General features: G+C 52.9%; 223 protein-coding genes and 1 non-coding gene across 224 annotated transcripts in view; 113 read left to right on the forward strand and 111 right to left on the reverse strand.

Annotated features, from left to right (window-relative positions):
* Window positions 1-288: 288 nt before the first annotated feature.
* Window positions 289-2521, reverse strand: COCSUDRAFT_58266 (Nicastrin-domain-containing protein; the record flags this gene model as incomplete). The annotated part of the gene is made up of 6 exons (XM_005644005.1): window positions 289-471; window positions 603-851; window positions 1051-1188; window positions 1402-1626; window positions 1771-1989; window positions 2228-2521. 6 exons carry the CDS (start codon window positions 2519-2521, stop codon window positions 289-291), a joined length of 1308 nt encoding a protein of 435 aa, XP_005644062.1.
* A 1310-nt stretch (window positions 2522-3831) lies between these two features.
* Window positions 3832-5773, forward strand: COCSUDRAFT_67675 (MED7-domain-containing protein; the record flags this gene model as incomplete). The annotated part of the gene is made up of 6 exons (XM_005644006.1): window positions 3832-3891; window positions 3974-4102; window positions 4289-4355; window positions 4530-4696; window positions 5073-5143; window positions 5347-5773. 6 exons carry the CDS (start codon window positions 3832-3834, stop codon window positions 5456-5458), a joined length of 606 nt encoding a protein of 201 aa, XP_005644063.1. The 3' UTR covers window positions 5459-5773.
* A 17-nt stretch (window positions 5774-5790) lies between these two features.
* COCSUDRAFT_54529 (dicarboxylate/amino acid cation sodium transporter) lies at window positions 5791-10559 on the reverse strand (the record flags this gene model as incomplete). The annotated part of the gene is made up of 8 exons (XM_005644007.1): window positions 5791-6108; window positions 6360-6482; window positions 6738-6869; window positions 7175-7468; window positions 7735-7935; window positions 8263-8420; window positions 8718-8867; window positions 10478-10559. 8 exons carry the CDS (start codon window positions 10557-10559, stop codon window positions 5914-5916), a joined length of 1335 nt encoding a protein of 444 aa, XP_005644064.1. The 3' UTR covers window positions 5791-5913.
* Window positions 10560-12096: 1537 nt separating this feature from the next.
* Window positions 12097-13214, forward strand: COCSUDRAFT_58269 (hypothetical protein; the record flags this gene model as incomplete). The annotated part of the gene is made up of 4 exons (XM_005644008.1): window positions 12097-12154; window positions 12339-12482; window positions 12612-12757; window positions 13002-13214. The coding sequence occupies 4 exons, from the start codon at window positions 12097-12099 to the stop codon at window positions 13212-13214; spliced, it is 561 nt and encodes a 186-aa protein (XP_005644065.1).
* A 4695-nt stretch (window positions 13215-17909) lies between these two features.
* Window positions 17910-20211, reverse strand: COCSUDRAFT_19288 (Mg2+ transporter protein; the record flags this gene model as incomplete). The annotated part of the gene is made up of 5 exons (XM_005644009.1): window positions 17910-18073; window positions 18369-18450; window positions 18830-19093; window positions 19421-19549; window positions 19957-20211. Coding segments are annotated over 5 exons (894 nt in total), but the record flags the coding sequence as incomplete, so codon positions are not given.
* Window positions 20212-21115: 904 nt separating this feature from the next.
* Window positions 21116-22736, forward strand: COCSUDRAFT_30996 (hypothetical protein; the record flags this gene model as incomplete). The annotated part of the gene is made up of 3 exons (XM_005644010.1): window positions 21116-21333; window positions 21485-21579; window positions 21831-22736. A coding segment is annotated over exon 3 (900 nt), but the record flags the coding sequence as incomplete, so codon positions are not given.
* A 1500-nt stretch (window positions 22737-24236) lies between these two features.
* On the forward strand, window positions 24237-26317 carry COCSUDRAFT_54531 (hypothetical protein). Its single transcript, XM_005644011.1, has 4 exons — window positions 24237-24387; window positions 24514-24603; window positions 24749-24814; window positions 25026-26317. The coding sequence occupies exons 1-4, from the start codon at window positions 24241-24243 to the stop codon at window positions 25983-25985; spliced, it is 1263 nt and encodes a 420-aa protein (XP_005644068.1). The 5' UTR covers window positions 24237-24240; the 3' UTR covers window positions 25986-26317.
* Window positions 26318-27072: 755 nt separating this feature from the next.
* Window positions 27073-32002, reverse strand: COCSUDRAFT_48765 (hypothetical protein; the record flags this gene model as incomplete). Its single annotated transcript, XM_005644012.1, has 8 exons — window positions 27073-27588; window positions 27858-27951; window positions 28395-29457; window positions 29829-29975; window positions 30126-31115; window positions 31246-31300; window positions 31427-31521; window positions 31648-32002. The coding sequence occupies 6 exons, from the start codon at window positions 32000-32002 to the stop codon at window positions 29021-29023; spliced, it is 2079 nt and encodes a 692-aa protein (XP_005644069.1). The 3' UTR covers window positions 27073-27588; window positions 27858-27951; window positions 28395-29020.
* Window positions 32003-34971: 2969 nt separating this feature from the next.
* COCSUDRAFT_67679 (hypothetical protein) lies at window positions 34972-40976 on the reverse strand (the record flags this gene model as incomplete). Its single annotated transcript, XM_005644013.1, has 14 exons — window positions 40652-40976; window positions 40255-40311; window positions 39973-40119; window positions 39348-39549; window positions 38823-38981; window positions 38340-38471; window positions 37858-38039; window positions 37551-37616; window positions 37160-37271; window positions 36639-36772; window positions 36136-36306; window positions 35732-35903; window positions 35297-35476; window positions 34972-35069 (listed from the first exon to the last, which is right to left on the reverse strand). The coding sequence occupies exons 1-14, from the start codon at window positions 40826-40828 to the stop codon at window positions 34972-34974; spliced, it is 1989 nt and encodes a 662-aa protein (XP_005644070.1). The 5' UTR covers window positions 40829-40976.
* A 655-nt stretch (window positions 40977-41631) lies between these two features.
* On the forward strand, window positions 41632-45764 carry COCSUDRAFT_38051 (glyceraldehyde-3-phosphate dehydrogenase; the record flags this gene model as incomplete). Its single annotated transcript, XM_005644014.1, has 10 exons — window positions 41632-41766; window positions 41957-42029; window positions 42158-42229; window positions 42383-42452; window positions 42694-42784; window positions 43174-43257; window positions 43606-43743; window positions 44211-44409; window positions 44908-45128; window positions 45666-45764. 10 exons carry the CDS (start codon window positions 41632-41634, stop codon window positions 45762-45764), a joined length of 1182 nt encoding a protein of 393 aa, XP_005644071.1.
* A 1099-nt stretch (window positions 45765-46863) lies between these two features.
* COCSUDRAFT_38052 (homocysteine S-methyltransferase AtHMT-1) lies at window positions 46864-48852 on the reverse strand (the record flags this gene model as incomplete). Its single annotated transcript, XM_005644015.1, has 6 exons — window positions 46864-47082; window positions 47294-47385; window positions 47620-47791; window positions 48092-48261; window positions 48485-48622; window positions 48753-48852. The coding sequence occupies 6 exons, from the start codon at window positions 48850-48852 to the stop codon at window positions 46864-46866; spliced, it is 891 nt and encodes a 296-aa protein (XP_005644072.1).
* A 777-nt stretch (window positions 48853-49629) lies between these two features.
* On the forward strand, window positions 49630-53676 carry COCSUDRAFT_54533 (tryptophan synthase; the record flags this gene model as incomplete). The annotated part of the gene is made up of 10 exons (XM_005644016.1): window positions 49630-49725; window positions 49884-49961; window positions 50051-50136; window positions 50269-50431; window positions 50804-50911; window positions 51207-51341; window positions 51695-51823; window positions 52296-52474; window positions 52926-53096; window positions 53408-53676. 10 exons carry the CDS (start codon window positions 49630-49632, stop codon window positions 53514-53516), a joined length of 1254 nt encoding a protein of 417 aa, XP_005644073.1. The 3' UTR covers window positions 53517-53676.
* Window positions 53677-53700: 24 nt separating this feature from the next.
* COCSUDRAFT_48769 (NaCl-inducible protein) lies at window positions 53701-54708 on the reverse strand (the record flags this gene model as incomplete). The annotated part of the gene is made up of 4 exons (XM_005644017.1): window positions 53701-54080; window positions 54183-54225; window positions 54341-54394; window positions 54508-54708. 4 exons carry the CDS (start codon window positions 54706-54708, stop codon window positions 54052-54054), a joined length of 327 nt encoding a protein of 108 aa, XP_005644074.1. The 3' UTR covers window positions 53701-54051.
* A 352-nt stretch (window positions 54709-55060) lies between these two features.
* Window positions 55061-59462, forward strand: COCSUDRAFT_54535 (putative 26S proteasome regulatory subunit). The gene is made up of 10 exons (XM_005644018.1): window positions 55061-55381; window positions 55530-55715; window positions 55824-55931; window positions 56069-56176; window positions 56475-56563; window positions 56799-56916; window positions 57135-57248; window positions 57748-57930; window positions 58360-58563; window positions 58887-59462. The coding sequence occupies exons 1-10, from the start codon at window positions 55244-55246 to the stop codon at window positions 59103-59105; spliced, it is 1467 nt and encodes a 488-aa protein (XP_005644075.1). The 5' UTR covers window positions 55061-55243; the 3' UTR covers window positions 59106-59462.
* A 522-nt stretch (window positions 59463-59984) lies between these two features.
* COCSUDRAFT_44410 (hypothetical protein) lies at window positions 59985-62139 on the reverse strand (the record flags this gene model as incomplete). The annotated part of the gene is made up of 6 exons (XM_005644019.1): window positions 59985-60187; window positions 60406-60519; window positions 60729-60864; window positions 61266-61458; window positions 61630-61790; window positions 62026-62139. The coding sequence occupies 6 exons, from the start codon at window positions 62137-62139 to the stop codon at window positions 59985-59987; spliced, it is 921 nt and encodes a 306-aa protein (XP_005644076.1).
* A 328-nt stretch (window positions 62140-62467) lies between these two features.
* On the forward strand, window positions 62468-64314 carry COCSUDRAFT_67684 (zf-AN1-domain-containing protein). The gene is made up of 3 exons (XM_005644020.1): window positions 62468-62661; window positions 62925-63320; window positions 63575-64314. The coding sequence occupies exons 1-3, from the start codon at window positions 62579-62581 to the stop codon at window positions 63678-63680; spliced, it is 585 nt and encodes a 194-aa protein (XP_005644077.1). The 5' UTR covers window positions 62468-62578; the 3' UTR covers window positions 63681-64314.
* A 756-nt stretch (window positions 64315-65070) lies between these two features.
* Window positions 65071-69607, reverse strand: COCSUDRAFT_48772 (hypothetical protein; the record flags this gene model as incomplete). The annotated part of the gene is made up of 9 exons (XM_005644021.1): window positions 69263-69607; window positions 68653-68907; window positions 68136-68306; window positions 67698-67849; window positions 67218-67363; window positions 66720-66847; window positions 66259-66442; window positions 65664-65879; window positions 65071-65249 (listed from the first exon to the last, which is right to left on the reverse strand). Exons 1-9 carry the CDS (start codon window positions 69437-69439, stop codon window positions 65071-65073), a joined length of 1608 nt encoding a protein of 535 aa, XP_005644078.1. The 5' UTR covers window positions 69440-69607.
* A 167-nt stretch (window positions 69608-69774) lies between these two features.
* On the forward strand, window positions 69775-71615 carry COCSUDRAFT_48773 (cytochrome c oxidase subunit H). Its single transcript, XM_005644022.1, has 5 exons — window positions 69775-69869; window positions 70252-70365; window positions 70525-70607; window positions 70811-70892; window positions 71247-71615. The coding sequence occupies exons 1-5, from the start codon at window positions 69831-69833 to the stop codon at window positions 71298-71300; spliced, it is 372 nt and encodes a 123-aa protein (XP_005644079.1). The 5' UTR covers window positions 69775-69830; the 3' UTR covers window positions 71301-71615.
* Window positions 71616-72255: 640 nt separating this feature from the next.
* COCSUDRAFT_54538 (TPT-domain-containing protein) lies at window positions 72256-76946 on the forward strand (the record flags this gene model as incomplete). Its single annotated transcript, XM_005644023.1, has 9 exons — window positions 72256-72539; window positions 72780-72935; window positions 73171-73269; window positions 73399-73484; window positions 73831-73949; window positions 74491-74650; window positions 75048-75227; window positions 75787-75948; window positions 76911-76946. The coding sequence occupies exons 2-9, from the start codon at window positions 72809-72811 to the stop codon at window positions 76944-76946; spliced, it is 969 nt and encodes a 322-aa protein (XP_005644080.1). The 5' UTR covers window positions 72256-72539; window positions 72780-72808.
* A 936-nt stretch (window positions 76947-77882) lies between these two features.
* On the reverse strand, window positions 77883-82030 carry COCSUDRAFT_54539 (hypothetical protein). The gene is made up of 8 exons (XM_005644024.1): window positions 81956-82030; window positions 81697-81844; window positions 81045-81168; window positions 80550-80736; window positions 80008-80103; window positions 79466-79621; window positions 78895-79062; window positions 77883-78600 (listed from the first exon to the last, which is right to left on the reverse strand). The coding sequence occupies exons 2-8, from the start codon at window positions 81711-81713 to the stop codon at window positions 78464-78466; spliced, it is 885 nt and encodes a 294-aa protein (XP_005644081.1). The 5' UTR covers window positions 81714-81844; window positions 81956-82030; the 3' UTR covers window positions 77883-78463.
* Window positions 82031-82765: 735 nt separating this feature from the next.
* Window positions 82766-85907, forward strand: COCSUDRAFT_48776 (hypothetical protein). The gene is made up of 6 exons (XM_005644025.1): window positions 82766-83115; window positions 83281-83563; window positions 83737-83982; window positions 84276-84423; window positions 84662-84848; window positions 85167-85907. Exons 1-6 carry the CDS (start codon window positions 83075-83077, stop codon window positions 85372-85374), a joined length of 1113 nt encoding a protein of 370 aa, XP_005644082.1. The 5' UTR covers window positions 82766-83074; the 3' UTR covers window positions 85375-85907.
* Window positions 85908-86437: 530 nt separating this feature from the next.
* On the forward strand, window positions 86438-89293 carry COCSUDRAFT_58287 (hypothetical protein; the record flags this gene model as incomplete). Its single annotated transcript, XM_005644026.1, has 6 exons — window positions 86438-86471; window positions 86728-86859; window positions 87240-87285; window positions 87557-87755; window positions 88261-88379; window positions 89152-89293. The coding sequence occupies 6 exons, from the start codon at window positions 86438-86440 to the stop codon at window positions 89291-89293; spliced, it is 672 nt and encodes a 223-aa protein (XP_005644083.1).
* Window positions 89294-89392: 99 nt separating this feature from the next.
* COCSUDRAFT_67692 (hypothetical protein) lies at window positions 89393-91297 on the forward strand (the record flags this gene model as incomplete). Its single annotated transcript, XM_005644027.1, has 3 exons — window positions 89393-89457; window positions 89762-89852; window positions 90143-91297. 3 exons carry the CDS (start codon window positions 89393-89395, stop codon window positions 90419-90421), a joined length of 435 nt encoding a protein of 144 aa, XP_005644084.1. The 3' UTR covers window positions 90422-91297.
* A 274-nt stretch (window positions 91298-91571) lies between these two features.
* COCSUDRAFT_58289 (hypothetical protein) lies at window positions 91572-98337 on the reverse strand (the record flags this gene model as incomplete). Its single annotated transcript, XM_005644028.1, has 13 exons — window positions 91572-91825; window positions 92430-92561; window positions 93496-93673; window positions 94147-94326; window positions 94731-94866; window positions 95136-95267; window positions 95835-96106; window positions 96417-96533; window positions 96781-96873; window positions 97212-97430; window positions 97632-97745; window positions 97884-98036; window positions 98284-98337. The coding sequence occupies 13 exons, from the start codon at window positions 98335-98337 to the stop codon at window positions 91572-91574; spliced, it is 2034 nt and encodes a 677-aa protein (XP_005644085.1).
* Window positions 98338-99088: 751 nt separating this feature from the next.
* On the reverse strand, window positions 99089-110120 carry COCSUDRAFT_58290 (DNA repair helicase; the record flags this gene model as incomplete). The annotated part of the gene is made up of 22 exons (XM_005644029.1): window positions 99089-99802; window positions 100034-100229; window positions 100569-100645; window positions 100946-102026; window positions 102224-102516; window positions 102813-103012; window positions 103293-103477; window positions 103926-104039; window positions 104398-104579; window positions 104956-105108; window positions 105470-105661; window positions 105971-106030; window positions 106426-106585; window positions 106957-107105; window positions 107249-107422; window positions 107810-107906; window positions 108152-108274; window positions 108509-108638; window positions 108807-108885; window positions 109051-109200; window positions 109604-109832; window positions 109993-110120. 22 exons carry the CDS (start codon window positions 110118-110120, stop codon window positions 99089-99091), a joined length of 4866 nt encoding a protein of 1621 aa, XP_005644086.1.
* A 691-nt stretch (window positions 110121-110811) lies between these two features.
* COCSUDRAFT_67693 (hypothetical protein) lies at window positions 110812-119569 on the forward strand (the record flags this gene model as incomplete). The annotated part of the gene is made up of 14 exons (XM_005644030.1): window positions 110812-110851; window positions 111042-111244; window positions 111548-111700; window positions 111957-112152; window positions 112693-112892; window positions 113553-113675; window positions 113952-114059; window positions 114563-114678; window positions 115125-115269; window positions 116345-116393; window positions 116501-116559; window positions 116855-117293; window positions 117569-117868; window positions 118251-119569. The coding sequence occupies 14 exons, from the start codon at window positions 110812-110814 to the stop codon at window positions 119219-119221; spliced, it is 3102 nt and encodes a 1033-aa protein (XP_005644087.1). The 3' UTR covers window positions 119222-119569.
* Window positions 119570-120004: 435 nt separating this feature from the next.
* On the reverse strand, window positions 120005-122342 carry COCSUDRAFT_58292 (hypothetical protein; the record flags this gene model as incomplete). The annotated part of the gene is made up of 7 exons (XM_005644031.1): window positions 120005-120222; window positions 120504-120565; window positions 120947-121062; window positions 121284-121305; window positions 121535-121659; window positions 122056-122166; window positions 122295-122342. The coding sequence occupies 7 exons, from the start codon at window positions 122340-122342 to the stop codon at window positions 120005-120007; spliced, it is 702 nt and encodes a 233-aa protein (XP_005644088.1).
* A 1917-nt stretch (window positions 122343-124259) lies between these two features.
* COCSUDRAFT_58293 (hypothetical protein) lies at window positions 124260-125616 on the forward strand (the record flags this gene model as incomplete). The annotated part of the gene is made up of 4 exons (XM_005644032.1): window positions 124260-124419; window positions 124690-124735; window positions 124890-125034; window positions 125347-125616. The coding sequence occupies 4 exons, from the start codon at window positions 124260-124262 to the stop codon at window positions 125614-125616; spliced, it is 621 nt and encodes a 206-aa protein (XP_005644089.1).
* A 1554-nt stretch (window positions 125617-127170) lies between these two features.
* COCSUDRAFT_58294 (hypothetical protein) lies at window positions 127171-129881 on the reverse strand (the record flags this gene model as incomplete). The annotated part of the gene is made up of 7 exons (XM_005644033.1): window positions 127171-127465; window positions 127761-127832; window positions 128100-128252; window positions 128571-128693; window positions 129036-129217; window positions 129537-129729; window positions 129847-129881. The coding sequence occupies 7 exons, from the start codon at window positions 129879-129881 to the stop codon at window positions 127171-127173; spliced, it is 1053 nt and encodes a 350-aa protein (XP_005644090.1).
* A 420-nt stretch (window positions 129882-130301) lies between these two features.
* Window positions 130302-133314, reverse strand: COCSUDRAFT_25638 (ribosomal protein L13). The gene is made up of 6 exons (XM_005644034.1): window positions 133228-133314; window positions 132951-133038; window positions 132626-132800; window positions 131997-132168; window positions 131332-131418; window positions 130302-130799 (listed from the first exon to the last, which is right to left on the reverse strand). Exons 1-6 carry the CDS (start codon window positions 133294-133296, stop codon window positions 130695-130697), a joined length of 696 nt encoding a protein of 231 aa, XP_005644091.1. The 5' UTR covers window positions 133297-133314; the 3' UTR covers window positions 130302-130694.
* A 232-nt stretch (window positions 133315-133546) lies between these two features.
* On the forward strand, window positions 133547-135811 carry COCSUDRAFT_38062 (DUF1649-domain-containing protein; the record flags this gene model as incomplete). The annotated part of the gene is made up of 7 exons (XM_005644035.1): window positions 133547-133582; window positions 133678-133714; window positions 133955-134040; window positions 134195-134290; window positions 134624-134712; window positions 135329-135463; window positions 135685-135811. 7 exons carry the CDS (start codon window positions 133547-133549, stop codon window positions 135809-135811), a joined length of 606 nt encoding a protein of 201 aa, XP_005644092.1.
* A 564-nt stretch (window positions 135812-136375) lies between these two features.
* On the forward strand, window positions 136376-140548 carry COCSUDRAFT_67695 (hypothetical protein; the record flags this gene model as incomplete). Its single annotated transcript, XM_005644036.1, has 8 exons — window positions 136376-136424; window positions 136591-136721; window positions 137314-137601; window positions 138045-138152; window positions 138719-138860; window positions 139122-139271; window positions 139661-139833; window positions 140134-140548. The coding sequence occupies 8 exons, from the start codon at window positions 136376-136378 to the stop codon at window positions 140173-140175; spliced, it is 1083 nt and encodes a 360-aa protein (XP_005644093.1). The 3' UTR covers window positions 140176-140548.
* Window positions 140549-140898: 350 nt separating this feature from the next.
* Window positions 140899-141932, forward strand: COCSUDRAFT_58298 (hypothetical protein; the record flags this gene model as incomplete). The annotated part of the gene is made up of 3 exons (XM_005644037.1): window positions 140899-140955; window positions 141281-141478; window positions 141735-141932. 3 exons carry the CDS (start codon window positions 140899-140901, stop codon window positions 141930-141932), a joined length of 453 nt encoding a protein of 150 aa, XP_005644094.1.
* Window positions 141933-142264: 332 nt separating this feature from the next.
* COCSUDRAFT_58299 (hypothetical protein) lies at window positions 142265-148519 on the forward strand (the record flags this gene model as incomplete). Its single annotated transcript, XM_005644038.1, has 13 exons — window positions 142265-142291; window positions 142669-142806; window positions 143414-143584; window positions 143977-144174; window positions 144534-144590; window positions 144923-145094; window positions 145221-145828; window positions 146187-146535; window positions 146795-146865; window positions 147125-147287; window positions 147584-147743; window positions 147974-148045; window positions 148396-148519. The coding sequence occupies 13 exons, from the start codon at window positions 142265-142267 to the stop codon at window positions 148517-148519; spliced, it is 2310 nt and encodes a 769-aa protein (XP_005644095.1).
* Window positions 148520-155835: 7316 nt separating this feature from the next.
* COCSUDRAFT_19251 (hypothetical protein) lies at window positions 155836-159959 on the forward strand (the record flags this gene model as incomplete). The annotated part of the gene is made up of 8 exons (XM_005644039.1): window positions 155836-155976; window positions 156142-156261; window positions 156705-156963; window positions 157270-157378; window positions 158054-158141; window positions 158469-158663; window positions 159214-159345; window positions 159861-159959. Coding segments are annotated over 8 exons (1143 nt in total), but the record flags the coding sequence as incomplete, so codon positions are not given.
* An 856-nt stretch (window positions 159960-160815) lies between these two features.
* On the forward strand, window positions 160816-171722 carry COCSUDRAFT_58301 (hypothetical protein; the record flags this gene model as incomplete). The annotated part of the gene is made up of 19 exons (XM_005644040.1): window positions 160816-160950; window positions 161271-161448; window positions 162132-162332; window positions 162612-162889; window positions 163214-163430; window positions 163697-163944; window positions 164263-164397; window positions 164685-164900; window positions 165328-165486; window positions 165826-165952; window positions 166267-166397; window positions 167082-167228; window positions 167573-167731; window positions 168107-168244; window positions 168681-168775; window positions 169350-169649; window positions 170600-170699; window positions 170939-171223; window positions 171537-171722. The coding sequence occupies 19 exons, from the start codon at window positions 160816-160818 to the stop codon at window positions 171720-171722; spliced, it is 3435 nt and encodes a 1144-aa protein (XP_005644097.1).
* A 2781-nt stretch (window positions 171723-174503) lies between these two features.
* COCSUDRAFT_67698 (hypothetical protein) lies at window positions 174504-188660 on the reverse strand (the record flags this gene model as incomplete). Its single annotated transcript, XM_005644041.1, has 26 exons — window positions 174504-175168; window positions 175598-175757; window positions 176127-176266; window positions 176566-176631; window positions 177199-177366; window positions 177768-177922; window positions 178535-178724; window positions 179106-179194; window positions 179737-179888; window positions 180659-180765; window positions 180861-180919; window positions 181335-181504; window positions 182025-182130; window positions 182932-183083; window positions 183382-183620; window positions 183892-184017; window positions 184497-184559; window positions 184933-185106; window positions 185364-185666; window positions 185930-186126; window positions 186449-186617; window positions 186966-187087; window positions 187355-187648; window positions 187919-188030; window positions 188260-188340; window positions 188577-188660. 26 exons carry the CDS (start codon window positions 188658-188660, stop codon window positions 175013-175015), a joined length of 3834 nt encoding a protein of 1277 aa, XP_005644098.1. The 3' UTR covers window positions 174504-175012.
* A 428-nt stretch (window positions 188661-189088) lies between these two features.
* On the forward strand, window positions 189089-192611 carry COCSUDRAFT_19447 (cyclin dependent kinase; the record flags this gene model as incomplete). Its single annotated transcript, XM_005644042.1, has 9 exons — window positions 189089-189199; window positions 189290-189372; window positions 189497-189548; window positions 189625-189726; window positions 190073-190255; window positions 190797-190907; window positions 191324-191401; window positions 191956-192105; window positions 192489-192611. 9 exons carry the CDS (start codon window positions 189089-189091, stop codon window positions 192609-192611), a joined length of 993 nt encoding a protein of 330 aa, XP_005644099.1.
* Window positions 192612-193199: 588 nt separating this feature from the next.
* COCSUDRAFT_34168 (hypothetical protein) lies at window positions 193200-194427 on the reverse strand. Its single transcript, XM_005644043.1, has 5 exons — window positions 194323-194427; window positions 194103-194229; window positions 193939-194007; window positions 193782-193847; window positions 193200-193664 (listed from the first exon to the last, which is right to left on the reverse strand). Exons 1-5 carry the CDS (start codon window positions 194385-194387, stop codon window positions 193473-193475), a joined length of 519 nt encoding a protein of 172 aa, XP_005644100.1. The 5' UTR covers window positions 194388-194427; the 3' UTR covers window positions 193200-193472.
* Window positions 194428-196169: 1742 nt separating this feature from the next.
* COCSUDRAFT_38065 (RecF/RecN/SMC protein) lies at window positions 196170-210885 on the reverse strand (the record flags this gene model as incomplete). The annotated part of the gene is made up of 27 exons (XM_005644044.1): window positions 196170-196378; window positions 196772-196931; window positions 197303-197461; window positions 198201-198333; window positions 198674-198760; window positions 199303-199448; window positions 199828-199947; window positions 200573-200689; window positions 201206-201397; window positions 202070-202246; window positions 202501-202659; window positions 202918-203078; window positions 203582-203693; window positions 203997-204094; window positions 204417-204534; window positions 204860-204957; window positions 205189-205234; window positions 205965-206168; window positions 206689-206784; window positions 207430-207604; window positions 207975-208084; window positions 208373-208547; window positions 208960-209090; window positions 209803-209979; window positions 210293-210394; window positions 210517-210606; window positions 210769-210885. The coding sequence occupies 27 exons, from the start codon at window positions 210883-210885 to the stop codon at window positions 196170-196172; spliced, it is 3669 nt and encodes a 1222-aa protein (XP_005644101.1).
* Window positions 210886-211888: 1003 nt separating this feature from the next.
* Window positions 211889-217172, forward strand: COCSUDRAFT_58306 (hypothetical protein; the record flags this gene model as incomplete). The annotated part of the gene is made up of 9 exons (XM_005644045.1): window positions 211889-212179; window positions 212419-212519; window positions 212786-213018; window positions 213271-214405; window positions 214682-214820; window positions 215093-215229; window positions 215623-215743; window positions 216381-216536; window positions 216996-217172. 9 exons carry the CDS (start codon window positions 211889-211891, stop codon window positions 217170-217172), a joined length of 2490 nt encoding a protein of 829 aa, XP_005644102.1.
* A 2780-nt stretch (window positions 217173-219952) lies between these two features.
* COCSUDRAFT_58307 (hypothetical protein) lies at window positions 219953-223550 on the reverse strand (the record flags this gene model as incomplete). The annotated part of the gene is made up of 8 exons (XM_005644046.1): window positions 219953-220073; window positions 220506-220663; window positions 221148-221189; window positions 221621-221737; window positions 222252-222377; window positions 222732-222848; window positions 223093-223257; window positions 223350-223550. The coding sequence occupies 8 exons, from the start codon at window positions 223548-223550 to the stop codon at window positions 219953-219955; spliced, it is 1047 nt and encodes a 348-aa protein (XP_005644103.1).
* A 1589-nt stretch (window positions 223551-225139) lies between these two features.
* Window positions 225140-228045, forward strand: COCSUDRAFT_44430 (hypothetical protein; the record flags this gene model as incomplete). The annotated part of the gene is made up of 7 exons (XM_005644047.1): window positions 225140-225218; window positions 225584-225950; window positions 226183-226304; window positions 226554-226593; window positions 226911-227072; window positions 227473-227533; window positions 227995-228045. The coding sequence occupies 7 exons, from the start codon at window positions 225140-225142 to the stop codon at window positions 228043-228045; spliced, it is 882 nt and encodes a 293-aa protein (XP_005644104.1).
* Window positions 228046-229261: 1216 nt separating this feature from the next.
* COCSUDRAFT_67701 (CDP-diacylglycerol--glycerol-3-phosphate 3-phosphatidyltransferase) lies at window positions 229262-232640 on the reverse strand. The gene is made up of 5 exons (XM_005644048.1): window positions 232370-232640; window positions 231826-232095; window positions 231185-231394; window positions 230403-230582; window positions 229262-229941 (listed from the first exon to the last, which is right to left on the reverse strand). The coding sequence occupies exons 1-5, from the start codon at window positions 232427-232429 to the stop codon at window positions 229801-229803; spliced, it is 861 nt and encodes a 286-aa protein (XP_005644105.1). The 5' UTR covers window positions 232430-232640; the 3' UTR covers window positions 229262-229800.
* Window positions 232641-232790: 150 nt separating this feature from the next.
* On the forward strand, window positions 232791-234332 carry COCSUDRAFT_34169 (ribosomal protein L30). Its single transcript, XM_005644049.1, has 5 exons — window positions 232791-232887; window positions 233064-233169; window positions 233417-233518; window positions 233751-233819; window positions 234031-234332. Exons 1-5 carry the CDS (start codon window positions 232861-232863, stop codon window positions 234066-234068), a joined length of 342 nt encoding a protein of 113 aa, XP_005644106.1. The 5' UTR covers window positions 232791-232860; the 3' UTR covers window positions 234069-234332.
* Window positions 234333-235318: 986 nt separating this feature from the next.
* On the forward strand, window positions 235319-236348 carry COCSUDRAFT_19280 (RAN binding protein, RANBP1; the record flags this gene model as incomplete). The annotated part of the gene is made up of 3 exons (XM_005644050.1): window positions 235319-235428; window positions 235627-235778; window positions 236200-236348. Coding segments are annotated over 3 exons (411 nt in total), but the record flags the coding sequence as incomplete, so codon positions are not given.
* Window positions 236349-237881: 1533 nt separating this feature from the next.
* On the reverse strand, window positions 237882-238212 carry COCSUDRAFT_58312 (hypothetical protein; the record flags this gene model as incomplete). The annotated part of the gene is made up of 2 exons (XM_005644051.1): window positions 237882-237961; window positions 238107-238212. 2 exons carry the CDS (start codon window positions 238210-238212, stop codon window positions 237882-237884), a joined length of 186 nt encoding a protein of 61 aa, XP_005644108.1.
* Window positions 238213-238969: 757 nt separating this feature from the next.
* Window positions 238970-250199, forward strand: COCSUDRAFT_58313 (hypothetical protein; the record flags this gene model as incomplete). Its single annotated transcript, XM_005644052.1, has 18 exons — window positions 238970-238976; window positions 239350-239528; window positions 239635-239711; window positions 240112-240224; window positions 240351-240461; window positions 240643-240875; window positions 241407-241587; window positions 242259-242555; window positions 243008-243194; window positions 243831-243941; window positions 244343-244538; window positions 245285-245440; window positions 246140-246325; window positions 247380-247520; window positions 248501-248612; window positions 248908-249074; window positions 249538-249708; window positions 250113-250199. 18 exons carry the CDS (start codon window positions 238970-238972, stop codon window positions 250197-250199), a joined length of 2712 nt encoding a protein of 903 aa, XP_005644109.1.
* A 474-nt stretch (window positions 250200-250673) lies between these two features.
* COCSUDRAFT_44434 (hypothetical protein) lies at window positions 250674-255201 on the reverse strand (the record flags this gene model as incomplete). The annotated part of the gene is made up of 14 exons (XM_005644053.1): window positions 250674-250851; window positions 251137-251276; window positions 251508-251591; window positions 251696-251758; window positions 252091-252260; window positions 252377-252510; window positions 252620-252684; window positions 252812-253021; window positions 253140-253422; window positions 253623-253841; window positions 253978-254078; window positions 254160-254287; window positions 254414-254590; window positions 255141-255201. 14 exons carry the CDS (start codon window positions 255199-255201, stop codon window positions 250674-250676), a joined length of 2013 nt encoding a protein of 670 aa, XP_005644110.1.
* On the forward strand, window positions 255161-258006 carry COCSUDRAFT_58315 (hypothetical protein; the record flags this gene model as incomplete). Its single annotated transcript, XM_005644054.1, has 5 exons — window positions 255161-255244; window positions 255780-255846; window positions 256390-256631; window positions 257438-257540; window positions 257789-258006. The coding sequence occupies 5 exons, from the start codon at window positions 255161-255163 to the stop codon at window positions 258004-258006; spliced, it is 714 nt and encodes a 237-aa protein (XP_005644111.1).
* A 161-nt stretch (window positions 258007-258167) lies between these two features.
* COCSUDRAFT_34171 (hypothetical protein) lies at window positions 258168-259866 on the reverse strand. The gene is made up of 2 exons (XM_005644055.1): window positions 259804-259866; window positions 258168-259184 (listed from the first exon to the last, which is right to left on the reverse strand). Exon 2 carries the CDS (start codon window positions 258589-258591, stop codon window positions 258328-258330), a length of 264 nt encoding a protein of 87 aa, XP_005644112.1. The 5' UTR covers window positions 258592-259184; window positions 259804-259866; the 3' UTR covers window positions 258168-258327.
* A 517-nt stretch (window positions 259867-260383) lies between these two features.
* Window positions 260384-260933, reverse strand: COCSUDRAFT_58317 (hypothetical protein; the record flags this gene model as incomplete). Its single annotated transcript, XM_005644056.1, has 2 exons — window positions 260384-260444; window positions 260746-260933. 2 exons carry the CDS (start codon window positions 260931-260933, stop codon window positions 260384-260386), a joined length of 249 nt encoding a protein of 82 aa, XP_005644113.1.
* Window positions 260934-262685: 1752 nt separating this feature from the next.
* On the forward strand, window positions 262686-264725 carry COCSUDRAFT_44435 (hypothetical protein; the record flags this gene model as incomplete). Its single annotated transcript, XM_005644057.1, has 5 exons — window positions 262686-262791; window positions 263164-263228; window positions 263726-263842; window positions 264298-264370; window positions 264667-264725. 5 exons carry the CDS (start codon window positions 262686-262688, stop codon window positions 264723-264725), a joined length of 420 nt encoding a protein of 139 aa, XP_005644114.1.
* A 1419-nt stretch (window positions 264726-266144) lies between these two features.
* On the reverse strand, window positions 266145-278256 carry COCSUDRAFT_44436 (hypothetical protein; the record flags this gene model as incomplete). Its single annotated transcript, XM_005644058.1, has 17 exons — window positions 266145-266302; window positions 266881-266986; window positions 267304-267427; window positions 267841-268077; window positions 268432-268664; window positions 269064-269333; window positions 271097-271190; window positions 271875-272010; window positions 272497-272627; window positions 272914-273493; window positions 273995-274175; window positions 274499-274701; window positions 275044-275170; window positions 275894-275933; window positions 276482-276507; window positions 277795-277923; window positions 278041-278256. The coding sequence occupies 17 exons, from the start codon at window positions 278254-278256 to the stop codon at window positions 266145-266147; spliced, it is 2991 nt and encodes a 996-aa protein (XP_005644115.1).
* Window positions 278257-280557: 2301 nt separating this feature from the next.
* COCSUDRAFT_58321 (hypothetical protein) lies at window positions 280558-289520 on the forward strand (the record flags this gene model as incomplete). Its single annotated transcript, XM_005644059.1, has 16 exons — window positions 280558-280749; window positions 281367-281535; window positions 281986-282085; window positions 282488-282722; window positions 283188-283418; window positions 283644-283713; window positions 284019-284237; window positions 284612-284736; window positions 285077-285220; window positions 285679-285909; window positions 286247-286439; window positions 286814-287010; window positions 287392-287527; window positions 287822-288249; window positions 288627-289094; window positions 289305-289520. 16 exons carry the CDS (start codon window positions 280558-280560, stop codon window positions 289518-289520), a joined length of 3354 nt encoding a protein of 1117 aa, XP_005644116.1.
* Window positions 289521-290869: 1349 nt separating this feature from the next.
* COCSUDRAFT_48785 (PTR2-domain-containing protein) lies at window positions 290870-301024 on the reverse strand (the record flags this gene model as incomplete). Its single annotated transcript, XM_005644060.1, has 18 exons — window positions 300946-301024; window positions 300598-300792; window positions 300348-300447; window positions 300057-300200; window positions 299332-299551; window positions 297885-297976; window positions 297332-297445; window positions 296909-297017; window positions 296414-296522; window positions 295740-295926; window positions 295235-295362; window positions 294501-294646; window positions 293934-293968; window positions 293335-293514; window positions 292544-292735; window positions 292191-292300; window positions 291535-291670; window positions 290870-291052 (listed from the first exon to the last, which is right to left on the reverse strand). Exons 5-18 carry the CDS (start codon window positions 299477-299479, stop codon window positions 290870-290872), a joined length of 1869 nt encoding a protein of 622 aa, XP_005644117.1. The 5' UTR covers window positions 299480-299551; window positions 300057-300200; window positions 300348-300447; window positions 300598-300792; window positions 300946-301024.
* Window positions 301025-305265: 4241 nt separating this feature from the next.
* COCSUDRAFT_58323 (hypothetical protein) lies at window positions 305266-314687 on the reverse strand (the record flags this gene model as incomplete). The annotated part of the gene is made up of 20 exons (XM_005644061.1): window positions 305266-305439; window positions 305891-305970; window positions 306306-306409; window positions 306958-307119; window positions 307533-307682; window positions 307935-307989; window positions 308097-308121; window positions 308223-308305; window positions 308904-309078; window positions 309547-309732; window positions 310232-310446; window positions 310851-311042; window positions 311547-311757; window positions 312102-312203; window positions 312659-312817; window positions 313227-313361; window positions 313909-314058; window positions 314208-314297; window positions 314397-314483; window positions 314625-314687. 20 exons carry the CDS (start codon window positions 314685-314687, stop codon window positions 305266-305268), a joined length of 2598 nt encoding a protein of 865 aa, XP_005644118.1.
* A 433-nt stretch (window positions 314688-315120) lies between these two features.
* Window positions 315121-316850, forward strand: COCSUDRAFT_31020 (hypothetical protein; the record flags this gene model as incomplete). The annotated part of the gene is made up of 7 exons (XM_005644062.1): window positions 315121-315213; window positions 315333-315467; window positions 315581-315627; window positions 315741-315884; window positions 315975-316002; window positions 316193-316361; window positions 316790-316850. The coding sequence occupies exons 1-7, from the start codon at window positions 315186-315188 to the stop codon at window positions 316848-316850; spliced, it is 612 nt and encodes a 203-aa protein (XP_005644119.1). The 5' UTR covers window positions 315121-315185.
* A 455-nt stretch (window positions 316851-317305) lies between these two features.
* COCSUDRAFT_19300 (hypothetical protein) lies at window positions 317306-318986 on the reverse strand (the record flags this gene model as incomplete). The annotated part of the gene is made up of 4 exons (XM_005644063.1): window positions 317306-317431; window positions 317622-317738; window positions 318048-318311; window positions 318864-318986. Coding segments are annotated over 4 exons (630 nt in total), but the record flags the coding sequence as incomplete, so codon positions are not given.
* A 718-nt stretch (window positions 318987-319704) lies between these two features.
* Window positions 319705-321274, forward strand: COCSUDRAFT_67706 (acyl-CoA-binding protein). The gene is made up of 6 exons (XM_005644064.1): window positions 319705-319805; window positions 320028-320152; window positions 320295-320317; window positions 320437-320472; window positions 320581-320617; window positions 320838-321274. Exons 1-6 carry the CDS (start codon window positions 319794-319796, stop codon window positions 320890-320892), a joined length of 288 nt encoding a protein of 95 aa, XP_005644121.1. The 5' UTR covers window positions 319705-319793; the 3' UTR covers window positions 320893-321274.
* A 661-nt stretch (window positions 321275-321935) lies between these two features.
* COCSUDRAFT_19232 (Mll1 protein) lies at window positions 321936-323310 on the reverse strand (the record flags this gene model as incomplete). The annotated part of the gene is made up of 3 exons (XM_005644065.1): window positions 321936-322010; window positions 322628-322768; window positions 323128-323310. Coding segments are annotated over 3 exons (399 nt in total), but the record flags the coding sequence as incomplete, so codon positions are not given.
* A 9989-nt stretch (window positions 323311-333299) lies between these two features.
* On the forward strand, window positions 333300-335775 carry COCSUDRAFT_58328 (hypothetical protein; the record flags this gene model as incomplete). Its single annotated transcript, XM_005644066.1, has 5 exons — window positions 333300-333416; window positions 333566-333673; window positions 334201-334465; window positions 335098-335204; window positions 335650-335775. 5 exons carry the CDS (start codon window positions 333300-333302, stop codon window positions 335773-335775), a joined length of 723 nt encoding a protein of 240 aa, XP_005644123.1.
* Window positions 335776-336673: 898 nt separating this feature from the next.
* On the reverse strand, window positions 336674-340113 carry COCSUDRAFT_44443 (NAD(P)-binding protein; the record flags this gene model as incomplete). The annotated part of the gene is made up of 7 exons (XM_005644067.1): window positions 336674-336872; window positions 337242-337356; window positions 338222-338402; window positions 338931-339053; window positions 339475-339585; window positions 339720-339871; window positions 340062-340113. 7 exons carry the CDS (start codon window positions 340111-340113, stop codon window positions 336674-336676), a joined length of 933 nt encoding a protein of 310 aa, XP_005644124.1.
* An 818-nt stretch (window positions 340114-340931) lies between these two features.
* On the reverse strand, window positions 340932-348066 carry COCSUDRAFT_48787 (N-terminal nucleophile aminohydrolase; the record flags this gene model as incomplete). The annotated part of the gene is made up of 15 exons (XM_005644068.1): window positions 340932-341606; window positions 342392-342506; window positions 342977-343157; window positions 343556-343678; window positions 343797-343904; window positions 344038-344189; window positions 345229-345686; window positions 346004-346118; window positions 346534-346573; window positions 346690-346815; window positions 347073-347154; window positions 347329-347410; window positions 347542-347659; window positions 347757-347848; window positions 347940-348066. The coding sequence occupies 15 exons, from the start codon at window positions 348064-348066 to the stop codon at window positions 341384-341386; spliced, it is 2142 nt and encodes a 713-aa protein (XP_005644125.1). The 3' UTR covers window positions 340932-341383.
* A 681-nt stretch (window positions 348067-348747) lies between these two features.
* On the forward strand, window positions 348748-352376 carry COCSUDRAFT_31027 (LEDI-3 protein). Its single transcript, XM_005644069.1, has 8 exons — window positions 348748-348879; window positions 349025-349109; window positions 349274-349355; window positions 349507-349631; window positions 349913-350058; window positions 350726-350808; window positions 351253-351348; window positions 351827-352376. Exons 1-8 carry the CDS (start codon window positions 348810-348812, stop codon window positions 351866-351868), a joined length of 729 nt encoding a protein of 242 aa, XP_005644126.1. The 5' UTR covers window positions 348748-348809; the 3' UTR covers window positions 351869-352376.
* A 438-nt stretch (window positions 352377-352814) lies between these two features.
* Window positions 352815-355018, forward strand: COCSUDRAFT_58332 (flavo protein WrbA; the record flags this gene model as incomplete). The annotated part of the gene is made up of 5 exons (XM_005644070.1): window positions 352815-352849; window positions 352990-353071; window positions 353424-353548; window positions 354164-354309; window positions 354921-355018. The coding sequence occupies 5 exons, from the start codon at window positions 352815-352817 to the stop codon at window positions 355016-355018; spliced, it is 486 nt and encodes a 161-aa protein (XP_005644127.1).
* A 202-nt stretch (window positions 355019-355220) lies between these two features.
* Window positions 355221-355900, forward strand: COCSUDRAFT_58333 (hypothetical protein; the record flags this gene model as incomplete). The annotated part of the gene is made up of 4 exons (XM_005644071.1): window positions 355221-355229; window positions 355376-355471; window positions 355521-355589; window positions 355859-355900. The coding sequence occupies 4 exons, from the start codon at window positions 355221-355223 to the stop codon at window positions 355898-355900; spliced, it is 216 nt and encodes a 71-aa protein (XP_005644128.1).
* A 303-nt stretch (window positions 355901-356203) lies between these two features.
* On the forward strand, window positions 356204-356792 carry COCSUDRAFT_34174 (hypothetical protein). The gene has a single exon (XM_005644072.1). It carries the CDS (start codon window positions 356364-356366, stop codon window positions 356550-356552), a length of 189 nt encoding a protein of 62 aa, XP_005644129.1. The 5' UTR covers window positions 356204-356363; the 3' UTR covers window positions 356553-356792.
* A 4560-nt stretch (window positions 356793-361352) lies between these two features.
* On the forward strand, window positions 361353-363118 carry COCSUDRAFT_67709 (hypothetical protein). The gene is made up of 4 exons (XM_005644073.1): window positions 361353-361588; window positions 361725-361830; window positions 362190-362370; window positions 362733-363118. Exons 1-3 carry the CDS (start codon window positions 361501-361503, stop codon window positions 362203-362205), a joined length of 210 nt encoding a protein of 69 aa, XP_005644130.1. The 5' UTR covers window positions 361353-361500; the 3' UTR covers window positions 362206-362370; window positions 362733-363118.
* A 237-nt stretch (window positions 363119-363355) lies between these two features.
* COCSUDRAFT_38074 (DUF1000-domain-containing protein) lies at window positions 363356-364446 on the reverse strand (the record flags this gene model as incomplete). The annotated part of the gene is made up of 4 exons (XM_005644074.1): window positions 363356-363515; window positions 363803-363980; window positions 364161-364239; window positions 364357-364446. 4 exons carry the CDS (start codon window positions 364444-364446, stop codon window positions 363356-363358), a joined length of 507 nt encoding a protein of 168 aa, XP_005644131.1.
* An 815-nt stretch (window positions 364447-365261) lies between these two features.
* COCSUDRAFT_7993 (ribosomal protein L15) lies at window positions 365262-366952 on the forward strand (the record flags this gene model as incomplete). Its single annotated transcript, XM_005644075.1, has 5 exons — window positions 365262-365306; window positions 365437-365518; window positions 365668-365746; window positions 366048-366204; window positions 366764-366952. Coding segments are annotated over 5 exons (552 nt in total), but the record flags the coding sequence as incomplete, so codon positions are not given.
* Window positions 366953-368048: 1096 nt separating this feature from the next.
* Window positions 368049-369757, reverse strand: COCSUDRAFT_19440 (ferritin; the record flags this gene model as incomplete). The annotated part of the gene is made up of 4 exons (XM_005644076.1): window positions 368049-368165; window positions 368502-368714; window positions 369299-369443; window positions 369675-369757. 4 exons carry the CDS (start codon window positions 369755-369757, stop codon window positions 368049-368051), a joined length of 558 nt encoding a protein of 185 aa, XP_005644133.1.
* A 2339-nt stretch (window positions 369758-372096) lies between these two features.
* COCSUDRAFT_31029 (4A/4B type thioredoxin-like protein) lies at window positions 372097-374347 on the forward strand. The gene is made up of 7 exons (XM_005644077.1): window positions 372097-372224; window positions 372356-372424; window positions 372541-372580; window positions 372719-372813; window positions 372964-373002; window positions 373147-373246; window positions 373462-374347. Exons 1-7 carry the CDS (start codon window positions 372165-372167, stop codon window positions 373485-373487), a joined length of 429 nt encoding a protein of 142 aa, XP_005644134.1. The 5' UTR covers window positions 372097-372164; the 3' UTR covers window positions 373488-374347.
* Window positions 374348-375189: 842 nt separating this feature from the next.
* On the reverse strand, window positions 375190-377802 carry COCSUDRAFT_44449 (hypothetical protein; the record flags this gene model as incomplete). Its single annotated transcript, XM_005644078.1, has 5 exons — window positions 375190-375393; window positions 375676-376005; window positions 376294-376740; window positions 377004-377165; window positions 377668-377802. 5 exons carry the CDS (start codon window positions 377800-377802, stop codon window positions 375190-375192), a joined length of 1278 nt encoding a protein of 425 aa, XP_005644135.1.
* A 505-nt stretch (window positions 377803-378307) lies between these two features.
* On the forward strand, window positions 378308-382561 carry COCSUDRAFT_2098 (Zn-dependent exopeptidase; the record flags this gene model as incomplete). Its single annotated transcript, XM_005644079.1, has 9 exons — window positions 378308-378451; window positions 378611-378756; window positions 378998-379081; window positions 379446-379653; window positions 379906-379980; window positions 380342-380475; window positions 380987-381192; window positions 381734-381915; window positions 382355-382561. Coding segments are annotated over 9 exons (1386 nt in total), but the record flags the coding sequence as incomplete, so codon positions are not given.
* Window positions 382562-384031: 1470 nt separating this feature from the next.
* Window positions 384032-386684, forward strand: COCSUDRAFT_58340 (hypothetical protein; the record flags this gene model as incomplete). Its single annotated transcript, XM_005644080.1, has 6 exons — window positions 384032-384044; window positions 384313-384479; window positions 384917-385123; window positions 385427-385552; window positions 385992-386158; window positions 386522-386684. The coding sequence occupies 6 exons, from the start codon at window positions 384032-384034 to the stop codon at window positions 386682-386684; spliced, it is 843 nt and encodes a 280-aa protein (XP_005644137.1).
* Window positions 386685-387559: 875 nt separating this feature from the next.
* COCSUDRAFT_44452 (hypothetical protein) lies at window positions 387560-388481 on the reverse strand (the record flags this gene model as incomplete). Its single annotated transcript, XM_005644081.1, has 4 exons — window positions 387560-387879; window positions 388006-388075; window positions 388179-388238; window positions 388410-388481. 4 exons carry the CDS (start codon window positions 388479-388481, stop codon window positions 387560-387562), a joined length of 522 nt encoding a protein of 173 aa, XP_005644138.1.
* A 3090-nt stretch (window positions 388482-391571) lies between these two features.
* Window positions 391572-395504, forward strand: COCSUDRAFT_19308 (P-loop containing nucleoside triphosphate hydrolase protein; the record flags this gene model as incomplete). The annotated part of the gene is made up of 8 exons (XM_005644082.1): window positions 391572-391874; window positions 392086-392182; window positions 392418-392563; window positions 392789-392911; window positions 393768-393958; window positions 394250-394406; window positions 394748-394870; window positions 395142-395504. 8 exons carry the CDS (start codon window positions 391572-391574, stop codon window positions 395502-395504), a joined length of 1503 nt encoding a protein of 500 aa, XP_005644139.1.
* Window positions 395505-398523: 3019 nt separating this feature from the next.
* COCSUDRAFT_48790 (hypothetical protein) lies at window positions 398524-406516 on the reverse strand. Its single transcript, XM_005644083.1, has 15 exons — window positions 406041-406516; window positions 405700-405870; window positions 405394-405531; window positions 404995-405150; window positions 404391-404561; window positions 403877-403984; window positions 403413-403563; window positions 402771-402955; window positions 401826-401983; window positions 401454-401625; window positions 400981-401118; window positions 400331-400467; window positions 399797-399926; window positions 399207-399392; window positions 398524-398883 (listed from the first exon to the last, which is right to left on the reverse strand). Exons 1-15 carry the CDS (start codon window positions 406185-406187, stop codon window positions 398773-398775), a joined length of 2259 nt encoding a protein of 752 aa, XP_005644140.1. The 5' UTR covers window positions 406188-406516; the 3' UTR covers window positions 398524-398772.
* Window positions 406517-406858: 342 nt separating this feature from the next.
* COCSUDRAFT_48791 (glycoside hydrolase) lies at window positions 406859-415103 on the reverse strand (the record flags this gene model as incomplete). The annotated part of the gene is made up of 15 exons (XM_005644084.1): window positions 406859-407141; window positions 407284-407488; window positions 407843-407909; window positions 408490-408638; window positions 408866-408913; window positions 409106-409177; window positions 409404-409552; window positions 410081-410183; window positions 410658-410832; window positions 411726-411873; window positions 412617-412711; window positions 413593-413707; window positions 414075-414187; window positions 414611-414744; window positions 415001-415103. The coding sequence occupies 14 exons, from the start codon at window positions 415101-415103 to the stop codon at window positions 407409-407411; spliced, it is 1551 nt and encodes a 516-aa protein (XP_005644141.1). The 3' UTR covers window positions 406859-407141; window positions 407284-407408.
* A 719-nt stretch (window positions 415104-415822) lies between these two features.
* Window positions 415823-422293, forward strand: COCSUDRAFT_67712 (kinase-like protein; the record flags this gene model as incomplete). The annotated part of the gene is made up of 9 exons (XM_005644085.1): window positions 415823-415829; window positions 416122-416294; window positions 416493-416582; window positions 417041-417247; window positions 417634-417840; window positions 418311-418439; window positions 418746-419027; window positions 419329-419457; window positions 419699-422293. The coding sequence occupies 9 exons, from the start codon at window positions 415823-415825 to the stop codon at window positions 421823-421825; spliced, it is 3351 nt and encodes a 1116-aa protein (XP_005644142.1). The 3' UTR covers window positions 421826-422293.
* A 214-nt stretch (window positions 422294-422507) lies between these two features.
* Window positions 422508-423416, reverse strand: COCSUDRAFT_48793 (hypothetical protein). Its single transcript, XM_005644086.1, has 2 exons — window positions 423205-423416; window positions 422508-423004 (listed from the first exon to the last, which is right to left on the reverse strand). The coding sequence occupies exon 2, from the start codon at window positions 422977-422979 to the stop codon at window positions 422692-422694; it is 288 nt and encodes a 95-aa protein (XP_005644143.1). The 5' UTR covers window positions 422980-423004; window positions 423205-423416; the 3' UTR covers window positions 422508-422691.
* A 5585-nt stretch (window positions 423417-429001) lies between these two features.
* COCSUDRAFT_58346 (hypothetical protein) lies at window positions 429002-432449 on the forward strand (the record flags this gene model as incomplete). Its single annotated transcript, XM_005644087.1, has 8 exons — window positions 429002-429139; window positions 429282-429333; window positions 429484-429563; window positions 429820-429942; window positions 430575-430686; window positions 430970-431055; window positions 431609-431779; window positions 432252-432449. 8 exons carry the CDS (start codon window positions 429002-429004, stop codon window positions 432447-432449), a joined length of 960 nt encoding a protein of 319 aa, XP_005644144.1.
* COCSUDRAFT_54553 (ferredoxin-NADP+ reductase) lies at window positions 432289-436437 on the reverse strand. The gene is made up of 7 exons (XM_005644088.1): window positions 436283-436437; window positions 435827-436129; window positions 435403-435628; window positions 434754-434986; window positions 434189-434260; window positions 433982-434066; window positions 432289-433558 (listed from the first exon to the last, which is right to left on the reverse strand). Exons 1-7 carry the CDS (start codon window positions 436304-436306, stop codon window positions 433452-433454), a joined length of 1050 nt encoding a protein of 349 aa, XP_005644145.1. The 5' UTR covers window positions 436307-436437; the 3' UTR covers window positions 432289-433451.
* Window positions 436438-437206: 769 nt separating this feature from the next.
* COCSUDRAFT_44460 (hypothetical protein) lies at window positions 437207-440550 on the forward strand (the record flags this gene model as incomplete). Its single annotated transcript, XM_005644089.1, has 7 exons — window positions 437207-437319; window positions 437609-437667; window positions 437763-437950; window positions 438341-438497; window positions 439036-439194; window positions 439568-439792; window positions 440264-440550. The coding sequence occupies 7 exons, from the start codon at window positions 437207-437209 to the stop codon at window positions 440548-440550; spliced, it is 1188 nt and encodes a 395-aa protein (XP_005644146.1).
* Window positions 440551-442234: 1684 nt separating this feature from the next.
* Window positions 442235-443375, reverse strand: COCSUDRAFT_67716 (hypothetical protein). The gene is made up of 3 exons (XM_005644090.1): window positions 443162-443375; window positions 442772-442943; window positions 442235-442629 (listed from the first exon to the last, which is right to left on the reverse strand). The coding sequence occupies exons 1-3, from the start codon at window positions 443243-443245 to the stop codon at window positions 442565-442567; spliced, it is 321 nt and encodes a 106-aa protein (XP_005644147.1). The 5' UTR covers window positions 443246-443375; the 3' UTR covers window positions 442235-442564.
* Window positions 443376-445043: 1668 nt separating this feature from the next.
* Window positions 445044-455092, reverse strand: COCSUDRAFT_44461 (hypothetical protein; the record flags this gene model as incomplete). The annotated part of the gene is made up of 17 exons (XM_005644091.1): window positions 445044-445238; window positions 445939-446104; window positions 446530-446690; window positions 446976-447184; window positions 447504-447816; window positions 448283-448428; window positions 448876-449140; window positions 449511-449713; window positions 449978-450224; window positions 450480-450674; window positions 450996-451261; window positions 451608-451833; window positions 452255-452374; window positions 452975-453094; window positions 453456-453597; window positions 453948-454144; window positions 454868-455092. The coding sequence occupies 17 exons, from the start codon at window positions 455090-455092 to the stop codon at window positions 445044-445046; spliced, it is 3396 nt and encodes a 1131-aa protein (XP_005644148.1).
* Window positions 455093-455928: 836 nt separating this feature from the next.
* Window positions 455929-458085, forward strand: COCSUDRAFT_44462 (NAD(P)-binding protein; the record flags this gene model as incomplete). Its single annotated transcript, XM_005644092.1, has 4 exons — window positions 455929-455971; window positions 456699-456886; window positions 457471-457626; window positions 457891-458085. 4 exons carry the CDS (start codon window positions 455929-455931, stop codon window positions 458083-458085), a joined length of 582 nt encoding a protein of 193 aa, XP_005644149.1.
* A 695-nt stretch (window positions 458086-458780) lies between these two features.
* Window positions 458781-459739, reverse strand: COCSUDRAFT_54555 (hypothetical protein). The gene is made up of 2 exons (XM_005644093.1): window positions 459373-459739; window positions 458781-459195 (listed from the first exon to the last, which is right to left on the reverse strand). The coding sequence occupies exons 1-2, from the start codon at window positions 459577-459579 to the stop codon at window positions 459061-459063; spliced, it is 342 nt and encodes a 113-aa protein (XP_005644150.1). The 5' UTR covers window positions 459580-459739; the 3' UTR covers window positions 458781-459060.
* A 563-nt stretch (window positions 459740-460302) lies between these two features.
* COCSUDRAFT_58352 (hypothetical protein) lies at window positions 460303-469097 on the reverse strand (the record flags this gene model as incomplete). The annotated part of the gene is made up of 19 exons (XM_005644094.1): window positions 460303-460410; window positions 460855-461049; window positions 461579-461806; window positions 462497-462637; window positions 462899-463046; window positions 463655-463816; window positions 464519-464652; window positions 465018-465194; window positions 465496-465636; window positions 465818-466012; window positions 466336-466494; window positions 466752-466897; window positions 467215-467347; window positions 467518-467594; window positions 467768-467848; window positions 468217-468409; window positions 468589-468651; window positions 468772-468855; window positions 468969-469097. The coding sequence occupies 19 exons, from the start codon at window positions 469095-469097 to the stop codon at window positions 460303-460305; spliced, it is 2694 nt and encodes an 897-aa protein (XP_005644151.1).
* A 575-nt stretch (window positions 469098-469672) lies between these two features.
* On the forward strand, window positions 469673-472422 carry COCSUDRAFT_5302 (DRMBL-domain-containing protein; the record flags this gene model as incomplete). Its single annotated transcript, XM_005644095.1, has 6 exons — window positions 469673-469769; window positions 470031-470260; window positions 470531-470662; window positions 471270-471434; window positions 471800-471968; window positions 472259-472422. Coding segments are annotated over 6 exons (957 nt in total), but the record flags the coding sequence as incomplete, so codon positions are not given.
* Window positions 472423-474572: 2150 nt separating this feature from the next.
* COCSUDRAFT_31039 (chloroplast ATP synthase subunit delta precursor) lies at window positions 474573-476829 on the reverse strand. Its single transcript, XM_005644096.1, has 4 exons — window positions 476643-476829; window positions 476249-476353; window positions 475650-475871; window positions 474573-475232 (listed from the first exon to the last, which is right to left on the reverse strand). The coding sequence occupies exons 1-4, from the start codon at window positions 476793-476795 to the stop codon at window positions 474996-474998; spliced, it is 717 nt and encodes a 238-aa protein (XP_005644153.1). The 5' UTR covers window positions 476796-476829; the 3' UTR covers window positions 474573-474995.
* A 5114-nt stretch (window positions 476830-481943) lies between these two features.
* COCSUDRAFT_9740 (hypothetical protein) lies at window positions 481944-482309 on the reverse strand (the record flags this gene model as incomplete). Its single annotated transcript, XM_005644097.1, has 2 exons — window positions 481944-482041; window positions 482138-482309. Coding segments are annotated over 2 exons (270 nt in total), but the record flags the coding sequence as incomplete, so codon positions are not given.
* A 2485-nt stretch (window positions 482310-484794) lies between these two features.
* Window positions 484795-487679, forward strand: COCSUDRAFT_67718 (hypothetical protein). The gene is made up of 6 exons (XM_005644098.1): window positions 484795-484991; window positions 485160-485346; window positions 485513-485584; window positions 485915-486127; window positions 486492-486621; window positions 486860-487679. Exons 1-6 carry the CDS (start codon window positions 484903-484905, stop codon window positions 486964-486966), a joined length of 798 nt encoding a protein of 265 aa, XP_005644155.1. The 5' UTR covers window positions 484795-484902; the 3' UTR covers window positions 486967-487679.
* Window positions 487680-487732: 53 nt separating this feature from the next.
* On the reverse strand, window positions 487733-489730 carry COCSUDRAFT_48798 (TAFII28-domain-containing protein). The gene is made up of 5 exons (XM_005644099.1): window positions 489498-489730; window positions 489130-489328; window positions 488827-488914; window positions 488445-488541; window positions 487733-488136 (listed from the first exon to the last, which is right to left on the reverse strand). The coding sequence occupies exons 1-5, from the start codon at window positions 489571-489573 to the stop codon at window positions 488000-488002; spliced, it is 597 nt and encodes a 198-aa protein (XP_005644156.1). The 5' UTR covers window positions 489574-489730; the 3' UTR covers window positions 487733-487999.
* Window positions 489731-490281: 551 nt separating this feature from the next.
* On the forward strand, window positions 490282-499535 carry COCSUDRAFT_58358 (hypothetical protein; the record flags this gene model as incomplete). The annotated part of the gene is made up of 18 exons (XM_005644100.1): window positions 490282-490347; window positions 490486-490610; window positions 490844-490931; window positions 491151-491390; window positions 491690-491773; window positions 492057-492230; window positions 492601-492758; window positions 493218-493522; window positions 493800-494099; window positions 494324-494527; window positions 494790-494989; window positions 495225-495320; window positions 495597-495791; window positions 496033-496232; window positions 496640-496910; window positions 497320-497426; window positions 497669-499226; window positions 499416-499535. 18 exons carry the CDS (start codon window positions 490282-490284, stop codon window positions 499533-499535), a joined length of 4491 nt encoding a protein of 1496 aa, XP_005644157.1.
* Window positions 499536-500171: 636 nt separating this feature from the next.
* Window positions 500172-501450, reverse strand: COCSUDRAFT_67720 (hypothetical protein). The gene is made up of 3 exons (XM_005644101.1): window positions 501191-501450; window positions 500740-501073; window positions 500172-500547 (listed from the first exon to the last, which is right to left on the reverse strand). Exons 1-3 carry the CDS (start codon window positions 501402-501404, stop codon window positions 500421-500423), a joined length of 675 nt encoding a protein of 224 aa, XP_005644158.1. The 5' UTR covers window positions 501405-501450; the 3' UTR covers window positions 500172-500420.
* Window positions 501451-501656: 206 nt separating this feature from the next.
* COCSUDRAFT_48800 (tubulin nucleotide-binding domain-like protein) lies at window positions 501657-506825 on the forward strand (the record flags this gene model as incomplete). The annotated part of the gene is made up of 11 exons (XM_005644102.1): window positions 501657-501731; window positions 502016-502073; window positions 502175-502382; window positions 502740-502962; window positions 503287-503430; window positions 503802-503914; window positions 504193-504346; window positions 504827-505004; window positions 505432-505545; window positions 506067-506216; window positions 506510-506825. 11 exons carry the CDS (start codon window positions 501657-501659, stop codon window positions 506635-506637), a joined length of 1545 nt encoding a protein of 514 aa, XP_005644159.1. The 3' UTR covers window positions 506638-506825.
* Window positions 506826-507541: 716 nt separating this feature from the next.
* COCSUDRAFT_58361 (hypothetical protein) lies at window positions 507542-509149 on the forward strand (the record flags this gene model as incomplete). Its single annotated transcript, XM_005644103.1, has 4 exons — window positions 507542-507613; window positions 507831-508027; window positions 508389-508611; window positions 509030-509149. The coding sequence occupies 4 exons, from the start codon at window positions 507542-507544 to the stop codon at window positions 509147-509149; spliced, it is 612 nt and encodes a 203-aa protein (XP_005644160.1).
* Window positions 509150-510409: 1260 nt separating this feature from the next.
* COCSUDRAFT_44473 (Dor1-domain-containing protein) lies at window positions 510410-520175 on the reverse strand (the record flags this gene model as incomplete). The annotated part of the gene is made up of 18 exons (XM_005644104.1): window positions 510410-510554; window positions 510919-510989; window positions 511240-511320; window positions 511577-511690; window positions 511792-511976; window positions 513262-513416; window positions 513684-513754; window positions 513973-514026; window positions 514261-514374; window positions 515838-516011; window positions 516343-516467; window positions 516756-516870; window positions 517279-517465; window positions 517930-518175; window positions 518630-518724; window positions 519203-519339; window positions 519688-519886; window positions 520128-520175. The coding sequence occupies 18 exons, from the start codon at window positions 520173-520175 to the stop codon at window positions 510410-510412; spliced, it is 2316 nt and encodes a 771-aa protein (XP_005644161.1).
* A 1271-nt stretch (window positions 520176-521446) lies between these two features.
* On the forward strand, window positions 521447-524308 carry COCSUDRAFT_44474 (DUF618-domain-containing protein; the record flags this gene model as incomplete). Its single annotated transcript, XM_005644105.1, has 7 exons — window positions 521447-521587; window positions 521712-521832; window positions 522039-522187; window positions 522389-522526; window positions 522710-522818; window positions 523657-523757; window positions 524180-524308. 7 exons carry the CDS (start codon window positions 521447-521449, stop codon window positions 524306-524308), a joined length of 888 nt encoding a protein of 295 aa, XP_005644162.1.
* Window positions 524309-525598: 1290 nt separating this feature from the next.
* Window positions 525599-532829, reverse strand: COCSUDRAFT_58365 (hypothetical protein; the record flags this gene model as incomplete). Its single annotated transcript, XM_005644106.1, has 17 exons — window positions 525599-525669; window positions 525972-526117; window positions 526467-526663; window positions 526912-527241; window positions 527484-527863; window positions 528118-528304; window positions 528657-528830; window positions 529108-529230; window positions 529350-529424; window positions 529682-529786; window positions 530133-530354; window positions 530681-530933; window positions 531252-531345; window positions 531568-531679; window positions 531909-532015; window positions 532219-532454; window positions 532813-532829. 17 exons carry the CDS (start codon window positions 532827-532829, stop codon window positions 525599-525601), a joined length of 2829 nt encoding a protein of 942 aa, XP_005644163.1.
* A 470-nt stretch (window positions 532830-533299) lies between these two features.
* COCSUDRAFT_67723 (integral membrane Yip1-family protein) lies at window positions 533300-535166 on the forward strand (the record flags this gene model as incomplete). Its single annotated transcript, XM_005644107.1, has 5 exons — window positions 533300-533343; window positions 533521-533678; window positions 533844-533983; window positions 534274-534482; window positions 534802-535166. 5 exons carry the CDS (start codon window positions 533300-533302, stop codon window positions 534965-534967), a joined length of 717 nt encoding a protein of 238 aa, XP_005644164.1. The 3' UTR covers window positions 534968-535166.
* Window positions 535167-535195: 29 nt separating this feature from the next.
* Window positions 535196-538487, reverse strand: COCSUDRAFT_31041 (26S proteasome subunit P45; the record flags this gene model as incomplete). The annotated part of the gene is made up of 7 exons (XM_005644108.1): window positions 535196-535783; window positions 536078-536197; window positions 536410-536479; window positions 536727-536848; window positions 537118-537348; window positions 537641-537964; window positions 538401-538487. The coding sequence occupies 7 exons, from the start codon at window positions 538485-538487 to the stop codon at window positions 535565-535567; spliced, it is 1173 nt and encodes a 390-aa protein (XP_005644165.1). The 3' UTR covers window positions 535196-535564.
* A 324-nt stretch (window positions 538488-538811) lies between these two features.
* On the forward strand, window positions 538812-541090 carry COCSUDRAFT_54563 (thioredoxin-like protein). The gene is made up of 5 exons (XM_005644109.1): window positions 538812-538939; window positions 539183-539264; window positions 539439-539592; window positions 539939-540091; window positions 540461-541090. The coding sequence occupies exons 1-5, from the start codon at window positions 538906-538908 to the stop codon at window positions 540647-540649; spliced, it is 612 nt and encodes a 203-aa protein (XP_005644166.1). The 5' UTR covers window positions 538812-538905; the 3' UTR covers window positions 540650-541090.
* Window positions 541091-542130: 1040 nt separating this feature from the next.
* COCSUDRAFT_83558 (hypothetical protein) lies at window positions 542131-548763 on the forward strand (the record flags this gene model as incomplete). The annotated part of the gene is made up of 16 exons (XM_005644304.1): window positions 542131-542139; window positions 542354-542398; window positions 542552-542734; window positions 542954-543047; window positions 543312-543486; window positions 543753-543918; window positions 544325-544393; window positions 544608-544685; window positions 544930-545073; window positions 545476-545555; window positions 545863-546041; window positions 546591-546661; window positions 546913-547080; window positions 547478-547672; window positions 548097-548211; window positions 548585-548763. 16 exons carry the CDS (start codon window positions 542131-542133, stop codon window positions 548761-548763), a joined length of 1950 nt encoding a protein of 649 aa, XP_005644361.1.
* A 1573-nt stretch (window positions 548764-550336) lies between these two features.
* COCSUDRAFT_44479 (bifunctional aspartokinase/homoserine dehydrogenase I) lies at window positions 550337-558229 on the reverse strand (the record flags this gene model as incomplete). The annotated part of the gene is made up of 15 exons (XM_005644110.1): window positions 550337-550424; window positions 550760-550901; window positions 551341-551516; window positions 552097-552341; window positions 553087-553324; window positions 553605-553720; window positions 554109-554292; window positions 554584-554736; window positions 555083-555350; window positions 555669-555825; window positions 556091-556258; window positions 556728-556957; window positions 557332-557452; window positions 557558-557776; window positions 558197-558229. The coding sequence occupies 15 exons, from the start codon at window positions 558227-558229 to the stop codon at window positions 550337-550339; spliced, it is 2538 nt and encodes an 845-aa protein (XP_005644167.1).
* Window positions 558230-558679: 450 nt separating this feature from the next.
* Window positions 558680-568882, forward strand: COCSUDRAFT_54564 (leucyl-tRNA synthetase; the record flags this gene model as incomplete). Its single annotated transcript, XM_005644111.1, has 21 exons — window positions 558680-558700; window positions 558884-558989; window positions 559081-559175; window positions 559325-559492; window positions 559728-559876; window positions 560113-560272; window positions 560510-560671; window positions 560955-561197; window positions 561850-562041; window positions 562402-562578; window positions 563032-563204; window positions 563886-564112; window positions 564579-564727; window positions 565082-565232; window positions 565604-565749; window positions 566138-566260; window positions 566546-566677; window positions 567011-567141; window positions 567431-567542; window positions 567848-568099; window positions 568463-568882. 21 exons carry the CDS (start codon window positions 558680-558682, stop codon window positions 568649-568651), a joined length of 3258 nt encoding a protein of 1085 aa, XP_005644168.1. The 3' UTR covers window positions 568652-568882.
* A 787-nt stretch (window positions 568883-569669) lies between these two features.
* Window positions 569670-570967, reverse strand: COCSUDRAFT_58372 (alpha/beta-hydrolase; the record flags this gene model as incomplete). The annotated part of the gene is made up of 4 exons (XM_005644112.1): window positions 569670-569805; window positions 570093-570354; window positions 570629-570826; window positions 570946-570967. The coding sequence occupies 4 exons, from the start codon at window positions 570965-570967 to the stop codon at window positions 569670-569672; spliced, it is 618 nt and encodes a 205-aa protein (XP_005644169.1).
* A 751-nt stretch (window positions 570968-571718) lies between these two features.
* On the forward strand, window positions 571719-574890 carry COCSUDRAFT_44483 (kinase-like protein; the record flags this gene model as incomplete). The annotated part of the gene is made up of 10 exons (XM_005644113.1): window positions 571719-571757; window positions 571944-572067; window positions 572221-572362; window positions 572567-572711; window positions 572882-572989; window positions 573323-573414; window positions 573558-573668; window positions 573854-573932; window positions 574129-574245; window positions 574642-574890. The coding sequence occupies 10 exons, from the start codon at window positions 571719-571721 to the stop codon at window positions 574888-574890; spliced, it is 1206 nt and encodes a 401-aa protein (XP_005644170.1).
* An 843-nt stretch (window positions 574891-575733) lies between these two features.
* Window positions 575734-576111, reverse strand: COCSUDRAFT_58374 (hypothetical protein; the record flags this gene model as incomplete). Its single annotated transcript, XM_005644114.1, has 2 exons — window positions 575734-575832; window positions 575983-576111. 2 exons carry the CDS (start codon window positions 576109-576111, stop codon window positions 575734-575736), a joined length of 228 nt encoding a protein of 75 aa, XP_005644171.1.
* Window positions 576112-577227: 1116 nt separating this feature from the next.
* Window positions 577228-583258, forward strand: COCSUDRAFT_67727 (hypothetical protein; the record flags this gene model as incomplete). The annotated part of the gene is made up of 11 exons (XM_005644115.1): window positions 577228-577413; window positions 577635-577769; window positions 578083-578277; window positions 578683-578878; window positions 579286-579527; window positions 580132-580383; window positions 580664-580759; window positions 581070-581183; window positions 581507-581617; window positions 582081-582284; window positions 582743-583258. 11 exons carry the CDS (start codon window positions 577228-577230, stop codon window positions 582932-582934), a joined length of 1923 nt encoding a protein of 640 aa, XP_005644172.1. The 3' UTR covers window positions 582935-583258.
* Window positions 583259-583875: 617 nt separating this feature from the next.
* COCSUDRAFT_19247 (hypothetical protein) lies at window positions 583876-585406 on the reverse strand (the record flags this gene model as incomplete). The annotated part of the gene is made up of 4 exons (XM_005644116.1): window positions 583876-583986; window positions 584226-584453; window positions 584883-585008; window positions 585323-585406. Coding segments are annotated over 4 exons (549 nt in total), but the record flags the coding sequence as incomplete, so codon positions are not given.
* A 1393-nt stretch (window positions 585407-586799) lies between these two features.
* COCSUDRAFT_54565 (acetyl-CoA synthetase-like protein) lies at window positions 586800-592749 on the reverse strand. The gene is made up of 13 exons (XM_005644117.1): window positions 592521-592749; window positions 592193-592365; window positions 591893-592027; window positions 591439-591638; window positions 591059-591176; window positions 590506-590702; window positions 590025-590222; window positions 589621-589767; window positions 589309-589392; window positions 588939-589083; window positions 588516-588657; window positions 588024-588177; window positions 586800-587472 (listed from the first exon to the last, which is right to left on the reverse strand). Exons 1-13 carry the CDS (start codon window positions 592616-592618, stop codon window positions 587251-587253), a joined length of 2013 nt encoding a protein of 670 aa, XP_005644174.1. The 5' UTR covers window positions 592619-592749; the 3' UTR covers window positions 586800-587250.
* A 392-nt stretch (window positions 592750-593141) lies between these two features.
* COCSUDRAFT_58378 (hypothetical protein) lies at window positions 593142-595149 on the reverse strand (the record flags this gene model as incomplete). Its single annotated transcript, XM_005644118.1, has 7 exons — window positions 593142-593625; window positions 593740-593843; window positions 593959-594045; window positions 594167-594235; window positions 594464-594627; window positions 594746-594944; window positions 595138-595149. The coding sequence occupies 7 exons, from the start codon at window positions 595147-595149 to the stop codon at window positions 593142-593144; spliced, it is 1119 nt and encodes a 372-aa protein (XP_005644175.1).
* Window positions 595150-595761: 612 nt separating this feature from the next.
* COCSUDRAFT_19458 (SPRY-domain-containing protein) lies at window positions 595762-599780 on the forward strand (the record flags this gene model as incomplete). Its single annotated transcript, XM_005644119.1, has 10 exons — window positions 595762-595878; window positions 596194-596393; window positions 596572-596718; window positions 596815-596892; window positions 597041-597137; window positions 597354-597514; window positions 597968-598189; window positions 598501-598639; window positions 599092-599217; window positions 599598-599780. 10 exons carry the CDS (start codon window positions 595762-595764, stop codon window positions 599778-599780), a joined length of 1470 nt encoding a protein of 489 aa, XP_005644176.1.
* Window positions 599781-602596: 2816 nt separating this feature from the next.
* On the reverse strand, window positions 602597-608247 carry COCSUDRAFT_67729 (hypothetical protein; the record flags this gene model as incomplete). The annotated part of the gene is made up of 12 exons (XM_005644120.1): window positions 602597-603068; window positions 603711-603798; window positions 603934-604018; window positions 604290-604406; window positions 604712-604835; window positions 605133-605289; window positions 605504-605618; window positions 605976-606011; window positions 606282-606417; window positions 606826-606925; window positions 607427-607620; window positions 608021-608247. The coding sequence occupies 12 exons, from the start codon at window positions 608245-608247 to the stop codon at window positions 602864-602866; spliced, it is 1584 nt and encodes a 527-aa protein (XP_005644177.1). The 3' UTR covers window positions 602597-602863.
* A 1027-nt stretch (window positions 608248-609274) lies between these two features.
* Window positions 609275-610594, forward strand: COCSUDRAFT_48807 (catalytic subunit of N-acetyltransferase). The gene is made up of 4 exons (XM_005644121.1): window positions 609275-609498; window positions 609596-609762; window positions 609896-610022; window positions 610154-610594. Exons 1-4 carry the CDS (start codon window positions 609421-609423, stop codon window positions 610304-610306), a joined length of 525 nt encoding a protein of 174 aa, XP_005644178.1. The 5' UTR covers window positions 609275-609420; the 3' UTR covers window positions 610307-610594.
* A 113-nt stretch (window positions 610595-610707) lies between these two features.
* Window positions 610708-611903, reverse strand: COCSUDRAFT_54568 (hypothetical protein). Its single transcript, XM_005644122.1, has 4 exons — window positions 611665-611903; window positions 611490-611533; window positions 611226-611386; window positions 610708-611072 (listed from the first exon to the last, which is right to left on the reverse strand). Exons 1-4 carry the CDS (start codon window positions 611796-611798, stop codon window positions 610938-610940), a joined length of 474 nt encoding a protein of 157 aa, XP_005644179.1. The 5' UTR covers window positions 611799-611903; the 3' UTR covers window positions 610708-610937.
* A 511-nt stretch (window positions 611904-612414) lies between these two features.
* On the forward strand, window positions 612415-617198 carry COCSUDRAFT_58383 (WD40 repeat-like protein; the record flags this gene model as incomplete). Its single annotated transcript, XM_005644123.1, has 9 exons — window positions 612415-612419; window positions 612896-613010; window positions 613162-613239; window positions 613733-613972; window positions 614414-614566; window positions 614903-615067; window positions 615775-615919; window positions 616524-616731; window positions 617063-617198. 9 exons carry the CDS (start codon window positions 612415-612417, stop codon window positions 617196-617198), a joined length of 1245 nt encoding a protein of 414 aa, XP_005644180.1.
* A 2786-nt stretch (window positions 617199-619984) lies between these two features.
* Window positions 619985-623555, forward strand: COCSUDRAFT_38097 (T-complex protein, zeta subunit; the record flags this gene model as incomplete). Its single annotated transcript, XM_005644124.1, has 9 exons — window positions 619985-620141; window positions 620322-620430; window positions 620533-620629; window positions 620741-620950; window positions 621309-621578; window positions 621852-621999; window positions 622340-622596; window positions 622936-623073; window positions 623343-623555. 9 exons carry the CDS (start codon window positions 619985-619987, stop codon window positions 623553-623555), a joined length of 1599 nt encoding a protein of 532 aa, XP_005644181.1.
* A 1048-nt stretch (window positions 623556-624603) lies between these two features.
* On the forward strand, window positions 624604-635943 carry COCSUDRAFT_67732 (hypothetical protein; the record flags this gene model as incomplete). Its single annotated transcript, XM_005644125.1, has 25 exons — window positions 624604-624840; window positions 625251-625312; window positions 625595-625989; window positions 626209-626344; window positions 626524-626595; window positions 626795-626954; window positions 627196-627307; window positions 627725-627924; window positions 628218-628393; window positions 628616-628802; window positions 628997-629506; window positions 629680-629865; window positions 630116-630347; window positions 630623-630853; window positions 631208-631387; window positions 631584-631727; window positions 631895-632191; window positions 632374-632629; window positions 632863-632998; window positions 633289-633456; window positions 633741-633991; window positions 634253-634391; window positions 634706-634889; window positions 635336-635507; window positions 635868-635943. Exons 3-25 carry the CDS (start codon window positions 625599-625601, stop codon window positions 635941-635943), a joined length of 4596 nt encoding a protein of 1531 aa, XP_005644182.1. The 5' UTR covers window positions 624604-624840; window positions 625251-625312; window positions 625595-625598.
* Window positions 635944-635990: 47 nt separating this feature from the next.
* Window positions 635991-637209, reverse strand: COCSUDRAFT_34193 (hypothetical protein). Its single transcript, XM_005644126.1, has one exon. It carries the CDS (start codon window positions 636497-636499, stop codon window positions 636308-636310), a length of 192 nt encoding a protein of 63 aa, XP_005644183.1. The 5' UTR covers window positions 636500-637209; the 3' UTR covers window positions 635991-636307.
* Window positions 637210-638532, reverse strand: COCSUDRAFT_25684 (hypothetical protein). Its single transcript, XM_005644127.1, has 2 exons — window positions 638307-638532; window positions 637210-637982 (listed from the first exon to the last, which is right to left on the reverse strand). Exons 1-2 carry the CDS (start codon window positions 638428-638430, stop codon window positions 637723-637725), a joined length of 384 nt encoding a protein of 127 aa, XP_005644184.1. The 5' UTR covers window positions 638431-638532; the 3' UTR covers window positions 637210-637722.
* Window positions 638533-639934: 1402 nt separating this feature from the next.
* Window positions 639935-645051, forward strand: COCSUDRAFT_54570 (hypothetical protein). The gene is made up of 11 exons (XM_005644128.1): window positions 639935-640222; window positions 640398-640524; window positions 640635-640723; window positions 640811-641068; window positions 641217-641324; window positions 641564-641737; window positions 642030-642113; window positions 642502-642645; window positions 642985-643125; window positions 643502-643657; window positions 644038-645051. The coding sequence occupies exons 1-11, from the start codon at window positions 639998-640000 to the stop codon at window positions 644239-644241; spliced, it is 1710 nt and encodes a 569-aa protein (XP_005644185.1). The 5' UTR covers window positions 639935-639997; the 3' UTR covers window positions 644242-645051.
* Window positions 645052-646937: 1886 nt separating this feature from the next.
* Window positions 646938-652311, forward strand: COCSUDRAFT_44496 (hypothetical protein; the record flags this gene model as incomplete). Its single annotated transcript, XM_005644129.1, has 13 exons — window positions 646938-647064; window positions 647268-647538; window positions 647859-648027; window positions 648359-648544; window positions 648894-649108; window positions 649458-649608; window positions 649935-650063; window positions 650240-650398; window positions 650632-650904; window positions 650960-651013; window positions 651245-651396; window positions 651696-651879; window positions 652255-652311. 13 exons carry the CDS (start codon window positions 646938-646940, stop codon window positions 652309-652311), a joined length of 2127 nt encoding a protein of 708 aa, XP_005644186.1.
* Window positions 652312-654092: 1781 nt separating this feature from the next.
* COCSUDRAFT_58389 (WD40 repeat-like protein) lies at window positions 654093-657793 on the reverse strand (the record flags this gene model as incomplete). The annotated part of the gene is made up of 8 exons (XM_005644130.1): window positions 654093-654284; window positions 654676-654828; window positions 655497-655630; window positions 655974-656162; window positions 656483-656579; window positions 656912-656998; window positions 657239-657357; window positions 657730-657793. The coding sequence occupies 8 exons, from the start codon at window positions 657791-657793 to the stop codon at window positions 654093-654095; spliced, it is 1035 nt and encodes a 344-aa protein (XP_005644187.1).
* Window positions 657794-658510: 717 nt separating this feature from the next.
* Window positions 658511-659219, forward strand: COCSUDRAFT_25689 (hypothetical protein; the record flags this gene model as incomplete). Its single annotated transcript, XM_005644131.1, has 3 exons — window positions 658511-658692; window positions 658777-658916; window positions 659032-659219. Coding segments are annotated over exons 1-3 (498 nt in total), but the record flags the coding sequence as incomplete, so codon positions are not given.
* Window positions 659220-662023: 2804 nt separating this feature from the next.
* COCSUDRAFT_54571 (protein transporter) lies at window positions 662024-662999 on the reverse strand. The gene is made up of 3 exons (XM_005644132.1): window positions 662972-662999; window positions 662703-662830; window positions 662024-662559 (listed from the first exon to the last, which is right to left on the reverse strand). The coding sequence occupies exons 2-3, from the start codon at window positions 662769-662771 to the stop codon at window positions 662362-662364; spliced, it is 267 nt and encodes an 88-aa protein (XP_005644189.1). The 5' UTR covers window positions 662772-662830; window positions 662972-662999; the 3' UTR covers window positions 662024-662361.
* A 2764-nt stretch (window positions 663000-665763) lies between these two features.
* Window positions 665764-675510, forward strand: COCSUDRAFT_19229 (antiviral helicase; the record flags this gene model as incomplete). The annotated part of the gene is made up of 19 exons (XM_005644133.1): window positions 665764-666060; window positions 666342-666503; window positions 666772-666951; window positions 667266-667475; window positions 667874-668046; window positions 668095-668157; window positions 668465-668685; window positions 668976-669132; window positions 669571-669784; window positions 670336-670533; window positions 670960-671151; window positions 671253-671327; window positions 671952-672095; window positions 672439-672543; window positions 673314-673421; window positions 673650-673751; window positions 674050-674175; window positions 674714-674875; window positions 675283-675510. The coding sequence occupies 19 exons, from the start codon at window positions 665764-665766 to the stop codon at window positions 675508-675510; spliced, it is 3117 nt and encodes a 1038-aa protein (XP_005644190.1).
* Window positions 675511-676814: 1304 nt separating this feature from the next.
* COCSUDRAFT_44499 (hypothetical protein) lies at window positions 676815-683500 on the reverse strand (the record flags this gene model as incomplete). The annotated part of the gene is made up of 14 exons (XM_005644134.1): window positions 676815-676952; window positions 677314-677398; window positions 677886-677977; window positions 678727-678933; window positions 679645-679787; window positions 680160-680279; window positions 680565-680686; window positions 681094-681213; window positions 681449-681525; window positions 681678-681751; window positions 682145-682317; window positions 682763-682917; window positions 683175-683292; window positions 683490-683500. The coding sequence occupies 14 exons, from the start codon at window positions 683498-683500 to the stop codon at window positions 676815-676817; spliced, it is 1635 nt and encodes a 544-aa protein (XP_005644191.1).
* Window positions 683501-684365: 865 nt separating this feature from the next.
* Window positions 684366-687310, forward strand: COCSUDRAFT_31063 (chalcone isomerase). The gene is made up of 6 exons (XM_005644135.1): window positions 684366-684534; window positions 684697-684834; window positions 684943-685050; window positions 685558-685743; window positions 686247-686429; window positions 686860-687310. The coding sequence occupies exons 1-6, from the start codon at window positions 684451-684453 to the stop codon at window positions 687028-687030; spliced, it is 870 nt and encodes a 289-aa protein (XP_005644192.1). The 5' UTR covers window positions 684366-684450; the 3' UTR covers window positions 687031-687310.
* Window positions 687311-689564: 2254 nt separating this feature from the next.
* On the reverse strand, window positions 689565-692308 carry COCSUDRAFT_44501 (hypothetical protein; the record flags this gene model as incomplete). Its single annotated transcript, XM_005644136.1, has 8 exons — window positions 689565-689656; window positions 689782-689970; window positions 690216-690355; window positions 690664-690847; window positions 691155-691334; window positions 691486-691765; window positions 691809-691964; window positions 692216-692308. 8 exons carry the CDS (start codon window positions 692306-692308, stop codon window positions 689565-689567), a joined length of 1314 nt encoding a protein of 437 aa, XP_005644193.1.
* Window positions 692309-693486: 1178 nt separating this feature from the next.
* On the reverse strand, window positions 693487-694592 carry COCSUDRAFT_34196 (hypothetical protein). The gene is made up of 4 exons (XM_005644137.1): window positions 694498-694592; window positions 694306-694381; window positions 693965-694216; window positions 693487-693848 (listed from the first exon to the last, which is right to left on the reverse strand). Exon 3 carries the CDS (start codon window positions 694200-694202, stop codon window positions 694002-694004), a length of 201 nt encoding a protein of 66 aa, XP_005644194.1. The 5' UTR covers window positions 694203-694216; window positions 694306-694381; window positions 694498-694592; the 3' UTR covers window positions 693487-693848; window positions 693965-694001.
* Window positions 694593-695863: 1271 nt separating this feature from the next.
* On the reverse strand, window positions 695864-698904 carry COCSUDRAFT_54573 (enoyl-CoA hydratase; the record flags this gene model as incomplete). Its single annotated transcript, XM_005644138.1, has 7 exons — window positions 695864-696085; window positions 696344-696532; window positions 696691-696794; window positions 696941-697096; window positions 697308-697448; window positions 697554-697619; window positions 698833-698904. The coding sequence occupies 7 exons, from the start codon at window positions 698902-698904 to the stop codon at window positions 695992-695994; spliced, it is 822 nt and encodes a 273-aa protein (XP_005644195.1). The 3' UTR covers window positions 695864-695991.
* Window positions 698905-699636: 732 nt separating this feature from the next.
* COCSUDRAFT_44503 (hypothetical protein) lies at window positions 699637-701697 on the forward strand (the record flags this gene model as incomplete). Its single annotated transcript, XM_005644139.1, has 6 exons — window positions 699637-699798; window positions 699896-700025; window positions 700337-700466; window positions 700757-700994; window positions 701292-701414; window positions 701566-701697. 6 exons carry the CDS (start codon window positions 699637-699639, stop codon window positions 701695-701697), a joined length of 915 nt encoding a protein of 304 aa, XP_005644196.1.
* Window positions 701698-702404: 707 nt separating this feature from the next.
* Window positions 702405-729181, reverse strand: COCSUDRAFT_58398 (hypothetical protein; the record flags this gene model as incomplete). The annotated part of the gene is made up of 50 exons (XM_005644140.1): window positions 702405-702531; window positions 702830-702986; window positions 703238-703608; window positions 703774-704639; window positions 704811-704978; window positions 705128-705233; window positions 705547-705753; window positions 706216-706368; window positions 707040-707284; window positions 707778-707897; window positions 708233-708391; window positions 708854-709063; window positions 709327-709412; window positions 709726-709981; window positions 710384-710637; window positions 710854-710986; window positions 711286-711418; window positions 711715-711794; window positions 712300-712422; window positions 712750-712875; window positions 713098-713190; window positions 713485-713670; window positions 714005-714187; window positions 714525-714673; window positions 715129-715276; window positions 715566-715857; window positions 716275-716525; window positions 716776-716887; window positions 717143-717322; window positions 717619-717758; window positions 718043-718336; window positions 718652-718798; window positions 719040-719193; window positions 719579-719703; window positions 720001-720111; window positions 720520-720711; window positions 721068-721238; window positions 721495-721671; window positions 722174-722326; window positions 722625-722801; window positions 723055-724337; window positions 724500-724916; window positions 725116-725287; window positions 725433-726581; window positions 726793-727005; window positions 727281-727491; window positions 727748-728004; window positions 728210-728572; window positions 728756-728864; window positions 729159-729181. The coding sequence occupies 50 exons, from the start codon at window positions 729179-729181 to the stop codon at window positions 702405-702407; spliced, it is 11712 nt and encodes a 3903-aa protein (XP_005644197.1).
* A 176-nt stretch (window positions 729182-729357) lies between these two features.
* On the forward strand, window positions 729358-733639 carry COCSUDRAFT_25695 (S1-domain-containing protein). Its single transcript, XM_005644141.1, has 8 exons — window positions 729358-729714; window positions 729908-729998; window positions 730245-730334; window positions 730881-731039; window positions 731552-731689; window positions 732153-732317; window positions 732747-732883; window positions 733196-733639. Exons 1-8 carry the CDS (start codon window positions 729368-729370, stop codon window positions 733269-733271), a joined length of 1203 nt encoding a protein of 400 aa, XP_005644198.1. The 5' UTR covers window positions 729358-729367; the 3' UTR covers window positions 733272-733639.
* A 98-nt stretch (window positions 733640-733737) lies between these two features.
* Window positions 733738-735726, reverse strand: COCSUDRAFT_31070 (hypothetical protein). The gene is made up of 6 exons (XM_005644142.1): window positions 735620-735726; window positions 735316-735389; window positions 735092-735181; window positions 734827-734980; window positions 734451-734509; window positions 733738-734307 (listed from the first exon to the last, which is right to left on the reverse strand). Exons 1-6 carry the CDS (start codon window positions 735620-735622, stop codon window positions 734259-734261), a joined length of 429 nt encoding a protein of 142 aa, XP_005644199.1. The 5' UTR covers window positions 735623-735726; the 3' UTR covers window positions 733738-734258.
* Window positions 735727-736429: 703 nt separating this feature from the next.
* COCSUDRAFT_44507 (hypothetical protein) lies at window positions 736430-738078 on the forward strand (the record flags this gene model as incomplete). The annotated part of the gene is made up of 4 exons (XM_005644143.1): window positions 736430-736512; window positions 736746-736907; window positions 737043-737238; window positions 738052-738078. The coding sequence occupies 4 exons, from the start codon at window positions 736430-736432 to the stop codon at window positions 738076-738078; spliced, it is 468 nt and encodes a 155-aa protein (XP_005644200.1).
* A 1705-nt stretch (window positions 738079-739783) lies between these two features.
* Window positions 739784-742483, reverse strand: COCSUDRAFT_44508 (hypothetical protein; the record flags this gene model as incomplete). Its single annotated transcript, XM_005644144.1, has 7 exons — window positions 739784-740037; window positions 740377-740517; window positions 740920-741067; window positions 741443-741547; window positions 741800-741997; window positions 742104-742323; window positions 742455-742483. The coding sequence occupies 7 exons, from the start codon at window positions 742481-742483 to the stop codon at window positions 739784-739786; spliced, it is 1095 nt and encodes a 364-aa protein (XP_005644201.1).
* Window positions 742484-743064: 581 nt separating this feature from the next.
* COCSUDRAFT_48817 (SET domain-containing protein) lies at window positions 743065-748261 on the forward strand. Its single transcript, XM_005644145.1, has 11 exons — window positions 743065-743493; window positions 743610-743747; window positions 743912-744048; window positions 744392-744510; window positions 744803-744918; window positions 745232-745349; window positions 745504-745568; window positions 745839-745952; window positions 746238-746396; window positions 746788-747024; window positions 747348-748261. Exons 1-11 carry the CDS (start codon window positions 743266-743268, stop codon window positions 747486-747488), a joined length of 1572 nt encoding a protein of 523 aa, XP_005644202.1. The 5' UTR covers window positions 743065-743265; the 3' UTR covers window positions 747489-748261.
* A 2315-nt stretch (window positions 748262-750576) lies between these two features.
* COCSUDRAFT_19236 (kinesin-domain-containing protein) lies at window positions 750577-754000 on the reverse strand (the record flags this gene model as incomplete). Its single annotated transcript, XM_005644146.1, has 7 exons — window positions 750577-750753; window positions 751026-751279; window positions 751578-751767; window positions 752253-752393; window positions 752771-752922; window positions 753235-753417; window positions 753886-754000. Coding segments are annotated over 7 exons (1212 nt in total), but the record flags the coding sequence as incomplete, so codon positions are not given.
* Window positions 754001-757673: 3673 nt separating this feature from the next.
* On the reverse strand, window positions 757674-767046 carry COCSUDRAFT_67744 (hypothetical protein). Its single transcript, XM_005644147.1, has 20 exons — window positions 766766-767046; window positions 766548-766646; window positions 766297-766408; window positions 766029-766188; window positions 765708-765843; window positions 765048-765587; window positions 764732-764884; window positions 764449-764577; window positions 763448-764177; window positions 763175-763280; window positions 762672-762846; window positions 762223-762326; window positions 761787-761907; window positions 761360-761515; window positions 760587-760814; window positions 759994-760081; window positions 759414-759625; window positions 759000-759038; window positions 758704-758902; window positions 757674-758321 (listed from the first exon to the last, which is right to left on the reverse strand). Exons 1-20 carry the CDS (start codon window positions 766793-766795, stop codon window positions 758158-758160), a joined length of 3681 nt encoding a protein of 1226 aa, XP_005644204.1. The 5' UTR covers window positions 766796-767046; the 3' UTR covers window positions 757674-758157.
* A 202-nt stretch (window positions 767047-767248) lies between these two features.
* On the forward strand, window positions 767249-768876 carry COCSUDRAFT_25703 (hypothetical protein). Its single transcript, XM_005644148.1, has 6 exons — window positions 767249-767531; window positions 767706-767768; window positions 767875-767955; window positions 768062-768099; window positions 768207-768283; window positions 768393-768876. The coding sequence occupies exons 1-6, from the start codon at window positions 767424-767426 to the stop codon at window positions 768449-768451; spliced, it is 426 nt and encodes a 141-aa protein (XP_005644205.1). The 5' UTR covers window positions 767249-767423; the 3' UTR covers window positions 768452-768876.
* Window positions 768877-769302: 426 nt separating this feature from the next.
* On the forward strand, window positions 769303-770034 carry COCSUDRAFT_19473 (hypothetical protein; the record flags this gene model as incomplete). Its single annotated transcript, XM_005644149.1, has 3 exons — window positions 769303-769447; window positions 769529-769701; window positions 769846-770034. 3 exons carry the CDS (start codon window positions 769303-769305, stop codon window positions 770032-770034), a joined length of 507 nt encoding a protein of 168 aa, XP_005644206.1.
* Window positions 770035-772308: 2274 nt separating this feature from the next.
* Window positions 772309-775061, reverse strand: COCSUDRAFT_58407 (hypothetical protein; the record flags this gene model as incomplete). Its single annotated transcript, XM_005644150.1, has 7 exons — window positions 772309-772461; window positions 772807-772985; window positions 773241-773946; window positions 774078-774152; window positions 774449-774608; window positions 774725-774876; window positions 775035-775061. 7 exons carry the CDS (start codon window positions 775059-775061, stop codon window positions 772309-772311), a joined length of 1452 nt encoding a protein of 483 aa, XP_005644207.1.
* Window positions 775062-775862: 801 nt separating this feature from the next.
* COCSUDRAFT_34199 (hypothetical protein) lies at window positions 775863-776587 on the forward strand. The gene has a single exon (XM_005644151.1). The coding sequence runs from the start codon at window positions 776132-776134 to the stop codon at window positions 776513-776515; it is 384 nt and encodes a 127-aa protein (XP_005644208.1). The 5' UTR covers window positions 775863-776131; the 3' UTR covers window positions 776516-776587.
* A 39-nt stretch (window positions 776588-776626) lies between these two features.
* Window positions 776627-777923, reverse strand: COCSUDRAFT_67746 (hypothetical protein). Its single transcript, XM_005644152.1, has 4 exons — window positions 777562-777923; window positions 777307-777351; window positions 777069-777194; window positions 776627-776857 (listed from the first exon to the last, which is right to left on the reverse strand). Exons 1-4 carry the CDS (start codon window positions 777796-777798, stop codon window positions 776672-776674), a joined length of 594 nt encoding a protein of 197 aa, XP_005644209.1. The 5' UTR covers window positions 777799-777923; the 3' UTR covers window positions 776627-776671.
* Window positions 777924-778969: 1046 nt separating this feature from the next.
* On the reverse strand, window positions 778970-785160 carry COCSUDRAFT_67747 (MIF4G-domain-containing protein; the record flags this gene model as incomplete). The annotated part of the gene is made up of 13 exons (XM_005644153.1): window positions 778970-779733; window positions 780159-780251; window positions 780577-780747; window positions 781124-781348; window positions 781642-781818; window positions 782041-782112; window positions 782401-782601; window positions 783051-783197; window positions 783449-783600; window positions 783721-783855; window positions 783963-784268; window positions 784400-784541; window positions 785023-785160. The coding sequence occupies 13 exons, from the start codon at window positions 785158-785160 to the stop codon at window positions 779458-779460; spliced, it is 2235 nt and encodes a 744-aa protein (XP_005644210.1). The 3' UTR covers window positions 778970-779457.
* Window positions 785161-785869: 709 nt separating this feature from the next.
* COCSUDRAFT_58410 (hypothetical protein) lies at window positions 785870-792980 on the forward strand (the record flags this gene model as incomplete). The annotated part of the gene is made up of 12 exons (XM_005644154.1): window positions 785870-785917; window positions 785947-786083; window positions 786346-786529; window positions 789665-789909; window positions 790216-790273; window positions 790390-790537; window positions 790870-791025; window positions 791148-791612; window positions 791749-791971; window positions 792073-792209; window positions 792313-792441; window positions 792748-792980. The coding sequence occupies 12 exons, from the start codon at window positions 785870-785872 to the stop codon at window positions 792978-792980; spliced, it is 2163 nt and encodes a 720-aa protein (XP_005644211.1).
* Window positions 792981-794719: 1739 nt separating this feature from the next.
* Window positions 794720-795400, reverse strand: COCSUDRAFT_58411 (hypothetical protein; the record flags this gene model as incomplete). The annotated part of the gene is made up of 3 exons (XM_005644155.1): window positions 794720-794835; window positions 794973-795159; window positions 795377-795400. The coding sequence occupies 3 exons, from the start codon at window positions 795398-795400 to the stop codon at window positions 794720-794722; spliced, it is 327 nt and encodes a 108-aa protein (XP_005644212.1).
* A 1289-nt stretch (window positions 795401-796689) lies between these two features.
* Window positions 796690-799427, forward strand: COCSUDRAFT_54576 (hypothetical protein). The gene is made up of 5 exons (XM_005644156.1): window positions 796690-796859; window positions 796962-797616; window positions 797884-798034; window positions 798391-798714; window positions 798820-799427. Exons 2-4 carry the CDS (start codon window positions 797464-797466, stop codon window positions 798510-798512), a joined length of 426 nt encoding a protein of 141 aa, XP_005644213.1. The 5' UTR covers window positions 796690-796859; window positions 796962-797463; the 3' UTR covers window positions 798513-798714; window positions 798820-799427.
* Window positions 799428-800237: 810 nt separating this feature from the next.
* Window positions 800238-801111, reverse strand: COCSUDRAFT_34203 (hypothetical protein). Its single transcript, XM_005644157.1, has one exon. The coding sequence runs from the start codon at window positions 800594-800596 to the stop codon at window positions 800384-800386; it is 213 nt and encodes a 70-aa protein (XP_005644214.1). The 5' UTR covers window positions 800597-801111; the 3' UTR covers window positions 800238-800383.
* A 164-nt stretch (window positions 801112-801275) lies between these two features.
* On the reverse strand, window positions 801276-802357 carry COCSUDRAFT_54579 (hypothetical protein). Its single transcript, XM_005644158.1, has 3 exons — window positions 802180-802357; window positions 801795-802057; window positions 801276-801628 (listed from the first exon to the last, which is right to left on the reverse strand). Exons 1-3 carry the CDS (start codon window positions 802199-802201, stop codon window positions 801470-801472), a joined length of 444 nt encoding a protein of 147 aa, XP_005644215.1. The 5' UTR covers window positions 802202-802357; the 3' UTR covers window positions 801276-801469.
* Window positions 802358-802525: 168 nt separating this feature from the next.
* Window positions 802526-803587, forward strand: COCSUDRAFT_34205 (hypothetical protein). Its single transcript, XM_005644159.1, has 4 exons — window positions 802526-802690; window positions 802788-802872; window positions 802961-803113; window positions 803255-803587. Exons 1-4 carry the CDS (start codon window positions 802625-802627, stop codon window positions 803257-803259), a joined length of 309 nt encoding a protein of 102 aa, XP_005644216.1. The 5' UTR covers window positions 802526-802624; the 3' UTR covers window positions 803260-803587.
* Window positions 803588-804792: 1205 nt separating this feature from the next.
* COCSUDRAFT_58413 (hypothetical protein) lies at window positions 804793-806423 on the reverse strand (the record flags this gene model as incomplete). Its single annotated transcript, XM_005644160.1, has 5 exons — window positions 804793-804988; window positions 805092-805333; window positions 805529-805696; window positions 806063-806194; window positions 806298-806423. 5 exons carry the CDS (start codon window positions 806421-806423, stop codon window positions 804793-804795), a joined length of 864 nt encoding a protein of 287 aa, XP_005644217.1.
* Window positions 806424-807105: 682 nt separating this feature from the next.
* COCSUDRAFT_19326 (hypothetical protein) lies at window positions 807106-813608 on the reverse strand (the record flags this gene model as incomplete). The annotated part of the gene is made up of 9 exons (XM_005644161.1): window positions 807106-807271; window positions 807600-807647; window positions 808321-808445; window positions 808699-808848; window positions 811479-811628; window positions 811962-812198; window positions 812631-812746; window positions 812929-812977; window positions 813414-813608. Coding segments are annotated over 9 exons (1236 nt in total), but the record flags the coding sequence as incomplete, so codon positions are not given.
* A 734-nt stretch (window positions 813609-814342) lies between these two features.
* On the forward strand, window positions 814343-814998 carry COCSUDRAFT_38113 (Molybdopterin biosynthesis MoaE; the record flags this gene model as incomplete). The annotated part of the gene is made up of 3 exons (XM_005644162.1): window positions 814343-814522; window positions 814626-814760; window positions 814870-814998. The coding sequence occupies 3 exons, from the start codon at window positions 814343-814345 to the stop codon at window positions 814996-814998; spliced, it is 444 nt and encodes a 147-aa protein (XP_005644219.1).
* Window positions 814999-815521: 523 nt separating this feature from the next.
* Window positions 815522-816963, reverse strand: COCSUDRAFT_38114 (polyubiquitin; the record flags this gene model as incomplete). The annotated part of the gene is made up of 5 exons (XM_005644163.1): window positions 815522-815738; window positions 815863-816090; window positions 816215-816442; window positions 816567-816794; window positions 816947-816963. 5 exons carry the CDS (start codon window positions 816961-816963, stop codon window positions 815522-815524), a joined length of 918 nt encoding a protein of 305 aa, XP_005644220.1.
* Window positions 816964-817950: 987 nt separating this feature from the next.
* On the forward strand, window positions 817951-821262 carry COCSUDRAFT_54581 (hypothetical protein). The gene is made up of 7 exons (XM_005644164.1): window positions 817951-818188; window positions 818377-818607; window positions 818851-819048; window positions 819446-819676; window positions 820246-820421; window positions 820560-820724; window positions 820895-821262. Exons 2-7 carry the CDS (start codon window positions 818424-818426, stop codon window positions 821078-821080), a joined length of 1140 nt encoding a protein of 379 aa, XP_005644221.1. The 5' UTR covers window positions 817951-818188; window positions 818377-818423; the 3' UTR covers window positions 821081-821262.
* A 1199-nt stretch (window positions 821263-822461) lies between these two features.
* Window positions 822462-822747, reverse strand: COCSUDRAFT_58417 (hypothetical protein; the record flags this gene model as incomplete). The annotated part of the gene is made up of 2 exons (XM_005644165.1): window positions 822462-822602; window positions 822730-822747. The coding sequence occupies 2 exons, from the start codon at window positions 822745-822747 to the stop codon at window positions 822462-822464; spliced, it is 159 nt and encodes a 52-aa protein (XP_005644222.1).
* Window positions 822748-823423: 676 nt separating this feature from the next.
* COCSUDRAFT_44519 (cytochrome b561) lies at window positions 823424-824994 on the forward strand (the record flags this gene model as incomplete). Its single annotated transcript, XM_005644166.1, has 6 exons — window positions 823424-823491; window positions 823693-823774; window positions 823893-824023; window positions 824177-824351; window positions 824459-824581; window positions 824788-824994. 6 exons carry the CDS (start codon window positions 823424-823426, stop codon window positions 824992-824994), a joined length of 786 nt encoding a protein of 261 aa, XP_005644223.1.
* Window positions 824995-826341: 1347 nt separating this feature from the next.
* COCSUDRAFT_58419 (hypothetical protein) lies at window positions 826342-828585 on the reverse strand (the record flags this gene model as incomplete). Its single annotated transcript, XM_005644167.1, has 7 exons — window positions 826342-826554; window positions 826757-826987; window positions 827399-827527; window positions 827879-827962; window positions 828064-828109; window positions 828236-828300; window positions 828577-828585. The coding sequence occupies 7 exons, from the start codon at window positions 828583-828585 to the stop codon at window positions 826342-826344; spliced, it is 777 nt and encodes a 258-aa protein (XP_005644224.1).
* An 804-nt stretch (window positions 828586-829389) lies between these two features.
* COCSUDRAFT_19451 (alpha-amylase) lies at window positions 829390-832082 on the reverse strand (the record flags this gene model as incomplete). Its single annotated transcript, XM_005644168.1, has 8 exons — window positions 829390-829566; window positions 829882-829960; window positions 830060-830115; window positions 830380-830631; window positions 830929-831114; window positions 831257-831418; window positions 831546-831689; window positions 831825-832082. The coding sequence occupies 8 exons, from the start codon at window positions 832080-832082 to the stop codon at window positions 829390-829392; spliced, it is 1314 nt and encodes a 437-aa protein (XP_005644225.1).
* A 1231-nt stretch (window positions 832083-833313) lies between these two features.
* On the reverse strand, window positions 833314-835758 carry COCSUDRAFT_38117 (coproporphyrinogen oxidase; the record flags this gene model as incomplete). Its single annotated transcript, XM_005644169.1, has 8 exons — window positions 833314-833398; window positions 833603-833829; window positions 834105-834248; window positions 834543-834647; window positions 834777-834884; window positions 835012-835137; window positions 835417-835561; window positions 835733-835758. 8 exons carry the CDS (start codon window positions 835756-835758, stop codon window positions 833314-833316), a joined length of 966 nt encoding a protein of 321 aa, XP_005644226.1.
* A 1265-nt stretch (window positions 835759-837023) lies between these two features.
* On the forward strand, window positions 837024-840088 carry COCSUDRAFT_44521 (hypothetical protein; the record flags this gene model as incomplete). The annotated part of the gene is made up of 6 exons (XM_005644170.1): window positions 837024-837090; window positions 837290-837567; window positions 837975-838136; window positions 838585-838707; window positions 839257-839478; window positions 839951-840088. 6 exons carry the CDS (start codon window positions 837024-837026, stop codon window positions 840086-840088), a joined length of 990 nt encoding a protein of 329 aa, XP_005644227.1.
* A 238-nt stretch (window positions 840089-840326) lies between these two features.
* On the reverse strand, window positions 840327-843095 carry COCSUDRAFT_54582 (dihydropryrimidine dehydrogenase; the record flags this gene model as incomplete). The annotated part of the gene is made up of 8 exons (XM_005644171.1): window positions 840327-840726; window positions 840922-841066; window positions 841358-841608; window positions 841931-842181; window positions 842308-842374; window positions 842475-842552; window positions 842659-842788; window positions 843075-843095. 8 exons carry the CDS (start codon window positions 843093-843095, stop codon window positions 840572-840574), a joined length of 1098 nt encoding a protein of 365 aa, XP_005644228.1. The 3' UTR covers window positions 840327-840571.
* Window positions 843096-843625: 530 nt separating this feature from the next.
* Window positions 843626-844250, forward strand: COCSUDRAFT_7444 (A designed full consensus ankyrin; the record flags this gene model as incomplete). The annotated part of the gene is made up of 3 exons (XM_005644172.1): window positions 843626-843751; window positions 843854-843983; window positions 844072-844250. Coding segments are annotated over 3 exons (435 nt in total), but the record flags the coding sequence as incomplete, so codon positions are not given.
* A 1013-nt stretch (window positions 844251-845263) lies between these two features.
* Window positions 845264-846647, reverse strand: COCSUDRAFT_44523 (MAGE protein; the record flags this gene model as incomplete). Its single annotated transcript, XM_005644173.1, has 6 exons — window positions 845264-845296; window positions 845406-845520; window positions 845607-845709; window positions 845880-846035; window positions 846228-846480; window positions 846579-846647. The coding sequence occupies 6 exons, from the start codon at window positions 846645-846647 to the stop codon at window positions 845264-845266; spliced, it is 729 nt and encodes a 242-aa protein (XP_005644230.1).
* A 712-nt stretch (window positions 846648-847359) lies between these two features.
* Window positions 847360-848362, forward strand: COCSUDRAFT_54583 (hypothetical protein). The gene is made up of 3 exons (XM_005644174.1): window positions 847360-847452; window positions 847537-847969; window positions 848125-848362. Exons 1-2 carry the CDS (start codon window positions 847445-847447, stop codon window positions 847730-847732), a joined length of 204 nt encoding a protein of 67 aa, XP_005644231.1. The 5' UTR covers window positions 847360-847444; the 3' UTR covers window positions 847733-847969; window positions 848125-848362.
* A 583-nt stretch (window positions 848363-848945) lies between these two features.
* On the forward strand, window positions 848946-849530 carry COCSUDRAFT_58424 (hypothetical protein; the record flags this gene model as incomplete). The annotated part of the gene is made up of 2 exons (XM_005644175.1): window positions 848946-849129; window positions 849403-849530. 2 exons carry the CDS (start codon window positions 848946-848948, stop codon window positions 849528-849530), a joined length of 312 nt encoding a protein of 103 aa, XP_005644232.1.
* Window positions 849531-850871: 1341 nt separating this feature from the next.
* On the forward strand, window positions 850872-853497 carry COCSUDRAFT_19222 (mitochondrial carrier; the record flags this gene model as incomplete). Its single annotated transcript, XM_005644176.1, has 7 exons — window positions 850872-850999; window positions 851129-851271; window positions 851404-851474; window positions 851597-851754; window positions 851969-852095; window positions 852404-852529; window positions 853303-853497. Coding segments are annotated over 7 exons (948 nt in total), but the record flags the coding sequence as incomplete, so codon positions are not given.
* Window positions 853498-854081: 584 nt separating this feature from the next.
* COCSUDRAFT_25707 (homoserine dehydrogenase) lies at window positions 854082-856749 on the reverse strand. Its single transcript, XM_005644177.1, has 10 exons — window positions 856440-856749; window positions 856210-856335; window positions 855988-856100; window positions 855721-855841; window positions 855340-855547; window positions 855048-855193; window positions 854800-854910; window positions 854609-854706; window positions 854411-854468; window positions 854082-854265 (listed from the first exon to the last, which is right to left on the reverse strand). The coding sequence occupies exons 1-10, from the start codon at window positions 856539-856541 to the stop codon at window positions 854242-854244; spliced, it is 1107 nt and encodes a 368-aa protein (XP_005644234.1). The 5' UTR covers window positions 856542-856749; the 3' UTR covers window positions 854082-854241.
* Window positions 856750-860072: 3323 nt separating this feature from the next.
* COCSUDRAFT_67753 (DNA photolyase) lies at window positions 860073-863131 on the reverse strand. Its single transcript, XM_005644178.1, has 9 exons — window positions 862962-863131; window positions 862782-862847; window positions 862617-862683; window positions 862369-862525; window positions 862163-862250; window positions 861761-861962; window positions 861410-861586; window positions 861064-861215; window positions 860073-860881 (listed from the first exon to the last, which is right to left on the reverse strand). Exons 1-9 carry the CDS (start codon window positions 863085-863087, stop codon window positions 860693-860695), a joined length of 1224 nt encoding a protein of 407 aa, XP_005644235.1. The 5' UTR covers window positions 863088-863131; the 3' UTR covers window positions 860073-860692.
* A 125-nt stretch (window positions 863132-863256) lies between these two features.
* COCSUDRAFT_67754 (hypothetical protein) lies at window positions 863257-864410 on the forward strand (the record flags this gene model as incomplete). Its single annotated transcript, XM_005644179.1, has 4 exons — window positions 863257-863541; window positions 863665-863789; window positions 863910-864067; window positions 864224-864410. Coding segments are annotated over exons 3-4 (336 nt in total), but the record flags the coding sequence as incomplete, so codon positions are not given.
* Window positions 864411-867137: 2727 nt separating this feature from the next.
* COCSUDRAFT_31081 (hypothetical protein) lies at window positions 867138-870817 on the forward strand. The gene is made up of 6 exons (XM_005644180.1): window positions 867138-867621; window positions 867879-868125; window positions 868407-868591; window positions 868957-869104; window positions 869456-869722; window positions 870050-870817. Exons 1-6 carry the CDS (start codon window positions 867172-867174, stop codon window positions 870241-870243), a joined length of 1491 nt encoding a protein of 496 aa, XP_005644237.1. The 5' UTR covers window positions 867138-867171; the 3' UTR covers window positions 870244-870817.
* A 155-nt stretch (window positions 870818-870972) lies between these two features.
* COCSUDRAFT_67756 (nucleoporin-domain-containing protein) lies at window positions 870973-881886 on the reverse strand (the record flags this gene model as incomplete). Its single annotated transcript, XM_005644181.1, has 24 exons — window positions 870973-871113; window positions 871374-871589; window positions 871889-872131; window positions 872588-872776; window positions 873061-873174; window positions 873457-873639; window positions 873883-874074; window positions 874361-874504; window positions 874702-874857; window positions 875182-875384; window positions 875865-876091; window positions 876622-876836; window positions 877238-877396; window positions 877623-877754; window positions 878054-878225; window positions 878497-878617; window positions 878808-879004; window positions 879318-879591; window positions 879732-879816; window positions 879935-880084; window positions 880348-880572; window positions 881020-881146; window positions 881249-881418; window positions 881704-881886. The coding sequence occupies 24 exons, from the start codon at window positions 881884-881886 to the stop codon at window positions 870973-870975; spliced, it is 4218 nt and encodes a 1405-aa protein (XP_005644238.1).
* A 380-nt stretch (window positions 881887-882266) lies between these two features.
* On the forward strand, window positions 882267-884790 carry COCSUDRAFT_44528 (hypothetical protein; the record flags this gene model as incomplete). The annotated part of the gene is made up of 7 exons (XM_005644182.1): window positions 882267-882305; window positions 882699-882851; window positions 882954-883095; window positions 883304-883546; window positions 883842-884030; window positions 884310-884473; window positions 884668-884790. 7 exons carry the CDS (start codon window positions 882267-882269, stop codon window positions 884788-884790), a joined length of 1053 nt encoding a protein of 350 aa, XP_005644239.1.
* A 2905-nt stretch (window positions 884791-887695) lies between these two features.
* Window positions 887696-892332, reverse strand: COCSUDRAFT_19259 (PTR2-domain-containing protein; the record flags this gene model as incomplete). The annotated part of the gene is made up of 10 exons (XM_005644183.1): window positions 887696-887904; window positions 888370-888592; window positions 888937-889139; window positions 889489-889681; window positions 890024-890126; window positions 890465-890707; window positions 891086-891291; window positions 891578-891766; window positions 891989-892172; window positions 892298-892332. Coding segments are annotated over 10 exons (1788 nt in total), but the record flags the coding sequence as incomplete, so codon positions are not given.
* Window positions 892333-893358: 1026 nt separating this feature from the next.
* Window positions 893359-894504, forward strand: COCSUDRAFT_54585 (hypothetical protein). Its single transcript, XM_005644184.1, has 6 exons — window positions 893359-893443; window positions 893548-893645; window positions 893754-893801; window positions 893930-894016; window positions 894121-894195; window positions 894341-894504. The coding sequence occupies exons 2-6, from the start codon at window positions 893574-893576 to the stop codon at window positions 894383-894385; spliced, it is 327 nt and encodes a 108-aa protein (XP_005644241.1). The 5' UTR covers window positions 893359-893443; window positions 893548-893573; the 3' UTR covers window positions 894386-894504.
* Window position 894505: 1 nt separating this feature from the next.
* COCSUDRAFT_54586 (hypothetical protein) lies at window positions 894506-896772 on the reverse strand. The gene is made up of 6 exons (XM_005644185.1): window positions 896108-896772; window positions 895816-895971; window positions 895596-895654; window positions 895413-895471; window positions 895150-895286; window positions 894506-894932 (listed from the first exon to the last, which is right to left on the reverse strand). Exons 1-6 carry the CDS (start codon window positions 896333-896335, stop codon window positions 894798-894800), a joined length of 774 nt encoding a protein of 257 aa, XP_005644242.1. The 5' UTR covers window positions 896336-896772; the 3' UTR covers window positions 894506-894797.
* Window positions 896773-898980: 2208 nt separating this feature from the next.
* COCSUDRAFT_44530 (hypothetical protein) lies at window positions 898981-900547 on the reverse strand (the record flags this gene model as incomplete). Its single annotated transcript, XM_005644186.1, has 3 exons — window positions 898981-899218; window positions 899626-899687; window positions 900380-900547. The coding sequence occupies 3 exons, from the start codon at window positions 900545-900547 to the stop codon at window positions 898981-898983; spliced, it is 468 nt and encodes a 155-aa protein (XP_005644243.1).
* A 1506-nt stretch (window positions 900548-902053) lies between these two features.
* On the forward strand, window positions 902054-903594 carry COCSUDRAFT_19275 (glutamine cyclotransferase; the record flags this gene model as incomplete). The annotated part of the gene is made up of 6 exons (XM_005644187.1): window positions 902054-902246; window positions 902374-902488; window positions 902615-902795; window positions 902965-903089; window positions 903190-903272; window positions 903437-903594. The coding sequence occupies 6 exons, from the start codon at window positions 902054-902056 to the stop codon at window positions 903592-903594; spliced, it is 855 nt and encodes a 284-aa protein (XP_005644244.1).
* Window positions 903595-905308: 1714 nt separating this feature from the next.
* Window positions 905309-907280, forward strand: COCSUDRAFT_38125 (thioredoxin-like protein; the record flags this gene model as incomplete). Its single annotated transcript, XM_005644188.1, has 4 exons — window positions 905309-905338; window positions 906360-906611; window positions 906735-906794; window positions 906987-907280. 4 exons carry the CDS (start codon window positions 905309-905311, stop codon window positions 907278-907280), a joined length of 636 nt encoding a protein of 211 aa, XP_005644245.1.
* A 375-nt stretch (window positions 907281-907655) lies between these two features.
* COCSUDRAFT_19420 (SET domain-containing protein) lies at window positions 907656-910584 on the reverse strand (the record flags this gene model as incomplete). The annotated part of the gene is made up of 7 exons (XM_005644189.1): window positions 907656-907739; window positions 907864-907953; window positions 908226-908437; window positions 908859-909048; window positions 909231-909449; window positions 909748-909928; window positions 910049-910584. 7 exons carry the CDS (start codon window positions 910582-910584, stop codon window positions 907656-907658), a joined length of 1512 nt encoding a protein of 503 aa, XP_005644246.1.
* A 530-nt stretch (window positions 910585-911114) lies between these two features.
* COCSUDRAFT_58436 (hypothetical protein) lies at window positions 911115-915348 on the forward strand (the record flags this gene model as incomplete). The annotated part of the gene is made up of 11 exons (XM_005644190.1): window positions 911115-911128; window positions 911470-911643; window positions 911745-911892; window positions 912199-912345; window positions 912698-912859; window positions 913114-913230; window positions 913577-913779; window positions 914067-914199; window positions 914344-914473; window positions 914713-914875; window positions 915084-915348. 11 exons carry the CDS (start codon window positions 911115-911117, stop codon window positions 915346-915348), a joined length of 1656 nt encoding a protein of 551 aa, XP_005644247.1.
* A 700-nt stretch (window positions 915349-916048) lies between these two features.
* Window positions 916049-918324, reverse strand: COCSUDRAFT_48831 (MFS general substrate transporter; the record flags this gene model as incomplete). The annotated part of the gene is made up of 7 exons (XM_005644191.1): window positions 916049-916694; window positions 916871-917134; window positions 917292-917427; window positions 917522-917664; window positions 917754-917869; window positions 917989-918088; window positions 918242-918324. 7 exons carry the CDS (start codon window positions 918322-918324, stop codon window positions 916415-916417), a joined length of 1122 nt encoding a protein of 373 aa, XP_005644248.1. The 3' UTR covers window positions 916049-916414.
* Window positions 918325-919896: 1572 nt separating this feature from the next.
* COCSUDRAFT_58438 (hypothetical protein) lies at window positions 919897-921299 on the forward strand (the record flags this gene model as incomplete). The annotated part of the gene is made up of 5 exons (XM_005644192.1): window positions 919897-920002; window positions 920098-920240; window positions 920693-920825; window positions 920938-921091; window positions 921215-921299. 5 exons carry the CDS (start codon window positions 919897-919899, stop codon window positions 921297-921299), a joined length of 621 nt encoding a protein of 206 aa, XP_005644249.1.
* A 1896-nt stretch (window positions 921300-923195) lies between these two features.
* Window positions 923196-927085, forward strand: COCSUDRAFT_67759 (hypothetical protein; the record flags this gene model as incomplete). Its single annotated transcript, XM_005644193.1, has 8 exons — window positions 923196-923272; window positions 923369-923538; window positions 923665-923862; window positions 924018-924307; window positions 924549-924769; window positions 925078-925279; window positions 925411-925578; window positions 925813-927085. 8 exons carry the CDS (start codon window positions 923196-923198, stop codon window positions 926554-926556), a joined length of 2070 nt encoding a protein of 689 aa, XP_005644250.1. The 3' UTR covers window positions 926557-927085.
* Window positions 927086-928387: 1302 nt separating this feature from the next.
* On the forward strand, window positions 928388-931163 carry COCSUDRAFT_48833 (hypothetical protein; the record flags this gene model as incomplete). The annotated part of the gene is made up of 9 exons (XM_005644194.1): window positions 928388-928633; window positions 928770-928874; window positions 929197-929328; window positions 929506-929605; window positions 929695-929779; window positions 929981-930108; window positions 930269-930426; window positions 930643-930759; window positions 930879-931163. The coding sequence occupies 9 exons, from the start codon at window positions 928388-928390 to the stop codon at window positions 930945-930947; spliced, it is 1140 nt and encodes a 379-aa protein (XP_005644251.1). The 3' UTR covers window positions 930948-931163.
* A 243-nt stretch (window positions 931164-931406) lies between these two features.
* Window positions 931407-936843, reverse strand: COCSUDRAFT_67761 (hypothetical protein). The gene is made up of 11 exons (XM_005644195.1): window positions 936638-936843; window positions 936060-936160; window positions 935520-935770; window positions 935077-935227; window positions 934621-934774; window positions 934170-934304; window positions 933793-933893; window positions 933430-933591; window positions 933041-933170; window positions 932361-932559; window positions 931407-932249 (listed from the first exon to the last, which is right to left on the reverse strand). Exons 1-11 carry the CDS (start codon window positions 936681-936683, stop codon window positions 932165-932167), a joined length of 1515 nt encoding a protein of 504 aa, XP_005644252.1. The 5' UTR covers window positions 936684-936843; the 3' UTR covers window positions 931407-932164.
* A 142-nt stretch (window positions 936844-936985) lies between these two features.
* On the forward strand, window positions 936986-938638 carry COCSUDRAFT_31089 (cyclophilin-type peptidyl-prolyl cis-trans isomerase). Its single transcript, XM_005644196.1, has 6 exons — window positions 936986-937078; window positions 937295-937463; window positions 937559-937697; window positions 937789-937829; window positions 937935-938006; window positions 938193-938638. Exons 1-6 carry the CDS (start codon window positions 937076-937078, stop codon window positions 938264-938266), a joined length of 498 nt encoding a protein of 165 aa, XP_005644253.1. The 5' UTR covers window positions 936986-937075; the 3' UTR covers window positions 938267-938638.
* A 61-nt stretch (window positions 938639-938699) lies between these two features.
* Window positions 938700-939290, reverse strand: COCSUDRAFT_58442 (hypothetical protein; the record flags this gene model as incomplete). Its single annotated transcript, XM_005644197.1, has 2 exons — window positions 938700-938782; window positions 939200-939290. 2 exons carry the CDS (start codon window positions 939288-939290, stop codon window positions 938700-938702), a joined length of 174 nt encoding a protein of 57 aa, XP_005644254.1.
* Window positions 939291-941502: 2212 nt separating this feature from the next.
* COCSUDRAFT_67762 (hypothetical protein) lies at window positions 941503-948994 on the reverse strand (the record flags this gene model as incomplete). Its single annotated transcript, XM_005644198.1, has 19 exons — window positions 941503-941712; window positions 942012-942170; window positions 942415-942512; window positions 942781-942954; window positions 943192-943347; window positions 943590-943725; window positions 944032-944175; window positions 944434-944603; window positions 944813-944882; window positions 945015-945172; window positions 945406-945604; window positions 945987-946064; window positions 946396-946585; window positions 946887-947044; window positions 947196-947417; window positions 947650-947841; window positions 947969-948244; window positions 948516-948543; window positions 948708-948994. 19 exons carry the CDS (start codon window positions 948992-948994, stop codon window positions 941503-941505), a joined length of 3105 nt encoding a protein of 1034 aa, XP_005644255.1.
* Window positions 948995-949447: 453 nt separating this feature from the next.
* On the forward strand, window positions 949448-954290 carry COCSUDRAFT_54590 (ornithine transaminase; the record flags this gene model as incomplete). Its single annotated transcript, XM_005644199.1, has 10 exons — window positions 949448-949564; window positions 949822-949983; window positions 950105-950277; window positions 950428-950534; window positions 950647-950780; window positions 951101-951328; window positions 951631-951813; window positions 952138-953333; window positions 953492-953559; window positions 954126-954290. 8 exons carry the CDS (start codon window positions 949448-949450, stop codon window positions 952351-952353), a joined length of 1320 nt encoding a protein of 439 aa, XP_005644256.1. The 3' UTR covers window positions 952354-953333; window positions 953492-953559; window positions 954126-954290.
* Window positions 954291-955388: 1098 nt separating this feature from the next.
* On the forward strand, window positions 955389-958336 carry COCSUDRAFT_44541 (Metallo-dependent phosphatase; the record flags this gene model as incomplete). Its single annotated transcript, XM_005644200.1, has 11 exons — window positions 955389-955523; window positions 955706-955797; window positions 955932-956052; window positions 956230-956334; window positions 956578-956704; window positions 956899-957035; window positions 957199-957268; window positions 957402-957575; window positions 957838-957964; window positions 958110-958146; window positions 958253-958336. The coding sequence occupies 11 exons, from the start codon at window positions 955389-955391 to the stop codon at window positions 958334-958336; spliced, it is 1209 nt and encodes a 402-aa protein (XP_005644257.1).
* A 179-nt stretch (window positions 958337-958515) lies between these two features.
* On the reverse strand, window positions 958516-960388 carry COCSUDRAFT_67765 (hypothetical protein). Its single transcript, XM_005644201.1, has 3 exons — window positions 959952-960388; window positions 959552-959656; window positions 958516-959415 (listed from the first exon to the last, which is right to left on the reverse strand). The coding sequence occupies exons 1-3, from the start codon at window positions 960162-960164 to the stop codon at window positions 959272-959274; spliced, it is 462 nt and encodes a 153-aa protein (XP_005644258.1). The 5' UTR covers window positions 960165-960388; the 3' UTR covers window positions 958516-959271.
* A 129-nt stretch (window positions 960389-960517) lies between these two features.
* Window positions 960518-962676, forward strand: COCSUDRAFT_54592 (Pex19-domain-containing protein). The gene is made up of 4 exons (XM_005644202.1): window positions 960518-961193; window positions 961375-961530; window positions 961716-961839; window positions 962171-962676. The coding sequence occupies exons 1-4, from the start codon at window positions 960601-960603 to the stop codon at window positions 962285-962287; spliced, it is 990 nt and encodes a 329-aa protein (XP_005644259.1). The 5' UTR covers window positions 960518-960600; the 3' UTR covers window positions 962288-962676.
* A 537-nt stretch (window positions 962677-963213) lies between these two features.
* On the forward strand, window positions 963214-964553 carry COCSUDRAFT_25723 (NDPK I). The gene is made up of 4 exons (XM_005644203.1): window positions 963214-963399; window positions 963625-963740; window positions 963844-963932; window positions 964130-964553. The coding sequence occupies exons 1-4, from the start codon at window positions 963307-963309 to the stop codon at window positions 964282-964284; spliced, it is 453 nt and encodes a 150-aa protein (XP_005644260.1). The 5' UTR covers window positions 963214-963306; the 3' UTR covers window positions 964285-964553.
* A 68-nt stretch (window positions 964554-964621) lies between these two features.
* COCSUDRAFT_19462 (nucleotide-binding domain-containing protein) lies at window positions 964622-967550 on the reverse strand (the record flags this gene model as incomplete). Its single annotated transcript, XM_005644204.1, has 12 exons — window positions 964622-964771; window positions 964891-965021; window positions 965131-965219; window positions 965357-965441; window positions 965596-965771; window positions 965931-966106; window positions 966309-966482; window positions 966579-966668; window positions 966769-966822; window positions 966947-967060; window positions 967152-967259; window positions 967359-967550. 12 exons carry the CDS (start codon window positions 967548-967550, stop codon window positions 964622-964624), a joined length of 1539 nt encoding a protein of 512 aa, XP_005644261.1.
* Window positions 967551-968231: 681 nt separating this feature from the next.
* Window positions 968232-972845, forward strand: COCSUDRAFT_19297 (acetyl-CoA synthetase-like protein; the record flags this gene model as incomplete). Its single annotated transcript, XM_005644205.1, has 13 exons — window positions 968232-968336; window positions 968424-968501; window positions 968587-968729; window positions 968921-969141; window positions 969369-969624; window positions 969869-970041; window positions 970435-970609; window positions 970748-970874; window positions 971096-971294; window positions 971652-971800; window positions 971953-972117; window positions 972189-972401; window positions 972753-972845. Coding segments are annotated over 13 exons (2097 nt in total), but the record flags the coding sequence as incomplete, so codon positions are not given.
* Window positions 971454-971525, reverse strand: COCSUDRAFT_t60. The gene has a single exon. It is a non-coding gene; the product is annotated as a tRNA-Trp (tRNA).
* A 158-nt stretch (window positions 972846-973003) lies between the features above and the next one.
* Window positions 973004-977024, reverse strand: COCSUDRAFT_48839 (hypothetical protein; the record flags this gene model as incomplete). Its single annotated transcript, XM_005644206.1, has 8 exons — window positions 973004-973671; window positions 973985-974156; window positions 974534-974736; window positions 975080-975192; window positions 975431-975567; window positions 975954-975998; window positions 976269-976460; window positions 976914-977024. The coding sequence occupies 8 exons, from the start codon at window positions 977022-977024 to the stop codon at window positions 973526-973528; spliced, it is 1119 nt and encodes a 372-aa protein (XP_005644263.1). The 3' UTR covers window positions 973004-973525.
* Window positions 977025-978604: 1580 nt separating this feature from the next.
* COCSUDRAFT_19317 (ribosomal protein L17) lies at window positions 978605-979278 on the forward strand (the record flags this gene model as incomplete). Its single annotated transcript, XM_005644207.1, has 3 exons — window positions 978605-978718; window positions 978866-978946; window positions 979120-979278. 3 exons carry the CDS (start codon window positions 978605-978607, stop codon window positions 979276-979278), a joined length of 354 nt encoding a protein of 117 aa, XP_005644264.1.
* A 757-nt stretch (window positions 979279-980035) lies between these two features.
* COCSUDRAFT_58454 (hypothetical protein) lies at window positions 980036-980944 on the reverse strand (the record flags this gene model as incomplete). The annotated part of the gene is made up of 4 exons (XM_005644208.1): window positions 980036-980053; window positions 980288-980381; window positions 980501-980694; window positions 980873-980944. The coding sequence occupies 4 exons, from the start codon at window positions 980942-980944 to the stop codon at window positions 980036-980038; spliced, it is 378 nt and encodes a 125-aa protein (XP_005644265.1).
* Window positions 980945-984317: 3373 nt separating this feature from the next.
* Window positions 984318-985643, forward strand: COCSUDRAFT_54594 (hypothetical protein). Its single transcript, XM_005644209.1, has 4 exons — window positions 984318-984435; window positions 984558-984681; window positions 984797-984945; window positions 985118-985643. Exons 2-4 carry the CDS (start codon window positions 984582-984584, stop codon window positions 985166-985168), a joined length of 300 nt encoding a protein of 99 aa, XP_005644266.1. The 5' UTR covers window positions 984318-984435; window positions 984558-984581; the 3' UTR covers window positions 985169-985643.
* Window positions 985644-986356: 713 nt separating this feature from the next.
* On the forward strand, window positions 986357-990912 carry COCSUDRAFT_38139 (ser/thr kinase, ABC1 family; the record flags this gene model as incomplete). The annotated part of the gene is made up of 12 exons (XM_005644210.1): window positions 986357-986446; window positions 986535-986659; window positions 986793-986931; window positions 987072-987167; window positions 987305-987439; window positions 987564-987659; window positions 987977-988177; window positions 988588-988773; window positions 989076-989254; window positions 989586-989718; window positions 990106-990294; window positions 990778-990912. The coding sequence occupies 12 exons, from the start codon at window positions 986357-986359 to the stop codon at window positions 990910-990912; spliced, it is 1704 nt and encodes a 567-aa protein (XP_005644267.1).
* A 704-nt stretch (window positions 990913-991616) lies between these two features.
* Window positions 991617-994736, reverse strand: COCSUDRAFT_44549 (UBX-domain-containing protein; the record flags this gene model as incomplete). The annotated part of the gene is made up of 7 exons (XM_005644211.1): window positions 991617-991787; window positions 992142-992331; window positions 992871-993019; window positions 993407-993584; window positions 993877-993998; window positions 994235-994404; window positions 994607-994736. 7 exons carry the CDS (start codon window positions 994734-994736, stop codon window positions 991617-991619), a joined length of 1110 nt encoding a protein of 369 aa, XP_005644268.1.
* Window positions 994737-994792: 56 nt separating this feature from the next.
* COCSUDRAFT_58457 (hypothetical protein) lies at window positions 994793-999592 on the forward strand (the record flags this gene model as incomplete). Its single annotated transcript, XM_005644212.1, has 7 exons — window positions 994793-994830; window positions 996370-996447; window positions 996554-997248; window positions 997824-998006; window positions 998194-998333; window positions 998445-998601; window positions 998787-999592. The coding sequence occupies 7 exons, from the start codon at window positions 994793-994795 to the stop codon at window positions 999590-999592; spliced, it is 2097 nt and encodes a 698-aa protein (XP_005644269.1).
* Window positions 999593-999771: 179 nt separating this feature from the next.
* On the reverse strand, window positions 999772-1004776 carry COCSUDRAFT_34223 (choline monooxygenase). The gene is made up of 12 exons (XM_005644213.1): window positions 1004637-1004776; window positions 1004272-1004373; window positions 1004068-1004151; window positions 1003763-1003879; window positions 1003470-1003554; window positions 1003058-1003190; window positions 1002464-1002608; window positions 1001809-1001986; window positions 1001316-1001398; window positions 1001096-1001158; window positions 1000535-1000656; window positions 999772-1000280 (listed from the first exon to the last, which is right to left on the reverse strand). Exons 2-12 carry the CDS (start codon window positions 1004293-1004295, stop codon window positions 1000208-1000210), a joined length of 1107 nt encoding a protein of 368 aa, XP_005644270.1. The 5' UTR covers window positions 1004296-1004373; window positions 1004637-1004776; the 3' UTR covers window positions 999772-1000207.
* A 2774-nt stretch (window positions 1004777-1007550) lies between these two features.
* COCSUDRAFT_44552 (hypothetical protein) lies at window positions 1007551-1008103 on the reverse strand (the record flags this gene model as incomplete). Its single annotated transcript, XM_005644214.1, has 2 exons — window positions 1007551-1007847; window positions 1008014-1008103. 2 exons carry the CDS (start codon window positions 1008101-1008103, stop codon window positions 1007551-1007553), a joined length of 387 nt encoding a protein of 128 aa, XP_005644271.1.
* A 3921-nt stretch (window positions 1008104-1012024) lies between these two features.
* On the reverse strand, window positions 1012025-1014686 carry COCSUDRAFT_67773 (hypothetical protein). The gene is made up of 7 exons (XM_005644215.1): window positions 1014228-1014686; window positions 1013844-1013959; window positions 1013597-1013728; window positions 1013352-1013474; window positions 1013165-1013260; window positions 1012758-1012974; window positions 1012025-1012567 (listed from the first exon to the last, which is right to left on the reverse strand). Exons 1-7 carry the CDS (start codon window positions 1014373-1014375, stop codon window positions 1012419-1012421), a joined length of 981 nt encoding a protein of 326 aa, XP_005644272.1. The 5' UTR covers window positions 1014376-1014686; the 3' UTR covers window positions 1012025-1012418.
* A 562-nt stretch (window positions 1014687-1015248) lies between these two features.
* On the forward strand, window positions 1015249-1016837 carry COCSUDRAFT_44554 (hypothetical protein; the record flags this gene model as incomplete). Its single annotated transcript, XM_005644216.1, has 4 exons — window positions 1015249-1015393; window positions 1015552-1015637; window positions 1015903-1016025; window positions 1016622-1016837. 4 exons carry the CDS (start codon window positions 1015249-1015251, stop codon window positions 1016835-1016837), a joined length of 570 nt encoding a protein of 189 aa, XP_005644273.1.
* Window positions 1016838-1017491: 654 nt separating this feature from the next.
* COCSUDRAFT_58463 (hypothetical protein) lies at window positions 1017492-1026395 on the reverse strand (the record flags this gene model as incomplete). The annotated part of the gene is made up of 26 exons (XM_005644217.1): window positions 1017492-1017640; window positions 1017921-1018079; window positions 1018432-1018553; window positions 1018676-1018758; window positions 1018879-1019052; window positions 1019270-1019449; window positions 1019727-1019870; window positions 1020110-1020201; window positions 1020316-1020463; window positions 1020663-1020779; window positions 1021148-1021350; window positions 1021725-1021937; window positions 1022048-1022126; window positions 1022232-1022336; window positions 1022477-1022682; window positions 1022806-1022935; window positions 1023064-1023261; window positions 1023406-1023560; window positions 1023689-1023791; window positions 1024124-1024313; window positions 1024495-1024702; window positions 1024856-1025041; window positions 1025169-1025332; window positions 1025471-1025600; window positions 1025802-1026078; window positions 1026207-1026395. 26 exons carry the CDS (start codon window positions 1026393-1026395, stop codon window positions 1017492-1017494), a joined length of 4104 nt encoding a protein of 1367 aa, XP_005644274.1.
* Window positions 1026396-1029038: 2643 nt separating this feature from the next.
* Window positions 1029039-1030509, forward strand: COCSUDRAFT_48843 (hypothetical protein). Its single transcript, XM_005644218.1, has 6 exons — window positions 1029039-1029119; window positions 1029258-1029330; window positions 1029444-1029622; window positions 1029758-1029893; window positions 1030046-1030140; window positions 1030243-1030509. The coding sequence occupies exons 1-6, from the start codon at window positions 1029051-1029053 to the stop codon at window positions 1030306-1030308; spliced, it is 618 nt and encodes a 205-aa protein (XP_005644275.1). The 5' UTR covers window positions 1029039-1029050; the 3' UTR covers window positions 1030309-1030509.
* A 311-nt stretch (window positions 1030510-1030820) lies between these two features.
* COCSUDRAFT_44557 (hypothetical protein) lies at window positions 1030821-1036906 on the reverse strand (the record flags this gene model as incomplete). The annotated part of the gene is made up of 17 exons (XM_005644219.1): window positions 1030821-1030958; window positions 1031225-1031469; window positions 1031717-1031915; window positions 1032042-1032125; window positions 1032364-1032476; window positions 1032734-1032997; window positions 1033354-1033474; window positions 1033750-1033916; window positions 1034048-1034192; window positions 1034445-1034636; window positions 1034747-1034971; window positions 1035074-1035187; window positions 1035496-1035729; window positions 1035946-1036134; window positions 1036314-1036440; window positions 1036555-1036664; window positions 1036823-1036906. 17 exons carry the CDS (start codon window positions 1036904-1036906, stop codon window positions 1030821-1030823), a joined length of 2751 nt encoding a protein of 916 aa, XP_005644276.1.
* A 1942-nt stretch (window positions 1036907-1038848) lies between these two features.
* Window positions 1038849-1041574, forward strand: COCSUDRAFT_58466 (WD40 repeat-like protein; the record flags this gene model as incomplete). The annotated part of the gene is made up of 9 exons (XM_005644220.1): window positions 1038849-1038871; window positions 1039076-1039327; window positions 1039444-1039615; window positions 1039746-1039868; window positions 1040041-1040180; window positions 1040367-1040553; window positions 1040691-1040940; window positions 1041080-1041271; window positions 1041471-1041574. The coding sequence occupies 9 exons, from the start codon at window positions 1038849-1038851 to the stop codon at window positions 1041572-1041574; spliced, it is 1443 nt and encodes a 480-aa protein (XP_005644277.1).
* A 536-nt stretch (window positions 1041575-1042110) lies between these two features.
* Window positions 1042111-1042833, reverse strand: COCSUDRAFT_19266 (hypothetical protein; the record flags this gene model as incomplete). The annotated part of the gene is made up of 3 exons (XM_005644221.1): window positions 1042111-1042251; window positions 1042391-1042543; window positions 1042678-1042833. The coding sequence occupies 3 exons, from the start codon at window positions 1042831-1042833 to the stop codon at window positions 1042111-1042113; spliced, it is 450 nt and encodes a 149-aa protein (XP_005644278.1).
* Window positions 1042834-1045033: 2200 nt separating this feature from the next.
* COCSUDRAFT_38144 (L-galactono-1,4-lactone dehydrogenase-like protein) lies at window positions 1045034-1047886 on the forward strand (the record flags this gene model as incomplete). The annotated part of the gene is made up of 9 exons (XM_005644222.1): window positions 1045034-1045172; window positions 1045284-1045438; window positions 1045603-1045686; window positions 1045793-1046013; window positions 1046175-1046274; window positions 1046410-1046610; window positions 1046719-1046843; window positions 1046969-1047196; window positions 1047601-1047886. 9 exons carry the CDS (start codon window positions 1045034-1045036, stop codon window positions 1047884-1047886), a joined length of 1539 nt encoding a protein of 512 aa, XP_005644279.1.
* A 336-nt stretch (window positions 1047887-1048222) lies between these two features.
* On the reverse strand, window positions 1048223-1049694 carry COCSUDRAFT_58469 (heme peroxidase; the record flags this gene model as incomplete). The annotated part of the gene is made up of 5 exons (XM_005644223.1): window positions 1048223-1048474; window positions 1048634-1048770; window positions 1048879-1049015; window positions 1049150-1049280; window positions 1049677-1049694. The coding sequence occupies 5 exons, from the start codon at window positions 1049692-1049694 to the stop codon at window positions 1048223-1048225; spliced, it is 675 nt and encodes a 224-aa protein (XP_005644280.1).
* A 1260-nt stretch (window positions 1049695-1050954) lies between these two features.
* On the forward strand, window positions 1050955-1053606 carry COCSUDRAFT_38146 (glutamate decarboxylase; the record flags this gene model as incomplete). Its single annotated transcript, XM_005644224.1, has 10 exons — window positions 1050955-1051079; window positions 1051188-1051374; window positions 1051592-1051784; window positions 1051946-1052090; window positions 1052186-1052255; window positions 1052356-1052448; window positions 1052589-1052679; window positions 1052847-1053006; window positions 1053157-1053238; window positions 1053499-1053606. 10 exons carry the CDS (start codon window positions 1050955-1050957, stop codon window positions 1053604-1053606), a joined length of 1254 nt encoding a protein of 417 aa, XP_005644281.1.
* Window positions 1053607-1053724: 118 nt separating this feature from the next.
* Window positions 1053725-1054810, reverse strand: COCSUDRAFT_54599 (hypothetical protein; the record flags this gene model as incomplete). Its single annotated transcript, XM_005644225.1, has 4 exons — window positions 1053725-1054009; window positions 1054170-1054279; window positions 1054385-1054482; window positions 1054596-1054810. Coding segments are annotated over 4 exons (584 nt in total), but the record flags the coding sequence as incomplete, so codon positions are not given.
* Window positions 1054811-1055008: 198 nt separating this feature from the next.
* COCSUDRAFT_31106 (hypothetical protein) overlaps window positions 1055009-1056363 on the forward strand; it is a 1688-nt gene continuing 333 nt past the window's right edge. The window contains exons 1-4 of the mRNA XM_005644226.1: window positions 1055009-1055330; window positions 1055510-1055707; window positions 1055959-1056120; window positions 1056294-1056363. The exon at window positions 1056294-1056363 is cut by the window's right edge and continues 333 nt beyond it. Coding sequence (XP_005644283.1) covers window positions 1055220-1055330; window positions 1055510-1055707; window positions 1055959-1056120; window positions 1056294-1056363 — 541 coding nt within the window. The 5' untranslated portion in view covers window positions 1055009-1055219. The remainder of the gene's footprint in view (window positions 1055331-1055509; window positions 1055708-1055958; window positions 1056121-1056293) is intronic.

Below are 1056363 nucleotides of genomic sequence, written 5' to 3' on the forward strand. Positions count from 1 at the left end.
TAATTGCATGATGAAGACATATGCAGGGCTTGTCAAACACACACAAGATTCCCATTGTCATCAAGAAGGGATGCTGCATGCCTCACCAGCGCTGCCTGACACAGGCCCACTAGCCGTCCGTGACGCCAGAAAATTCCAGATAAAGCGCTCAATATCCTTCTTATGGGCAAGACTTGGATCCTGCAACAAGACATTTGAGGTGTGGTCTCAAGCTCCTGTTGCAGCAGCGCTGATGGCAAGCAACACGTTTCATAAAGTGCAGGCGGCTTTATCTTCCAGCATGTGCTCTTAAAAGTAGCACACCTGTGAATCTTGCCCCAACAAGGGCAGCGTGCTGATGTAATGCAGAGGCTCTCCCCTGAAAATGGGGCTGATCAGTGCATCTGCCAGCTGGCACCTCATTCCAGGCTCTTCCGTCAACAGGCACTTCATGAGGGCAGCCACCGTCGCACGAACGGCGCTTCTTGTCACCTGCACCAGAGCCTCTCTGAATACTTGTTTCTTACAGGCCCTTGAAGCAAAAGGACCTTCGTTCCATCAGTATCAGCAGAGGACACTGCCACACAAGCATTGAAGATTTACAATGGCATGCTGGTGTGTACCTTGAGAGATGGGACCTCAGAGCCACCAAACGCCGTCTCATGCAGCGCTCGCGCCGCAACAACAGCGGCCGAAGTGACCGCATCGATGCTGACGTTGGCATCCAGGTGGCTCTGATAGAATGGGTTGATGAAATGGGTGTTGAAATCCCCCAGCACCACGCCTGAAATGCCCGGCTTCACTCGAAGGAAGGACATGAGCGAGGACGGCGGTAAGCCCGGGTTGTGGCTGCTTGCCTCGCTGACTTCAGCCTGCACAGCAATTGAGAAAATCGCCATAAGCGACAAACAGTGCATTCTCACTGAGATGACCGTGCTGTGAGTCAAGCTGAGTGATCTCCTTAGATAATCAAGCTGTCATCATGGGCGCAAGCGCAAGAAGGCTCAGGCCATAGAATTCCAAAAAAAAATCTTGATGCTTGCATCCAGAAGCAAGCAGTTACTTGCGCACATTGTCATCTCCAGCTCGGAGGAAGGCCTTCACAAGGTTGTCAGCTGCCCCAAAGCTTGCTTCACGCTGGAAATGCAGATAGAATGCGCTCTGCCCAGAGGCATCTGCTGCCCTGCCTACCTGCCCCATTTCCACTACCTGCACCAACACCACGCGCAAGACATCTATCAAAATATCTCTGCTCTGGTGGCTTCTATCGAGGAGATTGGAGACTGCCCTTCAGAGGGAATATTTTCATTTTGTCTGCTTGGCATGCTCTCATTCCTCTTGTATGTGCAGTGCAACCTGTGCATCTGTACGTACAACTGCTAACACATACTTGTGCAAGATAATAGATCAAATCGGTGAAACGGGAGGTTGTGCCTGCTCTATCTGCTCCAAGCTCAACCCACTGGTGGAGTTTTCACGGCTGTGCAGCTCCCACAGGAAACGCTTGGAGCCCATGTAGCCCCAGGGCTCGCCAGCAAAGGCAGCAAAGACAATGCGCTTCCGGTACACTTCAGCATAGCTGCTGTTGCCCAGCGCCTCTGCTGCCGCCAGCATAGCTATTAAGCCCGACAGCGGAGCATCCGCTCCCTGCACAAAATCAGAGATATCCCCTTACATTTATTAGACAGAGTTGCAACACACCAGAGAGTGCATCCCAGCATTCATTATTGCATGCAAGTCATCAGTACTTTTATACTGCAGCTTGGCACAGGGGCTCTGACTGCTGCGCACCTTGGCCCTGGCATGAAAGAATGCTGTGCTGTCCATTCCAGCAGCAACAAGCACAACTGGCTTGTTGTCACTGCCAGTGACAGGCAACGGCGGCAGTGTTGCCCACACCGAGTGGCCGCCCAGCGGGAGGCAGCTGCCCTGTGTGATGCATTCTGAGGCATTCCCTGACGCAAACATGGTGGCGTCCAGCTCCGCCTCATGTAATGGCCCGTTGAAGTTCTGCAGCAGCACATGACCAGGCAATCATTCTTTTGCATCTGCACAAGAGCTGTGACAAATAACATCCCCTTCCAGCCGGTGCTGTATCAACAGCTGCCTAAAAAAGGTTTGTAATGGTGTCCACTACCATCTTCCTGCTTCCTGCAGGACAGACTCTTTGCATTGTGTACAGTGCAGACCAGCTTGTTCCCCCCAAAACAACATTGCAAAGGCGAGCTCAGATTGATCTGGCACAGACCTTGAGTGCATTAGCCCCCGCGCGCAGCTGTCCCTGTACTGCCATATCGCCCTCCAACAGGAACACGGGCAGTGTGCCATTGTCCAGATTGCTTATACCAGTGCCATTGCGATTCCAGGCATAGCCACGATTGCTGTACGGTGCATACGATGCCAAGGGGAAGCTGTCAGCTGGCGTTAGGGATGTCGGGCTCCCCGGAACAACTAGGACACCCTTAACGCGCTGCTGCAGGGCTGCATCTGATTTGAGCCGCTGCAAAAACAAGGCCAGCTGGTCCTCTGACAGGATCACCATGCGAGCATCTGCACAGCATGAGAAGAGGCTTCTATTCCTGAGATGTACACATGCAGTCGTAGAACCTCCCTTCTTGTAAGGTGGCTTGTGCCCTGATCAGATGCCTGCTTTCGTGCTGTCCTGTACTAATTCGACAGTAACACCAGGGTGAAGGTACACTGTCCACACGTGTTCCGATGCCACAACTTTGAATGGTGTAAAAGCTTGTCTGCCAAGCTGGCTTGCAAATTCCTACCTGGCACTGGTTCTACTGCGGCATTGCTCATGAGTAGCAAAGGAGCAGCTACAGGCTCTGCAGCGCATCCAACGGCGCCCGTTGCGTTCAGCAGGCGCACGCAAGCTGGTGCATTTCTGGCCTCGGCGTAAATCTTCCGTTGAAGATCTGCATTTTGGTTTACTCCTGAGTGGCAAGCTGCGCCTGTACAGATGGACATTACAAAAGGTATGACCATCGTCGTCCTTACCATGAGCCTTTTAATCCACTCAGAACCGATCAGCGACTTCCGATAGCAACATCTAGACAGAAAGATGAGAAGTGTCTCAGTGCCTCACCCTGCAAAATCGCAACGAGAAGGGCGACATTCGGCAACGATATAATTTTTGCCATACAACTCGATGCCAGTTGGGCGTCAGAATCCTGCCATGGATTTTGCAAAGGAGTCGGTCAACGTGATCCTCGCTTTACTGCTGATGGATCTGTCCGTAACATGGGCTGACTGTGTCAAAAATTACGTTTAGGACAGCATAGTTTATGCCGAATCACTTGATAGCCCAAGGAACACGCTGTGAAGGTGATGTGAAGCCAGGATGCACAATTTCGCAACTAATGACAGCTCACTTTAGGATCGCACTCTCCTTGGACGAGCGCTCATGCGCCTCTCTGTCCAGTGACCTTCTGCTATGGCATCAGAAATTGTTTTCCGTGCTAAGGAAATCAGAACTGAACTTCGATCAAGTAACCGGTGACTATCATATGACGTGGGCGCTGTCCTCTTCGCTCACTCCTCCTGTCCCCGACAATAGATCAGATCAGTGGCATTTGAAGGAGTAGAGGGGGGGACATACGCTGCTGTGAAGCATTCTAGAATCAGAGCCGTTGTGTGCACCTTCGATGGGCATCGGTGTCTGTTACATTTCGGTATATGCAGCAGCAACCAAGCAAAAGCGAAGGTCTGATAATTAGGAAAATTTTGCTTCCAAGATTGAACATCCGCCAAGACTCTTTTGGCAGATATACTGGACTGATTGTCTTTGATGGGCAGATCTTAAGCTGCAGATCGCTCCTTATTCCCTGAGCTACTTCCCCTAGGATGAGCAAAGATCAGGCTGAGAAGGCGGATGAAAAGGTCTCGCAGCCGCTCCTGCAGCAGGTCAGTGCCCCACTTAGTCACTTGTGCATGTGTCGAGGACATCCCAACCTAATATTGTTGACACTCGTGTGCTTATCACCAGGCTTTTCCACCACCGCCTGCCTTCTACAAACTGTATGGAACAAGTGCTGATGGCAGCGAAGTACCCGCGCCTCCGCCACCTCCACCTCCTGTAGAAGGGGAGTACCAGCTTTTTGGGGAGCTCTACACGGTACGCATGTCTTGCTTGTGAAGTTCTGCCGGTGATCCCATGGCACATACAACGATCTACACTGTGAATCGATCAGACAGAGGATGCAGTGCAGTTTTCAGTGATGCACATCTGCTGTCTGATGACCATGTCTTGGCCTAGGTGTTTTTTGTGAAGCTTGTATATTTGACAGTTTCCTGTTTGCAGACAGAAGATGGCATCCCTCCCTTAACTGTGCGGCAGCTTTTCACAGTCAACGCACAAGGATTGCTAGGTAAGCCTCTCTCATTTTCTCAGCTCAACCTTATTTTCATTAATATACATGGCACAAAAGGGATAGGACTATATAGGGATTTGGAGCCGAGATTTGGGCGACGGTGCAATGCAAAGTTACCCCTTCAGTTGTCACATGGCAATTCTTTACTCTGTGCCAATTTGTTGTCAGCAGACTTCAAGGGGGAGCTGCGGCGGCTCAACAAGGAACTACTCTTTACTTTCCTGGACCTGCTGGATTGCCTGGTACAGCGTCCCAGTGCATATGCCCGCGCAGTCGAGAACGTGGGCCTCATTGCACGGAACATGAGCTACATCCTCAACGCGCTGCGCTCTGAGCAGGCAAGGAATCTGGCCCAAGCACTGGGGCTGAGCAAACCATTCACGGCATAAGTAGGTATTCAGCAGTACCTGGATGATTTGTGAGAGAGCTTACCAAAATTTTCCTCTGCACATGCGATCAATGTGAACCTCATCTACAGACCCTAAAATTATATGATATGCTTGCGTCTTCTCATGATGGGATCACTTCTACTTAGCTGGTGTGCTGCTTGCTTTTGGGGATGAGGCAGTATATCAGGTGGTCCCTGATGACTGTGCGAGTGATTGAGCACACAGCACAATGCAGCATGTAGCTGCACGCCAGTTGCCACACGTCAATGGAGACATGTCCTGGGGCATGTTGCCGACTCAGAAGATGGTGTGTTTGCTTGCGCAGGCAAGAGCAACGCTGGAGCACACGGTGAAGGTGGAGATTGCTGACCGGAAAGAAGCCATAAGGGAGTTGAGGTAGGTCCCTCTCATCTCTGAAGGACCACCTTATATTCCAAATTACATGCTGGACGAATTTTTAAAGGGACACAAATGGTGCTGGCTGCTATGCAGCAGTTCAGAATGATGGCACAGTAGTCATGGATTCAGGCTCCTTTTTGAAGATATTCCTTTTGCATGCAAATGTCTGCCTTCCTCAGAGAATGCATGCTGAGGTGCAGGGAGAGCGCTGAAAGTGCAAGGGCTCTGCTGAGGAGGATGGCCGAAGGCATTCATGACGCCTGCAAAGAAGCGGAAACGGAGGGTAGGCAGCAAGCCATGGACGAGGGATGACGCCAGGGCGATACTCTTTGTCAAACCACTGTGATTCACAGGAGATAAAGTCCACGATCTTCTGACTAACATGTTTAGCGATTGCGTTTTGTTTGATATGTGATGATGATTCACAGCATCTTCAGGTTGTTGATCTGACTCAGATTGGGAGATGTGCGAGTATGATGCATGATGCATGCGGGAAAATGCGTTGTTGCGCAAAATATTAGGACCCTGCACTTCATGATGGTTCCCTCTGCTTTACAAATTAATGTAACGTTGTGAAAGCTGAGCGACATGGCAAGCTTGGAAGTGTCTGTGTAAGCAAGTTCTGGCAAAGGGCTCTCATTCATGAAAGTACAAACATCGTTTGGTCTTCCACTGTTAGTATGCAGCCATGCCTGCATACCTCTTTCATCAATAGAAAAATCGCATTTTATCCCAACCGTGCAAAACTTAGTACTTTAATGTTCCAATTATGTCAGCTCCAGTTGGGAGTAGGGCTGCGAGTGTCCATCCCCAGGGGCGTTCTGATGCCTGGTCAGGTGGTCAATCAGCACGACACCAAATGCGTCACCCAGAAGATTGACTGCAGTCCGACACCGGTCCAACAGCCAATCGAGCGCCAGAATTACTGCCAGATCCGCAGCAAAACGATCCAGAGACACAGCCTGCGCAGGGAAAGCAGCAGGAAGCTGTCAAGCAGGTAGGTCACACCCCAAAGTTAATGTCTTTACAGGTGTTAGCCTGCCAATGAATCAGCGTCCTGCCAACAACGAAAGCAACAAGAACACAATTCTGTCAATGTATGTCATGCCTGACACTGCTCTGTATGGAGATCCTATCGGGCAGCAACAAGGATGTGTCTCGAGAATTGGCTTTTGTCAGAGATTCAACTGCAGATAATCAGCAGACAGCTTGCCTGCAAGACCATCAGCATGGTGACAAGGCCCGCCGAGGGAATTGCGGCCGCCCCAATAGCAGCCAGCGTAGCCGTGACTGCCACAACAATTGTGCCACCCAAGCCCAGTGCAACTCCATGCGCCTGCAAAGGAAAGAAGTGCAATTTTGAAAAATGCGTCTCAGATCACCCATGAATGGATATAAATTTTTCTGGAGGCTTAGCAGCTGGCCAGTTTCAGTGTGTGTTTACCCTCTCTCAGGCCGCACAACCTGTTTACCGGTTTACGAAAAGTTCCCAGGAGCGTGTAAGAGAAGCAATGTCTCACTGAACATCTCTGCACATTTGTTATATCAATGCAGGCCTCAGCAGCCTAGAAAAGCAGATGGGCAGCCACACCTGAGCCAGGAAGATGACAGTGGTTGCCTCATAGAGGGCGGTGCCATTCATGTTAACCGTGGTGCCCAGCGGCATCACAAAGCGAACTATGCTCTCCTCACAACCCATCTCCTTTGCGCAGTCCATCGCCACCTGCATACACATGGCAGCCAAGCACCTCAGGTGAACCCTGACATTTACCAACAAGAGACAGTGTACTGCTCTAGATGATTAAGAGGCCACAACAGCCATGCAACATTGGATGTACTCAGAAGCACGCATCAAATGCTGAATGGGCAGCGGCTGCAAAAAGGGAGGGAATACCCTATACCCTAAACTTGTATGTTTATACACGACCAAAAGAAGGGAGGAGCAACCTGTCACGAGATTACACAAGTGGGCTGGTCAAGGTGCGTGCAAGGAGAAAGGAGGCAGGCAACAGTTGCCAGAACACTCACAGGAAGAGCAGCGCTGCTGGAGGAAGTGCCGAAGGCAAGCACGAGAGCGCGCGAGAAGCCGGCAACGACAGAGGTGGGTCGCTTGCGCGAGAGCGCCCAGAACGCGCCCGGCAGGATGAGGGCTCCAAACAGCGCGAGGCCCGACAGCACCGTCGCCAGCCAGGCGGCCAGCGCGCCAAGCGTGCCCATCAGCGAGCATGCCCGGCAGATGGCGGCCGCTATCAGGCTGGCGATCCCCAGCGGACTCGTCCACAGCACCGCGCTCACCATGCGGCTGATCACTGCATTGAACGCCTGCATGGCAAGCATGCAATCTTAGATCAGTGCTTCTGCCTTGTTGGTCTAGCATTTGGTCTGATCGGGAGGCACAAACATATCAGGACGTGAAGCATAGAAATGAAGTTGTGAAAGCCTCCGTTGAACCCCTCGAGTCAAAGGATACTCAGTTCGCCTTCATTTTGACAGCTACTACTTATAAATTGTTTCTCACATGTCAGCAGCTCAGCGTTCCAGGATTCATGCAAGTTCCTGGGAGAGGAGCAATTTTGACATAGGCGCACGTTGACGAGGCTGATGAGGCCATCCGCCTGCTCGCCCAGCTGGGACAGGCAGAGGCCGAAGAAGAGCGAGAATGTGATGATGCCCAGAATGTTCATGTTCACAGCCGCCGCCACCACGTTGTCGGGCACCGCGCTCCTGGCCACCACCAGCAAGGCCTGCAGCGGTGAGCTCTCGTTTGGCGCCACGCTCTGCGCTGCCGCCTGCGCAGTTCCCTAGAGCCGTCACTATCATGTCTTCCTTGCCTCCATAAAAGCATCAGCTGAGTAGCTTTGCTCCTTGCATCAAGGGACTCACAAGAGCCATGCGCTGAAATACCAGACATTCCGCGAAATGATGTGCAGCAGATTGCATCACCTATTTGTTTCATGCAAACAGCATGCTTTTACTGAGCAATCTAACGGACAAGGTTTGTAAAGAGAGCCAGCAAGGGTCCTGAGGATTGTGCCACATGCCCCGCACGATTGATCACCAAGCAGAACATGAGGGATTCAGGGCACCTTCAAGTCAGGACCCCTGCAGGAGGTGACTGCGTCGGAGGAGAGAGAGCCGCTCCTCCCCGGATCAATAACATTGACAAGGACAATGCCCAGCGCGACTGCCACAGCCGTGGAGGCCGCGTAGTAGAGCAGTGTGTATCGCGCCACCCTGGCCATGCTCGATGTGGACCCCCTCAGTGCACACACGCCTGCACGCAAACATGGACATGAGGCAGCGCTCCTCTGACAGCACAGCGATTGTACAGCACTGACTTCTGATGTTCGCCCACTGCAGGCTAAATTATGCTGCGTGGCACCCGGTGTCTCTTTGGCTCTGACCAACTTGATAGGTGTTGTCCGGGCACTTATACAAGCTGCAATCTTTCAAGAGAACTTCACCCCGGCACCGTACTCATCAATTCAATGAGGAGTGACTTGCTGAAGTCAGTTTGTGTTGGACAGCAGAGCTGGCAGACTTACAACAGATATACAGACATGGGGCGCACCAGCCACCATGGAGCCAGCCACCAGCGGGAGCACTAGCATCTTGAGCAGCCGCAGCATGAGCTCCCCAGCGAAGCCCAGCAGATCTATCTGCTCGGCAGTCGGCTCCGCTAACCGCAGCAGCAGCCCGCCAGCTATCCCCACCACAACCCCTGCACCAGCATTGGACTTGTAAGACGCTGGGTTTCACTGCCTGCAGTGGCTTCTTTATTCAACACTACAAAACCCCTTCCTGTGTGGACACTGACTAAACTACTTTGAGATAATAAGCAGCACTCTGTGAGTGTGCTGCAGTTAGCTTACACACTTAAACGTTCACGTGCTCTGCATCTGTTCCCAGGGGGCTCAGAAATAAATGACAAAAGCATCAAAAAATTTCATAGTGGCTTGCAACTTGCCTACGAGGGTGGCGGCCAGGAGTGGGTCACTCATGCCACAGCAGCGCCGCCCTGAGTCTCCAATATGCACCACCGTGTCAGACCCCTTTGCTCCTCCTGTTTCTCTGCCGCTCCTACCAGACGGCCCCATCGCAGCCTCCGGTGCGCTGCTCAACTGTCCCGACTCGCCAGACTCCTGCATTTACCAGGTTTAGCCTTCCTTCTGTGACTCATTGCTATTCTGATGATGACGGTGCTATGTGCCAGAAAGCTGTGCGAGCATTACTTGTTGGGCCATGCACTTTGGCATTCCTTGAGTAGATGATATATGCTGAAAGAGTATGCAGCCTAGCATGCATCTGATGCAGGACTGTGAGCTGCCTACAGAAGGTACAAAATAAACAAGGTTTCCAGCGTCACTTCATTCAGGAACAACATCATACAGAGCGTTTGTGAGCGGCAGCTGCGCACCTGGCTGCGCAGGAGGCCTGTCTTCTCGGAGGCATCCATGGCTGAAGAGCTTGCTGCCGCATGGTTAAAGCCGTTGTGCAGCACCTCGTGTGCACTGCCGCCGCTGCTGCTTCGCACATGATGCTGCGCAGGATCAGGGAGTGAGCACAGAACTCTGAGCCATTCTCCCTAGTTGGACCACAATGCTTCTGGAATGGCAGCTTCAGCATTGTACCATCAGAGGTGAGCTGAGGCCGCAATTTGAGGAGCATGCATGCGGCACACCTGGGACATCAGAGTTGGCGGGGGCGCCTCCCTCCTCTGGCCCACATGAAAGGTGCTGATGCCATCTGATGTGGAGGTGTCGCTTTGCAGGCTGACATCCACAGCCAGTGCAGCAGCATCATGGCTCGCCTGATCACACAAGCACCCCGTCAACAAGCGTGCAAGCATGCAGGCCCAGCATGATTTGAGCAAAGCTGTCATGCACCACCTCAAGCAAATCTGAGAGAGTCCTAATGCAGCAGCATCTCCGCATGGCCAAATGTGTCAAGACTCTCACATTGTCAGGGAACATGAGGCAGCTCCCACGATGGAGCCTCCGATACAACTGCATGTCTGTGGGAGGGAGGCACCTGCGGAGTGGGCACAGGCGGCGGCTTTCTGGGCCGCTGGATGGGCGGAGGGCGTGCCAGCGAAGTGGACCGGCTCGGCGACGGTGCTGCAACAGGCAGGGGGATGTTGTGTGCGCTGTTGCGCGAAATCGCAGTGTATGATACCGCCCTGCACACACGTCAACATTCTCAATTTCTAGCTGGCAGCAGCGCATTCCAGGGAGATACTTCAGGCACTGGAAGATTGATATTTCCTTGGCATACATGCCAAATGCTGTGACAATTGGAAAATTGTGTGCATTATCAGATTCCCAGTCTCACCGTGGCGAATCGCTGAGAGGGACCTCCTGGAAAGCACCACGCAAGTGGTTGTCTGTCCTGCCTGACCCGCTGGGATCCCCATTGGTCTGATCCATATCGGCCGGTGAAGGGGCAGATGCAGAGGCTTGTGCTCTGAACAGCGCCCTCACAGCCCCCCTTATGCTCCCAGTGCTGGCCGCTGGACACAGGGCATGCACACAATGATCTGATTATCATGGCCATGCAAGAATAGCCAGACAGCATGAAAGGGGAGGTCTCAGTTGGGTGCAAAAGACAAGTGAGGAATTCCGATGCTGACTCGCTTCGCCAGTTCAAGCGTTGCATGGGTGCATGCATTCCCACAGCTAGCCTAGCCAGGTGGGCAAGTCACCAGAATGGTTCAGCAAGGCGCCGGACGGTGCTGGTAAACTGTTGAAATTGGCGAGACTGTTATTTGGCGTGGCTTCCAGCGGCAGGCTGCTACTAAGCTGAGAATCGATCCCCATGCGTCGCTGTGTCTACTTCTCAAACACGCAAGGGTGCGGCACTCCATTCATCTCTTCCTGAGCAAATCAGCTCCCTGCACACCGCGGACGTGCTAAGTCCTCCTCGATCAACAGAAGGCATCTGGGGTCTGAAACCCACCTCTCAGTGTCTAGGGCTTAAAACGATGTCAGAGAAATTCTACACCACCCAAAGCTAAATGCACGCATTGGCCTTCGAAGTCAACATGAACAGAAAGTTTGTTCCACTCGCCTAGGATTAAAACCAGATCCACTGTTACTTGTCCCATTAGCAGCTGGCTATTGCATTACCTAAAGTCTTGGAGATGAGGTCGGTATCTCTAGTCTCTCGTAACTTCATGGACCTCCTAGCAGTGCAGTTGGGAGACCTGTCATCCTGACGTCTTGCGTTGCCCACTGGACTTTTCCCAACCTTGTGCAAGAAAAACGAGCGAGTCTGTCTCAGAATCTCTGTCTTTTGTTTTTATGCATTGACAGAATTAAACCCACTTTTTAAAGCCTAATTATCTCGCTTTTCAAGTGTTTAGATCGTGGTGGTTGGCTCTTTAAGTCTAGCTAAAGAAACCTGTCTAGCGTGCGACACTGCATGCATTATCTGAATATGCATTTCCGACCATATCAAACCGTTGTTTGTGCCAGAGCGTGGTATTGAGGTGTGCACGGGCTTGTATTGTGAGCATCCAAAAACAGCACTATTCAAGGCGCAGCCGAGATATCGTATCTTCTGCGTCCAAGGAAGGAATCCCACAGTGCGATCGTCTCCATTTTCTGATGCAAGGTCACCAATTTGCAAGCCCTTGACCACGATATTGTCCTATAAGGAGACAACCAAGGCACAGGTACGTGTTTTCTACTCCTTTCCGGTGTCGTCGACCGAACCTCCACGGATCGCAATGTGGCACACGTAATAGGACAGAAAGTAATGTATCAGAACCCTTGTTTCCGTTAAACTGTCGAAATGGTAAGCTTTTAAATGAAGGTTTTGTCGTGCGATTCCTTGTCATCGACGCTTTGCGCAGCTTACCTTTTCACTGACCAGTGACGGATTTCGGGTGTTGCAGTGACAGCAGCCATCCACGCTCCTGAACGATAAGCCGATCTAAGTGAAATCCCAAGATGGCGATGACTGCTACGGCGTTGGCTGCCTCAACAGGCAAGCAGCAGCGTGCAGGAGGTGGGGTTTTCAACCATGCCCAGAGCGGCTGATCCGTTCAGACCCCACCCGTACTTGTTCCGATCCCCTCAAACATTGCATGCCCCGTTCAATATATATGTTTATGTTTGCGCCATGCATCTTTGCACCTATATCTTCAGTTCATGGAGATGAGCAAAGGAAAGCTGACTGCTGGGCCTTGCAGGGCGCGTTTCATCGCAGGTGGGCGGTCCCATCAACTACGCCATCTTCTCCTTTTGGATCTTCATGTCCTTCGTCGGCTTTGCCATTGCCCTAGGATCTCTGTCCGCGCTGCAGCACTATGAGAACAAGACCGGCATCTCTGACGGTGAGTCAGCACGCAGTTGACCTGGTCAAACACAGCTCTTGCATGTGCACACCTGACTGCCGGTAAACTGCCCAAGGAGCAGCGTATTTCAGGCTGCATTGCTCCAAGCTTCAATCTGCTTGCGGGCAGGTGGCAGCGGCGGCTGGGCCATCAAGAGCAATTTCCCCAACCTGAACTCTGGCCGCGTTTTCCGCCTGGACTGGTGGATTGTCTTCTACCAGTTCATCGTCTCCATGCTCTTAGTCATCGCCACCCTCTCCAAAGTCCTCCCCCAGGTGCTTTCTCGTCCATGTGATAAATTCTGATGAACTTGTTAGACCTTTCATTCCTGCAATAACTGAGCGCGCATTTTTATAGAGGAGCAGGGGGAAAATCTTGCTGTGACTGTTCATGCCGTGTCAGGATGCAGCAAGCCTCATCTTTGCAATTGCAGCAGGTAGTGTGCTTTGCTGAAGAATAAGGCAGTTTGCTGTGTCCTGAGGGAAGCCAGTCTCATCTGCGTTGTGCTGTGTGTGGCAGGCGCGCGTGGCAGTGTGCGGCTACTTGGCCATTGCAACCGTGCTCGACATCATATCAGCGGACCGCCTCTACAACCTGTCCCACTTCCACATCACCAAGGCCTACTTCTCCTCCTCGCGGGGTGCCTTTGCCGGCTTTGTGATTGCCGCCACGTCCGACTATGCCATGCTGTACATGGCTGGCCTGACGCCCCCGCCACCGAGCGAGACCTGAGCCTCGGACCTGTACAGTGAGGTGTGCTTCCCGCTCTGAAACTCGATTGTTGTTGTCATGCTGCATCCATGCATTCTCAGATTGTTGTGTACCAACAGACCCCTGGGACGGCTGATCCGCTCCTGTGTCAGAAAGGCACACAACATCTCACTTGTCTGAGGCACATTAGCATTTTGAGCATTAAAGGGCCAGCACATGAGGCCGGAATATGATGATATGCACCCCATCTGTTGATTTGCAATCCTGGTGACATGGTGTCTCCCCAGGCGGCTTAAGAGCGTGGCCTAGACAGCCTGAAGCTGTCCCAGAAGGAGTGGACGAGGACTAGCGAGCTCCATGGATAGGCCAGAGCTTTATTCTAGGGCCTTCGCACCGGAATGACACCAGAGAGCTCATGGCAGCCATTTTAAAGCGTCCGCTGTAAATAGCTTGTTCAACAGCCAGCCCGCAAAGTATTCAGTGAGCTCTGCTCCGCAGCGAAGCTCACGGTGCGGATTTTGACGGAGGGGCCGAGGGCAACGCACCCAGCATGTGGCTGAGAATTGAGTCTGCAGTCACTGGATTGAGCTGTGCAGCACCTGCAGATGCTGCATAGATGTTGATAGCTGTACATAAAACAGCAGCAGGGTTGCTTCGCCTCTGTTCTGAGTGCAAATTGCTGAGGGAAGCACCAACTGAAACAGACAGTGATCTGCAGGACAGGTCTGCCTGGCACCTTGATCAGCACTTCATAACAAATCACCTGACATGGGTGATGCATGCATGGAACCCCAATTCCCTTGTCATGATGTTAGGCTGCAATAATGAATCTTTTCATTGGCTGAGACAGAGGGTACCAGGGCACTTCGCTTCAAGGGCTCAGACCGCAGTGCAGGACTGGCTTGAGGCGAATTGTACCTTGTTTGCATTGGTGCCTCATGGATTGATGTGTGTCATGCGCCGGTTTCGTTTCAATCCAGCAAAATTGAGTTGAGACATACCAGCTGTATGTGGTCATCCTCTAAGGCAGGTTTTTGGTTGTCAGGAGAGAACCCACCAGGCTCCATCAAGTTGAGATCCCATCATGCACGATACACTGGCAGTCGATCAAGTTGTTGACTTGAGATAAGGATCAAGCAGGATCCCTGCTGGTATAATGCTGAGACGCAATCATCGACACATTTACAGTAGTGAGACCAGTGGAGCTACTGCTGGTGATGCATGCATGCGCATGTGAGCACGCACGCACATTAGTCAAGAATTCAATTTGTCCCAAGTTGTCCCATCATGCCTCCCATGGGTTCGGCTGCTGCGCAACCGCAGAGCCAGAGCTGCCAAGTTGCAAACTGGGCAAAATATATCTGAGGCAGATCTTCTGCATTCCTCTCACTTGAATGCATGGATAAATTTTCAAAGAGCAGAATTGCATCATGGCATGGCTTGAAGGAGGCCCAACACCATGTGATGTCAGCATGGCGCCATCAGGCGTCGCATTATATGATGAAAATCAACATTTTTTCCAAATCCGTATCTTATATATTTATGTGTCAAAAGATGCATTGACAAAGAAGAAGACTAAAGACCCAGGTAGCGTAGAACTATCTTAGCTTCTGTGGAGACATGTGGTCAATCACGAACGCCATCACTACTTCTGCGCCTGCTTTACTAACATTGTACTGGGTGCTTGCAACCGGTGCAGCCCTTTTCACTTTGCTGATAGGTGATTTGGCACCGGCATTCAGGTGAGGGGAATATTTGTTGCTCGCTGGCAACATCGATCTGGAGCCTGTCACAGCTCAATTGCAGAGCAGCTCAGTGGGATTTCTAAGGCATATCGAGTCGAACATGCTGAAGAATCTATAATTGCGGGATTGCACGGTTTTTGCAGTGCGTCGGTGCGCTTGTCAGCTAGCAGAGGGAAGACATGGGATGACAAGCCCAAGGCTAAGTTGGGCCCTTTGACGGTGATAACCTCTATGCAACCCCAACCCATAAAGTTTTAAGTATTGTTCAAGTCAATACATGCACGAAATAAGTACTGGATCTGATCTGCAGCTGACGTATGCAACCTTGCTTGACAGGACGTGCATGTGCCTCAGAGCTGGTTTGCGCATTTCTACATGGTGGGTGCAGCATGCAACGCAGTGACGCTAGCACTGCTGCTGGCCCTGCAAAGGGGATCAGCTTTTAGCCGAGGCGAGGGGTTGGGCTTGGTAGGCCTGTGCATGCTGCAGCTGCACTTGGTCAGGCGCCTTTTGGAGTCCCTGCTGCTCTTTGATTATCCGCAGGGCGCGCGCATGCACCTCATTGCCTACCTCTTTGGTCTCAGGTGCAGACTGGTTGCTGCCTAGTGCAAATGATATCGTGCCATTATGCGTGTCTGCCAGAAGGTCTCAAATAAACCAGTAGGCAGGCTTTGCATAAGGTGTTGACTATGACAAACCTGTGCATGAATGCAGCTATTATATTGCGCTGCCTCTGTCGCTGTTGCCTGGGAGCGCATGGGAGCAGCTGGCAGCTGTGCTGGCCACAGAGAACTGGGATGGGCTAAGCAAACCATGGCTGGCGAGAGGAAATATATGGGCCAGCCTACAGCATGCAGCAGGGCCGATGTTTTTCCTGGTGAGCCCAAGTCTGTGCATGTGATCCCGCATGTTGGACAGTGGAGCTCTGAGACAATTCAGTGCTGCTCATGCTGTTGCCCTTCTCTACAGGTTCTGTTCCTTATTCCCTCATTATATGGAAATTTTCATTTCTAATGCAGGGGGTGGGCGTCTTTCTGGCTGGAAATGTGCTCCAATGTCATTCCCATTGGATCTTGGCAAGGCTGAGGCGCAAGCTGAGCAGGCACGGAAAGAAGGAGGGTGACTACAGCATTCCCAGAGGGGGTGCCTTTGAGCTTGTCTCCTGCCCTCACTACCTGGGGGAGATTGTCATATATGGAGGCCTAATGATTCTGCTTGGCTGCGACAACCACTTGTCCTATGTTATCTTTACCTGGGTGGTAAGCTGCAACAGATACTTCCTTGCTGGCCTCATGTTCACAGAATCTCAAGAATTCCACAAAATTGCCCCCTTGCGGTGATCAAAACTGACCTGCCTGTCTTTGCATCAGGTGGCAAATCTTTTGTTGGCAGCTGGGCCAACACACAGATGGTATACTGTGCACTTCAATCAGTACCCTGCCACCAGAAGGGCGCTGCTCCCATTTCTATATTGATCCTTGCACCACGCGGATTGTAGCACTAGAGTACAATGGGCCGATACTGCTAGCGGTCTACAAAGCCCCAACCTGAACATCCTAAAGCAAGGTTAGTGCCTCTGGTTGTGCCTTCTATACAGTCCTTTGCGTGAAGGGACCAGATTGTGGAACTCTAGATACAGAAGGCTTTAGTGGAAGCTCAAGTGAAGTGTGCATCCGTCAGATTGGAGCATGCAAACACCATGCATCCTCGTTTCTCAAGTGCATAATGACATGAGAGAACCACGCTGCAAACACCGCCATGGCGCTTATTTACTAAACCATGAGCATGTCTGTGTAGGAGCATGGCTTACTGTGGCAAGGACGGCACGCCTTGTTGGCAAAACAGCATACTTCATGTTGCCATTTTATTTAGTTCCTTTTTTGGAGAGATTGAGCTCTTCTAATGCCTGGCAAATATGAGAGGAATTCTGCCACAATATACATTGCCAGGTTGTAAGAATATTGATCTATATAGACCTAGATGTACTCTTCACAGTCTGACTCAACCTGTGAATATCAGACACGCTCAAGAGCAGAGGTAGGGACATGTTCAGAAAAAACATAATTCCTCGTGTAGACATTCACAAGTCATCTACAAGGTCGAGGGAGTGAAGTTCAATAGGCAAACATCCTGCCTCTCAACCAGATCTTCATGTGTCACTTAAATGCACATCCTATGCTGCCAATTGTGAGGCCTTGAGAACTTCTGCTGTACAGTGATGGTAGTATCAAGTGCCCAATATATGCACGGGGGCACTTGCGACTCTGGGATTTCCAGCCCTTGCTACAGTACATTGTGCCACGTTGTGCTGATGATAGGTGATTCAAGGATACTTCACTCCCATGTCTTCACAGGCAATCTTCCAGCTGGAATGCCTCTCTGCAGGCTGCCTCTGCCAGAGATTACCAGGAGGCAACAGCATCTCATCATACACTTGTGGCTAACCAGATGCCATGCCACTGAAGGAGATGATGCCTGCATGGTGCATGGACCAGGGTTACTTCAATTATCTTGTGCGCATGAGCAATGGCTTTAGTAAGGTACAAATTCATTGGAGTAATCAGCTCCCCACAATCGGCTGCTGCTACAGAAGCTCAGAAGAGGCGGCGCCATCGGATGTAGGCCATGATGGAGAGGAAGAAGAGCAGGCAGCAGCTGAAGGTGATGAGGTTGACCTCCACAAAGTTCCAAACTGTCTTGGTGATTGTCGGCGGCAGGATCAAATTCTCCCCCAGGATGCCTGCAGCACAGCAGCAGCATGCTTATAAACTTTGCGACCCACATCGTAAAAGCACATATTGAGAATGGACGGGGGTAATTAAGCTCTCCAACAGCGTGACATTTTCTACTCTGCAGCAAACACCGCCTAATCTTAATCCTGCCGTACTGCAATTTTCAGGCAGCCCTGGGGGTGTTGAAAAAGCCCATAATCAGCACTGTTATTTCCCATAAAGACCTCCTCGGATGCTGATCAGGACCTAAGCAAGAATAGAGAAGGGAGCGCACCTGCAACCAGGCTGAAGATTGCAACGCCGAATGTTCCAGCGGTGAGGACGATCTCCAGCCTGATCAGGCGGTTGCGGCTGCTGTCCAGCTCTATGTTGATGTACTCCTCTGTATCCTTTATGAACTCACCTGCGCACGTTTATATAAATTGGTTTCACCACAAGGATGCTATCTTGGACAAAATGGCCAAAATTGGCACTAATCAACACCCAGCATATCTACTGGCAAGGCTTCAGCATTTCTGGGCAGCAGCTCCAGTCCAAGCAACACGGCAAATCACACCAAGCCCATGCACAGAAGCATACCAGAAGCATGAATATGGAATGATGCAGAAAACGGTGAATGGTAAATTTATGACCTCACTATTAAGCCTTAAGCAACCATCACACCCTCAAACATTTTGATCGAGGCAGGCGTGCCGCACCCACAGACACCAGGCGGTCGTAGGAGGAGTCAATCTGCATGAAGTAGGACTCCAGTAGATTTTCCACCACCTCTATGCTCTCCTCCATGTCATTCTCCTCGTTGTGGCCTGCCCCATCATCCGCGCGCGGGCTGCCCACGCCGAAAGGCTGCGGCGTGGTGTAGCGCCGCTCGTCCCTGATGTTGATGCTGAGGGATCGCCGCGGGAGACTGCCCACATGCTGTGACTGCCTCTCCGGCACACCTGCGGCCACAGCGGCTGAGCATTAGCGTGGCTTAAAATCAGGCAATTGCACCCTGTCAATTCATTATCAACAGCCATACACGCACATGCATGGCCTCCCCACACATATCCTAAATCGGATAAAATCACAAATAGGGTGCAGGATCTAGCAGCGCTGCTGGCCAATCTGTCGATATCTTCCCCTCACATACCATGGAAGGACTACGGACGGAGGATACTCCTCTTTGGGCAGTGCATTGTTCTGCCCTGATGCAGAACTTGCTCGAGCTTGCAGAGGCCCAGGAGCTGACACGCAGGCACCCACCGTGGCCGGAGGAGACAAGGCGCTCGAGCTCCTTCTTGCGCGTGAGGCACATCTTCATCATGTCATCGTCGTCCTCCAGGAAGCGCTGCAGCTCCTCTCGCACTGTCACCACGCGCGTGTACAGCCGCTGGTGCCGCGTCTTCACCTTCCTCACTCGCTCCAGGTTGGCCGTGCTCACCTGCAGCCATGAACGCACGCAACCTGAGCTCACTTTTCTGGATGAGCGGTGAGCGGACAACGCCGTGCCTCTCAGACTTTAGGTGTGTTTGAGGCCTGCCACTGCAGCTTGATCTGGTTTTGGGCCACAACTTGATAGCCCAGAGCTGTCTGCATTCTGCCGTGGCCGCCTTGCTGCCTAAGTCCTCCATCGATCAGACCTTGGCTACTGATGGACACGGCTGTGGCCAAGAAGATTGCAGCTCATAGAATGCATCTGGGCAGGAGTTCCATACACAGGCTTGAAAGGCTGCGCTCATGCATTGGAGCAGGAGCCGAGGAGGCTTACATGCTTTGTGAGGGCGTCCAGGGCAGGGTGGGAGGAGGACTCCAGCTCCTTCACAAGCTCGGTGCAGAGCGCGCACACATCGCCGATGGCCACCTCAAGCACATGCAGCTCAAACGGCAGCACGGCTGCCTCATGGCGCAGGCCTGCATGTGCACATGTGCCGACACATGTGAGCAGATTTGGGCGTCACAAGGCCCGGAGATGCCACTAGTAGGTGCATGCTGGATGTTTGTCAATGAAGGAAGCATTAACACGACGTTCCCTGCTTCCCCAAATTGTGTAAATGCACAATGCATGCTGTTTGAGGGACTAGGACACCTGATGAGTCATCTGACAGGTGGTCATCAAAGTCCTTGAAGAGCACATCATCCTCCCTGTCGCGCCCTGACAGCGGAACCTCATACGACATCTTTGCCTGTTGAGACACAGCAGACCCCAATCATCAGCCCGGGAATGCGTATCAAGAGAAATTGATAATTCCCAATGGTGCTCAAAAAGTGAGCAATGCCCCCAGAAGAGCAAGCAATACTGAGAACGATGTGCAGAGCGCATGCCTGCTTCTCCTGTGAGGCTTCGATGATGGCATCTTCCAGCATGGCTGCGAATCGCATTGACAGCGAGGAGCGCTCAAACCCGGTCTGGGGGATGATGACAAAGTCTGCCGTGATGATCAGCCGCACGTGCTCCACGCTGAACACGATCGCGTTGTCTCTCACCAGAATCTTGCCAGTCTCTGATGTCAGCAGGTTGGGGTCCAGCAGCCTCATGTCTCGGATGGGCACTCCCAGTCTAAATTTCTGCGGGGTCCCCAGGGTGGCTTAGCATCAGGAGCATGGCAATTGAGGCAACAGTGTTTGATGCACTACAAAGAGTTGTCTGACTTCGATCCAGCCAGCGATCCAACCTACAAAGTCAGACGATCTGCAAGTGTACTGCGCATGGATGACTTCACAAATATCACATCAACCTTGTGTAATATGGGCAACGGCACACCTGTATGAGACCCCTTTTGTCAGAGACGAAAGATGTCTTGATGCCATGACTGTTGATAACCAGCCACTGGGTCCGCCTGCAACACTCAACAAGTGTGACATCCGAGGCAGGAGGAGGGCAATGACGGAGCAATCAATCCAGGACATATCGCTGCAATTTTCCCCAGGTAAGTCTGCGGACCTGGCTCTGCTTTCCCTAGCTGTACTTCCTTTCCCACCAGCTTTCCTGGTGGTGGCAGAGTTGGACTGCGACCGGGGCGATTGTCGTCCGCTGCCACTGGGAGATGCGGGTATGCTATGCTGCGCTAAGGCAAATGCTGATGCGGACGGTTGGGCTGCAGTATTGGTACGTTCAGAAGCCATCCCGTCCCACCATGACGGGCATCGCCCTTCTTCCGCCGCCTCCTCGTCATGGGTTGTCAGCAGAGGCTGCGCGACATCGTATGCATCTCTTAGACGGGGATCCATGGTGGCAGCGACGAAGGCCTTTAAGCCAACCAATGCCTTCAGTCTGAGCATTGCAGTCCGGCTCGATTTACTAAGTAATTACCATGTGCACGTGCATCCTACTCTGTCGGGCAAAATCCACTACTTTGGTGGACATGCACTCCACTACATTAGTGGATTTGGCTCTCTTTCTGAGCACGCCCCTTCGGGGCGTGCAATAACAAAAGCAATGCTGCACATCCTTCAGATTTACCTACAACAATCTCAGCATTGCATAGTACCTCCGTCAAGCTAATTATTTCGGTCAAGCCTGTATCTATAGGATCGTGCGCTACTCGTTTCTGCGAAGACAGCAATGCCATTTGCCAGGTTACCGTTGCAAAGTAGGATTTGAAAGGGGGGTGGGACGGCCGCAAATGTTTATGGGAGTAATTTAAACGAATTCTTGAAGTCTTCTGTCGCTGGCCATGTGAGGTTCGCACTTTTGCCGGTTTTTTGGCATCCCCATCCTTGACTTGTTTGGACTCAGCTAATCGAATGTCACGACCATCGACGTGCATGTCTACTTCTTTCGTAGTGACTGCATGCCCTGCCAAGCCAATTCCTTGAAATGAAATGCGTGCAGGCAACACAGAGCGTTCACCTGAATTGAGCACTGATGCACCGGACAGACACTGAAGTCGTCTACAATCTAAACCAACATCAAGTTCAATTGTTCTGGTGAGCGTTACGATCCCTCTGCTGCTGTGAGTAGCCGTGGGTGTCTGCCCTGACCTGGCTTTGCTTGGAATGCCAATCTGATGAGGAGCATCTGGAGAGGACTGTGCACCCCAAAGAGTAGCAAGTAGCCCAGGTGCTTGTAAGGATAGTTGTATCACTTGTACTAGAAGGCATGCTGCTGATGTACTTCTCATTCCTTTAATGTCCTGGTGGATCACTTGCAGAAACCGTTGTGTGATGACTTCATGCAGGACGAATGGTCAGGAACAAGAGGTGGAGGGTCAGTGTCAAGGTGATACCATCAGCCGACACTCCTGCTCTGCTGCAGCCAGGCCGCAGATTTGGGAGGAACCTAGGCAGCACTGTGGCAACATCTGCACCGAGGGGACCCCGGAGGCCGGCCAGCGCCCTTCCATCCTGGCGGATCCCTGCAAGAAACACAGCTCAGCAGGAAGAACAGCAGGATGGCTTTGCAGATGGAGATGGAGAAGCCGCTGCTGCCTATTATCAGCCTCCGCCCTCACGCCGGCGTCTGCGGAAACAGGCAGCTCAAGAGGATAATAGACGGCTGCACCAAGCATGGGATGCGTGCTTTGATGACAATGTATTCAGGAACACATGTTTCCAAGCTGGTCAGCCTGCACGCCAAGCAGCACTGAAGCAGCAGCTGCAGGCAGAGTTTTTGACAGCTGCCAGAGCAGCCCTGCCCGCTTGCAGTCCATGCAGTCAGGCTGGGAGGGTGGGATCAGTGTGGGAGCAGGTGGAGACGATCAGCAGGCTTGTGTATGTCTCGATCAGCGGCAGGACAGAGGTCAGCCCCCCAGCATTCAGGTGTGGCGGGTGCAGTGCCGCCTTCACAGTCGATCCTGTGAGCATGGGATGCTTTCCTGCAACGCCACAGAGGCCGCTGGTTTACTACTCTGGAGCGCTCATGTTGCAGACGCATGAGCTCAGCCTCGCCAGCCCAACCTCAATGGTCGCCTGGACTAGCGCCCTGGAGGAGGTGCACGTCAGGAACGGCTGTGTGCCGTACGGGCAACTGAGTGGCCTGCCCAAAAATATCTGGAGGAACCTCCCAGTGGCGGTCAGACAGTGGCGCAGAATGGACATCGCCACACATGACCTCAACAGGCTTGGCGTGCAGCCCATCTGTTCGGAGGCAGGGCTCAGCGGTGACTCAGACTTGCAGCTCGGCCAGCCGCCGCCGCCCCAGGAGAACACTCAGAGGGAAGCAGCAGCGTCGTCATCGCCACCAGAAATGGAAGCAGGCAGCCTCGCGGCTCAAACTGGCAGAGATGCAGCTGAGGTGGGCCCGGCGACCCAGGAATCTCTGGACAGTCGTGCCTCCGGGGGCCCCACTGTGCAGTGTCCTTGCTGCTTTCGCACTTGCGTGGCAGCCATTGCTGACGCCTGCCTGGGACTCACGCAGCTCAGGGCGGCGGGCAAAGCCTCTGATTTCCTGCAGCCGAAGCTGCCCTATAGCCCCTTCATTGCTGATGAAGAGGTGAAGGCCTTGCTCGCTCAACGGAAGGCCTTGGACCCGGCGGCGCTGGAGCGGCCGGTCTGCTCTCAGTTCGTTGCTGCCACGCCAACCGCCTCAGACACGCAGCTGCGCCTATATGTGCAAGTGAGTCTCCTCGCATTTTTCTGGGATCTTGTTGCGCTTACTGATGTTGGCATGCATCTCATATATCCATGATTTTTTTCTCTTTTTTTCCTGGCCCCGGCTGGCAAGGGTAATACTTGGCAGCACCCTAGCGTGCCTTGCTTCAGGTGGTAAAAATACTGAATACCATGCCCACGGTTGATTGGGTCTTGCTTGGATCTGGCGAGTTCAACAAGGGGTAGGGTTATGGCAGCCTTAAATTGCAGCTCTGCAGGATGTACCTTGCTTGGCAGGAAAGCGTGTAACAAGAAGATGTGCTGGTGCTTTGGAGCCGGTCTGACACTCCCGCATGTGCTTGTGCGTAGGGCGTGGCAGCAGCAGTTTGCCGCCACGGGTATGTTCTCGTGGCGGCAAACCTGTTCACACCGGAGTGCTTTGTTTACTACGAGTTGCTCCTGCAGCGTCTGCTGAAGGAGTTCAAGCCTGAGGAGGGCAAGGATCTGAAGTACTTCTTCATTGACATTGCTTGCCAGTTTGACCCATATTGGCGAAGGTATAATCTTTCGTCCATCATGCCTGGCGTTTACGTCAAGATGTGCCCTGTACAATTATTGCATGGAACAATTTCACTCCTAGTGTCTAGTACTAGTCATGCTATGAGTGTGTGGATTCGTCGGAGTGCACAGCAGCGTCCCCTTTGAATGGTGATGTGTTGTGCTGGCAGGATGGTTCAAGGAAACGTGGAGGGTATGCCTGGCCTGGCAGTGGGGCCGTGGCATGTGAAGGCTCACATTCCGGCATGCCAAGAAAAGTATGGCGCCCGCCGCATGCTAGCGGCAGGAAACTCCTTTGGTGACAACATTGAACAGGCTTGGGCACATTACAGGAAATTTGCACACATCTTGAAGCGCATGGCGACTGCCACGCGGGAGGACTACATGACGGACCTGGTGAGTTCTCCTTTCATATGATGCAAGCTCTTGTAGCCTTGCTCGATGTTGCAGTTTGTAACCCTGTAGGTGCGAGAAGTGACAATGTTGGTCCATGTGCAGGCGATGGCTTGGCAGCGAAAAAAGGAGCGCAGGTTGCCCAAGCAGCTGCTTGAGTGGCATAGGAGGGCTGCTCGACTGCTGGCACAACTGCGGCAGTCCACGGGGGCCCTCAAGCAGGAGATTGCCCAAATCAAAGCCCCCGAGTTGCAGGTAAAATGCACCCCTCCTAGTTGCTGCACCTGTCTCTACTGATTCTCTGGGGAGATGCCATCTTGATATATCCTGCAGTCTGCAATGCTTTGCATGCTCGCTTATTGGCTGATGAATCAGGTGCAGGGTGGCGGTGGCTCAGGAGGCGTCCCATCACCGGCAGGCCAGGATCCTCTCCAAGGCGGCGCTGGTGCAGGCGCAAGTGACGAAGCAGAGGTGTGTTGGTCCTTTTTGAAGGCTCTTCTCTAGCATGGAATAAGTATCAATGGGTATGCTAGTGAGAAGGAGGTGCTCAGAGGACTCAGAGTAAAGAGCTGCCTCAGAAGAAAGTATGCAAGCAGATTGTTTGTTTTGCACGCAGGGGTCTGCCCGGGAGCAGCGGCAGACATCGTCTGAGGGGGCATCAACAAGCGCGCCCACCATCCCGGTGCTGCTCCACTCTGCACCTTCAGTTGGCTGTACTGGTGCTTGTTCATATGACATGATAGGACATTTGACATGTGACTTATGACATGACAGGACAAGACATGACAGGATGTGCATACTGGTGGAGTTTTTGTAAAGAGCAAATGGGATGCACACCTTTGGAAGATACATAAAGATGCATGAATCACTGATGTCAGGATTCTTACTCGCAGGCCCGTCTTACATGGGAGCACCACTACCAAGGCTGCTTGGAGGAGTTGTACGCGCTGGGTGGCAGTGTGACTCTCGCAGCTGAGGGGCAGCAATCGGTCTCCGAGCAAATGCGGCATGAGCACCGCCGAGTCCTTGAGGGCAAGCTGGCAGCGTGGGAGCGCAGGCACCGGGTACAGCTGCGGTGGGTGGAGGCAGACCGGTTGTACCAGGAGATAGGGGGTCAGCGGAAGAGGTTCATGATTCAGCAGCTACATGCTTCCATTGCAGCCAGGTTCGTGGATTACTACGCCCTACAGAGACAGCTGGAGACAGCGGCATATCGTGAGCGCACTAGCCTGAAGCGGTTGCGGCGCCAGATGGAAGCCATCGTGTCCAAAGTCAGCGATGACATCCTTCAGCTGCGGCGCTGGCATGCCGCCCCTGGGGACTATCAGGGAGCGCAGTATGACTGCCAGCGCTTGACCGCCCCTGGCTTGCTCGCGGCAGACACATTGCCGTGGCAGCGACAATCTGCTCAGGCAGGGTTGCTGGCTAGGAAACTGGCCGCGCTGGCGGAGCAGCAGGAGCGCTTGAAGCGGTGCTCCGAAGAGATGACCATCGTGCGGCGTGAGGCCAGGGATATGGTAGTGTTTTATGAGCACTACGCCCAGCAAGTGCAGCAAGCCGCTGGGAGGGGAGAGCGCCGCCTGCCCAGCGCCCGACAAGTTCCCCATGCGGCGGAGCTGGGGGAGGCGGGTGTGCATGCAGCCCTTGAAGCTTTCCAGCTCGGGCAGCAGGTGGTGCTCCTCTCCAAGCTTGAACAGTATCAGCACTTGGGCGGCATGGCAGGCAATGCTGTGGAAGCGCTGCACGCCGACCTCACAAACCTGGACAGCGGCACCAGCTCCGACTCGGACTGGCAGGATGCGCGGTCCGATGCCTCCTCAGACAGCAGCGGCGGCGATGATGAGGACACATAAATATTGGCACATTTGAAAATTTGGCAATGAGCATCTCGCCTTGTCTGCCAATTTTGATGTTCTCGATGCTGTTTCAAACTTTGAAAGTCAGTAGCTTCTATATAGAGTACAGTAATCTTCTATAGAGTACAGTAATCTGATTGTTCTACAATTCATCAGATCCTTTTTGGGAAGGGAGTGCGCTGTGGAATCATCTGCCAATTGGCTCAAAAATCTCAAGATCTCTTAGCAGCTTGTTCTCTCCACACACTTAAAGCAAATAATTAACACAGAGTGCCAGCTTCTTATGTTGTTAATGTAAATATGCATTGCTGTTAAAAATTATCAGTTGTTCAAGCGAAAGGCAGCCTATTGAAACTTCCTGCAACTCTTGCAATTCATGTAGCTCTGAGCAGTGCCTCTCTCTATCTCATATAAGTGTCAAAATGTGATCAATGCCTGTCGTGAATGGAGGTGTCCCTGTCATGTTTTTAAAACTTTGATGAAGGTCCACCAAATTAAATTCGTTGAATTTTATTTTTGGCAGCATATCATAATATTATGATAAAATTATACGGCTAATACTACAAATTAATATTAGTATTAATACTTAAAATTTGTATATATGTACAGGTGTCCACGTTGTTAATAGTTAATAGCATGTTGACTGCCAGCAGCCAAAAAATGAACAGTATGAACCTTGACAAGAATTGCTACTTAGAAAGATTGCCTGCCAGGTTGTGAAGCTTCCTTAGTTAGAGGAAGGCCATGACCCACTGCCCACCATTAATGACAATAAAGACCTTCAGTCTTCAAAAGATTTGTATTGGTTCTAAGAAGATATGTCTGTCATAATGTGATTTTTTGATGACTCTTGGAGAGGTCATGTCAACAGTCGGCAACATGCGCCCATATGGCATGCATGTGACTCTGGACCAGATCCTCAAGGTGTAATTATAGTAAATATCTGGTTAGCTACCTATAGGCTGAGCATGTTGCAGTACCGTCATTGGCTTCACTTTCTACCAAAACCTGGGGGGACTTTAGTGTCCATGCAAGCCTGTGAGTGATCATTCTCATGTCGACAGCTTGTTTGGACCATCCAAATAAATGACCATGATATTAAAATATTTATCAGAAGCCAATTAGCCCTTCAGCTTCAATTAATGTTTAACGAGTCACCCATTGCATGGACTTTATCTCCACATTGTGAATTCGAGTTTCAAGCCTTAATATTTGCAGTGGCTTTAATTCTGCTTTGCAAGAATTATCAGATAAAAAAGAATAATGCATATATTTGACCAATTGGAGCAACAAGGCTTGAAGCCTTGCGAGCCGAGCTTGTTCAATATAATTAAATATAAAATAAATGAATGCAACAATAATATCAATCTGATCTATTGACAACAATATTACACTGTAGAGGCGCCTTCTAGTTATAATTGAGTGATTGCTTTTTAAGAGTACACTGAGGGCAATGGTGTGGCAAATAACTAGTGGGTACCCACTATTCACTTGCTACCAACACCGGTGTTGGGTAGCCATTGTGGCAACTTGCAATTGCCTGAAACGTTGATGCACATGTGTACGTGCCCACTGGCCACGGGCATGGCATGGGTTGCACCTGCAGCACAAGACATGCGTTGCTCATGAGCACATCTCGAGATGCTTGATGCTTTAAAGAAATTTCTCTCAGGTTATAATGTTCGACGGTGGTCCCACTGGAATCTCTTAATGGGTAGCCTTACGCCATTTATACTAGTACTGACCCGATGGCATCATTATGATCATCAGCATGATGCTTAAGGCTCCAAGGCTTTGGCCCGCGGCTTCAACCCGATTTCTACAGCACTTCTACACTTGGATCATACTCTTGCTTTCCTGAGATCTCACCTGTACATGACCAGTGCCCAGTGAATGAGGGCGGTGTGTGCATGCATGGCTCCCGCCTTCAAGGAAGTTCAGTGGTTGAAGATTACTAGGTTTCCTGCACACACAGCCGTGGTGCTTGAAGGAATTTCGAAAACCACACTCTTCGAGAAGGCATTTCAGGGTTTCGTTTGAGCAAGATTACAAAGGTGGCAGGTCCTATGTTCAGAGGTGTGCTGCCCCAACCCTGGACTGCAAAAGCCTCTTCATAGCGTGCGATACCTACAGGGCCGGTCAAGAGACTCTTTCACAAGAATACCATCAATAATCAATATTGAAAGAGTCTAAATATTGACGCTGAGTGCGTGCTGCACGGACAGCACGTCCTCAACCCTGGCGATCTCAGATGGCTGCTCGATGTAAAGAGATGTGCCCATCAAGGAGGGGCACCCACGCTGTGCAGCAAATTGACACCCCAATTCTGTCGCTTGTGGCACATTTGATTGATACACATCGCGTGCGTGTACCATAGCGTGGGTGCCGGCAAGATAAGGGCATCACCTTTGCGCCATCTGATGTGACATGCCGTGTGTCTTTATGCAGCGACCAAGAAGTGCGATGATGCTGAGAAGAATCTTGTAGCAATTCTTCCACGTTCAACATTCTATGTGAGTGGATTTCGACACCGACATCGTAGAGAAACAGCAAGAACGAGCCAGGCTGCTCAATGACAGATGGGGTTAATAATATTATAAGATAGGCTCAGGGGATTTATTTTCTTGCCCTCCACCGCCACTACCTTGTGGCGGTCAGCAGCAGTGCTCTGTCTTCAAGCAGAAGTGCTCCATCCCACTGGCCACTTCAGATTCGAAGGTTGAGCATGTGAGGCAACCGGGAGCAGAATTACCTTACAGATTGTTACATGCATGATATCTGGTTACCGTCATGATTGTTGCGCACATGTGCAGAGAGGGACAAGTGAGTGACTAATATTAGTTGCGTAGAGCGCATGGATGTGCAACGCCTTGTAGTGAGGCAGACTTGGTCACAACCTACTACAGTCCTCATTGCAATATCAAATTTAGGACATAAAAAAAATTGATGCTACATTTGCGTCATGCTCACACGCCAATTCTGACTAAGCTTGAAACTGACTTAGCTTGAAAGTGCAAAGATCACATTGCAAGTCACTCTCCAGCCGCCGGTGGGCGCCTCAGAAAGCGAAGGCACCTCTCGGGAACTGCCACCATCTGATTGCCCCCAATTGCTTCCAAGGGTGTTCTGCCTGCTCTGACTTCATCTGTGTCGCTCAACCATGCCTTCTGGTGTCCAGCCCCAGTTGCGTCTGTGATGGTGAGCCCGCAAATAACACCAAACCCCTCAAGCTCAGCACCGTGGAACCGTGTGCCAGGCCCAATATGCACCACCTCTGCCGTCCCCACTATCCTCCTGTCATCTGTTAGGACATAGACTGTGTCATCTGGCAGAATCTGCACGTCACTGTGCGCGCTCGAATGGCCTCTGGCTTGCGGCGAGGGGTTCAGCTGACATGCCAGCCCTGCGATGACACCCATTGCAGCTTCCATGTTGATCCCAGGGGAGGAAACTTCCAGGGACGGTCGACCTGCGCGCACCAACACACAGCTGCTTACAATCCGCGATTATTACCGCATTCAAGCAATATCTTCCCTAGTGTCTTGCTAGGATGTCAAGCTCAAATTTATTCCTGTTGTTAGTATTACCCAGATGACCCTTAGGTGCGGCACTCTACCACATCATATGTAGCAGGGTGCGTGAGTGACAGGCATGACTCAGGCAAAGGGGCAAGCACAGCATGTGGAGCAGGGTGCGTGAAAGACAGGCATGGCTCAGGCAAAGGGGCAAGCAGACACTTCAGCATTGAGAGACAAGACATGAACAAATCAACTACACCAGCGTATGAGAGCAGTCAGTTGACAAGTTCACAGGAATGACAGAGCAGGATTTTGTACATGCCTGCTGGGCCATCTGCAGAGCGGTAGGAGGAAGCTGGCTCCTCATCGGCAGCGAGCTCCAGAGCAGGATCAAAGAAGACCATGGCGCCAGACAGCGGTGACTGCTCCAAGGCTGACTGCGACTGCTCCGCTGCCGTAGCACTCCCACCTAGACAACACATGCCTGTCGTCAGCTTATTGCTGACAATTACCTGTCGATAAACCTTCGGGGTATGATTCGCATGGCATTATAACTTAGAAACTCACTGTGAGTGGAATCATATAAGCCAGGACAAAGAGAGCCATGATGGCTCCTCACCTTCTCCGGCGCGCGCCGCATTCTGCTCCTCAGCCAGCAACATTGCCAGCGCCACACCAGTTGCAGCCTCTTCGACGTTCATGGGCGAGCTCCCGGCAGCGCCTCCGAGAGCCACCTTCAGCCGTTTTGGATGACAGAGGGCCGCTGCAATGTGCCGGTAGTCGATCACCAGCACAGCCATTTTGGCCGGCGATGCGGCATGCCCCTGCATGCTCAGCCGCACGTTGGGGACTGGCACAGGCTGCGGCGACTCATCTGCCAGCAAGCAGCCGTGCAACGGCGACTGGCTCGCACAAGCTGTGGGCTGCGGCGGCACTTCGCTGGCCTCAGGCAGGACACCCTCTGCCTGCCCTTCTGGCTCTGCTGGGTCACTGTGCTGCTGCGCTGGCTGGTCATCCGCATCTGACTCAGAGAAGAGGTTCCCAACCTCGTCTTCGTCGCCCTCAGTGGGGGGACCCCAAAACTCTGCGGCTCTGGCGGTTGGGCGCCTGAGCCTGCCTCGGCTGCCCCTTCTGGGCCGATTGCTGCCACGCGCCCCGCCTGTGCCGCGGCGGCCACGCTTCCTGCCCCGACCCCGCCCATGCCCTTCCTGCACGCCCCCACCGGTGGCTGCCTCTCCTGCACCCCGTCCCTCCACATCTGCGCGTGCCCCACCGCCTTCCCCTGCCACCGCTGCCTCGGGCTCCCCCTGGCTATCTGTCTGCACGCGCGCCTCGAGGAACCATATCTCCATATGCAGCTGGGTGCCATCGCTGCCTGGCTGCACAGCGCGCACCAAACCAACAGGAGCCTTGGCAGCACGACCCAACTGGGACAAGTTGCGTGCTGGGAACTCCCCGTCGCGGTGCAGCGTGCTTGTGACGGCCCAGAGAGCGACACCAATCGAGGGAGTGCTCTCCCCCAACTGCGGCAGGTAGTGGCACTTGTCGAAGGTCCAGAGCAACTCGTCAATCTGCTTGAGTTTGACCACGGGCAGGCCGCTGCTCACTCCTGCAAACATGTGAGCGCCTCAATTGACTGGCTATCATTCCCTTCCATCAAATCTGCAGAAGTTAAAGCCTTCTCGGGTGTGCAACAGTCACCAGGTGATCAGAGCTTCCAGCTGAGAGCGCCCACTCACCCTTGTTAACAATGGACTTGGCCGCTTCCATCTGAAGCTGTGACTTCTTCGGCGCCTGTAACAACAATAACTTACAATCAGTGTGTTCAGCCAAACTCGCTTTCACTGCACCAGCAGCTTGACAGATGAGAGGCGTTCACAAAGCACATGCAAACATAAGGATCCTCAACAAGATGCCCACCTTCTGCCTTGCTGGTCTTTGCCGTGCCGGTTGGGCTGCGGCCTCAACAGCGGCTGTGATCTCTTCAACCGCCGCCGCACTCGGCTCCAGTCCACCTGCATGACAGCATCCATTAGCTGCCAGCGCATAAGATGTCCAGAGGAAATGGTGAGGACATGTTATTAATTTGCCAGGCATAAGATGTGTAGGCGCTGATCGTTACAGCCATCATGGATAGCTACCTTCTGGATGCTCAAATCTAAGCAGCCCTTCCACCCTGGCGAGCAGCGCGCTTCTGGTGAAGATCACTGGCCGCTGGCCTCTGTCAAGCAGGAACCGCTTCAGCTCTGCAACGGTGGATGAGGCCTTGAGGCTGAACGCAAGCCACCGTTGGACGATGTCCTGCTCGGCTCCCTGAGCGCTGAGCTGCCTGCGGCTGATCCCTGGCTGTGGCGCTTGCGAAGGTCCTGCAGCTTCTGCCTCTGGGGCTGCGGGACCCTGCATGCCGCCTGCTGCAGCTGTGGCGCCCCTCTGCGCCTGTCCTTGGGCTGTCTGGCCTGCCTGAAGTCCACTGGCCTGGAGATACGAGGCTGCCATCACTGTCCTGTTCAGGTTGGGCACTGCTGCCAGCAATCTGCTGGCGCTCTTGCTGAAGCTGACTTTCTGATTGAGGTGTCTCGTTGCAAAGATGGCGGTCGAAGTCGTCCCATTGTCTTCGAGGCGAGCCTGCTGACCACCAATGATGCCTCGAATCTTGCTTGATCGCCTATCGGCTCTCTTCCTCTCCAAGTCGCCGGTCTCTGCCTCTGAACGCAACGCAAAAGTCAGAGTTAGTTACTCTGTGTCAAGGTCATGGGGAGATTCAAAACATAGGTGTTCCCAACCTTCAAAGATGGAGTGCTTATTGAGACCTACCAATCACTCCTTGATGCATGATAAAATTCAACTTATCCTCATTGAGATCCTTGCCCCTGGTTTGGGCTGCAATGACGCAGTCCTCACAGCATTTGTGGGTAATATTTCTGAGCTCTGGATACTTTTCGCTCTCAATCTTCCCGCGAATAGAATAGTAGCCATTAGCTCTGGACAATGCTGAAGGTTCATCTCGGCCAAGGCAGCTCTGATGGAAATATCTGACCCCTGAGTCCACGGCATTGCAACGTTGCAATGGCACCCTTGCCTCTTGTTTGAAGACCCAGTCGGCAACAGCGTCGTGGCCGTATTCGTCCTTTGTCAGACCTTCTGAATAGAATCTGATAATATAATCACAACCTACACAGCGAGTCAAGCGTTCTGAACTTGCGCAGTTCGGATGAAGCTTCTCCTTGTCACTGCCACACTTGTAACACGGGATCCTAGCAATAATAAGTGACATGCTCGGTACAGAAACACATCACTGATCATTCTCCATGCTTACTGACGAAAGGCCTAATTTTTATTACCAAAATGGCATGCTATGGAATGTGTTACCAGGTGGCATGGCCCCTGATTGCCAATAATCCACCACATTAGTAGCGTTTACATCCACTAAAGTAGTGGATTTTGATTACTCGATACTATCAGATATCATCGATGTGAACACATGCATGGTTAACCAACGTTGCCTTTACTGCCCAGAGGCGAGGCCTTGGTCTGCCGCATCGGGTCAGATGATGGTCTTTGGAGTACTTGTACCACCCTTACACCATGTTAAAGTAGTCTCCCATGTCGTTCTACCCTCAGAAGGCTATCCTCCGGCAAGGAGAGGTGCTGCATCGGGCTGAGCAAGCTCTGGTCGGGTCATACTTGACCGACCCCGAGATGGAGGGGGCATGCAAGCGGGTGAACTGGATCAGGTCCGAGATTGTAGCTCTGGGAGTGGGGCTGCCCCTGGCTTACCACTGCTGGGTCCCCATGAGACAAAAGTTTAGCAGCAGCAGCAGCAGTGTGAACAAGCAGAAGTAGATGAGCGCAGCTCTATCTGCTCAGCAAAGCGCTTGCCTGAGACAGCAAGGATCTCTTACCACCAGCAAACTCTGTGCATTGTTTGCACACCTGTCATGCTTTCACATTCTGCCCTTCTAGCATCAGGAGATGGTTCTCTTCCTGCGTATCAGCCAGGGTGCTTTTCCTGCCATCATTTGGGTCCTTTGGAGGTGTTTTATGGCTGTTCAGATGCCCAACATATTTTGAGAGCCAGTCATTTGGTACTTTATCCCTGCCGGTTGTGATTGCAGGTGTATCTACATTGCCAGCTGACCCTGCACCAGCCCAAAGGAATCCGATCATTTATGTACCACAAAGTATTAGTATTACAGCCCTGCCTTAGCCGCCCCTTCTATTGAAAATCAGTGCATTGGCCCACTCCATTGGAGGCGCGTCCTACCTCACACAGCGCAGTAATTAGCAAGCTGCAAAACTCTTCAACTCACCCAACTTTTGGGTGTGAAGTTAGATTTTCTGACCCGGGAGCCTATCCTTCAGGACTCTTACTGAGGGCCTTGGGAGCTCCGTGGTTGACTCAAGGCAATAGGATTACTTCACCAGGGCCCTTCCGAGAACAAGTGACAGCAGTTAAGCCTTGTGCAGGTGCTGTATTATATTATATGTGAGGCATTGATCTGTAGGACTATTAGGCGCTTGATTTCTGACTTCAGCTTTAGGCCTTTGTGGCTTGCATGCGCTCCTATCGCCTTCTCTGCGTGTCATTTTTCCTCTGTACTGTTCCCATTAAGTATTGCTGCTGTGGCTGTGTACCATGGCAGGGCCTCTGTACATTTTTCATTGCACATATGTGTAGCTTGTTTTTTTCACACTGAGGCTGATTCCTGCATAATGCAATTTGACTCAATCGGATTGACACATTGTCAATGAGAACGTCTCTGGTTAGCAGAAGTCATGCATGTGCAAAGTGCGACCATTGGAAACTTGGATGTACACATGTTTAAAGGGCCCTGTTGCACCAGCTATTTGTCAAAAGTGCTGGCATGTAAATATTGAGGTTTAGGTCTAGAGCTACTCCTCCAAGTGAACATTGGGCATCTTGACGCGAACGGGTTGTTCAAACTACCCAATTCACTAGCAGAATTGGAAGCATTGCAAGCTACTTGCCCATCGGTGCACACCCTTTGCACTACAATGCAGGTGTGCCAGCAATCAGACGTGAGGACTGCAACGCCGCTCATAGCCTGACCAGATCTATTGGATTGCAAGTCTTCCAACAAATGAAGCAGCCTCAACACGGCTTCTTGCTATCCTTATTTTTCCAGCACCATTCATGAACTGGCCCCGGCTGGCGGGGGGCGGTATAAATACTGAGCACCGTGCCCACGGTTGATTGGGTCTTGCTTGGATCTGGCGAGTCCATCAAGGGGTAGGATTTTGGCAGCCTTTACTGCAGCTTGTCTGCAGGCGCACCTTGCTTCTGGCAGGAAAAGCGTGTAATAATAATAATAATAATAATTCATGAACATGGCTGTGGGTGAGACACACATGGGCCTGTTGCGTCCTGTACAGGTGCAGCCACCGGAAACCAGAATTATTGCCCTCTCTGTGACAGTGTCACATGCGCCACCAGCTGCGCAGAATCAGGGCTCAAAGAGCATGTTGTCCACGGTTGACATGACATTGTCGGGGAAGTGCGCCATGTCGTTGTCGGTCGTCCTTGTGTCCATCACATTTGAATCTGCACCCACAACCAGCGAGCATGACAACTAAGGAGTCACAGATTGCCCCCCTCAATCAACCCAGCCACATTGTCCAAGGATGAAATGGGAGCTGCGTCTTGCATTGATCTGGCCCCACAAGCAATTCCCACCTATGCATGTTTAACAGGGGCATAGATTTTGTTGGGGCACATTTGATCAATTCATGAGAGCAACTTGCAGAAACGCAGAGGAGAGGCGGACTCACAGAGGGGCCCGTTGCCGGCGTGGCTGCGGCGGCGGCCGTCCTTGGGGGAAGAGCGCATGCGAAGCCCGGCAAACTTGGCCGCCGCGTTGGCGTGCCGGGCCGCCGCGGCCGCGTGCCGCGCAGCCGCCGCCGCGTGGCGCGCGGCCAGCTCCGGGTTGCGCCGCGGCCGGCCAGCCGCGCCTGCAGACATCACTCTTTACCGATTAGTCACCCATATTTGTGCATGTCCTGAACATTACTGGAACCTTCACTGTTGGAGCCTTTCCTCTGAGGTATCAACGCTATTTCTTCCAAACGGAGCCGGAAGTTATCATGGCGCGCATGCTGCCAATATAGGATTTCACCAAATTCTCAGTGGCACCTCCCAAGTGCACCCTTTGGCTATTCTGTACAGTGCACTTTCAGAAGAGAGCATTCTCAGGTTCTGCCGCGCACCGCCGCCGAACGCACAGTAGTCGGAGGAGAAGGACGAGTTGAAAGGGGACCACAGTGTGCGCTCGTTCACGTCGTCGTAGATCGGGTTTGTGTCGAAGAGCTGCGCAGACGGCGTGCTGAATGTGGCCGTTTCCGTCACGCCGCGCTTGGGCGGCGTTGCCGGGGGCATCGCCTGCGCGCAGGATACGCTAATTTGGATGCCGCAACGTGTGCAAGTGTGAAGTCCTGCTGATGTCCCGGTAGCCCAGGATCAGTTGCCAAGAGAAGATCCTCCACAGGTCAAATTGCTTTTAGCAATTTTATGCTTTAGAAAAAAGATAAAAGTCTCAGTGCACGGTGTCATCCAAGGTCGGCACTTTGCAGAGCCGTACCCAGTGGATTTTCATCAAAATGCAGGCGCCCACCTGGCTGTGGCCGCTCTTGAAGGGGTGCTCATCGCGCAGCTGCTCAGCAGCTGCCGCAATGGGCGAGGACACCTCATCGGTACCCCCGCCCTGAAGCCAGGTGGAGACTGTGTTGGTGGCGGCCTGCACCGCCGACAAGTATCGCGATGTGTATCCGCGCGGCGTCAGTGGCTGCGCAAACCACAACAGGAAGTCAGCAGCCCGATTAAGCATGCCTCACTTACATATCGATATAAAAAAGGGGTGGTGCCTACTCAGCCACTAGTCTGTCCCCATGAAAAAAATGTCTAGTGTTTGCTCAGGGACTTGTCACAGCGGCTTCGTGTGGGCTCCAAGGTACAATTTCAGAGCCTTTCTGATCCTGCTGGTCTGCAGGCATATCAAGAACTCCGCATGTGCTTCAAGGCAGCTCCCCACTGCTGAACTGCGGCTTGTCGGACACGCCGTTCCCTGTGAATTTCGCCATTTTCTTGGATGAGTAATTTACAGGAGGGGGCGCACACCTCTCGGGAGGGGGAGTCTGGTGTGGCGATGGGGTGCTTGGGGATGAGCGGCTCCGAAAACTTCTCAGACGGCAGCGGGCTCTTGCGCGCGCCGATGCGCGGCGACGTGTGGCGCGAGTTGCTCTCCTCGAGGCCTGCCGGGGGATGCATGCATTTTGTCAGCCCTGGCAAGCGCATGCATGCGCCCTTCGCCGACCCCATGTAAAGGAGGTCCCAAACAGTGCCCCCTGTACTTTCCTTTGCAAAGACACATGCCATGCACAGCAGACAAATCTGGCCGTTCAGCCGTGTGCTTCTGGACTGGAGCAGATCATCACAGTCATATGAATCGCCATCCCACTTTATTTGGGCACATGTTGCCCTCCTAGCAGGCACTCTCCGGGTGATATTGTCAAAATTTACACCAAATAAACCTCCACTCTCCTCTAGTATTGACAAGACGCACATATTTCTTCTTGGCACTGAAATTAATCAGTTTCTTGTACAGACGGAAGTGTGCTGCATGAGGGGCGCTAACGCACCCTGGTACATTTTGACCATGTTGGCGACCTTGCTGCGGTTGAGCCTGGCCAGCTCAGCCTCTGTGTCCTCCACCACCGTCTCCAGCGCCTTTATATTCGCACCCTGCACCGCCTGTTCAGGCACCGCACCCAGGTTTTATACATTACTCACCCTTAGGATTTTATGCAATTAAAAACTACACAGAGGTCATCTCAATGCGCATTTCCAGAGGCACCAGCATAAAAAGGGCGCACAGCAGATGATATCGCATCTCAACCTTGCCCTTTCTTAGACTTCTCCCTTCCGGCTTGTCTGCAGTGTCAGCGCGGCTAGAAGACATGTGTGAAGGAACATGTGCAATGATTATATGGCTGCTGCAAGAAAGCTATTGGTTGAGGCTGAGGGGGCCACCTGTGCAGCGGCGTTGACGTTGCGCTCCCCAGTCTCTGTCGACATGGTGTCCATCAGCGCTCCCAGCTGCACACAATAACATCCATTGGATCAGGCCAACTGCAGAATGCACTGTCGACTATCTGTTTAGGCATCTTTGAAGCACGGCTATCCAATTTCTCTTCAGGCTTCTGCCCATTGTTATGAGAACTACACATATCCACTGCACTCTGAAACCGGTCTGCCATCATAATTTGGACGCATGCCCATCAATAATCTTTCCATTCTTCTGCCGATTGCTAGGTTGAGGTACATGACAGATGCTCACCTCCACGCGGCCTGGGGCGTTCCTGTCGGCTTGATCGGCATCGGCTGCGGCCTGCGCGGCTGAGACCCGGGCCGCAGCCGATGCGCGCCCGGCCGCCTCCGCCAACGCTTTCTTCTCGGAGTCAACAGCAGCCGCCGCTTCCTTGCGCTGGGCATTTCCCCTGAGACGCGCGCGCGCCTCGTCTGCAGCAGATCCCACCTCAGCCCCTGCCTGTTCTAAATATATTTGAGGTGGATGCTGCATTTTTGCGTTGAGATGGCTGACTTGCTACGCAATCCCAACTTGTACAGCTTGCCCCTCTCAGGTTGAGTCACCCAGCAAGAGCAGTACGCATTGCTTGTACGCAAGCCCTAAAGCGGCCCATCGCATCTCTGAAAATGAACAAAAATTGCTGGACTATGCTGCAGTATTGTGGCAAAGGCATCAGTTTTCTCATGGTGACCAAGCTCGCGGAGGGGCGAAGCAAGGGGAGAGTGACTCACCGCGAGTCTCAGTAATGGAGTACATGACGGGGACGGGGCCGTTGAGGGATGAGACGGTGGAAGATGTGGCTGTGATCTTGATGACCGGCTGGCTCATGCCGTGCCGCTTGGGTGACGCACTGCGCTTCATGTCTGCATGCACACCAGCGCAGCACACCTCACTTGGCAGCACCAGACTCACTCTTCACACTCATAGAGCTCTGTGAGCTTGAAGACGCACTAAACTTCTTTCTGACTTCCCTGTGGCCTGTCGGAGTCCCTCAAGTACCTCGTACCTCGGCACATTTAGCTCATTTTGCTGACAGTTCAGCACAATGGTATTGCAGCTTTGGATGATGTTGCATATCAGAAGTGGCAAACGGGGGATGCAGGCAAGAGAAGATACTTTGGCAGACGCACTGGCAATGCAGAGTAACATGACGCATGCAAGGTTTTCACTACGGAAGGTATATTTAGGGGCCACGCAGCTGACGGGTGCCGCACCGTCTTGGGCCGCGCGCAGGGGGGACCCGAGCAGCGCGCGGTAGTCACTCTCGCTGCATGAGCTGGCGTCGTCGCGAGCAGTCTCACGCGGCGATCCATACTCTTCCTCACACAATTCCGCCTCCTCAGGCAATACTGCCTCCTCCACCGCTGCCTCTTCTGCGCCAGGCACAAGAATAATTTAGTCTTGCAGTGTCTGGAGCAAAGGAAATTTGTGGCATCTGAACACAGGCAATTGATTTAAGTGCTTGCAACCTTGAAGCACATGCACATCCGTTGAGGCCAAGGATGTGTGTATGGCAGTGCCTATGGCTCATCAAAGCCGTGCCTGTCAAGCTTGTCTTGAGCATGGCATGCTTCAATGTACAAGAGCTTGTTGTGCTCCTGTCCCCATCATGCAAAACCCCAGCCTTCTGCCTGCCTGTCAGCGATAGGGAGGGCTGAGATATTGCCCCAGCAATGCACAGCGCTGCACTCAAGAGACAGGGGTGCTGGGATACATCTTCACAGAGGGAGCTGTCCCACCCTCTTCGGTGTGGTCCATCCAGTCTTTGAGTTCGGGCTCCTGCTCCATAGCAGCAGCCAGAGCTTCGCCGCCGAATGCTTCATCTAGGCGGCAGGCTGCGGTGCCTGTGCTGGCCAGCCTCGTCAGCACCTGAGTCACCTCTTCGTCATCTTCAGCCGGGTATGACTCGTCCTCCGCCATGGAGAACCCCTCCTGTGCCTCCTGCAGGCACCGCCCCAGTCTCAGCCCAGAATACACTGATGTCTGTCGTTGATGTTGCTCATGATATAGGAATCTGTCCCAGTCTCAGCACATGGAACAAGCTGATGTCTGTCAGCCAACGAGGCCTCAAGAGAAGCAAGGTGTATATGCTCTTGCTGGATGCTGAGTCAGGCAATCCCAGACCACATGCAGCTGGGACGCCACTCCCACGGCATTGCTGCTGCACAGGATCAGTCCTGCTCCAATGAGGCAGTGTGCATTATGGGAGGAGTTTGAAACACTGTCGATTGACCCCTTTCACTGATGGGCCATCCCTTCAAGTAAAGCCCTCCCTTGCAATATAATGTGGGCTCGTCCCCCACCTAGCCAGAACAGCACTGTACTAGGCGCACTATATGTGTACAAGAACACAGCTCTGCGCACCTCCTGCTCTGAGTCATCATCGTAGAACTCTTCGTCTTCCTCGTTATCGTAGAAGATAAGAGTTCTGTGGTACTCCAGAAGATCCAGCAGCCTTGGAGGGACGCGGGGAGCGATCCAGGGATCCCCCATCAGGCTGTCATACAGCACCTGCGCCCATCACCACCCCCATCACTTCCAGATAATATACTTAATGTTACAGTAGCACAGAGCAGGTCACAGGCGCATGAAACTACCTTCGAAATCACAGAGAGTGCTATTTGAGAGGTAGATTGAATGACAAACCTGCAGCATGACTGCACGAGGATGTAGCCAGTGGACTGGGTACAGCACCTGGATCTGCTGTGACAACCACACAAGGTGTCAGTGCAGGTTCAACTCGCGATCCTCTTTGACCCCACATGGACAAGAGTGAAGAACGTTGCTTGCTGTATTTCTCAGTACTTCAACAGTCGAGCAAGGCCCTCTGGGGCCCTCCCTAAACCCGCACAATGTCACAAATGACGATTCTAGTCAACACTGGGCATCCTGCAGTCCCGGACACAGGATTCCGCGGTGAGCACCGGGAGAATCTGGACACCCTGAAATCCGGTAACAAGATTATACCGAGTTCTCGGAAGTGCCGGAGCGTGCCGTGCTGCCTAGTGCAGCTCAACAGAAGCTAACGGACTATAGTTCTCACCTGGTGGGTTCGCTTTCTGCGCCAATGCATTTTCCTGAACTCTTCCACTGTCATGAGAGGCTCCTCGTCCACCACGGCAGGAGGCCCAAAGCACCATGTCATCCCCTTGCTACGCTGCTGCGCTGCTTTCTGCTTCCTGCGAGACTGCATAGACCTTTTCTGTCTTGAGCCCGGCATCCTAGCTACTCTATGCCGTTCTCCGAAAGCTAGTACTGAGCCCTTGGGCTAGTCCGCAAAGGCCCCATTAATCCCTGTACAGCTGACAACGAAAGGCTCGAGTTCCTCTTCTCGGTACTCTTTTGTGTACAAGACAGTCTAACAGCTGCCGGGCGCAATTCAGCTGCGATTCTCGAGTTCAGAGGCCGTTGTGACTCCCCCGTCGGGGTCCCCTCCGCTTTGGTGAGTCTGCCCGATTTGGGCAGCCAATCAAGCTGCCCAGCAATACCAAGCTATGTCTGGCTGGAACGCCGCCCCGTGCGCGGTGCAAGATGGGGTGGAAGCGCTATCCACGCGAAATGAGAGGCCCAGCCAAGTTCAGTTGTCGGTCAGTTCGGTGCTAAACATCACGCTCCGATCGAATTTCACATTTGGCCAGCCATGGCTCAGGTTATGACATTCTCTGCGTCGCCGCGCCTTGTGGCTGGCCAGCGTGTTTCCGCGCCTCGTCGCAGTGGAGCTCAGGTGAGAGGAGGGAGGCTCTTATGGAGGCTGGAAGACGCCATCTTTTCATGGAGATGTCCAAAACAATGAGCAGGCCTGATCTGGGTGGAGTGCATGTGAGAGCAGCGGGGAGAATCATTCCCCAGTGTCAGATTGCATTGGAGATAGTAGCCAGATGGGGAGTATCTTTGGGGCATACAAGGAGCCTCTCAATGCTGCACGTGTGTAGTATTGGCTAACAGAGGGACTAGCCTCACTCAAGACTGTTGAATGCATTAGTACTTTTCTTATCAGCAGTCCTATCTTTTGTCTGGTTGCTGATGCACAAGTGCCTGTGTGCCTGCCAACAGGCTGCCCTGAACGAGTTCACGGGATTCAAGGCTGCCGGCGCTCTCCGCCTCGGAAACAACCAGAACCAGAGCCTCGCCGCCCGCGTCGCTGCTCAGGCCACCACAGTGCGTCCCGGACAAGTCCATTCCGATCCAAACCTTCAGAGCGTCAGCCACCTTGATGAGCTCTGAAGGAACTATCTTTCTCTTCAGTGGTTTGCATATATTGGTGTGTAGGCTGCTCGTAGTATAGAGCCCACGTGAAAGCAGCGGTATGTGTGCACGAGACCGACAGTCTTCGCTGGATATCTTGCAGGGCACCGTGGGCTCGAAGCAGGTGACCCAGGCAAAGAAGATCAACGTTGCCATCAACGGATTCGGCCGCATTGGTGAGTCCCTTCCCTTGCAAGGCTCCTGCTGCAGCTATATCCTCAAAGCAGGTTGTGAATAGGGATTCTCTTTGGCAGTGAATGTCCCAAGTATGACTCTAGCTCTGAAGCAACGTTGGCATGCGCAGGCCGCAACTTCCTTAGGTGTGTGGAGGGTCGCGAGAACTCCAACCTCAACATCACCGTCATCAACGACTCCGGTGCGCGGCTGCACCGTTCCACTATCTCGCCGATCTTTGCCTGGTTCCTCTATTATGTGCCAGTACAATGCCTGGCCTCGACTAATAACAGCGATGCCAACAATGTGGACAAAGTTTGGAGAGTGCTCTTAATTGCATGTCTCTTGCGTGCAGGCGGCGTGAAGCAGGCATCTCACCTGCTCAAGTACGACTCTACCCTCGGGACCTTCAACGCTGACATCAAGTGCGCTCCCCCACACTTGTGCCCCATCTTGCTTTCTCTGGCTGTGCAGTGATGTTTACATACCCCAGAAGAAAGCAGCCTGACAGGTTCTGCTGGTGCAGCACCTCTTGGCTCTGCATTGATCGCCTGCATGCGTTCCACGCAGTCCCAGAGGAGAAGCGACGTTGACAGTCTTTGGGCAGCACTCTGTGCGCTCGGTATGGTAAACATTGGTGTTGAAGTTCTGCATGCTACTGCGCAGGGTCATTGATGACAGCACTGTTTCGGTCAACGGCAAGCAGATCAAGATCGTGTCCAACAGGGATCCTCTGCAGCTGCCGTGGGGAGAGATGGTGCGCCCCCTGCCGCCAACTTAGTCACGCTGCTGACTTGTGTCTTCTTGACCTGCAGCACTGAACCTTTATTTGTTCGAAGCCCAAACATCATGATGAGTGCTGCAGACGAAAGTATCGCACAATCTTGTCAGTGAGAAGTTCAGTTGCTTGTGAAGTTATTTGCAAGCAATTGCACACCTGCCAACACATTATCTTGTTGCACTTTGTCCTCTGTTGGCATTGTCAGGTCGTTTTCTCAAGTTTTGTGTGCGCAGCAGTGAGATCTGATGAGTGCTGCAGACATATAAACAACCGCACAATCCCCGTAAGTAATATCCCCTAAATCCTGAACCTGCAGGGCGATCTGCTGCAATCAGGGAATTAATAGGGTCTGTGTGTGGCTGCAGGGCATTGACCTGGTCATTGAGGGGACCGGTGTCTTCGTGAGCAGTGACGGCGCAGGCAAGCACATCAAGGCCGGCGCCAAGAAGGTAGGCTGTTGTCATAATGAATCACAAAGCACACACATTCCAGGCCGCACCTGATCTGCAGTGGCGAACAGCTGCATGCGAATGCAAGCCGTTTCAGGTGTTCTGTGGATGCTGTTCTTTGCCTCGCTTGCACAGCCATATCATCGCTGAACTCCACAAGCTTGCAAGGTTCAGCAGATGCGAAGCCAGCGAGACTTGACCTACAAACTCGATCATTTACTGCATGCATTGCTGCTCTGCACGAATTCCTCCGTCAGGCAGGCCTGCATGCCGCAGTCCTTGATAAGTTCTGTGCTTATCTGTATTCTGTGGCAGGTGTTGATCAGTGTTTGTGTTCTGTGTCGGCAGGTGCTGATTACAGCCCCGGCCAAGGGCAATGACATCCCCACATACGTCATTGGTGTGAACGATGACACATTCGACCCCTCAGCGCCCATCATCTCCAACGCTTCGTGCACCACCAATTGCCTGGCCCCCTTCGCCAAGGTGCGCTCAACTGCTTGCATCTACCTCTGCAGTGCGACTATTCTCTGCTCCAAATTGTCGGCCCTGAGCAAGCAGATGGAGCTTTGACGGTCTCAGTCCATTGTCGGTGTGCACACCCATGAGAAAGAGGCCAAACCCATGGTCAGGTGCACCAGCTGCTGATGATTAGAGGCCGAAGGACAGTCTCTGATGCACAAGTGCAGGGGGCTGCACATTGAGTGTGGCTCTCTTGTGGAAAACACTGTCTCAGGGCTTTCAGCAGGTCAGAGATGCAGCAAGATAATTGGCTCATGGACCTTGGGAGATATGTGGCACTGGTTACTTGTGCTCTTGGGGCGCAATTGCCTGTACGTTTGCACCCAGTTTGAACCACGAGGCAGCCTTCCGCCCTGCACTGGCGCCCGCACAACTCACCTGTGATGCACTTCTTTCAAGTATGGCTCTGAGTGGTGCGCGTGCTGTGGCAGGTGCTGCACGAGAAGTTCGGCATCGTCAAGGGGACGATGACGACCACCCACTCCTACACCGGAGACCAGAGGCTGCTGGACGCTTCCCATCGCGACCTGCGCCGTGCGCGCGCAGCCGCGCTCAACATCGTGCCCACCACCACCGGTGCCGCCAAGGCCGTCGCCCTCGTGCTCCCCGAGCTCAAGGGCAAGCTCAACGGTGCGCAGCCCCCTTTGTGTGTGGCATATACCCCTGAAGCGTTGTCTGGGCACTGTGTACGAAGACGTGATAGCCTGCCATAGTACAAGCAGCAAGTGTGAATCGGCAGTGTACCTACCACTGCTTGTGACCAAGCAGACATGCAAGCAGCAAGTAGATTGCGTAGAAGCAAGGCCTGCTGCTGCATCCTGGCGTGCTGTCCTTGCTTGGTGCCCATGCTCGTGTACTGCAAGGGAGTCATCAGAAGTGGCAAGACATAATTCACGGGAGTGTATCTAGAGCCGCCCCGTGCATCTGCAGCTACCACTCAAGTCTCTGTCCACCCATGCATGTCTTTTTGCCTCTGCTCTGGTCTGTAGCTTGGCCAGTGCGTGAAGCCCGGCACAGAGCTGTTCTTGCTGTCTGCTTCGTGCGCCAATTGAGATTCTTCTGGCGGTCAAGCGTGGTCATGTGAAATTGTGTACCTTTCAGCTGACAGGTTTGTGTGCGGCTGTGCAGGCATTGCGCTGCGCGTGCCCACCCCCAACGTGTCCGTGGTGGACCTGGTGATCCAGGTGGAGAAGAAGACTTTGGCAGAGGAGGTGAACGAGGCCTTCCGCAACGCCGCGGCCAACGAGCTCAAGGGCATCTTGGCCGTCTCCGACGTGCCCCTGGTGTCCAGGGACTTCGCGCTCACAGACGTGTCCACCACCATCGACTCCTCCCTCACCATGGTCATGGTGCGGCCCCTTTCTTAAATACCTTAAGTTGTTTCTAATTGGGTGAATGAAGGTGGTGGTGGTGGTGGTGGTTGGGCACACTCTCTAAACAGGCCCACCGAGCCTGTATTGGCTTGCTGACTTCAGGCTTGAGCTCCTCATTGAGGTTTGGCATGGTCATGGTTCGGCCCCTTTGTTAAAAGCTTACAATATTGGGGCTGAGAAAGGCTAAGGAGCCCTTTCTCCACACTCAGGCGGTCGCTCTGCCTTTATGTTTGCATTCCTATTTTCCTAACTGGGTCAGCTGGGGGAGCTGTCAGGGACTTATCAGGGCTGTTTGAACTCCGCCCTTTGCTCGATTATTTTGTTTGGAATCTGGCAAAATAAGGCTGTCATTACTGTACTGCATCATTCATTCTGGATGAAGTCTCGATGCATGGATCTGCTGTTGGAGTCGGGCATCCATGTTCTCAGCCGCCCCTTGGTTGTGTCACCTGATACTAGGAATCTCTTCACTACTGTGACCAGAAGTTTGATCGCTGGTGTGCTGTGTGGCAGGGAGACGACATGGTCAAGGTGGTGGCATGGTACGACAACGAGTGGGGCTACAGCCAGCGTGTTGTGGACCTCGCCGAGCTTGTTGCCAAGAACATGTGAACAGCTTGCCTTGATTCCTTGAGCCCATTTCAAACTTGAGCGGCCCCTGCGAATGCATGCCCACAGGCTGCCGGCCTGTGCAGCGCTGCTGCAAGGGCGGTCACTGCCTCAGCACTGACTAGGAACTGGGATCTGGTTGGGAACGTGCGAGAGCTTCCGGCAGCAGCTGCTGCGAATGTTCGTCTGCGCGCAGCTTGCTGTCCGGTTGCATGACATGAGTAGAGTGAAGGCCATTTCTGGAGAGAGGGTCCGGACACGGTTGAGAAGATTTCAAGCAATGTAGGCACGCCTTCAGGATTTTGTGCGGCGGTCCTGGAACGTATTTTTGTGTGACCTGAAAAGTTTTGACGGGGAGCGTTTAGCTTCACTGGTGTTTTGACTCAGGCCCAGATGCGGGCACTGCCCATGCCGTCTCCTTGTTGCCACTACATGAGAAAGTGTAAGATCTTACAGTGGTGTCGCACAACTGACAAGCAGTCCTACTAGTGCCCACGGCTCGTTAACTGGCAGCGGGCTCTGACTTGTAGCCCTGGAGCTCGAGGCCTTTAATTGCAGAGGTGTCCACTGCATATAGGCTTGCCATGGGCTGCCAATTACTACAGACATGTCTGTAAAATTGCATCAACATTGCAATTATATCGACTTGATTTCATGCGCAATCTTGTACCGCATGCCCGGCACTCAGTATTACTTTTGAGCCAGTGACATTGCATCGCTTCCAGCCAACTTAGGGCTGACCCGATGCTAGAGTTATTTATAACATTCAGCGCCCATCCCACTGATCAGTGAAATTCAGGAGGTGGTGATCACTGATCACTAAAACACTGTAAATTCCAGCAGGAACGCCGTGTGAAGACCTGCAATTACGGGACATTCCTCCTCCTGGTGGAGTCTCCCATGCTTGTGCTCCAGCCTGGTGTGCAGGGGCCTACTAGTAACCTAGACGTCCCGGGCTGCGCCTGTCCTACTCTGGAAGAAATGAAATGCTCAGGAGCTCATGTTTCTTGCGTAGCAACATCGCCCTGCAGGCGACGCCAAAAAACAGCAGGTTTGGAGCCACATTCGGCACCGTGCAGTAATAGATCGCTCACAAGATGGATCATGGATCTGCCAGACACTCAGCGACACTCCTGATGTGCTCAGGCGTAGTTCTGCAGCAGCCGCCGATGATGCTGGCCCCACTGTCAGCCCATTGGCGCGCACTGCAACCAAAGTTCTGCACCTCCAGCCCAGAGCTGCCCTTCCAATCCCTGGCAGCCGCATCCCACTCCTCACCCGAATTTGGATATGCCAACAACAGCTTTGTTGGGAGGCCCTGCTGCCGGCCCGCCGCAGCCATCCCCTGTGAGCACAAAGAAGATACACTGAACTTGGGAAACTGCACGCAAATGCCAAGGAGGAATGGATTGGCATTGATGTAGTGATTGAAGCATACATGCACAGCCTTGCCAAGGAGACGAAAGCAGCAAGCTTGGAGGGAATCCTGCGAATTTGAGACAGGGAGCGCGTTTACAGAAGGGTAACATCACCTTGATCAGTGGGTCCACAAGCTGAGGCGGCAAGCAGTTGACACCGACTGCCACCACTGAAGCCGGCTCGCACATCACAGGCAAGCATTCCTCTGCGCACACCCTTCAGTAGATGAGCATCTTCTGCTTGAATGCAAATGTGCACCCCCGACCATGTAGAGCTGCATCAATCTCAGTGCACAGCTCTCCTTGTAATCAAGGTGATGCATGCAACCCTGGCATAGGCCTCATCAATGCCAAATCGGTAGAGTTGGCGGGAAGATTAGAGCATGTGTGTCTCCAAGACACAGCAGGCAACTTTGATACCCCCTCCCACGAGCGCTCACCTAAAAGGTCCTCTCCATGACAGATGGCAGTGCCAGATCTGGCGCTGCAGGATATCCAGGCTGGTATCCCCAACTGCTCAGTACACAGCAGCCGCGAAATTGCGCGCAGCTCCTTCAGACAGGGCACCGTCTCGAACGCAATGAGGTCAACGCCGGGCGCTCCAACAATTGCCTGCCAAAAGCCACAGTCCCTTTCAACGCAAAATCACTGCAACCAGAGCATCTGCAAACCGCCAGCATGGTGCGAATGTTCGGTGCCCAATTGCACATGGAATGCTTGCAACATAATGCCACAGGAGCCTTACATCATCAAACCTCTCCCGTGTGTCATGTGTTGTTCTGACAAGCTGCCATAATAAATGTGCATTGGGGCCCCAGACTCTCATGCTTGTCCAGTTTTGTTCAGACAAGCTCTAATACAGCCCCGCATCGGTGTACCAGTTAGCAGTGTCTCCATGAGTAAATCCATTACCTGCAGCCGCTGTCGATGGAAGTCCATCAACTGCTCCTCGCTGACCCGCTCTGCATAACTGCCATCATATTCCGATCCATCGGCCAGCGCTGCGCCATAGGGGCCAGCTGAGAATGCCACCAGCGGCCGCAGTCTTTTAGCCCGCCACCCATGTAACTCCGACCCTTCACCTTTTAAACAAGAAAATTTCTCATCTCAGGGGTCTGAAGGCCTGCACACTGAGATGGGGAGGCCTCATCGATGCAGAATGCCATGTTTCTGGTAAAGGGCACCAGAGCATCATCAAGGCCTGCGCAGCTGGCCTGTGGGAAGACCAGGGGATGGGTGAGGAAGAGGGGTTGCAAGCCTTACCAGGGCCAGCTGACAGTGATTGAAGCCAGTCCTGGTGTGCACTCCAGAAAAGGCGCCGGGCATTGTCTGCCAGCTGTACACTTTTGCGCAACAGCTCCTCTGCATCGGCCCTGCCAAAGCCGGCCTGCTCGAATCCCTTGAAGGACGCCTGATATGAGGCTGTAGTGGCCACATCAGCCCCTGCGCGCAAGGACATGAATGTGTCTGCAGCTTGTCGGATCAGTTGTTATTCCTGTTTAGGTTGGCTAGCAAAGTTAGCAGGTGCAGTGGCAACAGATACACAAGTGTTGCACGAGATGTGGGGCCATGCCTGCCTCATAGAAAGCAGCGTGCACTTGCGTGACTGCCGCAGGATCTTCTGCCAACATTCGAGCGCTCCAAAGGCGATCCTGTGTGACAGCTGTCGTCATGCAGTTGCCAAAATTCTCACTTCTGAGGCCCCTTCTTTGTGACGCAGGACAGGCCATTCAGGGCACTATGGCATGGGATCAGATCTGCTATGTCGAGGAGCTGATGCAATCGAATGCTACTCTGGAACTGAAATGCAGATATGTGCATATTGTCCTCCTTTCTGCACAAGATCGCAAAGCCAAGCGTACCTGAGAGAGGTCTTTGCCCATCCTCTCGAGCTGCGTCGCAAATCCCCCGTCGAGGACAGCGGCTCTTTTGCCGCCCCCAGAAATGATTATTGAGATAGGATCTTTGGACATTGTTTCAATCCTTATCGATCACCCAGATCCTGTCTTTACGGTAACATCCTTATACCGTGCAACGTGTACATGTTATGCGGACCTGAACAGCACTAGCGTACAGCGACAGGCGACCATTACAGATGTTGAGAGGCAGCTCATTGTACAGTGTCCACCCATACCTGTCCAGGGGCCCTTCCTTTCTATCGCCACTCCGTTCCGGAAGGGTGTCGGAAATATCCTGAGCACGTGCTCGTGCACGTGGCCTGCTGCATTTCGTCCAGCTTCTCTTGCGACAACGAACTCGTTGTCGTCGCAAAATCTTCCGTGAATCTTATCGACTTGGTAAAGTAGTTGAGAATCATGAATGCCAGATCGCAAAAATTGCAAGGTGCAGGGAAAGATTTTTGCTGCACTCCACTTCACAAGAGCTGCAGTGTATCCACCGCATCAAGGCAATCACCTAAGGCAAGACTAAATCGCCGAAGATCGCCAACCATGGCAATAGCTGCAGAGCCGGCTGTTGCAGAGAGGCCACCTGTTGCACAGCGGCCAGACAGTGACGGCCGGTTTGGACGCTTTGGAGGCAAATACGTGAGGATATACTTGGCTCACGTGAAAGCGTTGATCGAAAATAATCCTGAACGTGACTCCTTCGAAAGGAATGAGCGTATCCTATGGATCGGGGCCCATTCAGCCTGCAGCTCTCACTGCTCTATCCAACGCCTGAGAGGTGCTTTGTCAATCAACAGGTACCAGAGACATTGATTGGCGCTTTGAAAGAGCTGGAGGAGGAGTATGCGAAGGCTATGGCTGATCCTGGTTTCCAGGCGCGCACCTTCCCATCATGCTTGTCGCAGCTTGCCTTACATCTCCAGTACCCCTTGTATGATCATAATTCTCCCCTTCTTTGCAACAGGCAGAGTTCGCGGCCATCCTGAAGGACTATGTGGGCCGCGAGTCCCCCCTGTACCATGCAGAGCGACTGTCCGAGCGATACAGGAGGTAGCTCTAGAGACTATTCTCTTTGCTCCACTCTACATTCCAGCTACTGCTAAGCACGCGCAGAACCCAGTGGCACACTGTGTGAATTGTTATATGCTGCATCCGAGAATTTGCATTTGCGGGCATCTGCAGGCCTGACGGGTCAAGGCCAGAGATCTACCTGAAGCGGGAGGACCTCAACCACACAGGCGCTCACAAGATTAACAACTCTCTGGGGCAGGCGCTGCTCTGCCTGCGCATGAAGAAGCGCCGCATCATTGCCGAGACCGGCGCAGGCCAGCACGGTGTTGCTACAGTGCGGGCACTTCCCTTCTACTAATGGCTGCTTGACAATTTCTGTCATCTTGTCTTTTTCTTTCCAGTCTAGCATTGCATTGTCATGGCGCAGCACCTTGCTTCTCACCTGTGGTGGTTTCATTGGGGGTTGTGATGCTGTGCATTTCATAATAAATGATAGCCTGCCTGGGTCACCTTCAAAGTACAAGTTGCAGGACTCAGACCCACTGGAACCTGTGAGGCAGACATGGCAGCGAGGGTGCACAAATGGTGGCATACAATTGACCTGCTACTACTGTGATTGGGTTGTTGTGTGGCTGACAGATGCAAGCCAGGGAAGCCAGGGAACAGTTGCTGGATGCTGAGGTTGGTGGGTTTTCATGACATGCAGGCAACAGTGTGCGCCAAGTTCGGGCTGCCCTGCATCATCTACATGGGAGCCAAGGACATGGAGAGGCAGGCGCTGAATGTGTTCAGGATGCGCCTCCTAGGAGCAGAGGTCAGCTCTCCAGTCACCGTGAAATCTGATTCACAGTGCATGATCACTTAAAGACAGCAACAGTGGCTTGTGCACACCACTACTATTCCTTTTCAATGCTTGGCTGTGTTGCCAGAGGAGGATCGTACACCTTCAGTGGTCTGTAGCAAACAGATACAGTCAGCCGAGCTTAGTCAGCAGTGCCACATCAGGCGCAATGCTGTCTGACGAAGTTAGCTCAGTGTTAAGGCTGTGCTCATTACAGGTCTGCTCATGCAGAGTTTCTTTGTGTGTGATCTGGAAGCTGTGGGCGCAGGTGCGGCCCGTGCATTCAGGCACGGCGACGCTGAAGGATGCCACCAGCGAGGCCATCAGGGACTGGGTGACTAATGTGGAGACCACCCACTACATCCTGGGCAGCGCTGCTGGCCCCCATCCCTACCCCATGATGGTACGCGCAATTCATCCATCAATTATCCACCCAGCCCAAACGCTGCCGCAGTTTCTACCCTTTGGGGAGCCAGGGAAGCCCCTTAAGGCTTCCCTGAGGGCACCTTGACGTCAGGCACAGAGCATGCACCATTTGTGTTTGTGCTGCAAGGTGCTGCCATACTTGCGATGCAGGATGGATGTTCAGAACAGCATGCACTTCAGAAAACATGGTCTCTTGCGCTGTGATTTATCAACGCTTTCACCCTCACAGAAGCTTGTTAAGATTACTTGTCCACTGGCAGAACTTATGCTCTACTACCGGCACTGCTGTATGCCCATGTATCCAGAAAGTTGGCCTGTTTTTCTCCTCAGGTGCGGGACTTCCAGGCAGTGATCGGAAGGGAGACGAGACGGCAGTGCCAGGCAGCGTTTGGAGGCAAGCCGGACGTGCTACTTGCCTGTGTCGGTGGCGGTTCCAACGCCATTGGCCTCTTCCATGAGGTGAGCGCTGCTTTGATCCCTTTCACAAACAGCCTAGGACACGTGCAGCAGAAAGGGGATCGGCAACAAAACCTACCGTCCGTGCCTGCACAAGCTTGCAAGCAAACAGACAGACAATGCTGCACCTGATAAAACCAATGATCCATAGTCCCAAGCTTTCCTTCTCACCCCTGTCCCTGCATGACGAGGTGAAGGTGGATGGCAGTACGGCTACTCTTGTGATGCTAGATGTGCATTGAAAGTTGAAAATTTCTGTGTGAATTTGCTTGTTCTCCCTTTCGCATTTTTTGGTGGTGGATGTTTGCGCTGCTGTGAAGCTGCCTGTGGCCATGGTGTCCTGGAAGGACACCCACTACAAGCCACTTCTTTGCACTCTTTACCACTCGTTGCTGGGCGAGCCTAGAGCGCCATTTACTGGCTCTACCATGTTCCAATCAAATGATATTTTGTCACTCCTGATCCTATGCTGCAGTTTGTGGACGATGAGGACATTCGGATGATTGGGATTGAGGCGGGTGGCGAGGGTGTTGACACAGAGAAGCATGCAGCCACGCTGACGAAGGGCTCCCCTGGAGTGCTGCACGGCTCATTCTCCTACCTGCTGCAAGACGATGAGGGCCAGATCATCGACCCCCACTCCATCAGCGCCGGGTGAGGCCTCTTTACTGTCTCAGCGTTGGAGATTTTCCTGTGGGGCTCTGAAGGGTGCTAGAAGCTTATTGGCCTTTGGTGATTTGGCCATAGCAAATTCTCAGCAAGAACACCCTTCTTGTGAGGCTGTAAAGAGCGCAAGAAGCTTTTGGGCCGTTGGAGAGTTGAATGAATCATCAGAATCATCAGAAGTGCCTGGAAGCCCATACGGTGGAGACTATCTGGGTCATACCTCAAGTCAAGTTTCCGGTGAATGTGCCATGCGAAGAGTAATGCTTTGCTGTGAACAGTCTAAAAGGTTTTAGGGAGCACCTGTCAAACGGATGTTGCATCTGGTAATCTTCATTGGGGTTCCCTACTTTGGTGTAAGTGCCAGTGCTTGAGACGCTGCAATGCGGAATGCTGGAGTCTTTGTTTCCTGTGCATGGTGAGCTGACTGGCTTTGCTGCAGGCTGGACTACCCAGGCATTGGCCCAGAGCACAGCTACCTGAAGGACCTGGGCCGTGCAGAGTACTATGCCGTGACTGATGCTGAGGCGCTGGAGGCATTCGTGCTTGTCAGCCGCCTCGAGGGCATCATTCCTGCGCTCGAGACCTCCCACGCATTCGCCTACTTGGAAAAGTGAGTCGCCCAATTCTTATTTTTTAGTGTGCTTTGATGTCCAAAATTCAGTCCCCAAGATCTTACTTCTGTACTGTGCTTTTCATGGGAGGCTCTTGTACTTGGAAAAATGGAGGTGTCTTCATTTTTGCGCACATTGCATTTCACACGGCAAGGCAATTCTTTCTCCTTATTTTTGGCGCTCACTCTGCTGTGATTTCTGCAGTGCTCTTTCTCTGAAATTTCTTCTGAAGCTTGCTTGCAATGCTGGGAAGCAAGGCAAGGCACCTTTTGGACAAAGGAGTGTATCGAGAAAGGGTGCTTGGTGTCAGGTTGTGCCCTGATCTGCCCAATGGCACTCGCGTGGTCATCAACCTGAGTGGGAGAGGCGACAAGGATGTCAACACTGCTGCCAAGTTCCTGGACATCTCTGGAGAGTAGGCTCGCTCCCGGCCGCATGAGACCACTGGGATGCTGAGGGGAAATGACAGCAGCGCCCTATAATCTTCCCTTTTTGGTGCTCATGAAGCTGAAGCGTGTGGTCGTCATTTCATCAAGGCTCCATGCTGCTTTCCAGCCCATGTAATCTGTGGCTCTCGTCAGAAATGCACCATGGCCAAGGCTTGGCAGATGCACCCATTAAGTGGCTACTTGAGACTCCCCAAAAATCGCGCTGCGTCAAAGCACCCTAAAAATCAGCTCAATTCGAAATACATATACACGCATTTGCACTTCTGTCGATGCTTCTCAGATGCATGTGGTCCACCCACTGGAACACTCCTACTAGGTAGTACACAGCGTTTGTGCTAGGCAGCTTCATCATAACCCTCACAGAGAGAAGTACAGACTACTTAGGACACACTGGCATCACATAGGGCTGGCAGATAATATCAGCATAGCACCATTTTGCCATGATTGTTCAGATCCAACTGCAGGTCATGTCTATTGATTGGCAGCTCCTCAACCCCTGCCGTGATCATGCCTCATGCTTCCAATCCATGAGCGCTGCAGTAGCGTCGGCAGAAGAAGTTAGCATGTGACAATGTAACAGTTCCTCAGGGACTCACAAATCAGTGGCTATACTGAGTCAGACTGCGCATGTCATACCTTTGAGGTCCTTCTCTGCCACGTTGTAATTCCCCAGGATGCTCTGCACACAAATGCAAATCCTTAAGATGCATCAATCAGGTGACAGGAATCATGCACATGCACAAAGAGATAATAGCTCCAAAAAGAATGAAGGATCACAAGCTGCGGTATTCCACCTTCAGCTTGGAGAGTTCTGACTGGGCATGGTCTTCAGCTTCTTTGGTATCCACCTGCCACAGGCAAATGCACATGTTGACTCACTGTGCCTCCAAGAAAATATTCACGGGGCATTCGTGCACTGCATGATCCAGAATAGCTTGGATTGATGCACTGCCATCGTCACCTTGTCAGCCTGAGCCTTCACTTTCTCCAGGAGCTTGCGCAGCAACTTCTCGTCCTCTTTCCTGAAGTGGACAAGCTCCTCGCCCTTCTCCCTGTCGGAGAAGGTTACGGAACGCTCGCTGATGTAGTACATTGCTGGACGCTGCGCGGAAAGGGAGCGCAGGGTTGGGGCAATCCTCGAGACTCGCTGAAGGAAGGCCATCTTCACGTATGATCAGACCTGAAACAACACACAATCCCGAATAAGCACCTTTTAGTACATCAATTTTTCATCGGTGGTCCATTGTTGTCGAAGAAGAGGTTGGCAATCCAGATAGGAAAGTTTTGTGCTGCACCTCAGGTCTGACACAGCAGGGTGATGGATAATGGAAGCCTTGGTTACAACCTGAAGACACAAATTTTTCTGATGTGGAGAAAGGATCCGAGCAAATTCTTCGATACCTGCAGGATCCTGTCTTCTAGTTGAGTCATCTGCTGAGCCAAACTTGGCATTCTGGGGCGTCTTGCTCCAGACTGGTCCCAGGATTTCAGTGTGTTTCCCTGGCTTTGCACAATATATTTTGAAGAATTAAAGGTTGTAGAGTGCTGAGACTGAAGAGTGCAGCGTCTATATCCAGTTTACCCAACAAACAGTGACAACCCAAACCAACCACTTTTGATTGCTTAGGCAGAGTGGTACTCTTGGTTGCTTTTGTAGGTGAAGCCTCTCAGATAATTCTTTGAAATCACTTCTAACGATGGAAGAATTCACAGCTGCTAATATTGCCGTTTCTGATGAGAAACGAGAGGAGGAGCTAGAAAAGACAAAGAAGGGCACTGTTGACTACTCTAAGCTAGAGGAAGAGGTGGCAGCAGCGAAGAAACATGCCGAGGAGGTGGGGCACGCAAAATAGTGACAACGTGCTGTGACGTTTAAGCAGGAATAATCCTTGGCGAGATTATTGCTGCCCTCTGCCAGTAAAGGAAGATAGCCGCTCTATCTCAATGAACCATCTACATAACAAAAATCCTGCCAATCTGCAGGGTGACTTGACAGCAGCACTGGAGTGCTTGCTTTCTCTTGAAAAGCAGCACAGGCTGGGAGAAGACATCACAGCAACAAAGCTTTGCTGCACAGCAATCCTGGATGCTCTTTATGAAGCAAAGGAGTGGAAGCTTCTCAATGAGCACATACTATTGCTGGCAAAGCGACGATCACAACTAAAGCAGGTCTGTTTGCATTCTTGAGCCTCACGAAGCTTCATAGTGGCTGTCAACTGTGGCTCGCTGGTTGACCACCAAAACATCTCTCTCTGCCTGATCACCTGACTGTGGCAGGCTGTGCAAGCTTTCGTGCGGCAAGCGATGGGATACATTGACCAAACCCCTGACAAGGAGTCAAGGGTGGAGCTAATAAAGACGCTTCAGACTGTTACAGAGGGAAAGGTGCTCTTCCTCATGCCTTGCGATGCGCTGGCTGCTGGTTGTGAATTTCTCACGATTGCGTCTCAATATCCTGCAGCTGGTCAATCTGCAGTGTAGAGTTGGATAGAGGTTTCTTAGAGCTCTGAGCGTTATTGCAGATCTTTGTGGAGATAGAGCGCGCACGGCTGACTCGGCAGCTGGCCAAGTTGAAGGAAGAGGAGGGCAAGATTGACGAGGCGGCAGAGATCCTGCAAGAGGTGGCAGTGGTACGTCCCTGGCTCGTCGAAAGGCATTTATGCATGCCTGCCATGCATGCTGTCCTAGGATGCCACATCTAGAGGTCATTTGGGTACTAATGACCCAGAGGAATACAAGCGCCTTCTTCTCACCCTGACAAACATTCCTGGAGTGGCCTCCTTGAGTTGACTGCAAATACTTGCCAAGGATGGTATGGACAGCCAACAACTGCGGTATGGGCGTGCATGTGTAAAGGATGGTCGTCATAAGTATTTCCTTCGAGTTGGTGGTACAGCCCATGCAATTGCCACTTGACTGTGAGTGCAGGAGACGTTTGGGGCGATGGCGAAGACAGAGAAGATCTTCTACATCCTGGAGCAAGTGCGGCTGTGCCTGGACCGCAAAGATTTCATCAGGTGCTGCGCCACAGCTCTTCTGGGGCGTGCACCTCTATCTTGAGCGTCACATAAGCCTTGTAACATTTCATCCCTATGTCTGGCATGTTTTGGCCGTCTGGTAGCATGCATTGTGCACCCTACTCACCTTTGCAGTCCCACTGCACCCATCTTCCAAACGCCGCTGGAGCAGGTTCAGGAGCCGCAGGTTTCTCTCCTAGCTGTGTAATAATGCTGATGTATCGCTGGAATGCAGGGCCCAGATCCTGGCCAAGAAGGTGAGCCCGCGCGCATTTGTGGACCAATCACACAAGAAGGGGCAGAACGCTGGCGAGGTGGGCATTGAGGGGACCACCATCCAGGCAGCCGACGCGGTGAGTCATTTCTTTGGCCTTGCCTTCTCTTTAACATCATGGGAATGTGCATAGGTACTCTACTTCACTTCAACCTTACGACATGGTGTGAGACAATGACTTGGACAGTCACTTGCTTCACATGCACTGATGTCGAAAAGGCTTCTGCCAGCCAAAGTGGTTCAGACCAGATGCTGCGTATTGTATTTTGATGCATTGCCTTGCCTGCCCATTATCAGGGCACCCCAAGCCTGCCGGAGCTGAAGCTGATGTACTACCAGCTGCTCATCCGCTACCACGAGCACAACAACTCCTACATCGATATCTGCCGCTGCTACAGAAGCATCTATGAGGTGAGCCCTCTTTTAAGCTCCCACCACTGTCCATTCACCACCAGATTCTCCTGTATAGTGCTCAGAAAATTCTCTGCTCCTAACCCAACCAGCACGCTGATGCCGGATCCTCATGTTACCGCCATCATGTGATACCAATCTGCTGCTGAGAGACTCTCGGCGCCCAATAACTGTTTCTCATCCTGTGTTGCGACTGCTTCTGTGTTGTTGACTGGATGAGAGAGCCTTTGCGTCACAGTGCTGTATCGCAATGTACCTGTCCTTGTCTCTGTGGTGCTTATAAGAGCTACGGCCCTCTTCTTTCCCTTCCTCTTCTGCTTGATCTTCTTGGCCTTGGCTGGCTGACCGCTGCCGGCTGCAGGCGCTGAGACTGGCGCTGTGCTGCTGTCCATGGCATCAGCGTCTGGCTCCCTGGCTGCCAATGACAGAGCCAGCTTTGCGGCAGCTACGGTGCTGCTTCTGTGACGTTGAAGGGGGGGTCATTGCCTTGCTTGTACAGGTGCCCAGCATCGCAGAAGACCCGGCCAAGTGGGGCCCTGTGCTGAAGCGCATCTGCTGGTATGTGATCCTGGCGCCAGCTTCCAGCGACCAGGTCACTCTGCTCGCCACCACAGCCGCCGACAAGAAGCTCGTGGAGCTGCCCGCTTACAAGGAGCTGCTGCAGAGCTTCATCACCAAAGAGGCGCGTTTTTAAAATGTAAAAGTGTCAGCAAATGAAGTGCGTCTTACCGAGCTGGTAAGGGCAGCTGGTCATCTGTGCGATACTAGTGCAGAAAAAATGATTGATTTAGGGAGAATCCAGTGAATACCCTTAGGATAATCACATCTGGTGGCAGAGCCCCCGTGCTGTGCCATAGCATCTGAAATAGGGCCACGAGCCGCTGTGATGCCAGCAGGCATTGCAATCGAAGCATTGACATGCACATTTATCGCAAAGGGTAGCAAATTAGAGAAAGAGGTGTGCAGACATCAAGGCAAAGCGAGCGCCAGAAGATAGGAGAAAGGGCTACCTCGCAAGTGTAACTACAGGGGGTCTTGAACCTGCTTCTAAGAGTATTTAGTATTCCCCAGTACCCAGCAAAGTTGAGGGTATATCTCTTACGGGGGGCAGGTGCGCTGGTGGTCTGCTTTTGAGAAGGAGTACTCAGGGGAGGTGGATGCGGAGGCCATCATCTTTGGCGGCGAGGCCGGGGCCAAGCGCCGCGCGGACCTGCGGCTGCGAGTCATCGAGCACAACGTGTTAGTCATCGCCAAGTACTACGCGCGCATCACCCTCGCTCGCCTCGCCCAGCTCCTCGACCTGTCCGCCGCCGACGTACGCCGCTCCTTTCGCTGTCCCTAGAGATAGCCTGAGATTGCTGCTGCACCTAGACTTGCCTCCCATTGCCTTTGTAATGCATATCTAGCCATGGGACATTGGAATCAAGCTTCCGACACATGATGCAATTGATTGCATGCATTGCATTGCAGTACGCTTTTCCCTCGAGCCAGGCCATAGTTGGGCTGCATGAGAGAGGTAGAGAGGTTACATCGTTCCAGCCACACAGGGCTGATCAGATGTTTCACAGCTTCCCAACCGTCCAACATAATGTCAAGTGGTGTATGTGATTGATGCGTGTGTGGCTTGCGTGCGCGCAGACGGAGAAGCACCTGTCAGACATGGTGGTGGCCGGGGCGCTGACGGCGCGCATCGACCGGCCAGCCAGCATCGTGCGATTCGCCGCGCGGCGCGAGCCGGCCGTGCTGCTGAACGGCTGGGCGTGCAACATTCGGCGGCTGCTGGACGTTGTGGAGAACGCGACGCAGAACATCCAGAAGGAGTCCATGGTGCACAAGGTCGCCATTGGCGCTGCATGAGGAAACTGATCTTTCCTGTGAGAGCTTCCCTCGTGTGGAGGTAGTTCTTAGCCTCAGGGTCCAAAAGGCAGCAGATGGCTGGTGTACCTGGTTTGAGGCACTCAAGAGAACTGTCTGAAGTCTTGTGCGGTCCTCGTGGACCCAAGGTGCGTGGGAAACACAAGCAGGCTCAAGTCCCAAGGAAGCGGCAATCTCCATGAGATTGGAATGAGAATGTGTTTGGCTGCGGTGGGTGTTGCTTTGCCGCATAGACCCGTGATGCCACGAAACAGACTTTCGGTTGTGTCTTGCAAAGACATGCTTGAGCTTAAATTGTATGATGCTACATAACTTATGTCTGTAATGATAACAGACTCCAGTGACAATGCAGTCAGGTACCACCGGTGCCCTGCTAGTGCTTTGCATGCAATGTTGCTGTTGACGACCGCACAAAGGAGCCATACTAGAAAGTCTGCAATCTTCCCTTGTGGCTCTTGCATGGGCAGAAATGCCATCGCAAATGCATGCATGGCAAAAGCAACGTCAGAAGTCTAGGTCGTCGTCTGGATCTTCGTCTGAATCGGGGTCAGTCTCTGAGTCACGCTCATACATGATCTGCCCCAGGCCAGGATTGGGAGCTGCCTCCTTGAACTCATCCTGCACAAGCCATTACATTAATTTTAATAAGGTTCTCATCTCGTGCAAAAGCACACAGCGGTGCACCACAACTGCCCAGCTCTTCACAGAGAACATAAGAGTGCACTGGCTTTGCACTGTGCTCACATCTCAGAGAAATAGGAGTGCAGACATCAAAGCAGAGCGAACAGGAGAAAGGGCTGCCGCCTCCGGCATGCATCAACGATGCAATGATTCCCCCGCCCAGGAGTAGTAACTTGCACATCAAAAGGAGATGCACAGCTCAAGTAACATGGAGCACGCCTGTGACTGGGCCCCGTTCTGGCGCTGCTCCCAGGGAAGGACGACGTTCTGCCGTGCAGCCGCCTCCTGCTGAGTCAGCGTTAGTCGCATTCCCCCACCCATCTTCTCCGCCAGCGCCGCCAGTGCAGCCGCTTCTTTGGACGCATCTTCACTTCTGGTGCCCCCTGTTGAACGAAGAAGGGCTCAATATCTTTTTGTCTTCAACTTGTAGCAGACATCATACCGTGTGCGCCTGACTTGTAACGAAACCTGTTGCAGGTCTTCTGTAGGACAGTCATGATTTCTTGATTCTCGTTAATGACACAAGAACCTAACATACCATATTTTCTTTACCGCCACCACAGTTTAATGACGAGTCTAATCACATCTGAACGGCACCCACCTGGAGCATTGCCAAGTTTTCCAGCCGCTGGGGTAGCTCCCACTTCAGGCTTCACCTCTAGGAGAGTCCCATCCGTCAGGAGTTGGTAGCAATCCTTAACCACCTTCACTCTGCCTGTCTCACAGACACACTCAAAAGCCTGATCAGCAGCCATACATTGTCTCCATTGACCCCATTTGGAGCAGCTAAAACAATCCTGCACTGGCAAAAATGACGCGCTGAAACATCTGCTTGCCCTAGCTGTCAAGCTCATGTGCAGGAAAAAATCGAGAACCGCTCGTGACCAGCATGTCTTTTCACATTGCAGAGAGTCAGGGAAGGACCTGTGCGCTGCTTGATTCGTGTTTCCAAGAAGACATCGGCAGCAGATGGGCTGACTGCTTCGGGCGGTGGCATGAGCTCAGCCACACACGCAGACATCCGCTCCAGGGCCTGGACAGTCAATGCCTTATGCAAATCCTGTCCACCCAGCAGACAAATGTATCAGCACTTAGCACAGCCCTGAACAACACTTCGGCACTTCCTGTAATTGTGCTGAAGGGCATGATAACATCTTCATTGTCTACGTGGAGCACAGACACCACGTGCTAGATCTATTGGCAACAGATGACAACAATCGACACTGATGGGCTTGTCTGAATCCTACGTCCTGCAACATGCCGGGGGTAGGCCATTCACCGAGTGGAGAGTCGCCAAGACGCAAGACACCGATGGCGCATGCAGGATCCTGTCTAGCAATTCCAAGACCTGCGGGATCAGGAATCAGCTCCGTTTGAAGGCAGTCCTGGCTTTGTCTATTCAACTGAAACGAAGGACCTGACTCCTGCACAGCAGAAGTGGCATCTGGAGGATCAGATTACCTTATGCTCTGGGTGCAGGAACAGCAGCGAGCTCAGAGAGTCAATAATGACCGCCACGGTCGGAGCTGCAGCTGCACTGCTGTCCGAAGGTCTCCCACTTGTGCTTGCGCGGATTGTTGTGGGCTCTTCTGACCCTTCTCCAGACTGTCTGGGTTCTCGAAGAGGGACTGCCTCTGAAAGTTCCTCCAACGCCCTGCAACATGCTATTGTTGTCACTCTCACATCAATGTGCATGCCCCCATGCTTTGATTGCGCACGCACAGGCATTGCCCGAGCCTTCTGCGATGCTGTGCCTTGAAGCTTGTCTCACAGTAACCGCGAGATACAATTGCAGCGCAAGTTGGCAGCAGGGAGGGTATGTCACCTGTCGCTGTGCGCATCAAGCCGTGTGACGTGCAGCTGTGCGCCCAGTATTCCCTTGCAAGTGCTCGAATAGCCAGCGCTGGTACCGCTCAAAGAGATGCAAAGCACCTCCTTGGCCTGGGCGCGAAGCTGTTTCACAGCGTTGCAAAGGTCCACTACAGCCTGCATGACAGCAATGCACATACGTTATCTATCAGCTGCAGCACAAGATCTATCTATCTATCTATCTATCTATCTATCTATCTATCTATCTATCTATCTATCTATCTATCCATCAGCATAGATTGTGTCGGCACCAAGCGCATCAAAGAACACCTGATGGACACGGGTGCACAGATCCTATAATCGTGTGCAAGGATATGGCGGATCTTGCAGCTACTGTGTATATCGATATCACCTTCGAGGCAACAGCTGGGCCACCAATTGATGGCACACTGTCCTGGAAAAGCGCCAGCGGAGGAGGTCTGGTACCAATGGATCCATCTCTCAAACATCTCAGCAGCTCGTCCATTGCTGATGAGAAGGAAGATGAGATTGCGGCAATCTTATTGCCTACTTTAATGCTGCTCTACCGCTGATGCAAGTCGCACATAACGTTTATGTTTGCACACGCCCTCTCGTGAATTGATTTTTCGTTGAAGCACAGCCTGGCACATGCTAGAGAAACAGGATCAAACATTCGGTGCATTTGCTGTGAGATGGTACTGTCACACGCAGATCAGCGATCTCCGAAACCGCGTTTCGAAAGTGCACAACCTGACGTCACAGCTGCAGGGAAATAAATTACAAGCGGGCCTTACAGCATCCTTCTGGCAAAGCACCAGAAATGCAGCAATTCTCAAAATTCCCAGTGCTTGCAGCAACGTAACGGAGATTTGAGGAGGTTGTCTGGGTCTGGTCTGTGTCCGTGGTTGTGCCTATCCGTAGAGGACGCCATACCTTTTGTCAGGATGAGCCACGAGTGCCCAGGAGACCAATTTGAGCAGGAAGCCAACCAAGCCCGGCTGTGCAGCGCTGGCTGTGGGTTCTTCGCGTGAGTTCCTCTGCAACCTGTGCATTGAAGTCCTGGGTCCTGGCTGATATCTTGCGCAGCACCTGTCCTTAAATCTGGTTTGCTGGACAGTCCCTATTCCTGTTTGTCCGTCAGCTCAGGCGTTTTGGTCGACTTTTACAATAATCAAATATATTGTTTCCCTCTGCATTGCTGGTCAGGGGATCGTCAGATGGGTTACATTGGTGGGCCACGCGGTCCAGACTCTCCAGAGACTGAGCCTGGTTTTGGTCATCTCTGTATAGGAACCCCGCCTGTTTGGATATGTGCTCCAAGTGCTACCGGGAGCGCACGGCAGAGGATGAGCGAACAGCGGCAAATGGTAAAGCAGCGGCAGCGGCCTTGAACTCTTCGCGGATGGATATTGGGAAGCCAGCCAGCCCGGTCCTTCCACCGCCTCGCCCAGCCCCTGAACCTGTGCCCTCGGCCGATGAGCCCAAGATGGAGGCCATGCGTGCGATAGAGGAGCCAGTTCAGGAGGAGGCGCATGCCCCGACTACCTCGGCGTCCGCTGAGGAGACCAGCGAGGAAGAGAAGCGGCCAGCGCAAAAGAACCCCGGGCGCTGCTTCTCCTGCAACAAGCGCGTGGGCCTGACCGGGTTCAAGTGCCGTTGCGACTACGTGTTCTGTGCTGCACACAGGTGAGTTGAGCGTTATGATCCAATGCACGTTCCAGACAACCTCGTTGCAAGACCTTTTAGGGAGATTTGGGGTTTGGCTAGAAGCAGTTGCTCAGGTGCGAGGTAGGTGGGGCCTGCCCTTGGATCAAGTCAGCCTTTTATTTGTCTTTTTTGTAGTCACGAGCCTGGATCATCAGGGGCATGAGCTTTGAGCTAGATAGTTGTGGGTACTTTCTCATCGGGAATCTGAGCTGGCACTCTTGTTTGTTTTGTAGATACGCAGAGGCCCACGAGTGCAAGTTTGACTACAAGTCAGCAGGGCGGCAGCAGCTTGCAAAGAATAACCCACTGGTGCAGGCTGCCAAAATCGACAAGTTATAAGGGAGGCACAACGCCGCAATCTAGGATGTTCTAAACGTGCGCGCGGCCCCAATTGGGCCTCTGCCTTGCAAAAAGAGATGTGAAAGGTTCTTGTGTACAGTGTTGGTCTTGCTGCTGTGTCACCGCTTGCAGGCAGTCCTGCACGGCCCAAAGTGGGCTCCTAGGTGGGGTCAAGACTGGAAAATTGTTCTCAGGACCCACGGTTCACAGATCTCTTGTGTGGCGTGCTAGCACGTGCACAGAGGATGCAGGCTGCAGTGACATGGGGTGGAAAACCAGTGGTGGGCGAGATTTGCTGACATTCTTTGCTGCTACCCAATTGGGCTGGGGAGGGGGCCTGGCAAACGAGCTGCCCTTCTCAGTTCCCAACCGAGCATCACCCTGCTTGGCTGTGCGCGGCATAGGACAATGAGTGAATTCTGGGCTGAAAAAGGACGGAAATGAGTGGGAAGGGTCTAGGAGGGCTGCTGGTGTTTGTTGGCTGCCCTGTTGCTTGACAGGTTGTGCGACAATGCTCCCATTGTGTTGATCTGTACCATAGAGCAGTTGCATGCTTAGGTGTGGTTGTTCGTCAGTCTGTGCGACGTTGTACCTTGATCATGATGCAAGCATCTGTATTCTTCTATCAGGCTTCTTTGAATCAATCAAGATCTGAGCCTCCCCCGGACGTACAGACCATGCTGACATCGCCATTGCAAGCTGGCATTTATGACCAAGTGACCTGAGAGAGCAGCTGGAGTTTTTGCAGCGCTGCTTGAAAAATCAATCCCCGCCATGCTTCAGCTCTGATGCTGCTTGACAGAGCTCGTGTCCTGTGAGACCTGGTGCTGCAGGACATCAGGCACGTTGCAAACATGTACATGGACCTCCTCCACACACTGATGTGAAGCCACAGCGCCTGCAGCTGCCTCGCGTCCCTACACTGGTGACTCTACAATGTGCAGGAGCTTAAGAGACTTACTGATTACAGGCAGCACTCTTAAATATCAATTTGCAGCCAAGGCGAGCTTGACAGAGCACCACTAAAATTTGCAAGAACAGCACATGCTGTACAATCATACAAATTAACACCACAGTGGCCAAACTTTCAGAGCACTTCTTTGAATTCCTACACATGTACAGGTCCAAGCAGTGACTGCATAGCAGTCCAACACACCATATACTATAGTATGCATTCCTGTGCACCTTGCTGACCGAACTGTTTATAATGCGCTACAGCATGAATCACCACAAAAAGAACCCTTTGCAACATGTACAAATCTGCCCAGATGGGCCGTGCCTCTAGCCTTGCCGCACTTTTCCACCCCTGAATTGTCACCGCGAAGCTATCGAATTGGCACTGTAGAGGCTAACCCGTGTAAAAGGCCTACATTTCGTCCACTGCGCATATTTATGGGCTTGGCTGCTCTGCTTCCTGCGCCGGGCTCTCAGGCTCAGGCGAAGCCGCACCCGCAGCGGTGCTGATGCCGGCATCGGCCGAAGCGACGGATGCCGGAGGGGAGACCGGGTGCGCGGCCGGGACCGGCCGGGGGATTGACGGCTGAGGCACGGCGGGCGGCTTCCATGCATCTGCGACATGCAACATAGGCTCAGAAGGCGGCATTAACTCCGCAGACTCAACATGTTCCCCATGTTATTTGATTGTAAAAAGACAAGTTTGCAGCGCACAGTAGCTTTGCGCTTGCTACTTTGTCTTGTCAGATGTCTTGACGACGGCGGTGGAAAAGCCATGGACCCTCGGCACCGACTTGCAGCAGTGCATCTTGCATGCAGCACAAGCAGGTGCCCAGTGCATGAAGATATCTGCAGCCCTTCAATAATAAAGAGATCAAGGGCAAAACCTGACCATTCGACATGAACATCAAACCGTCATCCTGTTCAGCTTCCCGCACGCGCACTCGCGCACAGAAGACCAGAGCACCGCACAACATGATTCAAACAAGTGGTAGCCTGCCTAGGTCACATGCAAATCCTAAGGCGCACCAGCAGGGGGACTGCTGCTGCTGCCGCTGGCGCCGGCGGTTTTGGCAGATGTGGCCTGGTCAGCGGCCTTTACTGCGGGTTTTGCAGCCTGCGCAGCGAAGGAGGGGCCTCCGTCCGCCCAGGGGGCACGCGGGGGGGACCGCTCCACGTCAGCCGGGGGGACCGCGGCGCGAGTCGCGGGAGGGAACGCCCCGGCAGAGGACGTGCGTGGGACGGCTGCACAGACAAGGCATCCTGCTTCAGCGCTCAGCTGATTGAGTATCAGACAGACCTGGAGCCAGACATACTGTACCCTGCAAAGAAAATGCCAGCAGAATGGCAAGGAACGACCCTTGCGCTTGTAACCAGGATGGGCATTCTGTATACCCTGCAATTGCACAGCATGTTTGACAAGCTTCTGTCAGCACGGCCATAGATAGATGCCTGTCTGTGCAAGCGCATGTCTGAGGCCGGACGCAGGCTCTTAGTTGGTAGCAACCCTTATATCGTCACCAATGGGTTGAAGTCGCCCGCGCTGGTGGTCTCGACACGCATTCTCTTCACAAAGACAAGGCTGTGAGTCGCGTTCAGTCATGTGACGGCATGCCGCGCGCACCTGCGGTGGCAGGGAAGGCGCCGTTGGCGACAGGGGAGTCGGGCGCGGAGGCGGCACGCTCCCATGGCTTGGGCCGCGGCTTCATGCGCGCACCGGGCGGCGGCGCGGACGGATTGGGTGGCACATCAACAATGTCATCGCGGATCCCCGGCGGCGTCTGACCCTTCTCCAGCATCTCCAGCACCTGCGCGCGCAATTTCTCTATGTTTGTGTCTAGTTATTCTCTCTCTTGGATGATTGCCAGCGCGGACCATGCATCTCATGATACATGAGTGGAAAGCAGTTCCTGCCCGATGCTGCCGCTTTAGCGTCTGACGCGCGTGTGTTAAAGGGCGCAGCAACAGATGCCATAGAGAATATATGGCGACTGATAGGATTCAGACCCCTGCAGGCAAGAATCACTGCTTTGCAGGACCCAGTGAAAAAAAAGTGCAATTGGGCAAAGTACAGAAGCTTCCCACCTCCATATAGGAGGCTGGGTGGGGCGGCTGCGGCAGAGGCTCCGGCTCTGCTGTGGCGTTCTCAGCGACCCCATTGGCCATGAAAGGAGAGGCCCCGCAAATCTCCTGGATCCCATTTGTCTGCACACCTGTGTTGAGCACCACAGCCCCTGTTAGCCCACCATCTGGATGGTGTGCAATGAGCACTTGTAAGCGATTGCTTGAGAAAGGGAATACCGTATCTGTGCCCGGCGCTGCCATAGAGACTGTAGATACAGCCCCTCTTGAAAGGCAATGCTATGGGTCAATTTTCACCCCGGTACATGGCTCGTGACCTCTCTGCAAAAGATTGCCATGCAAGAATGTGCCAGGCGTTCCTCGTGACCCACAAGCAAGAAGCCCTACGTACACATTAACGCACGCAGAGTGCATGAGTGTGTATTATCAGGGTCCATGGGTTGATTGAATTGTGGCTTTGTCCTTGGTTGATAGGTTTTGAGTGCATATGGTGCATCTCACCAGGGGATGTGAAGGGGTCTTGCACAGTAGAGATGGGCACAGGCCGCGCGGACAGCTGTCCGGCCACCATTGCAACCATTGTCTTGATCTCATCCAGTTTTCGGCCCTCCGCGGGATCCGCCACCGCCTTGGCCGGGCTGCCAAACCTGCAGCAGCACACCAGTGTTACTTATGGCCGTGAGTAGGCGCACAATGACCTCAAAGCAACGGAATGCTCATCATGAATTCGCTCTCCACTTGCACCAGCTCGTTAATTCCAGCAACTGGCAAAAAATGGTATAAAGTCAGCAATCATAATTTTTCGAACACGCTCATCAGCTGCGCTGTCAGCAGGGTCGCTACAACAAGGAGGCAGCACCTCGAAACCATTGCCCAGTGAGCACCTTTGCAGAAGACAGATGCCCACGAAACATCACTAGACTTTGGAACATCACTAGACCCCCCCCATAAATATGAAAGGCCATGAAAGAGCAGGCGCACTCGTTGAGAGAGGTTGCGAGCACTCGCAGCTCTGAGCGCAGCTGCGCGAGGGTGACGGTGTCTGGCGTTCCCTCCACTGCGGCCGCCTTGCCCTTCTCCAGCGTCCCGATGGCCTCCTTCAGGTCCCCCAGAGTCTTCTGCATCTCCGCCGTCTGCACAAGCCAAAAAAGATGATTCGGGATTATTTTTTATGCGAATCACGTCCTGCGCATGCCATTGCCTGGCGGTTTGCCTTGATGGATGTCAGGATGCAGCGCTGCAGACTGCCTGTTTGCAACTTTTCAAAGAACACTCCACATCCGATGTGGTAGAAGAGCGGTCTGCAGGTCCGGGCACAAAGCCACCTTTATACCCAACATGCACACATTCTTCCAAGTCCTTTCTGGAATTTCAGTGGCTATGGCTGAATGATGCAGCACAGGCAGTTGGAGCACCAACCTGAGCCTGGATGGCAGTGGCGACCAGCCGGGCAGTCTCCTCCGCCTTCTGCTCGGCAGCGGCCTTGTCGGAGTCACTGCGCCACTCCTTGTACCACTGCGAGACCTTGGGCAGCGCATACTCTTTCACTGCGTAGCCCAGCGCTGCCACCAGGCCCAGGCCAACCACAACCTGCAGCATGCAAGCAAATGTCAAAGGGAACGCATGCAGCAGGACACGAAGTCGAGAAATGTCATGATTTCAAACTGACATGGAAAGACAGGCATGCACTCATGTGATGGTACCATATCATGCAGAAAGTGCATGCACAGACAAATCGCTTGACTAACAATAGCAGATCAGAAATGGAAGGGGTTGGCAACACACAAAAGCGTTCATGTCACCCACCCTTCACTAGGGCAACAATACATGGCGGCCATTCCTTCTCAGCTTGGCTCGCACCAAGAGCACAGCCTGTTCCCAGTAGATGAACGATCGCATGGACATGACGAGGGAGTTCAAGACGGCAGTAGCGCACCTGCGTCCATCTGATGGGCTGCGGAGGCTGGGCAATCGGCTGCGGCTGCAGCTGCTGCAGCGTGGCAGCGGTGCCAGTAGGGAAGGGCTTGGGTGGGGGCTGAGCAGCAGGCTGCGCAGGCAGGCCAGAAGAGCCGGCTGGCACTGAGGCTGTGGGGGTGTCTGGCACGCGGCGGAAGGCCTCCTCGATCTCGGCTGCTGTCAGGCCCTTCTTCTCCAGGAAGCTCACCTTGGAGGCTGCTGAGGAGCCGCGCACCTGCGCAGGTGATCAGGCCTGAGGTCCGAGGTGGAATATTGTGGAAGGCCCTCGAGGCTCTGGACACGTAACCTGTTAGCAAGACCAGTTTTAGAGCAACTGCTTAAACGTTTGATCTGCTTCATATCCTTGGGGGTTGACGTGCAATCAGAGGGGACAAGGAGAGTGAAACGTAGACACATGAGGTGGCGCCATGGCATTGGTGTGTGGGAGCGTCTCTTGCAGGCTACCGAATGCAAACACAAAGAATAACCCAGGAAGACAAGGATCACGACAGAGGCAGTACACCTTATGGTCGGTTGAACCCACCAAGGTGACTTCACGATCGGGATACCAAAAAGATTTCATTACGCACCTTGGGATGAGACAGGAAAGAGACGGCGTTCTGAATCTGGTCTTCTCGCAGAGATGCTGCCGGGCTGCTGGCCTGGAGAAGACCGTGAGCAGCGTCAACAGGAACATCCTGTAGGTTCTTTGCAGTGCCATCTTGCCCTTGTTCAGCTCCCGGCTCCTGATTATCGACATCTGCCATTTCTTGTGCTTCTTTAGGATCTCTAGATCCCAGCCAATTTTGTTGTAGTCAGAAAGCACAGATCAGCTTCACAGGTATTCTGGAAGCAGACCTCCGATCTGCCCTACAGAAAGGAAGGGCACAGCCAAACTATGGTACTACCTGCAGAGTATATGGCGTAGGGCCGTGCTTGGGACATTCCCATTGAAACGTTCTGCAAACTGAAACAGGTCCATCGTCCAGCTCAGCCTGATCGGGGGGTCCAGGTACTAGCGACGGGGGAACCGCTTGTAGCGGCGCTAGGGCATAGCGTGGGTGGCAAGCGGATTCTCTCGTTGGATGTGGGAGTTCTGGGAGAAGTGAATCAAGAAACAGCGCCGAGTCATCCGTTGGCATCAGATAACGAGCAGCAATGGGCAACACTGTGTCATACTGTGAGCCTAGCAGCAAGGTGTGCACCATTTGCTCCTGCTATCAGTTTCGTGTGTTCGTCGTCATCGATATTAGGATTAAATATCTTGTCATCCAAGGTTTGGTATATTAGACTATCTTGTTCCAATGGGCCGTCCCATCCCTGCCGCAGACCAACCCAGATTCCCTGTTCTTTCTCACCAAGACTCTGTAGTGACTGCACTGTAGCACATTCGCTCTCAGTGTAGCAGGGATGTGAAGTGTAGGAGGGATGGCAAATAATAGGTTTGGATCTGGCACCCATAGGTCTTGCTTTGCTTCTCAAGTGAAAGGTTTCTACTATCTCTAGTGGGCAGACTCATTTCTTCAAAAACATACCCGTCTGACAACTGATTCTGAATGACGGCTTTGTCCCACTCCAGGAGGAGCTCACAGCCGATGAGCCTGCAGCGGAGGAGCCAGCAGAGGAGCAGGAATCAGAGGAGCCTGCAGCAGTTGAAGAGGAGGAAGAGGCGGAGCCAGCCCCTGAAATAGTGGTGCGTAGGGATATCTTTTCCAAACTTCAGTGAAACGTCATGGACTCGATGCTGTGCTGCACAGACCTTGCTGCGTGCAAGAACAGCTCCGAATGGCTCTGGAGGACCCGGGTACTTGCAAGGAAGGTTCTGGTGCTGAGCTGATGCTGCTCTGCACAGGTTCGGACAGCGCCATACGACCCGCGATTCCCATCCACAAACCAGGCCAGGAACTGCTACACTCGCTACAATGAGTTCTACAAGTGAGCCTTCGGTCCTCCAGTAACTCATTCTATTGGTGGGAACATTGCAGTCAACATGGCCGTCTCCACGCTAGTCTGATTTTGACATCTTGTGCCCTGAGTAAATAACCCAATTTATTGACAGAGGGTCTCAGGAAGCTCTTGCTCCAATGTATCTGAGTTCCTGTGCTATCTGACATGGCCCCTGGATGCATCTGTGTCAGGTGTGCGGCTGAGGCAGGCGAGGATGATGACAAGTGCAAGTTCTACCAGAGGGCCTACCGGTCAATCTGCCCAGGCGAATGGGTGCGTCCAAGCCACGGGAACGGAGTGTGCTTAGACGGATACCTGCACAGGAGTGCTCTGTGGCGCTTAATAGGCCAGTAGTATTGGTGTGCATGTTCGTGCCCATCTTGATGTCAAATCAGAATAAGTAGACTTAATACCAATTGGTATGGAACTGGCAATATTGAAAGTGAGATAACCACCATGCGCCATGTCACACTTGTGTCTTCAGTTTAAGAGCGCACAATATTTCACAGTTCCTGCTGCGGTGAATCGTTTATGTATCTCAACTACTCACTTCTGGGGGCTTGATCTGAGACAGGTAGCATTTTTAATGTCCTGTCTTGACAGAATGCTGCCTACTTGAATGTGCAGGTTGAGAGGTGGAATGAGGCGAGGGATGCAGGCAACTGGCCTGGCAAGTACTGAGAGAGTTTGATTCTGCTGTGGTTATGCAAGCGAGTCTCTGCAATACGTCATGGCAGTTCCTCCGGAGTTTGCAGGCACCGAGGCTGCGTGCAGGGATTGTTTCATCGCTGATTTGCTCACCACCTATTACTGCCGAGCCTGCACTGCTTGTGTTTTGAATATGGGGAATAAGATTTGCCTTCAAAGCATGGTTGTTGAGGGGTCCTGTTGGTTTCATTACGAATGGTGACATCACCCTGCTGGACATAGTGTGAAACTTTGCCAGTGTGGCAAGGATGTGACTGTATCCTGCCTTGTAAGCCTCAGTATGGGTACTCTGTTGGCGCCGTGGCGCATGCAGAGCAGTGCAGCATTTGCATTGGCGGCAGGTGCAGGCATGCGCAGGCACAGCTGAGACTACTGGTATGTGGCAGGGGCACTGGTAAGGGCTGCGGGCACATGTACATTGTGATACATGCATCTGGAATTTTGGTGGTCCTGCATGCAGTGTGGATCTTACGCGAGCATGCGCGCAGTGTGCTCATTGTGAACAGATGGCACGCACATGAGCTGGGAGGGCTGCTGACCGGCATCATCATTGCACGCCTGTACAATCTCCAGTTCGGACTAGTCATATACATTACTATGGTCATGACCAGCCAGCGCTGGCTGGTCCAGCATAGCTCCAGCTCCAGCGCTGGAGCTATAGCGCCGATCATGATCATGACTATTTCAGTATATGTCAAGCAAGGTCCCAGGTCTTGTTCCATCGTGCATCTTCAAATCACCTCTGCTCATGCAAGCTAGAATTTCAAAAGGCCCAGCGTTGCACGCTGCGACCAGAAATTAATCTGGTGCAGTTGCAAGCACGAGACGCTTGATTAGGCACTCAGTCCAGCTTGAAAATTTACGAGAAGCGGGAAGGCTTCCCGATCTTGGGCCCAGGCGAATTCCGCCACTTGCATAAGATCGCAGGTAGACATCGGGCATCATTGCAAAGTCGCGCGCCTGCCGCAGCGTCCAGCAATTGTCGTACAGCTTAGTCTGCGGTTGACCAGGAAAGGAATAACCCACATCCTGCAGTCTGGAAGCTTTCTTGAGGCTTCCAGTCAGCATTCGGATTCCTGAGAGTGGAAATACTCTTGGAATGCAAGTCGGGCTGCTGACAGACGCCTAGTAGATGAAAGCGGCTTTTCTGGGCGCAAGGGCAAAAGGCATCAGTTCTACTTGAGGACTGCCTTTGGGTATAAACACGATCAGGCAAGTCGAGAGTCTGCGTGATCCCATGCAAGACAAACTCATGCGCTCTGATTCCCGATCAGCGCAGACTATGCATGCTGATGGTCAAGAGTGACTCCTGCTAGAGCTGAAGAACTTGGGGATCTCTACAAAGCAAAGTAGTCATGGTCTACTTTCCATGCATCACTTATTCGGAGTTGAAATGCACATATGCATTACAGTTCTGATATTACGACCTCGCTGGCGGCCGTTTCACTGCAGGGTTGTCCGGGTCCTGAGGTTTACACAGCATGGGCCTCTCGGAACAGAAACTGGTGATGGACATGGCGGCATGGGCCGGCAATGTTTCTTCATCAGTGATGATCATTTTTGTCAACAAGGTCCTGATGAACGCCACCGGCTATGGCTTCAAATACGGTGGGTGCCCTTTGAACGTATATATTACGATGGATAGCGTCCTGAGACTTTCAAGTCGTAGCTTGTGCACTCGGATGCATTGAAGGCCCCCATTCTGATGCAGTATCATTCCATTTCTCTGCGCAAGCTGTGCCACTGGAAGAATTCCGCACAGTGCATGAAACTCGTTTGGATGCTGCTGTTGTCCACTTTGATTACCACTTGGAAGATGAATATGTCTCTATCTGCTGTGCAGCCACGACACTTTGTGCTCTGCATTACATGGCTTGCACCATCAGTATCTGGATAACTCAGGCCATGGGAGGCGTGAAAAAGGTCACCTTACCCTTTACAGGTATTCCAAACTCCTGAGAAGTGTGCTTGTTTGCAAGATTGCCTGGACACGGAAGTTTGCAGTCCATTTGCTCAATGTTTCCAAACAAGGATACAACTCTGAGGCTAACTTCTTTCATCATGCTTGTAGATCTTCTGCTCTTCACTGCCACAGCCAACCTGTCCATTGTCTCACTCAACCTGTCCCTCATGATCAATAGAGTTGGTTTCTACCAGGTAATCCACCTCTTCCATACCTGCCTCAGGCCTTTCACGCATTTCTCAGGACCTCTGCAATTTTGCTCTGTTGTCATGCAATTTGCAATCCTTTGCTGCATGTCATCCACGTATTGCTTTTGTGTTTGGCTATGCCCGGCTTGAATAACCAGCCCGCCATTTCATGTCCTTCGTTCGCTTGTTGCATTACACTGTATGAATGGGTGATGGCGTGCCTGAGCACATGCAGCAACAGTGGATCAGCAATGGAATTTGTCAGACAGACATGCAAGCAACAAAGGGGATGACATGCAATTTGCCTGGCTCTGTCTCTAAGAGTGTAGTATCTGTGTGCAAATGCGTGCAGATTGCAAAGCTGCTCATTGTCCCCTTCGTGTGTCTGGTGGAGAGATTCTGGTTGCAGCGCCACTTCAGCCGTCCAGTCATTGCTTCCATTCTGGTCGTTGTCGCAGGCGTCGGCATTGTGTAAGTTCCGTGCTGCCGCCTTGTCTTCTGTTCATTTGACAGGATCAGTGCTCACCTGATAAAACGCAAGACAGAACCGTGGTTCTTTGAGGTGACAGCAAGACTTGACCAGTCTGGCAAAGCTACATTCTGCATTCAATCTGTGATCATATGACTCTAAAGCACCTGCTGATCCTGCACTGTTTGTCTCTGCATTGTCTTGAATTATGCCCTCATAGCCTGGTAGATGGGAGTGCTGCGGTGACCACAAGAGAAGAAGTGATTCACGGCAGCTCTCTTACGCCCTTGTCTGCTCTAAACTGTCAAGGCAGCAATCTTAAAGCCAACAGCGTTGGTCACTGCAGCGCGCGCATGCAGAAGTCAGCCCTGCAGGCTGCTTCCGTGCATCTTTTCGGAGGCTCAACTACTGCAGCAAATATGCGAGATGCACACCAGGAGGCTGCGCGCATGCAGCCATAAGAATTGCAGCTTGCTCGCAAGAGTACCAAGCCTTACTTGGGAATGGCTCGTTGACGGGCTGTGCTGGTTTGGTGGGGTGCAGGACGGTGACGGATCTGCAGGTGGAGAACAATATGTTGGGGCTGGTGGTGGCGGGCCTGTCGGTGGTGTCCAGCGGCATGCAGCAGATCTTCTGCCGCACCATGCAGCAGAAGCACGGCCTGTCCAGCCACGAGCTGCTCTCCAACACAGCCCCTGCGCAGGTGCCGCCCCATCATGATTATGGCAATGTACACCTGGTGCATCTACATCGCCCCTGACACATCTTCTGTGCCGTCTGCTGCTGGTGTCCCCCAGTCTTCTGTTGTGCACCAGTAGGATCAGAATAATGTATGATTGAATAAATATCCGTAGGAAAACTTCAGCAAATTTCCTGCAATTGAACTCATTTTGCGCAACGCTTGAAACAGCTGCGAGTGAGGCCCCCGCTTTCAGCAAAGAAACACCTGCGCATGGGGATTGAATAGAAACAGACCATCAAGCATGCGCAAGCCTGCACAGGTACTGGCATGACAGGTCATCTTCTGATCGGATGTCCAGTCAGCATTGGCACGCATGCATGCAGCGCGCGACTCAGCCGGTTGTGTGGGCACTTCACAGGGGTGGACACTGATGCTGCTGGGGCCTTTCTTGGACCGCTACATCAGCGCCGCCTGGGTGTTCAACTACGACTGGAACGTTCCGGCGCTCACGTTCCTGGCGCTGTCCTGCGCGTGCGCTGTCGGCGTCAACGTATCCCAATTCATGTGCCTCGGCCGCTTCTCCGCCGTATCCTACCAGGTTGGCACCCGCGCTCCTAGCAGTCACCTCATCTTGACTACTTTGACGTGGGCATGTCCCAGAGCTTCTACACCACAGAAAGCACGTTGCGCTTGATAAAGTGTTCCAAGTGGGGCTCAAACTTTGCCCAATAGATAGTCAAGAGGAAGGGGACCAGTCGAAAACCAATGTACAATTTTACGTGTCACTTCCATGCACCGCAAGTCATTGCGGCTCAAACTTTGCAGACAGCAACCCCTGCGGAATGCTTCCTTAAAACAGCTGGCCGCTGAGCTTACATCCTAGACAGCACAGTTGATTCATTTCCTCTGCATCCATCTCATGCTCTTTTGGAGACCCAGAATTTCGGGGACTCTCTGCTTTCCCGTCATGTGTCCTCACAGGGCTCTCAAAGTCAGGGCAAGGCACCTGCGCGGCATGCAATGCTGTAATGCTTCTCAGCCCTTGACAGGGAAGCATCCACCGCGCAGCAGTACTTGAACTAGATCCCGGCTCCTCGTGCAAGATCTTGACGGTTGACTCAGTCCTTCAACACTGACAGTATGTGGTGTGCGTGCAGGTGTTGGGCCACAGCAAGACGATGCTGGTGCTGCTGGGCGGCTGGGCATTCCTGGGGGACCAGATCAATCTGAAGCAGCTGGCAGGCATGGCCCTCGCAGTCGTGGGCATGGTGGCTTATGGCGTTGCCTCCAACCAGTACGCCACACTTCCCCACATGCTCGTGCCCTTGAACCTCCCTGACTGCGCCACTGGTCCCCTAATGCTGATCCCCTGGCAGCTCCCTGACTGCCTCAGAAGTCCCCACTTGAACAAATATTGACGAATGCATGACTGTACACCAGATGAAAGGCAGTTTGGCCTGATCATGCACAGCAAGGCTCGGGTATGCTGACATGGCGCATGTGCATGCACTGCTCGTACCTTCCTCCAATCTTGGATGATGGTGTGCCAGCAGCTGCTGTTGATCTAAGCACAGGGTGTCCATGAATCGTGAGCCTCAGTTTTGAGTTCAGTGGACCCCAAGGTGCCACCTTGACATGCTAAAACATGCAGCACCTTCCAGTAAAGACAGAGTTGCAGAGATAGCCCGGGTCGCTCACAGGGGCAGTAAATCTTTCTGGTACTGTGAGACAGGACATGGTCAGAAGTTCCCACACCAATTGCACCCAAACAGGGACTCCTTTTGCCGACACCATGTCATGCGCGCCCACAGGAAGTCGGCCGCGCCGAAGGAGAAGCCAGAGGAAGCTGCGTCCCTGCTGGGTAACAAGGCACATGACAAGGGCAGCGAGACGCGCGTCGACATCCAGGTCCACGCTGGTAGCCAGGTCAGCCTTTCAGCCTGTCTCCCATGGAAGTCAAACATGCATTACATCCCCAGTCACCGGATCCCAACAGCAGCAATAAATGGGCCCTGACCTGTTACATCCTTCCCCTGGAGCTCCAGGGATACTGCTTCATACCCCGTCCTCATCCCCTGAGTCTCAGCAGAGAGAATGGCAGCGTACATGTTGTTGATCGCAGGCTGCAGCCGATGCTAGGTTGAGCCTCATTGTTTGATGACAGAGAAAGTGTGTCTGGAGCTTGCATGGACTCTGTTCTGACAGCACAGAGGGACATGACATGCTGTCCTCAGAGGGAAAGAAGGTGACACTTGTACTGAGATAACATTGCTGTGCGCAGGGTTCGTTCGGCACAGCCAAGAAGGAGGAGGTGTGAAGGCTGCGCGCCAGCAGGAGCCATGAGACTGACAATACACAGCGGGCGCCCTTGAGGCGATTGGCAGAAACGTAAACGGCTGTATCAGGGGCTCAACCGGAAGAGTATCGAGTTCATGCTCTACTGTACTGTGATTGCACAGCTGCTAGCTTGCAGCACTGTCGTGAGGATGAGCGCTGGGACTGCCAGTATTGAATGATAAATTATAGTAATTGCATAGGTGTATTCAGGGGTACGGGTACCCTAGTTTGATCTGAACCATAATTTAAAACATACTCCTGGTGGCAACCTATTTGAGCAGGCTGTCTTGCCACAGATGCATTTCTGTTACCAGCGCAGGATTGATGCGTAGCATTGATTGTGGATGATCATGGTTCACATTCCATGCATGGGATTTAGCATGCACTGCATTGCAAACTGATAGTATGACAGGGGGAACGCCCAATAGCACTTTCGTTGCCCACATTGTTTGGGGCTACAATACTGGCAGGTTTGAGAGTACAGTTCATTGTGCCCATGTGCACATGTTTTTAGGCTTTCCTGAACAAGAATCTTGTTACAGTCTTGGTGGTCTTAAGATCATTGGTGGAAAGGCCGGCGGGGGGCGCAGCCGAAGCCCTCGCCGCCGCCTCCGCAATATAGAGCCGGCTGCGCAGGTAGCCCTGCAGACACAGGGATGATAGGAGCTTGTTGGCCAACGGAAGGGAGATAGAAGCTGATTAGCGGCGGTCTAAGCGGCTCGGGTAGAGGAAGACCACGCATTGGAAGCGCGGCGCACACCACTAAAGGCGGCTGGCAAGGAGAAGGCTGGCCACGCCAGAAGGGCGCAGCTGCATTCCTCAATGATGATATTGTAAGAGAAGTGCTGTGCACTCGCTCATGTATTATCGTCCTTGTTATTATTATTTTCTGCATTTTTGGCCTACAGCACATTTTCAGACGTAAGTTTACAGATTACCATTGCAAGCTGGACAGCTGGACCCTCCTGTAGACGGTACAAACACTGAGCACATGACAAGACAAGGGCTAGCCAAAAGAACTCACACGGTCGGCACTGACCATCATCATCCATGGAGATGCGTGAACGTTGCGCTCACACAATAAGTGCCCAAACACTCAACATGCTACACGTCTTGCCACGTGGTCACCCATTTAGAATGCAATCTGCACAATGGCAGCATTACATGGCCCATGGACGCCAATTCGCGGTCTGGCAAGCTGTTCAGGGTGTCCACATCCACCAGGACCACTTTGGGCTGGTAGAAGGCGCCGATCATGTTCTTGCTAAGCGGGTGGTTCACGCCAGTCTTGCCTCCCACTGACGAGTCCACCATGGCCATATGCATAATTGTAGTTGGCTACACTGTAGGAAGACAGGTCAATAACGAAGTTATTGCTCACATTTCGGTCCCACCCCCGCCGCAACCCGGCTCAAGGCTCCTTATTGCTCACCGAGCTGGTGCTGTCCAGCAAACAATCAAACTGCTCGTACTGATCCCTCCAGCGCACACCAGCATTCACACTATGGTGAGCTGCTTGCTCTCCCAGCCCGGCGTGAGGTGCTTGTGGGTGTCGAAGAGCTCTGTGATGGCAGCGACAAAGCGCGCATGCACTGCATCCACCTCCTGCTGGCTGGGATCATCCTGCTGCACCACTGCATGCAGAGACACAAGTGGCAGTCAGGCTGAAACTGCTGAAAATGCAAAATGTACACAATATAGAAACTACATTTATTCTTAGAGATTATCAGGCATTCTCTCTTCAGCATGGCTGAAGAAAAGAAGGCCACTATATGCATACTGTGACTCACTGAAGAATTTACAGAAAGAGCCTCTTTGCACAGAAGCTTGCGTCAGCCGCCTCACTCCACCTCTGTAGTACTTAGCCCCCAGTATATGTGTGGCGCCTGCAGAACCTAACCAGCAAAAGTGTGATCGTGGGAGGTCACCGCGCACAGGAGTGCCCACGAGGGAGATGATGTCGTGCTTGTAGGGCAAAGGGAGCCCCCATCGGCCCCAGAAGAGACACACGGACATTCGCATGCGGCGTGACCAGTCGCTGCTGCCCGTGCATCGCAGCATCTGGCTGCTGCCCAAGTGATACACCGGCACAATATCTGCACGCAGCAATCTGAAAATCAATATCAAAGTCAGCATCAATAGCTGGCTGCCAGGCATGCATCCGGCGCCTCGGATTTGCCCTGGTGGACCAAATGGGCAGGCCATGCTGCGATAGCTATAAAGCAGATGTTCCGCATCTCAGCTAAAAGATGTTTGACGCAGATTCTCGTGCTCTCAGGGGGTGGGTTGCCATTAATTTAGAAAATAGACTGCCTGGCATCTTTTCACAAATTTTCACCCTCCAGCCAGAGCATAGACAAAAAAGCAGCGGTGGAAATCGGTTGTTGCATAATTTCCACTTGTGAGAGAGCACATTCTCTCATCCCCGGCGCTCTCTCTGCCTATAGTGTTTGTGTTTGCATCTTTTTTTCGTTAAAAGAGTGGACGCGAGGGTCTCACCGACACCAGACTGGATGGCACATTTGATAAAGCCCTTGCGCTGCTGCAGGAATATGCGCTCATGCTGCAGCGTTGCCCCATGGAAGATACCAGCCACGCCCTCCACTATGATCCCCACGGACGCCCTCTTCAGCAGCCGCATCGTCACCGGCTTGTCTGCACACGCATTTTATATAATGGTTATAAGTATACAATCATTATGGATGGTTTTTTTTGAAGGCAAGGCTCTCAGAGGGGGAAGCATTGATATGGACACTGGCTCTCAGCGACTGTCAGAGTGCCATTCCTTTGATTCTGGGAACCACGTGATGCTGAGCGAATCGCAGTGATCCAACATGGCCATTCATGCCTTCCTTCTGCCGCGGGGTTTGTCCAACCAAGAAGAGATTTGCACATCTTCCCAAATGATGCTATTTGGAAATGATAACAGCACTGAATCAGCCAAATGCATGCTTACTGAGAGGTTTCTCGGCACTCAAACGTTCCTGCAGCATTTTTGCCTTGATCTACAAGGGAATGTGGCTGGTAGCGGTGAGACTGACCTGCCGGCTTGCAGCCCATCCAAGCAAACATGTGCTTGAAGAATGGGATCTGCAGCAGCACGGTGGCCACCAGTCCAATCATGGGAGCCGGGACACCTGCATGCAGCACGAGAAAAGTATGAGATCTGCCCTCACCTGTGCCAAATGAAGAGCAGCAATGGAATCAAGTTTACTAGATTGGTCCCACACACTCGCAATGAGCGAGCTGTAGGCTAGTTTTATATCTTTTTGGGACTCATATGCAGGAACTTGGTGCACAAGTGCCAAATGTGCACACGATTCACCCAAGAAACATCAACAGCATGTTCAGCAAACTTCAGAGGGCATTCCATAAGGAGGATGGTGCGCCAGTAGCATAGGAAGCGCATGCATGCAAAGCCACGCCTCTCCTAGGTCACCACTGTCACCGTGCAGACCTTTATAAAAGCTTTGCACATTGAGTGAGGGTGTTTGAGATACGTGCAATGCATTGCATGTTGTTCCTATTGATGCCCTCCTTATTTTCAGATGTCTTGTGAACAAGTGGCCATGGGCAGTATTACCTGAGAGAGGGTCGCCGCAGAGTGGAAACGAGAGCCAGGAGCCCATGGGGAAGACTGCATGGGGGAAATGCGCGAAAATGTAGTGGCGCCCGGGGTCGCAGAAGGGCGGTTTCGGGACAATGCCCCGGAACCTAAAATAGCGTCGCCAGGTGTCCCACACCCAGTGGTGCAGGAACGCCTCCCACCTCTGACCCAAGCCAGGCACAGTCATCAATAAACTAACAAAATGAGTAAAGCTAAATCTACTGAGATTCCACAATGATATAGCTACTGCAGTGGGTCTGTTTGGGTGGAGCAAAAAGGAGCCCAGAGATACTGGAATTCATGGAAAAACACCAACACATGTGCGGCATCAGTTTCTGCATGCACAGAGAACAGAACTTGAAAAGGTGACATGGCAAAGTTCTCAAGATGGACCGGCACACACTAGTTCTGAATCCCACTGAGGGGACCATCCCTCCACTTTTGGACAACGGAGGTTGGGGGGCAGCTCACCTTGCCTGGAGGCAGGTAGGCTGCTGCAACTGTGACTGCCAAGAAGGCTGCGGCCAATTTGCTGCCATACAAGAGCGTCCCAATCATGCATGCCAGCCACAGAGGCGGAAGTACCCATGCCGACCTGCGCATGACAGGCACAAATGTCATGCCAGCTGTGGCTGCGGTCATCCCTTTCATACGCGAGGTGACGGTCCCCTCATCCCTAATCAAATGTGATAGCCATGCCTTGCTGTCAGCATGATTGGCCATTTCCGAAGGGTCCCATGCATGCATAATTATGGATTGATGTGCCTGCTAGGTTGGACACATGCCGTGTCCATGGCCATGCACCCATGTCATTTCTTGCCTTGAGACAACCCAAGGCAGATTGCCTCTAGCGAGGATCTGTTTGCCAGCGTACACCTAGAGTGGTCCGCACGTAGGCACTTGCCCTGAGCAATTCCTAGTATCTCATCCATCTGTGAATTTGCCATTGTTTCGAGCTCCCCAGCCCCTCTCTTTGCAGCTCGATTTACATTTGGGCAGGCCATAACAGGACTGTCCCACCTTTCTCAGGTGCTCTTCTGCATTGCGCGGACTAACCAATTGTTTGTAATGATACGTACGAGACTGAATCAGGAATGCATGCTGGATCAAATGAGAGGCTCACCCAAACACCAGCTGCATTGTGACGAGCGCTGCAGCCTCTTCCCACCACGTGTTAGGCCGAGGGAAGGGTATGTCCTCACTGCACAGTGACTGCCCTTTGCTGTAGTATGCGACGCTCGCACTGCAGTTGTGAATGTACCCGGCAAAGCCTGCGCAGCATGCACACTGCCATGATGCCAAAAGAGTGACCGGACGCAGTAGTAGAGGGATGACAACTACACATGTGTGGAACCTTTCAAAGGCATGCAACACGCTCACACCTGCAGCAAGGGCTTTGCCATAGGCTTGCAGCTTTTGCTGATCGTCCAGGGTTCCGTCGGCACCGTTGGCTGCTCTGGGGCTTGAGAACCCACTGCCCCCCATCCCCTGCAACAGCAAATGCGTAGCTCGATGAAGCAGGCAGCAATATGTAGTGGATTCATTCTATATGATCCTCCTTTACGTCAAAAGCCTCGAGCATCAAGGTGTGTTGTCTGGATGCTACAAGACCACAAACCCTTTGCAATCATGCTATGGCACACAGCCTTGGACTAGATTAAAAGGATGCATTTCGCAACTTATAACGGCTCACGTCCCGTAAGTAAGCAAACTATAAATAATATATCATCCGATATCATATAAGCACTTCAGTAGCAATCAATAAGGCACTCTCACTGATTGGGTCGTCGTACACGCACCATCTTGCAGCTAGATTCCTCCACGCGCTACTAAACAACGCTCCAGTTTCCTTTCGACAAGCTTCGTGCTCGCGTATCAAAGCAGCCTTCTTGATATATTTCAGCCTTCAGCCTGAGGGCTGACCGTGTGCATCTCACATTGTTTGAATCGATATGTATGATTTGGACTCGAACAGGAGATCGGACAAGAAATAATTCCCACTGCTCGAGTTTCCAATCCAATAAATGCTCTCATTGCATGCTGAATCCGATGAATTCACGAAGAGGAACAAACAGATCTGACTTGCATTGCCTGTTCAGGTCTGAAGTCCAGCATGCAAGTGACGTCACCTTGAAGTCCACTCAGCCTGGAAGCTGTTTGTGAAGGACAGCTTTCCTTGTTTCCAAACGCCAGCACGATATATATTGCAGCTGTTGAATTACTGCTGGTCTCTCTGGATTATAATAAACTTATTGTACGTTGTTTTGGTATTGCACGGCGAGCTTTTTACCTGTGATCGACTGGACCAAATCTGCACCTTGCTGCTGTAGTCGCTACTGGTATCATATATCGTGATGAATTTGGCTCTGTAGTAGCATATGTAGAGCAGCAGGATTGCTGCAATAGAGGAAACGTTGGTTAATCGACGCCTCCACCGTGCATTGGAAGTGCCGGTCAGGCGGACTGACGTTCAGCAGGGCACCTGTATTGAGAAAATAAGCATGGACGACGCCGTTGACGCAAGGCGAGCCAGATTGTCAAAGTGAGTGGTCCCACATGGCCACTATGGCGATCACAGTCTTGTCCACAGCACCCCTAGTTGACAGCATAGCTTCTTGATCTATCAGTTCTCAAGTCATTTGCCGGATAAGAGGTGTCAATGTTCGATACCAGTGTATTTTGAGGCGGTTCACATGTCTGTTCGCAGCATGAAGTCGTTCTTTGGAGGCAAGGCATGCACAAGGGAGGCCTGCGCGATCCGCAGCCTAAGGCCTGAAGCGCCGTCTGCTGCCCCCAGCAAAGCTCCTGGTGTGCAGAGGAAGGCAGCTGGCAGCAGCACAGCCGGCAGCAAGACAGCCACCAAAGGCACTCAGCCTAGAAAGGCTGCCCCGGCTGCGCAGAAGCGGCGCCGCAGCCATTATGCAGACTTCAGCGAACTCGACGACGATACCCCTGGGCCCAGCGCGCCTTCCACCCGCATTCCCACAGCGGTGTGCACTTCTTCAGAAATACTCTCGTACGCAGTCGTCTCCTGCACGGAGCCTTCAGAAGGACCTACTTTGCGCGCTCGGCAGCAACAATATGCCTGAGGCAGCTTGGCCAATATGCACATGCTGACTTGGGATACGTGCTTGAGCTGTACTGACGCCATTACTTGTGACAGGGCGAGCGTGCTCTGGCGGCAGTGGAAGCCGTGGAGCGAATGCGGCAGCAGAAGTCCGGCGCGCGGCCGCAGCCGGCTCCCTCGCCGCAGACGGCGCGTTACGGCGGCGGGCCGCCCGCGGCTGCCGCGGCAGCCGGCAACGGCCGGCCATCTTCTCGGCCGGCGGCGGCGGCGCAGAAAACGAAGGTGGTGCATTCGCGGTCAAAGTTCGGTGCTGGAGCCCGCGGAGATGCTCTCCCTCCACAGGTGCCTCGCTGCGCATTCCCCTTGCGTGCCCTTCGGTAGTACTGTAAGTTAGAGCGCTGAGGCAGCCCTTCCTTCGTTCTTAGGGCTCGCACTGCCTTGCATGTCTTGCTTTGTACTTTAGCTTAATGTGTGCTGTCCCCAATCAGATGTTCATGTCTCGGCAGTATGACCTGCTGGTAGAGTTTCTGTCCCTGTAAAGGATAGGAATGGATGCCTGTATGAAGTAAGTCGTGACAACTGTGAATTACAAATATGAAAAGACACAGATTGCATTTGGGTGTGTCAATGCGCAGGAGAGGATGAAGGGGCTGACAGAACGGCAGAAGGCCGACATGGTAATGCAGAGGATGCAGGCCAGCAGCATCAGCAGGCAAAAGGCATCTCAGACCTCCTCATCCACAGTCAGCAAGCAGCACCGACCATCACCTCTACCTAGCAGTGGTGCGGCCTCTTTTCCTCTTGTGTGCCTGGCAGTCCAAGAGGGTGCCATGGATTGAATTAAGAAAGTGTATCTTTTGAGTGGAGGCCAAAGTTGTATGAATCAGAGATCTGACTGCCTACTGGGTCGCACCGAGGTAGGCAGGTTTCTGGGTCGTCTTGAAGCCTTCTGGCATGGAAATTTCCCACTGCAGCCCGGCATTGGCATGCTATTGTGATGTGTGACCTGCTCGTTGCGCAGGTGTGCAACGTCCACTGCCCAGCAATGGGCGGCCGGGCAGCGCCGACGGACAGCCGCCGCGGCTGAAGAGGGGCAGGGAGCCAGATTTGGACAATGACTACGACAGCGATTTTGTGGCGAGCGACGACGATGTCGGTGAGGACTGGCACTCAGCGCTGCGCAGCCTCACCGGCTACGACCCGCGCAAGTGGGTTCTGCTCTTCTCTGCATTGCTGATTTCTTCTCAGGTTATTGCAAGATGTCAATCGAGGCATAAAGTTGGGATACCGCAGTAGCAGTCTCGAGCAGTCTCCCCAGCATCCAGGATTATTAGTCCTGATTCCGCAATGAGTCCGGCCCGACCTTGAAAGCCAGCCTTCATAAGGCTCCAATTCAAAAGTTCTGAATCATGGGCAGTCCATTGTCTGACCACCTGCTCCTTCTGTTTTGCTGGTCCAATGTTGCTTCAATCGCACTCTGTGCAACACATGCATAGTGTAATATTGCATTTGACCGGGTGGCGTAGGTTCAACCCTGCAGACGACAGAGATGACAGGCGGATGGTGGCGAGCAAAAGGGAGATAGAGGCAGAGGAGCGGCGGTCTAAGCGGCTGGGGGTAGAGGAAGATCGCGCAGAGGAAGCACGCGAAGCGCAGCGCGCATCACTGAAAGCAGCTCGCAAGGAGAAGGCTGGCCGCGCCAGAAAAGGCGCAGCTGCATTCCTGGACGACTGATTGGCTGCAGTATATGCATGCTTTGAGATTTCTCAGGAGGAAGGTGTACTGTGGCTCCGTTTAAAAAATGGCTGCATGCATGTTTGGCAGGAGACTGGCATTGCTGACATGCATCGTTTGCCGGTCTCTCATTCCAAATTGTGAACTGTGGACAATGTCCTCGCAGTTGCTTCTAAGAGACACTGATGTTGACAGCAATGCTTGGCATTAGAACATAGCTGGTCAAGAGCACACTGTTGATCAAGGGTTTTTGCATCAAGAGCATGCCTCCCACCAACACCAGATTCTAGCTCCACTGTGTTGTCAGACGATGCGATTGGCCTGATAGATTACGTGACGAAGTAATATCAATTCGGAACTTTCAAGATTTACAAATCTCGGCTGAGCCGGCTCGCTATGTTCGGAGATTTATTTCCTGCGTGTATCTATCGAAAATGACGAGGCAGAGCATTTTCAAGTCTTTCCGAAAACAGCTGTTTGGGAGAAGGCAAAAATCTGAGAGTACTGAGAGGTGTAGCGGTTGGGAAACATTGAAGCATGAGGACGGAATTCGGAAGCCTTTTCTACTCCTGTTCTGTAGGACCACCATGGCTGACACAGGAAACACCAGAGAGATTTGACAATTGAGGGATACTTGAGGTGGACTTTTCAGGTCCGGGCACGTCACTGCACCATGCTCACAGAGCTAAGCCTGGTTACTGCGGCTTCTCTGCACACCGGGTGCAACTGACGCATACACAGCACCCCCGCGTTCGTCCTGCCTCCATATTTCCCGTCCAAGTGGGTGAGTACGAACCACTGGAGATTATCTCTACGACCGCAATAGCTTGTCATGGCTCGCTTATACAGTGAAAATGCTTATACTTGACGCCTTTTTCTGCTCTCGAAAGACACTTCTGGTTCTTCTTCATATTTTGCCTTCACTGGCGAACGTGACAGGTGCATACCGCAAACGCACGAACACTTTCCCGGTCCCGCGCAAGGAAAGGGCTGTCATATAACACAATGTTTCCCTGCTCTGTTGCAGCCGCCATTTTACTCGAGGTCGACGGCACCTGCCAGGATGCCAAAAGGCAAAACTAAGCAACAATCTACAGGTACACATGCGTCTTATTCACATTCTCCATGTGAACTCACACCATGAATGCTTAGCAAATCTGGACAGCTGAATTCAGGCGACAGCAAGGGCAGGAGGCCCATACATAGCAAGGAAGCACTTGTTAAACTTTCTCAGCATACTCATATCAGGGGAACAGCCTCCTTCAGGCTGGCCGCGTCCTTAAGTCTTTCACAATTTCATAGAAGTTGAGATGGCCTCCGCACAGCAATGAAAGCTTGGGTGCTGGCGTGCAGAGCCAGCCAACCCCGCACTGCCACCCATCAGCGTGGAAGAGGCAGTGGAGAATGTTGTGGCCAGCCTGCGCATGAGGGCTGCTGGCACGCAGCGCAGAGTCCTCCAATGGCAGGAACTGGCCCGCGCCTTGGGTGAGCACCCCCTGAGAGCCTCTGCTGTCCCCCTGCATCCAGCTGAGATGCATCCTTATGCCTCATATGACCTTAATGCGGGACACACTGTTTGCATCACGTCGAAACCATGGGGGCGTTAGGGCAACCCTGGCTCGGTCTATCAGGCACTCGGTCATTTTGAAGTCTGAAAGAGGTGAGATGGGCAGGATTTCAACCTGCACCAGAGGGAGAGGTTGCATGGCTGGGTGAAGGCTGCTGTGCAGCTCCTTGAGAATGGCCCTGTGCCAAGGTTTTACTGGAGAGCGCTGTGGTCAGCGCACCAGATAGAGCAGAGTGAACCTGGCACAATTTGTGTCACTATTCTGTTGCCGCTTTAAAGTTGGGGTTGGCTTGTGCAGGCAAGGGCAAGGGAGCTGCGCGAATTGCCTTCCTCAGGAATCTCAAGTGAGCGCCCAATACACCTACCTTGACAACGTCCTTAACGGCCTGTCAAAGAAAAACCAACAAATGAGCTCCGCCACTTGTGTTGCAAGGGGGCGGCTCAGCATTATCGTGTCCAGCTGTACCAGCATTGGCATGCAAAACTCAGTAGCTCGCCATGCGCATTGGGGCCAGCTTCACTACTTGGCTGCAGTCCTTCCTAACATTCTATTTGGGCACGCTTATCTGAAAGGGTGTCTGGAGCTAGATTGTTGACAAGAGCATGTGCATGCAGCCCTAACCTGCGGCGAGGGGCGTTCAGTGCGGACGAGGTGATGCTTGTGGCCTGCCTGCACCTGAAGCTGTGCCGCACCTGCGAGTCACCCATCTCCGAGATCGGTATCGCGCTGGGCACCACGGACGCTTATGGCCTGCCGCTCGATTTCCGCAGCCCCTTTGACATCAGCGACCTGCTGCGCAAGACAGCCGAGAAGGTGCGAGGCGTTCCCTTTGCCATTCCACATCAGCCTCACCCTTCTCAGAGCAATCTGTATACTTCTAGACCTTAAGGCCACAGATGACCTCAGAGTGGGGCAATCTATCGTCCCTTGAGCACTGTCACCCAGATTGCCTACCCAACTAAGGCAGATCAGAAACCCAGCATGTGTTGCATAACATACAAGGCAGGGATGCATTGAAGACAGTCCAGGCTTGGTCTATGGGGCGCTCAGTCTCAATGGCATGCAATTACACTGTTGGCAGCTTGGCAGCAGCTGCAGAGGATTCTTTTTGCTTCGCAAAGATAGTTTGAGGAGTGGACACTGCCATTGACTTGGAGAATGCCCTCGAGTACTGTGTCTACTATGCAGTACAGCAGGAGCTCTGCACAAGGGACAACTGCATTTCTCCTATCCTACTGCTGCATGTTGTCAGTGAATGATGACGACATGAGCCTTCATATAATGTAATACTGTGATGATGATGACTTGTCTTGTGCAGGACTGCCCGCCGCGCAGCGCAGCGAAGAGTGTTTTCTTCTTCCATTACGCGCGGCGGCTGGCGGCCGTCATGGCGTCCGATGACTTTGCTGGCGACCGCGCATGGGACCATCTCGCCGGGTGCGCGGTGTTCCAGTCATTAGTTCATATTACTACTGCCTTGTTAGTCATGCCTGTGGCAGATTTCTCCCTGCAGAGTTTGTCAAACAGCCGCAGAGCCATGACACAGCAAATATTGATCAACGACTGCATTGTTCACAGTGCTTTCTCACAAGAAACTCCCTTCGGACGGTCAACAGTGTTTCTTGAAGTGTCCTGATAGACATTGGGGGTGGCGCACAAGCCCTCCTGCCGGCCTTCTGTATTGTTATGGGTCCCGGCCCCTGAGTGGAGGATGCCTGACTTTGGTCAGCAGAGCAGCCCAGCCGCTCTAGTGAAGGGAGCCTGGATCAAGTGATTATTTTGCTCCTGTGATGCAGTATATCATCGCATGAGATACTGTAGTAGTCATATTTAAACCCGCACCCTCGGCGGCGCGGGAAAATTTCAAAGCTTTTTGGGGGTCTTCCTGACATCACCAGGGTCATGCTCCACTGAGTTGGGCTTCTCGAGAGCTTTCCGAATTTGGTCTCAAAACTATCATAGGATTTATATTATGGGAGATTTGGGAGGTAATTATCCACCCTCTTTGGCCATAATTTATTATTTATTACGGTTTTCAGAATGACTACTATTACAGTATTTTTCCATGACATTGCCACGCATGCTGTGTCAGGGTGCCCTACCTGTAGGTCATCATACTCCCAAAGGACAGAGGATGACAAAAACATCCACCAAAAATGAAAAATTGGATGATTTTTGGAATTGAACGGTGGAGTGTGTCCTTGCGCAGGCATTTCCGGAGGGCCATTCTCGCGGTTGCCCCACACAGCAGCAAGGAGCTGGAGCTGCTGATCAAAGCGCTGCACAAGACTGGGCAGCTCGCCAAGTTTGGCTTTCACTCCAACGCGCTGCCGGCCGAAATGCGCAGGTGAGAAAGCAGATAATTCTGGGGTTTGCAAGTGAATGCATGCGCATCCCTCTGCACCATAAAGCCTCAAATGACCTCAGAACGGGGCACCCGATTGCAAGACATGCAGAGCAGGGAGTGCTTCAAGACAGGCCTGGCTCAGCCAAAGGCGCTCCAAGCCGCTCTAAGGTCTGGAAGACACGACATGTGTAGGAAAATGAGCCTGCGCCAGAGAGGGACAATCCAGATCCGGCATTTGCAATATAGAAGCAGCATTCATGCTGGTCTGGAATCATATAGTACATGAACACTGCAGCAGCCATGCAGGCCGGCTCAAATTTCCAGCAAGAGCAGCCGATCGGGCCCCTGGCTGAATAAACATCGCTTGCAGTGCCCGGAGGCAGACCTCCTTGAGATCCCAGGGAGCGCTGTGAATACAATGCACTGCAGCCATGCTACACCTATTGCAACTCTGAGGGGTTATGGTGTTCAGGGCGGTGCGGCAGCTGAGGAGTTATTGTGTGAGGCGCAACGACCCTTTGAGCTTCCTGTGGGGCCGCACCCGCCAAAGGACCCCCACACAGGTGCCCCCCCGGTTCCCCCCACATTTGAAAAGTCTTACTCTTTCTTGAAGTGCCAGACTCTCTATGCCGGAGCAGTAGCTGGGCTACTTTTCGGGGCAGTGCAGAAGCTCAAGCCCATGTGCCTTGCCAGCTTGGTTCTGCGCAACGGACATAAGTGTTTGGACTTTGAACATCACTCTTCAGCCCTTTGTCCTGGGTCCTTACTGGTCCGTATTTGTCCTTTACTATGATTATCCCTGTGCTGAGTTCGCTTTCCCAAAGCTCATTGCCGCTCTGTGCATGGCCCGCAGACGGTGGACATTGCACCAAGCGCCGACGCATCCGTGCAGATAACCGCCGGGCCGATGGGGCCGGCAGCCGCCTGCGAAGGAAATGGCAACGCCTCGCCAGACAAGCTCCTTGCACTGCTGACGGCAGCCGGCCTGGCCAATGGCGGCGGCAGCCCGGGGTCCCCCCTCACGACCGGGGGGCGCCCACAGCTGTGGCAGCCGCCCTCCGCCGCCAAGGGGTCCCACCAGCCGCCAAGAAAGAGCGCGCGCCACGTCCAGCGGCGGCTGATCAATGCGTAGGAGTGATAATTCGCGCATCTGATCCTCCGAGGATGACTCCAAACACTGGTTTGGCACTGCTTCACAGCGTTCTTGCGCCGAAAGAGGGAAAGAGATCCTGCCTTCATCATCATGGCAGGATCGTTGTAGGGAGATGGAAGGGGGCAAGCATGCACATGTGCAAAGTATACAGAACATGTTTTTGTCTGGGTTTGCTTTGAGTTTCGCTTTTCAGATCGATTCAGTCCGTCCTGCTCATGAGCTTTACATTTCTAAGTCCTTGTTCTGTGGCAAGATTGGTTCGCGAGCCGTATCAGAGGGCACATGCGCCCAGATCTGCTTGGCATGGATATCCCTCCGCAGCCGTCTTGCTGCCCTGGAAATTCCAACTGTGGTTGCTCTTCCAGCCTGGGTCAATGACTTAGCTGTGGGAAACTACATCTGGTGTTGTTTTGTTCAGCAAATGCTGCGTCAAGTCGATAGCACCTCACTTGATCTCCATAGATGAACCCCAACGAATTCTTACCGATCTGCTTGCCAAAATGTGGCAACATGGGCTTTTGGGGGCACCATTTAACTGGGTCTTGACATCATGTGAGAACAGACGTCTATATATTTTTGGGTCTATTGCACATGGAACAAAACGATTTTGTGGGCTGAATTTCCTTGTGAAGGGTGACTTGGCCCACATATACTAGTACTGTCAAATGGGATTGCACATACAGCAGGGCAATGCTTCCACCAGCTGGGAACTCTATGTATAATATTCAATACGGTCATGTCGATATTGTCACAAAAAGGGAATCTCCCGTAGACAGGGGATATATTGTACATGAGGGGTTTTTGCTAATCAAGGTTCCTGAAACCTGCAGCTGTAAGGTGTAACAGCATTGGGAGAAGAAATTGTCCTGGTGTGCCACGTGCACCATGTGGCGTTACAATATTTCCAAATCGACCTCATACTTTCACAACATGACGTAGACCATCAATAATCATTATTATTTGTACATGCTGTTCCTGCCAGAGCTCTCGAGGCGAGGTGCGTCTGCAGACAAGCTGAAGGGTGGCAGCAGCTGCCATAGGCCATGGGTGCCAAATGCAAACAAGTACAATGACTGCATCTTGCCCCCCGTAGTGAGGTACAGCACACTTGGAAACATCTGCAGGCCGCTCAAATTCCATCTTGCAGCGGTTTGAGATCCACTGAGGTTTCATTAGCCTCCAGGCTGATTTTCTTTGGGTCCTCAGAGGTGCTTGTCGCCGCGGCGGCGGCTGTAGTGGCGGTGGCGTTGAGTGTTGAGGTGCGAAGCTGGGTCTGATAAAAGACCAGAGCAATTCGGTGGGAGTCTTTCTGCGGCAGCCAGAGGCCGCTGTTGCCATGTGTGCCCACTCCCTTGTCGCCGCTGCGATGAAACAACACGAGTCCTGCGTTTTCACACCGCCATCATCGCCCCAGCTGCAAATGTTAACAATGTTAACAATTTTGGGGAGGCCACTGCTACAGAAATCTAGACCGCTGCGCAAGATGGTCAGGTTAGTAGTGCGCGGTTGCAGGCATGCTGCTGCTGTCAGCGGCAGGTTTGCACAGCTCAGTCCATATCTCAGCATACCGAGAGCTTCATCCCAATTGCACCTGTCACCACTCTCGGGAGGCCAAGTTGCCTCAGAAAAGCGCACCATTGTCACCATCTGGTGCAAGACAGCACATTTATCCAAGAGGTCGCTGGTGTTCTTAGAGCTACTGTTCGGCTTCGCATTTTATCTAACACATACTGAAGACTGCATGGGAATGGGCCGGCTAACTTTTCTCGATGCAATTATGCTCCGTTCTGGGCAGCCAGCAAAACTGACACAAATCTCAAGTTTCCGCATATCTTCAACACCCAATTGCCAATGGCTTTCACCGGCTTGGAATCTGTACACGTGTTGCATGTCTGGGCTTCTCACCATGACTAACATACATGCCAAAAGAGGCATCAATCCATTCAACGGCAATGTTCCAGGGTGCAGTCAAGCGGGCATCCCTCACCCTGTCGCATGTCCAGCGCTTTGTGGTATTGCGGAAGCAGGTAGAAGCAGCCGGCAAAGGGCGCCGCGCCAGTCTCGCACACCACAAGTGCACTGTACGAGCCCGCTGTGTTCTTCCCGTCCAGGTGCTTGCCTGCATGAGAGGAACAGGTGGTTGCAAATCTCACGTCTGTGACAGAGTGCGCAGTGCAGCTCACGAGAAGGGGATTCAGGGCCACAGAGCAAGTGCTTTCTGTCCATGGTACAGAGTCAGGCTGCTTGCCGAAAGCATGGGACGGCACCATTCGACCACAGCCTCACAGCTTGCCGTGCAAGACATGGATGCATGACATGGATACATCCACAGCTAGCGGTGTGCTAGTGCAGCCGGGTTTTTTGCTCACCTGTCCATTGCCTAATCCAATCAACATGCAGCTGAATGCTCTGCTCAGCGCTATACCGGCCATGCAGCTTCTCAAACAGTTTCCAGGGCGTGTGCATGGCATGAGGCATGGCTAGTTGTCTTGCATCCTGGGGTTCTCGTGCTTTTAGGTCTCTTCCAGGCTCTGCAGAATATCCTGACTTTACAAGTGCTCGGACGCACGTGCAGGTGATGGTGTTTCTAGCCATTCACTAGCTAACATGCTCAGAATTCTGAGTGTCCTCATGCTGAGGCAGGCCCGTCTCTGCCTCCATCCGTTTCTATCAGGTGTTAACATGTACAGCAGCTGCAGCTGGCTTTCTAGGGTGGAGCCAATGCAACAGCCAGCTTCTGAGGGAGGAAAAAACGAGCCCTGGCAGGACGTCACCTACAGTGTTGCTCGACATTCATATCTCCTCTCAAACAGGGGGTGTGCGCGCATGAGCAATCATAGTAATCCAATACAGTGCAGATCTGAACCTCCATAAATCTCCACAGCTTCAGTATTTATGCAGTCGCTCTCACTCTAAAATCCCCTGCAAGAAACCCTACTCTCCAATCATCAAACTGGGCAGGCGATGACCTGTGGTCCCAAATGGCAAACACTGTTGGGAAAACATAGGCGATTTTGATCTAAGCAGATGACTACACGCGTGAAAACACTCACCGGTGCGGTAGTCCAGGTTGAAGGAATAGGCGTTCCAGGCGGTGCGGCCGAGCGCGGTGGCGGCCTGTAGCGGGCACTGCGCCGTGCGCTCAAGCATGCGCGCGGCCGCGCCGGCCGTCGCCGGGTGCGCCGCGAAGACATCCCACAGCGCCTCCGCAGCCGAGACCAGACCCGGCTCCTGCGCAGTGCAGTCAATTTCACGTCTCCCCTGCTGGATTTGTGCAGCCTTTGCAGCCGCCACCAGTCCCGGCTCCCGCAAATACATCCGGCAGAGCATACTATGTTGCCAACTACCTGCAGTTCAAAAGTGCTGCCAGAGAATTGCTGCAAGTGCTGTGCCATGCAGACAGAGATGTTGCGCAAAGTGCACGGTATACCCAGATGCATCGGCACCACATGCAGTGTGTACTTCATAGGCACGTCCTGGCATGCAAAAGACCAGGAGCTCCTCAGGCAATTCCACGCGAAGTTGTAGACGGTCCAAAGGTCTGTAACGCAGTGTCTCACCTCAGGTGCGAGCAGCGCAGAGAGCAAGGACTGCATGGCATTGCTGCATTGGCTTGTTGCAATCTGGATCAACAGCTTTGAAAGTCCAATCAAATACTGGCCATAGATGTGAAAGGCCAGACTGCAGACTCCTTCATCACTCACCTCGGGCGCGAGCAGGGCGGAGAGCGTGGACTGCACGGGCCGCGGCGGCTGCGCTCCAGGCATGTCGGCCATTTTGACGCCGCCGCTCCAGGAGCGGATGGGGAGGGAACGCCACGACTTGCAGAAGCCCATTATCGAGCCGCCGTTGCGCGTCACGTCGCACTCCTCGCCGATGTATATCTGCGCACGTGTGACGCAGCCGCGACCCACTTTCATTTTTGCTATCAGCACCCGTTCAACAGAACTGTAATGAAAGTTTTCTTACATTCATGACCCCTGCGTATGAAGGCGCAAGGTGACCTCTATTTGATTATTTGTTAGATATAAATTTGCCCTGAAAGGCGCTTGATAAGCAGATGGGTAGAACTGTACTTGTGCTGAGAACCACAATTGAGACCAGATGGACAGTACTCATTGCACTTATCGAAAGAAGAGCTATGCAACTGCCAGGAGTTGTGCAAAAGGACTGTGCATGCATGCAGGCCCACATCCATTTCTGATGAAACCCAAGCCATACTCCCTCAATGTCACTGTCATGACTTTGAGTTGCTGCAAGGCTAAGTAGGACGGGGTCAGCTGCAAACCTTGCGTGAGTCGGGTGAGACATGCACGACGTGAGACAGCATCAGAGCGTGGCACTTGGACGCCTCAGCATTCTTGGGTGCAGACTCCTCAGATGCCGCCTCTGTGCGCTCCCCAACCCCCAGCCGTGTCTTCCTCCTGACGCCAATCGTGCACAAAATAATCATTCCAAGCACACCACATTCTTGGAGTGCAAATTAATTGCAAAGAGATTATGCTGCAGAATGTGCATCTGCGGGTAGCAGCTCCTTCACCCATGCTGGGTTGTGAAGTGGTGGGCACTGCCTGCATGTATGCGCAGCTTTTACGGAGACCCTCTTCTACGGAGACCGTCTTTGGGTCTTCTTGCCTCACATATGTGAAATAAGACCCAATCAAAATCCAAGGTTTTGGACCCAACAAGGCACCTGTGCACTGCTTGCTTGACGGCCTCCTTGACATGCGGCTGTGCCAGGAACGCCGCGATATCGACTGGGCCAGCGCTCAGGCGCCCGTCTGTGCACTCCGGCAGCCGCCCCTGCTGGTACAGCTGCAGAGCCCTGCAACACTCAACCATGAACTCTACATGTCAGCAAGCTTCTGCCTTCCTAAGGCAACTGAATGATGTTTAAAAGCCCCAATTGTGGCATGCTCTAGAGCTGCGCCGCTGATACACATCAACGCAAGCAGGTGGATGAATTGAAGTGAGTACAGTGGGCTTCCCTCTCCATTTGCCCAAGCAATGCAGTGTTAACAACTGCAAGGGCTGCAAGCTGTTGCGTCAGTGTCAGCTCATGCCCGAGTTTGGCCCAGCATGCAGATCAATGTAAATACTAGCATGTGTGTTCTGCTGATGTGCATGATGAGGCTGGAGTGATCCCGCTTAAGATACAAAATTACTGTCAGCATGGTTGCTGTCAAGCTCCTGCCAGAGGCAACGTGCATCTGCAGACAGCTCTGATATACAGTACATAGTTTGAAAGTGCTTCTCCAGAGTCTGGTTTCCCATTGTGCAAACATGCCAAGCAAGCACCCTCCATGGCACTTTCATTAGCAAAATGTCACCACCCACAAGAAGAGGAATGGTGAATGCTCCCCTGGTCCATGACAAGGTGAGCAACACCCACCGCAGGACAAAGGGGCTCGCCAGATCGAGAGCAGCAGTGGGCAGTGCAGCGGCCCACAGCACATGCTCCCCGCTGCTCGCATCAAATGCGTCCAGACCGGCAGCCATCTCAGGCGCAGAAATCATCGCGTCCCGGCCGGGCACGTAGTCCAGAAGCTGCGAGGAAACCGGGAGGGGATGACTGGACCAGTGCTGCGCCTGATCTGGTGCGGACTTATCTGGCGCCTGCGCGAAACGCGCGCTGAGCTCCAGCGCCGCGCTCTGCGCCCTCTCCTGCGTCAGCGCATGACGAGTAGATTAGTCACTCTGTGCCAAATTTGTCTCTGTGCTGCTGTATGTGTAGCATTTTCCGAGCCACACGATCTCGAAGTTGCAAACTTTCAGGTTGCAAATGTTCTGGACATTCTTTGCCATCTTTGCATTTGCTGCCTACGTACTTCAAATTCGAAGGGGTCTCCTTGGATCTATGAAGGTTTTGCCAAAATGCAGGCAGCTTATGGCTGCTCAGAGGAGCTTGCAGGGCCATGCATGCCCACTGAAAATCTACTTGTTTTTATGATGATTCAGCCAGATCGATGATCACAGTAAGGCGCTGCGCGGCTGCATCGCGTCGGACGGCGCTGGCCCAATCGCCGGCGCTTGATTTGCAGGAGGCGCCCGAGCGTAGCTGGGAGCAAGTCCATGACGGCGATCCCTCCACCTGCGCACATGCAGATTCGCTTACCTGGCGTTCTTGACCCAAGCGGTGCATACCTACGTGTGAGCTGATGTCAGCAAAGAAAGAAATCCATTGCAGCTCCCAGGCAGGAAGAAAAACAATGCATTGCTCTTTGCATGCAGGAAATGAAAACAGAGCATTCAACGTCACATGGAGGAAATGATGACGCTGCATCGTAGGTCGCATGCGACATGCAGGAACTTAACGGAGTGCTGACAGATGCAGATACCTCTTTGAGCAGGCAGCGAGCGATAGAGCGCCATTTGCCGCAGGTGTCGCATTGCACCCATGACTCCAGCTCATTGTACTGCTTCCTGTGCACCTGCATGCATGACAGACGACTGCTGAGCATCCTCAAGGTGCTGACGCTTACATCTGCTCGGAAGGCCTTCCCCTTAAATAGGGGGGAGGTAGTTATTTGACACCTATTATAAAAAGTGATAAAATTAACAGAGATGATTTGTGTCATGCCATTAACGCCTTCCCCCTAAAACTGTGAGAGCTGCCTAGATACTCAGTAGGCAGCAATACATCACGCAGTATTGCTGTGCCTTGCGTCTTTGCTGGTCAATCTCACTCGCATGATTGCCAGGTAACTTGATCTTGCCCACATGTCAGAATCAGGTTAAAGCAGGAGAGGTTGAAAGTATGCAGACTCACCTCTTCCCCGCAGCATGAGCAAGCCTTGCTGGCCTCTGTTCCAAGCTCAATCCAGGTGCTGCACCGCATGCACTCCTCCCAGTGACTAAGCTTTGGATCATATGATACATCCACTTCAGCGCTCCCAACTCCATCTGCCTCTGGTGTTCTCTCAGGGCCAAGTGACAGTGGAGCAGTTCCTTTCCTGCCCTTCTTCTTGGCACCTCCCTCGACCAACTCCTGCAGCACAGCTGCCAGGCAATCACAGGCCTGTATCTTGCATAATGTAAGCGTCTATAACATCTCGAGGTCCAATATACCTCGTGCATGCTTCATTCAACAACCTTGTGCATGGCCAATAGTCCCAAAAGCTAGCAGCAAAGTGGCAGAACAGTCTGCTACAAGGATAGGGGACAAGAAACAGGAGAGGGAGCTTTGCACCTGGCAGATCTCTGGCTGCACAGTCTCTCCAGGGACATGGCGCTCGGCTGCAGAGACGCCTTGTGCGCGCTCAGCTGCGCGCTTTGCACGCTTTGCATCATGCTTTGACTTCGCCTGCATACATCAGCAACACCCGCAACATGACTGCGAAATACATGTCCTTTAACATTTACGCCTTGCATGCCCAGCAGCTTGACGATAATTTCGCTGGCCTGCATGCATGTGTTGAGACAGGGGTGGGAAGATCTGGACCTGTTGGGCAGAGTCCCGCTCCTCAATGAGCGCTCTGCGCTTCCTTTCAGTCAAGGTGAGTTCTTTAGGTCGCGTATGGAGCTTCCAGTCATCGCGCATCCTGCATGAGGCCCCCTTGAAGAGCTGGCTGCACTGCCATGCACCACCTTCTGCCTGTCCAGCAGAAGGAGCACTCGGACTACTAGATGCTAGCAATTGCATTGTGGAGGTCGTAACTTTCAGCATATGCGATTGACACAAAGAGGTAGTCACATGTCAAGATGATGAACGCAAGCCCAACGTCTTGGAGCAGCAATAAGGTTAGGCATCCAGCTCAATGCACAGGGTTGACAAGCACCTCTATCTGGGAAAGATGCTTCTCATCTATGGCCCTCCATTTGTTGCAAGCATCGCATTGCACCCAGGAGAGGCCCTTTTCGTCGTCGACAGCGGTTTCGGATTCGCTTTTCCCCATCCGATTGCCCATCAATTGAGTACACCTTTAAATGGGTTCTACTTCCAAGAGTAACTCTGGACCTCACCAAAATGATCTATCAAGGTAAAACAAAATCAGAAAGTCCAGATTTTTCTGGGACTGCAGGAGCAATGACTGCAGATCAACATGGCGATCTACACGGACAAGAGACAAGGCGAAATGGATATATATTGGCAAATTCCTTTTCTACATATCGAGGCAACACACTTTATGTTGCCAGCAAGCTGAAAGAACGGAATTCTTCAGATGATATATCATCTCACAAATGACGAATTAGAAAGCCGAATGAGCACGTTGCACAACGGTTCTTTTCGGACACTTTTGCGCTTTTGGCATCCATAGGAGAGCGCTTTTGCAAACGTCTTGCATGAAGTGGATCAGAGAACTCTGGGATTGTCCTGTGAACCACCACAGGCTACGTGGTTACAGATTTTCACTTCAAGTACACGCTATTCCTGCCATAGGCAAGGTGCGTCTGCAGACAAACTGGCAGGGAACAAATACACTGGCCAGAAAGCTGCTAAATTGGTGGAAGCTGACGGCATCGACGGACATCTCAGACAATTACAGCCATCATAGGACACAAAATGACATCCCTGGGCATGCTCACAAAACACTGGAGTTCTTCCTGACATTGCCCCAGGGGGCACTAAAGACTGAAGTAATTATTACTTCCTCCATGTGATCACCCATGTGACCACCCCTGTTCTCAGGGTGATCACATGGGTGATCACATCATGAAATCATCCGTGTCATCCGAATTCTGCGTCCACGCCGCAAGCCTCGGCCCGGCCGCCTGACCGCCACGGCGCGCCAGCGCCTCCGCCTGATTCCTCGACAGCGCGCAGCGCTTGCGCTCGTGGCCTGCTGCGTCCTGATCTGGCGCCGGGTTCCCTCCGCTCCCCCCCTTATTACCCCCGTCACTCCCCCGCTTCTGCCCCGACCTCCCGCCGCTGCCGCTGTCATCTCTGCCGAGCGGTGCAGCATGGGACTTTGGACCTGTCCTTCCCTCTGCACCCGCCTGGAGGAGCTTTGCTTCTCCAGCAAAGCTCGGCTCACGCCCACGGTTGGCTGCAGTCGGGGACAGGGGAGCACGCAGGGGAGCATCTGACTGGGGCAAGGGGCTTCTCCATGGCACTGGCTCCGCAGCAGCCTCTGAGTCTCGCACAGGGACAGCAGGACTGCCATAGCCGCCGCCTTCACTGTGAGGCTCTGCGCCGCTGGGGGGCTGGAGCATGCCAGATCTTACATGAGGCGGGGTGAAGATTCCGGAGCCATCGACTGCAGAATCACTGCTCGCGCTCCCTACAGATGCTCTGTTGGGAAGGGACTGCGGCCAGGCGGCTGCATCTGGCTGTGGTGCTGAAGCGTACTGCTGGGTTCGCACTGGCGTGCTGCTAACGAATGACAGCTCTCCCGCCTCAGCATACACTGCTTGCATCTCCTGGAGAGCAACAAACCAATAAACTCTGTATTTTTTAAATAAGCGCAAACACTGTATATATTTGCTATAAATTGCCAGACGCATGTTCAATTGATGGCGACACTCACGCATGCACGAGGGAATGTTGACTGAGGAATCCCAAAACTTGGAAGTGTTCTCGATTTATCGTCATCTCATTCAAGAACCAGAAATGAGAGCTTCAAAAACCACAGAGAGGATCATAGCAGCCACCTGGACGGCCTGGAGGGAAGGCAGGGACTGCAGATGCGCCAGCAGGGCGGCTGACGCGGCAGCAACCATTCCCGGCAGAGGCGGCGGCTCTGCGCCGCAGCCGCAGGCGGCAGCAATGGCCTGCATGCCCATCGGCGGGGGACAAGCCCAGCTGTTGAGCAGCTGTTCCAGCTCTCCTCCCTCCTCCAGAAGTTCCCTGCGAGCACATTTTCTAGGCTGTCACTTCACCGCTCACCATTTCATTTTTTGTCAAAAGAAGAACCTATAGACTTGCCTTCCCCCTGCTGCAGCAAGCTATTTATAACCTTGGCGTTTTGCGCCTGAAAGGCCTTATTCGCCATTTGTGCCGTGAAAGGGTGTCGTGCATTGCCCCTTGCCTAGATGTAAACACGAGTGGGGAGAGCCTAATCCAACCAGAATCATGCAAGCATTCTCAAGACATTGTCCTAGCAGGCAATACACCACACAGCTCCTACAGATATCGTAAACGTTACGCAAAGATGCATCTGTGCTATTTAAACACACGCGGCATCACCTGGCGTAGTCAAAGCAGAACTGGATCGCCTCGTGTGCCTTCTCTTCTACTTCAGCCATGTCATTGTGCATGACACCCTGCACATGCACCCAAAATACTTCATGCCTTCATGTCTCAAATATCGCCATAAGCGCCGTGGGCAAAGCACTCCATTTTTTATGGTGCTAAAGCATGAAGCCCAGTATAATGACTGTAGCGCCCAGCATATCCAACAAGTCACTGCAACAAGCACTGCTGGATATGCCACTGCTGGCCATCGATGGGACTGCGCTGAATGCAGCCTCACTGAAGTCTCAACACGTCAGATTCACCAGGTTTGCCACATGCAACTGCTGAATATGCAACAATGATAGGAGCAAAAACGCCAATGAACACACCGGCTCGTTGAGGAGGTAAGCAACGTTCTCTGCCACATCAGCCCGCAGCCACTCCTGCACGACGCTCACAGGCAGCAACTCGACAAGCGCCGATGCCTCTTCTTGCCCATTAACCCACTGGCACTCCCCATCCGTCCAGGCTGCCTGCATCTCCCTCACAGCTGCCTCCTGCTGCAGTGGTGGAGGAGAGGTAGGAGCTGCACTGGCATGAGTTGCCGCTGCTGCCAGAGAATGGGGAGGGTGAGTGATGCGAGCAGAGAAGGCTGCAGGCTGCCAGGAAGCATGGTCTCGGCCGCTGACACTTGGGGGCGTCTCTGGGCAATGCAGCTGCCCCGGCAGCCGCTGCGCCTGCCAGCTGGCACTGACAAGTCCCCCCGGAGTCCTCCCAGAATTCCCCCCCGGGCCCCCATGCGCACCACCCCCCTGCAGCACCTGCTGCTGCTGCTGCTGCCATGCTGGTGTCCCCGCCTGTTGGCCACTCCTGACTGCAGTCTGTGACCCTCCTGGGCTGTCATGTGAAACGTGGCCCGGCTGCTGCCATGCTGGCGTGCCCACCTGTTGGTCCCCCCCGGCAAGTGTGCAGGACCCTCCTGGGCTGTCATGTGACACGTGGCCCGGCTGCTGCCATGCTGGCGGCGCCCCACATCGGTTCACCCAGTCCTGGGTGTTGGTGTCCCTGGCGGACTCCCTGGGACTCTCCTGCGCTCCGGAGCCGCTCTGCTGCGGCCAGCTCGGCTGATTGCCGTGCTGCAACCCACCACTCTGGTTGGACGAGGCTGCATGCAAATGCCCTGGGCTGTCTTCTGCACCCCATCTCTGCTGCTGCTGCTCCGTGAAGGAGGCAGGATTTGGGGCCCCCCACTGTGAGGGTGAGGGACCACCCGGGCTCTGCAGGAGCCCTGGAGCGCCGCCGCGGCCGCGGCCCCGGTGGAGGCCGGAGCGGCTCATGAGGTGCTGGGCTGCGTTGGCAGGCGCCTGCTGCCAGGGCCGCTGAGGGGACAGGGTGTCCTGCGCCAAAGTTGGCGCCTGCCCTGGGGTGGGCTGCAGGGTGGACCTCGCGGGGGAGGCAGCCTCAACCGTGCTGCAGGAGGATCACACAATTCGTGAGTCGTCCCTGTGCAGATGAGGCAAGGCAGACGCGGCAACGTGAGCAGTCATAAGCATGCAGCTGTCTAGAGACAGAGTGCAAAGTGCAGAAAGCAGGGTGTGAAACAAAGGCAATACAGGTGGTCCCAAAGCAATTAGAAATGCACAACCAGTGAGTACAGAGCAATATACCTTCTATGTATGGGAGCCTCACGCTGCGCAAAGTCCCTGTAACTCCCCTGCTGGCCGCTCTGCCACGCGTCACGCGGTCCTGCGCTGCTCTGGCCGTCTCCCCTTCGCGTTCCACCGCTGAACATGGCAGAGGTCGAGGCTTCTGCATGGCTGTTGAGGCGAGGCTCGGGGTGTGTCTCTCCAGAGCCTGGAGGGAGCGTTGATGCTTCGGAGGCTGGTGATGTGGGGTCCAGAGCGCTCCCAAAGACGGCCTCCACCCCCCTGCCCCTTGTCTGTGTTGGCGGCAGCTGCGCCTGCAGAAGCCAGGAGCCGCCATGAGTTTGTGTTTGCATACAAGTTGTGTTTGTACAAGCTGGCGACACATAATTTTCCCATCTAGTGAGACCGCATGACACTAATGTCGGCAGATAGAGACCATGTAATGGCTGCACTGTTCTGTATGGCTCGTGTGGCTTCATCACAAGCATGTGCCGTGCAATGGGTTTATCACAGCCACTAGGATGTACCAGCCATTTCAGATATTCCGGGGTTAAGGTGACAGTATTGAGATTGACATTAGTTGAGGGCCATGGGGGAATGGGATCCTCACCTCTGCAGGCTCAAGAGCGGCAGGGGCAGGCTCCGCATCACAGTGATTGGGCGGTAGCGGCTCCATCTTCAGCGCAGGTACCCGCTGGGCAGGCGGGCAGGGCCGGCCGGGCAGCTGGCGCAGGCGGCTGGGCACATGCTTCCAGACCGCGTTAAGGGTCGGCTGCGAGTGGCTCGCAAATTGGCTGCTCTTTGCATCTGCTGGCACAAGCCACACACATCTGATCAACACCAGTCATACAATGCTGGAGTTCGCTGATCCAGCATCTAGAAAGATTTTGGTAGTCCTCTGCGGCAATCTGTTTGGAACATGTACTCAGAAAGTGGTTTTGTGAAAAGGGGTTTCTAATTTATAATGTCCTGATGCCGTGAATCCACACAAGCAAGCCCAACAGAGACTGCCTGGCAAAGGTGTTGAGCATCTCAACAGTGTTGACAGAGCAATAATGAGTGGTTGATGCCTCACAGAAGAGTGCCGCACCCTCTTTCAGCTGGGTCTTCTCATTTTGGCCGGCAGCTCCTGTGCGAGCGTCCTTGGCTGCTGGGTACTCAGGCTCCTTGGGGAGCACATTGCCAGGAGGGTTCGCCTCCAGTCGCGCAAAGAACTCCTTCATCGACTCCAGCGCCGGGGCAAACGACTCGTGCACATTGATAGATGTCCGCACCCTGCACGCGCACATGAGCTCAGCACATTTTAGCCTTGCAAGCTTGCATCATCATGATACAAAGGTTTGCATTAGTAACTGCAAGGCTTGCATTCTGGCAGGATCAACCTGCATGCATACTTGCAGCCCCCGCGCATGATGCTAGTGGCACCCTAATGTGGCCTTTCAACGCCCTTCCATAAGACTGCAGTTGGCACTCCTGACAGGCAGCATTCACGCACGCATGATACGCGTGTATGTCAAGGGAGAAGAGCGCAGAATGCAAACACCCTGTGCACCAGGTCTCACACAGCACAGCAACATCCACTTTTGCCCTGCTGCCCTGGCTCAATGGAGTTGTGCTTTCAACATGCCAAATGGTTCTCTGGTCAAGCTGTGACTAGGAGATGTATCTGATATCTAAAACAAAACGACCAGATAAGAAAAACATCAAGGGCAGAAGGGCGCACCAGCGTGACAGGTGGCGCTGGTTGGCTGTGTTGCTGAAGCGGCGGTCGAGCAGGACAATGGCCCCGTAGTCCAGCTTGTGGCGGATGCAGCGCCCCACCGCCTGATTCAGCGCCCTGCGCCAAATAAAATGCCTGTACCTGTCATGACCCGCAGGGTCCCTACATGCATTAACTGATAAATTCCATTTTTGCTGCAGCATATAAAATAGAGCACTTTCAGACACTAAGGTTCTGGACAGATAGCACGTCCGCAAGAAAGTCAGCATTCTCAAGCTGAGCACGGCCAATGCTCAAAGCATTTGGAGGCTCATAACCGCTGATGAAATGGGAGTGTTGCGGATCTAAGCTGCCCGGTCAGTCAGGGCAAACCTGACCATGAAGATTCCAGACGACAAAGTAGGCATGCAAAGCCCGCTGCGTGACACGGGGGGACGGGGATAATAAGATATATACGTAAGTTCAGGGCGCGCACCTGAAGGCCTGCTGGCTGTACCACTGGTCGCCGGTGAGCAGGCTGCGCGAGCGGTCGCGCTGCCCGGCGTCGTTGTACTTCTTCTTGAGGTTGACCTTGGTGTCCTTGACGTTGGGGAAGGGGATGCCCACCACTATCACCGCGCGCGCGTTCTTGTCCGTGAAGTCCAGCCCCTCAGACACCTGCAGGCTCAAGTAATATCTAATTAGCTGACTATAGTGGAAACCTCTTTCTCCGTAACTTTTCATACATTCATATCCCCGGAGCTTTTACCGCTTACTGGGCACATGTCACTGTGTCACAGCGCCTGGGCATCTGTTCTTTGGAGTGCATTGAAAATTTCATCTGTCAGCAATGCATGGGCATGGGCACTGGCAAAATCTCACTGTCAAGATTGGCATTTGTGTAGGATGCATGAACATTACGACCTCCTCATGCAAAACCACCAATTAAATTTGTGCGCAGCAGGTTTAATAGCCAGCATGCAAGCATTTATACGAACGGGCAGGCCTGCCGTGCGCGCAGCAATTCACTTGAAATGGGTCTGGTTGGTCGCACCTTGCCGCGGCAAATGGCGAAGAAAATGGCGCCGCGGCCCTCGCGGATGGCGGTGTAGAAATCAGACATGACGGCATCAAACGCGTCGCCGGTGCCGCGCGGCTCGCACACGATGGCCTTGGTCTGCTGCAGCTGCGCCCAGACCCCCGTCACCTGCACGCATGTGACATCATCTGTCAGTAGGTGTCAGGAGTGTGTCATCAGATGACATCGTCGCATGCGCAAGAATATTCAACCTCTGCTTGATCAGCGAGATGCAAGGACGGCGCTGCGATATTGATCAGGCACTAGTGCTATGCATGTAATGGTCATGTTATCTAAAAATGACCATCCGATCTTCATCAAGCATATCCATAAGTGGCCGCAACAGCGAATGCCAGCACAAGCGCCTCGACTGGCCAATGACGGACTTGTGTTTGCATGCTAGATTCCAGGAAATTTCACAGAAAAGAGCATTTGTGACCCAAAACTTCCAGGGGTGTAATACTTATGAGTCTAATCCAGGGGTCCGGACCTTCCAGCGCTCCATCAGGCGATCCAGCATGACATAGGAGGGAAGAAAGACCAGAAGCCCATCTGGCACGATGCCAGCAATGGCCGCAATGCTGGCGCCAACGCTGTCCTGGAAATCTGGCTTGAGGCTGTGCTCATATGTCGCGGCTATCTTCACGTCGTCTGGGCCTGCACAGATGGAGCCTGCCCACACCTGAGCCATCCCGAAAATAAGGCTGATCAGTATCTTTGGCAAAATTTAAAATGCTTCTTGGAATTCTCACCGTTGCAGGCAAGGCACATATGTGGTGTGCATGTGATGCAAAGTTGTGCCTCATTTTCTATTGAGGTTGCTGGGTTCCTGCAGCCAGACCATAAGGAACATGTAGTTATCTGGACCATGAGGCCTCAGATGACCTCTGAGTGAGGCATTCTTTGCCGCGAAGTTTATTTACAGGTCTTTGAAGGTCTTTAATTGTATAGGAAGAGTGGGCAACAAGAGCTGCTGAGGTCAGAAAGCTACCTGCAGGCGAGCGTTGATGACGTGTGGCGCTTCAAAGCGTACAGGGAAGGAGGTATCCAGCTGCACAACGCGCATAGGCCATGTCAGCGTCGACAATGTGCCCACATCAAGATGTGCAAGAGATCAGGCAGCTGACCACCTTTTCTGAGGACTGATCAGACCATGCATGGAATTCTGAGCATTGATTAGCGTCGACAACGTGCCCACATCATGATGTGCAAGAGATCGGGCAGCTGAGCACCTTTCTTGAGGACTGATCAGACCACGCATGGAATTTTGAGCATTGAACACTCTTCTCTGAAGCCCCAGCAGGCACAGCATCATGTGAGTTGCAGCAATCCTGATGCAAAGGAGTCCCGTAATACCCGTGGAAAAAAGCATTGAGTTGCCTCAAAATCTCGCCTCTCACGCCAAAAGTTCCCATGCAAGGCAGCATGCGTTGTCTATGTGCGCACCTCTGAGGCAAAAGAGTCCAGCGGAGAGAGAGTGCCGGAGGTGAGTATGATGGAGCGGGCTGCTGCGGCGATGCTGTGAAAGGCAACGGCCGGGTTGAGGCACCAAAGGCAGAACTGTAACGCCCACCCCGCCACCTCATCTTCCTCATCATCCTCACGCCTGCACCACAGCCCCACAACTACTGACTAAAGGCATTATATTTCCGCACCTAAATGCTCCTGTGCGAAAGCAGCACCTGCCTTATTGGCTTGAGGACAGCCTGTCCTTCTAGACTTTGCAACTCTGACAAATAAAGTGCCTCAGAGCACTTTAAAAACAGTTTGAATAGTTACTTGGTGGACAACCTGCCAAAGTACAGAATCTGAGAATAGATGCGCAGTGTACTGTAGTACTGCAGCTTGAATGCACATAGCCTTAGATGGCTGCAAACGCGTGTAACACCAACACCAGTACGCAATTAGATGATCCACTTCTTTGAAAAAGTACTGTATATATGTATTTATAGATCAGCTGGGGGGTGCTGAGCGCACCTGCGGCCCCTGCGGCGTGGTTGACTGGACCGGTACCAGCGCTGGAGAGCCAGGCGGTAGTCGCTGACATTACTCGAGTACATCAGGTTCAGGATCGTCAGCAGCCGTGAAGTTTGCCCCAGCGCAAACCCAGCCCCCTTCTTCTTTGCCTGCATATACACCACAATACACTAGGCAGCACATATCTCTACAGCATTAATTGCCGATCAAAATTCACCTGCTCCACAGCAGAAGAAAACCTCATGCAAGCGGCCTTCGGGCAGTGCAGAGTTGTCATGAGTTAGTAAAGCACCTGGCTGGATGCAACGTTCTGCAGCTGGTGCTCGGAAGCCCCATCTTCCTCAGCCAGGGCTGGTGCAGGAGGTTCCTCCTTCTTCTGCTCCTCTGCCCTTGCCTTCACGTACAATTCATGCAGGAGATCCACCTGCTCTTTCCCCAGGCCAGCTTCCTCCAATTCCTCACGCATCTGCCCCCACATGCCGTGTCTATAATTCCTCGATAAAGTGAGCGCCATTTAAAGCGTAGAATGAATGTAGCTGCTTTGCATGGAGCGTGAAAAAATTGTGTGAAGATGTGCTAGAGGAGCATTATTCTTCACGCTCTTCACGTGTCTTTTCCAAGAGAAATATTCCTTTCTCGTGCATAGAACAATACTGGCATGGTCTCCTAAAAGGGGTCAAGTATAGACACATGCATGACTCTCAACACATGCAAGCTTCGCAGGGTGGGAAACTTGAGCTCGGCTGCCGAGCAGCGCATGCAATGCACCTTGCGGGCGAGCATGCTGTGCCGGATCTGAGAATCACTTGCAACTATCAGGAACAGCAGATTTCCTTATCATAAGGGTGTGCACCTGCAGCCCTGAGGTGATGCCTTCATAGCGCTGGCCTGCTCCCTGCTGCTTGCGCACATCCGGCCGCTCACACCTCTCCTTCAGCCAGTTTGCAAACCTGCATGCATGCCACATTGCAGTGTTCAGCTTCTGATAATGTCCATGGTTTCTGGGGCCATGTTGAGACACACAGAGCGGCAGAGAAAGCTTCTCTTCATATCCTGATCCATATTAGGTTCCGAACGCTTGATCATGGCCAGTCAGCCTCACGCGTCCCACACAAGGAGGTCCAAACCCTGCACATGATTTACACGCAGCAATTTGCACCTTGCTACAGGAAATATGAAGTGTTTGCAATTGCACCTGCCAAAGGCATCTGCCAGGGGTCCATAGATCTCCCTGCTGTCGGCCTCAAGGCACTTGTACTCGAAGGCCTTCTGCACATCCACCATTGAGGCACGCTCCATCTCCACGGAGGCAGCGTCCCTGCATTGCACACATGCAATGCCCATTTTCCCCCACCCTTCTTACACCCTGTGATGAGCAGATCAACCCCTTAACGCCAGGCGCTCCATGACTGTGCATCTCGAGTAAAATTACTTCACCCGCTTAGAGGCGGCCATTATCAGGATATGCACAGCAGACAATGCAATCCTGTCTAGCAGGCACTGCTGGCTGTATGATAGATAGGCAAGGCTGAAGACGTAGTGGGCGCCTGACCTGCTGATGTCTTCAATGTTGTGGGCTTCATCGAAGATGATGACAGCGTGCTGGATGTTGATGCCCATGGAACTGCGGATGACGGGGTCTATGAGGTAGTTGTAGGGGCAGAACAGCAGCTCAGCATGCTCTGCAGGAAACATGCATATGCTTCAGTGTTTCCTGTGAAGATGTCAAATGAACACTAAAGAGGCATCATGCTGATACTATGGAGCAGGCACCCAGAAAGAAACGAAAATACAAGGAATGTATCGAAAATGGGTTGGCGGATTCACAACAAATTATCAGGCTTTGTCACCTGCGATTTTGCGAGCTACAAAGTATGGGCAGGCCTTGATCTCCTTCCCCACTTGCACCAAGTCCTCAATGTCATGCACCTGCAGCATGCAACCCTTGAGTTGCCACAGCAGTGGCACAAACAAATGACCAAGCATGCAGAACTCTGCTGAAATTGAAGAGGTATGTTCTCATATCTGAACCCAAAGCAAGAGATTCTAGCATGCGATTGCAATGAGGCTAAGTAGCAGGCATTGGAGGACAACCTGTGGAACATAGGTGGCCAGCCCGTTGAGCACTTTGGGCAAGTTGTTGAAGTATCGGCAGGAGCGGTCCTCCAGGAGCTTTTCGCACTCCTCATCCACATTGGGCTTCTTTGAGACCCCGCTGTGCACGCAGTAATGGCTCCGAGAAGCCTGGAATAAAACACCTCAAAATGAATGACATTTGCTCTGCTTTAGTGCCTTCTGCCTTGATGAGCATGAGCTGTAGGAACAGTGGGTTGTAGGAACAATGGCACAGACCATCAAAGTTTGAATGCATGCATCCAAACCAAATTCATAATGCAAGAGGCACCACATGCCATGACATTCATGAAGTGCCAGACAGACTTGAGAGTGTGCAAGGAGTCCTTACCAGGACACCCATGCTTGGAGTATACCCCGTTCGTTTCAACTCCCGAACCACCTGGAAATCACACAACAATCAATCAAGATCACACCACATGAAAATTCTGTACGCTGCTGCTTGGATTCTTCTTATGACATGAAAACAGCATGGCGGGAAGTCCAGACTCCGTCGTCACGAGTGTGACTGTACCTGCGCGATCTGACTGTGGGTGCGGGTGGCATAGAAAATTCTGGGGAGCGGCTCCCGAGGGGGGGCTCCATTGGGGGTGACCTCGCCCTCAGTGCTCCCTGCTGAACCTGATCCTGGCGGCGTGCAGCTGATGGGCTCTGGAGGTGTCTTGACAGACTTGCCTTCTGGAGTTTCCTGGCCTTGGCCATCGTCCGGTATGTTCGGCCTGCCTTCCCATGCTTCTGAATACCTGCAAGGACACAGTGATGACATTATATATATTCTGCGAACCATGCTGCCATTTGGGGCATCTTGATAACTAGAAAGCGGCTGATATCTGGCACGCACGATCTCGGGAATCCTGCAACCATGCGCTTCGGTTTGAATTTTTTTTTTAAGCATGTACGCACCCTTCCTGTTTCAACTTGCGCTGCCAAGACAGGGCTGAGCATAGTAAGCTCAGGGTCTTTCCACTGCCTGTTGGAGCTTCCAGCAAGGCATTCTCCCTGTTGGCGACCGTCTGGATGACCTTCGCCATGAAGCTGTACTGGACTCCATAGGGCTGATGCGGGAATTGTACATCATGTCCAGCGATTTTGGGCATTGGACAGGAATGTCCATATGAGTTCTGACAAGAACTTACGGCATACTCTCCCTTCTGAGCTCAAACCGCTTAATAAGTTCACTTTTGTAATATTGAGGTGATGTGCGCAGCCAACAGACCACCCACATCAGCAGCTCTCTAACAGCATCTACTGCTAGACAGGCGATTTCATAGCTGCTATTTGAGGGAAGTACAATACTATTAGATGCTTCAGCACGAGATTACTTCAATGGGCTACACAGAACGGTGTACTCTTCTGCAATGGGTGGTTTCCAAGGTCCTCGCCAAATTGCTCCAGCTCACTCCAGCTCACTCCAGCAGCGCAGCATGACACGGTGAGTCACCGCCTTCGCCTGACTCCTGTTGCAGTGCGGCCAAGGCAATTCTGCTAGTCCCACTGTTACTCCTCACATAGCTGGCACGTATAAGGTAGGTGCCATGTATTTATCCTGCAGAGAATATCCATATTTGACGATCCTGTGACCTCGAGGTGGGCGATCTCACTCAGCAAGGATCAGGAGTACAATACGCAACCTACATTTTATTCTGTCTTAAGCGCAAATATTTTGCAATGGCTGATAGCAAATCATTCTTGCTGGGTGTCGGGGCTGGTGCGGCTGCAGCAATGGCCATGGCGCTTGCAGCCCACCGAGCTTGGGGGACGGGTATGCCTCGTTTAATAGGATTCTCATGTTTTTAATAATATATTCTTTGATGTCTGATTGATCTCAGAGCTTAGCCACGCTTGCAGGGAAAAGCAGGGGCCATAGTAATTTTTTGCGAGCCTCTCATTGTCTGGGCCTCTTGTCCATTTATCGTTGCATTCGTTATGGACCTTCTTCCATATGCTTGTAGGACGCAGTGGAGAACCGCACCGTGAGCAGCTCGGATCTTTGAAGCAAGTTTTCCACCACCAGCATCCTCCAGCCACCAGCACATCCAGCCACTCCCTGGAGGATGACATTGTGGCAGAGCACTTCACGCGCAACGTGCAGTTCTTTGGGAGAGAAGCGCAGCAGAAGATCATGGGCTCCTTCGTTGTGGTTGTTGGACTGGGGGTGAGCAGCCAGCTCCCTCAAGATTTGCTTCCTTTCTCGATCTTCCTAGCTAGCACAGGTCATCTCCGGGAACATGTGCTCTCTCCATGTAGCACCTCTGCATCCGGCAAGTGCGACGTCCTAAGTAGCCCAAGAGCGCAGGCTGCAAGGTCCCAACATGCACACACGGAAAATTGCTTCTCAGAAGAGCATCAACAGTGGACAGCAGGCCTTCAACCTGTGAAAAGGGCCCTGCCGATGCAATGGTGCAATATAAATTCTTGCAGCTGTCTTAAAAGGGCTGTGTGTGTGTTCTCAGCACAGGGTGTGGGCAGCCATGCAGCACACTTATTACTGCGCTCGGGAGTGGGGCGGCTGCGGCTGATAGATTTTGACCAGGTGTCGCTGTCATCGCTGAATCGCCACGCTGTCGCCACGCGTGCGGACGTCGGCATGCCCAAGGCCACCTGCCTGCAGGTGCAGCACCTCAGGATGCATCTGCCATGCATATGGATGTCATCATGCTCCTCGACTTCCATTTCTGCTATCCAAGGGATATCCTGTTGAGGAGGATGGTTGTAGCTATTTGCATGCCCAAATAGCTCGCATGCGCAATGATCCTGAAAACATGCTTTTGGAAAGGGCTTCCCTCTGATGCATCTTCGGAGCACCACTTCAACAATATTCAAAGCTGAATTTCTAGTTTGATTTCTAACGTTTGCGCGCATGGCAGGAGCACTTTCGGCGAATGGTGCCGGAGGCGCGTGTGGAGGCGCTGGTGCAGATGTACACGGCGGAGGACGAGGACGCCCTTTTAGACGGGGCACCGGATTATGTAATCGATGCTATAGACAACATCGACACGAAGATCTCGCTGTTGGCCGCATGCAATCGCCGCGGCATCCCCGTCATCTGCGTGGCGGGCGCAGGTGGGAGATTTTTTTGCATCTTTCTTTAATCTCAGCCCCGCCAGACAATATCATACATGATGCTGTGGGCTTGAATGCGCATGCAGCTGGAGGATTGGGCTGCACATCACCAGTGTAATTGCATCTTACAAAATGAAGTTCTGAAGCTTGTGATGCCCAGAAGTTTGACGCCAGCACAGGCTATGCTCATGCACAGAATCCCTTTGCTGCAAAGTGCTGCTCTTGTGGCGCATCCTGCAGTGCCGATGATGTACCGGCACCATCTTCATGGGGCTGATCTCTTGGGGTCACAAGCGCAAGTGCTGAAGTTTTGAATATGGCTGATATCAGCGAGAACAAGAGCACGCAGCAAGCAAATAGTCATGAAATCATCTTTTGAGAATATCTCAGAGGGAGTCGCCAGTGATCAGGCTTCCCAATTTGAGACTGAAATGTGCATGTCTTGTGCACAAGCGCCAATGTCAACCAGGCGCGCATCCGCATCGCTGACATCAGCAAAACCAAGACATGCAGCCGGGACTAACATGTGCCTGTGCTCAGGCGCCAAGGCGGACCCGACGCGGATCAGAATAGCTGACGTCAGCGACAGCATCGTGGACCCTCTGGCGCGCGCGGTGCGGCAGCGGCTGCGGCGGGATCACAGCATCGAGGCCGGGATTCCCATAGTGCTGTCAACCGAGAAGCCGCGGTGCACGCTGGTGCCCATCCAGGAAGTGGGCGACAACCCACTCGACTACCAGGTGCTGCAAATTTGCGGTCTTCCCATTGGTTCCTTTGGGTTTCCTTGAGTGGCGACGATCTAGATAAATACTAGGTGTACCAGTCTTCACCTTCTCTGACAGGATGCAATGAATGTGTTATATGTTCATGAAATGGGCGACAACCCATTGGACTGCCAATTGCTGCTTGCATGCTTCCTTCTCCTTGAATGATGCAACGGATATTAGAAATCCATGAAGTCCGCGATGAGCTGGACTATTCGGTGCTGCATGCTTGCATGTACACTCCTCCACAAAGAGCATGTAAAATTATGCAACAAATGTGTACGATGACGTGGGCAAGAAGCCGTTCGACTACCAGTTACTGCAACCCTGCACTCTCTTGAAATTTGTGAAGTGGGCGACAAGTGGGTCTTGCACGCCCGCTATCATCTTCAGAGAAGGTTCAGGATGCTGAGCTAAGCTTGTCAGGCAGAGGCAGGCAGAGGTGCATTACAAGCGAGTCACAATGAGAACTGCGGGAGTGTAGTGCAAACCAGAGACAGAGCAAGGTTGTACTCGAGGTCTTGTCAGGCGCAGCCAACGTGCTGCATGAACAATAGATGCTGCCCACATAGCAGACTCACCAGTCAATAAGCTTATGCGCACCACTCAGTTCAAGAATGTGTGTCTGTTTTGCAGATTGTGCCCAACTTCCGAGTGCGCACAATCCCAGTGCTGGGCACGCTGCCGGCCATGTTTGGCCTGGCAGCCGCCTCGCACGTTCTCTGCGAGCTCGCGTCAGCGCCCTTCGCGCCAGAACCGGTGCGGTCAAATTTTCACGACATCCACGTGTAGTGTGATGCGATGTTAATTGCAAGTATCTCTCATGTGATCATGTGCCCCTCATCTGTGGCTTCGGCAATAAAGGTGCACGCCCCACACAGCCTTTGTTGCTGCCGCAGATTGTGCCAAGTCATTTGCAGCGGCAGCAATCTTTGACGAGGCCACCTGAATATTGATCAAAGATCATCTTGCATGGAGGTGTGCATGACTGCATGCTGAGATTAGTCACATGCTGAGGTCAGTCATGATTACCAGGTGTTCCGGCTGCTGGAGGCGCAATACCAGACGCAGCTGGATCGGCTGACGGAGCGTGAGGACCTAGTTTTTAACAATGCCGAGGGGCCCAGCGTCGACCTGGATGACGTGCGAATTCATACCCCCAAACCCTACTTATTTGAGGACCCCAAACCATAATTTATCAGAGACACCAAAATAAAAACGTATTCAGAGCCCCCTGTGTTAACGTGATATTGTGGCTGAAGATTGTGGGTGGTTGCGCCTGAGTGCTGAGTCATCTCAGCGCCCCTGAAAGTCCTTGACAGGGTGCTTGATTCCTTTAAGGAAGGAGGGTCCTGGAGATAATTATTCCAGATCTTTTGTGCCCAATTCTTGGCATGATTCAGGCTGACAGTTAAAGGCTCAGTTGAGGCTAATACCATCTGCAATTAACACCAGGAGATCACAAGCAAATTTCCCTTGCCAGCTGGGTTGCAGCCATCTCACAGCTGCAGAGCCTCTGGCAAAGCTGCCAGTGCCCTGGAGAGGAACATCTCAGCTATGTGTGCAGAATGCAGGATAGGAGCACATCAGCGATTAGAAGAGTACTGCTGCAATCTTAGCATTGTGGTTCGTGTGTGCTGGTGCAGGTAATTTACCTGGTGAGGGAAGTCTGGCGGGGCCTCAGTGCAAAGGGGCCGCCTTATGTGCTGAGCGGAGGCGACAAGGGGTTCAAGCGATCGCTAGCAAATCTGACACTCACAAGGTGAGGCCACGATCATGCTGCCTTCAAGTGGTTGTACCTGATAGGACGGAATGCTTCAGCTTGCAGATGTAATGATCAGGAGGAGGTCAGGCCAGTGTTTGATAATGTCATAGCTGAGACATAATATAGAAAGTAGAGGGCTGTTGCTTACTGCAGCAGTCAAGTCTGCGACGGAGATCGATTGAGGGGAGTGCATGCATCTGAGGAGTGCATGCACAGCATACTCATTCTTTTATTCAACTTTGCAATTTTCCTCTACCCCTTGCTTAGATATTCAATGCTCTACCTTGATGTCTGCATCTTGCATCTCTATTTCTCTACATTTTCGACTCACGTTGGTTGCACGTTGCGTGTTTCCCTAAAACAAAATCCAGGATAATTCTATGTTGCGGGTTTGTGTACATCCTGAAGAAGAAGAAAAAAAATTGGCTGCATGCTGCGCGCAGGTGGGACAAGGAATGCCCCGCCACGGTGGACAATCTAGTACTGCTGACTTTTGGAGAGGCAGAGCAGCACGAGGAAATGAGACCGGAAGATGTCAAAACCGAAGACCCCAACTTCTTTAGAAGGGTGCAGCAGGGAATCGCGCGAGTGCGATATGAGCTCGCTCTGTGATTGCACGTCCAGATGCAGATCTGGATCTCTCCAGACATTCCGTGTGAGGGATTATCGATCTGCAGCTATAAGTAAATAGTGTACAGAGTATTCACCGAGTGTCCCATGATGGTGCCATCATGCCATCAGTGATGACATGTCGTTAATGATGATTTTGAATGCGAAATATGCATGCATGTGTTCTGAGCTCTGAGAGTCTCGTAATCGTAATTTGCCGCAAACAGGACACATCTAGAAATGCACTACCAGATTTTAATAGAACGAGCAGAGAAACAAAAGCGCAGAGAGGTTTTTACAGACACATGTGCCGCCATGTGAGGCCAGCATGCCGACCCAGCCCCCGCAGCACGCCGAACAGGACGCATTAATAATTCCAAATTCCTCCCGGACAGCAGGATACACATTGCTGGGAGAATGCTCCCAGTTGTTTCCGTAACAAATTTTGATGCACAGGCTGTGAACAGAGCTTTTCAGCGTTCAGAAGGTATATCAATACTGCGGGGCTTTCGTCGAGACGTCGGCTAGAAGTGTTGGTCTTCTCATTGATTGTGCTGGCTCAATTTCTGAAAAGAAGCATCTTCTGCCGGTGACTTCGCCAGTTTTAGGCGCTGAGAGTGTTGAACGCCATACAATTGAACGTCTGACGGGCTGTTGAAGGTCACGATGAACCTTTCGTCAGCCTGAGCATATCGTCTCCCTAAACTCGTGGCAAGCACTTCTTCAATTATATCTTGTTGACACAACCAATATGGCATCCCATAGGTGAGACCGATATCTCTCTCGGACAGAACCACGTTTGGTGTCAGCATCTCTGCAGAATGCAACAGACCCAGGATTATGGCAAGCCTCAGCGCAACGCAATACATATAGAATCACGTCAAAAGCATCTTAAATTAACTTCAAACTCACCACCAGCCTTTCCCAAAAATAAGCCACAGCAGTGTCCTGATATCTCGTCATCTTGTTACATACACTGACCAATGCACTGTGGTGGTTCACTCCCAGGTCGGCCAGCTGCAAAAAGTGCCCTGGAGCGCTACTGTTCGTGCAGGTTTTATACATAATCAGCTGCACAGCACCTGCGGCAGGGAAGACTGCAGGTAGGACCTCATGCCAGGAAATCACTCTAGCAAAAACATTGCGCTGGTGTTCAGCCAAGTTGTCGTGGCAGGGACTTTATGACGGTCAATTTATGGTGCTGCTGCAGGTGCTAAATTCAACAGCAGTGACTTGAGCCACCTGTACACCCCCGTCAAGGCAGCAGTGGTGAGTCTTGCCCAGTGGCTGGAATTGTCACAAATCTTCTCATGTCTTGTGCCACACCATTTATAGGATACAGCCCTGGCTTTGGTACAACAATAAAGTCCCCCGACTGTGAGAGGGGGCATCCTTCAGCACATCATCGGACTGTCTACGGACTTGAGGCAAGTGAAAGTGGCTCAGAGGTGACGCGGTGGCAATCACATGCATGCAAGGTGCCAGGTCACCCCACTGACGGGTCATCTTAAGGCCAGAGAAGTGCAAGGTGAGCCAGGCAGTTTACAAGGGGTGTTGCATGTAGGATGGGCTCATTGCGCTGGGCGGAGAGCATGTGGCCGATGCGCAGACTGACATCAAGGCAGCTGCCAACCACTTGGTCCAGAAGCTGCACAAAGGCAAGGGGGAGACTCCAACGCCGCGGCCGTCCAATGCACGGGCTACGCCCACGCTTCAGCCTTCGACCACCCCCTCAGTCCGCTACCCGTCAACACTTACCCTGACTGCCACCCCAGCAGCGGGCGTTGCCACCGAGGCTGTCACTTTCCTTGTTACTCTGAGATCCACCCCACCGGGCGCGCCTGTTCTGGCAGGCAAACCCGTCTCCATTGATTTTGGAGACGGGTCGCACAAGCGCCGGAGGCTCTTGGCTGCGATCGCCACCACTGGCGCGAACGGGCAGGCCACCTTCACACACTCCTATCTGACGGCTCAGACCTACAACGTGACTGCAGCTTTCGCTGGTGAGACAGTGTCTATCCTGCTTGCTTGATATGTAGGGTGTACCTGTGACTAAGTTGCCTTGTACGCCTAGATGTGCTGGAAGGTGCAGCCATGCATGCATCCAAAATAGTAGAGGTTTTATTGCCTACTGATTCTCAAGACATCCCAAAACATTGCCACTGCCCCTGGTCAATGAGGTGTTGCTTCAGATCCTGCCACGGCTGATAGTACCATCCATGCCCCAAGTGCGCAGTAAGAATTGTCTTCTATCTCAACATGCTGATGCCCTCTGCAGGTGATGCAAGCTCTGGGGATGTGGCGGCCAGCCTTTCCCTTGTCATCAGCCTGGAGAGCACCTCACTCAGTCTGACAGTGGCCCCAAAATTTTTGAAGCCGCTGCAAAATGCCAGCCATAGCATTACACTCCAGTTTGGTGGACCGGGCCCTGCCAGCAAGGCTGGGTACCAAATCTTCATCGACTACCAGGACGGCACAACAGAGACGGTCGTGACTGACAGCAATGGCCAGGCCTTCCCTGTGCACGCCTACATCAGATTTTCTAACCCGGCCTTCAACGTCACTGCAAGCTTTGCAGGTAAGATGATTTCACCAGCTGTGTTGCTGAAGCGTTACTCCTGTAGCACTTAATGTGCATTGGTTGCGCACCGCAAGCTTTGCAGCGCTTTGTCGTGTCTCCAGCCGGGTGTTGGACACCCGGTTCTGCGTTTTGGTTTTAATAGCCCTTTCAAATAATTTCTCCCTAATTTATATTTCTTTGGTTTTTTTGGGGTTATATTCATTTGGGGTGTAGGAGTTACCTCCCAAACCCTAAACTATAGCGCCCCTCTCTGCGGGTTGGTGTGCTTTGCTGCGTACACTCACTGGTAGTTTGGACACCAAATGACCATGATGGTTTTAGATGTTTTGAAAGGCTGCAGAGGCTACCAAATGGTTCACGGCTATCTATGGTTCTTCAGGTGATGGAACGTATGCTGGGTCCACGGCAGCCGCTGCATCTGTGGTCGTGCGAGATTGCAGTGCAGCCTGCTCAGGAAATTATCACGCATGCGCTATCCGGCTGAACACCACGCTCGAGTGCTTTGGGGATAACAATGTCGGTCAACTCGACATCCCAGCACCAAATGCTGGTTTCATTGGCGTGTCTTGCGGGGGCGGCGTCACTTGCGCGATAAGATCAGACACAACGCTCGTCTGCGTCGGACAGTTTTACCGTCCGCCGCCAGCCGCCAACCAGCCGCCAACAGTGCCGCAACCAGCGACCGGGTTCGCCTTTGTTTCCGTGGGTTTCAACTTTGTGTGCGCGATTAGATTCAACAGCTCGCTCGAGTGCTGGGGCGACAACCGCTACGGTCAGCTCAACATCCCGGCGCCAGCAACAGACTTTGTTGCTGTGTCTGCGGGATTATATCAAACCTGCGCCATCAAATCCGATACCACGCTGTTGTGCTGGGGCGCCATGGGAACGTTTTTTGGGCAGCCTGTGAATTTTGGGCAGACGACTGTGCCTCTGCCGGCTACTGGCTTCGTCGCCGTTGATTCAGGGACCGCTCACACATGCGCGATTAGATCAGACGCCACCCTTGTCTGCTTTGGGAGCAGCGAATTTTATCCCCCGACTCCGCAGGCCGGCATCGTCGCTGTTTCGTGCGGTGATGTACAGACGGTAGCACTCAGGTCGAACACTTCCCTCATGTATGCCCAGTTTGAAAGTGAAGGTGGAAGCCAGGAGCAGCAATACCTCGTCCCGTCGCCAAACAGCGGCTTTGTGGGTGTGTATGCTGGTGATGCACAGACATGCGCCATCAGGATAGACACGTCCTTCCAATGCTGGGTGCCGGAGTTTTACGGCAGCTCGCCCGTTTACGATGAGCTTGCAAGCATGCCGCAACCGGTGAATGGCTTTGGCGCGCCCTGTCTCTACCAGTGATTTTTAGGATAGTGCACGGGGGCACTCGATGCAAAGTGACAGTGCTGCCTGCGAAGCTGGCGTGGGAAGAAGTGATGGAGCAAGTCTGAGAGCTCCATGAGAATTGTGTGCAAGCTGAGCTACTTGCACATGCCATGATTGAAGTATGGACCATCTGATGACAAGATTTTGCGGATTATCTTTTGAACATCATTGGAAATTTGGTGCAAACGGCATTTGCATGTCATGAAGGGCGACAAGTTGTCGCCGACAACTGAATTCAATTTTTATTATAAATTCAAAAACAAAAATTTCGAAATGTTGAGTCTTAATTTTGACACTGCCCTGTAATCTTGTCATATTACGTGGAATAAGCCAAGGACCGATGTAAAGCCAGTATGGATATCCCAGCAATACAAGTGACCAGGCAATCTGCCAATCTGTATAATCGTTCATGAGAACCACCGATACAGCTGAAGCACAAAGCTGTGGTACAGAGCTTTCTGCTCTTCTACTCCACCTTTGTACCTGGACTTAGGCACAACCGGCATCTCCTGTTGCTTATTCTTTAGGTTAAGAGAGCCACATCATGTCGCCGACATGGCTTTGCCAAAACAACCCCGGACACATGCCTCAGCAACCCCTGGTGAACGGGATTTGCTTATACATACAGGGGCCTTTTCCAAGGGGGGAAACAGCGGCCGGCAATAGCGCAGACGCTGACACAGCGTGAGGCAAGCTTGGTTGGGCATTAGGTTGCAAATAAGGCCGAGTTGCCAACCTGCAAGCTGGCTTATAAAAGTGTCAGGAATCATCCGCATAGGTGCCAAACTTGGCGGGCCGGTAAGTCGACGGCGTTCTTACACGCGCTGACATCAGCGCAGGGGTGCGCAGGGACGAACGGCTGACATCACCGCTGCCGCCAGATGGCAGCCACCTGGTGCTGCTGACATCAGCATCCCCATTACTGTCTGACCCGCTGCTCCCAGAACCGCTGCTGCGCCTTTCAATTCTCCCCTGCCCTGCCAGCATGCGTGCCTCTGCATTTTGCACCTCTGCTCGCAGCCTCTCCATTTTCCTGAAAGGACAAATCGTCATCTTTGATGGGGGCGCAAAATTGGAATGCGCTAGAAGCAGGCGACCACTTCAGGGCAGGAGATTAAAGGATCCTCTGCCAGCTGGTGGCCAGAAAAGTCATCTAGGGTGTGTGCCACTGTGTTCAAAATATTCAAGGTGTCCTGTTGGACACGATTAAACATGCTGGATGGAGTCTAGGGAGCGTGCCTCTGGGATTCTCCGGCACGAGCAAAGGCCCCCGCTCGCTGCTGCCTGATCTGCGCGTGCATCCACTCCATGTTGCGCGTCCTGCATGTATGCAGACACACAGCCCCTCACGAAACTGCATGACGAGACCTCAGAATTCCAAGCCCTTTTTCTGCAAGCGACACTTTTGAATCCTGGAGGTGCTCCAACCTTAAAATTAATGGGTCACGTTTTGCTCTTAAGTCACCACATCCCTGCTGCAACACATGCAACAGAAATAACAGTGTCAACAAGAATAGTCTGTGATTCAGTCTCATTTCAGTGCTTTCAGCCAATTCAGGGGGAAAAAATGCCTGTCTCTGGCTCTCATGTGCTGCCTGTGTTGCAGGAGTGCGTGTGAGAATGCCAGCCAGTTGTCTTTAAATCTTCTGGTAGGCGCTGACTGACAAAGCTGCCTTGATCAGGACGGTGTGGGATACTCACGCCTGATTGTACTCGTCAAAGAGCGCTTGCAGCTGCACCCGGAGTGTATCTTCATCGGCCGCGTGTGCCGGCCGCGCCGCCGCCAACGCCTCAAGCCGGGTCGCCGCGCAGCGGACCTCGGCCCGTCACCGCTCCAGCGCGCCCGCAAGGCCCCTACGGATCGTGGTGTGACAAAAGCATTAGTCTACTATTGCACGCTTTCTCTGCAAGAGGCAGGGTGCATACAGACAAGCTGCAGATATTGGCTTTTTACGTCCTGTCCCTTGTTGGGACTGCCCGCGCTCTCAAAGGCTCACTAATCGCCACCAAATGACCTCGACATCTACGGGGGAGTCACGGAGTCCAGTGCGCCCTTGATGCTGCAGCATCACAACTCAGAAGCCTCATCATCTGATTACATCCTCCGTGAGAGAAAACCTCCACTGTCAGAGGCAGTGCATGGTTCTATTGGCGGGGTTCTAATACCACTCTCCAGGGAGCATGTTCTTTGTGTGTACAAGATTTGCCATCTGTGCTGCTCTGCTGAGTTTGAATTTCGTCCTGAAAATTATCACTGCTGCTCAGGAAGTGAGGGTAAGTTGGGCGCACCTCTCCCGCTCCTGGAGCTCACATATAGCCTGCCGGGTGTCGGCCAGCTGCTGCTGGGCCTCTGCTGTGGCCGCGGTCATATGCTGCTGGACTGCCTGCATTTCCACCTTGCGCGCAACAGTGCCCTGCATGCACACCAAATTTGGCATTCCATCTGATGATGGTACGTTGCAGGCACGGAGAATATTCCTGCACTTATTAGATTATGATTATAGTGTCGGCAAACCCAAAGCGCGAAGGCCATAGGGCTTTTCATATTTCTTTGAATCAGTATTAATGCGGATTCTCACCGTGATCATGTGAGTCTCGTATTCTTTCCGATACACAAAAGTCTGTGCAACTAAATACCATGCCTAGCATTCTGAGTCGTGCCTCGTCCACTCTTTGGATTCGTGTTTGGGGAACACTCGAGGCGTCCTGCTCTCATATCATCTTCAAGTTTCGTGATACAGTCAAGGGATCTTGTGGTGGGCTTGCCTCTGACGCTCCTCTCGCAGGCCCATCTCCTGCTGCAGCAGCACCGGCAGTGCTTCAGCCAGCCTCTGCAGCTTTGAGGCCGCGTGCTGTGCTTCTGAAATGCCCACTGGATCCGTGCATGGGATGAGCTCCTCTGCACTCCTGCCTGGTGCAGCCTGTGCTGGCACTCCTCTATTTGGCATATATCCTCTAATTAGGACAGCAGGCCATCTTGGCAAGAAGTTGCAAGCAGTGTCAGGAATACTGGCGATTGGTTGCTTATGTTGTGGTGGGTTGAGCACACCTTGTTGGCTGATTGCAGCAGGGATGCTAGCTTGAGCAGTTCCGGCATAGCGGCACTATCTGCCGAATAAAGGGCGACAAGGTCCAGTGTCACGACATACTCGCTTCTCAAACTCTCATTGATGGCCTTTTTGAAAGCTGACACGCTTCCCTCTTGTGCCGATGTCATTAAAGACGGCCACCCCGGTCCCAAACCTGCACAGAAAAAATCTCGAGCCGCCTGCCTCCGAGGATTTTTGGCAGTTGTGTGGATTGTCTGACTCAGTTTTGCCTCTACTTTGAGCAAGCAAAGGCTCGTTGGTTAAAATTCTCACCGCAAAAACAACCAGTGTAGGGATCTTGGATCACCAAGGGAAAATTTGGGTCCTTGAAACCTCGTATATGAGACACTCCAGGATACTTCAAATCTGGGATAATCGGTACAAAGTTTTCAACGCCTGCTCGCAACAACAGGTCAATAAATTTTCAGCTGGGAAACCAACGGGAGTGGTAGCGTGGGTGACCATCTCGAAGCGATACGTACGCCGTAAATTGATGCAATCGCTCATTAATGCAGTTTGTAATCTGTAACTTGTGCTGTCTAGCGATAATATTATGCTGCTAAGACCGATGGAGCATGTAACGCGAGCATCGTGCGGCACCCAATATGGAGAATGCACTGGTAAGAACTGCTCTTTACTTCAATTAAAAAAGGCAAGAAATATCTTAGCAGCAGGTTTCTGTTATATCTGATCCTGCAGATTAGAAAAATCGTGCAGGATCGACCAAGATTGTGACGTCACTCTCTCTCTCTCTTTCTCTCTCTCTCTACATATCGACATAATTGCACCATGCTCCTGTCCTCAATTAAACAAAAGATAGCCGCGCAGAGATCACTTGCAACCGACAGAAGTGTCTAATCTTGAAAACTCAGAGATTCATCAATAATTCTTTCTCTGCGCACGTGCCGTCGTGGGGTACCAGAGATGACGCCGAAATAACGAAAAGGAGAAAAGTAGTGTGGCGGGTATTTTTCGGAAGTAGCATCTTCTCTAGTATCATAAGATGTGCTAATGCATCAGCTCTTCCATACGTGTGCGTGGTGAGCAGTCTGGTGCTCAAAGATCTCTTGTTCGTCTTCTAGAGAATTCCTAGAACTCCAGAAGACGCCTTTGAATCTCTTCTGTAAAACTTTAGATCTTCCAGATCCGCACTTTCTTACTGTCTTTTTAGCAGGACTTGTGTTCGCAGATCGTTGGCTCTTCCACGAGTCTGCACAAAACAGCCCTGGTGTGTGCCTGCCCGTTTTTCCGATATTTTGCAAACGCCAATTTTTTGCCCGTGGGTTTCTTTTCAATTTACTCATGCTGTTTGTTCTGGTTGTGAAGGGCATGACAGATCCAAAAGAGGTCGCAGAGCTTAAGGGCCTGTTAACTTCCAGATTGCGGCCAGACGATCTAAAAAAATTCAAGGACCACGACCTGGAAAGCATGGTGAGAAAGGGGTTCTGGTGCGAGCATGCGCTTCAGCAAGCAACACCAGATATGTTGCGAGGGCCGCCCGGTCCGCCACTGTCCTTATCCCGGGTCGTCATTATCTTGGAAGCTTTCAACCCTGCAGCACTTTCCTACATAGGTGCTGGCCTTCTACTCTTGCAGCGCCTTCATTCCCTTTGCTTTCATGATGCTCCCTTTCTTCGTTCTGCTTCTAGATCTACAGTCAGACGTGGAGTCATCTTTGATGTGTAAGTGCAGGAAGTCTTCAGGCATCCGATGATCGGTATTTGGCCACAGGTCTGAGGAGTTATAGGCTTTGCTCGAATTGTACTGTTGCTACATGCACATTCTTGCCAAGTGCAAAAGCGACCACACGGGGTTGCTTTGCTGTATATTTGCATTATGGTTGCGCAGCTGAGGGACGGCTTGAAGGTATGTCATGGTGTGACGCAGATTTGACAAATTTCTGGGAGGTCCTGAGCTGCGCGAAGATGAAGGACGATTCGCGGATTCTGAGCCTGGCCGACGGCACGCAGTTCTTTGCCTTCAAAGGTATGGGCAGCGCCATCTTCGTGCGCGACTGCTGTGAGGCCCTGGCAGAGGAAGCTCTGTCCATGAAGCCGCCGTCCGACGACCATCAAGCCCCCATGAGTGCGCGCTCGTGCATCTCTCAACAACAATTTCTGTTGCACACCGTGTACAAGCAAGCAGGGATATTGACAAAGACTGCTGTTTGGCATCTTGTGTGATCGTGATGCCCTGCAATCTGCAGTACAACCCATACAAACCTGTCTCTGAAACGCAATGTGCGCTGTGTAGGTGGGTTTTCTAACAAGATATTAGTGGTGGGCAGTTCTGGCACAGGCAAGACAATCTGGCAACTGTACCTGTTGTGGTGATTGTCGCAGCTTGGTGTTACAGTGGTGGTGGATTGCAAAAGGTTTGACGAGCGCATGCTCTTCACCAGGTGGGCCTCCTCCTTGGCATTGCTCCATTGGATCCAAACACTCCCCATGCTTATGGTTATTGCATACTTGCAGAGGGAAGCTATCTGTAGAAGGCCCTCAAACACTGCTCCGCATGCCTGGACTGCCGAGTACACTGTGCATGTGTGCCTCCAGCAATGGAGCCTATAGAGGCAGCAGGACGGCGTTCCGGGAGGAGCTCCGTGATCCGAACACCTGGTATCTTGTGGACGCGCAGCTGCCGACACTGGTTCCGGCCATCACAGTGCAGACCTCCTCCCCCCACCATAAAAAGACCTATGTAAGTATCTACTGCCCAAGTAATTGGCAAGCCTGGCTTGCACTGACCGCGCGACATCCCCTGCCACCTGCTCGTGCACTTGAAAGAATGATGTTAAGAAGTACCTGCCCAGAAGTCTGTAACTATGTACACGGCAAAACTTATTGCTATTAAATCGTGGGCTGGGTATCGCCCTTGTCGCAAGGACCTTGTGCGTGGAGCCCTGCTTGTGATCGCAGCTGTGTCAGTAGGCGACAGCTCTGCTGCACTGTGCTCATTCTGGAGGGTCATCCCACTGCTTTTTTTGGCTCACCCCTGCTTGTGCTCGTGCAGGAGTTCCGGAAGGATGGGGCGAGAATGAGGGTCATGAAGACCTGGAGCTTGGAGGAATTGGAGGCGGCCAGGCATCTCTTTCCAGGGGTGTCACATGACAGGCTTTGCCAGCTGTTCTCCATATTTGGCGGCGTCATCCGGCACTGCCTTGCTCTGGCGCTCGAGGAGGAGGCTGAGGCGATGCTGATGGAGTCCATCGGCTACACCAACATCCATACCCTCCTCTCTGCCATCGGCCGACCTGAGCTGGTGAGGAACAATCCATGGTAACAATTACACCGGATGTGGTTTTAATGTAGAAGCCGGTTGGGTGCAAAATGAGAAGGTGCTTCAATCTATTAGCTTCTCTAATCATGCTGACATATGCACCAAATCGCAGGTGCCTGATGGTACAATCCATATGATCGCTTCCGATGACTTGCGCATGAGCCATTACGCATACGCATCTGCCTTTGTAGCCGAGAATATTAATGCGCGATTTTGTTTGGGGGACCAAATGTACGTGGAGCGCTTTCTGCTGCGCTCTTCTGGCCTTCCGCAGTTCGCCCAGATACACAATCAGCTCTTCAGTGATTATGTCCTCAGAACTCTGCCATATGGTGGCAAGTTTGACTTCAGAGATCTTACGACAGGTCAGGCTATGACTTCATTTGGGTACCCTGCTGGCTATCCTGCCCTTTTAATTGCATGCTCGCGCACAACCCTCACACATTCTTGCTCCCGCCCTGCCCTCTGAGAGTGGGAGCTGTATGATATCTCAAATCAGAGAAATCAAGATTGCATATATGTGCCTATATAGGTTACACGAGCAATTGTCATTTTCTGTGGCATGTTGATTGCAGGTGTCATTTTTTTTTGTATTCGCAGGAGAAACGGGGAAAGTCTGCTTGCCACGGGCCATCCCTTACATTTTCAATGACCTCAGTGAAGTGGAAAATTTAGATGACGGAGTGTACTGTCATGCCAGGGAGCCCAATTTGATCAAGCCAGACTTCATAATGCAGCCGAACAATATTGGGTACTTTAACATCCACATGGACCGCGAGGTCCGAGCCGATGGGCTGCGCAAGGCCTATGCAGTGTTGAGGGGGCCTAAGGATGGCAGCCATGCATGGCTGACCTGGGTTGTCCCACCCAACAAGTATGACGATTTCAGCAAGCAACAAATACTGAACAACATACACCTCAAGAAGTTTAAAATCCGACAACGGGTTTTGAAGTTCCCGCTGCGCATGCACATCCAAGCCTTCCTAGGCAAGGTGCTTTGATGTGCTTTGAGGTGCTCTAAAATTTGAGCTGATGCTTCACCAAATGTCAAATTGTCCAGCTTATCTGTGGGAATGCCTGTTAGATGCAGCAACATGTAAAATATTTGTTTTACATCAATCCAAATCTTCTCTGTCAAATGAGAGCTTGCACATATCGTCGACATCAATAAGTGCAGTCGCTGTGGGGCTGTTGCGGTGGCAAGCTGCAGCTGCCTGGAGAAAATTTAAACTATTCCCATTGTCGCTGCCACATGTGTGGCTTGAACGTTAATAGTAGTCCTGCCAGACTATCAGTCAGACCCTTTGATTTCAACTAGGGATGCACATGCATGCTCTGCATAGGCTGCCAATCCACCCAATCTTTCAATTTTGCAGTGACTGCTGCCACATCAAAAAGCTTTGAGAGCAGTGCTGGAATATTGACATTTGGGTTGCCGCGTCAAATTCAGTGTCCTGTCCTGCGTGCAGTGCTGCTGGCATGCATGGTCAAAAACTGCGCGCATGCCTTGAGGTGGGGGAAGAGGTGGGGCCTGATAAGACCGCTGAACCAGACCTCTCAAAAGTCATCTGCGTAGGTGCCAAACTTCGCGAGCCCAGGTCTGTAAGAAGACGGCATTCCCACTCGCGCTGACATCAGCGCAGGGGTGCGTAACAACGATCGGCTGACATCACCGCTGACGCCAGCTGGCAGCCACCTGGCGCTGCTGACATCAGCGTCCTTGTCACTGTCTGACCCGCTACTACCAGAACCGCTGTCACTGCTGCAGCTACTGCGTCGTTTGATTCTCCCCTGCCCTGCCAGCATGCGCGCCTCTGCATCTTGGATCTCTGCCCGCAGCCTCTCCGTTTTCCTACGGTTCAAGGGAGGAGCAGTGTCAACATGAAGTCAGCATATCTGACACTGTGGGGATACTTTCTTGAAATGAAGACAGGCCATAATCGTGCTACACTTGCCTGCATGGCGGTGATTGGGGCTACATTTGAATCTACATGCAATTTGTCACGCTGAGCCTTGCGCTCAGGTATCAGCGATGCAACAGATAGGGCCTTCAGAGCAACCGTCGAGGAAAAATTAAATACCTCTTGGTATGCAATGCGGAGAACTATTTGAAGTGAAGCGTCAGAGATGAAGCGTGCCTGTGAGACTCTTCGGCAAGGATGGTGTCTCCAGCTCGCTGCTGCCTGATCTGAGCATGCAGCCACTCCCTGTTGCGCGTCCTGCATCACCCATCAAAACTTACCTTCACGCCTACAGAAATGTCTCCTGCATGCCACAGCTTTCAGGACCCCTTCTGTGCTTCCGCTCCTCACAGTCTGCTTGCACGTCTGCACACATGATTTGCAGTGGGAGCTCTGCCCATGCTTGAGTAGACTTGACAGACACAACGAAGGCAGCAAGATCCAGCCAAGGAGGGACCGCTCTATCTGACGCAAGTACATGCAACGTCAATTTTGCCATTTGCAATGAAGGAATATGCTACTCACGCTTGGTTGTACTCGTCGAACAGCGCGTGCAGCTGCGCCCGGAGTGTATCTTCCTCGGCCGCGTGCGCCGGCCGCGCCGCCGCCAGCGCCTCGACCCGCGCCGCCGCGCCGCGGACCTCGGCTCGTCGCCGCTCCAGCGCGCCCGCAAGACCCCTACGGATCGCAGTGTGACAAATCCATCATTACACAGCACCCCAAAAGGTTGCCACGCCTGATTGATTGACTTCACTACACGGCAGACACATGCAATGGATAGCTGCAGCCCACACCACAAAGTGGTGGTATTGTGAGATAATTCTTATATTTTTTACACGCTGTGCGTGGTAACAAACTGATGGCTTTAAAGTCCACTAGGTCACTAGCATGCTCACAGCGCTTACGTGATCCACGTGCCCTTGAACTGCTCCACTGAAAGTTATCTGAAACCTTTTTGCTGCTGTTGAGGGAGTGAGGGGCAAGATTGGGGCGCACATCTCCCGCTCCTGCAGCTCGGTTATGGCCTGCCGGGTGTCGGCCAGCTGCTGCCGGACCTCTGCTGTGGCGGCGATTATGTGCTGCTGGACTGCCTGCATGTCCACCTCACGAGACAGCGCCCTGAATGCAAATGAAACAAAAACAAATTTTACTCCTGCACAGATCGCTTAAGGAGCTGTACCAGAGCTGATACTCTGTAGAGTGCAGGGATAACTTTGTGTCTCAATTGGATGTGTGGCGTTGGGGGTATCTCCATATAATGGTCCCTGGGATCATGTCAAGAAGATTTGGGATCTGCATTGCGCGCGTAATTTCCCACAGCATGCTCATGCCTGGCATTGTAAGCTGTGGCTCTGCATTTTCAGCCGTGTCTCTTTTACCCTTGGAAGGTAATTCCTGTCAGTCTTTGGGACACTCTCAAGGGATCCTGCAATAACTACATCTGTCTTGTTCAGGAGGCACTCTGGAGGCACTGTGTGCTGGGCTTGCCTCTGGCGCTCCTCTCGCAGGCCCATCTCCTGCTGCAGAAGAGCTGGCAGCGACTCAGCCAGCCTGCTCAGCTCTGAGGCCGAGCGTTGTGCTTCTAGAATATCCCCTGGTTCCGCGTAGGGGATGAGCTCCTCTGCATCCTTGCCTGGCGCCGCCTGTGCCGGCCCGTTAACTGCTCAAAATGAGAGAGACACATTATGTCTAGGCCTGGGAATATGGGCTGATTGACTGCCGGGTGATTGGCTTCTGCAGTTTGAGATTGCAGGCAAGCGTTTCAAGGAAAGCACTAGAAGAGATTCTGGGTGTTGGTTGATGCAAGAAAGTTTTGGGGCTTGCTTGGATCTGGCAAGTCCAGCAAGGGATAGGATTGTGGCAGCCTTCAACTGCAGCTTGTCTGCAGGACGCACCTTGCCTCTTGGCAGGAAAAGCTTGGGATATTTCTACTTTGAAAAAAAAAATGTTGTTGAGGCGCACCTTGTGGGCTGATTGCAGCAGGGCTGCCAGCTTGAGGAGCTCCGGTACAGCGGCACTATCTGCCGAATAGAGGGCGACAAGGTCCAGTATTACGCCATAATGGCTAGTCAAACTCTGACCAATGGCCTTCAGAAAGCGTACTCGCTTTCCTTTCGTGCCAATGTCGTCAGACACCTCGGCCCCTGTCCCAAACCTGCACAAAAGATGTCTCCAGCCAACTAACCACTGGGATATCTGACACCTAGGTGGTGCGCCGATTAGTAGCTTATTTTCATTCATATGAACAATTAAGAAAGTAATTCGATGGTACAAGGGGCTCACCGCGAAAACAACCAGTGCAGGCATCTTGCCACCACAGGGAAGTTTGGGTCCTCAAAACTTTGTATCTCAGAGACTCCAGGATAATTTAGGTCTGAGAGAATTTTTACAAGTGTATCAACGCCTGCTCACAAAGAAAAGGTCAGTCGAACCAAATGGGAAGCCAACGGAAAGGGATGCTTGGCTGGACGGGTTCAAGCGAAACGTACGTTTGGTTCTATTGATTTCGTCCATCGATGCAACGTCAGAATTCTCTGTTCTCCTGTCTAATGGTGATGATAGTGCTGCCAAGGCCGATGGATCTCAGGCGAGCTTCAAAATGCATGTAACGCCCTTGACAGCGGACAATATGCTCCCTATCTCCTGTCTTGATATAAAGGAAAGTGATCCGCTATAAAATGACAGGCGATTGCATATGCAATGCCAGTCAATGTTCGTGGGTAACGTGAACGTCTCAGAAAATTTACAAAGCCATACTTTATGGTCGACACATTGCCTTTCAATGAAACTTGTGACGTGCACAACTTATCAACCACGGTGTCAAGAATGTCTGCTGCACTGCTGCCATGCCTTAGGACCAGCCATTGTCACACGCCCTTTTCAGTTCTGCTCTCTTGATGGTGCGCAACTTTTCATTATTTTTCATCTTTTCAAGCCCATCAGACGATGAAAGTCAGTACAGCTCCAATTCACCCCTCAAAATGGCGCCTGCAGCTGCCTGGTGTTTTGAGCTACAGTCTGGGGTCCCCTTGAAGTTGATATGCCAGAACAGTCTGCCAGCAAAGCCCATCTGACAGCTTGGTGCACACGCTGATGCAGCAGCTGACTAAGCGGAGCTGCTTATGCCGAGGGATCCTTGATAGCTTCCGATGGCTTCTTGTTGATCTTGTGGGTGACATCCACCGGCTGCTGTGCGCTGTGCGGGTGTGCCTCTCCCTTGTACACCTATAAGGATGCAGCAGTTGTCATTAGATAGACACTCAAGTAAAAGTCGACATTTGCTATAGCATGATTAGAGAAAAAGGTATGCAGGCATCAAGGCGGAGCGAGCGCCAGAAGATAGGAGGAAGGGCTGCCTCGCCAGTGCACGTCATGTAACAACAATACAATGATCCCCCGGCCCAGGAGCACAAAATCACATGATTCAAGTGCAGTGTGAAGCTACAAAAACGTCATTGAGACAGCCAAGCTGAAACACCAAGCTGATAAGGACACTATTGCTCTTGCACAGAATGGCTGCTGCTGCCAGATGATCTGAACTCAGGTCTGAACATACCAGGCAGCAGCTGCTGCTAGCCCATTATCTGTTGCCACCATCTAGCACCGTCCTGAGCCTGACCAAATATCTTGCGGCAGGCCCAAAGCACCCAATTCGGGGCCCTGGCCTCAAGGGGTCCAAAGCTTTTGACTTTAAGGCCAAGTATGGTGTGTGACTAAGGGGTCGAGGTCTTTATTACAGGGGGTTGTGCGCGCACACCTTGAGATGGGTGAAGAGGTGACGCCCGATGCGTCCGCTGGGCAGCATGCCCTTCACAGCCTGCTCCACTATGCGCTGCGGGATGCGCTGCGCAGACACAAATAGCACGCTTGCCAGAGCCCCCCACAGAGTTTCATCACCATAAGTATACCTAAGACCTCTCCAGGCGACTGCTCTGGGGTGCTCTGAGCGGCTTGTGCTTCTCAGTTGAGCGGGCTGTGAGCTTCAGTACACCTGAAAAGGACAAGCCCCCATGCCTGGACGGCATGCTTTCTGCTGCATCTCAGGCAGCCATGTGACAGAGTTCGCATACCTGTCTGAGGGACGACGAGGTACCTAATACCCCACTGACAAGCAGGGCTGATAGGGCGGATACTCCCCTGATAGGGACATTCTCCAAGGGGGCATCACTTCTCAGCAGCAAAGTAATTGCAAAGCAGTGGCGGACAAATGCCACAGCTTCTTCTAGGCTTGACACCGGGAAATGGGGGCGGTTATGGCCCCCGTAGGTTGGATTGCAGCAAAGAGCTCTTGTACAGGGAAGCATGCCGCACACAGAAGAGGCTTTGCCTATTGCAACTCTATGGCGAGATACATCGAAATGAAGTCTGCTGCTGATATAAGGAACAGCATGCTCGAGGTAGACAGGAGAAGCAGGGCCTCACCGCCTGCAGCTTCTTGAAGGTCTCCTCCTTGAGGCTACCAGGTCGCCCTGTGTGGCGCCGGTACATCTTGTCATTGAACTTATTGCCTGACACCGTCACCTTCTCAGCGTTCACCACCACGACGTAGGCCCCCATGTCCATGCTCGGCGCATATGTCGGCACCGTCTTTCCCCTGCACAGCGGAAAAGATGCCAGGCTCTAAGAAGTTGGTGTCAGTAAGGATACAAATCTCTGCAGTGCTAGGCTCTAATAAAATGGTCTCAGTAAGCGTACAAATATCTGCAGTGCAATGTGAGCACTGGCAACACCTCGCTGACTGCGGCTTTCCACTGTGCCTGCCGACTTGAGAGTCACGTCATACATTCAGTCGCTGTGTGCAAGCACAGGGGCCAGCTTGCCCCTCACAGGAAGCAGCGCGCCGACGGAATTCCAACATTGGCGAGTGCAACTTTTAGACCCCTCGACTGATATTAGCGTGTGGAATGCCCGCAGTCGCGATCCTCTGTGTGAGAAAAAATTCAAAAAGGCAGCCTGTGTAAGCTGGACAGCTGATTGGCAGGGCACTCTCCACCACTGGCATTTCAAGAGTTGCCTTTGCTCTGAGTATCCAGCATGGAAAGTCACCCCACCTGATGTGGTCTGCCACGAGGACTGAAAGCCTGCCCAGTGTTTGGCCCTCCGCATCCACCACATACCAGGGCTTCTTCACAGTGTTGGCATCCTCCTTTGTGGGGTAGTACGTCCGGTTCCAAAGGTCCGGCCCCAAGCTGGCAATCTGCCTGCTCTCCTCTGTCGCTGCTGCTGCTGCAAGGCAACGGATTGATTCAGAAATATGCTTTCACCTCTGCCAAGCCAGGTCACGATCGTTGCCAGAGATGCATGTCAAGATCAGGTCTCAGCTAGGTGGCATGGTTGTTGTCTGTTTGAGAGACCAACAAAGGGCCAGGATTGCACCTGAGCATGAAACACTCAGGCCTGATCGCCTGGCATCTAGTCTCAAAGAAGGTGCAGCTGCTAGTCTGTTGTGTCCTGTTGCAGGTGCCTGAACGACAAAGAAAGTAGAGGAGTCAGTGGCTGGCAGATGCACGATGCTTCCCGCGCAACATCATTCACAAGGCTGGCACTTTACTATTAATTGATCCCATGGTTTCCTTTCGTCAAAAGGACATCAGGTAGTCCACGTTGCAGCACCCCCACTTCACAGATTCTGGACTCAGCACGTGCAACTCACCGCACAGAGTCGCCTGTTGTGGAGATTGCAAGCGACAGAAAACGTCGAGGTGACCGCCGGGCTCTGCATCGTGGTGAGAGGTCTGCGAATACAAGACGACAGTGCTGTTTGCAACTTGTGGCAGCGCTAGATAACCCGAGTCTGTCGCCGCCGGCGTTGTTCAAAATGTCCACTCGAAGCACCTGATTTGGCTCCACAACCCTGGCACCCTCAAGTCTAGCCGAGCAAATCAAGAGCGCCATTTCGTACGGTGAAATCTGCGTTCATAAAAAGCATAGAATAAAGCAGTGCAGCTCGAGATGTGCGAGGCGTGTATGCTATGTCAAACTGCGAATTAATTAACCTTCCTGTGTTGGTGAGTGTTCTGTCTCAACGTACCTTCAATGCATCAATTTTGTCTGTGCAGCTGAAGTGCAATGAGCTGATGGTACTATCTCACTCTTACTGTAGGAGTTGGAGCAACACCAAGTGCGCGAAGTCCTCCGATGTAGGTCTCATCAAAGTCTTTCTTCCTTCTTGTGTACTGCCTTGGGTCGTACACATGACTGCAGATCGGTCGTTTGCATTCGACATGCAAGCTTATACACAATCGTGATGCGTCTAGAGCAGCACTTTTTTTCCATGTTCACCCATGCCCTTTAGGTCCAACTGCCTGCTCAAAGCAACGACAAGGACACATTTGATGAGACTCTTGTAGAGTTGATCAGAGACACCGATGATTCTGCAGGTGTTTTGCATACCATAATCTTCAACAGGGCTCTTGGACCTGTGAGACCTAGAGAAGTGGACTCTGAGCTCTTTGAGATCACATACGTGCGGTCTGAATCCCTCAATATGATGCTCATGGACCTGTCTGCATCATACCGGCATCTTCAAACCACTGCTCTTGTACCTGTCTGCAACAGGTCCTCATCTCAGGGCTTTTGTCCTTGCTATGGCGTCCGAGCCTCTTGCTTGTGTCCAACAGGTGCAGTGCGGAGACACACTCGTGGAGAGGGTGATAGAGGAGAAGATAGACCAGTTCTACGGCTGGGTGGAGAAGCACCCAGGCAAGAGGGGCCAGGTGAGCGGCACACATCAGCCCCCAAGTTTAGACAAGATCCCACTTCTTTCTATGGCAGGCCTGCTCCTGAACTCGAGCATGTGGGATCGTTGTTTGAGCAGTAACACAAGCCCCAACCTTGCTGTTGCAAATGGGAATCCCCTCTACCCTTGCAGATTTATGATCCATGGAAAGACACGAACTTGTGGGAAATAATATCAACGCTTGAACCTTCTATATGGCATCATACTTGCGGGCATGGCACTGCTTACCAGTATCAGCCAGTACAATCCAGTATGAAGCAAGCATGAATTTTCTTTGCAGTGATCTTAACCAGTAAGATGCGTTGTGCAGGTGAGCTTGGCCTTCTTTGAGAAGCGTAAGACACAGCGCTGGTCCCTCATTGGCGGCAAGCAGGAGGAGCGCCTCTACTGGGAGCAGTGGTGAGCCTCTCTGTGACCCATGAGATTTGCGTGTCACACTGACTCCAAGTGCTCGTCTGCACCAGCAGCTGGGGAATTCTGCGGGATGCTGCTTAGGACTATTACGGGGTGATGTGCTTGAGTCTCTCCTACAAACAAGGGGAGGCTGAGGCGATCCGGGTGTTGTGCAGGTACATCAACATCAGCATTGTCGAGCCAAGCATAAGCGAAGAGGAGCAGAGCTCTTTCTCGCTGACCAATCGTGAGCCCCCTTTTTGGTTGCTGACCCCACTTATGCTGCAATTCTTGGGAATGACACCCCCCCCTCTTGATTTGCCTTACATGACTCTGCCTCGTCAGCATGGATCTGTTGCACATGTCATGATTTGGATTATGTATGTGGTGCACGGAAAGCATGAGAGCCGTGCAGTTGCCAACTTGACAAATTGTTGGCAATGCCGAGGTGACCAATGCCTTTTGTTGCAAAGACACACCGATGCATCTCTGCTGCATGGGGATCGTTGCCCCTAGACTGTCTCTGTTTGCGTCTTTGTAGCTATCACCCGGCGAAAGCTAAATAAGTATAAACTGAAATCTTGAATGCGTACGTCTGCTGCTGCGCAGTTCGGGAGAAGAGGCATGCGAAGCTGCAGGAAGCTGTGGAGCAGGTGATGACGCTCATAATCCGCGCTGTCAACGAGAAGAAAGACCATATCCCGCCAGTCACCTCTGCTGCAGTCCTCACCTTCCCCTTTGAGATCACCGTTGCCGGGTGAGCCATCCCTTGTCACCTCTTTCGGACTCCTCAGATGGCCGCCAGTAGGACGGATCAGTGAAGTGCTGACGGCTTGTCAGTCCCTATGGGAATTTCTCCTCTATTGCAATCTGGTTGTGGATTGTACATGTGTGGAGGGGGTGAAGGAAAATGACAAGTTGTCACCAAATGGACATGAATTATGATTCATGCATCTAGCCTCAATTGAAATAATTCAGCAGACACGATGCGCAAAGACATCTGATGGGGGTTGCATGTTGTCGCAGAGATGGCAACATTGGCTATGGCCTGGAGACTATGAAGCGGCTGCTGATGCACACCAGCCCCCCACCAGTGCTCAGCTGAACAGATAGATCGCGCGTAGATATTCCAGGGGCATATCACCTTAAAAAACAAAAACAGCCCCAGTCAACAATGCAGCACTGGGGCTCAAGCCTCATATAGATTGTAATAACGAATCTCAATTAGCAAAATTCTTCTCAAGAGCAGGCAATTGCGCCGCTTATAGCTCCCAACAGGCGTCAGCGTCAGTGAGTGGAGGTTGGACAGTGTGCAACAGCCAAGCAAGGACAATCTAGTATACCAGCTGCAGTGCATGATCAGCCGCATTTCCGGCGGGAAAAACCTTATCAAAGTACCAACAAGGTGGTCAGTGCGTTTGGAACCCGGAGGCTCACAGCAGCAGCAGACAGCACCTGGAAAGGGGGCGGACAAGGCAGCCAGACAGCTAAATTACGGAGCGTCCAAAGAGGTCGCTGTACCCTTGAAGCCAGATATTCCAACAGGCGGGTGCCTTCCGTTTTTGGTCCGTTGCTACCTGCAGCCTTCCTTGAGGGCAAAACACCCATTCACTTGAGTTCTGTTCGTGAGTTGCAACACGGTAAATGGCAGATGGAGAGGGAAATGTGAATGAGTGGTTTGGTGCTGGTGTTCGAGGGCGATGTCGCACCACTAGCAGGTGGTTAGAGGCTTTGCGCTTCATGACCACCTGTCTGGAGCTGCTGAGATACCTCCTGCCCAGTCCAACTAGATTTGTTTCTCGACGCTAATGCATTACAGTAACTACCTTTGTACACTTGTTGCATGACCACATAGTGCTGAGCAAGTGTTTGTGTGCTCTGCAGTCGCACCGGCTTCTGGGGCGATGACTCGGCAGCAGAATGGCGGCGGCCATAGCGCGCCGGCAGAGCAGAGCCGCTCAGGGCTGCTCGTGGCGCAGCAGATCCTCAGCGACAAGCTTGCCAGCAGCGGCGAGGTGGGCGCCTTGTTTCCCGTTTCTTAGGGAACATGATGAGCACGCCTCTAATGTTCCTTGGTATCTTGTACCTGTCCTGTTGATTCGCAGCCATGGTACAAGGCATCACGGGACTTTTGAAGCGAGAAGCCAGTCAGATTCTACAAGCGCCGCAAGTTGCACTGCCTTCACACCTGTTCCTTGCCTTTACCCCTTTGCCTGGCCCATGTGCATTTCTGAGGAAGCCTCATTCATGGCAGTGTGACTATTTGAAGAGGACAGCAGATGACTCAGCGCCGCGCCTCAACAGTGCATATTTGATAGGATCCGTGATGGTGCATAGGCGGTGTACTGGAGGTTGCTTTGGCCTGCAGTGCTCTTTGCCTCCCTTGCACAATCCGGACACATCCTAACGGACAAGGGCACAGAAAATGACACCTCTCTTTACAGTGCAGCGCCTTCTGCGCATGACCATTGGCTGCACAGGAGCCGGCATGACTTTGCTCCCCGCCCCCAAAGGATGGAAGAGGCTGTTGGATCTTGGGATTAGTAATCGAGATCATAAATGCAGTGCTTCTGCACATACCTGATAGGATCCACGATTGTTGCACAGGCGGTGTACCGGGAGTTTGAGCGGCTGCGGCGGGGGCGGCTGCCGGGAAGCTGCCAAGCGGCGCAGCTGCCGGCCAACGAGCGGCGCAACCGCTACACCAACGTGCTGCCCTTTGACGAGAACCGCGTTCGGCTCAACTCTCCGACCCACGACTACATCAACGCCAGCTCCCTTGCCAGCCCAGCCAGCGAGGCGCCAGCCTGGCACTACATCGCCACGCAGGCGCGTACCTCCCTTGACTTGCATGCACAGCAGCATACGCCATTTTCCTTTGCCTTTTTCACTCTTGTGTGCCGTGCTGGCAAAAGCTGGTGCAAATGATGGTAATTCTGCCCATGTCCTATCTGTCAATGCTCAAGAGTCTAAGTGCCTCTTTGACCGAGCCCTGCCTTTTACGCATCCCTGCTATGCCTTCTGTAATAGGGTGCCCCAGCTAGATATCATCTGGTTACTAATGACCAGAGGAATGGCTGTGTTGGAGGATGTTCTCTCTAGAGCAGTAGTTCCAGGTGTTGTCACGGCATCGTGGCCTTTTCAAGCAATGCGCTCGAGGTGCGAAAATAATGTACACAAGCTGCACCTGACGTCCATAAAGTCAGGTCTCTCAGCTCATCACCCCTCAAAACACATTTCCAGTCTGCATTTGCACAAGCTCCATATACGCCAGGTCTGCTGCGTGTCCTAGTTCACCCTCACAGCAATGGATCTTAGGGTTGTGTGCATGTGTGCAGGGCCCCAAGGACTCCACGGTGGGAGACTTTTGGCAGATGGTGTACGAGAGCAACAGCGCCGTCGTAGTCATGCTGACTCGCCTCACAGAGAGCGGCGCCATGAAGAAGGTGCGCATAAAAATACTGATCTGTGAGTAATGCTTGTTCTGTCTGAGGCTGCCAGGTATTGCGCAGGAAGCGGCTGTTGTCTCTGCACGGCTTACTTCCCGCAATTCAGGGGGAGTTTCAGCATTTAGACAGCAAGGAAATGACCAGGAGGATTAATTGCATGGTTGTTAAAACCAGGGGGGGTTGAGGTGTGACCTGTCAGGCCTTGCTGCCGGGCATAAATATGCGTGTTTCCTTTTCTGTCAGATGCATGGTCTCTCTCAGGGAGACAAATCGTGTTTCTGCGGGAATGCTCCGGCAATATCCAGCAGCCATGAAGGCTCCAATTGCGGTGGTTATATCAACAATGACCCTTGTATACCTGCAGTCAGGGTATCCCCTGTAGTCTTTAGTGCCCCATGCTGCAATGCGCGAAGGATCAAGACTGATGTACTTGCGGCCAAACACCCCCTTGTGGCAACACCACAATCAACAGTGCACAGCCTTCTTGCTGCCTTTCTGTGTGGTTCCATTCAATTCGGCAGTGCCCAGGGGGAACGAATTACATATTTCATGTTACCCTGCAGTGCGCGGAGTATTTCCCCGATGAGCTGGACCAGCCGGTGACGTACAAGGGCGGCTGGACGGTCACATGCGTCTCCATGCGCGAAGTGGACTGCGATGTGCGCCACCGGGACCTCTTAGTCACTCCCCCCTCGCCCACCACAGGTGCGCCGTTTTGATACCGCTCTGTCATACATCTCTTACCAAGCGCACCAGTGCGATTCCTGGTGTTGCTGCAGCTTCACGCATACAGATCTTTCGGCTTATGCCTTGATTGGACAGCTTAGAACAGGGCTCTGGCTGCAACACCATGGTCCACCACCGTGGCAGAGAAGCGCCAAGGACCTGGGCACGTGGCAATGCAAATCTAAAATCAAAACGACGACCACAAAAATACTGAAATTAGTCATGACTGTGCATGTGCAGGGCCGTCGCGCAGGGTGTGCCACTTCCACTACCACGCGTGGCCGGACCACGGGGTTCCCTCCACCACGCAGCCCCTCAGGGATCTGCTGGCTGCCGTGCGCGGTCTGCAAGCACCTGCCGCCGGGCCGCCCGTCGTCCACTGCAGCGCAGGTGAGGCGTTACATGTCAAAGTCGTGTGTTCTGAAGAGCTGATGTTGTGTCTTGGGGCAGCCTAGTACTGCCTTGAGCAGTCAGTCGGGACGGCACTGAATCATGGCGTCCACATACCGTCTCGAGAATATGTCGTTCAACCGTTCTGTGCTGGCTGGAAATAACACTGTGCTGCAAATTGCCAGTGGGAAGCCACTCAAGAAATCTTGCATTTGAAAGCCCAGCCCCTGATACGTCGGAAGAAACATGGCTTCACTCGTGCAATCCCTGCGGCATTGCAGTCTTGCCCTCGGCTTCTTTGGATCCATTGCACGAATCACTCACAGGGCCTTCCCAGTGTATCTGCTGTCATTTTTCTTTTTGATGTTTGAGTATTGGCACTCGCGCAGGCATCGGGCGCACGGGAACGTTCTGCGCGGTGGACGTGGCGTTGCAGCGGCTGCGCAGTGGCGATTACGGAATTGCGGTGAGCGCGGCGGAGCTGAAGCCCGTAGTGGCCGAGCTACGGCGGCAGCGGTCCGGAATGGTGCAGACAGCCGAGCAGTACCTCTTCTGCTACCGGGTGCGCACCAAATTTGAGAAGAAATTTCTAGATAGCCGCCGGCTCTAGGAAATTGGCCACTTTTCTCTAGGCCAGATTTTTCTCTAGGCTTGAGCCGCAGCGCGCACAGGTGGGCATGCTCCAAGTGTCTCATCACAGGCATTCTGCACAGAATTTTGGAGGTCTAGTCTTCGGCCAGGGGTAGCATGCATACCTGCACGCACACCTCCTCTGTTGCCAAGTGCTTGCACTACTAGTGTGCAACCTATCTGTTCACAGAAGAGCTTTGGCGGAGAGTGACGGAAATGTCTGCTTTGACAGGCAGTCAAAGACGAGGTGGACAAGGAAGTTGGGTTGGCCTAAGAAGGTGCTCTGAAGGAGGAGCGGAGCAGTGTGGTGATCTGAGCTCACTCTCCAGGTCTCGATTGCGTTGATGTGCTAAGGCGTAGTTGCCAGTTGGGTGGCAAAATAAAGGTTGTGCTGACTGTACCAAGAATACTTACTTGCAAGTACTACCTGCAAGTTTTGAACATGCCTGGATTTCCTCCTGATGCAACCAGGGTCCGTAATAAAAATGTTGATCGTTTCGTTAGCTGAAATGCTCGAGAGTCTTCTTGGTGTTTTGCTTCTTCAGGTACACAGATCACCTCGTTGATCCTTCCAGTTTTCTGCGTATGCTACTCAAGTGGTCGTACCTGTTTTGTGCAATCTCTGTGAAGTCTAAATGATGGGCATCAAAGGCAATTACGGTCTAGCAAACGTTGGGCAAGCACTTGGCAACTTTGCATTTTGCGAAACCCTCTCGCATGTGGTTGAGGAACCCTACGGTCGTATGAAAACGTTCAAAGCAGCTTGACATTTTGCAGGCTGTAAAAAAGGCGCATGGCCTCCAAGGCATCTCAAAGGCCCTGCGTAGCCAATATTCGGCATTTCAACGCCCTTCTTTACCCAGTGCATTCAAAAAGCGGTCATCTGAAAACAACGGTCATTTTGTCCCACTGTGTCCCTAAAGAAAGAGCATTCTCGGGATAAGGGAGGAACAATTGTTTCAATAAAGATCCCAGTATGTCAGGTGTTGAAATTTCCATGGAGTTCAGCCCAGAGATGCCAGCTGAAGTGGACACCTGCAACCTGGACATGGAGGTATGAGGAATCCCTGAAGGGAAAGTTATCGGGCGCAAGTTTCCCTATCGTCTACAGTAATCCCTGTTCTTATAAGTAAATCTGTATTTGAAGAGCGCCATGGTGCACTCAATATGCGACCCGCTTTCTCGTACAACCAAGCATAACATCATTTTTTCCTTTACTGCCAAAGCTTTTCTTTAAGGCTCTTGAAAACCATCCAAGGCCTTTGTCATCTATTCGAAACGCATCAAATTCATACGGTGAACGGATTCTCGGAGAATTTGTGGGGAATATCTTGGTTTGTAGCTCACAGGCCAACATGTCAGCACCTGTGGGTCTGCAGGAGATGCTTGGAGAGAGTCTGCTGGACAAGAAGCTCCTTCAAGAGAAGGAGCACCTAGGCCACAGGGCCATAAAGCTGCTGCAAAGGAGGGCACGCATGCTGTCCTCCACTGCCAACACAGGCTTCAGGAAGCTCCAGGATGAGAGGACTGAACTGGAACGCCAGCTGCAGGGCGAGCTGGCCACTCGTCACTGTCAGGTACTTGAAACAAGTACCTTCCTCTTCAGGGGTTCCTGCACATCACAATTAGATTAACAAATGCATTGCGCAAACTGACACCTCACTGGGTTTTCCTTCAGCATCTTCCTCTACTGTCTCAAATTAACCTTACTCTGAAAGTAAGGGTAACTTCCCCTTCATGTGTCTTTTAAGGAATCTTTTGCATAAACCAGAGGCATGATATATGTCCAGATGTACTGCACATGAAGGGTGAAAACTAGTTGTGCTTGCACAGCTGATGGCCGCGCAAGTTGATGTGGAGATGTGGAAGAGGCGGACGGGGCTGCTGCAGCTGCAGCTGTCCAGCGTGCAGGAGGATGTGGACATGTATGCCATGCGCGTGCGGCTGCTGGAGAGCGAGATCGCGCAGGAATCTGCTGCCAAGGCACATGCGCAGGCAATGCACTTGACCACTACCCTTCCACCTCCCTAATCTTCATTTCATAGCTTGATCCTTTTGGCCTCCACGCGTAGAGGCATGTATGTGAGCTGCAATGGCACGTGTTGAGAAATTTTTAAGATGAGCCGACTGCTTGTTCTATATTGGCCAATCTTTGCATCATGCTGTGTGATGCATGTGCAAAATGCCACAGGCGCATGCGTCTGTTCTTGTAGGACGCGATCACTACAGTAGAATACTATAGCATCACTAGAAGAGTCAGTGGGGATCACTTTTGTAGACAGTTGGGCTATTAGTACTCAGCACAACGGACTGCGGGATGTGACTCTCAAAGTCGTTTACCAGAGACTCCACTTCTGACTACCATGTGGATGCATGCATGCAAGCTGCAGGTTTGCTGCTGACATGCGAGATTTGCTGACTGCCTGCAGGCGGGCCTGGCAGCAGCCAATAGCGATCTGGGCAGCCTCAAGGAACAGCTGCTGGAACTGCAGGCTCAAGAGAATGCTTTGCAGGCATGTCCACCTCAAAATTTGCATCACATCACTCTGCACGTGCCTGTTATATTTGCCTCACTCACTACAGCCACACTAGTCACAAGGAAGAGCATACAGAAATTTATATGCAAGTACTTCATGCTCTGGCGCAGCATGTCTGCATGCCATGAAAGAGAGTCACACGCATGTTTTTCTGCCCACCTTTGACGTGTTTTGAAGTAATGTCGCAGATTGGCTTGTTTTAAAATGAAATGCTATGCTACTATGTGCAGGCAACAGTGGCAGAGTACAGGTCCTTACAGCAGCAGCTGGAGGGGAAGCTGAGCGCTGCTGCTGACAATTTCAAAGCTGCCCAGAAGGAGGCAGCTACAGCTGCGCAGGCAGCCGAGCAGCGCCTGACTCAAACCCAGGTCAGCATATTGAAATCTGATGCAGGATGTGTCATGTACTGTCACTCCGCCACACGGCCGTTAGAGGTTTTTTAAGATGTACTGAAAAAGGTGTCATTACCTGCATGCAGTCTTGTCAGAGGCTTGACAGAAGTGCAGTCAAGCATGACTATTGCGTGTGCTTGTTTCTGAAAACACTTCACCAAGGGCACTTACCAGCCACTTGAGCAGGCCAGTGTGCACTTGGGGCCAGAGCATTTTTGAAATTGCCAGGGACTCCGGACAGAATCCACTGCAGTCCCTGCAGACACAGTAGAAGTCTGTGAGATGGACTCAGACAGTGACGGACTATCTGTATGACCAACGAGCCTCAGGCAGCTCCCACAGGTCTCAACATTGCGATGATCATCATTCAAATTTCACTGTAAGTTGTGATAGTTATGTGCGGTTCCTGCCAAAAGAGGCTAGGTGCATCTGCAGGCAGGCTGCAGGTAAAGGCTGCCACATCCCATACCACCTGATGGACGCTCCAGACCCAAGCAAGACCCACACAATGAGAACGGTGCTCAGTATCTACATTCCCACCAATCGGGGCCAAATTCATGTCATGATCATGTGAATTGTGCAGGAGGAGCTTGTGGCAGCCAGGACGCAGCTGAAGGAGTCAGCGCATGCGGCGGCTGCAGCCACCGAGCGCGCGGACGAGTTGGAGTGGCGGCTGAAGCGGCAGGAGGCAACGCTGGCTGAACGGCTGCGCATGGCCGACCAGGCCAAGCAGGCCACGGAGGGGCTGTCAGAGGTGCCCACATGATGATCTATCTGCCTCTGTCTTGCAGCATGTGCCAGTCTCTCAATGCTTGCCCATGAACGGGTTGCAGATTTTACTGTGACCTTTCCTTGGAAAAGCTGTTGTGCGCAGCTGTGCAATGGGATGCGCACAGGCATGATCTGTTAATTCGGATCTCAGGCACATGACTTACCTGACATGTTGACAACAAGGCAGTCCCATGTACTTGATCCTGTGAAACCGCTCTGCCTAGACACACTTTCAAAGGCTCACCCGACAGCATGCCAGGCGATGCAGCAGCCCAGGACCGCTTTTGCAGGGACAGCGTTTCACATGACAGGGTAAGGACCGTCTTTGATGATAGGGAAGATTGCTGAAAGGGTCGACTTATTCCCCTTGCCCAGGAGGGGCTGCGAGCGGTGCGCGAGAAGGCGGCGTTTCTGGGAGAGGAACTGCGCGCGCAGCTGGCATACTCGCGAGAGATGCTCGCGGAGGAGCGGCGGCTGCGGCGCGCAGCCGAGGCGGCCGCCGCGGAGACGGAAGCCGGCCTGAAGCTGCGCCTGGAGGCGGCCTCCGCTGACATCAGCGCCCTGCGCGACCAGGTGCGCTGTAAATTCCTGGCCTCATGGGTGAATGCATAGTAGTGGGTTTTGTAAGAAGGAGGCTGCAGAAATTAAGCACACTGACATTTGCTGTGTGATATCAAAGCGTGCTTGCTGATGGCTTGTCAGCTGCACATGGGATACCGTATCTCACTTTATTGTACTCTGATCCACTGACTTGCCGACGGCACATAGAATTTTCTTGATTTGCAGTGGCTCCACTGTGTTTTTTGTGCAACCCATTGTGCCCTAGAGCCTCTGTGAGATCCAAAGTTGCCCATGTCTTGACTGAATGTATATGAAGATACATGGAGATATAAGAGGTGTCCAAATTTTTTGTTTGATGATGTTTGGCGCAGGTGAACTCGAAGCGCACAAGAATCCATGGCCTGGAGGAGGCATGCCGCCAGCAGCAGGTCAGATTCCTGCTCTATAATATCACACTCTTGTGACTGGAGCTTTGTCTCGCAGATTTCACCTGTAAGACCCTCCCGAGAGTCATGTGCTCCAGAAATGCTGTGAATGCTGCTGCGGATATCCTGCCAAAGTCCTGAAGGCTTTCATGAAGGCATCTTGAATGCTCTTCTTGGCCATCACTGGCCATCCGCGCGGCGGGCTCGGCGGCCGCAGGGGCTGGGCCATGCCTCCAGGAGCTCTGGTGCACAGCAATCGGAGACTCTGAGGCCTGTTCTTTTCTGTTCGAGTTTAGTGACCAGAAAGGCCTAAGATACACCTGAACTTGGTGCAGACAAAGGCGGCCATGGATGTGGTGACCTCACTCGTGGGCGATCTCGATCCGCCGGACACAGAGCCGCGCAGGCGGCCGTCCCTGGGCGACGCGGCTGCTGCGCAGCTGCCGCCCTTGCCTGAAGCTGACTCGCTGGCTGCGCCGCCCCCGCAGCAGCACGCCCCCCATGCAGGTGCGGCTTTTATAGCTCAGAATCATTCTTTATCCTGGTCGAGCAACCTCGGTATGTTGGCCAGTTCTGAATAATTGAGTGCAAGATTGGCTGGATGGAGGTTCAAAAGACTGATGCATGACGCAGGCGCAGATGCAGCAGAACCTGGCAGGGAGCAGCAGCCCCCCAAGAAGCAGAAGCGGGGCAGCAAGAGCAAGGCAGCACAAGCCGAGCAGCTGGTGGCAGCTGGAAGCTTTGCAGAAACCGCGCAGCCTGCAGCCAAGCCATCTCAAGCAGCAACAAGCGCCGCACAAGATCCAAGCGACAAGAAGAGCCAGGCGAGGGCTGCAAAGAAACAAGCCAAGGCCGCAGCTGGGGCAGAAGAGGCAGAAATTGTGGGTGCTGCCAAAGTAGACAAGCGGGGTGACAAGGCATCAAAGAAGCGCAAGACGGAGGAGGCGGCTGCATCAGCCGCCAATACCAGCGAGCAGCAGGCAGATGAGTCAACGCACGACGCAACGATGACTCATGATGAGTCCGCAATGACTCAAGGCGGCGGGCGCGCCAGAGCCGCCCGCACGCGCGCCAGCAAGGCGCCCTACTGGATGGGCGGCGCGGCCGATGATGACTCAGCGCCAGCTGGCGATGACTCACCCACTGATAAGTCACCGGGCGGCGCAGACCCGGAGGCCGACAGCGACTGGGAGGCGCCGAAGCCAGCGGCCAAGAAGCACAAGGGTCAGGAGCCTCATCAGGTAGGCTTGACTTTCCTGTTTCCTTTGGCACTCTTATTATTGCATGGTGTTCTTTTCAGAGGCAAATTGCGTCTGCAGACAAGCTGCGGGTGAAGGCTGCCACATCCTACCCCTTGGTGGACTGGCCAGATCCAAGCAAGACCCAACCATACCACTGGCATTGTGCTCAGTGTTTATACCCACACCCGCCAGCCGGGGCTCTTCAGTGGAAAGTGAATGTTTTTACTGTCGAAGAGCCAGAAGCCAAGCAATATCGTAGTATTACTTACAGATTAAAGGACCTGTAGAGCCGGAGGCTGTGAATATTGCAATAGCAGTGGACTCCTCTCTGCTCACTTCTTAGCGATGATCGACGCAGGCTATGGCAGAGGAATCCAAGCCTGACAAGCCGAAGCGCGCGCGCAAGAAAGCGCAGGAAACTGCGCAGCAGCCGCCGGACGATGCTGAGGTGGCGGAGGGGTCCGCTGACGTGGCAGAGAAGCCGGCAGCTGCCGGGAAGGGGCGCCGAAAGCTGGTCAAGGCCGGCCAGGCAGCTGCCGGCGAGGAGGAAGCTGCTGAGCTGGCGGCAGATGCGGTGGAAGAAGCACAGCCACATGCCAAGAAGGGAGCTCAGAGGAGGAAGGGCAAGGGCGCTGTGTCAGCTGCTTTGGGAGAGGCAGCGCAGCCGGAGCAGCCACAAGAGGATGTCACCACTGCAGATCATGCCGGTAAGGTTCTTCTCCTCACCGCCTGTCACAGGTGCTGTCAGCCCAAGGCCCCCAATAAGCCGCTGGCGGTTTCCATGAAATCTGTCCCACAGGTATCTGTGCAGTGCTTGTCTTGTCTTTTCAGTGCATATCTCGGACATTCATTCCCAGTGCAAGCGAGAATCATGCATCAATATGTAAACTGTTGATGCATGATTCTCGCTTGCATTGGACCCTATAACGACCTGTTGGATATAAAACTTCCTCCTTCTGCTCGCAGTCACAGACAGTGGCGTCAACACGGAGGTGGAGCAGGAAGAGCAGCAAGATGTGAAGATCGCTGCAACACAGGTGCAGGCTTTTGTATATTCCTTGAAACCCATGAGAGACTGTCACCTTTTCTGGCATGAGGAAGTCGTTAATAAACAGCTGCCCAGCACCTGGCTTCAATATTTCTGCTCTGTCATGCACAACAGACGCGGCGTAAGAATTTTTCTCCGAGTCCACACCGCTCCAATGCAGATGGCAGGGCTGTACTTCAAATTCCTGCATTAGTAGTATTTACTAACCCCTGTGTGGTAATTGCTGACCGTTGATTTCCATGCGGCAGGAGTTGAGCCAGGGACCTGCACAGAGTGCAGCTGAGTTCACAGTCAATCCCAGAAAGGTGTCTCAGTGGCAGCAAAGCCGCCCCGAAGGCGTCTCAAAGGTCGACCTGACCACTGTCTGGGGCCACACTCGGACGCCGCTGGCCGACACTGCAACTGCCGCAGGTGCGAAGCTTGCTTTTACACCCTTTGCTCCTGAAGCACAGGGGGGCACTGAAGACTACCTTGATCTTTAACACCCAAGCACTGAAGTTCAGAGGAGCTCTTAGGAATTGACGCACATGTCGATCCTGGAAAGCTTACTTCAGACCTTGAGGTAGCACAACTTGCACTTCCTGCTGCTGGTTGCAAGCTCTTCCTGTGTAGCCCACTGCATGCCGCTGTATCTTATCAACCCGCATTAGTACAGGCACCCGTCATTATAGCAGTGCTGTATGTAGAGGAGGTTTCCGATGCTGCAGGAGTTGCAGCAGACAAGGAGGCCGCCGGACCAGGAAAGGAGAAAGAAAATGGCGACGCAGCGAAGGCGGCGGCAGGGCATGAGCTGATAAAGCCGGTGCCGGGGCGCTCACGCTTCGGCAGCCAGTCGGAGGCGAACCCTCTCGCGGCCCTCAACCCCGGGTGCGCGCCCCTTCTTATGCACATTATCTCCCTATCCCTGTCACATCGCCAAGAGACTGTAAAATGTTGGACCTAGCCCAACATCCCCTGGACATCAGTCTTGTGCACTGTCATGCAGCAGCAATGCGGTGCTAATAGCTGGCAAAGAATTATCATCTGGCATTATCGTCTGGTTCTTAAAGTGGGTATTCTGGTAGTGATGGAAAAATGTTTGGCTGTGCTTTTTGCAGGGTGCTGGCAGCTGCAGTGAAGGCGCAGCCGCGGGGATCATATGTGTCTGGACTCAGTGCTCCCAACAGAGGGTAAGGACAGCCTTGTTCGCCACGAGCCTTGTTTGATACCCTGAGTACAATGCATAGCCCCTCCCTGCACTTGTCTTCCTGCTACATCGCTCCCCATCAGGCCTTTCAATGTCATGTATATAGGACGAGGTCTTGCAGTGTGCCCTGGTTGCTCTGACTGTGCTGCCTGTGATAAATATGGGGGGAGCTATCGCATGTTGATCTAGGGGCCTGCTGGGACAGAGCTGCAGATGAGTTCATTAGCGCTGCGGGACACTGAATCATCTCGATCCAAAGCCGCGGTTCTCTTGGGCTGTTTGATGATGCTTGCTCATGACATGGCACTCTTGACATGTGCGCTGATGTCACAGGGGTGAGGTGGCGGCAGGCAAGCGGCGGCTGCTGCCCGCGCCCAAGCCCATGGGCAGCGTGGCTGCCCTGCCACGCAGCATGCTCTTTGGGCAGAACTTCCAGATTCCCAAGCTCAGCCAGTGAGGACAAAGTCCCACTTCTTGTTTTTCTGTGAGACTGGCCAAGAATGGCATTGCTTCCTATCCAGGGTGCACTGCGCCTGCCGCTCGGGAATTGATGTAGTTGTGAATGAGGTCCGTGCAGCATAACAATGCCCAAGCAGATCTTCGGCCAGAATTTCCAGATACCGGGTTCAGCCAGTGAGGATAACGTTGTCACACCTTGCACTTCTTTGTGACTGGCCGGGAACGGATGCCGTTTATATATAGGGTGCACCTGGAGCTTGAGATGAAGAATTACCAGCTTTCCAAGCTCAGCCAGTGACGCACTCTTGTTAGTCCTTTCACCCTGAACATTTTCGTGCTTGGCCAAGACTGGCATGCTTCCTTCCCCAGAAGGCATTACAGCCCTGAAAATTGCACTTGTGGTGAGAGTGGAGCCCGAAAGTGCGCCCTTCAAGCCTCCAGCTTGGCCATGAACGACACAATATCAATTGCAAGCGATTGCAAGCGACTAAATTAGCCAAAGATTAGGAATTGAAACGAAAATTCTAGAAACTGACTAGTCTGGGGATTGTGCACGATAGTGCAGAGCAGTGAAAGCTGGTTGCACCCTGTACTTCAGAAATCACTGAAAGGCTGCAGTTGCTGAGACCGTTATCAGTGTCAGACAGCTGCATGCGTACGCTGCGCCTCTGTCGGCTCTGATGAGCAATATTAGTAGTACTAATCAGTACGCACTGCGCATGTGGGATACGTACTTGCAATTGCACATGCATGCAGCATGTGACCCTGCAAGGAGGGTGCTTCTTGAATCAATTGAATCTTGATGCATGATCAGGCCCGCGTAATCTCCCCTTTGCCAAGACAGTGACGGACGACATCTTTCTTGATCTGATCTTCATGGCAGAATACATGCTGACCTACAAACCCCCCTAAACACCCCTCTGCCCTCAGATTCACTCGGGCAATAACTTACAACTTATTGACACACGTAACGTGTGTTTACTTCAAATTGGTCAATGACGCCTCGCAACAGATACGAGACGCAGCGTGACTGAAGATGCAGGCATTACAATTTTTTCAAGAGATGTGTTGTATGAGACAGCTTTGCTGACCCAGTACAGAATCAGCTCATAGGGCGAGACAGAGTTGCGCTTAGGTAAGAACAACTTTTCACCTGTTTGTCGCTGTCATTGGCATCTTGGCGCACTTGGAAGAATCAAACGGTTCTCGCAGAGGTGTGGGAGTTGTGCTGTGTGTCACAAGCAGGACGATAACATATCGCGGAACCCTGACTGTCAGGCTGAGGTGTCATTGTATTCGGACTGTTTTTGTTCCTATGTCCCGGCATATCTGGGCAGATTTCACTCCTTCAGCAACTGTCCAGTATCATAAATGGACCTATGCAGTAGCTTCTCGAGAGCATAAGATCGAAGAAATTGCGTGCCTCCGCAAAAGAGTCACTCGTCGGACCTTTGGCCTGCCCGTTAAGTGCGTCATACCTTGGGGGCAGCCGGGCGCCATCTTTGGCAAAAATGGCTGTCATGAGGCTTCAAAGGTGTTAAGAGCCCTAATCATGCAGGGACCTAGCTCCCTGACCCTTGATATTGTGCGTGTTGTGAACAGGTGCGCAGGCTGTATTTGAGTTCGGGCGAACATCCAGCGCAGCGTCCCAGGCGCAGGACTTCGATGTCTGTTTTCGCCAGGGCAATTTTGCATCCTATTTTTGGTGGGGATCATCTTTGCCACCACCCAAGCATCCCAAGCTGGTGACCATTCCCTCACTGTCGACACCCTTTGAACAGACACAACCCAAGTTTACACTTTTCACAGGGAACAGCCGCCTTAAAGCTTGGTGTTTTTCTCCTTGAACATATGCCTTTCATGTCCCTGGCAGTTTATTAAACTAGGCTTGAAACGTGTGGCTCGTCATGAAAAAATCACTACCTCTGAACTCTGGGATCCAAATGAACCTCATATCAATTACCTAACATGAAAGACAGGGACGCTTGGACAAGCCTGTGCTTCAGAGCATGGCGCCTGCAGTGCTTCATGACGCAGTGTGTTGCTTTCCTTGTGGCCCCAGGTGAAAAGCAGTTCGACGCGCTTCAGCCTCTGAATATATCAAAGGTGGCAGACGATGCACTGAAGAAGCTACAAGCCTCGTTTGGCTTTCTGCCAGACAGCAAGGCAGAGAGAGCCGCGGGCGATATGGCATTGCGAGCAGAGATCGATGACTTGCGGCAGCAGATTGCCAGGCTCAAAGCCGCAAATGGCACGGTGACTCCCTAATTTCTGATGATCTTTCCCGGCTGTGAGCGCACTCCACATTGTGGTGTCCACATGCTTTGAGGCCACTGCATAGTGACCTCGATCAAGGGCCTTAAGTCCGCTCGAAGAAGACTTCGAAGGCAGATATTTTAGATATATCAGATATTGGTCCCTTGATTGGGTCTCCCTTGGATCTGGCATATCCATCAAGGGGTAGATTTTGTGGCAGCATTCAGCCTTCACCTGCAGCTGCTGCAGGCAGACCTTGCCATTGGCAGGAACAGCATGTGATGATAAAAGCAAATTATTGTTTTTGTTGATGAACGGTCTCTGTGTGACAGGGAACGCCTGGTACCCCCGGCACAACAGGTTCCCCCGGCATTGGCGGCACAGGAGACCGTGGCGACACAGGTGCTTTTCAACCGCTACTGACCTTAATTTTGGTATAAAAATCCCACTCACAAGTGCTTTAAAGCACCAAACAAAACACAGTGTGAAAATCTGTTGTGGGCATGCAAATCTGATGATGGGTGCTGGGCTGGTGTGAGCCCTGTTAGCGGTAATGCTTTCAAACTTATTGGGAGCAGGAAACTGGGGCTGAGCTGGACGACATTTTTGTGGCATTCCACGATTGAAAGGACCAAGGATTTTGTGTCTGAGGATGACATTGCTTTTGTGCAGGTGCCACCGGCCGAGACGGTTATACAGGAGACACAGGCCGCGATGGTAGTACAGGAGCCACCGGCCGCGACGGTTATGCAGGAGCCACCGGTCGCGATGGTAATACAGGAGCCACAGGCCGCGATGGTAAGTGCGATTCGCAACATGCTCTATTGCAACTGCACGCTATTTGTGCTTTTGGCTCAAAGTGCATGTTTCCATTGCCATATTGGGATATAATATCCCAGCTGCTTGCTAGTCCACCTTCTGCATTAGTCCAATTTGGTTGTTCCTAGATGATGTGCAGTTTCTGACCAACCAAAGCAATAGCAGGACCGCACCAATGTCTTTTTTTCCAATAACTTCAGGGGTTAATGATTGGTTGTGCATGCTGGTGGTTGCAGGCGATACTGGCACTACTGGCCCGACAGGTGATTTCGCCAATCAATTGTTGTTTTAAGGAATATGCATGTACTTCACTGTTGGCATTTGCAGTCTCTTCTAGTGAAGCAGATGACCCTTGGAGTCTCTGCGGCATGCCTGGCCCCTAGGGGACTCTTGACTAGTTAGCCATTGTCTGGGCCAGGATGTGCTGAAAATGAACGAGACCCCAACAAACAAGCTCGCCTCCTGATCATCATGCAGAAGGTCATCATATAGTGTTTGAGGCACATTTGCAAGCCATGTCGGGATGCGTCTGAGGGATGTCTGTTTGCATATGCAGGTCCCACGGGAGTGGGTGAGAATCTGATGCCCCCGGTGCTGACTTCAGCAATTTCAGCAATCATATATTTGCTTGCATGTGATTTGGCACCAGACAAGCACTGCAACTTGTTTAGTATACTCACACAAAGGAAGCTTGCATGGAACGCCCCCTCAGAGCATGTTAGGCTGTGCCGAGGGGCGCACGGCAGCCTGAATGCCAAAGCACAAAGCGCACAGCATGGTCAATGCAAAGGTTCAGTAGCGTGCCATTTATTGGTGTCATCGAGCAGTCGCAGCTGTAGCCCTGTCATGACATGTGCTCTCAAGGTCAGGAGGTCTGTCTAAAAGGCAGTGTTGCCTGAGCTTGGGATGTCACGTGTGAGCAGGCAATTGCTCAGCGCTGGTGCTGCAACCGTCTCTGGCCGACACCTGCTGCACCGCAGCTGCAAACCAGTGCCTGAAAATCACACCAGGTGTGCCGCACATGTGGGGCAAATTACTGTATGCAAAGCGCACCCTGCTGTCTGCTGCCATTCATGCCTGTGGATAATGAGCCAATCAGGATCTATTATGAGGCCTTGCATGGCATGTCAAGGGAGGTTGCCGCAACAATGACTTTGAAAGGATCCTATGTATGACCCGTATATGCCATGCAGTGGAACACATTTTGTGGATTGATATTTCAGGGTAGGCCAGCTGTCACACACAAGCAAAAACCGTCTGTTTGATGGGATTGAACTTACTCAGCTTTTGGGCTATCCTGTATGGTGCCGAACCCTCCTTTCCTCACAAATTCAGATCGTTTTAAAGGCATCTCCTTGTTGTGGCAGAATCCAAACCCCTCCTATGGAGTCTGCATTGCCACATCCCCAGTCCTCTGCCGCGCAAGCAGCGGGCCCCCAACACCCGGTGTCTGCTACGATGTCCAAAACTCAGAATGCGCCAGCGACTCGCCAGACTACGATTGCGTCACACTGGCCTCCTCAACAGAATGCACCCAGAACCGCGACAATTCCCCCGTCTTCGGCATTTGTGATGGGTCCGGCTATTGCGGTGCGCGCTCTTTTGCGTCGGTTAGATGTGTAACATTCCAAACAAATTTCTCCTTTGAAGAGCCTGGTGCGTGCATGCACCCTGTAGTATGGCTCCTATGCATGCGTCCTGTGTTAGTTTTCGATGTGGCAATGCTTTGCACCCTATTCCTCTCAGAGTAGTGGCTCTGGGTTGGAGTTTTGGTCCAATTTCTGTAACATGGGTCTGATTTCCTGACAGAGGTGCAGCACAATTTTTAGATCTCTGAAGTTCTTCATAGGCACGAGCAAGTGCTCCCTTGCATTCTTGGGGATTTCCAAAGGCTCTGAGCATGTGGCGGGATGTTCATGGCTCACAGGTGCTGGATATGCGGCTGTCAAGGGCACGGTTACCTTTGCAGGCAATGTTTTCGGCGGCGTCGGGGTTGGCCTGCAAAATTGCCTGCGCTACTGCGATGCCATTGACTGCACTGCGGCCATCACTAATGGCATCACTGGCATCGGCAGCAGCTGCCAAGCCTACCTAGATGCTACCCCCCTCACAGGCGACGTTAATGCAGCCACCACCACCTACATCTACGTGCCAACAACCGGGGGCGGCTATGCCATGCTCGGCGGATTCGCTTACTCGGCCGCGCCTCCGCTGAGCACCCTTTCCCTGAGTGCTCCCACGGCGTGCACCGCTGCTTGCACCGCTGCGTCGTGCACATTTGCAACTTTTGACACCAACTTTGTCCCATCTCCGGGTCTGGGCACGTGCATTCTCTATGCGGTGGCGCCACAGGCTCTGCTGGACACAAATAGCGGCTCAGTGACCAGCTACTTTCCTGTCACAGTCTACTCTTGAAGCTCCTGAAGCCGGGGGAGTCTTTACCAACTATTTAAGAGTCCCCTGAGAAGCCCCTTAAGGGGAGAAAGGGGCAGTTGAAGGGGAGGGGCACAGATGCGGGCATGCATGTGATAGAGCCGGGGACACGTGTCAAACTCAGATTCGAGGTTTATGGTTACCCTTCAAACTAAAAAAAAATCTAAGCGGGAAGCACCTTGTGCAGTGGCGGGCCATGCGCATGCGCGATGATATGACATGGGGAATCTGAGGGCATATCATGGTTGCTGATATGCAATCCACTGCGGAAAGTCATCCAATGGACTCATGAGTTGTATCATGAGTTTGATCAAACACACAAGCGCCAGAAAGGCCTGACGCTGTCAGCTTTAGGCAGGTGCAGTGGATGTCTTGGGCAGTACCAGGGCGTGAGTTTCTATTGAGCTCAGGTGCTGGCTAGCTGCAACCACAAGCGCAGTAAAGAGTAACATCCTGGAACTATTTTTACAGCTGAACTGTGCCGGGCATGGCGTGCCCGGTGTGCCCACATTCTGGACAGGCAAATAATCACCCGCAACGGCTATCAAGGAAGCAATCCCAGGCTGCAAACAAGTTGATCAACTAATTGCAGAATGGATCAGTGCCTGCAAATTGTGAGCTCGAGGTGCCAGGCATGGCGTACTCTCAAGCAGCTTGAGTCAAGCTTGGCAAGCTTAGCTGGCACCGACTGTCAACTTTTGATATTTTGGAGGTGTTCTTGCGCTGCGACATGCTGCTTTTCTCTCTGCATGCAAATTCCAACGATGGATACTAAAGAGTAGTCATCCCTGTGACAGGTACCTTGTCTTTAAATTTGACTTGACAGAGACAGCCCAAAACGTTGCTCGTGTATCCAAGATTTGAGTATTCTACCATGAAGATGTACCCCTTGACTGAACACTGATTGGACCCGCCTAAATAGGCTGCATGCTATGACCTGCACCCATGTCAGGGTGTGAAGGAGATTATTGTGTAATTTTGCCAGAAGAACAGCTGACAACGAGTCTGACGGTCCCGGAAGTACCCTGCTGTGTCAGCAAATGATTAATATCGATAGTAGGAAAAAGGAATATTCTGGTGTGCAATAAATGGTAATTTGAATCTGAAATAGGAGCTGTTGTTCTAGAAAAGTGATTTGCGTGGTCTTGGTGCTGAGATCTGCAGCATTTAATTTGTTTAAAGAGCATCCGTGTTATCTAGGGAAAGTCCCAGGGTGGGGGAGAGCATGTTTTGAATTACACATGGCGTTGGTCTAGCCGCAATTCACTGCAAAATTCAAATTTGGGCTCGTGCATCTGAATCTTTGCAGGGAGAATGTAAAGAAGCATTTTCTCTACACCATTCCTAATCATTAGTCCGCCCAATCTAGAAAAGCCTGAGAATTTGGGGCCATCCTTGTTATGGCCTGCCCACATGCAAATGCAGCTGCAGACAGATGCAGAGTAGCGATCTGGAATTTTATCAAGCAAGCGCCTATGTGCAGACCACTCTACTTGCGGCTGTTGAGAAGGATCAGATCAGAATGCCAGAACAGGCACCGCCAGTCTAAATATAGACCCATAACCTGGGCACCGCATATTTTGTGATTATCAGAGGCATCCATTCATGTGAACAGCATAGGTTTTCGAACAATCTGTCGTTCTTCAAGAGAATTGTTCAAAAGTCTGTCGCAACCATGCCGCCCAAAATGTCTAAAGCATCAGCAGCGAAGGTGGGGTCCACGGATTGATCGTGGGAATATCTGCCGAATTTATTTACATACAGAGGAACGCTCTCAGAAAAAGACATTATCTGTCGCAGGAAGCGAAGGAGAAGGAGAAAAAGCAGAAGGCAGCCAATGCAGAGGAGGGAGGCGTCAGCATCGACGAGCTCACGCTGAAATTTCAGAATCTCCAAGCGGAAAAGAGAATGGAAGAGGAGGCGAGGAATCGCATGCAGCTGGAAAGGGTGAGTTTTCCAGATTTCAAGACGGCATCTGCCCACCCAACGAAACATGTTTTGCTGAGCCTGACGCCACGGTTCGACGAGATTGTAGCTTGCACCTTGCTGCAAATATGCTGGAACAACGCAATAATCTCTGCCGATCCCTTTTTGTCGTTGCCATCTGCGCAGGACAAGATTCAGTCCTTCTGGGACATCACCAGGAAGGAGCTGGACAGTTGCAGAGCGGAGCTGCGCATCAAGGACAGGGAGATAGAAGACCTGCAAGACAGGCATCAAGTGGAGATCAAGGTGGGGCAGGTTCTGACAAGGCTTCAACAGAGGTGTGGGGTTGCCTGTGACCCCATCGGGGTGATTCACTGGGCAAGCCCAGGGATCTTGCCAAGTAAACATGGCAGTCTATGTGGCACAGAGTTCTGAGCGGACCAGAACTCTTCCCAGGAGCGTATCCAGGAGCATAGACCCATCCGAGGGGATGATCCCCCCTCCTGCTGTGAGAGATTCATCTGCAATCCAGCTCATCGCCCTTCTGTCCAAGATCTTTTCCTTGGTGCATCATGCTTTTGTGCCCGGTTACTCTGGTGTCCTATCTTGCTTTTTGCAATATAAACTCCTTCTTCTGTGCTTGATACCTTATGTCAGGCTGTCAAACACAGCTTCTCTAGGAGGAGGGAGATACAAGATATAAAAGGCAGTGCAAGCGCCAAGTAGGGACACAGCTTCTTTTGCTGCAGGTGTACAAGCAGCGGGTGAAGCATCTGATGTACGAGCACCAGAACAGCTTGGCAGTGCTCAAATCGGATGCAGAACTGGGGCTGAAGCAGGCTGAGGAGCAGGCAGCGGGGAGGGAACAACAGCTGCTCGCAGACCAGCGCGCCCTCCAGCAGCAATTCAGAGAGCAGGCAAGACGCTTGCACCCCTTTGGCATACATCGAACACTGCTTGAGCGCAATTTTCAAAGCGCAAGAATCAGCCCACTGCTGCACGGGCTGCGTGCGAGTTGCAAGACCATCTGTCTGGTGAAGGCAGCGGGCTGTGCTAAATTTCTGCACATGCAAACTGATGAGAGTTGGATTTTGACAAGTTTACAACTCTGTTGCTGTTGGCTGTAGCAACATCGATGGCAGCACTGTCAGCCCATCGCCCTACCTGCAAAGTCCAATGGAAGTGATCTGGAGCTGTGATCATTTTTGTTTCCTGGTGCGAAAATGGAAGGAATAAAGAAGCCTCGTGAGGCATGAGCGCGTCGCGCTTTGCATGCTGTGCTATGCTCTGTGCGTCATGCTGTACAGGAAGCAGCGCACGAGGAGGCGCTGAGGCAGGAGCAGCTGGAGCACGCTAAGCAGGCCAGCAAGATGCGGCAGGAAGTCGAAAACGGCGCCCGACAGCTGGCGGAAAAGTATGACAGGTCGGTTCCATTTACCATCAGCGTCATTGGCTGGCAAAGACTTGATGCGTCCTTCCTCTCCTCGTTCCTCGGTTGCGCGGTCACAGGAGTCCATTGCTGGACTTTGGCCGCTGCAAACGCTGCCAACACATCACTTTCAAATATGTCTCCACAGGCCATCAAATTGGGATGCAGATCGTTGGCTTAAACAGAGAAACATGTGTGACGCCAGGCTATGGCAGAGCCTGGACACGTTGCCTAGCCAGCACTGCAGATCTCAGATGCAATCCCAGGGATAGATGATATGCATGTTTTGGCAGTCGATGCGGCAGAAGTTTCTGGGCGGACCAGAACCCGTCTCCAATATCAAAAGCTTGTTGCATTGCTGTGACATAGGTTGTAGCGTGATGCGGTTGTAGTGTGATGGTGCTGTGCTTTTGTCCTGTGAGTGTAATAGGATTGCACAAATTTCTCCCCCTGGGAGGTCCCGTAACCATTTGTATTTAAAAGCATGAGCTGCATCAGGGTGTGACAGCCCTATTGCTCCTCCAAGGGATGGTCCAAAAGAATCAGGGCTGTTCAAGGAAGAGGCAAAGCACCCGCCCGCTGTTGCCCTACTTAGAGCCTGGCCTGACATTCTCTGGGACCCCTGTTACTCCCTGAGCCCGATCCAATGTGGGATGTTTTGTGTCACAGGCGCGTGAGGGCACTGACAGAGGAGGCGGATGCGCGGCGCAAGGCCGAGGCGGCTGAGATGGAGGAGCGCAGGAACGCGCACGTCCAGGTCAGCGCATTTCTAAGCTTAGTCATGCCCGCTATGCCATGCGGGTCCAGATGTCAGGCCTCTGCTGGTGACGGCGGCGCAATGTCATGCTCTGGTCGATCACATCCGTGTTGGCCATCTTTGTCCTGCTATTGATACAGGGTTTCTGTAATGGCAAAGGAACCAAAGCACCTTCCACCATGTGTGCATGGATCCGAGGAAACAGAGGAGATAATTTGCGGCTTGGCAGCATCGAATATGCAGCTATAAAGTCAGAAAACCAGCCTTGCAACACCCACTTCAGGTGCCTGACTAAAACTTGACAGATCCGTTTGATGTGCACTGCAGGACCTGATGCAGCAGTATGTGACGGCGTTCGCTGACATGCGCGAGTACTACAACGGCGTCACCACGACTAACCTCGACACAATCAAATCCCTGCGCGAGGAAGCTGCGGAGCTCAAGCGGCGAGACACTGCCTCTGCCAAGCTTGCAGCAGAGATCGCAGCTGAGAACAAGCGGCTTGTTGAGCCCCTAGCGCAGGTCCGTGCTATACTGTAACCACACACAAGTATTGACTCAGTACTGCAGAAGACTGAGGTCTCAGCTGTGCACCCAAGTTTGGCTTCTACTGCACTTCTGAGCTCTGTGGTATAGTCCTAGCTGTGGCCTGAGCTGAGCGTCTGGCGAGGATTATCAGAAGCCTGCGCATGGACTGAATTGGGTCCATGCACATACTGTAGTAGTCATTCTGAAACCCGCAACCTCGGCGGTGCGGAATTTTTTTCTAAAGCAACTTCTAGGGCTCTCCCTATAATTACATATACCAGGATCATGCTCCATTGGACTGAGCTTGTTGAGAACTTTCCAAAAGTGGTCTCAAAATTGTCATATGTGTCATATATTGGCAGATAGGGTATTATTTATCCACCCTTTTTGGCCGAAAACAATTATTTTTTGCGGGTTTTAGAATGACTACTACAGGATTTCAACTGGCTTACTCTGTGCTCCCCACCGGAGAAGCTGTGCGGCAGCCATCCTTACGAAAGAAATGATGTTTTTGCTAGATATCATGTGTCAAGTGCGTGTGCAGGCACAAAAGACAGTGGAGGCTCAGAGGGCTGCTCTGGCCGGCCTTGAGAAAGTGCAGGCCAATGCAGCACAGACAAAAGCTCGCATGAAACTTGCGCAGCAGCGGCTGAAGGCTCTGGAGTGGGAACACGAGGTGCTGCACTGGCCCTCAACTAAAGTGCTTGCCCCAAATGTCGGCCATAGTATCTCTGAGATTCTGGTGTGAGCCAACTGGCTTCCAACCATGACGCAAGCCTTCTTTAATGCTGATGAGGGCTTCTGTTCAATCTAGAGGCAATCATCATGGCATCATCGGTAGACGCTTTTCCTGCCAGGAAGTAGTGTGCATACCAGACAAGCCTGCCACAATCCTACCCCTTCTTGGACTCGCCAGATCCAAGACCCAACCAAGCATGGGCACGGTGCACGGCCCCCGCCAGCCGGGGCCAAAGGTCATGGGGTACCTTTTATCACTGTCATGGGATAGGCAATTGGTAGATTTGGAAAAATGCACATAGCATGCACCACGTAGAGCTGCTTTCAGCTGGGCTGGGTGCATGAACAGCGCTGTGCTCCTGCCAAGTTGGAAGGCCAACGAGGTTGACAATGATCCTGACCCATCAATCATCACTCCTCTGATTTGTTGCTAAATTGGTGTCATGTTGACAGGTGTTGGAGCAGCGGTACGCACGGATGGAGGTGGAGAGAGATACACTCAGGGCAGCTCTAGAGGCAATGGAGGATGGCGCCAGGCGATTGGCTAGCTAGCAGTACTATATACAAATATATGACTAGATCCTAACAATGGCCCCGGCTGGCGGGGGGCGGTATACATACTGAGCACCGTGCCCACGGTTGATTGGGTCTTGCTTGGAACTCGCGAGTCCAACAAGGGTTAGGATTGTGGCAGCCTTCAATTGCAGCTTGTCTGCAGGACATACCTTCCCTTTTGGCAGGAAAAGCCTGGGATAATAACAATAGTTATGTGTTTGGCTAACATGGAGGAGAGGTGCTGACCACTAGCTAAATATTCCGAGTTGAGTGCACCACGGGTGAATTTGACAATTATAGTATAGGAATGAGATTTAGATCAGGTGAGAGAGTTGAAGAAACATGGCAGAAGCTAGAGCTCCTTCCAGCAGTAGCTTCGTCCAGGTGGGAAGCTGACCTTTAGTCATCGGTATCTCCACGTGCAAAATTTCTCTTCAAGCGAAGAGATGCAGCTTTGCTCATGCATCTTGGAGAAAATTCTTTCACAGTCTCATTGAAATCCATTCTAGCATGTTCAGCCAGTGCTACAATCATTGATCCTTCTCTTCTCTATATCACGAGACAGATGTGCACGCAAGTGCACTTGAGAAGCAGTTTCTACAAAGGCTTGCAGAGTTTTGCTATCAGAAATGCGATATAAAGGTGGCGGGATTTCATACAGACAAAGACCATGAAACCAGACTGCGAAACTTTTATTGATGTGTCTTGATCAAGTGGAAAGGGAACCATCACTTCCTGGCATTGGCGACACGCATGCGTGGAGCGATGCAAATAGCATGAATTTGCAAAAGTGTGTCATTGTGGCGCTTATCAACGATCTGGACCTTTCAAAAGCGAGATCCAATTACCACTGATGGTTGGCATGCGCTATGCCCCGACGTCATTCAAGCATAATGCCAGGATCGGGGCAATATTACTGCCAACCCTCGTCGTCCTGGTCGGTTTCGGGGGCAAGCTGCCAGTCGGAGTTTTCTTAGCGGGCGCGATGGTGGGCACTCACCCTCTCCATGAATAATCCTGCAGGGAGCTATTTCCTTTCTTTACAGGAAGCATAGCGTGACAGCTATCTCGGTTCAAGAAGATCAAGCAAATCCTAAGAAGCAGTGGTCATGCTCTTGGAACAGTCCTTCTTGCATGTTCTGCATCTTGTGCCCAGGTCGTAATGCAACCAAAGCTGATCTAAATCTTGCAATCGTTACAGTGGACATGTGCTCACCTGTTGCGCATGACTGTGTAAATCAGAGTCAGGCATCGTATCAGCCCTAAGCTACCTGGAAGCGATGTGACATGACTGATTGGCTGTGCCAGGTGGCGTATATCATGGACGCGCTTCGCTACAGAGAGGGGGCGCTGGGCGCGATTTGGATAACTCTGGGGTTAGTCAACCTCAGCATGCTGGTCTCGGAGGCCTCTTTTGGCGGCCCCAGCCCGCTCATCCTGTCAGCAGCTGTCAGCCTGTGCAGCGGATCCACCCTCTTCCTAGTGGGTGCGCCCCTGCCTGGCGCCATGACTCCACACCTTTACAGGATACTGCATAGACCGGACCAGTCAGCAAATGCTACTGTAGTGCTCATTCTACAACCCGCACCCCCGGCGGTACAAGATATTTTTAAAGCACCATTCAGGGGTATTCCTGAATGCAATAATACTAGGGTCTCATTTATCCACCCTTTTTGGCCAAAAATAATCATTCATTGCGGGTTTGAGAATGAGCACTACAGTATATACAAATAAAGGCAGCATTGCTCAGCAAGCTGACACTAGTATTCCCTGTCTGAACCTTCCGTAAGGCATGCGCAAACACAATTTCGGGTTCAACAAAGAATTGTGCACCCAATAGATCCTAGCGTTTTGCGACATGCACAGCGCCTTAAGCTGGTGGCAACGTTGCACATGCTTATGAGTGTAAAGGCACGAGGGGGCTTGACTGCAATTCCTACAAGTCGAGCATTACATTGTTCGCCCTTGTTACAAGTGCTTTATACTAGAGAAACAGGAAAGTCAAGCCTGCCAATATCTTCCCTCTTGAGCCCTTTGAGGCTACAGATCACAGCAAAACAAGCTGTATGATATGTGTCTGGCCTTACACTTGAGCCTCAAAGGGCTCAAGTATAAGGCCAGCTTATTCCAATCTTTGAAGGCTTCCAACTTATTGTTGTGCCCTGGCAGGCGTGTGGGCGACCATCCAGTTCAAGTGGGTGCAGCTGCAATACCCAGTGGTCTGCTTGGCACTTGAGAAGCTGCTGGTCTCTGCATCGTTCCCTTCTGCCGCCATGATCCTCTCCTGGGGAGCCTTTGCTGCTGTCGGCGCCTCCGCTGCTCCCTACTACCAGGCCGTCATCCTCGCAGGCACGCTTCAGCTTTTTGCATGTCCGAGGTTGGAGATGAAGAATTGAAAGAAAAGAAGCATTGGTGACGGGCACACTCAAAAGTTTGCCCTGGATATCTCTCATAAAGCTTGGAATTAGAGGCAGGGTATGTCGAGAAGTTGAAATTGTGATACATGCTTTGTTGAGCACAAATGTTCATGCAGTGAAGGCATGCCGCATGCTGCGTGCAGTCAGGCACAACAACAACTTCAATACACACTATTTTCCTGGTCAGTTTTAACAACCCAACACATCACCATTGTTTAATTTACTGATGCAGGGCTGTACTGCCTGCTGGCGCTGCCGTTGGAGCCGTCATTCGGGCCGCGGGCAAACGGCGCGCGGCGGCGGCCGGGGGACCGTAAGGGGTCCGTAACGGGCGACGACGCGCGTATCCAGTCAGCGGTGGAGGGATTTGCGGCGGCTGCTCTCTGCATAGCGCTGCCGCCAATAGTGTATGCTGTGGCGCACCGGCATGTGCTGCTGGCAAGTGCGCAGCATGCCTGGAGCCTGCTTCTGCTGGCTTCCGCTCCGCTGCTGTTCCTCACCTGCCTGCAGGTGCGCCTCCTAGGAGCCAGTCCGCATTTAGTCAGGGACGCACTGATGCAATTTCTCTGATTTATGGAGGCTTTTGCTGGACAAGATTCTTGAATATGCAGCGCAGCATGTTTGTCTGCCACTCTGTGGTGCCTCGCCACCATCTTAAGCCTTGTTTTGTCGCTGTCTCCTCCTTCAATAGCCTTTTCTTATTTGGGGGTCCTGCGGGCGTCCTGCATCCTTTACTGCAAGCAATGAAGAGCACAGTGTATAAAGGTGGCTGTGATCTGAAAGTCGGACAATCTTCCTGACCAGAGGCTGAAGCAGGGGAATTTCGATGCACAGGAGGGGCTGTGGTGGCTGCCGCTGGACGTGCCTCACAGGAATGCAGTGAGGAAGCTGCTTCTATTAGTCGCGCTGGCGGCGGCACTGGGGGGATTGGAGGGGCGCGTGATATTCAGAGCATTTGGGCAGTACATCTGGCTTCAGCCCCCCTGGAGCTACGTATTAGTCACCCTCGCTCTGTACGGCTCGGCGGCCCTTGGAATCCTGCACTTTGCCGGTGCGTCACATCCACCTCAAAACTGATGTCAAATTTGTATTCCGCCATCTGAAAGGCCTGTCACATTCCATTTTTGGAGCAAGCAATCAGGCATTTTGTATAAGATTGGCCCAGCAGAGGATAGCTTCTCTTCTACTGGCTGGATGAACTAGCAAGAAATTCAATCCCTCAGCAGCCTCACCTCGAGCATGCATTGCCAATTTGTTAGAAGGAACTGGAATGTCCCAGCTGACACTCAGATTTCTTTGTGTCCCCATCTGGTACAGGCCTGCTGGGCACTCACGCGCAAAACTCCTTCATGAGCACGGTCGGCGCGTCCTTAGTCATAATATCGGCATGCGCGGGCGCCTTCGCGGCCGGTGTTCCTGTTGCAATGATGCCGGCGCCTCTTGTGGCCGCGTCGGGATTAGTGCTGTGGTACGAGAGCGGGCAGCTGCGAGACTATGTGATTTTCGTCGGCGGCGCGCTCGTGACGGCTGCGTGGTTTGTGGGGCACCATTTCTGGTTCCTGGAGGTGCGCTGTCTCCTGTGGCGTGCCCTTGCCCTTTGAATATCAGCCTGTGAGGGACTGGAACTGTTCATGAAGGGTTGCCTTAAGACTGTTGCTTGCAATGGCAATTCTGTCCTGCGGAGGAGGTTTCACAAGTTGGCGCCCTTGCATCTCATTTACTTTCGGGTATGTCGCGTTTGCCTGGGAACTTGAATCTGGCGACTGAGGAACATCCTGTCTTGTCTCTGCTTCTTGCTGGGGGTTCAAAAGTTCATAACGTCAGGCATGAACGAGCATATTTGATGAAGTGTCATCTTTGAGCTCGAGGTCCCTCACCCACAGGTGAATCTGGCGCATCACAGCCTGCAGTTTGTGTGCAAGCTGCTGATGGCGGCCATAGCGGCGGCTGCGCTGCTGCCGGGCATGGTGCACAGCAAAGCGCCACCTGGCGCTACCTCCACGCTGCTCCTTATACAGGTACTGTCTCTCTCATCCATAGTCAGTGGGCGGGGAAGTTTGGATGCCTTGTGCATCCGGATTGTTGCCATGACAGAAGGAGCAATCGCAGCGGTGTTCTCTTCATGCCGCAAGCACTGTGCTCAGTCAAGGCAGAATATTTGTATTGTTCGTTTCTCCGGGGCCTGTCCTGTCGATACCTAGGAGGAACTTTTCCCTTTCTGGCATGTCAATTTATATAATATGAAATTGGAAATTTCAAGTTTGAATTTAAATTTGAATTTGAATTTGAATACCAATTTGAACAGGCGGTGGTGGTGGCGGCGATGGAGGAGAACCTGTTTGCCGGGGTGCATGAGGACGGCGGCGATGACATGTACCCGGCGGTGTTTGTCGTGCTGACATCAGCGCTGGGTCTGGCGCTCACGCGGAAGCTGCAGGCCGGCTTCCGCGTCGGCGTGGCCGCCTCGTGGCTCGTCCAGTGCATCTACGTTGCCAAACTCTCCATGCTTGCCATCCCCGAGGTGGGCCACGTTTCATGCTTCTCAAGGCCTTTGTTTTTTGCCCTCTCAATTGCATAGTCCTTTTCTTCTTTGCCGGGACCTGACCTCTGTAATGGTGAGGGATGTCCTTTCCGTGATGCTACTGGCAGAGCTCAAATCACTGCCGCACAGCGCCATCAAGCTGCTGCATTGATCAGCAGGAAGCTCTGTGCCTCATGTGACGTGCCTGGATAAGCAGAATCTTACTTGCTGGATGAGCCGTGCAACAGGCGGAGTCCCTGCTGTTCCAAAATCGAGGGGTTACTACGTGATTGTGTATTAGTCATTTCGTTGAGTCTGACTACTCTGCGGACGCGGCCAGGTGCAGTCCCTGCTCAAGGTTTAAGGTTCTGTGATCCTTCCTTCATGTTGTTGAGCCTGACTAATCTTACCAATCTGCGGCGGCCAGGCGCGGCTGACGCTGCCGGTGCTGCTGGTGACGCTGGCGGTGACGCCGCCCTTCCTGCTGCGTTCCCTCCCGCCTGATGACTCATCCCTCACCCCGCAGCAGGCACGCCGCGGCTACAGCACACCCGTCTGGCAGGCGCGTTCCCTCCGTGCATACCATGTATGCTCATATTGCACTGCATTTCTTGCACAACACAGCTGCTTGCCCATATTGAGAACGGCCTTGACTGCATGCACTGACCGGCAACACAAGTCAGAGCTTGAGGAGGCACCATCTTTCTGAAAATCACAAAAAATCAAAGCACTAAGCAAAGTGGTCTTAATGTGCACGGCTGTATTGACAGCCAGCCTCGCTATGGCAAGCACAACGCTCAGATAACCGTCAGCACTTCAGGATATTTGCATCTCGGCTCAGCTGCTTGCGTGCAGCTCTGCAGACGCTACCTGACTTCTTAAAATTCAGGCTTTGAATTCATTTGAATGTTTGCTGCGCCTACAGGGGCTGGTTCAGGCGGCTGGAGTGGCGGTGTCGGTGCTGCATGCGCGCTATGCGCTGTTCGAGGTCCTCCAGAGAGTGATGGGTGGTCGCCCCACAGAGGCGGTGCTGCTCGGCTGCCTCCTGCTAGGTGCGACGAGACCGCCTGGGAATCTTATTGTGTGGGGTTGCACTGGCATGCCGAGACGGTCTGTTTCTTTCAACGGGCGTGTGGATCTTGTCTGCATGACTGTGAGGGCTTATGCCCATCTTTGTGGTACTTCTTCCCGTGCTTTTCTCACTAAGCCAGTCTTAAAAAGAGCACATGCAGGCTGGCAATCCACCTGCTGGGCATATATTTCCAGCAGATTTGAAGAGGCCCGGTGGCCTGGAATATCAATTTTAAAAGTGACAAAAATTCAGGCAATGATTCGATTTCATTGAGCGTCTGACTGGAATGAGCAGGGGTGGCGGCCGGCTGCGCACCGATTGTGGCCTGCCAGTACGGGGCGAGTCAGCGCGCGCGCCGTTCGCTGGCGTTCCTGGCCGCGGCCGGCGCGCTGTTAGTCATGCTACGGCCGCCGCTGCCGACCAAGGTGCGCGCCCGATCAGGCGACTGCTTAGTCGTACTTATGTCAATATCAGCACTCTGCGGGGTGCAGACCCAAGTGTGGGTACTATGGGTACAGCAAGATTGTTCTGCTGTCTGTGTCCTCCCCCGCTTACTGCAGACAGACATTGCTGGGTAGCAATGCCCGAGTGCTCAATGGGTAGTATTTACAGTGGTGCTGTAAGAGGGCTCGCTCGTGCTATTACACAGGTGCTGTCACAGCGCTGCTGCAACAGTGCTGAGGCATGCTATTACAGTGGTGCTGTCACAACACTTTTATAGCAGTGCTCAGGCGCTCTGTTACAGTGGTGCTGTAACAAGCTGGGAGGTTGTGTTACTGGGTTACTTGTGCTAGGGATATTTTGCAACAAGGAAGCAGGTGAATTCAGCAGATGATCACTGGGGGCTAAGACTCAATAAGGAAGCTTTTATAGTGGCTCACTGGTGCTGCTTATCGCCATGACGCCCTTGCAAAGGGCCCTGCTGCAGAGAGAATGACCGGCAGACATGACGAGAGTTGCTGGCCAAGTATTGAAGAGTGATGCTGAAAGGGTATTTAAGGGGAACTGACGCACCAAGCTGATCTAGCCACATAGGTCTGGGAGCTGTGGGACTCTTCTCCCAAAACTTGCAATCACTTGTGCTGGCTAAGTGTTTGGGCTGCCCGCAGGGCGGAGTGGGCTGCCCGGCGCTGCCGTTCGGGTTCTGCCCTCGGCTGTGGGACGAGCGCCATGTACCGGGGGCCGAAGAGGACGACGCTGCCATCTACAGCGAAGCACTCGCGCGCCGCCGTCACTGGCCTCTCTGGCTCATCATCGTGCGTTCCTCCTGTGCCTTGAATGACTTGTTGTTCTGCCTCTTGTTATTACACGCTTGTTCCAGCCCGCAGGGCTAATGCATCGCAGCAACGTCTCAAGGATTCCCTGCCAGCCTTCACTGCCCTTCAGTCGGCCCAAACTGTAGTGCATTGGCATTTCACCTTAATTTGCGGTACTGAGATGGAATCTTGTAGAGCTGCTAATAATCAAATGGCAGCAGTAGGCCTGACAGATTTGTGCACACAGCTCTTTGCATGCACTCGCGCCAGAGTTTTGAGACGAGCACATCAGACCGTATCCTTGTATGGGTGGAATGACCTTAACAAGCTAAATTCATGCGCAGGGTGCGGTGCTGGCGGGCCTGTCGGCGGCGGGCAGCGGGCAGCAGAGCGTGCGCAGCGTGCGCAGCGTGGCCGGCCAGGCCGCGTTTGCCGGCGTCAGCGGAGCCTGCGTCGGCGCGTACCTCATGTGGGAGTTCTTCCCGGGGGAGCCCCCGCTGCAGGTTTAATTTTCTTCCTCTTTTTCTTTCTTTTTTTGGGTTTTATTATTTGTATTGCCACGGCAGGACAGATGTCTTAGGGTGCAAGACTGTGAGATATCCCTGCGGCTGCCCAGGCAGGGCGCGGAATTGCTGCTGGAATTGATAGCTAGCGTGTTGTTCGCATGCCTTTTGCTTGGAATCGGGGAGTGCAAGTCACATCTTGGTAGCTTGGATGTTATTTGGTTTTCCCAGCTATGTTTTGTCCAGTAAATCGTTGCTACAATAAGACGTGAAAAGCCATTTGGGGAGGCTCTTCCTGACCAGAATCAAGGATCACAAGTCAAGAACAAGGATCAAGGATGTCAAGATCAACACTATAGCTGGAGTGTATTTCAGGTGCTGGTATTTGCGGCCACGATGCTAGCGGCGGCATTTCTGGCGCTTCTGCAGCGGCCGGTGGCGGCACCGCCGGCGCTGCTGCCATGGATCGCCTCAGCATGGGCGCTCCTGCTGCCCCTCGCCAGCTTCCTGCAGGTTCCACTCTGCCCACCTCTTGTCCTCCAAAAGTCAAAGGGGCTGATTGCCCCTCAGACAGAGCCAGGCCTGTCTTCGCATACCTGATTTGCACCATATGATAAAGTGCCCCACCCAGAGGTCAGGCTGGCCTCAGGGTCCAGCTTCCTGCAGGTTCCCCTCTACGCACGCCCTCTTGCCATAATTGATGCAATGGCGCTGGAGCTGCATTGTCACATGAACCGAATTTTGTGCAAGTGACTCGTTGGTTGGGGTTTGATTGTCATCATGGTTGACTGTGTTTGTGCCCAGGGATTTACCTTGTACTTTGCTTCAGCGCGTGGACTCCGGAGTCTGCATAGTGTGAATTTGGGTTTCATGGGGGATGGAATAGCCCTACAGGAGGGAAATTCTAGAATTTTCATCAACATCAACACAAACTTGGGGTGGATTGCAGGGTTCGCTGCCGCTGCCGCCGCTGCCGAGCGATGCGCTGCGTCTGCACAGCGATCCCTCCGCGCAGCTCGACCTCGAACGCTCCGCCAACCAGCGGTGCGCTGCCGTAACACTGCTCACATGCATCTGTCAAAAAATTACAGTGTATAGAATTCCAAGACTTCTGCAGCATTGAGTGCTGGGGGATACAAACTACAACAATAATTCTTGGTGAGAAATTGCCGAATTCAGCGCAGAGAGGAGGCTTTCTTTACTGTTGCAGCCATGACTAATTAGAGTGCTGGAAGCGCAGCAGGCAGTCCACTACCCATTCTTCATTTTAATCTAGGGGTGACAAGAAATATAGATCTAGGAGGACGTGGCGTCCATTTGCGAGGCAGCCCTTTCTCTTGTCTTCTGGCGCTCGCGCTGCCTTGATGCCTGCATTCCACTGTTTTCATCTACATCTTGTCCTGTCTACTCGTGTCCAAATCTGATCATGCGGCTGTTCTGCAGCATATAATCCGATCCTTTGCCCAATTGTAACACAGCGTGGAGCCTAATTTTGCGTGTCATAGCTGTAGCAAGTGAGGTGCTGGGGGCTAGGCAGACAGCCCGCTTCCTGTGCCTTCCTTGATCCCAGTGCAACTCTGATCGCGCGGATAATTGATAGCCTGTATTCTGCATGCAGAGCGGCTCTGCTGGCAGTGTGGGCGGCGCAAGCTCTGCTGCTGGCGTTTGCACTGAAACTGAAAGTGTCGGCGGCGGCCGCTGACGTGGCGGCTGACGGGCCGGGAGCAACAAGGCTGGGATCCTTCCAGGTGCAGCCACCTCTGCTTATTATTATTATTATTATTATTATTATTATTATTATTATTATTATTATTATTATTATTATTATTATTATTATTATTATTATTATTATTATTATTATTATTATTATTATTATTATTATTATTATTATTATTATTATTATTATTATTATTACAGGGTCGGCGATCCCAAAGCCAGAGGCCTTAGGGCATACACGCAGGGCGTCTGCAGCCTATCATGATCATAGAGTTATTATGTGGGGATTTTAATTGGGGTTTCCCTAACCCCTATAAACACTAGTGTTATCGGCGATCATTGTTTGAAGAATTGCACCTGGTTTGTAGATGCTGTCAGCTGCGTGTATCTCGGTGCTTGCATGACAGACTTGTCTGGCATGGTCACAGAGTGAACAACAACTTGCATGACAGACTTGTCTGGCATGGTCACAGAGTGAACAACTACTTGTAGCCGGCAGGGTGGAAAAAAATCAGCAGAAGTAGAGCAGCTGAGGAATCCGGTTTCCTCTAGGATTTTCACAGTGAGGGTCTGCATTTTTGCCAAAACGGCTTTTCAAAGCATTGATTTGGTTGCGAGAATTTGAGGATGGAAGAGCTGTGGCCGCAGATGGGCAGCGCTGCGGCGGAGAGGGCGGCGGGCTTCCTTGGGGCGTGTCTGCCTGCTGGGGCGTTCCCTGCAGCGCCACAGATGAGGGGACCCGGGGGCGCGCTCCTCAACAGGCATGCCCATCTCTGATTTTCACTGTCTTGCATGTTTAGCCCCTTCTGGCAGAAGTGATGTCTGGAGAGTGGGGCACCTCTATCCTAAGCTCTGCATACACGGCACACAGTGCTGGTAGAGATGCAGGAGCTTGCATCCTCCGTGAACAGAACTCGTGGGCACACAGAAAGGGGGTAGAATATCCGTGGAGGTGGATCTTGGCTCAACGTGGAGCAAAGGACTTGCTGCAGAACAGCCTTAAAAAGGGCTGCAGCAATTTGGGCGCCCCAACTTGAGCCTGGATCAGCGACCACGAGGATGTTCCAACCTCTGTGTACACGATTCTTGCAGCAAGTAACTGTGCCAACAGTATTAACGTTGCCTGGAAATAGCTGTCTGCCTCTTTTCCAGGCTGGCCACAGAGGGATTGGCATGGGCACCAACCGCAGGCAATCTGGCGACCCTGCTCTGCCTCGCGCTCTGCTTGGCGCTCAACGCAGCCCTGACACAGGTGCGGCTCTATGCTGCATCTTAACTCACACCCGTACTGTACTGTCCATGCAAATCATTGCACATTGTGGAGTTTGAAGTTCTTCAGAGTACAAATGGTCGCTGAGGAAGCATTACATGATGGTGCTTAACACTCTACTTGTAGAGTTTCCTGCATGGCTTTCCTGTGGTCTGGTGCCAGCCTGTCTCAATTGCGACCTTTCCAAGAATCCGCAACTGACTAAGTTTGCATGCATGCAGGGAGCGGACGAGGCAATCTTTGTGCTGGCGCCGATTCTCCTGCCGCTGAACCAGGACCCTCTGCTTTTCCGGGGGCTGACAAACCGGCGGCGGTACTTTCCCCCGGTCCTCTGCGCGAGCGCGTACCTGTCGATAGGAGCCGTCACAACAGCGCTAGCAAAGCACAGCGCGTTTACAGAGCGGTCGCCGTTTGTGGTGGACGACGCGCAGTTTGGGACTTGGTTCCTGGTCAAGAACCTCGGGCTGCTGGCTGCGACGCTGCCAAATCATGTGTTCTTCCTGCAGGTGAGAAATGGCTTGCTTTTTATTTAATTGTCAAGCATTGGGAGTTCTGAAGGCCCTACTTTGCAGCATCAGCCGGTGTTTGCATGCTCAGCTCAAGTGAAGAAGCCTCGTCAGATTGCTGCCATTCTTGCAGGCCAGACTGTATCCACTGTGTTCCTCAAGGAGCTAAGCAGCTCTTGCACCACCAAATTGCAGCTTTCCCATTCATGCATTTCGTAGAATTCAGAAGGGAGCGGCACTGTAGCAGTAGTCAGCATCCGTCTCACTCACGTGCACATAAAGTTTCACTGAGGTTGTCTCCTTTTCTGCGCAGTACATGTGGAGCCGCACAGGGGCGTCCCCTTTTGCACTGGTGGCGCTCTCCCCTCTTGCGGCGCTGGCGGCTCTCGCTACCGACATCGGCGCGGTGCGGCTGCTTGCCGGTGGCGCCATTGCGGCTGCGGCCGTCCAGTTCGGCCTCATGCGCACCGTGCGGAGGCAGGGCATGAAGCTAATCTGAGGGTCCTTGACTCATCTGCGCGGCAGTTTGAGGGCGTTTCTTGGCTGGGAACAAAGGCATGAAGCTCATCTGAGCGGTAATTAAGCGGCTATTTGAGGGCGTCTTTCCCAAGAGGACAAGGGAAGAGGCGCTGTCACGGCAATCCTGGGTGGTGCAAAGGGTGCACAGCGGCGGCGGGGCACGAAGCTCATCTCATGTTGGGATCCCTCATCTGGGATGCTGATTGAGAGCAAGGCTTGGCAGCAATAACACGGCGTGTCAGGTTCCTTGCTGCTGCCATTTGAGCGCATGTATTGGTGGAGCAACTGGTGCACAGCAGCGGCAGGGCATGTAGCTCATGTGAGTAGGTTTGGTTTTTCAAGTCTAGGCCGTTGATTCCCTGTTGTTGGTCCGGTGTCTGCGGATTGAGGGCATACACCCATCTGTTCTCAAACTTTAGTGGCGCCTTCTAGCCTGAGATGAACAATGGCACTCTTCCTCTTAGGATTTAGGGGAAGAGATCTGCAGAACGTGGAGCAGAAGCAAGCGACATAGAGGAGAGGAGTGTGCTTTGCAAGTGAACAATGTGTAGCAGTGCTACAATAAATCCCCAGCTTTTAGTGCTCGTCTGTCCTGCGGTGATATTATACTGAGCTGATGCAGTGATAGTGATAAAGCATGATGTCTTCCCATACTTGATGTCTTCCCATGTTTCCAGCGTGGCTGTCAGGCACCCCACTTACAATTGTGCAGCTATTATATATATATTCCTGTGCTTGCGGCAGATCAAAGGATAATTCCATGGTGCACGTGCTTCTCAAAGCTTATGACATAAACCATCTCGATCAAGTTGGCAGAGACAAACTCCCCCCCTTCAGACTCAGCCCCTTCAGAGCTAACAACTCTGCTCAAATCCCCTAAAAACTCACCATAACTATAATAGAACAACAAGCACAGCCCCAATATTTGCTGACCAAGTCGTCCAGGTTGAAGCTTGTCGAACTCATGCGCACTGGGCGCTTAACAAAACAAAGTGCCCAATGTGCATGTTAGCAAGCTGCTACCAAATATTAAGCACGGTATGCCACGAAATATGCAGCGCAAGAGACCAAGTGTAGTCAAAGCACCTTGACCACATGCGAAATTTGCAAATCCATTAAAGTTACCATCCCAAATGCAAACTCAATACAACTCACAAGGGAAAAAAAGTGAGGCTGCCTGGCACGTATTGCTAGGCAGAACCACAGCAAAAGGAGCCCAAGACCACATTTCTTTCACTCCGACCTTCTGCACCGGGAAGCTCTCCACCAGAATTTAATGTCAAAAGCAGGACATTCAAAAAGACAGTACAGTGTGGCACAGTTGTATCAATTGCATCAACTTTGCCCATAACAGGGCAAACGTAAAAAGCTAATATTAATGTACTGCAATATGCTGCTCTGGGAGCTTGAAAACCTCTTGGCATCTGCCAAAGGGTCGGATGCTGGGCACCACCAGCTAGAACCAGACTCAGACAGTTTCGGTGCCGAGTCTTGGCCAGACAGATGGATCAAAGCGACAGCAGAACAATTCTGTGAACATGAAGCCCTCACTGTGTGAGTAGGATCTGATCAGGGGCTGGATGTCCTTTACTGCAAGCCTCCTGATAGCCCATCGAAGTGGAGGCATCACGTCACTAAAGTTGATCAGGTCGACCTGGATGAAGTGTTCCATGTAGTTGAGGTGCCACAGCAGGGCCTCGAAGCAATCCTTCACAAAGACCACTTCGTCGGTTGTTAACTTGCCGTGACGTGGGCTCAAGGCATCAATCACCTGTAGCAGCACGCAACGGTGTCGAAACACAGTTGTGCCTGTTAAAACCACTGCCGAGGGTGTTGGGTTTGATTCATAAAGCAGAAGCATGAAGCAGCGCATGGCATCTGAAAAGTGTGAACTTCTGTCTGTTCAGCCAAGCTGCCCACTGCAAATGTGCGTCAAGAACGTCTTAAGTTCTCAGTCTCACCGTCTGCCGGTCGATGAGTTCCTTTTTTCCAGGAGATATCTCAAATTGTTCCCCTTCATGCCAGGTCAATATCTTTAGGGCAGCGCAGCACGTAGGATTATCGAACATCTCGTCAATGAGAGTCTTGGCCTTTTCCGCCTGTGTCCATCTGTGCTCTTTCCTGCGTTGTGCCCTGGTCTGGGCGTATTGTCGCAACCCAAAGATCACGCCGTACAGAGCAGCAATGACGGTGACCAACTTGGACGTTACATCCAGGAGGTCCTGAATGTGTTCATCCATGGACCTGTAGATACAACCAACTTTGTCAGGAGATTAGGGATAGCTTTGATAGATGACTTGCGCATCTCCTGCACAGTGTACGACGGCAAGGCGATCATACCTCTGCTAGTCTTCTCGGCCCGGACGTGGACCCCTTTTTAGGGATCCAGGCGACCTCTTGCGATCAGAACTTTTGTTGGAGGGAATCCTAATGCGCAGCCTCCATCGAGCCGCTCGTGGGTTGTTCTTCTGATGTGGCACCTGCGAGCACGGGTGCGCATCACGTGGGCGAGGGAAGCAGGGGTAATTACCATACTAACTAGTTCCCCTAGAGGGAAGGGCATGCTGAAATTTCTCCTCTTTGAAGCCTTCAAGTCGAAGGTTAGATCTGGCTTTGTTATCGTTGTCTCCGATTGCGTGCCTTGCCTAAAGAGGCCACCTTGGCAGATTTGAATTGGATCCTTCATGCCTCTAGAGATCTCTCTCTTGCTCGATGGAAGCTCAATCTCATTCACGTGCCAATCGACTCTCTTTGGCACTGCCTTGCAAATTGTCACCTGTCAACCAGTGAGCCCCTTGGTTGCGCATCATCAAGAAAGGCCAATATGCATGCATGATCAGGCACCAAACTTTTGGGCCTGGGAACGTTTATACTCATGTCCCTGCAAGCCCGCCAGTCCTTCAAGAAAAATATGGCCCAAATTCTGTTCTTGCAAGCTACATACTCTGATGGGAATCAGACGAAGCACGACTATCTGCAGCAGTGTGCAATTTGCATCCCGGTAAGAACATTAATAAATGTCATGCACATGTTGAGCATTTGCCGCCCACAAACCCAGGAAATTTCACACCCAGATCTGGGTCTAGAAAATCGTATATCGGTGGCCATGCTTTATCTGTCTTGAGAGCAACATGCAGCAGTCATCCTGCCAGACTGCCTGGAACATAACAATCTCCGCAGTAAGCCCATCTCTTGCCCCCTTGCCAACCTTCCTTCAGACATCCTATAAGGCAGCGTATTCTCATGACCTGGACTCAGTACTGTTGCCTTTCAGTTGCCGGCGGCCAGGCCCCTGAGCATGTCAAAGGCAGGGAATGCAGATTTGAGCTGCTCCTGGAAAGTCTTCAGCTGCACCAAATCTCCCCACTCCCCGCCAGCCATCGCCTTGCGCAGCTCGCTGGTGTCCTTGTTTTTGCCATACACGGCCTGCAAAATACAGCAGAGAAGTCATTGATTTGCATTGCTCTGTGTGAAATCAGAGACAGGATCTATTGGGTGTGCAGCTTGGCACTGCAGGCATTCGCGCAACATTAGAGCATCAGACAGTCGATCTCTGTGGTGGGCATGTCTTCCCCCTGCTATTACTACAGTGCGGCTGCGAGATTCTAGATCTCCTAGATCTCAGATGTTCAGAATGGGCTTCTGTGAGGAATGACTTGTATCCAATCAGCAGCGCAAGGGACAAAGATTGTCGGGTTGCATGCTATTGCCAATAAGAGCTTGTTCAGCAGTGGTGAGCTGACACAGGCTGTAGAGCAGTAAATGTTTTTGCTGGCGTTGCACGCTTGCACTGGAGGCTTTTGTTGAGGTGGGTTCGTGCTCTGCGCGTGAATTTCTCTCTATATCGTCCATTACCTTGAGGCCGGCAATGTAGAGGGCGACGGATGACTCATAGATGCCGCCGCGGTTGCCGGTGCGCCAGCGCAGCAGAGCGTGCACAGCGTCCGCGCGCTCGAATGAGTCACCGTCAGTCACCGCCGCGAGCAGAGCTAGCACCAGGCCCACGTCCGTCTCCCTGCATACCATAATTGAATTTGAAGTCGTGAATTTGAACTCGAGTATTTTATGTTTGATCCCAACCAGATCATCTGGGAGGTGCTTCAACCAGTGATTGCCCAGTCATGGTAACTTGGTGCTTCCCGTACGATTTCCTTGGAGGTATTTTGCAATCCTGCCTGGAAATATCGGGGTCACGCATCTTACCAAAGCTAACCCCTGGTCTGGAGTCAAGGGATTGCTGTCTTCCAGCAGGGGACGCAAACATGTGGTACCTGGCATTCAGCTGAGCTTATATGCAAGACACCAAATTGACAGGATGCAAAAGGCTAGGGCAAAATTCCTTACTGCGTGTCCATGTGCACCTATTCATAGCACTGCTGCCCACCTGCATGAGGCGGTGGGGTCGAGGGGTTTGATGAAGTCGTGCAGCACGATTCGCATCAGGTGCTGGAAACGAGGCATCGCCGTCTCAGACAGCACCCGCCGCAGCACAGCTTCGGCCACCGCCGCCGTCTGGATTGTCGCCTGCCCCCGTCCATATTCGAATTTCAATTTGGGTTTCTCTGGCCTGTAGTACCCAGATGACCTCTAGGTTTGGTCACCTATAATAGCATACATAGCAGGTGCGTGCAAGTGGCAATCATGGCTTTGGCAAAGGGGCACCTCAGTATTTTGGATATGTATTTTTGCTGGTCAAAGTGGGCTGACACTTGCCACCTGACCATTGGCAGGCATGCTAGAAAAAGCATTGCGCGTTGTTTTGAGTTGCGTTGACTGGGGATGTTTTGACGAAGGACTTTGCAGCAATGGAGGGATGAGCGCACCTGAGTGGATGAACCAGCGGCGGCTGGGCTAGGGCAGGCAGATGCCAGGAAGCCTTCCTCGGTGACCTGCATGAACAAAAAAAAGAAAGTAAGAAATGTGAAATTATGATCCAGTATGCATATGACAAACATGGTGCCCGTCACATGCAAGCACCTGCACCGTGCAACCAGCTTCGCACTGCCACATGCCAAGTATGAAAAGGACAGGCAAGATAGCAGAATTGGCATCTACTCAAAGCAGGCACGCTGGATGATCTAATTGACTCAACGCTACAATTGTCAATCCCCTGACTGGTCAGCACCCTGCAGTCAGGGCATAGCTTACTCCAATGTCCTCAAATGACTGTGATGCCCCTTTAATTAAGCCAGGCTTGCCTTGTGCACATACCTGCTGCAATGAGTCACCCCACCTAGAGGCCATGTGATTCCTAAAGACCAGAGAATTACAAAGTCAATGCAGCAAGACCATTCCATGCTACTTTTGAGCATGCTGCTCAAGGGGCAGACACCAAAGAGCAGAGACTGGCAAAACAGGTGGAAGAGTAGAAGCTTCCCTCAATGGGTAAGCCCACCTAGAGGTCATCTGAAGGGTCGGAGAATTACAGGATTTTAAGGTATTTATTAATTCCCCACCTGGGCCTCTAGGCGGTAGGGGTGGATGGCAGCGATGGGCCCCAGCTGCTTGAGAAGTCCCTCGTCGATTGACGCCTGCAGTGACTCAGCGCTGTTGGCCGCAGCGGCTGGCGATGGCCGCCGCAGCAGCCCCGACAGCCCCCGCTTGGGCATCTCCGGCCAGCCCTTCTGCGCACGCAGCACTGATTGCTTTAGAAGATATTGAGCACACAGGGTGACTTTTTGCGCCCCCTTCTTATGTAGACTGGGGTTACTGGCAAGCGTTTGTTGTGCAGCCCTGTGGCGAATGCAATCCTGTGTCGTGTATGAAAAGACTGCAGGGGCCGTCCTCTGCCATAAGAAAGCTGAGGAGCATGTCATACACCAGAGCATGCACAACAAGAAATCAAGCCGTCAGTCTCATCTCTTCAGAGTCTCCAGTCTTGTCGCAGCTCCCTCCGCGCCTTCCACTTAGCAATGTAACAACAAACCCCATTCACACTGTTGTCTTGTCACCAATGCCGTTGGCCGCCAAGCGCCAAGCAATGCAGTGCAGGACGCTTACTATAGATCAATAAAATCTTACATACCTTAGTTAGGCTGGGCTTGTCGGGCTTGGTGGCGACGGCGACTGTGGCGGTGTCAGTGATGATTTCCATAAGGGCAGTGAGCTCCGTGCGGTGAAGTCCCCTCCGCGCCATCGCCTTGAGCTTGTTGATCTCCGCCGTCACGCGTGCGTTGGAGCCTGCCCGCGCATGCCACCATGTTCATCACTCTTAGTCACCTGGCCAGGAGTCAATAATCCCTTTGGTGATTCTATGGCGTTGTTTTACATCCTTTCATGGTGGCCTGAAACAGCGCTGTGGGAGTCCGCAATTACTGCTAAAGTCTCACGGCAGATGCGCAGGGGGGTATATATCGTCAAGGACGGTCCCGCGCCGGAGGTTTTGATAGGGGGTTTAAGCATGCATGTACTCAGGCTCTTGCACGGCACTCCCGCCAACGAGGGGCGCACACAGGAGTCACTAGGAAGGAAGTGCATGCAACACCACATGGAGCATGCACAGGATGTAGCATGCAGACCCTGCAAAAATGGAGCGGCGCACAAGAGGTTTTGAAGGCGAACGATTAGCAAGCGTATAGTCAGCATGCAATTCCATGCAAGAACAGGGTCACTCATTCTAAGACTTAAAAGAGAAACAATAGGAGGGTACGCCGTCACACTGGGCATGCATACATTCCTCATCAACCCTTGCAAGGGAAGGGGCGCGCACGGGAGGCGGTGAAGAATTGCACCGTGCATGCGCACAGTCAGAGGTCATTACACAAAACCCCGCGAGAGAAAAGGGGCGCGCACCGGAGGCCTTGAACGACGCGCGCAGCGCCTTGTGCGCCTCGGAGTTGCGGCCAAGGCCGGCCAGCGCCACAGACAGGTTGAGAAGAGCGCGCCAGTGGCCGGGGGCCGCCGTGAGCACATTCTGGTAGCAGCGCTCGGCCGCCTCAAACTCGCCGCACTGCCGGAACACGTTGCCCAGGTTGAAGTGTGCCTGCGCAGGGGACCATCCAAGTTTGAATCTGAATTGTGGCGTCCTGGTGAGACCTGGGGTGACATTGAAGGGACCAAGGCAATGCAGAGTTGGGTTAAAGTGTGCCTGCATGCATTGGAGTACTTCTCGTCGGCAATGCAGAATTTAGCCCAATAAATTAAGACCTGTATCCTCCCTAGATTTGGAACCTTGGGAGGCTGCAGGCTTCATGCGTTCCAGGCAGAGACAGGATGATGGCAGCTATCGACTTGCATGCATTCCTACCGCACAATTGATCTACTGCACAACTGACTAATTCGTCTGCTGTTTCAACGGCGCCAGAGTGATGTCAACCTAGGTTCCCAGTACATCATGCCTCTAAGATGTTAGTGGGTCTCCCACCTCGATGCTGTGCTCTGGCTGCGATGCGATGGCCCTCTTGAATGCCACCTTGGCCTCCTCCGGACGCTGCAGCGCGCACAGAACGCACCCTGCCAGCAGACACACCAAACATGAAACATATCCTGCAGGAAGCAGGGAAGTACGGTGCAGTATAAAATCTCTCTGTACGCTGTCCTCTGCATGCAGATACTGTTGGCGCTGTCAATCGGAATTGGGTATCGCATGCGAAGCTTTCTTCATGCAATTACAATTCTACAAATGAACAGCTGACCCGGGTGTGCTAAGTGCTGCATGCCTGCCTGCCATCATGAAGGGCCTGTGCAGTCATCGATAATTTATGATAAATAACATATAATGAACTCACGCCCTTGCTTCATGTTAATTGCATGCAGCAAGCCTGCGTCTGTCCAGGTGGAAGACAGCCCTGGACATTTTAGTCGCCTTTGCCCCTAGTGGCAGGGCCAGCATAAGTACTGAGCACCATGCCCACGGTTGATTGGGTCCTGCTTGATCTGGCGAGTCCATCATATGTAGGAGTCTTCACGTGCAGCTTGTCTGCAGATGCACCCTGCCTGTAGCAGGAAGAGCGTGTCATATAATATCAATAACCCTAGGGAAAAGGGGCGCGCACCGAGGTCCGAGTTGGTGTCGGAGTAGTCGGGGTTGATGGCAAGGGAAGCGCGCAGAGCGCTCTCCGCTTCCTCTAAATCCCCCAGCGCATACAGGGCACTTCCCAGCAGCTTCAGCGCGCGGAAATGCTCCGGATTCAGCCGCACCGCCTCCCTGCAGATTCAAATTCAAATTTAAAAATTCAAAATCACTTCTCGAGATTAAATTTATATCGTCATGCCTCAGCAGTCTAAGGAACCCGACTACTGTTTTCACATTTGTTCTCGGCTCTTACTGGCAGGTGGTAAGGTACATGCACCGGGCGGTCAAATACACCGCTTTGGCGCCTCTCTGATCCCACAAGATTGCGGTGCCAGCAGCAAGACATTACGGTATATTCAATGTTAGAAGCTTCACTCATTGACCTCAAGGACAGAAATGTTAGCCATGCCACATGTAGCAGGGACATTGCTACTGTGCTGCAGCATGCATCATGCTTGGAAGTGCATGCCATGCATGCCAAGGACGGAGAATAGAAATTGGCACCAGCATGCCGGCATGTACACATAACAAGAATGCATCATGTTGGAGGGCAATGCCATGCATGCCAAGGACGGAGATAGAAATTGGCACCAGCATGCCGACCTGTACGAGTAATAAGAATGCATCATGTTGGCGGGCAATGCCATGCATGCCAAGGACGGAGGATAGAAATTGGCACCAGCATGCCGACCTGGACGAGTAGTAAGAATGCATCATGTTGGAGGGCAATGCCATGCATGCCAAGGACGGAGAATAGAGATTGGCACCAGCATGCTGACCTGTACGATTAATAAGAATGCATCATGTTGGAGGGCAATGCCATGCATGCCAAGGACGGAGATCAGAGACCAGTGACTGCAGAGTCAGGTTCATGCAGTGCGTGAGCAAGAAGAGACAATCACCTGTAAGCATCGCAGGCGGCAAGCAGGCGGCCGTCACCCTCGAGTGTGATGCCCAGGTTGACGTGGATCTTGGGCATCAGCCGCGCATCCTTTGGCATTGTCACCTCCTGCATGCAGAGAAATACATCATCATTCAGACCGCCCGGCAAAGCCTGCAACAAACCACACATTCATCTGAGTTTCAACGCGCACATCTACTTACAACTCCACGCAGAAGCCGCCTGATCATGGCCATTGCAACCTCCTGCATGCATTCAGCCACTGCCCATCACCGCACGCTGAATTCCAGTTACTAGGGTCCAGAAGGGGTTCAATATGAAAGCATCTCCGCCACGTGTACACCTAAACAGCCTTCCCTCCTTCAAAACAGAGGAAGCAGTTCATCACATTTGTCTGACGCTCTCTTGGATGCAAATTATCTGTCAACAGGGTGTCTGTGTCTGCCTGTGGCGGATAGCGTGGCCGGCTCTGCAAATTTTTGAAACAGTGCTGCTGCGTGGCGGTCCTCTAATGAACTGCTAGATCACACATGCCCGATCTCTCTCTTTCACCCTCTCTTTATACATTGCTGTCCCTTGGATGGATGTCTGCATGACTTAGGTATTTACTGGCCTCTTGGACAGGCAGATGCCAGTCACAAGAGCTTAATTGTATCACTCTTGTTGGTCTTCAATACTGATCAGCAAGAGGGAACGCGCCTGCATGGCGCGCAAGTAGGCCTGTTCTGCGTCCAGGAAGCGGCTGACGGCGAAGAGCGAGATGCCCAGGCGGAACCAGGCCTTGGCGTTGCTCGGCTGCTGACTCAGCGCCGCCTCATAGCAGGGGATCGCCTCGTCATGACGGCGCCTGCAGACATGGTTTCCGAGGTCAAGAAGGTGCAGCGATAGCTGATTCGCTTGCATGGCACAAGATGCTCTGACTACCAATGCTCGGATTCGCACCGGCTTCTGAACAGGTCAAGACAACACAAGGCACTTTGAGAGACACAAGGCACTTTTCACCAACTCTCCCCCCCCCCCCCCCCCCCTCCCCCGGAGAAGCGTGCATGCAGCTCTTAACCGCACACTGCAAGATTGGCTAGGAGAGTGGCTCTTGAAGAGAGCAGGAAGAGTCTTTTCAATAAACATTGAATGGCGTTGTATTGGTGGCAGACAAGGGTCACAGCTGCTGTCCGAACAGACAGGGATGCAACACCACATCAGCAGAAAGTTTCTCTGACCAGACGCACATGCCGAGGGTGAGAGAAGGATTGATTTCTGCTGGATGCAGATCAGAACAGCGCGAATATCTGGGGGATACTAAATACAACTGTTGTATTTAGGATCCCCCTGCAAAAAGTGAGACAGAGGTGGGTAATTAAACGCACATGGAAGCCAGAAGGCCGGCAGTGGCGATGTGGGCGGAGTAGGCCTCGTCAGCATCCAATGCATCTGCCCGCGCGCGCAGCTTTGCCAGCTGCTGATTGGTCCACTCTGCGTGCAAATAACATACTCATATAGTGCTTTGGCCCCGGCTGGCGGGGGGCCGGTACAGATACTGAGCACCGTGCCCACGGTTGATTGGGTCTTGCTTGGAATTGGCGAGTCTAACAAGGGGTAGGAATTTGGCAGCCTTTACATGCAGCTTGTCTGCAGACGCACCTTGCCATCGGCAGGGAAGCGTGTATAAATAATAATAATAATAAAGTACTCAAATCATGCTGATATGCCGAGATGCGACTGCTAATCCAGAAAGGGCTCTCTGGACTCTTCCTGGCTGCATAACATCTCTGCGGATTGGTTCTTTTTATGGTTATTTTTTAGGTTCACACCCCGCAGCAAAGCTCAGCAGCAGATCTCTCAAAGGCTGCCTACATCCTGCTAGAGCTACAATGGAATCAATCTATATCAAAGTGCAACTGCAGGATCAATTTTGCAGGACCTCAATCGCTTTGTGAGGCGGCAATGAGGTGAACCATTCTTTTTCTGGAGCAGACTGGGTAAGGAAGGCAATATTCAAAGCTTCCAGAAGTCCTGCACTGGCCCGTGCAGAGCAAAGCATCTCAACTTGAACTTTTCAGGCTATGACATGCATTTCATTCAGTGACCGAATGGCTGAGTGGTCCCTGAGACCGAGCCAGGACAGTCTTCAAGCATCCCTGCCTTGATTGTTATATTCCCAGACTGCCCCACATGGAGGTCATCTGAGGCCTTGGGGCCTCAGATGAATGAGGCCCCAAAACCTCATTCATCGAATTCAGCGAATTAAAAAAATACAACACGGAAAAAAGTTACCTGCGTCGCCGTTGAAGTTGATGATGCGCTGCACAGATTCAAGCACGAGCTGCAGGGTGTCGCTCTCGCCCTCGCGAAGCTGCAGCGCAGCTTCCGCCTCGACCCGCTCGGCAGCCGCCGCTGCGGCCGCCTCCGCCGCGCGCGCTGCCTGCCTGACACATATTAATCGTACCTTTTAGACCTTGAGTCCCGCAAGTGTCACTGGCTTCTGTTTGTTTATGTTATTGCCGGATCCCTTCAAGCTGTGTGCAGCTAAGAACAGTGCTGCGCTGTCAACCCCAAATATATACCAGAGCATGCTGCTTCAGATCAGGATTATTTGTTGTTTGCACTGCCATCTTGACCTCCTTTACACATATCACACATGCCCCCTGTTGATGCTGAAGTCATTCAGGCACAATGCAGCAGCCGAATGACAGATTTTGATTAGACGGTAGCGGCCTATGGTACCTTGGAGTGGCGGTGGGAAGAGCAGCGGCTGCGGAGCCCCCCGCCGTGGCAGGGAGGTCCGCAGCGGTGGCGGCCCGGGGGGTGCGCGGGGGGGTCCCGAGGCAGGAGAGCATGCCGTTGGGACCGGACAGCCGCGCCGACAGCGCATGCACCAGCGGCGGCTCCTGCTGCTGCTTTGTTGGGGACGCGGCGGAGTGCGCGGACGTGAAACTGTCGGCCGTGTGCATCTCCTCCTTTGCCTGCATGCAGCATGCCAACAGGTGTGAACTCTAGCAAGCGCTCTTGCAATGTCCTGGAGTACATGCAGGCAATGTGCTTGCATCTTTCATCCAAGAGGGCATGCCACATACAGCCAGGCGGCCTGATGCCCGAACTTGCCAGTCCTGCAGGCTTTGTTGCAGCCTACCGGTCGCTGCTTTGCCATATCAGAAGGTACCCAACTTTTATCAAAAGGCGCTGTGGTCGCTAGGAATGCAGTATGCCAAGGGTGAGCAGGAGGGAACGCCGCACGTCAACAAAGTTTTCCGCGTCGGAGGTGGTACGTTCCGGCTGAGGCCGGCGCGATTGATTTGGGTCCCATGCGTGGTTGAACCACTTTGAGAGCTCCTCCTGTCCCCTTGTGGGCGTGACCGCCTCCTGCGCCACGTGTGATTAACATCGTGCGGTTCCCAGTAAGGCAAACGCATCAGATTTTCTGATATGACAGTGACAAAACGGATCTCTGACCGTGACAGGACGTATTGAGACAAATCTATGAAGTGCCCAGAAGACCAATGAGCCTCAGGTGGCTCCCGACAGGCCTCAAGGAATCTATACCTACATGATTTCCAACTATCTTGTGATGAACCCAGTAAGGAAGCATGCTGCATCCGACTCTTTAGCAAAGGCTGGCCTCAATATGAATAGTCTGCAGTGCTGGCAGGAAAATTCCAGCAGCAACGAAACTGTCCTGAGAGGTTTTAACTCTGGTGGGTAATTCTGCAGGACACCAGCTAGCCAAGCTGCGGGCTGGCAAGACGGGCGACTTTGCAACACAACAGCAACTTGTGCTATGGGGATAAAGCCTCGAAGGAGGACCTGTTGGTTCTCCATGAAACGACACTGTGAGGTCTCACCAATGGGCTGCCTTCCTCCGGCTCCTGCTGGTCCACATACTTCACAGCAGGCACGTCCTCCTCCTGGAAACACATTGCATTTCTACGTAAGTACAGCATGCAACGGCTCACCAATCAAACATCTGACCGGCCAACAGGCCAATGCAAGTCTCATTAACATTCTCATCCCAAAAAAGTCTCGGCAAAGGCATCTCTGCATCAGCCTGCATGCTGACAGAAGGTTGAGCATCAGAAAAAAAACGCGAGCTTGGCTACTTGAAGCGGTGGAGAACACCGCAGCGGGGTAAATGCCTCTGGGGATGCTCTCAAAATTTCGAGGACAGTTCAACTGTCTGCTCCCTGTAATGTGGTTTGCCAGCAATCACTTGTCTTGTGTTCGTGGCTCTCCTGTCCCACACAAAGGCACGCAGAGAAGAAGTGGCAAGAAAAGGCGCACCTTGGCATCCTTGGCAGGAGCATCGGGAAGGAAGGTGTGCTCGGACAGAGACGGCCGCGGCGCGGCCGCGCCCTTACTGGCGGCTCCCGGTACGAAGCGGTGCGCCAGCTTAGTCAGCGACTTCCGCAGCGTCTTGGCGCCATTCGGCTTGCCGTCCGGCACGTACGAGTGCCCCTGCAAGTTTGCAAATAGCTTAGCTAATGATTTCAAGTATAAAATTGATGGTCAAGTAGACCCAGTGTATCGCCAAGCAAGGAATATATGGGGAATACGTTTGGCACCCTTCAGGCTATTCAGCAGCTATCCAAGACCCACATCTCCAATACATGTTCTCCATTCCCTCCAAACTCAAAGCCGCTAATCGTATTTCTCACGTTCAACCCTTTAAGCGAGACCTCCGCGTTCGCTGGTGCCATGAATGATGCACGCACCGCGGCGGCAGAAGCGCCGTTGGCGGTCGGGCCCCCCTCTGGCGCGGGGGGGACATACGCGTGCCCCCTCGGCTGCCCGGCGGTGGCCACCGCGGGGGGACCCCCGGAGGAGGGAACGTAGCCGTGCGCGGCGCCGCCGCGGGCCGCTCCGTCTCCGTCGAGGCTCTTGCGCGCGGCTTCCGGCGCGTAGGAGTGGTGCGATGGAGATGCGGTGATATGGATTCGGTGCGACTTGGGGCCCGGTGAAAGGCTGGCCGGCAGCGGGGAGCCCGGCTCTGCTGCCAGAGGGTACCTCTCCAGCGCCTGTGCGGAAGCGAGAGTTTCTAAGCAAGCGCCGGATGGAAGTGCAGTGGGCAGAGTAGCATGGACAGAGCTTTGAGCAGATCGAGGCACTGTGGACTGGGTCTGTTTGCCAGGATTGATTGATGTTCACTGGGCGCCATGCTCTTCGCTCGCAAGGAAGGCGTCTTGGGAGACTTGAAACAAGGCAACGGCTTGAAGGGATACTCTAGGATTGAGACATGACAGCCCATCAGGCTACAGGAAAGGAGAGGGGTCTTAGTCACCTCTCTGGCAGCCTCGATGGCGGCCAGGGTCTCGGGCAGCGGCGGTACGGGGCCGTCGTCGTCGTACTCCGTAGGGATCACGGCCAGTGCCCGTTGCGCGTCCGTAACGGACTCCGCGGCCCCGGCCGGCTGCGCCGCATCCGGCAGCGGGTGGGAGTTCAGCGCGCGCTTCGCGTCGGCCACCGCATCCAGCGCTGCTGCACATGTGAGATCCAAAAAGGAAAATAAAAAGGGGTCTCAAAAAGGGAGCATGGTGGTAAAAGTTTATGTAGGAACGCATGCAAAGATCAAAAGGGGCAGCAAATAACAGGGAAACAGTGAGTGGTGGAGGGAGTGCAATCCTGCTGCTTGGGAACCCACAAAAACTAACAAAACATGTGTTGAGGATAATTAAGCTAACGGCTATCAGACCGGATGTGCAGCACGTTTCCAAAATGTACTTCCACAGGGACCCCACATCCGAGAGCCAAATTGGATGGCCCATGCCGGCGAAATTGCAAGAGCAGGATTTGGGTGTACCGGCCATGGCGGCTGTGCCGTCGATGTCGGCCGATGCACCGGCGCCGCGGCCGAGCGCGCGTTTGGCGGCCGTGACGGCGCGGATGGCCGCCTCGTGCTTGACCTGCTTGTAGCTCGCCAGCTCGCGCTTCGCAGTGGCTATCGACTCCTCCGCCGTCTTTGTTTGCGCCTATTCCCACAGCAATTGTTACTTGTGAAGTTCCTGAAGCATCTGTCATATACAGCTCAGTCACTGCAGTACCTGGCTCGTTTGAGCAAGTAAGTTGCTCGTCTACGTGGCAGGGACTGATGAGCCATGTGACATTGCCAAGTCCATAAGCGCAGCTATGCACTCGCTGTGCCGATGCATCAAGATCCTGCTGTCCTTCAGCATGCTGCCAGACTCTCTCGCAAGGCCTATTCTCCAAGAACAGATGGCTCCACGTAAGGGTGCGGCGGCTGACTCTGTTCTTGAAACGTGTGAATGTATGTTGAGGAAACTGCATGCCTGTCCGATGTGCGCATTGCTGATGTCCACGGTTGCGCGGCGGACTTCAATCTGGGAAGACGTCTCGGCATGCGCCTTGATGGTCCATGCATCCTCGGCCGCGCCTGCAGCTGCCCCCAGCGCCAGCTTTGGCACTGTCACTTTCTCCCGCCCTGCACCATCCAGTTGCTTGATGATGTCATCTGTACCCTTCAGAATGGTGATGGCCTCTTTCCCAAGATCCTTGCTCAACACATACAGGATGGTATCTGAACTGCAAGTGCAGCACAGCACAGGAAGAGAACTTGCTTGCCATGGTCAGTACTTCATACAGCCGCCACAGGCTTCACTCGTTCCCCTTCAATCAGAAGTCAGCCAGGCAGAACTTCATCTTCTGTGCACCCACAAGGAAAGACAAAAAAAACCCAAAGTGCACCCACCTGCGCCCTTGGCAGCTTGTGCCTGCTTCATGTCAGCCGATAGGATGTCAACAGCGCCTTCTGCAGTGTGGTGCTCTGGGGAAGCCTGCTTCGGCTCTGCTGCCGGCGCAGCAGCTATGGTGGGCTTGAGGGCAGCTGCCCACTTGCCCAGCTTGCCTGCCCATGACTCCCGGACGCTCGGCTCTGCCTCGGCAGTATCCGACTCATTCACATCGATATTCTCCTTCTGAGGGACAACCTCATGCGGCTGGGTTGCTGCATCTGCTGTTGCTGCCCCTGATGACTCATCCAGCTCTGCTAATGTATGCAGCACCTGCAGGATTCACAGCAATTCTTCAGACAGTCTTTGAGCTCACAAGTCACTCAATGGATATGGACTTGAAGCGTTTCTGCCTTGAAGCAGCGACACTTGAAGAACCTTCATACCCCCAAAAAGTATATACTTCTTAGCTGGCGTGTTGAGGGCCAGAGAAGAAGAGACATCAGGCTTCCATTAGATTTGCTGAGAAAGGGAAGGCAGCAGCGTTGCCTGTTCGGGCTTCAGAGGGCTGGTGGCCGAGAAACCCAGTGCCTCATAGTCATCGTTCACATTGCCGTTGCCCGACTCGTACATTGCACGCAGCCCATCCTCTGTGAGACCTGCCTTCACCACATGCTGTGCATATTCCAAACACACCTGCAGCAGCACCACAGAGATACCAAGAACAATTTGAATTTGTTGCACCTCAACCCACTTGCAGGAGGGATCCAGTTTGCACAAGAGGCACATTGGCACAGAGTGGATGGGACCAGAATGATGGTGCGGATTACTAGTTGGACTTGATTGTGTGTGAGGAGGTTTGGTATTCGACGTGTTTGCGATGTCAATGGATCTGCTTGAAGGTCATTCAGAAGCAGGGTCACACCTCATCAGCGATGGCCGTGAGCTGCACAGGTGTGAATTTGACTGTGGGATTCACCCTCGCTACAAATGTCAGCAGCTCAGCCTGCATTTATTTTGGCACACTCAGCAAACCTTGATTGATGGCATTGACGAGCGAACACTTCAAGTCTTACGGGCCTTCGCAGCATACCCTGGCTTTGCATCTTGCAGTACACAGCACTTTCATACTGACGCAAGATAGAGGCTGTCAACGATCTATGTTTACCCAGGCGCACAAAACCCCTATGATGCTTGTCCAATGTTTGCATGCCCAAATTTAAAATCCCAATAATACTCTACCTTGCTGAGGCCTCCATCGCAGTTGGCGTCGAAAGCCTTGAAGATCCGCGCAACCTTTGCAGATTGCACTTCTGCCTCATTCATGTCCGTTTGCTGGCCTCTTTCCTGATTTGTACTCTAAAGCTGCCTCAGCTTCTGTCTGAAGACAAGCCCCCACCCTATGACCAATCTGCAAGCTGAGGCCTCAAGTGTGGGATGTCCATCAAAACAATCAATCCTCAATCAACTCCAGGAACTGCCTCAGGGAATAAATCTGAAAATGCTGCCGCTCCGGTGGCAACACCCATCATCTGTTGCTGGAAGTTTGAACTGATCCAGCTTGGCAAACGGGCGTAGCCATCGGTTCGCCTGAAGAGGCTGCTTTATCGGCTCCGCCTCTTCATGAACGCTGGACGTCCAAACCTGCACTCGGCTGTCGTCCTGAAATCAACTTGTATTAAGCATATGCTGCAGGTTTTACAGACTGGAATTCTTCTATCTCTTTACGGCGCCAAACACTCATCCGCGCAGCCATGCGGGACTACAAGATGCTGGAGAAGATCGGGGAGGGCACGTACGGGCAGGTGTACAAGGCGATAAACAGGGAAGGGAGGGTTGTGGCAATAAAGAAGACTCGACTTGATGTATGTTCTATCCGTCCCATTAAGTGATGATCCCTGGCAAGATACATGAGCTAGCTCAAGGGACATCTTGAGTACTGGTTTAATGTGCAGCTGGAGCAAGGAGGCGTTCCTTCCACAACTCTGCGTGAAGTCTCCGTGCTACAGTCACTCAATGAAAGCATCCACATCGTGAGGTGCGAGAAAGTCTGTATTATCTCACTTTCCAAACCCAGCAACTTCGCCATGCACAGAAAAACTTCCATATGCTGCTTCAAGGAAAACGTGCCACCATTCTGCATTGGTTTGACTGCCGTGCAGGCTTTTGGACGTGGAGCACACCAGAGAACAGGAGAGATCCGTGCTGTTCATGGTGATCCCTTGGCTACTGGTTTACTGTTTAGCAGCGATGCCAGGCCAGCCCCAAGCACTCAGCAGACCAACGGCAGGTTCCCTCGGTGGTGCAAGCGTTCGAATATCTCCCCATGGACCTCAAGAAATTCCTGGAAGACCAATGGAAACACGAGTTGTTGCCACTGGAACTCGTGAAGGTGAACCCCTCCTATTCTTCCATCCTGGACCTACAGGAGATCCCCTGCACTTTTAACAATCCATCAATTGATCTGAGTTCGTTCAGGCACACCCTTGCAGACCATCAATTGTCATGTGATTCAGCATGCCTGTAAGTTACAAGGCATGCATGACGCAACGCTCTTCTGTGCAGATTGAGTAAAATATGTGTCCTGAAAGAATATAGACATGTGTAATCTCTGGATTGAGATGTGCTGATCTTACCGTGGGCAGATGAGATGTTGTCACATTTGTCGCAATGCATGACTTTGAGAATATGATGAGGATGCAGGCGAATGAATGCATGCATGCATGGGATGCATGCAGGTGCTGATGTACCAGCTGCTTAAGGGCGTTGCCTACCTCCACGGCCGAGGCATGATGCACAGAGACCTGAAGCCCAGCAACCTGCTCATCAATGACTCAAACCCGGACGTCCCCTGCCTCAAGATTGCCGACCTGGGCCTCGCGCGAGTCTTCCACATCCCCATCAGACCATACACACACGAGGTAGCCATGCCTGTGATGGTTCTCCTTTCCTGCATGCTGTCATCATCCTAACGCATGAGCAGGGTTGCACTCTTTACATGCAGCTGACTGCCGTAGAAAAGCAGACCAGTGGTCAGTCTGAGACCACTTGACCAAAGGCATGCATCCCTGTTGCGCTTTTTGTTGAATTGGATGGTGAACACTCCAAAGCAATTGGCACAAGAATGCTGTATTGGGGAGCACATCTGCTCTTGCTCCTATTTGCTGTGAGTCACAGCCTGTGATGGGCTGGCTGCTCAGCACATCAATAGAAAGAGCCTTAAAGGAGTAAGGCTGCGCATGCATGGCCCCTGCCAGCAGGAGGCGGTAAAGTTGCTGACCTCGGTGCCCAGGGTTGACTGGGTCTTGCTTAAATCTGGCGAGCAAGGGGCGGGATACGCGGCAGCCTTATGCCGCAGCTTGTCTGCAGGACACACCTTACCTCTTTCCAGGAAAGCATGTGATAATAATTGCTGAAATTAGCACTGCATAGCCTCTGATCACATGTGTATTTGTTCGGCAGATCATGACACTGTGGTATTGGGCGCCAGAAGTGCTGCTGGGCACAACGCATTATGCGCTGCCCATAGACATGTGGAGCGTGGGCTGCATCTTCTCAGAGCTTCTCACTGGGGTGCGACCCCCTTTGCAGCTCTCACCTCATTAACTGGATTTGCCTTGTTTATTACTATTAATACACGCCTTTTTAATCCATGAGGATCAGGTGCCTCGCAGCAGCGTTTCTTTGACCGCCAGAGTGCCTTATTTACAAGTTACAGTCAAAATGGAACCCATGTTTGTCATGGTCATGATGATCATTGTCAGCATGCCTGCATGAGAATGTGCAGCATAAACAAACGTATGCCCACTACATGACTGCTCAGACTAGCGGCTTGTGCATTGCTGAGCCTGTCGCCTTGGGGTCCTTGTGAAACACCGGGGCACAAAAAAAACTCAGATCAAAGGGAGCGCAAAGAGTCAGGATGGGGATTCAATCTGTTGTTTTGGGCTGACTGAAAGCTGACCAAAGCTGGTGCTGGTGCGGTGCAGCAACCGCTGTTCGAATCAGATTGTGAGATCCAGCAGCTGATGTGCATCTTCCAGGTGCTCGGGACCCCCACAGAAGAGGTGCCCCCCTCTCCCCACTTCACCATGCCTGCCCGAAAATTCCAAGGACCACACCACAGACATGGCCCCGGATGTTACCTGACCTTGACTGCCTTGACATCTCAAGCTGTCGAGGATGGTTCAGAGTGGGCCAGGGAGACTTCTGTGCAGATGCTTCTCCATGCCGAACTGTTGCACTTTGGCAATGCGGAAGCAACTTCCAGAAAAGACTACTGTAATGGAGACTCACTGTAACTGGGATAACCTGGGATTCATGATGGGACCGACATGCTAATGATGGAGGAAGCATGCAGCAGTAGCAGTGACAGACATGACAGTATGGAGGGCTCCGGTATCCTTGGATCAGCCTTGTTGGGGGCAAGCTGCAAGTCGGCTGGAAGCAATGTGAGCACCTGACTGACAGACTGGCTCTTTGTGCAGACATGAGGTCAAGAGTTTGGAAGGGTTGATCTTTGACTTAGGGAGAGTTGAATTGACCATACTTGACAAAGCATGCAGCAGTACTGGTGATTTTATGATCAAGAAGTCATGTGGGGGTATGCATGCATGCGCAGGTGTGGAAGGGGGTGACTAAGCTGCAGGACTGGCACACCTTTCCCCAGTGGAAACCCAGGGATCTGGCCCGAGCGTATCCAGATCTGGGCTCCGACAGCGTTGACCTTCTTAGAGGAATGCTCCAGTACCAGCCCGCCCGGCGCATCTCGGTGCGCATCGATTTTGAAAACATCTTGCAAGCGTGCCAGCGTCCAGATTGTTGAGCCCTTGAGAATCCTAGAGCACCTAGGCAAAGTATATTGTATTGGGTTTGCAGGCTCTGTTCACAAATGATATCAAATTTTTGAATTAGGATTGCTTATCTCTGCACTTGGTATCACTGTCGCCGGAAGGCTTGACACATTTTGGTTCAATTGGTTCACAAAATGGTCATGTCAAGCAGTCAGTATCAGGCCTGCATCCTTGAGGCCGCAGCAGATTCTTGGAACAGACTTATTGATAGACCTACACAGACTGATTTGCTTGAATATCATAATGGCCAGCAAGGCAAAAGGATTGCTGAGTCATTCACATTGTGCATTGCTGTGGTCAGGCAAAGGAGGCCTTGAAGCACCCCTTCTTTGCAGAGCTGGACAAGGAGGGAATTGATGAGTACTTGGCTGTCCAATGCGCTTCAAATAATCCTTCATCAGCAGGACAAGGACAGGGAGAATGAATAGACCTGGTGTAATGGGTCGACGAGCATTGGCTTCTGCTTGGTATTTGAGTGACAGCGATCCTGCCCGCCTTTGCAATGTTTTCCAATTTCCCTGAGCACATCAGGAGTGTCGCTGACCGTTTGGCCAATTAGTGATCACTTGTTGTCACTGTGCGCCTGCTGGACGATGCTGAAATGGGATTTCCCGATCTGACAAACGCAATATCAATTCTCCGCAATATCAAATCTCCGCAATATTGTCTTTGCTCGCTAAGGCCTTCCGTTGACACGGAGTTTTAAGGCTGATGTTTGATGGCCAAGGCACAACAAGGGGCAGCCAGCTGGGGACATTGGATGCCCGAGCCTGTACTCATAAGCTGCTGTTCAGCTAGTCATTGCAATGGGCTGTGCAGATCATGCAGTGGTGAATGGTGACCATTGAGGTTTGGTTATGGGGAAGGACTGCCATCTGGGATGTATGCATGCTGGTTAGATGCATCATGCAATGATTGCGCTGCTCAGCGCCCATGACTTGCACACGCGCAAACGGCATGGGCATGTAACCAATGCAGCTTTATGGGAGTCATTGTGGTCTGATTATAGGTTGCATGTAAAACACATTACATGAAACAGGAAGGCGTATCTTGCATTTGCAGTACAGCCCGCCAAATTCAAGGTGATCACTAGCACCAACGGACCACCCGAGCAGACAGAGAAGTTTGTAAAACTTAAGTCTAGGACCGCATGCTCAAAGACTGACGACACCTCAAGGAAGTCTCTATTACATGTGCCTCGCCTAAAACTACAAAATAGCACCCTAATTCTCTGTCTACACTTTTTTACATATTTACAGCAAACTTACAAGGACAAGTACAAATCTTAGAACTGGAGAAGCTTCCACAGGAGAGTTTTGGTGATATCAAATGCTCCAGACATCACCATTATGACCACCAGCAGGAGCACTAGACCCCACCGTGTGTTTAGCTTCACACTGAGGAGGTCCTTGCTCAGTGCCTGGAGGTCCTTGCTCAGTGCCTGGAGGTCACCGTCGACCTTATCCAATTTTGTAACCTGAGACACATGCAAACACGCATAATTGTGAACACACACTCGAAGGAAGGCTTGCCTCACACCCATAAGCACTTTGCTAAAATTAGATCTCAATCAAACAAGACATTATGCACTCACCAGGAGGTTCTCCTGCTTTGATAATTTCGATCCTAGGGAGTCCTCCAGGGCCTCCATTTTTGCTCCCTGCGCACATTCCCACGCTCGCTTAAGACTGCCAAGGGTAAGCCAGGCTACAATACAAAGTTAAGGCGTGTCAATTGCGCTGGTCACACACCAGTACATCGGTCTTCTGTGTCAGGAGGCTCAGGCTTGGAGCCATTTCGCTGGTTGTCTCCTGCTTTGCCTGTGCAGTTCCAAGAGCTGTTAGTGCATCCAAATTCCTTGAGGGCTTCTTCATGACTTGTGAACAGGAAGATGCAAATCACAGTGACAGCGCACTTGTTTGCTTGCAGCTGTAGTCATCTCAGCGTGGACGCTGGCCTGCTCAGCGTCCACACCGACTTTCTGCAGCTGCCTCCTATGATCTGCAGCTGTATAGCTGCACGCTCGTGGTATTATAGAATCCCTGTCAACACAACAGTGGCAAGTAGAATTAATACGGACAGCAGAAAGTCTGCGTCACAGTTAGACCACAAAGCAGGAAAAACAAGCTGCTGACCTGCATCGGGGTGGCCGAGAAATTGGTGGGGCGCTATACGGAGGGACAGCCCTTCCACGCAGCATTGCTCCTTTGTGAGCGGTACAGCATGAAAAAATATAGGCATGCCTCAATAAACATTGCGAGCTGAGCTGAGCTCGCCGAGCTCCCAGGCCCCCTCCCCGATGTACCCCATTCCAATTGGGGTCAACGGGCAGGCCATGAGGATGCACTTACGGGCAGCTGCAGGAATAATTGATGTAGACCCATTTAAACCCCGCGCTCCCCCAGATTGAGTTTCGGTGTGTTGAGAAACTTATCAGCAAGCCGAGTGTGGGTAGCTTTGACTTTAGCACGTTTCCATCGTGAAGCGATTGCCCCCAGTTCGCCCAACCGGCAGTCATCACCTGCTCTTCTCTCTGGTTTCATATTCTTGTTCATATGTTTTACACTGTTTATGGTCGGCCTGGCTGCAAAATTGTGCCGCAGACCTGAGACTTGCCGCTCATTGGCTCAGGCTCAGCGCACAACCATATGTTCAGATTTTCTTTACTGTCATTCCAAACATCTTCTCGACGCTGATCCTTCGAGAGGAGTTCAGGTATTGTTCACCACCTCTGATATGCAGCAGGATGCTTTCATCGTCCTTCTCCCCGGTGATCTGTGCGGGTGAAGTCTTCTCTCCATAGTTGTGCGTCAAGGATGATCATACGTTCAGGGAGAAATAGCATAGTCAAGCATTGTTGTAGCAATGCAATCATTGTTTTTGCAGTGGTACATCAGCTTGTCTTCTCTTGGTTGCTCTCAAGTTGCTACACTGACCTGACTAACCTGCCCATTTCACAGGCGTTGGAAGAAAGGGTCGCATGATTCGTCGAGGAACACCACCCTGCCCATCCCCGCTCCGCAGCAGATGTCGAAAGACAGGCCTGTGCCTGCCTTCTGTTCGTCTGTGCCATAAGTTGCATGCAAATTGTGGTGGGCACAAATCCCACGGCTGGTGTTTGATTGCTGAGTTAGACACTAAACTTATTATTTATGTCCATACAGGTCATTGGGCACGGGATTGCATGGTCCCTTCCAGTACATGGCCAGTACTCGGAGCCTAGCAGCCCCCTCCAGCAAATCAAGCATCGCTGCAGCAGAGAAGCCGAGCAAAGGGATGAAGGCCCTCACAGGCGCCTTGCAAGCGACAGCGGGGTCAAGCCGAAAGGAACAGCAATGCAGGAGGCAGCCATTCCAGCAGCAAGCAGTCAGAGTCGGATGACGAGGGCAGCACCTCAGGCGATGCTTCAGGTATAAAAGACGCAGATGGTGGCTCACAAGGCACGAGTAACTCAGCTGGCTGCACGTTGCAGAGGAGGAGGGGCGGAAGTATACCACCAACATCGGCAAACGCTATAAGAAGTGGATGAACGTCTGCTTCAAAAGGGGCATGCATGATTTGGAAAGTTACCCCAAAGAGGAGTGGACTCGACAGACTGCCGGCAAGTTAACTGAACATCTCATCTGTTGCCATGCATGCACGAGGATGTGACCAGTAAGGACCACACTGATTGCGAGAGGTTAGGCAAGCATAATCAGCTCAGCTTCCAAGTCTGACACATCACTTTCACGTGCGCAAAATAATTTTGATCAGTCAGAAATGTATCTGGTAGGCAGACTTCAAGTATTCCTACGAGAAGGCTCGTTGCCTAGATTGAGCACATCCGCACACTTCTCCACGCTGCAGTTGAAAAGAGAAACTGACATCCGCCAACCTGGGCGCCGCCTAAAAGTCTCGTCTGCAACCACAGGCGCCAGCACCGGCTTCAAACTCCGAGCATAGGCGCCAGGATATAATGCCACAAGCTTGACGGCAATCTTATTTACGATGCAGCCACGGGCGCCAGCGCTGGCCGCACGGCGAACGCGCCCGGGTTGATGGTGACGGATTTGGTGGCGTTGTCGGTCTTATAGATGCCCACGAGGCGATCGGCCAGCTCGAACATGTTGTTGCGCAGGCTGATGATGACAAACTGCGCGTTCTTCGTGCGCTCCTTTATGTAGTGCGCCACGATGCTCACGTTCTTGAAATCTGCGCGCATGCACAGGGACGGTGTCAGATAGACGGTGTCAGATAGGTGCTGAGGATTGGTGTATTTCCTTGATTTCTGCCTTCAAAAGTCAGTCTTCAGCACTCAGCTATCAGACTAACCCAAGCCTGGAGGTACACACACAAGTGTGCAAAGCAAGGCTATTGCCGCAACTATCTTAGGCCAGCTAGCCCGGCTTCACAGGCTGGCCCCTTTGGTGTCAGGCAGGAACCTGCGAGCCTACCAGCATGCTTGTTGTCCAGGTGCCCACTGCCATGCAGCACAGAGGCTGCCACAGTCAAGAACAGAACACGGGGTCCAGAGCTAGTGGTACGTAAAGGTACGGTTGTGTCAAGAGTCCCCGGAGGGGTGCATGAAAGGGGCAGATTGCGCACCGAGCGCGGCGTCGATTTCGTCCATGACATAGAGCGGCGTGGGCTTGTAGTGGTGCAGCGCGAAGACAAGCGAGAGGCTGGAGAGTGTCTTCTCGCCGCCGCTCAGATTCGCGATGTTCTTCCAACTCTTCTTGGGTGGCCGCACGCTGAAGACAATGCCCTGCGCTCACAGTCATGGGTTACGCATTATTAAACTGTCATACGAATGCTTTCCACGGCTTGTATTCCGCTAGTGGCCCCTGGTCTGTTGGGATAGCAGTGCAGACCATGCAGTGCTTCGCTGGTGGCGTCTGCCTTTGCATATGTCCTAATCACGGCAGCCAATCTTGCACAAATGACTGCCTATCAAAACTCAGTGGACATTAAGGCGGCGCTCACACAGATTTCCTTGACATCTCAGAATGCTACCAATGCCAGGCCAGCGCTCTGCATGGAGACTTGTGGTGTCATGGAAATGGACACGTGGGGCATCCACACTGCACACACTTCATCAAGGCATACAAGCGGGCAAGAGAAGGGCAGGCCACCCACCTCAGAGAAGGGGTCAAGGGAGTCGACGAGCTCCAGCTCAGCGTCGCCGCCCAGTGTGATCATCTGGTACATCTCCTTGAGCTTGAGGCTGATCGCGTTGAAGCCCGCCATGAACTCGTCCAGCCGCCGCTTGCGCAGCGTCTCGTGCGCCTCCCGCACCTGCATGCATGCGATTTTCAGATTCAAAACCGTCATTTCCAGATCCAAATTTACAGGGGCATTTTACAGCATGCAAACCGGAGACATCTCAGCCAACATGCCCCACGGCAGCAAGCAGCAACTCACATCGGCAGCAAGCCCAAAATTTGTGCAGCATGGCGGTTCAGGCAAAGGGTTTTTCATGCGCCCCTGTGTCAGGTTAGGCAGACGGAATATAAAGAACTTTGTGTATGGGGGGTTTCCCCTGTTTCGGCAGCGGACAGAAATTGGGTGTTGGAGCCAGAATTGGCATCAGCGCCAAGGGAGCACTGAAACAGATTTGGTGAGGCAGCCGCATCAGGCAATGCGCCCCACAGAGGTCCCCTCAACCAAGCCTTTCCAGCCCATGAGCCTTGGGCCGCAAATTCCTACTGTCTGACAATATTCTGTCCACAGCAGCTGACCCGCACAATGCGCCGCTTGTGACGCGTGCGTGGCAGGACAGGCCACATGCATATTTTAAGTGCCTTGTTAGAGTTCCGGCTGGCGGGGGGCGATATAAATACTGAGCACCGTGCCCGCGGTTGACTGGGTCTTGCTTGAATCTGGCGAGTCCAACAAGGGGTAGGATTGTGGCAGCCTTCAACGCAACTTGTCTGCAGGACGCACCTTGCCTCTCGGCAGGAAAAGCGTGTAAGAATAAGAATAAGAGTTAGAGTTCTGATATGGTCCCCTGCATGTCAGTACTGAAGGGGCGCGCCTCGTTGCGCGCGGCGGTGGCGGCCTCGAGGTCCGCCAGGCGGGTGGTGTAGTCAGCGTCCTTGCGCTTCCACTCCTCGATCACCCCCAGGTCCGGCGCCATGCGGCCCAGCTCCTCCTCCAGCATCGTCACCCTGGGGCGCGCAGGGGTGAACGGTTCTACTCAAAGGGAGATGATTCAAATTTAAAAGGGCAGAAGAGGACTGTCAGAGCAGGAGTGTGCTGAAGGGATACTTCTGGTCGCAGGCATGCAGGCACGCCGGCTACTAAAAAATTAGTTGGCCACAGCACAGTAAGCAGAGGAAGTCAACAGCTAAATGTGCTTTGAAAATTGAAATTGCAAGTCATTCTCGGTTTTTCTCTGTCCAGATCGGCAGGGCGCATGTCTCAAGCCCAGGACAGTTCCCCGGCCAAGAGGGTCATTCAATAAACAGGCCTCCATGTTTGCTTGATTTTGCAGCGACTGATTGTCACCTGTACTCGAGCTCCTTGGGGTCCAGAGCATCCAGCTCCTCAGGCGTCAGCGGCGCAGGCGCCTCACCTGCTGAGCCGACAGTGAAACTGTCAGACACCATGTTACAACTATCATCCCTCTGAACCCTGGGGCTTAATTAGAACTGTGTGGGGCATTATAATACATGGGAAGGTGGGGCTGCCTGGGTCACCCTGGTTAGCTGCATTCTTCACATTGCTTGGGCACTCTTTTCATTGAGACACACCCTGCAGAAGCAACCCAAGCGCAAACAGAGATCCCATGCGCCGCAGCATGTGAAGTGCAGCTATCAACAGCCTTGCGCACCAGCTGGCTGTTCTGGACATCATCTGTGTTTGGAGGCTTCGTCTGAGGCCCTGATGCTTGGGGAAGAGGCATGCGGAATAAGTGAGGCATGCAGAGTAAGTGTGCCGGGAGATTGCCGGCTGGGTGTGGGCTTGTCAGAGCTCATAGTAAATCTACAGGCGCACACACTGAGCGCATCACGGCAGCAACTGGGAATGCACTCCTTAGAGCTGTGGCTATCAGCTGTGGCCGTTCTGAGCCTTTGCCAGCACTGTCTAAAGTCAGGGTTACAATGCGCGTTACTCAATAAGGAAGGGGCTGGGACGTGCCTTCGCCCTGTGCGAGCTTCTTGGTAGCTTCGGCGAGCTTGCGCGTCCACTGCTTCTGCATGCTCTTCTCGGCCGCCGCGCTGTCGCTCTGGTCCTTGATCGCGTTGGATATATTTACCTCCGCCACCTGTATGATGTTCACCTGCCCCCAGCGCATGCTTCAGTAGGTTATTGTTCCCTTAGTAATCAACATTCCCTTAGTAATCATCATCCTCTTTGATCTACCCCTACATTCTGCACCTGGATGACATCCCTATGTCATCCATGCGATGTCATGGGGAGTAACACTTGGTTGCATAGCATGGAAAATACCGCCCATGAGAGGAGGAGAGAATGCAAATGTGATTGAATAGCCAAGATTTGTGTGTCAGAAGGAGCTTCTGTCATGTTTTTTTGTTTTGCTGTGGGGACATGACACCAGGCAGCGCATGAGGACATACAGTGCGCAGATCAGTTGGTACTTCTCCTGTCAGAGGAAATTAAGAGAAGTGGGGGAGAGGGAGAGGGAGGGGTGGCCGCACCTCCTTCTGCTTGCGCTCAAACTCGCTGCGGATGGCCGCCAGAGACTCGGCCTTCTGTGCGAGGATGGCCTCTGTCGCCTTGGCCGCCTGGAGCACCTCCAATGCCTGATCATCCAGCTCCTGCACCGCATCACCACCCCATCAGAATTTGAATTTAAATTGGCCAAGTACTCAGCATCACAGCTCCTGATGTCTCAGTTCTCCTTCTGACCTCACTCACAGGTCAGAGAGATGTATGAACCTGGCAAATCTGCGCATGCCTGTGACCTTGGCAGGACGGTGGACAGACACTCTTCTGAGAGCAAAACAGCGGGGGGTGGGCATTTATTGTCCTTGTCGAAAGGAATGCCATCCTGCTCACACTGCAGGACGCTCGAGTGGCTCCCCTATGCTGCCAAGCAATGGGTACCTGACAAGACCTATACTTCATGACACACACCAACCAGGCAATTATGTTGGTATAATGTGTATAAGAGGTAGACCTGGCAAGTCCTGGAATGATTATGTCAGACAGGACCTGGCTTCGCTTGGATTATCTCTGACCTGGTGGAGGAAAGCCCAAGATAGAGAAGGTTGGAAGGCTGTCTTAGAAACGCTGCTGCGACGCACCTGATCCTCATGGATTGGAAAGGCGAATAATAATAGAAATAAAAATATCAAAAAATTCTAATAATAATAATAACAATCATAATAATAATAAGCACACCTTGTGCTCGTGCTTCCTGGCGGCCAGGTCGGCTTCGGCGGCGGCCGCGTCGGATTCGGTCTTGGTGGCCTCCTTGCGCAGCTTCTCCAGCTGCTTCGCGGCAGCTGCCGCGCCCACCTTCTTCTTGGCAGATTCCTCCTCGGCCGCAGCGATGTCCTGCACGCAACACACTTCTGAAGTTGCCAACGCTTCTGCTGCAAAAAAAAAGTCCGCAGCAAATTGGCTGCTGCAGTGGCGCCACGAGCTTCAGTGCATGTAGCAGGTCATGCCCCACATCCAGCTGGGCAGCGTCATTGCCAGCGACTGTGGGAGGCAAGCAATTTTGGTGGGGCAGTCTTTGTTTCGTCTGCTCGTCTCAGTCGCTCTCAGCCGTCTTTTTGGCCTAACACAGATCCCCACCCATTCAAGCTCTTGTTTGGTCAGGATGTCGGGCAGAGGGCTTCATCTTCGAAAGCCGGGTTTGTCGCACAAGGAGGCAGAACCCACACACAATGTCATGCATGCTCGACATTCCGTGCTCGCATTGTATCTTGTCGGGATGGCATGTGACTTGCGTTCAACATCACAACTGCAAGGCAGCCCTCCTCCCAGGTTGACGCACGCACTTCTTTTCCCTTCATAGTTGTTTGTCATGGGTTGGTCATTGCATGCAGGGGAAAAGGGAACACTGACATGCAGCAGCTGGGCGACCTTCTGGCGCTGCTTCGTGAGGGGCGGCCCCCCGGCGTCCTCCATGCGCGCCTCCAAGGCGGCCAGCTTCGCCTGCAGCGGCGCCAGCTTCTTGCTGATGGGCTCCAGGTCCTTCTGCGCCGCCTTGACCTCCGCCTCCAGCCGCTTGATCGCCGCGGCGTCCTCAGTTGCGACCTGCAGTTGCCACATCGCCGCAGGATGAGGTTTGCTCGTCTGTCCTGTTGGCTCATTTGAGGCATCAGCCCATCTGTCATGATCTTGAAATGGGTGGCACAAACTCACTGCTTCTGGCAACTTGAGGGGCCTGAAAGTATAGGGTACATGCAGTGTTGAAATCAGTTTCTTGTTTCAGGACTGCATGTGATGCGGTGCTGCACTTAACAGGTGCGGCAGAAGCCAAGGAAATACAATTTGAACCTGCATATCCGTGCGTGCCTTCCAGCTGACCTTGCAGTCAGGAAGGCACGGAGGCCAAGGCACAGCAGCACCAAAAAGGAGAAACAAATCATCATTTTCCCGCTCTCCAGGCCGAAGACCAAACAAAAGACACTCAAATTGAGCAAGGCTGGTGAAAACTGAGCTCTTGGCCCTTCAATATGTGCAACAGATTCTGCTAGAGACGGCCAATGCAGTACTGTAAAAGTGAAGCTAAGCTGACCTTGGTGGCGGCGCGCAGGCTGTCCACCTTCAATTGTGCAACAGATTCTGCTGGAACGGCCAATAGAGTACTGTAAAAGTGAAGCTGAGCTGACCTTGATGGCGGCGCGCAGCCTGTCGACCTTCAATTGTGCAACAGATTCTGCTAGAACGGCCGATGCAGTACTGTAAAAGTGAACCTAAGCGGACCTTGGTGGCGGCGCGCAGGCTGTCGAGGCGGGCGGCAAGGTCGTCGGCCTTGGCACGCTGCGCTGCGGCCTCCATGCGCGCCTTGGAGATGCTTGTCTCCAGGGAAGACAGCGCCTTCTCGGCAGATGACAACGCCGCTCCAGACCGCTCCGCCATCTGCCGCGCCTCGGCCAACGCCTGAAGAAGACAACTCGTTGAAACGATTCCTCGGGGTCTCTTCCCACCGATTTTTTGTCAACATGGGCCATTTTGCAGAACAGCCAGAATAAGAGAAACTTCTGTGACACGATGTCTGATGCCCTGCAAGATGCTGTGTGCAAGGACGTAGCCGGGGTAGTGCCCCATCTGGCGTACATGTGTCAGCAGCCTGTCCCAGCAAGGTGACTCATGCATTTTTTGACAGAGATGTGGTCTGATGGCCAAGGGATCACCTTCAGGCTGGCTTCCTCCTGCTTCTCGGCGGCAGCCAGCTCGGCGGCTGCCGCTGCAGTTTCAACCGGCCGTGGTGCCCCGCTGCCAAGGCGCATGCGGCCGCCTCGCGCCCTGCCGCCGCCGCCCGTCATCGTGCCGCTGTCATTGATTATCTCGCCCTGTGAAACATATTGCATTATGAACATTGTCTTCAGGACTGCAAAGCAGAGCGGCGGCGCAGCATAAGTGTTGCACTGGCACACAAACATGCGCATCGCAATGCTGGACCGCCACTGCCTGAGAAAAGACCCACATCCAGCAGATTTAGCCCGCAGTGCACGACATCAGCTCTTCTGTTCGCCCGCTGCTTCACGCCAAAATGGAGACATCGAGGCATAGCGCCGTTTGTGAAGTGCAAGCTTGGAAACAAGGCAGACCTGGACAGTAACGACGCGCGCCCAGCGCTTATCGCGGCCGTAGGCGATGCGCGACGCCTGCTCCAGATCAGCAGCGACCACAGTGTCCCCGAGCGCGTAGAAGAACGCCGGCCGCAGCGCCGCCTCGCTGCACTTGACCAAGTCGAACAGTCGCTGCACGCCTGCGCAGACAGGGCCCAGGATATCAGTAACATGAGGGTGAGGTGATTGCCAGCGTGGCGGAGTGGCGCGCCTAGTCAGGCGCCCTGCTCTGGAGATCTGGTCAAGCCCATGTCATCATCGCCCCCATCTTGTCCTTTCATGGGCATGGCCGGGCTCAGCTCGGGTGTGTTGCTTGCATGCTGCGCAGTGCTTTCGTTGCAGAGCCCTGCATCGCTGCTCGGGCATGGCAAGTGCATTGCAAGCGTATATGCTCTGCATGGAAAGGCAGAATGCGGCTCTTGCATGTGGCCCGAAACAAGAAAGCCTGGTCATGTTGATGACAAAACACAAGTCCAAGGCATTTGACACACGGACGAGGATGAGCAGAGCGTTAGCCCAGGCAGCGGCAGATCTGGCCTCTGCTCGTTCAGCAGATGCATGCTTGACTTCATATCAGGTGGCACACGTCATTGCCGCCAATACCTGGTCTTAAAACACCAAATATATGCAGAAGGGAGCGCACCTTCTGGGGGCGAGACGCTCTGCGCGCATTTGGCGGCCAGGTGGGCCTGCTTGTCCAGGATGAGGAAGGTTGCCACGCCCAGCTTCCGGCTACGAAGAAGTTCCACGCACGCCTGCGCGCAGCATTTTTTATTTTTTATTCTTGACTTGAAGCTAAGTTACAAAAAGTGACTGTATTTTTTGCGTTCTACTGGTATCCTGGGCTTGCCTCGACTTTCCTGGTCCCCACGAGCAAGGGGGAAAGCAGCTGGCAACTCAGCTGCGGTCAACCCCAAACAGCGGACACTAATCTGAAATCAGGGGAGAATAAGAAGATCCCTGCCAGTGCCACATGCTGCCCAGATTGAAGGGCTTCCCATGCACAAAAGTAGTGCACATGTAAGAACCCATTACTGAGCAGGTGTAAAATTTCCTGCCTGCGCGCTGGCAGTGTCGTCCACAACCACATAATCCAGCGCAGGCGCGGCCGTCGACACCGCGACGTCAAATTTGGCGTCGATTGCGCCCAGCTCACCTGCGCACACTTGGCGGCATTACGCAAGCAGGGGCCTTGTAATGAGCAATGCTGAATCTCTGTCTTTTGAGTGGTCAGCGCCGAAAGAGGAATCAGCGTGCAGCTGTCAGCTGCCCAAGAGACAGCCAGCGACAAAGGGCACATGCTTTAAATGGTGACAGATAATCCTACAGTGAGCTTTTTAAAGCCCAGAAAATCAACATGCCAACATCGTTACATAAACGCATATTAATGACCCAATTAAGCATCCTGAGGGCCATATCTTTAGGGCAGCAAATTTCAGGGCAAGCATGCAACGCTTGAGAGCAGATCAGGCGCGCACCGAGGCGGCCGCGGATGCCAGGGATGTCCTTGCGCGCGGCCATGAGCGCCTGAATGACGGCGCTCTGGCTGCTTTGCGCGCTGCGCTCCGCTCTGCGCTGCGCCACCGTGCCGCGCACCTGGCAGCAAAAACGGAAGATTGAATGCTGCTCTTCATTGAAATTGCAGAAACGCAAGACAGACATCCTTGTGTGGACCCAGCATGGGTACGGAAAGGGCCAAACCGGCTGAGCAGGTGAGATCACTTCAAGAGCTAGCTCCCAACATGACAGGGGCGACCTGGTGCAGTCACTGATGCCAGGTTGGGCAGGTGAACAATTCAGGCACATGGTAAAATTAGGCGACAAGCCAAAACAGGCACCGAGCAGTGGACCACGCAACAAGCCAAAACAGGCACCGGGCGCCACATCAGCAGTGGACAACGCAACAAGCTAAAGCAGGCACCTTGCGCAGGGTTCCCTGCAGCCGCTCCGCCTCAGCCGTGGCGGCTGCCGCCTCTTTCCGCGCCGCCTCGGCCTCCCGCCTGCGACAGGTGCGTGCATCTGTGCTTAGAGCAGTGGTCGCCGTGGCTTGCAGGAACCATTATTGAGGCTGATATGCCACAAGCAAGCACTGCCCACATGCCGCTCAAAGGGACGTTCTCGCAGAATTGCAGATCGCCTTGAATTATGCATTTAATATACCCAAGCTGGCGGGGGCCGGAATACCACTGAGCACCATCCCCCCGGTTGATGAGTCTAGCTTGGATCTGGCAACTCCAAGAAGGCATACACTTTTGGCAGCCTTTATCTGCAGCTTGCCTGCAGACCGACCTTGCCTCTGGCAAGAAAACCGTGTAATGTTAATAATGGAAATGTTTTCGTCTGTAATGCGTGTGCATGCGTACCTGTGCTTGCCCACGGCCTCGTCCATGCGCTTGATGTCTTCCTCCTTTGCATCAGCTGCAGCAGTGGCCGCCTTCAGCCCGTCCTCAGCATCCTGCACATGCGTCAGAGCCTCAGAAGTTTGACAGCAATCCTCCATCCAAATTGAGTGCTTCCAGCATCATCCACCATCTCACATGATAGTGAGATGTGTAAGGTCTACCATTGAGATATGGTACGCTTTATCGTCCTTGCAGCTGCTTGTCAGAGGACATCAAGCAGCGGCCGTGAGAGCGGCATGCATGGCACAAATTTCAGTGTGGTTCAATGCTACCCGCTTCAGTTCTATCCATGACTATGTGTCACGACTGCAGAACTCTACAGGAATGAGCAGGATCCACGCTTGCAATAATAAGGCGACTGCCAATATGATCAGGAGGCCAGCATGCATTTTGCAAGCTGATATGAACAACATTCTGGCTATTGTTGGGCACGCAACGTTTGCGCCCGGGTTTCTGGGATCTCAGAAAATGGATGATTGCACTTGCCTTGAGGCGCTTCTTTGCATCGCCCTGTTTCTTGAGCAGCTCAGCAGTTGCTCTCTTGAGACGGACGTCACAAAAGCATTAATGGCAGCCATTCCCTCTATCTCAACACTATCCACCTATTATCTTAGGCTGCAATACAGAGAGGATGCTTGCCTTGAGGCGTTTCTGCGCGTCGCCTTGTTTTTTTAGCAGCAGGTCGCGCTCTGCAGTTGCGACACTTATGCGACCGTTGACCTCGGCAGCTTGTGCTTCCCAGGGGGCCTGCTGCGTCCTGATCTGGCTCGCCTCGGTTCGCAACCCCTCCACTTCTCCTTTGATCCCCTCGCACATCCTCGCCAGCTCCTGGTTAGGCAGGTCACAACAGTGATGCACGGAATTGAAATTGGTGGCAAATGGGAGCAGCCGAATATGAGCACCAAATGTGCGCGTCCGCATGAATGCACCCTCTTCCTTGCTGCGTCTGAATGGCATTAGCATCTCGTTTCCAACTCTATTACTCATGCATGCATGGTGAGCTGATATCGTTGCGCCCCCAGCACACAGGCAGCCATTTCCAACAAACACAGACTGGCAAATAGGCGTTTGCCTGTGATGAGAGTCCTGCCCGAACATTCCCAAGCAATTCCTATCGGATGTAGGGAATTTGCTTGGCGCTCTGATCTTGCAGATCATGATTAGCTTGCAAGACATAGTTGCCTGCAAATACCACAATTGCAGTACGATTGTGGGAAGACCATTAAGTGGTGATGTCATGTTAGCAGCTTTGGAATGTGGCATTTGCTTGCCATGGCTCTTTTTGGTTCTTTTCGAGCTTGTGGTGTGATGAGTTGATGTGTATAAATTCCTTGCAGCTGTACCCTACCTCTTCCTCCTTTTGCAGCTGCTTGGCCAGCTCCACGGCCTTGGCTGCCAGCTTTGGCGCCTGCTGCTCCAGAGACGCTGCCTCCTCCGTCAGCACCTGCCGGGAGTAGCAGAAAATCTATTACATGTGAGTGTAAGGCACCATGCATTGCAAGCAGAAGCAGATTTGCAAGTTTGACTCTGGTCTGGGCCTCTGTAAATGCACCGAGGCTGCCCTGACACACTATGACGGGCTGACTCCCATATTCCTATTATTGTGGCATATGTTTTGCAGCCCCAAGGACTAGGCATGTCAAGCAAGGCCTTTCGTGTTCCCTTGCTTTGTGAAGGTTTTCATTTCCATCCCAACCTGTTGAAGGCATGAGCAATGGCACAGAAACCTCTGGCTTCCCAAGGGAAGCCATCCCTCTCTGCAAAACTGCATGTAACTTACACAGATTACCTTCACCCTTAAATCACAGGAGGTGAACAGCTCGCGCCTGGGCTTTGGCAGCACCTACACTTAACTCACATTGACCACGATCTAAGCATAATCGTCACCTCCGAACAACATGTCCCATGCCATGGACGCCTGTGGATCAAACAAGGGAAGTCCCCACACCGCAGGGATGCATGCACCACATACAGCAAACGCTGGGCGCCATTGCCCAAATACAAGAAGCTCTCACACAATATGTGGGACCGCCAATCCTTTGGGTCAAAAGTGTTTTGTACACATTTTTAATAGGTGAACAGCTCGCGCCTGGGCCTTGGCAGAGTCCTTGGAGCGTTTGTCGGCCAGCTTCTTCTGCTTGGCCAGCAGGTGCTTGATGTCCTCCCGCAGCTTCACGTCCTTGCGCTCATACTCTTTAAAACGCTCATTCGCAGCATCCAGCTCCTTCTGCATCTTCCCGTGCTCCTTCTTCTCCGCCTCAAACCTGCACATCAATCTGAGGCTGACTGTTCTTCTCCAAAGCAAGCGGAGGGAAGTATGCTGAGGAGGTTCTGCCCTTTGCCACCCTGCCAGCTGTAGAGCGTCCTCTTTGCGTACAGACACCACTCCCACCCATGCATGCATGCTAAATGTACCAAATTGCTCCTTGGAACATCTGCATGGTTGCACATTAATGGCCTTGTTGCACCAGGTTGCTTGCAGGAATGAAACGCGCAAGGGGAGCCAGCTCTGTCTTGAGGGTGCTGCGTCAGGTGCAATTCGAATCAACACAAGCCACTCATGCGTGCACAGCACCCATTGAGACAGGCTCATCTGCTCCCAGAATGCATTGCGATCCTGGGAGGCGCACTCACTTGCTCTCGGCGTCCTTGAGGTCCTGGCCATAGGTTTGGAACTTGTCCTGCTCGTGCTTCAGCTTGGCCTCCAGCTCCACCAGATTGCTGGCAATCTTGTCAATATTCCTCTGCGGCAGCACACCACTTCGCAATTTTCAACCCAGCACCATCGTCTGCCCGGTCCACCTCGGAATGCAAGTGGCTGAATTTCCTCCTTGTGCTCTATGTCCTGAACCCAGGAGCACCCTCAACAAGGCGCAGTGCGCGAGAGCTCCATCCTTGGTAAATTCACAAGGATGCACTGATCCCCAGGGCATGTGAAAGCATGCCAGTGACTGGCGAAGACCGATCAAGACTCATGTCAGTGCATCCACCACATATCTGCAGACAGCGTGTAGGTGCAGGTTTGTGCGCGCCTGGCCGTCGCGGACGAAGATCTGGAAGATGGTGGACTGCGTAGCGGTGCACTCCCGCTCCTTGGCAAGGTATGCCTCTGCGACGGCTTTGGCGCCGTCCAAGCCGTCCCGCTCTTTCTCGGCCGCCTTCACCCGGTTCACCACGCTCTGGCGCGCCTCGCTCAGCTCCTCCAGCCTGATCAGGCGCGATACCATTACTCATACCTTAGTAACATTAGTAACCATTCATATTAACAGATCACCCGGGTCACCACGCTCTGCCGAGCCTCGCTCAGTTCCTCCAGCCTGATCAGGCGCGCAACCTTTCACTGTCAAAGCAACCGGCCTTGCCCGCAATATGCTGTGGATACCTCCAGTGGCAAACGGTGAGACATTCAATGACAGAGGCGCATGTGAAATATTTCGATTGCACACATCAAGAGACCGTAGGAGAAACGAAACAAGGCGAGCTTGCCACTCCTCCTGTACTGCTGTCAGGTGGGGAATGTCATGTAACGCGATTGCCAGTCGCCAGGCAACATCTTGCCGCCTGGATAGACATCTTTGGTGAACTTGGGCAGATGGGAATGGGGATGGTCGGGCGGCACCTCTTGGCGCCCTCCTCCAGCTGGGACTTGTACTTGTCGGTCCCGATGATGTCCTCCAGGTACTCCAGCAGGCCTGTGTCGTGGGGGCCCTGAGCCACCGGCTTCATCATACTGATCTGCTCCACCTCCCCCTGTAAACACAACAAGACACCCCAGATTCAGCGCCAAATGATTTCCCCACTAATCCCAGAATACCTCGTGCAAGATTCCTGTGCTGTAGTTCGCCTGCTGACTCATGACGACGACTGCAGGAGTAGGAGCTAGGCTGCCACACAATGCCTTGTACTCCAGATTCAGTGCCAGAAGATTCTCCAGTGTCAGGCTGCCACAGAACGCCTTGTACTCCCAGAGTAGACTGAAAGGCTCCTGTATCAGGCTGCTGCGCATTGGTTTGCCCTTGACACATCGGTGTGCGCCCACATGAAGGAGCGCTGCATCATGCATGATGCTGATTTGGACTGCCTGGCTGTGCGCATGGTGCAGCACCAGTCAAGTTCTGTAATTAACTTGTCAGCGTCAGGTGTCTGGCCGATGATGTGCAGCTGTCTGCTGGGAGACCGCAGCTGGCAACAACGGCTCCTTGGATTGAGCAGCAGATGCTCACCCTGATCCAGAAATGAGGAGGTTTCCATACACCAGCATGCATGTGACAAAGGACAATGGTGCCCCTTTGCCCGAGCCCTTTGTCTGTCTGTCCCCTGCATGCCATACTATAGAATGCCCCACTTAGAGGTCATCTGCGGCCTTAGGTCCAGAGAAATATACATCACACAGAGTATTATATCACACATCTGCCAGAACTTGGCATAAGGGAATGGCATGAGAGTGACAGGGGTGGATGACCTGCAGGATGAGGAAGCGGTTGTTGTCCAGGTCGATGCCCTTCCCCTTCAGCATGTCGGTGACCTCCCCAAAGCTGCTCTTGCGGCCGTCCACGTAATAATTGCTGCTGTTGTTGCGCATCGCTGTGCGCGAGACCACAAAGCCTGTGCCTGGCACCACCTCGAACGCCTCGTCATCCTGCAGAAGAGCAGATTTAATTTTGAGTTTATACTGATGAGCATCCAGGGGTGATTGTCACACTGATTCTCATCTGCACGCCAAGAGAACAGTCTTGTGCATGTCAGAGTCTGCCTTCGGCTCACTCTTACAATCATGCATTGCACATCTCTGTCGTCTTGTGCTGCATCTCTAAATCTGCATGACACTGCCTGAGAAAGAGGGCATGAAACACCGCTGAAGCATCAAGCAGAAAGAACTTTCAGGAATGCAAGATGTATGTAGGCTTGACAAAATTGAGGATTCCAGGGTAATTGAGAGTGCTCAAACGCACCAGATCGATGATCTCCTGGAAGTAGACTGAGACCTTGGCCGAGTCCAGGTGCTTGTGGTTTGTGGAGTTGTGTATGAGCTCCGAGACTTTGCTGAGTCGCAACTGTTGTGCACGACACATAAAAGATGTTTGATTGCTTCTACATCCATCGCTGCTCGCTCCCTGCTGGGAGGTTGGTATAGTGACGGGAAGGAAGCATAGGAGGAAGGAAGCAGGATGCACACCTGCTTCGCCTTTTTCCCAAATACGAAAAGCATTGCGTCGATGACGTTTGATTTGCCGCTGCCATTGGGGCCCACCACCGAGGAAAAGCACTGCAACATCCAAATTTTACAGTCACACACAAAAGCTGCCGCTGTGGGATATTTTGGAAAATGATCGTCAACTCACAATCTGTGCAAAGGCAAAGCATAGAAATATGACAGCGTTTGTTTAATGGATGGATGCACGATGCCACGACGTTGTTAAGGAAGTACCTTATGGAAGGGTCCTACACGTTGTTCCCCGGCGTAGGACTTGAAATTTTCCAGCACCATCTCTGTAATGATAAGTCGCCTGGGCCCAGCCCCAGTGGCTTCGCCTTCTACCTCCATCTTGTTGTATTCTTTGCTGGTTATGCTCTACTCGGCTTTCAATCAAGGTTGTGATAGATAGTTCCTGGCACTCCGACTTGGCTAGCCAATTAATGCCTCCATTGACGGACGCGGCATGATGTGCTTTGTCAGCAAGAGTTCCAACAATCTCAAGTACATTCAAACCTTCTTGTGGCCATTGAGGGCGTGATGGTGCTCACATCGCCACCTACAGCGACAAGTGTTTGTCAAGGAAACTAAGGGCTGCTTTGTTTTGGTTTGTTGAGCACGACATGCTGAAAAACTTCAATATCATTGTCGCGAATCGCACGTGCCTTAAGCATCGACACGTGCCCGCTAGCCGCGTTTACCGAGCCTGGTTTGACTCCTTTACTAATCCTTTTGCTGTCCCTGTGCTGAGAGAAGAGCATCCGAAGCTGACTGTTTGCGAGTTCAAACTCAATGAAAGTGAACACTTGTTGTACCCTGGGAACGATCGGTGCTTGTCAAATCGGCAACGGAGCGTTCGGCTGCCAGCTCGGCTGCCGGGTGCAGGCCGGTGTTGTCTAGGGTCTATTTGAGTGAGTTCTTGACATCCATACGGTGCGATCGCAATCCCTGCTGCATAATGTCAGGTATGGTTGTTTTTTGTCCCTTCCAAAGCAGCAGAGAGAGTCGCGCTGTGTCCCTACTGCCCGTCAAATTCGATTCTTGGCCTGAGAGGCGCAGTAATGCTTTTTGCAGGAGATTGATCTTTCTTCATCAAAGCAGAGGGGCTGCAAAAAAATTCACAACATCTAGTGTCTTTGTTGAGCACGGGCGCGAGGCAGGAAGGAAAAGCTCGGCACACGCCAAAAACCTCCCAGTATCTACATCGGGGCGATTGCGTCAGGCCTGTATTTCAGGAGATTCCTGCAGCCCGATGCCCCTCTTCAGATGTGACAAGAAGTAATACCAGCAAAGAAAGGGGGGACTGGAGTTAGCTTGGAAGCTGATGGAACGACCCCAAGAGTTCCACACTCAGATGTGGCCCCAGCTGCAGGACCTTCCCAGCACAAGCGAGAGCCAGCCACCTCTATGCCGATCATACACCTCGACAGCCGCCATATACTGCGAATTTGGGCACGAGGACCGCCTGGCATTTTCCAGTGGCAGGAGGCAGCTGCGCTGGTGGCACAACTTCAACCAGATGTTGGAGATTGTTCTGGGTCGTTATGGCGCTGTTTCGGCCGAGAGGAGCGAAGTGGGCGTCTGTGGGGTGCTGGGTGTGAGCAGCGCTGATCAGGAGACAGACCCCTGGCGAGAGCTTAAGGCAGTGCAGTGTGCCCTGGACCTCCTGGATGCAATCCAAGAGGCGAGGCTTCTGCCCCATGCATTCTATGTAAACCCACACTACACAGTGATGCGTGCATCTATACTGTGGCCTGCCTGGTGGCAGAATCCTGACACACACATATGGAAGATGTCCGCAACCCTGGTTGCTTCGTAGTGGGAATTTGCAGACCTGGTATGTCATGATCTTTAGCCTGCCGTGATGAAGGGTTGTACACGCAGATGCAATTACCAGGCGGGGGCACAATGCCGGCGCGCATAGGCGTGCATATGGGGGCAGCAGCTGATGGGCTGGTGGGCTCTGCAAACACACTACAGTACAGGTGAGATTACAATCGCCAATGAAAGTGGCATGCTACCCAAAACAGGAAAGCCCCTTGCTCGCACCATATGCACGGGCAGATCTGTACAACAAGCGACACAAGACATGCATGCCATGTCTTGGCATGGCTGGCCTGATTTGCATGACAAATATGGATCCTGCATCAGTGTGTCCGGTGTCCCAGCTCTGCTCGATTACGATAAGTGAACGCCCTCAGACTTCTCTCTGTTCTGATTGATCAATATACGGCTTGCTTTTGTGAAACAGATTGGCGGGCCCGGCGCTGTCAGTGGCGCGCTCACTGGCGAGGGCAGCACCCTGGGACGGAGTTCTGGCCTCAGCTGAAGTGGTCACGAGGCAATTGGAGCTGAAGTCACTGTGGCGACCTGCACAGCCGCTGACCCTGAGCAGGGGCGCCGTCCTAGACACGTATCTGCTGCCAATTCAGGCTGCGCCGGCCTACGCCCAGCACCCTTCCGCCCCCCAGGCCAGGACCTTTGGTGAGCCGCTATTCCTAAGTCCATTGCGGGGCATGCTGCATATGCACAATGTGTTGCGTCTAACAAGGGACCTCAAGGAGGCATGCGACACTGCCTTACGTCCAGACTGAAAGGCTGCGTTGAGTCTCTTACAGCTCGTTCTTATTTAAGCAATGAGTGTTCTAGTTCCTCAGTCTTAACACAAAAGCAATTGTTGGTGGCACTCTTTGCTCAGAGTTATGAGCTGGCATGCAATCATGGGGCTGCCTGCAGGCCCCAGCGACTGGACGGCGTGCAAACAACCATGTGCCGCGGCGGCCTGGCGCGTGCACGACGGCGGCGGCACCGCGCTGCACGGCGGTCTGCCACCCGGCTACCAGACGTGGGTCCTCTCCGCACGCGCGACCGCCGCCAGCTTCGCCGGCCGCGGTAGCTCGGCTGCACCCGAGCCGGCCGACGACCCGGGCGGCAACTCGCGCGCGACAGGCAGCCGCGCCGCGCAGCCGGCGGGCGCCGAAGATGCGGGCCCGCAGCACTGGCCTGCCCAGAAGCCACCCAAAGCCGTGCCCGCGCCGGGCAGCGCCGCCGGCCGGCCAAAGCCGGCGGCGCCGGAGGCGGCAGCCGCCGCGGCGGATGCTGCGTACCGGCTCCTGCAGGACGATGCAGGCAGCGCAGAGGGGGAGCCGGACGCAGCCGATGCAGCCTCTTTTGAGGAGGAGACAGCCAGCAGCGATGGGTCTGACTCTGGTGCAGCGTCGGTGTCGGAGGACGGCTCTGGCTCTGGCGCGCTGTGGGATTACTCAGACGCGGGGCCAACTGCAGTGATCACAGGGGCGGAGGCACCCATGGGCCTGGCGGCATTCCCTTCGCCGAGGCCGCGGCGGTGGGTTTCTGTGGCGCCAAGTGCTTGGCAACCGACGGGACCGGGCGCAGGGCTCAGCTTGCACAGCCTCCCAATTTTGGATGACAGCCTTTTGCTGGGAGGCGTTGAGCAGCTGCCAGCGCTCAGCCACCGCGCCAGTTCGGCGCAGCCGCCACGCAGCTTCCCCGCGACTCCCGCGGCGTCCACGTCAGCTCCGGCGCAATTGAGCAGCCGGCCCGCGGCGGCCGCTCCCGCGCAGGGCAAAAAAGTGGCTGCGGCGTCCTCGCAGCCCGAGCTGCGGCTACGTGGGGGGAGGGCGCAGAGCAATGAGCTCCCAAAGGAAATTTTCCTGCCACAGGCGTCATGTTCGAGGCCGGCCGGCAGTTCGGCGTGGCGGTGGCGGCAGTGCGAAGAGGAGCCGGCCTCGTGTTGGCGCGGCGTTGCGGCAGCCGTCGCGGCGCGGTGCAGTGGCCGGGGCGGCCGTCTCGTCTCCCTGGACCTCCCGGACGGCACCGAGGTGCTGCAGGACGCAAGGCTGCAGTTTGCGTGAGTCCCGCACAAGCACAATATCGACAAAGAAGCTGTGTTAGAGCTTCACGATAGCATCTTTCTCGCATTCTTGGTTGGCAGGAAGAGCGTGTAATAATATTAGTAATAATAATAAGTACAGACGCTGTCATGCACCTATACTTTGCTGCTGTGACATAGGCTGTATTGCATGTCAAATTGATCCACTGCTCACACTGACCTACACGGGGTGATGTGGGTGCAAGATTCGCTTAAAATGCATGCCCCACCGAAATATTTGGGCGTGTTGTGCAGGGATGCTGCTTTGGAACGGCGTTTCCAGGCCATGTGGGCGCGGCACAAGCGCTCACACGATCGCGCAGTCATCTTCTTCTTCCTCGCCATGTTTGCCCTTCGCGAGCTTCGCCTGCTTTACTTCCCAGGCTTTGCCCAGGTGCTCCCTTCTTGGATTTGGGTCTTCATCACTACTGCCTTTGTGGCGCTTCAATAAATGGCTTGAGGCCCTGCCCCCTGCGCGTCACCTGGCATTCAAGTCAGAAGATAATGGTGCTGTGCAGCATATAAGGTTGTGTTCGATATGATCTCTATCCGGGGCCCGCTGAGCAGCTCGCTCTTGTCACGTTCCAATGCCTGCAAGAACATGATGCAAAGAGTTTACATGTAGATAGCGTGTGCGGAAGCTGATGTGATGTGCTGGGCATGCAGGTGACGGGCTACACACCAGGGGCGACGAATGTGCTGGTCACCTGCTTCCTGTTCGGCCTGATGGCGCTTATGCATATTGACCAGCAGCTCTTCGAGCGTCAGCGCACCAGACTGACCCTTCTCATGCGCATCATCAGGTCAGCCCCAGCTGATGGCAAGACATCTTCTAGCGTCGTGCAATTCCTAGCCCACCTAGGAATCAAACATCTAGCTTCAATCTTTTGGACGGCCCTCTCGATTGCTTGTTGAAGAGGGCTGATTGGGGCCACTCGCGTACCATGGTTCTCTCCTTAGCAACAGCTAATGTTGTTGCAATATTCCAAGAGTCTGTCTTGTTGATCTGCTCCATGTGCATCTGATGCATGTCTTCTTGCTGTCTGGATACCTAACTAGAGGTGGCATGGATGGGGAGAAGAACACGCAAAAAGTCCCAAATACCCAGCCTTCATCAGCATGTTGTCTCAAAATGTTTGGGCATTTGGTGAAGTGTGTTCCCTGATCTGATAGAGCATCGTGCTGCTGTGGTGCAGGACTTTGGCGGTGAGCTGGCACCACGTGAGGTACTACGGCGTTGCCTCCTCGGTTGCGCAAGGCACCTGCCGCCCAGGCTTTCCCTTCTTCTCAGTGCTCGCCAAGAATGCTCTGCCCTGGGTGCGCACCAAGCCATGCTTTTCATATATTCATCTACTGTATCTTCCTTATAGCTTTTGGGCACTGCAAGCTTTTTCCTCTGCACTTAGTTCCACAGTTCGACAGTAGCATCGCTCTAGCATGCACCAAGATGGGCGATCATACATGCATGCACGACTGCCTTCATGCATGAAGTCTGATTGCATTGGAAAACACCCAAATGGTGAACGTTCAGTATGGCAGAATTCTTGACTATTACGGGCACTAGCACTGCAGGATAGATACAATTCTACCGTTACAGAAGTCCAAAATGAATACCTGTCCTCCACCGGCATGTGTAGCATGCATCACATGCATCAGCGTGTGTGGCATGCATGTCATGTAAAGCTGACAGATGCTTGCCAAACAAAGGCTAGAAGCCACCAATCTACTCAGCTCGAAGGCTTGTTTTGTCATACTCCTTGTAAATCCGCAAATGCTTCAGAAAGGGCTTACAAGAGGCATGGGATGCTTGTGTAATTTTGGGACTCTGGCGCAGGCCGCCAATGAGTGCGCATTTCATGCATGCGTGACTGCGAGCAGTTACTGAAAGTTGGATTGCCATGGTATTTTAGGGAGGCAGTGATGCATGCATCAGCATTTGTGCATGCACACGCAGGCTGCCATGAGCATGTGCGAGGGTAATTTACTGAGCGCGCATCTGATCGGCGATGCTATAGCGCTGGCGGCAGCTGCCGCGCAGGCGCCGTGGTTGTGCGGCGACATGTGCTCCGGGCTGGGCCAATTTTGCTGCTCCTCATGGGTCATCCTGCAGGTGGGCTTTATTTCCTTTTCCTCCTGGAACACGCCTTAAGTCTAGTCACCACCAGAAGGTTTTGTAAAATGTTGGTATTATCACCTCTGCTGAAGACATCATGTGGGTACTCCACCTACAACAGACAGCATGCAAAGAAGCTCTTGAAAAAGCCGCTCGGGTCACAGAGTAGGAGGTCATCTTGGTCGTATAAGAGATATGAGGATTTGCAGCTCTATTGCCATGCAATGCATGACGTGCTGCACTGCTCGCTACGCAGACAAGACAACCATGAAATCTTGACAGATCATTGGCAGTGCAATACATATTGCATGCAGCCCTGGTGCAGAGGTGTCGAGCAGGAGAGGACCGTTGCTGGGATGCTGTGTCATTTTGCTGCTAGCTGACCTGATGGATTTAAATAGCTTGTTTCCCTGATGAAAAACCATCGCTAATGAGATCACCGATGCTCGGCTGCAGGCGGTGGGGGGACTGCTGCTGCCGACAGCCACAATGTATGTGCTGGAGCGACGCGTACGCGTGGCGTTCCTGCATTCTCTTTATGCCCCTGGCGGCAAGGCCGCTCCCGCCAAAAAAGAGGGCTTCGAGCACCTGCCTTTGGGCTCCAACAGCCTCGATGTGGGGCCTAGCAGATGATGTTGTCTAGGGGTTGTGGTCCCTGGCCACACCAGGCACAGGGGCCTCTATATCTGACTAGTCTGATTCAGTACCCCCTGCCAGGCAAGAGATAGCTCAGAGTTTGTTCTCAGCCCGACGAAGAGGCGGGCGTGCCGGTGCGCGCACGCCGTTCTACGACCTTGACCTGGTGCCGTCGGAAGGTGATCACAGGTCAGGGGTGTTGCGGCAATGTGTGTCATGGCTGGGAGTGAAGTAACCAGGGACCCATGCAGGATCATGTATGGGCCCCATATAAGCCCATCCAGCCATGCCGAGGGTTTTGGATCTCAATTTCCCCATCTCCAGGCCTCATGGCCAATGGTCAAGTCGCCCCATGTCTTAGGTGCCGTCTGCCTCCTGGACAAGGATGGGTGGCAGCAGTCAAAGCGCCGAATGGCATCGCCGACTTTCTCGGCAACAGGATCATTTCTCTTATCTTTTGCACGGCTGTCAGACCTACCTTTTATACACTCCGGGCTATCCGTAGCAGGGGATTTTTTAGTCCCAGTGGGCACAGTCAAAGGTGGAGTTCTCCACGTTTTGCTGCTCCTCCGGCCGAGTCTTCGTCGTGCTTCGCTTCCATCGTGTTCTTTTTTTAGGTTGACTGCGGTGCAAAAGGAGCACCCAGACAAGGCTTCCGAACAGTATTAATTATATCCCCTCCTCCCCAGATCAGGTACCCGAGAAGACTTTCCAGGTTCTATTCCTACGGTGCCTCTGCTTTTTGTGCATGCAAGCGCATGCGCAGCCCTGGTGTCAGCAGTCCAAGACAGCAGTTCGATGCCTTTCCTTGTCTCAGGCTTGTCTCCCTGCTGCTAATCTATGGGCATCGTTGGGTGCCGAAGAGCCACTGCTAGCGAGGCGGTCATACTTTCAGCTGATTCGACCATGCATGCAGATCTCTGATCGCTGCCCATATGCAGCGCTGTCATGACTGTAGGAAACTTCATGGCTTGGCAGTGTTGAAAATCCAGCTTCTGGACTTTGCAGAGTCGCCCCAGCGTAGAAAACCAAGAGAGGATTTGAAAGCAGCAGCGTAGTAGCCATGAAAACATCGCCTAGTAGGGTGATGCTTGATGTTTTGATGTGTGCTCCATTGGGCTGACCAATGTGAGGACCCCTGATCGATGCAGTGCTCGCTGCGAGCTGCAAGGTGATTGGTGAGAGTGCGGCTGGGGACTTCAGAAGACTCTGCAAGAGGACAGAGCAAGTGCTTGGAAGTGTGCTAGTGTGCGATAAGGAGTGGAAGGGCGGTGGTAGCTTTTCAGCCATTATTATTATTATTACACGCTTTGCCTGCCAAGAGGCAAGGTGCGTCCTGCAGACAAGCTGCAAATGAAGGCTTCCACAATTCTGCCCCTTGTTGGACTCGCCAGATCCAAGCAAGACCCAATCAACCGTGGGCACGGTGCTCAGTATTTGTACCGCCCCCCGCCAGCCGGGGCCAAAATGAGATGAAGTAGAGAGGGGCAACAGTTGGGAAATACGCAGTTGAGAAGGCCACGTTGCTGATATTTTAAAGGTGACATGGTTTTGTGTCAGGCACACATGCTGTGCCACATGCAAGCAAGTTGGGTGCATCAACTCAAGAGGGAATGTCCAAGTAATCTGCCATTGCAGGAGTTGATGATAAGTGTCAAGAGACGGTACGTGTACAAGTCGTTTGTAGAGAGACCATTGTTATGTATTACTTAAATCACTCAAATTTTCATATTGCTGAGCTGCCAGACCTGCCACGGGTGTCCACTTCTTAGCTTTGCATGCTGTCTGCCTGCTAGGGACCGCCCAAACAGTAAAGCACCATCTTGTCAAGCAACTGCCAGGGTGCTCTTCCCTTATACTAATCTATCTTAATTCTGAGGAAGACTGTCAGCGGAGTTGTGTTATTGTGGGATAACATAAAGGTGCATCCTGACCAGCGCGGTGTGGGTCACAACAAGTTAATTCTTATGACCGTTGATTCGACGGTTATGACCGTTTATTCATATGACCGTTATAAGTGTTACTTCTAGTTGCTGCTTGCACCTTACCAAACCTGGTAAACTCAGCTGAAAATCATTTACATGAATCTAAAGCATTGCAGAGAACCCGGCAAATCCTGACACACGCTTGAGTGGAGCTCTCAGCATCTTTTGAGACAGGCTCCCCACAAGGGCATTTGCAAGGGGCGCACACAAGTTCGATGCACCTAGTTGACACAACAAAAACCGTCATACGAAAAATTCTTCAAAGTCATTCTTGCATGCCTGGCTGTGAAGAGCATCATTCACACAAATTGTACAGTGCGCCTTGAGGGTCGTGGCCATGACTCATGGCACTCTATGGCATGTGCCATGTTGTAGATTGTACAAAGTACCCATGTGCTTGTACACCTTTCCTTTATTTATGCCATCCATCCTTCCACAAATTGGATCATCATCTTAGAAAGGCATTCATAAAAAATCATTCCATCTTGCCGCTAGCATGCCTAAGACCCATGGACAACAGCCATGCAAGTCATATCCTCACCACATTTGTGCTTGAGCTAGGGACATCCTTCCCTCCTTACTCATCCACATCAACCCTCAATCACACGTAGCCACCCCGGCCGGCGGGGTATGGTATAAATTCTGAGCACTGCCCACGGTTGATCGGGTCTTGCTTGGACCGGGCGAGTCCATCAAGGGGTGGGACTTGTGGCAGCCTTCACATGCAGCTTGTCTGCAGCCGCACCTTGCCTTTGGCAGGAAATGCGTGTACAGAAATCAAAACAACATTACTTATCCATAGGGATACTGGTGGGTGGGGCTCCGCAGCACCTGCCTCGCATAGTGCGCCTTGCAGGCCACAACTGCAGAGACTGCAGCATGCACTCCGTACATCACAACAGTCGCCACCATCCTGCACAGCGCACATCAGCCCTTTAACTGGAATGTCTTTCTGGAGTATTGAAAGATGATCCCAAGTACCTTGTACTGAGGAGAATCTATCGATCCATTGACTCAATGGCTTGGAGCCATTGACGCCCCCATCTGACCATATTAGCTTCCCGTTGAAGGGAAGAAGATTACTAGGCCGCCAGAGCAGTCGGTGAATGCCTGAAGGATGTGTACAGGCAGGTCCTGCTGTGTCACTTGTAAGAGCAAACAAGGGGCTTTATTAAGCATCCCCTGTCATGAAGGACCTCCAAGTTTGGCAAGCAAGTCGGGTGATTTCACGGGATGAGCAGCAAGCTACAGGCCTCGGCGCGCATATACAGCTCAGATAGAAGATATCTCAATCAAGCAAAGACCCCCAGGGTTTATAGACAGAGGGGAAGTATGGGGCGCTCACAGGACTAGGAGCAGGTTGTAGGTCTCTGCGCAGACGCGTTGGTCGGGCGCACATGGCGGCAGGTGCGCGTCATGCGTGAACAGCTGCAGCACAAAGAGGTGCACCAGCGAGGCCAGCGATGACAGCGCCGTAGTCATGAACGCCAGCATGGCAACCGCCTGCATGCATGCATGAATAATCCCACAATCCAGCTTTATCGCTCTCTGTTGCGAAGTACAGTCCTGGTCATCCACCCTACATGAGAGTGCAAGGAAATCCATATAGGTCCATGAACTTCCTTGAGGTCCGTACAGGAAGTCCATGAAGATGCGGACCCTTTAAGTATAGCGCATTGGGGTTACACCAGTCCATCTGTGAAGTGCCAATCAATGTATCAATGATCACGAGCGCCACAGATATCCCCTGTCACAGCCAGTTGCTAGAGGCTGCAAAGGGGCCCCAGAGCTTAATATTCTGGCTAGCTCTTTGAGCTTATAATTATCACCCAGCGATCTCAGATCCCGGGTCCCTGCACTGGCCGAACAAGAAAAAGTGACCAGCTGAAGGGAGGCTTGCCTTGAGCCCAAGCGAGCCGGCGGCTGCTTCGATGTTTGACCGCTGCCGCGCAACGCAGTCAGCTGCCAGAGCTTGAGTTCCGCCCACAGTGCCCAACAGACCCGTCCAGCAGAACAGCACCGCGCACACCTGGCACCCACATGGCAAATCAGTAATGCTTGCCAGGATGACTGATTCAAAGGAAGTGCAGCATTGTGACAAATAACAACGTTGAGCATAATGATGCTGCGCCACTGATAGTTCTGCCTTGGGAAGGGTTAAGTTAGGACTGCTGCAGCATGCAGCAAAGAATGTTTTCAGCTAAGGCCTGAAGGTTCAAATACGGGGAATGGAGACACTTCAGTGCAGAGAGAACGCTGAGGAACCAAGCACTAGGAGAGTCACAGGCATGTGGGCACAGCTGCAAGCCAGGTGACACATGTCCTAGTGTCCTTACATCGGGAAGAGAGCACAGACAAACAAGGCAGTGCGAGCGCCAAGACAGGAGGTAGAGCTGCCTTTTAAATCAAATGCAATGCGATGCAAACATACAAGACACTCCAAGAGCAAGAGGGGCCAACCTTTGCAATTGGCACATCATAGAGGGCGGCTATGAGCGCCCCGGCATGCAGCAGGGTGAGCACGGACAGCAGCAGCCACAGAGCCACCCACGTGGTCGCACCCTTCCACAGCCGCATCTGCAGCAGATCAGGACATTCTCACAACTAACATTTTTCATGTTACTGATTTTTTTCTTCTTATTTCCCGCATTCCCTGCCAGAGGCAATTCGCCTCTGCAAACAACTGTGATACACAAAGGTAACAAATGGTTCTCCAGAGTCTGGTTTCCCATTGTACAAACATGCCATGCAAGCACCCACCACGGCAGGATGTTAACAGCAAAATGTCACCCACAAAACCCAAATTGGTGACTCCAACATATGACCCTTCCCCATAGGCATACACAGCATCGTATAGCTGTAGATGACAAAAGCTTTGTCATCATAATAGCAATGACCTGAGTATCCGGTTTAAATTGTGCAAACATGCCATGCAAGCACTCCCGTGCCAGGATACCAATCTCAAATGTCACCACCCAAAAGAAAATCGACTGGCAACTCCAATGACCCCTTCCCCTCACAGCAGCGTACAGAGCAGCACACAGCTGTAGATGGTTACTAATCTGCTTAATAACGTGATGACTCAGCGCACCGCGTCCCGGGCACGCTCGGTGCGCGGGTCGGCGGCGGCCGCCGCTGACGTGGCAGATGACATGGCGCCAGCTGGCACTGCTATGACCTGCCCACTGGGGTGCACATAGGGCAGCCACTGCACTGCCTGGGCAGGGGCAGCGGATAATGTAGCTGCGGAGTGAGAACCTACAGATGAAGCATCGGTGTCCAGCAGAGCGTGCCATGATTTTGGGGCCTGCGGTCACCACAGCAATACAGTTTCCTGATAAGCCTGCAGAAAGAGGTTCAGATGAAGAATATTTGGCGTCCGCATGCTCCTTTCCTCTCTGATTGTGCATTGGGCAGACGCAATTTAAGGTTTCATTTCAAAAAATATCAGCAATTGACGCTGAAAATTGACCTGAAGGACCGTTAAGGTTGGGACTGTTAAGGTTGCAGAGCAACGCTGCTTTATGGGTACAGTTTTCAACTTTTAGATTTGGAAGTTGAAGTGGGGCACCAGGCTGCTGGAGTGGGAGAGCGTGGAACGCCTGCTGCCGGAGGGCACGCTGTGCAGGGTGGATCGTCGGGGCGGCTGGGGGGGGGGTGCCCGGCTCCTGCTGAGATGAACACATCTCTGTCAGCAAATCCACAGATTCACCTTGAGTCAGACTCACTCAAGAACTCTCAGGTAATCCTTTCCAAGCAGTGTTTTATACAGGAGTTAATCTATCAATTGGGGAACCGAGGGCATCCAGTGTAGTCCTGTTTGATCCTACCCAAGCCCCAGCAAGACTCCCTCTCCATTCCAAACTTGTACGTCATCCCAAATCCGTCAAAAAGGGAGGTCAAGGGGAAATTCCAGCAGCGCGCATGCGCACCAGGTCATCAGACAGGAACTCCCCCCCAGACGCGCGGCCGCAGCACTTCACGCCGCACCCGGCCGCGACCGGCCGCTTGAACGCCGACAGCCGCCGCGAGCCGCTGCTGCGCCGAGAAGAACCCCCGGTGCAATTCGCGCTGTCAGCGTACCACAGCCGCCGCTGCTGCGGACAGCAGCACTCCTGAACCCCGCCCATTTGCCCCTCGCTTGGCCCATGCATCAAGCATTTCTGCTGCATTTCTGAATTTTGGTAACCGCTAAAGCCGCGGCTGCATCCATGGCAGCTGCAGGGTGAATTGTTGAATGTGTCCTGATCAGGCGGGTCTGAGGGGGTTCCCTCCCTCCAATGCGCCGGGGGGTCCGCCGGGGGTTCCCCCGCTGCGCAGGACCCCCCGATATGGCGGCCGGCGCGCGCCAGCTGGACTGCCGCCGCCGGCCAGCCCGGCAATAACTCATGCGATGTGCAATCTGCATCTGCATGTGTCTGCACCCTGTCCGGCCAACAATTGACTTTTCTCGCATCTGCTGTGCTGCTCTCTGCCGGCAGCAGAGGCTCCGTCAGGGGCTGGTATGCACCAAAGGGATCTGGGGCGATCCCTGACTGCTGCTGCATTGGCGAGCTGACAGAGGCCCAACTGCTGCTGTAGGGGATGGCTTGGCTGGCTGCTGACTCAGCCCTGCTTAGTGAGATCAGGTTGGGCGTTTCAGGCCGGCTGCGAGGGGTTGATCCACTCGTTGAGAGTGGCAGCCTGTCACCAGTTGGACGCTGCGATTTATGGTGCAGTATGTTGACTGGATGGTTGTGTGACTGCCTGCGCCCCTGACTTGGGCCCTGGTTAGAGGCCTGCCCCCAAGATGGCTCCGGCAACCCTGGCCAGCAACAAACAGTCTTCTTGTTTTTGTTTGTTTAGGGGCAAGCTTGGATCTGGCGAGTCCAACAAGGGGCAGGATGTTGCTAGCCTGTACCTGCAGCTTGTCTGCAGACGCACCTTGCCAGGCAGGAAACGCGTGTGACAAAGTAGTAAACGGGCAAGGGAGCTCTGATTGTGTGAGAGGAGATGGAAGAAAGCTTATGTGGGTGATTGTCCCCAAGGTCTGTCACCCAAAGATGCATGAGATGGGCTTGCCTGAGGATTGGAGGAGGGGATCTTGGAGGGGATCTGCAGGTCGACTGCCTCGCACCCATGATGCAAGGGACCACATATTCGAGGCCTCTGCATACCAAACAACGTCTTTCCGTTCAGGTCAAGGCCTGTGAATCTGCCTGCAGTTTAGCCTGCTAATCGAGATTACAATCGCGGCTTACTTAAACGAATGAAATGTGGAGAATGACCATCTCATCCCCAGTAAAGATCGATCAAGTTTAAAAAAAATACCCGGTCGATGCAGAAGTAAGAGCTCAACGTAAATGCTCCCCCGTAGCGCCTTATTGCTCTTGAATGTTCTTCATGTAATATTTATTTGATTTCCGGTCACTTTGACCGAAGATGTCATGGTGACGGCCTCATTGACCGTAAGCAATATCACGGCATGTGGTGAAATGTGACACGACCTGTCGTCCAGGACCTTCATTTTCAACCACTTTGCCTCTCTTGACCGTTTAAACCAACATGTTGAACCGCATGATCGAACAATCTGGCAATCAAGTCGCGCATGATCCTATGTTCTGGTCAATCCAGAAATTTTGAATCGCGCAGCCAACTTAGGCTTTCGATGTGAAGAGCACGGGAACTTCTCCCTCTGCGCCTTTCTTGAGCAGGCAAAGCAACAGTGCGACTCGCAAATAATAAAATCCAGATTGTCACTCGACTACGAAGGGGTGCAAAAGCTGTCATCGTCGCTCTCAGACTTTTGATCTCATGCTCCTCGCACGTGCCAGTAAGTCTCGTTCGAAGTTCCTGTTTTCGTGCCGTTCAAGTAAGGTTGCCCAAACTTGCACTTTTGAGCACTTTTGAGAGCAAAATCCTCTGAATACGTGGATTTCGGGTCTCGCCAGCATCTCCGGACGACGGGCATGCCTTGTAGCTCGCACGGCGCGGCTCTCGATGGGGATTCCCGCACGGCTGTGGCTCTGCATAGCACTGTGCTCGCTGGTTCTTTTCTTGACAAGTACACCATGCCAAGGTACTGAGAAGCTTTCTCTTCGCTAAAACCTCAAATATACTAGTAACCAGGAAAATTGCACGTCTATGTCCTGCTCATGGGTCCTTTGTCCACCACGTGTTGACCCCTCTGTCTGATACTAATAATTTATTTGACATGTATGCATCTTAAGAAAAAACGATTTCGAGCTCAACCCCAAGGGATAATAAGGGTCGCTACGTCAACCGATGCTCGCCTCTATTACCATCCTACAGCACGATCACCCTACCTCGAGGGACAAACCCACGCAAAGCATCTCTGGACGTGCAGCAGCTCATCACTGCTCAGTCAGATGTGTCTCAAGTAGCAGCTCGAGATAACGCTGTGCACTTGTGTCACGTTCTCAGGCCAGAGGCTCCGCGCAGCCAGCGAGCTAGCACCTGCGCCAGCTCCGCTGCGCTCGGTAACTCGGCCGCCTAAGCAGGCAGCGCGCAGCGGCGTTCCTCGCTCGGCAGCTGCCGCCGGCGAGCCCAGCCCCGGCCCCGGCCGAGCGGCCATCGCCCGGCTGGCCGCCGTGCGGCCGCCAGCGCCTCACCGGCCGGCTTTGCCGGATGCGCCGATTGCGCCGGCTTCAGCAGCCGCAGCGGACGCAGCGAATGCGCCGGCCGGGGCGGCCGAGCCGGCCGCTGCCGCGGCCGCTCCCGCCGCCGCCGCCTCGACGCTGTTTGTCGTCTGCGCTAAGAGCGCTACCGTGACTCAGCTCGGCAGGGGCAGGTGCGCGCCGTGCCCAATTCCGCTATACAACTCGGCCGGTGTGCAAGTGACGTATTCTCGCCACGGCTGTTGATTTGTCGTGTGAACGACTTTTTAGTCGGGTGGGTCACTCGTCAGCCCGATCCATGTGGTCACCCGGTGATGCTGGGGTTATGCCACGGCTGAAAACCAGCTAGGGCGCTGCAGATTTCTGCTTCAAAACGCAGTTTCTCATAACATGAATGCCTTGCAGGAATGCTTCCGTGGTGCTGGAGGGCGTGGATCCCTGGGCGACCTGGTTCACCGACAAGCCGGTGCACCGAGGCGGCAGAATAATGTCATCGCGATTCTTTGGGCCGGAGTTTCAGAACAATGGTAGGCGCTGGGCTCCCAACCTGCAACCTGCACCAATATTTGCAAAACCTTGAAATGCTTTCAACAGTCTGGTCTGTGGTAGCAACAAAACCAAACTGGACCGTGGGGCAAATCTCTTCCCTGAATTCTAGAAGAGAGGTTTGTGCTCGTCAAGTTGAGGCGTTTTGTCATGGACCTTGATGTCTTCTGTCTGGCTGGTTCCAGATGAATCCATGTGTGAGTGTGTTGATCCGCACTGTGTCACTGCAGGCTCTTGGATGCTCTTCCCAAACCTAGCACTGTACTCTGGGTGAGGCTCCTGGCTTTCTCTGATTCCAATCATGCCTGCATCCCCTATAATGTGCTGTAGCTGTGGCGCTGCATGCATCACTTGGAGCACAAATCCCTCCCTCTATTGTATTGTGCGCACCAGCAATCGTGCGTCACTTTCAATTGTGTGAAGCGCTTGAAACAGAAGCCTGCAGGCCTGCATGGCTATGGCTTTGTGCTTTACTTATGCTGACGATCGCTGCAGCTTACTCATCAGTGCTGCAGCAGCAGGATCACACAGTTTGTTAGTCATCCCTGTGGAGCAGAAGCTTGCTCATTTCGTGTATACACTTGCAGGGGATTAACAGGGACAAGGGAGCCAATTGACAGGGTGTTGATAATCACAGTGGGGTCCAACCCTGCTTACAGCAACTTCAGTGACTCATCCAGCATGCTGTCATCGATGTCCATTCTGTCCGATGGATCTGTCACATTCCCAGCCGTCACCCTGGGTAAAAGGTGAGCCGCCTGCGGGATCCACCCAACTCCTCATAGGACATGCTTACATCACACAGGTGTGCCAGTGTTGGATTTGATCATTTGCGTAGCACGAAGGAAGTTCTAGTGATCCCAGTGAGACGCATGTGATTCGGCTCTGGCCAGGCAATTGCTCATGTCTGCATTGCTAGCTAAGCATGCAAGAAGGCGGGAGTTTCATACAACGTGTTAAAAAACTTTGCCATCAGTAAGAAACACTGTCTCAGCTCACGCTCCGTACTCATCTGTGTCAGAATCATCTTGCCATCACCGGCACTTGTGAAAGATGGCCTTTGTGATCAAAGTCATCTCTGTCTGCCTTGGTGATTGCAGGCACCTGTATGCTCTGGAGATGGACTGAATTTGAGATGTGCATGCGCAGGGATATTGGCAAAGACACTGTGGCGGGCTACTACAGCAGCGTAAGAGGCACTTTCGCAGATGTGCCCACAGTTGTAAACGGCACAGCGATGGGACGCAGCAGAAACGCTGTCTTCTCAAACGTGGCACTCTTTGTGTGAGCCCCCTCATCCACCTCTGCTTCATAGGCACAGCTCGCATGTTTGATCCTGCATTAGTATCGGCTGGACCAGTCACAGCCATGATCTTACATCGGGATTACCTACAACAGTCAGAGCTAGAAATTCACCTTGGGATTGGCTACAACTGTCGCTGCTATATTCCTCAAGCCATCATGAGCAAGCTTGGCAGAAGCTTGACCATGGGCACCATAGTCAGTGCCCATACACACACTGTCTTACAGAGGAATTTATGATCAACAATGCTTTGCTGAGCCAGGAGAGCATCAAACAGGAAACAAAGGAGAATTATAGGCACAATGATACAGCTTACTGATCCTGTTGTAGGTAACACTGAAGTGCTGGATGTGTTGTGTTTTGCACAGGGAGACATCACTGTGTGGATGCAGCGTGCTGGGCACTTGTGGATGTCATAGTGCCAATGATGCACAAACCAGCGTCTAATTTCACAGCACACAGCGCTGCAGCAACTGCCGTTGAGCTCCTGAGCTGTGGTACAATGAAGTTTGAGCCACAGAGGGCAGATTTCTGGAGAGGAATAGTCGAAACGGCAACCACAAAAAGGCAGCAACAGGCGCAGCAAATGCTGCCAGGTCAGATAAGGGGTCTCACATGATGGAGTGGCACAGAATTGCCACCAAATGAGACCCGGGAGAAGCAAGCGTTTAAATGCACCCCTGGGAATTCAAATTCAAATTCAGTTTCTTGGAGTGGGGGTGCCAAACTGCTGCTGTCTGCCATTTTTCTTGGCCTTTCAAGTATTTGTCAGGCCAAGGCCCTGTGGGAAAATTTTGCCGCAAGGGAGAGAGGGATATTTCTGAGCACATCCTTTCAAATCTCTTATCCCCGATATGACAAAAAAGGGCGACCTCTTTTCTTCCTTGGCTCTTCTTGGTGTTTCTTTTCATCTCCTGTGACGAGGGTCGGTGCGTTTGATGCCAGCAATGCAGTTCTTGTATTTTATTAGATACCAGGGGCGCTTATGGCTAACTGTTCATTTTGGGGTTTCATTCGAGTTGAATCCGCTGTTCTGTGACGGACAAAGAGTTTTGATTTCATTCTGGACTGTGAAGACAGCCTTTTTGGGCAGTGAATAGGGAGAGCTCGTATGTGTTGTGTGACTGGGCTTGGCAATGACTCATGATTATGGGAACAATGGCATTTGGATGGTGCAACATCCATCCAAACTCCATGATGTTTGGGGTGTGTTTCAAATGTTGCTGCTGCTGTTTGTTTGCATCGGTGTTGTTTAGGTTGCTGGAAATGATGAGAGTTTGAGGTTGAAATCCTGAAATGCTGCAGGATAGTAGCATGCAATCCTCCCTGCATGCTACATCCCCATGGGGTGTGTACATGTGCCATGATGATTTTGGTGGTCACGAAAAAGTCTTTGTTGTTGAGAGTTGTGTGACAATTTGTGCCTGAGTGATGCCATGCGTGCGAGACTTGGCATATGGATGTCATATTGGAGACAGTCTGAGGTGTCAGTTTGTGTGCAAACTCAATTTTGTGTGCTGTGAGGGGCTGACCCTGAACAGCTGTCATCCGAGGTGCAGAGGAAGTCATTTGCAAATTGCCCGCTGCAGTCAAAAGTTATCAAAGTGGTGAGTAGTTATAATTCATGAAAGCAGCAAGTAAATGACGTTGATTGCAGAATTTGTGATAAAAGTATTATATGGACTGCTGTAGCCACGATACGTCATCTCAAGTTCTGAAGCCTCAAATATGCACGAGATGATTATTGTGCATGTCTGCAGCCTGCCCAACTTGCTAGGTCAGTTGTTGGCATGCTTCACTGAAGTGCTCAATCATTTGCTGAAAGTCACAACCGGTCTAGAGCTAGGGAAAATCCCCGCCCCATTGAACACATCTTGCAGTCCAGTTTATTGTCCTTGAAAAGTCCTTCGGTATCCCTATATTGCCTTCCTCTCTCCCTCTCACAACTCCTCTACTTCATACACTCCCTAAAAAACGACTAGCAGCCCAGAAGCAATACTTAGATCAGTGAGAGAGCTGCCAAGGCTATACTCCTTGCATGTGCTTGCCAGGCCTGACGGCCCGATCAAGCTGACACCGCCCGAACTGGTAACATAGATATGCAGTATAGTGTAACAGCGTGCTCCGCCTACAGGTCATCGGCTTACTAATGACCAGGGGATCACACAATCTGGTCACATGGACTTTTTGCGTGCCGGCAGCGAGCCAAGTCGCGGCGACAGCATCGGCCGCGGCGAATTCTGCGGCGAGGCGAGGCCGTTTGGGTACCGGAAATAGGTCCAAACGTTCGCCATGTAGTTTGACAGCGACCACACCTGCAGCAGCACGGGCAAGCTGAAATGCCCAACCAACTGATCATTTTGTATCCACAGGAATACATGACACAGGAAAGATTTTACAAATGTATCCCAGCGGCTGTTGAACAACAACGCTATGCTGGGCACCAGAAAGCCTAAATTTGCAAGATTCGTCACCGCTGCACACTATGCGACAGCTCATGCATTGCTACAAGTGGCAATTGTTGCAGTCTCAATACATGCGGCGATTTCCCTCCTAGTCGCATGGACACGCGTTTGATACAGTCAACTCTGGATCTGACCAGCTGATGATGCACCACAACAAGAGTAACTGCCCCGCTCTTCAGTCTGCACCCAACGCGCACCTCTGAGTGGCTTGAATGCCCTCAACCTGCCCTGTTCCGAAGACACAGCAAAGAACTCTAATGTGTGCTGCAACCTAATTCAGCACCCCTGAAGGGTGAGAAACACGCGCGCACCGCCAGGAACGCCCCCGCCCAGAGCACGATGAGCGCCGCGCGGGCGGCCCAGTGCAGGGCCTCTAGCACTTCCTCGCTGCGCCCCAGAACATTGTGCGCCTTGTGCAGCAGCAGCAGCGCGCTCAGCGCCGCCATCTGCAGCGCTGTCTTCCACTTGCCCAGCGAGTTCACCTTCACCGCCTGCGCAGCCGTGCATGCGGATCAGAAATGAGTTCAAAGTGCCCTGCGCGGAGCTCACGATCTTGGCGGAGCGCATCTCCTGGCACATATAGAAGCAGGCCTCTCAGGATCTGCGAGAGGTTTCTGCACAGTTACAGGAGCCATAAGACGCCCCTGCCTTTGGCTGACACACCCATCCCCAGCACAAAAAGAGAATGCACACCAGCTGCATGGCTGCCTCCGTAAGAACAATCACCGCAGGTCAAAGGTTGCAAGCGCATGCACGGAAAACGATGGAGGGACTCCATGGACCACTTGGAGCATGCAGCGCACAAGCCTGTCACCAACGGCAGCTGCAGAAGCTCGTTGTGCATTCATCAACGAGCTTGGTGCTCCCGATTGTGCCTGAGCCACTACCGCAGGGGGGCAATGTACCACACGCAGGGAGACACAGACGCAGGCTTCTGCCTCGTCACCAGGCATTGTGAATGCAACATCTCCCCGCAATCCCCTCAAAGGACCGCCCCATACTTAATACGGGCCCATTCACACACATCTCCCTCTTTCAGAAGATGACGATTGGGAACCTCAATGGAGAATTGCAGATTGCAAGGAAGAAGTACCTTGTGCGCGCCGCCTCCGGATGAGGCGGCCCACTCGCGCAGGGCGCTCATGGTGATCTCCCGCCCGATCATGATGACTACAGGGATCGCTAAGTCCTTGTGACTAAGCGGCTCTGGTGGCGACACAGCCAGGAGCACCAGCACTGTGGACACCATGATCTTGTCCGCCACCGGGTCCAGAAACGCCCCAAACGCCGTGGTCACTTTCATCTGCGCGCGCACCCCAGGACAGCATTTCGGTTCATTTCTCCAGGATGTACCCAATTTATTTCGGAAGCCACCCCGCGCATATGAAGCGGGTTTCCAGGGGCATTGCTGCTTGTGCGCGGTTGCAAAAAACCACTGACTCATCCCATGCATGACAGAAGAATGCACATGCCCACATGCTACTGAGGGCAACCATGCACAAGGCATATGCCCTTTCCTGACGAAATGGTGATCACATGATCATCTCTTCACAACCCACTGGTTATTGTGACGAGGAGTTCTTGATTCTGGGTCCTGTGCCGTGCATGCAGAGAATTTGTGGACTAAATCGCAGCCCCATGGCATGTGTAAGCAGGCTGCACGCTGCCTGCTTGTGCCATGCGCGCTGTAATTGGGTGCCTCATCTGGTTGCTATTGACGAGAGGAATACACACCCTGCGCGCAAGGTAGCCGTCGGCCCAGTCGGTGATGGCAGCGACTATGAAGGTGATGGCCGCCATCAGAGGCGCCAGCCGGTGGGGATGGAACCAGAGCACGACTAGTACAGGCACCAGCAGGACCCGCAGGAAGGTGAGCAGGTTTGGCGCTGTCAGCAGCGGCTGTGCCTGCCTGCTCTGCTGCTGCAGCACGCCTGAGGGCCGCTCCTCCCTGGCCCGCTGCCTGTAGTAGTCGCTGCGGCGGTCTATGGGCGAATCCAAGGATTCCTGCAGGTGCAGATTGTGGCTGTCACGTGTGGTTCATGCAAAGTGCAAAGCAATCACGGATGAAAGATCATCGTATCACTGCCGATGCATTAAATGAAGTAGACATTCGCTGCATCACAGTGAATGTCCTGCTGGTTTTGGACGTGCTGAGCAATCGCGAAGGCTGCAACAGGCTAAGATGCGTCGAACACGACAGAAGAGTACAGTGATCGCTCAAAAGAAATCAAAGATAATTCGTGAGATTCACTGCATTAGATTCGAAAGGTGCGCTCACTTCAGGGCTGACTCCAAGCAAGGGAATCCTCTGGATGGGAGGGCCTGGTTTGCTGCCCATGCTGGTGGCAGGGCGCCACCAACGCTTCTCTTACGTAATTACAGCGATGTCAATACTTGTCTGAACTACCTAACTGGTTTCTAAGGGCCCCTTCTCTTTACTAGTCGCAAGTAGCCACCGACCTAGGTTTCGCTAGAAGGCAGCAGATCGTAAGGCGGGCACCTAACCCGAGCAAGGTCACCCTGCAAGTATTTATATGGGTCAGTAAACGATTGGACTCTGTAAACATCTCCAGGATCACCATTTGGCCATTTCGCGGCTTTTGGAGATTTTCATATGACGACCCCTGTCATGCACATCTAGGGTTGTGAACGTAACCCTATCTCTGATGTGCATTGCGGCTGCGCTGCAGAATTTGCAAAAGAGAGGCTGCCAAGAGGTGCAAGCAGCAGCCCGGACGCGTGGGATAGTGTTGGCAGACAGCAGACACCATGCCGCCCGCCGCTGCAAAGAAGTCTGTGAGTTTCAGAAGTGGATTTCTCCTGGTTGCCTGTCACAAAGAAGCTTCACTGGGCTTGTTTGGATCAGATCGCAACATCGCAGCCTTGAAAGTGTATTCACAGTCAGAAAATTCAGAAGCTGATTAGCAAGGGATGTGCCCCAATCTTACCTGCTGCTGTATGTGTCTGTGCAGAAAAAGTCCCAGGAGGGCATCAACACAAGGCTCGCCCTTGTGATGAAGAGTGGGAAATTCACACTGGGCACAAAGACTTGCCTAAAGTGCTTGAGATCAGGCAAAGGTGAGATGCCTTCTGTCTTGGAGCCGAAGGGACAACTACCGAGTTCAGCCACACTAGGAGGAGCAGCGATCACTGTTTACAGCTCGCAGCAGCCATTCTGCTACGATAACGTTGGATGTACATGGATAAATGGCAGCCTGGAGTGCACATATAAGCGAATTAGTCAGGCTGAGAGTTTTCCTGTGGAGGATGCTCACCGATTTAGTATATATATGTACTGATTTTGGTGCTGTTTGTGTTGCTGCAGCCAAGCTGATCATCATCAGCAACAACACACCCCCGATCAAGAAGTCTGAGATCGAGTACTACGCCATGCTCTCAAAGACTGGCGTGCACCACTACACTGGAAGTGAGTTGCTTTCCTACCTTTCCACCCAGCCTATAAAGGATTTGGCGATCACTTCAGAGATGCATTGGACTCCATGACTGCAGTCATTTGCACTTTTTACTGTGCATGTGTATTATATTGCTCAAGTATCCACCCATTTGTTGATGATCAAAGAAGTGGTGTCTGTGGTGACTTGTTCTGTGCACGTTGATTGTATTAATATGCATATTCACAGTTGCTGGTGCTCCTGCAGACAATGTGGAGCTTGGTACAGCCTGCGGAAAGTTGCATCGTGTCTCAGTGCTTGCCATCACAGATGCAGGTGCGCTGCCTTTCCCTCCTGAGCCAAGGCTGCACTGCTGCCTTGATGTTGCTGTGTGCTTCAAAGGGCGCTTTGGTGCTGTGGAAGAGGCGGCTTGTGCACAGTATCGTATTTATGGCGCGTCAGCAGAGAGCATCTTGCCTAATGCGGGTGGACAATGGCTCTGTATCCGCATGGGTCACTAATGCTAATGCATGTTTGTATCTTGCAGGTGACTCTGACATCATCAAGGCGACCCCCAACGAGTAAATGCAGCCTCAATATGCGTTACCAGATGCACAGCGGGTCTTTTTTGGCGTGTTGTTGTCAGATCAGACAGCAAGCCTTGGCTCGGCTGGAGAGCAGATGGTAAGGCTCAGCCAAGTAGAGGTCATGCGACTGAGCCATTGGGAGCCATGCTGTTGCGGATGGGATCATTGTTTCTTTAGTTCTATTGGGACACCTCTGCTGAGCATGGCATCTGAAGCCCTTACCTACAAGTGACTGCTGTAACAATAGGAGATTTGGCCCATTAGTGAGAGAGGCGGCAGCATCAGGCGACAAAATTTGCGACTACTGCATAGCTCTTGCCTGTCACAAACATGGGCATGCACATCATGAAGACATGGAGGCATTCAGAGGTGCAGATTGCACTAGGTCACACTTGCGCCGCGCAAGTCCACGTGTGGGCTGTTCCACCTCAGGTGGCTGGTGCATGCACCGATGTGTTACCCAAATCATTGGCTTTGCCTGCATATGGACCATTTAATATGCATTGCAGCTCCAGCTTCTTCACCAAATGCAGTCCACACATACACAGAAAGTAGCGCATAGAAGGAGGGCTTCAGTCACGGGTCACACCAATGGAGGGTTCGCCGCCCACTGGCCGAAAGGGGTTCCAGGCTGGCGGTGGCAACTGCTCTCGAGCTCCTGCACGCGACTCAACATCGAGAACCCAGCAATTTCGGTCTCAATTGAACTGCTTGGAGTCTTCTCAAATATAACGACAAATCCGTCCAGAGCAGACGGAAGAAATGGCGGAGAACGGCAAGGGAGAAGAGATCAAGGTGTGTGTCTATCGCCTGGTACTCGAAAAGTAGCCATTGCTGTATTTCAAAAAACATGCCCTAATGTATGGTGGAGCTTTCAATGTCAAATTTGACTCTGACGCACGTAGTTGTTAAGCAACAAACCGATCTTTCTGCACTGTAATGTGTTGATGGTAACTTTTTTGCTCCATTTCACATGTTGAGATTATGGAGGATGTGAGACCATGGGAATTACAACATCTGACTTCCATCAACCATCAAGTCGAGAGCATCGCCGGTCGTTAGCAAAGCGTGGGCTTCAGTGACGAGCTGGACCCTGTTTTGCGTGCGTAGGCATCATCCCCTTCACCAGTCTTTGGATCGGCGTCTACTTTCGGTGCTGGTACTGGGTTTGGTGGATTTAAGGGCGTGGGCGCCGCGGCATCTAGCAGCCAGGCTGAGAAGCCTGAGGATGACACGCCTCCTGAGGAGGGAAGTGGTGAGACGGAGGAGGAGTGCCAGGCCGAGTTCAGACCAATTGTGCAATTGGAAGAAGTCGAGCGCGTCTCTGGCGAGGAGGGCGAGAAGACTCTTGCTGACTTGTACGCTCCTTCATCCTAACCAGTCTGATTGCTGCATTTGCTGCTCATTTTCGCATATGCATGTGCCATTATCTGGCTGAGATGTAAAGGTTCCCATCTTTCACATCTTCGTAATTTTTCCTGAAAGTCTTTTCTCGAGTGACCCTTGAAATAGCTCTCTGTAGGATCCCGTCCTTACCAGCATGCGTGTGCCTGCAGCAAGAGCAAGCTGTACCGCTTCGACAACGACTCTGGGGAGTGGAAGGAGCGTGGCATTGGGCAGGTGAGGCTGCTGGAGAGCAACGACACCGGCAAGATCCGCCTGCTCATGCGCCAGGAGAAAACCCTCAAGATCCGCGCCAACCATTTCGGTGCGTTACTGCCCCCTGGCAGATAATATAGGGGCTGCTGTGCCCGCTGACTTTGCACTTCACCAATGATTTTCAAGTTCACACAAGCTGCCCTATGCTTGTGGAGCCTGACATTGTTGGCATGATTTGCCCTCAGTCAACTGTCACCTGCAAATCGTGCAGGAGAAATGCGATGCAGTTGACTTTGTTGCAGATCGGCCCTGCTCTGAAGCTTCTTGATAGCTCCTTCACCCTGCTCTTGCTGTGGCGCCGGTATTAGTGCCATGCCAGACTCCCCTATGCACTTGTGCGTCAGGCAAACTTCGCTGCACGCCCTTCCGTGCACCATATCCTGTGTGATTCATGCATCTTAATACCTTCCCTATTTCTTTCTCTTGTGGATTAGATAATCGCTCACATGGCGCGTGCTGGTGCCCTGCAGTGATGCCCGGCACGAAGCTGCAGGAGCACAGCGGCAGCGAGAAGGCCTGGGTCTACTCCACTGTCGACTTTGCCGACGAGGAGCAGAGGCCTGAGCTCTTCTGCTTCCGCTTCTCCAGCATAGAGAGTGCGCCCCTCCTGACTTTTTAATTAAGTTTTATGCTTCACCAAGTCAGGGCGTATTTTGAGTGTCTGATGACGACTTTTTGTGCTCTGTGGACCTGCTTGCTATCGTCAGGGCATGCATGGTTGTTCCAGGCATTGTGGTTGCCTAACACAATGCGCTTTGTCTCTCTGCTTCCTGAACGTGGCACGATGTCTCGCGTGCTGAGGTTATGGCAGCTGAAAAGAAACAAGTGCAACGGCAGCTTCAGCCCAGTGCAGAGGTCACGTCTTTCTGAGTTGATTATTTGGCCTACGGCTTTATGCGTCAACGTTGCAGAGTGCCAGATAGGTTGCTGGTTGCCTGATGGTGGACTCCGTCAATGTTGCATGAGTGTCAGGTCTTGCTGAGCTGGCTGTTTGGCTGACGGCAGGGGCCCAGGAGTTCAAGAAGAACTTTGAGGACGCGATGGCGCACAATGAGAAGTCCCTGGCTGCAGACGAGGAGCAGGGCGAGAGCCCTGGAGAGGAAAAGGAAGAGGCAGGGGCCGCCAAGGCAGAGCACGCAGCCAAGGAGGCTGCGGCAGACGAGCTTGCCGGCAAGGTCGGACAGGTCAAGGTGTCCGAGGAAGATGACAAGTCGAGCCAGGCCTGATACATGGCTGAGTCATATCAGTGCCAAGGGCAGGACGTGACGGGCTTGATGAGACAGTAGATTGCTCAGATGGCTGCCTTGCCCCCTGGCAGGGTCAGAGACAGAATGTGGAATTAGTCGTGGCTCAGGTGCAGACGTCAGCAAGAGCCGTAAAGCAACTATTGCAGTGTCATGCGGCGCTTGGCTGCTGCCAACAATCTGCCGCGCCGGGTGTGCTTGGGAAACCTACCCTGTCGCAGAACAGGTTTGTCCCGTAAGACCGCAGGATCAGTGGCGGCTGGCAATCAATATTTGCTGATTTGGTGAGGCAGATTACACTCTGGTGTCGGCTGTGAGGATGGATCTGTTTCTTGGTGTGTGTGCCTGGGTGCTGGGTTTTTTTCTGATCCCCTGCATGCACATGGGCGCACCTTGCTTGATGTGTGGGGTAATATGCTGGGTGTGCCACAACTGTGGCAAACATCTTGGTGTGTGATTTGTCAGTCCTTGTCTTGTGGTGCAGAAACTGAGAATAGCCTTGAATTAGACATGTTGTGTCTTCCTTGGGTTAGGAGGGATGAAGGGTGGGTTTTGGGACGTCTGTAGGGGTATTGTGTGCCAATCGAGGCGGCTGCATGTTTGATGACTCAAATCACTCAAGGAAATCTTATATCACCCGTAGGAATAAAGAAGAGCAATGCTCTGACCCAACAGCATTACAACCAAATGAGAAGGTATTGCATGCATCTCAGTAAGTCTAATATTGCATTTGAAGCTTCTACATTTTGTCCTCCTCTGTCCAATTATTGGCCTCCATAACTGTCCCAAACTGTTTTTAAGACTGGAAAAAGATACGTGGTGCTGCATTTGCAGCATTCGCAATTCTTGCCCACACACAAATTACATGCAAGGCCCTGCAACATCCCACACATGGGATGCCATATGCATCACCGCTTAAGCTTGGGCGATTCTTGCACGGGCACTTCATTTGCAGGGCGCGCTGAGCCGACAGCAGCTGCAGCTCCACCTGTAGAGCATTTGCATAGAAACATCATAGACTCGGCATCTTTGCACGAAACTTATTGCTACCCCATAGGCAGGAACAGCTGCTGTGTCATAAATATGAGTTGGTGTCATGATGGTGCTTTGAAGAGAAGGTAGGAGAGACCCACCTCCCACTGCCAAGAGGCCAGCCCCCTTAGCGAGGCCACCCAAGCCACCTCCACTCTTCACCACCATGGCAGCTTTCGATCCCAGCGCCAGCATGCCGGCACCCATAGCCCTGAAGCAATAGCAACCGAGCGATATATTCTGCAATTCTGAGTACCGTATTGTCTAGATAGATTTACAGAAGGTCCTGTGCGTGAAGACACTGTTGTGAGAATTTAATTTGTGGTCTCTTGAATTGTGAGACAAATAGCAGAATACCTAAGCACGACGCCCAGCTTGTAATCCCCCATGACCTCTTCAATTTCTTACCTTACGCTGGTTTGACACCAGTGCTTCACATGAAAACTTCTACAACATGTAATGTACTGTTGAAATTTCTCGTATGGAGACAGGTGCTGTTCGATCTACAGGTACGATGAAAAGTCTGATCCGATCGGTGCAAGCCACTTCTGAAACTTCCTTTTGCAGCACGGCACAGTCTAATATGGTTTCAGATTCCAATCTCTCTTCAATATTCCTTCCAAGAAAGAGTGATAACAGTGCATGCTCCAGGAAATGTGTTGGGCAATCGGGAGCAGCAGCTTCCTCGCTCTGGGAAGCTAGAAACTTTACGCGACCTCGCCGTCAAATGTGCATCTTTCTGTCTCCTCTCCGATCGGAGTATTCCTTGATATACCAGTACATATATCGCAGATCTACAATACACCTGAACAATCCGTACAATCTAACAAGGCCAATACGTGTTTCTGAAATGGTCCCCTTTAGCTTTTCTCAGCTGCTTTTGCGATCGAGGAGATAACAGCAGAGATTTCTTGAATATAAATCTAATGAATATTGTGCAGTGGTTTTGAGCGCGCAACTCGATATGAATAGTGTATGTGAGCTTGTTGGCTGGCGACTGCTGCTGTCTACCTTTTCAGAGGTTGACAGCAGACTCCTTGAAGATGAGGCATTTACATGTCAGGGTGAGCAACTGTAACCTCCAGAATTCTAATATCGATCTGACTCCGCCATTCTGACACTCATTCTAATGTGAAGTGTAATCGCTCGTCCTGCCCACCTAGCCATCGGTTGAGCTGGTTGGTTCATCGAGACTTTGTTCAGGAGTCTTGCAGAGTAAAACATTTCGTCAGCTCTGCATGTGTGCAAGCCTAGTGCGACTAAGCTCTTCCCTGCTGAGATGCATGCGTATTCACCGCTGAGAATTCGAGCCTCGGTCTTGACATGTTGCCTGGATTGCTGCAGACACAGCTCTGGAAGAGGCGCTGAACGATGTCCTTAAGGGTCAGTACTTGGCAGCACTGCAATCAGAGCCAGCTAAAAGGCTGCTTAGGTCAGCAGTGCAAAGCAGGCCACAAGGCGACACGGAGCTCGATGCAGATTCATTCTTCCAAGCGCTTGCCGCCTCGGTCAATGACACACAGGTGAGAGGTCTTGCATAGGCCCATCTACAAGCAAACACACAGTGCAGCTGCTTGAGCACGGATCGGTGAGAGGGGCGTTTTCTGAAATTATTTGATTGTGGCGCAGGATGAGAGGGCATCTGGTACTCAGCTCCTTGTCGCAGTGGCGGCATTGCTGGTTTTCCTGCAAGCCAATCTTACAGGGTGAGGGTTGTTCCTCCAACTGAATCACCTCAGTTGAAGTAGCAAATATTTGTCCTTGGGGACATGGTGGCTGGACCCAGCCGTTGAGGAGCTGTTGAATGACAAGGTGACATTCACAGTAGATATCGCGGATGCGCCAGCGGGGGCGGAGGGGTTTGTGTCAGAAGTTATTGTGCCTCCCTTGGTTTGGTACCAAAAAGATGATTACCTCGTGTTTGTGTACGAGCTGCTGGTCCATCATTTCGATCCTGAGACCTTACGGCTATGTGGCAAGGAAATCGCCTACGCGTCTCACTCGTGTAGCTCTGCAAGTAGCTGTCTCTTAGCTCAGTGCGCCGCAGGTGGCCTGGTTTCATGACCCTCCTTGGCTAGCAAGCATGAGTGTGTGTTCCTGCCGCAGGCCGATAAATGAGAAAGTTCCCGAGACTGTGGCGGACCTTGCAAGCGGGGCTGACTTGGGGCATGAGACGCCAGCTCAGCAGCGCCCTTTGGGCACAGAGACCGTCTCACCAGGTGTGATTTACATGCAAAACACCCTTCGCCTGATCAAACCATCTCAGCAACATTGCTGTAAGTCACGTCTGGCTCCAGCACAAAAGAGGTGTCGAGCAACAAGCGGAGTGTATTGGGACCGTGCAGGTGACAGGTGGGCAGTGGCTCAGCTGAGTGCGAGCGGAGAGGATGTGGTTGGCCACTTGAAAAAGCCGCAGTATCTTCTGCTTGCCAGGACCCTGCTTCTGCCCCCGCTTGGTGCGTGCCATCTCGCAAACACATCTTCAGGCTACTGTTATAGCGCGGTGATTGTGATGGTTGTGAATCCTGACCCTAGATGCTCCAGAGCTGTCTGCAAAGAGGGATACAGTGCTGCAGATCCAAAGAAAGCCACGCATATATTGAAGCCAGATCTGACACCTCGTCTGCATGCATGCAGGGCTGGAGTCCACGGAGGGAGGCACCGACGAAACAGAAGCTTCCGGCGCAGCTCCCGGGCAGCTTCAGGGAGCGGGCAGCATCGGCGCGCCCAACGGGCACAGCGGGCAGCTGCAGCGGCCGCTGCCGTGGCTGTGGTGGGCCGCGCGCGTTCTGGCGGTGCAGCAGAGGGTGTTATCGGGGCCTGCCGCCAGCCTGCAGTCCGGCCTCTCCCAGCTCATGCCTCAGGCGAGTGTGTGATTCTGGCTCACTGATGAATATCACGCGCCATTCCTGCCAAGTGGCATGATGCGCCTGCCGACAAGCTACACATCAGACCGCCAGAATCAGACCCGTTGTTGGACGCGCCGGATCCAAGCAAGACCCGATTAGCCGTGGGCACGATGCTCAGCATTGGTGCTGGCCCCCTCAGTCATTGGCCCTGTTGAGATCTATATATACAAGCAGCTTGCCCATGTCTGCTGCCCTGCAGCAGTGTGGAGCTTGGGCTGATTTGTACTCTGATGACAGCTTGTGACTTTGCGATCAATGTCAACAAGGAGTCAAGGCGGTCTTTTAATTTCCCTGCTTGCATAAATGTGCGCAGCCCTGAGGTGTATCTGCTTCATCAGAGGTCTGCGTACTTGGGGATTTTCCATGAAGCAAGTGTGCCTCACCGTGTAAGTAAGCAGGGGACCTCAATGTCCGCCAGAAAATTTTTCCAAGGGCTTCCATGTAGACATCATGCAGTGCTGGCATCTTGAAAGCAATCATTCTTGACTGCAGGTGATTGATGGGCTACAAGCAGAGAAGCTGCCGGGCGAGATGCATGCAGCAGCTTCCCGGCTGGAGGCAGCTGCGCACCTGGAGGCAGGTGCCCGAGATCACGATGTGGGCCGCGTCGCTGACGCCGAAGGGCACCTGGAAGCTGCCGGGAAGCTTCTTGGCACCGAAGTGGAGGTCACTGGTGAGTATGCATCGGTTTTTAGGGGCGTTCATAGGTTGGGGAATTAATCCCCTGTTGTCCAGCACTTTAAGCAACTAAGTTATATTCGCCGTCTTTATGGACGCTCCACAACATTCTCGATGCAGTGGGAGGCCTGGTTGGCCATCTCTCTGTGTCCATGCAGCACGAGATAAACCCTCGAGGGGGCAACCGGCTAAATACTGTCATAGATGAAGGGGTCTGAACGGCTTGAGCCGTGTGCGGTTTGAGCCTAAATATAGTAGAAACAGCCATAGGTTAGGCTTGAGTGGTCTGTGTATGCACCAGGCTTTCTGCCTGACCTCAGTGTTGAATTGTACATGCTGATTCAGTACCAAGAAAGCAGGCCGGTCCTCGGCTAGATTACATCATTGCGAGTTGTGCTTTACTTGTCAATGAGCTGTCCACCTTCGACTTCCGCCATCTGGACCTTGGATCAGAGATTCTCTGAAGAGACCATGAAGTTTTGCTTTCACTGCGAAAGGTTTGGTGGTAATGTGCATCGCATTATGAAAGCATGACCATTCTTCCATTGACAATGTCAATCTCCCTTCTTTTGTTGAGATGGTGGAAGTCGACCTGGAATTCTCGGTAAAGGCAGGCAGATAATAGTGGGAGCTTCTATGCGCAATTAGTAAGGCATGTGCCGGCAGGTGCGATGGGGGTGAGAACGGTGCACCAGAAGGACGCGTGGGCGCAGCTGGTGGTGAAGGCCATTTGCTCATCGGTGACTACCGACGACTCTGCACCCGATGACTCAGCGGCTGACAGCGGCGACGAGGCGGAGTGGCTCGACGCGGCGGCGGCCGGCAGCTTAGTCAGCGGCGAGGGCGGCGCCAGTTCAGGCGAGGCGCAGCGCAGCGCGCAGCAGAATGTGCGCAGCGTGGAGATGCAGGGCCTCAGCAGCGATTCGGACGTGCTGCCTGTGCCCCGCTTCGTCAATGCAGAAGGTGCGTTGGGGTTCTCGGTCTTGCAAGTTGACCATGAGGACAGATTCAATGACTCTGTCTTCATGGGGAGCAGCAGAGTCTTTATCCTATGCATGAGTGGCGAAATCGCCCAGGTTGCATGGACTGGGAGGTCTTCGTTCCTTAAGATCCTGTTGAGCTTGAAGCGTCAGAGTTCCAAGCACTCAGGAAAGCAAGGAAGGTGACCCCCGCAACCTTGCTCGGTAACGTTATCAGTCTGCGGGCAGAATGATATGCAGAGCAGCTCTCCATGCACCAGGCAGGCAGCACATGCTCCTAGGAACCCCCCTCTCCCTTTATTGTGGCATGCTTGCATTTCTTTCAAGCCGGCCTGTGGGCTGTCACGGCTCGTCTTGGTAGCATCTGTCTTTTTCTCTTTCCAGCTTCCTCGCATTGTGTGCACCTGCGAAGCGTTGGCTGCCCTTTTTGGGCAGGCGGGGAGGAGGCGGGCAGCCGGCTGGGCAGCGGGCAGCAGGCGCTCCTGCTGGGCCGAGCGCAGGCCGTGCACCGGGGCACGGCGGCCGACGAGCTGCGCGCATGGCGCATGGCACCTTATATCGACGCCGTGCTGCAGCAAGAAAGGTCCCGGTATCTCCTGCGCTCCTCTGCGCGCCTGCTGCGGTGCGCTGCTCTCCCACAAGAGAATATACACAAAACTGAATGGCTATAATTAAGAGAAATCCAAAGTGATGGGAAACACCCTAGATGCTTCTATCTATTGCAGGCACTCCAAATGAGGGTGTCAAGACTCTATCAGACACCTGGTGGCGCCCACTTGCACAGATAATTTCAGGCCTTCTAGCATCTAGGGTGATTTAACCGCTGTTGCCCACGGTGGATGCATTGTGGCATGGCTTGGGAACGGAGCACCATTTCCACACAGTGATTTTCCCGCCCATCCTTGCTCTTTCGGAAGCCCCAGACAGAAGCGGAAATGCTACTCTGCTGAGAATCGCAATAGAGCTGGTATGATACTGTTGTAGCTGCAGCACCTCTTGGACGCCTAGCTGATGGCACTTTTCTTCAAGGCAATTTCTTAAACAGCATTGCTCTAGATATTTTTTCTTTCAGGAAAGTGATTTGCCCCACGATCTAGTGTGGAGTTGCTACCACACACCAGACTGTTGAAAGCATTTTAAGGTCTTGCAAATCTAGCATCTACATGCCCACCATTCAGCAGCTCGGCTGTCAGTGGTGAGCATCCCCCTCTCAAGAAAATAAGGATACTGTTATGATTCTCTGATGTTGTAACTGCAGGGCGCGGCACGAGAGGGAACGCAACAGGACGCGCGAGCGCGCACTGTTGTCGCTGCAGCAGGTTGTGGAAGCCACCGAGCAGCAGCTCCCAGCGCCCAGCCACCGCATGAGGTATGCATGCCTTTCCAGTCCCATCTAGATAGTTGACAAGCTCCCGCCAAAAAACCACCTCGCACAAAACGTTTCCCTTTGCCGAATCAAAAGGCTGCAATCAGCAGCAAGCGCAGCAAGAGGGGGGAGAGTTTCCTTGAAGGGAGCTTAGTTCTGTCTGTGTTCTGTCTAAGACAGGCTTCTAGTGATGTGCGTCTCTTGAGGGCATGGCCAACATGTGCTGACGTGCGAAACACTGGCGGATGCTCCCCCATATCATCAATCGGGATTCCTCCCTATACACTACGGATCCCTCTTACGGAGCCAGCACACATCGGATGGCTTATTTGGCAGCATCCCTGAAGTAGGACTTGTGATCAAGCCTGAAACGGATTCTCATAAATATAGGATGCCGGATGCAGGCACGCCTTCAGCGTGAGATTTCCGATGGGCCCATCACTGCGCAAGGAGTTGGGCGAGCAGCTGATAGCGGCGGGACTGGTGGGCAGTGCGATGGATCTGTTTGAGGAGCTGGAGCTCTGGGACGCACTCATCCTGTGCTACCGGCTGCTGGAGAAGAACGTTCAGGCTGAGGAGCTTGTGCACCGGCGGCTCGAGGTGCGCCATGGACTGGCCTGACAATTCCACTGTGCCTTCCAGAATATCGGTCGGATTTTTCTTCAGGCACGATTGAGCGGATGGTTGCGCATGCATACACGGTGAGAAAATGAAAATCTGCTGCAAGGTGAGCGTGCTGCAGCTCAGAGGGAATGGCAAGCAAGGCCGGGGGTTCTGCCAGATTGTCATAGTTCATTGCATTGCCCTGGAATGACCTCAGCTAGCTCAGCATGGAGGGTTGCCGTCCATGGTGTACGCTTTCATGTTCGTGGCAAGTGTCACATCTCCTGCGTCTCAGTCGGGCCGATTTGAGGTCCCAAGCACTGAGAAGCAGCCCTATCCAGGCACAAGAGTGGGGACAGCTGCCGGGTGCAGACGGGTGCTCATTTGTTTTGCGATAGCATACCTCTCGTAACACGTGCTATCGCATGCATGAATACGAAAATATGCATGGTGCTTTTGCCGAGAGAGGCACGGCATGAGAACAAAGGGGAGTGTGTGCGAGTCAAGCTAATGAAGAATTCACCGGACTTGGAAGTGTGATTTGTAATTCGCCAGGCAGGGCGGTATACATACTGAGCACAGTGCCCACGGTTGATTGGGTCTTGTTTGGGGTCTGGCGAGTCCACCAGGGGTAGGATTTGGCAGCCTTCACATGCAGCTTGTCTGCATGTGCACCTTGCCTCTGGCAGGAAAGGCATGTAATAATAAGAAGAATAATATGAAGTTTTATTTGTTTCGCGCAGGTGACGGCGGACGATGCGCGGCTGTGGTGTGCTCTGGGGGACCTTACCCTAAAAGAGGAGCACTATGAGACGGCCTGGCAGCGGTCCAGTCACCGCAGCGTCCGTGCACAACGTTCCCTCGCACGCAGCGCGCAGCGTGAGAAAAACTACGAGAAGGTGCCGTCCTTCTGCTTTTATTATTATCATTTATTCCACGCTTTTCCTGCCAGAGGCAAGGTGCGTCTGCAGACATGCTGCAGGTGAAGGCTGCCACATATTCAGTTTTGTACCGCCCCCCGCCAGCCGGGGCCCTTCTTCTGCTTTGTCTGATCATATCCCCTGGTAGACAGTGGTATGGAAATGCAGTGATGTTTGCCGCTCAGGTTGCACTGTCCTTGCATGGATGTGGACCTGTCGTTTGGCTGATCAGAGGACTGTCCTTCCCTGTTGTGGCGGGCTCAAAGGCTTCCATGGTCTCTCAGGCCTTCCTGCAATGCTCATCAGCATCTCAGGACGCCAGGAAGATCTTGGAACACTGTTGGGCGGGTTGCCACAGGAAAGACCAATCCATGGGTGTATCTGTGAAATATACATTACCATCCGCAGGCTCTTGTGGCTCGTGTCGTACTGGAAGTACAGCATGCGAGCAGACATGCAGCAACTGCTCGGTGAAGGTCTCATAACAGGATGGCAAAGGGCCCTCACATGCAGCTTCAGCCCTGCTGATCCGGTTCCACTACACAAGGTTGACTGGGAGCTTTGCCTGGTCACAGGCATGGTGCAAGGGTCCCTTCGGGGGGGCCTGAATCCCATTCAAATCAAATTCAAATATGGTGTACTTACACTGGCTAATTACTTTGCAATCACAATGCGCAGGCGGCAAGTCACTGGGAGCTGGCACTGGCGGTGAATCCGCTGCACTCGGAGGGCTGGTTTGCGCTCGGCTACTGCTGCATAAAGGCGAGCAACTTCGGCCGCGCGCTGCAGGCGTTCAGCCGCGCCGCGCAGCAGGAGCCGGAGAATGGCGATGCCTGGAACAACCTGGCAGCCATCCACCTGCAGGTGCCTCCTGGGCCCTCTTTCGATTTCATTATGAGCATGGCCCAGCAAATCTCGTCTTCCAAGACCCCTGGAAAAGGGACCTTCCATGTTGACATCGCAAGCTTTCAAGGTTGCAGACAAGCAAGATCGATGGTTGCAGAGATCTAGAACTGGGTGTGTTGCCCTGTCCCGGCTCTGGGATGCTGTAATGGCTTTATGGCACCAAGGTCCTGCATGATGTGAATGCTTTAAGTAAACCTGGGAACTTCCCCAGTGGGAACACTGGAGGTTTTTTTTGGTTTGGTCAAAGTAGAGGAAAATGGCGATGCCTGAAACAACCCGGCCGCCATTCACCTGCAAGGTTGCCCTGCCCCTGCTCTGCTGGGCTGCTCCCAGGGACTTTTGACACCAAATAGACAGTTGGGGGTTATCCATATGCAGGTGCTGGGCAGCTGGGCCCTCTTCCTGACGTCAAGCTCACCTTTCAAGTTTGCACACATAAAAAATGGATGGTTCCAGAGAGCCAGATACTGTGAGTGTGTCGCGGTCCGCCCTCTGCTGGGGCTGCTGTCAGGGGTCTATAACACCAATGTCCTGGATTGATCTGAAACTCTCAGATACATCTCGGGACACTGGCGATTTCCCGGTGCTGGACTTGGGAGGATTCGTGGGTTTTGCTGAGTGACAGTTGTAGCTCTGCGTGCATGTAGCAAGAGCAGTAGGAAGGAGCAGATCAAGTGATTGCACGCATGCCATGCAAACAAAGGCTTTCTCCTCCCGGAGCTTGTTCTGCCTTGTTAGGGTGCTGGGTTTGAGCGATCGTCATGGCCTCCAGATCAATGCAGTTTTTTCATCTGCAATACCAATTTGCAACTGTCTGCTGTGATCTGTGGCAGTTATGAAGGTTGCCCAGACCCAGCATGGCGGTGCCTCTTCGTCAGTAGGTTGCATGGCAGACCGCAGCAAAAACGTGCTGGTACTACTTTGTACATGGGGTGACCCTCCTTTCCCTGACCTTTTTCGTTCCACACTGTGTGTTTGAAGATTTGACTTTGATTTGGATTTTGAATCGCAGGAGCGGCGCTACAAGGAGGCATTCTCTGCGCTGAGCGAGGCGGTGAAGTACAAGCGCGAGAGCTGGCAGACCTGGGCCAACTACGCGCATGCCGCCGTTCAAACCAGCAACTTCCTGCAAGCAGCCCGCGGCGTCAACCAGGTGGGCACTGCTGAGTTGGCTACTTTAAAGCGAGCTACTCTTGCTGATGCATGCATTGAGACATGGGAGTACTTCAGGACCTTGAGCGCCGATAAGAGGCGTCTGGCTAGCAGCCCCCGCGGCGTTAGCAGGTGGGCATGCTGAGTTGGCTGTAGTGAACAGCATAAAATGAGGCACTTTTGCTCATGCATACAATGAGATGTAGGACCAGATGAGCACCTTGAGCTGCCGAAAAGAGGTGTCTGAGAAGCGGCCCCCGCGCTGTCAGCCCAGTGAGCTGTTGTTCTATACATCCAAACATGCCCCTTTGGTGGCACATTGCGGCCTCGAGTCAGGGCATTGAACATCTTGATCATGAGTCTGAATACACAATCGTCCTGCCAGAGGCAAGGTGCGTCTGCAGACCAGTAGAGGTAGAGGCTGTCACACATCCTACCTCTTGATGGACCGCCAAATCCACGGAACACCCAATCAATTGTAGGAAATGCTCAGTCTTCACACCGGCCCCCGCCAGCCGGGCCAAGAGCACAAGTGGCCCGAAATTATTATTTATTATTACTTTTTAGAGACCTTGTGGGAGCCACCTGAGGCTCATTGGTCTTGTAGGCAGTCTGTCACTGCCCATCTACATATCATTCTCTTCTTAAGTGTCTGCATTCCGTCAGAAATTTGGCAATCCTGATACTGCTCTGGCCCTAATATGCATGCAAACAAAATATAATGGATGCCCTGGATGCAGTTGCTGACAGAAGTTTTACCATGGCCAGTGACACCAATGCTCAAGGAGGCACAGGGACTTTTTAGGGTCTCACTGGCAGCTGTTGTTTTGGTGGCCACGGTCAGACTTCCCTTCTGCAGCAAGGGTAAATCCAACCATTGCAGCAAGGGTAAATCCACCATCATATTTCTACAGTTTGAAGTAGGGAGAATTTGCGCGATTTTGCAACAATTCAGGAAGAGGGTGGGTGCGGGTGCTGCAGGTGATAGCGTTCTCTCAGGGGCAGCGGAGGGAGGAGGATCTTTTACGGGCGCTGGTGGATGCCGTCACGGGCGCGCGCGAAGCAGCCGGCACTCTGGGCCAGGAGCTGCCAGGTGTGTGTCCTTCAGAGTAAATTCTACTGGTCGCGCAGTGATGTACCTCATCAAAGTCTTGTGGTCTTGCAATGGTTGCCTCAGTGCTCATCACTTGGCGGGCTTTTGCTGCAGCTATGCAGCCCTTTCGCACCATAACCCTCCACCTGCAGCCTGCTACTACAAGTGTCTCATGGCCATATTGCATTGGCGTACGACCCTGTCAGCCTTTGCAGAGTTTCATCCAGCAGTGGTCAAGACCGGCAAGAGTCGGCCACAGCTGACACCATTCTGAATTTGAATTTGAATTCGACAGGCGGCAGGCGGGACCCAGACACGCAGCTGGAGAGGGCGGTCGGAGAGGCGCTGAAACAGGCGAGCGCTGCAGCCTCAGGGGCTGGCGGCCTAGTTTGGGATTTGTGCGCGGATTACTACGCGGCCACCGGCTTTCCCGCTAGCGCGCGCGAAGCCGCCCTGAAGCAGGTCAGAAGCTGCTGGGGATGCATTATCTCAAATAGTTGTGCCAGGAAGCGTAAGAGAAACTGCTATGTCTATTAGCCTCTGTGCCTGTGTTTTTGTGCCACTAGGTAGAAGGGCTCCTGCTTTTCGGAACATGATGTTTGGGTGGCATTATCTAATTTTCCATCCTTGTATTCGCTCTTGGTAGCTGCCCTTTCTCTGTAAGGGGAAAGTCAGGGGACAGAGACCCCAGCTAGAGCTGCAACGCTTCCTTCAGTGTGCATTTTCTGAGCTTGGAGGTACACTTGCAGAAGGGCAGCTAATGATGGTCAGAGCTCCAGAAGTGGCTCTTTGCAATGCACATGGAGGAAATTCCCGGTGATCTGTCATCATGCGGCAGCCCTATATCTGTGAGAAAAGCGCCATTCAAGAACTCTTGAGAAACAGGCAACAAAAAGATCTCTGATGAAAAAATTTGGTTGTCCAGGTGAGGGCGCTGCAGGGCTCTGGATGGCAGAAGAGCGAGGGCCATTTTAGCGCCTATTCAGGCGCTGTGGCTAAGTATGCCAGGTGGCAGCTGGAGGGGGTTCGCCAGGGGGACCTGCAGCCTAGAGAAATCTCTTCAGTGCGCATGCTGCTGCGCGGCGCCATCAAACAGGTGATCTGCTCACCTTTGTGGGGATTCGAGTTATCAACCCAAATGAGTCTGGCAAATTGGGTGCAGCTCTTGGGGATGTGACTCTTTGCAGATGTAGCTCGCTGCTGAGATGGCACCTGAGAGCCTGCCTTCATGCACTGTGTGTGTTCCTGTTCTGCAAGAGCAGGAGAGCCCTTGTCTGGTATTACATGAGCTGTTGGTGTCTATATAATGGCACTCCACTGGGGCCATAATGTGGGGGTCACCAAATGTTGAGTCAAGAAGATCCTTTTTAGAGAATGAACACTGCTTCTGGGATCTTACGCAGAAATGTGGCTGTCCTAGACAATGATATTGAGCTCTTGGGATCAATCAGGAGCGAGTATAGTCTGCTTTTCTTCATGAGCGCTTCTGCTGGGTTGCAGGCTATGGAGCGCTTTGAGGAGACCCCAAAGTATGCGCAGCTCACTGCAATTCTCAAGGAGGTTGAGGACATTGAGAAGGGAACTTGAAATACATTATTACCATTGCAAGGTTGCAAGCCAAGGGTATCGTTGCAACAGCATTTGTGAAAAGCGTCAAGTGCGGTATTTAGATGGTGGTGTATCCTTGAAATTGTACAGAATGCATTTCTAGGATCGTGCTAGCATAGTTTCGGGAGACCTCCTGTTGCAACTTTTGCCACTCTGTCAGCCGCTGGATGTGTGGAATCCACTTGATCTGCATTTAAGGAAACATGCGCGTTCATCGGTAATTTTTCCCCACATCACTGTTTACACAGGCATCAATTGACGCCAGGGACAATTGACTACATGGCAAGTGCCGCCATCAGACTTGTAAAATGCCGCCATCATGCAAACTTTGACAGCTAGTCTTCATGCACATGCCGAAGCAATACGTTCTTCGACCTTTAAAAATACACATTGTACAAGAGAAGCACATGTTTTACACATATACACACCATTACAATTACATCTGCAAGCATGTCATCCCTCATATCGCCTCTTCTCAGCATCTGATAGCGCCTTCCATGCCCTCCCAAGGATCTTGGCTCGCTCTGGAAATGGTGCCGGGCCATGCTCATCCAGGATGGCAGGGCCCCTTTGCTGGCGGAAGATATCATATGCAGATCTGCGTCTCGGCTTTCTGAGCTTCTTGCCAGATCTGTATGTACAACAGCTCCCATCAGCAACAGCACAGCCACATATAAAGCATGTGCAATGACCTCAGACAGAGAATAGTGGAGACCTCACTCTGCGGAGCTTGGAGCTTTCTTGGTCAAGGCCCGTCCTCACAAGCAACTCGGCACACATTCACATCTAGAAGAAGCATGCACCCCTCCTCCCCACTTATCGGCACTTGCCTTATCTTTTCAAGTTTTGGAGTCTGTTTCAGTTGGGTGAGGCTCCTCAGGATCTTTCCAAGGAATGACTTGTTCCCAACACACACCTGTGGGAGGGACTGCCAGATGGCAGAGCGGATGGAGTGGCAGAGGGCACTGGCGAAGGTGCTGAGGGCGCTGTTGCAGGAGCAGGCGCGGGTGGAGATGATTGCGCTCCGGTGGTTGTGCCCCGCATATCCTGGAAATCCTGCATAATAACAGTCGGATACCATGTTGAGACATGTGAACACGGACAAGCATGTGCAACATCTCGACAGGTGCATGTCTTCAAAGCTGTGGATTGCAGTTTGACATGGACGAGGTCAAGTACTTCCTAGCCCCCCCTGGCATCCCTCTCAAAGCATCACCGGATAGGCAAGCAGCAACTCCGCCATAGACCACAGCACATGTATCTTCATGGCTTCAAAGCGCACATTACCTGCGCAAGACCCTGTACAATGCTGACCAATGCATCCACTTTATCTTCCAGCCTCGCCATATCCCCGGCAACTGTGTTGAAGGCCTGCGACAAACATCAGGCTCAACTCAATATTTAACATATAATGGCCAACCCAACTGAACGCACCAGTGCAGCAGACGATGGACTGGCATGTTGCATGGACTTACCAATGATGTCTCCTTTCTTGCAAACAGGAGCTTAGCTCGCTCGGACTCAGAGCGGACGAATGCCTGCACAATGCAGTCACAAGCTTGCAAAACAGTCCCTATGCATGTTCCATGGAGAACAAAGATGTGAACGGTTCAGGAATGACATGCACATGGAATCATACCAGGTTGCCCACGATTGCCATCACGAAGCAGCGAGGGAATCGCGCCCAGCGATCTGCTGACAGCCGTTTAGTCAAGGTGACCGGCGCGGGGTACAAGACAAGCGCCATGGCTCGAAGGTGAAGTACCTGGCGTGACGCTCAACACGCCTCAACTCGACAAATCTACCAACAAGCAATGGACATGTAAGGTCATTGGGAAGACATTGTTTAACAGGGACACTTTGCACTTACATCCAGGGGATGCCGCTGGGCGGGGTCCGCTTTCGCCCCCGCAGCATAGAGCGCCACTTCCAGCTGCCCAATCTTATTCAAGACGCTTAGTGGATTCTTTGTCACGACCACTTCCCCAATCAGCTGGGTCAGCTCAATCTCCCCTGGGTGCTCGCTTGCTTTCAGAGCGCCTGGCCCCACGTATGATCATACTTCATGAGTGAAGATTTTTGGTAAGCAGCTCGCAGCAGACTCACACGCAATCATTGACATGTCTGGGGAGAAGGAGGGCATGTTCAATACGCACCGGTATCCACTTGCACCCGGGCACCAAGACTCACTGGTTCAAAGTTCAAGTCCCCGCCCATGAGCATGTCCTCGATAGACACCCTCGATATCCCTTTCACAGGAAAGAAGATGTCTGGTGCGACAGTGATGTCCCTGCCAACAAATGCACACACTGACCCTCATGGCAATCTTAAGGTATTGAAAGGCATTCGAAACCATGAACATCAGGCAGGACATCAGCAGACTGTCCAATCTCACGCACCCTTTGTCATCAGAGCGCCTCAAAGCCCCCAAGGCCATTTCTTCTTGCAATTTGAATTTGTGATCCTGTCGAGCCAAGGCAAACATGATCTTAGAGGCACACCTGAATTTGAACTCCTGTGAAGAAATGAGTGCACAAGGCTGAGCCTCTTGTACAACTGTGAACAGCTGCAGCAACAAGAAAGCCACATACCTGAGCCTTCTCGGGGATGTCAATGTCGAGCGCCAAGCTCAACTCCTTCTTCAACAGCAGATCTGCCTCCTCCCCTACAGCTTCATCAATGCCAAGATCAGATGATCCAGACGCTGTCTCCTCCGCGGTCCCCTTGATCTGTTGTCCATGGAGGCCATAATAGCTGCGCTTCACTTTGGCAACATGAGCAGCTCCGACCTGCGAGGTCCCCTGCACATGCAACATGTCTCTATTCTTTGAGCCCCTTGCCACCCTGCCCTGTGTCAAGTTGCGCTTGAAATAATTCCCATGGCAAAAAATGAAAGCTTTACAGAATCATGGGGCGCACCATTCCACAGATGTACTGTGCAAAGGCAACGGCTGCTTGCTCCTCCGTCACGCCGCTTTGGGCATGCACTGCCAGAGCCCTTTGATGCGCCCAGAAATCGGCCCACACAATGCCGCCGTCGCAGCCGGAGGGGCTGACATGGACCTTCGCCTGGATCACTGCTGGCAGTCCCAAAGTCAGCAGCACTGACAGGACAGCATGGTCGATCTGTTGATTCAGCCGGCGTTTGACCAAAGGCTCACTCCAAGGAGCCTTGCCAGAGATGGCTGCTGCGCATATCAGCCTGCAAGAATACGGGAAATATCAGCTCATTTTGCCATGCGTGGATGTACTCTCTGCTCATAAACTTGCTTGGTCCCCTACCAAGGGGGTTCTACATGGCTGTTGCAATGCTCACTCTGTACAACACCGCCTGTGAGTTTGCATCGAGGTACCAGAGGTGCAGGCAACAACAAAATGTACATGCATTTGACCTGCGCGCACCCAAAGCTGCCAAAATCTCCAGCGACGGAAGGTCCATATCCCAGGTGCGTGGAGGGTGCGGCCCAAGTGGGTGTGCCCTCAAATACGCCCCAAAAGTGCTCATGCGGCAGCTGCTTGAGGTAGATGTCCTTTTGAAAGCCCTTCTTTACCCATTCGTGCACCTTTGTCCCCCCTGTCTTCGTGCGGAACGCTCCCAAATCCCAGTCAGCAATTGAGACCCTGTGCAAGCGTACAGGAATACAGCCATGGGTGATGTCAGCATTGGCAGATAGAAGAATGGAAACCACATGCAAAGCATTGGAAATTCACAGCAGACCGCACAGAATTCCCAATCCAAGAAAGATGAGGAATTCACCTGCCCTTGTCATCAACCCTGATGTGTGATGGTTTCAGGTCTCCGTTCACGACGCCGCAACAGTGTACCTCAGTCAAAACATCCGCAAGCTGTTTGCGAACCTGCGTGACAAATGATACACTCATGTAGTGCCATGTGTTCACCAGGCCATGGCAGCAAAACCTGAGTCATCAATGCATTACCTCGGGTTTCTTTAGCTCATCCAACGGCAGTTGTTTGCCCAAATAGGTGAGTACGATGACATGCATCTCATTTTCTTTCGCGCGCTGGAATGTGCTGGTACCTAGGCAGCGAGGCACGCCCATGGCACCTGCATGCAACAATCCCCTTAACAGGTGCCTTGGCTGCCTGCAGGCTGAATAAAGAAACGATGAGAGTGATTGCTTGAACATATTGGATAGCACCGACATGACAGGATGGACACCACGAGAAGTACCTTGCTCAGCCAGGTGCTCTAGGATGATTGCCTCGTTCTCACATGTCTCGCTGCTTTTTGCGCGTTTCACAACAAAGTGCTCATCCTGGCGGGTTACAATCACTGCTGTGACTGCTGCATCCTCGGCCAGGTATGCACCTCCCTCATCGATGAGGCTTTGCAAGTTGTCAACACAAGCTGCTGGAGAACTCTTTTCCTGTTTCAAGAGCCCAAATATCGTTTTGAGCCGGGCCTTAAGGAGACTCTAGCATCATCTTACAGGAGTCAAGTGTGATATATTAGGACACCACAGCCCATACCGGCGACTGTTGCGGGTCCAAGGGTATGGCGCTGCATGTGATTACTGCGTCTGGGCTGGCAGACCAGCATCTGCTCCTTGAGTAATTTCCCTTAGTCGTGGCGTACTGTATTCACAACAATACAAACTTAGCCAGCTGGCCTTGCCCTGCGGAGAAAACTTTGCATATACTGAACGCTACAACCCATCCTCCTTGGTCAGAGATCGAAACACAGACCTTGCGCAGTCCTTGGATGTTACGTGACCTTTGAAGGCTTGGAAAGTGGACCACTCTCGGCCACAGCGTCCTGTGGGGAGTGCAAAGCCCCCACATCTTCTCACAAAACTACAACGCCTCAGGCATACATGCACAACGGTGATTGCACCCGATTTCAGAGAAACGGATTCAGATGAACGAACGCTACTCAGACGCTGAGTGTTGAAGCCTACAAGCTTGGAGCAGGAGCAGGATGAGTGCCCACAGCTGCCCAGCGCAGGCGCAGCTGCCCATGTGGGCAGCTGCCCTCAAGGGAAGGCTGCCCAGCTGGAAGCTGGTGGCACCTGCGCAGCTACCAATCAATTCTAGAGAAAAATTGAAATCGCCTTAAAATTCGCAGAACCTCACAACTCCTTGTCTTGAAATCACCTTGCTTTCTTTTCACGAGCTACGTCATACGAATACCCGAAACAGTCTTGCTGAGGGAATCTGAAAGACTGCTTCTCACTCACTATTCTCAGGCTGGATGTTCCAGCAGTTTGCACATTTTCATATTGCGCATGTTCTTCGTGAAAGTTCGAGTCCATATGCCAGCAAGTGGCCTCGATTTCGTTCAATTGATATTTCACAGGTGAAGAGCTCAACGGGTGCTTCTTGACGCTCTCTTGATCCCTACGCATTCACCAGTGTCGCGATGATACACCCGAATCGCCTGCTTGCTGCCAATGTGGTCGTGTGCTTCCTTTAAACACCAGATGCAGCAAGCTCCCTCTTTGCGCTGGGGGAGCGGCTGTTTGCGACTGCCAACCATGCCACGAACTCCTTAAGGACGGCCTGGAGGTGATATGCGTTGCGTTGGCTTCCTACCGCAGCAGGCCTTCAATCTGGGCATAGCGGTGTTTATGCCCTGGGGCTGGGGCGCATGTGGCCTGTCATTAGGTGCTCCAGCTCCCACTGTCGTATGGATGCCTAACCTGAACTTCATTTGACAGTCACGCCTCATCCCAGTGAAGTTGTTGGTCATCAAGCGGTCAGTTCTACAAACGCTCTACACCTGCAGACTGCTGGGCAATGATGTGTAACCTGAAGTCTCTTTGACATTTGCGCTTCTTCTTGGCGAACGCTGTGATAAAGCTGCAGACTGCTGGGCAAAAAATGTGCCCTGCATAATGTTAGTTAAGAACTCCATTACTGAGGCACGTCTATGGAGAAGGCCCAGGAGCAGGGGTACACCTGCTGGACGCTGACCCGCTCATAAAGCATAGACAGAATCTTGGCACCAATGGCAAGCCAGGCCATTGCCAACAGAAGAACAGTGCGGCAGCGGCAGCAGCAGCAGCAGCAGTGACACGAGCAGGAAGAAGAACAGCAACAAACGCAGCAGTCCCCCCGCTGCCGCCAGAGCTTCTGGAGGGCCTCATGAGCATTAAACATTGGCCTCCAAGTGGCATAATTCTCAAGGCTGCAACCTTTGCGGTGCAGCCAGCCGACTGACGTCAGCTTGGGAAGCAGCAGCGTCCCAGCGCCGCATTCCCGGCGCAGCCAGCGCGCCAGGTGGCACCAGCTCAGCGACTAGGCGGTCGCGGGAGCGGCTGGGAGCGGCCGGGTGGCTAGCAATGGCGGCGTGGCATAGCATGGGGCTTGGTGGGAGCCGGTGGGACACCGGGCAGCAGCAGTGGCCATGGGTTCTCGGAGGTCCCAGTCGGCAAGTGGCGGCGACCACTGTCAGCCGGAACGGACCCGGCGCAACGGCGTGCAAACATAGTGTTCATGGGGTTTCTCTTCTCAACGCAGGCAGAAGTATTGCAGTGCCAGTGCTTTTTGGCGTGCAATACCCGCACAGCATGGACCCCAGGCACGCATCCTCACTTTTCTCCCTACCAAAGAGATGCAACCAATTGGCTGTGACACTGCGAAACCTTTCTATACTTCTCCTTCGGCTCTTGTATAAGTGGCATGGGCAATTTGAGGCCGACCACAAGCATCCGCTGAAAGGCGCCAGAGTGTTGGGTTCTTTGCTTCGACACCCCAAGCATGTGCCAATCTTATTAGGCTAGGGGTGATTTATTACACTAATTGTACTAGTACAGCAATTACCCCTATGTTAGGCCACTTAAGTCATTCACCAGCTGGGACGAGCGCATGCAGAAGCAGATTTGTCGGCACCAAATTGTTTCAGAAAGTAAGGCTACGAGTCTGTGGGGTGCAAATTTTTTTTTGTTGAAACGTCCTCTGTAGGAATTTTCCTGTTGGCACCCTCTGAGATGCCAGGATAATCGTGTGTTTGTGCTGCAAGCCGATAATGAAGAGTATCAGAGACCTTGCGAGCGGGGCCACCTGAGGCATGAGGCGCCAGCTGAGCAGCAACCTCTAGGAACATAGACTGTCTCACCAGGTGCAAACTGCACACCACACACCCCTCTCAGAAGGCCAATTCCTGACACCGGACTGAATCACATCTGGCTCTGGCATGCAGGATGTGTTGAATAGCACGCTGAGTGCTTGGGCTGCTCTGGTGCGGAGGTGACAGGTGGGTGGTGACTCAGCTGAGTGCAAGGGAGAGGATGTGGTTGGCCGCTTGAGGGTGCCGCAGTATCTTCTGCTTGCCAGGACCCTGCTCCTGCCTCCGTTCGGTGAGTGCTGCAGCCCCTTTCAGTGTGATAAGTCAAGTATGCACGCAGGAGGTCTGCACATTAAGGTGATTGTCACATCCCTGCGCCTACGATTACGCATTCTGAGACACTTGAGACTCTTGAGAACTTTTTGTAAAGATTGGTCTGCAGATCTGCAGCTGTTGCAACTGGTTTGGGCGAGATTCAATTTGATGCAAGATCTGACTCTTTGCATGCATGGCTGGAGTCCAAAGAGGGAGGCGGTGCAGCCTCCGCCGTCGCAAGCGATGGAGAAGCTTCCGGCGCAGCTGCCGGGCAGCTTCTGGCGCCGGGCAGCGGCGGCGGGCCCATCAGGCACAATGGGCAGCTGCAGCGGCCGCTGCCGTGGCTGTGGTGGGCCGCGCGCGCTCTGGCGGTGCAGCAGAGAGTGTTATCGGGGCCTGCCGCCAGCGCCAGCAGCCAGATAGGACTCTTCCCTGGGGCATGATATGAGACAGGCCAGACTGCAGCAGCAGGTTGTCTCTGCTGATGTGGCAGGGCATTTGCTGGGAGAGGCAGGACTGCAGGCAGGCAAATGGCCTGGGGTGCAACCGTGCCGATGCAACTTTTTGCACCCTGCCAACCACTGTATGTGACGAGCCCTGATCATATGCAATGGCACGTTACATCTGTGTAGTTGTCTGACAGAAGGAAGGGATCATGCCCCTCCACTGATGATCAATGTGTTCACAAAGTCAGGGACTACATTTCTAATCTCAAAGCAATGCAACCGCCACATCAGCCACAATTGAAATCCAGATGAACACCATCACCAGGCCTGTCTTAATATCAAGATAGAGGCAACTCCACATGCCATGTCAGTGACCCTTGCAGGAAGACCAGAAAACTTCAACCTTTTGATACAACATTTCTTCAATTCACTGAACTTCAACATCCAGAAGGCAGCAAATGTGGAGGCAGCTCTGCAGCATTGAGTTGCAAGTTGCAAAATAAAAGCAGTACTCACAAACTTGACCAGCAGTATCATCTGCAGACCATGGGCACCAATGGGCGCCTGGCAAAATGCGGGCATGTAAGGCTGTACACTGTATTTTTACAGAGCAAGAGAAAGCCTGCTGGCCCTCAGGGACTCGGCAACTCACCGGCGCGTGCAAAGCTGCCCGGTAAGCCAGACACTCCTGCTCTCTCCTACCTATTTTGAAGCGTTCCTATACAATCACATGCCCTCCTACAGGGGTCCTTTGCCCCTTGTACTTATATAAAACCTCCTTCATAGAGTAATCTGAAAGATGTCTCTTCCAGAGGCAAAAGCATCTCTAGACAAGCTGCCTGTCAATACTACTACATGCGGGTGCTGTAGCCCTTGTAAAACATGCCAGATCCAAGCAAGTTCAAGTCAAGCGTGGGCGTGCTGCTCACTAGTGTACCGGTTCCCAGCCGGCAAGGGGCTGAGATTGAAGCATCCAAAGTGCTAATAAGCAGCAACGCAGGTCTGGTTTGTGGCATCGCTGTAGCAGATGAAGTTGGAGATGCCTTGGGGGCAGGTTGCCAAGAGACGGGGATTTCGTTTGCAGGGATGTAGTCTGCCGGGTTGGCATTCTCGGCTGCTGTTGGGTATTTGCATCCCTCCCCGCCATAACTGCATGAGATGATCCTGATTGGGCACTGCATACCACAGACAAGGATTGTGGCTCACATTCTTGTATTGTTGTGACTATTGAGCACCATGCCCACGGTGGATTGCGTCTTACTTCAATCTGTTGAGTCCAACAAGGGTAACCGGTTAGGATTGTGGCAGCATTTAACTGCAGCTTGTCTGCAGGACATACCTTTCGCAACCTTTGGTTCCAAGGCTTCATGCCAACTTACTATTTCTAAGAAGGGTCGGAAATAGATTAGCATTTTTCAAAGAAATCGATCGCAAGAATCTCTAAGAAGATTCTAATTGAAATTTCTGAGTTCCTAGTGCCCAAGCATGTTCTGAGAATATTTCGAGTGCAAAACCTTTCTCAGAAACATCTCGAAATGTCTAAGATAATAATGATAATATTAATAATAATAATAATAATAATAATGGTTCTTGACCGTCTAATTAGAAACAGAAGAGCAACGGCAGTGATATAGACACGAGCATCTGGGCAATTCGGCCAGCTATCTTTCTTCACGAAGGCACTGGCCGTGACTAAGACCAGATCCCTCTAGAGGTCTCATTTGAATCGCCCCCAAGTGAGCAGCAAGCTGTCTGAGAAGAGACTGGGAAAGGCCAGCTTCAGGCAGGTCTCACCTGTACTGCACAGGGGAGTTCAGGGTAGTATGTGTCTCGCAGGGATGCTTGAGGCACGTCTCCAATCCGGCCATAGTCCACTGCACAAGGGCACATACAGCGCTGAGACAACAGCCCAAGACAACCCCATGCAAAAACATTGTATAAACGAGTGAACCCTGGACCAGCAAACCCACCACAGTAATAAACCTATGATATATTGTCCTGAAAACTCCGTGCCATCGTGGCCACCTCTTCAGTGAGGGTCGAAGGATTCTGAATAGAACCACATGCATAGCAGGACATTGTTTGAGTGCCAGCAATGCGCTCAGGTGATCTTTCTCTAGGGATGTGAGAGGTGCAGAATATGGGCAGAGGGATCTTAAGAGAAGACAGATGCAAGGCATATACATATATACAAAGAAGCGGTGACTTTAGACATCATGTTGGACATGGATCTGCGCACCTGCTATTGTGACATTCGCATAGCTGATAGTGAGGTTCTCATAATGTGAGCTGACAGAAGGCTGCAGGCTGAAGCTCTGGTTGCCAGGCTCTGCTGTAGTAGAATTGATCACCGCTGTCACTGGCCCTTCTAAGCTCATGCCCTCAGTGCTGTATTTGATGCGTCGCCGTTCGTCCACACAATGCGGCCGCCTCGCCTGATCCGCACCGGAGAAAATCTGTTTGAATTCATGACTCGGATGTCTTCAATGCATGGCTGAACTTTATTTCGCCATACAGAGGTCTGAAGGATGCTGCTTGGGTCTGCCAGAGAGCAGGCACGAAACCCAAGGAGAGAAGGAAGTTGCACATCAACTCAACCCAATTGCTCCTCTGTACAGATCAGGTAAGCGAAGGTGTTTTTGCATGCAACAGGAGTCGCCCTGGCATGCAGGGGTTTCGAGCATCGGCCGGCAGGCAGCAGTGAAGAGAAAGGGACGACATGGGCTGCAGACTTACTTGAAAGGAAACTCGATGCTGGAACCGTCTGCCTCGAATGTGAGGGGTCCGCGCACTGTGACGTTGGGTGCAAGGAGGAGCGCGCCTGACGGCACAAAGAAGACGCCGGGAGCGTCTGCGATCTGGAAACCGGTTGCAAGAGACACCTGGGTCCCCTGTGTGACGTCGAGGGTCTCCAGCTTCTGCATCAGTAAAGACAATGCTGCTCAGACAATACTCGATGCGCCAGCAATGGGAAACTCCAACGAGATAGGAAAGAGGCAATCAATTAGCACAGTGCGTTACCTTCGGTGGAATTCTGATGGTGAGTTGCACTGGCCCATCCGACTTGAAGAACGATGAATTTGCGGGTATACCTAGGGCCCCGGGTTGGGGCATTTGACTGAATCCCTCCAGGCCCGGCGACCAGGTCGTGTTCACAGCCGATATCACAGAGGGGTCCGCGTCAATTATCACCTTATAATCTTGGCCATTGGCTGGATGCTCAATCCTGACGTTGAAGGGGACACAAAGGCCAATCGCAGCGAATGGCTTGATTACCCGTTCATCAGCACAGTGCGCCGGACTGGCAATTAGAGCGCACGCAAGGAGCACACAGAGAAAGACCCTTGCATCCATCTCTTATACGGTGCCACCAGAAATGTTACGGTACGATGAGCAATTGGTGTGTTGAGATGTGCAGACGCCCCACACCCGTACACGTCATTGCATGGCAAGTCCAAGAAAACCAAGATTACGTCCAAGGATAGAAAGGGTGCAATGGATTTCTGTCAATTCTGCCCTCACACCCTTTCAATCGATCAGCGCATCATTCCTGCAAACGATTCCATTCATATAATTTGAGTTTTTCTGTTCAGCTGTCTTCAATTCGTCAAGCGCCAGCACCTACGCTTGATATCGTACGAAGGCCACGTCCTCCACATCGCTCGGCCGGTTTCTGAGAGGTGCTCAGCCCTTGCGAAAGCTAGTTGTAGCGAATGAGCATCAGATCGATCGGCACCTTTGTGCTTGGTCTGGTGCTTTTGCTGGCATGTGGCATGATTAATAAGAAGAAAGGTGTCGCACAGATGTCGGTGTGTCAAATACTTGTACTTCGACGGGTATTGTCTAGGAGACGCCAGATCAAGACAATACTATGCCCAGGCGTAAAAGGAACAGGGAGGATCAACCAGTTCTGCAGTAGACGCTAGTCGTGCGAAGCAGATCCTTTCTTTAGTCAGAGCGCAGTTGCTCGTACAGCTGTCTCGGCATTCTTGTACACAGCTTCGAATATCTGTTGGAATTTGAACTCCCTTTTCAAGGATTTCAACTGCTCGAGAGCACCTCAAGAGCTATTTGCCAAAAAAAGAGGCGACTTCTTTACACTAAATCTGCCACACCCTTGCCAGCTGGTCTGATGCTGCATGTGAAGGCCTGCCAATTCTTTTCCGAGTGTTTGGCTGTCATGCTAGGAGCTGACTCTGAGATTCCCAGTCAGGCATCGCATCAGCCCTGAGTTCAATGTATTTTGTCTGACTGACTGTCGTGCAGCAATGAAGCTCTTGTCTTCTTCACACCTATGACTTGTTTATAAAGCTTTATAAAGCTCACACTGGCCCCGGCTGGCGGGGGCGGTACAAATACTGAGCACTGTGCCCACGGTTGATTGCTCCTTGCTTGGATCTGGTGAGTCCAACAAGGGGTAGGAATTTGGCAGCCTTTACATGCAGCTTGTCTGCAGACGCACCTTGCCTTAAGCAGGAAAAGCGTGTAATAATAATAATAAAGCTCACAGCCAAAGCTAAGAGTGATTGCAGGAATGCAGGGCAGTGCAAGCACAAAGCGGGGAGAAGGGGCTGCCTCCCGGTTTCTATGCTATGCAACATACAAGAAATCTCCGAGGCAATTTGCCGCCATTTTATCATGCACCCTGCATTGCTGCAGGACTCTACGCTGCAGCAATGAAGTTCTTCCACACCGGCATGCTGTCCCTCGTGCTCTGCACAGCCATGCTGCTTGGCGCATTGGCCGCCGACAGCCGCCGCCACTTGGTGCAGGCACCGGCAGGTTCGCATGCACAACCTCCTGACAAGCTTTTGCGTGCCCTTCTCTATTAGCTTTTCTTGTTGTTCGGGCCCCGGCTGGCGGGGGGCGGTAAAAATAGTGGGCACTGTGCCCACGGTTGATTGGGTCTTGCTTGGATCTGGCGAGTCCAACGAGGGGTAGGATTGTGGCAGCCTTCAACTGCAGCTTGTCTGCAGAAATTTGGAGCCAGCATGAGGGCGCGCTTGCACTTGCAGCGTGCTTGGTCATTTGTGGCGTGTAACCTTAGTCTCTGTGACTCACCCAACTGTTGCCGTTTGAGTGCTGCCTGCTCAGGCAAATGATGCATGAAGTCTGGCTCACTGTGTCTGACCCGTCACTGTTGTGTGTGTCCAGCGGACTGCGTGACTCGCCTAACAAGCCTGGCTGCTGACTGCAGTGCACAGATCGCGTCCATCACTGTGAGCCTCCCCTCTACAAGAGAGAACACCCTTCGATGCCCAACACACTTGCCCATGTGACCGTCTCATGCTCTCGCCCAAAACAAGCTGCACCAGAGCAGCTGCGCTTCGGCAAGCATGCGGTGGCGCGCAATAAATTGCTGCCTGACGCTCATCAGTCGGAGTCCTTTTTGCAAGCCATGCATTGCTGTCAATCATGCTTTGTTTGGGGAAGTTGTGGGCCAAGTCGTAAGTAATTTGCAGGTCTGCAGCTTCCCTGCAGACGCCCCAGGCAGGAAATGTATTTGATATTAGGTTACATTTTATTATATATTAGATGCTGTTCCTGCATGAGGCAAGGTGTGTCTGCAGATGAGCTGCAGGTAGAGGTTACCAAAATATCACCCCTTGCTGGACTCAATGAGCCGTGGGCACGGTGCTCAGTGATTATAACGCCCCCCGCCAGCTGGGGCTTAATATGATAGATGATGATTGACAGGCATGCTGTGCTGGTGCAGTCTCTGGGCCAGAACATTCCAGCGGACGCCACGGACGACCAGATCAAGGCTCAATTGGCCGGCCAGCCTCTGCCAGACGCCAAGTGCTGCGCCACCGCCGGCAACTTTATCACCGGGGTGAGTCACCCGGCAGTCAGTCACCCTGAGTCACCCTTTATTGTGGTCATTTGCAACCGATTGCAGCATGCATGGCAGGGATGCTTGCGTGGGCTTTGATAAATTTCTGACACTTCCTTACCTGTCTTGAAGAATGGGTTCGTCAAGCAACACCTGTATCATTGCTCAAAGTCGTGGGATTCTGGCTGCTTAGATGAGTGATTGACCTAGAAAGCATTCCTCCACGGAGGCTTGGAATGCCTGCTCTATGCAGCTCGCAGTGTTCTATTGGAACAAGCGCAGTGACCTTGCAAATCCTGGCAAGGAGTGCGCTCTTTATTGGCATAAGTTGCGCTCTTGCAATCACCGAGTTAAAACAAATACACCCTCAAGATAATGGCATCTGGCAAGGGTAGTATGATGTTCCACATTATACTCCCCTTGGATCTGGTTGAGAAACGGTCAACTGGTGGCAGGGGTGCCGCTGTGATCCCCAGGTGCTGACCATCGTGCAGGGCCAGAACATCAACCCCGCCAGCCTCAAGACCCGTAAGTTTTTGACCCATTCTCTGTGATGACTGATTCCTGACGAAATGCCATCCTAAAATGACTTCATCATATTTGTGCTGCAAGCCCTAGGGCTGCACAGAACTTCCCACATCCAGTAACGAGTCATAGATCAGCCCGTGCAATTGTCTAATGCTGTGCTTGCCCAAGTAATTCACCGGCGCAAGTGTGTTCGACAAATCTGCACCACGGCCTTCCGGGACAAACAGCAGGCGACTCAAAGACCGGGATGTTCAGCCGTGAGCAGGCGCTGCTGAGCACTTGTTGTGATTGCGCAGTCGTGAAAGCCACGCAGCTCTCCTGCAACAATGCTGGCATTGTTGACACCTGCAAGTGAGCGCCTGCTTGCATGCATGCAAGACACCTCCCCCGCAGCTGCCTCACCATGCCCGCCAGAACACAGAATGGAAGTAAAAAAAAGTTTCCTGCTGGGAAGGAGCCTTTTGGCAGAAGGAGACAGACCTGACTTTGGCCCAGTCGGAATATTGAGCATTCTTCCTGCTCAGAGTGCAGTTCTGGCCCAAGTGTCAGTTTAAGAGGCCGTGACATGCGTTTTCAGATTCTTTGAACGACAGCACACGGCGCGTGCAGAAAGTGCGTGTGCAGAGATGTAAAATATATCCCTGACAAAAAGACAAGAACAAGACAATTGAATGGCACTGCGCGTTGGAGAGATTGGAATGCGGGGGAATTCTTATGGTGCCCACAGTGGCAGGCTCAAAGCACCCGTATGTATGGACAAGAACAATCTGTGACTTGCTGCTTTCAGCGTGGACTTTTGCGTTACATACAAAGCTGAAGCTCCTAGCATGCCTAGCAAGAACACAGACTATCGTGTAATGACTGAGAAGTGCCTCTTTTAAGATCCGATCAGTTAATGTACACCCAGAATGATACCTCTATAGCTGTCAGACCCGCAAGCACAAAGCAGACTGCTTCATGCATACACTTGAGCAAAGCTTCGAAAGCAATGACTTGACTAACCCCTTGATGACTACCCCTTGATGAGTGTTATGAACTCCCTAACTTTTCCCCTGAAACCATCAGCATGTACTTCTAGTCAATGTGCATGGCTCTCATTGGCAGAGAGATCAGCTGCCAGGCAAAATTAGCAAGCGGTATGTGATGCTGACTCAGCACTGGCGACTGTCCAGAAGCTGAGTGACCTTGAGCCACTCAAGGCTCTGCTCTCAAGATATTGACTGATATTGACTCGAGCCACTCAAGGCTCTGCTCTTTCGGACCATTTGCCTCAGTCACTGCAGCGCAGTGAAGGGGTTTTTGCGTCAGCTGATGAAATCAGCTGCCAGACAAATCTGGTGAGCTGCATGTAATAGTGATGACTCAGCATGCAAGTGCCCAAAAGTTCACTATACACGAGTGTCTTTATGCTCTGCTTTTCAAGATTACTGGGCCAAAAATCTGATTGGCTGACTAAGCTTGGGCCACTCAAGGCTCTGCACTCTGGGACAATCAGCTTCAGTCACTGCAGCGCAGTGTGCATCACTGAATCCCCCAGGTTTGTGTCACCGTGACTCAGCATGCACCTGCCCGAAAGCTGACTACGCTCGAGCCACTCAAGGCTCTGCTCAGCAAGATGATCGGCTTCAGTCACTGCAGCGCAGTGAAGGGGTTTGTGTAATTTCTTGACTCATCTGCCGGAAGAATCTGGTGAGCGGTATGTAACGATGAGTCAGCACTGGCAAGCGCCCAGAAACCGACACGAAGATCTGCTATTTGAGGCGATCAGCTTCAGTCACTGCAGCGCAGTGAAGGGGTTTGCATCGCTGAATTCCTCGCCGGCAGGCACTTGCACATGCATGCCATGTGGCGCCGGGCGCAGCTTTGGGTATGCTGCGGTCTGCGCCGGCACCGGCTTGTGCGCCGGCCTCTTCTGCTTCAGCTTGGCAGAGCCTGCCAGCACCACACGAGGCTCAGCTCGGTTCAGCACCATTTCTGCTGCAGCGTGCAGCTCCCTCCCCATGTGCTGCAGTGCTCCAGTCAAGTTCATCAATCACTGCTCGCTTGTCCTGAGAGTGTTGATTGCGCAAGCTGGCGGAGCAGCAGCAGCTTTGTGTTAACTTGCATCAGTAAAGCGGCATGCCGCGTCATGTTGCGTCATGCTTGAACAAGGGTGGCCGTTGTCTTTCTTCCTGCATGTTCTAGAACCGCCTAACAAGGGTGGCCAAATGACAGAAAAACCTCGTAGGTGGCTAAGCAACCGGACATGTATCTCTCCTGTCATTTGTGCATGTGCAGACCAGCTCGGCAGCAGTCGCGCGCATACCCATGGGCATCTATGCTGTGACTGGCTCGGCTAGAAAGCTAAAATCGATAATATTTGCCATCTTCACTCATGGAAGCCAGGGGAAGTGATGCATGTTTGCACCCATGGGCTTCTGCGCTGAGATCGGTTCGGCTAAAAAGCTGAAATCACGCAAGTTTGTCATCTTTACTTATTTTGATCCAGGGGGGATTGATTGTATGCGCACCGATGGGCATCTGAGTGGGGGCCAGCAGGCCGAGGCGGTCAAAGTCGTCCAGTTCGCGGCTGACGGCCATCGTGTTGTCTGCGCGCCGCTCGCCGCCGTACACTTCCTGCCGCAGCATTCTCATGTTACAGCATAGTTCCCACAGGATTTGCAATATTTTGAAAAGTGTGCCCATTATTGGAGAAGTGTGCCCACAGGTGACTGTTCTTGCTTGCAAGCGGAGTCCATGCATGCGAGTCCACCAAGCCGCAGGCAAATGCACCTCGTCTCCCGGCAGAAGCAGCGGGTGAGTACATGATATGTCAAAGCTTGCAGATGGCCTCAATTTGTGCCAGATGTGCACACTTCAGCAAGTAAAATATGCACAGCCCCCACTTTGGCTCAAACTCGTGCTGGCAGGGGGAAGGGATAAAAGCACCGCACCTGCATCTGGACCACAGTCGCTGCGCCGGTGTCGGTCTCCCACCAGCGAACCTTCTTGCTCGGCTTCGCCTCGGCTGCCGGGGCCTCCCTGCGCGCCACAGGCATCTCTGGCTGTACCGGGATCCTGCACGCGCAACATGGGATTTCTTTTTGATCAATGACGACTTGCAAGTGCTTCTGCTTTTGTGAGGCCACTGCCGCATTGCAAGGCAATCTGAAAGATTTTTATGATGTCCAAGCTATCGTCATCGTAGCAATTCTGAACGCCTTCAGATATCAAGAAAATGCATGCAAGCCATGGATGCTCCTGTCTCTTGCTCATTTTCATGTGATGAATGAATCGTCCCTTGTCGCTGGACCAAATTGCTCTGATGCAGGTTTGTCTGCGCCAGATGCAAGCCAGCAAGCTGGACAGTATATCAGTTGGCACAGGTGCCAAATGGCGCAAGATTGTTCAACAAAACTGTTGGCAAATTGGAACCATCCCGAAGAGTTGTCTTCTCGAGTGCATGTGTGTAGTTTCTGTGTAGGGCGCACTTCTTGGGCTCGGAAGCCGAGGGCCGGCGGTAGCTGCTGGCGGCCACAGCGCTGGCAAAGAGCCGGCTTGGGGCAGGCATGGGAGGAGGGCGTTCCATATTAGCTGCCGGCTGCACCACCACCGGCGGCGCGAGCGGCGGCTGCTGCGGATTGGCGGCCCTGGGATGCTGGGAAATTGACAGGTCGTACAGCGTCGGCAGCTTGTGGGCCCAGGCTCCTGCTGGCGGTGCATTGGCGCTGCACCCAGAAACGCTGCATTTTGTGGGATCCTTAGTAATGTCAAGGAAGATGCAACCGCCCTCCGGTCACAGTACGCTAACAAGAGTTGAAAGCATGCTTCGTTACCCTTCGCTTGCCTGTGCCTCGCTCAGTGAAGGCTGGTGTGTGTATAAACAGCAGCATTTAGTGCAACGTCACCAAAAACCCAATAACTGTGAAAAAAAAGAATGCTCCCCGTGTGCACAAGCACGCCAGCCAGTCAGCGTCACCACTGCTGCAGCTCAGTGACTCTGACTTGCACACCTGACAACAATTAGGCAACAACTCATTGTCAGACATGCAGAGGTGACAGGCGGCAGGGGACTTTTTTACCTCTGGTTGACTGTCGGCTGCAGGGTGCTGGCTGGAGGCGGCTGCACAGCTGGCAGCAGGCCATTGGGGACAGCAGCGGCTTCTGATGACTTCTGCTGGCAGTACAGATGGCCTTGAGTACTGTCATCAGGCGTTCCCTCTGGGGCCTTGGGCTTGCTGACTGCCAGGAAGAGCGGGCCGAGGTCCGCGGGCCGGCCCGGCTTGAAGCGGCTCACCTTGGCTGCCGCTGCCGCCTGTGACAAAGCGTCCGCTTTTGATGACTCATGCTTATGACTAAGCTGTCTAAGTTCTGCTTCAATTAGAGCATCTTGAGCCTCACTGATGTGTCTGTGCTCCACACAGAATATATCAGCCACCAAGATTTGGGCATGCATTTGCAAAGCAGGTATACCTGTACTGCCCCTAATCATTAGTCAGAAAACTAGAGCCTCCTGACAATTTCGTTTCTATCTGATGAATTATGAGGGCTCAAACTTGTTTTGGAACGCGCGTTCGGGAAGCTCTCAACAGGGCGTTCCATTGCACTTGCAAAGAACCCCTCTTGCATTGTGTTGCCTGAGCAATACCTTTCTAAAGATCATCTGACTAAGGCGCAATAACCATTTCATCAGGGACAGCATGTTATATCACACCTGCTTCTTGACCACGTCTGCAAAGCTGGTGTGCGCAGCGCTGTCGGATTCTGAGCGCGGGGACTCTTTCTCCTTTGGCTGCCACGCAGTCCAGACCGAGGTTTTTATGGCGGCATCCGCTGTGCGAATGGGCTGCAGTGTGGGAAGGGCGGGGATTGGAGCTGCTGAGCTGGCCTGCTCCTGGATGGGAGTCTGTGCTGCAGTCTGATACATGATGTCTTGATATTTGGCGGCAATCAGGGGCCCCTCTGCTGCAGCTGCCGCTGCCCCCTGCAAGCCATGAGTCGCAAAACTCACTGCCTCAATGAGGATCATGCGCACACATCCTTTGCCCAAGCAGGCAAGAGCAAGTGTGCATGAAATTGCCCTAATCCTTCAATCTTGGAGCCAAGAAGGCGTCTTTTCTGCATCGCCCAACAATGCCCATTTCGGCTGAAGAAGCTAGAAGTTGGAGCATGATCAGCACGAACATTATTGCATGGAAGGGATGCCGTCTGCATTGAACACATTGCTTGGAGTTCCTTGCGACGGTGCAATCTGAGTGAATCCCGCACCTGCTGTCAGTCTTTTTTGCCCCTGTGCCAGACTCCAGTGATTGGGCGTGCCCACAGAGGAGCTGCAGGTGCAGTGGCAGATGTGCAAATTTGCTCCTTGCTGCCTTGGCCGGTCCTGCGCAGAAATATTATTATTACTATTATACACGCTTTTCCTGCCAAAAGGCAATGTACCTCCTGCAGACAAGCTGCTGTTAAAGGCTGCCAAAATCCTACCCCTTGATGGATTCGCCAGATCCAAATATAGCAGCTGATTAATAACTATTATTGTTGTATTGAGATTCTAGATACCTTTCGGGAGCCATGTGATGCTCATTGGTCTTGTAAGAAGTCTGTCACTGCCCTCAGATCATTTTTCTCATGTGTTTGCATCCCGTAATTTTTTGGCATTACTGAAATCCTGTGATCATATAAAGAAGTTTGGGGTGGCTGTCGTAGAAGCGCTGTGCGACAAACCTGTTTCCCATAGACTGGAAAGCGTACAATAAGTAATAAAATCAGCAAAAGCAGTGGTATACAGTACCCACAGCACTTTTCAGCAAGCCTATATGAAGATTGGCTCCAGACGGTCGCCATTCTCGACCAAGAGACCGGGCCCTATTTCCCGAAAAGCCACTATTACACCCGTATGACAGGTCCAGAGCAAGATACAGGAGTCAACAGTTCAAGTACAGCAGATCCATGGAAAAACAGGAAAGCCCAAACAGTTTCTGGTCTCATGTAAAGAGGAAATGGCTCTCATCCTATGTTTAAGAGCCCCCAAGAATGGACTGCTGCCTACCGGGGGGTGGATTCGGAGAGGCAATGGTGATGTTGACTCGGCTGCTGGTGACCTCCTGCGCTGCAATTATGAAAGGGGGCGCCTCCAAGCGCAGCGTGCTTACCAGAGCAGCAGGCTTCCTTGGCAAATTCACACCCTGGCACCCAAACATAATTCAAACTTCTACATTTTTACTACAAGTTTCGCAGTCCTCAAGGAGTAGGTACGTCAAGCAACACCTGATTATTGCTCTGGAGTCTTCTCGATTCTTGCACCTCCCGCCACATGCATGCCCGATAGCATCAAGGTCATCTCTCACCTGAGAGTAACAAAAATACAATATGCTGTTCCTGCCAGAGGCAAGGCGCGTCAGCAGACATGCCGTAGGTGAAGGTTGCCAAATCTTTATCCCTTGTTGGGCACGCCAGATCCAAGCAAGACCCAATCGTGGTCACAGTGCTCAGTATCCTTAGCCAGCCGGGGCCCAATCAATCCATGCCTTCAGAGACAGGGATCTGCTATTTTGACAGTCCTGGCTCGCTCCAAGCAAGAGTCAACCGTGGGCACAGTGCTCAGTATCTTAAGCCAGCCGGGGCCTAATCAGTCCATGCCATTAGAGACAGGGATCTGCTATTTTGGCAATCCTGGCTCGGTCCATGGGTCCGCTCTTGGCACTTGAGCATTGTTGATAAAAATAGGTAAAGGAGGTGGTTTCTCACCTGATGCACGACAGCTGAGGGCAGCTTGTTGTGTGCGGGCAGCTCCTGCAGAGTAGTGCTCACAAACTCCGGTGCCTCGTGGCGAAGGGTCGCCCTGGAATGCATGCAGCCTCTCATCAGTGTTTCTCGTAAGGACTTAGGCTGGAAGCCAATGTGGCTACAAACATGTTCGATGTCAAAAGTTTTGAAGCTACAAAGGTGGGCCACAAATGCCCTATTTATTTATTGAGAGCCACATTGGCTTCAGGACGCCAGGGTTCCCCTCAAAAGAAACCCTGCCTCTCATACAACCTCTAATGCAGCCTCTAATTGAATACTGCCACACATGCATTGCACTCAGTGGGAAACACAACAAGAGCCAAGCACGGCATGATGAAGGGTCTGCACCTGAGCCTTGCTCTAGCACATCTCACACACAGGAAGCGTGTTCATGTCTACATCAAACTAGTATTACAGATCGGCAACCTCAATGCACACACCCCCTATTTCTGCAAATCCTTGAGAGCCACATTAAGGGAACAAGAGTCCTCTGGATGCCTCGTGAGCAACTGCCAGTTGTTGAATGCACAGAGGCATGCAGCGCCAGCTGAGTGGTCCGAACAGACTGGACCCAAAAGGCTCGACAAGACAGTAAGACAAGACAAGGAAGTCAAATAATTAAGTAAGGAGAAGGCCATAGGGCATAAACGCAGGGCGTCTGCAGCCAGATCTGGTGGGTCTACAAAATCCTGCAGCCTAGTACACTTTTGCATTGCACCAAGATTTCAAAGGGCGCCACCTGGCAGGAGCCTTCTGTGCTGCAGCGCTGACGAAGACAGGCGCGTCCACGCGCAGAGTGGTGCCGACAGAATCCTTGGATGAGCCGCTGCTGTCCGTCTCGGGGGAGTTCCCTCCTGACTCTTCGCGCCTGGAATCTGCATGATACGAGAGCGGGACAGTCTCAGTCGACCTGAACATTCCTTAGCTTCCCTTGAGGCTTCTTGCTGGAGGCCAAGCTCAATGATCCCAGGACAATATGTTATCATTTGGCCTTCAGTAAAGTTGCACCGTCATTTATTCTTAACCTGTCAAAAGCTGTGCATGCATGCACAAATGAGGAGGGCAGGCACGAAGCAAACGAGCTATCAAGACAAGCATTTCTGCCCATATGCCAAGCACAAGTTCTGCACAACGGGCATGGCTCTCATTGCATACGCACACCGTTGCATCATTGCATGTGTCACACTGCGCAAGTGGCAACATGGCATATATATGGTGTCTGTAATGTTGAGACCTTGCAGGTGGGTGGGTGGGAGGGAACGCACGCTTGCTGGCCTGAGGTACAGGGAAGCCTGGAGGCACGTCTGGTTTCTTGGTAGCAGGTTTCTGTGGTGGTGATAGTGCCTTCTGCAGCTGCTCACATGTCTGGGTCGCCTTGTGTAGCAGAACTGGCTTGGCTGCCTTGGGAAGCAGATCCTCCATGATGTTGTGCGGCCCCTCTGCCTCTGGCCTGCTGATGGCTGGGATGGTCCAGTCAGCGCCCTCCTCATCCCTGCGTGCATGCACATGAATTAAATCAGCCCTCCTAATGCAATTCTTACACCACACTACACTACACTCCGTTACACTCTTGCAGTAATGGCCTAGAGACAAAGCAGAAATGTAGCTGCCTGCGCACCCCATCCTTGTTCTTAGCTACCAGACACAAATCTGATCCTTGGGCCCACATCAGCAGTCATCAATGCAGTCAAGGGCCTATGGGTAGTTGCGCCAAATGAAGATAGAGATATGCAACATCATCGAACAGAGGCAAGCTAGCATGCATTGAGGTGGCGGACCCGGGAGGATGCTTGGAGCGCGCATCGGGCTTTTCTTGGCGGAAATCCGGCTCCAGGAATCTGGGCGGCGCGTGGCGCGGCTGCACCGAACCTTCCGCCCATGTCTTCTGCAGCTTCCCGGCAGCTTTGCTGTCAGCTTCCTCCTCGCCGCTCCTGAAGAGGGTCGGCTGCGGGCGCTTGGGCATGACATAGTCGGCGCTGGCGCTGCTCTCTGTGCTGTCAGCGCCTGACCAGCTGGACTGGCCAGACACTATCCTCCTGTTGCCGGGCTGTGAAGCGCTGGGAGCCGCTGTGCTGGCAGTGGTTGAGCTGCTAGACTGGCCGGACACCGTGCTCTTCTTGCCGGGCAGCGCGACGTTCGGAGCAGCCTTCCACTCTGGCTCCAGTTGAGGCTGGCCTGGGGGTCTCACAATTGGCTGCCTCATGAGCCGGTGTGGGGGTCCAGGGTAGCCGTTAGTCATAGCATTCTGCCGTGCAGGCGCTAGGTAGGGTGACGATATTTGCTGCAAGGGCTGCGGCAGCGGCGGCTGCTGCGGGCGCCAGGTGGAGCCGCGCTCATTCTGCATCATTGCTGAGTTACCTGCTGACAAAGGCAAAGCTCAGGAAAAGAGAAGGGCATGATGAATATGACCTCGGCATTTTGCTGCTGTACTGATCCTTTCGGGTTGTCTTTGGACATCCGTGGGGTAATAAGATCTGGTATTTCTTCTTCAGTGAACATACATGCAACAATGACCAATACCAGAGTCACTAACAAGATTGCGGGCATCTGTCATAGGGTGTATTTGACGATGTCACCTGACAATGACGTCATGTGCATATGCATGTGTCACATATGATCATGCCAATATGCTGCATCATGAGCAAGTGGAAGTAATATCTTTGAATACGGTATATCATGCAAGGGGCTTCACATTCCGGGGGCCGTTGTGGGCATCTGTAAAATGGACTAATATGACGATGTCACTTGACCACGACATCATGTGCAAGCACATGCGTGTCACATGATCATGTCAATGTGCTACAAGCAACTGCAAAAACTTGGTGAGTATCCATGCAAGAAAGATCGCTGGCGGGGCACCACCGATCCGGGGGCCGTTGCTCAGCCTCTCTGGGCTCTCTTTGGCAGGCGGCAGCAGCTCGCTGGCCCTCAGCAAGAAGTCCTCGTCCTCCTGTGTTGCGGTCCAGTTTGGCAGGCAGCCGCTGCGGACATGCCTTCGCATGTCCAGCAGTGTCTTGCGCATGTAGCACAGCTTGCCCACCTGCATGAATTGCCCAAATGCAAGGGATATTCAAGATGTCAGCAATAACCGAGACACGCAGTGCTTCAGGACAGTTGATTTATGGCTCGGTCCTATTTGCACCAAAAGGCCTTGCAATATGTTGCTGCATGTACCATATTGGTTCCATGGACAGGTGCTGCATTGCATGCAAGAGTGAACACAGCAAGTGAGACACCGCATGCATGACTATAGAGCAAATGACAAGTGGCATGCATGATGTGACAATTGTCATGCATGAGGATGCTGCGTCTGTCTATCAGACAATCTGATCCATGAAAGCCAGGTGGGATGAGGTTGCGCACATGCATTGTCAGCAGCACACTCTCCTCCGCCCAGTTGGTCTGCATGTCCACTCTCATATGCCGCTCCTCACCCGCAACTGCTTGCTGCCTCTGCGCGCTTGTGACTGAATCCTTGGCTTCTCCAGTGCTGACAGGGATGGCCACTTTGCCTGGTGCGCTGCTTTCTGGTGCCTTGATGTCTGCTGCCTGCCGATCAGTTTGTGCTGCGCCCACAGTGATTGCAGGCTTCCCTTGCTCATACTTTGCAGCCGCACCCACCATGGCTGGCTGCTTCCCCTCAGCCAGTGTGTCTTCCCCCTCACACACTGCATCCTCCATTGCAGTGATGCTCAACTGCACCGGCCCTAAGATGTCACCTTTGCTGCCTGGACTCTGACCGGCCTCTGCCGTCTTGTCATCTCTGTCACTCATGCTGACTGCACTGGCTGCCTTCTTGGATGGTGAGGTGGCAGGGGAGGTCAGGACCAGGGCTGCAGCAGGCATCAGAGCCTGCAAGACCCCGCTCAGAGAGCTCACAGCAGCTGACAGGGACTTGTCAGCTGAACCTGTGTCCTTGTCAGAGCATGTGGCTGCTTCCTTGGTGCCCGTGGCTGCAGGTGTGTCTTGCTGCTGTGGGGGCTCCTCCACATGCAGCTCCATGATCGCTGGCTGGAGGGGAGCCGGCTGGAAGTCCTGCATGCATGTCACAATTGACAGTTTGGATGCAACCAGACAACAGTGTTGCATGCACCTGCAGCTTGCATACAAGAGGCAGGCACGGTGGAGGACAGCTCACCGTCATTCCAATGTCTTGAATGCACTGTAATAAACACAAGTGCTGCCACGTAGAGAGGCATGGCAGGCAAACACCATGATTCAACTTCAACGAGATGCCCCAACAATAGCATGAGAACTTGCCTCGGCAATGGAGGGCGGCAGCAGATTATCCTTGTTTGCATTCTCTGCAGCAGTATGCTCTGTTCCAGCATTTGCATCTCCCACCACTGCAAGAACTGTATCCTCCGTCGCAGCTGCAGGGTCATCTGTATTGGAAACATCAGCCATGGCCCCTGCTGGCTCCAGCGGTGCTTCAGTCAGGTGCTGCCCTGCAAGAAGCAGTGGCATGCATCTCGCAAGCTCGTCCACTTCAGCAGGCAAGTAAGCATGCTGTGATATGTCTGCTGAAGGCTCACGCTTTCTGCAGCAAAGTTGCACACGTTCCGATGGAGAATGGAAATGTGGAGGACATTTGCTGGCAGTATTGTGTTGAAGGTAAAATCTCACCTGATGTGTCTTGGGTGGTGTTTAGATGAGGATCTTCACTTGCTGCAGGCTGACAATCTGCATGTTGGTCTGCGCATGCTAATGTGTCCAGCTCAGTTGTTGATGAGAACTTGTTGGCAGCGGCTGTTAGACCTGACTCCTCTGCGGTTGCTGTGGCAGGATCTTGCATGGTCTGCATCCACCATCACAGAACATCATGTGAATTTTCTACTACTCAGGAAACCAAATGGAAGCACTCAGAAGTCACACAGGCACGGAGAAGTGCTGGAATACTCACTGCAAGAGCATCAGATGGCTTGTTGGAGGGGGTTGTGCTGAGAGAGAGCAGCAGAGCGACTCTGGAATCCTCTGCTCCCTTGGTAGAAGGAAGGGCACAAGTCACCGCTGGAGTGTCACTGCCCATTCTGGTGCATCACATCAGCAGTCAGCACCTACCACAGGGCAGCCAATTCAGCTTCTGAAAGCTTATTGTCATCAGTTGTGAAGCGCACAAGGCGAGTCCGTGTAGTATGAACATCCCCTCCTCTTCTGTGTGCTCGTCCTAAGATATCCTCTACAAATTTCAGGAGTGTACGAGCGGAGTCCAAAAAAATGCTGGGACCTGTGAAAAGATATCAATAAAATTTTATGTGGAGATCCAGCATCCTTCAACTTCTCATCAGAGCCGGAGGTTCCAAAAGGAAACTGGTGATCACCGCAACACGATGAAGGTTTTCACACCTTTGCCAAATGCCTCGAAAGTGTACCTGCAGGCATACAACCAATGTAATTTTAACCATTATATCAATTAACGGTGCCCATTCAACAAGCGCTAAATGATCGAAAGGGTCCAGCCTCTGCCATGGCTTGGCGTCTGTGCAAACCTCGACGGCCGCTGATGTAGCGTTGAGGGGTGCAGCAATGCTATGGAGTAGGGATATATTTCTGCAAACACTACTGCATTGTCATATCTCTAGCCGCATTGCACATCAGTCCCAAGTCAACACGGAACTTCAGATCCCCTGCGCTTCTTTCTGAGAGTCCACAGCTATTTGATCTCGGACGAATTCTGCAGACCTGCTGCTTCTGCTCTCACTGCATCCTTGGAGGTGGCATTCACTTCCTGTCTGTTTTCGCTTATGGAAACAGTCCTATGGAGGAATACTGACGTGCCTAGCTGCCTAATCTGGCCGCCTACTTCAAGGAATTCATGCAATTCATTGATGCATGGGAAGACAATCTCCCTTCGTTTGGAAGTTGATTGTTCAGGACAACAGACGTGATAGGTGGACAGCAGAACCTCTGGAGAATGGCGAGATAGACAGCTGCAGGTTGTCTGTGTCTAAACCATCATAGACTGGTTGCCTTCTCATGCCACAGTGACTGATGCTAAATTGGTTAGGCAGGAAGGCAGAGCACTATGAGCAGGACTCTAGAGATCTGCATATCACAGAGCCTAGCAGCCACCTTATGCATCAGTTGTACAGCTTTAATGTCCACCTTCTGAAAGGTGTCCTTTCGAATACAATGCGTCTTGTCATAAGCACTTGCAAGGCGCTTCGTCTGAGAAGTTATGCTATCTTTCATCAGTACGCATGCTTGACCAGTGGTCAGGGAGCTCCCAAGCCACTCCATGCTGTAGTGCCGAGTCCCTCCCACATCTCAGCTCCCATGTTCTCCGCGCCATCTAGACCCAACATACCACTGTCCTGCAGCATGCATGCACAGCCAGCCCTTCAGAGGAGTGATGATAGCAGCGGTTGTGGGCTTCACAATCATGCCCTTGATTTGGTGTGCACAGCCGGTGTAATTCTTCCGCTCTGAACAGCCGGTTTCCTGCAGCCAGTTCGCAGAGCAGCATCGGAGGCGCTCACGTCCTGCTCTGGAAGAGCACACATTCATCACTCAAGCGCAAACATAGCAGCAGAAGCTTTCCGCAGAGGAGTATCCGCATGTGGTTCTGGCTGTCTAGGAATCTGTTTCAGCAACGCGGGCATACATATGTGATCTATAACACCATGGCAGGAGCACCTGTGGGAATCAGAGCTGCTCACCCAGAAGCCATGTCCTGTGCTGTAGTGGTTGAACCTGATCGCTGCTGCTGTCTGCCTGCTAACGACTGCCTTAGCCCTCTTTGGCGGGTTGTCCTTTTCGCTGTGCCTGTCTCCTCCCAGCACCAGAACCTGCAGCAGCTCACATGCTCCCTGTCAAGATATGCTGACAGCCGCCATCTGTGAATGCAGTTCTGCGAGCGTCCGTGAGCAGTCAGAAAAGTGTGAGGCAAATTCAGGAACATGCACCTTGGACGATGGTGCGCCTGCCCTGCGTGTGCCTTCTGCCCGCTGTGGGTGCTGCCTGCCCCTTCCACGCGCCTTGGTCACCCCGCGGCAGCCAGCGCCTGACTTGGCCCCCTGCTCCTCTGCACAGCTCCTGCTGCCTCCGTGCAAGTGCTGATGAAAGTCATACCCTCCCTTGTTTGCGGCCCCTGCTGCACGATGTGCCAGCTGGCGGTCCATGTCTTGTGCTGCTGCACCAAATTGCTGCCTGAGGCCTCTGCCATCTGCACAGCGGGGTTCCTCCAACTGACAGAGCCCTCCTGATCTGCTTCTGCCATGGCCGGTTAGCTGTGACCCCTGCTGCTCACAGGCGGTGCCACCTCTTCTTCTAAAGGTTTCTGGATGTGCGCCAGTCTCATCTAGAACTGCGCTCTGCTTACTGCTGCGTGGCAGTCTAGCCGCTGTGAATTTGTCCCTCTGCATGGGCCTGCTTGATGCATGCGCAGTGATGGCAGCGGCGCCCGGTATTTGAGAGCTGTCCTCTGTTGTCAAAATTCCATCCAGCTCCCTGTTTATGTGCTCCTGGAGGGCGTGAGTGGGCAGCAGCTGTTGGCACAAGGGGCATTGCTGCAGGGATCCCTCTGCTGCTGTGTCTTGGGCCCTGGTGGTAGCTGTGCCCCTGCTGCTGCTCTGACACTCTCTGCTGGCAGTAGGGCGAGAGTGCTCAGCTGGTAGTGCACTCTTTGGCTGATCAGTGGCACCGCTTGCCGCATCAGTGCTGCATGCTTGTGGTGTGGGAATTTTCGATGTGCTACCAGAGCTGCACAGCAGACCAATAAGAGCAGAGGAGCTCTGTGCACCTGATGTCGTTTTGCCCTGAACTCCGCAGCCTGTCTTTGCCCTACAGATGTGACTTTCTCAAGGTTAAAGACAGAGAAAGACAGCATGAAACTCACTTTTGCGAGGAAAGTCAAAATGGTCCTTTGAATCTCAATCCTGCAAGCATCCCTATATTGAACGCAATTCTGAATTGCTACGTACAATTAAAATGTTGTAAGTACCTACCGTGCTCTACTGGATTCTGTCCTGGAGATTACTTCCTTAAGGTTTTGCTGCACTGCTTTCCGGTTCACGTCCAAGACCATCTCTCCGTATCTGCCCTTACATGGGATGAAAGTGAACTCTTTTCAATCCCTGTGGTGTGTCACGGCCCCCCGTGACAATGATGAACAAGTATATTTTCTGAATCTTGTCAGGAAAGGGCCTCCTTTCATTGAGCAGATAATTGACGGGGTTACATGCTATACTGTGTCTAGCAGAAAGCAAGCAATCGGCCAAATGTCTACTCGCACAAGGCTGGAGCTGTCCCTGCCCCGTTTCGAAAGCAACGCGTGACACGTGCCGCTTTCGGAGCGCGATGTCGGGTTTCAAGCGGGGGCAAACTTCTTCGCGATCCACGACGATCCAAATCGATGGCAGATATGTACAAGTCATTCACGGTTTGCAAGGGGACTTAGGACTGCATTCATTGCAGTTGCACTCCTTTTGGGCTTAATAGTTTCACAATGGAATTGATCTGTTTCGTGACTAGTTGGGTTTTTAGATGCCAAGCCTTTTTGGGTCTGGGATTGTCGAACTTAGTGGTTAAAAGTGCAAAGAAACACATCTGACACAATGATCTAGATCGTTCCATATGCAAGGCAGATACTGGCTGGCTAGCTAGTACTGCCTGCAACAGGAATGTCCGGCTAATCCATAGCTCCTGTGGTCATCTGACAGCTATGTATCAGAGCACACGATACATTTCATGGATATCAGGCATTACCTGCTACCGGTGATGCCATGGCTGTATTTTCCATGAAAGACGTTGCACGATGGTTTCCTCCGTCAGTGCGAGTTGCTCTCTTTCTAGGCGCTCTGGTGCGCTCCAGTCGTTGATCATGATACATTCAATCCATATGCCAGTAAACTTGTGAGATCGCACACCCGTAATATGCAAGCGGTACACACCAAGTGCTAGAGAAGCTGTGCTATTGGCGCAGATTGTCTTTGGCATAGTGGACATCGATATCCTCTTGCCAAAGCTTACCGTCTCCAGGGAGAATGACTCTGTGTAAGGCCCCCTTGCTGACTTGATCCGCCAGCCCCTCTACTATGATCTGCACATCCTCCTGCGCAATGCTATGTCTCTTCAACAAGAGACCGGCATGTCAGGGGTACCGATGTCCAAAATATGCATATGCCCTTATCCATGACTCCCGCGCTCTTGCAGACGCCGGTGACTGATTTCCTTTGCCATGATGAACGGTTTCGTTGCCTTCCTTATTGATCTTGTCAGCTGACACGTTTTTGCTGCACTCTCTCATGCTGACAAGATTGGAAACGCAGAGAGGCCTGGGACAAATCAACCCCCGACATTTCCTCAGCAAGTTGTGCAGCTGGGAGCACATGAACCTGCTGTGATGACTGAAAGTGTTGAGATGCCATTGAAATCCTCTCAATTCCCCCCGCAGGGTGTTCAAGCACGGGGGATGGGAGCGAATGGGCCTTCGAAATCGCAACCGCACCCTGGCACCGGGGAACCGGCTGCAGCCGCTGGACGAGCTGGCAGGCGCCAAGAAGGCCAGCCCCTACGGCGGCGTGCTTCCTCCCAGCCCCTACGCGAGACTGCGCAAGTGCAAGCGCTTCCTGGGCAACATCCAGTCAACAAGCACCCTCAAGGCTGCGCTGCAGGTGCAGCCCAGTCGCACCCCATGTTGCTGTCATGGATAATATGTCCAATAAGTCTGGGTACTACATATGGGTGCCTGTTTGCTACATCAAGAAGGCAAGCAGGAAGACTGTTGGCATCACGCGTGATGCCACTTAAGTATGGATGGAGGGCTCTATGGGCAGCCTTCAGGTCACCTGCATCACATAATGAGTTGTAATCACAGCAAGTCAGACAATACTTCCTCAGAGGGTATTCAGTGTCGCAGTGAAGGCGCACAGCGCAACATACATTCTGGATGCATTCTGATCTGATTCTAAGAATCGCGGTGCTAGGAATGGTGTTTGGAGCCACACACTTGTGAGCCTTGGGCACGTCCAAGTGCTTCCATTGAAGCACAATAGTATCACTATTTTTATTACACGCTTTCCTGCCAAAAGGCAAGGTACGTCCTGCAGACAAGCTGCAGTTGAAGGCTGCCACAATCCTACCACTTGTTGGACTCGCCAGATTAAGCAAGACCCAATCAACCGTGGGCACGGTGCTCAGTATTTATACCGGCCCCCGCCAGCCGGGGCCAAGCCACTGAAGCACAGTATGCGCGTTACTAAAACATGACTGAGGTTGGGTATGCATGCAGGCGCGCAGCCACAAGGGAGAGGTGATCCTGGTGGCCTTCAGCGAGCCAGAGCTGCCACTGGCGCTCAACATGGTCCTCAACCTGCGCAAGCTCTCCTTCGAGCACTTCCTGCTGCTGGGTCTGGACGAAGCCTGCTGCCTGCATGCCGCAACCGTCATCTCTGACATCGGTCCGTGCTCGACCACCTCATCAGCCATTCGAGAGTCCTTTGTCCTGTGTTTTCCGCCTCTATTTGGTCATTCTAGTCCAGGGGCTGGGTGGATGGAGCCAGTTGCTTGACTATAATACCTCACAATGGGGAGGACAGCGTGCCTTGGATATTGGGTCTTGAGGTATTCTAGCAGCGGGTCTCATCTGCCCAGCTCAAAGGGAGAGCCGTGCCTGGGGAATTGCTCTAAACGGAAGGGAGAGCACATACTGTTGGCGGCTTCTTTTTGCTGCAGCTACTGAGTGGTAAAATCGTCCTGCATGTTGCTGTATACTATGGCAGGAAGTATGCATTGGATGCATGTGGTGTGCAGTTTGCGGCTTGTTTGCTGCTGCTGTCGAGAGATGACAATGTCCTGCATATTGCAGCATGTTTTGGCGGGAAATTTTATCATGCGCATGTGGCGTGCAGGCTGTGTGTGGACGAGCTATCTGGCCAATGGGGAGCTGAATATGTTCCCCAGGGATGGGCTTGGGGGTGAGCGTGACATCGAGAAGCTGCAGCTGCTCAGGTGACTGCCTGAGACCGACTCCAAGGGACGAGCCTGATGCATGCCCTTGAATACCTTGCATTCAACCCTTTGCAGCCGAGGTGGCTAGGTGGAGATGAAGTGGTGTCCCTGATCCCCTCCCCAAAGGAGACTAGGCCTCTTAAGTACTGGTGGAGGGCATTGCATGCAGCCAATGCCTCAACAAGAGGACGGGCTCACAGCCATTCTTGCCACGAGCCTATGCTCGGAGTCATCTTCTGGTGCTGCCATGCAAGCAATGATGTTGCAATGCTTATTCTTGACAGCTTCGATAGTCCCCTGGGCATGTTAATGAAGTCGAGTGCTGCCTCTTCAAAGGCACGCACTAAGGTGGCGCTGTGTAGATGATATCACTGAAATTTCTGTATGTCTGGTCATGCCTAGGTGGCACATGGCGGCGCGTATCGTGCGGCAGGGGTTGAATGTGCTGACGATGGACGCTGAGGGCCATTTGAGCGACGACCCCTACGCATACCTGAAGGCATCGCCGCTGCAGACCGCGCACTTAGTCACCATGACTCACGGCGGCTGGGGCGGCATGACGGCCGGGTTTGTGTACGTCCAGAATGCAGCGGTGAACGGGCCGGTCGCCTGGGCTCTGAGTGAGACTGTGTACAGGGTACGCGCCCTCCACTACTGCACCCTGGCAGGTCAATGATATTGGCATGCAGGATTGTTACAGTGTAGCATTGCAAGTTAGCAGCAAGTTGTATGCATGCACTTTTTTGGCGCTACATCATTTTTCATTACTTTGTGTCATCATGCTCGGGCTAGGCAATGGTTGTTCCTTTGTGCTTGAAAGCACATGAGGAGCACAGGAATCAATGGCAGACCGTATACTAACGGTTAATTTTGCTTTTGTCACTGCAGAGCACTGGATGTGCACCCTGCATGTGAGGCCACAACCTGCCGAGGAAAGCTTGAGTCTGGTGGATTTCCTGTCCGGCTGTCATGGTTATACAGTTGTGATCGTTGGGTCATTCGTGGTGGCAGCTGAGTGGGAGCCAGGTTATCTTGCCTTCCAGCCGCGTCGGCGTGTCTCCAAAAATCTGTCCTTTCTTCAAGCATGTGCATTGTAGTGCAGGCGCTTCAGTATGCAGAGCACCCGGGGTTCATGGAAGTGAAGGGCCTGTCATCGCCAGGCAGCCTCCTGGAGATGCTAAGGGACTCAAGCCTTCTGAACGATGCAGCCGTCAGCGCCTGTGTCGGCCGGCCTGTGGGCTGGCACAGCATCTGGCACAATCACTGGGGCCGCGCAAAGAGCGACGAGCACTTCAAGAAGATATATGAGGCTCACTCGCAGCTGGCAGAGGAGGTGCGCAGGCCATTCGCTTGCCTCCAAGATGTGAATGTCCTGAAGTAACTATGGAAGAGCAGAGCAATACCTGTGCTGATGCTGGAAGGGATTTCTGCACTGCTTTTCCTAGCACGCCCAGAATGGTGGTCAATGCACATCTTCCTCTCTTGAAGCCCCGCCCGGAAGAGTGCTCATATAGGCGCGAATATCTGTGTTTCCTTACAAATTGTTGCTGTTGTGCAGGAATGCCACAGGAAGGACAGAGATGTTGACCTGGACTCCGGGCTGCAGGCTCGCCTGGGCATGAAGGGAGGTAGGCTATTTACTCCTGCTTGTCAAATGTCTTTTAGTGCTTCTTACCCAATCATTCCTTGCTCAGCACAATTAGTTACCTGTGTACCATGCTTCCTGTGCTCTCGCCCTGGCGTGTGGTCAATGTATGTCGTGGAAGAGAAGACTTCAGGGTGGGTCCGGTAATCAGACTGGATCCATTTCTGCCAATTAACCCAGGCACGCACACCTTTTATCAGCATGTTGAGGGCTTCAGCGATATTTCCATGTGGAGGCTGTCCCAGATGAGAGTCTCATGCTGACTGTGCCACGTCATTGTTTCGACAGGCCGCTTTTATGATATGCCGCTGCGGGTGCCTCACGAGTCATCCGGGGAGCTGCCGGAGCGCCTCGGCGGCCGAGTGTATCCGGCGGAGCCGGGGAGGCTGGGCCGAGAGTGGCGGCAGCTGCTGGAAGCCGAGCAGGGAACGCCCTGGAACACTACGGCTTCCGAGCAGCTGCTGCAGCCCGTCATGTACGGGCGCTACATGGAATACGGGCACAACGGTGTGCCGCTTTTACGGTCCTCCACTCTAAATTTCAAAATGAAGCTCCTGTGCAGCAGCAGGCCTGGAGACTGTCTGTTCAGCCTTCAGCTCAGCCTGCGTAGGTGCCTACAATGTATTGCTGCTTACTTCGATTTTAGCTTTTAACAAGTCCATGCATGCAGCCTCTGTTGTGCCTGCTCAAATCACTCGAGCGGAGAGAGACACACCCGCCTTTGTTTCTACGTTTTTGTGCACATTGGAGAAAACCTTGTGGCCTTGAACAACGCTTGATGTTGGAATTTGCATTTCGTGCGTGGCTCTGAGTGAAGTACCTGTAAAACAATAGGAAGACAGAACAGGCGCGCAGAGCAAAACTTGCGTTGGGGTGTGCAGGGTTGAGAAATGGGGCGTTTTATGTAGAGCCGCGGCCGGTGTTCTTCGCTCACATGATGGGCATCAGAGCCGCGCTGCCCAGTCGCGCCATTGTCATGAAGGCGCTTGGCATGTGGCACTGGGAGGTGCGTTACTTCTTCTTACCAATGCGAACACGGCAGATGACTCTCTTGGAAAAAGTGCCAGGAAGAAGGCTCTGTGAAGCGGCCAAGTGGAACAAAATATCTGTGACATGCAGCAGCGCTGTGCTGCCCATGCAATTGATTTGCTTCCCTGGCATAAGATGCTAATTAGTAGCCTTGTGCCAAAGCGCATGCTGAGGCCGCTCGAATCGACATACACTCACACCGAAGCAGTCACACAGCATTGAAGCCAGGCACACACACACAGCTGAGTTGAGCTTCAGCTTCCTGCATTGTGTCAAGCGAGGGTGGGGATGACACATACATTACACATATGTGGCAGGTGGTGAGCATGCTGGAGGAGGTTGGATTCCAGCAGGGAGCGCCCCTGGCAGCGCGCAAGGTCCTGGCATTTGCACCAGACGTGCTGCCTCTCAAGCTTGACTCCGAGCGGCAGGTTCGCGCCGCGCTGATAGGCCTGGTGCAGGTATGCACGAACGCCTCTCACTGGCCTCTTTGACAGCAATGAAGCTAGAGAAATGCCAATGCTTCTGAAACCCAACCATGGTAGCGCCTATGAACAGTGGCTTGGAGAGGCCAGATGTTACCACAAAATTGCTGGTTGCTGTCTCTGCATGTTTACAATCCTAGCAAACAAGTGCTTCAGGGAACTTATAGACCTGATATCAACAGCTAAAATTTGGAGAGGGTCCAAATATTCGGGGCAAAGTCCATGCATGCGGGCATGCTTGCCGGTACCAACAAGCTGTGCAGCGTGAGGAGTGCAAGACACGAGCACTGTGCAGCGATACTGAAGCTAGGTTTGTGTATACTCTGTGGTACACTGTCTGCATTGCCTCCAGGCACAGAGTGTGAATAGGCTCGCATCGTGAAAGCTGCTGAACCTGCCTCCCACACTGAAACTTGTGTGCTTTGCCTGCACAGCTGGCGGTGCTGTCTGGCAGAGTGCCAGTGTGGCCAGACTTTTCCTGCAATTCCCCCTGGCTGTACGAGGAAGGGGCGTCACAGAAGAGCAACGAGAAAGACCCCAAGCGCTGGTTCGGGGCCGACTGGCGCTCGGACTTGGAGATTGTCCCGCGGCAGCCGGTCGACGGCGCTCCTCCCTCGCGGCGATGCCTGGTCTGGCACTATTATGACATCCCCTGCAACGTGCATGTGAGTTCTCCTGGCCCTCTCCTCATTTGCCACAACAGCTTGCTTTGCTGTTGACTCGACATGACCTGACTTGGATGATGTTATGGTCCTGCACTGCTTTTTGCCAGCAATGTGAACGCAGCTGAGGACGCATGCATGGCTTCCAAAGAACACGGCGCCAGCCGTGAATATGTGGCGCTGAACACAGCTCTGGAGAAAACCAGAAGGCCTCTTCATCAGGAGGACGGCACTTCATATCCAGAGGATTGACATCCTTGCTAAGCAAGCAGGAAAAGCAAGCAGGAAAAGGAAGATTTTAAAGGTGATATTGGATTGAGGATGAGGGTGTTTGGTGCAGGGGATGAACCTGATGGACTTCTTCTTTCTACGGGACGATCTGCTGCCGCCAGAGAGGGCGCAGCCCAGCGCAAGGAACACCCTCCTGCATAACTCCAAGGAGTCGGGAATCGCCAAATTTAGCAGCGCTTCTGACATTGACTGGCTCGACTCCCACATGAAGGAGATTGGGGACGAGCCCATCGCGTATCTAGGTGTGCAGTGATTCATTTCTTTGCCTATAGTCAAGCATCTGATGACACATTGTATTGCCTCACAGCACAGATGCCTGACATGTTAATGTCACACATGCATGTTCTTGTGCCTGCACTCCTGCTGCAGTCCTCACATCAGGAGACCTGTCGTTGGCAACAGAGAAGAGAAGAAATTTGAGCCTCTGCGTATGCTCATGCTGTTCAATTAATTGACATGATCCCTTGCGCAAAGCCTTCATCCACTCTCTTGGACTTTGTGTGAAGCCGCGAGCTTGAGCATTCATCATATTTACACTTGGGCATTAGATATGCGGCATGGAGGATAATGTATGTCATATTATAGGCATGAAAAAGGGAGTTACCTGATGTGGCAGGAAGGGTGGTGAACATAGAGAGCCTGGGGAGCCGAGAGGGGCTGGAGGAAGCCGTGGAGAAGGTGCAGGGCAGCTGCCTGGCAGGCATGTTCCAGGTCAGCATGGACCGGCGGAGGTACGCCGCTGTAGGGGCGCAGGCCGACAAGGGTGAGGTAATCGCTATGGAGGAGATCCGCGCACTGGAGGAAGCCTCCCCGGTGAGCTCTTATTTTGAAATTTGTATCTGAATTTGAGCAAATGTTTCCTTTTGATGCCCTTCCTTATGTGCTGGCCACACACCTGGCCATGTGTGGTGTACATCTGTGTCCCGAGTCTGCTTCTATGTTGGGTCCTCTTTCTGGCACAGCACGTGTAAAGTGCCAATCGTCTTTTGTGCCAAACTTCCTGCCTGAATGCTGTCAGAGCATTGTCTTGCTGTGTACAGATGAAGCTGTTAGCGTGCGCTCAGTCAACACAATTTGCAAGGGAGCGCGCAAGAAGTGCCAGCCGGGCAACAAGGGTTCCTTCCTGCGGCGCGATATGCTCTGGTCAAAGCCAGAGAAATAGCTGCAGAGTGATGTATTTCTGATTTCTTGCAGGCTGAAGCTGACAGGCTGGCTGGTCCAGTTGAAGAGGCAGCGGCGGCTTCTGTGGGGCAGCATGCGGACAGGCAGGCAGGCGAGAATGCCAGGAAGGCAGAAGTTGACCTGGCAGCTTCCGGTGCTGACAGCACTGGTGCGCCCATCATTGTAGTATTTCCCTCAGCAATAATATGATATATCCTAAGTCACATCTCTATGCTAGCTGCATACCAGGGCCCATTAACACCAAAGTCCTGCAGACTTACAGTGGCGGGCTTGTTGCACGTGTTGAGACCGCACTGTGCATAAATGGCTGAGATCGCCTGTAGGTCCACCACATTTAATTGATTTTGTTTGACGCATACATCAGCGGCAAGCCGCAGAGCGCACGAGCAGAGGGTTGCAGCCTATACACAGCAGATCCTGAAAATATTGAATGTAAATGCAGAAGCCATCAGGGAGCTGGACACGTTCGCCAACCTGGAGGAGCAAATCAATCGGCGAGCAGAAGGCGCGCAGAAAAGTGAGGGCCTCAAATTCAAACAGGATGCAGATTCACGACGAAGTTCTGAGGAGGGGGCTGAGAAGGAGAGGGGCTCAGGGGAGATGCAAGGGGGAATGAAGCGGGAGAGAGAGGGCGAGGGTGGCCGAGAGACACTGCAGGAAGCGGGCCGGAGCGCGGAAGCTGCCGGGGAAGCTGGCCGGGAACCTTCCCCGGAAGCTGCGGAGGAGGCGGTGGACGAGGAAGCCGAGCAGAAGCAGGCAGAAATTGACGCGATCGCGGCGGAGGAGGCGGCGAGGAGGGAAGCTGAGAGGGAAGCTGCCGGGAAGGCGGCGGCTGCCGAGGCGGCCAGAAAAGAGGCGCAAGAGAGGGAGGTTGCTCGGTTGGCCGAGCTGGAACGGCGGCAGCAGGAGATCCGGCAGGCAAGGCGCCATAATATCTCCTTTTGCACATTGAGAACCGTATTAATATTTGGGATGATCGATGGATGGGAGGGGCCACGTTCTCAGCTGGCATCGTGTAGTGCAGGCTGTGCTGTGATAATTGGAGCCAGTGACATGCCTTTCAAGCACTGATACCATTCTACTGCCGGCCAGAATTCCTGCAGGACGTGTAGTAGGCATAAGCACGGGCCATAATCGCTGCAGCGTCTGCATGGAAGCACGGCACACAGCTCAGCTAGACTCTACTGCAACCTCACTCACTAAAGCATGCATGTGTTTGTTGTTTAATGCATGCGCTGCACATGCAGGCGCAGGAGCGCGCGGCGGCAGAGGACAAGAGGATAAACGAGGCCGAGAGGGCGGAGCTGGACTTGGAGGGCAGCGGAGGAGAGCTATTGGATCCGCAGCAGCTGGGCTTCCACGAGCCTGAACGGGACGCTGCAGGGGTGAGCGATGAATCGGCGGGGATGAGCGACGGCGCTGGAGATCGGGGAGATGACGCGCACGGACAGAGAATCAAGGCACCGACACAAGAAGGAGCTGAGAACCGCCCTGCGTCAGAGGATGCAACAGATGCACTAGGGGGAGCGTTGCAGAGAGCTTCACTGTTGAAGCCGGGATCATCAGATACTGGCGAAGAGCCTTTCACAGAAGGAGAGGGTCTTGACTCAGGTGGTGGGGAGCGCGAAAGAGCAGGGGAGCAATTGAGGCAGAGGGGTGATAAAGAAATAGGTTCAAGGCCAGAGGATGCTTTCGCGTCAGAGGAGAGGGATATTGTACAGATGGGTCGGAGGAATGAGGGGGACCTATTCAGGACTGAGGGTGACCGATCATGGGGTTTTGATCTAAACAACAGCAAACAAAGAAACCATGCTGTTTCACATAGGGCAGGAGACAGTGTAGGAGAAGGAGGCATTCCAGATACTGTTGTGTTAGGAGGCAGGAGCAGAGACAAGCCTGCTGGTGCGGAGGTGAACCCTGTACAGTTGGCTGACGAAGCACCGCGGCTGGTAGGCTACAGGCGAGCAAAGGATGAGGCAACGCGTGAGAGCAACGATGAAAATATTGGAGACCTAGAGGAGGGTGACAAAGATGTTCAAGAGGGGGGTAGGAAAGATATAGAGGAGGGAGATGATAAGGATGTAGGAGAGGGTGATGAAATGATGGCACTGCTAGACGAAGATGACGCTCGGCCTACTTAAGAGTTCAAGGTAAGATCTTGATTATGCCAGAAATCTGCATGCGCGGTGTGTCTTAAGACAACTCGGTAGCTAGAAACCCAATTGGCGCAAATGAGATCCGACGAGTGTCATTGCAGAGGCTTGCAATGCCTGTCTGAAACAAAATTCAGTTTGGGAAGGTACAGCAAGAGAAGACCACAGATTGCTGCAAGCACAACCGCGCTGCCGTCTGGCAAAACTGTCGATAAAAGAAATGATTATACGAGTCCTGGATGGCTGTTTCAAACAGTGCTTTCACTGACAGAGCCACAGCAGCGAACCAGAAGTGTCATGTCAGACTCTTTAGACCTTGCAAAGCTGGAAGTCAAAATTACCATAGACCTTAGGTCATGAAGCCGGTGCCGGCAACAGTCATGCACAACAAAGCCCACTTGTCGGGTAATTGACTGTTTTTTATATCAGTCATGAACATGCATTATGCGCAACGCTTGCGCCATTTTGTACAGTCACATGGCTGTCCTGTGATCATTCTGTCCAACTGCTCCAATTCAGTCTTGACCCGATCTCAGCTGATGCCTTCAGATCCAGCCCTTCTGGGCTCACAGTCAAGCAATGCACCACGTGACATAACAGCACTGAGTACATACACAGTATGCTTGCAGTGCATTCAACGGTAAGAGTGCCTGCCAATATTGCCGTGCCCAAGCCTTGTCACAACACCCTGACATTCATGCACTCATAAGTCGAAGCAACAGTGCCAGCAGCTGTCTGTCAGGGAGAGCATTAACGGGTCACAGCTCCATCACAAACAGAGTTGTGACAACAATTCCGTTTGCAGTTGGCCCAAAATGTCACCTGAGCACTTGTACCTACCATAAAACAGCCCTTGGGCAACTCAACACTTTGTTCAGAAACACAACTTGTACAATGCCTTCTTACCATGCAACTCATCATCTCAACTAATGCACACAGCACGACATAGCTGCAAGGGCTGCCTCATCAAATTGACTGCAACCTGGTTTAGGATAGCTCCATTGACTGCACAATGATGACCTGGCAGGCTTGCAAGCCGGAGGCCAACAAATTTTGATTTCAATTTTACACTAGGTCAAAGCTGACGCTCCAAGCGCAAAGTTGCATTCAACCGACGCGCGATGAATGATCAAATGCTGGTGATCCAACATGACTGCGAGCCAGCGATATGGTTGCCACTGACTCCCTGATTGGCTGCGATGACTCATCCCTGATAACACCCATTCCCGGTGACTCACTCAAGTGCATTGCCACCGGAGATGCGCCCGTAGCAGGTTGGGGCGGGATAATTGTGGGGCTAAATGACTTATTCCAGGTGACTCATCCGCGGTGATGACTCAGTCGCGTGCATCGCCCCCGGAGATGCGCCCATAGCAGGGCGGGGTCAGGGGTTGATAGTTGTGGGGCCTCGAGGCGGTGCCAGATTTGGCTTCGTGATGTGTCTCCACTTCCAGGCCGCCATGTGGCGTGTCCACGACGCCAGCTGGCGTTCCCTCGGGGTCAAAGTTTCGAGTTTCAACCTGCACAAGCACATGATGATGAAGGCTTAGATCCTTCCAAAACCTCCTATATCTTTTTTCCTTTTGCCCATGCGCTATGTTCACACCGCTAGGGAGTTCCTTCTCCCGGCATTAGCGCCCAAACTAGTAAAAATCCTGCATTCTGAATGCAGGAGGCTTCTAAAGCCTAGGATGTAGCAGTGTGCCTGGTGGTTCCCTGCTAGAGTTTTGCATTGGCAGATGTCCATTACAACTATTACAATACAGGATGAAGACCTGCCTAAAGAGAGATGTCAGCATCAAGATGTCTGGCAAAGCACGGCAAATTCCGAAGTCTGGTTGCAGCAACAAAGCAACTAAAAAGGCAGCAGGTGAAAATGCAATGCAGCGGTGATTCCACACTCCCCAAGCAGATCCCAGCAGATCCCTACAGTGTTGAAATTGCCCAAGAGTGTGACACGGTGCTACAGAAAGGGATTAATAAATGTTTCCAAAGAGCGCACCTTTTTGTACTTGTACATCCTGGCGACAGAGATGAAGAAGAAGACATTGAGGACGGACATGATGACTAGGACGACGTAGTAATAGTCCAAGCGCCCCTGATTCAGATTGTTGGGTAGCCATCCAACTGCGCCGTTCCTGGCACAATCAGAGAGACAATATAATAAATATCTGCTTTTCAAATCGACTCCTGGGCCAGGGATTTGCAGTATTCCTGCTGCATGACGTGCACTCGCGAGGCACCTCTTTCTCCTATCTTTTGGCGCTCGCTCTGCCCTAAACTCTTTGAATATTTTCTTTATTTATTTTTGAGATACTCTAGCGCTAATTCTGCCTTGATGTCTGCGTTCCTCTTCCTCTACTCTGCATGCTGGAACCAGACTGGTGAAAATCTTAGAAAGACTGTTACAAGAGATCTGACAGGTGGCATTGGCCTATGAGACAAAGAAGAACCCGGCAACACGCAAGATAGCAGAGAGCACTGCAAACCCGCCATGGATTTCTGAGCTGTGATCGCAATTGTGACCTGCTGTGGCATGACATCAGGGAAGAGCTTGTTGGAATGCGATGCAATGGGAAGAACGAGAGCTTTATCTGGCACTGCATGGCAAACAGTGGTGATGTCTGCTCTAGGCTTCAACAAAATTATTCAACTTACTTGGTAGTGGCAGAGGCGACGATGCTGGTGACGGCAGATGCCAGGTAGCTGCCGAGGGAGGTGGTCAGCAGCTGCAGCGCACTGCCCAGTGACCGCATGGCGTCAGGTGCCTGCACATGCACACTCAGCAAGCTCACGGCACTGGTATCTGAGCCATGTGAACAGACATGTTTCTTCCGCTTGCCAAAACAAGTGGCTCATCTCAACAAGGCCCTCATAGATCCTGCCAGGATGCTCGTTTCAGCCCCTTCGCTGCTGTCCATGTGACCTCCGGGATGCACAGATCACCAATAGGCTGAACAAGATCAACCCCCATAGCAAGATGCAGCCATGCCTCATGGGGAGTGACTAACCTCGGAGTAAAACATCTCGAGGGTGCCGATGTTGACCATAATTTCTGCAGCGCCAATGATGAAGTATTGGGGTACCAGCCAGAAGACGCTCATCGGCACTGGGTCTGTGCTGTTCTCAAGGCCGAGCCGGTGCACCTCGCCCAGCCTCACTGCCTCCACTATTGCTGCCACCACCATGGAGAATGTGGATATCTGCGCCGTGAAACGACAGACGTCAAGTCATGCCCACACCGTTGAGAATGTGGATATCTGCGCCGTAAAATGACAGACGTCAAGTCATGCCCACACCGTTGAGAATGTGGATCTCTGCACCGTAAAATAACAGACGTCAAGTCATGCCCACACCGTCGAGAATGCGGATATTTGCACTATAGAGATTACACGCATCAAGGCATGCTCATTGACTGTCATTGGCATGCTTGATGCTGATGGTCTGGATTAAGAGGAACTGACGTGGGACCTAGCGATTGGACAGCATAAGCGCAAAATGTGACAGCAAGCATGGTGTCTGTATCCGTCAAGGCATGCAGTCATCGCTGCACACTCTGCTGTCTGTCAAGATAATAATCCTGTCACAAGCAGCTTCTCTGCGCAATTATATTCCTTGGCATGCATGCTGCATTTTTCTTAGAACAAGGGCTGTTGCCGATGTTTGCAGCGCAGCTCAGCAAGCAGATGTCTGTACTTGTCAGAAGTTGCGCACCACAGCCGCGGAGGGACAGCTTCACTGCCAGCTCCTGTGTTCAGTCAGGTAGGTAATTATTTTTCTTTCCCAGAGTAGCAAAGCGCACCACAAGGCCGATTCCCACACGCTGCAGGTAGGAGGGCTGCAGGTTGTAGCGGGTGAGGAAGGGGATCAATATCCGGTCGTAGAAGGGAATTAGCAGAATGATGGCAATCGTATCAAAGGCCGACAGCGACGCCGACGTGATGCTGAAGTTGGGGCCCATGCTCAGGTCCATCGTCAGCCCCTGATGTTGCACACATAAGCAGTTGTCATCATCTGCCTTTGAGTAACTCTAGAAGTCTGGGTAGGGGACTTCATCGCGGCATGTAGAGCATACACAGTCGTATAGAATCCTCTTTCAGTAAGAAAGGATATCTGGGTGGAGCTATTTCAGCATGCAGAGCAGGAACAGATATCTGCAATGCACGCAACTCAGTGACTAGAATGATCTCTATGTAGGGGCACCCCTTTGCAGCATGCAGAGCAGGGACAGGCATTTGCTTGGCAGGGCAAAGGTCAGGCATACATGAGGGAAAGCTGTGTTCCCATATGCCGCCCTCAAGGTTCATGGGGTGTGAAAGGGTCTACATGCTCTTGTCCAAACCAGCATCAAGCCAGTCATGCTGCATGGGACCAACCAGAGCAAAGTGGGCTTCAGCTCACCTGCTCCACAAAGACGGTGGACATCTGAGCGTACACTGCACAGCACCACATGAAGGTTTCTCAGCCTGCTGCTGTCTACATACAGGCCCAGGGAAGTTCACATACAGCTAAGGCAGCTACTATCAAAGACGAGCATCTCTATTCACCAACAATCTGCAAGGTACCCCTTGGACACAGCTCAAACTTGTCTTTTATAATGGCGTTCATGATTGCTTCAACTCTATGTGGGATCAGTCTCGATGATCTGAACCCTTGCTTATCACCCCACGTTGCTTTCAATGACATGCAGCAAGGCAGGCGACACCAAACACAACAACAGTGTACATTGTCAAAATAAATTATTTGTTTATAACACGTTTTTCCCGCCAAGAGGTAAGGTGTGTCCTGCAGACAAGCTGCAATTGAAGGCTGCCACAGTCCTACCCCTTGTTGGTCTCGCCACATCCAAGCAAGACCCAATCAGACATGGGCACGGTGCTCAGCATTTTATACCGCCCCCTGCCAGCCGGGCCAAATTAAGTTAATATATGTCTAGCATTTCTACTGAGGGTGGGTGCAGGAGGTCACCTGTGTTGAAGACGATGGTGGCGATCATGATGGGAACAAATCCCAGCATGCGTTTGACTTCCTCCACCTGCGTTACTGTGTACAGCCACTTCTCCTGCCGGCCCGGGGCCCGTTGTGGCATGGGCGTGGCCGCACGGTCCAACCACCTGTAATCACAGAAGTTATACCATAGTTAGCACCGTAATTCCCGCACCCCTCAAAATGCGCGAAATGTTCTGGACCTGGACCTACAACTGGACCTGGACCTGGACCTGGACCTGGACCTGTCAAGAGACTGCCTTTCCTTGAAATGATGCTTCATCATCACCAATGGGTCGGGCTCGGCGAGAGTCTGGCTTTCCAAAATTGGCGAAAAAGAAATGTCATAGGTTTTATATTTCGCATTTTAGGGTTTAGTTTTTCGACCCCTCTTCTTAAATTATGTTTTAAGCGGTTAAGCGGAAAACATGGTGCTGACTTCGGTATCATACAATCAAAGCATCGGAAGTGTGCAATGCAAGTCCTGACCTGCTTGCAATCCCCATCATCACTGTGATTGCAACATGATGAGTCTCTGTGTGCCAAAATGCCAACACTGTGCTGCCAAACGCGCTGCCCATGATCCTGTTCCCTCCCATGCGTCACTTCACAGCAAACACACATGCGCAAGTGACGGGGGCAGATGATTGGTGCAGTGAGGCTCTTTGGCGGTGATACACTGCCCGAAAGGGAGGGTGTCTTGTGGAGGCACCCACCTCATCTGCTCAGTGTGGGTCAGTTTCCTGCTCCCTTTCACGGCCGACTGCTTGTCATCCACTTCATAAAGCAGCTTGTTATCCTTGGGCGGCTTCACTCGGATCTTCCTCACGCATGCAAACAGCACCTGTGCAAACGCAGCCCTTGCCCTCAACGTCTGAGCTGTCCTCTAAGACCTGTAACATTTCAATCACCTTGTACTAATTGTCTTATCTAAGTGTCATCTAAGTGTCTACTAGCCTGCGAGACACCCCTTGCTGGCTAGTAGTTCTCCCTAAGTCTAGCAATAGCCCAACAGGACAGGCAAAAAACATCTTGAATTCACCCTTAGACCTTGAGTGTGGCAACTCCCCATTTACATCCCCCCATGCCAGAGTGAAGCAGTCATGCTCAGCTCGACATAAACACATGAGGCATCTGCTGGCGCTCACTAATTGAGCACACGCATAATTACAGTGTCCAGGGGAATCATTTATTAAGAGCGAAACCCCAAAAATCCCTCACCTGCCCGATGCGCGTGAGGGCTGATCCGCCAGGGGGCACGTGTTGATACAGCCGGGTGCCTAACAAAAACAGAGCCAGAGCCACTCCAAACGCCATTGTGGGCACTGCGTAACCCCACGCCCAGCTGACCTTTGTCTGGAGGTTGACCACGAGCAGACTGGCGATGAGCGCTCCTATGTTGATCATCCTGCCAGCGGCACAGGTATCTTTCATCCTCTGCAAGTTTGTCAAGGGGAGGAGCTTTGCTGTGACTCAGAACCTCCAAGTTTCCCAGTATTTGCCAGCTTGCGCTCTCTTGCTTGTCTAATGCCGGCTGCATGAGCAGCGCCTAGGACTGATGAATTGCCATTTCATAAACCTGGTGCGCATGCTACTGGTGCGCATGCTACTGGAGTGCGAGTAGTGTGTCTGGGGCCACCTTGGGGGGTGCCTGGCACACATGCACAGTAGCCCCCATCGTGGGCGTGCAATAACTGTGCACTTAGCGTGGCTACATGAACCAACCAGAAAAATCTGGCACATGCAGATTTCCCCCATTTGGTCCGCGCTCATTTAGAGGCGGGTGTGGAGAATCTGTATTTCTGCACGCCCTGCTTGGAAAGCGCATGCACAAAAGGACTGAAGCAACAAAAAGGCAGGCAGCAAGCAGTGTAAGCCAGGTGGCTGAAGCGCACCAGTAGAACCAGTTGAAGAAGGAGCTCTTCTCGCGAGCCTGCTTTGGATCGCTCTCATCGAATTGGTCCGCGCCAAAAGAGGACACGCAGGGCTTGATGCCCCCCGTCCCTGCGCCACAGCCGACAGGCGCATTAATTGAATATTTCCACTCCCTACCCATCCCCATATTACACGCAAATGAGCTGGTCTCTTCTGCTTCCTGTTGCATCTTGCTGCTGCATGCAACTCCCTATGAGAAGTGTACTGTCTGCTACTCCTCTCTCACCCTGCGGTTCTGCAAAATAATGCTTGTCCCCCTTGGCTCCTATACCTGCCCCAAGCCATAAGGAGACAAAACCCCATAGACGTGCCAGAGAGACAGACAGATAAAGAATAGGCATGGTGCGCATCAGTGCACGTTCAGGTGCCCAAGACCTTCATGAGGTGCAGTAAGGGCAGGTACTTCTGTAAATAGTCAGTACTTAGTCACCCCTAACAGGGTGAGTAGTACGCACCCAGAGCCACGATGTAGAGCATGCCAATGAAAAATGAGCTGGAATTGATGCCATTGTAGCCCTCATTCAGCGCCGGAACTCCAGCGCTTAGCGTGACACCCACCAAGCCCTGCAGTGCACATGCATGCAATTAGTAAGTAGTACTTAGTAAGCATTGATACTTCTTACTTCTAGTGCACAGCATTTATGCCAGAGGCAATGTGCGTCTGCAGACAACTGCAAGGAGAGGCTGCTATGTATTCTCCCCCTTGATGGACTCGCCAGATCCACGCAAGACCCAATAGATTATGGGCACGGTGCTCAGTAATATTTTGGTGCCTCCCCGCCAGCGCATGCATTGCTCCCAGCCAATGGCTTATTGCAGGCGCGCCCTGAATGCTGAACCCTGACCTCTCTGCGAACACAGCAATGCAGGATTCATACCAGGATGTAGATGATGGAGAAGATGATGATGGTGTTGTAGCGGCCCCAGTAGGAGTCTGCCAGGAAGGCTCCCAGCAGGGGGAAGATGTAGACTGTCCCTGACCAGTTGGTCACCTGTGATGTCATCCCCAGCATATACAGTCAGGCCAACTCCAGGCATGCTTTGTCATCTGTGCGATGTCACTGAGGGGGCTTGCTGCAGAGAGTCAGCAAGGGGTACTGGCTCATGCAGCATGAAGGTGCATGAGCCAGTGTAGCACTGTGCGAAGATTGAGGCCACGTAGGGTACCGTATTATTGGCATCCACAGTCCCAAAGTGCAGAACCTGCATGGGCAGATGCTCACTTAGTCCATCGGCTCTGACGGTGCACCATGGTGACACATATCTGTGAGGCATGTTGTGTGATGAACCTGATACTGTGCAAGTCTTGACAGAGCACAAAGGCGATAGGGACTTACATCTATGAGGTACTGGACCAAATTCGTGGAGATACTGCATAAGGGCAGCGCAAAGTTAATCCCTTTTCCTTGAACATGCAAACAACGAACTGACGCTTTCGTGGAACTCAAAATGTGTGAGATACACTATTCGGATCCTGTCAGCTGCGTACCTGTAGTACGCCAGTCGTTCACAGAGTTCGTTTCCTGCAAGCAAGGCAAGTGTGAAGTCAGAGCGCCATCTACTCTGACGTTACGGGTAAAGCCTCCGTTATCACATATGATTCACTGATAGCAGCATGCGGTCTGGGAGTAGAGGGAGACACAAACATCAAACAAAAACAGAACAAGAGCAAACAACCCTCTTACACAGCACTGGGGACTGACATCAATCTCGTAACAATTCTCTGGCCCCCTTACAGAATACATACGAGTCTGAAACGCTAAGTGCCGAAAGCTCTTGATACGGCTTAATATTTATTGGACCGGATCTCGTGAATTTTTTTTTACCGAGGATGTAAGGGCAAACAGTGAGCAATTTGGAGCGGCTTTTCGGCGCTTCATCCTTTGCATCTTTCGACCGACTGAGGTCAATCTCGTCGAAGCCGCCTTTCGACGCGGAAGAGGCCGCAGCTTTTTCATCGGATGCCATTTAAACAAGATGATTCTGTTTCGTGGGGGACCTGCCAATTCAATCCTCTCAAGCTGTCTCACTGCTTCTTGTCATATGAACATAGTGACTTGGCCTTATGAGGTACCTGTACGGAAGGCTCCTTCGGGAGCTGGTTGTTCTGGGGTTTCGCATGCGTAATTGGCTCCATTCTGACGAATCCGCGTCAGCTGCAGAGAAGGTGTGCATGCATGACTCTCCAAAGAGGAACGTGCTATTTTGGGGTCGCCACATGTACATCACCAGGACTTTGTGCTCTTTTGCAGCATGCAGGAGACAAGAGGAGACGTAATTCTCAGTGCCCTTATTTGGATTATAGTAGATCTCAAAAAGAGGCCTCGCCAGTCAGCTACGAAGCTATGTGTACAGTGCCAGCTGAACATGATATCTCTCTCTCTCTCTATCTGAGCACATAGATGTCACAAGGAGCAAATTGTTTAGTAGTCATATTTGGCAGCGCTGCATCAGTACAGAGCCGGCAGATGCTTGCACGGTAACGTTTCTCAAAAATTGAATTCACGCGAGTTCGAATTCTCATGAATTCACATAGATGTCACAAGGAGCAAATTGTTTAGTAGTCATATTGGCAGCGCTGCATCAGTACAGAGCCGGCAGATGCTTGCACGGTAACGTTTTCCAAAAATTGAATTCACGCGAGTTCGAATTCTCATGAATTCACGACTCGAACACTGTGGAAGCTACAATTCTAGTTTTTCTACTAGGTAAGCCGCAAACTTGTGTCTCCAAGACACCGCAACACTTGCAGCGCTCAATTATTGTAAGTGAAGCCCATCCAAGAACTCACAACAGCGCGGCCGCCCCCATGCGCGCGCCTCATCTATTGCAGTGTTCCCTTTGGCGCTCTTGATCCCCAAGAGCCGCTTGAGCTCACCAGTAGCCTCTACTGGAGGAATTCTTTCCTCAGGGGCTCTTTGCACAGGCGCAGCTGGCTCCAAAACAGGCGTCGGCTGTCCCGTCTGCAGATGACTATCCAGCAGCTCGAGCACCGGCACATGGCCCCATCGTGCCGCCAGGTGCATCGCTGTGAGGCCCTCTGGCTGCGACTGCACTGTGATGTCCGCGCCACCTTCTCTCAGAAGCGCTTCTGCCACCTGCATTGGTGTCCTTTTTCATCCAACAGCGGTTTCACGGTGCCACAAGACAAGATGCACAGACCACGAGTAAGAGACCCTTTGAGCCTGTCGCGATCAGAACCCAACTCGGGGATGTTTACAGTTTATGATTGCATGTAGCAGACTGCGACTGGATCTTCCCACAAACAAGAGATGCACAAAGCAGGCAAAGAAATCTTGAGCTTGTGGGGATCAACCCCCAACTTGGGGATGATCGCAATGTCATGATTGCGCGTAGCAGACTGGCATATGGATCTTCCAAGAAACAAGAGATGCACAAAGCAGGCAAAGGAAATCTTGAGCTTGTGGCGATCAACAACCAACTTGGGCATGGTTGCAATGTCATAATAGCGCGTTGCAGACTGGCAGATGGATCATCACAAAGCAGGCAAAAGAAAATATTGAGCTTGTCGTGGTCAACACCCAATTTTTGGATGGCTGCAATGTCATGAATGCGCATAGCAGACTAATAGTTGGATGTCACCTCTCTGTGTCCCCACTGGGCAGCGCTGTGCAGGCATGCATGCCCCGCCCCGTCCAACGCATCAACAACCCTATCTCGATACCACTGCTCCCCTGCAGCGTGGATGAGCGCTCGGGCTGCAGCTGCGTGGCCAAACCTGCATGCCTGCATGCAAGAACTTTCCTGACTCATTCATGCTCACAACTATGCGGAAACGGTGCCCATGAGATCATACACAGCAAATCGAGGGCTTGCGTTGCAGCAAAAGTTCCAAGAGCATGGTAACATGTTATGGAAGTCTATGGCACTCACCAAGTGTAGCGATGTGCAGCCATCGGAGTCTACACTAGCCACATCGGCGCCATTGCGCAAAAAGCACCCTATGATATTCGCGTGTCCCCTGGCAGCTGCCCTGCGGCAGCACTCAGGCATTTAAAGTGTGCAGTATCTTTAAGGCTGCTGTGAGCAACTTCTTATAATGCAATGAGAGGATAGCATGCGTGCCAATCCTGACATGTTGGGCTAGAGTAGGGGCATGTGTGGCATGAAGCAAGAGGCTTACCTGTGCAGGGCGCTGACACCGCAAGCAGAAGCTGCAACGCTCGCTCCGGCATCCAGAAGAAGCTGCACGGCAGCTTCCCGGCCGTAGCCAGCTGCAAACACCAACGGCGTGCGGCCCTGCTCATCGAGGATGTCTGGAGAGCCGCCTGCATTGAGATAACTGCGTATGGATTTTGTGTCCCCTACCCAGGCCGCCCTGGTTGGACAGTGCACAGGTCATCAGCACTGTGAGAATGACATTCCATTGCAAAATGCAGACGTTCTCAATTTTGATGGCAACAATTTTCATGGTCTCTCAGAGTCTCATTGATAGTAAGCAGCAAGAGGGAGGCAGGAGGTGAAAGCATGCCTGTGTGCAGCCAAGAAGATGAGTGAGGAGGAAGGAGGAAGGAAGAGTGTTGCGCACCTCCATATGTCTGCTTTGAGCCCCTTCTGGGAGTCACGGCTGAGACCATATCCCCTGTCCCTCAATCTTGGGCAATCTCTGTCAACTGGGCTGTTGCCTGCTGTGCTCTGCGCCCTGTTTCAACACGCCTGGGTCAGTACCCATTTGTCAATTGCCCACTGCCGCTGCTGTCATCTCCTCAGCCATCATCAACGTGAACAAGAAAAGGACAATCTGCCAGAACGAAAGCTGCATCATATACTCAGCGCTCTACAGAGACAGATCGCATTCTATTACCTGTGTGACGGGTTCTGTTGCAAGCCAATTCTTGCTGCTGGAAGAGGATTGCTTGTGAAGCTCCTATCGATCAGTCTGTCAGCGACTCCGTTATGAAACACAGCAATCGCCCGACAGGCAGCGCCTGGTCGCTCCTCTGCTATGAGCCTGTGCAGCTGCAACCCATGGTATGCACCCCTTGCCTGCAGCCAGTGATGTAGCGCCTGCCTGGTGCTGCAACCTGGACATAAGCATGCAAGTCTTGACACACCACATGGCATGACAGGTAAAGATCCAATAAAAGAGCATATGAAGACTCCTGCCTGCTTTGAACACTTGAGAGCGCCACATTGACATTTGTGACATGAGGGCATTTGTGGGGATCTGACTCCCCTGAAAAAGCATGCATTTCAAGCGGAAATATGCTGTCAGGCTCACCATCGGCAGTGCTGCCAAGCCACTCCTGTGTGAAGGGCAGCCAGGTCACTAGGGAGCCACCTCCCTTCAGCACAGCTGCTGCAAGACAGAAGAGTGCCTCTAGCACGTTCTGAAAGCTTTCAATCTGGCTGTCTCGTTTCTGCATGCAGATGACCAGGGAATCAATTGACCATGGCAGATCAGATGATCAGCATGCAAAATGACATCATGTGGGCTGTTGCTCGAGCATCAGGCAATTCAAGGAACGGCTTGAAAAAAGCGAAGATTGTCAGGAGCTCACATTGAATCGGCCAGCGCCAAATGAGGCTCTCTGCCCATATGGGGGATCTGTGATTATGGCATCAATTATGCCACACCTCAGAGGGCTCCGCCTGACATCTGCTATGGCACAATCCATCTGCGCCCTGATCGGCGATGCTGAACCTGGGAAGAAGTCCGATGTGATGTCACATGCCAGGGTGCAGGAGGCACCTGCCTCGCTTGCTGCGCGCAAGAGGCTGCAGCTGCCAGCAAACGGGTCCAACACAATGCTGCCCTGCGAGCAAAACCAGGCCCTCATACTTGGTGAAGACCACAAAATTGCGACCCCTTTTGTGATATATATGTGGAAATGCTTTCTACTTTGGGCTGCAGTGGCACAAAGTATCACCTGTTGCACATTGGCCAGATGGCTAGTGACAAGAGCGGCCTCAGCTCGCATGCATGTGGGTCCCTTGGCTGAGTCAGCATCCCTCTGCACTCTTGAATTTGATTTTGATTTCGATTTCACTGCTACTAGCCTGCCCACCAGGACATTCCCATCCGGCAGAACCACGCAGCAACCTGCAACGACTGGCCCTTCCGCTATGCCATTGCTGGGACCGTGCGCGGATGCTCTGCTCCTCAGCGCAGGCAGCAAGTCTACTACACCTGTGGGCATGGTGAGGCAGTTGACACATCATAGTCATGCCATGTGCGCAAAGCTGCAATGGTCGCTGTACAGGCTGCACTGCACCAGCTGCGACAAGATAAGGAATACCACACAACTGCTTTGACAAGCCTCGAAGAGGGGCAGCTTGGTGCAAATAGAGTTATACCTGGCGTGCCCGTTTTTGATGTCCCTGTGGACAAATCAAACACACAGAGGTCTTCCAAAGAGTGCTCCTCATCCCTCTCCTTTCTGGCAGGCACATGTAAATTGTCCTGCTCTAAATCCCACACCTGCCAAGAGTACAGAGGTGTGTCTGATCAATACACTGATGAGAGCTGATGGAGGAGCAAGGCTGGCCTTTCTGAGGTGCACTGGGACTCTGGCAGACTGTTGTACCTCAATGATGGCTGTGAGGAGGCTGCACCGCTGCAACGCCTTCCTAGCAACACTGTCGTCCACAAATTGCACCCATCGTAGCAAACAGGCAGATTTGCCATCGGAATGGCTGGCATGAGTCTGTGGCTGGTCAGCTGAAGAATGGGCCTCGAAAGAGTCTGCATGATCTCCCGAATTGGCTGGCAGAGAGTCAAGTGGGACTTCAGGACTCGGCTGGCTGTGTTGCCTGTCTGTGGGCACAGTGTTCGCCTCTGGGTTTTGTATGCTGATCCAAGGCTTTATCTCGGATGGCGTGGTCTGAAGGACTGTCAAGGCTACCTCAAGCTCTGGGACACAGATATCGATGAGCTCTCTCTGAAATTGCCGAGACAGGTTCCACAAGCAGAGGAGCTGAGGCATAGGCATGTAAATAGAAGATGCCTGTACCAACAGAAGTAGAGATCCAAAAAGGCTGTCAGTGGCAGGCCTGTCACAATCTTTGTGTCAGCAGTAATGGCCATGGGCAATGGAAGGTAAAGAACTGGGAGAACTGGCGAGCAGAGAGAAATAACGCGTCCTAGAAACCCCAAATACATACCTATATAGTTTAGGCGTAGAGCCTTTGCTATCATGCTCGAGCTCCCAATCAAAAGAACTAAATTGATTCGCAGGAAATCCAACTCTGTTTAGCGAGCTTTCAAGATTGTGCAGGAGTGAAAGGGGTGGTTGGGGGCCAGTGGGAGCTCGCGCGATGACGACGCTGTCGAGATCTGAAGTCTCGAGAGAACTGCAATCTCTCGAGAGCGTCGTCATCGTGCGAGCTCCCATCGGCCCCCAACCACTCTTTCACTCCTGCAAGATCCTGAAAAGTTTGCTATCGGACATGATATAATTGCATCGCACACCTGTTGGAAATTGTAACAGTGAACAAGTGATGCACAGTCACCACCGAGCGTCGATTACTTTGACATGAACATGGGAGTGACGAGAAGGCGGGTGATGACGGCTGCGAAAGGTTCTCTGAAGCAGCGCCGCAACGGGCGTGGGCGGATGACAATTGCCGGGAGCAAAGGTGAACTTTTGAAGGGGGATTTCCAAACAAGACACGAACCATTGTGAGGAGGGAACGCCTCACCAAATATTCTGAAAACACTTTCCAGTGCTGCGCCCAGGAAAGCATGATTTCCAAACAATTCAATTGATCCTGGCGCCCACAGAGACTTTTGACCATTGAACAACGATGCTTGCGGCTTCGAGCATTGCGACAGTTTCTAGCGTTGTCCTCCGGCGTGGCGATCTCGAGAACTTGCAAAGGTACCCTTTATTCTGCATACGTTGCTTTTCTTCTCTGCTCACAACCACTGTCAGATTTCAATGTATCCTATCGCTTGTGTAGTGCTTTACCTTGCACACTGCCACGCTACCCTACGAGCAGCATGCCAGTGTGCAAGGTAAAGCAGCCAAGGAAGGCGGCTCTTGCGAAGCACGGGGGACGCAAAAAGAAGGTCTCTTCTTCTTTGAAGCAGCAGGTGAGTCAATTCTAATGCTGATTTGTATGTTGCTGCTGAACGTTTCCGTGACTGTTGGTGGGGATCTGATCCTGCTTTGTGCAACAGTCAGACCATGAAGGCCTCATGGATGCCATAGCGGAGACTTTCTGGGAGCAGAAATACTCGATGATATTTATTGCCGCAGTTCTGGTGGCAATTGGAGCCACGTACCCCAAGCAGGTGTGGGGTAGCAATTCTCCGCGATGCTCTTCACAAGCTAGTCGCTCGTTTCAAATGTCAATCTTTGCATTTGTTGCCTGGGCTTGCAGGGTGGATATAATTGAAAGTTGTGACATGTGAATGGCTCAGAGGGCAGCCCGAGGGCAAGATATCTCGAATTCTTGTCCGAAAGCCTTGCCAACGGATGCTAAATTTGGATCTTAATCTGGAAAGTTACTGCGCAGGTTCCTTGTGCTGAAGACCTGCGTGCAGGGGCAGTAGTTTGCATGTGGTGCATGCGTTTGGTGCATTGATGCATGCAGCGCTCTACCTACTTCTGAAGTCACCTCCTGCTCAACAAGTTAAAATGGTGATGAATGACCTTTGGCAGGAAAATGATTAGTCTATTCAGCAAACTCGGAAAGTCGCAATTTGAGATCACCCTTCCCATGCTCCCTTCCTGGATAGCAGTGTCACTGCCAATCAAAACCACACAATATTGGCGCTTTCCAGGTTGAGGCAGCGCTCTGGGTTGGAGCGCGTTTGAGGCCCCTTTAACTCAGACAGTCATGTGAACTATGCAGCAACAGGTTGCGCTGCGTCGTCAAGCAGCTGCTGCACTTGACTATTGGTCCTCAAGTCTGTGGCCATCAGACGCTCCAACAAGTGCTTGTAGCGCGCTTCCATAGCAGCCTGTCTCTCGCTCTTCTTGCCCTCCAGGGCACTGCCTTTGCTGCGATGCTCCAATACCTGCAAGCCCATCTCCCTGTCTATCACTAACAGGGGATTTTTAGTGGCGCCCTGAAGTCAATGTGGCTCTAAAAAAATAAACATGGAAATCTTGAGGCGTATAAACAAAAAATGTAAAGATGTAAAAACTCTTTGTTCCTCCAACCAAACCCCTTATGAGAAAGATTGGTCATTAGTGTCTTTCCCATGTGGCACCTGACACGCCTTAGAATTGTAGTCTGAAGCCTTGCTGGGGAAAAAAACCCATGCCATATCGGAGGCATCAAAATCAGAGCCTAAAACATCGCTGAGAGAATAGATAGGAGGATTGACACCCTCTGCTTCGATTTCTTGCAGAAATGCGGGCAGTCAAAGCATGGCTTGACCAGACGCAGATGGTAACACACTGTGAGCGTTGAAAAGGTATGGTTTTAACACAGCATACAATGAATATCAGCAGTTCCCTTTTCACCTGCTTGGCCCGCTGCAGTATGTTCTGGCTGACCCCTGCCAGCTGTGCGCAATGGATGCCAAAGCTGGGCGCTGCATAGCCTGGGCACATGCACATTCATCACGTAAGCCACACAAATGAACACCTTCACGCAGGGCACGAGATCGGCCCAACAGCAGGTACAAGGGCAAGCGTACCAACTTTTTTAGTAAACTCTCACCGCAGTGAAGACTGCAGGACCCAAGCACTGCCCAAGCATGGTGCCATTTATTTTAAGCTGCACTAACAAGAGCTGTAATCTAATTTGATACAATGCCCAATCAGACTATGGCAGAGGACACAGAAACCACTGAGAATTACTGCTCAGTGGAGGATTTGCAGGCAGGGGTTGTAAGAAAAAGTGCAGGGGGTGAGGGATTTGGGGGCGTTGGCTGACCTGGCACGAGGGTGTAGAGAAAGACGACGCGGTCCGCCTGGCCTGGGGTGGATGAGTCAGCTTCTGTCAGCACGTTCATAGTGAAGAACGCCAGCTGAGGAGACCTGCAGTGCATCCAAATTAATATGATTATTACACGCTTTTCCTGCCAAGAGGAAAGGTGCGTCGTGCAGACAAGCTGCAGCTGAAGGCTGCCACAATACTACCCTGTGTTGGACTCGCCAGATCCAAACAAGACCAATCAACCATGGGCACCCAAAATCGCGGCATGTTAAATTCCTGCAATCATTCTGACACATTTGTAGATGCTTCTCAGGGTCTGACTCGGCACACAAGGTCTACTGCGTTCAGATGGGAGAACACCATGTCACATGTGAATTTCAACACAGGTCCAACCGCAATGAATGTGCTGAGAGCATAGCTGGACTGCAAGCCTTGCGGCAGAGTCTTTCCTGAAAGGATCTATAACTTGCCATCCCATGCTTTTCCTGATGACAGAAGCGCAGTCCACAGGGCGCGTTGCCAATACCAAACCCCAATCCTTTTGGGACTCGCCAGTTCAATTCATGGGCCAAACAAGCCCTGGGGTTCCTTCATGTGCAGTTTTTGTTTTGTCCCCGGAATCTAAGGGACTGATAGGCCGGCCCCTCACCTGCGGAGGTACGCCTCATGCAGCACCTCGATGAAGTGAGTCACAGCGATGACTCGCGGCGACGGCCGCTGCGCTGTAAAGTGACGCAGCACAGCGCACAGCAGGCCAAAGCCGTCTGCAGCCAGCGTTCCCTTCCCAAACTCATCTATGATGCACAGCGACCTGCGCACAAAAATCAGAATCATCTGCACGTGCTCTTCAGGCACAGCCAGTCAATTAATGCACAACACGCGCCCAGCAGCGATTCTTTCAGTTCTATGCGCCCGGCAGCATTTCAGCTCTGTGCACAGACATGTGCGCAGCATTTCTCAGATAGCCTGCTTGTGCCCAAAATAACCCAGACAGCTCAGCTGGTCAATACATCACGACACTCTATCAATGTAACCTATATAAATGTGGAGCTACTTCTCAGCAAGTAATATGGTATTATGTCCTCAGTGCCTACAGCCCTGAGCGGCGCGCTGCAGCATCCTTCCAACCAGTACTGATATTCAGCCGTGATACATGAGAGTATTATGTCCTGTGACCTTGCACAAGGATATCAGTAGGGTGTGGATTCTGCCCTTGCAACACACCTGGGGCCGGCATGGCGCAGCATGTTTGAGACCTGGCTCATGTCGATCATGAAGGCACTCTGAGGTACGCTCTGGGCTTCTGTGGTCACAATTCGAGTGAATATCCTGTCTGTCAGGCCCACCGTTGCTTCCGCTGCCGGCACAAAAGACCTGCGCAGGGCAGGGGTGGGGCTGAGGTTCCACACCAAGAGACCCGTCTATTTTTGGCCATTGGGCACTGTCCATAACACACGCCCTCCCTTTCTAATAAACATTCGTGTCTTTTCCGAACGGCCAGGAACGGATTCCACAGATGCTTGCTCGTCAACAGGGGCCTTGGATCAGGGGCACGTTGAAGCAAACAGAAGAACAGTAAAGATGATGTCACTGGTCAGGTGGAAGGGAAGGGCTGGAGACTTTCACCCGATGTGCGCCAGGAAGACAATGAGCGCAACCTGTTTTGCGTAGCAGCTCTTGCCTGCATGGCATGAGCAGGAGCGCTTCGGAGTGCAGTCAAACAAACAAACGAATTATGATGGAAAGTTACCAAAGCAGACGCCAATGCAGATGTCAAACGGAGCTTACCCGAGTAATTTGGACCTGTGATGACCTGCAGGCAAGCACAGGACGCTCTGAGACATACGGATCAAGCCACCCACGGACAAGAAGGGAAGGTTCAAAGTGACACATACAAGAGAAAGAGACGGTCACCTGCACTCTGGCTGAGTCAGCATGCATGGCGGTGTCATTTGGGATGAAGCGGTCCACCACAAGCTCTGCTAGAGGGTGCCTCCCTGCACATGCAATGATTAGTAACTTTCTCAGCACATGGATGACCACCTAAGCAGTGCCACTCTGACTTGACCAGAAAAACGCGAAAAATTGCATTGCACCACCGGTCTGACATCAGACAGACATGCTGAAGTCACTCACTGCAACACATTCATCTGAAAGCTTGATTGCAGGCTGTTTGGCACTTAGCCTAGAAGCTTCATTGGACACAGGCACTTAACATTGGCACATGCCAAGCCACTGTGCTACGAGAAGAGCCTAGTGCAGATCAGAAGCATGCACCTTGCTTGATATGCAACACATTGTCCTGGGTGACACAACATCTGCACAGATAAAGCCAGTGGAAAACAAGCAGCAAGCAGCACATTAAGCACGATGTCCTGGGTGACACAAGCATGCACACACGAAAATTAGAGCAACAGAAGCAGCATGCACCTTGCTTGATGTTCAGCACGTCGTCCTGGGGTTCACAAGAGGAACACTACTGGGAGAGAAGCAGCATGCACCTTGCTTGATGTGCAGCACGATGTCTTGAGTGACACAAGTATGCAACAATGTATATCACTGGGGACACTTTAACGGGAGACAAGCAGCACACACCTTGCTTGATGTGCAGCACGTTGTCCTGGGTAAGCCGGGGGCGGCTGTAGCCGAAGTCGCGCGCGCACTGTGCCAGGGAGAGAAGGCAGTCCACCTCGGCAGCCAGGGCCACAGCGCGGCTCAGGCTGGGGCCGAACGCTGCCAGCCTCTGGATCAGCTCCGAGCATATGCTGTTCTGCGTAAAAAGGAAGAGCAGGATATCAGCAAGCCTTGCCTGCTTAATCCTCTGCAGAACGACTTGTGAAGCGGCCCCTCTGGTGAAGCAGTGTGCATGCGAAAGCACTAGAAGCAGAGCATTGAATGCTGCACATATTCACCACTGCCTTGGAGCACAAGCACCATCTGGTGGCCAAGTCACCACCCCTTCAAAGCTCTGGGTGGTCAGCTTGGAGAGTCCTTGCCTGATGTCAAAGCGATCTGAGCAAATCTGCCTGGCATGTCCTTCTCATTTCTTGCACAGGATGCAACACGCTGGAGTAGCAGGGCCTCTCACACAAAATTCGCTCCACTGGGACCAGGCCACTGTACATAACAAAATGTGCTTCTTTTCCACAGGGATCAAGGGGTTCCAATTCTCCTCTAAGACCAGGATAATGTTAAATGCACGAAAATTCTTTTGGGCTGAGGAGGGAACGCAGCGCACCTCCAGGTCGTGGATGCGGTGCAGCATGTCGCCAAACTCAGCCTGCAGGTCGCGCGTGCGCTCGCAGCGGTAGTACATTCCGGAGCCTTCAGCCGAGGCGTCCTCAAAGGCAAACTCGTAGTCTGGCAGATACTCTTCCACATCCGCTGTCATTCGCCTGCCCTCAACGCGCACCAAGAAGCCCACCTGCAGCAGAGTGTATTCCATCGTGCACTTATTTATTATGTAATGCTGTTCCTGCCATAGGCAAGGTGCGTCTGCAGACAAGCTGCAGGTAAAGGCTGCCCAAGCTGTGCCCCTTGATGGACTCCCAGATCCTGGCAAGACAATAAAACGTGAGCATGGTGCTGAGAGTTTGGCAACGCCCCCTACCAGCCGGCGCCAAGCAAATCTACTTCAACAAGTCCCAGCAGAAGTATGGACAAGGTATGGATCCTGAGATGAGTGCTGAGACCTCAGCTGAGTGGGCCACAGTGACACGCGTGGCTGCAAGTCAGTGGCGGCACAACCTGGCATTCTGGTAATCTTCTGCAAGATGACCAATTTTGTACTACAGAGTGACTTGAGCACAGCAGAGCAGAACGGAGCAAAGCAGAGCATAGCAGAGCCGAACCTTCTGGCTGCGGGGCGTGCACGGCAAGCATGTGCGCATGCAGTGCCGGCATGTGCCGGCATGTGGACGCACCTGTGGCATATAGATGATGGACCAGAGCTGCTGCTTGAAGGCGTCGCTGAGGTGGCGTGGGATGCGACCCATCTCAGCCTCCACCACGCGAGTCAGGAAGTCCGGCAGGCCATGATACGCGTGCTTCAGGGCGTCCAATTTGTCGGAGACCCCTACTGCTATTAGCATTGCCTCCTCCTGGTCGGGGTTTATAACGTTAGCTATCATGGAGTGGCCTGCAGGTTGCACGCATGACTAATTGGATCACGGAAAACTTTTTCATTTCACGCGCTTTTTTCCCGCGAGATGCAAGGTGCGTCTGCAGACAAGCACAGATAGGCGTTGGGAACAGCCATGACCACACCCTTCCAAGTTTTCATGGATCATAGCACGCTGGCTTTTTAATTATCTCTACGCCTAGAGAAGACATGCATGCACGCATGCATGCATGCACAGAAATCTTGATTACCTTGATTGGAATGGTACCCATTTCATCTGAGAAGGAGTCAGACGCTGCCAGGAAGCATGCAGCATGCAAGAGCTTGACAGTCTGAAGACTCTGTGCGGCGGTGTGTTCGAGGACATGGACATGCAAGATAAAATCAGGTAAGAGCACACAGGATGAGTCAGGAGGCCTCACATGTCAGCAGAGCGCTGTCAATACAGTCTGCGGCCTTGCGCACAATGCCCAAAGCTGCTGCTATGTGGGCGGTGCCTGTAGAGGCGCCGCCTGCGGTGAAGTCTGTGCTGCCTGGTACTCCAGGCGCTGACTGCACCTGCTGTGGGCTGCGCAGCTCGTATGATGTTGGTCCCAGGGGGTAGCCAGATTGGCCTGTACTTGCAGAACAACACATCATTTCCTCCACTGATGTTTTAAGGGCCCTAGATGCTCCAGGGTTCTGGTAGATTTGATTCACAGTTCACGACATGTAGATGACTGGATTCAAAAAGGGAGGGGGTTGATTGGGAAAAAAGATGCAGAGCATCCATAGCAGCCAAGTCCTTTGCGCCTGGTAAGCAGTTGAAGCACCAGGGAAGGGGCACTTCGGTATCATCAAGATAGCACCCACAGCAAGCAAGCCCGAAGAGCCTGCAAGCCCGTTGAAGAACGCTGTTGGGATCCTAAATGCAGGGCATTTACAGCCAGCAAGTCCTTTGCACCTGGAAGGCTGTTGAAGCGCCCCACTGCCCTAGAAGATTAATATTTATCACACGTTTTCCAAAAAAAACACTGGGTACGTCAAGCAGCACCTGGATTGCTCTCCAGTCTTCTCGGTTCTTCGTCACGAGAAAACTGTTTACCTGGATAGAAGCACTCTTCCAGAAGAGGATTTACCTGGATGGTCGGCCACAGAGCAGGAGCTGTGTGAGAAGCCAGGGCCAGCAGCCACATCAGCGCTGTTGACACCCCCGGGAGTGGCTGCATGGCGGGTGCTGCTACTGCACGCGAGATCGGCAGACAGCAGTGTGTCGCGCAGCAGCAGCAGGCTGGAAATGCTGTCCAGCATGCACGTGAAGTCCCTCACATCCAGCAAGCTCTGCATCGCCTGTGAGAAACACCCCACGCCCAGTTGCAGTCCTAATATTACTGTCTTGTGGTGTTTTACGGAGTACCTCCTGATCACTACTGATTATCACCATTGTACCCGCTGCCCGCCAGAAGCAGTGTGCGTCTGCAGCCAAGCTGCAGGTGAATGCTGCCCGAAATTCAATATTCTTGCGCCACATTTTGTCGATGACCTCGTTGAATGCTTCTGTTTGGCTGTAAGAAACAAAGAATGATGCCTTGTGTCTGGAACCGGCAATTCCCATGCTGCTGCAAAGCTATCTCAAAGGTGATGCCTGCTTGAGGGATACAGGCAAGGGGCAGCCTTCTCAAAAGAATCTTTACCTGCAGCCTCTGCAGAAGCTTTGGCACATCCTTGATCTTGCGCAGGACATCTCGCAGTGACTTCATCACGTCTGGAGCTCGCATGAGCGCCTCAATTGTGTCCTGCATGACATATTCCAGCATAACTTTTACCATCATAAATCGTATTCTATGCTGCTCCAGCCAGAGGCAAAGTACCCCAGCAGACGAGCTGCAGGAAAATTGATGACAAATCCCCTTCTTGGACTTGCCAGATCCAAGCACGACCCAATCAACGTTGTTCCGCCCTATGCCAGACGGGGCCAGCACATTCCTGACACCCATTCAGTACAGTGGCAACAACTGTGATTTGATGAAGGATGAGAACACAGTGTGCCTGTGGCTATTAGCGTTGAAGTCTTCAATAATTGTTTGATAGGTGACAAGCATGCGCACATGCTAGCCAATGTCAGTGGCACTATCAAGCTGCGAGGCATTGGCGAATTTTTTTTTGACAAGGTCAACAATACGAAGGCAGTGTGATTCACGCTTCAAGGAATGGAAGATCAATTAAGTGCAGAGGAGAAAAGAGTGTTCACCTGCCTGTCTTGCAGCACAGCCAGATTGACAATGGGCCGAGAGAACCACAGCTTGAGCAGGCGCTTGCCCATGGGGGACACACACTTGTTGAGCATGCCAAAAATGCTGAAGCCCTCCTTGGACTGTCCAACTCCCATCGCAGATGGGTGCTGTTCCTCCTGCATACCACAAAAGAGGTCCATGTGTCACTGTAAGACCCATTCCCAGTATTTGAAGGGTCTGGTATTGTGCTGGGATGCTGGCGGGGGGGCGTGTAAATACTGAGCACCGGCCAACAGTTGATTGGGTCTACCATGGATTTGGCAAGAGAATCATCGCGGGACGGGAATTCTAGCAGGCTTTACCTGCAGGCTGTCTGCAGTTGCACCCCGGCTCTGGCTGGAACAGCATGTATTACCAACAACAACTGTATATAAAGAAGCACCACTTTTGCAGTACTGTAATAGGGCACAGACAAGCCTAGCACAGAGTGATCCTACTAGTCACTGAAGTCCAGTAGGAAGCTTGGTTATATGAGTGGCAAATCAAGGAAGGACAGAAATAATTCCAGAGGAAAATCTGTTCAACCTGGAAAATCTGCAGAGCGCGCATGGATGCAGGATCCACGATCAATTGGCCGTGCAGTAAAAACTCAGCCAGGCGATCGACTGAAAACTGAAACTCCATTTCGCTGTCCATGTCTGTTGGCGCAGTCAGGAGACCCTGCTTGTGCAATATTGCCAGAAGAGCCCCTGCTGTGCAGACCTGCAATAAGAGAGTGCGTGCATTTAGCATTCTTTGCAGTGCATGCGCGGCTTCATATCGGTGGCTAAATTCTTGCCACATAGACAAGAAGCCCTCCTACACAAGTGCATGAAGAAGCCCACCACAGAGCACATGTCCTGAAACTTCGCAGAGCGGGATGCTGCTGCTTACTAAGCTCCCTTTTAGGCACAGAACCCCTACTACACAATTGCATGCATGTTGCAGGGTGACCGGCATTCCACCACAGAGCAATGTCCTGAGGCTTTCAAGGCATGGTAATTGCATGGCTGCATTGTTGGCTATGCTCCGGCTGGCGGTGGGCGGTATAAATACTGAGCACCGTGCCTACGGTTGATGGGGTCTTGCTTGGATCTGGCGAGTCCAAAGAGGGGTAGGATTGTGGCAGCCTTTCGCTGCAGCTTGTCCGACAGACAGAGGCTGCAGGAGGTACCTTGCCTTTCGGCAGAAAAGCTTGTATTAATATTAATACTAATTATTGGCTTACCTGCTGTGTGGCAGACAGGCTCATCATGGTGTTGAGCACATGCATTCTCTCCTGCACTGAGAGCCCTTCCCTCATCCCGCGCACATGCAGCATCTGCAGGTAACCCATGGCTTCATTTGGATGGAACAGACGGCTCTTCTCCAGCCGGACCTGCAGCACAGCATTTAAGCAGCTAATGTCAACACATGCCATCAGTGTGGACCCAGTTCTCCATCTTTGCAGAGTGCTTGGAAGGGTCAGCTTGTCGTTGGATGCCTGTTCACAAGTCTGTGCAGATGTGGAGATGTGCAGAGAGGAACCTCGAACTCTCCATCTGATGCATCCACACCACTTCCCTGTTTCAGGGCATCCAGAAACTCCTGGTCTGCTTTGGCGCTTGTGTAAATGACCTGCAGTGCACAGGCAATGACACTGAAGCATTCTCTACTGCTACCAAGCAATGGTCTGGATCAAGGCCTGCCAGTGGATGGAACTCTGCTATATGTTACCTCGGGATTGAACTGGAGCTTTGCAAGCTGCAAAGACTGGTATGCAAAGGGGCCTCTGCTCTCCTCGTTTGTCTGCATCACAAGCACCTGCGAAAGCAAGGCTGCCATTAACACGATCGAAGAAACGATCTAAATTGCATTCAATGTTTGCATTGAATACAAGGTTGCTAGTTACAGGTGCCAGGGCGTTGCAGCTGCTCAGTGAACGAAAGGCTTCAGCAAGGCGACCTCAGCGGTGCTTGAGTCAAAGCAGGCCAGCCCCAGGCTGCCTGACTGATGAAAGGCAGCCATGAAGACCCCTGTCTTGGCGTCATTTGCGTCGTCAGCCGTGGCCGTGTCCTCGGTTACAGGCGGGTCACCGGACACTGGCATTAAGGAACTCTTTGGCTTCTACTTGTGGCCAGGAATTGATAAATAGGGAAACAGATGTCTGCTTGCTGTCGATCTTTTTGGCCCGTGTGCCTTCCCTCCCAAATAATTCGGGGAGCGTCGAGATGCATGCATTTGCTGAAGTGATGTCATCATGCTATGGCCACGTCACGATATTCTTTCAGAGCGCTATCTTGCATTCATTTACTTTATGCGCAGATGCTTTCGCTGCTTTGAGATCATAACTATCATCATTTGCATTAAGACCTATTATCAGCTGCATACCAAATCCTGATCTCGCGAAGAAAGGTTTGGAGCAGAGGACAGCGCGCCATGGCGTCTTGCCTCTTTCAGACAGTACATTGCCCAACACCATTTCTGAGCAATCGGCATTGCAGTCGTGGATACTTGCCCACAAGGATGTCCGTTCGGTCGCCAGTAGTGTGTGGTAGGGGTCATTTGACTTCAGATGCCAAGTCACTCATCCTGTACGTTTTGAGTATTAAGTGTTAATTATTACTTGACTAATAGTTTTCATTCTAAATCAGAATAATGTGGTCATTGCAGTCAAGCAAAGTCACAGCCTTGGATGCTCAGAGTCACTGCCCAAGGGGGCCGGTTTTCTCCTGAGCCTCGCTGCTGCCCTTACCGTGACAGCAGCTCCTGCTCTGGCTGAAGTCCGCCTGCCACCTATTGACAGGGGTACGATATTCTGCATCTGTTGATGGTCTTTTACTGGATCGCACCATACATTTCAGCGGAAGAGTGAGCCGTCCATCGCTGAGAAGATTGCAAATGATTTCTGTGCTTTGCAGATCCTACCCGCTGCGAAAGAGCCTACACAGGAAACACCATTGGTCAGGTCCGTTTTGAGCCATCAAGAAGCCTGTAGCTTAGATGGGTAGGGCGTGGCTGCCTGAGACGACAGAGATCCACAACAAAGAGGACACTTGCTTATGCGTTGCTTGCGTGCAGGCAAATGCGGTCTCAGACAAGGTGCTGGACCTGCGTATGTGCGACTTCACTGGCAAGGATCTGTCCGGCAAGACCCTCTCGGGGGCCTTGCTGAAAGATGCCATCCTGCCCAACAGTACTATGAGGGAGACAGTCCTCACAAAGGTGTGGCCTGTTGTGTTCCCCTCCCACACACAAAGCAGCTTTCCAAGTCGTCAAACCTGACAAAAGAAGCAATTCCTCTGCGGTCTGCAGGCATATGCTGTCGGAGCTAATTTCTCAGGTGGGCACCTGCAAGGCCTTTGCTTTCACCTGCAGAGGCATATTGCTTGGACAGCTGCACAGCAATCGCATGGCTCTTTCGCTTTGATATCTCAGCAAGCTGCTCACCTTTGAGCCACCATAGAGCAGATCAGGACATTTTTTGTTTCACTTCAATGCAATGGACTCAAGATGACTTCGGCTACTTGCAGGCGCAGACATGACCAATGCGGTCATAGACAGAGTGGACTTCCGCAAGGCAAACCTGAGCAATGTCAAGTTTATCAATGCAGTCATCACTGGGACCGCCTTCGACGGCGCCAACCTGGACGGCGCAATTTTTGAGGATGCACTCATTGGCAACGAGGATGTCAAGCGCTTGTAAGCCTCTATATATTCCTTAATTCCTGCGTAGCTTGGCAGTTGCAGCAATGATCCAGCATTGCCTTGCAGTATGCTGCTGTGCAATGGAGAGGCACCGTCTTTCAACATTTGCCGTTTACTTTGGGCCATAGTTGCACATACGGATTCGGCCATTCGGCATACGGTGAATATTCGGTCGTATATTCGGTGTTTTGGGCCAAAATAGGCCGTATTTGACCGTACTCCGTATATTTAAAACCGTATGACCGTATATTCGGCCGTGTATACGGTCCCCAAAAAGTGTTCTGACCGAATGGTGCAACTATGCTTTGGGCCATGCTTTAGCCCTCAGGGACTTGGGGCTCTTGCAGCTTATCCCTGGTCGGTCAAAGTTTCAAAGTGTCAGCGTCTTCTTGCTGATACTCGGCTGTGTCTGCATCGAGCAGGTGTTTGAACCCAACTTTGACCGGAGAGAGCCGCATGGGCGTGGGCTGCAGGATGAAATGAGGAGCTTGAGCCAGCATTAGGATGCATTCTGTTCTGCCGTTACTTTCTATAGCCAGAACCTCACGGCTTTCACGAAGCTGCATTTTTGGACTGCCTTTCGCTGATTGCAGTGCTTAGCTAAATTAAATTGATGCCTTAATAAGAATAAAAGCGAGTAATGGCCGCGGAGAGGCATGTGTGGACTGTATCCCTGACGATCTGAGCTTGATGACACAAAGTAATGAAAAATGACGTAGCGCCAAAAAATTGCATGTATACGTATGTATACAACTTGCGGCTAACTTGCAATGCTACATTGTGACTTACAACAGCACACGCTACCATGCATCACGCAATAACTGGCAGTTGCGCATCCATGTGGATGACCAATATAGCTTCACTGTCATAACATCAATACCCAACAATGGCCTCCTTGCAGACAAAGAATTTGGCATTTCAAAAGCAAAGTAAGCTCCTCAAGCCCGGGCGGGCACGGCTCCCAGAGACTCTGGAGGCACAGAGGGGTTCTGTGAGATGACTCGCATGATATACAGCGAACACAGCAGCGACGCAAAGTGCGACAGCAGTGTGTTTGTCGATGCCTGCATGCACACCCCTCAGCTGTCAGATATGCTACATTATTACCAATCCTTTCCTTTCTGTCTTAGGAACAAACCACAGCATTGCATAAGGATAAATTCCTTTACCTTTTTGATATCCGACATGCCAGCAGAGTCACCCTACAACATGCAGCATGTTCCTATTTATGGAATTATTACGTGCTGAGCTCACCTGTACAAGGAAAACATCGAGTGCGAGTACAGGGTTGTAGGCTCCTGCTCCACCTGCCAGGAAGGGGTTGGCTGTGGCGTTTGTGAGTGTTTTGGCCACTAGCAGGCCTACTGTAGCCTGCAGTAAATCCAAGTGTCATTTTCTGTCGGGCACTTTTCACACCAGATTGCAGCCATGTGTTCCATCAATTGGAGAGAAAAAGGCAAGTCTGCCAGAAACAATACCAATGGCGCTATTCCTTGATTGATGCGCTTTTGAAAGCTCTCTTCTGGCGTAATATGTCCTGCCTGGCTGGACAGCAAAAGTAATACAGCAAGCGCTCAGGTGAATGTACTGGTCGGCATGACACATGCACTGATGACTTCAGGAGCAAGGCTCCCCGAACTTCCAGGGACAGAGCTCATATTCAAATTCACTGCTTCCAACAGAAGAATGGAGCCCAGTAGCCAGCAGTCCGATAGAGGGGCGCGCCTGCAGCCCCAGCAGCGTGGCAGCCATGCCGAGGATGTTGATCCAGCAGCCGGTTTGAAGCGTGTAGACAACATCGCTCTTTCGCACCCGACGCAGCTCCCCCTGCAGATAGCCGCGCAGCCGCCGCGCCAGCCGGGTGTAGCCAAAGGACCAAAAGGTGCTCACAAAGCCCGCCACTATGCCGAACAGCGTCAGGTAGACCGACACCGCCGGGCCGTTCTGCGCGCGCAAACAGAGGGAATTTTTCTCAGCGCTGAATAATGATATGCCATCCAAGGTGCGCGTGCACACAAAGAGGTTGTTCCTCAGCGCTGATCAGTGATCCATCCATGGCTTGCCAGCTGCATGGCCAAGGAAGTGATGCAGTCTCCCTGGCCGTGCCTGTCCCCCCTTCTTGACAACAGTATCCCTGGTCAGCATCCGGAGAGGCTGAGGGCTCTATTGGGAAGTCTGTAGCCTCTGAGGCCTGTTGCCAGTAGGATGGAATGAGTTGTCTGGCTTATAGAAAACAGGCTGCACTGAAGGATCTGTCTGGACAAATATCGTTGCATTTGTTCTGCTTAGACTTTTCCTGCTCTGGTACGGGTGCTTTTCTGCCCATGTCCTGATTCTCAATCACGATTTAAGTCCTTAGAATTCTGAGTGCCCCCATGACCGAGCTAGCCTGTCTTTGCATCCTGCCCTTCCTACCAGGTTCTTTCATGTATAGCAGGTCAAGCTGGCGCCTTAGGGTCCAGTGGATTCCATTTGTTCTACTTAGAAGGGACACACCTGGGATGTGAATGCGACAGAGAAGAGGAGGATGCCGGCAGAGACGATGGACAGGCTGAGCTGCGTCCAGAAGCTGAACCAGCCAATCTGCCTGCAAGACTTTGCCGCCCGTGATAGAGACTTCTTAGCTGCCTCTGACACGGCTGGGCTGATCTCCAAGGGATCTACTGTCTCCTTCGCTGCTTCGACCCTCCTTCCCTGCACAGCATGTTTTCTTTTTCATAGAGAGTGTGGGTGCACAATCATCAGCTTGCTGCATAATATACAGTGTCAAAAGTGTTCGGACAAGAGCTTCCAATGTAATCCTGGCACGAACTGCTCTTCTTCTTGCCACATGCACTTTTAATTTGCACATCATCATACGAAAGTATGATAATTGTGCACCGATGCGATGCCATTTTAATCTCAAGAACGACTAGGTTGGCGAGGTTGGACGTCTTGCAGCATACCAGTCGCTGGCGCCTATTATAAAACGCCCCTTTCACAGCAAGTGGGGTCCATTGTAGGGGTTGAAGTCGCTTCAATGCATTTTGCTGGGTGCTGCTGGTGCTAGCTGACGCTCTGCTCCTGTGGAAGTTACCAGATGGTGGAAGGCATCTGGTGCTCAGCTTCCCGAGGCATACTGGCTGCCGAAGTGCGTCCGCAGCATGTCTTTGCATCATACTGACGACACAACACAATGTGCACCGTGCAGAGAACTCTTCCCATGTCCAAATTCTTCCATGGAGACAGCATGCAGAGATTACATCAATTATCCCCTGTCGGTGGAAGGTGGAAGGCCGATGGAAGCTGTCGGTCCCTGCATAAAGCAAGCTAGCCATTCTCACAATAGCAACAGACCGTTTTCCATTCGTACTGCAGGTTTACCCTTTTGCAGATTCCCACACCCCGCTCCAGAGGATATCCTGCAACCTAGGTTGCGGTCTCCCCATGGCTCTCAAGGTGGGCCCTCTCCTTCCTGGCTGACACTGAGGGAGGCCTGAGGGAGCTCACACGATTCACTACAGACAGAATTGAAATTGTTTTGCAATCGAGTTGTTAGCCCAAGGCCGTCACGTCTGCTGGGGTTCCTGGATCAGATTAATCAACCATGTGAGTAGACAAACTCAGTTGGCACAAACATCGACGGTATAAATAATAAAAATTGTTCTGATAACAACGCAGGAAGATTTTGACAAGGCCGCTGACGACGCAAAGACACAGGTTCCTGACAAAGCTGCCAATGCTGACAAGCTCGCTCTGTACGGTCTTTTCAAGCAGGCAACCGTCGGAGATGTGAACACTGGTAAGAGCACCAGTCAGCTATTAGATTCGAACCTGCTGGATGCGTAACAGCCACCGTCAATGAGGGAGATCTTGTCTGGTTAACTGCGTTCACCACCCATCGCAGAATTGGCTGAAACTGACGAGTTGGTTCTGACCTGCAGGCAAGCCGGGAATTTTCGACCAGAAAGGTGACCTACATGCCTTCATTAGACCCTTTCAAAAAAATTCTCTTGCAGTGCTAAGGCCACATTACAAGCAAACACAGTCCCAGCCAAAAATCCTCATAGAACTGCTTGGTGCTCTGCAGGCCGTGCAAAGTGGGAAGCGTGGGAGAAGCAGAAAGGTGTGCTCCTCTTCTCTGTTGAAAGGTTCATTCCTTTTGTTGATTGCCAAAAGCATGCCATGTCCGAGAAGCATGGTGGCGCTGATCTGTCCCTAATCCTGTTTGCAGGCAAGGAGAAAGAGACTGCCATGAAGGAGTACATAGCGTGAGTGATCTATTGCCCATGCCCATCCTGCATTGCTACAGCAATACACGGCATGACTTGCGTGTTTCACAAGAACCAGTGTTACACCGAGAGGCAGCCTTTCCTCCCTTCTTGATGCTCGCACTGCCTTGCATGTCTTGCATGTTCGTGGTGTACGAACCATTGCATGCAGCAGTTTGACAGGAAGCATGACAAATTGTGTGTCATGCATGTGATGCAGGTTGGTCGAGGAGCTGACTGCAAAGTATGCCACAGAAGTGGCGGCTGCCATCTGATGCAGCTCCTTCTTTGGCGCCTCAACGGACCTAAAATGTAGATCAATGGCTATTATTTGACAGGGCCAAATGCGTTCTGGGTACTTGGGATTCTGGGTGTTCAGCTTGTGGCAATCTGACAGGCCTAGATAAGCACTGTCTGCTATACTCTTGGACCACCTTCAGACATCTGGTCATTTCAAAGATGGCACCTTACAGAAGCTTATGTGGCAGTTCTTTGACTGTGCGGATGGAGAATGAGCACAGGATCTGCAAGCAAATCAGCAGAGCCAGACCGCTTTGGCCGACGGGCAGAGAAATTTAAATTATATAACAGTGGTGTTGTGCTAGCTGAATCATGACTCATAACGTACAAGACGTCCTTTCCAAGATGTCTTTACAATCTAGTCAAGCTCATTATTGCAGAGCACATGTGCAATAATTATAAAATCCCAGGAAAAGCACTTTGTACATGCCCTCATTTACTATCTGGATCGGGAGGTCTCCACTTCTACCAATTTCCTGATCGGCACACTGCACTCAGGGACAAACAACCACCAGATCTCTACAGCGTTTGCAAGTACTATTTTGAAGTTATTTGAAACCTCGAATTATCTGTTCAACACAGCAGATCCTCTCTAAATCTGCAAGCAGCGCCAATCACTCAGGGTTGAACGCACACAAGAAACACGCTGACCGGGCAAGTATACACAACACTGAACCTCACAGGCAACGCCCACCTGGCAAGCACAATTTTTATTGATCTGGTCTAGAGCTGCTCACACCATTATTTCAATTTAGCTGCACAATCTGGCCAGGGATGCAGACGCAACTGCAAGCGATCCATTACAACCTGTTGACATCACAAACTTGCCACAGGCAAAGAGGACACAAAATGTACGCATCACAAAAGGGCACCAGTGTGTTCCACCAACACAATATACAGGTAGTTGGGAGAGCATGCGCCTGCTGACAGATATGACTGCCACTGAGCTGCACTCCACACTGCATGCAGGTCTCTGGGATGTTCAAAACATTGGAGGTTGTTCTCCAAGCAACACTGCTCAGTTGAGGCGCTTGCGGCAGTTTCTGGCTCCACAGGTGCATGGGATGGGCGCTTCTCCTGGAGTGGGCTGGAACTGCAAAACATGACAATGCACAGCGTCGGACACAATTCTTGAGTCTGAACGCCTGCTGCAGGCGACAGCTTGCTTCACTATGGACGCCTCTGAGGCCTGTTGCCAGTACAATGGAATGTGCTGTAAAGCTTCTAGGGAACAGGCTGCACTGAAGGATCTGTCTGGAAACACAGCGTTGCATTTGTTCTGCTTAGACTCTTCCTGCTCTGGTACAGGTGGTTTTCAGCCCATGTCCTAACTCTCAATCCTCAAAAAGCCTGCTGCAGATCAGCGGATGACAGCTCGCTTCATTTGGATAGTGGCTACGGATAAGCAAATAGCTCTGCGAGTCATCAAATGCAGGGCTCTATCGACGCACTCTGTCATGGCCTTTTTGTCATGGAGAGTCACCCCGGTCCCTTGTGTCCTTTGCAGGAGGCAGGTATCCTCAGATGCATGCTAACGGTCTCAAACCAGCAGGATTGTTCTACCCTTGATTATTTGGTGGGGAGTCGGGGACATGACTAGAGTGACTCTACTTCTGACCCGCCACCGATTATTGACTCAGATTAGTCAACTCCCCGACTCCCCACATTTGGTCAGGCACAGTCAGCATGAGGCGACAAAGGGTTAGTCACCTTGTAGTCATAGCTGAGCTCCTCCCCCTCGGCGATGGCGCGCTTGGAGCAGATCATGATGTGCAGCTGGCCGCCCACACTGACAGTCTTGGTGACGCAGTTCGGGTCGCAGCAGTGGTTTATGAATCGCGCCTTGCCGCCCTGAGACACAAGCACCGAGCATCAGCCTCGTAACCAGTAGAACGTGCAGTCGGGCCCCGAGCAAATCAAATTCTACGGCGGCACGCTCTCTTTGGTGAACTCAACGCAACTGCATTTGAACCTGCCTTTTTTCTCAACACACACACCTTGCGCGAGGGGAGGCCTCTCACTATGGCCCCTGCTGTCATGATGACAGCAGGTTCCAATGTACACATTTGTCTGATAAAGACAGGGGATTGAAATGGTTTCAGGTGAAAGACGTGAATTGCATTGGCCTTGCAGCATGATATCAAAGGGCACCTAGACTATGTAGGCTCCTTAGAGATGACAAGGCGGCAAAAATAATCAAGGGGAAATACCCTGCGAGTGGCGTCGACGACCCAGTCAGCGTCCACGCGGAAGCGGTAGTCGCTGTCGGCGTCGACGCGTTCGCGGACGTCGTTGACTGTTCGGCGGATAAGCTCACCCACGTACTCGATCACAAACTCGTTGGCCGGTATGGGCTTGTGCGCAAACAGGCCCCACGCATGCACCCCGCTGCGTCCTAGCCGCAACTCGTCCGCCCTCCCCTGCGGAACAATAGCCACCGTCAATGGTAGGCCGGCGGATGCCTGCACGAAGTCTGCTGGTGATTGCAACACGGGACTTGGCGATCCCAGCCGCCCGGATTGCTCCTGCACAGAGCCTGGGCGCACGCAAGTCCCCTAGTATGCACAAGGGACAGTTGCATGCATTCTCTCTTACTGTGGCAATCAGAAATGCAGCTGTGGCATCACCACACAAGTACGCCTTGAGGCGAAGATGCCGAAAGAGGGAGACTGCCGAAAGAGGGAGAAGGCAGCTATCCGAACAGGCGCACTTCATACCTGCAGCTTCTGCCAGGTGGCAAGGTCCTGCGTGACCACCGAGCGCGCCAGCTGCCGCGCATGCACGCGGCCGGCCCGGCCCTCCACGGCCGCCGCCGGCTGCGCCGCCACGCGCATTGCCGCCTGCCTCGCCTGAGCCGCCAGCGCCGACTTCCTGCAATGCACCGGCACAGGCACCGCCTCAAGAATGGATCATCCGGCGGTATAAAGCACCAGGACCCAAATCATCAGTCGTGATTGGCTACTCCGGAGCCCAGCACTTACTGAGTGTGAGGGGGCAGGCCCCCCCACGAACCACTCAATAAATGATAGTAATTTGTTACACTAACGCCCCTTTCGAGAACCCAGCTTCAGCTTGGATTCGCCTCCAGTAGTGCAACTCCTTGAACGCTGTCTGAATGTTCATTTGAATGATTACACCTCCTATGTTATTCCTCGTTGCTTTGCACCCAAGTGGGCAAGACCTCAGAATTGCCTGCTGTCAGCATTTGCCTCTTCTGTGTAAGTCATGGCGCAGATTGCCAGACCTGGAGTGCGAGGGCATGCTACACTCGCACAGGCACCCGCGAACCTGCAGCTTTTCTGTGTTTCCGTGCCATGCACGAGCAGTTCAGCCAGCTCAAAATTCTGATCCTGGTAACGGTGCTTCCGGACTGAATAAGTGCAATCTCCAGTGAAGAAGGGGCGCTGATTGTGGAGTTTTTTTCTGAAGTTCTCACGATGAAATATGCAGTTCACAATCTGTTCTAATCAAAGCCTTGTGGCTATCCCTCCTGCAATTCATGGGCTGACTGTGAAGCGCACCGGGAAACAGCCTCAACAGGCAGGGCTCGGGAGCAGACGTCCTCAAATTGAAGCGAGGCGCTGTCTCCAGTCTCTGCAGGTATGCTGCTGCTGTTGCTGCGCACTGTCTTACCCGACCGCTTGCCTGCGCACACAAAAATCAATGAGAATTGCTCGCCTGACAGGTACTCAATTGACAGACAAGTTTGGGGAATAGGTATCAAGGCAGCGTGAAACCAGAACGAAAGAAAGGGCTGTCTTGCTGTGTAGGTACAATGCGTGCACCGTTTTGCACCGGACTCGTCTAAGGCCATGCATGCCATGGCAGAATTGAAAGTATCCCCACCAGCACTGGCAAGACACGCAAAGACCCCTGCTCTGTCTGGCAGAGAGATACAAGCTGCTGTACTACACATGCCTAACTACCACCTGCTGCAGGGTGAACTTCATGGCCGTGATGCTTACTGCCTACTTCCGCCACACTTTGGCTCTCAAAGCCCAAAGCATGCATTTACATCGGTGCAATTTTCTAGCATACCTGCTTTGCTGGCGCCCTTGACTTTCTGTACCGCTGCTGCCTTGGTCTGCGGCTTGAGGAACTTTGCCTTCAGGCTCACATGCTTCTGCTTCTCCTTCCTGCGCACAGGAAAGGGAACGTATTAAAAACGCACGCTGCTCCTATTTCGAGCCCCTTGCCAAGGCAAATGCATGACACAGCGGTAAAAATAGCAAACCATAACAAGATTTGAACCTTGGACACGGCTGGCGGGGTGCCGGTATATATACTGAGGACATGCCCACGATTGATTAGGTCTTGCTTGTATCCCGCGAGAGTCCAACAGTGGCAGCCTTGAAGAGCAGCTTGTCTGCAGGATGCACCTTACCTCTTGGCAGACAGAGCGTTTAATGATAATAATATTTCAACATGTGGTAGTAGTATAAATCCTACCTGGCATGCTTCGGCGGCGCGGGCACAGGCGGCGGCTGCGTGCTCTTGCGAACCTTGTGCATGGGTTGTCGCTCCACATCGCAGGCCAGACCCAGAAGCTCGCGCAATCCGCCGCTCACCCTTGCAGTCGCCCTATCCGCCCCGTCGTCGGCATCGTCCACGTCAGCGTACTCGTCAGCGTCATAATCATCGTCGCCTGAGGATGACAAGTCACGGTCAGCAAGAAAGCGGTGTTCCCTGCTCTCCCCAATGCAACTTTTAAATCGATCAGCTTGCACAATATTGATGCTGAATTAAGGGAGACAAGTGCGGAATCCCTTCTTCCCCCATGATGCAATTCTTTGAGTGATCACCTTCCACATGTAGTACGGAGTAATACAGGTACAGGAGAGAAGGCTACCTGAGGATGATTCGCTGTCTGAAATGTCACAGGGGGCGGTGGACGGGACTGGCTCGCCCTCAGGGATGATGCAATGGGTCAAGCCAGCCGCTATCGCCAACTCCTTCAGCTCCAGGAAGGTCAGCTTCCACTCCTCCAGTGTGTACTGCACGAATAATAGCAATAATACTCGAGACTCCCTGTCGTGTACCTCTACTTAGGGATGCACAAGTGCAGTGCCACCCGTGACACATCAAGGCAGCTGGAGGCGCATAGGGATGATGCCTCCAAGGTTATTTCAGCCTGACTTTGCCACACGCAACGCAGGATTCCGTATAAAAGAGAAAATATAGGCAGCAGCAGTTAGCGCAAGGATTCGACACACACATCGCAGAATTGTGCATGAGAGAGAATAAACAAAAATAGAAAGCATGTAGGCCAGGGGCGCACGTCTTTGACCACCCAGGGCTTCCCATCGATCTCCCCGATGCACACGCAGTTTTCGGCGTCGCCACCCTCGGCCGCATCCATCATCAACGCCTGCGCGCCCCCGGCCCTCGCCTCCTGTGATTGGGCGCTAAGCGCCGTCTCATCTGGGGATGCATCCCTCCCCTCACTCCCGCCGCCCTCTGCATGCACGATGGGTGCTGCAGGCAAATAGACACACAATCACTTGGTAAGACTTGCAGCTGCGTGTGGAGAGCAGACTTGGGAGACCCAATCACCCACCCGCCAATGCTTCTTGCGATGCAGATTAAACGTGAAGCGTTGCAGTTCGGCTGAGACGTGACTGACAACAAATACAGGAACTAGAAAGAGCGACAGCGGCATTTGGGAACAGATTTACAGGGGTGGGAAATACAGAGTGTGGGCTAGGACGAAGCACATGCCTGGCTCTACATCCATGTCAGCTGCTCCGGAGCTCTCCAACTGCTCCTGACCCGTCTCTTCCAGGCCGCCGCTGCTGTCTTTTGGACCTGGTGCATACGAGGACGGCACCTCTGCAGCTGCTTGCACACTGCTTTGCGGCTGCAGCGCCCACGAATGCGGCTGAGCCTCTGCACTGCTCTGTGTGGGCTCCGGTGCCGCGTCGGACGGCTCTGGACACCACACAGCCTCCAACACCAGAGGAGCACCGCCGCTCACAGCGGTGTCGGCGGCGGCCGCGGCGGGGGCTGAGGTCAGCACACCGGCTTGACCATTGGATGGCTCGTTTGGAGCGATCTGCTGCGCTGGTGAGGCTGCGCCCGGCTGTGCAGGTGAACGGTCCTCCACGCAGGCGCCAGCGCTTGCAGCTGCGACTGCTTTGGCGGCTGATGGAGCCTCTGGGAGCGCGGCACAGTTCGCCCCAGGACCGGTTGGGGCCAGGTCAATGCCGCCTGCACCCTGCGCGCTTGCTGCTGCTGCAGACCTGTCCGGGCCGTTTGGGGGGTCGCTGTCATGCTGAGGAGGATCTGCTATGGCAGCTCCCTGCACCTTAGAAGCTTTCTCCCCCTTTTCAGTGCTGTGCAGCTGCTTGCCGTTGAGCGACGTGCCTGAGCCGTCCGGGGCGACTGCACGCGCAGTAGCAGGCTGCCCTTTGCTTGGCAGCCGCTCCTCAGTAGCCGCCTTATCAGCTGACGTCGCCTGCTTGCCGTTCGCTGGGGGGATGCTGTCTGGGCTGCCGACTGGCTCTGCTGCCGGTGCGAACGCTCGCCACTCCTGTGCATCCTCAGACACTGCCAAGCGGGCGGGTTTGGACACCTGCGTCGGCGCTGCCTGGTCTGTGGTGGCCCTCTCTGGGGCGGGAGCACCTGGCACGGCTCTGAGGGCGTTGTCATCTGCGCCAGCGCTGGGGTGCACCGCTCTTGTACCGCCATTCTGCTCTGCCGGGTTATGCACAGTCGTGTCTGGCACACTGAAGACCGCTGAAAGCCTGACTGCGTTGCTGCCGCTGCGCGCATTTGATCCGTTGCGCTGCTGCGGGGGGCTGAAGGCTGGCTGCTTTGAACCCGGCCGGGACAGCCGCTCGAAGGCGCTCTTGCGGGCCGGCGGCGGCGATGGCTTGAAACTTATAAGTTCGCGCTTGCCGGACTTGCTGCGCTGCAGTGTGGGAGCCCCGTTTGCCGCCTGCATGGGAGCTGCTGACTTGGCGGCAGCTGCGCCTGGAAGCTGCCCGTTGACCAAGCCCGCCTGCTTCTTGTGCAGCCCTTCTGCGCTGCCCGGTGCCTTCGCAGCTGACTCAGCTGCACCAGGAGCAGCAATCAATGCAGCTGCTGTAGAGACTGCGGCAGCAGGGCTTGCAGCAGGCGCGGCCATGGGCGCGGGAGCAGGTGTCTCTGGAGGGATATCCCTGCGCATGTCATGCTCTGGCGGCTGCTGCGCAGTGGGGCTGACAGGCTCTTCTGCAGGGCTCCTGGCCCTGTCTCCAGGCGCAGCCTTACCATTCTGTAGCTCCGTTCGTGGCTCGTCTGCAGCGCTCGAGCATCCGGTGTGCCTCTGGGGAGACGGCGCTTGGTTGGGCATGTGCATCTCGCCGTTGCGAGCGCGCTTTGGGCTCTTCTGCTCCTGCTCGGGGGCCTCAGCGGAGCCGAGGACCTCGCCCAAGAACACCTCTGCATTGTTGACCCAGCCGTTGCAGCCGCCGTTCTGCAAATGAGATGTTGGCTGCTCGGCTCCGGCATCCCAGTGGTCCTGCGAGCGAGGCCGCTTCCTGCTCTCTTGGCCGTCCTCCCCCGCTGCTGGCGTGAAGCCATTTGTCCTGCCCTGAAGCTTTGCGCTGCCCTGAAGCTCCATGTCGCGCGCAGCGTCGTCCCAGGATGCGCCGTCCTTCTGCTGTGCAGAGCCAAGGCGTTGGGCGCCTGACGAGGCCATGTCCGGCAGGGTGTCATCCCTTGGTGCGCCAGGCTCGTGCAGCCCGTTGCCGAGGCTCGATGAAACCGATGTGACCTTATCCCGCGCAGCTTTGCCCCTCGGTGCGTCAGACCTCTGCTGTGCAGCGCCGATGCTGTGGCCCTCCGGCATGACCGTGTCAGGTGTGGCCCTTGCCCCGCTCGCCTGCCCTTGCTCATCAGGGCTTGCCATGCTGCCACGATGGTCCATGTCATGCACAGCGTCGTCCCACGACGCGCCGGGCGCCTGCTGCGCTGCGCTCTGCAAGCTGCCGTTGGCTTTGGGGGAGCCGGCAAGGACTGGGCCATTTGCGCTCCGCTCTGCGGCGGCCAGCGGAGGTGCGCCGCCGGCCGAACGGCTGCTCGGCCCAGCAGCTGCGGCGGAAGCTGCCCGATGCGCGGCAGCCGCCTGCAGAGCAGGGAACGCCGCCGGCTCCTGCTGCCGCCCGCTGGCACCAGCATTTGTCATCGGCGGCTGAGGTGGCAGCTGAAGTGGCGGAAGGCACCCGGCTTCCCTGTCGGCGAGCCACTTGCCCAGAACTCCTTCAATCTTTGCAGCGACTACGTTTTTGAAGAGGTTCTTGCGCTCGCAATCTGCCACGATTCGCTCGCCCAATGGGCCCCTCAAGGTCCTCTGCGCGTGCACGAAACACATTGGTGTCCTCTGTCATGCTTTCTGCACTTGAGCGCAAGGACGTTCATGTGAAAGTACTACAGGTGGACTCTTGCACATTCATTTGATTGGGTGTGCAGCGATCAGAGACCATCTGTGTCATATTCGGTATTCCTAGCACCTTGAGTTAGCACCTTGAGGGGCAAAGTGTATGACACAGGCATTCAGGCAACCACCTAACAATCCTTGTCGGAAAATAAGAACGGCTGGTTGCAATCTGCACTGCAAACTGCAGCTCACATGCTGGAAATTTACTGGGTGAAAGTTGCTTAGCCGACCAGGAGGGCGCTGTACCTTGATGCCCAGCTGCTGTGCAATGCCGAGCTCTGTCTCCACGCTGGCGACGACTGATCGCAGGGAGTCAATGCTGATGGAGACATTGTGATTACTCACATGGTGCACACGCTCTACGCCCCTCCGCTTCCCACTCTGCACCGAAGCCAGCCACTGCTCCGCAGTGAAGGCAGGCTGCATCAGCACATTTTATAGTCATTTTTCACTTATTTTAGAAAAAATTAATCATTGCAACATTCCAGAGACCTGTCGAGAGCCACCTCAGGGTCATTGGTCTTGTGGGCAGTTGTTCACTGCCCATCTTCATATCACAGACTTTTATGTGTCTGCATTCCCTGACAAAATAGTACTTCAAGGTGACTCACAATTCAAAGGGACACAGCATGCAGGGAAACATGTGCAGATTTTGAAACGTAAGCCAAGCTCTCTTCGTCACTGTAGACAAGCATTGAGGACAAGACTTTGAAGGTCGTCTTCACGCTGCACATCCGCATAAGAAGAATAGAGGACTGTGGGTGTTGAACTAAGTGTCTGAGCAGATTCTGATGCAGGTTGAACGAGAGTGTGGAGGGGCCCACCTGAACGCCTGGTCCAGAGTAGGACCAGCAAATCTCCTTGCCTGCTTCAAAGGTGGCTGCCTCTGTTGTCCCTGATTGCAGGTTTCCTGCAGAATACATATTGGTATTGGGTTTCCTGAATGGGTTTGCTGCGCATCACCTTGCTGCCACATGTGATCTGGTGAGCGGGTGAAGGTTCCATGTCACCACAAATACCAAGGCCAAGTTAATGCTGTGAGGCATGACAGCATTCAAGAAACAATAGTAATGTAAGGCCTGAGCAATACCTACAGGCCCCAGCAGCAGCAGTGTGACGTAAGCCTCTCTCCATTTGTCGACAATATTGCGAGCGGTCATAACAACTCCGCCGTCAGCGCGGCAGAATTCCTCATATCCCTGCAAGATTCAAGCAACAACACCCTTGCTGACAATTATTTTTGGGATGAAAAGATCACTCACAAAAAAAAGGCCAGAACTGAAATAGGAGTGACTTCCACCACAGCTGTGGTTGACCTATTCTGTCCTTGCGCATTTGAAGATGATCAGGACCAGGAGCAGTTGCAGGGACATGAAGACCTGTGGCCCACCTGCAGTTTGAGGAAATGCATGGCTTCGTCCAGGTCTCTCTGAGACATCGTTTCGCTCTGCAGGGAACCATTCTCAAGCTTCCTCATCCACCGCTCCCCACTCCTCTCAGCCATTCTGATCATCATGCGCCGTACCACATACACAAGCTCTGCATGCCTCAACTTCGCCTGTGGCACAAGACCTAGACAAGTCATTCGTTGCTTCTCTTCAGGACAGCTCACATAGCCTCGCCTTTTGCGCCTCTTCTGCTAAGAAGGGATCACCAACAGCTTGTGTGATTGTTTTGTGTTTCACAGCATTGCTATCTGCTGTTCTGCTTTCTCAGTGCATGTCTTATAAAAGAGAGGCGTCCAGTACTTTACTTGCTACCAGAAGCTGGAACATCTATAAGATCACTTGTGTGCACACCTATTCAGGGCTCAGATAGTCTCTCATTGCATGAGCAGGGCTCCACGGTTTGCATGGTGGGCATGACATGCATGAGTGCATTGAGCAGGCACGGTGTATGCATGTGCTCTCATCAGCAGAAGTATGATGTGATGCATGTGCAGTCATCAACAGAAGAATGAAGTGGCCTACCGCGCTTTCCTCCCCTTGCCTCTTGGCCTCCTCTGCAGCTTCTCTCAAGGGTTGAAGCTGCTGTACAATTTCCTGCAGGTCTGGTCGATCTCTGATCAGGCGCTGGAAAGTGGTGCAGTAGTTGTCCATGGATCGAGTGTTGATCACCGTTGCATTTTCGTATTGGCCCTCTGCAACAGCCAGAACTTCTTAAGCGCTGTCTGGCCCTCTTGTCACTGACAAGGGTTGATACAGAAATGGACTTTATGTGACAAAGCTTGGCAGTGGCAGCTGGTATTGCGGCGTGGCACGGCATTGGCATCAGGTCATAAATGCAGCCAATGAGGGCCCTGAATCAGAGCCCTTCCGTGCCATAAGATATGTGCAGTTACCTGCATAGCACGCGTACAGCAGGAGATCCAGGCTCTCCGGATCATCATGTTCACCGTTGGAATACTGGATGCTCCACTCCTTCTCATGCAGATCTGCAAGGGGAGATAACAAGCACAGCTGCAGACCTCCCATCTTGGCCACCTGAATACATGCCCCGCACCAGTAGGCGCTTGAATGACACGAAAATTTATTATTGTACTATACTCTGTTGACCTGTGTTGCGCATGACCATACTTTTAGCGTGATCACCGTGGTACAAGCAAGTGCAGCAGCTGTATGTAGCAGGGGATGACAGGATCACCTCGGCGGCCTTTATGCTCTCTTGAGCTTGCGCATGTCTCACTCCCGCCTCGATAACATCCTCCACCGCAGCATTGAGCTGCTTCCGTAGATTTTGGAAGTCATCCATGGGTGTGTGTCCCTCTCACAGTCTGTGAGTGGCAGCTGCCCTGCGCTCGTCAAAGCACACAACCTGGATTCGGCGGTACTCTTCTTTCGCATACAAGGCCATTCAATTTTCGGTCTTGGTGCATGCATGCTGGCAAGTCATGTCGCCCAAGCGCTAGCCGATGCCTTGTGAAGCGCCATAGACGGGACCCACAAGGCACCATGCATCAGAAAAGGGATAGTACACATTGTATATATTCAGAAAGCGCACGAGATAAAGCAGAACACACCCGAAGCCGCTCAAGAAGGTAACCATATGGGGCTTTTGCCAACTGACCGCCACATTATGAAATGAAGCGTTCAAGAGACTGTACCATTTGAAGCAAACCAAGATGATTTTAATGGACTTTCACGAGACCCTTGACGGCCTGACTGAGTTGCTGACTGCAGTATTCACCACGAGCTGGATTGAGCAGATCTTTCACACCGCCATGACTGCTAGCCGCCTTTCGTGGTTGACGATCTGGCAGTCATACACGTTCTTTGTGCAGATCTTTCTTATTGAAATGCCTTGATCTTTGGTATCTGCGTTTTTGAGCTGCAATTCTTGGAAACTGCCACTTTCGCACTTGGGGTGGACCACGTGGTGCACTCGAGGTGGGCAACCCTTAAGGGGCAATGACATATCTTCCCTATCCACTTTGTGGCTGAGCAGTTCAGGGCGGCCTTGCTGGAAGGTTAGAACACCAGGAGTGGTGTCATCTGTCTTTTCACGTACACCAAGGCTGCTTGGGAAGCACATCTACCCAGTGGTCAGAGGCAACCCCTGTGCGAGTGGCAGAGCAATCTCGGGAGCTGCTCCTCTGAAAGTTTGTCTCTTTTTACTGTTGAGATAGTGCTTTCCAGTCACGATCATCAGTAGGGTGACCTGAACGGGCGTCATCCTGTGGTAAGGAGAGATGAACACAACTGCTTTGCTGCAGACCCCCAAGCCTTGCTGCCATTCCAGGTGGACCTCGGCAACTTTCACCACCACACCAAGTGACGATTGGGAACAATGACAGAGAACCTTGAAAGACTTGCAGCTCTATTGATTGATTGATGAAGAGAGCAGCAAAGTGTCATCCTTGCCCTTACAAGGCTGAGGTCACCTCCATATGCCTGGCTATTATTTGGAAGTAAGGAATGTGCTTGGTCTAAGCTAATATGAATGAGCTAGTTGTGTTGACGCAGCATGCGCGCGTCAACATCCTGCCCTACACAGTCTCTGTCCTTCCGCTCCTCTGTCAGCAATGTGGTGGCATTCAGACCGCAGCAGCAGGCGTCGCAGCGAGGATGCAGGCAATCACTGGTGCGCCTGCCTCTTTTGTTTCCTGGCCAAATTCACAGCCCTCATCGCAGAGGATCCGCGTATCTTCTGGACAAGCCACTGATATCACACTGTGCAGTGAACAGTGTGGAGACGTGGACCGACAGGGTGTGTGTGCGTGTTTTTGACAGGTGGAGTGCGCCATCAGCCGGGCGACAAAGGAGAAGAGGGTTGCAGAGCTTGAGGAGGCGCTGAGGAACAGTACCGTGGCTTTTGGCGTGCGCTACAACAAAGTCAATGTGAGCGCCCCTGCAAACTTTTCTTCTGGACTTCAATTTTCCCAACGTTGCACCCTTGAAGCTTTGAGGCCGGCAAGTGCGCTACCTGCCAGCAAGCTTACTTTGCCTGGCTCCCATCATCAGATGTAGCACTCTGGAGACTGTGGAAGGGCAGCCACTCAGCTATTTTATATGAAGTGCTGTGAAGCAGCATTCATACTGAGGAGTGGGTGCTCTGCACAAGGCATGGTTGTGATGTGCCTGCATGGAGGCTATCTGCTGTGGAGCAATGCACAGGATGTACCCAGGCAGAAATGACGTCGTTTCTTCACATCTGAAAAGAGCTTTTAGTCAAATGCTACAAAATTACAAATTTTCTGCTGCTCAGCAGCGTTTATGGTGTCACTGCCCGGCCCAGACCTCAAGAGCCACCTGCAATGGGGGGCATCAAAAGCGCTGCCAATGAGTGCATCTTGCGCGTGCATGACACTCCATGCAAGTAGTAGTCGCTGAGCTGGAGGGATGACTGGACTGCTTTCCACATGCAGGTGAAGAATCTGGAGGCATTCAGGCGGTCGCTGCCAGCAGAGGCCAAGATGTACGTGGCCAAAAACACGCTGCTGAGCCTGGCAGCGGACAGGGTGGAGGGCTGGAGTGAGCTGAAGAAGGGGATCAAGCTGGAGAACGCCTGGGTGTTTGCCCCCGAGGAGGCCATTTCCTCCTCGGTCAAGGCCTTCTTGGACTTTGAGAAGAAGCTGCTGGAACCCATCCCCAAGGCCGAGCGCTCCAAGTTTCAGCTCACCGACGTGACTGGTGCGAGTTCCCTCCATCAAGTACAGTCATCAGAGCGCTGTTCTGTGAAGTCACAATGCGAGCTCTCAGAGCCCTGTTCTATGCACTCACAGAAGTTCTATGGCTCAAGAGGCGAGCTTCACCCCGTCACAGGGCACTCTCCTGTTTCATGTGGACGCTAGATGACATTGTGCCTGATTGAGCAAGTCCCAAAACAAGTGCACCAGAGGCACATCATGGCACGAGGGCAGTGTCTTGCAGCCCAAAGCATGTGACCGCGCTCAATGGAGAGGAAAACCAATCAAAAGGTTGCTGTGGAAGCGCGTGAGTCTAGCAGGGCCATAAAGCTCTCGGTGCACAAGATCTCTGCTTCGAATGGAATATCTCCAGAAAGACAGCCATCCTTAAGGGAATCCTGGGGATCTGAGCCATTTAAGGGCGTTCAGGGCATTGTTTGGGCGAAGGCTTGAGCTGCTATCAGACACCCTCGGGTGTGCCCCTGGCAACATGTGATGACGGGGTCATCCTGATCCCTTTTGTGCTGCAACCCCATGCGCATATGGGAAGATAAGGGCGCAATTGAACCATGTGCAGACTCCCATGGTCAGAGGAGCACGAAATCAGATTAACAATTTTCTCGTTGCGCGCTGCAGGTGGTGCGATGTCGGGTAGCTTCCTGGACGGGGAGCAGGTGCGCAAGCTGGAGAAGATGCCCACCAAGAAGGAGCTCATCACTGCCATCGCAGTCATGGTCAAGAAGGTGTGCGCACGCATCCTCCCTCTTTACAATACCTGAACATGCCATAGCCGGAGGATTCTTGGAGTTTGACCGGAAGGTGCATAAACACTGCGAAATAGCAGGAATGGCTGTGCTGGGTAATTTTTGAGATGCCGGTGGCAGGCATTTGGTCAAGTAATTGCTGCTTACCAATGTTATGGATTGGGAATCCCAATTAGGAATTGGCGGCATGCCCCGCTCCTGCATATCGACTGCTATGCAAGTTGTCTGCCAGGTTTAGAATAATTGCCTGAGGGAACCTGAGAAAAGAGAACCTGAGGGGGTGCAGATTTGTATCTGTGTGCCCCTTGTTGGCTTATTCAGCGTGTGATACCAAGCAACGGATGGCAAAGGACGGAATGTTCCTGCTGGGGCTAACCAGATACCTGATCTTGAAATACGAGCTTCCTGGGATGCTGCTGCGCAGGTGCCCACGAAGGTGGCGGTAGCTATCAAGCAGGTGCCGACCAAGCTGGCCTATGGCATCAAGGCACTGGCGGATGGGGATGACAACAAGGATCTCATTGTGGGCGATGTGTTTCCCAAGGCCTAGGCCACACCTCCATGTGAGCAGCCAGCAGGGATTCGCCGTAAAACGCAAGAGAATTTAAGTTGAAGGCACTGTCTAAGATGGTCAGGACATGATTCATGAGCATGTGAGCTGAAATATTAGGTGTTTCATCCCATGATCCATCAAATGAGCTTAAGCTGGTTTTTTTATACGCACATGTGAAAATAGATTGGCATGTGACACAGCCAATTTTGAGGTGGTCATGTCACTGTGACGTCAATAATTGACGTCAGTGAATGGAATTTCAGAAATAATAACCCTCACACTTGTCATCAGTCGCTACTGCAGCTGCATTCCCTGGGCAGGTCATAACACCACCGGCAGGCCGCAATTTACACCCCCTATACTCAAACTCCCAAATACTAAACACGGCTGGCAAGAGGCATAAAAACGGTGCAGTCGCAATGCCGACACCACCATAACAATAATTCGCTGGTGCAAATGTACATTTGCAAATGTACATCAGAAGCAAAACATAGTGCCATCGCACTCTGTACCGTGCGTTAGATGCAAGCAGTTCATCTCAAGTTCCTATACCTTCAGACGGGGTTCCTAGGCATTCCTAGAGTTGGGCAACTTCCAGACCAATGCAAGCATCACAAAGAAAGGAGTCGCATGCACCAGGGAACTACTAATAACCCTCCATGGAGGCCCTGATGCGCAGATTTCAATAGATATCTGCTGCTCTGAAGCAGCAAATCGTGCATTTAGTCCAGGCCTGCTTGTATCGTATTCTCACCCCAGATTGCTTTCCCTGCCCTGACGCATGAACGACGCAGCTCCTCATGTTCTGTACAAACGAGTTCGTAATAGGAGTGCCTTCAAGGATTGACATGTGCAGCCAGTTCTGCAGTGTATCGAGATATTTAAACTGCCATGTTCACTCCAGCTTTGCCTTGAGGGCAGCAGCGTTGGCCTCAGCCCACTCCTTGAAGGTGGGTCCGGCGACTAAGCGCTGACTCAGCGGCCTCAGGTTATCGTAGTAGCTCCACTGCTTGTAGTACGAATTCATGTTGGCCAGGTTCTGCGCGCCGGGGATCGGCAGCGATGCAAAGATTTCATCAGACACCGGCTGGTACCTGCACAGGCCAGGAGGACAGCGTATGAGCAGGGTTGCATGCTATTCCCATGCTAATTTTGCAAGCTCACAGCATTCTAGCGGTGAAAGGGAGAATAAACTAGCCCCAGGTAAGACGTCACATGCAAAAGCTACGCTGTTTTAGCCAGAGCAGTGAGAGGATATTCCTATAAAGTTGCCAAAGGCAATCTGCGGCAGCTGCACTGTTCTGGCCAACAAAGACACCTTCCACTGTTGCGCATCGACCAGGAATGTGCAGCAACAGCTGATATGGGAAGCTATCCAAGGAGACCCTGCTGGAATGCATCCTGCTCTGAGAGACTGAAAATGTGTGTAAATGGCATACTAACAGTCAGGAAGGCATTCGCACTTGACGGTCTTGCCGGTGACATCGCTCACAATCTTTGCCATGTCTGTCAGGGATATGTGCTCTCCCAGGGCCGGCACACTCTTGCCCTTGTACTTCTTCGGGTCCTCCAGTATTGCTGCAGGTTGCACACAACACAGCTGCAGGTTCAAATTGTCCACAATTTTGGCAAGCCCACCCAGCCCCGTACGAAGGTCTGTGCAAATTTTTTAGGCGCGGTGAGTACCAATACCAGCATGTAAATGCATGGATGCCGTGTCTATCTTGACGAGCTCAGCTGTGTTTTAAGCAAGTATGAATACTGTAGGATGCTCGGACGCATGCAGATTTTGACAATCCCTGAGGGGTGGGCAAAAACCCGGCGGATCCCCTGATTTTGTTCGAAAGGACCAGGGCCATGCCCCAATATATGTGCAGCGGCAAAGCTGTAATTCTGGAGCGTGCCTTGTGGGGATACTGCTCTGCTGTTTGCTCAGCAAGACAGCTGCACCTCTTCCTCTTCACTTCGGCACTAACACTGACCTTTAGGCATGTTTCTAATGCAGAAATCCGCATGACATCATATTTCCACGAAGAAAACAGTCAGCAGGAAGTGCACACAGCTCACCTGCGGGTGTGAGCCCCGCACTTCTCTCTTCATCACAGAAGGTGTACATTTTCGGCACGCACATACACCACAAGACTGAAGTTTGCGGGCAGATGGATATATCGAGTCTGAACAAGTGCAGGGCGCAGAACGAGAAGAGCTGCAAGGCTGCTGAGCAAATTGGTCACCTGCGGCTGTGAGGCCAATGGTACTGACAGAGTTCCAGGCATGGGGAGTGGTGCCATGTTATCACTGGCATTTTATAAGTTTTGGCATGCAAGTGTACCTTGACAGACATAGTCGCCGGGCCTTCGAGGTTGCAAATTACTTTCATGTGTTGATACTGAACATTTGCATGGCGATAAATCAGAAGTGTTGTAGAGGTGATATAGCTCACCTGCGGCTGTCAGGCCGATTGTGCTGACAGAGTGCCAGGCATGGGGAGCGGTGCCCATGTTGTCGCTGAAGGCGTAGGAGCCATCTGCCTGCGGCTGGTAGAAGGTGAAGTTGATCATGTTCTCGTAGAAGTTGCACGGCCGCAGCAGCGCATAGGACAGTCCTGACTGGGCTAGGTACTCCTGCACCAGAAATGCAAATTTGTATCTCGATCACTCTTTTTATCACACGCCTGTTCCAGCCCTCAGGGCTAGGCGCGTTGCAGCAGCCTCTCAATGATCTTGATGACATGTCGCCAATTGCATGGCCAGAAGCCGTAGAGGATATATGCAGACGTCTACAGCCGAGTTTGCAGTGCCTACAAGAGTCTTCAGCTCAGCACTGATACGCACGAACAGTATCTCAATTGTGGCGGCCAATCGTGCAGTAATGTCTGGCCATCTTGTTGCAGCCATGCCCTTCATGCCACTCTCAAAATTATGTATTGGATAAATGGATGGCCCAGAAGCAATACCAGGCACCAAAATTGGCTGCATGAAATTAAGCAATCACCCGCCCTGATTCCAGTTCATTGAATTTGCTGTCACTTTTGCTTAATGTATAAGGAACCCGTGATGTGGCACCGGTAATCATCACGTGCAGGGAAATCAATGTGGGGGCGCAAGAAACTGATTATTAAGTTTGAAGCCGAGTTTGGATGGGCTGCTCACCGCGACAGCATTCTTGGACTCAAAATGGGCGACTGTGCGGCCGTCAGGCAGAGCCGGCAGCTTCTCCTTGACATCCGCTGGGATGCCCTCCAGGGCACTGAAGATCACAAAGCCAACACCGGCCTGCAAAAAGGGGATTACATTGGGAAAATTTTGGTGTAAATCTTACTAATCTTCTTTTTCAAAATGCTGCTCCTATCCACTGGCAAGGTGCATCTGTAGTAAGAATACAGGTAAAAACTGCCACATGTCCTGGCCCCTTGTTGGACTCGCCAGCTTCAAGCAGTGCCCAGTATACCAGCCGGGGCCATTGAGACACGCAAATGGGGTTGGTCCTTTGGGCATTGATTGGTGTAAGGATAGATGGATGCATCAGATATGGTCAAGTGTGGACATAATTTGCATGACAGGTATTGCAGAGATATGATCTGAGCTTTGGCTAGCGCCCCAAAATGCACAGGGACAGGGCGCCAGTAATGGCCAATGCCAGTCAGGAATGGAGTCTTGCAGATTTGCTAAGTGAAGAAGTGAATTGCAGCCTTACCTCTTTGGCTGCATCCACAGCAGTTTTTCCCTGCTGTAACTCGCCCTCGAAGCTGGCTCCCGCCCCGAAGAAGTCCGTGACAAGGAAGAGAGCATCGGCCCCAGCGAATGCCTGCGCCAAAATGCACCTTGTCATGACCGACACCAGGGTCTTCGGTACAATAGCCACATGCCTTTAGGTATGTGTACGCTGTATCCGCCGGAAAGGTTTCATGATCAAGTGCTTCTTAGATCTAACGCGGACACCTTGGACAGCGATGCCTGATTCCCGAGGTCAGCCTCGACCACCTCGACGCCCTTTGCGGCCAGATCCTTGGCCTTCTTAGACGATGAACTCCTCGTGATACCTCTGATGCTCTTGCTGCCAGCCGAGAGCAGGGCGTCCACCACACCACCACCTGCGCCATCGACTGTCACCTTTTACGGACAAAATATCTCCGAACCTATCTCGCCTCTCAGCGCTGTTCGAGTGCACCGCATGCCCGAATTGTATTTTTCTTGCGCCATTCGACAACCTCATAACCACAACGGAGCCATCTGAACGCGTTTTAAATTTGAAGATAATTCCCAGAGCACCATCAAGCTCACCTTGAGCCCCTGTGGCTCCAGTCACGACGACGGTCTTCACGAGGGCAGCCATTTCTTAGTCGGATTCCTTTGAACTACGTAGCAAGTATTTGCCCTTTACGTTTGTTTTGCTTGACGACGCAGTTCCTGATAAAATCTTCAGTCCTTTTTCTATATCCCGGGATGTTCGGGATACTCTGAGAACCTCATCCCTTCATTTGCCCTTCCCAGGAACATGGAGAGTATGGCTTACGTCAGAGGCATGCCATTCTCGTGAAGCACGAGGGACCCAGTGGATCTGCCCTGTTCCCTCTGGTAAGCAAGACTCCAGAAGCTGCAGTGGATGCAAATACTCCTCAGTGACCGTCACCGAGTCAAAAATCTTCAGTGGGGAAGTTTAGCAGCTACTAGCAATAAGTAATTGTTGCCCAGGAAAGGATGCCCAGGAAAATCTGGGTGAGAAAAAGTGGCCACCAGTAATAATTAGCCCTGCTGGCGGTACTGAGATTAAACAAAGAACTTCATGTTTTGCATCATCCCGCATCTGCTTTTGCACCTCCTGCTCAGATCCTGCATATGCTCATATGCATAGGATCACATGTGCATGCCAGGTGGTCGAATAAGTGCTCCTTGGTAAGGCGCTGGGTGCAAATCCCCGCCATGCAGAGTGGCAGGCACCATGCATGCATATGCGCAAGTTGAAACCATGTTCTTCGCCTGCATTTGGGCATGCACTTGTGGGCTTGGCACAATCCTGCGGCAAAGCCATGCAAATGTGTTGGAGGCTGTCACGTGATTATTATATTATGACAATCTCTTAATAAGGCAAGTGCATGTCATGTCTAACAAAAAAGCCAAGTATGTGCAAGATCCATTAAAGGCAGCTCCTATCTTGTACGAGTACATCTCGATACGCTGGCCAGCTATACCGAACTCTTTTCTTGCACACATGAGGTCTACTCAAATAGGCCCCAAGCCAGACGAAACAAAGCCGGTGACACATGCAAAATGCAAGAGCTCTATACGCAGTCACAGCTATTGATAATTCACGTGTCAATCTCCTGCATCTCTCCATGGAACCGACGTCTCTGTTAATAAAATGCCCAGGCAACTAGAGCCCCAGTATATAATGCGCTCAGCTCATATTCTGTAATTCGCTGCTGGACTCACACAGACTCCAGAATATTCTTTTCCACGGCCGTTAGTTTCACAAACCTTTGCCAAGTTCAAAATGTCTCTCAGGCAGCCATAGCATTGAGTACAAGATACATCACCCCCTGCATGTTTCTATGCAGCTGACCTTTACAATTTTTTTTTGAAAATTCAGAAATTCAGAAATTACTTCAGGCACTTTGGGCATCGCTGGCAGCCTCCAGCCTCTTCTTGAGGGCATCTTTATGCGCCTCAGCCCACTCTTTGAACTTCTGTCCCCTGACCACGGGGTCAGAGTAGGGCCGCAGGTCATCGTATTGGCTCCAGCCTCTGTAGTAGTGGAACATGTTGGCGATGTCGGCAGCTCCGGGGAAGGGCAGCGATGCATATTGCTCATCGGAGATCGGCTGATACCTGCATTGCATGGAGCGCACGTCAGTCTAAACCAGGGCTTCAAAAAGCCTCAAATTTGCAGGATTTGGCAGGGGGCCTATAAAATCTCAGGCCAGCCCCTAAGTAGGGCATGAGCTGCAGCGGTAGTAGCTGCAATTTAGGGGCGTCCCTGAGATTTCCATGGATTGTCAAGAGGGAGATGCAAATCTCCCTTTGAATCTGGCCTCTGATTGGTTTAAATTGTAAAAAATTGGATGGTGCCCCTTAGTCACTGCCACGTGGCTTTGAGGCGCTGCCCTGAGGCGCTGCCCTTTTTGTGTGTGTGCCAGATCCACTTTTTCCAAGGGCTGCCCTGACATCTAGCCCCTTACCCTGAACCACTCTGCCCAATCCCTTGGGGGGCCTTTGGGGGCTGTCAAACCCTGCCCAACAGACTTCCGAGTTGTTCAGACAGCTTCAATGCCTCTGGGCACAGACAGCTTCTTGAATGTCCCTGGGGAGCCCCAAGCATATCTGCCTAAAACAAATGACATAGAATTCGGTAGGAAAGTCCTCGACAAACCAGAATCCCGCTCTAGAACCCAGAGTTCTCAGCGCAACCCCAGGAGGATCACTCATTCCTGGGATGTCAAATTTTATTTCCCACCACAAGAATATTTACAGGTGAACCCACTTTTAGCGTCATGCTGGGCTGGAATCAGTCGGGCACAAAGAGACGGATCCCGGCGGGACGCCTGTTTTTTTGGCGAATGAAAGAAAGTCTTCACTGTCATTCAAAGCATGAGAGGATGCCGTCTCATTCGCACCTTATTGTTTTGCCGGTCACATCGCTCAGGATCTGGGTGATTTGTGGGAATGAAATGCGCTCTCCCACAATTGGAATAGTCTTGCCCTGGTGCTTCTGTGGATCGTCCATCACAGCTGCGTGCAAGACAGAACAGTAGACTCAAACTCTTTTTCTTCTCCATTTTTCAGGCAAATTGGCAGCAAGATGCCCCCTGTCAGCATGTGCTCTGGTGCACAGGACTCACAAGCAGGACAATCCCTTCCAAGAGAAGAATATTGGAGGAACTCTTGGGACTCAAAACCTCCATTTCTAAACGAAGAAGTTGGCACACAGGTCACCCCATCAGACCTGCTCGCATGGACTTTGCGGCTAGAGGTTGATTTGTCATATTATGCACAAGTCATCAGTCAGGGCAGGTACAAACACTGAGCACCATGCCCACAGTTGATTGGGTATTGCTGGCAATTCCAGCAAGGGGTATTAATGATCCTGGATTATGGCAGCCTTAAACAGTAGCTTGACTGCAGTTGAAGCTTGCCTCTTGGCAGGAAAAGTGTGAAAGAAGAAGATCAGCATCAGCGTTCTCTGGCTGCCTGTAGCTCACCTGCAGCTGTCAGCCCGATGGTGCCCACAGAGTGCCAAGAGTGGGGATCGGTGCCCAGATTATCGCTGAAGACATAGGAGCCGTCGGGCTGCTTCTGGTAGAAGAAGAAGTTGATTGAGTTCTCATAGAAGGCGCTGGTGAGCAGCAGCCCGTAGGGCAGCCCTGACTGTGCCAGGTACTCCTGCAAGATGTTCACTGTGCTCAGGGCACATATAGCGTCTCCACTGCCAAATGGGGAGGGGGTACTGAAGACTACTATGGTCTTACTCTGGCCTTTCCTCTGTTCTTTGGTAGTCTTTGATACCCCCTGACATGGACATTTTCAGGGCTGAGTCTGGAACACTGGGTCATGACTGTCGGCCAAGGCTGGCGCTGCTAGCCCAAGCATCACAGGCAGTGTGCAAAATGCCCACGGTTGATTGGGTCTTGCTTGGATCTGGCAGGTTCAAGCATGGGGAGGATCCCAGACCAGGATTCCCAGTGGCATTCACATGCAGCATGTTTGGAGACGCCTCTTGCCTCTCAGCCGGAGAATCGTCTAAAAGCTCTGAAATACAGTTGTGCCAGAGATCAACTCACCGCCACGGCAGCTTTGGACTCAAAGTGAGCGATCTTCCGGCCGTCATGCAGGGTCGGCAGCCCTTTCTTGGCATCCTCTGGGATGTCCTCAAGGGTGCTGAATACCACAAAGCCAATGCCGGCCTACGCATGCGCACACCAAGCAGAGATCAGTGACATTCTTGTGTGCAGACCACAGGGCAAAGGTCAGCCACTGCAGAAGCTTGCTGCGCATGCAAGTCCAGATGTGCGCAGGCCATACCTCCTTGGCTGCATCAACGGCGTTCTTGCCTTGCTGCAGCTCCGTATCATAGCTCATTGATGCATAGTAGTCTGTGACCAGAAACAGCATGTCTGCTCCTGTGAATGCCTGAGCCAGAATATAAGATGTGATCAGGATCCACTCCTTCCAGGAAACATGTTGCTCCGTAAGTGAACAGAACTCAAGCTGAGCAGCGGCAACAATAGGGTGATCAAGGGTGGCAACAGGCCCCAAGCCAAACCTTGATCAGCGATGACTTGTTGGACAAGTCAGCTTCCACGACACCCACGCCTCTTGCCACGAGATCCTTGGCCTTCTGAGAAGTAGCATTTCTGGTGATTGCCCTGACGTTCTTATCGTCCGCAGAAAGAAGCGCGTCCACCACGCCACCACCTGCCCGAGGACATCGCTCAGATCCCGGAAGCGATATTCGTCATTCGTTCAGTAAACCTAATTGTGGGCAATTGAATAATCAAAGATGTTCTAAATGACATTTACAGGAGGTACATAAACGTGAATAACACTTCGTGGCCATTCCAAGGCCAAGCGCGTTGTGGTGATCAAGTGCCCGCACCTTGGGCCCCAGTAGCTCCAGTCACAACAACGGTCTTTTTGGCCGAATTCATATTGTTTATAGGTCTTCTCTATCTCAACAGCGTGTGATGGGCTAGGATGTTGGATCTAAATTGAGGATTTCTTACGTCACCATGCTGCACCTGCTGCGCTGCTGACAAGACATCCACAGGAGCCCAGCCACCCAGTGAGATCTAAGCTCAATATACATTAGGACATGTGGGTGATGATCTGCATACAGGCTGCACCATGCTCTGAAAGTTATCGCCCTGCTCTTGTTGCTCTGACCCTGTGCACTTGGAGCTGCAACAGCTTATTGAGAGCTTGCAAAGTGCTAGGTAAGATGAAATATTCATTCCTACTGCCTTGTAAACTTTGGATGTACAGCAATAGGCCGGTACTGCTTCATGGGTGTGCCTTGTGATTGCAGATATTCTTTTCGCAGCTAGACATTTGTATCATGATTCCACAGCATCAAGCGCCCATGAGCTTTGAGCACCCATGAAGCACATGCCAGCACCTGCCGGCTTTGCTGCAACGCCCTCCCTGCGCAGGATGCTGCACACAGGCGCCTCCATGCCATGTGCCCAGTAGCCGATCCCCATTGAGGTACTGTTGTGCACTGCCCCAAACTCAACATGCACAGTTCCCTGATCCCGTTTCTCCCTCTCAGAGCCAACACTTGGGCCTTGAAGTGATTCTGCTAGCATCCTAGCTGCATTGTCTTCACTGCAGCCAGCGCTAATACATTGCACAGACGCCCATTTCGGCAACAGAGGTCCATTGCTGTAGCTGTCAGATCCTGCATCCCCTGACCAATCAGCTCCATAATCTGAACGTCCGCCGTCATCCATAGCACCTGCTGTGACAGCGCTGCAGCAATTCCTCTCCTGGATCCCCCAGGGTTCCCCCGGTCCGCCCGCACCCCCCGCGCCACCACTTGCGCCCCCCGGCAAGTGGCTCCTCTCATGGACCTCCCGGGGGACTTCCCGGGGTTCCCCCGCTCGACCACCGTCTGCGCCCCCCGCGCCACCGCCCGCGCCCCCCCGACCCCCCGCGATGGCGGCGGCTGAGCGGCTGACGCGCACTGCCAGCACGCCGCAGTCTTGATGCGGGCAGGCGAGGCCGGCCGGCTGCCCGAGCTCGATGCGGTCTCTGATCTCCTGAGCGCAGACTGCGTCCACAGTTGATGCTGCAGACAAGTCGGGGCTGGCGGCGGCGGCTGCATCGGCCCGCAGAGAATCCGCGCAGGCCCGGGCCAGGCCGGCGCGCATTATCGCCTCACCGACTCCTGTCACGCTGCACGCCACTGCCGGCCTGCGCACACAGCCACGGGTCAATGCAACCAGAGAGCGCTGGAAGGGGCTCAAGCACAGGTACCATAGACAGAAGGACTGTCTGCAAGCGTATAAGGCAGAATCAGGAGAGGGAGAATGCAAGACATGAAGGCATTCCGAGCGCGACAGTAGGAGAACGGGTGCCGTGCGGTGTACACAGAGTGCATCGGACAGAACAAGCATGTCCCGGCGTGGGCCTCCAGGGCCCAGCAGCACTGATGATCAGCATGAAATTGATCAGCCTGCATAAGAAGAGCTCTCAAGCCAAGCCAGGAGATGAAAGGACAAGTAACATACCTTCCAGAGTGTGAATCGGCAGCCCAGCAACCGCAGCCAAACATGGCTGCCTCGCCCACTCGGCCGTCCGTCTTCATCGCTATGCCGCCGGACGAGACACTGGCCGCAACTCGCCCTGCTCGAGACCCAGCATTGCCATGAATGGCATGGACGCTGATGCACTCTCCTAAACGCTGAGGCATGTGCCTTTGAAACACCATGAAAGACCAGGTGCACCGCCGAGTACAAGAGGTAAGTCTGAAGCGCAAAAGACCCCTTCCAGTGGTAAGTCTGAATCGCAAAAGACCCCTTCCAGTGCCCATTTGTGGCCGAGATCTTGTCACCGAACAAGAAGGTGCAAAGGGAAGGGGGGCTACACTGACCTAGAGCATCTACGCAAACGGCGCCCACTGTGTCAAATGCCAGGCATTCGGCATCCTCTTTGCTAGAGCTGCAGGCCGGCAGCTGCGCTGCTGCGCCGCTGCTGATGTCTGTGCGCAGTCTCTTAGCTGCGGGATTTGCGACGTCCATCATGCTGATGCGGGGCTCACCTGCCTGACTTGTACAAACTATATCAGGCACTAGGTACATCTGTCGAGGTTGATTCCATGGACGCTCAGTATGTGTCCTGGTTCTTAGGGTCACTGGTGAATATAAGGGCTGTCCAAGTCCTGTTAGCTGATCTTATGAAAAAGGCCTGATTGTACCTGCAGGCTAGGCAATTTTTTGTGGATGCCAGCGGGATTTGAAGGAGCCTCTCGGCTTTGCACAGCCTCATCAATCATGCGCTTGTAGCGCTGCCACCGCCGCTGAGCTGCACCGTTGATGTGCCACTGCAGCACAAAATGTCAAGGATCATGCCCCTGAATACAATTACATTCCATCAAGCTATCACAGTGAATCTGCCTTGTGAGAGTGACACTGCACTGATACTGAACAACGTCCTCTACTCCTGCCAAGCGCTCGCGTTTACCTGTCTGAACCTCCACTGATTTCCAAGCAGGATAAATATATCTTAATAAATACAGTAGAGTACACTCTTAATTCACAAAAAAGTGCAATGAAGAGATGCGTTGCATGAGGAGCTGACCTGGCTGGCAGCTTCTGCAGATGGAGCAGCCGGCAGGCCTTGCTCCTTTGCCCACTCCCTTGCCCCATCTCCAGCCAGGAACCTGCACCCAATACAACGTTTGACCCGTTCAGCCTCATGCATACAATAGTATTTGCTGGACGCTGCCAAGAGACCTGGGATGTATAGTACTTTGTCTCAGCACTTCAGGGGTGTAAGGGCATGACACAGACGGGCTGTTGCATGGGAGTTCTAATCCAACAAGCAGGATGCTCACATGGGACGTACTCTCCCCAGTGCCATTGGCTCGCGGCTCTGCCTCGCCAGCTCGCCAGCTACACGCACAGGATTCTCAACACCTGCAGGCAGCATTGAAGATTACACTACACATGTCTGCAACTCCCTTCACAGCTGGTTTGCGCTGATGCCGCGAAATTACAGGCCATATACGCGCGGTCGCAATCTAGGAATGAGTGGTCTTTTACCGCACCCGAGACTGCGCCAACTGCGCCAAAGGCTCCATCTCCGGCCATGGTGCTTGCATCGCACTGGACCACTCCCTTGACTGTGAGATTGGATCCCACGCCTGCGTTGCCCAGTGGAGCATCCTGCATGCTTGCATTGGGACCTTGTGACTCATGCTTACTGGTGTACAGTCTTGATGCAGTCGTAAATCTAGTACGAGCAGGAGATCATGAGGCTTACCTCGAGGGATGACACTGCAGCCACGACTGCCTTGAGCGGATCTCCAGACAGATGCAATTCTTGTGCGGCCTGGCGGCAGGCTTGACGCATCACTGCAGGACAGAGTTGTCATACTTGTCAGACACGAATGCCTCACTTGCAAGCATTCTTCCTTAAGGCTCTTGCAGACGTCAGTCGGCACACCTGACTTGTAAGCCTTCTCTCGCTGTGCAGAGTGGTGCCCCACACCAACGTGTACTGCAATAAAGAACGGGCGATCTCCAAGGGATGGTGTCTGGTCGACAACATGCTGGCTCCCGTTACCTTCCATGATATCCTTTTCGAGTTGTGCAATCTTCTCGAAATTGTTTTCTATGTATAGAAAAGATATCAAAACTCCCTCTGCGTTTTTAGATCCGCCCTCCTATGGACATCCGCATAGGCGGCTTCAAAGTCATCCTGGCTGAGGTCAGTGTCTATCTGTAGCAGACATTTAAGCACTTGAAGTCAATATGTCGTAAATTAAGTTTCGATCTGAAGAAACAAAACTGTCTTTCTTGAAGTGTCTCACGATTGGCAGCCACTTGTACGCCTCTTCAGAAAGAGGCATTCTCATCTCCTTGAGGCGACACCCCAACATGCCTGAATTTAATTGCCTGCTTAGAAAGTTCGAGCGAAACAAGGAATCAGTGTGGCTGAAGTCATTGCTTAATGTGCATCACAACGATGCTCACACATGAAAGGGTATAACGCGACTACTGCGTCCTCTCACACCCTCTCTATCTCACTAATGTTGTCTCCTTAACCACTTCCAACCAATTAAAGCTGTCCTTCTGAAGATCGCATGTGGGGAAGAAGCCAAGAAGCTAGCCAAATGGGCCCGAATTTTGGGCAGCGGGCAGGTGGCATGACGTAAGACTCGCTTGCATGAGCAGATGCATCCAAGTCCAGATCAGGCAACCGAACCATCGGCCAAAACAATATTCAGCGCTCAGATCCTCGACACTGCTCAGCACATCGCGCAACTGTGAGCATCCCAGCGTTTAATATCTTCACGGTGCTTGCCACCGGCGTATGGGCAACTGCTGGTCTTCGCCAAAGCAAGCGGAGAGCGCAGCACCTCCATTGGTAGACCCGAAACCAGGTGCAGCTCACGCTGTCTTCACAATCACAGTCGTTTCCTGTGGGTTTTCTCGTGGTGCATAGTTACTGAGAAGCATGTGTAACAGCGTTAGATCTTAGCAACATCGAAGGGGGACATGACCTAATAACGTCCGTCAATGGTGCAGTCCCATCGGCAGTCAAGGAGCCCGTCGTCGAGATCCAGAAGCCAGCAAGAATGACCGTCAAGATCTACATCGTCTTTTACTCCACGTAAGTGCTGCAGAACAGCTCATGTCTGTGAGCACATCCTGGCGCATGTCACAACTAAAACGCCTTGCCTCCCTTGAAGTTGCCTCTTCATGAATTAACTGACAGCATTAAGAAGACAAACGCGTGTAAGGTCGAATCACTGACGTGGTATTGCAAATCTGCAGGTATGGTCACATCTACAAGCTTGCACAGCAGCAGAAGAAGGGTGTGGATTCTGTGGAGGGTGTCGAAGGTATTCTGTACCAGGTGGGTCGCAAATGCTTCGGATCAGGCATTACTGCTCCTATTAATGATTGTGATGGCCAAACATCTTCCTAAGATGGCCTGTAAGGATTGGAAGGCTTCTCGCTTTTTCCAACTGAATGTTGATCTGTGGCCTCACGAAATTTTTTCGCAGGTTCCAGAGCTTCTGTCGGAAGAGGTGCTAACCAAAATGCATGCACCCCCAAAGCCAGATGTACCCATCCTGGATGTACATGACCTGCCCAATGCAGACGGCTTCATCTTTGGCTTCCCCACAAGGTGTGCCACTCATTTCTCGTCACTGCTCAGGGACTATGGTATCCTGCATGATACATGATAGAACAGGATCCCCTACCAGGAGTTAGACATGTGATCAGCATTCTACTTACTTGCGCGCTTCATCATTACAGAGCAGTGCCAGGTCAGTGCAATAGCATGCGTGCGCAACAGCTTTTCAGAGGACAGTGCCACGAGGATCTCAGTGTACAGAAACCCAGTAAATACATAGAGCGCAAGGCCATTACAGGATTACATGCAGATCTGCATCTTTTGCTGCGCAGGTACGGGACCATGGCAGCTCAGTTTAAGGCCTTCTGGGATGCCACCGGCAGCCTGTGGCAGAAGGGGGCCCTGGTGGGCAAGCCTGCCACGATGTTCACCTCCACTGCCAGCCAGGGCGGCGGCCAAGAGACCACAATCCTCACATGTGAGCCTGTCATACACTCCTTTGAACAGTGACATGTCAGCCTTGAGCACGCCATGGTTAAGGTGTTGCTGGACCTGCTAGACAGAGATTAAGCCATACCTCTGCCTAGCCGTGCTCGCATGGAGTTCGCTGCTCCTTGTTTTGATGCAGCGGCCTCGCTAACGTGAAGCGTAAGACTTCACGCGGATAGGGAAGGATGGCAGTTGCTGCTGTCATTGCGAGCGTAAGTGCATGCATCCTGAGTTTTTGGGCATGCAATGCTGTGGCTCTAAACTTTCGTCACAGCTGCTGAACATCGTTGCAACTCCCTGTGCATAATGCACTCTGCCCATTCATGCCGGTCTCAATGGCATTTTGGGAAGGCCTCTGTCATTTGATTTTGATTGGAGGACTGGACAGCTCCATTCAGAAGCCCAACGAGGGCCCTGCGCTATCGACTCCTGATGTGGAAAGCATGTTGACTAAAAATATCTGCCCTGGCTGGCGGTGGGCGGTGTAAATACCGAGCACCGTGCCCATGGTTGTTTGGGCCTTGCTTGGATCTGGCGAGTCCATCGAGGGGTAGGATATGTGGCAGTCTTTACCTGCAGCTTGTCTGCAGGCGCACCTTGCCTCTGGCAGGACCAGCGTGTCATTTTTATAAAAAGTTCTCTTTGTGACTGTGCAGCGCTGCCGAACCTTGTGCACCACGGCATGGTTTACGTGCCGCCCGGCTACGCATTTGGCGCTGCCCTCTACGACCTGAACGCGGTGCGCGCCCCTTTGTCTGGCTTAGGGTTCAGGGTCCTGGCAGTGTAGGGTTTTGGTGAGGAGGGAGTGCAGATTGGTTCCCATACTTTGGATTTGCTGACTGGCCCTTTCTGCATGACTATATGTGTCTCCTCTTCTGCTCCGCTCTTACTCATCCTGCTGGATGCCATATTTACGTTTGCAGCGCTGACGAATAGTGGCAGCATCCCTGCCTCAACCCCTTTTTTGTCTTGCTGCAAGACTCGTGCCTGCAATGGTGGGCGTGAGATGTAAGGTTGATGAAGGATGAAAAGACACTAGTTATAATGAAATGATTTCCAGGGTAAAATTAAACACCAGTTGGGCTCCGCAGTTGGGGTACTCCCGTTGCTCAGGCACTGGTAAGACTGCAGTCCAGTCAGCAGTCCACTGTGACCATTACAGTAACGTGTTATTTGGCTGCAGGTGCGCGGGGGCAGCGGCTACGGCGCCGGGACATTTGCTGGCGGCGACGGCTCGCGCCAGCCGTCTGAAACCGAGCTCGAGTTTGCCGAGTTTCAGGTACGGTCACCCGCTTACTGCTCAATTGTCAAGCTGTGTCAAGCTTGATATCTGAGGTATCTCAGCATTGAGCTTCAATGACTACAGTCTGCAAAGGACTATTGTACAAGGAAGGCCTCTCAGGTGTGCACACTGTGGGCTGTTATGGAGCCTTGGCAGTAGCTGCTCGTCTGAACACAGTGATCATGGTGTACGCCTGGAGGATCCTTGGCGGTACCTGTTTCTGCAAGAAAAAAATTGGCATGCTGCAGATGATCATGTTGCATGGCTGCTTTGCAATTGCTCCTGGTAGCTCTTGCAAGCAGTCTTGCAAGTATCTTCCATTTCACTCTACTGCTTTGCATGATAAACACATTTGGGTGCATCTTAATGTAGTGGTCAGGGCATGGATAAATGAAGCAAATGTGGCTATTGAAAGCTGCGTGCACTTTGTAGGTTCGCAATTATGCTGATTGATGGGCGCTGTGTATTGCTGCAGGGCGCGTACTTTGCAAAGGTGGCCAAGAAGCTGGCAGCATAATAGGATGAGCTGACACCTCGGTAATACTGAACTTCGGGGAGCGTTCAGCTTCAATGTGTATTCGTGACTGGGACTCAGAACTGCAAATGCGTACAAACACTGCACAACAGTAGCTTTGACTCTGAAAGCTTGAAAGAAACACTGCACGGCGCTGGACTGTACAGAGCAAGTGGCATCTAGGGCTGGAAGCCCCAGGGCTGCTTTGCAATTGTTTTTCATGTCCAAGCAGACTATACAGACATTGGCCCGCCGCTGCTGTGCGTATCTTGATCTGCAACCATATCCAGAGCTTGAGCAGGAGGCCGAGTAATGTTTAAGGTTCAAGATTAATGCCGGCCTGTTTGTCCTGCTGCAGCTTTGCAGCGAGCAGCTGCAAGAGCATTCTGCCTGTTGTAAAAGAGGCGAATACACAAGCAACAGACACTGTCATTTTAACATGCATGCATGCATATGCAGCCTGATTAACCAATATCCTGGTGCACACTGCATGTAAAGACAAAGACATGGCCAGGCATCTGTGGGATGCAGTGACTCGTGCTAGCAGTTGACATGTGCATGCATGTGCACAGTTGCCTGTTCTGGACGACGACTTCTCAGACAAGGGCTCGACAAGGGACTTGACGATGACAGTAGTTCGCGCAACGTCCTCCATCAGATAATTGATCTTCTTGCGTCTGTTCCAATCATCGATGCTCCCACGTTCACTGGGCAGAGGGTGCGGGCAATTGCTGGCCCTCGCCACAGGAAGCGGAGCACGCAGCACTCCCTTCTGTAGACCCGCAAGCAGGTTCTAGACACTCGAATTCTTGTTTTCCGCTATTATTGTATTCTTTGAAGGTGGATCTTTCTAGCTTGTATCCATTTGTGCGTTTGAAGGGTTCGCGTGCCTCACACCTTCCACACTGCAACCCAAGCTCAAGCCAGCGTTGAACGCCAAAAGCCAGCGATGACGGTCAAGATCTACATCCTCTTCTACTCAACGTGAGCCTTGCCACCACCAAGACGTCCGTGTGAGCAAATGCTGGTACAATTTGACGTATGTGTCGTGATAAGTCACCTCTGAAGATCGCCTGCAAATCATGTGCTACCGAATTTGCTGGCAAGGAACTCCCATGTTGCAGGTATGGCCACACCTACAAGCTGGCCCTGCAGCAGCAAAAGGGAGTGAATTCTGTGGAGGGTGTTGAGAGCATCTTGTACCAGGTGACTTTGCCTTAGTTTCTTTTCAATGAGGCGCACAGACTGCGCTACGCAGATAGTTTTGAATGCAGGTCCTTTAAACAGAGCACTTAATCTGAACATCTGAAGCACGAGCATGGCAGAGCTGTGCATGCATGCTCTTAGCAAAAGTAAAGCTTCAGCCCCGGCTGACGGGGGCGGTCCAAAATATGTCCACCGTGCCCACGGTTGATTGGGTCTTGCTTGGATCTGGCGACGACACCATCAGGGGGTAGGACATGTGGCAGCCTTCACCTGCAGTGTGCCTGCGCGACGCACCTTGCCTCTGGCAGCAACAGCATGTCAAAAACACGAAAGCTTTGGTGTGATTGGACAGGTTCCCGAGACATTGCCGCCTGAAATTTTGGAGAAGATCCATGCACCCCCAAAGCCAGATGTGCCAACCCTGGAGGTGCAGCAACTGCCAGATGCAGACGGCTTCATCTTTGGCTTCCCCACAAGGTGTGCGCCTCAATGCATGCCTTCATTGGCTGTGACATGGAAAGCTGCTTTTTGTCAAGGACACCCTACGTCAGCAAGTGCCACATGACATGGCAATAAAGTCTGAACGCTAGAGGTTGTCATGATGACTCTTGCATGGGACCGAAAACTTCACCAATCCTCAAAAAGATGCGGCTGCCGGCAAACAGCCAGCACATGGCATACTGCAGGGAGCCAGTCTCATGTCCTGAGATACTTGATCTCCCAGTGATTCCTCTTGCAACATATGGCGCTCTCCAGTTGCATCATCCCAGTGTCCTGTCTTAAGAGTGTGAGCCCTGGCCAGAAATCGCAGCAAGGAAACCATCTCAAGCAGATTTCATGACCCAACTGCTGCATGGATCTGGCGAGTCCATCATGGAATGGGATAGGAGGCAGCCTTTGCCTGCAGCTTGCCTGCGTGCACACCTTGCCTCTGGCAGGAACAGCGTGTGATAGTAGCAACAACTATAATTTTAAGGGATACATGTTGGCAGCCTTTACCTGCAGCTTGCCTGCAGCTGCACCCTTGCTAGTTATGTCAAATTTAATAAGTGTGATATTGATAATGTTTATGCCAGTGATTGCTGCATGCAGGTATGGGACGATGCCGGCTCAATTCAAGGCCTTCTGGGACGGCACAGGCGGCCTGTGGGCAAAGGGGTCGCTGGTGGGCAAGCCTGCCACAATGTTCACCTCCACTGCCAGCCAGGGCGGCGGCCAAGAGACCACCATCCTCACATGTGAGCCTGTCATACACTCCCGTATTGGGTACCTTAACATCCACATGGACCGCGAGGTTTGAGCCGATGGGCTGCGCAAGGCCTATGCAGCACCAGCCCTCATGCACTCCTCTAGGCCCTGAGGTCACCTCAATAAGGTGCCAGCTTGACCTGCTAGACATGACGGAACCTGGTACAAAAGGCGGGATACAAATGACAGGCCTGGAACGGTCATGGATGAACCTGTTGCTGTATTGCTGCTTGCTGTCAAGTCTGCTGCACCAGCTGCTTGCCCACAAGCCATGGAGGGCTGCCTTACTGATTTAGAGTGCGGTGGTACGCGGGCATTTTTGCTGCAGGCATCGACTCTGGCAATTTGCCTTCAACCTGCCCCTTTTGTGCATCACTGCAATGTGCATGAAGCAATCCTGCCTGTACCACAGTGGCACTGCCACGACATCTGATGCCTCTCAGGCTCAGCTTCCCAGGGCCCACGGCCTTTTGTCATCTTACACCGTGCTGTCCTCGCCCTCTGGTGGCACCTTTTCTCCCTGACAGGACAGTCCTCACTGAGGTCTTCTCAGCACAAGAATTGACTCGATCTAGCTCGAACAATTGGTGGATGTGCGCAGCGCTGTCCAACTTTGTGCACCACGGAATGATCTACGTGCCGCCCGGCTACGCATTTGGCGCGCCCATGTACCGCCTGGACGAGGCGATCACCCTTTAAATCCCTTTTAATTCTATTCGCCCTCTTTTGTAGCTTGGGGTGTTCAAATGACTTGTTTCTCATCAGACCGAGCCAGGCACACCTGTCCGCTCATGCCAGTAATGCAATTTGTAATGTCCTGACCTGTGACAGGATTGCCTGATCGTGGTCTAAAGAGGCACTCCCCACTGGTTCAGGGGTTTGGGGTTTTGGGTCAGGGTTTATGGCACGGGTACCTACAAGTGATGCTCGTCATCGTGCATGCAATGAATAGGTGAAAGCCGCAATTGGTCGCAGAAGGGGGGAAGATTCTATTAGGAAGTGGTATTCGAATTGTCCTGGAATGAAAAACACTTCGAATATGAGTTTCAACTGCAGGTGCGCGGCGGCAGCGGGTGGGGTGCAGGGACATTTGCCGGCGGCGACGGCTCTCGCCAGCCGTCTGAGACCGAGCTGGAATACGCTGAATTCCAGGTGTGTTCACCTGATTGCGATCCCTGCTGCATTTTTTGAATGGCTGCAGACTGCATGCGGCGCCGGCAGCTGCACGGTAGCTGCTGCCTGGCAGCCGCCGGTAGCCACGCAGCAGCAGGTTCTGCAGGAGATGTGTGTAGTTTTCTGGCATTCAGTGATCAGGTGGCTTTAGGTGAGATTACCTAATACAGAATGCATAGCAGGTATGTGCAATAGGGAAGCCTGGCTCGGGCAAGGACATGCTATGTAACGTCGTGCAGCATTGAGACCTGCTTGCGATAGCCGCCATAATTGATCGTGAGTTTGGAAGATGCAGTTGCAAGGGGCCTGTGAGGTTCATTAAGCATGCCAGCACTGACTTGGAGCGCCTGCTTGTGTGCGTTGCAGGGCGCCTACTTTGCAAAGGTGGCCAAGAAGCTGGCAGGGTAGGAGAGGTAAAATCAAGACTCTTGAGTCAAGAGCCACGTGAATTGGCGTGAGCTAGTAGATGGTGCATGTGTGCAACGTGCAGCTTGTAATATCAAGAGAAATTGACAATTCCAGGCACAGCCAGCATGCGAAGAATTGGTATGATATCACTTTATTGTTGCAACGTTTGTCAGAAATGTCAGAATGTTGAATTTGTCGTTGCGAATATCAGTGTGATTTGGTGCACCGCATTCAAACATATCCAGCTGTAGATTGAGGAAGGAGAAGAAGGGAAATGTTCTTGACGATGAATTGGCTGGATTTGCAAATTCTTGTTACACTGCAGTTGCCTGCACAGGTTTCTGCACTCAGCATTTGCACAAGACGCTTGGTCACGACGTTTTAGTAAAGAATAATCACCCAGGTTTTGTACATGCCAGCACTTTGCATGCATGGCTCTCACATTATGCACCAAACTACACAAATGGACAACCCACGTGCCTTTCTTAGACACAGAAATTCAAAGTGGTGCTGTCACCAGGACAGTTCTCAAGGGGAGCAGTCACTGGCAATTCCTCAAAGACAATTCCTCAGAGTGTTGAAGGGCAGCACACAAACACCCTGCTGCGACCACAGGTACAAGTCGGCTTACTCGGCAGGTAGCCCAAAATAAGTGATCTTGATTGCAGGAAATTGGTTCTTGCAAGCTGGGGGAACTCCAGCCAGAAAGGACAAGTCTTTCTCCCAGAGTTGGCACACCACAAAGGACCCAACACGGATACACCCCCTTGATTGCTGCTAACAGCTGTTTTTGTTCTTGATGCAATGGCGGCTGGCGTTCATGCAATGGTGTCTGCAAGGGGGGAGACTGATTCCCCACTACAAGAAAACTTCCTCAGTGCGAGCGCATCTGCATGCAGGCTCACCAGCTCTCTCGGGTCACCCAATGTCACGCCAGCAAATGACACAAGGTACTCCTTCGCTTTAACAATTTCCTTGGGCAGGCCACAATGACTGTCCAGCGTTGCTTTGCAACACACCTGCCTCTAACTGCCCCTACTCTATGCGTTGGGCCACGGGCATGTTTACAGAGCACACTGCATCCAATCCAGACCTCCTCTTCAGGGAGCCCTGGTGCTTATTTGAGCTGCTCAAAGCGAGTAGAGCTGGCTTGCCCATCAAATAGCCTACAGCTCTCTGAGGGGAGAGAAACCTCCTCTTGAGACCACTAGTTCTCCGCCAGCAGGGGGCTTCTTCTTCTGAGTGTACTGCTTGGGGAGGCCTGTGCTTATTCCTGCCTCGCTAGTACTCTGTGACCGCCCTGGCACAGCCCTTCCCATCAAATTTACCTTGGCTGCCCATAAATGCCCACAGCAGGGCTACTCCCCTTCACAAGAGTCACAAGCCTCAGCTCGCATAAAGCCGGCGATTCGTTTTACAAACAGCCTTCTACCTGGCTGCAGGACTCTGTCTTGAAGTAAATACCATGCATCCTTCTGATGACATGTCCCTGCTCCTAAAGCCTCTCCGACATTGCATGCGTCTCCAAGAATGGCTGCTAGTAAAAAGGGGTGTGCCTTGCTGAAGCATTGATTGAGTGCACATCCGGCCGTCGAACGGCGGTTGAGCAGTGGTGTCTCAGTGCATGAGGGAGACGCCTTGGGACTCGGACCGCTGCTGCGCGGCAGCTGCCAGCAGCTGCTCGTGGAAGCTGGCCATGTTCATGGGCGGGGGGACTGCGCCGTTGGGCATGGTGCGGCCGTTGAGCATGGCCGGGGGGACCCCGAGCGCGTGAAGCCGCGCGGCAGCTTCCGACGGCAGCCCCAGCTTCAGCATGTCTTCCGGCTTCATCCCGGCCGCCACAGCCGCGCGCTTGATGGCCGCCATGTCGCCCGACAGCCCGTCCTGCGATGCGCCAAAATCGGCAAAGCTCAGCACAGCGCTGACAGAGATGCAAGTATAGTTGTGGAGCTGTACTTTCCAGACACAAACACTGTACATGAAACAGCGATCACCCTGCCAAATCAAGCCCGGCTCAGCAAGAGACTGATGGATGTAAGTGTGGACAGTAGCTGCATGTTCATCAACATGTCCGTGGCTTCCCTTGCTGAGCCAGGAATGATGGTCTATAGAATGGACTCATCTGGGGCTTGTTGCTATTTTACACTCCTACCTACATACCCAGTCCATCATGCCGGCCAATGTATCTGACCAAGGTTGAACAGAGAGAGGGCGAAAAAATTGTCAGGCACCTTGAGGTCAATCTTGCGCGGGCCAAAGCCATTGGTGAGGCCGTTGGCGCCGTTAAGCTGCTGGCTGAGGTTGCCAAAGCCGGCCAGGCCCAGCATATGCGCGCTGGCCGGGAAGGGGAACGAGGCCGCCACCGCCGCTGCCTGCTGGGGGGTCAGCCCCCCGTTGGCACCCCCCAGAAACTGCCCTCCCAGATGCTGCATGCCTGCACATGCCGCAGCAGTGGAAACCTCAGCCCACAACTCTCAATGGCATTTCCTTTTGCCAAAACCAGCACTCACACACTGTTCACCACAAGCAGCTTCTACAGTATGACATGTGCTCTAATGCTTTTATTTTGTACAGTACAACAGCAGCAACCCCAGAACCCCCACATGTAGCAGTTCTGCGCAGCAAACAGCCTGTGGAAGCAGCGATGAATATCTTGGAGCCGCCCCAACAGAATCAGGCAAGCACACGATGAGATATCAGGGGTCCAAAGGGGCGCGCACCCGGAGGCAAGAAGGGGAATGCGCCGCTCTGCTGCAGCAGCAGATGGTTCTGCAGCTGCTGCGCGTACTGCGGTGTGAAGCCGTTCTGCTGCGCCTGCATGGCCTGCCCCTGCCGGCCCAGATTGCCGGCCGCCTGCGGCGCCGACGCCGGCTGAGAGAACCCGTACGAGCCATTCATGGCCTGCATATGCACACAGCATCATGTCAATTTTTAGTCCAACATGCTGACACTTAGCAATGCACCATTGATGGCCTGAGCATGCACACGCCATACAGGTCACCGATGACCCAAATCTCCCAAGGAGCCCTGCATTCTGTTGCATGATGGATTCCTGCAGGCTGCAGTGATGACTCCAGCCAACCTCATAATAGGTGTTGGGTTTCCGCTCACAAGACAGGGGAATAGATGCAAGAAGAGGACAAGCAACATGCCTGTGATCCATTGAGGAGCGGGAGAGGGAGGGGCTGCACGGCAGCCGAGCTGGCAGCAGCGGCCACGGCGGCGGCCCGATGTGCGTCGGCCGCCTGCGAGCGGCTGGCCGGGTCCGGCGGCGTGGCCGCGGCGCCGTTCGCCTGCAGCAGGTCCGGCGAGGCAACCGCTTCGGTGCCCAGGGCGCGCAACGCCTGCCGCTTCTGCTTCTCCAGCCTGCTGTGCGCACCTCAAGACTCAAGACGCATGCTGAAGTATGCCGGGTGCCAAGAACATGCATGCCGGAACTCCCGCCAACATGACATGCATGGCTCTCCAAGTTTGCATGCTTGCTCAGCCCATCTGGTATCTGCTCACTGCAGGCATGCTCTGCCACCGTCCAACATCACAATTGATGTCCTGACGTTGTGAGCCGCTGCAGGCCTAGGAGTTGGTCAAAGATGATCGATCCGGCACGGCAGTGAGAGGCTGGCAGGGGTGCGCACCTATTGGTCTGAATCTGGTAATCGATGAAGTGCGCGATGTACACGTGGGACGCGCATCGCTTCCAGTTGCGCCGCTGGGGAGGCATCAGCACCTCCTGTCCGCTGGTGGAGGGCTCACCCAACTCCTCCCTGCCGTGGCCTGTCGAAACAAGGCCAGCCATGTATTAATGATCCTATCCAAGGCACAGGATGAATCAGATGATCGCCTGAAACGAGTCCAGACGCACGTGGAGTACAAGAGCGGTGAGCTCGCAGCAGCGTAGACACCGAGGTGGACCAACCTGCTCGACGACTGGGCACACCCCTAATCCGAGGTGTCCAATCAGATACTCAATCATAATGCTCGGAGAATATAATGTCTCGCTGCCTGGACTTCAGCACACTGTGCAGGCTCGGCCGGGGACGGACCTGGGAAGGAAGGGGGCCACAGGGTGCCCTGGGCCTGGGCTGCTGCAGCGGCGTGGGCGGCAGCAGCCGCGTTCGTGGATGATGGGGTGTAGTAGGAGCCGTTCATGCCGTTGGGGAAGGTGCCTGCGAAGGCGCCCAGCCCCATCCCCAGCCCGATGTTGGCACCTCCAGAGGCCGGGAGGGCGGGCAGGGGTAGGGAAGGCCCCGCTGCCGCGGTGCTGGTGCTCGCCTTGACCGCTTTGGGCGTTGCGATGAGGCTGCGAGCGGCGCTGGGCTCGCTGGCTGCCCACTGCCTCGCATCTTCCACCTCCCGAGGCTGCTTGCGCCGATCGCCGCTGCCCCTCCCCTGACCCCGGCCGCTGTGGGATCCGGACCTGTTTCGTGGCGTCGGCTCCTCGGCCTTGACCCGCTCGGCGGGCTGCTCTGCCTGATACGTGCCGGCCCCACCTCCGCTCGCAAGGTTGAACAACGCCTCTGCCACCTCCTGCTCGGTTTCCTGCTCCGCTGCGACCGCCTGCGTCGTCCACAGGGGCACATGAGAGGCTCACAGCTGTTCAAGGGCGTGCAGGAGCCCGCTGCAGTGCCCTGGGGCGTAGCATGACAGACGCCAGCTGGGGCACTTTTCACCGCGACCAGATACTGGAGCCCCAGTGAGCGCAGGCAGGTTGCGTCAGGGGCTGCTGGGACGGCACCGGGCTGGTTATGACTTCAGATCAGGGCAGGAGAGGCGCAAGAGCGGCACGCACCTGCCGATGCCGTTGCCTGCGCTGTGTGGGGCCAGGATTCCCGTTTACTGCCTGCACCAGCAGCAGGCAGGCCTGAGTACGGCACCCACGCTGACCCAGGTGTTTTAGGCTGACAGAAGCATGAGTACAGCCAGGGACGTACCAGCTTGGCCCTTTTGGCGACCTCACTCCAGCAATCCCCTCCTCGCTTGCGGACTCCTGCGCACAGGATAAAGGCGACACGTTGGCCAAAGCGCAAAAGTGGTGGTGCTGGGTGGTGAGGATGGCGTAAAGGCCAGGCCTTGCAGCACTGCGGGAGGTGTCTGATGTGCTGGACCAGGGTGAGGGTTGCCCCAGCGCACCGGTTCGAGGCCTGCGAGGTACGCCAGCGATCCCGTCCGCTGGAAACATTGCGCGCAGTTCAGAGATGGACGCCAAACCTGCTGCCACCGCTTGGACGTTGTGAACAGGAGTCTTGAACACTCTCCTGCAGGGATATCGAGGCAGAGAAGAGAACCAAACGCCGATTTGTGCGTGGTGGAAAATATCACCGTCAAGCTCTTTGTAAGCAACGTTACCGTAGTCACTCGTACTAACTCGGGGATCTGGTGACTTTTACTTATGTCATTTACCCCGCGTGTTCAGTCGAGCGTTCCATCTATCTCAAAATCGGAATCGTTTTCCTTGCATTGCTCCTTTTATTGGTCCTTCGAGCGGCAAGTCACCTGCTCGATGCTGCGCCCGTCATCCGGGGCACACTCAGCTACTCACCTAGGTGTACAAATATCGTGAGTACCGTATACAACGGCTGCATCATGCGACGCTGAGGGGCATGGAGGGATTGGGTGATTATGGTGATACTGATTCTGAGGAAGAGCATCCGAGCACTATTGAATCGCCTCCCTCAAAGTCATCTGCAGGTTTGCCAGGATCTCCCTGACACCGAACTTTTTACTCACACTGTCTTCGATGTACTTTATCACAGGATGCAGTTTGTGCAAGGGCCCCAGTGGGATGTCTGCTTGCTTGCCTCACAGTGCTAGTGCCCTGATCCAGTGTCCCCTACTGCACCACCCTACCGGGCTGCACCCACCGTGCCTCAACCCGGCACTCTGAAGCTCCCCAGCGCTGCAGATCTGCTCTCTGGCAAGGGCTTGGACAGGTATCACAGCGCCCCACGTGGGGAAATCTTTGATTGATGATTACCGCTTCTGTAAAATAATTTAGTGTCCAGCATATATGCACACAAGCCCCATGTTGCACACGCTCGGTCTAAGCACTCGGACGTCAATCCGTCAAAACAATTCTGCACTTTAGGAAAGGTAAACATGCAGCCAACAGGCGGCTCCGCAGTGCCGGCACAGGTCACGGAGGCGGCATTGCACCACCTATGAGGGTCTGAGGCAACTGTGTGCCTTTGAAGTGGTGGCTAAGAGCTGAATGCAGCCTTGTGGTCTGGAGGGGCATCTGTCTGCCGCCTCAACGTTGTGCAAATGAGGATGTCTTGCAGTTTGCGCGCAGGGCCGGGCCCCCGTAGGCCGGCGCCGCCGAAGCGCGGCCAGCCGGCCGCGGCACATGGGCGGCACATGCCGCCGCCTGGCGGGGCAAAGCAGGCGCGCACGGGGGCGGCCAGTGCAGCGACTGACGCCAGAAGAGCTGGCAGCCATGGCGGTCTCTTCCTGCCACCCCAGCTAAAGGGCAGGTGAGGGCTTTAAGAATAAGGAGCAGTGGGGCAGATGTGCACTGCGCGTACCTTCTGGGCAGCTTAAGCTAAAAGCTGCCATTTTGGGCAAATGCAACGTTACAGTGGAAGTAGGTACATCAATATCTTCATTACCTGTTCTGCTACGGGAGTTTGCTCTCCAGGAACCAGCTGATCACGTTCGCAAGGTCATGGTAGCAATTTGGGACTGGGCTAGCGGCCAAATTTGCCTCATGAGATCTCTAGAGGCTTGTTACACCTGGCAACGGACAGAGAGTTGAATTGATTCTGCTGTGCAGGATCTTATCTAGTTTCTTATACTCTGGGGTTGCTGGCTGACTGATCTGCTCGGCCTGCTGCAGGCCGAACGTTGTCACAGAAGACCTGGACAAGATGGGCGTCAAGGTGAAGTCTAAAGCGCGTGAAGGATAGGAACTTCCTATGAGGAAGGGAGACAAAGGCGAGCTTGAAAGTGACAGCGTTGTATGATACACAAGAGCGCATGCCATGCAGTGGCTGCATGCTGGATAGCAGCAACTATGTCTCATAGGTACAGAATAATTCAATGACAACTGGATGAACAAGTTCGAACCTCCGTCTCACGTGAGTGCACTCATGGGCGCTGCCAGATGTTATGACTGGCTGACAAGTGCAGTAATGCTACAATACATGCTCGCTGGGACAAAGGCTTTGCAGTCATACAGAGCACATGACACACGAGGTGTAAAGGGGAGTGTACCAGCTGAACAATCAAGAGCCCCAATCCAGCAAATTATTTTCACTCTTGCCACCACTTCTCCCTAGTTCTGCAGTGCGCTTCGCACGCACTCCTGTTTGTTCTCTGAGCAAGACCATTGCGAGCTGCTGATCGCCACAAAAGAATTCCATTGCTCGTGAAGAGCAGCCGAGATACTACACCCCATGCCAGTGAAGCTCATACCGCCCGAGAGAGGCAGGGTGTCTGTATTCATCTAGCAGCTAGACTCTAGGTGTTCTCCTCCCCGACCTTCTTGATCTCATTCACATTCATGGTCTCTCCCGTGCTGCCATACAGGACAATCTTCTGCACCTGCGTTGTCTCTTCCTCTTCCTGGTTGTCCTCGATGAAGATGCTCAAAATGTTGACGCTCTGGAACTTCACCAGCCTGCACCATTCATGCAGAGATCAGGACACCACAATCAGAGCACAGATCTGTCGACAGCGAACGCGCTCGTCAGCTGTTTGGCCTCTGTTGATGGCTAGACACAGATCGTATATACTGCCAGAAAAGTCAAAAGCTCTAAAAAAATTTCCTGTAGAGAGCCAGACATATCTAGGAAAGTCTCTGGGACATAATCGGAGGTGACATACATAGGAACATGGGAGTGCCATCGAGATTTGCACCGCCTCAATTCTGCCAATGGCACAACCAAAAGGCGTGAAGACTCTCACTTGAGTGGCAAAAGCTTGCCCTCCAAGTCTTCTTCAGAGAGCTGAAATTCCTGCACCGCTGGGAAGTCTGCAGCCTCTGAGAATCCCAAGGAAGGACGGTTGATGAAGAGCCGTACTTTCCGCGGCGCGTGCCCCTTGCTCCCCACGCTCTTGATGGCCCAAGAGTGCAGCTTCACCGCTGTGAGTTGCAAGCTCATCACCATCAGGAGATTCAGGGGGTGCAGCATATGTTCGGCTGCTCCTCAGCCAATGGTGCCCAAGCATCTTGACGTACACATAAACGTGGAAGCACTGATGTATGGAGATACTGGCAATTGCCAGATGCTCTTTGTGTTTATGGTTGTCTACTGAGCCTCACCTTGATTGAACGGTATATGCAAGAGCAGCTGCTCATCTGTGTCTGACTCCAGGTATAGTCCGTCGTCTTCCCTGTATCCCTACATCATGCATCGAAAGATTCAAAGCAGTGCTCCGAAAAGAGAGGCCTGACTTCCAAGCCATCACAGCAGATCTATTCAGGAAATCAAATAAATGGCACGTTTTAACGTACTCACCTGCTTCAAGGCATTACCAATGTTCCGTGACGGATTCTGGTTGAGGCATTCCACACAGGACCACTCTATGATATCCAGCAGGTCGGTCATGGTGTGCACGAGGCGTTCAAGCTGTTCAGTGATATGCTGAAGAATGAGCACACAATTCAATAGCTGTAGGAACACCAAATGTGCGCTGTTTGTCTTGAACAAAGTCCCCTCCTTTGACTCCTGCGTTGTTCCCCATGACAACCGGATCCGCTGGCGTCATCAAAGTGTGCTTATAAGTAATTACTCACTGTTAGTAACTGATCTGCCGGTCTGCAGCACGCAGAAGGATCAGGTGGACAAATAGACAATTGGAAGTGTCACAGGTAGATATAAAAGATTTCATTTGGAGTGCTGCATTTCCTCCCTTTCATGCAATAGCAGGGGTCTCTTTGTGGAGGCTTTTCACTCCCCAGACTTTTGAGCAAACATTGCGATCTCGAGGCATGTTACCTTGCTTGCAGAGGTGGCAAAATTTGCTGAGCGATTGAGTGCTTATTGCCGTCCAATCGGTAGTTGCAACATCACGACCTCCTATCTCAATGTCGCGTGCTTGTGGTCGTCTTCTGTCTCTTGCACGTTTGATTGGTGTCAAATGCGAATCAAAATTGAGCACATCAAGTGCCGCACCAGCTGCTGTTTTTGAGGTACAGGTCCCCTACTCACTCAGCTGCTTGTTGCAGCTACTATCTGGTGCTAAAATACCCACGGTTGGACATAAATTGATTTGCAAAGTCATGTTCGATTGTTGGACTAACCTCTTTTCATTGATGGTGCAGTCACGGGGTCAACCTCTGAGGTGCAGCACCTTCTTGCACCACACGCGGCTGTTCAGTGGCTCGGATGCATCGACATCGTCGTCTTCAGAGCAGGAGTTTATTTCCTTGAACAACCTGTCAGACAACCGTGGAGCCACTCACTACGTTAGCATCTGACAGGCCTCCCAGCCTGCCTTCCTCTATCTTCGCGCTGTACTGGTTTGCATGCACGTGGTCAGGCTCATTTGGGAACATGTCAGGAGCTTCATTGAGCGAGGGACATTGCTCTGCGCAGAAAAAACGACTGGGGAGGGGCATCGGCTCTGGCCTGGGCAAAACTTCAGGGCGGGGGCACAAGGGGCAGGGGGCACGGACAGGTGGCACCTCTTGTCTCATGTGATTCGTTGAAGTGCTCCCAGAGCTAGAGGAGATCTGGAGGCCCACAGTCACTTAGTCATTGCTAAACAATTATGAAGGGGCTTGGATGAGTCAAATGCTTGAAGATACTTCCTGACATGACATGCAGGGCGAAGTCCAAAGCTGGGCTTTGAGGGCGGTCAAACTCCCCTGCGGCAGAGAGCGCCCAAGAGAGGTTTCCACAACCCGTAAGCTCCGCGCAGGCCTCAATTTGCCATGTACGATATACAGGGCACAGTGGCACAAAGTAGTTGCTGATAAGTGCTGCGAAGATATTTGCCCAGCTGTGGCTGACATGAGAGAAGCAGCATGGTCCGCACTTGAGAATTGTCAAAGTGCAGCAGTGCCATGCTGAGTGCGTTGGCATCTGGAACAAAGAGGTCTCCTGAACTGGACTTGAATGCTCTCGATATAAGACACCTCTCTTGACTCGTTGTTGACTACTTTGGGTTCATGACTACTCATTACTATTTATGTGGGGCGCTGCAGGCACGCCGTGGTATGGGAGCCGCTGAATCTGGGCACCCTCCAGGAAGCTGTGGAGAAGGGGCGGCTGCAGCCGGGCGCAGTCATCACCATGAAGACCCTCCACGACGCCGGGCTGCTATCCAAAAAGATCCACCACGGTGTCAAGCTGCTGGGCTCGGTGAGCTCCTCTTGTCTGCCACCTGCTCGTGCTTTATTCCTTCTCGCGTGTAGAGCTTTTCTTGCACTGCCGGCATGAGCCGCTGGAGCAGTGAACAAGGGTCGACCCAAAGATTGTGCTGGCACACAGTGCGTACCACTGCTGCGCAATGCACGCTCCAGTCAGAGTCTTGTGCCTATCCTGTGACACTCTTTTTTTTCTCCCATGAGTACACAAATGCCAAAACACATGCCTCTGGGGTCCCTGTGTGGCAGAGGCACAATAATTCCCTCCACTTGCAGCTCTCTTCAGCTTGACGCTCATCCGCTGCGCTCGCTGCTGATATTCACTTGTAATGAAAGGCAAGTTGACAATTGCAGCGCAGCCCTGCTTTAATGCCGACTTGTTCCTGGTGAAATTCTTCCCCAATGTCTGGCTCTGTAGCAGCACTGTCTATCCTAGGGCCTGCTGCAAGGTCCCAGATACTTTTGTACTCGAGAGTTCACTCAGATATCATAGTCCTGGCTTTAATCTTTGCGTTGTAAGAACAATCTCAGTAAAGTCAGCCTAATGCGTGCAGGGGGCGGAGACCTTCAACAAGCCGCTGCATCTGCAGGTGAGCCAGGCATCGGCCAGCGCGGTTGCGGCAGTAGAGCGCGCCGGAGGCAGCGTGACAACCGTCTACTACAACAAGCTAGGCATGCGCGCGCTGCTCAAGCCGGAGTGGTTTGCTCGCAAGGAGCGGCTGCTGCCGCGGCCGGCCCGGCCGCCCGCCGCCGTCGCCCCGAAGTGCGCCGCCCTCCCTCCTCTTGCACTGTTTTTTTTTTCTTTTCAAATCTGGAGCCAGTTTTGGCATGGCGGCCGGCCGCAGTGGCCCCCAAGCGCGCCGCGTTCTCTCTCGTCTGTTTGCTCTGTCTTCATTTATGCTCTTCTCGTGGTGGTTGGAATTGCGTTGATTATCAACCCAGGTGCTAGTCTTGCGTCGAGGTGTGGGGCCCAGCTCCTGGTTTCCTATAGAGTAATTGAACAGTGTCCAAATATGAAAGATAATTTAACAGTGCGTGCATTTCCCAGAATTCGCACTTTTGGTCAAGTCTTGTGGCAGGTGGACACTGCCAAATTGATGCTTCAAGTTTTGATAGTGTCGAAGTTGTGCTAGGCTCGTTGTTCAGACGATGCTGCTGAGCGGTAGCTGAAATCCTACTGCTTTCCAGGTTTGACATGCAAGGGAGCTTGCCGCCTGTCACTATTCTGGATCCTGCCACATCGACGTCAGCAATTTGAACTTATCAGTTAGTGGCTGCTCGTCTGGATGTTCATTTGAAAGAAAGGCGCAGTACGAACTGGCAGCAAGAATTTGCAGTCAGCAGGCTGCAATGGTGCATAACTATAGTGATTGCTGAACCAAAGCACTAGCATGTTATTGACTGGCATGCAAGCAAGATTCTGCCTGAAAGGTCTCCATATAACACTGCTTAGAACAGTGCTGATATCGAATTTGAGGCAATGACATCTGATTCATCATGAGTTTACTTGCAGCTTTATCTCTTTCCCCATGCGGGAGTGGTTTTATAACATGTAGAGGGGTGATGCATACTTTATCAACTTATTCTTGCATATCTGCACACGCCGTCAATGGCAAATTATAGATAGAATTGTCAAAAATTGTGTCTGGCTCCATCCAACAAAGACGATTAAAAAACCCACACTCTAAGAATGGCATTACCATTTCCCAGCGTTTGAACCGAATCACCAATTTGAAGCCTGAAGCAGTTGCAACTACAGTTGATCATTTAATCATGATCACGAGTCGCCCTGAAGAAGCAAAATGGGAAAGTGCCAAACTCCATACATTTGAAGAACATTCAAGCCAAGGTGGTGGCACGCTGAGCCATTTTGGCATCAAACTCGTACACTCCGAGGCCCTTGCCCACACGTCGCAGCTGTGCCACATATTCTGACACCTCCTTCACTCCCTGGGCCTGCAGAATTCAAACATAACATGTCAGCCTGACTCTGCATGATGACCTCATGCCAACCGTGAAAAAAGATTATGCCAAAAGATTATGCCTAAACCAAGCACACGGATGCATGCTTTGAGATTTAAGTGAATCATCCGGATAGGATTCAGACAAGGCTGGCAGTGCAAAATCAAGCAGTGGCCTTCACAAGACAGCGCCCTTTGCTGGAAATGTTCAAAGCCTTCCCAACAACAACAGCAGACACTCAAATTCTGCACTTCTCTGCGTCTGAGGATGTCAGCAGTCCGCAAGATGATCTGCCCTGCATGTGAGACCACAGCATAGCAGAAAGCCCACCTGCTCTGAGAGCATCTCCTCCACAAAATCAGTCATATTGGCGTCCTTGCGCTTCTCAGCAGTCTCGTGCAGCTCGAAGAGCATCTTGAAGTTGAGCTTCTCAAGCGCCAAAGCCAGCTCCATTGCGTATAAAGCATCCCCCTTCTGCTCATGGTTGTAGTCTGAGGGGGGCGCTGCCAGTGCTGCCAGCTTCACCCGGCCTCCGCGCGTGGCCTGCCCACATGCGAACGTCTCATCAGTACTAATGTTTTGTGGCACTGTAATTTTTATTACTATTCCTTTCACAACATGCATTTTTCTGCCAAGAGGCAAAGTACGTTATTTTTAGTACTGTTGATACACGCATTTCCTGCCAAGAGGCAAGGGGTGTCTGCAGACAAGCTGCCTAGTAATGGCTGCCAAATTCCTACTCCTTGTTGGACTCGTCAGATCCAAGCAAGACCCAATCAACCGTGGGCACGGTGCTCAGTACTTGCACCGCCCCCCGCCACTCTGGGCCGGACTATAATGGGACTAAGAATTTCTGCTATTCTGGACTTGCAGAAGCAACTACAGAGACAGATGGCTGGTGCCACCCACTGGCAATGTACATCCCACTCTTCAAGCAGCCAAGGAGGGGCAAAGTGCCCCCAGTAGGTCATCAGCAGGCAATGAAGAGCATTTGCCTACTCAGTGCCAAGCAGTAGAATTTCCTAAATTCTTGCAAGCTTAGAGTGAGCTTCTGGCCCACCGGAACAAGATTACTGACTATTACTTATTAAAGCCCGCAACATGTGAACATGAGAAAATTTATGCACCTGGAAGTCCATAAGCTGCTGGGCATGGTTTCGCTCCTCCAGGCTGGAAGCACGAAAGAAAGCTGCAAAGCCGGGCAGGCCGACGTTGTCCCTGTTGAAGTAGTTGGACATGGCGTGGTACTGGTATGACATCGAGTACTCGTGGCTGCACATGGAAAGAGACACACTGTCAGGCGATGATCACAACATTTGAGCAAACTCTGCACTAGGCACTAAATCGTGGGAGGAACATGCATCTGACATTTCAATGAAATTTGGGCACTGTATCTATGCATCGCTCTTGAAATAACACACCAATGTTTCAGGCTTCCTCTGTGATCCTGCAAAGCCTCAAGCTTGTTTGACGAGACTGCGACCTGAAGGTTAGAAGACTCACTTAATCTGCTCGTTGACGCCGATCTCGCTGTCCTGATGGTAATTCAAGCGTGCAAATGAGTCATCCACGTCGGGGCTGTTCATCTCTGCTGCCTGCACCTGCTCCAGCTGCTGCTCACCCTGTACACAGTACACTGCTCTCTGTGAGACAGCCGAGTTCTCAGGCCTGCACTGGGGACGATGGCAGAACTTTCGAGCACTCAAACTCACCGCTGGCATGGGCTTGAAGATGATATCGTCATCCTTGTATTCCGTGCGGTCCACTGGGTGAGTGTTCTGTCCCTGTGCGCGACTGATAGAGAAGTTCCGGCTGCTGGTGTGTAGAGGAAAAATTGACGGCCTGCACCACGAATTTTCACATGTAAGACTCATTGCAAATTATGAATGTAAGCAGGACAATGTAAGGAAAAGGAAGACGTGGTCGCTTTAAGAAGTGCCCACGATGAATATGCGCGTGTTCTAGCCAACAGTGTATCCCGCAGATTACAAAATGTGGTCTCAAGGTATCCAGATCTACATCAGTATGTTATCGACCTGGAAGTGGAGGCCACGAGAGGCCTTCCGCTCCTACACGACGTCGAGAGCTGAGCAAATGCGGCTCTGCAAACTGAGCGTCCAACGAGCTGCATGCTGTGCACTGATGTATATGGCAAGCAAGTGTGCTTTTCAATTAAACACAGTTGGTTCTCAAATTAGCAGAAAGGGAATGATAAAGAATCGGCTCTGGGCTGAGGACAACATTCCAAGAGAAGGAGCTGCCGCTCAACAGGAAGCTGGTGAGAAGGCCGTTGCCCGATTTGGCAACCACCATCGTGGGGCATGTGGAATGGACTCCTTTCATCATTGGACATTGAAACTGTTGCACATTCTGTCATAGATTGGTTCACCATTTGGATGCTGTTAGTACATCTAATCAGCCCCGGCTGGATGATGTGTAATCTTCCTTCCTTCCTTCCTTCCTCAATCACAAAGGCTGCGTTTTGAGCAAAAGGAAGTTGCCAAGCTGGCTTCGCCATCCTTCCAAATCCGCGCCATTGTGCCATCTCAATTGAATCTCTCCTTGATCAATCTACTCTCTGCCTCAAGCATGCCTTTCTTTTGGTGGGGTCAGCTGCCTTGTACAAGGCAATGGTCAGATGTTGCCGTTCAAGGTTGTGTCACCGCTGGCACAAGGGTATTCGTGTGAAAAACACTTACAGAGTGGCACTTTCCTTGGCGGATCACAAGGACTATCCCTAATCTAGATGGGGGTCTCCCATATATATATGTACAGTACTATACATGCGGAGGGTCTTAATGTGCTCACTGCCATTGGACACAAGCACAATATTGCCTCAAAGCAAATTCAACATGACATGGAGGCCATCAGAGCAGCCCTCTAGCAACTCTACAAGCTGCTGTCTTCTTACCGAAATATTTTTTTGACTGAAACTCTGGGACGCTGCCAGGGCAGCTATCCGTGCGGCAAGCCCGCCCTCAGAGCAATGTAATCCCCCTTAGCAAGGAGCGCACGGCAATACGTACCGCGAGCTTGTTTTACCGCTGATGCTAACATGAGACAGAGCATGATCTGCGAAGTTTCTCAACTAGTAAAGCAGATCTCTAGAGATGCGACTACAATCAACAAGGGACTTTCACAGCATGCTGTGTAGAGCGACGCACATTTGGGGCATGACATTACCTGGCACTCCAACTAGGGACAGTGGGCGAGGAAGCGTATGGTGCTGGGGCGCATAGGCTCTGGCAGGCTTGGTGCAGAGTAAGGGTCTGTATTGCTTTGCTGAAGCGCCAGCAGGGCAAGGCTGGCAGGTCCAACTCAGGAACATCAGCACCCAGCTGGCATTTCGTGCCCTTGGCAGGGCATGGCACTCCCTGCAGCATGGCGATGACACGATCATCTAAATAGTACTTCCCATTGCACACTGGCCATGGCATAGTGTGAAGTCACGAGGGAGTGATAGCGTGCAGCTGGCCAGCTGGCCAGGGGATGCAGAAAGCGGGGGATGTTGTGCACCTCTTCTGCCAAGTGTTGCTGCTTTGCAAAGGTGTGTGTGCCAGGCACTCGTACAGGGCCTTCCTCAGATCTCCCACAAGCTGCACACACAAGGAGGTATCTCAGCACAAAAGACATGCCAATCTTCTGACATCACATGCATGGGCGGATATAATAACACCAGTACAGCATAACACCTATTGAAGTCCCTGAGATGGCTCGAGCTAGATTTGGGCAAGCAGCATGCATGCGCATGGAATGATGAACAAAGTAGAGCCTATCTTTACTGACGTCTTCTGAGGTATTCGAAAGGCCTGGAGCTGTTCAAGCAGTGAGAATTGGGGCAGAGGCCCACATGGTCCACATGACAATGACTCACCACTCAGCTCACCACCACCAGTGACATCCTCCTCCGCTGTTGCGTGTTTCTAGAGTCGTTTGGGGACAGGCTACTCGAAGAAAAGCAGCGAGTAGGATTATGCAAGCTCCACTTTTCTAATGAGTTACTTGCTTCCCCATCTCCACACAGGCTTTGCAGTTGATCAAGCTATCCTCTCGGTAAGTTAAACCATCCTTTGCGTGGAAGAAATCTCAGATGTCTCGTGATTTTCATAGCATCTTAACTTGCACCTGAACTGGAATCGATTGGACTGCGGTGTTGCCTGACCTATTGTCATGCTCCTGCACAGGAAGAGTCTCGGGTTGTCATAATCAGATTTGGACACGATTGGGACCAAGTATGCATGCAAATGGATGAGGTACGTTATCCTGAAGATGCGGCACGGTTTCCATGCACCCAAAGATTGGTGTTTTGGTTCGATCGCCAACAGGGTTGGTCACATGATGAAGACTAAGGACAAATTTGTGCACGCAGATCCTGGCGTCATGCGCCGATCAGTTGAAAAATTTTGCTGGTAAGCCTCGTGGGGGATATTTCTCACTAAAACCTGAGGTTGGGTTATGACGTTCTGCTCCTCCTTGTATCAGATGTGTCTATGGATGTGAGAGCATATGTCCTCCCACACTAACGGAGAGTTTTGAATGATGTGCAGTCATTTACTTGGTGGACATCTCTGAGTGCCCAGACTTCAACACGATGTATGAGCTGTACGACCCATGCACATGCATGTTCTTCTTCAGAAACAAGGTATGTAAGTCACAATGTTTTGCTGTCACTCCGCTGGCGGTCTTACTGTGCCTGCACATTCCCTCCAGAAGTCTGTTGCAGTGCTCATATGCACCCTTTTCTTTGCAATCCACTTGACCAATTTGCTGAACATTACCTGGATGCCTGCAGCACATCATGATCGATCTCGGGACAGGAAATAACAACAAGGTACGGCCTCATCTAAATGCAGCAATCTTCCTGAGCACCCTTTGCGACTGCAGCAGCAATTGCACTGGAGCAGCGTTTCAGGCATGACCTGATGGCAAGGAATGCCTCAAGACATGTGCTGTAAGGCATTTGCTGTGGGTGCAGATCAACTGGGCCATGACTGACAAGCAGGAGTTCATAGACATTGTGGAGGTCATTTACAGGGGAGCGCGGAAAGGGAGGGGTCTTGTTGTGTCCCCAAAAGGTATAATTCACACACAAGTACCCCAAAATTGTCTTGAGGTCATGGCGCCTCCTTCAAGTTTTCAGATCCCAGCATACAGCAGATTTCTGAAGCCAAGTCCTGCAGCGCTCAGGAACTATGTGCAGCATGCAAGAGAGTGGCGTCTGCCCAATAATTTCTCAGGGTACCTGACTATGACAGCTGGTGCTGAACTTTGTTCTTCATGCCCTGTGCAGATTACTCGACCAAGTACCGGTATTGAGGAGCGTTTCGGCCCATCAGCTTTGGTTTTTGCAGGCACTGCAGGATTCTTTCTCAGCTTGGCACTAAAATTGAGCGCCTCAGGCCTTTGCATGTTGGGCTTCTAGGAGAGCATGTATGTATGCAATGTCCAGCATTGCTATGCCTGCCCTTAGCAGATGGGTGGGCCACGCCTATGGTTTGCAAGTCTTTAGTAAACATTTCAGATAACACTGCAACACCTGAACAAACCAGCAAACTGCCTGTGTCACAGAGAGCATGCCAGATCAATCAGGCACTGCTCAGTCCTACTAACAGAACTTCCTGAACCCAGTACACACATTATGACTCTAGTCTTTTTGCCTTTTCAGTGACCCAATCCAGTGCTTCATACAACACAACATTGCGCAGCTTCTACTCAACTGCAGCAGCGGAAAGCCACCTTCCAACTGTCTTGAAATGGAGCGTCTGATCTTTACTGTAAGGTCCCTACTGCCGTGATGGTCCTGAGCGCACACACTCTGCTCGGCAAATCCGGTACCTGCAAATATATGATCTGCGTCTGCAAAGGGATTCTCTGCATCTGCTGACACTCTTGCCACATCCAGTGCGCTGCAAATATCTGTCACATGCCAGAATATCTTGATGAACTATGTGTGTTCGAGTATCTTGAACAAGCCGCTGAACCCCACACAGTGTCTTGGTCTTGCAGTTTCTGCAAACAGGGGCCCTGTGAGAGCACACTCAGTCTTCTGCATGCAGGCTATTCGAATATCAAAATGGCAGTCCTCTCACAGCTCACAGCAGTGCTGGATGGAGAGTTGGGGCTAAGAGTTCTTCTGAACGACACAGAACTAAAAGAAATGAAAACTACAAAACGAGACACCCTCTTCTGGGGATCCCTCATTATTTGCTGGTCCACAATGCCGCTTCTTGATCATTGTTGTACAAAATTTCTCGCACGCTCTCTCTGCTGCCAGCGTTTCATGCATCTTGTCTCTTGCTTCTCCCACGCCTACTGATCTGAACATGCCTCCCAAGCCACACAAGTTTCGGGAGGCAGCCTCTGCATGCAGCTGTAAAGCTGCAGCTCATACCACCACCTGCTAGCTGCCTTGCTTGAAGAAGCCCAGATCTGACAGCAGACCCTCGCAACTGCCTCAGCGCTGGTCCATGCCAACATCCACCCTCATTTCTGAACTTGATTTGGAAGATTCAAACCCGCTCTGACTACTGGCGGCAAGGATTGAACACCATGCACGGCCGGGACAGCGGGCCGCATTCGAATTTATTACTCAGACCCGCTCGAGTGACTGGCGGCAAGGGATGGGTACCATGGGCAGCTGGTGCTGGGTTCTTTCCATCCTGATGTCCAGCAGCCCGGCATCTGACATCTGACGGCTGCCCAGTCTCGTCACCTTGGCCTCCCTAAGAGGACTTTCCCTGCCCGCCTGCCTGCACGCAATTGAATATTTCCCTGTCAGTTCCCTGCAGGTTCACGCAAAGGCAGGACTCCCTAGACACCTGATTGCATTTCAACCAGGCTGCTGTCCACGCTCTCTTGCTTGAGGCGCTCTGTTGCTGCTTAGACAGGCCCCAGCATAGGATAGATTGCAACGACCAATGAGCTTGGCAGAATGTTGTGGGGTGCATTCAGCCCGGCACTGGTCACGCCCGCCCCAAGGCAGTGCGCCGCAGGTCACCCGGGAGTGTAAACACCCACTTCACAAGTGCACAATGAAAAGGACGGAGGCGTGCCTGCTGTCCATGCGCTCGGCGAGCTTGAAGGGGAAGCTGCCGGAGAGCTGCCGGCTGGGCTGGCGCATGGGAACCACGCTGGCCGCGCGCGGCCCGTCGAATCGCAGCGACACGCCCGACTGCGCGCGGCTCTCCGGCCGCAACCCCTGCCGCATCGGCATCGCCGTCACCTGCGCGCAGACACATGACACTTTCAAAGTGTGCTCTCACATTTCTATTGCACCGAGCGCCACATGCCCGTTTTGTTCTCAAGGAAAGCTGTGACAACAGAGCAGGGATGCTAATCACTTCACACAATCAAATTTGCTGGTCGCAATGGCCGGCAGTTACGCACCAACACATTAATCGATTGCTCGTTTCTATTGTCAGGCTGTATGATGAGACACTGAAAAGCTGCCTCAAAACAATATTTGCAGTTTTCTGGGACAAAACGTTCTCTGAAACTAACATACCTGCAGCGTGACGCCCTCCATGGGACCGTCCTTGTACAGCGCGTTCGGCGCCGGTTGCTGGTCCACGGCCGACGAGATGTACAGCCGCGGACTGCGCTCCTTGCTGTGGGGGTGTTGCACTCCGAACAGCATCAGCAGCGCCAAGTCGGCCAGCGTCAACAAGAGGAACCCCAAAAATACCACGTTAGCGCGCCGCTGCACCGTGTCCGTCCCGGCCGACAGCAGCCGCCGCCGGCCGCTGCCGGCGCCGGCCGGCTGGGACCCCCCGGGGCCTCCCGGCTGCTGCTGCTGCTGCCGCGGATCCGCCCCCGACGGCTCCCACCGGCTCCCCTGGGTGCAAAAGTGGGGACAACTCAGCTCCACAGATTTGCCATTTTTTATTCGGGCCAGACCGGGCCTAAGGGAAGGGGTCCGCCTGCAGTGCCTGAAGCACCACTGCCTTTTGCAAGGCGAGTGGTCCCATCGAACCGTATGGCCGACTTTTGTCCAGGCGCGACATGTTGGTTCCGCAGTCAGGCAGACTGTACCCTCTGCCCTCTTGCACTGGTTTCCAACCAGCTTGAGTCTGCCTTAGCATGCTATCGTTACTGTGTAGACAATCGTGATCATGCAACGCACCATGCCGCCGTCCCCGGGCCCCCCACCACCCCCCCCGCCGATCCGTGCGCCCCCCGCGGTGGCCGCCGGCGGGTTACCCCCGCCGGGGGCCGCTGAGCTGGCGTCAGCTGGCGCCGAGCCGGCCGCGCCAAGCCCGCTGCTCGGGACCGCTACATTGCTGCTCGGTACCGGAACGCTGCTGCTACTCATGCTGGCGTTCTGCAGGGCGCTCGCAGCCTTGAGAGCCATGCTGCTGTCCAGGCCGCTAATGATGCCTGTGAGGCCCTGCAGCAGCTCTGGCGGCAGTTGGGGGATCTGCTGTGGTTGCTGCTGCTGCTGCTGTTGCTGCTGCTGCTGGCCATTGCCCCTGCTGTTTGCAATGGCCTGGCTCGCTATTGCTGCAGCGAGGTTCTGCGTCTGCTGTATCAGCGGGTTTGCATCTAACAGCGGCGCCCCTGCCCCCACCACCTGCACAGAAAGTGCCTCCCAGTCAAAGCTTACATCACAGAGTCTTCTGCCCGCCGGATACTTGTTTATGCCTCTTCCTTTGCTTTTGTTGTTGACTTCCGCTGCAAGATACTTTCTCGCTGTATACTACGCACAATGCCTTGCACGTCTTCATTCTCTTTGGCTCAGTTCTCTTTGGCAGGCATGCATACTTAAGTCCCAAAAGTGTGTGTGATAACGGCAGTGAGAATGCCAGAGAAAAAGGTTGTCAGAAGGCGGCTCACCTGTCGCTGGTAATTGGCCACGTTGGTTTGAGCCATCAGCATGGCTGTGAGCACGCACATGAGTCCCATGATGGCGTTGCGCGCTCCAAACCACTCCTTGTACTGAACAAGACCGGCCGCAAAGAGCGCCCCCAGCTGAAACCAGATGATCCACCATTGCAGCTGCAACCAAACACCGACGGTGAGACGTTGTCCCGGTTCCAAGGAAATCACAGGGCCAATTTGGTGTCTAAGCCACTTGTATTGGAAGGCGCTTATGTGTCCCAAAGTTTCACTAGCATTTCCAAGGTGCGAGAGCCCGAGCTGCGCTGGGAGGCCTGCAATCGCGTGGAGTGTCCCTCTCTTGGAGTATAAGATAGCGAGTGAACACCCGTGTGAGCAACGTTGCATCGAACAATATTGGGAAAGCAAAGCCTTCGAGCTCTGACAGGACCTGACAAACTTCGGGAAGAGCCCATGGTGCCTCATCTCAGCGTCGCAAGCTAGCGATCCTCGATATAAATAGATACCATCACATCTATATCATACGCGGCACCATCGGTCCGGCGCGAAAACGAAACACGAATAGTCCGACGCATGCCGGCAAACGTCTCCGTGCAGGGAGACAGCGTATTTTGATCCCATATCATTATAATCTTTTAGCTTAGCAGTGCGCAGTCGTTACCTGCTGAGCATTGTTGGGATCCTGGTAGATCCTTGATAATGCAGCGAGGCCCGAGAGCCCAATCACCCAGAAGACGAGCGCACAGGCGAGTGCGATCCAGGTCAAGAAATTTACACGGCGACCCCAATTGGCCATCGTCCCCCGTCTTCGGGTTCTCAATCAGATCCTATGCTCACTGTGTCACTATCGACAAATTTTTTTGTTCCTCAAGCTGGGGGGAAGAGCACCAAACCAAAGCCCACCTCATGCCACTGGTTAATCTGGCGGAACAGGCGAAAGCTTTAGGGGTGGATTTATCCTGGCAAAAACCGCTGCTATTCTAAAATGATCCGTGGTCTGATTTCAGAGAGTTTTGCGAGCCCTTAATCCATCAAGTTGGGTTCCCTGTTATCTCATGAGATATCAGGAGAAGCCTGCGATGAGTTCTCTCGTGTGGTCGTTTCTCATGGACGTGTAGATCGAGTGGGGCAGATCACGTGCTGCACTTATGAATTCTGTGGCCATTGGGCTGTCGATATTAGCAGCGTATGCGGCATTTAGAGTGTCATTTGTCCACTTCCTGGGGCCAGATCCTGCATCGGTGTTCTCCAGCTTGCCTGACTTCCAGCATGTTGACATCGGATTGAAGGATACACAGGAAGCTCTGCAGCGGTTCTCGAAAGCATTGAGCTTCCAAACAGTCAGCAATTTAACTCAAGATAATCACGTCGAGAGTTCAGACTCCTTTGCAGGCCTTCATTCTCATATTGAGCATTCATTCCCTCTGGTACATGCGAAGCTTCAAGTGGAGAAGGCAAGTGCCCATTCTGCACGCAATGGATCTGCAGATGCTACTTAAAAATATGGAGCTACAACTGGTGAAGATTGGATCGTGAAGTTCAGTATGTGAAGTAGCTGAGTCCAAGGCAGAACACGTCCTGGCAGTGACAGCTGACCTTTGCAGGTCAACGATTGGAGCTTGCTGTACCAATGGACAGGGAGCAACTCCACCTTGAAGCCACTTCTCTGCATCAGCCACTTAGATGTGGTGCCTGTGACATCACCAGCTGCATGGACAGAGCGACCCTTTAGTGGTGCCATCAAGGATGGGTAAAATCCCCCAGCGCCAATCAATGCACCTGTATGTGACAGTATCGGTCAGGACGAGGGGATGTTCATGTTACCTGAGATGTTGCATACTATAAGACGCATTTTAGACATAGGACCCCTTGGTCAAGAGCATGCTGGGGTGGACATCTCACGCTGGTTGCCAGTGATTTTGGCTGAGCCAATTGACAAAGCCGGTTAACCTGCGGGCATGGGAGTGCTCATCTACCTTGCATGTTTTCAGGTATGTGTGGGGCCGGGGCGCGCAAGATGTGAAGATCACAGCATTCGCACTTCTGGAGGCCGTGACAGCATTGATTGAACAGGGGTGCGCATGCAACTCCACCCCAGCACCTCTTCACATGCAACTCTGTTCAGTGGCTTTTCATGAAGATGTGTATAGTCCTGCCACATATAAACCAACCTAGTGGCAGCTTGGTGCACTCTGCAGCATGCATTATTCAGTTTTTCTGAACCTGCACGTTGAGATTCTCTGGAAAGCAGTACGAGAGGAAGTCTGAGAGGAAGTCTGCGAAAGACTGGAAAGAGAGTAGTAGAAGAGCTATCTTAGCTATGTTCCACTGCAAATGCGAGTAATGCTGCGACTGTTGCTTCATTGCAACATGAAATATTTTGAACCTTTTTAATCAGTTCATGCAGATTCAATATCAAACTCAATTTCAAACTCACAGGTATGTGCCAAGGAGGACGCTGTACCTGGCTTTCGGTCACGATGAAGAGGTGGGCGGTGGTAAGGGAGCGAAGGCGATTGCTGCCCTGCTGCAGGACCGGGGGGTGGAACTAGACTTTGTCTTGGATGAGGGGGGACCTCTGCTGGTCGATGGGCTGCGGCCCTTTGTGAGTCACACAGCTGTGGCACTTGTGGGGACTGCAGAGAAGGTGCGCTGATATTTTCTGCAGAGTATGAAAAGGGTTTGCAATGTGCACATGCTGAAGTGCAGAAGACTGTAAATGCACCACAAGATGTGCCTCAAGATTGTTCTGCTGGCCGGCATGAACCGAGCACACTGGGGGAAAGAGGCTAACGCCTGGGCTGCAAATTGCAGTGAAACAGGCAGGATGGAGCGAATTGACTGCACTTTAGATTTCTTGTAATTTTATAAACAATCCCCAGGATCAATGGCGTGACAGGGCTACGTGAGCGTGGATGTGAATATGGAAGGCAAGGGGGGGCACTCCAGTCTGCCTCCCGTTGACGGCTCCACGGTGCGCAGCCCGTCCATTTTGGAATTTCTTCTAGTGTCATTTTCTCCAATGCAGTCATCGTGCCAGCGTCTGTCCTGCCACATGTGGCTGCGTGGGTGACCAGCTCATCAAGCATCCAGGCGAGACAAATCAGAGAAGTGCTATGTCAACGCTCTCTGATACCGGCACACCTGACCCTCCGAGGTCTTATATTTAGGGCTTGTTCAGTGCATATATATTTATATATAGGCCTAGTGGGAAAGATGGTGCAACCCTATTACCCTAGTGAATGTTCAGTGCGACCCATGGTTGAAGTCATCTGCATTTTACTGTGCGATTTGGGCAGATTATTACTGAAATCTGTTTTGTGATGCATGCACAGGCAGTCTCACGACTGGCCAAGCTGATAACAGCAATAGATGGGAGCCTGCCTCCGGCCAAGATCGTCTCACCCACTCTGGAGTTTCTCCAAGGGGTGGGGCACGCCAGCAACAACCCAGTCATCCAGTGGGTGCTGTCACGCTGCCACAGATGGTGAGTAAGCCGCACTTGGACAATATTTATAGACCTGTTATATGTATAGACCTGAGCCACCTGAGGCTCATTGGTCTTGTGGGCAGTAAGAGACTGCCCATCATGCTGAGCTGGCGCATCTTACTGAGCTGAGCTTAAGCTGCACAGCATCCCTGCACCTGTGATGTGGTGCGGTAGAATAAACATGGGTCACCATGTTGCAAAGTCGTATGAATGTGTGTGTGCTCTGCACAAGATTTCTGAAGCTTCTGCTCTGTGTCTGGCAGAGCTGGGTTGACGTAAATCTGTCCCCGAATGGGGCGTTGTCACTGCACTGCAGCCAACAGAAAATCCAGCTGATACACTAGTCAGGTCTCTCATGCATGTGTCAGATATGTGCGCAGAAGCCCCTCGACCCCTTAGAACATGACACCAGGAACCTGATGCATTCAGACCTTGCGCACCGGACACGTGATATAATTACAATGACGAGTGATTGCTAGCATGAACTAAGGATTACTAATGGCATGACTAATGGCGCCGGTTGCCTGTTCAGGCCGCTGAGGCAGCTGCTGGCGCGTTTCCTGGCATCTCAGCCGGGCGAGGTCGCCTCCGGCGTGCGCACGACTGTCGCCGCCACCGGGATCACCACGCATCCGGCGGCCGGCAATGTTCTGCCGTCCCTTGCTACCGCACACTTCAATTTCCGATACCTTCCTGGTAAGCCTGACTCCCTGCATACGGGAATGTCCTGGTAAGCCATGTCCCCTGCATCCGGCGGCCGGCAACGTGCTGCCGTCACTCGCGACCGCGCAATTTAACTTTAGATACCTTCCCGGTACGCACATGTATTGCCTGACTTTCGGACATGTGTGTTGCTGTGTGATGTGTGTACATGTGCTTCGATGAGGACTCGCCAGCGGTTTAGTGGTGTGTGACGCTAATATGGAGCTATAGTGACGCGGACAGCACTCGCTCTTGCTGTACATGGCACTCACTTTGCATGCAAGCTGCGCAGAACGTGCGCATGTTGTCCAAGATACGTTGATCCAAGCTGGGGCTCGAGCTTCATATGGCGCAAGCTTGCACGGGCTAAATTGCACAAAATCTCATTTTGGGCTTCAGCACCGTGCGGGTGCCTGCAAAATTAGCACTGCAGAGGTCAAATTCAGTCATGTCGCTATCTAGATCGGTGAATGCTGCGTGTGTGGCTCAAAACGTAAGGGCTGCGGCCCTGAGGGATTTTCTGCTGGGAATGCAGGTGAGGAGGAAGGCTTTGCGGAGAAATACCTGCAGGGGTTTCTACAGGGAGATGACAAGCTCGGCGCGTCAGGTCTAAAGGTGCACGAGCGGTTTGAGATGGCGAGCACCGTCACTCCGGTTGACAGCCGCGCATTTGCGCTCGTCCGGCAGGCCATACTGGAAACTCTGGCCAAGGACAGGGTACGTTCACATGATCTTCTCTCACCAATTGCCTTCATGCATATGGTAGTGGTTGGGCACACCTGCAGCAATGATAGTGCAGCTGATGGTCCTGGAGACTTTGGCCAAGGACAGGGTGCAAGAAAACCATTAAATCCCAGTTCTGCAGGGTCTTCAAGCTGCATTCACACAGGCTACAGGTACACATGCACATTGTGCGCCTGTGACAGGCTTACAGGCGGGCCCCTTGGCATGTTGTGATGCAGCTCACATTGCTTCAATTCCAATGCACGTTGCACACTGCAAAAGCAGGCAGAGAAGTGTACTCACGTCACTTTTCAAGGAGCGCACAGAGCTGCATAGACTGGGCTGTGGCATGTCGTTGCACCAGGCTTCTAGAGCACTGATAATTCTACTCACCCCTTCCGCAGCAATGTTGAGACCTTGCGTGCCTGTTCAGGCTGTGGCGGTGGTGCCATTTCTGCTGACGGGGGGCACCGACTCAAAGCACTACCAGGCGCTGTGCGGCGGCCGCACGCTGCGCTTTGCTCCGGTGGCAATGAATCGAACGGCGGGGGATTTGAAGCGCGTGCACGGCATTGATGAGCGCGTGTCTACAGAGGCATTCCTGGACGCCATCCGATCCTACAACAGATTTCTCACCCTCGCCCTCAGCTGAGGAGGAATTTTTATGTCCCTCCTGATGTAGGTCAGATAGATTTCCCTGAGCTGACAGAGAGTTTACTGTAGACTGGAGGGGGGAGTCATTTGTACGTACCAACTGAGTTGAAGACCTGCCAGAGAAAATTTGTTCATTTGGCAATTGTACCTCACATTGATCAACATATGCAAGGAGCATGATTATGATTGAAACCGTTGCCACAGTTGTAGATCTAAAAATGAGATCTAGATCACGAGCGATGCCTTACCGAACAAGAAGAGATTGTCAAGAACGCCGCGTGCGGCACTGTCCTGTGTGTTACTGACCATGGTACTCCAACCTTTTTAGCATGGTTCCATTGGGATCCTCCGGAGGGACAACAATTGTTGTTTGGAATAGAAACAGCTGGTAAATGGTTGATGGGGACCCATTGCGGCGTACAATGTTTGTCACACACCGTAGCATGCTCTGAGACTGCCTCTCAGATTCTACTTATCACTCATGCATGCCATGCGCATGCATGCATCAGTGATCATGATTATAATTATACATGACCTCACATGAGGTGCATGACTGGGGAGCGAGTTGCAGGAGAGCTTGCGCGCTTTCCTTCATTGCTCACTTGAATTACCTAATCAAAAATATATAACAAATTTGCAAGGAACGAAACAAGGGACAATGGCCCAAGCTTCAATGCATGCATGCAGGCATATGCCCATCACGTGACACACGTGAGGCTGACGATGCTCCGGAACCCACAAGCTGTCCTTCGGTTCTTCCGACACCCCAATGGCTGCATATGTGGCTGCACCACTGCCAAGATTGCCGCGCACAATATAAAAGACAAGCTACAACCCAACAAATTTCTATGACGGGTCTCGAACGATTCAGATGATCGCCTTTGAGCTGTAGCCGAAAACGCATCCTGACAGCATCTTTTGCAAGCAGAACCCCTTAAGTTTTCACTCGTTGCTACATCGCCAGCTGTGGCGTTAGGTTTTTCACATCTTTATCTCGAAGCAGGCCTCAGATCCTTGAAAGTAGATGTCTCTCTGGTAATCAGCAGTTGTGATCTATCATTCAGGTGAAAGACGTTTCCTTGATTGAGCATATCTTATCTAAATTTCAGATGCCAGGTATTGAAAGTGGAAATTGATAGCCGATTGCTTAATAACCATTGATGTATGCAGAGGCTGTTGACACATGCTTTTGTTCTTTTCTTGCAGACTGACGTCCTACACCTTCAACAGTCCTTCTGGCACAGATGTGCCTGTCAAAGTGCGCGTTGGTCCTCGTGGAATCCATTTTGATACTGAACCCCTGCTTGAATTTAGTGTCAATTTAGGCGTGCTGTCTGAGTTTGCTGGTGTGTGTCATTGCAGCGGTCAAGGCGGTGAGACACACGAACGGCAACTTCAATTGCGCTCACGCCTTGTCAAGATAGACTCGACGAAAGAATCCCACCAGAGCGAGATCATGACAAAGCCGGGTACAGCACCAATTGAAGTTCTGTCCTTGGCAATACCCTACCCATCTCCCCGGAACGGCATGTCTCTCTGCAAGATAGTAGCTGGTGCTTCATCACATGCACAGAAGGTCTGGACATGAGGAAAGCCAGCCACAGGCCAGAATGGCCCAGTGAGTTGTGAGACTTCTCTTGGAAGGACTTGCATACCAGTCACTCGGGCCTAATTTGATCAATGGGGAGTCAGTCCCTCATGAGTGATTGACTGAATCTCATGCATTTGCGACGCCAGGTAAGTTGGGGGTGGATTCGAATGGGCAAAGAGGGCAGCAGGGCTCTCAACAGCAGGCAAGCCAGAAGGCCTCAGAGGACTCGGAGAAGCCTCACATACCCAGCGTGCCAGCTGGGCCGTTAGTCATCAGTGCTGGCTGGGGCAGAACGGGCACATCCTCTTTGAAGGTCAGATCCCTTCCTGATCTTCACACGCCCTCTTACATCATGCCACAGCATGTGTTCAGAATTTAGACGGTCACTTGTGACTATGTGCCTCACCTCGTACATGCAAGCCTGCACTCTAAAAGATCTGCCCAGAGTTTGTCACTGAAGTGAGCCCACCTGACTTAGGCGCCCGATGTCAAAGCTTGCTCAATGAGCAAAATTTCTTGTACCTCTTCAAAAAGCGCGCATTATATGATAGATATATTTTTATTTTCACACCTGCATTACCTGCCAATGCAAGGTTGCAACTGCAGGCAAGCTACAGGTAAAGGCTGCCGCACATCCTACCCCTTGATGGGCTCGCCAGATCCAAGCAAGACCCACTCCCCAATTCAAATGTGCGCCTGCAGGTGACACATCTAGCGCGTTTGATTATGAATTTGAATCTGCGCCTGCAGGTGGCTCTGGATCAGCTGGGATATTCCCCCTGCTTCCATGCGCGCTTCATGCCATACATTACAGACCTCTTCGATGCCATGTATGACTACGCAGAAGGACGCAGGCCGGATTTCCCAGCAAGAGACCTGTTTCGGCAGTTCAATGCGGCTGTCGATATCCCAGCCCCCCTCATACCCCTTGTGCTAGAGGCGTACCCTGATGCCAAGGTGCCAACCTGCCCTAAGGGCAGATGCTGTCACGACCCAACCTGCAGGATAATGATCTGCTGATGCTTGTCTTGTTCATGTCTGATTATGAAAGCATGTATGCTGGCAGTCAGATTGCTGTTGCTTCGTTTGCCAAGCATGCTCTGTGAATCGAGCACGCCCCTTTCTGCAGAGAAATGGCCTTTGCTTGCTTTCATGGTGTTGGCCTGTTGGCTCCTGTGAAAAGTTGTTGGCTTGCTTCACATGTTGCATAGGCGTTGAGTGCATGACAGGAATCTTGAGGTGCAAGGTTCTGTGCTGCAGGTGATACTCACAGTGCGCGAGCCAGAGAAGTGGTATGAGAGCTATGTGAACTCGCTGCTGTGGCTCTACCAGACATGGCTGTTCAAGCCCTTCGCCTACATTCTCCCCATGGGCCAAAAGCTGCAGGTCTGATCCTCCCAGCAAGCCTCCCAAGCCCACCACTTCCCAAAGCACAAGATGGCATTGCACTGGTCGAGGTGCATAGTGCAGCAGGATCAATGTGACATCAGCAGAGCCCTGCTCTCTGCTGCAATGATGCATGGATTTTGCCCTGTAGTTGTCTTCATTCCTATTCCTATTTGCAGCCCTGCACTTATGTCATGTGTGGGTGATTCCCCAATCATGGGTACTGTTCTTGCATTCAAGTTAATGCATGGGCAAGGAACGGCTGCAAGTAAGTAGGAATCTGCTTGTGCTTGTCACCAAATTTCTCTTCTTCACTGCAGAAGTGGGCGCCTATTTCGTTCCCCTGATGTTTACCGTATGTTTTTCAAGATGAAGTGCATGCATGAAATGCGCATGGGTCTGAATTCATGTAGCTGACAGTGATTACTTGCTTGCACAGGCGATTGGTAGATGGTGGCTGATTTGGGAGTTTGGCGACGACACCATGTCGGACAAGGAAGCGTGCATCCAGGCGTACCTCAAGCACAACGCCCACATCAGAGCCACAATTCCTCCAGAGCGCCTGCTGGAGTGGGAGGCCAAGGATGGCTGGGAGCCCCTTTGCAGGTATTCTTGGGTCGTTCAGAGCCTTTTATCGGAGTTTTGGCTTGGATCTACTGCTCTCGATTGGTTTTTTGTGAAGGCTACACTGCTTGAAGTATCCCCCGTCAGCTGGAAGCCTGTTCGTATCAGGCAGGGGCTGTTGACAAACTGGCAAATTTTCACTTTGCTGTAGGCTTGTTGCATATGTTCGGTTGCAATTGTTGCAGCATGCACGTGCTGTTACAACAGTCTTGATGCAGCCTGATAGGGCCCTCCTGCTCAATCATGCAGGCAATTCACTGCCAGGCTGCCAGTGGCAGCCTGGTTTGCCTAGAGCCCTTCAGCTTGCTACAAAAGCATCACTCACATGCCAGTCTGGTGATGCAGGTTTTTGGGTCATCCTGCGCCGAAGGAGCCTTTCCCCAGGAAGAATGAGGGCGCTTCCGAGATGGCCTGGCAGATCGTGCGCTTCATTGCATGCAACCCGCTCGCCGCCGCAGGGCTCATAAAGTACCAGCACAAGGGTCCGCTGGACTTTGACCTGGTCTGAACGTGACTCTACAAATGTTTGAAGAAAAATGTCGCAGGAGGAGTTTACGTTGGCCTTGACGTTGTGGGAGGTGAAAGTGATTGAAACTCACCCGTTTGAACAAATTTGCTTGTTAGGAGATGTGTCATGAGTTGCTTTTGTTCCATGCTGGTGAAGGACTAAGCTTCCTACAGCATATGCATACTTGATGTATCCATTACAGCGCCATGAGCAAACTCTGAAATTTTACATTCCTGGATGACAGCTGGATCCCAGCATGACAGCTTTCCGTTCCAAACCACCCAATGAACCATTTGCATGACGAGAATGTTCTCTCTGGTTCCGGTGTACAAAAATTCGCTACTGCGTGCTCAAGGGGGTTCCTTGCACTTCAAGCACGTGCACAGACTACTGCTGTTCAGACTGTGTTCTTTGCTTCAAACCATACCTGACCTTTTCAGAACGCTCTGCAAGCTTCAAGGCTGCCTACATTCGTCCAATGTACTCTGAATTCCCACAACTTTCCTGCAATTCTTGGTGCGGGCGGCTCCATCCACCTCCACCCACTTCTCCTTGCCACCAGGGCGCCTGACTCGACAAGACAAATGTGCCCATGAAGCCGTTGAGGTCAGCAAAGAGGAAACAAATGTAAGCTTATTTTGTGAAAATCAAGCTTCTCCTCCTTATCCCTTTGTGTCCTGCACAAGCCTTCATACAGGTTGGAAAAGGGGGAATGGTGCTCACAATCTTGGGGCCACCGTAGCGCTGCACAGGGGTTTGGCGCGCCTCCTTGAGACTGGTCACACTTCGCTCCGCCGCCGCGTTCTCCATACCATCAATCATCGCGTTTTGCCACCCGTTCAAAACTGTGAGCATCATGAGTGGTCAGCGTTGAGTCACCAGATAGCGAAGGCATTTGAGCTGAATACAGAGGAGGAGGAGGTGAAGACACACACTTGGGCGTTTAGGGAAGGCTCTGCCTGATAGATAACATATGTTGCACCGTCCTCAAAGTCGTACTCTCTCAATGCGCCTAGACTGTACTCGTCCATCTCACTGGGCTGCTCCACGCCCGGGGGCCCAACCCACTCAGCGTTGTGCAAGCTCAGGAATGCCAGGACGTCCGACTTCAATATATCGGTGAGATTGACCTTGCGGAAAGGACGTTTGAGCTCTTCAGTGGGCACAAGAAAGCTCAGCTTCTTATACCGAGCACCTGCATGACAAAGGTCATTACAATCAACTCTGACATCACCAATGTGAATCACGCCGTCAGGCCCTGACATTATGTGATGTCATAGCAGCGCTGACAACATGTCCAGCACAATGCATTACTACACACCTGTGTCGTATGTAAGCAGCTCCGTTTGCTCCCACGCAAAATCAGTCCTCAGCTCCTCTGTGTCCTCAACCTGCAACCTTGAGGCAGTGAGCTCACTATGTAGAAGGGCAGCAGAAAATTAATAAGGCGCATCAAGAAAACAACTCTGCTACTTCAACAGTGCTAATACTCACCTTCACCCTCCTCATTATCCCTTCCTCGAAAATAACAGAGTTCTGGCAAAGTTCAATGCACTGCAATGCCGCACGCACCAGTCATTCAGTGAAGCTCACAGAAAGCGTTGCAAGAGACGTTGCTTACACACCCCTACAGACTTCCTCTCTCAAGCAATGTGCACAACGTGCCCAGGGAATGGACGTGCCCAGTCATTCTGGCACCTACTCACTCGCAGTATCATGACTCACCTTGAAATCTATTGTGGTACCTGCAGGGATCTCAACGGTGGTTGTCCACACATGCCCCTGACTCCTCTCCATGCTGGGAGCAGAGTCTGGATTCCAGGCTCCCAAGCTAGCATGGTCGCCTACCACCTTGTGAATATTGCCTGGGGGGACCTGGACCAAGAATGACAATGAAGTGGGGGAACCCCTGCCAGACTCATATCGCCTACCAAGAAGTCTTATTCTTTAAATGCTCCAGGAGAAACCATCATGCACCATCGGCATAATGTTAAATTATATCCTGGATTATTTCATCACATTCGTGTTGCGCTAACCATCCATGAGCAAGGATGTGGACAACTCACCCGTCTGGTAGTCTGGAAGCGCACTTTGGACATGCAACATACTGCACGCAGACCCCTCATCCCAAGTCGCTGAGATCCATTAGCTGTATAAAGACCTGATCACACGGCAAGGATCGCAGATCAGAACTACATTTTCGCCCTTCTGGATAGTTCAATGATAATGATTCGAGAGGCAGTACTTCGACCACTCACCAAATTTCGTAGTGTTCATCTTCTTCAGTTTTTCAGGCTAATAATGTTGTAAAGCAACGACTGGTCCGCCTGATATGATTGGGTGTCCTTTTCCAGCAAGGGAGACCTCTTACACTACAGCTTTGCCTGCTATGACAGCTTTAGAGAACGCATCAATGCTTCTAGCCCATACTGAATGCAATTTTCCCAACAACACTTTGCTTAGAGGATTGTATACATCACTTGTGTGGGAATACTGGCTAGTACTGGCAAGCAGGTGGAGGAAGAGTGCCTAAATAGAAACTGCACCCATGGGCCAGCATCGAGCGAGAGCATGCCATGATGGCATGCTGAAATTGCTCACCAGCTACTGAAGCTCATTGCTCCCGTCATTACAGATCGCACTAGATTTGCAAATTCCCCATATTTGTCCGATGCAGAGGTTTTTTCTGTTACTGACAGTCACTGTTTGGTTTGACCATGGAGAAAGACATCCTTGCCAGTAAAGCAAGGCTTGTTGTGAGATACAAAGCGGGCGAATAATTAAATGACGGATTTTGAAGGTTAGACACATAAAATTAAAATATACTTCCTGAATGGTGAAAGGTGCGCATATTCTTGACTAAGCTTTACAGTTCTGCACAGCACAGCTGTAAATATATACCATAGTTTCTGAACATGGATGTTCGCGCTGCATCAAACTGAAGAATCAAGTTTCTATTCCTAGGTTCACAGATGCACGGGTGGCTTCAGCACCTGTCGCCCTGCAACAGCCGGCACAAGTCGCTATCGTTCATGCTTCTAAAGCCTTATGCAGCATTGACTATGAGCCGATGCAAAGTACTCTCACCAGGAACGTCTCTCCCCTGGAGGCAAGCTGGATGGTCAGCATCAGTTCCCAAGGGGAGGAGACTATCTCATACTGCCGCTGCTGCTGCTGCTGCTGCATACAAGCCTCCCACAGGACAGCAGACAGGGCTGAACAGGCCCAGGGGCAGCACACAGGTTCTTGCGCCCACATCCCGAGAAAGTGACACACCTTCAGTCTCAGACGACCCACTCAACAGAAGTACAGAAACAGATGTTGGCAGTGATAATGATTTTGGGGAAAGGCAGGCAAGCCATGCTGAAGCAAGCTCGTCAGGTATTACCATTCCTCCCAAAAACCTCTACACACACCTCTGCTCTTGGTGTGCGTACTGACGAGCCTCTCGTTGCAACTGAGTCATCATTAAGTTAGACGAACCCATGCACAGAGTGGAGTTTCTCAATCAAAATCTCATGGTGTCTGCCTCCACTGAAAGCACTTTTGCTCGCAGGTCACAGCGAGGTACAGCAGGAGTCTCTGCAGCTGCTGGACTGGCCAGCGCTGTGCAGACAGGTGGCGGCCTTCGCGGCCACTCCCATGGCAGCTGAGGAGCTGCTCCAAGAGGGACTGCCCATCGGAAAGTGCCAGGTGCAGTCTGTCATTCCTCCTTGATTTCACTTGGCACTTCACCGTCAATTTCACTTTCACTTTTACTTGGCATTTCACTTTCACTTGGCGGCGGAACACTGCTGCACCAAATGGCGTTGGCTTGGACTTGGGCCCTTAAATCACTGGCACATAATATGGCTGCGGTGTTTAACTCGCATGCCAAGCCATCTTATTCACTGGGCAGTGCAAAACTGCTGCACTTCAACAGCTTCAGCTAGGGTTCAGATTGCCACCATTAGCGCCCAATTCTGTCTGCTGCGTCTAGCTCCATCGCATCTTCATCAGTGCCTAGAAGCCAGCGCTCAGCAGATTCCTCAATCAATTGATGTCATGATGAAGTCCCGGCACTGTGAAGTTGCAAGTGGAGGCTGCCGCGGCAGAGCCAGTCGATTCCGTGCTAATGGTGGATGTTGAATTCAGAATCCCAGCACCATTGCAAAATTAGTCCACCCAATGCGAAGGAGCGCCAAAGAAAATGGGTGGGCCGCACAGAGTTGTAATCTACCTAAGTCCAGATCGAGCTGCAAAAGCTGGGGATGGGGGCTAAAAAATTAGCAGCTTCGCAAAATGAAGGGTAGAGATCAATCGGTCTTGAAGCAAGTGTTCTTACTGACCTTGCCAGGTTGTGAGGGTGCAGGAGGAGAGCGAGAGGCTGCTAGAGGAGACAGCAGAGGCGCAGGCGGCACAGCTGGACTTCAGGGGGGTGCAAGACGTAAGGCTGATGCTAGAGGCTGTGCAGCAGGGGCGTTCCCTGCACCCGCTGCACCTCACAGCCATAGCCGGCACTCTTGCGGCAGCCGCACGGGTGGAACAGCAGGTGTTAGCGGGTGACAGGGGCAGCGGCAATGGCAGCAGGTAAGTCAGCAGAATCCCTGCACATCTTTTCCTCTCAGTTGCCATGTGGGGAACTTGCATCAATCCTGGCATGCTGGTTTGCGTTGGGCTCTTGACCCCACATCAGGGGCATCCAGCAGCTTAGTGGGTGATAGAGGCAGCACCAAGGGAGAACAGCAGAGTTTCGGCACGCCAGCCCATATTCAGCGATTTATCAATGCTGGCATGCAATGTGGCATTGCATGCCCAAACTACCATACCAGGGGCCTGTTGCGGACATGGGAGCCATGTTAAAATTAGGGGCTAAGGATGTAAAATCAGTGAAGTCATGCAAAGAAGATGTGCCCGGTGCCTTGCAACCAGGCCTCCAGTGCATTTTGCATCACAGCCTTATGGCGTTTGGTGGTTTGCAGCTTTCCCGCACTGGAACGGTTGGCCGGGGGGATTAAGGGGTCTCTGCCGGGGTTGGCGAGCCAGATCTGGCGCTGCATCAGCGCCGGCGACGGCCGCGTGCTGGACGGCGCCAGCTCAGCGCTTGCTGACACGCGCGCGCGACGTCAGCAAAATCTAGGAGAGCTGCGGTCAACCATCGAAGAGTGGGCGCGCAGCATGCACCGGCTCGGGGCCGCAGAGCGGGCGCAGGTGATTTGTTTTTGTCACCATGGTGATTTGAATCTGTAATAACCCCGATGGTGTTTGTCTTCCTGTGCATTTTACACATGCAGCACACGTTGCTGGCCTGGTTTCCGCGCAGATACTGAGGAGTGCACGTCACAGCAGCGGTGTCTGGACCTGATCAGTTGATGATCAGGACTGTATGTCACGATGAGGTCAAAGATTGACGCGCATGCAGGTTGTGGTGCGGAGGGATCGTCTCTGCGTGGCTTTGAAGGCGGGAAGGCAATCCGATCTGCCCAAGGGCAGCGTCACGCTAGCCACATCCTCGACAGGTACAATCTAATCTCATCCCCGTCCTTCCGGGAGCCAGAATCAAGGACTACGGCGCAGACATGCAGAGGTTGTGTGCCCCGTAGTGCTTTGGTCCCCATTTGTAGACAACCTACTCCTTTGTCGCAAACACAATTATCTAGCCGATTTTATCACTGGCTGTGATCTGTCTCTTCATGGGTATTCATGGGAGCTATAAGAAGCCCAAAATCCAGAAAATGATTTAATGTGCCGCAGGAGCAACGTTCTACATGGATCCGGCCCCAACGGTGCCACTGAACAATGCGGAGGCCGTGCTTGCGGCGCAGGAGAGAGAGGAGGTCGCGCGAATTCTGGCGCACCTCTCTGCCGCCGTGGCCGACAACGCCGCACGCATCTGGCAGGTGAGGGAAGGCATGCAGCATGCAGGCAGGTACACGCACAAGACGCCTGACGGTGTTTGTTGCTTTGCGCACAGACCCCTTTTAGAATAAGAGATACGCTGACATCAAAGCAGTGGGGAGCGCCAAGGAGGCACCTAGCACGAGCCCTGTCTTCATGCCTGACTAGGAGCAGCAAAGCTCATCTGCGCAAGTTGGTCGGATCTCTGAAAGTCGTGCTTGCGGCAGGTGCTGGATGCAGTGACAGCGTTAGACATATGCTCCGCCCGTGGCCGCCATGCGGTGTGGTGCGGCGGCGTGCGGCTGCGCTTCCTTCTGCCCGAAGTGGCTGCCCAGAATGGCAGCGTTCAGGTGTGAGGGGATATATATTTTATATCACAAAAGTCCCCAAAAGTCCCCATTAGACGGAAGGATTTGGTGCCTAAATAAAACGAGCAGCATAAACCAGGTTTCAAATAGGACCTTGTCAATTTCAAAGGCTTGTGAGGCATTGTCTGTTGCAGGCTACCTGCTGCTCAGCGGCTTTTTGCGACCGAGCAAGTGCATCAAGTAATTTTGTTACATCAACGAACAGGACGTGCCTGTAGCAAGTCACTTGATCTTGGCAGGATTGGTCTTGTTGTGACAATTGCATCTGCAAAGAGTGGCCTGGGGTGGAATGCAGGTGAAGGGCATGCGGCATCCGCTGCTGCTACAGCGTTCCCTCCCGCGGCTTCCGCCCCTGCCGCTAGCAGCTGCCCAGGACCTGGACACCAGCTTCCTGGACATGGCTGGACCCCCCGGCAGCAGCATAACCGCCCAAGGCCCACCTGAGGCGCCCAAAGCACAGGTGCTACTTTGAAAATACGTCGAAACAGTATTTTTTGACTACCTTTGTTGACAGAGCACCGGTGCAAGTCATTAGAGCGTCTGTGCAGCAGCTCACATGCACCGAGCTTATCTGAGCAATGTGCTGCTCAGTGGCTATTGTATCTCTTATCTCTGGCTGTCACGACATACACATGCCGGCCACCCTGCAACACCAGCTCAATCGAAATATATTTTGGAAGATAGCAAAGCTTGAGTCCTCCCGTGTGTGCGATGCTTTTCATTAGGAAAGCTACAGCTGAACAGCAACACATTGTGAAAGCACGCATACTTTTTAAGGGTTCAAAGGGGGTCCGAAGGATTATGGCGGACTGACGGTAGTGGTTGATGGGTTGAACAGGTGCTGCAGCCGCCGCCGCGGGCCGTGGACTTTACGGTGCCTGCGGGTGTGAGGGTGGTGACCGTAACGGGCCCAAACACAGGCGGCAAGACGGCCTCCCTCAAGGCGCTCGGCCTCGCCGCGCTCATGCCCAAGGCCGGGCTCTTCCTCCCCCTAGAGCCCACCCCAGGCAAGGGACCTCCCACGCCTTTGTTTTGGTCTCCGGGGTCCTCGGGGGCCTTGCGCATGCTTCCAGGCACTGTCATGTGCCAGCAGCCTATGTGCCAACAGCTTCCTCTTTACCCTGTTGGCAATATCTCCGTATCTGGAGGATTTCCTTTCAACCAGCTGACTAGGTTCTCAACTGGCTGATTCTATTAGTACTGTTGCAGCTTTTCTAACGCCTTCATCATGCCAAGAATGCACCGTGAGTGGACTGCTGAGGTGCTCGTCCGTCCCGATGGCACTGAAGAGGAACGCTGCAATGCAGGCGAGGAGTTGAGCGATGCTCCAGCGGTGGCATGGTTCGACATGGTTCTGGCGGACGTGGGGGACGGGCAGAGCTTGCAGCAGAGCCTATCCACATTCTCGGGGCACATCCGCCGAGTGCGCGCCATCCTGGCAGCCCTCACGCGGCGTTCCCTCGTCCTTTTAGACGAGGTGACCAATCACCGTCGAACACCTCCATTACCCCTCTTCTGTCTCGCAGCCACACTCTTGTGTAGTACCACCGGCGTCAGTGCGGGTCTCTGATCTTCTCTCATCTGGACCCCACTAATGTCTACCCCACACAGCACCCTCATCTTCTTGAAAGCTCCTTTATTTTGCTATTGCTTCCAAACTGCTGTGAGCGATGACCTGAATCCCTTCAGGTGTGGGTGTGGGTCCCAACTGTTGACCCCTCAGCTGCAATTTCAGAAGTGATGGCACACATCAGGTGTAGCACCCTAGCATCATCTAAATATAAGCAGGATTAAGGATTGGAGTTCAAATTCTATCAGGCGGGCAGCGGGACGGATCCTGCGGAGGGAGCGGCTCTGGCGAGCGCACTGCTGGCGGCTCTGGCCGACCGCGCAGCACTCACACTGGCCACAACTCACCACGCCAGCCTCAAGGATCTCGCGGTGAGGCCCTCCTCTTGACTGCATCTGCGCATTGCGCGCGCCGCTTTCTCATCGCATGCATGTGCATTGCAGAGTCCATTGTGTGCGGCTGCTCTGTGTGTGCAAACTTGCAGATACGATACAGATACGATGCGGATACTTTTTCCGATGGTCAGAGATGCCTGCAACCTTCCACTGCATCATGGCTGGCATTGCTGGACAGTAACGTGCATGTCACCTGAACACTTCTGCACGTGAAAACCGAAATCTGAAGGTGTGCGCAGATGTGCAGGCAAATGATTCCCGCTTCTGCAACGCCGGGGTCGAATTTGATCTGGCCTCTCTCCGGCCGACCTATCGGCTCATCTGGGGCTCTGTGGGCGCCTCGAACGCTCTGGCCGTCGCTGAGGGGCTCGGCTTTGACCCCCTGGTCGTAGCTGAAGCGCGCAAGGTCTGCCTCCATTTTCTTGCATGCATTGTGCTATCGGCTTGCCCTGCACACTGTTCGCATCTGTGTCTGGGCCGCGCCTCTTCATACACTGTATATGTGCTTTCTGCAGGGGTGCCACATATTCTTTTGGAAGGCCAGCCATGCGAACATCAGTCTAGGATCACTCAGCTGGACATCAGAGCGTTAGTGTATTTCCCTGGATAGTCCCCTTGGATTATATATGGAGAAGTTCTTGTTGAAAGAGTTTCCTGTGGCTCCAGGTGGCGGCGGACGCTTCATTTGCGGTGGCGAGCGGGGGGTCCAACGTACGGGCGGAGGCCCTACGGGAGTCGCTGCAGGAGGAGCTAGATCTGGCGCGGCGCACAGCTGCCACAGCAGCTGCCGCGCGGCTGCGCGCCCAGGAGGAAGCTTCCCGCCTGGAGCAGGAGCTGACCTGTTCACAGCGCGATGCGGCCGCCCCCGACAAGGCAGGTCCCTCGCCTAAAATACTGCATGCGTGTCCGGGGTCTGTGCCTTGTTCTCTTGATTTCTTCCTGCATACAGCTTACCTGTGCTTTCTGGCTGGTGTGCTGTCCCTTGTGCCAGTGCAGCGCCCTGCTGGAAGCGTGGCCTGCAAAAGGCTCCACAGCAGAGCTGCTCGAGTTTTTCCAACCGCTGCATGGCTGCAATGAATTTGAAAGATCTGTCTGGCACACAGGCGGGTGCGTCAGAAGCCAAGGAGCTTGCAGCGAAGAAGGCGGCACTAGCGGAGATGGTGGCATCCTACTGCAAAGGCAACATGCCTCTGGAGGAGGCACGCCGTCTCCTCAGCCAGGTGGGGCAAAGCTCATGGAAGCTCATAAGTGCTCCCTTGACATGCAGCTTTTTGCGGTTGGGGAAGTCTGCTTGATGCAGTGCCAGCCGGCCATTCTCCCTGAGTAGGCGCTGGCTCAGCTTTTGACAGATCTCATGGCATCTTCCCTGCTTGCTATGAGCAATCTGACTAGTCCACAAGCAGGCGGCAGGCACATGAGGAGTTTGTTGAAGGCAAGACGGCTGCTTGTGTTGAACTTTTCAACCCCCGTGGATGAAGACACACAAAACAAAGCGCATCAGTTGAATAATGTACAGTAGTACAGAACTGCAAATCCGTTCTTGCTCAAAATGAATGGTGGCCCTGTTTCTCGTCTGCAGGTCAGGGCAGAGGCGCCGGACGCGCAGGAGGCGGCGGCCAAAGTGCAGGGCATAGACCGGCCGCCTGTGCCTGAGGGGTGGATTCCAGCGGTGGGCGATGATGTCATCGTGATGTCGATGGGGGGAGCCGGCGGGAAGGTGGCGGCCACCGCCGGGCCCAAGGGCAGGATCACTGTCAAGGCGCGCACCCCGGCTCATTAATCGCACAATTAGGGGATTTTAAGGTTGATTGTCTAGGCTTTATAGGGAGAAGAGAATCTCTTCAGTCCTCCAGATTGTGGTCTGGCTTTCGCTTTCCATTTGCTTGTCGTGTCCTGCAAAGACTGATAACTCTCTTGTAGAATCTCAGCAGATAATGTATTGTGGTCAGAAGCAAGGAACGGAGATGGGACCTGCTGTAAACTGTATTGCGGTGGAGATTGGTGGAAAATGAAATTGTGCTTATGAGACTGTTGCAGGTGGGCAAGCTCACGATCCAGAGCCATGCTGAGGATCTGGCGCCCGCTGAAAAGGGCCCCGCCAAGGCAAAGAAGGGCGGCAGCCAGCCGCAGCAAAGAGCCAAAGCACAGGTACCTACCGCCTCCTGTATGCCCTCTTGAGCATTTCCAATTGCGATCCTGTTGCCATTGCACATGCAAAGAGGAAGATTGCCTTGCCATCGAGAGTCCCTGATAAGTGGCGACCCACAGCAGGCTTTTTTTTGAGACGCCAATGGCAAAGCTTGGCCTCCTGAGTTTATCTCCTATCCGTGTCCAGGGGCTGTGTTTATAAACGTAATTATTCATCTGTCATTCCCACTGGTGTTGCTGTGTGTTGTGTGCTGTGTACTGTGTGATCGGCACCTGCCCTGACATGTAACAGTATTGCTTGATTGTGATCCCTGGAAGCAGCCCCCAGTATTATTTACTATACTGTATGCATTAGAAATGATAGCCCCTCTTGTGTCATTGGAAGGTTGCTTTGTGCATGTTTACAAAATCTTTGTTTTTTGGCGCAGGCCGGTGCACGGAGGGGCGGCGCGGCGGAGCCGGCAAACGGCGCGGCCGATCTGCAGCAGCTGACGATCCAATTTGACCACAACTCGGTGGACGTTCGTGGCATGCGCGTGGATGAGGTGTCCTCCTTGAACTTTGTTTCTCAAACCTGTTTTGATTTAATTTCATGTCTTCAAGGGCTCCAAGGTTTAGGAAATTACCGAACATTACATTTCATTGCATTTTGTAACGTCTGTAGGGCTCCGGGAAGGGGTCCTTGCAAGTGCTCGCATGCCACGTTGAGGTTGAAAGCTAAATATCGGACAATTTGTCAATCCTGTTGGGACGCAGGTGTCTGGGGTGATTGATGAGGCCATTGCAGCCACACCCAGTGGGACAGCGGTGTTCATAGTGCACGGAATGGGGACCGGAAGATTGAAGGCTGAGGTTCAGAGCCTGCTCAAACGCAGCCGCCAGGTGTGCTACCAATAAGAGGCCATTGATTCCTGGGGTGTTGCTATCTCCTTTTTAAAAAGAGTGAAATGAGTGTTATTTGATTTATTCAAGGGGTCCTGCTGGCTTGTTTGAGAGTGGAAGCTTCTGCTTGTATGTGTGCGAGCGCTGCGGTCTTTTCTACAGCACGAGCCATGTTCGTTGCAAATACGTCAGCAAGGCATGATGTACGGATGTTCTTTAGGTGCCCATTTGTATGCAGCTGATATTGGGTTGCATGCCAGACAGGCAAAAAAGAGGGTGCAAAGACTTAATAATCTTTTTTTGTGCATGCATGCACCAGGTGGCTCAATTTGAAGACCATGAAGCCTCGGCTGGTGGCTGCACGATGGCAATCATAAAATGACCATTCAGCTGATCGCTATTACTGCCCACACGTACGAAAACGTTACTTATTAGTATTTGTAGACTGTGCTAGCAGCGCGATTTGTGCGCGGACAGACAAGTTTAATCCTCTTCCGAATTCGAAGATCTTCGAAGAAAATTGATACTTGATATTCTTTTGTTGTCTTGTGCTGTGGGAAGAAGGGCAATGTTGGGTCCTTCGTAAAATTGAGAGGGATGTGGAATAAATATTTTGCAACAGAGCCCTCAATGAAGTGAGGTACATGCGCCCTTGTGTGCTCAAATTAGAATGCAAGGCCCGCTTGTAATGGCGCCCTTTGTGGATCCAGCAGTTCCCCACTGTCATTACTATTTGGTCACCCACATTGAACCTCCCATTGCACATTGTAGATATCAGCATCCTCCAGCGCTGCTAGCATGCAAGCACAATTGTCAACAACCTGAAACATTTACGGATCAGGCAATCCTTATTGTACGGCATCTCTGCGCTCTGGTGGCGCCACAGCATTCCAGAGCTCCAAGTAGGCAGGCAAGCCGGTGGGATCCACCCCAAACTTCTTGACGTGGGTTCCATACTCCTGCGCGCAAAACCATCACTTTTCTATGAGAGGGAACGCACAGGGCAATGTGCTCGCGCAAAATCAGTCAGAGCTCTTCGCGGTTTCACTGCAAATTCTCTACAAAAGCCAGAGCCCTGAGCTGCAGTGAAAAATCCTGATGGGTGTGTGTGAGATTTTCCATGGCCTCATTTGCGCTCCCCGCATACAACGTACAATGCTACAGTCGCGAGCTGACAACTGTTGTTTTATGCTTGTAGGACCTGAAAGGTCTTATGAGACCTGCACTACCAGGAAAAACCTCCGGCCTTTGATTTCCCTCCCAAAAACAACTGCAGCCGCACCTGAGCGTCCAGGAAGAGCTGCACGTTGACCTTGTCAGCGTCCGAAAGGGCTCCCGGCCCGTCTGCAGCAGCGTCCCCTGCTCGGCTCTTTTTGAGGCGCTTGAGGCTGGACTCGGTCTTGCGCAGGTTTTCCAATAACTCCCCTGCCTGGTTCGCGAATCGCTGCGTCACCCCTGCAATCACCCCCTGCAGACACAAGCATAGATGATATATAATACGACAACCGCGGGGTCATTGGTATGACAAGCGAGGCAATTATCAAACACCAGATATGGCTAAATTCCCAGCAAGTCATCTTCTGCTTGCAGCTTCACCCACTCTCACGGCCTTACCCAAGGCACTCATGCGATTAGCTAGTGCCTGTCACAATACAAGTCCAATGCCGTAAAGTGTGGTGGTAGCAACTTAGCAAGATGCATCAGCAGCTTTAATCCTTGTTCCATGCATCCCCAGCACCATTTCCAGCACCATTTCCAGCACAATGGGGCAACATCACAGAAAGCAGCATTTCTACTTGACTCCACACCAAGTCAAAATGATGGTTTGACACAAGGGATGAATTCTGGTTCCCAGCAGAAAACGAACAGCACCTGTGCGATTTCCGCGCGCGCGTCCGGGCTCAGCCGGCCGGCGGCTTGGCCGTCCAGGAAGCTTCTGAGGCCACTCAGGATCCCGGCCACATAATGGCTCGCCTTGGTCGGCGCCGGCCGCGTCGTCATCCTGCAGAACATAAAAAATTTGGTCTTTAATAACCTGCAATGCCCATTAATCACATCAAAAACCAATGCTGCGTGTGCAATTTCAGACTACCATGCAAGGCATCTTCCACGCACGCTTTTGACAGGCTGCAGCTGTAAAGGGGCAATAGCTGAAAATAACAGCAGCCTATGGAGCACGAGTTTCTTTCCAGCACCAGTGTTGAATGTCAAGTCTTCTTCAACCACCCATTTTCACCCATCCCTTTCCTACCAGGTGCTCGCATGTTGATTTCATGCTGGCACATGGAGGTTCAGTGCGCTACAAATTCTCTAATTTGGCGCTCGCACTGCCTTATATGTCTTGCATCTCTTCTTCTAGGTATTCAGGTATTCAGAAAGCAACGCAGCGGCCTATAAAATCAGCACCTGTAGGTGGCAGTAATGCCTCGCAGCTGCTTGAGGACGCCCGCGCATGCATCTGCCAGCTCATCAATTACCGCCCGCACCACCGCCGCCGCATGCGCCGCCACCGCCGATGTCCCCTCCCTCAGCGCCCCCCTCACCTCCTCCAATGCCTGCACTTTTTTTTTAATATTAGACATCAGGTTCGGTTAGGGTCTGGGATTGGGATGATTTGGGGTGATTTTAGGGGTGATTGTGGAGGCAACAAAAAATGATCTTGTTCTCTGGACTGCTCCACTCGACAAAGGGACACATGGAGAAATATCGTGGCAGTGCTCATGTCCTCGATGTGGTGAGTGGTTTTACGAACTCCCCCCCCCCCCCCCTGAGAACCGTGCATGCAGCTCTAACCGCACACGGCTAGTGGAACGAGCATGCCGAGCCACGGTTGGGGGTAGCAGAGCACATGGTAGCATGGTTTCAAGCGTGCAGTTGAAGATGGCACCAGAACACACGGGTAGGGCAAGGTGCACATGCGTGAGGGATGTTGAATTCGATGCAATCGAAGTCCTCAATGACTTAGCCCCACCTTCTGGTGGATCGACAATGAAGTACACAGTTGACGATCAGAATCACGGCAATATTGGCATGTCTAGCCCCAGCGCAGGGCGCACCTCGGCAGGCAGGAAGGGCATGAGCTGTGTGAGCTGGTCCACATAGTCGGAGTCGACCCAGTGCAGCAGCACATCGGTGTCCGCCCGAACTGAGCACAGCACGTCCGCCTTGGCACCCACCGCCCATGTGCCCCCAGCCTGCACGCAGATGGTGCGCGATGGAGCTGCTCCTTGACCGCACAACTTCAAGGGGCCTCGAGCTCGCAGCAGTGCTATGCTTGCCTGTCTTCCATGACTTCCAGCACACATGCATGCATGCATGCAGCTTAGCACTCGGTATGACCCGTGTTTGGCACTTTGGGGACCGCACTCTGGATTGCCGTGACATATTGATGAAACCTTTCCTTCACCCCGCATGGTAGATATCCTTGGTAGACTCAAGCAGGACATTGCAATAACTCTGGCTTCTGTAGTGCTGGCCCCCCAAGTCCTGAGGACCCGCAAGACCAGTCATCAGAAGATGTTGTGCGCACCGAGGGAGAGGGCTGTGCCGGGTCTGAGTCATCGGCGGCCGGGGCGGCCGGCGTGCCGGAGCGGGCGACCATGCCGGCGGCAAGCCAGGCGGCGAAACGCGCGAGCAGCTGCAGCGCCAGCCGCGCGAACTTGTCCGCCAGCGGCTGCAGCCACACGTCATCCGCAATGCACCTGCATTCCATGATAAGATTTTCTCAGGCATGCATTTAATTTAGCCCTGAGCTTCGATTATAAACTCAAGCCCAACAAGTTGTGTATTCTGCATGTCTATGCACAAAGGCAGAGAGTCCTGCAATCGTGAATTGCCAGAAATGAGCAACAGTTGGTGCCTGCTCGCAGCGGTGTAAGAGGGACGGGGATGAATGAGACACTGGGTATCGAGTGAGGAAGGGGCTTGCCTGTTGAGGCTGTGGTGCAGGGCCAGCGTGGGGCGCAGGTGCAGACTCAGGGGGTTGGGCAGATCCGCCGCTGCCGAGGCGGCCTCGAGCGCCGGCGCCGAGACTGCCGCGTCCAAACCTCCGGCAATGTTCTGCGCAAGCAGTCACATATTACTTGTCAACTCTAAGTATGCTCAACCACAGTAAACGTATTATGTCTGGGCATCACCGCTCTATTATGAGCAAATGCACCAAGACAGGCTGCAATCTACTTGATCAACCAGGCTTCATGCAGACCCCAAGCCTATCCCAATCAGAGGATCAGCCCCGAGAGAGCGAGAGCATTAGGGAATAGAATCAACCAATGTCAACACGCCCCCCAAGAGACAAGCATTCTCCTGGGGATGCTGTGTGGAGGAAGTTCTGCCACGAATGTTTCACAAGCTTCTTGCTTTTTAAATTTGGCATTTCATTCCTCCTATTCCTTTTTTATTCTGTCTTTCTATATAAACATTTCACCAGATGTAGAGCAAAGTGAGGTCTGACCTGGAAGCACAGCCCGTACATACAGCTTCCAGCGGCATAAACTTACTTTCTTTATAATTCTTTCATATTCCTCTCACGGTTTTTCTTAATATAAACATTTCATCAGATGTAGAGCAAACTGAGGTCTGACCTGGAAGCGCAGCCAGTACAGTACAGCTTCCAGCGGCATAAAGTACCCTCGCTTTGATTTTTTCATATTCCTCTCACCGTTTTTCTATCATAAACAACTCATCAGATGTAGAGCAAACTGAGGTCTGACCTGGAAGCGCAGCCCGTAGTAGACAGACAGCTTCCAGCGGCCTAAACTCACTCTCTTGTTTATTTTTTCATATTCCTCTCACCGTTCTTCTAATATATACGACTCATCAGATGTAGAGCAAAGTGAGGTCTGACCTGGAAGCGCAGCCCGTAGTAGACAGACAGCTTCCAGCGGCCCTGGAAGGAGGCATAGGCATCGCTGTCACGCAGGGTTGTTAGACCGCGGCGGTCCCGGCACAGGGCCTCCAGAGCACCCAGGAACGCCTGCGCAGCCCGATAGTTGCCCACAAACTTCTGTGGGACGCCCACTGAAAACGCGCCTGCACGTGACACCAATGCATATCATTTTTTCCAACATCGTCATTTGACATCTTCCCACTATGAGAGCGGGCACCGCAGCCCTCATCAGAAAGACAGGCTCCCCCGCAAACTTGACGAAATTTCAAAGTATTAAAAGAATTTGCTGCCAAAAGGGAAGGTGTGTCTGAAGGCGCCCTCAAAATTAAGGTGCTCTGATAGGGGGCACTGCATCTCATCGTTGGCATTAGCTGCCCACAGTAAGAAAAGTCAGCTCAGAATACTACGTGTGCCTTCTAGAAACTCCTGAGGTGTGTTTTGGCAGAGCCAAGGATCAAAGAATATGGCCTGAACATCAAAGGCAGCAACCACAGTTGTGCACAGGTCCGTGCCCCTTTTGGAGGTCCCCACGAAAGGACTCCTGGGCATCGTCACAATAATATCTACATCCCGCCATCTGTAATTCGTTTACAAATGTACCTGGGAAGGCAGCGGCCATCTGCGCGTCGGCTTCCTGCAGCACGGAGTTGGCCAGGAAGTTGAAGGTGTGCAGGCCGGCCTGGTCACTCAGGGTATCCGCCAAAACAGGCCCCACCTGCTCCCTCACAGCCTCTGCCAACCGCTCCAACACCTGCGCAGATTAGCACTGTTATTCCCTGTCCTCTGCTGTAGCACACATTCTTGTAGGACTGTGGGAAAGAATAAATAAAAAAGGGTTTCACTACTAGTTCTAGCGCAGCAGGGTCCGGGTAGCAGCGGCAAGATTGTGTAACTTCGGCTCGCAGAAGTCAGCGCTGCATGTGCTCCAGATGCTTGCTCTTCTAATAAAACTTGCATTGGTCACATGTGCCACTAGATTTGCGTTCTTCTGTATGGCAGGGGTGTAGCATTTCTAGCCTCACAACACGTAGAAGAGGTTGACCTTTCACTCGGGGCTGGCGCACCTGGATGTAGTTGTCACTGGTGCCGGCTGCAGGTGCGCCGCTCTTGGATGCTTGCACTGCTGAGATGCAGCCCTCCACCAGTGGACCCCCCAGCACCTTGCGCACAATCTGCACGGCAGTATTCAGACTCATCAGCCGACATGCCTCATACCCAGACAATATTGTAATCTACAAATTCCCTGGGAAAGCTTCCCAGCAAACACAAACTGCCTTCCGAGGCTGCGGGGCATGCGCATGAAGCAGAGCAAGAGAGCAGTGACAGATGCCGGGGAGAGAGACTGCTGCGTAGAAAAATCACCAATCCCACCCAGAAATGCTCTTGCAGGCTGCAGGAAAATGCACACCACAGACAGCTGAGCTATTGGCCCAATGCCATCTTAAAGATCTTAGGGATAGCTGAGTCACTGCTGTTGGCAGTAGCATTCTTAAATTTGCCGGAGCGGAAGTTTCACGTACACATTTCCAAACTAAGTTTTCCCTTTACTTGCAAGGAACACGCGGCATGTGCAGGCACCTGCTCGGCGCTGGCGGCGTCGCCGACGGCGGAGAAGGCCTGGAGGCAGTGGGCGCGCGCAGGGGAGTTCCCTTCTCTGAGCGCCTGCGCCAGCGCGTCTGAGAGAAGCTGCTGCAGCCGCTGTGCAGCTGCCCCCATGCGCGGCTCCAGCTGCTCCACAAATGCCAGCTCCTGAACAAGCCAGCTTGCTCAGTCATGTCTGCACAAAGTGCCTTGACAGGTAGCTTTGTAGCGATTTAGCCCAATCATGTTTGTCCACAGTGACTGTGCAGGTTATCCTGTGCTGTATTTCTGTATGTGTCAATTGCATTGTTTGCTGTTGTTGTGTAGCTTAGCTCGCAGCTGCAGATGTCTTCTGGATCCGTCAGCACATGCCTGGGGATTAATTTTAGTCATAGTCATAGGAACATCGGCCGGCACAGCATGCACGGAGTCTCAACATGCTTGACAAAGGCACAGGGAACAATTTCATGCACCACCATTCCAACGTGACTATAACTTAGCTACTGCGATCAGGTGCGCGTTAAGGACGTGAACACAATATTGGGTGAACACGTTGGCATCAGAGCAAGACAAAGCAGGAAGTCGGTAGAGGTACGCGCACCTTTCCGCGCACGGCATAGAAGTTGAGGCGGGCGACCTCGGAGGCCAGCCGCTCAAACATGCGCACCCGGCCGTCCAGCCCGCCCCGGCCCACGGGGCCTGGCTTCTCGGGGGACTGCCCCTCCATCGCTTGGATCTCTGCCAGCAGCTTCTCCACCTGCACACATGACAAGGCGCTCCCTCACTCCCATGCTGTATTTGGCACTGTCTGCGGCAGTCAGATGGGACAGAGACTGAACCTTGCAGTGCTTGATTGCTCCGGAGTAGCAAGGCTGCGCGGATTTTGATCTCTGGCCCGGCAAATCCCTGTGCTCTCTACTACTCGGAGACCTTGCTGAACACCAAGGATCTGTATCCTTGGGCTTCCACTTCTATTTTGGGCAATTGCAGGGATGATTACCTTGGACATGACATGGGCAGTGTCCTGCATCAGCTCCAGCAGGGCCTTGGCAGAGGCCACACTCTGCCGCCGCTCCAGCCCCTCTCTCAGTGCATCCAACGCTGCTGTCACCTCCCCACGCACACCCAACAGCTTTTCCTGCACATGCATGTTCCTATATCAAGATTTGTCACCTTTTCAGTGCTCAGTACGGCATGCAAGAGATCCTTGCCTTCCTACCTGCCTGAAGCACGCAACAGTGTCCCAGTTGACCACAGGTGATGACAGGCACTTGATGGGTGATGCTGTGGTGGGTGCTAAAGGCACCTTTATTTCCGTCAGGGGCTTCTGCATGCGGATGACGGCGCTGTCGACGTTGACGAGCTTGGAACTGAGGCTGACGAAGTCCCCATAGTGCTCGTTGATGACCTCCACCAGCCTGTTGCGCAGCACCTGCAGATGTGCCTCCAGCTCCGAGCTGAGAGCTTCCAAGGGGACCTGCAACAAACAAATGAGATTGATGCACGCGCCCTGACGTAGACAGCTTTGCAAAGGCATGAATTGAGGGGCAGAGCACTACAACCTGTGCTCCAGAGTGATGTTCCCATCGACAGTGCCTTGCGTCCCTGATTTCAGAATGGAAAACAATGGAAAGTACAGGAACTCACGTATCTTCGCAGATCAGCGACGTAGGTCTCTGCATCGAACTGTGGCTCCACGAAGCGTTCTGGATTGAACCAGTGTGGAGCACTGTCCTCATGCTGGTTTGCAGCCTTCAAGCTATCAATTGATGTCATGCGAGTTGCTACAGCCATTGTTAGTTTTCAATCGCTCTCAGCAATAAGACATGAGGCCTTAAGTTTCCCAAAGTTTAAGGACGACCCCCTGATGGCTTGTGGACTTGGAAAATCAAAACACCAAGCTCTTCGATGTACATAAGCCACTGAAGAATGCAGGGCATCTGGTTTGTATTGATGCTATTCTTTGGCATTCCTTAATCATTGAAAGATCCCTCTGAGCCTTCTTATCTTGCCATCACATTATGTTCTGGTGTAAGTATGTCACAGACCCAACCACTGACTAAATATCTGAAAGGACACTTCCAGAGCAAATTGAATGTACATGAATATAATACCCTGCTGTTATAAAATCGGAAGTGGCAGACCAGATCTCCCATTCGCTTGGTGCATGCGTATGGAGGACCACGCCTACTTTGGCGCTCAAAGGGTGGCACTTCATTGCATGCATACTTCCCAAGTAGAGGTTACATAATTTTCATGAGCATGCAAGGAACTAAAGCCATGTCAGGTCTTACACCCTTCCAAGCCATAATGCATGTCGAATTACAGACTGTGAGTCAAAGAGGATAACCATGATCAAAGGTTCTGACATATATGACGTATATACAGATCAGACTCTACAGTCCCACAGCCTGTGTAAGAGTGGAATATCATGAAATCAAGGCCCTTGCCTTCATTGTAACCAAGCTTTGTCAACACCAGCACAGCTGCAAATCTTGCAAATAAAGCTACAGAGATCAAGCATGTCCTGCCTTGTCGATTATGCCCCCAGTCTATGACTACAAATGAATGGAGGGACACCAAAGAATGGGTGCCAAACATGCTGTGCTATTCTCTCATGAAGCTGGTGCACGACGCGGGTCTGGGGCATGCCTTGCTTGATGCAAGAATGCAACCTATTCTACTCCAACTTTTGCCGTGATGACTGCTTTCTTCTCTGCACGTCTCTGCACAAGCTTTCAGCCATCCCTGCAATGTAGGCCTAGTCAGTGCGCTGTGTGACTGTTATTATTATTATAATTATTACACGCTTTCCTGCCAAGAGGCAAGGTGCGTCCTGCAGACAAACTGCACTTAAACTTTAAGTCTTAAAGGCTGCCAGAATCTTTACCCCCAGATCCGAGCATGACCCAATCAACTGTGGGCACGGTGCTCAGTAATTGACGCCAGCCGGGTGTGACTGTAAAGGCCATAAATATGCGTTTTGACTTTCCCTCGCCGCCACTGAGGGTGTCTTTACATGTCCGAAAGCGCAGCAGACTGCTCAGAGATCAGCTGCAATGTCTTCTCCCAGCCGTCGTTGAAGATGTCCACACCTGCAGCAAGAAAAACGGGCATTATCATTGCTGTTACACACTTTTCCTGCCAGAGGCAAGGTGCGTCTCGAGAGGCTCCACGTAAAGGGCTGCCAAAAATCCTGCCCTTTGATGGACTTGCCAAAACCAAGCAAAGACCCAAAAATACGTGGGCACGGTGCACAACAGGCATGATGCAACCCAATATGCTCTGTCGCCTAACAGATGCACAAGCCATGTCCAAAACTTTCTTTGTCAATCTCCAGGAAGGCTGATACAATGAGCATTGCGCCAAAACATTCTCAGATATCCACACGGGATAAAGAAGAGTTCTTGCGTCATAGGTGAATATGGTGAGGTACAGACGAGGCTTACTGGCGTTCAGTACGAGAGGGACATGGTTGGCTGCGCATTGTAGGTATGGTCTCGACTGGAAGAAGTCCTGCATTGGCACATGCTCTTCCTTTAGTACATCAGATAAGAAGCCAATATTTCTTTCACTGACCAAATCCAAAGGAGCACCTCTTCCAGCCTCCAAAGAAATATTTCCAAGGTGCAAGCTCCTAATAAGGTTCTTCACCGGTGTATGGTTGCATGCTCACTATTCGCGGCTAACGACAGCCATCATACATGACACTCTGCCCTCTGTAATATTTCCTTCCCATATTATATGTGGGGAAGGCCTCTGTCGTTTGTTTTTATTGGAGGACTGGACAGCTCCATTCAGAAGCCCAACGAGGGCCCTGCGCTATCGACTCCTGATGTGGAAAGCATGTTGACTAAATATATCTGCCCCGGCTGGCGGGGGCCGGTACAAATACTGAGCACCGTGCCCACCGTTGATTGGGTCTTGCTTGAATCTGGCGAGTCAACAAGGGTTAGGAATTTAGCAAGCCTTCACATGCAGCTTGTCTGCAGACGCACCTTGCCTTTGGCAGGAAAAGCGTGTAATAGTAATAATATTATCATATGTGGCATTCTGCTCTCTATTCCCAACTTCAAATTTGAATCACGATCGTCACCGTCGCATCTGGTGGAGGGTTGCAGGGGGCGTCCCCAGGCAGTGGCGCATTCAGAATGGGGTTGGGTGGGTACTTTGAAGCATCCGTGTAGATTGTGTAGTCATCAAAGTCTGCATGCACAGTCGATGACAGGATCCAGAACAGGCTGCCTGCATGCACTTGAGCCCAGTCAATTTTGAGCAGTGCAACTGTCATGTGAGACTGAAAACACTCGGAAAACAGCGCTTTTCGCATAGAGTCCTTTACGTACACATGTCCTCTCCTAATCGAGCCTCACGAAGATTCGAGAAGTTTCCACGGGCTTGCCATAACTTCTTGTTATTTTCTGCCCAAGGCAGTTGTTGCAGCAGACTTTTAAGGCGTGAGGGAAGATTGCCTGCCGCGGGTAGACCCTCCATAGCTGACTGAAGGATCTCATCGTACACTGCACAAACAAAGGGTGTATCATCACCATCCTTTGTCCTGTGCCAGTCCATGGAAGAAAGCATCTCTTGAAATGCGTGCATAAGATGAAACTGCCAAATGCACAGATTGCAAATTATGTCCAGGTATTGACTCAAGAAGCTGATGCTGACAGGAAGATGGACATTGGTTGGAGCTGTTTTAAGTGACTCGCCTGCTGCATAGATGGCGTTGCGCGTCTGCATGGGGCGTTGACTCCCAAACTCGCCAACGATCACAGGCTTGCCTGCAACAGAGCAATCCTGAGTCAGCACGAGCAATTTGTTTGTGTTTAAGAAATGCAGTATCACTGGCTCAAGATTTAGGAAGCCTGCAGCGTATTGCTCAAATTGGCGTCCAAGTTTCAGAGCATTCATCACAATCATATACATATTGTGGCCCCGTAAGCAACCCATCTTGTGCTGTTTGTATACTTTTCAGAAGAGTGAATGAATAGGAGGAGAAGACGCCACCGATTGCTGCGCCTTCCTCAAAATGCACGCGCAGCCAGCGCTTGAGAAATCTCACTCGGCAGTCTACGCTGCAAAGTGTCCAGTAGCCCAGATTAGTCAGCGTCGCCTGAACTGGCACCGGAACTGTACCCAGGCTCACCTTGCAGTCACTGCAACCCAGCACATCACATCAGCCAGCGCAGCACAGAGTAGCAACTGTAAAGTATGTTTACTCCTGTGAGATTTGCAGAGCACTGTTTAGAAGAGCGTGTTGGCCTTCTGGCGATGCTTTTTATTTCTAGTGCAAATGCACCATGTACGATTGATGATGACACCAGAAGGGTCTTGCGATTATTTGCAGGACTTTGCAACACTGGGTTTCTAATACATGCCTTTCCTGCCCGTGGCAAGGTGCGTGCGTACGCAAACAAGCTGCAAGGACAGGCTGCCAAATCCTACCCCTTGATGGACTCGCCAGGTCCAAGCAATACCAGCCAACCATGGGCATGGCGCTCAGTTATAAATTCACATTACGCACCCTGCCAGCCTATGTTTTATGGATTAGGGTTCAGGACAAAAATTGCACTCTGAGATACAGCGGGGGTCAATAGTGCTGATATGCAAGCTCCAAAACGTAGACATTCAGATGCCATTATATTGGATGCTTGTGTGGTGGTAGCGAGAGGTGGAGGGCTTACTCTGTGCAGACTTGCCAGAACTCTGGGTACAGGTGCACAGAGCCTATATCCACGCTGGTGTTGGACATTAAGGCCCTGAAGTCCTCCCCCTTGCACACAGGATCTGCAGGACCAGAAGATCAATTTAGTCATAGATTTGAAATTCATTAATTGAGCATTGACGGTGTTGCTTGACGTACCTAGTCCTTCAGAACTGGAAACGTAATAATGATAATGACTGAGTCAATGATGCTTACTCAAAGGCTGGGAGCTTCTGGTCATAAACCATGGCTGGCTTGTGCGTACACCCCAGAACAGAGGACCACAAAGTGCATACTTTTGCCTTTAACCGAGCAAGACATGCCTCTTGAAAGGGGTCAGTTGATAGGCTTCACACAGCAATGCTCAGCCGATCCGAGCTTAGGAACAGAGGCCCTGATTTCAGGGAAGGGTATCCAAAAAAGGAGCTGTGCCATGAGCCTGGCTTTAAGTTTCCCTGGACTCCTAGCATCACCATATCTTGAGCAGGTCAGCTTTGGGGAGACCAGGGTCAAAGCTGTCGATTTCAAATTTGAATGCAAGCGGGTCAGCTGCTCACCTGCGGACCAGATGCCTGCATTATTGCTGGAGTCACTGGCTCGCCAGGAGAGGTCTTGTGGGTTTTCAGCTAGCAGTCCTGGGCTGGAAGCACCAAAGTAGCCCCATGTGCCCACCATGACTAAGTGGTTTGGATCGACCGCCTTCACAAAATCCGCCATGTCTTTCACCCATGCCTGCAGCCAGCCAAATCATCCTTCCTCACATGACATATTATTACAAGCTTGTTGTTTCCTTGAACCAGTCTTGCAAGTCAGAATGCCCTGCTAGCACATATTATGCTTGCTAAGACCTTTCCCTGAGAAGCCTGCCCTCCTGCGTGCTGACTGTGTTTCCCCTATAGAGCCTCGCAATATTTAAGTACCGCAATGCACGTTCCTTTCCATGACCTCATCATCACAGTCTTGTGCCTGAAAGTTTTCCACAGGACACCAGACTCGAACAAGGCAAGCATGTCAGTAGCGAGGGGTTACTAATCCACGTACTGGTAAAGAATGCATAGTAGCAGGGTTTGACAGCCCCTAGGGCCCCCCAAGGGACTGACCAACCTGCTTCAGGGCTAGGGGCAAGATTTCAGGGCAAATCTGGGATTAAATTTAGATATGCCAGAAGGGCATGAGGGCATGAGTCCCGAAGCCACTTGCTGTCATTCAAGGACACCCTAGACATTTGAGGCAATTTGAACCTTTTGGAGGCTTGGATTCAAGGTAAAAAACTGCATTTATTTTTTATTATTATTATTACATGCTGTTCCTGCCAAGTGGCAAGGTGCATCCTGCAGACAAGCTGCAGCTAAAGGCTTCCATAATCCTACCCCTTGGACTGCCAGATCCAAGCAAGACCCATCAACCGTGGGCGCGGTGCTCAGTACTTATATCGCCCCCCGCCAGCTGGGGCCAAACTGCATTTACCAGCTGAAAAATCTTGGGTACCTCAAAGATGCCCCGGAGGGTCAGCGACTATCATGGCAGCGGGCGGGGACAAAGCCCCCGCCCGCTCTTGCCTATTTAGGGGTTGGCCTGAGATTTTCTAGGACCCCTGTCAAACGCTGCATGGTAGGGTGACTCACCGTGAGGGTCTGGCCTGAGTCATCTCCCAGAACCCACGGCTCATTGGCAAGATCCCAGGCCATAATTGTGGGGTCGTCCTTGTAGAGAACTCCTGTGATGCTGTTGCGCCGCGTCAGAATTGCCTTCACATAGTCCTTAAATGCGTTCCTGCAATGCAGCACACGCGATATGAAAGACCTTGTCAGAGTATACTTATATGCTTCATTCTCACATGGTTTCCGGTCCTCAAGCACTAGGAATGCCAAACAAGAGCTGGATTTCGTCAGATGTGAATGGCCTAAGTCTTCTACCGTAGTACTTTCATTAAGGAAGGAAGATTACACATCGTCCAGCCGCCTAGGGCTGATGAGATGTACTAACAGCATCCAAATGGTGAAAACAATCCATGACAAAATATCGTTAACATCATACGCTGTTTGCTTTGCCAGGAGGCAAGGTGCGCCTGCAGACAAGAAGCTACAAGCAAAAGCTGCCACACACCCGTCCCCTCACTGGAATCAGATTCAAGCATGTGTGGAATATGTGAAATCATGTCGAATATGTGAATTAAAAATATAGAAAAAAGAATTGGCATGCCGATCCGACAGCAGCTTCCTCCATGGCTCAAGGCATCACAGAGGCTCCTGAGATTCAGACAATCTTGGGTTCTATCTTGCCGTCACCTCTCTATTATTCTGGTCCAGAGGAGCACCCCAGGAACTTTGTTCTTTTGCTCCAGATCGGACTCTACTGAGGCAGGTCAGGAAATGACGGGAGAAATGTGAATTACAGCGTCTGCGAGTGTCCAGCCTGGCAGCATGGGAAGTGGCGTGCTAGGAAATGCTGCTTGCCTGATGTCCTGCCGCTTGTAGAATTCGGAGATGTTTTCCCCCTGGAACCACTGCACCCACGTCTGCATTCCCCCAAAGGCCGTCAGGTAGTTGGTCAATGTCAGCACCAGCCGCATGTTGTGACTGCATGCCATTGCGACCACATAGTCCAGCCCCTGCGTCCACAGCACACCTAATGTTCAAGTAAGGTAATATTAGTAATATTAGTAACATCATCACAGCCATGTTGGCAGTCAGATTTTGACCTGCATCACCTGCATGCATGCATGCGCGCACATTCTGGCCTTTTGTGAGCCAGAAAACAGACACCTGTAATTTTCACCAAGAAAAAACATTTCATTGTGACTGCTCCTCTTCCTGCCAGAGGCAGGGTGCGTCTGGAGACAAGCTACAGGTAAAGGCTGTCAAAATGGTACCCCTTGTTGGACTCGCAAGATCCAAGCAGTATCCAATCAACCATGGGCACGGTGCTCAGTATTTATACTGCTCCCAGCCAGCCGGGACCGCATAGGTGTGATTGTTATTTCAAAAGAAGGGCAGCAAGGATGGGAAGGGAAGATGGGCAGGTAAAGACTGCCTGCAAGATCAGTGAGTCTCAGGTGGCTCCCAACAGGACTCTCAAAAGCAAAGACACACATTATTTGCCAGAGGCAAGGAGCACATGCAGACATGCTGCATGCACATGACAGTGCATGATCAGAGGGGTCACTAATGCGAGAATTTCCTAGTATGAGCATCCGATGCTGGAATGACTCGGGTGGCTGATGATAGCGGGCCCTCACATCACATGCTCTCAGAAGAAGAAAGAGAAAGTTGCCTACAGTAAACAACTGTACTGTGTATTATTTCTGGTTAAGCACGGTCTTCACAACATGCAGGCAATTGGCCCCTCGATCATGTCAATTCTATTAGACGCATGTCCTGATATAGTTCTGCCGGACTGACTGACATCCGGGTCCTTCAAGGTGTGACATTCGGAGAGTTTTAGCACATGATACTTCTTTTTGCCTGAGTTGGAGGTTGGATCAAAGCGCACCCCGCTGAGGACTCGCTCGTCCAGAATGCCCAGAGACGGCTGGATGGCATTCCACTGGGAGCCGTCTGCAAAAGCCCATGTGCGCAGCACTGTCAGGCCCAGTTTCTTCGCGTCCCTGTCCATTCCAAGACAACCATTGTCACTGCTTTGCACTGCCTGAGCTTGGCTGGGAAACTCTGCTGTCTGACAGATCAGTGGCTTTCTGCTGCTTGCCCTGCACTGCTGGTGATAGGACCATTCGCAACAGAGTGGCAATCAAGCCGTGTCTCTAGGGCTCATATTCATATGTTGGGTGGCAGAAGAGTATTAATCTGTTTGGTGTGCATTGGCATGTTTCTCGTGCATTCTTAAGTGTCCTGCTTGGGCGATGATTTGCTGCAGCAGTGCGATGATTCGCTGCAGCAGAAGCCATCTTGCAAGAGTAAGCGGGTTACTAACAGTTCGGTACCCTCGGACATTAGGGCTGAAGTAAGACTGGGCACCTGAAAACGACGTCCACATCGCCGGTGCGCTCGATGAGGAAGTGCGGGTCGGCTGCATAGGTGGGCAGGTAGTAGTTGTTGAAGCCTGCAAAGTGGAAGCGCTCCCCATTGACCTGCAAGACTCCACGTTTCCATCAAGAAGTCCAAGTGCACATGATGGTTTTTCTGGCATGTCCTGTCTTTCATTACTCGAATGACTGGTGTGCCCTGTTGCCTGAGCCAGGCTTGCCTTTTCTGCACATGCCTGCTATGCATGCTGTGATGGGCGACCCCCTCTAGGGACCATCTGCTGAAGTAAGACCAGAGAAGTATGAGTAGTCGCTGTAACAAGTCATATGCAGAAGTCCCTGAGATTTGTCTTTCTAGGGTGATAGCATGCAAAGCATCAGACTTTACACAGTGCTGCAGCTGTGTTTGTGCAAGCCGGAAGTGATCAGCATTGAGGACTGAGGGAAACATGGCTGCTCGTGAGTTGGGGCTTGGAGGCTAACAAGGGCAGCGGATGAAGCTTGGACAGGCTAATTCTAAGGTGTTACCTGTAGCTGGGACCCATTTCTGACGACGAAGTCCTCTGGATAGGAGGCAGAGTATGGGTTTTCTGGCAGAGCCTTCTCAGAAATCGAGAATGCACTGGTCTGGAATTCGCACTGGAGCTCACGAATCTTGGCCCCTGAGCACACAATAACGGCAGAGCTCTCATTTACGAATACTGGCCATCTCTGGCTTTCACAGGCTCATCTTATGCTGGGTTCCATCATAAGCAGCAGTTCCTTATTTGAGTTGGAGGTTACAGTCATCCAAGAGGCCAGACCAAAGAATCGCAGACTAAAGAAGAGTAAGGTCGCGTCGATTCGGTACAACAGGATTGATGAAGCGTAACACTGAAAAGGCCACGAGTGGTCAAGCACGAGGTGGAAGGACGACACCTGTTTCAGGTGTGCTCAGGAGGAAGCCCACGCACAGGAAGACGAAGCGCGCAATCCAGGGAAGACACCCAAGCCACTGTTGGCGAGGTCTGGCGTATTCCATCGCCGTGGTGCACGCTTGCTAGCAGAACTACTAGCAGGCCTCAAGAGAGCTCAGGTTCATTTCGGTTTTACGGAGAGATGGAGAAAATCTTAGCTTGCTTGGGCCTTCATGTGTGCCGTCAAAATTTGTCAAACGACGAATATGTCTGTCGTTGGGCCATGTCGAAGACTCTGGATTGGCCAGGTGGCCACCATTGCTTTGGACGAATCCTTGGACTCGAGTTGCATGCATGATCACCTCATACAAGATGACTCACTACATCCATACAACCTCGCTTACAATCCATCGAGACGTACAGTAGGTTTGGAAGGCGAAAGCTGCACAGGTCAACATAGAAGCTCAAATTTGCATCCATGCTTCGAGTCCGTTCTGTTACAATATAGCAGAGCCTTTATAGAGCATTGAGATGATGTCAACTTTTGTTCCTGTGGGCGGTGAAATATGTCCTCTTTAACGAGATGAACACTACAAATAATCCTTAGGAGGCTGCGTGGATTACCTCAAGGTCGCTTTGGCACCCTGATGAGTTTGTACACAACTTTAGGCTCTCAAGAAATGTATCTGCTCTGCCACTTCAATCTAGTGGCAATTTTGTATCGCAAACATACTGAGAAATTCGATAAAAATTTCCGTGAAGAAGATCAGGGCCTTTCTGCCCTGCTCTGGCTTGGCGATGGGTGTTCTAATCCTGCGATGCTTGATGCCTTGCAGGTAGGAGCATGGAGGGTGCAGCGGCCTTCCAGCCATTCCAGTCTTTGCAGAACTTGCAGCAGACAGCATGCGCATGTCCATCTCCATTCAACGTGCCTGTGCAGCTTACCCTTGGCTTGACATCCTTGCACCAAACAGGTGCTGACACCCCATCATATGGAGAACCAGGAGTACATTGTGTAGCAAGCATGTCCTTGATAATCTCCTGTCTTTTTATTTCACTTTTTAAAAATCTACGACATGCTCAGCGCTCCTTCTTTTATCAACAACTCTACAGCGCTTGTGACGTTGAGCTGTGGTGCATCAGGGAAGGAGGGGGCAAAGACACCAGCGCAGGCGCCAAGCCTGGTCAATCAGACGCTGGGGGATGGGAGGCTGAACGTGGGGACGCACATGCCGCTGCTGGCTAAGCGATACAGCTACCTCAGCGTCATTGGGGAGGGAGTGTCTGCTCAGGCGCGATCAGCACTCCAAGCTCAAGTATTGAAGCTCAAATGAGTTCAATTCGTCATGCCACTGCCCTGCAGACGTCTGATGAGCACCCAGCACACAGACATCACCAGCTTCAATAAGTGCTTCCAAGAACACTTACATGTGGCATCTGTGAGGAATGGCTGCCTGTGTCACTGTGTCACCGGTGGTTCTGGGGATGAGCATAAAATAGTAATATTGGCGCAGGTGATACTGGCAGAGGATACACTGCGCCAGGGTGGACACCTGGTGGCTATCAAGATCATGAAGCGGCAGTATGCGTATGCCGGACAGAAGGTGGGCTGACTCATATTTTCGCGAATGCATGCCAGTGTCTTGAACTCTCATAAAACGAAGATCATATGAGAGTTTGACACATGCCTTGCAAGCTCCACGGCTGCATGTATGTTCAAGGGCCGCACGCCACACTCAAGCCGTGATTCCATGGCCCCGTGATTTAAATTTTCCGGGCCGATAACACTCTTTACACCAGACATTTCTGAACCTCGGCTGAGCAGTTGTTGGGGACTGCGCTGTTCCTGGTGTGTGCCTGGCACTGCTGCGGGCTCTGTCAGCCTGGAAAGCAGCATTTGGGCCGCACACTGTCAATCTCTGCTCAGGAGGGGCGATAGCTGGGCTGCTTTCTTGATGCGCCGCTGCGGGCTCTCCCACCCAATGCAATCTCAGGCAGACTAGAGGCGCACAGAACCTAATTCCCAAAGCTCTGTTGAGCGGTTGTGGGGCTCGCACCGCAGGAGGTGCGGGCGCTGCGCTACATTCAGGCAAGGGCTCCGGATTGCGCGCGGGTGGTACGGCTGCTGGGGACGTTCATGCATGCCGGCCACATGTGCCTGGTGCTTGAGCGGCTGCACCCCTCGCTGCTGGACTACCTGTCCGGCTCCGCCACGCTCGCCCCCTGCACCCGCATCGCCAACCTGCGCAGCATCGCCTACCAGCTCCTGGTGTGCTTTCTTTATTTTTCCAGCTGGAATTCTGCCCCAGTACAAATTCTGAGCGCTGTGCTCAGGGTTGATTGGGTCCCTTGCTTGTGATCTGGCGAGTCCATCAAGGGGTAGAAGCGCGCTATTGTTTTTTTGCAAATCTTTTAAACTGCGTCCCACATTGCGGCACAGCATGCTTGTGTTGGTGGGCACTGAACATTGTGCCGTCAGTGATGTAGTTGTGGCTTGAGGCCTCCTGGCCTTATGTGACGTCTTCTTGAACTAACTTGGTGACTCGTTAATATAAACTTTGAAAGTAAGCAGAGGCAGGAATGGGTCCTTGGAGTTGTCAAGCTGGGTTGATGTGGGCGAAACTTTAGGATTCTACAATTCAAATTTGTGTGCAGGGTACAGTGGCGGTGTTGCATGCAAGCGGGGTGGTGAACGCGGATCTGAAACCAGACAACGTCCTGCTCAGGCAACCCCATGGCGTCAATCCGGGGGCGTGCCCGGAGGTAGTCATCAGTGATTTTGGCAGCGCCTTCAGTGAGACTGAGACAGACACCATGCGCCTGGTCTACGAGATGCAGACTCTGCCCTACAGAGCGCCTGAGGTGATTCACCCTCTGCTGGGTTGGGGGCCTCTATTTCGACTCTAATTTGAGTCCCCTGGGATACAAGATTGCCCCACCCAGAGGCCATTTGTGGCCTTAGGGGAATCCACATAGCGCCGAAAGCACTCACAAGCATATCAGGGGGTTGTATATAGATACCCTGAGAACATGACTCAGGCCATGCATCTGCGAGCTGTGCCGTGTATTGCACTGTGCACCTGTCTCCAGAATTATATCTGAGAGTGTTTGCATCTTAAGATTGACGGCCCCTAACAGGCCATGCATAAGGTCGCAGGCGGGCATGTCAGCGTGTCAATAGTGTGCACAATATGTTCCTTCAGATTTCGAATGGCAGATCTTAGGAAGGGCATGTCTCTGCGTGGCATGTGAGTCCTCGGGAGACTCTGCACAGGACAGCTGTACAGCTGTCATATTTTTGAGTTGACTGTATTTGACATGTGGCTGTACAGGTGGCGCTTGCGCTGGGCTCTCCAGTGGGGACTGCAATTGACGTCTGGTCTCTGGGCTGCATGCTGGCTGAGCTGGCCCTGCAGCAGCCCCTCTTCCCATGCCACTCCCCTGCACAACTGCTAAAACAGGTATTGTGTTTTCCTGCCCACTGTTTCCTTTTTCCGGAGTTCAATCTTGCAATCAGGGCTGGCAGAAGCTTATTGCTGCCGTCCCACCTGATAATGTTCTGGTCACAAGAATCCATGAGCTGCCACATCTTGCTTCTTTCAGGCAATTGCAAAAATATCAGGCATGGGAACTACTCAGGTCATATCTGCCATATCGCCTTCAGCAGTCCTGATCATTCTTGTCTGAGCTACCTGATTAGCATACTTGGAAAATCCCGTAACAAACCTGAACCCACATGTGACATTATGCATGCACTGCAAACGCAGATAGAGCAGCTTCTGGGGCCGCTACCGCCGCAGCTTCAGCGCAGCATGTGCCGGCCCGGCAGCTGCGCGCCGGCCGGCTCCTCCGCTCCGGCAAAGCCGGCCGCGGCCGAGGCGAGCCCGGCCGGGCAGCCCGAGCTGCCCTGGCTGGGCTCGACCGGGGAGAGCGCCAAATCTGGCGCTGCAGTGGTTGTCACAGGCAATGGCCGCTCCTTCAGACCGGCAGAGATGCCTAAGCAGATCTGGCATGAGAGTCTGAGTCCCCTCGGACAGGAGCTGGCAAAGGTAGGCGCCTTTCTGTTGACGCACCAGAATGTGTGCATGCAACAGCATCTTTGTGTCTTCCTCTTGCTCACAATGCCCTTCACAAAAGTTGACTGTTTACCTATTCCTTGGCAATACTGTTGAGGAATCATCTCTGCCACTGAGGATTCCAGCATAAGCCTATACGAATGTCCAAGGATGGGCAAGGTGTTGAGAATATGCACAGCTGGCACTATTTCCAAGAGGCCTTTTTGCCTCTTCCCAAGGCAAGGACTGCTTTTGTGCAAAATAAGGCATGATGGTGTCGCTCAATGTCTTGCAGGTGGATCGAGGACTGGCGGATCTGGTGTTGGGCATGCTGCAACTGGACCCCACACAGCGGCTGACAGCCGCTGCTGCGCTGCTGCACCCCTTCTTCGATGCAGTCTCGCCCATGCGCGCTCTCATGCAGGTGACTCACGGCTTTTTTTCTGTATGTGCAAAGAATACCTTGCATTTGAGGTATTATGCATAAAAGTCTTGCAATTGATTGGAGCTAGCATAGAGGATGGAGCTCAGCACCACCATAGGAGCTGTTTGTCCTAATAGGAGCTAAATTTGCCTCCTCCTGGCTGTCTATGAGAGCAGAGTGACGCCGTTCAATTCAATCTTCTGCACGGTCTGACGGCATGAGCTCTGTCTTTGCAATACAGGCCACTCTGCAGCCGGCGTTGGCCTGGGACGTCAATGCAAACAGCGCGCAGCCGCAGCCGCAGTCCGCCTCGGCCCTCACTCACGCGCTGCGGCAGGTGTGTGAGGGCCGGCCAGCGCGCCATGCAGCCACTGGGAATGGGGCAGTGACAGCTCAAACAGGAGCCAGCGAAGAGGCGGAACCTTTAAGGAAAACGCAGCTGGAAGCCGGATCAGTCAGCGCAGGGCGGCAGGACGGCGCAGCGCCGAAGAGTGATGCCAAGGGAATGCAGTTGGGCACCGACAGGGCGCCTGTTCAGGCCGCTGGATTAGTCAGCACACGACTGGGCTCTCCGGGCGCGTCTGGGCAGCCCAATGGGCCATCCTCGTCGGCTGCGGCGGCGGAAAAGGCTGCAGCAGATACGGTGCAGGAGGCTCTGGCACTTGGGAATGTCGAGCAGAAGGATGCAGCAGACTCAAGAAAAGCAGAGGGGCAGTGCTCGTCCTGGAGCCACAGAGGCGCTCCGTCAGCCAAGAGGGGCGCACAGAAAAGGGTGTTTGCCACGCTGGAGCCGGAGCTGCCACGCTCGCTGTCCAAGTCTGCCGGCTACACAGACAAATTTGCTTTTCCAGAGGCTGACGGCGACACTATGGCTGCGGCAAGCAGCGCAGCAAACGAAGCAGCTCCAGAGCAGCCCTGTGTCAGGGGCGGAGCTGACGCCGTTGTGCCTGGTGCGGCTGGCAAGGCTAACGGTCTTGCAGAGAAAAGGGGAGCTGGAGGGTTGCAGGGGAGGAAACCAGGATATGGGGTGCCGGAGACGGAGGCGGAGGGAGGGAACGCGTCGCAAATCTCGCCGGCCTCGCCGGGCACGCCGGGCAGCCCGGCCGGGGCCACCCGGGCAGCCGGGCAGCCGCCGGCTGCCGTGGCCGACGGCGCCGGGTCGGCCTCCGAGGACTCCGGCACCGCCGACCGCCCGGCCGCGCCGTCTTGCACCAGCGGAGTTGCGCCGCCCAATGAAACCGCTAGTGCAGCTGCCTCTAGCCCGCGTAAGGCAGACCGCGCGGCTGCTGCCGCCCTAGAGCGCGACCCGAGTGCTGGTGAAACTGTCGCCAGGCCTTCAGCAACGGCTAAGGCGCTTGTCGGCCAGAGCGCTGCCACAGAATCTGGGGATGCCAGAGTGTTGCAAAGGGAATCCTCACGTCAGGAGCAGAGGCCAACCCCGGGTGCCCCCCAGCAGTCCGGCCTGGTCAAACAGCAGGGGAGCATGCGCAGCGAAGCGCGTCCGCTCGTGAATCCGGCCATGGAGCGCGCTCGGGCGGCCAGTGGGAGCGCAGGCTCCCTCCCAAAGCCGGCAAGAAAAGATGCGGCACAGTCTGGTGTATCTCCTGCGGCGGAGGCAACGCCACGGCAGACCAGCACTGCAGCAGATGCGGCAGAGCAGCCCGCAGCCGTGGATCAAGCCAAGTCAGGCGCCACCGGCACGACACTCACGGCCAAGGAGGCAGGCGAGGCGGGCGGCACAGGCGCCAAACGGCGACGGAAGCTCGAGGGCGACTCCGGCGAGAGCAGGGCAAAGCGAGGCCGGCTGGCCGACGCCGATGCGGTGCAGCCAAAATCCGAGCAACCCAGCCAAGGCGGCGTGCACGGCGCTCCCCAGGAGGCTCTCCCCACGCAGGAGCCGGCGGCGGCTGAGAGCGCTGGCGATCTGAGCCTGGACGTGCTGGCAGCGGCTGCCTCGAGCGTTGCAGCCGCCCCGTTGCACTGCTGGCCGCGCCGCAGGACCTCCATCGGAGAATTGCCCCCTTCAAAGGGCGGCGGCGGCCAGAGGAGGGCAGGGGAAAAATCTCCCGGCAAGGCGAAGCGGCCGTCACCGCTATTTACGTGGCCGGCCGCCGCAGAGGCGGTGCGAGACAAGAGCGCCCCGACGTCCCCGGTCCGCGCCAATACTGCGGCCGGCCAGCTGTTGCCGCAGGCCGGGCGGTCTTCGGCGCACGCACGGAAGAAGCAGCCGGGCGAAGCGGCGCAGGCTAGGGCGAAGGAGAGCAGGGTTGAAAAGACTCCAAAACCGGGAACGCCATCTTCCGGACACGCCCTGCGCGACCGATCTGCCAGCGCTAGGAAATCCAGCAAGCCCTGGTGGGTTGTGTGAGTTGTCTAATTGCCGCTTCGACAAGTTGGAGGATTTACAGATGAATGCGAGCTTGTTTGAGAGCAGACAGCACAGCAGGAAAGTTCCTGGTGGTGCTGGGATTCTGGAACTGATCTGCAAATGTCATGTACTTGTGTTGCGAATCTGGGACACATTTGAGTCTATCTTAGAGTGTCTTCACTTTTTACGTGTATCAGTGTTTGTCAATATCTTGCAGATGAATGGCAGTTGAGTATCTTTGTCACGTTGGCATGTGATTGAATTTATGATCTGCTGCTGGCTGCGTCGCTGCAGCGTGTCATGAATGGACTAATTGCTACCCATGGTCAGTCTGTGTTCCTCAGCAGCAAGGCAATGAAAGGTGTGTGCCGCCAGAGCCTCTTTGTCGTTGCATTGCAATTTTATTTTCCGCGAATGCTTCCAATTCTCCATGATGGGCTGATCAGATGTAATTGTACATGTACGACTACAAGTTCACTGATGGCCCTGGAGCCGCACATACAAGGTGATATGTGGTAGCATACTGCACTGCAACTGTGCTGGGTGCAGATAGCTCCACAGCACCCAGCCTAACGCCACAACAGCATAATTTGGTTTAGATACAGTGGACATCTACTCAGCCTTGTTGGCTGGCACGATGTAATCTCTCTCTCTCTCCCTCTCCTAAAGTTTTCCCCTGACAACTTTCCACAGCCTGCACACAAGTTTGGAGACGTATGGTCAAGGTGTTGCACAATCGTTTTCCAGCTGCTCAATGCATCTAGATCTGTTCCAGAAGTTCAAAGACTTTCTGTTATCGTTCCTTGAATTTGAAGAATTGCCAGCTGCGTCCCCAAATTTGCGCCAGCCACATGAGCCCCGATAATTCAAGCGGCAACTTGTTGGACATCAGCTTTCCTAGGACGGCCGCGCTTTGCCTTCATTGGCTCAACTGCGGTAATAGCCCCATCAGCGTGGGACACAGCAGCCTTCACTGCTTTCTTCCAAACCCTTGCCCCCTTGACTTCAGGCAGACTCCCACCACTGCAAACACTAGCCACTGGTGATCCCTCATCGGTGTCCACTGCCTTGCCCCTGGACCTTCTCATGGGTCTTTCGGGGGAGTCCACTTCTCCTGCAATTCTGCTCATGTTCACCCTTGCCGCTGTCACCATAAGTCCATCTCTGCATCTGCCTCGCCTGCAACATTTACAGCCGTCCTGTTGCATGTGTCCTCAACACACGACATCGTCATGACGAATACTGTGGCCCCAGATAGTGTTAAATGTTGATGAATGGCACTTGGACACAGTCACAGAAGCACCAAAGAAAAAGTATTCAAAGAGTCCTTAGGTGGGTACACCACAAGGTACCCAGGAAATCATGACTTAGCAACGCACCGCTACTGCTTCACAACATTGTTGAGCTGCTGCTGAAGCCATCTAGGGATCCAGGGCACCTGCGCCAGCTCCTTCAGCGCTCCACGCTTATCGCTGGGCTCAAGGTTGTAGAGGCCTGTCAGGCTAGCGATGCTCAGCCCAAGCGACGCCCAGTCATCCAGCGCTTGAAAGCTCCTAGGCCCAGCCCCATCCAAACGGGGAGAGCGGAATGCAGGAGTTCCCGCATCAGTGTTTTTTTTCACGGTGGGGTCCCTCTCCAGACAAGCGGCATCGAAGTCGTTGAGCAACAGGTTGCCATCCCCGCTGAGCAGCATGTTGTCTGGCTTGATATCCCTATGCAGGGTGCCACTAGCATGTATGGCCCGCAGCGCTTGACAAGCCTGCAAGAGCACCACGGAGGTTGATTTTGCAAGTTACGTTTTGCGTGGTAATGCTCAAGGTAACACTCAGTCCGTACAACCATCTTCCATCCTCAACCACTATGCAAAGCCCGGTGTACAGTGCAACGCTGGGGCTGCTATGCGGGGCTGACAGATCCTTATAAACGGCTAAAAAGGCACTTACATAAGGCTAGAAAGGCACCTGGCTGCTATATTTCTGCTTCCCGTCAACCGTGGCAAGGTCCGCAGCTGTGATGTTTCGTGGGCAGAAGTGCTGCAGCCCGATGAAGCTCAGCCCGCTACCCGCACCTTCCACCGACCCATGCATGCCTGGCACTGCTTTCCGCAGGTAAAGACAGCCTTCCTTGTCGATGTACGCATGCGCCCTCAGCTCCGTGCTGACATGATCGTCGCTGCCGACCTTGACAACAAAGTCTGCATCTGGCTGTGTTCGCAGCATCAGCGAGCGGTGGCCGCGTGCGATGACGGTGGCGTCAGTGAGGGGACATGTCGTGCCATCTGTGGACCTGAGCTGCACGGGGCTCAGCTGCAGGTTGTGAAGCGCAGCAAGCCGATCTGAGTACCGCGACAAGTAGCGGAAGCCTGGGGGCGGGTCTGAGCTGCCAAGATTCGCCCACTGCATGAGTTCGCTGAATCCAATCCGGCCTGCTTCTTTCCCAAGCTCATCCTCTACCTCCTCCCACTTCAGCCTTACCATCAGCTCCCCCTCTGCCAAGACCTTATATTTGGGTATGGCCGGAGCAACGCGGCAGCGCTGCACCTCCCAATCTGGCCATACACTCCTCTGCCACTGCAGCTCCAAGAACCAGACATACTGGGAGCGGCTGACCAAGACGCCAAGGGTTGTGACGGGAGGGTCGCGTTCGCCTAAGCTGCGCAGCTTCGCGCACTTGAGAATCTGCTCGTCAACAGCCACACAAAAACGCTCAAAGCCACTCGTGATAGCATACCCAGCATCCATACAGGAAAGTGGGGGCAACCCTGTCGGTTGTTCCAATCATTGCAAGAAATCCGCTATTATCAAGCTGGTCCAGTAACCATGAAGACCTTCATTTTTCATTTTGTCTTCAAAACATCCAAGGTATGGGCTCGCAAGATCTCATAGAAGGCTTCAGTTCTAGTTGTAGCACTTGGGTCGGCAATGCTAGCTCGCATAGTGCCTATGCGAGAGCCATCAGCCTTTTCAGACTGTCTCAGAAACGACAAAGTTCAGTGCCAGATCCGGTCCGCTTCAAAGCTCCAAAGCAGGAGGCAGTGTGCTTTAAAACACCAGGACCTAATTGTTGCAGCAAGGGATCGTTGGGATAGCTTCGTGCCCTAAACAAGCTTCCACAAACTTACACCACTTACCTGTAAACTAATTGGTTAGGCACTCTACCATAACTTGAAGTCAGGCCAACGATGGATCCAGCTAGAGCACACCTTTCCAAAGCCATCGGCGTTCGCGTGGATCCCGCTCACAGGATCTCCTGGCTGGCTTGGGAAGTCAAATGCCTTGATCTCACTGGGCTCCAACTGCATCCATGAACCATCCACAAGGATCATCCCTCGCACATCTTCCCGCGAAGCATCGTCCGCAGTTTGATTCTCGCGCTCAAACCTCAGGCCAACCTGGCCTGCACTGGCGGCCTGCACAGACACATGCACACCCTGGGCGATCTCAAGCATAATAAATTTTGCGCCGTGGAAGTACGTCTGTAGCTAAATTCAACAGCTGGAGAGGGGTTACGCGTGCTCCTGCTGCACTGCCTCTATGACTTCGTGGAAGTGCAAGTTGGCTCAAGCTCTTGATGCGTGCCTGGAACAAGTGGACCACAAGCGGATGGTATGGGAGCTCCAGGTCCTTCTGGCCAATTATGCGCGCTTTGCGGGCAGATATCAGAGTAGAGATCTCTGACGCAAGCGTGTTGGGGTCTTCCAGCAGCATCCGCAGGTACCTCAAGTCCGCCAGCAAGCCTGTGGTTTCATGTCCTAGTAAGCTGTCAACAGTAGCCACCTCGCAAGGCACCTGCAAAGGGGCAGAGCTAAACGTCAGCAGCTGCAACAGCCATGGCTGCACACAGAGACCGCAACTGCAGAAGAGGTGCTACTCCATGCAAGACTGCCAGAGGTTTGAGAAGATCCATCGCTGCACCTTAAATAACAAATCGCACCTCTCGTCCCTCAATGTCATTTCTCCAGAGCGCCGCAGCCGCGCAGTCCTCAGTATTTATCCAGGACTTACTGGGCGTGCCCTCGCCGACTCCTGTCTTCGTACGCTTGTAAGGGCGCAGCAACGCGTGGCGCAGCTTTTCCATGGCGTTGTTATTGGAGACCAGGAGGTCCACTGGCGAAACTGTTTTGCACCCAAACAATGTCTTACGCCATTTACCATACACAGTGGTCAGTAAGCAAGTAAGCAGCATTAATTGCCGCAACAAGCCAGTGGCATCAAGCCAAAAATCGCTGAATACAAAGGCGCGCAACCTAAGGTTGCAGCGTCAAGGTCTGCTGAGGCCAAGGCAGACTGTGCGGGTCTGGCCAGGATAACAACTGGCAGCAGACGCCGAGCTCTACTACCTCCAGAGTAGAGAGGGAACATCACAGAGCTGCAGCCAAGGCGCGCAGTGCAGACTGGCAACTACGCGGACGTAGATGGACCATCACTGGTGCTTTTCTGGCTCTAGCCAGATGCTGATAGAGTCTGAAGTGTTGTGTGCAGCCAAATCACAGCGGCACAGGGAGGGAAGCTACCCAAAGCTGCAGAGTTCCAGTGGCATCAAGCCCAACACCACTAGTAATCAAGGCGCGCAGTACGGGGTGACTGCTGTGCGGACGCACCTAGACCTCAACAGTGTTTGGAGCTCTAGCCAGGTTCTGATAGAGCCTTGATACAAGCCCACAACCACTGACAACAAAGGCACTGCGATCTCTGTGCAAGCTCAGCCAATAAAAGCTACCTGCTGTGACCTCCTTGACGAAGGTGTACTCCTTGCCAGCCTCCAGGATGCGTGAGTGCAGCACAAGGTCACCGCCCTCCCGCAGTGTGCCCACGCCCAAAGTGTCGAGTACGTCCTTGCAAGATGGAGGCGGGTTTGCAGGCAGTGGCAGCGTCTCACTTGAAGAGGCCAAATTGATATATATCTTGTCAGCCATCCTGCAGCAAACAGACACCTTAGACTTCTCAGGTAGCTACCAAGGAAAGCTCCTCATATATATGGCATATATGCCAGAAGGCTTGGGAAGGAGGGCAACCAAACAGAGTCTGCACACCTTCACAATCTGACCTGCGCTGCTATTGATATGTTCAAAACCAGCAGGCAGCAAAGTGGCAGTCTGATGCAGCAACTTTGAGAGTGCAGCTACCGATGCAGTCAAACAGATGCCAGCAAGCCAGGCCGATTTAAAAAAATTGTGTGTCCTGGTTGGGAAGGACGTGGCAAGAGTTTTAAACAGCAAGATTGTGGTTTCCAATTTGCCGAATTGGTTCGTCTCCAGAGATTTGTAGCTTGATCACTTTTGACCTCCAGTGACCTCCAACCCTATAGACCCTTATATATATATATATATGTTAAAAGAAGATATCTCCCCACATATCCCTTAGTCTATTACATGGACCCTTCACACTTCCTGCATGCGAGTGTGAGAACAAGGAGCATCCCACGACAGCCCTTGGAAAAAACAATTGTTTCACAGTTGGGCATCGACCCTTTTGCTGTCTCAGCTCCCACTGTCTTTGTGCGGTGCACTGACTAAGGCATCGCTTCAATATCATATACTGATACCTCATCAAGCTCACTCCAGAGGCCTGGCTTGTCCCCAGCAAGCGCCAGAAGTTGATTTTTCTCCTGTGGACTTTCACCGCCTGCTTGATAAGGCGCACCACATCCGCTTTGGTGACTGGCATCCTGTATGAAGAGTGCACAAGATCAGCCCTGCTATGATGAAGCCGTTGCACTGGAACCCTTCAAGACGGGGAAAATCATCAGACCACGGTTTTCTAAGGCATAAGTACAGATGTCAAAACAATCAGGACCATGGCACTTGTGTAAAGTTCTTGTGCATAGTGGCTCCAAATAGCAACAGCCTGTGAAAGGAGGAATTTTCTGTGAAATTAACAAATGGAGAGATAACACATTTCCTCCAAGCTCTTGATGTACAAATACAGGCTGAGGTGCTTAGCAAAGCTTGGACATTGGACATTCTGCTGCAAAATGAGGCTTCGAGACAATACTCACAGAAACGATGCAGACCGGATGAAGTAAAAGATAAGAACAGGGGCACGTTCCTGGGAATGGCCAAGCAAATATTGAACGTCAAAATAGCATCAGTGCTGACTGAGAAAGATACATAGGCATTATAAAGACACGAAGACGGTCTCTGAGCTGTGCTCAAAAAAAATTCATAGGAGAGCAGACGGCGATAGCAACTATCGGACACCTTTCGGATCTTCACGGAGACATGGGGCATCTTATCCTGAGAATTAAGAAGAAGAACAAGAGTTCACCTGAAGTTGGAGAGCTACCCACGGTTCTCTTTGCCTTGCCTGACGCCTGTGCGAAAGTCACGCCGAGAACAAGCCATAAGTTTTGCGTAAAACTGCAATGTGATCTAAGACAGGAAATCCACTGTGTTTGATAGCCATCCACAGCACAAGACTTATTTGTTTTCCAAGGTTAACTCCTCTGGGCCTCGAGTGTTGCCAATCAAGGAAACCATACTGTGTCCCAATATTGGCATTTCCTTGGCACTCTCTTGCCGCACTCTTGCCAAAGCCCAGATATCCTGGCGCATGTCGACGAAGTATGGATGTGATCACGGAGGAAGTGTCCGTCTTGACGAAAGAGGGTGCTCCGCAGCGTAAGACTGCTGTGATTGCTCAACACGTTTCAGTCTCGACGTACAACTCAGGAAGCATCACTACATTAACATACTGACATTGTTGTGACCTTTGTCAATTATTGTCTGGGTTGCTCTAGGCTGGTGTAGTCCAGGGGGACGCGACTCGTCTCTGCGTGAGGACTAGTGCTGACAAAGCAAGGTGATCCCTTGTTGGGCTCATTGTGACAGCCTTGATCAAGCACTCTGTTACAACGATCACATTGACTACGCAAAATGTCCCTGCAGTGTTCTCACAAGGGTTTCACCACTCTTGCGTCCTGGGTATAGCTGCACATCGTACCAGCTTCCTGCCTCGTTGAGGCATTGTTTCTCGCGGTGCACGACCTTGGCTTATCAGCAGAATGAATGTTCTGCCACTTCTGAATGAATGACTGATCCCTGCGTGATACATCCCTCATTTTGGCAGCACGCCCCCCTGGCATCACAGGTGACCTAGTACATGCTTAATGCCGAAGTGCAATCTTAGGTGACGTCTGTAAGACTTCAGCGCATATTGTTGATGGCCAGGTACTGTCATGGCGTCAGAGCAGCTGCAAGCCCTGCCTGATGCGCACCCGGGGCTGGCAGGCGAGAGCATTGAGAAGGGCAAAGGAGATCGCTACAACATCCATGTCTCCAATGCAAAGGGATACCTGTGCCACATCCACATGGAGGTACGAGTCCTGTCAAGCCTCTGCCTTATGCTGATGTCACAGAGCAGCGTGCACCAGTACCTTGGACTATATTACCACCCCTGGGCATCTGCATTCCATGATGAAGTCTGTTATCTACTGAGGTTGTGTGCCTGCCTGACAGTCCAAGTATGAGTGTCCACCGGAGATGCTGTTTGCAATATTCACAAACCCAGGTCAGGCATTCCAATCCTCCTTTTCAAATTGTGGTACCAGACGCTCTCATGTATGCCTTCTTCGTATTGCTGGGCCCTGCCTGGAGACAATTTGATAGTCTCACAGACCACGCGGAAGACTGACTAAATCGCAATGCGCTTCCCCTACAGACAACACGGGCGTCTTCAGGGATATAAAGAAGCGCGGCAAGCGCAAAGTGCTCGAGTTGGACCCAGCCGGCCGGAAGATTGTAGAGGCAAGTATTGACTGAAACACTCCAGGGCGGTAACCAAAACATTTGGATAGCATCTCGTCTCCGTTCCAGCCGGACCAGCGCTCAAAGCACATCATATGATTGCACTGCGCCAATGCAGAGCAAAGGCTTCACTTGATATGGCACTGTGTGCTAAGAGAACGCTGCACTGTTCCCTGACATGGCAGTACTGCGATGGATACATAACCTGATCAGCCCCTCGTGAGAACTTCTGCTGTTGTGTGTGCTGCAGGTGGAGCAGATTGGGGAGGCGAAAGTGCTGTTCAAGAGCCGCGAGTTCACGACGCTGCTGAAGGTGGACGAGGACGCGCGAAACCCTGAGAAGCTGCTCACTGCATTCACCCTCATCCGTTCTGTGCGCCCCCGCACACTCCTGTGTCTCTCTGTACCTACAGTTGTAGTTAGTCCTCCCCATTTAGAGTCGCACCTGAGGAGATGGGCCCATTCGTGATATGGCCTGCCCCAAATTTCATTGAGCTGCAACAACAGGGGGTGGGGAGCTCAGACAACAGCAGAATAAATATTGGAGACTAGTGCTTGTTCTAGCAATGGCCTACGTGCGGACCACTTGAGTTCCGGCTTCTAGTGCCTGCCATTCCTGATTAAATAACTCCATTGTGCCTGCTAGTGGGCTTCCTGTCCCATATGGCTTGCTACTCTTTATCCAAGGGAAGGGGGCATGTCTTTGATTGGCCCGGGCTGGCGGGGGGCGGTGCAAATACTGAGCACCGTACTGACGGCTGATGGGGTCTTGCTTTTATCTGGCGAGTCCAGCGAAGGGTTAGGATCTTGGCAGCCTCTGCAGGCAGCTTGTACTCTGCACACGCACCTTGCCTATGGCAGGAAAGGCGTTGAATAAAAATATATATCAGTTTACTATTACATATATTATAAAAACGACTGTTGGGTTTCGGCGCGTCCGTGTGCAGAGCTACCAAGGGAGCCCAGCTCTTGTTCGAGGAGTTGAAGAATGAAGTGTCGCTGCAGGACATTCTGAGCCGCTTCAACGGCTGCTGGTCGATGAGTCCCATAAGGAATGCTGAGGGGACTGAAGTGGTGGGCACAGCCGCCACCCTGGAACAGGACATCCTCCCAGCAGGTCTGCTGGGCCTGCCTTCTCCTTTTCTTTTCTATTTTTGCCCTCGGCCTTCTTCCCTGGAACCTGGCACTGCCCCGTGCTCTGCAACCCGCATTTAGATCCTTCGTCTAAGTGTAGAATTGAACCTGCAAGGCGCTGGCAGCAGAACATTGTAGGGATTGCAGCAGACTCCTGCGCAGTGCCTTCTTCCTGAACAATGAAGGGCCCTGCATGTAGGATACAAGCGGAGTCCTGAATACATTCCTCAACTTTGCAGCGCTTAGCTTTGTGGATTTCGATGCAGGCGCCCCTGAATTCCTGAAGCATGTGCCGTTGCTGGGCAATGCGCTGCGCGGCATCTGTGTGCGCGCAGTCAAGCGCATGGTCGAGGTGAGCCATACACCTGTCCCCGCATCCTTTGCGGGACACCTCAGTACACGGCGCCGAAATTCTGACCACAGGGTCTTGCTTGGTGGCATCGACACAAGCTATGAAGATTGCTGTCAACTCATGGCAAGCCCATGAGTTGACAGCGTAAGGGCTCAATCTCCGGCTGCCGCTCAACTCGTTCGCATGTCTGCATTGCGGTCCCAGGCTGTCTCTCAGAAGCATGTACCAGCAATCCAATACACATCACAGATTCATCTGGCTCGTACATCAAGTACATCTGAAGCTACGTCCGTGCACCCCCATCAGCTCTTCAGGGGTACTGGCACTCCCAGGCTCGTAGAACATCTGCGGGATGGGTGGCCCAAGGGCTTCGCTTGTGAGCAGACTTCTTATGACCCCTGGTCGGATTCCTGATGGACTTCCTAGGTGCTGGACTGTGCACAGGACTCCGTAATGTAGGGTACATTTGGGGGTCACAGAAAGCATGAGGATGGCCTGTTGTATTGGTCACGCATCAATCACTTTCAATTCGAGCCTGGAATTTTTTTTGCAGGATCTGGATAATGTTCTGGACAAGGTGAGGGCAGGAACGCCGCTGGACGACATCCTCAAGCCGCCGCAGCCGGTGTCATCGCATGTGCTCGATTTTGATGACTTCAGCGACGGCGAGGACGCTGATGTCAGCGACGGCCCCCCATCCGTCCAAAAGGCGGACGGCTCTGAGGTGCGCCACTCATGCTCTGCAGAAAAATGTTACGCACTTGCTGTAGAAAATTGACTGATCTTGCCATCGAAAAAGGATATGCAGCAGATTGCTCAACGCACAGAAAAAGCCCGTGCAACTGCTCTTCCAAGGATGGTCGTCAGTCCTGCCACGATGTGCAGAATTGTGAGCTACAGACAATTGCTCTCTGCACAGAAGATCCTATGCAATTCCTTATGAAACCTGGTCGGTGTTTGAGCAAGGCGAATAGCTCTGCGCTTTGGCATCAAGTGCTCTCTGCGCAAAAGATTTCTTAGAGGTCGGTGAGGGGTGGTTCTCTTTAAACCAATTTCTGTGGACTCTCTGCAGTACGATCGAGCCTGGCATGTCCAATATCATAACAAGGGCATTGCTGCATTGAGTGCGCTAAGATGGCTTGACCCTTGTTTTACCCCTGTAGGCCCGCAACTGACCTCCTTGATGCGCCCCACAGAACCACAGCCTCGACAGCGCTGCAGCGAGCGAGGCAAAGGCTGCAGCAGTGAGGAGCGCGTCTGCCCCTCAGACCACAGCAGGACACACAAATCCACTCGATGATGGGCACAGCATGGATAAGGCTCCTGGGGATTTCTGGGACAGGCAAAGCTGGCCCAGTCCCTCTAAGCAGCGGGCCGGCGAATGCCCCAACTGATATTCTTTCCAAGGAAACCATTGCAATTGCTCTGTGGTTTCTTGGGCTTGCAAGGTGGGCTGGTGAGCCTGTGCAAGGAGGGTTTGATTTGGTGGTGGTGGTGTGTGTAGATCTCTTGAGCAAGGGGCTCTCTGAGCAGGTTTGCTTGTTAGGCGTTTTGCAGAAGACGGGTTTGTTGCTGCAGGGATTGCGCGCGGGTATTGTGTCGGATTGTGCACCTGTATCCACCTCGGCGTCTTAGTTGTTGTTGTCTCCTAGCAGCAGGACATTTGCATGTATTTGTATAGGCACATTGGCTCATGACTTCCAAGCACAATACTTTGTCAGAAGACTAGTAATGATCACTGCACACCCGTTTCAGAAATCTTAGGACTCTGCAGCGCCAGAGGTCTAGGCAGTGAGAACCGCACAGAGTATGACCTTTGACTTTTTACAGAGCTGTCACTATAAGAGCATGTCACTATTAGATTTGTCGCAAACGGAACCAACCTTCAAACAGTTGACTTCAAGACTTGTAATTACCGCGGTATATAATTCTTTAGAGACTTGGGGACCAGTCTAGACCCTTCTGACAGCCTCAAACGCTCACAAGGCTCCTTTGGAGTGTTCTCACACACCCAAATAATGCCGTTCCATTCTTACCAAAAACCTTGCTCCTACACCTGCTGTCAGACTTGCTAGATGACCACAGTCTGCATGCAGACCTCTCTGCAGACTTCCCTGCGTCGATCTTCTGCTCCGCCATATTGACGCCCTGTGCAAGCTTCTTCGGCATTCGTCCCCCGCTTGAAGAGGCACTGATCAAGCGTCTGCTCCGTCTGTAGAACAAGTGTCATCTCAAGGTTGGCAGCTCTTGGCTGGAGATGATGCTGCTGCTAGGCTGCTCCCCCGCAGTGAAGAGCAGACTCTGTTGCTCGCTACACAGCAATGGTCTGCCTCGCGCGAGCGGCCGGCTGGGAAGCTGGCGGAAGCCGCAGGCGGCTGCCGGCGTTAGCCGGGCGCTCAGTACACCTCGACGTGCCACTGGTTGTTCTTCTTGAGCTTCTGGAAGAACTCCTCCCACACCATGCCCTTCTCCGACGCCACGCGCTCCAACATCTCCTGGATGCCTGCGCACAGCAAAACACACCCAATCGTTTTCTGTGCAGAAACACACGTCCTGTCTATCAATGCGCACGTGTATGGAGTGCCCCTCTGCCCAAGCCAGGCCTGTCTATCACGCCATCATTGCTCTTATAGGGTGTCTCGTCTAAACCTCATCTGAGTACTGGTATCCAGAGGTCACCTGGTCACTAATGACCAGAAGATAACATTTTGCTCACTTGCTCATTGGGACCAATCTTTGTGCATGCGACTCATCTGTTCAACTAGGCTCTCAATGCGTGCTCGTGTTGGGGCATTTTCAGACATGAGGCGCAATGAACATATTGTTGAGGCCCTCTCAGACATTAAGGATGACTGGCAAGGTAGATATAGCGTGTGTAATTATGTGAGTGCGTAATCACTGAAAGGAAAGGGAACAGTGGTCGCACCAGGCATCATGCCCTTGAGGCCGCAGAAGTAGATGTGTGCGCCATTGTCCAGCAGGTCAAACACCTCGTCAGAGTACTCCTCCACCTGTGCCACAACCAAACAACCACCCTTGATGACTGAGCATGACAGCACTGATCAAATTTGCTCGCACAGCCTGGTTTCTGCACACTGTCCCCATGTGCGGAGGCAACAGGGCGGGGGCGTGCCTTGTCCTGGATGTACATCTTGCCTCCGTTCTTGTTGGTCTGCTCCCTGGAAAGGGCATAGTCCACCCGGAACTGCGCAGCCACACGAATATTTAGTGCCAACGCTGCTCGCAAGCACCATTGCATGCTAGCAGCTCAGCCGGCTCCTATCTGCATCACTTCCATGCCCAACAACAGATACTTCCAGAAGTCTCCCCGCCTGAAGATAGTAAGGAGTGATGTAGCTGATCGGCAATCTTGCTCAGCTGCTCCGCACTGCTCTCATTGCTGCTGCTGCTGCTACAAACTCACTCCTTATGAAGGATCCAATGACCCCAGCAGGACTCTGATCGCCAAGGCTGCTGTCTCGGCATCATCGGCTGACCCCACAGCCATATTGAGCTGTCCCTAGTCAACCCAACATCAAGACTGATATACCTGGTCCGGGGAGGCCTTGAGGATGGCCTATCACTCATCATTACAAGGCGCCCCACACATTCCTGTTTCCCTAGTCATGCTGAGTAATTCACCTGGAATTTACATGGCTTCGCTAAGCCCTGCAACCACAACGTGATGAACTACTCACCTGGTCTGGGTGGGCCTTGAGGATGGCCTGCAGCTCGTCGTCGTAGAGCTTGGCGTCTGAGTTTGCGACGCCCATGAAGAGCCAGGCGAGGCCGGTGTACTTGTAGCCTTCGATCTCCTCCAGGAAGAAACGCCGCCAGAATGCGCGGTAGGGGGCGATCCCTGTCCCGGTCGCCACCATGATGATGGCCGCGTTTTTGTCTTCGGGCAGCAGCAGAATCTTGCCGGTGGGTCCTGCACGGGGCAGCAGAACAGGGGACAGATCAGGGTGTCAGCTGTGCAGAAAAGGCTGTTCTGGGTAGCTTCGGAGTATGACAGAGTGGCGTGCGGAGTCTTGAGATCTCAGGAGACTCTCCATTGCAATTGGGATGGGTAAGGCATGCCGTCTGCTCCAAAAGGAGCCAGGAAAAGACAACAGTGTTCTGCTCAAGTCTATTGCTTCACAGATAGATATCAAAGGAGGGCGCATGTGGCATCCCAGCTCGCCCAGGGACTGGACATGAAACCTTGCACCACAACTCAAGCTGCCATTCAATCTATATAAAAACCTCCTTTATGTTAAGAAGTATCTGTTGACCAGACTGGCCTGTGCAGGATATCCAGCATCAGATAGGGACGATGGAACGTGAAAGCCTGTGGGAGACACGCACCAGTCATGGTGATCTCATCGCCTGGCTTGGCATCGCAGAGGAAGTTGGAGCAGATGCCCTTCTTGGCAGGGTCATTGGCCTTCATCTCTGGGCACCAGTACTCGGCACGACGAACGCACAAGGATGTTGTCTTGCCGTCGAAAGTGTCTCCGTAACGAGTGGCCGCAATGGAGTATAACCTAGTACCGTGGGGGACCTCCTTGCCCTTCGAGTTGATTTTTGTGCCCTGCGAAGGAAGGTCTCAACATCAAGAGTGTCGGAGGATCTCATCACCGCCGGCAGATCAGGGCAGACCGGAACCAATTCAAGAGTCACCACATATATCCTCCAATGTCTTCAAAAGCGTAAGTTCGGATGTTAAATTAAATACTGTAGCATTGATCAGGCCCATACCAGCTCCCAGAGTTACAGTCTAGAGGCGTACCGGAGGAATGACACCATATGACTGGCCCTCCCAGTATGGGATCTCTCCCCTGGTCTCAATCACGATGTGGCATGTCTCTCCAGTAGCCTTGGGACCCACGATGCGCTCCACTGACTTGACGGTTGCCTTGAAAGGCTTCTTGTTGTTGAAGGTGTTCATTGGCAGGTCACCCTTCTCCAGCTCTGCAGGGACCTTGTTCTTTTTCAGGGTCTGCGTGGCTGCCTCAGCGACAACACGGTGACTTCTCCTCGCTGCAGGCTGCTGACGGTTGGCCTTGCATTGCACTGAGGCGCCCAAGAAGGACTGCAAGCCACAAAACCTATTCTCAATCCTGCAGTCCTCAGGCAGTATTCCATAAATGCAATTGGCTGTCAGGGGTTCGTACTATATTGATCCAAGTACTAGGCAGAGCGCATGCAGTACACTCTGACAACGAACACAGACCACAGGGCGCACCTTGCTGGAAAGATGGACCTGCATCGCTCAAAGTCTCTGCAACAATTCTATATAGACGTCTTTTGCAATCAAATACGGTACCACGCTGATGTACAGAGTCTCACTTGAGGAGCCAGATCTGATGACAAGCAGGGAGTGAGCAGATGCACAGAAGCAAGCAACCCATTGCCGCAGAGCCACAGAACAGGGTGAGGTTGGGCAGGCTACATATCTATCTATATTACCCTACATTCAAGGGGATGAATTGCAGGGTTCCGACAGCAGGTTTCGGAGAATCTGGGCACGAGCTGACTCGTCTCGCCAGTTCACGTGGTTCTATCAGTTCTGTTCGACCACAAACGGGTGCTGCGCCTGATTGACTGTGTCTGAGAAAAATACGACGAGATAGGGGTGCCGAGCAGCGGTGGGGTTACAGACAAGGCATCGAGCAGCAGCAGCTAGGCGCCGTCCATAGCTGATTCCGGTTTATGTGAATAGGACGAGGCCGTGAGAGGGTGGTTTTCGCGCGCCTTGCGACTTGTAAATGACGTTCGGTCAAAGCACGGTATTGAGACAGATTCAGAAACTCGCGAACGAGGGTCCACAGTCGCCCGCATGGCGTGCTGTGAAAGAGGGCGGTCGCAGTCAGCAGACTTTTAGGCACGCACCTTGCACCTGTTCCAGAGTGCAATGTCTTCTAAATTGATTTCATAAATAAGATGCTTCACGTTGCTGCTTAGCCCCGCCTTCCAAGCACAGTGAGAACATATGCCGCTGATGCGCGTGTCCCATGAGCGTTGGGCCCAGTCTGGAATTGCAATTTAGATGGTGCACAGCCGGTTCATGACTGACTGTTAATGGAATAGCACGCAAAAGATTCTGTCTTTCTGCCTGCTGAGAGTGCTTGATTGGGCTGCGCAGAGCACCAGCAAAAGGGCTGCTGCCATGGCGCCAGAGGAGGCTCGAATCAGTGCAGCAGCTGAGGGTGGCACGAACCGGCATCGATCTGCTGGGCAGTTTCGATGTGTTGGAGGAGCAGAGCTTGGAGTCCATTACAGGTGAGGCATCCAGAGCATTTCGCCCCCCTTTATCTGCTTCCGTGCGTCCTCATCACTGGAAATACAGAAACCTGTCCTGCCAAGAGTATTTGAGTGAAGAGACCAGTGAAAAGTACACAGAGTCAACCCTCGGACGGCTGGCAGTCCCGAGTTGCAGTTACCTTACACTGCAACTGGCCACAGCTGGCCAGGTACATCGAGCACCGGTACCATGCCCCACGCTTGATTGGATCCGGCGAGTCCAACAATGGATAAGTTGAATTAATGATTTGGTAGCTTGTAACTGCAGCTTGTCTGCAGACACATTTTACTATTGGCAGGAACTGCACAAACACCCCATCGGCGATGGTGAACGGGCTTGAGTGAGAACATCTACAAGTTTGTGAGACACGTGTGATCTAATATTGAGAGCAGGTCTCAAAGGGTGTCTATAACTGGCGCAGATGCAGAGGAGGTTGTACCCGAAGTGCTGGCATCAGTGGACGCTGTTGAGGCTTTGGAGGCAGCTCTGGCTGCCAGGTCAGCAGCAGAGCCTGAGCTGGCGCCACCTGGCCCCAACGGCCTTATGTCACCGGCAGTGCAGGGCATGATTCTGCTCAACATCAGCGCCGCCCTATTCGGGTCCAATCAGGTCTTGCTTCCTGTCAAGTTGAAGTTGGGAACATCAACCAGCACTTTTACAGGGCATCTGTCATTTAGCATATCACGATATTCATGTCTTGTTGGAGCATTATCAAGCAATTTGGATCCGAGGCTGCCCAGCATTCAACCGAACAACTGCCCAATGGAAAGGGCAAGGTTTTCGAGTCTGAATTGCTGATTTCCTGCTCCTGTTAGGTGCATGCATAGCTTTTACAATCGTAAGAAGCCTGCAGAGACTTAGTTATTTGGTCCTCGGCTCTCGCTTAAGAACTCACCCCACTGAACAACACTCCAAAGTGGTTCCAACTCCAAAAATGTCTCCCTTTGATTGTTGCTTTTGACCGGTGCTAAGAATAATTGCAATATTATTGCCGAGCAGGTAGTCATTAAGCTGGCGGAGGCTGATGTGAGCGTGAGCGCGCTGTCAGCGCTGCGCTTCGGCATCGCTGCGATATGTTTCCTGCCCGCCGCCAGCCGCGGCCTTCGCATGCCCCAGCTGCGCGCCACCGCCCTCGAGCTCGGAGTCTGGCTCTTTGGTGAGAACTTCCTTTCTCTCTTTCATTTTCCTATTTCACTATTCCTCAGTTGTTCACACCTTCTGAATGCTGTGCTTCAGTTGCTGCATGAGGTGCACGATTCCGAGCTAGCTTCGCTGCCGTTCTCACTCTCCGGTTTATTGTGCTTCCTTAATTTAATGGGCATATTGACACAGTGGCTACCCCTTGTCCTGCTCCTTCCCTGCATAAGCAGCACCTTCTCAGTGACAATGTGCTCATGCTAGGACTTGCTTAGCACAGGTGTAGCAGGTCTCTCTCCCATTTCTCTCTAGCCGTGCATGCCTCTACAAAGGGTGCATGGTGTCCCATATGAAAGGTAAGTTCGCGTAGTCTTGGGAACTCCTCTCATTCACTGTGCGGTTGGAGGAAGCCTTTGCCGATGGGCAGCATCGATGACGTATCCGACTGGAGCGCTGACTGGAGTATTCACTGCTAAAGCAGTCCTGCAGTATTCACTGCCAAAACAGTATTCCCCAGTATTGACCGCTAAAGAATTCCCATTCATCTTCTCGTGCAGGCGGCTACACGCTGCAGGCGATGGGGTTGGAGTACACGACTGCCTCGCGTGGGGCATTCACGGGCACCTTCACAGTGCTGGCCGTGCCAATCCTGGTCGGTCTGTCAGGACGCAAGATCCCCTGGTCCACATGGGCCGCCGCGGCCGGCGCGCTCACCGGTTCGCACCCTGCTTTCCACTCGTTTTTTTGCTTGTTGGCTTCTGTGCCGAACGCATCGTGTCGCCCTTATCGGCCGTGCTTGTGCACTGCACCATCCATGTCATGTGTGCGCTTGCAGCCCTTATTGAAGGGACCATGTTCCCTTCGATGCAAGCAAGAGTGACGCAAGTTCCTGATTGCCCTATACAGAATGTCTTTGCGGAGATTACCATGCAAGGAGCCGTAGGTGACAAGCGCAGATCGAGCAAAGTCTCTCCTGCAACGTGGCACCCCAATTAGAGGTCATCTGAGGCCTCAGGGTCCAGGGGAATACACGACCTGCCCGTCACCCCAAAGAACAAGGGAGTTGAACGAGGGTTGTATCAACTGCAGGCGTGGGTCTCCTGACGACGAGCGGCGCCGACCCGAACGTGGGCGACGCGCTATGCATCGCGTCTGCGGCGCTGTTCGGAGTGCATAAATGGCGCAGCGAGGCGGCGACCACGCGCCACAGCGAGAGCACCAGCGAGCTCATCGCGGTGCAGCTGCTCGTGCTGGCGTCGGCTTCCGCGCTGTTCTGCACTCCGGAGCTCCTTGGGCAGATTTCCCAGGGCCCAGGTGTGCGCCCACTGGCATCAGATGAACAAGGATGACGGTGGTACAAGTGATGTGGAGGTGATCCAGAGTACTGAGCAAGTCTGACAAGATCTGTTCCCCCTAGGCCTTCCTCTTTACTTCCATGTGAAATTGGCTGTGCATGGATGCGTCTGCATCGTGCTAGCAGTGTGATGGCGGGGGGGTTTAGGACAGCTGCTGACAGGTCAAGAAGAGCATGTGAATTTTTCGAGGGGTGGCTGGGATACATGCCATGAGCTGGTCTGCTCCTAAGGTTCTCGCACTTAGAGAGCCTTGCACTCCGCACATGTAGCTGCATCGTTGGAAGTTTCCCCCACTGAGGTGATTGTTTGCGCATTTGCTTCCCTGCGAGCACAGTTCCACCTCAGCTGCAACACAGCACCCTGCAATCATGCATCCATATGTTTTTTTGCATTTCAAATTCAAATTCAATTTTCTCATGTGCGTGTGCAGAGCACCTGCTGGCAGCTGCAGAGGGCCTCCCCTGGCCGGCACTGGCCTTCATGGGCCTGGCAACGACGGCGTTCACTCTCTCAGTGGAGATGCACGCCCTCAAGTCAGTCTCTTCCCCGCTCGCTGCTCTCATCTACACGGCTGAGCCACTTTGGGGAGCGCTGTTCGCCTGGGTGCTGCTTGGAGAGCGTTGGGGGCCCACTGGCTGGGCAGGCGCCGCTCTCATAATCGCTTCCACTCTTGCCGCGCAGTTTCTTGGCGGCAGCGAGAAGACCAAGGAGGCTTGAGGGATCCCCTCTGCTAGTGAGAAAGTCACACTGTGCAATCTCAAGCACCAGGCGCTGAATCCCCAATGGCATGCATTGAGTGACTTGCGGAGGTTCACCTGCAAAGCACACTCAACCAGCAGCCGCTGTGGTAAGAATAATTTGCAATGCGTGGCTGGCAGAACTTCAGCTGCATTGCAGATGCGAGCAGCAGGCGCTGCCGCTGCAATGAAGTCATATCGATGAATGTCGTATCCGCGTTGCGGATTCCAGCTGCAGGCAATGCGCTTGTAATGCCTTGCATTAATAGTTTGCAGAGGTTCATGCGCAGTGCAGACTCAAGCAGCAGGCGTTGCGCTCATACAGTGGCGTCAGTCTGCAATTTTTTACCTGCAATGCCGACAATAAGCAGATGGTGCTGCGCTTAAATTGGCATTAAGGCAGTCTTTTGCAAAGCTTATACGGTAGTGTGAGGGCCAGTGAAGGCGCAGAGTATCATAATCTATTCGATGTGCAGAAGCAGTATTCCTCGTAGGCAAGCATGTGAGCAGCAAACGTCTAGATCAAAAGTGAGAGTCACAGCCGTGACTCTCCCTTGAGATGAATATTTGGGGCACTGAGCCTGAAGCATTGAAGGGCATTACTGCAGATGCATACGTGCCAGAAGAACAGTGTGAGGTATGGGCTGCTAAAGTGCCAGAGGGAATGGTGGTGTGTGGTATTTGCCGAATCATAGGTTGCAGGAGAGAGGTTGATTTTGCTGTGAGATATTTGCTGAGCGTGGAAAAGCTGCAAGGCCATTTTGGGTTAGCCTATGCTTTCTGGCATGCAGACATTTTGAAAAGGAATTTTTGATTGATCCTTTTGGCAGGAGTGACGAGTGCTTGATTTTTTATGATGCGGCAGCATATGAGTATTCAATTGCGCCAGTCAAGGCGCCTCAAAATGTGGCATTGAGGATAGATCTGCAAGGCAAGAGATATGCAGGAAAAAGGAAGGGGCGTAGAGCAGAGGATAGCCCCATTGATGTAGAAATTTTGGTCCAAGAAGGTGCACTGGTATAGAAACTTGATGACGGAACACAGCATAGTGCTCTGAGCCTCAAGGCAGCTTGAGGACATCTTTCTTATGTGTTGCTGGGAGATGCTCTCTGGCTGAGATAGGATAAATTCTAGGAGATCTTCTAGAAGGGCAAATCTCTTAGATGGTCAGCAATGTGCTTGTGGGTACATGCAGGATGGCGGTTGGGATGCAGCTTGAAAGCGTGCACTGCTTTTGCATTGGCGGTCATTAGCTGCGGGCTCTTCTAGCTGTTCTGCATGCTGCTCGCTGTGTGAGTGGATTGCTGATATGGGAACAATTGATGGAGCACTGTAGGCAGGAGCAGTGTGGCACATAATAAGCAGAAGTAGAATGCACCATTGCTTGGCACCATATTGGGCATCGTATCGGACTGTGTCACAGTGTGTTCACGCCAAACCCCATGGATAGCCCAGGATATGGGGTGCAGTCAGCATTCTTAGCTACCCCTTGATGTGTTGCTGGCAAAGCGATTCTTGATTGATGAAAGATAGAGTGCGTGCTCTTTTAGACCCATATGGTAAGTTCCCCTTTCTGTTGGTTGGAGCAAGCGCTGCGCGAACAACAAATGCTTGAAATTTGCTGCAAGTGACTCTGATTTAGAACCTCTCAACATGCTGCTCTTCTTGGTTTGTTCCTATTACATAGCGTCTTTATCAAGCTGCCCCCCAGCATGCAGTCAATAGTCCATGACAATGAGCGCCATGATTCATATGCATGATGCACGTTGACAATTTCCGGATAGGTCCCGGGCAGTTATCATGAAACATTCACCCCTTCTACACCAATTTAGAGAGTCTTGTCACCAGTGAATGAGCATTTGATACTTGCTTTGACATTATTGTGCACTTAAAAACACCCTTAGGACCTCCAAGACTGTCAGATGAAAGCAGCTTCACAGATGACTTGAATGCAAGACAGTGCTATACTTTCATGTAGCTGGCGATGTCTAGCTTCAGGCAAAGAGGCTGGCATAGTCGGTGTTGGACAACCTGCAGAGGTCGTTGTAGGCACTGAGATCTGCACACGCACAGCGCTTGTGAGTTTCAGCTTAAGTGCCCTAGACCTGAGAGGTACAAATGAAGTGGTAGCTCCCAGATTCAATGACGATGAAAACAGAAATGGGCAAGCTGATATAGGATAGTGATTGCACGCCACTTACCAAAGTTCCCTCCAAAGTATGCTCTGTCTGTCTCCCTCAGCTGGTCTGGAGCCTCTACAGTGCCCTCAAATTCCACAAATTGTGTGTCCACGGCTGTCTGCTTCAACGATACGATGACACGTCCCCCATCCGATGTGACGACGTTCGCTCGATTGCCTTCCACAGATTCCACCTGCAGAAGCGTGCCAGTGATGTAGTGATGCAGTGACGGAGTCAGCTTCTGACAGATAATTCGCTGCAGAGACAGAACAGATGTGCTGCACAGACCCACAGCTGCTCATATGACGAGCACCATATACACAAAAGAATCACATCATCAATGTCTTCTTTGAACCTTCACGCTCCCTTTCACACTGTTGATTCCAACATTCCAGGGGGTGAGGTAAGCACCTTGCAGACGAGGAGCACATTTCTGCCCATGTATCTTTCCATCGACTGAAAGTTCACACGAGGGCTGGGGACAGCGTGTTCCATTGAGAGTGGCTGAAGCTATAGCTTAAGAGGTGATGATGCCTTCTGCCTCTAAAAATTAGCACGGCAGCTGAGATTTGACAGCGACAAATAAGAGTGTACCAGAATCGTTGAACTGTAAGATGAATGTTTGTTTTTTTCTATGCGGAAATCGAGTCTTGTCAAAACATCAAGTGTCTGTGAAAAGCGCGCAGCATGCGCAGCACAGCAGGAGCCAAAATAGAGAGCAGGCCCAACCTTTCTCCTAGCTCCATTGAGTGCGGTTTAAATGCTTCACTTCGGAGCTCATGATGCATTCTTGTGAGAAAGTCCCAGAGGTTTAGAAAACAGAGAGATGTTTAATATTGAAGCTTGCATCATGGCATGCATCCATATGGCATGGCGCAACTAAATTCAACTGTGCTGCTAATTATAATATCATATAATGATTACGACATAGTATACCATCAAAAGTATAGAAGTTTACTATCATGCAAATATTTGGTCAGTATTATACATGATGATCATGATCTATGTGGCCCATGGGCACGCACGGCCTGTCAGATATATCAGGTTAGTAACTGAGGTTACCTGATTCAGGTATATATATACATGTACATCGTGAATTACATTCCACAGCACCGATCACTCCGGACGCTGGTTAACATTGTCTCACAGCATCTAAGTCCATGGCCATTATACCTCACATGCAGGGACAGAGAATTGCTGCAAAACACCCTTGCTCCTTACTGAGCAAGAGGTGTGCACTGCCGACTAGCAACACTTCCAGAATAGCCCGCATGACTATAAACAAGCTCTCAAGAACCTAGCACCCTTCACATTCCACTGCTTTGCAGGCCTGTCTGACAGTTCAGTGCATTCTGCCATTCCAGTGTGGGTTTGTCCTAGCGCTAGCAGTGAAAACCATTCAATAGACAACAAGGGCAAGTTCCAAGCCTGAGGGTGCATCACTATTGACATGGGCTGTACAGGCACAATGCCACTGAAGCTTTCAGGCCCCTGAGACTGGGAATTCTTGGCCAGGCAGAAATACAGCAACAATTGCTCGCAGCAGACATCCTTTGACTGCACTGAATACCAGCAGTCAAAGGATGGCTGAAATACAGGTACAACTCTGTGCCTACATCTCGTTTCTTTCCGCAGTTGCAATAAGCTAATTGCTGGTACACCTGACAGCCAACTGATGTGGCATTTTCCACAGCACTGATGCTCCTTCTTTAAGGCACAAAAGACATGAGCACAGACATGTCAGCTTCTTGTGCCGCAGGGCCTCTGATCACAATTGAGCAAGTCTCGTCACGTCCCGGCCCCTAAAGAATATCGGCGCATACGCGCCGTTCTTAGATCTTGCCTCATCAATTTCGTGCTACGCTCGGAGTTCTACAAGGCTTGGCAGCGACTATTGAATACACCGGGCGCGCTTGTCACTGCCAAGATCTAGCTGACAGAGATTAACAACCGCAGGACCCATATATCCTCGCTGCATATGTGCAAGGCCTGCTAAGAATTTCTTAGCTGCCAGATTGGGTATCAGGGGAAAATAAGATCCGCCAGCCGCCGGCCTGATCAGGAGGCCGTCAGCCGACCGATGCAGCGCCTGATCAGGTGTCACCAGCACCCTGGCCTGATCAGGAGTCCCCTGAATGCGGCAGTGCCTGATCACAACCTCTTATGGAGGCAATACATCCTCAGCAATCGTTTTTTCAGCCGGCGCCGCATCTGGTGTGAGAGGCCCAATAGAGCAGGCCCTATCAGGAGTGGTTCTGTTGATGGCCCTGTCTCTTTTGGCAATATCGACCGATCATGAGTCGTCGTCGGAGGACGGCGATTCGGCAGTGGCGGCGGCTGCGACCTGGTCAGCCTCAACAAGCTCGTCGACTAGGGAGCGCCAGTCGCCGCGCGTGGCTGCACCGGCGTAAGGCGGCCGGAGCGCGCTCGCCGCGTGGCGGAGAATGCGCAGCCGGCCCTCCTTCGTCCCATACGCGATGCCGCCGCCCTGGGACACATGACACCTTTGTTACGAGCCGGCATTTTTGGCTTTACAATAGTTGCTTCAGTGGCATTATCAGGCGGCTGGCAAAGAGAATTGTGCTATGCCCTATTGCATTCCTTCCGGGAAAATTCCAGGGCGATGACTTTCAGGTGGTCCCACATGGGATTCCATGCCGCATAGCCATGATGGGTACGTGTATTCCAGGGACCCGACTCCCCAGTAAGCAACTTCTTGCATGTGGCAGCGTTTCTGCTATTTCAACGCAGCAGTGGGCTCGGCAAGCAATGCCCATGGCTCCCCTGGCTAATGACTGAGACCTCCACTTGCAGGGATGCACAGCCCCCTCAACGTTATTATATTGGCTCGGCTCTGTTATGTTGCCACAAACATACATTTCGGTCGACAGGGCGACGAGTATCGAGTCGTCTTCTGAGGGGCAGGCCACCTTGCCAAGGAACCGTGGCCACCCATGTACCCTAGCCACACAGGAGGCCAAGCACCTTTATCCACCCAAACGTTCCTTCAACAATGGGGCTGCGTCGCTGCCGCATACCTTGCAGCCCTGGGGTCCACAGAAACACAATCCGCTTGGAAAAAATGACAAACATTGCTGTTTTTTGGTGCGCGGACAAGTTTGAGGGGGGCGCGAATGCGGGTACCAATGAGCCCTAGCCACAGCGGACTGTGATGCAGCGGAGTGTACCTTGAACGGGTGGAAGGCGGCCGCATTGACTTCGTCGGCGGCTGAAGGCAGCACGCGAACGAGCGGCATGCCAGCGGCCACCCGGTAAACTTCCATGATAGTGTGCACCGGGACCACGCTCGCGCCCGCGTCCGCCACCAGGCTCCGCAGCAGCGATATGTGCCGCCTGCAAGATACAGCGCATGCATATGTAGCCCTGAATTTACATGTTGACAGATGGTCAGATTGTGTGGACTGCCTTTTTATGAGTGGCTTTGGTGGGTGCCTGGTGGGTGCTTGGCTCCGGCATTGTTTCACCACGTTCAACTCCACAACATTCTCTGCCCATACCAAAAGAGCACTGAACACAAAATACGGGGGGCACTCCATAAAGGACAATGGTGGCACTCCCCTTGGGTCTGGGAAGGATGCTCTGAATTGCTCGCAACCATCCTTATGTTGTGTTGCAGATACTAGGATGGGGAGCAGACCGTCTTGCTCCCTACCAGAGTCCAGACAGAGGCAGATAAAGCTGAAACCAAATCAGGTACTACTCTTTATCCTAGGAAACCTTGTGATGCACATAAGAAGGGGCGTGAGGGGGCCGCGCACCGTCCGTAGGCCAGCAGGATGTGCTCTGAGGAGGGCGAGAACTGGATGGAGGTGAGGCAGTGTGCGGCGCGGATCGCCTTGGCCGCCAGAACCGCGCCCAGGCTGTCGCTCAGAAGGCTGTACACTCGAACCTCGTACACAACGGGGTTCTCCGGGGGTCCCTGCGCGCAGAAAACACCGCTCAGGGCCTGCTCAGCAGGGGGCGTTCAACCCTAAAGCAGGAGGTAGCATACGTACCCCATGTGCTCAGGTACACGTGAGAGAGGGGCAGCAAGAGGGTGAAATTGCCGGATGCAAATACTGTAAATAGCCTGTCTGTGAGGCCCTGTATTCCGAGCTGTTGGGATGCATGGCGGCTCCGGCAAGCCATTGGGCGATATTGATCATCCTGTGGCTCGATGTGGACCGCCTTTAGGCAACACGCCAAGAGAGCAAGAGAGGTGCACCTTGCAGGCGATACAGGCGGCGAGGTAGCGGCCGCAGGGCGAGAAGTGAACACCCATTTCGCTGCACAGAACCGCGTCCGTGATGGTCAGCTCCGTTTTGTCCAGCGGCCGGGGCGCCGGAAATGAGCTGGCCGGCGGCGCCCCCAGCGGCAAGCCCGGCGGCCGCAGCACGGCTGCGCCGCCCTGGCCGGCACCACCCTGCTGCGCCCCTGCGCCACCAGCCAAAATGGTGTTCAGCAATTCTTGCAGTGTGCCGAGAACGACTGGAAGGCTGCACAAGGGGGTGATCAAACTGCAACCTTGAAGGGAAATACATTGTCGAGGCACAGATGTGCAGGCAAGGAAGGCCGTTTCAGGACGTGGGAAAATAGCCAGGCAACAATCGCCAGGCAACTCCCAGAAAGTCATCTATGCAAAAGTCGCCGTGCTCCAGGAGTCAATGCAGCCTGGTCAGAACGAGCCATGAAAGCCAGCTACAATTGCGTCGAGCTGCCGGCACGGGCGGTTCGTTCGGAGTGGCCAGCACACCTGCAGCGATGGCGCGATCTTGCTCCATAGCCTTGGCCATCTGCGCCTCCGGAGTCATCGGCGGGACCAGTAGCACCGGCCGCTCCGGGTGCTCGACACGCGCGCGCTCCGCAGCAGCGCAGAGCTCGTGCTGGGCCTTGAAGGCCGTCAACAAGAGATCGGGCGCGGCCCCGGCCGCGGCCGGCGGCGCGATCTCGCGGGCCGGGTGGCAGTCGTAGGGGCTGTAGCGCCACAAGCGCAGCTTCACGCGGCACGGCTGCTCCTGCCCGATGACGTTCGCGGCCGCCGCCGACGCGCGAACGGCTGCCGCGTCCTGTGGTGTGCATTGTCCTCACAGGTCAGCACGGACAGGAGTTTGTTTGAATGGAAACGGCCCAGATTGGCCAATTCCCATGTACAGGACACGTGCAAAATACCAGAGCGCACGGCCGCCGCGTCCTGAGGTGTGCATCTCCTTTCTTAAATTCGCACGTAGATTATGTTTTTGACAGACTGGCCAATAACAATACAAAGAACTGTGATGCCAGAGCACATGGCTGCCGCGTCCAGCAGGCAGTGTCTCAGCTCTCAATCAAGTTAACAATGCCAAGAATGATACTTGTATGATTGGAGAATGAAGGATGACTTGACAAACCAACGTACAAAATACCGCTCAGGCTATCCTCATCTCAAGATGAGCAGTGTGTCACACTGCAGGGCTCGCTCGCTCTTGACCCGTGGTCCTGCAAGTGCCTATGGGAATAACAAGATGGGAGGGGGTGAGTTAAGCTGGGGCGCACTGCTTGGGTTGGTGCACCACCGCGGTTGGACGGCCCAGGGGCCTCGGAGGGTTGCCCGGGGGGCGCCTGCGCAAGATGCGTTGCTGACTGGTGCAGCAGCTGCGCTGGAAACTCCCAGCCCATGTTCACCATGCTCGGCGGCAGCGCTGCAGCACACATTCAATATGGCTGAGACAAGGGCAGCTCAGACATAAGCTCACAACATTCTGTACACATAAGTGCCCGCTCTCTGCATGTTGTGGTGTCGAGCCTCTCACCGGCACCGCAGCCGACAATCTGAGGCAGAGAGATGCAACGCACACATTTGAAGTGATTGAGACAGCACGAGCAGCATCCTTTGCAATATGCAGGCTCACATGAGCACAGCTGTTCTTGTGCAGACAGCTGGGAGCAGTGCCTCCACTGTTAAAATCAGAGGCAGACCAGAAAAAAGCACTGCTATAATAGCATTCTGAATGGCCAGAGCAGGTCTCAGAATGAATTTCAGGGGCGTGAAAATTTTCTTCACCGCATCTGTGCGAGCGGAGCTCAGAGCGGATGACCCAAAGCAGCAAAATCAGGAATCAAACATGGATGAGTTGATAAGTGCGCACTTGCGACTGCGGCAGCATTGGGCGGCGGCTGCGGCTGCCCCGGGGCCGGCCCCATCCACCCCTGCTCTATAACATCCACAAGGGAGTTGATTGGCTCGCTGAAGCTGCGCCCCACGCCCGGGCCAAAGGCGGGGGGAACCAAGGGGCCTCCGGTGGCGCCGCGGTGGCGCTGGTAGACGCGCATCATGAACTGCGGGTCCACCCAGCCTCGCGGCGGTGGCCAGTGGCGGGAGTCCGGGTGGGGGACGTGGGAATCCAGCAGGTGCTGCAGATGTGGCGGGACCCCAGGCCTCATTTGACCGGCCTGCGGTGCAATGCAGAAAGAACATAAAACATCTTCTTTCATCTCTCTGATGAATTGGTGTTCTGAAGAACACATGTGCCTGCGATCTACATGCCCTACATTCCTCCAGAAGAGTGTGTAAACGCTGCTGATGTGATTGTTGTTCCTCGTGCACGCCATGAATACACATGTCAGCGTGCCAGAACTTGCATTCTGCTGGACTGAAAAACTTGTTTTCTTCACAGCAAGTGCCTTGGCCTTGCCATGGCAACAAACAATACATGGGAATGAAACCACTGGCAAATAGATGCTAAGGGAACCCAACGCACAAGTGACAAGTAACCCCGATCACCTGAGGTCCTGGGTTGGTTTGGAAGCCAGCAGGATTGGGGGGCACGCGTGGGCCGGCCACGGCCCTGGGAAGTTGCCAGGTGCCCATCTGAGGGTGCTGCGGTTGGAAGTGGGGCCTCTGAAGGCCTGGACCCAGCATCATTGGCATTGGCATTGGCTGGCCCGGGGGTCCCGCAAGCGGCTGCCCCTGCTGCTGCTGCGGACCTGCGCGGGATAAATGAGTGTGAATTGCCGTATCCACAAGGTAGGTCATTGATACACAGTCCTTCAGGGGTGTCCACAACCTGGACAGCAAAGAGGCCGCACTGTGAAGTTCTGCTCAGCCTGGCAAGGACAGCGTGCTCCTGCAGAAGGGCAGGCAGACAACATCCTCAACAGAGGCGCGCAACACACCCTCATCAAAGAGGTCTTCAGATTTTGCCACTGGCAAGAACTGCAGGCATGCATAGCCTAGGGTCAATGCCGCACCTTCCCACCAGCGCCAGCCCGGGGGCGGCCCGGGCGCGGCTGGCCGCGCCACCGGCGCGGCGACCGGGAACGGCTCGGCCGGCTCCGCGGCGTCGGCCGGCGGCTGCCGCCGCCAGGCGTGCCGCCGGCGCAGCGCCTCGCGCTCCAACGCCAACGCGGCCGGCAGCGACCATGCGCGCTGCTGCTCCCCGCCAAGCTCCTGCCCCCCAATGCGCTGCGGCACATCCGGCGTGTTGGGGCGCCCGGCCTGCAGTCATACATAACATCAGCTCCCTTTCCTGCTGATTTTTCAAGTTTGCCTCATCAACGCCAGAGCTGCCCAGGAGCCACCCCGAACATGGCTTGCACTGTACGCAGGACATATGCCTGCATGCCTAACGTTGAGCACACGCAGCTGCTTGACTTGAGCTGCAAGCGGTGACACCCCAAATTAGCAAGGTACTTTGTCCAACCCAAATAAGAGCCTGCACTACTGGCAACAAGAGGGGCGGAGCGCTCGCACCTGGCCGCGCGGCGGCGAGGGGGTTTGCTGGGGCGGCGGCTGCTGCTGCTGCGCGGGCGGCCGGCCGTCGCGCGATCGGCGGTAGCCGGCCGCGGAGCCGCTGCGGGAGCGGCCGCCGCGCGTGAGCGACTGCTCCGTCGGCTGCCGCGGCCGGCTGCGCAGATCCAGCGTGCTCACTCCCGGCGCGGGGGAGGCCTGCGGCCCGGGTGCAAACAGGATTTAACAAATAAGTGCTTGTTTGAAACATGATCCGGGCCATGGGCCTTGCATAGGCAGTGTGCTGTGAATGGACATCCCTTGACTGTACAGTAGACTTACCGTTTGGCCAGAGAGACTTGCACAATAGAGAGGTACTTGGCAAAGAGTACATATGACAAGATTTTGTTGGGTCCGGCCACCAGCTACAAGACCAACCAAGACATCCAGACGTTATGAGGAAGGGCTCAAGCAGGATGAAGAAGCTCTGAACACTCCAGAGAAACATCAAATGTGGATTAAGCAGATGTTGCCGCGCACCTGCTCCAGAGCAGCTCGCTCAAACACTCCCCGCAGGGCCATGGGCCAGAATCCGAAGGTCTGCTGCTGCCCGGCAGCTGGCTGCCCGGGCTGCCCGGGTCCCCCCACCCTCAGCGAATTCAGATTTGGGGGGGACGGCGGTGGCATGGCCGGGGGACCCGGGGGGTGGAGGAACTGTGAATAGGTGGACCTTTCTGGCGGCGATGATCCTGGCGGCGGGGGCGGGGGCATTTCCTCGTCCTCTTGGGGATCTGCCTGAGCAGCACCTGCCTGCTGCGCTGCCCGCTGAGTTCCAGAAAATAGGCCCAGAATCTGCAGGACACATGCAATCATCAAGAGCAGTACACTTGACCACAGGAGCTCTCTATAATCTCTCGACCTTTGGCAGGCACCTCGTCTGATTTACTGCATTTCATGCAGGATTGGTCAATCACAGTTCTGTCTTGGTGAGATGCACACTCCTGCTTCCGGACTATGCATAGCCAATACCAACAAGTTGAGCTCGGGGCTTTGTCACAAGCATGCTCCGGAGGACATGGACCTATCCTGTCAACCACAGCCCACAACCTTCTTGGACAGTAAAAGAGAAGGAAAGTAAATGCGGCAGGGCACGCGCCTGCTGCGCGGCTGAGTAGGGCTGCGCCTGCGCGAGTGAGGGAGTGAGGTTCGATGGCGGGGCCGGGCCGGCAGCGGCGGCGGCCGCGGCGTCGCCGAGAAGCTGCGAGATGGTCTCGCTGGGGCGCTCGGCCGGGGCGGCTGGCCGCGGCACGGCCGGAGGGCCCTCCGCGCTGCGGTCAAACGGCTGCGGCAGCAACGTATTCGCGCTCGGGTCGTTCACCTGCGCAGGCAACATGATTTCCTGGAGGTGATTAGACAGCAGTACCTAGAACCGTCGATGAGACCGCGCCGGTCACCTTGGGGATCAACAACTCGGCGAGGATGTTTGGAGAAGCTGTGTTCAAACGGATCCCAATGCAGTCTTGCTGCCATGCATTGCAATTTTCTGGGCGTGCAGGTCTCCAAGACCTCCTGAGATATCACACTCCAACCCCCAGAACAGGTGCGATGAAAACCCCGGCACGCAGGTGAATGCCATGGCAGCGCAGAAGCCAGCTTTCTGCTGAAAAGGAGAGGCCCTGCAGATGTGGCTGCAGACGCCCTGCATCTATGCCCCAAAGCTTCTGGCGTTCTGTACTTGCCGAACAAGTACACAACGCCAACAGTATTAAAAATAAATGTAAGAATGGAAAAGAGCGCACCTCTGCTGTGAGCAGGTAGGGGACGCCGTGCGGCTGAAAATGGACCGCACGGAGGGAACGCCGCGTTTTCAGGACCACGACAGGCACTGAGTCAGCCTTGTTGTACTCCCAAATGTACAGCTGCAAAAATAGCACCCCACAAAATCAAAATTCTGCACCCCCCAAATTATTTAATTTGTCTTTGTACTGTCAGAGAGAAGAGGGTGTCGAGAGGATCCCATCCGCTCAAGACCACTGCTGGGATGGATGAGACACAGAAACGCAGACGGTTTTGGATGAGATTATTAGACACTGTGCACTGTCATCTTCCTTGAGTACAACTTGTACTGTACAAGCATACAATAAGAAATGTCCGCCTGCCATTGAGGACAGAACCACCAGAGGCAAAAGCCACCAGAGCTGCCTTGTGAAGGTTTAGTGTCTGACGGGGCACAAGGGATTCAGCTAGATTCTGTAATTCTCATTCCAAAACCCGCACCCCTGGCAGTGCAAAATGAAGATTTCCAGGCAACTTTCAGGGGTCTTCCTGACTTCAAAAATACCAAGGTCATGCTCCATAGGATTGGGCTTGTCGAGAGCTTCCCGAATTCTGGAAAATTATCATTCGGTATTATTTTGGGAGATAGGGTCTTATTTATCCACTATTGTTGGCAATAAGTGTTCATTGCGGGTTTTAGAATGAACTCGAGGCGGTGAAGTATGATTGAAGAGGAACTTCACCTTGTGCCCAGAGGCAACTGCGAGGAAGTCGCCGCCAGCATGGAATGCCAGGCTGGCAATGGGGCGGCCGAAGTTGTGGAATATCTTGCACCGCCCAGAATCGGCGTCCCACACGCGTACCTGCGCACAGCACCGCCATCAGCTTTCTTCCCTTATATTTTTAAAAAGTTGTCACTCGCACACTTTCACATGATGTCTGCCAGCACAATGTCATAGCTGCCAATTCACTTAGTGTGGCCTCCTGAATGGTCACTGATCTAACATATAGGTCAAGAGCAAGGACTGTGACATCATGGTGGGCAATACCAGGACAACATGCATGCAATATGCGACACTCATCCATCAGCCTTAGCCTCCGCATGATGGTGCTCCTCATGGAGCATGATACATGCAATAGAGGAGCACCCTCTCAAGCAGTCCTGATACTATGCCTGGCAATTTGGCTGAGCACTGCTTTGGCCTTAGCATTTCAGTGGCGCACCTCGTAGTCTAGGGAGCCTGAAGCGAGGAGGCGGGGCGAGGTGGGGTGGAATCTGACCACCCAGGGGGTGCGTCGGTGGCCATTCAACACCTTGAGGCACTTCCCCGTGCGGCAGGAGATCAGCTTCACCGTGTGATCGCCGCTGCAGCCACCAGAACAATCCAAATTTAGGGAGCATCCTAATAAAAAACTGCATCCAACCCCTGCCTGAGCTTCTAGAAAGACACGGGCTTCCATGATAGGCCACTACGTTGACTCACCACTCTGCTGCACACACCAAGAGGACTGCGCCTGACAGGTGCAGGGCCTGGGATCCCAGTCCGTGTCTCTAAAACATGTACTAGAACCCTCCAGTGGCCATACACAGCCTGAAATGCACCCTCCATACCCTCCCTCACCTCCCTTTTCTTTCCCTCCCTCGCCACATGCAAGCTCTCTTCATGCGAGTCTCCAACTGACACCACATAGAGTACTACCATGCATGGGACGCACTGTGTTGAGGCGAGCAATTCTCCATCAGGGCTGAAGGCGGCTGCTATAGTGGAGCGAGGCGGCGGGTTGAGCTCGCAGTAGGTGGCGGCGCAGCGACGCAAAAAGTCACCTTCCGCGAAGCTGCCCAGCCGCTGCCCAGGGTCCGCGTCTACTGGCAGTACGGGCGCGTCCCGGGCCGGCCCAGTCGCGAGCGTTCCCTGCGCAATGAGTTAGTAATCTGTCAGGCTGATAAACATCCCCCCAGCCCGTCTATCCCATGCCTTGCAACGCTTACAAGCTGCTGGTATCCCCAGACCCAAGACCCTGCATGGATGTCTCTAACATCCCTGTCTCGATGGCATGCCACAAATAGGGCCCATCTGGAAGCCAGGGTCCTGATGCATTAAAGGAATTGAGAAGATCTGAAGAAGCTGATAATGGCCGTGTCTGGTTTTCGCAAAGAGCCGTCCGGGCAGAGTGCGCCCCGCTTTTGAATGGCTGTTGACCAACGAGCAGTGCTGGCAAGGAGTGGCATGGCTGTGCGCTGGCTCATGCACATGCAGAGGCTGCTATCCGCGAAGTGCTGTGGCAGCGCCTGGCTGATTGAATGGCTGCTCTGCTGGACAACGCTCCCCTCCCAACAGGAGCTGGAAGGACTGAATGATGGATGCCATGGGCGTCCAACATCATGCTGAGCATCCAGCGCAGTGCTCAAATGCAGAGACGCGATTCAAATACACGGCTCGCCTACATTACGGTTTCGCCCCAGCTGGCGGGGGACAGTACTGCCACTGAGCACCATGCCTACAATTGTCTGGGTCTTGCTCGGACCTGGCGAGTCCAACAAGGGGTGGGACACTGCCATCCTTTAGAGCGCAGCTTGTCTGCAGACGCATCTTGCCTCTGAAAGGAAAATATGACAATTATGGGAGAAAGCCTACATGTGCACGGCCGCCCACGGGCCGCTTGGGAGCCAGCTCGCGCTGGCGCACCCAGTGCAGAACATTGCGGCTGGGCTGCTGCGCCTCCTCCCTGCGCGCAGATACACTCAGCTTCAATCGCTGCCAGTGGCTCATTGTAGCACACTCTCTGGACAGAGGCTGGCTCTTCAGCAGAAGCCCAGTCCTCTCCTGGATGGAGTGGAATCCGTGCCTGCTTTGAAACATGGCATGCGCAAGAATAGGACCTTTTTGACATCAGCAGTGATTGATTCACATGCGCAGTAGCAAGAATGAAAATTATATCAGAGGTCCCCAATCTGCCCATGGTTCGAATATCTGCCAGGCTCAGATTTGAGTCATCAAACGAATCTGTGCGGCGAAACCCAGCACGATGGCAATCAACATGAGAATGCCAGAGCCTAGAAGCCAAAGACCATATGATGCTGAAAAGCACGCTGACCAGTATAATGGGTATTAACAATGGCATTGTCTGGATCTCTGCCACATCTGATAAACTCATTACTTAAGTAGTGATACATTTGTACACGACATTCGCATTGAAACTTGTTATGTCCAGCGATGCCGCCCTAGATATTGAGGCTCAGGACAACAGCAGAGCTTTAAGCGATTTTGGGCGCACCCTGACATATGGATCCAGCCTAAGTTCTCAAGTCGCTGGTGTGCACAAATATTGTTACTTGACGGATTACAGTCCAGGGGAAGCTTCAAGACCCGTCGGAATCACGAGGGCCCCACCCCGACAACTCATTCGTAGTTCAGACACTCACAACACCCTACCAACCAATCCACCATAAGTTCTGGCTATCCCTGTCCAGTAGAGCTTCGCTGACCTCACGAAACGCGCATTTCCCAGGCAGAATTCCGGTCCGAAACATTTCGTTGATTGAAATCGATCAGTCACCGCCAAACCCTTCAAGGGCCTTGGAAATCTTCAAAACCCTGCCTGACAATTCTTGGACGACATCTTCAGAACGTTGAAATTTCTTCAATAGTAGAAGGTATCTCTTGGAGGTGTTCTTCGAAATCTCGCGATCTCTGGCATGGCGTTGTCAAAAACGGCCGTTGTGGTCGGAGTTGGGCCAGGTGCGCTTCGATGTGATCTGTGATCTTGCCTCACGTAATATGTAAATTACGATTGCATCCTACTTCAAGTCACAAACGCAGCAAAAACAATTCGAGTTTGGTCGATTGCACGATTGCGCTGGTGCATCTGTGAGCATCATTTTTCCCAGAGATCACCTCGTGGCATGTACCTAAAATTAAGTTTTATGCTAGTGCTTGTTTCGTGTGCATATTGGTGGATATATCGGAAATTTCATTATGTGGATAAGGTAGTAATTCACAGACAGTGTCGATTTTTCTGTGGCAGCAGCCACATCACAGCACATGCGTGTTCAGGCGCTGGAGCTGGCATTGCCAGGCGCTTTGCTCGCGAAGGATATAAGGTCGCGCTGGTGTCCAGGCGTCAGGAGACCATCGAACCCATTGAGAGGGAGCTTAAGGCAGCTGGCGCCACGACTCTGTCAGTGCCATCAGATGCAGGCACGCATGCCCTGTATGCAAAATATGCATTTCCTTGTCATGTGAGCTTGCATGGAAGGCCCACACCTGCCAAGAGGAGGCACGATCTTGCCTTGTGTTCACTCACATGCATCATGGCGAGCCCCGGTGGGTAGTATTTGTGTAATTAGCCCTGTCAAGTCATCAAGCAAATGCCCAGATCGCAGCACATGGGAATGCATGCCATGCCACCCGAGAAGATTCCGTCAACTAATACAGCACAGTCCGTAATAGCAGGGATTGCGTGCAGGCAAGACACAGGACGTGATCGCAGCGCATGCAAGAGTTTCTGAAGCATTCGGCAATCCAGAGGTGCTCGTCTACAACGCTGGCCCTGGAATGACCTGGCCACCCCCTGCCGCTCTCGACATTGACCCAGACACCTTCAGCCGCAGCTTTGATGCTGGCGTCACTGGCGCTCTTGTGTGGGCGCAGCAGGTGCATTTGCATCTAATCAATCTAGAATGTGATAGATAAGTAGATTTGAGTCGCACAAGATTACGTCTGGTGCCGACGTACCCTGGAGCTTCAGCAAATCTGGTTCATTGTGTTGTTGCTGCATGATGAGAACTTGCGAGGCAGCCCTTCGTCACATCTCTGGCGCTCGCTCTGTCGTGATGTCTGCACTCCTCTTCCTCTGACAGGTAGGTGGCAGGCTTGCACTGTATTTGCATGATTATGCTGGCTTCTTGGAAGACACCAATCGTCCACCTTGACGTGCCAAAGGCTGCTGCCATAAAGACAGATGCCTGTGATAGGGAAATCAATGTGTGGCTACCAAGCGGATCTGCCTGAATCTGCATGCATCTCATTTAGAATCAGAGTTTAACTGTTCCACATTTGCAGCTGTCGGCCTCTGAGCCCATTCTGTCTGGCACCTCTGCCAGGAAATCGTTTAGGCAGCCCAACCATCGACTCTGTCTTATCTTAGACAACTCACCAGAGCTCCTGTTCAATACAATCTTGGATACTGTGGTGCCTTATCTGTAAGCAGGAGCCCATGTGCCGGCATGTGCGCGCAGGTGCTGCCGGCCATGCTGCAGGCCGGGAAGGGCACAATCATCTTCACAGGCGCAACTGCGTCGATCCGGGGCGGCGCAAAATTCGCATTGCTGGCATGCCCCAAATTTGCCCTGCGCTCTCTCGCTCAGTCCCTGGCCAGAGAGTTCCAGCCGCAGGTACGCCTTGTATTCAGCAGTTGCAGCATTGTCTCATCATCAAGCAGCACACTCAAAATGATTAATTCAAGGATCAGACAATTGTCTGGCTCGCTGGGTGTGACTGGTGCGGTATGTTACTAGGCAACAAACTGGAACATCTTGCTTGGATCTGGTGAGTTCAGCAAGGGAGTAGGATATGCGGCGGCTCTTGCACCTTCCCTCCTTTGGCAGTAACGCCGTGCAATGAACAAATGCATTAAAATAATCCTTTTGTGCATGCAGGGGGTGCATGTGTCGCACGCCGTCATAGACGGGGTGATTGACTCACCCCGGCTGCGCAGCATGCTACCAGATCGGGACCCAAAAAATTTCTTGAGTCCGGACGCAATTGCAGACGCGTATTGGCACCTGCATGCTCAGGACAGCACGGCATGGACGCATGAGATCGACCTCAGGCCGGCGTCCGAGAAGTTTTGATCAGCAGCGTTTTGTGGGCACCTGAGCCGAGAGATAATCGTAGACATGGAGACAGGAAGCGCCAAAGTAGGGAGGAAGGCTGCTCGCAGGTCTTGCAGAGTGCATCAACAATCATAGAAAACCTCCTGGCCTAGGAGCACTGATGAATCACAATGCATATATTCCGTCAAGTGTTGGTGAGGGTTAGATATGGTGAGGTGAGTAATAGTAATGCATCTGGTGGCGCCATGGTTCAAGCTGCGAGTGTGAGAGAGTTGAGGTGCACATGGACGAGATACTTCAAATCAGGAGAGAATGCATGCATGAAAGCCAGTGCGAGAGCCAAAGTAGGGGGGAAGGGCTTTCTCGCTGTACAATAGAGAAAGAGGAGTGCAAAAATCAAAGTAGAGTAATTCGAGAAAATGCTGACATGAAAGCAGAGCTAGCGCCAAAAATGTGGAAGGGCTGCCTCGCAGTGGAAGTGGAACATGTGAATCATAAAAAAGACTCCAGTGATAGTAAAGCTCACATACCATATTGCTCCTGTTGCCAGCCAAGGATTCCAATATTATTCAGTCAGGCAATTGCATGCACTCGAATTTTCACTGGTTGTATACAGGCGTATTTTGCGTATTCAGGCGTTATAAGGCCTTTTGAGTGTGCTGGAACATTGAGATTGCGCCCCGAGAGGTGGCAACTCCATTCAGTCTTTGCTTGTGAGCCGTGTAATGCTACATAGAAGACTGGCAGGATCGTACGAGTAATTGAGCAAACAGCAGGTGCAGCTTTTGGCACATACCCTCGAGCTTGTATGATGCATGCACACCAGCCCTTCATTGTTGAGAACTGCAAACCATTATTTTTGGTCCTCTGTGCAGATCAAATAGACCCTAAGGCCTCTGCTCTCACGGATCCTAAAAATGAAAGCAAGCATCCTAAGGTTCTAGGAAGATGCCTGATCATGAAAAGATGGTCACTTTGGCATCAGCACTAGTGTCAGGTCAGCCCCCTGCTCTCGGCATCTGTAGGGACAATAGGCAGCTGCAGGCCCACAAGATTTGCAGTGCGCTCTATCATTGAACGCTGCCTCTCCTCTGGATCAATGCCAATGTTGTAAGACAGCAGAAGCTCCTGTGTAGGCAGTCGCAATCGTGAGCAGCTTCACCAAAACAACCAGTTGGGGGGCTGTGAACTGGATCACACGAATGACACCTGTCTGGAGTTCACGATGTTCACCTGCGGGCGTGACATTTTCATAGCTATTGCCTGCCAATATGAGAGGAGATCAGGTGTGGTAAGAGCACTTACCTTCTCGTAGTTCACACCCTGCACGAGTTGTGCATAATCTTTCGCTAGTCGAAGTAGTTCCTGAACTTTTGCTGGATTTTTTTCTGTGGCATTGCGATGGAACTCTTCGACAATGTAGTCATGCCAGATGGAATTCTGGTTTCTGGAACTTATGCGATCCCGTACCGTACGCAATAGAATTCTATACACCTGTCTGACTTCTGCCATTGATGCATATTCAAGTCATCCGCGTTTCGGACTGAGAAGACTTTGATCAAAGCGTGCAGATCGTGATCTAAAACGTTTCAGAGGCTTGTTTCCACTTCCTGAAAGCTTCCACCAGGAACGTCACTTTAAATCTGATTAGTTCAGCTTCGTGTCCTTGGTCTATTTGTGCTCTCAAGGATGAGTTGAGGGGAGACCACATCAGGTGATCAGGATAGCATGTGCGCACAGCATGCACAGCATGTAGGATTGCTACAGGTCGGTCCATCTGTGCATGAACTCACCTGTACTTGTGACTGACTCTGGCAAGCAGTTTGAATGACTGTGACACTGCCGGTTCCGATGTGTAGACTTCTGCACCTTTTGGACATATGCATGCAATTGCATAGTCGCACAAATTACGCCAGCAGCATGCAACAATACATTTATATAAATATATGTGGCAAAGCTGCAAGCCACCGGTGATATTACAATTGATCAAGTCGTATGGCAATACAAGTCATATTACATCAAAGTCAACGGTGTGAGCACCAGCAGATTTCACACGAAATTGAAATGTCTTAGACAACACATACCCGGCAAAAACCGATTTGAGTCAACCTTTCTGTCTGTCATTCGCAACAACAAGTGTTTAGAGACACATATATGGGCAGAAGATAATCGTCACCCTTAGGTGCAGCACAGCAACAAGCTTACAGCAGAGCAGCTACTAAACTCTTGGAGGGATTATCCTGGCGCAGAGCTGTTGGTGTTGTTGAGGATCCCCCGCCCAAAGAACTCTGCAATAACGTTGAAGCCGTCTGTGCTGTTCTTGAGCTGCGTGAAGAACTTGTCCTGCGAAGCACACACAACTGCCGCATTCAGTGCGTGTCCAGCATTGGCCAGGAAGTCTGCAAATAGCTGAGGTAGTGCACTGTCTGTCCACCATGTCTCACAGCCCTCAGGCCTCTTGGAGGAGGTGTTTAAATCTCAGCGGGCCCATGCTGCAGACAGGCAAAAAGGGGGCTATCAAAGAGGGTCCTGGTAGTACCACGGTCACAACTTTCACACACAAATTCTGTCCGCAGGTCCCGATGCCCTGAGAGTGCACAAGCAAGGCCCCCAGCCCCCAGAAGCCCTGCTGTGAATAGAGGTGCGCTACAAGAACCTGCTCAGCGGCGCTGGCGTGCAGGTAGCAGCGAATGTACGAGGATATGTGGCTCGTCTAGATTTAAGGTTCGCAGGTATTGTTTATCGGTTCCAAATACTTGGTTGTAAAACCGGGGGTGAGACGTGAACCTGTTCGGCGGCGCCGGCGCGGAGGGAACGGCGGATGTCGAGGATGGTGCGGAACTGGGGGGCGCAGAGGGGGCACTCGCGCTCGTTCTCGCCCAGGCTTCGCGCATTGAAGGAGTGGCCGCACATGAAGTGCACCGCCGGCAGCTCCAGCGCGCTCCCGCTCAGCGCGCACCGGCTGTTCTGAAACACCCGCGCCTGCGCAGCCAGCTCAGCATTTTCAATTTCGAAATTCAAGCTGCTGTGAATGTGTCAGCCTCACAGCTGGTGCCAGAGAAGGCGGCAACTGAAACACCCACGTCCGCGATAGCCAGCTTGAACATTTTCAGAGTCAAATCCGCAGTGGCTATTCTGAAACATCCGCGCCTGCCCAGCCAAGCCTGAATGTATCAGTTATCGGATTTAACATATTGAGTACGGCTGGGCCTGGAACCCAGATGGGCCTGATATCTACACATGGAAGGGTGGAATGTGAAGACAAGAGAATTTGCGATGCTGCAAAGTGTGCATGCCCGTGTGGACCTCTGGAAAGTCAGGGTCCTCTTCCAAGGCTTTAGCTAAAAGCTTAGCACCACCGCCATCTCGATTAGCACGCACCAGCAACACGTCTTCCCAAGTCAGTTCAACAAGTCCTCAATTCTTCGTATGGGTGACAACAGGACGATATCTGCATGAGACCTGCTCTCCTTCAGACATAACAACAAGCTGCTTGAACCAGGACACGCACCTTGGTCTTGAGCTCGGTGATCTCTGCACGCATGGCGCCGGTCTCCTCCTGGAACCGAGCGATCACTTTACGGTCCTCGTCCACGGCAGCCGCCTCGGCCGCCAGAGTGCGCGCCGCAAACCCCTTGACCACGCTCAGTTTCAGCGCCGGATTTGCTGCCAGCGCTTGCAGCACCACCAGTGGGGGGAGCAGGCCCCCCGCCTCTATGTGCGCCAACACCTCCTTCACCTGCGCGCAGGCGCCACAGCAATATAACCTTAATCACATTTATTATTATTATTATTACACGCTTTTCCTGCCAAGAGGCAAGGTGCGTCCTGCAGAGAAGCTGCAGTTGAAGGCTGCCATAATCCTACCCCTTGTTGGACTCGCCAGATCCAAGCAAGACCCAATCAACCGTGGGCGCGGTGCTCAGTATTTATACCGCCCCCCGTCAGCCAGGGCCACACATCTTAACCACATTCATGTCGAGAAAAGACCGTGGAAGCTACAAAGGAAGGTGTAGAAGAGAGGGGGAGGGCTTGCAATGGTCGCGGCTTTGTTTCAACATGTTACCAGGCAGCCTCTGTCTGCGCCAGAATCTCCTTTACATGCATGCGGACGCCACTGGAACTTTAATCTTGGCCCTTGCAGGCACTGTCATGCTTGTGTCCAGTAAATATCATGAGCTGAGAGGGAGACGTGCACGAGCAACGGGCTTGCACATATGGCGGCATTGCAGCAGCAACAACAGATAGATGTCGCATAGGCGGTTTGGGTTCTATCACGGTTGCATTTGCTGCCTCGAGAGCGTCGCTTGTGAGCAATGGAACATTTTTAAAGAAGTTCTCTATAAATGTGAGGTCTGCCAGAGCTCTTGGAAAGGTTGCATGAGGGTTAAAACAAGCTTCTCAGCATGGGTCAAATCAGAGGGGTCACCTGCGCTGAGCAGTCATAGTTCTGGGAGCCAAAGTACTGGAGCACCTCCGTCCACAGGTGAGGGTCGCCTCCTCGGGACACATCCCCCAGCCTCGCACATGCCTCTATCAGCCCTGCATGGTCCCCCGCTGCCATGTGCACCTGCGCAATGAAACCAATTTGTTGGAAGGTCAATCTCAGGCAACTCTTAAATGCTGCTGCAGTGCAGCTGTCCCTCTGAGTACCCTGCAAAAGACAATCGTTCACAGGCTGAGAACTGCCTTAAAAGGCGTTCTCAGACTTTTAGTAAGTGACATGCACCACAGTCCCAGAGTTAGGTCACTTTGTCCTGAAAAGTGGTAACCTCAACAAAATGCTTCAGTTCAGCGCATAAGAATGAAGATTTCAGCTCGCCTGCAGAACTTCGCGGAAGAGGCGCAGGTTCTCATAGAGGAAGGTGAGGCCCGGGCGGAAGCTCATCATGCGGCAGAGCATAAGCGCATGATCCGGGTCGTAGCGCGGATCGTCGCCTGCCGGCCAGCCCCGCCTCAGGAGCTCCAACGCCTGCTCCCTGCAGAGGCACATGCCCCAGGATTACACACTTTGCGCAGGGCATAAAGTAGATTGGCGTATTGAGAAGCGCACTTTACCGGTGGTAAAAGCTAAGCATGCAATCCATCGCCCATGCTGCCTTGCACGCTGCAGGCCATGGAACAGATATCCCTCCTCTCTGCTGTGATACAGGGCCGCGTTTGACTCCTTGCTTATGTCCTGTCCTGGCCTGCTCTGAATGTTTAAAGAATCCTAGAGACCGAGCGAGCCAGGTTTGTTCTCCATCTCCATTGCAGCTTGCTTCTCTGCCTGACAGGTGTCTTTGACACTGATGGCAGGTCTTGTGCTAAGTGCAGTTTGCTGTGCGTTCCCGGCAGGATGTCACTCGTTGAACATAGATATGATCCCCTGAGACAAGGGAGATATAACCATTCCACCTATGAAAACATGCATGAGCACTTCCAGGCTGTAATTGCCATTTCTGAAGAATATTACACTGCACAAACAGTTGTCCGCCATGCAAAACCCCGAGCTGCATGGGACGTGCCAACAGCCCTGCACGCATGCACCACACTTCCTTCCGTGCCCTGCTTCAATTCACATTAATGGGCTCCGCCAAATTCACACCTGCGCTTGGTCTGGGAGGTGGAGGCCTCCCCGTCGGCCTCTTCGTCCGGCAGGCGGTCTGCCAGATAGAGCTGCAGCAGGGTGTGGTACAGGAATGCCTCTGACGGCGGGGCGCGCGTCGAGTTGAGCACAAACTCGCACAGCAGCATCAGCGCCTGCGGCCTGCATGCATCAACACCTATGTTCAGGGCCGTGACCCAATGTGACAGATGTATGCATGTGCAGAATGTGGACTGGCAATGTTAGCTGACATGCCAGACAGCCGTGCAGCAGGACAGCAGCATAAGGGCCTGCCGCCTGCATTCAGCACTGCCACATTAGGAGTGCTTCAGACTCTGATAATGATCATGGCCCCGGATGGTGGGAGATTTTGAGCACCGTGCTCACAATTGAAGGGGTTTTGCTTGGATCTGGTGAGTCCACCAAAGGGGTAGGATCTTGGTAGCCTTGAACTGCAGCTTGTCTGCAGACGCACCTTGCCTCTTGGCAGGATCTGGTGAGTCCACCAGAGGGGTAATATTTTGATGGCTTTGAACAGCAGCTTGTCTGCAGACGCACCTTGCCTCTTGGCAGGAAAAGAGTGTAAGGACAAGAATAGCAATGATCATGACGCTCGCCGCCAATTTGGGCAACCAGCAAATGTGCTGATAGATTTGCTGAGACTCGATAATGAAGCACAGATGGACACCAACTGGTTTTAATTCTCAAAAAAATGAGAAGCAAAGGAAGCAATCTGAGCCTCAACAAGCGCCTCAGACCGAGCCCAATTGTGACACATTGAGACCACCACGGGGTCATGCACTGAAGACTACCAAAAGCCTGGTTCAAGGTGGAAAGAGAAGGAGAGATGACTTTTCTGCTCACCGCTCTGTGTAGAGGTGTGCAAAGTCGGCAACCTTGGCAATCCAGTCCCCGTCGACCTTGCTCTCGTCGCCCATGTCAGTGCACAGCTGCATCAGCTGCGCCGTAGTGGCCTCCGCCCTGTTGTTTATCAGCGACTGCGCGCACATTTCTACCCCGTCAGACACCACGGGTATTCGCCTTTCCAGTCCTTCTCCAATTGCCGATTTGGTGATGGTGCATTTGCAGGTCCACTCCAGCAGACAGCACAGGTTTTCCCCATTCCAGTACTTCTTCAATTGCCGATTTAGTGATGCTGCAATTGCAGCATTGGTGACTCATCTGCTTCAATGCAGAGCATGTCAATATGCTACGATAGACCTCGTGAATTTAGATGCATTGTGATCCATCAGCCATCACACCGTGTGCAATGATCGTCAAAAAGTGCCCTCAGCAACCTGAGCAATACTGCAGATAGCAGTCAAGTGCAACACTCTAGCGGAGGGCTTCATTGCAGGGTCACCTTGCCGTGCCGGCCGAGCGCAGCGGCAGCCTGCTGGCGCGGTAGGGACTGCAGATACACGAGCGCCTCGTCATAGGAGTGGCAGTCTTCCAGTAAAATGTCCAGGTACCACTCCGGCTCGCCGGCAGACTGCGCTACTGCTAGCGCATGCTCGTAGTAGCCTGCCGCCCGGCACACCTGCGCGCACATGCCGGCACCTGCCGTAAGCATGCAATTCTCGAGTTCTTTTGTCTGGCCAGGTGCTCTGCTATGTGCCCCTCTGCAAAGATGCTCCTTGCAAAGCACCCATGCCCATCAAAGTCTCAAGCACTTGCAGCAATATCATGCCACACGATTTCCCTGTCGAGCTTTGCCGCGTGTAGCGTAGACGTAGCTGCGTCCAGGTGAAGGCTCTCTAGATAAAAGGCCAGATGATGGTGGAAGAGTAAATAGTATTTGGGATAAGAAGTGGGCATGAAGTGGAAGCAATTGCCTTGACAGCGGTCTCGACGTCAAAGGGGAGTGAGGAGGCGCCCTCAGTCGCGCCAGAGCCGCGCAGGAAAGCGTCCAGTTTGGCCACGTCCTTCAGCTTTGTGTAGCAGTTCAGCAGCAGCGTCGTGTGATCCGCGCCTGCCCGCCCCTGCACATTGGCAGAAGACACATCTTGCACAACGTTATCACCAGGCACAAGACGTGACCATTACAGTAGAATCACACACTCACAAAGCAGCTGCGTTCCAATAGGTGTCAGAGTATTTCACTTCCACTCAATGCTGTGCAGCGAGTAAGATAATGATTCAAGCATTTAAATCGAAACCTACCAGGGAGTGGAGCTGCTCCAGGTAGGAGGTCAAGTTGTGGATGCGTTGGGCGTCCAGGAATTTGCGGATGACATAAGAGGGTTCCAGGTAGCCTATAGTGGCAACGTACTGCCCCATGGCCGCGTCGTAGTCATGCTTTGCATAAAGATGGTCCCCGTAACGCCGCTGTATCTCTGCCACCATGCTCGGCTCCGCCTGGAGCGCCAGATGCACTCAGCATGTTGAGCAATTTAACTTTTGACATTTCTCACGCCCGCATTAATTCCCAGATTACTGTTGTCCCTCACGCAGGGACAATCCAATCATGGCAAGCGCAGGTTTTGGAGAAGCAACCAAGGACATGGAACCCACAGCCGTCAGATCTCCCAGTACCAGCTAGCGAATTCAGTAAATCTGCAAGCCAACATCGGGAGATTCAAAGGGTTTGCTGAAGATACCTTTCATTGATAGACGCTATGTGAACAGAAAACACAGGGGGTGTTCAGGTGAGGCAGGGATACTTTTGCGGCAGCTCTGACCTCTTCGCTGGTGGCCAGATTGAGGGAGACGAGGTACAGGCTCTTGCTGTACAGCAGCTCCAGCTTGGCGCTGAGCTCCTTTTCATGGAGGTAGGCAACGCCGCCGTCCGCCTGCACCACGACCACCTGGCCCCATGCCGTCTCCACATGCCGCGGCTCCTGCCAAAACAGGCACGAGCGCTCAGAGCTGAGCAGGGAAGGCATGAAGCTCAGAGTATGTCAACGGTAAAAGCAATTCTTATAGTCCATACTCTACTCGCAACCCAGACATTTCCTGCTGACGCGGGCCTGAACAGCTGCAGAGCACAATAATGCTTGAGAGGACTTCTAAGAGCAAAGCACACATGCACACGGAGAGCGTTTTCTAAAAAGTCCAAGGGTACGGCATTGTGCAGATGTGGGGTGCACAAACAAACCTGCTGCAGGGGCAGCGTGGCTGCTATGAGCTTGTTGCGCAGGTCGTACAGGTGCAGCGCGGTGGATGAGGGGCCGCCTCCAGGGATGCTGCTGCGAGTGACTGACACCAGATAGTGCCTGAGCCACCTTAGGCTGCGTTTCTGACCTGCAAAATCAATGATATCGCCTTGAAAACCGAGCAAGCTTGACATCCCATCCACATGCCAAGGATAAAAAGAACGCAGTGGCGTGTCTCTCATTTTTTTGACGGTTTGTAAAGCACACTGTTATTATTGTTGGCGGCCGACGCACGCTGATACCCTTGCTGGACCTCCAGCAACCGCAGCAAAGGAGAATGTTATGCTGCTTCCTCAAGTGGCCAGACACTCGGCACTGGGCTTTAGGCAAGAGGTATTCCATCGTGCAGCAGGCACTGAAGTCTCAGCGAAGGGTGCCAGAGACGCTGCATCCCAAAGCGTTTACCTTCGAAAACAAAGCAGGGGCCACGGCCGTCCATAGAGTAGAAGTAGACGGCTTCAGGCCGGGCCACAACGAGGTCTCCTGAGCTGGTCTGAGTAGTGCTGTCACGCTCAGCGCCCATCTCATCCAGCAAGGACTGCATGCACACGCAAGCCCTCAAGGCATGCAGCAACACCGCAAGTGAGTGTTACAAGACAGCACCTTTAAGGCAACATGCATGTAAGTTTGGTGTCAGAACGCTGCAGAATGCAACATGCAGCACATGCAGAACATGCTTCAATTGCTGGACGCATTGAGAAAGATTACCTTGCCAGATGTGGCGATATCGAAGGCCACTGTCTGTGACTGGGTGACGGCAAAGAGGCAGAGGTTGCTGCCTTCGCCTGACAAACACATGACCTAGTGAACAGAAACCCAGCTGGCAGAGCAAGCCTTATAAGGTCTCCATTTTCTTCTTGCTTTCAGGAAAAGGCTGGGTCATGGTGAGGCAATTTGTTCGGTGCTCTTGCACACAAGATGCTCAAAGCATGGTACTTTCTTCCATGGTCGGCTGCACCTGTGAATGCCATGCCAGTGATGGGCTCTGAGGCGTTCCCTTCTCGCACATGCAGCACGCTCCGCTGCAGCTTCTCCCGACCTGCATGGAGGCCAAAGTCTCCTATTAGTATCCATGATAATAGGTCATGCATTCGCACCGCGTAAGTGAACTCACATTTGCGCTCAATCCAATTGGCAATTAGCCAGTGGGCTCTCTTCTCTCAGCTGCGCTCAAGACTGGCAGCAAGACGAGGCCCTTCAGACACAGCTCAGCCGGCCGGTAGGAGGAACCTCAATCTTGAGCAGAGCTCGAGCTTGCTATTCCATGACCTGCCTGAGGTCGTCAAAATGCCATGCACGCACGTATGAATCAGATTATTTAAATGTAGCCCATCAGTCTCATGGCATTGATATCAGCAGCTAGACATGCATGCGTGCTGGATGCTGCATGCATGCAGCGGCTCGCACCGAGCTCCCCACGCAGCAGATGGATGTGGCTGGCAGAGGTCCCAATAGCGATGCTGAAACGAGGCCATGCAGCTTCATGCACCTGCAGCCCAGTCACCTCCACCTCCGGCGCCTTGGAGGCTGCAGGGAACACCTTGATCGTGCGCACCAGCGCTGGGGAACCACCCGCAGGAATAACTTCCAGGTTCCACACCTGTCAGTCACATCCCTTTTTGATATTACATTTCATCTTGAGCACATCAGAATGTCTCTATGAGGTGCAGCGCCAAGGCAGACTTTGCTATGGTGTGCTCGGCATGGTGACAGCCACATGCACCGGAGTTTGATGCCATGATCACAGCAATGATGGCTGCACGCAGATGCATTAAGTACCTTGAGCTTTGTGGAACCCATGGACGCGTCATCCCTGCCCAGTGTGATGAGGAGCTTGTGCTCCTGCATGCAACAGAAATTGTTTGATGAACAAAAGCCAAGACCGCCCCGACATGGACAGGTCTTGCCTTTGTGGAGATGCAACATCTGTTCAAACAGGCGGTTATGTGAAGTCAGTCCTACCTTTAAGCACACCATCTGCACGACCCTCTGCTGGTGGGCCTCAAACGCCACCTGGTTTGTGAATGCCCTCTCATACAGAATCACCTGCAGCAGCGGTGTAATTGTACATCCCTGTCCATGCCTCGTGAACCTCAGAAGACTTAATAGTCGAAAAAGCGTTCCCGATCAAGAGAGGTCTGCGATTCTTCACTTCCTACCTGACCATCGTCACAACCGAATGCGATGTGATCTGCGCTTCCGCTGCAGCACGTTGTGTTCTCTGGAAGCTGCACTCCTCTCCGATCATCTTTTTCAAAGAAGGAAAACTTCTTCCATCCAAGGCTCATGTTCCCACACTAAGTGTTGAAGCGAACCACCTTCAATGCCAATGGCCTTCCATAGTGCCACTGAACACGGAAGTGCTTGAAGGAACAGACCATATATCACAAATCTGGAGCTTTTGCCAAGGGGCCATTTACAAGGGTTTCATATTCAAATCAATGGTCTTCTAATATATCAGACTCGTGATGATGTATGAATACTGAGCTTATGCTCCATGACCTGCATTTCTTGTAGGGCTTCCCTCTAGCTCTTGCAAAGAAATACTTCAGCAACAATCAAATCAATGCCCAGTTTATTGAGCAAGGAGTAAAGATCGAAAATAGAATGCATGGAGGGAACGTTACTCTCCACGTTACCCTACTCATGTACAGCGTGCTGCGACGCAAACAATCCAGATGAGCAATGCTCAAGGACTCAATCTAGTAATGGCCCTTCCAAAATATGCTTGAATGCATAGAGCATCCTATCTTGCCAGCCCTGTGTTCGCCCTGAGAAAAACTGTTAATGGTGGGCTCGCACAGGATTGCTGCTTGCAGTGGACTTGAAATTCATGGCAGAGCAAGTAGAGCACATCAAGTGGGTGCCAAACACACGCTTCATGGTGGACGGATTCCGATTCCAGTCTTCTCGCTGCAAGCATTATTGGCTGTCACACTACCACTCGGACCACACCACAGGTGACTGCTCCTGAAGCCTGTCAAATATCCTTATCGTCAACCTTTTTAGCTTTCAAGCGTAAGCTTGTTTCGAACTCAGAAGAGATTGCAATTCTTTCCACCTGCAGCTTTTGAAGACTGTCAAGGTCAAAGAGGCCACCAGAGCACAGAATACGTGTTGTGGCATGGCGCTCTGTTTATCATTTCTCAACATGCTGTCCAGACGATATTGTGTGTAGAGTGAAACAACAACAAGGCTGAGCATGGTACTGCCACCCGCAGGCCTGACCACATCCTTCAGCTCCGGCACCATCTACTGCAGCGCTGTCACCGCCAATCTGCTGGTCAAAGACATGCACATCAACCCCAGCTGCATCCAGCCGCTGCCGCTGAACATTCCCCTCCTGGTCGATGGCATCAATGTGACCCTCATTGATGCCAACCACTGCCCTGGAGCCGTCCTGTTCCTCTTCAAGACACCCCCTCCCCCTGGCAGCGAGTTCAGTGAGCAGGTAGTCTTTGCAGGACCTCAAGATGGCCCACCTTCCTTCCCTGCGCATGCACAAACACCTTTATGTGTCCACCATTTTATTCGGATGACATCTGTACATAAGTGCAAGAAGCTAAGTGCCTGCACTCGAAAGGAATCTAACGCTGCTCAATTCCTGCTAGGACTGTTGGACTGTGTGCTAAGGCTTCTGACCGCCATTACTCAATGTCATCATGGTTGCTGCTGCATGAAATTTGGCGCAGTTCAGCATGGACAGCGGTGCTGTGTTCAGGTGATCCTGCACACTGGGGACATGCGCTGGCACCCGCGCATGGGGCGACACCCTGCACTCAAGAACCAGCGCATTGACATGCTCTTCCTGGACACCACTTATGCCTCGCCAAAGCATGTCTTCCCCTGCCAGGTGAGCTGCCCTCTTCCTTCTGTCATCCTCATGCTGATTCTCCAATCAGCGCCACCAAGATAGAGACCTCCCTGATTCTGGGAGCATTGGCGATTCATGTACCTTGAGAGAGCCTTGACCCCAAGTTTAGCACCATATGGGACCACGGTCAGCGCATTGTGTTCTTGTATTGCTTTGGAATAATTTGATGGCCTGAAAACAAGCCTTCATCGTTTGTGTCCTGGTGGTTATACCCACACCGGGGCATTTCCATAAGGGGGCGAGATCTACCTGCCTGGATAATTGCGCCATGCCGGGATACCCACCGGCATGGGGTTATGCTTCTAGGCTACATCTCATTCCTTCTCTGCATTCCTATTCTTGTCGTCGCTTCTCCACATCTTGACAAATTCACTGGTGCAAGCCACATTCAAAATCTGTGTGGGGCAGGCTGGGAGTGACCTTGGCTGTCTGAGTTTCTTGCAGCTCTTGGCGCGACTTTTGCAAGGCAGGGATGCAGGCCTTGGAGCTCTTTCAAGTGCGAGTGCGAGGCATGCGAGCGGGGTTTCTACCCTTGAGTGAGTCATAATTGTTCTAATATTGATCTTTATTTCTTCGTTGGCCGTAGGAGGACGCCATTGCAGATATTGTCAGGGTGATGAAGCAGGAAGCCAAGGCTCGTCCGGGCACGCTGTTCATCATGGGTTCGTACCGCATCGGCAAAGAGCGCGCCTATCTTGGCGCGGCCAAGGCCCTCGGATGGAAGGTGCATGTGAATGCGGACAAGCTGCGGGTGAGGCTTCCTCTTCCCACACCTATCTACTTTGTATCCATCACAGGATTTTCCTGCATTCCAGGAGGAGCTGCTGCAGATATGAGCATGCAGTGCTCCTCTAACGAATTGCATTGTCTCGTTCCAGGTAGTGGCGTTTCACATCCTCTTATCAGTCTGTCATCTGCATGATGCAGGTAGCAAATGGGCCAAGAAGCCCTGAGCGGTCTCCTCTGCCTGATTTCTCAGCCAATTGTACTGTTGGTGAAGCACCACTAGGCTGCAGACTTTTGTAGGCTCCGCAGACATGGCTGCAGACGCCCTGCGTGTATGCCCTACGGCCTCTGGCTTTGGCCCTGTGATATGAATAAAAATTGTTGGTGCAGGTGCTGCGGCTGCTGGGCCTGCCCGAGAATGACATGGCACTGCTGACGCGCGACGCGGCTGCTGCGCGCATCCACGTCAGCTTCATGGGCAAATTACTCACCCCCGATGCCCTCACCGACCGCATACGCGCCGGCCCCTGGACCCATGTTGTTGCCTTCCGCCCAACAGGTCAGCGCGCCCCATTGTCTGCACAGTGATGTAGAGTAGAGCCAAGCTGTGGGTGCCTGCGCTTGAATTTGCCTTGCCTCCATGCATGGCAAGACAATACATGTCTTAGACAACCGGGAAACACAAACCCTTGCAGCAAGTAAACTTATCATGCAAGGTTGCTTCAATCAGGCAGCTGATCTCAGTGGCTGCCTGGTCCTTTGCTACTTGCAATTCCACGTTTCTCAAGACCCTGACAAGCATCCTTGGTTGGATTGGAAATGCTGATGCGTTTCAGCTCTGCCTCGCAGGTTGGTCCTTCCAGAAGAGCGGGCTGAGCTGTCGGCGCGAGGGTGACGTGGCAATTTACGGCGTTCCCTACTCAGAGCACTCCTCCTTTGCAGAGCTGCGCGACTGCGTCAAGACTCTGCGGCCGCGCCGCATCGTCCCCACCGTCAATGCCTCGACGCCGGCTGCCGCGCGCGCTCTGGTCGACAGGTGGGCCCACCCAGGATCCACCCCTCGATTGATTTCTTTTCCTCTAGCTACTAAGATGGTTCAATACACTAGGTAAATTTATGTTGAAACTTACCAACAAGGAAGCCTTGGAGTAGTTTTGAGTGGGCTGCTGCAGCTCTCAAAGGGGCAGGCATGTTGGCTGTTATGGCACGCAAACACCTTTATGACAACAGACACACGTTTGTGGCGTGCCTGTGCCCCTGCCGGCAAGCGCGACAGGAGGTGCTCTGCTGCCTTGTTGGTGATGTGTGACGTCCGCATGTGCAGATTTGCGGATGTGATGGATCTGTCGAAGGACCGCTCGCGGCTGGACTTCTTCCTGCGCAAGGCCAAGACGGCACCCTCCAATTTGCCCACAGCAGCTCCCTGCAGCCTGTCGAAAAGTTGCCCCATCATCCCCTTTGCGCCAGCAGCAGCAACAAGGGACACACATACAGATGCACAGGCGGCAGCTTCCGGGCAGCCGGCATCCGCCGCGATGCAGAGCGTGCACAGCGCGCCGGCCGAGCTGGCGGCTCACTCAGCGCCAGGTGGCGCATGCTTGTGCTCAGAAGCCGGGCGCGGCTGTGATGGGGAAGAGGAAAACGGCTGCTGGTCGGAGGCATGCAGCGAGCGGGGTGAGGATGCAGATGGAGAGGGGGACGCCGCGATAGACCTGGTCTCACCAGAGAAAATTGCAGCCCCACACAAGGAGTGGCGGGAGCAGCGGTCAGGGGTTGGCGAGCGGCGAGTGGGGGAGATGAGAGAATTTGAGCAGGGAGATAACGTATCGAACGCGCAGCGTGCAGAGCGCGCGGCAGAGCTGGTGCATCTGGGATTGGACAGCCCGCCGCAGATATGTCCAGCCGCTGAGGCGCCATCTGCGGCTGCAGCTGCGCCGCTGCACAGCTGTGCAAGCGATGAAGGGCCAGTTACTGATCCGTGGCCGCCGGAGAGTGTTGCTGAGGCTGATGTAGATGATCAGAGAGGGGAGGAAGCAGAGGGGCGGAAATACCAGTGCGCCTGGCCGCAGCCGACGGGGAGGGCTGACCCGGAAGGTGACTCAGCCAATGACTCCTGGAGCAGCGATTCGTGGGACGACACAGTCAGGCCGGCCAGTCAACTGGATGCGCAGGACCTTCCAGCGAAGGAGAGCAATGAGGGTTGTGACAGGACTCAACTGGCACAGTTGTCAGGCTGTGACCAGCAGCAGTTGGTGCCTGGCCTCAGACCTGAGCAGCTGGAGGCTGCGCACAAAGCTGCTGCCATTGGGCTGCACTGGAAGAGCAAGCCAGCGGTCATGCCTGCCATGCATGTGGGAGTAGAAGGGCTGGCAGAAGGGGAGAGCACTCGGAGCAGAACAGATGCCGAGGCGGCAAGTAATAGCAGCAGCCAAGGTGATAGGACTGAGGCTGTGCCAAAGGAGGCAGCAGTCGACCTATCAGCGGTTGACGTGGCGGAGCAGGAGCGTATCCTGCGCATGATCGAGCTGCAGAGGAGGGCGCAGCCGAGGAAGAGCGGCAGCGAGCAAGGGCCTACGAGAAAAAGAGGGCCGGCTCTGGTCGCAGGAGGCAACGCCGTCGCTATGGTGCATGGTGGTGTGCTGGGCACCCAGACAAAGCGGCGGCAGCTATCCATAGGGGCCTTCATCTTCAAGGCACCCTCAGCCAAAGATTGATCTGGAATTCTCCTCTTTCCGCCTCTCATACCGGCACGCTCCTAATTCTGATCAGATGCTGACATGAAAGCACAATTTTGGACAGCTCATACTTGCAGTAGAGCACAATGGGTATTCATTGTACGGCTTGAAAGCAGCCAGTGTATGTGACAGCTCCACATGTGATTGCACCATCAAGTGAAGTGAAATGTGTACCTTATATGATGTACCTTGTTGGTGTACTTTTAATTTTATTTTGACAATTTTGTTGTTCGAAATATTTAATTGGCGTGCGTGAGGCGCTTGAAAGGCAACTAAAGGAACGCACGAGCTGTAGAGGGTTATTCAAGGCCTTGAGCTAGCTAGGAGGGAACTTGAGCAAGATTGCATCCGCTGGGATCTTGACAATGTAAAAAGGGCCAAGAAAGATTGGCAGTATCGAATCACAAACAAATGTGCTGTCAACATTAACATCAGAATGCTCTTTACAACGGTGACAAATGTTCCATGTTCTCTGCATCAACCTCCTCAGTCCATATAGACTCCCTCAGAGACGATCAAGTAAACATCTCTAACGAGACAAAACTAATGAATACTCTTCTCAGTCATTCTCAACAATGCACATCCACTCCTCTCTGAAGCAAACCCGCCGTTCACCCACGGCGACGCTCGATCAAGTTCATTAAGTCTCTAACAAAGTCATCAGATTTACCAAGCCGGCAAGTGCTGCATGACAAGACTTGCCCAATCCCTCATGCCAAGCCTCTGCTGCTCTGATTAATTCGCAGACAGTCGCCTCATACTGAAAACCGCGTCTCAGGTTTCGCAATCTAGAGCAGCGCGTCAGCATGCGCGTGCTGCATGCCGGCATGTGCGAGCATGTGTGCGCACACTCAGGCAGTGGCCAGCGCTGGGCCGTTGGTGAGCTCCAGGGTGATCTTGTCGAGCTGGCCCTTCACTGACAGGTCGATCTGGCTGCTGCCGTACTCCACAATGAAGCCGGCGATGAGTGACTCATCGATGACGGGCTTGAGCTTGATGTTCTTGGATCCAGTCAGCTCCTGCAGCTTCTTGGCGATCAGGAATTGCTGCTCCTGCTCCAGCCTCACCGCTGACCTCAGCGTCGCCACCTGCGCAATACGCACAGAAACTTGTTCAGGAGAACTCTGCGGCGGGGATAAAGCAAATGCCCTGCTTTGAACTGGACAGCTAACCTACCATCCTAGCCCTCGGCAGAGACGCCTTCCGTGGCCCATTGGCAACTATCAGCTAGATTCTGGATATAGATGAGTAAGGAGTTCTCAGAATTCCTTTGCCTCGCAAGAAAACCAGACATGTCTTTGTATCCCTGCCAGGCACCTGCATGTCTAAGAGGTAAAATTGGCACCTGGGGGTCAGCCTTCATTACAAGTCTTTGAACTGCTGCTGCATGATGTTCACTTCCAAGGCAGCCATTCCTATTTTGTCTGGCGCCCGCTCTGCCTTGATATCTGCATCTTTCTTGTACCTCTTCTACAGCAGCAAACGGGAGCGCAAACGGCTCGCACCTGGGTGTCTGTGAGCTTGCAGTACTGGATCTCGAACTGGTCGAAGATCTCCTGGATGGCGACCAGGCGGTCCTGGTCCAGGAGCAGGTTGAGGAAGTTGAGCGTGTGCTTGCTCAGGCCGGCGTCGTTTGCCAGGCTGGACAGCAGCTCGCGCTTGCGCTTGTCCGCAACCACCGGGTTGAACAGAAAGTCCTTCACGTCCGGGGTCTCCTTGAACGCGCTCTGCACGACAAGATGACACAACAGCATTCAGCACACTCGAGCACGGGAAAGCTATTGATTGAATTGAGAGTGCAACGGTGTGTTTGTGCAGCAGCAGACTAGCAGCACCAGATTGTGGACACTTGAGAATCTCAGCATCTGCTCGATCCAGAGGCCAGAGAAGGAAGGAGAGATAATTGGGGCTTGCACGCTGCTCAACTACCCCCCACTTTTGAGCGGCGCTGTGCATGGCAAACACTCCCATACAACGTGGCTTATTTGCGATTGGTATTTCTGCCCCATTCCGCATTTGCAGAACAACGACACGCTGAACCATGAGGACCCGAGAGGTGGCTGGACAGTTGCATTGATTTATGAGCTACGTGATCTTCACTGACCTGAAGGGAGTCCACATCTGCATGTACTGTGTCCAGGGCGTTCTTGCCCTGTGCTAGGTCCACCAAGGCGTTAGCGTAGACGGCAGCAACCTTGTCCACGTCTCCCTGCAGCAAAGATCACATCTTGATCGCGTTACATTCTGGGTGTGCACACTGCACATGATTCACAACCCTCTCTCTGGAACAGCAGCCTGCGCTCTTGGGGTCAGCACAATCTTTGGCAGCATTATTATACATTCAATCGATATTGCTTGACCCCAAAAATCGCACACTGCTTTTGCTGAAAGTTGTATCCACTTATTGAGGTCCAAAACTTTGTTGGAGCAAGCTGTTGAAAGGGGCACGATTCTACAGCGGGGCCTCTGCTCAACAGCTTGTTTCATGCTGCACTCACCGCCATGCGGGTGACTTGGCGAGCATTCTGCCTTCTGAGCTGGGGCCTGCTAGCCAGGAGGACCTTCGGCCTGCCTGCAAACTGCTGGAGGGCTGATGTGGGTCTGCAGGTGCGCGCGGCCATTGTCTCGGAGCAGGCAAACGCGGTGGCCATTGCAGCGATTGCAGATCCAAAAGTTCAGGCTCACGCGCGCAATGCACTCCTTTCACTCGCTTGTGGCTCGCAGAGTTGGCCGGCCTCATCTTATCGACCCCCAATGTAATCCGGACAGGCCTGATTAGGCCGTTTAGGGGCAGGGTTTTCGGGGAGTTGTACTGATGTTGCCAACACTACAAACCAAAGATGAAAGTGCAGCCTGTATCTGGGGACAGAATGATGGCTGCTGACTGTCACATGACATGAACGACGGGCCCTTTGTAAATCTTGCATGTTCACTCTTAAGTGTAATTACATTATTGAGCGCTCAGCTAGCTTGTGTGAGCATGCATGCGCATTTGCATTTGCATTTGCATTTGCATTTACAAGAGCTACTCCTAGTTGCCAGGACGGGACAAGAGTGCGTGAAAACTCAGCCGCCCAGGGCCTCTTCTACAACATATGAGTGTCAAACCCCAGAATCTTCAACATTACGCAGATCTGAAACACTCCAATGCTCTTCAATCTAGTAAGTCACTGGTAGTGACTGCATGCATCTGCCGCTGTCTCCAGCCTAGAATTTGGCTAACTTTCAATCTGACATGCCGCAAAAGCAGGTGCACAAAAACCGAAGTAACAATGCCTCAGAGACACTGGCTCAATCCACCAAGGCCACGTCATATTGATCTGTCTAGACCCATTCCCATGTAATGGACTAGTAAGAATTGTCATGGTCGTTACGACACCCTCAGGGAAATGGTCCATCGACAGCTTGATGTAAGGAACAGCTATTCATTGAAGTCCTATATAAGACATATGTATTCAGGAGTGACTAAGACATGCTTATGCACGAAGGCAGGCCTTGCGAGAGTGCTTGCAGAGTACAGGAATCCTTTGTTGCTTCAAGGACAGGCACACCACCACAAACCAGACATCATTGTAACCATAAATATTACAATCCAATCTTCTCTGGTGGTGCGATAGCCTTGCAGAATTCGCATGCTTTCATCATTGCTCATCTTTGACGGCGCCGTTCGGCACACCTGCAGCCTGCTGCTGCTGCTGTTGCTGCTGCAGCAGCTGCGCTGTCGTTGGCGTAGCCGACAGCGCCTTGTCATGTGCACCTGTCCGCAGCTGATCGCTGCTGCCAGGCAGGCTTGGCTGCTGAGGAAAGGACCCAGCATGCTGCGCTTGCTGCTGCGAGGGGCGCAGCTCAGGCTGGATCCCGGGCGGCCCGGCCGGCGCAAGGCCGGCGCCGGCGAACGGCCGCGCGCCGCCGGCCGGCCGCGGCGGCTGCACCGGCCCACCGGGGGCCGTCCAGGGACCGCCGCGCTGCAGCAGCACCGGCAGGCCCAGCGGCATTGTCCCCACCGGCGGCTGCTGCGGCCGGGGGTGCCCCTGGTACGCGGCCGAGGAGGTGATTGTCGGCGCAGAGATCATCCCCGGCATCGGCTGCGACTGCGGCGCGGCCATCTTCGCAGGCGCTGGCGGCCGCGGCGAGAGCACGATGGACACCGACGGCTGCGGCGGGCCGCCACGCCGCAGCGGGGGCGGCCGCACGGCGCCGGCTGGCCGCGGCGCGCCCTGCTGGTGCTGCATGGCGGGCCTGTAGGAGCCTGCAGGCCCGGGGAACGGCCCCTGGCGACCTGCGTAGTCTGCAGCGTCCGGCGTCGCTCTTGGCGGCGTCAAAGTTGGGCCCTCGCCATGCCCCTGCTGCCTCATGGGCGCTGTCTGCTGCTGCTGGCCCAGACCTGGAGACACCCACGCACAAAAATCAAGCTCAGACACACGCACCGCTTCTGCCTTTAACTATAGCACACATGTGCCGATCAATGGCACAAACCATCTTGTGACAACAAGTGCACTTGCTATTCCACAGGGGATTTTAGTAGTGCTGCACACCTGCGGGGCGGCCCAGCGTGGAGAGGTTGACCATGCGCTGGGCTGAAGGCTGGCTGGCTTGCAGGCCGCCGGGGCTGCCAAGGGTGAGAACCCTCACATTGCCGCCCAGCCCCTGCCCTGGCATCACCGGACTGGCTCCTGCAGCACAACACATAGCGTGATTACCCCTGCCGTCCACCTAGTACAAAGACTTTCACATGTGATACAGATAGACATCCTCACATGAAGTTCTGTTGAGAAGGGGCAAGCATGGCACAGAATAGGCAATTTTTGCTTGATCAGTGAAAGATGAGGGGGGCCCTCGCACCAGATCTTGACATTCCTGGGCTGTTGTTGATGAAGTAAGCCGGCCGTGGAGAGCTCATCGGCGATGTCAGCTGTGGGGAGCCCGTAATGGAGCCCAGCAGATTCCCTGCAGAAATCATCGTTCGCCATGAGTCTCGAACAGTGTTCATGTCATATCAGAATTTCGAGATGGTCGCCCATGTGAGAACCTAAATCCCTAAATCAAGATACGCTGCACAGACCTCCTGAGCACACAAACCCTGGGCAAGACGGCAAGTGCTTTTGTTTGTTAGGCTCACCCCCTCTCAATCATTGCCAAGGACAGCTCGGGTCCCAGATTGACAGCTGCAGACCAGCATTCAGCCGAGCACCTCACATTATACAGGAGCTCTTAGGGAGGCAAAAAGTATGGGTAACACACCGGGCACGGCGGCCAGCGCGGCGCTAGCTGTGGCGCGGGCGGCAGCAGTGGCGTCGAAATCCGCGGCCGTCTTCTTCTGGACGCGGTCGAGGATTTTCTTGAGGATGAAGTGGTACTCCTGCAGCACCGCGCGCTCCTGCGCCTCGTACACCCCGCTCGGCACATTCGCGGCAGCTGCCGTCGGCGGAGCCCCTGCACCATGCACACCATCTTATTGATATCATCAATACACACTATCCCTGCCAAGACATGCAAGTGGTGCCCGAGCAGACAAGCTGCAGGTACCGTCTGCGAGCATAATCTTGGCCCCAGGTGATCTCCAAATCCACAATCTCCAATCTCTGGTGCAAAGGCATACTGCCCAGAGCGGCATGCTGTGACCGGTGAAGCATGTCCCTTCCAAAACAATTGAGCAGCCAGACATGTGGCTGACAATAGACAACGTCGTGAGGTACAGGCTTAAAAGGCCAGAGATACAACGCACCTGACTGCTCTGGTGTCCGCACGGCTGCGCCCTCCTGTGTTACGCCCACTGTGGTGCCAGGGCCGTCCATGTTGGTGTCTCCATCTGCGTCAAGGCTCTTGCTGCCTGCAGCGCCCGTCCCAGCCTGCAAAATACAAAGCCACTAATGTTCACAGATTTCCTCTGCTAACTACGACAACAAAACCTTCATCACACAGCGTCATGTACTTGCGAAGGTGGCCATCTGACAGTGGACTTCATTCGGGCTTCATGGACACAGTAGAATTATTGGTGATTTCGTGGTGGAACAGTAGAATAAGTGAAGTACGGCTGAAACGGCTTAGATGGCAGGGGGGCATTGCGCACCTCTGAGGGCTGCTCAGAGGGTGGTGTAGTCTTGGCGCTCGCTTGCTGCAGCTTCTGCTGCTCCTCCTGCGCCACCAGCAGCAGCAGCGAGCACATCTCCTCCACGCCGCCTCGCTTCACCATCTGCACAAAACATGATGATCACAACTCTTGATTGAACATCAAGGGCTCAACGTGCGGCATCTGACTGGTGTGATAAATTAAGAGGGCAGGCTGCTGCACCCATTAATCCTCTTGGATTCAATACAGGCGGCTTTGAGATCCGCGGCACCTGGCTACTGGGGGGCCACATGCAGCAGACGCACCACTGTCTCCCCAGTAGCTTGGCAGCGGGGCCCCGAGCCATTTGTGTTTGCAGATGGACACACCCCACTCACTCTTCACAGGCCCTCTAGAGCGTCAAAGGCAGACACGCAGAAGTGGCACCATCAGTCAATGAGGATGAAATTCCATACCTCGCGCATGGTCTCCTGCAGCACCGATTTGGGCTTGACGAGCGGCTGCCCGGGTGAGCGCGCCGGCTGCCCGGCCGGGCGGTCCCCTGCGCTGGGGGCCCTCGTGGGAGGCAACGCCGGGCTACGGTGCATGGTCGGGGTGGATGCGCCGTCCGGTCGGTGCATTTCCCTCGACTGCACCGCTGCCCCACCCGGCGGCCCACCGCTGCTGTACACTCTCTGATATGACTGCGCGCATCAGGCAACCTCTCATATTATGATGCCACCCACAAACCATGGACACATGGTGGCAGCTCATCAGCTCTCTGCATGCACGGCTTGGCATGGATTGGTGCTGGATGCGGCAGGCATGCGTTTGGCTGCAAGAACGGTGCTGCGTGAAGGTCCAGAAATGGAATTATGGGAGAGGATTTACCTTGGAAGGGTGAGCGCCCTGGTGGGGAGAGGGGGCTGGCATGAGTTGGGAGCTGACGCCGGGCTGCCCAGAGCTGGTCCCGGGCTGCCCGGGCAGGCGGCTGTCCACTGGCTGCATCCCAGTGGATGCGCCCAGGTTGGGTGAGCCCAGTGTGGCAGTCATGCTCATGCCTGCACAATAGTCACAGTTTCATTCCATCGTCCTCATGCCAGGCACATCACTGCCTTAGTAGGCGGGATGCACTGGCAGAGGTGCAGCTTTGGCAGGCAACTGAGCATCAGTTTTGCTGATCCTACAAGCCTTCCATGCACATCCCAAGTTATAGAACACTTAGAGTGCTCAGAAATTCTCTTGAGACACCAGTAAGGAACAAAGTGAGCTTACACCGCCAGCGGTGGCTTTTGCAGGGGCTAACACGTTCGTTTCATGAAAGGGGACTACCTCCAGTGAAGACTGGCTGCAGAGGGGTGCTGGTCGGCTGGGAGTGCATGCGCGCGCGCTTGACCATGCCGGCCTGGCCAACGCGGTTGTGCTCGTGCACCAGGCTCATCATCACCATCTCCCTGGCATCCGACCCCTGAAGAAGGTATCAAGAAACTCCACTCAATGCACAGGCTTCACTGCCCTGCCAAGGACAGTGCAGTGCACAGGGCACTCTTAGCTCCACGTACCGAGCCGTCAGACAACCTATGACAGGTTTGCTCAGGCTGCAACTTGGAGGAGCCCATAGCTCATGCATGAAAAAGGCATTTGCAGCTTGAGCTTCGATTGCCCAGACAAGCCTATGGCGGGGAGGTGAGCGCACCTCGAAGTTTTTGCAGTCGATGCACTTGCAGTTGTCGGAGCAGAAGATGGAAGCCTGGAAGCACTCGCAGTATTTTTTGAGGCACCCGCTCTTCTTGCAGTTGCACCCCTTGTTATGGCGCGCCGCCGCCCCCTGGATCGCCACATGCGTCCCTTCCTCCGTCCCGCCCTGCGATTGCATGCTTCAATCATCGGCTCCATTCGCAAAGAATGATTCCTCTCCATTCTTGAGTTTTAAGAGCTGTGAACCTGTCGTGCAGAAGGGCTCAAGCACCTGGATCTTGGGCCGGAAGGCATTGGGGTTGCGCTCGAGAATGGCCTCCACGGCGGCCTGGCGGACTTGCTCGCTCTCTTTGTTGTTGCAGCAGTTGACGCAGTTGCAGCCGTCGCAGTAGCGCCCGGACGCAAAGCACTCGCAGTACAGCTTGAGGCAGCGCGAGTTCTTGCAGTTGCAGTGCTTCTTCGCCGGCAGCGCCGCCACCGCCGCGCGCCCCACCTTCGGGCTCGGCCGCGGCGCATGCTGCCTGCAATCAAGCGCACCACGGTTCAAACCCACCAAGCTCCTTGAACCTTTTTATGCTTTCGTTTTTCTCTTGGTCCTGCAGCTCCCCAAGGCATGCATTTGTCAACGCAGCTTGGCCTCGCAACTCCATAACTCCCTGGTTCCTGCTGCAATTAAAACCACAGAACAGCACGCTCCACCCCAGGTGAAAATGCACGTTGTTGGGTGAGACCAGAAAAAATTCACGGCGGCAAATTTACTCGCAGACTAGGGGATTCACACCTAACAGGGGACTGGAGGGACTGCAGCTGCCCAGAGGAGGTGGGAGGCGCAGAGGAGGCAGGAACGCCGTTGGATCCAGGGCCGCCAATGGGGGGCATCCCCTGCAGGTGCTGCTGCTGCAACTGCTGCGGCTGTGGCTGCGGCTGAGGCTGCGATGGCGCCTGCTGCTGCTGCTGCGGATGGGCTTGCGTCTGGTGTGGGTGCTGCTGCATGTGCAGCGGCCGCGCGCCCTGCTGCTGCTGCTGCAAGTGCGGCCCCTGATGACACAGACATGATCAGCACAAGCAGTGTACTCCTTGTCACACCATGCATGCCATGCTGATATGCAACCAGAGTAGGCGGTAAATACATCTCGATACGCAGAAAGGGGCTTCTTGCACACCTGCACTTGACTGGGGCGCATAAAGTAGGTGTGCCCGGCCTGCAATTGCTGCTGGGCTGGCCGAGGCCCCTGGCCAGGCATATGGTGAGCGCCGGGATGCTGCATCTGAGGGCGCGGCTGCTGCTGGTACTGTGAGGGGCCCTGCTGGCCCTGCAGGAATGGCGCCCCCTGCTGCTGCTGTGGCATGCCCATCCGCTGCGGCAGCATGCCTGCGGCTGGACAAGGCAGATTGCCTCAATCTCTCGATGCAATAATCACAGCCTTAACGCTTTTGAAGCCCTCTGGAAGGATGTCATGACATGGTGCACAGGAACACAATGGATCATGCAAGATCAAAGCTGTATCAATCTCATGACATGACATGTTTTGAACTGCGCAAGACTCCCATGCAGATCCCTCCTGGTTTTGGGAAAAGTCCAGTGAATTCAAGGCTTAGGCAAGTAACGCACCGTTGTGTTTCTGCTCAGCCATCTGCATGAAGCGTGGCCTCTGCAGGTGCTGCTCATGTAGCTGCTGTTGCATTGGCTGCTGCGGCAATTGTTGCTGTAACTGTTGTGGATGTTGTTGTTGCTGCTGCTGCTGGTGAGGCTTCGCCGCATTCATACCTGATCCCTCCTGTGGCTGCTGGACAAAAGGAACCCTGCGCAAAGCAGAGAGATTTCAGGGAAAGCTACGCTGCTTGAGAACATGTCTTGTGTCTGCAGGATCAGCAGACAGCGGACTGACCGCCCTTGAGTGTTGCATGGCACTCCCCATGTCCTTTCCATGCTTGTATCTAAACAATGCTCTCGGTTTTGCTCTGTGCTACACGCAAGGCCCCGCTTTCTTGCAAAGACCTCAGGCTAGTTGCAACTAACCTTTCCAGCAGGGGAAGGCGACCCAGAATTAACACATTACAAGATATACAGGAATTTTTTTACACATCAATCACAACATTGAATATCTAAATCGCCAGCAAAGAAAGATGAAAAGCTTCATTTTTTCTGCAAGAAAGACTGCCGCTGATCATACCCTTGTGGCAAGGGAGTTGGCTGCACGCCGGGTCCCGATTGCTCCTCAGCAACTTGTGATGCCGAGTATTTAGGGCCATCCATCGGTAGCTGCCTGAGGTTCAACGCTCCTCCGGCGCCTACTCTCCCTTATGACAGCGATGCAGATCTCGCAGCGTTGACTCCCGGATACGACAGCAGGCTTGCTCTTCTCACTACTGCAGCTCCGCACCACAAATATAAAGACTACGCGGGGTGCAAGACGCCCTCGGAACGCAGGGCAGCGTCGGGCAGAAATTTCCTGAAGTGACTACAACAATTCCTCAGCTTTTATCCCACAAGCTCTGCCACAAGCTTCAACTCAACGGCCCGGGAAGATGAAGGATACCGAAGGAACATTGCATATGTGTTCCTATGCAAGGATTCGACGGCTGCTGGAGAAGGCCAAAGGCTAGGTGGTGGCCCTAGTACATCCAAGGGAAGGGCTACTAAAGCTCTTCCAGCCCCCCAGGAACCCAAGACCGCCCTCCTCACAGATAGATCTAGTAAGCTTCAACAGCAATGTGCGTGTGTCTAGGCCCTTAACCTGCCCCTTCGTTGCATGGGCCGGAAAAACTTAGCGCAGCTCTCTTTCATGTTTCAAAACTACAGAAACCTTTCGAACCTGAGGCAGGGCAGGGCATAATAGGAGGGGTCCAATCACCTCTGATCTGACCTGGCTAGCTGATGTTGGAAATTTCGAGTGTGGATTTGCGACATAAGAAACACTCGTGATCATCCCTTCCTTTCAGATCTCATCTTTAGAGTACTCCTTGCTGAGGACCATCTTTCCCTACAGGCTTCACCATATAACCGTCTGATGGGTGTGTTGCCTTTAGAGCGGCATCTGCTGGAATTGACATCCAGACCGACACTTACCTTTACCACATACAGGATTAAAGTCACCAGGTGGGCTGTTCCATTGCGAAACCTTTGCAGCAAGCAGCAGAGTACACCAGATCGGTCTGAGCACCATCTGCTGAGTCTGTTAGAAAGCAAGACCGTGATCCAACGGTATTCTTGTACCTGCATGAGCATCCTGACTAGAAGCCGTGAAGATCGCATGGCATGTCACAGGTACCGAAAGTGCAGAGGCAGCTCGAGGTGTAGAGCTGTCCTTGGGGAAGCAGGCCCCCCAGACAGCCAGGGCGATCCGAACGTTCAGGAGGGTCTCGTACAGATGGTGCGGCTGCAGATAGGCAAGGAGCGAGTGAAAGAAAGCGTGGAAGAGGAGAGGCAGAAGCTGCAAAAGCTTGCTGAGGAGGTGTGGCCTACAGAGCAACTATGCGTTTTGGACTGCACCTTTTGCCGCGCACATTTCCTTGGCCATTTGTGTGCTGGATATGCCTTTGCCTTGCCATGACTTCAGCATAACTAATTCTCTGTGTGGGTCACCAATCGACACTGGCTGGTGCTCTCATCTTTCACAGGCCAAAGAAGATGTCGACAGGCTGCAGCAGCTGACAACGGACAGATCAAACCTGGCGTTTGGGAGCGCTATTGTGAGGGCCCTTCTGACAATCATGTGCTGCTTGTTAATCCTGCCAACAGCGCAGGGCATACATCTTATCTTGACATTGCCTGCCTTTTTAAAAGGACAGAACCATGGCTCAGTGCTAGCATTTATCGTCTCTGTATGCCCTGCTGGGAATGCGGCCAATTCCTCCGCAGTTGAAAGGTTCAGCGTAGTAGCACAGTCCCCCTCGCTGGCCTTGCTTGGCACGCGGCAGGCCACCCAAAGTAGCGAGGGTTGTGTACGCACAGAAGTTGGACTTTAGGAGCATCCTATGGAGGATTCTAAATCAAGACCAGTTGTGGCTGCCGGCCGACAGGCGGACATCAACAAGTCGGCGGATGATTACGAGGAGATCTTACGGGCCAGCCGCGCGCGGGCCGAGGCGTACACGCGCGAGCTGGCCGACTGGGAAGCACAAACCGCGAAAGCCCGTAATGAGGGAACATTCTTCAAAGGGCTCTTCAAGGCCGATATCCTGCAGCGGCCGGGGGACCAGGCCAGAAGCTCTGCTGAGCCCAGCACCTCCCAGGTATGTTTGTGTTCCTGGGAAAATCAAGACCCAGGTGACCTCTAGATGGGGCACCATGTTGCATCAGGCAACCGCTGACCTCTGGGCGGCTCACTATATCAGCGCATGCACCGGGTGACCCCTAGGTGTGGCACCATATCACATGCATAGCAGGGAGCCAGACCTGGCTGTGGCTATTGAGTCGCTGCAGACTTTTCAATATGAAGAGAGACGAAACCTGCAAAATTGCCATTCCCTCCTCTTGAACGAGACAGATCACTTTGTTACAAGCAAACGTAGCAACTCCATATATCATGCTGATGTCACGATGTCCCCATAGGTGAGGTGGCATTTCTGGTGTGAAGGGTGATGGTATGGGGAACAGGTAGAAGGTACAGATTCCTCTCTGGGAGATCAGTACACCGACAAAAATGCTGCACTGAGGGCCAGCAGCGATGTACTGAAATACTCTTTCAGCTTCCTAGCATTCATGCTCTTCAGCACCGTGATTGGAGGTGCGACCGTGGGAATCAGCACAACTTGATGCAAAACCAAACGTTTCCCGCCACAACCCATGCAATTTCTGTGCTCTTATATGCACATCAAATGACGCCACTGCAAAGCAATTTATGTGCCGCACATGTGTCAGAGGCATGTGATGGATATCGTGCACTGGGTGATAATTTGAGGTCATCCCTGTGTGCGTTTCTCAGTCTGGTCAGATATAAATAAATGTGTGCTACTTGCTACCAGATTTGGCGGGAGGATCACCATCTGTGGGCATGGACGGGCGCAATTTGCTGCTCGGGCTGCTGCTCAGCTATGGAGCTTGGAAAGCCAGCCAGTACAGTGTAAAGTAATCTGCATTCATGTAGCCTGTGACTCAGGAGAGCACTGGCAACCAATACGGCTTCTGAAGGCATTATCTAGGCACTTGCGGTATCATTGACACCCTGAGCCTGAACAAAATCTTCTCAGGTCATTTTAGACAAAGTCCCCTGTTGGGAGGCCTTGCATGGACGTGGCATGCAGTGTCTGCTGCAACAAATACTTGTCACAGTCCAAGCAGAGGACCGGGGATAAGACCGTCAGCGCGCCAGATGTCACGAAGGAGACGGCCAAGTGCTGGAAATTTGGCGGGCCCCTGGTTGTTTTTTGCTATGTCACGGACCAGAAGGTGCTAGGGCAGGATGAGCTGGCAGCATACTTGTGTTTGACAAGGCGAAGCAGCTGTCATTCTATGCTGCTCTGTCACCCCTGAAGGCGGCTCTGGCACTGTGCTCACAGCAGGGCCTGACAAAAGAAAACTCGGCTGACAATGCTTAGTGTTGCAAAGCCCGGTATATTGAAGTGAAGATGCAGGCCATCCACCTGTGTGGGATTTGGGATCATTCGCAGACATCTACAGTGGGCACCCTCTGCAGCTGATGAAGTACAGATTTACTCATGACGGCAAACGAATTACAATTTGTCCATGTCATGGATCACAATCAGAGAAAATGGTATGCTGACATCAAAGCAGTGCGAGTGCCAGGAGATAGGAGGATCACAATTGCAAAGGACATATAATATCTGTCAAAATGATCGCCCCTGATCTCCCAGAGCTACAAGTCTCCGGAGTCTGCGGATCCGCATTGTCTGGTTACATGAACTAGATTTCATGGTATCTGGATGTCCCCTCATGGAGCAGAGACACATCATGCGATGTACCGTTCAGATCAGTTCAAGAATTGTCAACAATCATTGTCACCTCTGATAACACTTAGGCTAAAGATCAGATCTACAGCCTGTGTCTATTGCCACTACGTGCACAGGTCTCTGTAGTCTATAGCCTCTTTCTATAGGCACCTGTGCTCCCATTGATCAATGGGAGTACGAGGACAAGACTGGCTGTCACAGCATGCGCATGCGGCGGGGCTTCCTGGTGCTGTGGGGGATCTTCCCCTGCCTGTCCAACTTCTGATAGGCCTCCTGCAGGTGCGCTGGCCTCAGCGGTCCATTGTCCCCCATCTCTGCTGCCACCATCCTCGCTGCAAGACAGCACCACACAAATACTTCAGACGGGCCTGAAATTCTCAAGAACACCATTGGTCAGGTCTGGATAAGGGAATCGGTACCATAAAGCAGAGAGCTCCTTCGTGATGGAGAGCTCATCAAAAGCCTGAAGGCCACGCTGTGCATGCAGATTGCCAGCAATCCGCCATGGGAATGAGCCAAAAAGTCTTGGCACAGCAGCGTTCTGTGACCTACTTTGCCAAGAGCAGAAAGCCAAGATGCCGGCCTATTGCAGCCAGGTCCATGACACAGCAAGGGACAGGAAAGAGCCCAGATGGAATACCTGTCTCCACTAGATCGCCCACAAAGAGCTTTGCTATGCCGCACATGACGATGGTCGAGTTCATATGAGGCGCCTGCCCGGTCACGCTGTGCAGCAACTGCATGCACATGCAGGATGACATCATATTTCAATATGGCTCTGAAATGTAGTGAACTTTGTAAGCTGAATTGCGCTGTGCTGGAAGCTGTGCCCAATTCAATGTCAGGTCTGAGCTCACAAGCAAGGTGGAATGCTGGCAAGCTGATATAAAAGGCAAAGGCACTCTGACTGATACCTTCGCATTCTCAGCGTGCAGGTCATGACAGCGACATTCCGGCAGAATTGTGAGATCGTTGATTGACACTTTCATGGAGGAAGTATGGGGCATGGGGTCATGCTGCACCTTTCTCATACTCGGCTTGGCCAGCTTGGATCGCCTGAAGGCCTCATACCGATCCATCTGCTCTGGTGTCAGCAGCTTGAGCACCTCCCTGCTCAGCCAAGCCCAAAGCGATCTTCAACAGCTGTGTCACCAAGGTGCAGCAAATAAATGCACAAAATGACACAAGTGAAGACAAATACGGATCAGATGAACGCAAAGGGGAGCCACCATGCCAGTTGCTGCCAAACGGCAATGCTACTGCAGATGCCAATAGACCTGCTGACGTTGTGAGCAAGCACAAATTGTGGCATGGGGTGCACTTACTGGTTCTTTCTTTGCCTCTCCTGTTTCAGTGCCTCCAGCTGCTGAACTGCATCAAACGCTTGAGTCTTGCCAAGCTCAACAGCTGCAACTGCACTGGTAAGGTCATCTGCAGCTCCCTCGCCTGAGGGCTGAGGTCCTGATGACACAGCTGCAGATGTGGCTGCTACCGCATGCGTTGCTGCTGAAGCCTCCTCGTCTTCTGTGTGCACACGGAAAACTTTGGGTTGAAGGATTAGGTCTTTAGGCCGTCGAGGGTGAACCCAAAAGAGGTGCAGCTCTGCCTGAGCCAATATTAATCTAGCCAAATCAACAGCTCAAAGCTCCAGAGCACAACAGATCGATAGCACACCACATTTCTTGAAGTTTACCTTCGTCCACATCCATTCCCGCCTCTAACTCGCGCTCCAGCTCATCCTCGAGATTGAAGTCATCATCTTCTTCCATGTTCCGATGCTGATCACTCAATGGTGATTGCTGTGATCCCAGAGTCGAGCAGAATTATAACACAGGTATCAATCCTTAGATGTGCACTGGTGAATGTAGCAAAGCTTGCACAGCGATCTAGCAATGCACTTCAAAGTAGTTCTTGCAGTGTATGTTTGGATGGGCGAAACAAATGTCCTGCTGCTGTTGATCGGTGATACTGCTGGTGCATGTCTAGTCAGCCAAGCATGTGCAGTCACATGTACGGGACCTAGAATCTCATTGTCAATTCCGTGATCATATCTAGAAATGTTTCAGTGAGAACACATGATCACTGTGAGTTCGATTAGGTCGGTGAGAGGATTATTGGAAAAGACAGTAGTACTCCTTGGAAGTTGTGCTGGTTTGCGTCTGTATTTTACAGACAGCCACTCGCTTTCAAGTCATATGCAATTAGATTTGCAGAGTGCAATCTGAAGGAATTCAAAATACAATTGACCAATCGAACGTGATTCTTGCCAGATTTTATCTGCCATCTACCATGGCACGAGCATGCCACTGGCCGATCTCCTCCTTTTTGACTGATACTCTGTTATCTTATGCATTGTTATTGGACTGATATATGATGACTAGACATACAGTACTCATGCAGTACACCCTGTGATGAATTAATTCCCAGGACTGGTGCTTCAGCAAGATGCGTCACGACAACAGCTCCAAAGTGAGTCCATGAAGGCCCAAGACCATAACAACGAAGCATGGTCGGAGGGCCGGGCCATGCGCCCTCGCCCGAAGGTGAGAGCAATTCTGTCCTCCGAGTCATTCTCTGTAATACATCCGTACATGCCCTCTGCTTTGGAAGCCAACCAGCTCACCAATCTTCCTAGTCATAATCGCCTCTGAGTTGACGTTGTACTCTCTGTGTTGCTGCAGGATGTGGCCTACCAGGAGTGCGAAGTGGACGATGCTGAGGCAGCACCTCGAGTGCCCTATGAGCAGCTGTCCCGCCTGCTCACTGAAGGAAGCTTTGCACGCCTCTCAGCGGCAACGCCTGCCGGGTCCGCCCCTGCACAGCTTGTTCATTTCACCTTTCTTACATGCTGCAGCTGGCATGCAGCACAAGCCAGCTGCTGTCATGCATTCACTTGAAGCAGTGCTGCATGCATGAGGCATGCAGGACATTGCTGGCATATGATACAGGATTAAGGGTTCTACATGGCAGTCCAAAAGTCCGCAGATTACATGGGAAGATTCCAAACGGGCTCAGCATTCCTGTGGTGCTCTGGCACAGGGATCTGACGGCGGATCTGCTGAGGAGCACAGGTTTCCAGGACCCCATCCTTGTGAGGCCATGCGAATCCATTGCCGCCACTCATGAGGTATGCAGCCCTCTCTTGCAGCACCCTGCAGCCTTCGATCTACTTCTGCATGCACCAGTTTAACCATGTCTTGCCTGCACCACAAGTCCATGCGCGGCATCTACAGTTGCCTGCCAGATCCGCATATCCCCACGCACCGAATAACTGATGTCGCATATGCATGCTGCATGGTCATCAAATTCCCAGTGGCAATTCTCAGTCTCATATTTCTACCTGCAGAAGCTCGGCATGCGCGCACCGGCTGGCCTGGATGCAGCAGTGATTGCAGCAGAGGCTGGGCCAGATCTGCTGGTGCCGACCATTGATGTGGAGACACAGCAGTCGGGGCCGCGCATGACGCTGCAGCAGTGGGCTGACTACTTTGCGCATCCACCCGACAGCATGCCGTCTGGCCGGCCCCGGCGCCGCCGGCCGCTGCTGAACGTCGTGTCGCTGTCACTGGCTGGCACTCCTCTCGAGGTACCCTTTGGGAATCTGCCCTAAGGAGCAGGGACCTGTTACTTATATGCAGGCAATGCCAACCTTGAAAGCTCGGCAGTTGAACAAGGGGTTATTGCTCATGCTGCATTTGCCGGGCCAACGGGAGCCAGCTTATCTCCAATCGAGTGCAACTTTGCGTCACGCATGTGAATCCTGTGCTGTGAAGCTTCTTTTGTGTTGCTAGCTGAGAGGGAGATGATGCTTTCAGTGATGATCATACTGATTTTGTGCCAAACCTTTTTCATGCTTGATGTCACTTTGATGGCGTGCGTGTGCAGGATGAGGTGCAGGCTCCCCTGGCCGTGCGAGCTGTGGATCTTGTGGATGCAGTCTGGCCTCCCACAGAGGAGCCCCGGCCCGAGGTGGGCTTTCTGTGCAGGGACCGTGGCTAATGCTGACGGTTGTGACATGTGCTTTTGGCTCCAGAAATGGCTTTACCCTGATTCTGTAAGGCACATTTGTCTTTCATTTCTACCCTTGGGAGTGTGCAGCTGCGGAGTGTGATGGCATGCATCTGCATCTTCTCCTTGCTAAGAGACCCTGGCATTGCAATGTCGTTACGTTGGTGGCCGTATGTCATATTTTGTGTAGCAGTGTCAGTGCAAGAATAGCAGACACAAGGTAACAGCAAATGCATGCATGCAGGTGCTTCTATACGCCCTCATGAGCCCAGCGGGGGCCTATACCGACTTCCACATGGATTTTGGCGGCAGCTCTGTCTGGTACCAAGTCATCAGCGGCCGCAAGACATTCCTGCTGGTGCCGCCAACTCCACCAAACCTGGCCGCCTTTGAATCCTGGGCATCTTCTCAAAAGCAGGTATTATTTTAATTTTAATTTTAATTTGTATTTTTTTTTTGATTTTAATTCAGATTAAAGTTTTAATTATTACATTGCCGAAGCACTTCGATTCGTCTGCTTTGTGTCACCCTGGACCCTGCCGATCATTGAGGTGCTTGCCTGTAATTGATTTATCTCCTGATCTTTCTATTTTGTCAATGCTGTTTTACAAAAATATCTAAAATAATATTATTTCTGTTAGCCTAATGACCTTGGACTGTCTTAGCATCGCTGCTTTCCCTTCAGGTGCCTTCATGCGCATAAGGTCAAGCTGGCACCGTTGTCAAAGGATGTATGCTTTAGACTTATAAATTTAAGTTGAATTTGAGGGGATCTTCTTTCGGGGCAGGCGGGCAGATTCTTTGGGCACGAGGTGGAGGGGGCGCTGCTGGCAGAGCTGGGCCCTGGAGACACCATGCTTATCCCAGGCTCGTGGCCACACGCAGTGGCCACGCTCGAGGACTCTGTCGTGGTGGGAGGAAACTTCCTGCACGCCCTGGACCTCAGGTGAGGCCTGTCACAGTGAACGAGGGCCAATGTGATCAATATAAGGGGCGTGTAAACAAATTACAAGGGCTGAAGGGGAGGCAGCAGATCACTTTGCAGCTCGACCTGCCTCTGAGCACTTGTCCATTGCCCATTTCAGTCAACATGCAGCTAAATGCTCTGCTCAGCGCTATACCGGCCATGCAGCTTCTCAAACAGTTCGCAGGGCCTGTGCATGGCATGAGGCATGGCTACTTGTCGTGCATCCTGGGAGTCCCGTGCTTTTGGCTCTCGTCCAGGCTCTGCAAAATATCTTGACACATCCTGCATGATTTGTTGCAAAAAATTGGTCCTGTCATTTGACTGCTTGGCTTCCTAAACACAACATTCTGCCCTTCATGAATATATGCCGTGAAATGAGGGAAGAGATTGTGGTGCGCCAATAATCAGAGCAAGCTCCATTGTCTTCACCATGCGCAGGCGCGCTGTGGAGACATGGGACATGGAGACCAGGTTGGGTGTGGGGCAGGCAGCGCGCTTCCCCCTCTTCAGGCAACTGATGTGGCACACCGCTGTGCACTACCATGTTCTGCTGTGCGGTGGCGCGGCGGCGCCGGTGGATGACTCAGCGGCGAGTCATGCGGCAGGCCACGATAGGCGGCCGGCCGTCAGCGCCTGGGAGATGAGCGGCCTGGCGGCTGTGCTGTCCCTCCTGCGGCGTTCTCTCCGCATGGTCGCCAGATTTGGCCCCTCTGTCTGCCCCGCTAGCATTGCCGACCCAGCAGGTGACCTTTTGCCTCCACTTCCAGCATCCAAAGTCGTCGAACTATCCGTTTATGTGGGACTCTTCTACTCATGCCTGTAGTGGTGGAGTGTAAAATGCTGAATGGGAAGGGCAAATGGCAGCAAGCATGCAGGCCAGGGATGGGCCCTCATCCTTTGTCCTCGTCCCTGGTTGGCTGGGTCACAGAGGCTCTGATAATGATAAGGGAAGAAGGTCCCCAGGAAGACTTGATGCTTAAATTGTGCAATTTGTTTTGAGTGTGCGTTGTGTGATTGCAGGCATGTTGCAGGAGCTTGACACTGCCATCAGCAAACGACTGCCTGGCGGGCTCAGCCTGCAAGTGTCCGATTACTTTCTGGATCTTGACCCCCTTGACGACAACTTCCTTCTTGCTGAGGACATCATGCCAGAGGGCTTCCTGCTGAAAGGGGATGAGGGCGTTCTGGGCATGGGGGGTGACATGGCACAGGAGGCTGCAGCAGCATACCGGCACGAATACCATTTGCTGGATTTTGGGACGGCCTCTCCGCAGCAGCCGCGCCTTGTGAACGGTCCTCACGAGACCCACACTTTGTCAGGTGCGATCCCAGATTGTCTTGTTACAAGTCATAGCCTCACGGACTCATGCTGATAACATAAGTGCAAGCTGTTGGCATGTCTGTGTAATGATTCCAGTGGCAATGATGTTCCTTGAGACCTTTCATGCATATCAATCCTTCTTGACATACAGCAACTGTCGCATGCATTTTTTTGCTTGCTTCTCTGCATGCATGCCAGGCAACTTATTCATGCATGCATGCAGAGGAGGATGCTGAGATTGGAGAGGAGCGGCCTGGAAAGCTTGAGGACAGCGGCTCTGACTGGTCAGGGGCCAAGGGTGATGATGGGGACGCCCACAGGGTGCGCAAGAGACAGCGTGCCAGCAAATCCAAAGCCCAAGGCCGGCCTGGGGAGCCAGGCAAAGGAGCACGTTTGAGGAGGCTTGTTAAGCGCAGGCCAGCTGCAGGTGCTCTTTCTGCTTTAATGGATAGCACGCTTCAGCCTCCCGTCCGGATTCCTGCGAAGGATGACACACACTTCAGGCTCATGTAAAGGAGGACATACCTTCCAAGCTTATTGCGTTATGCTTGCCCTCATTCTGAATGTACCTGGATACGGTATGCACTGGACCCCTTGTTTTCCTGGGTGTACCGAGGGGTGAGACTCATAGCAGTTGCAGGCAGAGGGTACACGTGTATTGATGCCAACATCGATGGGTCTGTGTGCAGTGGGTAATGGTGTAGCCACGAGGACAGCACCGGACGAGGCCCTGCTAGTGAAGCTTGGCAGCCCACGGCCGCGGCTGGTGCATTCAGGGGACAGGATGGCTCAGCAGATAGCAGCCTATGCATCCTTGGACGATGATGATGTGCGCCCCAGCAGCGCCCAAAATGGGCAGAGACAGAGATCTAGAGGGCCCCACGACAAGGTGAGGCGTGTGTCCAGACTGCGCTCCTGTTTTTAATGTGGGTGGAGATGCAATCGTCTGATATCGCCGTCAGCTGCTGCTGTTGCTTGGCCAGCTCTCAATGCAAGCGGAGGAAGGTCAGGATGATCGGGCTGTCCTGATATGTTCCATGACCACAGGGTGTATTGTTGTTCTGCAGTGTGCGTATCCGCGCAACACCCATCTTGAGATATGTGCGGGTTCACATTGCTGGCAGGAACCGCCGCGCAGTGCAGAGGAGGAAGCGCAGAGCAAGGCCCATGCGGCTGTGTGGCACTTGCGCGCGCGCTTGCAGCAGCAGCTTGCTCTGCAGGTGCCCCACTCTCACTGTCGTTGTGTGTTCCTTCTCAGGAGACCTGTACTAGGACGTCTCATCCCAACCTTGTTTAATTGTGTCGGGCTCCTTGCTTTTTGCTTTGGTGATATGCCAGGCATACCACGCCCCTGCTGCAAAGGTGTAGGATTGCATTTTTTTTCACTTCATTGTGGCAATTCTGTGCAGCCCGGCACACCCTGAGCATGCTTAGCAGAGACTCTTGGACAATTGCAGCCAAGGATGACGCAATATGAGTCATCATGTTACATACAGGGACGCGTAGCTGGCGGGCAGGTGCGGCTGAAGGACGGCGGGAAACGCCTCAGGGCGGCCGTGGCGGCAGCAGCCGCTGAGCTGGCGGCCGCGCTGCGCGCGCTGGAAGCCACGGGGAAGGCAGAAGCCCCCTGGGCACCCTCTGCCTTCCAGGGACCCACCCTCTCGTTCATCGATGCTGAGGGCCGCACCCAGGTAAGAGTTCCTCCTTTCCTGTGGATCTCAACATAGTTGGGTGTTAATAATTTGGGGTGGATGCCTCTTGCGCAAGTACCTGTTCTTTTGCCGTGAGGCGGTTGGGGTTGTAACTTTATTTTGAATGACAGGGTGGTGTACTGATCAATAAAAGTGGAGGACAAACTTACAGCATGCATGATATGGCATGCTGCCGGTTTGCCGGATTTCATTGTAAGGAGTCTGCATGTGTTGGCGACAGGGTCCGTTCATGCTGGAGCATCTGAGGCTTCTGGCTGAGGAGGACGTAGTCACCTCCGACACAATTGTGCTCCATGCGGCGCACGGCCCCTCGCTGCTGCGCGCTGTGCTTGCCGTGCCGGCCGCTCAGGGATGCGCGAACTCGGTGCAGCATGCCTCGCAAGAGGGCGGCGATCCGGCAAACCATGCTGCATCCAGTGGGTACGGTCCTCTTTATCTTGCGAGCGGTATTCTGCACAGCACATTTTTTGAAGTGAATTTGCACACGTTGGATCAAGAAATGAAAATTACGAGATATTTGTGTTGGCTTTGCTGCTCCATCGTCTGGATGGGATCGAGCGTGAAGCTGTATGAGTGTTCTCTGCAGGAGTCCTGAATCCCTTGAACAAGGGAATGGGTGGGGCAATCGAAGCTCTGCGAGGAGTCACAGAGACAACCCAAATGCAGGGGCTGAGCGCGCACAGTCCGGAGCCTCTGCAGGCTTCTCTGGCAGGTGTCAATTCCCTTTCTCATCACACTCCTCCTCTGCCCAGTGACCATTCTTCTTGCACCTGAGGATAGTCCAACAAGCTCAGCACCACCTCGCTCATTCCTTTACATGCGCGCAGGTCATCAGCAAATGGGTGGCATGGGGGATCCCAGCATCGGCGAGAGAGGCCACCGGGAAGCCCTCGGCGCCGCGGCCGCCGCTCCCCGTCGCCGGCCCGAGACCGGGCGGCGGCGGCCGAGATGGCCCGCGCGCGGCGCACGGCGGAGGTGGCGGCCCGGGCCGCGCATGCGCGCTCCCGCGAAGCCGAGCAGCAGGACGAGGCGGCCGAGACGTGGGCGCGGCTGCGGCACTCGCGCGCGTCGGCTGCGGTGCAGTCCCTGCAGCAGGAGGTGCTGCCCGGCCCTCGCACTGTGGTCTCACTGTAGTGCAGGCTTGCCCTGCTGCGGCTGCTGGGGAACGTCTACATATGTGAGATGTAGACACTGTAACAGCGTTATAGCTTTATAGAGGAGTTCATAGAACAATTCAGTCTAGATTTTGCAGTGTTCAGACTTCTGAAGAAGAAATCACCACTTGCTGTGAAGAGGATACGCACGCTAGAGTGAGGTAGCAATCGTACGCAGCAGCTGATGTTGAGCACGCATGGAACTGCATGTAGCCCGGTGCCTGCCAGTCCATGCAAGACTGGCGTGCAATTGCTGCTGGTCACAGTTATGTTTCTCCTCTGAAGGCAGCGCTTGCAGAAATATCTTGCATTTCCATTGCCATGCTTACTGGCCCACTCTGTTTTCCATCAAGGTTCTGGAGGCTGAGGCTGCAGCGGAGGGCTGCTGGACATTTATGGGCAAGGACGGCAGGGAGCACGGGCCCTTCACGCGTACAGAGCTGCTGTCGCTGCACAGAAGGTGATGCTCCTCAGCTTTTCTTCCAGGACTGCAGTTGCTCACCTGTGGCAGCACACGATGTCAGGCACGACTGTGGACTTTAGAACTTCTTGATTGATGGTGAGCTCGAGAGTCCACCACCAATCGCTGGAACTATGTGCTGTCATGGCGGTCAGACAGCTTTGAGACCCGGCTGGGTGTAACAAAGGCTTGACAGAACCCTTCTTGTTGTGCACACTGAGGCGTACTTGGTTATGGTGCAGCGGCCAGCTGGCAGCATGCACCATGGTTCACGACGAAGATGAGGGCACGTCAGTTCAGCTGTCAGCGCTGCTACCAGCAAAGGCGGCCGCAGCTCAGTCCTCACGCGGCTATCCCTCCCATTTCAGAACCACAGAAGACATGCGAAAGGTGCCTCCTGGCAGCTTCCTGGCAGCCACCCCTGTCCCAGAGCAGGTGAACATGGAGCTCGAGTCTTTTCACGAGCCAATCAGCCCTGACATGGAGCCCCTCACGGACGACGAGGAGAATGATGGAGGAGCTAAGACGCGCAGCAGCCGCTATGTCACCTCTGAGTCTTGGTCCGGCAGCCTGCGGGATCCTGGCTCAAGGCCCGGCAGTGGAGGGGGGAACAGCGGTGGCTGGGGACCCCCCGGCGGTGGCAGCCCAGGTCCCCCGCCGGCCCCGCCCGACAGCCCACCGCCCCCGCCGCCACACCGGGGGAGCTCATCGCACATTGAACATGTGCAAGGCGGAGAACAGAGCATGCGGACCAGGCACTGCACATCAGTATCTCCCAAGAAGCAGGGGATGCTGCTCGCAAGTCGCCAGAGAGAGCCGCCCCACCATCCGAGCTCAGCCGAGGCAGCCTCCAGCCCTGCAGCAGCATACAGTGTCAGCCTGTCAGGACAGCAGCGCAGGGCCGATCCTGCAGGACAGCAGAGGGGCGCGTGTGGACGAGAGCACAGACATACAGTCACCGCTGACCCGGTGGCTGCGAAGTCAGAGCAAGCATGCTTCAGGCAACCCGGGCAGATACAGGCGGGCAATGGGCACATGCATCCGGGCAGCGGGCACCAAGGTCCTGCCGACTGGGGACAGGGCGTTCCTGCCGGCCAGATCAGCACTCACATGCAGCAGCCCATGCCCGAACGGCAGCCGCACCCGCAGATGCTTCCGCAGAACCACAGCACGCATTCCTATCAGCACATGCCCACCCAGCGGGAGCGCAGCAAGCATCCGCAGCATTGGCAGCCGCCGCAGCCGCAGCTGCTGCACCCAGGAGGGAATCAGGCAGACACAGGCGCGCTGGGCAGCATGCTGCAGGGCATTTTGGAGAATGTGCGCACGGCTGGAAGTGCTGTACGGCAGATGGGCCACCCCCCGGTGCGGCTGGGACCTCCTTCCGATCAGCCAACTGGGCCCGACTCATTTTCTGGCGCGCATCTTCACCCGCAGCAGATCTTCACAGGTCCCGCCCCTTCCTACCCGTTGCAAGCGGCCCCGCCAGAGCCGTCAGGGCTGCTCTCAGGCACTGTCGGGGGGCCGGACCAGCCGTCACATGGGCAGGAGTGGCAGGGTCACATGTACCCCGGGCAGCCAACGCAGCAGATGCTGCCGCCCTTTGGACAGAGCGGGCAGCTACAGCTGGGCAGCGGGCCGCCCAACGGGCCGGCCGGGCAGCCGTGTTTTGGGCAACTGCCGGCAGAGCCAACCCCTGTGTGGACTCACCCGGGGAACCCACAAATCCAGCACCCTGGCACATCCCAGCATGCACGTGCACAGCAGAGCCAGCAGCCGCAGCTGCAGCACCAGTCAGAGGTCAGGCGTGTTCCCCTGGGGCAGACAGGACCCTTCCAAGGAGCAGTTTGGCACCCACAGGCACAGCAAGGTCCTGTAGTGCAGCCCATGCAGGGAGGCAGCTTTAAAGGGGATCAAGGAGTTTCTGGCAGTGTGCATGCAAACGCTCCAGTGCATCAGCCTGTGGGTGTGCATTATGTGTCTGAGCAGCTGCCGCCAGTGAGGCACCCATGGGATGTGCAGCTACAGCAGCCTGGGGCACCACATGCTCAGCAGGTTGTGCATCACCCAGCGACTGTCACACAGCAGAGCGCGTACCCTTGGGGCTGACCATGTTGCAAGGAAATTAAGAAGGGGCGGAATGACTGTGTTAGCAGGTCTGTTTACTTCCATGCGAGCGGGTGACTCGCAAAGTCCTTGTCCAAACGCACCGATTTCGGATTTTAATTGGGGTGCATTTTCATGTATTACGCTCTAAGCTCTCTCTAGACGTTGCGCTGTCAAGAGAGAGCTTGCAGGTGACCATTGCATTTGACGTATGCAAATGGTAATGAGAACTCGAATTCTTTCGAAATGAGGTGTCATGTTAACTGTCGATCATGGAGCTCAAATGCAACTGTCACCGGATGTGACAGACTATGGCAGCAGTCAAATGCCAGTGATGTAATCTCAGCTGCAGCTCAACTGATCCTACGTGACTCCGCAGGGAGGATTTCTGACGTTTGTCATCTCTCCTTGCATATCTAGTATTGTGGGGTCATAAAGAAAACCTGATGCAATGTTCCTGACTTGTTTATATGTCTGCAGTACTCATCATTCCTGACGGGGCAACTCCACCTTCTACAGCAGCTGCCCATGCAGTACAAACATAAGCAGGACAATCGCTCATGATAAGTGCCTAGCTCTTGAACAAACGGTCCTCTAAGTAGAAAGTACGTACAGGCAACCATCCTTCCAATTCAGACTGATGGATAGAATCAAGGTGTGCGTTTTGTATTTCCAGAAAGCTCAGAGTGATGTCTAGGCAGGGAATTGTACACTTGTTGCATTCAATATATTCTTCAAAAGAAGAGCGTATTGCCATCTTGCAAAGCCATCTTTCACACTATCCTCCTCCTGGAAGAACAGCCCTCTTGCAACAACTCGCTTACCCAACACACATTCCTGCTCTTTTCAAGCAGCGCCACAGATTGGAAGCTTCTTTGTGGAAGCTCCTCATGTAGCCTCATCCACAAAGACCGACCCGAATGCATAGTACTTGTTGATGGCAGACACAAGCTGCTGGCAGATGTTGCGAATGGTTTCACGCAGCAGGTCATCCACTGGTTTCTCATCCAGTTTCCTGTGCAGTTGCAGCGCAGCCATCTCAGAGGCCAGCATACAATCTTGGAAGAAGCAAGTTCTGCAACATCACAGTGAAAGGAACGAAGAGAATTCACAGCAAAGCAGGTGGCAACGTATTCACAGTGAGATACAAAATTGTATGATGCAGTAATATCTGGGGAAGCAATCCTGGCGCAAGCTCGTGGCTTACCTGATTTCCAGGTGCTTTCCCACCACCTCCCTCTGCTTGCCCTCCAGGGTAGGGAAGCCATCTGATCCTCGGCCCACCCACTCGTGCTTCATGACCTCCTCGTCGTCATACCATACGCCCAGCTGCGTTGCCACCTCACCATCCCTCATAATAGTGAAGGTGATGCCCCACAGGACGTCCTCCTCCTTGTAGTACGGGTCCACTTTGACGGGAAGCCCCCACATCCCCAAGCCTCTGGGTGCATCTGCTTCGGACATGGCCCAGCGGATGAGCTGGTCCATAAGATCCTGCCTGGGGATGAACGCAGGGATCTCCGTTTTTGTCACAAGTTTTCCTGCGAGAATGCACAGACCTGCGTTTTATACGTGTCGACTAACACCAACAACCGTACGAGACGGTTCCCATTTGAGGGAAGGGTGTGCATGGTAATGCGTCAGGATAACAAAGCTACCTTTGCCTGTCTTCTGCTCTGCTGCTGCACTAATGCACATGAGCTGCACGGATCTGCGCATCCTCAATGCATAAGATCCACGAGAAATCATTTGAAGCGCTTGTGGAAGGCGCAGCGGTCTCATCAGAAGATTGCTCGCTGCAGGAAGGGTGCTTCGAAGACTGCATCTGCACTGCTGTTGCTGGAGGGCACTGTGCAGGTTTACTGTCGTCATAGTGAATCTACAGATATCAACTGTTTCTACTTTTCTGCTGGATTTGTTCTTCCTATGCTCGAGTGATCAATGGTCGCCAGATAAGGGCGAGCAAGCGGCGTCTTGCCTAAATAGGTTTCGGAACTCATGAGTCAAACTCCGGAACGGGTTCATTCGTTTCATGCGTTGCAATGTAGACATTGTGATCCTTCTCCGTTCTCCAGATACAGTCATAATAGTTGAAGCTTGCTTTGTTATATCTCATTTGTTGTGATGGCCGGCGAAGTCATCACGATCCAAGCTGGGAGTTTTGCAAACTTCACAGGAGCTCATTATTGGAATTTTCAGGTATGTGCTCTTGCAATCCGATTCTAAGATTCCAACATAATAGCAATGCAAGTCACTTACCATTTTTTATTTGCAGGACGAGGTATTAGGGCTCTCAGAGAGCGGGGATGCAGCTTACACAGCAGGTCACATCGATCCCGATGTGCTCTTCAGGCAGACTGAAACGAGACAGGCGAGCTTGACGTTATGCAATCCAAGGTTGAATATTACGTGTATTGAAATAAGAGCCTCAAAATTCCGTGATAGCCTTGAAATATATTTTCCATATTGCTGATCGGGTGCAGGGCCAGCCCATCTTCACCCCACGCCTCGTCCTCTTCGATCTCTGCGGAAGTCTTGGAGGTCAGAGCTCCTCTCTCCAACCCACATGCACTTGTAGCGCCTTCTATATCACCTGGAATCGTCTCACCGCGTATTTGCCCCATGTGTCTGCCTTAGTTCAGGAGCCAGCCAGAGCAGTCTTGAGGGCGCCGAGCAGGCAACGCCAGCTGTCACCACGTGGTCCGGGCCTGTGACCGTGCATCGAGCCGAGCCGTTGCCGCGCAGCCGCTTTGCTCAGCAGCTGGAAGTCGAGCCAGATGAGGCGCCAGCAGGACCCAGTGGCAACCAGGAAATTGATGCAGCCTATGACGCCATATCCGAAGCCGCCAGGTGCTTGCTCTCCACTCAAATGCTACGTTAGCTTGGGCCTGAGCATTTCCTGCTTGTATACGGCGTGAGATTCTCCCAAACTTGAGTGGCTTTTGTCATTACATATCTGAGTGCGGTTTTGCAACAAGACAAAGGGTGAACCGTCAGACGCCAGGAGCAAGGCTTTGCATGCCCATCTCAAAATGATACAAGAAAATGGTACAATATGCAAGGAGCTGACAGAAGACCGTGATTCAGAACGGCGTGCAGTCTGATGTTTTGGTCCGTTGAGGTGCCAGTATGACATTTTTCTGCCCCCACGGAAGTCGGCTTTGAAAAGCAGCCTGCTGACATGTGCGCGCATGCAACTGCCATCAGGGAGCTGGACAGGGAGGGAGCAGTGCGCTCCTGGACGGACTTCCTGAAGGTGCGCCTGCACCCGCGCAGCCTGGCGCTGCTGCCGGGGCGCTGGCAGGGCGCGGCCGAATTCTCTGGCTTCGGTCACGGCCGCGGCGCACTCGCGTCCGATGAGGCGCGCGAGGACGCGGCCGACCGCATTCGCGGATTTGCCGAGGAGTGCGACTCGCTGCAGGCACGCCACGTTCCCTGCCTGACACATGCTGTTAAACACATGTGCAAGGGGACCATGGGGGTCAATCTCTGAACATTATAATGCCTAAGGAGCTACTTGTTCTCCAGACCTTCTTTAGCTGTGAAGGTTTGAAATCCTCTCGATTGTCCCTGCAAATAAGGGCCATTATGTCTTTCTGCAGCAAGGGTCTCCTTCAAAGCTGCCTGCTTAAAGGTGGGAATGCTGATTGTGCTGAAGCCTGTCTCTGATGGATGGGAGGATACAGTAACATCGGCACGCTGAAGCATGGCTACTGACAGGCTGGTTGATTCAAAGTGGCCTGGCGCGCGGCAGGGGTTCCAGTACTTTGTGGACGACCTGAGCGGCTTTGGGCACTTCTCCTACGAGCTGCTGCAGATGATGCAGGACGACTACGCGCGCTCCCCTGTCCTGCTCTTTGCGCTGCGGCCCTCCCTGGAGGAAACCTCTGCTCAGCCGGTGCGCGCACAAATCATCTCCTCATTATCTTGAGACGGCGCTCAATCGTGTGTAAGCCTCAGGGAGTTCATGGAAGTACTGCCACCCTAGCTTCTTGTAAAGTTTAGTCACAGCCTGCCTAGAGCAAATACACCAGAAGGGGGATCGGCAGGAAAACTGCTGTCATTTCAAGATGAAGCTGTCAGGCAGACATGCGAATAAGGATGCGGGACTGAAAACAAATGACCGGCTTTTCTTGTCTTGATGTTGCAGCTCACGTAGCTTTGCACCCGCAACCCCCAGGTCATGAGACCACAATGAAGATCTACGCTATAGATCATCTACCACTCGCTGAGGCATTGGATGAGCTAGCGAGTGTGTGCTGTGAGCAGGCGAGCGTCCTGAGGCAGAGGCGTCTGAGTGAGGCCGCCAGCATGGCACGGCTGTCAGAGGTTTCGTCGCTGCATATCCCCATTGCTCCTTCGGCAAATCTCCCCTGTGTCAGGTGGGGTCTCTATGTGCACACAGAACCCCATTCCTTCCCTTCTTATAGCCTCCGCGCTGCCTAGCAGCTATTTTCCCCTACCGTCCGATGCAACTGTATTGAATACAGCAAACAACACTGTTGGGCATTTGTTGACCCCCGCTGATTAGATAAATATAAAGCCAGGTATGTCTTCAAGCATCTCTGCTTGCATGCCATGAATCTGGATCCCCCACTGTGATGGTCATCTGTGGCCTTACAAGATTACAAGAACTAATGAGGGCTGTTGGGCGGCACAGGTGGCGGCCAGGCAACGTGTTCCATGCGAGCGCGCTGTGTGCTTCGGTCATTGACACCGCTACGCTGCCGTATCGGCTGACGCGGACCCCCCGGCCTGGGCCTCTGGGGGTCCCTGTCGGCGGCTGCCACCTGCGCAGCCTCACTGAGCTGCTGGTGAGGAGCCTGCAACCCACCACACTCCCTTGCTGGCTGCAATTTGGGCACTTCTGGCAGACACTGAAAAAGGGCATGCAACAGATTGTGCGATCTCTTGCCGGCGCCCATTGTACAGACACCCTTAGAAATACCTGCTGATGTGAGCCCACCCAGATCATTGACTGGGGCGGCATTTTGGACATGGTGTATCGAGCCCTGCTGGCACACTCTGAAGGGTTATACGACCAGAATTTGAAAATGTAGTGATGGGAGCTAAGTAGGAGAAAGGCCTTTTTGCATCTATTTTTGCAGTATTGTGCCTCTTGCATGGCATCTCCGTGAAGTGCGCACACTTCCTTGCTCAAGTCTTGGGGTTTCTGCTTCAAGCTTGATTCTTCAGACAGCCCTGGATCTATTGATGCCTGTGGGAAGGGGACTTCCTTGGCAGGCATTCTATACAAGGGAACACAAGTTATATCTCTTTTGCTGCTGCTGCAGGGTACTTCGCAGGCGAACAACTACACGGCGGCTTTCGCGGCAGTGCCGTGCCCCGATGTTCCAGAGGCGCACGCGGCCGCGGCGGCCGCCGATGCGCGCACCGGAGGCAACGCCTCTTCCTCGCAGCCGCCGTTCACCATGCAGCGTACCTCCTCATGGACGCCTGGCATCCCTGCAGGTATCCTTTCCTTCAAGTGGCATTGCTGGAGGGGCTAATTGACGGTATAAAGAGAGCTCAGCAAAGAGTAGAAGACAATGCAGGTCTACATTGACGGGGCCGGGCCGACATAATGTATAGCAGCACCAAGCACGGAGCAGTCCAAACGAATTGCACCCTTTGGTCAGGCCATTCCTGAAAACCTATTTAGGAAGCTCAGGGATAGCCAATGCGAGACCCACTTAAGTCAACTAGTTCAACCCAATGTAAGCCGCGGTTAATTGCTTGAAGGGATACATGGTGGCAACGATTGTGCTGCTGATGGGCTGTGATGCGCGGGCAGACATCGTGCAAGCAAAATGATGTGTGCGGGTTGTAGTCCTGCCTCGAGAAAGCGCATGCAAAAACAGCCCTTCCACAATATGACTTCCTATGTTGCTGGGCGCAGATGTAGAAGAGAGGCTGGCAGAGTCAGTCACACTGCGAGGCGCAAAGAGGGGCGGACACCCGCTCAGGGCAGATGAGGCCGCACAGGCTCTCGATGCAGCACTGCTGCAGGAAGGTGAGTCATTAAGTGTCATGCATGACTGGTGCTTTAGATCAAGGCGAGATCGGGCTTGACAGCACTACTCTCTGCATGGTCTTAATGTGACAGTTTCAGTGCTCGAGGAGAAATGCAGACGGTGGGAAAGCTTGAAGAATGTTTCGAATGCTCTACTGTCCATCGTTTGTTAGTCATGTGCACAATTCTTGCTGCCTGCTGATGTCAGCATAGGTACCCAATGATGCCTGGGTGCATGCAAGCAGGTGTTCGGTGCGTGAGGCATCGCTGCGTAGTGCCACAACCCCTGCCAATTCCCCTGCCCTTCCCACACATATTCCAGGGCAGCTCCATTGCGCAGAGCGGCGCACCAATTGGCATGCAAGCGAACGGTAACGCCCTTTTCCTGTGCCCATTCCACTGGTGTTTGCTTTGCAAACCGTTTACCGCCGTGGTTTCAGCTGACGCAAGAATGATAGTGAGTGCTGCCTTTGTCATGCTATATGGAACCTTGTGCGAATGTGGAAAAGGTGTATTTGCAGGTGCAAACGGCAGGCAGAATGGCGGCAGCAGTGGTCAGCACAGTAGACTGCACCAAAATGATGGGCCGGCCAGCATACCCGTTCTTGCCAGGCTGTGTGCTTCTCCTGCTGCTGCCGATGTGGCCAAGACACAGCTGGAGAGGTTTAGAGGTGCGCCTCCGCTGACAATTTAACTCTTTTGGGTCTGTTGCTGCTTCCTGCATGGATACGCAGGCGCCTGTCAACAGATCCTGCAGAGTACTCGCATGTTCAATTAGGAAGCCTGATGCAGTCAGGCTTGTGCAAGTGAAGAGTGTCCCCCTCTGCAGGACAAGGAGATGCACACTGTGTCCAGCACTATATTCACAGCACTGCGCAGGGATCTTTTACGGTCCCTACTTGTGCATCATAAAGGTAGTAATAGAAGTAGTGACTACTTCCTGATATCATTGTGGTGTGGCCAGGTCTGGTGGGCTCTGGAGGGGGCATGGCAGTGCTGCAGGGCTGGGGATACACAGCGGATGATGTCACGGAGATTGAAGAGCGGCTGTTGACCATGGCGTCAGCGTATGACCATGACGATGACTGTTGAGTGCACTGGAAGTGGGCTTGCATGCATGCAACCATTGCCAATTGACAAGAAAGAGTCAGTGTGCACATATGGTGCCACACATCGTGCCGGTGCCGTTGAGATTGCAGCTGGAGTGTACACACTGGGCTGCAGCATGCCTGTACTTTAGAGAGTGTGCGCGAGGTCTTTCAATTAATACTAGATGCTTCAATCCTGGAAATATTCATGAATCAAGAAAGAAAGGGAGAGGAGGATTTGCATGTCACCTCGATGACATTCTGTGAGGATACACGCTGCGTGCTCAAATTACAAAGGGAAAGCACAGCTGGCGAGATAAAAAACACAGCCCGAAATTCATGCACCAACGGCTACAAAATATAGGGAAACCAGAGAGACGCGCTGCGTGAGAGCGGTAAGGCCCTTCTCTGACGTCCGACGTTGTCAGATGCGGTGACTAAGCTAGAGTGTCTTCGAGGTTTTCTTTTTGCTCAAGATCTTTACTTTTGACCATTATTGTATTTAATTTCGCTCGACTTTATTGGTCGGGCATTGGCTTCATTTAAGGGGCTGAGCAGTGCGTGACACACTTCAATGTGTGGTCTTGAGCACACTAAACTGCTGAAGTGCACATACCGAAAGTTCTGGGCGACCCTTTCTGCAAATTTGATTTGAGTACTTTCTACCGCTTATAGTGAGAGCCAGTATGGGATGCTCTCCTTTTTCCCGGACAGCCTAAGGGGCTAGGATTATAGTGCAGCGTGCAAGTATAACCCGTCTAAGTTGCCCATTTTCATGTGTTGTGAATCTCAGGTGAAAGACGTACGTGGTTATACTCTTCCGCTGGCATACTATACTTCTGACACCGGGAGAACAGGAAGTTTCGACTCTATATTGAGAACTGCAGCCCAGCTTTATTAGCAGGGGCATGGTCGCCAAAATGCAGAAGATGAGCTTTGCAGCCGTTCATGGACTCTTCTGCTTGTTGGCTTTGACACAGGTGAGGCACCGGTCTCAGCTCCCTTAGTCCATAAGTTAGAATGCTAGAGGCAATCTGCTGCACACCAAGTATCCAACAATCTTACGATACTCAGCCTTCGAAAAGCGTATTGCCTTATACATTTGGAGAAGTTTAGAAGGGCCCAAGGAAAAAACGAGCAAGACAGCAGATCCACCGTGGTCAAGCATCCAGGCATCCTCGGTGTGGTGTGTCGCAGGTGCAGAGGATACATTCCCTAGGAATTGACCCCATTGTGGATTATGTGTTCCCCATCTGGCCGACCATCAATTGCTTCAATCCGGCGCGGTCTGACAACAGCCAAGTGACCCCAAGTGCCTCCTTCACAAGCTACCTGACAGCAGTGCAGAACAAGGCCAAGCAGTTCACCCAGAGCGGCCTCTTCTTCACTGCACAGTGAGCCTCTCTTTCATCCCTGCTGCTGCCGAACAGTTGACTATATTCGCGCGTACAGAGCCATTCCAATGCAGCAAGCCCTTTTCAAGTGTTGTTGGAATCACCTAAAAGCACTATCTCACGGCGGTACAGATTACTCAATATTAGTTGGTCTCCCCCTGAGTAGCTAGCTGCATGCAATGGTGGGAAGCGCATATCACAAGCGATAGAGGGCATCATGTGAAGAAGGCAAAAATTGGGGCGCAGTAATGAGAGACTGTACATTCCAGAGGGCTCATAGACAATAAGATCCATGTTGCTGCCAGGTCATCCTGCTATACGCGTATGTGCTATTTGTAATCCTGTACGGTGTTGCGCGCAGGTGCAAGGCGAGCCTCATCCTGAAGGGCACGATCGAGTGCTACTATGTCTTCGACAAGACCAGCTACCGCACAGGGCTCAACACCCTCAAGAACACTGCCCCCTACTCGGGCATTTCCCTCAACTTCTGCGCCATCCAGCTGGACGGCGGCCCAGTCAAGACATCCACCATCTGCTTTGACAACTCTGGCATCGACCCCAACCACCCCTATGTCATCGCCAAGGTGCGCACACAAATCATTTGAGCCATTAGTAAGGGGATGACATCTGGATTATGGCACCCTGCAGCATGCAAAGCAGGGGTGCAAAAGGCCGGCTCAGCAGCACCACAGCCTTCGAGTCTGTCAACCTGCATCCTTCAACCTACATGATGGAAATCTGATCATCAGGGACTTCAGGTGTGCAGCGCCTACTTTTGTGAGCTCACAAGCAGAGTCCCACGCGCGATACAGTCCTGGCTGCCGGATGGTAGTCAGCATGCCAATGAATTAGTGTGCACAAGTACATTTGAAGAGAGACACGCCCTTTAGGCTGGTGTGTTTAAGAACAGCGGGTGGCACAGAAGGAGCAGAGATGAATTGATGCAGAAGCAGCTCCTCTGAGCATCGAGCGCTGATTTACATTGTTTTTGCATGCATGCAGGTTGAGACGGCCGGGCCGCAATACAACATCTTCCAGACGCTGTTTGGCGCCAGTGTGCATGACGACAACGTGAGCCCGCCGCAGGACTACACCATTTCCTACACCTGCTACTTTGTGTGAGGGCCGCTGCATGCGCTTCCAGCAAGAGACCGCCAGTCCCAATTGAGGCCGCATTTATCAACAAAAGGCAGAAACAACAGCCTTGCAGGGCACCGGAATTGCCTTGGAGACGCGTCAGGAAAGAGAATAGTGGACAAAATCTCAAAATTGGAAGACAGCAGCAGAAGAGTGGAGTCTTAGAACAGCAGCAGAAAGGAAAGCAGTGGTGTTGCACATGTGAAGAATGGCAGAGTCCAAGGGTGATTGGTAGCCAGGTATGCAGCCTGCGCATGCTTGCATCTCGCATTATGGATTGTGACTCCATAATGGGATTATCTGATGCAGTGATGGGCTTGGGAAGTGTGACAACAGTATCTGCAGATGTGGATGCAAGATGTAAGAGTCGCACTGCGACTTAAAGACATATATTTCAAGCATCAGGATTGCAATGACTCGTTGAGACTGACGACAAGCAACTGAAGGCCATTTTGCTTTCAAAATGTATTGAAGGATTGAGCCAGGAATGCATGGGGACTCTTGGCCCCGGTATCTTGTTGACAGTAGCCGCCACATGTGACGGATACGTAGTGTTTACTTACTGACTTATGTCCGCATGCTCACACCGGCATCTTTCACATGTGATTAGATCAGCTTCAAGCTCAAAGTTGGTCTAGTACTAACGTCGCAAGATTTTGCACAAGAGCTAAGCTTTGCACGAAACTTTGTTGCACCAAAGGCAGCTGCAGAACATTCAAATGGAGAAGTGCATGCACATGACACCCCTTAAAGACAAGGGATTCAATGGGAAAAGCAGTCTCTGAACACAAAGAAGAGCAATTCTAAACCACACAGACTAATACCAATTCAAATCGTGTTCCCTAAAACGGTGTCCTGCCTGACACAGTCAAGCCAAACACTAGTGACATGCAGGATCTCCTGCAATACACCTAGAAGGAACCCATGATCATTGAGACTTGCGGTCAAATAAGCCAGCTAAGCTGGCTTTGTTGATCAGCAATTTCTCTTGCTGTCCTCATTTGTACTCAAAAGAATGAATCGTTGCAAGGACAGTGCTTTCAGACTCTTTCCTGAAATTGAATAAGCAGCCAATTGCACGGAGCATTTGCAGAAGAGTATAGAACATGACACCTTCGAAGGCATGCAACACTCTGAAGAGCCAGGATACAGTATCCTGTTAGTACCAAGTACATGTCCAGGTATCCGAACATCCTGTAATTAATCAGTTCTCAGATCAATGGCAAAAGGGTCTCAGAACCATCCTCACACCTTCTCATCGTTTGGGATTGGCTTGTTAGCCGCTGCCTGCCTCTCCGCTGGCACCGGGGGAGTCTCTCCTACCTTCACTGCTACCTCGTCCTGATTAGGCACTGGCAGAGTTGCAGCAGGATGGATTTGCGTAGTGCACCTGTTGCGCACACAATTTTTGAAATGTTTTGTGACAGTGAGTTACACACGGTGAGGTATACACAACTTGAATTTCTCTGAGACAATCAGGTACACTCAGGACACTCTCCGAGAAACTTTCAACAGTCGTGCAAGCGGCGCTCAGGCGACGGGTGCTTCTCACTCCTCATTGCAGACAAAACGGAGCGTGCAGCAGCCCTTGCAGAGATCACAGCTTGCACATGCCAGCCAAAGGACTTCAAACTAGTGCGGCAAGACTGCTAACTCCAAGCATGCTCGAGCTACACCGTGTGTACAAGCGCTTGCTTGCTTGCGATTATGAGATATCCTTCATGTTCATGATTTGATTTTAAATGTAGGCTCACCACTTGCATCGGGTGGCCCCCTTGATGATCTCCTCCAGGCACTCGGGGCACTTCACCTTTGGCGCCTTGGGCTGCAACCCAACAAAAAAATGTCACCGTCAATATCTGACTGTGGATATATTAGCTGAGCGCTGGTTGCCAGGAAAATGGCTAGCAGGGACCTCCCACAAAATTTGCACACTGCAGATCAGGGCAAAGTATCTTGGAGAAGGTGAGCTGATCAGATTGCAGTCAGATCAATCAGCTGTATGATAGCAGGCAAGCACAAATGGCACAGGCAGACAAAAGCATAGAGAATTGCAGGCTGATCGGGGTACTCACATACAGCCGGTTCAGCGCTGCATTCATGGGGAGCACGATGATGAAGTAGACCACAAGGCATATGATGATGAAAGTAAGGACCTGCATTGGAAGGAACATACATCTCAGCAATTTCTGGTCACGTTGTCTAGTAGCAGTCTCCATGAGTTTTGCTACCGTCACATGTGGCTTGCATGCTGCCCATGCAAGCAAGCTTCCCATAGCAAATGATAACATCGGTCCTGCATTACTGCTGACAAAGATGAAGGCAGCTTCTTCGTGCTTTGTCAGTCAAATGAAGTTGCTGAGAAATTAAAAAAGCAAGTAATGGACTGCTCAGAGGACTAGAGGTGGTCACCTGGTTGAGGAAGTCACCATACAGGAACTTGGAGTAATTGATTGTGAAATAGAGGTCTCCAAAGTAGGAACCGCCCCAGATCGCTGCTATCAGCGGGGTGATTAGGTCCGAGACCTGCATAGCAGACAACCAGTGTCACAAAATACAGGCTTCCAGGCATTACCATAAGCATCCTTGGTGTTTGCACATGAGTTGTCGAGCGAGCTGAGACCCACCAGCGCCTTGACGACAGCTGTGAAGGCCGTGCCGACAACGATTGCAACGGCCAGGTCCACGACATTGCCGCGTAAGATGAAGTCTCGGAAACCTGTGAGGACCTTGGTGCCAGATGTCCTGGTTTTCTTCAGGAATCCCGGCTTGGGGGGTGCCTCGACGGTGCTCACTTTCTCCTCCGCCATCACTGCAGCAGCGCTCAGCACGCTGCACCAGATTTACATCTTTGAGTACTGTAGCGTCCCTTCACCGAAAGTAGATCAGGACTCGATGATCTAAGTAAGGGATTTAACGATGCTTCTGCTCTCCCCACAGTCACTTTTGTCTGACACCTAAGATAATATACTCGTATGAAATGAAATGGTGTAGATTCTAATTTCTCTTGGCTCACATCGGGAAGGGCAAGCTGTCATTGAAATAGTTCGATCTACGGCAGACCGCCGATATCACAGAGGTAGTTGCATCCAGGTCTGAATTCATGGAAGCAAGAGGGCTTTTGCCGACTGCTACAGCAAAGCAGCGGAGTTCAGTAGGTTTGCAATGAGTGTCTAGCTAGCCGTACTACAGGGAAACCCTCTCACCTGATGTTTGCCGCGAGTCGCAGCTGACGCTCGGGCAGAGGAGGAGCAAAGGTGCTTCAATAGGTGTTCCGACTGAAGGAAGAACGAGGAGAAGACTGTGTCCGCAGCTCTGTCGACCATAGCTCATGCGATAGCTCATGCACCAAATTTGGCACTGCATGGCTGGCCCATGGGCAATCAATCACCACACATGGGGTACTGACTTATCCCTCAGCAATTTGTCTCTGGGTGACTTTTCAAAATCGGGGATCCAGAGTGGTCCGCACGTAGGCACTTGCTTAGATAGTTTCCACTGGAAACTTTCCAGTCTCTATAGAGTAGCTACTCTTCATCTACCTGTGCACGTGCCATGCAGTACATTTGCTGTACATGTTGTTTCGAGTCCCCAGCCCCTATTTTGCAGCTCGCTTTGCATTTGGGCAGGCCATAACAAGCATGAGACACATTTCCTCTGGTGCTCCTCTAGATTGGGCGGACTGAACCCAAATTTGTTAGGCATTAAGTGGATACTATTGGTAGTACCAACCGCAGACATGGAACGTTGCCGGTTTTAGACTGGTGATCGTGGCGATATATCTGGTATACCGGTCTCAGACCAGGCTGGTATATCTGGTACATATCACTGGTGGCACCGGTGGAAGTTCCAGCCTGCTAAGCAAGGATTTAATTGCAGTTTTGCCCGTCATAATGAACATTGCATGGAACTTCGTTGACTCAGCCTGAGGCTGAGTCTATGCTGAGCACAGACACATGACATGTCATCATGCTAGTCAAAGTCTCATACATTGTTGTCGCCTGTCCTCTTCTTCTCATTTGTCAGACCAGAGGTCCCAGTTGCTGTATTGTTTGTCAGCAACCCCTGTGGCTGCTCAGCAGCTGCCGGCAGCGCACCAGCAGCTGCCGCAGTCGGCGTGGCAGCTGGCGTCGGCTTCTCGGCAGCTGCTTGGCGCTCGGCCGGCACCGGCGCCGGATCACCAGGTTTCACTGGTACCTCCTTCTGATTCGGCACCGGCAGTGCATCTGCAGGGTCGATGTGGGAAGTGCACCTGCAGCACCGAACCACATGCTCCCTCTGCTGTACTTGCACATGTGAACATACATTGAGTACAGTACTCACGAGCGCAGGCACATGCATGTACTCCAATACCGATATGGACTGCCACACAAGCGAGATGTTCTTTGCAGGGAGGCCCACGTCCAGATGTGTTTTTGGCATTGACATTTCGTTGCAGTAGCAGCAATAACAGGAATGCAGTTTGGCTCTTGTTGAGCTCATGTCTGAGTGAGAAGGAGTGGCAGGTGCAGGTGCTCACCATTTGCATCTGATTGCCCCCTTGATGATCTCCTCCAAGCACTCTGGGCACTTCACCTTTGGAGCCTTGGGCTGCAGTACGCATGAAAGGTGTCCCTCTCAGCATTCAACGAAGACCTTGCTAATCGGTTGATCTGCCAAATGGATGTGCTGTAGAACGCCTCAAGGAGCAAGTGGACATCCAGAAACAGAAACACCAGCGATTCTGGGCTATTTATGCACAGTCAACAATGCAAAGGATGGACTGGAAAGAGCAGATTCACCATGAGTGTGTCGATTATGGCGCTCACAGGAACCACTATGATGAAGTAGACCACCGCACAGATGATGAGGAATGTAAGACACTGCGAGGCACACCATGTTTTCATCAAGTTTTTCCAGAAAGCATGCAGGCAGGAACAGATCGGGCGGTATAATCCCTCTCTTGCACACAGCAAAACCTAGGAGGCGCTCCAGGACTGCAACAACTTATTGAACAGGTTCGTGCTTGGTGTGGCAGGAATGCAAGAAGCAGAGTGACGAGCAAGAATCGAGAAGGAGATTTACATGTCTGAATTACACACAGTCTTCTGACTTACCTGGTTGATGAAGTCTCCATACAGGAATCTGGAGTTGTTGACTGTGAAGTACAACTGTGAGAAATTCGAACCTCCCCATATTGCCGCAATGAGGGGAGTTATGATGTCGCGGACCTACAAGGCACAATGTCGCAGAAGGTGAGCAACCCAATTTCTCGATCAGTTCAGAGTATGGGTCAAGATGCTCAGCAACAGGTGCGCACCAATGCTTGCACGACTGCAGTGAAAGCTGTGCCAATAACAATGGCAACTGCAAGGTCAACCACATTCCCTCGGAGCACGAAATCTCTGAAGCCACTCAAGACTTTTGTGGCTGTAACGTAGGCACTTTCCCCACCCTTCACAAGAGTTTTCTTTAAATTTGCTGCTTCAAGGGTGGCTTTATCCTTCTCTTCTGACATTTTAGAATATATCTGACCAACAGAAGAGAACTGACACCAGCCGCAACTCTGTCTTGAGTTTCCAATGCTCCATCAAAACACTAAAATGCACTGGGAAGAGCCACTTGTGCCTCCCATTTAACCACAGTATGACACAGTCGTCTATTTCACAGTCTCTTAGATGTTATGCATGTATTTTTTTTGCAGAAAGGTGATGCTGAATCCATGCTTTATCATCGCTTCGTTGCAGTGGTTCCGTAGTTCAGACCGTAATTGCGCACAAGCGCAAGTAGGTCTGGGATACAACATCAAGCAGTAGATAACGACTATTACCAGACTACTCTATGGCATTTGAGATCCACACTGTGTCCAGGTCGTTGTGAGGAGGTGGGTGAGAGTTTCAGATCTGTGTGGATCAGTTCTGTAGAAAAGTCTTTCTGCTGGGGATCACGCAGTGAATCACGCAGGATCAACCGCAGAAGGAGTTCGGCAACTATTTGGATTGGCGTTATTTTGGCCGGTGGGCCACATCATGTGACACCCGTTTGTGAGCCTGCCAGTTTCCAGCTGTCAATCATCAGTTTGAACCTCAACACCTAGATCCTGCATAGTCTCTACAAGATGCCATCTGATTCTCGGTAGACCAACAGTGAAAAGCAGCTGCGTCTCATACTTTTGAGACATGAATGTATAGAAGTGCCTTATTTGGGTCTTTGACATGCATGGCGAACAAGCGCTTGTGAAGAAAATCTGATGATCAGAGTGCAAGTATATACTAGGAAAGTACCCCAATCAGTGCGCTTTTCACATGGGTATATCCATATTTCTGTTCTTCCGTGTATTATAATTGTACCATCAGCAATGATTAGCTACTCACTGTACCTACATGCGCTCAGGAGCACGATTTCTCCGAGAGTCTCGCCTCAAGAGGCCTCTGCATCTCTGCCAGTTGTGTCGCCTTTATCTGTGACAGTGTGTGTTCAGCCTCTTCAGAATATTTACATTCATGCAATGCTCTAGAGAAAGGAGCATCCAAGTCAAGTATAGACGCTCATCAGTCCCCTCTCCAATACCCTCCGAACAACTCAGCGCTCACGCTGATGTCAGCGCTGATATCTCAGGTGACGCTGGTTGGGGCATTGTCTCTTCCACGGGAGCCGGCGGCGGCGCATTCAGCGCAGCCGAGGCCTTGCGCACATCGATTGACTTCCCCTGGCCGGGATAGATGCGCGAAAAGCAGGCGGCTATGTAGGGCACGACACTGCCGGTCATGGCCGCGCAGGCCGCCTCAAAATGCTCCGAATAACTGTCCTCCAGCGCTCGAGTCGCCCTGTAGTGCGCCATCACGCGCACTGCTCCCTCCAACGCCTCCTGATGACCCACACGACTGCTCAATGAGCCCTGCGCTTGCTGTGAAAATTTGTCTTACATACGCCTAGAGTGAAAAGCAGAAGAAGCACCTTGCGCCGTGCAAAACATGGCAGTAGAACCTCCTCATCTTCTAGGTCTGGGCTACAAGATGTATGGATCAGATGCCTTGCTTCAATTTAGAACACATGTTTAGGGGCTTGGATGCCAAGGAAAACATCGTACATTTAAATTCCACAGCTTGTCCCCAGGCTCAAAGACAGGCAGGATTAGGTACGCGCTCTTTTCAGGGTATCAAGGCATCAAGATATCTTGCCTGGAGAATGGCCGCAACTGAGTTGCACAGCGACAGCGGCGCGCAGTGTCGCAGCTCATTGAATGCGGCCAAGAGGCCGTTTGTCAGGACCGCCAGTGGTGCATGCTCCAGCAGTGCATAGGGGGGCCCTGCATTCTCCTCTCCTGCAGTGCACCCCTCAACCAATCATTTCGCACAACCTTGTCACAGCGGTGTTGCTTCCTGTGGCAGCTTGACAGCCGGCCATAACACTTGTAATCCAGGGAGAGTCCAGAAACATAAAAGGCAGTACGAGCGCCAAGAAAGAAGGAAGGGCTACCTTGCGGTTTATATGTGCTTTTTTAAGTCATAAAAAGACAGCACTACGCATGCAGGATGTTGGACATGCACGATCATTACGTATCAGATGCGCTGTGGGCTAGATGGGGGCAAGGATGCTTAGTGAGGAACACCTTTGGGGGTGGAGGCGTCTGCTGTGCTGCCAGCCTGGCGCGCCCTGGCGGCGACAGCTGGCATGGCCACCCACTTGTGCACATCCAGCAGCATTACAAACATGTCCGTCGCCGCCTGACGCAAAATATCATCACCTTCACTACTGTGCGTAATCTCATTCTTGATCTATATCACATATGCTCTGTTGGCAAGAAGGATCGGAACATTTGAATACAGCAATTCCGGGAGAACAATTTCAATCCTCAACACCAAGAAATATCCTTGCCGGGTGGACGGCCTTTCCCAGTGCAAATCATGCAAATTTCGTTGACTGGGTCATGCATGACTGGATCATGCAGATTTTGTTGACTAGGTCTTGCTTGGATCTGGCGAGTCTATCGAGGGGTAGGGTATTTGGCAGCCTTTACCACGAGTCGCCTGCAGAGGCACCTTGCCTTTGGCAGGAAGGGGGTGTGAAAAGGAAAGAACGCGAATTACTGGTATTAGCACCCAGGGTGGAACAGTGAGAAGGGCACGGCGCACCTTGACAGAGTTGGCGTAAAGGCGCAGGACCTGGGCCTCAAAGAGGGGCACGAGGAGGCCGCGGAAGTCGAGCCCCACTCGGCCCAGGCTCATGCCGCAGTACATGCAGTGCTCCAGCACGCTCGCCAGGCTGCCCCCCTCACCGATGCGCGGCAACACCCCCGTCAACGTCTCCAGGTAGAACACCCTGCAAATGCACCACACCAGTGTTGTTTAGGACAGATGTTCTGCTGGCGTGCAGGGATCAAACGTTGAAATTATAGGTTTGTGGATGACTGTGGCATGCATTGTACTATGCCGTCCAAGGATGGCACCGAAGATGTTATTAGAGAATTAGAACAGATGCTGTTGGATCCGAGATGCTGAGTACTGTACTACTGGATATAAAGAAGCTGAGCATGGCGTCAGTTGTGCCCACTGGTCACCCCTTCCTGTGGTCGTTCTCAGGGCAGACCCCACTGCATGAAACATGACCCTCAACAAAGTGGCCAAGCAGCGCCACGTCATATGTGGCGAACTCTGGCCTGTGAACAGTTCACTTGGGCTCTGTCGAGAGGCCAGCAGCACTGGACATCCCACGCTCTAGACTGTCAGAAGGGCAGGGGTCACCAAAAAAATTAGAAAGGCTAGGGTAAGGGAGGAATCGCGTACAGGCGGTGCTGGGCCCAGCTGTAGACGGCGCCGCCATCGCTGGGGTCGGCTGCCCCCTGAGCGCCGGCAGAGGCCACGGTCTCCTGGGGCGATGAGTCATCGCTGAAGATGGCGCGGAACTGCATGACCACGTCGAAGAGCTGCAGCCGGTGCACATCCGTCAGCCGCTTGACATACTCGTACACGTTGGAGTCGTCCAACTCGCGCACAAGCTCCGCCAGCCACTCCTCGCGGCACTGCAGGAACCTGCGCTTGGGCAGATCATGACGCTGAGTCAGCGAGGCCAGAAATTAAGCGGTGGTTGAAAATGCTCGTCTCATAGAAAGTCAGAGCGTGTCCAAAGTGAGGCAATGTAGGGCTGCCTGAGCTGGTGGTCTGCAGGCGTGTCACGATATAACATCTCAATTTCCATGCCAAATCCACAGCATCGCATGCCAATCACAAGGCATCCCTTGCCAATTCCATTGTGCAAGGTCACTATGAACACTCTCACTCAACAGATAGTTCAAGCAGGAGCCCGTCAGGGAGGCTTGCGCTAGCACCAGCCCCGACTAAATAGGGGACACAAGTACGTCAATCGCAATTCGCGAGGAATTGGGATAGCTGACGAAGGGGAAGGGAGCAAGATGCGCGCCTGCGCCTGAGTTCGGCCTCGGGGAAGGGTGCTAGGCGGCGCAGGCAGCCGACGATGCGGAGGCACTCGGGCAGCTGGATGGGCCCGCGCAGCTTCGCCATTAGCCCCGCCAGCATCGCCTCGCTGGCAGCCTCCACCTCTGCCACCAGCTGCTGCACTATCTGCGCAACAAAACGGGCCATTTTCACTCCCCCCGACATATGACTGAACGTTATCATCACACGCTTTTCTTGTCAGAGGCAAGGTGCGTCTGCAGACAAGCTGCAGTGAAGCACTGCCATGTTCCCTACCCCTTCTACACACAATTCAATCAACAAATACAATGATCTGCGCCACAGACAGGCCATGCTCACGCCCATCAACATACAGTTACACAACATGAAACAAGCTTTCAAAGCCGACACCTTTTGTTGGGATTTGTTGATCTTTTATCACAAGGCTCAAAGGGATTCTGACAGAGGCAAACAATGAGGATCTACTGCTCGTGGGGGCACAGCACCATTCCAAGAGAGGGAGCAATGTAGGTGACACAGAAGGCTTTGTGGGGTGCATGCAAGGTAATGCATGGGAGGATGCTCTGCCAGCATGCTGCCCCTGTGAAGTGTTCCATGCTTCCTAGCAGGCACCCAGCAAGGTCACCTTGAGGTCGGCGTGCAGGAGGGCCATCTTTGCGACGAAGGCTCGCAGGTCGAGAGCATCATCGTAGCTGCCATTGCGCACGCATGCATCCATCAGCTGCGGCACCTCCAAAAGCTCTAGGAGCACCGGGTGCTGCTCTGCAGCAAGCACAGCCGAGAAAACTTACCACATTTTGCACCTATTGGTCCTTCTGCTGGCCTTGGATAGAGGGTGCAAACATTTGCCCTTGCTGCCTCAATCCTGCCAGTGTTGCTGCACCTGATCATCGATGGAATGGCGCAATAGATGTGCTTGCTAAAAGTGCGTGTATACTGCATGCTGTAGTGGAATAACAAACATAATGTTTCTTGTGTTGATGTGCTTGACAGCATGGACAACATATGGAAAGCAGACATGAAAGACGCATGCAAGAGGTCTCAAAGTAAGAAGCGCATGGCTGACACATTGGTTGTCATCAGTGGAGATGTGGGCAGCAGGGTACTCACTGAGGAGCTGCTTGTTTTCGGCGCGCTTGCTCGCAAACTGCGCAGCGCTCTGCGTGAAGGTGTCGCAGGCCGATGTGAGGGCGGGCAGATCCGAGGCCAGTGCGTCCAGGTGGCAGCTGACTCCCTCCAGCTCAGCGCGAGTGGTCTCCAACCCCTCTGCTGCTGCTATGAATGCTCTGTAGTGCGTCTTTGTTGCTTCCTGTGCGCAGAGATGAGCTTAGGCTGCATGAGCATTGCCTTTGCTTGAGGAACTGGAGTGCACACGTTCACCACTTCACACACGTGAATGTGAGTCCCCTGAGAGACAGAAATCCTGGTCAGGGTCGGGCCTGTGACTGTGAAGCCAGGCATCACTGACCTGGGCTTGCCGCCGAAGTTGTTCCTGATCAGCTCTCAACAGCTCCGGCTCCTTGCTCAGGCGCTCAAGACTGCATCAGCACATGCCAGACAAGCCATTGGACCAGAGTATGGGCGGAGCATCCAAGCATGCTTGGCTTATAATCCAAGATGTTGGGCTCAATCCGATAAAACCTCTCTGATCAGCCACACAATGGTGTGATTTGGCATGATATGATTAACAATGTATCAATAGTCTGCGGGCTTGCCTGTAAGAGAGTAAATCCGAGAAGTAAGCTTCCGCTTGTTCTCTCTCAGCGCCTGCAGCAAGGGACTGGGCAGCACTCATGGACGAGCCTCTGCGACGAGGTGACATGGCCAGAGATGCTGTGCGACTGTACGCTGCTGACATTGATTGCGATCCTGACGTTGAGCGTGGTGGTAAAGCTGCTTTGCCAGGATGGCTGAAAGCAGCAGACGATGTTGAAGGCTGACTATCAGATGCATGCTGCGATCTCGGTGTGTAGGAATCAAGTGATGTCATCCTGCTCCGCTGCCAAGACCCCTTGGGTGGGGAACTTTCTAACAAGACATCATAATCAATTGGCTAATTGGATTGGAAATAGAGAAGAACATGGAAGAGGCGCACTCGCGACGCAGATACCTGACAAGCTGAACAACAAATGCAGTCCATATGCATGTTATTGGCGCTGTGAGAGACTTCACATTGGATGCATGTGTTCTTGCCCAGATGGAGCTTCTGCAGGTTTTTGGAAGGGGTTTTTGAGTTTCGCATGCATGCATCCGGAGAGGGTCCATCATTTGCGAACATATAGCGGATATATTATAGCCTTCTGTAAGTAATCAGGACGCGTGAGCAAGGAAATTAGCGCGGCAGGCTACCGTATGCATGGAGTAGTCCATCTGACACCTTGCGCCAACTAATACCTCAGGGGACGCAGTGCACATATAGATGGCAGGGTTCAATCAATCGAGTCTTGTAGATAAGCTGGGGAAGCTTAATAACACACAGCAAAGCATCGAGACGGTTTCGTCTTGGTGCACCTTCTATCGCAAGGTGAGAGGATCGTCAAGTTTCGCAGGTGTCTGATAGATTGCTGTGATAGATTTTCCTGAGGATACATATAATAGTGCATCATACATACTTAGAAGGAAGTCAGCTGCATCTGGCACATGCATACATCGGCTTGAAGGCTCCGATGAGAGCATCTAGTCGTTCACCTAAAGGAAGGAACTTACTACGTGGGGTTTCCCTGATTGTAATTTAACTTTTCTTTGTCTCTGCATGATAATTTCTTTTTGCAGTGTGCTTTGACAGCAAGTAAGATCTGCTTTTCTGCTGTGCCAGGATGCCAGGAAGGTGGTGCAGACCTGGGAGAGCGAGTTTGTGAGGGCACCAAACATGCAGAAGAAGCTATGTCTCATGTATCTGGCCAATGACATTCTGCAGAACTCGCGCAAGAAGGGCCCAGAGTTCGTCAATGAGTTCTACCACACACTGCCGCGCCCCGTGCATCACTTGCTGAAACATGGAGATGCCAAGGTGTGCAGTGCCAACTGAACGTGAAAGATGCAAGCTGTCTTTGCTCACTTGCCCACTTCTGTGCAAAGGCAACGCGCAGAAGCACGCACGTGGCGCCCCACATCAATGCTTCACCATGGCGTAGGTGCAAAAGTCTGTGGAGCGATTGATAGCGATCTGGGATGACAGGAAGGTCTTCGGTCTGTCCGGTGTCAAGCCCTTGAAGGAGATGGTAGCCGCAGCTGAGACCCCACGCAAGGCAGCAGGTGCATGCCTCATGACAAGCTGACCCCCTTGGTAGTGTCAGGGCACCCCTTTAGCTCCGCTGCATTCTTTTAAGACCTGTACGTGTTTACAACACAACCTAGAACACACAGCTCAGGTGGTTATCCGCTTTGCAATATTCATTTGCTTCTCTCTCTCGTCCTCTGCACCATATCGGCAATCAATGAGTACCTGGCACATTTCGCAGGCGCTTCTCCGGTCGCCATGAATGGCAGGAGCGGGGGAGAGGGAAGGTACGCGCAGCTGGAGCCGCTGGCAGCGTCACTGGTAGAGGCAAACAGTGCGGCTGCGCACAATGGGACCCTTGCAGAGACCTGCTCCAAATCGCTTCGAGGGGTGAGCACCCGCTCGAGCCCTGGTGTGGGCCCTGGAGGATGCTTACCAAGGCACTTGTTTGCAGGGAAAGATTTTATACAGAGCTCATGCGTGGCTTGTGGATGGGCTAAAACTTTTGATGGCAAATTCAGTGCTTAGCTACAATGTTGTCCTTGTCAATTCAACTGCTTCCCTTGCAGACAATGTTTCTTGCTTTGGCAGGATCTGCTGCAGCAGGGAAACCAGAGCGAGCTGGAAGCTGGCCAGCAGCTGCTAAGCGAGTACGCAGCATCTCTGGAGGCGGAAGCTGCTGCGCGCCAGCAAGTCATCGACCTTCTCAACACCATGTTGCAGCAGCAGGTACTGCTGAGCATGCTAACTCTCACTTTTCCAGTAGCATACACGTGAGTGACCCAGAGCAAGGATCCTCGATAGAAAAATTGATCTTCTTTGGGCTGAAGGTGCCACAATTCTAGGGTGTCAGTGGGCCGGAATTTACCTGATGAAGTGGGCAAGTCTGATGCTGAGTTGGGGGTATAACAGGAGGAGGGGAAGCAGAGGGTGCAGGCACAGATGCACGCATGTGGGAAGCAGCTACAACAGTTCACTGCCCACATGTCAGCCGGCCATGACAGTCCACAGGCACCCCTTGGTGAGCCAGCCTCTCTGGTACCACTCCAAGGAGTCATCAATTTCTAGGACATGTCACCTATGTTTCGCACTGCGCGCAAGTATTGCAACAGTCAGCATAGAATGCCAAGTGCACTTCAGCCTCTGGATTGCTGGCTTCTGGATTCCCCTTAGCGACAAGATGTCTAAGCATGGGATAAAGTTTTGAACATCCATGATGTGTCACTCATAATGCTGCGCTGTGAAGGGACGTCTCAAGAGCACACAACATCCGGCTACAGATCTCAAAGAATGAGCAATGTGTGTTGCGCGCGTGCAGCTGAGATGGACGAGGAGTACAGCCCAACTGCTGAGGCGCACATGAATGATGCATGGGACCCCGAAGAGCCCAGCACCAGCGCAGCAGGCGCGCCTCTCAATCTGCATTGGCTAAGAGTCTGGACTACTGAACAGGCTTGATACAAGTGATGAGGACAAGATATTTCGTGACCGAATGCCATGAAAACTTGTCAGAGCAACTAAATCTTGAGTCGAGGCATAAAAACATATCGTACAACAATTGTGGGCAACCATGTGGACAAGCCTTTCTATGTATACAAGTGCTACTTAGGTACCTTAGTATCCTAATTACACGTTGTTCCTGCCAGAGGTAGTGTGCATCTGCAGACAACCTGCTGGCAAAGGCTGCCACAAATCCTACCCCTTGATGGACACACCAGATCCCAGCAAGATGCTCTCAACCATGGGAGCGGTGTGCTGTATTTATTTTTGCTCCCCGCCAGCCGGGTTCAAAGCTAATCAGATAAAACCCATTGGGGGAAAAAGTGAAACATGTGAGTAATTTGTCGCTGGGTCTGCAGGGGCGTCCCCGGGCGCGATTGGAGCGTCGGCAATGGCCGAGAAATTGGCGGCCAGTGGCGGCGCTGCGCGGCTGCTGGAATTGCTCGCGACGCTGCCCAGGGTGCGTGGTTTCCTAGGGACAGCGATCACGCAGGCGCGAGCCATGCGGCATTTAAATCAGCATGACCTTGTGCAGGTCACAGGACACACGCATGTCCTTATCTGATCACAGCTGGGTCCTGCAGTTAAGAGGACGTAGAATGGTGCCTCAAGGCATGATTACATAGCATGCAGCGGCCACTCGCTGTACTGCTTAGTTGCCCATGATCAGCATGTGAGCTTCTCTTGGCCCCATGCGCAGCAAAAGGATCAGAGACCCTCATGCAATGACTGTAAGACGAGAGTGATTGCCTTATGCCTTCTACCTTTGGCCTTTGTGGCTGTAGAGCCTAATTTTGCCCGGGTTGTCTATGGACAGAGCAGACTGCTTGGGATGAGCATGTGTTGTCTGATGGCTGAATGTGTGTCGTCTACTGTCCACAGGATCAGCAACGCGAGATTGGTCGCCATGTAGAGGCTTTGGCGAAGCCGGGGGAAGGGCACGCCCCCGAGCCCAGTGCTCCAGCAGATGACGACGAGTATGACCCAGAGCAAGGGTCCCTTGAATTCTAGGGTTTCCTTGATGATCTGCCTAGTGTCTGCCTTTGGGGATTTTGCTTGCAATGGCTGATGCATGTGTAAGCGCTTCAGCAAATATCATCAGGGGAGTGAAAGTGCTAGTCGAGCTATTGTGAAAATCGCATGCATGCTAAAGCACATGTGATGTATGCTCTCAAGGTTGATACATGTTTTATGAGAGAGCGTGCCTGCCAAGCAATACTCGTTGGGGGGTAGGAGGCTGACCAGGTCATGGATCTCAAGGCTGGTAGGCACATGGAATGTCCTGCATGATGTGCCTTGCATCTGTGAGAACCTAGGTCTTGAATAGTTCTGTGGAACAGTCCTTGGTGGCGGTGATGCTGGTATGCTAATTAGACGGCGCTGTAAAAAAAATGAGGCCACGAGATCCGCAACACTTGTTTAATGTGCTTGCAAGCTTGCAAGCTCTTAAGATCTGCATGTTCAGGATTTCACATTATAAGCAAATGCACTCAGCACAGGCACCACCTATCACTATCACATTTCAGGGTTGCATTGAGAGTGCTGAGACAAGTTTGCAGCTGCCGCATGACTCATGCTGGTGCACATCGCAAATTTCGTACTCGAATTAATTAGATCCACATTCACGCATACAAAGGTGCCATGTGAGTCATACTCGTCTTGTCCAGAATTGCCCAGAACCCAAATAGCAAGAGCGCAGCACAACCCGCACTGCACTGGACGTCACTTTGGTACTCTGTTGAAAGGTGTTCTAAAAAATTGAACAGTTACTCGAATCTCAAATAGCGTCGAATGGCCTGGCTGATGACGGTAGTTGAGACCTGTCGGCAATCATTTATTTGTATATTTGCATGCATTGGAGCAAACGTTTGTCATATATGCAACAATGAGATGGTCAGGCTTCGGCTTGTCAAGCGTGGATGTCTCTCACTACACCATTCTACTGCCACACCCAGAGTACATGCCACGAGTCTGCCTGCAATCTGAACCAGAGACATCCTCGTTCCTTGCTGAACCATGCAGGAACTTCTCTCTCGCTCTCTCTCCTGATGACACATACTCCCCGGCAATGGTTGAAACTGTCCGTGATTTGGGACCAGTGCTTTCGTGGCACAGTGCCGGCACTCGTAAAAGGTACAGGACTTCGGTCAGTGTCTTTCTGTGCTCCAGGCCACTCGCGGTGACTACCAGGCCTGGAAGGAGCCGGTACTGCATAAATTTCTCCACCCATCTGTGCATTGCACAGTGTGCAGTGGTCCCCACAGTCTGCAGAGGGTCCCCCTAGTCAAAGGGAGATGTCAGTTAGGGTCCCCACGCTGGAGGGACGGGTGTCTCCCTCAGTTGGCTGCACGGCGTGTACGTGCGCGAGTCCTCTGAGCAGGCGTGTCGGCAGTGGACGCCAGCCTCTCTGGTGCCAGCCCTGAAATGCGCAGACGGTGCACATTCAACAGGGGCGTCATTACCTCACGTGGCTACTGGAACACCAAAACTCTGCACTTCTGGGCTTGCCAACCCCTGATACAGCGCGTGCAGCGCACTTTCAACGCAATGTTGGCCCCGGCAATGCTCAATGAATCCACTGACGCGGGTGTGGTTGGATAGTAAAGCAAGGACAAGAAGCATGCAACATTGATTGGAGGCATGGCAATGGGCATGCTAGGGCGGGAGGGATCACCTGCGGAGACCGGGGCGGTGCGCGCGGCGCGGCCGGCTGTTGGCCGTGGCGTGGCCGGCGGCGGCATGCTTGCGGCTGGCACCGGCTGCCGCAACCCCCGCCGCGGCGATACCGGCCCCTCCTCGGCCGCCGCCCTGCGCACGCGCCTGCACAATATGCGTACCGTCAAGCACAGGAACACCAGGTAGCACGAATGGTGCACCGTACACACATCACAGTGCCGATTCTCAACTGGTAAATTTGCAAGTAAACAAGCAATCATGTATTATGAATATGTTGAACATAATAATACATGTTACATGATTCTGTTGACAACAGCTGCACACAGCATGGAAGCCAGGCTCTGAGTCTGCACCATGCTCCAAGAGCTAACACGAACAGGTTTTTCTATAATACCTGGGCATTGCAAGCCCTAGCAACCCGTGGCACCAGCGTAGGTGGAGTGCAGGCTGACTCAACATGTACTGTTTCAGAGAATTGGTGAAGTGCTCTTACCTGGAGGTGGTTCTAGGAGCCTCGCGGCCGGGCGCGACGGCTGAGGGGACGCTGCCGGCGGGAGTGGCGGGAGCGGGAACGCCGTCGAGCGGCTCCTGCTGAGCTGGCGCGCCGCGCACCACTGACGTGATGAGCGCTGCCAGGATCCCGATGAGTGTTGCGATCGCCGCCGCCGCCGTTATGCCCTGCCCGTGCGCCTGTGCATATACCAACAGGCACTTCCCATGACTATCTGCAGTAATTGTGGCCGTAGCAGGAGAAAATCTAGGTTAGGCAATGGTGGGCGGCTTAGCAGGACAAGCAATACTACATCAATCTACTTGAAGCAAGGAAATACAGTCACTGACATTGAAAGAATGATGAAATTATCAAGTGGTGCACAACAGGAGGGTGCAGTGCATGCAGCAATTAACTGACAGAAGTAGGGGCAGAGTCGGTGCAACACCTGGAGGGCGCGCGGCAGGGACGGCAGATTTCGCGGCAGCAGAGCCCGGCCTCTCAGCAGCATCCCCTCTGCAGCGTCGGCAGCATCGCGCTTCAGCGCCTTCACCGCTTTCTCTGCAGACGCAGTGAGGCGCCTGGTGGAGGTCCTCACACGTGCCCCGAGCCCCTGCAGCGTGCTCTTGCCTGATCCAGCTCTCGAAGACTTTGGCTCCACGATGGGCTTTGACTTAACAACATGCGGCTGGACCTGCGGTGGTGCCGAAGGCTGCGCTGGCTTGCTGGCAGGGGGAGCCTGCTTTGGCGCAGCGGCTGGAGGCGCCTGCGGCTTTGCCTGGCAAAGCAGAGCACAGTTCAGCAAATCCAGGATGCCTCTTCTCAAGCGCCCGCTCAACTGCTCTTTAATGCCAGTAATTGTGATGTTTCATGTTTAGGTCTTGATGTCTATTTTCAATTTGCGATTTTCACTTAAATTACAATTATTCCAATTTTCCGATTTTGCCCAACTTTGATTTTTTATCTTCATGTCAACATGTTATCATGTATGTATCTGAAGTGGGGTCGACGATAACGTACAGGCACAGCTATGCGGTGGAATAAAACATGAGGCCTTGCCTGCTTGGGAACGGCCGGCGGTGGCGGCGGCGGCTGCGCCGGTGCATGTGCGGCTGGCGCGGATACGGACACTTTGGGCTTGAGGTCCTGAGCGCGCTGCAGAGAGCGCTGCGCCGGGGTCTTGCGCTCGGCGGCGGCGGCCGGCTTGAGGCCGGCGTCGACGGCCGCGCCGCGCGGTGGAGGAAGCTTCCTGGGCGGCTTCCCGGCGGCTGTCGCCGGGCGGAGCCTGCCGGAGATGCCGGACCACCAGTCGGCCGCACGCGAGAGCAGCTTGTCCAGATGCGGTGTCGGCGTTGTGGCAGACGCCCTTGGCAGCAGCCCAAAGAACGCATGCGTGCCCTCTGCACGCAGCGTACACCATAACATCAATAGGTACTCATGAATCAATCATCGACTGAGTTTTTAGCCGTACTCTGGACAGGACGCAGTGTTCAGGCGAGGGGATACTGCTTAGAATTTCTTGCTTGTATATAATGTCCCCGGGTAAGGATACATTGGTAAGAGTGCATGACCAAACTGCTGTCAGGGAGTCTGTGCAGCTGGCATGGCAACATTGATGAATATCTGATGATTGCAGGTGAGAGGAGATTCTCACGAGGGGTCTCCTGGCGGAAGAGGCGGTGCAGGAAGTCTGCAGCGGTGTCCACGGGGCCGCTGGGCGCCTTGCTGGAGCGGGAGAAGAGGCTGGCGGTGGATGTCCATGGCTTCGTCCACCAGGCCGCCCCTGCCGATCTGCCGGCCGTCACGCCCGGAAACGTGGCTGCAGAGCTCAGAGAAGCAGCCTGCGCTCGCACGCGCTCATTGTATCAGCCAATGTGCGTATCAGAGTTGTCGTATGTTGCGCAATCTTTGTGTTCTTTCCTAGATTTGTTCACTTGGTGAGTGCATCTTGCATGAATGGTCACGTTCATGGACACCCAGCTCTAGGAGAGTCTGTGCGTGTGGCTGCAACGCTCTGCTACATCACCCCTTAGTAAAGAGAAAATTTTGGCATTACTTGCAGTGCCTACTTCATGCCCAGGGGGTGCATTCTCAAACCACCTCATGAGGAAGGTAAAAATTGTGGAATATCAACTCGTGCGAAAAACCCCCTATCTTCTTCTACTCTCGTGAGTTTCAACCAATTGCGCGCACCTTGGATGAGGTGGTAGGGTGGCTGCCCAGGTTGGGCAGGGTGGGCAGCAGGGCGGGCATGGTCAGGATGAGCACAAAGGGCGCCAGAATCAGCAGCAGCTGCAGCACCAGAAGCGCCGTGCTCCATGCCAGCGCAGGGCCTCTCCCTGAGCCGCGCTGCTCCCTGGTGGACGCCTGGTTATTCGAATTCAAACATTCCAGGTGAGCAGATAGCGCGCATCAGTCGAAGTTTTCAAATTGGAATATTTGGGTCTGACAACAGCAAGGCCTCCAACTCAGGCATGCTGTGCATAATTGAGACTCTGCATCGCACACTGGAAGTATGCAACCTTGACTGCTGAAGACACTCGATGCTGTTGTTGCAGCTCTGGCAAGGGCCAGCAAAATGGCCGCATGGGAGATACAGGAAGTTGGGGATGGCAGTGGAAATCAAGAGCAGTGGCCGAGGCACCTCTGCGTGGGCGGCACGGGCTCTGCGGATGACAGGTGTAAGCGAGGACGGCTGACTCAGCTGCGCATATGGCGTCGCGGCTCCCTGACGCTGCAGCCACGCCGACGCGGCGCTTGCATCCGCCTGAATCCCCATCAACACACACTTCAGGTGCACAGTCACATGCTGGAAGCATGCAGATGCAGGGCGATCAAGCAGCATCATTTGAGTGTTTTTATGACCCACAAGGACCCCAATCTGACCTTGTTGGCTTCCTTTGGACCCCCCAAAACAGCTGGCCTGGGGAAGATCAGGGAAACCCCACTGTAGAGCAATTCCTGGGCAGCAGCAAGTACCACCAAGCTCGAAGTGTATGGCAGCAAACACAGATGCATGCAGATGTGGCTGTCTGGAACGAGATGATCACCAAAATTGACCACTTTAAGACTCACAAGACCTCTCATCGACCGGACTGGTACTCTTGTTGACCATCAGATTCACCGGCCTGTGCAAATTCTCTCCACGTTCCTGGACCTTGCCGACCTTCAAACGCGATAATTGATGTGCCTGAGAAGGCATTTGATGAGCAGCTAACCTGAGAAGCAGTAGCTGCGTCTAGATATAGAGGTGGCTCTACCCTGGGCCCTTGTGCAGCCTGCACCTCAATGGGGCTCGCGAATGCACCCTCCACCCTCAGGACCTGCCCATGACACACCCCATTTGTCAACATCCTGCCACCATGTATGTAGCAGAAAAGACCACTCCGAGCAGCGCCACAGCCGCCTCCTGTCATTGTTCTGCCTCGCAGCCTCTTCTAGCCTTCCTAAAGGCAGGAATGCTGACTCTCATGTGGTGGTCAAACTCCCTGAAACGGGCAACTCATGGGGCCAACGCAATATGCACCTGACAGGATGTTCTGGCACTGATGGTAGCAATTTTGCAGATCCCGCTTTGCTGCCCGTCCTCTAGGCAGGTAACAGGGATGGTGCATTCAGTAGCAATCTCACAGTATGTGTGATTACCCCTACAGGGTGTAAATCTAGTACCTGGGTCCGGGGGGTCTCGGGCCCCCCGGGCTGCGCAGCGGGGGGTACATCCCCCAGCACGAGCTGCGCAGGGTTGCCTAAGACATTGGTGCGGCCAAAGTAGGTGCGGTCCTCCCGGCGCTCGGGGGTCTCCCCCGGCTCCAGGATGGTCTCCAGCGCCGTTCCCTCCCGCGTTCCCTCAAAGGATGACTCGCGCACCGTTATGTCACTCGTCATGCTCAGCTGCACATGCACATTTCCCCACCTCAGCACTTGGAATGTATCCAGCATGTCTGGTTACCAAAGGTTACCAAAGACCAGAGAACCCGGTTGACTCAATTGTCCTGTTGAGTTGTGGTTTGAAACATCACGCACCTTGAAAAAAGGACGACGGCAACACTTTTGTGGCCATGCTATCCAAACAATGCGACTGAGGTGTGTGGGTAGCTCGATAGCCCAACAATTGGCCCCGTCCAGGTCGCACACGTGGCACATCTAGCAACGTGGTAATATCCGACGGTGTTTCAATGGGATGCAGTGGAGAAGGTGCAGCATTGTGAGGGCCGCACCAGGGAGGCGAGGCTGTCGGAGGAGCCGGAGCGCTGGATGCGGAAGCTGCGGGGAAACAGCTCGGCGCTCGAACGCAGCGCGTCCTCCGTCGGCGGCGTCACCGGCGGCTGCCCGGCAGCCGCCCGGGGGGTCCGGAAGGGGGACGACACCCCCGAGTCCACCGCAGCCGGGCTGCCTCCGCCACCGCGGGGGGCCCTTACCGAGCCGCTGTAGCCCGCCGCGTTCAGCAGTGGCTCTGAGGCGCTGGATGCCCTGTGCGCAGGCGAGCTAGATCTCAGGAGAAGTTAGAAGTCAGTTTGTGCATATGCTAACAAATTGACTGCTGTTAATACTCAAAGTTTCAGATTCCAGATGTGCTCTTAATCCTGCAGCATGTTGCCTGCGGGTGCACAACACCCACCAGCCAGCACTGGCTGAAAATGCGACCTTGACACACATAGCTGCAGGGAGGCGCGGGCGCTTCAGAATCATTGTCATATCAGAATCACAATAGGGCTGTTGTAAGTCAAGAGCCAGGCAGTGCATATCGGCGGCAGGAAGGTTTAGAGCGACAAGATATGAAACGCGCACCTGCTGGATGTGGGGGAAGGTGACCCGTGGAAGGTTGGGTTGGAAATGCGCTTGCGCCAGGACGCAGAACCCTCCTCAGTCTTCACGCGACTCCCTTTAGCGCAACACCCACCCAATTGAAATTACATCTTTGCATTTTTTGGCAACGCACAGAAGGCACTGATTGCAAATGGCCCTGTGGTGATCACCCCTTGCCAGTCAAGAACCCTGCCATCATCACACTCAGCTGCGCTATCTGTGCTAATAGCCCGGTGTCCACGAGATAGCATCTGTGCTTTCTTTGAAGCCGGGGACTGGGAAAGTTCTGGGGCCGCACCTGTCCATGTGAGCGCCAGCTCAGACTCGGCCAGCTCTGCCAGATGGGAGGCCTCCTGAACTGTGGCCAGGTTGGGCAGCTTGGGCAGAGGTGACTGTCCACTGTTGCCCACCTGTGCGCCAAACACCCATGATAAACAAGATCTACCTCAGCACAGAAAGTAGTGGTGCCAGCTCGGCATTTCCCTTCCTGCCAAGGGCCTCATATAATAGCAGATCACTTCCATGCCAAGCACAGTACACTCTCTACTTGTGTGGACAATAGTTGCCTGTGGTTGGTGGGCACGTCGCATGGCATAAATGCCGTGCGGTCACCCAGTAATCACCCAGTAAGAAATAGACCTGCTCGCCAACAAGCTCATCGATGCGGCCCACGGCGTCCCAGCTGGACTGCAGTGCTTCAGCGCTCACTTCTGGCGAGGGCTGCCAAGGCTCCTTGCCTTCATGCCCTGCTAACGCACACAAACAGCCGTTCAGGTACAGCCAGACAGCCATGCACACGGTGCCCTCGACAGTGGCACGGGAAGATTAACATGATGTGGCCTACCTTGCCACAAGGATGCAGTAGCTCCTAAAAGGGCAGCCCGTTGGCCACTTCAGATTGTAACGTTGGGGCTCTTGGTGCCTCCCCCACCATCGTTGTACAACGCACCTTGCCTCATCGTGTCCAATTTGGCTTCCCCCTCCGGAGTACTGAGCTCGCTAAGCCTCCGCACAAAGGCGAGAGCGCCTGGAGTCCTCTGGGATGGCCTCTTCCCAAACGGGTTGGAGCGTGGCGAGTACGGGCTCTCTGATGAGGACGTGAGCACCCCGATGTCAAAGATGTCTGGTGTGGTCTCCCGAGAGCGACTTTCGTTTGGAGAGCAGTTCTCGTCGCTCACACCGAGCCTGCAAAAAGGGTCAAAACGGCCCATTAGCTTCGCACGCGCAAATCCGCTGTTTTCGATGCATATTGAGAGAGGTTATGCGCGATGTAGCAGTTCTGCAGGCATCAAGCCTCGGTGGTAACGGAACGATCTTTTCATAAAACATCTAATCATTCTGGAGGGCAATGGGAAGATGGGGACCAAAACAAAGTGAATACCGCTCCAAAGAGTTTTACTCGCCTCGGCAGATCTGAATTATTGCCCAATGGCTCGGTGATGACTGATCGTGACCCAGGCAACCCTTTCGCTGGGGAGATGTCGCCTTTCAAGGCTGGCAGATTCTCTTGCAGTACAGATGCCTCCTGCGTGTCCATGCTCACCATCCTCGCGCCGCCATTCAATACGCTAGATCATCGTGTGCAGCATGTTTCACACAAGAGACGTTGCTGCTTGCGATTTGCGCTTTGGAGGATTTCAAATGAAACCCTCCAGCTGTTGCCAGGTCACCATAGGGTTCCTCCCGAGAGACCTTCTATGCACTCTCTCCTCCCCTTCAGCAACAGATACAATGCGTTCAAGTAGTGAAAGAGATTGTAGGAATTCCTGAAAGGTGAGGTGAACTTTGAAGACTTGCCGTGATAAGCACAAGGCAACAGGTCTTGCTGGTTACTTCCAAGTCAGGAAAAAGTGAAGTGAACACAGGAAGAATCAGGCGTTTAGTACCGTAGACCAGCTTAAAAATTACCGAAGTTTGTCGCAACGCCTCTCGCTGCAACTGCGGAGAGGTGTCAAACTACTCTGACCGATTTAGTCTGGGCACCATCAAGGACACAGGGAGGACCCCAGGACGTCCCATAATTGCTAAGCATGTCTGAATGGCAGCTGTCCTACGACCCTGCCACCTCTTACAGGTCTGCCCCGTAACAAGTACTGTAGGCCTCCCTGATGAAACGGTGCCACACTTTGATCACCAAGCAAATTAAGCTCTCCAGCAACTTGCTGAGAGTATTTCATCCTCTGAATGGTCCTGCAATCCTATTTTACATGCGACATCTTGTGCGCTGAGAATGTGATCTGACCTTACACAGGTCAGGACCCCCTTCAGGAAGCAGTCAGGTGGAATGGTACCAGACGGGAGGCGCAGACTTCTCAGCCAACAGTGCTGACTACACCTATGACGCCATGGGAGGCACCAGCACCTCCGCAACCTATGGCTCCTTCGAGGACGAGGCCCCTCTCCTAGAGGGTGTGCGCTGCAAACAGTCCTTTTAAAGACAGCTTTTTTTTTCATGCATCTGTGTCCGGGCTGTATCCCCTCCAAGCACAGTGAGAAGCTTTTTACTCAAGTGGCGCAGCACGTCTCAGTGATATGGGACTAAGTCTAATGTGGCTACCGCTTGTTCTGGTGCAGAGCTGGGGATCGATCTGCAGGGCATCTTGAGGCGCTCCATTGCCGTGCTGACTCACCGGCTCGGCTCCAATGTGCTGCTAGATCTGGACTTGGGGGGCCCGCTCTTCTTTGCTGCCATCCTGGGCAGCGTGCATCTCCTGGTGGGCGCTCTTAGCTGCTCTGACACAACACTGCCTCCGGACACACCTGTGCTACCTGCTATCAATAATAGCTGCCGGGCTCCTTCTGTTGAAGCGTTGGCAGCGCTATGTCTTCATGCAGTGTGTTGTCTCTGTCATAAATAAGTGCAATGCAGCGTGCAGCGATCTCACATCTTCTACTTTTCCACAATTGAAGAGCACTGCTTTGAATTAATTGGTCTGATCCAGAAGCAACAGGCGCGCCTATAAAAGAGCCGTATAATAAGGTTTTTTGGGCCAGTTGCGCGCAGACGGGGAAGCTGCACTTTGGGGTGATACTTGGCTGGTCGGTGGTGGGCAGCGCAGCGGTCTGGTTTGTAGTGAGTAACCTGGCCGGACCCGGCGGGCACGCGAGCGGGCACGAGTTGGGCACGCCAGGCATCTACGACTGCTGCTGCCTGCTCGGCTACGGCCTGCTGCCCATGCTGTTGCATGCCCTGATTTCACTCCTCGTCCCCAAGTGAGCCCCTCTTGCCTGTAACATCATAGTCCCTGCCTACTGCCCTTATAAAGCAGCCAGTCCTATCTTTGTCATCGGAAGTGTCCAGGTTCCACTGCCTCCTGCAAGGTTTCTCCTTGTGCACTTTTCAGGAAGCCTGCCATGCGCATGCCGGATGGTGTAGAGGTGTACTCTTGCACAATGACTTGAAAAATCGCCCGCATGCAGTGTATATAAGCACGCTGTCAGTCACCAAATAGAAAGTAAGCGATCTCTGGAGGTATGCAGGTTAAGTCCCAGCGCATGGGATGCATGTAAGGGAGATGTATGCTTTGTGCAGGGGGACAGCGACAATTGCTCTGGCAGTCTTGGCGGTGCTTTGGAGCGGCATTACAGCGGCCAAGCTTTTCACAAAAAGATCACCCGTGCTGGAGGACCATGTGTATTTGATAGCCTACCCCTGCCTCCTCATGTACTCCGCTTTTGCCCTGCTGTCGATCTATTAGTGATGGCAGCGAGGCTCTTGCCTGACTGTGTAGGATACACGCTGTAGATAGGCTTTTCAGATTGATGCTGTGCGGTGCACCAGATGATTGCTGCACGGCCCCAAGGACTGTTGTAAGGATGTACATGCATGAGGCTCATATGAGGCTCTACAGGGCACATATTCCAGGGCAATTATGTAAATATGTACCTCTTGCATGCAGTATTAGCATCAGGCAAAGGACATCTTCTTACCCATTCTCTTTTGCAAAATCGGCCATGTTGTGACCCTTTCATTACGTTGCAGCGCTGCTAGCAGATAGAGTATGTATACGTAGTTTGTGCTATTGCAAATTGCTCCTAAAACACGCCGGACAACAGAACATCCTTCTTGCCAAGTTGACGATGCCAAGTCAATCCAAGAATGGTCACACTGTCTTCTACGCTCGACAAACCGCACAAAACCCCATATGAACTCTCTTGAGAAATGGACCCGCTATACGGGCTTGCCAGAGTATAGTGGTTCTTTTCTTTCTTGCGCAAAGAGCAGCGCCCGCTCACTGGCACTTACCAGTGCTAAGCAGAGAGATCCTTTTATTTGCGCACATATCAGCGCCCGCTCACTGGTAGAAGTCAAAGTCGGTGTCGGACTTTTTCACGTTGGCCTTGTAGCCCTTCTCAAAGTCCTTGGGCAGAATGACGTAGCGGTTCTTGCGCACTGCGTGCATGCCAGCCTCCTGGCAGATGGCTGAAATTTCTGCGTTGCTGATCTTGTCCGGCCGCGACACATAGTCCTCAAGGTCCACCTCCTCGCTCAGGTTCATGCTCGCCGTGCATGCCTGCATGCGCGCACCAGCACATCAGCGCACATTTTTTGAATTTCAAAGTTATCGCATGTGATGCTATCATCTGGGAAGTCCACCGCTAGGGAATGCAATCTGGCGCATGCCTGACCGTGACAAAGTGGATCTTTTGCAAAATGGATCTGGACAGTTGCTCGCAGATAGCACAAAGTAGGCAGCTTGTGCGCCATGCTGCTACACTGCTGGGCCACTTTTTGCAAAGAGATATTGCGCCCCACTGTCAGGGCTGTGCAACAGAAGGAAGTCATGGGGAAGGGGGCATGCGCGCGCCTGGAAGACGAGACGCTTCTGGCGGCGGTCTGGCAGCGGAAACTCGATCTTGCGGTCGAGGCGGCCCGGCCGCAGCAGCGCGGGATCCAGCGTGTCAGCGCGGTTAGTCGCCATGATCACCTATCCGCGCCACATCATCTCGTCAGTCAGAGGTCTGGTCGACTGCTTTCCTTCACTTGTATGTTAAGAACCACTGATGAGGGTAGCAGTTGGTGGCGGCAGGAGGAGGAACAACGAGGCGAGTGGGGTTGCAGACTGGAGGATGTTGGTTCCCCAAGCAAAGTCCATTACAAGTGAGGCAATGGGGATATCTGTCTGAGAGGCGCACATACCTTGACGTTGACGTTCTGGTGAAAGCCGTCCATCTGATTGAGCAGCTCCATGAGAATGCGCTGCACCTCCCTGCATGCATGCACCAGCTGTCACATGCCTGAAACACTTTTCAGCAGTATGGCCTCTTGCAATCTATAAATAAACCTCCGCAACTCCTCTTTGTAAGAAGCGCCTGGCTGCAGGCGGAGTGCTGTATGGTCACCAAATTTAGCTCACAGCAGAGGAGCCGACTTCAGTGTGATCAGCGAGGTGCACAAGGCAGTGCAATAGGCACTTTCAAGTAAATTCTGCGGGACACAAGTAAAAAAGAGCGCACCTGTCTGCGCCGGTCTGCGCATCGAAACGGGCGGTGGCGATTGCGTCCACCTCATCAATGAAGATGATGGCGGGCGCATTCTCCTTGGCCAGCCTGAACACGTCGCGCACCATGCGCGGCCCCTGCAGCACATACGCGAACAGCGCTTCACCAAATGACACAAACAACAAAGTTGAGAACACGTTAAATGAGGCAAATTTTATGTGAGATTTCTCCTGTGCAGTTCACATGTTCGTATGCGACACACATGGTGCAGCGCGTTTGAAGATTGCTGAGATCATGCGCCAGCATGTGTTGTCAAGACCACTCAATACAGCCAAAGTAACACCCAAAGTGGCAGCCTGTTATTACACAAAGGTGGGGAAGGAAAATCACGGAAGAGGAAATTCACCTCGCCAAGGTACTTCTGCACGAACTCGGAGCCGACGACGCGGATGAAGGCGGCGGTGGTGTGGTGCGCGACAGCCTTGGCCAGCATGGTCTTGCCCGTACCGGGGGGACCCCACAGCAGGACCCCCCGCGGGGGGTCGATGCCGATCTGCTTGTAGAGCGCGTGCTGAGTCAGCGGCAGCTCCACCGCCTCCCGGATCTCCTGCTTCTGGATGTCGTTCCCGCCAATGTCCTGTGCAGATGCACGTTGCAGCTCAGCACGACAGCCGTGTCGATACTACTGCAGCTCAGGACAGGACTTCTGACGTTGCGTGTGACAACATTGACAAGCTACCCGACAGCCAGCGCTGAAGGGATGCAGATTGAGCACCAGGCACTATGGAATTAGAGCATAAAGCAGCTTTCACAGACCAAGGCCCATGAAAGGAAGGAGTTCCTCTTCGCCAGGGGTAGCCCAGCCAGGGGAGAACATAAAAAGGCTGGTAGCAGGGAAAGATCTCAAGGAGCGGCTTGCGGGCGCCAACCTGGTAAGTGACATCTGGCCGCTCGGACTGCGTGAGCAGAGAGATGGAGGAGTCGGCCTCTGGAGGGAGAATGTCCACAAGGGCGTTGGAGTGGCGGTGCAGCGCAATGGAGGCGCTGGGCTTGAGCAGCTCGCGGTTGAGGGTGGACAGGATACGCACATAGTAATTGGATCCCGTGGTGGAGCCAACGATGCCAGAGTTGGTGTCCACCATCTCCAGGAACTGGCCTATGACTAGGGGCACCGACTGGATTCGCTTGACCTCCTCTTGCGCGCGCAGCAGCTCGCGCTTGAGGCTGCGCTGCTCCTCCTTGATGTACTCCTCCTGCAGTGGCAATCCAATCACGCAAGCTTCCGTCACGCGTATGTGCTTGACGCACCATTTGACACACTTGGAGATGCACAAATTGTACAAGTTGGAAAGGCTGCAGTGGGTTGTCCCTGCACCAGGAGTTGCATATTCCAACGCACACAGCAGTGGTAAATATCCCAGAGCAACAAACGCAGGAAATTCGTGATAAGGCACGCAGCGCTCCAGTGAGATCCCGCAGAAATTCTGAATCTGTCTGAAGTGTACAACCAAGCTCGAAACGAACACGGCAATCAATCACGTCTCTCCTTCAGTTGATGAAAAGACTTGAGGTTGCAGGAGAAGCTGCATGGTCTTCACTCCTTCTGTGCAAGGCACCCTCAACCATAGAGCAAGTTCAATGTGCCTCGTTAACAGCAGGGTGACTGCTGCAACTCGACAATAAGCTCACCTGGATCTCATAAAACTCCAGTTGCCGCTGCAGAGTTTTAAGGCGCGTGTACAGGTCCTCCTCACCATTTTCTGCACCTAGCTCCATCTCCATATCGATGGGCTCATCCAGAGCCACTCGGGCCTTGCCCGGACTGAGCATTTCTGCTGCCACAGGCTTCTCTACCTCTGTCATTTTGGCTAGTCCGGCTGCACTTCAATGCTGGTGTCCCATGCCCTTCTACTTGTCTGTCGAAATGTTCTCGAGCACTACACACCAGAAATCAGAGTTCTCTGAAGTGTGAGGCATGTGAAGAGAAACGGAGCGTCTCATTGCTTTGCCAGCATGGCACATGTGGGCAGGCCGCAATACACAATTGCTCTCATGGGTTGCATGGCAAGCCGTTGTACTTTCTTCCCCTCTGGCTTCCGTGTCAACGAAAATACTTTATAATGCGCTTATATTGGGATCCAGATGCTTGCTGGACCTGACGAGACAGCTCAACGTCCGGTGAACGATCTACACCATGCTCGGCCAGACCTTGCCGAGCTTCAGCGCAGGTGAGAACGCGGTGCCATCTAGGCTTTGCTCTATTACAAAAAACGGCTTTCGATACATCGGGCACTTGTACATTTCGATGGGCCGCTCTTGTTGCCTACCAGACACCCTTGACACCCACCACGGCACCTGACAAGGATTGATCGGGATCTGCCACCCTAAGAGCATTGGCCGAAACGAGTTGTCATAGCCTTCATCGTTTCACGTCTGGTGTAGCTTGAATTACGACCGGTCCCTGTCTGCAGGGAAATTGAAATTCTTGAAGGGAGAGCCAACTGATATACCACCCAAAGGGCACCCAGCTGTGATCGAGCTCTGGGCAACATGGTGAGATTATTTCTTACGAAATGTTGTAATGAAATGTGCACCTGGCCCACCTGAGGCAGTGTGCTTCAGTCTGAATCTCGCTTGAACACAATATGATGCATGCATGGCTTCGAGGCAGTCTTGGGTCGGAGCTATTACCAGTACAGCTCACCATCTTGCCAATTGATTTCGCAGGTGCGGCCCATGCCGCATGGTGTTCCCGCATCTCTCGGAACTTGCCCGCGCATACAAGGACAAGGGCCTGAAAGTGGTGAGCATCTGTGTGGAGCAAGACTCGCCAGCGCTGCAGCAGTTTGTGGACCAGCAGGGCTCCAAGATGGACTACACGGTGCGCCCTGTGATCTGTGTGCATGCACAATGTATGCAAAGCCTGGCATCACTCATTCTGTCCTTTACTTCTGCTCAGGTCTGCCACTGCTGTTCTCAGCTTCACGGTGTTGCAAGACCCATGCCATGTGGTATGGGAGGTGTGGTAACGGCAATTTGCAAGTAGCCAGTGACAGCCTGCTTAGTCAAGTGCAGAGCACAGTCTGCACATCAGAAACCCACGGCAACCTGTGCAAGCAGAGGTGCAAATGACATGGCCCTGTCTCAATTGCACTGTCAAGTGTGACCAGGACATCCTCGTTGGAGAATATCATACTTTGCTCTCTGATCCCAGGCCTGTCACACAGGTAGCAGTGGATCCCAGCGGTGAGGCGGGGCAGCAGCTGATGGCGGCAGCGAAGGTGTCAGGCATTCCACACGCCTTTGTGGTTGATCGAGATGGCGTTGTGCGCTTCGGTGGCCACCCTATGGATCCCGGCTTCGAGGCAGCCATCAAGAAGGTGCGCTCGCACACTCTTGATCGTGCCAGTGAGCATGCGTCAGAGAAAATGCCGGCGTCATGGTGCTGTTTCTTCTGAACAGCGGCGTGCTTGAGCTTTTGTGAGTGCTGGGTGCAATTTGCTATGGTGCCAGTAAGCATGAAGGGCACAAATGCCACTGTCATGGTGCGTTGTCCTCTCTGCACAGCTGGGCGCAAGTCCTGAGCTCTCTGGACGCAAGATGTGCCTCTGAGAGGCTAAATATTATTGCTCTTCCTCAGAACACTGAGGGCAGCTTGCGCTGGACGTTGCTTTCTGAGTATTGCGCCCTGCGCAGCTAATTGAATATTGCTAACGTGCTGAAAGGAGAACCGAATGCCATGTCATCAGGTGGTGGACGGGGCACCTGCCCCCAAGCAGGAGAAGCCAAAACCGGCGCCGGTGAGTCAGAGCAGGGAGGAGCTGTCCGGGCTGCCGGTGCGCGAGCTGAAGGGCATGCTGCAGGAGAGGGGCGTAGGTATGACCGGCATCGCTGAGAAGGGGGAGCTAGTGCAGCTCATCCTGGACCGCTGCACGTGATAAAAAAAGGCCATGGCCATCATGATGTATACTATATGTAGTACATGTTGGGACTCAGAAACGCATGCTATGGATTGTTGCATTGGCTTGGAGTGGCATTGTGGGTGCTTGAGACAGAAGATTGTGAAAGCCAGAACCAGCAGGGATAAAGCGAAGGGAACTGCAAAAACACCTGTGTCAGCTGTGCATGTGCGTGTACCAAAGTGAACTGCCGCTTGCAGTTCGATCACTATTAGCCTAACAGAGCTTTTCTGGAGCGTGTAGGATACCAGGAACACTCTGATCGTGCTGCGACTTTGTTTGTGCTGTAGCATAAGAAAAACTTTAGTGAGAAGGACCTAGCTAGGCCTGGAAATGCCGTGTGAGATAAACACCTGCCAGATGTCTCTTGGGCTTGTGGCCCAGTGTCAGAGTACCCGCATCTGTAAACAATTTGAATGCAACTATTGAACTGATCTGATCGCTGAAAGGTTTGATCGATTCCGTTATCTCCTCTCGTTGTCCGTCTGGCTGATCAAAGGTGTACGGCACCAATAAAACCCAAACAGCTCTGTTTGCTACCTGCAGATCCTACCTCTCAAATCACTTTCAATACAGTCACTTCACCTTATACCGAAATTTTGAAAGCCAGGCTTAGTCTGCTCATCTTCCGAAGTCCCAACATTAGGACAAACGTCAGCCAGTCAGACTGAGCTAACCTCACCCGATACTGCAGAGGTGGACCCGTGAGAACGCGAGATCAAGGAACTCTCCAGGAAGTGCGCCCGATTGGCAGGACGAAGGTGTTATGAAGGCAGGTTATCTGTCCAATGAAAGAAGAGAAAAACGGGCGTCCGGTACACATATATGCATGATCTTCAGCCCGTTTACGGAGTCTTACGGGTCAAGGCTGCCTCCCCATTTAAGCGCTCCTCATTTCCCCAGTCTGACAAGAAGAAACTCCTGCAGAGCTTCAAAGTGCACCATGGACGATCCACTCATTCAGGCGGAGCAAGCTCTGAGCGATGGGGACTTTGCAGCTGCAGACAGACTTGCTAGAGGAGTCCTGCAAGCGGGAACTTCCTATGAAGCTCTTGTGTAAGTGCTGCATCTCACCTCGTAGATGAAAATGCCTCTACTTTCTGCTTTGTTATAGCCTCACAAAACAGCAGCAAAGGATTTTGTCGTCGAGTATAGACTCCTAGGCAATACTGTATGTTTGTCAAAGTGCTAGGGCCAAAGTTAAAAAGGGATATGTGTTGTGCTGTAAAATGCTGATTAATGTGCAGTAATCAAAGTCATCTTTTTAGATGTGTGTCGACCGGCTCCAAACTGACAACCGTAGGAGTTGCCCAAAACTCGCTTGTTCCTAGTCATCATCGTACAACCATATTAGAGGTCTTGATGTACCTTAGGAACTGTGTCGTACAAAGGCAACATCGTTATCATGAGTGGATAGTATCAGCGCAATATGGAGGGGCCAGTGTCCTCTCAGTCGCCCCATGTCTGACGTAGGTGCCCTGCAGCTCCCAGAGAAACTTTCGTGCCCAAAGGTGATGTGGGGTGCATTGATGTGGGCTGTGTCGAATTTCTTGCTACAGGATCTGTGGTCGGGCAGCGCTATACAATGGAGATTATGCGGGGGCAGAGGAGGAGTACAGACAGGCGACAACCCTCACTCCCAGCGCCCTACCAGCCTGGGAAGGCGTGGCCTTGTTACAGCAGGCCACAGGGGACGTGGTGGATGCTGCGGAGACTTTGGAAAAGCTGGTGCGGCCTTCTTTGAACAGCAGCATACTCCTATTGTCGGGCTGCTCCCGTGGGATCTTGCGATATATTTACTCCTCTTCTCTGCAGTCTGACTGAATGCCTGGCTGTCTTATGTCTTTTCATGGCATTATAGCCTTCAGTGGTGTTCTGCAGCTGGACCTGGCAGCCAGCCAAGGGAATATGGAGAAGCAGCGCGAGTACTTGTGGAGGGTGGCGGACTCCTATGACAAAGCGGGCTACCTGGACATTGCAGAGACCCATCTGAAGGAGCTCCTGTCCCTTGATCTGTCCAAGGAGCAGAAGCTGGAGGCCCTCTGCTTCCTGGCAGACATCCAGGTATGAGTTTGTCCTGCCGTGGGCCACAGAAAACAGCACTGGCTCACCACAGACCAGGCTCCTTGTGAATTCTCTGCACAGGGGCCTTCACATGCATCCCTGTGTGCAATAAAAATTCTGCGCAAGGTCTGTGCATTGTGGGATTGTGAGGCGCTGGCAGGCACAACCGGCGCAAGGAAATGGGCTGGGTGCTGAAGCTCGGTGTGTTGCATTGTGCAGATGAAGATTGAGAAGATGGCTCAGGAGAGCAGGGTGCAGAAGGCAATGGAGGAGCAGGAGCAGAGATTCGGGCGGTTGACCCGCACCATCTCAGGTTCTGCCCGCAGCTCTCACCAGCCACAAACAGTTGCTCACAGCTCACCATAAGACCACTGCTCATGTCCATGGGCACTACAAATGAACCTTGGCTCTATACTCAATAAGCAGTCGTTGGTTCAGAGAAACACAGATGTCCAGCCGTTACGGGCTCAGGCCGGCATGTAGATTCTGTTGCGTTGCATTGGAACACTCGAAAGGGCGCAGACTTTGGCGGGCACGCTTTGACCTTCTGACAGATTTCTGTGATGGCGCTGCGCAGGGGTCAGACTAGATGTGGATGCAGAGAGGGCTGAGGAGCAGGAGGCCGAAGAGGGGGGCCTGGCAGACACGCTCAAGTCCATCGTGCAGCGCACCATCCCCAACCCCCGCTATGTGCGCTTCCATGAAGCCCATGTGCAGCGCTACCTCTCGCGCCTGAAGGCCTTTCCTCCCAGGTGACCTGCCTCAACCACATGCTGTGCGTTGCAGCTTGCTTGCCATGCAAGCGGCCCTAGGCTGCGTGGCAGGGGTGGCCCGCATTTGCATATTGCAGTGTGTCTTTGAGGGTACAATCAGCAGCCAGGTCCAGCACTGATGAAACGGGCAAGAGCAGACTTGAAGGCACATTGGCGGCGGGCTTTCTCTTGCAAGTTGCAGGACCAAACAACAGCTTCCTTTTTCCATTCAGATGTGAATTGAATCAATTCCAAATTGGGCGCAGGTCGGCGGCGCGGAATGAGAAGCGGATGGAGGCGCTGCGCGAGTGCGTGCGCATGATCATGGCCAACGCTGGCGGCTGCACGACGCCCTTCCCTTTCGAGGCCGCCATCTGGCTCCTCGAAGAGCAGGAGGAGCTCTACGGCGGCGCCATCCCCATCTACAAATCGGTGCGCGTGGGGGTCATTAATAGATCAGGCGCACCATGTACTAAGATGCAGATATGTAGATCCTGGTCCTTCAGCCGGTTGACCATAGCGGTCCTGAGAAAGGATGGGGATATGTTAAGTGCTGAGCATTCAATGTCTGCCTGATCCTCCTCAAGACCATTGTGACCACGCTGCTGAGTTTGCCAACTTGCTTGCTGGGTATTTTCAGCATCACATGCATCCACTCGCAGAGACTGGAAGTAAGCTGCGCGGTACCCTTCACAGTGCATGGTGTGCGATGCCTGACGTGCAACGGACTGTGCAGGACTTGCTGGACCTGAGCAAGGGCTCGCCGAGTAGATCGCCGTTGATGTCTCCCACTTTATCACGTGGGCAGGGGGGCACAACACCCCGCGTTGCCACTCAGCTCAACTGGTTCCGGGGCAACTCCATATCCTGCCTTGCTGGCTCCCAGTCGGCCATCCAGCTTCGCAGGGTGAGCCACCTTCCTCACTGACTGTGATCCCTGGTTGTACTCCTGCTGTACACGGCAAACAAATCCTTTGTGAAACATGTATGACAAAAGTATGACTTTTTGCATCAGAAATTCACCTGGGAACTGTCCCGAGCATGTCCTGCACAAAACTTTTGTTGAGCTGCTTCACCGTTCTTGAAAGTGCCGATGCGTAAATGGGCGTTTGCATGCGCAGCTGGCAGAGAATGTGAAGCAGGAACAGGAAGCAGCAGAAAACGGTATCGGGAGCGACGGCCGCCCTGTCTTGACAAAGGTGGGTCTGCTTGACACACTTCACAGCCGAATCGGGCCACTTAAACTCCATCCAAATATCGTTGAGCAGCCTCGCTGGCAAGCCCACGAGCGGACTTGCCTGCACATACACATGGCGAAAAACAGGGACGTGCAACCACCTATCGGAGTAATGGATGGATCCTTGCTTGCAGCGACTGTAACTTTACCGTGTGGATCGGCTCCCCCTTCCGTTACTACTCATTACTGATCATCACTGTTCGCAGGTGGAGGACTTCGGCATGAAGCTGGCGCACCAGTTCCCCTGGGCGCCGGCGGCGGCCGTCGCGGTCGGCCTCGCGCTGCGGCGGCGGTTCCTGTCGGACCCGGACACGCCCTCCACCGTCACACGCCGCCTGCAGGTCACCAAGGTGCGCTGCCATTTCATGTAGCTTGTTTATACTCGACTTCTTTTGTGGAAACTCCACCCGAGTGGCTATGAGTCCAAGATGGGTTCAGCTAAGCAAGATGTACCACTCAACCCAATTCGGTCCCAAATCGACAGCATTCACTTTGAGCATTGTATTCCATTGTGGCAGAGGCCCTTCATCTGACCCATCTTGCTGCCTTGCTCATGTATAGATGCTGTCAAGCTTCCCAAAGCGCCCATTCAGAGCAGCTACTCCTGCCTCGTGTCGCTTGCATCACGCTGCGAGGGGCATTGGCCCCTAATGGAAGGCCTGTGTGCTCAGCAAGGCACGCTGTGCATTGGTGTGATTCTGCAAAAGGGTAGTACCTGCGGCATTTGCTGAGGTTTGCATTCGGGTGTGCAGACGCTCAAAGGTGGCGTGATGAGCGGCGCAGACAGTGCGGCGGGCTGGAAGGCCCTTGCAGAGCTGCAGTACCAGAACAGGTGCCTGCCCCTACTGACCAAAGACTGCATTGCTCAATTTCAGTCTTTTTCTCACTCCTCCTGCTCTTACTGACGCCAGCAAGGAACCCATGCTCATCCTCCGCACACCTCAAGTCCTGTGTGCCTGCAATGTGCTCATCGATTTCTTCGATTCTGGATCAGGCAGGAGCAGGCAGCCGCCCATGCAGCTGATGCATGCACCTAGAGAAAGCTATTTGTCAACGCGCAATAACAAATGATCGATCAAATTAGTTGGAGAATCAAGTGAGAATTTGGATAGAATTCAAGTTGAAGCGCGCATTCTCAGGCAATGGGCGGACGCTTATGAGACGAGCGTGCGCGGTTTGGAGTGGAGCGTGCGGCGGCGCGCGAGCGGCTGCGAGACGCTGACGCACTTTGCGCTGTCGCTGCGGCTCTGCGTTGCGCGCTGCCTGCGCCGCCTCAATCGCCTCGACGAGGCCGAGTACGCCTTCAAGGTCCTAGCGGGTGCGCAGCTTGACTCTGCTCTTTCTTTGCCTACCATGGTTTATGGTCATGTCCACGGCTAGTGTGCCTATCAGCGCAAACGTCTGAGCAGAGGGCTCCACACTTCATCGAGAACCCTATCTGACATCTATGGACTTGAATGTCCTCGTCCTGTTTGTGCCGTTGGCGGCCCTTGAGGTTCTTTCATGGCCATGAAAGGCACCTCAAGGGCCGCCTAGTCTGTCTCGCACGACGATGGATTCATCCTGATGCCGTGTCACGATATACTTCTGAGTATTTTTGTTGCATTGCCAATAAGGCTTCAACAGCACAGACTTGATCTAGGCCCCCTGAGTTCCTGCGCTTCCATGTGCCTGGCCACTATCCTAAGCAGAAGCCATCCTATCCTCGAGACCATTGACTTGCGACGGCCACACATGCCTTTTGCATGCTTGAGGCTAGGCGCCCGACATAGAAAGACAGAGCCAATAAAGCGCCACGCAACACAGAGACTGGGTGATGCCACAATGGTGACTTGCAATGACTAAATGTACCGCGCGCGACCCGCAGGGTGGGTGACGGAGGGCGTGAGCGCGTTCGACGAGCTGTCGGGGTCGCCGCCGGTGTCGATTCGGCAGCAGGTGTAGTTTCTCTGCTTCATGAACACCTGTATGTGAGTAACAACTGCAACAAACATTGGCATCACTACTCCAAATAAGCCAGAAACAGCCATTAGGCTGAAAGTAATCCTTGTTAGACTCATGAAGACACAATCAACAGTGGGCAGGGTGCTCAGCATTTGCACCGTCCCCCGCCAGCCGGGGCCGAAAATAGTTCCATGACAGTGAAGCTTCCGCATGGAATGCTCATCCCCTTGTTGCACGTGTGGCAGGCGCTGCGGGGGCTGGCCAAGATCGCGCTGGAAAGAAATGACCGAGTGGCGGCCAAGGCGCAGTACGAGCGAATTCTGGGCAAGGCGCTAATGGGCCGCGGGCCGCCCGCCGAGCACTGGGCGTACTCCGAGTACGCCTGGCTGGTCTTTGAGGACGGCGATCTTGAGGTGCGCAGAACTGTTTGCGCATGCTTTGGTGTCACATGAGTGTACCTGCGTGTGCATGCTGGGTTTCTGCTCACCAGTAGCCAGTCTGTTTTGTGTAGCAGATGATGCGTACGATGAGCTCACATGTGGGCCAGCTATCGGCTATTCTCGTGAGGCTATTCTGCCTTGCCCCATATTGCTTCCCGCTTGATGTTAGCAATTGCAAATGTTAGCGCAGCCAGTTATGAGGAGCTAAGACCCGGGTGTCCAACCTGCAGCATGTTTCTCGTTTCCTCCCACCGCTTTAAATGAGAGCTCAAGCTCAGGAACAATGATTGTGCACCGGCCCTGAGCTTGAGCATGAAAGCGTCAGTCTGAAAAAACGTAAAAAGCCAAACACTGTGTCACGTGCGCGCAGAATGCGAGGGGCCACCTGGAGAAGGCACTGAAGGAGGCGCAGCGCGAGGGCTGCAGCGTGACGGAGGGCGAGCTGGCCGAGCACCACTACAAGCTCGGCCGCATCCTGTGGACCATGGGCGGCGCTCTGCGCGAAGACCCACACCAGGCGCGCGCGCACTTCGAGGCCGCCTCCAAGGAGGAGTGCGACTCCCAGGTGCGTCCGCGCAGCTTTCGCTGGCACATATCGTAGTAAAGACCGCATTTTATTTTTACAGAGTTGCTCTGCCATCTTTCCTGTTCCTTGCCCTGCCCATCTCCGCGGCAGCTGTAGTCTGTGTTGGTAGTGCATTTGGGTCCTTCTGGAGGCCGTTTCGAGGGGGCAGTTCAGCGAGGGCCAAAAGAGGAATATAACGCTGTTGCCTGTGTGTAGCCTTAGGCGTGTGCACCACTGGCATGACGAAAGTGCACAATGGTGGCCTCATGGGGCAGCTTGATGTGATAACGCTGAAGACCCCATATAAGATCAAATGAGCTTTGGCCAATCGTTCTCATCTGGAGTCTTCATTGTGGTCGCGTGAAGGGTGTCGTTTGTGGGGTTTGCAACTTGACATAATGATTACAAATCGCGCATGTGGCAGGCGCTGGCGTGCGCGTGGCTGGGGCACTGGTACAAGGAGGTGGCGCAGAACAACTTCAAGGCGCGCAATTGCTACCGCCGCGCCCTCATGCTCGACCCCAACGACACCGTCGTCGGTGCGCGCCCCTTTCTTCCTCATTTGCAGGGGACTCTAAAATCTAGAGTCCCCTGTCATTTGCGGCCTTCCTCCTCTTGGCAAACCTGACTTGACCATGCGACCATGTCAGGGCTCTGTTGCCATTTCTTGCTCCAAGGATTCACTGCCTGAATCCTAAGCGTAATTCTAGGCCACCTCTGGCATACTTCACTACAGGGCAGAAGTGCCTTTATGAGAATATGCATCCAAAGATTCTTTACATGCTGCCGCATACTGCAGGGCCAGCTTACTTTACATGGGCTAGTGGCACCGGACATGCGAAGGCAGCGCTTGCCGGCAACTTTGAGAGCTCTCACTTTTGGCGTCTGACGGCGTGTGGTGTGGTTTTGCAGCGGAGAACTTGCGGCAGGTGCAGGAGAAGCTGGCAGAGCAGCGGGTGCAGCTGGTGGAGCCCCCGAAGTCCCCCAACGCCCCCTCGCGGGGCCCCCCGCTCTCCATGGGCCGCGCGCACTCCGCCAACACCGAGCTTGCTGAGCTCTCCATCGTCCACGTCACCAAGGCCAAGCAGTGACTAACCGCAATCCTACCCTGCCGTATGTAGTCACTAAGGGCAAGTAGTGACTAGCCTCAAGCTTGCTTTGCCCTGCCCTGCCGAGCAACTGCCAATGCCAAGCAGTGATGCGCGTGCTGCCGTGGCACGCTTGTGTACTCGCATTTGCCAGCCTTTTAATAACGGGGAGTTGTGATGCCCGGCTGGTGGAGGTGAACTCCTGATTTGGAGCAGGGGAAGGTGGGTTTCAACCAAGGAATGTGACCAGGGTCTTCCTTTTTTCCCTTTATGGGTGGCCAATGTAGCAGCCTGTGACTCTGGCGTGCAACCCTTGCCTCCTCTTGCAAGAGATTTTGATCCTGTCTGGAGCAATGGTATTTGGATGGATTAACAAGTTGCGGTACAATCTGTATCCCATGGCTTGAGCAGGGAATAAAAGGAGGGCGGTAGGCATTTGGAAATCGTGTGGCATTCACAGCACAATCATTGTCCGGGGAGTATTTGCAACTTGCAATCCCTGTTGTGAGATTAGATGAGCATGTGCTCAGTGCTGCTAATCCCCATTCGTCGCTGTGAGTTTCTGCAAGAGAGGCAGGACTGGTGCTTGTCTGTAGTGGCCAATGTAAACAGGGATGTATTGTCAAATGAACCGCTGTATTTTGGAGTTTTGAGGATGTGTTGATGTGTCGCACACGGGTTATCAGGAAGGTCACCTATGAACCAAGCTTAAGCTTGTGTTGCAATTTTTGGCCCACATTCCAGGCTGCATCGAATATATTATGCCTATATAGGGTCTGACAAGGTGCCTCTGCTTGGCTGGAACATTTTTTGCCGAGTCATCACAGCGTGATTGGTTGGATCTGTCAAGACTAGCACTGTGCATGTCTCACGTAATGCGTTGTACTGAAGAAATTCAGCTGCAAATGCCATGTGTACTTGGGAATGAAATCTGGACCTGTGGTCTTCAGGACTTGAAGGTCAGGTGTTGTAAAGCGTTGTATTAACGTCCAGTGATTGATCAAGGCTATCAATTGATCAAGGCTATCAATTGATCAAGGCTATCAAATTTTTAAAAGACTGCAGAGAGAGCATCACATTATAAGAGGCGTTTCCAAACAATGCAGCTTCATTTCTGTGTGCATGCATATGACATATGTGACGTGCAATTCTGCATTCCTGAGTTCAATTCTATTAGCAGGATTAGTCGGCCTTTGCAGTTGAGAGCGGCATTTCACGCCAATTCCTGAGACAGTTCTGCTGCAGAAGATGGATCTAAACCCAATAATGCTAGCACCATGCTGGCCAGTGCTACTTTAAACATGAAACCATGTCCCCTAGCATTACTTGGCATGCCCCCAACTCTGCACGTTGGAACAGATAATGCAAACACAGCAATCAGTCTCATAATGTACACATTCCCCTACTATCAGGGAGACTTTGCATTTCCCACAGTTCTCTGCTCTTGGGAGTCACTCTTGGGAGAAACAACGGTTGTTTCGTGCACCAAATACCACAATTTCCAAATATCACGATTTTGGTTCTCTGATTCCCAGTGATGGCACTTTTGCTGGTCATTAAACTGGAAAAAATTGACTTACGAGGGCGCCCCAAGATATGCCGCCAGCCGCAGGAGATCGCTGAATACACCTCCAGCTGTCACTTCAGCGCCAGCACCGGGACCCCTGCAAATCACCCCACATGTCAGTACTTCCATCGTTTCCAGTGTGTCAGTGAGAATTGCATCGCAACAGCGCAACTCCACCCAAAGGGCAGATCTAAAATCCTCCACTTGCACGGCGGTGCCGCCACTAAGCCTGGCAATCCAAAATCAGGACTCCGCATCCCATATTTGTGCTATCTTCATCAAAATTTTCGCAAGGAAGTGGGTCTCCCTTCCAGGCTCCCCTGCAACTGATACGTCGGCAATCCCTGAAACTCTAATCACAACAATATCAAGATGGGGCAAAGGATCAAGGTTTATCAGTGCTGGAGGACACGGCGAGGTGTGGATCCGCACCTGACAATGAGGGGCTGGTTCTTGTAGCGCTGCGTGGTGAAGGCAATGATGTTGTCGGAGCCCTGCAGCTGCGCGAAGGGGTGCGAGAGCGGATACCGCCGCAGTTCCACGCTGCCGCAGCCCGCCTGGCAGTCCACCACCCCTGCACATGACAGATCATCGTCATGCCAGTAGCCAATTGCAATGTCTCTCTCGCTGCGCCTGACTTGGTGCAGGAGCAGCCTCCCAGCAACAGGCATAGCCAAGCTGGTTGCAGCTAACAGGACATGCCGATACAGTCACCGTCAGAGATGCAGCGATGATTACCTCTAATGCGGCAGGCTCAGTCAAAGCTGACCAATATCCAGAGCCTCTGTGCTAAAAATGCACATGCCAACAGACGCAGCAAGGTAGAGTAGTGCGCCTTTCACACGCATGCCAGACCCAGGCATCGTTTTCACCAAGAGCAGCCGCCCACCATAGCAGGGACCGGGTCCTTCTATGCAAATGCGACTCACAGAAGGATGTCTGACACTTGCTTACAAAACAGTCGTTAGTGTGGCATGATGCTGATGCAAGGGAAGATAGGGAACACCGCGCACCGACAAAGCGCAAGCACTCGCCGGCGGCGCTGGCCTCTTCGAGGCGCGTGGCCATATCAGCGTCGTACTGCGGCAGCGCCGCCATGAATTCGTCGGCCGACGCGATTTCCCGCAGCGGCTCCGGGACCAGGCTGTACACCGGCACATCCCCGAGCTCCACCATCATGCCCGTCTCTCTGTCACATCGCACCATCCGTCAGCCGCTTCCACCGTGGCAAACATCGGGTCTGATTGTCCTTCTCAGTAGAAGAGGTAGCGTTCGGCAATGTCTGCTCCATGAGGAAAGAGAAGGGAAGCAAAGAGTGAGACACGCATGCATACAAGAGAAACATGGCAAAAAAAGCACGATTAGCCTCGCAGCCCAATAATTGGGATATTGAACCTGCAAGAAGCAAATATCGGCTGCGCAGGCTCCTGGCACATCTCCTATGCTGCATGCTCAAGGTTTTTCAACCTTGGCAGCTCAGGGCAAGGCGGGATGGCCAGAAAGAGGCCTGCACCGATCCTCAAAAACTCCAGTTGCGGCCTTGGAAATCTGGAGGGGATCTGCTTGAACTCAACCAAGTCTTGCACAGAATTTAGGAAAAGAGAAGAAGAATCCACCCGGCGAAGATGGTGACCTTGCGCGCGAGCAAAGAGTGCTGCCAGTGCGCCGCACTGACCCTAAACCTTTCCAGCTGCGGCCAAAAAAATCTGGCTGCGACTTTCCGCAAACTCAAAAAGAGATAGGCAAAAGAGAAGAAGAAGAATGCGCACCTGGCAAGGATGGTGACCTTTCGTGCCACATCCATGCCGGCCAGGTCATCGCGCGGGTCGGGCTCTGTGAAGCCGAGCGCCTTGGCCTGCGCGACCACGTCGGAGAAGGGCGTTCCTGGGGCCAGGGAGTTGAATATGTAAGACAGGGTGCCCGAGAAAATTCCCTCCACTCGCAGGATCTTGTCGCCCGTCTCCACCAGATGCCTCAACGTCGCTATCACCGGCAGCCCCGCGCCCACCGTCGCCTGCACAGGCACAGTGGCAATTGTACCGTCAGCAAAAAGTTTTTACTAGCACAGTCACCTCAAGTGATTTATTGGAACGATGTCCTAAGCATGACAAGGGCAAGGCAGACTCATGGTCCTAAATAATAGCACTATGTGAAGACGCCACAGGTCCTCTGGCGATGCGCAAAAAATAGATCTTATGAACAACAAAACACCCATGATGGCGTTTACCAGATTTCCCCCGTATGAGGTCTTCCCTTAGTAAGCTGGTAGACTCTCGGAAGTCTCTCAATTCCGCATGCCAAATCTAGTTAGCAGGATGGCCTCAGTGGTTTGAGTGCGTAGTGTGTCGTCAGCGCTTTCGCTCGGACAAACTGTGAAAACGAGTGTTCATCCTCGGCCAATCCCTTGTGCTACCCAGCTGCAGCCCCTCCGCACAGCTCTAGAACATTGTTGCCTCGCTTTCATTGTCACCGCATCAACCAAAGACTACCGGCTTCACACATGCCATTGGAGTCTTTGGAGAAGCCCCTTGCATGTGTCAGCGGTGGTCTTCAGCTCAGGCGCCAACAGGAAGTCTTTCACACTAATACCAGCCCCTGGATCCAGTTGATCCCAGGCACACTTCCGGCGCTACAACGATCATTGACCCAACTAACCTGGAATTTGATCATACGATAATACCTACTGCAGCAAGCTGGGCGGCTCAGAGCATACATCATCCAATCGTGAAATCAATTGAAAAGTTGCAACAACGGCACACCTCGTAGAAGTAGTGTATGTAGGACTCGCGCTGGAACTGGCGCAGGGCGAGGTACTGCTGCAGGGGCCCGCTGTTGAGCTTCTTGTTGGGAGTGATGATGTGCAGCCCCTTCTGCATCCACTCCAGGTAGTGCGCCGCCGGCACCTCCGACGCCGTCGCGTCGACGATCACCGAGTTGGGCACGTAGTGACCCGCCAAGTGGTCCGCAAACACCCCCATATCCGCCACCTGCCCAGCCCTGCGCACAAGACAACGGGAGGTCACTCTGCCGGTCAGTGGAAGCACGCTTTGGGCCGTGCTCTGGAGTCCAGCGTGCAGTACTGAATGCGCTGCTGTTTCGACTGTCATGCTGGGTGCAGAAACAGGCATTGCGCACGCATGCAGCAGTCAAGATTTTGCAATGTCCCAGGATCTGACTTACGCAAAAGAAAGAATTGCTGAAATGTGAGCTGGGGCGAAAAGGCTGACGGGATGTCGCAAGGCAAGAGCAGTGATGTCAACGGAAGGAAGAAGCTCACTCTTGGAACTGGTCCCTCCAGGTGGAGAGGTCCAGGGCGGTGTCGGACAGCAGCATGCGTGAGGAGGACATGATGCCCAGCACCCTCACGTCGATGTCAAACTCATCGCGGAGCTCCTGCGCATCCAGTGAATGCAGAAAAATTAATGACTTTCAGACAAGTTTCTATGCAGTTGTTGAGCTGTGCTTCAGAGCAAGGACGTGTATCACGCCCTTGCTTTGCAAACGGTTGATGGAAGCTGGCTTAGTGGCATGTGATAAACACAAACGGGTTGATTAAGTACATGCATGCCCAAGACAAGCCAAAACAACACCATCAAACCATGCCAGATGCCACGTTATGCCTACAGGCCCTGGAGCGCAAGAGCCTCAGGAGGACATGCATGAGCCGATGCATTGCTGCATGGCAAGTCTTCTGACATAGCTCTTCTGACATAGAAAAACTTCCACAAAAGGTGGAAGTACAGCGGGGACAGTCTAGCAGGGGTCTTTGGAGAAAGCGCACGGTGATCTGGGCATGGATCTGGTCGAGGAAGGTGCCGCCGATGAGGCCTGGGCCGATGATGCCGACGCCCAGGGGCAGCGTGGCGAGGTAGAATCGGCCATGTACCGCACGCAGCGCCCGAATGCTGTCCTTCTGGTCGATCAGCACCGTTATGTTGTACTCGCTGCACCCCTGCGCGATCGACCTGTGCGCAGCATTTTAAGCATCAGGGTCACATGCAGGCACGCAAGTATTTCCAATCACAGATGCAAGAGGCGGAATGAATGAAACAGGTGCCCGCTCCCATGGAGCTAGCGAGCACCGTGTGAAGCTCGAGCATGTCTGACTGCATGTTCATGCTGCACAAAGTCATTCAAGGACTAGCCAGCATGAGCGCGCAACACAAGGTCCAGGAAAGGAATAGATTTGGCCCGAGTTGTATTCAAGGGTGTTGAACTTCGCTGAGAGCCACTGCACCAAAGGCAGGGCGGCGTACCGGATGTTGATGTTGGCCTTGGCGAGGGCGGAGAACATGGTGGCGGCAACGCCCTTGCGGGAGGCCATCTGGTGGCCCACAGCCGCCAGCACGCAGCAGTTGTCGATCTTCTCCACCCTGCTGATGCGCCCCGCCGATATCGCCTCACCAAACCTGCAATTCGCAGCCATTATTAAGCCCCAAGTATTACATCTTTGCAGGTGCACAAAACATGCAAATGCCATCAGAATATCGCATAATGTTTTCTGCAGCATGCTTAAAGTCTACGAAAGGACATGCAGGAATGACCATATTTGGATTTCAACTAGCATGACATGAGTTGCCAAAGCGAGGCCAACCCAATCCTGCCTCTCTACACGCCAAATCACAAGAGGAGGAGTTGGTCCCTTACTGCGATATCAGCATGTCTGCGACACCAGCCCTCACTGCCTTGTAATAAGTGACCATGCGCACTCCGTTACCACATCTTCCGGGACTCAACGAGCATATGGCTGCTCACCTGGCGTTGAGTGCGTTCACGGCGCGGTCTCCCTCGGCCTGCTTGACAGCAAAGCAGACCGAGTGCTCCGAGGAGGCCTGGCTGATCATGATGACGTTGGCATTCGCGTCCCGCACGGTGCTGAAGATGGCCGAGGCCGTCCCTTGCACTCCCACCATGCCGGTGCCCTCCACATTGATCAGCGCCACGTTGTCAATCGTGGCAAATCCCTTCACCATTACCACGCCCGTTCGGTCCACGTCCGTCTGCGCGTCGCTGATCACCGTGCCTGCAGCGGAGAATGTGATCAGATCCAGTCAGCTAATGGAAGGAACATTTGCATGACATGCAGGATGACTGACACCCCCCACTCATGAGATCACAACACAAGCACGCATGCCACATCTTTGGCCATGCATGTGTGCAAGCAGCAAAGGCATGCCTTGGCCACAAGGGACAGCAGCCCTTGCTGTGGCGCCAGCTACTGAAGCAAAGACATCTCTTCTGTCCAAAAGAATGCAGTGAATGCTCTGGCACCTGACACTGCAGGTGGTCAGTGCAAAGAACCAAGGAACAAGGGTTGCAAGGAGGGAAAAGGTGCAAGTACCGGGGGCCTGGCGGTTGAAGAAGTTGCGGATGGTGATGGGGATGCTGTACTTCATGGCGGGCATGGTGGTGCGCGGGTGCAGCACGCTCGCGCCAAAGTACGACAGCTCCCATGCCTCGTGGTAGCTCAGGCTCTCCAGGCACACCGCCTCCCCAACCTGTGGCATCCCTTCCAAAACTCAGAACACTGCAGCGGAGCCGTCTTATCATCCCACAATCAAACTGCTTCCAGTTTCATAGGACCCTTGCCTTGCTGTGTCCTGTGCAAACAACTGAAGCAACAGAGCCTTGGAGGCAGAGAATGGGAGGCAAATGCGACGTCCGTGTTGTTCCGGTAAGGCGCCGCGTCATTAGCACATGCAGAATTTAGAGAAATGAAACAGGACACAACAGGAATGTTGAACTGAACAGCTGACAGCGCACCTTGCGGGGGTCTGCACTGTAGACGCCGTTGACGTCCGTCCAGATGATGATGTTGGATGACTGGACCAGCGCTCCCATTATGGTCGCTGAGTAATCGGAGCCATTCCGCCGCAGCGTCGTGACCTGCCCTGCCGGATTCTTGGCGATGAAACCAGTCGCCACAACCACCTGTGGAAAAGAAGTCCCCACTCAACAGCAGCCCTGCGAGCTTTCTGAAAAGCTTTCTGGGCATGGGAGACCTCCTTGCCTGGGTGCAAAGGAATCGAATGAAGGTAGGGTGAATTTTGGATGTAGGAAGCGCGGTAAGTGGTGTGCTCATTGAGATCTCACACCCACCCATATGCCACCTTGTTGCTCTCAGCGCCGGTTAATTCCAATGGCTCATTGCCGCATTGCGACTAGCCATCAGTGAGTGTGGACGCTGAATACAATGCCATGCTAAATGCCCAGCCCCAGAAGATTGCCCTTAACACCCTTTTGGCTGGATCTTGTGTAGTTCTATGGACTTATGGCCTCAGATGACATCAAAACGGGGCAACCAATTCCACCAGGTTGGACCAGCAGGTGCCTGGGCATGAAGGGGTCACTGCTGGTCAGGAAAAGCGACAGCGACAATTGGGAAAAGGGGGAGACTTACAGAGGGAGAGCCATGCTTCTGGCCCCATTTGTCCAGGCGGGCGTTGGACTCCTCGTAATCCACGTCAACAGAATTGCCATCGGAAGTGGGAGTCACGACCAGGACTTCTCGCGTGTCCATGAAGGCCGATGAGACGCCCATCTTCTTTAGCGTGGCTGTCAGCAGCTGCGCGCACCAGAGCTCCCCGTGGCCCACCACAAAGTCCGAGAACGCTTCCGCCACCATGCCCGCTGCGCGCATACAATATCTCTGATCAAAATTTTGGTTCAACAGCTTTTCTGTGAAGATGGGGTGTGCATTCCTCTGGGCCCGAAGGCCTCAGAAGACCTCTAAAAGGGGGCGCACTATCACATGAGTTGCAAAGCAGGCACGCTGGAGGACAGCATGATTGTGCATGTGCATTGAAGGCCAGGACATGCATGTCAATTCCTGGAGTTTGATGCCTTGGATGGTTTTGCGCAGTCTGCTTCTGCTGTCTATCCCAACCATGTGCTGGTCCCAAGGGTACACTGGAGTGCTGCCACTCCTACTTGATCATTTCACATCAGCAGGATCAATGCAAAACAATTAAGAAAATGTTCTGTGAGATGCATGAGAGCCGCACCGATGGAGATGGCATGCAGCATGGCTTTCAAGTTGGCGATGTCATCCAGGAGCCGTGACACAAACTGATTCAGCTCCTTGCCCTCGCCAAGGAGGAGCTTTGCTGTCTCCACATGCTTTTCCTGCAGCAGGCAAAGGTCTCTGCTGAGAAGCTTATTCCCAAGTGCCGGGACAGGGCCCGCTTGATCAATGCAATGACAGCAGGACAAGTGAGCTGTAAGTGTTACCTGAAGCGCAGCCAGATCGATCAGGAAAGCCTGGTCTTGTTGGCTGGCCTTGGCTACCATGTTGAGCAGCAGGTCAGTGACCTTGACTGGGGATGTGGGATGGCTACCCATGGCTGACACCACCACCAGTTTCTGCTCAGCTGGATCATCTGCAACTAGTTGTGCAACCTCGCTGATGCGCTCTGCTGCCGCAACACACGTTCCGCCAAACTTATGGACCTGTGATGAGCAAGCACAGAGGGGTCTCAGAACCATTAGTGTAGCGACTTGCCTCTCTTTCAAACACGACCAGGAATTTCTGATGAAGGCATTAATGCATTACAAATTTAAAGAAAGATCTAGACCTATGGTTTGATTGATGTTGCCCAGAAGACACCACAGGCAAGTCACCTGCCATTGGCCGCCTCGAGGAAAAGTCTCGGCTGAAACTTCGAGTGGGGGCTCAGCGATGGTCGCTTGCACCCTGTCTCGTTTGCTTCTTCTGCATACACGGCCCTTGCTGCCCTTCTGTGCAAGTTTCGCTCCCACCAGTGGCTCCAAAAGCACGCTGCTGCTCACTTCGGAAACTCTCGAAGGCAGTACCGGAGTACGTTTGCTGAAAGAAGAACTGAATGTCGGGCAGAAGGACCTGCCACTCACAGTGGCCTTGGCCGTGCTGGTGTGACAACTCATCCTTTCCATGAGTGCCTGACCGTCCAAAAATATCAGTCCTATCAAATACTCAACGCATGTCAGCTGCGTCGATGAGAAACAATCAGCGTATGTCTTTGCAGATTGAGGAATGACAAGCTATGCTCAGGCAAGATCCTCTACGCTGGTGCTTTCAGCCGTCATGATCACGATATGATGTCCTACTTTGGCAGCATGGGCAAAGTCTTTGCCCTTCTCGCAACACTTGAGGAATTTTTTGAAGAAACCTCTCTTTGTAAGAGCTAAAGTATCCTGGACAATATTGTTTGGTCTGCACAATAACCGGGGATTTTTGCTTTGGCAGATTGTTCCATCATTTTTTCAATCAATACGCAAGGACCATACCAGTTTGCCTGTAACCTTGATCAGTCGATAGAACTCTTAAACTTGCAGCTTTAAATCAACTGCGTGCGGCCTGCCAATAGGGGCACCATGGCCGCCCCCGCTGAAGAGGTGCTTTCGATCACCTCAGCCAGATCGCTTCAATTTATTCCGATAGCACTTGTGATTATCTGCGAAGCTTTACATTTAAAAACATTTGTAGCTGTACACGATGCATATTTATATTCCATGAATGCCATTTTGATTTATTTTTGCTTTGCTTGTTCACAAGAAGTTTTATGTGTGGCAACGCAGGGAGCACACAGCACCAAGAGGCGTGATGATCTGCTACAGTGGCAGAGACAGTTTCAGGCAATTTGGGAACAGGAGAAATTGTTCGAGGCGAATGCTCCTGCAGAAGGTGTGCTAGACTATCCCATTTCTTAGGATCACGAACAGCTCATAGTAGAAGCCAAGCGTCTAGCTTGACACAACAGGTGTGACACATGCAGGCGAGGAAGTGCTGGAGGGGAAATTCTTCGGAAATTTCCCATACCCATACATGAACGGCCTGCTCCATCTGGGGCATGCCTTCTCTCTGTCCAAGGTGAGCAGCTCTTTTTCTTGATGAGTCGATTAGCATATTTATGCTGTGCAACTCTCAAGATATGAAGAGCAAGCGGACATGCATGTCAGGCATTCAACCTGATGCTATTTCTACACCTTGCTGAGTGACAGCATCTGTTGGGGATGCAGCTGGAGTTTGCATGCGCATACCACCGGCTCTGCAGGAAAAGAGTGCTCTTCCCACAAGGCTTCCACTGCACTGGCATGCCCATCAAGGCCTGCGCAGACAAGCTGGACTACGAGCTGAAGACTTTCGGCATCCCCCCTCAATTCCCTGCCAAGGATGCAGAGATGGAGGTGGGCAAATGGCCAGTCAGATTGAGGAGAGGCAGGCTAAGCACAGGCTTGGACATGCAAGTGTCATTGCAGATATAACGTCCTTTGCCCGAGCCAGTCTTATCTTTTGCACACACCTGCTATGCATGCTGTAATATGTAACCCCACTCACAGGTTGTCTAATTACTACGCCAGAGAATTACAAATATTTACAAATGTCATCCTCATTGCTCTAAAGATACTGTGGATGTTGCAGGTGGTAGAGGAAGAGGCTGCAGGGCCAAAGGACCCCACGAAATTCTCGGGGAAGAAGAGCAAAGCCACGGCCAAGAAGGGCCAGGGCAGCACTCAGTGGGACATCCTACGCAGCAGTGGCATTCCTGAGGCAGAGCTCCCCGAGTTCAGGTGCCCTTCCCTCACCCCTCTTATGGATCAGGCGGGGGACTGCTAAACAAAAATGGTGAATTTAGCACCCCCCCCTGGATCAGGAGACCCCACAGGATCCTGCAGGTCATCATTATGGATTTTGCATTGCTCTGTACTTTATTGTGTCATCATGATCCACCTCAGAATACTGTTCATGTAATAAATCTACTGGTTCGAATTGAGTGTGAACCAAAGACACCCCCTGGTGGTTGCAGGCATACAGACCACTGGCTGAAATACTTCCCACCCCAGGCCGTGAGGGATATCAGAGCCATGGGGTGTGGCGTGGACTGGCGAAGATCCTTCATCACCACGGATGTCAACCCCTACTATGACTCCTTCATCCGGTGGCAGTTTGAAGTGCTCAGACGACAGGTGCTGCCCCCACTCTGCAAATTTCATCTCTGTGTTACCTTGATTTCCTGCAACGTCTGATTGTTGCAAAGTGCAAGGACATGGCTGTTGCTGCTGTAAATGGCACTACCTGGAAACTGCTTGAGCAGGAGCCTGCATGTGAATCGTGCAATGGTAGTCATCCTTCATGGTGGCGGCGGTGGTGGTGGTGGTGGTGATTCATCCCTCGTGGTGGTCAGTGTGATGGATGGTGTGCAGGGGAAGATAGTGAAGGACAAGCGCTACGCAGTGTACTCGCCAAAGGACGGCCAGCCGTGCGCAGACCATGACAGGGCCTCAGGGGAGGGCGTGAACCCCCAGGAGTACACCCTGATCAAGATGGAGGCCGTGGAGCTGCCTGGCAAGCTGGCAGCGCTGCAGGTGCTTCTGACCCCTGGCCTGGCACCTACTGACTACCATCCTGTCATGTGCCATAGGCGGCGCCAGACAGACTGCCAGACACTGTGCATGTGCATCCTCACCCTTTTGACCACATGCTCACCGGCAAGCAGAGGTGTCCGGACACGGCGGCTGAGAACATGCAGCTCCAGAGCTTCCCTCAAAGGAGACCTACATTTTTTTAAGCCATGCACATTGTCCAATAGTTCATGGAAAATGGCTCTGCACATCATGAATTCGTCATGCGCCTGATCTGGCTGCGCAGGGCAAGGGGCGGGTGTTTCTGCTGGCTGCCACGCTGCGACCAGAGACGATGTACGGGCAGACCAACTGCTGGGCGCTGCCCGAGGGCGACTATGGCGCATTCCGCGGGCCGAGGGACGAAGTCTACGTCATGACGGCTCGCTCGGCGCTCAACCTGAGCTGGCAGGACCGCATGCCCGTAGAAGGGCAGCCTGAGCTGCTGCTGGCGCTCAAGGGGCAGGACCTCATCGGCGTGCCCCTCAAGGCAAGCACCCTGTGACTGGCTGCACTGCCGGCCCTCCTTTCAGACCTGTCTTCCAAATTAGTGTACTGTGTGGACAGTGCATGTCGCTGTGCTGCCAGCTCTCTTGGAATTCAGTCTTCCCCGACAGTCTTCTCTGTCAGGCGCCGCATGCATGGCTTGCTGCAGTGTAAACAGTGGCTGTGATAATCATGCAAGCCTGCATGTAAGAGCCCATACAAGAGCTGGTCGTTAAACCAACAGATCTTTATACTTTAGTATTGACCAATCATTGCATGCCTCTAGTAGAAGGGTTTCTACCTTCGCATGCTGCTTGCTGCAGCCATAGGGCTAAGGGAGATTGCCGGAAACGTTGAAGGGTTTCATGGTTGAGGAAGTCATGCGTGGGTACCTCAATGTTGTACTCTATAGTGACATCAATTTCCCTGCAGTGCTAATGATAAGGAAGCTGTTGACAGGGCATATTCAATGACTAATCTCTGCTTCTGGGCTATGAACTAGACCACCCCATGGGGGTTGATGCCCCTGTAGCGAGCAACTTCATCTGCCAACTTCAAAATTGGCAGGGAGAGACACGCTATTAAGACGCCTACCATGTAAGGTATGAAAAGAAGGTTGATGAATGACTGCATGGTGCATGGGTTTCTGTGCGCAGGCGCCCAACTGCCCGCACGAGCGCATCTACGTGCTGCCGCTGCTGACCATCCTGACCAACAAGGGAACGGGTGTGGTCACCTCGGTGCCCTCAGATAGCCCCGACGATTACGCGGCGCTCATGGACCTCAAAAAGAAGGAGCCCATGCGCAAGAAGTTCGGCGTCCAGGACGAGTGGGTCCTGCCCTTCGAGGTGGGCACATTCTGAGCAAATTCTCCTGTCATTTAGGCCAAATGTATTGTAGTGCGCATTCCAAGCCTGATTTCTAGCTCCATTTACGCGTGAATCGCTTGCATGCAAGCCGACGCATGCCTTCTGTGCTTGCGCACAACAGTGAACGGATGTCATTCCAGGGAAGAATTCCTCCTTGATTCCCTGCTCAATTCCCAGTCAGAAGTGTAACAGAAATCAGGCATCTATGAGGTGACTGTATTAATGTTAAACTCACCACTTCTATGTTGACAATGACATGGTACGTGCGCATTGTTGTGGCTTCCCTCAGGGGGATCCCTGCAGTTTGTGTGTCCCGGCCTGAGCCATAATTATGTACAGGTGATCCCCATCATTGACATCCCTGGGTATGGCGACCGGGCGGCGCAGACGATGTGCGAGCGGCTCAAGGTGCAGAGCCAGAACGACAAGGACAAGCTGGAGGAGGCCAAGAAGGAGGTCTACCTCAAGGGCTTCACCCAGGGCACCCTCATCGTCGGGCCCCACGCCGGCGGCCTGGTGAGCCAATCCTCCGGCCCTAATTTTCCTCGTTGATCAGATGGCTACCCGTTCTGATATTGCTGTAATTGTAAACAGGCTCCCTCAGAATGACTGGTATTGCTGATAAATGTGAGCAGGCTCTCTCATAATGACAATACCTCTTTCCAGGCTTTGCCCCTTGACTGGTTGTCAGAGCCTTGTGAAGATTTAAAGGCTGTTAAATCTAGGGTAGTGGGCGCAGCTTACACGTGCAGGATGTGAGCAGGGTGCTTTTGAAAGCAAAAGGACATCCCAATTACACGGTGGAAAGAAAGCAGAATAAGCGGGGCTTGGTGCGGCAAGGCTTTTCCGACCCCAACTCTGGTGGTCGGTAATAATGTGGGTGGTAAGGTAGGTAAGGTGCAGCAGGTGATAGAGGATAGAGTACGAATTGCAGAAAGCACAGCGAGTAAGCATATTGTGGCGGTGCAGGTGAGCGAGGTGAAGCAGGTGATAAAGGAGGAGATGCTGGCGGCTGGGCAGGCCATAGTATACAGCGAGCCGGAGCGGCAGGTCATGAGCCGCAGCGGGGATGTCTGCGTCGTGGCGCTGACCGACCAGTGGTACATCAACTATGGCGAGGACGAGTGGAGGGACGCCACCAGGCACGCCCCTGCTTGACTACAATCTCTGGAATCCTGAGAAATCCATTCTGAGATGAAAATTATCTGACACAAAGAAAAAATAATGAAAAACAATCTCACAGCTCTGCAGCAAATTCTTGAAGATCAGAAGATGTATCATTGAGCCACCCATTGCATTTGCCCTTTTGCAATGCATATATAGACGCACATTCTAGTGCATGTTGCGTGCAGTCGTATGCTCAGGACACAGAGAAAACGCATACATCGCGCGCGCATACAACGCGAATTATTGCTCGTTTGGGGCTTGTATCACCCTGCGCATTGGCAGGGGTGTGCGTGGATTGTCGCTTATAGACACCATGCATGCATCTGTTCTCTTGACGCTGTTGCTTGGCCCTCAACTTCCATGAACGATCCTGAACGGCCGTTCTGTGTCCCCGATAGGCACCTGCCTTGGCTTGTACAATAAATGTTTCACCCGGCTAACATTACCTGCTGGCCCCGGCTGGCACCGGGCTGGCGGGGGAGGTAAGTACTAAGCACCGTGCCGACGGTTGGGGGCTTGCTTTGATCTGGCAAGTCCATCAAGGTTTAGAATTGAGGCAGCCTCTACCTGCAGCTGGTCTGCGGGACGCACCTTGCCTCTTGGCAGGAAATGTGTTGAGCACTGATAATAACAAAGTTACCTGCGCGAATGGATAGGGGGTGCCTGGAGCGGATGGAGCTGTACCACGATGACACGCGGCGGGGCTTCGAGTACACGCTGGGCTGGCTGCGGCAGTGGGCATGCAGCCGATCTTTTGGCCTGGGCACGCGCCTGCCCTGGGACCCCCAGTTCCTGATCGAGTCCCTCTCCGACTCCACCATCTACATGGCCTACTACACCGTCGCCCACCTGCTCCAAAACGGCGACATGTACGGCCAGACCGGTGAGTGAGTGAACACCAGACTGCTGCCTTACTCTGAGCGCTGGTCTGTTCTGCTCTGCTAAGTGTCACTAGGAAAAACTGCTAGAGGCGCCTGCCTGGAAGTTTGGAATTGCAGGGCACTGTAGGACGCCTTGCAGTTGACAGCGATCTCAGGATGTAAGGATGTCTTGCTTTGGTGAGGCTTGCCATCCAAAGTCCTTGCGCAATGCTGCTGTTTCAATATTCTCTCAGGGGCTTGTTGACCTCCCTTGGACATCAAGATGAGCCCTTAAGCGGAAGAACTGGGATTTTGCATTGCGCCTAAGATTTGGTGGCATACCGACCGCACTTCTGATTGCTCTTTAAGAGCAGCATCCAAGAGCCTGTGTTTGTGACAAAGGACACTCTTATGGTGTCCATTGACGATGCTGACAATGTCCCTGGCATGTGATCCTATATAAATCCTTGATAGTCTGAAAAAATTCAGGTGGTGCTGTGAGGCCGGAGGATGTGACACCGGAGGTGTGGGACTACATCTTTCTGGAGGGCGCGCCGCCGCAGAACAGCGCCATTGCACCTGACACCCTGGCGGCCATGCGGCGAGAATTTCTTTTCTGGTACCCCTTCGACCTGCGGGTGCGCTGCCTCCTGCCCATTCACACCCTTCTCAGTCCATGTTGCTCTTTTGTGGCTCCCAGAACTGTGCAAATGATGTTTCCCTGCTCCTCTGCTTGGTGTGGTTGCACTCAGCCCACGAGGTGCATTCGCGTTGGTACCTCTGTTCGGTGTTTGCTTCCTTTGAATAGTCCCGCTGCACCAATATCGCATAATCATATGCAAAGAGTGCCCTGTGTGGAGGAGCAACACAAGTGGTCCTCTAAGCTCCTGCTCTGTTAAAAAGGGTATCACAGTCCAGCTTTCATCCAAGATAAAGAGGTGATACAGTGATACTGTCAGTCCTGATGTGCGGCTGGTGTGGGTGCGTGGCAGGTGTCGGGCAAGGACCTGATCAACAACCACCTGACCTTTGCGCTGTACAATCACACCGCCATCTGGCACTCTGACCCCTCCAAGTGGCCCCGCGCAGTGCGCACCAATGGGCACCTGCTGCTCAACGCCGAAAAGATGTCCAAATCCACCGGTGAGCTGCAACTGACAAGCACAAATTGCTGCTGCTGCACTCTCTGTGCAATCCTGGCAGTCACCCATGCCTTGCATTGCAATAGTAGAGGTCGGGTGGTCCTGCTTTCTTGTCTTGGTAGAGGGTCTTGCTCACGTTGCTTTTTGGTTGTTTCCGGCGCTGTTACATCCTGCTTTTCATTCCCTCCTCATGATTCGAATCCAATCGGTGGCGCCCCTGTCTTGGCCGGAGTCACTCCTCATCCGCCAATCTTGGCGGCCCAACCCCCTCCGCTGAATTTCAATCTTGATCCTTTTCCTAGCGCCTTAAGGTCGGTGCAATGCCTATACACCGGTGGACAGCCTCAAAAGAAGCTTCACCTTCTGCCGCAGGCAACTTCAAGACGCTGGAGCAGGCCATTTTGGAGTATGGCGCGGATGCGATGCGTATTGCCCTCGCAGACGCGGGCGATGCCATGGACGACGCCAACTTTGAGCACCAGACGGCCAACGGCGCCATCCTGCGCCTCACCAAGGAGGTGAATCATCTGCTTTCATCTACTCTTACTTTGATTTATGAGGCCCCGGCTGGGGGCGGCGGTACAAATACTGCCGCAGGAAAGGCATGGAACAATACAGTAATAAGCATAATCTAAGGGGCTACAATGCTGCCCATCAGTGGTGACAGGGTCCTGTGTGAAGTGCTGCCTTGCATGCTGTGTCAGCCCCCCAATGCTTGGCACTCCTGGCAGTGCGACTATGCAACAGGTTAGGATAAAAAGGGGCATGCACATTTTGCCTGCAACGGACTGGATGCTGCAAATACGAGTAGCCTGGGGGTCTGGCAGCGGCGTACACTGTCCTGTTGTGCTGCACTCTGTGCAATTTCTCATGCCACAAATAGAAATGTCTACTGCTTTGGTGCAGGTTGTGTGGCTGGAGGAGATAGTGCAGACGGCGGCTGCCGGGCACCTGCGCACTGGGGAGAAGAACTTTGCCGACAGGGTGTTTGAAAACGAGATCAACTCGGCCATCCAGGCGACGCAGCAGGTGACTTCATTGTCATCACTGGTCCCAATGTCCCAGTCAGATCTTGACAAATATGTTAAAGCCCCGTACAAGCAAGGATCCTGCTCATGTCATCGGCCTGAAGAGCATCCAATAAATTGACATGGTGCTGACGTATCTACTCAGTAGTCTGAAGAGCATACTGTGATGCGATGGGGTGCTGGCATGTCTTGCTGTTCTAGAGCGCACGTAATGAAGCGATGGGAACACGACATGTCTCAGTAACCTGACATGCATGCACTTAAGCAATGGGTTGCCAACACGCAGGCGTACAATGGGATGATGTTCCGAGAGGCACTGAAGACGGGCTGGTACGACCTGCAGAAGGCACGGGACACGTACCGCTCCTTCGTGCAGGAGGAGGGCATGCACAAGGATCTGGCGCTCAAATATGCCGAGGTAGCATTTGCTCGCACTTCTCTGCAAATTGCTGCTCATCATGACTCAATTGTCTGGAGGTATATCAAGGCCATGACCCCCTGGGTCCTGGTGACTGGACAGGGATAAGCCGCAAAAAGCTATGAAGCCTTGTGATCTTCTGACTTGCAAATAGGAGCATCAGTACATAAAGTGCGTAGCATCGGCAGCGTTACTATGCTATGCTGTGCTGACCCTTGTCAGATGTCTGCCACTCATTTGGACTTATGAAGGCTTCTTTGCGCTAGCTAAATGCTGCTCAGCAGGCTGCCTGGAGGGGGGGATTAGCTTGGTGAAATCTTGCTTGCCATGCAGGTGTCCACGCTGCTGATAACCCCCATCTGCCCGCACACGTGCGAACACATGTGGCGCAACATCCTGGGCAGGAAGGGCAGCGCCCTCAGTGCCGGCTTCCCTGCCGGACAAACGCCTGACTTTGGCCTCAGGTGCGCATCCCACCCCACCAACAGGACATCGTTTTTGCATCCTCTTTTGCTTGCATGATCACATGAGGGATGCCTACATGCAGGAGCCTGTATTTGGTATTTTGGTTTTATTTGGGTGTTATTTGGTAGGTGCGTTGCCATCAACTTTGCCACCTAGATTTGATGCGAGATGTGTAGGAGTGGAGGGAGTATTTAAATCTGGCAAGGCCAGTCCTCAGTATCCTCTGAGGCGGTGTTCAACACCCTCTGAAGAATGCAGCACAGGGGTGAATGAAACATGTGTGTGCAGGTGGGCGGCGGAGTATCTGGTGGAAGAGGTGACAGCGCTGCGCAAAGGCATCGAGAAGGCCGAGGCGCCGCCCAAGAAGAAGGGCGCTGCACAGCAGCCGCCCCCTCCCAAGGTACAGTATGCAATTTAATACTGTCTTTTACCATTCACCTTCAACAAGGTCCTCTGCTTTCTATAGATTCGGTGGGTCTGATGTGCATGTCCAGATTGACTGATTGGCCGGTGCATGAAATATAGCAAGTGCTAGCACCAGCTGGGTAGCAGCGCATCTCCTGCAGACCTGCTTGCCCTGGTGGATACTAGAGACTGCGCTGAGTGCGCCTCGCATGAGTAGATCTCTGCCGCTGCAGGAATCTGTCAATCACTCTCCTGACTCGTGTGGACACCAAAGAGTCTGTGGGTGTGTGTGCCTCACAGGTGGTGCGTGCGGATGTGTATGTGGCAGAGCGGTATGGCGGCTGGCAGGAGGTGGTGTTGAATTCTCTGGCGGCCCAGTTTGACGCGGGCAGCAAGGACTTCCGGGGGGAGCTGAGGGAGATGCAGAACGCCGTGGTGGAGGCTGTCAAGGCCAGCGGCACAGCGGGAACCCTCGCTGACAAGGCGCTCAAGGGGCTGGTCATCCCCTTTGCCAAGCTGAAGGTGGACGAGGCCAAGAAGGGTGGCCTGCAGGTATTCTGTCGCACCCACTGATCACTGCATCTGATCCAGTGCAAGTTGCTCTCCTCCCTTGCCTGCCTTGGCCCTCTGCTGGCATGTTTTCGGCTGATCTACTTTGAATACTGTGTTCTTCTCTTTCTTTTCCTGCATCTGTACAGAGCTGAATCTGTGGCTCTGTTGCCCGGCTGCCAAAACATCAACAGAATTTGCTTCTACAGCTGCAAATTTGTCAGAATCCTCACCCAGCTGCATGGAAGAGCAGCAACAGGCAGCCTCTTGTCTCCATGGCGCTCGCGCTGCTTTGATGCCTGCATGTCTCTTTTGCTGAATTGGCAAGGGGTGGCGAGCTGACATGTGCATGCGTGCTCCCGACAGGTGCTGGACGTGAGGCTGCCCTTTGATGAGGCGGCGCTGCTGCGCGAGAACGCTGCCTACATCCAGCGCAAGCTCGGCCTGCAGCAGCTGGCCATTCACGCAGCCACAGAGGAGAATGCGGCTGAGCAGAGCAAGCCACGCATCCTGGATGCCCGCCCGGGCGCCCCCGTGGCACTATTCAGCAGCTGATGCGTGCATGCATGCGCACATTGGAGGGGACGCAGCATCTCTTTGCGCATTAATTATGCTCTATTTTTGCGACTGATCACTCAGCGATCAAACTGCGAATGTTGAACATCTTATTGAATGGGATTCCGGAGGATCCTGTGGTCTTTACTTGACTGGTGCTCATGGTGATGCCAGGCACTGGTCGTGCTGCTGTGTGAACTCCTCAATTCTCAGAATGAAAGCAGAGGGAATAAGTACATGCATGGACTTTGCACTGCACAAATGAGCCATGCATACACTCTGAGTAGGTGCTGTCCCTGAATTCATTGCTACCACATCAATTCAATGTCTGCTGAAACATCCACATTCATACATAACCATCAATTTGGCTCCTATAATCTGGAAGATCATATAGACTTTGTGAGCCAGCTCTTAGAAGGGGGTTTGTCTGCATATTATCTCTTCATTCCAGGGATATGAGGGTGCATTGGGTTAGGGATGCGGCCATGACTCTTCGTTCGGTTTCTTAAAATATTCTTTGAATCTATTTGCAAAATCAGAACCTTCTTCCTCGAGTGACGTAACGAAATGCTGAATGGTGCAGAGCTTCTTGAGGAACGTTTGGCATCAAGAATTGACACCAAGAAGCTTTCCTCAGCCACGAGCACCATCCTCAGGCTTCCCCGAAAGAAATGAGGCTTTGTATACTTCTGGATGACCTCGTAATATATACAAGAATGATTTGGACAATTAAGATCCCTCTTTTTACAACATTAAGTTTGCAAACTAGCAAGGAAATCAAAGTATGCTTGCAATACTAAATTTGGTGCTTCAACTTGCGGGTAGTGCCCAACATCTGCAGCCAACATCTGTATCCTAGCATTTGGGACAACCTCCTTGTACCTGCAATGCCAAGAGAACCAGCTTAGCTGCAGATCCTCGATAGGATCTGCTTGGCATCCTGTGCTTGTTTGTTGCCATTCACGTAGTTCCTATCTATAGTCCTCAATCCCGACTCATAAATGATGGAGGAAAGCACTCACCCCTCAGCAGCGTGCCGGCCACTGATAGGATCTGCCGGGCCATTAATCAGCACCAGGGGCACCTCTGTGATCTGCAGCGCTCCCACCCAGCGGTCTCTATGCTCCAGCCGCTGCGGTATGTACTTGATCAGCCTGCATGCAGATCAAGCGCTGAACACATTCTGTCTGTATTTGATCGGTCCTGTGTCAAGCCCAGAGAGCAGAAAGGGCTGATACACTCTCCTTCAGAACAATTGCACTTCAAGGACCCTCTGCAGTATGATTAAGGGTTCATACTGCAGAGGGTCCCACAAGAGCTCTCTGGCAGGATATACCATATGCATGCAAAGATGTCAGAGTGCCAGTCATGAGACAAGTGTCCCGATTCCATGCACGCCAAATAGGGGCCAGGCACGCTGCATGAGAGGAGCGCCACTCACTCGTGCAGGATCAGGTTGCCGCCGTTGAAGCACAGTGCAGCGTAGGTGTCGCGCAGGAAGCGCTCGGTCGGGGGCGTGCGTGGCCCAAACACAGCCTTCAGCGAAATAGCAAAGCGCTCATATCGCACGAGCGGGCCCATCAGGGGGCCTATGTAGGCGTTGCCCAGCAGGTGCTGCTGCAGCAGCGGTCGGTGCAGCTCTGGGAGCAGGCCCCCGTTCAGGAACGCCACCGAAATCAATTCCAGCCCATCGCTCGCGCCCCCTGCTCCGGCATATTTACTTTTAGGGTAATGCAAGGCTTTCTTACGTGTAAAGCTTATTTGCATGCAGAGCAATTTAACCCTCTCGCACAGCCTGGCATCACAGCTGATGTCTGCACACATCAGCCAGGTCAAAGAAACACTTTCAAGACAGCGCAACCCATTCACGCCCCAGAGAAGTTCAGGCTTTGCAGCCCCGTTTGGCCTAATCAACCGATTGTGCTTTCATGGACGAGTCTGATGAAAATTTTATTGAAAACATAGGCGAGGACTGACCAGTCAGACCGGCCTCAGACTGCCGGGAGTTGTGCCGCGCCAGGAGCTCCTGCGCGACAGTGTCGCCGACGTCATGTGCCAGCACATGCACTCTGGCCACCCCCAGGTGCGTTAGAAGCTGCTCCGCCACATCAGCATATGTGTGGATGGTGTATGGCGAAGGCTCCAATCCCCTTGGTTTGTCGCTAAAACCATACCCTACACACATCAACTTCTCAAGCCCCCTGTGCATTAATAGACTCTGATGCAGCAAACAAGTGCTTGTCGCCTGCTTTGCCTGGTAGCAAGAAAGCTTGAGAGACTGCAGATGGATGTACCTGGATAATCGAAGGTGATCATTCGGCCGAATCTGGTGAGCAATTTATCAAGGAATGGCCCTTGGAAGTCTTGCGACGAGGAGGGGAAGCCATGCAGTAGCAGGAGTGTCTCATTTCCTGCATGGCTTCCCTGCTGGGACTGTTGGTCTACATAGAAGATGCTAAGTTGCCTGCGTGCAGGGTCTTGACTCTCAGACCTACCACGCCTTAACTGATGACACTCTTCCAAAGTCAGCACAGCTCTGATATGTTACTGCTAGGAACTTTTTAGATAGAAAGAATATGTACAAACCTCCAGTGCTTTGTATCCGTGTGCACGAAGTATCTTCCTTGCGATCGCCACTGTTGCAATGCTGGCGATAGTGATTTTGTATTGAATGCACTTTTCCACACAGAGAATGGGTGCGCAGGAAACAACGGAAATATCGTGCCCAGAGCAACAATTTGAGCTGCTGCGAACAAGGAATTAGTAGAGAGCATGCCTCTATAGTACACGATCTACAAATCCTGCACAAAAGCAGGGGGGACAAACCCTGCGGCACTCTACCAGAGTAAAGCAGAGAGATGTCCAAGTTTTTCCAGAAGTCTTGGTCGTTCTTGTCGACATCGAGGCAAAGTTTGCGATCGAGACAATCACGTGCAGTCGCGTGATGAAGCCAAACTAGGCCATCGCAGTTCAAAAGGTGCATGTGATTCCCCGAAAATTTTCGGACCCGGCGATTGCAGGCGTCTGCTCAGAACCGGCAAATCTTTGGTTGGGTGAGAGTTTCAAGATGGCGGCAGAGCAAAGATGGAAGTGGGCACTTGCGAAGGTGCGGTCTCCTTCAAGTCAAGATTGCCAACACGTGCAGGGTCTTAGTGCCACTTGAAGTGAGCAAACAAAATAGATCGTGGCTAGTAAGTCACTGCGTAACACAAGCATTGGCTTAATGTGAGAAGGGGGACCAGAAAACTGGTTTCTAGACAAGATCGTCCTGCAGATCGACTGCTCTAAGCAGGTGAAACGAGGCCTGATGTTGTCATCTAAGTTGGATACCCTGCGCGACATGACTGAGGAGAGCCACGTGGATCCTTCTTCCCTGACAAATGTCAAGGAGCTTGGAGCTGGTGCCTTTGCCACAGGTTGGCTTTTCGGATCGCCTTGTAACCTGAGTCTGCTCTGTGATGCTTTTGATTGTGTTCGAAAGTGTTATGAAAGCTAGCAAGCTGCACTGGGTTTGTGAGACTCTAGCTTCAGAGTAGTTCGATCATTCTTTTTCTGTGTCACTGGTGCAGTCGACCTGTGCAAGTACACAACCCCCACGGGCGGTGAAGTGATGGTGGCTGTCAAACGATTGCGGCCCAGCATTATCAAAAATAAAGAGGAGCTGCACAATTTTATCGAGGAGACGAAGCTGTTGCGCAAGTTGCAACACAGGTGCCTCGCTGGCCTAGAATTACTCCAATTGTCCTCCTAAATGCGTCACAGCTACGTGTCCGTAGCGCCCAAGCATGTGTTGATCAGCACTCTGCCTGCATGTTGAGAAGCTTTGCTCAATTGTGGTGGGATCACCTTTGCATGCAGGCGCATTACATTGTGGAAATCTATGCTCAAGTGTGGTGAGATCAGCTTTGCACGCAGGCACATAACAAAGTACATAGGAGTTGGGGGCCGCATGGAAGGTTCTTTGCGCAATGCAGAGCAAGCCAAGGAAGTCCTCAATTCTATGTACCTTGTCCAGGAATATATTGATGGGGGAAATCTAAGAAAACAGGTCTTAGAGCAGGTGCGCTCCTCAGAAAGAGCTAGTGTGCATTGTGACTTAGTCTTCCACGAGTTCCACAAAGGATTTGCTCACATAGCACCAGTGTTGCTGACAATAGTAAGGTGCCATTCAATTTGTAAGTGTAGACACTGCACATAGTGGCTTTGACCGGGCATGACGATGTCTTGCAGATGTGCACAAACCACTTGAAGAAGAAGTACTACTCAGAGGCACAGGCGCTACAATGGGCAATTCATATTGCCAAGGGGCTCAAATACCTGCATTCAGCCAAGCCCAAGGTCAGTGCCAGGCTTACTTGAACAGGTTGCACTGTGGCCACACCAAGGTTGCGTGAATCCTGAGAGGTGCACCAAATCACAGAAAGCTTGTGACACAGCACGGGGCTTGATGATGGCTGAGAATTATTGACTGAACAGGTCATTTGGAGGGACGCAAAGCTGGAGAATATTCTGATGCGGAGTAGGTTGCCGCTCCTTTCAATTGAAATGATTAGTTCTCAGAGTCTGAGAACAATCACTTTCCACTTTCCCTCAGCCTTTCCTGACGATTGCAAACGATTTAGCAATATGTTGTCCCTACCTGCTACTGATGGGAGAACCGATGCTGTAGAGGTGGACAACGGGAAGAACTTGGAGGCATGCCTGGCAGACTTTGGCCTGGCAGCTGTCCTGCCGACACCAGGCAACAAGCAGAGCAGCGAGCTGTGAGTTCACCATCTCCATAGAGGCAGAAGTGCATCTGTGCATTTGCACTTTGAGTTTGTCTGCATTCATCCTTGTTTTTATGCAGTAGGGCATCAAAAAAATACCAAAAATGTAAGCAGACTCTGGCCGTGTGTCTGCGCAGGAGGCAATGCGTAAGAGAGTCGCGCAGCACGGGAGATGTTGCCTTGGACAAATTGTCAATGGCGCTGGATGATGTCCTGGAGGGGCACAAGCTGGAAGTGGAGTCCGCAGAGTAAGTTTGATGCTCTCCTATTCTTCAGAACAATTTGTGCGGGCGTGGTCCTCCTCAGAAGCTCAGCTGATGGTTGTCTGTCCATAGTATGTGCTTGATCTGTGCATAGCATGTGCTGGTGGATTTCCCACGATGTGGCCATGCGCTTCTGTATATTGGAATTTAAGATATTGCCCAACCTGCAGGCCACAACACCTCCAAGGCGACGGAGAGATCTTTGAGATGACAGGGAAGACAGGGTCCTATTTCTACATGGCCCCGGAAGTGGCCAATGAGGCGCCCTACAATCAGAAGGCAAGGACTCCTTGGTCTCCTCCCTTTGGCACACATTAATAGTGGCAATTACTGCTCCTGGATGCTCTCATAATGTCAGTGGCATCCCGCGATGTTCACAGCATATATTTCGGCAATGCTTCCTGTGCTGTCTCACTGAGTGTTGGCTGCTGTGCTGTCTGTGCAGGCCGATGTGTTCTCTTTTGGCGTCATCCTGTACGAGCTGTTTGTGGGCGCAATCACTTCACAGCTGGTCGTGGGGCCGACTGGCAACATGAAAGCAGCAGAGATTTATGCAGCCAAGGTGTGCCTCACATTTGTACATTGCTGACTCTCTTCTGTCAGTGATTTTATTCACTGGGAGCATGCTAGAAAATCATGCCTCTGCTTGGTTGGGGCCTGACTAGTGGCATTCACCGGGTGTAAAGGTCTGATGAAGCAGCATACCCCCAAAGCTGCCACTCACCTGAGGGTGACAGTCCACACACAGCTGCACAGGAGTTGTTGGTGGAAACTTCCAGAAATTGTTGTGATGATAATCGTTATTATTATTACGTTTTCCTGCCGGAGGCAAGGTGTGTTTGCAGCCAAGCTGCAATAAAAGGCTACCCCTTGTTGGACTCGCCCGACCCAAGCAAGAACCAAGCATCCATGGGCACGGGTGCGAAGACCTGATACTAATAATATTGGCTACTGACAGGTGGCGAGCGGGTACCGGCGGCCACTGCCGGCGTTCCTGCCGGAGCAGCTGCGCGCGCTGATCAGCGAGTGCTGGGCTCAGGACATGCGCGAGCGGCCCAGCATGGCGCAGGTGCTTGAGCGGCTGAGAGAGATCGAGGCCTCGCGCGTGCTGGACAAGAAGGACTCCAAAAAGGAGGCCAAGGCCAAGGACGCCAAGGCGAGCGACGGCGAGAAGAAGCACAAGAAGTGGCACCATTTCTTCTCCTGACAGCAAAACGGCCACGCTGAGAGCGACTAGTTGAATAGATTTTTTTTGCACATTAATGCGTTGCCCAGAGGGGCCTGTAGTGTCAAGTGATAGTGGTCCCACTTGGATTGTTGTGGTCCTTCACAGCATTTGTGAGCGCAGAGTTGTCGAGTGTCTGCAGTGGTCACCCGTCACTGGTGACCGGTGTGGATCAGCAAGGACTCTGTGGATACTGCGTGCGGTTTCAGATACTTGTACTGACAACAAATGAGCATTATGTAATGAGCATCATGATGACGTTGGGTTCACCGGTCCAGTTGCAACATTGCTGTTCTTAGGTGCGTTATAGGAGACTTTCAGGTGTGATTAAAGTCAGCATTGCAGTCCGAGCATGTGAGATTGTCATACTTCTCAAGACATGTCAGGACTAAATACTTACTTACCAGTAATGAACAGCAACGTATGATGAGTGGGTAAGCCAGATTTCAAAGTATGCATTAATGTATGCAAATATTTGATCAAGCTTTGAATGAATTGACCAAGCAGTATTGCGCAAATGGGTGTCAGTGGACCATGGAAATAATTTTGTTGGTGCCCTCTGGATATCTTTGGTTCCCACATTATTTGTCCTGGGGGGGGGTGCTCGTCAGTGAGCAGTTCCCGCAGCATTTACCTTGTAACATACGCATTCAGTGACCTCCAGGCACCAAATGAGCTTTATTCAATGAGCACTGCGCTGCTACCTCAACTCTGCTGATCCCTTGCGACAGCACTGCTTTTGCAGCTTTCCTTTTGTGATGGAGCCATTGCCGCGCTGACATGGACCTATCACCACCCTCTGGAGCACTGCCCCCTTCACAATCATCAGTACTCTTCACTGACATCATCGTCCTGGTCAGCATCTTCTTCCTCTTCTTCCTGCTCTTCCTCTTCCCCATCCTCCATGCCATCTTGTTCCTCCTCCTGCACATGTGAAATATAAGGATTGCCTCCGGAGATGTCTTCCCATCCTCGCCTCTTCTGCCCTTAGCTAGATGAGCTACAGCGCAGAGGAGTGCAGGAAAAGAGATGAGCCATTATGGAGGGGCAATCTGGTGATGGAGTGCAGAGCACCTCTTCTTCCTCTGTCATCTCATCGTCACCATCGTCATCGTCATCCTCCTCCTCCTCTGTTTGATTCTGCTGAGGAACGCCCAGAGGCGTCTCGCCCCTCTTATAGTCTCGAATCGTCTGCCACTGCATGCAGACAGAGTGTAATGTCGATAAGGAAGCAGAAAAGGGCTCACTAGCAAGTTCTATGCCGAGATCGTATAAACTGCATGAAGCAGTGTTAACAGGCGTGGGAATTACGCACAAAATACAAATACACCTTATTGGATTCAACAAATCTATTATTGAAGAAGGACACTGTAGGGAGGGTGAGCCAGGTGTAGAGACCTTCTCTTTCAATTCTGCCTCCCGTTTCGCCAATAGGGCTGCTTGATCAGGCTTGCTCGCTAGGTCTTCCAAAGTCTTTGGAATCAGACTTGGAAGCAGGAACATTGGATGCTTCAAATCATGCCTTCTCTGCCACTGACACTCCAATGTGATGGCCTAATGTCCATGTGTAGGCGATCGCAGTCTTTCCAAAGGATCACTTGCCCTTCGAGGACAGTTGAGAGACTCAACATTTGAATATTTGGAGAAGAGAAGAGCAGGAAGAAGGAGAGAACGTTGACTGCGCAATCGTCGGCACGTGTTGGCATCATGGCTTGCACGTGACCTTTCAGGCTGGGTTTTCCCCTTTGCTGAAGAATTCACAATACAATGTTGCTGTGAACAAAAGCGTTGCAATCCCAGCATAATAGCTGGTGGGCCGAATCACACAGGGCGCGGCAGTTGTAGGTGAGGAACACAATCCTGGATCGCTGTGCCTTGTGGCTGAGGTGAAACACATCTGTTTCGCAAGCGTGTCATGTGAGGCTATTGCCAAATGTGAGGATCACAATTGGTAGTTTAATGTGAAGTTTAAAGACACAGAGACATTCAGAAGATGGGCAAGGAAAAGAAAGAAAAGCATAAGAAGGAGAAAGACAAGAAGAGGAAAAGGGATCACGATGGAGATGAAGAGCGGAATCGGGAGAAAGCCCACAAAATGGTGAAGCTCTCTCCTTCGACCTGAACATAATGCTTGTCACAACACCAGCTCCCTCTTTCCTGAATGATGGTAACCACAGGTTGATGGGTTCTCTTAGAATTCATTCGCAGCCTTTCACGATATATTTGTTTTCAACGTGTTCAGCTACTTCGTGAAATTCAGCACGCGGCACCTTACAGATCCTTGACAACACAAGTCTGTGGCTACAGGCAAAAAAGGTGATGAAGAACCTCGAGAAGGGTGGCGCATCCGGCCACGGCTACACAGACGCCGAGAATCCCTTTGGCGACGCAAAGGTGACGGAGCGTTTTGTGTGGGGCAAGAAGATCGAGAAGCAGCTCCAGGATGGCGCAGACGTGAGAGAACTCACCTCCAAAGCCGAGAGCCGGCGGCAACAGGAGCGCCTGGTACGCCCTTCCCTTCTTTCTGCAACCTCTTTTCGAAGATAACCCAAGCATTGCAGGCATCTTGAGTTGTTGCAAGAATTACAGGGAGCTTGAAAGCCTGAAAAGTGGCCCCAAACTCTCCTGGTGCTGTGTGCCTGCACTGAACGGTTATCACTGACCTTGTGCGACTGAGATGACCCTTGTTATTAGGCACTCTGACGAGTGCAGAGTGGGTTGCCCAGGCGGAGATAGAGAAGGTGCGGAAGCGGAGGGAGGAGCGTGCTGCGGAGCGCGCGCTGCAGGAAGAGGAGCTGAGCATCATGCAGCGCGAGCGCGCTGTGCTGGAGGGTGTCGAGATGGAGGCTAAGGAAGAGGAGGTTTGTAACGCAATCATGCTCTTTGTATGCCTTCTAATAAGGGGTGCTGTGTCTTTGCAAGAGCTTGGTTTCGACATGGTTTTGAGCACAACAAAGCATCCAGAAGCAAATTTACTCACGGCAGTCCATTGAAGTCAGCAACTGACGGACGATTTGTCTTCACATTTAATCAGTACATGGCCTGTCAGCATGCATGGATGCCATCTGGTCAAGTGACATGCACTCGTAATTGGCTCACATGCACTCATATGTGCTGCATGCTGCCTGTTTTAGCTACCGATGGTCACTCTCATTGTTCCTGCCATTCCTGCAGTTCCACCTGGAGACGGCGAAGAAGCGGGCGCAGCAGCGCATGCGCGAGGGCCGGGCCAAGCCGATCGACGCGCTGGCGATCAACCTGTTTCTCATGGAGGAGTTTGACGTCAACATGACGGCCCCTTACTCGGTCTTCATCGGCCTCACCCTGGACGATGTCGAGGAGCTCTGCGACGACATCAAGGGCTACCAGGTGTGCAGTGGAAGCATCTTTGAATCAAAACACTCCTATGTACCCAAGGCTGCTGTAGAGGGATCCTGATGTTGCAATGATCCTCTTCCCAAGGCTCCTGTCGAGGGATTGAGACGTCCAACTACAGGCTGGTATGCGCAGATGCGTTGCTCTGGTCGTGGTTCACAAAAGGAGGTAGAGGGTATGATTACAAGTCTTGCTGATGCCCAATCATCTCTAGCTTGCGTGGCGCTGATAGTGAGGAGCATGCCTGCAAGCTAGACTTGGCTGAGTGCGTGCAAATGGCAGACAATGTGGCTTTTAGCTGAACCCACCCGTCACTCGTGAGGATGGATATGTTTCCTAATGCAAGCCGTTTATTACTAGAATCTGGGTGGGTAATGCACATTGGCACGCTCCAAACAGGCGCTGGACAGCAAGGACGGAGTGCACAAGGAGTTTTGGGACGCGCTGGGTGAGGTGGCAGAGGTCGAGTACCTGGAGGCGAAACACACGGAGGAGGCCGACCGCGCACGCATGCGCGGCGAGCCGGAGCCGGAGCACCGCGGCGAAGTCGGCCTGCATGCCGCCGTTGACAACGACATCCAGATGCTCCTGGCAGGTGCGCAGACATCCACAGTTTCTTTAGGAGGCTACTTTGGGGCGGCAGAGTGTGGGGCCATGTGTTGTGTGCGTGACAATCGGCGGGACAAGGCACCATTAACCTCTGTCATGTCAGAACTGCATCGGCAGGCAGTTGGCCTGGTGTCGGTCTGTTGTCAGGCAGCTCGACTATATGTGTCCGCCAGAGGTGGGCAAGATTGTGCAGGATCCTTTGCAAGACCTTAGCTGCGTTTTGGGAACTGTGCTGCCATTGGGAACTTTGCTGCCATAAGTGTGTGTAGCCCTCCGTATGTAGATGTAAATGGCCCGTAGAACCAAGCTGAGGCTGACTCCAGCCTGAGGTGGAGGAGATGTGGTCAAAGCATCTGTGAGACTGTGCTGCACAGTAGAAGTGCGCATGCGCAGGCAAGTCGCACATGGAGCTGTCGGAGATGGAGGAGGGGATCCAGGCGCAGCTGGACGGCGGCGACGCGGCCGACCCGGAGTTTCTCGCCGCGGTGCTGAAGCGGCTGGCGCTGGCAAAAGCCAAGGCGCGGCTGCGCGAGATACATGAGGCCCTCCTTCGCAAACACCTCGACCGCATCGTCGCAGCGCCCGACCACGCTGAAGATGTTGCCGCCGCCATGGGCTGGGCCGACGAGGACAATGTACGACTGCTCTGTTGTCCTCTTTTTCAGAACACTTCATGCTCGGCTCTCTTGCTGCGTCGTCCCAATAGATCAGGGACTCTCAGAGGGTATTTCTGCCGCCATGGGCTGGGCCGAAAAGGACAATGTGAGTTTATTTACTGCATGAGAATTTGTTCAGCTGTTCCTTTCAGTTCGTTCCCGCAGATTCCAGCTTTTTTGCTTTGACTGAATACTTCTGTTCTACGGCTGCTGTTTAATTGAACACTGTTGTGCTGTGGCTGCTGTTTGGCACAATGTGGACATCCTGCCTTCTCTTCCTTTTCTACTGCATGTTCAGCTGCCTTGCTAGAGCGTCAAGCTCTGAGCTTTAGCGAGGCTTCACTAGGTGATGTCGAGGTTTCTGAGGGATTGTCCGAAGATAATCTTTTATTTATAATATAAAAAGAGGCTCAAGAGAGGCTGTCATCACGATAATGGTATGCTCTTCAGAAAGAAATGAATTGGCTGGGAAGTGCCCGTTTGGTTGACCATCAGCCGAGGAAATCATTCCTTTTGTTATTACATTCATATCAAGTCCGTCTGAAATGATGTTTTCTGCAACTATTCTATTCCCTGTGCGCAGGGGAAGGTGGCCCCGGAGAGGGACGAGGCAGAGATTGATCTACCGATGGACGAGGACACAGAAAAGGCCGAAGCTGCGGGTCAGCAGCCGGTCGAGCCGGTGCAGGAAACCGAGGAAGACGAGTATGAGGAGCCCGAAGAAGAGAATGTTGGGCAGTGGTCGCCGCGGCCGCTCGAGCCGGAGCACGTGGTGGGACAGGATGTGATTCCTGAGGAGGAGGACGCTCGGCTGCTGGACCTGCTCAGAAAGAAGGTGGGTGCTCTCCTGTGCCCTTGTAGTGCGCTGCATGCCTGTGTCAGACTGGACCACCTATTTTGATAGCGTGGTCGGGGTAGCAGTCAGCTCAGTCTGTGCGTTTGTTGCGAGAGTGTGATGGACGACACTGCATGCCTGTAGCAGTGTGCTTGTTGTTGCAGCAGCGGTGGGAGCTCCATCTGACGCTGCGATAATATAGGCATGCCACATGCATGCAGTGCTGCCCGATGAATATGCCAATGTTGATGCTGAGGGTGCATGCTGCTGCTGTGCGCAGGTGAGGTACCATGCAGCGCAGCAGTTCAGCCGCGCGGCTATGCAGGAGGCTGCGCAGCGCGGCAGCGGTGCCAGCGCTTCCGACCGCGCCTACCAGGTATCTCTCTGGCCCTCCCATTTCAAACTCCAAACTTATGCTCACCTCACCACTTTACCTTTCACAATCGCACCTGCAACTGCGCTGCCCCGCTGCTATAATGCAAGTCCTCTGAGACAAGAGCCAGGTGTTACACCAGCGCTGCGCAGATGACGTTGTTAATTGTGAAGAGTAAGATGAAGTCTATCGCTGGACAGGGCACCTCAGAAACCCAGCATGGATACCACTCTCATGACATGACTGACTAGAGAGTCAGTATCATGACTGCTAGCCTCTCGTTCTGAGTGTGCTGGTGTGGCTGCCCCTGCAGGACATGCTGCAGGATGCAACGACGGCCGGCGGCGTGCACCCCATGATGCGCCTTATTGCCGACGCCGCGCCGCAGAGGGGCGAGATCGCCATGCGCTCAGGGCAGGCCCCAGAGGTGCGCACCACTTGACTCGTTACATCCTCCTCCCCTTCCTGCACCTGCACATGTAGTGTGGTTCACACGGCATTGCGTGTGTTTTCAATCCAGACCGTGTGTTCAATTTGATGAGTGCATTGATGGTCTGGTAGTCTTGACGCATTTTCCTAGCTGGGTGCTTCCAGAAACAGCTGGATTTCGGCTTTTTTATCTCTTAGCACAGGACCACTGCCCCTACAGCTTCTTCAGCTTGCATGCCTGGAACATGCAGAGGGTTGCCTTGACAGTGCCATTGTGTATTGCCCGGGGCATGACATGAGCGCTGACCTGCTCACCGGCAGGTGGAGGATGCTGAGACGCAGCGCTTCAAGGCGGCCTCGGCGCGGCTCATGGGCGACATCAACGACGCCGGAGACGCGCCCTTCCGCGGAGAAGTCCAGCTCGACTCCAAGGTGCCAGTTATCATCCTGATCCCAACTGGTCCTTGTGCTGCGCTGAGTCCTCAGGATTGCAACAGCCACTGCCTGTGCTTAGTCTGCTCTCCGCCTTCTTGATTTTATCCACCTCCTGGTTTGTCATTGCTCGGTCTTCCCCAGCATCATCATCGCCCCATGCTCAGACAGCTCTGTGCTCCTGCATGATCACAATAATCGTCAGTGACGTGGGATGGTCAAAAGTTGGGACAGTTGAAATCTTGGCAGATGCTGTGCATGCCAGGGCTTGCTTGAATCATTTGAGTTTTGCCCCTCACGGCTTTCAATGCGGTAGTTCACAGGTGCTTGGGGCACAGTGAGTGTGATGTTAGTTGCAAAATAAGTATCGCCTGACATGACCTGCATGTGCAGGTGTGCTGATGGAATGAAAATTTACATCTGTGTTCTAGACCATCGGCCTGACATGTGCCGACATGTGCAGGTGTACTGGTGGAATGAGAAGTACCGGCCGCGCAAGCCCAAGTACTTCAACCGCGTGCACACGGGCTACGAGTGGAACAAGTACAACCAGACGCACTATGACCATGACAACCCCCCGCCCAAAGTGGTCCAGGGCTATAAGTTCAACATCTTCTACCCGGACCTCATCGACAAGGATGAGGCGCCCACCTATTCCTGCGAAAAGGTAAAGCTACAAAACAGCATGATCTTCTGGCTTTTCTTCTCTGCATGCCTGGACGTCCTGCCATGCCATGTGGTGCCTTGTGCCTCAAGTAATGTGTTGTACTTGGAGGCTTCTGGTGAAAGGCTGTCTGTGTGCCTGCATCTCCACCTTCATGCGGCAAATCGGCATGGCAGGCCTGATGAAATACTCTGACCTTTGCTGGCAGAGGGAGATGTTGGAAGTACCAAGACAAAGCCGCGCTGGACATATTTGTTCTCTGTCAAAAGCCACTCAGAAAGCGTGCTGGATGGATTGCATCTTGCCTCTTGACAACCCTGACTTCTGCCAACTGGAGGCGACATTGCCTTGATTGGTGTACCACCCTTGCATGGTGATCCACGACAGGGAGGAGTGGACAATAAGAGTGGCCAATATGTGTCCAGGCAGGGCAACTAAGTGATTGTTCGTGCCCCAAACAGGACCCGAACGCGGATGAGCACGGCAGCACGTGCCTGCTGATATTCCACGCGGGGCCGCCGTACGAGGACATCGCCTTCAAGATCCTGAACAAGGAGTGGGAGTACAGCCACAAGAAGGGCTTCAAGTCCACCTTTGAGCGTGGCATTCTGCACCTCTACTTCAACTTTAAACGAAACCGCTACCGCCGCTAGCCGCCCCGGGCTTCACCGGCCGCTGCAGCCGCTGCCTGATTGTCTACTCAGGAAGCCTCTTCTTTGGCACTGGTAGTGTGGGCACCGCAGATTAATTGGCAGGATCACGTCATTGCATTCTCGTGGGAGTCTTGCGTTGGGATGCAGCAATGCTACCGCAGCTTAGAAACAGTGAGGGTTATGTGTGTGATAACTTAAATAGGACATGCGCTCAAGTGAGCATGCTTGGGAAGGTGTTCTGTTTCATTGACATGTCAGCGGTGTTTGCAGAGATTGTGAATTGGAAGTAATATAAAACGTAATTGTAACCGAATTTTAAGTGCCATTTTTTGTGAAAGTGAGGCAACTGCTATTTGTCACAAAGTGCTGGCCATGGTATTTTTATATCTCCCTGGACCATGATTCCAACATCCTGATAATGTACACATGTGTATGGCATAGCCATTGCGAGAGGGTGAGGTAGCATGAGTCAAACAGTGTTGATCTCAATGTTCCTTACATCTTTCCACCAGTCCTTCTTACATCTCTCCATCAGCCCTTCTCTCTTCCTATCAATACACAGCTCAGCAAATCTCAAACACAGAGGCTTTCCCAAAAATTAGCTTGTGTCCTTCCCACAATTGTGGTATCGCAATGTCATGAATGATCGATCTCATAACACACAAAGACAGCCTGAAAACACCACCCAGTTGACATGCTTGAACTTTCACAGGATCCAAGCATCGCAGTTCGGTTGCAAAAGCATCAGTAAGTCATCTCGCAAATATACAGTACGCATCTACAGTTAGCAATTCACCAGATTGCAAATCATCGCCGTTGCCAGTTCCCAAAACAAAACCATTATTGTACAATCTCCTCAGTTCTTCACCAAACTCCTCTCACTGACATGCTTGCAAACGCAGGTGCAAATTCAAATCCATATTTTAAAATGAGCGCAGTTCTCAGTCCTCGTCGACAAACTTGCCAGAGCCCTCGTTGATGGCAGCCAGGAAGGGGAGGATGACTCCAAAGACGAGCAGCACAGCATCCACATCCTTCAGAGGGATACCAGTCTGCAATACAAACATGCCAGTTTTCAGCACACCCCAAATTCCTCCCGAATCAACTTGCATGCGCAATGGAATGGCAGCCAGTGCTCTTGGGTTCTGCCAGAGATCGACAGCAGCATCGCATGGGCTGCATGCACACAAATATGGATTGCACAGCGGACACAACAATAACACAATGCATAAATCTGGCTTCATGGCAGATAGACTAATTCGAGCGAGAATGTTGAGTGTTGATTGCACACCTCAACGTTGAGCTGGCCAAGAATGCCCTTGCCAGTGAGGCCCTCGCCGATCAGAGAAGCCGCAAAGCCAAGCTGCGCCAGGCGGCCTGCGAAGAGCTCGTTGGCCTTGGTGAAGCCGAGGCCCTTGATGCCGAAGAACTTGCCAGGGGTCACCAGTGACACCTTGCTGTCCTGCAGTGCTCCCTTGGGCCGGGGGGTCAGCTCCTCCTCGTCTGGCACGAACGTTCCCTGCAAATGATTAATGACAATGTTGTCAGCACAGGCCGATCTAGCTGCGGAGATAAAGATGGGGAGTATGAATGCATCGCTGTCAGCACAGGCCGAGCTACAGCAGTTCACAGAGACTGCGTCAGCACAGGCCAGGCTGCTGGGATGCACAAAAGCCTGGGAAGCAAGAGGGCATTGCTGTTAGCACACGCCAGCTGCAGTGATGCACAGTAAAGCACAGTACGGTCGGAAGCAGGGGAGCAAGCATAATGCTCAAAGCTGCAAGCATTGGGCTCCCGTGTTCGCACAAACCAGGCAGATGCAGACAGTGTGACAGGAAATGTGCTCTTTGCATGTAGGGGTAGCCGACAGCAATGTCCTTCTGGGCTGTGTGGCGATCTTATCAATGTCCAGCAAGACTGAACTGAGAGAAAGGAAAGGAGTGCGCACCTTGGCCGGGAGGAGGGCAGCAATGAGGTTGAAGGCGATGATGAAAAGGACGATTCCATCCAGCTCTTGAATTGGCAGCCCTGTCTCAAAGCCCAGCTGCTGCAGTGCTCCCTTGCCTGTCAGCAGCTGCAAGAACGCACACATCTCTTGTCAATTTCAAGCTGTAGCATTTTCACATTTTTGTGAGCGGTGAAGAAGGCAATGCCATTGAGCCTTTGCATGTTGCACATGGGCAATCAGTGCCCCAAGTTCATGCATCTTGGTGACCGGTCAAGAGGGCAACTGTCAATAAGCGTTTGCACTTTCACCTCAGCATTCAGTGTCCCATCATCACAAGGATGATCAGGGTGCTCTAGAAGTTGCAAGATGCTTGCTCCCCAAGGAGTGCAGGAAATTCTTTGTCAGGTGTTTGGTGGGTGTGTGGGAAGAGAAAGGCATACCTCTCCAATGATGGAGGTGGCAACACCGATCATGGCAGCGCGGGAGACGAAGAGCTCGTTTGACTTGGTGAATCCCAGGCTGACGGTCTTCTCGCCGACCTTGAACTGCTGTGCCTTGATGTCCTTGCCTGCCACCAGCTTCTTTGCAGGCGCCTTGGCAACGGCTCCCTGCAGCCACAGCCAAGGTTGTTCAGATGAGAGTTCAGATGAGAATCTAACAGATGATGTTTTGCTGAGTGGGGCAGTCTGCAGCTCACCAGTCAGTCAGTTTTTTCCTGAAAAATCGAACCTTGTGAATCGACCTCAACTAAGTATATAGTACACCACGACTATGGGTAGCGCCACTGGCGGATCTTGTGGTCTACACTGAGGTGGGCACAAGCAAGCGAGCCCCAAGTCGGCCCCCCTCCTTTTAGATGAGTGAAAAAGTAGTTCTTTCACTGCAAGGGAAAATTTAGCGCTTCTTGCAGGCCACAACAGGTGTAAGTGGCTCTCACCAGGGCATCGACTGCCCATCTGAGAACCAATTAACTCGCTACAGACAGTAAACGCGCAAGATCTTGCGTGTTCGATGTGAACACCTATGAAAGACTTCACGCGTTTATATGAGAGAGTCCCACGTGCAGCTGAGGGCAGCGTTTCAACGCGCTCAGCAAGTGTCGAACAAGGGCTACGGACTTCGCAAGAATTGAATGGCGATGTTGCACACCTTTGTTGCGCGAGCCTTCAAGACGGCGGAGATCTGGATGGCACGAGGTGCAGAGGCGCGCGACCTGGCTGGGAGTGCCAGTTTCTGCCCGGACAGGAAGGTCGAGGCTGCACCGAGAGAAGAAGTATAAGCTGCGGTCTGCATCTTATGGATGTCTGATATGCTGCTAAAAGGGGACGAAGGGGTGGTCGGGTACTGGAAGTTGCAGCGTGAATAAATCGGTAGAATGTTTTGAGCTCCAGACTTCCTCGGCGCAGTTTAAGTTCCGTTCACTGTGGCGAGCATCGGCCACGTCTACGAAGGGCGACGTGGTCGAATGTGCACCCGTGGATCTGAATGCGCGTCGAGTGGACTCACCCGACCCAGTTTCCGGGTGTGGGGAATCTGGAACTCTCTTCACCTTCTCGTAAGTTCCATCCATGTTCTGAAGGAAGTAGAGGACTGTTGGCAAGTTTCAAAGCAGCAGAGCAGTTAGACCGGTCCCGGTATACCAGGCCTAGGTACGTACCGAGCACCAGGGTCCTGACATGCGGGCAGCAGCGCAAGGATTGCAGGCCAGTCCAACTGCGTCAGCTTTCCACCCACGGGTAATCATCATTGCGTGATGATGATGATGGAGGGTTGTAGATCATGGTGTGGATCACTGATGAGCAAGCATGCATGTGCGCACATCACAATTGAGTCCATTCAACACTTGTCACAAAGTGTTTTAGAGCACTTGCACGAGAGTTGCCGCCTCCGTATCCTGCACAGCTCTGCTGATCAGCTCATGAGGCTCAATTCTTTACGTGTTCACTGATCTGCCTGAAGGTGGAAGCTATACCACTGTGACAGTATGCCGAGTATTGCTCCTCACTTTCATTTCTACAACAGAAAAATCTGAAAATTACCTGCTGAGGTGAGAACACTGTCTGCATTCAGTACGTTTCCTACATTGGCCACATTTTTCCAGGGAATACTTGCACCAAAACAGCGCGAAATCCCAAGCTCTCTCTGCGAGCTGCCACACGACAATCTTTATATCATTCTCCCACATGCTATTCTTGTTTTGCCAGTCACTGACTGGCCTTGCTTTCTTTCACTGACACTCTGCGGTACAAGATAAATAAGATGTGCCCCGTTTCATTGCATCCCTCTCTTTCCTTTGAAGCAGTCTGACTGGATAAATCACACCCAGGACTCCAGCATGAATCCCCCACATGATGATCACATCCTCCATCTATCGGGAGCTAGCGGCCTTGAGCTTGGCATAGAGGTCGTCCATCTGCTTCTGGAAGGTCTTCTGCAGGATGTTGCGCTTGAGCTTGAAGGAGGGCGTCATCATGTTGTTGTCTGTGGAGAACGGCTCGGCTGTAAGGTGCACCGCTGCAATTCGCTCGAAGCCTTTCAGCCGCGCCTGCTTCGCCATCGCTGCCAGCTCCTTGGTCACATGCTCCGCTGCCTGTGGACATGTGACATGCATCAGTCACAGGATCAGTCACAGGCTTGTCGAACAGATGAAATCGCTTTGCCGCCTGTGGACAGGTGACATGCATCAGTCACAGGCTTGTAGAACATATGAGATTGCCCCGCCGCCTGTGCAAAAGGACCGGTGACATGCATCAGTCACAGGCTCCAAACATTGGTGACATGGCGGCTGGCTTCATAGATTAGCACAGGTGTGTGCTGTGATGCTTATCAGTGTCAGCGATTAATGCAATGATCCCTTATGCTGCTGCACTCGGTAAATCCTTCAAGCCGGTAGCTGTTGCAGTTTTTGAGGCATCGGCTGTACCATCTGAGGGGGACCTTCCCAGAGACAAACCCACCAAGGACACAGACATTAGCCACTGCACGGCTGGAATGGCACAAGGAGGAATTTCTCTGCAATAACGGCTCTAACCATGGGCTTTGACAATAGCATGCGACGCAGCTGCGCACCAAGATTTTATCGAGGATTTGTAAAAGAGATATCGCCTGATTTCACGCAAGCATGGTGGGGCACATGTGCACCTTGGGGTTTTTGACGAGGGCGTCAAAGTCGCCGTCGATGCCGTTGTCCTTGGCCCAGCCAGTGAGCTCCTTCCTGTCAGGCACAACCACTGCCACCAGCGTGCTCTCGTAGCTGTTGCCGTACACCCAGATCTGCTCCACCGCGTCGGTGCCCCTGCGCGCGCATTAGGGACCCCGGTCAGACGTGCACAGATACTTCTCCTCCCTGTGTGAAGCTGGAGGCATGCTGTCCATCTGACTCCATGGGCCCGGAAGACTGAGTTGCCAGCACTCTGTGTATTGCAATCTTGCAGACTCCCACCGGTCAGGTTATTCCTTAGCCAGCTCACTACTTAGCCATGCATTTGTTAAACTCCATGGCAGACTCGATACTACAAGAGAGCGCCCTGCACTTGGCGCACGGATGGCATCTCTTTTGAGGCAGGACCATATGAGAAATGTTCACTCTCTAGCATCGGGATCCAGGCATGGGGGGAGCAGGAGGGCGCTCACGAGTAGGTGTTTTCGAGGTGCTCTGCCGCGATGTACTCGCCCTGCGCCAGCTTGAACATGTTCTTGATGCGATCCACCACCTTGAGAGCGCCACCGGGCGTCAGCTCGCCCACGTCTCCCGTGTGGAAGAACCCGTCCTCATCTGCAGCCGCATACGTCGCACGCGTTAGTCAAATGCAGCTGGCTGGTGACGACAGCGACAACTGAGTAGACATGCAGGGCAGCCCTCAAGAGCTGCAGCTTTTCAGTTTCAGCCGTGCAGACCCATGCATCAGCCGTTGTGGGCCACAGTGTTCAACAGCAGCTCGCTTCCAGACAAACGTGTACAGCATTCATTGATTAGGCACTGCAGCAATGACCATAGGGAACCAGCCCCAGGGGTTGAGTGCGACCACAACAGAAAATGCCACAATATGTGCTCACCAAAAGACTCCTCGGTCTTCTTCTTGTCCTCGTAGTAGCCGTCGAAGACAATGGGGCCGCGCAGACAGATCTCTCCGCGCGGCGGAGTTCCCAACGGATCATAGCCCAGCTCCTCTGACCCCTCAAATCGCAGCTCCACGCCTGCATAATTGCAGCCATCACATAAACATGGGTCATATCCTGCATCTGTCAACCACTGCTTGACAACTGGACGCAATATTCTGTTATCCTTGTAGAGATTCATGGCTTGCACAGACGTGCATGCCTCCAGAAGGACAGGGAACAGGTGAGCACAAGCAGCACTCTGCAGGGACTGGAACAAAAGGCAATGCAGACGCTGCAGACAAGGGTGTAAAGCATGCTTACATGCTGTGGGGGGTCCCACTGTGCCGCTGTTGTCCTGCTGGGGCAGCGCAATGAAGGAGGCCGCGCAGGTCTCAGTCAGACCGTACCCCTGCGCAGGTGACCCACCTTCAGCTTTAAACATCCGCATTTGAGATGGCTATGGACCATGCATGCATCACAACTGACATTTGCACCATAAAGAGCAGCCGTGCCATCCCAGACACACTGTCCTGCAGCAGAGTAATACCCACAAGCAGGTTCTGTGCTAAGCAACAGAACAGGACGGCACCGCCGGGAATGGAAAGAGAAAAGTAGCATGGGAAGAAGGGTAGCCCACCTGGAAGACGGGGGTGCAGAGGGTGACTTTCAGGTACTCCTCCACATGGGTGGAGAGGGGGGCTCCTCCGCTGACGATGAAGCGCACGCGGCCGCCAAAGGCCTTCTTGAACGTGCTGAACAGGTACCTGTCCAGCAGCGGGGTCGCCTGCGGCCCACTAATTGTGTCAGCCCATGCTGAAGACATGCCAAATTTCTTTCAGACCTTTCCATCTGGCATGGGATGTGGCAGGAGCTGCAAGGGCGTCCGCATGTCCCTCCAGTTGCTGGTTGCATTGGTGTGCACAGCCCATTCCTTTGAAAACAAGACAGTGAACAGCTGTCCTGTTCTGCTATCACCAAAGACAAAACACGATATGCTATTCATGCTATTATTTTTTGCGGCGAGAAGACTTTGGGGCTCACCCGGTTGAGGGGCACGCCGGCCTTGAGCTTGGAGAGCTTCCAGCGGTAAGCGAGGCTGACAAGGGTGCGCACGAGCCAGGGCTTGGCCTTGAGCTTGGCCTGGATGCCCGACTGGATGCGCTCCAATACGCGCGGCACTGCCACAAACAGCGTCGGCCGCACCGCCGATATGTCGTCCGTCAGCTTCTTCACGTCCCCCTGCAGCGGTCGCGGAAAAGTCAGCCCCGTAATGCATCTGTGTCTATTAATTGTCCCTTTCGCCTGCTTTCGTGCTTCTTGGAGCACTCTGGCCACTGTGCACTGAAATGCACCACTGGATGTGGGGGGAATGTGATACCTTCTCCCCATGCATGAGCAGCAGGTCTGCCTATGGGCAGCACGATATTTCACGAAAGATCCCCTTGTATGGAGGAGAGCAGGCGCGCTGCAAGGACCTTATCACCCTCGATCTCCTTGACAGCACAGAGTCATGGAGCCGCGCCTGCCAGTAGCCGATGGAGGCGCCAACGGAGAGAGCAAACTCCTCCAGGGCGCGCCCGAGGATGTGCGCCAGCGTCAGGTACGACAGCGTGCTGTCATCGCTGCCCAAGTCCAGGCCCACCTCGCGCACAAACGTCTGCAGCGCCGCCACCGTCGCCAGCACGTTCTTGTGCGTCAGCACCACGCCCTTCGGGTTGCCTGCGCGAAAAATCAACCAAGTTAGAAACCACTAGATCTGTATGCTGTTCGTGAATGAGATGTGCCCAGCTTGGGACCAAAACCTGGTCAGTAGGACATACTGTCATGTGTGGCGTCAAGGACGTTGCAGGTACATGTGACATTTCACACTGGTTTTAAGTGCCAGAGGAAATTCTAGCCCAATAGAATGAATTGTGATGCATGCATTGGTGAGGAGCTACTACCTCCCAGCCAACTCCGCAGGCGAAGTCTACCGCACGGCGTGCACCTGCCTATGTCTACTGCTTGCAAAGGGAGATGAAGCATCTGCACAGCTGCAGTTTGTGACTTGAATTTTAGGCAGGAAACATGCGCACCTGTGGTTCCAGAGGTGTACATGATGGTGGCAGGGTCATCTGCCTTGGGGGGCACGGGCGCTGTTGGCTTGCTCTTGCCCAGCTTGTTGAAGTCCTCCCACTCGTACACCTTGATGCCCTGCAGCCATGCATAGGGCTCCTGCGTTAGCCGGCATGCATTGACACAAGTGTGACACCTTGCTGCCCTTGCTTGCATGGACAAGTCCTGGCTTAAGAGAACCTGCCAGTCAGCCGCTTCATAATGCATTCTGACCAAGCATCCAGGATGGGGAGAACGAGTTGGGCATGCATGAACTGTGTGATGCATGCCAAATGTCAATGTCAGATGGCATGACAGGGGCATGCACAGTCTGGCAACCATCAAGTGGGTCATGCCGGACCTCTTTCTCGATGCTGGCAGTGGCATCCTTCACAGTGGGCGCGTCGCCCCAGTACACAACAGTCTTCACGTTCTCCTTCACATTCTTGGCCGCCTTGGCCAGGAAGACCAGCTTGGAGGCCTCTGCGAAGATGATGGAAGTCTCCGAGTGGTTCACTGTGTACTCCACCGCTGACTCGCCCAGTGAATCGTACAGGGGCACTGCATTGACAAAATCCACATGATTTCTCCACTGATCAGACATGATCCCCCTTCAACTTTCAGCAAGGCATGTGCCACCCCTGGCACTTGGCATACGGCACTTAAGATGTTACTGACCTTGCAAGTGAACATGTCAGCCTGACTTCAGCAAGCGTTCAGCCTTGCTACTGCTGGTCAGAAGTCAGCAGAGCTCCTTAGAAGCCGATCTGGCATGCATGAAGACGTGCATGAAGTCAAGAGGCTGCAAAACTTACCGACATACAGAGATGAACGGTTGCAGGCCTGGATGATGAGCATCCAGTTGGGGCAGTTGGGCGCATAGATGCCCACCCTGCCCCCCGGCTTGGTGCCTGAGGCTGTGATGGATGACGCCAGAATAGCGGCCCTATCTGCAGAGCAAATTGTTCGCTGTTGACTACTGTTCTGAGAGATGTGCATATAGTTTGCAACACAATCGAAGATCCATGCACACGAAAAAGCATGTCTGCCTGAAATGCCAGGTGTGTAATGAGATGGCAGGGTTCGATTATGACCACTTTGGGATCTCTGCGTACCCCTCGTCTCTTTGTAAGTCCAGTACTCGTAGGGACCCGCTTTGCCGTTGACGATCGGCCTCCATCCCAAGCATTTGCAGTCACCGTAACGCTTCACGCTCTGCTCAAACACTTCATAAAGAGTGGTGCATCCACCGTCCACACCCGGCCAACCGTCTTTGGCGGCAGAGTTCCTGAAAGCAGTAATGAGTGGTCTTCTCTATACATTTGCCGAAAGAGAAAGAAGCGGAATCAGCTTCCGCGTCAAGCGAGTCTTTGTGTTATAGGCATGGTGGGATCCGTACAGACACGAGGCTTTGTTTCTGTTAGAACCCCGATCAACAATCACCTGTAGATCGGTGAGAGCGCATTTTTGTCTCCTTTCTTGGGCTTTCCCTGGCCAATAGCCACAGTGTATGTACCAACTTGCTTCACTTGCTCAGGCATGGTACTGTTCTGACCAAGCTCTCCTACAGAGAGCAGCCGACCTGCTTGTGCAGTATTGACTACTTTATTGAAGACCTCTGGACAGTGTCAGAGGAGGGAGATTTTCTATCACAGAATCTAGGGCTCCGTCTGGGATGACTTCATCTGGGCATTTGGCACGAGCATGGAAGCTGTCTCATCTCAGCTGGGTGAGTAATCCACCCAGGCCTTGGGTGTGTGTCAAGGGAGGGAAGAGGAGGAAGCTTCTCGTTCGGCTCTCCCCGCCTTCCGGGCTATATTTCCAGAGAAGCCAGAGCACCACCCTGCAGCCTTGCAGGGTAGGTGACATTTTGATGTAGCACTCAGTTCCCTTCCAAGGGTTGGAAGCCAGGAACAGGTGTCAACGTGAGCTTATGGGTACAAGCACGGCAATTCCAATGATGTCATCAACGAGACCAACCTGGCATTCTTAGCCATAGCAGTGTGCTGTTGTAAAACATTTGACTGTACTTTGCATGCTTGTGTCCTCTGCCAATGGCCCATCTCATTCATCGTCATCAGAATCAAGCCCAAAGCCGGCCACAGGCGCCACTGCCGCCTTGCGCGCCCCTCCTGATAGGCTAAATCCCCTGCCCGGTGCCCCAGTCTGTCTCCCAGGCTGCACCCCTCTCCCTTGCATGCTGAACTGCATGGGCTGCTGCTCATTTCTGCCAACACTCATCTGCACTCCGGGCGCACTCCCAAGTTGCGCACCCGCTCCCTGCTGCTGCAATACTGGCTCCTGATCTTTCCTGGATGCCAGTGGCTGCCTTGGGGCTGCCTGCGAGAAGCTGAAGCCACTGAAGCCGGCTGGGGCAGGCTCCGACGGCGGCAGTGGTGGCGGTGGTGGGACATCCGGTGGCGGTGGTGGCGGCTGTTCTTCCGGTGGTGGGGGCGGGGGATCCCAAGCAGGCCCGGGAGGACCTGACGCAGCCTGGCCGCCTGCAGACCCCTCTGCTGCCATCCGCGCCTGGTGCGCTCTTTCGATCCTGGGCACACCAGCAAGCTTGCATGCTTTAATATGCAGCAGTCTCTTCTTCCACATACTGTAAGAACGAGTATGCCAGGTGCAGGTGCAGCTCTACTAGCGCCAAAGGGCTTACTGTTCTTGCAGCTTGGCTGCTTCCTTTTCCTGCCGCCTCTTCTCCTTCCGCTCCCTGTCGCTCCTTGTCCTCTCGGCCGTCATGGCTTTCATCTCTATCAGCCTCTGCATTGACCCAGACACCGAGGATGACTTGTAGAATCATAAGCACTTGAGATCACTGATGGGGTTCTGAGCAACGGGCCGCAGAGGTCAAAGCCGCAGAGGTCTCAAACGGTACCCAGAGTGACACCTTTTTGTGATGATGGTCATAGGAGCTCAAGTGTGTGTCCAGCTCAGCCGCGGACTTGTACTGCTTGTGGCACGTCTGCATGCCAGACCCACAATTAAAACACGAAGAATGAGATTCTCTGCCTACTGCAACTGGAGGCAGGCAGTCTACAGATTGCCACCAAATTCACCCAGGGGGCAGACAGCTGCAGGCGCACCTCACAGTACAGGTTGCGCTTGGCAGTGCTGGTGTCCTCCTTGATGCGCTGCTTGCGTTCGACGGCCATCTACGCATCCGCCCCACACAACCACAACCCGGTAATCCTCTGTGGATGGAGACAGCCCAGCACAGCGCATGAGCCTCAGACCCTTGATCCTTCATCCACTTACTTTGCCCTCACATGTGCACCTCAGCTAGAGTGTTCCTGACCTGCCCTGGCCAAGCAACGCATGCTACCAAAAAATCCCTGCGTGTAAGGTGCATGTGAATAATTGGGATGGCAGTGGCTGTGCACCTCTCTTCGTCTGGTGCGTGCTTCGTCCTCTTCTGCCTGCACTTCCACCTCCAGCCGCTTCCTTACAACATTTTCTGCAGCTGTGTAGAAGCTGTCCTCCTCTGCTTTCCCCAAGCCCAGTCGCAGCCCCGCCTCGACCCCACCCTTGATGGGCTCCGCTATGCCTGGACACCAGAGGCATTTGCCAGCCATGTCAGCTGCCACGCCAATGCATGTTTGCGTAAGGGAATGGACGATATTCAATAAGGGTTGCCTATGGTGGCAGGAAGAATAGAGGCATACCGTCCTCGTTCCTGCCAAGGCCTTTCCCTCCCCACCCCATCCTCTGCAGCATCTGGTAACCCCTGTTCTCAGCGCCAAGAGCTGTGTGGACGCTGGCCATGACCAGATCTGAGGTCTCCAAGGTATTATCTGCTCGGTGGTTGATGGGTAGAGAGTAGTCATCATCAAGGCCAAAGAGCTGCTGCTCCTCCCTCTCCCTCTGCAGACAGAGGGGAATTTTGTCATGCCCTCTAGGAAAACCCGTGAAAAGCAGAATATCAAATTTCAGCCATACAAACAGCAGTCAGTCATCAAGGGACAAAATACATGTCCGCACTTATAGGCTCGGCACTCACGATCCTTGAAGCAGAAAACTCTTCTCCTCGGCCAGCACTCAATTTGTCATCGACCACCTGGTATGGCATTCCAAGACCAGCCATGATTCTGAGCCGTCTCCAGATGCTAATCAATTGGAAAGCATCAGCAATTTCCTAAGGACCGATGATCTGAGGCACCAAACAATGTATCTCTGCCACAGGGGTGAAGCCCCCTCTTCCAAGACGATCTCGAACAACTCCTCGCTCTAGATCTCTATTCTCTGCTGGCACCAGCTGCTTCAGGCACAGCGATGCAAATGACGCGGAAGGTGAGCAAATGGGGCCAGGTTGCCTCCTTTGGCTTGCCATTCGTCTTCTTTTGAGAATCAGAAATGGACCTGGCTCAAGCCAAATGGTCAGATCAATTGCAACTATTGCACTTTACATTGTGAAAGCTTGAGGCACAAGAGTCTTGATCGACGCTCACTGCCCAGAAGCTTTGAGACAGCTTATGTCAATGAGAGGAAGGTCATCGTCTTATAACACAACAACCACCACCTTGACTTATTGAAAAGCAGAATTGTAATCTTACAAAAGAGGAGGGTGAGTTCTGGCATCTTTCATCGCACACTTGGGGTGGAAAGAAGGGTCATCTACATTCCGTTTCGCGTCGCTTCTTTCGAGTATTCCCATCTAGTGATAGCGGTAGAAGCACATCAAATGTGGCGGCAGATAGCCGGACAGCCATCTGATGCGCTGACAAGGCCAGACGACGATGAAGAGGAAGAACCTTTGGCTTCCCACTTCAACACCAATAACTTCGGCAACTTCTTAGATGTAAGCTCCACAGCAATCTAATCAGCCGCTATTGCTGTTGCCTTTCTTTGTTTATTTCTGTCGGTGATGTTGTCTTTCGGTGTACGGCCTCACCTAGCCCTGCTCAGGCAGCACTGAGTGCCTCTTGTCTATACATCTCTGGGGTATTCACTGGTGCGATGAGAATGTAATGAGGCAAACAAATTGTGCATTGCGATGTTAAATGACAGTAGTACTGCTCAATGACCTGCAGCAGCTCATAAGAATCGTGCTCTCCAGACGGGCATGCCACCGCTGCCAAGGCTTCATGCAGCTGAAAGCAATTCTGCTGTCCAGGTGGAGAAGGACAAGCTGACGGTCCGCTACACTGGACAAGGCGCGCACAACAACGACGTAGGAGCCATACAGGGCAATCGACCAGTGCCGCGGAAGCGCAGAGTGTACTATTATGAGGTCACAGTGCTAGATGCCGGCGAGAAGGGTCTCATTGGCGTCGGCTTTGCAGACAAAAACTTCAAGATGGGCAAGCAGCCTGGGTACGTGCACTGCATGCTCCTCAGCCCCTACACCCTCCTGTGAACTCAAAAATCCGCCTGAGCAGGGTTCTGTACCTGCCAAGCTTGCCACATTGTCCACCGGCACATGCATCCACCTGACACCAACCTAACGCTTTCTTAAAAGGGACATTGCTGAGTCAGAGCATGCATTGCGCAGGTGGGAGCCACACAGCTACGGCTATCATGGCGATGATGGCAAGAAGTTCCATCAGAACGGGCAGGGCGAGGAGTACGGGCCGCAGTTCACACTCGGCGATGTCATTGGCGCTGGCATTCACATCCAGAGACAGGAGATCTTCTTCACGTGCGTTGCTTATTGGCGCTGATTCTGAAAAGCACCTTCACAGCAGTGATCTTTATAGGATACGGGTGGCTCACCATTGGAGAATGAATGTTGCAGGAAGAATGGGAAGCACTTAGGAGTAGCCTTCAGGGGCCTCCCACAGCTGCCGCTGTACCCCACAGCAGGCCTGCACAGGTAGTTGTCTTCTTGCAACTATGTCTCACCATCTTTCTCCCTGTTCAGACAAAAAGTTGAGATGCAAGTTCAGTATATTGGCATGCTCTTCCTTCCACTGTCAAGTTATCCTGACCTACAACTGCTGAAATTGGAAATTTCTCTGCAGCCCTGGAGAGTGCATAGCTGTCAATTTTGGCGCCTCTCCATTTGCCTTCAACCTGGAGGCCATGCTACAGGAGGAGAGGGAACAGGAGGAAGCAGCCGTCCAGAGGCGTGTACCAAATATACTCTTCTTCCTATACTTGCCTGACGTTTCACTTGGCCTCCTTGGCAGAGGGCAGAGAATACCAACAGGGACACTTGCTTGCCTAAGGACACACCCTGTCTTGACCAGTCAAACAATCAAAAGTATGGACGTTTGCTTGCTTGGTTTCTGTCCTTTGTCACGCCAGGGCATGCATTACTTAGTTTGAGGTTAGTCATGGGTTTTGCACTGCGCGTGCAGCATATCGATACCTGCGGGGGTGACGCATCGGCTGGTGCGCGAGTACCTGCTGCACTACGGCTATGCCGACACGCTGCGTGCCTTCGACACCGCGGCCGGCACCACCGAGGACGCACCGCAGCTAGGCACCTCTAGGTGCTGCCTCCACCGCCTGTCTGCATCGGCCAGCGCATGCATTGCTTGCCGAATAAAACCTTAGCTTCCATGCAGAGCGAGGCTCTTTTATGACCCACTGGTAGTGCTACTGATGCACTGGCCTGTACAGAGGAGTGGCAGCCTGCCGAAGCTTGTGCAGCAAGAATGGATCTGGGGTGAAGCTACCCTTAGTGGCACCTTGAATTTGTCAAGCAGACATGCAATCGACAGCGCAGATGACACACAAAGGACCTGCCCACGCAGTGTTCGTCAGATAGTCCCATGCAAGATGGGGCTCCTTTCCCAACCCTTCAATGCCATATTGGTGCGCTGGTCTGTGACCAGTTGAGGCAGCAGACAGCGGCAAGTCAGGCTGTTCACTTGCTGTCATTATGCGTGAGAGGAACCTCTGGCTGATTTGCATCCCGGGGGCATGCCATTTTTCACGCGAAGGCGGTCACCATTTCGCAGTTGGAGCGAGCGGGACGCGCCGGCCGTGGCCACGATGGCTCCGCGGCAGGCCATAAGGCAGCGAATGATGGCGGGGGATGTGGAGGGAGTTAACGCGCTGCTCATGGAGCATTTCCCCGAGCTCGTCGTGTCCAAGGGCGGCAAGCGGCCGGACTTAGACGTGTACTTCTACGTCAACTGCATGCAGTTCATCGAGCTCATCAGGTGCGGCTAATGTCACTGAACTCTGTCAATGTTATTGGGTGTTATCAATGGCCGTCCCTGCCACTGCACCAGACTGAGAGGTTGTGCCTGTCGAGCTGTGGCATCAGTTCAATACTGCTGCCATTCCAAGTTTGTGCAAAATTTCATGGCGTGCTCCAAATTGTGACAGACGCTAATAGCGAGACCACCTATTGATAGCAGCAAGGGTCTGCTCTCTGTGGGGACCGCATGCTTTTGGGCATGCAGTACCATTTCTGTGCATTGAAGCAAACTGCGGAGCTAACGTGTGCTGTGTTGGGGGAACGCTGCAGGCAGGGCAAGATAGAGGAGGCGGTGATATTCGCGCAGGCGTCGCTGTCGCCGATGCGGGGGCTGCTCACGCACCGCAACCGAGCCTACGACGCCATGCTGCACGATGTAGTGGCCCTGCTAGCCTATGAAGACCCCCTGGTGCGACCTCCCCTGCCCTCCTGCCTCCTCTTGGCACAATCTTGGCACAACCGTCCACTTGCTGGGCCCTTACGATTGTTGACATGCTCCTCCCTAGTGCAGTGTCTTTAGCTCCAGCTACAGATTCAGCAGATTGGGATACTGTCTCAACACACGCAGGAAAAGCCCTGTACAAATACAGGGCCTCCGTCCTGCTAATTCTCTGAAAAATGTAATGCAGAATTTCCATTGTTGCATGTCAAACCGGTTCCTAGGATGCAGCTGCATGCCCTTGTGGGACCCGTACAAAAGGTCAAGTGCACATTACAACAATGCAACCCTTAAAGAGCAATGCTTTCCAGCAAACATTTGGGCGCTTCCTAGGCGCCCCTGATTCTGAAAGAAACACCTTTTTTCAGTATTATGAGTAGCCTGAAGGCACCGGCCTAGTGTTGAAGCGGCGTGCTGTGCAGGACTCTCCGCTGGCGGGCCTGATGCACCTGGCGCAGCGAGAGGCGGCAGCAGATGTAGTGAATGCAGCCATCCTCGTATGTGGATCGTCAAAGCCCGAAGAAGGCAAGAGGGAGGACAAAAAGCCTGTCCTCCCATCCACACCCAAACCCCAGGTACTGTTTGCTGCCCGATCTTCATTACCCCCAAAGCCCTGCTTTCATATCCATCGTCTGATCCAAGTAAAGTCTCTTTTATTGAGTTTTTCTCCGTTAATTTAGTTTTCCGCAATTCCGCATGTCACAATGATCTCCAGAGCTGAGATAGATGGGGGGTGCCCATCAATTGAGTGTGCACAGTTCTGAGACTGCTTGGCTTGCCAGAAAGCTTTCCTTAGGTGCTCACCAGGCTGTGTCTGTGCTGCTCCCACTTTTCAGAAACTCCAGAAATAGTTGGTCAGGGGGTCCACAAAGAGAGAGTTGAAGGGGTCCACAGCAGCGATTCCAAGTTTCCTAATGTTCTGGCGCAGGCGGCGGTGGAGCGGCTGATGCAGCAGCTGGTGACGGTGCAGAACGAGCTGCTGGCGGCCAACGGCGGCCTCGGCGAGCCATTCCGGCTCTCGCAACACCTCGGCGGCCCCGCTCCCGGCCCAGCGTGCAAGCCGCCGGCGCAGCCGCACCCCAACGGCGTGGCACCCATGGACCGGGACTGATTGCACCGAATACTCCTTCCCTGTGGGCCCCAGTCGTTGGAACTGTGGCTCTTAAGGACTCAGTGCGCTGTGTGCTGAGCGCCAGTCCCTGGAATGTGCTGTGCATGGAAGGGGACTGATTGCACTGCGGGCTTTGTCGGTGTTCAAGTCTCAGTGGCTAGAAATGCGCCGCCATTAATCGGGGCAGACTGCACTGCGTGATGTGGGGCCCTCTGCGAGCCCAGTCACTGGAAATGTGCCTTGGTGTCAGAACTACGCGGGTGGAGACGCAGTCTGCGGGGAGCTCTGCCAGTGCATCAGGCCGCTAGATACTCTAGAATGGTTGCTCTATGGAGATCGGCTGGTGTGAGGACTGCTGTCACGTGGTCCCACATGGGATTTGTCTCTCTGGCGGCGTCCCCAAACACATGCAAGGACTTGCAGCGTCTTTAAAGCCTTGCCAGGGTTCTGTGCTTGCATTGCAGGGATGCTGTGGCTATTTCAAGTTCGAAGCTATGCTCTGCTCAAGTGGCGGGCCTGTGTATGATATATGTGAGTCTCTCGAAAAGCTTGTTTATTGAAGGAGTATCTTTGTACATTATAGCAAATTGACTGTCGCAGGGCGGAAGCTTTGCTAGCTCCTAAAAATGTAACATAGAGGATCCCAGAGTCTGTCTTGCATTTATTTTTAGTACCCATCGCAACATATGATATCAAATAGAGACGAATCTTCTTTAGCATGCACATGTAGACCCTAGCTTATCCCCATCAGAAAGCATCGCAAGCAGAAGATAGGCTGGCGACTTGCCAGGGGCAAGACATATCAAATATAACAGAGTCAAAGTCATCTCCCACACCGTTCTCGTCTAGATATAGCTACTGCGATACGGTTTCTAGGATTGCTTCTCATGATAAGAGCGAGTGGATCAGATTGATTCAACTAGATGTTCTGCAAAGGTGAGTAGGATCCATAGGCTGCAGTGAAGCCATAGCTCCCATATCCCCCAGGCAGTGCCTGACTCCCCGAAATGGAAGTCTGAATCGGTGGATTGACCTCCTGAGGGCCTGACACAAAGCTGGCGCTCCCGAGGAGGGCCGGTGGCTCCTGTTGACATCACCACTCCAATGACAACCTTTACCGTCGAGCCTTGTATTTGCTGCAGTCGATGCCTTGTGGCAAAGAGGGGAAGGACGCAAGCAGCATTGAACACGAAAGCCTCAGTGGTCACTGGCTGAGCCTTAGGAGCTCTCAAAGCACACCTGGTTTGGTGGTGGCAAAGAGGGACTTTGCAGGGTTTGTAGCTGCTTCATGAGTTCCTTGAAAAGGTTGCTGACGTTCTCCTGCTGTAAAGAGCGAGTAGTCCTGCTCCAGGAGGTGTGCTCTGGGCCCACATCTGCAGAGGAAAGAGCCAGGGCAAGGAGAACGAAGGCGAGGACGAACTGTGTGCTCCTGGCCATAGCCTGCGATGGATATTTCGTAATTTAGAGGCACGTCCTGATGAGAATTCTTACGTACTTTCTCCTGAATTTCTTTCCAAGAAGAGGAACACGCCAGTCAACTACCCACTGTCACAGTCCGGCCACCCGGTCAGCCTTGATAGATATGTTTTGTGGGAGTAGAGTGCGCGAAGTACTATTGGAAATACCTGGTCGAGGGGCAAACCCTGTTTTCAATTGTTGCCGCTTGGAAAGACTGCTAGCTTTTACGTTCTATTATTAGACCACGGCTGTCTTTGAGGAACCAATCATAGGCAATTGCGACTTGCAGTGATTTTCTTCCAGCTGCAAATCTACCAGGCGATGCATGAACCTTGCATCTTGGGTCCTGGAGAACAGGATATTCGTCAAATTGATGTCCAAGGAAAGGCACCTTTCGGCCAGGTCTGCTGGGGCGACACATGCATGATGAAGTCCCTGAAATCCTTACGGGCGTTGCCCAGGTTTCATTCCACCAAGCAGATAGAAAATCTTGTAAGCTCGTCTTCATATATGCGCCGACTCTGGAGGTGAAACAGTTTCACCTCTTGCAGATCTTGCATTGGTGAGCTTAACGCTTTGCCCAAGTCGGTTGCATTTGATCTAATGAGGCGATGTACCCTGCTTGAAGATGGCGTTTGTGCAATAATTCATGTAGTCTGCTGGGCATTTTCGGCCCGAATGAAGATATTTCACAAAGGACGAGCGACTGACTGACCAGGCAAATTCACATATAAGCCTTCAATCTAGGGATTTGGCAAAATACCTTCCGAAGCAGCTTTCTGACATTTCACGAGCGATGGCTATCGACCATGCAGGCCTGAGCGTAGTGCTCTCCTTGGAGAGAGCACTCTACACCTTTGTGGCTCTGCAATGAGCGATAGCCCCAGTAAGTCAAGACAACCCCCTCTGTATAATTTTGCGAACGTGTCTTTGGCCTGCTTATCGGACAGCAACTGTGCAGGTGCTTGCAGAACACGGTAGATCACCTCTGCCCACACCTTTTTCACCCGGTGTAGGAAACCTTAAGAGTCAGCCGCGAACGTGCGAAGGCTAATGGAGGCACCTGTGGATAGGGATCTACTTGAGGCTGGTCGCAAGACAATGCGTGATATAAGGTAAGATGCATGTGCTCCTTGCATACCTGTCTTCAGAATCTGGTATCTGGCACCAAAATACAGCAATCTGAAGGTGTGCGGCCAACCTGCAGGAAGGAAGTCAACAAGCAGATGCGAGACTTTGAACGGGAGATGCAAAGAAAAGATAGCGCGGTGAACCCTGGAGACAGCAAGTCCGCAGACAACTCAGCATCCTAGATTGCAAGTCGGACAGGTGACCTAGATTTTAGTATACCCACCAAAAAATCAGCGATGATATCTCAAAACCCCTTTCATCACCAGGTCGCAGCAATGATCAAGATTGCGAGAACAAGCCATTGCTTGACCTAGCATAAACCATATGCAGGGGCTCTCCCAAGAGACCACATGTCAGAGCTCTTACCATACTTTACTAGCACCTCAGTCTCCTCAAGCAATCAAAAGGAATCTTTCGATTGGGAGGGCACACGCTCACGTTCACTGCAAAAGAGCAAGCCCTCACAAATTTGGGGTGCCCAACTGTAGCTGATATCACTGGGGCCCCCAGCGCCGTTCAACACTAAGCACCATCAAATCGCGCGCGGCCGAGACGGCATCGCTGCCGTACTTTTGCGCCGCCGCCTCCACGCACTTCTCAGCAAATGTGTCCTTGAAAGTTCCCAGCCGCTGCCGGCCCAGCGCCGCGTTCGCATGCCGCTGCCCCATCTGTCGCTCTGCACCGGGGGCCCCAGATTGCCTGCCCGCCAGAGTAACGTGAGTATAGAGAGCTTGCAAAACAAGTCCCAAAATTTCGGGAGTGGATACGCTTAGAAGAGGCGTATTTCATAGCGATCACAACCCCTTACAAGGCCAATGCAGTTTGGCAAGTATACTCGATGAAATTTGACGAACCAACCGCCGATCAATGAATTACAAACAAATTTCATGAATAGATTTTGAAAGTGCTGGAAGACGACGCGGGGAAGAAATACAGGAACAGACGAAATGTTATCGGTTCTATATGTCTGGGACCCCTGAATAACGTGATCAATGACCGAAATGTGGCCAGATTGTAGGATCCGCTTTGAAGACAGCGTATTCAAAAAGCACAAATTGGGCTTGTGATATGAGTCTGTCCCTGCTGACAGAGTCTGTCACTGTTGTCGATACAACATACAGAACTGAGCATACCAAGTCTGTGTGATGTGTGACGGTGTTGCGCTGCTAACTATGGCTTGGCTTGGGTGGTTCATTCCAGTAGGGCAACCTGCCCGTGGATGATTGGGTCTTGCTTGGATCTGGCAAGTTCATCAAGGGGAAGGATATTGGCAGCCTTTGACTGGGTTTTATCAGCAGGTGCAAAAAGTGAAAGATTCAATTAGTGACATAAAGGAGGCACCTGTCAAAGGCAGGGGTGGCGGCTGCGGCTCCATTTGAGCTGGACTGGTCGGAAGATGAGCTGTCGCTTGCCTGTGCTTCTGGGAAGCCTGCACCATGAGACGAGCTTTCAAATTCTAATTCAACCTCAGGTGGGGTTTTTATGAGCTCTACAGCCATAATCTCGACAGTCCAAAGAGAGCAAAATGGCATTACAGTGTCAGTCAGGGTTCCATGGGACGCACCTGTGAGCACGAGATGCCTCACATCAACCTGGCTCGCCAACACACCCGCACCTTCTGCACAGCTCCCGCCTTCGTCCATCCTGACCTGTACCATCCCACAAAGCTTCCTCAAGCTCGTCAAACCACAGCCACTGCTGCACGCAGCAGAGAGAAAGCGATACAGCGTGCTCACCTCACATGCGGTCTACCACCTGAATCAAAAACAGAACCACACATCTGTGCAAGCGCTCTACATGCACAGCAGCTGTGCCAACTGATCCCTTGTACCAAATCCAGTGCATGTCTATTCCCGGGCGGTTCTGAGCATGCCGCAAGCCAGACAGGAAGACTGACAGCTGGAGGCAGGGCAGTCACACCTGGGAGATGGCAGGGTGAACCAGCAGGTCACACCCGGTAGCCCATTGCCGCGTAGTGCTGGCCACGGCCTCCCCCAGAATCGCCACGCTGCGGCCGACGATGGTTGGACCCACCACCTGCACAGGCGCACATTACACACTCGAATTCCTGTATCATATCTCAGCAGTGCAGTACATGAAGCATAGCATATCCCAGCATTGGTCCCCAGCTGCTCGTGAGATCTTCTCAGCACCCGGCAATAGCTGGCCTTTGCTGCATCTCCTGATTGGTTCAATTCACTTTGAGGGCCCGTCTTGATGCTCAGCTGCAGCACTCAATCAAAGATAGAAGTTTTATTTTGTTCTTCACATGTGTGCAACCTGGTCCTGATCGGCTGCTGGTGATGGCGAGGGAACGAGGGCATCAGAAGGCAGCGACTCACCTGCTCGGGGCGGATGATTTCGCCGCTGCGGCTGAGCACGCTCTCGCCGGCCTTGACCCGCGAGTAGTCCCTGCCGGGCCGCACTCCCAGCTCCTCACACGCCGCCACGTTCAGCGTCCCCGCCCTACACCAATCAAACGCTCTTTCGCCCATCTGATCCTTCAAGTAGCACCCTTAAAGATTGCAAGCAAGTGATAGCCTGCCTACGGCACATGAAAGAAGCTGCACTGAGCGTATCATAATTACCACTAGAACATGCAAGTGAAAGTCTTGACAAAAGCCAGTGACGCTGTGGGTCATACACTGCACGAAGATTGTAGCCATGCATGTGCTGTGCTGATCGACGGTATCCTTATAGGGCGTGCGAGAGTCGGCAAGTTACTCAATGCATGCAGTTTCGAAGCTTGCAAAGAAAAAGCACGCGACATGATCAGAGACACGCCTGTCGCTCTCGCGTACAACGTAGCCGAAGCTCTGCGGCCGCTGCGACAGAGGCGCCGCACAGACCGTGAAATTCTCGTCACAGCGCACCGTCCAAGTCATCTCCTCAGGCGCCACATCACTCCTGGATGGATCGCCTGCGCAGACACACTCCCACCTTATGCCACTTCCGTCTCTCTTGCAATTTTCCAAGTATCCATGGAGAGGCAGCGCCATGCATACTTCCAAATAATCTACGTGAGTATTATGGCTGTTCTTGCAAGTTGAAGGCCATGTGCTTGATCATTGCATCCTGTGTCAAGCACGACCCCAAATGAAAATTGCTAGGCGTAAGGCATGAAAGTTGCGCACCTGGGTCTGGCAGGCGCTGCTCCACCAGCACAGCGCGCTCGTCAGATCCCTTGCGCTTCTTCCGCCGCTGCTGGTGCCGCTTTGTCAGCTGCATGATCTGCCCGTCATAATACCCCTGGCGTGCAACAACCCACGGGGTGAAGCACATATATTGGGGACCTCATTTCTCAGCCGCCGTGCATTGCCCCCTACTCTGAGCCTGCATGCCTGAGCAGAAGGGAAGCTGTATAGCGCCCTCCAGCCATCTCCCGAGAGTGCCCCATGATGTGCCAACCCCGATGCCAAGACTCTGAGCAAACATGAACAGCTGACATTAGCAGGACACATCACCCTTCAGCTGGGCAGAGCAGCTTTACTAGTTGGTGAAAGTGTTACACACAGACGTCCTTTTCTAGACCCTTCCATCCTTTTTGCTCATCCATCAGGTATGACAGCAAACCTGTCTTGATAGCATGCAAGATGGACAGCTCACCTCAGGAGGCATTCTTATTATTATTACACGCTCTTCCTGCCAAAGGCAAGGTGCGTCTGCAGACAAGCTGCATGTAAAGGCTGCCAAATTCCTACCCCTTGTTGGACTCGCCAGATCCAAGCAAGACACAATCATCCGTGGGCACGGTGCTCAGTATTTGTACCGCCCCCCGCCAGCCAGGAGGCATTGACAACTACAAATATCACAATTCATAGTAATATTTAGCACCCCCTGCTCATGCACATTCCAGGGTCTTGAGAAATCAATAAAGGGGCATGCCTGGGGGTTGAGTTGGTCGGGAGGCACCCGCATGCGGAAGAGGCAGCAGCGGTGCTCCAGCTGCTCTGGACGGTCCATTTCCTCCTCGGGAACAGGGGATGTCACAAATTCGTGCACCACCACGGGCATCACTATGTACGTGTCCGACACCGTCAGGAATGTCCTGCGCGCACGCCAGCACATGCCAGGTCATCAGTCTGTCACCAGACTTTGCTAGTTCCTTGCAGGGCATTCTGAGGAAGAGCGCAGAGAGTGGGACGCTGCATGTGAAGCAGCACAGGCAACACCATCCGCTGAAGACGAAGAGTCTGCAGGTGCAAATGCATCCTCGCTTGCATGTTGGCATACATTTCCTGTACTACGCAGGGTAGGGTATTATCACATCGCCCCCGATTTGCGGCAGATGCTCTAGACATGCTATCACTTACTGCGTTGATGCTTGTTGGCGGACATAAACATCAAGCTGCCCAAGAGTTGTCCACCCACATCAATCTGCTTGCTTACTGAACAAAGATCATCAAAGCTGAATATCCAGGGGGGCCTTGTTATCACAAAGATGGCAGGCCCTCACCGCAGGTACTCTGCCAGGCCCGGGGGACCATAGATGTGCAGGGGCAGGTCCGAGGTGTCCATGCCCACCTCCCTGGCAGCGCTGCAGATGCACATCATGCCTGCACCCCGCATCACACCTCCCACTCAATTCATTTCTTGGCTGCGCAGGAATCATCGTTGAACCCAAAAGACCATCTCAATCTACCCTGCGCCCACCCGGCCGCTGCACTCAGGCTCAATGCCCCCACAATCCGTTTATGGTAAAGAATAGTCATTGGCAATCTGCTTGGCACTCAAACAGCGAACAAAACACTGCTGAAGGAAAAGCAGTCCTCTGCGCTGCGCTAATAAGAAAGTCTGGAGCTGCAGCACTCCTTGGCATCAATGCCGAGCCCCACAAGGAGCATTTACAGGAAAGGGTCACGATGGTTCTCATGCCATTGACTGAAGAGTGATCCACTGAACCCTGAGGCGCCAGCTTGACCTGAAAGTATTAAAACACCTGGTAGGTAGGGCAGGATGCAAAGACAGGCCTGGCTCGGTCATGGGGCCACTCAGTCTGATCAGAATTTAGAGTCAGGACATGGGCAGAAATGAAGCAAAAACGATGTAAGATATACACGTAACCGATAAGAAATGCTGGTGCATGCCTGGGAGGCCAAAGGCTGAGTCGCCGCTGGCGCGGGTGACAAAGACGCGGTCGATCTTGCCCGGCCGCACCAGTGCCTGTTTAAGCAGTTGCCGCTGCGTGTCCTCCCCGCAGTCGAACAGCCAATTGCTCTTGCCCTTGCGCAGCGCCACAGCCCGCGATGACCTAGCACCCGCAAGAAATAAGCACCAGATCCGCGCAGGAGATATGCATGTATTGAAGCCTGGAATTTGAGCATTTCGCCTTCTGTAGCAGCAGGTCTCAGCTTTTGATACTGAGTTGAATGCGAGATTGTGAGCGTTTTCCCCTCCTGTAGCAGCAATTCTGGACTTTCAATACCGATCTGTGGCGCATGCAGCCACGCGGATCACGCGCTCGGCATGCTCCCAGAATGCTTAATCCCGGCATGCTTACTAGTGGGCCTGGTGCGCTCAGTAAATGCCATATAAGTTTGCACGCTGCCGTCTGCTTCGCACGCCTTCTCCGGCCTCGAGCTTGTCACGCAAGTGGCTGCTTCAAGGGACAAAAGCAGGACCAGCAAGGCTTTTGAAGTAGAGGAATCAACCTGGCCTTGGTGGGCCGCTGGGCTGCTGTGCCAAAGAACACAAGCTGCATGTCGGAGGTGTTGGCAACGGCCTCCTCAGAGCTGGGATCAAGCTCTCTCACGGCAGCCCGCTCGGTTTCCTGCCTCTGCGCCAGCTTCTGCTGCTGCTCAAGCACCGCTGCCTGCGGTGGCAGCCGCCCTCTTCCTGGCTTCCTTCCCCTGCTGGGCCCTAACCCTGCCAGGGACATCGCAGTAATACACTCATCCGGAGGGCTCCACTGGATGATTGCAGCCATCTTTGACACTGCTCTTCAAGAATTTCCCCTCATGCATGCTCTAACTACTTGACAAAGACACACCTGTGTTGTAAGGGCCTATTGCATGACACAGTCAGTGGCAACAGGCTGAGCAAAGGATACAAGCTGAGCAAGGCAGCGCACAAGAAGGGAGTCTTTAGTTCGCACCTGTCCCAAAGCTGTTCCGAGGCATCATCCTCCTTTCTGTGATAGGTCCCCTCCTCCTCTTGTTTGGGTGCCTCCTGTGTGGGCCGCTGGCTGCAGCTGTCCTGCTGGCTCCAGCTGGTGACGGCCTTCCTCCCCACGCGAGAGGCCTTTGCATGACTCCTTGTTGCCTGAGAAGCGTGCTGACATGCAGTCCCCGGCTTTCAGGGAGTCTTGGGCTGACAACCAGACATCTGTAACTGCCTAGCTGCTCTGATATGCCCCATCTCATCCCAGGAAGAAGCTGTGCAATTCGAGCATTCATGGGACACTCCCGAATATGAATATTCTGAGGTGTTGCCTTATTGAAGGTGTATTTTCCTGTAACTGTGCACTCCTTTCCAGAGGTAGTCCCAAGCAATCGGACAGTCCCAGAATCGAGGATCGCAAGATCAGAGAGGGTACACGATACAAGGTGTTGCAAACGGAGAATGCGACTCCTCAGCATGCAGCTTTGTCAGCTGATTGACGTTTTGAAACGTCACGACACTGAGAACATCGTGTGCAATCGAGACACCAGAACCTCGCCAGTGAGATTGAAACTTTGATGCCCACAAAAAATCTATTTCTTGTACTATAACGACTTTGGACTCCTGGATGGCTGAAGATTAATCTCGGAAGCGACTTGAACCAAGGTGGTAGGCTCTGTCTGGTACAAATCCCCTCCGACATGAGGGGGTCGATGTGCTCCGTGCAGTCGTTTCTTGGCAATCGATGATAAAAGAATTTGCCTCTGTTGAAATCTGCGCACCTGTTGTATGGTATAGGCTGCGATGCTGCACTTAGATTGAGTAGCAGGGGGAAGCCCTGCGCGTCCATATCTGTCGTCGTTTTTCATGATGACGAACAGAAGCTTTTTGATGAGACCTCGATTTAAGGAAGTTTGGCATTGAAAGCCAGCAGACATTACAGTCCAGGGCAATGACGACTTTGAGGCGTTTCACATGCGATGATCTATTCACGTTCAACAGCGTGAACTTGGACTTTTTTACAGAGACAGTGAGCCTCTTCAGCACAGCTTTGTATTTTATAATGACTCTCAAGTTTGCTTGCGATCAATGAGCTGATGTGTCCCTGATCGACCCTTGGTGCGCAGTACAATCTGCCCTTCTATCTGCAGTACCTGGCAAACTGGCCAGAGTACTGCTTGATGGCGGAAGGGGCGGGCCAGCAGGCTATGGGGTACATCCTGGGGAAGGTGGAAGGCGAGGACGAGAACTGGCATGGTCATGTCACAGCCCTCACTGTGGCACCAGACTTCAGGTGCAGACTATACCTTGGCTTTGCTGCAGTCCTGTCAGAACCTTCGCTGATGCAGCATTACACACCAGAGGGGTACAGTGCGGATCAACGGAAGGCTTGCAAGCCAGCATGTAAATCATTCTCCTGCTCTCAGGCGACAGGGGCTTGCTCGCAACCTAATGGATCTGCTGGAGAGCGTCACACACAAAGTGCACAACGGCTATTTTGTGGATCTGTTTGTGCGCCAGTCCAACTCCAATGCAATTGGAATGTACACAAAGGTGCAGTTCTCCCAGCTTACTTGTCATTGTCACCAAAAGTTCAGCGCTCTGCAATCTGAGACATGGAGAACGCCTGAATCGCTGCAGATGTCTGGCGAAATTTTCTCATGTTTGGTGTGGTGTCTGCGCAGTTTGGATACAGTGTGTATCGGACGGTGATTGGGTACTACAGCGGGGTGGAGGATGCATATGACATGAGGAAAGCAATGCCAAGGGATGTGCGCAAGCGCTCCCTCATTCCTATAAAGAGCAGGATATACCCACACGAGCTGGAGACAGACTGAGTGCGGCGGGAGGCCGCGCCGGTTCAGGATTAGTTTCATTGCTGTGAGTTGCAGCTTTTGTTGTGTTGGACCTGTAGAATCTTTACATGTGCCTGTTGCCAACAGTGTAATTTAAAATGTTGGCAGATCGTGTCAGGTGGCTTCTGCATCACTGGTGCACCAGTAGTACTAGAGTGGCGACTCCAACTTGGCTGAATCTGTGGGTCCTTCGAGTCCTGAATGTCATGAACTGAGTCAAGTGTCAAAACGGACAGGAGAGACGCATTTGTAATCTTGTGATTTGGGCTCAAGCTGCCAGCTACTAACGCTGCTACAAGCAGTCGACTTGTAGATTTCAAGCTTTCTGACATCACCTGCTCGGAACTTGTAAACACTGATTCATTACATGAAAATATCGGCGCCGGGCCGCGCGGCCATAGCAGACGCAGCTCGCCTGTACTTGTTTACATGGGTGTCTGATTCATCTGCTGTGGGACTTTTTCTCTGAAGCTTCATTCAGTGAATGCAGCTGCTAAGCTATCCTATCTATGGAGTCACCTGAAAGAACACTGGCATGGCACAACGGTCTTGAACAGATACAAGTGGAGTAAAGCACCTCTGCTGATGGTCCGCAATCCAAATACACAATGCCTCAGGAAGACTCGGGCTGGATGTTTTGCTGCGCCCTGCTGCCCTGAGGCACCACATTGAAGTCGACATCCAAGCAGAACAGCTGCGGCGCATCGTTCCCCTTGCCCTTGGCTGTGATGCGTACTGTGTAAGGACCCTGCAGAATCAAGCTCCAACTTGGGTCCATCAACTCACTATGGACATCAGTGAGATGAAGTTTGCAGACAATTGCAATTAGAGCGGTGCTGCAATGGTTGATGACTCGGGGTGGCCTAGCCCTGTGCTGTGTTGAGCAGTGTCTAAATCTTACCGGGGGAGTGATAATGGGGAAGGGTTCCTCCAGCGCCACTATGACGGGCCCCTTCTTCACCGGGCAGGCTGTCTTCTCGCACAGATCCTGAGACTGGCTGTAGATTGGGAAGCCATGGTATGCCACGCTGATGTCCAAGGATCCCGAGCCAATCTCGACATCTGCACAAGCACTCCTCACCATTCAGTTGCACAAGAATGCAGTCTGGGCGCATGTGACAAGTATCACGGCCTGGATGTCGTTCCAGTTGTGCAGGATACAAACCTGCTGTGGCATCTATTGTGAACTTCGCAGTGGAACCAGGAAACCTGCAGATCAATAACTTGTGTACATCAGCTATCATTGGCATCATTTTAGAGGAACAATGACTCTGAAAGTCCTGCAACACCAAAATCAAGCATAGAAATGCTATTACTAGGCCTTGGGATGCGAGGCATACGGTGGATCGGGCGTGAGGTCGACATCTTTTATGCTCGATTTGCTCTCGACATCTGTGCAAGGCTTCCAGGAAAAGGCGGCACAGCTGTGCAGCAAGGAGATGCAGAGCAAAGCGATACAAATCTTGGAGATCATCGCAGAGACAGCTGAATATATGACTTGAACACGCTCTTCCTTACTGGCAACCCAGGATTTCGACGATACTAGCTAGACTGAGAAATCATATGACCTGCACAAAGTGGGTGCGATCCTCGCTGGACTCGCCCTTCTGCTTGACTTCTGTGCTTTGCCATGCCGCCCGATCAGGCAACGTACCACGTGGCTCTGAGGGCTTCTTGATGCCGATGTAAACCCTGGGAAGATCACTTGGTTTTGCAAGGTCTAGGAAGCAAAATTCTCTACAGGGAAGTGCGTGTGAGTCCGCCGATTGAGCTTAGATTACGTGTATTGAAGTTTGTGAATGGTGTGAGTGTCCGTAGATTCCTGTGAGAACCAGGCAACTGGTGTTAGTCTGGGTTGGCGCGTGTTGCTTGGTGGGCCCTAAGCACGCGCAGGCGCGATTTGCGCCCGGTGGGGCTTTTGATACTTGTGTTGGTATCACAATGAAGCCAGCCACAGGCGGCAGGAGGGGCTCGAGCACTGGCGGCACGGGTCACAAAGCTTCACGCGGTCAGAGTCAGAGTCAAACAACGCCAACACAGATGATGTCAATGATCCATGGTGCACAAGCTGGCTTGCACACCAGGTGCGAATGTCGTTTTTATCTCATGTGCATCCTGTGAGGTACAAGGGGGACCCCCCAAGGCAGTGGATTTTGCCCTGGACGCAGCCTTGACAACCCTTTCAACGAAGCCACACAGGAGTATTGGAAGACCGTCAACGGAGTTTGGGCTCAATTTAATGATTTGACAGTGACTGCAATGATTCAATCCCCATGATTTTGACAAGCACCTTGTAAAAATGGGGATGTCTCATTTAAGTAGCGCATCCTGCTACTTTAGATATATATACCGATTGCATGGTTTGATGCATGTTGTCCGAGCCCAGCAATGACGGCTGCGTGTTTTCTGGCAATTTGTCGCCCATTTCTACTCTGCCAGGTCGTGCAGTGGTCTAGCACGATCGCACCAGCAAGACCAAAAGCCAGGTCAGGGCAGTTCGGAGCATAACTCAACATTGTGTCGTCTTTGCAATCCAAATTGGCGCACTAACGCGCATGCAACGTTGTGCAGGGGAGATTTTGAGCGGGAGATGCGGGCGTCAGTGCTCAACAAGCTGCCATCTGTGCTGCGGGAGAGGGAGTTCCCTTGTTGGAGGTGGAAGGAGTTTGACAAGGGCTTTGCATGCGTAAGTGACAGCTTGCCTCCTGGGACATTGGCGTTCTGCAGTGCTGTGAACGTGCTAGGACCCGTCAAGGACTTGACTCCTTCTTGATCTTGTGCTTCAGTCAGTTGATCGTATTACAGTGTGCTGAGGCTTTCTTTCTGGTGGAATGCAGGAATGGCTGAACCCTGAGACTGTGGTGGTCGGCACCAAGTGCAACAAGCTTATCTGCCTTAACACAACCACCCAACAGGTACGACTATCCCTGCCATCATCCCTGCTGGGCCCCTGTGACATGCTGCGCTGCAATTTACTCCTAAATTTGCATACAACCAAAGCATAGTCAACTTCACATGTGTCATCAAATGCGTCCAGCAGGTGCCTGAGATCTACATTGTTCACACATTGTTAGCACATGCTCGCAGTGATTGGCGGTGAATGCCACATTCACTGGTTGCTTGTGTTGTCCATCAGCTTTCAAAAGTGTGCAGCACAGCAGAGACATCGACGCGCGTTAATACAATTCATTAGATTGGGTTGTGGCTCCTCGTGAAATTTGAGTGTCCTGCCCTGCAGCTGATCGATTAGATTGTCTGCTGTGCCTAGGCAGGGGTCAAGGCTTCAGACAATGATCAGGACCGGAAATTCGATGATCAATGGGAGCAGGATGATAAAGAGTCAGGTGGAGGTATTTGCCTACATTGGCGTGTAACACATGCCATGACAAAAATTCTTGCACTGCGCAGTTCCAACGAGTGGCGCTACCGCGCGCGCCGCCGCGGCCGCCGGGGGTGCCGCAGCCGCTGCCGGATGCGCCGGCCGTCAACAGCTGCGGCATCCACGCGATAGCGCTCAGCCCCGACCGGCGGCTGCTTGCGACCGGCGGCGCCAACCCCTCCGACTGCCAGATCCTAGCTGTGCGCGACGAAGCCTCCATTGCGGCGGCGCCGCAGGCCCCTCAGCTTGACCCTGTGCAGACTCTAGTGGTGCGCGCCCTCGCCCTTTTACACACTTTGTTCGCAGTCATTTGCTTGATTTGCCCCTTACAGTTGTCACAAAATGGCTGCAAGTGCCCCTGGGAATTGTCAGAAAGTGTCTGCTGCCAGCTTGAGGGGGATGTCGCCGCTGCGAGTGGGCATGCCGAGGTCGTAGCAAGAGCCATAAGCATGAACATAGAGGGCCTGTCACTTGCAGAATGATGTGGCTGCGTGTGCTGCGACTGTGGGTGGGAGAGGCAGTGTGCAAGGTGACAGGCTGGCGTAGGCAGGAGGGCTACACACAGGGCGAGGATACAGGCTCACATGCTAGTCTTGTGTCTAGCTACTTGCGGCGGACAAAATTTGAAAAGGTAGATGGCAAGGTTGAAAGGATGGGTTGCTCAAAGGCACCGGGAATTATTTGATGAGCGCTGCTGGGATTATATGCAGGGCCACACGGACTGGGTGTTTGGGATCGCTTGGGTGACAGACAGGCATGTGGTGACGGGGTCGCGAGACCAGCGCCTAAACCTGTGGAAAGTGGACACAGAGCCCAATAGCAGCCCCAACCTGCAGCCTCTCGTCTCCCACTTCCATGTTATGGTGAGTCACCTCCCAGCCACCCCTGTTGTCACACTGCACTCTGAGCTTTTTAAGGTGTATTTTGGGGGAGTGGGCAACACTATTGTCCTCCTTAACTGACTGACGAAGGCCACCTTTGTCTTGCAGCAGTGTGCATGAAGCTAGCGGCCTTCTTGTTGGCTTTGCAAGGCGGCAGATGTGGATTTTTCGTATGCACATCTGTCCTCACATGTTGCTAATCTGCAGATGGGGGAGTGAAATTGAGGGAAGAAAGGAGTTGCATTTGAGGGAAGTAGATACTTTCACAATCCGCTTTGGTTGCGCCTGACACGTTGCAACGGTGCTGGCTGCGCGCAGGACAAGAGGGAAGAAAAGAATTACAAGGTGAGGGACGTCAAATTCAATCGCAACCTGGGCCGACTGGCGTCGCTCACAACCAACGGCTGCGTGCAGTTCTGGGACCCCCATGCCAACTTTGACAGAAATGTGAGCGCCCCCACCTCTCCTCTTGCGCCGTCACTGGTCTGCAACAGTGCCATGTTTTTGCTGTTCATATTGAACAAGGCGCCCCATGGTTGATTGGGCCTTGCTTGGATCTGGCGAGTCCATCAAGGGGTAGGAGATGTGGCAGCCTTTACCTTCCGCTTGTCTGCAGGCGCACCTTGCCTCTGGCAGGTAAAGCGTGAAATGGAACAGGGACCTACAAGACAGAGACCCCATCAAGGCATAGTCGTGTTTGTACTTGTCATACTGCTTGCACTGCCCTCTGGCATGCTTGCTTCGTCGTCATTTCCAGTCAAGATTTCAGGACTGCCAGCAAGCAGCTCTGGCACTGTCACTGTGTAGCACTTCTGGGTGATCCTGCCGAGGAGAGCACTCACGAAGGATTGGTGCAGGGGCTGTGCGGTGTCACTCTGTCGGATATCTAGGTGACTGTGTCAGGGAGTGGACTGAAGTGCTCATCCTAAACCCGCATTGAATAATTTATATCTGGCCAAACGGGTGTGGATGAATAGAATCCTAACTCCCAAAATGTAAACCCTTTGATGAAATTGAGACTAGATTCGGAAAGCTCTCGACGAGCCCAATCCAATGGAGCACGACCATGGTGTTTATGGAGTCAGGAAGACCCCTCGCTGCTTTGAAAAGTTTCCCGCACCCCCAGTGGTCCGAATCTTAGAATGAGCACTACAGTACTCATCAAGGAGTGTGTGGCGATGGCTGTGCAGGTGAAGTTGAAACACAGCAAGGAGGTGGTGTGCCTGGCGATGAGCGACAACCTGGTGGCAGTGGGCAGCCAGAGCCACATCACCCTCGTGGACCCCCGCCAGAAGACCCCCGTCCAAGATGTGGAGTCCCTAGATGAGGGCCACGGTGCGACCCCTAAAAAACCCCCTCCTTAACCCACACCCCATCACCCTCTTGCTATTCCCCGCATCCTGATATCCCCTCCGGCTTGGATCTGGCAAGCCCAACCAGGGGTGAAATGTGTGGCAGCCTTTAGCTCCAGCTTATGTGCAGATGCACCTAACCCCTGGCAGGAACAGGATGTGATGATACTAATATTTCCTGCATCTGTACCTTGCACCGTTGGCTTCTGCAAACTCAATGCTAGGCTATAGTCCTGCAGTGCCCCTCTTTCAGATTGCGGCGGCTGTAGTCCCCGCCAATCTGCGCGGCTGTTATACCACCCTCTGCGCGCCATGTCATACACCTTTCAATTGCACAAGTACACCCTGTAGTAAAGGCTTTGGCAATTTGCTACCGGCCCTCCTGTCCCAAGAGACCCACTTCACGTTTGCTGCAGCGTCTCTTGCCCTGCAGATGTATGCAATGATTGTGTGAGGTGATTTAGTGTGATGAGAGTCTCTCGGGGAGCCCTTTATCCAGATCATGTAGGATTGATCCTGCCAAATGAAGCAGGCATGCTGTGCATGCTGTGCCTGACTTCCACTGACCACACGTCTTGATCCTGCAGGCGTGCGCTCGCTGAACTTCCTGGACCATCTGCTGTCAGCCGGCAGCGGCCGGGGGCGAGTGTTCTTCTACGACCTGCGCGCATCGGCGTACCTGGACCTGGATATTGCTGCGAAGCGGCAGCACTTGGGCGCCTCGCTCTCCGAGCCGGAGCGTGGCTGCCTGCAGTGCGGGACCGGCTACCTCAACCAGACCGACCCCGTCTACCTGTGCGTTCCCTGCAAACCCCCTGCAATTTCCCTGTTGTCATGCGGATCTATTTTGTAACGTCAGACATCTATCCCTCTGCTGTTCTGCTGCCTTGTTGATGCATCTTTCGCTCGGCAGCATTTCTTGGGCCTTCACTGCCATGAGGTAAAGATCATAATCGTATCTGCAGTCTGCATGCTCCTGTGCATGCTGTGCAGAAGTGCCTGCTGGTGCGGCGTGTAAATTTCCGCATTCATCAAGCAATTGCCAACAATCGCATTATTGTAACCAGTGTCTGGGGTCTTGCAATGAGGCGCGGGGATCCTCATCGTGTGCCACTACCTGGTGCAGGGAGCACTTCAGCGGGGAGCAGGTCTTCAACGCCTGCTACTCGCATGCATGGGATCCCACGCGCACTCGCCTGGCGGCAGTGGGGGGTCCGCTGGCCTACGGCCTCCGCGGCAGTTACATGGCCGTCTGGAATTAGGCCTGCCCCGCCCCAAACCCGGCCGCGCCACGATCCGTTCCGGCAGCGTCTCGATCCGTTTCGGCCACGCCCGCGCCCGGCTCGCCGTCTCTCAAGACTTTTGTACTGCAGCACTGAAGCAGGCTCGTGGCAGGCTGACTGGGGAATGAGTAACCAGCAGCTGAGCTCGCCCTGCGTATAAATTTGCTCTGCATGGACCTGCTTATTCCACAAGCGGGTGCCTCTAAAATGCAGGGCGGCCGCGCCCCCCGGTGATGATGTCAGCACCTGGAGGCGCGGCATGACAAATTCAGTGGAACGGCAATTTTTTGCGTGTGTGTGTACTACTAATCCGTGGTACCTTTGCACTGACACTTCTGGCGACATCTGTACATTCTTGCTGCTCTTGGGGATATTATATCACAATAGCAGTGCCCTGTGATAAATCGCCCCCTGGGATGCATGTAAATTTAAGGGCGGGGTCTTGCAATTGGCTCTGCAGAGTCCCCTTAGAGCTCTGCTGAAGTCGAGGCACTTGTTCTTCTGCCTTTTTAGGTGGACAGGGCTGTTCAACCATGGTACTCGAATAATCACAAGAACCAAATACTTGCTCAGCGTGTGCTTTAGTTATGTAGCAATTGACTTTGACACTGGCAGCATGGAGAGGTTGGGCCTGTCTTATTGACATGAGATGGTAGACTGTGTCGTGGCATACGCTTTGTCTGTGTGTATGCAGCATTGACCCCTGAGCAATGGGATTTATCTGCTCATGAACTGTAACATTGCCAAAGATTGTGTTCTGCAGCTGAGCAGGCTTGAAAATCACAATTTTCTTTCCAAAAACCAGCACGAGAGTTCCTTGTACAAGGAATGCATGTGTTAAAGATTGCAATCACTGTAGTGGCAAATGAGACAGTCCATCTGGACAGACATCTTCAAAATCAGCAAGCACTTGCATCAAATCAAGGATCAGAAGATTTCAGCACTTGAAATCATCCACAAATGTAACACAATTCATGAATGCAAAGCACCCTGTCTGATGCACACTAAACTTGCATAGCACAGACAACATCAGGCGTTCGACAGGCACTGTACTTATCTTTCCTCGGAAAATCAATCAGAATCACATGACACCTTGTGATGACCATCCTATCCACACAATCAGGACTCTCTATCCCCACTTTTGGCATCATGTCTTCTCAACCAATCACAGGATGGCAGAGCAGTCAAACTTCAAGGCTGCAGCACGCGAGTCTGTTCTGAAGAGACAAACATCTCCAGTCGCATCTAAGGGGGCAAACTCCCATTAATAGCTTTGGCCAAACCAAAAGCTAGTGTCAAAAGAAGCTCGCTCAACAGGTCACACCGCAATCCTCCCTCGCTAAGCAAGAGCCATGCTCAGAAGAAATGTCAGGCACCTGCATCAGCAGGCGCAGAAGTACTAGAACTAGCAAGTCTGGCCTAAACATTACAAATGTGACTGTCGCTGCCATTGACAGCGACTCAGCTACCCTGAGGGGTCAATAAATGTTTGGTAGCCTTCCAGCCAGATGCGGGTCTTGACTTGTCAAACCCCAGCATAAGAAAGCTCACTCAACTGTTGTACACTCAGGCAAGGTTTGCAATTCGCACGGTGAACCTGACTATGCAGCTCCGCATGATAATCACCAGACATCGCATCAAATACCGCTAACGCAGTAAGTCAGATCAGGGTACACGTGCAACAAATGCACAATTGAGACACGGTCTCTCTCAACATGCCTGTGACGGCATGGATCTCAGAAGGTGTTGGGACGCTTTCCGTTCTGGTTAAGGAGCTTTGCGTCCGCTTCGCGTACAGCCCTCTTCAGATGCTCTGTCTGGTACAACAACTTTCCCTTCTCCAGTGCGACCTGTGTGCCGCTAGTAAAGTCAGGGAAAACAGTAGTATGGACTGTTGGTTTCCCCCACAGAATGGTCCGCTATGCAACAAGTCTACTCGCAACTTTTGCCGAGATATACCATTGATGGTCATTTGGAAGAGTGAGTAAGAGAATCACCAGCTTGAGTTGGACTTCTTGCATTTCATACTGCTGCTTGCTCGCCAAAAGCTGCACCCTGATCTTTTTAAGCTCTTCGAGGGCGCTGAGATCTGCTGGTGAATTTGAAGCACCTGGAAGAACAGTAATTGGCAGGTAAATTTTAACGCTTCATAATTGCTTCATGAGAACGAAACTCTCAGTATGTGCCAGCAAAAGCCCCTCTTGCAAACAAGAAAGCCAGTGGGCGCCTACTATGTTTGATCGTCAGCTCGGCGAGCATCCGCTCCGCTGCTGCAGCTCGAGCTTCGAAATCATCGAAGGCTAGATCATCCATCCTGAAACCAGTGCTGAGCAGGCCTTGCACGCAGATCTAGATCAGAGGGGTCTTGAGCACGAAGGGATGCTGTGGTGGAGAGCAATGTGGCTACTGTAGAATGTGTATTAACTCTCAATCGTACTGAAGCACCGCGCGGAAACTTGCTTTCGATCTGTGAAGATCAAGGATCATGTTGCAAGGTTGCTCTGCCCTACCACAGGGCCCATGATCACTTCCCTGGAATTCGAGACATTCTGAGGGTATTACACATCTAGTCCTGTGTGCAGCCGTTGGAATCGTTCTCACGCTACAAGAAGGCGATCAGAGGATCACAGCAACATTAAACCTAGATAAGGTCTTTTACTTTAAGAGATGTTGAGTTTGTTGTAGGCACAAGACGTGTTCGGGATGCCCACTTGAGGAGTTGCAGACTGGTGATCGGGTTCTGAGTGAGATATAAATTATCCATCATGTCGTCTGTCAAGACGCTAAACTCCAAGGCCGAGGTCATGGGCCGAGGCGCTGCACTCTTCATGAATATTAATGCAGCTAAGGGCCTGCACGATGTGATGCGATCCAATCTTGGTCCTAAAGGAACCATCAAAATGCTTGTGGGAGGATCGGGAGGTGCGTGTGTCTCGATTCAGAATTGCCTATTTACCACCTGTGCTGTGAGATGGGTGGTTTGATGGGAACTCTATGTGATGGTGTGATGAAGGAGCAATCCTCATCAGGAAGTTGCTATGTCTAGTGTTTTGACTTGATCAGTGTGCGAGTTCAACTTCTAACACCCATGTATGCGTCCAGATATTAAGCTCACAAAGGACGGGAACGTGCTGCTGAGAGAAATGCAAATACAGAACCCCACTGCTGTAATGATCGCCAGGACAGCAGTGGCGCAGGATGATATTACAGGGTAGGGCCATCACGCTTGATTGATTGCTTTATGACAAGGATCCTCCTCTTCACTTTCAAAGCCGTGCAGCAGAAGTGTCTTGACAGCCAGCGTGTTGCTCAGGGATGGGACAACATCGACGGTGTTGTTGATAGGGGAGCTCATGAAGCAGGCTGAGCGATATCTGAACGAAGGCTGCCACCCACGAGTCATAGCAGAGGTGCCGCTCCTCGCTTTCCTCTCAATATCTTGCTGCCTGCCTCTTGAAATCCCTGCCTGCTCGCACAAGGGTTGAGCGAGGGCGTGACCCCTTGCTCTGCTGTTTTGCAAGGGGTACGAGCATGCAAAGAAAGCGGCGCTGGAGTTCCTGGATGGCTTCAAGGAGAAGCTGGATGTGGAGGACAAGGAGATCCTGCGCTGTGTGGCGCGCACATCTCTGCGGACCAAGCTGTATGAGGACCTGGCGGACCAGCTGACAGACATAGTGGTGGACGCTGTCCTCACCATCCGCAAGCCTGATGAGCCCATCGACCTCTTCATGGTGATTCCTACCGCATGCGCTACTGCACACCACACTTGCCTGTGGAGTAGCCAGCATCCCTCTGGTGTTGGACCCCTGAAGTCCGACCCATCGGGCGTGCTGTACATGACAATGCACAGTCCACCCAGTAATCCCAAAGGGGACATTCTGATCTAAACAAGTGCTATGAACGGGAGCAATCAAGAACTGCAGTATCGGTGAGGCCAGTGAAGATGCTGAGAGCAACAGGAGCATGAGAAGCAGCGACAATTCACTCCAGCCTTAGGTGCCAGCTTGACCTACTAAATATGTAGGCACCTGGTAGGGGAGGCAGGGGGGCAGTCCATCTGTCCTTGAGCTTGCATGCATGCATGTGCAGGTGGAGCTTATGCACATGAAGCACAAGCTGGACAAGGACACTCGGCTGGTGAAGGGGCTCGTGCTGGACCACGGCTCTCGCCACCCGGACATGCCCAAGCGCCTCGACGACGCGCACATCCTGACCTGCAACATCTCGCTGGAGTACGAGAAGTCCGAGGTCAACGCCGGCTTCTTCTACAGCTCCGCCGACCAGCGTGAGAAGCTGGTGGCAGCTGAGCGCGCTGTCGTAGACACGCGCGTCCAGAAGATCATCGACCTCAAGCGCCAGGTGCTTCTGCCACTCGTGTCATACTCCTTTGACATCTTCTATGCAGGCCCAGTGTGCTCTGCAGCCATTTTTCCATCTGAAATTAGAGCATTTCCTGCTGCATGTGAGCTGCGTCTCCAGGAGGGGGAGATGGGTGTGGGGAAGATGTTGGCTGTTAGCCTGAGCCCAGGCGGATGGCAGATGCACGTGTTGAGGGAAGTCCATAAACACTGTAGGTGAAGGAAGTTTCTTGTTGAAAATGTATGGTGAGGCGTGTGGTGTGTGCTGTGGCAGGTGTGCAAGGAGACGGGGCAGGGGTTTGTGGTGATAAACCAGAAGGGGATCGACCCGATGTCGCTGGACATGCTGGCCAAGGAGGGCATCCTCGCGCTTCGCCGCGCCAAACGCCGCAACATGGAGCGCCTCACCCTCGCCTGCGGTGGTGCGCCCCCCTATCTGTGTGGCGGTTTACCTACTGGCATGCAGATCCTAGCATGGGGTGTTAATTTTTGCAGACGAATTGGCAAAGCGGACAGAGCCTGCAAGGCACTACAGGCCTGCACGCCACATGATAGCCTTCATGCATTTCGACCCTCGTTTTCCTCCTTTGCGCATTGTATAGTTAAATGCATCAAAGTGACTGCCGCAGCACAGCACTTTTGGGCAGCCTGCCTTCCACCAGTTGCACTCCCGGGCAGTTGCAGCAAAAAGATCTATCTTTTGGCAGCATCAAATGCAGCACTGGGCGGACAATGCTCACGGGTGCGCACGTTTTGTCGCAGGCTTTGCGGTGAACAGCGTGGAGGAGTTGGCGCCGGATGTGCTGGGGCACGCGGGGCAGGTGTACGAGCACATCCTGGGCGAGGAGAAGTACACGTTTGTGGAGGACGTGCGCAACCCGCACTCCTGCACCATCCTCATCAAGGGCCCTAGCGACTACTCCCTCGCCCAGATCAAGGACGCCATCCGAGACGGCCTTCGCGCCGTCACCAACGCCCTCGCAGACGGCGCCGTCGTCCCTGGAGCCGGCGCCTTCGAGGTGCGCTGTTTTGCATTGTTCCTAGATTTGAATTCTAGCCTATTCATAGCCCTACCTTGCACCCCTGTGCACCCCTTGCTGAGTAGAGGAAATCGAGCTATGTCCCTCCACACTTGCCTTGCATCACAGTGGCCTGTTGTTCCACGGTTGCATGATGATCATGATGCGAAGAGGCACACGAACCGTATGTGCCATGGTTTGTGTGGTTACTAGTTTCCGAGCACTTGCAGCCTCTGTCCGCCTGGATGCTGGCCTTTGAGAAGAGGGCACAAATGCGCAGGGTTGGATCTGCGCTAGTATTTACAACTATCTTGACCAAAGAGTAATGGGGTATTGCAGGTGGCGGCAGCGAATCACCTGCAGGAGGTGACCCGGAAGGAGGTGGAGGGCCGCGCCAAACTCGGCGTGGCCGCCTTTGCCGAGGCGCTCCTGGGCATCCCCAAGATCCTCGCGGAAAACTCCGGCTACGACGCCCAGGTGCCGAACACAGTCGTTGCTTTCCTCGGAGTTCTTGCTGTTCTGTGCCCTCTGTGGGCGTGGAGTATGTATCTTGCTCATGCCGCTGGATGCTTACTTGCCCCTTCAACCTGGGCGATACTCAAATGTACGCCTGCTGTAGCAGCATGCCCATATTCCATGTGGAAGCTGCTGATGCATCCTTTGCCAATGAGCAGGTCAGACATCCAGGCCAGCCGGAATGCGGTCACCAAACGACCCTTAACATCCGGGATGCTGCCCCAATGCAGGACACTATCATTGCGCTGGGCGAGGAGGCTGCCAAGGGCAACAAGGTGGGCTTAGACGTGGCGACTGGAGAGCCGCTAGACCCAGTGCTGGCGGGTATCTATGACAACTTCCTGGTCAAGCGGCAGATGCTGCAGAGCGCGCCGGTCGTGGCTTCTCAGCTGCTGCTCGTGGACGAGGTCATCCGTGCCGGCATGAACATGCGCAAGGCGTGATGTCAGCAACAATACTACCGCTGATGTCAGCGCTGCCGGCGGCTGAGATTGGCTGGAAGTGTGAGCGTCGAAGGGATGACTCTGTTGTGTCATCCTGTGGACATCTGCTGCAGAGCAATGGGAGTGAGGGCTCTCCTTTGTCTGCTGCTGCCAAAGTGACGGATGGACCAACAGGATCAAGACTAGCTGGAAAGAACATTCTTGCGGTGAACCTCGGTAAATCTCCCCAGGCGTGCTGTGGGCCACTCAGACATGTGAGCAGAGGCTCCTGGAAGGTGTCAATGGGACAGTTTGACATTTGCATGTGTCTGTTTTGGCATCTAGAGTCAGGGCAGCCGCTGCAGCTGTGGGCTGATCACAGCATGAGGCTGCAAGAAATGCACTGATCATCTGAAGAGCGCATGTGCCTAGTTCTAATGCATGCTGAGCTGCAATCTGCAGCTGCTAATTGCAATGCAGCCTGAAATGACCGCACAGTCCTGAGACTGTCATTCTAATACTACCTAGTAGGCTGCAATGAAATTGGTATTGCTGGTGCTGGAAAGCTCCCACTATCACATTGTTCAATGATGCAATTGCAATGATTGCAATGGTTGCATGCATTTGCAATCAATAACCCAAAGCACTCCAGATGAGCTCTGGGTGCAATAGACCCGAATTTGTGGGAGGGGGTCCCAGGTTCGCAGTGGCACTGCGGGCACTGCCTATATTTAGGGTTGCCTCAGGTCACTTACACATCCAGATGAGATCTCTAGACTTCATCATAATGTTATCTGCCAGTGGGGGGCCGAGTTGATCGTTTATCCCGTTGCTGTTTTGTACATGCACATTCACTCGAAACTTTGAAGAAGTTGTCCTGCCATCCTCGCCATTCCGGATGGGGTAACGTTGGAGGAGCGAGATTATGAAGATGTGTGGGAGTCAGTCCAGTACCGTCACCTGTGAGGAACGCCCCAACAGACCGGTCCCTGCACGATGTTGTATCGACATCGACCCACCCTCAGGCTCCTCCCGAAAAGCCTACCACGATTAGACCATCATCTGGTAACAAAAGCTCGCCAGATAGTAAGAGAGGCTTGGGATTGATGATCTAGAGGAGAGCCGCGTGTGGAGGAATTCGGGGTGTCTTTCCAGTCTGCAGCTCCTCCGTCACCGGTGCTTGTGTGACTGCAGCCACGGAAGCCACAACACGGCATACTTCATCCTTGAATGGCCATCTTCTAGTCTCTGATAGCCTTCCGAAGACTTCCACTGGATGTATCGAGCGTAGCGCTGCTCCCCTATGGTGAGGATCGCGCGAGCTCGCTAGTATTGTATGAGGTTCGCGATCACACGAAGCGTTCAGCGTGTGACGGATTAAACGTGCATTCGATGCGTAGTATCTGCTTTACAATGTTATAAAGGTATATTGGGACACATTGATGCATTTTGTCGCCTTACACCTGGCGCCAGCTGGTACCAGCATGGGAATTAGGGTGCGCCGATTGCAGCCGTATAAAGCATCGAAGATCGAGGTACTGGGCGTGCGCTGGGTATGCGTGGATAGAAGGTTTGCAACATCGGGGGAGGCGGGCGTGAGCACGCGAAAAGGAAAACAATGACGGCGCCTGCTTATTCACAAGACGCAGTTGAGACTCAGGGCGCCTGCTTGCGCTCGTCCTCCAATTTTTCATGAAAGTGCGCGTGTATTCGCAGGGGACACAGCATTACCAGCACGACATATAGAGCACCGAGGCCTGGATTCCGAGCAGGGTCAGGTAGGTCGCGCTCTTTTTCGACAGCTTTGGCACTTGCGTGTTGAGACTCTATCACAACCGATGGAGCATTTTCCATCGTGCACGTACCAAAGCGGTGGACCTTAAAGAGGGATTCTTGCACCTCGGATGCGATCATCGGGCGTTATGAGCTGTCAAGAACGTATGTAGTACAGATGTGTCATGCAAGTATCTGGCATATGCCATCCGCACTTGAAGTGGAGAAATCTGAGACGCAGACCGTTGAGAGATACGTCTTTAGCAATTTGTGGGATTTTCATGCAGGCCTATGATAGCTCGGAGGCGCAGCTGCCTCTCAGCTGCATGGATTCTGCTGCTCTGCCTGGCAGCATCAGCTGCAAACCTACAGGCAGGAACTGGTGAGGCCGCAGCGTGGGGAGCCGCGGATGGGGGCAGCCACGCCAGGAGTTTGAAACAGAACAGGCCCCCCTGCGTTGGGCCAGCTTGCGGACCCCCCGGTGCAGCGGTGGGCCCGGGTGTGGCCCAGCCGGCCGCCAATACCGGCCCGGCCGGGCAGGCGGCAGCCGTGGCTGCGGCAACAGGGCCGCCTGCAACCACCGCAGCGCCTTCCGCACCCGCAGCGGCGGGTGCTGGTACAGCAGCCGCCGGCGCTGCCGCGGCGACAATTGTGCCGGTTCCTGAGCTCAACTCCACAGATGGTGCGCAGACCGCTGTCGCGCCACCGCAGTGACTGCTCTCAGCCTGGCAAAGCCGTAACTTGTAAGGGGTGGCCAAAGAGCCGCCTGCTGCAGGCCGCATGCAGTGCACCTGAACCTGTCTGCTGCACAAGCAGAAGGACAGTGCGCGTATTTTGTATGGAGGGGCTGAGCTATGCTGGGCGTGTGGGGGCTGATCAGGGGTGTGTTGGTGCTGTGCAGTGGCGGCGCTGAAGCTGCTGGCGCAGTCCTTCGCCAACTTCAAGGGGATCGGCCTCAAGGGCTGGGACTTCTCGACCAGCCCCTGCCAGGGCTGGTCCGGCGTCACCTGCAACAAGGACGGCCGCGTAATCAAATTGTGCGCCACCCATCTTCGCATCCCTCAGCACACACTTTTTCACATGGCACCGCCAGCCTGAGGAGTACTTCTCTCATGTGCCAAGGCCTGTGTTGGGGTGTAGGACAAATTGTGCAATGCGGCTGGTATTTCTTGTAATCATCTGGCATGCTGACTTATCAGTGCCCATGTGCCTGCAGGGACCTCGGAGGCTGGAACATTGCCGGCCGTTTGGCGCCAGAGTTGTCTGGCCTCGACCAGCTGCAGACCCTGTGCGCACCTTTTCCAGCTCCCATGTCAATTTTGCCTGCCCCTCATGCAAGCATTCCCCATGTTGTGCATCTGCCCATTATCAGAGTTTGTGTGCTGGCCTAGGGCCTCCGCTTGTCAGGCTAGAACAGTAGTGGGGAGAATTTCTTGGTTGATGACTCTGCTGTAGTGCATGGGGTTTAATGGGAGATGTTTGTGCAGGAATATGAGCGGAAACAACCTGACAGGCGGGTTGTCCTCCTTGTGGGGCGGTCCTGGGGTGTTCCCCAACCTAGTGTCCATGGACCTGTCTGGCAACTACCTGCTGGGAGGCATCCTGCTCACCCAGTGGGGCACCCCTGGATCCTTCCCCAAGCTAGAGGTGCTTCCTTGTGCCTTCCACTGCCTGGATGCTAATCCCATGTTCAATCTTGATCGACCCCTTTGCATCCTTGCAGCCATGTTGCAGGGACCTGGCGGTGTGGCATCACAGATATTGCCATTCTCATTGGCCAGTACTAAAAAAGATCATCTCGGATGGTGGGCAAGAAGGTCTGCATGTTTGCAAGATCAGTCTAGCCTGTACAGGCATTGATGTCTGAAATTGTATTGCACTTGTGCAGACACTGCGGCTGACGAACACTGGGCTGATGGGCCAGCTGCCGGTGCTGTGGGGGGTCAATGGAAGCTTCCCCAGCTTGTCCACCCTGGACGCCTCCAGAAACATCATTTCAGGTGCGCGCATACAGTCGCGCTTTTGTTCTGTCAGATCAGCCCACCACTTGCAAAGCGACCCATCACTGTCAGCACCCTTGCAGCTGCCTGCAAATTGTGTGGCTGTCTGGCTTGCCTGGCAATCGCGCCTGCAGCACTGCAAACGGAGGCATGCAGCTGGCGGGGACTGATTTGCAAGGAGAATGAGAAAATCACGACCCAATCAGAATACAGCAGAGGCTCTTAGTCTTCATGATCCAAGCCGCAGAGCACTGGACAAGATGTGTGCATGAGCGGCTTGGTGCATGCGATTATTTTGTGCTTTTACCGGGAAATCACATGCGCCAAGCTGCCTAATGCGTCCTCCGATTTACTAGTGTGCATGGGCCTAATGTTGAACAAAAAGTATGGATTCAGCTGCTCTTCTTCTTCACGCAGGGCCGCTGCCTGCGTCGTGGGCCTCGCTGGGTGCGCTCCCTTCACTGAGCAGCCTGGTGCTCTCGGCCAACAACTTGTCGGGCAGCCTGCCGCCCGAGTGGGGCGCCAATGGCACCTCCCTCACAAGGCTACGCAAGCTTGATCTGCGCCAGAACGGCCTCTCCGGCTACCTGCCAGACCTGTGGGGCGCCGGCTTTAAGGTGATTTAATTGTGCCCTCTCCCATGTGTTCCTACTGAGGAGATCTTGCTAACAAACCTTTTGCAATACATGGTCCTTGGGGCTTGAGAGGTTTGCCTTGGATCATCAGTTGGCAATCAGAGTTGCCACGCAGGGCTCTATTAGATGAGCTGTTAGGAATTCCTTTGCATAGTCTTGAGTCATGCATCGTCTGTCTAGAGGTGGTTGCTCTCACAAGAGTGGCCCAGTCTGACCTCGGAACACTTTCGGTGTGGAGATGGGAAGACTGAATGCAAGCATGCATGCGTGCGCAGAGCATGGAGGTGCTGTCGCTGCAAGAGAATGACTTCATGGGCGAGCTGCCGATGAGCTGGGCCGCCCCGGGGCGATTCCCAGCGCTTGGCTACTTGGACGTGTGGAAGAATTCGCTCTCCGGCGCGGTTCCCGCCACCTGGGGCAACTGGAACGCCTTCCCTGCCCTCAAACAACTGTGCGACCCATCCTCAATTTGCTCCCTGGACATGCTTGATCTGCTGCTGTGATACTCACAAGCGCTCTGCCAAATCTACTTGAAGATCATGTTGGTATCGACGACTGTGCTGAGATACAAGGAGCGACCCAAAAGAATGTCCTGCAATCTGGACTGCTTTTGGACAGTGTCCTTGCATGCATGCATGGTGGTTTGCTGATGCTTCAATCGATGCATGTGCAGGAGCATCAAGCCGGGCAACAGTGATCTGTGCGGGTGGGTGCCTGACCGGCTGGCAAACACAACCGGTCTCAAGAGCGGCTATCTGGGCAACTGCTCTTTGCTCTCGCCGCCGCGGCCGCGCATCCTGCCTGCCCCCCTTGCCCCTGCGCCAGCACCATTAGTGTCTGCCTTCTCCATCTTCCCTCAGGTGTGTGCCTGCCATTGCCGTCGCTCACCGCTATTCCGGTGACGCTTGTGGCCAGCTCCGTAACTCCATCCCACGCGAATGCCTCAAACAATTTCTAGGGGATGCTGTAAACTTGCATTCGCCAGCCTGAGCGGGGGAAGTAATCTCTTGAGTGGGAGAAGTGTCTGAGCAGCAGCTGTGCATGTCACGTGCAGGGCCCTGTTCTGGCGCCGGTGGCCGCCCCCGCAGCAGCACTGCCGATCACCCCGGTCATGCTGGCGCCGGCAGCCGCGCCGCTCGCCGCGCCGATCCTGCCGGTGGCGACGGCGCCGGCCGCCAGCTCCGTAGTTGCGCGCTTCGCAAACCTTACGGCCCCAGGGAACGCCACCGAAGCCGCGCCGATTCTGCCAGCCGCAGCTCCGGCGGCAGTGTTGGCGCCTGTGGTGCCGGCGGCAAATGCGACCGTGAAAACGGTGGTCGCGCCGATTTCCGCGCCGGTGGCCGCTCCCATGGGGCCTCAGGCGCCGGCAGTCGCCCCCGTGGCCGCGCCCGTTACGGTCCCGGCACCCATAGTCGCGCCCGTTCCGGTTCCAGCGCCCATAGTCGCGCCCATTACGGTCGCGGCGCCCGTGCCCGCGCCTGTAGTCGCGCCCGTCAAGGCGCCGGCCCCCGCGCCTGCCGCGGCCGTAGCCGTGCCTCTTGTCACGCCGCCGCCGACCCCAAAGGTGAGGGCAGCTTGACATGCATGCTGCACACCCAGCCAGCTCTTTGTTCTGCATGTCAGCCATGTCAGCTGTAGAGTTTCTTCTCAAGGATCTGCGTGTGCAAACGAGGAGAGCTTTTCCAGCGAGATGTCCTTGATCGGAGAGGAATTTCTGATCGAGCTGTTGCTGTGCAGAGCGCGGGCTCGGCGGCAATGGCAGAGCCGGATGCGCAGGCGGCCGCGGCGCCCCCGTCGCCGCGGGCGCAGCCGAAGCGCACTCCGGCAGCCGCCTCCGACGCGCCGGCTGACACTGCTGCCGCGCCGTCCCCGCCTGACGGCACTGTTTCCAGCTTCATCCCTCCCTCTAATGACCCCAACACTGTCTACCTGCAGGCACGCCCACATCCCCTTTGCCATCTATAATTGATCACACTACTGAAATCGATTTGTTTCTTTTAACTTGTGAAATTACTACCATTTGGATTTGCTGAAAGCAGAACCAGGATCCCGGTCCCGAGAGCTTCAAGGCTTTTGAGAGCATGAGGTTCCAGCTGAGCTACAGTGCTGATGAGGTGTGTGAGTCACCTGGAATGATGTGGTCGTGTCCTGAGGGATGTTGTGTTACCCACAGGCGTCCTACAACCTGACGGGAGTGGGCCTGGCGCCCGTAAACGCGACCACCCGCAAGCGCATCCAGACCGCGCTCCGCAAAACGCTCGGCAACGGCGTCAACGCGACTCTGCTAGAGGTCGGCTCTGCGGGCTCACCGCCCGCTGACTCATCCTCCTCCGCCGACTCATCATCCACGGATGCCACATCAGTGGACGCGGCGCCTGCCGCTTCACCGGACGCCAACATTGCTGGTATGGCGTCTTTCTTGCACTTTGTCTTTCCACTACTTATTGCTGCTGCTTCACTAATGTTGCAGGAGCTCTGCATTTGCCTGGCTGGTTTGAAGCTTGCAGGCTGTGTGGCCAAGATTCTCCAGGCTACAGGCTGGAGCTCCGCTGTGAAGCATCAGCAGCAACGCCACTGGCTTGAGCCTTGTTTCACAGCATGAGATACCCAATTTGCACGACAGAGTGATAAGTAGGTGCTGTGAGCAAGAGAAGGTGACATCAGATGTCACCCACGGCAGGTGCCGGGAGGCGGCTGCTGCGCGTCGGGTCTGCCATTGCAGGCGTTGGCAACACAGCGGACACGTCAGGCGACAGCTCAGCAGGGGATGCCCCGGCAGCGCCCAAAAAGAAGATTACCGTGGCGGCGCGTTTTGTGCTCACAACGACCCCGGACCAGATGGCTGTGGTTGCGCAGAACGTGGCTGCTGACACCACAGTCACAAAGTTTGAGCAGCAGCTCAAGACCGCAGGTGCGCGCATGCTTCTCTTTTTGTCCTTTTTCCATCTGAGTCTCTTGTCTGCGCAGAGCATCCAGTCTTGCACACCCATGAAGGTTCTCTTCACACTGCCTGCAGAATGACATCCGGCATTTGGACCCAGATTTTGCCGGATAACTCTGCGGGCTTAAACTCTCCCCGAAAATGCTGGGCATGCAAGTTGGGTAGACAGTGGATTTCAGCAGAATTCGGGGAATCGCCAGATGTCATCCTGCAGGTTTCAAAGTAGATGGGAGATTCACAAGGTGCACACCAAACATGCAGCAAAACATGGTGCACACATTTGTGCTTATGGGAGGATTGCTGACAAAGAATGTGTCACTGCAGGGCTGCCCAACACGCGGTCTGTGTTTACGGACGTGTCACAGATCGGCGTAGATGGCACGCTGACCCCGGTGCCGGAGGGTGACTCATCGGCGCCTGTCGCCACACCGGCAACTGCATCGTCGTCATCTCCCTCTGCAACCCCATCAACTCCCCTTGCAACACCCTCGCCGACCCCTGCAGGTTTGCCACCACTGTCTTTCCATCTTTTGCCCTTGCCCAGCAACTCACTCCTGCACTATGCTTGCCATGAGCATGGCAGTTGTCACAAATCTAAACCCCAGATGTACCTGGTCCACAGGACTGGAAGACGTGTAATGACATTAACAAAATGATGATGACGATGATGGGGAGGGGCAAGCGGCTGATGGGGTTTCAGGTGGTGCAGTGTCTGGCTTCCTGACGGGGTCACCCACGTATTCAACGGCGTCTGCATCGGCTGACAGCGGCTCTGGCGGCTCTTCAAAGCCAAATTCTGGCGCCATTGCAGGGGGTGTCATAGGCGCTCTGCTGGCCGTCACTCTTGGCAGGTAAGCCCCCCCCCCCCCCCGAAGTATTGGGCTGCCCTTTCCAGTCTGCGGCATGGTGTGCAGCCTGACAAGTGCTATAAGTATGCATTGGGAGCTTGGTTGACGAGAAATTGCTTTTGCTGAGTGAGTGAGTGAATGAGTGTTCTAACGCCAGAGTGGGTTGCAGGGTTTGGGGCATGGTATTACATGAAGCGGAAGCATTCGAGGGATGATCTGGCGGGGAGCGGCGGCAAGGCAGGGTCGCGTGAGGGGCAGATGCACTTGGCAGAGGAGGATTACGGAGGGGGTTCCATGAGGGGCCCACTGGGGGGCCAGCTGGGGGGCGCACCCCTACCCATGAAGGGGGGGTCCGACTCCCGCGGCGCTAACCCTGACAAGGTGGCTGCCATGCTGGCGGCGACTAAGGCCGACGCCGCTCGCGCTCGGTCTCAGCGGCTGCCCTCGCTTAAATTGCCAGGTGCGCAGAATCGCTTTTTGTCAAGTCTGGGGCTCTCTCAAAACTGGGTGTTTCTCGCAGTGTCGCAGCAAAGCTTAGGGGTGCTGGATTATGGCATTGTGCTTTGCTTCTTACAAGACCTTGGGGCAGTGAAGAGGAAACATGATGCAATTGTGATGTGAGCATGGGATGCGAATGCGCAGATGTGAAGCCGGGGCAGAAGGACGCGGCGCCGGCGGCGGCCGCCGGATACACTCCGCCGGCGGTGGTTGGAGGCAAGGCCGAGGACAGCGCGAACGAGCACGACGACAAATCTGAGGCATCGGACAAGGCTTTGAGTCGCAGCGAGAGCACAGAGCCGTCGCCGCTTACCCCCTCGCAGGCAAGCGCAAAAGCGCTGGAAAAGGGGAAGGGGAAAATGGTGCAGGGGCGGCGCACCGACTCGGCCAGCTCCCTCAGGTGCGCGCAGCCCGCCGACATGTGCCGCCACACCTTGTAGCTTGACGGCCACGGCATGCACACTTGCACTCAGTTGCATGCCTTGTGCAATTGATTCCTCCCTGCATGTTTTACTTATATCCTTGAAATCTGGTGCACAGTTCTGCAGACATGGACAATTCAAAGGTGCACGGAGTGTAGGATATTGAGTAGGTTGTGACCCATGAGAATCCAAACAAACACTCTCTGTGCAGGTCTGTCATTACGGACCCGAGCGGGCAGATGACGGAGGTTGCGGGGCCGTCTTCCAGCTCGGACGCATCCGGGTCCACGGCTGGATCGACTGTGGAGTCCCTGTCTGGCTCTGAGGGCATGGCCCCTATCCAGACGGTGCGAGCACACTACCACTTTCACCTTGCCGCGTCTGTAAATCCACATCTGCAGCTTCACCACAGCTCCTGCAGCATGTCATCAACCCCCTTGCAGAGGATATTGCAATTTTGGTGGCCCTTCTGGCCATGCTCCTGCATCGTCTAATTGCATCCGCAGAGGCTTTAGCAAAACTGGGATTACCTTTCTGGCATGCTAGGGAGTCGCACATAAGGTTAGCTGTCGTGTTTGCTACAAGGTAACTTAGGTTTGGGGCTGAGGAGTGGCATGTGTGGGTGTTGACGGCTCAGATGATGCCGACACAGGGGTCGGGTGCGGGAGACAAGTACCTGAAGGAGGCCGTTACGCCGCAGTCGACGCGCAGCAGCCGCGGCGGCTCCGGCGCTCGGCATGGCGGCTCCCGCGCGCCGCTGTCGCCACACTACGGCGAACCCGGCCGCAGCCGCGAAATTCAGCGGGTGCGCTGCCTTCCTGTTGATTGGGCATAGGAGCCGGTGTACCTGACATGAATGGCTGATGTGCACTCGAACTTTGCTCAGCAAGCTTGCCCAGAGTTGTGCTGCCTACATGTGCTGATGAGCATGTAGTTTGTGCAGCTCTGACTGCCACGGGTCACTGGTGTCATTCACTTCATCGGGGATGTTATTGTGTTGGTGTGTCATGCTGTTGGTGCAGCAAGAAGGGCAAGGTCCCAACAACCTTTGGGTTTGGTATGAGGTGGCAGTTTTGTTTCTCTGTGCAGGGGCGCAGTGGGAACATTCTGCAGCACCTAGCGGCGGAGCTGCGGCGCGCGGAGGCGTCCGGTAACACGGACCGGCTAGTGAGCTCGGGAGGAGGGAACGTTCCGCGCGGCGCCACGTACCCGGCCCCCGGCCAGGGCGTGCGACGGCGCCAGTCCGACCCGGACTTCCTCGCGCAGATTGCCGGCGGCCAGCCGCCGCAGTCCAGGCGCGTTCCCTCCCTTGTCCTCTTTCGTGCTTTATTGCTCGTCTTGTGCTGTGAACTCATGTGTAAGCATCAGGTGCGGACTCTGACTGAATATGACAGAGAAAATACAGAGCTCCTTGGCGTGGGCACCTTCATCATTGTGCTGATCACGCCGAGCACTTTGGGTCAAATACAGTCATTGACCAGGGGTTGTTTGTCCTGGCCCTATTGATGTGCTTGCACTCTCCTGGTTGAACCCATCATAATTGATTCTGTAAGAAGAGGCACAGGTGAGCTTCTGCTGAGGGTGTGGGTAATTGCGCGCAGGGAGCAGACGCTGAGGATGCTGCGGCTGCTGGAGGAGCGTGAGTATCAGGCGGCCAACCTGGCGCGTGCGCGCAGCGGAGGCGGCCGCAGCGGCACCTCCCGCCAACTCATGCGCGACGACCTCGGCATGCCCATCCAGGTGACCCACCCCAAATCACCCCTACAGGAGATTATTGCCTTGCAAGCTTTTCCATCACACTCTTGACATGACAGGTCCAGAATCAGGGCAGATTCGACAGCTAGACACTTCTCATTGCATAAAAAAGAAGATCCTGTGCACACACCTTGCAGATTGTGCGAGCGATGTGCATTATACCATGAACATTTGAGCTTCGATTGCCCCTCTCGGGCAAGGCACTCTGGCTTGCCCCCGCGCCACCGCCAAAAAAACAAGCACCTTTGAACTCTGCTTCTCAGGCGCTCATTTTTACTGTGCACGCGCATGGCACGCAGGGGATGCACGATGCGCGTGGGTTGGAGCACCGGCTGGGATCGCGCGGATCGGGCGTCTGCTTCGTGGACATGCGTCAGCCTCAAGGCGGCGGCGGCCGCAGCCGGTCGTCGGCGCTGGCCGGCATCGAGCGCCTCAACTCCGGCGGCTCCGAGCAGCGCCTCTACCGCTCCCAACGCTCTGACGGTGCGCGCATTATTCTTTTTGACACGGTCCTCTCGTGCTCCCTCCAAGCTCAGTGATCCACCCACGCCTGTGGTTGATTGTCCTTCTGGACTGGCATCGCATAATCTCAGGCAGCCACACAGCAATGGCGCTTGTTTCTTATCAGGCCTCCATCAGGCATGCGCCTTGCTCATCCGCTGCAGGCTTGATGGCAGCATGTTTGTCCAATGCATGCTTAAGTGCCCATCAGCAGGCTGTGTGGTCCCTCCTTGCTCGAAGTTTTCGTCCCTGGAACATTCTGCCCAGTGGTTAAATTTTAAGGGGAATGTCCGGGTTGTCCCACTCCAGATGGCATGTATATGTTTTGGCAACGAAAGCATTTTGCTTTCAATTCTTCTGTTCTCCTTCATCTCAGGATCCCTCTCTTTGGATCAAAGATGAGTAAGGGAAAACGCGGTGCATTCCAGGTCTGGAGCGGGCGAACAGCCAGGGATCGGGCTACGGCAGCCTGGGAGCGCCGATGGAGCCGGTGGGTGAGCACCGCGAGCTGGGAGGCGGCGGCTGGGGCAGCGCCATGAAGATCTTGGGTGAGATGGAGCGCGAAATGGCCGACGCCCCCGCCGGCGATCTCTCCGACCGGTGCGCGCCTTTCACGCCCCCTGGAAATAGTTAAGGGGCAAAACCTACCTGACAGAGTCTGGAATTGTAGTACTCAATCTACACCCCTCAGAAAATTATCATACATATTCTAGCCGCCGAGGTTTCTGAGGCGCCTAGCTCCCACAAACCGCCTTGTTTCCATTCTGACCGCTTTGGCTTCAAGTGCCGCAGATGTTGGGGCCATAGGAGGAAATGCCCCTGTTCATAATATCATATACCATAAATACATGCCGGTTCACATATTTAGCTTGAGATTGCCAGAGATGCATCACGGATGTGTGGTGACAGTGGATTTGGCCTGCCAGACTGAGTTTTGATATAAATTGCTTTCTGTTGCAGGATTGCGAGGAGGTCTCGCAGCAGGGACTTAGACCCGTCATCAAGCTCTGGAGGCCGCCGCGGATCCAGGAGGTGATCAGGATGCCAGCTGGAGCAAAGGGAACACTTTCCATGGGCGCCCAAGTGGACCAAGACATTGAAAAGCTGCAAAGCCACGAGATCACCCCCACAGTGACATAGCCACAGGCGGCACACACCCACCCACCGCTAGACGGATCAACGAAGTGCGCGCCTTCTTTTGAGGCCCTGCCTTTGCGCAGGGCAGAAATAGCTGGGTCCCAGATCGCTAGAGGGGGATTGGAGGGTAGGATGGAGAGGCGATGGGGGCTTCTCCTGATCTCGGCAGTGTGTATTGGGGCTTGCGCAAGGCACGCAAGCTTTGTGTGTAGCATTAGAGATTGGGGCATTAGCGCCTTTCCAGGCAGGTGACTTGGGTGGATTCACATGCACTGTGCATGCGCGAGACGCAGGGCACATTGCATGTGTTCATGAGAAGAACCCACTGAGAGGCCTGTCAGGAAGTCTGTGCAGAGGTTTGTGCCGACATTCGCGGCACAAATTTGGTTATCATCGAAGGAATAATTGATTGTAAGGTTGTCTGATGCCCCCAGTAGTAGTAGGGCCTCCGTCATAATCCCCCCAAGGGTTTCCTTGCCACCGTATAAATTTTGCAGTCGACAGCAGAATAAGTGTCCCAGGCTTGGCACGTGTGATGCGTATCCTCTCCCAGTATGGCACATCCACACCCCATTCTTTAGCTGCCTTTGCGGTAGGATTTGGCGGGATTCGTCTATGCGGTAGGATTTGGCGGGATTCGTCTAAAGTTAAAATTGAAGAGAAGTAGGTTGTCACAAGGTCAAGCAGGAATCAGTTTTTATTGTAGGGGTTGGATGATGTGATCATCTTGATTTACTCGGGGTGAAGCAGTGTATGTCACCCTCTCTGTTCTTGCGGAGCCAGGGCCTTTTGCTCTTTTCTTCCTTCTTGAGCGGACAATGCGCATTCATTACTTGAGCTCGGTTCAACTCTTGTGAGGGTTTAGTTGCTTCTGGTTGATCAGGCATCCGGTGGTGGCTTTGCTGGGAATTCCCCTGGCTGACTTTGTGTGCTCAGGAGCAAGCACTGAGCAGGCACTGACAGATACTTGGAATTGCTCACTGACAGGAAAAGCACTGCCATGTGAATCACACATCCATTCATGTCCCACATTTGTTTGACAAACGCCCCCATTGAACATTCAGAACCCACCATGAACTTTTATCATCAGTGCAATGCCTGGAGATTTCCTTCTATATATGACATGTATGTGGCATGCCAGTGTAATGGATGTATCTGCCTGAAAGTGTCAAACGCTGTGCTAACAGTCAATCCTGCTTGATTGACTCATCACAATCTCAAGCGCTTTTCAATAAATCTCTCAGCGGCATTGTCAGCCTCTGTTTGGGTTCTGACTGCAATTTTGTCCAGGAGCCTGTGCGCACATCAATTCGACTTTGCAACTTCTGCAATCATCTTCACATGCTTGATACTCATGCATGTTCAGAGCGGCCTCCCACTTTCTTGCTGAATAAGCATACTGAAGCTGCACTCCTCCCAACGCTGAACAGGACAAACTTGACCCACACCTTGACTGCTTATATGCTGCAGAACAGCGGCAAGACGAGCTGCACAGAGGAAAAGGACATGGCTGAAGTCAAAACAGAGAACAGAGCCTTATGGCCTCCCAAGCAAAGCAAGCAGCCAACTTTGACCCCAGCTTCACCCAGTGCAAAGCACCAAGCCTGCAGAGGAGGCCTTCAACGCTTTTGTGTGTGAGGCATAATACACGGACCCCGCCACTGCCACTGCCCCTGCATCAGCAGAACTTCCAGCGGTTTCCGCAGTTTGTGCAAGTGACAAAGGTAGTCATGGGCTCATCGGCGCTGCGCGTCTGCATCTGGTAGTACTGGCACTTGCGCTGCTTGCACTTGCCGCACTGGAACTGATCCGTGGTTGCCTTCTTCATGTGCTGCCCTCGCTCCGCCTCAAACAGCGCAGTCTTGCGGATCTGCGCGTTCTCGCTCTTGCGGGCGTCACTCGCCAGCTCCTCCGCTGACAGGTTCACCAGCACGTCACCTGCGCGCACATGCATGTCAGCTAGCGGCACATGCCGCCATCCTGGCTCCTGATTGGAGCTCTCCCAGATATGTCTGCTCGCCGGCTCCCTGGTCACCCGGGGCGCTCACTTTGGGACACAAACAGACTATACGATGACTTTCTGGATGCGCCAGGCCCACCGCAGGACAGCAAGCAGAAGAAGCACCAGGAGTGCCATTATGAAGACCCATTTATCTGCCATGACCACTTCATAACGTCAAGTCTTGCACGGAGCATAAGCATGCAGCTTATGCAGCACATGCGTGTATGCGAAGATTAGTTCATTCTTCTGCAGCGGCGCACCGGTGATCTCGCCGGAGAGCACGCGGCGGCGCAGGTCGGGGTTGTTGGCGTCCTTCAGGTTGAAGATGAGGCTGCGGTACTTGGCCTTGTAGCGCGCGTTCACGCCGCCGTTCTGCCGGTGCATCGCCGACTCCGCCTCGGCCGCCGCCGCGCCGGCGTCCGCGCCCGGCACCGCCTCTCGCGCCAGCAACAGTGCCTCTGCAAACAGCTGCCGCGTCTTGTCCCTGCGCAGGCGGCGATTGGTCATCAATGCCAGCGTGCCAAAAAATGGCGCCAAGAGTTGATTATTTGATGGGCGTAGGCAAGCATGCCCCTGTCCATAGTATGGTGCTGGCAAGTTGTTCACTTGATGGAGGTAACAGGTGAGACACATCACTTGCACAGCAAAGACAGCTTGGGGGGCATCCTCAGGAAAGCTTTATATACAGGCCCAAGATTCAATATTGACCTTCAAATTGGCAGCGCCCGGCATAGCAAAACTGCATGATACAGTGAAGACAAAGAATGCGCAAGAATGGCAGCATCCAGCTACTGGTTATTGTTGCCAATCTGTGGCGCACCTGACGCTATCTCCTGTCTTAGGGATAACGACTTTTGCCTCAATGACAGCAGCGGCGGGAGGGGCAGCTGCGCCGTTGGGAGCGCCGATGGACTTTTGCCTTTTGGCCGGCCGGGGCTGGGTGTCAGCAGCTGAGGGTGCGCTGCCTGCTGCCTGACAGGGCTGCGAGGGCTGTGATGAGCTCTGCGAGCCTTGGCTGAAGGGCATTCCTGAGCCATTACCTGCCTCACCTGCAAAAAAGTGGATAAGAGGTCTGCTCTCATGCTCCCAATTACGGGGGCGCCACAATTGTAATTTGACCAAGCAAGACATTCGGGTGGAGTTACGAGCCTTTAATAAGTGCATGCAAATATGGACGTGCACCTGCTGGTGTGTCGTTGACTGTCTCCTTCGTCACTGCCTCCTTCCAAGAACTGACTGTAGCTGCAGCTGCTTGCGAGACTGCAGCGTTGCCATGCTTTGCAAGTTTGCGGATCTTCTTGCCTGCCTGTGTCTCCAAGAGCAGGTGAGTAGTGACCTGCAGTGCATGGACGCCACGAGTTATCCTGATCACTTTGAGCTTCACAGAGTGCTGACCGGGAATCAAGGTGTATCCACCATTTTGACAATCCTCCGATGCATTGTGACCCTATATTAGCACAGGTATTGTACAGAGGGGGACCTCCTTCCTCACCTGGTATTTTTGCAGATCTTTCAGCAAATCCGTCAGGGCTTGCGCTGCCTCAGGATCATCTGCTGCTTTCTCTGATAATTTCAAAGCTTCTTCGATGCGATTTGTGAGCTGCGCTGCGTCTACGGCACACATGAAGCCCTGTGATCGTGGGCTATAATGCCGAACCTGGCCTACAATATTATTCGTGGAAGGAAATTGGAGCAATAAGTCACACGAGTCTCCCGATACGATATATGTCCGCCCACAATATTCTTTTATTTGATATCGGGCAAAGAACATCTGATCACTCGGTGCGTCACATGCGGTCTGTCTGCGAATTTCAGATGTTCCCTCCCAAATTGGGCAACTCGCCTGGCCCCAAATGTACCAGTTGCATGAAGAGCAAGGTAGAGGGTGACCTAATGAAAGGAACGATGCGTTGAAGCGTGTTTGATGGATTGAAGATGGGGAGGGCCAGGCATGGCTGCCCACCTGACGATAACCAGCGCACGGATACCCTCTTCCGATGCGCCAATTTGTGGAGTCACGCTTGAACCCTATGTCCTTATCAGGAGGCCGGATGGGCAGAGCTGTAATGCAGAAGAGTGTCCGGAGGAGGGCTCTGGGGATGCACGGTTCTCCCTGCGCTTCAGGTGGTACAGAAGTGTAGTCAACAAGGGGGGTCATGTGTGCTTCATCCACCAGGTATTGGTCGACCAAGTCGTCTCTCCTCTCCGTGCTTTCTCGTATCAAACCATCACTCTGGCACATTTAGAGAACATCAGAAACGCAATGGACCTCAGGGGTCTTCCTGAAGCCATGTAGTAGTTGGCCTGGCACAAGCAAGCTGCATACGGTTTTGAACTATTTTATTTTGCAGGATCGAGAGGCCACTTTGCAATGCATTCTCTGCCTCAGAGCAAAGGTGGAACTACGCAAAAGCTTCACCTGCTCTACGGACTGCCTGCGGCAACACTGGAATGTGCACAAGAATCTGCACCTGAACGGTGAGCTTATCTAAAGTGATTTCTTTACAGAATGCATGTATATCTCATTTCGCACCTATGGCACATCTAATATTTTCTGAGAAAGCGAGCCTGTTGTGGTTCGCCTGCAGGTCAGCAGCACAAGCATGAGAATGGGTATGTGCACGAGAACTTCAAGGCCAGCAATACCTTCAGCAATGGAGGGGAGACGTGGATGGAGGTGCGCAATGCTCCTTGCTACGTATGCCATGATGCTGCAAAAGCAGGAGGAGCACATACCTATTCAGCACCTTGCATTCTGAAACAGGTTGGCAAGGGTCGCCTGTACACTCCAACTGAGGACGATGTCGGAAGCGTTCTGAAGTGTGAGGTGGTCGCCATTGATACTGGCTCGCCCTACACTGAGTCTGGCAAGACGCACTCAATCGCGACATCCAGAGTGCGACCAGCTCCATCGCCGCCCAGGCGCTCGCTTTCGGCGATCAACCCGGCTCCCAAGAACATCGTGAGCGCTGGGAAGTTCACGGCGCTGACCTACAACCTCCTGGCCGATCTGTACGCCACGGTGAGAGTTTCTGGAGAGATCGAGACATTTGTTGAGGAGTGATCAGCCCCTGATATCATTGCTCCTGTGTGCATGAAAGCGCGGTGATTTACGTACAGCAACAAGAAGCACTGGGTGTCGACCTCACTGTGTGTTCCTGGCTGCACAGGCAGAGCAATTCAGCTACTGCCAGCCGTGGATGCTGGCGTGGGGCTACAGGAAGCAGAACTTGCTGAAGGAGCTGCTCAACTACAATGCGGACATCATGTGCCTGCAGGTCAGTCTGCAATATCGGTTCTTCATCTTCCTGCTCAATGTCATCTCATCATGACGTGCTCAGACTTCCGAGCACAGCCATCATTTATTTTTCTTGCAAGCGCTGAAATGTCTGCGTCAGGACATGTTGCACAGCCATTGCTATCTCTCAATCTTATCACATTCCGCTCAGATGCTTCAGTGACCACCAGGGTGCCTCATGCGCAGCTTCTTACATAATTCTTTGCGCCATTTGTGCAGGAGGTTCAGAGCAACCACTACACCGAGTTCCTGCAGCCGGAGCTGGCCAAGGCGGGCTACACAGCCATCTACAAGAAGAAGACGATGGAGATCTACACGGGGAACTCCTACGCCATCGACGGCTGCGCCACCTTCTTCAAGACCGACCGCTTTGCGCTCGTCAAGAAGTACGAGGTGCGCCACAAAACTTATTCTTCCATCCTCCTGGCAGCTTACGTTTTGGGATCTCAGCCCTCGAGTAGCTGCTCGTGCAACCCATGTCAGCAGTGCCATGCACCTGTGGAGGTGTTGTTTGGAATGTCTGGCCAAATACTGTGCAGCCCAAATGTGGCTGCTCTTCCAATGGAGAGATGCCACGCACCTCACTGAGATAGTCTTACGTATGTTTCTGTGCTGTGCCTTTAGAGTAATAATGTGTTGGAGTTGGAAGGGTGGCTGAGAGGAGCATGGTGGGGCATGTGTGCAGGTGGAGTTCAACAAGGCAGCGCTGTCCCTGGCTGAGAGCATCCCTCTGGACCAGCGAAAGGGCGCCCTCAATCGCCTGCTCAAGGTCAGCCGTGCAAGTAGCTGCACCGCTTGCAGCTTGCTTTTCCCTTTGCAATGAGCAATAGAGCAGAGACTACTGCAGGTGTCGTTTCCAGAGGCGAAGAAGCTTCAAGCTAGCTCAGCTGCAGCTGTCAAATATCCCTGCCACTTGACGCAGACCAACGTTCGGGAGCATGTCCTGTGTGGTTTATATGATTAGTGGGAGATGTCTTCATCAGCTGCTGCTCAGGCACCCTGGTTTTTATTTCCAGGAATGGTCCAAGCTTCATGCAGTGACTCTGAACAAGTATGGGGCTCTTAGAATGGGCAGCAAGAGAATTTTAAGCTCCAACCCAGACTGGGGCAAGATTGTGCTTCTCAACAGCGGCAGCGAGAGATAATCTTGCACGCAGGACAACGTGGCGCTGATTGTGGTGCTGGAGGCGTTGGACCCGCCCAACCCGGACGCTGCCGCGCAGGGGCGCCGCCAGCTCATCTGCATCGCCAACACCCACATCCACGCCAACCCCGAACTCAACGACGTCAAGCTCTGGCAGGTTTGGCCCCGCACATTCTCTCCGCACCTGCTTCCCCCAAACATCACAGCACACCGGCACGGAGGACGCCTTGCAGCCTAACCTGTGGTGCCGTGACCACAGCCCAGGTCGCCGGCCCCTTCCGGGCTGTTATCTGCGTTCACAGTTGGCTTGTTCTTGAGGACATATAGCGGGTGGAGTACCAGCAGAGAGGGGAATCAGCTTGCTACCTAATGTTGCCAAGGAGGAGTCAGCATGTTACCAGAAATTGGCGACCAGAAATACCGCTGCAGGTCTGCAGCCGAGTACTGGGCGTAGAAGGAAGGCATGTGAGTGGTGTGTGGGCACATGTGCGCGCAGGTGAACACGCTGCTGAAGGGTCTGGAGAAGATAGCAGCGAGCGCGGACATCCCCATGCTGGTGGCGGGTGACTTCAACAGCGTGCCGGGCTCCGCCGCGCACACCCTCCTGCTCAAGCGCGGAGTCGACCCCAATCACCCGGTGCGATGCTGCCTGTGGCATCGATTATGATCTGGCTTGATTGCCGCGCATTCTTGATGAGGATGCCCGTCTGCACTTGAAGATCAGCAACATCAAAAGGGTCTCCAGGCCTGCACATGGATGTCTGTGACTGGAATCCAGGCACTGTGGGTTCTCCACTGGCATCCAAGTGTGGGCGCTTGGTACTCCTCTGTTGTGTTGATTCTGGGACCCTTCTAGCACCTGTAGCTTCATGGGATAATTTGGAGGCCTTTGCCTGTGGAGTGTTTCCTGCATTCTATATCTGTTGACTGGCAAGCTGCCGGGATCAGGTAATTGCAATGGGGCTTTGGGAGTTAGTCCAAAGAGATTGAGGTGTCCTATTGTATATTTGCAGGAGCTGGCGAACGATCCGCTGAACATCTTCAAGGCGCCGAGCAAGCTGCAGCACCGGCTGGTGCTGTCGAGCGCGTACGCGGCCGGCCACGAGGCTGCCGCCGACGCCGATCCGCGCCACCGCAGGCGCAACGACCACAAACACCACGAGCCCAAGGTACTGCCTGCTGCCGCTTCTCTGCTGCCCTTGACCCCATCTGTGATCAAGGCGCAGGCTGCGTGGTTGCCCTGTAGCTGGCAGCTTGAAGGCGTTGGCCTGCGGGCAGGCAGCCTGCCACCTCGCAGCCCTGTCTGCCTGCTTGTCGCCCCTTACAATGCTTGGGGTGCCTGCCCCAAGGCATGCAGAGACACTTGAATGAAGTTTTGTGCCTGCACCAGCTCCAGCGGTGCCTGCTTTCGAGTTCAGTCATGTTGATTCAGCTTCTTCTCGTGTGGTGGTGAATGTTTTTAGGTTGGTGCGGCACCTGAACAGCACAAGGCTCCAAGGCTGGAGAGAATCAACTTTAGCTGAGCACCTGTGTTTCTGCTGCGCCGCAGTTCACCAACGTGAGCAAGGACTTCAAGGGCACGCTGGACTACATCTTCTTCACCAGCGAGTCCCTGGTGCCTGTCTCGCTGCTGGACCTGCCGGACGACTCCCTGGTGCAGAAGGCCAAGGGCTCGGGTCTGCCCAACGAGCACTGGTCCTCCGATCACATCGCCCTCATGTCAGAGTTCCAGTACAAGCAGGAGGCCGCCTGAGAGCCTGCTGCTCAGGCGGAGCGCAGGAGACTCGGACCTGCCTTCTGAGGCCCCCTGGGGAGTCTTCTGCTCAGGCGGAGAGGAGGAGACTCGGTTCTGTCTCTTGAGGCGGGCTGCGGACTTTGTGGCGCACTCCAAGCCAGCCAGTAGGCCTCGGTGCTTGTGGCTGCGCGCATACCTTGTGGGTTTGGTTGCTGGCACGCTTGTGGCGCCTGGGCCTTTGGGAGAAGGATTCTGCCACACTCAGGAGCACGGCATGCCTGTGCTGAGACGCAAATCCGCATCAGGCGCTGCATGTCTCACGGCAATTATTGTGGGACGGCAGTCGGCTGGTGTGTCTGAACTCTGACTGAAGAAGGCGCTTGGAGCCTGACCTCTTCCAAAGGAATGTGTGGAATGTGAGTAAGAGAGCCACTTCTCAGCAGGGTGTTTCAATAACAGCGGCAGTGGGTGCAGCTCTTGGGGCACGTGCACGCCCTGCTGTATGACTGGCTCTGCATGGCAGGTTGCATGAGGTGTTATCTGTCAGAGGTACACTTGATGCACAGCCAGACATGTTGAACAGGGGAATGGCAGTGGAAGGCTGTCCAAAGGGGATCCTGCTGGACATTTTAGTCTTGTGGGAGCGTTACGTAAGGCATGTGAGAGGCGTTGACTATTGTTTGACCAGCGAACATATTTGTGGTTGGGTGTTAATCAGAAGCAATGTCAAGAGAGCTGTCTGGTGCTGACTCGGCAGAAGCACTGCTGAGAGCTCTTCTGTGGTAGCATCAGAGCTATGACCGATCTGTAAGGCCAAAATTAAATGCTAGCAAGCAGTTGCATTGCGTGCGCACGCGCAATGCAATGCATCACTTGAGATCTCCGAAGTCCATGCATTTGCAAGTCCTGGCTACGATTTTCATTAATGGAGGCGCACTCGCATGCAAAAGAGGGAAGTAACATGCGCACACTGTCCTATAATATCATGTGCAAGCAGCACAGCCCGCAGCAATGCCGGCACGCTTGCACAGGAAATGCATTAATGGGATGAATCAAGTTGCTGGCCACTGCCAATCGCAGTTGACTCTCACCAAACAATGCGGCCTATAAGTGCTGCAGTTCAGGGAAAATTTCAAAGCCTCTTAATATATGGGGAGTCTGTCACGCACAAGAAATGTTGCACATCCTGGCAGAGGCGGCCTTCAGACACAGTTTGACGATCCTAGCATCCAACAGCGCACAGATCTGGCTCCAACTGGCCTCAGTGTAGAAGCAATTTGATCTTCGAGACAAAGACGCATCGTGTGCCCAATTACATAAAGTGCAAGGTCAAGTCACAGATGACAGAGTCTTTTCAAGCCACATGCCTGCTACAATGAGCAGCTATGCGGTCTGATGTACTGCGCCGCATGCAAGACTGGCATGAGTAATCATGCGGCATGATGGCAAGGCATGCGCATGCAGTGTACATGGAAGGAATTTTTCATGGCGCCAGGGTACTGAGCTATATTGCAGTTAATACTTGTGGCCCCATTGTCATGGCCGGAAGCACACACTGTATTGCGGAGTGTGTTGCTTAATGCACCAACACCCTCTTCAAGTTGCTTCGAGCAAGAGTCTAGAGTGAAGCAAGAGCAAGTTGCTCAGTACCGCTCTGTGCAAGCGCTTGCATTGCCCTTTTTTTGGCTGCAATGGCGTGCATGCGCTTTCCTAGTTCAATATAGAACCTGGTGCTGGAAGTAAGGGGACCAAGACCACAGGCAACCATGAAGCTGTTTAGCCAGTTGCGCCACATATGCATTTCGCCACGGTTTCTCCCCCAATTGCCACTACAGAAGTGAAACGGAACCTGACCTGCATCTGCTGGCCCAGGTGAAGGAACATGTGCTGTTTCAACCTGCAAATCTCTTGGTACAATGCATCAAAAGTCGTTTGACAGTTTTGCTTCATCTGGTCTAGCCAGTTCACCCTTCAGCAGCCCCCAGTTGGATATCTCTTTCTCACTCTTATGTTGAAGGGGGTGGTCTGCAGAAGACATTTGCTACTATTCCCGATTGACCATTCGGTTTGAGACTACAGTGAAGTCTTGTAACGTATGGGGAAGCCTGGCCCTGCCCTTTCGTCTGGCGCGTGACTAAATAATAGGCGTACAACACATCCACAGAAAGCATCTGCCTATGAACTTGAGGCATGGCGGAGAACGACCGTCATCTTCTCTTGACAGAGACGAGTGCGAATCGGAGATTGCCACTGTGCCCAGCGCAGGTAGGACCCGAGGGCGTATTTACGAGGATACAAGGGGAAATGGCGCGGGGAAGGGGCTCGGGTCTTGTTGGCCAAAGATTGCCAAATCAATACATGGGCGTCATTTAAGCACCAATGCAAGCAGTCGTTCCGTAGGAGATCTGCCAAGGCTCTTGTCATGGCGTTGGGCGTTTGCCCAGGTTATTTTGAGACCAGGACAGCTTGGAAGAGCTTGTCTACCTTCCTGCACATGATCCACAGCCTGTGCTGCAGGAGCTTTTACCAGCGGCGAGTCAGAGCCATATCACGAGGCATGCCTGCGGCAGAAGAAGCAGCAGAGAGTCTACAGGGAGCTTCCCTTGTACAGCATCATGAGGGAGCCCCCAGGCCCTGGGGCCTTCTGCTCCAGAGTTGCCAGGGTATGCTGTCGTCCACCGCGGACGAAAAGCCTATGTAAGCTGCTGGCGCTCATGGTGGGGCTCATGGTGGCCTTCCATGCAGCGTCCTGCGGCTACTTCTTCTGTGTGCGCTTCCCTGGGGTGCTGGAGTTCCCCCGGGACATCTACGATGACATCCGAGACATCTACATCCTTGCAGGTGACACTCCGCATCCTTCACCATGCAGCTATCCTACTAGCCCAATTCAGCCCGACATGACCACCCGGAGATCTGACTATATGCGGCCATGGCGGGGAGCTCTGTCGCATACGAGGCCATGCATGACCCGAGGAATCTATGGGCACTGAATATATTGGAACAGAAGGACTGTATGCTGATGTCAGCGGTGACTCATCTGCCAGGCGGGCCGAGGTGGACTTCTAGGGCGACAGCGGCGGAGGTGGACGACGCTCCAAAACTCATACCGAAGGTCATCCATCAGACATACAAGTCGGGCAACATTCCAGGCAGTCTCAAGCCCTTCATGCACTCCTGGCGGCGCCTTAACGAGGACTGGGAGATCCGTTTCTACGACGACGAGGCTTGTCTCAAGTTTGTTCAGCGTGAGTTTCCAGAGTACATGGACGCCTACCGCTCCCTGGCCAAGGACGTGGAGCGATCAGACTTCTTCAGGTGGGACTGCTTCTGCTTGCATGGATGCAGGTCCTGCATTGCAGGATGCTACCAGGCTGCAGCTGCGTTTGATGGGTGCATGCCTCAATCTATTTAGGACCCCAGGGGACACCTCCTGTGTGATGGATTATTAGCAGGCACATGGGAAGGTCCATTGCCTGAAGGAAGGAGCCTGTGTTACAGCCTCATGCCGCGTCAAGGACTAGAGAGGAATGGGCAGTCTACATCCTCGCTGTGCCATGTGACTGGGTTAAAAGCGTCAGACAGCGCTGATGGCAACAGGAAAGTTTCTGAATTGGTTGCATGTGTTGGCGGTTCAGGTATATGGTGGTGCTGCGCATGGGGGGCATCTACGCGGACATAGACACGGAGTGCAGGAAGCCGCTGAACAATCTCATACTCCCGCGCGACACGCTCGTGGTTGGCTGGGAGAACGAGTTCTCCACGGCCGAGGAGGCGCACAGCCGCAAATACGTCCGGAAACGGCAGGTGGGCATGCATGCATGCCCCCCCTTGCTCAAACCAAATCATGGTGGTCCGGCAGACGGATACTACTGCTACTTACCTGGGTGGACAGCATTCCAGGTTGTACATTTAGAGCCTGTAGCATGGCAATCTGCTATGGTGCATGCAGAGGGAGCGAAACAGAGCTTTGTGCAGCTTGGTTGCCTACCGGTGTGTGCCGAGCGCTGGTGCAGCATGCGGCCTTGAGGCAGCGTATCGACAGGCTCTGCCCAAATTTAGAAGGGACACAAAGAGAGGGAAGAAAGCAAAAGGAAGATCTTCTTGCATCAAGCCCTGTGCGCGTTGCCGGCTGCAGGTGCTGCAGTGGACGTTTGCGGGCGCACCGGGGCACCCGGCGCTGAGGGAGATATGCGATCACATCGCACGCAGCACGGGGACGGCCTTCAGCGCGTCAACCAACATCGACACGCTGGAGCGCACCGGCCCGGGCGTCTGGACCGACATCATCCTCAAGCACGCCCGCGCCCACCCGCCATCCAAGGTGCGCCCCTACATCTCTGCCGTCTGCACATGGTGATTATCAGTGCCATGTACTGGGCTCTCATGTGCCCCGTCCTGCCACCGGGTGGTCAGCATCCGAGGAGAACCAACAGCCTTGAGCTCATGCATTTGAGTTCTCTGCTATTGGGATGTACAACTCCTTGAGATGATTGATGGCGTGCATGCAGTGGAGTTCTTGTCCACAAGCTCCCGAGCGTGGCCTCACAAGTGCCATAACTTTTACTTCTGCTTCTTTGAGTGAGAGTCTGGAAGGCAGGGCAATTGCGGCAGACACAAGGCCTCAGTGCTGTGCGGCTTGCTTCCTGACCGAGCCCCTGCTGTGTGCGCAGAAGGACGACCCGTGGACGGTGCGCGTGCTGCCCAAGGTGTACTTTGGGGTGCACCCGCTGGGCCTGGACGGCGTGGGGCCGGACGACCCGGACATAGTGGTGCTGCACCACTTCTTGGGCTCCTGGAAGGTCCGCGGCGGCTGGAGCGGCGGCCTCGGCATTGGCGCGCTCCTGCACCGCGCGGCGGGCCTCTTCACGCGCGCCGCTCCCGACCCGTGCGTCCCCCGCTGGACCCCTTTGTTTGTCCAGCATTGAGGGGTATAGTCCAAAGAAAACCTGCGAAGCATGGTTGGGTTGTTGTCAATGAATTGTGGAAAGCTGTGTGAAGCACCTGTTGCACGGTGTGAAGCTGTAAGTTGTGGCTGCAGATTGCGTCGCCACAAAATAAGGCATGGCCATTCCTTTCATGTCTGACCTTGCGCGGACACATATGCAAGCCACGATGCATAGCTTCCTTATCAATTGAGAATGTTTGAATGGCATTCAGTGTAGACGCGACTGTCAAGCTGCAATGACATGACCTTCAGCGATGGTACCTTGTTGAGTGTCTGCTGTGTGCTGCAGGGTGCCCAATGTGGAGGAGGCCGAGGAGGAGCAGCCGATGGAGGCGTCGCTGCCGCGCGACCGTCAGAGCGCGCAGCTGTACCCGGTCTCCATGGTCTGGCAGCCCCCCTTCACGCAACTCGTCGACCTGGTCGGCCACGGTGACATGCAGGTGCGTGCAAAGATGACCCATTCCAAGGCATGGTGGTTCAGAGGGTCATATTGCTGTAAGGGTGTGGTCAACCTCCACCTGCGCAGGTGAGGGCTGGCTTCGGGATCTCTCAGCTATGTGATCCTGTTATAAACCTCAAGACAACTTCACGTCAGATTGCAAATGGCCCTGGCAATATCAGAATTATCTTTGTGACCTGCATGCACTCTTTCTAAGGGCTGCTCCTCAATCTGCAGTGAAGGAGGCATGTAGTGCATCGCTGTGTGCTTGCACCAGTGTTTCAGTTGATCTGGCTCTAAATTGACAGCTGCCTTGACAATATGCAGGCGGGAGTGGATGTGGCGGCAACTCTGACGGCATGGGGCAAGTGGCAGCCAGCACTGGCGCCCGGTCGAGGTCCCTCCGTGGCCGAAGCCCTCATCGGTTCCCTTGGTGGGAAGGGAGCTGAGCGCAGGGTGGGTTTGCTTGCACCCAATACCGTGCCTTCGGCCTTATTGTAGCCAATGCAGTGTGATGACCTGTCAGCTGTCCTGAAGGAGAGCAACAGCGTGTGACTTTTACTGCTCTTCAAAGACAATGCACTGCCTGCACGTGATGGTCTTTAAATTCTGGGTTGTGTGCTGTGATCCAGGTGTTGGTGGATATTGGGGCGGGCAATGGGTATTTCTCGCTGGCGGCTGCGGCAAGGGGGCACCGGGCGATTGCGTTTGAGTTATCCAACAACTCGCTGGCGTCGTTCGAGGCCAGCATCGCGTACAACGGGTTTGAGAAGCTGATCACTGTACACAAGGTGCCTTTATAGCCCTTCTTCCATATTGGCAATGCATGTCAATGCTTTGGGCCTGCTTCCTCCGGTGCCTGCGTTCAAATGCAGCTATTTTGTGTACCTCCCACCAATGTACTCTTGCCAGCCAAGAATTGATTGCCTCTTGTTGAAAGAACCGGCAGATGGATTTTGTACTGCGCTAGACACCCTCGTGTTGTCTGGCATGTCTGAATATGCCATTCTTGCACTACTTACAGGTGGCGCTGGGGAGCCGGGAGGAGATAGTATGCGTGGATGGGAGGGGACTTTCATCTTCGCGCGCACAGGATCTGGAGGTGGCGCGCGGCTACGGCCGGCCGGCGGCGCACAATCTGTCGGCGCTGGCGGCAGCGGCCGTTGGGGGCGGCGGCGGCTGCAATCGGACGGCGCTGCGGCGCATCGGCGCAGATCTGGTGCCGGCTGACGTGGAGGTGGGAGCGGTGCGTGTCAGCGTCACCGGCTGGGAGGGATGGGTTATGGAGGGCCTGGCGGTGCGTTCCTCCCATCCTCCTATTTTGAGTTTTAGCGTGACAGCTGCTGTTGCAGATGGGCTGGGATAAACAGTCCCTGCACACTGTGAAGACCAACAACAAGTTGATGGTGCTGGCTTGTAATTTGCTCAGGAGGCATGAGACGCTGTGCGCAAGGGGCATGGCACAAGAGGAGACAGAGCTCTTGCGCGCAGCTGTGATGTCGAGCCAAATCATGCCCATGAGAGTCTGTCGATGGGAGTGTGTTGAGAGCAGAGCAAGAGCTGGTGTGCTGAGTAGGCACCATGTACCATGTTTCACCAATGCGAATGTGTTGAGGGGGATATAATGGCGCGCGCAGGGGTTGATGGCGCGGGAGGCAACACCGCCGCCGGCAGTGGTGCTGCTGGAGCTGCAGCCGCACGCGATGGCGCGCGCCGGGTACGAGGGCGGCGCTCTGAAGCTGCTGCGCACCATGCAGTCCTGGGGCTACACCGACGTGTCCCACTCCGGGTGCGGCCGCGCCCTTCCACACTGCCAGATGACAGACCCTTTACTGCCCTGCTGTCGTATTTGGGCTGCTGCCGAGAGGCTCAGTGCCACCAGGCCTATGCCCCCTTGGGTGAGCACAGCAGCAAGATCTAATGTGTATCATTTTGTAAACAAGTGTATGTGTTGAGGTAAGAGAGAATTTGTGCGTGTCAGCTGCTTTCTGTCTCTGACGTCTTAATGATGGGAAGAGGCTTTTCACTCGACCAGCACTTGCATGTTTGGAGTCAACACGGATGATTGAGAGGTGATGGTGAGCGCAGGCATGTGTGCGATGAGCGATGGCACAACATAACGCGGTCGATCCGGCTGCGCGGAGCTATGGCGCTGGCCGCGCAGGAGGCGCTGCGGCAGCCGACGTGGTGCACCCTGCCACCTGATAAATTTGCGCCCCTGGCGGAACGCGCCTCTCGAGCCTACCCTGAGAACATCCTGTTTGTGTACAAGGTGCGCATGCCAACTCTCTGGCTATTGAAGCAGCCATTTGGATTAGTGAATGGAGTATTTTACAACTTCAACTTCACACCATCCTGTCTAACAATAAGAAGAAAAAAATGGTGACTCCAGTGAGCATGAGCAGCGTGATGTTGACGGCAATTCTGGTCTGCAAGGCGCTGCATGTCACAAGCGTCTTGACGTCAATTTGCTCATGTTTACTGCGTGATTGTTGTTCTGAGGGGCACTGCCTTGTATATCGTCTTGACATACAGATCACGCTACTCCCTGACATGACTTGAGAGGAGAGCGGGACAGACAGAGCGTAGCAGGACTCAGGAAGCATTTTGTGATGCTGCAGGCGCCTTCCGCAAACACTATGAACAGAGTGGGGGCAGCTCCGGCGCTGGCTCCGGCACCGGGGGCGTTGCCTCCCCCGCCTGACACTGCTCTCAGGCCTGACGGCCTCCTGCCTCAAGGGCAGCACACTCTGGGGCCAGGAGGTGTCACAGCAGCCGCCCCGGAGGGTGTATGGAGCTCAGATAGGAGAGAGAATAAGATGGCAGGCGCCCAGAGGGATAGGAAACTAGGGAGTACCCTTGGGGCAGGATGGACACAAGAAGGTGGAGGGCTTGAAGTGGATGAGACCAGCATGGCGGCTAGCGCTGCATAACTCATGACACAGACGTGATGAACATTACCACGAGTCCTAAAGTATCGTGCAGATGCAGTGCGCATCTGGATTAGAGTCTGCGCGAACAGCAGGATGATCGTCTGAGGAGACAGCGCATGCAAGAGCATTATTGCCTTGTGCTCTGCCTCTTTTGACCCGATGGGTTTCTTAAAAATGTTTCAGGGCCCGGCTTCATTTGCAAGTCTTTTTTATCGAATCTGGAAAGAACGGCTTTTAGAGGTATCTTTCCCCAACTGCCGGGCAGCATCACTTAAGGCTCGCTGCCTCATCTCAGTCAATTTTGGCCCAGATGACATTGGTAGGAGACAATCTGTGAGACTCAGCCCTGCATGTTGTGTCCCAAATATTAATCACCCTGTTGTTTGACGAGGGTCGTCCCTGCATGGGCTCTCAAGACGGGCTCTTCTCTGTCTTTCTGAGCTTTCATTGCATTTGAAGTACACTGCACTTTGTCCTCCTGATTGTCACCTCTCTATGGTGATTATGATTATGATATCATATGAGTTTGTGAGGACAATGTCTTCCAGGATTAATGCAGCCAGTCCTGTGACAATTGCTTGTCTGTGAGGTGCAAAATCGGAAATTTGTGAGTGGGGGTCATGACAGGTCGTGACTGACCGGCATACGATTGATGTTGCATGTGTGTTGCGAGTGACTTGTGCACTGCTGACCACGAGCCCCGGGATTGCTTGCGAGTTTTCAGAGTTACTGAACGCATAAAAGGGATAAGACGCAATGAAACATGTAACATGATCTTGAATTTGCTTGCAAGATGGCAGAGTTACCATGCGCAAACTAGTACCAAGGCAGACAACATTGCAGGACAGTCTGATGCAATCTTGCTTGGAATATTGCAATAAAAAGCTCACCATAAACAGAAAAATATTCCTACATGAATGTCAAGTTTTCTTGTCTGTCATGACAGCAGCTTGTATTTACTTGAGTAACAGATCTGATAATGTCAATGGTGATTGCAATTGTCAGGTAACTTATTCAATCACAGCCATGTGACACAACATGCGTTTAGCTGACAGCATGCGTTAAACCTGCAGAGTAGACGAAAGGCATATCCTAGCCCGCCCGGACTAAACTTGTCCTCAATTTCACTTCCATATTCCATATAAGTAGCAAAAGCGCTACAGTGTCACGTGTTCACCTTTGTATTGCAGGTCATTTAACAAGCAGCAGGGACTCATTAAAAAGCTGCCCTTACCCATTTCACACACACTGAAGCTATATGGCACTACAGATACATTCAAAACACCTGCCTGGACCCCACATAAAAAGAGAAAAAATCCTTACTTCCAACATCACATTCCCGGCCCAAAAAGTAGGCAAGCAAGCACCCAAAAAACGCCAATATCAAATCGACAGACTGGTGTCACAAGCATCAGCGACCAAGACACTGCAGACAAAGAACTTGACAGCAGGCCAGGGACTGCACCTCTCCTTGCAATAAGACAGCCAGTTTGTCACTCTAATATCCAGAAGACCTGACTAATGTCTTGGGCCTTGGCTTCGCAGCAGGCGCTCAGTTGAGCTGCGCAGAGCCAAAAGTCAGGCGGGACAGCATTTGCACATCAAATGCCACGATGCCATAGTCAGGTGTTCCCTCCAGGCCCACATACAGCCGCCGACCCGAGGGAGTGAAGCTCAGCCCCGACACATTGCAGGCAGCCTCCTCCCCCGCACACTCCCCCTCACTCGCATCCAGCTTCAGCACCTGGCCATGCAACACAGCCCCTTTCAGCCCTTCGTGTTTCCTAGCTTCCTCGGGCCACCTCCCTCAGAATATTGGGAGGTACACCGTGAAATTTTCTGATTTCATGATGAGAATGCATGACCCCTCAGGGAGGCCTACCCCTCGGTGCATGTCCTCCCTCTCAGGAGGGAATGGCAAGAGCCTCAATCAAGAGACCACACCATTTGATAAGCCGGACTGCGCTGCCATCAAGTATTGGACAGACAGCAGTATGAAACTGCCTGCACGCTCATTCCACATCTTACTGTCACATAGAGTAATCTCCAGCAGACATGGAGGTATGTCTGCAAGATCCAGGGAGTAGTACATAAGGCTGCCAGAGCCAGGCGCCCGGAAGGGTGATAATTTGCACCTGGCGGTCGTGGTAGGCGCGGCTGTCGACAAGGTGGCAGTGGGAGGAGTGCTCGGCGAAGGCCATGAGGTCCACGGGGCCCTCCCCAAACTTGATGCACCGGCACGCGCCCGAGACCCGCCCCTCCGCCACTGTCCTCAGCTTCACCACCCTCTGTGCACACCCCTTGTCCATTCAAACCCTTGCCCCATCCACTGCATCTACCCTGACGATCACGTCAGCACTGCTGGGTCAGCAGGGACTGCTGAATTCTACTCTCAGTATTCAGCACCCCATGCCCTCAGAATTGCTTGTTACAGCAGCCGCGTCCCTTTGCGCCACCTTTAGAACTTCTTCTCCTGATTATCTTATCTGAGCAGCAAAAGGCGCCAGAGAGTCTGGAACAGCACAGGCTATTACTGCTCCTGCCAGCCATCAAGTCATGCATGTGCGGTGCAAATGCATGCTCGTGGAAGGGTCCTCTTGCTACAGGACATACAGGAGAGCAGGCACTCGCTGCAACGAGGCATTACTGACACCAATTAACACCAGAACGTCTGCCAGAAACCACCCTGCTGCTTAAGGCACCCGGTCAGGAACGCATGTGCCGTCTGAAATGCATGACCAAGAAACCTTTCCACTATGAAAAGTACTGTGGTAGTCAAAGTAAAATCCCTACAAGGGAAATGAGATCTTTGGGCTGCAACTTACTTATTTAATGTTCCCGCAAGCAACTTCCCGCACCCCAAGAACCTATTATCAAACCATTCTGGAGGCTCAAAAATCCATGTGTAATGGGGGTTTTGGTTTTAGGTGACCAGAGAAGACGCCTGTGGCCGCACCCGGTGAGCACGCGCATCCCAGACGACAACGTAGCCGTCCTGGCTGCCGGACGCGATGCATGTGCCCGAGGGATTCCAGGCGCAAGCGATGCCGCAGTCCCGGAACTCGCTGAACGCATAGTCCTCCACAAAGCCTGCCGCCAGCATCCTTGCAGCTGAGATTGGCAGCACACGACTGAAATGTCGTTGGGCAGGGAACACTCGCAGGGCTTGGACTGTCTGCTCCATTTCTCGAGCTTCAAATCACCTCTGCCAATGGAGGCCGAGCCTGTTATTATGCCCCAGGCCATCTGCTTTGTAGAGATGAAGATGGTCTCAAGTACAAAGCCCAGAGACAAGAAATGTGTATCATGTCTGACGACCGCACGAAAGGATCCAGAACGCTGTGAAGCAGGTGGCCAGGGACGCAACACAAAGCGGAATTGAGGCTTCCCATAAAGCAAAAAACCATGACAGTGAAAGACGGGGCCGCCAGACCTGTCGGGGCGGCTCGATAGAGGTGTGTGGCGCCGGAGTCCCCCACGCATGCAAGGTAATTGCCGTCCGGAGACAACGCCGCGTAATTGACGGCCACCGGGCAGGTGATTGTGGACATGAGCCGCATGCTGGGCAGGTCGAAAATCTTCACCGTGTGGTCATTGTTGCTCACAAACAGCCGCAGCTGCCCTGTGCCACATCAGCTGCCATGTCAGCACCACACTCCTTCTACTCAAGCCTGGACTGCACCTGGACGATCATTGGCCCACTGCTTGAACACCTAAACCCTCGAAAGTCCTCCCTTCCTGCATGATGAGCTGGAAGACTAGAGCCCGCTCTTTCTTGGCTGAAGCCTGCCTTCACCCCGTCTTCAAGCGGCTGCACAAAGTGCAAGTGCCAAAGACGCAAATTGCCATGAGTGCAACCGTTTCAACAAGGATTGAAGGCAACCTTCCAAAGTCGCCATATCTGTCTGGTCTGGTCTGGGACAGACTGAAGGGCATTCGCACCTCGATTGTCCCGGCCAAAGTGCAGGGCGTTGATGACACTGCCGCCGATGGGCCCCCAATGCAGGCACTCCTCAGTCGCCATGTCCATCACATGCAGCTGCACACAGCCACACACCATGTCACTTCCAGAATGTCACAAGCGGCAAGCATAAACCGGACCACAGATTCTGCAGGTTGTCAGTACACGCTTCATGCACTTCATCTCCAATGCGCTTACCCATGTCCTGCAATTGGATCACTGCATGTATGAGCAAGTTGAGAATGCTCAACCATCTCTGATCCAATTGCAGGACCTGGTCTCTTTTGGTGCCCTACTTATCCTGGTCGGCTTGACTTCTACCATGATACAGTAAGTCATGTCCAAGGCTGACTTTTATTCCCACTTTGGATATGCATAGCTAAACAATGTCGGAGAGGCAGGCAGCTCACCGAGCTGTTTTGGCCGCCTGCTGCCAGGTAGCCAAAGCCGGCTGTCATGGCTGTGGGAGCAAACGCCAGCCGCTGCACTGCCTCACTCTGCAGGCACACATTTCGCATGATGTCAGCGGCAGTACCTGCAGCATTATTCCTGAACCCATGCGGTCCAAAGCACATGTTCGCATCATGTCAACGGCTGTAACCGCAGCATGATTCCTCATCCCATGCGGGGTAAGCATACGCCAATAAAGCTCCTACAAAAAGTCAGATGAGGCCTTGATGCACTGCTCTGCTGAGTGGGGAGAGGCAGTTGACGGGGCAACAAGGGGCAGGACTCACAATTCCACTCTTTGTGTCGTATCGCATGGTGCGGTTGGACTGCACGAAGAAGACCCCATGCTCCCCGTCAGCATGGACCAGATCGCGCAGCTGCCAGTGCTGCACAGTTGTCGCTTGTGCTGCACAGCAAATAAATTCAGCCGGCAAAATGATGAACATGACTGGGTCCGTCATCTTCCAGGCTTGCACACAGCAGTGTAAGACTCCCATGAGTGACGTGCAGAGCTCAAACAGTGCAGAGCTCAAACAGATAGCGTAGTGTCCCTCTTGGAACAGCCAACATTTGAATCAGAGTGCTCCAGTAGTGTTGTTGTGGCAACTCAGGGCTCATCAAGCAACACAAGCAGCCTTAGAAAGATGCGCAACACTTCAGGATCATGCATCATGCAGGAAGGTTTGTGGGCTTTTGTTATTTGTCACTAGCATGTACAGCTGTGCTGATGGCAGACCACTGGCAATAACGGAAGAAACACTCGCCAACAACCACTCACCAAATCGTTTGGAAGGCCGTTTCGACACAAATTGTGCCTCATCGGCGAGATCCAGCCCACCCATCACCATAACGGGATCCCGGCAGACGCCAAATGCCGGTTACTGGTTTGCGCCTATTCCTTGTGGCATCGCAGACCTTTCCTTTTCTAACCTCATCCACGACGACACTAGGTCGGAAGTTCTATGTTACATGTGCCTCAGGCTTCTTTCAAGCTCGTTCTTGTAGGATCTTAGTGGCTGCAGCTGGTGAAAGAAGTATGTTAACGACGATGAACGCTGTGAAATTCTGCCCACGAGGACAGTCAAAGATGCACAGCAAGGCGAGGCAATCAGCCTAAAGGACACAAGGTTTATAAAATGCGTTTACGAAACGGCGCGTGTCAGCGTTGAAATATACAATCACGAAAATAGAACACCCACAACCAAGGCAGGCGTGGACCCTGGCCTGGAGCGCTTGGAATCTAGATGAGCTAAATTTATGCTTTCAGTATGTTGTATGAATTCACCAGGTCCCAATCTTGGTCCCTGAAACCGCAATTTGCTGACTGCATTTGCTGAGGTGGAGAAATTGAACGCATGTGAGCGACTGTTGCCTCATCAGGCTTTACACGAATGGCCCCTCCATGCGCATGCGCCAGATGGCTTGATTCTAACGCTCCAGGAGATTGGTGAATTTAACTGGTGTCATTCTCTGATGTCAAAACTGATGTCCTTCTTTAGATGTCTACATACATTCATTCGAGTCGCCAATCGAGCTAGATCAGTGGTAGATCACGTTCAATTAACAATCTAATGGAGGCATGTAGGAGCACTTGCGACGCTTCAATCAAAACTATATCTAGATGTAGTATTTATTTTGCAACTCATCGACATCGACAACATGCAAGGCCGGCGTCAGCTAGAAAACGACAGCATCCCCAGCCCCTGCCCTTTTTCAGATCATCACGGAGCACCCTACCTCGGTGAGCACGTTTACGTATCAATACTTCTCCATACATGTTTACGATTGTAACACACGGCGTCCTGATAGGCTGCACCATGCGCAGACCACAAGCAACTGCTGAAGAGGCTGGCAGTGAAGGCTTGCAAGCACCAGAGTTCTCCTGCCTAATGGCAGTCAGAGACTACGAGCTGGACCAGTACGGGGTTGTCAACAACGCTGTCTACTCTGATTACCTCCAACACGGTGAGCCGCTCTTCCCTTGTTATGTTTACATTGCAAATGGTGCATGCAAGAGAGGGCATGTGGAGGAATGTCTCAAGAGGAGTGATTTGCATGGGTGTTGGGAAGTGCGGCACAGTGAGGCACGAATTCCTGGAGCACATTGGCCTGGACGCTGATGCAGTCGCCAGGTCAGGCGCTGCTCTGGCCCTCAGCGAGCTCAACATGAAGTTCCTGGCGCCTCTGCGCTCAAAGGACCGCTTCCGAGGCACACTTAAAGTCACCAAAGCAACCGTGGGCAGGGTTGTCATGGAGCAGCAATTCATCCTTACTGCAGGCTCCGACAGCACAGATGGCAAGGTGATTGCATGTCAACAGATATCACTCGCTTGTGGCCGAGGGAAATCTTTTTGCTGTGTCGTGTTCATTTTCAAGGCATGGAGTTCTTTCGCAACCATTTGCATCCAACATCCCTGCATTGTTTTCAGGTTGTACATTGAGAGTTTATCTGGGATCAGAGGATTGCTGATATAAACTATGCATTTTCAGGTGGTGTTAGAAGCACATGTGGTTGTGGTATCTCTGGATACAGCATACAGGCCTCGCCGCATCCCACCACATGTGAGAGAGCTGATGCTGTGTGGCCAGCCACGGCGAGACAAGGATGGCTCCAAGCTGATGAGTGGATGGGACTGAAGAGTCAGCACTGAGCTGACCTGGCTCTGAACATTGATCTGTGTCATTGTACTTCTGGCCGACTCGGTTCTAGAGAGGCCAAAGAACAATGGATGCTGGCGCAGCGCCATGTACAATATTGGGATGCGGATGTAGTATACTGATAATTGCTATATCAATTAAAAAATTGCATAGGAGTACGGTGGTGCATCTCACCTTCACCAGACCAGGCAGTAAATCTTCTGTAGATTTTGAGCTGCTGGTGATTTGCTGTTGACATAAAAATAGCAATCCTTGCAGGGCTAGGAAGTAATGGGCGCAATGCCAAAATGTTCCTGCATTGCAGCCTGAAATTCTTCTGGTGTCTGCAATGTCCGCTCCTCTACATCTCCATTGCTCTTGTAAATTTTTAGTGCATCGTCCAACACTGTCACCCTGCCCCCATCCGGCCTCTGGATCCCCATCATCAAAGTCTGCTCCCCAATCCCCACAAATATAGAACTCAGGCACTTTACTAACTTAACAAAAGGAAGTGCAGCAGGGGATGCATGCGCATACATACATGCATACATACATGCTCTCCATGAGCTCAAAATTATGTGACAGGGGCGCACATGATAGAAGCCTTTCCTGGGATCCGTTGCAACGGCCCAATTAAGCACTTCAAAGTCCCCTTGCGTGGCTACAGTCTCTGTGAAGGAGGACTGGTCCTGCCACTGCTTTATGGTGTCTGAGTAGCGCTGCATGTACCATCCCACAGCATGGCTGTTTTTCTCCAGGTCCTCCTGAGTTGGCACTGCTAGTCTGCCATTCAAGCCTCGTCGCACCCTAAACATAGTTTCCCCTGCGTGGCCAAAGAGCACTGTTAGCCTTGCTGTGCCTTTCATGAGAGCTGCAAGTGTAAGCATTGCAAGGAGGCTGCACCTGTGTAGCTGTCATCTGCAGGATGCTGCAGGATGACAGGTTGAGTGGGAGGGATGCCTCCAAAGCCAGCATCCACCAGGCGCCAGTGGCAATCCTCTGGCACTCTCACATGGAGGACCTCATGATTGAAGCCTTTCAACTCCACCTGGATGCCACATTTCAGGTGCTTAGAACTGATCAAGCTGAGGAGCTTGTTGAAACAGCCGGATGCTGAAAAATGAACCCCGTGTGTTCACCTGACCTTTGGCAGTGGCCTCAGGGTTCTCACGGACCACGTTGGCAAATGTTGCATACAGCTCGTATCCCAAATGCTGCAAAACAGCTGCCAGTAAGCCGTTGTGCTCAAAGCAGTAGCCACCTCTGTTGAACCAAGCAACCATGTCAGAGACTCATTCAGACAATTCTCTGTGTGCAGCGCGGCACAATCGAATCAATTCCAATTGTTTTTCCATTTTTTTTCCATTTTTTATTCCAAAACAAAATTATTGTACGTCGAACTTACCTGTGCTGCTGCACGAGCTTGTTAAAAATACAATCGATTTCCAAAGAAGGTGGTGAGGGATGAAAACCCATGCTGCGGACGTTCCTGTTGTTCTGCACTGTGGAGAGATTATTGAAAGGGAACTTGCATATGTGAGCTTCATGGATGGCTATTAAAGACGATAGAGTGGGAGATATCAAGTGGGCACGGTCGATGTGCTCCAGGTATTGCTGCACATGGCTGTCTGTGAGCATCTGCAGCAGGCGGACGATGAAGTGTGTGCTCTCAATCACAAGAAAGCAGTAAAGGCCAGCCACCACAGCAGGATCCTGAGCAGAAGAAGAAGAAGAAGAAAGGAACGCATAACAGGAGACCCCGGGGAAGTATACGACAAATAAGCTTTGAAAACCGTCGGATCGGGTTTTGACTGACGTCACTCAGCTTCGTCCAGCTTCATCAGTTTTGGTGAAGCTTCCTCCATGGTTTTGAGACACAGAAATATTGAGTTGTAGTATGAGAAAACCAGGTGGTAGATGTGGCTGCAGACGCCCTGCGTGTATGCCCTATGGCCTCTGGCTTTGGGTTTGCCGACCTGTGATAATAATAATAATAATAATAATAAATGAGAAAACCAGGAGGCCCACATAGTATGATGGTGGCCAAAGTGCGGCAACTCGAATATTACTGACATCAATGGTAGTAGGGCGAGGCCCCTCCTGGGAACGAGCTGCAAGTGCATGGTGCACCTGTACAAGTGAACATTGTCTGCGTAATCAAGGAAGTTGATACGCACTTTGACGTCAATAGTCGACTGGACTGGCAGTGTGTTCGCAGTGCTTCGAGGTTGGCATGGTGCCAGCCTGCGCAGCTGCCAGCGATACCTCTGCATATACATTGTCGGCGCATCAATGGCAGTTCGCATGCATGGCCAATTTGTTCACCTCTCATTGGAGTAATAGACACGCTGGCCCACCGGTCTGTGCAACCCCTGCTTGCAACCTAAGTGTACGAGCAATCTCATTGGATACTTTGGGGCTGTCATAGGCATGATGCACCGTGCACGCGAACATTACAAAGAGACAGGAGTATCAATTGACTTCACTGTGTGATGCCTGTCTCCCCAAAGGATACATCCGGAATTAAGTCAATACTTATCTTCTCAGATCGTGATCTTGCCGCCCTTTCCAAATGCTTTGTTGTCATGATTAATCTGCTAACGCCTTCAATCTTGTTCACCAAAAGAATTTGTGCTGCTCATCATGTGCATTCGACTGGTCCGAAGATGACATCCAGCTCACCTTCAAGGTATAGATACTCTGACAACTCAAAATTTGACAACAGAACAACTGGTCCTTTGTGCAGCACGACAGCGCCCGAGGCTCCATTTGGTTATTGCTGAGGATTTTGCCCTTGTTCCTGCCCATGCGCACCCGGATGCGGCTGGTGCTGCTGCTGCTCTTTTTGCTGCGTCGCCTCTTCTAAATTGACGCCCCATTCCTGCTCTAACCGCTCACGTGCTCTGTACACCTTGGACTGCAAGTAGAAGGTACCCTCCTTCTCGTTCCTCTCAAAGAGGTGGTTGTATTTCTGCATCAATACAGAAGCACCTTCATAGTGTGTCTCAATCTGCAGAACGGGTCAGCAAACTCAACAGTTGCTTACCAGTGAAGAGAGCAGTCCGTGCAGTGATATGTGGTTTGCTTGATATTGCGATAGCAGTATCGCCTCACCTTGAGGACCTGGTCATAGCCCATGGAGCTGTCAATGCCCAGAATCTTCTCAGCTTCCTCCAATGTCATCTGCCGTGCCTTTGTCGCTGCTTTGACGGACTCAGCTGTAACTCCGGACCTCTGTGCATCTAGACACACATTATACCTGATCAGTAGCTACCAAGACTAGCGAACCACCTCTCGCAAGAATCGTTTTGCAGAACTCTCAGCTGTGGTAAGCAGGCACATCGTCAACAAAATTTCAAACAGGGGAAGGTCTGGAAACTCACTGACAATCGCTTGCTTGTATGCTTGTGCAGCTGCTCGGATGAGGATGCCCCCACCAGCCACAATCAGATTGGCCAGCACTCGCCCGGCCTGCACAAAGAATTGGAGTGCTTCACACTCCACTACAGTAAAAACGTTTCAAGAGACGTGGCCAGGCATAGAGGTTCAATCAACAAATGCAGGCTCACAATGCTGGAGTCGCTAATTTCAGCAGACAAAGGTAGGCATGCATCCCATGCAACACTCTGATTGTCTACGTGCACTAAAAACTTGCACTCCATCGTCCCTCAGCAGTGTATGTCTTTTTCTATTATACTACAGCGATTATCCCAGCAAATTGATCCCAGCAAATTGCTGTCTCACATGTCATCAGGACATCAACAATATTTTAAACAAAGCAACCCTCTTATGAATTGCGAGTACCAATCCTATATTGACCGCCGGCTAGCTATAGACTTCTAGTGTGGACGTGTCGGTATTAGATGGCGCAGGTGACGGCGAAGCAGACCCACCATAAAATGTGAAAAGCAAGATCACAGAATGCTGTCCAATCGCCTTACAAAGAGCTCGTTGAGATGTCCTACGATTCTTCTGTTCTGTGACACCTTTCCAGAATCTTAGCTGCCAGCCCTCCTCCGGAAGCGCAGCTCGACACCTTCAGATCGCTCACAAATGCCGAGCGTTGCACAGTCGCAAAGACTATGGACCAGTCTTGGAATTAGATTGAGTGATAAAAGTGAGTTTCACAGCAGTGAGAAGCTCCCAAGAAGGGTTTCCCTAGCAAACTATAGGCCTAGGGTTAAACCTAAGGGTAGATTTACTCCAATGGATGGCATGCAGCTCAATTGTGTTGCTCGCTACAATTCCATACATTGGCCGTTTATCAATTTGATTATTTAAGATGCTTAGAGCTGCTACAGCCTTCTAGCCTAAGTACAGTAGGATCGTCAGTACGTAATGTCATATCTGCCGATCAGATCAGTGTTTTTCTTGTTATTGGGATACGGCAAGTCTAAGATCAATCTCAATGCAAGGTGAAACTCGTGTACGTGATGACAACAAATCTACACGACCAGTTCCAAGATTTGGATGCCACCTGGGTCGTCTTGTCTGACGGAACTTTTCAGCAACATCCTTCTATGCTATGTAGGAGACTCAGCAACTTCGCAGCAGGATGCTATCAAGGAGCTGCAGGATAGATATCTTTCTCTTAATGCCGGAAACTTGCTCCTTGAGCAAGCAGAGCTGGGTCAGGACTGTTCGACACATTGGATTTATGAAGTTTCACTGCACTCTCGTTTTTGATTGAGACTGTCGTCACCAACATCATCTCTCTGATACTGCTCCTGTTTGATTTTGACGTATCTGGATTTCGACGCAGGCTACGATTTTAACACGACAATTCACAGGCCCACCCTTTGGACAGAACCCTTCCCTGCATGTGTGGCATTGGAGCCAACATTACCAGACGAGGATGGCGCAGTGGGTGTTCAAGAGATCGTTCTGAACGATGGCCAGGTACCACCTGCAAATCTTTTCAATGATGTCAGTTTCCTCCGTCCCCTTCATTCATGCGAATTCGCCTTGCCTTGGTAATGCCTGCAACTCTGCACTGAACAACAACAGCACTTAAGGTGGCAGGCACTGGTGGGCACTTGCTTGTGAGCGCACATATGGAATAATGCTCGGGTTTGCATTATTCCTTTTGAAGGAAATGTGCGTTGCTCCAGGGTGGCTCTAGAACCCGTCCCGCACATGCAGCCCAAGGCACCCGTGAGTTTGTGCGAGGCAGCATGGCCTCCTTGCCCTTCACTCCTGGTCAGTCCATGCTTCCTGCCACACTACACATGCATGCATGCATCCATGCCTTGTACATCACCCACCACCTGATCATGCCTCCATTTATAGCAACAATGCGTCCACCCAGCAGCGGAGATAGCTGGTGCATTGGAGAAGATGCATGTGTGCAGCAACCTGATCGCATGCATGTTGCAGGCGGAGAGGCCCTGCAAGTCACAACAACGGCGGCGACGCGCGCAGCGGAGGAAGCTGCAACGGGGAAGTGGCTGGAAGAACTGGAGAGTGGCCGCCCCCTGAAGGCGCTGGCACCAGGCATGGACCAAGGAGTCTTTGGTGCATGGGAGCTGTCTGACGAGGCCACAGGTGAGCTGCTGGGCACTTCCATTTTTGAAAGGTACAGTCCTTCAACCGAGAATCATTGTTTGGGGATGAGCAAAAGGGATATCTTGCCGTGTGCACAGGTGTTGCAGCTGTTTCTTTGCCCAAAGAGGAGGAGCGAGCTGGAGCTAAGGAGGAGAAGCCGGTCAGCCAGAATGGAGCTCCTGAAACGAAGCAGGCTGTAGACCTGACAAACCTCTTTGCCGGCATCTTGATGGATGACGAGCCAGAAGACATGGAAGAGGACTCAGCCGCGCTGGAAGGTATGCCAGCCTCACCCTTCAAACACAGTCTTTCCTAGCTGCAAGCAGATTTGTTGCGAGATATATCTGCAAGACCATGTGGGCATGGTGCAGACTTGACACGGGTGTTGCTGTGCAGATGTTCCTAAGGCAGAGGACCGACAGAAGGACACAATTCTGTCACGCCTTCAGGAACTTACAGACGATGCTGACATCCCAGGAGCAGTTGGTACGTTGATGGGTTACTCCTGATGGGTCTGGCGAAACATTGACCTGTCTGAGTTCTCAATGCTATGTCACCTGGACTCAAACTTCTCAGTGGCACACTATCTATGGTTCTTAGCAATTCTTGTGCTTCTTGGTAAAAGTCATGCATGGTCTGCCATTGTGCAGGGCCTTCGGCAAACGGCACAACAGAGCCTGTGCTGCAGAATGGCACACATGCCGCCACAGACACAACTCCTCTTCTGGGGCAGCGCTTTGTGCCGCCTTCACCTGCAACCACCTCAGGGAGAGAGCTGCAAGGGAAGCAGCACACCACAGCGTGGGCAGTGCGCGGGGGAGTGGAGGATCTGGCAGGGGACTTTGAACGGCTGAGGCCCAACATGGCGCACCACTTCCCCTTTGAACTGGACAACTTCCAGAAGGAGGCCATTGTGCACCTCGAGAGGGTGAAGCTCTCCTGCTTGCTCACATTCAGACTTTGGAAGATTTCCCGCAGATGGCATGATCATGCATTGGCGTGCATGCTGCGAAGAGGAGATCAACTCTGGCAAATATTTATCGGTGCTTACATGCATGCATGCGTGACTGGTAACCATCAGAAGTTCCAGGAGGACAGCACAGGCTTCAAGGACGTTTATGGGTGCTTACTTGTCTGCATGCGTGACTGGTAATCATCAGAATCTCCAGGAGGGGAGTGCAAGTGTTCAAGGGAGTTTGTGGGATGCAGGGACACAGTGTTTTTGTGGCGGCGCACACCAGTGCAGGGAAGACAGCCGTGGCGGAGTATGCGCTGGCGCTAGCAGCCAAGCACTGCACTCGCGCCATCTACACTTCCCCCATAAAGACCATCTCCAACCAGAAGTTCAGGGACTTCAGCAGCGACTTCGAGGTGTGCGCCGCACATAGTCAAATTGCATTATTTTCCCAACTCTGAGCTCTTCCATGACATGTGTTCTGGCATAAATACACTCAGACCATCTGTAGATGCAAGACCTTTGTCTGCTTGAAGGCAGGTATCCCTCTCGAGATTAAGTGGTTCTCTTTGCCAGGACGTGTGTTGAGTGCAAATTGTGCAGTAAAGATTGGGGCATGCACTCCTGATTGGCAAAGTTTGCGGTCTCAGCTGACATGCATGAGGTCGGCACATGTGCGCGCAGGTTGGCTTGCTGACAGGGGACGTGAGCATAAAGCCTGAGTCGCCCTGCCTGATCATGACGACCGAGATTCTGCGCTCCATGCTGTATAAGGGCGCCGACATCATCCGTGACATCGAGTGGGTCATCTTCGACGAGGTGCACTATGTAAATGATGCCGAGCGCGGCGTTGTTTGGGAGGAGGTGCGCTGCAGACCTTCCCAGGCTCCCTCCACCTCCAATCTATCTTGAGAGAAGTATTGACCACTCTGCGTCCCACATGTGGAAATGCACACATCCTTTTGTTGAGCAAGGTTTTTTCTTTGTGCCTGCATAAAGGATGCCCGCAGGTCTGCTATTCTTTGCATCCTTGAAGGTGGAAATCATCTGTGCATAGTGATACTTGCGCTGCAGTGTGCAGTGATTTGTGTCGGACAATGTGTGATACGCATATTGTGATACGCATATAATTGGATGCATATCAAATTTCTTCTTGATTGCATGCCATACCTGCGCAGGTGATCATCATGCTGCCGGCGCATGTGAACTTGATTCTGTTGTCGGCCACGGTGCCGAACGTGATGGAATTTGCTGACTGGGTCGGCCGCACCAAGCGCAAGCGCATCTACGTCACCGGCACCACCAAGCGCCCGGTGCCCCTGGAGCACAACCTGTTCTACAACGGCGCCCTCTACACCATCTGCCGCGCCAACACCTTCGCACCCGAGGTGGGCTGCTGAATGTGCCTCTGCCCGCACACACTCGGCTTGCGAAGATTGCATGACAGCGTGGAGGGGGTCCTGTTGAGTGGATCTCCCTGTGACTGCATGTCTACCTGGCATCAGTGAGCTGGTCAGTATTCCTAATTTTTCAGGTTCATGGGTGTCTGCTCATTGACTGTGCTTGAAGTTACTGAGAATATTCCATCCTAACCCTCAATCCTACGTATTCAGGAAAAGAATAAGCACATCATGCTCTGTACTGCCCTCCTGAGGTACTAAATGTTAACTATTGCCAACATATAGGAGTAACTTACATTGAATGCTGCAGAACACACAACAAGCACTCGAGCTTGTAGTCATCCAGGTGGACAAGAGACCCATCGGATCATTTTGCTGCGCTTCAGGGAGTAGCGGCGGCGCGCAACGCATGGAAGAAGAAGAACGCAAAGCCGGAGACGAAGAAGGACGAGAAGCGCGCGCGGCCGACGGGCCGGGGTGATGGTGGCGGTCCAGCCCAGCGGGGCGGCCGGCAGCCGGCCGGCGGGGGGCGCGGGGGGCGCGGCGGGGGGTCCCAGGGGTTCATCACGAGCCAGATGCAGCAGGGGCGCGGCGGGGGCGCCAACAGCAACAGCGGGCTGCGCTCGGAGAAGTCCGCCTGGATGGCCCTTATTGATGACCTGAAGAAGAAGTGAGCCCCCTAAAACCCTAAATAACAAAATAGCCTCACCAGCTGATACCCCCTGCTGCATGGATCACAAAATCTTGCATTCTTTTTGGTCACTTTTGCCAAACACTCCGGCAAACACGCTTGGTGACAGAACAGGCATGATGCTGCAGCAAAGAGCAGCACTGGTGAAGCTTGTTTATGAGGTGATGCTCTGATGCACTTGTGACTATCGCATCTACCATCAACAGATGTAGGGGGGACAGGAGGATGTGTAAATTTGAGAGCAAAGCTGGTGCAAGTGTCTCATGATTCTGTGGGGGCGTGGCAGGGCGCTGCTGCCAGTGGTGGTCTTCTGCTTTTCCAAGAAGAGGGTGGACCTGCTGGCGGACAACCTCAGCAACCTCGACCTGGCGACGGCAGCGGAAAAGAGCGAGATCCAGGTTTTCTGCGAGCGCGCGCTCGGCCGGCTGCGCGGGGCGGACCGGGAGCTGCCGCAGATTCTGCGCGTGCGCGAGATGCTCAAGCGCGGCCTCGGCGTGCACCACGCAGGTGCGCGCACATGTCGCATGCACCCCTCCGTGCCTTTGGAGTCTCTGTTTGACTTGCAGGAGTGCATTGCCTCTCCAGAGATGTTGCCAAACTTGTCTGTGCTGCGACAATGTGACCTGATCGTTGGCGGGAAAGGTACAGACACACGTGCGTTCTTGGACTTGGCAACTTCTGAAAAGTCTCGTCCTCTCAACTGCCTTTTTTTGGAAGTAGGATAAATTAAGATTTTTGGCCAAAATGTGGAGAAATATTTCCTGGTGAAGAAAATGAAAATGGTGCCATGGTGGCAGGTCTGCTGCCGATAGTGAAGGAGGTGGTGGAGATGCTGTTCTGCAGAGGCGTCATCAAGGTGCTCTTCTCCACCGAGACTTTTGCCATGGGAGTCAACGCCCCCGCACGCACCGTCATCTTCCAGTCTCTGCGCAAGCACGACGGCAAGGAGTTTAGGTGGGGCCTGCATTTTGATTTTGTGGAGTTTTGCACCATAGGCATTGTTGCACACAGAATTTCTTGGCCTCCACAGTAATGATGACAGAATGATGTGCATTCTGAAGGACCTAGGTTGGATTTCTGCAAGGGAGACTTTCCGTTACTAGCCCTGGGTAGCAGATTCCTTTTGGATACCTTCCCTTGTGATACCCTCCTCATTGGCGTTCCACATAACCGCACTGAGTTCCTGTTTTGCTGTCAGCTTGGCACCCCTCTTCTTGTATGTTCCTCTTGGTCTGAGGTTGAACCCGACAATTGGTGATTTCCTCAGGGTTCAGACCTTGGATTGACACGGCTAGTGTGTCATTCAAATTCGTACTTTGTTTGCTTGCCTCCCTCTACGTATCACTTGTGGGAAAAAAACCCAGGTGAGGTGAAAGAGGAAGCTTGCTGCAGGAATCTGCTGTCGGGGGAGTACACCCAGATGGCGGGCAGGGCGGGCAGGAGAGGGCTGGACCCGGTGGGCACAGTCATCATCGCGTGCTGGGATGACGTGTACGAGGAGGGGGAGCTGAAGAAGCTGCTGACTGGGCGTGCGACTAAGCTGGAGAGCCAGTTCAGGCTCACCTACTCCATGATCCTCAACCTGCTGCGAGTCGAGGACCTCAAGGTGGGCGCTCACTGAACTGCAAACAGAAATTTGTTGACTATCAGAAAGCAGCTTGCAGGGGTAGCTCTCCGCATGAGGAGTCTGAAGGCTGATGTCTTTTCCTGGAGGCTACATCCACTAGAGAAAAGCTTTCCATCTCGTTGTGGCTGTACCCTTGGGGTAGGAAGTCAGCCCTCATACGCTGCTTTTGACACGTTTCTAAACATAAAAATCCATAAATAGTCCGACTCGTCCTGCAAATCTGGTATCTGTGCGTAGCGCTTTTTCTGAAGCTCTTAATCCTGGTGCACAGAATTTCAGTTAAAAATATTCATGACCTTGCTTTCCTGCAATATCAAGGATAAAGGCTGAGAATCCTCTCCTGGAGTATATCCACTTTGAAAACCTTTCTCCTTCTCCTTCTGGCTGGACCAGCGGGAGTGGACCTTAGCCGTCATGCGCTGCTCATAGCTACTGACAAATTTATAATGGACAACCATGTGATCCCATCTGCAAGCAATAGGTACCTTCCGCATGCAGCAAGATATAGAGCTCTTGATGATGGTGTGCAGGTGGAGGACATGCTGAAGCGCAGCTTTGCAGAGTTCCATGCGCAGAGGGCGGCACCGGAGGCGCTTGAGGGCTTGCGATTGGGGCAGCAACGGCTGGCAGCGCTTCGCGCGCGCCCCTGGCCATCCAGCTTCCTTGGCACCTGCCGGGAAGCTGTCGAGCAGTACTTCTCCCTCTCGCAGCGCATCGAAGCCCTCTCTGTCGAGCTGCAGGTGCCAGTTCACCCCATCAAATTTCCCTCCTCCTTTTTGGTTTGGGTATCCAACTACTGGGGGTTGTGCAGACCTCAAAATGGGCGGAAGAACACGAGTGGTTGGTGCATCTAGAGCTGCCTTGCAACACTTAAGGAATTCGGATTGCTTGTTGTGAAAGAGGATGACTCCGCAGCAGAGTTGCATCTTTCTGACAGTGCCCAGGCGCTGGACCTCTTCCTGTAGAGGAGAACCTTAATTGTTGCAACTCACAGTGATGGACACACAGTGCAATAACAGCGAATTAACAATCTAGGATGGCAATCATATTAGTGGTAGTAGGAATGATACCGGCTTTGTATTGCTGTGTATTAATGCGTGAATGTCCTACAAATATATCTATCAGAATCACAATAAAATTAGTAAAAATGACAGTCAAGAGATGTGCAGGAGAGCGTGATGGGGTCTCGGGCGGCCAGTCAGGCGCTGGTGCCGGGAAGGGTGGTGCTGGTGACTAACAGGAGCACCGGGCTGCCAGAGCTTGGCGCTGTTTGTGGAGCCCCTGCCAGTGCCAGCAAGGGCATCCAGCTTGGCAACACTGTGAGCTCTGGTAAGCAGCAAAATCAAGTTTCTGCTGGCATGTGCATTGCTGTAGTGTAGTAATTGGCCGTATACTTGCACAGATGCATGACAGAAATGTAGCATTCTTTGCCCAAAACATGCTTCAGGAGAGCATGAGAGATGAGAATGACCAGACCAACTTCTCAGGGAAGCGAAGTGACCATGTAAATGTAGACCCCGGAGTGCAGCTTTTCATCTGGACTCCTTGAGGCGTTAGCAAAAGATTGTAGAGTAAAGGCTGCTTGTTCATGCTTTGCCAGGGCCTCAGGGGAAGCAGTATTATATTGTGACGCTGCACAGCGCGAGCCCCTTGGATGAGGTGGAGGAAGCACAGGGTGCTGCCTCCGTCGCTCCTTCGTCCGGCGGCTTCCAGATGCCTTCTGGGTTCAAGCTCAAAGTTGCAGCTCTATAGGACCTTCCCATCACAGTGCCTCAAACTTACGTTACCAGACCAATGCTTGCAGCCCATCTCCCGATAAGCTGTTGCATGTTGGCGAGCTGATGATGCAAGAGCTCGATGCAAGGTGATCTGCATCTGCTGATACTTGATGTTGACGCAGCATGTAAATGTGGGGTTGCATGCAGGCGCGCTCAACAAAGGGGGACCTGTTGGCCCAGGGCCGCTGCCGAGGCGAGGAGACCTCGGCGATGTGAAGTATATCTTGCAAGAGGTGTGCCTCCCTTCTTCTGTATACTGGCAACAAAGATGTCTGTGTAGCTCTGATTGCCTTGTAAGTATGCTCAACAGCACCAATCAAATATGTAATTTTCAGTTGATGTTGCAAGGATGACTCGGAGTTGGTGAGATGGCTTGTTGGAGCATGCAGGTGGACACCAGCCGAATAGAAGCCATCTGCAGGGCCAAGGTGAAGCTGAACCCAGACAGCGTGCTGGACCCAGAGGCCACCCAGGGGCTAGCCCATGTGGTCCGCCAGCTGCAGCAGCTGCAGGTGAGTTAATTTATCTTCCCCTTACCTTGCATGCAAACTTTAGCAGCTGAGAATAGCTCTGTATGCAAGATAACAATGTCCTCCCTTTTGCCCACCCATTGGCAAGCTTTCCCGATGCCTTTGCACGCCAAGTTTGCTCACTGTGCTCAGCCCTGCGCAGTATGAAGACATCCTCCATTTTGCACATCCATTGGCAATCGTTCCTGTTGCCCACCTCACGATGGGTGAACAGCAATTTCTCCTGTTGTTGCTGGTAGAGAGCTCCTTCGGCTGCAGTTCTGAGGGAAAGTTTGGTCAGATGAGACTTTTGGTGAGTATTTGTTGTGTGCAGGAAGAGGCACAGGCGGGGCCTGAGGGGCAGCCAGCGCTGATGGACCCAATAGCAGACCTCAAGCTCAATCAGCTGGACATTGCAGAGGCTGTGCGCGAGCGCCAGCATCTCCTGCAGGTATGAAACTCTGATGATCCACTCTGCCCAGGGCTCACATTGTTGGGGATGCGATGCCATTATTGTTTTATACTTACACGCTGTTGGTGGCCAGAGGCAACGTGCGCAGACAAGCTTCATGTGAAGTGTGCCAGAATCCTACCCCTTGATAGGCTCACCAGATCCAAACAAGACCCAATCAATCAAGGACACAGTTAGTATCGACAATAAGAGTTTAAATATTGGCCCTGTAAGCCTTCTTTCCTCTGCCGTGGGCATGTATCCGTCCGACGAACGCCCTTGGGCTTGCATTGCTTTGCAATGCGTGGATGCAAGGCCCGTTCAACGAACGCCCTTGCCTCCCAGGGGTTCGGCACTTCACTGAACGGGACAGGGCCCCTGCCCGTCCAACGGAACGCCTTTGGGCGTGGGCCCGTTCAGAATTAATGGGCCTGTGCAATATCCCTGCCTATTGCTCACTTCCTGGGACTTCATAGTGCCTGCCATTCAGGCAACCAGGGATTGCGCGAGAGGCTTGTGATGCTTATGTCTGCTCCTGTGATGTCTAGCTGCTCTAATGCAGTTTTGTCACGTATGTGCAAGCCTCGTGTGATCTGCTCTGAGCAGTGAGGCCAGGCCGTGACCATCTTGTCCTGGCGTGTGATAGACTATTTGGAGCTTCCAAATGCTTCCAGGAGCTTCCAATAGCAGCTGACACACGCAGATTGTGTAAGCTCTGCATGGTGTTCACATGGGCTGAGTCATGGGCTGAGTAATGTTGCATGGCACAGGCAAGGAGCAGCATGGCGTGCCACCGGGACCCAGGCATGGGTGAGATGTATGCAATTGTGCGCTCCGAAGCTCTGCTAGCTGGCAGACTCGCTGCACTTGCCCACCAGGTAACCCAATCCCATGCTTCGGTCTCTTGATACTCTGGAATGTAATTCGTAATGGGAGATTTCAGAGATTTTGTGCCCCAGCCAAAGTTGAGCCTTGAAAAAGCACCTGCACCCTTGCACCTTGCACCTGCACCCGGATCTGTATCAATTTGCAGAAAAGGACATCTGTTGTTTGCTTTGAGTAGAACGTTTGAATGCAAGCTTTGGAATAACCACTTTTTCCCACAGGTGAGCGATGCCAGCCTGGCACAGATGCCTGAGTTCAGGCAGCGGGTGGATGTCCTGCGGCGCATGCACTACCTGGCAGAAGACGACACTGTGCAGATGAAGGTTCGCCTGTTTTGCCTGACGTTCGCTGAACTTGCCAGTAGCTGGCACACGTGTGAAGTCCCATGGTGAGCTGGAGACACTGTCGGCCCTGCTCCCCAAATGGAGTAAGCAGAGGGTCAGCATGCACAAGGCAGTGTGGCATGCTTTGTGAAACTTGAGGCAGACCCTGCGCTCGTCAGCAGTACTGCAATGACGCCTCCACAGAACTCGAGAGAGCTTCAACATGTCATAGTAGTGTCATAAGAGATCTTCAAGAAGTCTGGGGTGTAAATCCTGACGGCGGAGGGGTGCATTGCAGGGGCGGGTGGCATGCGAGATCAACTCTGGCGATGAGCTGGTGGCCACGGAGATGATCTTTGCTGGGGTGCTGACAGAGCTCACGCCTGAGGAGGCTGTGGCTCTGCTATCAGCACTCGTCTTCCAGGTGCAGCTTGTGCCTGCCCTCGCGATAACACTTTGGGGAATATCATTGCATCAGACTTCTTGGAGACAATGAGCTTTGACCTGGCCGGGCTACTTCTTGAAGCTTCTTTAGCAGCAACTGTCAGACAAGATGCTGCTCAAGATGCTGCAAGGCTCTGGATCGCCAAGAACAAGTTCACTGTCTCTATGAAAAGCTCAGGCTATTACTTCAGTCCCTTGTCAAGTGATGTCTCACAGCACACCCAACCGGCACCTGTGCAAAAGGACTCATTGACCACGTGTGAACTGACTTCATAAGACGCGGGACCAATTCTGGTGTCAAGATGCCGGCTTGTCCCAAGACCAGCAAACCAATATGAGCCTTTAGAACACCTTGAGTGCTGACTCAAGAGAATCAGATTGGGACTTCAGATCAGTTGCCTGGAAGCAATGGAATCTCACCCTTCCGCATGTCTGTCAGTCAGTCAGTCAGTGAGATTTCATGTGGACAGACGTGTGGAGGTGGTCTGTAATGATGTGTGCGCATGCATGAACAGGAGAAGAGCGACGTGGAGGCGGCTGCGCCAACAGAGGCGCTGGCGGACGCATGCGATCACGCAGTGGCGCTGGCTTATGAGGCCGGCCGCATGCAGCAGGAGTGTGGCATGGACGTTCTGCCGGAGGAGTACGCGCGAGGCGCCCTCAAATTTGGCCTTGTTGAGGTGCGCCCATTCACCTCATGTCTGAAGGCTCAAGGGCTCTGGCAGTGTTGCGCCGCTGCTGTGCCTTGAATGCACACGTTGGGGCTTGCAGACCCCTAGGCTGTGCTTTTCAGTTGAGCAGAGTAATCCTACTGTTCCACATTTGGAGCGGCTGAAGAGCGTGCCCTCCAATGTTGTGCACCCTTTCCGAGCATTTGGAAGTGAATTGACTGGTGTCGCATTGAGGCAGGCTGGAACAAGTCGCATGTCCTTATCGGCTAGAGCAGATAAATAATTTGACCGGTCATTGGGTTGGATCTTGGGGTATCACTCCAACGTCCCCCCGCCTGACAGCAAACAGACATCTGTCCACAGTCTATTTTAAAAGTTAAAATTTGAATTTGTGCTGCATGCGGATTGGTGCGCAGGTGGTGTACCACTGGGCGCGCGGCGTTCCCTTCAAGGACATCTGCGCGCTGACAGACGTGATGGAGGGGTCAATAGTGCGCGCCATCGTGCGACTGGACGAGACCTGCCGGGAAGTCAAGGACGCCGCCAAGGTCATGGGCAGCACCGCGCTCGTTGCCCAAATGGAAGCCGCCTCCGCCGCCATCAAACGCGACGTCATTTTTGCGGCCTCCCTCTATGTCGCCTGATGTGACCCACTTCTATTGGCTGCTTTTTCTGCTATCCCAACGCACTTAAGTTCGAGCTCGAGCTTATTGCAGTAGCAGCCTGAGTGTATGAGGCCTGGTGCCAGTAGCTCTGGTGGCGACTCTGCATGTCATCAAAATGATATATCATATCTGCGGCCTTGCTCTATGTTGCCTGACGGCAGCACCTCTGGTGGTGGTCTTGCGTGTCAGCCAATGGTGATGTCATACTCACAGCCTCGATCTACTTGGCACAACGCCATAAGCTGTGATGGTGGCTCTGCAAGTATTCCGACTTGCGAGTCTTGTTGTCAATTGGGTGTCTGATGTTTGCAGCCTGGCTCTATGTTGCCTGAGGGCAAAATGAACAAGAGGAACCAACGGGAACCAACAGTTGAACCACAAAGAAGTCGCGTTTTTACAAATTGGGTGGAGTGACAAGGCACCTGCACACGGAATAATGACACCAGCAATCCCAGCATGGAATCAATACATATTCCATCTCAGTACTCATTTGAGCGATCTGATAGGAACCTGCACAGTATCTGCTGGTATGTCGCACAGTCAAACATACAGCAACAGCAACAACACCATTGTTCGATGTGAAGAAGACATCTTTAACCTGTCTCTTGAATCTTTTGAAAGCCTTAGGCAAACATGTCAGGGATTGCCACTAACATGGTCCCCACAACCGAGAATGGACCCCGCCCCAATTTTGAATTCAAACATTCCCACTTGTAAACCCTAAACTGACATATTCTGGACACCCAGGCTTGCACAGAGCCACATAAGCTGTACCGCACGTTAGGTATGTGAAGCAGTCATTTTGACACACGTTGTAAAGCTATATCAGCAGCCTCAACAGAGCTGTGGCAGCATGCTATCCTCACCATGGTGCCATAATTATATAATAATTGCCTGCACTCGGGGACGCCACAGAAATGGCCACACTGTACGAAGCAGCAGCGCTAGGGCACAGATGACACCTCGATATGCTCATCCATAAGACAATCAAACACCCTCTGGAGTCTCTTCCAGATAGCAGCCACACAGGCTTGCCCTCCCAGCCGAGACACATTTGACTAATGGTCTGTCTAATCTGACCCCAGAGAGAAGGGACTCAGTCAGCCCACCCTTGCTCTTTCACACCCGTGCCTAGTGTTGTTATACGGAGGGTGCAGGTTCCAATTCAGACCTCTGACATCAATAGCTTGACTTTCCAGGACTTGCACATACTTATGCCATTTTTGAGTGGCCTAATAACGAATTTTCAAAATTTGAATTCGTCAATTATGTCAGCCTGCAGCCTACAGAGAGGTCTGAAGAGTGGTGGTCGCGGCCTTGGAGGTTCCAGACATCACGGTTGGCGTGTAGGGGGTCATGTCGCTCATGTTGAACATCCACTTGGGCACGATGCAGTGGATGCCCCAATTGCCATCCACCACCTGAGCCACAGAAGAGAAAAATGCTCATTATTCTATTATTAATATGAGTGTTACACATTTTTCCTGCAGGAGGCAAGATGCGTCTGCAGACAAGCAGCACTCCATTATATGGATTAAATACCTCTATATCTCTAGACCCACACGTCCTACGTATTCATGAGCAATGCGCATGTGCACATTTTGAGTGGAAGCCAATCTAGCACACTTGAACAGCGGGCTGGGCTTGTTGATGACCATGCCGTATGTGGCAGAGCAAGGCCAGAGGCTTCATGCAGAAGATGTTGCTGTTGCAACACAGCCAACTCGAGAGGCATTGTGTACAGGAATTGAAGCTCCAAAGAAAGCTGGTTTGAGGTGTCACCTGGTCAATGCCAAAGTCCATGCCGACAGTGATGGCTGTGATGGCCTGATCCTCTGTCAGGTCAAAGGCCGTCATAATGAAGTCCCTGTGCCATAAATAATCATGATGTCAGCGCTGAACCCACGATAATCACCGGCCACGGCCCTCTTTGAGCATTCTTCAGCCTCTGCCCCGCACACTTTGAGAAAGGAGCGCAGACATCAAGGCAGAGCGAGTGCCAGAGCAAGGAGAAAGGGCTGCCTTCCCCTTGTGGACCAAATGCATGCAAAAGGCAAGACACCACTGGCCCAGAGTGCAAGATAAAGCATGCAAAAGTGTCATTGAAAACATTAGTCATTTATTACTCGCTTTTCCTACCAAGAGGTAAGGTGTGTCTGCAGACAAGCTACGAATAAAAGCTGCCCAGATTCCACCCCTTAACGGATTTGCCAGATCCAGGCAAAGACCTAATGAACCGTGGGCATGGTGCTGAGTATTTGCACCGCTTTCAGCCAGCCGGGGCCAAAAATTTGAAAACACCAAGGATTACAAAATGACCGATGGCGGTGTCAGGTGGATGCAAAGAGTGGTACCTGGTGTTGTTGTAGGCGACTGTCATTGCCTTGTCCAGGCTGGACTTGGCGTAGACATCTGCGAAGGGGTTGGCGAGCTCCTTCAGATAGTCCTGCACCCGAGAGAGACAGGCAGCACGGTCATCAATTGTGATATGTTGGAGATTGTGATATGAAGATGGGCAGAGACAGACTGCCTACAAGACCAATGAGCCTTGATTGGCTCCCAAAAGGTCTCTAAAATGTAACGATAATCGTTTTAAAGTGATGATAATGATTAATGAATAATGATGATGAATAATGATGATGATGATGAATAATGATAATCATTAGAAATTCCATTCAATCAATCAATCAAATCAAGGGCTTTGCCAGGAGCAGCCTCAACACTTCAAGCATGGCATCAGGGCAGAGAAGCCAGGCGCATATTTCAGGCAGAGGCTGTGTGAAATACTCTTCAGACGAACGATAGCCTGCTCGTGATATGCCACAAGAATGGACGGGACCAACCGAGTAAAGTCTAGTCTGAATCTGGCTTTTCAGTTCCACGGAAATCTGTCAGGCGGACATGCAAGCGAGGTCACAACTGATAATATACAAGACCTGCCCAAAATAATTGGGTCGTATAGAACCCTGCACCGGCGGCCCCCGGGTATATATGACCCAGAAGGGTGAGCGCACAGGATAGGAGAAAATCTGCTGACCCCCTGGATACAGGGGGATAGGATTATGAAAATTTGATGGTTCTGGGACGGGCCAGGACAGGCCAATCAAGTCAAGAGTGAAGGCTAGATATACAAGGCCGTGCGAGCGCCAATGGAAGGAGAAAAGCCCATTGTCAGGGGAGGTCCAGGGGCCTCACATTGTTGGTAAAGCCGTGGACGACGAATTCGTTGGCGTTCTCCAGCAGCGGGAAGTTTAGCTTGGAGACCATTTTGGGCAGAGAGCCCTTCTTATGCAGCGTGATCTTGAGCGTGGCAGTCAGCGATGTCTCGATGGCGGTTCCGTCCAACTCGCTGTCCCCCTGGCTCGTGTGCGCGTCTCCCAGAGACAGCAGAGCGCCCGGCACCTGTTGTGCAATTAATACAAGAACTCTAAGCTCACGGCCCAGACCCACTGGATTTCTTGTTGTAATGCAAATGCATGAACACACTCCCAGCACACGGCCCGACATCAGCAGAATGTCTTGTAGTGTATATTCTGCCGAATTAAGAAGCAAAGGGAAGAGGCAATAGAGATATCATGAAGCACCCTCAGCACACACGGCCCTGGATCTGCCAATTTCTTGAACATGCCATATGCCATAAAATGCAAAGGAAAAGAGACAATAGAAGGTTTGCACGTGCACCTTCTGAGTGGTGTAGCCACTAATGTAATCATGCAAAGCATGGAGGCACTCTTTGCAGATGACCCCACTTCTGCTTATTCCTTTACTGCGCTGTGTACCGCAGGGCGAAGAGAACAAGAGAACAAGAGGACATCTCAGGAGCAACTTCCAACTGGTGCAGCCTCTCAAATATGATGCTAAACCACCCATCCCAGCTTATTGAATGGGTCCAAAAGATATAAAAAACGATATACAGTATAAGATATAACAAGCTAAATATAAGAAATATAAAAAAATGCAAATTTCAGTTCCCTGAAAATTGCCTGCCCGCTGATGACTGCATGGGACATGGCGCAATCATCTGCATCTCTGAGAACTGTCACCTGAATATTCAAACCGAAATTTGACATTCGGACATTTGAATTTCAAATTTCAAAATGGGGAAAAACAGACCTGCACGGGGTAGTACATGGTGGCACCCTTGCCGATGCGGCGATCGTCGATGTTCCCTCCGTGGATGGCCGGGGGGACCGAGTCCACTGTGCCGGGGTAGGAAGACGCCAGGCCCATGTTGCCGATGTGCAGGTTGATGGGCACTGCAGACAGCGCATCAGTCCAGTCAGCACCCGGAAAAAAATCCGACGCCCTGATGATGCCTGAGGCGTGATTTAGGAGGCAGAGGTCAAGCATGCCAAAGGCAACTGCCAGTCAGCACAATGTTCACACATATCACACGGCAGTTAATGGGGCCCCCACATAGAATATCGACAAGCCTGGGCTGAAGCAAGACAAGGGACAAGCTTTGCTGCACATTGAGATACGGGGTCTTAGAAGCAGTAGTGCACAGGATGAAGAATTGTTGAAAGGCCACTGTGAAGATGGCACGATGCTAGGGAATTGGTATATTGTGTACATTGCCACATCAAGTTGAGCAGAGGCGCAGGCACAGGCTCAGCGAGGGCGCTCACCCTTGAATTTGCCGCGGATGCTGTAGTCCTCAGTCTTGGTGGGGTGGGTGGTGACGATGCCCGGGTACCAATACCCCTGCCATGTCTGACTGCCGTTCACGCAGGGCACAACGTTCTGCTCTGCACAATCACAATCCACAGCATGTCAGGCAATTGTTACTCCAGCTCGCCAAACATTGACCAATCACGTTGACCATTCACATACACCCCTTGCATGCACAGCATGCAAACGGCAGCAGATTGCATCAGGTATTACACAAAGTCCAGTGCAGGGCAGCAGGGCGAGTTTTTCATGCATGCAATAATGCATGCCAGGGAGGGTTGCATTCGAAAGACAGGGGCGCCAAGGAAGTATTGTATTCCTCTGGTTATTAGTAACCAGATAAAATATTGCATGGGGCGCACTTCTGTAGGTGCGGTCGTAGTTGTTCCACTCGTAGACTCCGTTTTCGGCGCGGGGCAGCGTTCCGTAGGTCTCTGTGCAGGCAGTTACGGGGCCAACATAGCCCTTGGCAGGGTCGTTGTATCTGCACATGCCAATATACCAGTGTCAATTTTATTTTCAAATTCAATTTCATTTTCCTCCATTTACACTGTAGAATGTTATAATAAATCTTACATGCTGTTGCTGCCAGAGGCAGGGTGTGTCTGCAGACAAGCTGCAGGTGAAGGCATTTTTCAGTCAATGCAGGACAGGGAAAAACCTGTTTGCAGTTGTAATACAGTGCCTATTTCTCTTGAGTATTCTCGCCTCTGACCCAGCAATATGTGCGCAAAAAGAAGCAAGAGAAAAGCCCAAGAAGAAGCAGGCCCGAGTCCCTGCAGCTTGCTTGAAACGAGTCAATGCGGTTGTCAGGCTTGTGCCGTAGACAGTGCTGTTGAGTCCCTATCAAGTGCAGAGTGAACAGGGGCTGTGTAGTCAATGATTAGTCACCTGAACTGGTAGTCGGGCACGGCGTAGAGGAGTTTGTTGCTGGCATCCTTGATGAGCTCGTAGATGGTGATCACCTCGCGCTTCACTCCGTCCAAGAAACCCGCGCGGAACTGGTAGCCCCTGCATGCATGCAAATCTCTTCTTCAAAATTTCTAAGCACACCTATGCAGAGCATTCAGCGCTCTTGCTGACTGCCAAAAAACCCAACAACATGGGCAGAGCCTGAGGCTATCTCCTCATCCAGGCAAGATCACAGTCTACAAATTCAGATATTGATTTGAGATTTAGAAGCAGCACATACCTATATGCAGGGGCTTAGCATATAAAGCACCATTGAATTTGGGGAAAGGCGTACCAGGAGGCGGCTGCATTGCTGCCGTAGGTCTTGCCAGTGCTGGGATTCACGCGAGGCACCAGGTCAACAATCTCCACCTGTGCAGTAATAATGGGTTAGAACATGCTAGTGTTCCAACAGTTCTTGGACATGTGTCCATAAAAACGTGGGTGCAACCTGCACAGGCATGCCCGCAATTTCACCGTCGCATGGAGTTTGAAGCAGAAGAAGACAGTAACGTTGAGTGAACCTGCAGGACATCGCCGGCGTCCGCACCGCACACATAGATGGGGCCGGTCAGGATGTGCACTCCATCTCCGTGACCTGCTCCAGCACAGAAACATTTCACAACACTAGGTTGAAATAATTGCATGGCGCACACCGGCGCCCTTCTTTCTATGCGGCCGTCCTCCTCATGGACCAGAGTGCACCAGGCAGCTCTTCCTTCCCCTCGAGGACCTTGCAATGTCTGGCACCGACTAAATCGCATCAGACCTCCATTGTCCCGGCTGGCGGGGGCCGGTGCTAACACTGAGCCCCGTGACCACGATTGATTGGTTCCTGCTTAGATCTGGCGAGTCCAACAAGGAGTACGACTCTGGCAGCCTTTTTCTGCAGCTTGTCTGTAGGCGCGCCTTGCGTCTGGCAGAAAAGCACGTAATAAAACTACTGAACCACTCCTCTCAGTAAGCAAAATAGTAATCTGCAAGCGCGCACCGGTGCGGCCGCGGAAGGGGACATTCATCTTTGACTGGGTCCATGTGAAGACGTCCTCCATGCCGGAGTCGCCCTTGACCATCTTCTCGTAGTCATCACCCGCGTGATGAGTTGCCATCTCCACCATTACCTCATCCCCACTCATTATCACCGCTGCCGGAGCCACCGCGCCGCTGCAGACCAGCAAACGCCAAAATTCAGCCTATGGCTTCAAATTTAAATGTGGATGTGGATTTCCTGCGCAGGAGCATGGGGCAAGCCGCCTCCCCCAATGCCTTCAGGTCATCGAGAGAGTAGAGTAGATTCCGGATTGACTGAGTGCCTTGAGCAAAGTACTTAATGTTGTCATTTTGCGGCCAGTCAGGTCATGGAAAATCCAGGAGCAATGCAGAAAAAGCAATTACAATCATCCATTTCTGAAACCCGCATTGCAGCAGCAAAAGAAGGGGGGAAAGTGCTTTTGCTGCATGCAAGGACAACAGAATCTGCCGCCTCAAAAGCTCCGCAGTGAAGGCCCAGCAGTTGCAGATGCAATTACACAGACCGGCCTCTGATGCTGAGGATAAGAGCAAAGAGGAGAGGGCTTTTAAGACAGAGGAGAGGGAGTAAAGGACGCACTAGAAGTAGCCCCAGTGGACAGTCTGGGAGGACAGGGAGATGTGGTGGGTGCCGTTCATCATCATGCCATCCTCCTGCAGGCGCCGGCCGGTGGAGGCGACAGATGATGACGAGACCTTCATGCAGCTGGAGGGAACAGTGGTCAGTATTGCCGGCTGCGCAGGGCACACATGCGTGAGATACACTCTTTACCGTTGTTAAGTAATTCACAGTTGTAATGGACCTGATTTCTGGATGTCCAGCAGAGCGTTGAAGGGAGTTTTGGTACTTCTGCAGCACCCTGCCAGGCTGGAGTTGAGCATAAAGAATCTTCAACTAGCTGCAGGCTGACAAGGCTGTAGCACGATGAGAGGATAAAATGGCAACAAAATAAGCTAGGGGCAGCATATGCAAGGTGGCACGTTTGGCTTACCATCTTCTTGGCCATGCTGGGCCCGGGGGCCATCCCCATTCCAGCGCCCATGGCCATGCTAGGAGCCATCTCCATCATAGACATGCCAGGAGCCATGGCCATCTCCGTCGTGGCGGCCCTGCATCACGGCAGACACATGTGATCAGGTTTCTGCCAGGGAGTCCCAGAACGTCGCAAACGAAGGCCGAGCATTCGATACTTGAGTCTGCTTAGAAATGTGGTGTGGCCAACTTTCAGTAGAGATGCATTTGCAGGGCGGCAGTTCCGCCACGCTGCCATCACCGCATTCAGTGTCATCGGATGTGGCTCAAGTACCTGCCAGTCATCCGGAAAATAGCCGCAATGACGGCTATGTACCATTAAGTGACACTCCTGTGGATTGTTAGAGCCGCTAGAGAAAGGTATTGCGCCTACACCTTGAGCTTCCCCACGGATCCGAGGTAAACCCTCGCAGCGATTGCAGCATATCGCAGCGATCTAAAGCCAGATTTGTATATATATAAACGCATGTATAAAGATGTTATTATACAGCTACAAGCCGCCTACAAGCAGAGCCGTTATACCGTTTTGTTAGGGGTGCGCGGCCCCGGCGATCTCGCCATCTAAGAGAATTTATCAAGGCCTGCCCGTCAGGACATGGGAAAGGCTATATGTTGAGCAACACAATGCATCTGAGATCTATACTTTGTGATGTCGTCAGACCATAAAGCAAACGGCCCCGCATGGCACCGCCCAAGGTACTAGACTTCAGCTACGCTAGTATATTCGGTATAAAACGGATCTGCTGCAATCTGGACGTTCGATACACAGTTAAACCTGATATGACGCGTCAAATGGCTCCAAAATGCTGCGATCGCCTTCAAACAGCCTGCGTAAAGTTATGGGTCATGGGCAGTGGACAGCTGTAGAAGCTCGCACCTCCATTGAAGACACAGCGCTAGCAGGGCAGCGGCGATCGTACAAGCCTTCATCTTGCACGCCCTTTTCTGCTGGAAAGGCAGGCAGTATGAAAGAAGTGCGATGGAGCGAAGATGTGGCCCAAACATGTGGGTCCATGTGAAAGGTGACTCATGTGATAGTTGTTTAAATTGCCGACCCAGAGGTTACTCTAATGATGGGGTGCAGCCTTGAACCTAGCCAGCGATGCGATTGTCCCTCTCAGCAGATTCCTCCTGTGAAGTGATATTGACAGCAAGGGATCGCATTGCTTGTGTGAAGTACATACAACTATTCTTGGAACAGCCATTGGAAGGGAGTGTCTTGATCTGCCAGCACTATGTACGCTCCTGTGCACAACTGCACAAATATCAATTCACACACGGCACGATTGATACGCTCGCAATCGTCAGATAGGCCAAAGGTAGGCTTATGCTACTCTATATGCTCTTCCTGGCTTGAAATCACGATCATGTCTTCGGAGTTTACCTCGGATCCGAGAGCGACCTGTGCACTTGGGGATGCCCTGCTCGTGTTTACCATGTTCTCAACTTCATATAACATAATTTGTTGGAATGATACGCAGGTACCTTGCGTCTTACCGCAGCAGAATCTCAGCCGATGCCGACAGCAACTCAGATCACCTCTTGCAAGGTGCCATCCATTGGCACGGAGAGGTGGCGTGAGCGTCCAATGCAGCTCTGGACTGGTGGTCAGAGAAGAGGTATTTGCATGCTCTCCTAGCATCTGACTTGTATATTGAGCAGCCATGGTCGGGTAATTACGGCTTGGCCTGAGGGACTACATCAACATGCTGTTCAATCTCATGCAGTCCACTGGTGTGGAGTTTCCGGAAGTCACAACGCTGTGGGAGGGCGGAAAGATGCGTTCCATGGGGGCTGGGGTGCGCGCAAAGAAGTTTGCATTCGTACCCGTCAAGGTGACCAATTGCCCAAGCTTCTGCTTTGCTCCCCTGTCTCTACCAGCTGCCCTTGCATCGCCTTCATGTCGGCAATCCCTTGAACGCGCCAGAGCAGTTTCTAGCCGTGAAAATTGTCACGTGCATGTATTGACATGGCTGATGGAAAATTCCTCCTGGCATAAGACACCTGTCTTTGGTCAGTCGCGCGTGGCGCTATGGTCAGGGAATGTGAGGGAAGACAGAATGCAAGACATGTAGGCATTGCGAGTGCTGAAGTAGGAGAACAGGCTGCCTTGCAGTGTACACTTTTTAGACGATAGAAACGTTCCTTACAAGGACGGCAACATTCACAACAACTTTACAGTGAGGATGCATTCTGAGACCTAAGTTAGGCTCTTCAGAAGACAGCAACCAGAGGAACAAGAGACTTTCATTTATCTGAGACTGCCAGCAGATCAGAGCAACATAACAAGACTGACTAAGGCAAACGAAAGAAATGATCTGCTATTCTAACGCTGCCTGCAGGTGTACGCAGTGACGGTGTACGTGGAGGCAGAGAAGGCAGCGAGGGAGTTGGGGGTGAGGCAGCGGGGGGGCTTCTTCGATGACAATAGGGACGAGGACTTCACGCTGGCGCTTGTGGACGGCGCCTTTGCCAAGGCACTGGTGGTGCAGCTCGTGCGCAAGGTGGAGGGCAAGCAGTTCTACGAGGTGCGCACACAGCCGCAGCTGGCTGATGTCAATAACCTCCTCTTTTGGCATCGAGTGCATTGTGGGGAGTTTCTCATGCTGCCAAAATTGCCTTTTGGGGCTGCTTGGCTGGGTGACTTCTCTTGCATTGCTGCCAATGCAAACGTGATCTTCAATTTGCCTTTAGCAGAAGCTGTGTCATAAGTAGCACGCAATGTGGACTCCCCACTCAAATGGGCAATGCAATTGCCAGTGTCTTGAAGGATGTTCACGGGGGTTCAGGGGAGTTACATCCCTGCAAAGTTGATGAGTGCTGCAGACATATGAACAACCACACAATCCCTGTTAGTAATGCAAAGAACTGCATGCCCAAGCATCTGCAAACAATCAGTGATCACCCGCCTGTCGATGCTTCTTTATTGTTGGCGCGAAAGTATTCCCATGGATGTGCTTGCTGACCACTCTGCAGAAGGGGTCAATAGAACTAGTGAGGGTCAATAACAATGATGCAATATCCGGATCAGGCGCTTGAGGAGGCGCTGGCGCCGCGGCTGCGGCTGGCGGGGGACACCGGCAGTCTGGCCAAGTTTGGCGACTTTTTGAGCGGGCGCTCGCTGGAGAAGGGCACCGCCATCATCCTCTTCTACCGCGTGGAGGGCGTCCTGGAAGTTGCCCTGATGCCGCCGGGAAGCAGTGACTACTCCCAGGTGCGATTGCTGCATGCAAGTAGCTGGTTCCTGATACCTTATGTGCACGACATCAGGAAGGCATGCCCGTGAATGTTTGATGTCATATATTGTACCCTTTTGTGTCTTGAGGCCTGGTGAAGGCATCACTTGCCTACCGTGCAAACTTCAATGGAGCAATGGGTGCTGCATGGTGGTGGGATAGTTGCAGAACAGCTTGACGTCTACCAATAGCTCTGTTCTGGATTGAGAAATTTTGGCCGAGAACCTGCAGCTATGGATCAACGGGTGCAGCATGGTGGTAGGATAATTGCATAGGAGCCCTACTTCAATCTTCAATTGAGTTGTCCTTTTCTGCTCAATGATAGCCAAGGTCACTGTAGCAGGGTTTGCATCAGCACCATTAACAGTGGCAACATCGTAGCGAGTTGCTGCCTCTTCCATGCTGCAGGCAAAGCCCGAGCTGCGTGTGGAGTCACCGATGCTGTGCCGTGCGCTGTTTGAGGTGTACATGGGAAGTGACAGCATTGTGCCACACGCGCGCGCTGCGTGGGCCGGAGGCGCTCGGACGCTGCTGTCCTCGGAGCAGGTCCGGCGCGACACGCGCAAGAGCGGCAGCTGATCTGTGGCGACTCTCACAGACTGTGAGGCTTTGCCTGAGAAGTTCTGGCTGCCTCCGTGCGTCCAGGCCAACCCCTGAACTACAGGATGGGAGATCTTGCTGTTAGAGCATGAGCCTGTTGGGGTCGAAGGTGTTTGGCACTAGTGGTGTGCATATGTGAGGCTTGCTCAAGCTTGCAGGAATCGATTATATCATCGATGTATGAGATGAGCGGATGTCGCTACTGCAAACAGATACTATGATGGCCAGCCCAGCTCTGTAAGAAGCCCAATTATGATTTCCCTTCCCAAATGACTCGAGCATAAAAGCCCACAGATCGAGGGAACGCCACTGCACCGAACTTGCATGCATTGTGCGTCATGCATTCATTGTGAATCAATACAAAGAGCATTGGACTTTCTCTATATTAGAGCAAATTGCACAGTCGTATGTGAGAGCGCATTCTTCCAAACAAAGGACGAAAGCCCACCGCTCAGACCTTTGGTGCGTCTAGTGCTAAATTTCAAAAGCCTTTGCGGAACATAACCCGGCCAGGGATGGTTCCGACACGATCTGATGTGGCTGTATCCCCACTTCTTCGATCTCTTGCACATCATCGGGCTTCCTTGCGGAAAAGGTCCAGAGCATTTCGTCCTACGCAAGCCATGCAGGGGGGCGAGAGCTTCCCCATCAGGAAGGCAAAGAGGGTGGAGATTGGACCGAATCTTGACTGCAGCAAAGAAGAAGCTGTAATGCTGCAAATCGAGGCAAAGCTTTGATTCCCTCGATTCAAATCGTGGTGCTAGGCATCAAGCATGTAGTCTTGGAGTCTTGGTGTATTGCCTGCAATAACAGAACAATTTTGCCCTTTCAGGCTCTGAAGCACAATGATACGCCCTATCAAGATGCAGGTGTCGAGGTACTGTACAGGTATGGCCTTCCAGGGAGTAGGATCTTCCCTCCACCCCCTTCATGCATGCCTTCAACAATCTGTGTCTGGGCCACTGATGCATTGCAGTTAGACATGCAAGACACACTGCACATTTTCATGGTGACTCAACAATTTTGTTCGCAGATTTGCAGATATTGACCCCTTCGCCAGGAGTAACTATTTCGGCTGGAGTTTAGACCTGGTATGACTGAGCAAACCAATCACAGATAGACAGATAAATGTATTTAACGACTTACTAGTAGCATATCGATGACGTCAGATCTGTGCTTTCCAGGGGCAATTCACCAGATTTCAGCGAGTCTTCCACATGATGCCATACAGGATTCTTTTGCAGCACAAAGAGTCGAGCTTCCTGAGTTCCCTACAGGCAAGCAGCTTCTGTAGCAACCTCAGGAACCCACCTGCCTCATATTAGAAATGTCAAGTGACAACTTTTCCAATGTATAGAAGTAGAAGATCAGTTCTGACATGCTAACGGTCATGGAAAAGCATCAGCCTGAGAAGAACCATAAAAATTGCTTTGCTGTTGCATGCATGCTCAATTATACTGGGGAAGTTGCAAATTGCATGCTTGGCAGGTCAGTGAGTTTGAGTGGCGGCAGCGCATTTTGGTGCAAGGGATAAGCGGGGAGGCAGTTTTTGAGTTCACCATGCTGCAGCGCTTTGGTGGTTGTTATGATGGCGTCTTCTACACCAGATACCTGAGAGCAGATCCTCCTTGGCGGCCGCATTTGCCAGCTGTTCACCGGTTTACCGGCAGCTGAATATACTAGAGAGTGCTAGCACTGTCCTAGAATCACTGGGAAGCATTGCAATTGTACCAACAGTGTACCATCAAGCACTGTTTCATGGCAGCAGCTGATAGTGAGTGGCGCTGCTTATATTATTATTCTCTGTGAAGCTGCTGGAGCAGTCATTGCAATTGAGAGTGAGCGAGCATATGTATGTGTTGGTAGTTCAAGATTCCTCTGAAAGGTCAGATTATTCCAGGGTGAAGACTTGGGTTGATTGAGCGTTGTCTGCGGGAGGGAGTAGAGATTGATATATTTTTGCTGCCTTGTAGGTGCAGCTTGTAGCTTAAAATAGAAATAGGACTTGTGCACAGCTTAAAATAGTAAAAGAATTGCACGAAACAAGACCTGAGCTCTCGTTTGATCGAAGCGCTTGCTCACATGATATCCCGCTCAAGACCACTCTGCTTGAAAGTTGGCTGCAAGCTGCCATCCAATTAGATCTGCTGCAGAAATTTCCGAGCGATATGCAATTGATCGTCTGCACATCAATTACTTCAGAATCTGCCAAATATAGTATAGACGCTGTGCCCTTGGAAATCGCTCGCGTGTCTCATGAGATACGCATGTTCATATTGGGTAGGTAGGAATTCAGCAGCCTTTACATGCAGCTTGTCTGCAGACACACCTTGCCTTCGGCAGGAAAAGCGTGTAATAAGAATAATGAAAATATTGCCAATGATATTCCCCGCTGCCTGCGCATGCGTTCACATAAAAAGACGACCACGTGTGCACAAATATCCCAAAGCAGCTCTTGTAATGCGGCACAATTTATGATATTTTCTCCGCATGCAACGCGCTAAGAGCCATTGTCATGCATCTCTGTCTTCGGTGTCTTCCGACATGGGGCCTTGCGGCTGAGCATCTCTCCAATCTGCTGCCATGGCCTCATCTGTGAGCAGCCCTGCACATAAGCGCACATCTAATTCTCAAAGTACTGTCAGATTTGCATAAGCAGGCAGGCTGCGGGGAGGCCAATTCTTTGGCCTCACCAAGAATGAGCGCATGGGAGACTTATGTGAGGCTTACCGAGCGCCAGGAGGGCATCAGGAGAGAAGCTGCCGAGCAGGTGCCGGAACGGCTTCATCCCGGGGCTGCCGAGCGCTGCGCCCGACAGCTGCTGCAACGAGCGCATCACCGCCGTCAGCTCTGGCCGCATATGCGCCGCCCATGCCGGCCCTTCCGCAATCCCCTCTTCGCCGCGCTTGCCCTTTCCGGCTGCAGGCACATTTTGTCACACTACTGACAATTCTTTTGTTTGCTGCAGGCTCTCTGTGGAGGCTATCAGAGTCACATTTGAAGCAAACTACGGAGCAGTAGCAGCACCGGACACTAGATCTGCTCCTGCCAAAGCAACCGCTGTGACAAGCAAAGTGGTCCCGGAAGTAATTCTTCAAAACCTTTGACTTGCTTCCAGTAATGCACAAGCTGGCTATGCCCCTCAACAAGCATGCAGGTCGTACCTGTGGCCTGCTGCTCACTGCACTCCTTGGCATACACGCGGCTGGGGCAGTTCTTAGCGGTGTGGTGCGCCGAGCCGCAGCAGGTGCACAGCCGCTCATCCTCCCGCTTCAAGACGACTGGCACCCCCGCAGCTTTGCACCTGTGCACACGCAGACAATGCCCAGTTGATCTCACAAGAATTGTGATGCTGCCTTTCCTCAGTCTACGCATGTGTGCACCGTCGTGAGGCGCTGTGCAATGATGACATGGCCAAAGATAAGCGCATGAGGGCCTACTGCTAAATGGGCTTTGAGCTCTGGAATCAGCAAGCAGTCACACACAGCGCTCTGGCCATGACAATAAGGCAGCCTGGAACATCACAAATGGAAGGGATGCCACAAAACGATCTGGCAGCTGCATGATGCCAAGGAGAGTCAAGCGCAAGCTATGTCGCTCGCATCGCATCACCTCTCGGCGTGGCGCAGGTCAGCAGCGTAGTCATGGGGGGTGACAAAGCGGCTGTCACCAGGCCGCGCCCAGTCAGCGAAGCGTCCTGTGAACTTCGTGTTCCAGTCCACCTCGGCTGGCGGCTCAGCCTCCAACATGCGCCGCGGCCGCCGCTCCGCCGCATACCACCACTCCTGCCCTTCCCCTGCTCCAAACCCACTGCACTGCTCATCCATGCTGCTTATGCAATATTTGAAATGCAGAGCTCTTACCTATAGTTCTGGATGGCTAATCATCAAGCACTGACACTCATAAGCAGACCTCATGACAGTGCAATGAGCCCAACCCTCGAGCGGATGATTGTTAATCTGACAGCTGCACAGCATGTGCTAGTTGTTGACGCAGCGCTCTCAGCCAACCACATCTGAGAATCCCGGCAAACCTGACGGCCTCAGCTCCCAAGATTGCAGCTGCTCAGCCTCGGGGGGACAGAAATTTATGCAATCCCGCACCTGTGCCGGCGAGGGCGTCGAGCAGGTGCGCGACGCGCTGCTCCTCGCGCAGCCGCCGCAGCCGCGCGTCCAGCGCCTCAAGGCCGGCTCGCCGCGCCCGATCCCCCTCCGGCCGCCGCTGCCGCCGCGCAGCCGCCGCCAATCGCGCCGCCTCCAGCGCCTTCCGCCCCGACACCGACGCTGCACAATTGAACAAGAGCTGTCACACATTATGAACATACTGCACCTGGGCTATTGTTGCTCAATCATTCAGTGCTTGTTGAGGCAGCAGGCATACAGTGTGAACAGATCATCCTGCTGTCTCTATTAATCAATTCTGCGCCAGGCATACCTCGGCCCGCAGGCTCCTCCGTATGCTCTGCTGTGCCGGCTTCTGTAACTGCCCGCAGCTGTGGCGTTCTGCCGCCAACTATATGCTCAGGGCCTTCCGAAACAGCGTGTGTTCCGGCTGTGTCTGTAGCTCCTGCGTGGATTGGTGAGCTGAGGATGTTCGGAGGCGGCAGCGGCCTTTCTGCTCTGGCCTGCTGGTGTGCTGCCGATGGCGCAGGCAGGCTGACGGGCGACAGCCCAGTCAAGAAATTCTCCAGATCCTTCCCCACCCTCTTCTCCTCCTGCGCTCAAGTGATATGATATACAGTAACGATCAAAACACACCTGCATCATGTCCTGCCATTGTACATGGGGCCTGCAATGCATGTCATGGATTGCGCAGTGCACCTGGTAAGATTCCTTGGGGAAGTGTGTGACAGCTGCAGGGTGGTCTCGACCGTAGAATGCCAGTGTGGCACGATCTGCCGCACGAGCTGCCTCCTGCAGGCGCCATGCTTACATGAAGCACACTTGCAAATGAGTTATAACTTTGCCACAACTCTGAACGTTGAGCCTGCAAGCATAGTGAATGCTGGCCCATCCAAATGTCTTCTACTGTGAGAGCATGTGCCTCTCACCTCCTCATGCAGAAAGTCTCCGATGCGGTAAGGGCTCAGACGATTCCCGAGAGGCAGCAATGCGCGATACTTAACAATTCTCTTCCCATTCACCCTCGTGTAGGACAGTCTTACATTCCGGGGCGGCTGTCTCCATGTGGCTTTCCTTCCATTCTGCGAGGCACAGGCATAGATTTCACCAGCTGACAGCGCATAAGGAGGCGTCATCCATTGTTAGAATTTTTACATCCTTTCTTGGGCTGCATTGAATTTACTCGTACGGGTCTGCACACCTGCTCCTTTCGCTTTGTTGAAGTGGCAGGCGCAGCAAGACTAGATGTGTCGCTGCCCGATGTTTCTTCTGTCGATGATTCTAGGGGCTCAACAGATCCTTCTGGTGGAGCATCCGCTGTTATTCTTTGGGGCTCGACGGAGCCTCCCAGTTGAGATTCTGCTATTGACGTTCTCTGGGGCTCAACAGATTCTTCTGGTGGAGATTCTTCCACCAATGCCCCCTGATGCTGAACAGGCTCAGCAGGTGCTTCTGATGCTGCCTGGGATGCTGCAACGCATGTCTGAGACCCGGCAGGAATATCTGAGGCCAGTTCCCGGCCTGGGCTCCCACTTCTGAGATGTTCTGAGTTGCTTGGATGTGCTGATTCTTCTGGCTGCTCTGCTGCTGTTGACTCTTCTTCAAGGGCTTGTGGGCCTGAGGGCTGTCCTCCTTGAGAAGCTGCAGCAGTGTTCGTGCCTGCTCTTCTCCGTGCGCTCCTTGCCCTCTGAGGCACTTTCCTCCTTGTGAAATCATCTTCTGCTGCTGCCTCACTATGCTGTATGCTACCTGTATGCTCTGAGCCCACAGTGGCCTTGCTGGCAGACAACTTTGATCTCTTAGCAGGTGGTCTCCTTGGTGTTTGGCGCGTTGGTCCACTGTCTTCTGCGTCCAGAACGGCAGTGCTACTCTTGCGCAATGAGTAGGGGCTGGCATGCGGGGCTTGCCTTTGCAGCGATTGTTTTGCCCTGCGTGTCTGCATGGTGGGCACTGTACGAGTTCCTCAAGCAACAGCGAGCGCTTTGTAAATGCAGTTAAACGCTAGCGTACAGATTGCTAGCACCATCCACTTGTGATACGGGAATCAGCAATTTAGGTGAAGGCAGAAGCACTCCTCTATCTTTTTGTAAGTTGCTATCGCCTAAGACACTCAATAGATTGGTGCTCCTGTTATCAGTAAAGATATTAATAATCGAAGTCTTCCTACCGGTAAAGCAATCTAAAATTAAAGCATGAATCGAGAGAAATGACCAGATGCACTGCATGTGGCAGCTGCCCATACAGAGGAAGCTTCCTCTCCGACTCCTAGGTGTGTGCGCGCGTTCTTCCTGATGGATGCAGTTTCGTTGACCTTCTGTCATCCTCATGTGATAGTCTGTCGTTCATGGATGTTATGAAAGCTTGAAGTCATGAGTGTCGTGACTGATTGACTTCTATCATCAAACCTCTGCGGTCTCCCATGGTCTCTGTGCCTGGTCTAATTCTCAATATGTTGGATACTTCGCTATATACATATTTATGAGGGAATACCACACGTCATCCTCCACGTTAGGCGTGAAAGAGTGTCAAGTGTGTGGAAAATCAGACACTGCATGCCTACCCTGCCCTCGTTGTAAAGCCCTCTTCTATTGCTCGGAAGAGCACAAGAAGATACACTTGCTGCAAGGCCATGCTTCAGAATGCGGTCGCATGGCAGCACAGCTGTTGCGAGCACCAGTAGGTTCCCAAAGTCCAACAGAGAAAACTTGCTGTGAGACCTACTTACCGATCGCTATCCCATTCAGAAATTGTGTTCAAATTTTATAAAGCTAATTTGGGCTTCCTAACTGCAGGATCTGGCCGAGTTCCCATTCCTCTGGGCGGACAGGGTCAGTCTGGCACCAAGTGCTCTCTGCGGTGTATTGGCTTCTGCTCATATCCATAGACTTGTGCTTTGGCGGAGGGAATGCCAATGCCAGGAAAGGGGAGATTGGGGGCAGTTTGCACCACCCTTGCCACCAAGCATTTCTGGGGTGCATTTGATGCCCGATCTGGCAGGCATGGTTGGGCTTCCTTTGAGGGAGATGCCATGTTTGAATTCAAAGGTATGGCCCTGTTCTATTCTAGTTCCCTTTTATGCTGCTGTGTGGCAGCAATCATCCCACCGTGCCTAAACACAGGCATGTATCAGCAGGTGGCGGTACAAGATCAGCCCGCTGACTGGGCAGCATACTATAGCCTCCGGGGCATCCCATTTCACAGCTTAATAGGTGCAAGCTATTCCTTGTCAACAGATAAATCACTGCGTTTGGCCATGTGATCGCGCCGAAAGCTTACAATGGCATTAAATTACATCAGTCTAACTGCGGAATTTGTGCTACTGCAGCGATGTTATTGGTCGTGCCTTTGACGCTGTACCACATCATCTGCCATGCCGCTAGGCTGAGACCGGCTGAAGTCTCACTGGCCCCTGGCTCAAGCCTCCTCGTCCTCTGTCTTGGTGCGCACAACTCACTCCCTGCATTTGCAACGCTGAACACATGATGTCCCCGCAGTGAACAACAGTCGAATCTGCAGGCTTTTGATTGTGCCAGGCGGAGCGCTGGTTCCAATAAAAGGGAGCGTGTGCAGGAGTGCAGAAGGAGGTTGAGCAGTGGCCGGTGTTGCTGGAACTTGCCTGCCTGCTGCCACATCTACACTTGCACCTGCTGCTTGTGTCCCCAGACGTGCCACAAGCCTGGCATCGCCGGTCTGCCTTGTTTGCAAGCCCAAACGAGACTTCATGCAGCGGCACCAACTGCAACTGCGCCCATGCACTGCACGATGCTGTATCGGTGAGGCATGCAGATGAAGCTTGGATATTCCTGTATATCTACCTGAGTCTCTGCTGAAATCTACTGTCCTTCAGCTGCAGACGTGATGACATCGGCAAAGATCAACATACCATGGAGTTGGTGCAAGATGACCTCCAGGAAATGTGTCATTCCTTGTGCAGCATCAGGATGGAAAAAGCAGCGCGCCAGGCAGCATGCGCCTGACATTCTTCCATGGGGTGTACAACAGAGGAACGGCTGCGGAGCTGCAGCAACAATATGGAGCAGCCCATTTGGTCTTCGGGCCAAATGCAGGCATGCCACAGATGCTGAGCTAAACAATGACCTTTGGATGATGGCAGCAGCAATACAAAAGCTGCCATGCTGATACACCATTGCAGTATGAGTGTTGGAAGTGGTGTTTCATGTATAAAGGAGTCCCGGACCTTCCTATTCGCCAGAGATAAGGTTATATGTGATGCGGACAGGGCTGGCGGCCTATGATTCCTGGATACCTGCTGTGCGAGAGTTGGTCACCAACGGACGGCCTATCAGCTTCTTCTCTGATTTTTGTGAGGAGGCAGCACTTCGAGCTGCAAACGTGGTGTTGGGAGAGGGGGTTGAAGATATGTCTGTTCCAGTATTTGTCAACCCGTTTCGGCACCCAGCCCGCATTGTCCAGACTGATAACGCGCTGCCAAGTTACAGCAATGGCTTCATTTTTGCATTCAACTGATTTTCAGATGACTGGCTTGACTTAGAGCTGTGTTACCTCCTGCCAGGCCAGGAGAAAGAAATTATCTGTGCATTTGCACGACTTGTAGCTGAGTGACTTGTAAAACATCTAGTTTAGTTTGTCTCTGAATGAATTTTTAAGCTGCCGCATTGCTGAACACAAGGCATAAAATGTGTTGGGGGATGGGTGTGATCCCTTTGAATCAGTTCAAAAACATCTACATAATTGCAAGGTAGGCAGTAACTATTAGCACAATACTGCACATGCCAGATGGCACCACATGCAGGCAAGCAAACCATTACAGGCACAAAATTTTTTCCCCCTCTGCTCCTCAGCTGTCAGTGAAGTGTGGCTCCCGTTTCTCAAGGAAGGCTCGCATCCCCTCCTTCTGGTCCTCCAGAGCAAAGCAGGACCAAAACTCGCGCCTGCATGCATCCAAGCTCGTACATCACTTACACACATCCATCAGGCAACAAGACCATGCAACAGAGCCCCATTTTGCCGAGCATCACTATCATGCAGGCACGAAGAAGCAGAAAAGCTGAGGCAAAGGTCATGCCACAATGTGTAGAGCATGCAACATGTAGCATGCAAGGGTGAAATTTGGATATTTCATCAGACATGACTTTATCAATCTGATAAAGCACAGATGAACATGACTGCTTCAGAAGCAGAGGGCGCACTGTTCATAGCGCAGCCCTTCGGCGAGGCTGGTCTCATATGCGCGGTGGACGCAGTCCTTGGCTTTGGCAATGACAGGCGCCGACAAGGCGCCAAGCTTGGCGGCCAGCCTGTAAGCCTCTGGCAGCAGCTGGTCCTGGGGGACCACCCTGCTGACTAACCCTGCTTGCTCTGCCTCTGCCGCACTCAACCTGCACACCGCAGCTCCATGTTACACAGTTGCCAGCTGTGATTTCGAAAGCTCTGCAATGGTATCATTGCCAATTGCCAAAAGCATACAATCCTTTTACTAGATCCATGATTGGAGAACCAGAGGCTGAAGAGGGTCAACACTACCCAAAGAGGTTACCTCCTGCCACACAAGATCATCTCCATGGCACGGGACTTGCCCACTTCTCTGATCAGCCGCTGCGTGCCTCCCATGCCTGGAATGACTCCCAGCGTCACCTCTGGCTGCACCACAAGAAAAAGTCCTTCTCATCTCTTTGCTCCCAAGATACTGTGCAGTGATCAAAACATGAGACCTTGAGGAGGGTGATCACATGTCAATTTCACTGATTGTGAGGAAAAGTGTGGAAGTCAAAAGATGACGGGCACACCTGCCCAAAGGAGGCATTCTCACTGGCGATGATGATGTCAGCCATCATGGCCACTTCACAGCCGCCCCCCAGCGCATAGCCGTTCACCGCTGCAATGATGGGCTTGCGCACATCCCTCAACTCCCTCCACCCTTCCATGAAGCGCCTCTTGTATGCCTGCCCCAGAATGCATGCACGCCTAGAAAAGGACTTGACAGCACATTAGAAGCTCATCCTTCATGGCTCAGGCTCTGCAACAAGCAGATGCGAGGGAAGATAGCAATCGTATTAGCCTGACGCACTTCAGGGATTGTGCCAGGAGCAGTTGAGGGAAGGTTCCAAATTGGGCCTCTCTCGTCCCCCTAGTAAGTAGTACTGTCAAGATCACCTCACTGTACTGCTGGGAGGCCATCTCCTTGATGTCAGCCCCGGCCGCAAATGCTTTGTTGCCTTCGCCAGTAATGATGATTGCTTTCACATCATCTGTACGATCCAGATGATGGGATGCATGCACGATCTCTTGCATTGCCTGCAGATTAAGAGCACCAGAATGGAACATCTCGTGGACAGGCAATAGACAAGGTAGGCAGGATGCACAAAGCCTTATGATGTAGAAGCTGAGGCTGAGGTATACCTCCATGCTGACAGCATTCAGGGCTTTTGGTCGTGCTATCGTGATCTTGCCTACAGGGCTGTCAATCTCACATCTCAACGTCTGGTATTCTCGTATTGCTTGTGAGCTGAAAGTGGCGCTGGAGGAAAAGGCAGCATTCCCAAGGACCCATTGTACTGGGTTGATGATTTCACCACCATGAGCACTCCTTGGCAAGTTCGATTGCAGAAGGCACCGAGACTGCGTTAAAAACCTCCTAGACATTTTATTGACATTCAAAAGGACGCCTCGAGTGATACAAGGAGACTCATAAAATCAAGACATGCCACATGCCAATGCCTCGAGTTGGTCAAGGCTCGATTCGAACAGCTGACCCCTTATTGAGCTCCTTGCGATCCAGTAGCTTTCAAAATGCCTACGGATTAATTTGTATTCTCTCTTTTCCTTCAATCACATTATCATTACGGAAGGCTTCTTCATGCATGAGTCATGTTCTTTCCGACTCCAAGCCTTGGACCAAGGCTTGACGGATGTAAACTTTCGATTTAATAGCTAAGGAAGTTTTGTTCATCTCATAAAACTCTTAATTTTGACACTTGATGTTTTGTCGTGTTCATTTGTCAGATCACTTTCCAAGGTCATGGCAAGGGAGACAGTTGTTGGTGGCCGTTTCAAGGCATGCTTGTAGCGTAAAATGAAATTCAGAGTCCGGATACATACGTTAGAAGCTATTGAAGTGCCGTTGGAGGAGCATTCAAGGCGGTTAAGGTCAGGGCTAGCAAAGGGGCATGGGACGCTACGTGAACAAGTGGCACGTTCTGGCAGCCTCCATCGTCATCCAGTACACAGCAGGGCTTGGTTACACCTTCTCGATATACTCAGATCAGCTCAAGCACCACTTCTCCTATAGCCAGGAGGAGATACAGGGGCTTGGTTCAGCAAACAATCTAGGAGGATACCTCAGCATCTTCAGCGGCATCATCTATGACTATTCAGCCCATCACCACCGCTGGGGGCCCAGACTCTGCATTGGCGCTGCAGCCGTCCTCAACTTTGTGGGCTACGTTACCCTTTGGACAGCAGCGAAAGGGCAAGAATTTCGCATTTCCCATGCCACATTGAAGTTCAGTTCTATACGATTCAATACCTGCACCTGCATTGCTGCATGATTATGCTGCGCAGATCTGCACTTGAATAGAGGAACAGCACAGTACTTACTCTGTGGGTGCTCATGCAGGTGGATCCAGCCTTCATATTGGCAGGTCATTGGAATCTCCATTGTAGCGCCCCTGGCAGGCACCTTCATGGACACCACAGCCCTCATAACCTGCACAAGAAACTTTCCCACTGAGAGGGGCACCATCATTGGCATTGTCAAGGCATGCATTGGTGGGTTGCACATCGTCCTTGCCTCGATGTTGGCTGTGTCTTTGCGACACTGTGACACAAAATGCAAGAACCCTGAAGTTGTCTGCATGTTTGTTTTTCTTCTGTGCCTGAAAACTGGATGTGTGATTGTTTGCGTTTTCATGCCAGGCCTCAGTGCATCTGTCTTCACATCACTGTACCTAGCATTTTTCCAGGAGGACGTCATTGCATTCCTCCTGTTCCTGGCTGTGGTGCCGTCCGCCATAAACGTGCTCTTAGCCTTTTTCTTGAACTTCGTACCATTTCAGCAGTCGGCAGAAACTCCTGCTAGCACAGGTGATACTTGCCTTCTTAGACTTCACTTGGCCTGCCCCTTGAAGATGCAGTGATGGGCATGATGCATTGGAGTGTTCAGGAGACTGATTATGGTAGTGCAGCATCAACACTAGCTGGTCTTAGCACCCGGACTAATATCCTGAAGGTGGTTCTCACAGAACGCAGGCTTGGCTATGGGGTTCAACTCGTGGGACTTCTGGGCTTGTACCTGCTCGTGACAGCGCTTGCAGATGGCTTTTTCCAACCTGGACAATATGGCCGGATTGGCATGGTGATAGGTAAGCCTTTGCGACGCCTGTCTTCAGCCAAGGCAGAACTGCGCTCCACTTACAATGCTGACAGCTTTCACCTCATGAACATGTGCCGTAGTGTCAAGGGAGCATGGAGCTCAATAGATCTAATGCAGTCCCTGCACGCAGGTGCACTGGTCTTGGTGGCTGCCACGATGCTGCTTCCCTTGGGCACTGGAGGCCTCTGGGCGCAGCCAGCAGATGGTACTTCCTCTCGCGTAGAAACTGAAGACCTGAGCGATCCTCTGCTACAGTCAGATCATGCCACAAAGGTGAGCTTGGACCAGACCCCTGAATGGCGGCATGCGCAGCAACAAATCTTTAGCAAGGAAGCGAATGCTAAAATGTCAAAATGATGCATTGGTGCAGGAAGTAGGAGAGACCGAGTCAGAGGAGGATGCGGCGCGGGCACCCTTTGCGCTGCATGCATTGGAATTGGGACCGGGGCACTGCTTGATTTCTTTGGACTTCTGGCTGCTGTTCTTTGTCTGTGCAGTGGGTGCGCCACCATTTCTACCCCTTTCACCTTGCCAAAACCTCCATATTCTGCTGGGTTTAAAATATCTCGGAGCTTGGCCAACCTGTGTCGTGGTGGGTTCTTGGATCATCCTTGGAGACCAGGAAAGTACACCGGGAGGAGTAAGGACAGGAGATAAGGAAGGGGAGCAGAGGTGAATTGGTGACATATGAGTCAAGCACTGGAGATCGAGGCTCGTGTTGCATGCTGGCTCGTGTGCTGTGCCGGCCTGCCTACTTTCATCACACGACATGGGGACTCAGCTGACAAATATGCGTCATGTTGCGATGCAGGCATGGGGACGGGGCTGGTGTACCTGAACAACCTGGGCCAGATGGTGCGCGCCCTGCACGGCCACGGCAGCGCAGCCGTCTACATCTCCATCTTCTCTGTTTCCAGCTGCGCCGGCCGCCTGCTGCTCGGGTGTGCACCATCCTCTCCCGTTTTTACCCTCGACCACAGCGCAGTCCAGCTCACAACAATGTAAAGACGCCCGTAGCGTGGACCCCATTCACGTGGCATGCAAGCCCATGTTGCATGGGTTCTGAGAAAAAACCAGGACCTGGACAGGCAGCGTTAGAACATTACGTGATGTATGTGATGTTTCTTGTTGAGTTGCATGGTTTATGTCCAGTTAGGATGCGACTCATGCAGCTTCTGTAGGAGCAGAGCCAGGGGCATGCACCTGACCGGTGCAAGCCGGCATTGTGCAGGCATGTGCCGGAGAGGGCGCTGCATGCTGCCGGCGTGCCGCGGCCGCTCTTCCTGATCTTTGTGTCGCTGCTGACGGCGGCTGTGGCCCTGTTGTGCGCGTACGCCTCGCTGGCGGCCCTGTACCCGGCTGCGCTGCTGGCAGGGCTGGCCTTTGGCGGCCACTGGAGCCTCGCGCCGGCGCTGGCCTGTGACTTCTTCGGGCTGCGCCATTTTGCCTCCAACTACTGCCTGCTCCAGGTGTGCGACAAATGCAATACATCTTGGCAAAGGAACAGACACAATGTGCACAGACCAGTGCTTATGACTATCACATCCTCATCATGAAAAGGATCAGAAGGGGATTTTCTTAGGATTAGGAGGGAACTGATTTGTTCCCCCATGCGGGCAAATATAGGGAAGCTGAGTCCTATCCGCCATTGTCTTCTCTCTTGAAGACACTCGTGAGGGTTCTGCACAGATTCATGCCGTGAGCGCTTATGCTGTGAGGCTTGGGCTGTTATGCATGACTGAGGTGCTGGGTATTATATGCTGCAGCTGGCGCCTGCGATTGGTGGGTTCGCGCTGGCCACAGAGCTGGCGGGGTACCTGTATGACCGGACAGCAGCTGCACAAGGGGAGCACCACAACTGCAGAGGGCCCCAGTGCTTCAGGTCTGACGTGCACCCTTCTGACCTGCATGTCTTCACACGGTTCCCGAGCCCATCAGCAATGTATCAAGCACCTCGACTGCATTGTGACCGTTGTAGGAGATTTCTTTCTCCGCTGCTCTTGTAGTAGTGAGACGCTGAAAATCACAACTGTGGTGCAGGCTGGCATTCTTGCTGTGTGCATGTTTGTGCCTCTGCGCAACGGCGGCTGCATCTGTGCTCTATCTCAGAATGCGCCCGTTGTACATCACAGCGAGGAATGCCGATACCACAGAGCAGCGAGGGATCCCTGAGGACCCTCTTGGCTCCTATTTGTACATGTTAGCTCCGAGCGAGGGGGTCCCTTGAAGGGACTTCGGCATGCAAGATTGCGTGTAAGTCTGATACAATGGCATGCATCTGCAAATGTGCTCCATGAGCTCACATTGATGTCTCCTTTGCGTTACATTGAACATCTTCTGTGTCTTCTGGTGTATTCATCATTGCTCCAGGTTTTGAATCTCAACCCGTAGGTAGCTACCTGACGATTGTGGCTTTGTCAGGTGTGCATATATGTGCAACCCAATATGTGCCATATGGCGCCCTCTCAACAGACTGGCCTAGTCTTATTTATTGCCAAGTAAACGCTTGCGCTGTACCTACATATGAGCGCCTTCTGAAAATGACCGGTATCAGAGTCGCTGCTGAAAAGACCAAATACTCAGAACTTCCCAGGGGCCATATCTTACTCTGTAAGCGCTTGACATGCACATACGCTGCTGAACATGTATAAGAAGCAAGCAAACCGCGAAAACCAAAACGACGTGCTAATCTTGAAATGTGCATTCTTGAACGGTACCATTTTCCCTGACTCACAAGAGAATGTAAAGGTGAAGAAATCATCTGCAGTCAGACTGGACAGTTGTCGATGGGTCATTTATTGCACAAGCAGTGGCGCTCATTTGGCTGCACTGCTCGTCTCTCCGTTCTCTGCATCTCCTGGATACCCAACTGACGATGGCTATTCTGCCCGCCAATTGAATCCAAATGCGTTGCTTGCCTTTCCAAGGTCTTTCTTCAGCAAGCTGCCCGCCTTGCCAAGATCCTTCTTCAGCATGGTCCCTGCCTTGTTGAACAGGTCAGACGCCCTGCATGCAGACACCTTTGACTTAGATTCACAGCAGGCATAAGATCATGTAAAGAGCAACTCTTAACGTCCACCGTTGCATGCACACAGCTTTCAATTAAGTCCACGACAGGCACAGAATCACGTGCAGCACATGCATTCACATTCACTTTCATATCCTGACTTCACATGGGCGCAAAAGGATGCTGCTGCGCTTGCTGATCATCGGGTTGGAAGATACATGTAAATTCTAAGTGCAAAACGAAATAACACTAGTATTGCAAATACCCCTGAAAGATAGCAGGCAGGATGGTGCGCACTGCTTGGAGGTCTTGTTGGCGGAGGCCTTGAAGCCGGCCATGGAGAGCCCCTCCATGGCAGAGGGGGGTCCAGCCCAGGCTCGCCTGCCACCGGACGCCTGTGACCCCTCCAGTGAGCTTGACACCTCCTCATCCTCGTCATCTTCCAGGTCGACAACTGCAGACGCAGCACAAAGGTTACCCTCAGCACAGTGGACTGAACACGCAAATGCATACACCCCTTTTGCGGATTCCAAACCTTCCAGCGGCCAAACAGTCTTGTGACTGTGTGTTGTCGTGCCCACACACAGCGCCACGCAAGCACTTGATACTGAAACGCTTCCAAGATCTTAAGGCTGACTCTGCTGTATCCGAACTGTAGGAGAGCCCATAGAGGAGGAGCGGCAGAGGGGGATGCAAAACACTCACTGCTGCCTCCGGAGAGAAGGTCCTCCAGCCGCAGGCCCACCTCGCCCTCATCCTCACTGCCGCTCTGCACTTGCGATGCCGAGCTCCTCCGTGCACTTTCTCCATGCCCCGCCGACCCCTGGCTCCTCAGTGGCGGCTCTTGTTGCCCTGACAGCCGCCGCTGCTCCTCAGGAGAGGCCCACACGGAGGCGGGCGCATCCTGAGACGGCCGCCGCGCCGGGGAAGCTTCGCCGAAGCTGCTGCGCTCCGGAGAGGGCGTGTAGCTGGCGCGCGGCTGCAGCGCACCTTCGCCCGCCTCTGGCAGCCCACCGGCCGCCGCTATGAGCAGATGCGCAGCCGACATGCCCGGCGCCCAGCCGCCCGAGCTGCTCCTGCATCATCATCATGATCATCATCACAAACATTCAAATATTGCAACACCAAGACAATCATGCGTTGAGAAGGTGTTGCATGTGTAGACACACTTGAGCTTGCTGTGAGACAAAAGTCATCGGCAGGTAGAAAGGCTTGAAATCAGTCTGCTGTTGCAGGCATACAGGAGACAAATGTTTGGGGGGTCCTGCCTGTCGTAGGAGGTTCGCTTGGAGGCGCTCGGCATGTCGATGAGCGGAGCCGGCGACGTGTCTCCGAGCGGCAGGGGTGCTGCAGCATCCGCGTCCGCCTCGGCATCCGCTTTGTCACCGTCGTACGACGCAGGAGAGTCCTGCCCCAGCAGCTGGCTTCCGCCCTCCAGGCTGAAGGGGCTCGGCAGCGGCGTGACGCTCGTAGGCGCAATAACAGCCGAGGCGATCGGGACGCGGTCTTGGTCGCTATCACCGTTGCCGGCCGCGGAGCAGGGCCACGGCCCTTGCCCAGAAATCGCGCGCCTGTGCTGCCGGGCGGCCGCAGCGTCGCTCTGCATCTGCGCGATGATGAGCTCGGTTGAGCCGGCTTTTGAGTTTTCCAGTTGATCATCGGCCAACAGCCGTCCAGAGCGCGTGACGTTGGTCTCGATCTGCGGGTACGGGCCGCGCGGCGACACCTGCACCGGCGTCGCCGGTGCGGGCGTCGTCGCGGAGTCCGCAAAGGCGCTGCGTGGATCGCCGGAGCTGCGCTCGGCCGGCTCCGCCGGCACGGCAGCCGCTGGGGGATCCCCGGCACCGGCGGACTCTGCCGTCGCGGGGCACGCCGGCTGGTCGGGCCGAGGGGAGCGCCCCCCGTCCGGCGGCCAGGTGCGCGAGCTCGGGAATTGCTCGGAGGCGGCTGGCGACTGGCCCAGCATGGCCGGCGGGGCGGTCGGCAGGGCGGCCGGCGCGGAGATGCGGGGGCTGCGCAGGGAGGCGCGCACGTCTTCCATGGCAACCACCTCGTAGCGTCCGCTGCTCAGCATGTTGCCCAGCGTCTTGCTGCCCACCTTGAGCTCCTGCAATGGATGTAACAGGTGCTCAATTACGCACGTGGACACCTTCATGTGGGCAATTAAAATACACCTTGGGACAAGTACCTGAGGTGTATGGACAACTACACATCATCCCTGAACGAGATACTGTGCGCCCCAAGTGACCCGCAGAATGTGCCAGGCCCGAAAGGTCACCTGGGCGTTCTCGAACTCTACGCTGCCAGCGCTGCTAAAGGACGGCTGCGTGGGGTCGACCGCGTCCCCGGTCTCGCTCGTTCGGCGGCTGCCGTCAGATGCAGCGTCCCCGAAGCGCACCGACTTTCCCGCGTGCCCCGGATCGGTGTCTCGCCTGTTCCTCAATGCCTGCACAGCGCACACACACACCTCACGCCAGCTCCAAATCTTTGCTTCACCAGTAATCCTCCATCCTGTCCTGTCTCCTGCAGTCTTGACTGAGTTCACTGGGGCCATCATGAGTGGTACGTGCTGAGGGACGGGAGCAGGTTGCACACCGGTTTGGCCTTGAGGGAGGACTGCGAGGGCAGAGGGGTGCTGTTGGGGGGGAGGTCCAGATCACTCAGGTCCTGGCTGCCCATGGCGCCGCTGGCACTGCGCGCACTGCACAGCACAACACTTTCATCACTCCTACATCGAGATAGATGAACCCACCAGATACTTTCATCACCCCTACTCTGACACAGACCAGACAGCTGCTTCTCAGCACACCTGTCAAAGACATATCAAGCTACCCCCTGCATATCTAAGCATAAATCATTCTTGGTTACGATGCAAAAGTACCTCAGCAGAATGGGAGTTTACATTGTCTTGGCAGTCCGGGGGCAGGAACACATTGTTAGAGCTAACAGCATGTTTCTGCCCCTTGACTGCCAAGCAGTAAGCAGGAAGACAGCAAAAGAATCCATGGTCAAACCTGGAGATGCTGCTGCCAGAGTGGGGGGTCCTGAGGGCGGTGCTGAAGCCGCTGGGGGGAACGGGGGGTCCGTCCGAGGAGATGGGACCAAGCAGCGCCTGCAGCCGATCAGCGCCAATGCTGGAGCGCTGCGGCTGCTGGAAGGGGGAGGCCGGCGGCTCCAAGGAGCTGCCCAGATCACTGCTGGGGCTGCTCCTCATGCTGCTGCTGCACACACCACAATGTGCACCCTCTCTGTCAGGAAAAAACTGCATGTGATGTGGCCAAGGCATTCAGCGCCTATATGACCATGCCCTTGCATGCACAAGATTTTGTGGACCTCATGCAGCAATACATGGCAAAAAGCAGACAGCCCAGGATCAAGGTACAAGCCACAGATGTCCAACCACAAAGGTGGTCAAATATGGAGACCCATCCCATGCCCATTGACAAGGGAAACTCGGCATCAGGCTTCTGCAGAGATGTCAGATATCACGATTCCTGGTCGAGGGCATGAGACAACTCCACCCTTGCTCTTCAAAAAGCAAAGCCCCGCATACCTATAAGTCTACTCCTGCACCAGCCTGTTGGCATGTCAGTCAACCGCAGGAAAAATTACACAGTGTGGGGTTCCATTGAGCCGGCTACAGGTATTGTTTGCACAGCGAAGGCAGTTCAGTCGCAATTTACCTGGCAGCGCTGGCCATGGAGCTGGCGAGGGGCAGGGGGCTGCCGGAGAGAGTGCGCGGGCTGATGAGGTGCGATGCCAGCTCAGCGCTGCTCGCGCTGCCCAGCGGCCGCACCATCCCCGTTGGCGGGCGCCCGGAGCGGTCACCCTCCCCCCTGCACCCATATACAGATTGAGTATACGCTCAGATTACACCCACGGTTGATTGGGTCTTGCTTGGATCTGGCGGGTCCATCAAGGGGTAGGATTTTGGCAGCCTTTACTGCAGCTTGTCTGCAGACGCACCTTGCTTCTGGCAAGAAAAGCGTGTAATAATAGTAGTAACAATACGCTCAGAGCAACGACCATTAATATTTTGTGATACTGTATCTATCCCGGACATCACATTGGAAAGGCTGAAAGATGCAGCGCATGAGGATCAGAAAATGCTTTCTGCGCCCTTGACTCTAAGGCCTGGGAAAAACCTGGAAATTCCTGACGGGGTGCTTGACAGGTGCTTGTTGAGACTGGGGCCTTCAATAAAAAGAGATTGTGCAACGCCCTTTTAGAACAACGCGAAAAGATGGTATGGTAACCAGAGCAGATATCAAGATGTTTCTGAAGGACAGTACAAAGATCAGAGTGAACAACAATGGGCAAGGAAATGACTTTGGTCTGCGTGTGCGCCTGGCGCTGATCATGTTCAAAGAGTACAAGTCACCGTCGGAATCAGCTCTAGGTACATCTGACAATGATGAACAGGTGCACACAACGCAAGATATGTTGTGCTATGTTCCAAAAAGTACCAAAGTCCACAGCAAATAGCAAAGAAGTGAAGGTAAAGGACCTGGGGCTGATCATGGCGGCTGAGCGGCCGGCGGTGGCGGACTCGGAGCGCTGCGGCTGGAAGAGCCCGGCCAGGAGCTTGTCGTTGCTGCGCAAGACGCCGATGTCGTCGATCGACGCCGCGGCAGCCGCCGCCGCCGGCTGCATCGACGTGGTCGAGAGGCCGCGCAGCAAGCCGCCGGAGGTGGGCGTCTTGCCCAGCAGCAGCCGCTCCTTCCTCTGCTGCTCCCTCTCCCGCAGCTTTGCCTGCGCACGAGGTCCATACAATAACAATTCTTACAATTATTTGGGGTACCCACAGCGTGATTATCAATAATAATGCTCATTGTGTAATGATTGTGGGGTATTGAAGACCCAGTCCTTGCGATGAGGGAACAACGGCGCTTGCAGAACGCTGGCACTCTTTATGAAAACACCGCTAGCCTTGAGTTTGCACTGCAGCCGCCCCATGCAACAAGTGGAAGCAACATGTCCTATAATTTGATATAGCAAGAGCAATGGATTATGCCACCATCTACGCCTCACGTGGTGGCACGGTGGAGAGGAACAGACTTTTGGGGCGTACGGAGCTTTGAAAACATCATGCCGTAGGCTGACAAGCAAAAGCGTGCACTGGTGGGCAAGGTTTGCTCTAAAGGTGGCACCTCCCTGCCCAAGCTAGCAATCCCCACCAGGCTACCAGCCATGCGGGCTGGGTTGTTGGGTCTAACTGGAGGGAAGCAGGATTCGGAGTTTGCACCTTGAGGGTGTCGGGGTCCTTGGCCTTCTTGCCGAGGCCGCCCAGCCACGACTTGAGCTGGCCCGTGCCTGCGCGCGTCGCCCCATCGCTGTCTTCCGCCTCCTTGGTCGGCATCAGCTCCTGCAACATGTCACACCTCACGCCCTCAGCACTCTCTCTCTCACTCGCACCAGTTACAGCCCAACAATGACCGTATCCCAGTGCGTCACAGCAGCACCTCTGTGCATGCACATTGCAGAATTATATCTTCTTTGAAATACGATATGCGAGGGACGCAAATATGCCCTCTTGTAATCACACTCAGTGGTGATATCTTCGAGCACAGTCGTTTGATTGGGTCTTGCTTGGAGCTGGCAATTCCCAACAAAGGGTAGGACTTAGAAGCAACTTGCCTATCCTGGCAGGAATACTGTGCATTAAGTGAATATAAACTCTGAACGAAAGCGGGCGCGCACCTTGAACTTGCGGCCCTGGAGGCCGGCAACGGATTTGAGGGCGGATTTGACGGTGTCCCACTTGAGACGGTTGAAGAGGTCGCGCCACTGCCCCTCCAGGTCGCGGTACACTCGCTTGTCCAGCAGCACCTTCAGATCCTTTATGTTCACCGGGTACCCCTGCGCCAGCCGCAATTATAAATTACTGTGTCCCAGGTCACTACTGAACTCTTCAACTCTTCAACACACTCTTCAAGGCAAGAATGCCCGCCTGAAGTGTGACCAAAGGCACCATTGCGAGCCCCCATGCAAGCCCCCATGCACGCTGGAAATGCAAGAATCGCTACCGCTGCACCTTTGTTTTGCACTCTGATCTCTTGAACCAGTATCATAGAAGTTTAATATTCACATGACCCCAGGAAGAAAAGGACATTTCTCTACACCCAAGGCTTGAGACTAAGGAGGCCAAGCGCTAAGGCACCTGGGAGAGCAGGTTGACAATAAAACAGACTGTCGGATATCAGAGGAGAAGGCAGCCTGCACCTGGCAGTTGACCCAGCAGCAGGTGACCTGCTAAGCATAGAGGCACAGCAGGAATGTAAAGACAGAACTGCGGGTATCACAGGGGAAGGAAGCCCGCACCTGGTAAGTGACGCGGCAGTGCACGCGGTTGAGGCGAACGTGCACGAAGAGCGCCTTGCGGCCTTCCACAGCATCCTTGCGTTGAGCGGCCAGAGCAGCCTTGTGCTCGGCAGCAAGCGCCAGCACGGCTTCTTCGTCGCCGTCCTCCGCCGCGGCCGCCTCCGCGCCTGGCCGCTCCGACAGCCGCCGCAACGCCAGCGCCTTGTGGCTCTGCAGGATCAAGACATCAAACTTGGCGTTATTTAACACATGGCATGTCGCCATGTCATTCTTGGTGTCTGGAATTTCACGCATGTCAGCATGCCCTTTCTGCTATCGTAAGGCCTCAGGTAGAGGACAGGGCCGTCTCTCAGCTCAGCTCCTAAGGGAGGCTCTCAGTGAAAGGGGAAAATGTAAATGGCTTGCACGGGACGACTTAGGCAGGGAAGCTGCAAGCAGGCAAGAGGCTGAGCAGAGGGGAGGCAGTGGCGGACCTGCTTGAGCATTTCTGCAGCGGAGCTGCCGTCCCAGTGGGGGCCGCGCCGGTGCACCTCCGAGGCAGAGAACGGCCGGCCCGACCCTGCAAGCCGCACTGATCCAAACTGAGAAAACACATCAGATGCTTATATTGCAAGCCTGTGCCTACTCTAAAAATTGCACCATGGCACAGGGTAAGAATCCTTTCTTGTCGAGGTGGTCACCTCAATCAGACCAAGAATCAGCAAATTTGCACGCAATGTGGTGGCAAGAACGCAAGGCGATAATACAAACTAGATGCTAGCAGATTGCAAGTAATACAGTGGCAAGAAAGCAAGGTGATATCACAAGTAGAAACTAGCAATACAATGACAGTGACGCAAGGTGGGAGAACTGCATAAGTCCAAAAATTGCACCTGATGCAGAGGGAACGTGGGGCGTGGTGACGGCGGATTTGGACCCGCCGATGTCCGGCCGGCCGAGGCGCACAGCCGCCAGATCAGGCGGCGCCAGGTCAGCGGCAGCGGCGGCCCCGTCTGCAGAGGCAAACCCTGCGCCCTGCGCGCTCTTGCGCGACTTGAGCTTGGCGTCCACGCTGCGTACCCAGGTCTGCTGCCTCTTGGTTCCGGCCGTGCCCTCCTCCCTCTCCTCGCGCTTGGGAAAGAAGTACTCCTGCACAGGCATGCAGTCAGCAATCAGCACCGTCTCACCCCCTGACCTTTGTAATAATCAGCAGGTGAGTGTGCCCGCATTGTGCTCTGATTGGCTCTCCCACAGCTACTGCCTGTTTTGCACTGCTTGCTGTTCTTTGGCACAAAGGTGCTTAGTGCTACAGCTCTGCAAGCGCCCTGTGGCAGGCTGACAAGACTGCAAAAAGCAAAGCATGGTGTTCCACTTGTATTCATATGAACAGGGACAGTCATTCCCTCCTTGTGCCCATGCTCAAGCTTCCGGCAATAAGGGCACAAGCAGAAACCACACATCCCAGTTCACAAAAAATCCCACTTAAAAGACTATGTAGGACGACATCACAAGGCACTGCAGACCCATAGGGAATGCAACAGGCGGCCGCACCCAGAACGAGGATGCGATGGCTTCGTTGAGGTGGACGCCGAGAGGGTGAACCACAAGCTCAATGTGCTCGTAGATGGTGTGCGTGCGCGTGGCCGGCCCGAGCACAGCGTTCACCCGCAGCAGCGCGTCACGCGACCAGCTCTCGTCCGGATTCCACAGCGTCAGGACCGCGCCGGCGTCGGTGCCGGGGGCCGCCGCTAGCGAGCCGGTTGCGTCGCGCACCGTCGCGCTGTGGATCACCAGCTTGCTGTTGCCTGCATTGCCGCCAGCATCCCACAAATGAGCTCAGCCCGACGTGATACAGTAATACTAGGCTATGAGGCTACAAGAGCCCATCATGCTGGCTTTTATAAACTGTTTGCATGTCCGCACAGACGTATGATAATTCTGGAGCTCTTTTGATTGCCACGTGCAGTGTTGCTGAAATTTAGCGCCGTCAAGCCCACAAACAGATTGTAAAATTGGCGCACCGGACTGGTCGCGGTTGCGCAGGTTGACGAGGGAGATGCCGGAGAGTGACATCTCGATGAAGGGGGTGCGCCCGTGGCACAGCGCCCACGACACCCCGTCAAACTCCAGCGCCAGCCGGCTGGCCCTCTCCAGCTGTGCAGATACACTCCCCCGGTCACCCACCACCCTTACACCTCTCATGAGAAACGGTTCAAAAATCTCAATGCATCCTTGCAACTACGGCCTATCGAGTCTCATTACGCAGTAGTAATAACGCTAATGTCTGCCACAGGCAACCACCAGCATATGTCATCATTGTCTGCCAGGCAGCAATTGAGGCAGGCACATTCCCCGCAAACACGGCAGGAGAACAGAGCAGGGGAGTATAAAACAGTTGATTCCGAGTCCCCTGAACAACAATTCAGGTGGGGGTGGTAAAGGAGGGGCGGAACCTTCTGCTGGCGCTTCTTCTCGACAGCCTTGAGGGCCTGCAGGGCCGAGCGGGCGGCTGACAACGCCTGACGCGCGCCCTCCATCTGCTCACCACTCCATCGCAGCGCCACCGCCTGAGCCTGGTGCTCCTCCCTGCAGCCGCCAGACAACCAGTCATATGTAGATCTTGACCAAAAATGGCAATTCTCATGTACTTGGGTGTAGCGGCGGCCATCAGTGCAGTACTGTTTGGCGGGGAAGTGACCTTCATTGATATCTCGCACATTGACTGCTGCTTGTGACAGGCCTGCAATTTCCAAGGACACCCAGGCATTGCCAAACTAGATGTGCTGATGGTTGAAAAGAACAGACTGGCAAGGTTGAAGCTGCCATCTAGGACGTAATGATCACGTGAGGAAGCATAAGCACAAAGGGGGGTAGGGGCATACGCGGCGCCGGAGCGCAGGTCGTCCAGATAATCCTTGAGCGCCTGGCCCATGCTGTCCAGCCACTGCGGACCCTCGCCGCCCTGCGCCAGAAAACAGTCTCTTCTACCACCGCTCACCTCCATGCATTTACACGCGGCAGGAGAAACAGCGCATTTACCGCCGCGCACAGTATTACATTTATCAAGACGGACAACTCTTCCACTGACCAATATTTTCTTTTCCTTCAATGTCTTCTTTCATTGCCCGGCAGACAGCAGCTTGGACTGAGCACACGCAGGCTGGCAACATGAGCGCAGGTGTGATTGCGCCATGCTTGTCTCAGCAGGTCAAATCACTTGGCGGCTGAGGTCTATACTGGCATAGGGCAGAAATTCGGCAAATAAAGCAGGATTTCTATAACAGAAATAATGTAAGCTCCTTTAAGACCTATATGGCCTGGCTGTCAAGATCATACTGTCTTTCGTCTGTTCAGAACCTTTCAAAGGCAATGCCAGCCTGGAATGACAGCAGGAAAGAGACACAGGCAAAAAGCAGGAAAGAATACATAGGCGGGCAAACGCAGCAAGCTGAAGTCGAGGATCTCACCTGCTGGGAGAGGCCAGTGGACATGCGCGACAGGTTGGATGATGCCCGCAGCGGTGACCGGATTCTGCAAAGGCTGCGGCTGCGCGTCACACCCGGCCGGCCACCGCTCGCCACCGCCAGTGTCTGCAGCACACCAGCCGCACCAATATTGCTGGGCAGTACACAACCTTTCCAAAAGCACATTTTCTTCATCTTTGCTGCCGGCAAGAGCTCACTCCCCTCGTAAGATGCCGGGACGTGCGGCTGGAGTGGCCGGCAACTTGTAGAACATGAAAAATTGAAGGATCGCAGGCATTGGATTCTTGTGGGGTGCATTTGGGGGCGGATGGAGGAGGGTGGCACCTGCAAGATGTAAGGGTATGCCTTGCAAGATGCAAGGAGGTTGAAGGCACAGAGACTTGGGGTTCTTGCGGGTTGTATGTGGGGGCGGATTGAGGGCGGGCGGCTCACCTCTTCCTGCAGGGAGATGACGTACTGCCGCACGGACGCGAATGTGTCACGGGCGACCACCACCTCTTCGCTCTCTGCCTCGTACAGCAGAGCCGCGTCCGTGCCGATACCTTCCACCGCAGGCATCTGTCACACAGTAGCCACAACACGTGAGCCTAGGGTCCAGGCGAAATGTACATGCCCCCAACGGCAGCACATTGCAGGTTCTTGGTGGGGAGGTGATACTGCCTTCCTGCCAGCCCGCTGGCGGCCAGACATCAGTGATCCTTTAATCTCGCTGCAGATGCGTTCCAGCAATAAATTGCAGGTTTAAATTAACAGAATTGTGAATGTGGAATGACAGTGCACCTGCTCCCCGGCCAGGTGGGCGGCGACGTCCTGCAGGATCTCAAACTCCTTGGCGTCCATGGCAACGCTGATCTCCGGCACGCGCAGCCGCACCTGCGCACACATCATCTGACTCAGCACCAACAATCTACCCATCAAGTCGCATGCACTTCGCAAACCCCAAGTCCCTTCTGCATTGCTGCGATAGCGCACCCACCCCCGCACCAGCAACAAGAATAGGTGGACCCATGCATTCTGTTGCTTAAAAAAAGGCAGACAACAAAAAGAAAAAAAGAAAAAAAAATGGCGCGCCTCGTCTCCGCCAGAGCCGGCGGCGGCGCCGCTGGTGCTGCCGCAGATGTGGGACTTGCTGCGGTCGGCGAGGCTCTGGCGAGAGTGATTGGCGACGGCCGCCTGTGAGGCGGCGGGGCCGGCGGTGCGGTAATGGCGCAGTTGCCAGTCGAAGGGATTGAAAACGCGCTTGAGCGCCACGCCGGCGCCGGGGGTCGGGCAGAGGACGCCCTCTCGCACGCGCAGCCACGGCGTGGCCGCCCCCGGGTCGATGTCCGCCTGCGCTATGTGCCCCTGCACCTCCTGCACCAGACAAGCCACCTCCCATGTCAGCGCCTTTCTTCTACTTGACGGCGCGGCAAAAGCTGCTTGTCCTTTGCTTCATCATCCACTGTTGCGAGCAGTGGCGCAAATTGCAGCTGCATATGTGGAAGAAAGCATGGTGCAAGGCTTGTCCGACCCTGCTCTCACCATGAGGTGTACATGATATGTGCTGTGTCATGTCCAGAAGTCACTTAGAAATTGATACAATCTCCTATTCATGCTGTGTGCTGTGTCATGGTCAGAAGTCCATGAATTGAGGATGGAGATTTTCAAGATGGCTGGGGGGCCGCGCCTGCATCTCGACGGAGAGCACGTTGCGATTGGAGAGGGACAGGACGCGGCCGCCGATCTGGGCGCGCTGGGCGGCCAGGAGAAAGCTGCCGGCGGCGCGCTCGGAGCAGAGATTAATCTGCAGCAGCGAAACCTCCACCTCCCACTTGACCACCCCCTGCCGCAGCTCCGCCGCCTCCTCCCGCCGCGAGCGCTCCCGGATCTCCTGCAGATTCGCAGTAGAACATCAGCAGGTGCAGCATTCGGTAATCAACCACCTGATTAATGAATTACTTTATTTACCAGTTTGGAATCCTGCATGACTCAAGGGACACACATGCTCCCTGGGCTGTCCGGTGCATGTGCTGACCTGGAATAACTTGATCTGGGTTGGCATGATCTAGATAATCCACTCATAGACACATCCAAGGGTTTATTGAATGCCAGCACAACCACTGAAGGAGTCCAAGAAGTGCATGTCAGGGCCGACAATGACCTTCTTGAGTGGGTAATTTCAGGCTTGCATGGGTCACATGAGAAGCAACAGGGGTGAAAAATGGCACCTCGTTGTATTCCTGGGCGCCAAGCATGGCGCGCATGGCTTCGTCGCTCGCTTCGTCGCCCCCGTCCTCCATATCGCGCGAGCCCCCGGAGTCCGACAGCCGCGTGGCTCGCTCCGCCATGTCACCCTCTCCACCCGTATCCTCCTCACCTGCTCCCAAGCACAGCGCACATGGTTGTTCATGGCCTCCAGAAATTAGGCCATCAATACCTGGCGGTGTGATCTCCGTCAGAAGTGAATGGCAGCGGTGAGTACCTGCTAGCTCTACTTGTCAGGCCAGCTTGGATAAGTTAAGCTGACCCCTTGATTAGCTGGGGATTAGCCTTAGTTCACCCGCATGCTTTGAATGCCCCTGATGATGTGGGCACCTGATAGTGAGCCCCTCATACCAGAACAGCCCTTGAACAGCCCTTGATCCTGCTTAGCAGGGGGCTCAGCTCACAGGACGGGCCCTAGCTTTGCCATGAGCGGCCATCAATTCAGCCCCCTCTTGCTTGTGCTCCGCATGCAGAGCAAGCGCGGTCTTGCGCATGAGCCTGGCAGCACCACATGTCTCCACTACACACACGAATCTTTCAAATGTGGCAGGAGATGTTCTGGTTCACCTGTGCGGCTGGTGGCGGAGTCGTCGGTGACGCGTCGGCTGTGGCTGGCGATGGAGGCCAGGTCTGCAGGGGCGTTGGCATCCTCATCCTCACCCTCATTCGCGCTCTCCGCCACGCTCGATATCTGACCCCCGGGCGCCCCCGGCACCTGCAGGTCCACATATGTCAGTTTCAACATGCAGCCACTATCTGCCCACACTCTCTGAGCCTATGAGTAAAGCTCATGACACATTCTGTCGAGCTCTCCCAGGTGCCATGGCCTACACCTGATGACTTCAGCCAGAATCTGAAAGACGAAGCGGCATTCTGAAAGCCTCAACATGATGTTTGACTCAATAGGCAATTTGTAACGTATCCTTCCTGTCTGCATATAGTACAAGATACAAATCGTCGTGATTGACCCAAAGGAGGACACAAGGGCCAGGAGGGCAGCACACCTTTTGCTGCTGCAACAGAGTGCGCAGGAGATTTCCCCCAGCCTCGAGGGACGCTGACGGTGCGAGGGACAGCATGGCGGCGCGGCGGCGGCCGAAGTCGCCGCCGGAGGTCGGGCGTAGCTTGGCGGGTAGGTCGGCGAGGTGGGGCGCGGCGCGCGGCGGCTCGGCCGGCGGCCGCGGCTTGGCCGGCATCTTGAAGGCCGAGACCAGGTGCAGCACCATAGCCGTGACTGCGTTGCGCGCCTCCACGTCTACCACCACCCGACAGTCCTGTGCCGTCACCTTCAGCGGCCTGTGTGCACCGATCATCCTCAAGTTGAGGATCTACAACCTTGTGTGTTTATGTATGTGATGACCACATGTACTCTCGCACGCAAGTCTCATTAGACTTGCTGTCATTAGCACAATTCCAAGACACTATGGCAAATAGAATGTGGGTCCAAAGCAGCGCATCACCGGCGTCTCCAAAATTGCTACACCCTCGCAGGCAGTGCACGTCTAGCAATCTGGAAGGCGATGATGAAACGCCGCTTTTCCAGATCATATTACAAAACGGGTCGGCTGCACCCAGGGGTGCTGCTGATGCCCAGGCGCCCAGGGGAACTATTTAGGTAATTCGATACAGACATGGTATTTAGGTAGTCGGGCATAGACTCCCTGATACGCCTCCTCAGAGGGGCACGAAGAGCAAAAAACAAGGGCCGCGCACCGCTGCTGATCAAGGGTGGCGGTGGCGCGCCGGGGGTCCGGCCGCTCCTCGTGCACCTTGCAGGCGGCGATGGAAAGGATGAAGTGCTCGGGGCGCGCGGTTGCGGCCGCCACGCGGCGAACGCCCCCCGGGCCGCCGCGCAAGCCGGCCACGCCGGTGTCGTCGCCAATCTTCGCCGCCGCGCCGGCGGCCGATGCCAGAGTCGCGCTCGCGTCCAGCAGCGTCAGCAGCTTGTCCTGCTCGTCCTGCACCTGCGCAGTGAGTTAGATTATTGATTTCAGATAGAAGAGACGCTTTGAGGACTGCTAATAGGGAAACTTTGCAAACGAAAGATGGGGTATATCAGTTCTAACCGACAAATTTCTCACAGGAAGTTGAGCGCCGGGTGCCAGGCTGACATATAAGTGCAGACAATGGTTGCACTGGGCGGAGGGCGCAGGAAATACGCGCTGCTGAGCAGGAAGAGGTTGCCGCAGAAATTAGTGAGTAGAGTGCACGCACCCCGGTGCCATTGTCGGGCGCGCGCCAGGCGGAGGCAGTGCCCCAGTGGAACGTGACGCCCTCCGCAGCCACGTCAGTCAGCAGAGTTGTCGTTGTTGTCCTGCTCGCCTCCCTGCGCGCCAGATTGACCCCATTCAGTGTCAAGCCGCACCTTCTGCAAATTGTCATCTGGACAAATGCATTGCCCCTTGCACCCTGTGTGCCGCTGGTGCCAAGCCACACACATGAGGAGAAGTGGTCACGAGACCCGTTCATGATACAACAAGCTCTCCTTCATCAGCACAAAGTAAAGCTCCTGCCATCGGCGGCGCAAACAACAGCAGGAAGGGGTAGGCATGGAGTTGGAAGTACGGGCCGAGGCGCCCACCGCTTGCGGGCGATGGATGACATGCCGGGTTTCACGGAGCCGGGGGTGGGCTGGTTCATGAGCACGCGGCCGCCGTAGCGCGCGCTGCCGCAGCTCAGCGTCAGCCCGCAGCTCGCATTGTCCAGGTCCACCGTGTGGTGCACCACGCTCAGCGGCGCCGCCGTCACACTTATCGCAAACCTGACCACCATTTGCGCAGATATCAGCGCCATAGTTTTACTTTCTTAGGGTTTCTTGGGGTATTTCAATGTTTCCATTTGGCATTCTGGTGTTTCCTTAATGAGCTGCTGCAGGGAACTGCATGCATGCGCGCAGGCATGATGCCCCTTGCATTGACAGCTTCCCAAGCTTGAGCATGCTGCACATGCTTGCTGGTTTGTCATAAGTTGTGATTCATAATCATTATGTGATCCCAACACTGCAGGAGGCAGTAACGTTCAAATCCGTACAGGAGCAAGGGGGTGGGGGGCGCGCACTTTTTGAGGAGTTTGGGGAGGGAGGTGGACGGGGGTCTGCGGGGGTCCAGGGGCAGGAAGAAGGTGCCACGCTTGTTCACCATGCGCAGCCACGGCAGGGGGGTCTTAGTCAGCTCTATCAGCGACTTGAAGAACGCCACCTGCGCACGCACACCATGAACGCTTGAAACGACGTGAGGAGATTTGCTACGTCTACAAGACCATTTACCTCCCCTTCTTGTTGGGTATCACTTCCCTAGAAAGGGGTAGGGTCAGAACTGCGCACATGACATCGCTCTCAAAGCCCGTTGAAACAGCTTTCTATGGGTTCCTGAGGTTCTTGCAACAGTCCTTGGGACCGGGGTCATGTACGCTGTTCCACAAAAAGTCACTCAAGGAAGCATGCATGCATGCGTGCCTGGTTGTCGCCAAAGTAGGCCATCACGCCGTTGCCACAGCCGCCCGCACTGCCGCGAATTGACCCCGTCTCCGACCCAGCATCGTCCCCATCAACTTCATCAACCCCTGGAGACCCTAATTTTGCGCCCCTTGGCGGCTCGGCCGCGGGCGCAGCGGCGGCCCACGCATCCTCCTCTCTAGCGCCCTCATCGACACTGCTCGCGGCGATCAGAGCATCCACTGTTGGCCGGTCGCCAACGGTGGCTTCCATGTCCACGTTGAGCGCCACGCACTTGTACTCGGACACCATGTCGATTGGCCGCTGCCTCGCATCCCCATCCTGTGCAGATCGCACCCCATCAGAGCAGCCTGAAGATCATCAGAAGGGGCAAGAGGCTGGTGCGCTTCAAGCATCCACTAGCATGCAAGCATCGCAGGATGCATGTGTGCCAGCGGGCATTTTCGTCAGACAGCATGGCAGCAAGCTGTCAGCATGCAATTGCTGCACCATGCTGGCTTCTTCCTAATACAATTTTGACAGACGCCAAAGTTATGGAGCCGACTAATGTGGCCTGGACCTGCCTGAACCTACCAACATGCACCGACAAAGTAAAGTCAAGGCAAGATGGGAAGTGAGCATCAAATGCGGCCTCACCGGGGGAGTGGCCGGGTGCAGGTGGTGGTCGTCGGCGTGGCGGCCGCGGCAGAGCTCCCACTGCAGCGCCGCGCGCACGTAGCCGGCCGGGAAGTCCACCAGCGGCAGCGCCAGCAACGTACCCGCCGCCTGATCCAGCCCCGCAGCCTGCAGCAGTAAAGAAGATTAATTTCTTCAATCCTCAATACTAAAGTAGAAATATGGTTTTTTTCCGCCGTGACACGTATGCGGCACAATCCAACCTATGCACCTAGCCAAACGGCCTCAAATGAAAGGGCAGAGTCATCTGGGAATTCTGCGCCAGGCTCTGCTGCGATCCTTGCATCCTTTGAAGTTGTAGTCTGTTGAGCGGGACAAGAGCGGTTCAAAGCAGGTGTGGTGTGTGTACCCTGTAGGCGGTGGAGGTGACGCCGCTGAGGGCTGCCTCCAGCACGCCGCCGAACGCCAGCCGCACGCGCGCGTAGTCAGCGCAAACCTGCATGCGCTCCGAAGCTGCGCTGACGTCCGGCCGCGCCGTCTTGCCCATCACAAACTCAAACCGCCTGCGCAAAGGACGACCGGTCAACTCCAGGCTGCAACCTCACGCATATCAGCTGTTCCCTGGAGAAATCTGGCTTGAAACACAAAGAAAGAGGACATCATGGCCGGAAGCACAGAGGAAGAGCTTTGAGAGGAAGGCCAATTTTGGTCCCCTCTCACCATGGCAGCAGCTGATACCGCCATGCCATTGCTCTGCCTATCACATTTGCTAACAGTGGCAGCAGACAGGCACATCACTAGATTACATCAACCCCGCCCGCCCTTACATGCACATAAGAAGGAGCCTGTGATTCAGCAAGATCAGCAAGATCTGCTGCCTGGTGCATGCTTCTCATGCTTCGCAAAAGTTTGTGTTCTGATGGGAGGGACATGAAAAAGGGGAGGCACCGTGCGGTGAGGCCGATGCGGCCGCGCCAGACGAAGCGCATGAGGTCCCAGAAGGGCAGGCTCGCGCTCGGCAGCCGCGTCTTGTCCGGGTCCGACGGGCTCATCCGCTTGCCCGCCTGCGACAGCTGCACACCCCCACCACCGCCACCTCAGCAGTTTGTGACCCAGGTGCATCCAACCAAGCGCAGCATGGCTCACGCACTCCCAGGCAGACCCAATGCAGCAACGACCAAGGGAACATCAATACGCAAGTTTGTGCAGGCACCTGAGAGCGTCATATACACGCGTTTCTTACCTGTTACAAAGCTTCAAAACGCAATTGAAAAGTGCTTCAAAGATCTTTACAAACATGCAAAAGAGGGCTCCATGCTTGTAGCGCAACAGAACATGGACGTGCATGAGGGATGCAAGCGAGGGCGTACCAGGCCGATGGTGGGCTCCAGGCCTACGCTGTACCAGGACTGGACGTCCTCCACTGCAACTTGCAGATCAGTGTACACCTTTACCATCGCTCGGCTACCCTTTATCGCCACCTGTGCAGCATCCCACGGTCGCCAGTTGGTGTCTGCTGTATCAACACTCGTAGTCCCCATACGCTGTCTACAACTTGCCAGAACCCATTGCATTGCCACGCTGTGAAGCACTTTGGAGCCAGGAGCGGCAAAGCAGGCGTAGCACAGCGCCCCACATGCACAAATGTATCCAGCTCTGACTACAGACTTCCAGCAGCACCAAATAAGACATTGCAGCTCCAAGCACCTTGCATACCCTCGCAAATCGGGGTGCTGTTGAAAAGACAAGCAGACTTGTTGGCTTGCCGATGGCTGCGGAAGGAGCGCAGCACTGTGAAACGCATTCAATTCTTGCCAAAAGTTTGGGTAGAACCTCGTGCCCGACAAATTCCCGCTCAATATTTCTGAGAGGGGAAAATCTGCACGCACCGCGATCTCGACGGAGCGCAGTCGGCCGACGGGCAGCTGGCGGGTGTAGAGAGCGGGGGGCGCAGTGACCTGGCGCGCCACGGCCAGCCGGCCAAAAACCGTCGTTGCGCCAGCCGCCGCGATCGGCTCCAGCGCGCCCGAGAACATCACCGTAATGGGGCCCAGGGCCGCGTCCACCGCTATCATGCTCACCTGTGCAACAGCGCCAAACCAGGCTCAATGCCAAGGCAACACCTGCCGCGCAGGCAAGAAGTGGCAATGGCAAAGGCTGCCAGTACACATATTCCACCCCCTGCACTTGACTTTCAGAGAGAGAAAATGGACCTCCTGCCTCTGAAAAAACATGCAAAGCACATCCAGAATATGAGTCAAGCTGCTTTAGAGGGACAGGTAACCTCCTGCCTCAGCAAATCATCTTGAAAAAAATGCAGAGCAATTGCAAAGCAATACTCGTTCTCACCAGTCTTAGCTGGCCCCGTGACACGATTATCAGCACATGCAATGCAAACAGATTTATTCACTCTTCAGAGTGAACCAGTTGACAGTACCTCTTTCAGCTGGACATTGGCGGAGGGCGGGTCCACGGCGACAATGTGGGACAGCGTGGCGCGCTCGCTGGCCGGCCCGTGGCCGTACACAACGAACAGCGCCTCGGCCGTCGTAGCCGTCACGCGCATCAGGGCGGCCCCGTCTGTTGTCCGCAGATCCTCACTCTCCACCTTCAAACACCCCACATTACTCAGAATGACAGCTCCAACAACCGAGGTCCAATTTGCTGTTCTGTGCAGCATTTCACCTTTCGTACTATTTTTTGGTGCAAAATATGCTGTCTTTGACCTGGTCCTTCTCTCTGCAAATTTAGGTCCTTTTTTTGGACATTTCATTCACCCCCGCGGCGGTGCATTGTCAACATTGCACGGTGTCTTTAAGGTTCCGTGCTAGACAAAATTTATTAAAGGTCCTGAGAGCTCTCACCTGTTGGGCGGCGGAGCGGTAGGACTGCGCGGCCTGCTCGCAGATGAGCTCGGCGGGCGTTCCCTCTTTCAGCGCGCGGCCGGCCACGTCGGGCGCGGCGGCCGACACGACCCGGCTCCAAAGCGACGACCGCGCCGCCGCTCCCCGCAGCAGCGGGCCGTGCACCGCCAGCCACGCCTGTGGCAGAAATAGCAGACACCCTCTTTATTTTGCTGCTGAATGTGTCGACATTGACGGAACTTTACAAAGATGCAGGCTGCAGCACTGGCAGTCATGCCTGTGGTTAAGTAACAGATACCTTCTTGCTCTTCCAGGTGGATGTATTGTAACAGATGCATGCTCGACAACCGGAGGTGAACAAGGATGCAGGCTGCAGTGCTGGTCGCACACTGAAGATATAAGCAAGCAAGACATGCCTGCGGCCGAGCAAGTTCTCCAGCCACTGCTGCTGCCGCTTCAGACGCTCAGACTTCACCCCTTAAGCCCTTAGACCTTGAGAACCCTGGAACCTACCCCCGGTGCCTTAAAAGGTGCTTCCTAATGGTGGCTGTTGTTTGCATGGAATGGGCGGTGGCATGCAAACAAAGAACCAAAATGCAGGACAATGGAACATCTGTATACCACATGCCATTGACTCTTTGAATCCTTACAAAAAGAGAGTTGGGAGGGGGAGGCACACCTCCATGGGGTGGTGGTCCATCTTGAAGACAGCGCCTGTTAGGTACAGCCTGGCCTCCACCAGGGCACGCTCGCCTTTGCCTGTTTCCCCCTCCAACTTGGCCGGCTTTGCCTCCTTTGTTGACCGCAGCGCCTCCAGATGCGGCGCCAGGGCCTGCAGAAGAAAAGATGGCACAAATCAGACCTGCTGCTTTGCTGCTCAAGAGCTACATTGTGAACACAAAAAATCAAGTGACTCTCCCTCTCTTGAGAGACTCTCAACGAGACCCTCAATAAGAGTGCACATGTAATTGAGTGCATCTTTCTGTTGAGGGACTGTCAAGAGTCTTGCGAATCTCAAGAAGACACTGGTTCAAAGGGCAGTGGCATTGATCCTTACATGGGGACCAGCAGAGCAAATATGAATATGAAAGTGATGAAAACAGCGCAGAAATGGAGGCAAAAAAACCCACCTCCTTGAAAGCTTTGGCCCAGAGCTCGGTGAAGCGCTCGGCGGTGCCGGGGTCTCTGTCAAATGGCAGTGTGACGCTGGCATCCGACAGCCACGCCTCAATGATTGCCAGCGGCGGCGCAGGGACCTGCTCTGCCTTGCCTGTGGTCTTCTGCTTGGCAGCCTCAGCTCCAGGGGCCTTTGCCAGACGCAACACAGAAGTATTCAGGCAGAGTGACTGGCTGCAGCAGAATGTGCTCAAGGAATTGCTCAAAGTAAATGAAATGCAAACTTGTTTGACGAAATCAACTTGTCACTTATTTGTGGGTGGGAGGACAGGATTGGTTCTTTGCTGCTCGGAAGTGCGTCACATTACAGGAAATCAGTGCAAGTTAGTAGGAAATACAACTGCATGAACAGCATTGAGAAATCAAGCGAGTGTTTCCGCACACCTGTGTTGCCAGGTCGCCTGCCCACGCCGTGAGCCCGGCTCTGCGGTAGGCGGCAGGCAGCCGCTCAAGCCCTTGCCCGAATGGCCGCTGGGGCAGCGGCCCGGTCAGCACCGGCCCCGGCTCCGCCCGCTTCATCGGCGTGGCATCGCCCACCTCCGAGCCCGACCCCATCTCTGCAATGTCCTGCCACCGCGCCGACATGGCCGTCGTCTGGCGCGACAGCGTCCGATCCCCGTCGTCCAGCGTCAGGTCGGTGACCTGCGAGCCAACATGCGACACTGTCTCGAGCGCGGCGTGCTCATCCGCGGCAGCTTCCGCGAGCGGGGAAGCCGCCACGAGGCTGCCGCCGGTAAGCACGCGGCCTAGGTCTGCCGCGTCCCCGGCCTCGGCGCCGCCGAAGGCCGCCCAGGGGTCCGCGGCCGGCGCGGCCGGCTCCAGCTTCCCCGGCAGCTGCACGGTAGCTACCGCCGCCGCCAGGTGCATCAGCGGCGCATTGTTGAGCGTCAGCGTGACACGCTCGACAACCGCGCATCGCGGCGCGTACGCGGCGGTGACGGCGCCGATGTGGACGCCCCAGCAGACATCGTCCGACAGCCACATGTCGCCGCGCAAATCGCCCAGCCGCGCAGCTAGCTGCAGGTCCAGCTTCGGCGCGGGGACCTTCTTCACGGGAGCCCTCGGGCTAGCCTTGGCGGCCGCCGCGCCCTTGCCGGTGGCCGCAGCGACGGTCGCCTTCCACTTTGCGGCCGGCGTCGCGGCGGCCGGGCTCGGCGGCTCGCTGCGCTCCAAGACAGGAGGCAGCTCCGCAGAAGCCGGAGACGCCAGGGCCGCATCTGCCGGCGCAGCAAGCATGCCCTGCACGGCCTTCGCGTCTACGGCGATCTGGCACGCAGCAAAGACGGCCTCGGCATTGAAGTTCGCATGCAGGCCCTCCAGCTCCACGCCCACTTTCAGCCTCTTGACGGCTGCGCCGCGCGGACGGCCGGCTGCCGCCTTGGCGCTTGTCTCCTGGCGCCCCTCTGACGGCTTCACTTCTGCCTGCTGCGACATAATTAGCGCAGCTGCTGCGTCTGAAGCGGAGCGCGAAGGGCCTCTCCTGGCGTCCTGGTCTGCCTCGAGCGCGGCAGCTTCTGCGCCCTGCTTCTTCTGAGCTTCCTGCTCATGGGAGGCGGGTGTTCCGACTTCCGGGAGGAGCTGCGCTGTTGCCAGCATCTCCTGGATGACCAGCAGTGATGCGGTGCGCTCCGCCTCGAGCACTCCCTGCTGATGACTGCCTGCTGAACCTGCAAGCACAGCAAGTCAGACGCTTGTTGGCATTGCACCTTTACATAGGATTGCCATAAATCAATTTACAGTGGCACACGATCCAACGTTAAACATAGAGGTTTAACAGGTCTGGCATATTAACAGTCGAATAAATCAATCCAGCAAGGAAGAGCACGCACCTGACTCTTTGAATTCAAGGTATGTCAATGTGACGTCGGCAATTTCCAGGTCAGCACGCTGGGCGGCAGGCCGCGCGGCGGCCGCCAGCCGGCCGACCCCAAAGCGCAGCTCGCACCGCTCCGCGCCCCTTGCGCTTTTCTTACGGAACGCGGGCGGCACCTCGACCCGCGTCGCGTACGCGATGCTGATGTCCTCAAAGGCCATGATCGCCGTAACAACACTGATTTTCGCCGCGCTCTTTTCCGGCTTGGCCGGCTTTGGCGTGCTGCGCCGGCCGTTCTTCGCGCGCGGCTGCCTGGCGCGTTTCTGCGGCGGGAGGAAGCCGGCCGGGGGTGCCAGGCCTGCCGCCACCTCAGCCACCGAGCGGAGAAGCTGCGCGTCGGCCGCCACTGAAAATGCGCTCGTGCGCACTTCGGCTGCGCAAATACAATTTGCTTTGTTCAAGAGAGCCCATCATTTTTGCTGAAGTACCCTCCCAAACATGCTACTTATCTTTCTGCCAGATACCTCGGAGGTAGCCTTGTGAGATATGACATGCATGCATGTGCTGGGCTCTCGAGGCAGTCGTTAGTCAGAAGAGGTTGCTGAGGACGAAGAATGTGCAACAAGGCCTACCTTCGAGGAGGAAGGGCCCGTTGTGCTCGGCAGAGGGCATGAGTTCACTTTCAGTCGGCTGCACTCCCGCGTAGAAGCTGCTGGCTGACAGCAGGCTCGCCATGCTGTCAAACTTTGGAGCGCCCTCGTCCCCGCCCTTGGCTGCTGCTGGCCGGACGCCCAAGCATATGTTCTGCACACCGCCACACAAGACATCATAAAAGTTCCTGCTGGCCACCTTCTGGTCTCTTACTCATGCATGCATCAACTTGAATCAAAACTTGGCAATGCAATTATGCATGCATCAGGTGAAATCAAAATTGGGCGCTGGAACCCACCTGCACAGAGAATTCGGCAGTGAAGAGGCCGGGCCGGCCAGTCTCCTGCTGCTCATCCTCCTCTTGGAGCGCAGCAGAGCCTCTCCGCTGCATTCCTGCGGCCTCCTGCGAGGGCCGCCGGCCCCGATCGGTGCCGCCGAGCCGCAGCGCCGTGACAGACTTTCCGCTGATCCCCAGCTCGTCAAAGCCGCAGGCCACAAGGACGGCGCTGTCGGGCGCCACAAGCTGCAGCCGGCTGTCAGCGTCCACACGCATGCAGGCCTCCCACTCCAGCAGGAACGCCACGGCGCGGCCACCGCTACCATCCTCGTCGTCCACGTCATCGCTGCCGCCGACGACGTCCAGGCCGCGCCGGCCGAGCAGCCGGTCGGTGGCGGTGCTGCCCATGGAGGTGCGTGGGGACAGCTTCAGGCCGAGCGTGCGTTTGGGCTCGCCGGTGGACGACGCGCGCGCGGGGCGCCACCGGGCGCGCTCGGCCATGGCCGCGGCGGCTGCGCCGCCGCCGGCCGAGGCGGCCCAGGCCGCGCGCGCGGCCTCCGCGGCGCTGCTCACCGATGGGCTCGAGCCGCAGGCAAGGCCGCCCGACTCGCTGCGCTCCCTCCGCGCCTGCTCCTCGGCCGCGTCGTGCGGCGAGGGCGCGGCCGACGGCGCCGCGCTGCCGTCGCTGCCCGCGCCCTGCCCGTCGGGTAGCGTCAGCTGCCCGGGCCGGGCCGACGGCTGCCGCTGCATACCAGCAACCCCGAGCGCGGTCGCCGCCGCCGTCTCTGCAGCCGCAGCCTCCTCATCCGCCGTCACAAGCGCCCCCGATGGCGCCCGGCCAATGCCCTCTGAAGCTGTGCCCTCCTTGGCGGGCTGCAGCGCCTTTGTCACCTCCTGCATGGCTGACGGCAGCTGATACAGCGTTTGTGCGCAGCAGCTGGTCACCAGGCTGTGGACGTCTGCGTCCGCCTGCAGCACCAGAGCCAGCGGGGCGGGTGCTGCTTCTTGCCCGTCGGAGGAAATTGCCGCTGACTCTGTCCTGTCCACGCTGGCGCTGCCCCTGGCTGCCTCCCCCCCATTGCTGGCCGGCTTGCACACGCGCATCTGCGACTCAATCCCCTTGCACGCCACAGAAGCTGCCGGCAACTGCCCCACCACTCCGATGCCACACTGCGCCCAAAATAGAGGACTTCGTCACCACCAACACTAAATCAACACGACAGCTCCCCTAGGCAACCCATGAGCAATGCAGCTGACTAAATGGGCACCAAGACGCAGGCAACTAAATGGCCCAGAAGCAGATGGGGGCTGGGCACCAAGATGCGGGCAAATGTCTTCCACCGCATATGTCAATTTACAACAGTGGGAAAGCCAAGCAGACCTGCAGGGCTCCGGTGCTGCCATCAATGATGTAGAGGGGCTGCTGGAGGGGGGCAAGGTCAGGCTGCTGCCTGGATTTGCGCGAGGGCTTCTTGGGCAGCGGCTTGCGCCCCTTTATCTGCAGAGCGCTCGCCTCTGCAAAGGCCTCTAGCGACCTCTCTGAAGGGCCGGCCCCCACAAAGTGGCACGCCAACTGCTTCAGCCCAACCTCCACCTGCACACACACGCACAATACAGTTCCCTCAACGTTGCCTCAGGGCCTCGTGAGTTGCTCTGTGGGCCTGATTTGCCTCAAAATTAGTCTCTTTTGCCGAGAAAAGCCAGCCTCTGCTAGACAGGACAGTCAGACACCGTACGCCTTGCAAATACCAGGCGACACCACCCCCCCTCCCACTGACCTGTCCCTGCTTATGTATATATGATACCAACAGCTACATGCATGACGGCGAGGGACCTTGCATGCATGCGATGCGCCAAAACAGGGCGCACCAGGTCTGGCATGAGTGCGGCGAGGGCTGTGACCTCGCCAGGGAGGGCCTCTAGCGGCGAGGACGATCGCGGCCGGGGCTGCTTGAGCGCGCGCTTCTGCTTCTTGGGGGCCGCCCTGAGAGCGGCCGCCGCCGCCAGCAGCGCCTGCGAGGCCATCACTACTATGTCCCCCAGCTGCAGCGCCACCGCCTTGCACCGCAGCGTGCTCTGCCTGCGCCGACAAACATCCACCCCTCACAACCCATGTGAAAAAACTAGCAACGCCCCACCGAGTCCTACCATACACGGTACTGAGCTTCACGCCCACTGCTCTCTTCTCTGGATGGCAACGTGATCACGTAGAAAGCTTGAACAACAGAAGAATGTGCTCACTTCATCCACAAATTAGAATATTGGAATATTGAGAATGCCCTGGGAACCGTCTTCACAAGCTTGTTCAGGGGAAGAGTGTGGCAAAAGATGCGCACCCGATGAGCTGCATGGTGGCAGAGACATTCAGGTCAGTGACCTCTAGCACAGGCATGCGTGAGGCAGCTTCCGGCGCATCCGAGGACGGTGCGCCGGCCCCAGCCGCGGCCGCGGCGGCGCCGGTGCCGGCCGGCCGGTCGGTGAGGAGCGAGGCCACCACCGGCAGGATGTGCAGGTCCATGCGCAGCGTGGAGGCCAGCTGGGATGACACAAAGAGCAGCTCCACCCGCGCTACCTCTGCCAGAATGCCCGTGCTCTGCAGTTTATCAAGGACAGGACATCAGACCGTCTATACTGAACCTGCCCCAGGCCTCTATACTCATGTGTTAGAAGGTGCAAAGGATGCCTTGCAGGAGCAACCACTTGAAATTTGCACCACTGCAATCAGCCTCAAACCATGCTGAAAATTGCTCTTACATGCTGCATGCAAGTTGTGGGTGGAAGAGACTGAGAGGGATCACCTTGTGGGCGAAGGAGACGTTCTTGACGCGCACGGGCAGCACCGGCAGCATGACAAACGCCAGACGGGCGGCCAGGGCAATGAATAACCCCCGGGACACGCTCTTGCCCTTCTCCTCAGCCTCATTCCCCACCGGGGCCGCCTTTGCAGGCTTGGGGGGCGCCCTGGCCTCTTTGTGGGGGGCCCTCAGTGCCCAGGGGGGCAGGTCCTCCCCCTCTCTGAGCTCGATGCGCACCCCCCGCACTGTCAGCGGCAGCCTTGGCTTGTAGGTGCTCCACGCCTTTGCCACGCCCTTCACAAGTTTTGTGGCGGACTTGGTGCGCCCCAGGCTCACTTCCGAGATCCATATGTGCTCTATAGGCCCCTGCTCCCACACACAAGCAACCCCCATCGGTTGCGATCGCGGGCTTGAACAAGACGAGTAGCCTTTGCAGGCCTGCGTGTTACTATGAAAATATAAATGTGTCTTTTTGGATTTGAAACACAGGGGCAGATGCCCTGATGGTGGGAGGTGGGGGTTGTGGGTTTTGCGGGCTCCTGAAGTCACCTTGGCTAGGTGGATGTGGATGCCCTTGCTGACCAGCAAGCCGATCTCGCTGACATTCACCCTCACATGGCGATTGGTCGCAGCCCTTGACAAGGCAAGACCCAGCAGCCTGCACCCACAAGCCCTATAATTTTGTTGCATGCCACTAACTTCTTCAGACATCTACCCAGTAAAACTTTTAGCGTCAATCCAAGATGCTTTAGGTTTTTAGTCTTGTTGGACATTTGCGGAAGTCCCACCTCTTAAGAAGTGCATAGATGAGGAATAAAAAAACGAGGTACAGAAGTAACCGATACAGCATCTTCTGTACGTCCTTTCTTGCGCTGCACTTCAGGCAAGACCTGTGCTTGTCCAGCACTGGGTTGACCCTTCAATGTTCTCACATCCTCCAGAAAGCACAAACCCATGCATTTTGGGGCCTTGCATCCCCTCCACCACCTGCACTCAAGGAAGTCGTTTTGGTGACGTGGAATCGGTGACGTGATCGAGTGATGTCACATGGATGGACACCGTACGCGTGGCACACCGCCGTCGAACGTCGGCTCACATTTATCCACACCACAAACCTGCCTGAGTTGCACAGCCCAGTTGTGATACAGAGTGTCTTGCAAGATGGCTTTTTCTGGGGCCTTGAATGCGGGCACTACACCCTGCCTGTGCAATCATCGGACACCCTCGGTACGGTCCCCAGCGACAGGAAGATCTGGCTTGGCAGGCTTGGACAGACGGCGAGTAAGCCCCACATTTGTGAGGCGCCCATCAATATGTACATACGTTGCTGCAATTGAGGAAAGCCCTGCGGCGGAGGCAGCGCCCTCGAGCAGCGGGGAGGACAAGGAGTTCGAGAATGGAATCGACTTCACAAGCACAGAGGACTTGTACAAGCGCTTCAATGAGCTGCTGGAGCGCTCAAATATGGAGATCAAGCTCGGTGACAAGGTCACGGGCACAGTCGCCAGGTAAGATTTTGATTTTCTACAGGCTCGCCTGTTCCTGACGCCTGTAGGTGCTTCTGAGTAGAAGTTTTTTTCTTTGCATGGTGCTAAGACTTGAGCAATTTTTTGATATAGGTATTGAGAAATTGTGATATAATGGATTCCTTCTTGTACTTTGTCAATGTGCACTCACCTGTGGACGATCTGCCAATTGCAGTGTGGACCAACGGGGAGCGTATGTAGATTTCGGGGGCAAGCAGCCGCTGTACTGCCCTGTTGCAGAGATCAGCCTCTGTAAGCTGTCAAAGGTATGTGTCAACCCCTCATCCTTACGGGGCATGGGCACTGGCCCTCGGACATGTTTCCTCATTGTAGCAGTGGACATAGTTGCATGTTGCATCCTGCATGTTGCAGTACAAGGCTATACTGCAGTGCAGCAGCTCGGCTTATACTGCGCATGGCAAAGAAGGCATTGCAAAGAAGGCATTGCATGGCATGTGTGAACACGAGATACCTGCGGGTTGCCTGACTGCGACTGCGTGTTGCCCTTGCAGGCAACACAGGCTCTGCAGGTCGACCAGGTTCGTGACTTCCAGGTCAACTACCAGGACAGGCGGACAGGGGAGCTGCGCCTCTCCATCAAGGTGCCTTGTCTCTCCCAAGAGAGCAATCAGCTCCTTGCACGACCCACATGTCTTGGTCTTACATCGCTTCAGTCAGTCCAAGTCTGGAGCACATGACATGCGTTCCACGCCTTGCTTCTTCCAATGTCTGCCGGTCTGAGGTGCTGGTGATTGTGTTGGAGCACTTGCGCTGTCTTCCAGATTGCCTCAACAGATGCACCTGTGCCTTAGTCCTTGCAAACAAAAAGATCAAAACAACATTTGTTGCTGTGGTCCTAGCTCTCGACCCTGATCCCCCAAAAACAGACTAAGTCTTTCGCCTGAAGTGAATATTGGCCGGTCAACAGTTTGCCTTGCAGTACCAGGATTAATTAAGCGCTACACACGCTATCTTGAAAGCCTCCTTTTCACCGATTACCATTTCCTGATCACCAATCCTGTGCACTTCTGTCTTTGCACAATTTGAGTGTAGCACTGAGATGGGCGGTTTTTGCTTGCCAATGGTGGGTACTTCTGTCATTGCACGATTTGAATGAAGCGCTGAGATGGGCGGGTGATGCACTGCAGACGCTGGAGAAGGCGCTGCTGTGGCAGAGGCTGCGGCAGATGAGCGAGGAGGGCGCCACGGTGGAGGCTGTGGTGGACTCTGTGCGCCCGGCCGGCCTCATCGTGCGCATCAACGCCTCCGACGTCACCGGCTTCGTCCCCGGCTCCCACATCTCCCCGGTGCGCACCCACCCCTGAACCGTATTTCCCCCTGGGGTTTTTATGATGGCGTCAAGTCAAAAGGAGCTTGTCATTTCCGCCGACCCTAGATGTGCCAGACATGCCACGCATCGTCCCCGGTGCGCCTGCAGTCCTGAACACCCCCTAAGTTTTTTATGATCCCTTGGACCCGAAAGGTGCTAGCTTGACCTGCTACACTTGTAGGTACATTATAGGACAGGCAGGGATGCAGAAACAGGCCTGGCTTGGGCGTGGTAGCTGTCATATGTCTGAGTCTTGTTGTCGTACTTTTTGGACAGTTTGCATGCGAACAGTTGGATGCACAGCAGCGGTGAACGACGTCAATTGGATAGCTGATTGCTAGGGAAGCGTGTATTCAGAAGTGCAGAGGGAGCACATTCTAAGATTTGACCCAAGACCCTGTATAATTCATTGGCCTGCAATTCTTTTGGGGTCAGCAAATGGAGCGTGTTAGAGGTGGTGGCCTGACAGAATGTGTGCTGGTGCTGCAGGGCCCTGGTCCGGCCGTGGACTGGCAGACGCTGTTGGGTGAGACGCTGAACCTGAAGATCCTGGAGCTGGACGAGGAGAAGGACCGCCTCGTGCTCAGCAACCGGAAGAACGCCTTCAACACCAGGCGACAGATCAACGTGAGTGCCACCTCGTGTCAAACCTATTTCCAGTCCCATCCTGCAACACAATTTCCTGAACCTTCCAGTATCTTAGCAGGAGCTGTGCTGTGCTGCACTTACTCATGTCATGTGTCATAGTTGCTCGAACGCATGTCTGTTCGTCTCTTGCAAGGACTTGTTTCGTTGTCACATACTCTTTTTTTGTTTATTACCTTTGCACTTGGCGAACAATTTTTGCATGCCATGGAGTGATGACAGGTGCCGCTGGCACACAAGAGGCGCGACAGGAGTCCTCTCACTGTCACCAGTGCAAGCTCTCGCCATGCTTGCAAAGATGCAGGCGGCTGACGCGCATTGGGGTTTCCTGGTGACAGCTGCATGCGCGCGTACGGACCGAACCCCACAAGGACGACAGCAGCACTATGTTTGGGTGTTCAATGGGGCGGCCGGCTGACGCGCATTGTGTTTTGCTGGCAAACAGCTGCAGGTGGGTGAGGTTGTGGATGGAACGGTGGCGACGCTGCAGCCGTACGGCGCGTTTGTCAACCTGGGCGACAACATGAACGGGCTGCTGCACATCTCCCAAATCTCCCATGACCGTATTTCCTCCGTTGAGAATGTCCTGCAAGTCGGCCAGAAGGTCAAGGTGGGCTTCTTCCCCCTCCTCACGCCTGTAATGTTTGTTCATTCCTACCGACGTGGACCTACCTTACCGCCATGCAGGACCCAGAGCAACCTGGTTCGTTATTGCCAGACACCTAGATGTGCAATTTCAAGAACCCCCCTTTTTTGTCAAATATTGTTTCTGTTGGCCCCACCTCATTGCATTGCAGGAGTCATAAGAGCTTTGGCCAATATCGTAGTCAACCTGTTGCCTCGGTTCACTCTGTCAATGGCAGATCATTGCAGCGCAGGAGCCTTGAAGGCTTACTCGCGTTTGCAGCAGCTGCCAGATTGCTAGAGGTGCAAGTCGGGGCACCCATCATGCAAGAAGGTCTGTTGAGGAAGATGAGCCTAGTGAGTCTTTGTGTGGAGCGCCTGTTGCTGGAATACCCAAGGGGTGGGGCTGGTGCAGGTGATGATTCTGACGCTGGACAAGGAGAAGGGCCGCGTGAGCCTGTCTACCAAGAAGCTGGAGCCCACCCCGGGTGACATGGTGCGCGACCCGGCCCTCGTCTACGCGCGCGCCGATGAGATGGCCGCCGCCTTCAGGTGAGCTGCTCTCCCGCCCTTGTCCTGTATCTTACCTTTGCTCATTGCGGCACATCTCCCATGTGCCTTTTGGGCGTTCAAATCGACTCAGCTGCCTTGTTCGAAATTTGTTGAGATTGGAGGTTTCTGCTGATGCAGTGGCCTCAAGAGCATGTCTGGTGGTGTGAGAAAGTGCAAACATACTGGAGTACGCAGAGGGCAATCTGGGCCTACCATGAAAAGCAGATGGAAAAGAGATTGTCGCTGCACTAGCAGCATGGCTACATGTGACAGGGGATCTCAAGGAGTGAGCTGGTGTCTGTGTGCTTGCAGGGAGAGGTATCTGCAGGCAGAGGCTGAGGCCAGGGGCGATGGCGGCTCTGCCAAGCAAGCCGCACCCAGGGAGTGAGGCATCCTCGAGTGTTCTTCTGGGCTAAGCATTGGCTCTTAAGCTGCATGCCGTGTGGGGATTCCCGTTGTTGTGCACCAAGCGAACGCATGGCACTTGATTGTAGAGGATCATGACATCACATGACATTTAGTGGGCGAGTAACTTTTTTTACGATTGCGCTTTCCCGGAGTTTCGTGTCTTATCAGTGGACCCTTGGACCCATAAGACTTGAGGGCATTTACAGAGCAATGTCATACCTGTCTATTGGACATTACTGTGCCTGGCAGCCTGCCAGTGGCAGGGGTTGACAAGATCTCGAGCAGAGAACTTAGACAGCATTGCAAACCATGTGAGGAAAGCCGGCAGGTGTAAAATATCACCTTTGCAAGCTAGTGCAAATATCAACCGAGAAGTTCCCGCTGGAAACGACAGGTATGCTATCGATAGTATCTGTATCCAGGCGCCTGTGATCATGTCAGATTGTTGTCCATCTCATTACATATTTAAGCGAACACACGATGTTACACATTGGTACTCCTGACAGTCCAGCCCGAAGTAGCAGTCCCATGCCCCCAATTCAGAAAGTTATTTTAATTCAAATGCCTCTCCAAAACGCACGTAACTGGGCAACAAATACAGCTCACGAGGAACAGTGAAACAAAACCCACAAAGTGCATTTATTCAACTGAAAGCAAACAGCAAATTATGCAACAGAATGCACTCCAATGACACCATCTGTGGGTGCCAAGGACCTCTAGCAGCTGCAGGTCACCTGCAAGTCACTAACTGACAAGTACATGTCTGAGATTCTCGGCTTGCGGCGCTAGGATTCTTGAGCGCGCTGCACAGCTCAGTACACAAGACGGGCACAGAAGCAGTTGACGCTCCCTCTGCATGCAAATGGCTGTCTTGAGCGCAGGGGAAACCACTACATCTAAAAATGTTCACCTTGGAATCATCCACTTGTCCGGCAGCCTATTCATCTGCTGCAATGGACCCACTAGCTCATTCAATCTCTCCACGCAAGCGGCGGGCCAGCTGCATGTCTTTTGGCCTGCATGCACACCACATTAATTCAAGAATTGCAGAAAGCAATACTGCTTACCCGCATCAGTGTTTCAAAGCCGCTTGCGGCGACTGTGAGCTACCAGAGTAACTGGAAGGACAGACAATTTGATAAGCGAGAAGAACACTCACATGATGGTCACGCGTCTGGCGTGGATGGCGCAGAGATTGCTGTCCTCAAAGATGCCCACCTGGTCAGAAAGGCAGGCCACGTCAGCAATGTCTACCGCACAAACGTTTGAAGCTGCCAATAGTGCAGTCAAACAACAGCCTGCACCACAGCAAGTGAAAGACCAGACTCAAAGAAGAAGCTGCTCAATTTTGCACTTGTGCACTGCTTCTATGGAGAAATGTGCTTCTGCTTGAAAGCTTGAAAGACACCTAGCTAGAGACATCTATATGGCCATCTTCTGCCATGGCATTTGCCGGATTCTCCATTTTGTCAGAGATGACTGCATCCACAGAACTGTGTGCACGTGAAGGGGCAGACAGAAATTGGCTGACATACCAGATATGACTCGGCAGCCTCCTGCAGGGCCTCCATTGCAGACTCCTGGAAGCGAATGCCATTCAAGAGACTTTGAGACAGCTCGCGCACCAGCCGACGGAAGGGCAGCTTCCTGATGAGCAGTGCCGTGGACCTCTGGTACTTGCGGATCTCCCTGCAGGCAAGTCCTCGAGGTTAGTAAGATGCAAAAAAGAGCAGGACAGTGCTCCTGCAAGATGATAATTCTGACTCGCTTGAGCTCTGAAAGGGGATTATGCGTGCACACCTGAGAGCGACTGTCCCCGGGCGGGCTCTCTTGTTTGTGTTGTACAGTGGATTCCTCACCCGGCGAGCCTTGACCACCCCCTGCTGACCCCTGCAGTAACAGTCATTCAGCCCTGTAGCGGCTTTTGGGAAGGCGATCTGATGATCAATGGCAGAAAGCAGGCAAATCCAGTGCAAAGGAGAGTTCTTGCAGATTTGGCAGCAGAAGCAATGCAGCATTCTTACTTTTTAGTGTTCTGAGGAGCTCGAAAAGGGTGGCTCGACCCTGTGTGTTTTCTAGCGGTAGCTTTTACCCTCGCCTGAAAAAGCACACTCAGCCACATCAGGAGGATGTTGAAGAGCCGAGTTTTCGTGTAGAAGACACTATCTAGGTGCCTGGAATAGTACGCAAAGACCCAACCGCCCGGTGATCAAGCGGACCAGGCCGACCATCTTTGCAAATAGTCTGATCCAGAAATATCAAAAGATTTGATCTTTTACTAGACCAGTTCCTGGTATGGAGTGAAGACGGCAAGGAGCGACGACGCACCATTTCCCCCAAGCCAGATCTGCACCACGAATGTTGCTTTCTCGAGACTTTCGTCTCTTGGAAGGTTCTGAGCAACGGCTAACTAGCTTTCTTGCCGCAGAAATGCCGCAACCAGGTCACCCCTGCGTGAGTTCCTAGGCCGTGCTGCGGTTTCCTGCTCTGCCTGCTCTGTGTTTACCCAAGCTTGCCAACGGCGTTCCTTGCTTTAGCTGATTTGCTACTTGACATTGATTTGCTACTTGACATTGCGATCCTGCAACAAATTCCTGCTGCAATCGGTATTTTCGACTTTGTTCGTCTTCATGTGGACTTGTCTGTGTTGCAATTGCTTGTATTCTGCTGTGATAGAGTCTTAGATGTGCACTGCCGATGAGCTCCGTGACACCATAAAGCCAAGGAGGGTGTAAATCCATTCGTATGTCGTATGAAGAAACAGTACCTGTCGAGCTTGAAGCACTTGAGTATACATACGGCTCTTCTGTCTCAGTGATATCTGCAGATCCTCTGACGACCTCAGTCGATGTGGAGCCCTTTACTGGCGAGGATGATGCCCAGATATATGTCCGTGCTGATCTTATCCTCTCACTCACGAAAGAATACCCAGATCGGGCTCCAAACATCGAATTACGGAACGTGAAAGGTGAGCATCCCTGCACACAGTCTGAGGTCCTTCCAGCCTAGTCCTAGACATCAAGTGTGCATGCAACGGGTTTTGAACTGGCCTGAAATCCATTCGTAGGGCTTGGAGATTCGAGGGTGGCAGACCTGCTCAGCAGATTGCGCCAAGATGCAGCAGGCTCAGTGGGCACTATGGTGCTTGGGCTGCTCATTGAAGCTGCCAGGGATGCGCTGACGGCCATGAACAGTCCGGAGGGGGACTGCATCTTCTGCATGTGCAGCCTGATGGAAGAAGCCAGCGGTTCAGGCAGCCGAGAGCTGATAAGGCTACCCTGCTATCACTGCTTTCACTTGTAAGACCCCGCTCTCAACTATGTCGTTTTCACCGCTCATTGCTCAGAATGGATGGTTCATATGAGGCTTATGAACGCTCCTTGCAGTCCATTAGCCTCTTCATTTGGGTATCACTGCCAGGAGCAGGTCAATGAATGACTAAGTGCATGTGCAGCGACTGCTTTGCAAGATGGTGGAGATGGGAACAGCGGTCACTGCATGCCAAGCGCAAGCAGCTCATCGAGGAGCTCAAAGCTGCGGCAGGCCCCAAGCTGCACGACCTGGGCCTGGTGCCCTATGCACAGGGCCTGTTCACCATCCTATGCCCGTCATGCAGGTGAGCTTGTCCATATTTATATCCATGAAGTGTCTGTGCTTCAAAGCTGTCTTTGACCCTTCACACTGGTTGATTGAGATGGACATTTGCTTGGTGTAAAGAGAGTTGCAGCTGAGCTACAGTGGGTGCTGTCAGGTTCAAGGTGGGACCTGATGATCTTGCCAAGTGGATGCCGAGGCTTGTGCCGCGCAAAGGAAATGCAGCAGAAGTGCAGGCCTCTGAGGAGCAGCCGGCGTCCTGCCACACAGTGGAGCTGCCCGAAGCTGACATGGCGCGACTGCGCCATATGCAGCAGACCCACGCTCGCCTCTTTGCTGCGCAACAGCAGAAGGTGCCCTTGCTGTGTGATCCTTCTTGCCTGCCATTCATAGCCCCCTTTCGGCTGTATGCTTGTGCTCTTCCCATGCAGTAAATTAGGCTGGCTTCTCGCCGATCACAGCCCCATGACAAGCTTTGTCTTGCCGGGTGGCTGGACATGTCTGGGCTGATATAGAGCGCATGCGAGTAGTTGATGCTAGCAAAAGCTAGAGGCTCACAGCAACAAATTGTGTGCTGCAGAATGGCATCGTGGATGAGAGCTGGTCGGTCTCTGTGGGGCAGCAGCCCCAACAGCCAGCAGATGCAGTCAGCAGCAGTACAGCTCCTACTGATGCGGCGGCCAGCGCTAGCATGACTGGTGTAACTGGCAATCACAATCCACAATGCCCATGGGAAAGAAGGCAGCAGGAGCAACCAGGCGCATCTGGCAGAGCCGGGCAGATGCACGGAAACAGGAGGCATGGTGAGGGCAATCCTGGTGAAAGAGGCAGGCAAAGACAAAGGGGCCAAGCTGGGAAGCCTCGCAGGCCAAATGGGGCCCAACTTGATCAGGGGATCAAGGGGTTCAACTCTTTGGAACTCAACGATAGCAACAGAACGCGAGAACCTAATGTGAAGCGATGATGAAGCTTGGATAAAGTTATCATATTCATATTCCCTTGTGCAGTGTAAGTGTAGTAAAGTTTTGGTGCTGCTTACAAGTTGTGAAGGACCACATATGACTATCTGTGCACAATAAAAACTATATGCAATTCCCAGCTCCGGGCTAACTTCTTGTTGCAGATTATTGTCAATGTGAGAAAATAGAGACACCTACATGATGCAGGACACCTGCACGACGCTGTCATGGTGAAAGTTGACACTTACAAAAAAAAGCATAATCCCCTTCTGCCTGCCTTCTTGACATGCCAAGGCCTTCAGGAGGCCCTACAAGCAATCACCGGCTAATAAACCATGCAAGGACTCAATGCAGAGGCATATGCCATCTGCCAGATGGTTTCAATCCCTGCCCTTGCAGTGTGCACACGTGACTGAGTCAGCAGAGGCTCAAGCATGCCTTGCAGGTGCGAGAATTTTGGTTGAGCACGTTTTAAGTCATTACAACATGTAAGGCTACACATGCAATAGTCGAGGCTATGAAATTGGTCCAGCAACAGCAACACCAACGAACGATTTAGGGACACCTCGTCACATGCATGGTCTCATGAGATCAATTGTTGATACATCGTTGATCACTTTATCTGACTGATCGCCAGTCATGTTAGTCAAAGGCATGCACTGACTCAGGGAAGGAGTCCAAGCATAATTCTATTCTTAGTTTTGTAGGAATACGTTATGACTTGAATTAAAGTATACCTGGCCGGGGCGGCGAGGGTGCAGCTGAAATACTGCGTACTCTGCCCACGGCGTATTGGGTCTAGAACTTGCTCAGCTGTGGCTTATATCTGGCGATTCATCGATGAAGGGGCAGGAAATGTGGCAGCTTGTCTGCAGATGCGCCTTGCCTCTGGGAAGAGACAGTGTATGTAAGAAGGTAAAAGAAATTACACGTGCAAGTGGTTGCAAGCTTAGCTTTAGCTGTACCCATGTGCATCCACTAAACACCATATTTGTATCCAGGTGACCTTGCCAAGTGTGAAACACTTGTCTTCAGCACTTCTCCACTTGGAGTCCTCAACATGCTCACCCGCTTCTAGATACTTGATTCCCCACCATGCTTCATAATTTCACACAATACACTTCAAAAGTCCAGGCCGTCCAGCTCAAGAGAGAAGATTGAAGTCCCTGTCGCATATTTGCAAAAAAAAACCCAACAAGAAGCAATCCGGAGTCAAGATGCTAATCATAAGAAATAATAGTACATACATGGCGCTCTGAGCTACCTGATAGCCTACAGAATGTTCAAGATGTCATCCAAGCAAGCAGGGCAGCAACTCAAGCTGGAAAAGAAGCACTGCTGCTGGCATGATAGAAAAGGAAGCCTTGTCCCGGCAACACTACAAGTCGCACAAGTGCCCTCCTTCTATTGTACACATCTTCTCGACTGGTGCATAACCGCAATGCCCAGTCAAGGAAATCACCTAATTCCGCAAACCACTGCTTCTCACCATACACACAGAGCTCACCCGTCACAAAGCTGACCAGGGTGCGGCTCTACACACTGTATCACCAAACTGGAAGCAAATCAGTGCTGTTGTGATGACCATGCAAAGAAAAAGTCCTCCGAATTTTTATAGCACTTCTGCCGGGCATGAAAATGGAAGACAGGCTTCATAGCCCCAGCGAGTCATGCACACACAGAGGCAACGCCTGCCCTGTGTGCCATGCAGTTGCTGGGGAGTTCCACATAGTCAGGATTACTGCGGCACCAAATGCATTTTCCTGAAGCTTCCTCCACTGATGCCCCCTGTCTACACACTCCTGAAGCTGCCTCTCTAAGGTCACCCTGTCTTCACAGTCCCGACTCCTGAAGCCTCCTTTTTCTTATGTCACCCTGTCTACACAGTCCAGACTCCTGAACACCTTCCTCTCTGATTCATTCACCCTGTCTACGAAGTTTACTTCCCCTCAGACAGCTGGCCGGTGATGGTGGGCAAGTCTCTGCGCGCAGCCGCGCGGTCTGCCTCTGCCCCAAAAGCACATGGGGACGAGTTGTATCTGAGCAGCGCCGATTTGGTGTGGGCCTTGATTCGGTCGCTGTTCTGGCCCGTGGGCGCCAGGGTGTTGGCCAGCCGAAAGGGATTCATGCTGCTGGGTATGGTGCTGTGCGCGCTGTCTGACAAATTCTCCTTCATTTCTGGTTCCTGCGCGCCTGCACCATGCATGCTCCACTGTCAGTCAGAATTTAAGAAGACCACTGAATGCCCAGGCGCAGGAAACCAGTCAAAATGACCTTTGGCACTGGCAGCACAGGACTTGAGGGGTCTGATGCAAATGGATGCGCGCATAGAGACTGTTTTTTCTATTTTGAAGAGATTGATCTAAGGTCCTTGGCGCCAAAGGCAAGGTGCAGCACATCAGGCAGCCAGGGCAAGATCCAGAAACTGGTATTGTTTGTACTTTCCCCATTTAATTTTCATTTTATCCTGAGGGGAAGCCCCGTAATTCATGAAAGTATGACAGAACGCAGGGTGCAGCCAGGGGGGCATACCGATGGCGCGCAGGACGATGACCTGGGTTTCCATGCTGGCGAGCAGTTTGCGGTCGTCGGTGCAGCGCTCATACTTCTGCAGGTACTGCCGCACGTGCCAGGGAATGTCCAGAGCAGTGTCCGAGTGCAGCTCGTCCAGATCTGCACGCATCACAAAATGTGAACCCCGACTGCAAGTCTCTGGCAGCCATGATGACAAGCCCAGCTGCTTCTTCTGATCAGCATCCTATCGTCCCGAATAAACACTAAATGCTGTAAAGAGAAGCACAAGCAACATCCCTGTCAAGTTTTCTGATTGTGTGCGAGGAAACACACAGGTCTGCGTCAGCACTCGTTGACTTCCCCACCAAATTCAGCTGAGGTCTAGATTTAGACGGGTAGCACGGCCTGTGTGCTCATCTCTGGCTGGCTTTGAGACCCTCAGCCCGAGTGTACATGTTGTAGTGGGGCAAGGGCGTAGCACCAACCCAGGAGGTGATCTCATGTTTCCTTTCAAGTATGAGTGCAGTAGGCTGTGAGATGGGAATGGCAAGATATGCTCACCGATGCCGAGGCGCTGGGAGAGGCGAGTGGTGATGCCTTGGAGGCCCTCTGACTCATCAAGCGCCTGCATGTAGCGCCGCAGCAGCCCCTTGCGCACCTCTGTCTTGGCCAGTGTCACCCGCGCCAGCAGCTCATCCGGGCTCACCCCCTGCAGACGCCACCCAGCCCCTCAATATACCATAGTATTAACAATGAAAATTCTCTCTCTCTCTCTCAGTAACACCCTCGTCCTCCTTCTGGCCTAGGGAAAAATATGTCATAGCGACAAGAGCAAATGGGTAGATTAGTTGGGATGGTGGCTTTCAAAAGAGTAATGAAAGCATGCAAAGGTAGATTCAACCTTGCTTGCCCCTTTCTTGGCCTGCTGCAGTAATCTCTCCATGCCTTAGCTACCCATGCCGTGCAAAGCTTTGAGGCTCGTTGTGCTATTATGCAGCACAGACAAGGGGTACATTAAAAAAGAAGATGCTCCAGCAGTTTGAAAGGAAGTCAGAGCACCCGCCTGGCAGAGCTCGGGAAGGACCTTGGTCACCGCCTTGAGGCACTCGGCCTTGCCGGAAGCGTAGCTCGCCAGTTTGGCGAGCAGGCCTGGGCTCATCTTGATGTCCGACACCTTCATCTCTAGCCCCTGCAAGGTTCCAGGCATGCAGAAACCTCAGAATAGAGAGATTGATGTTTTCCGACCCCAAAACATCCATGCAGCGGAAACAGGTAATCAGGAACCATGATCGGACGGGCTGGAATGGATCACTGACAAGCAGGAGCAGGCGCATGCCTTGTTCGCTACTTTGTGGTCAACAGCTTTGCCTTTAAAAAGGTCGTTCAAGTGTCATGCGATGGCATAAATATTTCAACAAGTGTCATTCAGACAGAAACGCACCGTGTACCAGATGTGCTTGACAAGGATTTCGGCAGCCATGCAGCAGCAAGGGCCGCGCAGAATCCCGGAGTCCAGCACTTTGTCAAAGTAGGCGCTGGCTGCGGGATCGGACATCAGCGCAAATGCCTCCATTGCATTTACGCCCGCCTCCATATAACTCTGGTAGTGGCTCGTCAGCAGCGGCTTTTCCTTGGGTACCTGAGCAAAAGGTGACGTCTGTCATGCAGCTGCAATGACTCAGGTGAACTGGATTGCATTCGTGCAAGAATTTACTGTCAAAGATGGGTGTGAAATAGGTGCTCACCGTCAGAGGGTGCAGGGGAGGTGCACTGGAGTGCCTTTCAAAGCCATCGCTGGAAGTCCGTTGCAGGTTCGCACTTGGGTGCTTGATCAGACAGGTCAAAGACGGATAAATGAGTTCGAAGTCGCAGGCAACCTTCTGGACGCCCTTCAGGGCTTTTCTCAAGGCGTCAGCATCTTCGTCGCGCGTGGCCTCGTTGAGCCGTTCCAGCAGCGAAGACACGCTGCGGACAGTGTACAACAACAAGCTTCGGCCTGAAATATCGATCGTACCCCAAAAATTAGGTCGACAGCAACGTACTCAAATACTTGCAAAATGCCCGCTGTCACGCAGAGAGTTTCTGAGAGAACTTACCTGGCCAAGGTGTTCAGGAATCTTGTCATCTTGGCCTATGTAGGGCGCGTCATTTGGGCGCTGATGCAGCCAGTCTCGCAGGTATAGCAGAAGTAGTCACTGTCAACAGCGACGATGCGGGTATGGGCCTGCAAACATGCATAAATGGGCAGGTTGAAAAGTTGCTTTCGGAAAGCGCGGCTGAGCGCGGACAGACTGTTTGCTCGTGAGGCAAATCTTTCAGGACGCCAACACCCAGGTAAGACATTGTTCGGTACTGGTCAGTACTTGTCGCTCACAGAAGAGTTCATCAGAGGCTCACCTTCTCTAAGGCGAACACCTCGAGCTAATCCCAAAAACCTGTGTACGACAACTGTGCACGCGTTCTCTTGCTCGTCGCTTGACAAGGAGACAGTGTTTGCACGATGACAACTTCTGATACCCCTTGGTTGCTCGTGCTTTGGACAGGGAGAAGGTGTTCCTGGCCCGAAACTGCGAGACAGACTGTGACGTTGTTGCTGACGACACGGGATCTTGCTTCCTCGATATCCAATTCCCCTTGTACTTCAGCAAATCTACACCTATTGAGTGACAACAGTGCAGAGCTTGAGCATTGGAGAAGTGCAAGGGGGATCGTTACAACATTTCTTGATTTGAAACAATCCCTGACCAAATTTTCTATTTGTATTTGTATCATTATCAATGCCATCACTAGAAAGTGTCTGCCCGCGTCAAAACACGAGCTCAGTCTCCCATAAAAATTTCCAACGATTTGAAATGATCGTAATAAGCGTAGACACTTGATTCCCCTCCCCCTCATGCCCCATCTTCGATGATATTCTCAGGCCTCACCCAGCATTGGTGCAAGCGTCCTCCGGCCACCTTGTGGCCTGGATCGGGAACAGCATTACGACGACGATCTTCGTTGAGACTGTTTGCAAGTGCCTCATCAGCGGACAGGCTTGTCCAATGGGTGTCGAGCAGTGGGGGGACAGTGTCACCTACCGTACATGTATCACCCCCAGATTCAGTCATGGGTGCCGGCCTGAGGGCTTCGAAGGTGCTCACCATGCTACTTGCAACCCCATATTGTCTGTTTTGTCATTGCTGACCTCCAAGGCCACCTCCAAGGCCGTGCATGCATGGACCCACCAATCATGTGCTGTCTGCATGCAGGCCTGCAGGTCAGGCGAGCTTCTGGTGTCGCTTCCCAGGTCGTGTCAGCTCTCCTATGATGGCAGCACGGAGCCCAACCTGCTGCAGCTCATCTCCAAAGTCCCAGAAGAGCTCTGGGGCGCCAAACTGGCCCTGAGAGTAAATTCACCCCTCCCAATGTCCCCCTTTCACTGAAAGTCTCAGCATGCTGGACAAGTGCTTAATTTTCCACTGGTTTTATAGCATGAGCTAGCACATACCTGCCTGCTATGCCTCCATGCATGGTATGCCTCACTAGGTATTTCAACTGGGAAATCTTGCAGGTGTTGAAGGAGAGGATAATGGGCCCAGACAGCCCCTTCCACAGCTACATTGACAACCTGCCCATGGGAGTGCCGGGCATCCCCATGTTCTTCTCCCCGGACGCCATCAGGGCGCTCGAGCAGTATCCGCCCCTCAGGTGCCACCCCGCCCCGCATCTAATCTGATGCCGCCACAAGTGTCGAAATCTGCATGCCCCTTGCGATTGCAGCATAGTCGAAAGAAAGACTGTGAGGGCAAATCTAGTGCATGATCTTTGTTGCTCTCTGGAGACTGCTGCGCGCCAAACCCTTAGCTGGACTACACAGTGACCAGTGTAGTTCTCGTGTAATCTTCTGGCTCTAGTAACCAGGTCACACACTTATAGCATGCATAGCAGGTATGTGCAAATGGCAAGCCTGGCTCGGGCAGAGTGGCGACAGAGTGTGGATCTTTCTTGCTTCACTCTTGTCTAATGACAAGTGCGTTCCGCTGCGATGCAGCGAGCAAGTGAAGAAGCGGTGTCGGTGGCTGCTGTCCTTCTCGTCAGAGCACCTGTCGGCGTTGCCAGGCTCCCCAGCCGACCCCTTCCTGGGCACCCCAGTCGATGCCAACATCCTGGGTGCGATCCTTTGGATACCCTGTTCTGAACATTTGTTGAGTGTCCAACGAAAAAAAGGAGTGTCTTCTTAGTCATTGTGTCTCTGAATTGTGCGATTTGTCAACATTGCTGATACAATTCATGAGATGGTATCCACGGAAGAATTTCTTGCTAATCCTGTACCTGTTGATGGCAAGATCAACTTTTGCCCTGAAAGAATGTGCGCATTGGCTATGGCATGTGCATCCTCTTGGATAATTCAGTACCAACTGAGATGTCACAACGGCGTCAAAAGCTTTTGTGTGCGCCGCAGGGTGGGCACTGGCAATGACCACGTCGAGGGCTTTCCGAGTGCAGGGCCCGCAGCACCCGGCCGCGCTGCTGCCGCTCATCGACATGAGCAACCACAGCTTCGCACCCAACTGCGAGGTGCGCCAATTGCACGTTACACCCCATGATCTATGAGTGGTTCTTGTTGCATGCAGAGTTCTGGCTTCATGCAGCCACACAAGTAGCCAATCGTTGGCCAGCCGTTTTTCCATGCACACTGTAGATCAGGGGTGTTTGCAATCGACAGAAGCTTTCACACGGTGACTCACCCTACACCACTGGCAGCCTGCTCGTGTGTCACAAGGCCTTCAATGAGCAACAGGTTAACTTCATGAGCGTTGCAATGTGCTTGCTGGGGGCAGTGTATAATTGGCTGGTTGTGAAGGGAGATGCTTGTGTTGTGGCCGGGCAGGTGAAGCCTGGGCCTGGGGGCTCTGTGGAGATGGTGGCGAGCAGGGACATCCGCGCAGAGGAGGATCTGCTGCTCAGCTATGGGAAGCTGGACAACACCTTCCTCCTACTCGACTATGGTGCCCCACAAAGGACTTTAGAGAGCTTGAAGAAAATTGCCAACATGCGCCCACTTGAGAGAGACTGGCGAATCTGGTTGAGGATTAGGTGCAAAGCAAGCGCATCTTGCGTAATGCAACAGGGTCGATTTCAAGTGGGGGCTTGGATGCGCAGGCTTCATGGTGCCAGGCAACCCCCATGACACAGTGCTCATCCGCTACGACCCCATCATGTTTGAGGTGAGGCCTCCTCCATACGGATCACACTTCCACCAGAGCACAGTTCACACACAGAGCACGCTCGTGTGTATAATGTAATTTACGCAGCTCATTCTGAGGTCCGTTTCACTGTTGGGTCCCTGCGTAGTATTCCCTTGTGCAAAATATAGTAGCCAACTCCTTGACAAACCTTATGTGAGGTTCAGAGTACGGTATACTGTACACTCCATTACATAATTGAGTGATTTTCAACACGAAGAGTGACAAAAACATGCCAAACGGTGTGTGCAGGCAGGACATCTGTTGGCGCAAGGACAGGGAGCGCCGCCTGACAATGCGCCCGACCTGGGATCCGCCACTTTCCAGCAGCAGCTCCTCACAGAGATGAACCTTCTGGGCCCCAAGGTGGGCGCCATAATTTGCATTTCTATTGCTTTGTCCAAACTGCTCATCCCTCCTTTTCCATGCTGCACTCTTCTCCATCTAAACTTGTTGGCACGAGGGCATAACAGTCAAATATAAACTGACTGCCCTCTGCAGGATAGTTGAGCTTAATTCTTCCCGGCTGTGAAAATTGGCCGAGGTTGCAACGATAGATTGCTTTGTTCTGTATTGTAATCTTCCAAGAATGTGCACCGTGACAAAGAAAGCCCTGCACGCATCGAGAGCGGCGGTGTATGACACGCACAGGCTGATCTGGAGCTGGCGTTTGGGCGGAGCCTGCAGCGGTGCAGTCCGCGGCTGCTGGCGGTGGCGCGCCTGTTCACGGCTGCCAGCGCTGCCGAAGTGCGCGGCCGATCCGCCGATGACCTGGGTGCCTGGGATCAGCCCCTCTCCCTCATCAACGAGGTACAGCTTCCTTTCCGTCATTCAGCATGCAGGGGACGTTTGCGGAATACAATGTCAGGCCCAGACTTGTGACCAGAGATCGCCTTGATGGACATCTGGGCTTGCATGCATATCGGGGATTGACGCCTTTCATTTTGTTTTGGGGCAATGTCTGCGACTGCTTCTGTGCTGTCCTCCGTGCATAGGCCCCACGCTCTTGCTGCCATCTGCACTCCTTATGAGAAGCATCACATGCGCAAGGATGTGTCAGTTTTTTCAGCAGCGCTCATGCGCAGCTTGCGATCAAAACTCGTTGATTTGTGTGCGTGTGGCAACTGGAGCGTAAGTCTTCCACAGCACATCCAGAGATCAGAGCCCAGGTGAAGACTTAACGGTGTCTGTGTGGCCACAGGTGAAGGCGCTGCGGATGGTGGCTGGAGTGGCGGCAATGCTGCTAACGAGGTTCCCCACGACTCTGGAGCAGGACCGCCGCGCGCTGGAGGGGGGACCGGCGGTGGCAGCTGAGGGGGGACTGCCAGAGGGTGGACCCCATCAGCTGGCGCCGGATGTGCGCGCGGCGGTGCAGCTGCGCGCGGAGAAGAAGGCCGTGCTCAGCGAGGTGCTGCAGGACATTGGGCACCGCATCAGGGTGAGCTATGCATGCATGCAAGTCGGATTTACTGGCAGAATTTCTTCTAGTTCCGGTAACATCCCCTGCCTGGGCTGTGACTTTGCAAGTGCGGGCTGTTGTGCAGATGGATTTGTGATATCAGTGCCATCAGAGGACAATGTGAGGTTGAGCCACGTGAGTGGTCCACGATATCCAATGTCCTTTGTCTGCTCTACTTTTTTGGGGGCAGTGGCTGGGTGGTAGCAACGCTGTCCGAATGCAACAGGCCACACATGACACTTTGTGCCTTAATAGGCTCAAGAGAATTGATGGAAACAAGGCTTTTTTGTTGTGTGATGCAGGGACTGGCGTCACAGACGGTGCCACAAGGCGCAGCCGAGGCGTACAGGGAATCTGTGAGCCAGGCGAGTGGCGGGCAGAAGAGGAAGTTCTCGACTTCCAGCAGAAAAGCAAAGATGCGAAATGGCAAAGGATTTGGGTAGCGTGAAACAGCTGAAACTGCTTGTGAAAGTAAAAGTTGAGCGGTCTGTGTCTGGTGAAGTGGGAGAATATAGAAGTAATCAGCAGCTGTCAGAATTGAGGTACCGGGTCATTAAAATCGATCTATAGTCCGGACAGGGAGGATCCTCGATGGATCCACAAGGACAGTCCACACATGGAGGTTGTAACTTAAAGATGAAATCACATAAGAAGTAGGCATTCATCACATCCTGTACCATGCAGTTCTCACCCGCAACAGATCAAAGTCTCTTTCTTGACCATTTGTGTCTTTCAAGTCCGAACATAACCAATATTTCCCAGCTATTCTGACATGCATCTAGATTTCAACAAGAAAATGTGTTGCAAGGGGGTATCCCATATCAACAACAGAGGCACTTGCGCAAGCATGCTTGCTCTGCTTGTGCACCTAAACCTCCTGTTTCTGGCTCCAAAGCTGTTCCCATAAAATTAAGAGAGGGCAATTTTCAGTACACTGTTCATCAAATTACTCATCGCCAACCGTCGAATGGCTTGGAATCATTGTCCTCTAGCATGACATGTCCCAGAAGATCCTGCTGATTGGCAGCTGACTCATTTGCAGTCCAATCACAGGCCAGGGCCTTGCTCAACGCTGCCTGCCTGCTCACACCCACCTGCCCCCACTGGAGGACATGCGCCTGCCGGCACCAACCGAGCTCTTGCTGCTCTGGCTGCCACTGCTGGCCATACTGCGGCGGCTGCTGCTGTCACTCAGTGCCGGCTTGCTCGACACAACCTGCTGCAAATCACACACAATTTTATTTTTCGCCTTTGTCCTCATGCTACCACACTGACACTGAAGCATGGCTGCGCCTGAACGCACGGCAGACAGGACACAATCTTGAAAGAACATGGCTATGCCTGGAAGCCGTGCAGACATGCAGCAACCTTGAGAAGCGCTCGACTTAGCAAGCTTCTGTGTGAGGGACAGAAATGCAAGATGCAGCTCGCAGCGCACCCGGCTCAGGGGCAGGCTGCGCTTGCCGCTGAGGGCCTCCTGCGCGGCTGTTGAGGCCGGCTGCGCGGCTGCCGCAGATGCCGTGCGCATCAGGGGTGGCCGGCCGGACGCACCCGGCACGCCGTAATCCCTCGCCGACATCGGCCTGATCACAAAGTAAGGCGTATTTAGTATCCGTCAACAGGCCAGCAATGATGCACCGCACCCCATAGCACGGACAGCAGCACAGCATCGTGGTAGCATGAAGAGTCGAGCATGCAATACGGACTCGTGGGAATTGATACAAGAATCTGGCCCTAGCTCGTGGGGTTAAATCTTTACACAGAGCACCTCCAAGAAGGGATAGAATTTTATAGCAGCCTTTGCCTGCAGCTTGTCTGCAGATCCACGTTGCCTTCCAGAAGGAACAGTGATTAGTAATGATAACGAGAGCAGTTCCAATTTGTTGAATGAATTGTTACCTGGGGATTCCCGAGGAGGGCTCGCGTCGGGGAGTGGTGGAGCCGCGGTGAGTCATGGACCCGCGCATCGGCGCCGCTTCGCCGCGGGCCGCCGGCCGCAAATTCGACAGCGCGGGCACCGCCGCCTTGAGCCGCGGATTTGCGGGCGACAGGCTCGGGATGCGCGAGTGCACCTGCAGACATGCATGCCTTCTTAATATCCCAGCTCTCATGGCATCCTCAATTTTATCGTAGGTGGAAGCAGTGATGTGCCCTGTATTCCTACATCATGTTGTGGGCTTCGGGGCTTGCTGCTTTGGCAATTGGAACCATGTTATTTGAGGCCTATTGATATAAGGTTTGTGAGGAGCCAGGCAGGTCTCTCGAAGAGCAATGATTTGCCAATCAGGTTCCTGTGCCTTCAGCCTAAGGGCGGAGAGAACAGGGCCTTAATTCCAGAAGGCGGACGAGGAAGGACATGTGAAGAGTTGTAAACCACATCCTATGGGCGACTGCAGCATGTAAATGGATTGCATGGTGTAAGCACCTTGTAGTCGGAGGGTGAGGGGCTTTGAGATTATGGATTGGAGTAGTGCCGTGCCCCATTCACAACACCCTGTTGTCAACGTCATGTCAGGATGAAATGGTTCTAATTCACCCCAATCATATGGATCTAAAAACGACTGCAATTGGACGTCAAGGAGTGGGCACCTTGGGGTCGGAGGGTGAGGGGCTGGCGGAGGGCGAGCGCAGCCGAGAGAAGTCGAGTGAGAGGCTGGCGGCCGGCGTCCTGCCCTGGCTCGGCAGTGGTGGCGTGCCACTGCTCCCAAACGGCGACGGCCCCGCCTCGGCCGCTGCCTGGCTCTGCGCTTCCATTGCCGCCTGCCGCATGCACAGACACTGATTTTACACTTAGCCCATGTGATTTCAGGCGATTTGGTGATTGAGCTGCACATGCAGGGCAATAAATCAATCGCCCAAATGATTTCTCATGTCATGTAAGACTTATTAGGTTCAACTGGATCCCAGGGTCCACAGTATCGATCTCTCTGTGTGAAGGTACTCTCTTACTAAGTATGGTCCCAATGTGCCAGGGCTTTGTGTTTGAGAGAGTTTGTCTCTCTGGGCGGCATGGCTGGGAAGGCGCGTGTCGGGAAGCTCCTGTCAAGTGCCTGGACACATGAAATTGTCTGCTTACCTAAGGCCAGAGAATTACACAAACATCATGAAGGGTGGATGAGAGAGGGTTCACCCTGAGCTGCGCGAGTTCGCGCTCGGTGTTTTCGCGGGCGGCGCGCTCGGCCGCCAGCTCCTGCTGCAGCGCCTGTGCCTCCTCCGCAGCATTCCTTGCATCCTCTGCAAACCGCTCCACCTGTGCACCAAACACTTGCTCTAACCGTTTTACTATCATTCGACATAAGGGCATTGCACAGGAAATCACAAGCATCTGCCAGGCAGCGGGTGGTGTTATAAAAAGAGCCAAGGCAGCAAGCTGCATAGTACCCACGATGATCGCTTAAATGTGGAAATCTTCAGGATGTGGATGGGCAAGTCAATCGTTAGCAAGACAGCGGTGTTCACAACCCTCCCATATGCAGCAAGGCAAGTGTCAATATGTCACGGGTGGGTGGGGCGCGTGAGGTGAGGGGTGAGTCAGCGGTGAGTCACCTCGCGGGTGGCGCGCTCGGCCTCGCGTTCCTGGCGGCGGGCGGCCTCCTTGGCCTCAAAGATGGCGCCCGACTCCACGTTTTTCTTGGCAGCCCCAAGGCTTATCTCGCTCACGCGGGACCCGAATCCCAGCGTGCTCACGCTCTCCCCGTAGCTCGACTCCTGCATGTGTGCATGCATCCTCCTGTCAACTCTTGACTTTTGCAATCTGAAAGAAAACACCAGATCAAGAAGAGATATCGCTGGAACAACCTCATGCACTCTCCAAGCAGAATATTGACTCAGTCTTTATTGCCCTTGTTGCACTGATGTGTGCTTCTGGATATTTCTGTAATGCTTTATCTCGGGGCTGCAAATGTCCACGTTATACATTCGAGTCAAGTTTGCATGCGCTGAAATTGGCTTTTCTAGCCTCCAAATTGAGCGCCCGGCACTGCAAATGGCCTATGATTTCGTTTTAAGGTGCGTGCCTCGGGCGCGATGTGGATGAACATCATGGCCTTGGCCTGGCCGCAGAGGGAATCCTGCAGCAGCTGCGTCAGCTTGGAGTTGCGGAAGGGCACGTGCTTCGCGTCGCGCGCTGCCAGAGCCGCCATCACATCTCCCAATGCACTTAGGCTGCGGTTGATGTGCTTCGCCTCCTCCAGCCGCTCCCCTGTCGCCTCGCTCTTGCCCACCCGCTCGCTGCCTGCGCCATGTATTGCCCACCCATTGCTCACAAGCGAGCTCCGCAAAGTGTCTTCGAATTCGTCCAGAGCAGGATTGACAGCACCGTTCGAGTTGCCCTTCTGCAGTAAGTACAGCTGCCCATTCTCTGCATGAGCTCTGACAGGGGCGAATTGAAAATTGCAGTAGGAAATGTTGCAGTCAAAAGGCTTTTGACGTGGTGGGCCAGGGTGCCAAACAAGACAAGTTCTCGCTCAATCTTGGTGGGGTCGGACGAGGGTTCTGCTGAGGCAGGGGGCAGATAAGCAGGGAGCGCGCACCGGCAAGGTCGATGAGGTGGAGGCAGCCGTGGGAGCGCTGGCCGGTGACGTGGGAGACGCCGTCCACGATGACGGTGAGCACGGAGTGGGAGCGGCTGCTGCGCTCGTTCATCTTGGTCTCGGCCACCGCCCGGTTGCGCGCGCCGATCTCCATCACCTCCAACACTTCTTCTCGACTCCCCACATCCACCTGCGGGCACCGCAGCCACCAATGAGCCCTCTATGTTATTGTCATTATTCATGTCACACCCTGTTCCTTCCAATATGCAAGGTGCGTGTTCAGAAAAGCTGCAGGTAAAGTCCACCTTGGGGCACAAGCAAGCCAACTTGTCATTCCAAGCCCATCCAAGGAAAAGTAGCTGGCCTGCAAGCCGAGGATATGTTTCAAATTCTAGCCGCGCAGGGAGATTCATGTGAACCTGAAGGGAAAACTCCTTCGGCCCCTAGGGAATGAGATGGGCCCGGTCTGGAGCCCTCGCCATCGCAGAGAGTTGGCGACGCGTGCTTTCTCAAGCCACAGGAACTGGAACTGTCGCAGCAGCCATGCATATCTGCAGGCCATGCCGGTGGGGGACGTTGTACAAGTCTCGAGGCTAGCAAGCCAAGTAATGGCGGCATTGTGGTCTGGTCATAGGAGGAAGACAGGTTCTGCGCGGGGTGAATGGATGGGCGCACCTGGATGGCGTCTGGGACGTTGAGGCCGGAGCGCTCGGTGTTGCGGATGTCCAGGCGCTTGCCGGAGCGGCTGGTGTCCAGCAGGTCGCGCAGCTGCTCGTTGTATATCTCCAGCAGCTGCACGCGCACGCTGTACTCCGCCTGCACAATACATTGCACACAACAGCCTCAGTCTTTATTCTGCTTGCACTGATCCTTGATCTCAGCGACTTCCTCCTGCGTACCAACTCCCTGCTCATGCTGTGCCACCTCAGGACTGAAGGCAGAAGGCCCTGCTCATGTGCTTAGTGGACATCTCCGTTGCTCGCGCACTTGAGCAGCCGCGGCGATCAGACATGCCATGTCTTGACCTCCAGAGAAGATTGTGGCAGTACTCACTGTCGCAGCATTCCCGCATGCACAAGAAGGTGACTCAAAGAGTGGATCTCCGTCTCCATGGTGATATTATCCAATAGGATACATGTGGTGCAGTATGTGGGCAGAGGGGGTGTAATGAGGGCAGATGTGGGAACTGTCACCTCGCCGCGGCGCTGCTCGTTGATGGAGAAGAGGTCGTCGAGGGCGCGGAAGTTGATGCCGCGGCCGTCGCAGCCCTCAACGTCGCTGCCCGCCATCGTGTGCGTCTTGCCGCTGCCCGTCTGACCGTACGCGAATATGCACACGTTGTACCCTGCGCCGAATCGGTCTCAAATTATAGGTTAGTTAGTTACAAGTAGAGTATAAGTAAAGTTATAAGTAGATTTTGTATATCACCTTGGTGGATTCTGTAAAAGGCCATGCCTTGCACATCGCTCTGGGTGCTTTATACATGCATCACTTTATAATGATGCATGAGTGGGGCGCTTTGATTGTATTGACTATCAAGATAAGTCCAAGCTGAACCCCATTATGTTGTCTATATTGTGCTCAATGTCTCCATCATGTCGTCTATACAAGTCTTGGTGCATGGGGGGGTCTTTGGTGATTGAAAAGAGGGGAGCACCGTCGAGGACAGAGCGAATGAGGGCCTTGGTGTCCTCGTAGACCTCCTCCTGCGTGCTGTCGCAGCCAAAGACCTTGTCGAATTTGTACAGCTTGCGAGGGCCGCCCCGCGGATTGTACACCGCCAGCTCACCCTCCTCGCCGACCTCGCTGCAACCTGTTGGCAGGATACAATACCCCGGCTCTGTCACCGCAAGTTCTGTTCTCACTGCACCAAATGTGGCAGGGTGTGCTATATCTGGTGTCCCCTATATCTGGTGTCTTGGATTTGAACTATCTGAGCATCATCAAGAAACAACTTTGACACTGAGTAGACAGACCGCCTCACAGGCTACCATTGCAACTTGTCCATAGCCAAGTGAGCGGCCAGTGACTTTTGCAAAGAGAGACACTTCAGAAAGGCACGGAGCTAGATCGAGCTGTGCATGCATGGTTGTGTCAAACGGCGCATCCTCAGCCTATTCTGGCAAATGTTCACCAAAAAATGGCATGACCTAGCCAGGCGTGTCTTCGCATCCCTGGCTTCCCTACCAGGTGCTCTCATGTCTGGCAGGTCATGCTGGCACCTTAGGATCCAGTGGATCTCAAAGAAGAAAAAAAGGGTGGGTGAGGGGCCTGCCTGGGGAGGGGTCGCCGGTGGCGCCGGGCGGACGCACACGGCAGAAGACACGGATGTTGCCCTTGAGGTCTTGCACCTCGTTGTAGAGGCGGTAGTTCTCCTCCACCGTCGCCCGGTACTTCTCCGCTATCGCCGTCAGGTGATCCACCTGCACTTTTCCACACAGACCCCTCAAAGAGCAGACCCCTGTCTCTGGCCCCTCTGCACATTGGCTTTTCTCTGGCTTTGAGTGAACAGATGACCTCAAGTTGCGAGTCTGCTGGAAGATTAGGACCACTTTGACCTGCCATAAAGCTGTCTATAACCCTGTTGACTGCATGGCTTCCAAACAATACTGGCAGGCACTTTGTGGAACCTAGGAGGTATGCATCACTTTGACTGGCATGCAGCTCTCATCGGCCAGATCAGCATGCAAACCTTTCTGCCTGCATGCACGACTCGCACTGGGCGAATGGTTCCTTGGGCACCAAAAGCGGCAGGCCGAGCATCGCCATATGGCAGACCCTCAGAATTCACATCCAAATGAAGAAATCGAGCGAGAACAAGGGCTGTGGCGCGTGCCTGCCCCTTCATGTCCTGCCACTGGGCGCGCATGGAGTCGCACTCGGTCTCGCGCTGCTGCAGGGCGGCCCACTGCTGCTCCTGCTCCTCGCGCAACCGCTGCTCCTGCGCCTCCAGATGCGCCTCCCACTCCGCCTCCCGCGCCCTCATCGCCTCCAGCTCAGCCCGCTCCTCGTCCCCCATGCCTGCTTGTGCGCCATTAAATTCTGCCATCATCAAGACAGTCCCGATAGGCAAGAAAACTGCCCCCATGCAGCTCCTCACTGATTTTTTTGATGACTTCAATGTAGGCAGGAAAGTGGTGCTGTCCACTGGCCTCATGCACTCGGTCATTGACAGCTCCCTTAAGCTTCCCAGCCCATCACCAGGAGATTTTGTTGGCGCCTGCCTGCCCAATAATGTGTCAGCAATCCTGGCAGAGCGCATGCTCCTGGCACATTCTACTGCAACGCATGCTTTGAGAGCACATGGAGCAGATCGGCAAGAACTTGGTATACCTAGAACGAGAATGTCAAACATCAATTATGCGCAAGGGGTGCGCACCCGGGTGCGGCTCTGGCGCGGGCAGCATGCGCGAGGTGTTGGCCAGGGCGGCCTCCGCGCCTTGGAGCCGTGACAGCAGCTCTGCCGCCTGAGCCTGCGCCTCCTTCACCTCGTGCTCCTTCTTCAGCAGCCGCTTCTCATACTCCTGCGCAACGACAAAGCCCCACATTCAGACCCAGTCCAGCAAACAATATATCTGCTAGGGGCCTCCCCGCATGCTTGCCTTGCAAGGCCCTCGAGCATGTTTATGTGTCTCCTCTGTGAGGGGATATACTCTCTTCAACCAAGAGTTGTATGTGCTGCTGGCCCATGTCCTTCTTCCATTTGGAACTGTTCATGGGTGGCCCCATATAGAGAGGAACGATGATATGCTTGCACTTAAACACTAGAGAGTTGTGCAAGTCACCTGAGTTAGGCTGCTGAGAAGGGTCTCCAGGACGGGCCCCACGGCTTCCAGAGCAGTGTCTGGCGACCCAAGATTCCCCAGGCTGCCGCCAAACCTGCACAAACCGCCCCATGCAGCCTTTCATTTTTTTTGACCCAGAAACAGGACACCTGAATCCATATTCCTGCAAGGGTGCCGCAAGGGAAGGGCTGGAAAGGCCTGCTGGCCACAGTTGTATGCTGCCATGCAGGTGTCATCGCATCTCTGCTTTTCCTTCCCATTAGATAATGTCTTGTTCAGCTCTTCAAGCTGGCACTCAAGTGTCGAGTGGAGTAGGGGCACTCTTGCTGGCAAGGTGCCTGGGTGTGACCTGGAGGGCGCGGCGTGCTGGGGCGTGCTCAGGCCGTCGCACATGCGCTCGCGCAGCATGGAGGTGCACTGCTGCATGAGCTTGGTCACGCCATTTGCCTTCGCCACCCCCTGCACCTGCGGCTTGGCCGCCCCGCTCCCCGGGCCGCCCCCAAAGTAATGCTGCGCACACAGCCGCACGATGCCTCAGCCCTGAAATTGTCAGTCTGTCAGTCTTGACTGTTCGGGTGCTGTTGCGCACACAGCCTTGTCTCTTTTAGTATGTGCGCCGCATGATAACGGCAAACCCCCGAGATCCTCCTCAAGACAGCCTTTGCGCCACAATGCCAATGCAAAAATGCTGCACAACACGGTAGTTAAATGACAGGAAAATTGCAAGCCTTTGACGACCAATGAATAGGGCAAGGGTGGTTGCGGCACCTGTTGCACTGCCTGGTAATTGAATTCGGGGGTTGCTGCACCGGGCGTGGACTGTCGGCCGCCCAGCTTGAACGGCTGGTGCCCGCTGACGTCCGGCGTGCTCTGCCGCGGCGACAGGATGAACGGCCGCCTCGGATTCTTCGCATTGTCGTCCATCTCGGTCTCGTAGATGCGCCGCAGCGTCAGCAGACACTCCACGACACGAGGCCTGCATGCGGACACCTCAGTCATGCGCTCAGCTCTGCATGACTCCCAGGAAGGGAACTTGTAAATAAGCGATCTATCCAAACACAGACAGGATGCCTGGTACTAATGTTTCGAATCCCTTCGCCTCCAGAACGCCGCTAGGCTTGAGAAACAGCATGCATGCAAGCGAGGTAAAAAACACTCCCTTGCTGTACATGCAGGTTGAGGAAGGAGTCACGCAAGGTGCAAGGGGCTTGCCTGTCCTCCAGGCCGGTGCTCTCAATGTCTGAGGAGGAGAAAATTGCTGAGGTTGGGAACTCCAACTTCTGCAGGGTGTCGATGAAATTGACCACATTCTCCTTGGACCTTATGACCTCGTCCGTGGTGCTCTTGGTGTCATGCAGCTCATAGATCTGCAGCACACCATGAGCAGGTTCATTTCGTACAGCAGGTCAACATTTTACCCAAATAATATAGCGTGGAAGGCCCATCAGGAGGGCCATACTTGAGAAAATGGGCCCTGGGAACCACCTTTGGAAAGATGCCTGGCCTGAGGATGTTGAGTATTTTACACAGGAGAACGCCATCGCGCAGAGCACCCCTCAGCGCGGTGTCTGAGGACGTGGGCAAGGCCACCCCTGTCAAGGATTCCACCCATTCAGCTGCTGCTCGCCTTCTTGCTGCAGCCTGCGCAGCCTTGCTCTGACTGCTGGACGATACGGCATATGGTAGTGTTGATGTCCGTCTTTGTATCAACGCTTCTCGCGCAAGCTGCTGAGCTCGCTGTTTCTGAGTGGGGCTCTTGACTTCTGCATGCCCTTCCTCTGCGTATCTGGGAGATTCCACTCCAAAATCTGGTGGCGTATTCTCCTTCTGCGGTAATACAATAATATCACATTCAGGCTTGCTTCAATTCTCAGAATTATCATGTCGGAAGCAGGACTGGGACTAATCTTTAAACTTGCCGTGAATGGACTCAGTCTCCCTTGCGATTTCCGGGGGCTGCTGCTCGCTCCATGTGAGATACGAGATGGCATGTCAAGCCATTCTGTCGAGCAATCAAGCTGGGGTAGAATGTCAAGTTGAAAGTTGTTGGACATGGTCACATCTAGCTATATACTTCTGATTTTGAAGAGTGTCATTAGCAGATTCTCGACATCACAAAGACTTCCGCAACAATTCGTAGCATCCGCTAGTCTTTCACAAGCAGAACGACAATGCATGCGAGGAAGGTTTGGGTTCGTCGAAGGGACATTACAAAATTCAAGAGTGAGGCTTTCCAGGAACGCCACAGGAGACAGCTTCCAATCTGCATCAGAACGCAATGCAGGGCAGATGGCATTGTGCTGCACAATTTGTGCATCCTTACAAGATTGCTTCACGCACCATTACAATGAGCTTTCAACTTTGCAGCTGGAGGTCCTGATGTACTAAAGATAATAGTCATCCCATGCAATTTGTCAAAAACCGCACAACCTGAACGGCAGGAATTTCTTGAAGTATATCAAATACTTCTTTCAAAAACAATGGATCCAGGTGCATGCATGTAAGGATCATGATAATATATAGGCGCTTGTCCCAGCACCGCTATTCCAGCTCAGACAAAATCATCTACGACACCGCACAGGGCCCCGAGGCCCTGGGATTCAGAAAATCTTTTAGACAAGTACATCATTGTACAAGCAGGTCTGGCCTGTTACGCCGAGATTCTAGAAACGCTCATCTGCTAACAATAGCATGTTTGAAGTTAGATCACATCTGAGCAGCCTTCACCACAGACAAAAGGCTGGCCCATGGGCCTCTTTTTCAGGGCCTCGATTTTAGAACGAATAAGCGGCCACTCATCTCTTCGAGCGCTGCTGGCTGTGGTAGGGCCTGCCATGCCTGCCCCTGTTGTACCTGGTGTGGTTGGTCTGGCCCCTTACTCCCATGGTCATGCCTCGGCCAGCTGCTACGGGCTTGGGCTGCTCAGCGTTCCCTGGCAACGCTCCGGGCGCCATCCCCACTGCACACAGCGAGCCACATCCTTAGAATTTCTGCCAGAGCTTCTTGTAAGACCATTTCATCCTAACGCACCAAACAAGCAAGCCCGTCAAACATTCATACCCAGCTTTACGCAAGACTTGGTAGTTCCACTTTTCACTCCTGACCGACAACCATGTAGCAAGGCGCACAACCATATCGAAATTCTCCCAGGAAAATTGACGGCATAGACATGGTCTTTGCGCAAAAGCATCTCCTACCCGACCTCTTCCCCAGCCAATTTCTTCCATAGGTGGCTATTGGCCGAAGAGTCCAACAGCCACGTTCTCTAGGCCAACCTTGCAGCGGATGCCCAAGAGGACCAGTGCAAGGTCTCAACGGCCGGGGAAGGCAGAGGGCAGCACCTTTGCCGTTGCCGTACTGCAGGAGGTATTTGTAACGGTCGGGCATGTTGCGCAGCTCCTTGAACTCCTTCCTTTTGCCGGTGCGCAGGGACTTCATGATGTCGGTGCAATTGATCATGTTGGCGTCCACCAGTTTGCCCACCTCACCATCGTACTGCCGTGTGTGCGCCAGGTGCAGCGCCTCCCGCTGCCCGTTCAACTGCGTGTGAGCCCGGAAAGGCTTTCAGTCATCTTCACAATATTGCCGATCCTGCCTGTGTTGTGCTGTGACTGGCCTGTTGGAAAGGAGGGCCAACCCACAGCGCCACTTTTAGCGCCTCCCACGGCCCGTTCAGCTGCGAGCAAGCCCGGGCAAGAACACAATTACCACGGGCAAGCTCACAGTTACTTCTTCAGATTCCTGAGCATATTCACTCCATGTCTCGAATGGAAAGCAGACAAAGGGCGACCAATTTTCTCTGCAGTATGAATGCTACCCTCGTGCGATGTTTGCGCATGGGTTACAAGACGACTGCCATCACATCTGAAGGCTGCTGGCAAAGTTGGGAACCACGACAGTGTGGCCTCTGTTTTGCACAAACTTCAAGAGACACGCCAGAGACCTCAGAGACCCAATCTATGATCTCTTGAGGTATGACGGTGTCCCTTGTTTTGTCAAAAGGACTTCAGAGGCAGAGCGAGGTGTTCGGTAAGCACAACAAGCAGCGCACCACAGCCTGCAGATCCAGGCGCTCCTCGGTGCCGCGCTCGAGCAGGTTGCGCAGGCGCTGCGCGTACCACTCCTCCAGCGAGCGCGGCCGCTCAATCTTTACTAGCAGCGGCGCGCCGGCCGGGGCGGCCGGCCCGTTGCCGCGGTCGTCGCGCTTGAACACCGTGAACAGCGCCGAGTCGTGCATCGCCTGCCAGCACTCGCGGGGCAGCCCTGCGCACAGCAGAGCCCGTACTTAGTCAAGTGCATTTATTGTCCCGCAGACCTGTCATGACCTGCACGCACGCATGCATGCATGCATGCATGCATGGCTGAGGTGATGAAGCTTGAGGCTGAGGGGGTCAGGGGATGAGGGGGCCCAGTCGTGCTCACATGGCCTGATGAAAATAATTGAGCTGTCATGACAATACTGTACGCGATGATGACATCAGTCAAAGGACAATGCAACGTTATTCACAGCAGGGGGGTGATCCCCTTTATTGAGGAGAACACTCATTGAAATCTCCTCAATGACTCGTATGGAGCATGCATTGTGACTGCTCTCATGCAAAGGCTGAAGGTGCAAGGGGTTGAAAGCGCACCCATGTCGAGCATGTGTGACTGCAGCGGGCGGGGGGAGCCGGCCATGATGTAAACCATCTCGTCCAAGTCCCCCTTCAGCAGCTCCACCTGTGCACAGATATAGATGCAGTTTTTGCCACTTGCTGTTTCGGATGCTGCTTCACAGGCAGCAATCCATGGAGAGGCGCGTCACAGCTACACTTTTTGTTTTGTGGACTCCACCCAAGCCCAGAGACGTGCGAATCACCCTCTCGAGCACCCGCAGCAGACGCAGGCAAGCACGTAAAGAGCATAGAAGCAGGGCAAGGTTGCAAATAGTTCGGCAGCACCCTGATGAGGACCACACGGACCCCAGTGATGCATGTCAGGTCTTGTTCCTCTGGCGGACACAAAGAGAGGCAAGGCACCTCACCACAATGCAAAGCATGGTAAGCTTCAACAACCTTAAATCTCAAAATCAAGTGACTGAAAGAGACCCCACAGACCGAGCCAGTGTCTTCCAGAATCCATGCCTTGCATGTCATGTACTAGCCTACCCTACTTACAGGTCATCTGAGGCCTTAGGGTTCAGGGGAATACAAAGCAGGGCAGGAGGGCGGGGGCGGGGGGGCACCTGGTAGGGGTCCTGCAGGCGGATGAGGGCGACCCCCCGGGTCTTGCCGGTGACCGGATCGCGGGGGACCTTCACGTCGCGCGCCCCCCACTGCTCAAACGCGCTGCGGATTATCTGCGGGTCCGCCAGCGCTGGGGCGCCGATGCCCTTCACAAATAGCCATGGCGTCTTGAGCGGCGGCGGCGGCGGAACCTGATCCTCGGCCGACACCTGATCCCCTTCCGCCTTCTGCAGGAACGTGGAAAGATGTGTCAGGCACTGCGCTCACACCTGGATTATGAAGATTATTGATTGGATTGGCAGGATGCACTTGAGAGTGCCTCCTGCAGGAGGAGGAACGCCCTCCTTCAGCCTCAGCCTTGTCTTTCATGCGGCCCCAGTGTTCGGATCTAAATGGCTGCCGCTGCCTTGATGCAGGACAAGCACAGATCATGAGCGAAACAAAAGCAATGCTGGAATGGCATGTCATATACAAGCAGATATCTGCTGCAGCCAATGTTATGGGGATTTATTATCCGCAGACTCTGCATTGATTGTGACAGTAATCGTTAGTACCGACCGACACGCCACACCTGCTGCTTAGTAGGTCCTGCGTGGGTTTGTAAGTGCAGGTGCTGGGAAAAAAGGCGCAGATACAAAGCTGTCGAGCCAGGTGACGGCATCACCGAGGCATGGATGATGTAAATTACCCCAATTAGATGTGATGCCCTATCAGCCCGCCGATGGGGCGATGGTCGACTCTTAAGGTGGCTTTTCATGCAATGCCAACTCACCTTCTGGTACATCCGCATGACCTCTGCCAGCTTGGCGGCATGCTGCTCCCGGTGCATGCACTTGCATGCGCGCGTGGCATTCTGCAGCCGCCGCCACTCCAGCGCCGGCTGGTACTCTATGCTGTTCGGCTGCGCAAAATGCGGCGCCACATAGATCTGCGCAAACAGCCCGAGCACTCAGACTCATTCCCTCTCGGCATATTACCTTCTCAGAAGCAACAAGCACAGGTCCTCTTTGAAGACCTTCCTTGACCGCAGTCAATAACAACTGGCAGGACGCCATGCTGCTTAGCTGCATGGTGATGTGAGTGGCCATGTGCTGTGGTGCTGATCAGCCCCAAAAAAAATGTGAGACAGCGATTAAATTCTGGGGTGCCAAAGGGCCCTTGTTAAAGGCAGGAGTATGGGAGGTGACAGTGTGTCTCACCCCCTGGACGAAGCCATAGCCGATGTGCTTGTCGAAGTCATCCTCGGTCTTCCTGGGGTAGTGCGCCAGCAGCGGCCTGGGGAGGGGGATTGAGGGAGTCCTCAGGTACAGGTTCTGCATCCTGCGCTCACAGGGCAACAACTCAGCGTGCTTGCAATGTGGTCTGTGGTGCTCCCGGGCCACAGGTGTCTTGTGTGTTACCGGCAATGCATATACACTTCAAGGCAGTCCTTCTCCCTATTTTGCGCTCGCACTGCCTTGCATGTCTTGCATCTCTCTTTTCTTAATTTGGCACCAACACATTGGACTGCACTCATTGCTGCAACTCCATCTTGCTTGCTTGGATCTGCGCATGTCATCCTGAGGAGTCCAAGGTTTGATAAGCAGTAGTAAAACAGGTTCACGCAGGTAAGCTGGATGTCAAAGAAATGCATACGTTGGGAGGTATTCTGCAGCATCCTGCGCGCTTGGGAAGATGACAGCTGCCCATCCGGCATGGCAGGGGTGGCCGTCCACCATCTCCATTGCAATCTCCACCCTCTGCAAACCACAGCCACTCCCTTCTTCAACACCTTGGCAGCTTCTCATGCCGGCCGTGGACAGCAGGTGATGTGCACAAGTGCTATTCATCATTCGAGAACCAATGAACATGGAAGTGCGGCGCCCATTTGTGTCTTGCTCTTCATGATTCTTGCTCTTCTCGCTGCCCATCTTGCCTTCATACTGGAGCAGTCGATACTGACACGATTCGCATGCCTGAAATCATCGCTCGCGGCGGCACCCCACCCAACTAGGTAGGGGCATGTACATGGAAGTTGGAGATGTCCACAGCAGTGTGCACAGGGTGCAGTATGGGGCCGTGTGACAGGGGTCATAGGTGCGCACAGAGAAGTCTGCCACAAAGGGTCTGAGGGCGGCCTCGAGCTCCTTGTTGGACCTCCACACTTGCCCGATGCCGTCCAGGCAGATGATGTTGCTGGGCCGCGCAGAGCCGGGCCTGGCGCCAGATGCCAGCCGCTTGATGGGCGGGAGAACTCGCACTTCCTCAGGCGTAACTTCCCTGCAGAAAGCGCGCCGCTATTTCAGCTCAATGACATCGTCTGCAAATTGGCAATCTTTTCAATGGACTCTGCTAAGCTTAGCAGTCCATTAAAGACAAGACTCGTTACATCTGAGCCTGGTCCTGGATGCAGTCTACTCCTCCTAGCAGGTCCAACTGAGCGAAACTGACAACTTTATATCTCCCTACACTCCTCGGCCTTCATTTGAGCTGGAGAGCCCTTCGGCAGCAGGGACAAGAGAGCGGATAAGAGACTCCAGTCTAGTAACTGAGGAGCTATCTATGTTTCACAGCAGCCAGACATAATGCGCGGGGTAATAAGGCGCACCGTTCAGGGGATCTGCTGCGCCTCTTGCGGCCGGAGGTCTTTGCTCTGCGCGCCAGCTGCTCGTCCAGCATGTGGGGAGGCAAGTCCTCCACCATCTGCACATCGCCTGCAGCAGTCATGACCCACCACTTCAGATTGCGGCTCCTCCCCATATTTTCATTGAACATATCACAGGGGACCACCGCTGGACATCGATGCTCTGTCATGAGAGATAGGGAGGAAACAGATTCCAGATGAGTTCTGATGACATGCAATGATCAAGGAGAGTCACACCAGCAGGGTCGCTCCGAGGCCAGCCAGGCTCCTGTTGGCTCTGCGCAATTGCAGGCTGTGGCATGGGCACAATGCCCTCACCACGATTCGTCCTCAGTCGGGGGTCAGAGGGCAGCCGCCATGCCGGCTGGAACGGCGACGCGGCATGAGACGGGCCCGCTGATGTCATCGGCGCTGAGGTGGCCGGGGGGCCCGCACCAGGCATGGCATCAATGCCCAGAGAACGGGAGCTCAGCCGCTGCTCCAGACTGGCCTGCCTGTGCCCCAGCAGCATCTTCTTGCCGCCGATCTCCGTCACCTTCTGTTTTTCCGCCCCCCTCGGTGTGTCTGGCAGGGCCTCCTCCTCGCCCCGCGCCTGTGCGGCCCTGCCGGCCGCCCTCTTTGCGTACGCGTCAAGACCCGGTGTTTCGGGATCTGCGGGCTGTTTCACGGCCTTGCCGGCCCCCTTCTTTGCGTGTGCGTCAAGACCCGGCGTGTCGGGGTCTGCAGGCTGCTTGGCGGCCGGCCTGGCAGCCGCCTTTGCAGCGTCGGCCTGCCGTTGCTGCCGCTGCTGTTGCTGCTGCTGCTGCCTCTGCTGCTGGCGCTGCTGCGTCGGGCGAGAGGGGCCTGCCTGGTCTGCAGCCGCGCCTGCCTTCTCTTTCTGGGCGGCTATCCATATGTCATTCAGTTGGTCCTTGTGAGTGCTCCTGAATTTGCGGAGGGAGTCGATGTCGCGATGCGGCAGCAGCGTCTGCATGCCATCACAATGAAGCTCAGTAAGGCTGCTGTGGCAAGCTTGCAAGGTAGTTGTACAGAGCATACACAGCACTTGTCGGTCTTCAAGCCATTGATGAGCGCTCCTCAAAATGCCTGAGGTGCAGGACCCAAGACATGCATTAGGCTCTATTTTTTTGGACAACACTTTTGCCAGAGACGGAGTATGAGCCTGTAATATCTACCGGCGGGAATGTGGTTTTGGAAGCAATGAAAGTGTGACTCACCATAGCCAAGTGTTTTCTGACATTCACAACGGTATCGTTGTCGTAGGCCACACACTTGGCTTCTATGCTATATAGCATCTCAGTTTCCTCCTCACTCCATGATGCCCCCTTCACAGGGTCCAGTGGCTTCCAGCCCTCCGCCTCAATCACCTGGTAGAAGACAACAGTGCTTCAAAATTCCACCTCTCCTGCTTAAAGTAACCCCTCTGTCATGCCATCCTGTGCAGGTGCACTTAGTCTGTAATGGCAGTCTGTACAAAGACACATCATCTGAAGATGCGTTGGAATTAGTCAAAGGTCACACCTTCATGGCCTCCACAAGGTGAGGATTCTCGGCTTCCTGCCCTCTCTTTGGCTTCCCTGCGGGGTCCTTCTTCTTTACCACCTTCTTTTGCAGGCCTTGAGGAGCACCTGCCCCTGCCTTCGCCGCAGGTGCCCCAGCCTTTGCCACAGCCTCCTGCCAGACACAATCAGACATCAGAAAGTCCTGCGTCATGCCCACCGACCAGAAAGAGATCACACAAGTCTCTCTGCGAGCTAGATTGGAAAGAAAAAGATGGAAAGCAAACACACTTCCCAGCCAAGATGACGGCATGATTACAAGGGCAATTGAGAGCCACCTTTTTGGCCTTAGCAGCGCCTGTGGCGGCAATTGTCGGCCGTCCAGGCTTTGCCGGCGGCCGCTTTGGCCATGCCCCGGCTGCTGCCCCCTCGTTTGGCGTCGCTGGTGCTGCTTTTCCCGCCTCTGGAATCACTGCCTCTGCCCCTATCGCAGTGGCCTCTCCCAGCGGATCCAACTCAGCCGCTGCTGCTGCTGCCGCACCGCTCCCCTTCCTCAGCAGAGCCGCCTTGTCCCCCTTGGCCTCCTTGTCAGCTGCCCAGGTGGCCTCCTTCACCTTTGCATCTCCCCTCTCACTCCCCTGCTGGCCTGCACCCTCCTGATCTGCGCCCACCTTCAGCTTCATTTTGAGGTTGGGCTTCTCAGGGGCCTGCCGCCCGCTCGGCCCTGCAGGCTGGCTCGGCCCTGCCTCTGAGGCAGCGCCGGCGGCCGCAGCAGCGCCATCGTCTGAGGTGGTCTCGCTGCCGAATGCTGACAGCTGTGCCGCCCTCTTCTTGGCCCTCTGCTGCTCCAGCTCACGCTGTTTCTGCTCAAAGATGTCCTGCACCATGCTCGCACTCTTTCATGACAGGGACTAGCTGACACTGCAATTACTCTACTCAGAGAAGGACAGGAGGTGGTGAAGTGAAGGAAATTGATGGGGGTGTGCCGCAATGTTCACCTTGGAGACCCTGGTGTCCAGCTGTGAAAGGGGTGGCGAGGGGCGCGGCGCTGTCCGCTCATCAGCAGCCCCATCAAAGCTTTTCATGTGCATCTTGTTCCATATCCGATCCTTGTTGTGCCATTTCCTCCTTGTCCTGCCATTGATGCAGGATGCCCTTGGTATGGCTTCATCTTTTCAACATTTTCCACTTGCAGCAATCAAAGTGCCCATGCTTTTTTAGCCAGCATCATTTGGTTTTGTTGCTGCCTCAAATGCTGATTGGGTGAAGTCACTCGGAGCATATTTCCATGGCAGGCTGAAGGTCTATGTGGGGCACACCTGAGCCGCTTCTGCTGATCCTCGGGTTTATTTGACTGATCATAGGGGATTGTGACAAGGTCTCCATTAGAGGGAAAAAACACTACAAGCTCTGTGTCCCGGGTGATGTGCACATAGCCCTCCCACCATCCATCATCATACCAGCAGTCAACCGGCTCCCCTGTTGCATAAATAAGAACATCCCTCATTGAGTTTTCCCAGGCCAGTGTCCTGTCGGGGGCTTTACCCTGTGCACACAAGAAATTGACAACCACATCGTGGTGCGTACCGCAGATGCGCTCCTGCAGCGGTTTGGTCCTGCTGTCATCATTTGCATAGATGGGACGGAGACGTGTCAGAGACACTGTGTCTGTGTCCTTGTCGCCGTCATCAGTGATGAGCTGCAGGGGTGAATGGTGGTCAGGAATCACACAGTGGAGAAGGCGATTTCGGAACCCAGTGCGCAAGTACCTCTTCGCAACCAATTGTTACACTCTTAACGAAACTTTGTCCCCAACACATCATTCACTAGTGGCTTACCTCGTCATACTCCACTGTGCATCTATGCTTGTCTATCTGCGTGATGGTGGCTGTATACCAGGCACCCGCCCATCCCTGGTCGTCTGGGTCTTGCTGGACCTGTTTTCCCAAGAGTCACGCAGGGATGTCTAGCGTTACTCTGCTGTTCAGCTGCATGTGCTGTGCAGCCTTGGATTACTCATCAAACGTGCAATTGGGAATCGAGACATTGATTTTACCTCCACCCTGTCTCCGACTTTAGGAGGCATGGCCAAAGTGCAATCCACTGCTTGCTTCGCTGCAAGTCAAGTCACACGCAATGTGTGATCCTCCGAGGTGATCAGCACCCAAGGCCTGCCACGAATGAAGTTACGGGACAATTTGCTTGTGTGCTGGGCCCCAGACAATGAATGTTTCTACCCCACATAGACTCATGCCAGTTACATCAAAATCAACCTGGGCACTGCTGGCCCTGCAATTTTGACATAAGCAGAGATTAGAGCCTCTAAAACTAAATTTAGTGGATAATGATTGGGTTTTGCTCATCGACGAGGCTGTGTTTTCGTGAGATGGCCATCCCAAGAAGCCAGGGGTCGTTATGTTGGTGTTCCTTTCACGTGCTGGCGACATAGCATCACGTGCGCTTCCCATCGCTCCTTTCTTTCTTTCCCTTCTGCTTCATCCTGTATGTCACGCTTTAAGTGCATTTGTTGAGTTTGAGTGTATGCCAGGCCCAGCACCAGGTGTTCCTGCGGTTCATTCTGGGGCATACTAAGAGCGCCGTTGTAGACCGTAGCTGCGCTTCATCAGTTTGCTTGACTCCCGATTGCAAGCGCATTTATTGACCAATTGACTTGTTGTGTAACCCTCCTGATTTGCGAGAGGAAGGCGAGCCTCATGATGCGGGTCTCAAATTGTATCACCCTCCTGGTGTTGGGGTGCTGTGCACTGATGGCTCCAGCCCAGGGAGCAAAAGAGGTCACGAGGTTGCAAATAGGGGTCAAGGTGATTATGGGGGAACAACTCTGATGATACATGCTAAGTGATTTGAAACATATCGAGGGGATGTTCAAAGTCTTGCTGTGATCGGACACCTCCTGATCAAAGTCATCACCCTCGTCAATATATCAAGTGTCCTTTATAATGGAGGGTCTGACCGTTGGTGCAAATTCTGCGCAGCACAAACCCGCGACATGCCTGAAGAAGGCGACTGCTGGGGACTCAGTGTCCGTCCACTACACGGCAAGTTCCTTTCTTTCCCAATGGATGCCACAGATCTCTGAAGTGAAGAAGGATGATGAAAATTACGTAGTGCTGGTTTTCTAATGACTTGATATACGGTATGCAGGGTTCTCTGACTGATGGCTCAGTCTTTGACTCCAGCGTGGACAGGGGAACTCCCTTTGAATTCAAGCTTGGCGCCGGACAGGTGGGTCCCTCAGCTTGGAGGCACTTCTATTAAGGTATCTGAGCTTTTCTTCCGCCAAATCTTGTATTCTGCGGGGTCTGAAGAATCAAAACTGTGTTTGGCACAGGTGATCAAGGGGTGGGACCAGGGGATTGCAGGCATGTGGTGAGTGGCCCCGCAAAAGTGCTGCTGCGTGGTTTCCCGCCTCTCTTTGCGCATCACATTCTTTCATTCATGAAGGTGATGCTTGACTGAGATCACCTTTGTTGCAGCATTGGTGAGAAGCGTCGCTTGAAGATCCCAGCAAGCCTGGGTTATGGCGAGCATGGATCACCACCAAAGATTCCAGGTGCGCGCCCTGCTGCCAAGTGGAGCAAATCTGGCTTTGTGACCTAGTACAGGAAGAATTGGCAGAGTTGCCGGGGTCATCCATTCACAGAGTGAGGCTGTTGCTGTAGGAGGAGCAACACTCATCTTTGAGACAGAGCTGATGGGCATCAACGGGGAGACTGCTTGAATGGACCATTATCTTTCGGCATAGAAGGGCTAAACCACAGGCAACTGAAATGAATGTGGGTTCTGGAACACAGCCACTGGCTGCCACTGTGCTGGTGTCCCATGCTGCAATGCACATTTCATGTACCGGGTAGATCAGCTGGTGCAGGATGCTGCACGTGCATACATGCTCAATGATGAGAAAGAATCTGATACTATCGGCTAAATAGCTAGCTAGTAGCGGCTGCTCCAAGTTGTGTAACTGAGCAGGCGCCCGAGGTCCTGCCCTGTGCGGAATCTAGATGATCATGATTCGCACTAGAGCATGGCATGATCGTGAGTAAGCATGATGGCAACTTGCCGTTAACAAGGCTTCCGAGTATTTCACAATTGCAGCTTCAACCTTGAACCAAGATCTTCTAGAAATTAAGCTAAGAAATAATAATCCGCATGTGCTCATATGAGCACCGTGCCTGCCCATGATCTGCAGCTGCACATGATCTCAGTGATTGCCCCCTTGCCTTGCCTGCTGGCATCCGCAGCATCCCAACAAATCGCAGATTGGTCCAGTCACAATATCAAACAAAAGCCCGTTCAGCTGCGCCTTCTGCTTGCATGCCCTTCTCTCCTGGCAATGCCACATCCCTGCTGGGCCTGCTGCAGCTGCTTTGCATGCTGCGCAATGTGCTGCAGTATGTGATGATCGTAGACAGCAGAACATGGCAAATTTCTGTGACTCCAAGCAGGAAATTACAAGTCTTTTATATCTCTCTGATACTCTCAATGTGGTGATTTGTGATCGATTGGTACAATTTTCCAAGTTGGGTGCATGCCTCGGGTAGAAACTTTGCTCTTGGCTTAGGCGAGCCTGATATGGTGAATGGTACAGTGATTCCGGTTGGAAGCTTCGGGTGCTTGACAGTGGATTATTGGAAACGGAGTGCCACGAACGTGCTGTGGGCATTCTTGACACATGCTCATGCTGACCACCTGCAAGGTCTTAGTGATACTTGGACAGGTACGAGACAAGTGCAAGGGGAACTACAGTTTACAACGATGTGATTATAGAAGTATTCGCTCCTGACTTTCGTTGGCACAGGGGCCCCGCTCTATTGTTCATCAGCCACAAGGGAACTTCTTCTAGTGCGGTGGCCTGACTTCAGAGCTCCTCTCATATCCCTGGAACTGGACGAGACAGTCATTCTGCGTGCTGCCACACCATATGGCCATGCCACTGTCCAAGTCACCCCTCTTAATGCGAACCACTGCCTGGTATGAACCAATGCTCTGTGTGCGTGATGTCTTGTGATAATATGTGAGAACTTGCACAGAATCTCTTTACCAGTCATTACACATGTGCAATAAGATGTGCAGATGAACGGGACATTGAACATTCTTTGTGCTGGTGTTGGACAGGGCGCTGTCATGTTCCTTTTTGAAGGGCCATTCGGGCGTGTCCTGCATTGTGGGGACTTCCGATGGGAGCAGGAGTACCAGAAGGAGAACTTGCACCCCATTCTGACGAGTGCCCCTTTAGATGTCCTTTACCTGGACAACACCTATGCACATCCAAGGTGCGCACTGCTCGATGATGCCTTTCGTTAGTTTCCTTACCAGCATCAGAAGAACAAGGCGAAGACACCCAGAAGTTAAGAGCAGGCTGCCCTCTGATTACTTGCCTGTTCCATTGTGACAGGTATGACTTCCCACCGAGGCTGCAGGCTTGCAGCGAAGTCATCCAACTTGTCAAGTCTCACCCGTTTCATCGCATCATTGTCGGAGTGGACAATCTCGGCAAAGGTGATCAGCTGCCATCAGTCTGCCATGATGTAAATGGCGTTCAAGCTGATTTCAACATGTCGTATGCCGAAATTCAATCAATCATGCATGTTATGGGGACATTGCAGAGGAGCTGTTGGCAGCAGTGGCAGCGGCTGCAGGGGAGAGAGTATTCTTGCCGGCTGGCCGCTTTGCGGCCGTCACTCTGCTGGGCTTGCCTGCCCAGCAGCTCTTCACATCTGACAGCACCTCGGCCCGCATTATCGCCATGTCACGGCATCAGGCACGGCGCTTCAATCTACACAAGGTGCTTTGGAAACATTCCACCCTCCTCTTTGTATTTATGACTTTCTTGTCCTGTGGCGTAGGTGACGATTCAGTATGTTGCCAAGCTTAATCGAGAGTGCCCCACCATTGCCATACTACCATCAGGTGGGTGACACTTTTTTTGCTCCCTTCACTTGTAAGACTACACAGCATGCATAGAGACAATTGCCTTGCAAGCTGCCAGGAAGAGACTTGCACCTCACCTGTGAGGGCGTGTGTGCAGGATACTGCACCTACGCGCCCGCTTTGACGGCGCCCACTGCACCCATGACAACAGAAAGACAAATTCTCAATGAGGGCGGAAATACAGGGGCATGCTCTAACAGCCAAGCTCAGACAAGAGGAGAATGGGGCCCTGTCACTGCCCAAGAGATTGAAGCCGCCTCAAAGCTCATCTTCCAGGTGCAACAGAGACGTCTTCCATCCTTCCTAAATTGTGACAGCTTCACCGACTGAACCATGCATTTGCTTTGAATTGTGCGCCTTTCAGTTCGAATGGAGGATTGAGGGAAATAAATCAGGATGCTGTGCGCAGGTCCCTTACAGCCTGCACAGCAGCTATGCAGAGCTGAGATCGTTTGTTGCTGCGCTGCGGCCGAGGCAGCTCATACCCACAGTCAGCGGAGCAGTGAATCCAGACCTGCCCATAGACAACTGCGCACTCTTTGCAGATTTGCTCGCACCAGATTACAGCCAAGAAACACAGCTACTTCACAGACAGAGGTGAGCTCCTTCACCAGATGCACCACGTTGGGCATCAGAAAGCCTGAAAATTATAGATTCACAGCCATTGTTGCAAAAGTTCACCAATGTGGTAGGTTGTAAGAAGTGGTGTGTGGTTGTGTGATCTCAGTGTGCTGGCGCCTTTGGCCCCGGCTTTGGCTGCAGTGAGCGAAGCGGGGCTTGAGACTGCCAACAGTGCTGCTGACGCGCTGCCCTGCACTGTCAAAACATGCTCGAGCACAGATCGTGAGAGACAGCTGCCACTGCTTGTGACCACGTCAGACCTCAAAAGGAAAGGCAGCCGACCCAGCAGCTGGCGGGTGTGTTTTTGATGTTATGTTTTGTTTTCATTACATGCATTTCCTCCCTTGCCAAAAGGCAAGTTACAAGGTAGATTATTGATATATCCTCGCATTTATTGCAGTCTATGCAGAAGGTGAGCATGGGACACAGCATGCTGATGCTGAGTGTGCAATGCAGGCTTTGCTTGCACTCGCAAAGAGAAGGATGGAAGAAGGCATTCCCGGTGGATAGCATCCCGATTGCATGCAGAGCTCGTGTGAGGCATATAATGTGCAGACAATTTATAGCGCATTAAATTCATGTTGGCATCGTGCAATACAGAAAAGATGACAGTACTCCATTTACCCGTAAATATAACAAGTTGCCACCACAACATGTGTAGACATTGAGAACTGGCACATCATCAAGATTACATTAGCAAGCATCGCACTGCTCATCATGTAAGGCAGATCTTGCTTCCTCAAGGACATGCAGTAATTATATACGCCAGAGTAGCATGGAGTAAAAAATTAATGTACAATGAGTACTCCACCAGTCATGTACCAACATAGAGACACGCCAAGCCCATGGCAAAGCATTCAAATGTAACTCACAGCCATGGCAAAGAAGCCAGTTTGATTAATGCAGACAGTGCTGTCTTGTCACATATGCAGTGTAACAAGGTGCTCGAGCACAATTGTGACTTCTACGAGACAGTACTGAAGCAGAGGTCCAATACATATATCATGATCGCTGTGTACCACTTCCTCAGTGGGCGCCAAAACTGAGCGGGCAGATGCTGAAGCCTAGGCTCTGAACCACAAGGTCACGCGACACGACGCTGTATGTCAGGGGTTGGAGCGCAGGCAGCCCTGGAAGGCTGACTGTTACTGTGCCAGTGAAGCCTGCTGGATGCAGCACCTGCACAGCACATAAACATGTGCATTCACACTTCATTTGAATTCATTGAACGTTGTCCCTGCCAGAGCCACGGTGCGGCTGCAGGCAAGCTGCAGGTAAGGACTGCCACACATCGAACCCCTCGATGGAGTCGCCAGATCTAAGCAAGACCCGATCAACGTGGGCACAGTGTTCTGTTACTTACACCGGCCCCTGCTACCCGGGACATTCACAATTGCCTGCCTCTGAGATTGTATACACCTGTTCCCCAAATGGGGTGACAAGCTGGCTGGCTGTATCTGAGGAATGCTCTGCTTTTAATGGAAATGACGTCCTTGGTGTGCTCAGTATTGGCAGTGCTCCCACCTCAATCATGTATGTTGCTGGCTCGTCTGGGAAGGGCTGCACGTCCGACACAGCAATGCTGGCGCCAGCGTCTGAAGTTGCTGACACATCAGACGTGGTGAGAGTGCCCGCAAACAGGCCCAGGGACGCAACAATCACCGCTGTAGGCTGATTTGTGGCCGCCAGCGCTCCAGTGGTCCCTGCTTCAGGAATGCCAGTGCGAGTCTCATGAAAGTGTAGTGCATCCTGGGATTCCCACATGCATCAAAACACAGGGCACCTCTGCTTTCGAAAAAGTGTGCAACACATCTGGGTGATATATTTCGATCGCCTACTGTGACTAATATCACTGCATTTTTGAGACCTATCCACCACGTTGGGAGCACCTAAGGCTCCTGACCATCTTCATATCACTAACCATCTTCATAGACAATGTGACAATGGTTGACACAGACCTGGAAGCTCCATGGAGGTGGCGTACAAGCCGAGGGGCCTGCTTGCGCCAGATGCAGGGCTGCTAGCAGGCGCAACCCCTGCAGCGGTGCTTCCATTCGGAGCCGGCGTCACAGCCGCCGCTGGGTACTCAGCAGCCAGCACCGCGACTGGCGCCTCTGCCGCGGCAGCCCCGGGGCTCTGTGCCGGGCTAGTCTCAACTCCCGCCGATGCAACTGCCGGTTGCGGGGCGTACGAATACGCCGCGGCGCTTGTGGGTGCGTTTGCGGCGGCAGCCGCCGGGGCCGGCGCCGGCACGGCCGCTCCGGTGCGAGCAGCTCCGGCAGAGGGGCTCGGGGCAGGGGTGGTCCCGGTCTGCAGCACGTTCCTTTTGGCCGCCACCGGCGGCGCGGCCGCAGGAGCGGTGCTAGGAGCGGATGCCGGCGTTTTGGCGGCGGCGGCCGCCGCGCCGGTGACTTTGCTGGCACCGGGGGCCGGCGCGGGGGCGCGGGGGCTGCCAGTGGGGGTTTGGGGGGCGGGCGCGGGGGCCTTGGCGGAGGATGTGGGGACGCCGACTTTTGCGCCGCCGAGGGCCTGGCCGGCGGCTGCAGCGGGCGCGGGCGGCTGGCCACAGGAGGGCTCGGGCGGCACCGGCGCGGGCTGGCCGGTCGCCGGGCTGACCACCTCCGGGCACTGGCAGTTGAAGTCGTCGCGCGAGCAGCCAAAGTCCTGCGCGCTCACACTGTGCCAGTCAGTACTACTGATGTGCCACGAGCAAATCCAATTACTGTGAAATCTCACAACGTGCGTTTTCACACAGTGGTAGCTGCAGGGTGTAGTGATTGATGGGGATCGGACACCTGGGTGAAGTAGACTTTGTAGCTCGTTGACATGTTGAATGCGGCCCCCGTGCCCACCGAATCAAAGCCGCAGCCCTGCAGCAAGAGCAGAACTTATCAAATGTCTGTGGTGCACTGTAATGTCTGCGGGTATCTCTCATGCGTATCATCCGCATGGAAGCAATTGCGCCAGTCATCAGTAATGCCATAGAGCTCACCATTAGATTGGTCCTGTGCCCAGGAGAGCTGCATGCAGTGAGAATAACCACTTTCAGTCCCTTGTTTGAAATCAGCTGTCCATGAACCAAATTTGAAAGGAGTCCTTAGGCAGTCGATGTTTGTAAGGCTGACAAGAAGATGGCGGCAGCAGCTCACCACATCCACGCAAGCACTGTCGCGCGCACACTGATATAGCCCGCAGCAATGTTTTCTCCAAGAGGGAATGTATAAAAGTTGGCGTTGGCTGCGCGGTCTTCCAAGCCTGAGCCATCCGAGCCGGTGTGGGAGAAGAAATTGTTCTTGGCCATGTCCAGCGAGTGCTGGTATGCCGCCCTGCATCCCCATCATAGAGATGTCACCCCCACAAACAGAGGCGCAGTCTTGGGGGTCACCTGCACACCATGTTGCAATTTGAGAGGGTGATGTGTGGGTGGAAAGCTGCTTCTCACGATTGCAGCTCCTTGACCGCATCGGTTCCGCTCGCTGCCAGGCCTCCCCTGGGAGGCGAAATGACATCGTTTCGCCAGGAGGAGTAGTTGCACGGGTACTGGCAGGCAAAGGCGTCCGGGTTCTCGCGCACCGAATTAATACACGCCGCGATCTGCCGGATTCCAAGAGTCCTGACTTAGGCCTCCTTTTGTATACTTTTCTGTGTGATTGTTCGTAGTCTCAGAGAGCCAGTCGATAGGCAAGGACACCACGCATAGCCACGATGCCAGTGCAAACGATCGTCGATAAACAATCCACAACGTGGGATACCTGGTCTTCCAGAGAAGTCCTGTCCATTGAAAATCCACTGGCCGTATATATGGGGGTCGTAGGACAAGCGGTGCTTGGATCGAAGGGAGCCTGTGCCCGAACACCGTTCCCGTTGACACACTCTTCTCCTACATTCTTGATGCAGCCGACATAGCCGGGGACTGTAGTGGGCTCGATAAGAACTGGATCGCAACTATTATCTCCTTGCTCGCATAGCGTTGGGACAACGCCTAAAACAACCTGTCCTTCACAACTTTGTGACGTGAGCAAAAGAATGGTGACTCCGGCGTGCACTGCCGACAGTCCCCTTCTGTACGAAAGGAAGGAAGGCGTCTTATGCGGAGACATGTTGGGCTCTGCATATTCCTCGACTGCCAGTTCCGTTTCTTCCGTTTCGAAAGCTGGTAATTGTGTTGGGGCGTTACATGCTACCATCAGGGTGACTAAGCAGGAAGGATGGTTTCAAGATTAAGACGAATAAGTGCAACAGGAGACACAAGGTAAACATCAAAATACGAAGAGCAGTCGACCCCGACGACGCATGAAGCCTCACCCACACTACGATGCATCAATGCATCCAGAACATCGTGATTCTATCCTGCTCAACAAACACTACGTTGTGATTGCATGCAGAATCCATTGGGCCATGCGCATGTGCATGCACGACATTTTCATACCACCAACAGCAGCATTCAATATTCAAGTTGAGGAGAAAGACATCACAGATACCCGGTCTGCCCATGAACTCAAGCTTGTAGCATGTTGATCAGATATCAGGGACATTGGCAAGTTCAAAAAAATCTTGGTCGTGATCATTCTTAAGTTTTTGTACTGCAATTCAGCTGGTTACATTGATCAGCGGCTAGCAGTTCAACTAGTAATTCAGCGAGTTGCACACTCATTAATGATAGCTATGGTACAGCTGCAGCCTACACAACCAACGCTTCTTGCCACCTCTACTTCAACATGTTGTACCAGTACGAGTGCCGGAACACAAGCCTGGCCCCAGAACATTTGAATGCCACACAACGTTGTCAACAGTCAACAAGCAACTGCCAGTGCAGTGCTATTGCTATTGCTTCCTGCCACGACACAACATGACAGTGCCCAATGTGGGCTCAATTTCCATTGTAGGCATTCCTGTAATCATGCGTTGTCTTGCCTACTTCACACAAACAGGTGGGGTGCTCCCTCTCAAAAGAAAAGTCCTTCTAGTACAAGTCAAAGTGCGGCACAAGCTCCAAGCCTGGTCAAAGAGTAACACACTTTTGATACAACAGCACCCCTTGGAGCTTAGACACCGTCGAAAGTACAGTAGTAGAAGTGGCCTTCAATGGCCTACAATCTGTGAAGCAAGCGTATCGACTACTACAAAGTTATTGTGGGCGTGCCCGTCTTGCATGCATTCCCATCAGGGATCTGCCTTGCATTCCAGACTCTGGCATTCTGCTGACAGCTCCTCTTCACTGCCAATAGTATGATCAGAGCCTCCCAGAAACACTGGCAGAACCCCATCCACCTCAGCACTCATGCACCCACATCAGGTGCCGCTGAGACACCAGAGCCCTTCTCTATATAGCTGCAAAGGAATGAAATGAGCTGCAAATCTACTTCCTTCGTATTGCGACTGGCTGTCTTCACAGGAAGTCATCAAAGTCGAGGTTGACAATTTCCCGCAGGAAGTCGCGGCCAAAAACGTCCTCAAAGATGAGGTCCACATTTTTGTCCAGGCCGTCCTTGGCGCTCGACAGGGCAGTGAGGGATGTGAGCACCGAGCTCTGCAGCTTCTGCCCCATCCTCCTTGTGCTCATAGAGGCCAGCACCTGCCGCAGACACCGACCATCAAATGCCAAGCCCTCATCTCAAGAGCGCATGCTGCCATTTTATAATGTCCTCAAGGGACTGTCCGCCAGTGGCCTGCAGCACTCAATGACACCACAGCACAGTCCTTCCAACTGATGGTCCTTGGAAGGGTAAACAGGCTAGCATGGTTGCATACGGTCTAGGAAGCTGCAGTGAAAACAGGGGCTTTACCGCTGCAACCGAGATCATCAGGAGTGAGCTGGCTCCAAAGACGCTCAAAGAATGGTTGTCCCAGGCGCCAAACAATCCCTCAGGTGGCACTGAAAACTCAGCCAGCAGGGCGATCACAAACCCCACCTGCATAAGGTCAGGTAGCATCAGTAAGATGAACACAGCACACGCAGACGCACCACAAGCAGTATCATGAAAATTGCAGGAAAGGCGTCACTTCACATCAAAAGAAACTCACCATAGCCGATCGGCCTGCCAGGGTCTCAAATCTTTGCACAGCAGCCTGTAAACAGATTAAAATCCAGTCAACACCTTGTTGTTCAGGTCAACAGATGCTTGAAACGAAAGTGAGTCAGGCAAAGGATCTCACAATAAGAACATCGCAATACATCATGTTTCTTATACATGAATTATGGGCATTCGTCCATCCATACAAGCATCACGGTTGCCCTTGCACATAACCCTTGATCAGAACTTTAGAATGAGCACTCACGTTTATTGATACGGCCTCACTGATGAGGGCAATCACGGATGAGCGTGACCGTTTCCTCGAAGCAGGCAATGCTGCACATTGCCCGCTTTGAGGCTGCATAGTACACCTAATAAGGGACTGGCGCTGACGGGGCAACAGGTGACCCTCTGAGAGGACGCGCGGCCTTGTGGGGAGGGCAGGAAGAGCCACAAGTCTTGGGCTTGAAACCGTGGAACAGCACCTTGAAGCCATCACCATTACCCCAACCTCGTATCTCACCGCACTAGTATTCACCAGGTGAGTTCAGGTGCGCGGGAAGCGGGACGCGTTCGGAAAAGCAGGCACCTTTGGACACAGCAACTCCTAATCCAATCTGCAGTGCCACAGTGCAGAAATGGGCCAGCCGTGAACTTGCCTGAGTTTCTCGTGATGAAGGCACCAGGTTCATAAAGGTTCACGAAAGGAGAGAGTGACGCAGGACGGCCCGTAAGACGTGGCGCGCTCTGCGCCAGCTGGAGCCAAATTGGGCACCTTTTCGAATTCTATTGTCGCGCAAGCCCGAGGATACCAGGACCTTCTTTGATAATGTGCAAAAACCATTCTGAACATCGGCAGTGCTGCACGAAAGCTAAAGATGCGAGCTGTATCATTAATCGTAATAGTCATTAGCTTGTTTGCCGTCGCTTCTGCAAAGACCTGGAAGGATGTGGACACACTGCAAGTTGGTGTGAAGGTGCGACACTGCCTCAATATTTCCTATCATCATGTGAGTGTGTTTTTGTCTGTAGGATCATTGATACCCACCTCTTGAGCATCGTGCCCCCACATCAACATGTCGTTAGATGATCTGCAGCACAAGCCTGAGGAGTGCATGCGAAAATCCAGACCCAGCGATGAAGTGGAGGTCCATTACACAGTACGCCTCCTCCCTCATACCTCTCAAATTTAGTTATTGCTGTTTGCCACTTGCTATGGCAGGCTTTTGCGGCATCTTGATGTCTAAATCTTGATGCTTTTGCGGCATCTGGATATCTTTCATGATAGCTCACGAGACCAGACGGCAATGTACAGGGGTGGCTCACGGATGGAACACAGTTTGGGACATCAATAGGCGGAGAGCCCTTGAAATTTCAGCTAGGGGAGGGCGATGTCATAGAGGGGTGGGAGCAGGGCCTGCTCAACATGTGGTGAGCCCTCTTCATGATCAACAAACATTTAAAATAAAATAAAGCTCAGAGCTGCCTCCTCTGCTCTGCTTGTGGACAAGCAGAAGCCCCAATCGGATGCATGCCTGCGCAGCTTATATTCATCAGTTTATAAAGTAGAGGTTCCTGTGCAGTGTGGGTGAGAAGCGAAGACTGAAAATACCTGCGGCTCTGGGGTATCGGGATATAGGATACAAGGACCTTGGAATCCCAGGTATGGCCTTGTGAGCGGAATAAATTACAATGTCACTATTCCATCAACAGGACAAGGTGGCGAAGGCATTGCTCCAAAATTTGCACTGACTCATCGCATGTATGCAGCGGGCTCAACTCTCTATTTTGACACGGAGCTTGTATCTGTGGAGGAAGGCCCTGAGGTGCTGCATATCAACGGAGACTCCCTAACAGATCTCTCAGAGTTCTGATCACCGGTGATCTCGTTGCATTCTCTTTACTTGATTTGGGACTTTTCAGCGCCGAGCAACACCCAACAATTAGGCATGAAAGCATGCGCATGCTGTCTGTAAGAAAAAGGGAAAATGCCGCAATAAGCACAAGAAAGCAGTCAAGCTTGGGTCTCAAAACAATGCCGCCGTGCTCGATGATCATGTGTTGCTACTCTTGATCAGCTGCTGCATAAAAAAAATTCATGCAACTCTAGACCAGGATATCTGTGCATCTGTTCTTTAGAGAGCAAGTTGCACGCTGCCTGTCACTGCAATGCAGCCTGCTCCAAACCCGCCTCCGCCGCCTGGAGCTTTTCCAGCATGTCATCGCTGTCAGTGTGCTTGGCGGCCAACCAGGGCCCAAATTGACGGCGCAAAAAAAGGGTCAGCCCCGACCGCACAGTGGCCAGCCCCGATCCGCCAAACTTGGCAAACAGCTGCTCTGCGGCTGCAGCGCTGGCGCAAGAGCCCAGCAGCTCCTCAAAGAGCGCCCTCCAGAACAGCAGCTGCCGAGCACTCATGGCCTCTGTGAAGTCGACCACCTGCGGCAGAACACATCTGTCACATGCAGGGCTTGACAGGGCCTCAACAGAGATCCTGGGCTGCTCAGACAGCATTTTCTGATGTCTCTGGGCATCCCAGGAAGTTTGGATATGTCTAATAAATATGGCGGTCAGAGCGGCAAGATATTTTGGGAGGACCAGACCCCATCCCAGAACCCAGAGGCATAGGCCCAATCCAGGGACCTTCCCCCTGGGATGTCAAAGCCTGCTCACCTGGTCTAGGATCATTTCCACTATGCATGAGGGCTGTAGGCACTGTCTGAAGCTCTGGTAATTGGCAGGCAATGGTCAAATCCTGCCGTGAAACTTTGACAGTGACTGACAGTATGACAAAAAAATCAGGAAAAAAATAGGGGGCACAAACAGAAAGTTGGCAACAGTGCGCACATAAGGACGAGGCTTGCCTTTACAACAGTGATGGGTACTGCCTTCGAAGCTATCAGCATGGATAACAGCCGCGCCAAGTTTGCCAGCCGCCGGACATCCCCTTCATCCAGCTGCAAGTCCCACAGAATAAACATCAGCTGGGCTTCGTTTCGCACAAAGTCGCATATCTCTCTGTTGGGACACATCCAATAATATCGGCTTGACAGCACGCATGTCCACAGGCAATGCAAGGCAGAACAGGCTCAAAGCACCCAGGGGCCAGGGTGACTTTTGCTCGGACTCATCACATGTCTGCATGCAAGCGAGCAGGGGTTGCAGGAGGTGGAGTCATTTGAGCATTTAACACAGCACATAGATCCCTCCTTAAGGTCATAGACACCGAAAATCAAAGAACCTTCAGAGCACACTTAATATTACAGAAGAGGAGGTAGGCACTCTTAAACGTGCCTGCTTGAAGTGGTCCCAGAGGCAGAACTGGAGGGTGATGCGGTGGCCCTTGACTGCGCGCGTGACGCTGGCCAGCAGGTGGGCGTAGTAGGGGTTCCAAAGCCGCTCCTGCAGGCAGCACTCCAGCACCACCCGCACCACCTCCCTCTCAGCCTCCCCCTGCAGACACAGCCCACACCAATCCATTTGCTTTGCCAAAGCCATACTTACAAACCCATGATTTTCCATGCTCAAGCTGGAGAGCCCACCAAGGTAGCTGTATCAGGATGCATACCAGCTTGCAACCATACACAAAGTGCTTAGACGCACCCATGAGCGAGGGATAAGAAGTAAGCGTGCCGGCTTCCAAGCTAATTTGTGGCCAGTGTTTCGATAACACTGCAGGGAGATTAAGCCATACATACTGGAGGGTTACAACATCAACATAATAAAATATAGCATCTACTGGACTGAGACTCCACCGGTGGATTCTGACGGATGCCCACTTGCGCTCAAGTCCGGCAAAAATTGACAGAACATCTGGAGACGCTCACACCTTGAGGGGCAAACGCAGGAGGCGCTCGGAGGCGTCGGCGCAGTCCTGGGCGCCCATCACCACGCAGAAGACGGCGCGCCGCGTCTCCGTGTTCATGCGCTGCGCTGCGGCCGCGCGCAGGAGCTCCGCGCCGCCGTCGCCGGCCGCCTCGGCCAGCGCGCCGGCCGCCCCCGGCAGCGGCCCCACTGCGCCCGCCTCCGATGCCAGCGGCAGCCACCACAGCCCCTGGGACCGCCATGATACTTTGTCACGAATTTGATTTCATGGTGATGAAAGATCTATAGGTAGAGGCTGAGAACTAATCATTCTGGGTTGAGTCGAACGGCAAACTGGGAAAATTCGGGCAACAAAGAGAACGAGAGAAGCATGCTAGGTGATTCAGCATGGTCATGTAAAGAACAAAGCCATGCCTGGAGGATGCCATCCCATACTCCTCCAGGATTTTGAAAAGCAATTGCCGATCCAGATATGCTGGATGTCAGGGACAAATGCAGAAAGAGCAGGAGAGGCTGCCGCACCTTCTTCTTGGGCTGCAGGACTTTGGCCCAGGACAGGGTGCGCAGCTGCACCTCCTCCATGCCGCTGGACTTGAGCCACTTGAGCACGCCAGCCGACAGCACGGATGAGACCGACACGGCCGAGCTCTTACTGCGCTGCTTGTTGTTCTTGATGTCCAGCACCAGGCTCAGCAGCACCTTGCAACACAAGCCAACCGCCCTCAATCGTTGACCATCAGGAGGCACAGTATAGGAGAAATGTGCTAAGGACCCCTGGCAAGTATGCATCATGTTCAGAGCTGCAATGCGGAGGGTATTTGCCAACGTTGGCCTATTCAAGCATGAATGGCACGCATTTCTTTCTTAAAAGTACGATGGTGGCAATAGAATTCAGGGGGTGCAGTGGGAGAATGGCCCCACCTCTGCTCGGCTGCTGAGCTTACCCTCCCCTGACGCCTTCCCGGCGCGCGCATGCACTGCAGTCACAAAGTCCTGCACACCCACAGCCAAGCACAGCTCAATTCTGCTTGCATGAAGCTGCACGCACGCTGCTACTTGCTCACCCCCTACCTTGACATCCAGAGCTGGCAGCCTCGCAACTGCGCAAGGAATGGCACAGTAAGCATTGCGAGAATGGCGTTTGCTGCCCCTTGCGCTGTCATGAAGGCGAGGCGCCCATTTTTATACCAGCGCGCTGACAAGAACATTCCTTGTTGCAGCCGCACTCGAGCACTGCCTAACAAGCACTGTGCTACAGGAGAAAGAAGTGCCGGCGCAGACCTTCATGGCGGCGGGGTCGTCCGAGCGAAGCTGGTAGCCGACACTGTTGAGCAGCGCGAAAATGAGCGCCACGTCTTGCTCGCTGAATCTCTGCCGCAGGTGGTCCAATAGGCTGTACAGCGTGGCAGCCTCCAGCACCCTGCAGCCGTACATGTGCCCCACCACGTGCGCCAGGTTGCTGGCCGCCAGGCTGTCCTCTGCCTGCACTCATAAAACAAGGAAGGTTGAATTTCCCATAAGGAGATGAGACATCCACCATACTGAGAGCGTAGCACCATGTAGTGAGATTAGGCGGGTTTGTGGTGGCTGCAATCTTGAGTGTCTGCCATGTAGATCATGTTACCCCCATGTGGTGGTGCTTAGTGATGGATTCCTTCAAGCTCATGCAGATGGATGCAGAGTGTGGCTCCACTGCCTAGCCGGGCGCTCACACAAATAATGGTGCAAAGCGGCAGACAACTCAACACAAAGAAAAGCAAAAAGCGCGGCGCTCACAGAGCAACCACTGACACCTTGCGCATGAGAGAAAGGACAAAGATTTGGAGAATGCCAAGATGCAACATGCAAAAAGGTGGCCTTGTGCAGTACACAGGGCTGCTGTGGGGCGCTGGGACTGTGAGTAACAAGGCAAGCGGCTGAGAAATGTGCACCTGCACGGCAGCTTCCATGCGCGCGGCGAGCGCGCCCAGGAAATGCGCGGCCACCTCTGCAGCGCGCGCCGTGCCTGCCAGCCCGGCCATGAACGCAGCCGTCACCGCTGCAAACCTGTCTGTCGCTCGCGGCCCCTCCGCCACCGCCTGTCACCGCAGAGCACACACACTTGGCCATTTTATCTTTTCAACCCATGCTATCTTCATTGATGCTGGTTCCCATCAGGTCCATCCCAGTGCTGTGGACTCTATTGGGAAGGACAAGACGACACAAGGACACCTCAGAAAATTCTCAACGAGTGCTGGGCATCGTTTCTTATCATGCCATGTGTGGTATGATCTTACTTTCATGCAAGGGAGTTGCTGCGTTTTCAGAGGGATGGCAAAACGAGCTGTACCTGCAGAAGCTCGTCGGTAAGGGACTGGATGACAGCGCGGCGGCTCTCAGACTGCAGCAGCTCTGCAGCCTGCTCCACGCTGGACTGCAGGTTGGCCTCTGCCAGCCTGTTGAGCAGCCCTTTCACCTGCTTTGTCAGCCGCTCAGAAGACCCTGCATGGGCGGCAGACACGCAATCACTGAGCCGCTTCTTACGCACAATCCAGAATGCAGACACCAGGCTTGCGTCATTTGACCCGTTGGCTCACTGAGTGGTGATGATCAGTGTCGCACCCATGGCATCAGATGTCCTTCCCTGGTTCCTTGCGGCGGGAGGGACATATTTGCCCACAGAAGCCGTCGCATGTCCACTGGTCCCGGCCTGCTGAGACTCCACCCTCCTCTGCTGGTCTGCATCAGCAATGCCTCCTGCAACAAAGTCACCACAGGATCAGTCCAGAGACTGCTCGCAGACAAGCCTTCACACGCCTGCAAAATGGAGCTGATCATCATAGCAGGCATAAAGCATAGCTCACCTTCATGATTGCTGTCTGCCTCTGCGTCTGAAGATTCATCTGATGAGCCATGCAGTGAGTCATCCTCACTGTCAGCAGAGCCTTCTTCATCCTCACTTTCCTCCAATTCACTGGAGAGGTCCCCGGCTGCTGCCACATCGCTGTCACTCTCCAACCCCATGCCGCCTCCCTCTGTGCCCTCGTCATCTGAGGCTGATGGGAATTCATCGCTATCTTCTGAATCATCGGGACCTCCCTCCATGCTGTCAGACAACCCCATCAGTGGGTCATCCTCATTCTCTTTCTGCCCAGGGCCATCATCATCCTCTGCAATGACAGAAACAGCATCAAATTGCCTGCTCTCATCAAAATATGCATGTGATTGGTTTGTGAGATTCAAGAGCAGAATCGAGCAGGTGCCCTGAAAGAGCAACACAATTTGCAGCCTGACAAGGCACCTGCGAAGAGGGTGTCCAGCTCGTCTAAGGCCTCATGGAGGGTGGCTTCTGGCGCCTTCCTCTTCTTGCCCTTGATCCCAAGCTTCTTGGCAAGCTGCCTCTGTAGCGCAGCCTCGGCATCAATCGCTGCCAGGTGAGTCCCCTGGACGAGAGCACATCAAGAAGGATCTCTGTCTGCTGCATTGTGATTTACATCACCTTAGTCTGGTTAATCAAAGCCCAGTTTTCAATGGCCTGCTCCACAAGAGGCTTGGGCTGTACCTTGTCATTGCCCCTGCTCTTTGGGCGGAGCTCTTCGAACTTTGTCTTCTTGCTGCTCTTTGGGCGTTCAAGAGTTGACGGTTTTACCCTCTTCAATGAGGCCCCTGTTGCCGCTTCCTGGTATGAATTTGCACAGAAAATGCTTCAGACTTACTCACTGCCGGACCACTGCGCCATATGAATGGTTAAGGGGCTGTGATTCTGAGATCGACCTTCTTAGTTTCGATGTGTGAGGGTTCCTGCTCATCCTCTGCCCTCCAGGAGCTCCTTCCTGTTGTGGGAGCTGTTTTGCTCCCTGTCGGCTTAGGAAGTCCTCTGCCCTTGTGCCGGGCAGCTTTGCGTTGTTCCTTGCGCTGGCTGACTTTGAACATGCTCCCCCGCGTCTTGGACTTGGGAGTGACCCCATCCCCCAGATCTAGTTCTTTCGTCAGCTTGAAAGGTAAGGATGGCCTGTTGGACGAGCTCCCTCTGCCCCTCCCTCCTCTCCCCTTCCTGAACATCTTTTTATTTCTCAACTTTGCGATTGATTTATCAGTGTGATCAGCCTCGCTGAAACTACTTCGCCGTCACACACTACTAGACGTGATTTGCTGCGCGGAGCCTGGTTCCAGAGGTGCCTTCACCAGACCTGCTTTCCTATAGAACACACGTTATAAAGCAATTGATTTCAACTACTGACGAAGTAGAGCTTCTTCTCCTCTGAAGACATTCAGACGGCGTTCTCTGGCCCATCCAGGAGGAAGCCAATGGAAGCTGCCAGTCATGTGCCATCCTTGTGTTGGATAAGTTGGCTGGCACAGATGCATTTTTTCTCTCTCGGTGATGGTGCAAACATTAAACGATGCTCAGCAGCGATGTAACAAAGAAATGGCACACCTGTCAACATGCATTAAGCTGCACACTGGTAAATGAAATATTACAACAATATTGATAATGTTGTACTACAAGAGTGCTCTAGTAGAGTGCTCTTCCTTGTACAGCCTGTCAACAACCAGGTGTCACCAGGAACCATCATTGCAGCAGTTATATTTCTAAGAGGAGGCATGTGAAGCGGTGTTTGCATCACTACTGCCAAGGGACTTTAACAGATTCCTCAGGAGCATTTAAAGCTGTCTAGTCTTCGATTTGTGGTTTTAATCACATTAATGAACCAAGATTATGGTGTTCGCATTTCAAAGGGACATGTGCATGCATGTGCAGGATGGACGGATGGCGGCCGTGGAGCACGCGGTGGCATTCCTGGCGGACTACACGGATGTTGGCAGCGGCCATTTTCTGGCGCACAGATTGCGCAGGAGGCGTGGCTGCAGCTGGCGCTGCTGCTGCATCGCGGCCCTGACACCGCGCTCGGATCCGATGATGGCGGCCCGGCACCAGCTGTAGTCCAGCGCACGCGCTCAGCTGTGCTAACCTGCCTGCTCAGGTGTGTGCAGGCCTTTGAATGTGTCTCCCATGCCTCTCAATATCCCTTTTCTCTTACAGCATGTATCACATCTGTTGTTGAGGAAGCAGGTCCTGCCGAGTCCTCTCACTGGTATATGGTCCACGAGTCGGCTCATCCAGAAGATATCCCTAACCTGAAACCTTACACTTGCGACAAGACTCCGGGGAGGACCCAGGCCATGCCTGCAACGCGCCTCTGTCAATGTCATATTTTGCTGTGATGACACCTTTCGCCTGCGCAGGATCGCGTCGTCTTCCAGGAGCACTTCAGTCCTGGCGCATATCGTTGCAAAGGTGGCGGATGGTGTGGCCGTGCATGTGGCAGACACTAACTCTCTGGCCGAGCGCACAACAGCCTGTCAGCTGCTCCTTGGCCTGGCAAAGCTGGACGCCGATGCTGTGTGGCTGCTGCTATTCTGCATGCAAGTGAGGGAGTCGACAATTTCATCTGCAAATGATGGTCATTGCTGATACGCATCCTACTGTTGACATCAAGAGCTGACAATGTGTGTATTGCAGGGTCCTGTGAGGGGTGGCGGACAGATGCCCATTCCCTGCCCCTCAATCCTGCCTAACATGCGGAACATCTTGCCCATGAGACTAAAGCTGGGGAGCCAACCCACAGGCGAGGTTGCAGCTATAGAGGCTGTAATGAACCAGGTTGAACAGGGTCATGTTGCCTGGCACCACAGACTGTACAGCAAAAATTAGGCGTCTAGTTGAAAAAAATGGGTTGTACGTGGATTGACTTCATCTGTGAAGGCAGGATTCGAAAAGACAGCTGAGTAGTTTTACTGTGGTATTCTGAGATGGAGCATCCAATTGCAAATTGTTACAAATTGTTGCTAGTTCCTACATCTGAAGTTTGAAACAATCACAACAATCACGAAGACCAAGGTCTTACTTGTTTTAATGCAATAATAGGAGCTCTACTGTGTTCTCCAAGCTACATGCATGAAGAATCCATGCACTGGCATGCGATATTTACATTACATCCGGCATGTGGTGCTTGCACAAGGTTGCCCATTGGGACACTACACATTTGCTTGCACGCCTGCGCATGGCAATACATTCTTAGTCTCCAAAATAGTTTTCAGGCTACAATGCCCCAACACATCATGCCTACATCTTGTTGTCGCAATAAAATAGAGTATTTCACTTGAAAAGTGAAAAGTGCAAAGTGAAAAGTGCAAAGGCGCAGGAGGCCACCTGTTGGCGGTGGCAGCATCCTGTGATGGGCCTTTCTGATGACATCTTGATTGTTCTTTGAAATCCTTGCAGGCTGCCTGTTTCTGCCCAGAGCTGGATAGACACAGCGATAGGGACTCAATGTGCGTCCTTGGTCAAGAAGTGCTACCACAAGACCCTCTCCTGATGGTATGCTCTCGTCTTCATCAAGGAGAATCTGTGAGCAGGAAATCATTCTGTTATCCACCAATATAATCGTTGGCTGAGTAGAAGTGCCAAGATCCCCTGATATTAGTCGTGAGAAGCATCGTGAACGGCACAACGTGCAAGGCAGCCTACCAAGGAAAACGCCCTTATAATCTAGACCGTGAGTATGCATGTGGTATGTCTTTAGACAGGAAAGTCTGGGCATTCAATTCACGCACCTGTCCTTCCACGATCACTCCTCCGGGACTGATGATTTTCAGAGGCACAAAGTAATGGTCCGTGGGAAAGTTGGTGCCAGGAGATTTAGGGTCGGGGAAGCTAATCAATGCGCACAGCGTAAGTCCTGCTCTCTTTCCTGTTGCTTCATCCCTTTTCTCCGTGCCGACAACACCACTGTAAGGATCAGAAGGGACACGCAGTCTGTGGACCATCCGCCGGCTTCCCGGTTTTGTTTCTTTGCTGTAGGTCTCCAAGGTCGAATAATACAAACTTCCTGCAATAAAAATGCAAGATTGCCATCATACTGATAGCAAATCTCCCTTCAAGGTTGACACCTTTCAGCAGCAGAATAGCTTCCTACCGAATTGGGGGCGGACTTCGCAGGAGCTGCTCATCTTGTAGGCCGCCCAGGGCGACTCAACATACCAACATAGACAATCTCCTCAATTTTTTTCAATTTCAGAACTCTCTGCTCTCAGCATTAAAAGCATCGAGAAGTCACCCATCTTGGACGAATCGAATCGCAGACCGCCGCGCTCACAAACTCCTAGGGGGGGACCCGTGGGGGGGCCCAGAGTTATGGGGGCACATCTGGGATAACTGCTGGCGCGGGCAACATCATAACTCTTTGCGACTGGATTCTACGCCGGGCATTTTCGGCTAGGGACTTTATTTTTACCATTTATTTCTTTTCGGGCTAGTTTGGATTCCGGGGTGAGAGTTGGGGAGCTTAATTCTGGGCGCGATCACCGCTGTGCTTCTCCCTCGCAGCCTGTGTAGCCCAGAATCCCTGTATTCCAGCCGTAGTCTCACCCAGATCTTCAATTTATCGCTACAGTAAATGTCGCGACTCCTCTGGGGTGGGCTGCGAGCCTTGTGCTGCAGATCCACAGGTACAGCCAGTAGCAGAAGTCTTCAGACCTCAGCCCAGCTGCGAGCAAGTGCAGCGTACAGCCTGCAGGGATATGACAGCAGGGGAAGGCAGAACAGCAATGGGCAGCCAGGCAGAGCCCAAGCAGACAGCCAGGAGTTCATCAGATGGGGCAGTCTGTTTCCTGCGATCGCAACAGCTACATGCGCTGTCTTGCTGACGGAGCAAGCTGATTGCGCTGGGAATGATCCAAGCTCGTCGCAGAGCCGCTTGGGGGTAGGCTCACTCCTCCTGCGCATCCATCAGGTTGCAAGCTCCCACGTTCTAAAAGGGATGTACTTTTTTAGCATTGAAATGTTCTGGAATACCGCATGACCAACTTGAGCGCCTATGCTCAAGCTTTTAAATGATATATATGACTCTTTCTACGAAAGGAGAGCTCTGGTCTATTGGTTATTGAAAAGTCCTAGAGCACTTTGCGCAACCCATTGTAGTTGCTTGTAGTCGCTACGAGTCAGTACTAACACGAATTTATTTCTGGCACACAGGAAGAGAGTGTGCCTGAGGGCCACCCTCTCTCGCAATGGATGAATTCAGAGGCAAAATCCATGCTTGCCAGAAAAGCAAACGAGACCATTGATGAGAACAGATGGCCTAATTTCATAAGGACACCGCCCAGCTCCCTCTTTCATGGAAAGTCAGGGGTGAGAGCGGAGTTTCTGAGCGACTGCAAGGCCCTCTTCTGGTACCCAGAGTTCTTCTGGCCGCACTTGCAGACCAAGTGTCCACATTGCAAGAAAAAGCCTCAAGGGGACGGCTGGGGCAAAATCAGGAAGGTGGTTGGATTGCGCACCAGCTACTTTGTGAAGGCCAAGAAGTACCGCTGCATTGGCTGCCCTGGTATGTATTTTGGCCGCGCATGGTTGTGCTGCACCACAATAATCCCATTAGAATTGAACGTCATCCCATTAGAATTGAACATCACAGCGCTGTGGTATCAAAACTTCAACACCACATGCCTTCCCCTTGCATGAGGACACCTGTGACCATCATGTCTGTTGCATGCAGGTGGCTAGGCCAACAAAGGACAGAGCGGTGGCCAAGGGGTGGCAACATCCCAGTCTACTGATGACAAAGTGCTGGGGCAGCTACCTGAGTACATTGCAGAGCAGCTGCCAGTCATCTTCACAAGCAGAAGCTCTATTGACAAGGAGTTCTTGGACATCCTTAACTTTGATGTCATGCGCGGCGGCAGCTTTGCAGCGGCAGAAAGACGGATCCAGGCCGCCCTAAGGACGCAGCATGAGCGCAACCACCTCTTGTACCTGCAGCACCACCTGGCTCAGAACCCTCAGGCAGCTCCAGAAACATTTGGAGACAAGCCATTGGGGACCATGCCATCCAGACAATACCTCAGAACCGTTTGGCTTGACACTATGAGGCCCACAATTGACTTTTACCGCCGCTATATCAGCACTATCAGAGGCCGCTTTCTCACAATGGACCATACATTCAGATCAGCAAAGGCAATCAGAAACCCAGATCAGCAGCCCTTGTACAAGGCCATTCTCACGGTGATGAACGAGTACAGTCAGATCGCAGGGCAATGGTTCACACACACCTGCAGCCTTGAAGAAGTGCGGCCTGCACTGGAGCTCATTGCTTCAAGGTACCCTCCTGGACAGGTATGCATCTGCTGCTATTGACTGCACCTTCTCTGTCTCACCGTACGTACCCACTGCTAATATTCCTGCACATCCAGAAAAGATTGCTGAGGTCATGAGTGCCTTTATGGATGCAGGGGCCAGAGTACATCTGGGTGGATTATTCTCCAGTGTGTGGCAACCTGTTGAAGAAGATCTTCCCAACCGTCAAGATTGTGCTCGAGGACTCAACACATCTCATGCGCAGATACATGCGCACACTCACACCTGGCCATGCTTTGAACCGTAAGTCTCAGCTCCTTGGGAATGCAACAGATTTGCAGGCTTTGTGCGTGTGGTACAAGAACCTGACCTTTTCTTTGTGCATTTCAGAGGATTTCATGGCAGCTCTGAGCATGGCTGTCTTCACAATGCATGCACCTGACGTAGCAGCCCACAAGGATGCTCTGCTTCAAGGAGGGAAAAGCCAAGAGGCAATTGATGCCCTACCTCTTGCATACTTCAAAGACAGGTGCGCTGAGTCCATTTCCTGTACACCTGCCATCCTTGCATGCGTGCCTCTTAAATCTGCATGACAGTTACAATGTCCTCAGGCTGGTTTTGTGCTCATGCATCAGGTGTCGGCGCACCATCCCTCCTCCAGCCTGAGCATGAGCTCAACAAGGTTATGAACCGCATATGGGTGGACCATGCAGGGGTGAATCTGCTTACAGACAAAACACTTGAGGTCCATGAGTCCTCTCTCAAGCTGGTCAGAAGGGGTGCTGTATCAGGTGAGCTCTGCAGCTCTGGGAATTGAGGTTCAAACAAGCAATGCAGGACAGGCCGCATGCATGCGTTGCATGATCTTGTCACAGGCTTCCCTCGCACTAAACCATCTTTGGTGAATTTGCAGACCCCTTGCCAGTCTCACAGATGTACTTCCAGACCGCCGATGGAACCTACAAGGCGGTGAGAGGTTCGAGCAAGTTGGAGGGCTACCACCCGCATCTGCACAAAGTGCTTCCAGGGACAGGGTACTCGCCTGACCTGGGTGGCAGCCTCGTCATGCTCTTCAATGGCCAATGGTCCCTGGAGAGGGCCGATGACAATGATGTTGGACCCGCCTATGGCCACTCAGAGCCCTGGATTGTCAGCAGGTTGCATGCAGCAGTCGAGTCAGAATGGCAGTACAAGCTGCCAGAGTGCCTGCATGTACCAGACAGCAGTGAGGAGCAGTTCGGCTGCGACTACAAGCCACCTATGGCCTTGCTTGAAACCGCCAGGCTAGTGGAGGAGGAGCTCTTGTCTGATGCTGACTCAGATGAGGAAGACGAGGATGCTGCCATGGCAGCGCACACGCTCGCAACACACTTCACAGGTAAAACTTGTCACATGCAACTACCTTCTCACTGTGCCTGCCCATCTCTTTAACTTCAACCAAATGATGAATGTGGGCTCACTTGCTCAGTCCTGGTGTGTCAGGCCGCCCCTCTGCATCCGGTGGTGGTGGGCAGCAGCGACGCGGCAGCGGCAGCCGCGGTGGCTCTCGAGCCGTTGGTGGAGCACGCAGTGGCGGCAACTCCCAGCCTCACATGTCCTCTGCAGCACCGCTACCGTCGGTCGGGCCAGAGGGCCAGAGGACTACAGCAAGGACGTGGTCAGGACCTGGAAGTGGGTCTGCAATGAGAAACTCAAGATGGAGGGCAAGGTCTGCCACATCTGCGAGCAGGCCATCAGGTGATGCTCTCAGGTCATTCCATGAATGTCATTTCTTGCTAATTAATTATTCACTCTATTCTCAATCTCCTCCACCTTACACAGCCAAATGTGGGTTGCAGGCCGAATGAGCACATCCGGAGACCATGCACCTGCGTGGATCAACAGGAGAAGAAGAAGGGAGCAACGTGCTGCAGAGGATTTGGCGAGGGCTGGGTGCATGCTGGCTGCTACAATGTGCCAAGTCAGCCTGCTCAGGGTAAGATCAACGCCTATCAAGCTTGGTGCAAAGGCAGTGTGTGGCATGCAGCATTGGCCCTGACAAGATGTGGTCCTTACCAAGTCTATTTCTGCTTCCACAGCTGCGCCCAGGAGCTCGCAGCCACGGCGCGAGGCAGTGCTGCGTCGATCTCAACGGACAGCGCCTGCGCCCACCAGTGATGCCCAGCTCCTCATGGATTATCACTCCACCCCTGTGCAAAGCCCAACAGGTATAGCAGCCTCTCCCAAATCCTTGTTTTGATTTCGTGTGGACCGGCAAGGGATCGCAACAGTGGCAGCCTGGACTGATTGTGAATAACACACTCTCAAAATTGTGACAGGGGTTCAAGAGGAGAGGTCACGTACTCAGGTGGGAATCGCGACGCCAGTCAACCTCTGCACGCCGTCGCCAAACTCTCCCACATCTGGTAAGTCCAGCGTTCAGTTGCCCACTTGACCAGTAGGCTTTCCCAGCAACGTTAAAATTCTCCATTCATGTAATGCACAGACGGTCCTCATGCTACTATTCTTTGCAGGGGGTCGCAGCAAGCAGCGGGGAGCACGGCGGCTCAACACACACGTGGACAATGCCAGGGCAGTCACGACTGTGGCAGAGAGAAGCCTCTACTTTGAGCTTGCTTCACAACCTGATGTCAGGACAACCGGCGGCGCATTCAACTTCACTGTGATGGCTGCGCGATTCAATGCTGCTGTATTCACCCAGGTGATTACTTCTGGTGATTACTTGCCCAAAGTCCTCTCTGAGTAGGTCGACTTGCAATGATTCTGCTTTGCAGATTGATTGAAAGCAAGTTCTGAAGGCGATATTTTTTTTGATGCAGACGCAACAGTCGTCCCAGGGACTTCTGCTCCCAGACGAGATCTTGCACTGGAAGACACCCCAGATGTTGCAGAACCTTGAGGAGGAGCTGATGAAGCAGGCAAACCATCAGAGGGCACTTCAGATGTCAACGTATATGGCGATGGCAGCAACAAATCAGAACAGACCAGAGTCAGCCAGTCAGGCCAGCACCATGATGTCTGCGACTGCCGCTGCGAGCCGTGCCATGGCAGCAACCCAGGGTCCCTCCATGCCCCCCCTTCCAGAGCTGCCACAATGGCATCAAGCTGCAATCATGACCCAGTCCAGCCAAGATGCATCCAGGAAAAGAAGGCTGGAGCTCAGGCAGGATCGCACAACCAAGCGACAGCAGACTGGGAATCATGCAGCCTCTCAACCAGCGGCTCCAAGCAAAAACCCTGGGGGCAAAAACATCCCAAAGATGTGTGGAGCCTGTGGACAGCCAAGAAGTGGCCACCCAAAGGGATTATGCCCCACTCATTGCAGGGAATGCAAGGCCAGGAAGCAGATTGGCAGTGAGCAAGACAAATTGTGCCAGACATGCAAGGCAAAGGCAGCATGAGATCTGCAGGGCAGCTTAGTCAGCAGAATGACTCAGCAGCTGACTGGGAAGATGAGGATGTTTCATTTGGCAATTTTCTTTTCTTTTTCTTTCTCTTTTGTTGTACAAGCATGAGATCTTGATGGGGACACCACTGGTTTCTATTAACAAGGTGTAAAAATATGAAGCTTTTTTGAAAGGGCAGTGGTGGACACGCAAGTGCTCAGCACACTCGAGTGTGCTCAGGCAGTTTTGCCCTGACTTCTGCAACAGTTCTAGAGTTATGGGGTGCTTTCAGCACCCCCCCCTCACACCGCTACAGACCCGGGGGGGCCCCGGGATGCGGGGGGATTGGGAGGCATGGACGTTATTTGGTACTGCACCACTGTGTTCTCGAGTTCACAGAGGATTGCGTGCAGACACACAGGCTGGTTTAAGGCCCAAGCCGTCCACAGTCCATCAATTGTTCACTTTGCAGCAGTTCATTGATCGGCAGGGTCATGCCCACTAATGTTTCCTTGATTTCAAAGGGCGTATGATAGAGTGAACATAAGCTTGCTGTGGGAGGCCTTGCGGCGTCTGGGCATTGACGATTGAACACTCGCAGCCATTCAGTCCCTTTAATCCACGGTGGCAGTAAAATTGGTGACATGACGGGGAAGAGCGCTCTGGGACTTGTCTAAAGCAGGGTTGGCCTTGGAGACCCACTCTATTTTGCTTGTTTGCTGATGGCTTGCACAGTCTGCACAGATAACATATAGCTGCTCTTGAGTAGCAAGAGATCAATAACTTGTAGGAAAGAAAACTAGTCCAGCATGGACGCAAATACAAATCTGCGTTGTAACCAAGCTCTTGATGTTTAGCCTGCGCTTTCTTTTCGGCTGCTGCCTGGATCCGTTCAGCTACCTGCTTCTTAAAAAATGCAGCTCTAATCCTTTCTCGATGCTGCCGAGCCTGGACTTCCTTTCTTTTTTTTCTGGCCAACCGCTCCTCAATCCTCTCTCGAGCCTGCTTGCAAAAGGCCACACCTCGTCCCATTTTGTGCCAAATGAACGATATGCCACCGGCACAAAATGGAGATCAGCAGCAGACAATTGAGCCCACCTCAAGTCTTGTCATCCCTGCGAGCCTCCTGGCGCTTTGTCTGCTCTAGCTCATCCCATTCATCCTCCTCCCGTTTCCTCTTATGCTGCTCCATTTCCAAGTCAGCACTCGTCATGCCTGCCACCGTTCATTGATCAGCTTTGGGCAATTTCTCGAGAGGCACAGATGCACATAAGAAGCTGTACGCTGCTGGCAGTGCTGTGCATACCAGAGAGAAGCAGACACAGCTCCCTTTCTTGTCGCTGCTGCCGCACTGTCAATAGCACCATGCGACTCTGTGTCTCTGTGGGCATAAGGCCCCTTCTCTGGCCCCTCATCATCGAGGGTGCCTTTGCGCACAAAGTACACATTGTACAGCTCATCCTCGTCACCATGCTGCCCAGACGCTAGTCTGTCATACAGGCGCGCTTTGCGCTCCAACGCGGAATTCAGCCAGGCAAGCTACAGGCGTCGACTACATGCAGGAAGAGCTGGTGAGGGAAATTAGGACTTGGTCTCTGCCATTATTGTGAAAGACAGTCAGAATTGGCATTCTGGCGTCGCTATGGTGCAGTAATTTCCTTGATCTGTTCCCTTTCATGGCGATCTCGCTTCTGAACACCAGCATTCTTGTGCGCATGCTGTGACAGGTCAATGCCAGCAGTGCGCCTGGAGTTACGTGCAGCAGCAGCTGCTGGGTCATCTTTAGCCAGCTGAGCCTCCTGCTGCCCCTTGTATAGTGCTGATTTGAGATCCAAGATGCCCGCAGCTCCCACCCCTACTGGTTCAGCAGACTTGACTGAGCGTAACGGGTCGTATCAATTTCCTCACCAGTAGATCCTCAATTTGACAATCTAATGGTTCACACTCATCACTGCCTTCGATCATGAGTCTAATCCTGAGCTGTACCGAGCTCTAGCCAGCCAGCCTAGAAGTTCCCTTCCCGTCTCAGGGGTAGGGTGAGCCTCTGACCTGCTTGCTGATTCCTTTGGTACTATGCGATTATTCCAAACGTGTGGGATGTCTGTTGTGTTGACGGTACGTTTGTTTATTGTAATGAAGTGAAGTGAAGTGAAGTGAAATCATCGTTTGGCTGATCACTGCTCTGTCAGAGCACATACGGCTTCGGGACGTCAGCTTATAATGAACAGATTGACCAATTGCCTTCTGATTTCCTGTGAAATCTGTAATGTTACCTCAAATCAAATTGGCTTCGCAATTGATGCAAAACATAGTGGCCACCCCTGGGTGGACCAGCTTCCCCACGTTCATCTCAGGATATAGGAATTCCTCCCTGACTTTCATTCATAATATAATATGCGAATCAGTACAGGATATAGTAGGCTTGTTGCGTGAAATTTCGCACCTTGCCGACCAAGCTTCAATCTTCTCCATTAATATTATTGGGCTCTGGCCGGGAGGATCTCAAGCATCAAGTCTTGTGCCTCTTCAGAAACGGACATGGTTAAAAATGACATCAAGAAGGCTGCAATGTTATAGATCGAACAATTTACGCTTGAAAGATCATGCGCCCTTATGTCAGCTTGCAGCCTGCTCCAGACCTGCTTTGTCCTGCCAGTGTACGTGTACTGCCTGAGCCCTAGGGCCTGCTATGTTACAGCCACGCTGCGACATCACAGTACTCAGTGGCATTCCTATTGATTGGTCCTCACTGGTGCAGGTTATTACTCTCTCAGTGCCTATTCGTGCATAAGTCTTGGACAGAGGCCTGACGTGGCTTGCAACACAGGTTTTTCCTCGAAGTTCTGCAGGCTCTGCAACATCAGCTCTCTGCTCGCGGCTCAAAGCTGTAATGTGCTGTCAGCAGTTCTGGAAAAGTGACACCTGCGCTGGTCCGTGGCCTGGCTGGGCAGGTCTCCCATGTTGATCTGTACCACTAGTACTACCTCCAAATCAGGCGGCACTCAGTTGAGGAAGAAGACGCCGTTGCTGATGCATACCAGTCTGCCTGCAAGGAGACACAGCTGACCTCAGACGTCCACGAGTTTCGGGTTCACACACTGTACCATCCCCATGATGCTTTGGCAGCTTTGAAAACGCACGCCAGAAAAGCCAGCTCTCCAGCGCTAACATCGACAGATGGTAATGACAGCCAGGCGCTTTACACGGATGTACCGCATGTGACGATTACCTTTAATTAGGTGAGCTGCTTCGCAGTCTTTATTGGCATGATGTCATCAACTTTTCAGACGGTCAAAAGATTCTAGTGCAGAGACACCACTGAGCTTGTTCTACTCTCGCAGGCGGTGGAGAGTCATGGCTGTGTCCGTGAACCCCTGCCTGCTCCAGATGAGATGCCGCCTTTCCCAGACAGCATCCCTGCAGCGGCCCCTCTGCCATAGGACGTCAGGAGCCCGTTTAAGTCAGCTGGAGCAGAAATTGTCCTGGCTGCACTGGAGCAGCTGACAGCATGCACAGATTTGGCCAGCGATGTCAGGCACCCTCACTCTCCCATTCGCCTTGATGGTGGCGAAACGGGGGACCTCAAGCGTCTGCGCCACTCTCTCTATGGCAGCTGTAATACTGGCCCAACAGATACAGTCGAGCCAGCGCAAGTTTCAGAGCATCATTAGATGAAGGCGCCAGCACTGGCAAGACAGAAGAAGATACAGCTGCACCAGTGACATCCACTGGGAGCGCGCCGGAGGGCTAGCCAGGGGAGAGACCTGGATCTAGAAATAATCAGGGGCGCTGGAGGGGACCCCATTGGCTTTGGCGCCGACCAACACCTTCAAGGACACGCGCATGATGGCAGGGGGTATGAACAACAGCGCCAAGCTCAGCGCGTATTTGATGGCTGGGTGTCTCTTGCCGCGCATGGTGTATGCAAAGTTACAGAAAGCGAGGCACCTAATGGCAGAGACAGCCGTCCTGGCTCATCATGCATCTGACCAACAGGCAGGCATACACCCCTATACGCTTGCGCAGATGCCAGATCCCCATTCAGATACCAGCTTGTTGATTGTTGTCAGCAATGTTCATCACAGCAAAATGCGGTGCATGAACCCAATTGAGAACAGGCTGACACCACAGCACATCATGCAAGGGCAAGAACGCGACAACCTGTTCATCATAAGTCCAGATGAGGTAGTGGCTGACCCCAGTGCCATTTGTGCAAGGTTTAGCAATGTCAACCACTGGGCTGACGCATTGGCGCCTGTGCAGGCTGAAGGTGAGCAAGAATGGGTTTGCGGGCCAAGCGTTGGGCGAGTCGTGCGCCGGCCGCTGCGAGGCGCCGCCGGGCGCCATCGCAGATGCAGTCAACGCCCTCATGGATGCGCTCCACTTTCCAGCCGCCGCCACCATCAACTCCCAGGTAACCGCTCCTCCCTCCTCCCTCAGTGCCACAAAATTTTTTCTCCTATGCTGATTGACAGATGTTCCATTGGGGGCAAGCTTCCATATTGGAGCTGGAGCAGCAAGAGGGCATCCGCGGGGAGCCAAGACAGTGGCGACAGAGCGATGAGGAGCTCCTGCGCTGGTGCCAAGGGCGCAAAGGCTTCCCATTCGTGGATGCATGCATGCGCGAGCTGGCCGCCAACGGTTACATGAGGCATCTCAGCAAATTTGTGCTTACTTTCCAAAAGCTTTCTATTCTTGTTGATGTGCCTGCAGAGCATAAAGATTCATTAAGACCATTTATACAAGCGATTGAGCCTTTTTTGTGCGCAGGCAATGGGGCACAAACTGGCAGGTTGGAGCTGCGCGGTTTGAGACATTCTGGTGGACCATCACTGGGCGGTGAACACAGTAAACTGGGCAAACTTTGCTGGGGTGGGAAACGATCCCCGTGACCGTATCTCACCCCACTGTCAGGGAATGACCTACAATTCAGAAGCGCAGCACACCAAGAACTGGGTGCCTAAGCATCATTAGTCTTCCAGGGGATTTTGCGCACAGGCTCTGGGAATTGAAAAAGGGTGCTGCAGAGGCGTGTGGCTTTGCCCTATGCGGGGACTATGTGCCTTCCTTGCTGATGCGTCAACACAGATTGCGGTGAATTACGGCATAAAGTAGTGTAGTGCAAGTCATTATTTCCCCAGAACTGCTTCATTGCTCCCTGTATTTGTACAATATTCACTCATATCGTGCTGTGCGCAGGCATGCCTTCATGAGCTTCAGCTGCATAATGTACTACAATGTTAGAAAGGCTAGTTCCAGTTTTTGTGTCCTTTGCCAGAAAGTGCAGATCCTCAAATCATTGATATCTCCTTTAGCAAGGTCCTAACGTCTCTTATGAACACCCAGACATCCTTGGAGTTCCATGCATGCGCACACAGTTTGCAAGATAACGACAGCCAGTACTGTCACTAGTGTCACTACGGTAGCACGGTGTGCTATGCACATTAGTGTACATGTACAGGCAATTCAACTTATCACTTGCTTGCCATGTTTCAGGGAAATATTGGGCTTACGACGGATACAGGACATTTTGATGTGATTTAGCGCATCTGCTACTGCGACATACAGGATTGGGGGTTATGCTTCTTAAATCCTCCTCTTGCCAAACCAATGAGGGTGGGATCCACGTGGACGATGTGCACAATGTTTATCAAGATGTTTCCTGAGATAGTACTTCATAGCTGCGGTGCCCAGATATAAGGTAGCATTGCTTCACTTGAAATTTTCTTTGTAAGACTTGAAGCCTGCGACTGCAGCCTCTTCGTCTTCATTGGATGGTGTTGCCAATGCTGCTTCCCATGCGGCATCCCACTCTTTGCGCTCTTCCTCAGAAGGCCCTGCAAGGAACTAGCAAAGTCTAAGCAGGAAGGCACAGGATTGGCACATTATCTGCAGCATGCGCTGTTGTAAGACCGGCAACAGGAATCAGCACCATACTTGGGCCGATGCATGGTGTGCCAGGAAACTGGGCCTTCTGGCGCGCAACATACCCCTTCCACCAGTCTTCATCCTGCGTTGCATGAAAGATCAAGCAGTAAAGCGTAACACAGATTCCTGAAAGAGAAGAACCATACAGCCATATCGGTGAAAACGGTACGAGCGCATCAAACTTACATAAATGCCTTCCTTTGGAAACCCTGGATCTTCATCAGCTCCATGGGTGGCAGCTGTCTTTGAAGGAACAGGATCCTTTCCTCTCAAGATCCTGAAAGCGCCCTTTGCCTTCGCCTTGAACTTCTCAAAACTTCCTGGCTGCAAGCAGAAAACCACTGGTGAGGGTCGCAATCAAGAGAGATATAAAGACAGGGAAAGAATCTGCAAAATAGGAATGTTACTCACCGGATCCGGTGATCCAGAGCTGGTTCCTCTTGACATCATTTCCTTTGTGTATGTTTCCCTAGAGAATACGCAAAAATACCTGTTGTACTGAACTATGATCCAACGATATCGCGTGCACAGTCCAACTTTCCCATGAGCAAAAGAATAAAGTTCAAGCAAGGGGCAAACCCTACCCAGACGAAAGGTGATAACAGAGGGGGACTGCTTTTTGGGATCACAATCACGCAATCTGTTCCAGAGGTATGCAGACAAGGCAGAGCGGGCGCCAGGAGATAGAAGGAAGGGCTGCCTCGCAAGTGCATGTCATGCAACAACAACAAAATGATTCCCCGGCCCAGGAGCACTAGATGACCTTACTGCATACTTGCATACAAGCCTTGAGTGTGGCTAGGTGAGGGTTAGGGGCACACAGGCAGGCGTGAGGTCAGCCCCAGGCGGCAAGCAGCGTGGCCGCGAATGCAGTCAATTCCTGGGCCGGAGCAGAAGTGATACGGAGGGCCAATCCCAGTGGAAAGGCAGCAGAGTATAGATGGAGGTGCAGGATATCAAGAGCAGGCAAGGGAAAAAACCATGGTGGAGCGGCAGGAAATAATCGCTGGAGGGCAGCCTGACATGATGTGGAGCAATGCAGGAGCATTTGAACAGACAAAAATAATACAATGCCTAGCAGCCTGACCATTTACAAAGCACGGCAGCCAGCAGTATGTCCGCAGATATGTCTAGACCCAAGCTAACGTCCCAAACTAGGTACTTTAAAGAAATTTCTCGACTTTGTTTCTTTGAGGCTCAGAGAGAAGAGAGAGGGAATTGACGTGATATGGAAATTTTAGCAATTGGTACTTAGTCATCTCTGTGCAGCACAAGAATTCCATATGCCATAGAGGTATTTCCAGGCTGAGCAGCTAGCTGCTGGTTGCCTGACACATATGGGTGCAGGCTGGGGCATGATCTACATGTGGGAAACACCTGAATCCAAGGACGATGATGTGTGCGGCTGATTAAGGGCAGAGGCGGGACGTAATGTGTTTGCAAGTAAGTGGCCTTCCTGAGTCCTCCGAGGAGTACCTACCTATGGAGAGTAAGCACACTGAGCTTGAATGAAGATTTAGTAGCATCTGATTCTGTCTAGAACCTGTATAAATAGACAAAGCTACTCAGTGAAGCTGCAACAACCATAGTTGCACGACACGGCTGGTCAAAATGTGGACATGTGCCAGGTGTCGTGCAACTATGGCAACACCTGTGGTACCTGCTCTAGTTCTTCTAGCCCCATGTGCCAGCAGCCCTGATCACGACAGGCTTTATTGCAAGGTGGTGACAATAGCAACTTTTACAGACTTCAGCTGCTGCAGCTGCACATGCGCAATTCTGATGTGATTTTGTACCGCATCAGCTTCTGGGATTATTCTCAGGACAAGTGTCCCCTAAATGCAGTTTTGTCAGACACTCTCATTCAGCAGGTTTGCATATGCAATGCCAGCCAGACATCTTGTCAATTCATCAGGCAACATCACAGCAGGGTTCCACCCAGATGCGCGAGGACCAGTGCCTGCAAGTCCTGCAACTGCTTGGGTGTCACTGACTTGGGGTTCCCAACCTCATCGGTATAGGGCGTCAGTAGCCGCTGTGCATCCGACCACCGTAGCTTGGATATCAGTGCATATGATTCCTGCAGAAAACGAAAGAAATGTCAAGACAAAAGAGTCTTCCCATTGCCAAATTCACAGCTCTTAGACCACACCTGGGAAAACTTTCAGGTGATGCTAGAATAGCCCTGTGCTGGAAGGTGTCCATTTGCAATGGCATGGCAGTGTCACAGATATGTTTCAGCTTACCTCTTTGAGCTTCATCACTTTTGGACTTGGCATCATCTTCTTTGATGTCAAAGGAACTGTCAAGTAGCGGAGACTGCAAGGGCTAGCCTTGACAACGACAACTGGTCTTGTAGGTTGTGCTACAGTGCCGTTATTTCCTTGTTCGTGGTCAATCTTGCTGCTAATGCGGCACCCGTCGTGGCTGGGAACAGTGCACCCCTGTGTGATATAGTTGTCGCCTTGTATTTTACTGTAAGATTCGTTGTCAGCTCTGGCAACAGAACCTGCAAATCGTAAATTGTCGGTATGCAAGTAAGAAGCCCAAGGAGACCATCACTGGATGAAAGTTGATCCCTTCGTAGATGGGCAAGATTTATCGTCCAAGGACATTGTTGCGTTCACACACCTTCAGGGATCGGATGATTCATTGCAGCACACTCTCAGAATGGCTCAAGACAAGTTGGTATGACCATCAGGACACTGACACATGACCCAATACTCATGGCAAAACCATGCGATCTGCAGTATTTTGGGCAGAGCACAGACATCTGTGCCGTGCACAGTACACGAGTCTAGTACCTTGCATGAACAACAGTACGATAGGTCCTAGATCAGCTCTTGCTGCAAGCCCTGCAGCAGAAGCACGTGCAGTAGCCCTATATATATACGTAGGGTATATATAGGGGTACTCACTAGTAAGGACATGCGGGTCCCAAGAATCAACGTTGTTTGTTCAAACAACAGTGCCTTCCCGCAGACGAGTCAGGAAGTTCTCCCTCGGAATCCAAGCGTTTCGGAAATTTGGAAGTCTTGTATTTTGCTAAAATTCCACCAGTATCCATCGACCTCCAATGACGGGTGGGTCTCTCAGACAGCGAATCCAGAAGCTCAAGGATTTCATCACGGAGCCCACAAGTGTAAGTTACTCCAAATAGATGAAAATCTGTTATTTTCTAAAGGCCCTAGTCGCTCACAAGTGCAGCTTTTGGATGCCTTGCCTGACTGTGTGTTCAGGATCCGGAAGAAGACTTCTGGAATAAACATTACTCGAAGAACCGAAAGAGACTCGAGAGCCGAAACATTCTCGTCATTGGCCCAAGTATGTGGTTGAATCGGCAAAATTTCTTCCCACTCTGTGTCTGCCTCAATCCTTCTGCAGCTGCTTCTCACACAAGTGTTGCTGACAGATCCAACGCCACAGCAGATGGAGGAGTACCGCAAAAGGGAGGTGTACAACTCCGTTCCAGATCAGGAGCAATTCGGAAGGTATATCGATCGAAGTGATGAAGAGGAGACCGCTCCCAAAAAAAGGTTCACAGTGTGTGGAGTCCCTCTGGCAGGCAAGGAATCACTCTCTAGGTGCCCGATCTCTTTACAACGCATGCCACTGGCCATAAAATTGCTGCAAGGGAGTGAAAGAAATTCTGCCAAAAATTTGAAGCCAAGTCATTACATTCCACACGTGTGTGTGAACTGAGCAGGTTGAAGCTCTACTACTTCATGCATGAAGATGATGCCGTGTGTATAAGACACCTGGTGGCCTAGGTGAGGCAATGCTCAGCAATGTGAGTTGTAAGCAGTCCACTGTCCATAGCCGGCAGAATGAACGTCATAGTCAAGCAGAACATGGGGTGTCAGGTCACTAAGGGTTGTCCATGCTGCGACTGTGAATAGCTGAATGAATCATTTCAAACATCAGAAATGTTTGGGCCTGGCAGTGGTATAGTTAGTTTCAGTATTGCCTTCCAACAGCCCGTGTTGAGAACATTTTGGAGCCCACGTGGTGCACCTGCAGTGCAGATTTGCTGCAATGGAAAAAAAAATGCAAACACAAACATGACACCCTCACAGCATTTGCAATTGCCTTGGTTACACGCTCACAAAAGCATAGAGTGCTCTTGAGCTTCCTTGCAAAACCAAAGGATTGGAATACATTGTTTGTTAATGGGTCACAGCGCAGTCCCTATATAGAAGAAAAAGGATTGAGAATTTCAAATTATGGAACGAGAGGTATGTCATCCCCACCAAATATCCTGATGTCACGAACACCGATGGCACAGCGCTGGGAAATATTTGATGAAAGCCAGAACACAGGGCTCAAGCCTATCCTATGAGGAGGTGAAGGGTTGGTAAGAACGCTACAACGAAGATCCGCAATCCACAGGAGACTGCGCACACCGCAGGACAAAGCCCTGCTTAGACAAGAAGCTTCGTGAAGCCACGCCACCTAAAGTCCAGCACCCATTCCTGAGCGTGCCTTGCAACAAGGGCATCCATCGATGCCTGCTTGAATGCTAGACCAGATCAGATGGCATGCAAGTCAAATCATCAAGCAAGAAGAGAATTCACTTAAGGTGCACTGTGCGTTGTGGTGTGCCATGATCCCGCTGCATCTGGTATGCTCTGTGGACCATGTAGTGCAACAGCTGCATGATTGTGGGAGCCTCTGCTGACCTGGCGAAGGGCTGCAAGTATGCAGCACCGCTGGCTGCTCATGCGAGCGCCAGAATAAAATAATGATTCCCCCAATTCCGATTCGAGTCTGTGCCACTCTGCGACATCTTGCTCTCTTCCAAAGTTTGGCACATTCTCATCTGCTAACGCATATCATTCACCTGTGAGCAGGATATCAAACTGCTCGCGCTCCTCAGCAGCATCTGCACTCTCTATCGTCTTTGCCCGCTCGCAATTAAGGCATTTGTCTCATCGGGCCTCACGATGATGTTGGCGGCCCTCACGGGGGTGCTCACCAATGTGCGTCCACGTTTTGTAGCCTGCCCAAATCCAGATCGAAGTGTAGAAAGCACTTCGGAGCACCAGCGAATTCACATAGCAATTGAGGTTGAAATACAAAGGCATTTTTGATGGGGTTCATGTGCGTACCACTCTACTTGGCAGCCGCTCATCATGGTTGGCAACATAGCACAGTACGACAACCTTCATAACAGGGCACTGTCTGGCTCATTTTAAATGCAATGTCGCAGTCACGCAAGAGTCTGCTCAGCAGTGTTCCCAACTTTTACCTCTGCCGACCCTTGACATGAGCCGCTGCCAGGAAGATGCTGCCACCGCCCCAGGTCCGTCCTAGCTCCAGCAGATCCACCACACAGTCCAGGTCGGCCAGCCTCTCCAGAAAAGAGGGTCCCCGGAAGTAGGGCGCCACGTCGCACTTGTCCACATCCCCTGCCTTGATGGCGCACTCCACATTCATGTACCTACGAGCAAACAAAATGCTGTATCGCCGAATATGGGAGACAGTCTCTTCCATGAAATGCTGGGAGAACCTGCATGCGCAGAAGGGCATTGACAGAAGCGCACCAACCAAGCATAAATGGACTGCTTTCTGTGTGGGCGAGGGCCATGCTGAGGTTCAGCTCATCGATGGGCACCAGAGACGGGTCAAGAAGTCGGCTGCCGCTGCTGCTGGTCAACTCAGCGCTTTGTCGTTTTGCCTTTTGTCGCTGCCTCTTCCCAGCCCTCGGTTCACGATCCTTGTCGTTCCTGCGCTTCCTCTCCGGCACCTCTTCCTTCTCCAAGCGTAGCACCTCGCTCTCCGTCATCTTCGTGCGGGCCGGTCACGTTCTTGAAACAGAGGATGCCAGTCTCCTAGAGGACCGCTGAGGAGGGAAAACTCGCAGTGAACAGCCGCCTGACCTAAGGTGTGGGTTTTCATGCGCCTCAAAAACAGTATACATTGTCTGCTTTGTGCGCTGGGGCTTGCCGTGCGTATCCTGCATCTCTTGCTCCCTGTGCACCATGTGGTACAGCAGCATTATGATGGTGGGGTCTGTGGCTGTGCTGTGGAAAGCTCTGGTGCAGCGCAGCAAATTCTGCTGCTCGGGCATGCGCCAGAAGATTACGGTGCTGTCAAAGCCCGTCAAGAAGCCATGCCAGCTTTCATATGCGTCCAGGTATGTGGACACCTGCAGATCTAGATGCACACTTGACTTTATCCACTGAAGCAGCCACATGACGCCAGAGTGCACCAGGTCAACAGAAGGGCAGGACGCACACCTGGTCGACGTAGTGTTTGATGCAGAGGTTTCAGTCGTGATAAGCTGCCTCCACGCTGACACAGAGAAGAAATTTGAGCAAATGTTCCCTCTTGCCTTCCCCAACTGGGCTATTTTGTTGAATCCACCTGATATCGCGGAATAAGCCCAAGTGAGTGGGAGCCTGCGATCACAGATTGTCTGGATCAAGGTCCTTCTCCCAGGTCTTTCTATTTGGGCAAGAACGTGCAGGATCACATATTGATTATAATCAGCGGTTCCCAAGGTCGATGGCACCTGCACCTGCTGTCTTCCTGTTGGAGTGACCGTGGCACCCGTGTTGAGGCCTTCCCTTTGGCAAATGGAATTCAAAGCCACCAGGAAAGCCACATAGAAGGCAGAATTGCTCGCCGCCTCCCCCAATGTGATCTGCACAAGCAGGGAACCATCAAGTTAGTACTAATTGGATGAGTTACTGTAAACTTGTCCTGTACTCGTAATGCTGAACGATGTGTAGCAAACATGTCTGCACAGACGCCTCCAAGCATGTTGTCTGGCACAGCCTGGCAGTCAGCAGGGGACCTGTGTCTTCCCCCAGACATTTGTAGCGCGCAAGAGCTCTGCTCTCAAAGCTGTCGTCCTCCACCAGGCCGACCATACTCGTGACGTAACTGGATGCCGTTTTGCTCTCCGCATAGGGGGTGATTAAGGTCAACTTTGGTGCGGCTGTAGCAAGGACTGCTTCCTTGGGGGCATCAAGTCATCAAGGTGTTGGATCGCTTTACCTTTCTACTGCGCTAATTTAATCGTAATCAAACAATGCCACATATTCTGCTTGATTTGCTAGAATCTCTTGGGGCAATATTGTGATGTATGTTGCACAGGCAGCAGGCTTGTTCTTTAAGGGGAATGAAATTTTCCTTTACGAACGACGAAGGTGATGAATATATCGTGCAGTATCCCATACTGATAAAAATCTCTGCTGTTGTGTACACTACTTGAGTCTCTCAGATATTTTATTGTGAATTTTTTCTTGCAAACCCAGAATGTGACATGCAGGGCATGGATACCGGAGGGTGAAGGCGAATTTGCACATGTGTCAGAGCATACAGTGTGACCAGCAGTGCAGCGCTGGGACAGCCAAACTTTTCCTTGCACAAATTCATGCTAGTGACTCAGTATGGGACAGCCTGCTTCAAGTTTAGAACGAGGGATTCAACTTTGGCTTCAAGACACTCATGCAAGCTTTAATACATGGACACAAGCACACAAGCTCGCATGCCTGTAGCTTGAGTGCGTCCCTGTCACATGGACGGTCCCCCGTTCACAGACACTCTGCATCACTTCTTGGATTGCTTCCTCCGGCCATTGGACACGACAGCAATGCTCTTGCGCTTGGCATTGCTGGTGGGCTGGCTGGCTGCTTCCTTCTCTACTCCTTTGCTGTACTTCAAGGGCTTGATCACAACGCCTGGCGTCTTCAGGATCTTGGGCCGCGTCATGTCCCTGAAGGCATGCAAGGCACAACTCAGCCAATGCCACCGCGTGCTTTCCTCACACCACAATTTGCAACTGCTGAACAGCTTGCTGTCCCAAAACAAACAGAGTGCTGCCCGGGCACAAAAGGATGTATAAAAGTACTCATCTTCTGCATGGGGCCCGCAGGGATAGAGTACGTGCAACAGCACTTTTCATCTACGCCCCCAGGGTAAGCGATTCTGACGAGCGTCAATCAAAGGACCAAGGAGATTGTAAAAGGGTCTTCCTTCATACAATACTCCCTTGGAAGGACATCCGCACTGGATGTTTGTGTGGGCTGGGAATGTGCGCGCACCTGAAGGAGGAGTCTGTATTGAAGTCGCGGCCGAGCGGCTGGCGGATGCTGCGCTCGTAGACGTCCTTGGACCCGAAAGGGAATGGCACCGACGGCGTCGCATACTTGGCCGCCTTCTTGTCGTAGCGCTCCGTTATTATCACCGCCGCCAGCCGTGCATCCTTGCGTTTGCCAATCGCATCCTGCCGATTCCTGCGCACATTGGACTTTGCTTGGATCTGGCGAGTCCATCAAGGGGTAGAATATGGGGCAGCCTCAACCTGCAGTTTGTCTGCAGACGCACATTCCCTCTAGCAGGCACAGCGTGTAAATAAAATTGTGATGCGCACTAACTCAGAGGCAAGGCAATTTCATGATGATCCCTCATGCCATTCCAAGGTGCGATGGCTGCATGTCAACACAGCAGCTCCCTCACAACAGCTCCCTCGCTCACCCACACCACCCAATCTAGACAGGACCGCTGGCGCTTGCAATTTGACGTGTCGGAGTATTACAAGGAATCGCTTTTAGCGCTCAAATTGAATAGCAATATGCAGACTCACGCTTTGCACACAGTACAGGACAGCATGCATGAATTATCCCTTACGCGTCTTAATAGCAACATTCTTGACCACAGTCTGTGATTGAGGACAGCAAGCAGAGACTCATCAATGGCCGGCTTGCAACCCATATCATATGGCTCAAGTTTCAGTGGACTGCAGAAGGGTGTGGGTCGGCTCACCTGACAGCCTTGTCCTGGGCTTTGGCCATCCAGCCAGGGGTGCGCTGCTGCCCCGCCCATGCGCCCCAACCGGGCAGCAGAGAAGGCGCATCCGCTGGTGGCGCCTCTGCCTCCGCCTCGCGCGCCTGCATGCACACTTGCTTAGTGTCATCATATTGCTGCCGGACGAATGAGCCCAACGGCAGATTGCAGCCAGCAAGATGCGGCGCTGCAAGCAACCTCATCTGCAAGCTGCCATCCTTCTGGTAAATCAGCTGGCATCATCGCCCTCCTTACAGATCGTTCAAAAGGTTCACTCCATGGCTGAGAGTTTCTGATATCTGCACACTTTTCCAGGGCAGCGAGAAAGCATGCACACAATTCGATGCGGGTGAGCACCTTTTCCTCGGCAAACTCTGCCTGCACATCGTCCCCAGCGAATGCGCGCGCGATGAGCTCGCGCTGACTCAGTTCCGTGCCCACCCTGATGGGTATCATGTCCTCGTCCTCGACAGCATCTGCGGTGTGCCCGTTGGCCAGGGGCCTGTCCTCTGCGCTCTTCCTTCTCCCTGTCCCCAGTCCTCCGTTTGTGGACGGCTGCTTGGAGGACCTGTGCGACCAGAGAGATTCATCATGGGCCTTTAAGAAAATTTCCCAGCATTGGAAAAGTCAAATGATGATGGCCCATTTGAAGCATCATGTGTTTCGATTCAGCCAAGATGCTACAAAGAAGATGGTGAAGAAGAGAAAAAAGCCCAAAAGCAGGGAAGCACCTGTCAAGGTAGTATCCAAGGCCCTGAGCGCCTTTCTGGAAGATGTAACCCTCTCGCGGCCCCTTGAACTCCTTCTCGGGCATAAAGTCTGCCTCGCCCCTGCTTGCGGCCTGCGCAGCCTCTCTGGCGTCTGCCGCTGCTTCCTGTGCTGGCTTGGGTCCCACGCTCACCTTGCCAGTGCTCATAGTCTTGGCTGCCTTTTCATTCTTCTTGGCACCTGCACAAACCTTCATGTGTGAGCCTATGAACCTCTTTGAGCTGATCTCAAACCTGTGCGGACAGAATACTATACAAGTGGGCTTCAGCTGAGATATACGAACAAGATTCCTCTCGGAAAGGCTATTGTGATGTGGCATCGCACCAGGCTGCGCAGCCAGGAGCTGCTCTCGCTGCTGCCTCGCCACTGCGGCAAAGACATCCCTGCTGCCACCGTTGACCCCACTCGCCACCAGTGCAGCCTCCCCACCAATGTCGTCCACGTCTGCTGGCTGCTGCTGGCTCGCTGACCTCGTGCGCCTGCGGCTGACCTGTTCATCGCTTTGCACCGCGACCGGCCCTTCAGTGATGCACACCCTGCTGTCTCCTGCCTCATCAGGCTCCGTGGTGCCGGCCTCGCTGCGCGTCCCTTTGCGTTTGGCGCGCACCCCTTGGCCCTCGGAGACCGCGGCGCGCACCCGAGCCTCGGCCGCCTGCCTGCCGGATGTGGACGGCTGCGCGCCCTGATCTGTGCCGGCCAGCCGCCGCCCCATCCGCTCCGCCTTTGCATCAGCATCCTCGTCCTCATCGGACACTTCCGCGTCGCTGCTTGCCTCATCGGACTCCTGGATGACAAACAACCACCTCAATCCCACTGGCAGCGTCAGAGGTGCAAGATGCTGGTAGATGCGCAATCATGAACGTTTTGGACAGACAATAGGGCTTGCCATCCTCCAGATGCTTGATAATGCGTGCAAGAACAACAAAGGCAGTGCATCTGCACCTGATCCTGTGGCTGCTGCCGGCCGGATCCAAAGCGCAACCGGCCGCTGCGCTCGGCAGGCTCCGCTGCGGTCCAGTCATCCTCGCCATCTGAGCCGGCACCGGCACGCGCATCGGCCGCCTCCAGCTCGCGCAGCATGGCGGCCGCGTCGGCCTGCGCCTGCGCGCGCCGCCGCTCCTGCGCTCGCCGCATGAACGGAAGCCCGAAGAGTCCCTTGGTCGGCTGCTCCCCCTCCTCGCCACCCCCTGCGCACAGCAGCTCACACCCGTCAGCATGGCCTCCCCAACTGTATCACCCTAGCATGCTCCCGCCTGCACTGCTGACAAATTTCCAGGCATCCCTTCTGAACACTTCAAGACACAGCAAGCCTCCCAGCACACCTGGTTAATGATCTCCTGTGGCCGTAATATACATCAAAAAGACAACTTAGCATTGCTGAACAACGTTGCAGACAGCATGCCTGTTCATAACAGTGAGACGCACCATTGATGATGTCGAGGGCGGCAACCTTCATCTTGGCTGCGGCGCGCCTGCTGTGCGGCCGGGCCTCGGCGCCCTCCGCAGCTTCCTCTTCGTCGTCGGATGCATCGGTGGCGCTGCTGCCTGACTCATCCTCCGACTCTGTGTCTGGCCGCTCCACCTTGCGCCGCAGCTCCTGCCCCAGCCGCAGCTGCTCCGCAATTGCATCCTGCGTCCCTGAAACACCGAGCTGCAAATCTCAGCACTTGGCTTTTGCGCCACTATTTCATACTATATCTCAAGCACATTCCGAGGTCATGACTTGTGCTTGAATGAGAGGCAGCACAGGCCTCCACATGAGCACGTTAGGCCCATGTTCAGAACAGGTGACTGTCATGCCTCTCGTGTGGTCGGCAGGGGGATCAATAAATCGTTGTTATTGTCATACGTACAGTGCCAAGCAACAATGTTGCTGTGGGGGGGGATTCTTTGTGGGTAGGGGAAGGGGGCGCACCTTCGTCGGTGATGTTGATGCCGCGCTTGAGCGCGCGACGTGCCCACTTGCTGGTGTTTCTGTGCTTGAGCGTCAGGCGCTCCTTGGCGCGCGTGAATTCTGCATCCTCCGCCGCCAGGCGCAGCTGCTCGTTGTCCCCCAGGTCCCCCGCCTTCTTAGCCTGGCCAGAACACACATTGATATTAGCATCATATCTTCTCAGCCTAATTCTCACTCAATCTGCACTGCTTTCTTGAGGCTGAATTTGATAGCGGCCCGCTCATGCAAAGTCAGGTCCAGAGCAGCTATAGAGACCATGCAGGGGTTCCAGAAAGAAGAACTGCTTTTGCACTGCGCCTAATGCAACAGAAGGAAGGAGCACATATCTCAGCAGGTAAGTTAATGTGCCTGATCATCGTAAAGTCAGGGGTCCAACTCCCTTCTTGCGCATCAGGGAGGCAGGTAGCAGAAGCACCTTGGTTTTGGCGGCGCGCTGGGCTCGGCGGTGGTAGTCCTTGGACTTGATCCTGGCGAGGTGCTTGAGCTTGATCTCCTGGTGGAACAGCAGACTGCGCATCTTGGCCAGCCGCTCTCTCCGCGACTTTGCCTCCTCCACACTCTGAGCCTGCGCATGCGCCGATGCTGACTCATCAGCAAACCCGCGCAGTGGCTTTACCATCCATAATCTTGAAGCATAGAAATTGCAACGGGATTCTCATTTCTACCACAGAGTGTTTCAGGGTTGAGATGTCTGAGGAATTTTGCTCCTTTGGTTGTGCTGCTCACACAGCATCCAGCAAGATGCGAGACTCTTTCTGATCTACCCACCATGCCACAGAGAACCGGGCAGCCATGAAGAGGAACTGGCCTAGCTATGCATGCATGCCCATCAGTGACTTCACGATGAGCAGAATAAATTATATTTTGTGGGGAAGTTAAAAGTCGAGCCAGGCTCCACCTTGAGAGCGAGGGCCTCCTCGGCCTCGGCCACGGCCTGCTCGTTGTGCGCGCCGGCCGCCTCCAGCATGACGGCAATCTCCCGCTCGAAATCGCGCGCCGGCGCAAACTTGGCCGTCAGCGCGGCCGTGGTGCTGGTGCGCTGCACATCCTCGCGACCGGTCGCAAATTTCAGCGTGGCCGCCTCCCGATTCGCCTTGACGATGCTCTGCCACTTGGTCACGTCCTTCGCCGTCTCCTCGTACCTGCATTGCACAGGTGATTACATGCTAAGCGAGCTGATCATTGAAAGGGCTTGCCACTAGGCAACCCCAGTCAGACCTGCATGTCCTGACAGTCGTGTGGTGCAGCAGACATCCTCCCTCTCCCCATCATCGACCAGCCAGGATGGATGCAGCCTGCCACCCATACTTGATGACTTCGTCTCCTTGCACTGCCCCCCAGAGATTACTATGCTGGGTATATTGGCTTTGTCTGATCTGTCAATCGCAGTCAGGTTGACAAAAAAGAGCACTATATATTGAGTACATCAAGGCCGCATGCTTAACGGTAACGATGCTTTCAAGAAACAGTGATGCTCAGTGTTGGATGCAGTAGGTGTGAATGCGTGGGCGCACCCGGCCTGACGCTGCACGCGGTTGGCAACAACGGGCGGGAGGGGCGCTGCCACAGGTTGCAAGCGCTTGTCAAGTCGCTCCAGCCTCTTGCGCGCGGCGCCCAGCTTGGCCCTGTCCGTACCCAGAGCCTCCACCATGTCGCTGAAGCGCAGCTCTCCCCCAGCATCCCCTGCATGCCCAACCTCATATGTCATGTCCATTAATACACCCCCACTCTTGGAATTAGATGCAAGCATCACACTCAGATCCTGTCCATAGCAATAACCATGCCAGCTCTTTAATCTTCCAAATTGGGAGAACAAAGCCTGTACAGATGCAACATGCCATGTCTGGCTCAAGTCTGGGGCTTACCTGCAGATGCCACGGCGGGCTGCAGGTTGTACTCAGACTCTGGGTAGACCTCGTTCAGCAATGTGGTGGCCCTGCGGCGCTCCGCCCCCCGGGGGCCGCTGCCGGCGACTGCAGCGCTGACATCAGCAAGCATGCGCTGATGTCGGTCTTCGTCCTCTGACTGCTCCTGCTCTTCCTCCTCGTCCTCTGAGAAGGCACCCTCAGCTTCTTCTGGCTCGGCAGCTGCGCCCTCCGCTGCGCCCTCCTCCTGCCGTACACCACAAACAATGCTCGGGTCTTTGCACGATCTCAAATGCTGCAGCCAGACAGTTGAGCTGCTCTGCATGCAATCTATAGGAAGCAAGCTTCTTGTGGGGGTTATCACCAGCTGACTGCTAGATTTTACCCCTCCAGCATTTGTTTGTGCTTGTCAGGGGTCATCAGCCAGCATGCAAAGGCCTCACCGGCTCCGAGAAGTCATCTGTGTTGTACTCCTCTTCGTCTACATCACTCTCTTCGCTCTCGAGCAGGTCAGGGCTCGCGGCCTTTGCTTTGTCCTTGCCCTTCCCCTTCCCCTTGCCCTTTCCCCCGTCAAGATTCCAGTCAGCATACAGCTTCTTGTCCTCCTCTGTGAAAGCAGCTTCCTCATCAATTTCCTCATCCTCAAAGTCTGAGGGCAGCTCGTACTCGTAGTTTTCCACCACCTACACCCCAAGTGCAGAAGGGAAGTCAATGTCGGGCGAGTATCGCGCAATAAGCAAGATAGTGTTATAGACTTCATTATATATCGTTTTCTATACGTTTGATCGTTGCAGTGTCTGACAGGTGACACTGTTTAAGTAAATAACTGGCTTAGTGTTTTACTAACCAGGTTTTAACACATTTCAACTGGACATAAATATCCGAAATCATACAACAAGATTGAATATCTCTGAAAACTTACATCATAGCGTTGACCCGCATGTTTCTCTTCGTCAGGCACCAGGTCATAATCATCTGCTTCGTATAAATCCGCAGGCGGCCCTCCAGCCTTTCTCCTGCCACCTTTCTTCGCCATCTTATTATTCTTTCTTTCCCACAATCCTAAAATTTCTTACATTGCAGCAAGGTGCAGAATGAAGCAGCAGCTTGGCCGCCGAGATCAGGGGTCGGTGAAGTGGAGAACTCCGACACCGACATGGCACTTGGACTCCATTCGGCAACAGAGAAGGCATTCTGGACCAATCTCCAGTATAATTTGTATCTGATGAAGTAAGAGCACAAACACACCCTTATCAATGTAGGCCTGAGCTGCACAGCCTGAATTTCATGAGATGCTCTTTGCTTGATCCTCGTGATCAGCAAGACCCTCGTTCCCGATCAAGCTTCTGACGTGCAAAACCTTTGCACTGGCGTAAACGTCATTGTTGTTGGCAGTGCATTCATGGCTTCCACAATGTTTGTGGAAGTCCTGCCCGATCCCCTTGAGCTAAATAAGTATGTAGGCTTTGTGGAGGACAATGGATCTGGCGCGATCGCCACTTTCATGGGGGTGACACGTGACAACTTTGATGGGAAGAAAGTCTTGAGCCTGTCATATGAAGCTTACGTTCCGATGGCTGAAAAGGAGATGCAGGTGAATGCATGCAAGAGTAGGCAGACCTCGACAATCCCTATGTCCCATGAGTCTTTCATCAGCACTAGCTTCTCACTCCTTGAGCGATGTGGGAACCCAACAGGTAATTTGCAGAAAAGCGCACGATAAGTGGGACTTGAAGAAGATGGCTGTGGCACATCGGATTGGACATGTCGGTGTTGGGGAGCCGAGTGTTATCATTGCAGTCTCATCAGCACACAGGAGGGAAGCTCTGGAGGTAGGCACACCTCTCAAACCAAGGTGTTGTTCCAAGGTACTGTTGCTTCGCCTCCATGTTTCAGTCTATTGTGCTATTGCATGCGCAACCTTTCTGTCCCGGGGTACAGGCGTGCCACTGGGCCATCGATGAGCTGAAAGCCACTGTTCCCATATGGAAGAAGGAGCTCTATGAGGGCGGTGAAGTCTGGAAAGAGAACAGTGAATCCCGCAATGCACAGCGGAGTGATCAAGTATAGAATGGAGTACATTAAAAGCGCCGCAACGGAAGAACTGGTGCACAAACCACCAAGAATTCTTTATGAATGATCTTGTCTTCATTGAGGGAATTCCTTTCGAAAGGCTGAGCAGTGGCAGCGCAAACAGGAGGACCCTCCTGGGTCCGGGAGGAGAGAGGGTTCCTGGATCCAGGCTGTGTTTAGTGACATGACATGTCACTGACATCGCTCGGCTTGCAGTGGACCGAGACGTTGACATTTGTCTACATTGCTGATCGCTACCACATGTACAACAGGAGGCAACTGATTATGATACGAGTAGATGAAGACTTATCCAAAGATGACATCTAATTTACACTACAAGATTGCTCAGGCATATGCTACATAGCTGAAGAGCCAACTACCAAAATGTAATACAAACGCTACAATATGCCAAGCCATGAAAGCAGAAAATCAACCTCCGCAATCAGTTTTTCCCACCAACAAGCCATAGCCATGCACTAAACATACCGCAGAGTATGCATGCAATCTGATGATTTACACATCAGAATCCGCCACGCAGACGCAGCACCAAGTGCAGGGTGGACTCCTTCTGGATGTTGTAGTCAGCCAGAGTGCGGCCATCCTCGAGCTGCTTGCCGGCAAAGATCAGGCGCTGCTGGTCAGGGGGGATGCCCTCCTTGTCCTGGATCTTGCTCTTCACGTTCTCGATGGTGTCTGAAGACTCCACCTCCAGAGTGATAGTCTTGCCGGTCAGGGTCCTGCAGGCAGGAGCAACGACATGTCAGAACATGTTCCAGAGGGATGACAGTAAACCCGACAAACCGTACACCACAGCAACGACATCAGCAGACACAAATCATGAGCAGAGAAACAGACACGCACTTGACGAAGATCTGCATGCCTCCACGCAGACGCAGCACCAAGTGCAGGGTGGACTCCTTCTGGATGTTGTAGTCAGCCAGAGTGCGGCCATCCTCGAGCTGCTTGCCGGCAAAGATCAGGCGCTGCTGGTCAGGGGGGATGCCCTCCTTGTCCTGGATCTTGCTCTTCACGTTCTCGATGGTGTCTGAAGACTCCACCTCCAGAGTGATAGTCTTGCCGGTCAGGGTCCTGCAGGCAGGAGCAAAGACATGTCAAAACGTGCTCGAGAGGGATGACAGTAAACCCGACAAACAGTACACCACAGCAACAACATCAGCAGACACAAATCATGAGCAGAGAAACAGACACGCACTTGACGAAGATCTGCATGCCTCCACGCAGACGCAGCACCAAGTGCAGGGTAGACTCCTTCTGGATGTTGTAGTCAGCCAGAGTGCGGCCATCCTCGAGCTGCTTGCCGGCAAAGATCAGGCGCTGCTGGTCAGGGGGGATGCCCTCCTTGTCCTGAATCTTGCTCTTCACGTTCTCGATGGTGTCTGAAGACTCCACCTCCAGAGTGATAGTCTTGCCGGTCAGGGTCCTGCAGGCAGGAGCAACGACATGTCAGAACATGTTCCAGAGGGATGACAGTAAACCCGACAAACCGTACACCACAGCAACGACATCAGCAGACACAAATCATGAGCAGAGAAACAGACACGCACTTGACGAAGATCTGCATGCCTCCACGCAGACGCAGCACCAAGTGCAGGGTGGACTCCTTCTGGATGTTGTAGTCAGCCAGAGTGCGGCCATCCTCGAGCTGCTTGCCGGCAAAGATCAGGCGCTGCTGGTCAGGGGGGATGCCCTCCTTGTCCTGGATCTTGCTCTTCACATTCTCAATGGTGTCCGAAGACTCCACCTCCAGAGTGATGGTCTTGCCGGTCAGGGTCCTGCAGACGGGAAGAAATATATGAGCTCATAAAGAACACAGAATGTGTCACAACAGGTAATCACAGTGAGCAAATCAAGCCAGCGATACTGCGCAAGACGTGAGTGAGCCACAAAACACTTTGAACTGAGCCACGCAGCACTTGGAACTTACTTGACGAAGATCTGCATCTTTCAAGCTTGTCGATAGCTCTGCAAAACAAATCTGCACAAAGCACACATATGATCAGTTTTCAATGTGCTTCAAGAGCCTTCCAACCTTATTTAAAATCTATACTGCCCATAAAGTGTTGAAAAGAAGAAAGAAGAAAGCTACCATACAAAACGGAAGGCAAGCGAATGATGCATCAATGCTACTTCTCAAACACAACAATTTCCAGCAAAATCGACAGGCACCAGCAGAAAAGTGCCTGACTAAACTGTTCAAAAGTGATCCGCAAGAAAGCTCTTCGACGACCACGGCCGCCTTTAAAAGCGGACCGCCATATTTACCAGATACCGTTATAACGTCCAGAACGACAAACCAGTGCCAAGACAACCTCTGAGGACAAAAAGCCAAGATTAGAGGAAAACCTCTGCTCCACGTCCTCCCGTCAAATCGGCGGGCCAACACTGATGAGCCACACCGTCGGGCTAACTAGCTACAAAAATGCTCTCAATTACAACCTGGCAGGGAATCGAGAAGCAACAGCAGTGGGAAAAGACAATCTGGGTCAAAAGCTACCGCCAAGGCACCCTTGACCATAAACCCACACAGACCTCCAACATGATCACCAAAACCACTTGCACATCACTGTACATAGGGTATAAGGCCAACCATGCATGTCAGCCGCCTCAGGAGCACCTGTCTTGTAGGACAGATTCTGCTGACAAACCCGCGCACAGGAGGACAGAGCACTCTCACCTGATGATGCTCGGGCGCAAAGGACGTCAGGCTTGGCACGAAGCAGGAGCTGAGCAATAAATTTTGGGGCGAGGCTGCTGATTTTCTGAGATTTTGTTTGCGTGTGACAGAAGCTTCTCGGCTCCCACGCGCTTGACGGCGTTTTGGGAATGACTAGAGCCTGATTAGGTTACAGACAGGAGAACGGCACAGGAGACTGGTCAGCGTCCAGCTCCGAGACGAAGCCTGCTAGGATTTTGTTTTCTCGTAGTCGGATCACCGCCTGAAACTTCAACAGGTGACAGAGGGGCTTGATATGCATGAGATCGTAAAATGGTGCTGCGCCTGACGCGTGGTAGCTCGGAAATGAGCTGAGGGTAGTTCCGGAAAACATAGGACAAGATCTGTGGGCCCGTTTGTTCTCCTCTCAGCCGGCAGACAGGCGAAACGGAGCTACAGGAGAAGTATTGATAAACCTAATCTTAACGAACCCCATTGTCCCACGATCGCAAGGTGGGTGAAACAGGAATACGCTAGCTCGTTGATGCCTGTACTATCTTTCCAACACTTTGTATAATCGTTTGAATCATCGAATCAAGGCAGTGCATTGTTTCATCACTGATGTATATACCACTGAACCTCCGATGACTCCACAACTCTGGCCTGATAGCACAGTCAGAACATGCTTGTTCAGTGCACAGGTTGATCACAGGATCTGTTGGTGGTGGGTAGACAATAAAGGGAGTACATGAACACTCGCAGAATGGCTCAACTTTGGAGGACCACTATCGTGGCAGTGCTGCTGTGCACGCTTGCAGTGGGCTCGGCAAAGGCCAGGGAGCCCCATCGAGATTTGCACGGGTCACATAAGTCTGTTGCTGTCGCCGATGGGCGCCTTAGAAGCGCCGATGGGAATACCTACTTTGTAGTCCGTGCGTCCTAACGCCATCCGCTTGCTGTGCCACTCTTGCGCTTGAGCCCCTTCATCGAAAGGTGGCTTGATGACACACATGAATAGGTCAAAGGAATTATGTCTTACATGTTGCTGATTCGCCCAATACGGAGCCAGGCTTGACTTTGCATCCTTGCCTTGATGTCATGCTGCAGGTGTGAGGCTCATCTGGATGCTATGGTCCTGAGGTGTTGAATGGCGGTTGTGTTTCTGTGGGGTGCAGAGCCATTTGGCAAGGGGATCGTGAACGCTCAGCTGAGCGTGCTGAAGGGACTGGAGGCTGCCAAGAGGCATGGGTACATCTTTGTGGTGCCCCCCATGGTGCAGTGGTGGGCGGAGCACGAGCCCAGTTACCTGCTCATACTGCCCTTCAACCACTTCTACAACGCTGAGCACTTTGAAACTTTCGCCAAGGAGTACGGTGAGGCCCGCCCCTGCTCCTGCCCTGGTGCTTTCCTCTGTTGTACTTTCATTGTGTCCTTCTCACATGCAGGAGCTCACAATGCGATGTTCTGAGGTGATGGTTTACAGAAAGAAGAAGAAGGCCAAGCAGATACACCCCTTTGGGATCATCTGTCCAGAAGCACTCTTCTTTCAAAGAGCCCAGAGCAACACTGAGCAGCTGGACGTGTCAGCCAGCACGCTTGCAGATAGGAGGACATCAGAAAACCACCAGGAAGGGGTCCCCATGACAAGCAGAGACAACAAGCAGAAATGAGCACACATAAAAAGCAAAGCGGAAATCACCCAAATTCTGGACGCGCAGTCCCTGAAGTCAAGGCTTCATCACAAGGAACGAAATGAGTTTGTCAGCGCAGGTGCTGAGATCGCGTGGGAGCTGCCGGCAGACAGGACGCCTGCATGCATGCTGCAGCAGCAGCTGAGCGAGAAGGCGCCGCAGGCAGTGAACAAGGCGACGCACCGCGCGTGGGCTCAGGAGTACGGCGTCATCTGCCTCAGCGGAGCTTCCACTTTCTTCACCATCGACGGCGCTGATCAACCCCAGTTCTGGCCGCCCGACAGCCTCCGCCAGGCGCTCAAGCCCTCCGGTGCGCGTCTGCACTGCTGCGCTTGTGCATCTCATGCATTTCATCCCCTGCCGTGCATCTCTTAAGCAGCTGTGCATCTCATGGCTGCTGTGCGTCACATGTGCAGCTGCGCGTCTCATGTGCTGCATTGTATCTCACGGTGCATGTCATGTGCAGCTGTGCATGTCATGTGCTCCTGTGCATCTTATGCGCAGCTGTGCATTAAATGCGCTGCCGTGCGTCTCATGCGCTCCTGTTAATGTCATGCGCTCCTGTGAATGTCATGGCTGCCGTGCGTCTCATGTGCTCGTGTGCATCTCATGTGCTGCATTGCATCTGACGTGCTGCATCGGCAATAACACATTCGGCTGTAGCGAGCTCATTCAGAATGCAGGTCCTGTATGGAGAGACCTTTCAGCATTGCAGGTGTCAGGTGCCCACAAGTGCCAGCCATGTTGAGACTATCTTGCAGAGTGACGAGCCAAGCACTTGGCACTGGCTCGTCAGGAACTCCTATAAATCTGCGAGCGCCCAGGCAGACTCTTCAGAAATGTAATTCAAGGTGTGACCTGGTCGGTGCATGCATGCAGATGTGTACGCGCGCGAGGCGCAGAAGATGCTGGAGGAGGTAGCGCGCCAGTTCGGGACAAAGGAGTTTGTGAGCGTGCATGTGCGCATTGAGGCAGATTGGGAGGAGCACTGCGCTGCAGCAAAGGACCGAAATGACCTGAGCTCTGCCCTTTTCAACAACAACTACCAGTGCTGGGTGAGCCCAACTTCTCAATCATGAGCGCTGCTTTTTCATATGAGGCTGGACGGTGGAATGCCCAGGAGTCTTGCATCTGATAGAGAGTAGATCGCTTCACGTCAAGCACCTGTTGAAATCAACGTCTCTGTATCGCAGGTGGATGAGGCGCAGACTGCTGAGGTGCTGGAGAGGAAGCTGAAGGTGAAGCCGGGGTCGCTGCTGTACATCCAGTCAACCGTGCCCCTCAAGAACATGCAGAAGCTGTGCAGCAAGTACAAGTGCTTCAACCGGGACACCGTCTGGAAGGAGCGCAGCGAAGAGGTGCGCCCTCCTTCTGTCCTTCCACCTTTGCAACTGCGGACTGCACTGAATTTTGAGCATGCAGACTTTGCATCTGCTCCCTGCAGTGATAGTTAAGCATGCAGCCACCTGCGTGCATTGCTTCAAGTACCACCTGCAGGGTGCACTGACACATATCTGGTTGCATGCAGATTCCATACAAGAAGACATCTCTGGTGCTGTCATACCTCACTTCGCTGCTGGCGGAGCATGGCACGGCATTGTATGGCAACATCCATTCAGCATACTACGGCGAGCTGGCCAAGAAGTTCTCAGCTGCGGACAAGCCTGCGCACCATCTGAATGCAGACTGCCCAATGAATGAGCTGTGCAATTGAACAGTAGACAGCTCGGGATGCATAACTACGCGTTTGAGCTGGGAGTTTGCATTTTTTTCTGTTTTGGTGCTTGAACTTTGTTGACCTGTTCGGATCCTGCCAGTTTAGAGGTACCTAGGTGAGATTGACTGATGGAAGGCTTTGCGCAGCCTTGCCTCCCTGACACAATAAAGTCGTCAAAGTCTCCAAATCTACACTGAAGCTTGCATGATGATCTCATCTCATCTCATCTCAAGAGCACAAAGCGTGTGAAGGCGGTTTTGGAAGCAAAATCTAACCCAGGAAATTTAGCAGCAGCCACAGCAGCCAGTGCACTAATGAACATGTGATGTCCCAAGACGTACAAAGTTTACATCTGTGCTATTATAAGCAGCTCTTTGGCTGCAGAGACCATTTGCCTTGTGGCACTTCCCCAGACCTGTACATGATGGTCGCAATCGCAAAGTTCCAGCTCAGCTAGGTTTGGCCAGCAAGCTCACAAATATGTAATACACGTATGCATAGAGTACAAGGTCACCAGGCTGGAAATCCTTAAATTCCTTTTCAGCGACACATGCAGCGAAGTGCACGAGCTGATCCACGAGCTCGTACTTCTCATGTCACTTGGGACCAACCAATTTCACAATGAAGCCCAGGCTCACAGACTTTATATTCTTCTCCCAAACTTCATGCAAATATACGGTACTAAAATATCACCTGCCAGTCTGAAAGCCCAGGAGCCCATGCACTTGCCAACTAGCTCGCACTCCGATCTCACTGTCCTCTTCCTCATCATCATTCTAATGTTGCAGGAGCTGCGCTGCTCATTCAGCAGGTTTAATGGTCGGACAGCTACCTCTGCCACAGCACAGCTGCACTGGGGCCATCGGCGACACATCTGATTGGGCGGGGCGGTGGCTGCACGACACGCTCTGCCTCCTTTGGCCTGACAGCGCGCCTTTTGGCGGATGGCGCTGTGTCACTAGTCCTCAAGAAAAGGTAAATTAGGAACCCGATGGCCACAAAGTGCACCACCATCAGAATGGCTATCAGGGCTCCTGCCCCATGCAGCGCATGTGGGGAGTGCTGGTGCTCAACCAAGTGGAACCCCCTGTGCAGCAGCTGCTTGTGCTCATGAGTGGTGTTGTGCTCGATGAACGCCAACATGTTTCTGTGGGCTACGCCATGTTGCTTCAAAGATCCCTTGCGTCACAGCTCTCTTCTGCAGCAGAGTCTCTCTTTCCAGCGTGTGTCTTTTCCTGCTGCCTGAAGGAGCTTGTGTGCTGCCCGAAAGGGACAATAGGCTGGAGCTCTACTTCTTATGCCTGGAAGCTGTATGATCAAGCTCACAGCGCCTGCTCTCCTGGTCACTGCTGTGTTGCTTTGTGCAATATCGCCACCCTCAGTCTGTCGCCACCTTTCTTGAGGGCCTGTTGCCTCCACGCGCCAGCATGTAAAGCCAGAACAGGAAGGCGACCACGTGAACTGCAATGAGGAAGCCTACGATGTTTCCGTAACCCAGGAAAACGTCCTTGTCCGCTCCCTGAACACATACCACAGCAGCAGAGACTGTGATACGGATGTCAAGTGGACCACTTTAGTTGCAAAGAGCAATCTGTGTATACCAGACCATGCAACAAACAGTACATGCAGATGTGAAGTCCACTTACCGAAGGAACAGGCGCCATTGGCTACTAGTAAATGTCCTCGTCAGTGATCACCTGCTCACAGCACCCAGGTATGTTGATGTTCAAGTCATGAGGTCCTCCTTCAATTTTCCAACAGAAGCATAAGAGAAGCAAAGAGAACCTTGATCCTTTGCAAGCATGTTTCTTCGTCACATGTAAAATTTTAGGCAGCAAAATTCCTGCGAAACGGGGAGATCACTCAGTTTACCTGAAAGGCGCGTTACATGAGTGTCGACCATGCAGCTTTTGGCAACTTCTTCGGATGCCTTTTCTGCTAAACACATACAAGAGGGTTTTGCCAAGACGTGCTTTTCCTTTCAATCGAGGTTGTATGCGGTGAGAAGAGTCAATGTTGAGATGCAGCTTCCACCAACATGGCATGCAAGAAATGTCAAGGCGATCAGAGGCGTTCCTTCTGCATGTCGTGGAATTTGTCAGAGGCTTTCTCGTCCAGCTCAGTGATTACACTGCACAGATCATTTGGGGAAGACTAAGATCTTTATCAAAAGTGTGCTGCTAAGTTGGAGCCCTCCAGTGGAGAAGAAGCTTTTGCAGATAAAAGTCGTTTGGTGATGGTGATGTAGAGCCTGTTCTGGGAAAACGTACGAAATCCAGATTGCTTTATCGCCTCTATTGACTCCGGAGTTCCCTTTACAATACCACAAGGCCCTCAGACATGTCTGAAAATGGTCCAGTGTTTTGGCTGGGACCACCTGCACCCAGAGCCTTCTCTATCTTCACAAGGTTTGTCTTTCTTGAGGTTTTTCAATGTCTGACCTGGTCAACCATAGAAATTGTGACAAGTATTGCGTATGATGTGATAATGTGCACTCAGTAGGGCAGAGAAGGTCCCTGTCCAGTGCTCCATGCCAGGCTACACATTCCAAATTCCATGACGTAATGGCCAGTATTTTCCTGGTGATCATGCGGTTGTCCATCCTGCAGGGTATTGCAGGTAGTCACACTTATACTCGTTGCCGTCTGGGTGCTACATGACCTTGGTGGTGTGGCATTTTCTCCAAAGCGGGTGAGCGAGTGCACCCTCAACTCACAGCATCATATTTCTGCATGTTGACAGCCATGTTCAGAGTACCGCATCATGTCTGCAGCCCTGGCCTTTCACGTGGTGACTTGATGCATTGCAGATCAATCTTCTAGTGAATGACACCGGAGTGATCTTCAACTGGCACCCTCTACTCATGACCCTGGCCTTCCCAGTGCTCATGGGCGAGGCAGTCATAGCCTACCGGGCACCCGTGGCCTCCAACCTGGACAGGTGGAGATGTCAAGCATCTCTAATTGCAAGGCTGGTGTGACGGGGAATGAACATGTGGATCCATCTACCTACCCATCTTGGAAGTTGCTTAGCGCTAATGTACCTGATCAGCAATGTAGAGCTGTGCTTGTGCTGACCTGCATCCATGCGCAGGGGTCAGAGAAAGCTCCTCCACGCCCTGTTGCAGATCATTGCAGTGGTGGCCGCTTTGCTGGGCGTGATTGCTGCCTTTCAGTCGCACAACTTAAAGAAGCCCCTGCCGATCCCCAACCTGTACTCAGCACATTCATACCTGGGCATCTTCACACTGATCCTTCTTGGGCTACAGGTAAGCCTCCCAGGCGGCCTGAATTATGCATCCTACCCAAAGTGCCTGGTATAAATGGCCACAAGTGATGGTACAACAGGTTTGATGATGTGTGACATGTCTTGCAGGCGATTTTGGGCTTCACTGCATTCCTCTATCCAACATTCTCCAAGTCCAACCGTGAAGCTCTGGCCCCCTGGCACACGTTCCTGGGCAGGGCCACCTTCATCATGGGCCTTGCCACCATGGCGGTAAACTTGCTGTGCTGCTCTGAAATTGACCTCCATGATGACAGATGCCTCCGGATGAGATGGCAGCTGGTGATCAAGATTAACAGGAACCTGCAAAGTAGGCTGTAGATTTCATTTGTGTGCAAGAGGACTGATGGTGGGAAGGAGGGGAGTCTTACTTCACTGGTTGCAGGGGCGAAGGGTGATATGTGTTCACATGTGCGCAGGTTGGCATTCAAGAGAAGACGCAGTTTGTGGCAGCAGCAAAGAAGTTGGCGGGGGCGGGCCTGTACTCCAGCGCACTGAGGCTTCCAGCCACGATCGAGATCTTCCTAGCGCTCGTGGGAATGGCCGTCCTGTACCACCATGTGCCCGGCCCCTCCACCCGGCGTGAAGCTGACACCCTTCTGCCCGATGTGCTGCAAGACGCCTGATCGCTGCGCAGCATAGCTCGACTGAAGGTCACCTGCACTCCTGCCCTGCTGGGGGGAACCTCCAACGATGACAAGTTGTTGTGCATCTGCTGGCGAGCTCGGTTGCTAGGATAGGACACAAATATTAGCTGTGTCTTTTTGTAACTGCAAAAGAAAGACCGAAAGGCGGCTGCGTGAATTCTCATGCAAGGGATGAGGTCAGACTGGTCCTTATTGAGGTATGGAAGCGCGTGATTGGTCACGTCATATACCACAGTTGAAGCATTTATGTCCAGGCAACATGCACAGCCATGCCTTGTGGCCTCCTTGATGTGTGAGCCTCATTGTGGCGATCAAGCTTCTCTTTTACTTGGGCAGCAGTGCGAATTTTTAGCTCTGTGCGTCCCAGGAAATTTTGTATAGTTCGGTGTCGTGGTATTTTTGTGCAGGGCGCGTGCATATATGCTATATAGCGCATCAATTCATGCCAATGTATCCACAAAAATACCTCAAGATATTTGCGAGTATAGTCTTTAGAAAATGAGGAGCGGGGACTGTTTTTATTGTACCATGTCTCAGCTCGTAGACAGATTTAGGTTTGAATTTAGGCGTGCTGGCTGCATCAAGCGTGCATGCAAACCAAAAAAATCTGATTTAGTCTAGATCTTGATTTTGATTAAGTCTTGCAAGCTTGAGGGTTTACTTGATGACCGAATAAGCTGTTGCTTCACATTAAATGCTAGTTGTCCTGGGGAGTGCAGCAATTGAGCACACTGTCCTCATTGAACTGCTCATTTTGGATCACATCTTCTCTGAGTGACAGACAATGTACATATGCATATGCAGCTGCAGGCACGAGTCAAGCGATTACCACAGACCTTGCTCTCAGGCCAACAAAAAAGTATATGTTTCGGTAGCAACACCATCCTGTAATTGACTGCCAAACTGTGCACATAGCCCTCACAACAAAAGCCAGCATTGACATCAATGTATCTCCTGTTCTGCTCACACTGGCAAAACTGGCACAACTGGAGAGCGCATCTGTTCTGAGAGCTCAACGCCTCACGGACATATCAATGTGGAGTAAATATGCAATAGAGATGCTTCAAGTGGGACTGCCTGCACAAGTAAGTCCTCCAAAGGGAGTGCAGAGAATTGACCGAATATGGGAGAAAGCTGGAGATACACACTCAAAAGGATACTCAGTCTCATGCGCATGCCCCTCGTCCTTCACCGAGTTACTGCAAAATTGTCACCTCCGGAGCAATGTGTACCCTTCAAAAACTCCTTATCCCACCTCTCATACTCAACAATATCACACACTTCAAGCGAAAACATCAAAGGCAATGAAAGACCTTCAAATACTCATCACTGCTCCTTGTCTTCAAGAAGAGCAAATCCAAAGGGCCGAACAATCTTCAACCTGGCAGCGGCCTCCACAGCAGCCGCCGCAAAGGCAAAGGTGAGCATGCTCTCCCCAGCAGCCAGCGCAGAAGAGCCGAACACAGCTACATCCACAGGGCTGCCTCCGGCTGAGCTTGCAGCCACCTGCGCTGCATCCGCATACGCCAGCCCTCGCACCTGGACACATCACGCGGAAACTTCACATCCCAAACTAGCTGCCAGAGCTGCCGAGCTCCCCAAAACAGCAGAAATTCACACGCCACCAAGTCTCCATTCTGCAAGGTACAGACAGCAACCTTGCAACGCAACACATGTCGCATACATTCAATGAGCTCAATCATAGGACCACAAACAGAAAGAATGGGGCAAATCTACGCACCAGGCCAAAGGCAGCCACGGAGCCGCCCTTGAGGTGCGGGTTGTTCGCAGCCGCCGACTGCACATAGCGGTAGGTGACGCCGAAGAGCAGGCACGAGGCCACCACCTGCGCAGCCGACAGCGCCGCGCTGGCCTGGTTCTGCCCATGCACCGCCAGGTAGGGCAGTGCGGCCAGCAGGCCCCCCATTGCCGCCACTGCTCCCGCCTTTGCAGACTCCAACCGCTCCAGATCCTGCCAGACAGGCAAGTCACACCGATGATCACTTCAATGCGCCACCCTCTGCAGGGAAACAGTCCTTCAAAGGTGAGGAAGGGTCACCATTCTTTCATCTAGACAGCGTCATGCTCATCGTGATGCGCATGGTTCTGCAATTAATTACTTCTTGACAGCTAATTAGAATACCCCTTCCTTCCGTCTGACATGTTGCTGCAACACAGACAAGGCACTGTCACTGTCAATGTGAAGCGCCTCCTTCCTGCAAGGGAATCATTCACAGCTTTGAAGAGGTCAGCTTTTCTCCATCTGACAAGTGGCTGCACACTGATCAACAGACGGAGCTTCTCCTGGGTCAGACTTGGGGTAAATTCTGACCAGCGGGACCTGAATTTTTCTACGACAGTGGTGGGGAGGGTCCAATCACACCTGGCTGCTGCTGGTCAGGAGTGCGTCTCGCTCCCTTTTGGCGCTCTGAAGCTCCTGCTGAGCCTCAAGCAGTGCCCTTTTTGCATCCAGGACGTCTGCCTCTGCCCCCCTCTCTGAAGCTCGCTGCGCCTGCACAAGACAGTGCATCTGTCAACGCTCTGATCGTACATACGTACTAAGAAGTGGACGGATTTGCCACTGAAATCAGGCGACCAGGTGCTTGATGCTTCCAATACTTCAGTCCTCCCCGGGATGTGCAGTGCATGGCTCATGCAAGCCATGTTGGATTTCTTTCTAATGCTTAAGTGCAGTCATGCCCGGATCTGACAAAAGGTGCACTTTCTGAGACAGGATATCTACTTATCTTCTGGGAATTACAGCCTCTGTAAGGACCAGACCCTAGCTCCTTGACGAGAGTCTCCTTATCAGTGTTTGTGTGGTACTTCCTACTCCCGATGCAGTGTGATCCTGGGAGCTCACCTGATCGGCCTCCAATCGACGTGCCTCATCCGCTGAGGCCTGTGCTGCCTGTGCAATCTCCTTCTCAAGAGCTGCCTGCTGAGCCTGCATTGCCAACGCCTGATAGTCAGCCCAGACTCCACTGGACAGATATTATGCATGTCTGGGGAAACATTAGCAGATGCACAGTCAAGCTTGAAAGGCACCTGCAAGCTGGCCACAAGGGCTGCCGCCTCTCCGACACGCTTCAGCCTGTGCATGGGAAACAAGAAATGTAAGGCCTTTTTCAGGTTTGACGGAGGTCTACACATTGAAATGTGCAATTAAAAAAATGAGTGAAGTCAGCAGGCGTCTTCATGAGGTCCACTGAGTCGGTACCTTGCTTGGGCAACAGGATCCAGGTTGAGGAGCTCCTCTGCCACTTCCTGGTGAGATTGCTCGCCCTGCACGAGATCATGATTGTAAATTGGCTGAATATTGCAAATTGCAACCTTCAAATTGTTTGAATGCTATCAAGGGGTAGAAGCAGAAACTACAGAGGCCTGCAAACGCGAGAGCAAAATAAGTCTCAGCACCTTTTCTCCTGTAGCACCGTCAGAATGGCTAGCCCTGGCTTTCGATTGTATCAACTTGCCGCTGCCCTTCCTTCTCTGGTGGGTCTGATGGAGAGAGCAATTTGAAGTGTGGAGGCTGCACTGTCGCGCTGCGGCAAACCAGACCTGGTCCATCGATGCGGCTGATTGAGAAGATAGCATCTTTGCAAAGGTGATGAAAATTCCGGGGGTTGCCGCGTATTTGTGTCTGACGCAGCAACGAAGGGCGCCAAACGTCCGCAAGCAGTCTCTAATAGGTGACTTTTGGACAGACAGAACGAATTTCCAATTGCTGAGCTTACGGTGTAGCTGGGATATATAATGAAGATTTGTGAAATGCTTATTCGTGCAATCAAGGAACACCTTGGATATCGAACAAGTGCGCCCACTCCTGCTCAGTGAAACCGTCGTGGCACCGTCATCACGCGCCAAAGCCACGCCTCTTCTTATCTTCCTCAGATGCGTATCTACAATTTTTTGCTTTTGACTTCCAAGAATTTTCCACGCATGTCTTGACCTTTGCATACTGAAACACAGCGTTACATCATTTTTAAATATATATCACAAGTCAAGCCTCTGCAAGCAGTCTGGAATTGCTCTGCATGCACCCACACTGGCCGGCCACAGTGCTCGAAGCTCAGCTGCAGGCCTAGGCAGCCTAGGCTAGGCTGCAGCGCGCTGATCAGCAGCCGCCGCGGCTAGCGGCTAGCATGCTGCCCCGGGCACACAAACACCCGAGATATCAGTGTGCATTTGCACCCATTCCAATCTCCCTAATATACAATGTTCCCTTGTGCACCAGGGGACCAGCTCCTTCTGGGCAGGCCCCTTTGGCATGATCACTAATGCAGCTCTTGTTCGCTGCATACCCAGTAGCCACCGCACCGCGGTCCCCTAACATCGAATGTTCTGACTCGCTCAATAAATCTCGAGCATGAGTCAGAAGTGGGCCTCCCAAACAGAAAAGCCAGGCCCCGCCAGCGCGAGCAGCCAGGCCTTCTGCCCCACGCTCACGCTGGCCTTCGTTGGGTCCCAGCTTCCCAACCCGATCTTCACTGTGATCTTCCGGTCTATCAGCGCCGCGTACACCTCGTTGTTCGCCTCACAGACGTCCACCTGTGCACACGCAGAGCAACATTGATGCCTCGCTCTTCAACCCCAAGCCATTCCTTGTCACCAAGGCTTGATTGAAGCCATGCATGCACTCAAATTTCGGCCGTCATCAGAATGGCAAAGGCTGGGAGTGCCCATTGGCAGTTCGATCTGGCGGTCTCAGGACAGATTTAGATGCAACTTGTAATCTCCTAGCGCATTGCAAAATGGGGAGCACCCGCAACTCGCACTGCGGGCCAATGCGGTCTAACACATTTCAGATTGAAAGTTAGTGTAATGTGCAGAACGTCAACAAGTGCACGGAAGAATGGGGCGCACCTGGGACTCGCAGTGCAGCCCGGCGCGGCGGCGCAGCGCGAGCAGCTGCAGGATGGCCGAGCGCAGCGGCCGCAGCGCGCTGGCCGCCCCCGGCTGCGCGCCGTCCCGGAGTGTGTGCGACGCCAGCAGCGCGCGCAGCCGGCGCCACAGGCTGGGCTTCAGCATGCCGTCCGTCCACAGGTGGTCGTAGAAGATGCACGGCGTGCCCGGGTGCGTCAGGATGTACGCGTACCCCTGCAGCCACGCATGCAATTGTCTGCCCAGCAATCTTACCTCCAGGCATGCAGGCACCTGATGCCTCTACATATCTTAAATTGAAAGAGAAGGAAAAAAGTGACCACTTCCATACTGCGAGCCTAAACACTTCCATAGGACCTCAGTCAACTGGTGGGACTCCCAATGCTCGCCATGGCACATGCTTTGTGGGGTGCAGCACAATCCACAATGTGATACTAGCTACACCAGCAAGATCCAGGCTTAAGGAGCTGAAGGGCCCACCTGGTGGAGGCTTTGCTGGGGGAAGGGCCAGTGGGCCTGCGTGGATCCGGTGTCGTGGTTTTCCACAAAGGTGACCGCGCGCGACGGCCACCAGCCGATCATGCCGGGTGGCCGGCCGGCGCCGTCGCGCAGGCGCCAGTACTCGCCCTTTGCCACCGCCTCCTGCAGCACGCCCTTCGTTGTGAAGTCGAACGCCGCCGCGCGGCCATCCGCCGCGTCACACCAGTCCACTATGCGCTGCCGGTGTGCATCCTGCATGCAGCCAGGAGGAGTCTTTCAGGTTCTGTACTGTAATGGACTGGGGTGAGGCTAGTGTGCAGTGGTGATAGCAATGGAAGTCATGCACCCTCAAACATGGCCAGAAACACAGTAGAATTCCTCGCATGCAATGGGGCACAGACAGACCTTTATAAGCAGACAGAGAGACTCTAGAACTCTGAACACATCTACCCAGTGCGTCTGGTAGGCATGAATCAAACAGGTGGGGTGCAGGGAAGTGTTCCAATAATTGGCGGGATTTGCAGAGCGCGGGCAGTGGTTTGTGCGCACCTGATCAAAGTCGATCTTGCTGTCGGTGTACGCGCAGTCGTCCCAGAACTCTCCGACCGCCAGAGCAGGATCGGTGGCTTCGATGTATTCCCTCACGTGGTGCCCCCCGTAGCCTTTCACAAAGTCAAAGCGCCAGCCGTCAAAGCCCACATCTGACCTCAGCCAACTCAGCCAGGCCTTGATGTCCTGCGCACACACTCTCTTGTCCTTCAATGGACAACTCCTTTTGCAGTCTACAGCAATTTCACAGCGGCTCAACTACCAGGATGGTCTGAAATTGCTTGTCATGTGCAAGACTGGCTCGATGGTCCAGCTGGGTGCAAAGCACCTGTCGGACGCGCTCATTGGTGTGATCTACGTTGGGTGCTGCTTCAAAGGGAGCACCCTCCTTCTTTTTGCCCGTGCCTCCATAGGCTTCGTGATCACTGCAGACACAGGACTCATCCCAAGGGTACTTCCCCGTGAACTGGTTCCACCTCCCCTTGTCATCCTGCGTACCAACCATGCACTTTGTCAACACCTCCAAGATTTCATGCTATGAGGCTGCGTACCGCAAATCGTGAAGAGCGCGTTTGTGTTCTGGCTACACCAGGATATGATTCATGCAGGCAGCCCACCTGCTTCCCAGCGCATCTGTGATTGAGCACAATGTCGGCAAGCGCTTTCACGCCATGCGCATGCAGTGCCTTTATGCATGCGCGCAATTCTGCCTCGCTCCCATATTTGGAATCCAGGCACTCGTACTCTCGCGGCAGGTACCCCTGCAAGTGCCAAGAAAGCATGTGAGCGTAAAAAATTCCTCTGTAAATCTTGCATAAATGATACAGGAATTTGAGTCCAACCATGACAGCAGTGAGGGACAAGGAGACAGCAGCGAATGCAGCTTGCAGCAGCACCTCTGCACTGACAGAAACGCTGGGCGGGGGCAACCAGACGGCTGTGATGCCAGCTGCTCGCATCTCCACTGCACGCCCAGCCAGCACGGCATACCAGGCAGGTGAAGCTCTTTGGGCGCACTCCCAATTGAAGCCCTGGACATAGAAGGCTAAGTAAGGACAAGCTGAAGCAGCATCAATAATTTCTGCACAAGCATTTTGCTTGAAGGGCAGTGTGACACAGCCCCAGACCTGCAAAAGGACCTCCTTTGTTCCCATGGGCCCTTCACCGGCCCCTTCGGCATCTTCCTCAGGGAGTGTCTCGCAATTACTATTACTTCTGCTAGCACCTATCCTCTCTTGTTGGAAGGGGGGCAGTGGGAACCCAGGAGAATGCCGTCGTCCCAATTGAGCCTGCAACACAAGAAACCGCTCCGCTCTTGTGACTAGGATGCTCTTGTGTATACTTCTTGTTATATGTATTAAAAATCTCTCACATTTTGGAGGAGATACTCAGGCAATGTCCCACCAGAGGCCTTCGAAGTTCACGGATGGATGGTGCGTCAGAGGCATCCATGCTTGGATTTCAACGTGACTCGTCCTGGAAGCACACTTTGTCAAAAAAAATGTTGCACTGGGAGCTGAAGGGTGATCATGTATCCCTATATATCTCGCCTCTCATCCCTTGTATGAAGCAGTCCTTTCCACCCTCACTTGTCTGCCAGAACAGTAATTTCTTCAAGTGTCTAGAAGCAAGTATCACACGCTTGCATCGGAGCGGACTCAAAGGCCTTGGTATCTCTGAGCAATCATTCAAAGAGGAGCTGTCGAGTTTGTTTGGGAATTATCGACGTTTATCCGTTTGACTTTTGAGTGGAAGGTGCTAGGCAGCTTCCCTGCACCCAGACTTGCTTGTGAGAATCTGTTCTGAGGTGCCAATTGCTGTGTGCTCTCTCTGTTCCTTGCTGACAGCAGATCCCGGATTGCTTTTGCAGTGCCTGCTACTAGTTCTTTACAAGCATTAATTGCCGCCGAGGAGAAGCGCCACTAGTGGTCACAGCTGTTGCAGCCTGCACTGATCAGTCATTGCATTCATGCGGCATCGATTGAAATCTGACCATGACCGCCATGATGATCATCAGGCTAGCTAGTGTGCTCAACCTTATTGCAAATTGCACAATCAGCATTAAGATCACCGGTGTACCCATGAGCCACAATGGCAATTCTTTGCAAGGCATGAACCATGAGATGACGTCATGGGATGCAAACCATGCTGAGGGCCAACCAAGTCCTCAATACTTGACAACATTCTCGAAGACCCCCTGTATATCATGTTTAGATATAGATCATCTAGAGCACCACAATCGTTCGGACGTGTAGAAAACCTTTATAGAGAGTGCAACTCAGCACTGATGTGACAATCTTTGCTGCACATGGCAGCTGAATACCCGCTGCATGGCCGGACGCGCTACAGCCATGCAACGCACCCATGCCAGGCTGGCAGCCAGCTTCAAGCCCAGGTACGCGGGTTTGTGCATGCGTCCACCAGCTGTGCCTCAGGGCTGGTTGGGTCGACAGGCGGACAGTACTCCCACCTGCACACAGTCACATCAGTGCCACCGCTTATATTGGACGCTTCACTGCGCACCACCAATCTCAGGGCAGGATCACACCAACAGCAAAGCTGCAGCAGAACAGCAATCCAGAGAAAGAGGGATAAAGAGCCAGTGCCAGACTTCTTCTTATATGAAGATAGCAATGTGCAAGACCATGCAGCAGCCCAATCAAGGGAGACTGACCTGGCTGTCAAGGGGAGGCTCATGAGGATGGACTCTATTCTGCCAGCCGTCTTGAGGCCAAAGGTGGTGCCGCGGTCGTACACAAGGTTGTACTCCACGTAGAGCCCCCTACGCATCTGCTGCCACTCCTTCTGCTGCTCTGTGAAGGCGTCATTCTTGTGCTTCTGCACCAGGGGCAGGTAGGAGTCGATCACGGCTCCCAGCGCCTCCGTGCTGAATGCAAGGATCTGCAGCACAAGCAGTCACTTCTCAGTACAATGTCTCATGCTTGTAGGAGAGTCCCCATTCTGTATGGTCAGTATCTGAGCGCCAGAGGAGTCAAGTATCCCCACAGTGCAGGCACTGCAGGTGTTGTTGTCGAAATAGGCACTCCCCACTATCACTCATTGCAGGAAAGACTCCTTCGGCAGGGGAGGCAAGGAGAGATTTAAAGGCACTCTAAACCAAGTTGAGCTCGTTAAGAGTCTCTTCTGTGTTGAGACATATACAAAGGGGGTCTCACCTCATCCTGTGGTCGGTCGTTGAGGTCATCGAAGAAGATGCCGCCCAAGCCTCGCCGCTGATTGCGGTGCTTGCACAGGAAGTAGTCGTCCGCCCACTGCTTAAACTTGGGGTAGTAAGCAGGGTCGTGGTTGTCACACACGCGCTGCATTTGTCACCAGCACTTCTCAGCACACCACTCCAAGCTCCTTAGTCACTCTGCACGCACTACTGAGGTGCTCCTGTCTTGCGCTGCATGCACTCTTTGTCCCCAGTATTGCACCTCGAAACAATCTCCTGACACACCAGCCGTCAGCTAGAGAGCCAGCTGACCTGACAAAAGACCCCTCACAGGGCAATGTACTCACAGGGCAAGTGCTCACAAAGCCGTGACTGCACAACAGTCCTACAGGACTTTTGAACGACTCTTGAAGACCCACAATCACGCTCACAAGCACACCTTGTAGGTGCCGTGGAAATGCTTCATGTCCTCCTCATTGACATATGATGGTGTGATGTCAGTGCCGCCTCCAAACCACCACTGCCCGGGGATCCCATTCCACTCCTGTGCACACATCAGCACATGTCAGAATTGCTGTGGCAGAAAGATGGGAAGCTATAGGCACACGTGGCACTTCCACGCCTGCAATCACACCATGCATGCACGCATTGACCCTCTGATTCGGTCACTCACCTCTGTCTCAAAGTACCGGTAGTTGAAGTGCATTGTGGGCGCAAAGGGGTTGTGTGGGTGCATGACAGAACTGATGCCAGCTGCAAAGAAGGGAACACCGCCGCTGGCCTGCAAGCAGACACTCACTGTCAGTCTTGTCAAAGCATCTCTCAAGCTGACTTGTCTCACACAAGTCGTTTGATCAGGGCGGTTTCGAAATCTCAAGTGATGTGATCTCTGAGTGACAGTGACATACCCCATTTGAAGCTCCATTTGCTCCATTTGAGGATGTGTGTCCTTTGGCAGCCCTGTAAGCCTCTGGGGGCATGGTCCCATAGACCACAGACACACCCACTCCCGCCTTTTCCCATGTCTTTCCTCCCTGAAGACAGACAACATGACTCAGGGATGCCACTGCAAGAAATCCGCGGCTACAATGAAGATGCAAGATGGTGCAATGCTTTGCCCTTAAGCGCAGATTGCATCCTGTCGAGTGACCATCAATTCCTTTCCAACTGTTGATGCACACATTTACACCGCGAGGCCACTTCCTCCCTTCTTGGCGCTTGCACTGCCTTTCCTGTCTTGCACGTTCTTGGCTGAAATGTTGCTCATGAAACAAGATCGTTTCGAGGAGAATGAATGTTGAAGTGATGGGCACCTGCATGACCCTGGACACACCACCGCCTCCACCTGGCCGGGCCCATGCATCTTCCCTGAACGTGCCACCCCCATCTTCCTCCTCCACTGCTGCGCATATTCTGGTCTGAGCATCCCTGATGATCCGCTCAAAGCGGCCACGGATCCTGCATCAAAGAACGTGCTCAGTGCCCATGATCCCTGAATAATGCTATAATAACACTATGCTGAAAAGGAATGTTGTGTTAAGAGGAAGAGCAATGCAACCATGGGAGTCAGCACACCCTTCGCTCTCTGAAGTGCGTTCGCGCAACAAGGAGTCGGGCGTCGACGCCAGCATCTCTTCCTTCTCGATTCCCTGCATTTGAAAGGGGAGCAGATCAGATGTATGTGATCTACACGAGCTTGACGTGCCCTCATGCCTCACACTACTAGAACCTAGGACAGAGTCACGCACCACTGCAGCAGCACGCAAGACGTGTGACGGTCGCTCCTCCGTTCTGCTCCGCACAATTGGCCTCTGCAGTCATACATATGTTTATCACAAACTGGAAAAAAAAACAGCCCTTGGAAGATTTTGTGGCACTTAGCTGCGACTTACCAGTTGTAAGATGTTGGTGTGTGAGAGTCTCAATGGTCCGCAAATTGGTGCACTTGTTCTGCAGGTAGATTGTCTTTGTGGCAGAGTCGAGACTTTCATACTTGCAAAAATTTGCTAATTGTCAATGTTCAGTCTATGAACGCTCCCTTATAATTATCAGACTTTCTTCATGCGTCCACAATCATCACTAGAGTCTTCGCACCCTCTTCCTTCCAAAATTCTGATCTTATCGCCATCCATCATCTTCAAAGGGTTTTCCAGACGAGGGATAACCCTCGTATACGGGGTCGATTTGATGAAGACAACCATCGGGAACTCGAAAACTGAGACAGGCAGCCAGAAATAATACCTGGACCTTCCGGACAGCTTTTAGAGCGTTCACAAACCGAGGGAAGAAGACTGCAAGATCATCCCAAGAATAAGAAGGCGGGTCTGCCCTGGAAGCACGCTTGCCGCCAAGCTTCGGACTGCAATGGTTTCCTCTGCAACTTCACCTGGTACGGATGTGGCATGCTTTGCACTTGGGTTCTCTCCCACACATCCTGAATTGTTTCCAGCAGTGAATGGCATCCAAAGGGCTTGCTTTGAGCGGAGAAACCATGGGTAGCCTCCACGCTAGTACGTGCTGCCAGAGCTGCAAAGAGTGCATTACCAAGACGTCCGGAGGCTGCAAATGACCTTCTTAAGGGTCTGGATGCTTCAAGCGGAGTATGACTAACTATGGCGAAGCATCAAGTTTCGGGAGTGGCTGTACCGGCTGTAGGATTGTGGCGAGGCGAAGTTCCTATTCTTGGGCGAGGCAGCTGCGCGATCCTCTTTGAGTCTTGAAGAGGGTTTGAAAGGACGATCACAGACCTTTGGATACCATCGGCATGCAGAGCGGGTTGAAACATCCTGCTGCACCTTGTCTGAAGCCACTCGATGCTGCGTGAACAGGTGCAGGATGTTCTGGAAGGTCTGCTTCCCAGGAAGACCGGAGCCCAGCTTCATCTTCCCATGCACGCCGGAGACGGAAATCAATATTCCCAATGGCGGCAGGGCTGCTACTGTTAGTATCTGCCCTTACTGCAGTTGCTGGGAAAGCCCCACCTGCAGGTATGTCCAAAGCCTCCAGCATGACGTCTGCTGCTAATAAAACCGTAGAACTCGTAGTAATAGAATACCAAGAACGAATAAGTAATGCTCAAAATTCCTGGCGCCCTGTTGACTTCGATGTCCCTATGGCTACTGAGCCACCCAGCCATCCTGCCATGATTCTGGAGAACTCAAGCTTGCCCTCCCTGCTGTCATGCAGATCCATTCATAGCACCGGTGGAGATTCCCACACCGCGCATCTACCCCAAGAAGAACGTCACATCAGACGACCTGAGCGCTGTCAACATGACAGCCTTGGCCCCCGCTCAGAGGGCTGCCCTGGCAGCGAAGACCATCATCAAGGCCCAGACGATGGTGGCCAACATCACAAACCCCCCTCCCACCCCAAAAGTTGTCCTCAGCAACTCCCCAGCCGCTGCCGCCTCCCCCACCCCTGCTGTGGACACCCTGCCTGAAGCAGGGAAGACTGCTGTCTCGGTACGTCACTCTGACCCCACATCCCCACCCTTGACTCCATCCTGTACTTCTTTCCATTCTTTTCCTGGCACGCCAGCCGTGATGCAGCAGTATAATTCCGAGGGTGTCGGGCTGCAGCCATAGACATGTGACATGACATGATTCATCTGTGTTGAAAAGGCCACGGGCAGATCCAGCAGAGCAATCTTGATTCAATGCCGTTGTGCGCATGCCGTTGCGCACAACGGCTGTCTGTCTTGAGTCATTCAAGAGGGATGCCAGGTTGCGGCATCCCTCAGGCTCTCAAATCAGACAGATCCAGGCTGCAACCTTCAACTCCTTCTTGAGGGTACTATGAGCAGGTCTGAGGCCAAGTCAGGGCTCATCACATGAAGCCCTAAGAGTGTGTGCACTGCTGTGCTGTGCAGGCTCACATGCGCGTGTCGGGCCCCGGCGTGACCCCGTTCGGCCCCGCCAACCAGCAGAGGCTCATCAACGTCTTTTCGGACGTGGCGCGCAACTTGACACAGGAGCAGTTCCGGGTCGTCCTGGTCTCTGACGCATACACCTTCCGCCGCCGCCGCCTCCAGGTGCTGCCTTCCTTTCCACTTCACGACAAATTAGATGGGCCGCAAAACAAGATGCCATCTGAGCAGCCATGAGCTCCCACCGTACACTTGTGCGGTTGGAGGAGACCCATTGACATGCATGTTTTGATTTTGTTCCTCCTGTGTTGGAGCTGGGTTTCTTTGCCGTGAAGCTTAGCCAGTGTGCATCCTGTGTGTCTGAGGCGGTTTATCTTGAGCACCTTCTATGCTTATAGCACATTTTGATTTATCCCTTTGGTCTGATCCTATCGCACGTCCTCGGTATGGTCATCATTTAATCCTTTCTGCCAGACTTATTTGCCATTCTGCACTCATGAACTCCTACGACCTGTGAGGTTGGGAGGAAGCCCATTGGCATGCATGTCTAGTGCTGGTTCCTCCTGTGCTGTAATGAGTCATTGGCCTGAAATGGCGTGCTGTTTATTTGCAGGCGGATGGCACTCCCCTGTCAAACGTGGCCGACATCGTGATGGAGGTGGATGCTGGCACCGAGGCCAATGCCCCCGGCGTTGCAGCGCAGATCTCCAACATCGTCAGCAACGACACCATTGCGGTAAACCTCTCTTCCACAGTAGCACCTGCCATTTTTAGTAGCCCATCACCACCAATGCTCCTCTGCAGCAGCCAGCGACTCGACGGCACCGCTGAGGTTTGTTTGAGGGTTATCTCCCCGCGCAAGCCCTCCCTGCCTTTGCACAAGTATGGGCACAGATGGCTGTACTTGTGTGATGTGCCCCGGCTTGAGGGGGCGGTATGTATTTGAAGCACTGTGCCCATGGTTGATCGGGCCTTGCTTGAATTTGGCGGGTCCATCAAGGGCCAGGATTTGTGGCAGCCTGTATCTGCAGTTTGTCTGCATACGCACCTTGCATGTGGCAGGAATGGCGCTCAATTATTAAGCTGAAATGAGTGAAGACACACAACGCAGTGCGAGCGCCATGTAGGAAGAAAGGGCTGCCTCGCAGTTTCATGCGACGCGTGCAACATACAAGACTATTTGTGCCAGTGTCCAAAACAGCTGCACCTGCAGATGCAGGCACAGAGCAACGACTTCTTGCATCCAGCATGCATGAATTGATAGAAACATGTGACGCACGCGCAGATCTCCCTGCAGCAGCACGGCCTGTCGTCCTGGTCGATCAAGCTGCTCTCGGTGTCCGTCGTGGCGCCGTCCACGGCCGCGGCCAGCCTGCCGTGCCAGATGCAGTGGGCCCGCTGGTGCCTGGACGGCAGCCCCTTCACGCCGGCGCTCATCTACATGATCATCGCGTTCGGCGTCGCCCTCATTCTGCTCACCCTCGTCGCCGCGCTCGTCTACCGGGAGGTCTCCAAGAACTCCGGCAAGGCAAGCTCCCTCTCTGACCACATGCAGGATACCAGTGTCTGTGGTGACCCTTTGCCCGAGGCAGGCCTGTGTTTTACTCGTCCCTGCTGTGCATGCTGTAATTGGTGCCCCATCTAGAGGTCAAATTGTTACTAACTAACGACCAGAGGAATACATGTCATGCAAGAAGGTTCCCAGACAGACTGCTGCAAGCTTCTCCTGCCCTGCTGGCAAGGTTCCTGACCTCTCTTATCAGGTGTCCCGGCGTCCTGGAATCTGCCGGAGTTTTTCTGGGAGTATTTTATGTTTTTGGATCGCTGTAGGATATTCTAGTATGCTCATGCGCATGCTACATGCTGATCCCATCACTGGAGGGTACCTGAAGGACAAGGGTACATGAGAGCTGGGCTGTGCATTGAAGTTGTTGTCATTGGAAAGACAGGTATTGACCGGCTGGTGCATGCTGTTGCAGACCGGCGAGCTGGAGTACCCCAAGGAAGAGCAGAGCTTCACGATTAGGGAGAGGCTTCAATACTTTGTGACGGGGCACGGCAGAGGCAAGGCGGCGCCTGCCAGCGGCTCAAAGCCCCCCACGCCTGGCGCTCGCTAGGATTGCATTTAGAACATCTCATACCCTGCATTTCATGTTGTGCTTGTGTTTGGCAGCCAATTGCTACAAGCCGACCTCACGATTGATTGCTTGCATGTTAGATGCATGAGCACAATTGCAATCCATTGATATGACTATGACAAGACCTCTGGATCCGTCCATGCATTAGTAGAGATTTTGTCTCCGGTGGGGGTCCGGAAGGGGGGTTGTATATATCTTTGCGACGATGTTGGGCCTTGATATGCGTCAAGTTGACCATATGCGTTGCAGGAAGTTGTTGCTAGTGTGTTCTTCTAGGCTTAATGGTTATTCAGGTGTTCACATACGATTCATTCCTTCATTGACAACCTACCAGTGGTGCACTGCTGGTATGCACCCGAATCTGTTAAATTCTGCTGCATGAGCTTGAGTCAAGGACTCCCCAGACAGCAGCATTGGAATTTAGTGATGGTGTCACATCAAATTGCTCAAGCCAACACAGACTCATCGCTTGGGAATGGCATGATCAGCGCCAATGGCATCATGCACGCTCGCAAACCCATCGCGCTGCAGCAAGGCTGTCAGCTCCAGCTTCATACGTCTGAGCAGTATAGGCCCCTCATACACCAGACCAGTATACAGCTCCACCAGACTGGCACCTGCAGGCAGCATCACGTTTTCATTCCAAGATACACAAGATTTACCCAACACCAGCCATTACACTCAGCCCCTCCCCTGCTGTCATAAGAAGCACAGTACAGGTGTCGAACGGGCAGCCACAGGCAGTAAAAGCATGTTGCAAGCAACAAGAAGAATCACAGGAACAGGAGTGCAGAAGGGGCTGTGAATCCCGCCTGCTCTGATCTTGGCATATGCGTCTGCGCCCGAACTGACGCCGCCCACGCCAATGATGGGCAGCTTGCCCTTTGTGAGGCGGTACATGTCCCTCAGCACCTCCGTGGACATGAACCTCAGCGGCGCGCCACTTAGCCCTCCAGCCTGACACAGCATTCTCAGTGCTTCACTATTTGCATCAGCACCAGACAGTGATTACACCATCCTTCCACGCCCAAGCTTGACAGCTGCTATGCTGCTCAGCTGGCCGAGCGCACCCTTGATTTGAGCACAAAGTCTCAGGGGACATGCAGAGCTACAAAAAGAATTTTGTCAATATCTGGAAAGCAATGCAGCGCAGACTGGGAACCAGAAGGCTTGCCATCACGTGCATCACAATGTCCAGCTTCACTGAGCCATGATGTCAGAAGCAAGTATCAGAGCATGTGTGATCACCTCCTTGCCCTCGGGGTGCTCTGCCACAGCAGGCGGCCTGCAGATGGTGGTGTTGCTGACAATGAGGCCGTCGATGCCAAGCTTGAGGGCAACCGCGGCGATGTCGGACTTATCAGCGTCGGTGATGTCGGGCGCGATTTTGACCAGCAGCGGCGGCGGGCCGGCGGCTCCCCAAGACATGCCGTCGCGCGTGGCCTTCACCTTCCTCACCAGCTTCTCCAGCTCCTTCCTGCTCTGCAACGCCCTCAGCCCTGCACCACACCCGCCCTCACCCTCCATGCAGGACAACCCCTGAAGTGTGAATTTGCGCTTGCTGCAGTGCATGTCATCGCAGTTCTTCTGGCAATTTTCTCGCACCTTCATTCATATCATATTTGGGCAGTCACAGCCATTTTTATTTCCTTTGAATAAAGTGAATAGTGTTGGCCAAAAAAAAACAACTACTTAAAATGGACATGTGCGCATGTGGTAATCGTCCTGTGCGCTCACTGTGCAGCATACTTACCCAGCGCATACTTCTTACATTGAATGGAGCTGATGTGAGCAAGGGAGAGAAAAAATAGGAAGCAGCACCAGGGGTGTTGGGCGAGGAGACGTTGATGACCAGGTAGTCAGCATAGGGCGCCAGCTTGGAGACACCCAGGCAGTAGTCTGCAGCGGCATCCTCACTCAGCTTGTTCTTGCCCAGATTCACACCTACCAGGCCGGGCCCGGGGCCTGGCTGATTTGCCGGCCGGTGCAGCTGGCTCCTCCTGTAGGCGATCAGGTTTGCCCGCACCACATCCAACCCCTGGCTGTTGAAGCCGTAGCGGTTGATCACAGCCCTGCAGACGCATGCGTGATGCAGTCAAAATATGGTGTGGTGCCAATGCTGCAATGAGGTCCAGATGGGGATGAATGTGTGAGCTGCTGGGACATGGGAGCACAGCAGATGTGCATGGTGCTCTCACTTGAGCTCTGGTATCCTGAAAGCTCTCGGCTGGTCGTTGCCAGGCTGCGGCAGAGGTGTGACAGACCCTGCAATCACCGAACGCAAGGATCACATGAGAACAACATGCCGTGATGATGCTTGATAAAGTTTGTGCATTTTTGCAGGCTTGAAGTTTGCAGGGCGCACCAATCTCAACAAAGCCAAAGCCAAGGCCCAGGAGACCCTCCAAAGCTTGGGCATCCTTGTCAAAGCCGGCTGCAAGACCTGCCAAAGGGCAGCCAGTCTTGAAATCCACAAGTCACCCACCTGGAACGAGGAACATCATCGCAATGAGCATGCCGGGACATACAACACTGTGGAGGGTCCTTACCAATTGGATTTGAGAAGTGCTTGCCCCAGACGGTAGTGCGCAGTATTGGCGGGTCGGATCTCTTCTCTATGGGGAGCAGGCCATGCACTGCAGCCCAGATGGCAACGTTGTGGGCTCTTTCAGCATCCAGCTGTTGAAGTGCCTTCTGAGCCACATGCGAGAGATCGAAAGGCAATTGCTCTGGGTCATCGATGTATGCAAGGGCAGTGCCAGCAGCAAAGGCTGCTCCACCAAACACCAGCCTCCTCTGTGAAACACAACTCCAGACGTCAATACAGATCGATGCTCCAAGGTCAAATATGAGGTCATAAAGAGGACACGGCGTCTTTGAAAGTGCACAACATCTCCTATAATGCATGTTGGCTTGGGCAATCAGCCCATGCGATGCAATGCTTGATACAGGCTTTGGAGCTCACCAAGGCCACGCGAACTGCCATTAAACGAAAAGACACGCTTTATCTCCGTTCAGATCGTTTCTGCACAGTCTAAACCTCCGCAAGGAAGCTACCAAGCCCTCGATGCCAGAGCGGGAGGCCTTTCTTCCATATCGTAGAAAAGGCAATCATGCAGGATTATTCTACATTGCTTGAAGTCACTCCTTTAGACAGTACTCGAACATCAATGGACCTCTTCTTCTCATGGAAACAGAGTTCCTCAATCGGTGACTCAGCTTCTGCCCAGGGTGGAAGCCAGTGGGCAGCACTTAATCCATCCGCTCTTCCAAGTTCTGATGCAATCCTGTCATTTACGCATTTATAAAGGAAGAGTTCATACATTGCAGTGTGTGATTTAGCGTGCGACACAATCAGGCGACAATAGTGTTCCCTGTCTGTGTTGCCATCAGATCTAGCATTCTAACTCTATCTCGTATAGTCGTTGCACACGTCCAAGAACCACGTTCCCATACTTTGCTGACTTGTACTTGCATTTAAGCAGGGTTCTGATAGCGTAGTTAGTGCGGATGGCTTTGCACACAGCTGCAAGAGAAGGCAACTTGGAAGACATTCAGGCCCTCATCGACTCTGGCTCGAAATTAGATGATAGGGACAAGCACTCACGAACGCCGTTGCACATGGCTTCGTGGGCTGGGCATGTAAGCTCGGCACTGGAACGTCTCCCTGGCTCATCACCATCAGTGTGTCAGATGTGATGAAAGTATGCCTCCTATACGTTCTGATATCTTCGTGAATTACAGGTGGCTTGTGTGGAGGCGTTGATCGTAGCTGGGGCCAATGTCCATTCTGCAGCAATGGATGATATGAGCAGCCTGCATTTTGCTGCACAGCAGGGCCACCTTGATGTCTGTAGAGTGCTTTTGAATACAGGTAAAAGGCTATTTTTTTAGGAAGTGTCACGCATCTGCTGTGTGCATGCCAGAAAAAGCCCCTGCTCACAGGTGCAATATTGGCGCAGGCGTGAAAATGAACTCAAAGACTAGGAAGGGAACAAATGCCTTACAGTTTGCAGCAAAGAAGGGTCATGTGGATGTTGTGCGGTATCTCATACGCCGCAAAGCGAATGTGTCAGCAAAAGACAGGAATGGCAAGACAGCCATGGACCTGGCATCTGACGAGGCAGTAAAGGCCGTCTTGCAGGAAGCGCTTAATGGCCCTGAGCAGGAGAAGGTGATCAGGCTCTCTTGTTGCCCGCATACACTGGCACATTGGGAGTGCACGAAAAGCATAGCGTTCTCACAAAGCTGGGAGCAACTGCTGGCTGACACGCTTTGTGTGTTGCAGCCTGCTGGACCATCAGAAAGATTATCTGAGGGGGAACCTGCCGAAACAACAGATGCACAGCCCTCAGAAGATGATGCTGCAGAGCAAGGCGCTGTACCGATAGGACCACCAGAGCAGCCAATTGAGAAGAAAGAAAGGGGCAATCTGCGCAAACGCAACGAGTCCAATGGTGTGTCCCTGCACCTGTTTATGCTGGCTGTCCTGTCCTTTCATCATGAGTCATCTAGCATGTTGTGCTTGTCACTGATGTCATTGTCTTGCAGGTTGGCAAGCAGCCGCTGATGGTGAGGAGCCTGCTCCAAAGAAGGTCCAAAGAGTTGCTCTTTCGCATTTGGGAGCAGAGTGTGAAGATGAAGACGTCGAGTGAACATGGGCAACTGGGACTGCAATTCTGCATTCTTCTCGCTATTTGAACGAATGAAAGACGCGTTTAGCTGCAGCTGCCTGGTTCCCCATTGTGTGCGTTTACGTATGAAATAGATGTCTTCCGCGAAAGATAAAATGAAGGCTGTTGACATCAGGCCAAGCAGTAGCCGTAAATTGGAGCAATTGACAACTGGAGCGAATGAAAAAACCCTTCTGTCTCAGGCATATTATCTGGGTCAATTGGTAACGGCAAATTTGTAACATTCTCCCTTACATGAGTGACGTTGCCCCATTATTCCAACGCCAAGCAAGACTGCATATACTGTACACCAGGAAGTCATGTGTCCCAACAAAAGACAATGTTGATCTTTAATCTCAGCAACCTCACTTCTTTTGTTATCTGCAGTATTCAGGAGGTTGAATGACAAGTCACGATTAATGACAGCTAGTTAGTCAGCATGGTCACGCAGCACAGCTGCTGGACACATCCTTACAGGTCACTAGTCTGCGTCAGCCTCCATGGCTTCAAGTCTCTGCAACACAAAGGTCACCAGGTCAGTTATACATGCATTGCAGCTAGCAGCTGATGCAGGAAAATTGATATACACATGGTGCATGACATGGACACAGGAAGGCGCATACCTCATCTACAAACTCCTTTATCTCATTGGCTTGGATCTCATCGATTGAATTTTCCCCAAGCACATAGGACTTCAGCGGGCCCTCATTGCTGGGTTGCTTTTGCTCCAGAATGTACCTGCATGGAACAGAAGTCAAGGTACTGTTGGACTCCAATCGCTCTCAAAACATACAAGTCAACAAAGAGACTGGGGCTGCGCTCACCTCTTCTTCAACATCAACTCCAATTGGTGTTCTGGCTGTCCCAGGGATGGGTGCGGGACCTTGGCCTCAACTCCCACATTCTCAAGATGCCGCCACAAGTCATCTGATGCCAGCAGAACAAGGCCTCTTTGGCAAGAAATAACAATATTGTACATATGCACAGTGCATGCGGGCAATAGACAAGCATAGCCCGCCACAATGGCGAGGAAGGCAACACTCTTGGCAGATCTGAAGTGCAGAATGGGCATGAAAAGCCTGTGATGTCTAAGATACCTTCTGAAATGGCGCCTCCGGCAAGGTTGATGAGGGACAGCACCAGAAGCACAAATGCTGGCGTTGCATCAGCAGAGGCTGACGTGACAAATGTAGTGCGCATTGCCTCAGGCAGCAAGCTGCGCAGCACGTATGCCTTGGAAGGGGTTGCTTCCCCTGCGCACCCAAGGAGCTACTAAGTCCCTCTTCAACATTTCGCACATACATCAGCGTACTAGTGATTGAGGGGTGCTGCTCTTCAAGAATGGTTGGACTTTGAACATATCATGCCTAATTGTATGAGAGCAGCAATGAAACACAGGTCAGGGGTCATGCTATTTCAGTCATCGCCATCGTCGCACAAGGCACCTTTGGCCTTGCCTCCGGCTCTGCTGGCAGGCAGAATCTCGACCATCTTCATCTCCAGGCCAAAGATCACAGGGAACTGTGCCTGTGCCTGGGCAATAACGTAAGCGCTGACGTTACCGGAGCGCCTGCCCCCATCCCTGTGTGTGTTCTGGATTAGCTTGCCCAGCTCATCACGGCGGACAAGCTGGTCTGACTTCTGGTGCTGGCGGAAGAGCATGAAGCGCACGACTGCAGCAACAAGCTGGTCGGACTCCTGCATACACGTTACAGAGGGATGATGTGGTAGGGAGTTGATGACGCATAAGATGCCCTGGAGACAACTGAATTGATGTAAATGCAGAGAACGCACACCTCTCTGGACAGCTGTGGATTATCAACATTCTCAGCTTCTGCCTTGTAGAAGTCCCTCTGCAAAATCATCCGTGCTTGTCAGTATCGATGCAGCTAAATGACCGACTACAGCTAACTTCCAGGGGACATTAGAATTGTCACAGAACTCTTTTCACATCCCGAAGAGTTCTTCCCGATACCTGTCTGATCAAGTGTGCGAGCTCGTCTGCAGTGGCTCGCACAGGGGCTCCCTTCCGCTGAGCACTTGAAGGACCTGCTTCACCTGCAGGAATGCGGCGAAATGAATGAGACGCAGACGCCATTGATCTCCTTTGCAATCCGCAATTCCTGATATCTGCGACCTTCTTATATCGTTCCAGGACGCGTGTATCAACAACTTCGTCACTGATGGAGGTTTCAAACAGGTAACCTGCATCATCGCGCGCAGCATTGCTTCTCATTGCTCTACCACGCGCTGAAGGTCGGTCAACGTCGTCGTCATTGTTATCTTCACGCACTTCAGCGGCTTCCTCGTGTCTTTCTACAGGATCCCTTACCACAGTCTTTCTATTTCCCTTTCTTAGGCGCTTATACCCTGGAGCGGGAGACACCATTCTTGCATCACTGGAGGATCACTTGAAAACAAATGAAGCATCACAAAAAATGATTGAGACTGTTCTCAATTTGAGAGAACATTAAGAACGAGAAGTGCTTTGCAGATCGGCAGGAGATAATAGGACACATGCATGAAGCATATGTTATTTGGACGAGGGCTATCGGGAAAGGAAGATAGGAAGGAAGCACGCCACCAAATCTTTGAGTAAACAATCGTGTGCTCAAGCAGAAGAGAAACACGCTAGAGGATAAAATCAATATCGCGCTTCTCAATGAAGAGGTGGGCAATAGAAAGGAAATGAACCATAATTTCTTTCTGTTCCAGTTGCGAGGGGCAATTGGTTATTTGATTATTAATTTGCAGGGATCCGCGAACTGCCCTGTTGCAGGCCACTGCTGACAGGCAGGACCATGTGCTAATTGGTCGCACAGCCCTTTTGACAGCTCATACGCAGAGCAGGGCCCAGGCTGCCGAGATCTTATCAGATCTGCGCACGCACGGTATCTATGGCGGAAGCATCACCTACGTAACCGTTGGCGACGTGCGGGAGACCAGCTAGCTGCACATAGTGGATCGTCCTGAGCCTGAACAGTAATTTCGTTGCGACTGGTGGTATAAGGAACAATTGAAGAAGCATTGTGCTATAAATGTATGTGGCATACGGATATTTGTGGCATGGCAGGTTGTAAGCTTCCTTTTGAAGGAGCTTGCCGTGGGGTCCAGCACCGCACTCTCACCTGATATTGCAACTCGTGACGCAGCAGAGCAGAGGCTTGTAGAGGAGGTCCTGGCTGAGGTGAATCGCTTAGCTCACTTGTACAACTACCTGCGTCACGATCCTGAGTGGTTGTCTGCCTTGATGCGTGAGGAGAAGCCACTGCAGCATATAAAGCCTCAAATAATGCATGATCATGACTGCGGCATTGCCTTAACTTTCTGATGGTTATGCAGGACAAGGGGCTGAGGGAGCTGCGGAGGCTCCTATTGAATGCCCTGACCAATCAGATCAAGTCTTTTGTTGGGGAGGTCGAGGTGAAATTTAGTTTGCCTGCTGACAGAAAATCACACCACCACTCGAGCCTTTGCAGCTGAGGCCTACCCATTGCAGGCAGCACACTATGGCTGGCTCGGATGCCTCCCTATCATGCCCAGCAAGCCGACAAAGGATAATGCGCACATCACCTATGCCAGGGAGGCGCTTGACATGATGACAGACATCCTTCACATGTTAGGTATGTACAGCAGCGCTGTGTTTGATTTGTGCCAAAAGTTCCAGGTGAACATGTTTGTGTGCGCACTGGCAGGCTTGCTTGAAGGTTGTCATGTATTGTAGATGCGGACAATCTGGACCACAATGAGCTTCCAAGAAAAGTCAGTGCTTTAAAAGATATACTGCGAACTCTGGACATTCGTGGGATGCCTACAGAGGGCCTGAGCGACGAGCACTTCACGGGCTTGGTCTGTACTCTTATCACCTGCAAGTGATCATGCCAACTCGTTCCGGAGGTTGAAAGATCTCTCAGGTTGATTTCGCATTGCGCAGGAGGGCGCTGAGAGCTGGTATGAGTACTCAATTGCGTCGGTGTTGAAGTTCATTCGATATCGCCAAAGCGGTGATATGGCTTCCCTTCAGGTGTGCACCTGACTATCTCAAACCTCAGCTTGATTTTAGTATCAAGCTGACCCAGGATGGTGCTTGGTCAAGTTGAACCCTCTCACAGGCAGCCTGTGCCCTTAGAACTTCTCGTTCAAAGCTCTGAGCTGAGGCAGGTATGCAGAACTTTGTGAGCGAGCAATTCGTTCTCTACAGCTTCCAGCTCGCCTTTGTCAACGCTGTTCCCGCCGCAATGCCTGGGCTGCATGAGGTGCTCCAATTGGACTTCGAGGGCGAGGTGATTCAGGCTGAAAATGGGGACTTGCAAATCACCCTGGGGGAAGTGAAGGACAGGCTAACAGGTGTGCCCAGCAAGTGTTCAAGCTATCCCTGCAGATGGCTGTCATGCCTTGACTCACTGTAACCCGTGAGCACCATGATGGCTGCAGACAATGCGGTTTCACGGGCGAAGGCGCAGCTTCGTATGCGACTGACCTACTTCAAGTGGGCACTGCTGAATCTCAAAGGTGTGGTATGGTTTTGCTTTTGAGGTCTAGTAGCACTGAAAAGGCTCAAAAGTTGTCATGCAATTCACAGCATTTTGCAATTGGGAGTGACCGTTTGTGCGTGTGCAGGTGGAGAAGATGTCCGCGTCAAGCTTAAAGGACACGTGCTGATCCTGAATGCTAGCTGGCCTCACAAGAAGAGGCTCCCAAAAGCCAAAGAGGAGGACGGGATTGAGTATGAGCTCGTATTGATCTAGCCTAGATCTCCAAGAGTCAGAGTCTGAGAGACAATATGCATGGGTTCTTGGCAGCCCAAAAATCTCAATCAGCGCCTGAAAAACAGAGCGTCCCTTTGCAAATTGGCTGACCTCCTATTAAGGAGCTCTGCACATGTTTTCACTTCGGGAGATGCGCAGCCAATGGAGCGCATCGTGGAGTCCAAGAAACAGGAGCTGCTGTCAGCGCTGAAGGAGGCTGGCATAGAAGTGGAGGATGCCAGCCCAAAGCTCGCGCAATGCTACCCTCCCTTTGCTCCACGATTCATTTGTTTGCAGGATTTGCTGTTGCCAATCAAAGACTAATTGGTGACAATTGTAGAGCTCAGCTCTAAGAGCTGTCCCTTTACTGCCAGGTGCTGAAACAATGCAGTTCACAGATGTAAAGAACATAAAGTATTAATCAGTCACCTAGAAAAAGATCAATGCAGACGTCGAGCTTGACGTCTGCATTGATCTTGCAGGTGCAGATGCAGGAGCAGTCACATGTGTTGCACATGTGCTGCAATTGTGACTGCACCTGCAGTCACATGCCGACACATATGACTCATCCCCTGCACATCAAGCCGCCAGAATACCCTCAACAAAGTATTGCTGTGCTCGATTTTCGTATGTAAATACGATATCAATGTTCATATCTTGAATTTGCGCAGAGCAGCTTTGCCCAAGGTGTGTGAGCTGTCTTGAGTGAGATTGCTGTTGTGTACTGCTTAGTATCTCTTCTTTGCCCCTGGTGTGGATATTTTCGCGATCGAATATCTCTTTCGATTGTGTAGCGATCCTGCGTGCTCTGAAAGTGTTGACACATCAGAGACAGGCTAGCTTGCTATTTTGGGGCAAAGTAGTTAAGAGCTTGTCAAGAGCTTGTGAGAGTAGCACAAGGCGCACCAAATTTATGCAGAAGTTCTCTCACGGTACGAACCATGAGAGCTACTTTCAGCCCAGCATCCGCGGAGCTATTAGCTTGAGTCGAAGGAACTAGGGGCCCTCCGTTCCTTGGGACGTTAGAGCTTTTCTCCTGGACCCTGACATCGCAGAAAATCATGTGAAAACAGTTGGGGAAGCTAGCTGGTGCAGAAAGGTCAGCGTGTTGGGCTGAAGGAGCGAATCACTTGCGAGACCTAGGAAGATGGCTCCTGCGCCAGGTTTCCTCCCATCATTCGTCACTCGGAGGCGATACTGGGACGATCCAGAGGTATACTATTCTATTATGGACATCGTCTTCTGTTATCTGTGTTAGTATGAATTACTCACTGTTGTTGCTCAAAGCTGCCTTCCAGCAGAGCTTGTGGCTAAAATCTCATTTGGCAACATCAGGTTGTGAATATTCTGGCTGGAGGCTTGGCCGGTTCCATCACAGCCACGTTTGTGTGCCCTCTGGATGTCCTGAAGACGCGCCTGCAAGTGCAGCGACGAGTGCCTGGTGTCAAGTACAACGGCATCAGCGGTGGGTGCTTGTTGCTTTACAGGAAGTATGTGATCATTAAATCGGCATGGAACGAGCAAACCTTCTATGCTCTGATGACCTTCGAAAAGCCTATATATTTTCTGACGTCTCTTGTGTGTCTTCCTGCAGGAAGCTTGAGCAAAATTCTGGCCGAGGAGGGGGTCAAAGGCTTGTATAGGGGGCTAACCCCTACACTCCTGGCACTGTTGCCAAACTGGGCCGTGTACTTCACAGTGTATGAGCGGCTCAAGATCAGCCTTGGCAACAGGGCTCAAGGTAGAAACTATTTCCCGTGCCTGTGCGTTTGTTCCACCTCACTTCGGCTAGGAACACGCTGTTGTTGACGCCGTATGCATCTCTGTATGCTGATGATGCCAGCAGTGGCTGAAAGGATGTTGTTTTTATCAGGGCATGCATTTATTAAGCCGCCGATGGTCCACATGGCAGCAGCCACTGGCGCTGGTGTGGCGACCATGCTGGTAAGTCCTAATTGTTGTCTGTTCATGTGGAGCCTCCTCAAGCATGGAGCATGCCCTGCATCTCTAATCAGATCGGCTTAGAACCGAGGAGGAGACTCATGCGGTAATGGCACCCATGACAGGTGACCAATCCCTTGTGGGTTGTGAAGACGCGGCTGCAGACCCAACACATGGGCCTGCGAATGGGGCGAGCATCGGGTGGCAGGGCTCCGTTGTACACTGGCACCTTTAATGCCCTCTCGCGGATTGCTAGGGAGGAGGGAATTGCTGGTCTGTACAGGTGAGGCCCTGGAAAGAGGCGCATGCGTGCAAGAACATAGCAAGTGCCCATGCTCTAATGTTGGGTGATGTGAAGGCATGCATGCATGCATGCCTGGCTGCTTCACTGTGCTTCTCGAAATGTGCGTTGTGCATGTGCGACTTGTGCATTATACACCATGAACTGTGCCCCCATGTGGATGAGCATAACTGTATGGCCTTGCTGTGCTTTGCAGTGGACTGCTTCCTTCGCTGATTGGAGTCTGCCACGTGGCCATCCAGTTCCCACTGTATGAGGCGTGCAAGAAGAGGATCGCAGAGCACAAGGGTACATCCCCTGACAGACTTGACCCTCTCAGCCTGGTGAGCTTCATATCTCCTCGTGGACACCATGAACATGCAAGATCGACACTGAGCGCATATGTTGACAGGGCAACTCTCCAAGGGAGCTGTCGATATCATGTGAGTATCAATGCAGTGGTCAGTATCAGTTGTCCTGATGTCCTGGGCGCCTTTGCGTCAAGGTACATGCACCCTAGATACACCAAATGGCAGCAAGCCAGCTGAGATGCCCTTTGCAAAAAAGAAAGCTTTTGCTGCTGTTCTCTCCCAAGATCCCATGAGATGCGTAGAGCTAGAGCGTGTGTGTGTGCTTGGCCTGCGGCCGTCAGGTGGGCATCAGCGCCTTCAGTAAAATGGTGGCATCCACGGCGACGTACCCGCACGAAGTTGTGCGATCTCACATGCATGTGGCCGGCTCCGGGCCCTTCAATGGCTTCCTGAAAACCTGCAAGCAGGTCAGTTCCCCTTGCAAGACATCTCTGCCGGGCAGGTATCCCGGCGAGCTCCCCTGCGCGCCCCCGGCCCCGGCCCTTTTTTTTTCACCCCACGTTTTTGGGAGCGGGGATGCGCGGGGGGAGTTCGACGGGGGACCCCCAAGAAAACATAGAGGGCTGTGGGCAGCCGTGGTGATGCGCGCGCGCATGCGCGGTGCTGTGGCAGGTGGTGTCGAGCTGCACAGCGCAGGTTGCGGCATCCACTGCCAGCTATCCGCACGAAACGCTCCGCTCGTTCATGCACATTGATGGCTCCGCCTCCGTTGGCCTGTTCAGCACTGCCCGTCAGGTTTGCTGTGCCCCCAGAGCGGCCTGCGCGGCGCGCTGCTGGGCACTGTGCCCCCCTGTCTGCCTCTGATTGCATACCTTTCAGTATTTTGTTAGAGTTATCCCAATTTATCCCCTTGCTTCTTTTAAGTTCACCTTGCTAAGGAAGCGTTCTGTCTGTCATGGCGTTAGAGTTCCCCCTTGCTTCTCATTCTAGACTTCCTTACTGGGCCCTAGTGTTCTGATTCATTTGCCTCCGCATGTCAGCTATCCTGTAGATAGGAAGCATACTCTCTATCGTTGCGTTTGAGTCCTGCTTTTTCTTAAAATATGGCGTGCACGATCAAAGTGTGTGAAGGCCAAGAGAGAGAGAGAGAGGGATGCAGAGGCGCATGCAATGCTCCAGCGGTGTCCTGCCGCTCCTCTCACTCACCGGCACTGATGTCCGGCACGCATCTTGGGTGCAGATCTACCGGGAGGAGGGAGTCAAGGGCTTCTACAGGGGATGCACTGCAAATCTGATCCGCACAACACCAGCTGCAGCGCTCACCTTCACGACCTTCGAGCTGCTGTCCCGTCACATGAGGGAGTTGGGATGCCAGCAGAGGAAGAAAGAAAAGGGGGAGGAAGCGCTGCAGCTGCAGAAGGCCTCAGCAGTCTGAGACCCTGTATTTGTCCAATTGCCTGTCACTGTTGGTATTGCCGTGGTGAGCAGCGTCTGAAGGAGGTCTCAGTGTAGGGCAGGAGACTGCAGATCTTACAGAGCTGCGTCCTGTGTGTCATGTGTTCTGCTGTCTTCCTTGTTCAGGTTTCCATAGGATGCCTAGATACTTTGCTTCATGTTCTTTTCAGGTCCCAAATAGTACAGGGGCTGGAGTGTCTGGTCAGCAGATCAGGACAATTCAATTTTTGCCGCATGTCTGGAAAAGCTAGGTTGGTACTTGAGTGGCTCCACATGTGGGTGCTTCATTTGCCAGTGGGATGTTCTATGAATTTTGCGAGCTCGAGGGCAAAGCTTATATTGGTAATGTACGATAGTAGCTTCATATCGATAAGCGTGGCATGCGTGCGTGCATGCTGCTCAGATCACACTGTGACATTGCAACTACCATAACATGATGCGTCTTGCCCAAGCCTGACATCAGTTGTTCAGAGTCATCCGGGTTGGAACAATTGATTAACAGATGGTGATTATGACTATGCAAATGGCTCACATACATGCTGGTGTCTCTCCGGAGGTAGCTATGTTACGTGATGCTACAAATTTTCTGTCGACAAGAACACGCTGAATTTATGGAGGACAGGGCAGCCTTTGGAGAGCCAGCAATATCGCAGGTCAGAGTCTACAGCCATGATCTACTTGTGAAATGCACTCAGCAATAATTCTCAATTTTCGTGATATCTGATCAGGCTCCCAGTGACTGCGCGACCTGCAACGCATATAGACAACGTGAAACAGCACTGCTTTGACGAAGTAGATTTATGACTGCAGAATTTTATCTCACAGAGGAAGGCAGGCGGTCGGGCAATGCACTGAAGCAGCCCAGAACGATCAGTGGATGCGCCAAGTCAAACCTGCAACAGATCGCCGAACACTCCTGCTGCTGTCACCTCTGCTCCAGCCCCGGGGCCCCTGCACAAAAGCTGGGACTAGGACACTACATGGGATTCATCTGAACGTACACCAGCTGCTGAGCTGGGCTGAGTTGACTGCATTCTCCATTGCCATGAAATTAGGCACCGTGTCACAGGGGAAAGTGTGGAATGCCGCACCTGATCATGAGAGGCTGTTGAGAGTAGCGCCGTGTTGTGAAGGCAATGATGTTATCTGAGCCGCTCAGCTGTGCAAATGCATGATCTGCTGGATAGGACTGCACCACAGCGGCGAAACCACCTTCAGCCACTTGCAAAGGTTTCACCTCATGCACAATAAACAAGGTCAAGAATCATGGGCGTGTATGTACCTGTAGGGAGACAGTGCATTTCCCTGCAGCCACATCCACAAGGCCCACATACACCAGTTTGTTGCCGGCCTCTGCTGCCTCAGAAGCGCGAGCCTCCATGTCCGCATCAAACTGCAACAAGGAAAAGAAAAGGAGTAAAGATGGGACCAGACAAGACAATCGCACAGTGGATTTATCGTTCAGCCTTGTGCTGCAAAGGTTTTGAAACAGGTGTCACAAAGCAGTGAGTGAGGGAATGGCTGTCAGACCTGAGGTAGCTGATCCATGAAGTCTAGGACCGATGAGGTGCTCTGCAGTGGCTCTGGGACAAGGCTCTCCACTGCCACATCCTCAAGCTCTATCTGCATGCCGCACTCCCGTGCCAGTATCACCACTTTCCTCGCCACATCCATTCCTGGCCAAAAATACACTCTTCAATGTTCTGCGCCAGCAGTGTATAGCACATCTTCTGCTCTTTCCCACCGATAGATCTGTTCAAGAAAAAAGCCTGCACAGAGCATTTCAACCAGGTTGGAGTGGTAGGATCCTGTGTTCACGCACCTGAGAGGTCCTCTCGGGGGTCCGGTTCTGTGTAGCCGGCGGCCTTGGCTTTGCCGACTACATCAGAGAAGGGCCTCCCTGGCCCAAAGTTGTTGAAGATGAATGAGAGGGTCCCGCTGAAAACGCCCTCAATCTTCGCCACCTTGTCCCCAGTGTTGATCATGGACTGCAGCGTGGACAAGACAGGCAGACCGGCTCCCACCGTCCCCTGCATGCCCGCCATATGAATTCTGCCCTTCAGATTTGCCAGCCTCACCAGAATTGTACATGATGAACTACTTGCAGTTAGCGATATTACGCCAACAGCACAAAGCAACAGCTGCCTTCAGAGCTTGCGCTTGCGCTGGGCAAAGAAAGATTTGTGATCAGGCAAGTAAGCACCTCTGCCATAAAGTGCGCATGGTAATGGCGTTGTGCTTCCTTCACAGCCAAGTAGTCAGCCAAGGGTCCAGAGCCCAATCGCTTGTTTGGCGTAATCACGTGGATGCCCAGAGACAGCCACCTGTGCACACCCGGTGTGATGCGCATCAATTAGCTCCACCAACGTGACACATGGTCATGCCAATCAGGCCCATGATCACACAAGTAGGTCGCAATATTTGCTGAAGCAAGAGGAGAAGGCTCCTGCATGGGAACTCAGAGCCTCACTTTGTGTAGTGGCATGGGACTGCCGCGCTGGCTGTGCAGTCGATGATCACCCTGTCAGCCACAGGGCTGGTGGCAAAATGATAGGTGAACGAGTCCAAGCTGGCTTCTGTGTCCTGTCAGGCGCCCTTTGGGAGATCAGCGGGTTATATCGGGCTTCTGTCGGGTAAGGGAGAGAAAAAAGAGTATTGCTTTCAATACAGGAGATACAATGTCAGGACTGACCTGGCTCTCCAGAGCGGTCTGCCAGGAACTGAGACTTATGGGAGTTGCTGACAGAAGCATCCATTGCGAGTTAGTCACACCGAACACTTGCAGCTCCAGGCCCCATTCCTCCCGAAGCCTGTCAGTCTGGCCATCAGCACACACGCATTGAGTTGGGTGGCCATCCGTTGCAAGAAATGCGTGGGGCACAAGAACCATTTGTCTGTATTTACGAAAGATCAAGAGTTCACCTGTAGTGCCAATTGGGAGAGAAGGGTTTTCCCAATCAATCCTGGACCAACTATACCGATTGCGACCTGCCTCTTCTCCCCATTGTGATCAATGGACTCCATGCCCAAGGCACTCTGTAATTTGGGAAGGGCAGCTGAACTATTGTAAAGTGGCGATAAGCCGTATGAATAGAGATTTTATCGAAGTTGGGTAGAGGATGCCAGTTGTGGTTCCTCGACAAGATACCCACCAGCAAAATGTAACGATTGCAAGGATCTGGCCTACAGAGTGGCTGGTAGCCTCAGCTCAACAACCTCTTGATCATCTATTCTATGCCTTATCTGTTCCTCGTGAACCAAAGAAGCGCATCTAAAGCGTTTGATCGCATTCACGTTGTCTTGCACTTTGGTCCTGCTTGCCTAAGCAGGCAATATGTCGTCCAGTCACGGTGGGCTGGGAATGTGATCGAACAGGATGACCTGCTGGTATTGAGGTGCCTCCAGGTGCATGCATGTGCTCTTGTCCCCAGCGGCACATGCAGGGTCTACATTGATGGCAATTCCATCGTGCTTGCTTCTCAGCACCATGATTCCGGTGTCCACGTCACACACAGCTTCAAATCCTTCCGTGGCATTGGTCCTGGACGTCTGCGTTGCCCAGTTATGGTAGCTAAGATCCGCCCCATTTGGCAACAGTCGTCTGCTTCCAGAAAACACAGCTTCCATTTCCCCCCTTGCTAGCCTGCGCGCATGCGGATCCTCCCCTGAATTCCAATCACACTGAGCCAAATCCATGCAAGGCAGTGCGAATTCCATGTGAAGAGAAAGGGCTGCCTCGTGGTCAACATGGAGTCTGTGCATGAGGATAGCTGGCATCATTGCTATGCCCTGTGAGAAAAACTGCCCTTGAGAACCCATCAGTCATGAGGATCATGGGAGCACCTGTGGCCCAAATCAATGTACCCAGACACTTCCTGCCCTTCTGGATTTGCAGTCCTAACAAAGATGACAGTCTGCAGCTGCCCGTCACGCACAGCATCCTCTCGCTCAGCAAGGGCCTGCAAATACCCAAGCCACTTCCTTGCCTGGTATATCAAACTACCTGCTATCTTCCAAAACGCCAAAAATGGGAGGACAGCAACATCTGTGTTTCTTGCAACACCACTGATACCGGGCGGCGTCCTGCACCTGCAGTAGGGGTTGCTGGGCTGTGAAACTGCAACCTGCACAGGCGAGCCGCGAGATCTGCTTCTCTTTTGAAGCCAGCGCATTCTCTGCTGCAATGCGTTTGTTCTCTGCAAACTCCTCCCTCGTCAGGACCGCGTCTCTTGGCCGCCTGTAAATCATTTCTTAGCTCTCACCGTCACCATAGAAGTCTGCAGTATCGGGCAGTAAGCACCGCTGAGCGGCCTGTCAAAGTGCTGGCGCGCACAATGCAAGTTGTAAGGGGGCTCAGGCAAAGAGAGGGTCGCCGCACACCCGAACTCAAATATTCTACGCGCCACCTCAATGCTCCCAAGGTAGAACAGATCATCCTTATTGATTTTGGAGTCAAGGTAGTCTTCATATCTGCACCCACACCAAATGTGTTGGAACCACAGGTGCTTTTCCTGAGTGTTCGGAATGGAGATTTATTGGCCACTGTTCAGTTGTGGGAAAGTAGAGGCTTCACATAGTACTCACGTTCCGAATGACTCGCAGTCTGGGCTGCTCATGCCTCTCTTTGTCACCGGAGTGCTGTCTGGGTCAAATTGCTGTCCCCAGCAGACAAAGTAGGAGTTTATCCGGTTTCAATGTAGTCAAACCAATATTTCCTGCCTTAAATTCTGTTCGCAAAGCTTTTCTGCCTGTAGGATGGAGGCAGCTACAACATATATTGGTCCAAGGTTGCGCACGTGCTCTATTTTGGGAAATTCCGATAATGGGACAGGTTTCAGCTCGCGCACTATATGCCCCTTGTCACATCACCTGTAAAATATTCTGTCGGTTAATACGGCATCACTTAGATTCAGGCACTGGAGTCATCGCCGTAAAGTATTTCCAGATGGTGAAACGGCATGTCTCAGATTCGTGAAGCATCACCCACTTGTAAACAGCAATCCCACACCAGGCAAACAAAATGATAAACCGTAGATAAAGGGGAGAATTCATAAGAGATATTGCACAAGTGCTTTCAGAGCAATGAAACCATTGTATGCAACGTCAGGCGAGTTGATATTGCCACCTCCTGCTGTACTCTCATAAACGGTCCCTCAAAGTAGGATTGGTAAGTATCTGCCGCCAGTAAAATTTGACATCTCACAATTTCACTTCAGAATCATACTGCAATGCAGGGCGTCAGTTCATGCATGCCGGACATAGCATAGATGCAAGATACTTTGCAAGGGCCAAACCGTCTGCAGAAGACACTGCGCACCTGCTTGCCAGCTCAAGCAATGACTTCGTATCTCTGGACATCAGCAAACCAAAATCTGGCGAGTTCTGTTCTACACTCAACATGTATTATTCTGTCCAGAGCATGTACACTAAGTTATACGTCACCGCTGAATTGTGTGGGAGTGTAAAACCAACATGAAATTTACTGGCAACAGTAGCAGTGCCTGCTTGTGTACAGACAAGTGTTACTGAGAATGAATCTGCCATTGCACAGGATCTATACCGAGAGAAGGGAAGGAGCCACATCATGCGGGCAGCATCAAGGCAATTAGTGCATTTTCCAAAAGTCCTGTAGGAGATACGCTGGGGTCAGACACAGCAAGCAGCTCCGCACCGCAATACAGTGGGTTGCTCTCCCCTTGCTTTGCGCCTCCGTGGCCACGGTAGCTTGGGTCTTGCTTGGATCTGGCCTATCCAAACATTGTGACAAGGGGTAGTATTTTGGTAGCCTAAACCTGCAGCTTATCTGCAGGAGCACCGTGCCTCTGGCAGGAAATTCGACTAATAAATATGTGCACAAATCAGCAATGAAGTCAGTTGCTAGCGCATGTCTGACCAGTCAATCCACTGTGGGCTGCAGGTGAGGAGGAGTTGAAGCAGACAGATTGCATGATAAATCACATGCTGATGTCATACGTCGCCCTCCTCATCTTTGGTTGGGGCCTCCTGTTCTTTGACTGGGCAGTCAATGAAATTGAGAAGCACCCCAAAGCAGAGCCCTGGATCAACGATGGTGTAACCATTGGAGGGGCCAGCGCTGTGCTGTCACCCATCATCCAGTGGGGCCATTGCATTGCTTACACTAACCCACAGGTGATATCCCTATGTGTTTTGATGGGGGAGGACACAATACAGGCTTGCTGGTTGCAGAGTACAGTATATTGATGGATCAGACGAGGCATGCCAACAAACTCTGTAGAATGGAGTGCATGCAACATGCAGCAGTTACAAAGCTTGCAGGGGACTGCATCGCACAGCACTGTACCTGGTGTAGCGAGTCTGTTGAGTTCTAACAACATCTCATGGCTCTCCTTGTGCAGGCTAATGAGATATCGAGGGTGAGGCGACGCTTTTACGTTAGCATGTGGAGTCTGTACTGCAGCATAGTTGGCATTTCAGCTTTGGTGGCTGTCGTGCGCTTCTTATTGGGAGAAGATGGGACTCTGCATCACTTCATCTCAACGACATCAAATCATCTTGTTCTGGTGAGCAATGACTGCATTATAACTATGGTTACAGGTGCCTGTTACATTGAAAAAGTTGAAAGGCTGGCAAAGACTTGATATTCAGTAATCTCAATATCGATTTTGCCACTTGTGCAGGCACGAATATCAGCATCTCTCATCAACTGGGGCTCGGGGAAACTGTTCATCCGCTGGTACAGATATCGTCTTGCCACAGGGCCACTATTCTGACAGAGCATGCCACATTATAGATACATACAGTTTGAGCATCCACTTATTACTCTCCACGGCTGGCCTTCCCTAGATAGGTCCTTGTACTAATACACAGTGCACAGGAGGGCGAATGAGTATTGCATATTATATAATATCAGAACTAAAAAGAGGGCCAAGGCCAGAAATTATCTTCTCCGTTAGTCTCTGCAGACTTGCAATTTTTGCACACATTGCTTGAAGATACCAGGACACTTGCAAGGATCGACCTGAAGAAGGGCACTGAGGCATCTTCTGGTCTGTGAAACAATCTTGTACACTGTCTCTGTCCAGCTTGCCAGACTAGGCTCCCATCAGAAACCTTTCACTTGTCTCTCAATCTTGACGATGTTGGTTCAGCCCGGGACAATTTATCGTCCAATCGGTCCGATGATTGCAGACCAATTAGGCAAACGCCATGGACAACCTTGGCGAGGCGCTGGCCACAGCTGGAGCCTCTTGCTGCGCAGAGCTCCTGATGATGGACTCTGACGCATACTTCTTGGCTGTGAAACGGAAAAAGTCCCTCCAGATGAGTTCCGCATGCATTAAAGACACAACAGTCGGATTGCTGGAGGCCTGCCGAGCCTGCACCTGTTTGCATCAAATCACATCAGATGTCAGATCGCCTATTCTGGCCTACCTAATGAGTAAAAGAGGGGCAACACTCCCCAAGATTTGACACCGGTCCAATACGAAACTCACAGATGGCATCAAACTAGTTTGCTGATCAACAAGGAGCACTAGGGTGGCACAGAAGCAGCAGAGGATCGGACCTCTGCATACATGCGTCGCGGTGAGAGGCAGCCCAAGGCAAGCCAGGGTGACACCTCGTTTGAGAATGCAGCACTGATGTTGCTGCCTGGACCAGCCTTCATAGAGGTTCTGGACAGCAGGCGATTCAGCTGAGCCAAGCCCTCACTTTCCCCTGTAGATGTTAACAACACAAAGGTGTTCGATAATTATAGCAAACAATTTAAACATCCATAGCAGCAATTTCTTGATCCCACGCTGTGAGCTTCATTGCCTGAAAAGTAAGTTCGAGATGGTTGACGTGTGCCCATTTGTGATCACATGTGCCTGAGAAAGGGAGGAAGGTTCAGCAATATGTACAGGACACACCTCCCCTGCACTTGGGAGCGCCAGGGATGTTGGAGAGCGGTTGTAAGCCCAACTGGGCGAGGGTGGGAATGTCACCAGAGGAAATGCCCTGGGACCCCACTGGTTTGCCTTTGAGCTGGGCAGGTGCTTTCTCGGGCTGCTTGACAGCTAGAGAAGCCACCTTGCTTCTGAACTCCCCTTCATCATGCACAAATCCCCAAAATCAGTCATCCTTTGATTTGACCCATACGAGCATTTTAGTGATATTACATATTTCGTATGATAGCAACATTGATTGGCAGTTTCCTGGGGTAAGATAAAAACAGTCTCTCTGCCGGTCAGGATGTTTCCTTTGGAGCCTCAAGGACGGACCATGTGTCGCTGGCAAGTCGCCTAGCTTGAAGGGCAAGTCATCTGGGCTGTAAAGGGTGGATCCCCAGCTGGCCTTCAGCTGGATGTCTTCGACCTTCAGCGCAGCAGCCACCTGCTTCTCTGTCAGGTCCTCCTCATACGTCACTTCTGAGTGGCAGAACACCTTGCTGGCTCCCACCTTCTTTGCCAGATCCGTCAAAACCTGACAGGAGCACACAGAAGGCTGCATTGCAGAATGGCACCAAGTACATTGTCGGGTAGATGATGAGCTCAGTATACGGAAGTGCAGTTCGCAGCAGTAGGAGCAAACTTTAACATGCGTCAGCAATATGGAGCATATACAAGGTGTCAAGGCCATGCTGTTGTTCATGCGTTGCACAGGGATAGACCCTTGAAACTTGCCTCCTCGGGCTTGCCAATGCGCACGATAAGATCTGAGCCAATGGCTCTCAAGCTGTTACGCAGTTCCATCACAGCATCCACAATGAACCTGCAAAGCAAGAAATGCCATGACTGTCTCAGGATTAGGGCCAGGTCTGTGCTGAACAACTCATAATGGAACGAACTCTCAATAATCTTGGTCCAGGAGCACTGTCATGCAAACTTACTGGGCTCTGTATGGCCCAGTACTGTTGATACCATTGCCACTGCTGCTGTATTCTCGAGGATCAAAGCAGTATACTGGGAGCAGAGAAGACGAATCTCTGTTTGCAATGGCCAAGGCTTCGTTGTCGTGAACCCGAAGATCATTGCGGAACCACATGACTGTCACACAGGCAGAGAGACTGTCAGTTTATTTGATGTGGTGGAAATTATAAGGGCCTCATTACAAGAGGACACTGCAAACATGAACTACCTGCCGCTCGGCGTGCTCCTCCAGCGAAAGGCCATTCACTCCTTCCCCCTCTGATTCTTTGGATCGCCTACAGTTGACATGCATTGGTTCTTCATGATGCTTGCACAGCACTGATGATCGAAGTGCTAAAACCTAATACCATTACAAGCACGGAACGTTGCTTACCAAGTCCAGAGCATTCCTGCGTCCTGATATTGGAGAGCTCAACTGGAAGGATCGGGCAGCAAGCCACTGCAGCACGCAAGACAAAGTTGCTCAATGCACAGCTGATGCCCACGAAATGCCTGGGATCCTGATCGATCCATCAAGTCAGCATAGATGACATTGTCCAGTCCGTAACAGGACCTTGATAAATGGGTGACGTCCAATGGGGGAAGCTGACGCTGTCCCTCTCAGATTACCACATTGATGCAGTCTTGAAAGGCCGCGTGCACCAGGGCAAGCGTTGCCTTTGATGCAAGAGTGCTGCATCGGAACAGAGTGTCCTGCGTCAAGATAATAGATCGCGACGTTACTGTGCTTTTTGCTTGAGCAAATGGACATGGTCCTGCATGTCCTTCCAGAACGGGGGGGTCCGGATCCCCCGGCGCTTCGTCTTCAGCTTCCACTTCTTTCCAGACAACGCAAAATAATTGTTCAAGACCATAGAGAGTAGATCCACAATCACCAGAAACATCCCTTTAACAAATCAGGCTGGTGTGGAAGTCAACCGACCCAGTCCTCTACAGGAGCGAGGAAGCAGATTCCCTTCCAGAGCCTTCCCAAGCTGACCTTCAAGTTCGGCATCTAGAGAGTAAAAAGCAGGAGCAAGAGCAGATCCTTAGGGTGAGCAGGATTGTGCCACGGAGCTCAATTGTGCTTTGCGGGGTATCAAAGCCGCCTTTGATTTCCTGTGACTTCAGAAAATTGCGTACGATGTTCTGTGGTGCGACTCCACTCTGCATTGACAACATACACAGTGATTTAGGTCAGTCGCACAATCTGGTGCCGTGATGGCGCTGCCTTACCGACTACGTCCTTCATGAACCTTCCCCCCGTGGTGCTGCAGGCTTGCTCTGGCCTTCCTGCAACAATACCTCCAGTCTGCACAGGGTCGCTTAGACCTTCGTGCAGGCCACAGACGCAACTCTCTGGAGCCTTTGGAAGGGTGAGCGCAGCGGGTGGCGCTAAAAGGTGCTTATTTCATCAGCTGCTTGACCTCGTCCTTCTGTGTGATGGTTCCAAATTACATTTTGGCCTTCTTACTTATCAGCCAGGATTGCAGCCGGGATTGAAGGCTCATCTGTGCTGCAGGACAACCATGAGCCAATTTCGTGCTACCCCGTCCTGCCCCTGGCCCCTTCTGAGCAAGAAGGATGTTGAGGAGGCTTCGCCAAGTCGTAAGGAGGGCATGACTTACGCGAAGGAAATGTCCTTTGTGAGATCCATGTGTGAGCTCATGAAGAAGATAGGTGAGCGCGCTGCAGTCGCGCACACGTTCCCGAATACTCTCTCTCAAACAAAGCAATGTCGTGGTCATGAGTGCTTTGAAATATCTGCTTGCGATCGGTAGGGTCATAGTCCCTCGTCATGTCCAGCCTTGTTCAAAAGCAAAGTTCGTATTGCAGGCGCCAGTATGAAGCTGACTCGAGCGGTGGCCACTGCCATCGTTTTTGCGCACCGCTACTATGCGATGAAGAGCATGCAGAAGAATGACCGCTTCATAATCTCTGCTGCATGCCTCTTCCTGGCTGGCAAAGTGGAGGACGAGCCCCGCGCGCTTTCAGATGTTGCTCAAAACTCCTTCAAGATGCGGTGAGGGGGCCCTGTAGTGCTACGCCATGTCTTTTGAACATTCAAGTCTCACTGAACTGCAGCAAGTGCTGGTCAAGCACAAAGGATGGCTTATAGTTGCATGCAGCTCGGCCAAACTCACTACAGTACAATGCTGTTCAGGTACTTTAACAGCCCTGCAGTGCTGAAGACCATGAAGGATCCCGAGATTGCCTCTGCAATGAAAGAGGCCATCTTGACGGCAGAGCGCGCTCTCCTGTACGCCCTTGGGTTCCAGTTCACCATAGACCATCCCCAGGTCTTCATCCGAGACACTCTGGATCGCTTCTCTGCCCTGCCAGACCCCGAGGGCGAATACTGGAGGCACTTCAAGAAGGAAAAGGTATGGTGGCCCTATTCAATTGGTGGAAGGTTGAGGGAATTGCACACTGCGCGTGCACAAGTGCTGCTGCACTGTCTGATGTCTCACTCCAGAGCATTATGGCTACATGGAAGCCATAAAGGAAACCTGGAGTAGCAACTGATGAGTGGTGCCTGTTGGGGTGCTGCAGATGCCTCTGCTGCAGAACTTCATTAATGACCTGTACAAGGGCACGAAACTGGTCCTGCGATATGACCTGCGGCTGTTGGGCGCCACAGCCATCCACCTGGGCCTCGCCACTGTGCATGCCAAGTTGCCTACATGGAACCACGAAGAGGTGAGGCCCCAGCTGCACAGGCACTGTTGCAATGAGAGCTTGCAGCTTCTTTGTGTGTTAAGCAGCAGTGAGAACTGCTGCGCCGGCTCTGATGTGTGCCTGCGGGGGGATGTCATCTGCAGGTCCCCAAGATTGACGGGAAGCCATGGTATGAGGTGGCCATGATGAAGAGTCAGCCATTTGGGGATGTGGAGGGCTCCCCAATCACTGTCACAAAGCAGCTGCTGGAGGAGATTGGCAAGGAGATCATGGCCCTCTACGTCACTCGCTCGCAGGGTGCGGTCCTAGTGCTGTTGGGGTCATTGTGTATCTCGGCTCTCTGGGCGCTGCCTCTGACAGTTGTTTTATGTTCTGTCCAAAAGTTGTGATGGGCCCATTGAGAAAGGCGGCGAGTAATTGCTGGGGAATGTACTGGCAGAGGGTGCAGAAGCAAAGGATGCGAATGAGGCAAATGAGGCGGATGGGCCAGTGACCCCTCCTCTGGACCATTTCCAGGCCACCACGCCCACTGGCAGCCGAGCAGCAGAAGACAGGTTTGCCGGCGAAGTACCGGGGCATCCGGGTCTGTCGCCTGACAAGGTGGGGCACACTTTTCTCCTCATCAGCCTAACATGCATCACAGCAACACTGTTCTGCAGGGTGCATTTGTGCATGTGGGCGAGGCATCTTGTCGTCTTTGACATGATTTCATGGAGGGTACGAGGCACCAGATCTCGGCCACATGGGGCTCAGTGACGATTAAGTCACCCATGAACAGGACGGGCAGCGCCTGCCTGGCAGCGCTGCATCTGCGGCCGAGGCCGGTAGCTCGGCCCAGCAGGATGCTGGCCCGGTCAGCTCTCTGAGACCCGGCGCTGCAGAGTTCTACCCATCTGCCGAGAAGGCTGCGGCCAGCTCAGATGCGCGCATGGCAGCTCATGTCAGTCCTCAGACCGGCGCAGTTGCCATGTCCCCTGCTGCGCAGCATGGGCAGACGCGCAAGCGCACCTCTGATGTAGCAGGGCTGGACAGTCAGCCTCAGCAGGGCCGCTCACCCAAATCTTTGCGCGGGGTGCCCACTGCTGCAAATGGGGGTGCAGGCACTGCTGGCCGCTCTCCAGCTGAGATGCACCATGTGCCCAATGGCGGGCCGGCAGCAGTGCCCAATGGGCAGGCAGCGGGCAGTCATGAGCTCGGCAGTCCAGGCCTGGCAGCCAGCCTGGCAAAGCATGCAGTTATTCTGTCTCCCGCTCAGCAGGCCGACCCGGCAGGGCAGATGGCTGCCCATAAGCCGGATGCAAACATGGTGGAGGTTGGCACGACCATGCTGGCAAATGGCAGCGGGTGAGAGGTTGGGCAGCTGTCATCTCAGGCGAAACAGATATGTACGCGGTGAAAGCCAGCTGGTCTCTTTGGGCAGCCCATCAGATGGTGCTGCTTTGCTTGTGCTTTGTCGCTTCTCTCCAAGCTGATCGTGAGAATTTCTCGTCGGCAATTTTTTTGGTGGGAGTGAGCCCTTTTCAATTTGATTGTGATCGCTAGTATATAGCTGAGTTGCTTCATATTTCTTGTGGCTTTGAGGAACATCCGTGATCAGGGCTCTATACCTTTTTCTGGTGAGGCTGAAGGGAATGCATTGATCTCTTGAGGAGTATATTAGAACAGCAGTTGTACCCTTGCAATTAAGGAGATATCTGCAGAAGCCAGCAGTGTGTGTGTGTGCCTTCTGATTATCAGCGGTCCAGAATCATCTGATCTGTCCATGTATTCAATTCTGAATGTAAATATGGTTTTGAAAATCAACTTGAAAGGAATGCATGCACTGATCAGTTTGGATCTGCTTGCACCAGACGTTGCAATTGCAATTCAGTCTGAGGAGTTGACTCACAGGCTTCAGTCTTCTGGATATGATGATGGATCAGAACATGCAAGTGTCAAACATTTTACAGGTCCCCTCGACAGCGTTGATGCAAGATCGAGCGAAGTCCAGCTCTGCATGCCCCGAGATTACTAACCCCTGGGTTCTGACTTGGAGATGAGACGCTCTGAGGCCCAGAGCCAAGAGAGCAGTCTCCAGTGTCAGGGTGGCCCATTCAGCTGGCAGCATGAAGTCAGCAATGCAGCTGCGCGCGTGCCCCTTCGTGGGGGCGTCACCAGCGCTGTCCTCTCGCTCGGTGGCGAAGAGGGCACCTAAGAGATGCCTCCAAACCTCCAATGCAGTGAAGGAAATATTCATGCCAGCCCTCAGTTCCACTATGACAGAGGGCAAGATTGTGTCCTGGCTGAAGGGTCCGGGTGACAAGGTGTCAAAGGGAGAGTCTGTGGTGGTCGTAGAGTCGGACAAGGCAGACATGGACGTCGAGTCTTTCAACGATGGTATCCTTGGAGCTATCGTGATCCCGGAAGGGGGTGTCGCCAATGTGGGTGATCCGATAGCATTCATTGCTGAAACTGCGGACGACCTAGAGGCCGCAAAGGCCAAGGCTGGAGCCAGCAGCAATGGCGCTGCCCCTGCACCAGCTGAAGCTCCAGCTCCAGCTCCTGCTGTGGCGGAGGTAGGCTTTCCGACATCATAACTGGTAAAGAATAAGCTGGTGTATTGGCAATTTGTCTATTGAGACCAATTTATCTCAGCTCTTGCCGAGATTGTCCAATCCTAGATCATAGCTTTTTATTGTTTGCAAGCAATCTTCTTCTTGCAAATTTTCGGACCCTTGTTGATCATGATTACGAATCCGAATGCAAAACCCAATCGCTTGCTCATTATTCTTGTAGATAATATAGCCGAAAACATGTGCTCCACTCGCTTCAGGTGCTGGAAAAGGCACCAGAGCCTGCAGTGGCCAACGCTGCCACAGCCACGGCCACTGCTCCGCCGCCGCCCCCGCCGCCCCCTCCGCCGCCGGCGCCAGTGAACAAGCGTGCAGACGGCCGCATCGTTGCCACTCCCTATGCCAAGAAGCTGGCCAAGGATCTGGGCATTGACCTGGCCACCATCGGTGGCAGCGGCCCTAACGGCCGCATCACTGCCTCGGATGTCGAGGCCCTGAAGAACGGAGGTGAGCAGCCTGCAGCCTCTGTACACTTTATGTGGGGTCTGTCCTCCTTGGCATGGTCACAGAGCTCAATTGCCTCCGAGCCTTGCTTCCAAATATTGGTTTGAGGGAGGCAGGAAGTGAATGGTGATGAAGGCAAAAGATTATCAGTATCTGCATGGCTGCCAGCACATGCCTCAAGGACATGTCAGTTGAGCAACAACAGAGATTCTATAATGTCCCGGACTAAGAGGTTGGCCCTTTCTGCACGAGCAAAGCCACTCAGGCTTGGCTGATGCTTGCAGGACCTAAGACAGCGGCGGCCCCTGCCCCAGCAGCCGCTGCGGCAGCGCCCAAGGCGGCGCCGGCACCTGCCGTGCAGGCAGCGGCTAAATTGGCCGGGACGACGGTGTCAGAGCTGCGCGGCACCACGGTCCCCTTCACCTCCCTCCAATCCGCCGTCTCGCGCAACATGATCGAGAGCCTCAAGGTGCGCGCTGCCGCACCTTCTGCCTTCCAAACTCTCTCCCTCGACTGCTGCATGCGAGTTTGCAGGCTGTCATGACATTTGACATGACGTTTTTGTAGTATGCTTTTATTCTTTTGACGGGCGTGTTCCAGCATGAGTCTCACTGGGGCTTCATCCCTCCCCATGGGCCCAAGCAAGTTGGCCCATTCAGGATGTTTCATAACGGTCTGCCAGTTGAAGCCTTGCTGCAAGAAGCCTGTCAATGGTGCCAATGATGCACCACCGAACTGCACAACAAACATGCCGCATGCTGCAGGCGGTGCACTTCGATGCATCGCCTGATTTGAGCAGTGCATGTCTGACTGTGGGTGCGGCTGCGTGTGCAGGTGCCGGAGTTCCGCGTGTCGTACACGATCACCACGGACAAGTTTGACGCGCTCTACAAGAAGCTCAAGCCCAAGGGCGTCACCCTCACCGCGCTCCTGGCCAAGGCCTGCGGCGTCGCCCTCGCCTCCCATCCGCTCCTCTATGCCTGTGCGCGCCCCTGCTGCCTACCTCCTGCACCCCTCAACCACCCAGCCCTGCTACTGCCTGTCAATGCCCTTAACTTTTTATGAGCAGAGCTGCAATGTTTTGCTCCTGGTCGAAGTGTCTAGAGCATGGCTGGTAAAAGACCTTCTGTGAGGTGCTGATCAGAAAGCTACTCTAGCAACCGGCAAGTATTTTTGTGCTGAAGGGTTTTGCGGCTGGCATCGTACATCATTACACAGGGATGACTACCGGATAAAGTGAATCTGATGCAGCACCGATGATTTCACATCAGAAATAGCAATCAGTTATTTGTAGAGCTTGTGTACTGATGGGGCCATATGGGTGCTGGCGCAGCGTGCACGGCGGACGGCAACGGGGTGACCTACAACGAGCGCATCAATGTTGCTCTGGCGGTGGCGATGCCGGACGGCGGGCTGATCACGCCGGTGATCAAGGACGCAGACAGCACGGACATCTACCAGATCAGCCGCAACTGGGCCGACCTGGTGAAGCGCGCGCGCTCAAAGCAGCTGGCGCCCGACGAATTCCAGTCCGGCACCTTCACCATCTCCAACCTGGGCAACTTCGGCGCCGACATCTTCGACGCCATCCTGCCCCCTGGTGCGCGCTTCATCTCCCTTGTCCATGATGGTTCATGCGGCCTGTGATCCCAGCTGCTTTCTGTGAGCTTTCCTGTGGCTGGTGGTGAGTCCTCCTGTGAGTGCCAGCGCTCTCAAGAGGAGATTGGCCTTATTGCAACCGAAACGCTGGCTTGGAAAGGACCTCTGTAAGCAAGCGTTGCTTGTTGTGGGCCGTATTGACTCTTGGCAAGTCGTTGGCCCCGGTGCATGGTTTGCTTCTACCTGCAGCAATTGGGTGGTCCTCCATCACAAGGGACGGCGTCTGTGGTCTTTACCAGTGCTGAGAGATGTGGATTTGCGTGCGCAGGCACGGCGGCAATCCTGGCGGTGGGCGGCAGCAAGCCGACGGTGACGGCAGACAAGAACGGGCGCATCGGCGTGGAGAAGCAGATGCAGGTCAACCTCACATGCGACCACCGCATCGTGTACGGCGCCCAGGCCGCCGAGTTCCTGGTCACCCTCAAGCAGGTCATTGAGGACCCCGACCAGCTCACCCTCTAAAGCGCTCACTCTGTAGCGCACGCCATTTGTCAAGTGAGGGCCCATATTTGAGGACATTCCGAGCTCGGTGTTGGCATGGGCCCTCTTTGCTGCCAGGGCGGCTGGGTAGATGTCACCAGGGCAACAGCAGGCGGCCACTGCTCCCAAGCTTGGGTTATGGCGTTTGCTGAGGTCGCTGCAGGCGCTTCTGTGCTCACCTGCAAGTTAAAGGTTCAGCTGTGGTGACTGCCACTTTTATGCAGACTGACGAGATTGTTGAGCGACGAGTGCAACAATGTTCCTGCCATGTGCCAATGCATGAGAGAGACTGTTTCTGACGTGAGTGTTGAAGCGTGCCATGACATATGTAGACCAGCCAGGACTCTTGTATGGGGGCCTTTGCTCAGAGTGCGGCTGTGCCAACAAGAGAGAGATTCTTTGTGCAAGCTATGCTACTCTCCATCTGGATGAGATCATGACCTGATCAGTGGGATGGTCGAAGAGTAGTTGCTAAGCAACTTCAAATTGGTTGCCGACTGCAGTTGGTCGTTGTCGTTTAACAAATGTTCCTCTGTAAATTTCGTTAGCATGACTTCTAGCATGCAACAAGCAGAAATGCGATACTCGTCATCCAAACATGTGTCTCTCTCAGGGGACTGGCCAATGCAGCAAATATATAGCTCTGGAATATCTTCAGAAACGTTTCTGCACCCTCGACACATCAAATGCCTCAGGTCTCCATGAATCCCTCTATCGCTGCCACACTGGTGCGCTTTCCAGGCTCTGCTGCAGCTCTGCAAACTGCCGGGCAACGCCTTCCGCAGCATCTGCAGGTGTCAGCCGTCTCGCCTCTGCCGCATATGTCTTGCAGGCCTCCACTAGAGCGCCCACCTGCACCCATTCATGGCATGACTGTCATGCCGTGTGAGCGATGTAGCACACTCCATCTCTCTATGGACCCAATAAGCTTTATACATGCAAGTGCATTAAACTGGATCACTCCAACCATGTTGCTCCAGCAGAAGAATGTAAGAATGTAAACGTCGAAGGTCATTGTCACATGCTCATTCGTCCTATATATACACCAGACGAAAGTGAGGTATCTAATTAAAGGTCAAACATGCATGCAACAGGCACAGCGCATGTCCTACCTCTCGAGCGACGCCGCTACGGTAGGCCATGTAGGACAGCCCCGGCTGCCGGTCGCGAAGCCGCTCCGCGCTGCGCTGCGCGAGCCAGTGCAGCGAGCGCAGCAGCCGCAGCCGCAGCCTCGGTGCGTGCAGCTCTTCTGCGCCCGCCTCGCCGCCGCGCACGGCCAGCAGCGTGTCATACACCCGCTGCACCGCCGCCTCCTGCCCCTTGCACGCCTGCACATGCCACACCATTTCGGTCACCTCGCAAACTGATGAGTTCCGGTATGCCACATGACCAGTGAGGAGCTTGCCTTGAAGAGAGGTGCTGCAGACAAGTAAACTCATAAGTTGTCAACGCTGACAATCATAAGCAGCCATGTATAGTACATGGCGGGCAATGGTATCTGCTATTCGCATATGGAGGGCAAGACAGGCTTTCCTGGCACGCATATGTGAATGCATCGTGATCCATTGCAATCAGACAGCAGGGCGTCACAGGGGTCCAAAAATCGCTTGATTTGAAGGAAACCCACGTGGAGCATGGCGGAGGGAACAGCGTCGGAGTCGTCGACGGCTGCGCCGCGCTCGGGCCAGAGCCCCGAGGCGGTCTGCTCCAGGCGCTGCGCCACGTGCGCGCCCGGGAAGGCCACGTCGTTGGGGAAGATGCGCTCCCCCAGCACCTGCGCGCGATGACACACCTCCGCCAGCGCGCCAGCCGCCGCCTCGCCCTCCGGCCGGCCCTCCCCCGCCAGCCGCGCCACCGCCTCGTCCCACCCCTGCGCCGCGCACGTTTATATCACCTGTCTGTGCATGTCCAAAAAATGAGATGTTCTGAAACTTCACCATCGACCAAAACTTTAGCCTTGATGCTAGGTCAGCCTCCTCGTCACTCGCCAGCACCGGTCTTCCAGGTCCACCTTCACTCATATGTACATTGTGTCACGAGCCCCTTGCGAGCGTCCCCTCGTGCCCCTCGGCAGCGCAACACCACATACAAGAATTGCATTCCAGCGTCACCCCTGCTCTTGGATGAACTGCTTTCACTAAATATGCAAGGACCATGCTCCAGGGCAGCAGCATGGAAGCAGATACAACGTAAGGTCCTGCCCCCCAAGCCGGCACCTTGCCAGACAAAGAGAGGGCTAGAACCCATGGTAATGGGTCAAGACGGACAGCCGAGCCTGGGGGTCAGGGTGGCAAGGGAGCATAAGGAAGCTAGGAAGGCAGGGCACCTGGCGCAGGTAGACGTCCCAGAGCTGGCGCACATAGGCGGCGTCCGAGTAGTTGGCGACCTCCACCATTTCCAGCGCGAGGCCCCAGCGCGCCCAGGGGCACACGTAGTCGTTGTACAGGTCCACCAACTCTCGCGGACCCTCCCGCAGCTCCGCCACTGCCTCCTTCAGGGGCTCCCGCCTCTCCTCCTGCAATCCGTGCGAGATATATGTCAGCTACTTTGTGACTCCCGGGAAAAGGGTCTTCAGCAGACTGCATGAGGTGGATGAGAACTTTCTTGGTTTCTGTTATTGCGTCAAAATTAGTTTGAAGCAACTGGCAATAAGCATGTATTTGCAGAATTTGTCTGAAATTTGGCCGCGATCTTCTGAAGGACTCAGGAGAGGCAAGACCCGCAATGCGGCCTCTTGCAATATGCTTGTACTTCAGTTCAGGCATGAGATGTTGGGTTGGTCAGGGGCGTGGCTGGCACCTGGACGGAGGGCAGGGAGGCCTCCAGCTCTGCTACCAAGCGCTGCTGCAGCTCCATCAGCCGCCGGCGCACCTCCAGCCGGTCTATCAGCTCCGAATTGCCCTGGCTCTTTGCCTGCACCAGCGCACTCAACCATTGCTTTCCTTGCTGCCATGTGCATGAGGGCACGTCTCTACAATGCACCAAAGTGCGGGACAGCTTGCTTGTGCTGGGGAATTCTGGAGCTTGATCTTGTGACTTTACTGATACTTCAAAGATGGTGAAGCAGCAAGCAGCAACACAGCCCAGACATTTGAACCCCATCTTCCCGGCCTTCATACAGACTTGACATCATCTGTGGCCCACCATGCATTTCTCAGACCAGACAACAAGCTTGTCGGCAGTATAAGATGAAACATGAGTGGCCGGGAAGCACGCCTGCAGCACAGCGTTCTGGTACAGGTCGAGGCGCTCGGCCAGGTCTACAGCCTGGTCCCCAAGGCCGGCTCGGCGTGCGGCCAGCGCCGCATAGACGGCCGCCGCGTCCGCGTACTGGAATCGCGCTATGTACAGCCGCGCCAACGTGTCCAGGCTCGCCACCTGTGCAGCCGCACTCAACAATAAAGATAGTGAAGCCTGTAAAAGCTTGAACCGCGAGCTCTTGACTGCGTGCACATCCCTTGCATCCGCACTTCTGCCTTGCTTACCAGAAATGACCAGATGTACACACAGGCAAGCTAATGCTCATTTACTGGGCGCCATCTGCCCGTCATCCACATGTTCACACCCAAGAGTGGCATGCAGCAGGATGAGGTCATGTTGGGATGATGGTCAAAGGGCCACCTGAGTGGGCGAGAGGGGCCCGATGGGGGCGCCGGGGGGGACGCCCCCCCGTTCTGGGAGGCCCCCGGAGGAGCGCAGGTGGCGCTCCAGCCTGGGGTTGTCCAGCTGCAGCAGCTGCGTTGTCGCGTGCGCGTCCACCAGTGTGTTGTACAGCACCTCGTGGAAATATGGGTCGTCCGCCTTGGCCGCATGCTGTGCCACCCGCAACCACACACGCTGTCATGGGATGCTGCGTGCTTGCTTGGATGACAGAAAGACCAGGTTCAGTCGCATGGGCCATGCGCATGCAAACAAAGACTCGACCAAATCGGATTTGACTCTTCTAGACTATTTGCGTATGCATCATGCAAGCTGCACGCGTCTGGCGCAGCATTACCCCACCCTTGCCCAGAGTCTGGGCAAAGTTTTTTGTAACAAAAGAGGGTTTCCCGCTGCTGCAAGATCCTAGGAATGCCATGCAGAATGGGAGAGAGGGCACCTGCAGCAGGGTCTCCAGGAAGTCCTTGCGCTCGGCGTCCGAGAGGCTGGACTCGCGCGGCAGCGTGCTCGCGTTGCCGGCGGAGGGGTCTATCAGGTACTTGAGCACGTTCATCACGTGCACATACGCGTTCTCGTAGCGAGCCTGCAGCACGGACATGAGCACACATCAGCGCATGCAGTGGAGCAGCATCTTACAGGACAAATTCACCAGAGATCCGCCGCAGAAAAATTCAAGGTGTGCAATGACCGGGCTTTTGCATGTCTTGCTCCTGATCAAAGGCACTCGGGGCTATGCGCAAATTTGTGTACAAGTGTGGACATGGCATGGAGGAAACGTACCTCCCTGCCGGCGCGGCCGGGGTCGCCGGGCAGGCGGGCGGTGTTGTCGGGGTCGAGCGCTGCGGCCTTACGCAGGGGCAGCTCCACGACGCCCTCGTAGCAGCGCAGGAAAGCCAGCTGAGTCACCGCCTGCGCCAGGTCGCACGACAGCGGCACCTGCGCGCATCAAGCACACAGGTCACATATCATGCTACTTTAATTCAAGATTGTAGGAAGTGGACCAGCCTTTCCTGCTGGAAGTATCCTGGCCATGATGGGAACATGGAATAGTGCCCCCTATCAGCCAAAACTCCATACCTCATAACAACAAGTTCGACACGACATGGACATGGACCCACGTGCCCCACTCCAAGAAACCTTATGGGCATGAAAACTACATAAAATTGCCTCATGGTGGCAACTGGTCAAGAGCAAAGAAATAAAAATCCACAAGACAGCTGGTTTGGTACTTCGTAGGCGTGATGAGCGGAAGGCAGTGACAGGAGGACTATTGGGCAGGAATGCGCGTGCCTTCATCATGAGGCGGAGGGCTTCGCGGGTGAGATGGGCGCGCTCGGAGGCGGCGGTGGTGGCCTCCGCGCGCTGCAGCAGGCCGCTGGCCGCGTAGAAGGTCTTGTCATCCTCCTTGAAGAAGCCGGGGCAGCCGCCCGCCAGCACCGCCGATAGATCTTCCGCCACCCCGCCTGCGCCAGCACACATCAGTTTGCTCATGTTCATATTGTCTCCCCTGAGTAGCACAGGGTGGTAGAATATGTAATCTCACAGCATTTCATAGGGGATATTGTCATCCCTGGGGAAGCTCATGCAATGCGGTAGTCTGCATGAGCTTCCGGGGTTATGAATAGCAAAAGCAGCCAACCGGTGATCCGGGCGCTCGACAACCCATGGAGCTGGAGCACATTTGCAGATCTCTCGGCCCAACTGGTCGTCATGCAACATGATCTCCAACCTCAAGAGGCACACCATTCGCCAGAGTCTGCTGGAGACAAATGGAGACCAGGAGAGAGTAGATGAGCAGGGATGTTTCGGCTGTCACCAAGGGAGCAAAGACAAGGGAGAGCAGAAAATGGCCCACACTTTTCTTGAGACCGGGAGAGAGCAGGAAGGGGCTTTTGCTGCTCTCTGCAAAGGACAGAAACAAGGCGGAGCAGAAGTTGGCCCACCAGTGGCGGAGAGGTGCTCGGTGATGAGGACGGAGATGAGCGCGGCGGCGGCTGCCTCGCCGTGGGCGCCGGTGACCCAGTCGCGCAGCTTGAGCGCGTCGCGGAGGGATCGCTGCGTGGCGTCGTCGCAGCGCGCGGCCAGGCGGCCCAGGTTGTGGTCCCCCAGCTTTTGTAGCAGAAAGCAGCCCTCCGCCGCCCGCGCCACCAACGCCCGCACCGCCCCCACCCTGCAAACAAACGCACATGCCAGCTCAGCATGCTTCTCTGGCACACATTGGTTCACTGGACCTCCTGGGAAGCAATGTTCTCTGGCCCTCATTGCTGCAGAAGGGATCTGCGCAACAGCCGTGCAGCAATTCGCGGTATTGTATAGCACAGGCCGCCCCGCTGAAGGCCGTCATGAACATGGGCTAAGGTGGCATGCATGCACTAGCGATGCAAAACCGGCTGTATGATATGGAATGGAAGTGCTGCTCCGGGTATCTATCCTGTTCTGAGAACGAGCACACGGCACAACCTCAGACGATGGAACAGCTGAGTTAATGCCATTCTCAGCACAGGTGCGATTGAGCGGCACCTGCACTCCTTGTCGAAAAGGCCATTCCCTTTTCATCTGTTTTATTACCTGCCCTCATCTTAAGTGTCTGTTGGAACTGTCTCCTTACATTTCTACAGCCTCACACAACTGCCCCTGGGGCCTCACAGCCCATCTCATGAGACAGTGCAATAGTCAGCTGGTGATTTTTGGGTGACTCACCGCTGGTCCTCCAGCTTGGCTGCCTCAACAAGGCGCTGGCGCTTTGCAGGCCGGCCCTGACTGAGGCCCCCCTGCGCGCCTGCATCCAGGTAGGAGCCTCGCACTGGGTCTGTGGACGCTGACGAGGACGTCGGCTGCCGCTGGCTGCGCAGGCGCCGCCGCTCCTGGTACTCTCGCAGGAAGCCCTCCAACGTCCGCAGCCTGTCCTCCAATGCCTGCGCAGCCGGGAAGTCCAATTCAAATCCAAAAGGTAAAAAGAACACCAGGTGGAATATTTTCAGAAGGACTGTTGGGATGCATCTATATGGTGCTGGCGCCTGCTACCTGGAAATTCATTCAAGGACCTTTTTGCCCATCACATTGATGGCTAGCGATTGGAGATGCCCAGTGTGCGCTGCCTGGGCACATCAATGCGATGATCAAGAAGCATTGAACAAATTCTCAAGAAGCTCACAGAGCCCAATACATCAACGTGCTCGAGCAGATCCTGGTCGCGTGCTCAGCGTGTTTGAAATCCAAAAGAGGCCCAAATGTTGTTCCTTCTATATTTAGAGATACGATAGAGGAAATATGCACTCTGTTGGGATGCACAAAAATGCTGAGCACTGGCAACTACCTGCAGCGTGTCGGTGGGGATGTTGGCCTTCTGCTGGCTGCTGCCGCGGCTGACCGGCACAGTGACGGCCTCCTCCCAGGCCGGCTGCAGCACGCGCGCCACGTACATGCACAGCCCCTTGTACGCTGCCGACCACTCCGGCTCCGCTAGAGGCACAGCCTGCCACAAGCACACACATGCCTTGTCTTTCCTATTCTTGTCAGTCACCACGCACACGTTGCAGGCAAGGGCTCCCTCCAAGAGTCTCGCACACCAGCTTGCCACTTGATAAACGTCTGGGCTGACTTAACGCATGTGGCTTGACAATAGTAAGTTGTGCAGTAGCCAGATGGTACTACAGCAGCAGCAGCAGGTACATCATGAATAAGGTGATGTGTGCAGGAACCTGGCCCATGTCGAAGCCCTGATTGGGAGGCAGGTTCTGGTCGCCGGAGCGCGTGGCCTCGCTCTCCTTCACCTCCGCCTCGCCCGTCAGCCGCGGGTTCTCCAGCGCACTCTTCGCCTGCTGACTCACCGTCTGCACCACACCATAGGACACTGTCTTTAAAGTGCTTCCATACCGCTGCACAGCTCACCCGGCCACCTGGACCACTTCTATCACCAGCAGGAAAACTTAAGAGTAGCTTTGGGATGATGCTAAGAGGCGCATCTGGAGATAAGTGATGGTAAAACGCTGCCCCATATCCAATTCCTTAATGGACTCGCCACATCCACACAAGAGCCAACCAACCGTGGGCACGGTGCTCATTTTATATACCGTCCCCTTGCCAGCCAGTGCCAATGCTGTCAACAGAGGGTAAGAAACAAGCAGCGCACCTGAGAGGCGGCAGATGGCGGGCAGGTGGCGAGGTAGAAGCACATAGCGGCGACCTCGGCCGCGCCGTAGCCGGCAAAAAACTGCTCGAGCTTGGGCGCGGACCGCTCCTCCAGGATGCTGGAGAGCACATCCACCGGCCGCCGCTTCTCCGCCTCCAGCACGCCCGCCGTGCTGGCGGCACCAAGATGAGGTTTTCACACAATGTCACCGTCTTCATTTCTTTCAGATTTAAATTGTTTTCTGCCTTCCATTGCGTTTGATGTCTCCACACGGATGCCTCTGCATGCTTTCTCCGTGCCTTCTTGTCCCGGATTCAGATGCCAGCAGCATCATGCTGCTGGCAGACCTGCTGGGCCTGCAAGCTTCCAGCCATATGATTTGGAGACACTAGGCCTGCTTGACTAAAAGATGCGCTTGCCGGGTCTCGCATTGTGAGGCGCACCTGATGATCACAAAAGGCTGTGGCGGTGCGCTAAGCTGCGTGGTGAGCTCGTCGCGCATTGCCAGCTCAGTCCCAGCCGTCAGTGCCGGCCGGCCCAGCGCCGCAATCGCGCATGTCTCCCCTGCGAAGCCACAGACATGATTTAGCTACGTGCAGCATATCTTCAATTAACGCAACGTTTGTTTTACCTCTTCGACACGCCACTGACAGCCAATTCCCGCGTGCATGCCGGCAGACAATAATCATCAGCATACAAATTTCCTACAAGCATTCAGACAGGTAGACATTATCGGACGAGCCTGGCAGCGCACCAGGGATGAGCATTTCGAGCTCGGCCACGGTCTCGCGCAGGCCGGGCATGCCAATGTAGGCGCCAGTGGCGGTGGCGGTGGGTGGGCTGGCAAGGTCCCGCGCGGCCACTATGAGACGGCTGCGCCCCTGCTGCCCCGCTGCCTCTGCCAGCAACAGCACTCCGTTGCTGTAGTGCGCCACCGCCACCTCCAACCCTCTGCAGCAGCGCAATGTGTTAGGCACTCTTCACATAAGCGCCACAGGTGTGCAGAACTGGAGTAGCCAGCCCGCTCCGAGCTCGACAACAAGGGCAGCATGCGTTGCCCGACAATTGCCCAATGCCTTCCAGTGTGCGCAACAGTTGCAAGAGGCAGGTCCCTGGCAAGACTTAACGAGATGTCTACCTTCCCTTGATGGAGCAAGCACCTCACACAGGGTTCTTATTGCTGCTTGCAGAAGAGGAAGAAGAAGCAGATCGCTCTCAGGTCCGTTTTCAATGCATGCAGTGACAGAAGCACATGGGTCTGCACCTGGATGGCTGCTGGGTGCCGCGTGCGACGGCGGCGTTGGTGGGCTGGGGGGGTGCCTGCCGGGCGATCTGGGCGCGCAGGTGCGTCGGCCGTTGCGAACGCGCGGGGCCGTAGCCGCCGGCATCGCTGGTGCTGAAGTACACGCGGCGGCCGTCCGCGGTGACCGCCAGCAGGTGCAGCCGCGCCGATTCGGCTGTTGAGATCGGCGCTATGTGCACCACAGAAGCGCCCTTGCGGTCCGCGCTGCTGCGGCCGCCAAAGATGTCCCTGCCGCCTGTTGCGTTAGCAAGCACACGATTACATCTTGGACAATTTTCTGACAATGAACAGTTCTTGATTGGTTGCAAGCTGACAGGGTGATGCAAATCTGTCACAGGTGTGACGAGTATGGTGGAATTGCTCCAAGGATCTCACCTGCCGCCCTCTCTGCCTGCTTGATGAAGTCTGTCACCTCAGCCACCTTCCTGAACTCCTTGCCGTCAGCTCCCAGATCAAAGACCTGCATGCAGACAGGGAAACTTGCCTACATGCATGTATCAGAATTCATTAGTACATCTGCCACACCGCAGCACGCAGCTTCAGCAGGTTTTGTTCAAGACTGAGGAAGTCCAGTGCACCTGTATGCTGGAATTCTGGCTGCGGGTGTAGAGGATGTTGCGCTCCGAGTCGATGGCAATCTCCAGGATGGGGCTGGGCCGCGGCAGGAGGCTGTTGAAGTAGGAGGGCAGCGATGGCAGGTAAGGGGTCCAGCTACTCGTCAGGTCTTTCTGCAACACCCCAACCACATTGAGTCGCAATGCGCCACTGCGAAATATGACACAGAACCTATTTCTTTCATTTAATACTATCTGACATGTGTCATGTCAGAGGGCAAGTGCTCCATCACTTCATGCATCATGAATCTGCAATCTGCTGTCATGTAATTGTTTGCATGCGCCACATGCATGACATTGAGCAACAGATCTGACAGTGCTCCGCTGCGATTCACAATGCTTGCACTGAAGATAAGCTTCTGCCAGGGAGGACCGACCTTGTAACATCGCTTTTTGCGCCAGGTGTCGGTGCTGTTGTAGACGATCTCATAGAGGAGGCCGTTGGCGCCGCCGGTGAAGATGCGGCCGTCCGGCGTGGTAGCCACGGAGCACATGGTCACGTTGTCGCTGGAGCACGCGTACAGCGGCAGCGGCTGCAGCGTCAGCTCCTCCCCCGCCTCGCCGCCCGGGCCCGGGCTGACGCACACGCCCAGCAGCACAATCTGCATGCGCACGGCAGACATGGCCCTTGTCAGGTGGTCTCGGCTGTGCTTTCAGAAGGACATAGGGGCATTCGTCTGGCTTGGCACGACTGTGCAAGATCAATGGAGAGGGTGCGCGGAGCACGTCAAATAAGTTAGCATGCGGTATCGCTCCATTCAGGGGCCTCCCACCACCTTTGTATGCAATTGAGCAGGGAATATGCATGCACTTTAGCAGGATAAGATCAACGCTGCTTAGAAGAGTGATCATGTGACCTGAAGAGGGGTGGTAAAGAGTGATGCGTAGGTAGCAACGAGGCCAGGCATCTGCACACTAGTCAAGCTCTAGAACAACTGCTTACACAGCTTTGCTGCAACTATGTTGCTCGATCTGCTTGTGCAGGTGAGCCTGCTGATGTGAGGGATGTCAAGCTGTGAGTCTACTGTGCCTCACAGGGCGAGACGCACCTCCACTGTGGTGCAGAGGACCAGAACATACTGGATTGCCTCCACAAACACTCCAGGCCGCGGCCTCACCAGCCCCACTGCACAGATGGCCTGCTCCTCCCCGCTGTACTCCAGGGGAACATCGTTCCTGTGCAGCCAGTGCATGCATGATATTACCACCCTGCATTCAGTGAGGAGCATGCTGGGAGCAGGAGCACAGAGGTGGCAGTTGCTGGGGCATCCTGCGCACCATCTGTCAAAGCGCCACATGAAGAAGGAGTTGTCCACAGACGCCCAGGCCCTGTTGATTTCAGGGAACACCCCGCAGAAGCACACGGTCTGGCAGGCGCTGTGTCTGTCCAGCACCATGGCCGGCATGTTCCCCATTATTGGCGAGCGCGGTCGCAGCAGTGATGGCCACTGCGCAATACCAAGGCAATACTCAGGAAGAGATTATTGCCGATAAATTCCATCTGAGTTTAAATACAAGTCACCAGTGCAGATCCCAAAGACATCTGACTGGTTCCCAATAAGTGTCAAATGGAATATAGTGGAATGAGCGACTTCCATCATCCCCAAAAGCAAAAATATTAGAACTCATCATCTAATCGGGACATGACGTAGGCGCCCCCTGCAGAGACTCCAAGCACAATCGCTTTTGATGCTCACCCCTGGATACTGCAATGAGTATTGTGTGTCCCTGACGCTGTGCGAAAGCAGATCATACAGGTCCACTCCTTTCCCTCCATCGGTCACGGCTTTGACATACTTCCAGGCATTGGACACTTCATCGACGCTGCCAGCTGCTGATGATGTTGGGCCAGCTGGTGACCTGCTGCTCGATGGCAGCTCGTCACCCTGCCACCTGCCTGGAGGCGGTGGTCCCATGCTTCTCGCCATCACAAAAACATGATTCAATATGTGGAGCAATTCTCTCACCTGACATGCATGGGCAAGATCGCACCTGCTGTCACGTGCAGATTGACTCGCAAATCGAATTGTTTGCGACCGCAGAACAGTCGCGTTTGGTACTTCACTTAGAAGGTGAATGTGAGTTTTTCCGACTTCTTCAGTCACCACGATTCAGATCAGTTAATGAGGCGAGTTCAAGATGGGCATGCACCATCAAAGGAACCTGTCGTACCAAAGCTAGAAAGTGGGCCTTTCATTGAGCTAATGCCTATGTACATCATCATAAATTGGAGTTTCAAATTTTGATATTAATGAATGCTCGCTGCTCTTGACTTGTGACCCTACCACGTGGCAGCATGGCCAAATGGTTCAAGGCTCAGCCAGAATGGCTCAAGGTGCATGGTGATTCTGATCCGATGAATTTGCTCACAGCATACATCATTCTGCACAGATATTTGAAATGCACCAGGCGCAATGCTGAAGATGCTTGCATGATCTCTGACAGTCCTAGGTTCAGGGAAAAACTTGCTAGCTGCTAATCTTGGACCTACTTGAATGCTTGCAGAATGGCGAAAGTGCCGCTGCTGCGCTAATCACTGTCTCTGCAATCCACTCTCGCGTCAGGGAGATGCTGGTTTTGCGCCGCCTGCAGACAGGCTGGTGTCCCAGGACGTGCTTCACCTCGGCAATGGCTGACTCATTGAGAAAGGTGCTTTGAATTTTCTTCAAAAACTCAGCTTTGGAGAAACATGGAATCCCACGTAATATGAACATCTTGTGACATGCAGAGGCCTGCCATCTATGTGGAGAGAAAAGAGGACAGCGCTGTCCTGAGGCAGCTGTTGGACTGTACTGGGCAGACCCCCTCCGGATTTTTTTATTTCTTGACGGGTCCGCCTGGCGGTGGCAAGACAACGCTGGCCCAGAGAGTGATCCATGAGGTGAGCTCATAAAATTGCCCTCACCTTGGACTTTCTGAACTCATGGAACAATCCCTGCATTATATACCTTGCATCATACTTCTGAACGTTATGTTGCATCAGTTGAGGGAGGGGGTCCTCTATGTGGAGGCTCCCAGCGACGCGGGCCAGTTTGGCCAGCAACTGGCGAGCACCCTGCAGCTGGTCGAGCAGCTGCCAAACCCGCTCTTTCTCATCTATGACTACGTCCTCAACATAGCCGGCGGTACTGCTCCTACCACCCTTGCCTCTGTCACCATCACACTCCCGAGACTTCCCCAGTACCTTTGCTTCAGTGCATGTCCACATACTAAGCAGCCCTCAAACAGATATCTCTCCAAGCAGAACAGCACTCTCTTTATTGCATCGGACATTAGCCTGCAAAGAGACATGACATCCCATGGTGAAGACATCACAGGGATGCTGGTGGGCAGGCCCCGAGCAGGAGCGGACATCAAAGCTGAGCTCCTGTCTGAGTGCGCTGGAGACAGCTGCACGCGCATTCCGGGCTGCGCGGCGGCGGCCGGCCGTGTTAGTAATAGACAATGCGGAGCGGCTGGCGGCGAAAGAGTCGGTCATGCGCGACATGCTGTTCGCCGCGCAGCAGTGGGCCGACCGGGGCCTCGTCAGAGTTGTCTTCGTGTCCAGCGACGACGCTCTCATCACACGCCTGCTAGGTGGGTGAGAATTCGTCACCTCCTCCTTTTATGACACAGCCATGGAAAGAAGTTGCCTGGGAAAGGCACCAGCATTGCAAGCCTTGAGGCGATCATGAACAGCTACACACTAGCATTGTGTGAAATCCTGCCTAGTGACTTGCCTGGCCCTTTAAAAGATTGCAGTGCCCTCATCAATCTCCTGCTCCAGCAAGCTGGGATTACTTTAGTGATTGCGCTTTTTGTGACTGGGTGGACACACAAAATACAAAAGCCTTGCCAATGGGGTGGGCTGATGCACTTATGTGTGCTGCAGGCCAGTCGCGATGCAGCAAGGCGGCGTCTGTGGAGATGGGTGACCTGAGTGAGGAGCAGGCGCTGCAGTATCTTGAGAAGCGCGGCGTGGCGGCCAAGGCTGCAGCACAGGTGGTGGATGTCACCGGAGGCCGCCTGCTGCAGCTGATGTCAGCCGTTGAAGTGCTGGAACACGGCGGCACGCCTGAAGGTGGGCAGACTGCAGAGACCTCCACTGGCTTATCAACTTTCTGAGTTTCAGCGAGGCCGGCTTAACATCCAAACTTTTTTCCTGAAGTATCACATGTGCAAGTGATAATTTACAATCAATGTGAACTAGTTCCTGAAGTTTCATGCATCCTGGGCATGCTTCAGAACGCTCAGATGGCTGACACCTCGGTGCTGTTGGTCTATTGCGCTGGACACATCAGCCAGTAAGATGAATGCAAGACTGCTTGATGCAAGGAATTCGTGTCGATTGCTTGTGCAGACGTGAGGCGGCTTGCGCTCGTGGCTGCGGAGGCAGAGTTCCAGAAGGTGGGGCTATTAGATGACACACCGCAGAGTGCTGCCGGGCTGAGAGTCGTTCAGGCTCTGTTGCAAGCGGACAACATTGCCTCTGACCAGTGGAATCGCCTAGTCCCATCCCCACATGTGAGCCCCCTTCAGCCTTTTGGGTGTACACCTTTTTTCCTTTTTTCATGCACATCAGGATGCACGACTCTGAGGGTGAAACTGCTGCATTTCTTGCAGTTTGATTTGCTGCAAGGAGGACCTGGGAGATTTGCAAAGTTGGGAAAGAAATGCAGTGAATGCAGCTATGTGAAAATCCTTAATGGTGAGTGCAGGATAAGGAGGAGCTTCTGCGGGACAATGTGTTTGCCCGGCGGCACAGAGACTGTAAAATTGTTTTCGAGAACAGAAGTGTTGCTGTACTCGCAAGGGAGAAGTTTGGAGCAGCATGCAATTGATTTTTCAGGTCCTTGGACAGCGCGACTAGCCTGCCATTGAAGCTGCTTCCAGGAGGTTTAGTGGAGATTGATACATTATTGAGATGCAGTTGCCGGTCCTGTATTGGAATTTTGCTTTGATAGAAGTCCTGACCATGTGCAAGTTGCTGATTCTTCATGAGAGTGCCAAGTAGAACTGACGTAGCCAACCACACAGCACTGAGAATAACTTATAGTATGACGTAATTACGGGAGCTGGAACCAAGCCGCTTGCTTGCTGTACCATGCAGGCCTTGGCACCGGGTGCTTCCTGCATTTTTGCAGCTCCTGGATCATATGATGCATTTCTGTGCTTTAAATCTTGCCCTGCATTTATATTATTATATAATTACCGCCATGCTGATGAATGTCAAACTCGGATAGGTCTATATTGATCTGGTCAAGCGGATCACCAAAATTCCCACAAAATGTGAAATTTCGTACTGCCCTTGCGGTTACTGATGAAACCGTTGATTTCAATGCGCTTCACCTTTGGATATTACGATCAATCACCGCCCTCACAATTTAGCTGTGTTTTCGGCAAATGAGTCCGCATGTAAAGATGCAATTGCTCGGTAAGAAGAAGAAGGCGGGGCGGTCAATTTTTTGCCTCGCACCAAAGACTCAAAGCCTCGAAATTCCGGAAAACTACCTTGCTCAGGTCTTGGACACCCCGGCAGGTAGCCCTCATGGACTAATCATTTACAAAACTGATTTTGACTATTCTGCAAGATCACTGTCTTTCAACGTTTCGCTGTTGAGACGTGTTAGTCTCTCCATCACGGAAATAGCGCTTTGAGGTTTACTTTTCGATTAATCCGCTTATCTTGTGCTGCCTTCAGAGCCAAAGGCACTTTTGAGAGCCGAGGGGAGTGATCAGTACATTGGTTTGCACTCACCATCAGCACAGACCCCTCCACATGCCTCCAAGGTATTATAGCGCTTGTTCACTCGCAATCAACTTCTTGTTGCGCCCCAGCAAAAGCTGATGATATTTTCGGACAGCCTCTACTGTCCAGCATACTCATGGCTGCCACTGATCCGAGAAAGTATCCACCTGTGCTGTTTGACAGGCATCAACAGCACAGAAGGGTTCTCAGCGGATATCTGTGATCCATGTGGATGCATGGGCATCATACCAGGAGGATGTGTCGGAGCTGACAGAGGATCAGAGAGACCAAGTGGACAGACTGGTCCGCAGTGACTTTGACTTCCTGCAAGATGCCATTGAAGAAACAGACTTTGTGAGGGGCCTACTGTTGTATCAGCACTACTTTGATAAGCATGCCCTGAGCGTCACAGCATGATGTGAATGAAAGGTCTAGGGAATTTTCTAGATACATGTCAGGCTGTGCAGGCAGAACTGCTGAGATCATTCCGAGTTGAACAGCTACAGCATGCAAGATCAATGTTACACGACCTGCCAAATCATTCAGAGAGATACTAACATTGCTGGTGCAATACTTTTATTGTTGCTGACCCACAAACTGAAGGTGAGCTGTAATAGACAGGCGTGCAGTACTGTCAGGAAAATGCCACATTTTAGGCCCACTGGGAAGACTCCAGTAAATATGCGACCGGAGCATTTCTTTCGGCCCATCCGACGGAACACTCGTGCCTCATAAGCCTCACCGCGGGGTACGTCAAGATGGCTGGGGCCTACAAATCATCCTATGAAGCTGACAAAGATATTAATATTGACAGTGCGACCTGCATCACTTCAGAAGGTCACCTGAGAGCCAGGCAATTATTTATTTTGCTTGTCCTCAGGACAAGTTCAACCAGGCCAGCACCTGACTTGCAGAGCTATCGGGTGTATGGGCAAGCCATGCATGGTTTCTGTGTTGCAGTCTCAAACCTCACTCCTCTCTGCTACAGATGTGACACTGAACACCAGCCACCCGGTTAATTGTGCAGAAAGTAGGAAATAGGCAACCCATGTCTTCAAAACACGACATTGTAAGCTATCTTTGACAGCCCTTCTCTGAAGTGCAGACAGTGCACCACCCAGACTGTCAGACAGGCACCTCAGCGACTGAAGGGTGCTCAGAGGTCGCCTAAAAATTTGCAGTGCATGCCCTCTGCCCTAAACTGCGACCACAGCTGGCCCTTCCCAGTCATCACAGAGACCACCTCTGCGCAGAGCCATCAACATGCACACCCAAACCCATCGTTTGGGAATATGCACAATACTGTGCCCCGGCCTGTGTCACCACAACCGGTACACAACAGAAGAGATGCACTAGCAGTACAAGCTGCCAAAACTGGCCCTTGCTGGCCATCCCAGCATGCTGCAGAGCGATAAACATGCATTTCCACACCCATCAGTGGAGAATCTGCATGCGGGCCAGCTCCACAGATGACAGCCACAAATGGCATTTCAGCGGAAGGGCGCCGGCAGCGAAGGGGATTCTGGGACGAAGGTGACAGAACGGCCGTACAGCCCAACGTCGTCCTCTGGCCTGATGTGGGATCCGCCAATGTTGATCTCCGTCGTCTGCGCACACAATTACACAGGTCAGTCGCACACTCTGAGAGCATTCCCCTCTGCTCACTTGTTTGCACAAGATGTGGGTATTGCACCGCAGAGACCTGTCAAGTCCGTGAGAGCTGCAGCGTGCTCTTGGCAGCAGGCTACCCTTCCCCTCCAGAGATTGCAACTTGGAGCCTGTTAACAATTCCAGAGGAAGGGGTAGCAGAAGAGACGTCCAAGGGGCAAGAAAGAAGCTGATATCAAGGTCAGCAGCAAGGATGGTAGCAACGCTGCGGAGAGGTAGAGAGGCAAGAGCTCGGCGTGGAGTCCATCACCCATGAAAGGATGTGACAAGAGGATGGCATCCTCTCACACCCTACACCGCAGCACATGTAGAAAGGGCATGCCAGTTCATCAGTGAAGGTTGGCAACAGTGATGGGGCGTGCCTGGCCGCGGATGGGCATGTCGGGCATTTCGCGCGGCATCGCCCAGGGAGGCACGGGGCCGCGCGGGGGTTTGAGGGCGAGGCCGCCCACGTGGCGCTTTGTAGCGTGGGGGATGTCCTTGTAGACATACCTCCGCGCCACCCACACAAACAGCAGCAGGTTCACAAACGTCAGCCCTGCGCCAGCCCCAGCACATCCTTCTCAGCACGCCGCAAATCTCAACCGTGGCATTTGTCATTGCTTCAAGAATGCACAGAAGTTACAATGGCCTATTCCAGGGCTCGTTGTATACATGGCACATGTAAGGTGCACCAGGATAGCCTGCCAAAATCGGACCTCTTTCCTGCAGAGGTCACTGAGGTGCGCTAAACCTCGTCTGCTGTGCCTAGGAAGCATTAAGACCACTTCCTGAATACTCCCATGTGAAGGGCCAACCTGGTGCACCATAGCCCCCTGATGCTGCAGCAAAGCATCTGCAATCGAGTCATTGCTCTCCGCCCTCTTGCAGCAGGGAGAAGTTCACCTTCTCCTGTAAGGAGTTATTGCCCACTTCAAAGGAGCGGGACAAGGCTCTTCTCCCTCAAAGACACCACAAGAGCAATGCCAAGCATGGATGTGATCGCATTAGCAGGGGCCCCCACCGGCGAGCAGCAGGAAGAAGAGGTCGAGGCGGCCGTAGTTGAGGTCCTGGGGAATCCAATCATAGCCCAGAGAGTCGGTGATCGAGGACACTGCCAGGACGACGGCGCCGGAGAGGTAGGAGCCGATGGCGACGCTGAGCAGCTGCAGGGCCATGGAGCAGGAGCGCATCACGTCAGGCGCCTGGTCGTAGAAGAACTCCAGCTGCCCGATCGACGCCAGCACCTGCGCGCACATGCCCACACATGCCGCTGTCAATGCACAGCGCTTCTACCTCTTGAGCGCTTCTGCCTCTTGGCGTTCCTTGAAAGTCCATGAGCATGTCGTTCTGCAGGATGTTCCCTGTGCCAAATTCTCTCGCGAATACTAGAATGTATTGAAGTTTAGGCTGCTGCGGCATTGTCTGCGGTGCAAAGGGCGGACCTTCCATGGTCCTAACATGACGAGCTTGCATGGGCTCTCATGTCAGCCCAAAGAATGGCCTGCCCTTCGCACACCATGCTTTGCTGCCTGATGGACATACAAATGATAAATCAAGTGAGATCGTGCACAAGGGGGACTTGGAGCACTAGGGAAAGGGGGCTCGCCTCGCTGAGGCCGACGAGGATGTACTGGGGGATCTGCCAGAAGACGCTCATGTCCACGATGTCCGGCTGCGCCTCGCGGTTGGCGTCGTTAGTGAGCACGGCGCCCTGCGCAAACAGCCGCAGCCGGTACCACTCCACCGTCGCGCCCGCCAGCATCGACAGCATGCACACCAGCAGCCCATACCCTGCGCCGCAGCAACTGCCTGTGATCACACTCCCCTCCCGATGCAAATACACATACTCCAGACCCACTTAGAGGCTGTTTTGGAACTCTGAGCCTGCTTTACCCTGACATGTTAGCTTCTCCTGCTAGCCTTTCCAGCAAGACACACTGTGATTCTGCAGGGCATGCACAGCAGCAGATGACAGGCACCTGCATGTGCCTTCTCACATTCAGCCTTAAAGCAGGTTGATCAAACAGAAGGCCTCAAGCTACCCTCCCACACCAGCATAGTCGATACAGAGTTGCACAAGAGCCAGGAAACCTTGCATGGCTGCTGCCGGGGTGAATTCTGTGAAAGGCATGTGGCGCACCGATGCGCTGCAGGTGGGACAGCTTCATGCCGAAGCGGCGCAGGAGGGGGACGACTCCGCGGTCATAGATGGGGATGAGTACGATGATGCTGATGGTGTTAAAGAGCGCCAGGGAGGCCGAGGGGATCACAAAGCCGCCGCCAAACATCACCCGGTCCATCGACGCGCCTTGCACCACGAAGAAGCTGCCCATCTGCCACAGCGTACATAACACTCCTTCAATTCCGACACCCTCCCCGACTTTGATCTGGAAGGGCCAGGTGAGAGGAAAAACTCCTTGCTCTCAGTGGGCATCAATGCATCCGATGACAGCTGACATGGGATGCAGAATCACCAAACATTAAGCACACAATTTGGGACAAATTTCCTCCTGCAGCATCATCCCATTCAGTTGATGCAACCTGTACAACAGCAGGCTGTAGACCAGCTCGTGAGCTTCATGACTGAGCAGATGGGCTGGATGCCAGCTCTGAATGATGGCGGCCGAGTGTGCATGCAATCAGATCCAGGGGGAATGAGGAGTTTGGGGCCGCACCTGGGAGTAGATGGTCCAGTAGAAGATGGTGGTGAGGAAGATGGGCAGCATGCGGACCACCATGCGCACCTCCTCCACCTGCTCCGTGCTGAAGCCAGCAATGCTGCCTGTACACAAGTCCCCCACAGCACATGGCTCAATCGCTGTCCTACTTTGATGAGCTGGCCGGTCCAAATGTTATAGCAGCGAGCCGATGAGACATGTCAGCACTGCCATGGTATACACAGCCACAATGCAGGATGCAGGAGCCCGCCTCAACATCAGAAGCCTTCTCAGGCATGTCAGAACAGCCAAAAGTAGACTTTTGAACATAGGAAGCATACTGGCATCGCGCATTGAAATGGGCGGTGTCAGTAACATCTGACCCAATGTACCCACAGAAAGTAGCACCCCATAGCTTTCTCTAGCACTAGAAATGCCAGATTAGGGCAATGCAACAACCCCCAACATTCGGATTGTGGCGCACCGTCGTCCTCAGACTGCTCGGCGGCGCTGTGGAGCCACTCGTAGCTGTGTACGCGCGCCATCGCGGCGCCGATGCCAGGAGAGCCGTCCAGCGCGCCCGGCGGTAGGTTGACGGGGCCGCTGTAGCCCGTGCGCGAGCGAGCCTCCCGCCGCCGCCGCCGCGCCCGCCACCGGTTCTTCGCCGCCGCCGTCAGCACCTTCACCACGCGCGTCATCGGGCTGCGCGCACAGTCAGCACCCAATCAGTCATTTCTTTCTTGAACACCCCACTTGTCATCTCCTTCATGCACAATATTTTACGGGCCCCAATCTTTCCCTGGCTACTTGGGGAGTCCCCCAAGGGGAGTCTCTCTGGCATCCAGAATGTGTCAGCATATTGCTCCTTTAGAAATGTGCCCGGCACGCGCTCGTGATGCCTCTGCGGATGCGTGACATCCCCATTTCTGCTGGACGGATATCCTAGCCGTATTTCAAGTGACAACATGACAATAGTTGAAGGACTCTCGAATGCAGCCTCCACATGCCTTACTGTCCAAGCAGCCCATTAAGATAATGCTTATGATGAAGGAGGAAGAACTGGCAGATAAGGGTGCGCACCTCTCGGTGGGCTCGACATGCGTGTAGAGGGAGCTGCCGGCCAGGAAGGTGACGACTGCCAGAGCCATGGCGACAGCCGGAATGGCAAAGCCGATGGCCCATGACACAGAGTCCTGGATGTACACGATCACCGTGACAGCCAGGCAGCTGCCCCAGTTGATGGCAAAGTAGAACCAGTTGAAGAAACTCTTCTTCTCCAGCCGGTCCTGCACACCACAGCTGTTGTTGTCAGCTTCGTTCTGCTCCAGATGTGATGCATTCCTGTCATGGATTGTTTGACGAGGAAAACTCTGCACTGCAGCCGCAGGTGCTCCGAGTAAAAAAGCCCTTCAAGAGCTGCTTGCCATGCCTTGTCTTCTTCAAGACCTGGAAGCAAGGCAAATTTTGCGATGCGTCCACATCAATGTGATGACAGATGCTTTGTTCGGCAAATGATGGCATGTCAACCAAGAGAACGCCGACAAGGCAAGGTGGTGGGGCTAAGATGGATACCTGGGGGTCAGACTCATCAAACTGATCTGCACCAAAGGCGCTGACGTTCGGCTTGATGCCCCCGGTGCCGAGGGCAACGATGTAGAGGGAGCCAAACAGGAAGGCGGACTGATACCACTTGGAACTGTCAGCGTCGATGTCAGGGGTCAGCCCAGGGATCCATGCACTCAACGCCAGCGCCACCATGCCCTGCAGAGATGCCCCACTCTCAACATGTGTCATATGCAGACTGGCATGACCCATCGTGGTGCTCAGGTTTTCAACGGAAGCCTGTGCAGATGACTCAGCTCTGCTAAGTGCGCATGAGACCCAATCACCAAGGCAGGAAGAGAAATCTTGGGGTGGAACTTAAGGGATTACGCCCAGATATGAGCAGGACAAGAGTATAACAAAAGTGCACGCAGGACGCACCACAAAGTAGATGATGGAGAAGACGAGGATGCAGTAGAAGCGGCCCCATCTGGAGTCAGCCAACCAGGCGCCCAGGATGGGTGTCAGGTAGCAGGTGCCCTCAAACAGCATGAGCTGCACTGAGGCAAATGCTGGATCATAGTGCATGATTCTGGTCATGTAGATGACCATGTTGGACATCAGCCTGTGCCACACAGACACTTGGTGAGCATGCATACAATTTAGCCATACAGAAAGGGGATGGTTCCCATAGAGCTATGCAGTCTGCACCACACATGGGGATGCAGAGCAACAGCAGAGAGCACGCACCCATAGAAAGCCAGCCGCTCGCAGAACTCATTTCCTGCACGGACATCAGCAGATTAGCCCCCTCTGCACAAGCTCAATATATTGAAGTTTATGACTGCTCGTCTCATCAATCGGCTTACCTAGGATGAAAGGACAGACTGTCAGTAGGGTGGACCTCCTCTTCTCTGGCAGTGGAGCGCTTTCTAACAGGGGTGCCTCCATTTCGCTGTACTCCCTGTCCATAGCTGACATTGGAAGCTCCTACAATGCATCAAATAACACATCCATTGACCCCATATCATGCTAGTCGACCAAGCTGCCGCTGCTGCTCTTCTGGTCTAGTCCTCTAGTCCTGCACTGCTGGCAGTTAGGGCAAAATTTGAGGCGACAAGCAGAGTCGATCACTGAAATATGATCGTTTCACTTTCCCATCGCCATGTCCCTCTGCATGTATTGTTGTGCAGACAGCTGATGGAACAACACTGAGGGATGTCACCTAGTCAAGAATTTGCCCAGCAGTATTTGTACCTTGCTAGTCAACACCTAATTATCGAAATACACACAGTGGAAAACTTCTGAAGTGCACGAAGGCTTGCGCAGCCCACCCACTGTGTCTCAACAGATTCGTGGAGGTTGTGCTGTATCCATCGTGCTCAGCGTTGGCCGCAGTGATTATGGTTATTAGTGTATCCCATCACCAAGACACGAGCAAGCCTGACTGAATGATGGCTTCCATCATCAATTTGGATGCAAGAAACCATGAAGAGAGAAGCATGGGTCTCGTATGACATCAGCACAGGAAACGTCCCATCGAAATGGATCAGGCTAGTTTGATTTCCAAATCTATGAATATTAGCGCTACAACGTTCTGTTTTGTGCTTCTGAAATTACCTTTGCATCTACCCCAGCTGCGATGGCCCTCCTTGCAACGAGTTCTCTTCGTTCTTTGCCGCTGCATGGGCCATCACAACTGCGATGCACAAACAATTTGGTGATAGCTACGAGGTATGCTATTGCAAGCACAAATTACTTCGTTTTCAAGCATATTGCGTAGTCAAAGAACTAAATCAACATGTTATGGCAGGTCTCCTTGTGCCCAAGCACACAGACGCAGGCTATTCAGTTGTCGAGCAGAAGATGTCAGAAGCGAATTTGACACACCAACAGGTGCTTTCCAACAACCGCAAGCGTGAAATGAAGTGATACCTGTGATTCTACATGTAGATGCAGATTAGCATGTCGGGTTCACTGTTACTAGGCCGCTTGCGCAGATGATGAGAAGCTGCTGCTCAGAGATATGGAAAGGTACAAGCAGCTCGATGCCCAAAGGCAAATAACAGACATGCCTGGACCGAGCAGTAGAGAAGAGGTATGCTGACCTTGTCAGTTCTGCCCGACAGTCCTGGCCACCTCCATTGAAGCATTGCTGCACAACATGCTTGATGATGGCCAACGAACCTATTCCTGTTTCCCACAGGAAAAGGACATTTCAGCCATGGCACAAGTAAAGGATCTGCTGGACAAGGTGATTGCTGTTGCAAGAAACCCACACAAACCTTTCCTGGACAAGTGCCACCCCGGCATCAATGGCAGGCAAACTAGAGGCAAATTTAGCGCCCAGCAATTATACCAAAGGCACTCTGGTGTGCCCAGGTGCTTATTGTAGATTTCTTCTTTGTCTGCGCGGCTCTTGCCTGGTTGGTTGCGGGAGTGGGAGCTCAGACTTCATTGCAAAACTCGGTGAGACAGCTCTTATGATCATGTCCCAACCTCACTTCTATTCCACCTGAACCTGATGATATGCCTGCATGCCAAACTAGTATACAGAGGGGTGTGCTCTGCAGGCGCTTCTTGATGCATGGTATCCCCTTTGGCAATGGGTGTTCCAACCAGCGATCGGGGTACTTATGCTTGGCGCTGTGAGTCCACTTCCTCTTGTCAATCTCTCGCACTGACTTTCGCGCGTCATTTCTCTCCTGGTTTAATCCCTCTGCCCTGCCTGCAGCCACCTTCAGTGTGTGCTAGTGGATGCATTACAATTCTGAACTTTCTGGTGCTGTGCAGCTTACTTCAGGGGCAGTGGGCTGGTTGCAAAAAAATTCATCCTAGACATTAGCTTTGCGCAGAGCCTTTGTGCGGAAGTGCCTTAAATACTGCGCGATCATATGCCATCAGGAACAACTCATCTTGAACTTTCAGGGATTCTGACCATGTAACATATCAAGCACAGGCTGGTTGCACAGATTAAAAGCTTCCATTGAGCGCCTAGCCATAAGCAATCTCTGTCAACGAAGGTGGTGAACACCAAAATCAACACAACTGATCACAATCACAACATATAGATGTCTTTGCAACGCAATCTCATATGAGATTGGGTCGACTCAATTCTCTGCAGTGTCCAGTGCTGCAATGCGAACAAGGGACAAACATACACAGCATAAACAGCTGTGGGGGGGTTGTCGACTAATTGTACATGAACAACTGTGCGCTTTGGTACGTCAACTGCACAGAACAGTGAACCTCACAAGTTCACAACCACATTCACTTGCCCCACATGGAGCTTGAATGCTCCCTCTCCCACTGACAACTCCTGTGCATTATCGTGCTGCCACGAGTACCGAGCTGCTGGAGTGGGTAGTTGCGCCTCTCCGCACACCTTTGAGAAAAACACCAAACAAATCAGTCTCTGTGAGCTTCTCATTTCTGACGCTTGTTCTACCTAGAAACGGCTGCTTTCTTCTTTCTCTAATTCGCTGTAAACAGAGCTCAAAGGGATTAAACTCCTTGCTGGACATGACCCACACATTACAGACTTCATGAAGCTTCCCATCATTGGGTCTGCAGCCTTGTGCATGTTGAGTGTGGGGATGCACCTCTATTCCGAGTCCCCTTGACAGCCTGAACTGATGCCGCAGATTGACGTGATTGCCAGCCCAAATGGCAGCGCCGCCGCCCAGCTCGTACTCAAAGCCAAGGTGTGGCCTGAACTGCGGCTCTGCTGACAACAAGCCTGAGGATTGCAAGCATGAGTCAATGACACACACAGCAAACACTCTTCATGAGAGATAGCAGGAAAGAGACTTGTCAATGGCCAAAGCGCCAGACAAACGCCGTGAGAAGGTTTGCAAAGGTGAACCTGCATAGCTGGCACGGGCTGTGACGCCCATATGTCCATTGTAGAGTGGGATTCGCTTCCTGCAACAAAGATGACATGATTAATATGAAATCAAGAGTTGTCAATACCTCGATGGAATGGTAGCACCCAGCACAACAGTTGTTGTGCACTGTGCTAAAAAAAGAGGATGCGCATTTGTGATACCTGTATTCGATTTCTTGTTGAGGGACATTCACCCTGATGCGTCCCCCAAACAAAGCATCCTGCACGGCATTGACCACAAAAGCGACAGTCAATGGTTGGTGCACAGCCGCCTACTGTCCGACAAGGAAGACTCCCACTGCGCTTTTTAATGTTTGATGCCATCAAATTGATGTATACAAATCTGACTATTGACAGCCCTTGCGTGTGCCGATTGCCATACCTTGCATGAGCACCCATACTCAAAGGTTCTGTTCAATTGGCAGTAGTCCGCACGCAACTTGAAGCGGAGGGGCCAGAGCTTGATCTCCTTTCTGATCTTGAGTTTGTCTGGAAACTGTGCGCCCCAGGTGATGACGAACTCCGGGTGATTAAGATTCTGGCAAGCATCACGGGTAGACCGTAAGTATCATGTTGATCCTTGAAAGAATTTTAGGGCTCTGAAAAGAATATGGCTCCCCACAGTGTGAAGCAGGAGCTGCACAGGGAAGTCACAACACAAGTATGAAACTCACAAACACTTGTCGCGGCTCAGCGCGCTGAGGTCTCCTGGTGAGTCTGTTTGGCTGGACGTCATTCAGGATTGCGGTGCCCTCGAGGGCAGGATTGTTGATAAGCTGTGCACTCCTGCTTGTTGTGAAGTATGGAGCGCTGGAAGGTGCACGCTGGGGTAGTAGGACACTCTGTGCTGATCCACTGGCCCTCCCCAGTCTTCCAAAAAGTCCTCTTGACTCCTCAGCCATACAACTCAGCAACGTGGATGTGCGTTCTATTCAGCTCAGGAGAAGAAAGGACGAGAGTTACATCTGCTCTTTTACTACAGAAAATATAGTATAGAGAAATTGAATTGTCAGGTCTCTTCTCTCAAATGCGTAGTGATCACAAAAGAACAGCGACGCTTGCGCTCAAGTTGAGGAGTGACTCAGGAGTCGAAAGAAGTCGAGAGAAGTGCATGAGTGTCCCGAGGGTAGATTATGATCTGCCTTGGAAGTCCAAGAAAAGAACATCTGCATTGCTCAAGCAGTATCAGCTCTGATTTGATATGCAAGATGCCGTAAGGTACCCATTATCAAGCATCCTATTGATGTAGAACTCTACATAACGTGCGGTTGAATGGTGTTTTGTCGCAGTACACAATCAAAATATAGAGTTTTATCGCCTGTAGGGCGCCTTTGCCTTCAGTCACCGTCTCAAAACGAACGGACTCTACAATACACCAGATGCTGTTCAGATGGTGTTATTATCTCAGAGGCCAGCCGAGCGTCAAGTGAAAGAGCAAACTCGCTCGGAGCCAAAACAGGAAGCAATCTCGAAATCGAACACGACAGTTCCGCTGCTGTGGGGAAGCAGCCAAAAAGACCGAAGCAGCCAAAAAGACGTCTGTTCTCAATGCGTTTGGCAAGAATAGGCTTCCCAGGATATCCCCTACAGCTCAGATATACGAGTCTCAGACTCAGTAGTCACAACCAGCGTCACAGCATGACAGGTTCAGAGAAGATTGAGAAAGGCGATACCGTCGCATGGAACTGGGGAGGGTCATCTATTCAGGGCGAGGTGTGTGTCATTGCAATCGTTACTTGCAGCTGACTATGTAGCGTCTGATGAGGGATCATTTTCGTTGTGGTGGCTCCTAGCTTGCAAAGCCGATCATCGTCCGCAGGTGACCAAGAAATTCACGGAACATGCTGAGATCGAAAGCAAAGGGAAGACAATCACCCGAAATGGTGACGAGGAGAACCCGGCTTACAAGGTCGAACGCCCAGGGAAAAACCCTGTCCTGAAGAAGGTGTGGGCATCACATCCGTCTTACTCGGTGGCGCGGACAGGACGACGCAGTGACTCTTCTGTATTTGTGTTCCTCTTTCTGTCCCTTTGGGTTGTTTCATCAGCGGCAGGGTCCACCATCAACGCTCTTTCTGTCGTAGGAGCTCTGACTAAATAATTCTCTCTTGGTTCTGTTCTTGACAGGGCACAGAACTGCATAAGCTGGATGATGACGAGGATCCGCCTAGCAATGAGCATGTAGAAACACGCCGCCAGAAAGCCATGCGTGAGGGCAAGTAGGATCTTTTCGAATGCCCCTTTTTGAAAGACTGAAATGGTGCAGACAGACAAGACCGGTCCTAGATCTAGAGCGAATAATTGCCTGAAGATTTGATGTAACAACAAAGCCCTCCAAGGAATGCCCTATAATAGATGCCTGTGGACGCAATTGCCTGTATGTAATGTTCCGCTGTAATCTTTCACAAAGACTGCTCCTAGCCACTGTACATGTATACATACGTACGTACAAGCAAATTGCAGTGCACTAAGTGCACCCAGTGGTACCACAACTGTCCTCTGGCAGTGGCTGTGCAAAATCAGTACAGAGCGCTAGCATCATAGGTTTTTTGATGTACTTTTGTCACGTGTTCTGTCCTTTGCTGGCAACATAGGCTGCGTAATTGCATGATCATGGCTATTGCTGACAAGGCTAGCTCCTGCAATTTCTTCTACACCTTTCACACCCTTGAGACTCTGCTGCTTCTCTGCTGAAGACGGCTCTCTGTGATTACTGTCACCTGATGCTGCTGAGCTCCACTGTCAACTCCATTTGCAACAACCTGACCCGGAAGCACAAATCCATCTTTTATGGATCCACCTGCAGAACTTGCATTGCTCCCAGCTAAACACCTCTTAGGAGCGCTGCTGTCTCTGGCTGCCGAGCTTGTCTGCTGCTGTTGGGAGACACCTGTACAACCATTCATTGCTCCAGTGCTGGCACTGCTGCCTCCAGAAACCTGGAGGTCCTGCCCTGACTGGGAATTCTCCTCCTGAAATGGGCTCCTGATGCACTGCTGGGCCCCACTCTGAGGCTCCATTGATCCTCCCACCGGGCCAGCAGCAGCACTGGGAGCTGGTGGCAGAGCTGCAGGAACATGCACAGCATTCATTAGCACGCCCAATACTACTGAGGTGCTCGCCAATGGGCGTCAACGATTTATAGCCCGGCCAAATGCAATGCAAAATGCAGAAATTGTTGCTGAGCAATTCGGAGCACCTTGCTGGTCGCAATTACACAGCGATGAGGATTGAAATATTAAGACATTCCTAACGGGACATGAGGTCCAAACGCGTACCACTCTACTTCATACTAAGTCCAAGCAGCAGGAGCTTGTGGGAATCAACAAGGCATGTCTGCATTCGCAGGTGGGAGCAGTGCTAATTCAAAGAAAGAGGAATGCAGACATCAAGGCAGAGCGAGCGCCAGAAGACAGCAGAAAGGGCTGCCTAGCAAGTGCATGTCATGCAACAACAAGACGATGATCCCCCAGCCCAGGAGCACTAAATGACCTTACTGCACACATGCATAGAAGTGTGGCATTTTTCAGAGTGGACCATGAATGCTTCAGGACAGCAGCTGTGCCAGAAGAAGAAGAGGCATCCGAGGAGACCTACCGCCTGGGGTGGCGGGCTGTGACTGTGACTGTGCATTGGCACTGATGCGCTGCTCAACAATTGTTGGGCCCTCAGGTATGCTCGCCATCTCCTGCAGAGCCTGGTCCGCCTTGTCTATGGCGGCCTGGATGATGGACTTGCGCGTAAGGCTCAGCGACGGCCTCAGAGCACGCAGAGAGTCCTTCCGCCTGCATTTAGCAGCTTTGAAGTCAAGTACAAGTCAGCATGCACATGCACATGCTGGGTGACATGTACAGTACCGGGGCCGCACTGATGGGTACAAGCTCTTGTAGAAAGTGCCAGACATGAAGTCTTCCCTCTGCCTTGCAGCAATCAATCCGCACTGTAGTTGCAAAGTAAGGACAGGTGTGATGGAGGCAAAAGTGCAACCTGATGGTATTGTAGTGGACCGGTGAGATGTATGTGAGGAAGAGTTCCTTCACATGCTTCAGCATCTTTGGCATGTAACGCAGAAACCTGCACACCATCACTGCTGGGTGAGTCCACCTGTGAGTAGAAGTCCTCTTCAGACATCAACACCATCCATGAGTCATTTGGCAGAAGCGCGTTATGGGTCGAAAATGTTTCAACGCACCAATTGAGCTGGTCACTCGTGACAACATTGATGATGATGCCATACACATCGCAGACGGCTCTCTGCAGCCACATTGAGAGTTGTGTCAGCCAAGTATACCCATCTCATCCACATTGTCAGAGAAAGCCGTACTTTAGATTCCCCAGGAAGAGCAAATCGTGTGAACTTTGGTGGTGGGCCTGATGCATGTAAAATAAGGAGCTAACCAGTGTGAGCTCATCGCCCCATGTCCCTGAACGCTCCATCTTTGCAGTATACTGTGCAAAGTCCTCACCAAGATAGCACTCAAAATCGTCTTTATTCTCCCTGCAATTGTAAGGGCTTCAAAATCTTTCCGGATACTACAGCACGTGCAGGAGAGCTGCAGGATTCAGCGCTCTGTGCAAAAGTGTCGCGCAAAGCAAGCTGGGCATCTGATATATGAGGGGAACCAGGTGAGCGTTACCTCATGTAAGTAACGGCCTTTCGTCTGACGCTCTGATTGTAGTCCTCAGTACCCCATAGCTCCATGGAGATGGCCCGGAACTGCAAACACAGATATGGATATGACGAGTAGATCTAGTGAGTGTTGGGCAGTGGAGCAGTCTCTGCTTTTACCTGCCTTTCACTCATTCTCCCTGCAAGGAGGGATGCAAACCAACATCCTTCGCCCAAGAAGGTGAGGTCAAAGAGCCAGACAAGACTGCAACTGTTCATGCAAATAGCCAACACCTATGCAGCACATGTGTGCTTTCGAGCCATGAGTATGCCTCACCAGGCAGTTGCCGTCACCCCTGCAGACGCTCATGTCCATGTTGAGCTTGCTGAGGCGCCGCCGCAGCCGGTCTTCCTGTGACAGGAGATCCGGCGCAGATTCCGCATGGTCCTTGCCCTTCTCCTTGTGTATCGCCACCTCCAACTCCTTTCTATGTGCTGTCCACATCTCCGTGAGGGAACTGGCAGTCCCTGCTTCACAGCACAACTGCTCTCCAGGACTGCAACCGGTTTCAGATGCATCTGCTGTCCTGTCAACTTGGTGACTTCTTCAAAGGCCCCAGGGCCCCCAATATCACATGACTACTGTACATGCGATATTTATTAAAGACCATCACCTTCGATTGGAGGCGTGAGAGAGCTCACGCGTCGAAACAGAGGAGGCAGGCTCTTCTGCTCACTGAGCCGGTCAGCTGTGAAAATATTTACTGTGTGCATGCCGCTACGATCAACGGTCAAAGGAGCACAAAACCTCGATATCCTTTCCACCACGTCGCGTGCATGTCTGCCCGACTTCTCATCATCCTCCCAATCTGGGGGATCAAGGCTAATCTTGCTGGGTACACGGCTGTTGGGTCTTGATATGCATAGGGACACTAGCCCTCCCATCAGTACCGAGGCTGCTCCTTGCCACCAGCTGAATATTAAGAATATTTAACCATGCCAACGAAGGCTGATGTGGTGCTGAAGATATCTCCTAGACAAAGAGAGTATAATAGAGCAGAAGCACGAAGTCCTAAAAGCCTCGTTAACCATTGAGCTTCTGCATACAGCACCAATGAGACCTAATAAGATCGCTGTTGCAAATCTATGGATTCAGTTCATGCGAGATCGCGCATTGGGCTCGTAAAGTATGACGTTGTGGCAACTTTGCTTTTCACGCAAGGACAGAACGCAGGATGTCAAAGATTTTCTAGATGCCGGCATGTAAACTCCTCCGAGAGAAATGGCAGTCCCTGCATTGATCGTATGGGAGCATTTATCAGTATCGAAAAACGTTGGACCAGATGCTTCATGAGTCAGTTCCGTGAGTAACCTTACCTAACAGGATCAACAGTCCTTAAACTCTCCGAGTCATTCAGGCCGTTGCAGTGAATCTGGGAGTTCAAGAAGTTCATCTCGTTGTGCTTCGCATTTGCATTTCACATGCAGGCGTTGCTAGGCTTGTCCTAGTGTTGGCTCAAATACCATTCCATCCCTCAGTCTCTCGTAGCTCTGATAGTAGATCTCAAACTAGCTGCACTGTTGACTGTCAATTGGGATAGTGCTGACTTCAACTTAGCTAGCTTGGCGGTGGCAGCTTTTACGAGAAGACAGACACCACTAGAGAAAAGGATGGTGGCACTTCTTCGAGCCCCTGATACATGCCATGACCAGGAAGCAGCGCAATAAGAAGACCCCAGTCTCATCACAGAGGCCAGACGAAGAGCCCGATAAAAAAGTCCCGAAGTTCGGGTTCAAAACAATGGCCTCAGCAGCAGGACTGGTGCAGTCCCCCTTTCACCTCTGTTGGCCCTTTTTCTCACACTCAACAGGCTCTTAAATACATTTTACGCCCTACAGCACAATTCAATTTATCACTGCCAGGCCCTGTCCATCTAATCTACATTTGAAGTGGTACTTGAAAAGTAGATTGTAGATATCAAGATGCCTGTCAGCCACGAATTACCCTTGGATGCCACAGGTTCTGGGACTGCTGTTTGCGGTGGCACTTGTGCTGAGAGCGAAGGCTCAGCTGAACCTCCCAGCCACCCCACAGCTTTTCACCTACGATGTGGTGAAGGAATATCCACACGACCCCGACGCTTTCACACAGGGCCTCCAATTTGACAGGGCTGGGGCCACAGAATTTTTCTGGGAGTCCACAGGTAGACAGCTGTACTTTAGCTTGAAAGTGTGGTCTTGGTCTGTGTTGCGCAAAAGTGGGCAGCCCTCCAACAGTGTCACACTGTACCTAGGAGCTGCCTGTTCTCGACAGATTTCACTTCTGCGCAGGGATGCATGGGCAATCGACTGTGAGGCAGGTTGAGTTGGAGTCCGGGAAGGTGCTCCGCAGCAAGGCTCTTGATCCGAGCGACTTTGGAGAAGGCCTCACAAAGCTGGGGAACAAGTAAGTCATCCTCGATGAGCAACTCCTCCTTTTTATTGATTCCATTCTGCGCCATAATAGAACTAAGAAGCAAGCAGACACTTCAATTCATGCATGCTTGTCCATGCGAGAGTTTGAATGTCACAGGTTGTACCAGGAAGTGTGGCAGAGTGGGAAGCTGTACGAGTACGACACTCTCAACTTTGATGATGTCAAGACCTTGGCAGGACCACTGACTGACGGCTGGGGAATCACGACAGACAACACGTCCCTGATCCTCAGCGATGGGAGCAGCTCCCTTGCATTTGTCGATCCTGCAACTCTGACGGTGCAGCGGACAGTTCCGGTGTGTGCAAAATTCCTATTCCTTGTTGCGCCACCCTGGAATCTGTGCTATTTCGTTTCAGAGTCACAATGCACCAATCGGTGCTGTGGGGCTTGTAATGGCAGGATGAAATATCCACGGATTTCTTCAGGTTGTGCTTTGTACCTTGCAGGTGACTGATGGCGGATTCCTGGTCTATGCTCTGAATGAGCTCGAATATGTGAACGGAGAGATTTGGGCAAACATTTGGCTGACAGACTGCATTGCCCGCATCGACCCAGCCACAGGCACCGTCAAGTGCGCATCCCTCACCCATGATCAACAGCTGACATCTGTGAAGCACTTTGGACAAGCCCTCCCGCAGAAGTATTACATGCAGTCGTTGTGTTGCATGCAGGGCGTGGATCCTGATGTCACAGCTGCGCACCGCGCTGCAAGCTCAGAACATCCAGCAGACCTACCCAATGGATGTCCTTAACGGTGTCCCTCTGTCCTTGGCAGCAACCACCCATCGCATCCTGTTGCCTCACATGGCTTGAGCATCTGCAGTGTGGTGCCCAGTGATCTGAAATGGCAACACCGGTGCATGCAAGTGCCTTACTTTGGCGGCAAATGCTCTGACTATGAGTGTGATGATGCTGCAGGCATTGCGTATGACGACGCCACGGGAAGGCTGTTTGTGACGGGCAAGTACTGGCCGCGCCTGTATGAGGTCAAGCCCAGGCTGCAGAGCGCCAGCCCCAACCCCCTAGAACTGCTGGACGCACGGCGCCGCTGCATAAAGAGCAGCAGCGGTTTCTGATGATATCCGTGGCAAGGAGAGCAATTCTCCGGGTCAATTGATCAATTGGATCTACCTCTCAGCATGGGCGCGGAATTCGGGATGTCCACCTGCCGGAGCAGAGCTACTGGACAAAAATGGTTCCACAGTAGTGTCTAGGATTGGCATGTGCATTTTGTGATACAGCGTGTTGCTTGTTTTACGAACTCTTGCTTGTCCCCGATGGAACGAATGGACAGGCGCTCGTATTGAACTCCACGCTTAGAACTTCAGCAGCTTTTGAATTCACAAATGAGTTGACTGATTGAATCATTGATGTGGCACTGTGCACAGTACTGCAGCAGTCAAGACATGTTGGATGCGAATGCAGCAATTGCAAGTAACTAGGATGCAGATATATGACTATACTGTGAACAGTCAGTGCTTCAGCTCACAGTCCTTACAAAAGGCAAAGGGGCATTATGCTTTTGTTGGTACTAAAGGCAATCATTGGCCCATGATGGTACATATGTCAAGGATCGAGCCAGGTCACCTACGGTAGCTCATGTGCAGCTCAGAAACTTTCAAAAGCCTTGTCTGATCTCATTTAGGAGACATCAAATTGAGGACAAGAAAGGTTGATCTGCAGCAATTCCTTCCACATCAACCTCCTTCTGCTTGCCCAATCTGATCAAGCCAATGACTCGCGAATATGCACCCTCGCACGTGACTGTCAGTTGCCGAAGAGCTCCCCCTGTATCAACATGACGATATGAGCAGCAAGCTTCGGAACAGCAATGCTATATTGCGCTGTACTTGTCCACAGGAATTTCATCAAGTTTATGGGGTGACTCTCGAGCTGCGAGTGCAAACATACCTGCATGGTCATAAAAGCCAAAGTATTGTCCCACTTCTGCCGAAGCACAAATGGAGCTGACATTTTTACGGACAACCAGAGGAAGCGGCCATGTGGCTACAGACACATCGCATGGCACCTGCGCGCACACACACACATGATCTGATCATGATCTGCAATCGATGATATCTGCAGATATCTGCATTCAGATAAGCCGCTAGCGGCCAGGGCAGGCTCGCTTCACTGATGCTATCCTGGACGGTCATTTCTGAAGCATTTCCTGCGGCAGAGGCGGCCCATGCAGCAGAGAGATGAAAATCGCACCGTCACATCAGTGGTACTCACACAGTCAATTGCCAAGTCAATGTAAAAATCCACCGCTCCAATCCCGGGCGGCAGAGTAATGACCAATGGGCACGTTTGCCTCTGCGCTCTCATTCTGGCTGCACATTGTTGTGCATGCAAATTTCAGTGCACAAGATCTTGGAAGTGTCGGGCTGAAACATCTGTGGGCCTGTGCTGGCTAATAAATTGCACTGGAGAAGCAAGGGCCTGTCTGCAATCTCACCTGTACACAATGCATCGCTCCAGAGACTCACAGTACGGCCAGAACGTGGGCTGGTGGTACAAGGCATAGAAGTTCTCTTTGTACAGAGGAGGGAAGAGCTGCAGGGTCAGATTGCCTAAAGGGCCAGGAATGGGGGTGCGGAGCGGCTTGTTGAGTTTGCCACCCTCAAATGGGACCATGTTAAATCTGCGATCCAAAGAATATCAGTGAAGCAATAAGACGAAGATTCAGTTTGCACTTTGTGGCTGCTGCGGGCAATAGTATAGACCCACTACCCCTGGAGGGCGAGCTCATCCGTCCCATTCTTCCAAGCTGGGTCATGGTCCTTGCTGATGTACTCCTTCCACGAATTGTCAGTGAACGTAATATCTTCACGCGATGCACACACAAGTCCTATGCAGAGGCAAACTTGCACAAGGCCAAGCCTAAACAGAGCAGATCGGCCAGGCATGGTAGGGTTTGTAAGATGATGGCAGATTTTCCCGGACACACAAATCTACAATCTCGAATTAAAATCACATTCTCTGCTACTACTTTAATAACGATTGAATTATAGATACTAATGCTTATGAATATGTCAAAATTTGTTTGGGCCACAGCAAACAAGATGCCGAAGTTAGATGCTCACAACGCAGTCAGGCACCAGTGGATGTCTTGGGACTACATAGGATACTGCGAATAAGTACCATTAGAGACTAAGTGTCTATCAAAATTATTAAACGTGAGCTTTCCATCGCAATGATGAAAACGTGAGGAGGGCTTCCCCATACCCCTTCTATTTCTAGATCTGGACAGGGTGTCAGGGGAATTAAATAATATATTCGTGTGCCATCGTCAACGCTCTCCTCGCTTGCTCCAGAACAACTACATCCTTGATCTTAATATCCTGTACTTGCGTAAGAGATCGTGCTGCGAACCTTGCGAAGGTGATATAGTGTCTTTGCGGCCGAGTCTCTTGAACATCTTTATTTATAAGTTCTCCATCAGAATCGATAGAGGCAATATTTCAGAGCCTTGAAAGATTGTACTTCAACATATGGTTACATATGGAGTTTCAATGATGATGACTGTGTTCTAGAAGCGCTGATCACAAGGGCAGAGGAGCTCACAGAAGTTTGGCGGGCACTGATCTACCTGGTGTAGAAACATCAATAGTCACATCAGATTGCCTATAACCGCACTGAGCAACGTTTTCCATCAATGGAGGCTATTGTGCAGCAGGCCCTTGAGAACAGCCTTTTACAGGCAAGTCTTCTTGACCTGACTCAGCAACCTCTTCCATATCCGCTTCCATCATATTTTTAGCTGCCAAGCTCCAATTATTGTTATACATGGAAGTAAACATTCGTACGTAAGCTGAAAACTGGTGTCACATCCTTTCAGGCTGCAAAAAATGTGGAGGACCAGATTGACAACCGTCTGCAAGCTCTGGAAAATCTTGATGCCGACGATATAGAGAAACTGCGGCAAAGAAGGTTACATCAAATGAAACTGGCAGCGGCGCAGAAACAGGAATGGTCTAAGAGGGGGCACGGGGAGTACAGGGAGATCTTCGGCGAGAAAGAGTTTTTTTCAGAGATGAAGGGTGAAGAGAGGATGGTGTGCCATTTCTTCAGGGAGAATTGGCCATGCAAGGTGAGCAGGGAGTGCAGCAGCCAATGCCTGAGAAGGGCTGTCAGCATTTGCTGAACATTCATGCGTTTATGATGATTTGGACCATAAACTTCCTCACTTCAATACAAATGCGGTGCTGTGCAGGTGATGGACAAGCACTTGCAGCTGCTGGCACAGCGCCATCTAGAGACGAAATTTGTCAAGGTGAGCAGCTGCTGTGACGCCAGCATCCTGCATGGCCTGATACCTTCATCACCATTATTCTTTGGTACTCAGACGCGCAGATCTTCTGCTGCTTGCTGCCGGCAAAGCTCCATGGATCCTCTCCTGCTATGGGATGACCGATGAGTGGATGACTTCTGCGTGGATGACTGATGTGTGGGTGGGTGCTTGCAGATCCATGCAGAGAAGAGCCCATTCCTGGTGGAGAAGCTGAAGGTGTGGATGCTGCCAACGCTGGCGCTGATCAAGCGCGAGAAGACTGTGGACTATGTGGTGGGCTTTGGTGACCTGGGCGGCAAGGATGACTTCTCCACAGAGATGCTGGCTGCGCGTCTGGCTGCGCATGGTCTCATCAACGAGCCAGACAGCAGCTACGGCCACCGGGCAGCAGCCGGCCCCAAAAGGAATCTCAGGCATGGGGGGGGCCAGCGAGGGGGGGACTCAGATGAAGACTCTGACTTTGACTGATGTGCATGTTCTTTTTCTCATTGGGACAATCTCCTTGAACATGTTGAATTTCGTTCTGGCTCAGATGTGATGCTTTCCTTACGGTGTCAACAGCAACCAGACCAGCATCATGTGTGAATTTCAAAAGCCAATCATGCCAGCCAACACTTGAAGATCAGATGATCAGCAATGCCATTCGTTATAAAAAGGCAGTCTTACATTGATCGCTGGCTTCAATTCATGTGTTTTTGGAGAGAGCCAACATCATGCGTGTAATGGCTGAGTCAAAGAAATGCTGGAATGTCAGCAGTATGACCCAAGCGCAATGCAGCTGCAATCGCATAGGCCATCAGAACCTTTCAACAGGCGTTCTGTTTTTTACCGGTATACCGGTACTCAAGCAATGCCGTCAACAAAGAAAGAATCATACGTTGAGCCGCCATCATCGTCCAATAGGCCAAGCCGCTTCAATCTTCGCTCCTGCATCATCGAATGAAACAGAACTCAATTGCAATCATGTGGTCCAAAGTCAAGATTCAACAACGGGTGAGGCTGCATGAAGGTGGATTTTCATGAATACAGTGGATGGCTCAGATGCAATCACCTGATAGAATTCCAGAGTAGCAAGTCTGTCATAACGGTCCTCAAAGAAAGCTAGAGTGGCATCCAGAGTCTCCTTCTCGCCCAGCCTCACCTGAACATGGTATTGTGTTATGAAGGGGGGGGCACTTAGATAGTCTCAACACCCTCTGAAGCAGCGCAAATTAACATTTGCCAGGATGTTGATGCCCCACGACATGCCCTGCATGTGCTTCAAGAAACTCCTCAGGTGAAGAGCCTTGTCCCGCCCCTAACTCGCAAGGCACACCCACCTACGTTAGGTCTTCACACTTGCATACCCTCTTCACTCAATCTCAGGGGACATGTAGAAAACATTAATATCATAAATTACGAGTCGTGACCCACCAGGATGGCCTTTTCAAGGCGCGTGCCGGGCTGGGTGTCCCTCAGGGCACGCAGATCGTCGTCGATGCTGGTGGCGTAACCCTGCAGCGCGGCGCGGCAGCCCTCCATCATGGACTCGTACACCGCGCGCTCGTTCGCCTCACTCACTGGCGCCAACATGTGGCCCCACGCCTCGTTCCGGAACAGCGGTTCCAGCAGGAACGCGTCCTGCCCTGTTCCCACCACATGCTCAGCAGTCAGCGCCCAATCGCACAGCCCATTGCCCTATGTTGCCCTACTCAAGCACTCTGCACCGCCCTGACCTGTGCCACCCCGTGCGCAGCAGTCAGCGCCCGACCGCACAGCCTGTTGCCCTAGTTTGCCTTATTCCACGGCTCTGCACCGCCCCAAGGATGGCCACAAACAGCTGAGTTCAGGCCCTGTCATTGCATGTCAAGCCCTGGGCCTGGCAGAAGCCAAGCTCCTAAGCCCGGTTGCCCAGTGCCTTTGAAGTACAGCGGCTGCTGCTCTCACAAATCAAGGGACTCAGAATAGTTCCTTTGTGAAGAGGTCACCGGGTATTAAGCACGGGAGTTTTATATGAAGCACGGGAACAAGGATCAGATGGAACAAGGATGGGATAGGATCACGAACCTGAGAGGTTGAGGAGGCGCAGGAAGCCAAGCAACTGCTCTGAAGGCTCCTCGTTGGCACGCAGGACGAACGAGGCGGCCTCCGACAGCCCATTCAGTTCTAGGATGTCCGCCTTGTCATCATAGTATTTGTCATCCTCCGGGAGCGCCAGGCTCAGAATGAACCCACCCTGTACCACCCCAGGGTCAGCCTCAGCTTAGAAAATGCCATAGCTTTGGCCTTCAGTGTTGTGGACATTTCAAGCATCACTGCTAACCACTGCTTAGCAGAGCTTGGGGGAACAATCCGTGCTGATCGCATTGCACCATGACATGCTAATTGCTGTTGGCTTGCCAGCAAGAGCAAAGAGCCGTCAGCTCAGTGCCTCCTCACCTGCGGACGGTCTGCATCCAGTGCCCCATAGTCCAGTAGCACTTGGCTGTCCAGCTTCTCCTGATCCTCCTCAGTCAGGGGGGCCCCAAAGTCCATGGTGACCACCTCCCCCTCGGCATAGTCCCTCTGTGCCTCCACCACCAGTGCCTGTGCCTTGCTGAAGAGACCCCCCGCCAGCTGCAGCTGCCACCTCGCCCCCTGCAGCTTCCTGTGCTGCACCTGCACCCGCGCAGCCACACTGCATCAGCACTGCCCCATTTGCTTTATGCTGACGTAACCGCAATACTGTGCCAGGCTTGTCCTTGCATCCCCTTCTTGATGGCATGCTGTAGGATATAGGGCCCGTCTGCATTCCAGGGTCCAGAAGCATCCTTGTCAAGCATATCCTCTATGGATGTTATGTATGCATGTGAGGAGGGCATTTATCACCACAGCGCCGGCTAGCGGCATGACAGGTGCAGACATGCGGCAAATGACAAATGGCTGTAAAATTTATTACGAAAGAAAGGGGGCGCACCAGGTCTGCAAGGGGCACGAGGGCCACGTCTTCCCCATCGAGCGGCGAGTGCACCCGGGACCGGACGGTGGCCACAGCCCACAGGAAATCGTCAAGCTGGTGTGACTTGGGCGGGAAGGCTTCGCGGTGCGGCGCAAACAGCTGCTCCTCAAGCTCGGCATACTTGGCTTCGAAAAACTGCCTGCGCATGCCTTGAAGCCGTGAGCCAACTGGGGAGGCTTGTTCTCTCAATCACTGCATGCATTCAGGGCCCAAGCTTCACTCAGGACATCACAGCAGCAGCATGATCCCGATTCCGCACCTGTATCCTTGCACGGAAGACAGGAGCTGCGTCCCTTCAAGCTGTGAGAGCTCTTCCTCGCTCCAGAAAAGGGGGACGTCAGGCGCAGCTGGTATGCTGTCCAGGAAGCCCTGCCAGGCTGCATCTGGCTTGCTGCGCTCGTGCAGGAGGAACAGAGCAATCTGCAGCCACGGCTCCAGATCCTCGACGAGCGAGCCAATGCTTGAGGAGCGGACAACCTGCTGTGTGAGCCAGGCGCTGGAAGGCACTGCCACCAGCGGTTGCCCCTTCTTTGTCGGCTTGGAGACCACGAGGCAGAGATCGCCCTCCACAATCTCCGGCCTTACATTCAGCTTTTTCAAGGGCAGGCCACGCTGCTCCACCCAGGCGCTCAAGGGTGGCAGTGTCTCCACATCAGCCTGAGCCTGAGCTGAACAGACACACCGCCTGCGGACCTCTACGACTGCATGCTGCCTACATGGAAAGCTTGCTTCTGCTCTTCTTGCTGATGAGAATCCAGCATTAGTCACGTGAAGGCGAAGTAATAACGAGTGCATGCCGGTGCTGATGGAGGAGGAAAGCAACCTCGTGATGCAAGCTCGCGGATCCTGGAATTACAACATGAGTAGACACCAATTCATATGTAACCAGTACCGGACAATTGCGAGCTTGCTCTTCTTTCGAAGTGCCAATCTTGCATGGATTTCTCATCACGTGCTGAAGGGCAGGCAAGATTTGAGTGAGTTTCGAAGCTCTCGCAGATTTGCCTCAATCGAACGTCGCATACAATTCGCGATAGACCTCCAAATAAAGATTCTAGCAAAGTGAAAGCTTCATAATTTCGTACTAGTCTCACAAGCATTTGGGGGTGTTGGTGTCGCAAGGGAGGGTCCTTTGCGGTTCGAAAGCTCGCAACAAGCTATCCCGTGCTTCCATTGCGTGCAAAAGTTGCGTTTACACCGTCGTACAAGGCTTTTGAGATTGCAAAGCTAGCCAGCGCTCGACGGGAAACAGCGCTTTTTCTCTCTGGGGAAGCAGACCAGCAACTGACGTCATGGTTCTTGAAGGCTTGAGCTAAAGGAGAAGGATGGCAGAGTTTGGGTACGGAACTGTTTTTCTATGCGCTCCATCCAATCTGTCTGTGCTAAGTCTAGCGTCACTTGGTGAAAGAAAACTCCGGCATTCAAATGGGACGTTTCAAAGCAATGTTGGATTAATGCTTGCCTGATGTGCGCAATGGTCCTGTAAACCTTTCTAACATAGGAGACTATTGTCTCAATGCCATCGCACACCGCGCTTGGGCGGGGAAAGGAGCAGACCCTAAGTTTTGTCACATGTGCTTCAAATGGGTGTCTCTCTGACTCAGCACAGCAGTGTTCCGTCAGGCACTCTGACACGACACTGAGGCGCGGTACTTTATCCTGTTCTTTCGTTCTGAGCAGGTCTCCCCCAAGCCTGTTGGACCTGCCAACCAGTGCACTAGAAGCTGTGGCACGCGCTCTCTCTGGCAATGCAAAGAAGCCGCTGCGAGCAAGCTGTAGGGAGCTGCGGGCTGCTGCCAACGAAACGAGCGACTTCTTGCGCATCGATATCAGTGGGAAGGAGACAATCCCAGGGTACATTGTCTTACATGTTATCTTGGACCCGCTGAGAACCGTCCACAGGCAGCTGTGTAGTATCACTCTTTTCTGAATGTTGGGGTGTCGGTGACTCGCAGGTTCCATCCCATCCCACCCACAATTATGGACAGCCTTAGAATCATCCAGCTGGACATCCCCTGGCACTGCAGCGATGTCAGCCTGCCGGCCAGTGAGGACTTGGGCGCTCTCAACATCCAGGCTGCCCCAAAAATCTGCATCGTGCAGGTTAATCACTGTATTTTCCTCACGTGCATTGCAATCATACCACCAGAGCTCGATCACAGTACCCATGAACGCTTCTTGGGAAAAGAACCTCTCATGCACTGCCCCGGCTGGCGGGGGGCGGTATAAATACTGAGCACCGTGCCCACAGTGCATTGGGTCTTGCTTGGATCTGGCGAGTCCATCATGGGGTAGGAATATGGCAGCTTTCTTACTGCAGCTTGTCTGTAGACGCACCTTGCATCTTGGCAGCGTGTAATAGTAGTAATAATAATAATGATGCTCTGACAATAAATGGTGTGCCTGCAGGTGGCTGTCAGTGTGGACAGCAAGTCACAGGAGCAGACGCGGCTTGCGAGCGTGCACTTTGCGCTGCTGGTGGACGGGCTGAGAAGGGCGGGCATCTGGGGTCAAGTTTGCGAGCTCCACTGCTCATGCGAGCGCTGGCTGGGGCCGGTGCGTCTTCCCAGTTCTCTCGGAGGAGAACGATCGCGTCAAATTCAGCTCCTACCCCATGGCATTAGTACATGTCTGTGCTGCTCCATCATATGTCTGCAATATCACTAAGGCTGCATCAAGGCCTCACATTTCTATTTGATGGCTGCCATCTTTGCGAGACATGATCATCATGTATTCCATAAGTGGACTCCCTGTACTGGTCAGAGAGGCCTTGTCCAGTCTTCGCTGAAATGGGCGAGCTATCCTCATGCAGCGGAAGTGCTCCACAGTGCTTTGCATTGTTCAGGCATCCAAACACAGCGGACACATGGTTTATCGCTTTATGGGAGGCTGGCTGATGTAATCGCAGGAGGTCTCCTTTGGTCCGCATGTAAGCGTGCGCGCACATCTGCGGCTGTCGGAGCGCAATGCGCGCCTGAACAGGAAGCTGCTGCGGGCGATGCTGTCGCAGCCCAACCTGACCGAGCTCACCATCTCCGACATGCTGCCGCACGACGTGGACTCTGACCTGGTGCGAACGCTTGCCAATCTCTCAGCCCTGCTAGCATTGTAGGACTTTGAAGAAGAGCACAGGATTGCTATATACTGTAGATATGGCGGTATTATATGGGGTCCGCCTGCTTTGCATATGCCTAAGATTGATGTGTGGACTGTACTTGTGTGGAACGCCACACCCTGTGACGGTCCCAAGAGTTCACATGCTAATGGCAACAAGGCTTCTGGCAGAGCGGGTGACAGTGCTTGAGCATGCAAACTTATGCTCAGGTGCGCATGCTGGGTGAGAGGCGGGGCAGCCTGCGGCGGCTGACGCTGCGCGCGTGCGACCTCACCGAGCACGACCCAGACGTGCCCCTCATCTTTGACCTGCGCCCGCTCACTCAGGTGACAACCGCATTGTGCTCAATGACAAAAGTGATGACAATGATGATTGTGCACTCCCTGTCAGCTCTTCACGCATGGATCTCTGCATGGACCAACGCCCGGGGACATACACAGCCAGGAGCAATTCCTCCTAACTTATTGCCCTGAGCCCTTTCCGCTGTTCCCTTTGCAGCACCAGCTCTCTTGCATTTAACCCATCCTACTGCTGTTGTTTGCAGTAATCACTCTCTTACGCTGACCCCGTTCTGCTGCAGCTGCCTTTGCAGTACTGAATCTCTTGCGCTGACTCCTCCCTTTCCACTGTGGTTCTCGTTGTTACTGATAGTCTGGGTCTCGGGGGAAACAGGCGAAGCTGGAGCGGCTGGAGCATTTTGCAGTGGACAGTGCATATGAGGGGCTGGTGGCAGTGGATGGCCTGGAGACGCTGCTGACGCATGAGCAGCTGCCGCGGCTGCGCTCGCTGGCGCTGTCGGGCCTCTCCCTGGTCCCCTTCTCCACGCTCCCCTGCGCAGACCACCAGCGCTACCTGCCCCGCGGCTGCGCCGATCGGTGAGGAACCTTGACTGATCACTTTGTCGCTTTGAGGTGACCAAATTGCCAGCCGCTGGCAACCTTCTTTCCTTCTATCGTGCATGATCTCTCCTTCACGAGCAGGTGGCATTGGGTACAAGTTTCTCTCCGACATGCTCAAAGACCATCTTGCAAGCATGTCAGGAGGGAGGCGCTAGCATCCTTTAATCAAAGCAAGAGCAGATAAGCAGACGTCATATGTTCGAGTCATCCATCAGAAGAGTGTGTGTAGCTTGACGCATGACTGATGTCATTCTGCTTCCCAGGCCGCGCACGTACACGACGCTGCAATTCCCCGCCGGCCCAGCCGTGTTCCCGGCCTTTGCCGCGCTGACGACCCTGGAGCTGAGCGCGTCTCACCTTGGCAACCTCAGCAACCTGACTGCCCTGCCCGGCCTGGTAAGCCCCCATCCAGCCACCTTGTGCCAGCTATCCAGGCCACGTGCCATTCCGCTGACGCTCAGCATGTGGGGATTACACGCTGATTCATGGGAGTGGCAAGGTCTGAAAGAGTAAGTGAAAGCGAGAAGGTGGCATGTGCAGGAGCGCTTGGTGCTGCGAGCGTTGGCGCGGCGGAGCATCAGGGCCTACCCCGCCCAGCTGGCCGGCCACGAGATATCCAAGCTGCCCAAGCTCAGAGAGCTTGTGCTCGACTGCATTGAATGCCCTCATGGTGAGGAGCCATCTGCCTTAATTCCCAAAGTGCTCCCTGTCCCAAGCTCACCAAGTAGTCCTTTGGAACCTCCTTAATAACACAAGTTCAAGTCTGCGTCACCTTTTGCCAGCTCTTTGCCTCTGGTTGTCTCCCTGATGGCCAGTCAGCGGGGATTGCATAAAGCTGCAACCTTCTGTATGCTGTTTGCCGCTGAGTCTCTGTAATGGCATGTGAGCGGGGGTGCATGCATGCTGCAGGGCTCCAGTCAGACAGCCTGGAGCACTTGGAGCTGGTGAACAACTGCCTGCAGAATGTGTTCACAGTGGCCGGACCCGGCTGCCCTCCGCGCCTGGCCTCCATCCTTGTGCAGCAGCGTGGCCACGGCCGCGGCCACTCACCCGACACTGACCTGTCTCGCATGTGAGACTGCTAAACAAGACTCGCTGCCAAAATCAGTGGTGCCAGCTTGCGTGCTCTATATCTGCCTCTGAGTGCTCCCTGGCAGAACTCTCAGGTGCCTGCAAGGTCAGGTGTCTCGCAGCTGTTCAAAAAAATGACATGGGAATTGCATGCCATTTGTTTTGTACTGTTTCGGTAAAATTTGTGTGACGGGGGGGCTCCCTTGCAGGTACTTGGGACTGCTGATGATATCACAGCTGGGTAGCAGCAGCCTGCCCAAGAGGGTGCCCTCACTGGCCCGCAAGGGGTTCCAGCTCACTGGACAGAAGTGGAACAGCGCAGCTTCTAGGGGCCTGCTGGTGTCCACAAAGGGGGGCGCCTGGCAGTTCAGGGACCCACAGCCGGACTCTCTGCGCTCTCAGTGCCAAGCAACTGACGACTGCAGCCTGCAGTGCGCTGAGAACTTCTCATTCCGCCTCATGAGACAATCCTGAGGCGCAGCTTTGCATCTTGACATTGGCGTGTCCAGCGCTGACATCACAAAATGCAAACCTTTTGGAGGCAGCAAGAGCAACCTTGCAGTGCCAAGATACAATTTTGAACTTATTGCAAGTAGGGGGGACTGTACGTCGTTTGGAGGCCTGGTGCAGCATCAACCAGAGCCGATGTGTAGATACAGCATAGTAAAATATAGTACAGTATGCTGTGGGGGGCGGCACAATGAGCACCACGCCCAGAATGAGTTGGGTCTTGCTTGGATCTGGCAAGTTCAACATCACATAGAATTTTGTTATCCTTCACATGCAGCTACCCGCAGAACCACCTTGCCTCTGGCAGCAACATTGTGTAATAAGAGTAACAAGAATGCTGTGGGGGGACGGGCACCACTTAAATTTGGCACTGTGATAGGCTGAACAAACTGCAGCTTCAGCATGCACGCCCTGTGTCATAGCAACTGTCCAGTGAGCCTTTTTAGTATTGCTCGAGACTGGCAATCGAGCCAAAAACCATCAACTTTGAAAGACTCCGAGTCTTTCTGAGGAGTCCTCAGAACTCTCTAGAGGAGTTTGGGAGACTGCACTTGCATATTGTAAGCCCTGTTATACATGCGCAATGCAACAGTAAGATTGTCACCAAAAGAACTCATGCCTGGGAATAATGTCTTTGTAGGAGTGAAATGCTGGAGCCCAGCCTGTGTCAGAACCCTCCACATCAGGGGACTCTAAATCAATTTAGAGTCCCCTGTCCACATCCCTTTAATGGTAAATCTGAAGACATGCGACGATCGAGAGAGCGAGTTGTTGCCAAATGGCAGTATGCCCACAATGTGTGGGCCACAAAAGATGCCACAAGATTTGCATCAGAAGGCATATATCCATTTTGAATACATCCGGGGCCATGTTTCCATTAGCCTAATAACAGCCGCTCACTTGTGCACACAATCTGGACATCTTTACGACTTGAGTAATATTCTTTTGGTTGTACAAGTATTGAAGCTCTCAACTGTAAATTGATACACAAAAATCAGTTGCTTGTATTCATTCTCGAGTTTGTACAATTTCATTCCTCTCTATGCAGAGCAGTCTGGTGCAGAGCACCAGACTGCTGTCCTGCTCTGCCTAGAAGTGGAGCTTGCAATGTGTTGTCCTCTATTGCTTCTGTATCATCATCCTCAAGTGCATTTACAGGCCTCCTTCTGCACCAGAGGGGCAGCCAGGAGGTTCCTTGCGGTCCCTCCTTGAGCACGCACAGCAGCACAAGCAGCGGAATAAAAGAGGCCGTCTTGATGCACGCCGTGATCAGGAAGGTGGTCTGAAACCCATAGCGCTCGATCAAAACCCTGCCACCCACACACACAAAGCTTTGGGCCTGATGTCAGAATCATGTACCTCATTGTCACTTCCCCGACAATGAGTGAGAAGGTTCTATCAGTGTTGAGCCAGCCAGACTCCTGCCTCAACAGGATCAACACAGAATACAGTGGGCTCCAGAAGGGCGGCAGAAGCAGGCACTCACCCGCCAGCAGCCGACGAGCCCGACCATGAGAAGGTCCTGACGCTATCCAGGGCGTTCACTTTGCCCCTGTGGCGCTTGGGCACATGCTCCATTAGGATGCTGCGCATGAGGGGCCGAGTGCAATTCGCGCAGGCCTTTCTAAGCAGGTGCACCGCCAGCAGCACCAGCTTCAAAGGGCTGTCTCCCGTGGGTAGGAACGCCATTGTGACCAGCAGTGCAATGTCACATGCGCGCGTGACTAATGTCACTGGCACCTTCCCACACCTGCAAGAGCAGATCAGAGCCATTGGTAAGATAATATCATAGCCGTTGTTAAGATAAAGCCAAAGCCATTGGGGAGGCAACAATCTGACGCATGCTAGGCGGGAATTTTTGAAGAGGGAGACAGGCAGAGAAGTGAGGAAATGGCAGGGGTGCTGACCAGTGTGAGATGGACTGTGCTGCGATCGAGCCAAAGCTGACAAAAATTGGGCTGACGCTGCTTAGGATAGATACTGTCACGGGCGACAGGCCGCACTTCTGCATGAAGAACAGTCCGAAGAATTTGATGGTCATGCCTGCACGTGCACCATGTTGGATCAGCAATTTCATGAACTCATCCCATGCCCACCAAGCACAAAAACAGGTGTACGATTTCCAGCAGAGCCTCACCAGATGCAAGGGACCCAATTAGGTCTGAAGAGGTGATCAGGGCTGGCACAAGAAATGCAGACGAACAGCAGGAACGGTGGCCACTCAAATCCTCATTGCTGGGCACTGTTTTGACCGGAGACTGCTCTGCATCTATCAGAGGGCTGCATGACACCCAAGACTGATTGCTTCTTTTCTCAATTCATGCACCAGAATTGGTTCGACTGCATTTCTCTTTGCTGCAAGGCCTCACCTGACAGCCTCGCTCATGGCACCTAAGGTGCGATCATCATTGAAAAAGCACATGACGCACAGAGGAATCAGCATGGAATTCAAGCCGATGAGCAGCACAATCCTGCAGTCACCGACCTGTGCACAGCAACAATGAGATTGGGATACTCATCAGCAGACTCGCAACAGAAGCTCCACTGAATAGTTTGGCATAATTGTGGCATAGAGATGCTCCAGAACATAGTACAGTTACTCACCTCCCACTGATTTCCAAGAATGTAGAAGAGCACCACACTCACAATTGGACCAAATGCAGACGACAGGCTCGTGATGACATGCTTCCATGTGTAGAGCTTGCTGCAAAACACCACGGAGGCATTTAGAGAAGGCTGTCATGCTCTTGTGCACACTTGCTCAGCCGCGCACAGTAAAGCGCACAGCAAAGGAAAGAGAACAGTCAAGTAGATCCCGGCTTGCAGGACTCAAGTGCCCAGGACAAGAGTCACACACCTTTTGCCGGTCTGTACAGAGTCTGCAAAGATGGACTCAACTGCAGGGTTGTTGAATCCCCTGTACATGCCCATGAGGCCCATTGCGAGCACAAAGTGCCAGATGGGGCCCTCGAAATACAGACCTGCTGCAAGTGTGAGGCCTGCCACAAGGCCAATTGCCGCCGCGACTCGCAGAACTGCATCTCGTCTGAACTTGTCTGCCAAATAGCCTGCAAGTGGGGCTGTCAGGAGCTGGCCCCCACTAAACATGTCAGTGAATCTGACAGCATCAGTAAAGTTGCTGCGCATATACTTGTGTATAGCACTTTCTTGAATGCCAGAGTACCCAAGGTGCTGGCAAATCCCTTGCTGTACGTTCAAATGGTGCACTGGTGATACATACGTTAAGAGGTACAGGCCCACTGAATTGCCTGATGACAGTGAGATCACCTGTAAGATGCCGTTGACACCCTGTATGTAGCCTACAACGCTGTTGCTCTTTGTGTACAAGTAGATGAACGCAGAGAATATGTCTCCTGATCGCAGGCTGGCGCTAGCATTTTCGAATAAGGTCCACCAGAGGGCAAGCTGCACACAAAATATTGAACCAGATGCACGATCATGCACGTCCTGTTCCTAAGTAATAGGAAAGCCAAGAAGATGAACCAGAAGCTGAAAGGCTGCACCGTACAACTTACCTTCACATTGTAGTTCATGAATTTAGGATCAAATAAATTCTGGGTTATCTTTCAAGCTCTCACATACTTTTATATACCCAGATCTGTGGTCCTCCATGCAATTTCTTCCAGATCTCCAGGTAGAGGATGGCCGTTTCTAGCTTCTTTGGCCTAAAGGAGACACATAAGATAAGAATTGCACGTGAACAATCTTCCGATTCAAAGAAGATTGTGGAGATGGCTCGAATCGGGTGTCCAAAAGTCCTTTTGAATGCAGTGGCAAAACGTTTCCAAAATATCTGGCGGAACAGGCGGCAAATGATGGCAAATCTTGCTCCTTTTGGCGAAATTTTACAAATTCCAGGATTTCTGTCGACCACAAATGCCTTGATAAACGAAAGACTCACTAAGAGGGACCTGTCCCCTGTTTATAGAATTGCATCTTACTTCTACCTCATCTCTCTTTGACTACAACAAGCTTCAGCAGCTTCGCTGTGGGCATCTGCACTATCACTGGACCTTAACTTCGAAACGATCGAGGAGATTCTGTTACTATAACAGTAAAGGTATCTACTACAGTAAATCAAGAAGAATATTTGCCGAAAACTTTGTATTTTTACTAGTATTGGGCACCTTCCATTTTCCCGATTTAAGATGGTGCACCTCCTACAGAGTACACATGATACATTGTGGGATTTCTGTGCAGATCGGGGGGCATCAGGAGCCTTGATACATGCTGTCCCGCTTCACCAGCAGGGGCCTTGCCTTTGGACACAAATTTTCCGAGAATACTGCCTTCACAGCACATATTGTCCACCAGGAGTTGCGTTGCAGATATAGAACGCTTGGATCACGAAAAAGACAGCGGCTTTTCGCAGTTGAAGACCCTGTAACTGCAGAAGAAAGCAGAAGTAGCACTTCGAAGTCGGAGGAAACTGGCACCGAGCCACTAGAAATGAAAATGCCTGGGACAAGGAAATCTGGATCCACAGCACAGATGCTCAGCAAAGCAGAGGAAGCCTTGACCAAGCTGGTGTCGAGACATCAGGGGGATATCAAAGTGCGACACAGGGACAAAGCGCTCCGTGCTCTAGACCTTGCAGGTATGAGCCCTTTTCCACTTGCTATCTTCGTGGATCTCCTTTGCTCAGATATTTAGACGTTTACTGGAAGAACCACTAAAGTCTGGCTGCTGCAGGAAGCCCACCGCTGCTATTTGGCTCCGCAATTCTTTTTCTGCTGATTGCTTGGGACGTCTTCGGGGGCACATCAAAGTTTCCCATTCAGAGCTATTACCTTTTGCCACACTACATCGACTGGCCTGTGCACGCGTGGGTGAAGGTACACCACACATGCCAGCTAAACATTGACCGCAAGCTGGCTTATGAATATGTCTGCTATGTAGTCTAATTATCGAACGGATTGCTGCCTACCAGATACCAAAGAAATCTGTGCTGCACAGGGAACATTTTCCCCTGCGCTGCGGGACATGGCTGCAAATAAACTCATGTCCAATCTGCCCATATATATTGGCTCAGCAGGCTGGCTGGCCTGCGCATTTGCAGCAGTCGTACAGAACCCAGCGCGTGGTTCCAGAGGCGTGGGCATCACTGTGTTCGCCTTGTGGGTTGTCAGCGGCGTTGGCTCTGGCCGAAGCGATGTCCTGGTTGTGGACATTCTCAAGCAATACTTTCAAAGGTGTGACAACAATGTTTAAATGTTGTTGTCTACCATGTGCTCTGAACATGCAAAGTTGCTGGATATTATGTGTGCTGGCATCTGTCGCTTGACAGAGGCCTCTGACAAGCTGCAGGATACGACCCTCGGATGTTAAGAGCTCGTTCGCGTTCCCGTCTGGTCACACAACATTCTCAGTCTTCGTCATTGGCGCTCTGTTGTATGTCATTCTGCCGCTGTGTGTCGCTGGTGCGCACCTGGCCCCAGGGTGGTTGACATGCACTACCAGCTTCACTGAGCTTCTGACAAATGGAATCACTGCATGCATGTGCTTCATAAAACACTTGCTTGCGCAATGCAGGTCCGGAGGGTGATACGGAGGGGGGCGACTTGAATGCAAGGGAGGGCCGTTTGCTGGATGCACTCGTGAGCACTGTACAGGTCAGTGCGCTGCCAATCTGGATCCTGGGCGGCCTAGTCACAGCTTCAGGCCGCATCCTGGCAGATGTTCACTGGTATGACTCCATGGCCTTTGTCGCAATACAAACGGTGGAAGGAGCCTGCGTTTTGCTACCGGTCGGTGCAGGACCAGCATGATGAGACTTCAATCGAGTTATGTCTGTGCTGCTTGGTGGCAGGGTGTCGGACACGATGGGCGGCGCATGCCTGGGCGTTTTCATGGTTTCCGCTGCAGCTTATGTCTGCAAGGCAGTGCGTGCTTGACTGGCAGCTAGGTGGATTATGTGGGCTTTGGAAACCAATGCAAGCTCACCACTGCTCTCGGACCCGTCCATAGCAACGAATGCTTGTGTTGGAGATCCATCATTTCCAAGGGAAGGGTTCATCTCTGTACAGTACATGTAGCAATGATGATGAGATAAGTTGCACCAGGGGGAGTCACCTGGTCTTGCTACTCCCCCTGGTTGCGCCATGACGCACTGCAGCCAAGACTTCGGCATTGGTCACAATTGCTATTTTGAGGCGCTTGCCAAAGAGTACAGGCACACTGTGGCAGGTGCTTCTTTGGGGGCAGCATTTGAATATCACTCTCATTCGTTTGCAGTCACCTGACTGGCAGTGCACCGTTTGGTGAATGTGTTAATTGTGGTGTTTGTGTACAAGGCATCAAAGTTGCAGCCTTTGCTAGATGTACATGCAGTTACAGACTCAGTCACCAGCTGGTAACCAGCCTGCAGGCTGGTGAGCGCCGCTTTCCAAAATTGCCTGCGATAACAATTAATTGCAGTATTCTTTGGAGTGTACCTAGGCATTACAGATCTCTAGAGGGATTATTTGGCACTGTTGGCAACCAGGAACTGACGGCATGTTTGCGAGTAGTAGCCTAGCTAGAAAGGCCTCTTTCCAGGACTTCCCCTTTCAAGATCGGGGAATTTGACCTTTAAACCCTCAACTGTAAGCTATCATATCCCTTTGTTGAGGGGTGGGAATAAAGGTGGAGCTCCACGTCAGATAAGCGGACCGCCCAAACTTCCTTGGAACACATTGGGAGGAGACGGAGCAGAGCTTGGACAAGATTCAGCAAACAGTGCTCGTTAATCTTGTTTGTGCATGCAGTGTTCAATTCCTGGCTGCAAAGCTGTGTTTGAGCGAGCAGCACGTTTGTTTCAAGGCTTCAACACCTCGACTTGCAGCACTTACCAATGAATTATCCCGTTCTAATTATGTGGCAATAGAACGCAGTGACAATTTGCAGCTGCTAGTAGCAAAGTTGCTGTAATTTGTTTGACATAAGCAGCGAGCTTGCAGAAGTCAGGTTGAGCGCCAAATCTACAGCAGCAGGATGGGCTGGGAATGACGGTCCCCTCGAAGCAGGACATTGAGAATTGAGACAGAAGATCCGGTCAGTCGCGGAAGACGTGTGCCTGACATTTGATCATCACGTTTTGCCAGGCAATCATACAATCACAGCCGTCAAGGAAGGGAACACTCGGTCAGATAAAAAGACCTTGGTCAGCAATGATGCGAAGGTAGAAGCATGGTACCTCCCAGCATAGGTCCCGCCATGCAAGCAGATGGGAGGGCTCTGGGTGTCTAGGCTTTCTGCAGTGATGCACGTGTTGGTCGCTGGTGTCCCTGGGATCCATCCCTGGATGCGTATGGCATGACAGAAGCCACGGAAGGGAAGTTTGAGGAGCAGCACAGGAAGCAGGGGCCTCTATTTGTGTGCTGCAGTGGTTGTCAAGCAGTGACCAAGGCTGGCTGCAAGGTAAGAATCTTCCTCGTTGTGTGTTTTGAATTGCTGATTAAACTTTGATCCACGAATATGACGACCTTAAGATCAACCTTGGTGATGTGAAGTTGCTCATGTGTGAAGTGATATTCGCAGGCATGCAAAGTGTGTGGCTTCGACCTTACTCGACCTTCGACGGCCCCTCAAGACAAGGCGGATGTTAATACCAGGATCACAGAGGGGACCAATCTATCTGATGAGGTGCTGTCCATTCTTGATCAGCAACAGAATCCCTCATTGATACTTCATTGATGTATTTTGAGAATGCCATGTATTTTCGGTGCGCATGAATGCTTTGGTCACCGATGGAATATGTGTATGCTCAGCAGGAAGATATGAGCTTAGACAGTTCACAATCAGGATCAGACATGCAGGCCAGCAGCGAGGCTGAGACGGGCAATGAGGAGCGAGTACAGAAGGGAAAGGAAGCTGAGACATCTGGCAGGTATGGCAGATCAGAAGCGGTATTTGCCAGTCTGTGGTCCCAGCATCTTTGCTGACGATCTGGCCCATCAATGTTCGGGGTGCTCTCTCCATTCAGGGCTGAGGAGAAGGAACGTGCCAAAGTGCAACCTGGCGAACAGTTAGATCTGCCACCTTTTGACTGCAAGGTGGACAAGCCAATGATGGAAATGGAAGCAGGCTCCAATGTCTGGTACCAAGCATCGATCTTGCGAGAGACTGCAAACGAGATACAAGTCCTGTTTCCAGGTACAGAGTCTTGTAGTGCTCTGATAACAGCGCTCGCAGCCCTAATACGCTCTGAATACATGAATTTGGCAATCTGTGACTGTGTGAATGTCGAGAAGGAATGACGCATTTGCTTCTATGCGTCAGACCCTGAGGAGGGCGATTTAGTGACAAAGGAGTGGGTCAAGAAATCCAGCAGCCGCATCTGGCGGGGTTCCCTGGCAAGGCATGCCTGGAAGTACATCAGCAAAGGAGCCTGGGCGCCCAAGAAGAACCCCAAGCCTGGACGCCAGCGCAGATCGGGCTCTGCTTCCAAGCATGCAGCACCCAGGCAGAAGGCGCAAGGTGGGCCTTGTATCACTCACTGCATAGCTTGAAAATTTCACGCAATGGTGCTTGTGAAAGCAGCGTCAACGAAGCTTCTGGAACTGTCCCACAATATGCAAAAGTGCATCTTGGCGATTAATTGAGCTTTAATGTTACAGATGGGTGTGTTGCAGGTGAGGCGACGGATGGAACGGGCACCGGCGCATCAATGGACCTGGACTCAGCGGCTGAGGATGAGCAGGAGACCCACAAGTCTCCTCATGAGGATGTCCCGGATCAACAGCAGCAGCGACCTCAGCAACGGCGGAAGCGGATGCGCGCAGCTGCACCCGCGGCTGAGACGCCAGCGGCGTTGCAGGGCGGCGAGGACGGCGGGGCGACGCACAGCAACTCTGGCGTGCCTGACACTGGCGGCTTTGGCTTCAACGACGGCGTTGGCCTCTCCTCCAAAGACGAGGCGCAGGTGAGCTTCGTCCCCACCCCAATTGCATACATCCTGCTAGACCTTGTGACAGCCAGCGCCTGGCCTGCAAGGCTCGAGCGGTGCACCGCCGCAGGAGGCATCTGTAGTTTGAGACTGCGTGTTTCTTGGGCTGTGAGTTAAGGCCGGACTGTGGCCTGACATGTGTGAAGGATTACAGCGCCGTGGATATGCTTGAAAAGTATGGGAGGACTGAAGTGCTGAGATGGGGATTGTGTGGCAGGCGCCAGAGCCGGAGCCGGAGCGGCAGGATCCGCTGGCGGCGTGGTTCCGGGTGCACTTTGCGATGCTGGAGGACCGGGGCACGCTGGTCACGCAGCTGGAGGGGGCCGGGCCCGAGGTGGGCGTGGCGCCGCATCATGCGCTGCCCCTGCGCAGGCCGCCGCAAGCCTTTGCGCCCGCGCGCAGGAAGCACGGCCGCAACTACGACGTCAACGAGGGCAGGTGTGACACCGGCGGGTTCTTTTGCGGCCGGCAGTCTTGGCTGGTTTCGTACTCAAGTCTGAGTACCTTTGATTGCACAAGTGCTGAGCAGTCTGCTGAGGGTGAGCTGTTAAGTTTGCTAGCAATTGTCCTGGTGATCTTGATGCTAGGGATAGGCACAGGTTGTTATTCCTTTGATTGTGTATATACTCAGCATGGCGAGTTTGCTGATGGTTGTCCCTGTGATCTTCTTGCTAGGGACAGGCACAGGTGGCTAGTGTGGTGTGGGTCTGTGAATGGAAAGCAAAGTTTGCTCGTGTGGTCTGCAGGTGCACGGATGACGCTGATGAAAAGAAGAAGCCGAATGTGGTGGTGGGGTCTGACTGGCAGCCAGCCAGGAACAGAGGGGCGCGCGTCACGACAAGGACTGGCATAGACAAGTCGCCGCCCCTCAAAATCTTCAAGGAGTCGGAGGATGTCCAGCCACAAGCTCGGAGTGCTGCAGCCATGCCGAGTCAGCGGCCAGCCAAGGTACCTTTTTCCTTTCCAGCATGCTACACGACTATCTGCCTAGTGCGAGGTAGTCTTTGTCTCATGGCTCAGTATTGCGATCTGTATCTTCAGTGTTGGATGTGTTGTGACTGTTGCTGTGGTGCTGACAGGGGAGTGGCAGCAGAGGTGCTCAGCACGGCAAGGCAGGGCTGGTCACCCCGGAAGTGTCTGCAGCAGGGAGCGACAGCGAACAACAGCACCACAAGCAGCGCGGCAACAGCCGTGGGGTGAGCCGAGGCAGCCGGGAGCTCAATGCAAGGGCTGCCAACAAGGATGCAGTGAGTGCTCCCCTGTTCATTATTTCCTCCATTAAGACCACACATAGCTGATCGACTATATTCTTGAATTCTTCAGTCCATTAACTTGTCCTGCCTTCCCTATTATGTGCACTTGACAACATCCCTGTAATTGATTTTGGCTAGCGGCATGTGACAAAGTCTTCAGTCTCTGAGAGAGAGGATGATTGAGACGTAGCTGTTTGAACAAGCCCTGACCTGCTGATTTGTGTGCAGAGCATCCTGAGCGCGCCCAAGTGGGCCTTCAAGGCACACGAGTCAGATGAGGATGACAGGGACACGCGCATGTCTCCAACGTCTTCAGACTCTGGGCGATCTCCGCAGCCGGCGCCCAAGCTTGTGAAAGCAGGCGCCAAAAGCAGCTCAGCCGCAACACGTGACCAGAAGCCTGGCGACCCCAGGAAGCAGCAGGCCAAGGAGAGGCCTCTGAAGGCGGGGCGAGCAGGAGAGCAGCAAGGTCAGAGCAATGCGGGAAAAGGGCCGGATGCCAAGCCAAAATCCAGCACGGCACAGGCGAAGCCGAAGCATTCGGCGCCACAGGGGGCCGCTGCTGCAGGCAAGCCGGGCCTTGAGGGAGGCCAGGGGAGGTCTGCCGCCGCGAGGCCAGACCCGGCACGCATCGCAGGCACGCAGGGCGCGGCGGCCACTCACAAGCGCTCGCCGCTTGGGCCACAAGGACCCACCAAGGCAGCAGCAGTGTGGGCGGGAGAGCCTGCAACCTCCCTCTCGCACAAGCCAGGCGCCGGCCCGAAATTTGCTGCCAAGCAGGGTCTCGGGCCGGCTGCTGGTGTGCCCTCCACTGCCGCTGCAAGCAACGCGGCCAAGAAGCTGCCCGTCAAGGAGCACAGGCATCTGGGTGTGGGCAATGGCAGCAACAGCAACAACAGCAGCGGCGCTGATGCCAACACAGCTGGCGGGCCGCTCATCCTGCAGCCCTCAGACATCTTCATGGCAGACTGAGCGCCTGCTATGTCAGCGCTCAGGCTGAAGATGTATTGTCATGTCAAGAGGGCGGGGTGCTGTTTTGCAGCGCATGCAGCTGGGCCGAAGGCAGCAGGCTGATATGTAGAATTCTGCTGGAGACTGTGCGTATTGGTGGATATGAGCTTATTGCCTTTCGCTTTGGAGATGGAAAGAGCTGTGCAACAGCCGCCAAACATTGCTCCAGCACCCCTGTGGAAAAGGATTGCAAGATGGCAGTGCCAAATGACACAGCTATTTATGTCGCGATTGATTGCCATATGAGCAATTATGTATCGTATTGGCGTGACGATGAGTGTGAAGCGAGAATGTATCAGCGATTGCAATTGCATTGAGGGGATTCAGTAGCTCCAGCGCTGTGTCTTCTTTTGTATGTCTGTGCAGACTGCGGTCTGTCTGTATTCCCTCAAGATCACAGTAATTGCAGAGCATGTGGTGCAAAGCTTTACCCAGATCTATATAGATGCCCTGGCTAGACACGTGCATGCCATTGTAAACATGTTCTCTGATGTCTGGCCGAATGCTTCTGCTCTGCATACTATGCAGTAGTACTTGAGTAGTACTTGACTTGTATTATCTGATTCTCTATGTGCATCACCTGAGAGTTGCTTGAACATGAGTGAATTGCATTGGTTTTTGTTGCACAGTATTGCTTGGTCCGTTGCATGGGGCATTTCATTGTGGCCACTGAGATTCTCTGTCTTCAGTCTGAGAAGCGCTCAGGTCGCTGCATGCATACATTGAATGTGTTTGATCAGATGATCATGAGTCTGCAGAGTACCGGTATACCTCAGATCATTTCCAGGCTGTCAAGCGCTCAGGCTTATCAGATAACGCAATCTGTTGCCACACAGATCAGCATGGCAGGTTTGCACAGAGCAGCACGAAGCAGTGCTGATGTCAACAATTGTCCTTGACTCACAAAGGTGGATGTTGTACCTTGTACAGGTGCCTGAACAGGCTGATGGCATACCAGACGATGAACGATGGAGGAGCGCTTCTACAGTTGCTGCAGTACCCTCCTGTGCAAATGGACAGTGTTGATTTGCAGATCGGAAGTCGTCTACAGGTTGACAGCCACTCTGCGACAGTACGCTATATTGGGGAAGTTGCAGGCCAGGAAGGCATCTGGGTTGGTCTAGATTGGGACGATGCCTCTCGTGGCAAACATAACGGATGCTACAAAGGGGAAAGCTATTTTACATGCTTGAATGGTCGAACGAGCGGCTCCCTAGTACGTCAGAACAAGCTGCTAGCAGTGGCTGACCTCGGAATAAATCTTACAGAAGCTCTTGCTGGCAGGTAGGGCTGGGCTGTTGGATCACAAACTGACAATGATACAATTGTGTGTGCTGGATCGCATTCAAAGTACGATGCAATATCGCAAAGTTTCTACTTCAAGACATCAAGATGGGAGCACTTTCCATAGAAAGTACAGATCATGTGCATTTCAGATCTACATATCCACTGCCAAGACAATTTGACCCTTTCAAGCGTCCTTCCTGACGAAGCCCTCGTTGACCTGGAGCAGGTATCTAGAGGATGCCCAAAATGAGGCTAGGGAGGCATCGGATCAAGAAATGTATGTACAGACTGCATCACGGAGAAAAGTACATGTAGAGCTTCTGGGTGAAGAGCAAATACGAGGTCACCAGGCATGCTTAGAGGCGGCCACGCATGCCACACTGGACAGCGCAAGGGTGTCATCCGTTGTGAGTATCAGCTCCTGACTCTCGCCTTTTCTGCATGATAGACTGCCAGAGACTCTGCAAGTTGCTGCATGGGCAGTAGTACAAGCCAATGAACTGAGATGTTGCCGCAGGGACCGCCCGGGACTCTCAACAGGACAGCTGCAAAGCTGCAGGAGCTCAGCCTAGCTGCGAACCTGCTGCCCAGCTGGAATGAGGTTTCCAGGCTGGCTGAGGAGCTGCCTTCGCTATGCAGCCTGGACCTCAGCTGGAATCGCATGGCCTTCCCTTCGGCATCCACAGACAGTCCTGCGTTCGCAGCTCTGCGCCTGCTTGTACTCAACTTCTGCTGCCTTGCTTGGGAACAGGTGGGGAACCTGTGACAGCTTTGGTGCACTCCTTATACGCTTATCTAGCTCACTTTCAAGTGCGCCTTTCTCTGGGCAGCGAGCAAGAGTACTTATTTATCAGCTTTAACTGATGGTCTGCTACTGCCGTGCTCAGGTCCAAAGCATTGAAAAGGCACTGCCAGCACTTGAGGAGCTGTGTCTTTGTGGGAACGGCATTGAGAAAATTGAGAACAGCATCCATGGGTTTCAAATGCTCAAGGTGAGTCGTCACAACATCAACCTGCACGGATGTTCTACAAGTCATGTTGTCTCTGTCAGGCAATAGTACATTGTCTAGTTGCCGGGCTTAATGCACATGTTGCAGGTGCTGGATCTGAGCAACAATGCAATCCAGCATTGGGATGCAGTGCGGTCTCTGTCACAGCTCCCTTGCCTGCGCTGCATCTCCCTAAATGACAATCAGGTTGCAGAAATCCATACCGGCAGCTCAATAGGTATGGCGTTGTGGCCAGCACACCAATCTGAGATGTGATATATTTCAACCAAATCATGATCGTCAAAGGCGATGATCTGTGCAAAAGGTACTGAAGCTGAGGTCAACTTCACTGGCAGGGTCAGAATTCAAGCAGCTGGATTGTTTGCTGCTCGGCAACAACAAGCTCAACAGCTGGCAGTCAATCGACGCGCTGGCACATTTTGAGCGTCTGAAAGAGGTTCGCTTGTCAGGGAATCCCCTCATTCCTTCGGGCAAAGAGGAGCGATTTGAGGTGCTTCCGGCTTGATTGTATTTTCAGCCCAAATACATTTCCTGCCTGCGCAGTGCATTTCTCATGAGCTGCTATGCATAAAATGGGTGGCATGTGCTCAAACCTCTGCTTCACATGCGGCAGGTGATAGCCAGACTGCCTCATCTGACCACCCTCAATGCCAGTACTATATCACCATATGAACGGAAGGAATCAGAGCTGCGATACATGAGGGCCATCCTGGGTGAGCTTCTACGTCTGTTCAAAATCTGCAAATGCAACTGTACCATTGTTATACGGTGGTTCAAAGAAGGTGTGTTGTGCTGGCAACAGGGGAGCTGCATGGACTATCCAGCGATCTTGATGCACAGACCAAGCTGAATGCCATGCACCCGCGCCTGACAAAGCTGCAAGCAAAGTGAGATCGCTTTCCCGAATGCCTCAAACCGCTGACAAGCTGATCATTTTGCACATGAGGCATTGCAGATGTGACCACTGAAGACATTCGTACAAGGATGTGTCTGCGTGGCAACGACCTGCCAGCTGGGTATGGAATAATATGTGCCCAAAGAGCAGCCTCAAGCAACTTCATCAAGCCTGAGATGAATTCATGCCGCAGGTATGGGGATACAGGCGCGCCAGCAGTTGCTGCAGCGTCTGCCCCAAGTGCCCTGTCCAGCAACATGCTGCAGCTGAGGCTCACCTGCACAGCCAGCAACAGTACTTCCGTGACTAAGAAGCTGCCCAGTGCGTCCCTGCCTATCAAGAAGATGCATGTATTTATTAACTCATTTGGAACAGGACTTGCTCCTACGCCATTGTGGGTGCATTGCAAGCGCTTGCATGCATAGGAACCCTGGAGTGCTGAAATGGTGAGCAGTACTGAGAGAGGATGCACATGATGCAGGGAATATGAACTTGAGGAAGTTGAAGCAACTGTGCGAGCGGCTTTTCAAGCTGCCAGCCCAGCATCAGGCTCTCAGCGCGAGGGGCCCTACTGGAGATGGCATGCTCAGAAGCTTAGGGATCGATGACGAGGCAATCCTGGGAAGCTTTGATCTAGAGGTGAGGCGCTGCCTGCCTTCCTGAGAGCACCGACAAGCGCACATGCTCCACCTACCCATTGGCTACTATCTTTGAAGGACAGATACCCTATGATATCTAGATAGGATGCATGGACAGAGCACATAGCAATAAGATTGCATCAGAGTGATGCATGGAGAGACACCGGAACAGTGGTGCTGACAAGGCCCCTGATATTCAATTCATGTCAACATGCAGGATGGGACAGAGCTGCTTGTGGCAGAGCTGGATGTGAAAGCAGTCGAGCGAGAAGCAGCAGAACAGCGTGCTGCTCTTTGTGCTGAGCACGAGCAGCGCCTCACTCATCAGGCAAAGGTGTGGTCTTGTCTGGCCCATAAAGTCGCTACCCCAGAAATTCTACTAGGTGCTGCTCGCTGTTTCTTGATATCTGCGCTTCAAGTGTTTGACTTGACAAGGTTGGACTGGAAGTGCAGGGCATGGAATTGCTGACAGCAGCGCGAGATGAGCGGCTTGTAGGCACATTGAGACCAAGCTTGATTTAGAACCGCGTGTACCTGTAAAGTCAGCATCATGATCAGTGTGTTTGAAATAGATCTGAGTTTGTCAGAGTTTGTGTACTCAACATATGTCTTATTGCTATTGCCTGCCAGTGGCATGCATGTCAGGGCGCACAGGCATGGTCTTCCGGAGGAATGGATAATGCAGCATGGGTGTGATTGCATCAGTGCACCTGGTCTATAATCAGGATGGATTGATTCATGTCTGAGCCCTTGCATTGTGAAGCGGCATAGGAAATATTTAGTCCGCCCAATCTAGAGGAGCACCTGAGAATTTGGGGCCATCATTGTTATGGCCTGCCCACATGCATATCGAGCTGCAAAAACAGGAGCTGGGGAGCTTGAAACAACAGCAATTCATAGATAGATGAAGAGATTTGATTAGGAATCCTTCAAGCAAGCGCCTATCTTCAAGCAAGCGCCTACGTGCGGACCACTCTAGTTGAAAACAAGAAATATTACAAGAGTGCAGAAATTGGAAAATGTTGACATCAACGTTGACACCCTATATATATGATACTGAGACGACTCCCCATTGGCGCGCCCCTCTGCATTCAGCTTATAGCATTATATTGCAATGCCTGCAAAACCTGTAAAGGACTCATGCAGCTATTAAGGCTTTACTAAATTGAGCTAAACTAGCTATCTGGCACCTTGCCTGGACAAGCTGCGGATAATACTCATGACCAGTTTGCAAAACCCATGCGGACTGCAGCTGCACTGCAACCATGTTGCACATACTCATTGGGTTCTTTGGGATCAATTCTGATCAAAATAAAGTTCTTTGGTGCTGCCAGAGGCCTGCCAGACCAGCTAACCCCACATGGGGAAAGCTACCTGTGAAGCACACCTATCCCGTTTGCCTGCCAACATGGCCTGTTCATTTTGGCTCCCAACATCTTTGTTTCTGCTGCCAATGATGGTTCAGTCATATTTCTGTTGGATGTTCAAGTGAGTTGCAATGCAGCTCATCTGCTCCCCTCTTAAGAACCCCAGATTCACCCAATGCCCGAATTAGCATAGAGTCAAGGGACCACTGCTGCCTCACAAACATAAATGCCCTTTAGGTGGAAATGCTCCCATGTCCACATGCTGATTCGGCTGCATGCCATCTTGCCGCGCACTCCAATATATTGTCGTAGTGTCCCTACTCCTTCTACCGCGAGCGCAGCTGCCACTTCAACTCCTCACGTCAGACAACATCAGTCATCATCATCCAACTTGAGCTCTGAGGCAGCTGCATAAACCTGCACGAATCCGCAGTCTGGTGAGGCTCCTCCCGGCTCACTGCACAGTGCAGCCGAGGCCTTCCCAAGCGCTCACTGCACTAGGCAGCAGCCGGGTCCTCTTTCTCCGTTCACTGCACGATGCAGCACCGGGACCTCCTTTAGCGCTCACTGCACAATGCAGCAGCCGCAGCTGGCATTCTTGCTGGGGGCTGCGGGTTTGGCGGGGGCGGCATGCTGGGCGGGTGCGGGCACGTCGGCCGGCTCGGGGGCGCTCAGGAGGTGCCCTTGAGCGCCTTCCACCACTTTTGCTTCTTCTCCCCCTTCTTCCTCTGCGGCGACTTCCTCGTGTACCACTTCATGATCGGCACCTGCACAATTGCCATAATACACATCCACTCAGCATCCCCACACTCTTGCCTTCCTTGCAATATAGACAATGCTGGAAGAACGCAAACGAATAAACTGGAATGTCACCGACCTGTGGTGAGGGTCACGGCTGTCAGAGCAAGGCTGACTGTTTTGAGTGAAGGTTCTGGTTATGTCAGCACACCAGCAGCCTCCTCTGCCCTGCCAAGGGTGCAAGCCCCAGCAGGTGGAGGCTAGGGCGGCCTATAAGGCTCACACCCCATCTCCACCTGTGGGGCATGCTGCCACAGAGCAAGAGCCATGCAGGGAGCCGGCATGTAGTGAAGGGGCATGTAGTGTTGAGAAACACACGTTCGGCTGTGATGTTAGACCGCCAAACATGCTGTGCACCCGTTCTCTGTGTTCAGAAACACACACATGTGCGTTGCCTGCTGCACGCCTTGCTCTGTGGCGGCAGGGCAAGGGAGGCTGCCGGGTAAATACCTTCTTGTGTAATGTCGGTCACCTCTGGGGCAGACTCCTCGGTAGCTTCCTTCAGCTCATCTGCCTGCTCCGGGACCGCCACCTCAGTGACGGCAGCTGCCTCGGCCGGCTCCTCCACAGCTTCCTCTCCCTGCAACACAGTTGATCACGTTCAAAAATTCATGAGTAATTTATTGACCAGACAGAAAGTGCCATGACTAGCGATTAATAAGACTTTGGGCGGGAGGTAGACATCTGATATGATCATCAAAAGGGTACATGAACAGATGCACTGCGCAGTAGGCAGTAGGAGAGACGGTCATAGCGGCAGGTCTTTTCAGGGTGCGCCCCCTTTGCTGCAGTCTGATCTTTGTGGACAAAGGAATGCAAATGCACAGTTGGCTGCGCACCTTGACAGGCATCTCAGCTGCGGCCTCTGCCTCGGCGGTGGGATGCTCTGCGATGGAGTGCATGTCACCCTCCAGCGCATCGGACGCAATGACCTCCTCGGGCTCAGTAGACGCCTCTCCATCAATTGTCACCGGCTGCTCTGCCACAACCTCCTCTGCCTTCTGCAAACATGCAATCCAATAAGTGTCAGCAATCCACACTTGCAATCTTTACACAGCTTAAATCCAGCTCTGGTGCAGACAAGGAATGTGTCCCCCCTATCTAATAATATTTCTTAGAAATTTGATATGTGATGTTCGTGAGATCTCCCAATTCGTGTGAAGCTGCAATGTGAAAAGAAGAACGGAAAATTAGTGTCGCACCTTCTCTTCAGGGGCCTCCAGGATGGGCTCTTCTGCCAACAATGCCTTCACAGGGGCCTCCTTTGGCTCCTCAACGGCCTCAATGTCATTGGCAGGCTCATCTGCCGCACAAGCCCACACTTTCAGTACAGCAGATGCGTGCACTCATTCTGCTTGGTCCCGACTGGCGCGGGGCGCAACAAATACTGAGCACCGTGCACAGGGACTTGCTTGGATCTAGCGAAACCAACAAGGGGTAGGATCATGGCAGCTTTCTAATGCATCTTTTCTGCAGAAGCACTTTGCCTCTTGATGAAAGTGTGAAATGAGTTTTGCTTGTGAGGTGACCATTGGGCACGCAGGACGATAGCTTCAACAGACGGAGAATTCTGCCCCACCTGTGGCTGTCTCCTTGGGAGTCTCAGCCTCATTTTCAGGCACAGGCTCTGCTGCAATGGGCTCTGAGACGATGGGCTCCTCTGCAGTTACCTCAGACTCAGCTGGGACCTCTGCCTTCTTCTCCTCAACCACAACTGCACCACACACTCCCCATGTCACTCACCGGCTTTTCCTCCGTTGGAAGCCCCATCATCTAGGAGTATGTGTCAATGAAAAGCCATCCTCATGCTGAAAGCCTTTGCCTGTCATGCTATGGCTGCTCCTCTTCAGAAGGATATTTGATATATCCACTTGCAGCGCTGAAATACACACCCCTCATCTTCACCAACTGCCCTCACAATGGGCAGGCCTTACAGGGGGCGTTCCACTGAATGGGCGTTTCACTGAACGAGGCGTGACTCAAGAGAGTCTGGTTGGACGGAAGTTGAGTTTCAAGGTCCTGGCTCCTACCTGGGGCCTCCACAGCCTCCACCTCTGGCTCGGCAGCCTCCACAGCAGGCTCCTCTGCTTCCACTGGCGCCTCAACTGCCGCCTCACCCTTGTGCTCCTCCTCTGCAGGGGCCAGCTCAGCCACGGGCTCCGCAGCAGTCTCCGCCACGGGCTCCTGTGCAGCAACATCAAACATTGTGACAAGATCATCAGTGTGAAATATCAACTTTAACTGTGCCTCAACCAGCATCCCGTTCTCTCTGTCTCTGTGTTCTACTAAGGAGGAGCCCTACAGGCGCGGTGCGCGGTGGTTGGAGTATAAGCATCTATCAAACAGCTGCCTGCATTGTCTGCCACCCACCTGACCTGTCATTGAATCCCTGCCGTTTCTACCATGGCCCCCGTGTGTCCTGTGGATTACACGTGCCGTGCAGGGAGGTGGACAGAATGATTTCTAACGATGCCAGGGGTGTGCACCTCAGCAGCGGGCTCCTCGGCCTTGTCGGCGCCGGCGGCATCAGCGCCGTGCTTCTCCAGGAAGCGTGTGGGCACCGGTACTGCAGCTGCGGCAGCGGCAGTGGGGTTGTTGAAGGACGAGAACCGGCTGGAGTTGGACTCCTTGTTCAGCCTGCGGCCAGCAATTCCAGACAAATTCAGCTCTTAAGTTCCCGCTCTCAGGACCCTCACATTTGCCATCTCTGCAAGGCAGTCTCCCATGTTCCTCAATGGCTACCCTCAGCGAAGCACCTACTGCATGTCATGCCAAACACCTACAAACAATCTCTGGCAACACGCACCGGGGTACAAAGGCTGTGCAGTGCCAAGTAGAGAGAGCCAACCACTGGGGGTCTCACAGGCTCCAGCGTCTCACGGGAGTGTTGATGAAGGGCAGTGCAATGCATTGGCATGGGGAGCAGCACCTGGACTTTGACTTTGATTTTGTGAAGCTGAACCACTTCTTGGAGGGCTTGGCCGGGGACGCGGCTGTGTCGGCCAGGCCGCGGTTGTCAAAGGCGCCCGGCCGGTAGGCGGAGGTGGGGCTCTGGGGCGGCTGCCCGGAAGCTGCCCTCAGCGCCTTCACCGGCTCCGGCACTGCTGTCACATCCGCCGGCGCCACCTTGACGGCCTCCAGGACGCTGTCTGTGCCCTCCACGGGGGGCGCCGCCTTTGCCTGTAAAAGCGCGAGACGCTGGATCATGGGTGCTGCCAGATATAAATCGACACAGGACAGGCCACACCGGGCGCATGCATGCCAGCATCTCAGGTTCCACTGTAGATGCGATGGCTGAAAGACAAGTCTGAATACGCCTGATGTTGAGATCGCTGCTTCGTTTGTCCCTGTTCGATTGCATGGAGGTGTTCACTCTGCATGTGAAGGATGTGTGGGTTTATTGTCCTTGAGCACCTCGCGCCACATGCTTTGCAGTTACTGGTGCGCATGATCAGGACATGAGGCTCACCTCTGGCACCGGTTCTGGCTCTGGGGCGACATACTTCCTGGGCAAAAAGAAGTTCTTGAGCTCCTCGTTGATCTTTGGCAGGTTCATCACCTCGTTGTCCTCTGCAAGAGACAACCAAGATTCTTTCAGGGCAACTAAAAAGGAATTCCACAACAGGATGGCTTGCTGGAGGTATGCAGTGGCAGCACTGCAACAGACAATTTTACTCTAGAAATGCAGTGGTCTCCTGTCTGTTGACGAGGCAAGGAGCAATGGCCACAGGCAAAAATAACAAAGGTAACACAATACCATGAGGTGAAGGGATCACATACATGCATCCATTTTATACCACATCCGACAACAATCTACTTTTTGAAAGGGGTCCGTACGACGAGTATAAAGCAGACTCTGCACTGCTACAAAAGACTTTGTAGTAGAATTAAATATAATGACCAGCTTGGAGGCACCTTGAAGTTGGTGAATAGGGCAACAAGCAGAAGGAGAGGCCGTTTCTTTGATACCAGACGCATCTGAAAGTCTGACCCTGAGATATTTGCTGTCTTCACTGTTAGCGCTCATCGATCGTTTTATGGACCCACCCTCGAGAATATGCACGTCCGTAACGCGTGCCATCGTCCGAATCATGCTTGCACACTCGCTGGGAAGTCCTCCTTCGTCAGTACCAACACAAAAGATGTCTTGACGCACAACGCCACTTCTCCAAAATCCCCTTTGCTCCACGATCGCAGTCGTACACTTACGCAATTATTCGGGTAGCGATGTTTGAATAGGCTGCAGGAAGCGACAACACACCGAATTCCTACGTCTGCTCTCGGTGGTTTTGAAAGGGGACGTAAAATCCGCTGCCCAAGCGGGCAGCCCCAAAATTTTGGTCGCCCACATTGACAAGCCCATGGCACTGTTTCTTCCAATCATCCGTCTCGAGAGAAGATCCTGGGAAACATCTCGAGATTGCAAGGAGCCGAGATCACATGCTATTGGTGTCTGGAAGCCGCAATTGTTGAACAGAGGATGGCATGGCAAGTGTCTCTCTCTAAACAAACTGCTTATATCCCATACCCGACCTCTGAAGCTCGATCTTGTTTGCTGAAGCTAGCACTTTCAGGTTCTTGCTGATCAAGTCTATGTCTTGTCTGTGCCATCTTTATTTCTCTGTATCCGATCTGATCTACTTAGGCATAGCAAGCCAGCAAGAGTTGCAGAGCTTACACGTCCATCGTTCTGGTATTAAACAGGCAGTGACGTTACATACATCCCTTGGAGACCTGAAGATCGAAGTCTTCTGCGAGGAGGTGCCAAGGAGTGCAGAGAACTTTCTCGCTCTATGCGCCAGCGGATACTACAATGAGACCATCTTTCACAGGAACATCCGTGGATTTATGATCCAGGGAGGGGACCCAACAGGTGCGCACCATCCTGCACTGTACGGCTTGTAGTGCATCAGTAAGCGCTTGTCAGGTCAAAGGGTCTGGGTCTCAGCTTCCTCCTGTGTTTAACAGGCACAGGCAAGGGTGGAAAGAGCATCTACAGCACTCCCAATGGCAAATTTCCTGATGAAATCTTTGATCATGCTCTGCTGAAGCACAACAAACGCGGCATTGTGTCAATGGCTAACAGCGGTCCCAATACAAATGGCAGGTTTGTAGCCAAGCAGCATGATTTGCACTCCTTTGCCCCCTCAATCTGTCAACGAAGCCCTGTGTGCTGAGACTGCCTGTGCCCTGCGCAGCCAATTCTTCATTACCTACAAGACACATCCAACGCTGAATGGTGAGCAGCCTTCCTTCAAAATGATCCTGCCTTTCAGGTGTTTTGATGTGATCAGCAGATTCTGATCACAGTCATATGCACTGACATTGGAAGCTGCTTCTGCAGGCAAATACACTGTCTTTGGTCATGTCATCGATGGGCTTGATGTCCTGGATAGAATGGAGAAGGTCCCCACAGGTTAGCCGGCCTCACATCACGTGATTCTTGTCGGCATTGGTGCCACAAGGAACAATGCGCTGTGCTTTCTGGACGCGCTGCCCAAGAGACACATGCTGTTCTGTAGCCGTGCAGACATATTGGCACTATGATGCTTTGAAGTCTGTTGTGCAAGTTTTCCTGTAACCATTTGTTTTGTCCATGCAGGTGCTGCGGACAGACCGCTGCAGGAAATCAAGATCGATAAGATCACAATACATGCCAACCCTCTGGCGGGGTGAAATTGCAACAGACAAGAGGGACACGTCCTGTACCCAGTACTGTGTGACGGCAGGTCTTTGTCTGGCTTTGGCATGTGTTGACAAATATCTGCTTTCACCCATGTCAGGGGAGCTCTGGATATGGTGTGTATGTCTTCAGTTGCCATTAAGGAGTGCTACACATTAACTGTTTAGAAAATGCTCATACAGCATTTAAGTCTTGACCCAAATGCAGCAAATCAAACTCCAGCCAGAAGGGCCTTATTCTGTGCAGCAGCTCAAATTGGGATGCGCAGAAACGTGCCACCAGTGGTTCTTTTCTTCTCCTTTATCTTCTCACAGTGTGCAATGCAGCTGGAAATCTTAAGATCTTTATGTAAAAACAATCGTTGCAACACTTTTGGTGCCACATCATGTATACGTAGTACGCCGTCATCTGCAGCTCTCCATAACCTTAGCGCTTGCGTCCCGAGCGTGCGTCCCTCTCGAAGATCTTTTCGGCTGCCTTGTTCCCGGGGCTCAGCAAGGCAGGTATGCCTGCAGCACACATAGCAGGCAGAAAGTTGTGCATCACCTGTGTTGGAATAGAGATAGCCGAGATATACATGTAGACAGTCGGTATTGATAGGGGAATTTCCCACCTGCTGTGAGGACAATTGTGACAAGGATAGCCCTGCAAGCAGGCACGAGAGGCCAGTTATAAGGCCACCATGCCACCAAAACAAAACACAACCAGCAGGTTAGCAACCGTGTCGTGCAGTGGCGCAGCAGAAAGTAACTCACCCTCCGACGATCAGTCCTGCGCCCATGCAAATTACTGATCAGCATGTGCAATCGGAGCTGTCTGGGGCATGAACCGACTACTAAACAAGTGGTTGCTCTGCAAAGACTGCCATAAACTGTGGTGAACCCAGAACGTTCACAATGAAATGTATCATTGAGAGCGCTCCTCACCAATTGGAGCATCAACATCTCCTGGCTTTGTTGCAACTTCTGCAACTCCCAAAATCCAGGGAGTCACTCCCATGGCACGCACGGGTGCCATCGAGCGGTGGGACCTTCTCGATGTGTCCCGAGGGGCACTTAAAAGTGCTGGAGAGGCCTTCGACCGTGAATGTGCCTGTGGTTTGCCAGTTGAGCATCAGCACTGGCATCTAGCCCTACTCCTAGGGACGAACTACTGATTTTTCCACGCACGTTACGGTAGAAAATTCTCAGCTTAATCTTGAAAACCTTAAACCATGGTTGTGCCGAAAATGGTGCAATTGCCGGGTATGTTCTGTCCCCTTTGCGCTTCCGACGCATTCGCGCATCGTGTTATCTTTGAGAGCAGAAGATATATATTGAGGGATACGGAACCATGCTCAATAAAGTTGTTGATTCACAAGTGTTGAAAAGAGACTGTGCCTGATGAACAATCCGCGAGTGCTGAACGGAGAACAGTGATGGGATATACCAGGCCGGACAGGCAGGTTGCCTTCACTGCTGCTGCAGAAGCCATGATGGACTGCCTTGATTCTGTCTCAATTTCCTCTGGGTTCGGTGATCGATGGTTCTGAGTCTCGCTGTGTCGGACGAGAAGAGCAGCAGAGCACTTCTATTCGTCTGACTCAGCAACCTCACCCTGATGACATCACCGTTACTTCTCCAGGGAGCATCAACTTTGCAAGCACAATCTCTTGCATTCTTAAACTTCTTTCTTTCCTTCGTGACCACTGGCTGTTCTATGCATGCCCACTTCAGTGTGACTACGAGCTGATCATGATAGCTACACATGATGCTAACGGCGGGCCATCCCGGGCTGGCCGGGTATCGATCGGGGCCATGTCCATTGAGATCCTTGTGAGTCATCTGATCAGCAATGTGGAAGTGAGGACATCAGCTTGTCGAAATGGTTGCCAGCATGGCGATATATTGTATCTAAGCTCAATAGCAACTTACACAACGATCATGCTGAGAAGCACTCTGCACAGTCCCCGATCGGGGAGGTGCTCGCGAGCACCTCAGGATCCTGGATGGCATGTGATGATACTGAAATGTCAAGGCACAAGATCTGTCACTAGACACCGCCGCAAGCAGATACATCGCCATGCAAGCTGCTGCTGGCACCAACAAGCACCCCACTGGCATAGATGTTGACCCTTTCGTAATAAGCACTAATCAGTTGATCAAGTAGAAAACGCTCGTCAATTTCCCCAGGTGCTGCAGTGTTTCAATTGCAACAACTCGCTCTGCTTGCAGAGCTGTGGACTAATTCACATATGGGCCAAGTAAGGCAGTGGTCAACTCTCTTCACCTTGGGATGAAGCCATGTAAAAGAGGATACAGCCAAATACTGGAAGCTTGATAAATAGGTGCATAGTCCCTGGCAATTATATTCAAATGAAAACCTCTGCAGTGCTACTGCCCGCGCATGCTCGCTTGAGCAAAAGACGTTCTGTTTCACTGTACCTTGTACCTTGTACAGTGAAACAGGGATCTGGATAATTCTCAATAAAGCATACTCTTTGAGTTATCAATAAAGGAACTACAGGATAGAAGAGCGGTCAGACCAAGCCTGTCCCCACCAACACGTCTCTGCCCCTAATCTTCATGAAGCGCTTGTGCTGATCTTCGGGCAAATGCACACCCAGTCAAAGAACCCAATAAAGGAACTACAGATTAGAAGAGCGGTCAGACCAAGCCTGTCCCCACCAACACGTCTCTGCCCCTAATTTTTCATGAAGCGCTTGTGCTGATCTTCGGGCAAATGCACACCCAGTCAAAGAACCCAATAAAGGAACTACAGATTAGAAGAGCGGTCAGACCAAGCCTGTTCCCACCAACATGTCTCTGCCCCTAGTTTTTCATGAAGCGCTTGTGCTGACCTTCGGGCAAATGCACACCCAGTCAAAGAACTCCAAAGGTTGGTGCACCCAGCAGTGTGCTGACTCAGGGAAACAGTACGGAGCCAAAACCGCTTGATTCCTGCCTTGCTCAGGCATGGCAGCTCCATCAAAAGCCATGCACATGGTACAAGCTACACATCTGCCCCTTTCTTCACATGGGCTTTGGGCCAGATTGGGCTGATGTGCAGACCTTTTAATGTACTCCATATTTCACAGGAAAAAGGGCCGCAGACAGCTGCAATCAGCCTGCCTGCCCCAGTCTGCTCTCGACAACGGCAGGTGCAACAGTGTGCCGGTTGCATAAATTACCATATCAAAGCAGACATGCTCACGATGCCTGGGTTGCAGCGGATAGGAGAGCGGCTGCGGTCAGTCCAGGAAGATGCTGCCAAAGTAGCGGAAGAAGAGGGTGAGTGCGCCGCAGGCTGCGATGAGCAGCGCACTGCCGATGGCCGAGGTGCGGTCGAAGACGGTGGGCGCCACTTTGAGGCCGATGCAGGAGCCGATGTTGTACAGGCTGCTGTAATCGGCGTCCCGCCCCTTCGATCCGCCCTTCTGCTCCGGGGTGAACTCCACGCCCTGCCAACACACCCCCCAGTCACCTCAGCATCACCCCTTGCCACTTGCAATCCTTATGAATTCCTCTGGTCATTATTCACCAGATGATCTCTAGATGGGGCCTCCTATCACAGCATGCATACCAGAAACTACACACGGTGTCTGTATTCTACCGTGATGTTTGCGATTATCTCCAAATGGCTAAATGGCTGAATTGACATGCAGCCCGTCTGCATGCACATCAGACCAGTGCCAAGGCTTCCAGAAATGGGAACTTTGATGAGGGATTGGAGCAGTCAGGGTGGGGAGGGAGGGCAGACCTCGCGGACAGGTGGGACATCGGGGCTGCGCTTGCGAAGGCCGAGGCTGTCGCAGCTCTGGGAGGGCCAGTCAGACAGGAGCGAATTGGCATCGCTGCTACTCCTGCTGGTGCTGGTGTAGCTGCTGCCGTCGCTGCGCCCTGCCTCATCCGGCGACACCTGCAACGCGCACAGAAAGTCAGCGAGGGCACAAGCCATAGTTTTAAAACATTCATCCCAGTCCAATGTTTTCAGCCACAACTACACACTCTGCTGAAACAGATCACAAAATAAAGCATGTGAAAGCAGTTTGGCGCTGGCAGGCTTCCAGGCACAAAGGAGATCCCCGGCACAGAGGCAGTCTGCAGGCACAAAGGCAATGGGGATGGCGTGAGAAAAGTGCAGGGAGTGGGAGGAAGGATACCTTGTGGATTGGCGCGTGCTGTGGCGGCTCGGCAGTGCCAGTGGCAGTCCTGGCAGCCTCGGGCTGGGCTTTGGCAGCCGCTTCAACATGTGCTGGCTCTGCACAAGCAGAAATGCAACACTGATCAAGATGCATACCTTCAAAAATACAGCACGTAACATGCAGGCCCACATGCTCAAAAGAAAAATTTGAGACATTCCCTGCAGACTGCTGAGGGTCGACAGGCTCAAGCACCCATTTTCAAACATGTAATGCACTGGAGACTATGGGCATAATCACCTCCTGAACATAGAACACCTCACAAGAAAGGCAGGGAAGCAATAACAGGCCCGACTCGGCAAACAGAGCAACGGGATGAGGGGTTACCTCCGTTCTTGGTGTGCTGGTGGAGAGCTGCATCCAGGGTGTCAACATCGCTGCCGCCGCCTCTGACTCGGCAGATGATTTCGCTGAGGTCCAGAAGCTCGCCCGTCTCAGAGTCCACCTCAATGTCATCGTAGTCCTCATCATCGCACATGTCTGCGTCCTCCAGCTCCTCATCTGCAATGCACACACCCATGATCTCAGCACCGCTGCTTCCCTGTCCGTTGCCTTGCTCCAAGTTCCCCTCATTGCAGACCTCAGCATATGGGTTTTAGATCACAAATTCCCAGAGAGATAGAGAAGCTGACAAAACCCTCTCATCTCACACTCGGTAGTCAGTCCAGCTGAGAAAGATCCTGTGCAACTCGAGGAGAAGCCTGCATTTGGGTATTTGACAAAGGAATTTGCTCTCACCAGAGGAGCCCTTGGTGCTTGCGGCCATGGTATCGCACAGCTGCTGGTAGACAAGCTCGTGTGTGCCGTGATTGCCCATCGCAATGGCCAGGTCTGCTGGGCTGGCGCCCGCACTGCCTGCTTGGGTCCACGCAGTCGCCCCATCCACGCACAGAGCTGCATCAGCATTTGGGATGAAGTCAGCCCTGGAGCATTGGCTATGTATGATGGCATCCTCATCACCGCATGGATTTCAAGGGTGCCTTTCAGTTGAACACATCTTCACGCATCGACTGACTTTGATCATTGCCTTTCCAGGCGTGCTTCTCCAAAATAGAGCATGAAAAGTCATGGAGGATGGCATGAGAATGATCCAAGGATATCCGCAGGGGCTGAAGGATGGGGATTTTGGTGCACACCCGTGAGTAGTGCAGCAAGCTTGCCGCCATCCTTGAGCATGGCGGCCAGGTGCAGAGCGGTCAAGCCGTGAGGCCCGGGAGTGCCGGCACGCAGCTCGTAGCCTCCCACGCTCGTCCACTCCAGCAGCAGCTCCACCTGTTTGCCACATGAAACGACAATCAGCACATGTACTTCCCCTCTTGCTCTGATGCCTGTGACCCAAGCTTGACGAGACAGTAGGCATCCATTCTTCAGCCCTCAGCAGCTTCCATTCCCATTCCCTGTCCAGCAATCCTCTAAGATATGATATTCTGTACAGCGGGGCCAGCCGCACAATACAGATCAGGGCTTACGAATGCCGCAGGCGACACTACAGAATGTCCAAAGGAGTGAGGACTATAGCCAGCCCAAAACACATGCAGCGATGTGGGACCAATGTTAGAGGAGTGGGGGCCAGCGTACCAGGGAGGCGCTCTGGGAGCGGACAGCAAGGTGGAGCAGGGGGAGGCCGTCTGTGAGCTCCTCAAGCTTGCGCACGGCCTCAGCGACGCTCTTAGCATCCGCCATCGCGACAGGCAGCACCAGCCGCGCCACGCTCAGCCACCCCTGCAACCCCAGGCCATTGCATATCACCTGCCTGTTGCTTACATTGGCCGCCCTGATGGGCTGCTGAGATCTTTAACCGGCCTACCACCTGATTACAACTGTCAGCAGCCACCCACAGCCCTTCACTTGCGCCAGCCAAAATGCACACAGGACAGAATCTCAAGCTTGTCAGCGTGGCATCAGCAAACCACCTCTTGCAGCGAAGCAAGAATGCACACTCATGCTGCCCAAGGGGGATCACAGTAAAATTTTGCGCACCTTGTTGATGGCCACAATGAGCTGCCGGCGTGCGATCTGCGCAATGACGGCGACGTCATCGGCAGCAAAGGTGCGCACGTGCACCTCTGTGCCAAACTTGGCAGCAGCCACAGCATTTTTAAGCTCCAGCACACGGCCCATGTCCAGCAGGAACCCATCAACATCCAGCCCTGTTGCCCACACAAGGATGTTAGTCCAGTCAACATGCCACCCAGCAGAAGCGCGCAATGACATGGGACATGCAAAATTTACTTGTTTTGAAAGCGACCTAGACGGTGAGAAACCTCTGCACTCCTGACACATAGGGTGAGAAAAATTTTCAGTGGGTAGGAGCAGGGCAAGTGGGTGAGGAAACTTCAGTGTTGTGCATGGAGCCTACCGGTTGAGTCGCCCTGCGCCAGCTGGTTGATCTCCTCTGCGGCTGCAGCGTCCTTCAAGATCAAGAGAGGCTGGAACAAAAGACAATCGCAGTCAGCCCTTAAGCACACCTTGGACCCATGCTGACAGGAGCACTTAATCCAGCATCATTTCAGAAGGTGAGGTCAGGAGAGCACAGGGAGGCACAGTGTGAGTGGCAGCACCTTGGGTCCGCTGAGGAGTGCGCCGCGCGCCACTTCAAGGTGCACGACGCCGTTGCGCTGGCCGGCAGGCACCGCCACCTCCAGCATGCTCGACACCTCCTCTGGTGCTCCCTCCATGTCAGCCTCCGCTGACACCACCTCTATCGCCACATTCTCGCCTGCACACAGCAGCAAGGGGCAGTTCAGGCCAAAACGCTAGCATAGCAGAGTATCAGCAAGGCATTTGGCAGTACCAAAGACAAGCACTTTGTGAATTGCGACCAATGAGGAGCTGCCTGATAGAGAAGACACTCTTTGCATGCATGAGACTAATTATCTGCAGTGCACGATCATCTGCGATGCACAAGTCAAAAGTGTAGGGGCTACCGAATTCTGGCACAAGTTATCTCACCCTGGCTCTGCGCGAGGACGGTGTTGTCGGGCGCAGCGATGTTGGAGCCGATCAGCTTGACGGTGGTGGCGGCGGCTGAGGTGACGGCCAGCGGCGACACGCTGTGCAGCCGGGGCAGCACGCCGCGGCTGCCGCTGGCCGACAGCACGTGCAGCACCTTGCCGTAGCGGACCAGGGCCACCTCCTCATACCATTGAATCTGCACAACCAGGCATCCACCATCCCACATCCCCAGCCATATACCGATACAAGTGGTTGCACAACTATACCTTGCCTCTTCCTAAGTTTCCTGATGAGGGCGTGAGGGACCGCGCCCGGAGAGGGGAGCGAGAGCAGCGACAAGTACATGCAATAATAATAGATAGCAACCCAAGGGCTGGCTTGGTCGTATAGGCGCTGAATGCCTTGGCCACATCAGATGCATAATTTTCACTGACAGAGAGGGTTCCTTCCACAACGACAGCCGTAGTGGCTTGTGCACCGGCAATGATGCAGGCAACGACGCACACTCCAAAATGTAAACAACTGCGACTCGACTCACTCTTACAGGAACAGGATTGATCGGGACAGAATATGCGCACCAGCAGCGTCTCGGAGCGCCAGAGCGTGTCGTTGGAGGCAGTGACGAGGTTGTGCACCAGAGCGCGCACGCCCATGCCCTGCAGCCAGTGTTTCTAATGATTTATTTGGCTGGGAGCCAATGTGGCTACAAACATATGCTTTATCCAAATAATAAGGCATGTGTTTTTTTATTTTGTAATTTTATTTTTAAACGCCACAAAAGTGGCTGAGAGAATAAGAATTATCAGGGAACTCCGTTCCTTCGGGTGATTTCCCGGCTAAAAATGGGGCAAATATGGCTCCCTCCACTGATGAGGTAACCCTTGAAAGCCAATCGTTTGCTTTAAAGCGAGACTCTCTCAGGTAATTTGTGCGCCACAAGAGTGCCCTGTTCATTTGTTGAGAGCCAGATTGGCTTCAGGAAGCCACTGAATGACATCCTGCCTGCAGCGCGGCGCCGGCGTCTGGGCCCAGCATGGCGTGCAGAGTGAGATGGACGCAGCCGGGGCGGATGTAGCCCTCCAGCGCGTTAACCCCACACTGCAGCATTGCCAGCAGGTTGGCCTTCAGGTCCGCCGGCAGCTGCTCCGGCGTGCACTTGAACATCTTCGCTGACATCCTGCGTGCACACACACACACACACACCAAGCATGTCAGTCTTGCAGCCGTTTACTAGAAGCCCTGCACGCATATTCCGGTCACAAGGCTACATTGATTGCACATATGCAATCGTCAGAGGCCATGAAAGATACTCGTCCATCCACAAGTCATTCTCTTTTTTCCTCTACTTTCACCAGATATCACAACAATAAAACTTCTCCACGTCCGGCAATGTACAAGTGGATGAGGTGACATTGGAGGCCTCCACTGTGCACGTCAGCAAAGGCAAGAGTGGCGGCGGTAAAGTGAGGCATGCTCACCGTGTGAAGTGCTCCTCTGCGGTGTACTCCAAGGCCTGGTACTGACCAGCGTAGGACAGCAGCGCGCGAGCCTCCTCCACCAGGAATGCAGTCGTGTCCTTGCTTGCTGCAGCCGCCTGGCCCAAGTCCATGGCCGCTGGGTCTGCGGCAAAAGTCGCCTGCGCCGCAGCATGAAGAACACTCTTCCCCGCTTTGCATGGCAAGGTGAACGGCAACGCCAATCGAATGAACAGGAGCACACTGCATGCGAAAGAAACATGGGTGGAGACGTTTGCTGAGGAGAGTTGTTGCCAGAGCAGGACCCCGCACCTGCATCTGAGTGGCCGCCTGATTCAGGTCAGAGTAGTCGGGCATTGGGGAGGACTGCTGGGGGGCGAAGAAATTGATGTCCTGCAGGCAGTCCAAGTTCTCCATGGAGGAGTCTGCGGCATATGTGGATGGCGGGATGTCACCGTAGTTTGAAGAAGGCACGCTTGACTGACCAGCTGTCATAGGCGCCCCGTCCGAGTCGCCAAAGCCGGTCACATGCATCTGGCCGCCACACAGCCCATGTCAGGACCTCAAGATCTGAATGCTTTGTCCACGCACCATTCATGGCCACAGAATAACGCAATATTGAGGGAACCTGTATGTCACTAGCACTGCATATGCTCAGCGAGGCTGCCCTTCCTCCCTACTAAGTGCTCGCAGTTGTATGCCTTGCATCTCTCTTATCTCAACTTAGCTCCTGCAGATATGCCTTCCATATGGCCCCCGGCATCACCTGCTCGGATGCGAAGGAGCTGCTCTGCAGGCGAGCGGCCAGCTGCTGGCCAGAGGGGCCTTCCTCGGGGAGGGTCCTTCCGCCGCGGATCAGCTGGCGGATGGTTCCCTGGCTCTCCATGGATCCGCTCTTTATGCTCATCTGCTGCCGCGAGCTCGCCTCCAGGCTGCCCTGTGGGGTGCTCATCTGGTCCTGGGACACACAACACGAGAGCTTGGCGCCATGCAACTGCTACAAATGGCGGGGTGCTCCATGACGGGGTGCCCACAAACAGCCCATGTGGCGCTGTGCTCCAAAGGAGGGTTTTACAAGGACCCACCATCGTCGAGTCGGATGTCTGCCTCTGCTTGGAGCTGTCGGTGCGAACAAAGTCACGCGAGCCCTTGACCATGAGCGGGGTGGGCGGTGGCTTCTTGACGCCCGGCTTGGCGCCGCTGCCACCACTTTCGGCTGGCTTCTTGCGGCGCCGCGCATTGTGGCGTTGCAAGCGCGCGCGGCAGCTGCGCTTGTCCCCATCAAAGCTCGTCAGGTCGTGAAAGCGGCCGCACTGCTGGCAGAAGCGCTGGCGCTTGCCCTCCCGGATGATGCTGTTCACCTGTGCAACAACAGCCCGGGCCAGGCTCCGCTAAGCGCTTGCACCAACAAGGAAACCCCTGGAAACCACAAGATACAACCATATGTCTGTCTCCCCACTCTGCCAGTGCAAGCTGGTTTCAAGGTGGCAAGCACCCTCAGCCAGGAGATGCCCCACGGTGGGACGGATGGCTGGCAACCATCCCAGACTCCAACGCCTGCTGCGCCTCAACAATGCAAGTTTTTTATGGTGTTTTCGTGATCGACTTGCACACCAGGAAGAATGGTCTCACCTTCAAGTGGAACTCGCATATTTTGTACCTGCAACATCAAAGGCCCTATTCAGACATCACACACATCTGTCGTCCTGCTGCACCTCCCTGAAAGAAGCATAAGCGCAAGCATACATCAAATGCAGGATTGGGGTTGTCAGATAAACAGGGGTCTAGACAATCCAATGATAGGCAGTACGTGTCAAACAGCACCTCTGGTGGTATTCTTTGAGGCCCGTCAGCTCCGCTGAGCAGCCGTCAACCTGGCACACTGCGGGCCCCTTCCCGCGGCATCCACTGCGATTCACGTCATCCAGCAGCAGGGACGCTGCTGGGCCAAGCTGGGGTTGGACGGCATAGGGAAGCCCTCCAAAGACGGCTTTGCCGGCCACGGCGAGGCCCTTGCGATCTGATGCCAGGGCCAACATATTGTAGGGGTCCCAACACCAGTCCTGGGGGTTCCACAGACGCTCTTTGGCGTCCAGCGCGTTCTCGGCCATATCTGGGAGTACTGCTCGATCGCAGCCCCGGTTCCGCTTCTATGAGTCTACAAATCGCAGGCAAAGGAACCGCGTCCTGTCAGTGCCGGCACATGAGGTCCTTCTGTCGTCAGAATACGACCAAGCGCGGTCCCTGAGCCGATATCTCCTCGCATGCCCCTGGTGGAGCGACCTCCAGAAGCTTGAGCGCTCAAATAACGAAGGTTACTAAGTAGAGTCAATCGAACCAAATCAGGCTTGCCAGCTGTACTCCTGATTGAGATCCTGGGCAAGCTGACTTTGACGCAGCGCCTCCTTCAAGATTTGCCGACGAGCAGGAGTGGAATTTACAGTTAGTAAAAAAGAGGAAATCTGGGAGTGAAGACTGATTGAAAGTTTTTTGCAGGCAAAAGCGAACTACTGCAGTGAGTCACGTGGCTGCGCTTTGAAACTTTCTGACAGCCAGTGATCGCGATGTTGGCTCGAGTTCCGCGCGGTGGCCTTGTGCCGTTGCTCCGGCAGACTTGCAGGCACTTTGGTGCATTGCCAGCAGAGGAATTGAGCGGCGCAGCGTCAGCAGAACAGCAGCAGGTACTCAGGCTGACCTGGCGAGAATACGTAAACAATGTCTAGGCGCAAAAAACACGAATATTGAATTTGATCGACCATGTGTGGATGTATTGCACCCTGGATCCCCCCTGTGTTGCTGCACTTGTGAAAATGTTGCCTTTGTAAAGTATCATATGGAGGAGATGCTTGTCAGTGCTGATCACCACCAGCCACGTTCTTGTTTGATCGAGGCCAGTGGTCCCCAGTGACCTAGTGCTGACAGTACAGTTTTGCCACAGTTCATTGACCGCGAGGACCGCTATGGAGCCCACAACTATGCACCAGTCCCGGTGGTGCTGACCCGCGGCGAGGGTGTGCATGTCTGGGACGTAGACGGCAAGAAGTACTATGACTTCTTGTCTGCTTACTCCGCCGTCAACCAAGGTCACTGCCATCCAAAGGTACTGTATGACTTTGCGCTCCTCAGCACTGCTGCCATGGCCCGCTCGCCTTGCGCTGGATGGGCCGCTAGAGGAGGTAAGATGTAAGATGTATGCTTACGAGGTGTCATGGTGTGTGCAGATTGTGTCAGCGCTCATCGACCAGGTGCCGCGACTGTCGCTGACCTCACGGGCCTTCTACAATGATGTGCTGGGAGAGTATGAGGAGTACATCACCAAGCTCTTCGGCTATGACAAGGTCCTCCCCATGAACACTGGCGTGGAGGGAGGAGAGACGGCCATCAAGCTGGCCAGGTAAGGATTTTTGCAGATGTGATGGACGCTGTGCATCTGTATTGCATGTGGGGTGTCGCATGCATCCCAAATATAGCACACTCAGTATGCTGGGCAGGCGCATGCCATCTGCACTTGAATGTATACTTACAACATGCATGTGCAAAACAGGCGATGGGGATATGATGTGAAGGGTGTGCCCAAAAACCAAGCCAAGGTGCTCTTTGCGGAGGACAATTTCTGGGGAAGAACACTGGCCGCTATATCATCGTCGACAGGCAAATACTATTTCTGTTGTCCCTGAAGGTGTTTGGTCGTTTGTGTCCAACTGACATCATGATAGAGATGGGGTCACCTGGAGACTAAGTTGATGTGTTGTGCACTGTGCAGATCCTGAAAGCTTTGGCGGATTTGGGCCATTCATGCCGGGCTTTGAAGTGATCCCCTACAATGATCTGAAGGCCTTGGAAGCCAAGCTGGAGGCAGACCCCAACATTGTAGCTTTCATGGTGGAACCCATCCAGGTGCAGAACTTTCCACTTAATGATCTTGAAGCTTATGCATGCATCAAGCCTGCAGCTGTGCAGACGGTGTCCTGGAATCATGGAGTGACTCACAATGCGCCTTTGCAATAGAAGGACGTGATGTCTTAGACATCTTGATCATGACAAAGGCATAGGTGTCAAGAGTGTCTTAAGGGAAAAGGAGGGGACTGTAAATCAACTTGAAATCATTTAAGGTCCCTTGGGGAAAGGCTTCAAAGGAGATTGCATTTAAAGCACCGCCAGGGCCGGCTCTACTGTAAGAGTACAGTACTGACTCCTTCGTGGCTGCTGGCTGACAGGGCGAGGCGGGCATAGTGATACCGGACCCGGGCTACCTGGCGGGCGCGCAGAAGCTGCTGAAGGAGCACAATGCGCTGCTGATCGCGGACGAGGTTCAGACGGGGCTGGCGCGCACCGGGCGCATGCTGGCATCCGAGTATGGCGGCGTCCACCCGGACATCCTCGTCCTGGGCAAGGCACTCTCCGGCGGCGTCTACCCTGTGTCAGCTGTCCTTGCAAACGACGAGGTGGGAAATATCCTTTTCACACAGCAATGCATGAGCTGCTAAGATCCTTTTGTAACAGCTCGCTTTAACATGAATGACCCAGTGCATCCCTGCTGGGCTCTGCATGGCGCCCTGCCATTCCTGGTTAGATTGACTCCTCCAACTGATTCAATGTGTATCTAATGCAATTCTTCCTTGAGGCCGCACTGCCAGTGTTGGGTACCAGCCTGTCGTGAGCACTCGATGTGACTGAATACAGAAGCATTCCAGAGCTGGACTTGCAAGATGTACTTCTTTTTGTGAGGGCTGCCTTGGGTGTGCAGGTGATGCTGACGATCAAGAGGGGCCAGCACGGCAGCACATATGGCGGCAACCCGGTGGCCGCCAAAGTGGCGCTTGCCGCGCTGCAGGTGATTGTGGACGAGAACCTGGTGGACAACTCCTACAAGCTGGGCCAGCTGCTGCGGCACGAGCTACAGGCCATCCAGTCCAGGATCATCACAGAGGTCCGCTGCAGCATCACCCTCTTCTACCATTGTTGTCATGCAAACGCTCTCCTGTGCTCGTTCGCATGTCTATCTGGCGCGGGTGTCTCTCTGCTGTTCTTCCCAATGCTCCCAGATGTCCACAAGCTACCTTCCAAAACTTCAAAGAATGTTTGAAAGGGCTGAAAATGCTGGTTGCCTCACCATCTGTGTTTTACAGGACTCCCAAAGTGCTACCTGACTTTCAGGTGGGGAACCTTACATGAGATCCAAAGGAGGGATGCAGAGACATGCCGGGCTTGGTCTGGCAGATGCAGTCCTGAACATGTGCTTGCCATGGCACAGGTGCGCGGCAAGGGCCTGCTGAATGCGGTGGTGGTGCGGCCGGATGTGAGCCCGAGTGCGTGGGACATTTGCTTACGGCTGAAGGAGAACGGCCTGCTGGCCAAGCCCACGCACGGCAATATCATCCGCCTGGCGCCGCCGCTAACCCTCACCGAGGAGCAGCTGCTGGAGTGCGCTGACATCTTCCGCCGCACCATTTTGTCCTTCCCCCAGTGACCCGCCCCAGTGCAGCCAGGAATATATTTAAAGTGACTGCAAGACATACAAGGCAGAGCGGAGTATAGAAAGTAGATCTGTGCGCCCCAGGCACCCACGAGAGGGGCAGGTGTCAAAGCCCTATCTGCCTGACTTGCAGAGGCCTGGCATGCATGAATGACCCTGAGGACGTGACGTGCAGTGCGACTGATTTTGGACTCAGTAATGTATGAGAGTTGCACAGCAACTGCTGCTGGGGCATTGCTTGCCAAGACAGTGTCGAATTGTGTTGGGTTTTAGTTACTGTAGTTGTGGACATATGCATGTGTTGGATAGTCGAGAACTTGAGAGCTCAAGTGGTGTTCTTTTTGGGGTTACAGAAGATGTTGCAAGCAGCAGTGACATTGTTAGTGGCTTTGTCGTCATTTTGATTTCTATTCTGAATTTTATCTTGGTATGGAAGACTGAAGGGTCGTTCATGGGATCAGAGGCACTGGTACCCCATCCACTGCTCATTACATGGGTGGCAAGCACACCATGGCCACTGGCAATGAATCAAAATTTCTATCTGGGGATTGTAACAATCATCGCAGACGCTTTACTGGACATTGCAAAATTGACGTGACACTTAGCAGTTCTGAAGGGAGCATCAATCATGAGAGCATTCAAGCAGGCGGGTCTAGATCTGCAAAAGTAATATAAGGCTAATGTGACCAAGTCATTTATGGATCAAACACTATTGCACCAGACTGGTTGATAGAAACCACTCATTTGTTGCAGCAGTTGCATCAGGCTTCCCCTGTCTGCATGCCCTGTGCCACTGCGTGGCAATTACCCACTCGTGTGGAAGACGCATAATATGTAAAACCATTAATGCTGCTATGTCCGCTCAGCACAAACTTCTTCTCCGCCACGTCCTCATCTCAGCCAGCAAAATGGCTGCTGTCTGCTGTTCTAGTAGAATCTAGAAGCGCACAATAATCCAGACAGCGTAGATGATCCTGCGAAACACAAGCATGTTTGCTTATCAGTGTTGGGTGAAGGATGCAGCAGCAGCTGCCGGCAGAGTGAGGCACGAGGAGCTGCAGAAAAAACAAAAACCGTGCCATGCATGCAGCTCAACACAATCATTGTTGTGATCAACAGCCTGCAGCCTTACCCTGGCAAGTATCCAAGGATGGTGAGCAGGACATCAATCCAGAAGTCCCTGTCGCAAGCTCCCTTCTCCTGCAACAAAATAAGTACAAAGTGAGATCAGGCATTCCTCTGCCAACCATTTAGATCCAAGAGGCGCCTTCACCTCGCACAATCGAAGTCCCGCACATTTGACTCTCGGAAACGAATTGAGCTGTCTCAAAGGCCCTCTCCCCAACCCAAGGCTGCCTAGAAGTCGACATGAAGCTGGGGATGGCAGCTGGCAGACGACACCTCAAAACAAGCCGAACAACTCGATATCGCTGCTTCTTGCATTGCTATGTCAATTATTAGAGGCACCTCATGTCGTGTCTATCAAAATTGGGCCAGTATCCCGCCAGAAAATACGACGCATGCCGCTGTACCTCCAACGCCTTTCTCTGAACAACGTGACCTTACTCTCTTCTTACACAGGCATGAGGCTCCTGGCTAAAATCGGGCACAAGAGAGATCCTTCACGTAGCGTGTAAGCCTTCCCGCAAATTTCCAGCCCACCCCCATCCGATAAGGATGACTCGGACAGTTTGTGCGGCAACGACATCCCCTGAGATGTTCAGCGCTTCCTTTCTCAAGCACACAGTAGGTAATGACCCGCTTACCAGGAAGACTCCCAATGGCGGCAAGAGGACGGCCGCAACGAGCTTGAGGATGTCCGAGAGCGTGACTGCCATCGTGAGCTGGACTGTTGGTACCGGGAGAGAAAGGCTGCGAAAGCAGTGAGCTTTGCAACAATTTCAGCAATTGCAGGCAAAGGAAATCAACAGGGGATGCACGTTTGTGCCAGCTGGTTCGGGTCCAACCGACTCAAGACAACGCGTATCTAGCGATTGAGCTCGAGGCGAGGCGGATGAGGATTTTGAACCATCTTTTCCGGCCAGGAGTCCATCCTCTTTCTTTCGTTGCCTTGTCTGATCATAAAAATACTTGAATATTAACTTCAACAACAAATTTATTTGTTAGATCGGGTGTCTAGCTGACTGCGATCATTGCTGATCGCACGTAGACTTAGCAACTAGATAGTGGAGGATTAGTGTGGCTTTTTTTGCCAGCTCCCACTTCATTGATGGGCCACAGAAACCTAAATATATAAAGAATGCGAATGCATTCGACCCATCTAAAAGTAGATAGAATTGCAAATCTTTCTTTTAATTCCACCTGCACACCTTCAGCAAAGTCGTTATCACCAGTCAACGCTCCCTTGGTGTCGGTCAGACATCACAATTTGCCCATACTTGCGGTACATTCAGCTCATCACAGCGCAGTGCGGCATCAGCCTCACCATTTCCTGGGCAGAACAAGCTGCAGGCCAAGTCCTGTACAAGGCAGGAAAATGCATGAGATTTCGGAGCCCAGCTCTTCAACCTGCAGCTCACACCCCTTGGAAACATCGAGAAGCACCACAAGTACAAGCGTAACAAATGGTACTGGTGAGCTTCCTCCATAGTTCCCAGAGTTCTTTACACAATCACATGTCCGTCTTGTCCTCACAAGCTCAAGTTGTGCCATCGCAGGGACACAAGCCAGTCTCACCTCAGGGAATGTATCCATCTCTTCCGGACTGGATCCTGAGTTCAGTGCCGACACGCAAGATTTCACTCTGGCCATCGTCGGTGATCTGCACCTGGAGCGGAAGGGCGCTGTCATGTTTGAGAGGGCCAGGCAGCAGCTGCTGGATGTGCTGGAAGAAGGGGATGGGGTCCCACGTGTGGTGCAGCTGGGAGATCTGGGAGGATACAATGAGAAGCCAGGCATGCTCAACCTTCCTTAATTCGGTGACGAGATCAAGTTGTTGCAACACTGACAAGGTTGAAGTTTGCGAGGTTGTACACAGCGCCCTGAGTCTTTCAGTGGGTGCAGGGTCCATGGCCTGTTTCAGGAGGGCGCACACTTATATAAGTGGGTTCCTGCCAGTGCGCACAGCACTGGTCGTGGGCAATCATGACCTTGAGGGGGAAGACTTCGAGACAGATGAGGAAAATCTGGCAGCATGGAGGGAGGTCAGTCTTTTTCTAGCTTCGTCCTCACCATGATGGGAATGTAAGAAGCCACAAGATCTTGTGGGAGCAGAGTATGTCAGTGGGGTAGAAAAAGCTAGGCTTTCATAGTGACACAGTGAAATGTGAAGACTGAGTCAGATTGTTGACATGTTGCAACTAGATGAAGCATGTACTTGTTGCAGGTCTTTGGGCAGCGGCACTACTGGTCCATGGAGCTGGGAGATGTTCTGTGCATTGGCATTTCCACCGTGCGCTTCAGGTCCAATGCATTCAGGTGCGCATGCATGCTCAGCAAGATGATGATATTGCACCATGCACCATGCATCATGCTGGCCACCTGGCCTCTTGAAGTTTCAGTCGGCGATCTAAACACAAAGTGGCTGAGAAGAATGTGTTGTGTTGCCTCAGTGCGCATGAGGTGTACATCGATGACGAGCAGCTGTCCTGGTTCAAGAATACGCTCAAAGCAGCTGGCCAGCGGCCCATCATTATCTTCTCTCACGCACCTCCCCTGGGATGTGGCCTCACCGTTATCCAGGCAAGCTGCTGGCATTACCGCTACACTCTCTTATACTACCAGAACCATTGCGAGTTCTGCATGAAGTCGGTTTAAAACTGATTTACAGGAACACTCTAATGTTGTCTTTACCCCTATCCATGAAAGTATGCCACTTGGCATTGGCTCACAAGGATGCTGACTGTGCAGAGCGTGCATGTGAAGAATCGCTGCGCCTTCCTAAACCACTCCAGCAATGCTGCCGAGTTCATGCAGCTAGTGGAGCAGCACTCCAACATCTGCCTGTGGTTCTCGGTGCGGGCCTCTGCTCTGCTGCTCTTCAGACATCCTCAGACACTGCTTTTCAGACAATGCCCACGAGCATACATGCTAGGTGGAGGGATGAGAGAGGACTTTTCATGCGTGGCATTGCAGATGCTATCCACATGTTCATGTGTGCTTGTCTTAATTGGCTCTGCTTGTTGCTAGTCGGGGGCGGGGGACATGTGCTCACATATGTGGCAAGGATTGGTAATAAAGGATGCTCGGTGCCCACAGGGGCACTTCCACCTGAGCCACAACTACATGCGCTCCATCTCTGTGGCCAACAACTGTGCCTTTGTTCAAACGGGCGTAATAGGGGACTGCAACAGGGATGGCTATCGCCACAGCCGTGTCATCAAAGGTGCAATTTCGTCCCAATTGCTAGGGCGAGGACTATGCCATTGTGCTCGCTGCTTTACTGGCTCAGATGCCACATTCCAGGTCATGCTCAATGTACTTTTGTTGCTGATGTACTGAGGTATCCTTCCTATTGTATGCATGCGCACAGTCAGAGAGGCTCTCTGTCATTGGGCACCTGTTACTGTACATGTGCAGGCTCCAAGGAGGGCTATCGGCTGTACACCTTTGACCACAACACTGGGGACTTGCGTCTGGACCTAAAGCAGCCATGGGTTTCTGCTTCATCGCCGCGGCCCATCCTTCCCCCGCAGGACCAGCTCTGTGACTCCGAGGTATTTGAGTCCCTAATCAATCAAGTCCCCTGTGATGATTCCCACTCTGTGGATGTTTGCCTTTGCTCTCAAGTCTATGGACCTCATGCCAGGCATATGCACCACATCAGGCTCTTCTGTCATGCATGCAGGAGATGCACGATGAACTTTACTTTGTGTGCAGGATGAGGGATGGCCTCTTGATAGAGCTGCAGCAGCAAATGGCGCTGCTGGCAGGTCGAATGGCTTCGCAGGTGCGCTGTCTAGCCATCCTGCATTTAAATTGCATTTCAAAATCTGTACTAACCATCTTTGATAAGCCCTACGGCATGAGTGGGTTTGCAAGCTGCTGCCTCTCTGGACGGAATTTTGCGAATGCATGCACAGGAGAGGATGGCGACGAGGGCGCATTTGCATTTGAGCGGCCAGCAAATGGCGCGCAGCAGCAGAGGCGGTGGATGGCAGTCGGCCGAGGCAGGCTGCTGTCGCTGGAGGACAGCATGCTTGTCGAGTACAACATTGCTTCAAGGGCACCGGTTGGGGTAGTCTTCCTCAGCATTGGTGCGTTGTGCTGCCCCCTGTCAGGGTCTGTGCAGTCATCTTGAGACACAATTACTGACGGTCACGGTCATGGTCAGATACCTTGCTCTTTGATTCTGAGCAGTCCCAAGGAGTGATCCCAGTGCGGCTCACGGGGCTCTGCCGGCGGCAGAGCTTGACTAGGCAATGGTGCTCTCAGCATTGTGACATCAGTAACATGCTGTATCACATATGCAGATGGAACCTGTCACAGGAAACTCACTGTGTGTGTGCACTGTTACAGAGGAGGGAGAGGAGGTGGTATTTGTGGACGAGGCTGGAGGGGTGGTGTCGATTGCCGGCCCGACAGACAGTGTTGGCGAGACAGTCGCTGCTGTCGAGCTGAGGGATCCATCTGGCCACGTCACACAGTGCGTGTCCTGACATCATGGAAGCTGCATCGCACTTGGCAGATTTCAGCGCTTGGGTCTCTGCGTGTGCTGATGCCGCCCAGCTCATCTTTGCATTCCTTGGTGCTGTCAAGGGCCATGAGAACAGTGTGGGGTGCTTTTGCAGGAGGGTGGAGAGGAATCTCGAGGGTGGCTTCTTTCAGGTGATGCATTGTCCAGCTATGGTTTGCTGAGGTCATCTGCAACATGCGCGTGTCAGCATTTGGTGCCCGCACCTGCAAAATGCTGAGTGGAGACGCTGTCATGCAGGTTTTCCAGCAGAACAAGTGGAGGCTGCGGAAGCAAAGAGAAGCAGCAGCTCAGGCAGCAGCAGCAGCAGTGCCTGTTAGCTAGCGTCCATGCACATGCATGTCCAATTTCTTTAACAGGGAAATGTATGGGAAAATATCTACATGTTATTCAGGTAGATGGGAATCTGATCCAAGTCAAACAAGGATTTTCCAAGGTGCAGTGAACCCGCCTTGAAAGCAGCCTGCCACTGAATGAAGATATCTAGAGCATTATACGTCCTTGGATCTCCGGAGACATTACATACAACCTTATTTATAAACTTAGAAACTGATAAGTTTCTCACAATCATCTCCGGTATTGAAATATATTCCTCAGTAGTCCTGACAACGGCTGACAAGCCACACTGGCCATTGTAAAGATCAGAGCACAACGCTCAACTGAAGCTTCAAGGAAGGCTTCGTGCCAAAGCCAATGACTTCCTCTGGACCCTTAGGCATTAGCCACGGCACCAGATACATGAGCATTGATGTCGCAGCCACCACATAGATATAAAGTTGCAATAGTGACGTCAGTCACAAAACCCATGACATCCTTGCAAGGTGGCACAGCAGGCCCCTCAAAAAGCAAAAAGAGATCCTTCAAGGATGTGGAAAGAGCACTTCTGAGCCGATATCAACATGACAGGTCTGATATATTTCTGCTACTTGTTTCATGCATAGATTGAGCAACAAAACTATTTTCCCTGGCTCCTCTACCAGCTGGGATTACTGGACTTGTTTTGTTCTGTGCACATCATCGATTGATCGATCGGCACTGGATAAAGTCTAGCATTTCTTCTCTCACTGCATTTGGGCAATTGTAAACAGGCAATTGTAAACAATGCTCTCACAAAGTCTTCTGCTCTCAATACTCTCATTCGTTATAATGGACTGCTGCACCCAGAGGGTGCCACAGACGCACTCTGCCGCCGGCAGTGGTGATTGTCTTGGCTGTGCATACTGAGACTGCATAGCAGATTTTCTCTTGAAGTGGTCACATCAGCAAACGTACACAGAAGGGTTGGTGGACTCCACGTAACCCTTCAGGCGCTGCGCAAGCTTGCCATCCTGCTTCTCCATCATCCTGGCCAGACGCTCTGAGGGACCACTCCAGTCGCTGCCTTGCCTGGTTCTGCACTCCACCTAGAAGGCACACAAAGATTCCTGCTGAGGGGCGATAATAGTTCACCTAGTTGAGCAAAAGGCCTGGAGGAAGAGCACAAAGGGTTTATTGGGCCGGCAACATATTGTATGAAGGGCCAGTCAGAAGTCACCATACCTGACAGGAGACGGCGGTGCTCTTGCTGTCAACGCACTGCAGGTGGAAGGTGTACCGGACGACATTAAATCCATCATCCATGACCACGCTCAGTCTCTCAGGCGCCTGCAGAGCACACCCAAAAGGAACGTCGAGCCTGGAACAGAACAATTACACCAGAAATACCAAACATTACCACTAATCACCCTTATTGAGACACATAACACCAACCTACGACTGTATACATGTCCCAGGTTGATCCTGATGATGCCAGTAGGTGGCTTATGTAAGCCTACATCAGGCGCGGCTTGCAGCAAGTAAGGCCGCTGCGGTATCTAAAAATTGCATGTATCAGCCAATTGGGTCCAAAAAATTGCCGCAACCCAGCGTTAGCGAGGCTGACAGAGAATTAAGGACCCACCTTGCATTCGGTGACCTTAAAAGCCAGCACGTCCCTCAAAAACAACGGCTTTCCCCTGCCGGCAAACTCGTTGGCAGATAGCATCTTGAGGCCGCTGGCCGTGGAGGAAAGGTGCTCAAAGTTTCCGACGTTCTGAAGGGCTCTGTACACGACATCTCGGGGTGCCTGGAGTACAGCAGACGACGAGAACACGTGGCTACCGGCAGGCTGCATCTCTGACGGCTCGACCCCAGATCAGCTTGCAGAGCAAAAACGTTGCCTAAGCTATGCAAAACTGTTTACTAGCACCCACAACAGGACCCACAACACCAGCCTCCACCACGTCCAGAGCTCGGGAAGCGGCTGGCGATGAGGGGCTGCATCTGGGAACCGGTGCCTATCATCAGCGTCACAAAGGGGCGGTCTTGACAGGTCGCTGGGAGGCTGCTGCAGGTTGCTTTGGCCACAGATACGAGTCCTCCAGTGCTCGTGCCCAGAAACCCCGAATGTTACATAATTCTCATTACTGATCCACGTCATCTCCAAAGCCCCTTCTGCTGTCGCAGAAACACCACAATTACTGCGACGGACCAGCAAGATAGTCGTTTATCAAAGGACATTTGGTCGTATTACACGCGTATATACGGTGGCACCTGGCATCGGAGCCAACATGGAAAAGAATGTTTTGGACGACGCTCTGGATGACTTTGCACCCACGAGTGCAGTGCTACCTGCTGATGATCGAGATCCTGGAAAGTTCGGCACCCCAAGTGCAGCGGCAGAAGCTGGCAGTTCGAGCAGCGGCGACGCAAGCACAGCTGCACCTGCACCCCAGGCGTTTGATCCCTTGGGAAAGAGGAAAAAGGGCAAGTCACCAGTTGCAGGCGGGCCTGCATTCGATCCCCTGAAGCAGAGCAGGGCAGCCAGGCAGGCGGGCGGTAAGGCCAAGGGTGCTTCCACACCACCAGCAGGCAGCTCAGGGCAGAGCAGCAAAAGCAGCGGAAAGCAGCAGGTCCCGGATGCAAAGGCCCCTGCACAGCAGCAAAATTCTGCCAAGCACAGCGACATCGACGAGGAGCTGGCTCGAGGGGTTGCGCAGCTCATGGCTGATCTGGCGAAGGCAGCACCCTCTGGCGGGGAGGACGCAGCCAAGTCCTCGCCACATGAGCGCGAGATCGCCTCCACTCTGGCAGCCCTGGCGGCTGCAGTGCCCAGCCGCGGAGCTGAAGGAGGAGCCAGCAGCCAGAACAGCGCTGCTCAGAGGTGAGACCAACCCGTGGCATGACACCCGCTTAGCACGGCATTGTACAGCCTTCTTTCAGTGCTCAGGCCCATGAATTTGATCACCAGCTTTATTCATCAACGTCAAGTTCAAGGGGTCAGAGGAATTTTACACAGAGATGTGTAGGTGCTTAATGTAAGTATGGCATCATGCTGCCCACAGGCCGGGGGAGCAGACGGGTGCCAGTGAAGGCGATGCGGACGGCTCCTTCGCGTCCTTGGCAGACTCCATCATGCAGCAGCTGCTGTCCAAAGATGTGCTGTACCAGCCCATGAAGGACATTGGCGCCAAGTATCCTGCCTGGCTCGCAACGCGACGGTGGGTTCCTTTGTCGCTTGCATGCATGGGATGGCTGTGTATCATACCTATGCATGCATTTCACCTTTCTGTACCTATGTCTAAAGGGTTGGTGCCAGTCTGCCTAGAATACATGCATGTTGCAGGGTACTTTGCTGCGGTCAGGTTGCAGCCGGCATTTTAATGTCTTGAATGTGGCTGGCCAGGGATTCTCTGCCCCCAGAGGAGCTCAAGCGCTACGAGGCCCAGTACAAGTACATCCGCCAGATTTGCGCCCTCTACGAGGATGACCCCAGCAACTTTGGCCAGCTCTTCACGCTCATCCAGGAGGTCTGCCTCCTTTTCACTTTGCATGACCACTTAGTGGGCCTTTTGCTGGCTTTCTGAACGAAGTGAACTGGGCATTGTATGCTAGGAGGTTTCTCCTGCTTGCATGTGTCATTATTGTTACTACACCTTTCCAGTCCTTAAGGACTAGGTACGTCAAGCAACACCTGAATTACTGCTCTCCAGTCTTCCAATTCTTGCACTTCCTCCACCAGTCATGTGCTTGCCCAATAGCATCAAGGACACTTCTCACATAGTCCTTCCAGCTCGTGCATGTGTGACGATGTGTAAATTTATTGTGAGGGACAAGTCAGGATGGTTGTGTGGAGTGCAGATGCAAGCGTGTGGGCAACCGCCAGAGGAGATTGTGCAGGACTTGGCGCCCGGGCTGGCATTTGGGGAAGATGGCCTGCCGCAGCTGCCTGCCACAGACAACTGCAGAATCTGCTAAGCTGTCTGGCTGTGAATGGCGAATGGCGAGAGTCATCCCGCATATAGGATTTTGTACATTATCCAGTGTGTGATCTGCTCTTATGTCTTGTCTAGGTGGCTAGGTGCTAGAGCTTTCCATTGTTAGCGCTGTCATCAAGTGAGACCGTGCGGCCTGTGCTCTAGCTAGGGCTATATACATTGCCTTAATATGGCATCCAGGTATTTAAGGTGTACAGTGCTCATTCTTTTGCAGCCTACTTGCTGCAAGCCACGCAATTGTCTAGGATGTGCAGAAGAGTTTCGTGCGCTTGTCTAGTTGGGTTTCAACTTAAGTTGCACCAGGCCTGCATTCTGCTCACAGCTCCATCAGGCTCTGAGCTCTTGGACGTAAGAAGGCAGATAACACTCTCTTCTGTGACTACTTCAATAAGTGGTCCTCATGATCTGCCAGTGCCATCATGGTTGTGCCTGCCCAATAATTGTGCCTCCAAGGCCGGAGTCTGAGGGCGTCTGTGTTCAACTCAGGCTGCCAATGCGGCACGTGCCTGCTGGTGCAGCACTGAGCGCACTGAACGTTGGCACTTGACGCCGATTATGTCCCACCTAATGTTGAGCTCTGGAGTGAGAGAGAGAGAGAGAGAGAGATTACACTTTTTCCAGCCACATAGGGCTGATTAAGCGTCCCACATATCTCAAACCATCAGTAGCACACACGTCATGAATACTCGAAAATATGCATCCCAGCACGCAGACAAGTATCAACTGCCAAAAAGGACTGCAAGGCTGCTTGTGATGTCTTGCTGGGAAAAAAGTAGACTGGACCCATAATGGGGGGATCAAGTTAGGGTGTACACCACCCCTGGGATTGGGGGATTGGTACTATATTCTGATGGAGAGCTGCAAGCCGCAGGGCGCTGTGTCAAAGTTCGTAGAATCCTCGCTACAATTGCATTGCCACATTTCCTTGTGTTTGCGGTCTGTTTAATCACGCCGCTTGACTCATCGCCAGAAAAGTGCGAGGATTCCTGTCCAGCCAAAATGGCCAACAACGAGCAGACCTTCATCATGATCAAGCCCGACGGCGTCGCCCGGGGTCTCGTTGGCGAGATCATCAAGCGCTTTGAGGCAAAGGTGTGCCCAGAATGGCGTAACTATATCGGATGGGGGTTCTGCTTGCTGGGTTTTCTCTTAGATATGGGCCATCCCATTGACTGACCATCACCTTTCTACTGCTGGATTAACGTGTTGCCGAGCTTGGTACCTGTCACTCAAAATTTTCAGGACTTTTAACCCCATCGTAGATGGCTTGATTATGTGCTTCAGCCCATCGACCTTAGGTAAGCCCGTTGACTGCAGGGGTACTACCTGCGTGCCCTCAAAATGATGAACGTGCCCAAGGAGCTGGCTGAGGAGCACTATGTCGACTTAGCAAGCAAGCCCTTCTACCCTGGCCTGGTCAACTACATCGTCAGGTGAGGCTGGCAAGCTCAAATCTTGAAAAACTTCTGTACCTTGCAGCACATGATGAGTTTACTATCTCGACGAGCTCGCTGATCTGTGGACTGCAATTCGCAGCGGCCCTGTGGTGGCCACTGTCTGGGAGGGCAAGGGCGTTGTTGTCACTGGCAGGAAGCTGGTGGGCGCAACAAACCCCCTGGCATCAGGTAAGTCATGGTTCTAACCTGTGTGATCTCTTGTCAATTTATCACATTCATTACACACAATGTTAAGCACGGGCAGGTGAGGGTCATACCCTTGTTGGGCATTTCTAATGTGACTAGTCCTGATTAGTCTGCACATGTGCATCCACCGGACCACAAGTTGAAGGGCAATATCTGAAGCGTCCCGCTGTGTCCTGCAGAGCCTGGCAGCATCCGTGGAGACTATGCCATCGACGTGGGCCGCAACATCATCCACGGCTCAGATGCCGTGGAGAGCGCCAAGCGCGAGATTGCTCTGTGGTTCCCAGACGGCCTCGCTGACAACAAGCCCAGCACACAGTGGATCTACGAGTAGGTGGCTAGATGGCGTGCTGCAAAGAATGACCGTCAATGCAGCGTTCTGCAAAGAATGAATTGCTACCAATTACTCTGTACTGAGCTAGTATCCACAGTAGCTCATTGTTTACGATAAATTTAACAAGTCTTCAAAGGTCCGTCAGACTGTGGTTATAAGATCGAATGCATTGCAGTGCACGGCAGAATGTGCTGCAAAGGTGCAATCGGCCTGACAGTGCTGTGGTGTCAGCAGTAGGCTTTACAATGTAAACCTTTTGTGTGCAGCTCACTTGATAGCATTTGTTCTACTGCACAGGCCTCTAGTTCATGCACTTTCAATCTAGATTGGTATGATTTTAAGCTTTCATCATTATCTTATCATGATCAAGCTTTCCTGTTTCCAGCATCTTCTGGATGTCTACAAACTTCTCGCGAGGCTTTCCTATATTCTGCCCCTGCTGTACTTCTGCTGCATCTATTTGCTGCCATGCCGGAAAATCGACCACCTGCATTGAACACACGCAAAACAGTCACACAGGCTGCCGGTTTGCATTTGCATGATAAGCCCAATGCAGCAGTGCAGAAAACAGCGGTCCTGGCAAGGGTACGAAGCGCAGAAATTCACCTGCACATTTCTGTCCTGCAGACTTTCTCTAAGGGAAGGAGTTCCTGCGCTCTCCACTGTTACTTTTGTTAGGGCAGCTGAATCCTCCACAATTGAACTCGTGGTCTCCTCTGCATCCACTAGATTGGTACCTGGACGTGACCAAGAATTCCATGACAACACATAGGGACTAGAGCAGGCTGATTGAAGATGTGCAGAGGCTGCTAGCACGGCGTGCTAAATGGGATGTCAGTTTCTCACCAATGATGCCAGTGGGCCCTCGCTTTGCCCAGCCCACCACATACAGCCCAGGGTCGGGGCTGCCATCTGCTTGCAAAGCCCTGCCTGCCCTGCACATCCAGCATCCTCTTTAAGCTCCACAGCATGCATGCCTTGCCTCTCCCCTCAGGTCTTCTTTTCATACTCACATGTCACCATGCCGTTGTCATATAAGTGGTGTTAGACTGGGAAGCAAGAATGTACATACCTGTGTATTACTACTCCCCTGGCAGTATCGAAAGCAACGCCCTCAACGGCTTTGGATTTGTACCCAATGCTTGACAGCACCATGTCTGCCTGTTATTACGCACATTGTCTTTGTTTGTTCCTTTCCATGCTCGCAGAATGCAGAGCGTATGAGACTGGCCAGCCAGCTGTAAGACTTATGGATTCCATAGGTTCCTGTGATGATGAACAACCCAAATCCACGCATCTGGGTAAATCAACGCACCCGCAGAACCTCATATTCCCCTGTACCCACAGCCTGCTGAGAACCATCTCCCTTAGCCTGCAGTACATTAGCCTCCAGCTTCACAGCGCCCACTGTAGTACGTTCCTCATCCCTGGGCAGAAGCTCCAACGGCGTGCGCAGGAAATGCAAGTGCAGTTCCCTCTCTGCACCCCTGCACCATGCAGAACCGCTCAGTTCAATATATTGGCCAGGTCCATGATAAATTCTTGTCTGCTAGGGTTTTGTTGTTCTTTTGTCTTGCCTGAAGATAGCGATACAAAGTGCTGACGCCATAAAACAGAAAAAGGAGAAGGGATCTGGGGTGCCTTACTCTGGGGGGCTGGCTGTAGCAGCACCCTTCAGGATGTCAAAGACTCGCTTCTTGATTCTGGATGCTTTCATTTCAGCCATGTCCACGTCGGTGGGATTCAATTGCTCCTCAGGTATCACAATCCGCACGCCCTCCAGCTTAGTGATCTCGCGAAGCTCCTTGGCGGTGAAAGCTGCCTGTGGCATGCATTCAGTCAGAAGCCTGACGCATAGCAATACTGCAGAAAGAAGGAGTAAATCCATTTGCTCCATATTGTCAAGGTCATTCTAATGGCAATATGGGATGGCGAAATGTTCCTAGGTATTCTTTCTTTCCTCCACATGATGTGCGCTGCTCTAGCACGCCTACTATGATGGCATTGGTAAAAAGGAATGATACCTGCACAGGCCCTCTTCGGCCCACAACATGCACTTTTTTGACAGCGCTGGTTTTCAAGGCGTCCAGGGCGTGTTGTGCAATGTCAGTGCTGGCCAGGCTTTCAGGGGTCTTCAGCAAAATTCGCGCACAGTCCAACGCCACATTCCCCAGTCCAAATATGGTCACCTCTTCAACCTGACCAGGTTCACACGATTTCAGCATTTGCTTGAAATTTCATTCTGCACATGTTATACCAGCAGCAATATAATTCTAAGGATAGAAATTACACACCTTTGACAGGTCGACAGGCAGCTTGGCATACTCGGGATGGCCGTTGAACCACCAGACAAACTCCCGAGCAGACATCACATTTCTGAGATCCTGCAGGACATTTGTTGAGCACAACTTGCATGCAATTCACTCGATTCAGGAAGCAGAGCACAAGTGCAGATGGACAAATCAGCTAAGACATGGATCCCACCTCACCAGGAACCCCAAGCTGCCTGTTGCTCTCTGCGCCATATGCTAGTATCACCTGAATGAGTAAGATGCACCATGTCCTGCTCAGATAATTACCTTGCGGCAGGGGTGAAAATCACCAAATGTCCTTTGCATGCCAAGGGCTCTAAGGTAACAGTAAGTGGCAAGAGTCGGCTTACTGCGCTGTAGATTTGGCGCAGCTCGATCAGTTGTATGTCTTGGCCAACGTTCACATTTCCCAAGAAGCGCACTCTCTCATCTTGCCCAATTCGGGTGAATTGATTGATGACATTCTACAGAATATCAATCCCCATTTCACTGATACCATAACGCATGACGCTTGTACTCATAATTTAGCAGTCTGATCACAATGAGAATTCTTACCTTGGTGTCCTGATGATCTGGGGCCACACCAGAGCGAACCAGACCAAATGGTGTAGGCAGCCTGTCTATGATGTCGATTGTTGCCTGCTGTCCAAACTTCTTGAGAAGCTGCAATCCCAACACCATGCCTCATTTGCAAGCGAGACAATGGCATGTTTCCTGCTCTGGCCTTCACTGGACTGATTGTCTCAAAGTGCTGTCACTTACCAAATTTGCAGTGTAGAATCCTGCAGGACCACTTCCTACCACGCCAAAATGATACTTTGTGTTATCATGGGTGCGATCTTCGACTGCAGAGCAGGCACTCCTCAGGAAAGGGAGGCTCACTCCACGTGATATGGGCAGGTAAGGGCTGTAGGGCTTCGATCTACTCAACACCCGCACAAGCGATTGCAGCATTTTATGCAAGATCTACACATGTATAAATGCAAGATGTATCATGATATATTGACCGAAAGGGCCCTTGTGATCATCCAAAATTGGTCAATGATGGCGCCAAAGGGCTTCTGGATGTTGGTCTCCCTACGAGTTGATGCTTACAGAAAGAGATCAAAATTATAATTTTTTGAACGATGGAATTTCATCTGAAGGAAAACTTGCAAAGTTCTGATGACTCAGACGCACGTGCTCCCAAGGTTGACAAAGCTTTGCTTACAGTCTCAAATCTTTCATCTGGATTGTACAATTCTGAAGTCTGATCCTAGATGGGTTTTCTAGGATTGGTCGTATAGTTCTGCCAACTTTCATTTACTTTCTGAAGCCCAATGCTCTACATCTGAAGTCGACCATCCGTCCTTGAAACGAGACATATCAGAAGCATTAATTTATATTGTCGATGAATTTCGATCGTAATAAGGTGAAACTTGAGGACTTGGTGGCGCATGGTCTTTCTGATGCGGAAGCCAGGGGAGTCTTCGTCAGCATTCAACAATTTCTCGACAATCCCGAGCAGAGGACCCCGATGGAGGTTGTTCAATACATACATTCCTTGAAACTTATAAATTTATCTTCGTTCATATGGGTGCCAGTCGTTAGTGATCAGCGCATCTGGGGATCTGTGACTTGTGATGGCATTGGCAGGTCTGGAGGTATTTGTCGAAGTACGTTTTGCAGCCCGATCACCCCTTTGCGCTGCATAGCATGCTCCTGAAGTTGGTGTTCAGCAGCTGGAACGCAGAAGTGAAGGTAACAAGCTGTTTGTTTTTGTTTACAATGCTGATACACTTGACAAGCGCAAGTGTGGATCTGAAGTGTTGAGCGCCCTGTTGGCAGGGCCCTATTCCTGTCTGGATGCCAACATCTGAAGGAATACGCGACACCAACCTGGCAGCTTTCATGAGCAGCTTTCAGGTAAGGACAGACCTGCAATGCTGCCCAAAAAGTTTATGTTTATGCACGTGTTGGTGATGAGGAGCCCATGCTGGCGTCTCGTCAGGCGGAAGAGTGGCTACGGGGTAAGACAGGCAACCCTCAGGTTGACCTCGACCTGCTACAGCGCATATCACACAGCGACCCGGAAGCCTTCTGGCCGCCAGTCCTCGCCCACCTGCGAATCCACTTCCACCAGAGGCCTTCAAGGTGAGTTTGCGCATTCCAAACAATGCTGTTGTCAAATAATAGAGTGAATTGTCGACCTCTCACCGTTACCCGAGTATCAGAGTAGCACTGGCTCTTTGACAAAAGTGAAAGGCATGGCAGCAACCACTGCGCCATTGACTTCTCTTGGGAGGCTAAACATGTGCTGAATATGTACTGCGGGTGTTGGACAGGATCTTTGAGCATGCCAGCAACCCCGATGACATGAGGTGGCTGCCGGGGGCGCGGCTAAACATAGCAGAGAGCGCGCTCTGCGTGCGGGACCAGGATGCCCCCGCGCTGTTGTGGGCAGAGGAGGAGTCTCCGGACATTATTCATGCGCTTACCTTGGGAGAGCTGCGCCTGCGCGCGCAGCACTTTGCCGCAGCCCTCAGAGCGGCCGGCCACACCCCAGGTCGGTTACTATGCCTTCATTCCTACCTCGCATCATGCACAATTTCTCTTGCATTCCTTACATGAGCCTAGAACAGTGCAGATGGACATCGCGAACGGAGTCTGTTCCAGGCTCTTTTGTACCTTGCTGCTCTGGGGCCAGTGTTTTGTATCAATCTGCTTCATTCTCAGTATCATATTTGTGCAGTGTGACAAAGAAGTGAAGTTGTGGGCGGTGCATACACGCAGGCCAGGCTATCGCGATAGACATGCCGATGACCGTGGAGGCAGTGGTGGCCTACTTTGGCATCGTGCTGGCCGGCTGCGCGGCGGTTTCCATCGCGGACTCCTTTGCGGCGGCCGAGATCGCTATGCGGCTGCGCATCTCCAACGCGGCAGCCATCGTCACACAGGACGTCATCGGCCGCGGCAAAAAGCTGCACCGTCTCTATGCGCGTGTAGTGGAAGCCGATGCCCCCCGCGCTATTGTGGTGCCCGCAAATGCGTCAGCCGGCCTGCAGGCAAATCTCTCCACACTTGTAGTGTTGAGGAACTGCAGAGATGTCAGTCGGTCTCCATTCTTGGCCTGTAGTCAAATTTGCTAAATTCTCATTGTCAACGAGGGACTGCAGAGTAGTCCTTGTGTTCAAGCTGCGTTGCTGGCCTGGAGCAGACCTCCTACATCCTTATACCCACTCACAGGCTGTTGAACACTTACAGCATTCAAGCTTGGTAAACTACAGGTAGAGCATCTGTGATGGGTTTCATGAGGGTTTGGTTGGATTGGGGCAGGTGTCTCTCAGGCGTGGGGATGTCAGCTGGGAAGACTTCTTAAAGGGAGCACCCTTACATGCCAGCTTTCAGGCGCATGTCGCCGATGCCTCAGACGTTACCAACATCCTCTTCTCTTCAGGCACCACTGGTATGGTGTCTTGACATCACCTCGGACACTGTTGCTATAAGTCAGAAGAAATTTCCTGTGGGTCCAGTAAATGAAAATTTTGCTCCGCCCAAGAGGAGCGCGAGAGAAATTGGGGCCAACATTTTATGGCCTGCCGAAATCAGAGTCGAGGTGCAAAAGCAGGGGCTGGGGAGATTGCCACAACGGCAAAAGATTTGCCACGTCGACAGTGAGGACTTGTGAATTGCTTCAATGTTTCATGCCACATGAAGTGCAATGTCATTCACGATAAACCTGCCTGGGAAATTAGCGTTTGGCCATAGGGCAAAAATATTTCACAGATAGGTGAAGAGTGAAAGTTCTTCAAGCGAGTCCCTACGTGGGACCACTCTAGCGATGTGGCTGGTGCGGCAGGTGAACCCAAGGCAATTCCTTGGACGCATGTGACCCCGATGAGGTGCGGGGTGGATGCATGGGCGCAACAGGATGTGCGACGGGGAGATGTGGTGGCCTGGCCCACCAACTTGGGCTGGATGATGGGCCCCTGGCTTCTCTATGCTGCCCTTCTCAATGGCGCTGCAGTGGCCCTGTTCCAGGCATGCACACTCTCTCGTTGCAATCCTTTGCACTGGACCTCCTCACTGCCATTGCTACTCTCAAAATGCCTCTCATGAGGCTGATGAGCTCTTATGCTGGTTGGAGGGTTGTTGCTGGAGATCATGAGAAGGCAAAATTGTGTGCAGGGGTCGCCACTGGCGCGGCCGTTTGGGATCTTTGTGGAGAGGGCGCAGGTGAACGTGCTGGGCTTGGTGCCTTCCATTGCCAAAGCCTGGAGAGCCAGCGGCTGCATGAAGGTAATGCAGAGCTTTGTGACCTCCTCCTGACAGGGCAAGTAACACCCCCTTCCATTCCTGTTTCCTCACAATCTATCCAAGATGCTTGAATTATTCATTTGAGAGCGGCATGTCAGTTACGGAGTAAGCAGACCGGTCATCTACCGCTCCTGGGCCGGGGCGCCATTAAATATGTGATCCTTATTACTAAGTTGCAAGAGAGAGTCTTTTGGTGCGTGCAGGGGCTGAAGTGGGCGTCGCTGCGCTGCTACAGCTCAACAGGAGAGGCATCGGCGCCGGAGGACTACCACTGGCTCATGGCGCGTGGCGGCTACAAGCCGGTGATCGAGATCTGCGGCGGCACAGAGATCGGCGGCGGCTTCCTGGCCGGGTGCATGCTGCAGCCGCAGAGCCCCTCCACCTTTTCAACTCCCACCATGGGTGAGCCTCCTTGTCTCTATGTTATGCTGTTCACTTCTGCGTGGGCAGGGGGACGTTACTTCAACCTTTACAGTCCCCTGTGCTTGTTTAAAATCTGGGTAACCTGAAAGAAGAGTTCTGGTCTTGAGAAAATCAACAAAAACGTGAAATTAGTGGATGTGAGGCGTGAGAGATTTGAACTCCCAACCCCCCGATCTGGAGTCGGATGCGCTGCCGTTGCGCCAACGCCTCGAACACTTGTTGATTGAGGTCAATTTTTGCAAAACCTAAAGGAGAAATGGTGGTGTTTATATTGTTCTTCTCAGCATCTACCTGACTTGTATCTGTGGCTGTTTAACATCTTGGTGGCCGATGCAGGGTCCAACTTTGTGCTGCTCACGGCGTCCGGCCGGCAGAGCATGCACGGCGACCGTGCTGCTGTGGTCGGAGAGCTGGCTGTTGTGCCCCCACTGCTGGGCAGCTCACAGCGGCTGCTCAACCGCGACCATCACAGCGTGTACTACAAGGTGAGAAAATTGCCTAAATGGATCTGGAATTTCCAGGCTGCTTCCATAGCATGTCCCTTGCCACTCCTTGAAAGCTGTCGTCCACAGTGCATTGTATGAGCCAGTGCTGAGTGGATTGGCACAAACGTTCTCAGCTGGTTTCTGCATTGCAGGACATGGATGTTGTGGCGGGGACGTATCTGCCGCTGCGGCGTCATGGGGACGAATTTGAGCGGCTGCCCAACGGCTACTACAAGGCTCTGGGGCGCTGCGATGACACCATGAACCTTGGGGGCATAAAGGCAAGTTTTCTGCTGCCTGCCTGCCTGCCTCTTGATGTGCAGTGTGGCCTGACTCGGGCAGAAGCTTTGACTCTGGTGAGGTAATATTCACTTCTTGTGGACACCAGGTGAGCTCTGTGGAGCTGGAGAGGGCATGCATGGAGAGCGTTCCCTCCATCATAGAGGCGGCTGCCGTCAGCGTGCCGGCACCGGGCGGCGGGCCTGAGCAGCTCGTGCTCTTCTTGGTGCCCCGGGGCAAACGAGAAAGCACCGACGCCGTGAAGCGGCAGTGCCAGGCAGCCATTCGGTCCAAGCTCAACCCGCTCTTCAAGGTGGAAAGGGTGCGCCCTGCAGTCTCTGACCAAGACACCAGTGTCAGTGTCTTACGGGACTAGCGGGCTATCACTTGTGACAGTGCCCTCTGCTGTTCTCAGTGGGCTGTGTGGCTGTGCCCCGGATGAGTGGAGAAGTCTCATGGAGGGTTGTCATAATTCTAGCATTTGATGTGTTCTGGGGTGCTTGCATGAGCAATGCTGACTGGGGTCAGGTGTTCAGAGCACACTTACATGAGGGTGTTATTGTATCTAAACAGCAGCGCAAGGGACCATAGGTGTCAAGTTGCATGCCGTTCTGGATAATTGGTGTCTGCCTGCAGAGAATGAGGACAGTGAGGTGTGGTGTGATGCTCTCAGGTGTTGTGGCGTGACAGTCTGCCCCGCACAGCCTCCAATAAAGTCATGCGGCGATTGCTACGGGACGAGCTGAGAAGCCACTCGCGTTTGTGACCGCGTGCGTAAATGCAGCTCAGGAATTGACACTGTGTTGAGCATTTCTGAGTGCCGTTTTCGCCATGACTTCCATATCGAGACTGAGTGCCTAGTCTGCTTTGTCTGGCCCCATCATGACATGATTTGCCACAGGCTCTGTGCCATGAGCTAGAACAGTACTAGTAGTTTCCCTTATAACATTTGCAGAGAGCATGGGAGGCTATGTCGCTCTCTCGAATACCATCTGTACCTTAGACTAGAGTGTACTTGAAAACTGTATCCTGTAATCACTGTACTGTAAGTATTGCTTTTATACAGTTCTTCCCTCTAGGTGCGATCGCATATTTAAGCGAGTCTTAGCATGTAGCACATGCTGTGCGCTCTAAGATGCAGGAGGATTCTGTAGCTAACTGATAAGCGCCTAATTCAACTCTACTCTGTTACAGTGAAGTACACCAATGTCATATCCTGCACTGAAGTATTATCTCCTTTCCAAATAGATGCAATATCCTAGAGTACCGCTTGCCTTGATTATGCAGGGAATAGTCCGATGTGTATTTTGTATAGCTGAATCTACTGATCACCTCAACACTCCTTCCAATCACCTATTAAGGCGTCACGCTACAGTAGTCAGCCTTACGCTGTCAGTCCCACAAAGTCACACACAATGTCTTCTTGATTTCCACAAGCCGCCACCGCTATCCCAGGTCGATCACATTCTTGACCTGCGCCTGCACCGGCGCTGCCTGGGTAGAGGGGTCCTGCGCACGGAGCCACTTGGAAGCCCCTGTCCTGCCCTCGCTTGACCCCGGCTGCGCTCCCAGTGCTTGTGTGAGCTGCGCGCCTAATGTCAAAATGCACAGTCATTGTAGGAGGGAGCATTGCACGCATACAGCCCTAAACTTGCACTATGTAGCATAAAGACAGTCGCTTAGCAGCCCTGACCGTGACATGAGATGATTACTGTCTGACTGTAAAGACTAAACACTTCATTGTTGCAGCCCTGACTGCCTTCATTTGCGTTATCTAAAACATTGAGAAATAGTAAGCAGCCTATCTGAGCATTCATCGGTCTGGCAGGCTACAGCTAAAGTGCCTGTCTGGATGCCGGGGTCTAGAGGTGCAATTACATCTGTGGAGTCAATGTAGAATCACACCTGACAGGCTGCTCAGGTCTGGAGATGCGGCAGCTGCCTGGTTGGAGCTGGGCACATACTGCAGTGCGTTGGGGCAGATGCCTTTGCACCAGGCCGCGGCCAGCGGCACGCACCGCTGCGTGCACTGGCCGCTCGCGTCCAGGCAGGGAGTGTCCAGCGCGCACATGTAGCCCTGCACCCCAGCCCACGTTAAAATATGCCATAAAAAATGTATTCGTGTGTGCTTTTTTTCAAATGCAAATCTGTGGGCATGTGTGCAATTGCATTGCACTTTTCTCCCGCCAGACTCACAGGGACTATCCGTTATGGGTGGCAGATGTTTGTCTTCAGCCAAAAAACTATTCACTTAGTGCCTCTAGTCAAGACAGCGACGAACGCCTAGACTACTTGTCAGTGGCGGCTGACGCCTAATTCCAGCCTGGTGATGTATTGCATCTCTTCAGGAGAGAGATCTTCTGCACTCTGTCTTTATTGCACGCAGAGGAGCTCCAAATGTTTGCAGGACAGTCGGCCACCAATGCAAAATGGTGACAAATGATGACATAATACCAGGGGGCAGTCGGCGTCGACGACGCAGGCTGCGGCGGCGCAGGTGAAGTCGAGGGTGAGGTAGCCGTTGTTGTCGTACGAGTTGGTCGCGCACCGCGCCAGCGTCCCCAGATCCGCGCCCTCCGGGTTGAACCCGTTGCACTGCAGGTCCGGCGCCACCGGGAAGGGGCCCCCGCCGCATGTGTTGTTCGCGCTGCACCGCTCTGCACGCCGGCATGACTCAATCACATCAATTTCTGCTCGTGCCTTCTTGTCAGCGGTGCATGTTGCATCAGATGTTCTAAATCAATGGGCGCTCCTCTGTCCACGGGTGCTGCTGAGTTGCTGCTTGCTTGGCTTCCTTTCCACCATAACAGACCAGCCATATTGAAAATAAAAGGAGGGATGGCTGATTATCAGCTGCACGCACTTTATTCCATGTGCCCAACTGTGGCTTAGGTTATTGCTCCTCAATCACCTTTATGTGAGCAAATGCTCTGGCCAGATAGTAGTCCTATGAACGAGAAATTGTTGAGAGGCAAAGATGAGGGAGCTCAGAGGGTGCACCCGCGTTGGCCATGCAGGAATCGCCGATGTCGCCGCCGGTGAAGCCGGGAGGGCAATAGCGTGCGATGACATACTCGCAGCCGGAGAAGGGTGCGCGTGAAAAGCGCGAGGGGCTGCATAAAAAATGCCTCCTTAATTAGGTGCTCTCGCTATTGTAATTCAAATCAGGTAGAGTGCACAGACATACAAGCCACTGCGAGCGCCAAAAAAGGAGGATGGGCAACTTGAATTGAAATTTGCAAGGCACTGAAACCCAAAAATCACCTTGCTCTGCGTCCCTTTTCTGGATGCCATTCAGTCTTCACCTTTTTGCATGCAAGGCAGTGTAAAGGAGCCGGCACTGTGACAGACCTGCTTGTAGGTATTTTCTTGCCCGGTTCAGGCTGGTAGATGCACAGGTTACCTCCCACACTGTCCGTAACGCCCTTGCATGCACAGGTGTCACCCTCTGCCTGGGCGCACGCAAATGTGGCCACAGATATGTACACCTGCACCCAGCAATGTTGTCTGATGCGCATGCAAGAAAAACTTAAAGATCTGCACGCATGGGTGAGGGATATTGTTAATGTCATTCGTATGACACGCTCTTCCTGCCAGAGGCAAGGTGCGTCTGCAGACAAGCTGCATGTGAAGGCTGCCAAAATTCTACCCTTTGTTGGACTCGCCAGATCCAAGCAAGACCCAACCAACCGTCGGCACGGTGCTCAGTGTATGTACCGCCCCCCGCCAGCCGGGGCTAGGGATATATTTGTGGGAAATTCTGTGGCAATCCATGTAGTGCATATGCTTCTGGGAGGGGAGGGCTTGCCTGATCTCCAAAGCTCAAGGGGTTGAGATCCTTGACATAGGAGACACAAGAGGTGTATGGTGCCACCAGCAGATCCCAGCTGGGGTCTGATCCATCAGTGTTCCACATGCCCTGCACGCACACAGCCCAGCGTCAGAAACATTGCAACATGCCACTCAGACAGTATCCCTACACCCTTTGTCCGAGCCATGCCTGTCTTTCGCGCATCCCTGCTATGCATGCTGAACAGGATGCCCGATCTAGAGGTCATCTGGTTGGTATGACCAGAGGAATACATAATAAAGAGACGAGTGTTACTCCTGTTGCACACTTGCCTGGCGGGACAGTCAGGAGATTTCGACATTTCAGATCCCCAAAAGAGCTGGCACACACAGATTTTACCTGATTGTCCAGGCGGGGTGGAGGCCCAATCGGCGGCGTTGTCTTGCTGACAAACACCCCGATGGGCTTGTTCATCATCCCTTGTGTCAGGGTGATGCTCATGTACAGCGATGAGCTGTCAAACCAGTATGTCAGGTTTCCAAAGGGCACCTCCTGAACCCCAATTGTTGTGTCCAGCTGCCCGATCTCAATCTGCACAACAAACCTGACTTGAATGACCTTTAACATCTTTTAGACGCAGGATAACGGACCACATATGAAAGATCCTACCCTCTATCACACTTCACGTCTTGTGTGGCATTCAAAACCAGTGGTAAGATGTATTTGTGCTCGATTTGAGTGTGAAACCTGTTTGAAGCCATAGCAGGCCTTGTTGGTGGGGGGCGGAAGGCATGCCGGGCAGCCCTGCCAGCACTGGAACCGCTCTGAGCAACCCGCTGGAGAGTCCTTGGTGCATTGCAGCGGGCACGCAGCATTCGCCTAAAAGCACAACAAGCAGAACGCTTCAGAGCGTGCAACAAAGCTACATGTCCTCATTGACAGTCCTCAACGGTCAATCCAAAGGCCTTCACGCCATAAGAAATTGTGCAGGTTTTTTTCCCCTGCTGCAGAGCAATTGCTGAGAAGTGAGTCTGAGAATCATACCTGCGGGATGACGCAGCCGTTCAAGGTGGAGTTACGGGTCCAGGGGTTGCAAGTTTGACCGTTTCCTTGGGGAGCAGGCACATTCAGGTTGCTGTTGCTTGCTGGCAACATCTGGATTCCCGCTGTGTAACTGTTGCCAAGACCCGCTTGACTCTGAAGGCCTTGCCCCGCTGCAGAGGGCACATTCTTCAAGCTATCCCCCTGTGGTGGTGCCCAACCTGCCATGTGCACAGAGCTTGGTTAGAGCTGGCACCCGTTTTAGTGTCCAAGAAGGTGACTCTCAAACAGGCCTTGGACCATGAATATGCATAGTGCCCACCTGCTTGATTGAGCAGTGCGTTCTGCCCTCCTACGTTGGCTTGCGGCTGAGAGGACAGGAATGAAGTGGTCTGCAGGACTCTTCTGACAGGTCCTGATAAATTTGAAGCTGCTGCACAATGGCTTAGAAGACTGATGCCTATTGCTAACACCAATCCTATGTCTACTGAGCGCATCATACCCCTTTGATGCAGAGGCGTCACTGTTTTGAAGCTACAAATCCAACGCATGCTACATTTTCATACGTGGAGGTCTGAACGCACGATCTTCGTCTTTCAACATTTCTGCAAGGCCTTAAATATGTTTATTTCACAGGATTTTGGTAAGTCTCAAGCGGTGCTTGTCCTTTCTTGGGTTTTTGTCACGGGAAGCCCCTTACTAAATGGCAGCTAGTCAGAGGTCGAGAACCCAGACAGCGGTTTGTCTCTCCTAGCTATCCACAAATGTGCTCTTCTGCAAATCACTAGTGTAATTGCGGAAGCAGCTGCCACAACAAATTCAATAGCAGGACGGCATCACACAGAATACATCCACTTGACACACATAAGGTCGAAGTACCAGTAGAGCCCGGTACTATCGGTAATCTTTCGCATCTACTTATAGGGATGTCAATGCTTTTGGTGTCAAGTTGAGACTCTCAACGTTTGTTTCCGGCATTGCCAGCTGCTTCCGGAGGCCTTCAAATCCGAAGCTGCCAGATTTGGCAAGCATTCAAAAGGTTAGTAATTGATGACGTGCCCTCATCCACTCCAGAGCCGCAGCTTTCCAAGGGCAAGGCAATGCACGGGGTGAATTGAGCTCAGACAACCCCCATAAGACTGCCACTCTCCAATGGCGTTCAACATGTCAGCCCTGCGAGCTTCTGTGGGAACCATTCCTGTGCGACAGACTGTCAGACAGCCCCAGAGATCGGCCACTGTCTCTATGCCCTCATTCAGTGGATTGGGGGTTTCTGGAAGGCTTCAGTGCGGATCAGAAGGTATTTTCGACCAACAGGATCAGCTTGTATTTGCATTTTTATGAAGTGCGCTGCGGCAGAGATACACATTGCTCTTCTGTTTACCTTATTGGAAGAGTCTAGCTTGCATCTGTGTCTCGTGGAACAAGAATTCAGTGAAACTGTAGCTCGCAGGGAATTGTCAATAAGAATGTTGATCTCTTTATCGAGTGCTTAATTGACTTTGTACAGACTTTGTCCTTGTTTTGGCCGTGAAATTGTTGCAAACGTCGTGGCCTGTAGAAAAGATTCCCTTTGCGATCTTCTTGTAAAGGAGATCCTATCAAGGTGCAGTGGTTCGAGGCATGATTGACTTGCAGGGTGCACAAGGAACAACATCGTGGCCTTCCCCCAGAATGGAGCCAAGGTTTTTGCCATGCGTCACAGAAAGCGGATCGACAGATTGGGCAGGCCAGCAGACCAGAGGAAGGCACTAGTACGAGGACTGGTGACTGAAGTGCTCCGTCACGGCAGAATCACAACCACAAAGGTGCACCCAGACAGAGCCTCTTGCGACACTTGCTTTTGGGTTTTTTCACTTCCCTGCTAAGCGCCCAAGGATGGGGCATGCGCTCTCTAGTCACAATAGAAAGATCTGGAAAGCCAGCGCCACTGACGTGTGCTCTGTGTGGTGCAGGTAAAAGCAAAGGCAATCAGGAAGTACGTGGACAAGATGATCCAGCTGGCAAAGGACGGGTCTCTGCATGCTCGGAGACAGGTGCGGCGCTTACTACTTGCAACCTTTGGCCCCATCTTGACACCCATTTGCTTGACTGTGCAGCCTGATAGTTCCCATTTCAATTACACGCCCAGATTATCACTGCTGCATGGGTCTGATGCCCAATTCACATTCCATGCAGTGTGCAAGACTGAGATTGAGCTTTTGTGCAGGCGCTGGCGTTCGTCTATGACCAGTCCATTGTGAAATCGCTGTTTGATGAGGCTCCTGCCCGGTATAAGGACCGCAATGGAGGCTACTGCAGGGTCATCGCTGAGCCACAGAGGCGGCGCGGAGACTCCACAGAGATGGCAGCAATCGAGCTGGTTTGAGGGTTCCATCACACAGAGCTGCAACTGGGCCTGCTGCCGCCAGTACAGACTGTCACAGTGTGCTTGTTTGCGTGCATGCAGAGCAGGAAACTAGCTTTGACGTCTTTGACAGACACCTCACGCATGCCAGCAACGCCTGAATCATCAGCTTCTCTGGGATTTGTATTATCTGTAGAAGTGGTGATGAACATTATTTCCCTGGAGTGCTCCTATTTCTGAGAAAGAGGCAATGACTAGTCCTGGCCGGTTGACGTCAATGACTTTAAGAAAATCCACGGAGTGCCTAATCAGACCCAAAATGTCTGTGGCTTGCATTATTTGGCATGCAGTGTTTTCCGGGGCAAAATGTGGCATATGCCACATCCTGTACATACGGATTCCAAAAAAAGGTATTTCTCATCCTCCTAATTCAAGTAATATGCATGGCGCCATATGACGCCATTACTTCAGCTGCCAATGGAGTAATCAATTCAAATTATGACTTCAGCATATTGTCAATATATCAGTCACTGAGAAATTACGGTAACACTGCAATTTGGAACCTGAACAAACATGTGTCTGACCATGCATGCTGAATAAGCTTTTCTCCACACAAGCAGCAGACTTGCAGCAGCAGCTTCAATATTCTTGAATGAAACGCAAGCTCAAGTGCTTCAAACATGAGAATCGGCAAACTGCAAATTGTGTCAACTTGGCACTGGTGGCAGCCAGCTCAATCAGTTGTTGAGGTAAGGATTATAAGCTTTGACATGTCTCATCAAGCAATGACTGTCAGCTGACAAGAGCAGGAATGCAACTTTCAATTATTCCAGTCGATTGGCGGCGCAGTTGTTGATAATGACTGCCTCTCCTCAACAGAAGTATCTATATCCCACCACTGCTCTTCCAAGACCTGAGGTGTGGGCAGCAGTGCAGCAAAGTGAGTAAAGCTTCACACCTCCTCAACAAGACCTAGTGCCAAATATTCACAATGACATCTTAGAGTGAGGTTGGCTTTGTCCTGGCTCACCTGTGCAGACTTCGACTGTTTGATGAATGATTCCCACTCGCGCATGGCATCTTTGTCATACTCCCACCGGGGGTCAAAGACCTCCTCTGTGCTCCTGGAGTCGATGCAGCAGCTCACTTGTGCATACTTTCTTGCGAAAATTGTTCAGTGTGCACTTTTGCGCGTGACAGACTCTCAAGCGTTTGCCACTGAGATGTATGATGATTTACCGACCTGCCCATGTCATCATTGAGTGACGTCTGTGGCTCGTCATCATAAGTCTCTTCCGATGTGCTGGCAAGTTCATCGTCACCAACCACGCCAAGAGCCCGCTCAAATCTGCCGCGCTGTGCAGAGAGGCTGCGCTTGGAAGCCTCCAGGGCCTGGCTGGCCTGTACCTTCTCTGCTTGATACGCTCGCCTTGTCTCCTGCATTCACATCGGGAAATATGTCTGGTACGGCACAGCAGATTTTATCCCTTTGCTGTCTTGGGAGGTCTTTATGGCGTACTTGGACAATAGATAGAGTGCAATGTAATGTCATCAGCCTGCTTCCCTTTGCAATTTGTGCCAGCGGTTCGCATTAAGGGAACGCGTTAATCAGCACCTGATACCAGAAGCTCGCGCGATGCAGGAGCGTTGACAGGAGCATGCCGGCGAAGAATGTCCAAACGTGCATTGGTGCCAGTGACTGAGCACTTCTCCATGCTCCTGTGAGATCTCAGGCAGCTTGAGCTTTATCCCAGCACAGCTTCGCATGCAACAAATGGGCATGTCTCAACAGGCATGTTGATGCCATCAGGCACCCATCATGAGGTTCTCAACAACACAATCGAATAGCGTTGTAAAAACACAGAGGAAACTGAAATGACTGCCATTCATGCACACCTTCTGGGGAGTACCACGGTGCGGGCTGCACCACCTGAATGACCCTGCCACCTCGAAGACCCAACCATCTCCTGGGAGTCCTCTCGTATCGCACTTCTTGTCTCCATTGCAGGTGGGGCACTTTCAGATGGTGCAGTGACAGCACCGCCATAGCAGCTGTGCCCAAGATAGCCTGCATGATGAAAAAAATTGTCACGCGCTGGGAAGCTCGTGCATATTTGCTCCGTAGAACCGATGCCCTCTCCCTGGTCGTGGTTTCGTTCTTTGCGCAAGACTCTACCTGGGATTGGTGAGGACTCTGTGCGCTGGCCAGGCTTTCATCTGGCATGCTTGGGAGGCGTGAGTCTGCATTGCCAGCGCTCTGCACGGCTTCCATGCCTTGTGGCGAATGACATCTCTCTGATGTGTAGTTTTCCCTGAGATGAGCTGCTGAGACCTCGAGTGAGGCGCATCGAGAAACTTCATTGCAGAAGGAAATTTGCTCTCCTTCCAAGGTCCTGCTTTTATGTAAAAACTTGGACGGAAGTGGTCCCTGCATGAACCAACGGTTTTCCTCAAGCTGTGACGGTTGATGCTGCAAGAACGGATATTCAAAGCATCATGAGACCTTATGAAATGATGTCAAAAATTAGATGCACGTACACAAGGTAAATCATGACGATTATATCCTACAAATACCATTCTGATCGCAAGTGCATGCCATCAGGGTTCCATTTCAAAAGCTGTAAGTGTTCAGATTTGCAGCAAACCTGTATTGCTGTGTGCGTGATGGAATGATTGTAATGCGCTTTCTGTATCGAACCCACAGAATATTGCAGATTACCTTGAAGGTGTCCCATACTTCAACGGCAAGCAGTGTCACATCTGAGTTTTGCGAATATGAAGTAACGTGTGCAAGGAATGTAAGCGGATCTTGACGCGATAAATCATTACTAGTCAGCTCAAGAACTTGCGTTTGCAATTGGCCCCAAGGATGTCCAGAGAAGCTTCAATTGTCACGGAAACCCACGTGCAGTCACATGCCTTTCGATCGTTTCAACACACCGTTCCTGCTGGTCCAGGGACATTTCTGAATCAATTCACCAAGTATATATATTGTGCATCTCGATTTCAAGTATGTGCCATGCACGATTTGCTTCCATTGCAAATTAAGTTGTGCTGTCTTCCATGAGCATCAAACTTGTCCAGACTGGGCTAATTTCGCATTGGCCGGTGTTATCCTGGATTATATAATCGCAAGATCCAAGAAAATGAGTTTTTGCTTGATCTGATTGATTCCAGAATATGATTTTCTGCACGGACAGCTGACAGCTTAGAGGAAGTAAGTTCAGGAATTTCTGTACTGTACATTACCAGCACTGTCGGGTGATTGCAATTTTGACTCCGAAATGCTGAGTAGCCAATGGTCATGGCTGCAATAGAAGGTTGCCGGCCTTGATCACTGCTCAATGAACCCTTTAGCGGGACAAAGCTGCCCTGTCATATGAGCATGGTTGACACTCACAACAGAAGGTGTCATGCCCACAATGCCAGCTCTCATGAAACTTGTTGCACCACTAGTAAGGGCTGGCCAGCTTCTCTTTGGACAGCAGAAAGCCGTACAATGGCGGCATTCTGGCTGCTTGGACTCATCAACAACTCAGGTGAGCTGTCGGCTGTCCTTGATGGTAGACTGAATCACTGAGCAACTATCCAGCTCTCCTAAAGAATTCTTTTGAACATTTCACTGGTGTCCACAGCATATGTGATAATGATCGCTGGCGCAAATGACATCAGCGACGGTTCTGTGGGGCTTGTGTATTTCTGCGCAATATTTCCGACGCTGCTGGTCAAGCTGACAGGTCCTTACTGGTGAGAACTGTGACGCCTGGACATGACAGGAGGTGCTCATCTCTCTGTGCATTATTCCTTATGTACGAAGATTCACCCTCACATCACTGCACCATGTGGTGCCAACAACAGGTTCCACTACACATCCTACACCGCGCGCATGTGGCTGATAGCAGTCCTCATGGGCATCGCGTACACCACCGTAGCCTTCAGCAATCGGCGGTCACTGCAGCTGCTTGGAGTTATATTCAGTGCTTTGCAAGGTGGCCTGGGAGAGGCCTCCTGCCTTGCAATGTGCACCTTCTTTGACAGCCGGGCAGCTATCACATTCTGGTCCAGTGGGACAGGCTTTGCTGGTACACTCTCTTAGAGACACCTTTCTCAAGATTGTGGTGTAGCTGTGCTCCTCTGAAAGTGATTTGAATGGATCTGTAAGCCTTATCGGCTTGACATCTCTGGCGTGATATCTCTTTTTATGTTGCATTTTCACAGGGGTGGCTGGGTACACCTGGGTGGGCGTCCTCCACATTCTGTTGGGTTTCAGCTTCAGGACAACCCTTCTGATTGCAAATGCCACCGCGATAGGGTGGCTGGCGGTGTATTACATCCTGTTGCAGCCACAGGTGGCTACCTTGCTCCCATAAAAGTGCCTCTTTCACTCAACGTGTGCAGCGTGCCTCATTGGTGATGGCCTGTGCTGGCACTTGTCTGACATTCTAACATGCGAGACATGACACGTATCCAAATGCTGGCAGCAGGCGCGCTCAAAGAGGAGAAGCGAGGATGTTGTGAGCCTGGAGGCCAGCAGCAGCGCAGAGCAGCTGCAGAGGCTGGAGCTGCAGCATGCCCTGGACAGCAACAGTGCTGGCATTGAGGACCCCAGCCTTCAGGCAGAGCAGAGATCTGTGGAGAGCACCCTGCTGCTGCCCAGCCACAGCCTGGACTCAGGGCCTGCCTCGCCCTCAAAGCAAAATCAGAGTAAGGCCTCACGTACCTGAATATTCCAGCCCTGACCACCATGATCTCACCTGATGAAAGGGCATTAACAGGCAGCTGCTGAGGAGAGAGATTTGCTCTGCAGGTGCACTGGTCCCACAGGCAGCGACTCACCGGATGCACTGGAGGGAGCGTTATCAGAGGACACTTGATCTGTGGCCGTACATGGTTCCACTGACGCTGGTGTACTTTGCAGAGTATGTGATGCAGGTGCGTTCAGAAGCATTGCAGCGGCTTTGAGGGCTCAGAGACGCCTCCCATTCTACTGGCAATGTGCACCAGAGAAAGACGTAAGGCAGGTCTTGAGCTTCTCTTTGGTTGCTGCAGAGCGGAACCTGGACAGCGATTGGATTTCCAACAGCAAATACGCATTCAAGGCATCAATTCTATGAGGCCTCCAACTGGTGCTATCAAGTGGGGGTGTTTGTGTCGCGGTCCTCAGGATTGCTGTATCAGGTAAGGCCAGATACAGACCAGCAAATCTGTGACTTTGTTACCTGAGGCTTTCAGGAAAAATTACCAAGTGTTCAAGTCCTCAGCTCTCTTGCTGCTGAGAAAGCATTTCACCGTGCTTGCAGGCGGACAGAGCCGTTCTTTGGGTGATGCCAGCCCTGCAAATGGGCCTGCTATTCTTCTTTGTAGCCGTCGCCATCCTGCACTTCTGGTACAATTGGTGGTTACTGGCGCCCTGCTTTGTCACAGGTCAGCATTCATGCAGCTTTCCTTACAAATTGGCACAACCCAGTGATCTTGTCCTTCTGCATTTTTAAACCTGCCTGATGGCAATTATTGATGTCGGCATGCTGGATGCTGGCAGGTCTGCTTGGGGGCGCCGTCTATGTGAATGCCTTCACGCTACTGTCCAGAGAGGTGGAGCCACGTCTCAGAGAGTTTTCTCTGGCTGCTGCATCTCTTGCAGACAGTGTTGGAATCGCACTGGCTGACATCTGCGGAGTCCTTATCCAGGTCTACTTCTTTGTTGCCACCCACTGATTTCATGGGAGTTTGGTAGTAGTTCAAAAGCGCATCCTTTATTGTAAAGGGCGCGCTACAGACGCTGACTTTGAGGTTCTGTGTTAACGCTGAGCAAGTATTGAATGCTATTTCCGTGCACTGAGGACTTCTGCATTGCATGCAGGGCTGCCTATTCAAAGCAAATGGGCTTACTGGTGCTGACTTCACATGTTGATAGCCAGTGCAGACTTCATGCTTGTCAGTTTTACGGCGTGAGCGGGGAGCCTTACTGTGTCTGCTGCACGAGTTAGAGAGCAGCTCTGCAAATTGTTTACTGCTCATGCTAACCAGCCTCAGTACCGATGCCCAAAGTATGCTGAAGTACAGCCATCAGTCGTGGTAAGATTGTTGTGGCAGAGAAAAGACACGGATATAATGGATCTGCAATACCTTATTTGGAACCTAAGGCAACGTGCCTTGCGTGAAGCTAGCTTGCGCAAGCTCAATAATTGTAGCTGCAGCGGCTGCCAGATCTCAGAGATCACTGGGAGCTGGCCGAGCTGCGGCAGCTCTGCAGCATTAATGTGCAATATTGTCAGGCGCACGGTAGAGGCCATGGCCATGCGTACGGTGCACCACCAAGTTTGATTGGCCATTTGTGTACAGTGACATTTGACAGCCTGACTTGCAAGGAAGAGGCACATTTCTGGACTCTGGTAGGAGCCTCATCAGCTTCTGCAAGCATGTGCCAAGCACACATGACCCACGTGAGAACATTGGGAGGCCGAGAGTGATCGCCTATCAACGCGATTAGTTTCGCATGCCACGCTCCAATCCCGCACATTGATAGCCTTCTTGAAACAATCAAGCGCTTCGTGATCAATTCTGCAGTCTGCCTGATTCTCGTTGTAAGCTACACGAGTACTTTTGTGTTTATTGTGACTTCACAAACGGAACTTTATACACACTTTATAATCTTACAAAAGCAGAATCCCAAAGTATTTTGATTTTAATGCTCTGTGCACTTGGAAAAGAGGTTAGAACCGCTCAGGGCAAGCGCAGTTTGTAGGGCAAGCTCTTACTATGAATAGCCGATCGTTGAGAGGCTCGCCTGCGGGACCGAGCGGGAGGCTATCGAGCCAAGATGCATCATTTGTTATATGCAGCCGCCTTTTCACAAGGAGTGCTCCCAGAAAGAGATCGAGGCGGGAAGCTGACAAGCAAGTTCTTGCAGCAGCTACTACACCATCTGTGCCCCTAGCACCAGCAGGACTGGAGGTTCTCGCAGGGTGAGCCAATGCTGCCTTCGTGTTCAAGTTTATTGAATTTGTTCATGCATGCTCTACTGCTGGATGCAGTGCTGCAATCTCAGGAGGTCATTTTGCGGTGCAGAGACTGGGAACAGGCTTACCAGGAGCTAGAGATGCAGAGGGGCTACTGTGTGGTCAGCACCAGATACAGCCCTGCCCTCATCCGCGATCGCGCTCTCAGCAGCCCAACCGCATTCTTGCAGGTGGCTCACAAACCCGCTCCCAAACTCACCAGAGTACTTTATTCCTTGCAAGCGCAATGACTCATGCATCTCACGCCATGCATCGCAGGTGGTTGGCCGGGCAGTTGAGATGCTGGCAAGGCTTGGATACTTCTTTGGCAGCCTGGCGTTTGACAGGGCGTCAGGCAACTCGGAAAATAGGAATCGGATCCGGTACAGGGCAGCACAGCTAAGGTGCGACCTCATCCTCATCCACCTGTCACTCAACAACTAATATTCAGTCATCCCTGCTCTCAGTCAGTGCTGCTTGCTCAACAACTAGTGTTTTGACCAAGTCTTGAGCTGGATGTGTTTTTATTTTGTGAAGGGAAACGCTGACAGCGCTGGGGCCCTCGTTCATAAAGGCCGGTCAGGTGCTGGCGAGCCGGCCGGACATTGTGAGGGCAGACTATATGGAGGAGCTCTGCGTGCTGCAGGACGATGTGCCCTCCTTCTCAGATGATTTGGTGCGAGAACCTTTTGCACTTCGCCTGTGTCATGCCTGAAGGCGCAGTGAATGAATGGTCCTGTCCAGACCCCATGCAGGCAATCAGCATCACCTCTCGTCCAAGACTTGTCTTGAAGGAGATTTTTTCTGATATCGCAGGCCTTCCAGATCATGGAGGAAGAGCTTAGGCAACCGATAGCGCAGGTCTTTAGCTCGATCTCTGAGCACCCCATAGCAGCGGCCTCCCTCGGCCAGGTGTGCCAGCAACTCTTTCAGCCTCCCCACCTTTCCTTCTGCCACCATTGCGCCCTTCATGTAGGGCACTGCGAGCATTGCATAAGCTCTCTTCGTGTACATCTCTGGCACAACTATAAATGGAGTAATCTTGTCAGGTGTACAAAGCGGTGCTGAGGGACACTGGGGAGGAGGTGGCGATAAAGGTGCAGCGGCCGGGAGTGGAGCCCGTCATCCTGAGGGATTTGCTCATCTTCCGCTCCATGGCGCGCTTCATCAACCCCATCTCAAAGGTGCAGCAGCCCCTGTCAAGAAAGCTACTCCACAGTGCTTCTGCCGACACATGCCTTTCTGTGTCCAAAATCCTTGTGTAAAAGATCGCTTCTTTCTGTTTGTGTCTCATTGTCGGTGTTGCAGGCTCGGCTGGGCTGCAATTCAGAGCTGATCCTGGACGAGTTTGGGGAGAAGCTGCTGGAGGAGCTGGATTACCAGCAGGAGGCTAGGAACATCGAGGTGCCACTTTCTCCCTTTCCCTTCACTGGCTGCTATTATTCGTTCATTGAAATGCTGCCGAACATGCTGCTCTGCACACCTGAAGCACTGTGTCTGAAGGACTGTCTCTGGGCGTGCGTGATTGATTGTGATGGCTGCATTCCCGCTTGCCGAGAGCCACAAGCTATACTATATCTTCGCTCCAAGTCGAGCTCTGTTTAGATGCAGACGATTAATGCAGAAGGAGTATGGCACCTAATAAGCAGATATCAAACTACAAGGTTTTTTGGCACCATTAGGCAGTCATGATCTCACCCTAGCTGCGATTCCCCTTGCAGGACTTTGGGCGGAACTATGCGGGGGATCCGAAGGTGAAAATCCCCTGGGTGCGGCGGGACCTGTGCGGCTCGCGCATCCTGGTCATGGAGTGGATCGACGGCCTCCGCTGCACCAACCCCGTCGGCATCCAGTCATCCGGCATCGATGTTGACGAGTTCATCCGCTGCGGCGTTGTCTCCGGCCTGCGCCAGCTGCTCGAGGTGCGCCGTTTTTTTGAAAATGCAGCTTGAGCACAGGGTTTTCTTTTGACCATTGCCTTTGAGATCCACTCGAGTCCTTGAAGCTTTGTTATAACTGCGGTGGGCAAATTTGAAGTTTCTTCACTTCACACCGTTTCTTTACACCGTGTTTTGCAGAATTTCCCTTGCGTATAGCAGAGCTGGCTGAACCTCTTGAGGGGTGCTCGAGCCAATCGCACAGGCAGTAGTCTTGGGACACACAAATTTACAGTGGGTGCAACGTGTCCTTGCATCATGTGTGCATGCATGCATGCATGCCGGGCGAGCTTTCACCCGTTCAACATCTGAATCCCAAAGATCATATCCCCTGATGACAGTGTCCTGTCCTGTCATGGCTTCCTCATTTGATGCAGTGACTGCGGTGTGTGCAGTTTGGGCTGTTCCACGGGGATCCGCACCCGGGCAACATTTTTGCTCTTCGGGACGGCCGCATCGCGTACGTGGACTTTGGCAACGTGGCGGAGGTGTCGCAGCAGAACAAGCAGACGCTGATCGATGCTGTTGTGCACGCCGTCAATGAGGACTATGAGGAAATGGCCAAGGACTTTATCAAGCTGGTGCGCCCTTTTCACTGCTCTGAACACATCTGTTGTAAACTTTGCGACTGCTCAGTTGAAAGTGTTTCTATTGTGGATCCTGTGCCCAAGCAGCCAATGCCTCTGCTGAGCTGTCTGCACCATGCAAGTCTTTGACCGAGAGTTTGGAAGCCCTTCGACCTCTTGCACATCAGGGATTTTTGTGCATTACTGTGTATGCTGCACCACTGTGGGGCATGCATCAAACTTGCATGATCAGTGTGAGACTGCATTTTCCATGTAGGGCAGTGAATGTAGTGAGGGGAGCTGTTTTGTGCATGCAGGGCTTCCTGTCGCCTGGCACGGACATCAGGCCGATTGTGCCAGCGCTGGAGAAAATCTGGGCGGACAGCCTGGGCCGCAGCATGTCCGACTTCAACTTCCGCTCCGTGACATCTAAGTTCAACGAGCTTGTGTACCAGTACCCCATCCGCATCCCAGAGCGCTACGCCCTCGTCATCAGGTCAGCTTGCCACACTCCTAGCCTCACAGCGCCATCAATATTTCCGATATTCCCTCTGTACGCATGAGTGGCAACATTTTGACATTGTGACCGTCAGCTTAGTGTCTTGCTCTGATTGGGACCTTGACGGCGCTGTATGCCCATTTTGTCTTTGTGAGAGGAGCTTTCAGCCCGTTATGCCTCACTGTAGAAGCGAAGCAGCAGAGCATTTCAAAAGCACAAGCTCTGGCAGGAACGGCAATGCATATCTGCAATACTAGAAGCACGTTTCGGAATTGACTCAATCTAATTGAGATGGAGGGTTGAGGGTGCGGTTGTGGTGCGCGCGCAGGTCGCTGCTGACGCAGGAGGGCATCTGCCTGCAGCTGCGCCCTGACTTCCACTTTTTGGAGGTGGCCTACCCCTACGTCGCCCGACGCCTGCTCACCGACGAGGACCCTGCCCTCCGGGAACGCCTCTTCCAGGTGCCGCCTCCCTTTCTCCAGCACAGCAGCCCCTATCTCGTCCTTATACTATCTCTTCCACCAGTGTGCATCTTTGCCAGATAAACCTTACTGGGCCAGGCGTCATTTTCCCCAAATTTTGGGGGTGCAGCCCAAGTATCACGTGCTGAAAGTGCCGCATCATCCTGGCTTTCCTCTGGCAGACATGTCTCCCTGGCAACCCTGGAGAGAGTGGCTGCGCTTGGTGGTCAGAGATCAAATGATGAGCCTCAAGGGTGCTGAGGCGCCGTGCCACATGCGTGCGGGTGCTATTCGCCGGGGGACAAGTTCTAGAACCCAGGAGTGCTAGAACTCAGAAGTGGAGCCACAAAACGTGGTGGAGAAATCTTGCGCCGTGGCGGCGCGCAGGTGTTGTTTGCCGGGGGCAAGTTCCAGTGGAAGCGGCTGGAGAATCTGATCCGTCTGGCGCGCGAGGGGTCGGGCGGCCTGGATCTGAGCGACACGGTGGCCAGCGGCGCTCGCGTCATTCTCCTGGACGAGCGCCTGCGATCTCAGCTGCTCATGGCCCTCACCGAAGACAACCGCCTCCACGTCGACGTGCGCGCACTGCCACCCCTTGCCAACGCCTGACGTCACTCTGTGTTCCAATCTTCTGCCATGTGGTATCTCTACTAAAGTTGCCTGTGGGTTCTGTCATTTGGCTTCATGTTTGATATCGCTTAGCCCCCTTCACTCCCATGCTTGCCAGAAGCAGCCCCTCTTTTCTTCTTCCCTGACAGCAAAAGAACCTCACCACCGTCTCTCTTGACAGAGGGAGATCTCTGTCAATTTTCCTAAAAATGTATTCCGTGGCATGCTGATTTGGGCCCAGGTCCCCAGCATGCCAAAATAAATCTTCTTGTCATCTGGCAGCATCATGGAGCATAGTGCACAGGGCTAGACTTTTGCATGGGGTGGAGTTTCTTTGGACAGCCTTTTTGCCGATCAGCCGCATGTGGTCAATTCTGCCTGTACGGCTGCCTATTTAATGGCAAGCGTGCTGGGATGATCATGAGAGGTGTTGCTTTGGTTGCTGCGCAGGAGGTTGCACGGCTGGTGCAGTTGATCCAGGGGGACATAAACCCACAGAAGCTGGTGTCTGAGACGGTCGCGCGGCTGCCGTCCCTGTCGCGCCAGATCATGCTTCAGTGGTCCGACCGTGTGCTGGCGTCTTGAGAGCCTGACAGCAGCCTGTGCAGGACAGATGCCCTGGCATGCTGGGTGTAGACGTGCTGTCTGCCTTCCCAAACTGCCAGAAGAAATAAATTTTGTGCCCGTTCTGAGCAGTTGCATTGTTGAAGAGGAGGTGCCTTGATTGAAGAAGAGGTGCCTTGATATGGTGTATTGAGAATTAGAATTTTGTGTGCATGCTTGCCTTTTTGCCATCACCTTTTGGTGACTCGCCATGTGACCTGTGCTGACTCTGCACAGCTTATCAAGAGTGTTCGGAGGTGTGAAGTTTAGCTCGACTATAGATGAATACATCGTTTACTCTCGGCCCACAATGCAGGCCGCATGGCATTTGCTGTCTTGCAATACAGCCTAAGAATATGACGTGACCCAGGATAACTCAGAAGTCTGATCAGCTCATGAAGCTCTGTAGCACACAAAAATCTGTTGGGGTCCTGTAATATGAGCAATCACGAGCATAGATCAGGGTCAATGTAGTTCTTCATATAGTCTTAAGTAATTTTCTTTGAAACGCTGCTACCAGATGCTATATAACTTTACACTCACAAGTAGCCTTGCACAACAACATCAGCACACTTTGCTCCTTTGAACCACGGGATGCTTCGCAGAGGCGCATCATCTACTGAGAGCCGCATGCACAAGCACATGTTCCAACTCGTCCAAATTCATCCGTTGCAGCTCTCACAAGCTCATTCCTCGTCGTCAACCTGAACTAGCAGGGCAGCCTGGGGTGACAGCCCCAGCTCAGACAGGGACTTGGCCAGAGATGGTCCACTGAAGACCTGGCGAGGGAAAGAAGCTGCCAGGTGGAACTTGACAGCATCCAGCTCCTCGAACGAGCCCACCCAGTCCCACACATCCTGCACACCCACATGCAACCGCTAAGACAAGACTCCTCATTACTGTACCCTTAAATGCTCAGCTCACCTCAGCAGCATGCACTTATGCAATCTGTGCATTCCTACGTCGAGCATTTGCACATGGTTGATCATGCACGCTGCATCCCGGGGGGCCACCTTCACACTTTACAGGACTTCAATGTGCAAGGCAAGCACTTGCGATGCAGAATAAAGAGACCAGCAATCAATACCACCGGCTATGGAAATTATTAAGCCCGGTAGCCTCCATTGCTGTTACAGGTCCCTACTAGGATCAGCACACTGCTAGGCCCAAACAAGGGCCCCAATAGATGGCCTGACCGGGACGGCACTCACCTGGAGAGCGGCGGACGACGAAAATCTGTGCAAGTGGTTGGAGCCGTCGGGCAGCCGCACGCGCAGGGCTGTTGTAGCAGGCGTGCCAGCCGCGGGCTCCGGCTTGAGCGACGCGCGATTGGTCGCTCGCCGCGCCGCCAGCAGCGCTGCCCTATCCGCCACCCTGCGCGCCTCCGCATCCGCCTGCGCCCTGCATGGAGTAATAGCAACTCTCAGCATATGAAAACAGATATGATAAGCGCCTTGCTGCGCATGGCTAGCAAAAACCCCTCGATGGCCTTGCTCCTGCTCCAAGATCTCGGCTGCATTGCAAGACCAACGAACGCCATTTGCTGCAGTTGCTTCACCCGCCTGATGTCAGCCCAGTCGATAATAGAGAATTAAAGAACACTTGAGCGCGCTGTTGGTTGGATGTGAAGGATTGGGCTGTTGGCATGGCTGCTCTTTTCCAAAGCAGGTGAGCAGAGGGTGGCTGCTTTGACACAAGAAATATTGTACTGGGGACTGCCTAAACCAAGGGTATTTCAGATGCGTGAAGGCGGATGTTCCACATCTGTCTGTCATGAATACCTTGCGTCAGCACCCATTGGTCCATGTTTTGGACACAAGACAAATATGGAAGGACGCATGAAGGCTCCCCGCATTTGGCATCTAAATTACCCCTTCATCACCACGACAATCACGCAATTTAGTGTCACACTGTTCTGGGGTGTGAGAGCCGTGGCGCACTTGGACTTGGCGGCTGCCTCGGCCGCAGCGCGCTCTGCCGCTGCCTGCTGCTCGCGCTTGGCAGCGCGCTGGCGTTCCCTCTCCTGGTCCTCCGCCAGCGACTGCTGGTAGGCCAGGTCCTGCTCCTCCCTCAGCCGCCGATTGAAGTCCTGCCACCATTGACATGCACTTGTCAGTAGAAGCAAGCGACACCCCGCGGTCACTTGCCATTCACAAGCAACATATTGGCACCACTGCCGGGGTTGCACTGTACGCTTAAACGCGCGCAAGCTGGAGAAGCTGGGAAGGACAGCAGGGCGGCACAGCAAGAGGCATTACGCTCAGGAATTAGATTCTCTTACCCAGCGACAGCTTCCAGTCCAGCCTCCTTACGTGCAAGTAACCATATACAGTACAAAACCCTTTCTTTACATTTTAAGAGTAATCTGCATGCTGCTGATCTTGACTTGAGACTGCTGCTCATATTGTAGCCTCCTCCTTCAGCTGGCATCCCGAAGTTGAGCTGTACATAAACTATTGACAGGCAGAATGCGCACCCGCTCGTTGGCATCGGCCTGCTCCACGGCGAGGTGGCCGCCGTGGTCGGAGACGGCCTGCTGCAGCACGCCCAGCAGCCGCGCCGCCCCCGGGCACCCCTCCACTGCCGCTGTGAGCTGCGTTCGCGTCCCCGAAAACGCCAGCAGCGCGCAGTACGGGTACCCCGTCACCCGCAGGCTGCAGCACACACATTCATTACATGTCAATCGGGCAAATGGAGAAGACAATCGGGTTTGTCTGATTGTCAGTATCTGACACATCCTTGATACTGTCTTAATCACTACATTCCTTATGCTCTAATGCAAGAATTCAAGTGCCTCTTTTAGACCCCCTTTCTGGGCTTCAGCAAACCTGACTAATATCCCGGGGACTGACTTCAAACTTGAAGACTTGAAGGAACTTCTTTGTCAATCATAGTGTCATTGTGATTGGGGGAGACGCTTGCATTTGAGTATCCTAGAAGCCTGACCTGTTGCTCAGCCGGTATGCATCTGGGTAGCTGATGTCCCCACCCCAGCACACAAATGTGCTGTTCACATACTCCACCAGCTCCGGATTGCACAGAGTCTCGCGGCAGAACTTTTCCGTGTCCTGCACAGCATTGGCACCGTTCGGTGGGTGTGATCTTCAGCATATAATTGCATATTGCCCAGACTTTCCAGACACGCTGATCACAAGCCAACCCGTTGTGCACAGGAGACTGTACTGGACGGCAAGGCAATTCAAGGCACTACCCATTGGCAAGAGACAATGTACGACGCTTATCAATTTTGGCCTGGGGAAAGTGTTGCAGTGCTTGCCTGATGGTGGGGCGCGTGCAGGTAGACAAAGAGGAATTTGAACTGCGAGTGCGCCTGTGCTGTGGCTGCCTGCCAGCCGCAGTCCCGCCACTGCGGCTGCAGCTCGCCGTACTGTGCTGTGAAGCTGCGCTGGAAGGTCTCAGCAGCTGCCTGTGGCTCCACGTCATGCGCACCCCTCATCAACGACTGCAGCGCCCCTGCAACAACAGAACGACACACCTCAACTCAGCCTCATTGAAGCTTCCCTCAAATATAGGGAAAAAGCTTGCCTCAAGACTGTCGTGAGCGCACTGCGGCCCACATGAGGTGCTTTGAGTCATATTGGGGGACTTTATTTTCCAAATCATGCAGGTGACGCAGCAGCAGTGCTTGCGCAGGTGAAGTGGGGCAGCTGCGCACCTCGGATGCTGGACATGACCGATGCAGGCAGGATCCTGTTGCCGAGGAATGCTATGGCTGCTGCGCCCAGGCCCACAACGCCAAACAGCATGCCAAAGCCCGAGGAGAGTGCTGCTCTGGGCATTGACATGATTGCCCCAAGCAATCCCCGGCGCTGGACCTGCCACTGCTGCTCCTGCTGCTGTGATGTGGGCGCAGGAGGAGGCTGCCGTGGCCGCTGCGGGGTAGGCTGTGGGGAAGCTGATGGGTACCCTGGCGCTGCTCTCTGACGCTCTGGGGCTTGGTCTGCAAGGGGCAGAGCGAGGCTCAGGCCAAGGTGACAAAGCTGACCTTGCAGCATGATGAATTGTTTCTAGGTAGTATTGAAATGTAGTGTTGGAATGGATGAAAGCGGTCATAATACCATTATTCTGCATTTGTCAATATACTGGCCAGTATGGCAGTCAGAAGTGCTTGTGTAGACTTCAATTCCAACTTCCAATATAAGGTATCAAGATGCACGTTACAGAGCATCGAGCCAAATAAGCTAGCTGCAGTATGCATGTATGTCAGGAAGAATGATATCTTGCCGAATAATTTTGTTCTGGGAAGTGTCGAATACTCTCATCAGTAGGTGAGTAAGATAAGCAGGCTAGGCGTGGAAGCATGTCATGGAACACATCGACAGAGGATGGTTTCTTACCGTAGTACATTTCGATTGCTCGATCGAAATCACCATTTGTGGCTTCCAAGAAAAACGCAGCTTGTTCTTGAGGGGCATTCGTGAGGGAAACGAATCGCCCGACATCCGAACTGCTTGCACTGTCGAGTCTGTCTGCAGAAGACCCCTCCATGGTGAACAATAAAGCAATAGGTGGCAAGGAACAGCATTCCTTGCAGGTTTCTGCTGGAAGAAGCTGCGTATGCTTGGAGGTTATATCCCTTAAGAAGGGTTATGATGCTAATAGTGCTAAGCCCTGTCATGAAGCGGTGACAGCTGTTTCAGCGAAAACATCCCTGAAATCGTGCTAATATCAGCACGTTGAAGCACTTAGAACTGGTAAAAGTAGCTTTGGGATCTAATTTGGGAAAAGCATGCATGGCAGTGAGTGAGTAGTTGCAATCCGATTCCACACATGAAGTGTTGTGCAAGTTCGGGGGACAGAAGTCGGCCAGACATACGTGGAAAATGTGTTATTTTCTTCTCTAAGGAAGGCCACCTCCTGCAGTGATTCGCCTCATGTTTCTGTGCTTTAGACAATGTGACTAGCATGGCACTGCGCTGGCCTATTGCAGTAAATTCAGTGCTTCTCTTCGACTGCAACGGAAGGAAGTTTTAGTATTGATATGCAATATAAGACTCACCTCCAAAACTCCCGCTTCCTCTTTCATAGGGCGGGTGTCAGCAGTGGTATATGTCAGCAGAGCAGTGGCTGTCTAGCCAGTCACCGATGCTCTTTTCAAAGCAGGAGCATCACAAACTGGCGCAGATACGCATCATGCTGCAGAATAAGGGCTAGTGATTGGAGGAGACCTGAGTCCCACTCTGAGTGTCGACAGCACCGCACGCCGCTTACCCTGAGTCTGACGGCCGGCCTTGCAGCTGTCTGCCTACTGGTCACACAGCCTGCCCATGCAGAGCTTTCCAGCGCGATATCTCCAGTCAGGCAGGGCTTCTAACTACCTGTGCATCATGGGAATCCTCAACAGTCCTGACATGCAAAGCCATATTGGATAAGCACGGAGCACCGGCAGCTGTTAAAGAAGTCCAACCTGTGCTGCAGGCAGTCGGGGGCGGGTAGCACTGTCACAGTGGACAGGGCATGGCTGGAGAGCCTGCTGCTGGATGAGTTGGGATCCCGGTGAGCATCTCTGCGGTCTTGGGTCAGAGGGCCTTCTCTGTCACTACTTGCTGTTGGTAGGCTGTTTTCAGGCGGCTCCCATGCGTGATCCTGTTCGATGTCGCAGGATCAACTCCCTGTCAGATCAGGAGCTGATGGCAATGCTGGAGCAGCTGGTGCGCAGCAGGCAGCCAGGCAGCAGCCAGCGCTCAGCGATCCCTGACAATTCCCGAGGACTGTCAAATCCCTTGCAGGGCATGAGTTTGGCCTGGCCTTGGGCGCAGCGGCAGGCGCCAGAGCTGCAGGGCCAGACGAGCAACGCAGGAGACAATGTGCTGGAGAGGATAACTGGCTCGTTGCCAGGATGGCTCAAGGGACCCAGTGATGCAGTGCCGGATGCAAGTGCAGCCAATCAGGGGCAGATTGACAGCGATGCTCCTCCATCCGCCAGTTATGACAGCCCTACTCAGCCGCAGGATGCGCCCAGATCATCCGCCCCGCTGCCAGAAGGAGTGTCGAGCAGGGGATCACAGCCGATGTCCATGTCCGAACGCCCCACTGTCGGTGCCGTGCCTCCAGGCACACCTTCCTCAGGAGGCAGCACCTCTGAACGCCACAGTGAAGCTCCAGTGGCAAATGAGGCGGAGGCAGCCAGAGCTGCAGGCCAGGCTCGCAGTCCGGAAGCTGCTGATGGGACGCCGCGAAGGGAGGAGGCGGACCTAACAGGAAGTCTGCTGGAGGCTTCGGGCCTGCCCCTGCGCTTGCGTGAAGACGGCCTGCCCGAGGCCAGCAGTGCAGCTGGTGAACAGCGCTTGCTGCAAGGTGGGTCAGAAGCATCTGAGCCGCTGTCCATCTAATTCAGAAACACATTTTTGCGTGTTCACGCGTAACAGGTCAAGCTTGCATCTTGGGGTTCAATTGACTACAGTCTGACATTGAGCTGTAGCAGCGCACTAGGGGTGGGTGTATGACAGTGTCAAGTCCCTTTTTGGTCACTCGCCATAAGGCGAATGTCCTTTACGATCGGTCAACCTGGTACGGATTATCTCTATCTTTTCCCCCTTCCCTATGCCATGTGGCTGCTCGTGAGGCGGCCACGGCAGCTGAACGGAACGCGAGGCGCAGTTTAGAGGCCTTTCCAGGGGGATTGCCCCGTTTTTGGCCCTAGATTATCTCTAAATATTTCCCTGGCGATTGGCTTTACGGGCCTGCGACTTCCGCAGTCATCAGAGAGGTGCTGAGAACTGAGATATCAGGACATATCGGCACTGCAGTGGGTCGTGAGTGTGTTGTAGAATGCCCTGGCTAGCGACACTAACCCCAGTTCGCGTATGACCTCTTCCCCGCCCACGGGCGCTCCCACTTGTTTAAGTCGAGGTTGTCCTGCTCTACTGCAGGCAAGGTCTTCTTGGAGCGTGCATGGCAGGTGGCTGGGACTGCTGCTGCGGCGGTTGCGGCTGCTCTGACTACCGGGCTCAACTCCATTCCAGCTGACAGTCGTTTTCAGAACCTCCAGACTGGCTCGGATGGCAGCCTGCCTGCAGTTGTGGACATTGCACCGCAGATCGCTCTTCTGGCAGGTACATCCCCTTTGATGATTTGCAGCCTCTGTGGCATCCTTTCACCGTTTATTGAAATCTTCTCATGTGAGATGCTCTCATGTACATCAGGTTGTTTGGTCCCTAGGCGACAATGGAGTCTATCTGTCTCTTCAGGGCATGCGGGCAATAATCCGCAGTGGCAAGCTGGTGTTTGCTGGTTGGCCAGGTCTTGGTGTGGGCATCTACACCTTGCTGCGCCTGGTGGGATTTGACAACAGCGACAAATCTGGCGATGTGGATCCGGCTGATGAGGTTGCATCCAATCTGCCCAGGCAGCCAACAGCAACCATACAGCCTCGTTCCCAGGTGAGCACTGCAGCATAGCAAGAGCGCTGTTCTCTTTCCGTTGCATGCACTGTGCATGTGCAGGATATAACTCACAAGCGCGCATGGCAACTAATGATTGTCTGCATGCAGGCTGAGTCAGGTCAGACAGCGAGGAAGTTGCCGTCTGCCTGGGACCTATTGAAACTGGTCCCCAACACTCTGCTGGGCTTCCCAGTCTCCATATCGAGTCCATCTGCACCCGCCTCCTCTGTCATGCCTGAGCCTCCTCCTGACAGCTATGCTCAAGGTCAGCCCTCACCCGCCATTCTAGCTAATGCCATAGTAGCACATCAGTGTGTCTTTCGGCTCAATTCTTGCAGCCATGCTATTTTATATTGTTGCGCATTGCAATCTTCATAATCTTGATGCAATCTTCTTAATCCGCATTCACGATGGTGAGCTGTCTCAAGCCTCTCATTCAATTGTATGCAGGGGGACCTGATGTCATGCGGCAGCCTCCAAGGGGCCCGCCATCTCCATCTGGGCCCATTCTCTCACCAGGCAGACGGAGCGATGCAGGCAGCGAGCACAGTCAGCAGCCAGACACCATACTGTGGAGGCGCGAGGAAGCCCCCAACAGGAGCAGACAGGCCGCGGAGCCTGCAGCTGATGTGCTCTGGGTCAGAGACGAGGGAGCGCAAGCACCAAGGGGCGGGGCAAGTGTGCCAAGGGACTCGGCTGCTCCAGACAGCACGGTGCTGTGGCGGAGGGATGAGTCATCCGCTCCCCGGTCTCTCACATTTCCAGGGCCCAGCTTGAACAGCGCGCGCATTGGCACTGCCTCAGTTCCTCTGCAGAATAGATATCAGAATGGGCTGCCAGATCCAGTCAGCGATGAGGCAGACCCCTGGACGGCGCCGCAGCAGTTACAGCCGCCTGTCAACCCAGACACTGCCACCGCGGAGGAGTGGGTGCGCATGCATGCCGAGCTGCAGCAGAGAGGTGAGGATCCTTGGCGAGAGCCACTCGGCAATGGTGCACAGACAGCTCAGCCAATCAGCGGCAGGCCTGGCACAGCCGAAGTGGGGGGCCGCAGTGCAGCTGTGGGCAGCGCGCATGATAAGGACAGGGGCGAGGATGGCAGGAGACACGGTGCAGTATCGGGGGTGGGCCAGAATGGCGACCAAGAGAGTGGCAGGCCACGCAGCAAGGCGAGAGTGAGAGACAAGAGTGTGCTGTACAACAATGTGGAGCAGGTGCCATACATCAGGCAGCAATCTGCATACTTGAGGAAATGAGGGGAGTGATACTGTTTGCGAAGTAGCAGTGTATATGAGAAGCTTGTATCAACTGGGACAAATTTTGTGAGAGCGGTGTTGCAAACTGGCCAAAAAAAATAGCATGGATAAGATATTGTTTTGTAGCTATATTGACCTGTTTATTGAGAGCTTGATCTGAAAGGAGGATGCTCTTCCCAATATGTTGCTTAAATGTTAGAAGTGTGACGATCCTCTGGGAGACCATGACAGTTGACAAATTCACACACGATTGCCATGAAGCTTCAGAAGAAGAATGCTGCCGTAATCAGCATGTGAGTCAATGTTGTCGCTGAAATGTTGGATTACTAATGCAAGTTCAGGGTCCTCGTTTTGGTGAATTCAAAGTATCAAATCTTGACGTCATAGAAAAGCGCCAGAGGAGCTTCCATCATTCATCATTCCATGGACAGATGTTCATGCATGCAGACCCTCGCCAAAGCTCTCTCATATGATAAAGAGCCGTCACATTGTACACATACTGTTCTGTTAGACCATCCTGCCAGGCTGTAACTTGATTGACTTGCTTAACGGGGAATCATATGTACTTTACAAAGAGATTCCAGTTGGAGATCTCTACCCTGCCATTGTTCTTCTTTACTGCCCCACAAGGTCTCTGTGCACCAGCTTGTGGAAGTGGAACACCGGCTCCTCCACAGACGGTGCATACCTGTCGCAGCACAGGTAACAGATTAGTGATAATAGTGATGCAACTTTATTGCAACCCACCTTGCTGAGATCAACACTTTCCGATGCCAGGCTCAACACTACAGACCCATGGGTGTGCATCCCGCTCTGTTGTCCAGCACATGGGGCAATCAATTGCTGCATGCTTGGCACTCAGAGATGCCACAGCAATATCTTTGTCACTTGTCCTGGTACACTTTTGAGTAGATGCAATAGGTTGACTGGAGGTGTGCCCACCTGCCGACATCATAGGCAGGGGACGCGAGGCCCTTCTGCACCAGGTCGCACATGTGCATGTCCTCCCTCTGCACAATGTCCTCGCCCATCACCACCTGGTCAATCCACTCCTTGTCATCCACCTGCAGCCACACTATTTCATTCAGGCATCAGCAAAATGCAGCTTGTCTGCAGACGTACCAATGCCGCTGGCAGGAAAAGCGTATACGGTAATAATAAAAACAGTGGTTAGCGAAAGCCCCGGCTGGCGGGGGCGATATAAATACTGAGCCCCGTGCCCACGGTTGATTGAGACTTGCTCGGATCTGGCGAGTGTATCAAGGGGTAGGATACGTGGCAGCCATTTCATGCAGCTTGTCTGCAGACGCACCTTACCTCTGGCAGGAAAAGTGTGTAATAATACCAATATTTAGCAACGAGGAGGGACTTAGCAAGAAGTGTGGGGTCACAGCAGAATATGTCCACAGTGCACATGAAGTGTGCACAGAAGTGAGCTTATGGCAAGGCAGCCAAACAAAGCCTCAGCAGTAAAAAGGAAGCTTGTGCAGGAGGACGAAGTACCTTGGAGGTGTGCACGTAGTAGTCCATCAGCACCTTTGTCTTCTTCTCACCCAGAGGCAACACCTGCATGCACCCCAATTATACTGTTACACCCACTGCATCCGATCCCATAAATAAAACAGGAGACATCTACCTCTGTACATCACAGCAGGAGTGCATATTTAAAGCAAACTAAAAATGTGACCGCTGCCCAAAAGGTGTGCAAAGTGGCAATCCTGACCCGCATGGTGCCCATCCAGAGGCTGTAGCGGTTGACCATGATGTTGGGGTACACAAATGTGTAGCTGGGGCCCCGGCCGTCGCCTGCACACCAGGCGCAAGCAAGTCTATCAGACTGCGTCATCATGCAAAGCACTCCAGTGACGTGTGCTCAAGACCTGACAGTACATGCTGAAGGCACGAAGCCAGCACCCACAACAGGGGCGGTTCACCAAGTGGAGAGCATGAATATCAGCACACTTTCTTTGCACAAAGCATGAGAAGTGAGGTGTAGGACTGCAGTCTACAGGCATCGTACGCGCTACAGATAACAGCTGCCTGTCTGCACTGTGCCTTCATCCTGTGAGAGGACAGGTGTTCAGAACGGCACGCCCTTTGATGTTTATGGTCCCTTGCGCTGCCAATACAATTACCCTCACAGAGTTCCCTGCTGTCAGCTGTCAGTAACCAGTGATCACAGTGCGGCACGGGGGTGCATGTGGGATGAGTCACACCCTCGATGCGGTTGGCGGTGATGGTGTCCCACTCGCCGCCCTCCTGCGGCCGTTCCTCGGGCGGCGCGAGCGGAGAGAACTGGAAGGAGTTGTGCTCGTAGCAGACGCTGTGGTACTCGTCCATGTCCAGCGCCTCACATAGGCCCGGGTGCGCAAACGGGCAGTGGTAGCACGTGTCCTGCAGCGCGCCGTTTTTGTGTGAGACCCTCACAGGAAACTTCATGATTGTGTATCGCCCACCTTGAGGCTACGAAATTATTCGTGCTCCTGGCCAATCTAGCATTTGTATGGGACTCTTACAGTGTACCTGTTTAATGTGCCCCAGACAATCTGAGGTCGTGAGATAAGTCCTGTTTAAACTGCAGCGAGGTCTTCATGTGATTTGCAAGGACTGCTGTATTTCATTTGGATCACGCCACCGGCTGCAGCAGAGCATTTTAATAATATAAAATCTCTGTTTCCCCATGCACCCAGCCCCAAGAAGATCATCGCCCATCAATCATAGGAAATGAAACAGGCGGCTGCATGACGAGCATCCACCAATTGGAACAGCCTATACAAAACCCAGGATCTAAAACTGTCAAGACTGGATTGGATCAGTTGTAGGAGCATTGGTCCAAACAGCATGAATGGAGGCTGGGAAAAGTGCACGCACGAGGTAGTTGTCGTTGAAGACCTTCCAGTTGCAGTCGAGGTCGTAGGGCACCGTTCGCACGTGCACAAGGTCTGGTGCCTTCATGTCGCATGCCTCCATCTTGCGCCCGCCCTCTCCCAGCCAGTCTGCTACGCTGCCCCTCTCGCTGCAGCAAAGTCATTATTCCATTCAAACGGGCCTCAACAAGCTTTTAGGGTGGCCTAGATAGAATTATCTGGTGCCCGTTTGAATTCCCAGAGAGTTGCCACCTCCCTAGCCAATGTGGGGATGCAATGGGAAATCTACTGGGCGGACCTAAGCTCCATCTCAGTTCCCAGAAAAATGTAGATTCCCCCTGGCATGTCAAACCCTGATCAGCTTCCCGATCAAGCAGCAAACCAGGCAGCTCATAACCCAGGGATTTTTGGCACCATCAAATACTTGCTGCCATAGAGCCAAGCCAATAAGGCACTGCAGCGAGAGTCACAGAGCTAACCCAGAATCCTTTGAAGTCAGGGTGTTAATTATTGCTCATAATCTGCGCATCTGTGTCCGAGCTTGATGGATGCAGGAAGATAAGTCGGCAGGCATGCAGGGTCAGGTGAAATGACAGACCTGGTGGGGTCTGCAAGGATGAAGACAAACTGGCCCCAGGTGTCAAGCCGGATGGGCACGAGGCCGTAGTCTTGGGCCTTGAAATTCTTGATGCCCTTCAGCTTCGTCGCCCCCCTGAACCGCCCCTCATGATCTGCCACCAATACCAAACAACCTTCAGCTCTAAAATATTCTCAAACGCTTGCGTTGCTCAATTCAGGCCAAAAAGAATGTCATGTGTCACATAAAGCCTCTCCTGCAAGAAAACCAATTGCACCAAAATCACCATACGTGGCCATCAAGTTGCTGTACTTACCGGCCATGACACCAAGCTCACCCAAGGGGCGCCCCACAGCACTGCAAATGTTTCTATGGGCATGGGCAGAGTGCATTTAGCTTCAGCAACAGACGGCAGCGAGCAAGGGTTGCTCACCGTACTGCCAGCCGTGGTACATGCACTCGAACATCTGCACACAGCCGCTGCCCTCCGCCACTGGCGCAGCCTTATGTCGGCAGATCTGCGACACCACACACAATGGTAACTTGCCCACTCCATTCCATCCTCTTTCCCCTGACCTACAGTTTTCTGTATACGCAATCGTGACAAAGAAAGGGTCCTTTGTTATATCAGTGGCACCCAAGCATGCTGCCTTCTGCCCTGACATATAGGTTGTGAAATAAGCAGACATAGAAAGCAATGGGTGCCAGAATAGGTCAGGGGCTCACATTGTGGAATGCGCGCAGCTGGCCGTCCTCCCCGCGCACAACGACGTAGTTGATGTCGGCCACGCTGCCTGTGAAGTAGTCGCCAGCGTTGGGCGCCTGACTCGCGTGCCCGATCATCTGCACAGCAGCCCAGTATCAAGCCCTAGAGCACTCTTTTGAAGGGTGGCATGCACATGGGAAGATCCCCATTGTGGCTCTGGCGCTTCTATTGCATTGTGGTGGGTCTAACTACAGCGAAAGATATCTGAGAAGCTTGCAGGGACAATTGCAGCATGTTCTCCTGCATTGCACAGCGGAAAGCTTACCTGCCAGTTGTTGTGGAAAATGGCAACCTTCTCCAGTTCAGCCACCTGGGGGCTGAGGTACCAAGATGAGGGGGGTGTGTTCGCCTGCACCAGCGGACAGATTAGACAGTACGAAAGCATAGGTTGCGAAGGACAAGGATCCAGTGGACAAGATCGTGCACCACCCCAGCTTGCCACCAGGGCATCGAGGCAGACACGGCATACCTCCTCGATCGGGGCGTAGGCCATGGTCCAGGGCTCCGGTTCGTATGTGGAAAAGGGGGATTTGCTGAGATCGAGCGTCGCTGGCGCCTTCCCATTGCTCACCTGCACAAGAATATGCAAAAGGTCATGGGACAGAAAATAAAATTCTGTGATTGCTGATATACCATACGGCCCATCGGCTGAGAAAAATTTAGTGAATACATGTCTCACTAGATTGGGAGATATTCAGCTCCAAATAATCGGAATTCACAAGTATAACGACGTAATGACGCAAGGGTCATCACGGTGTGAAAAAGACAAAAACACTCGTGTCAGCCATCCCTGGTGGTATGCGAGCAAGGATAGAAAATATGAACGAAGCGCACTTTTTGCGCGTCGCCAAGAAGTGGCTCAGCGATGCAGCGGACCGGAGCTGCGAGTGTCCTGGGTGCAGGACGGCAGACAGGCAATAATGCCGTGAACGATCCACTCACCATTTTGAAAGTGTGAAAAGGAACCCTCAACGGTAAGAATCCAAGGTGTATTTATTCTTGAGGCCTTTCGTCCGAGTCTTCGTATGCCGTTTACGACTCGGTGATTAGTAAACGGCCCACGTGGGTCAGGTGCGTATTCCGGCAAATAGCTTTTCCCTCGCCCTAGCTGCAAGATTCACCCCTTCTACCTGAAGTACATACCTGAGAGAGTCCTACAACGAAATAGAAGAGAGCGTGCTTGGTGAATGATGACGGGGGTTTGTGCTGCTGGTGTTGATTGTATTGTCCGTAAAAGCAGAGGTCAGCAGGTACCGAAATCACTTATAAGATTCCCTGCATCACGAGCAAGAAGATACTTGGCTGTCACCTTACCCAAAGGTATGGCCGCAGACGTCGCTTACAGGCCACAATCAAGCATTGCCCTCGTCCAAGGCGACAGGCCATTTTCCGACAGGTTCGCGACTTAGCAGCTGCGGGGTCATGACACTGATTCGAGCTTGCTTAAAATCGCTCAAGAGCATTTAGACAGCACCTAGCGCGCGTCAACTTGCACATAGCTATTTGTTGTGGAATTGTGAAGCTCAATGCATGGCATTTACAACCTATGCAGTGCATATTCTGACAATTGATTGCGGTGGTCCTCACACTTTGCAGGATACGAAATAAAGCTGCTGCACCTCAGGTGATTCCAAAGCCGAGACAAGAAGCGTCATACAGGGACACGTGCAGTCAATCAAGACCTCACTCGCTCCCTTCTTGGTGGCGGGGGAAGTCTGATTTGGTCTGGCGATCGGCATTCCTTTTCTTCTGTGGTGAGCAGAAGCCCGCGTCACTTGCACATCAGTGGCTAGCGGCCCGGTATCAGTCGCCTGACAATTTTGCATGTCTGCTTCTGCAGGGTCCATTCTGTTTGCTGGCAGCTCTCTATCTGGCGTTTTCACCTATCTTGCCAGCCACCATATCTATAGCCGAGTTACTGTGGCCTACCCCTATGCTTTTGGATCAGTCTTGTATACGTGGGGCGCTTACTGGTCGGTAGTGGCATCGACTCAGATTCTGAAGAGCTTTCCAACCCCAGACAGCCGTGCCTCCTCTCAGGCCACCTCAGCACAGCCATCAGCCCACACCCGCGCTGCAGCAGATCCATCAGCAGCTATCAATGGCAGATCACAGCCCTCAAGCAGCACTGATCGGCTCCATGTTGAGAGACCACCCCTTGATCAGGAAAGTGCGGCATCTGGAGAGGGAGTCTGCTGTGGCAGTGGCAGGGGCTTTGAGCAGGTGCAGTTGAGCAGAAATTGGCACCAGAGATTCAGCAAAGGATGGCGCAGTTTCAAAGCACGCAGCCTCAGCCCAATTATTAGATGCGGCGGGCAAAAAGCTGAGACTCTATCTGATCATGACTGGGCAAAGGTTGACTGGTCAGGTGCTTCCCCAGCATCATAATATTATCACTATTATTATTATTACACGTTTTCCAGTCCTCAAGGCATCATAATATTATGCTTGTGAAACACTGCGCCGGAATATGCAAAGAAGCTGCTATACATGCTGACCCTCTTGATTGAATCTTGCTGTGCATGTGCAGCTTTGATGGGTGTTTGGATTGGGACGATGCTCTACAATGTGTCTTGCATCACGCCAGCAATACTCTGCTCGCTTCCGGCGCCCCTGCCGCCAGACATCCAAGCAGCAGTGCTGAGATGGGCGGTAGATGTCCCCAATGTCGTGGCAGGCTGCCTATTTGTAAGCGGCAGCTATGCATGCTGGGCAGCTGCTGCCGGGACATTCAGCCTCCCCTTGCTGCTCCAAGGATTTTCTCGGGACGACTGGGGCTGTCTGCTGTATCTATTGGTGCGTTCTCTGCCTCATGGTGCTCTTCAGTGCTTGCATATCTGATCCTGTTGCCATCCTGCAATTGCTCTCACTTCTGTGTTCTAGCAGTAGAGACACAGACATGGCAGTCCCACCAAACGACAATGGCTGTGCTGCCTGTGCAGGGTTCAGTGGGGTTTTTGACAGGGTCATTGCTGACTCAGCCCCTGCTTGTCTTTGCTCCAAGTGTCCTCATTAAGGAGTGGTTTGGGATGTTTGCTGGGTACTTCCTTGGATCACTGTGCTTCCTGAGCGGCTCATACCTGACGGTGGCAGCACCTTCTGCGACAAGCTAATTTGTCAAACCTCCGTTGTACGGCAAATGCAATGCATCGTGCAGAATATTGTAAAGTTCGCGTAGCATCACGAACATGCCTAACATATGTAGTGAACAGGCCACATTCTTAGCATTCTGCGCGTTAAATATGTGATCTCAAGCAGCAGCATCACAGAATCATTTGCCTTGTTGACCTGATATTTTTGGTGCAAGATTCCTGGCCAACCCGGCTCGCAAAGATCCAAAGACCACAGATGTCTCAATTTCTCCACAGCAGCACAATCCCACTGTCCCACTTTGTGAAAGTCACTATCTTCCTCGTCCTCTAGACCACTCTTGAAGTACATGGAAGCCTTTGAATACCAAATACATTGGCTCATCTGACCTGCTACCTTGCCTATGTTACCTCAGGTTCTATCCTTGCTAAACTACACAGCTGGGATCAGCCAATCACTTGCTCCACAGCTGTATTTCTCCTGTCCCCAGCGCAAGCTACTTCCCTAACTATGTTACATACACGACTTGCATGTCTTGCATTCCCTCCCGGCCTATATTGCATACACCAGAGATAAGAATGGCATATGCCTTGCACTTCCTCCTGTTCAAAGTGCAATCACCATAGACAAAAATGGCGCTGGCGAGCAGGTACACGGGTCAGAATGAGGCCTCCTTGCGCGCATCTGTTCTGTCAGGGCTGGCCGGGGCGTGCCGCAGCAGGCGCTGGAAGTGCAGGTTCTTCAGCAGCTTGTTGGCCTCCTCGTACAGCGAGTCGAACAATGCTTGCTTGTCTGCCTGGGACTCAGGACGCTGTGAGGCGTTCCCTGCCCCTGTCCTCTCTGTCCTGCCAGGAGTGATGGGCTCCTCTATGCTGTCCAGGCTGCCTCGCCTCTCCTTCAATTCCGATTCTTCCTTGCCTGCTGTGCATGCGAGATAAATCAGGCAGTGGCAAACCTGGAAAATTTTAATTCAGGACAGTGCAGACATTAAGACACCCCTGTACATTTCTATCATTATCATTACCATGCATCATACGCTTTTCCTGCCTGAGGCAAGGTGCGCAAAGAGTGCAGGTAAAGGGTGGCAGCACGGATCCTATCCCTATGTCGGAAATGATCACCTGAAAATCTGATGTGTCGCAATCTTTCAGGCAGCTGGCTGATGTCAGCATCCAGCCTGGAGGGGCCGGCGCCAACTGCTGTTGGCCCATCTGAGCTGTCGTCTTTGCTGCGCTCTGCTTGCTGTGGCTCGGCAATGGGTTCTGCTGCTTTCAACGGGGAAGCTGATACTCTTTGTCGCTCTCCTCCGCTCAGGTCTGTTCCCAGGCTTGGCTGAGTAGCACTGCTTTCTGCAGGCCCCTGTGCCTGTCCAGCAATGCTGCTTTTCTGGAGCGCCTCTGAAATGTCCGCTTGTGGCACGGAAGCATTGGAGGAGGTGAGGTCTTCTGTAACTGACACCCTGGCAGCTCCATCAGCAGCACCCAATGGAACCTCATCTCCAAGCCCTTCTGATTCGCCCAGGTTATGTTTTGTAAGTCCAACGGCAGCTGAGTTGTCCTGCAGATGCAGATTGTCTTGAGCCACCCCCAATCCTGGACCTGCTATGTGATTGCAAGCAGCATGGCTCTTGCGGGAGAATGCAAGTCAGTGTAGGAGAGTAAGGCTGTGCAACCTGTGCTTCAGGTGACTCTGATTCTGAGAATGCGTGAAGGCGCTTGACAGCTTGGCACAGCTGCTCCTCAGTCTGAAGCTGAACCAAAGGCACACAATGTCTCAGTTCTATTGTCAAACCTGCGAATATATGGCCACTCTGTGCTATCCAAAGGAAAGCCGCGGCAGTAATAGCGTTATTCCAGGTCCCTTATCTCTTCTGGGAAGGTCATCTTGGGGTAAGAAAACAAGTATTGACGTCTTGAAGGCCCGTCAAGTGGTCCCACGACATCAATTACGGCTTACAAACATGTTTACACGTTTGTGCAGATGTCTGCTTTCAGGACACAAGAGCTTGAACTCCTAAATTCCAGTCCCGTTTTGGCGCACAGGCACCACCTCAGGGACAGGATAGGCTGTTCCTACAGCCACTTCAGTGAAATATTCTTCACAAAATCAGTATCGAGAAGCAAAATGGCCTTCCTTGCCTATCCCATTCATCTCTGCTCTGATCCGCAAAAGATGGCAGGAATGGTTCACCGGAACACGTGCAGGGCTGTGCTTTCGCTTCGTCCCTGCCATACCTTCCACGCCAGTCCCAGCAGAGGAACGTCGCTGATGCATGCAAACCACAAATCAATAAAAGGTGCTTCACGAAAGGCACAACCATTGAAATGTTCATGCTGTTGCCTAATTAGGACAAGAGCCTAGTCTGCTGCTGCCATTTGCCAGACCCTCATTGGGCAATTCCCAGTTGGCATGAATGTTCCTGGGGTGGATAAATCGCTCTACCAGCAGTCTGTGGCAGCCAGGTCACATGCTTGCCTGCCCAGAGTCTGGATGTTCAATCTGAGACGTCTGACCCTGAGGACGCCAAATACCGTATTTGGCGGTGATTGGGCGCGAACATTGAAAGCCCCGGGCCGCCCTCGGGCCGACTGCCAGTGAGCATCTCACTGCGAGCTCACTGTGAACTCTCAACGATCCAGGACGTTTAAAGGATCCGCCATAATCAGTGCCATTTTAGTGTAATCCATGGGACCCATGGATGCTGCCAGACCTCGTGCATGCACTGGAAGGCTTAAGAAAACATCATGCGGTTTCCCAGTGAGTCAGAATGCTGGATGTCGTGCTGATCATCCTCATGGTCATGCCCCATGGGCCACTTCCCTCTTGCATTGACTGCAGACAGCTGGCAGACAACATGGAAAACATAATCTTCAAGCCTGCCACCGTGTCGTTCATGTGATGTGCATGCTTTTATACAGTGAAAGTGAACACCTCCATACACCAGTGCTAAGCCACAGGGAGAAATCACAGGGCAGGAAATTCCAGCATCAAGCAGCAATTGGTGGCAACTTATTCAGCAATGTTCCGCATGATTGGAAATTCAGGCGGTCTAATCAGTGCCAGCAAAAGTACCAGTGGGGTGCATGTGATTTAAAAAGCGACTACCAGACCAAGGAATAACAAGCACTAGCAGCAAATGATGATGAGGCAACACTGAATTCAAGCTCTTGATATTCTAAAAAAATCGTAGCGTTTGCGCTTGTAAGACACCAATAAGTGTACTAATCCCATCAAGCAATCATTCGGAACCTCTAGTGGAAGTAGTTGCATGTCCCAATGCTAGCTGTTTTTACCCTCACTAGTGACGACGTTTGTACCAAAGATACAAACCAATGGTGGATTGCCTACTACAAGATAGGGACATGACCTTGTGATCTTCATGCTGCACCCCTAATCTTTGCAGACAACCTCTGTCTTCTGCTCACTTCATAGACCCCTGCTTCTACCAACATTATATACTCAGCAGAGCAGCAACAGCTATTTTTGCTGCTACAATGTGTGCTGTACCCAAACCCCAGTAGTTGAGAAGCCAATCAAAGCTTCATTCAATGCTGGGAATTCTCCTACGGCAAGCACCGGCATGTCCCCTGTATGTGCAACCGCTGGCAAATTTCCTCCATAAGAGCAGAGCTGCAAAGAGCAGATTTAGAAGCCTCCATAGGCAATCGGCCGGGGTTTGTAGGCGGCAGGACCGGCATAAGCTGTGTAGGCAGGATAGCTGACAGCGGCGTCGCCGATTGCGCCAGCAGGGATCTCCTGCAGCAGCCGCGGGTGCGGTGCATACCCATAGCCTCCGTAGGAGCCTGGCCGGGCAGCGTAAGCCTGTGGCGTTGAAATGTAAGAGTCGGCCTCCAGTAGAGCGCGCTTGCGGGCGCTGCCTTCTGTGTAGTCCAGCCCGAGGCTGTCAGCTGCATATGCCAGTGGGGAGTAGGCCTGCATGAGTGAGCGGCCGGTCGCGGCTGCCGAAAAACGCCGTTTTGTCTGGTCACACAAACCCCGCACAAAAAAATTCAAGGGAGTGCGGATTCAGGTGACGCTGCTCAGGCAACTGGGTTTGGAAGCTCCGTAACAAGGGGCGCTATAATTATCTCAGGTTGTATATTGCATGTGGAAAGAGCATCAGATTTGTGCTCACTGCAATGTCACATTGTTTGCCGATCACTCTCGGAGGAGTCCTTTTCTGTTGCAGTAAAAGAGAAAGTCACACTACAGCAGTGAGTGAAAGTATAAGAGATGGCATGAGCTGGGAGTGTGCCTTACCTCCAGCAGGTGCCTTCCATTCAGCTTGGGGCCATAGCCATATGGCTTGGATGCTGAGTCAAATGGCGAGAACGATCCCTGCAGCCTTCTGGCAGAGCCTGGGCTGTACGAGGCTGTGGTGGGTGCATATCCCTCATAGGATTGACACTCGCAGGATTTCAAACAAGCCAAAGCAACTGCCAAGCAGAGAAGTTTGATCGTGGCACGCATCGCCGTTCCCCTGAAGACACAGACACCACTTATGAGCTCAGCACAAACAACCAGATCTGATCGTGCTGTATTTTACGCTCTATATTTACGATGGAGGAAATACAATTTTATGAGTTGCTTTAGAATAGACAATCGTGAGGAAACTGTCGATCGGTGATCACAGCGGTTTTCAGATGAGCTGGTGCTGGCATCAGCAGCAAGACAAACCTGAAAATCGCTGCCCTCATATTGAACATCAATGATTTGATCGAATTGATACAGAGGCAACACATCGATATTTCTACTATCTGGTAAGCTGTGCAGTGTGAAGTACCTTGCTCTCGCCAAGTCGCTATTATTGGACTTAAACTACGCCGACCTGTGTCTCCTCCCGGGACTCGGGAGCCGTTTCACAGGTCAATGAAACCTCAATAGAGCCTTTTCAGACACTTATGGCGTTGAGGAACGGCGCTCTAGAGATGAAATCCAAGTTCTCCTGGTCAAAACCGAAACTGCCGATCCGCCAAAGTAGGCATACGGTCCACCATTGCATGCACCCTCACGCTTTCCCTCTGCACAATTGGTCATCCTGTCTAGCTGCGTACTCACAATGCGGTGTGATATGATGCCATCTGCATCATGATGGCACCATGCTGTGGTATCAGGGTCTGCTGTAGCTAGCTCCTGAATTCATTTTGATATTACACAAATTGATACTACCAAAGGGTGCCCCAACTGTGCCACAGTGGGTGCCGTTGGCAGCCGCTGCGGCAGCGGCAGCAGCGCTGTTCAACATAAATATTATGTAATACTCTGCAATAGAGGCAGTCTCAGTTCACAGCTGGCAAGTGCCACATACAGCCCTGAAGGAAATTGACTGTCATGTCTTCAAGCTGCAGCAAGGCCGGCGGGCCGACCGCCGGCGCCAGTCAGCGTTCAGTACTCTGCAGCTGTATGTATGGGACATCCAACAATTGTTCCAGCTTATCATTTGAGAGTCTGTCAACTGTGTAGCACAGTACAAATCGTGGACAATGCTCCCACTCAGTGGCTGCTAGCTGTGAACACATTCCGAGGCTATCTCCGGCGGCGCTTAGTAATGGTGCGAGGCTTGGCAGGGGCAGCTGGGCCTGCAACTGGCATGTCTTCGATTTCCCTGTCTGGCGCTGGCTCCATATCATCATCTGCCACCTCCTGAGACTGCGTCGGCGCGTCCAGCATGGCAGCTGCATTTATGCAAACCCCATCTTCACTGAAAATGAAACTGAACTCCCATTTTGCTGAAGGCAGTATCTGAAGCAGCATGTCACCTGGGAGCAGCTTGTGAACTTGCAGTCAAGATCAATGCACGATCACCATGTTGCTACCAAGCTTGCAATGATCTTTGGAGCCTAGCATCTGCGGAGAGTATCATACCTCGCTCTGCTGGGGTGAAGACGCGACTGGTGGTGGCTTCAGCATCCATCAGGCTGGCTGCCTGCTGAGGCCTTTGTGTCTGCTGCCCAATAGTGTCTGGCATGGGCAGCAGCGTTGCTGCCTCGTTCTCTTCTGAGGGTTCTGTCTCAGCATCATAGACGCTGTTGTACTCATCCAAAGCTCCCCGCGCACCCTGGCTGCCAGCGTCTGTGGCATCCTGTATCACACCATGCAAACAGCACACATAGGCATAACTTTGCTCGATGACCACTCACTTTGAGTGAAACCTCATGAAGACACAAAATGAACAGAGTTTTGTGAGGGAAAACAGCAGTTTTCCTAGAAGAGCAGATGCACAGCAGGATAGTGTGGCTACAATGAAGCTAGGAGGATGCTGGGAAGCGCACAGATCGCTCGTCATCCTGCAGCTTCCGCTCCAGGTCCTCTACGCGGTGTTTCAACTCCCTCATCTTCGCCTTCTTCTCGTTGAGCACAGCTGAAAACTGAGAACACACCATCCATGTCGGTGGGTAACTACCCACGAGGGGCCAATTTCCCAAATTCTTGATTGCAGCTAGAAATTGTCAGCCTGACCTTGGCATACAATTCTTCTTCGCGTGCCTCCTTATGCGTGGCATACTCTTCCACCAGCTTGCTGTTCCTCAGGGCCTCCTCCTTGAAGTCTGCCACGCTCTTTGCATGGGCGTCATGTGACACCTGAGGAACAAGCCTCCAATCTCAAGAGATCAGAGACCAACGAAGGATGAGACTCTCAAAAAGGGCTGGTTGGTGCAAAGGCGAAGCGGCCATGTATAACAAGGCAGTGTGGAGACGCATGCCTGGAGACTACTGAGGGTGCCAAAGAGACAGTCCAGCAATGAGCGCATGTGCTCCGGACCCTCACATAATTGAAGAACTATGTCTGCCTTGACCCTCCCGGTCATTCCAGGCTGCCGCCATCTGATGGTGAACTGCATGGTCGGCACAAGACAGTGTGATTGTCTCATAGAGACAACATGTGAGCAGCGCTGCAACTAACGGCAATTGAAGTACACCCTTGACGGTAAGGGTAGAAGGCGAGCACACCTTCAGATTTCCATCCCGTTCTGAAAACTGATACTCAAAGCTCTCTGCCGTGGGGCTTGTTATGGCTCTGTAAGTATTCGCCATCCATTTGTCCGGCTGTGACAGCCTGCGCTGACCTGGAACAGATAGCTTAGCAAATCAGGATGACTCATCAGTTTGAAAAACAAAAAAGGAGAGAACTCAGGCGGAAAGTGAGGATCTGGTCGCCCTCTTAGGTATCAAGCATTATTCCTGCTAAGTTTGATGGCTTATTGTTTCAGGCTTGGTGAAACCTTGCACGATAAAAACTGAGACTTTTCGTTTTCTTGAAGAAGGTGAAGTGTCCTGGACCTTCGCAATTCAACCGAGATGATGATTGATCTTTCTGGTGAGTATAAGCCTCACCCTCTTTGCGCCAAAAGTGCGCGCCATCAGTGATTCTGACATTGATCTGACTTTCCTCAAAATCAGCTTTGTCCTCCAGAAGCTCCGTGAGGATGAAGTACGGCTTGTCTGTCGTGGGGTCGGATATCCTCTTCGCTGTGATTGTCATCCAGACCCGTTTAAAGAGCGTTCTTCACATTTCAGGGCACAAAGTGCTCCAGCAACGTCACACTGATACTGGGCCAATGCGGTACGCTGATCTGGTGCCAAAATGTTCACTTTGAAATATATTATTACGTTCGATAGCACGTGTCTATGGATGTAGGGAACCAGCCAGACACCACCCCGAGTCTTTCAGATCACTCGGATTAAACCAGTGCGAGCAGCGGTGCTGACTGTCGTGAACCGCATTGCCCCTCAGAACATCGACTACGTCTATCTGCCAGGTGAATTTTTAAAGGCTCTTCAATTTGCCAGGACCCACGTTTGTGTGGGGAGCCCATCCACGGACCAAATGGTCTTACAATGCTGTTGCGTCCATGCTGTGCACGTGCTGCATGCCTCGTGATCCACCGTGCCAATGCTATTTTTAGATCGGACCTCCATTGTGACGCCGTATTGTATGCTCAGTCGATTGATCTTCTACCTCAGGGCGAAAGGAAGGTGAACAGAACTGTTCCACGGACGGCAGAATCACATCAGCACTGTCCGACGATACCCATTCTTGGTGCGACCCTCGGCTGTCTATTTCCTCCTGTCCTGCCGATCGTCAGCTTGTTAGTCCTCTTGCTGTCACGCGCGGTTACAAATCACGTCCACGCAGATGTCGCCGATGTTTTCCGTCTCTGCGTCTCTTTGCCTTATTTGCCGGACCTCCAGGTTCACCAAGTGACGAGAGCAAAGACAGTGACGACAGGAAGGCTTGAGGCCTTTACGACTACGAACGCTTAAAAATGGTTCAACGTAGAAGCGCTTCTGGGCCCAAGACATTCAAGACTGACTGACGAGTGTGGCTGTGCAGTAGATTAACACTACCATCGTCATGGCTCTCGCTGCGATGTATGAGGTTGCATGGAAGCGCGTGGCCGCAGCTGCCATCACCACACCCACCTCTGGAGACTGGGTGCAGGTCGCCTTCATCATTGCTGCCACCTGCGCTGTTTCCCTCCCCATCGGCCTGCAGTCCAGTAAGAGCTATTTTTAGCCTCACACGGCCTTTCAAATTGCTGCCATGCTGCCATGACCTCCAGGTATTACTTGCTGTCCTGAAGTCATGCCATTGCTTTGTGCAAGACACTTACTTGATGCCTTACTTGTTGCCTGATGGTATGTCTTTCTCGTGCAGAGTTCTTCAAGTGGGAGCCCATGAAGCTGGCCACAGTCATTCCTGCCGCCATGTTCACCATCATCGCACCAGGCTTCACTGAGGAGGTGATATCTGCATCCTAAACTTCAAATTTTTGCGGTAGCAGTGCGCACACACCTTTGTGAGCCTCTCGCCGCTAGGAATGCAATTTGACACCTCCAGATATATTCAATTTACGCACATTTCAGGGAGTCCTGTTGGGAGCCACCTGAGGCACATAGGTCTGATGGGCAGTGTCTCAATGTCCACCTTAGAATCACAAATATCTGATGTACCTGCAATGTGCCAGCAATTTTTGCCACTGTTAAACCCAAGTCGTGCGGGCAACAGGCGATCTTCCGTGCTGCGCTGCTGCCCCACCCGAGCGTCAACCCCAAAGCGTTCCCTGCATCCTTCTCCCAATTTGCCCTCACCGCCGCCCTCCCCCTCGCCATCTTCGTCGCCTATCACCTGGTGCGCTACCACATACTTCCACCTAGAACACATGCTCCCCATGATGTTGAATGCTTGATTCGGAGGACAAGCTTGAAGCCTCCCGCCTGTCATCCTGTGATCATGTCCAAGGTGTTGTAAACATTGTGGCATCTTTCCCCTGACGAATGCAGTGCTCATGATATCTGTGTTGAGCAAGAAATGATGCTGTCCAGATGATGCCAATAAAGTAGTCATTTGGGTGATCTGCCAGCCTAATAAGCTGGCATGCGCATCACAGATCTGCAACAGTGCAAGATACATGCCGTTAACAGGAAGACATGTCTCTGTCGTACTAGATTGGTTACAATGCTGGCTTGGCTTCACCCTTTAGTCACATCAAAGAGGTTCTGAACATTGTGACTCGCCGCTGATGGATGCAGTGCTGGTTTGGGTCCGCACATTGGTAACAAGCCTGATGAGAGTCTCACAGTGCTGGCTTGGCTGCTGCATATAGAGAGCAACCCTGATGTTAATGTCATAACGCTGGTTCAGTCTGCACACTGGCATCAGAGCTGGAGAAAATATTGCATGCTGGCTTGGTCTGCACGTGAAAACCAAGCCTGATCAACACACAGGTGAACCCGGACAAGCGCGCCCGCGCCGTGTTCTGGGACGCGCGTTTCCTGGCGCTGGCCGCTCTGCTGGGCGCCGGCTGCACCGCCTCCTACTACGTCACCGGCGGCTCCCTGGTGGCCGCAGCCCTCACCCACTGGCTCCCCGTCAACCTGTGGCTCTTCCTGCTCGGCGGCTGGAACAAGGTGCAGCCCTCCGAGGGGACCAAGAAGGAGTAAGCGCCGCTCAGCACTATGTGCCTCACCAAGCAGCGAGCTGGCCTGTTGGTGCTCAGCTTGAGACAATGTAATGTGCAGGGCCTGGCATGTTGGGGCAGTGATGACATATGTGTCACAGCAGACCTCCTGCAAAAGGTCAAGCTGGGCTAAATTCCAGACTGAGCACTCACTTAATTGGGAATCTTGCATTTGCTTCTGATGACAGCGCTTCAATGAGGGTACTGATGGATAGTTATTAGGCGTGCGTGGTATATATTGCTTTCACCAAGAACAGTTTGACTGGGGTACAATGATGCAGTGCTAGATGCCAAATGCATGTGGGGATCTGTATTGTTCGGGCTACTGGGAGCTCTACAGATTACCTCATTGAGCTTCTCTGGAGCGTTGGCATGATGCGAAATGCAGCTTCAATATCCAGAGCCCTTTGTGACTTTTATACGAATTGTGTAATAAGTGTTACAAGAATAAAAGCAGTGCAATTTTGTCGAGCATGTGCACTGCTGATTATCTGAGTATTACCATTGACACAAGGATTGTTGCATTTTCTTGATTTACAGTACTGGACTCATGTAAGTATTTTTGTTATCCTCCTGCTGCTCAAATGGAGCACACCACAAGCTGCCAGCCAGATACTGATGCCAAGCTAAGCCACGGTCACAAAGTGCTCAAGTAGGAGGCCGGCACGAGGCCTTTCTGGCCATCCCTGGCCCTGGTGACCTGCACCCAGCCCTCTATCTCCACGTGCACCGTCACCTCATCTCCAGGCACCACACTCAGCTCATCCTCTGCCTCTGCCTCAAAGCCTGCGCATGCACGATTCAGAACTTGGCCGTAACAGATATGAACATTAGCATGCATCTCCTGTTGGGAGCAAACACACAACTGACTCCCAATCACCACATGTCCAGAGAGACTCAAACAAAATGCGTATATCAATGTGGTCTATTGGGCTCCTGGGCCGGAGGTGTCTTGTATGTTGAACACAGTGCATCAAAGATACAAGGCAGCCCTTTCTCGCTACAGCGCTCCCCTTCCCGGCATAAAACAGAAGACAGTCAATAGAGTCTGGTGGGGGCTGCGCACCGTAGATGATGGAGGCCTTGTAGGGCTGCACGAAGGACGCAGCATTGGCTAGGGCCTCGATGCTGCTGGTGCGCGAGTGGCGCGGCGTCACGCGTGGGCTGCTGCCAGCATCCGCCATGCTGCCCGCACGCGAGTGCCGGCCGGGCGTCAGTGGTGCGCCTGCATGCATCAGAATTCCTCTCATTCACCATCTTGTCTCACTTTGAACGTCTCTGGGAGCAGATTAGATGGAGACATCAAGTGCCCTTGAAGTGACAGGATTTCCCATGAACCTTTGCAGGTGGACTAAGAATCCCCCCCGCACACAATGGATGGCCTCTGCCCCTACAGGACGCTGTTCACCGCAACACAGAAGCAACCCTGGGTGTCCTGAGCAGGTCGTGGGGAATGCACAGACTCTGACAGGGTGGCCGAATAGGGCACCTATGCAGAGAACTGTGCCAGGGCAGCACTTGGTGCTGGGTTGTTGGAGGTCCTACAGTGTTGAGGGACAACTGGGAGAGGAAAATACCTGTGGAGCTGGCGGCTGATCGTGCAGAGGCTGTCTTGGTCAGCGGCGGGTTTGAGAAGGACTGCCGGCGAGGGGTGCTGATGGGGCCCGGTCTGCTGCCCTCCCCAGAAGGCCGTGGTGACCTGCGCACAATCTTTGACTTATTCTACGTCTTTTGCAAAAACAACGCTGCCATAAAAGCTTCTTACGTATAAAAAATACCATGCTTCTGTTACAGGCATTTGAGATGGGCATGTCGGCGGACCTGCCAGTGTCTGGCCCTGCAGCTGCCCTCGTTTCTGCTACTGCCCTCTGCCCTCCTTTCTCATCTGCTTCTGACTGCGATGCCTGCATTTCAGGCATGCAGTCCTCATTGGCCCAGTTCTGATCACCTCCAACAAGCACCCCGCTCACCAACGCAACTTGTTGCAGGGCACACAACACCCCAGATTATTAGCATGCGCGCACCTTCAGGTCGTCCATCTCTCTATCGATGGCTGCATCGATCTCCTGCAGTGACAGGCTGGGCACAGGAGGCCCCTGTCTGGCCGGGCCGGAGGTGGTGGCGTCTGCCGCGCTCTCAGCCGGCCCCGACCCAAAGTCGGTCTCAAAATGCGCATCCGTCCAGCGCTCGTCACCAGCCTGCATGTCAATCGATCAGAAAGATCCCCTATCCATCGCCTGGTTTGTTGGATGCTCAACACAGCGGCATGACATCAGAACCAAGAACGATTCCAACCAAAGACTTACTGCAACAGTCCAAGTACGCGCTTGGTACCTCAAGCAGCACAGTCAATGCAGTAATGTTGACAGCACTCATTAAGAATCACAAGTCTGGCAGCACATGGCCAAAAAGCACCTGGGAGGTGTTGAGAGAGCGGGAGCTGCGGTCGAAGGCGGTGGAGGCCTCGGAGGGCTGGCGGAAGGGGGACGAGTCAGGCTCGTCAAATGACATCCAGCTGTTGAGCGGGGGCGCCGCCTGCGTCAGCGCTGCCAGCATGTCCGGCTCCGCCAGAGGGTCAAACAACGGCTGCTCCATCTGCGGTGCACAGCGCTCACTTTGACTATCCCAAATTTTTTTGCTGAACCTGAGCTCAACACCCAGCACCGCTGCTTAGGAGTGCATTGTCTGAAAAGGTGAGCTAATCAGCAGTTGTAAGAAGGGCACCACATGGCCTTGCCAAGCACAGAAATAAACCGGCTCCTGTTCTGAAACCCAACATATTAGCATATCAGCTCGACCAAGAATTCTTTGAGTAAATTGTTCGCATGCAATCATCATTGATTAATAGCCCCTCAATTATTCAAAAGCACACCTCAAACGTGGGGGAGGTGGTGCGGAATGGCTGGGACTGCTGGTCTGCATTGAGCAGCATGACATAAGAGGCTGGCACAAGCCCCTTGGAGCCGTTGGTGGCCACGCAGTGGAGCCACCCGTCCACCTCAGCAACCACCTCCACCTGCATGCCAATTGTGTTTGAGGAAGGACTCCTCTGAACTCGAAATGTGCCCAACCTGCATGCAAGTATGTCATGCAATACACTATGGATAAGATACTCTGCTCTGGCTTGGGCAATCGATGAGAAATTCACAAAACACACATAAATGGGGTTAGAAGAAGGATTTGCGCAAGGTACAGTGCAGGACATCAGAGAAGTCCTTGAAGACTTTCAATTGCTGCAGCATGAGGTGGGCGCACCTCCTCGCCAGGATAGACTGAGAGCTCCTCGGGCACTTCAGCATCAAAGGTGTGCTGCACAATGCCCCTCCCATTGACATAGTGCACCTTGTCTGCAGCCACAGAACCCAGCACGCCTCAGCGCCTCCCCAAATATTTTCATTGGCAAGCCCACATGGCAGGACCACCAAAAGCAGGGTAGTTTAAAAACAGAACATGTGGTGTACCTGCACTGGAGTTGCGTGAGTGGCGGCCTGTGGGCACATCCACATCCCTCTCTGTGAAGCCAAAGGCAGGCTGCTCTGCCTCATAGTGGTATCGTGTGCTTGCAACGTCCTCCTCCTCCTCATAGGATGGCTCCGCATCAAACGTGGTCTGCCCAGCATTACATTCTTTCAGACATAAATCATACATACTGCAGACACGAACATGCCAGGATCTATTAAATCAGATGGCTTTGCATCACATGTGCTCTGCTCGACATCACATGATAACACAAGCATAACATGCCAAACAGACAAAGACGAACCAAAGACACTACAGTATTAATTGGTGAGGTTACAAGAAAACTCACGTGCCACGGGGAAGGTCCCCTCTGTCTGTAGGCATCGGCTCGCAAGCGGTCATCTAAGTTGCGCGTCAGCTCCGTCAGCGGATCAGAGCCATTCAGAATCGGCGTCATTGGCACGGACTGCATGCATGCAACAATTATTCAGCCAGAGATACACAGCCAAGCTGAGAATTAGCCAGAAGCCTTATGACTCATGCAAATCTCAAAATGGATATTTTTTCTCGCCACTCTGCTCCTCTATGTTGCACAGAGGGTAGCATTGGAGAATCGCTTGGTGCATGTCAAAGATGTGGCAAAGGTGGCTAGCCCTTGTCCACAGGGGATCCTAAGAGAGGATCAATCGGACAAACACCCTGACAGAGCCTAAGCCCAGGCCTGTATGTGCATACCTGCCTTTCCTACCAGAAGCCTTCATGTTCAAAATGTTGAGCTCAGGGTCCTTAGGGCAATTTAGGGTCCAGGGGGAACCAGTTATAAATAACACCGACCTCGGGTTCGCGCGGCGTTTCGCTGGGGCTCTCCTCGTCGCTGTCCAGTTCGGCGGGCACGCGGTCGTCAAACTGCGGCCGGCCACTGTCGCGTGTCGCCAGCGCGGACAGCGCATCGGGCGCCCTGGCCGCCTCGCTGGGCAGCCTCTCCCCAGGCGCCAGCCCCTCCACCCCAGAGGTAAGCAGCTCCTTGCTGCGTGGACCTACGCAAAACATGCACCCCCGTTAAATACTATTCTGATATGCAGGGCCCTCAGCGGAGCTGCTGCGCGGCCCAACCAAGGCATTAATGAGGCTGTCGCATGGTTTTCTGCAGAAAACAAAGTGCTGAGAGCTGCAAAGATTTAATCCCTTTGTCGAGTCATTGAAGCCAATCCAGAGCTCATCAACTCTGGGCACAGGGTGTGATCAGTACTGTATACCGGCCTCCGGCAGCAGGGGCAACAGGCTCCACCAATGTGCCATTTTGCATGCTGCGCAGCAACAATCTTCACGAGGTAACACTTGAGACAGTGTGAAGGACGCTGAATGCTTATGTGCAGGGGGTCGAGAAGTGAGATGAAGCCTGTGGGCTCACCAATAGGGTAGTAGCCAGCGTTGGCCAGGCTGCAGATGTGGCGCTCGATGCGCGCTGTGAGCTGGTTGTGCCGCTGCCGCAGCTGCTTCACAACGGCCGGCGGCCACTTGCCTGGCTGCTCGCCGTGCTGCAGGGCCAGCTTCTCCAGCACTGCGCGAGTTGAGTACAGCGCGTCCAAGATCGGCAGCACAGGCTGCACGTGGGACGCCAGCCCTGTGGCAGACGGAGGTGATTATGACGAGCAGGTGAAGAGATGGAGTGTTGATGGCAGAGGGATGGTAAGAGGTGTACTAAGGGATGCAGAGATAGGGGCAGGGCCGCACCGAGGTAGTCCGAGCGCGAGACTGCTGCGAGGAAGGTGTAGCACTGCAACCGGTAAGGCTCCTCTGATCGCACTGCCACCTGGGGATTTCAATGAAACGTTGAGCAACAAAGGCATAAAAAGGCCTTATATGTGTACTCAGAAGGGCACTGCCAGTATTGAGCACCGTTGTGAAGGTGACTCACCTTTGCAAGGCCCTGCACCGCGGCAACGCGCACACTCCAAGGCAGCGTTGCTGCGGCGTGCTGCAGGTGTGAAATGGCAGCAGCGATAGGAGCATTTCGCAGGGCCTGCACAGCCATCAAGCACTTCTGCATCCAGGTTATCTGCGAGCTATCAGACAATCCTTGCTTTATATGCTGGCGTGTAGGACACAAGAAGGCACGTGCGGTAATCGGCGAGTCATTGATCTCCAAGGCGCCCCTCGCACCTTCATTGCCAGGACCTCAGCATGGCTGATGCGAGCGGCTTCCTCATCGTCCAGGAGCCCATTGTCCTCCTCCCTGGCCAGGCTCCCAGCCACCTCGCCGGCTGCTGCATTGGAAAATTCACCCAGCCACCATGCCGCCCCTTTCTGCAGCTCAGTCCACGCCGCATCGTCTGCTGCTGCCTTGCTTACAGAGTCTGCGGCTGCGCCTGTTCCATTGCACATCAGTCAGCAACGATCGGTACGCCATCATTTTTTCACATGAGCCCTGGAAACAATGTCTGCAGAAGCACATTTTGCATATTCCAATTGGAGAAGGTTCATGCAAGCACCTGTAGGGGGCCGCGCAGATGCAGGTCCCTGGGGAGAGGAGACGATTTGCAGGGCTGATGAGAAGGCAGCAATCCTGACAGCTTCACCCTGCGTCATCGCTGCGCTCCACATGGCAAAAAGCATCTCCGCCTGCATGCATGCAAAGCTCATCTCAATAGCCTTGCAGGTGCCATAATCCACATACATGCTGCATATTGAGAGATACGAGCAGGAATTTCCCAAGTGGTGCATTTTCAGGCAATGGTTGTGAAGCAGACCTTGACAGCGGAAGGGGCAGCGGCGGCAAGAGCAGCAGCACTGCTCAGCAAGGCGGGTGCGGCTGGCGGGACAGCACGCAGCACCTTCTGCAACGTCTGAAACAGTGACTGAATGAGATCGGCAGGCCAACGATCTGCTAAGCCTCCATCCTCTGCACTTACGTGGCGCACAATCTTGCCGGGCAGCGTCTCAGCCGTCTGCAGACACAACATGCTATCAGTGATCCATGCAAAAAGTAGATACCTGAAGAAGACATGATAAGCTAACTGATCGGACATGCACTGCAGTGTTGCAGTTTATACGGAAGAATGACAGGTGGCCGTGTTGTAAAAGCAAAGTACCTGAGCCCAGATGAGCGCTTGAAGGGCAGCGCAGCGCTCTGCAGGACTGGCGCCGCTTTGCAGCACCTTTCCCAGTGCATCTGTGACGGTTGAGCAGACGCGCTCGGCCTCTGAAGTCCCAGGACCGGCTCGCGCCCGAGCCTCAGTCATTGCTTCTGCACCACAGGCCACCAGTCAATCAACTCAGTGCCTTCCCCTGGAAATTTGCGAGTGCAGTGTAATGAATGAGGCTGTCTTAACACTGCACAGCTGAACATTATGCAGGCAGGCATGTTTGCAGCACCTGCTGTGCGGCTTGCTGCGCACACTGAAGGAGCAGACCCACTCTCCAACGCAGTGCTTATTGCCCCTCCCACTGACCCCATCAAGGTGGCGCTGGCCTCAGGCTGCAAGGCAGAAAAACAAAGCTTCACATTGACATCCAAGGTCACCATTAAATACTGTGACAACACAAAAGAGGGGTCTAGGCACCTCAGGGAGGTGACTAGAGTGGTACACACATGGACCTTGTGTTAGACTTCATTCCTTAATCTTTCCTTTAATACGGTTGACAAATTGAAGAATTGTCAGCCTTGAAGACAATTGACATTTAAGGTTGCTCTCGCTCTAATATGCCAAGCCAGAATTTCTACATTTTGATTTGGATTTGGGCAAGCTATAAATCATATTGGCGAGCACCTCCGGAGCATTGGACACACTGATTAGATCACTGGCACACCTGCAGACCCGGGATGTGAACGGCTGGCTGCTTGGCCTGGGACAACATGAGCGCCCATGCGCGGACGCGCATCTTGGCATCCTTCAGGTCTTCGCTTGCCGCTGATGCAGAGAAGAGAGGGCCAGCTGCAGCCGGCAAAGACCCAAACAGTGACCTGATCGCCTCCAGCACCACCAACTCCTCCTTGTCCCTGCAGGAGCATATGACAGAAACACATATCTAGTGTGTTCTCACACTCTGCAGCAATTGGAGCTCAATGGTCACAAGATGGGGTTTTACATTTGCGCAAGAGGTAGCCTGATCCTGCTCAACAGTCACATTAGCAATCCTGCATAGGACTGTTCATTGATTCCTGGAAAGAGGGGGTGCACCTGGTTGCCAGGAGCGTGAGCATTCTCCAGAAGGGCGCCCCCAGCCCCTTGGCGAATTCAGCGGCTGAGGACCAGTCAGCGTAGAGCAGCGCTGCACAGAGGCGCGCCAGGTACACTCGCGCCCACTTGTCCATGATGTTAATGGACGGCCCCAGCGCCTGCAGCTTGCTCGGGGAGGTCTTCTTGCTGTCGCTCCCCACGACCAGACCTGCCGCCACAAATCACTCTGTCATTTCTGTGTCTCAGCATTGATTTAAGCAGTGTCCTCTTGAAGTGCACAGTGAACCTTACAGCCCAACAGCAAGCGTTAAGAAAAAAGTTGATAAATTGTGCAGGTTCCACACAGGGCGATGGACCATACCCGAAGACTCGTAGGAGACTGCGGCACCATTCACCAGGCTGGCCAGCTCCTTGTGCTGCTCTAGCAGCTGTGTGGCGTTGTGTCTGGCCAGGCCCACCAGCAGGGCCAGAGCATGCCGCGCTACAACCGGCTCCTGGCTCAGAATGCCGTCCATTCCCCGCGTTGAAGCATCACGCAGCGCCTTGCCTGCAACGCCGTGCACATATCATCAGCAGACATCAGGATGAATCTCAGATGCTAGCCTTCACATGCATGGGATCAATGCTCAGTGGTGTGCAGAAATAGCAGCCCTCCCCACCTTTTAACGAGGCACGTGCAGCAGACAGTGCGCTCCATTGCACATCCCACTTCTCTCCCTGTGAGGATCTGCGGCCAGTGCGCTTGGCTGATGGGAGCTGTGAGGGGCTCGAGGCAGCTCTCTCCAGCAGAGCCCTCACAGCCTGAGCCAGCTGTTTGTCGTGCCTGCCATCAGTTCCCCTGCAGCAGACCAAAGTGCATTTCGTGAATTACAATTGCAGTTTCCTGTTGAGCTCTACATGTATACCCTCATTCCTAGCTCACCAAGAGGCTATTCCACCAGTGGCATCGACTAGCCAGTGCCAGAGGATCAAGCACCTTGCTGCTGCGGCTAGGGTGCGCATCTCAAGGTCAATGAAGCGCGAGTCTCCATCAGGTGCCAGCACATTCTGCCATGACTTGGCAGCCACTTCCTTTGGTATCTCTGCAGCTCCGTTATGAGGTGGGCCTGCATCTCACATGGCATGACTGAGCCCTTGTCCACACAGGATGGGCTAGATAGATACACAAATTACAATTTGAATTGAGGCAGAAATGTTGCGCTGACCTGGCACAGGTGATGGTGTCCCTGCTGACCCTGCTCCCAACAGGATCTGGAGCATATATAATACCATCCTTGCCAGGCGCCTGCACAGCTTAACAAGCTCACATGCAAATTCCTGCGCGCCATACTCAAAGCAACCTGACAGTTGATGGCTGTCCTTTTGGCTCGGGAGAGTGAATCTAACGTGCGTGAGGAAGCGCAGGGCTTGCCTATCATCTCCTGTGCCCATTAGTTGCAGCAGCTGCGGGACCAGCATCTGGGCTGGGAGCACCTCAAACTGCGCCAGCCTCGGTAGAACTGTTGCCAGCAGCAGCTTGTGCCCCTTCTCACCGGTGGTGCGCAGCTCCCCCAAGGAGCGGACCAATTCCAGATAAGAACTGGGCTGCTCAAAGCAGAGAAAAGATCTTTGAATTCCAGGCTGATGCAGTGCTCATGAACGAGCTCTCTCTCTCGTTGATGAGACCTTGGCATGCCCGGTGGGGATGGGAACTAGGATGATATCAAGCGTACCTCTCCCTTTGGTACTTTACCCTTAATGTATGCATTAAGCTGCGGTGTCAGATTTGTCCCGTTCAAGGTAGTGCGTCTGCGAGGCATGGGCGCATTCCGCCACACTGGATCATCTGACTTCCCTGCTGCTGCTGCATCTTTGATCTTGGGAGCTCCTGTGCCAGTAAATTGTAACAGGTTGTAGAACATGGTGTCAGAATACGGTGTATCGTTTAGCAAGTACCTCCAAAGGTGCCTGAACTCCATGTCGTCAGGGTCAGCAATCCTGCATAAAATCCCTCCAGCTTGGCGGCGTACTACCCGTTACCTGCTTCACTGGATGCGGTCCCATTTTCTTCTCTAGCTGGTTCTTTTCCAGCAGGTGATGGGATTTTGACAGTAGGTCTGCTCATGCGCAATTTGCTCACTAACGCCGAAGCCATAATGAATGTGATCTCTCGGATCAAGCTTCAGTTCTTTATCTTAGTATGTCTAGCAGTCCTGACCTTGAGGACTGACCTTGATGCCTCAATATTACTTTCACTGTATAAGCCAATGAACAATGCAGTCTTGTTCTAAGTTTAATAAACAATTATTCCTGACTTTCTGAAATCACTTAATCGAGAAAGTACTATGGAACGGCCCGTGCCAGACCCATGTGATGGGCAAGATCGTGCAGTTTGACCTTCCCTAAAATGTTTGGCCTCGTTAGGTAAACAGTGTGTCAAATACTACTTTGCTTTTGCGGCTGCATTTTCGTAAAGTTCACTGACCATTAAAGAAGTATGTCCAGCAAAGCAAGCGTTTGGAAGAGGCCTCACCAGCAGCGCAACCATCCGCTGGCGTCATTCCCGCGCATGCAGCTGCTCGATTGCTTGCATTCAATCACAGATTGGTCGCTTATTATTCTTGTAAATTCCTTGTCCGGAAGCTGACGTCGTTGCAATGGCAGCAACACTAATGGGGAACGGATTAAAGTATCCTCCAAGTACAATGCCGACGAAGGCAGCATGCCGTTTCGCTTCGCTGGAAAGTAGCGCGCCTGTCAATCGCGCTAGAGTAAGGTAATATTGATGCAAAATTCACAACTTTGATCGCCTCATATGCTGCACGCATCGATGTGTTAAGTCCACTACTTCTGCCAAACATAGTATCGCTGACAAGGATGGTGTACTAGCCTTTATCAGATCAAGACAATTTGTTCAGGATCGCTTTAGCAGCAACATCATTACATATAGTATGAAAATCTGAATTGACACCGCAGGCAACTTGGCCATTTGAACACCACAGTAGTACCTAGGATCACTGAAGTGGCAAGGAGAGGGGTTCAAGAGCAGAGAAGACCAGCGATGGTGATGAGGTCTCCTGTGAAATTCTTACAGGAGCTAATGTGCATTGGCGTCCAAATATTTTTGAAGATGAGTTGATGAGTCGGCTATGTCGCACAGGTTTTGGGTGCTTCCGTGACAGCTTTCACATGGGATAGCATCAATGATAGAAAGGAGATCAACAGCATGAGTGCAGTGTCAGCCGCTAGAGAGTGCGCCCAAATTTGCTTTCGGTCAGATCTTTGACTGGGTGGCTGTACACTCCGCACTCTCAATCACCAAATGCAAATCTTGTGGCTGACGCAGATACTTGAACTACTTCAACAACAGGGATGTGGAAGGCATGCTCTCTTTGCTGGCTGACAGGTGTGACTACTGCAATTACGGTTATCATGGTAATTGCCATAGCAAGAAGGTGAGCCTTGCACAGCATTGCTCAGCTGTTAGTACCATACTTTATTGTGTAAGCAAAATTACCCTGGTGCATTTGGATACTGAGAGATTGTGGATTTGCCCGCCTCATGTGCAGGAGATATCACATGTGCTGAGGAACATGATGGCAAATTTGCCTGAAGCCTTCAGGATTGTTGTGGACAGCACAACAGACGACGGGTCTAGCTCGGTGGGCCTAGTCTGGCATGCAGAGCTCAATAGAATGAGGATGCTGAATGGACAGGTGAGCATGCACCTTTCACACACATAGTGATTATAACTTTGCTGAACCATGACGCTGCTGTGCAAGCAGATAGGATGATGGCGTATGCAAACCAATCTTGTAGAAAGTTCTCGTGCAGCTATGTGCTTGACTTCTGAGCCTCAAACTACTGATCTGAGCAGGGCATCACATTCATGAGGATAAATGGGCAAGGGCTCATCAACTTCATTCGCGATGCACCAGAGCACACTGTGAAGGCTAATGTTGAGGCACTGCCCACCTTGAACATGGCTGCTTCTCTCCTAAGCAGGTCACACCCCTCACCTTACTGGCATGCTTCCGAGACAAGGGTGTTGTAGCTTCCTTGCTTGTAAATCGGTATATGCACCTCAAAAGTTGTCAATGCTGATAATTTACTCAGAATTGATGTGCGCCATCCTGTGACAGTGTGGCCAACGTTTTGACCCCTCAGTTCACACAAGGGCTGCAGCAGGAGGCGCCCCCCCTGCTTTATGGCGACAAGCAGGAGTCAACGGTATACTCCAATTCTTCTGTGCAAGTATGGTCTGCTATACCTGGACACAGTCATGGCTGGACATGGCAGCAACTCTTCTTGTGGATCTATGGCCATTAGACTTGCTTGCCATATCAAGAGCGAGATGTCCATTCTTTACCATGCAGGACCGGGAACCTTTGGAGTCTGTTCCCAGATTGAAGCTGGAGCTGAAGAAGGCTCTAGCTGAGAAAGAGGCCCTGGAACACCGTCTGAAGCAGTTGCTAGGGAGAGAGCGTGCTTCATACTTGCCAGGATCTGCATCTGGCAGCTCTGACCAAGAAGCCTCTGATATGGGCGCTCTCAAGGCTGGCATGGCAGCAGATGCCATGGCAAGCAGCAGACCTGCAGGGAGAGGGCCACAAAGGGCTGGCCCTTCAATACAGAACAATTCCCAGGTGCTGCCTGGCTGACTTGCACAATCATGTCATGCCTGCAGGCCAATGAGACACATTGAGATTAATATCTTCATTCCTGCGTGCATGACTGTTGACAAAGTAGTGACGGATGGAGTGACAAAGTTCCACCACCTGCAGGTTCCAGGGCAGCAGAGATCTGGCGCAGCTGCCAGTTCTGAGGCAGCCACTGCATCAGTGTCAGATCTGTCAGGTGAAAATTCCCTCTTCACCACAGCTGACCATAAACTATTATGAAAAGAAGGAGTGCACCCTTCATTTTTCAGAGCATGGCTCAATGAATTGAAGAGCATATTTTCATGGCAGGGGTGTGGATCAAAGACACTGATGCGTCTGACCTGGCCTCCTACGAGCGCGCACTGGATATGATGGGACTCAATGGGCTGCAGAAAACAACAGCGCTGAGGCTCATAGAAGGGCTGGAAATACAGACGCAGGGCAGCACTGTCACGGTGCAGTTCTTGACAGTCGTACCCTTTTTCAAGGTACATCCTTGCTGAATTCTACCACCTTGGCAATTGTTTGGAGATAGCTCAGCAGGTCATGTTAGTAAATGCCTGGATATCTGCATATTTGTACATGGGACTCTCAAGGTTCTCAGGCGCATTTGAAGTTTGCAGGTTACAGAAGAATTCAGCACAATGAAGGAGACCACGATGTCTAGGCGGGACTTGAGGTCAGGGCAGCAGATTGCAAAGGCTGCTTTCACTCCTGAGGGTCTGAAGATCAACATAAAGTGGAGTGCCCCCTATGCATGTGCGCTCCTCTTTCCACATGATCATGAATGATAACATCAAGAGTGTGCAAGTCAGAGACTGAAACTGCCGGAACCTTTGCTTGAAGCTACAGATCTGTGCCTTCCAATGATGAAAATGCGGGAAGCTCGAGAGAAAGATTGCATGGTGCAGGCACTGTGGATGACCTGTATCAGCTGCAGTCCCCCACCACACTGCATGTGGTGTCAAAGGTTTCAATTGGAGGAAGGACAGAGACAACCCTGCAGGTGACTCAAAACTACGATAACATGGCATGACTTATCGTTTAAGCAACAACCAATATTGCTGATTGATGAACACAGCAAGGAAGCGTTTCTTGGTGTGCGCAGGTGTACCACAGACGGGAACAATGGCAGCCTCGGTTCACGTTTGGCTCAGGATTGTTTGGAAGATGATGATTATGCAATGTAGTTGTCCATAGTTCTATGAAGAACAGACATCACGAGTGATCAATGTTGCAATGTGACCAATTGGCAGGCTCGTCCACTCTCAGCTCCAGGAAGTGTATTGGTAGTAGGGAGCGGAACCTCAAACCTGGATTTGAGTGCCAAAGATGAATTGAATACGTCCATAAATGAAATCACGTTCGAATGTGCAAATTTGCAAAGATATGGACATGGCAGACTTGATTTGAGCTGCTCATCTTAATGCGCATAAGCATCAGCATGCATGCATCAGATTCCAAAACCATCGTCTCAATGCATACATAAGGCCAGCTGCACAGCTACTCAGCATGCTGTGCGCACAGGCATGTGTTGCAATCACAGTCTTATGCGTTTTTGAGACCTATCTCACACTGAAATTCGTGATCTTGATCTTGATGTGCACACTTCACATGGAGTACATCATGCTACAAGCTACTGCCTGGTTCCTTGTGATCAACAAAGGACCCCACAATCCAATCAGGTCAGTAGCGCCGCTGGGTGGTGCTCATCAGCAGTGTCTGCTGCTTGTGCCCCTTCTTTGTCTTCTTGCCTGACCCAGGCAGGTTCTCTAGGCCCTTTGCTGACTCAGCAGGCTGATGCCAACCAGCATCACGTCCTCCCTGCATAGCACAGCGCTGTCAGAAACTCACACCAACACTGCTGACTTACTGTTTTGTCATCCTGCAGTACTTCAGATCAGCACAGCGCACAGTACTTCCAGATCAGCACAGCGCACAGAGAGCAGTCGGTCAGTCAAATCAATTCTGTTAGATTTCTCTCAGACCAGCCAGGGCTGACCTGATGCCGGATTCTGATCTCCACCACTCTCAGCGCCCAGCATGGCATATCCAAACACTATTGAGAAAAATCAAAATGAAATGCGCACCAGCTCGCTTGGGGCAGCGGCAGGAGCAGATGACGGCTGCGAGGGGGCAGTCCCGCTGGCTTGAGCAGGCACAGCACCCCACGGGGAGCCGCCGGTGCGGGTCTGAGCCCAGGACGGCGCCGCTGTCGCGGCCGGCGCGGCGGTCGGCTGCGGGCCGGCAGCGCGGCCCCACGCCAACCTCTGCGCGCCGGGGGGACTGGCGCCCGTCATGGTGGCGCCTGGCGAGGTCGATGCCAGCACCGGACCTGCGGTCCACATACCCTGGTTCAGATGAGCTATGTTCTACTCTTGGCTGATCCTTTCCTTGACAAATGAGATGTTTTAGATTTTGATGGTTTTGATGAATTCTATCCAGAATTTTGATCATAATAGGCGGTCCCAGACCAAGGAGCTTGTCGACTTGGGGTAATGCCAGACTAACCAAATCCGCCCTGATCTCACTCATTGGGCTGGGCCTGAAAGGGCCAACATAGTGGCTGCAGGGGGTCAAACCTGTGGCAGCATAGCCCAGCGCGGTGATCTTGGCGAAGGACACGCCGCCCTGGGGAGGCTCCTTGGCGCCGCCGTCGCTTGCAGCGCCGTCCTGGGCGCCCTCTTGTGCCAGCGAGGCGGCCAGCGCGGCGCTCAGGGCCTCGTCCTCGCTGAAGCCCTCGGCCGCTGCCCTCAAGCTGGCCATGGGCAGCGGCATTGCCTGTGTTTGCACAGGGCCATTGCATCTCTTGATGTGAATCGCCCAGTGCAAACACAAAGGAAGGTCGGGATTAGAGGAGAGGTCAAGGTAGACCAGCATAAGGAGGTATTGAGAGAAGGAAGCTACCTTGAGCTCTGCTGCCGTGGGTGCGGCGGATCCGGCAGAGGCGGCAGCTCTGGCAGACTCGCGCGCAGCTTGCTTGGCCTCCTCCTGCACACAGCATCAACAGTCACAGGATGCCCACTATAGCATGACAGAGGACGACGATGCAGAACGGCACACAATTCGAAAATTATGGTCCCTTGTGCTGCCGATTCAAAATGCTATTTGACCCTCACAGAATTCCCATCCAAATATCCGCATTCTGACACCATAATGCCGCCAACGTTTGAAAGTGCTTTACAGTGTTTTCATCTCCGTGCAGCTGGAGCCCTATAGAGTTACGGACCTGGAGCTTGCGCTCACGACGCCGTTCCCTCGCCTTCAGCTCGTCAGCAAACGGCGCCAGCGCTTCTGGCGGCAGCAGCTGCCCCAGGTCCACCTCTGCCACATGGAAGGCACCTGCACGGAAAAGGCATCACCGATTGCTCAATGTTACGTCCTCCAAATCATGCAAAAGAACTGATACCCTTCAGGGTTAAATTCAGGGAGTGCTTTCTTTATTTTGATGCTGTTTGAAATGCACATGACTGCTGGAGCAAATGTACCTACCCGGAAAATGAAATGTTTGAGATACTGCTCACTGCATCCAGTACCTTAAAAAACGACAATGTGTGAGAAAGAAAGAGAGATACTCAGCTGTTATTCAAAAACAAGACAAGGTGGCTGTCGGGGCGTGCCTGTGAGCGGGAGGTGCCCCAGGAACTTCATCTTCTTGCGCATGAGGTCGGTCTGGGTGATGGGGTCAAGCTCCAGCAGAGTGGCGCACACGGCGGGGGGCAGCGCCGCGTAGGACCCCCCGTGGTGCGCTGATAGGATGCGCACGTCCAGCGCGGCCAGGAAGAGCCACTGGCCGTCGGCCGCCTGGTAGAAGTAGTAGTCGCCCGACGTCAGGAAGCTAGGATGCTCGGCCGGCGAGCTCCCTGCCCGACACAATTAATATCCATAACCCGACACAATCGATCGCCATGGCCCGACACAAATCAATCTCCATGACCGTCCAAGCGTAGAAACTATTTTTCCATGGGCTTGCAAGCTCTGTGATCATGACTGAGAATGCACGCATCATAGCAGAACAAGGAAACCCACAACTTGAGGGGTGGATTCAAATTGGCATGCGTTGCCCCAATATGGCATGAGCGATGCTGCGATGCTGACCACCTTGTCGATATTGCTCATCACCCCCTTGGTATGATCGATGACATGCATTGCCTTGTCAGTGAAGAAGCAAGCTGGGATGCTTTGGTACAGTAGTCGGTATGGTTTGCAGCGTGCTCACCCAGGATGCCGCCTGTGTTGCCTGCCGATCCAGCCATGTCAGCGGCGGGCTTTGTGCTGCTGAAGCTCCCAGGGATCGGCAGCCCCTTCTCTCTCGCAGCCTTGCCTTGCTCCTCATCCGCCTGCTGGCAGCCTTGCACTCACTCTTACAAAAGAAATCTCACAGCAACTGGAGTGGTCCGCGCATAGGCAATTGTTTCACTCTGATCTGCATCTATGTGTGAATTTGCTGTTGTTCAAGCTCCCCAGCCTCTGCTTTTGCATGCTTTTGCAGCACAATTGCCATTTGGGCAGGCCATAACAATGATGGCCCCAAAATTCTCAGGTGCTCCTCTAGATTGGGCGGACCAAAGAGGTTCCTTGCATCCGGTCATAAGAAAAGGTCAAAGGCACTGACCTCAAAGATGTCATCCTCGTGGGGTGACACATCGGCGGGGCTGGGGGGTCTGGATCGGCTGTCAATGCCGTCCATGTCAATGCCCTCAAACTCGTCGTCAGAGAAGGCAGGCTCCGCTGCCTGCGCCCGTGCAGCCATCACATGCGCCGCAGCAGACCCCCAAGCGCCTGTGAGTGAAGACCGGCACCTCGTCAGGACAGTTCAATGCATGCAGCATCCAATGAAGTGTATACATCCAGCATTAGGGGCATTTGGAGCGAAGTATAATGCACGTGTATGAGCTGGATTAAGCACGTACGTGGTGGGGGTGTGGCGGCAGCGCGCAGAGAGGGGAATTCCCTGTGCAGCGCGTCCCTCTGTGCAGCCTCCTCCTGCCGTCTTGCTTCCTCGGCCGCCTTCTGCTCATGCTGCTGCTGGGCAGAGTGCAGCGCCGCACTCGTCACCTGCTCCCAAGAAATGGTCTTATGCACCACAGACATTTTGCGTCCCTCACAGCTTGTCTGTTTTCTGTCTAGCGACACTCCAATGTTGAGGGTAGCCCCATGGACGGAGCCAGGAATGTCTTAGTATCCCTGCCTTTCTTGTCATGTAACAGATATCTTTTATCTTACACAGGCAACCTCACATATTCATCACCAAAGTCCTGCTAAGCACACAAGCATGCATGCTGGATGGAACTCTCGTGCAGCACGGACCTCCTTGACGGCGGCGGATGCTGCCGAGGCTGCTTCCCCAGGAGACAGCAAGCTGCCATCTTCTGGGTGGGACTCCAGGATCATGCGCTGCCTGCGCTCAGCCCAGGCCATGGCACGCGCGGCCAGTGCATCTATTGCCGCGTAGATGAACGGCGCTTCCATTGCAGCATCCCGCCCTCCTTCCGCTGTCACCTGCATGATCTCAGCTACTGCAGTCAGACATATCCTATGGCAGGGCTTGGCGGAAACACAGTACAGTGATGATCAGGGAACAGCATAAGATGATGATTTGAGAGCGGCACCTGCGCCGCATAGAGAGCGAGCTGTTCTGCAGCCTGCTTCCAGAGAGCATCTGCCTTGCTGATGGCGCTAAACTTGGCAAACTTGTTGTACAATGCCATTGTGGCAATACTGCTAGCAGACTTCTTGTGCTGTGCTTTGGCTTCAGCTGAGGCCCCTTGCTTCAACAGCGTCTCTGCTGCATTTGATTTCCAGGAGCTTTGAGCACTGACTTGGCCGCTAGGTACCTGCACCACAGCGAAGCAGCGGATTTTGAATTTTGATATGCAATTGGGGGGGGAGTGATATTCAAGCCAGTGCGAACAGGATAACTTTGTGAGTGTACGAACCTTCGGGCTGTCTGCCTCGATTTCCTCCTCATGCGCGTGGACAGAGCCAACCTCTGAAGGTATGATGCTGTGCCGAGGGCGGCGCAGCAGCCTGAATGTCACCTTGTCTCCCACCTGCATTGTTAAAACTGAGGTCAACCTGAGGATCCCCACGCATCAGACCTGCCAAGATCTAGACAGAGGGAATGCAATGGTCACACACTTTGATAGCAAATCCTTCCATTCAGATGAATTTCAAGCAGAGCGATCTCCATGCATGCACCAAACCAAGCGCTTCATATTTCTTCGCAGAATTTTAGTGAAGTCCCAGTCAGGTGAAGACATGGATGTTTTGTAGCATGCCAACATGTGCAGATCTTGAGTGGTGTGTCTGGCTGGCCTACTCAACCTGGTTATAGTGTTGCAGATACTGCGCAACACACCTTTGGCTGCTGAACCTGGTGGATGTGCACCAGGCGCAGTTCACGAGCCACAATGGGCTGGAAGCAGAGGGGGCACGGCGAGGCTTTCCTAAGGCTGTCCCCGCCGTGGGTGATCAGGTGCGCCATGATGGAGGGGAAGGCAAACACGTGGCCGCACGGCGTGATCTGGGGACACACCGGTGCCATCTCCAGAGAGATCGGGCACTGCACTGGCTGCGTTGTCAGCATGTCCACCTGGCCCACAAAAAGTCAAATTCAGCAATGAGACATGCGTGGGAGGATTACCAGAGAGTATCTTGTACCCCCTGGCATCACCAAAACAGGGGACTCTAGAGTCCCCTGACCAGATGGACGGTCATCAATAATTGCGGCCACTTCTGCCTTATACAATACTGGGCACTCATGAGGACAGCGGAAAAGCCCTCAGGGACAAGAGGGCAGGCTGCAAACCTGGACAATGTCTTCCCAGTCTAGCATGAGGTCGGCGTCAGCCTCATGCCTCCTGAGGTCGGCCGTGTCGGACACCAGGAACCTGAAGTTGGCCTGCAGGAATTTGTTGCGGTTGTACGGCTGCGGCCGCGGCGCCCCCTTGCGGCCACCGCGGCCCCTCCCGGCCCAACCGCCGCCCCTGGCAGTGTTCTGCACCAAACGCATAAAAACGCACAATCACACGCCTGCTTGTATCATCGACACTAATCTGATACACTTTGGAGAGTGACATGAGGTTGCCCACCAGATTGCTCCAATGCCGTTGCTTCAGCTCATGGTGTCAGCACCAGAATTTTTCAAAGACAGAGATGAGAAAGAGTACGATGTACCTGGCGAGACTCATACTGGAAATTCAGCAGATGGTTTGCGCTGGTGAATCCAGTGCGAGAGGGACTGCGGCCAAGCACAGCTGCATCTGGCGTGCGATTAGCTGGAGAATCATGCGATGCAGACGCCCTGCGCCACATGCTTGTTATGGAGGTACTTGTTTTTATGCAAGGCGGACACCCAGTAATTTTTTGAGCCACCACAGAATTGATGACAGGAGTTTATGTAGTCAACCTTTCATACCTGTCTCCTGCATGGCGACCGCCGCGTCCGCCACGCAGTGCTGTGCTCAAACCACTATCCCTGTCCTGTGCGACCTTTGTGGCAGGAGTCGAGCTCCCATGGTGTCCGCCCTGCACAACAGTATTCAAGAGAGCATGTGAGATGAAGTCTCAAACATGGTTTTATGTGTGGCCCACACATTCCTGAGTTGTGCAAACCAAGTGGAATGTAAGTAAAACGACACGCAAGATGTATTTGTGAATGTGTGCAAGGAATAGTGGGTGCTTACCCCTCTGCCTCGTCGTCCAGACTGGGGCCTTGTTGCTGGTGCTACGACATGCTTGGTAGAAGCATGTTTCCTGTCATCCTGCATGGTGCCTGCTGGGACCCCATGGTACCCATGTCAAGTAAATGCCACATTGGCGTTGTGAACTTTGCATTTGGTGGAATGCCTATATGCCTTGAAAAATAAAGCCAGTTTCTTCAAAGTTGTCAATCAAAACACTACATAACAGAAGCATATCCTGCTCATAGCTTGTCAGGTACCTGGATTGCTTGGATGGAATGCTGGAGCTTGAGGGTTGAGGTCGGGCCTATGCAAGTCTTCGGCGCCATGGTGAGTGTGATTCTGCTTTTGTGACACAGTTTCCTTTGTCAATTGCTTTGGTCCATTGTAAGGAGTTGACTCTGCAAACATTCACCAAGATGAAAAGCACCAAATAAGCGAACGGTGCTGCGCAAACGCAGAAACACCGTCTTCAGTGACAGTCAAGCAATCAATACGTCTTACAAATTGGGAACACCTTGGCAAGCTCAGCATCCTCACATAAATGTCATAAAGGATTGACCTGAAGCGACATGTCTGGATTCTTGTTGTTGCCTGATTAGTACAGTCCTGATGACATGCAATGCATGCAGCATGAATCTTGTGAGGATCCTGTTTACGTATTGACATCAAGAAAATTCTGGAGTCATGCGTGAAAAACGGAAGGAAGCCAGCAGCTCAGTGCAGGTGTCTACAGATACATCCGGCACCGCGGTCACCGGTCACGGTCACGCCGACCATATGGTGATACGGCAAGCAGCACTCAGCTCTTGAGTCAGTCAGCTGTACATTGTAGGCTGCGCATCCCGCAGTGAAATTTGTGCATGATCAGATGCTGACACATCAGAGCAACCTGAACCCAGATTTTGTTGCATGCCAAGTGTCCAGCTGGCCGCCGCAGGGGATGTGCATTAAGGTGGCGGGGGAGGGGATCCCGTCGGGAGGCACCGAGTTCGAGCCAAGCTTGGTAAGACGGTCTTGGAAAGTTTTGGCCTCTTTCCTGCATTGTAAGTCCTCACTTTGAATAATTGTTCACAGGAAGTGCGTTCGTTAGGGAAGGTAGGCTCGTTCTAGAGGACGTCGTATTGCCGCTGGCTGTTGCAGGGTTGCCGAAGAACAGGGTGAGCACGGCGAGGACCAAGGCCTTCTTGAACAGCAATGCAGCTGTAAAGGCACATATCTTACGTTGGAGGTCGTCCGATCACCGCGTCATTGCATTGGACGGCTTTCAGAGGTATGTGCTTGTCTATTGCTGGAGATTGGCTAGGTTGGTTTTTACCATAAGCGGCTCTTGTTTAACGCTATTTCTCATGTCTTCGGTTTATATTCCAAAAGTTCTACGGCTTGGACGGCTTAGTGCTCAGAAGCTCTCTTCATGCTTCCACAAATAAGAACCCATGGGCACCCTGGGGCTATTAACTAGTATTACCTTCGCTTTCAGCCATTCCATTGCTCTTTGGGCCTCCTGGTGGTACGAAAACAGCATTTGTATAAAGAGACAGCGACAGTGCTCGCACGCGTCTTTTTCAGAACTGCTCGCTGACCTGATACAGTGGGAGGATTGGTCTTGAGGCTTGTTTCATTTCCTCAAGTTGAACCACTGCCAGATACATTGTGCTCTTCTGTAGGCAGATCAAATTGTGTGGACCTTCGCTGAAACGTGAGCTTTCGGAATTGAAATCTGAGAAAACCTTTTTGATTTTCTTCTCTTTGCAGGATCTGTACATAGATAGAGCAGGGAGACAGTGAGAGCGCATGTGCAGTTAGCACGTCCCGGACGCTGATTGTTTTTCAGCTGAGTGGCAGCCTGCATTTGTGTCCTTTGTAGTGGCAGCATTTGGGGCAAATGCAGCAGGATCCAAGCACGCCTCCTAGAGGCACTCACTCTAACGGCAACGGCTTTCCCACAACCCGTGATGGCGAGACACAGACAGCTGGTCGGGGCTCTGCCAGAAAGTCCACTCTACGATTTTCTGACACTGCAGATCTCATGGACACACCTCCATTTCTCAGGTGCTCATCTTTGTGTCCCCATGCTGAGGACAACCCAGTCCATCCCTTTCTGCTTTACGTGCATGCATGTCTAACATTTTATGAAATGCACTTTGCAGATGATCATGTGAACTCCAGAATGCATGGCACTATTACTGATGGGTGTGGCGGACATGATTGCATGCCTACATTTCCAGTGGAGTGACTGTGTTTGGTGAATGCCAGGGCGCCCCGCACACCAATATACAGTGATCGCTTCATCCCCAGCAGAGCAACATCATCCCGCTTGGAAGGCTACTCGCTGTTGGACAGAGCGGGGGTGGCAGATGAAACTGCGCATGTGTCAGAGCGGGAGGAGGCCAGCGGGGCTTACACCCAGCTGCTGCGCACAGAGTTGCTCGGGCTACCCCCCAGCCAGCTGTCCACACCTGACAGACATGGCAGCACCTCCAATGGCTTTGTCAGCCCCACCAGCAGGTGTCTAGCATGGATTTCAATGCATGTACGATGACATTCTGCTGACATCCTGCTAATGAGAGCGGGCCTTGCAGTACACTCTGCATTGACTGATGTCGGCGCTCGTGTGTGCACAGTCCTGCAAGGAAGATCTTTAGGTTCCAGTGCGGAGATGCAGCAAGCCCAATAGCTGGAGCGCCATTACAGTCTCCCTATGCCACGTCAAACATGGGCCGCGACACATCTCTGGGATCCCCATTGACGAGCCCAAAACGGGCACAGCGGAAGATTGCTCGTTCCCCATTCAAGGTGCCCTTACCTCACACGTGTTTCATCTTAACGGGCCTTCATTGCCCCACATTTAACATCATGAGTAAATACTGTAAAGACGTTTCTGGGAAGTTACGGTTGACATGCAAGACGTGTATGGATGGCACAGGTGCTGGATGCACCGCAGCTGCAAGATGACTTCTATCTGAACCTAGTGGACTGGTCAAGCCAGAATGTGTTGGCTGTGGGCCTGGGCACCTGTGTGTACCTGTGGTCTGCCTGCACCTCAAAGGTGAGCGTTCATCAGAACTCATGATCTTTTGCATAGGCACATGACACTAATAATCTGTCAACAAGAAGTTCAATTCCCTTCATATAGAGTTGCACATTGTTGACATGCGCCATAATGAGTTACTGTGCTCCACTACGGTTATGAATGTGGCTGACTGGAGATGTTGTCGCAGGTGACAAAGCTGTGCGAGTTTCCGGCGGGACCTGGAGGGGACAGCGTGTGCAGCGTGTCGTGGAGCCAACGAGGCACATACCTGTCTGTGGGCACCAACAGCGGCATTGTGCAGATCTGGGACGTGGCAAAAGTGAAGATGTGAGTTCTACACCCACTCTCAAAGGCCCTGCTTCATCCGTATACTCCCACTGAGGAGCCATGCATCACCTGGCATCAGGCACATTCGAGACTTGATAGGAGCAGGCTCCAGTCCTCATAATTTGTTTAATTAATTTCCATGCGAGTGTGCATTATTGAAAGGCAGATGCATGGTGCAATGTGCAGGGTGCGGACCATGGGTGGGCACAGGGGGAGGGTGGGCACCATGGCGTGGAGCAGCCACCTGCTCAGCAGCGGCTCAAGGGACCGCAACATCCTGCAGCGTGACATCCGCGCTCCAGAGGACTTCCAGCACAAGCTCCTGGGGCACCGCTCTGAGGCAAGCCCTCTGCATGCAACTGGTCTCCCCCTGGTGCCTGTATTATCCTCGTATCTGACCTCCTTCATCCTCTTGATGAGCTGCTCCTCAAAGCCTGGTGCCCATTGTCTTCATTTGTGGCCTCTTTATTTTTAGATTTGCTCTTCCTGACATTTTGTGCACATGTGCAGGTGTGCGGCCTAAAGTGGTCACCAGACGACAGGGAGATAGCCTCTGGGGGCAACGACAACCAGCTGTACATCTGGGGCCTGCACTCCACCAGCCCGGTGCTCAAATTCAGCAGCCACACAGCCGCAGTCAAGGCCATTGCCTGGTCGCCGCACCAGCATGGCCTGCTGGCATCTGGCGGCGGCACTGCTGATCGCTGCATCCGTTTCTGGAATACTGCCACATCATCCAGCCTCAACAGCATAGACACAGGTGTGCCCCTCATACTTCCTAGCCCCATTTGTTATCTTTTGTGTTTGACATTGCTCCTGGCTTGTGCCTTCTCATCGTGGTGCAAGACATCTTCTACATGGCAATTTGCAAGGGCTAAGAGTATGTGTTGGAATTGCAGGCAGCCAAGTCTGCAATCTGCTGTGGAGCAAGAACGTGAACGAGATTGTGAGCACGCATGGGTACAGCCAGAACCAGATCGTTGTCTGGAAGTACCCGTCCATGAGCAAGCTGGCTACACTGACTGGCCACACCCTCAGAGTGCTGTACCTGGCCGTCTCGCCTGATGGCCAGACAATCGTTACAGGGGCAGGTGTGTTGCTAGACTCAGACACCAATGTAATAGCATGTCTGACCTTCTTCAATTGGAAGAGAGTGCGTACATGAAAAGTAGTGCGAGCAATGTCTGCATGTAAGGTTCACCCACAAGGCTCAGAAGTGAGACGGTCCTCCATGCTGTAATTTGCAAAGCTGTCCCAGAGCAGGCTGAGATGTTTGCTGACAATGCACAGGGGATGAGACGTTGCGGTTTTGGAATGTGCTGCCGGGGCCAAAGTCGCAGGGCTCTGGGAATGACTCATCTGTCAGCTCCATGATGAGGACCCTCATCAGATGAAGACAGATGCAGCCTGTGCTTGCTGTTTCCCTGTGAGTCTGTGTGTAAAGTGTGTCTAGGGGTTCCCTGCAAGTGGCAGGCAGAACATCTGCATGTGCGGTCATAATGATTTTGCGATAGGAACAGAGTGAGGGGTTTAGGGGTTAGTGAGACGTGACAGCTGTGCATAGTGCAGCGTTCATCAATCCTGCATGTGGTCGTGAGACACTTCAATGCTGAACGCTTGCATCAGGTTGATTCATAGCAGACCCTATGCAGTGCTTCATTGCATTAGATGAATCGGCAACACCTGTAGCAAACGCAACCTTGTGTACAAGGATCCCTTGCCTTGTCTATCCTCTGCTATGCAGCTGCAGAAAGTGCAGCACTTCTCAATGAGAACTTCTCGCCAGCCTTTTTGCAGATCTTGCAGCCAATTTGAGATTGATGTCAAATTGCTTAAGGACACGTAACCCTTCTTGAAATAAAGAAAATTTCAAGAAACTGAAATTCTGCAGCGCCAAAATTACAGAGCAGAAATTCTGTGGAGCCAAACTTCAGTGTGACTTCTTTGAGGTACTCATGTTTAGGTCAACAAAGCCGTTGCAATCAACAACACCCTCAGGAGCTGTCACTCTCCTCCCATCCCAACTGACACCAACTCTTCTCTTCACCAAAGCGCTGAACTCCTCTTGACTCTGAACATCACAAGTATTGTCAGCTGCTGCAGCCCTGCTCTAGCTCTGCAGTGGACAACTTTGACTTGAGCAGACAGAGCCTCTCATGGGTCAAAATGATAAGAGACAGAAACATGACGATCACGAAAATGGGACTTACCTGGTTGACGGTGGGCAAACTAAGGGTCTTTGCATACAACTTCTGCACATTCTTAGCATACAGAGTTGGAGAAGCCTTTTCCTCCTCGCTAGGCACGTATGGAGGAAGAACTTCCACGTCAACAGCATTGTCAAATTGACAACACATCCGCACCTGCACACATTTGCAAGTCATCAGGGCCTTTACTACAACCACTGATTAGGTCTGCACCCAGAACTTATGCAGAAGCCATGGGTTGAGAGGGAAGGCATGCAGCCCAGTCAAATAGATGCCCAGGGGGGGCTTACAAAGTGCCAGCCCTCATTCATGATGGTCCAGGCAGGATTATGATGGCGCTTGTTGTAGGACAGAACCACGGGGAGGACTGGGACACCGGGCACAAATGCCCCGGTCCTAAATCGCAGCACGCAGCGCCCATCCCCACATGTGCCCTCTGGAGCCATGAACAACATTGGAAACCTCCTGTCCTTCGCCCTGCAACACCCATGCGCATGCCTTTTCACAGAACTAACAATGGTGGATATGGTGGACCACCATATCAAAGCAACAGACAACTACAGCCTTGCAACTGCACTCCAGGCATCGGCCTTCAGTACCTGTGTGGGCTTTTTCTGTGCGCACCGTTTTGCAATTTTCTCTGACACGCTCTCAGCGCCATTCTTGCGCTTCTCCCCTTCTATGCTGTCCCTGGAGACATATATGTTCTGGAAGGAGCGTATGCACATGCCGATCAGCGGCAGGTGTGCGTTGCTCTCCTTTGAGACTCCGCTCGGAGCAAAGAGAAACATTATCAAGACGGCGTCCACCCAGCTGCTGTGGTTGAAGAGGCCAATCTGCGCACAGCACCCAACATGTATTTTAAAATGTTGTGGCAAGACAGCAGTGGCAGCGCCAGCATGAGGCTTTATATGTAAATCTGGAAGATACAGCATTTCGGACGGATGCTCAAGTGCATCTGCAAGGCCGCACCGCGCCAAGCTCCATGGCTTTGGCTGCGTTCTTCCAGCCCTTCACCCGAATGCGGAAGCCCAGCATGATCAAGACAAACCCAGCACAATTTGCACTGGCTGTCACTATTTTCCTCCTCCATGCTGGCATGGGCTCCTCAATTGGCCTGCAAGGTGCCTTGTCCTAAGCTCCCTAGTAGCACATGGCGGTGCAGGAGAGAAAACCGAATTACAGAGGTATAGTGTCCACGGGTTGATTATCCTACCATCCAAGAGCTGCAAAGTAGCTCATGATTGCCAAGATTGTTAGGGATAGAATTCCTAGGACCACCCTAGGTAGAAGCCATGGGAGGAGAAAGGCCATTTTCACTGCTTCCCTGCATGAAATAAAGACAGCATCAAAAATAATTTGAAAGCTATATTGAGATTCTTCAATTACTTTGAAACGCAGTAGAAGGAGAAAATTTAGGCCCAGATCGATTTCAAGTCCTTGGCTGTGCAAGTAAAAATTGAAAGCTGGAGAGCTGTTACCATGACGTAAAGGGTGTTTTAAGCTCCAAGAATGGAGAATTCTTGGTGTCATACTGTTTCCAGTGCTCCTTGCTAGAGCTAGCTTTTGCCATGACCGTTGAACTCCAAGGTCGGAATGATCCAGCAAATGCTCAGTACTTGTGGTTGAGATTATATGGACGATTCTTTATCAAGACCAATCTATCATGTTGAGCATGCTCCAGCGCGGATCCCTTGCAATTCAGGCTTGAATTGCACGAAGTCCAAGGCAGTTGAAGTTCACCTGAACTGGCTCCCTGCAATGACTCAGCAGAGCATGCAGCACAGTGATGAATACTAAACGTGGAAGAAGTGTCTCCACGCATGATCTACTTATGTTTTTAGATTTCTTTGTGAAGTCTGGATCGTGATATCAACGTTGTTTCGTTCAGCCGAGTCAGAATTATTTCATTACTTCTGTGCAGTAACGTAGTCTTGATCCAACGAAGTGTCTCCTTCGCAACCCATATCTTAGCCTCTGGAGATTACAGTCACCGTAATCTAGCTGAATATCGCATGCCGTATTGCGTCTAGTATCCAGGTCGGCAAGTGTGGAACTTCGCTAGTTCAGACAAGGTCACCGCACAGTTTCAAGGGGTTATCAGACGGGCTGTTCCAATGCACAGTCGCAGACTTGCAGCCAAGTTGTTGCAGAGTGTCCTGATCCGGGCCTCAGAGATCACCAGGGCTGCATCAACATACTGTGCAGAAGCCAGGGGCTCTGTACTATGCCAGCGCGTGTGTCTTCAAGGAACAGCGGAGGTGCAGGTACAGAACAGATTGCAACTCAGGCAGATCGGCAGAAGAGGCTATGCTGCAGAGGCGCAGGAAGTTGACACAGGAGTTCAGATGCTGGAGGATGCAAGGAGGAGGAGCAAGCTGTGGCAGCGGTTCGGGATCATTGGTATGATCATGCATTCCTGCACATTCTCACTATTGCTGAGCGAAAACCTTCTCTGTCTCATCTGATGAGGACATTGCAGAGCATGTGACTCATCATCATGCAAATTCTCATACTGTGTGCTTGCAATTTAGACTCTGCCATGCTGGATGCCCAGGTGCTGCAGCAGCCGGTGTGCTGGCAGTGCTCATCTACCAAAAGGATCTCAACCAGGAATCATTGATGCCTGAGGCAGTAGAGCACGCCATGAACCAGCTTACAGGGGACAAGGATGAGCATCACCTGGTCAACTGGTCCAACACTCATGAGTGCCGGCCCAAGCGCTTCTACCAGCCAGAGACGCAGGAAGAGCTTGAAGCCATTGTGAGGGAGGCGCATGAAAAAGGTCCGATGCCCATTTCTGTTTAATTCACAGCAGCGCTTCCATGGTGTCAAAATGTAGGAAGAACTTCCTTAATGAGTTTGATTGATATTGAAGAGTAGACATGGTGTGCAGGGGAGAAGCTACGCTGCATGGGGTCTGGGCTGTCCCCCAATGGACTGCCCTTCAGTGATGAGGGCATTGTGAGTCTCGCCTTGTTGGACAAAGTGAAGTTTCTGGACCTGCAGCGACGGCGCGTCACTGTGGAAGCTGGCATCCGTGTGGAGCAGGCATGTCTCAGGCTGACTGCACATCAATGCATGCTCCACCCTTTATGTCTGCATCACCTCTGAGGATGTGTTCAATAAGGCTACGGGCAATTGCCGACGGGGTCCTCTATTGTGCCTACCATCTTTCCTTACTGCTTTCTTGAAGTCTTTGAGTGTCTTGGCAGTTGGTGGAGGAGTTGCGGCAGCATGGCCTCACACTCCTGAACTATGCCTCGATACGGGAGCAGTCCATCGGGGGCTTCACACAGGTATTGAGGCCAAATTCATGCTACTCAAGCCTGTGCAACTTTCGACTTCTGGTGTTCTATGTCAGAGGCTTTGTTCGTGAGACGAGAGAGCGTCCACTGGCCACAGGTGAGCGCACATGGGACTGGGGCGACCATCCCTCCAGTGGATGAGTTTGTGGTGGGGCTCAAGCTGGTCACGCCGGGCAAGGGGACCATTTCCCTGACCAGGGAGGATGACCCAGAGAAGTTCAAGCTGGCCAATGTGGGTCTGGGCGCTCTTGGGATCGTGTCAGAGGTCACATTGCAGCTGGCGCCCATGCATCAGCTGCTGGAGCACACATCCGTCATGTCAGCCAAGGCACGCCTCATGCCTTCCTGTGTATGACACAGTACAAAGTCTGACCTGGCTAAACATTTGATCCCTGTGAGTTACATGTATATTGCATGTGCTGCATGGTTGTAAAAATGCTTATAAGTTGTAGTCTGCCTTTGCAGGATATCACACCGAGGAAGCATAACAAACTAATGCAAAAGAACCGTCACCTGCGCTACATGTGGATTCCCTACACCGACTCCGTGGTGGTTGTCACAAACAATCGTGTGAAGGAGGCGAGGTTCTGTTCTGCATGCTTTCATGGAGGCTGTTCTATTCTCCATATATCCTGATGTGTGCTCAAGCCTGGGTGATAAGAAATCGCAGAGATGGAGCTGAAAATCCTGAGGTTGTGCATGCACATGCTGCAGGGAACAAAAGTACCAAAGGTCAAAGTGACATATGCAAGGGATGAGAAGCTAGAGCCACTGAGGCACCTGCTGAGAGAGGCATTGCCTGATAAAGACCCCTCCACCAGTGAGGAGGTGGCATCGCTCTCAAACACACAGCTGCGAGACCGGCTCATCGCTCACAAGCCCCTGGACAGGGACTGGATAGCCCGTATCAACCAGGTGCACCTCCCGTATGAATAAGTCTACTGTCTTGATACATGTGCTAATTTGTTGATGTGATTAGGAGAGTCCAACTGAGCAGAAATGCTCCTCTGATTGCGCATGCAGGCAGAGGCTGAGTACTGGAAGAGGAGTGAAGGGTACAGGGTGGGCTGGAGTGACGAGATCCTGGGCTTTGACTGCGGTGGTGAACAGTGGGTTCTGGAAGTCGCCTTTCCGACCGGCACACTCAAGTGGGCCTCCCTTCCATGCTCACCCTAAAGAAGCGAACATCCGCTCTAAGTGTTGTTCAGAAGAGCTGCCCATTGAAAGCTTCCTTGGAACCCTTCATTGATTATTGTTCCCCTTTTGCATGCAGGAAGCCCAGTCATGCGGACCTGAACTTCATGAAGGATCTGATGCAGCAGATAGAGGAGAACGGCATCCCTGCAGCGTCCCCCATCGAGCAGCGCTGGACAGCTTCCAGCAGCTCCCCCATGAGCCCGGCAGCCGCGCGCGGCCAGCCCGATACCGTGCACTCCTGGGTCGGCATCATCATGTACCTGCCCACCGAGGAGGAAGCCCAGCGGAAGGCCATCACCGACAGGTGAGGATTGACTTCGATTAAGAGCTAGAAAGATACTTTGATAAGATTTTTGGGTCTGCAATAGTTCTCTCTCTGGTCTGTCGCCTTTGCACAGTGCCAAAAACAGGCTTTGTAAACACATGCTGGGTAATGCTTGTCAGCTGCAGCTAGTATGCTACTGTGATATGTCAGATTTAGCTTACGGTTGGATGCACTTTCCCGAATTAGTGCAAAGTTTGCAGTGGTCCTCAGCAAGTGTTACCCATCGAGTATGCACTTGTGGCAAAGACACTGCTCTCATCCTGGCTGTCCGCTCAATCACATTGCCATTGTCAGATATCGTTGCTATGAGGGAACCAGTGGGCAAAACACCGGCCTCTCTTCTGTTCAGGCCACTGAGATGTCCTGCCCTGATGTACATGCAGGTTCTTTGAGTACTGCAAGCTCGTGGAGCAGAAGCTTGTGCCCAAGTATGATGCCACGGAGCACTGGGCAAAGATAGAGGTGCCATACCTGGACAAGCAGGCTGCCAGGGAGCGCATCGCTGGCAGATACCCCGTCGACAAATTCAACGCTGCGCGCCGGGAGCTTGACCCAAAGAACATCTTGGCAAATGACATCATTGACACCCTCATGCCGCGGTCAGACATCCTTGCTGTAGGGTCATCTACTGACGCACCTGCAGTGCCCGCTGCCAGTGCCAGCCTGTGAAAGGGAGAGTTTGATGTTGCAGTTGACGAGGTACACGAGCCCCAAAGGATCTCTCTGCACAGCTTTTGAAAGGCAATGTTCTGGTCAATGTGTCAAGGACTGCCTTCTTGGACTGTGACTGCTAGTTTCAGATATTCTCTTGTGCCGTGCACAAGGCTGTGCTGGCCCATAATGTGTGGTCATTCAATCATCCATGCATTATGCTTGGCATCTGTTGCGTACAAATAAGAGGCTTTCCCAGCCAATGTTCCTAAAATGTCCGCTTAATATATTTCATATCTAGGCTCTACAAGATCAAACTCCAGCGCTGTAACGCATGATAGCAGCTATTTCTAATCACGCCCATTTCGCTCCCAGCATTGTCAATTTCACGTAAGCTTTACTGAAATCCTGGAAGAATCTCTGCTGGTTCGCTGCATACTCCTCGATAACAGGCCGACACTCAGGGTCATCTGGCAAGACATGATCTGATGGCAGCCCGATCATGCTTGCCATGCTGTTGCTCGGATCATCCCAAGGCTTCTTAAGCAGCGCGGTGTAGTAAGCATTATCAAATGTCACAGGATCCCCATAGCCTTTGCTGCCCAGCTGCAACCACAACAACAAGCTCTCAAGCTCAACATTGTGCCTTTACTGAATGGTCAGTCATAGCAATTGGAGTGCATGTCATCATGCACTTGCAAAGGTTTAAAGAGCAGGAGTGCAAAGAGTGGCAGGCATGGCAACGAATCAGAGCCAAGTATGTACCGTGTGTGCCCCGGAGAGCGCGACAAGCTCTTGAGAAGACATCCCCATAGCAGCAAAAGTGAGGCGCAACGCTTCTGCTGAGAGAGTCTCCTCCGGGAGACGGCCTGTTGGGTCCGCCACAGCAGAGTCTCTACGCCCTGTCAACATGCACAAAACCACACCAACCTAATTCATTGGAGCTGGCCCAGCAAATGCCAATTGAAAGAAACCAAAAGAGCGCTGTGCTCTGCAAAATAGGCACTCACCTATGGGCACGTCAATGACAGGACCTCCAGTCACAGACACAGCATATGCGCCACCCAGGGCAATGAGGTCTGCATATGACACGACGCCCTCAGCTGGCGTCCCTTTCAGATTTTCAATGACCTTCTCAATCACCCGCCTAGCAAAGCAGGTATTGCCATCATGTCAGTCTGTGTCTTCATCTTCAATTGCATAGGACCACAAGGAATAGGTGCACGAAAGGGTAAGAAATAAATGTACAGCATCATGCTGCAAATGTACAGATGATCTTACCAGCCCCGCTTCAAGCCTGTGTTTTCAGGGCGCTCAAATTCATACTGTATGGATGCATTTGCTCCTCCATCTCCGCCGGAGACTCTGTGTGTCGCTGCATCATGAAATGCCAATCGCAGCAATACGGGCGCCTGCATTCAGGAAATTGATTTAAGTAAGTACAACGCTTGCAAGAAAGCTAAGCTTGGGCTGACCGAAAAGGAGGTCTCGGACACCCTCCAAAGGCATCTGGTGCCCAAGGGGAATGAGAGCATCACCTTGCTTTTCTCAGCTGACTTCTTGAAGGCTTTAAATACAGCATCCTTCACTGGTCCATCCAGAGTTCTGCCAGCTTCTGCTTGTGCTCTGCATGCAGAAGAACTGGCTACTAGAGCAAGTATACCAATGTGGGCTTGTCTCCTAGAAATAGTTGATCCAGCCTCCAGATCTGCTGGAGAAACAATCGCTCGTCAGTACCAATCACGCCACTGAGGAGAACGCAGTGCCTGGAGCCTCGATCATAGTGATCTGTGGTGACACAGACGCACCTCTCCGCTCTTCCTCATTTGATCCTACTGTACAAGACCTGATCCTTTGCGATATCTTTCGTTGACTCTTGAAAGGGATGCGATTTGTACTCAGCCTCCCAAGCAAAGGATGGCAGGCACTTTTGAAGGCTTGCCAGTCCGACAGAGGCTGCAGGACTGGGGTATGCATTTCTGACAATGTACTTCTATTCCAAAAATAATAAGTCAGCTGGTGTATTGGCTTAAAATATGAGAGGGAAGCTTGGATGGATCAAAAGACAGCCCATCAGAGCGTATCCTTGCGAATGTACAGCTTCTTAAAATAGCTCCTTCGCTTACTTTCAAAAAGTGCGTCATGCATTTCAGTGTTTCCTCTACAGTTTGTTTGCCCCATGCTCAAGTCATAGTTGTCAGAAGTTTCCCAAGGCGAACTTCAACCAACGTTCGTGGCGGCGTCACCCTTGAAGACAGAGCAGGTGATCTGCGTTCTTCCTGTACGAGGAGGTTGGAAGAGGTCATTCGAATGCACTATATGCCTTGTAGGAAGAGTTACAATGATTTAAAAATCCTTCTCAAGATATCCCATGCATCCGCTGGGATAAGTGTTATGTTGGGGCGGCCCCTTGCCAGTGGTGACAATGCATTGCCGAGTCAGGTCAAGATGGCTGTATACAGCTTTTCTGCTTAGATAGATTGCAGCAACACACTTTTTGGTATCTAAAAAAATAGCAAGGTCCGCTCGCGCGGCCAAATTGAACATATTGTGTGCACTTAGTGGGCCAGGTGGCTAACTTTGTGTCAAACCTGTACTACTTCACGGCCTGATTTTTCTCATTCTCACAGGTGTACAAAAATTCGACAAATTGTAAGGACATGGAGGGGGATAACAGCGCTCAGAAGGCAGATGTTGAGGCCGCATCAAAAGAGCATTTCCAGTGGCTTCTTCCTGCAATCACCTACTCTTCCATGCAGCCGTCGAGGACTGAGTAGGCCCAGATTCCTGATGAAGCTATGTTCTTTTAAGGGTACCACAGGATCATGTCCTCACACCACCGAACTTTGCTTCGCGGAATGTGCAGGTTTCCAAAGGACACAATACCGGCTCATGTGGCAAAGGATCTTGTCTTGGACATGCGATCACTGGATGAACAGCCCAGGTCAGCACAAGGGGTCTCTGAATTGATGTAGTTGATTTGAAGTTCCTGTCAGCACCTCTGCAAGGGTGTAAAGTCAGAAAAAGCTCATTTCCATGGTTTGTCCACACAATTACAAGTACGAATCCCTTGCATCTTCTGCAGGATGAACCTGGCGACATTTGTCACAACGTACATGGAGGACGATGCAGAAGAGGTTTTCAAAAAGACCTGGAACGTGAACGGAGCCGATGCCTCGCAATACCCATCCTGCCAGACAATGGAGAAACGGTGTGTTCTGCTTCCGTGGTGCATAGTATGCAGTCTGATCCAGAATCCTGTCGCAACAACCCCTGCACATTCCTGTCTCATGCTTTTGTGACTCTGTTTGCATCGCAGGTGTGTTGCAATGCTTTCAAATCTCTATCACTCCCCTGCCAGCAAGCCATGCGGAGCAGCCACAGTTGGGTGTACGGAAGCATGCCTGCTCAGCGGACTGGCTGCCAAGAAGCTGTGGCAGCGGCGGCGGAGAGCCAGCGGCAAATCAACCGAGCGGCCCAACCTGGTTGTGGGCGCTCACTTTCAGGTCAGACAAGTGCCCGCCTGCAAGCTGCACATGCATGGCCAATCAGAACCACCTGCATGCATGGTGTTAAGTTTGCGTTGCTGACGGTGCACAACCATGCCAGCGACCTGCAGATGCTTGCGAAGAAAATTGGCAGTCAACTGCCTGCATGGGATCTTTCAGAACAGCTTCTTCAAGCCATAGTGATTCCTGAGAGCACTGGGAAATCTCGGCACAGGTCTGCTGGAAGAAGTTCTGTGTCTACTTTGATGTGGAGATGCGCGCTGTGCCTGTGAGGGAGGACTACCTGGTCCTGGACCCCAAGGACGTGCCTCAGCATGTCGATGAGAACACTATTGGCGTGGTCAGCATCTTCGGCAGCACTTACAACGGCCAGTTCGAGGATGTGAAAGCCCTGGATGCTGTCGTGGGTGAGTTGGCACAGCCAGGCTTGCCTCATCTTCACCTTTCACTGCCCAATACTAGTTTTTATGTCTATCAATACTGTTTTTGCATGCCGTCCCTGCCAGAGGCAAGGTGCATCTGCACTGCCCAATTGGCACGGTCTCATTTGGAAGCACTTCACGCGCAGAGGACCTGAACCAGAAGAATGGCTGGGAGCTGCCAATCCTGGTTGATGCAGCCAGTGGGGGCTTTGTGGCTCCTTTCCTGTACCCGGACCTGGTGTGGGATTTCCAGCTGAAGAACGTGCACTCCATTTGCGTGAGCGGCCACAAGTATGCGAGCGCACCTTTTCTGTCATCAGATTGCCATAGAAGGGGCATGTGCGGGTGCATTAATACACTTTCGTAATCTTTCATACATCGCACAGGTACGGGATGGTCTACCCTGGTATTGGCTGGATCATCTACAGAGATGAGAGCTGCCTCCCTGATGACATGGTGCGCAGCTTTTGTACTTGGCACTCTGGTCAAACTTGCATTAACCGACAAGCTTGCTGCCTCATGTGAAGGCCTGAGGCCATGACGGATGCCTGTGCAGGTCCTGACCACCAGCTATCTGGGAAAGCCTGAGCCCACCATGACCATCAACTTCTCTCGCAATGCAGCCCAAGTGGCGGCGTCATACTTCAATGTGCGCCTAATTTGACCAGCCTAGTTTTGTTCAGCTAATTGTTGCGCTCTGCTGTGTGTTGCATGATGTGCATTGTTTACCTGCAACATGTGCTTGCTTTCTCTGCTTGAGCGCTTGTATGATGTGCCTGCTGGGTGCAGTTCATCCGTCTGGGGCGCATGGGGTACACGCTGATCCTGGAGAACTTGCTGAACACAGCCAAGCGCCTGGGCGAGAGCCTTGAGAAGACAGGTGCCTTCGCTCTCTATCTAGCCTTTTTTGAGACGTAACGAATGTTCTAAGTCCAGTCATAATGCCTATCAGCAATCACTTCTTGCAGGGCACTGGTCAATATGATTCCACCCATTGAGGATGTTCTAAATTTCACCAGAATGCCTCTCAGCAAGCACTGCTTGCAGGGCACTTCCGGATGGTCAATGAGCCAACAATGCCAGTGGTGGCCTTCTCGCTGACAAAAGTGGATGGCAAGGATCGGGTGTATGACGAGTATGATGTCATGTTCCGCATCAGAGAGTACCGCTGGATGCTCCCGGCCTACTCCTGCCCAGAGAACGCCAAGTATTGCCCCACCCCTTACCCTTGCATAAACACTGCATTGGCAACACCAAGCTTGCTCATCTGTTGATGCTCTGGGGGTCTCCTGTGCAAGCAGAGTGGCGCTGAGACCTAGCAAATCTGTCGCTGGAGCTTTCTCCGTTGCATCTGCAGGAACATAAAACTGCTGAGAGCTGTGATCCGGCTGGATGTCACTCTGGAGATGGTGGATGACCTCGCGCAGCACCTGCAAGATGTGCGCTCGCCACCCAGCTTCTTGTCACAGCGCTCAAAATGTGTCTTGTATGTTGCACGTCTTGCATTCACATGGCGAGGGAGCCCTTTCTCCTAACTCTCTAGCGCTCGCACTGCCTTGATGTTTGCGTTTTTATGTAGACAAAAGTGCAAAAGTCTGCCTGAATGCAGACTGTCTCTGATCATGACCAGTGGGATTTGGGGTTGTGCGCCTGTGAATGTCAGGGATGGCACCTGTCCTGACAGTGTGTCATTGTGCAGGTTGTGGAGTGGCTTGACATGCACTATGAGGGAGCAGATCCTGCACACTTGAAGAAGATAAAGGAGCGCTTCCACAAGGTGGAGCCCGATGCAGAGATGGGGCTGTAAATCACCCAGCGCAAGGATCCTCAAAAGCTTGCATTCAGCTTGAATTCGAAGTAGCTGCAAGGCAATGGTGTTATTGACTTCATTAAGGAGAAAGGCCTCTTGACTGCGACCGGCATGCCTCTGAATGTTTCTTACCATTTCAACTCTTTTGCTTCCCTTATTTTTGAGTTCTGGACTTTGATGGAAATGGTCAGAACTCCGATGCCCTTGACACAGTGAGCTGTTGCCCATGTAAGTGACATCTATAGCTGGAATCCTTTCAAAAAGTTCCCAAAGAATCCATTGCTGTTTGACCTGTTGAATTTGCCGATGAGCATCTCAAAGCGCTTATCTTCTCTCACTGCCTCCAGATCCGGATCTTCCCGCATCTGCTGATAGTCTTCATACCCTGCTTCGAGAGCCCCTGCAAACACAGTCAAACTCACACTTTGCATTCTTCACATCAAGGCAGCCTTTCCTCCTTGCTTTGGCGCTGGCACTGCCTCCCACGCACGCACTCTCTCCTGGTAAAATTCTCTATAGTCAGGATGAAGCCTGAGCGAATAGCATGACACGGGCCGCACCGGCCAGGGCCATAAGGCCAGGTTCCGTTTTCCCCAGCCTTGACTGGCAGCATGCTATATTGTAAAGCGCTGCCTGCTTCTCCCCATTGCTAATTGTAGGGGGCTTATCCCTGCCAGCACAAAATAAATTACGCCTAATATTGAAACTGAGAACCAAGGCCATTTCACTTGAAAGGGGTACGGAAACAGAATTGGGAGGGAGTGCTGCAGCTTGCCTGAATTGCTTGATCCCTGTTCCTGGCAGATTCATCGCCTTCTCAAAAATACCCAGGGCGGTCTCATACTGCCCTGCATTATACAGTTCCAAGCCCACCTGCAGCAATCACAGATCGTCCCGTTGGCCACCGGTCAAAAACTTAAATACATATCAGTTATTGCAATGAATGCTGATATCCTTCAGAGGGTTCGACCAGCCCTACGGCGCACCGCAATCGCTCCTCTTGCATCTTCCGGCTCGGGCACGTCTTGAATTATAGAAGTGTCCGCAGGCTCGGCTGATACTTTCAATAATTCTGATCTGTGACTCACACATCGAGATCGATTGCTTGCAGGTCTTGCGGTTGTGAAGTGTCTGAACGGATGACCATCTCCATGCTGAACATATGTGTTCACAAGCAGAGATTTGCTGGTCTGCATCATCATGGCGTCCTTACTTGTCTCTCTCAAGAAGGAAAAGTCTGCGGAGAGAAGGAAGAAGGACTCTTTCTGAAGGAGGAAAGAGATAGATTTCGTGATCATGACTGATATCATGTGCCACCTCAGTGAGCTTCCTCCTAGATCCCTCCGATGGCTTCTTCCTCCTTCCAGCTCAATTTATGTTGGAGTCTGAACTTGAGGATATAGCGAAGTACTTGCTGTAAGGTAGGAGGCGCTGCAGCGAATCGTTGCATCAAGCAATTCGTCCTTCTGCTGAGTAGTTTACAGCTACAAGCTCTTCAGAATCTAGCCCACCGCTTTCAGGGATCCAAACGGCATTGGTTTCGTCTTCCTCGCATACAGAGCCAATCAAACTAATTTTCTTTGAAAGAGTCTCGAGCCCAACGTGATCTGATGGGAGGTGATAAGCTGCTGGATCAGATCTTTAACCTTAAGTTTACCAGCAAGCAGCTCGTGAAGTCCAGCAACAAATGCGAGAGGGAAGAAAAGGGCGAGAAGCTCAAGGTATGTCCTGCCTTGATACTGCATCCTTACTTCCTTTCTACTGCTTTGTGTTGCCAAACTTCAAGCTCCAAGGTACTCCACTGCCGTGTCATCCTCCTGTTTCCCTCTTTGTCTTCAATAGAGTCTTAGGTCAACATCAGTTCTGCACGAAACAAGTAGTCACTTTGACGTGTTCACAGGTGAAGAAAGCCATTGAGAAAGGCAACATCGACGGTGCAAAGATCTATGCACAGAACGCCATCCGGAAGAAGACAGAGGCCCTGAACTACCTGCGCCTGGCCTCCCGGCTGGATGCAGTGGTCTCTCGCCTGGACACCCAGGCCAAAATGAACATGATCAACTCCAGCATGTCCCAGATCGTGCGTGCACTCGACAAGGTGATCAGTCCTGCCCAGAAGTTGCCATTTTCCCATCCCACCCTGTGTATGCCTGTACTTGCATTCCTGGCAGTCCTGATGCGCCGAAAAAGCAACCACAGCACAGCAGTGCTGAGAAGGGACGCTTACTCAGAACAGTATGCTATTTGACCAAGACTGTATGGTCCCTTGCGCTGCCGTTTAGACAGAACTTCACCATCCTGGATAGCTGTTCTGGATAACCGTCCTCAGAGAGAACTTTTGCTGCGCAGGCTCTGGCATCCAACAATCTGGAGCGGGTGGCGTCGACCATGGACCAGTTTGAGCGCCAGTTTGAGAACCTAGACGTGCAGAGCCAGTTTGTGGAGGGCGCCATGAACAACCAGGCCAGCCTGAGCACCCCCGAGGAGGACGTCAACATGCTGCTGCAACAGGTGTGCCATGCATACATAATGCTGTTGCTGCATGAGGCTGCTTTCGTGGAGTCTCTCGCACGTCGAGCTGCATGCCGAGGTCGTGCAATTCGTACAGCGCAATAACGCAGAACCTCAGAACTGCAATACCCAGAATACTTGTGGGCAGATTGCTGAAGAGTGGATCTGTGCAGGTGGCGGACGAGCACGGACTGGAGGTCCAGCTGAATCTGCCGCAGGCCGGAGCGGCGGTTCCGGCAGCCC

Source organism: Coccomyxa subellipsoidea, assembly GCF_000258705.1.
Source record: "Coccomyxa subellipsoidea C-169, whole genome shotgun sequence".
Classification (NCBI taxonomy): Eukaryota; Viridiplantae; Chlorophyta; class Trebouxiophyceae; family Coccomyxaceae; genus Coccomyxa; species Coccomyxa subellipsoidea.

Coding starts and splice junctions, on each gene's coding strand:
- COCSUDRAFT_54531 (XM_005644011.1), top strand. CDS start 24,241: ATGGCTTGGCAGCGAAAAAAGGAGCGCAGGTTGCCCAAGCAGCTGCTT. Junction 24,388..24,513: donor TCAAAGCCCCCGAGTTGCAG/GTAAAATGCACC, acceptor AATCAGGTGCAG/GGTGGCGGTGGCTCAGGAGG. Junction 24,815..25,025: donor CAAGCGCGCCCACCATCCCG/GTGCTGCTCCAC, acceptor TCTTACTCGCAG/GCCCGTCTTACATGGGAGCA.
- COCSUDRAFT_54535 (XM_005644018.1), top strand. CDS start 55,244: ATGGAAGAATTCACAGCTGCTAATATTGCCGTTTCTGATGAGAAACGA. Junction 55,932..56,068: donor AGACTGTTACAGAGGGAAAG/GTGCTCTTCCTC, acceptor GCGTTATTGCAG/ATCTTTGTGGAGATAGAGCG. Junction 57,931..58,359: donor AGAGCTTCATCACCAAAGAG/GCGCGTTTTTAA, acceptor TACGGGGGGCAG/GTGCGCTGGTGGTCTGCTTT.
- COCSUDRAFT_67684 (XM_005644020.1), top strand. CDS start 62,579: ATGAGCCACGAGTGCCCAGGAGACCAATTTGAGCAGGAAGCCAACCAA. Junction 62,662..62,924: donor GCTGGCTGTGGGTTCTTCGC/GTGAGTTCCTCT, acceptor ATCTCTGTATAG/GAACCCCGCCTGTTTGGATA. Junction 63,321..63,574: donor GTGTTCTGTGCTGCACACAG/GTGAGTTGAGCG, acceptor TTTGTTTTGTAG/ATACGCAGAGGCCCACGAGT.
- COCSUDRAFT_48773 (XM_005644022.1), top strand. CDS start 69,831: ATGGGCAACACTGTGTCATACTGTGAGCCTAGCAGCAAG. Junction 69,870..70,251: donor ACTGTGAGCCTAGCAGCAAG/GTGTGCACCATT, acceptor GTCCCACTCCAG/GAGGAGCTCACAGCCGATGA. Junction 70,893..71,246: donor CAATCTGCCCAGGCGAATGG/GTGCGTCCAAGC, acceptor TTGAATGTGCAG/GTTGAGAGGTGGAATGAGGC.
- COCSUDRAFT_54539 (XM_005644024.1), bottom strand. Junction 80,737..81,044: donor CCTACCTGCCTCCAGGCAAG/GTGAGCTGCCCC, acceptor GGCTTGGGTCAG/AGGTGGGAGGCGTTCCTGCA. Junction 80,104..80,549: donor CTGCGGCGACCCTCTCTCAG/GTAATACTGCCC, acceptor TGCTGCATGCAG/GTGTCCCGGCTCCCATGATT.
- COCSUDRAFT_48776 (XM_005644025.1), top strand. CDS start 83,075: ATGGACGACGCCGTTGACGCAAGGCGAGCCAGATTGTCAAA. Junction 83,983..84,275: donor GAGATGCTCTCCCTCCACAG/GTGCCTCGCTGC, acceptor GTCAATGCGCAG/GAGAGGATGAAGGGGCTGAC. Junction 84,424..84,661: donor ATCACCTCTACCTAGCAGTG/GTGCGGCCTCTT, acceptor CTCGTTGCGCAG/GTGTGCAACGTCCACTGCCC.
- COCSUDRAFT_25638 (XM_005644034.1), bottom strand. CDS start 133,296: ATGCAGAGCCCGGCGGTCACCTCGACGTTTTCTGTCGCTTGCAATCTC. Junction 133,039..133,227: donor ACAACAGGCGACTCTGTGCG/GTGAGTTGCACG, acceptor TTTGTCGTTCAG/GCACCTGCAACAGGACACAA. Junction 132,801..132,950: donor CCTGAGTGTTTCATGCTCAG/GTGCAATCCTGG, acceptor GTTGCCTTGCAG/CAGCAGCAGCGACAGAGGAG.
- COCSUDRAFT_34168 (XM_005644043.1), bottom strand. CDS start 194,387: ATGCTGCGTGGAAGGGCTGTCCCTCCGTATAGCGCCCCACCAATTTCT. Junction 194,230..194,322: donor TCTCGGCCACCCCGATGCAG/GTCAGCAGCTTG, acceptor TTGTGTTGACAG/GGATTCTATAATACCACGAG. Junction 193,848..193,938: donor CACAGAAGACCGATGTACTG/GTGTGTGACCAG, acceptor GAATGTGCGCAG/GGAGCAAAAATGGAGGCCCT.
- COCSUDRAFT_67701 (XM_005644048.1), bottom strand. CDS start 232,429: ATGGGCAGCAAACCAGGCCCTCCCATCCAGAGGATTCCCTTGCTTGGA. Junction 230,583..231,184: donor CCGGAGGCGGCGCGCACAAG/GTACTTCTTCCT, acceptor ACGGCTGCGCAG/GCGGTGAAGGTGAACTCGCT. Junction 229,942..230,402: donor GGGCGGGGGCGTTCCTGGCG/GTGCGCGCGTGT, acceptor GTGCTGCTGCAG/GTGTGGTCGCTGTCAAACTA.
- COCSUDRAFT_34169 (XM_005644049.1), top strand. CDS start 232,861: ATGCCGCCCGCCGCTGCAAAGAAGTCT. Junction 232,888..233,063: donor CCGCCGCTGCAAAGAAGTCT/GTGAGTTTCAGA, acceptor GTGTCTGTGCAG/AAAAAGTCCCAGGAGGGCAT. Junction 233,170..233,416: donor GTGCTTGAGATCAGGCAAAG/GTGAGATGCCTT, acceptor GTGTTGCTGCAG/CCAAGCTGATCATCATCAGC.
- COCSUDRAFT_34171 (XM_005644055.1), bottom strand. CDS start 258,591: ATGCCCGCATTTTGCCAGGCGCCCATTGGTGCCCATGGTCTGCAGATG.
- COCSUDRAFT_67706 (XM_005644064.1), top strand. Junction 320,318..320,436: donor GGGAATTTTCGACCAGAAAG/GTGACCTACATG, acceptor GGTGCTCTGCAG/GCCGTGCAAAGTGGGAAGCG. Junction 320,618..320,837: donor GCCATGAAGGAGTACATAGC/GTGAGTGATCTA, acceptor CATGTGATGCAG/GTTGGTCGAGGAGCTGACTG.
- COCSUDRAFT_31027 (XM_005644069.1), top strand. CDS start 348,810: ATGGGCAACTGCTGGTCTTCGCCAAAGCAAGCGGAGAGCGCAGCACCT. Junction 349,632..349,912: donor ATCTTTGGCTTCCCCACAAG/GTGTGCCACTCA, acceptor TTTGCTGCGCAG/GTACGGGACCATGGCAGCTC. Junction 350,809..351,252: donor CCCTCTACGACCTGAACGCG/GTGCGCGCCCCT, acceptor ATTTGGCTGCAG/GTGCGCGGGGGCAGCGGCTA.
- COCSUDRAFT_34174 (XM_005644072.1), top strand. CDS start 356,364: ATGGACAACCCACGTGCCTTTCTTAGACACAGAAATTCAAAGTGGTGC.
- COCSUDRAFT_67709 (XM_005644073.1), top strand. CDS start 361,501: ATGGAGGGATTGGGTGATTATGGTGATACTGATTCTGAGGAAGAGCAT. Junction 361,589..361,724: donor TCCCTCAAAGTCATCTGCAG/GTTTGCCAGGAT, acceptor GCCCTGATCCAG/TGTCCCCTACTGCACCACCC.
- COCSUDRAFT_31029 (XM_005644077.1), top strand. CDS start 372,165: ATGAGTTACTTGCTTCCCCATCTCCACACAGGCTTTGCAGTTGATCAA. Junction 372,425..372,540: donor TATGCATGCAAATGGATGAG/GTACGTTATCCT, acceptor TTGTGCACGCAG/ATCCTGGCGTCATGCGCCGA. Junction 373,247..373,461: donor TCTTGTTGTGTCCCCAAAAG/GTATAATTCACA, acceptor TGCCCTGTGCAG/ATTACTCGACCAAGTACCGG.
- COCSUDRAFT_48790 (XM_005644083.1), bottom strand. CDS start 406,187: ATGGCTGTAGCAACTCGCATGACATCAATTGATAGCTTGAAGGCTGCA. Junction 401,984..402,770: donor ACTACGGGCTGCGCTTCCAG/GTCAGACCTCAC, acceptor CTGCTTGCGCAG/AACATTGCCGGAGGTTTGGA. Junction 401,119..401,453: donor CGGCACAGCCCTCTCCCTCG/GTGCGCACAACA, acceptor ATCTGCGTGCAG/GCTGGGGGCACATGGGCGGT.
- COCSUDRAFT_48793 (XM_005644086.1), bottom strand. CDS start 422,979: ATGGTGACAGCGGCAAGGGTGAACATGAGCAGAATTGCAGGAGAAGTG.
- COCSUDRAFT_54553 (XM_005644088.1), bottom strand. CDS start 436,306: ATGCAGGTCCATCTTTCCAGCAAG. Junction 434,067..434,188: donor AGATGTACATCCAGGACAAG/GCACGCCCCCGC, acceptor GTTGTGGCACAG/GTGGAGGAGTACTCTGACGA. Junction 433,559..433,981: donor CCTCAAGGGCATGATGCCTG/GTGCGACCACTG, acceptor TGCTGTGCGCAG/GCATCCAGGAGATGTTGGAG.
- COCSUDRAFT_67716 (XM_005644090.1), bottom strand. CDS start 443,245: ATGGAACACGCTGTCCCCAGCCCTCGTGTGAACTTTCAGTCGATGGAA. Junction 442,944..443,161: donor ATGTGCTCCTCGTCTGCAAG/GTGCTTACCTCA, acceptor ACGCTTCTGCAG/GTGGAATCTGTGGAAGGCAA. Junction 442,630..442,771: donor ATACTTTGGAGGGAACTTTG/GTAAGTGGCGTG, acceptor GTGCGTGTGCAG/ATCTCAGTGCCTACAACGAC.
- COCSUDRAFT_54555 (XM_005644093.1), bottom strand. CDS start 459,579: ATGGCAGAAGTCAGACAGGTGTATAGAATTCTATTGCGTACGGTACGG. Junction 459,196..459,372: donor AGGGTGTGAACTACGAGAAG/GTAAGTGCTCTT, acceptor CTGCCTACACAG/GAGCTTCTGCTGTCTTACAA.
- COCSUDRAFT_31039 (XM_005644096.1), bottom strand. CDS start 476,795: ATGGCCACCGCGTTTGCCTGCTCCGAGACAATGGCCGCGCGCACCTGC. Junction 476,354..476,642: donor GCCAAGTCACCCGCATGGCG/GTGAGTGCAGCA, acceptor TCTTTGCTGCAG/GGAGACGTGGACAAGGTTGC. Junction 475,233..475,649: donor GCAAGCTCACAGACACCCAG/GTGCGAGCCGTT, acceptor CGTATTGCGCAG/GTGGCGACGCTGAGGTCAGC.
- COCSUDRAFT_67718 (XM_005644098.1), top strand. CDS start 484,903: ATGGGTGTGTTGCCTTTAGAGCGGCATCTGCTGGAATTGACATCCAGA. Junction 484,992..485,159: donor TACAGGATTAAAGTCACCAG/GTGGGCTGTTCC, acceptor GGCATGTCACAG/GTACCGAAAGTGCAGAGGCA. Junction 485,347..485,512: donor TGCAAAAGCTTGCTGAGGAG/GTGTGGCCTACA, acceptor CATCTTTCACAG/GCCAAAGAAGATGTCGACAG.
- COCSUDRAFT_48798 (XM_005644099.1), bottom strand. CDS start 489,573: ATGGAAGAAGATGATGACTTCAATCTCGAGGATGAGCTGGAGCGCGAG. Junction 489,329..489,497: donor GGGAATGGATGTGGACGAAG/GTAAACTTCAAG, acceptor GTGTGCACACAG/AAGACGAGGAGGCTTCAGCA. Junction 488,542..488,826: donor CCAAGCCGAGTATGAGAAAG/GTGCAGCATGAC, acceptor ATGTGCATGCAG/TTGCTGCACAGCGTGACCGG.
- COCSUDRAFT_67720 (XM_005644101.1), bottom strand. CDS start 501,404: ATGACGACAGTAAACCTGCACAGTGCCCTCCAGCAACAGCAGTGCAGA. Junction 501,074..501,190: donor AGAGCAGAAGACAGGCAAAG/GTAGCTTTGTTA, acceptor GCATTCTCGCAG/GAAAACTTGTGACAAAAACG. Junction 500,548..500,739: donor GGAAAGCACCTGGAAATCAG/GTAAGCCACGAG, acceptor GCAACTGCACAG/GAAACTGGATGAGAAACCAG.
- COCSUDRAFT_54563 (XM_005644109.1), top strand. CDS start 538,906: ATGCTCGGCCAGACCTTGCCGAGCTTCAGCGCAG. Junction 539,265..539,438: donor ATCGAGCTCTGGGCAACATG/GTGAGATTATTT, acceptor TTGATTTCGCAG/GTGCGGCCCATGCCGCATGG. Junction 540,092..540,460: donor TCGAGGCAGCCATCAAGAAG/GTGCGCTCGCAC, acceptor CCATGTCATCAG/GTGGTGGACGGGGCACCTGC.
- COCSUDRAFT_54565 (XM_005644117.1), bottom strand. CDS start 592,618: ATGCCTGAGCAAGTGAAGCAAGTTGGTACATACACTGTGGCTATTGGC. Junction 590,703..591,058: donor GTACACCTCTGGAACCACAG/GTGCGCATGTTT, acceptor TTTTTCGCGCAG/GCAACCCGAAGGGCGTGGTG. Junction 589,393..589,620: donor TCTGCACCCCCGTCTTCCAG/GTGGGCTACCCT, acceptor TCACCTGCGCAG/GGGTACGGTCTGACTGAGAC.
- COCSUDRAFT_48807 (XM_005644121.1), top strand. CDS start 609,421: ATGACGACTTTGAGGCGTTTCACATGCGATGATCTATTCACGTTCAAC. Junction 609,499..609,595: donor TGGACTTTTTTACAGAGACA/GTGAGCCTCTTC, acceptor CTTGGTGCGCAG/TACAATCTGCCCTTCTATCT. Junction 609,763..609,895: donor ACTGTGGCACCAGACTTCAG/GTGCAGACTATA, acceptor TCCTGCTCTCAG/GCGACAGGGGCTTGCTCGCA.
- COCSUDRAFT_54568 (XM_005644122.1), bottom strand. CDS start 611,798: ATGATCTCCAAGATTTGTATCGCTTTGCTCTGCATCTCCTTGCTGCAC. Junction 611,534..611,664: donor GACCTCACGCCCGATCCACC/GTATGCCTCGCA, acceptor ATTGATCTGCAG/GTTTCCTGGTTCCACTGCGA. Junction 611,073..611,225: donor TCCCCATTATCACTCCCCCG/GTAAGATTTAGA, acceptor TTGATTCTGCAG/GGTCCTTACACAGTACGCAT.
- COCSUDRAFT_34193 (XM_005644126.1), bottom strand. CDS start 636,499: ATGACGGAGGCCCTACTACTACTGGGGGCATCAGACAACCTTACAATC.
- COCSUDRAFT_25684 (XM_005644127.1), bottom strand. CDS start 638,430: ATGCACCGGCAGAACGGCGGCGTGAACGCGCGCTACAAGGCCAAGTAC. Junction 637,983..638,306: donor GCTCTCCGGCGAGATCACCG/GTGCGCCGCTGC, acceptor ATGTGCGCGCAG/GTGACGTGCTGGTGAACCTG.
- COCSUDRAFT_54570 (XM_005644128.1), top strand. CDS start 639,998: ATGGCTGCCCACCTGACGATAACCAGCGCACGGATACCCTCTTCCGAT. Junction 642,646..642,984: donor ACGACGTCAAGCTCTGGCAG/GTTTGGCCCCGC, acceptor ATGTGCGCGCAG/GTGAACACGCTGCTGAAGGG. Junction 643,658..644,037: donor ACAAACACCACGAGCCCAAG/GTACTGCCTGCT, acceptor GCTGCGCCGCAG/TTCACCAACGTGAGCAAGGA.
- COCSUDRAFT_54571 (XM_005644132.1), bottom strand. CDS start 662,771: ATGACATTGGAGGAAGCTGAGAAGATTCTGGGCATTGACAGCTCCATG. Junction 662,560..662,702: donor GCTATGACCAGGTCCTCAAG/GTGAGGCGATAC, acceptor GTATTGATGCAG/AAATACAACCACCTCTTTGA.
- COCSUDRAFT_31063 (XM_005644135.1), top strand. CDS start 684,451: ATGTACGCTCCTGTGCACAACTGCACAAATATCAATTCACACACGGCA. Junction 684,535..684,696: donor AATCGTCAGATAGGCCAAAG/GTAGGCTTATGC, acceptor AATGATACGCAG/GTACCTTGCGTCTTACCGCA. Junction 686,430..686,859: donor GAAGCAGTGACTACTCCCAG/GTGCGATTGCTG, acceptor TCCATGCTGCAG/GCAAAGCCCGAGCTGCGTGT.
- COCSUDRAFT_34196 (XM_005644137.1), bottom strand. CDS start 694,202: ATGGCATCTCCCTCAAAGGAAGCCCAACCATGCCTGCCAGATCGGGCA.
- COCSUDRAFT_25695 (XM_005644141.1), top strand. CDS start 729,368: ATGGCTTTTTCTGGGGCCTTGAATGCGGGCACTACACCCTGCCTGTGC. Junction 732,318..732,746: donor AAGTCGGCCAGAAGGTCAAG/GTGGGCTTCTTC, acceptor GGGCTGGTGCAG/GTGATGATTCTGACGCTGGA. Junction 732,884..733,195: donor GAGATGGCCGCCGCCTTCAG/GTGAGCTGCTCT, acceptor GTGTGCTTGCAG/GGAGAGGTATCTGCAGGCAG.
- COCSUDRAFT_31070 (XM_005644142.1), bottom strand. Junction 734,981..735,091: donor CCGGGGACAGTCGCTCTCAG/GTGTGCACGCAT, acceptor ACTTGCCTGCAG/GGAGATCCGCAAGTACCAGA. Junction 734,308..734,450: donor GCCAGACGCGTGACCATCAT/GTGAGTGTTCTT, acceptor GTGTGCATGCAG/GCCAAAAGACATGCAGCTGG.
- COCSUDRAFT_48817 (XM_005644145.1), top strand. CDS start 743,266: ATGATATTCTCAGGCCTCACCCAGCATTGGTGCAAGCGTCCTCCGGCC. Junction 744,919..745,231: donor GCTTCGCACCCAACTGCGAG/GTGCGCCAATTG, acceptor GTGGCCGGGCAG/GTGAAGCCTGGGCCTGGGGG. Junction 745,569..745,838: donor ACGACCCCATCATGTTTGAG/GTGAGGCCTCCT, acceptor CGGTGTGTGCAG/GCAGGACATCTGTTGGCGCA.
- COCSUDRAFT_67744 (XM_005644147.1), bottom strand. CDS start 766,795: ATGCCTCCTAAAGTCGGAGACAGGGTGGAG. Junction 758,903..758,999: donor CGCTAAAAGTGGCGCTGTGG/GTTGGCCCTCCT, acceptor GCTCACACGCAG/TTGAACGGGCAGCGGGAGGC. Junction 758,322..758,703: donor GCAGTACGGCAACGGCAAAG/GTGCTGCCCTCT, acceptor CGCTGTGTGCAG/TGGGGATGGCGCCCGGAGCG.
- COCSUDRAFT_25703 (XM_005644148.1), top strand. CDS start 767,424: ATGATGCGGGTCTCAAATTGTATCACCCTCCTGGTGTTGGGGTGCTGT. Junction 767,532..767,705: donor GGTTGCAAATAGGGGTCAAG/GTGATTATGGGG, acceptor AATTCTGCGCAG/CACAAACCCGCGACATGCCT. Junction 767,956..768,061: donor TCAAGCTTGGCGCCGGACAG/GTGGGTCCCTCA, acceptor TGTTTGGCACAG/GTGATCAAGGGGTGGGACCA.
- COCSUDRAFT_34199 (XM_005644151.1), top strand. CDS start 776,132: ATGACAGTGCCCAATGTGGGCTCAATTTCCATTGTAGGCATTCCTGTA.
- COCSUDRAFT_67746 (XM_005644152.1), bottom strand. CDS start 777,798: ATGGTGATGGCTTCAAGGTGCTGTTCCACGGTTTCAAGCCCAAGACTT. Junction 777,352..777,561: donor GTGAGGCCGTATCAATAAAC/GTGAGTGCTCAT, acceptor ATCTGTTTACAG/GCTGCTGTGCAAAGATTTGA. Junction 777,195..777,306: donor TGGCAGGCCGATCGGCTATG/GTGAGTTTCTTT, acceptor GACCTTATGCAG/GTGGGGTTTGTGATCGCCCT.
- COCSUDRAFT_54576 (XM_005644156.1), top strand. CDS start 797,464: ATGATGGCAGGGGGTATGAACAACAGCGCCAAGCTCAGCGCGTATTTG. Junction 797,617..797,883: donor ATCATGCATCTGACCAACAG/GCAGGCATACAC, acceptor GCGCCTGTGCAG/GCTGAAGGTGAGCAAGAATG. Junction 798,035..798,390: donor CCGCCACCATCAACTCCCAG/GTAACCGCTCCT, acceptor TTTTGTGCGCAG/GCAATGGGGCACAAACTGGC.
- COCSUDRAFT_34203 (XM_005644157.1), bottom strand. CDS start 800,596: ATGCTCCTGCATTGCTCCACATCATGTCAGGCTGCCCTCCAGCGATTA.
- COCSUDRAFT_54579 (XM_005644158.1), bottom strand. CDS start 802,201: ATGAATCATCCGATCCCTGAAG. Junction 802,058..802,179: donor GAATCATCCGATCCCTGAAG/GTGTGTGAACGC, acceptor TACGATTTGCAG/GTTCTGTTGCCAGAGCTGAC. Junction 801,629..801,794: donor AAGTGATGAAGCTCAAAGAG/GTAAGCTGAAAC, acceptor CGTTTTCTGCAG/GAATCATATGCACTGATATC.
- COCSUDRAFT_34205 (XM_005644159.1), top strand. CDS start 802,625: ATGACGGGTGGGTCTCTCAGACAGCGAATCCAGAAGCTCAAGGATTTC. Junction 802,691..802,787: donor TCATCACGGAGCCCACAAGT/GTAAGTTACTCC, acceptor CTGTGTGTTCAG/GATCCGGAAGAAGACTTCTG. Junction 802,873..802,960: donor CATTCTCGTCATTGGCCCAA/GTATGTGGTTGA, acceptor TGTTGCTGACAG/ATCCAACGCCACAGCAGATG.
- COCSUDRAFT_54581 (XM_005644164.1), top strand. CDS start 818,424: ATGAACACTCGCAGAATGGCTCAACTTTGGAGGACCACTATCGTGGCA. Junction 819,049..819,445: donor AACTTTCGCCAAGGAGTACG/GTGAGGCCCGCC, acceptor TTGTCAGCGCAG/GTGCTGAGATCGCGTGGGAG. Junction 820,725..820,894: donor GGAAGGAGCGCAGCGAAGAG/GTGCGCCCTCCT, acceptor GGTTGCATGCAG/ATTCCATACAAGAAGACATC.
- COCSUDRAFT_25707 (XM_005644177.1), bottom strand. CDS start 856,541: ATGGAGTCCATTGATCACAATGGGGAGAAGAGGCAGGTCGCAATCGGT. Junction 855,548..855,720: donor ATGCGCACTTTATGGCAGAG/GTGCTTACTTGC, acceptor GCGGGCATGCAG/GGGACGGTGGGAGCCGGTCT. Junction 854,911..855,047: donor TCATGGATCAGCTACCTCAG/GTCTGACAGCCA, acceptor TCCTTGTTGCAG/TTTGATGCGGACATGGAGGC.
- COCSUDRAFT_67753 (XM_005644178.1), bottom strand. CDS start 863,087: ATGCAGCACTCTTGCATCAAAGGCAACGCTTGCCCTGGTGCACGCGGC. Junction 862,684..862,781: donor GCAGGAATGCTCTGGACTTG/GTAAGCAACGTT, acceptor TGTCAACTGTAG/GCGATCCAAAGAATCAGAGG. Junction 861,963..862,162: donor GCATTGGCAAGCCCGAGGAG/GCAAGTTTCAAG, acceptor TGCTCCTGTCAG/GTTTTGACGGATCTGGCAAA.
- COCSUDRAFT_31081 (XM_005644180.1), top strand. CDS start 867,172: ATGAAGTCAGCAATGCAGCTGCGCGCGTGCCCCTTCGTGGGGGCGTCA. Junction 868,126..868,406: donor CGAGGCCCTGAAGAACGGAG/GTGAGCAGCCTG, acceptor TGATGCTTGCAG/GACCTAAGACAGCGGCGGCC. Junction 869,723..870,049: donor CGACGCCATCCTGCCCCCTG/GTGCGCGCTTCA, acceptor TTGCGTGCGCAG/GCACGGCGGCAATCCTGGCG.
- COCSUDRAFT_54585 (XM_005644184.1), top strand. CDS start 893,574: ATGGAAAGGTACAAGCAGCTCGATGCCCAAAGGCAAATAACAGACATG. Junction 893,802..893,929: donor TAAAGGATCTGCTGGACAAG/GTGATTGCTGTT, acceptor TGGTGTGCCCAG/GTGCTTATTGTAGATTTCTT. Junction 894,196..894,340: donor GGGTACTTATGCTTGGCGCT/GTGAGTCCACTT, acceptor GGTGCTGTGCAG/CTTACTTCAGGGGCAGTGGG.
- COCSUDRAFT_54586 (XM_005644185.1), bottom strand. CDS start 896,335: ATGGCTGAGGAGTCAAGAGGACTTTTTGGAAGACTGGGGAGGGCCAGT. Junction 895,472..895,595: donor CAACAAGAAATCGAATACAG/GTATCACAAATG, acceptor TCTTTGTTGCAG/GAAGCGAATCCCACTCTACA. Junction 895,287..895,412: donor AGCCCGTGCCAGCTATGCAG/GTTCACCTTTGC, acceptor TGCAATCCTCAG/GCTTGTTGTCAGCAGAGCCG.
- COCSUDRAFT_67761 (XM_005644195.1), bottom strand. CDS start 936,683: ATGATTCGGACGATGGCACGCGTTACGGACGTGCATATTCTCGAGG. Junction 933,894..934,169: donor TCCCAAGGAGACAGCCACAG/GTGGGGCAGAAT, acceptor CTTGTGCGGCAG/ATGAGCCTGCCAATGACATT. Junction 932,560..933,040: donor GACCGACATTACACAAGAAG/GTATTTACCCGG, acceptor GCAATTGTGCAG/GTGCCGATCATGAAGTGGTA.
- COCSUDRAFT_31089 (XM_005644196.1), top strand. Junction 937,830..937,934: donor GACACATCCAACGCTGAATG/GTGAGCAGCCTT, acceptor CTGCTTCTGCAG/GCAAATACACTGTCTTTGGT. Junction 938,007..938,192: donor AATGGAGAAGGTCCCCACAG/GTTAGCCGGCCT, acceptor TTGTCCATGCAG/GTGCTGCGGACAGACCGCTG.
- COCSUDRAFT_67765 (XM_005644201.1), bottom strand. CDS start 960,164: ATGCAGCCTGCCGGTAGCCACGTGTTCTCGTCGTCTGCTGTACTCCAG. Junction 959,657..959,951: donor TTAAGGTCACCGAATGCAAG/GTGGGTCCTTAA, acceptor TGTGCTCTGCAG/GCGCCTGAGAGACTGAGCGT. Junction 959,416..959,551: donor GCACCGCCGTCTCCTGTCAG/GTATGGTGACTT, acceptor TGTGCCTTCTAG/GTGGAGTGCAGAACCAGGCA.
- COCSUDRAFT_54592 (XM_005644202.1), top strand. CDS start 960,601: ATGGAAAAGAATGTTTTGGACGACGCTCTGGATGACTTTGCACCCACG. Junction 961,531..961,715: donor GCCTGGCTCGCAACGCGACG/GTGGGTTCCTTT, acceptor GTGGCTGGCCAG/GGATTCTCTGCCCCCAGAGG. Junction 961,840..962,170: donor TCTTCACGCTCATCCAGGAG/GTCTGCCTCCTT, acceptor TGTGGAGTGCAG/ATGCAAGCGTGTGGGCAACC.
- COCSUDRAFT_25723 (XM_005644203.1), top strand. CDS start 963,307: ATGGCCAACAACGAGCAGACCTTCATCATGATCAAGCCCGACGGCGTC. Junction 963,400..963,624: donor TCAAGCGCTTTGAGGCAAAG/GTGTGCCCAGAA, acceptor CGTTGACTGCAG/GGGTACTACCTGCGTGCCCT. Junction 963,741..963,843: donor CTGGTCAACTACATCGTCAG/GTGAGGCTGGCA, acceptor TGCAATTCGCAG/CGGCCCTGTGGTGGCCACTG.
- COCSUDRAFT_54594 (XM_005644209.1), top strand. CDS start 984,582: ATGCCAGCCCTGCAAATGGGCCTGCTATTCTTCTTTGTAGCCGTCGCC. Junction 984,682..984,796: donor GGCGCCCTGCTTTGTCACAG/GTCAGCATTCAT, acceptor GGATGCTGGCAG/GTCTGCTTGGGGGCGCCGTC. Junction 984,946..985,117: donor TCTGCGGAGTCCTTATCCAG/GTCTACTTCTTT, acceptor CATTGCATGCAG/GGCTGCCTATTCAAAGCAAA.
- COCSUDRAFT_34223 (XM_005644213.1), bottom strand. CDS start 1,004,295: ATGGCCTACGCCCCGATCGAGGAG. Junction 1,003,880..1,004,067: donor TTTTCCACAACAACTGGCAG/GTAAGCTTTCCG, acceptor GCTGCTGTGCAG/ATGATCGGGCACGCGAGTCA. Junction 1,001,399..1,001,808: donor CACCGCCAACCGCATCGAGG/GTGTGACTCATC, acceptor CCTGGTGTGCAG/GCGACGGCCGGGGCCCCAGC.
- COCSUDRAFT_67773 (XM_005644215.1), bottom strand. CDS start 1,014,375: ATGACAATCACAGCGAAGAGGATATCCGACCCCACGACAGACAAGCCG. Junction 1,013,475..1,013,596: donor GCACCCTCAGTAGTCTCCAG/GCATGCGTCTCC, acceptor CTTGTTCCTCAG/GTGTCACATGACGCCCATGC. Junction 1,012,975..1,013,164: donor TGCAGGATGACGAGCGATCT/GTGCGCTTCCCA, acceptor GGTGTGATACAG/GATGCCACAGACGCTGGCAG.
- COCSUDRAFT_48843 (XM_005644218.1), top strand. CDS start 1,029,051: ATGGCAAGCAGCAGACCTGCAGGGAGAGGGCCACAAAGGGCTGGCCCT. Junction 1,029,120..1,029,257: donor CAATACAGAACAATTCCCAG/GTGCTGCCTGGC, acceptor CACCACCTGCAG/GTTCCAGGGCAGCAGAGATC. Junction 1,029,894..1,030,045: donor GTGGAGTGCCCCCTATGCAT/GTGCGCTCCTCT, acceptor TGCATGGTGCAG/GCACTGTGGATGACCTGTAT.